This window comes from Megachile rotundata, chromosome 13 (genome assembly GCF_050947335.1).
Source record: "Megachile rotundata isolate GNS110a chromosome 13, iyMegRotu1, whole genome shotgun sequence".
Taxonomy (NCBI): domain Eukaryota; kingdom Metazoa; phylum Arthropoda; class Insecta; order Hymenoptera; family Megachilidae; genus Megachile; species Megachile rotundata.
In genome coordinates, this window is record NC_134995.1 from 3,933,329 (window position 1) to 4,914,820 (window position 981,492).

The 981,492-nt window shown below is 30.5% G+C and overlaps 22 protein-coding genes and 7 long non-coding RNA genes across 73 annotated transcripts; 14 read left to right on the plus strand and 15 right to left on the minus strand.

The window, feature by feature from the left end:
* Positions 1-24,733: 24,733 nt before the first annotated feature.
* On the minus strand, positions 24,734-29,973 carry LOC143265692 (uncharacterized). The gene is made up of 3 exons (XM_076539249.1): positions 28,602-29,973; positions 24,867-27,866; positions 24,734-24,813 (listed from the first exon to the last, which is right to left on the minus strand). Exons 1-3 carry the CDS (start codon positions 29,971-29,973, stop codon positions 24,734-24,736), a joined length of 4,452 nt encoding a protein of 1,483 aa, XP_076395364.1.
* Positions 29,974-85,162: 55,189 nt separating this feature from the next.
* On the plus strand, positions 85,163-787,872 carry LOC100881893 (nephrin). 2 transcript variants are annotated; one of them, XM_076538666.1, is made up of 16 exons: positions 85,163-85,364; positions 107,419-107,888; positions 352,308-352,346; positions 741,407-741,536; positions 745,799-746,007; positions 749,305-749,415; positions 758,358-758,564; positions 768,590-768,744; positions 770,165-770,309; positions 770,823-770,953; positions 775,962-776,121; positions 780,184-780,483; positions 781,984-782,283; positions 784,614-784,856; positions 785,628-785,788; positions 786,130-787,872. In XM_076538666.1, the coding sequence occupies exons 2-16, from the start codon at positions 107,831-107,833 to the stop codon at positions 786,499-786,501; spliced, it is 2,721 nt and encodes a 906-aa protein (XP_076394781.1). In that variant the 5' UTR covers positions 85,163-85,364; positions 107,419-107,830; the 3' UTR covers positions 786,502-787,872. The 2 variants fall into 2 exon arrangements, with proteins under 2 accessions (XP_076394781.1, XP_076394782.1); XM_076538667.1 differs by having other exon boundaries at positions 784,632-784,856.
* Positions 256,809-258,066, minus strand: LOC143265669 (uncharacterized). The gene is made up of 3 exons (XR_013040355.1): positions 257,893-258,066; positions 257,589-257,825; positions 256,809-257,301 (listed from the first exon to the last, which is right to left on the minus strand). It is a non-coding gene; the product is annotated as an uncharacterized LOC143265669 (long non-coding RNA).
* LOC143265668 (uncharacterized) lies at positions 258,068-260,475 on the plus strand. The gene is made up of 3 exons (XR_013040354.1): positions 258,068-258,479; positions 258,551-258,721; positions 259,414-260,475. It is a non-coding gene; the product is annotated as an uncharacterized LOC143265668 (long non-coding RNA).
* Positions 414,022-424,408, minus strand: LOC143265614 (uncharacterized). 2 transcript variants are annotated; one of them, XR_013040266.1, is made up of 5 exons: positions 423,539-424,408; positions 416,625-419,047; positions 415,909-416,283; positions 415,642-415,709; positions 414,022-415,544 (listed from the first exon to the last, which is right to left on the minus strand). It is a non-coding gene; the product is annotated as an uncharacterized LOC143265614 (long non-coding RNA). The 2 variants fall into 2 exon arrangements; XR_013040265.1 differs by having other exon boundaries at positions 415,642-415,810.
* LOC143265660 (uncharacterized) lies at positions 721,580-728,880 on the minus strand. Its single transcript, XR_013040330.1, has 3 exons — positions 728,683-728,880; positions 728,298-728,408; positions 721,580-722,435 (listed from the first exon to the last, which is right to left on the minus strand). It is a non-coding gene; the product is annotated as an uncharacterized LOC143265660 (long non-coding RNA).
* LOC105661935 (uncharacterized) lies at positions 771,832-781,940 on the minus strand. Of its 4 annotated transcripts, none has more exons than XR_013040217.1 (4): positions 781,925-781,940; positions 773,064-773,362; positions 772,440-772,742; positions 771,832-772,095 (listed from the first exon to the last, which is right to left on the minus strand). XR_013040217.1 is itself a non-coding variant. In XM_012280765.2 (4 exons), the coding sequence occupies exons 1-3, from the start codon at positions 773,893-773,895 to the stop codon at positions 772,672-772,674; spliced, it is 543 nt and encodes a 180-aa protein (XP_012136155.2). In that variant the 5' UTR covers positions 773,896-774,170; the 3' UTR covers positions 771,832-772,095; positions 772,440-772,671. The 4 variants fall into 4 exon arrangements, 1 of the variants encoding a protein (XP_012136155.2); XR_013040218.1 differs by lacking the exon at positions 781,925-781,940 and adding an exon at positions 777,252-777,267; XR_013040219.1 differs by lacking the exon at positions 781,925-781,940 and adding an exon at positions 777,154-777,168.
* A 292-nt stretch (positions 787,873-788,164) lies between the features above and the next one.
* On the plus strand, positions 788,165-800,473 carry LOC100880339 (trans-1,2-dihydrobenzene-1,2-diol dehydrogenase). 5 transcript variants are annotated; one of them, XM_012280762.2, is made up of 5 exons: positions 788,165-788,313; positions 798,723-798,924; positions 799,181-799,472; positions 799,608-800,005; positions 800,241-800,473. In XM_012280762.2, exons 2-5 carry the CDS (start codon positions 798,723-798,725, stop codon positions 800,342-800,344), a joined length of 996 nt encoding a protein of 331 aa, XP_012136152.1. In that variant the 5' UTR covers positions 788,165-788,313; the 3' UTR covers positions 800,345-800,473. The 5 variants fall into 5 exon arrangements, with proteins under 5 accessions (XP_012136152.1, XP_076394792.1, XP_003701373.1 ...); XM_076538677.1 differs by having other exon boundaries at positions 788,305-788,331; XM_003701325.3 differs by lacking the exon at positions 788,165-788,313 and adding an exon at positions 792,525-792,769.
* Positions 800,474-805,381: 4,908 nt separating this feature from the next.
* Positions 805,382-838,345, minus strand: ZnT63C (solute carrier family 30 member 1). Of its 3 annotated transcripts, XM_076538676.1 has the most exons (9): positions 837,594-838,345; positions 822,711-822,901; positions 819,313-819,535; positions 814,828-815,089; positions 809,903-810,020; positions 808,615-808,830; positions 807,985-808,095; positions 807,817-807,919; positions 806,564-806,640 (listed from the first exon to the last, which is right to left on the minus strand). In XM_076538676.1, exons 2-9 carry the CDS (start codon positions 822,885-822,887, stop codon positions 806,579-806,581), a joined length of 1,272 nt encoding a protein of 423 aa, XP_076394791.1. In that variant the 5' UTR covers positions 822,888-822,901; positions 837,594-838,345; the 3' UTR covers positions 806,564-806,578. The 3 variants fall into 3 exon arrangements, with proteins under 3 accessions (XP_012136156.1, XP_076394790.1, XP_076394791.1); XM_012280766.2 differs by lacking the exons at positions 806,564-806,640; positions 807,817-807,919 and adding an exon at positions 805,382-805,670 and having other exon boundaries at positions 837,594-838,321; XM_076538675.1 differs by lacking the exons at positions 806,564-806,640; positions 807,817-807,919; positions 837,594-838,345 and adding exons at positions 805,382-805,670; positions 825,476-825,667.
* Positions 806,968-808,649, plus strand: LOC143265595 (uncharacterized). The gene is made up of 2 exons (XR_013040224.1): positions 806,968-807,459; positions 807,562-808,649. It is a non-coding gene; the product is annotated as an uncharacterized LOC143265595 (long non-coding RNA).
* Positions 838,346-840,439: 2,094 nt separating the features above from the next.
* Vps45 (vacuolar protein sorting 45) lies at positions 840,440-845,783 on the plus strand. The gene is made up of 8 exons (XM_003701334.3): positions 840,440-840,728; positions 841,983-842,181; positions 843,568-843,717; positions 844,024-844,403; positions 844,474-844,746; positions 844,817-844,981; positions 845,060-845,289; positions 845,410-845,783. Exons 1-8 carry the CDS (start codon positions 840,636-840,638, stop codon positions 845,606-845,608), a joined length of 1,689 nt encoding a protein of 562 aa, XP_003701382.1. The 5' UTR covers positions 840,440-840,635; the 3' UTR covers positions 845,609-845,783.
* LOC100881783 (metaxin-1) lies at positions 845,620-852,496 on the minus strand. Of its 3 annotated transcripts, XR_001095245.2 has the most exons (6): positions 852,155-852,496; positions 850,857-851,107; positions 850,616-850,781; positions 849,981-850,358; positions 846,095-846,196; positions 845,620-845,888 (listed from the first exon to the last, which is right to left on the minus strand). XR_001095245.2 is itself a non-coding variant. In XM_003701337.3 (5 exons), the coding sequence occupies exons 1-5, from the start codon at positions 852,230-852,232 to the stop codon at positions 845,826-845,828; spliced, it is 936 nt and encodes a 311-aa protein (XP_003701385.1). In that variant the 5' UTR covers positions 852,233-852,491; the 3' UTR covers positions 845,620-845,825. The 3 variants fall into 3 exon arrangements, 2 of the variants coding, with proteins under 2 accessions (XP_003701385.1, XP_076394794.1); XM_003701337.3 differs by lacking the exon at positions 846,095-846,196 and having other exon boundaries at positions 852,155-852,491; XM_076538679.1 differs by lacking the exons at positions 845,620-845,888; positions 846,095-846,196 and adding an exon at positions 846,729-846,992 and having other exon boundaries at positions 852,155-852,495.
* Positions 852,497-853,130: 634 nt separating this feature from the next.
* On the minus strand, positions 853,131-862,197 carry Hacd2 (3-hydroxyacyl-CoA dehydratase 2). 2 transcript variants are annotated; one of them, XM_003701300.3, is made up of 5 exons: positions 862,058-862,197; positions 861,871-861,987; positions 854,575-854,809; positions 854,388-854,492; positions 853,131-854,279 (listed from the first exon to the last, which is right to left on the minus strand). In XM_003701300.3, exons 1-5 carry the CDS (start codon positions 862,139-862,141, stop codon positions 853,714-853,716), a joined length of 1,107 nt encoding a protein of 368 aa, XP_003701348.1. In that variant the 5' UTR covers positions 862,142-862,197; the 3' UTR covers positions 853,131-853,713. The 2 variants fall into 2 exon arrangements, with proteins under 2 accessions (XP_003701348.1, XP_012136157.1); XM_012280767.2 differs by lacking the exons at positions 861,871-861,987; positions 862,058-862,197 and adding an exon at positions 856,294-856,463.
* Positions 856,683-875,107, plus strand: LOC100878661 (vacuole membrane protein 1). Of its 10 annotated transcripts, XR_001095246.2 has the most exons (7): positions 865,383-865,741; positions 866,879-867,152; positions 868,352-868,696; positions 869,419-869,928; positions 870,032-870,301; positions 870,383-870,605; positions 870,719-875,107. XR_001095246.2 is itself a non-coding variant. In XM_012280773.2 (6 exons), the coding sequence occupies exons 2-6, from the start codon at positions 866,931-866,933 to the stop codon at positions 870,509-870,511; spliced, it is 1,467 nt and encodes a 488-aa protein (XP_012136163.1). In that variant the 5' UTR covers positions 865,383-865,741; positions 866,879-866,930; the 3' UTR covers positions 870,512-870,578. The 10 variants fall into 10 exon arrangements, 9 of the variants coding, with proteins under 9 accessions (XP_076394785.1, XP_076394788.1, XP_076394786.1 ...); XM_012280773.2 differs by lacking the exon at positions 870,719-875,107 and having other exon boundaries at positions 866,879-867,143; positions 870,383-870,578; XM_012280770.2 differs by lacking the exon at positions 870,719-875,107 and having other exon boundaries at positions 866,898-867,152; positions 870,383-870,578.
* Positions 862,862-863,912, plus strand: LOC143265596 (uncharacterized). Its single transcript, XR_013040225.1, has 2 exons — positions 862,862-863,224; positions 863,755-863,912. It is a non-coding gene; the product is annotated as an uncharacterized LOC143265596 (long non-coding RNA).
* ND-23 (NADH dehydrogenase (ubiquinone) 23 kDa subunit) lies at positions 873,814-876,315 on the minus strand. Of its 2 annotated transcripts, XM_012280775.2 has the most exons (5): positions 876,178-876,315; positions 876,024-876,114; positions 874,799-875,060; positions 874,304-874,496; positions 873,814-874,010 (listed from the first exon to the last, which is right to left on the minus strand). In XM_012280775.2, the coding sequence occupies exons 2-5, from the start codon at positions 876,049-876,051 to the stop codon at positions 873,879-873,881; spliced, it is 615 nt and encodes a 204-aa protein (XP_012136165.1). In that variant the 5' UTR covers positions 876,052-876,114; positions 876,178-876,315; the 3' UTR covers positions 873,814-873,878. The 2 variants fall into 2 exon arrangements, with proteins under 2 accessions (XP_012136165.1, XP_003701368.1); XM_003701320.3 differs by having other exon boundaries at positions 876,024-876,198.
* Positions 876,316-876,367: 52 nt separating this feature from the next.
* On the plus strand, positions 876,368-880,112 carry LOC100880109 (pyridoxal phosphate homeostasis protein). 5 transcript variants are annotated; one of them, XR_013040214.1, is made up of 5 exons: positions 876,368-876,675; positions 876,802-877,162; positions 877,254-877,495; positions 877,577-878,092; positions 878,188-880,112. XR_013040214.1 is itself a non-coding variant. In XM_003701323.3 (4 exons), exons 1-4 carry the CDS (start codon positions 876,604-876,606, stop codon positions 877,646-877,648), a joined length of 747 nt encoding a protein of 248 aa, XP_003701371.2. In that variant the 5' UTR covers positions 876,368-876,603; the 3' UTR covers positions 877,649-880,112. The 5 variants fall into 5 exon arrangements, 1 of the variants encoding a protein (XP_003701371.2); XR_013040215.1 differs by having other exon boundaries at positions 877,577-877,722; positions 877,791-880,112; XR_013040213.1 differs by having other exon boundaries at positions 877,577-877,722; positions 877,803-880,112.
* Positions 880,113-880,440: 328 nt separating this feature from the next.
* On the minus strand, positions 880,441-884,314 carry Mlc2 (myosin regulatory light chain 2). Of its 2 annotated transcripts, none has more exons than XM_012280777.2 (5): positions 884,157-884,314; positions 881,896-882,129; positions 881,556-881,739; positions 881,314-881,386; positions 880,441-880,908 (listed from the first exon to the last, which is right to left on the minus strand). In XM_012280777.2, exons 1-5 carry the CDS (start codon positions 884,157-884,159, stop codon positions 880,755-880,757), a joined length of 648 nt encoding a protein of 215 aa, XP_012136167.1. In that variant the 5' UTR covers positions 884,160-884,314; the 3' UTR covers positions 880,441-880,754. The 2 variants fall into 2 exon arrangements, with proteins under 2 accessions (XP_012136167.1, XP_076394795.1); XM_076538680.1 differs by lacking the exon at positions 884,157-884,314 and adding an exon at positions 883,187-883,204.
* Positions 884,315-891,928: 7,614 nt separating this feature from the next.
* Rsod (Related to Sod) lies at positions 891,929-900,896 on the plus strand. 2 transcript variants are annotated; one of them, XM_012280778.2, is made up of 19 exons: positions 891,929-895,042; positions 895,656-895,878; positions 895,947-896,112; positions 896,189-896,411; positions 896,490-896,769; positions 897,152-897,414; positions 897,490-897,673; positions 897,768-898,007; positions 898,089-898,179; positions 898,290-898,540; positions 898,682-898,856; positions 898,921-899,192; positions 899,276-899,387; positions 899,448-899,534; positions 899,611-899,745; positions 899,825-900,099; positions 900,200-900,324; positions 900,390-900,545; positions 900,619-900,896. In XM_012280778.2, the coding sequence occupies exons 1-19, from the start codon at positions 895,015-895,017 to the stop codon at positions 900,708-900,710; spliced, it is 3,378 nt and encodes a 1,125-aa protein (XP_012136168.1). In that variant the 5' UTR covers positions 891,929-895,014; the 3' UTR covers positions 900,711-900,896. The 2 variants fall into 2 exon arrangements, with proteins under 2 accessions (XP_012136168.1, XP_076394778.1); XM_076538663.1 differs by having other exon boundaries at positions 891,929-894,938.
* Positions 900,897-901,245: 349 nt separating this feature from the next.
* On the plus strand, positions 901,246-906,452 carry RpII140 (RNA polymerase II subunit RpII140). 2 transcript variants are annotated; one of them, XR_001095248.2, is made up of 6 exons: positions 901,246-901,550; positions 901,767-904,387; positions 904,478-904,820; positions 904,891-905,149; positions 905,232-905,577; positions 906,293-906,452. XR_001095248.2 is itself a non-coding variant. In XM_003701324.3 (5 exons), the coding sequence occupies exons 1-5, from the start codon at positions 901,532-901,534 to the stop codon at positions 905,515-905,517; spliced, it is 3,528 nt and encodes a 1,175-aa protein (XP_003701372.1). In that variant the 5' UTR covers positions 901,246-901,531; the 3' UTR covers positions 905,518-906,452. The 2 variants fall into 2 exon arrangements, 1 of the variants encoding a protein (XP_003701372.1); XM_003701324.3 differs by having other exon boundaries at positions 905,232-906,452.
* On the minus strand, positions 906,185-907,931 carry LOC100877761 (E3 ubiquitin-protein ligase TM129). 2 transcript variants are annotated; one of them, XM_012280779.2, is made up of 6 exons: positions 907,570-907,931; positions 907,248-907,494; positions 906,981-907,170; positions 906,698-906,892; positions 906,493-906,628; positions 906,185-906,402 (listed from the first exon to the last, which is right to left on the minus strand). In XM_012280779.2, the coding sequence occupies exons 1-6, from the start codon at positions 907,769-907,771 to the stop codon at positions 906,359-906,361; spliced, it is 1,014 nt and encodes a 337-aa protein (XP_012136169.1). In that variant the 5' UTR covers positions 907,772-907,931; the 3' UTR covers positions 906,185-906,358. The 2 variants fall into 2 exon arrangements, with proteins under 2 accessions (XP_012136169.1, XP_003701351.1); XM_003701303.3 differs by having other exon boundaries at positions 906,480-906,628; positions 907,570-907,927.
* Positions 907,932-908,267: 336 nt separating this feature from the next.
* On the plus strand, positions 908,268-915,058 carry Remo (Remoulade). Of its 5 annotated transcripts, none has more exons than XM_076538661.1 (14): positions 908,307-908,491; positions 908,749-908,857; positions 909,001-909,208; positions 909,289-909,432; positions 909,510-909,581; positions 909,696-909,767; positions 909,894-909,965; positions 910,049-910,132; positions 910,214-910,543; positions 910,772-910,908; positions 910,975-911,808; positions 911,887-912,133; positions 912,199-912,492; positions 912,573-915,058. In XM_076538661.1, exons 3-14 carry the CDS (start codon positions 909,024-909,026, stop codon positions 914,809-914,811), a joined length of 4,710 nt encoding a protein of 1,569 aa, XP_076394776.1. In that variant the 5' UTR covers positions 908,307-908,491; positions 908,749-908,857; positions 909,001-909,023; the 3' UTR covers positions 914,812-915,058. The 5 variants fall into 5 exon arrangements, with proteins under 5 accessions (XP_076394777.1, XP_076394776.1, XP_012136172.2 ...); XM_012280782.2 differs by lacking the exon at positions 908,307-908,491 and having other exon boundaries at positions 908,578-908,857; positions 912,573-913,953; positions 914,036-914,173; XM_012280781.2 differs by lacking the exon at positions 908,307-908,491 and having other exon boundaries at positions 908,580-908,857; positions 912,573-914,296; positions 914,420-915,058.
* Positions 915,059-916,681: 1,623 nt separating this feature from the next.
* On the minus strand, positions 916,682-922,144 carry LOC143265693 (uncharacterized). The gene is made up of 2 exons (XM_076539250.1): positions 920,773-922,144; positions 916,682-920,556 (listed from the first exon to the last, which is right to left on the minus strand). The coding sequence occupies exons 1-2, from the start codon at positions 922,142-922,144 to the stop codon at positions 916,682-916,684; spliced, it is 5,247 nt and encodes a 1,748-aa protein (XP_076395365.1).
* A 1,585-nt stretch (positions 922,145-923,729) lies between these two features.
* Positions 923,730-926,321, minus strand: Coprox (oxygen-dependent coproporphyrinogen-III oxidase). Its single transcript, XM_003701305.3, has 2 exons — positions 926,094-926,321; positions 923,730-924,978 (listed from the first exon to the last, which is right to left on the minus strand). The coding sequence occupies exon 2, from the start codon at positions 924,970-924,972 to the stop codon at positions 923,815-923,817; it is 1,158 nt and encodes a 385-aa protein (XP_003701353.1). The 5' UTR covers positions 924,973-924,978; positions 926,094-926,321; the 3' UTR covers positions 923,730-923,814.
* A 129-nt stretch (positions 926,322-926,450) lies between these two features.
* Positions 926,451-928,232, plus strand: SerRS-m (Seryl-tRNA synthetase, mitochondrial). Its single transcript, XM_012280783.2, has 4 exons — positions 926,451-926,682; positions 926,761-927,488; positions 927,600-927,767; positions 927,842-928,232. The coding sequence occupies exons 1-4, from the start codon at positions 926,620-926,622 to the stop codon at positions 928,164-928,166; spliced, it is 1,284 nt and encodes a 427-aa protein (XP_012136173.1). The 5' UTR covers positions 926,451-926,619; the 3' UTR covers positions 928,167-928,232.
* Positions 928,233-928,862: 630 nt separating this feature from the next.
* On the minus strand, positions 928,863-931,787 carry kra (basic leucine zipper and W2 domain-containing protein kra). Its single transcript, XM_003701326.3, has 8 exons — positions 931,646-931,787; positions 931,031-931,102; positions 930,680-930,960; positions 930,287-930,591; positions 929,952-930,195; positions 929,614-929,833; positions 929,368-929,529; positions 928,863-929,304 (listed from the first exon to the last, which is right to left on the minus strand). The coding sequence occupies exons 2-7, from the start codon at positions 931,089-931,091 to the stop codon at positions 929,378-929,380; spliced, it is 1,263 nt and encodes a 420-aa protein (XP_003701374.1). The 5' UTR covers positions 931,092-931,102; positions 931,646-931,787; the 3' UTR covers positions 928,863-929,304; positions 929,368-929,377.
* LOC105661937 (uncharacterized) lies at positions 931,099-932,835 on the plus strand. Of its 5 annotated transcripts, none has more exons than XR_013040223.1 (3): positions 931,124-931,458; positions 931,517-932,436; positions 932,500-932,835. It is a non-coding gene; the product is annotated as an uncharacterized LOC105661937 (long non-coding RNA). The 5 variants fall into 5 exon arrangements; XR_001095249.2 differs by having other exon boundaries at positions 931,125-931,458; positions 931,517-932,413; XR_013040222.1 differs by having other exon boundaries at positions 931,130-931,458; positions 931,517-932,219; positions 932,314-932,835.
* Positions 932,836-933,667: 832 nt separating this feature from the next.
* Positions 933,668-942,171, minus strand: Ide (Insulin degrading metalloproteinase). 3 transcript variants are annotated; one of them, XM_003701307.3, is made up of 15 exons: positions 941,876-942,016; positions 941,424-941,627; positions 941,078-941,277; positions 940,476-940,976; positions 940,041-940,243; positions 939,707-939,955; positions 939,218-939,610; positions 937,998-938,107; positions 937,353-937,497; positions 937,167-937,277; positions 936,969-937,089; positions 936,309-936,515; positions 935,822-936,114; positions 935,541-935,750; positions 933,668-935,467 (listed from the first exon to the last, which is right to left on the minus strand). In XM_003701307.3, the coding sequence occupies exons 2-15, from the start codon at positions 941,477-941,479 to the stop codon at positions 935,219-935,221; spliced, it is 3,048 nt and encodes a 1,015-aa protein (XP_003701355.1). In that variant the 5' UTR covers positions 941,480-941,627; positions 941,876-942,016; the 3' UTR covers positions 933,668-935,218. The 3 variants fall into 3 exon arrangements, with proteins under 3 accessions (XP_003701355.1, XP_076394779.1, XP_076394780.1); XM_076538664.1 differs by lacking the exons at positions 941,424-941,627; positions 941,876-942,016 and adding an exon at positions 942,036-942,171; XM_076538665.1 differs by lacking the exon at positions 941,424-941,627 and having other exon boundaries at positions 941,876-941,998.
* A 1,447-nt stretch (positions 942,172-943,618) lies between these two features.
* On the plus strand, positions 943,619-945,942 carry Smu1 (Smu1 spliceosomal factor). 3 transcript variants are annotated; one of them, XM_003701327.3, is made up of 8 exons: positions 943,619-943,776; positions 943,850-943,916; positions 944,007-944,150; positions 944,215-944,329; positions 944,422-945,064; positions 945,143-945,244; positions 945,323-945,659; positions 945,724-945,942. In XM_003701327.3, the coding sequence occupies exons 1-8, from the start codon at positions 943,751-943,753 to the stop codon at positions 945,820-945,822; spliced, it is 1,533 nt and encodes a 510-aa protein (XP_003701375.1). In that variant the 5' UTR covers positions 943,619-943,750; the 3' UTR covers positions 945,823-945,942. The 3 variants fall into 3 exon arrangements, with proteins under 3 accessions (XP_003701375.1, XP_076394783.1, XP_076394784.1); XM_076538669.1 differs by having other exon boundaries at positions 943,649-943,776; positions 943,998-944,150; XM_076538668.1 differs by lacking the exon at positions 944,007-944,150.
* Positions 945,943-981,492: the final 35,550 nt, after the last annotated feature.

Consider the following 981,492-nt stretch of genomic DNA (forward strand, 5'->3'; position numbering starts at 1 on the left):
TATTCAAAATTAATATAAGTTTTTTTTAATTATCGTTACATATTTGCACGAATATAAACAAAATATATTTATTTCCTATCATTTAGAACTCAACTCATTAAAATAAATTTTCGTAATTATTATTGCATGTATAGAATTAAAATCTGTAAGATATCTGTAAATTAATTATTACCTTATTAGAGATAATTAAATTATTTGATCTTCACTAAATATTAAATATTAAACATTTAATTAATTATTATCAAATTATTTGATCTTCACTAATTATTTTTTACATAAAAAATAATGTATATAATTTTAAATCTAATCTAGAATATCTACAAATAAAATATTGCTCATTGCAATAACAAATAATGGGAAATTTGTATTTCGAGTCATCAAAGCTCCAAATTCTACTGACTGCAAGAAATATTAACTTTAAGTACATCTAAATGATTCACTTTGTTTAAGTTTCACTCTAACACTTACTTAGATAATTTTATATACTTTGTTCATATACAAAAAGGCAGTAGATATCAAAGCAGATTGCATGTCATTAAAGCAAATGCATGTTAATGAAAAATTAGCGGTCTTTCTATTTGTTGATCTAATTTAACATAAATGTATTCTATTCTATTGACCCTATTAATTGTCAATTAATGAATGAATGTTCAATATTATTTGTCTTTATCATAAAATTGCATTTATGTTCTCATAAATGTTTTCTATAAGTCCCTGTTTTTTACACGCAGCTAATTAAGCATATTTAAAAATTCCTCTTTTACGTTATTTAACTCAAAGCGTGTCTACGGAAATAATATTTAATTATGGAACATGTACTGTTCAAAGTTCAAGTATCGTACCGTAAATCTGTAATAAAAAGATTTCGGAGAGGAAGTTTATCAGTAGGGGGATATAATTATCTACAAAAGGAATGTAAAGTGAGGGAGGAAGGAAAGCAACAACAGTGGATAAAGGCAATCACCTGTGCTGAATTCACGTACTGGGAGGAGAGGAAGAGCTTTTTAGAGCGGAGTGTTCTGAACGTAGAGCTTATATACGAAATCTTGAACACTTGCCTCGATATTATTCGGATAGCATGGTATTGTTTTCACTTCAGCGATCACGGTATGCTAACAATTTCACGCTACGGCCTCACCTATTTCTTTTTTTGTAATGATCCGAATTTATTTGTTGTTTACTTTTGCAAATAACACGAATTAATTTTATATTCTAAAAATACTGAAACATTCGCGTCTTAACCAGTTTAACTAATCGAAGGATTTAATATGATGTTATCTTATATTATGTTATTACATTCTATTATACAGAGTGTTCCATTGAAATTGGCAGTATAAAAAATCTTGAAGACATGTGGTTTAAGAAAAACATACAGAGTCAAATAGCATCTTGTCTTTTTTTATCATGAACCCATATGTTTTATTCTGGAATCATTTCTACGTGGGAAAATGCATGATTTTTTGTTTGATACATTTTGTTGTAAGTTCAATATTATATTTGGTAGGCTTACATCTTCAAGCATTATTAGTACTTTAAGGATTATTGAGGCAATATATGCATATACTCCGTGCGTCGAATACTGCCACCAGTACGCGCCTATCATGCGGAACAAATAGGATGTCTGACTCGGGCCCCATATTTTTATAGATGTACCTATGGACCCGTAAGTTCTTTTTTTAAATAAATTAGTATAAAAAATGTAATATAATACAATTGCCAGAATACTATGTATAGAAATTAGTCGTGAACTGAACGGAATATTTTTTAAACAAATAAATTTTTCAAAAATCCACTTACTCCATATTATTGGCCTTTTAAAACAGAAAAATTTGCACTTTGAATTTTTTGTCTAGGCCTAATAGTTCACGAAATATTTGCAAAAATAGTTTATTCAACCCCAACTTTAAGGGTTATTTTTACCACTTCAGAGTGGATGTTTGCCGATAAAAAAAAAATACGTGTCAAATATTTTTTCGAGCTCTATAACATAAAAATTTCATCAAAATCGGCGTGTATCAATTGGGTGATGTCCCTTGTGAATAATTTTTTCTAGTAACTTAATCATCGCACATTGCTTATTAAATAGTTATTAGCAGAAAAATCACAAGTAAAGTACAAATAAAATTTGAAATAAGTCGGAACGGGGATGGTTAGTTGGGAATAGTTACTTTAGGAACAGTTAGTTTGCATTATATGTAGAATGGAGCCTCTCTGAAGGGAGCGTATATTGAAGAACTTGCACAGAAAATCATAAAAAGACAGAACTCCTTATTTGCTCTTGTTGATTTATGAATAAAATCTATGTCACAACTTTTTGTTTATATTTTTTTAATCAATAACAAGCGATGGTTAAAACTGTTCGTCAGGGTTATCTTCTTAACAACATATGTCAAGGTCAAGATAATTAGAGCGAAACCCTTATTTGATATTTTTACCATCATTTCGTATTATACTATAAAATATTTTTGCTATTCTTAAGAATGAAATGTTATCTATTCGATAACAGTAATTTTTCTCCAAACAAATTAGGAAAACTCAATTTAAAGATAAAAAGAAAGAAATTTTATATGACGTTTTCAATGAATTCCTTACAGATCATAAGTAAATGTTATATGACTAAAATAAGAAACAATGTATTTACCATTAGCATATATAGAATGTATACTCAACTGTGTTGATTTACTTTGCGCGGGCACGTGTTCTTTATCATTTATTGACAGTACTGAAATATTTTCGATAACAATATGTTCAGAAGAGTGAAATATTGACAGTATGTAGGAGCTCAATACTTTCTGTTGTTTCTATAAAACAATTCGTCAAACTCAAATGTACGATACGTATCATCACCTTATATAATTTAATGAATAAAGCATATCTGCATAGGCGCACGAATAGAATTAAATTCTTTAGTTAAAATAATGTTAGTTAAAAGGGAAAAATATTTTAAGAAATACGACTTGAGGAAAGTAGAACTTTATTTGAATAATACCTTTTTTCTCTAGCTATGTAGAATAAGCTTCCTTAATTTGTACGTGCGCTTAAATCTTGTCCCAACTATTTCTTTTGCGCCAACCCAGCCACAACCGCTATTAGATGTAGGAAATGTTAACAACAGCCACAAGACGAGTCACTGTATGATTAATCCATGAAAAAATACAAAAATGGCAAGTTTCTGGTGCCCTTTTTGTTATGATCCTTAAGGATTTTGTAAAATGAGTATTTATGAGAATCTGTGAAATAAAGAATCTTAAGACAAATCTTATGGAAATGAGATTTCTGTGGAATCATCTGAAACTTTGCTAATTTTTAAATTAAGCTATGCTGATTAAAAGTGTACTGGAAATTATGCTGAACTAAAACTACGAGTAGCATTTATTTTGGAAATGCACGTATTGCAGGAAATGATGAAGATTTGGATGAAATCCCTAAGGTATATAATCAATTCACGGATGATGTTAACATAACACTCTTCCTTCGCAAGTCTACAAAGGTTTTTCTTTTTCATGCCGCTTGTTCAAAAGCATCCAGATAATTTCATTAAACTGCTTTTCAGATACAAATACGGTCAGAATTTTACTTTTTTTATATCTGAATTCAGTCTGGTATAGAATGATCACTCCACACAATGGCTATTTTAACATCTTCTATGAATTGATTATATACTTTAGGGGTTTGATCAAATCCCTATTATTATCATCGCCTTGCGACATAAGAATGTTCTAACGTCAAAATTGTATATAGAGAGAATTTTCCGATTAGTAGAGAGGGAGGTAGTCATTATTTTCTAGTTGTTTAATATCCAGATAGAGAAGTTCAGGGTGGACAGTTCAAATTTGTCGCCTTAAATATGTTTTGCATTGGTGTGATACCATTCTAAAAGTCCTCGATATGATTACAAACGTATACCGATTGTATATCAAAATGTATATAAAAAAATCTACTAATTTGTACTTTTGCCAGACATGATAAATGTAATTAAAATTGTTAGAAGTTGAAATATGAGTAAGCAATTAATTATATACATTTTCATAACTTACATTTTGAAAATATAATCAAAAACAAATAAGAAATACGTATTTGTTCCTTTTGACCCATTTTCAAATTTAAAGTGTGAAATAACAAAAATCTTTGAGGTGAAGGGTGAATGAATCGTAGTCCGATTAACAATAACGAGAACTTTATTGATCGAAATGCGCGTGGTGTTCGATGATCGAAAAGTGACCGTTCGAGTCGAAGTCGGTAATTCGAATGACCTTTTTCGTTGCCTCTTGAGCCTATCCTCGCAAGCACGGGGAAAAACTCAAGAGGAGAAATCCCGTAAACACACGACAACGGAACATCATCTGGTCGGCGAAAGTTTTATTGTCTCCGGTACCTGGACATTTCCCAGGCCCCGAAACATCGACTTTGTAGCGGCGAAAAAATCAACGCTGCACGCTACATCTTCATATTCTACATAATAACGTAATCTTTTACAACAAAAATAGTCAAAAAATTGTACCATACAGAAAAATGAGAAATACAGTTCTTCCAACTCGATAGAGCTCTTTTATAGAGATAAATCATATATTAAAGCAAAATTCATGCCAAGAAATGTGAAAGCAGATAAAGAGAAGAAATAGAAAATTAGATTAGTCAAATGAAAATAAAAAGAATAGGTTAGAAAGTACGGTATAGTGCTCTCATGCAAAATTTGAATGTTATCTATGTGAAAATAATTAATTATACTTTAGGATATTAATATAATGAATTACACTTTAATGTGCGAATTAGAATATACAATTTTAAATCAGTGATTTTAAAGTGTAAATAAAAGTGTTAAAAATATATTACCAGTAGAAGTTCACTATTTATTGATCTTTTAATTTATTAACTTAAAATTAATAACCACTGATTGTGTCTCATTGTTATGTTTTGTTGTTATATTTTATGTAGTAAGTATCTGTTTTTATTGGGTACAATTTGGGGAAGCTTACTCGATATTCGTGAATCATGAGTCAAATATTTGACTAATTAACACCGTTACACGTATGCGTTCAATAAAAAGTCAATATAACTTTTAAATACGTAATTAGCCTGTTTGACAATATTTCACGAAGTGCGAGAGCTTCGTTAAAAATTTACTATTTAATTATGCACGCAATTCGAGATATTATGCATAGTAGGAAAAACAGTTGAGAACCCGATGAAATGTTTGATTATTTACTCGGATTACGTGTATATTGCTAGTTGCATGCCTCTGTTTATTGTGGAATTGGATATTCGATGGTAGGGGCTCTCCAATACCTCCATTAAAACGGAATCGACATACGACTCTTAATGCATTTCTGAATGGTTTAACAACACCTTTGATATTTACACTACATTATATACATGGGACTTATTAATCACAAACGAAACAATATACCATGAAACATACTACAGTTTCAAAATACAGTAAATAATTAGTCGTAATAACCCTTATGCGACTTATCGCATAATAGATGTATTATTGTAGCTTCGAACAGAATAATAAGGCACTTTACATATTTTGAAATTATTCATATTTAAATATAGGGAATATTTTATTCACTATATGAATCACATATCATTTCTATAGCAAGTATGTAAAATGTTAGGTTTTCTGATAAGCATTTCTTATTACTAAAGTAGAGTAGCTCTGTTCTTTTACAAAATTTGGCTTCATATTGTTTTGTGTTTTATTGAATAAGAAATTACGACCAGGTATAAAACTATATTAGAATATTATCTGACAAAGGCACAGGACTATATAAAACTATAAAAAGATAGAGATACTCTAATACTGCCTTGATAAAGGTATAGAACTATCGGTGTATGCAAACTTATTTCTAAACTGAAAATAAAGAAGTGCGAAGTAAATATATACATATTGATATTCAACTAATACAGTAATGAAGGTTTGTAATATAAAATCTGAAACCTGATACCAGTTATTTTTACTGATTGATAGTTCTAGTGTTAATTATTTTGGAGAAACGTAATATAAAAATATTACGAAGTATCGCACTTCTCTGAAATCGCGCTGGATTTATTTGGTTATATCATGTTGTACTTACTTGCATCGCGCTTAGCAATTATTTCCATACCGTTTTGTATAATTTTTATATTGACTTTTGGTTTAAACTGATGCAATTTTGATTTCCACCTTTTTTAATAAAAAATTCTTTCATTTACCTGTCTCGACAAATATTTTTATATCTACACAGTTTTGATAATATTTATATCGGGAGAACGAACTTTGATATTTTCTGAAAAGGAAATTGGGCAGTAACTCCATTCTTTAGAGAAACTGCATGTTGTTTAATTAATTCCCAATTATTTCAATATATGTACTATTTCTGTAAGCTAATAAAAAATTTATTTTCGTTTATTCGTGATGGCGACTTTCGGCACATATAATAATACTGCTGTAATTTATTTAGCAACTTAAACACAGCTTTTTTTTCCCTCAAATTACGGATTTTGGTTCGGTTGTATTTATTGCTATAGTTATACTATTTATAGAGATTGTCAAAGTGAATATTTTCGTTAACGAAAATGTCCCGTTTCTATATTTTCATGCAATGGTCGTGTTCAGAAGCAAACTTTATTCGCGCTGTTTTTTAGTTCTCGATTAAGGGAGACATACTTTAACTTTTTATGTTTAATATGTTTACCTTTCTGAATAATACAACGTACATTTCCCAAATGTGTTTACTCTTGCTTCCTCAGCGATTTGCTGTGTTATATCATTGAAATTTGACGTAACAAGGAGAATTACATATATGTCGCTTCCAGATATAACATTAGATCTTCCATTTCTTTTGGCTCTTTCATAAATATTTCAATTTAACACATTATATACTCTGTTCACTTTAATATTTAATAATAGCGATTTCCATTTGACAATTTCGAGATTTTAGTAATGTTAGACTTTTCTCGGTAGATCAAAACCATTAGGTGGTCTTCATATTGGGTGGTCAAGTGTATTAATCCTTTACACTCGACAGATAACTCTTAAGCTGAGATTTAATCAAATGTACAGTGTTGTGCATGTGATCTGTAAATACAGAGGCAATAGTAGATTAATAATAGAAGAATAAAAACTTCAAAAGAATTCATCAAATTTGTGAATTAAAATGATTTTGAGTTGCTATCTGCCAATAACAAATGATGTGTTAAGATTTTAAAGTCGTTCCAAACAATTAAACGTGACTGAAACTGTCGAAAATGATACCAAACACGATTATTCCCGATTTCATATCAAGTGACGTTACTGATAATCAAGTATTGTCATAAACAATAAGTTATATAGCTTTTAACGTGACCAGTCAATTTCACATGTTAAAAATAATTAAACTATATAAAAACACGGTTTTTTAGCGACTAAATAATGACCGACGCCGATGATGACAGGTTTCTGTTATCAAATTAACCCCAAAATATATACATCAAATTTAGGGTGCGTTATGAGTCCATTTTCAGAATTTTAAGTCAGAAGACCCAAAATTGCGACCTGCAGCTTGGTATACGTAAACAAACAAACAAATGTAGATAGAATCATGCCAAAAGTTTCACTATGATGAACATATTTATTGCTTTTTAAAATCCTGTAAACTGTCGAATAGGAAACATTACGCACCAATTAAATGTATCGTGTACTACTATTAGGATATGTAACCGCTAATGCTGATACTGTAATACTTTGTAAATTTGATGACGGGTGATTAACATTTCTGGTTAAGAATCTCTGTCATGTGTGTTCCACACAACGAGAAATTATTGTATGATTGCGATGCCGTCAATCTGGATATTTCTCACGATATCGCCGTTCCGCTGATCTGTGACACTCTCCCGTATCAAAATCATGTCCATAATTTCGCATGTCGTGTAATCTGCCATTTTAATAACTTTGGAAGCTAATTTATGAATAGTCACGATCGTACTGAATCATCGGATAGGTAACATTGAACGATTAATCATTTACCAATATGTTACGCACTATCATTTATTTACAAGCATCCAAACATGAGGTAATTAGATGCGAGGTATATTAGCTGCATTGAAATGGTATTTCATAATACTGAAATGAAAATAGCACTTTTTGTCATGAGTAACCTTAAACATTTTATGCTCTATGCATGTTGCAATGTTCACATTTATTTTGTTTTAAATGTAAACACAAACAAAATTCGTTTATATACTACAGTGTACATGTCAGCGCACTTATTGAATCACGAATTGACACTAATGTACTACAATGATTTCTTCAATCCAAAATTTGGTATTATTAATTTTCTAGTTCTGTGAACAGTTATGTTTCCTTATTTCGAGTAAAAATTGGGCTTGAAAGAGTTAATATATAATAAATCGGCATAAAGATTAACACATATACAGGGCGGCTCACCATATTTTGCCATCTAGATTTGCGTCATTATTATTACTCATAGCTAACAATGTTTCAGATGAAGTTGAATGGTTTTGAGGGGGGTATATGCTGGTGGTATATTTGTTTTGTAGGTGGACGTGTAAAGGACATATGAAGGTCATAAATGTTTTTCTAAATGGAATCATATATTTTTTATTGCACCAGCTGATACTCCTTCATATTCTTTACAAACAAGTATTAATCTATTTATGTGAAAAAATCATTAGTTTGGGAGATATTTTAATTCTAACTTGTTAGGAAATCGTGACTTTCTGGTTAATATTATGAATTGCCCTAACTGAACAGCAAATGTTTTTCTACATGCTTTGAGAGGTCACGTGTCACCAAACGAATTGTGAGTTTTTGTTCTTTTTTTGTTACGCAGTAACAGTGAAATTTTGTCCCTGTTACGTCTCTAATACGACGAATACGACGATACGGTGAATTATCACTTTATAATGAAGTATTCTAAAGAAGAAGAGATAGACATGTTATCAGCTTATTTTGAAGCTGGGGAAAGTGCTACACATGCAGAAAGATTATACATTACGGAATGTTAGTAAGCCATTAATTTCTCGATTCAGAAAGTGCTCTGATGCAAATGGTCGCCACATTGAACCTTTTCCATAAATAGACATTAGAATTAAAATATCTCTTAAACTAATGATTTTTTCGCATAAATAGAGTAATACTTTTTTTTAAAGAATATGAAGGAGTATCAGCTGATGCAATAAAAAATATATGATTTCATTTAAAAAAACATTAATGACCTTCATATGTCATTTAAACGTCCACTTACAACAAAAATATACCACCAGCTTATGCCCCTCTCAAAACCATTCAACTTCATCTGAAATGCTGTTTACTATGAGTAATAATAATGACGCAAATCTAGATGGCAAAATGTGGTAAGCCACCCTGTATATATGAAATATGGGTCATTTTCATATCTCTCATATTCATCTATGTAGAAGATAAGTATTATTGCCGTATAATTTGCCTAGTTAAACTAAGTAATTTTGGTATAAAACATTGTATCATCATTTCAGAAATACTCGAGTTTGTTAATTCAAATTAAATGCCCCATAGTACTAGAAATTGTAATATGAATACACGTTTCCTTTACAATTAACATATAACATTAAATCGTACAATTAAATCGCGTGGTAATTACAACAGCAAGAATCTGCACGTTTGGCAATCAGTAAATGATATTAAATTGTACAATGATATCACGTAGTTATTGTAATAGAAATTTTCACTTAGTTGACACACATAAAATACTACAGTAACCAATATATAATTGGCAAACTAATTACCTTGGAACGGTAAACTATTAATTAGTTACTACGACATGTCGTTAAATCATTATTCTTCATCATTGCATACGTCACACGAAGAAACGAGCTTCAGCAATCAAACCGCTCCATAAAAAGCTCCGCCCTCGCTAGCTCATTAAACTTTTAGAGCGTACCTTGAGAAGCTATCTGTCGAAATAGTAACGCGATGGAATTTGAATTAAAACAAACTGAGCTGAAGAACACGGTTTAGTCTCTCAAACTTAGTTGCTGTAATAAGAACTTTGATAGAGCAAGATTAGAGCAAGTTCTGAATGTTTGGACATAGACGCAGCGCTCTGAACGAGTCGAAGCTTGAGAATCCTGCAGGCTGTTTTTAAAGACCGTGACTGTTCGCACTTTAGCTCGCACGGTTTTATTTTCGATTTATTGTTCAAATTATATTGGTATTTGGCAAAATACCAGAGACTTCGAAGGTTAGCCTGCAGAGAGTTATGCTTTCTTCAAATGTCTTGACGTGACTTTATCGCATTTCTTGCATTTTGACGGGAAAATTAGCGTACCATAAACTGTGGAATGTTCAGAGCGAACATTTTCAAGGTTTCCGGAAACATTTGGGTTTTATTCCCGAATCTTAAGATATCCATGTTAACGTGCAATTAGAAATAGTCAAGTTTACGTAGGAAAGAAAATTGGGAAGACGCACCTGATTCCTTAATATTATTGAAGTGGTGTGAGTTTTAGATCTTCGGAAGAATACGAGCTTCATAGTCTGCACTTTTCAGCAGCGTATGTCACTTAAAATTTTTTTGTTTGGAAGCACATGTTGCTTCACGAGATATTATAAACATATCAGCTCATTAGTTTCAACAATTGTAATTGTTAAGATAACTAGGATGCAACTTTATGATACGATGAAATATTCTTAGACTTATTGATAAACTTGATTGTTAGTTTAGCAGGCCGGTTTGTAGCCTATATACGATTCGTAAGAGTTCATTTTAGAAATCAGCTAATATCCACATTTTTCGAATAAGTGTTTGCAAAAAACTTAACTTGACAGAATTTATACGATATAACCAATCACATGTATTTTCACCATAGCGACAAACTTTGTCACAAGAGATATACTGCGCTATGGGCGCATTGGAAGGGGATGATACGGAATTGATCATCATAGATATAAGAAAATTAGAAAACTACGTTTAAGACCTCACCATCTTCGTACATCAAGAAGGAGGAGTGAGTCTAGGGATCAGCTACTAAGAACTGTGGTGAACAGCGTCAGAATAAGAAAAATCATTCTCAGAAAACCAGCTTAGAATCAGTAAAGTTCAAATTAACAGTGTGTATCGTCGAAATCTGTCCAACATGGAGAAATTTCGTGTTTCAAGGAATATATGAATTCGATTGAGGAAGAGGGTAAATAAAAATTGTTTAGACACAATTGAGCCTGACAAATCGTGATCGTTTATTGGCTCTAGCGATTCGAATTAGGGGAAAAAGCCTTGCGGCATAAAAAACCCCTTACAAAAAATATGTGTTCGTTAATGATTCTACAGTGAAAATGTGTACGAGTATGTGTACGTTGTGTTGATTGCGTATTGAATGAGGAGAACAAGGTCTCACTCAATGTTGTTCGATTGGAGGAGAACAGGGTCTCGCTCAATGTGGTTCGATTTGAGGAGAACAGAGTCTCGCTCAGCGTTGTTCGATTCGCGTGATAATTCACGTTGCGTGAGATTATTCACGATGATCGATTCGAGGAGTGTAGGACTCACTCGAATCATGTATGATTTAACCACCCTACCGTGGCCTGTTCGAGGAGTGTAGGACTCACCCGAACAGTGTGTAATGTACGATTTAACCACCCTACCGTGGCCCATTCGAGGAGTGTAGGACTCCCCGAACAGTGTGCGATGTATGATTTAACCACCCTACCGTGGCCCATTCGAGGAGTGTAGGACTCCCCGAACAGTGTGCGATGTATGATTTAACCACCCTACCGTGGCCCATTCGAGGAGTGCAGGGTCTCGCTCGAATGGTGTTGTGAATGATTTCCGAACCACCCTGCATTGGTTATGCTACGTTGCGTTATGCGGAACTTTCGAACTCACGATTGACTTTTTCGACTCTCGATCCGAACCGTGCAAGCTTCAACGTTCGACTGTGTTTTTGTTGTACGAAGAATCGCCTAAATACCCTCGTGTTTCCGAAGGTAACGGTTAGGAAAAATTCTATGCTTTCGTTCGTTAAAATTGTTTAAAGAGAGAGGTACAGCTGTTAGCTGATTTATGACACGCACGTGTTTACAGTAAGACTAGTTCGGCTAGGATTTGAGAGACAAAAGGGTCCTCGATGACCCGTATTTCGAGGTATGAACGGTTCACGGCGGTCCGCGCGCCGAACCACTTGAACCCTGTTGTAAATTCTTTAATCGCGACAAAATCTTCGGTTCGCGGCCGAACACAGTGACTTTTTTATTTCCAAATTATTGGCTAGTCTTTCGGCTTAGACAGTTCGAAGTTGCAATATTTCAAAGGCTTCGAATATTCGAAGCTCGAGTTCTAAACAGTAATAAATAAATTCAACTATTGACTAAACCGGTATTTCATGGATCCAATCCTATTATTTTCTTGAGTGGTCCTTTCAGTCATATTTTGACTCCATTTTTATTTAATGGGGATTAAATTAATATATTATATTCTTTGTACATGATATATTTCATTGAACGAAAGTTTACATATTTATTTCAATAAATTATTTATTCAATATTTATTAAATATTTGCTCTTTTAAGGAGAAGCAACAATTCTCTTGCGTTATTTGAGCAAATGTAATTCGTTCCTTTATTATTTTTGTACTGTTTTACGATCTCCTGTGTCTTCATTTGTTTACTTAGTAATTTAAATATCAAATACGAAATTATATTCTAAAAACAACTCAAAGATTTGTAATGAAACGCAAGAATGAGTCGTGCAAAACGATTGAACTATACAGGATTGAAATTGAAAAACTTTACGTGTTAAAAGAAGAAGAGCGTTCCAACAGGGAGATTTCAAGGAGATCAAATAGAACTTTTTGTACGGTCATGCTTAAAATATAGTGCAAATTACGAAAAATTGTGTAAAGATAAAACCTTTACATTTTATCACCAAAGGTTACAGCAAATTGTTGGCAAAGTTAATTTTTCAGGTAGTACATAAACTATAGAGAGATTATTTTAAAAATTATTTACAATCCAATATAAATGTTTAATGAAAAAGGTATATTCGAAAATAAGGCCATAGTGAATAGTTCGGAATTTGGCAGGAATCATGTATTGCGTGACATAATGTCTTGTAACGAAAAAAAGTTTCAATTAGATGATCCAGATAGATACTCCTAATATTATTACAAATTAGTAAAGGAAGAATATTTCTTTATTAAAAATTTATTAAGAATTTCAAGAGTTTATATGGATAAAAAATGCAATTCTATTTTAAAAAACGAACACATTTTTTTAGTGAATTAAGGTTATGACGAAAATGAAGTCGTAGAAAAATAGACACTATGTATACCATTCAACAATTTTTCCTACTTCTTATAAAATTCGAGATATAAATTGTCTCAATTGCGTGACATACGTTACATATAAATAATAGGCAATTTTCTTTACAAACGCTGCTGAAAAAGAATAGCATGCCACTTAACAACTATGTAGAAACTACAAATAAATCATTAGCTATTCTTTGTTCACCGTAAAAGTAACCTAGTTTCACACAACGGGTGAACATAACGAGAGTTAGCGATCTCTCACTCAATCGTGTACGTCTCTCTCTGTCTTACTAATTGCTACATTCTCTGTCGCTGTTCCGTGACGCCTTTACGTTACATAGGTGACACTATGACTTTGGGCCATCTCATTAATTCTTCGGAGTCCCATATGGAAAGTCTCACGAATAATCGTGTGTGTCTATTCGGTAGGAGTTGTGTAGTGCTATGCAGATCTATCGAAAATTGGTTCATGTGCGAGGTTACTGAACAGTAACTCAATAATAACATTATTAAAATATTGATAAAGTATAATTCCTGCGATAGCACTGTATATTTGAGTTTTAAATATAGTGTGTTTATTCAAATGCCACAAGAGTATTTTTATTTTTTCTTATAAAGGCAACTATGTTTATAATAAATGACTTGTCAAACTGGATATATAAACTTTCATTATATAAGACCTACTATGTTGAAAAAACAAAATGTGAGTTTAAATTTTATCAAAATGCAGCGAAAATATCACTATATATAAAGTATTGCAAAGTGTACCTGATCTACTATAAGTTTCTACTTATGTCTAATATAATATTTGAGGGTTTAGAGTCAGGCAACGTTAACGCCAAATCATAATTTTAGAAGAGACAAAAAAGTCTTCATTCTGAATTTTTTTCAATAATTTTCGTTCTTTAATATAACGTTGTTTTTAAGAATTTTTAAACTATTCATTTTTTCATAATAACACTTATGCAATTGAAACGTACGACTTTTGTGATCGTAAATCTGACATTAACAGACACAATTAAGTTTTTGGGTCAACGTTGTTTGACCCTACACCCTCGTGTTAACTCTGCAACTTCGTTGGGTAGCGTACGGTTTTTATATCAGTAGAACACCGGATAATCGCTACTGCGCATGCGCACACTGCCACAGGCGACACGTAGTATGTTCCCCATTCTTCGAGACCGCGTAAATAACGATATTATCCTTACGCTCATCAAGTTTAACACGTTAAGCGCGAAGCCTGTTTCCTTGTTTACAAAAGAAATTACAACATTCTGTGAAACTTATACAGAACTACTATTTTTATGCATACCGCATTTTAATGACATTTAATAAAAATCTTTTTTTGTCCAATAAATATGTAACAATTAAAATTTGGGATATTGTTTTATGTTTTCTAAGTTATTTGAAATTTATTAATAGAAGAATATGATTTTTTAAAATATATATTCTCAGTTAACAGTAAAGTGGCCAACACGAAAGTATCAGTCAGCAGTGACTAATAACGGTTAACAACGCTTAACTCCCAGTTAGCTACTAAAAAGCTTATTGCTAATACAACTTTGCAATAATTAATTTTATGTTTATCATTAACTTATTACAAGAATTATAGGTTAACAGCTTAACAAGTCTATTATTCTGGTTAATATTGTTTAACAAACTCTACAGAATAAAACAAAATTAATTAATTTCTGTACGAAAACTCAAAATTTATCGTGTACTATATAACAATTTCGTAATTGGTTTGTATAATAAATAATTGTGTAAAAAATATTCTTGTCTTAGCAATTATAAACTGTATGAGCGTAAGCGTATTAACAATATTTGCGTGGTCTCGAAAAGTAAAAGATTCGCGATAGTGATGTGCGCATGTGCGTTAGCAATTCTTGGGCGCCAAATGGGTATAAATACACGTGCGTTAGCCATCGGAGCAGCAGATTCAATTTAATACGTTCAAGATACACCGTAATTGACCAAACGCCTGTTATTGCCTGTATGTGTTGTAATAAATTTGTGCTCGATTTTACCAAAGCTTTATTAATATTGTGATTTTCAGTTTTTAATCTCTTTTTCTGTTAAATATACTGTTAGCAATTCGAGAATTTGTTAGCGGAGATTTCAAAGGTAAGGAGATCTACTCGATGGTTCCACCTACGTAATAAGAGTAAGTATCAGTATAAGAAGAATTTTATGCAATGTTTTTATTACAGTGACATAATTTGAAATATTGAGCAGAGCTTTTCATCTTAATTTTACTCTAATTCTAATATAATTAAGTAACTGTTACGACTGTCAGATTTACTGGATCGCGTTAACAATAAGATTAATGAGTTAGCAAGAGGCAGACATCATTATGTAGCGGTCTGGTCTCTGAAACTCGTTGCTTCAAATGGCGAATTCAGTTATTCCGAGTAGTAGATAATTACTAAAACTATGTCGCAATAATTAATTATAAAAATCCGTTCCATATTAATTAGTAAGCTAATTATTGATTTATCATTGTGTTACTTTCTACAGGATGTTCCAGGTTTGAACAACCAAACATTGTCGATCCTACAAGTTGAAATAAGAAAGAAATTTTTTAATTTTTAATCTTTATCCCCTTCTATAAGAATATACAATATTTGTAGACATGGAATATATCGGGAGTCAAGATCATGATATTTCTTGTATTGTTCTCTAGTTTGCGAACAGAACGTTTAATTTCCGCGAATTTGTGGCAATATATAGCAATCGAGAGTATTAATATGATATGATCCTCAAATGTTCCATTTCATATTCGAAGCAATTTGGTTCTTCAACAAGAGGGATTATCACCACACTACAGTCACGAGGTAAAGTAGTTTTTAAATGAAAATTATCGATGCTGAGTCGACTGCAATGACAGAATTTTTCGGCCGCCACTATCTCCTAATTTTTCAGGACTCTATTTTTATTTATGGAGTCATATTAAGTCTATTGTGTATAGTGATGACGTAACAAGTCTCGAACAATTGCGACAAAAAATTATGTGGGACGAAAGTTGGTCGAAATGAAAATGTCTATATATGCGTTTCACACAAATTTATTATAAGTGCACGGGTACGATAAGCGATGTTAACTATCCAGACGACTCAGACTGACTGCCTTAGCGCTGGTTAAAACCTCTCCTCGAAAACTCGACAGGAAAAGAAGAAAGAAACATAGTTAGAGAGAGAAAATCAAGAAAGTGGGAAAATCCAGAAAAACTATTGAGAAGTTCGGAAAAGGAGAGTCACAGTGGAAGAGAATCATAAAAAAGAAAGTGAAGAGATTCGCAAGGTCCTAAGAGTTGACACCGATTACGTCCCGGCGAGGCCCTGTAGAAAGCGCGAAAAATTAGAGGACGTACAGCTAAAGAAGATAGAAAACAGAAAAAAGAATACAGAAAATAGATATAGAAAACAAAAAAGGTGACAATGTATGTGGTGTCAAGGGCGCCACAGTTATTATGACGTTTGAACAGTAATAGTTGCGTAATGGAATGTTAGAACAAGTGTGTAGGAATTTGTTAAGAAGAGCACAATTATGTATGCAGCAACATGGAAATCACTACTAGCAATTTATGAACTGAGTGAAATTACTCCTGAATATTATAACTTTGACTCTCGATGTACTCCACGTATACAAACATTGTGCATAGAAGGGAATAAAGATACAGCGACGTTTACAGCGAAGTCCGTCAAGCCAAATGTAGACCAAGCACGCTTACTCGATAAATTTTCAAACCTATTTTTCTCAAAAACAAAGCCTCATATGAAAAATTTTATTCTACATTTCCCACTTATCTTTTTATGTAAAATCACCCCCTGTCCAGTCGTACTACCAGTTACGCGAATCTATATTTGTATTTTAAGTTTAGCAGTACAAAGCGTTTGCTAATACAATTAATATCGTTAGTGAGTTCCAAACTATTTTTTAAATTTTAAGTTGAAAGAGTTAACCTGTGAATTGAAATTCTCAACATCGTGTTAGATGGAGTCTTATGACACTATCTAAAATACGAGTCTTTTTCAGTAGAAAAGAAACCGCTCCTCCTCTACACGAGCGTAATAGACGCTATCCTCAAACATAGTTTTAGGTATGTTGCAGTTGAAGGTGCATTTAGGCCTGGACTGTTACAAAGTGTAATGTTTATTGTCGCTTACACTGCCAACTCACATTATGCTTTTTCTTTCGTTCAACCTGGATGAACTCAACTCGGCATTTTTTTTGCTTAAACCTCAGATCTCAATGTATTTTTTAACAAACCAATTCTTTTAATAGTTTATTAAATAACGTCATATAGTTAACTGATTCTTAGCGCAGAAGTTATTTCCAATGCAGACATTGAATAGCACGAAAATCCATTGTTTGAACAAATTTTGGGAAAGATGTAGGCGTTTTTGAATGATAAAGTAACTGCTGAAAGAGCTTTAATAAATAATGGCTGGGATTCATTTCATATAGTATATTGTTTTAATTAGGAAATTTTTTACTAGATCAAAAGAAAGTTTTAATGGACGTTTGTGTTTTTTTTAAAAGTCAATAATTATAAACATTTTTTAATGTAATTATTCATACAAATATAATAATACTGTAATTAGTGTTAAGATGAAGTGGGGTAAGTGCAGACTGGTTTTTGTAAAGTTGGTATTTAAACGTAAGTATTTTCAGTCTGCTATGTAAATACTTAACGCTGTCGATATCGAACGCTTTGCACAATTACTACTATTTAATTAATATTAACTAGGACCTTAATTTTCCTTGTACATTTTGATTTTGATAGGAAATTGTTTAAAATGTCAACTACTCTGCATTTTCCCCGAAAATGGGGTAAGAACGTAACTTGAAATTAAATACTTCAAAATTTTATTTCATGTGCAATGGGGCAAGAGCAGAATTATTAACAAATCTGCTATAAAATGCTTTTTACTGCATTATGCAAGTACTTTATACTGCAAACAAGTAGTCTTAGCTGAAATATAAGAGAGGATATAGTGAAACAAGGAAACAAACATAGTAAATAGAGAAATTTCACTCATATTGTAACAAAAATAGCCTGTATACGCACTTACCCCGTTTATGAACTTACCCCACTTTACCTTATTTATGATGTTCAAAAGTGACGGTGAAGTGACAGTAAAAGTCAAGTATGAAAAATGAATTATTAGTTTACGATGGTTACATCGATCGGGTTACTTTAACACAGACATCAAATTCATTAGACTTGGCTTTGGTTCCAGAATCTGATGATCAAGATTCGAAAAAATGCCATTAATGTAATTATTTGAATTTTGTATTTTAAAACGTATGTCCTCCGATATGTCTACAACATTTTTGACATTTTGTTAAGATTGTATCGCTTCACTTCAAAAGTGTCTGCGGACCTTGACACTCATCCAAGAAATATACATAGATATCACTTTCAGAATCACTTGTCATATGACAGATATAATTTGGCTCGAGAAACTGATGTTTCATTGTGAAGATCAAAAAAAGTAATCGAGAAAGAAGTATTGAAATATTAATTAAGGAAAAACGATTGTTACGATAAATATTAACTAGAGAAGTGTATAGAGGATTTTATTTCTCCTTTTCTTCGAAAGCCAAAAAATTTGGAGTTAAACTTCACTATAGAAAGGAATACATTCTAAATATATTATACAAATTTCTAGTCAACTCGTACTTCAGAATTTTCGCAATCAATACAAAATGTTATAAGAAGAAAGTAGAATAGACTTACTAAGAAAAATGCGTCTAAAGTTTTCAAGCATTCTGAAGTAGAGTTCCTAATACATTCTACAACGAAGGCTGGTTAAGCACTTGGATTTTAGTCTAGTTAAGCGACTAGCGCTATTCCCTACAACTACCAGAAACTGGATTTACAAAATGAGCTCTGAAGTTCCGACACTCAATATGTCTGTTTCCATAAGCTGCCGACTTGACACCACGTTTTCAAGCTTGGTACTGGTATTTCACTCACACTCGATATACCTTCGTTGATTCAAATTCTCAGATTCTTATCTTGATAAGCATCTAGATAAGATTCAAGAGTTTCGTTTGATTTTACTATTTAATTCACTTGACAACTCCTAAGGGTGTCATTATGCGTTCTAGAGTTTATTAACATGTACTTGTTTTTGTTCCAAAATTTTTTTTGTAACTCAATTCTCCTTTAATTCATTTTCGAGGTCGTAATTTGCTTCTGACGCTTGCCATCTGTTTTTTACACGGCTTTAATACAATTTTAAAACTTCGTTCCAATTTCAATATTTAATTTTTCTAAAAATGACACCATTTTGTGGAAATTGCTGAACATACAGTTCTGTACATACGTTACTAACAACTGCTACATATGTTATACGTTTTAGTAGCTACTACTCTGACGAAGGTTGCTGTTTATTATTTATAAGCCATATTATCCAGATTCTCGTTTACATGTGGTATGAATTCATCAAAGTATTATGTTTGTAATTTGATTTATTATATGCAGCCAACGCAACGGTTGATCGTCAAAAAGTGGTAAAACTCGCAGGTCAGATCGAGGATGGTCGGATCGAGGGAAACAAATTCGAAACGAAATGGCACACCTCAATGATGTAAACAGAACAACCGAAAACAAAAGATGGGGCGTTACTGTAAGCAAAGAGACAAGAACGCGTGCAGCAGATGTTAGTTTGGTGAGACATGCAAATTCTCAAAGGTATCTAGCGTTAAATTCGAAATGTCGAACATGTGGAACCGCAGGCCACTGGGACCGCGTATGTAGAGTAAAGACGTGAGGGATGAACAGGGTCGAAATAGAAGGCGAAAAGGAAAAAAACTGCAAAAACGTGATATTTACGGTGTATAACCAAATTGTTGTACTCAAGAGATTTACAAATATGCGACAAACACGCTTTTAATTAATTTAACAATGATATTGATACTTTATACATTTATAAGTTACCTACGAGTAATGTGATAACATACAAATCTCATTTTTGAAATAAAAGGCGTGTTAGTTTATATTAAGTTATCGATATCCGTTAATGGTTGGATACAAATCCTGACTTCAGTTTAAGCAACATTGTATTCAATAGGTTTTTATGTGTTTAAGATTCTAAACAAAAAGAGGTGGAGTAACGTAATATTATTAAATATAATTGCACATTCTCGTTAAAGGACTACACAACTTTTAGGTGCACGTATTATTGTTAAAAAGTAATACTGTAATATTGAAATAAAAATACCTGCCCTAACTTATCGATTAATGTTACAAAATATCGCATATTTTATTTGAATATAATGATTTGGCCACCGTCTTCAACAGCAGCATACCAAGATAATCATAATTTCCTGTAAGTGAAATAAATGAAATGGGCAACAGTTAATACTAGTACGGTACGAATGAGAAAAATGTAGAATATGTTCATCGTAACGACGTCACATCAACTAAGATCGCAGAAAGCGATCGACTGATAAATATGGAAGTAGCTTAAAATTGCAATGCGAAAGTGAAAGCTATTTATTCAGCATTTAAGAGCTGAAGTTTCATCAATGAAGGCCCTGAAAATACTGTACACCGCCGTCATTTGACCGTTATGTAACGTATTGACATGTTGAATGCTGAGGTGTTCACCAGTTTCAGTATAAATTTTAGTATATATTCAAAGAAATGTATTTGAGCACCGCAGGAACCACTAACGGATCCCCAGTAAGATAAATACATGATTACATACTTCAACTTGTCCGTAAATAATATTTCACTACAATACGTATCACGTAATAATAAATTCATGTTGGGCAGATGGGTCATATAAAATTAGCATGATATTCAATAAGAAAACATTGTTTTGTATACCTTGACATCATCTGGGTGTCCTAGTAGAGACCACAAGGACATGAGAAAAGATGTCTTAATAAGCTATTTTCAATTCTTACCTTTTCCAGACCGTACAAGTATTATCTAATTATAAAATAAGTTTTTTTAAAAGGAAAGTAAAAAGTCGAATCACCTACTACATTGGACCACTACGTATTGGATTTTTAGGTAGATTTGTTTGGTATCTGGTCCTTTGCTAAATTGAATCTGGACAGAACATGTGACGGTAAGTATATTTACGTATGCAACAGTCCGGCCGCGGTTGCTACCTTTTAGAAGGTGGAAAAAGGAACCAAGTCGGTAAGAGACCTCTCCGTCAAAGTGTTGGAATAGTCATCCTATAATAATCGAGTTGAAATATTTTGGGACTTCGGACGTATCCACAGCAACGAAGGACCGAACTTACAGGTTTGGTCGACGGTATCAAGCACTCAGCCAAGCTCTCTTTACCCTTTAGGTGCCTCTGCTTGTGTAGTAAAAGACCTAACGAAAAGATGTGTGAAGAAGCAATTCGCTGGATTTTAGATCAGCACACATTGCATAAGGCATTTGAGGTCCCTTCTAGAGGGATCGTCGCAAATGTTAAGTGACACTACTCACAATTTGAATCCTACACTTGATCCAAAAGGACATAATGTAATCTAAATAAAAAAAATGGTCGCAAGTGTTAATGTCCTTCTATGAAATTACAAGACTACTTTCACGAAAAACAATGAAGATTTAATCTGATATTCTGCATAAAATCGCGATTTAAACCAAATCACTGCTGTTTTTACACTTCTTGAAAAATCAGAATCAATGAACAGTTTGTCATACAAGTGGTATTAATGGTAGTGGTATTATTTTGCCATGATGACAATTGGTTTTGCGGATGGGTACCAGAAGCATCCTTATACTCATAAAATCTTACTATTGCCTACCAATGAACGCTTAAACCATGCAAATGCAGAAATTCGTTAAAACAATCGAGTTTGTTAAAACATGTCTTCCAGCACCATTTTTTTATAAGTATCTTTTATATGAAACATCATTTTTGGAATTGTCATAATATTGACAACTCTGAATATAATTTATTTGTACACATAGAGACTTTATAACACAGAGACAATATCCGGAATAGACATTATTGGTTCCACAGATGGTAACATATACTCAGTTATTTCTTCCTGAAACAATATACACTTAATCTTCATTGCTCAATACGACGTTTCACAGAGCTCCAGTCGCTGTTCAATACGGATTTGCCTGCAAACAAATAAGCAGTTACGAATTCAAATCACAGAGAATTTTCCGCACAATGTGGAATTATTACAAAGTAAGACTTGAACGAATTTGGGATTATTTTACAGGTCATGAGTATTCGCTCGCTGTAGTGTTCCAATTGTGACAACATCGATACGTCTACTTAGCCGACATCACCAAGTTGTATCGACAGATTTTAGTCGACCTCCGCGACGTCGATTGCCAGCGAATGCTGTGACGGGTAGGCCCTACAGTATCTCCTCAGGTCTATATGTTATTGCCGATAGTATACAGTATGATTAGTAATAGTAGTTTTCCAATTTCTTGTAGAAGTCAAAGTCATGGGTTTTCGTTGGAGTTTCTTATGCACGTCCTATGAAATTGTATTTACATTGACTATACGCTTTTCGGTGGAGATGATATGACGTCCTTATGACAGATTCGCGACCACTAAATTGGGCTTGTCCGTTACAGCAAGTTTGAACTTCAAAAGTAGGCCAGTAATTCGATTGTGCTGCTCGACGACATCAACCCGGCGAATCATGGTTTAATTTGCCTGAAATCGCTTGCTGCAGACGAGAATATTGTTTGTCTGACTATCCTTCGGGAAAATTCTTTTTATAACAGAAACTATCGAAGACACAAGCGAAAAATTAAAATTATGCTTTGTGCAAGAAAGGAAATGCGGATTTTAGGAAATTTTGGAAATGTGTTTCTTCAAAAATAGTTATTTGTTCTGGACTTACCATAAGCTACTTATGAAGTTCCTGCATATCGCGTTCCATTGAACGGTCAGAATATACTTCTGATCATAAATTCGGACGGATCATAAATTTATAATTTGAAGCATTTACAAAGATAAAATAGCACATCTAAAATTCGCAAATTCAAAAAATTATAATATTATAACATAACTAACGAATGGGTATATAATTATAAGTAGTTTTGTGCACATAAGCATATGCTGAAATTAGGTTTAGCATATTGTATCAGAACAACTCAATTTTTCGACGGTGAATACGCACAGTTTATTTCAATTATTATATAACACACGTATTATAATTTAGTCTGCGAGTGACATCAATATTACAATCAAAGCCGAAATACTTGACCCCGCAACGAAAGTCTTTGCAAAATATAAAGTAAAGTCCGTAATGACAACAAGTATGTCCCGTAGTGACAAGTTATAAGTGAAGCCTCGTAACAACAAATATAAAGAAAGAAGCGCGTAGCAACAAATATAAGAGAATGAATCGAAGTGAGGTGCGGGTCCGGTGCCCTCGCTTATTTTATACGTTTCACTCCCCTACGACGTCTCCTAGCAACCACCCGATTTCTTCGAAATCTGCCACGTGCCCTCCGTCGACCTTGGCTTCGCGGTCATCCCTCTACGACCGATCCTCGCGATGCCGCCCGCCCTTTGCGGCCGAGCCGCCGCGCCGCCACGCCGCGCGCCGATACCGATGTCGCGCCGGCACTTGCCGGTACCCGCCGTCAAACGGAGCGGTCCGCGCCTTTGTACTCGTTTCTCGAAAATTACGCATCAGGAGACGTCGCCGAGGAGTGTCTTTCTTTTCTGCCGAAGTACGCACCTGGGTTCGCCGGCATTTCGCGGTGGATCAAATACTTTTAATTGGCATTTTTCTCGGAATTTCAGAGCATGTGCCACGTGCCACTTTTGCCACATGCCATTGCCACGTGCACCACGCACGTGTACATTTCTTAGAAAAATTAATTATCTATCGTCTTCGAGTGCGACCGATCCCGCAGACAGCTAGCCGGAGCGCAGGGCAAGCAAGCTCGCCCTCGCCCGGGTTCTCACCTCTCCCGAGCGGAGTGGCCCTCGGTGTTTTGGTGAGCACCACCACTCCCGGGCGGATTGGTTACCCCCGGTGCTACGATGGTGTTTTTCATGCCGAGACACTCATGGTGTTCGACGAATACGGCCACAGGTTTCCCCGTGCACGTAGGGCTTCGAGGCATGGAAACTCGCCATGCCTGCTGCTTTTGACCAGTCGTCCCCGAAAACCCCGCTAAATTCATTAAATCTTATGTTTATTTTTAAATTTTCATTCCATGCTCTGAAATGCCTCAATTGGCCAGTTCTATCCGTAACAATCCTCCCCCTCGTACAAAATTCATTTAATTTTGTACCTCATTTATTCCTAGTAGTTTTATTAGTTTTCGTGCCGGACACATAAAGTCACCCGTTCGTGTGCGCACCTCGGCCACTCTGACTTCTTTATCTACACCGGGAAATACTCGTGTAACGGTCCCTTTTCGCCAACTATTTCGCGGTGCTTGTAAATCTACGATCAACACTATATCGCCTACTTCTAAGGGATTTTCCTTTTCGGTCCATTTCTTACGTGGTACGAGCGTAGGTAAATATTCGCGCAACCATCGTTTCCAAAACGCCTCCGCGAAACTCTGCGCTGTTCGCCACTGTTTTCGCAAACATACATTTTGAAGATCGTATCTACCTAGCTGAATCTCACCCGAGGACGATCCTATCAGGAAATGATTTGGCGTCAGTGCCTCTTTATCGCGAGGGTCTAACGACACGTGCGTGAGCGGCCGCGAGTTTACCGAATGTTCGGCTTCGGCAAAGAGCGTAGAAAGAACTTCTTCGGAGGGTGCTTGTTCCCTTAAAATCACGTTTAACGCGGTTTTTACAGACCTAATCAATCGTTCCCACGCCCCACCCATATGCGGTGCGTCAGGGGGGTTGAAAACCCATTTCACGCGTTTCGACAATGCGTATTCCTCGATCTTAGCTCGGTCCATACTCGCGGTCGCGTCTTTCAGCTCCTTATCCGCGCCCCGAAAGTTCGTCCCATTGTCGCTGTAGACCACCTGCGGTGTGCCTCTTCGCGCCGCGAGTCTTTGTAATGCCATTATGGCCGAACTAGCACTTAGCGAATGCGCGATCTCTAAGTGGATGGCCCTTGTCGTGAGACACGTAAACAACACTCCCCAACGTTTCTCTCTTCGCCGCCCGATCTTTACCATCAATGGTCCGAAATAGTCGACCCCACAGTGTGTAAAGGGTCTCTGTCGAAAAGCTACACGCCCGACCGGTAGCGCGGACATCAGCGGGTTCTGTGGCCTGCCTCGCCGTATACGACATACAATACACCTACTTATGAGCGAACGTAAAACGCGTCGAAGACCGATTATATGGTATTTTTGCCTTAATTCGTTGACTACCGCGTCGCTACTCGCGTGATAGAACTTCCGATGATATTCTGCAATTAGTAATTTTGTCGCGGGGTGTCGACCCTCAAGTATGATTGGTCGGTTGTCAAAGCCCTCAAGTCCCGTTGCCGTTACGCGCCCGTTTGCCCTCAAAATTCCCTGTTCGTCTACGTATGGATTTAAACCGGCGATTTTACTTCCCTTGTTGATATTACGGCCGTCTCTCAACGCAACTATCTCAGCTCCGAAATATTCCTCCTGGATAACGCGGTACCAATATTGTTCCCCTATCTGAACTATTTCCAACGGTTCTTTCACGGTGTTCTTCCCCTTCCAACGACCGACGATCGCGTGTACTCGTCGCGCGATGACGAGAAGACCGCGCCAACCCATCAATCTTATCGGTAGCGAAAATTCTGCTTTTACCGTCGCCGCCACGTAGACGCACGCTTTCCGCTGCTCCAATCCGTCGATTGTCGCCTTCTCTTTCGCGGTCAACGTTTTTTCTATCGGCCATTCGGATTCCGGACGTCGCAAAAATTCCGGGCCTTCAAACCATCGCGGGCTTATAAATTCGGAGCTATTTTCGAAGCGCGTCGCGTCGTCCGCGGGATTCTGACCGGTCGGAACCCATCGCCACTCCGTCGTCCGCGTGTTTTCCCCGATCTCTCCTAAACGGTTCGCTACGAATACTTGACGCGTCCGCGGCTCCGATCTGATCCACGAAATCACGGTAGTCGAATCTGACCAAAAAACTCGTCTACTAATTTTAATGTCTAGCTCCTTTTCTACGAACGTCGCGAGTCTTGTCCCCATCAGGGCCGCCTGTAACTCTAATCGCGGTATTGTCAACGGTTTTAACGGCGCGACTCTACTTTTGGCCATGATCAAGGAAACGTGCGCGGATTCAGACTCATTTTCGTTTTCGAACCGCAGATAGGCTACCGCCGCGTAAGCCGTTAAGCTCGCGTCGCAAAACACGTGGAGTTGCGCTTCTGACTCCCGCGATTCCGTTACCCCGTAACACCTCGGCATCCGGCATTCTTTTACCCTGTCTATCATGGACACCCACTTGCGCCAACGGACAAAATCTTCCTCCCGTAGTGGGTCATCCCAATTTATACCGCTTCGCCATATTTCCTGCATGATGATTTTTGACTTTAACGTGAACGGCGCGAGGATACCGAGCGGATCGAAAACCGACATGATAACGCGTAAGAACTCTCGTTTGGTGGGCTTCTTTTCGCCTAGCAGGATTTCTTTCGGTATATTCTTTAACTCGACATTGAATTTGAGTTCATCATTCTGTGTGTCCCAAAAAAGACCGAGGACCCTCTCTCCCCCTCGGTCGCCTAACCGCGTGTCGCCCTGCTCTAACCGTTGCCCGTGATCGACGGAATTTCGCAAGGCCTCCGCCTTGTTGCTCGCCCAACCATGCATGGCGAAATTCGCTCGCGCGTTTATCGCGATTACATCCCGAACGAGCTCTGCCGCTTCGCGCACGGTTCTTCGACTCGATAAGAAATCGTCCATATAGCTATCATTAATAATACTTCTAACTGCCTCCGGGTGAGCTTCATTACAGTCTTTCGCATTCTTATCTTTGACGTAGATCGCGCTACACGGGGATGATTTGGCGCCGAAGATTAACGTCGACATCTCGTAAATGTCCGGTTCTCTATTCCTGTCTTTTCCTCGCCATAGGAATCTTTGCGCACCACGATCGCTTTCCCGAATTTGCACGCGTAGGAACATATCTGAAATGTCCGCCTTCACCGCGACCGCGTATTGTCTAAACCGAATTAATATTCCCGGCAATGATTTTAATAGGTCCGGACCTGACATCAGTTGGTCGTTTAAACTTATTCCTCCGGTTTTTGCCGCGGCATCGAAAACTAGTCGAACTTTATTTGGCTTGTTTACGTTTCGCACTCCGAAGTGCGGTAGATACCACGTCCTAGCCCTCTCTAACGTGTTCTCAACCCTTTGAGCGTAACCCTGATCCAGAAAGCGCTGCATTTCCTGGTAATATAAACGTGCATATTCGGGATCGCGATCTAACCTTCGTTCTAATAATTCTAACCTTTTCCGCGCAGTAGACAAACCGTTCGTGCTCGGCGCGTGATCGTCCTTCCATAAGAGGCCCGTTTCCCAGATTTTTCCCTTGCGCGAACTAGTTTCCTCTAGTATCCGCAACGCGCGATCCTGCTCGCCTTTACACGCGACGCTATCCTTTATTCCGGTATATTCTAGCGCGAAATAACCCTTTACTAAGTCGTCTAAAGAAGTCAGAGCCTCCCCTGTACATTGGTGTTCGGTTATATCTATTTTGTATACCGCGCGTGAGGAGCATTTTGCGGACCCATGCACGGTCCAGCCAAGACGGGAGCGCAAAACCGCCAAATCTGTACCTATTATCTCGCGCGGCTCCCGTGTTACGATTAGGTCCCAATTGTCCTGACCGATTAATAATTCTACGCGTGCTCCGTGGTACGGTCGGATCTCCACGTCTTTGGCGGCATCGTGTACCCGCGCAATAATGTCCCGGCTGATCGACTGTGTGGGAAACTTCAGATTTTTGACGGTTATCGCTCCGCGGATCTGGTGCGTGCCGAAGATCCCTTCCACGTCAAAATCTACTTTTTTGCTATTCTCTAATCGAATTTCTCCTTCGCCTATTCCTTTTATAGACACGTCTATTCGCGAACCCTTTACCCCTAGGTCTCGCGCCAACCTATCGTCTATCAGGGTGACCGTGGAACCCTCGTCTAGTAACGCGAATGTATCTATTGTTCGCTTCGGCCCACCCGCGCGTACCGCTATAATTTTCAGCAATACGCTTTGCCCGTCTAGTCAACTATCTATGGAACCGCGATTTTCCCCCGACCTGTTGTCGCTCGCGACGTATGCCCTGCTCGGCGCACTCTCTCCCCCGGATATCGCCCCGCGCTGAGCCTCATTTTCCGCACTATTTGCGTCGACATATTTATGCAACAGGATGTGATGCTGCCTCTTGCAGACCTTACACATCTCACTTTTGCAATCGTTTCTTGAATGACCGGGCCTCAAACACCCGAAGCATAGGTTGTACTTTTTCACGAGATCCCAGCGCTTACTCACGGGCTCACGGGCAAAGAAGAGGCATTTCGGCGACGGGTGATTATCCTTTTTGCAAAACGCGCATTTACGAGTTTCCGTCGCGTTTGTTTCTACGCGCCTATCTCGCCGTTCTGCTACGCATACCACAGCCGTTTTCGCCGACGGCCGCCGCGATCCACCGAACGCGCCGCGATCTACCCTTTGTGTCGGTCGTTCCGTCGTGAAATCGATATCAAAAATCCCAGCTTCCGTAGCTAATTCGGCTTCCGCGTATATGAAATCCGCGAGTTTCTCGAGTTCCGATTTCTCTTCTCTAACGCTTACGGCGTACCGGTTATATGCATATCGCAATGCTATCGGTATCTTATGTCCCACGGATTTTACTAGTTCGGGGCTGTGCAGGTACCCTAATAACCTAAACGTTTTAAACGCTACCACTGCACTGCGTAACTTCGTCGCGAATTGTACGAGAGAAATTCTCCCCGAATCTATCTCCGGCAACGTTTTTAATTCCGCGACGATTTTCTCGGCAGCGGCCCGTTTATTTCCGAAATGTAACTCTAACGTCTTTATTATTGTGTCCGCGTCGCGGCTACTCGCGAGCAAAGTTTTAACCACGTCGCGTGCCTCGCCCTTTAGGGCATCGAACAATCGTGCAATGTTTTCGCGGTCCGAGTATCCGCCCGATTCGGATGACGATATATATGCCTCCTTAAAGTGTAGCCACTCTAAGGGATCACCGGAGAAGCTAGGTAACGCTTTCGCGGTTGTGAGACGATTTACTAATCGCGAACTTCCTTCCCCTGCGAGCGACGCTTCACGTACCGCCGCTAACGTACGTTCGATAGCCGCGGATAGTCGATCAGCCGGGTCAATAAGGGATTGCTCACTCACGTCTCGCTGACGCCTTACTGGTAACGCGGTGCTGTTGCTCCATGGCTGATGCGTTGCCCTGTCGTCCTCGCTGCCCTGGATTTCCTCCGCCTCGTCGGAGAAGTCCGTGTCCTCGTCGGCTGCGGATGGGATGCTCGCCTCCGTGGGTCGCTGCTGCCATCCTGCTCCGTGACCGCTGCCTCCTGGCAGCTCCTGCTGCCGCTGGTTCCCAGTGGTCCTTGTTGCCCGACGCCCCTGTCGGATGACAGGTAGGATGGGAGACGGTGCCCTGGAAGGCCCCGCAGAGTCGTTGTCCTCCATGGTTGCCGGTCCTGGTCCTGGATCTGCCAATGCTCTCGCCTTTGCTGGTCTGCCCCGCTTGGCCGCTGGCTGCTTCCCTGACTGCTGGGCTGCTGCTCGTTTTCCTCGTACCATTGTCTCGAGTAAAGTCCACTTTGTGTGTCACTCGCACTTCCACACAAGTCACGATATCGCGTCAAACACCGTCTGTCCGGTCAAAGTGTCCCGGGTTTCGGCACCAAAAATTGTATCAGAACAACTCAATTTTTCGACGGTGAATACGCACAGTTTATTTCAATTATTATATAACACACGTATTATAATTTAGTCTGCGAGTGACATCAATATTACAATCAAAGCCGAAATACTTGACCCCGCAACGAAAGTCTTTGCAAAATATAAAGTAAAGTCCGTAATGACAACAAGTATGTCCCGTAGTGACAAGTTATAAGTGAAGCCTCGTAACAACAAATATAAAGAAAGAAGCGCGTAGCAACAAATATAAGAGAATGAATCGAAGTGAGGTGCGGGTCCGGTGCCCTCGCTTATTTTATACGTTTCACTCCCCTACGACGTCTCCTAGCAACCACCCGATTTCTTCGAAATCTGCCACGTGCCCTCCGTCGACCTTGGCTTCGCGGTCATCCCTCTACGACCGATCCTCGCGATGCCGCCCGCCCTTTGCGGCCGAGCCGCCGCGCCGCCACGCCGCGCGCCGATACCGATGTCGCGCCGGCACTTGCCGGTACCCGCCGTCAAACGGAGCGGTCCGCGCCTTTGTACTCGTTTCTCGAAAATTACGCATCAGGAGACGTCGCCGAGGAGTGTCTTTCTTTTCTGCCGAAGTACGCACCTGGGTTCGCCGGCATTTCGCGGTGGATCAAATACTTTTAATTGGCATTTTTCTCGGAATTTCAGAGCATGTGCCACGTGCCACTTTTGCCACATGCCATTGCCACGTGCACCACGCACGTGTACATTTCTTAGAAAAATTAATTATCTATCGTCTTCGAGTGCGACCGATCCCGCAGACAGCTAGCCGGAGCGCAGGGCAAGCAAGCTCGCCCTCGCCCGGGTTCTCACCTCTCCCGAGCGGAGTGGCCCTCGGTGTTTTGGTGAGCACCACCACTCCCGGGCGGATTGGTTACCCCCGGTGCTACGATGGTGTTTTTCATGCCGAGACACTCATGGTGTTCGACGAATACGGCCACAGGTTTCCCCGTGCACGTAGGGCTTCGAGGCATGGAAACTCGCCATGCCTGCTGCTTTTGACCAGTCGTCCCCGAAAACCCCGCTAAATTCATTAAATCTTATGTTTATTTTTAAATTTTCATTCCATGCTCTGAAATGCCTCAATTGGCCAGTTCTATCCGTAACACATATTTTAGATAGTTTATAAGTGAATAGTGGATCAAAATAAAAGTGTATAATAAATTAACAATGATCTCATCTTTAAATATTCTTCAGGTTTAATTAACAGTTCATTCAGGTAAACTAATAATTTAATACTCCACTTTGAGAAAGTACAATTTCTGGTTGTACAATATATCATTTTAACCTAGTCTGATGATTTCTAGAATGAAAGTTGAAGTAAAATAAATTATGATTTCACTTCTGCAGCACTGATCGGCGTGCACTCGTCATCTGATCAAAATTCAGTATTTTTCGAAAGCTAACTAAATGTCTCAGACATTCAATGGCAGTTTCCGTCTTCTGGATCAGATGCAAGCATACAAGTAAGCTTGGGAGACAGATAGTGAAGTGTGCGATTGAGAGATGCAGATGCTGTGACCGAAGCGGCCATTACGTTAATAGCGAGATGGCACAAATAGATTCTTCCATCACTCATCTCAGGGTAGTTTGTTCAGAGTTAGACTGTGGACTGGGGGTTGTATGTATATATATGTGTTCACATGGTTGTAGAGGCATAATCGCGATCTACCAAAAGGACGGTTTATGCCAAATTTGCATAACTGCCTAAATCTTTTATCTTCATTTTCCCTCGCCTGACTGTTGCATTTTACATGTTTTGCACAAAAAAATTTGCATTTTTTTGAATGAAATTGCATGCTATTATTTTTTATACAGATTGATTTTTTAGAATATATTGGGTAAAAAGGTACCGTGAAAACGAAAATGGTAAAGTCGAATGGAGGACCTGCTCCTAAAGCCAAATAAAATTCGTAGAATTAATATTAAAACATTCTATTGGGATGCTGTTGTGATTAGTGTGGCAGACAAAACTAGCCGATAATTCCTTTAACAATAGGCAGTACATATCTCAGCAAAGATCCTTCAAGATTCCATGCATGTCTCTTGTATTCAATATTAATATATTCAATCAATACTGAAGAAAGACCATTTTTAGTCATAATCTTCAAGATGGAACATACCTTTTCTTTCAATTTTTATTCTGTTAAATATGGTAATGTTACTATAATTAAAATTTTGCTGTAACTCTGTAAAGTACTCTACATGTCATTTTGAAGAAGTTTAAAAAGCTATCTGTTTAAGATTATTTATCAATTCAAGATCTACACATTCAAACCAATCCATTCGACAGAAACTGTTTCAGAAAATGAAAAGCGGTGATTAAAATTTTTATTTGCTCTTCTTTCACAATTTCTCGATATACAATTCATTCTATATCCGGATTTAGAAATTCCAACCGTCACATAAATTAACAGTATATTATAAAATCAAATATGAATAGGTAGAAATAGTAGCAAAGCCGAATATAACCGGCGAATATGGACAAATATGCAGGAAAATGATGCATTTTTAAGTTCCGGACGTCTAGACAATTGATGTCAGGTCCTAATGTATGATTTTTTCTAGCTACCCTACTTAATTTCAAACATTTATAGAACTGTTGACGATATCTAAGAATATATTACTTTAAATTTAATAGTTTCAAGGGGCACATAATTTTATGTCAGAACTTTTTGGTAAGTAGACATGTAAAATTTATATGAAGGTCATTAACACCAGAACTACCAACCAGTCAAAATGACTGGTTTTAGATTTCTCATTTTATATTACAAAATTTTACTGTCATGATTTTATGGAAATTTCTGACATATTTTGTTGAGGTAAAAACGAGTTGTAAATGTTACTTGATGCTTTAGTATTTATTCATTTCCCTTTTCATTCTATTTTTCATTCTTCGATAAACGAGCATTTAATGTCGGTAGTTCTAGTGTTAATGTTTTTGAAGTGATCCTGTGGCTATAATGCGGTGAGAAAGCGTTATGGCCGATCATGACATTACGAAAAATGATTTATTTCGAGAACTAATATGTATTTAAACACAATTTAAAAAATTTGTATAAACATATACCTTAGTTGTCTTCGTTTATGATATATTCTGTTTTGATTTTGTCTTATTTAATTTTCCCTCCTGAAAGGGACTCAAAATGACCATCTCGCGTTACTCAGCGAATAGACACCTTATTATCTGTCCAATTACGCTCTGAATAGATTACAGTGTTTATGAAATGCGTTGAAAAGCTTGTTTTATTTAAACATTGATATTTCAATATTTTGAAATATGTATATAGATTTTGCGCTTTTTTTTAATTTTAAGATTTTTTAAATTTATATTGAATTAATATGGAATTTATTTATTTGAAAAGCGTTAATTTGAAGAGTACTTTGTTATTTGGTTATAATACAACAGAACACCGTCATGCGTACACTATTGTATACGAAGTTTAATATTGCCTGAAACTTCCTTCAATACTTCGTGTAAATTTATATTCAAGAAGTTAGCACACTTTGTGCTTGTTAGTTTACTACTGTAAGTTTTTACTAATTAATGCCATAGAAATGGTTACTTCTACATTACTATTTGTAAATTATTATTTGTAAAGCGTGCGATTTCTGCCTATAGACAGTTTGCCCTTGGAAGAAAGTTTGCTCTATTCACAACATTTGTTACATCTAATAAATGAAAATAGACGAAGTATATATTTATCTATACTAATTCTTTTTCATTGTTTCTGGGTATAACATACAATTAGCATTCGTAGTATTGTGGCAGCGTCTTCCCAATTTATCTTTTTCTATAAACATTTCTAACTTCCTTTTTCTTCTAAGTATTTCTAAGCATTTCGTGGTTGATCTACAATCTTCAGTTTTCGCAGGGTGTCATAAAAATCTAGTCAATGTCAGATTGCACGTTTGGCAGCCAGACGAGTATGAGCCTGCGTTTCCCGTTCATTTTCACTTTCTTCGACTTTCTATTCTATATTTCTCCTTTTCTTTTTCTCTTTTTATCCCTTTTTGAAAATGAGATTTTGACCTAAAGGAGTCTTTTAACACCTTTTCGTTTGAATGCAAATAATTGCCAAAACCGTTGGAATTTCAAATTATCAGTTAAATGTAGATAATTTGAGGAATATATTTAATAATACATTGATGTGTTTTTATTAGAGATTATTTATTCAGGTTGCAAATTCTACCTTAATTCATCAATCTACGAAATATAAATATAGCGAAGTACACTAAAATGCAAGATGGCGGGAAATAAGTGAATATCAAAATTATGCCGCTACTCCCGTATTTCACATTACAACTGAAATCGTTATTCTGTAATCTGATTGCAATTGATATAATGCTGCAAAATAATGTTGATATTTATATGTAAATTGGTTTGAAATTATGCACTGTCATCACATTCTTAAGGTATCAAAAGACACCTCATGGTAGAAATTAGAATACGTATATTTTTAGATCTAGGATAAGCTGGAAGAAAATAATATCGCCGAATTAACAACTATTGTCTAGACCTACTATTAAGTTTCCGAATATAGTCTCATAGCGAGGAGTCAGACCTTCGGTTAGTTTCTTTACCTGTAGCAGAAATAACACTCAAGGAGTCGTTGCATTCTATTGAATATTTTAGTTTATTGCTTTACATCTGGTTGCCAGAAACCTTAATTTTAGTAATAGAGTCCGTTATTTCCAGTTTCTATTCATGTCGAGGTACTGCTTGGTTTTATTACTTGCTATGGTCACTTTTTGAGGAAAATCCATACATCATACGTCTTCAAGCTTCCATTTCCATTCCATTTCGCATTGCCAATAGAAATTAACAATTGTTTCCTTCACCCTTATTCTGTAAAAACTGTATGCGTATACCGCACTTTCATGTTCGTAAGAAATATACATTCGACTTTTAACATTAGCAACAGCAACAACTCGTATTTGTTTTGTATAGTTTCCATAGTCTTTGGAGTGGTTCTTCGAGTAAGGAAATAGTCATAGATAATATAATAAGAACAAAAGTCGGCACACCACGTGCAATATGTAACAAGGCTCGAACGAATTTATTTTCGACCACGAGCGTTAACAACTATTATATGAAAAGTGAAAAAATTAATTGTGGTGAAATATAATAATTCGACTTAGAGAATAATTGTAAGTTAAAATTTGAAAGGTGTCTTTTGATACTTCTTGGTAGAAATAGTGTTAATATCATCCAATAGTGAACGAAAGTTCATAAGCGAAAAAACCCTAATACCATCCTTCGATACGCGGCATAGTTTTATCGCATTTAGCGATTGAAAATTAATGTAATTATCCAATCAGTATGAAACTATAGCGAAACCATTGCAGCAGTCACCACTTCAGGTGTTTCAATCAATTTTCAATAATCTGCATTAATGTTCAATAATTAATTGGAGTGAAACTATCCATCGTTTCGAAGAATAGTATTGGGTAATTTTCTGCTGCAATTTCATTTTCCACTGAATAACGCAAAAGAATAAATTACAAATAAATTACATGAAATTTCATTAACATCATTTGACTTAATTATTGTTTATAATTATTGTTTATTAATTGTTATTAAATTCAGATATGTACTTTTGTATTTATTATGTGTTGAATACACATTTGTATAAATTTGAAAATTTATTTATTATAGTACTCTGTAATCTTATAAAAGTGCAAAACGAAAAGAATGATAAAAATAGAGAAATTGTTTCGAATCAAGCACTATTTAAATACGACAAAACGCAGCACCTCCTTTAGGCGTGAACCTAATAATTTAAAGAAAAAATTGGTAATCTCTAAATTACTAAATATTCAGGTTTTTAATTCCTTAAATTCTTAAGTGTTGAACTCTCAACGTTCCCAATCGTTTTTTAAATTCTCTATATTTACATATTTCTAGGTGATTAAACTTTCATATTCCCAATTTTCTAATTCTAAATTTCGAAATCTCCAAATTTCTACATTTAAAAATTTTCAAGTCTCTACGTTTTTAAATATCTAAATTTCAAAATTTACACATTACCGAAGTTCTAAATTCTTATATGTTTACAATTTTATATTACTGTATCCCCGAATGTCTTTAAATTTCTGTATTCTTACATTTCCATGCCCGCATATTTCTAGATATTTATGGCCCAAATACTTATTTCCTTAAATTTTTATATTTCCTAATTCCTGTGCTCTCAAATTCTCAACTTCTAAATTCTTATGCCCCCAAATCCCTAACTCCTCAAATTCCTGTCTCTCTAAATTTTTAGACCACAAAATTCCTAGATTTACATATTTTTATATACCCAGATCCCAAAGTCCCGAAATCTTCAAATTGCTGTATCGTCAAATTGCCAAAATCCTTGTGTCTCCATTCGAATATCAGCAAAATCTTACCTCATCTCTGAAGTTCCAAATTCTCAAAAATTCCTAAAAGTCATCAAAAGGGAGCCGTTCGATATATTTGTGAAAAAATCAAATATATCCTTGAGTATACTTCGTTCTTTGAAATATTAAAACATTCTTCATATCTTTCAGATCACAGAAAGCCGATGGTGAAAGCTGGATCAAAATGGATCCTACATCGGCCGATAGTTAAAACTGCATTTTTATGAATGCTTTTCCTTGTTCCTTTGTACTTCAACACAGTGAGTTGAAAAAATCGACTGATGGTAATGTTTCTTTTTTTCCCTCCTTCCCATGGTTTTGCGATATTGCAATTCAATTTAATTCTTGTTTAAGTATTAATATGAATTATGTAGAGTTAAATTTTGAAGTTCAGAAGAATCTATTATCGCTCCTCCACATTCTAACTAGCAGTTGTATTACATCTTTAATAAATGTCTGACTTTCTTAGTAAAACGTGGCGGTGCCAGATGGTGCTGAAAAATTTAATTTTGGCTAATAGGAGATGGTACGTTTCTTATTATCCGGAATATGAAATTTCTATTACATTATTTGACAAAATTATCTATACTGATGCATTAGTATTCAAATCGAATGCACTTCATGATAGGCAAAAATTACCATTTGTATAGACAGTTATTATTCTATATTCATTACTTGCTTTTGTATGAGAAATCATCTTATTAATTTTGATACTTCCAAGCACAATAATTGAAAATATTTTAGAATTTCTTTCTAACATTTTATATAAAATGATTCGAAGAATCATGTGTAAAAACAAGTCTATAGTTTCACAAAGAAAGAAGCGCAGATACACTTGCTTCCACATAAATTGACTTAAAATCATATGACTTTTATAGAAGATGCAACTTTTATATTATTACTATTTTCGTAGATAATTAAGTCGATTTAAAAGGGACCCCCGAAAAAAGTGAAAATTTTACACGCTTCTATCGTTCAATGAATATACCGTTTTTAACTAGTATCCTCCATTTTGTCTGTACGCGTATAAATTTAACTTATAGGATGCAACCACCCAGCCAAAATACACAGCGCATAACTTCAGCTAATTTCACTGCGACTGAAGATGTTATCCTTCGTCAAAATTGACGCGTCGTCTGCAACGTCGGCACGTTAATTACAAGTTCCATCGAAAATAACGTCACGGTACGATAACGCGAGAACATGGACGGAAGATTGTTCAGCTTCACGTGTACTTAAGGAGCATACATTTACCGTTGAGAAACCCAAACCCATGGCCTAATTGATCTCTGATATTTTTGCGAGATTCAGGATCATTAAGCTGTCGAAGAAAATTTTCACTTGGCACTTCTTGATTGTTAGCGGATGTAACGAGAAGCGATCGCTCGGGTCACAGAGGTAATTCATCCGGATAGGAATGCTGTCAGCATGATTGTCATCGAGAATCCAATCAAGTAGGCGAACATAGTGCGCTTCGATGATCCCAATAATAACCGACCGTTTAATTTCAATCGATGATAGATTGTTCGAATCACTGATCTTGAATCGCTTGCTTCTACGAGATTCAATTTTGCATCAGTTATCACGCTCTGTTGCCCCCTGCTCAAACACTTAGAAACGGATTAGCTTTGCGCTCCGTGGATATTTAGCTTCTACTTGCCAATTTAATTAGGACTAACTAATTAATACTGCCTTAAAATTAATAGGGTACGGAGAACAGTTGGTTCTAGGTTCACGTTTGGTAAAAGCAGGTAATTACTATACAACTGTATTTTAGACGTGTTCGAATATCGATGTAAGACTTTATTGAATATTGATTTCAGATACTTTGGTATTTGTGTCTGGTTACATCGAATTTTCACGCGGGATGTAACTGTAACATTCATTTTATCAAAGATCAAAATTTGCTTTATGTCAAACCGTTGGACATGCTCCCATATTCCAAAAGTTTGAACTCACAATAAATTATATCGCATATGACTGAATATCTTGATGGACTTTTCATACAAATATGCTACTTTGTTCTTTATAAGGAATAATAAAACTTTTTCTTTCTTCTATTTCTTCGATATTTCTATATACTTGTTATACATAAGAAAAATATTGACTAATAGTAGTCTAAAAAGCTTATTTTAATTCCATTCATATATGCATAATTCATTAAAAAATAAATATGTACAGAAATTATTTAAAAGGATTTTATATACTTGGTTATAATTCTTCCATTCATTTAATACCAAATTATTTGTTACTCGAAAAAATGTTTCGAATAAAACTTGCACTATACAAGCAATTAATTATTCTTATTTTCTAGGTTACTTTCTAGGTTTTTTAAATATTTATAAGAAATAAAATAATTATAGATTTTTTAAACAAAAATGTACATATTTTGTAAAGAATTCAGTCGACGTAAAAAATATAAAACTTCACAAAGATTGATATCTGAAATTTTCCGTCAAGAAATTACAAAACAGTTTGTGAAAACATTTCCAATGATTTCTTAAATGAGCAATCAATCTTTGCTTTTAATTATTTTACTTTTTCAGTTCGTTTAGTATTTGGAATATACCATTAATTGTAACGTTGGCTTAAAAATGAGAATGAGAAATGAGAACAAATAATGAGAATGAATACGATTGGTTACAAGATTAAAGCATGTACATATGTATACGTAAAGCATATTAATTTCTGAATAGTCGTCGATGTCAGATTGTATTGACAAGCAAAAATAAAAACAATGGATATTTCATATGATGCCTATTTTGTGCTCACGTACACAAAATTTAACACAATCATCAATCAGTTTGTGCCAATGATCATAGCAGTCGAGGCCCATATAAAATCAATCAATCAATCAATCAGTTGCAAAAATAATAATAGAAATAAAAAGAAAAAAATACAGAATAAGAATGAAAAGATAAGAAATTATGTTAAATGTAAAAAGTAAAAATGAACATTACTTTACATGATAATCATAGTGATAAAAATGCATTCGATAATTAGCAAATAACACTGAATTTCATCAAGACTCGCAGTGCTAAGATAGATAATAAAGTCCTTTATTGGACTGTAAATTATTAATTTAATTATGAGGACCAATTCATTAATCATCAATTGGCCGGAATCATTCGCGATTCAATACTACAAACTTCAAAGATCAAGTCGTTCAATAAGTTATACAGTTTATGGCGCACCTCAAATGCCTGAAGATTAGTTACGCAATGCGCTGAGTGAACAAAGCTTTAAAGTACTTTAAGCTGTTTCTAGAAAACCGTTCTGAATGCTTGGAATTCAATCCAAGCTGATTGTGCCGGAGGGTGTCCTATTGGAGCTTACCGAAAGTCGAATCTACCGTTCTGATCACCAAAGCGCACCTATACGCAGCCGAATCCTGATCTTCATTGTCGCGCAGACGTACACTACTGAACTGCTATTGCATTTCACTTTTTGCAAATCCATTTCAAAACTAGATGATTATTAAATGAAGAGTACTAATCTCATTTTAAAACTAGGTGATTATAAAACGTAGTCGTCACCACTATATTTCGGCATTACTGATATTTTTTCGTTGATCATTAATTAATAGAAATAGTGTATGAATATGAGCTCTAATTACATATTTTGGTTTCGACTGCTTTGGCCTATTAGCTTATTAACTTTGACTATATTAATTATATTATATTTAGTTTTTATTCCGTCGAACTCTTCTTGCTTTTCTCGAAAACAACATGGCGGTTTCGTTCCAATGTTCGAGGGTGTGATTGGTTCTAAGTTGATAGATTGATAGATATGTTACAAGAGTTAAATTCATTGTTAATTTAATTTGTTGATCGTTAGGTTGTATTTGATTGGAATGTTATTTGTTACTCTGATGAAGCATTTATAGTTTTTTTTATATTTTCATACAGTATATAGTGTAAACTACCCAGGAATTGGTGCGTAGGAGGTCGATGCAGAGTAAAAGAAGCCATTCGCTCCGCCTATCTGCACTATGAGCACTTTCAGAGTGACATATCGGCAAATAAGAATAATAATTATTGTATCATGCTTTTCGCAATATTGTTTGAAGGTGGCACGATAGTTAATCCGAATGTGCCGGGTGAACTCGATTGTGTATAAGTTAGGTTAAAGAAAATTAACAATATAAGTAGAGTGCTGAATGAGTTTATTTAGCAATAGGTTTTTAGTAGGTTTAAAGTTAATTTGTCGAATGTTGGACTGAATTTGATATTTTTACATTTTGGTATGTGTGAAGTAAACAATGTTTCGGTGATGCAGTGCTGGTTGTACCAATCGCAATGTAAATAGTAGAGGGAGGAAATAGAAGATAGAGGGTGGAAGGCTGGACTAACGGTTTGGTTGGTCAGGTAATTTGAAAAAAAATTCTAATTTTTAGGGACAAATTTGCAGCATGACGGTTAAGTACGGTTAATATGGTTTGAAAAATATGGTGCCTCAAAACAGCTTGAGTTTTTCCCCGACGTCATGTATACCATAAACGGTTTAGGTTCTACCTGCACAAAACTACGACGCTACAATAATGACAATAACAATTGCATCACGTAATTCGCACTATCTTACTCACTCTAATTAGTGTGCATGACCGTTCGAGTCTATAGTTCCTACTACCGAAAATACGAGCCAGTCTAGGCGCCCATTTTTGTATTCTGACCAATTGGAACTGTAGCTGTTCCAAACACCTGGGTTAGCCTTCTATGCGCCGATTCCTGGGTCGTCTACAGTATGTAATTTTAAGCTACGGAGTGAGAGTTACAGCCAATCTGTAGTTAACTTTCGAATTAAAGGAAGAGAGGCTAGGCTAACGTCTCCTGTTGTAAGTCCGAGGATTTTGTTTCAAGGGATAAGTTTATAATACAATACTGTAATAAACATTAATCATGTCTAGATCATAAACGTAGTGCATTAAACCGATTTTTTCCGTCATAACACGCTACAGATACCTTATAATTATCTTAAATAATAATTTGTAATTTCATTCTTTTCCGTAACTGATTTTCTTGAAAATGTTTTCGTTATAAAGTGTTTCTTGAAAATACTTTCATCTAGTGTTACCGAACTAAACCCCCATAGCACATAGTGTAAAATTTTCTCATTTGATATTTTAACGCGTATTCTATGATTCAGTACCGTGATTTAATCTTACGAAACATTATCCTATGAATAATTATAATGAAATTTTCATTTCATTTATTGACACTGACCTTCAAATAAATTATTAATTTTATTAATTAATTATTAGGGCCACATTTCATTAATCGTCCACTACCCGGAATGACTAAATTCACTACTCACAACAAGGAACTTTGGAGACCAGGCCGCTATAATGAGTTTCGTCCCTCGCTATCTCATTAAACTAAATTAAGGGTGAGGCGGGCAGGGGCGAAAAACTGACGGCCGAAATAGTAATCTGATGGAATTAGAACTAGGATATGAAGCTAAGCTGAAGAGTACTGCTCGACGTTTCGAATTAAGCCGCTGCAGAAAGAACCTTGCGTACATCTCTCTTCGAAACAACGATTTTCAAAGGACAACCTGTTATACGACCTAACAACTTTCTTATTACATTATGAATATATTTGAAATATTATTTCAAATAATTTGATAACAAATGTGCCATTTGTATCTTAACAATATTCTTTGAGTAGAAAAATGTTCAATTATGAGTAATAGGTACAAGCATTCTTCTTATAAAATCAATGTAATTTTTTTGTTACATGCATCGACGAGGTACCAGATAAAAAAAAATAATAATGATGAATATGTTTTAAATTAAGTACTTTTGTAATTTTCTTAGAAGGGCAATAGAGTTCAAGTAAAAAGAACGATATTTACTTAGGACCCAGCGCAGTATATAATATCTGGTTATTAACTCCTTAACCTATAATTTTTTGTATACTTGCGTCATTCACAGCTAGTTAATTATTCCTGCAACGTGAAGACAACTAAAGAAAGTTAAAATGTTAGATACATTATATACTCATTGTCAGTGATTCTTGATTACGTAGATCAAAATCAAAATTGCACCAAAAATTCAATTGCAGTGAAAATATGAATCTAGTTTATTACATTTGAATTGCAGTGTGCGATACGTTATTGTAAGACAAGGGCTCTAATTAATCCGTGTCTTTTCTTAATAATTCAAAAACGAAGCTTCAAACCCCATTTTTGCAAAAGGAAATCTTATTCAGAATCACGTCAGCCCCCCCCCCATTTCAGGGACCTACACTAATTGTGAGACACCCTGTATAACGCCTAGAATTAGCAATATAAAGCTATCAAAACTCATATCCGATCAATGTTTTAAATTGGTATCTGAATATTTGAGATTTAATGTAACGTTTTGGTAGAGTGGAAATGCAGAAATCTTTTTGGTTAACGTTAAGCTAGTCCATTAATACCTACTACTCAAGCTCAATATAAGTTCTGCAGTTTCACTGAGCAACGCGGGCGTATTTATACCCTTCCAGTAGAGGGCCGCTACTACGCATGTAAATTATCAGTTACATGTAAAAAATTTGAGGAATATATTTATTCATATATTAATGTGTTTCTATTATAAATTATTTAATCACGTTGTAAATTCTAGATTAATTCATGAATCTACAAAATATAAATATGTATAACGATGCACACTAAAATGCAACATGGTGGAAAATACGCGAATATGAATGTTATGCCGCAACTCCTGTATTTTACGTTACAACTGAAATCGGGATTCTCTAATCTGATTGTAATTGATATGATGCTGCAAAATAGTGCTGATATTTATACGTAAAATGGTTTAAAATTATGCACTGTTATGAAATCCTTAAGGTGTCAAAAGACAGCTTATAGTAGAAATAAGTATACTATATGCGTATTTTTAGATCTAGGATGAACTGGAAGAAAATGATATCGCAGAATTAGTTTAGCAACTATTGTATGAAAAGTCAAAGAATTAATTGTGAAGAAATAATTCAACTTACAGAATAATTTTAAGTTAAAATTTGACGAGTGTCTTTTGAAACCTCTTGGTACAAATAGTACTAAAATGTATTTAAAGATAATAACATCATTGACACGTTAAAAGCAAACACTATTTTGATATTTAAATCTTTAACAAATGATGATAACTTATTGCAAGGAATGAATATTAATGTAGTTCAAATAACAGATGTTGTATTCAGCAATACGATCAATATTTCGGACATTTGTTATACCAATAAAGTGATTCTTAAAAAGTACTAATCTTATCCGTATTTATGAAACCATTCAAATAGTCAAGTCGACCACGCGGAAATGAGATAACAGTAACAACAGGAAACAAATCGTGACTTCATTTGTGTTTAATAATACAAACGCAAGCAGAGATAAAAATTTCATACCTCGAAATTTGCAGTTGATACGCCGGTAGGTGATAGATTTTCATATTCATTCCAAGAAAGAAGTCATACTACTTTTTATTTATATTTTACATGTAAAGTCACCGTATGACAGATTATTGTTGCATTTTGATAGCACAAAAAGAAATTGTGGCTAATATACATGTTTCTTTCAGAACCCACGTTTCCATATATCGATTGAAAAACTGTTTGTCGCTGCTAGGCGTTGCTATTGTCCCTAGATGAATGATCACTCTTACCAATATTTATAACACGACTTTCACACCACGATTTATATGTGTTTGTCTTTCAAAGTGATCTACGATTATTTCTTCTACCGCACATCTATTAAGTGGTATCTATTTTCGATATTTGAACTAATGACTGAAATAAGAAATCAACATTCTGGAAAGTAAACACGAGTCTAGAAAGTAAGATGTATGCAGAAACGAGTAATCGGAATTTTCATATTAACTGTTACCGATTAATTTTGTACTTGACAAAATTTCGTTAAAAAATTTTGAATCCATTTTCAGCAGAAATTGGTATTTTATTTTAGTTAAAGCTTCATGCACTCAAATTTCAGAATCTCGGATCTCGGGAGAAGAGCTAAAATATTGGAATTGCAGTGGCTTTGACTTATCGAGAATTTTCAATTAAACAATTTAAATTTATAAACGTTTCAACGCAAAGTATGAATAGTTAAATTTGTAAACAAAATTCTTACAACGAAGCGAAGAAAACTATTTTGTTGGATGACCTATCTTAAGCAAATAATAAGTCATAGCCAAAGACCATGACTCTCTCGATGCACAACAACAAAAACAGCGTACATCCACTATTAGTCAAAAGGGCTAAGGTCGTCCTCCCCCACTAGAGAGAGGATATATATATATATATTGTCACTGACCACGGGCAGTTTAGAAAGAGTTTAGAAAGAGAATCAGTTTTGCTACAAGTTAGCAAGGAGGTCGTTGTTTCTATTCTTCACACAATTTTCTGTTAAAGTTGAGTTCGGCGTAATCATAGAGGTTTTAAATCCAATAAACTTTTAGTATAGTAAAGTGGTTTTATTCCTCAACCCGGATTCCAACAATTTCATAAACAATGATATAGTCTCCGTATTAATTTACAACTAATCAAATGAACTATATTTATTTATAGTATATACATTAGAACCTCCAAATGGGAACATCTAAATATCTCCATTAGTATAATACGTTTATCGGTTGATTAGATTCTTATATGTATATCCAATAATGAGTTTATTTACTTCACAAAGAACAAACTTGATCGGAGGGACGCTTGATTGAGTTATCTTTGTTGAACAGAAATGGTTGATGCGACGTGAAAATATGGTAAGCTATTCGACAAGGTGGATAACTGTTTGCGAAAAATAACAGTTAAAAAAATGTCGTCGAATGTATAACGACCGAGTGAACGTGTACACCAAGTAAGCGGCCATAATTCAATGGCCAAGCCAAGATGAATGACTTGAAATAATACGATAGCGCGTTCATATTTTTTAATAAATACCTACACGTGTTTTCTTTACACGGCAAATGCAGGTAATTTTTCATAATTAATAAGTAACGCTGGTTAGCTTTCAACCACCTTCGTAGCTAATGACAAGTACTGGCTTCTAAGTTTTCTTGCTGACAGCACGTTGAAAATTCCTAAGTAGTGAACAGTTACAAATAAATATAAACTACATTCCATTCTTAAATACTTCTGGTTTACTTAACAAAATTTTATATTTTTAACTTTGTACTTTTTACTAAGCACTATTTTTCACTTTGTGTTTCTTAACTGCGTATTTTCTTTTTCTGTTAATAAAAATTTCATAAAATAAGAGAATGAAATTTATTACTTTAAAATCTACTATAGTTTTTTCCTCATAAATAGTGATTTTTGAGTTTTTAATTAATTTTTAAATTACCGTTATATTAATTACAATATTCGCGTATACAGGGTGTCTCACAATTAGTGTAGGTTCCTAAAATGGGGGGTAGTTGAAGTAATTCTGAATAAGATTTCATTTTGCAGAAATGGGGTTCAAAGCTTCGTTTTTGAATTATTAAGGAAAAACACGAACCAATCAGAGCGCGAGGATTACGCGCGCTCAGCCACTAAGCTCGAAGCTGTCGGTCTCGCGTATGCGCATGCGTAATCCTCGTGCTCTGATTGGTCCGTGTTTTTCCTTAATAATTCAAAAACGAAGCTTCAAACTCCATTTTTGCAAAGGGAAATCTTATTCAGAATCACATCAGCTATCTCTTACTTCAGGGACCTACACTAATTGTGAGACACCCTGTATAATCACTTATACATCAAGAAAGAAGAAATAGTTTTTGCTGAAATATAATATGAATTTCAATCATGATTTATTAATTCCCATCTTATGGAAAGAAGGTTTATATTTATGTTGCCCTCTCCATACGCCTGGAGGCACTATATACGAGGTGTGACACAAAAGTAACGAGACTAGGTCTGTAACTTGAAAAAACAATGGAATTAGCAGCAATTGTTTTTGTGGCATCATCCCACATACCTCCTCTATCCATGTTGCCAATTTCGATTGAATCGGTCATACCATTTGGAAATATTGCGTTATTTAGTGAACACGTGCAACTGCATTCTGCCGGAAAAATGTCTAACGTAAAAACCGAACAGCGAATAAACATCAAGTTTCTTGTAAAATTTGTTGAAATCTATTGTAACATGTGATGAGACATGTATTTTTACCTATGACTCACAAAGTAAGCGCCAGTCGATGCAATGGAAGTCTTCAGGATCCCCAAAATCCAAAAAAGAACGCATGTCAAAATCAAAATTCGACATTAATGGAATTGTAATGATTGAGTGGTTTCCCAGTGGTCAGACTGTTAACTAACACTATTACATTGAAATACTAAAAAGACTTCGTGAAAAAATTAGGAAAAAAAGGCCACAGTTGTGAAGCGATGGATGGCTGTTGCTCCGGGACAAAGCACCCGCTCACACGGCACTCTCTGTCAAGCAGTTTCTGACCAGCAAAATTATTATTGTGATAGGAAATCCTCCTTATTCGCCTGATTTTGCTTCATGCGACTTTTTTTTATTTCCTAAAGTTAAATTTTGCTTAAAGGGAATCCATTTCACCTCAGTTGAAGAGGTTCAGTCAAAAACGGAGAATCGTCCGAAAGGACTTCCAAAAACCTCGTTCCAGAATTGTTACCAGCAATAGCAGCGCCGAATGCATAAGTGTGTGAATGCTGAGGGGGACTACTTTGAAGGTGATAATGTCACGGAGAACTGATTCTGCAGGTACAATGATTTAGTGGACTAGTCTCGTTACTTTTGTGTCACACCTCGTATATGTACATGTATGTATAAAACTTTATATCAGACTTTATTTAGAATTAATCTGACTTTTTATTAAGTTATTTGAAAATCAACTAATTACGTTTTATAAATTTGCTAATAATGTAAGAAACTTTTAGATATTAAAAGTGTGAATATGCAATAAATTTTATTAATAAAAAAAAAGTGGGGCTATTCTTAAACATCCCCCCCACGCCCGATCTTGATCAAACTTGACACATTAATCGGGGGATGGGTGTTGAATATGATGATGCAATACCAATCTGCGGAAACACCCCCTAGCGGAGATATGAAAAATCGAAAACTGCCATTGCCGGTCTCACGCAATGCCTATATAGTACTGTATCAATGCTGTCCCCATCACGATCGAATATTCCATACCTCGAGAATCTTCATCAGCCCTTAAATCTCTAACATCTAAGGGTGAATATCGGTTTCATGCTGTTCCTGGCTCGTAACGCCGTCACTTGCTTACACAATTGCTCCTCACTCGCTCACTCACTTTCTCATAGCCTCATCATTCACCTACTAGCATTCATTCTGTTCACTTCATCATACAATGGTTAGGTTAGGTTAGGTTAGGTTAAGTTCTTCAATGTTAAATGATTTCATCAGTCTCTTTTTGCGATTCCTGGAAGATCATCTCGCTGATCGAGCTGCAAGGCCATTCCGAGCAAAAGAAACTACTTTTCTTGAAAAATCCCCCTCAACTCGGGGCCCAATGTGCCCTTTCCCCATCAAAAGACTAGTCCAAAGCATAGAAATGGTTTCTTCAATATCTTCGCTCTAGTGCGTTTCCGCAGATTGGTATTGCATCATCATATCCAATACTCCCCCCACTACTGATCTGTGAAGTTTCATCAAGATCGGGCGTGGGGGGGATGTTTAAGTCTTACCAAAAGTGGGAATTTAGAAAAAAGAATATTCTCTTCAAAATATCGTCAAATTTTAAGTAATAATTTAGAGGATAAGTTGCAGAAGTACATTCTGCTTCCTTAAAAAATTTCTCATGACTTTACTTTCGGAAATACACACATAAGAATAATTATTAAAAGATACAGTAAGGTATTTTGCACGCGTATTAATGTGCCCAAGAAGAAATTTCAATTTGCCTTAGGCTGGGGTACATGTATTTTTTTCACATTTCAATTTACAATACACATAGAAGATGATTCAAAATATATTTCTGACTATTTCTTATTAAATGATTAACTGAAACTAAAATTGCAAAAATTGAAAACTATAAAATGTATAAACTTGCTTCGATCTTTCTTATTTCAAGTACCTAAATTACTACTTATTTATAATAATGTGTCCTAACAGAGTTATAGAAGGAAAGTTAAATACTCGTACTTTTTTCATACTTGTTACATCTCTGAATTTATATTTAAGAATCTTAAATAAAGATAATTTTCACATTTCTCGTATAAACAAACTAACACAATTATTTGCAAATTAAAATTTACAATAAACATAAAATATGTAAATTTCATATTCAAATTTAAAAATAAATAACCACTTGATGCCATGTCAAATCTGTAGGGCAAATATTCATACATTGTGAAGCTGGAATTATTACCGAACGGCAATTTTGACAATGGCCGCTGGTAAGTAGGAGGGTTCTCATACACCGGCAACTTCACTAGCAATTTCCTACGGCATTTTTCTTTAACGCAGTCCTTTAATTTGTGCAACACCAATGTATTATAAACCACGCTTAGAGTGCTATGTACAATGTTGTTATTTTATAAAACTATTTTCGGCCATGTCATTATCAAGCCGCCCATATATTTGCGTTTATTTAATCGGTAAACATTCGGAGTCAATTTTTCAGTGTGTTATTTTTTGTTCATGTTATCAACTAATTTAATACATTATCATATTACACTAACATACTTTATTTCATAAAGGATGTATCAAATCGATGTTTTTGGACGGCAGCTATTTCTTGTATTTCAATTTCAATTTGTTTGTCATGAAATAACGAAATATTTCATTACGAAATTTTTCTTTAAAAGAATAACGCAACCCTTGCAAAGGATGCAAATATCTCAATGGATTATTAAATTATAGTACTGTACATGCAGTGATAATGTTCTTACCCACTTAACAACAGAGTTAAATTTCTACTTATTTCACTTACATTTAATCTTCCTAATTGCCAATCTTTTCATGATTCAAATTTACAATTCCCAGAACATCTATCACACAACTTTGTAATATTCGCAGTCACATTTTGCGATTACTAACGATTGTACATGTAATTTCAGATACTGGGAACCCCTCATCTCACTTAAGAACCACGTCGGCCACTCAACTACTCCAGCGACTGTAATAGGCAATTAATTATTGACTATAACAATCAATAACAGTAAAGTCAAACTATGATTTTGCCATTAGTTCTGAATAACCTTGACAAATTCATGGGTTTATGATGTAGCGGTCATTATCGTGATTGACCCTGAATTATGCAGACTGTGCAGTTCAAGAAAATCTACAGTTTTTTTGACACTTTTAGAAATTGCACCAAAAATGATCAAATAAAAATTATTCGGTCTCTTTGTATCTACATACTGCAATAAAATTCAGAAGTATCATTTTTAAATAAGAAGGTTAAAGTCACATAGAGATGTTTTAATGATACGATACATTTGTATTTTTGGTTCAACCAGGTTATAGCTGACGTTAAGATGATTTCAATGACCTACATCATATTCTTCACTCACATCGACCTACATCATTCTGATATCATATGATATGTCTATTCTTAAGTCTAGACTGGACGGTTATAACACATCTAGGCTGCAAAATAAATAAAATCTTGTAATCTGCAGACTACATATATCATAGATTGCATGATTTATATATTCTTCGGAGACTTGAATATGTTATAAATGTAGAAACATTAATTTTAACTGATGTTTAATCAATTCAGAATGCTCAGTCTTCATGAAGACAAAAGAAATATACCGACAGGTCGAGTATAACCGCAGTATTCGTTATTACAGCGGAGTCTCGTTAATTGGAACGGAAGAAATTGTGGACAAGGCTATTTAAACTCCAACCCTTCCACTGCCAATGGAACTGGTTTCTCAAGCAGACACGACTCCGTGGATATCTCAGGGGACCTCCTGCGAAACGATAGTAGAGAAGTGTCACTAGGGAGTGCGAAAGTCCGTGTGAACCACAGACTTATATAGACATAATATAAAATACTACTTCGGAAATCCTTAAGATTAGAAGTGAAACTGTAGAAGTCTAGTATTGGTAAATCGGTTAGTTTTAGATATATACATTTGGTTCGTGTCAGTTAAAACTATTGTGTGGTTAGCGACAGAAGCGACAACGAGCATCATAGGCGTCTTGTTTTGTGTAAAATATATTAGAGGCTGTTAGTATTGGTATATATCTAGGCTACAGTTAAATAAGTTGGTAGCAATGTTAACATAGGCGGTCGTTTGTTTTTTTAGCCTTGCAGTTCGATTACCGGCAATGTACGTCGCAACGTGCACTTATGCGTCTTTCTATAAAATATATTTCTTATAATAACATCCTTTCGTTAAATAAGCTATGTTACGATGAAAGACCGAAATTGGAGAATGTCAACATTCACCGGTGAATGTCGACATATACCAAATACGTCGGTGAAAGACCAAATATTTTATTTAACCGACTTCGAAAAAGGAGGAGGTTACTCAATTCGAACAGTATATATTTTTTTTTTTCTATGTATGTTCGCCGATTACGCCTAGCTGGATGGACCGATCGGAATGAAACCTTTTGCATCTGGTAGATTCTGACTCCCCATTGGTACCATTATCAAAAAATTTTTCATTTTTTAATTGCAAAGTATTGTTATTGCAAAAAAACCGGCAACTTTTGAAATAAACTTTTCTCGATTTTAGTGCGCTTTTAATATCATATCACGAACATGATTCTGAACAATTTTGTTCATATACAAATTTCGCGGAAAGCTTTAGTTTTCGAAATATTAGCAAAAAATTGTTATTAACTTTTGAAATCAACTTCGAACGATTTTAATGTCCTTTTAATATGTTGTTAGGAGCGTGGTTCTGGACAACTTTTTCCTTTTGCATAATTGACGGAAAGCTTTTGTTTTCGAGATATTAGCGAAAAACTATTGTTATTAATATTAGTGGAACGCCCCGTGCTATGCGCGGGAAAGACAAGAAACGGCAATTACAATGCACTGTACCAAAATACTAACTAAGCTTTACCGCTCTGACACGCGACTTATACAGCAAGATAAATTCACGTTGACGTTGGTGTATTATTCCCATTGCTTGGTACAGCCTCCGTATCGTTCTAAAAATGCATCAATTTGATTTGTTAGAAAATTTGTTGCGTAGGATCTGCTATTATTTTACGGATACTTTGACCCTTGCGCAGTTCTAAACCGCAAGAGATACACATGCCCAGTAAATTTTTGCTAAGAAAGTTAACAAAGAACAAATGGATGAAGCACCCTCAATCATGATGTAATTAGTTTGTACTTGTCCCTGAAAGAGTGTCCCTTATTTTTTTTTCTATGCATGTTCGCCGGTTTTTCCCTAGGTGGGTGGTCCGATCGGAACAAAGCCTTTCGCATCTTGTAGAGTCTGACTCCCCACTGGTACCATTACCAAAAATTTTTTCATTTTTTAGTTGCAAAGAATTATTGTTGCAAACAAAATTGAAAAACGAATATCCATGTTGTCTTTTACTTAATTATGCTCATGGCATTTACGCAGACCAAAAAAAAGCCCGGAAGAACTGTCTCAAAGTATCCTACACAATTCTCCCCATTCCACTAAAAAGCGTGAAATAAAATAATTTTAAGAAAAAAAATACACCGACTTCGAAATGCACTAAAAAGTATAAAATAATTTCTATTTCCTAATGAAGTAATTTCTATTTCTTTGAATCATACAATTACGTCACAGATATGAATGAAACCTATTTACTCGTTAGGTAGTATATTAAATACATTTCAACCTTTTCGAAGGCGGCGCAAAAGTAAAAATACCTCAGTAAACGTTGCTGCCAATAACCAGTTGATTATGGTATGGCGTATTGGAAATTAATAAATCCTGAGAAAGAATACAAACCATTATAGATATATCTGGTAATATACGTAAATGTAACGACTGCATCTTCATTTCGCAAAGTTTCTGATATAAATGAAATTGAATGGACTTCGTTCGCATGTGGAAGCCATGGATCTAAGAACCTATAAACGGAGCCCACGACGCGGGAATTACCAAATTTGCGGCAGATGGGCTCTATCTTTATAGCATATGCGGCGATCGAGTCTTTTCATCGCATACTCTATGAATCTATCCCTTTCGGACTACCGCCGCATATACGTTCTGCGTAAATCATCAAATTGGCCGAAGAACTCATATATGCGTTTGGCGAAAACAATTGATTGAACCGAGAAATGCATATATGTGTCCCACGTAAATGCGTGGCTATGGCCGAGAAACTTAACTATGCGTTCCGCGAAAACAACTGATAGAGCCGAGAAACGCGTACATGTGTGCATGCACGTAAATCTGTGCATGTACACACAATATGTCCAGAATTTGACTAGGAATGCTATGAACGAAAACCGCGATTAAGCAGAAATATGCGCTGCAAATTTTTAATGACCATCACGGCAGGAGTTCGGCCCCACGGTACGGTTCACTTCGAACCGTCCCGTCCGCAAAGGGCTAGATAGACCATAGTTACATTCTATACGCATTAACACCTACTTCGCGGCATGCTGTCGAGTTATATGTATAGAAAAAGAAATAGCTATACAAGCATTGCCTATGTTCGGCTGTCCAAACGTTGACATGTTCAAGAAAATCTTTTATTTTTGCACCGCCTCCGAAAAGGTTGAAATGTATTTAATATACTACCTAACGAGTAAATAGGTTTCATTCGTATCTGTGACGTAATTGTATGATTCAAAGAAATAGAAATTACTTCATTAGAAAATAGAAATTATTTTATACTTTTTAGTGCATTTCGAAGTCGGTGTATTTTTTTTCTGAAAATTATTTTTGTTTAAATTTTTGCACTAAATATTGATCTATTTTTTTGCAACTTCGTGTACGTAAACTACAGACAAAAATAGAGGATACGTGTTTTTGGAATTTGTTGTTTGTTGCAATGTTTATTAGATATATAATTTAACATCACCTCCTGTGAAGAGGGGCAATCAGCATTTTTATTAAAAATATCATTATTTTTACAATCTTTTACATTATTTTAGCGATTTTATACCTCTTCATATGCAAAATCAGGTGTTGACGCTGCCCCAGCCCCCCTATAGTCCTGACCTGGCATCGGTAGACTTTTTTTTGTTCTCTCGGATCAAGACACCCCTGAAATGAACTCGTTTTTCGTCGATACAAGATATCCAAGCGGCCGTGACCGACCCCCTAAAAGAGGTTCCGGAAAACGCATTTCAGGATGCGCATCGTTCATGACAGGGTCGCTGGCAAAAATGTGTAGAAGCCCAAGGGCAGTATTTTGAAGAATTTTAAGTATTTGTAAGAATTGGTACAATAAATTCCTTTAAAAAAAATACTTCGCATTACTTATGGAACACACCATGTATATTATATAAACTATGTGATGTACGAAATTTTCAACGAATATTCATTTATTAAAATATATAAATATAACATTTTTTTTTATCCAATGATTTATCCATTTTTTATCCATTTACATACATACGTCCTTATCATAATAACCTTAGTCACCTTTCCCGATCACATTTTGAATATTTAGTTTAATTCTTTTTTGACATAATTAGTGTTTCGAAATTTCCTGCCCAAATAATACCATGAGTTTTCAATCGAGGGTAATTCTGGTGGTAGATTTAAAAAACGGGGACAATTATATAACAGATATTTTTGATTTATCCTGGTTATACGTTTTGGGTCATTACCTTGATAAAACTTAAATGTGTTTCCAATATTCATTGCAGTTATAATTTTTTTATATATGGCTTTAAAATATCTGAACAGTTCTTTTTATCCATAATTTCATTTACAAAAACCAATTCTAAAGACATCATTCTATACAGGAGATCGTATACAGGGTGTCCCATTGAATTTGATATTGTAAAAAATCTCAAAGACATGTGATTTATGAAAAACAAAGTATATTAAAGAAAAGTCGTGCATTTTTTCGCGTAATATTATATGTGAAGACACCTTCACATTAAAAAATCAGTAATGCCATTTGACTCCCCACTCGAAATACTAAAGAACACTTGTCAGTTGGTTTTTTTTAAATCACACGTCTTCGAGATTTTTTACAATGTAAATTTAAATGGGACATCCTGTTCATGTATAATCGAGGTAAATCGTAAGAAGAAGTTAGCATTTGCTAAACATTTTATTACATAGTGGAATGATTTTTTTTCTATAAATGTCCATCTTTATAAACATCCATCTACTCTTTAAAATGTTGTTATATACATATAGGTATAAATGTTGATATATGTATATACATATAATACACTTACGAAGTACTGATATTACCATTTTCTACAAGACAACCCAAAATTTGTTTTTCACAATTAACTATTGTTTTTAACAATATCCGATGCTAAGTGGTTTCACGAAATAGACGTTTGTTCAAAAAAAGTAGTAGATAATACACTACTTAACATAGAAATTGTTAATCTTGACAAATAAATTTTGAACTACGTTGCAGGAAACGGTGGAATCAATACTCGAAGAATGTCAGCAATAGTGAATACTGGACATACGACAATGCGGGGAGTTTTATGAGGATCTAAAGCTTTATCCGTAAACAATGATCAGCATGCACAAGCATTGAAGGAAGATGATTTTCTTCCGAGAAATCTCTACTGTATACGTTTGCTACAGATATCTGTTGCAGACCCACATTTCCCATCCGTTATTTTATTTACTGACGTAGATGCATTCACTTGAGAACAGGTAATGAATTTCCACGATATTCTGTTGAAGAAACCGCACATGTTTATTCAAGACACTAACAATAAATTAGTGCAATTGTATAAGTAGAAATCATAAATTACCAAATCTCATGTAAATTTTTTAGAAAATCATTGGTTGAAAGCACTGGGAGAAGATTCACTTAATATTATGAATTGAATTGTTTATGCATGACAGTGTACAAGTTTATTTTAGACAGTTTATTTAGCCACGTAGATCGATCGCACAGATAAATGATTTCCTCAAAAATAGATAAATTGTACAAGACCTGTTACTCATTTTATTCGTTTGCTGGATTTAAAGCAGTTAGATTTTTAATTTTAAGGTCTTTTGTAAGTGCATTCAATATTCGTTAAAGTTTGCACAATTCCGAATACATGTAGCTTTCCCAGAGAAAATACAGTAAACATGGAAGAAGAAAATAGCTTTCCCTTGATTTTTAGGAATTTATGTATTTCAATATGTATGCTCGGATTGAGAATTTGGAGCATAAGCATTTTGGGGCTTTAGGACTTCGGAATTTAAAGATTTGTTAGTTAAGGAATTTGGGAGCTTAAAAATTTAGGGATTTAGAGATTTGTGGGTTTAGGAATTTAAGGATTTAGGAATCTGTGGATTTAGGATTTTGGGAGTGCAACAATTTGAAAACATAGGAATTTGGAAGTATAAGTATTTGGGGATTTAGGGATATAAAAATATATGGATTTGACGTTCCAGATATTTGAGGATACAGGGACTTGAGGATTAAAAATATAACACAAAATGTGAATGTATCAATCAGAAATATCGACTAGTAATAATGAAACGAAATATTCGAAATATTTCTTCTGTTTTTAACCTTAGGTTGGCCTGAAAGCTGTCATATGGTACAAGTTAAACTTGTTCTGATACACGGCTGTATATGATATAAAAAAATACATAGTATTCTATTCTAAAAGCTCATCACTTTTATTTCTCAGACAATAATGCATGTACAAAAAACTAGTATATATGTTCTCGTGTTTAGGTCCACTACTAAGTTTTAGAATATGTACATGTATAGTCCCATAGCGGGGGATCAGACCTTCGGTTAGTTTCTTTGCCTGTAGCAGCAGTAACACCCAAAGAGTCGTTGCATTCTATCGAGTATTTTAGATTATTGATTTACATTTGATTGCCAGAAACCTTAATTTTAGTAATAGAGTCCGTTATTTCCAGTTTCTATTCATTTCGAGGTACACCTTGGTTTTATTACTTGCTATGGTCATTTCTTGCGAAAAACCAAAGCTCATCATACGTCACTTAAGCTTCCATTTCCATTCTATTTTGCATTGCCAATAAAAATTAAGAATTGTTTCCCTCACCCTTATTCTGTAAAAACTGTACGCGTATACCGCGCTTTTATGTTCGTAAGAAATATACATTCGACTTTTAGCATTAGCAACAGCAACAACTCGTATTAGTTTTGTATAGTCTTCAAGTTTGGAGTGGTCCTTCGAGTAAAGAAATAGTCATAGATAATATAATAAAAAAAATTTAATCGGCACACCACGTGCAATATACAACAAGGCTTGAATGAATTTATTTTCAACCACGATCGTTAACACCTCGTGATGCCAGTAATGTGTATAAAAATTTCTTACCGTTGCGTTGAATAGTAAATCTTTGAACAACCTGTACATCACGTTGCGTCGGTTGCATATACGATTAAAAGTTGTATACACAAATACGGTCATAAAGTTTCATAAATAATTTGTGTATCCATAAAAATTACAATTATTTAAATACTCACGAGATCTGCAATCAGATTTTCGTTCTATTACTGTACAAAAGTTAAATATTATAATCGTTTTATTCATCATGTAAATTGGTTCGCATAAAGAAATGTTTAAATTGCGTGTTACCTGAAGGAGAGAACGTTAATCAAAGCAAAGACTCATTATAAAATTTTTTATTACAAGTAATGAATCGTCAGCGCAAAATAAAAAACTGGGGTTCATGGAAATTTATGAAAAACCAGGTTTCGTGGAAATATCGCGTCAAAAACGTATATTTTTGATCGAGCAAGAGTTTCGCAAAGGACGTAAATAAATCCTTCAATATTTTTTACTTTCAATTAATCAGAAATTCGAAACAGTCCTAAAACACTTCCGGTGTTCACTTAACCAGTTAATTTCGGCGAGTATACACGTAAATTCGGAACTTTATTTCAATGCGGTTGACATGTATACTAGTTGTGCAAGATTAAAAAATTACCATTTGTTATAAAATCTAGAAACTTCAATGAAAAGTAATAAAAGTATCATTTGGCAATATTTTCCCTTTAGGTTACCAATAAAACTGCAATGTATTTTACATGTATAAAATAGAGGTTTAGTTATTTTTCATTGTTACGTTGGATATTTTCGGTACAACATATTACTTTTTGTAAACTGAGTTGATTATTGGGTATTCCCCAAATTGTTCTGCATACTTTACTGTGTATACATATCGAACATTCTCCGATAACGTAATTGGAACTCGCTTCCTCTCGCTGGGGGGCTCTCCCCAACCCTCTTCCATTAGCCATTTTTCAGCACGTTTAACCATTTTTCTGGGGCTGTTGGTCCATTTTAAGAAAGTTTGATTTTATGACACAAAAGTTGTATCTAGCACGGTTTGGTCTATAAATTTGTATACGAGTAGTCGGGATAAAATTTTACAGTTTTTTGATCTATTAACTATGAGGACCCTTAGAAATGTTGCATAATTTGTCCAATTTGTCAATTTCATTACAATATTTATGTTTTAACAATTTTATAAACTTACGTCATCGCAATTAAAGATTTTAATGACAGTAATCTTTTCATCAACAAATTCTTCTCTTTTTATCGAGTAAAAGTGTACTCGTCATTGCTTGGTTTTAATAATCCATCCCGAGAGGAATGTTCAAAATTAAATTTCGCAGTTAATTGGTTAATTTGTCTCCTTGTGAGTTTTTTATTTTTCTTGAATAAAAGAAGTAACGAAAGGAAAGAACTGTACTTTAAAGGTGACGGTTTTAAATTTTAATCCTTCTAATAAAATTTAAGTGGTATATTCTCGATACTTTATTTTTATACTCTGTACAATCACTGGTGCTCTGTTTCAGTACAAGGCATTACGCGTGTTCAGCCACTAGGCTCAAAGCTGTCGCTCTCGCGTCTGCGCATGTGTAATTCTTGAACTCTGATTGGTCCGTGTTTTTCCTTAATAATTCAAAAACGAAGCTTCAAAGCCCATTTTTGCAAAGGGAAATCTTATTCAGAATCACTTCAGTTACGCCCCGTTTCAGGGACCTGCACTAGTTGTGAGACAACCTGTATGAATAGAATCTTTTATAATTACAACAAAATGTTCATGAAATGCCATAGAAGTTGAAGTTGCTAATAGAATTATAATTATTATAATATAATACTAATTATAATAATATAATTACATATTACTAAATATTAAATTTAATAGTATAATTATAAAACAATAATTGTTACATAATTTGTATATAATTACAAACAAATGAATGCATACTTATACGAAGTTCTGTCTGTTCTACTAATTACTGTTCATTTTGTTATAATATTAACATATTGTAATTTAAAATAATTACGTAAAACGTCGTAGAAGCTTACAAACACTAAATGCAAATACATTTCTTTTATAACAGTGCTCATTAACTGTTTACGCATATGATGTATTCTTGTATATGGCACCAGTTCATCATACAATATAATGGCGATCAATCAAAGCGGATAAACATTGATTAATTACAGGTATAATACAATTTGTATATTGAAGGCAGCCTATATTGACCCAATGCAGCGTTTTTATAATTATTCGCAGTTTTCATTTTCGGTTATACTCGTGGCTTCTAGGAAAGAGTTTTCGAAGTTTTTAAAATGGCGGCTCAGATGTTCTCGACTGTCTTGATTTCCCTAATTCGTAAGATGCCCGTTCAGAGGGCACTCGATTTGTAACGCGACAGGTATCAGCCCAGTTAACAGGACAAGCAGTTAACAGAACAATTATATTTATGAACTTGTAAAATATATTCATCTTTTACTTTTCTCTTCGACTTTATTCCTTCATGAATTTTATGTGTCTCCCTTCGAACAATATTACAGTTATAAAGTAAAACTTGAAACTTCATTTCATTATATTCTTCATTCTCATCTATAGATTACATCATAAATTTTCATGAAGATGAATTAACAGTTCACGAGAACAGTTATTTATAATAATTTTGCAAATATTACTTAAATTGGTAAAAATGCAGAACAGTAAACTCCATCCTAATTATTTTGGCCTTGACGTATGTTGTCAGGGACTTGAGTAACATATCCAAACTTTTCACTGTCTGGCGTTATTCTTTAAAATATTATAAACTAAAAGTTATAGATTTTATTCAAAATTCTGTAAGATTAGATAAAGAGTTCCAGCCCTTTGTACGTTTCTGTACCTCGCTTAAATTCTTCGTTTATCTGGTCTTAAATTTTTCTGTATTTTACTTACACTGTTTTGTTAATAATTTTTAACAAGCAATGAGCGACGATTAAATAATTTAAAAAAAATACTCATGAACTTAGCAACATATGTCAAGGTCAAGGTCGTTGTAGCAGGGTCCTTTATTTAACATTATCCTTAAATTAATTCATTCTTATAGAAACTACTTACATGTACAGACAAATTCAACATTTAAAATTTACAAAATTAAAGTTCTATTTTGCAACGAATATTTTTCGATGTACATATTTCACTTCGTTAATACGAGCATTCACTTTTTGATAATAAAAACAGCATGTATCGAATACCTTCAAGTGCGATATGTCATATTAAAGTGACATCAAAATGGTGGATTACTTGGTTGGCATTCTTAAGCTGTTGGACGAAGAAAAAGTGCTTACAGAACTGATTAAATCCCAACGATGCGGTATGAATGTCAAGTGAACATTCAATTTAATCTCTAGTATAGCAGAATACATTATTTTGTGCATGTTTCTACTGCCACGCGATTCGCTTATTAGCCGTCAAAAGATTAGAAGTCGGACAGTTTCAATTACTTATGTTTTGAATACAAAGCTTTATCCTATAAAGTGTTAAGGTGAGTTTTGCTCATTTTGTCAGTGAGAATTTATCATTTTCACAGTACATATTATTTATGCGCACTTCATACTATACGGGTGAACAAAATTGTGAGGTACCTTACAAATTGCTAATTTAAGAAATTAATATTGCATTTGTTTTAAAAATATAAATTTTTCGTGCTTTATTAATATTATAAATGAAGAATCACAAGTTTTAATATGAACAAAAATAGTATAATTTCTCTTGAACTTACAATTAGTTAGAAAGTATTTAAAATAGAGAAATTGGTATAATTAAACAAAATGAAGAAATCTATTTTAATGTTAATAATAGATCAATTCTCCTTTACTTTGAAGCAGACAGTTTCCTTTTGGTAAAGATTTTGATAGTATTTCTTGATCCAAATCTATTCGTGCATTCTTTGATGTAGGTTCTCTTCATATATGTATTTCAAATTTATACACGCAATCGTTGCTTTTAATCGTAAAATATTATTATACACGTGGCAAAAAATACAATATTAAACATATAAAAAATTATATAAGAATCTACCAAATTACATAATTAAAATAGTTCGAGACACAGAAAGAATGACCCATTACTGATACAAAAAAAGATTTAATAATTTCAAATGATGGTATAAATCGTTTTGGATTTTATTTTGGTTTGCTTCTTTATTGCCATATAATTTAGTTGAAGTGAAAGTGTATTACTTTCACGTTGTTAAAATATTACTGTAGTTTATGAAGATGATAGTTAAAAATGTGTATGGTTCTACATGATAAGTGTAATATTAAATACTTACTTTAATCATTTTCAGGGTGTAACTTTGTCTCAGTTTAATAAACATCCACGAAAATATCTTGATTTAAGATGGTTTAGATTAGTAATGAGCAGATTTCGTGACTACTAAAAAAATCAAGGATATCACAATGTATTGTACAGTGTATTATAAATGTACAAGGACATTTACAGTGATGAAATATCGAAGATTTCAAGTTTTTTATTTTCAAATTTAAAAGTTGGAAAATATGAACTGGTTCACGTATCTTTTTCCAGCAATACCAAATATTTATGTAACTATAGTGCATAAAATTCATTAGTAATAGCCTGATAACTCTTCAGTATAATGGTATTTCGAACTAAAAGTATACGTTATTACAATACCACATAAAAATTATACGAAGAAAACATATGGAAAAAACATATGTTCGTTTGGCTAGTCATATTGTTGATTTTCGTCAATTTCACAAAGCATTTTTGGCCTGTACACTAGGGTGGCCCTTAGCTATAGAGCTCGATTTTTTTTTTCGAATTTTTCATTGTCTCACCTCCCAAAATTTTGACACTTGATGAAAAAATGATAATGTCAAAGTTTCAGCATGATTGGATAACAGGAACCCGTGCCGCAATCGAGTTGAAGTTTTGAATCTTGTACAATTTCAGGTTATCGTCGAATATGTTAGTGACCTTTTATTGTAAAAGTATCAGTGAATATTTTATAATGAAATTATAATTTTTTACACGTGTAATATTAGCATTTACATACAATTACAACACATACATATTTACATATTTACATACAATACATTTACATACAAATGTAACGTATCTTTTAAGTTACCAGAGAATGTGACGGTTGGGCAACTGGAAGCTATATATAATTTGTACAAAAATTGATGAATTTTCCAGTAATCTCGATTGTATTAGCACTTATAAACGAATTTTTTTTAAATACTTATAAGCAAAATATTCTTTAATGGAATTTCAGTTATGTCTTATAAATTAGTCCATTATTAAATTGTACGTAGCCTTTAATATATATTCTGTGTTAATATAGATTTGCTTACGTTAGGATAAAAGTTTTTCTAATTTTCAATTACTTGTAAAATGTATTGTTTTTCTTCTTCATTTTTGGCCAACAAATTATTATATTCAGATATAAGTTGAACACCACGTACAGCGGTATCGTTTACCACTTTTAAATGTCTTGCAATTTTCAAACCTTTTTGATATGAAATATCAGTTTTCTATAAAGAAGAACCTTTTTCTAAGAAATCTGTAGGTATATTGTACCTGTTCAGCCATTTTTTGGGTTCAGTAGAAATGAAGCTATCAATATTCATATTTACATAAGTTTGTACGTTTTCCAGAAGTATTACAAGTTTCTTTACTGAATGTTCCGTATTATCATTTTTTACAGTCTTAGTCATTTTTCTTTTTGTGTTCAATGGTATTATTTCATCGAAAAAGAATAATGCCACGTTCTCAGATACAAGATACCATAAATGGTTAGAAAATTTGCGTATTCCTATTCTAGTAATATTATTATCAATTGTAGAATACAAGTATAGATTTTGTAGGAATTTTAGATCTTGTAATGGCGCTCTTACGGGAATTAGTGTATTAATCCAGGCTTGAATGTATAAATTAGCGAAAAGAATACATATATCACTTATCCCTATGATTTCGTTACTATCCAATAAAAATTCTTGTCGGAATAAATAAATTTTTAGTACGTAAATTGCTTTAGCCATCCGCCTAGCATTATGAAACGCTCCAAGAACATGAAAAGTATTTCCTCGTGGAAGAGATCCACTAAGAAAAATTATCATCAACTCCAAAAGTTCTTTGTAATTATCTCTCGGCTGATTTTGTCGTAAATGGTACAAGCAAAAATTTATTTTTTCTTCTACTTCCTGGAGCTTTCCATAAACATAAGAATCTTGTATACCTGCTTTAAAATTTGATAAATTAATCTTAGGCCAAGCTTTTTGAAATTTTTTAAAAAGCGGTACTTCTTACCTGATCAAGGGATCAGGTAAAACTCGGTAATATTCACCACTGTCGGGAATCTTTTTGTATATCTATCATGCAGAACACCTACTATACATTTTTTTAATACCGAAATATTTGTTTCATTTTACATAACATCTGTAATTGCTGACTGAATAGGAGATTAGTCCTCGTATTCGAGATGACCGCTTCAGCAACTACAGAATGAGATTCATACTAACATTTGCGGTAACATTCAGTAATTTTTAGTATATTTTTGAAAATCATACACCAACACTAAAATTATATGTATAAAAAATTATATTTTCATTATAAAATATTCACTGATACTTTTAAAATAAAAGGTCACTAACATATTCGACGCTAACCTGAAATCGTGCAAATTTTCAAAACTTCAACTCGATTGCGGCACGGGTTCCTGTTACCTAATCATGCTGAAACTTTGACATTATCATTTTTTCATCAAGTGTCAAAATTTTATGGGGTGAGACCAAAAAAAATCGGAAGTCGAATAATAAGGGCCACCCTAGTACACACGTCACAAAATTTATGAACGGGTCACGAAAAAACTTTAACCTAGAAAATATGGTGATTCTTTGAATAATATCGAGACTACAAGTATGTTCTAATTAACAAGGTACTTTTAACTGAAATCCTATGAGTCTTACATAATCTAAAACTGCTTTCGATGTTTACGTTTTAATTGAAACTTACAAACAAGAAGAATGCCTTTTTTGCATTTTACATACTAGGACATCGTATTTCTTATGTGATCTGCGGTGAGGTTGAAATAATATAAATTGTCCACTGTGAGTTCAAAAAAAATTGTGAATCAGTTTTAAAAATCGGTATAAATTGTTTTAAAATAAAGTTTTAAAATTCAGTTTTAAAAATTAATTTTACAATTGTTTACGTTATAAACATTAGACCAATGTCTTATGAAAATAGTAACATCTTTTTAGATTCAGATTGTTCCATTAAATCTCCAATTTTGCATTTTGAAAAACTAGAGTTAAGTTTATTTTTAACAATCCATAATATGTCTGACTGCGCTATTTAAAATTATGACAATTATGAACGTTCGTATATTAAAGCATAAATGGTGACACATTAATGAATTCTGATCTTATGCTACAAATTATTCATCTCAAAAATGACCTGTCACTACAATTGAATATTGTTTCTGTCGGCCATATTTCTGAATTTAGTAATTTAAATATTTGGAAGTTAGTAATTTAAATGTTTTGCGTTGAGAAGTTAACTATCTGCTCCAGACTGTTTTGCTCATCGAAGCAGCAATGATAGAAATAGTAGCGTAACTGAAGAAAATCGCTCGCCTGAATCTCATTCTTCCTCTTTACCTTTTACTTACTTTGTTAAATGGATTGCTTTTTCGTTTAAATTAGTGGCGATATAAGATTGTCGTTTTATACAGCCACGAATGAAATCGCTGCTACAAAAAGTAAATTGTAAAATATATCTAAGGAAACACAGCACATAGCAAAATTGCTCCTTCATGCATTCACCCTCCGTGAAAAAAAACGATAAATCTTCTTTTGATATATGTAGATACTCATAAACAAGGTACACCAGAAAATATTTTAAATTATGACATTTTTTAAATTTTCGTTTTGTGAATGAGATATAAATTTTGTTGTAAAACAATATATTTGTCTCGATGTGTACCACGCACAATCGACATTAAAGCAAATCTTGAATAATGCTGAAATAGATTACTATAGCAACTTTTTAAAATTTCATGAATCATTCGTCGTTTTGATATGAAGTTGCTATAGTAACCCATTTTATTAATAAAGTTCATATTGTACAATTTTAAAGTTAGATTAGAAGTTTACAGAATTTAGAAAGTTGACAGAACTTTAAAGAAAATAGAAGTTTAAGTAGATTTTTAAAATATTCTACAAAAATATTCTTAGAAATATTTATAAAACAGTATTCAAATACAAACGTTAAAAATACTTAACAACCAGTGAAACATTGAAAATTGTTTTTGGTAAAATATCTCAATATTGAATTTAAAAATCTTACACTGATATTTTAATATTATTCTTTGTAATATATTTTTTGAGGAATCTATGTCCACAAATTTATGGAATTCCACTGAAAAAGAAACATGAATTCTTATATCCTTGACACGTCTATTTACAATATTTACAAAATTATTATTTACGTCATACGAGAAATTGTACAGGACAGCTCAGAGTAAAAGTATTACATTTACACACATCGACTCCTAGTTTTATAAAAGTTTAATTACTATAAGAAATGTGACCGTATAATAATATACTTCAATCAGAAAATATGTGACAATCGGGACTTACATCGACCAGTCAGACTAGCAGTACTTCCTTCAATCTTCTTTTGTGATGTTGAGAATCATAAAACTACTTCGCTCCCAGTACAGAACAATATCTCTTTATATCTCTTGAGCAAACAATAATTTGGAGAGATAACTGCAATTTAAAGACCAAAGTATAGAAAGAGTTCATGAGGCATTTCCCAGACAAGAATACCAATTCCTGCGACATCAAATATTCTTCTTGCGCTGATTCCAGGATTTTCTTCTTCAATCCCTAAATTACGATTTTTCGTATTGGGCGTTGATACAGATCTGGGTCTGTCAGAATTTCGATGGCAAGTTTAAATGAACTCGATTCACAAAGTCCTTGGTGAAATTTTTGAAACAGCGTGTGAGAGGAACTCTTCGATCAGGAAACTTTTGCATGTAAAGACGCGGCGCAGTTGAAGCACTTCCATTAGCACGACCATACATAAAATGCATATCTGTTATTTCTTTTTTAGAGTGATATGCTGATGATTTCAGTATACCTTGCAGCTGTGTCATACTAACAATCGCCAATACACAATTGACGGATTCTTGATAAAAATCTACTATCGGTATTTGAATGGAGATATTTAGAACGTGGTTTATTGACACTGAAGTAAATGTATACGATGGAAGTACGTCAGTTATGATGCTAGCAAACAAAAGTGTTTATATGACAGAATCGATTGACTTTTCGACCTATATTTATGAAGGTTTTCTTACTTAGTGTGTTCTGTGTATCATATAAATGTTGATAATAGTACTACTCAAAGAAATAATAGCACTACAAAAGTAGTACTACTCACAACATAGGAAATTCGTTATTTTGTAATCGACATGTTTCCGACATCCAAGCAATTGAAAATTGGAAAATCGATATCCGGTGTGCTCATTTCGAGTAGTTAGTATTCGAGCAAGTAGTCAATACCATGTTGTCCTGGATCGGTATTTAAATAGAGAGGCGCGTGAAAAAAACGAGGGTGCACGCATACTTGCAATTAGTTCTTTCATGCTACAGAGCGATCACTGACTTCAATCCTTTTTTCGAACTCTGAAAATAGAAACGTCCTCATCTTTTCACGCGGCTCTTTATCTAAATGCTGATCTAGGACAGCATGATATTGGCTACCTGCTCGGCCATCAGCTGTTTGAAATGCTCCCGTCAAAGGTTGATTTTCTAGTTTTCAATTTCTTATATTTCGAAAATGGAGGTCGTAAAATTGTAAAGAAACTTCTTATTCGTTTTCGTGTGGCATGTCTACAGTTATTCGGTAGCTACGCTATTTTTATGATATATTATACAAAATATTTTACAATTAGTGCTGTTTGATGAAACGATGAAACAAGAAATGACAAAATTGTCAAAAATCTTTTATCGCGTTTTATTATGCAAAAAGTCATTGTGAAAATATCTATACAGCTATACATATTTTTGTTTTGATACAAATAAAAATAAGTACAGCATACATTTCTACAAGGTCACAAGGACAGTATTTTTTTGTATAATTAATAACTTTCCAGTATTTCTGCAAAGTATTTTTGTAATATAATTTTTCCTTCGATATACAGGGTGAATCACGAATCGTGACCAATGGAAACTACTTTGTTATTAGCAGTCCGATCGATGAAACAATACTATGTCCCGACATTCACCGAATTCCTCTTGAAATCCTCTAACTGATAATCATACAAAAATTATATGTTTATTTGTAATAAATTCAAAATGACTTTGAAAAAACATGAAAAAAAGGAGTTAAAAAATAATTTTTCACAGTCACGTTAAAGCTCTCTTAAAACCATGTAAAAGCTGATAAAAACATTTTCGATCGGACTGTCAATAACAAAGTAATTTCCACTGATCATAATTCGTGATTCATCCTATATATCGTATATAAATAAATATCTTCCATATTAATAAAAGGACGGATACGTTTAACATTTTGACTGTCACGTCACCTACGTATGGATAACACTTAATCTTCCATACGAATGTATCATCTATATTATAAGAATTTGTCCACTAACCTAATTGGAAATTTTTGTATTAATTAGTTGAAACTATGGACGATAAATGTAATTAAATAATGTGGGAATAGTTGGTAAGATTTGTTAGAAACAAAAATACTATCTAATATAATTTTCGACTGCTTCTGTGTGTCAGGCAACGTGTTAATACGATTAAGAGGTTGGTGACTCACTCCATGATAGCCATATTGAATAACTAAGTAGTTAAATTATAAATAAGGGTGTACGTATAATTAACTGTTTGATGAATAGTCTTTCAAAAACTTGTCTGTGTATTCTTAATTTCAGCTACTCATGGAATAGCTACGATAAGTTGCATAGAGCTTCAAAGAGCACACATGGATTTGTTGTAGTCCATACAGCAGCTTCACAGGCACACAAACATCTAGCCGAATTATTGACTAAAGCAGTCATAACTACTAATTGGGTCATGTCATATAAGAGAAAAGAAGGTGGAAATAACAGGAATTACATGTAATCTTTGCACCTGTGTATAATACGCATGTTCATACGGTACAACAGTTCATACTGCTGTGGGTAGTAAAGGACTTAACAAAAGTTCGTATAACTCATTCATTATTTTCTCGTTATTTTTTAATACTAGATGCAACAAATATACTTATGAAATAATTGTGCAGTTCTCTAGATTGAGTGCATGTAGAAAGCACATGTGCTTCGATTGCATCTTAATTTTCAAAAAGATATTTCCGTTACCCTATTTTCTTAATAATTTGAAAGGAAAATATATAATTTTAGTATTTAAACAAATGTCACTTTTCAATTGTGTTACGTTCCGAACAGGAATCTTTTTCAAAATTTCCTTTGTAGTTTTGACCGACCGGATGTGTATCGATAATGCGTATTGCATTCTGGGAATACCCTGATCGAACGCAGTAACGGTCTTTCAATGTTTATTAGATAGACTATCTTTTGGCGACTAAACTAAGATTGTTAATATAACACATTCCTTCCTTGAAATCAACGTGGTCCCACGGCCAAAATCTTAGATCATTTCATTTCTCCGAACCGCCGAATATAAACGGAAGTCACACTCGTGTGGTCCGATAACGCCAAGCGTTCTAGAATATTCCTCAAGGGCCCACGACGCAATATAAAATTGTAATAGAAATTGTCTTTGCAACACTACAAAATTATATAAATTACTCATAGTATTTCTTTATACCGTTATTATGAATACGCACACGTCAATCAGTTCCACAATAGTTACAGTACCGAGCGCGATTTAACTTTAATAATTGTAAAACGAAATAGATAATGTTTTATTCTAAATCTTTATAATGTATACAGATTAACATTTTATATTGTATTGGTTATGCATGTAAAATTATTCAATAGCTAATTGACAATCCATAGCTCAAGAGTAAAGGAAAGAACTATATAGAAAGAGAGAAAGATAAGAGCTGGACAAGGGAGGAATTCATGCACCCACCATCACCACCTAATTAACGAATCACGGTTTCTTACCCATTGGCCTCGCAGCCTAATTCCTTAGGCGCATATCAATGCAACATAAATAATTTCGGACTAGGCCCACTCTGGTCTTCTCCGAGAGGTGCAAGTTGCGACACTCTTCGGTGTATAATCGCGAGGTGCGTGTCGAGGGTCCGTGAAGTGGTTTAGAGACGAGTTTGTTCTTGAATTTGTTAAAGTGCAAAATTCAGACAAAGACTCTATCTTCACGTAAAGCTTTCGCGTTAAATAATCACGTTAATTATCACATTAAATTTTCAATTCAATTAATTATTCTATTTTTCTATTTAATTATATTCAATTCTATTCTTTTAATTTTTAAAGTATAATTTTATTTTATAGTTTAATTGAATTTCACAATTGGCCAGTTCAAAATTCTCATTGGTGGAGCGCTTTCATGTGTGTGTGTTCTTCCCAGGAACCAGGCGCAGCCGTTATTTCACATTTTGCAAGAGGTTGATTAATTCTAAATTCATACAAGTACAGACATTTTGGTGAGTTGTTTCCTTTATTCTTCCAGCTATTTTATGAATTTTTCGGCAAGTAAATCAGTAGTTAATTATTTAACTTTGGGCTTTCCCTCACTGAATTATAATTTTATTTTGTATTTGAGTAATTGTTTCTCCTTCAAATCTTCGAATTGCGCGTCTCGGATATTTACAATATTTCTATTCAGTTCATTGTGATTCACATTATATTACATACGCTACCATTCTAACTATTCCATGTTTTATTATACAAAATATAATCTTTGAATATTTTAATTAGTTTGAATTACATTTCTTTAATTGCCTCCGTCATATCCTATAATCATTGCGATCTTGTGAAAGGGCCCGTATGGGACTAGCGTATCTCCGGATCCACAAAACATTAAGTCCCGTTAACAATTAATATTGTTGGGGCAAACAAATCTTCGAGGCTTTATACGCGCGCTTCCCGCACGTAACAATTGCAATAATAATGAATTTGAAACATTTGATCAAATATCAGTCCTTATTACATTACAAATATTTGAATATGTTCAAACACTTATCGAAGTTGCAGATACACTAACATGTTTAAAAATATCTTCTGAACGTTTTCAAAAATTATATTCGGAACTACAAATACATTAGGAATCGTTTTATATAAGAATTTATTTGTTTATTCTTGCGTAGTAGAGTGTACTTTATTGACGATGAAAACAAATTGCAGATCGTCATTTCGTGATAAATCCATGAAAGTAGGCCATTTGTACAAGTTACATATCTCACGAAAAATTTGGATGTAACATTTGTTATTATTAAGCAGCTCTCTGTAATTCATTGAAAGTATGGGTCACTGATTACTACGGATTTCTATTTCGTTGCCAGGGTTAACCGGATTTTCAACCAGGTTAAGAACCAGTTAGAATCTTTACTCGAAGCGTACACTCAAGCGTTCAGCAAGCGGATGACAAGCAAACGTTCCGTACAGCGAACGAATTCACAGCGAACCACAAAGTAAAAATGTGTCAAAGCTTATAAGTTTTCCTCAGGTTTTTTCAAGTTTATGTTTCAAGTATTCCAGCATTTAAATGAAAAAACTTCTGAGTGCTAAAGTAAGTAGTATCAATTCGGGCAAGCACAGAGGAATCTCGATTATCTGAAATAAAGTGGATCAAGCCTACTTCGGATAATTAAGAACTCGGATAATACGGAAAAACTTTACACCAGATTGTGAAGTGGTTTATTTTGAAAATAAAAAGTCGGACACATTTAATAACAGAAAACTTTCATTAATATTCTTGATGTAAAATGATTGATTATTAATTGTAGACAACAATAATGGATTTTGAAACATGAAATTTTGAAAGTGGTTCAAGTCTATTCTTGGTAAGAAAAACATATTATTCATTTAATGATTGCTGTTATTTTAATAAGAATTCTAAATTTAACTCTCCTAAATAGACTTCTGGAGTGCGATCTATTCTATTTTTAATTACCAGTCCATTTTTAATTTCACAGAAACGCCAGATCTTAAATGTCTCAATTTCAGCATAAATAGATTCAGACTACTTTCAAAATAAACGGTTGACATGTACCTTTTGTCAATGTTCGTAATATAAAATTATCAATCATTAGATAACCCTCTTACTGCGCATTGTGCAGCGTAATCGATAAAACAATTTTCTGATAACCCGCCAGTTCGTATTAAGGACATTTATGAAAAGTTTATGTAATTATTCTCAGCACACTCTAAGCTTCAAATCGATATATCATAAGTGCTGTTTTGTAGTACTTTCATATCAATGAACTGCATCAGACTGTTAATGCTTCGAAATCATTTCATGTGCAATAATCTAACAACTTCTCATTTCGCATCTAGTATTATTTTCTAAATAATTCACAGTTTCTTTCGCAGTTAATTGTGAAACCGAAATAGTGTTATTTCCATTGATTAGTCACAATCACAGCCGTAAACTTATACAATTACGGAAACTTCAGGAATGAGGTTGTCATTTTACTGAAAAGAGATACGAGGTGTGACACAAAAGTAACGAGACTAGTCCACTAAATCATTGTACCTGCAGAATCAGTTCTCCGTGACATTATCACCTTCAAAGTAGTCCCCTTCAGCATTCACACACTTATGCATTCGGCGCTGCTATTGCTGGTAACAATTCTGGAACGAGGTTTTTGGAAGTCCTTTCGGACGATTCTCCGTTTTTGCCTGAACCTCTTCAACTGAGGTGAAATGGATTCCCTTTAAGCAAAATTTAACTTTAGGAAATAAAAAAAAGTCGCATGAAGCCAAATCAGGCGAATAAGGAGGATTCCCTATCACAATAATAATTTTGCTGGTCAGAAACTGCTTGACAGAGAGTGCCGTGTGAGCGGGTGCTTTGTCCCGGAGCAACAGCCATCCATCGCTTCACAACTGTGGCCTTTTTTTCCTAATTTTTTCACGAAGTCTTTTTAGTATTTCAATGTAATAGTGTTAGTTAACAGTTTGACCACTGGGAAACCACTCAATCATTACAATTCCATTAATGTCGAATTTTGATTTTGACATGCGTTCTTTTTTGGATTTTGGGGATCCTGAAGACTTCCATTGCATCGACTGGCGCTTACTTTGTGAGTCATAGGTAAAAATACATGTCTCATCACATGTTACAATAGATTTCAACAAATTTTACAAGAAACTTGATGTTTATTCGCTGTTCGGTTTTTACGTTAGTCATTTTTCCGGCAGAATGCAGTTGCACGTGTTCACTAAATAACGCAATATTTCCAAATGGTATGACCGATTCAATCGAAATTGGCAACATGGATAGAGGAGGTATGTGGGATGATGCCACAAAAACAATTGCTGCTAATTCCATTGTTTTTTCAAGTTACAGACCTAGTCTCGTTACTTTTGTGTCACACCTCGTATGTTTCATGAAGTGATCAGCAACAGTGTGTTATAATAATGGTTAAATAACTTGAAACGTCGGCGTTGCTAAAAAAAATGGTTGAGACAAAAGTTGTAGGAAATTTCCCTGGCTATCCAACCGCGATCTCGTCCGTGACCTTGACCTTGACCTTCAAGATCATTTCGAGGTAAAGTCCATTTTTTTAAATGGCAAGCCCCAATTTTGACACCAGAAATGAAAAGGACGGACAATTTTACGTCTAGATACGATCCTGACCATTCAAAAAATTTGACCTTCATTAGCTATATATCACACCACCTTGCCTTAGTTGACTAGGATGAACGCAAATCTCAGTTTCTTTACATTACCTTACCTTAACTGGCTGGTATGAATGCAAGTTTTATTTTATCGAATTCTTTAAAAAAATTAGTTCTTAATATGATCTTACAGATCAAGATATTACCATGAGACAGCCAGGGCAATTTCCTACAACGTTTTGCTGAAACATTTTTCTTTGAGCGACGCGACGTCTACTTTTCAAGATCTCCAGCCGGTTACAGTTCGACCTTTACTTCATCTTCCGAGGTGAAATTTTTAGAATGGTTAAGATCGTATCTAGACGTAAAATTGTCCGCCCTTTTCATTTCCGGTGTCAAAATTGGAGGTTGCCATTTAAAAAAATGGAATATACCTTGAAATGATCTTGAAGGTCGTGGTCGAGGTCACGGACGAGCTCGCGGTTGAATAGCCAGGGAAATTTCCTACAACTTTTGACACAACCATTCTTTTGAGCAATGCCTACGTTTCAAGTTATTTAACCGGTCCAGGACTTTCTCAAGACCCTGTATGTATACGTTTATGTCAACAATAAATATACAAAGTAAAATTCCGACTATTCTTAAATTTTGTCATAATACCAACGTGACCTAAAATTTTACAATATACTTTTAATCATCTTTCTTATATTATAAGGTCATATGAGTTCTTCAGAATGCTGAAAAAAAAAGAAGAAGGAAAAAATTGAATATAAAAGGATGTTTGTGCAGTAAAAATTCTTTAAAACATGCACTTAGTTATTATGTTGCCAGTAAAAAGTTTCATGTGGTATAATTAATTCAGGTCAAAAAAGTTAATTATTATTGTTCAAACGAATTATTATAAGTAAAATAAGATCATTCCACAAAATATTACGATCTTGCGTTCTATACTAAATGACGAAAGTAAATAAATTAATATATATTTAATATTTGGGACAGTAATAATTAATAATTGCTTTCAAGACATGTCATGAATATTGTTCAATTACTGGACCATATGAACATTTTCAAATTTTAATTAATTTAAAACTTCTTCGTTCATAAATGAGGATTTTTAATATTTTATCTGAAAATAGACATTTTATACATTTAGTAAAACGTATTTAGTTATAATTTTACATTACCTAAATATAACAGAAATTGCTATTATCTTAACTGTTTCCTTAGTCGTTTCACCACTATGACATTTCGCTTAGCGATCCTCAAGGGAGTGATAGTAAAATGTTCCTCAGTACTGATCTAAACTGAATGTGATTTCAGGAGACAGTAAAATTCATATTTATATGTTTAAAGACATATTTTTACTACGATAATAAGACAAATATATTTATAGATTTAATTTGAACCACTAAAGTTTCTTTTGTGACGGAATCAATTTATTTATTACAAGGACCGAAAAGTATTCAAAATTTCTTCGATGACTTCAAAGTTTTTCTATAAAAAATCGAAGGACTTTTTTAAAAAGGGAATCGAACAGTTACGCTGGCAAAAAGCGTTAGAAAATGATGGATATTATTTTGTTGATTAGAATTTAAAATTTCTTTAATAAATAAATGTTTTTCAAAAGCAAATAAAATTTCGATTACTTTTCGGTACCCCTAATAGATTACTGTTAATTCAACTTTTATAATCTTAATTCTAATATTTGTATGAGGACGAATTTTCATTATAAAGTAACCGAATAAATATTCTTATTGTTATAACATGAAATAATAAAATTTGTTCCGTTATAGAACCTATTAGTACTGTTGGAAATCGGTCAATGACGGCGAATATACAATTTAAATAGAGCGCCAGGTTCTTTTGTTTTTCTAGATTACTAGCTTTCTTTTACCGTGTTTATGTTACCTATTGTGTTCACCTGCGGTCTATATGAAGAGTGTTATGAAGTAAAGAGCATGTGTTTTCTTTCTTATTATATAATTTTTATTTCCATATTATTATTTTTCAATTATTCAATAAAGTGAGTGTTGGCCAACCATATTACACATGTTTTATTTAGTGTGTCCATAAATAAAATCACAACAAGTACTATTTTTTGACGAAACTACGATTTTCTGTTATTTAACACTATTCCTACCGACACTTCACGTATACCTATTCCTACCGCGACCGGTCAAATGACCGGTCTTTAGCACAACTTATATTTTTTAAACATACACTTCTATGTCGTATTTCCAACGTTATGTATTTCTCATGTGCTATATTCAATTAATGATAATTCGAGTGCAAAACGCGGTTAAATTTAAATCCAGTTTTTCAGAAAAATATTGTTTTTTTTTATATGAAAGTAACTTTATTGTGGCTACATACCATAGCATATAGCACTAGAGTGTCTATCTTGTTAAAAACGAGTTTATTCTTTGCGCAGTCTGTATACGTACCTACTACACATTTTGTAATAAGAAATAAATTTTTCTTTCCAATATTTATTTCAATCTTTTTCTCTAACCAAGGTTTAATCTTTACCTTTACTAAACATAAATTAAAACAGCAATAATTTTTCTATATGTTAGAATAAATTAAAAGAATTGATACTATAACCGAATAAGTTTCAATATTTTGCATTAAATCGATAGAAATATTTGTTTTGTTATTTTGTTATGCAAATTTTGCATACAAACAGATTTCATTTTACCACCGCCTGAGGTGATCTTTTTTCTTCTAAACGGGTGATCTCTCTTCATTTTTCGTCCCATTCCGAAGTGTATAGCAACAACCTATCAGAAACGCACACATGGTTTCCTATCACTCCCTGGAGGATCAATAAAAGTCAATAGTGATCCCCTAATCAGAGTCAAATAAATAGTCCTCAAAGTTAGGTCGATGTGGCTATTTTTCAGCACAATCCACATCAAGGTGTTTTATTTGATACGAACATTACATGTTAACTAAAAGATACAAATACCAAAAAACTTTTAGCTAAAATTAGCTTTAGATTAGTTAAAATTAGATTAGCTTTTAGCTTCAAATAATGAAGATTGTTTTAATTTTTATATATTATACATTGTTGTTTTATCACGAAAAAACATTACTTAATCTTCATCTGTTTTTACAAATTTTTTATTATAAATTAGAACAAATAGGTATACAATTTCATTTTATAAAAACAGTAAAAGATTTTTCTAAATATGTTCTGTGAGTGATATTTATTGTTCCACTTATGTATGTGTATGTGTTCGGTATGTGATTCAATTGTAACAATACATTAAATGTTACGTTATTATCATAAAATAATGTATTATCACTAAAACTTATTATTCGTATAACTTATATGCTTCAATTCCAAATATTTCATGCTTTATTTTCTGTTGCGTTAGAAATTAATTCATACATTTATTTCGTTTTTTTTTTTATAAATTAATTTCTGTTTACTAGAAACTGGTAGTAGTAATTAAAGTATATACTGTCATTTCATGGATCTGATCAAAATGCCGAGAAGTTAAAAAATCGTTAGTGACCCATTAAGGATCGCGTTCATAACCGGAAACTGTTTTCATCTGACTTTTAAAACATTCGTTACAAAAATTTTTAATTGCATAAATATGGTATTCAAAGAGATCAAAATGTAACTTTTATATCGCAGCACTGCAATCGTGATGGTTAAATGGAGAAACTTTTGCGTTACGGTAAGATTACTACTCCCACCACGAGAATTTTCAAACCAGTGCGTACAGTCAAGAGCAAATCAGGTTTCTCTGAGGAAAATGTGCTAACCAAATATAAAGAGAACTTTCACTTGTTCATTTCTAGGAACTTTTGAGGACTTCAAAGTTATTGATACGATTAATTTTAATAATATCAACAAAAATTTTAATAATGTCAAATATTTGACATTAAGTGGCAGAAAAAGTAGTGAACTTAATCAGAAGTGACTTTGGCAACCTTATGGTGGTTGTTTCGCATTTGTTTCTTTGCAACAATTGTGTGCGTTTACATTAGCATTTGTTTCATACTTGTACCTTCCAAAATTTGATTTTATTAAACATACGTTATTTATTGTTGTCCAAAAGTAGCTGACTACCCTGCGGGGAAGTCTACTGATGAGTACTGTACTCGTAAAATCTTCATTTTTGCAATCATCGAGGTGCATAGTCGAATTTATGAAATCGACTCGTCGAACGTCGAACCATGCATGTATATGCGATGTACGAGAGAGACGAGCCGATTTCGTAAATTAGACTATGAGGCCCGATGATGGCAAAAATAAAGTTTTTACGAGTACAGCACTCATTTACAGTTTCGATTTAAACGGTTATTTGAGGAACCTATCATTAATATAAATTAGGTGTTAGGTGTATTTAAAGAAAGAGAATATAGGAAATTATTGCTTCTTCATGTCAAATTCTTGCTACAATTGAGACCCCGAAAGTCATTTTGAACTTGACTCATCACATTAGACCTTACAACTTTAACTGCCACTTCACCTACATATGAGTGACACCGAAACATTCGAATAAATTTGTCACTTATATTATGAACCTTTTTAGTAACAACATTTGCGAAATACAATTGTCATTCACTTATTTTTCTTTTATTTTGTAATATGTTTCCTCTTGAATTTTCGAAATATCATTTTTACTATTCTTTTATAATTACAAATATGCTTATTTATGAACTATCGAATTTTACATACATATGCTCTTCATCAATTTAAGTATTTCACAAATCTCTGATTATATTTGAAAATGATTTTTATTAGTACCAATTTACTATATTTAATTGGTCTCAAATTAGAAATTAATTCCTTGATAATATATATTTATGCCACCAATTAAGAAGAACCTAATTGTTTTGTTTGTATACGCTGTGCTCAAAATCGAAAAAAGAACAGATACACTTACGAATACAAAAACGTCTTATAGCATAACATAATTTCGACTGTTGGAATGTTACGTACTTATTTTCTATTACAACAGCAACTGAATGGATACTTTTACTATACATATAACTCTCTTTTAATATTAAAATAAATACATCCACATCATAATTTAACTTCTTTATTTTATGTTTTTTAAAACTTTGACTGCCATTGCAGCCATACATGGACGATATCTAAATTGTTATATAAATCTGACATCTATATTATTAAAAATTTATTCACTTATCTAATTGAAAATACCCGAATTAACTACTTTAACACCGAACCTACTGGCATATAATGTGTACTTAATTTGAAATTAAAAATGAAGTTAAAAAATAAATAAACAAACAACGAAACATAAATTAGTACACATCTTGATGAAAATCAATGCTGATTTCAAGGAATGTACTTTAACAAAATGTGTATCTTATAAAAAAAAACTTGTGGAGCGGTCATTTAGCCGGTTTGGTAGTTTTAGTGTTAAACTAGGAAAATTAAAAATAATAAGATAATTTTAAATATTCGGTAAGATTTGTTAAAAATAAAAATGTTACTTAATGAAAAGAATGCGTGATTGTGAGTCGTAATTTCCGCGTTGGGGAAATGAGTTTAGAGGGCGACAAGATTTCCGCTCGTTTTTTGTATATCCCTCGTGACGTTAGAAATGCACAAGCCTCGTGTCAGCAAACAGAATCAAAGTGTATTCTGGATTTATTTTTGCTTCACTTAATAAAAGTATGTTTTTATTTTTCAAATATTAAACAGTTAAATATTTGTTTTGTTTTTTTTTGTATATTAGGAAACCCTAACCAAATGATGCAACACTTAATACAATTTTCGATGGAATATAGGAGGTTATTATATTTAAAATAACATAAAAACACAATAACTTTTAAACGACTAAATGAATTTATTGTTCAAGAAAAACGATTTGGAAGGACCTCTTTAAAATTTGTTAATAATACTTGATTTATGAATATTAAAAATGCAATTCTAAATAACCCATTATATTTTATACGTGTGAAAAATTATAATATCAGAGAAACAATAGTGAAGAAATATGTAGATTTGACTAAAATGCGAAGATCCGATCAAAATCGAGCGGTATCTTACAAGTAATCGATAAATGCACGAACTTGATTACCGACTTCTCAATACATTTATTTTTGCTAATTTCATTGAAATGAAAATTCAACAATTTTAATTCCTTCATTATGGTAGTCAACAGGTTATTGACATTTTCGCTATAAGTACAAAAAGAACAAACATCTAATTTTATTATTTTATTAAAAATTAACTTAAGATTTACAAAATAATTTATTCCCTATGAAATCAAGCTAATCAGCTTGAGTCAACCAATTGGATAAATGAGTAGTAGTTTAACCCTTCACCCTATGATTTTCTCGGCAATTGTTGCAGTTATAGCTAACTAATTACCACTGCAATGTTAAGATAAATGAAAGAAGTTGAAATGTCAACTACATTTCGCGTTTTGCAACCTTTCGCTTAGAGTGTAATCGGTTTTCAATTCTTGTGCAAATACGATTGAGGTTTGTCACATTTGCACTGTAATATGCATCACGAGTCTGACTCGATGTTATAAGTTAATGGGTTAATTCAAAAATATATACTAGATATCGTATGTACGTTGCAGAATTAAATAATCATAACATCATTACGATATACTATATTTATTTCTATAACGTTTGCACATTCTATATTTAATAAAACAGAAATACTGTCTAATTAAACTTGTACTGTTTTAGTGTGACAATCAGTGAACTATTGGAATCAACGCTTCACATAAAGAAGTTAATTTCTGGAAGACTGAGTTTGCTTCGCATATTTATTTAATAATTCAATTATACATCAATTTTAATAATTTTGTAAAAGTTATTGTATCGCGAACAGAACACTTGACTATGCAAATCAAACACATATATTTATGTGTATCTTTTTGTGAGTAAATTCCTTTAAAAGGATGACGCGGGCGACATCTGTTTGTGACGCGTACATACATTGACACGTTATATATTTTGAAGCACATTCTTCTCTCAAAATGCTTTTAATTCTGTAGATTTTCAAAATTATTTTTCATATGAAATATTATACACAAAAATTCTGCTCTATATTTTCGACTTATTTTTTACTAGGGATCATACCCTATTTCATTTTACCATTGTATCTGAAACACACTTGTTATACTTGGACCATAAGCGTGAATTTTAATTTATTTGAATTTAAATTTATACTGTAAATTCTACGGAATTCTTAATAATGCTGGTTAAAAAGAATTAATAATCGATAATCAGAATTACATTTTTAGACTAATTTATGATTTTTTAATAAGCCTCTTTGGGACTCGGGAGATAGTCCAGGCTCTCGCAGGGTTACAGGACATTTTTACAATTTGGTACACTCTGACACGGTCATGAACTCTTACGTTGACTGCCACACTAAAACAATTTTCAATTACATCCAGTAGTGTTTTAATTTTTAATTAATTTTTCCAAATATTTTCACAATATCTTGTTACATTTATTTTCCCTAGATTCATGTAATTAATGCGAGAATTTTCGATTAGGAAAGTGAATAAATTTTTAACAATATACATGTTAAATCAGTATAGATACTTAAGTGTCACTCATATATGGGTGATGTGGCAGTCAACGTGTTATGAGGGTCCTGACTTTTCATCGCTTGAAAACAGGAGTCACTATCCAAGCTTCTTACAATTAGTTAACACTACATGTAATAAAGTACAGAGCACTAACACTCAGTCTTCATTTTCAGACTATCCTACACATTAAATACATTTGTTGGTGCGTTCAAACTGGGAAATAGATATTAAATTCATTAAAACAATTGTGGAACCCCATTAACTATTATTACTTTTCGCTACTTTAAAAATTCCGAACGAAAAGTCATAATTTTCATCCAAAGTTAAATACAAATCTTCCTTTTTGCGTATATTAAATCTTTTGCTACTTTTCCTGAGAGAATACTGGAGTACGATGTTAACCAATACTTTGTAACATATTTTAAATTCAAAAGCAAAAGTTTGTTTGTGTAGAAAAATTTCGTGTAAAAGTTGAAATATATGACAAGTTATTGATTTTTTCGACGATGTATCTCTCGATACCTTTTTATTCAAAATGTTCCGAAGAATAGATCTGTGTAAAAACAAATATCTATGTAGTTTCATTTTCGATGTATATACATATATCTCATACTTTTATAGGAAATATTTTACTTTAGAATTTAAAATATTTCACGAACTGTTGATTTTTTTTACAATGTATCCTGACTTTTTTTGGATTCGATGTATGACAAAACTCATCGGTTTCCATTAAAAAAAAAGTACATACACCATTGCGCTCGCAAAATATGCAATCGTTGATCTATCGTTCACTTTGAAGCATTTCTCTTTTTCCTCAGATATTTTTTTCGAACTTTGATGATAAAATAAATGTTATTACAGCTGCGTGAATTACTTTGTATATATTTGATTAAATATGCGAGACTCTTATAAAAAATTCGAAAAATAATTTAATTTTTTATCTATTTTGTTGACTGAGAATAATACAAGTCGAAATAATGAAACAATTTGCAAATACACAAATGAACAGCAAGAGTAAAATGTAAAGCAGCAATTATGTACGTTAACAGAATTCAGGCGTTTATTTGGAAAGCGAGGCATAATCTATTTTTTATTATTGCAAGATATTTAAGGATCTGCATTTCAGTAAATTGAAACGCATTGGTAAGCACTAATAGACAAATTTAATGTATTTTTTGCTATTAAATAATGTATGTTTATTATCCAAAAATATGTGAAGTCCTGGTAATAAAAAATAAAGGTTTTAAAATAAAAATATTAAAATATTATTTTAAATATTTAAATATTACTAAAATATTATTTTAAAATATAAATATAATTAAAATAAAAATATAAATTAAAATATTATTTTAAATATTTAAATATTACAGTTGAAAGTATAACGTCACAGAAAATAATTCATTTTTAATAATAATTTCAATGAAATCATACGTTTCGGTTAACAATTTTCAATACTTTATATGTATATTTCGAATTTCATTCATTTAATATTTTAAAATATTTATGATGAACGGAAGGTACACATGACAAACAAATTTATCATGTTGTATTTGATCTTGTTTTCTCATATGATGAAGGTAATTTTATATTTCCGCAATTACTTGGTCTTCCTTGTTGCGGTAATAAATCGAGAATTTTAAATTCAGCATGGCGTTCTATCGAAGCTATGTATAACGGATAATAAAAATAAAATTCCTTGGAAAGAAGAATTTTATTAGAGTGACATTATTATCTAGAAAAGTATTAATTATGTTATTATTATCTACCACCTTCTCTTTCAGATGTATCCTAGTTATAATTTTCATTGAAATCATTCCGAGACATATTTTTTTATATGTGATATAACACAATTCGTAATTAATTTTCAAATAACAATGAAATTGTTAAGGGATTTTGTGCACCGATATAGAACCGTGTCGATTCTGTTCAGTATTCATTTGAGGGTTCAGAGTTAGAAAACGTTAACTCCAAAAACAATACGTTGGAGTCAGAGAATACTATATTTAACGTTTTTTGACCCTCAATAAATTTCATAAAATCAATAAATATCACAAGTTTGCTAAAATGTGTAATACAGATTTCCAAGATACAGTTAATCGTTATTACATATAAAAAGAAATTATTTTTTCATTTGAATTAAGCAAAAATAAGAAGATATTTATAATAATGACGTAATATAACAGTGTAACTGAGAAAAGCAACTTATAGAACTCTGAACGTATTGATAATTTCTTTATCATTTTTCAAATCATGCATTGAAACGACTAATTAATAGTTTAAATATGTTCCATCATGAAATATTCATACAGTAGATACTCAGCTATTGCCTTTTTAATTACACTGCGTTTCAACCAATCACAATTCAGTAAAAAAGAATTAACCCTTAACGATCACACTATATTTCATTTTAGACAAATTCTTTAATGTCCTAGTTGAAAAATGATTAATTAAATATGGACTGAACTTGTGTTTTCCACATATGTATTTAACTAATTGTTCGTTCACTTGGTATATAAACTAAATAAAAATATTAATATAAGATATTTTGCATATTTCAATTTATTACATTATAAATTGAACACTGTTTTGATTAAAAAATATTACCAAAATAATTAACACCAAAAACTGCTATCTTTGCATTTTCCAATTTAGAAATTAAAGTATTGTTATTATCGTGCTTTGTTAAATATCAAATGAAAGATGAGTTATGTTTTTCAGGTTTAGCTGCTTTTCAATTATGAATTAGTAACATTACGACAGTTCTTCTTCAGTAGTCCAGTATTATGTTTTTAAACTAATAATAAGAATGTATTTCTAAAAAATCGTGTACATCAAAATCATCATTAATAAAATTGTGTCTAAATTAAATTGTCTTCAGCTTCACTTTAATTAGAAAAATATACAAACTTTACTAGTACAAGTTTCATAACTAAAAGAATAAAAAATATAAATGTTCAATCCTTGCATTGATATCATCCGAATAATTATTTTTACCAATTTTATTTTATTATAACAACCATCACTTTAAAGTCCGTGCAAAAATGAAATCGTGAAAAGAACCGTGTAAATCGGAAAATAGGTTGTATCGCAAAATATACATACTTGACACAGTGATTATCATTTCAAATAATCCAACGACGAAAGAAAGACATATAATTCAAGTTTAGGCCAAGACTGCAATCACACTTGTTACATAGAACCAAGTGGTTAATTAAAGGTATGTGTTTCTGACAAACGTCATGACTAATTGCAGTTGACGTGACACAGAACGTTGATAATATTATTACCAACAAATCTATAACATGCACGTGTGCTCATTATTTTTTAATCTCTTCAGATGTCTTGTACAGTATACGCACATGTTAATTTTACTTCCACCATCACATACTTTGATCTTTTTACCCAATACATTCATAGTATAAAGGATTATCAAAAGAACAAAAAACTTAATGTTCATTCGACGGTTCATATAGATAAAGAAACATACATTGTTCCTGATGAAAGCATTATTCCAAAATTCGGTTACCCTCCCTTTCTCTGTACGGCAATTTTGGATAGCACACGAAATGCGACCAATTTCTCCGTTTCAGCAACGCGACGCGAATATCGACAGACGTATACGAAGTTAAGTATTTAAAACATTTATCTGGTGGTAGATGGGCTGTCACTTAGGAATTCCGTGACCTGGGAATTTCAGGACATGAAAATTTAGGGATATGGTTATTTGGGGATCTTGGAATTTGAGAAGCTATAGATGTGACAATTTAGAAACTTGGTGATTTAGAGGTTTGAAAATCTTGGAATTTGATAATCTAAGAATTTGGAAATATAGGGATTTGGAAAAGTAGGGATTTAGGAATATATGGATTTCGAAATGAAGATATTTGACAGTTCAGGAATATAAAGAACTTGAAATTTTAAATTTAGACTCGTGGAGCATGGGAATTTAGGAATGTGGAAACTTGGAGATGTAAAGACTTGGACATCAACAAACTTATCGACGTAAGGACTTGAAAATCTAGAAATATGGAAATATGAAGATTTGGAAATGTAAACAATCTAAGAATCTAAGAAATTAAGAATCCAGGCATTTCGGAATCAACAAATTTGGTAATCCGGGGATTTCGGAATATATGGATTTAAGTATACAAAAGTTTGTAAGTGCAAGGATTTCAAAATCTATATAGAATGTTAAAGACTTAGAAATCTAGGAACTAGGAGATATAATGACATGGGAATTTAACTACATGGAGATTTATAAGGTATTTGAAAATCTAAGGAATTTAGGGACATAGGGATAAAAATCTAAAAATTTAAAAATGTAAGGGTTTGAAAATGTAAATACACAGAAAATTAGGGATTTGGCAATCACAGATCTTCATGATACAACGAATTGGGCATATAACCATCTAGATAATAGAGAATGCAGAAATGAACCCAAGGAATGTGAACTCTTAGAAATTTAAAAATTATTGAAATTAAATTTTCAGTATTCAGAAATCTAAGTATTTAGGATTCTAGGGATTTAAGAAAGTAGCTATACAGATTTATGAATTTAGCTGCGGAAAGATTTGGAAATTCGGTTACAGATCAATTTCAGTGAATTTCTCCGCTGGAACAACGCTACGTTATACGAAGTTAAGTATCCAAAACGTTTATCTGGTGGTAGATGGGTTGTCAGCAGGTAGCAACGCATCGAAAGACTATACATACATACAGGTGATGATACGAGACGTCACGGGGCGATCGAGAATGGAAATACAAGATCCATCGAGTCGTGTCGAGTCGAAAGGGGGTTGAGACGACGCGGTGCATCGCGACGCGGCGCGTCGCGGCGCGGCGAGGCGTGGCGAGGAAGGGCGAGGGACATCGTGAAACGTGCCGGACGATTTGAGAGGGCCGGCCGGCTGACGCCGCGTCGACCAAGGGCTGAAATAGGGAGTGGGGCGCGAGAAGCGTCGCGACGCTTCTCGGTAGCGCCACGAACTAAAAGTCCGGGCGGTACGACGCGCCAGTATTCAGCCCGCGACCGTCGCGAGCGTACGTGTACTTTCGTTCGGCTTAGTTTCTACAGTGCGCTCCGTTTGCGCAGCTATTGCGCACGCACACACACGCACGCGGCACATCCGAGTTCGAATAAATAGTCTTGTCGAATCGTTCCGACGTCCGTCACGGGATTTTTCTTTTCGAGACACCGTTTAGCAACGCTGGAACGACGAACTTTTCAAAGGTTATTATTTGTGATGAAACGGATTTACATCTGACGTACCAAGTGTTGCGCTCCGATTTTAAACTAGTGTCAAATATTTTTCTTTTTCATCGTGCATCTATGTGATCTTTTCACGGAATAATACCAGAGTGAATTTTTTTATTTCAATTTTTATATTCAACACGCGGAGGAAATCTATCTGAAATCTTTTAACAATTTCTATAGTTTTCTGGATACATCGTTACAAGACGAAGGAACGATGATAAAATCAATTGATTCGTCTGTAGTAAATTTTTTATAAATTGTTGTTTGTAACCAGTAATCGGAATGAAGTTTATTAATATCTTTACTAAATCGCAGACGGGCGTCTCTTGTTTTCAATTTGGACTGTAGTCGAAGAATTCCCGCAATTTTTGATTCTGACATTTTTAGGCTTTACATATTTAGTATTTCTCGCTGCTCCGTTTCAAGAGTTCGAAACGCGTGTGGTATTTAATAAAATCTAACATTCTTTGGTCTTCGCTTCGGGGATGCGAGAGGATCACGGTGGTCAGTCTTGAATCCTCCGTTCGCAAAAATGTGCTCCGTGCTTGAAATATGGCCATAGTGATAGGTCGTCGTCTAACTGTATTTCACTGTGCAAACGTTCTCGGTTATACTCGCTGCTCATCTCTTCGACGATATAATCAATTTCCACCCTTACGTGTTGCTTTAACCAACCGCACCGTGAAACAATCGCGAACGCTGCAAATGCTTCCCCGCACACTTGTGAATTTTCATTTTCGTTTCTTTTATCGAAATCGAAGAGTATGGTACGTGACTTCGGGTTCGTTGCAGATACGCCCGTGCCGTGATCTCATCCTGGCAACGAATCTTATTCGACGTTGAACCGTCGCGTTGGGATTGGTAACAGGGTCGCCGCTGTGGCTTAACGAGTTCAACGAGTTTTTCTCGGTCGACCGTTCGGTAATTGGGGATCCAGTGGCACACAGAATTTCCACCGATACGATACCTTTATCGACGAATTAATCCGTATTGATTTGCCGCGGAAAAACGAAGAAAAAAGTTTGTTTTTTCGCCGTGCCAACCGATGACATAGACTGGCGCGTCCAAACACATCGAGAACTGATGGATTTCAATGAACCAAGAACGCTTTCGATTTTCATCGTCATACTAAACTCTTTGACGAGTGAAGTGATGCCCGACTTCGTTTTAACAGCATTTCTGATTCGAGTGAACCAAACGAGCACAAAGTGACAAGTTTCAAACATTTCGATGGTAGATTGAAATTTCTGCAGACTAGTGGATAAATAGCGTGATAAATAGCGCTCGTGTCTTAATTCATTATTTCTCGAACGGTGGTTCTGACGCTCCGAAGAGGATTATCGATACCTTGGGCGTGTTGGAATAGTGTTTCGCAGTTTAACTTCAGTTCTGGAGTACGTCTGTATTCATTGTCGAAGAAATACCGATTAAGTGTAGCAAGTTCAAGCGGTAGTGCTGTTTATTTAAAATATTTTCTTGAAAATATTATTCCCGCACGCTTACGACTTTATGCCGCGTGTTGAAATGCTTACGATAAAAGTGTTTACCGTATCCATGTATGACGAGTTGTTACACTTCTAAGGCAGATACTGTTTGCCAAATAGTCCTAATGGCATTCCTATTACTCGTCCGATCGATTACTCGTTTCGTCGAGAGAACATGTTACTGTGGACATTAATTCACTTATAGCGTTTGGTAGTGGTTGCGATTCCTAATTTTTGGTAACCTTGGGAATATAAAAATTCCTCTAATTTGTTCAGCAATCAGCTTATGACACTTAAAGAAATCAGTAGTTTTTATCTGTGATTCTTACAGGAGTACAGTGATAGGTTTAATAGTCCAATAATAGTGCAATGTTCAATTTTATATTTTTAACATGTTATGTCAACATGTAAATACATGCTATGCCCTAAAAACAAATTTTTGTATTAGTCAGACTAACTTGTAATTTAAACCAGCTGTCATGTGAAGTTTTTAAAATTCTTTTCGTAATATTTCTCATTCTTTGCCTTGTAACAAATTGCAAGGACACGAGTATAGCTCTGCTTTTCCAGCAACAATAGTTGCAATTTCAAACAATTTTTCTTCCTAGACAACTGCAATGTGAAAACATTTAATATTTCTAGCATGAAAACTGCGAAAAATGCGAATAATGATTCACGAATTTACCAAGCACGATTCTCGAGCGTATTCTGGATTTTATGATGTCCAAATTACATTAATTGGAATGCGTACTTTTTGTCAGATTCGCTTTAATGAAACGTGTACTTGGTTCACAAACTGAGAAAATACTGAAATTTTCATCATTGTTCGAACGTTGTTGAGTTTTTACATAGTCAACAATTAGGCTGACAGGAAAATGGGTGACTGAAATTGTGGTAGCGTGTTCTATTCTTTTCAAGAATGGAAAAAGGTCGTGGTCCGGAAATTAGATGTAATCATTTTTTATTTATATCGAGATACTGTAGAAATACTTTAGAATTATTTAATGACATTGTTGACAGTAATTTAGCGCTGCAATTACTTGTGCTATCTTTGAATGGTATATAATTTTGATGCAAATCTCTTGTAATTCTGATTTGTATCAGAATAATTTATCCCACTATATTATTAACTTTTAATAGAATGAAAATTATCAGCAGTATTTGTAATTTTACGCCTTTGTAATTCTACTTATTGTTAAATCTAATACATGTAATATTTTTACTGCATATTACTATGAATTATGTCGAATTCGATCCATTTTTTAAATCTTAAAAGAATTATGTTTCATGTTAAGTTAAACCTATTTTGTTCATTTCTTTCTATGCAAGAGATGTTATTTTTGAGAAATATTTCAATGTTCCTTGACCTAAACTTTTTTGGTCACTATTTTCTTATCTGCATACAAACAACATATCATTAAAATCACTGATTACTATTCAGTACATTCTGAGCTATTGCGAATAAATATATTAGAAATTAAACTTTAAATAATTGTCCAGTGTAAATCCTGAATCGACCATTTTTCAATGCTTATGTGGTGTAATATCAAACTAATTACCTGTAACGATGATTCTATTTTGAATTTGTAATTCACGAGTTTCCTTCACTTTGGTTTCATAATGGTTTTTTATGGTCTTTAATTGATTGTCAACAGTTTAGGGCGGAGGTAATTCAGTACTTGTTGTTTACAAGCATAATTAAGCTTCCTTTGAACGTATAACATACAAAGTTTTTAAAAACCTTGTTACTTTTTTCGAAACATGCTGGGCTGTACAACATTTAAGGGTGGTTTATGATGCGATATAGCTCGATATTTTCAACGTGAACATTTTGTAACTTTCCACATTTTATAAGTATTACTTTTACAGTTAAATTTTTAAAAAATTAACTGTTTATCGCTTAATTATTAGTATGCGCTTATGCACATCTACATATGCGCCGTTTAATGCAACAGTAGTGACATTCAAATAAGTTGGTCATCACATATGTGATATCGAAGAATTTTAGGTCGAAAAACGTGTAGTTGAAGTTCTTTAAAGTAAAATGATGTTATATCTCCTTTATATAAGTCACTATAACGTAAAGCTATTGTGCCTTAAAATAATAAAGCTGTCGTCCTGCAAAGATCGTGATATACTTTATTCACTACTATTTCATTTTACACAACTTTTGCATCTAACATTTCTGTTGCAACTTAGATAATGTTCTATCTAGTAAACCTTGATTTATATTACTCTTGTACAAGGTAGAATTAAAGCTAAATTTTCTAACCGCGTTAAAGCAATCACTTCTACATTAAATCCAATAAAACTTATTATCAAATGTAATACCAATAGGATTATGACACAGTCCCAAATCAAATTTGGTCACTAATAACCTAAGAAGGTGCATGTGATCTTAAGCATTCAATTCAATATAATTCCAATAAAACTTTCACGAAACAAATTAGAATTTTTATTTGAAAATAAACAAGTGACTATATCCTGCATAATCCGAATTTATATTTACAAAAACGAATGATATTCGCGAAATTACTTGTTTCGAATCGCAACGTGTGATTAGGATGCAGTATTCATTCCATTATTTGTTAGAATACGGTACACAGTGGTGCACAGTGAAAAATGTGAAGTAAAAAGTTTTCAGTTTACGAGAGAAATCTGGAAGTTATACGAGTGCATAAAGGATTAAGCGATATCGATTCGACGAAAGAAAGTCAACGTGTCAAAATATCAACGGGATAATCACGTCCGATCATAAATTTTTCTCCAGGCTGTTTATAAACGTTCTGGAATAATAAGTTGTTAGAAACGGCGTTTCTCTCTACGTTAAATAACCTAGGTGAACGTTTCCTGCCACGCGACGAGTAAAGTCCCTCTGGGCTGCTAGCGTATTAGCAAATTCGATTCAGTGCGGTAACTTCCACCGGTGAAACACGGATTGGAGGGATAATGCGAACGACGGTGACGTCGACGTTTAATAAAGTTTTTCACACGCGGTAAAGTGGACCTGCGGCTGTGAGCTCCGGTGGATGACATTTTCTGGATCGACGACGGTGAAAATAAATAGTGTTTCCGTTTTGTGTTTCCACTTGACACTTCTATTTATCGTTTCCGAATGCTTGAGATGATTTGACTGCTGCAAAGCGTGTAACCTGCATCCAGTGACATTTTGCTGACCGGATACAAACGGATATGCGATCGTCGAAGATATAAATTACCATTTCCAGGGATGAGTTTTACGTATTGCTTCGTTTTTAAACGTCCCGTCACGAACGACATTGCACACATAATTCGGTCAGTGATTTCAGTGATGTGCGATACTTGGTAATTGGTTAAAATTGTATTCGTAGTACGTGAAAAAGTCGTGATTTCTGTCGAATGCCCGTTGCATGTACGGAGTCATATCTTGGTGACAATTTTCGCGGAGGACGGGTGGATATGAAAGTTCTGTTTCTTTTGCGAGCGAAACAAGTTGCTTTTTCGTCTCAAAGGTGTGGAAGTTTTCTTGAAAACCGGTAAATTCATTCATTTCTCTTTCGCAGCGAATCGAAACCCCTTCTATTCTCGTGCCAAGTTTTAAACTAGCAAAACTCAACTGGGTCTAAACGTGAGCAGGCGTACAAGTAAATTCGATTTAATAGCCTAACTTGAATCGTAGATCATGAATAAAGTGAAGTTTTTTCGATAAAAATGTTTTGAAGAGAAAAATCATTTTCGAGCGAGTGTGACTTCGCGCGGAGGAAAAAGTTCACATCTAACTTTGCGTATGTACCAAAACCGTTTAAATAATTTGTGAAATAGACCATATAATGATGTGTACAATTTTCGTGCAAGGATTTTAAAGTGCCGTGTTATTCAGTGGAACAAGTCATTCGAAAGGCAGCCACTAGTGATCTATATATACATGTGTGTACACACTTTCAAATCACTATTTACCTCCTTTTAGAATACGGATTATTTGTTCAATTAGGAACGATGAAAAATAAATAGCTCCGCTTTCTAATACATACGAACATGTAAATGTTGATACTGTTTTAGTAATGTCGATAACCATAACTGGAATAAGTGAGCTTAAGGGGATCTGTTGCCGCGAAGGGAAAAAGCTAACCATCCATAGAATGTTTTATCTTTCAAATCTTCACAGAATTTTATATGTATATAAACTCAATAAATTAAATAAATTTTTATAAATAGATTATTTTCGCTTGCATAACTTTTGTATTCGTATTGCACTTTTTATTAAAAAATTATTATAAAAAGAATGTTCAGAACTTTTTATTTCAACCTTTAGAAAAATATTATAGGCGGAAAGATAGTTTGCTGCAAAAGTAGACTTATGTATTACACACAAAATTGTTGTCATTATAATTCAAAATATATTGGTCAACTTTAGAAAATTTGTTTAATTCCAAGATTGCGTAACTGCTTCCTAAAATTTGGAGTTAGTTATTTCTTATTCCTGATAATTATAAAAAATGAAATTCTACACTCAGAGAAGATCCAGAAATGGATTTTGCATAGGAGTTTAATTTTAAAAGTATTTATTTAACAAATTCTATCTTGATTCCTTCAAATACTTATGAAAGAGTTATTTAAAATACATTCAACGTCCTATACAGATTGTTTGTCATTTCTGAATAAGTCTTAAAAATTGCAATATTAGGAAATCGTAATCTCATTTTTCCACCGGATTTCAATAAATATTTAAAATTTAAATTACACTGTTATCATAAACGATGAATTATTTTTATATTACTGTCATTTCGTAAAACTCAAACGAATATTGATTGGATTTATTTGATGTGAAGTTCGTTCCAGATACTTTCCTATACATAAATTTTAAATACGTAATCATGTTTACGATGTCTCAAAGCTTCGATTACTCGGCACGACAGGAAAATTATTATTAATAACTTTTCCTCCTTTCAACTTCTGTCAAAGTTTGCAGTTGCTGGAGAAAATTAGAGGACCAAAATACAATCTGCCCTACATTAGCAATTGTATTAAATAGTTAAAAAGAACGCATTGTCTGTGACACTGTTATTGACTTTCATAAACATTGCATTAAATATGTCTTCTTCTAATTACGTGTATGTGAACAATTTAATAAACGAATTTCATTACAACTTTATTATATTAATGTAAATTAAGTATTATTCGTATATGAAGTTAAATTGGTTATTAGTCGTATATGGAGTTAAATTAATTATTATTCGTATATAGATTATTATTTATATTCTTACCGGTGAAATGACATAAACAAGATAACTCACGACACAGTGCGACACAGATTATTGATTATTCTGCGGACAGATCATTCGGAGCCAGATACCGTGATTCATTCATTCGAGATCGTTCGACTAACATTTTTGTAATAATAACCAATAATATTGTAATAGTGCGGGCTAAGGAATAAAGTTTTTTTTTTAAACCTAAACTGAGCGATTTCGTGTGTGACAATATTAATCATTTATATTATTATTATATTATTTATATTATTATTTATATATACAGGGTGGCTAACCACTTTTTGCCATGTAGATTTGCGTCATTATTATTACTCATAGCAAACAATGCTGCAGATGAAGTTGAATGGTTTTAAGAGGAGCATATGCTGGTGGTTATTTTTTTGTAGGTAGACGTGTAAAGTACATTAGAAGGTTATTAATGATTTTTTAAATGGAATCATATATTTTTCACTGCATCAACTGACACTCCTTCATATTCTTTAAAAAAAAGTATTAATCTATTTATGTGAAAAAATCATTAGTTTAGGAAATATTTTAATTCAAACTTGTTTTTTTTTTTTGTTACGCAGTAACAATGAAATTTAGACTTTGTTACGTATCTAATACGGTGAATACGGCGATGTGGTGAATTATCACTTCATAATTAAGTATTCTAAAGAAGATAAGATAGATATGTTATCAGTTTATTTTGAAGCTGGGAAAAGTGTTACACACGCAGAAAGATTATACACTACGGATTGTTAGTAAGTCATTAATTACTCGATTCAGAAAGTGTTCTAATGTAAATAGTCGCCAGATTGAACCTTTTCTGTAAGTAGACATTAAAATTAAAATATCTCCTAAACTAATGATTTTTTCATATAAATAAATTAATACTTTTTTTGTAAAGAATATGAAGTATCAGCTGATGCAATAAAAAATATATGATTCCATTTAAAAAAACATTAACGACTTTCATATGTCCTTTACGCGTCCATCTACAAAAAAAATATACCACCAGCATATGCCCTTCTCAAAACAATAATAACTCAAATCTAGATGGCAAAATGTGGTGAGCCACCCTGTATACGTAATATACACATCTGCTTAGTATAGTTTTTAAATTACGATCTTTGCAAAAAACTATTGTATAAAAGAAATGCACAGTTTCACGGGAGACATACGGTTAACTTTCCAGCTGAAATCGTTTCGAAGATTTAAACGAAAACTTTAATTCTGTAAGTGGCACGCCAATTTTTTATGTCAAAACTTGAGAGAATAGGAAATTTTCAATACAACATTCATTGACCGTCGCCCAACATTTAACGGTATATCTTTCGCATTCAAATTTTGTATTGTTTAACATAGCCTGAAATGTATTATCACCGTATGACATTTTCACGAATGGATTGCTGCGTTTGTAAAATACAAATGCACGGTTTTATTGTGAAATTTCGTGTTTATTTTTTCTCTCTTCTTTTATATAGATCAATTCCTCGAAATATTGTAAAATAATGTTATGACAACTTTGCTCTGTGTAAATGTACGACAAATTATTGAAGTTTTTGAAATTGCTTTTTAATAGGTTTTTAATACTGAATATTCCAAAGAATCAATTTGTGTCAAAATATGTAAAGATTCGTTAAAAAATGAACATTTGTATTTTTCTAGAGATTTTCCAAGTGTTAGAATGGAGCTATAGTGTAACAGTATAATTATTAGGATCACTTCGTATTATTAAATAAACAATGCATAAATAACGGCTAAAATTATGTATAGGTTTTCATTTATATGAAGCAACAGAAAAAGAAATTATTAACCGAAATTTATCAATGATAAAGTAATTATGGAGTGACCCATCATTAATGATACAATCAAGAAGGTAACCAGTCCATATAAAAAAATAAACAAAAAATGTGTAATAAGATTTTGCTCTACACGATTTTTTTTCTCGATAAAATTGAATTTCAAGATTTTTTAAAGTATTCTGTCAAAAATATTATTCATGGTACAAAGCAACACTTCCTAATTGTTTAATAATTATTTAATAATTACTTTAATAATAAATTGTTTAATAATTAGTTGTAAATTAATAAACGTATTGTAATTATTGATGTTAATAGACTGTTATTCATCATTACTCTTCATTATATATTAATATATACTATGATGAATTTATACAATTGACAAATATACAAAGAGGAAACAACATTATAAATACAATGTATCTACGATATTTATGTCGTATATTTATAATTGCATTTATTCATTTATAACATTTATTAACTGTTTTCTTCTTATAAACAATTCTTCAAATTCAAAAATTCAAATTCATTCAAATTCATTCAAATTCATTCAAATTCAAACTCAGAAATGTTTATTTTCAATTTTCTCAAAAATGGAGTTAGACATGAACAAAATTTTATTACAAATATTTTTACTAACTTTTGCATATAAAATCATTCATTTGTTTGTTGTGGGGATATTCTGTGTGAACCATATTGAATATTGCTAAAGTATTTGTACTTTCTAATAACTAAGGTTACCCTGAAATTTTTTAGTGAGATTAAATAACTTGTTTTTCATCAATTCCTGTTGAATATTAAAACAGACTCCACATATACTGTTTATTTTACCGTAGTTTATAATTAGGTATAAGTACTTATTTAACACTATTCCTACCGCGACCGGTCAAATGACCGTTTTCAAAATTTCAATTAGAATTTCCTGTATTGAACGTAATTGAAACGCCTTTAAACTTTATGACTTTTCCTGAAACATGCATATAATACTTTTTTCAATATTTATTTCGTTTTTTATTGTTTATTTTTTGAGAAAAATTAGTAGTCTGTCTTACCTACCGCGACCGGTCAAATGACCGTTTTCAAAATTTCAATTAGAATTTCCTGTATTGAACGTAATTGAAACGCCTTTAAACTTTATGACTTTTCCTGAAACATGCATATAATACTTTTTTCAATATTTATTTCGTTTTTTATTGTTTATTTTTTGAGAAAAATTAGTAGTCTGTCTTACCTACCACGACCGGTCATTTGACCGGTAGAACGATTTATACCTTTTTGTAACAGTATTTTCGTTACAAACGAAAGGTAATGCAGTTTTAGCATGATATAATCCAAAAAGTGCCTTCCAGGAACTGCTTTACGGCCCTTCCAAATGTATATAGTTTTTGCTCGGCTATCGGTCTCGCGGTATTTATTTGCCTGATTGGTATTCGACGCAGTCAAGAACTTAAAATTTTCTAACACTGTCTCATTTACTATGATTATAAAATAAATAAAATTTTAGCCGAAGGGGACGGCCAAACGTTTTTTGATGAATTGAAATCAATAAACTCTTGCGACGCGAACATAGAACATCAGTACGTCAAAGTCACAAGAAGTATATTCAGCAGTTTTTTATTATTTTGTATTTCTATTCTATTATTATTCTACCTGTATTTTATGTTGTTATAAGTGTTGTTTTATGTGTTATAAGTGTCATTTCCAAAAAACTAGACAAAATCATCAGTACTTCGCCGTAAGTTTCACATTTTATCTTTTATTCGTTTGTTTATGTATTTGGATTTACATTTATACATTTTAGTTTTTATTTTGAATAAAATTTATTTTCAGTTGAATATTCATTTGCCAAATGTCAAGTTTGAAGAGTGTAAATTCATTATTAGAAAAAATAAATGATATTGATGAAGAATGTACCGAAAATAATCAGGAAATTTTTGATATTGAAAATGACAGTGCAGAAAAACGTAAAACATGTCAAATTAGATATTGCAAAGATAATAAAACCAATAAAATTGGTCTGCAATGTAAAAAGTATGTATGTGGAAAATTGTACAATCGAGAGGCCTATTTGTAAAAAATGTGGTGAAAACGAATAAAGTACATAGTATATACTTCTAAATAAAAGAAACTATATTTTTATATTATTAAATTGGCTATTATTTTCATCCTATATTAAAAAATATAAGTTGTGCTAAAGACCGGTCATTTGACCGGTCGCGGTAGGAATGGGTATACGTGAAGTGTCGGTAGGAATAGTGTTAATCAAAATTATCTTTCACTTGTGAGTCTGATACGAATTTTTTTATGACATTAACGTCGTGTTTATTGAATAATTACTGCAATTTTTTGAATATTTATTTTCACATGACAGTATTTATTAATTTATCGATGAATGGTGTAAAATTTATGCGAGTAAATGACGGTCACATTACTGTATGTTCAGGTTTAATATCAATGGAATAAAAAGAGTACATAACCATATTTAAACTTTATAATATAAGAAGATAATAAAAAATATAATTAACACGGACTAATATAATAATATGAAAGAAAAACTATTTAAGCTACTAACGCACATCTTCGCTCTCTAACGGTCGCAACGGAAGTGGAAGGAACGATAGAAAAGTACAACCAAAAATCGGCACGAGTCGAACTTATGAAAGTAAAAATCCCTATATTCGTTCTGTTGCCAATCTAACGTCTAAATGGGGCGAACAACTCTCTTTACCGTATAATTAATATAAACATAAATTGCATAAAAAAATTGCATAAATATAAACAATAGATCGCGCATAGTAACAAATGATTCATCTTCTATTTAATGTTTCGGCTTTATTTTTGGCCCCTTTTAAAAATTAACGAGATTTACATCTTACAAATAATCGTAATTCTTTAAATGTTTTCAAAATAGAATCAACTCGTTACATAACAAATGTATCGTCTGTTTTTTTTTTTGTGCGAAAATCGCCACCCATATTCATATTAATTAACATTATCGAGCAATTGTTTGTTAAATTTCAACATTGGTTTGTTTCAAATAACATCTATAATATTTACTTATATAATGAGAGCAATTAATATTGTGTTTCATGCATATTTATTATACGCATAAATTATTCTGTAAATTTCCTTTTCAATAACTGGCTCTTCATTGCGGTATACAATTAATAAGAATTTATGTACTATACTTTCTCTATTTTATGAATGAATAAATCATGATAATCAATCTTGAGAAAGATACGAAATGGATGTTTGTGATATATTAATTCATTAGCAAAGTATGCAACAAAATGTCATTCAAATATAATATTAAAATATTTTTTATATTGAAAATCATATTGGATTTTTTTACAATATAGAACGTTTTATCTTAAAAATACAAAGTTTACATCGAACATTTTAATACTAATACCATAAATGCATAAAAGAAGTAAAGAAACATTTCTCAAAATAATTTTGCTTACGACATTGAAGGAAGGATTTATTAAAAAAGAATTTATTTTTCGACGACACAAAGATACATATCTTTTAACCAGTTAACTGTGGCGATCTTTTTGCAAATCGCGCACGAGTGTGTGTCGCGATAATCAAGCGATGACGAATTAGCTCTTAAGAATTCATGAATCTATCTCAAATCATTTACACTTTTTATTTGTTTATTTTATTTCGTGTTGACTTCTAAACATTTTAGACATATTATAATTTACGAATATATTTTTTTCGCCAAAATTACAATTTAAATATCAAAATTGTAACATAATTTTACGCATGACGGATGTAGTCGTCATGACACAAAATTCTGCCACATCTCTATGACGGATATAGTCGTTGAACAACCTTAACTGGTTAATTATCTACTAGTTTACAAAATAGCTACTTTGAAATCATTCCAAAGAATTAGAATTTCACACTAAGCTTTTTTCATCAATTTTTTTATTAATATATTAAACTTCATTGATATTGCTCATTGATGTCAAACTGTAGATAAATATAGTTGTTTTTACAACTATGCCCTAGATTTGTGCTCTGCATATCACTCACTACTCTTCTGAAATTTTCCTGCAATTGTTTTATCTTATATAACTAAAAATTCTTATCTCTTTTATAATCAATAATTTTGCAAAAACTTATCTTTTTACAATTTTAAAAAAATATAACACATTTCTATGTGGATTGAAATAAATAATAATAAGAGTTAATAAATTATATTAAACTATGGTCGTTGAAGAACACAGTATTATGTTCATATATTTCGTTACTCTGAAAAACATTTGTACGTTCCTTGACGGATGAACTTCATTGTTTTCTTCATTATTCTGAGCAATTGGATTTTTTTCAAAACGACGAAAACACGTTATTTAATAAACTAATTCCACTAGTTGTGAAAAACAACTTACAAGTAAACCTACCCAAGTGTCACTCTCCGATTTTCATGAAATTTGGATATGTTATAGTACATGGAAAATTAGGGGACACGTATTTTTTTTTAGCTGCGGTAAAACATATTTAGGGTATGAAACAACCCTCCAAAGTGTGAGGGTAAAATGGAAAAATTGGGATATTTTCGAGATCAGTGAAGCAATTTTGATGATTTTTGGTATGAAAGTATCTTTCGATAGAAGACAAAAATTGGCCTAGGTATGTTGAAAGGGGAGTGAAAATTAGGGGGTGAAATACCCTAAAGCGACCAATTTCTTGCTGTAAAAAAATCGGTTTTGATCTGATCGAAATAAAATCTATTAAAACTTCAAGAGGAAAGTTAATTAGGGAACACGTATTTTTTTTTTTTTGTTACATAAATATTTGGGACGTAAATAACTCCTAAATTACCGCGCTCGTTTGGCACTACGCATGAAACACCTTGCAAAACTGTATCTCTTAACTGTTCGATCTTTTTAATATATCGGTTTTTTACGTTACTGAATGGAAATCTGAAATCAAAATTCAATATAACGGATCCATTATGGCGGACGAAAACTTGAAAACCTACTTAAATAGACTGTATCTGTAACATGCGATTTTCAAAATATAATACAATTTCTGACATTCATTGTTAGGTGTGTAAGGCGAATCAAGCGTGTTAAGAACATATTGTATATTGTTTATAACAAAATTGTTTGAACAATATAGCTTAAAAATGAAATTTTTTAAAATCTGATGACAGCATTCATTGTATGCAAAAAATGTCTATGGAAACATCGATCACATATTTTATTAATTCCTTTGTTCAAACAATTTTGTTATAAACAATATACAATATGTTCTTAACACGCTTGATTCGCCTTACACACCTAACAATGAATGTCAGAAATTGTATTATATTTTGAAAATCGCATGTTACAGATACAGTCTATTTAAGTAGGTTTTCGAGTTTTCGTCCGCCATAATGGATCCGTTATAATGAATTTTGATTTCAGATTTCCATTCAGTAACGTAAAAAACCGATATATTAAAAAGATCGAACAGTTAAGAGATACAGTTTTGCAAGGTGTTTCATGCGTAGTGCCAAACGAGCGCGGTAATTTAGGAGTTATTTACGTCCCAAATATTTATGTAACAAAAAAAAAAAAAAATACGTGTTCCCTAATTAACTTTCCTCTTGAAGTTTTAATAGATTTTATTTCGATCAGATCAAAACCGATTTTTTTACAGCAAGAAATTGGTCGCTTTAGGGTATTTCACCCCCTAATTTTCACTCCCCTTTCAACATACCTAGGCCAATTTTTGTCTTCTATCGAAAGATACTTTCATACCAAAAATCATCAAAATTGCTTCACTGATCTCGAAAATATCCCAATTTTTCCATTTTACCCTCACACTTTGGGGGGTTGTTTCATACCCTAAATATGTTTTACCGCAGCTAAAAAAAAATACGTGTCCCCTAATTTTCCATGTACTATAACATATCCAAATTTCATGAAAATCGGAGAGTGACACTTGGGTAGGTTTACTTGTTAGATCTTTTCGTCCAATTTTAGAAACCTATTATATACTAAACAGCACAAAAATACCTTTTATACTGACTGATTTTCGTTCGTTCCTTGTTGGGTAATAGTAGAGTACCTTCTCGTGATAAATTAATAGGTGTAAATCCAATGCTCATTTATCGAGCGTGTAATTAAGGAATGGTTACTGTAGGACGTACTTCTGAACTAACCAAAATTGACCACTTTTAATCTACCTTTAAAATATAAAATATATTTCAGAATATACTTTTAAAACGTCTACAAAAGATTGAATTAGCGTCTTATTTTTCTTTCGAACGTTTCTCGATACACTAATAAGTGTATCGCTGATATTCATTTTACAAGACGTGATTTTTAATTAGTTTTCTGTATAAAAAATAATAAATTTCAATCCAATAATAATAATTCCTCATAGCAGTCAAAAAGTGTATTAAAAAGCAAAAAATTAAAATGTAATTGAAATATTTTCAAAGTGAAATGCATTTTGTTTATATATTAGATTAATCTATCGTCAATCTATTAGCATATTAATTGAGTTAATTATTCAGCGTAATTTAATGGAACTGACTATTTTATTATAAAAAAGAGTTTATATTCATAAAGTAAATCCTTTTCAAATATTCTATTGTATACAGTACAAGCTGTTTATGGTACACTTTCCGTTTATTGGATTAAAATCTTATAAAGTGCTCTTACAAAATTTCTGGATAATATCAGAGGAATTAAAATGATCTTTATAATGGATTGAAATACGTAGAACATTATGCATTTATTTGCAGCAGATTGTTAATTTATTGAAATAAAAAAAAATATGTGGAGTACTTATAGTATTTACATCTAATTAATTGCAAAATTCTACTTTTTATATTTTTATACAATGAAAAAATACAGATAAATTATTAATTATGATTAATTAGATAGTTATTTGTATTTTCTGATTCCATTTAATAATTTATAAAATTGAGATACGAGTGCAAAATGTGTTCTTCTATAATTACAAACTACTTTTAAAATCTCTTCAAAAATTTTTTAATTTAATATGAATAAAAATGTTTCATAAGTTCATGTTTTATTTTTGTATAAAAATAATTTAATATAGTTTCATCATATAATAGCATGTTTCAAATGCGTCACCCATGTAAATATGATTTTCAATATTATCAGTAAATTGTTCTACATAACATAATTATTTGTTTGTAAAAATATGATTTCGAGTGTTAGTTTAAAAAATATTTACAACACTCATAATCACATTATAAAAACAATCAAATCTCTAAACAGGTATTTCTTTTGTTATTAAAATACAATTATAAATTTGATAGTTTTTATAAATAACTTTATTAGTGTTTATAATATGTACAGCAATTTTTTTATTAAATTTGATGCAACTGTTTCGAAAAAAAAACAGTGTTTTTATTTTATTTTCCCTCTCTATAACTCCTACAAGAATGCGATTTCATTATCAATATTTAGTACTAATATTTAGAACTTCGATATTCAATTAATAACAAATAAACAGAAAATAAAACTACTTTTCCTATTCAAAGGAATTGCTTGTCATTTCAAGCTTATACATTTTAAATTGTTATTTAATATTTTGAGTGTTTTTCTAAAATAATGGAAAGCCTTTTCAATCAGTAATTTTATTTTCGACAAACCTAGTTAAGAATTAAACACTTTTTAAAAATTGCTTATAATCTATAAGGTAAAATAGTTTCGAATAAAATAAACGACAGATCTACTTAAATGGTCGAAAGGATCTTCTTCAGAAATTAGATCATGATCAGTTTCATAAAAATGACAAATATACTTTCTATTCTGAGAAACTCCTTTATTGCGAAGAAGAAATTAGCGAAATAATTACAACGTAGAAAAAATAATTATTTCTTCAGATTATCATTCAAACATTTTTGAAAAGAAAGAAGATTAGAACAGATTTATTTGGTTCGATCATATTGGAACATTGTTAATATCAGAAAGCAGTGTAATATTTAAATTACCTAAGCAAGTGATTATACGTTAACAAATTTTTTGAATTACTATTTAAACATCCTCTTTACGCTTACTAAATTTTATGAAATTACATTGAAGATTATTAAGTTACTTTCTGAAAATGATCTATCCCATAGAAAGGTTAAAACGCCGTTAAAATTATACTTTGTTCCGAAATTGCCAACTTCACTCTCATACCTAGCTAATAGCACTTTAAACTATAGAAATAAGTACGTATATTTCAATGAAATTGAGTATTTCGATCGTTTATGTAAGATATTCACAAATAAATGCAAACTTGTGCAAGGCCGCCGGCGATGCCGTTGAAGTCTCACAAAAAACGAAACGATGCAGTAAATGTCCTTTAAAGTCGAGTACGAAGTTAGTTGGCAAGGAAGAGCACTGCGAAGGTTCATGCAATTAATCACTTAGCGGTTTTATTCAATTATGGCTTGCTGTAGCCCAGAGTGCCAGTGGAACGCGAATAGTAGGAGGATTTAGGGTGGCTGGCGACAATGGCGTAGGTCGAAAGGAAAGTTGGAGGCGAAGGAGAAAGCAATGAAAACCCTGCTAGAGTGGTATTTGATTTGTAAGTGACGGCTAAACGCAACGCTGGAGTTACTCTGCAAGGTTGCTTAAAAGAGATACGTGGTCCACGTTCATTAATCATCGACGATAAAGTCCGTTAAAAGGTCGGTCCACCTTTTCGATATACTGCTAACGTATTCGCAAAACATACGCGATATCGAGAAAAAAGGTCGCAAGAAAGCGAAGGGAAGTATAAAATGTGGAAGGCGCAAAAAATGGAAGGTATTTATCCAAGCTTGCTCGAATGATTTCAAGTTTGCTCATAATATTAGATAAACTGCGTCTTGTTGGCTCGTGCTTAGCACGCATCATGTGCCAAGAAAATTTCTGTTTCTATAGATCGTGCTTTTCAACTCGTTGTTCTTTCGATGCTTAGGGAACTTTTCAAGCCAGAGTTTTGGCAAGTTCGTAGGAACGGAAAGATCGCAGCCAGAGATCTCGGTACCGCGATGTGTCCAAGTTTTCTAACTCTATTGAGTTTGCTTACCTGGCTAACTTTTCTTCACGATCGTTCCTTCCTCCCCGTTCTTGTTTTCTATCTTTCATCGATACTTCTTTTCCTACGATTCGAAGAATCTCTGCCAACGGACCGCAGGTGACAGCTATTGAGGTTCCATTCTCTCGAGACTTAGAACAACTTTTGAAATCGACACGATTCTTCTTAGCCACGAAAGTAAAGGAATAATGTGGAAACATGTCTTTTAGATTACTGAATTTTCAGCAGAATCGTATTAATATATTAACATATATCACTATTCGTTTTTTTAAGTATGCAAACTGTTCGACGCTTTTCTCCTTTAGACTCTTACTCATTAGGTTTAACGTCGGCAATTACCTGACGCTTATTATTAAATCGGTAAACTAGTTGTTTATTTCTATAATATGCAGACTGGTGGTTGACCGTAATGACAGTAGAGGCGGATTCGGATAGAGACGTAAATATAAATATTTTACAGGGAAATGATGAAATTAGGGATTTGATCAAATGCTTAAAGTATATGATTAACTCATGGAAGATGTTAAAATAACTCTCCTATTCTTTCACTTTCAGATGTATATCACCCCACACAGTTGTTATTTTAACATCTTCCATAAATTGATCATATACCTTAGGGATTTGATTAAATCCCTATTTTAATCAGCTTCCTCCAACACACACAACATTCAGAAATTTCTTAATTATAATTGATCATTCTTGTATTTTTTACCTTGTTTAATGTTCCGTAAGGCGATTAACTTCTTCACTAGCAAAATTATAGCTCTACATATGTACATATGATTGCCAAAAAATTTTCTGAAGCCTAGTAATAGATTCCTTTTAATAATATACGAATTTGTTAATTTTTGAAGAGGATTTAAAACAAAATCAGAACATTAAGAGATATTTTGTTTCTTACGATTTCCAAAAGCCTGGTATTTATATTTGTGTTACATGTAAGTTCATATTGAGCTAACGTCCGTTATATCCACGCACGCAGGTAATATGTATTATCGCTAAATTATTAAATACTAAATGAAAACAACAAATACATATTTTATATGGTGATTCAATAAATACTTGTTACGTATTCATATGATATTAAGGGAAAGTCGGTAACGTTAGATGAATATTCCGCGAATTTGCAGTAATAAAACAGAAGAGTACACTTTAAATTTGAACAAATATAGTTAGAAAGATCTGATAGTCAATATTATGTCATAACTTAAATTTACAAGGAACTGTTAGAAATATGAAAATTTTGAAGCTTTATTTATGATATGTAAATAGATTTTGTTAGGTATTGAAAATAAGTGCATCGTTTAATTTCTGTATTTCTATTTTAAGTAAAGAAAATTTTATATTGCTTTCAGAGTTGTAGTACAATATAAAAATTTTACTGAAATAACATAAAGTAAGAACTGATAAAATAGATTCATAAACGTTGAACATAGTTAATTAAATTTTGACAGTAAATTTTCAAAATGGTTGAAGTCAATTTCAAATTTAATAACATCCTATGTCCTTGCACTGGTTACATTGTTCTAAGTGTAATGTGAAAGTAAATTGCAAAGTCAAATTTGTTTTTCCACGCGTGACAAAAACATTTTATTAAATAAAAAATGAAATATTGGGTTCCTATTAAATCTCCTATACAATACATCTACTGTTATTAAAGTAATATATTTTAGCTTAGAATTTATAATCTATAATGTTAGATATGATGCGTTAAAAATTGTACATTATAGTGAGATTGTATTAAACTTACCATGAAAATAAACATATGCTTGCACAAGACTACATTTGTATTTTAACACATTTCTCGTTCGTATTACGAACATTCGTGTTGCTGTAACAATACATACGCGACTAAGGTACGCGTAATAAAGCTCAAAATATATTAACTGACGCAAAACTCCCAACTTTCTTCTATACCAAAACCGTATACGTCATTGCCACATGAGTTACAAGCAAAACATTTGTATTCATTATCCATAGAAATTTGCTGACTTTGAATTTCAGTGTTTTGAAAATTTAGAGATCCGAGAATTTAAAACTTGGGAAATCTGAGGATTCGGATGTTTAGGCATTTAAGGATTTAAAAATTATAAAATTCTAGAAATTTAAAGAAAAGGTTAGAGGATTATAAAGTCAGAAATTTAACAATCTTGGAAATTTTTTAAGTTGAGACTTTAAAATTGAAGAATTCGGAAATATGGGAATTTGACAATTTATGGGTTTGGATACACAAGGATTTATAGATTTTTTTTTTTAAATAGTGGTTTATAGTCGCATCAACTACCCAGATTATTAGCGAATGTTGACCAGTTTACGGAGATAAGGTTATGGTCGGAAGTGGATGGTTTGACATAACATTTTCATAGTTGGGTGAGGATTCCTATAGTTTTACAAAATTTTAGTAATGTGTTCTGATACGCTGTTGATGTGGTTGCTTCAGTGAGGTTGTTCTCGATGTTTAATCTTCTTCTGGCGTGGATATATTTTCTGCATTTCAATATTATGTGCCTGATGGTTATGGTTGTATTGCATATATCGCACCTTCTGGGGGAACCGTTTTCGAGTATGTATGAGTGAGTCAATTTGGTGTGTTCGGTCCTAATTCGGGTTACTGTTACTTGATTTCTTCTATTGTGTTTAGTTTTTAAATCGTAGAATTTGTCGAGTTGTTGATAGGCTGAGCTGGCTTTGTATTTTCTCCATGTAGAGTCTCATGACTGTTTTAGTAGTGTGATTTATAGATTTTTTTTTTTTTTTTATGTAGTGGTTTAAAGTCGCATCAACTGCCAAGGTTATTAGCGACTGTTGACCAGTTTAAGAGGATAGGGTTATGATCGGAAGTGGATGATCTGACATCACTTTTTTACAGTTGGCTGAGGATTCCTATAGTTTTGCAGAATTTTAATAATGAATCTTGGTATGATGTTGATGTGGCTACTTCAGTGAGGTTGGTCGTGATGTTCAGTCTTCTTCTGGCGTCGTTATATTTCTTGCATTCCAAGATTATGTGTCTGATCGTTATATTTGTATCGCATGTATCGCACTTTCTGGGGGGAACGTTTTCTAGTATATACGAATGGGTTAATTTGGTATGTTCGGTCCTAATTCGAGTTATTGCCACTTGGTATCTTCTGTTGTGTCTAGGGTTAGTTTTTAGGTCATAGAATTTGTTGAGCTGTTGATGGACTGCGCTGGCTTTATATTTTTTCCATGTAGAGTTCCATAATTGTTCCAGTAGTGTCGCGACATGCCTGTTGATATCCGCAGAGGTGTTTAATGTCGGTTGGTTTTCAGTGATTGTAGTCGTTGCGATTTTTGCCTGAAGGTCTGCCATAGTGTTTCCATAGATATCCATGTGGGAAAGAACCCATGCTATGATTATAGTTTTGTTGTCTTTGATTAGTTTATTGTATTTTTCTTGAATTTCCAAATGCATTTCAGTGGCGTATCTTAAGTCTTGGGTTTTCCGGATGGTGGAGAGGGAGTCAGAAAAGATAATGAATTTGGACCAGGAAGATCTGTTGATAAGGTTGAGTGCTGATAGGATGGCGTATGTTTCGGCTGTATAGATACTATTGTAGGGTTGTAGACCATAACTGCATGTTTCCTCCTGGGTGAAAACGGCGGCTCCGGTTCCGTGATTTATAGATTTGGAACCTTGTGAATTTTGAAATTTCGACTTTTAAAGATTTGGAAATTTACAGATTTGAAGGTCAAGAAATTTTTTTAATTTAGAATTTGTAAATCTGGGAATTTAAGGAATTGACAATTTAGGAATTATGGGAATTTGAGAATTTGACGATTAAGGACGATTTGGAAATCACGAATTGAAGACTAGGAAATTTAAGGATTTGTTTTTCGAATATTTAGGAATTTAACAACTTAAAAATTTAGAAGTTGAAGAATTTGGACATGTGAACATTTATATACTGAGGAATCCGAATAAGTAAAAGTTTAAAAATTGAAGAATTTACATTAGCGAAAGTTTGAAAATAAAAGAGATTGAATAAGTGAAGATTTAAAAATAAAAGGGATTGAATAAGTAAAAATTTGAAAATGGAAGAATTTGAATAAGTAAAAGTTTGAAAACGTAAGAATTTGAATACGTAAATGTTTGAAAACGGAAGAATTTGAATAAGTAAAAGTCTGAAAATGGAAAAATTTGAATAAGTAAAAATGTGAAAATATAAGCATCTGAATGTGTGAAAATTTGGCAATTAAAGAATTTGACTATGTGAAAATTTAAAAGATTCAGCATTGGCACTTTCGAATTATATTGTTATTCATTTTCAAGTTAAATTTAACATTTAATAATCGAAACAGAGACGTGCTGATCGAAATGATATTACGAATTCCATATTATGGCGAAATTGTATCAATTCTTAAAAATTTCATAAAAATTTAGTTTTAAGTATTTTTTAATATGATATACCTGTAAGTAAAAATGTATGCAATATTATTTTTGTTACAGGATGCTGAAGAAATTCCAGGGTCAATGTTTACATCAAGGATCGTTCAGTGAGAATAATCGAGACACGTGACTATTAAAAAGTGGTGTTCCCGTGAAAAATCACAGTGAGGAACACAGAAAATTGGCAGGTAGTGACGTGGTTATCATGCAAAAAGTGTACGACGGCTGATATGAACGAATACAGTATCTTTCGTGACGTTAAACGATCGAGTTACGGCCTGGTCGAAACAAATCCCGTCGATTAACCGGCACGCGATTCGCCGGAAACGCGATTAAAACACAGTGCTTCTTTTTTTTTCGTGGTATACAGAAAACCGACAGGTTCGTGCGATCGCGTGAAAAGTGAAACGAAGCTGGATACGGAAAAAGGAGGAAACGAACCGGCAAGTAGCAAGGAAAGTGGGAAGGAAAAATGTGGTGTCACGTCCTCACCGTCATCGTCGCTTTGTTCACTGTCGTCTGCGCTCAAGGTTAGTTTCATCTTTGTTGGTACATCCTGAATTTTTACCTTTCTACTTTCAACTCGTAAATCACATGTTAATTTGCGTGTGTTCCCGCTCTGAACCCATACACCTTTTACCCAGATCCGTATTCGGCGTGAACGGTTCACGCAAGCAGCTCGTCTTCCTCGTTTTTATCGAATTTCCCGTTACCGGGAAGCGTCGAGCAGAATTTCGAAGCTACTTCGCCCCCGCTTTCGTATGCACGTATTTCGCGTGCACGAGAAGACTGCGTTTCACACATTTCATGCCCGGGACGAAAAGTTAAAAGCAGTGTCTCGAAGCGATGGAATTCGAAGCCGCGTATCGACGCTCGCGCTGGAAGCTCATCGATGAAGAATTTGCGAACTTCGATCGACGCGTTTCGATATACCCTTTGAGAAAGTTATCGTCGAAGCTTCGTTTGCGCGATCGGCTGAACAAGTTCCAGGGAATTTCGATGTTCGTGACGGGTTATTATGCCGCAATGAATAGAATGATTTCCGGTACGGGGCTCGTTGCGCGATAAAACACCCTTGCCAATGTAAGATGATAAACGGGAAAATAAACTATGCCGCTTTTCGAATTTTCCTCTTTAATTGAATTCGAGAGATTCCATCCGGCGAAAATGCAAATTACCTACTGTATTTCCCGAGAAGATTCTATTACCCGTGCACTTGTTTCCCTTGATCTATGTTTGCTTTAACGAAAAGTTATGTCGGCAACGCGATTACGCCACCACCGCTATATTTTATGTTTCTGATCCACGGGTTCATATTGAATTTTACACCGATGCATACTTTTGCCACCAAATAAATGACTCATACATTTAATTATTGCTTTTCGTTCATAACCGATACGGGGGAAATATTTTCAACTCTTCGTTACTGGATTTTTTCGATTTTATAGATTAATACATTGTTGAACTCTCAAGTATAATATTAATGAGAAAATTGTACATAGATAAATATTTTGTATTTAAAACAATTGTTTTATTTATATTTTGTTATTTAGAAAGATATATTTTGCATTTGTAGTATTTTGAGAAGAAAAAAGTTGTAATTATTAGAAGTGAGAATTTCAATAGCTTTGTTAAGTGTGGACATTGCCGTTCATTTATATTTCACAAATACGATAATTTTGTAAAAATTTTTGTTGTATATTTACATCGCTTTGTAACGAAGGGTTAATGTAACAAAAATAAATATTTATTTACATTAAAAATATTTATGATACTATTAATTACATTACTGCCATTATATTATTTTACTACTTTTTTTACATTCGACCCTTACCGTATAATGTGTTATAAGTGTCACAAACCAAATTTTCTAAGTATTCATTTCTAAGTATTTATTTAATAACTATATTAATAAAAATAAATTTGCAAACTATAATAATGTATATGAGTTAAAAAATGCTATTGTCATTAAATAAAATAAACGATTTCTTGATGAATAAACTATAATTTTTATTTAGAAATAATTCTTTTAACACTAGGTTTACAGGTAAAAATTACGCATATTTTTCTTATTTTAAATTATAGAAATTATTAAGACGCTTTTATACAAATATTTGTTAACTGTTCTCGAGATAAAGAATAAACGTATAAATTAATTTATATTACATCATTTATTCATTGCTGTATTTTATTTATAATTTAAAAGTAACTGTTCCAACGTTGTAATTCATAAATCTAGTGTTAGAGGTATAATTCATTCTATAAGTCTATTCATCAAAGTGATATATTATATTGTTTATATTGGAAATTGAACGAACAGTCAATTGTAATAATTTCATCAAATATACTATAAAATGTATTTATTTACGAAAAAAATATAACGATATTACTTTCGTACTTCGTGTGGTACGATAAGGTTTCGCTTAAAATCATCACTAAATCTAGTTAGAGTAAAACTGTTACAATTTCTTGCGCCGGGTATATTTTGTCAGAAGTCAAAAATGATTCGATAGTGCGATATATTCTCTTAACAATAGTTCGCTTGTGCATAGGGATTTAGAGGAGTTCAGTGGTTTCGCTGGTATCAGGTGACACACATCTATTGTTGCATGGCGATCATTTATCATGTTCCGACGATGCACTTCCTAAAAGCAACAGCAATATTATTTTCCCGAAGTCACGTTCTCTTGTACTCTTTTTTTCCGCCCGACAAAAAGAAACTAACGAAGTTTTTGTACCACTTAACGTGACGAGCAATATTGCGAGAAATTCCCTTCGGTCTTTTTCTCATTCCTTTTCCGTTCCACGGACGAGAATTTAGTGCTCTAGTTAAAGTGAAGAGACAGAAATAATTAACGATACGAATATTCCTTCAATGATAGTGGCTCTCCTTCAAATACGTGTGCCAGTTTTCCTTCGCTTCTTTTTTCTTACATTTCTTCCGCCAAATGAGAATGGTTTCCGACATCTGTGCGGAAGTAATGAAAGGTTTCTTGGCTTTTTGTAAACTACTAGTCCGTTTATACCGAATGCACCTGCACTAGTTCGTAGCTAGCTAATATTTATATTTTTCAACGTCTCACTTTTCTCAGGTGCACAATTTAGAGATGTCTTCGTGCTTTCAAAGATGCTTTTAAATCTCACCTGATGCATTAAAAGACGATGGATATGTTATGTTTGAGAAACTTTTATTTTTGTATTTCTATGTATGTATCATCTTTGGTTAAGGAAAAGATTTTGATTCGCTTTGATTTCGGGTTTCGAGTGAAAGAAAATTTCATCAATTTTCATCTGGATAATTGGCAATACGTTGCAAAAGTAACGTTCGAAATAGTTATGTTGCGAGTTGGTAGTTATTCCTGCGCGAATCCGTAGAGGTATTGATATATTTCCACCTGATAACTGTAATTTCTCAGATTTGCGGTACGTAGCTTAAGATTTGATTATCCCAAAATCAGTGGTACTCGAGTAAACTCCCAAGTGGCAAGAAACTTCCGGAATTTCGCTCGACTTGCCGAGGACACGATTCGAATATATGAAATTTTCGCCGCTGATTAGTATATTAATGGCTTAAACTTTGATTTCTGAAGTTGATGAAGCATTCATTCATATGTAACCGCAAAAATGTTTAATGATTTACCGATAATTAATGTTTAATCATCTGCAAGGAAACTGTAATTTTATTTTATTAATAAGATGCACCTTTACCGAGTTTTCCGCCATTTCGTTTTGTTTAACGTTTCCTAAAATCGTGGTTTTAATAAATAATGAACCACGCAGGATTGTATTACTGCATATTTTATTATATAATTACATGAAAATGAAATAACGATACAGTAAAAAGAAATGAATATTAAATTCCCTTTATAATAATAAAGAGATATGAACTCGACATAACGAAACAGCGAAAAGAAATAAAATCATATTTTATTCAATTATTCATAAATATTGAGTATACTTTATTGGCGTGAATCGATTCCGTTCACATTTTCGTTTAATTCTAGAATATGTTTTTGTTCGTTATATTTTAAATATCAGAATAACTTTTCTCCAATATTTTTTGAGAATTTAGTATATCTATAATTCTGAAATATGTTTTTTCTCGTTTTATTTTAAATATCAGAATAACTTTTTTCTAATATTTTTGGAAAATTTAGCATAATATCTATAATTCTGAAACATGTTTTTTCTCGTTATATTTTAAATATTAGAACCATTTTGTACAATATTTTTAAACAATTTTGTATGACATTTATTGTATAATACGATACCTTTTTGAGAGTCACAGGTGCTTATATTTTAGTACATTTTATGAAACTGAGAAGTGTATGTTTACGATCTATTCTATAATTTTGTGCACACATTTCCGCAGTGAAGGAGGTGATCCAAATAGTTTCTGAATATTGAGCACCTAGAGGTAGTTTCCTGTCTAAAAGCATGTTTAAAGTAGGACGTTTAACTCTATATCCAAAAACATTTTCCGCGTTATCTCGCGTGGTAAAATATTCAAACAAATTATTTACGACATACGAATTATTGTAAGTCTTGTAATAAAATATGTATTTGGATATACACACCTTCATTTTATCAACTGCATCTAGCAGAAATGAATATTTATTGAAATTGGAGATTTGTAGATATGTTAGTCTTGGAATTACAATAATCTGCAAAATTTAGTTGAATTTTTTAGTTTGAAAATGTGAAATTTGAGAATTAAAGAATTCGGACATTTAGGAATTTGAAAATTAAAAAATTTAAACATTTGAAAATATGAAAATTTGATTATTTGAAAGTTTTTAAGTTTAAGAATTGGACAGTTTGAGAATGTTATACAAGATTTGAAGTTTGTGAATTTTAGAATGTGAAAATTAGAGCATTTGAGAATTTAAGAACGTATAAGATTTTCAGTTTGAGAATTTAAAACTTTGGGAATTTGAGAATTTAAGAATTTAAAAATTTGGGAATTTGAGAATTTGAGAATTTAAGAATTTAAAAATTTTGGAATTTGGAAATTTAAAAAAAATGAAAATTTAGATATGAAGTTTCAGACTTTCAAATGTTATGTTGCAAAAATTGATTATATATGAGTGCCTTCGTCACTCTCATATGTAAGCAAAAAATATACATATTTATATAATGAAAATCACCGAAAAGCGGGATTGTTTAAAATGTTTAAAATAATTTCAATAAAAATGACAAATTTCAAATATAAACTTTAAATTTCTAAGATAAATACTTAATCGTATAGTTAAATCTACATTTTTGTTAAGTATTTCGTGCACTAGTATATCTTAAATTAAGGAAACATTATAATTTGATGAGCACAGTACTGTGGATTCAAAAAAGTAAACAAAATTACTTTGTATATACTCCACGTTTAAGTTTGTATCTTGACTTAACACAATTTGTGTAAAGTAATATCATCAAATTTTTTCGGTTAAATTAAAGGACTTTACTCTAAAACAAATTAACTGTTCGATGTAATTAATATAATTGATAAAACGAACATTCAAGAACATTCATACAAATTAAATGTATGAACATAGAAGCTCAGTTGTAAAGAGATAAAATCTGAAAATAGTGTATAATGTAACATCGCGTGACGATAATTCATTGAATGACAATATTCGATGAGACAGAAGTAATTAATTAAATGTAGTCCATAAATAACTGAAAGAAAAGTGATCTGTCACGTTTAGTATTTAGAGGTATCAAATTATGTATCATTCGATACTGTTCGTGTCGACTGTACTATTTAATTCATTTATACACCGATTGGCTTGCACAATCTATAGAGTAATTGATATTTCTTTTTATTTGTGTATAGTTTTTTAACATCAGAAAATAAAAATATTATTGAATAACAGTTTTCTTGTAGTAATTTAATTTTCAGCAGCCAAACAAGCGATAAAAACTCATGAAAGATTTAACTGCAACAAGAAACGATTATTGCTTAGCTCTTTCAGTTTTCGTTTTTCAGCATGACCGCATCTAAGGTTTTCCAAGCCCCGAGCACATAATTGAAAATCATAGTAGTTTTTATGTAAATAAAAACAAGGGTAGTATTTACTTAAAGAATTTCTTATGTTACCATACTTACATATTATTTTTGTTCAAAATTTAATGTGCTATAAAAAAATTAGTAGATATCTTATTTTAAGAACAAAAAAATTGGTTTCTAATCTCGGACTATAAACTCAGTGATAATATCATTGACGTACAAATAATTCTTAACATCTTATTTATGTGATAAACAAAATAATTTAAGTAACGTGAAGTGAAGTAAGTTCGTAAACGGGGCAAGTGCGTATACAGGCTATTTTTATTATAATATGAGCGAAATTTCTCCATTTAGCATGTTTGTTTCCTTGTTTTGTTTCACTATATCCCCTTTTATATTTCAGCTAAGACTACTTGTTTGCAGTATAGAGTACTTGCATAATACAGTAAAAAGCATTCTATAGCAGATTTGTTAATAATTCTGCTCTTGCCCCATTGCACATGAAATAAAGTTTCAAAGTATTTAATTTCAAATTACGCTCTTACCCCATTTTCAGGGAAGGTGTAGAGTACTTGACATTTTAAACAATTTCCTATCAAAATCAAAATGCACAAGGAAAATTAAGGTCCTAGTTAATATTAATTAAATAGTAGTAATTGTGCAAAGCGTTCGATATCGACAGCGTTAAATATTTACATAGCAGGCTGAAAATACTTATGTTTAAATATCAACTTTACAAAAGCCAGTCTGTACTTATCCCACTTCACCTTAAATAAAATTTGCTTTCTCATACTGAAAAGACAGTATAGCTTACCATAACAAGAAACAACAAATTTATTGATTTAATTCTGGTTAAATGTAGCGAGTAGTAATGGATAGAACCCTGTGGTATCTGAATATTAATAAGCGCTACTGTACCTGTTTTGACTAGTTGCAAACACGACTCTGTTTATCAGCTTTTTCAGAGTATTACAATATCATGTAAGTAGCTTGTCAAATTGTGCACTCCCTAGGAACGGAAGTAATCGGATGTACTTATATACGAACGTGAATTCCCCTTCAATTCGCGTTTCTATGCAAAATTTCTCGTGTTACCTTAGCAAACAACGATCCAAAGTTTTTATAAAGTAAAAGAGAGCTTTTATGCAAACGCGTGTTCGATCCGTATTCAAAATACACCTGCCTTGGTTAAACTCACTATTTCTGTTCTCTATAACAAAGACGTATTTGAATGTTCATAGAAACTGCTTTATTACTTCGATTAATACTCAAAGTTCGAAACGAGTTAGTAGAAGTGAATCGTTCTTTTTAGTTTCATATTACTGTTCATTAACTCATTAATGTTTATATTCGTGTTTGCTAATTCATCAATCTGCATATTGATATTTATTTGCATATTGCATATTTATATTTGTACTAATTTTTCTTTTATCAATTGTTTATTTATATTACTACTTTATTTTTAATTTTATATGAAGTGTATATTATTTACCTGTACTTGCTAAGAAAATGTAAGGAAAAGGAAAGTTTAATAAGAGGTGGTAATTCGTTTTAATTGAAAATTAGTATACTTTGTGTTTATAAAATAATTTTAAGAAAAAAAATACGCCGACTTCGAAATGCACTAAAAAGTATAAAATAATTTCTATTTCCTACTATACTGATCGAATTGAGTAACCTCCTCCTTTTTCGAAGTCGGTTAAAAAGTGATACTTCGATTCATGAAATGTTGCTTCGGATTACTTCTTAAAATATTCCCCAGCTTGCGGTTCACAATAACACATTGCACTTCGTTTCGTTGTTTTACAATTTACTTTCATTCGCGTGCTTATGCAGCAGCAAACTGTTGCATATAATAAAGGAGGTGCGTAATTCAGTAAAATTTGTGGAAAGCAAAACAATGCTTTACTCGGTACGTACTTCTCGTGTTTTTCCTGTGTTGTAGTGTTCCTGTTGTATCCGGGAAGCTAAATAGACTGAATTTCCATCAGCGCAGATGAATATTAACGATGTTTATTCTCAAAAAGTGTGTTCTGTTGTTACGGCAAACTTAGAAAGTAATAAGTATTTGGATTAACTCCTTCGTGAATAACAAATGTGCCCCATTTTTTTATCTCCAAACTTTATTAACATACTTCACTTGTAAAAGTAAAGAATGAATTCTATTACGACATTGTTTTTGAACGCTATTAAATAGTTTAAAAAAGTACGAACTGATGGTCTGTTTTGTTGTTGGCACGTACTGAGTGTTTCTGTTTTGTACGTATAATTTAACTAGCACATTATAACAAAATTAAGAAAAAATGTTTATATTACTGTTTATATGAATATAAGTTCTTGAATGTACTAAAAAAAGTTATTGCGCTATTACATATATTAGTGAAAGTTTTAAATTCGAAATATTAAATTCCCGAAATCTACAATTTCTAAGTCCCTTAATTCAAAAATTTTCGAACCGCCAAATTCGAAACTCCCAATCTGAAATCCCCTTCTACAATTAACATAAATCAGCAATACATATTTAGAACTTTCAACTATTGACAATATATCGATTTTCTGAGATTCTGTTATAATATGTAGTTTTAAAATGTAAAAATTTAACTAGTTACATTCTGATGCATGATTTTACAATGGAAGGGACAAATTACTTTGTTGTTGCTTATGTACCTTTTTTAACGATTTGTTGCATTCGCATTTCCAGTGATTCGCACCACTTCTGTCACTTACAAAAGCATGTCACTTACAAATGAGTGCATTTCTCCACCAGCGAGTGCATACGACAGTTTATTTATTTTAAGAAAGCTTGTAATATTATTTGTAGCACTTTACATGTCTTAAATTTCTCCGTAATATGTAAAGTTGATAAATGAAATAAAAACAAAATTTAGCAGTCGTTAAAACTAAAATTGTACACAGTCTTTGAATGTTTCTAAATCTCATTTTGGCAACAGTGTTTTTCAGTAAAACGAAAACTTGATGCATACAGCTCACGTTATGAAACGATAGTTACTATATAACATCTCATCCTTATTAGTAACACCTTCGTTGAATCCTAACGTCAACCCCATTGAATATGTATGGGCAAAAACGGAAAAGGGAATTAAGAAGGTATGAAATTTCAAAGGAAGAGAGAAACCTTAAAATAGGAGCTCTGATACCTTGAAGCAATATACACACAAAATATTCCTGCACTCAGATTACTTATGATATATATCGATTAATAAATATTGTCACAGATAAATGGGAGCCTATAAAACATTATTTAGATTAATTAATTATAACGATTATTTCTGCAATGTTATATTGTAAAAATTATCTTAAACGTGATAGGATGTTATACACTCTAATGTAATTAAATCGATTTAATTATGTATGACTAATTGACTTTGAAAGAAAAAGATCGTGATAATTATGCAGAATAAATGATTCACCTCCCACTTCGATGACCTTGAAATATATTGTCAAAGTCATAATTCTCAACAACTTTTTCCCATACGTGTAGATATTCAAAAAAACATGTAACCATAGGTTTATATAATTTTGTAAGTATAAAAAACTGAGAAAGTTAGATTATATAAGAATATGATAATATTCTGTAGTAGTAATATGAGAAAATTGTCAAGAAATATGTTTTAAACAAAATATTTCAATGCCATCGAAATCGGAGATAGCTCTTTTATAACACTTTGTCCAAAATTTCCATCCAAGATTCATTATTGATCGAAAGATTCGTTCCGAATGGAAGTTGACCGTTTCATGAAAGAATGAATTTTACAGTCGTTTCGTTAGTCAGTGTTTGTGCGATTCTAGGTCGACTTGTCTGCTCTCGTGCAAATCGTTTCTATATTTTGTGTACATTTCCATGTTTCACGCTGTTCGCATTTATACGTTGTTCTCGAGTCAAGGACTTTGTCACGCCTATTCTTCGATTTGTTTTTACTCCAGCGGAGATACGACCCCAGGTTGTTGCGCGTCGCGAGACCCTTAGTGCAATCGAATTGAGGTCGCACGCGTGCACGCGTGCACGAGTACGTACGACACACGGTTGCACATGGATTTACATGCACGCACACTGTGGTCACAAGGATCAAGGCGTGGCCGACGAATTACGTGTCCGTGGCTTCTGGCGTTACAAACCTTTTGCTTTTTTTGCGTGCACCCCCTCATTTCTTTCGTGCATGCACCCCAACGGATCGTACGGTTTACAGTTCCCATACGGCCATAGATGGCGCTCAGGTTTGTGTATGTAGAGCCTGGTTTTATACGAGTTGACGAGTGCTTTCCAACGCTTCCTCATCCCGACGACAAAACTTTGAACAATGCTAGAATATATGGGATTGGATTCTGTTTCGTCGAGAATATTCAATTTCAGCCACGTTCGGCACGATGGAATAGAAGAATATTGATTTAAAGTACACCGCAATAAGTTGTTTTATTAAATTCTTAATTTATGATTGTCTACGGAACCGTGTCAATCTAACAAAATATTGCGGTAACGTGAAGATAATTGAGGAACAAATCCATATTTTGTTATGGCGAGATGTTTAAGAGTTTAAACTTCCATCAATTAAGAAATATTGGATTAATGGAAAAATGTTTTGTATTCTGTCATGTATTTGTATTTTGTGATGCTAGTATTTTGGTGGTTGATAACGTTTATTATCAATAGTGTTGAAAGTCTTGGTTAAAAAAAATAAAGCTTTTATTATACCTAAAGGAAGTTGCTTCACTTTCAAGCTTTAATTATTGTAATCATTAAACAAATGAATAATATTTCAATTACTCAGTTGTCTTTCTTCTAAATTTTTGTAATAATTTTGGTTCCATAATTAATAATATTGTCTTCATATTCAGATTCTGACTTCAATATTTGTTTTTGATTTTCAATTCTAATGGGTCTTATTTCTATAAACTTTGTAGTAATAATAAAATTTCTTGGAAATGAGAATCATTCCAGCGTTATTACTCAGAAAAGTATGTTTATTTGGCTATTATTACCTACCAGCTTCACTTTCAGATGCATCACAGTTATAATTTTCGTTGAAATCATTTTGAGCCACATTATTTTTAATGAAATAAACCGCAATTCATAATTAATTTTAAATAACAATGAAATTGTTAAGGAGCTTTGTGCATTGGTACTGAAACAAGAACCGTGTTGACTTTGCTATGTCTTATTAAAAACTGAAGTAGAAATTATTAATAATAAAAATTAGCAATGATACTGAGGTTTCTATACCACCACTACTATAAAGTTTGTCAATTTTCACGTTATTGTCAATATTACTCAAATTTACAGAAGTTTAATTGTTCTGAAATATATTCAGTTAAAAATAATTTCAATTAAGGTGGACTTGCACCACTTTCAAAAATTCATCGCCTAAATGTTAGGAAATTTGAATTATTTTTACTATAGATTGCTTGTAGATGTAAATGTCATATTACATTTTATCTATTCCTATCATTATCCTTAGAAAATGGAAACTTTTTCCACTTTTAACAAAAATGGATTAATTGAAGGTTGAAATTTTAGGTATATATTGGATTTGGCGGTCATGAATTGTACAAATTTATTATATTATATTTGTTCATACACTTAAAATTCACTTGAGGTGCAAATATGATGTGGATTTGTCATATTTGAACTGTAACATGCATCACGAATATTTACTCGATGCAATGAACTAAGAAGTGAAATATTACACAAGATTCTTATCATCCATATAGGGTTGTCGATTCGGTGTTACAATCAAGAAAGGGGTAAATCTATTTGCATAAATGAGCTCAAAATGTGGAATAACATTTTCTTACATGCAGCTTCATTTTCGAGAAAATTAAATTTGAAAATTTGCAATCATTTAATGATTATAAATGTATCAACTTTTTCATTAATTTGATAATTAATGGCAACCATTTAGAACATTATTGATGTACTACTGTTTAACGTAGATAATTTAGTCGACGATGAGAAAATATGTAAACAACAATACATGGTATAAATTGTAAACATAAACACATGTAAATGATATTAATAATTACATTTACTAATTGTTTACTAACTCATTCAATAATAATAATTACATTTATTGATTGTAAAGCTAACAAATAATTTGTTGAAATTGCTATTTCTACGTTATGAAATCTTTTATTAAACTTCACAAAAATGTTCTTTACAATTACATTATTTTAAATTTGCAAGAGAACTATATGACTTTCTGAAAGCATGTATGTTATTAGTAAAACTCGAGGAGGAATAATAAAAATTTTGAAAAACGTACATTTTGTAGCAGTATTTACAATCAATTCTATTTCGAAGATTGAAAAAATAATTTGTATCTAACGAATCAAGATAGAATATGAAACTTGGTGGTATCGAAATAAAATTGCTGGAATACAGTTTGTGATTTACATAGAAAATTTTATAGCCACAATTTGCAATTGGAGTCCATTATTTTGTTCATGCAAATTATAGAAAGCGGTATCCACGTAAGTAATTGAATCCCAAAATTTGTTTAAATCTGAAATGTGTGTTCTTCTCAAAATTGAGTTTCTCAAAAACTGTAGGTACAAGACAAAGATTTTTTGAGATTCGTTATTGGTGCTTAAACCCCAAATAAGAGAAACACATAATGCTGATAGGAACATCAATCACTGGTTATATTCTGTAATTAAAAAAATGGGTAGTTATAGATACATTTGTAATATTGGAATAAATTTTGTTTTCATCCGTAGTACCACCATAATTTAGTTATTTAACTAAAATTTTTCTACATGTACAATTCAAGTGCAGTCAACAATAAATTAATTAAAGCGAGGTCGTCGTAATAAATTGTTTTCATATGTAAAGTTGTGCAATTTTGTATTTTAGGAGTCTGTATTAGATAATTTGGGTATTTCGAAACTTAGGAAGTCAGAATTAAAATATTTTAGAGCTTCGGAATTTCGCAATTTAATAATTTTGGAATTATGGAAATTTAATGATTCGATAATTTAAAAATTTTGAATTGGGAATATTTTGGAGATTTAGAAATTCATAATGTAGTCACTTATTTCGAAATTCCCTAACTTGAAATTTGGAAATTTGAAAATATGGGAGAAATTGAAAGTATAAGAATTTGCGAATGGACATTCAAGTTTTAGAATTTTGAAACTTGAGAATTTTATAACGAAAAAATGGTGAAATTTTGAAATTTTCAGATTCGAGCTGAGAATCGTTGAATAAAAGCTGCTAAAATGCTTTCGAAATTCCCAAATGGGGAATTCCGCACGGAGTAAAATCTCAGTTGTGAAATTCTCCGCACAGTTTGCGTCGGTTCTGAACCATAGCACTCTGCGAATTAAATACAAATGAATTCGGATTTGCAATATCACGTCAGAATTTGCATGTACATATTTTTACCAGACTATGTATCAATACTAGAATGACCAGACCAGTTAAATGACCGATTCATAAGTTTCATATTTTAAAAGAATCTTCTATTTTCAGTCTATTACTTTCGTTAAGGATGTTTTATATTAAAAACAAACTAATTTATGGAAATCGAGCATAAAAAATTAGGTACCCCATTAAAAAAAACAAAAGTAAATATCTTCTCTACTCCGCCAAATATAAGAACATCGTTTATATTGCATTATACAGTTTCTTAAGTCCTCTAACTTTTATGCGTAATATTTTTTCGTATTGTTTGAAATAACCAAAATATGTAAGTAGAGAGTTTGTGAGACACACTACATACATACTGGAAATACTGTATTTTGGATCAATTTGAATTATATATAATTTTTAAGCAAATCATCCTTCCCGATCTCAGATCTTTAAACGTGATAAATATGAACGAAAATATAACTGGATTCGGTTATATGAATTTGATTTTATTATATGTTTTCTGTTGATTATACCCGCCGACACATTGCATATTACATGATATGTATAGTCGCATGCAACGTAGGTTTTCATCAGTTAGGGGACAGAATCTCACTTGCTTTCGGTCTCAGGAGAAAGCTACCCTCTTGTCTTTGTACTTACAACCCCCGAATGGCGGAGTCGGGTCAATTGTGACTCAGCCCTACAAAATGTATACAACAATGCGTTAGCTTTAAGGTTAGGCACTCAAATTTGCAAATGAAACGTGTTTCATATAGCAGAATTGTACATAATTAAATTATATAAATTAAATGTATTAATTTACTTGTTATGTCAATTTTTGATGTAACATGTTCTCATCTGTTATAATCAACTACTAACACAGTTAATATTATTTGATTACTAGCAATTTATTTACGATGTAAGCAATTAGTATATTACAGTCTTTGCATTCCTCTTGCGGCTTTATCCAGCCTTCTAGCAAATGTGCATGACTCTTCTTCGTTACTAACAATTACGATTTACGTATGTGTGTGATGGTACATAATAAATGATGCGCAAAAATATGAAACACAGTTATGTGCTAAAAGCAATTATTTTGAAGCACTTGTTTTCCTGTCTGGTCACAATAAATGATCATTTGTTAAACAATGGTCGAAAGGTTTTTTATTAACATTTTGATATTCCAAGAAACTACTATATTTTTATGATTTTCATATAATAGATAGCAAAATTTCTTAGTTGTTTCAAAACCAGTGAAATACGAGTTAATGGTATTTTGAAGATTAAGGTCTTTTTAAAAATCTTAGGTACTCTTTCACAAAATTTTAATAAAAGTTATAAATATTGAAACGGATCATATAACAGTCATATTAATTGTAAATTATAATTATAATATATTTCAAGTGGTATTTGCTACCAGATACCGGCGTATTACTCCGTCTTTTGTACACTTCGCTCCTAACGTTAGAAACAGTCGACAGTGCTCGTATTTTTGAAAATGAACGGCACATTCACTAGTCGAAGTGCCCCTGTCAATGTCTAGTACGAGATTGTGAGCAGAAACTGATATTTTTGTTTCGATGCTTTTAACGTTTGTGCCATTTTATTTTGCAAACAAGTTGTGCGTATCGCGTTCAGGTCCGAACTGAAATGCAACGCAGTCAGTGTATACCGGCAGTGTTTACTGAGACTGGTATATATCGTTATATCATATTTTTTGTTTGATTTTTTAGAATACACATACCAATATACATTAGTGGTATTGTTATATCTTTTTGTGTTTTAATTAGAATAAGTGTGTCTAACATGGAATGAAACCTAATACCACTCTGTAATATTTCAAATAAGTAGCAAAATCTGTCAGTGACAGCGTAGAATATTTTGTTACAAACGAAATTTAATCATATTTGCGCTTTAGTTGAATTATTGTTGAACGCTAAGTATTGTTGTATATCATAAAACTTGAAAGATTCTAAATGACAAGTTAAATGATTGAATTTTTGGGGTAGATAAGATATAGAATATTGCTTTTGCATGAGTGTGTCACCGAATGTAAAATATTGTTAGGTTTCGTGTCGTTTAAAAATTTTTTAAAGGCTGGATAAATAACGAAATTTTTTGGAGAAAGTAAATTATAAAATACTACCCTTGCATGATTTACCATTAAACGTTTTTGTCTTTGAGTGTTCACAAGCTATGTACTATTTTTATTTTCTTCTTAGTGTAATATTATATATATATTATATATATATCAATCATCTGTCATAATATATATATGATATATATATAATATATATATAATATTACACTAAGAAACATGTTCCAAGAATTAACAAGAAACATGTTCCATATTTCGTATGCATATTTCGATAAATATTATATATATATATACGAAATATGGAACATGTTTCTTGTTAATACTTTCTTTTATTATACGTTGTATTATTCTTCCTGTAGTATATTATAATGATAATAATTGAAAAGGCCCGAACAATACATGTGAACAATGTACTCAACATATGAAAACTAAACAAAATAGTATTCTATAAAATAAATTTAAAAATATTGAGACATTTATTTTTTAATATTTTACATTTAAATAAATATTCCTTCCCTATAACAAAACTGAAGTTTTACAGCTTTTTTCACAATTTTCCTATTCCGCTTTTTACTGGTTTATATTTCTCACCATAATTCCAGAATACTTGAATTTATATTTAATCATTAATATAGAAATCTCCATTAATTTATGTTTTAATGTCAGTTGAAGGGAAAATATGTTTCCATTTCTTAGAAGTTGTGAAAATTACGTGTTTCATATTAGATGCATTTCGTTTGTGCAAGCACGAGGCTAGATACGTTTATTTGTAATTATCCAATGATTGTGAGCTCGTAGAGAAATTATTTTCCGTATCAGTTAATCAATTTCCAGAGGCAACACGCCGTAAACCAACAGACTGTTTGATGATTTCATTGCTAGGGAAGTGTCTGCTGATCGATAAAACGCATTTAATTATTTTGAATGACGTGTGGCGATCTGCATCGATTGCTGTATGTCCTTATAGTCAGCTGGCATTGAGCTGGTGTGTTTCCGCAGTTAGATAATATCACCCCTCTGAATGTAGTAATAAATGGGGCGTCAATAAACCTTTGGGTCGCGTGTCCCTCCTGCTCCAGTAATATACGCTTGTTACTCAGAGGATACCGCAAGCCAAATATGTTTCAAAATAATCAAATTTTAGCTTCGGTTTTTCTTTAACCCCTTCCCGTGCTTTGACGAGTCTCACTCGTGACGCACTCACAACTCAAATGTGATAAACCTTACTCAAATTTTGAATACTCTTCAACTTGAAGTTTAGATCCAACTATAATTTGCGTTGCCAAGGATCCCTAAATATAAAATACTTAGAACATTTTAATTTTCTTTGTCCGTTTTAATGTTATAGTCCTGAATGGTTAATCTTGACTGACGCATCTCATAAATAAATGGCACGGGAAGGGATTAATAATATTTGTACCAAGAGGTGTCAAGAAACACCTTTCAAATTTTAACTCAAAATTATTCTCTAACAATAAGTTGCATCATTTCTCAACAATTAGTTTTGTCACTTTTCATATAATATTTGTTATTTTCTTCCAGGTCATCGTAGATCTAAAAATGTGTATATGATATATCTATTTCTACCACGAGGTGTCGTTTGACACCTGACGGATTTCATGCCAGTGTCTAATTTTAAACCATGTAAACACATTAAATTTCTTCTGGAACTTAAAAAACAATTAAAATAATTAATTATTATTTTTATACACTAATTGACACAGCCACCTACTATATAAATCCATAAATTATTCCTATACATAAGTTATTTAATATAAACGACGCCGGTAATAATTATTGATAATCTGAAAATTCATTTTTTATCACTTCATAGATTAACTATTTTTATTCGGTTATCCTGTAAAATTATATCTAAACGTTCTAGCTTATTTATAATGTGAGCGTTTGAAATATCTTCTCTGTTTGATCGAGGACGCAATATGTTTTACAGTGATAGCATACAATTTGTATGCTATCAGTGGATGTTATTTAGTTAATACCTGACACTTTAGAAGCACTAGAGTTTAAATTTCATGCTAAGAGGAGATTTGTAAACTTAAATGCGACTATTGCATTTCGCGAATCTTAACGCGGTTTATATTACCCATATAGCATTGCATGACACATGACACGTTTCGTATTACACACAAAGAATGTTAACTAATCGGCCCTACCCCACTGATTTTGATGAAACTGAAATATGATGCAGTACTTGAAAAAAAAATGTTCCATACATATCCTTTTTAGCGACAAAGATTTATATCCGTACCTATATGTAGTTGGGACGAAGTTCGGGGCGAAAAGCGTATCTGATGATATATCTCTAAAACTATTCGTGATAGAGGAACATTGTAAACTGACAAATTGTGTGCTCTTAAATTATGAATTGATTTACGTTATTTGTTTTCCGAAAAGTTAATTTGTGTGAAGAATCCGTGACAAATTACCATGCTATAAATTTCTCTTGGTAAATGGTAATCGTTTTTCATGGAAATATACGTACTTAATTGTAGGTTAGGATAAAAAATAAAATTTACAATTGTTTCTATGCTATAAAGTTTATTATCTTCCAAAATATACTTGTCTTTCGTACTTTAGACTGCAATAAAAGGACTACAAATTTTTACATTCTAAATAATTACATTATGCATTGTACTACATGTACTATTGTACTGTACCTACTGTAAACTAACTGTAATGTACTTTATGACTGCTGGCTAAATCTTATATGATTTAAGGCAATAATAAATAAACAAACATAATTACATTATACTAATATGATGAAATTAAGAAAGAAACAATACACGTATCGCAATTTTATTAAAATATTAATTATGCTGATTTAACAATACAAATGTGAACGTTGACAATGTTCTTATGCAATAATATTTTACACTGAATACGTAAAAAGAACAAATATTAGACAGAAGTTATACTTGTTCATAACAATAACAATTTTTTTATAATATAATTGTGATGCTAATAATTCTATAATATAATAATAATGATAATAATTGTACAGGATTACAATTAAATGAATTAAAGGATTACAATATAATAGTATAATTGTACAGGATTTTGTGGGCGTAAATAATTTTAATACAAAATTGCAAAAATATAACCAATTGTATTTTGCAGAAGTATAAGAAACGCAAGCGTCTTATGTTTTTGCTCGGTCGTTGGGGAGAGAATGAATACCTGTTCCGCGCTCGCGGATCCGACGGAGCGGTAACGCAATACCGATTGTTGACGAACGCTACCGATAACGTCCGAAAATGCTTCGCCCTTCATAGACGCGGAATCTCGCTACTTACGAGTATTTCTATCGAATTTTCTTATAAATTCGAATAATCACTCATTAAAAAGTCAACTCTGCCGGTTTCGCCGGTAGCTTAGCGGCCCCGGGTCGACTTCGTCTTCCCGTGCACGCGTGGACCTTCATAGCGGTAGATGCCTACCCAATTGAGGTCTATAGCGGCCGAAAGATTTTCATCTTTCCGAGCACGCGGGGAGCTTGACGGCCACAGAAAACCCTTTAGTTTTCCACGCACGCTGGGCTACACCGTTGAGAGTTGACACAATTAGACTTTTCCGATTTTAATGACAACATATGCCCTTTATAGCTAATATTTCCGCGTCTATGATTACAATGTTGCGAATCGGTGCATCAATCGCTTATAAAATAAATATATAAGAACTGAAATGAATACGCTTCTTCGCTTAGCGTTAAAGAAACTTAACATTAACAAACATTGGATATTAAACATCATAAATAAATTTTCCATTACAATACAGTAAATAAACTTAAACTAAATCTATACTAAACAATAATATAACAATAATAATGCTACCAATAATAACAGTAAGTTCATAACGATAATTTGTACGTTCATCTGTTAATTTACGTATACGTTTTAATTACGTAAATGTATATTACTTTCCATGAAAGGAATCTGATATTTCAGGATCTTCATTCTATCAAATAGTTATTAATATTAAATCAAAACTGTCATGATGTGTTGAATTAGTTTTGATTGCTCTATCATATTATGTTCAGGTGAATGTTATGAAACTACTGCAATAAGTTGCAGTTATACGACGTTACAACGTTCATTACATTATCATTAACTTTTGACAGAGTTTGGTGTGCAGCGGAATAAAATAATCACACGTTTTGAACACAATTAATTAAATATATTGAAAATGTAATTATACAGAGTGAAATTCACGAGCGCGTCTACGCTCAACAAGGACATTTTGCGAACTGCGAAAAACGTACAAAATGCAAAAGAAAAGAAACAACACAAAAATGCGCACTCTTTCCACAGATTGGAGAACACATATAGATCTCATTCTAACAACTTTATTAAACAAACCTTTCAAAAATTACTTCATTAACATTCATCTGAACGAAGTTATTATGTAACTTTATTCGTACATTTAAAAGTAGGACAAATTGAACCCTTATTGTACTGTACGAAGGTGAAACGATCAATGTTCTCCACCAAGCGCGGCCTCTGAAGGACCTCATAGTTTTTTATTGTTAATTTAATTTGTTTTTCCTTTTTATTGTTTTCTGCAATAACCATATTTTTATTCGAGTTGATGCAAGTAGTATAAAAAGTTAACAGTTTTATTTATTTAAAGAATGTTTTATTACGTGTAATACTTTGGACAATAAGCTGCAATAATTAACAGAGCGTATACCAATTCAAAACTATGTTATATCGTAAGAAATAAAAGTGTTATATCTGTGAAATTGTAGAAATTTTAAAAATGAAGATAAACTATATATTACTGTGGTGCCGAATTATCTGAACACTCAGTGTGCAGCGTTACCGATGTACGTTCGACTGCGCGCGATCTGCGTGCACGCATGTTACCATGAGAACCGCGATCGGCATTTGTTTGCTTCTTCGCGGCAAAAAGCGTAGATTGCGTACCACGACGGCGTCATAAAAAGATCGCGTAGCATCGGCTCTCGTTCGGTAATCCCGCGGATACTCCTTATTACGTTATATACTATATTCTTTTATTAAATCTTTTCCTTTTTAACACAATCCATCTAATTTCATTTTTATCCTACATTACTTGTTTTAGTATAATCAAAATTTATTTAATGAGTATAGCACATATTTAAGTAGAGGTTTTAGAATTAAAGAAAAAGGAAAATTTTCTGAATCTTAGTTTCATTGTCAGTTTCTAAATTTGCAAAAATTTGAACTCCTAAACTTTTATATTATCAAATATTAAAATTTCAGCATTCTAAAACTTTAAAATTCCCAAGTTCTCATATTTTTAAATTTCTAAAAATCTGAACTTTCGAATATTTGAATTTCCAAATTTCTATTTTCTCTAATTTCCAAATTTCTAAATTTATATATTTTCGAATTCTTAAATTTAAGAGTTCCCAGATTCTCGACATTCACAAATCTCTTTTTCAAAATCTCAAGCTTTAATTTCTGAATTCTTGATTTTTCAAATTTGTAAATTTCTAAATTTCCAAACTTAAAAATGTCTAAATCACAAAATTTAAAAAATTCCATATTTTCAATATACAATTTTCTGCATTGCTACATTGATTCTACATTTTTAAATTCCAAATTCCTACATTTTTGTACCCATTTTTAAATCCATTTTCATTTATCGAAGTTAATGTAACTATACACACAAAAATCCCTGGAAATATATTTTTCGTTGTTCTCAAACAATGTAAACAAAATATACACCGTGATTTCATAGTAATTTTAGTTTGCTAACATGTAATAGCCACTTTCAATAATTTAAATGTTTTTTATTTTCCAGCTTTCTTTTATATTTTCCTAACCGTAAAATTAGGGTAAAAATTATTTCCAACAGTATTACTACCATAAAATTTCTTTCCAGAACATGTAACGTTTTCTTAAAATTTCCTACAATATGTTACTCAATAATAAAAATGTGCAGTTTTAAACTTTTTTGAATTTTATAAAAAATAAAAATACTTTAATACTAAAGTTACAAGCGCTCACATTTTTATAATTGATTACAACCTATATTAAGAATAATAATGATAATAATCCTAATAATGATATAATAGTAACAAATAATATTTCAATAATTAATTTGAACTACATTCTTTACATGCCAGTTATTGATACAAGTGCACAATTAAAATAGCTGGAATATTATTTGCATAACAGAGTGATTTTCTAAATCAATAATTGTAACAGTGTATCGAAGAAGTTGGAAATAAAACACTAATTAAATGTTTAACGTATAACCATGACTGCTTTACGATCTGTGAAAAGGTGCAACATGCTCTTACGTAATGCGGCCTGGAAGTGATAGTAGGATTTGAAGATTTATAAAAGAGTTTACCTAATTTATTGCGCCATGCATTGATATCGTCCAATCCTGGCTTACTTTCGTCTCCAGTTACAGTAACATTTAATCCCCGTTGCTCATTAGATTCGCGTTATCGAATCGCTCGGTAGCGTGCAACGTTTATTTGCAGGAAGATATTAGCACGAGATTATCACTTGAAATTATAACTACGCTTCGGCTCGTTTTTTTACCTTCACGATATTTTTCTTCTGCTTCAACGATCGGATCTAACAAATCCCTTCAGTTTAAAAGCTTCCCCATAATATATGGGAAAAACTTTTTAGTCATACCGTCGCGTAATTTAACAAGCAAACAATAAATATAGAAAAAGCTCATCGTGATTTATTTCTAAAGGAATTTATTGTGGAAACAAACCATCAATTCATAGTTCTTGCTGCCAATCAAACGTCATTATTTTCCAGTTGCATGAAAAAGATATTAATAAAGTTCCGATAAATGCTCAGATAGCTTTAATGATTTTAATAAATTCAGCAAGTTATCACGATTTATCGTGATAGACAATTTTATAAAAATATCAGCATGTTGATAAAATATTTTTGTTAATTTCCTGTTTTTATGAATCAAAAGTATATTTAAATCGTACGTTTATTAAGAAGTTTATTGCGAAATTTTTTTACATTATAAAGTAATCTTTAAACATGTTAATAATTAAAGGTTATTTGCAGAATTTGTTAACTACTACAGATGTTATTTTAACGAGAGTTGTATCATACCGAAAAATTTAATAGTATGATTTCAACAAAATTATAATATCATGATATTCATCGAGATAAAGAACTGTGCACTAATTGCATTCTAATTTAAGTTTCACCATTTGCTTATTAATTTCGAATTTCAAAATAAGCCTGCGTTATTCGCTTGTAGGTTTAACGTAAAACAATTGAATCGCGAATTTATCGCAAAACATAAAGTTGTAAGAGATAATGAAAATGGTATATTCGGATTTCATTTTTAATAAACACGTTGCGATGATGAATCATTTCATTGCGTGCGCTCTCTCGAGGAAAACGTGTACAATAAATATTTTTTTCGACCGACCCGAATTAAAGTACATTCCCTCCGCTCGCAGTTAGAGCAGACCACTAGCCGAAACACGCACGCGACCCCGTTGTGGTTACTAAGGTTAATTGTGTCGATTCGATATACGTAGCTTCGATGTGCCATGAATTTCAACTGCCATATGTTACTTGTGTTATCGCGATTACCAGGATAATCTTCGAATCGATTTCTAACAATTTGTAACCACCGATAAATATCATATTTATCCACTTAATAAGTAATCGGATTCGGTGTCGTAAACCTAGTACTGGTATATATCACCTTTTCGTTATCGCAAAGTTAATTCGCAGTTAATTAAGCATCGATTCGAAACTGTGGTTTGACATTGTCTTCAACTTCTTTACATAACCTTATAGTATTCAACAAATGTAGAATGTTATTGGTTTCTGAGTTGAAGTTAGGTAATTTTGGAGTACATAGCTTACTTCCATTTGGTGATTAAGTGAATTTTATTATTACGTACATGTGTTCTTTCCGAATCGCGTCCATTAAAAAAGCTATTATTTTGACAAATTATCAAACATAAATATTCACAATTGAAGTGCAAATTCAATGTCATTCAACCGTCCTTTCATACAGTCTTTTATAGGACGGTATCCATTTTTTGAGTATGTGTACTCTTGCTAGATAACATTTGTCATATTTCATTTATTTAAAGTATAATCAAAATGTAATTCAAATTCAAAATAAATTATATGCACTTACCTGTGAATTCTTTGTTGTGACTACTCTTAAGTAATCTTCTGCACTGTGTACTGTGTAACTTTTAAAACAGTGTAAATTTCACCAGTAATATTAACATGTGCCTTTCTAACTGATAGTTATAGTGAACGTCTTCACGATTGCCATTATAAGTCGTTTCTGTTATTGTCGACGATCAAACTTTATGACTGTTTATTTTTTTGACAATATTGCATTCTCTTTTACCAAATTTCGAATTGTAGATCTTTAAAATTATGTCAAAATATGAATTGATTTGTAGCTTGATGTGTAGCTTAACTAGTACTATTCATATTTCATGTGCTTAAATAAATGTACCTGAACAATAATTAGAGAACGAGATTTTGTGACTCTAAACAAGTATTTAGACATATTAAAGCAAAATTTATTAAAAAGTGCAACGAATATGGATATACGTAATAGCTTTAAGTTCTACCAGGATAACGATCTGAAACACAAATCGAGAATAGTTCAGGAATATTTATTATATACTTGTCCGAAAGTGCTCCATCCTCCACCACAATCACCGGATGTAAGTCCAATTGAAAATCTATAGGACTTATTGGGTTGTAATGTTAAGACCACCCCTATAAAAACAAAAGACGAATTAAAAATACGACTGACGGAAGAGTGGAAACGCATTACTCAAAATTATTTAAATAAAATAATTTCAAACATGCCAACACGTCTGCAACACGTCATTAAACAAAAGGGATATCCCACAAAATATTAAATTAATATTAAAATTATAATTTCGTTGTTACATACACTCTAAATAAGAAAAAACTTTATGTAATATTAAGTGTTCGAATATTTTTTCGACACCAATATTGGGTCTAATTTCGTTTATGATTTATTATATCGAAAACAATAAAAAATAAAGTATTTAATTTTACATATTTGTAAACTAGAATATGCGCTTTAAGTCGTTACAGACCAGAAAAAATCGATAATCACATTTAAGTACAGGAAGCTTTAATTTCCCAAATACCATAGTGTCCGAATATAAAATCGAGTAACTGTATTTTGTCTATATTCCTTGATTACTATCTGATTCGAATAGAAGCTAAAAATATATGGTACGTCTGAATTCCGTTCGACTGCACAAGTTTTCTGTTTCTTATATCTAAACGAGCTTGTGAAGTTTAAAAAAGTTAGTAAGTTACTTTGTTTGAAGATATATACGTACTTTTATACTTTCTTCTTTTGTTATACTCATATTTGTTAATATTCAGGATTATTGTATTATATATTACAACTACATATAACTTGTAAACATTTAATATTGGTGATAGTTAAATGTCAATGTTAAATGCCAATGTTAAATATCAATGTTAAATGCTAATGTTAAATGTCCATATTAAATGTCAATGTGAAATGTCCATGTGGAATGTCAACGTGAATGTTAATTTTAAATGTCAATGTTAAATGTCAATGTTACATGTCAATGTCAATGTCAATGTTAAATGTTAATGTGAAATGTCAATGTGAAATGTCAATGTGAAATGTCAATGTGAAATGTCAATGTGAAATGTCAATGTGAAATGTCAATGTGAAATGTCAATGTGAAATGTCAATGTGAAATGTCAATGTGAAATGTCAATGTGAAATGTCAATGTGAAATGTCAATGTGAACTATTAATGTTAAATGACAATGTGAAATGTCAACGTGAATGTTAATATTAAATGTTCATTGATCCCTCAATTGGTAATATTATCCATACTAAGCTATCAAGGCACGTTTGAAATAAAGTATCAAATTATTATTTAAAATAATCAATTATTTAAAAATATTTTAATATTTTTATTTTATTTATTTCAAATAACACACTCAAATGAATTTTATTTAATTTTTCATAAAAATTGTTATTTATTTCAGCCACTCAAATAAATTACCAATTAATTTGATATAGGCAATTACTGAACTATATCCATTACAAAATAATACATGGGAATTTTATGAACCGCGTTTATAAATATAGGAATTTATTTAACTGCATTTGCTTTCAAATTATCCTCGTTTCAACCATATCGCCAGAAGGGTATTCATATTGTGATAAATCTATCGTCGTAGTAAGTGAAAACATTCAATCTACAGAAGCAACTTTGATACGTTTACTATTCAATAATATGAGTCTCAAACTTGTATGAGAAAACAGTATGGAAATTTGTATTTTTGATATAGTCGATGATGTTAACATTTCCATTAATGTGATATAATCGCAAAATATATCACCAGAGTGATCATCATATGTCATTAGAATAATTTGAATAAATATTGATCGAATTAAAAAGAAACAGAATGTTATTTCCAACGAAATCCAAATATTACAAGATTTTAAGATATTGTTCTTAAAAGAACAATTGTCTCATTTGTCTCTTAAGATAAATTAAAACACAATTATTTAAAGTCATGCATACCCTAATAAAATAATATGCTACCTTATACATAAAGGTAGTATGTTAAATTATTTTTTAAAAAGTTTATTTCGATAATGTTTAAGGTTGGTACTATTCTGTTTTATCTAAATATTTTCAAATCATAATAAATAATTAACTTGTTTAATGACGAGATGACTACGGTATCAACGGAAAAAGATACCCGAAAAAGTTGCCAGAGAATCAAATAACATGAAGTGTAAAAATGGGTGAGATGAAAATTGCTTAGCTCGAATATCGCAAGGAGTATAAATATAGGAAAAGTCAGGCGGTACGTAGAACCTATTGGGGCGCAGAGGGCATCCATTACATGGACAAAGAACAATGGGCTAGATTAAAGTGTGATAATGCGGAATAGATTGGAAAAAAGGGTTGAAAGATGCAAAATGTAAATCACGCGGGGAAGAGAATGAATTCATATATGATAATTCTGGAAAATGAAGAAAGGAAATGAAAGCTTAAGCGAAATGAGTGAAGAATATCTGGAGTCTGTTTAACAATGAAAGTAGCAAAACCTGCAATAGCTTATTAATAAAAAAAGATTACAAAATCTTTTGTTTCGCAAAGGAAGATAATGGCAAGCAGTATTACATATGTTAGGTCTGTAATAACTACTTATCTTTTACAGTTGTACTGCTCACTTTAATACTTATTTTTATTCGTATCCGCTGGGAAATCAGCTTACCATTGCAGCAGAAGTTTTTATGTTTCAAAATAAAAATACACTTATGTGAGACCTTATTGCACCATTTATTTATAAATCTTATTGAAGGAAACGTTTCATTTATTGTAAGTTTAATTAATAATACCATACACGAAAAATAATATCAAATACTGATATTTTATTAATTTCCGATCGCTGTGTGTTAAGGTATGAAGCAACAAAACGATTAAATGTCCTAAGTTCATAATACGAATGCAGTTATTTGCTCGTTTGCTTTATTGAATTCCGCAATTAAGATATAAGACTTTAATTGCTTCAATTCAATAACAGCGAACATATAATCTCGTAAACGCGACCAAAGACACCATCCTTTGACCAGCGATGTACACTCCCGCTCAAAAGTCAGGAAGGACTTAATCGTTTAATTGTATAATACGAAATATTTAAATTACATTGTTTTATTGTAATTTATACATTATACATTATACATTATACATTGTACATTGTACATTGTACATTGTACGTTGTACATTATACATTAAATATTATACATTATACATTACATATATACGGATATATTCACACATGTATTTAAAAAGTGATATAATTCAAAAAAGCATATTTTCTGGGAGAAGAGAAAAACTTTCTTTCTACACAATTTGAAAAAAAAAAACTATTAAGCTAATATCAAATAAATAAACCTAACAATATATTCATAATAATGTGATAATTTTTTGAATCACAGATTTGATTAAAAAATACATATTTCAAACTATACCAAATCAATGAGTGTAAACTCATCATTAAAGCAACAAACCATAAGTTTCATAAGTTTCTTATTTCAAGTTACAAAGTTTGCTCAGGGTACTCTTGAAATCTGTGTTCATTCCTATCGAGATAAAAAATGTATATGTCAATTGATATTTTATCGTTCGGTAAATTTATTGTTCATTTAACGTGCGACGTTACTGCAGATTGTATTCTTTCAACAAGAATTAAAAAACTTAAAAATTGTAATAAACTTTATTTGTTTAATTAATGCTTTAAAAATTTATAGTTTTTATTGAAATTTTTTTCAATAGTTCTTTTTTCAATAGTAATATCAACTAAATGTTGATCGATTTTTTTACAACTTTGTGTATGTAAACTATGGACTAAAATAGAGGATACGTGTTTTTGGAATTTGTTGTTTGTAGCAATGTTTATTAGATATACAATTTGAAATCACCTCCTGTAAAGAGGAGCAATCAATATTTTTATTAAAAATATCATAATTTCAGCAATCTTTTACAGTATTCTGCACATTATATACCTCTTCATGTGCCGTTAATTGACTTCTCAATAATTATTGTAAGCATCGCAGGTATGGGCGTGACACGGTTCTAATCACCGCCGCAAGGAATATATGCCTTTATGACCAAATCTTTCTTAATTGCTAGCTAAAATTGACTATTGCAAGAGTATAATAATAACATTGTACTGTTTCGTTCTATTAGTGCGATGGATGAAAGAAGCTGAGAAACTTTGACATGAGTTGAAGAACCTAAGGAAAGAATTAAAAGACTCAAAGGCTAAAGGATTCGCTGGCGTCTAAACACTTGTATATGAGTGCAAGCTGCATACGAATACAAGTGTGCTAGTGACGGGTCAACAATGTGTTAAAATGCTGGTCTTTGTATTCTCTTTTATGTTAAGGTCAAAAGTGATTTGTTGCATAACAAAGAGCGGGTGATAACACAGTGAAAAGATGGAAGCACGAAGTTGCGATAGGTACCAAAGGGACTAAGGACCCAGGAAAATACCCGAAGTGCGCCTGTTCTCGTAAATAGGTAGGGTGCGCGATTCCCTATTGTGCACTCGGGTCAAGTTGATGAATATTGCAGGAATTTAGTTGGCAGCCGAGCTAACGGAACTCGTAATTGAGTTTGACCGTCAATACAGCATGGATCACTCGCTTCGCTATTACAGTATTGATATGAAATTTGAAGGAATTGGATCGAAGAGAAACGCTGAACAATTAACAGCTCTGAGAAGAAATTTTGAAAGAAATGAAATTGATATTTCGTTTGACGGACAGGACACGACTCTATCTATGCAGTTATAGATTTGTCGATGTTCAATGTTAACGTCAAAACATTTGTCTATTATAAGAAATATTTATTACTTTAGTTACTTGTTATTTGTACGAAACTTTGTTATTTATCCGAGATTCGTTATTTTTTATTTGAACTTTTCTTTAGGTAAACAAATATTATTCGTGTTACACAACTGTGGTTTATTCTTGCGTAGTGTAAATAGTGACTATCGATCATATAACTTGTTTTTGAAATATATATTTTTTACGTAGCTTTTTAATATGTCTGTGTATTTAGGTATAATATAATATAATAATTATTGTACCGATGAAACAATGTTTGTTCACTATGAATTATTAATAACTAAAATTATTTATTTTCAACAAAATTTCCACATTACAAGTCTACGTAAGTGTTTTTTCTTCGACTGTACCAAAGAACTTCACATGAGTATTGATTAAAAGTTTTCTATAATTAATCTTTATTTCTGCATTGAGTAGATAAAAATAAATGGTCACTTTAATCTAGCTACGTGATAAAATAAATTATTGAAACGATTAAAAATTAATTTTTTAACACAATGTTTCGATTTGTTATTGGAAATTGTACGTAGTTTTAATTAGCGGTATTCAAGATTATTCCACAGCTTCCGTTTTTTAATTATCCACCTGAATTAAATCCTTATTACCGATTCGTGTAACAGCGAACGTGTTAATAACTGTAGACTGTTCTACAATTACATCTGAAAATTCCACAATTAGTTCTGTAAATTTGAATTCCATGGAATAACCACCCATTGTACATTTACACTTAAGCTGATTATTATAAACAGCGAAAATGTTGCAAAGCTAATCTTACAGTAATTAACTTGTGCATCTTTTAATATATTTCTGCATGACACGGCAGCCTACAACGCAATTATACAACGTTCACAATAGTCTAGCGTTACATGCTCAGATTTCATATTAACAGGACACTCAATGGAAAAAAATTATCCTAAGTGCACGTTTCTTAATTGCTTTGGATAATCGAAATGCTACCGCAATAGTACTCGAAAATTAAACGTTTAATTAAAGCTAGCTGTTTCGTTTAAAGGTTACGCGACGGTAATTAGGGTGCTTAATTTCAAGTCTGTTTAATGTTATTTATGTCCCTTACAATTTTTCTTATTTCCTTTTTTTCTTTTTATCATGTACCTAATTTTTTCTGTGTTTGTGAAAACAAATCATAAAATACCTCCAGAGGTATTGCTATTTCTCTTGGTATCGAATGGTATTTTATTAATATTGATGGGCATGTGTTATATCATACCGTACCCATTGCAAAAATAAAAAGGCTCAAATAAACCATTGCGTTTTAATTTAAAAAAAAAACTAAAAAATTTGTATTGACACATACGTCGATTGTATCTACAAACAGTTTATATTTCAAAGACAGGAGCGTGCAAAATAAATATAGCCAATCTTATTATTTGGTTACCGACGCACATTGGTTGTGCAATTGTGATCAATCAGTCTGTCACTCGACGAAATTGTTACCGCGGGATGTCGAATGAATTACAACGCAACCCATGCTTTCTAGTACAACCCGATGTTTTCAGCCGAAACAATCTTTCGGGTAATAACATTTTCAATACATGTCTCATATAAGTCACAATTCATTGGAAAACTGTGCGGAATAATATTTTGAATTTATGAGACTTTGATATTTTATATAATGTTACATAAGTCAAAGCTTTAGACTCAGACAACATTAATTCCAAAAACATAATTTTACAGAGGCGAAAATGCTATGTCTGGTTAGCGTTTTCTGACTTCCTATAAATTTCACAAAATTAATTATCTGTAAAAATTTTTAAACTGTTCATTTTTTTATAATAACATCTTTGTGGCCGAAAATGAATTTTTGTTAATGTTGTCTGACTCTTAACCGTCGAAATATACAGGGTGCTCCAGTAATATGTATACGTCTTCTTGTTTAATAATGAATTTAATCTGTACGATTTTTGATATTGCACTGAGTTTGTTGATATTGCACAACATTTGCTTTATCTTGTGAAATTACTTTTTTGAATTTCTTAAATTATTAAAAAATTTGCTATAAATAGCTCTTTCGTTACTCCATGTACATTTTCCACTCTATTGGTAAGTACATAGTGATTGAGATGGTCAATCTACTGCACGATGCCTTCTTTCGTTATTCAATTTGCGTACTCCCGCCTTCGCTGTTTTGAATTATTATCTTCTTGAGGCACCCATTTATCATGATCTCTTTTGCACCATTTATTATCACCTGCCAGGACATCCTCCTGACATAATTTCAGCATTCTCTGTACATTTAAATTTTCTGTAAATACGGTGCACCAAATCTACGTTAATTGAAGCAACCATAAACGTTTAACAATAGGTTGGACAAGTGGATTTCCACTCGTAGTCCAGACTTTTCGTGTAGGAAGCAATACTCGAAACGAGCACTCGTCACTAAAAACAACTTTGTTCCGATTGTGGTTAATATTTTCAGGGGTCCTCATAAAACAGTTTTCAGCATACTTTCGGGAACGTAAAGGATTTTATATAGTTTTCTCTTGCAAACAACGTGACGTTCTGTTGTTATACTAATGCTGACGATTCCTTTTTTTTTTAAACGAACTCTCTCTCGTCAAGATAAAGTAGGGTATTTCTTGTACAGCTGAATGGTCACTTTGTTTTCTTGATATAGTGCCCCTTTTTTAAGCCTCCATCAAGCAGACTACCAACAGTTTTTGTATCTCCAATCCTTTAATCCGTTGTTATATATACTGCTTTGACTTTTGCATATACAATCCTATTTGGTGGCCTGAAAAACATTTTAGATTCTGTTGAATTGTAGAATAAAAAATTTGTTTTTTATTGTTTTGCGTGTTAGGAATTAAGCGACTGTTATTTTAAAGGATTAAGATCAATTGGTTACAGGTTAAGGTACGTAGGTTAACAAAAATACTCATACTATTTTTCATGTTGTAAATATGCTTCTTCTTATTTTTAACAGTGGAAGAAGTAAAAATGTATTATACATTATTTTAACAGTTCTTTGTGATCTTTTTTAATAGATTTATGGTATTAGTTTCATGTTATAAGAAACCTCACATCCGCCATTATTGTTCTCTAGCGCCTTTAGTGCAAATTTTGCACAAACACGATATTGTGGACCTTTAAAAAAATCATTCTTTTATATTACAAAAACACTATGCCATAAATGTAAAATTCAAGACATCATTAGATTGTTCGATTACGAAGTAAATACATAAACAGTGATCAAGATTTTCACTTATTATTCAATACAAAACATGTAAATAGAAAGTAGATTAACAGCAATTGTAGAAAACAGTAATTAACACCAATTTTGCAAAAAAATAAGCTATAATGTATATATAACGTATACAAGATATATATATATATAACGTATAATAAATAAATTATAACGTATATATAATGTATAATAAATAAACTTTAACGCATGCATAATGTATAATAAATAATTTGTATTATACATCCCTATTGCTTAATATTTTATAGCATTTCCATTTCAATAACACTGATTTCACGAAAATCTCGTACTGTATTGATTTCTTTTCCGGATAATTTAGTAGCTTTGCGGCACTCATTTTTATCTTCTGGCTTCTTCTGTGTGCATTTGTGTCATACTGCTCATAAATTTTCTGTGGTACTTAAACCTGAACTGTTGGACATTTTATTATTTTAATCCGATTACTTTAGAAGTCATGCATTCTGCAAGTTGCGTTGTCATATTGAAACTGAAAGTCATCTGAATACAAACAATTTTGTACTTTCGGTGTTATGAACTTGTTCTAAGATATAAATATATAATTTGATAGCGACATTTCTCTATAATTTGCATAACTTTCTATCATAATTTCCTGTCAGCTGTTGTTGAATATGAATGTTCAAATCCTCTACGATTCGCTACACTTTCTGTTTAATTAAATCTCTTGCTTTTGTGATTAATCGAATAATTATCATAACTCAAAATGTTTGTAACTATTTTTTGAGTATTTTCTTTTTTCAGAAGTTTAATTATCTTTTCAAACTATTAGAAAAGTGTTGACGTGGTAGCATGTTATATAACTTCAAATCTGCTTGATTGCTTGCTAAAACTGATTTTGGAAGAGTTCGTTGATTTATTTCTTTATTACTATTTGTTTCGCTTATATGATAAATGAGAGAGACTTGAGAAAGTGGGAAGGTAATTAACGGCGACAAAGTATGTTTGATTATTCAATCTTTCACTTACTGAATAGTGGAAAAATTCAATAATACAATTCTGGATCATTTGTAAAGTAATTCAGTCGAAGACATAAAATGGAAAGCTAACAGGTTGCCCTTGTTCTATAGATAATTTATGAGTAATATGAAAAGAGAAATAAGAAATTGAAGGAAAAGTTTAATTCTGGGAATCAATTAGCATTATGGAAAGAAATTTTATTAAAAATATGAGAAAAATTCGTAAAAATAATAACAAAAAAATATTAGATAATATCAGCTATTTAAGTAATATATTTGGAAATTTATAATGCCAAGTAGCTTTTCCCACAGTTTCGCGTGAAAAAATAGATTTTCACAATGACATTTTTCATTTGTTTATTTACAGTTTACAGCACGTACTTTTACAATTAATTCTGTACAGTAATTAATTTTGTGCATTTTTACTTCTTTAACTTTTGGACTCTAATAATTTCAAAACGAGGTAAATGACATTTTATCATTGCTACGAGAGTGGTTAATGAAATTATTGAATTTATTAAATATTATGAAGCTCCATTTTGAAATTTATAAAATTAAAAAAGTTAAATATCAATAATTTGAATAAATTGCTAAATTAAAAAATAGAATCAAAAAATTTTATCGATGGGACAATTTTATTTAATTTTTATTTGAATTTTCAGAAATTGGGGCATTTAAAAATTTACATAAAATTTTACGAAAATTATGTAAAATTTTTAAAGTTGAAATAACTTATGACCCAATAAATACACGATTAATTTAATTTCAATTAGCCATTTTTTCTTTTCATATATTAGGAATTTCCTCAGTTATAGGTTTATTAAATTTTATTGTAACAATTTTGCTTATAAAACATTGTTCCATTTAACTATTTACAAACGCCTCGTTTTGTAAATTTATGTATAATTTGTTTTTTAAAAAAATATTTTTAAATAATTTAATAATTTGTTTTATTAAAAATTTCTTTCTCTAATAATCTTTTAATTAAAATCCTAAAATTAATTTTGAAATTCCCAAACTTTCAAATTGTCAAATTAACAAATATCCAAATCAGGAAATGTTCCAAATTCATAAATACTCATATTTTCAAATTTACTAATTCTCAAATTCTGAAGTTTCAAATTTCAAGATTATTAAATTACTAAATTACAAATTTCAATGTTTCCAAATTTCGACATTTCAACGTATGAAAATTTCCAATTTTCTTAATTTCAATTTTCCGAATCTTGAAATTCTCAAATTTTCCAATTTCCTAGTTCTAAAATTAATAATTATTATAGTATTGTGTGTGCGTTGTGAATATTCCACCGACCGGTAAACAAAAGAATTTCGGAAAACGACGTCACCGAACGTCGAATGGTCGAAGAGGAGAGTCGTTGTTCGCCCTGAGTGTCGTACGATCGGCAGAACACTTAGGTATTACGGAATAAAGTATCCTTATGTTAAGCAAATTACTGATCTTATTTATGCTCGAACCTGACCTGATCTACTACACTATCGAATTTTCAAAATCCGGAATTCCCAAACTTTTGGATTTTCAGATACTCGAATCTGTAAGGTCATATTTAAAAAAATATAAAATATCTAACTTTGAAAGGCTGTAAATTCTTAAATTAATGAATAAACCCCATAACTCATTCATCGTTGCCACAAATTTTATAATGCTTTATTTCTCGTATTAAAAAGGAATTTTATTTTCAACGTGTTTTATAAAATTGCATTTGGTCAAGAACTACTCCTTCATAAGATTGTCGTGTTATCTATGTATGTGTTTTACAAAACAGTAGAGGTGCCTCGTCTACACCGTTCTGTCACAGACTGTAAAATTCGTCGGGCATTTTCGGGATCCAGACACATTGTCGCAATAATCTTGCGTGGCAAATTCCGCAGTGCAGAATGTTAACCAACGAGCTTCCGCTTCGTCGGCACTCATTGCGCTCGGAAAAATTACACGAGTAAGTGGCAACCGTTTTATTACACGAGCGCGGCAATTCTGGCTGCTAAACTATTTTTCCACGCAACTGCATCACTGTGTCCTTCACGCTTTACGAGCGACTCCGACGTTATAGATCGCTTGGACATATTTCTGCTTCATGAAGAAATGTGCAGGTAGCGAAGAGACGTGCTCAACATAAGAGCAGCAACGGTTGTGTAATTGGTCTTGCATAGAACGATGTCGAGGTGGTAGTTTTACGTGTGCGTTGCTGTATTGCTTTTTGTATGTCGCACAGTATCGCGTAGATTGCTTCGAAACGGTTGCTTGTTTTATACAAACGTTATCGCGACATGTTAAGTCGCGTCTTCTGTATTGTAAGACGATGGTGAATACCCTGCGTATCAAACTAACTAATGAGATTTTTACATACGTTTTAGTTATATGAGATTTACATCTAAATCTAAATTACATTAAGCAATTAAGGGTTAATAGATTTGGTACAGATGCAAAGAGTAGGGAATTGTAATTAAATTAGATTTGTGTGCCAAAGTTTGTGAGAGAATTTTTATATGCAAATTTTATTTGAACGAGATTTTTGTAAGTAATTTGTAAGTAATTCAGGAGCTTCTGTTAGAACAATAACCTAAGAAGGTGCATGTGACCTTAAGCATTCAATTAAAAAAAAATTTTTAAAACAAAACTTTAATTTAATAAACTTTTATTTCTGAGTGTACATTAATTAGTTCTTTATATTAAAATTATATTGAATAATTCTATATAATTATTTAAATAATAAAAATATATTTATATTTAATAATCAATACTGTTTAAAACAGTAATTGAAATAATTAAAGTTTAATTTAGTATCAACAAAAACGGCTATACTGTGCTTAAAAAAAACTCATAATTTTTAAATTATTGTATGATGTTTAAATAAATAAACTTTTAGGCTTTTAAATAAATTAAATAATAATTAGCGAAATATGAAGATATTTTATCATAAAATTTCAGCAATAAACAAAATGCGAGAGTTTGACTTAAGTAATTAAGTTTTAAACTATTTTTTAAATTTCCAATATGTGCATCCATTTTTCCGATACATGAAAGTGCTTCGTTTAAAAATTTAAACGGTTAATTAAAGGCGATGCATCGTCTACATTTCATAAAATTACGTAATGGTTGGCCCGATATGCCGTTTCGATATTTTCTAACAGTTTATATAATCAGTATTAATTACGGTGCCGCATTTATAGAGCGTCTGAAATACTCTCAAATGAGTGTTCAAACCGTAGCATTGATATTGAATATTTTGCGTAATAAATAATTGAAAATTTTGCAATTACAAAAAGCTTTTATGCCCTGTAGATTCTTATTTTAAGAAATAAACTTCTAATATAAGGTAACTTCTAAAAGAAGTGCAGTGTTTTGAAAGCTTTAGACAGAACGAGTGATAATAAACATATGGGTAGGATAAATTAATTGAGGCACTTGAGGTAATGATTAGGGCGTCACCGAGTAACGTGTGGAACAAATGTGTGAGCTGATGACCGAGGGTAGTGGAGTTTCATAAAAACAGTTGTATCCAAAATAACTCTTTCCGGTGAAGCTGCATGTTAACGCCGTGGATAGCGGTAATATTCGTCTGTCATGGTACGTACACGTTTGGCCCTTGGTCTCCAACCTCATTAGAGATAAATAGGCCAATGATGAAACTACCCACGAAGTTACATCAAACCGTGACACGTTCCCTATACGGAGTAAGTTCGTGGACATCATTTACAGGTGCATATTAAATTTGGCAAATGTATCGACTGTGCTAATAAGAGAAAAATGTGCTTTATTAATTCATGGAATAATTCAACGTTAGAAGTCATTAGTTTCTGATTCCCGCTGTGTTGAAAACTATGATGATAAATTAGGATTATTAGGGTGGAATGGTAAAGCTTAATTTTTGTATGATGAAAGAAATTTTGAAATTACTGGGAAACTATTCATTATTAAAGATTTTTATTCCGACAATTATTTCCTTATGATTGTAGAGTAATGCCAAAATTTTAAACAATATTTTCTCTAATAATGGATTGGAACGTACGGTTTTGTAAGAAAGCTAGTGAGGGCTTTAGATTTATCTCTCTTAAATTCCTTTTATAGAGCTCTCTCGAAAATATCGTTTGCAATACATCGCTCGTCAATGTAAATGATTTAAAATAAAAAAAAATATATCTGCACATCCTTGTCTCAAATAATAATAACAAACGCCACCAGAAGCATATTGCACACAGCAGAAAAGTGTATTCTAATTAATGGAAGTCACATTAAACAAGAAATGTAAACATATTAATATGGAATATCAATAAGGAATAGTATTCTCTTGTTTTTGATCTTAGCTCGACCTGAGGACTATCGTATGATACATCGTGAAACTAGTTTAAATACACGCTTTCTTATGGTGTAAATAAATATATCGTGTTCCATTTAAGAAGCTGAAGATTACATTCATTTCTTGAGTCGTACTGCAAGTGTAAAAAATTGATGTATGTCGTCGTGTTGGTAGCAAAGTATATCAAAATTTTGTTCTTTTCCATTTTTTGAATACCTTACTACTTACACAAAAAGTACTGGATAGTAGATGTATAAACATCTCGTATGTATGTCCATAATCGATAGTACTTAAAATTCCGATAGCTAAAATCCCGATAGTTAAAATCGGGATCCCCATAGCTAAAATCTCGATAGGTAAAATCCCGATAGCTATAATTCCGAGTATATTAGTCGAACGAATTACAGGCGTTTTCAATGACGTGTATATTCGTCAAACGCAGTCAACAGGTTAGGTTAGATTACGTTAGTCGAGATTTTGGCTGCCGGGATTGTGGCTGTCGAGATAGTGACTGTCAGGATTTTGTAGTGAACCCGTCCATAATACACCGGTCGGCAAAATTGTTCAAAGTAAGAAATCAATAAAGCGAGTTTCAGTATGGACAAAGTAACACAGATATAATATTTTTTCCGTGATTAGTAAATGAACTGTTTAAGCGCTTCAATTAGGACAGATGTATATTATAAAATGCGGTACAAGAGGGTACAATTTAAGCGCTTCAATTAGGACAGATGTATATTATAAAATGCGGTACAAGAGGGTACAATTTAACTGCTTAAGAGATGTGTTATAAGGTTTATAGATTATTATTCAAATTATTAATGTAATTTATTTCTAAATGACTAACTTATAAGTTAATATTAAAAGTAAGTGCAGTAAATAACTAAATGATTGACAGATATTTTACAATAAACGGAGCAGATTAAATCCGTGGACAGTAATTTTTTGTACAAATTTTGATAATTATGGGAAAACAAATTATTGAACACATTAAAGTTAAAAAAAGAATGTTTTACAAAGGTATAAACAATTGAAAATAGAGAAATTGTAGAAATACTGTGGTTATCAAAACGATTCACCACAAAATAGTCAATTTGAAAACAAACGTCGAAAAGTAATGTTTGTAAACAAATAAGAATTTAATTTGAAATCAAAGGGTTCTGAAAGTTGTAATTTTTATTTTCACGATCTCAAACAAGAAGTTTATGAAACATGGATTGTCTTTAACATAATTTTTATTGTTTGATGATTTGGACAGTTGTTGATTATTATGATCAATATAAAATTCCAAAACTTTCTTAATTAATAATCATAAATATGTAGAACTCATTGCATGAAAAAATAAATGTGTCATAAAAGATATTGGAAATAATTTTATAAAAGTACTATTGAAAACTGAATTTTATTGAAAATTGTTGGGGAGATTTCGTTAGGACACAAAAATGGTCGTCGATTTTACATTGTGATTGAATTAAAACAAAAGCTTTCGCACGAATGGAAACTACCAAATAAAGAGAATATTTTAAAATTGTATAAATCTTTGCCAAAACGAATTATGGACATGACACAAAGTGGAAGAAATATAATAAAATATTAGATATTCAACATAACTAGTAAGTTTATGTGCATTTAATGTTTTTTTATACTTTGCTGTTACTCTGCTCTGTTATCTTTTTTCGATATTTACATTTTTTTAAGAATAATGAAGTTTGATATAAATATTTAATCCCAGCCTATACAAATTTATTAACTTTTCATTATATAATAATGCACTAATTATTAATTTAAAGAAGGATGTTTTTAGTTCCGAAAAGTAATGTTAACAGAGAAATAACAATAAACAAATATATTGTACTAAAAAAGTTTATTTAAAGATGATATAATTTTACATAAATTTGCTCAAAATGCCCAAGGAAGAGAAGAAGCAAGAAAATTACAGACAAAAATAGGTTTGTGCAACAGGAGAAGGGTATAAAACTTAATTAATTTATAACAAAAATTAATTTATGAAAAGAACCATTTGATTAAATGAATTACGCTCTCATTTCAGTAAAATAAAATGCTTCCATTGCAGAAAATTTTACCTTTTTAATTTTTGTCATTGAACGATGGAATTAATTAAGTTAATACATATTTAATATTTGATACTGGATTATGTGAATGTTTTCACATTTTAATTGCTTTAAAATTTTTTTAAATTTATTCGCAAATGGAATCTTACAATTAGTATTTTATCCGAAGTTAAAAATTTTACTCTTCTAGTGTAACTTCGTTATATTTTTGTAAGACAAATATCTTATCTGTGTGAAAATTTAGGTACCTTATTTCTAACAGAAATGTTTGCTTCTACTGTATACTAAAAATTGTTATAACCACATTTTAAAAGATAAGTGTCATTTTACTTTTGCATTTTATTGCACTTGCCACCAGTTTTTATATGAAAGGAACTTTCACTGAGATAATAGCCCCAGGTCTCAAAAAATTTTATCCGACCATGAGACCACCGTCAGAAATCTAACACAATCTTCTGATTGTGAGTGGCAGCTGGCTACTTTATTGGCTTCGCTAAGATTGATCGCCCGTGTTCATATCTTCCACTATTTCACTCATAGGATTTGAATGTCCTGATCTCGTTTGCACGGGTATCATTGTTTTATAATTTCTTGCACATTTTTGCCCGAAATGTTTCTTATATTAACAAATAATAAATAGTTTCCTGAGTAATATGTATGTATAGGATGAAGCAGTGTGTGCTGACGGCTTATGATAAGTAAATATGGATTCATTAGTGAACATAATTGCATCAAACAAAAGCAAATACGTTGCACTGCAAGTACTATTTTATGTTTAAGTAAGTGTTTATTTATAAGCAAGTAATTATTTTATATATAAGTAATTACTCATTTCTTCCAATGTAAATGCTAAACGATTACACTGATTGTAAGGTGATTAATTCAAGTGTTAAGAGTTGACTGTGGTGACCGAATACTTCAAGTATGATTTTTAGAACCTCTGGCGCAAAATTAATACTTGCCGGCAGTCCTTATTTTATGGTATGTTGATCAGGAGAGTTAAGGGTAGTTGATATTCAATTTAAAAAATGTGCAACTTCAGATTTCACTATGCAAGGATCCTGAATGTCAATAATATGTCATCATGATTTTTTTCACAAAATATTCTTTGTACACCAATCTACGATAGTACACTGCCCGATTTTGGAAAAATGGGCATTGCACGTTTCTACATATGGAAACTTGCATGTCTCCTTCCCGAGAAAACTCTCAAAAATCATATTCAAGGAATTCGGTCAGCACACTGGATCCTTAACACTAAAACTACCAAACCAGTCAAATGACGCTCCACAAGTTTCTTATTATAAGGCACACATTTTGTTAAAGTAAATTGTTAATGAAGTTCCAAGTGAAGTATCTATACCCAGTGTAGTATATGTTCCTCCGCACAGAAAACAAAATGGTGGACACTATACGACGAATCAAAATGTCGCTTTGCAAACGTTTATAATCTATCGCTGTGACTTTCTTTGTTATGTCGCCCTGTTCATTATCAAGTGTGCATAGTTTGATGACATAAACCCGTAACAGATTAATTCATTCAAACACATTAATACGTAGTTCATTGTAATACATGAATACTGTAAGAAAATGAATTGGAAGAGAATGAGTTGTTTGACACCATTTCTTCCAAGAAGTGTTAAAAGACACCTTTGAAATTTTAACTTAAAACTATTATCTAAGTTGAATCACACAATTAATTCTTGGACTATGCATACAATAGTTGTTAAATTAATTCAGCGATGTCATTTTTCCTCAGCTCAAAAATGTGCATATTACCTTAAGGATTTAATGGCACTGCCTAATTTTAATCCGTTTTACATATAAATATCAACACCATTTTGCAGCATCATATCAATTATAATCAGATTTGTTGAATAACTACTACAGGGTTGGCTTTCAAATATTTATTTAACAAAGAAAATGTTTAAAACTGTATTAATGGCTGCCGAACCTTTCTGGAAAAAAGACGCGACGCAGACTGAAAACCGCTCGAAGAGACGATACGACGATCGCTATTGTTCATTTGTTTGAAGACGGCAACTGTGCCGCATTTCACTTCTCTTTCGAGCGCGTAATACAAACAGATAAATATGATTTCAAAATACTGTTGATCATACAAAATCTAACAAGCTTAGAGATTGCTGAATGAAGCTAGAATTTACAACCCGATTAAATAATCTCTAATAAAAACACATCAATATTTCAATTAATATATTCCTCAAATTATCTACATTTAATTGATAATTTGAAATCTCAAATTTTTTACAATTATTTGCATTCAAACTAAAAGTTGTCAGAAGACACCATTTGGCCGAAATACATAGGTATACACAAAATTGTAGTAGAAATAATATTAATGGCGCTTGGTTACGCAAAAACGCGAAATTAAAGAATCGACAGTCGGTCGAAACACGTCGAGATTTGTACATCGTCGGTTAAATTTATTTTGCTTTAAATATATCTAAATAGTAATTTCACATTAAATACGAGCTTATAATTTATTTCTCATGAAATGAAAGAACTGTATAAGTCTAGCGTCGTAAAATTTCACAAGTAATTTATGTTTTCGTGAGAATTTAGACGCCTAGGAAATAAGTTTTGCGAAAAATCATGGATATTCTTACTGAGATATCGAACCAAAATTAATACAAAATTTAAACGGCAGTATAGATTGCATTATATGTAACCAAATTCACTTCACTAATAATTCAGATGGATTTTTCTGAAATAGAAATAGTCAACCTGTACCGAATGTATTTATAGATTTGAGAGTTCAATTTAGTTACAAACTGGAAATGTCAAATTTTGCGTTATGCAGTTTAGATTAAATTGTATTAAATATCTTAAATAATAGTAATACAGAAATTTCAAATTTCAACAAATTTCATCATGTCAAATTCTTTTTATTTCAATAATTTCTCTTAGATTTTCTCAATATGAAATATTTATATACAGAAATCTAGAAAGTGAAGAAACTCATTCGTTGAAAAGTATACGTGTCTCATAATAAAAAACAAGAAATATGTTACTTTAATTATACATACATGTAGAGAGTAATAATTAATAGAATACTATGGTGTCAGAATATTAGTAGGAATCCCCGTATGTAACTATCATATGCGTTTATTTTCAACCTTACGTTAGCATCCAGACCGTAATTATAACAATAACTTCTTGAAGAATGACCTCAAATTCAATTCAGCTACCAGGTTATGCTCTTCCAGGCGCAGTACTTAAATCGCCGGTCTCTTCCAACTTCTTGTTATGTTCTTGAAAGTTCGTAAATAAAACCTCTTCATAGTCCCTTCGTGTGGTTCCTGTAGAACCGTGTTTACTATGGTAATTAATGTTAATCGTTTGTACGTATAGTCACTACTCCCTTAGCGGTCACAGGCACATTCATTTTGTAGCGTGTATAGCCAGGACATTTCATGTTTATATTCTTACGTTCGACAGCTTTTTATCCAGAGAGTTAGTTTAATTATAACCACTCGGTATATTTAAATTCGAATATAGCATCCGTTATTGAAATTTGCGAGAAAGATTTGCAATTTGAAGTGGTTTAACCCCTTCGCTGCTGCATAATATTACTTCGGAGGTACCCGTCAGGCTGGAAGTAAATTAAAAAGAAATGCAATTATTCCTTCTAAAAAGATAGAGAAAAACATTCCAAAAGGGAAAACATGCACTCTTTGTGCATATATGAGTCTTGTGTTTTCAAGATTTCTTTAATATACAACTGCGATTAGATGATTACACTAATTAATTAAAATTTGAAATAAATCATGAATACGCGCACCCTTTGTATAGATACCATCACAGAAAGGAAAAAAAGGAAAATACAATATGAACGAAACAAAATGCAATAATAGCTGAACATAATTAATTTAACTAATTAATATCTCTTTTGACTAATTTTCTAATTCTCTGCAAGAATTAGAATTTTTATTTTCTGCAAGTTCTAATTTTCTGCAAATTTTTGTATTTCATTTTAAATAGTTTTTTATATACATATCATAGTAAAAATCGCAATTCAACATTTTGATATGAAACATAATCTTTTTCGCAAGTGTCGACGGTGGTATTTAATATAATTGATTGATTTTGTTTCAAAATGTCTATTGACTTTTGAAACGTTTGCTATCAGTTTTCATACATTTGAAAGTTGAAACCAGCTTCTCCTTCGTTTATATATTGTAAATTGATTTTCATTTAATTTTGCTTCAATAATTGTATTCGTTAAAATTTTAAAAAGTAATCTCGCAAATACATGAGACTTTGTAAACGAATTTCGATTTAAATTTTTCGTTGCTTAATTGTAAAACATTTCCAGTCTTGTTACTATTTCGCAATTAAAAATCAGAGAATGGATCTTTGATATTTTATGTGAGAATTAATAAATATTTATTGAAACGGAAGCAACGGGACTCAGAAAGAAATCAGTGAGAAAAAGAGGTGGAAAATGTTATTCAGGCACTGTCGATTGTATGTAAAGCACAGTTCAATTATTCGATGGTCCTTCGTTTCGTTAATCTTTTCCTTCTTGCATTCCCTCAGTTTCCACTTGGTTCATCTACTTGATGACAGTTCTCTTTCGTCTTTCTCGGTGCGGCAAAGATAAACCCAGTTCTATTCGTTGCCCTCGTGAGAAACTCTCCTTGCACTAAAGCTTCGACAACTTTTCGTTTCAGCATTGCAAATTGTTTGGTACGAATTCTGTTGGAGGCTACTTATGGAGTTCTACCCTTACCCCATCCTACACGCGGTTACTTCAACATCGGACTATCGTGTTTCAATTTATTCCTTTCTTCCTGACACAATCGTACCCGCTTTCACCACCCAAAGTTTCACTCCTTCGTTTTTCCACGTTGTCACGGTAACTCTCTTTGTGGCCGTGTGCTAAATGAAGAAATTACATGCTTCTGTCAACGATATCAGTGACAATTGAATACTGCGCTCAGATACAGAAACTACGAACGTGAGATAATGTAAGTATGAGATATCAAGGGTTTGATTTACACAGTACGTTGCATAAATACATTCCTTTTGTTTTTATTCTTTAATTACAAATTACTGCGTTTATAAAAAATGAATTTGGCGTATGTAACTGGTTTGCGTAAAAATTTCGGTCGTTTCATAAATATATGTTTAAGGAAACTTGTTTTATTATGTCTTATATAAAAGTACGAAACTTAATTGTTCTTAACTTGTCGTGTTCTTTTCGCCATTGATTATATGGAAAATTTGATTTGTCATACTATCAATCATATTTTGTTCAATTTTTTTCCCGCACATCATGTCAGTTATTGTAAGTTTGAATTTATATTTAAATTTGTACGACTATTTGAAGAAGTCCATACCAATATTTTCGCATTTTCTATGAGTTAACGTCGGGGTAAGCCAATTTAATAACGAAATGTTATTTTAGGCAAGCCAACTTAATGTACGTGCAGATGTATAAACCGGTGCATTATCCTGCATGCAAATTAAATTTTTGATGTGATATTCCATCGAATATGACTTTAAATAACATTATATGACATAACAATAATACCACAAGTATCTACTGTTCTCTGTAAATTCAGTTTGCTAAAACTTTGTCACAAATAAACATAGATACATTTACCAAAACATAGACTTTACCAAAGCACAGATACATGTACTTTGATTTATCATAGTTCAAAGTAAAATCCGTTTAATTATCTCCATAAACTTGAAAGATTGTAGCTAACATTTCTTTGGTTAAAATAAATCGATATATCTGTAACAAAAATTTGTTCAGTAATATAGTATATGCAAACAGTAAAGTTTTTCTTTGAAAATAGCTAGCAAAGTGACCATCCAGGTTTTATGGTTCTAGCGTTCGTTGCAGAGCTCAGGAGCTTGATTCCACTTTAAAATATCTTCCTTCGAGGGTGTAACAGTAACCGGTCAACGTCCTTTAGAAAGGTAACGCAAGGAGTTCCAAATAAAAACAAAGTGAAAAATCAGAACAACATTGCTCTATCTTCGTTGAATCTGGGCCAAAGTGAAATAGAACAATGTCAATAAATAATGTTTTTGCAAACAGCTCCTTTGAATACTTTTATAATTAAAGAGTACGATGCGACTTCTAACTTTTGACTTTAAATGAACTTCTTTGCTTCGTTTAAGTCAACTTTCTCACTAAATCAAGTTCATGCTATAGTGTGCGGTTGACGTTTCTTATTCAGAATAAACGTTTTATTGATCCGTGCAATAAAAACCATCTGATTTAAGATTTTCTGTGTCTAGTAATTATTCGCTTGAAATAACCTATTGAACAGTTATTCTATATTTTTTCTATATCTATTAATTAACCATTATTTGATGGATCACTTCATCCTTGACCGACTCTTAAGTTTTGCTACAATGTATTCTTTTAACCTACTTTTTGCAATGACGTGTAATCAATACCATTTTTTGCTACCTCATACGGGCGCTTAATCCGTATATTTCTTTTTTATTCAAAATGAGATTAAGGAGTGAAGCTTCCACTTTGTTGAGCTAAAAGCGGTAATTAATTTGTGAAGTTATTGTGCAGAAATTGTTGAAGAGATTAATTTAAAATTTGGTAGATTAGTTTATATTTTATTTAGTTATTGTTCCTACATTTTTTTATTACAGAAATGATAGTGTTGATAGTGCTGATTAGAGTAATTATATTAAGTATTCTATTTACTCAAAAGTATTTAAATTTACGTTCGAAGTATATAATATGTTTTGAAGTATTTTAATTTGTTGTAAAAGTAAATAATATATTATAAAGGCATCGGCAACGTTTTTTGGCTGAGGGTCACAATCAACCAAGAGTCAGAGATATTTTTATATTAAAACGGTTTCTCTGCGAATGATTAGATAAGTTTTATTGAGAATATAATTACAATATACTTTTAAACTTCAAACATAAACATTCAAAATTATAATTTTAATTGTTATAAAAGCAAATATATTGAGTTTGTTTATGTATTCTCAATGTGTCTCATGTGTATGTCTTGTAATTTATTTTGATATATTTAATACTTAATTTGAGGAACTCAAGTAAGACACTTGAAATTATTAAATGGGTCACCCGGTAACTACTGGGTCACAGGTTGCCGACGCCTGCTTTAAAATATTTAAATTCACTGCAAGAGCAAATAATATTATTTAAAGTACTTAAGTATGCTCTAACAGCAAATAAATTTCGTATTTAAATTTGCTGTAATTGCAAATAATGTACTCTAAAGTATTTAAATTTTCTGTAAAAGCAAATTATATTCAAATATACTCTAAGAACTGTATCAAACATTGAAGTTTTTAATTAAAATATTTCACGACTAAAAAACAAGTTTATCCTGTGAATAAAGTTAAAAAACAAAATGCAATAATTCATGATATCTTTTTTTTGAGTAGTTAACTTTAATATTCAACGTAGCATAATATGTACTAAGATACTAAAAGCTTTTACATCAATTTCTTGTTGAAACCGTTTAATGTGATATTTTTAATTCCTGCACTGAACTCAGGTGATCTATGCATTGATTGGCACTTTAAATTAGAATTCTACGTGAAAGGGAGATTTATCCAACGAGTTTGTATTTTACATGAAAAAAATATTTTGTAAAAGTAACAAGAAATGGTAGCATAGTAGAATTTATTTATTTATTTATTTTCACATTTGATATAGTGATTGAAACCGTGTATATTAATCATATTGTGTTAATTTAGTCAAGTAAAAACATAATAATCTTATATTAATTTAGCAGAGTAAAGTCTTAATAAATGCTAAAAACACAATTATTTTTATCAGTTTTAGAAATTGAAAAAAAAAATTAAACGTGTTTAAAAAAAAAAATAAAATCTGTAGCTTTTTAAATCTTTACTATAATCAGATGTGCGAATGATTAATATAGTGCCGGAATTAATACTATACACGTATAATAAGTTGACAAGCGAACTAATAAAAAGCGCATTGCTACCTATTACTAATTTACAAAATACGTATAGTATAACTTAGCTCATATGCTTTATTTAAATCGTTTATATTACAGGAATGACAATCATAACTACTGCGTCTGTAACTATACTCTTTAGTTAAAGTTAAGAAATATGATGTTAAATTATTTCATTTTATTGAGATTTTCGGTTGCCTTTAATACCAGAAGTATCTGAATGATCAGTGTCCCCTTCAGAAAGTACCATTTATTATAATACTATAATTACTGAACTGGCTGATCGCATGACAGCCGCACAATGGCTGAAATAATGCTACGGGCGGTTAGAAGTACTATGGCGAATAAGTATGATCCGTATTACTGTTCTGTGATACGAAACCATCCTGTCAAATTGACGAGGTATGCCTTTGGATCCTTGGTTACCTGCACTGAAACCTTTGAGTTTATACTTGCGGTCACTGTGGTGTACCTCTATTAGAATAGGAAGTTCCATTCCTGACATGTATCGTCATAAGTTGTGGTTGATCAATTCACGTACCAGTTTTTGCAGTTACATATGATATCAAAGCTCGTATTCTTAATGGGTTCGCCTTGTGCTGGACTCTTAAGATAGCTCTGAATTAAATAAAAGTAATATTTTGGTCTCGGTATACTGTTCCATTTATGAGTTAACAATATCAAAAATCTAAGCGAAGGAATAACCAACGTTATCAGAATAGTTAACTTAAATCTTGGTACACGATTTTGACAGGTTGAGTGGTACCCTGTAGCAAACACAGTAAAACTTATTGCCTTAACTCGATACGATTTCAGTATAATTTGCAGTAATTACAAATATAATGAACGTTCGGAAATGGCGGTACAAGCCTCATGTGCTCAATTTTGGCAGATTGAACACCGAATCTAGTCCTTGTTATTTTCCAAACAAATTCTTGAAGATTTCTGGTTTATCTCTCATGGTTTCAGTGTACTTACTATTCTTAACTTTTAATTCTAACTGTTCTTACTGTTTATATTACTTAGGTTCATCATTAAACCATTGAAAGCAGAATGATAAACAGTAATACAAGTTGCAACATACATATGTCACGGGACATGATGAAAATAGGGATGTGATCAATCCTTAAGATATATGATCATTTCACGGAAAATGTTAAAACAACAACTATGTGGCACGATTTCTCTGAAGAAAGTGATTTCATCAAATTCGGTCAGAGTTTGATTTTCAAGTACCTATCGTAGGCAAATGAGTTCAAAAAAATCGAATCAGGAAAGTGGTAGATATAGCTAATGTCTAGTATCAGGTACTGTCAACAATAGATCTTCCTTACCAAAATTAAAAAGAAGCATTTTGCAAGAAACCGAATACGTGTCAAACTTTAGAAAGCATTGTTACAAGTTATCCGTAATACCACTCGCAAGCGGTGGTTTTTCTGAAGAGCGATGTCGATCCACATTCTAGTCGAAGAAATGGAGCGCATTGAGATTGCTCGTTATTTGCGGAAATCCACGAAAAATAGAGACAACCGGTACTGAAAATAGGACCCAGAAACTTCACGTTCGTTACGTTATCCATTCCAGGTTATCGTAGGTCCGCTGACATCGTAACTTTTACGATTCCTCTTATTATTGGATCTGGAGGCACGGTTCTTACGAGTATAACGATTTTTATTTAAAAAGACAGTTAATCCAGGTCGGTTAGTAGTGGAAGGGGAAGCTATTTTCATTCTACTTTTGGGAAACTGGGAAAACTTAGGAATCGGAAAACTTTCGACGCTGGAAGGGAAATTATGTTCGAGCGTTAGTGGGGATGGATTTCAGGAAGCGAAAGAGAAAGAGGCACTGAACAACTATGCTATTTTATGTATAGCCGATTGTAATAGTAGAAAATGATGTTGATAATAGTATGATAAATAAAGTCGATTATAATAACAGGAAAGATGATATTTATAATAATATTCTAGTAATAAGCAATAAGCAGTAGTGGCTCATATCTAAAATTAATGAGGGCGCTGATCCAGAAAATATGCTTGCCTTTATTATAAATTGTGTAAAAGGAAACAAACATGCATCTGAAGGAAATTCATTCAAAAACTTGCTAAAATTTTAGAATTTTAAAGGAACAAAATTAAACATTTTCTACTTAATATGATGTCAAGCGTAATTTGATGTCAATCATGTCAAGTGAAAATAGAAGGAGCCGCAGTTCCACTGGTAGTAGTAATAATTACACACACCTAATGATGCTAACCGAATAAAATAAGTTACTATGTGTAATTAACCCATTTTAAACTCACTTTTTACAATTTATTTTGAATAATACATCTAATGAAGAACCTTATGTTACACTTATTACTTTATCATGATTACTATGGGCTCTAATTCTGACGTTGAATGTGCTTTATAATTACATGAAATGTAATCAGCTTTATGGAGTAAATTTTTTAATAAACTGCTTCTGAATAAAATATACGAGACCATAAACATTCGATTTATCATGCAAGGTATTCACTTTTGAAAGCATTTCATGCAGAAGGGAATTGTATCGTTCCATTAAAGCAAATATGCAATTGCACTTTGTGGGTGCGTTATTGCGCTTTCAGAAAAAGTACGATCATAGCAAGTTATACCTCGTTAAGCCATTCACCTTTTTTTTCAGTAGTGTTCCTTTTTATGGACGCAAAAAAGGTACGATCCGTTTCAATTGTGTAGCTTTGCCTCGGATATTTGCGCCGTAAAAATTTTGTACTTTGTTGGAGTCAAAATTCATATTTTCATTCTGTTCGTTTTAATGACGTGACTTTATAAATTTGAAGTCTGTATTAGCTTTGGCAAACAATTAAAATTTATATTCGTTTAAGTAGAAAGCTAGAATTTTAAATAATTTAAGAAACGATTTTATGAGAGCAGTTAAATTCTTTTGCAAATGATATTAATGTATTCGGAATACTTACCGTTTTGAAATTTTAAGGATATATTGTGGTACCAGTTACGTGAAAATGACGATTGTGTGTATTAAACGTAATACAATAAATTTATATTTTAACGATGTTCAAGTATGTCATCTTTTTGTTATACTTGATTTTAGCCTAGAGATTCTCTAAAGTTAGGATAACTTTGATCCAGTTAGCGTAACTTTGTCCCAATTCAGAAATTGGCCATTTTCGATTTTTTTTCTCTACAAATTAAATTAACTGATCAGCAAATTAAATTGACAAATATTACCTACCTTTTCAATTCCTAACAATTTCTTTAACAGCAAAGTTAAAAATAATCATTTTCTTCTGAAAATGACAATTAAAAATAAATATTGCCTTAACATTTGGCTAACTAGGTAAAAATTATCTGAACACATGGTATGTAATGTACAAGTATGTACTATTAGATATAAAAAAATATGATGCAAATTTTTAATCTTACAGCATTTTCCTCTAAATAAATTTTCCTAATAAAATATTTGTTAATCACTATTATTGATCAGTATTTGTAAAAAATAAAATGTGTGTTATTAAAGTGAATATAATTTCAATTTCCAAATTGAAATAATCTTGGGTCGAGTTATTAAATAGACCCTATTACTTCTAACCAAATTATTTATTTTTCAATTATGACTCGTTGCTGCAACCCCAACGTATTTATTAAAAACGTAATATTTTTGTGGTCATATCGCTGCATGTTGAAATGGATTATTGAGCAAAGACTTGCTAGAAAGTTTCTGCAAATGTTGCTCTGGTGGCGAGTGTGGGAAGTGCCATCATAAGTCTGCATAAGCGGATATGTCACTTGCGACTCCCTGCAATAACTGAAAAAAGGAGATTGCGACAGATGACTGAATTAGCAAACTGTGGTGTATCTTGATGTTCATAACTGTTCAATTATAGCTGGTATAATTTTTATTAATCACTTCCTTGTTAAAATCATATAACAACATTGTCTCTATTGTATTCGAGTTTTTAGAGTGGACGTGATGGATGTACGCATATGTCAAAAGAAAACGCGAATATGCATGAAACCACGGAGCGGTTTATTAGGTAACTTTTAATTAAGGGCATCCAATAGTTGCGGAAGCTTGTGGAAAGGGGAGCGATGGACGCACGAGCAAAAACATAGTATCGGATCTTGAAGCACGCTTGGAGAGTTTCACGATTAATCAGCCATTTCTCTAACAACTTTTTGACGACAACCACATGGTTTTTCAAAGTGGAAACAATTTTAATTTACTAACTTCGATTTAACATTTGATTCAATTAATTTGCACATACCTAGCAAGTTTGAGTAGTAAAAAATCGAGATAAATCGCGTTAAAGTTAAATGGATCACGATTCCTGGTAAAATGACTATCCTGATTGTTTCATAACGTTGCTGTATTTGCTGTTACTGTGTTATACTGTTTAATAACACGTATTTTGTAAATATCTCTTTATGAAATTTTATTAGAAGGATAATAATTTTTTAACAGAAGTATAATTGTGAGAAATATAATCACTTGATTTAAATGTCAATGAAAAATTATTACGACCGGTTCTTGAAAATGATCAAAACATAACATGACCATAGACTTCAAAAGTACTACATAGAATATTAAATAGCTATGTATATATCAAAAGATATAATAGTAATTCTATTATCATCGAAAAGAATGATTACAGCAATTAAATAGAATATAAATTTATCAAACATTAAACGTTCGATTTTCTGTTTGAATATATTCTCACATCTTTTAACAGCATATCTGCGGTTATAAAATTTTTATATCCGCATATTTGCAAGAAAAAACAAATAAATTTAAATATTTCAAAACTAATTAAATTTAATTTAAAAACATATTTATAAACACATGTACACATTATTTCCTATATTTTTGTATTTCATTCAGAATTTTCAGCTTTACTACTTTTCTGTCTCAGGATTTCATAATTCATAAAAAAGTAATTTCGTTGATCATTTTTAGATAGAATTAATTTCGAGGTCAACGCATAAAAACAACCTGTGTCCTCTTTAAAAATTCATAAAGTCGTAAAAAAATAATCTGAATAACATGAGCGAAGTTAGAAAATTGCTTACGTGGATATGAATCGCTTTTGCTGTTGACGTTTATAAACAAACTTTAATTTCTATTTTATAGAACACGAAGAAAAACTTTATTAATTCATTCGTGTCATTCTATTACACCAGTCTTTTTGCGGACTTTAGCAAGTAATTGACGATTTTGAGAAATTTTTTTTATAGAAAGAAATAGATAAGTCACTTGAAAATTATGATTATTTGTGTACAAGAGTACTGAAGATTATTTTTTTACTGGTCCATCATTTTTTCAATTACAGTATGGATTTTTGTTAGCATAGGTGATTTTATCAAGATTGTTCGTCAGAAACACAAAAATCAAGATTATTGATTATTATGATTATCGCTATTCTTTTTAGTTAAAAACATAATACAAAAACACTTATAAAATCTGTAAAGTTGATTAGGAACAACATCATTGCGTCTATATATCATAACAATAATAAATACAAATTTATTAGTATTCATTTGTTTTTCGTTATTGACTATTTGTTTTTCACAATTCTTCTTTTTGAGTCGCAATTTTATTGTATTTCCACTGCAGTGAAATCCCTCACACGTCTCTATATTTCAACTAGCTTTCATTTAAACTCTACCCTGCATTTGAACCACTTCCTTTGAAACAAGATATAAAATAAAACGGAAGAAATTTTGATTCTAAAATATTAAAAGGAAGGAATTAAAATGTTAAAAACTAAAAATTCGTAATCTGAGAACACAATATAAAATAACAATTGTCATAAAATATTTGTAAATTTTTTGCCACGTTCAATATGTTAAAAATGCTATGTATTTAAAACAAAAAATATATGGAATAAAGAACAAGATTTACGTGAATCTGAAAATGGAGTTGTTACTTTAAAACAGAATTGTAAAGAGTTTGACGGATTTAAAAATTAGGGTAAAGCAACGGAGTCACAGAACATTTAAAAACTGTATATAAAAAAAGAATTTAAAAAAGTTTGTGCAAAATACTACATAATATAAATTAAACAGAGATTGGAAGCGAAAATACATGCAACACCGACATAATTTAACGTGTTGGTCAAATTACGGTCTAAATGCGACAAATATGAATTGCACTTGTTGCACTGTACATAATAATCTCTGCCGTTACGCACGAACTCAACTTTATGTCAGTGGTTAAGAACAGTGACGGAATCATAAATTTTATCTGATTGAAATTCTTAAGTAGTTTAATTAGTTCGCTTTTTTCCTGTATTTGATTATAAAAATGTTGCTATATTTTGAAGAACAGAGAATTTAAAAGAGCTGAAAATTTCATAATGTGTGTTGATTAATCGAACAACGCGTTTGCGGTTTAATCACTTTTTTATTTTCAGTTACTTGTTCGGATAATAGGTCAAGTGTTACCATTTTAATTCCGCAAATAAACTTTTATATTTAGAATTACTTTTTACCTTAGAATAAGAATAATTTGAATTTCAGTGCGGCATTAGTAAAATTTTTCTTTAGGTAGATATAAAATTATCTTTAAAAGTTCTAACGTAGTCTCCGATATCCTTTATCGATGTCAGAAGCAAAACTAAAAGGTATTAAAATAAATGTTCTGAAGCTTTAAAAAAAATAGATGTAGTAAATTTTATTAATATATTTAATGAAAGACGGAATACATAATTGATAATCGTTAAGAACGAATAAATATGAGTAGTAGTAACCAAGACAAGCAATATGGCGTCCATTGTGGTTCATGCGCGGGAGATTTGAAACGAGTGGTATGTCATTTACATACTTACGTCAAACAATACAGCAATAACCGCGATATTATGTTACGGAACATTATTCCTTATACTGAGATGTTCTGAAAGTATAATCTAGTCTCTTTAACACTAAAACTGTCAGATAAGTTAAATAATCCTTTTACAGTTTCCTTATTTCAAGATGCAAAATTTGTTAAAGTGGTTTTTTGAAATTCCTATTGATTTACAACAAGATCAGGAATTAATATAAATGTTAAATTATTTATTTATGCATATCAAATACTGATTTGTATATAAATTTGCACTTTATCATTTGTTTATTTATTTTTCAGCTTCATTTTTAATTTCAAATTGTGCATTATACACCAGCAAGTGTCAATTGAAACAAGATTCAAATATTTGTCAAAATGAGTGCTATCCATTGCAATAGTTTATACTGCAAACTATATATTTTTAATAGCATTTGTAACTAAAAAGTTTTCAGTGATTTATACCTGCGTAACTATTACAATAAGAATTAAATATCAAAATTATTTTAAATTGCTGTGTGATATTCAACTTTATACTGTGTCAAGATTTATATCTCATGTAATACTTACCTTGTTGAAATTTCTATTCTATTCACTAATATATGATGTGAGAGTATTACAAACTGCACTTGTGAAGTCTTGGTTCCATTTTAACTTCGTGCCAGTTTCGTTAACGTGTATTTTACTATGCTGAACTTTCGTCTTGATATACAGGAACAACGAAACAATATAGCCTAAAAATAACACTCGCTATCTTGTCAAATCTGCCATCTTTCTTTCATATCCCTATTTAGTTCTCTCATAACCTCGGCTTTCATTTTCGTGGAAGAAACGATCAATAATTGAATAATTGATTGGTGCATTTGGTTCATACAATTTTGGATAACTAGCTGAATAGCCCATCATGTAACTATGGAATCTACAATACGGATGCTTGCATTCCCATATCATATAACATGAAATTATTTGAGGTAAATACCCAAGTGAACAAACAATTATGTAAGCAGTTCAGGTAACTACAATTTACATTATATTTAGATAATGCAAAATTATAATCAGGTACATTTATCCGCAAGGATAAAATTTCCATTTTCAGTTAAAATAATAAAAACATTTATGATAGAAAAAGTTTTAAATTAATTAAAATCTGAAAATCTTCATAGGAGTCAGTAATCATACCAAATATTGAATATGTGTTCATGTAATTATATTTATCACTTAATAACGGTAATTTTTATTTTGTGAATTAATTTTGATTTGATTTTGAGTGAATTCCTGAATTAATTTTGACATATAGAACTTTTCACTGATAACTTGTAACGAAGTTTTTATTTTACCAACTTGTATTGTTTCACAAATATCTTCATGTAAGTAATCGTTTTCTTTTTCTTTTCCTTCAAAATTCAGAAGGATTTATATGATTTTAAAATTTGAAAAAAATGATTAACAATAAGTTGAATAAAAATGAAATTAAAGTAAAATGAAATTAAAGTTTTAGGTTATGTTGATACTGTGATAAGTTCATGAATAATCAATATTATATTTTTGTATAGTTATTAGCATAAATGTATACAGCAGAATGTAGAATGCAGAACACACTGATTTTAATAGGATAAATATCAATAATGTAATAAATTCATGAAGTTCATTTGTTTAATTCCTCTCACGTGAAATCACGTCCGCGTCGATTTTTTAATGGCTGGCCAATGTCATGTCACGTAGCACTGAAAAAAATACTTAATTTCAATATTTAAACAAAATTAATAAAGAACAAGATTAATTTGAATTCTCCATTATTTTATAAAACTAAAACATATTCACTGTTTACAAAATGATATAACATTAATTAATTGGAACTTTAAGAAAAGTTTGTTTGCGTTTGCTTAAGTCATTACGAAACGAGTTTATGGACATTGAATTTTGAAATATTTTGCAATAATATTTTTGCGTATATACGTTTTGAATTATAGAAACATATAATTATGTATAAAACCAACACACTTTTCTATTAGATTCTGATTAGTTTAAACGTTCAAAAGAAACAGAAATTAGTAACAAAATTCAGCTATCGATTACCGGAATTCGTTTGAGCAATTATCCACTGTCCTATACAAAGTAGATACTAAGTAAGAACGATCTGATACTGTTAGCAGCATTTCTAGTGTGTGCATGTTTACGTTTGTAGTCTTCCTCTTGTGGGATTACTTTGTGACCATACGTCAGCTGATCACTGACAAGTCAATTGTCAGTTGCCTAAAGCTGCGTACACACCGAACGAGGGAGCAAGTGCAAATATGCAATCTTTGTGCATGATTGCTTGTTGTGTACGTAAAAGTGAACGAGTAAGTGTTTGCTCACGCGCTTTGCAGTCTGGTGATAGAACGGGACATCAAGGAACGAACATGTTCTTGCTCGTTTAATGCGAATGTGAAGAAGCGTGTACCACTTTGATGTATGTGCGGCTTAATCAAAACATCTCAAACAACGGACATGTAAATCTTTATTGCCCATGCCGTGAAATAAAGTACATTAGAGATAAAGTACATATCAGGAAATAAAGTTTTTTTTATTTATAAAGTTCTTTTTATGACATATCGTTTTTAGATCGCCCTATATTCTGTGTTTCTTGGAAAAAAATTATTTTTATATGTAATGATTTTATATGTAACAGCTTCAATTACACGATGTTTAATTGTAAACAGTGAAAACGAGAGTTCTACTTTTAATTTTGGTAGAATATTGCAGAACTTCCTTTCTTGAAGAAAAGATAATCAGATTTTAAAACAAAGTTTTGCCATTTTCACTTGTTTCAAAAAGACTGTATTTTAACTTTGTAATTATGTTACTTTTTGTATGGTAAATCTTTTGTGTTCAATAGGAAATTAGATTTTATAATGTTTTCAATAAATAATTGATACATCATCGGTTGGCGGTCAGTTTGTAACGCACAATTTAAACTAAATTAAAATATTCATACGAAACTATAATTAATTTATTTCATTATATACAGATGCCATGTATCGTATATTCTTTTCTACTTTTATGTATGTACAGTCACACTATAACATTCTATCACGTTCTTTTCCCTCATTTTTTATTTCGACGTTACAAACTAAATACTGTATTTTATTAACGATAATTACAAAATAAATATATGTACATATTGTAATCAATATATAATGAATTATTCAAGGAATATGTATAAAAACAACTTGATTTCACTACTGTATTTATATACAGTATCGACAAGTCTTACGATACCTTTCCCCGATAAGACTTATATCCACCCACATAATTTTATGAAAAGAACAATCGACCAGCGATTGGATCAGACCACCGAGGAAGTATCTATAAAGTTTTTTACGATTAATTCTACCGTGGCATCCGCTTCCCACTCATGTACATAAATGTTTCGATACAGGTGTACCCTCTTGAAATTCGACGAAGAGCACCTTCATACAGTAAACACAAGGCCGTATATAATGATGCATGTTCCTGGTAAATAAGGCACTTCAAAGAATAAAATAGCAATATTGTTCAATATTCTTACATTGCAAATAAATAATACTGTGTTATGCAAAGTTTTTACTTAGAAACAAATCAGTTTTAATTTATATGTAGTTAGTTTCAATTCAGATTCGTTTCCTAATAGCCTTTTCTCATGGATTATCAATAGAAACATATCAAAAGGCTGCTATAAGTTAGAATATATGTCAGTAATGCGTAGTTGAATTTTTAAATTAAACTAACAGATTTTCGAATCAAGCCTTCAAATTTTAAAATTTCCAAGTTTTTAAAACGCCAGGTTTAAATATTCCTAAAATTTTTAATGAATGAAAATCAATATTTTGGGATCTTAAATTAGCAAATATTTAAGTTTACAAATTTTTAAATCTTAAAATTCCAAATTCTTAAATTTTTTAATTTTTATATTTGTAAACTTTCAAATTTCAAAGTTGGCAAGACTAAAAGTTGGGGAATATATGAATTTGGGGATATAGGAATTGGGGAATTTAGGAATTTGAGTATGTAGGAATTTGGCAATGTGAGAATTTGAGGATATAGGAATTTGAGAATTTAGGATTTTAGGTATCTAGGAATTTGAGATGTGAGAATTTGAGGATATAGGAATTTGGGAATTTACGAATTTACGAATTTTCAAACTTCGGTGTTTCAAATTTACCAAACAGTGATTGCCATGTGTTCAAAGTTATGAATTTACTCGCGTTCCAGATTGATAGAGGTGGCCAAATATCTGTAACACATAGGCGATTAATAGCGCAGTTTCAGGCCTGCGTAAATCTTTACGTTCTCTCTATTAGTGCGTAATAATACGCATATAATCCTCGCGTTTAACGATATGAATACCATTTAGGTTAAGTTCACATATTTGGATTCATCATTATTCATGTCAATTCTTACAAGGAAAAAAAGGTTAAAGTAATTTCAAGTAATAATATAACAAAATAATAATCAATAACTGAAAATTGAAATACGATGCATTTATGTAATATTAATTTATGTAATTGTTAATTTATTAAAATTAAAGAAAAATGTGGTTAACATAATTTTAATATAAAATATAAATCTGTACATAAATCCTGTTCGTTGTACTATTATGTACAAGTTTCCGAAAAAATGATATACGTACCATCTCTAACGTGATAATTACAAAAATTATGAAGTTTGAGAATGAGGAGACGTTTCTTTTGAAAGTGGCCTAAGTCTATTGTTCAAATTGAGATATATAAGAATTTGCGTTTCAATGAAATTAGAAATATACGTACAGGATATAAATGTACCACACTTGTAAAGTATGTATAACAAGGGATATTACCCAATCGACACACGTATAAATCAGTATTAGCCATAAAAAAACGCTGATTGCCCCTTTTCGCAGGAGGTGATTTCAAATTATATACATATCTAATAAACATTGCTACAAACAATAAATTCCAAAAACACGTTTAAACAAATAAAGTTTTTGGCGGTTCAGGTAGCTATGTAGGGAGCTAGGAAAAGTAAAGGAGAGGGAGAACGTTTCGTCTGGGACCTGCTAGTGGACTCATCAGTAAGGCGTTCTAGCAGGCCCTTGCCTTCGACGCGGGGATGTAAGGAAGGGATGGACGGGAACTATATTGTATATGCGAATAGCAAGGCTCTTTGGGTACTAGCGAGAGAGTCTAGGTCTCGATTCTATGCGCCGTCTAGTGGCGATGAGCGTGGAAGTGAAACCGCCAAAAGTTTATTAAAATTTTTTTACGCACAAAAATTTCCTGTTTAAAGGCCAACAATTTAAACAAGAGCTTGCAATTATCTCCTTCAATTCCGGAGATATTCCCAAAAGTATGATTTCAGCCCTTAACTTTGAAAGCTATTTTCACCCCTTCAATGTGAACGATGACCAATAAAAAAAAATACGTGTCAAATATTTTTTTGCGTTCTATATCATATTCAAAGCCTATAAAAATCGGCGTGTCGATTGGGTAATGTCCCTTGTAAGAGAATTAAATTTATAATTCCTTTCAAATGATAGCAATTTTTAAGTGAATAATATGTGTCTTCTTACCAAGAATAGACTTGAGCCACTTTCAAAATTAACAGCTAGATTTGTCATAAAATTTGAAACAGCCTAAGTCCATTAAATATAATATAAAATTCGTTAAATCGAAAAAAAAAAAACGATTATCAATTTGTTTTATATTTAGTTGCAACACCTGAAAAACACCATTTATGCAATTCAGGATATCTAACTATATAAATTATATTTACATTTTCATTTACATTTTGAGTATGCGGGAAGGATTTGAAGAAGCCATGATTCTTTGGAGGTGTACATCGTATTAATACTAATTAATTATTATATTATATTAACTAATTAATAATTTATCGTAGTTACCATCGTCACTGCCTTCAGACATTTTAAAATTCGCCGTTTCTGACATTATCAATAATAGGTTGGACTTCACTGATTTTCAAAGTCTGTTTTTCTACTATCAAAAAACTGCCAAAATTTATATGTCCAACACTCTCATACATGTACATTTTGAACATATGTAAATGTAAAATGTTTTTTATAACAGTTAACAGCGAGTGTTACTACAATTATCAGTAAAAAATTGACAATTAGGCTACTTACAAAATAAATGGCTCATATATTGGGTACCACGCAATTTCTGTTTATTGTCCAAATTCATTCCAAATGATTAAAATGAATCGTTAAAGACTCAGCTACTTTTCGATTTTATTTTGTAAATTGCGATCTGTAGGAGACTGGAAAAAAGTTATCAGACAAAAGTTACTTCCCATAATTAGATATATCAAAAGATAAAAAGAATATACATATGTAAGAATATTAATAATTCTTGTTTAATTTGTTCCCTCACGTGAATTAATTAGGTAAATAATTATGAAATCACATGTTAATAAAGCATTCATCGAAATTGAACGATTTCTATACCTTATTATCACGTGTGTAATCCGTATGACGAGTAATGTTCTTCTACATTTATTAGGAAATAACATGTGCACAATTATGGGAATATTTCATTGTTATGTTTGACAGAAATCTGGTGCATCGTATAAATTACAGATGATTATATCTACCAATTTTCGTGGTCAAATGCGTGTAAGTTACATTAATATATCCTTTGTTTAATTACTAATTAATTTCTGTTATATTTTGTGTATATAATGTATTGGCTTTTATAAAGAAAAATAACTTCATCGCTACATGCGAAAGTACGCATTTAGTTTAAAGGACGCGGATTATCGGTGGTACATAGGGCCGTTAAAAAGATCTGAGTTTTTTCGGGTAATTTTATGTTAGGGATTTCAATTTTTCTCGGAATTCCCACTTTCTTTCAAGGTTTTGGCGCGCTTTTAGGTGTGCTAGTGTCATGCCCTGATAAGAGATTCGTCACCGCCAGCTTACTTTTAGTCACCGCTGAGTCTTAAGAAATCGTGGAGTCTTCTCCTTCCGTTGACTCATCACCAACCCTGGGGCCCGATTAGGCCCCTCCACCTGAAAACTAGATGTATATAAGACCCCGTTCATTCTATTTGTAATTACTGTAAATTACACTTAAATTGTATCGAGTTAAGGTAATAAGTTTCACTGTGTCTGGCACCACTCAATCACCTCTCAAAATCACATGCCAAAGTTTAACGTTTAAGTTAATTATTCTGATAATGTTAATTTGCTTATTAGCTAACTTATAAATAAAGTAGAGAAAAAACAGTAAAATAATTATCCTTTTCTCTTTATATAAGAAAAAGACGTCGCACACTAGGGGAGCTCCCCCTATCGTTTGAATAGCGACAACGTATGTGGGTATATTGAGCGGTCGAATAATTATAGCCAAGAAATTTCTTTCAAAAAAATATTAAAAATGTAGAAAATATAAAAAAAGTATGGAAATATAAAAAGACACAACTTTAATTAGTATAAGAGTTTGTTCATACGTGATGTATTGGTAAGTTAAAATATATGACAAATCTTTGAGTAATATGTTAACACATTAGTCTCATTTCTAAAAGACAGTGAATATAAGTTTATGTTAAATATTTTGTTCTGCATCTTAGTGGACGGAAACCTTAATTTGATTTAAACGACGTTATTCTCGGTAGATGTTGGATTTTTATGTATTTAAATAAATACATTATTAAATAAAAAAGACGGAGTGGTGAAATATTAAATGATTGTATTTTCTTGTGTAATATTTTATTCGACTTGTGCTTAAATGTTTGATACTTACTCTTAATTGCATGTATTATTGTTAAAAAATAATACATTGTAACAAAATTACAACATATTATAATATAGAATAAGTTATAATATTATTATGCAATAAATATATGTGTTCCTTTCATAGATTAAAGTTACAAAATATTAAATTTTTTGTTCGAGTATAACAATTTAGACATCCTCCGTATATTTCGCACATGATGCATGTAGCCTTTTATACTTGAAAAATTATTTATGATTAGAACACACAGAACATGTATGTATAGAAAGCGTATGAATATTTGATGATTGCAAGCAATATAAAAAACTTAATAACGTGAATTGATTAACTATAAAATTAATCGACAAATTATGCACTTATCACAGATCAGCTATTCACAGATCAGTAAGAAGTATATATTTTTATAAAATCATAACAAAAAAAAAACTGTAACACAAAATATCAAGCAAACGAAATATATAAGTATACAGGGTGTTCAGCGATTTACTAGCCAGCGTTTTTCTCGTAAACGACTGGTACTAGAAAAAAATGAAAGAGGAAAAAGTGATAGTGTTTTTTATAATCAACATAATGGAGTATGTATTTTTTTTTGTGTTTGTACTATTTTTTAAGATATGAAGGTAACCTTCAGTTTTTTTAATGGAATGGTATATATTTTTTTATATCATATGAAAGAGCGTATCGAAACGAATTCAACGATGTATCATATCATGACCTTGAAACCCATTCAGAGTCAAGAACAAACGAAATATTTCAAATATTTCGTATTACTGTACTTACCGGTATTTCTTAGTGATATGTTTACATTTCGTGTTCAATGTGGTTCCATTATCATAACACCATTATCATGACCTAATCATAACATAAAACCACCAAAAGTGCTTTTTAGATAATGGCAACCACATTGAACACGAAATGTAAACATATCAGTAAGAAATACCGGTAAGTATAGTAATACGAAATATTTGAAATATTTCGTTTGCTTTTGACTCAGAATGGATTTCAAGGTCATGATATAATACATCGTTGAATTCGTTTCGATACGCTCTTTCATATGATATAAAAAAATATATACCATTCCATTAAAAAAACTGAAGGTTACCTTCATATCTTAAAAAATAGTATAAACACACAAAAAAATACATACTCCATTATGTTGATTATAAAAAACACTATCACTTTTTCCTCTTTCATTTTTTTCTAGTACCAGTCGTTTACGAGAAAAACGCTGGCTAGTAAATCGCTGAACACCCTGTATATGAAAAGTATATCGTTATTTGTAATTTAATCTCATTTAATTCATGCAAATGGAATATTAAATTAATGATATTATTGCTGCTGCAAAAGAAGATGAGGTATATACTTAATAATTAACGTATTTCATCTTAATTTTAATTTATAGATTTATCGTTCAAAATTAATTTCATAAATGAACCACCCGGAAAACGGAAAGTGATTCTTCTAATAAATTTATGATAGTGCGTAAAATAAGGGATCGTTGTCGTGAAAATAGCGATTAGCAGTAAAACAAGGTGTAATAAGAAAGCAACGTTTCGTGAATCAATACTGTTCCCTTTTCATTTAGAATTCTAAATTAACCTGATTGATATATATAACTTCGGAATTTAACTGTCTAATCGATGAACACTAATGATGAAGGAATTAACCAGTTAAGAGCGTTTGACGACTATATCCGTCATGGAGATGTGGCAGAATTTTGTGTCATGACGACTATATCCGTCATGCGAAAAAATTTTGTTACAAGTTCATATTTAAATTGTAATTTTGGCGAAAACTAAATTATATTCGTAAATTGTAATATGTTTAAAATGTTTAGAGGTCAACACGAAATGAAATAAACAAATAAAAAGTGTAAATGATTTCAGATGGATTCATAAATTCTTGAGAGCTAACTCGTCATCGCTTGATTATCGCGACACACACTGGTGCGCGCTTTGGAAAAAGATCGCCACCGTTAACTGGTTAAAATAGCAAGCTGTCTTTTTCAATTCTGAAACATACAATTTTTGTCTAATCCAGAGACGACTAGCAAGGAAGTCTTTCCGTATACTGTGATATACTGTAACCCAAATAAATCAGGATAGCCGCTGCCACACGATATGCTGCTTTAAAGCCGATTCGAACATGACCGTACGGTATCCGCAACGTAACCGTTCTGCGCACAGAACACACATTCTGCTTATTAGTTTACTGTTTTAGAAATGACTGAAAATTATTTTACAGACGAAGGAAACGAATTCAGAATATTGTTGGCAGTTTAAGATACCGTAGTATTCAAAAACCTATTTAATGTTATCTAATTTGTAACATTACACATAATAAGAAATCATAAGAAATCACAAATAATCTGTTAATCAATGACACTAATAAGTTTTAAGCATTTTTAATTAAGTCACTAAGTACTTTTGACATTAAATAATTTTGAGATTTTCGAATCTGTAGAGGAGTAACGTAGTAGCTTGTTAAAATTTATCAATCTGAATCATTTCAATTATAGTTAAAATATATGAAAACTTTTAGAGTGAATCACTTAATTATTTGTATATTAATTCTATAGTTTAGTGTCGACTTTACGAAAATTTCGAAAATACAAAATGTGATATTCATTTTTAGTTTCAACGCCATTTTACTCAATCATAATTCTGGAGACTAATATAATCTGGAATATTAAAAAAATACTAATGCTCTTATTTGATAACAACTGACGTCAGAAAAAGAGAAAAGTACATGCAATATTTCTTATGTGATACGTGGATACACCACGAATATGAGTTTCTTCCTGTTAAAAATAATCATCACGCGGCTCACGGGTTTTGAAAAGAGCGCGCAGGAGCGTGAGAGGTCGTCGCGAACATAGGCCGTGAAGTGGGCACACGTTGTCCGTGGCTCGCTCTCTTGTTTTGGCAGCTAGGTAAGCGTGCGGACGTCTTTATGATTAAATATAAAATAAAAATATATTTTGAGTTTAGTTGCGATTACCGATTAAAGTTATTGAATATTTTGTTATAGTTAAAGACCTTATTTTTATGTTTCAATAAAGTATTCTTTGAATTAAACTAGAATAAAAGCACATATCAATTCTTTCTGCGTACCCTCACGTAACCATAACCTCCGTACAAGATTTTAACACTTCCTTGGAGGAATCGCGATGATGAATGACAATTATTTATAACAAAAGTTTCTGTTATTCATTTGGTTGTTAAATGGGCGTTCGTTAAAACAAAAATATTGGCCTAATCGATATACAATAATCATGTTCACACTGTGTCCAACATAAAATGCTTACAAGTGATTGTTCCTATTATACGATTACTGTGTCTGCTCACGAGAGAGAATAATTTTGTATGTATTTGTGTTTTCAATTTTGTAAAGCGAAAATAATTTAAAATTCCAAACTGTCCATATCGTAACAAAATTCCTAGTTACGATATTTCAGTTAAATCTTAATTTTATATAGTTTTTGTTCGTCAATTTTATTGAGAATTTAAAATGTGAGTATTTACATTTGAAATAATAATATTTATAAGTGTCTACATTTTAAATAAACATTTATAATAATTATTAAAAGTGTTCTTCGAAACATTTGATATTACAGTTTTATTTATTCCCATTCTTTATCATAATTTTCCTTTCGTCTACATTAAACTAGTTCTACAAATACGCTATTGTCTGTATACTTCTTCCACTATCTAGTTGTGTTTTTATGATTGTGATTTTGTAATGGTAACAATGCCGATTCTTCCGAATTCATGCCAGCACTCTTGTTATGACCGATGACAATATGTATTTTCACGGACACCGGTAACAATGAACAATGACTCGCTGTTTGTTTGACACATTTTCATGGTATGTATAACGCTGAATACTACACGAATGGAAAAATATACTAGCGGGTCTGCAGATCAGATGTTTTACGCGGATTCGAATGTGTATTTAAAACTTAAAGTGACTACTATAAACATGTAGGTAAGACAAGAAACGGATGCAGATATTGTAATTTAAACGATAAAGTGTGTCTGAAACTATCAAAAGCGATATCAAACACGAATATTTTATTTTTTATGTGGGGGTTTTACGTCGCATCAATGTCCAGTTCATTAGCAACGGCTTCTGTGTTGATTTTATATCTTTTGGAATAAATTGGTTTGTTTGAGAAAATCTATGGTGTTTCTTATGTATTTTTCTGACGTAAGGACGATATTTGGGTTAATTTCGAATTTCAATCGTTGGGTGCAATAATTTTGGCAAGAGTAGAGAAAGTGGTCTACTGTGAGCAGATCACAATACATGAGTGGGTCTATCTTTTTTATAAGAAACTCGTGCGTCATTCTGCAGTGGCCAGTTTTTAGGCGGGCAAGGACTACTATTTCCTTCCTGTTCATGTGATTTCGTGGGGTGTCGTGGAAAAAATTTGAAATATCTGTGAATTTTGGTTGGTTTGGAGTTCCATATGCTGTTCCATTCTTCCTGGATTTTCACTTTTTGATGGTGAATGATTTCCTGATGTGGGATAGGTGTTGACTGGTATTTAGTTTGCATAGTGGCTACTTCTTTGGCCCTGAAGTCTGCTTGTGAAACACGAATATTATTGATTTCACGAAAACCAATGTCAATGACAATCTAATATTGTCGTCAACGATGAATTATGCTTCTAATGTATTTCTGATCGATTCTATATGTCAAAAATGAGCAAAAACAATAGCAAAAAACGGTTTTTTATCGATTTGATCGACGTTGATGACGACAGGTTCCTCTTGCCACCAAAATACTTCACTTGAAGTTTCTTATTATTTCTTGCTATTATTTCATCTAAATGTAGAAATCTCACCCTTTTGAATAAACGTGTTTATTTATAATTTTTGTGTTATCTAAATGTAAAAGAAATTGCAATTATCTTAACAACTTTCTTAATCGTTTGAACAGTGGGACATTTATTTTACCATTGCTGTAAAATCTTTCATTCTTAAACATAATTACTGAATAATATAGGGATGAAATTATGAAGAAAAGATTCGAACGACTTCTTCAGTAATTTGATTTGAAATAAAAAAATAATTTTCATACAATATAAAAATGTAATATATTGATACCAATATTATTAATAATACATAATTTATTTGTTATACTAATGTCACAAATGAATTTAGAATAATAATTTTATAAATTAGAAAATAAAAAAGTGTATGTATATATATGTTACATGAAAATAGTGCATGTATGTATAAGTAAAGTTGTGCACATATGTATGTACAATTATAAATACATTATTCAATCTGCTACATTCACCTTGATTTTTTCTACCAGTTTGGTAAAATCTTATACGTTTCAGTTTTTTAGTAATTTGGAATGCCATCAATCATCGGTACAATTTAAGATATCATCAACTAATTACAGCATGAATTCCTAATGCTCACGTCGAATGTAAATTCATATTTCCGTGATTAGATGGCAAAGCTTGATATGTTTTAAGTGAGACATGCCACACTTTTCCATCTGATTGATCTTCCATTCCATGAAAAATGGTTTAGGATTTGTAATTTAATGTCTCGAACAATATGTTCGCCTAATTTGAATATTTCTGATTTAATTACAGAGCTCTATACAATATAGATCGTATTCACAATCTAAACAGTAGATGATTTCGGAAAAAAAATTAAAAGTAACTGTGTAAATATCGATATTGAATACTCAATGTAGTGGAAAATGTAAAGAAAGGTACAGAAACATATGTTGAATACAACAATAAAATGTTCTAACCGTAGGATCTTACCTTATGGCGTTTGTACGTTAATGACACAAGAAATCAATTTATACGAAAGAAATTTTATACAGTCAGATTATAACATTTTTTAGGTTGCTACTTTCAACTTAATTGTAAATGTAAACTGTTTTCGGCTTAATTCGAAATAAAATTGTGAGTATGTACAGGGCTATGTTTATGAGGGGTTGAAACCCTCATTCTGAAACCCTGAATTCAGATTATTTTAAATGTGGATATTCACGAATAAATACAGTTAACTAATAGTTAATAATTATAGTTAATTTATTTCTCAATGGAAAAAGTGTATAAGTTCTAAAACGTAACTCGTTTTCTCTCGCTGGGAGACTCCGCCCCTGAAACTTCTCTTAGGCGCCTTTCAGTACTTTTGATAATTATTCTAAGAATTTTTATCCATTTTAAGAAAATTTAATTCTCTGACAAAAGATTGTACTGACGCGGTTTGGCTTGTACTTATATTCCCAAATCTCTGCATCCCCAAATCCATACATTTTCAAATCATTTCATTTCCAAAACCCTATATTTCCAAATCCCTACATTCCCAAAACTGTACACCCCAAATGCCAAGATTCGTTGAATTACCAAGTTCCTAAATCGTTGAATTACCAAGTTCCTAAGTTATCAAATCGCCAAATCCCTACGTCATCAAATACACTTCCCTACCTCCAAATTCGGAAATTCTCAAAAGTCCCCAAAACAAAATGATTTCTGACCTTTCTACCTTTCTTTTTCCAATGAGAGACCTGGTACAGGCAAAGTAAGAAACGCAAAAATTACCTACTGGCAAGGCTATTGGCATATTGTATTGCCCTCTCACACGACAATCCGTGTTAATGAATGAGCGAATTAAATTTTAAAATATGTTGAAGTGTTTTAATGATTAGTCCCAAATGGGTACGGAAACTAATTGGAACACATTAACGGAAGAGATATGTATCAGCAACTCTGATACAAATTAGATTTATATTATTGCAATTACATATTATTCTAAATCGACGTCTATTTCGTATTTGCAGTATTTTTGTGTATTTTTACTCACGACGGTACAAAGAATGAATACGCGATAAAAGGTTGTTTGTGTGTGCATTTGACTGTTACTATTTTTTTGTGAAACGGTTGAATCCATTTTAAAACGGGGTTTTACTATCGTTCTATGGCACTTCAAAGCAAGTTCATTCAGTCAGTTCAGTTCATTCAGGTTCAGATTTTAAACTTTCCCGCCGGCGATTTGTCGAAACTTTTAATTTCATGTTATAGTGTACTGCATTTACGGATATTTAAGCATAAAATAAGACCAATTCGAGTATACTTAAAAGTGAAAAGACTCGTTACACTCAGTTAATCATTTTTTGAAAAAAAGAGATTAATTGCATAACCTGTTATATATTTTTACTGACTTTCTGATTTGACTTCTGACTTACTGACTTTTTTACTGATTATATTGTCTATATTTTATTTCACTGACTAAAAATTCTCCTTATCGAACTATGTAGTGATGCAGGTTATATTTATTGAAAAACGTTTTTCTTTTAATTACAGCTACTGCAGTTATAACAAGACTTAGTTACGTTGATTATATTTAAAAATAAAATAAACTAAATATCATAATAGAATTCAATTTATTGCACATATAGTTGCAACCATATTTTGTGAATTCCTGCTCTTCCTCCTTTATAATTTTCAAACGATAAACATGCAAGTCCCAGCGGCGTATTGTTTTCGTTCTCGGTTTACGGATGCTGTAACAGCAAGCAGTATTAGTCGAGTTCAGATTAGTGTTCAGTTAGTTTTGGACAAAATTTGGTTAATCTAATGCAGTGCCCTACAGCATGGAAAATTTGTTGTTTAAGAGGATCTATGCAGAGTTAATAACAAACATATTTGGGCATATAGAGGGTGTCCCAGTTTTTTCCAGCCAAACTTTGCCAGCGTGTTCTGCATGCAAAAGTAAGAAAAAATGTTATATGAACATTTGTAATGTCTCTGGAATGTAAGTTCAGATAGTTACAAGCGCTAGGAAGGTAAAGAGCGGCTTTTACCCACTGAACGACTCGGTTTCGCAAATAGAGATGGTGGGATTCGTGTAGTGTGCGGTTAAGGAGTGAGATCCACAGGTCAATATCTTTCAACAATTAGATTTATTCAATAAACGATAAGAAATGAAACTAACAAACAACAATAACAACAAAATAAAGAAATATATATAGATTATAAATGATTAATCAGAATAAAGAATTAAATAGCTTTTGAAATAATGATAACAATAGAAATAATAGAATTTGACAAATTAAACAAAATGTAATAGATAATCGTGAATTTAACGAAATGAAACTCGCTGGTTAATACTTTATATTGCATCGTATCTAAATCTGATCTCTGATAAAGCTAACTTTGCTTTTATAAAGGTAACTAAATTTGATATTCTTTATATGTTCGATTCTCGTGTTCGAAACTATCGCAATGACAAGATTTATCTTGATTTGCACGGTTGTGATTTATATAAATGCTCTTTGACGAAATTAATTAATATTAGCGCTTTGTAGACTACCGCTGCGAGGAATCCGACCTAAGTGTGATTCTCTAAGTGTACCTAAATACGCTTTCGCAAAATTAGACAGATTTTATCTATTATCTAACGCGGTGTAGTCGACTACGGAAATTACGCTAGAGTGAGAACAGCATTCTTTTATTAACTCAAATTACCAAAATTTATTTGTATCTAATGAATTATTTCTTCGGAACAGTTACTCTTTTTATTATCTGACTCGACAACTAATGGTTCATGACCCTTTTAGCCAAAACGAACACTGACAGCCGAAACCAGATCGCTTAATTGGGGAGCCTGCATTAGCTAGCTATTAGAACGACCCAACGATACCGGAATCAGGTGAACAGTATAAGTCTGACAGGGTAGCAAATCAATTGATTCTAACATAAAGCCGTGATTGCTGAACTGTCACCCAAAAAATACGGGCTTCAGAGACCAAGCCGCTCAAATGGGGAGCCTGCGTTAGCTAGCTACGAAACGACCCAGAGCGAGCTCCGAGAATCTGAAGGCGTGTTAGCAATCCGACGAAAAATCAAATTTGAGTAGCTGAGAGCTATCGTTTCGATATCTTAGCCTTTCTTGGCGCTAAGTATAGCTCTCTCCTAAAAGAGTTTCAGATACGAGATCGTTTGAATGGGGAGCCTGCGTTAGCTAGCTACTAGAACGACCCACGACCAAGTATCTAAATGGCGTATACCCGCTTGACCAATCAAGTATCAAGATTCGTTTCGGCTCTTGACAGCGAAAACTGTTCCGTTTATACTTACCAATGAGACTTGTGAATAGCTTGACTGCGAAAACTGTTCTGCTCGTAGACGGGTTTCGCTCGCCCTTTTATACTCGCAGGTTCGCCGAATTCCTGGAATTTCTGTGGCGTCAGAATATCTAAATTTTCATATAAATTCGTTATTATACATTAGTTATAAAATTGGATGATTTAATTATGTTTTAAATGTCGCTCTTTAATTTTTGGCTAACATTTCGACACTAAAATAATAGTATAATGGTATTTTTGCGAAAAATAGATTTTCTGTCCTTTTCTAATAAACTGCGTACAAGTTCTACGTGAGATGAATCTATTCCGATTTACAGCGTTTTAGTTGAAAGAAATAATTTTGGTTCCGGCCATGAATAGTTTAGTACTGGTTGATTTTACGTATATAAATTGATTTAGTTAATTAATTAATTTAATGTCTGATAATGCCGTAAATAGAAATAGTATCTCTATCCTTTTCTAGGATTAACGCTGATCTCAAGGATTTCGGGGCGAGCATCTCGGCACGTAGGCACATATCGTAACGGAAATTTCTCATACGAACTATTTATTAGAATAAAATAATACATAATCTTGTTTTAATCATTCCAACTTAATATTCAACTATTGGTATGAAAAATATTACCTACTCCAAATCTAAATCATGAGATAATTGTTATAAATGAATATATATATGTATATGTACAGTCTGTAATATAAGAGCGTGGACGCAATATCTTCGAATGTTTATACAAAACAAAATGACGACCGTTATAATGTGAACATTCATTGTCTTCCCTAATACGCAATTGTCACAAATCTTTTAGTTTCGTTCATATCGCTGAGAAATAGAGACGTTTGTAATATGAGTGCAGCGTATGCAAACGGTTTGAAGCGGTCTTTCTCTGTTCGCATCCGAAAGGACCAAAAATGAGCGTTCGAAGTGCAGCTAAATATCTGCATAAATCGCATAAATGTTCCTTTTGGGCTTGGTCTCCTATCAAGCATGCCTGGTCAGTTCGTGGTAATCCCGTAATCCAAAGAACTGTAAAACACCCATTAAAGGTGCATGTGTGGGGATGTTTCAATGCACGTGGTTTCGGGACATTGTGTGTTTTCACAGGCAATTTAAACGCACAAAGAATGACAAAATTATACCAGAGAGGACTATTGCCATCAACAAAACGGTGGTTTAATCAATCTGGTGATGGATGGCTTCTGCAAGAAGACAACGATCCAAAACATCGGAGCCGGGTGTGTACCGAATGAAAGGCGAAAAACAACATCACGGTGCTGCCTTGGCCTTCTCAGTCCCCTGATGCAAACCCAATCGAAAATGTTTGGGCTATTATGAAGCAGAAGCTTCAAGATAGCCGCAGTGTAACTTTGAAAGCATTAGTGGACCGAATTAGAAAAATATGGAGGTCGCTGCCTGTTTCGTATGCAGAAAAATTAGTCGAAAGCATGCCGAGACGTTGCGAAGCTATAATCGCAAATGGGGGAGACTGGACCCACTACTAAGTAAGAGCGTATTAATTTCTTACATATACTTTTGGTTTACATACAGTTTTTCGTAAAAAAAGGTTTTTTTTCCAGAAATATTGCGTCCACGCTTTTATGTTACAGACTGTATATACTGATTACTGACGGTCGAATCTAATAGAATCGTTAATAGATACCTAATGTACTGTCGATAATTGTCAGATACTGTCGATAAATGAATTATTCCAGTTGGTGAGTAATGTACAAAAAAAAAGGTTCCGTGGGACGTTACACATTTGCTTTTAAATGTATTATTAAGGAGTTATAACTAATAATACAAAATTATAATGAATTGGCATTTCGTCGACACAGTGTATAAACGTATTATGAATATCTCTATTTTTGTTAGTTGATATCCACATTTTTTATTAACGTTTTATTAACGAGTTAACATTTCAAAATGACGTCCTTTATTACGAATACGTGCGCTGTGTCGATGAAATGCTAGTTCATTATAATTTTGTATTATTCATTATAACTCCTTCATAAAACATTGAAAAGTATATGTTCATATAACATTTTTTTCTTACTTTTGCGCATAGAACACGTTGGCAAAGTTTGACTGCAAAAAACTGGGACACTCTGTATATTTAATCCATTAACATCCAAATATAGGAATTTTCAAAGATTTTTTCGCTCAAAGCATTCGAGATGTTTCCAAACAAAATGTTTCTTCTGTAAAATTTTGTGTTCGTTTAGAATTAGAGTTTTTTTTTTTCGAAAAACCATTTCCAAGATTGTTATGAACAATCTTAGGAAAAAAAAAGTTTTGTATGTATTGACAGATATCTTTTCAATCAACTATATCACATTAAAACTGTTTCAGCTCAATTTTTTGCGTTCATGGACACTGAACTTCAAAATGTACATGTACATTTTTCGAAATTCCAAATGGCTGCTCGAAGCTAATAATTTTATGCTATTTCTGATCATTTTAATTGAAACAGTGTTTCCGCAGAAGTTTGTACATAGGGGATTCTTGGGTCGTTAATAATTTAATTTTACAAATTCAAGTTGGCGAATCCAATATGTCTAATCATATTTCAGAAAATGACCATAAAATCAACTTGAAATACTTACAATGATTTGTCGGATCTCGAAATACAAGCCCAATGATATGACTTTTATTGCAATAAACTTTGCTACGTACATCATGAATCGGAAACTTTTCTTGTCGAATAAAAAAGTTTTGAAAAGCGATTTTCAGTTTTTCCGCACTACTCCATTTTTTCAAAATATGTAATAAACTGATCTCTCTAGCTTACTGAAAAATCAGAGTAAACTTCTTTTCCTTACATAAAATTTACTTTTGTAACAGAAATAGATGATTGACAGTCTATCAAACACGGTTCCCCAATTTTTTGTTATTGACAAAATATATCTGTTATGCTAAATATGTATTGACAAAAAGCAACTCAGCCCCAACGACTTTGACTTTGACAACAGGACATGTTCCTGAATAATTTTTCTCAATAATTTAATTCACTTAAGTCACTTAAGTGAAGAAACTTAAGTCACTTATTAGCTATTATAAGTTATTACTCATAAAAGATTTTCACATAATCAGACAACGAAAAATTTGGCAATTTTGACAGCGTGTGTATTTAGTATATTATAGAATTAGTTACAGGTATTAGTATATTGTACGTTTTACAATTGAGTATATTATACAATTTTTATAAATAGACATTTTGCAAAAAATTTTGCGCAGTCGAATTTTTTGCTGAAAAAATAGCAAACTTTTGTATTCGACATTTTTTCATATTACAAAAAGTTTTCAAGATATTCAGTAAAATATGTTCTCCATTCCCAACTTCGAGGATTGTTTTTATTCCCTGAATATGGACGATTGCCGATAGAAAAAATATGGCTCAAATATTCCTTTAAAAACTACGTGCTGTGTACGTTTCATCAAAATCGGTTATTAACGGTTGGGAAAACTCTCTCATCAGTAAAAAAATACAGCTTAATGATTATCGAAATCTTTATATTTACACTGAATCATTAATTCTTCATTGTTACTGGCGTCTGAAAAGGTTTTTATAATTTATTTCATAATTTTATTGTAACAGATTTCCGCGAATATTGAATTTATATAACGCATGAAGTAGAAAAGTTAGGTTATTAGTTTCCGATTAGATATTTTCAATAATATCGATTTTTGCTCATCTCTCGAGCTTTAGTGTTCGCTTTCCTCATACCAATATTTAATGTTTTACGATGACTAGCATATGACTACGGAATTCACTGCAATAAATTACAGCGTTAAGTAAAAATGATTTAAGGTAACCAGTTATAAGATAAAACTATAGAATAAAGTTTTTTTACGATCAGTTATAAGTTAAAATTTTAAATATTAATGTAATATAAGTAATAAATGTTTAAGTATTCTGATATTCGAACATTCGAATATTTAATTTTTTAACGCTTCAGTTCTAGTATTTAATTTACTAGTGTTTCAATTTTCAAATATGTCTGAATTCGAATTTGGGAATATTTCAATTTTTAGATAATTCAGTATTCGAATTTCAAGTCTTCAAATACTCAGATGTAAGAATTTCCATTTGACACTTACTTATATTTCCAAGTTTAAAATCACTTAACACTGCAAATATTCATATTCATATACATTAGTCTTCTAATGTAGAAATATGTTAATATTAACAGTACATATAATTCAAATTTCGCGCTTTTGAATGCTCAAATATTCGAATCTTACATCCTTAAATACACATATATTCGAATACCAAATAGTAGCCTATACAGATACTCAATTATTTCAATGTCGAATCTTGAAATATTTAAATCTGCGAATGTCAAATCTTTGAGTTGACTTGAATAAAAAATTCAACAAATTCAAAAGTCGAATTACAAACCAGATTGAAAATAACAGTGGCATTCTGTTTCTCCGAAATATTAAGAAAAAAATACTTTTTACATGTACAAATGGTTACATGAGTTTATTAAATAAAAAAAGCTTGCAACACGGTAATCAAATTATAACGTTTCCTACATTTTATATACAAATTTTTTAATTTTTATAAAATGTCCTTACATTAATGTGAGATGAAAGTGTGATAGCTTGTTGTTTATGTTATACATATTATCGAAGTGTTATAGTTAAAAAGAAATTGTTTATATATTTTCAACCTACAATAAATCATTCATGTTTCACTAAAATAAGCAGTATGATATATGAATTATTTTCCCCTGTATGCAATAAGGAGTGCAAAAGTACTGTATCCGAATGTTGAAATAATAAGTAGTTCATGTAACAATCACTCAATATATTTTTAACACTGTAACACGAAAGCTAATTAACAAAACAGTATAAAATGGTTCAGCGATTCCGCGAGTGTGTAATGACCGTACAAATCCACGACTATCTCGAGCGGCGCAAAGTCCAGAGTTTTTATTCTTTTGAAAAAGATAGAAGTAGGAAAGAAAAGAAGAGATTGTAACCTCGAAGGGATGGAATAGAAAGTCAACGGAAAGCGTAGGCTCGACAAGTCTGGCTATGCTGTCTAACATTGACTAGACTTGTATGAGACTCTGGGAAAACTGAAGATTGTAGAACATCCATGAAATGCTTATAAATATTTAGAAGTAAGAGAAAATTAGACAAGATTAGGAAAAGATAAACAGGTAGAAATGTCATGGCAGACACTACCACATACATAGGTAAGGACATGTCTTAATTACATTAGTGATTGGTACTAATAGTCATGTTGAATTTTTATGTTTTTTGCTTTACTTGTACTTATGTAATGAAGGTATGTAAAGATAAACCATTTTTTTCCAAAATCTCCAAATTCTTATATCTTCAAATCTCCAAATTCCAAATCATTATATTTTCAAATTTCCAGATTCTCAAATTTCTAAGTCCTGAAATTTCTATATTCCCAAATCGGTACATTTTCAAATCTTTATATTCCTAAACTCCTATATCCCCAAAACCCTACGTCCCCAGATTTCTACATTCCTAAACCTCAGCATCTCCAAATCCATATATTCCTGAATCAAAATCCCTAGAATCCTAAATTCCTGTATCCCTAATACATTTCATCCCCAAATTCCTACATTCCCAAAACTGTATACCCCAAATGCCAAGATTTTCAAATTTTCCGAAATCATCAAATTCTTAAACACACATATTGCTAAATTCCCAAATCGCTGGATTGCTAAGTCATCAAATCTCTAAACCGCCAAATCCCTACATCACCAAATACCTACACTTCCTCACCTCCAAATTCTGAAATTCTCAAAAGTCCCCAAAACAAAATTATTTCTGTCCTTTCTACCCTTCTTTTTCCAACAACAGACCTGGTACAGGCAAAGTAAGAAACGCAAAAATCCACTGGTAAGGCTACTAGCATATTGTGTTGTCCTCTCACGCGACAATTCGTGTCCAATAGAATTCGCGACAATCCGTGTCCTCTTTCGATAAATTTCTTTCGCATGATTACAATAAACTGATCAGACGCAGAGATAATCACCCTGTATTCAGAGAACATTTCTTCGCAAATGGAAGACCAAGGAGCATCTTTAGTTCGTTTCCTCTGTCCCGCACAGTTTTTAGCTCCACCCTCTTATTTTCTGTCCCCTATTTTTCTCGCTTGACAGCGTTCGCCAATGCACAGAGAAAAGTTAGGCAAAAATCGAAGGCTTTCGCGGGTAATTAAAGAACGGTGTAAGCAGTTGAGTGGCCTTTGTGGAAGGAAAACGAGAACGACGGAGGGCTGAACTTTCGCGGCAGTTCGCGTCGAGCAGAATCTATCATGTGCAGGGTACAGCGGCCTCAAGTATGCAACTAATTAAATTCCATGTGTATGTATGCCGTGTGTCGTACTTAGGTAAAACGTGTACCTGCGCGGTAGCTGCATGTACACTCTGCGAGAACTTGTTCGGAACAAGCGCCGCGAGTCATTCGTTTGCTCGACGACTAGCTTCGTCGTATTTCTCATACCTGTGAATCGTCTTGTCTCACCCTGTCTCGTCTTGTCTCTCCTTTTTCTTATATCGTCGCCGCTGACACAATTCGCCCTGCGCACCCAGGGCAACCAAGGACGTGTCGGAGGCGAAATACAAAGGAAACCTACTGTTGGCGCGAACGCGTCTATACAGTTTGAATCCTCAAGAGGAAAACTGCTTCTTGTTCTTTGCGATTCAACGTTCGTTCCAGATCCGCTCGAATTTCAAGTACTTGTACGTGCGGTGGTTACGTTGTTCTCGAGGTCTCCGCAATGAAACTTATCTAATAAAGTCGCCTCTATAGTTTAACGACCAAACTTTTCTGTCGATTTAACTTATTTATAGTCTGATTACATCGACATCGTTTGTAGATTAGTATTGTGCCGGCTGCACTTTAAATGACAGATATTCAAATAATCGAATGTACAGAGCGTGCGGGGTGTTATGGACCAGTACTTTTCTCATATATGGTAAAAATTTCAATGAAATGGAACAGGAAAATGTACTATACCATGCAACCTGTGTCAGCTTGTTGTGTTTATGCTCTCTTTTGAGAAAAGAAGATGATCTTCAGATTACGAAGTAGAATGTTATATGAAAACTAAAAACACTAGTTCATATAATTAGTATATAGTCTCGATGCAGTCTCGATACTTGAATTAGGAATCCCAAGATCTCGATCAAGAATTGATACAGTAAGCCTTATGATTTTAAATATTATAATTTAAAAATATTATTGTATTATAAATAAATGTCAAAAACGCAATATCAGAATCTAAAAGTACCGAATATAGCGATGTTTTAAAGTAACGTGCTAATAGCTTGGTTGAGCAACATAATGCATTCAAATTATAGTGTAACGTTTCGGCCTGTTCACGGTCCTTTTAATTATATGATCTTATGTGTAGAACGAACGAACAAGTAATTGTTTGAAAAAGAACATGAACAAGTGTTACCTTACCACTACCCGTAGTAATTAACCCTTTGACTTATAATACCGTATCACACTCGTGCTGCGCATTACACTTCAGATATAACAAATTACACTTTAGATACAACAAATCAAAATTATATTCGCAACAAGGAGTTTGGAGTTTAATATCAATTATAATTTACATAATCAAAAATCTATAAATTCAACATATAGGGTGGCTTACCACATTTTGCCATCTAGATTTGCGTCATTATTATTACTTATAGCAAACAATGTTTCAGATGAAGTTGAATGATTTTTAGAGGGGCATATGCTGGTGGTATATTTTCTCTGTAGGTGGATTTTTTCTCTTAAACTAATGATTTTTTCACATAAATAGATTAATACTTTTTTGTAAAGAATATGAAGGAGTATCAGCTGATGCAATAAAAAATATATGATTCCATTCAAAAAAACATTAATGACCTTCATATGTCCTTTACACGTCATCATCTGAAAAATTGTTTAGTATGAGTAATAATAATGACGCAAATCCAGATGGCAAAATGTGCTGAGCCACCCTGTATATCTATCAGTTCTATTTTCCTTATTTGTTTTAATATGACAGCAATAATTAGTTAGCTCTGATTTACACAACTGACAAAGAAATTACAGATTAAAGGGTTAATGACTGACTTAAGTTTTGACAGTGCCGATCATCGATTTACAATATATTTTTTTAAGGAATAGCTGAACTATTTTTTCGTTTTAATACAATTTTGTCACGATATAGAATTCGGAGAAATATTGAACACGATCGATACGAATTTCCTTTTTTATCGTTTACGAATCACATTGGACGAATACAAATATCCTTTGAAACGAAGCAAAAAATGTATTTGATTTTAAACATCAATAACTTGTGTAATCAGTTTTCCAAATAACTCGTTTAAAAAACATGTTATAAGTCAACATATCTTTCTCAAACTGTTTTGATAATGTGTTACTTCACTTTTGGGAATTTTTGTTTATTTCAATTTTGACTTTTACTAATAATTTGATTAAATGTATTATGAATCAGTATATTTTTTTAAATTTTGTTGTTAAGGTGTTAGTCAATTTTCATGAACTCTTGTATGTTCAAGCTATGTTTCTCTGTTATAAGTGCAAGTAACTCAGAATTTTTAATTTCACTCTTAAATTATAAAATTGAAATAAATTAAGTTATGGAGATTTATCATAAATTATGAAAAAAGTATGAAGACTCTTCTTGATATGACATTAATGAAACATAAAAGAAGAATTTCACTCGACGTAGGATACTCATAAATTAAAAAAAGTACCAACATGCAATAATTTGTAAGTAAAATATTCTACATTCGAAGTAGTACATTTATTTATATCTCACATGCAGTACAATAAGAGGACTGAAAATAAAAGGAAATGTAAGTTGTCACTGAAGAGTATATTTGTTTCTTCATTAGGTATTTAAGTAGACTACTTTAACTATATTGTATTCTTGAGCTTTCTATTTTCACTTTCACATATTATAACGAAGTTAGTAAAATATTCTAAACACTGATTTTATGGTACAGTATATTAAAACACTTGTAGTATCTAGTTTTACCTCACATCAAACATTAACAACGGATAGTAACTTTAATATTATTTACTTTGAAACATATTAATTATAAGTCCACTTTGTTGTCATAAAGTAGGTTTCAAAATACACAGTTTAGTTTTTATGCTTAACTATTATCAATACGAATACTATTTCATTTATACTAATTTAATGTTATTTTGCAGTTTCAATAAAAAATGTTTGAAAGTGCGAGATACTTAAAATTAAGACACAATAGTAGTAGTCATCTTTTTATAATAACGTTTTAACATTTATGTATTATATCCTAATTTAAATGTAAATAGTTATATTATGAACATGAGTTACATTATATTAGGTAGGCATCTCAATAAATTAGGTTAAGTAGGTACGTTATTTACTATTTAATTGATTAACCGTCTCATAGAAAGAGCTTTCAGCCACAAAAGTTTTTAACCTTCTATTCTTATTTTGGTGCTTCATTATGGTCAGATTATTATAATGTTTAGTAGTACCCGAATGTAACGCTGAGTAAATTAAGCTCTGAAAATATGTTTGTTTAATGCAGTGGTATATCGGGTAAAATACTCCTTGAAATGTTTATTTGATGTTACAATTAGTGCGGTAATTATGTTTAGTTATCATGCACTTGAAATGGTTAATATTCCTGTCATGATTCTAGTAATAAAATATTTTCGCATTACTTCGAAGAAATTGTGCCTTATCAAGAAGACAGTACTAGAAATAACTAATACAAGTTTGGGAATATAAAATATTCTTCATGACTATTTCCAGTGTTTTAGTAATTATTATTTTGAATAACAGCTACACCTATTATGTTCCAAATGTTTTCAGTAAATCTATTATTGAACATCTAATATTATATATTATTGTACAGTATGGCATTAAATGCATAAAAATTACAGTATAACATTAAGTAAACTCTATTTTACTTAAAAAAAAACAATATTTCAACTTCTAATTGCAACAATTTTTGCTTAGAGTATATTACTTATTGCCATTGTCTAGATGCATAGCTACAGCTTCATGTAGAGCATGCTATGCTCTTGGTTCAGCTTATTTGAAAAACTGCATGTATTCGTAATACGAACAAGATGTAACGTCACAAGATAATAATAATCTTTTGTGGGACGTGGAACGACATTTTTCGAAGTAATATACACATTCTTTATAGCTATAATATTATACAATATGAAATTATTAGACTTGGAATTTTTATAAGAATATACGTAAGTTTGAATGCATATTGAATTTATAGATCGACAATTTTTATTTAAAACGAAAATAAGACATAGATACTTGGAGTAATATTTTCACCCATTACGATATCGTTGTTTAAAACTGTGCAAACTATTGATTTTTTAAAAATAATAACGATTTCAAGTATCCAACGATTTTATTACTTTTTCATTACTAGTTTTTCAATTCTTTTTATTACAATTTCATTAGTAATTATAAATTATAGTATCATAACTAATCATAAACATAATAACAAATAATCATAAATAGTAACTAATAATAAATAATAAAAACTAATCAGAAATAATAAAAAAATCATAAATATAAATACTGTTTATAGATAATAAATGCTTACTACGACTTGCAACACTAATGTCAGTGTAGTTATTTTTGAGAGAGCTGTTTTCTATTCGTTTTAGCAACTAAACTTTTACTAATGCTATATATTATATTCCTTTTAATAAACAAAATTATAACGATTTCTATTATACAATAATGTAAAATAATATCAAATATAAAATTATCCGACTTCTAATCTTTTAGCAGTGACAAATGAGATTTTATCCACCCACTTGTATAATTTTCTGTTTTACACAATTTATCACCAGCATTAGTTAAAAAATTATAACTTTTTTACCAAAAAAGTTCACTGAGTTTATCTGGTAAAAGCCAGAGAATATTTTTACTACGGTATAGTTACGAATAAAAGTTTCCGTGCAGTACCGATTTTCATAGAGTTTGCACATAAACAAATTTTTTATGAAGATGTTATACTGCATATAGGTGAATTTTTACGTTAATGTTCTACGTCAGTGTACGTAGTGAGATTGTAACTCAAAACGAAAGACAAGAAATTATGCGAAATAAGGAATCAATATCATCACTCAGAAACTTTTATCTCTAACTGTAATTTAAGTGTGCAGAATACTATCAATTACAAAAAAAACTGACAAACTTTTGTAGGAAATATTGATTTTCCACTTTTTATTATGACTTGAAGGTACTTTTCACTATCTGAAAACCGAAATCGAAAGCCAAATCGAAAAGAAATTATACAACAACTTTCTTCTTGTCTGAAATGTCTAAAGGTCAACTTATATTAAAAATTTGAGCAAAAAATAATTTTGGAATAGATTCTTTGAAGCAAAGACAGTAGATACATATTTAAATCGCTAGTTTCTATTAGACTCAGACTTAATACTTCTTCGTCTCGATAATATTTTAACATTTATCTTTAAAATTAGGTAGATATTTAATTTAAATATCTACGATGTAGATATTTCATTTACACATCTGCGATATAGATATTTAATTTACATATCTACGATGTAGATATTGAATTTACATATTTATGATATAGATATTTAATCTAAACAGCATTATTATTAGATGGAGGCGACAGACAGGAAGATGTACTATTCACAATATGTAAAACGTAGAATATTTGACAAAGAGTATTGGACATCGAACTAATGGATGAAGAAAAAAGCTTTTACTGTTTTTATTATCGTTTACACTAGCCAGCTCAAAAATGGTAAATGATGTTTACCATTCGGTCATATTCGTTTAACACTTTCACTACCAAGTGTTGCACATGTGTCATCCTAATGGTTACCCAGGCGTCAGTGTTACACATTTGTAGCAGTGGATAGCATATCTTGGTAGTATATGTCTAAATACATATATGACATGTGTGATCTTTTTTTTTTAAATAGTGATTTATAGTCGCATCAACTGCCCAGGTTATTAGCAATTACGGAGATAAGGTTATGGTCGGAAGTGAATGGTTTGACATAACTTTTTCATAGTTGGGTGAGGATCCTTATAGTTTTACAAAATTTTAGTAATGTATCTTGATACGCTGTTGATGTAGTTGCTTAAGTGGGGTTGTTCTTGATGTTTAATCTTCTTCTGGCGTGATTATATTTTCTGTATTCCAATATTATGTGTCTGATGCTTATGGTTGTGTTGCATATATCGCGCCTTTTGGGGGAACCGTTTTCGAGTATGTATGAGTGAGTCAATTTGGTGTGTTCGGTCCTAATTCGGGTTACTGCCACTTGATTTCTTCTATTGTGTCTAGGGTTAGTTTTTAAATCGTAGAATTCGTCGAGTTGTTGATGGGTTGAGCTGGCTTTGTATTTTCTCCATGTAGAGTCTCATGACTGTTTTAGTAGTGTCGCGATATGATTATTGATGTCCGCAAAGGTGTTTAATATCAGCTGGTTTTCTGTGACTGTAGTCGCTGCAATTTTTGCCTAAAGGTCGGCCATGGTGTTTCCGTAGATATCCATGCGGGAAGGAACCCACAATATGATTACAGTTTTGTTGTCTTTGATTAGTTTATCATATTTTTCCTGAATTTCTAAGTGGTGTGGATTTGATATATAAGTTGTGGAGAGCAATATTTTCCATAAATAACGTCAATGAACTTCTTTAACATGTTTCAACAGTTTCAAATATGTATCACATCAGAGAAAACATTCTATTGGATCATTATAAGACTTCACAGATAGGAAATGAAGTACATTATTTTTTTGATAAACAGGAATAATTTATTTTCGAAGTATAATTCCATATTATCACGCTGTTGCCATTTTGAAGGTAATTTGTCTACACCGCTCTTATAAAATTCTGGAGTACGGAAGTAAATGAAGTCTCAGAAGGAGTTTTCAACAGGCTGATGGGATATTAAATTTTTTCTCGTCAAAGAATTATCCAAATTTCGGAAGAAATAGCCAACGGTTACCAAATCCGGCAAATGTAGTGGATGACGAAGGGTTTCTAAATTCAACTCCTGTAGTTTTGCTACGGTGATTTGTGCGGTGTGCGGTCTCAACCAAAAACTAAACGTCCTAATATACCAAAGAATGTCGAACGGAATGTGTTTAACGTGTATCTCAATGAATTTGTTGCGCTATAAAGTAACAGATGTCTGATTGGTGAAACAAATTTATTTACAGATAAAGTAAATATTAATAGTAATAACACATATGAACATTAATAGTTATACACAGGTATAACTTATTATTTAACTAGTACTCAAATATTGTCTTTAACATTAATGCAAATCAATTTTAAATCATTGGGTTATTACCACACTGTGTCCTTGATTGTTACGATCGAAAGATTTAATACATTCAAATTCTATTACAACGGTATAAAATTACAGAAATTTATTTTTCCTTTTTATATTTATTTTCCGATTTTCGTGGTTTAATTCGCGAGGATTAGTAACGAAAGCTAATTAAGGGATTGAACAAACGATTAACGAGTTATCCATTTTTAAATGTGAAATCTCGCGTACAAATGCTGAACGATTTGAAGTAATCGCGATTTATTTGGCTAAAGGAAAATAACCGTTTATCGAATGCCAACTACGCATATTTCACACGATATATAACAATATATTACCGCTTCATTAATTCTGCTGCTAATTAAACTTTCGTTTTTAGAATAATTGCGGCGTATTTGCAATAAATAGTTGGAATAGCAGTTTCGAAAAGGAAACATTATTACAACCTGTTTGGTGTATTTATTTGGTGTATAAATGGTTTATAAATTATTTTATGGATTAATCGGTTTCACAAGCTACGTTTAATGCAAAATTAATCCTATCGACATTACGATTTCTGAATTGATGGCACACCAGTATTTCCATGCCTGTCCATTTATTGTTCGTCGATAATCCGCACCGTAAAAAGAGGCAGAGGAAAATACGATTTAATCCGTATTTATGTACTTTGAAAAAATTCTAATGCCAAAACGTAAATGTTTTATTTAAGCAAATGTTAAACCAATCGATAATTCGTGTAATATTGCGTATAGAATAGGATTTCAAAGCGCGATAGCACGAAAATTTACACACTCAATCATATCATGCGGAGTTCAATATTAATTTATATTTGACAATCACATTTCTACTTATATTATATTTCACAATATTTTACTCATATTTATTGTACATAATTCTAAACTTAATTCTTTTTTTCTTTTCAAAAATAGATAATTATTATTTATGTCTCTTTTCTACTTCTTTTTTTTTTAGAGTGAACTATCAATCCAACTTCTGAATAAATTTGAATTATTTTTTCAAAATTGAATATTTAAGAATAAAATTTATTAAAAATGACTGGATAAACGTATCATTGATATTTTTAATATTCAGTAGGTGCATTTTTTTTTAAGTAAACAAACTATCACTTTACAGCCTAGATTATATCCCAAAATAGTATTAGGTTCTTCTATTTCGCGTAGCACATATAATTTGCAGTTTTGGTGTTATAATAATAGTGTTTCGGGGCAAACTGTAGGTAGGTATGTAAAGTAAAGTGTGAAATATATTTTTACTCTTATTATTGATTTTAAAATAGTAGATTATCTCATAAAATTTAAAATAAAATTTATAATGTAAAAAGGAATTTATTACTAATTCTTTACATCTTTCATTACTAATTTATTACTATACAATAATTTTATAATTGTAATTTCTCATTTTATGTAAAAATGTCTTCTTTCTACTCCAAAATGTTATCAATGTAAAACAGAAATTAATTTATTTACTACTAATTTCACGTATACACGTATAAATAAATTAATGAAATTGTTAGACTCATACTATAAATATAAAATAATATAATTTTATTCTTTTAGGTAAAATCTTCGAGTAGAAAAACGTTACGTGAAATACTGGAAACATTTAAAGAATGAGTACATTTCATACATTTAAAAATAGCAACTTCTTGATAGCAAAGGAAATCAGAAGTTTCTTTAGAATTTCAATATGTCAAAAATTATATTGTTGCGTCGAGGAGTTAAGTTCGGAGTCGCCATAAATTTATTTGTCAACTCTGAGTAATATTTAAGAACAATAGTTTAATAAACAAGACAATCAGTATTCTGTACACCTTAAATGCGTCTTTACTCTTCAAGCTCTCGCGTTATTTTGATTCAAACATCGCGGTTGCTCTCGACGACCGGAAGTCTGACCACTCGAACACGCTCAGACCGCTTGAAGGCTTCCGCGGACAGCTTCAAATCATGGTCGAAATCTGTTTTCATAGAGGTGTTATAATATAATTTGGAGATATTATAATATAATTATAATATAATATATAATATAATTATACTATAATATCTTTAATATTTTATTATGTTATATTATCTATAATATTTCTATGTCTGCTTCACGTTACACCATTGTGACTCCCACTTCACGCCGCAACAATATTAATGGACAATATTAATAATCACTGTTTAGGCCCACTATGAACTGTAGCAGCAATAACACCCAAGGAGTCGTTGCATTCTATCGCGTCTTTTAGTTTATTGCTTTACATCTGATTGCCAGAAACCTTAATTTTAGTAATAGAGTCCGTTATTTCCAGTTTCTATTCATGTCGAGGTACTGCTTAGTTTCATTACTTGCTATGGCCATTTTTTGGGAAGAACCCAGGCTCATCATACATCACTCAAGCTTCCATTTCCATTCCATTTTGTATAACCAATAGAAATTAAGAATTGTTTCCCTAATCCTTATTCTGTAAAAACTGTACGCGTATTCCGCGCTTTCATGTTTGTAAGAAATATACATTCGACCTCTGTTAGCAACTGCAACAACTCGTATTAGTTTTATATAGTCTCCAAATTTAAAGCGATTCTTCGAGTAAGGAAATAGTCATAAATAGTATAATAAGAACAAATTTAGTCGCCACATCGCATGCAATATACAACAAGGTCGAACGAATTTATTTTCAACCACGAGCGTTAACAATCAGTAAACAGTAAATTGTTCAGTTTGTTGTCTATTCTAACGGAGAATTTATCAATATACATTAAATCTGTTGATGAAACATTTATCTCGTTATTTATGACAAAGTTTATATCTATGTATTTCTATTTTATTTAATTCATATCTCATCAATCATATCAGAATTTCCATAATTGTAAGTCGATTATTTGATATATAAAAATGTAACACTTACGTATTATTTTGATTACATGGCAACATCTGAACGAACAGATAAGCGTTAATTTTTTTTAAACTTGTTTAATAATTATAATCATTATAATAAACATGATTAAAAATTGTGCATATAAGGAGATAATGTCGTTCCCGAAAACGAGTGCTTTATAAATCCGCTAAAAATGTTCGTCGTAAAAAATGCGTCTAACGTAAGAATCTAATCTACTCATAAATAACTGGATAAGACTACGTTAAGAGACGCAAGCCGAGAATATTTTTCGAGTTCTGGTAAAGGCGAAAAATCGATGGATCAGCTAGGTAAAGCCACGCAGTTTAAATATGGTTATTAAAATACTTCAAAAATTTGTGGTATTTTTCATGCATGATTAACTGCAACCTTCAGCATATTTGTAAATATAATGAAAAGTTATGTTATTCTCTTTTTACAAATTTTTTCTCATTTATTTACCAAATCCATAATTAAACGTTGGTTTTCCACAAAAATTTTCTTGATTGCTGATTCGTGATGCAACGATATTTAAAAAGTTTATCATGTAAAGATGGCAAGTGAAATAACTTCACAGATGATACTCCATCTTTCTTGCAAACTGCCATGTTTGTAATATTATCTGTTTGTTTTTTTTCCCAAATTCATGCAATATGCAGTAAATAACGTTGTCTGTATACGTTACTATAATTTATTTAAACAAGTATATCATGAATAACGTTTTTTGTCAACATAAACTTTTAGAAGGATTTACTATTTACCCATATTATGAAATAGAGTAACAAACTGTACATTCAATTAATAACGAAAAGTGATTTACCCTTATACTCACTCAACGTCAGTATCGTTGAAAATATAATATTTATGAATGTTTGAGACTATTTTCAGTATAAATACAGCGCACTATCATTAACTTCAATATTAGGCATTATTCAAGCTGAACTTTATTTGAATGAAAATAATGAGTAAACAATTGATTATTGATTGCTTCCTTAGTGTTCAAATTGTTTTTTTATTTTAGTTAACAGTGTCAATATTAGAATTCTGTAGGAATGAGTTAACCCTCTTCACATCTTTGGACATATACAGGATGTCTCACAATTAGAATAGTTTATCCATCGTTATTATATTAGAAAATTAGTGAAAAGTGGTAAAAAAATATTACAGTGAAAAGTGATAATAAAAAATGATAGTAAAGTGTAGACTATTCCGGGTTAAGAGGTGGGAAAAATAAATCAATGGCCGACCACAATTTAAAATAACATCACACGGAGGAGGTTTAATGTTTCCAATCACAATTCTCAATGAAGACTCTCTCGCATCCCCTTGTACACGGTGTTTTATCATTTCCTCAAGACTCCAAGAAGGGTGTAAACACGGGGTGGGGAAAGTGTGACGTTCTACGAAATTGGAAATTCCCACTTTCCCCTGCAGCGGTCATCCGGCCCAAAATCGTTGACCGGTGACCCATCCGTCCCTCGATTTACAAATTACCGTAGTAGTAATAAACCCAAAGATCGCCTCGACTTTTTAAATTACACGTACCGAAAAAAAGAAATATTACTACGCCAACCCTGGGCTCAATGTGCCTACCAAATGTTAAACCGGACAAGTAACGGTTCCTTGGACTTTATTACTGCTATGTCAAAGCTTCAATATTACAAAACATCCTAAAAATCTAACATTATGTCTACAAAAGTGAAGTTGCGTATTATTTTTATGAACAGTTACGATCGATAGGACGATCTAGTTACGATGATCCATTTTCAATCAAGCAGGATTATTTTTAAACAATTGGTAAATCTTATTTTAATGGTTTATAAGTTTAATGTAAATCTAGAGTTACAGAAATTTAATTTACTCGACTTCTAATTACTCATAACTAATTCTGTTCTTTACTCATGACAAACAAATAAGTGAACATTATTTGTAACTGTGCTGTTCATTATTTAACTGAGATTTGACGTAAGGGCTTCTTATTAAATGTTTACACTGTCCCGGCGCATAGGTACTTGATCATGATCGCTCTCAGCTGCTAGGCTCGAACCTTTTGCTCTCGCTTCTGGGCGCGCGTAATCGCGCTTTGATTGGTCCGTGTTTTTTGCTTAATAATTCAAAAACGAAGCTTTAAACCCTGTTTTTGCAAAGGGAAATCTTATTTGGAATCGCGTCAGCCCCCCCCCCCCCCCCCCCCCCCCCATTTCTAGGACCTACACTAATTGTGAGACACCCTGTGTATGGAGAGCTAGTTCACATTCTATATAAAGCTATATTGAAATTGTTACAAAAATAAATGTGCAATCATTCCGAAATTTGTTAACCAGAAAATAAGTCCCAACTGTCATAAAGGAAGTAGAAGGACATAAGAAAATTTCACTTTTATAGTTATAACATTATGTCATATACGGGAATTTATCTCAGGTCATGCAAATTATTACTAAATACGTCGATAACGATGTATACATAGCATAGTTTGTTGCTATCGTGATAATAAATTGTGAGGGTGATGAGCGATGAAGGGACATGCGAGCGATTAATTTAGGCTCGAGTATCGAAAGCGTGTGAGATTAAATTTGGTGAACGAGGCCTACTCAAAAGACTAGTTTACAACTCTCCAACCACATTATCTGAGTTGAAAAGAGTTGCAGATATTTGGGATATCGTATATCATTCTAATTTGAACTGGCCTTTTGATTTTATGGGAAACTTGAAAAATGCTGAAAAATTTATAGTGAATCCTAATTCGATGGCCAGGGACTGCAAGTCGTAATTTTTCGACTGCTGGTGGATAAAAATAATTGTTAGGTCTAAAAATATATTTATAACGCTAATTGTAGTAGTATTTAAACTTTAAATTGATGTATATACGTAAGTATTAATTTATGCTATTTATGAGTTATCCGAAGTCGAATTTTTCATACAGTCAAATATCAGACCTTCGATATTTCGAAATTCAACATTTCATATGCAAGAACTTAATAATTGTAGCGTGCCGAATGTGTCGCTACTACGTCACGATAAAAAATTTGGTTAAAAAATTACCGCAACGCGATTTGCTTCTAACAATTAATGTTACAAACAATGTTTCAAAGTTCCCGACTGTTGGAGGTTTGTAATGTTCGCAACGACTGCAAAGCGAATAGGTGAGATGTTTCTTTCAATAATGCGTGAGTGAATCTGACGACTCGCTGTCGTCTTGACTCCGACGTCGACGATAGAGTCAGAGGTCGTACGCTGATTGGCTTTTCGCCTTTTTTAAGAAATTCCAATCAGCGTGTCCTTTGGGATTGGGCCCACCCTTCATAGCTCCCTTAGAGCGTCTTCGTCTAGGAAGGGTGGGGAATCCGGTGAGTTGGCGGAAGGACCCCGAACGTCCGGCAATGCCGCGATTTTTTCTTCTAGGTACATTTGGCAACCATAAGTTTCCGTTAGGTCCGTGCGTGACCGTTTCTAAAGTACCCTTCGAAAAAAACCGTGTTTATGATCGGAAAGTGACCGTTGAGGATGAAGCGAAAATTAACTCTAAATTTATGGCAAGACATGTAGTAAAATTAACAACTAGAAAAAACCCGAAATATTCTAACTCAAAAACGGCTGCCTAACGGACCGATCATAAATAAACTTTCGAAATCCTCACCCAGATGTACCGTCGTACGGAACAATAATTCTGCGATGCTTTTTGTTGGTTATGGATGTTGCGATTATATAATAGCTTGTTAATAAATATACAATTATACATTAATTTTGCAAATAAATAGAATCATATATGTTTCCAATAGTATTAATTTCCGTGAGTGCATTCGTTGAAATGACTGTTAATTACAAAATGGAACACATTTGTATTCGCAACGCATTGCATATTTAAACCACTATTTCTTTAATAAAATCGCAGTTCCTGATGAATCTTCAATTGATCTTTCGTATTAACTAGTTAAAAAATGTCGAAAAATTTCAACTATCCTTGTCAAAATTTTGATTTTTATGGTAGATACGAAAACTAACCACTTATAGGTATTTAACAGATATTTTTTTATGTAACATAAAGAATAATTCATCAAAATAATGAATATTTCGTGTAAAATTGAAAGTTTTTGATATTTTATGCTGGAAGTAAGATTTTTAAAATTCCAGATTTAATTTTCGGAAACCAATTCATAAACGAACAGTTTTGAAAGTTTCGTGTTGAAAAGTACTAGAAGTCTTTTTCCTGTCTGATCAATATGAACGAGATCCATCTGGTTCATCCAAATTAAACTTTTTCCTATCACTCCAAATATCTTCAAAAACATAAAGCAGAGTAAAAATTTAATTTCTAGTATCAGGAATTGGATTTTTTTAATTACTTGAAGATCAAAATGTTACACGAAATATTAACACATTCGATATCCACGCTCAAAAATTTGTTTAATATGAATCACTTTCTTGTGTTATAAAGTAACACACGATGAATTGAAATAATTAATAAATAATTATTGAAATAAAATGGTATTATACCACTGTAAATTGGTTTATATTAAACTATTTTTAACATTATAGAACAGAGTCTGATTTTTTGTAATTAATCGTTATTTACCTTGTTTTTTTTCTAAATTTGAATATAATATTGTTCGAATCGTTACTTATGTTTCAGTTCATATGGACTGAAATATCAGAACATAACCTTCAAAATGAAATACCACATATTTACTCTAAAAACCTAATTTTACTTCATAAAATTTCTACAAGCTCTTTTATAGCTTTTACATGCAACAATAAATAATTAGATAACATATATATAATTTAAAAGATAATCACTTATGTAAATCCATATTAATAAACATCCATGTTAAAATTTCTTCCTATATTAATCCAATATAATTGCTTTATAAACGTCGTTTATTTCCACTGAATTAACTTGCAAGTATTAATTACCCAAAAAGATTATAAACCTTTATTAAATAATTAAAAATTTGTAAATATTAGTATCGTTTGAAATGGGCTGCAGACATTAATGAAAACGTAAACCTAACCTCACTGAAGCATTAACGAATACGTAATGTTTATATTTGTAACAATTAGAAAATGTATATGAAACAATCGTTATATGCATGAATGTATTTTACATAATTAAACTGAGGTGCAGATAGAAAGGAAAAAATAATGGTTGCTACATGCAGTAATTGCATCAAGTCACGATTGCCACATTAAACTTTTAGTTCAAATAATAGCAATTAACATTTCTAAATTAACTAGTGTACTTTATAGAGTATATTGCCGTATCAATTGGATGAAGTCCTATATGGTAATATTTGCAACAAAGCTTACATTGCTACGATAGGATCCTATTTATCTGACCCAGTATGAACAGGAAGAGGAGGAGGAAGAACGGGAACAAGATAGTTCGAATAACTGGATCATTTAGATAATAAGAGTCCACTAATTTTCCCCTCTATTACTGCTTTGTGATTCATATAAGAGCTAATATTTGGGTAAATTGAAGTTCAGCATACCAGTGTGTATGTTCCGTTACTATTCCCTTTTTAATACAATTTTTATTTGTCCGTAACAACTGTAATTATAAGAATTCTTGTCCATTTAATAGATGCTCAAGCATAATTTCATTAATTATGTAGCAGGGATACACGCAAATCTACCCTATTAAATATTAGGTATAATGTTGGTTCAGTTCTGTAAAATGCTCATTTTCCCATTTAGTGTGCTGCGGTTTTCGTCGTTTTATCTACTTCCATGATTGTAATAGCAAATGGTAGATTGAGTCAGTTTGTATGAAAGATTCACCTCACGAGCACGGAATTTTCTGTGTTCAAAGCCGCTTCAAAATGTTTGTGCTGAAAATCGTAATTCATGTTTACCCTTCGGGTTTCAGCTGGGTGAAGCTTTGTGAGGAACCGGGAAATTTTTATACCCTTCGCATGTAGTATTGCAAGCGAATGCTGTATAAATAATTTGGAAAAATTGAAATTTACAGTTAAAATTTTGAGGATGAACCGTAAGAAGCGACCAAGTTTCAGAGATAACGAATTAATGACACTTTTGAGAAATATTCAGTAATATTAGGGGAAAGCGGAGACAAAATGGCGTGATGAAAGTAACACGCTTTTTACGTCCTAAAGATGTATCGTTAAATTATAATAAAATAATAATAATTGTAATAGGTAAGTTATATAAATAAAAATCCATCGTGCTATTGTTTAATTTTTGAGAAACTAGTTTCATTGTTGGAACTGAATATTTATTGTGATAATTTTTAAGAACAAATTTTTATCTTTAAAAGAAAATTTGATACGAATTGATTATTTTAAGCTATTGAATATTGACTAGTTTTGCAAATGAATATTCAATTAAAAAATTGTACTTTTTCAAGATAATGTAGGGTCACGTATTGTAAAACAAATTGCAAATGTTACGAAAGTTATGTAACTCTAATTCAACCTCAACATTTCACAATTCAGTTAAAACTTTTGATTTTTAAAAAATTATGATAGAAGTAAAAGTTTTTAAAATAATGACGATGTAAAAATGGCTGTGACGTACTTTCTCGTTCGCATAGACGTGTAATTCCTGACAAGTTTGTGTTACAAGCTTGTCAGGAAATAATTATTGAAAGTCTGTATAGAAAGAAAACTAGATTTCTAATAACATTTCTTTTAATTTAACAATTGTTGGACGTTCGTAAAATTACTGCCTTAATAACACCCTATATACATTCCAGATATACATTAAAAGCAATACAAAAATTATGCAATCTATTTATCATCATTATAAAGTATTTTTTACGTAAGACTGATTCAATCAAATAATCAATTTTTCAAGCCTTTTAAAGAGTAATGAAATCAGCTTCTTACGAAACATTCATTATGAGACTTTTCTAATTATAAACGTTCAAATATAAAATGACTTTCTCCCTCATTTAGATCAATTGTAGAGATTAATTGAAGGTTGACCCTATCCACTCCTCCCTACTATACCAGGTCGAAGTGAATAAACTTAAGTACAGTCACGTATACAACGGTGAGCCATAAAATTATAATGAAGCTGAAAAGTTCCTATTAGCTACTGACTTTGTATTCAACGAAGTTGCAACAAGTGGTTTACGCAGGAAAACTTATGGAAAGAAAATATTTGAAAACTTTTATTATCAAAAAATTAAAAAAAATTTGAAATAAAAATGCCAAAGTATAGTTTTGAATTGGGGTATCTAGCAGATATATAGTACAAGTTTCGAGGTAAGTTATAATAAAAATAATAATACATAACAATAATAAAAAATGTACCAATTTTTACATAAATTTGTTACAAGTCACAATAATATGTAATATGTCACTATAAAAATTTAGTCACAGTTACCAAATGGCAGTAACTTTGTTAATTACTATCAAACTTTGCAGTAATAACAATGTAAGGGTTAGTTTATGGTACATGCTCAAAGAAAATTTTAGAGATAGTAGAGGAATGCAAACATCTTCGTCCATATGAACGTCATATAATATTTCATTCATTATTTAATTATAAGTTTCTTAACTACAGATTTTTAAGATATTTAATTATCTAATTACTAAGTATTTAGTTATTTAATCATATGTAAAGTGTTCTCTTCCTTATTTAATTATATTATTGCAATTACATAATTACATATTACTGAAACAATTTGACAAGTAAAATAATTCTTTCATTATTTAATTATCTTTCACCCCTAAAAATTCACATTTCTTCAATTGTGCCACAGCTGCAGTAAAACGGTGATACAGTCTACGTGTGTGGCAAGTTGCATTATCTAGATTTAGATAAGAATAATATATGAGATTAGCATAACGTTAAATTCCCTTAACGACACATTTCTTAGGACGTATCCGCGTGATCAAGCGGTGCATGATTCAAATTAATTGGTAAATTTGCAGCAAACTGAATGTTTCCAAAGCAAGTACACGAGATAAGATATATCAGTTGTGGACATCCGAGAAAATTTTTTACGTTTACAGATTGAAATACGTACCTCATAGAAATCTATTCGGAAAATAAAATGCACTGAGGAAATTGAACACGTAATACCCTTTTACAGCTTCCTATCACATCGTTCAGATCGCTTCCCCTAAATCCTACCATTTTTAATTTAAGATCAATGCTTACCATCGGAACTTGTACCAAATTGGATTTTCCACTCGGCTTTTATCCGACCGATCATATAATAAGCACCGCTAATAGATGCAATTTTGATTTTCAGACGCAAAAAGCATATTACGTCAATTATTATATACTACATTATGTTATTACATGTTATACGCTTTCTTATAAAAATTTTAGCTCGGAATTAACAATTAGTTATCGAATTTAATCTTATTTCATTTTAAAATTAATTATTAAAATACTATCATACAAACTTGTAATAAAATGAAGGAAATATAATACAGAAATGTTAATTAATATTATAAGCATTTATTTTATAAAAAAAATAAGAAATGAATATTATAGAATACGTAAGAAACCACCTTAGGAAAAATGTATACTTTATTGTATACATAAATAAATTCACCATTAATACAGTTCCTCAACACTGACTGCCATTCACATATAGCGTCACTTAAATTTTCATATGAATCGCATATATTATTAAGAATTCGTTCATCTAGCAAAGATTCTCGTATTGAATACTTGAAATTGTGGATAATAAATATAACGAAATATTTATTTTGTCAGAAACAAAATAACTATCTAATAAAATTTTGAGTAAATTAATGTGTTAAGAAAAGTATGAATTGAAGTCGACATGTCAACGGCCATTTTGTTACTGAAATATCGATCGCTTAATCTGAATACGTTAAATATTAAATCTTAAGAAAACATCTTAAAAATATAAGACAAATATATTAACAGCTATTATACCTATTACGCCCTTTTCACATTTGAATTCGTTGCACCATAAAAAAAGGGCAAAATGCGAATGACCTCTTACTGTCTAGTAACGTTTGCTACATATGTGTACGGGTATTTACATGTGTTCTTTTACGAGAGCGTAGGCATCTGTGACCACGCAATTAGCTGTTCGTTCTGTCGTCAAAGGTTTAAATGGGGTGCCCCGGAAGTCGCACACTCAATTTTTAAACGCCTATATACCTCGAAAATGAAGCTCCAAGCTGTAAAATTCTTTTGACATGCAGAATTTGCAGTTTTCACTGTGAACATAGAAGAGATAAGCAATTCCTGGAATATCTAAGTACTTGAATAGTAGTTGTAATTAGGTTCCAACTTTGCGACTGTTACCCGACTATTACTTTACTTGAGGTATTTCAATATGAACTGCTACCAGAAACGTCTTTTCGTTCATTGCCTTCGCCGAAACCGTCTCAGTTAAAACACATTGTATTTAAAGCAGCTTATTAAGTTAATATACTATTTCTGGATTCTTTTGTTCGAAATATTCAGAGTTTGGTACCTAACATCACTGTCTTAAAATTAGCAGTGACATAGTTAAAACTCTTTAGCATATAATGTGTAATGGCAATAATTTTTAATCTGAAAATAAGAATAAAATTGTCGGGAATGGCTTTATTATTTACTGATCTATGGTAACATTCTGTTTTGTTTTGCTACTATAGCGAAATTTATAAAATCTTCTACATTCATAATATAGTCTCTGTAAATGCTAACTTTGTATTTGATTTGTTTTCAAAAAAAAAATCATTGGAAATAAAAAGACAGATATCATATTTAATAATTACTTTAGGAAGTAATACAGAGCTTATAACGTAGTTATTATTAATTAACTTTACTCGTATTCTGAGGTTATACGTAGAAAAATATAATACCGTGTCAAAAATTTTAAATTGTTTTAATTTGTTTTACGTGTAATTTAATATTATTGGACGATATTACAGGAAAATGGAATTTAAATAATTTCAACTTAAATTTCGTAAAGTATAATGTGCAAAGTTATAGTTAGAAAATGCAAAATCTCAATTACTATCATTAAAAGAAAGTAAATTGTAGTCGATGAATACTTCCGTAATAATTATATACTACGTACTTTAGGTTAAAATTCGTGATATAATGTACGACAAATTTTATACATATAAACGCAAGTATATAATATACGACACATTTTATGTAAAGTTGGCAGATTAGAAATTATTTCACTCTGCATTCTTTAAAAACTCACCCTAATTCAAACATTTACCGCATACATGCTTCTGACAATTTCATTATTATATTAATTATTGAAAATTTAAATTAATTAGTTTAGTTCTGTGAGTTGTGCTTTAAATGTTAAAATATTCTCGTTACTTATGGCACATGCAAGTACAAACCTAATTTATTACAAAAAGCGTAGTGATTCAGAAATCTTAAATTTTTGAACACTCTCTGCAATTTATTTAAAAATATTTTTCTGAAAAAATCGTGATTATAAAGAATTGTATCGAATTTAAATATGTAGCTTGTAATGATATACTTTTATTTTTAAGCAAAATACAGTAATAGAGTGTTACATAGTTCTTTCGTTTATAAAATAATTATGCTTTAAAACTAATAAAACGGTTTCTAATCAGAGATTTCCTGTTAAATATTAAAATTCATATGAAAACAAAGTTTATTAACTGAATTCTCGGACTGCGTTTAAAATATGTATATAGTTTACTCCGACGTTAATTTCATTCAATTATATTATACCAAGAATTCTGTTTATATGGGAAAAAATTTCCTTGGAACTATGCTGTTCGAATTAATGTTCTATGTCATTGTATTATCTTATTTTAAGCATTCAATTTTAAATATTTGATTATTTCGCAAATAAATTAATAGCAGTCTCTAAAACAATCGGAACGCGAATAATACATTCTATATGTATACATTTGAATTGCATTGTAATAATTTTTACATGTATATTAAATTTATTTCTTCTCGTGATGATTAAAGAAGTATCGAAAAATTTTATTTCGATTTGTTATTTTTGTAATGTCGTTATCCTCAAACTATAAACATTCTGAAAAATGTTATATCTTAATGAGAAAGCTTTCACGACATATATTTCTTGATTTTTGTTACATAATCAAATTTTTAATTTTGACAATTAAATAAAAATTTCACAATATGTACTACTTATTTTCATATTTCAACACCTATCATATTACTTATTTTTTTCACGTCAATTTTATTCAGTAGCTCTGTCCAATAAATAATCGCTATGATTTGTTTCAATTCTTTCACTGTTACAATGCTTATGGTGCCACAAATGTAATATAAAATATGTGTACCGCGGTTATTACGAGCTATTAATCATAGTTAATTAATACTTTGATACCTTATGGTAGGTTCTAAATTAATAATAAAGTATGTGTTTTGTTTGTTGGCATTTGATAAAGTGTTTCCGTGATTATGCAAATTCTTTAAACAGATATAAAGATACGAGAGCATGTTAGAAACTCAGTCATGTTTTCATGTATTATACAACGACGGTTGGATAATATTTAAATGAAAAACAAATTGTTTTACGTACTTTATATAGAGTGTTCCTTAATTGACAGTATAAACTACAAGAGACTGATTGTACGTTTAAAAATAAGTAACAATCGTAGCATAAGATTTGTTCAAATGCATTTTCATTTTTCAAAAAATTGCATTTAAAACTACTCAAAGTGTTTAAAGTGAAATTTGTTCACTAAACGAAAAATTATATTTTCAATAAGTTGTACATTGATTTAATAATTAATAGATGTTCAAAATTAATAATGATAATTGTACCGTTAAAATATATTGTCAATCATGTTGTTGTTGATATACGAATGTGTACATAGCGTAATTGATTTCGTTAGAATTCTGAATAATTGTATATACAAGTAACAATATTATACAAAATATTGTTACGATTGTAATAAGAAAATTTTTACAATTACTTCACCGAAATTTCGAAATTAATTTACTCCAAAGCAAAGACATTAATAAATTTAATTCTATATTTTTAAAAATTCAATTTTATATTTTAAAACATTTAAATTTACATTTTCGATTCATTTTTATGCGAACAATCATTCTTTTTTGCTTGTACCACCAATTGTGATGTACGCTGTATAAAATATTTTGTATAATTGCTGACTATTTTTTTGACTCCAAAAATTTACTATTTGGGTGCAATATCATATATTTTTTTTACAAGGTTTATAATTTTAGAAATACATGATAAATAATTTATCTTGTAAAATTCCGTAATTATCCTATACCTTAAAGAAATCATTGAGACTCAAACAACTTTAGCATCAGTGTTTCAATATTTTAACCAGAGCTATAACCATTTCAACAACCCACTATTTTCAATAAAATGAAATGAACAATTAATTACTAACACCGTTGTGATTACTGATGGATACATAACCTCACTGACAAAATACAAAATTTTCAATTTGGAAAGGTTACAAATTTTATATAGGTTCTAATATATGTATAATAAACTATATAATAAAATTTTCAGTCTTGTCCATGATGTTGAAATTTAAATTATTCTTCAAAATTGCAGTGTTCTATCAAAATAAAAACTTAAAAGCACAGTTCCGTTTCTAAACTTCTCTGGGTTTCTTGAAAAGTTCGCGTTGGACGCTATACCGAAGCTCCTTGAAGCGTAGCTCGATATTTTTTGGGTGCCCTAAAAATCGATAGGTACTTCATCATCAGAATTGGTGCAAGAGCGCTTTTCATAAATATCGTTATTGGCGCGCAGTAATTCGAATGTCGTACGCAGGAGCCGTACGTTTCTTCTCTGTACAGTCATTTCCGTTGCAGCGCCAGCTTCTTCTTTTCCTCTTTTCTCTCTTATTCGCTCGTTTGCTTCAGCAATCTTACTCTCTTCTGTTCGCTCACCTTTAGCCATCTCTTTCCTCTTATTCCATATCCTCCGCCCTTTCGTGCTCTTTCCTCGAGTTTCCGCCCTTTTCATTTCTTGTACCTTTTTTTCTTCTCGTCTTTCACGCGCTTCGAAAATTGCTGGGTCTTTTCGACGTATGCGCCCCCATTTTTCGACGACGATCGAACGAAACAAGCTTCGAAATATTACTGCTTCTCTGCACAATTTTGCTCCAGCCGAGATAAAATGTAGATACCATTTCCGTCTTACGTATGTAACTTCGAAATATCTTACTTTGGGCATTGTACCGGGTTAAATCGATGTCCATTTCCGGGACAGGGAGAAATTCATCGAGCTGCCGGATGAACTCGGAATACCTACGCGAATGACGCTTGTAAAAGAATGAAATCGTCGGTAATTTCGTTTATTTACCAGTTACGCGTGCTGCAAGGATTGATGTCGTTAATTTGTTCATTTCAGCGTTAACCATTTCAGAGACTCGTACGTTTCGTGTTTTTAATGGGAGCAATGCGTGACAATGCTTAAAACGTACAAAATTAATAACGTATGCAGATGGTGTGTTGCGAAATTAGAGCAAGCTTTATCACCAAAACGGGTTCACGTACGCGGAAAAAAGTTTTACGATTAAATCAATGTCTTGTTGCATTGATAACAATGCAAGCGTTAAATAATGTTTGGTATTTGTTTCGGAAGGCAAACAAAATTCCAAATGGATGTGAAATTTTGTAAAAGTATACAATAAGCATCGATTTCACTGTATTATAATATTTTACAAAATTTCATTAAACTTTTCAGTTGGTATTCAAAAAGTGGAAAATGGACGATAAAGATATCATTTTTATACAATTTGATTAATACGATTATGCTACGAATTTTTCTGTGCGTCTTAATAACTTTGATATTTAAAATTTTGGTAAAAGTAGTCTTATAATTTGAAAAGTTGGGAGAATTCGTGGGTATAAGTCCTTGAAATTGAAAGAATTTTGGGGTTTGGAAATTTTATTTTGGAACTTAGCATATTTGCGTATTTACAAAATTTGAATGTTTAGGAATTAGGGAAGTTAGAAACTGAAGAATTTAGGAATTTAGGAATTTAGGAATTCAGGAATCCAGTAATTCAGGAATTCAGGAATCCAGAAATTCAGGAACTTAGGAATTTAGGAATTTAGGAATTCAGAAAGTCAGGTATTCAGGAATTCGGGAATTCAGAAATTTAAGAATTTAGGAATTTAAATATATTAGAATTTAGGGAATTTGAATTGAGCAATTTGAAAATTTAACAGTTTCGAAATTTTGAGAAGTTTGCGAGTTTGAGAATTTTTAAATTTCAATATTTGAAATTTAGAAACTTGAAAGTTCAAAAACTTGATAATTTAGGAATTTTGTAATTCAAGAATTTCAGAATTCAGGAATAAGAATATTTGAACAATTTTGTTACAGAAAAATCATAAAAATTATTTAAATAAATATAAAAAATGATGATAAAGATTACTGCCTGTTTATTTTTCTATTTGTCGAAGTAATGTGTTAGGAATAATTTTGTAAGAATAAAATCCTGATGAAGCTTTTGTAGAAGTATCTATGTACGACTTTTCGTATTAACAGCTTTATTTCATTTTAATCATGGAATAAATTGCGTACATGGCACTTAACTTTTATAGTGGTTTTTTTACTACAAATTCTGGTTAGACTTTGGAATGTCCTACGCAAAGTGTGCTAAAGCTGGTTAGAATCTGCTCAACAGTGATGTAGTACTTTTTCAAATACAAAGCGTCATTAATCAATTTGAGAGCACGAAACATTCCATTTAAAGCCAATTTGAATTTTTGAAAAAAGTTAAACCCAGGTCACTCTGCTATCTGTAACAGAATCTTTAACGGAGCAATTTCTTCATAATCAGAATAATCTTTTGTGGTTACATTTTTGTCCTCAAATAATCCATATTTACGCGACAAATTAGTAGTTCTTATTTATTTAATATTTGTTATTGTCGTCAAATTTTTCATTAAACTCAAATCATGATTTTACATTTGTTACAAATATTTATAATTCCAATCTATTAGTATCGTAATAGTTTATCATTTTTTTAATCATCTTCCTAAACATTTGGTAAAATTTTTCGTAGTTGGACAAAATCATTATGTATAAATATCTAAGTAGATGAATTATGTACTTATAACTTAAATCATATACTTATACATATAAGATATGAATCATACGACAATGAAATTGTTAATTTGCTGTTGAAAACGTAACTTATTATTCATCTTTTGTTGAGTCAGGATATACAGTGTCTTTTATGAATATTAAAACTCAAGAGTTTTCTGTCCATTATTACTCTCTATATTTAAGCAGAATTAAATTAACAGATTTTTTGATTTTTATTGTAATAGACTATACTTTTTTTCAATGAGGGTGCATACCTTATTTATTTAAATATATTTTGTTTAATGTATACCAAACAATATGTTGAGAAATGTTTTAGTTGTTCGTCGCAAAAATATTCGTTCAATATTATTCACATAATGTAATTCTTAAATACACATGAACCTAAAAAGAACCCACAGATGGATCGAAACATTGTATTAAATATTAAAATGTAATTTAATTTTCTATCTATTTCAATTCAGCTAAAACCTGTCGAATTTATATCAATAATCAGATGTCTATCATTTTTCACATTTTAGTCATTAACTTTTATATCTTAAAATTTTTTGATATAATGTTTGATAAATTAAAGAGGTTAAAGAAATCGTATCACACAATAGTAAAATAGAGAAGTCCATAGAAAAGTCATCATTGATAATTCTGCAGTGTTTATTTAAAGTTGCAGATCATAAATTATATTTGCTGTAATTATTCTAGGTAACAATAGTCATAAAATTAAGCTGGTCTAATTCTTAACCAATAAAATTATACATATTATATGAAATGTTCGAAAGAAACTATGTATTTTTGAAAATATACAACATAAATCTTTTCTGGAGAATAATGTAGCGAATTTAAACAAATTATTTTCTTTACAATTAGAGAATTGTACCTTAAACTTCATGTCTTCCTGTTTGCTCTTTTGTTTATAAATTCTTTTATACATTCCTGAAAAATAGTTAGAAATCTGTACTAATGGTTTCCTGTTGACCGAGATATGAAGGAAAATTAATACTACCATCAGGGGTCGACATCAATATTGACTGTAAATTCAATGAAAGGGGGAAGTTCTGTAATAACAGACGAATAATTTATCTGTATTGATTAGGTTATGCGTCCTAAAAACATATTCATGGCGCAATTAAATTAATTACTGCAATTAAATATCATCTTTTGTTCATCAAATTCTGTAAAAATACAAAAACTGATTTACCTCTAAATTAGATAACGATTATTTTTAATATAATTACCATAGTAATTTTCGGAATACAAACTTTTAAAAGCTTTTATCCCTTTTTACCGTTAAATGTTTAATTAAGAATATTTCATACACAAATTTTATGTTTAAAATTTTTTATTATTACAGGAATACAAAAATTAATTTTTTTCATGATCATCTGCAGCACTCTTTTGTTTTAATTATTCTTCATACGAATATAACAAATATTCTAATATTGTAAGCATTAAGAAAATAAAAATCAAGTTCAATAATTATTTATTCTTCAGTTTTTAATTGATTAACATAAATACTCAATAAATTATTAAACATTATTACTTTAATACCTTTACAAACTATTTTAATACATATTATTTTTAAATTTCCTTATTTTTAATTGATAGTGAATATTGTATTGTCAAAGGAGTATCAAATTTATCACTTGTAATAATAAATGAATAAATCAATTTCTTTACAATAATAAGTGCAGAAATAAATTTATTTTGAATAATAAATAATAATAAAAATGTAGCACTTATACAAAGTAAATTTATAAAATTGCATATTCTAACAAATAGTAGAATTATAAATAAATTGTTGACTTCTTTTTAAATAACGAATGTTTATTTTTTTTAGTATACGCTGTTTCTGGTTATATATATGAAAGAAACCCTTTTTAAGAGACATCTCGTGGTGGGATGAGAACACTACAAATTCAGACCCACTCGCACATTAGTGTTGTTTGACTGGCGCCAATATTCAAATTTAGATTGGTATATTCCAACAGTAAGAATTTGTATACGTCTTCATGGCATTTTATGTTACGTTTCAAATAAAAACGTACGCGGAACGAAGTAAATATACAATTTTGTAGGTATAAAAATCGATTCATTAATAAATATCCTCTCTATGTATCGTCATATGTTTAAGTTTTTCATCTTTGATGATTTCTAACGCTTCGAAAAATATAGAAATATTTTCAAAATTTACGAAAATTCAAGTGAAAGTGTTAAAAGCTCAAAATTCTCAGTAAACATACAATTCTGTGGAGCACCATATAGAGTTGTAAAATGTGCAGCAAATATTTATATTTCTCCATTTTTTGACTGAATATGTAGTAGGAGAGTGGGAACAAAAGTAACAGTTTCTACATTTAGCCTATTTAACAATTACCTTAAACAGTACAGAAATCAAAATTATACCACAAGAAAATATATTCATCAGTCTATCATTTGACACAAAATCTTCTTCGTAATAGATATTCAAAGATGTCATTCTTCTGCAGTTAATGTCATGTTACTTCCCTAACCTATCAGGACAAAAGTAGCATTAATCATTTTGCAAAGAATTACATAAAATTCCGTTTCCTAATACAGAATAGGATTTTTACTATAAGAAACAGTAAAAAGAAATACTTAAGTAAACGTATCATATTTTAAGTAACGAGAAAAGCAATTGTTGATGACAGGAACGTGAAATATTTCATTTTAGTTGATAATTATCGGCATTTTTTAGTTTGTCGCGATTTGGTTTTGTATATATGAATAATTTGAGTTTTGAGGATGTTTGTAAGAAACGCAAGGGGGTTACGAGTGGAAATGTGAGGCATCAGAATTGTTAATTATTAATTGTTTATAATTTATTGTTATGTTATGGACTGGTAGGCGATCTCTTTGCGGCGCGGGGGCGCTTTATGTGTCCCTGTGGTCGACAAGCCGTGGCTAGGGGGGGGGGGCGTTCTGCGTCCCTCTGAGGCCTCCATGAAGCCCCGTGAGGGATGATGCTTTGCATCTCCTGTTGTGAGGGTCGACGGAATTACTTCGATAATTTTCCGAGACGTACAGGCTAACCTAAGAGCAATGCCACCAGGATTTCGAATCGTTCTCGGATCGATATCGTCCGTAGTGGGGGTAGGACCACGTGACTCAGCGGGGTCCGTGCCGCTACGGAACGAGTCGCGCTTATCATTCATTCGCTGGATAAACGCCTCGCTATTCGATCGTACTTACGCCCTTGCCTCGCCTCATTGAAACTATCTTTAAAATCATTTTCCAAGATTGATTTCTTTGTTAATTAGTTTGTTGTGATTTCACGTTCCTTATTTTTGTCAATTATTATTCATTTTCCAAATTAATTCGTATTATTTAACATATATTATTCGAGGTTGTTTATTGGTGTTCGTGTATTGATATATTATTGTACATATTATTCCTGTTGTTATTCTGTTTTGAATTGTATATTTGTGTTTGTGAATAAATATATTTTATTAATCCCAATTCGATTTGTTTTTCTGTTATTTCCCTTACGTTCTCAACAGCAATACATTTGAGTAACGAAAAATAGAACGCATAACTAGCTTCGAGCATTTCCTTGGCATTGTATGTGTGATTTATTTATCGATTTCCAATTACAGTTATGACATGTATAATACATCATCCTTGGTATAGTTTGTATAGTTTTTTCGTCCGCACAGTAACATGTCACTTTTGTCCTCAACCGCGTTTTCAGAGTCAGAAGTCTTCTAATCTAAAATCTATACATGATTTACACAAATTAACTGTTGGAATTTAGAAAGATATACAGGGTGGCACACCACATTTTGCCATCTAGATTTGCGTCATTATTATTACTTATAGCAAACAATGTTTCAGATAAAGTTGAATGGTTTCGAGGGGGCATATGCTGGTGGTATATTTTTTTTGTAGGTGGACGTGTAAAGGACATATGAAGGTCATTAATGTTTTAAAAAATCATTAGTTAAGGAGATATTTTAATTTGAATGTCTACTTACAGAAAACGTTCAATGTGGCGACTATTTGCATCAGAACACTTTCTGAATCGAGAAATTAATGACTTACTAACATTCCGTAGTGTATAATCTTCCTGCATGTGTAGTACTTTTCTCAGCTTCAAAATAAACTAATAACATTATCTTTTCTTCTTTAGAATACTTCATTATGAAGTGATAATTCACCGCATCGTCGTATTCACCGTATTAGAGATGTAACAGAGACTAAATTTCACTGTTACTGTGAAACAAAAAACAAAAAACAAAAACTCACAATTTGTTTGGTGACACGTGCCCCCTCAAAGCATATAGAAAAACATTTGCTATTCAGTTAGAGCAATTCATAATATTGACCAGAAAGTCACAATTTCCTAACAAGTTAGAATTAAAATATCTCCTAAACTAATGATTTTTTTTACATAAATAGATTAATTATTTTTTGTAAAGAATATGAAGGAGCATCAGCTGATGCAATAAAAAATATATGATTTCATTTAAAAAAATATTAATGACCTTCATATGTCCTTTACATGTCTGCCTACAAAAAAATATACCACCAGCATATGCCCGTCTCAAATCCATTCAACTTCATCTAAAACATTGTTTGCTATGAGTAATAATAATGACGTAAATTTAGATGGCAAAATGTGGTGAGCCACCTTGTATAAGAATGGTCCAAGAAGTGATTGGTTTAATATGAATAATTTATATGAATATTAAGGAGAAAGTCAAAATAATAGTTTATTTAGAAGATCTGAATTACCAATTTAGTTCAATCACCACATTCATGTTATGGCTCACAGAAAAGATTACATACAACTATGAAAATAAATTGAAATGCCACTATGAAAAATAAATGGAAAATGTTTGTGGAAGTGGAAAACGTATTTCTTTCATGACACCGTTATTTTTGTTCCACACTTTTATTCAGAAAATCATTATCTTCTAATATCACAGTGAACTGTAACTACAGTAGTTTTCTCTCATTTTCAATTTAACAAATTTTGAAACTTTGTTTAGTGTACATGTATGAAACTAATATTTTGAACTTGGTTTATTCACATTTATACATTTTTGTGAAATGCCAGAAAGAAATGCTGAAGAAGATTCCTAGTTGCCGCTACGTTTAAGTTAAATCAAAACTGAAATGTGTAGCAGTGCTTCTTACCTTTTCTCAGCATTTGTAGGAGCAAACGTTGGTACGCTTACGCGTTTGTAATTTAGTAAGACTGTTTGTATACAGCAAAGAACACGGAAATTTCAACAATCTCCTAAATCTTAAGAAAACGTACATAAACTGTGTGGAAATATAATTGTTAATTAAGCATATGTGTAAAAAATATGCAAAAAGTTACTTGGTGGGGCAATAGAATATAATTTTTTATTAGTTTCGTAGAAGCTGTTATAAATGAGTATAATCATACATACAGTCATAAGTTTGAATTTAGATAATACAAACATTCATCATAACTGTACGTATTTTTGTTTTCAAATATTTCTATACAACAGTCACAACTTTCGCATTTCACCGTTGCGTAAAAGCATAATCCTGTTTCCCAGAATCATTTGAATTCTTCACAGGTAAGGGTAAATGTACCCATTAACGACTACTTCTCCATTTGTCACTAACCGTTTCTTTCGTTTTACTAAAACTGACAAATAAAGCAGTTTGTTACCCAAGACTTTTAAACGTTTTAATTAAAAGTGTTTCATTCACTGTTCCAGAGATTGTTCACTTATGAACTTGTTAAATCCTGTGATAACCTCAGGAGCAATTGGAAAAAACTACCTACAGAAAATTACTGGAAAACAAATTATCAAAATAAATTGTTCATGAACAATTTTTTTGAACAATTTCTTCATATAATTGATTTTTAGTACAAACAGATATGCCATGGGTTTTTATAGAAAATTATGAAAAATACTTGACACGTGTCAAAATAATTTTTCTCTTTTAAATACGGTTTTACTCGAAAAAACACTATACTTTGTGTGACGTAAATCAACAACAAACGCGTAATAAATTAAAAATAATTGAATTTAAAGTGAATCATCAATTTCCGCTTATACTATTATGAAGTCATAACTATAATATTTATACAATTACAATTGTGATCAATAAAGAGAACATAACACCGAATGCAATTTTCGTTAATAATACTTTTAAAAAATATTAATAATTTTTTTTTTCATATTAATAATATTTTTAAAAAATATTATTAATATGAAATATTATTATTTTAAATATTATTTTTAAAAAATATTATTAACAATTTTTTCTAACATTTCATGATCAATACCTTCCGTAAAAATCTTTGTGTATCAGCAAATATATTTTTATATTGTTAGTTCTTAAGTTACATTCTTATATGCCTTAAAATTCCTAGTTAGATCATTCAGAAAAATTCAGCAATATTCATTTGATATTCATGTTTGATAAATAGCGTCGCAAGTAGAAGGAAATGCATGCGTTAAAATTAGATATCTTGTCCCATAAGCGTTGTCAACGATACCGTTTCCCCTTTTCACGGTGATACACTATTTCCCAGATGTTGGTGTATTTTTCTTTTATCAAGATAGTTCGACCCCTCGGTTGCCGGCGGCTTACCGATTTTCCGTTTGCTTCCTGCATCGAGGATAAGTTCCTGCTTGTATATGATCTCCCTTCGATAGATGGGACGGTGGAACCGTGATACAAAAAGGAGGGTGCATGCATACCAAGAATGCAGCTGGGATGTATACAGATTCGTGCGGAAAGCCGCGAGAACGGGTGAAAGCTTTCGGAGTGGGACGCGATGTTTGTCGTCAAAGACGAAATCTTCTCTTTCTCGAGCATTTTTCCTCTTCTTTCCTGATGTACGAGACGATTTATAAAGATACGGAGCGCAACAAAAGCATCGAGATTCTTCAGCTTTCGGAAAGGCAGAAAAATTTCACCGCGGAACATCGCGAACGTCGCGAATCGTTGCCCGACAATCTATCTGCTTCGAGTCATAGCTAAGCTTGCTTTTTCCTTCGCTGTTACCTCGGAATATCACACGACAGATGTGACAACGAGAACTTTACAACTGGCCGACTTCGATTTTAATGAGCTTTTACGCTTACAATGGACCATGCTGTTGAAACGTAGCTGTAGAATGTAATTAGAAAGAATATAGCCGAATGGGATGGTCAAATGTACTCTTAATCCAAAGGAAGCTTATACTACGTTCAAAGCGTCGAAAAGAAACATCTCACTCCATGTTTCAACCCTCTATCAACCGGTGGTGTAATAATAAGAAGAAATAAAAATTCCAATTTTGTTCTATGTTTTCTATTTAATTGCGCTTTTGTCAAAACCGTGAATTTTAAACACAAAATACACAAAATATCCAAAAATCTTTCCATCTCTAGTACCCTGCATAATTTCAACAATTTTTAATTTTATTGCGATATGTCGCACACGTGTGACGTGCAACACGTCGTAAGGAACGATCTATTTTCATATATGTGACGTGTCATAAAAGTCACTTTGATTATTTATTTAGACTATATGGTACTGTATATGTATAAACTTATATTACATTATAGAAAATTGAAAAAGTTGTGCATGTATATAGCCTGGGTAGTAGAACAATAAGTTCTAGCTACAATTTTGAAGATGTATGGTTTTCAAGATTTAGGTACTGTTATGATTTTATCATTTGTGAGTTAGTGTCCTATTATATCTATGTGACACATATACAATATGTGACAGATTGAATATGTCATTTTGATTTATCGCTAGAAAAAATATTTGACATATATTTCTTTTTATCGACGATCATCCAGCCTGTAGGGGAAAACACAGACCTCGAAATTGGGGTAGCAAACCATATTTTATCGAATCTTTCAGAAACTGTTTGTTGTAGAGTATAAGTTTATATAGACGATTTGTGTAATCTGAAATGATTAACTTGCTAACGTTACATAATTTACAAACAAATTTACTCAATCAGTAATATTTTACAAGTAACGTATTTATATACAAAATGTACCACATTATTTATCTTTTGGAATATTTCTATTATAAATAAAATTATTAGGGCTGAGTTCAGATTGCATAGGGCCTGGAAGTACACTGAAGAGGAAGCCCCCAGAACAATTTGTCAGTGGGGACTTGATTCTGTAATCGGGGTACTCCTAAAGCATGAGATCAATTTGACTATTGAGGCTGCAGACAATTTAGCTCTGAAAGTTCCCTAAAAATGTTTAGTATAAAAGTTACATAAAAAATGTTTCGTAAAAAAATTAAGGAAAATATTTAGTACAAAGATTGCGGAAAAATATTTCGGATAAGAATTGCGCAAAAATATTTCGTACAAAAATACCATATTTTTACGAGCAGTCAAAAAATAGTAAAAATAGGTTCATGTTCTTACAAAGTGATAAAATGACATACGAATATCAGCTTTGCTTTTATATGAAACTTCACATTTTTACGTCATTCGATTCTTTGAAACATTTTACATGAAAATGTACTAAAATATACATTGAAAAAAAAAATAGTTCGTCAAATATTTAAAATTTATAGGCAAAATGCTATTTGATATTGTATTTTTTTTATACAAATACTCTGAAGAATTGATTTGTATAAAAGTAATTGGGAAAACGATTTAAGGCATCGACTTGTGTTATATCATTGTACTGGAATACAGTTATTAACATGATATAGTGATCGCCATAAAAGTATGCAACTTTCATAGAAAATAATTGTACAAAATTTTGTTTCTACTTTAAGTAGAAACATCTTAGATAATAACAGTGGGCGGTACACTCTTTATAAATTACATATAGGCTGCGATAACCTGTATGACGTACATGTAAATAAGCTCTGGGTATCAAACCAGATGTGGGTAGATAATTAATCATGAGTTCGTACTGATACGTTCTGAAAAACTTTGTATTTTGGATACCCAATTCTATTTACAATTATCTATTTTTATTTAATAGATAAGTACAGTATGCATAAATAATTATAGCAAATTTAGTAACAATTTTAGTTTTAAAAAATGGATAGCTACAGAATAGAATTCGTTAAGAACTTGTTAAGATCTTGTCACAAATTTTATCAAGTTCTAATATTTATAATTGTATAATTATAAAAAATATGAAATATAATTTATAGTTATAAAATAGGACATAAGTTCAAAAGTTTTTATTTATTTCCTTAGAAAAATGCATATTTTAGAACAAAGTATCACCGTACATATATTGATGATAAGAAATGACTAAGGAATGATTAAAGGGGTTAGTAGAGAAAAACGCTCCCTACATAGATAACATCGTAATATAATGATCGATCAATATGCAAAAACTCATTAAAGCCTGAGCCAGTCAGTTGTGAAGTTCTCCTTACGAGTTAGCCATTACTAATCTATTACGTGCAAATTTATCTTTCCGCCGTCTCAAACGCTCTTCGTTCAACAATTACTTCGTATTATCGCCGGGATTTAACGGCACAGAATTTTTTTTATCGATTCTCGCGTTCCCGTTTGACAAGCAACGTGACTTGCTTTGTGATTAATCGATTGCCCCTTATGATTAATCGATTGTCCAGAGGACCATGTTGAACGGGCTAGATCAAAATTAAGGCGAAATTTAATTTAATTGCATTGATATAAATTACATCGTCAATATGCCAGTTACCTGTCCCAGTTGGTTTTATTAAATCAATAGTATTTAAACTTGCAATCTGACGTTGAATATTTCATGATTGATGCATGTAAATGCAACATAATTGCAAACTACTTTTTGCCATCATGTTACGTTGTATGCATTCTAATATCACTAACATACTTTGAAATTAAAAAGATGAAGAGTAAATAGAGATGGAACATAAATTAATACGTTAATTTTTCACATTGATAAAAATGAAGGCAGATTTCAAGAGCACGTTTATTCATTTTATGACTTCAAATTATAAACTTATAAATGTGTCTATATTTAGTGGTTTCAGTGTTAAATAATTATTTTGAAGCAATTACAAAATGTAGGTAACTATTTTTTTGCATTTTGTACATTAACATCAAGACACCTTTTTTGCATATTTACTTAACATGTCACGTCTTTCGTTAAAGAAATAGCACGCCTTTAATATCGAGTGTTTATTAGGCGCAGTTACCATAATACAAAACGAATGGCAAATCAATGTTTTCCAGAAAAGTTCGCGAGGATTAATAAAAATTTGAAATCCGCTGAATCGTGCAAAGCGTCTGAGATGTCAAAGTGGATCCTTGATTATGCCTAATTGACGGCGACGTCGGCTTTTGCTTAGGGAAGAAATGAAACATTTCTTATTCATTCAGGAAGTTTGGATGCTTCGTCCAAAGTGAGCCAGGGAGTAGGAAACTCGGTGTGTCAATAGGCACGTGCATTATTCACATAGTGAAATGAGAGTGCTTCGCCCTGGGAAAGCGAGTTCGATGCTTAGCATCGCTTACTTATAGCAAGATCGTTGCCACCACGTTTCCGAATACTCGAGACATCGTTTGAAGTTTCGCCCCACTCTGTGGTCACTGTTTAACGACTACGAAAACTGTCACAAATATTTAATAAGTACTGCTGCTGTTTGTTTGCGACTACCACATGTAGGAACGTTAATGATCAATTTACAAGTTGCCTTTAATTACTGTATACTTTGCCGTTGCAGTGTAAATATTGGACTCAATTACAGCAGTAACGTGAGTTTAAACTCTATGCACGACATATTTGCTTGAAATACTCTTTAATATCTTCCCTACTTTCGTATTACTTCGCGTCTCTGTTAATAGGTACATTGTTTGTTCATAAATATTATCTTTTACGCTAACTGTGCTAATTGTTTCATGCGGTATGGATACATCTGTATTGTTTGCTAAAATATTTTCGTTTTCTGCGTTTATTATGTAAGTTCTTTTGGGTAATGTCTACTATTATTCGGTATCAGGAATAGAGAAACTATGCTTATGAAGCGATTTAGTTGCTTGTAACACTGTGAAAAGTAAGCAGTAACTTTCGATCTCCAGAACGTTTTATTTGTGAAACAAATATACGTGCCATATGTAATTTGTCAGTATTTTTATAGTATATATTCATAATTTCATAACATATATTTTTAACGAAAACTCGAAAAAAGATATTGTAATAAAGTATACTTCAGTGTTTTTCGAAGACAACTATACATGATAACTATAAATATGTATATGACTTTCTTTGACTAACAATAGGAATAAGTATTACAAGAATTTGAAGGATCACGTATTTAAATTTCAAAGTTTCTAGACATAAAAACTTGAAAATTAATAAATTTCAAAATTCAAAAATTTCTAGATTTGACATTTTTGAATACAGTCTTAATTCTACAAACTTGAAATATTTTGAATAAAACATTTTAAATTATATTATTTTAAATTCCAATTTATAACATTTTAAACTTTAAATTTTAGACTTCAAACAATATTGTTTTAAATATTATATTATGATATCTTAAATCTACAATTTTAAATTTATTTAAAAATCAATAATTTTAATTTTAGATTTCAATTTATAATATTTAAAATTTTTATAGCTATAATATTTCAATTTAAAAATATTTAATTCCAAGTCATAACATTTTAAATTTCAAATATTTTAAATTTGTGGAATTTGAAATTGTTACATCTTTGAATCTTTGAAAAAATGTCGCACCTAGAAATTTAAATATTTTAAAATCTGCAAACTTTCAAGTTTTTAATTTCTGGAACTTTCAAATTTAAATGCTTATGATTTTTCACATTCTCATATTTGTCCTAGTTCTTAGTCAAAGAAAGTTTACCATGCACAAGAGTATGCATATTTTGAATTTAAAATACTTTAATTAAAAATTTTTAATTTTATGAACTCTAAAAACTTGCAAACTACAAATGTAAAAATTCCTAAATTTCTAATTCAATATCACTAATTTAAAATGTCTAATCTCAAATCTTGTGAAATTTTTCATATGACTAAAACTTAAAATTAATTTAATAATAAGTTAAAAATATTATATCACACATTTATACAGGGGTCTCACAATTAGTATAGGTCCCTGAAATGGGGGGTAGCTGACGTGATTCTGAATAAGATTTTCCTTTGCAAAAATAGGGTTTAAAGCTTCGTTTTTGAATTATTACGGAAAAACAGACCAATCAGAGCGCGAAAAGACAGCTTCGAGCCTATCAGCTGAGCGCGCGTAACCCTTGCTCTCTGATTGGTCTGTGTTTTTCCTTAATAATTCAAAAACAAAGCTTCAAACTCTATTTTTGCAAAGGGAAATCTTATTCAGAATCATATCAGCTACCCCTCATTTCAGGGACCTACACTAATTGTGAGGCACCCTGTATAATTATATTTATTTCCGTCCAACGTATTAGAATTCTATCTTCGGCAAAGCAGATGCTGTTTAAAAGCTATTTATCTAAAAATGATTAACGTCATTATATTATACTGTCTGTACCATGTAGAGAATATGCACAATTCTGTTTACAATCTGCCGATTATAATAGCTTAATCTGCTAAAATACGATCAACCAGCTGAAACATATTTTCAAAATTCGTATCATTGATTTCAAACTGAGATAATTAAATGAAAATGCTAATCCAGATTCAAATGCAATGTTCTGAAATGATTTTATTGTCTTGTATTATATTTATTTATATTTATTACTTTTAACATTTTATATACGATTCTACGTTTGTTTTATGTTTAAATTTTCATTTGTCTCTTTAGTTAATTCATGTTCTGATAAATACGTTACTTGCTGCACAGGTGTTCATAAATTAGTCAACAAAATGTTGCTGCCGAGTTGAACTATTATTTTCAAACTTCGCATATATATAATTTTTTTTTGTACATTAAGTCAGTTTCTTGTGAAAACTAATGGCAACATTATTTCTGAAACTCGTATACTTAGTTTATTTTATACATTACAATAATTTCGATCGCTCAGTTTTAGAAGTATTTAAAATATATAATTCTTAATTTTTTACTTCGAATGAAATATCAAATTTTGAAATTTTCTGAATTACATTGTATAAAGAGATATTACTTGGAAATGCAGATACGAAGTGATTATTTTATTTCTCTTTGCTACTATTCGTAACGATTATTAGTTAATCAGTTATCCTTTTTAGTCAAAGAAATTTCTACCAATTTTATTTAGTGTTTCAGTAAATACAACAATATTAATGAAATTCATAATTCATTTATTTATAATGAACATGATAATTTTTGTACAAAATTTTTAATATAAAGTATTATTAAATTATTGTTTATTAATTAATAAAAAATATTTTGTTATCTTTATCTTTCATATAGATTTGTTTTATTTAGATCAAGTAATATTTACTAAATAAACTTTTAATATATTCTCTAATGTATATTTAATGAGTCCTCTTAAACCGTAGCTAACAAAATTTATTTACGTCAAAGGAATATTATTAGTTAGAAATGGGGTGAAGTATTCGTTTTCAGTGGTTGTTAATTAACCAGACGTAATGTCAGTTGCAGTTTGATGCAAGTACCACTTTGGTTTTGTTTTAATTCCAATTTTGGTTACTTTCCGACTCTGCAGCTGGCGAAAACGAATAAAACGCCAGTACTTTTTTACGGGTCATTGCATCTTCTCAAAGCTTTATTGGTATCAGCGAAATTATTGAACAGTAACGATACGGTACAAAAAGAAGTTCTCAATATCGAATTAAGTAAAAAATTCACCGTTCGTTAAAATGTCTAGCCATTTCAAGCTACGAGTAAGGTAAATGGTTATTTAAAAAATTGCTATCTACTTTTTCAAGATCCACTGTTTCGAGGTGGTATCGAAATGGGAAACGAGTATTTGAAAAGTTAATATTGAATCGTCCTCTTACGTAATTTTATTCAATTAGTTTATAGTATCATTTAAATGATTAACAAGACAGTAAACATAATTCAATTCCTTTTTTACTCAGATAATTGAAAATTATGATATGTTTACTCGAAAGGGTAAAGTTTTTACTTTTAAATGAAATTTTAATAAAAAATAATAAAAATCTTAAAATAAAATAATGAGAAGTAATAATCTTCAGAGGAAATAATGAAGATTTATGAAAGTAAAAATGTTAAATTAATTAAAATCTGAAAATATTCATATTAACTAATAATTAAACTTATGGTATGTTCAAACCTTCGTTATTATTGTTTCAAATATGAAATAGTTTGTCTGACTTTGTCTTTGTGAAATCGAATTTGTATCCATAACGTTTATTGACTGGTCAATGCCATGCTGTCACATGCTAGGAAAAAAATACAATACTTAATTTAAATATTCAAACAAAATTAATAGCAAGTAAGATTAATTTGTATTCTCCTTTATTTAATAAACCAAACGAAACTTTAATATTAAAAAATTGCATAGAATTAATTAATTGGAATTATGTAAAAGGCTTGTTTGAGTCAACATCAAGTATAAGAACATTCAATTTTGAAATATTGTACAATAATATTTTTGCGCGATACAAGTATTGAATTATAGAAGTCTTAAAAATATATCTATGGAACGCTAATACATTCTGATTAATTTATATTTTGATTCATTTATACTATTATACAATATAGCTATTATATTTTGATTAATTTACACGTTCAAAATGAACAAAAACGTTATTATTAACAAAACCACCCAACTGTTAACTATCAGCATTTGTTTCAACGCTAGGCTAATTTACTTTAGATAAATTCCTGTTATTGTGTAGTGCTACTGTCATAACAAATAAAATTTCAAATTTATTGTTTGCGACATTTCGTAACTAGTAAAACAGAAGAAACTCACGTAAGCCAAGGATCTTTCTTGGAAATAGTTTCCTTCAGCTCAGATATTCAGGTTATTCGACAATATCCTGCAAACTCTGTTGAAATTTCGAGGTATCGACGATCGTTACTTCGACTTAACTAGCGCAAGTTTCGTTTCAACGTGGCAATGGTACTATAGAAAACTGTTGTAAGCTCCTAATAACAAGAAATAAGTGGTTGAACGCGCAGCGTAAAGAAATCTTCTATTAAACGAACTTTTTAAGAAAAATCAAAATGTGTTTTAGCTGCAATCTTAACCAATTCCATTTGTAATTTAAAAGGACATACGGTTTAAAAGCTGTGCTCATTGAAAGTTCTTACAACTTTTATGATCGTGTCCGTACTATCAATGTACAAAGTATTTATACATTTTCTAAAACCGAACAACCTTTTCCAAATTGCTCAAAGCGATTTCAGTATATTTCTGCAACCCTCGATTTTAACTATTCAAAATTCACATCTCCGTTAATTTATTTCAGTAAATTTTTTAACGTATGCAGTAGCGCAAAAACCATAATAATTTACGGTCTACGTTCAGAACATTTAACACGACTTGATATCATGTCAAAATGTGAAAACAACTTTTTTTATAGTAAGGTGAAGTGGGGTAAGTTCGTAAACGGAGCAAGTGCGTATAAAGGCTATTTTTATTACAATATGAGCGAAATTTCTCCATTTAGTATATTTGTTTCCTTCTTTTCTTCACTATATCCCTTTTTATATTTCAGCTAAGAGTATTTGTTTGCAGTATAGAGTACTTGCATAATACAGTAAAAAGTATTTTATAGCAGATTTCTTAATAATTCTGCTATTGCCCCATTGCATATGAAATAAAGTTTCAAAGTATTTAATTTCAAATTACGCTCTTACCCCATTTTCAGGGAAGGTGTAGAGTACTTGACATTTTAAACAATTTCCTATCAAAATCAAAATGTACAAGGAAAATTAAGGTCCTAGTTAATATTAATTAAATAGTAGTAATTGTGGAAAGCGTTCGATATCGACAACGTTAAATATTTACATAACAGACTGAAAGTACTTACGTTTAAATACTAACTTTACAAAAACCAGTCTGCACTTACCACACTTCACCTTAAGAATGTAGTAATAAATATAGTATGGCCATACGAGTCTTTTTGTCCTTAAACGTATACAACATGACTGAGAGGTGTTCAAAATAATATACTTTATTAATCGAAAAATATTTTATTTCATCAGAGTACTTGAATATTCTGTCATCCCCGAATAAATCACAGTTAAGTGTAAAAAGTATATTTTATTAATATATTATTCAACTTTGAAAATTCATTAACATATTTTTAGCTTCTGATAATAATACCCAGTAAATTTGCAAATATTTATCTTACAAAATGTTTATCTGAAATTTGAAATATACGAAATTGTACATATGGTATTCTGTGAACTATTCTATCTGTCAATATTTCATCTTTCATATTCCCTGATTGAAATATTACGTAATTATTTAAAACAGTTTTGAATTGAACATTTTTTAGCAAGGAGATCAAAAAATCTTTGAATTAGCTTCACGTTTCGTCCATGCCTTTTGCTGTCTTTCAAACGAATTTATTGAAACATATATCTAACCCAAGTCAGATATTTACATATTTAACCATTATTTATAACCTATAATTCAAAGTAAATGTTTAAATAAAGTCATTTTTAAGAAGAATCGAAAACATGACCAAAATATAAACTTAATTCAATGATTTATGCTGCGTTTGTTTAAAAACTGATCAGTCAACAGTTTCGTAACAAATTGATTAATGCAGTGAAAATTTACGTATATAGTTAGACACACATAGTATGCTGATTGTATATACGTAATCAAGCAAACATGAATATTAAGAATACAGATAACAATTTATACAGTCTTATCTGTTACTTTATTAATGTATCATTAATTCAACGTCACAAGCTTTTAACAGTTTTTTCCTTTTCTTCTTTCTTTAGATAATTTACGTACACACCGTAAATTAAATATAATTTCAAAGTATATTCACTGTTAGACGAAATGACATACTACTTTATTTTTTAAACATAACCAGAATGAAATTGTATATTTAAACATTTTTTCATATACTATACATTTTGCTATTGCTCCTCAGTTTAAATCTTTATATACAGGGTGTCCAAGTTAAGTTGACATTGTAAAAAATCTCAAAGACGTGTGATTTAAGAAAAATAGACATGTGACCTTTAATATTTTGAGTGGGGAGTCAAATGACATTACTCATTTTTTGATAGATGGGCGTCTTCAAGGTTATTTTAAGGTCATCTTGTTTCTTTTATTATAAACCCATATTTTTTATTTCGGAATATTCTATATGAAAAAATGCATAATTTTTGTTTGATAAGTTTGTTTGTAAGTTCAATATTAGATTTAGTACGCTACAATCTTCAAGTATCATTAGTATCTTAAGAATAATTGATGCGACGTTAGATGGAAACAAATATCAAGAGTCGGATCGCGAATTACCTGTATTACTCGAAGATCTAACCCTAGGAGGCAGGCAAAACATGTGGTTTCAACGCGATGGTTGTCCAGCTCATTATTCACGTCTTGCACAGCAAATACTATATCGGAATTTTACTGATCATTGGATAGGTCAGGGTGGTTAAGTTTTCTGGCCAGCGAAATCTCCTGATATAGCACCCGATCACTTCCTATGGGGTTATCTTAAGGAAAAGGTATACTTCGATTCATGTACCACACCAGAAAACATGAAAGACTGAAATATAACTACGTATCGTAGCATCACGGGAAGAACTTTATTATCTATTCATGAGTTTTTCACTAAATGAATTAATGTGTCTCAAGGGTGAGGGTAAAAATTTCGAAGATTTATTGTAATACTCTTACATGAAATAAAAAGCTTCCAAAAGAAAGTAACGTTGTCATTTTATTAGAAAAAATATTTTTGATATAAACATGAAAAATCAATTAGATATATTAAGAAATTTTGTTGCAAGTTCAATATTGAACAAAATGTATCAGACAAAAGTTATGCATTTTTTCAAAATGTATTAGACAAACGTCATGCAAAGTGTATCAGACAAAAGTCATGCATAAATATGGGTTCATGATAAAAAAAGACAAGATGACCTTGAAATATTTTCGAACACGCGTATACATTAAAAAATTAGTCATGCTATTTGACTCCTCTTTCGAAATTCTAAAAGATACATGTCAATTTAGTCTTCTTAAATCCCTTGTATAATAAAAAAATAATTTCTATAGAAGAGAAGTTTAAGGTAACAGACACGTTCCCGGTATGCGTAGAGATAAACTTGTAACACATTAGTTGTAATAAAAAGAAGGAACATAACAAGCTGTTGAAAAATTACTGCAAAATAAGATTTCATACGTTCGTTCTCCAGCGTTTCTTTTTGCTTTAACAGCAGCGCAAGTAACCGAGCAATTTAGCCAGGTATTCGAAGGGTTAAGAGGACTTAAAGAAGCAAAAACGAAAGAGCGCCGGAAGAAACGACAGAAAATGAAAAAATACCTTTCATTTATTCGGAAGACAAATGTAATTACGAGAGAAGAATTAATCATGATGAGAAAAAGGTGCAACGCTAAGTTCCATTGTTTTCTAGCGACGATCTTACTTAACTGTAATTTTTCTTTTATTAATGATGAAAAACGTTACGGTTCACGTGCCTTTGACAATTAAGTTAAAAGATGAATGTAGCTCGAAAATGTAGTTAGCTCAAAATAGTATATCTTTGTATCGTTTCCGTTCCACGAAGATTTACAAAAACCATTTACTTTGTACGAGCATTGAGGCAAGTCATTGCATTTAATATTCGAATCAAAGGGAAGCATAAAAGTAGTTGAAAGGTAAAGACAGAGATTGTTTTTCATTTCTAGTTTCTTTTCATCTTATTTATGAATCTTACAATTTATATTATGGCAGTGATGCGGTTCCGCGAAAATAGCGATTATTTGTACATTTATTTTGTATGCTTGCAAATTTTATAGTAACAAAAAGAAATTCAAATTCTAAATTTTTTATTTCAGACTGTTGTTCGGCTTCTAAGTCTACATATTAAATATCGTTGCAATATTTGCTTTTGACACTGAGAGCAACTGCAAATATAAATTAAAAATGCAGAAAATTGAAAAGCAACACAGATTAAAATATTATTGTGAAATATACCTTGTTAAAATTTAATAAGCAGCGCAATATATTGTAATGTGCAATGTGTACAGGGTATCTCACAATTAGTGTAGATCCCTGAAATGGGGAGTAATTGACGTGATTCTGAATAAGATTTCCCTTTGCAAAAATAGAGTTTGAAGCTTCGTTTTTGAACGAAAACCACAGACCAATCAGAGAGCAAGTATTACGCGCGCTCAGCTGATAGGCTGGAAGCTGTCGCTCTCGCGTCTACGCATGCGTAGTCTTCGTGATCTGATTGGTCCGTGTTTTTCCTTAATAATTCAGAAACGAAGCTTCTAACCCCATTTTTGCAAAAGGAAATCTTATTCAGAATCGCGTCAGGTACCCTCCATTTCCAGGACCCACACTAATTGTGGGACACCCTGTATAATGCGATATGATATATGCTTTTTTATACGCACTAATTGTAAGAGTATACAGTATGTCGATATTTTATTCATGCACTCTCTTGTTTTATGATAGCAATACATTTCTTGTTATTTAAAAATTAGCATACATATTACTGTTATGTAATTTCTTTCAATTAATTTCATTAGAAAATACTTATTGCTTATACGTTCCCCAAATTTTTTTTTATTTAAAAGAAGTCTTTACAGAATATTAAAACAAATTTACAAATACAAATTTACAAATATTAGAATTGCAGTTTCTTATTTTCTAATACTCTTGAAGTATGAATATTAGTTACAAGTCAATACTGTACTTGAAAATTCACATCCTATTTTTTATCATTTCTTATATGTGATTTACAACAATTATATACGTATATATAATACATGTATGTAATAGGTGGTGAATTTTTGAATGAATTAATACTATATTTTACTTTTTAATCTTATTTTAAGAAACATAGGTTATCCGCTCTTAAAATATTAAAGTTATATAGTATAATACAAATATTTTTCAGCATGCAGAAAAATCATTACAAATATATCATAGTACAGAGATTAGGTGCATACAAAGTGAAACAGAGCGTGGTTACAACAAATAACCTTGTAATTCTATCAGCAACCATGTAAATTATTTCCCTACAGACAAAACACCATCTTCATTAATTTGGAGCTTAAATTCAAACTCCGGTGTGGAAGGAAACATTGTCGACTTCGAAGATGCATACAATCTTCGAAGAACAGTACATCATGTTATTAAACTTTCTACAAGAAATTTTACTTTTACGGCAAATTTTGTATCAAAAATTTTGTTCACAATCTTTATATAGAAAAATAATATTTAATACTTAAAAAATTGATATTAAAAAATATTCTTATAAAAGTAATTTTATATATTTAAGAAGAATGTCATTACACAAATACTATTCAATATTTAAGAGAAATAGTATTCAAACGAAATGTTATTATAAAATGTTTTATACTTTTATTATCTAAAAAAATAATAATTTTGTATAGTTCTATAATAAAACACTTTGTTTTTAATTGCTCAAAATTAATTTAGCCGTAAATTTATTTTCTTCTTATCAATATAATTACTTTTTCACGTAATTATATACATGAACTAATATTGCAACATTAAACATTTTTCGTACTGAACACATATTGAAATATCTTCATAGTTAAAAATATTGAAACCAAAGTATTTAATATAAGTTTAATATGAGTAGAAGAATGATAAAACCTCTGCTATATTCGCTGTAAATGTTGTTCTGATTCATAACATAGGTACTTGAGCCTTGAATTAATAGCAAAGAGAAGTTGGAGAGAAACTTGAAAAGTAACGGACGTTTCTTTTTTTTGATCTGCTCTATCTCATTGTGCATTGGAGCCACAGGTGTTACACGCAACGTACATATTCTACTCATATTTAAATGAAATTATTCCAATGAAATATTTTCACGAAGGCAAACGTATCAGACAGGAAAATATAAAATTTTGTCTGTTTTTGATGTTTTTATAGAGGCATTAAATTTCTCTATACATTTTAATAGCCGTTATTTACATTGCATTGAACAAAATAGATGGATGCTGCATAGCATAGAGAATATGCAACGATTTATTTATCATACATGTATCGCGATTTTGAATGGATTACAATCGATATGAGAATACATTTGAATAGAACTTCTCCGTTCATGTCGATGTTTTAGAAAATATGTAATAAATGATAAAGTGGTAATTTTGATTGTAATTATGATAAGAGATAATCGCAAAGATTAATATTAACGATTTATAAAATATTGATACAAAATAGGGACAGATTATTATCTGTTACTCCAATTCGAATATAACAAAATAAAATCTGTAGCTGGTTGGTGAAAAGTTCTGTCAATCAAATAAGAAGAATACAAAAAGAATTTACTTGAAATTATAAAAGAATATTAAAACAAATTTACAAATATTAGAATTGCAGTTTTTCATTTTCTAAAAGAAAAAAGAATTTACTTGAAATTGTAGTCATTAAATTTTGAAAACATTTTGTTGTATGTCAGTATAATTGACATTCCTAAGCGTATTCATAAACTATGGAGGCTTGAACATGCGCAGAAATATAAAATAAACGTTATATTTTGTTTAAGACAGTAGGGATAAAGCATATAAAACAAAACTATAACGACAATGATACTAAGTATAATTAACAGTAATTGTAATGATATAAAGTATAACTCACTATAACTGTAATGAAGTATCAGAGAAAAATACTTTACTCTAACAATAAGTATAATGATATAATTAAAAACAAGAAAGCAGTCCACAAACTTATATGGTAACATTTTCCTCGAATTCTATAGTTTTCGGGAATTTTTTATACGAGAAAGCAATGCAGTTCATCAAATTTTAACTTAGGGAATAATTTTAGGTTAAATCATTTTTCCACAATTAATTTCTTGACTTTTCATACAGCAGTTATTAAATTAAATCAACAATATCATATTCTTATTTCTACAATGAGGTGTCTTTTGACAGCTCAAGGATTTCAGGACAATGCCTAATTTTAAACCATTTTGCAAATAAATATCAACATCATTTTGCAACATTATATCAATTATAATCAAATCTGTTGCATAACTACCACAGGGTTGGTTTTCGAATATTTGTTTAACAAAGAAAACGTTTAGAACTGTACTAATGGTTACCGAACCTTTCTGAAAAAAAGACGCGACGCAGACTGAAAACCCGTTCGAAGAGACGATACGACGATCGCTATTATCCATTTGTTTAAAGATGGCAACTATGCCGCATTTTACTCCTCTATCGAGCGCGTAATACAAACAAATAAATATGATTTCAAAATACTGTTGATCCTACCAAATCTAACAAGACTAGAGAATTGGTTGTAATAAAAATGTCGAGTTGTGGTATAGCTTTGATATTAGCTTAATTCCGCCCAGGTTGCATTTTAGTGTACACTGAGATATTTTGTAGAATGCTAAATTAAGCTAGAATTTATAACCTAATTAAATAATCTCTAATAAAAACACATCGATGCATCACTAAATATATTCCCTAAATTATCTACACTTAACTGATAATTTGAGATCTTAACAGTTTCGGCAATTATTTGCATTGAAACGAAAAGGTGTCAAAAGAGTTTTTGGTTGAAATTGGTAGAAATTGTAGTAGAAATAGTCTTAAAATAAGTAGACAGTAGTGAAAACAGCGTCTAAAGAATTTTAGAACCATCCCCACAAGACTCGTCATGATTAATGTAATTGAAAGTTCAGTTTGGTATGCTATTAATAAAATCCTGGAGCGTCCTAGAATCAACGATCACTATGCCTGCACTATTGATGATCTGACTTCATGTGGTGTTTGATATTGGCGCTGATTCACATAGATATCACCGCACAAGAATATCCCAGAAATTTTCCATCTGGTTGAAGTCCAATGAACGAGCCGGTCATTCCATCACCGTGACCTTATTGCGTTTGAACCATGCAAAAGTGCTCGTACTTTTACAGATATTTACGTCATTCCGTTGAAATGCAAAATATAAATGTCGAAATTTATGAAGATCAGGTATTAGATAGTTTGAGTGGTGTAGTGCTACCGCCTCTAAAATTCCGCTTAGGGAAGCAATTCTGAACCTTTTCGCAAATGCAAATCGCTAAAACCAAAATTCAGGAACTCCAATACCAGCAAGAAATATATGTCTGGTACGTAAAAATACGGGGTGGCTCACCACATTTTGCCATCTAGATTTACGTCATCGTTATTACTCATAGCAAACAATGTTTCAGATAAAGTTGAATGGTTTTGAGAGGGGCATATGCTGGTGGTATATTTTGTTTGTAGGTGGACATGTAAAGGACGTATGAGAGTCATTAATGTTTTTTTAAATGGAATTATATATTTTTTATTGCACAAGCTGATACTCCTTCATATTCTCTACAAAAAAGCATGAATCTATTTATGTGAAAAAATCAATGGTTTAAGAGATATTTTAGTTTTAATATCTACTTCCAGAAAAGGTTCAATGTGGCGACCATTTGCATCAAAACACTTTCTGAATCGAGAAATTAATGACTTAATAACATTCCATAGTGTATAACCTTTCTTCATGTGTAGCACTTTTCCCAGCCCCAAAATAAACTGATAACATGTCTATCTTTTCTTCTTTAGAATACTTCATTATGAAATGATAATTCACCCTATCGTCGTATTCGCCGTTTTAGAGACGTAACAGAGACTAAATTTCACTGTTACTGCGTAACAAAAAAAAGAACAAAAACTCACCAATTCATTTGGTGACACGTGACCTCTCAAAGCATGTAGAAGAATATTTGCTGTTCAGTTAGGGCAATTCATAATATTGATCAGAAAATCTCGATTTCGTAACAAGTTAGAATTAAAATATCTCCTAAACTAATGATTTTTTCACATAGATTGATTAATACTTTTTTGTAAAGAATATAAAGGTGATGCAATAAAAAATATATGATTCCATTTAAAAAAACATTAATGGCCTTCATATGTCCTTTACACGTCTACCTACAAAAAATATACCACCAGCATATGCCGCTCTCAAATCCATTCAACTTATGTCTGAAACATTGTTTGCTATTAGTAATAATAATGACGCAAATCTAGATGGCAAAATGTGGTATGCCACCCTGTATATCTGATATGTAAAAATATAAGATTATACTTAAGTGTATGTACTATTATCACATATCTTTGTTTTATTTCTAACAGATTTATTTAATTGGATAAAAAGAAATAAATTAGCAAATAAGACGGTTTTTGAAAACCCAGAAAGTTTTCAAAGTAATAAGAATATCGTCTTCGTTGTATTTAATTCGACACTCAGTTACAACAAAATTCCATTTATCTTGTTACAAATGTCTTAAAACATTAATCACATGATCAAGATGGGATTTTCAACGAATGTCATCGATGATTTACTTATCGAAGTCATGTAATATTCAAAGAATTTAAAATTGCAAGGAAAATTTATTTTTGTCAAAGTAAAGCTTACTAAAGTATTTTACTGCAACAGAGCTGATTTAAAGTATATTTCTTGTAAGATGGGTGATTTATTTCAGAACATTGCAGTGATCAAGTTTCCTCTTCAGCAACTTATTATGAATGAATATTGAATAGAGGCGAATTAATTTATAATTATCAAATTCAAATTTATTGACAATGCTGTAAGAATTATTGTATATAAAGTAAGAAAACGGTATTGTAACTTTAATGAGCGAACAACACTTTTATCTAACTTTCTGCTAAAGACGAGAAAAGTACAGAAGTTGTATTAGTAAATGGCTCACGAATTGAACGATGTTCGAAAGTTTCAGGCGGATGGAAATAGCCATTTTAGTACTCCAAAGAAATAAAATCCGCTTTTGAAACGCATTGTCACTTGCGATGAAAAATGGATTTTATACAACCAGAAACGATAAAGGCTTGGCACAGATAAACCAGCACAACATATCCTGCAACCACCGCATCACGTGAAAAAAATATTGGTGACAGTTTGATGGTCACCGGATTCATCCAGTATAGTTTCTTACAACCTCTAACAATGATAACAGTAGAAATTTATTGTAAAAGTATAGAAGAGATGCAGTTGAAGTGAATGGTAAATAATCTGCATTTCTAAATAAATGCTAATGAATCTCGCAGTAAAACTCAAGATCTCAAGTGTGGACAAATGATAATATATTTACAATTATTGAATTAGAATTTTTAATATTTCAAAGTTTATTGAATTAGAATATAAAATACTGTCATATCTCTGTATCAATCTAAGTAATTCTTATTTTAGGGATTAACAGCTTCCAGAAGATGAAAAACATTTAAAAAATTTTTGATAGAAAAAATAGATACCACGAAACGAAATATTTGTAATTTATTACAAAATATTAATAAATGAAAAAATTATCAACAACCTCAAGGTAGTATATTTTTTATAGACTTTATCTTTGACCTGTTTTATTTAAAATTGTACATTTACTTATATTTACTCGTATGTGAAATTAGAAAATTATCTGAAATTACGAAGTTACTAATATTTAGTTACATATAAAATTATAAATTTATTTAAAATTACAAATTTACTTACATACAATAAAATTAAACTGACTGGTATATAAAAAGTTATTTGATATTAAAATGACAGCTATTCGCATTTCCAGTATTAATTTGAACGTTACGAAAAAATATATGAGACGTCCCAAAATAAGGGTTGTTTAATGTAACTACTGAACAATAGCTAATAGCATTAAAATATTAAAAGACTTGGAAATTTTAATGATGTACAGCGATAATTTTATGAAAAGGATTATTATAAAAGATTAAAAATTTAATTACCCGAGTTTGGTAGAATTTTATTTAAATAAAAGGTAAAAAATATTTAAATTCTTTGTTATGTAGATATTAATCTCACGTCTGCATAAAAGCTTGTACTTCGAAATGAGAAACATAATTTCGTTTTTAATGCACTGTTAATGACTCTTATTGTTAGTGCATTTAATTAACTTCACATGTAATTAATTACATTCATTCATAACTTATTTAAGTACATCTGTAACTTTCTAGCAAAATGTTTGTAACTAACATTTATATAATAACATTAAATGATGGAAGTAAATTAATATATATTTAATATTTAGGGCAGGAATATATTCAAATTTTAATTGTGTAAAACCTTTTGTTTCTACAATCGTAAATTTTTATTATTTTATTTTAACGTAAAAAGTTGAACCATTTAGATAAACAAATTTAATTATTATTATATAGTGGTAGGAATATAAAAATATATTTATCTTAATACTGTTACTAGAAAACACTGATCAGCCAACACCATACATTGTATAAATGTAATAATAACAACAACAAAATGCTATAATTTTATTAATATTTCCTTTTCAACTTTTCAATTACACGTTGTCTGAATAACGTCATCATGTAATGAACTGAACGAAGATGATACGATTTATTGCACAAAATAAAAATAATTAAATAAATAATTCTTACAAAAACGAAATAATTACACTATGAATTGTTCTAAACTCATTGGATGATTTCAATTATTTTACGTTGTCTAAATAATAAAAAATTATAATAAAATTATCTGAAAAATTTCCTGAATCATTTGGTCACTGAGACATTTATCGTACTCTCTCTAAAGGTGAAGAAACATAATAGAACAAAAGACGTTATTCATAATCAGTATAGTTAGACAAACTTCAATGAACCGATTAAACAATCTAAATTTTGCGAGAAATTAGCAAGTTTAGCAATCCAGGTGAGTTTATACAGGTATGCAACGTTAGACACGCGTTAGCGCATAACGGATATTATACATCATATTTTTCGGAGGCGTTGACTAATTACCTCCCTGGGTAAAAGATATAATCAACCAGCTTCCGAGGTGGGCTGCGATCTTCAGGATTATATAACTTAGACGGTCACTTTGTTCCTTACTTGCAAGGGGAAGTATGAAGCTACGTCTACATTATATAGCAAAGTTATAAAAATCTAGCAGAAAAACAGAAAGAAAAACATTATATGATAGTATATTACCTAACATTTTTCGTACTATGTAGCAAGTTCGTGCTATCCGTCAAGTGTTGGTAAAGGTCAAAGAAATTAGGGTAATATTTATCAACCATCATATCTGAACTTTATTATTATTCGTACGGCGAATATATGGTCATTATGACCCAGATTTATACATAAAATGTAGATGAGTTATTCATAAAACTCATGCAAAATGTGAAATTATTGTAATAATATTCGGATGTATTATACGGTCAAGGACAAGTCCGGACTCCTTAAATACCTCCTAACTATTAATTTTTAAGCATTTGAAAATTTCAGGATGGGTTAGCGATTTGAGGATCTTGAAAATTCCAGACGAATTTGGAAGCTTTGGAATTTGGTCATTTGAAGATAGGGGAATTTAAGTATTCAATCGTCTAATGATTTGGGATTGTATTAGGTTATATGTATAGAGATATGAGAATTTAAGTACTCAATGCTATAGTGATTTTGGGAACATAGGAATTTGAGAACTTTATGATGTGTGCATCTGGAGATATAGGAATTAAAGTATTTGGTGGTATAGTGATTTTGGGAACATAGGAATTTGAGAACTTTGTGATGTGGGCATCTGGAGATATAGGAATTCAAGTATTTGGGTTTATTGACTTGGAGATTTATAGAGCTTGAGGACTGTAAAATTTGCGTATCTAGAGGTATGAAATCTAAGTATCTGGTGGTTTAGTAATTTGAGGACCTATGGAACTTGGGGTCTTTGAAGTTTAAACATCTAGAAATATTGGAATCCAAGTATTTGGTAGATTAATGATTTCTGGGCCCAGCAATTTGGAAACCCAGTAACCTGGGAACCCAGGAATTCGGGCTCCCTGTATGTATCAGAACAACTCAATTTTTCGACGGTGAATACGCACAGTTTATTTCAATTATTATATAACACACGTATTATAATTTAGTCTGCGAGTGACATCAATATTACAATCAAAGCCGAAATACTTGATCCCGCAACGAAAGTCTTTGCAAAATATAAAGTAAAGTCCGTAATGACAACAAGTATGTCCCGTAGTGACAAGTTATAAGTGAAGCCTCGTAACAACAAATATAAAGAATGAAACGCGTAGCAACAAATATAAGAGAATGAATCGAAGTGAAGTGCGGGCCCGGTGCCCTCGCCTATTTTATACGTTTCGCTCCCCTACGACGTCTCCTAGCAACCACCCGATTTCTTCGAAATCTGCCACGTGCCCTCCGTCGACCTTGGCTTCGCGGTCATCCCTCTACGACCGATCCTTGCGATGCCGCCCGCCCTTTGCGGCCGAGCCGCCGCGCCGCCACGCCGCGCGCCGATACCGATGTCGCGCCGGCACTTGCCGGTACCCGCCGTCAAACGGAGCGGTCCGCGCCTTTGTACTCGTTTCTCGAAAATTACGCATCAGGAGACGTCGCCGAGGAGTGCCTTTCTTTTCTGCCGAAGTGCGCACCTGGGTTCGCCGGCATTTCGCGGTGGATCAAATACTTATTAATTGGCATTTTTCTTGGAACTTCAGAGCATGTGCCACGTGCCACTTTTGCCACGTGCCATTGCCACGTGCACCACGCACGTGTACATTTCTTAGAAAAATTAATTATCTATCGTCTTCGACTGCGACCGATCCCGCAGACAGCTAGCCGGAGCGCAGGGCAAGCAAGCTCGCCCCCGCCCGGGTTCTCACCTCTCCCGAGCGGAGTGGCCCTCGGTGTTTTGGTGAGCACCACCACTCCCGGGCGGATTGGTTACCCCCGGTGCTACGATGGTGTTTTTCATGCCGAGACACTCATGGTGTTCGACGAATACGGCCACAGGTTTCCCCGTGCACGTAGGGCTTCGAGGCATGGAAACTCGCCATGCCTGCTGCTTTTGACCAGTCGTCCCCGAAAACCCCGCTAAATTCATTAAATCTTATGTTTATCTTTAAATTCTCATCCCATGCTCTGAAATGCCTCAATTGGCCAGTTCTATCCGTAACACTGTATTTGGAAACGTAGCAAATTGAGAACTTTCAAATTCGATAATGTACGGATATAACGGTCCATGTATTTGTAAACCTGGTAAGGATTTTTAAATTTGTGAGTATTGAGAATTCAATTGACAAAATTGAGAATTGAGAATTTTCAAATTTGAAGATTTGGAAATTTGTCAAATGTATTACATTTATTCAAGGGAAATCTATGATGCATCCAAGTGTATATTTACATGTATACATACATGTTTTCATTTCTTTTTTCGTGTTTTAATTTAAATGTTCATTCGAAGTATATAAATCTGTCTTTAAATTCCATGTAGGTAAGAATATTGCTGCTTCTTATTTTCTCTTTGTTATAATATGGTGTCAATCCCTAAACATCCAACGTTGGAGGACTAATATAAAAATGTGAAATATTTAAATGTTTCAATTGATGTGAAATTTATTACGAAATTTTGTGTGAATTCTTGTCATATTTTTTTTCATTACTGGCAAATGAACGATTTCGATAAAATGTCGGAACATTTTTTTCCAATCTATTGTATCTAACATATGATACTCGGCTATTGCCATATACGTATATGTATACATATAAAGCTTTTACTGTACTTTATAATAATGAAATAGTAGCTTTGCTTGTTAGCAAAGCTTATATATTTGTGTATTATGGAACAATTGCTTGGGAAGATATTCATCTGTTTTCATCTGAAGTCGGCACATCGATGATACGAATCAGCAATCAACTCTTGGATTGCATATTATGAGACACGGTAGCCTTTCCTAAGAGAAAGTGCGATGTGATAGTCGAAATGTCTCATCGTTCGCCTCAATATTCAAGAATTAGTCTATACATTGTATCAAGTTTACAGGAAACCATTATCCGACTTAGCTTTCATGTCAAAACAGATTGACCCATTTATAACGTTAATTAGTAAAATAGGTGGTACGCTTGATTGAACTCTTATGCACTATTTAGTTGCTACGTATTATGCTTAAACGACTTAAGTATAATGTGTGGTAATACCTTATACCTTAGTATAATGCGCAATAATTAGTAATGCGTACTTAAATATAGTATGCAACGACTTCAAAAGGGTATATTTTCTTTTCAGAGTGTTCAATGCTATTTAAAAAAGCAGTAACGCTAAAAAAAAAGTACAATCTTTAAAAAGTCAATAATTTGTGAATTGTTATATTAAAATTTTTGGTAATAAATATGTCGCCACTTAGTGTTCAACGTATTTTTAAATTCCATAAAATTATCAAATTATAAGTAATTGTTCATATTCAATTGTTGATACTGTATTAAATATTAATTATTACGTTTTTCAGTTTCAGCAGTGAGACTACATACAAAACACATTTTATGAAAAATAATTTTTAAAAATTTAAAAAAAAAACATTTTATGAAAAATAATTTTTAAAAATTTAAAAAAAAAAACACATTTTATGAAAAATAATTTTAAAAAATTCCTTTTGTAGCAATAAATTCGATATTTAATACTAACGAACCTTTATTTCGATCACGTTTCTATTAAGCTATCAAAGCTATTAACAGAAAGGTGTTGAAAACGGATTCGGATCACGTCTGTGTATGCATTTAAAAATTCAAATAAAGCAATCTATACATTCAGATAAATGAGAAAGATAAATAGAATGAACCTTTTAACGTTTACTGTTCTAATATTGTTTTTCGCTATAACATTTGTAACTAAGATACGCCAACACACGTATAAACGCTACAAACTGTATTCTTTTGACAATAGAAGACACCGTGTGCCACGGTAAGTCACATTCAAGCGTGTCGTTGAAGCCGTTAACATTCCATTAACTTGACCTTTCAACTCAATTGAATACAGAATGCAATTTCAACAGGTTCCGGATAAGTGCTGCAGATTAACACTACGTAGTTAAAGTCGTATTTAAGATGCAATTGGCGTTGAAACTTCAAATTAAAAAATCATTTGCATCTATACGGCACTTTAGATCGAGCTTTACCGTTTCCTCTGCCAGCGGTAGCGTGAAATGCATAAATGTAAATTAAAGTCTTCTCAGCTTCCTATTATAAAGGAGGACGGAGTAGGATGAACACTCTAAGCGAAAATAAGTACAACTTTTATATTCCTTCGCAAAAAATCACAGTTGCACGTTGCACGTTCTTAAAATTGAACAAATTTATAATATTACATCGGTCTTTTTTTAATAAATCTTTTTAACTAAGAACAAATTTTAAAAAATTAAATTACATTAAATTAAAAAAAAATTATAAAAAAATAATTTAAAAAATTAAGAAGATCTAATTCTTTTGCTTTGATACTTTTTAATGAGTTAGAAAATATTATTAAAATCTTTTACAGATTTCGGAAATATTTTGAACAATTTTCTTTTAATTCGAAAACATTTCTATTATTTTTTAATAATTAAGAAATTTAATATCTTTAATGATTAATACCTTAGAGTATTACATATCTGCAATACTTTCCGATAACGAAGAAAATTTTTTTAATAACGTTAAAATCTTTTAATAATTAAAATATGTGTTTATTGTTATTTTCCTATTTGAATTGCATAAATATGTCTTCTTTTGAAACTAAAAAATCATGAAACGAATAGATTTCAATTATAAGAACTAATGGCGAATTTAATATAATGAAATTTAATTTTTAAATTTATACGAATTTTTATACTGAAAATTGTGATAAAATTGTACTATTATTGACTCTCCTAGCAGAACAAAAAATATATTTTCTAACGTATTTTCTTATTTGTATTTTTTATACCAGCATCAAGTATCAAGTATCAGGTATCAGGTATCAGGTATCATGTATTAAGTATCAGGTATCAGGTATCAAGTATTAAGTATCAAGTTTCAAGTATCAAGTGTCACGTATCAAATGTCAAATTATTATATATGATAATATCAAATTGTAATATCAAAAAGATAACATTTCGACCTGGCTCTAGTTATAGTTATGTAGGTATAGTGCAACAATTTGGCGGTAAAATAATACTGTTCATATGAACAATTTACATGTTAAATGAATAATGAGAGGATGACTGAATTTCTGGATGAGTTCAATAAAAATGAAATGAGAAACTATTGAACAACAAAACTTCATCCTTCAAAAGATGTCACATCCTTTCAAATATTATATGATTTCACGTCTGAATTTAGTTCTTGAAATATTAGACGAGTTTTAATTTAAAATCGTCTGAAAGTATTGGATGATACGTCTGGAATCAACTCTTAAAATATTAAGTGATTTTTTTTTAATTGCATCTAGGTCTTTAAATATTAGACGATATTACGTCAAGGATCTCTTACTAGAATCGATACGTTGAAATGTGTTTCTTTTATAATTAAGATGGTCAATTATTTATTCAAACATAGCTGATATAATGATAAATGATTTATAGCTTCTAAAAGATAAAATAACAAAATGTAATATTTTTTCTGTTAAAAGTAACCTACAAATTAGTATACATACTTACGTCGTTAAATTTATTGCTTCTGTAATAAAATACAAAAAGTGTGTAACATACTTTAAAGAAATGTCGATGACTTTAATTTCTCTAAAAAATGATGACAAAAAAAGACAATTTCTCTATCAAGTTGTTTCGTTCTATCAAACTGTGCAACTTTTTAATTGAAACATATTAACATAATTTCATATTTGGGAATAAGTTAATGCAATAGATAATATTATTGTATTAATTTATTATATTTGTATACAAAAATTATTCGGTTTATAGTATTAATATATTGTTACTTTAACAATAATATATTATATTATTATAATACCATAACATCATTATTATATTACAGTGACTATATCATTGTATCAACGAATAATTATATCAACTTCTAAAATATTATTATGTTATAATAATACCGTAAACCAAACAATACATTAAGGTAATAATATATGGCAATTATCAGTATCGTATATGAATTGAAATGTATCATATACGTGTTCAAATTATTGATCACCCAGTGTATGTGTTGTTAAAAATTCACTACTGATTTATTATTTGTTCGCTCTCATTTATTCTTTTCCCAACATTCTTTGTTTCTCCAACCATTAGAATGGTGGAACGGTATATCTGAAGCTACATCAAGTACAACCAGCACAGTTAGATTTGTACGGGCTAATTGGATTGTGGGTCCACTTCAAAAATCCAACAGACAATCTAAACAAACCGAGCTATGCGATTCGAATTGGACGCGTGTATGAGAAAGCTGTGCAGTTGTTTGAGACTGCAGAACTAACCAGAGCGTGTGGAGGCATAACACTAATTCAGGAGTAGAGCAGTGTAAATCGGATTATGCTGTTCCATTACCTCCCTCTAGATACCTCGAGAGGGTACAAACTGAAATTGTAAATAATTAACGAATTTGGACTAGTTAAAGAACTGTTTATCCTCGGGAAAATTCTAAAGTTCAGCAAATGGAAATAGCGCTCTGCATATATTTTTTGTGAACTATACCGTGTAATCGATACTATTTTCAATAGTGTTAACAGTTGAATAATTAAAAGCAAATCTGGCCTATAGATGTATGGGTATGGAAATCTAGAGATGTGGCCATTCAGGTACTTTGTGATCCACATATATGGGAATATAAGTATATGACGATTTAGACATTTATGGACATAGAAATTTCTCGGTGAAGATATTTGGGGCGAAGGAATTTATACACAGGAATTTGGGGATCTCAAGATTTGTTCTAGGTATTTGGGGATTATAAAATTTGGAGATTTAGGGATTTGTAGATCCTAAGATTTGGAGATGTTAGGATTTGGGGACCGTGGATTATGGAAAAGTTGACTTTGGGGATCATTGGGACCTGAGATCGTTGAGATTTGGAGACATTGGGATTTGGTGTTGCTAAGATTTGACGACATTGGGATTTAGGAACGTTAGAGTATGGAGACATTGGGATTTTGGATCATTGGGATTCAGAGACGTTGGGATTTAGGAACGCTAGAATATGGGGATATTGGGATTTTGGATCGTTGGAATACGGAGACATTGAGACTTGGGAACGTTAGGATTTGGGGATATTGGGATTTGAAGTTGTTGAGATTGGAGATCGTTGGGATTTGTGGCCCGTGGGATTTGAAGACCTAGATATTTGAGACACAGAAATTTGGGAAATCTGAGACTTGCGAATTTTAAAACTAGGAGTCATTGGAATTTGTGGATCTAGGAATTAAAAGACTTTGGAATTTGGGGATCTAGAAATTTTAGGGATCGCTTTTGGGGATCTACGAATTTTGAGACTGTGGGATTTAGGGCTCTTGGGTTTGGGGACCGTGGAATTTGAGTCTTTAGAGATGTAGGACTTTTAATATTTCAGGATTTATGGAATTTGTAAATTTGTATACTTAGAAATTTGCAAAATTTGTATATTTAGGAGTCTGAGAATTTTTGGACCTGAGGATTTGAAAATTTGGAAATTTGCGAACTTAAAACTTTGGGACCTATAAACTTTAGTAGCTGTTAATTTGATGTACTCAAATGAATCCTACGTTGCACCCAAGTGTACATTTGAGTGCTTCAAAGTAGTGCAACTGTTAACGAAGAAATCAATGTGTGATAAGTAACAGCCTGCTAATTGTAAACAGTAAGTTCTAGTATTATGTATCTAATTTCTGAATCCAGGTGAAATGTGAATAGTAGTTAATGATTCGTATTCTAATGATGAATTCAAATGTATTCACGCGAGACACGCGCCACAAAATATTGTCCATAACCGAGAAGAATGCACATGGGTGTGATTGGCCGCTACAATGATTATAACAGCAGATGGACTTTCGGCCAAATTGTATTATTGGTTGAAGCGGTCACAACTACTAATTGAATCACATGGCAGGAGAGCATTAAAGGTGGGAATTGGAGGAGCCGCATGCATTATTTCCAGCTCTGAATAGAACACCTATATATGGGAAATAATAGAATTAACGTAATTGTATAGGGGCCAGGTGAATCTGACATACCCTAAAGTAAGAATTCCACATGCAAAAGGTCTAGTTATACCAATATGTATATAAAATTTAGAGAATCATTATTAGAATATACAAATGTTGCCCAATTTATGATGTAGACACAGTGCTATAATACAGTTTCTTTTAACCCCATACATTACAATATCGTGTCACACTCGTAATACATAATTCACATGTGACGAGCTAAACTCATATTCTTCTTGTAAGTGAATTTTGGGTTCAATTCTATTTGCAGTCTTCAGAATCAAGAATCGTTGAATACAAAACCTAGCTTTTGAATTTTCCTTATTTGTTTTCGCATTGTAGCAATAATTACTGAATTGTAAATGACGCAACTTCTTAGAAAACTGTAGGTTAAGGCGTTAAGTAAACATAAACAAGTATACTGGTATGGTATGGGGCTGCATTTCTACTGCTGGAGTAGGAGAGCTGGTTTTTATTGAAGGTATTATGGACAAGAACAAATATTTAGACATATTAAAGCAAAATTTATTAAAAAGTGCAACGAATGTGGGTATATGCGACAGTTTTAAGTTCTACCAGGATAACGATCCGAAACACAAATCGAGAATAGTTCAGCAATATTTATTATATGCTTGTCCGAAAGTGCTCCATCCTCCACCACAATCACCGGATTTAAGTCCAATTGAAAATCTATGGGACTTATTGGATTGTAATGTTAAGACCACCACTGTAAACACAAAAGACGAATTAAAAATACGAGTGACGGAAGAGTGGAAACGCATTACTCAAAATTATTTAATTAAAATAATTTCAAGCATGCCAGCACTTCTGCAACATGTCATCAGACAAAAGGGATATCCCACAAAATATTAAATTAATATTAAAATTATAATTTTGTTGTTACATACACTCTAAGTAAGAAAAAACTTTATGTAATATTAAGTGTCCGAATATTTTTTCGACACCAACATCGGGTTTAATTTCGTTTATAATTTATTATGTGGAAAACAATCAAAAATAAATTATTTAATTTTACATATTTGTAAACTAGAATATGCGCTTTAACTCATTACGGACCAGAAAATTCGATAATCACATTGCAAGTAAGTACAGGAAGCTTTAATTTCGCAAATACCATAGTGTCCGAATATTAAATCGAGTAACTGTATTCGGTTTTTGCTTGACTTACAAGTCTTAACATTATTCAACCATATGATGTTAAATGCGCAAAATTTATGCTTAAATTATAAAAGATATAACGTTACATGTTTTTCAGAAACATTTAAGCAAAGGCTGTAGTTAAGTATAAAATAAATAATTATAATGCCTGTTACAGCGGTCCGTCATATTCTTCGTATTTTGATGTTCAGATTTTTGACATTGGAAATGCCTTTAGCCATTCAAAAAGATTACGAACTCACCCATAACAAGAATCAGTTCATGAAGCTACTAAATACTTGTCTTTTACGATCGTTCTAGCAACGATTGCCTCTAGAATTAGTGTTTCTTGATTCTTCAATTTCAGCATGGTTTGGTAGATTCAAAGGGCTTCGTAAAGCTATTACCTGTCACAGTCGATGCGTTGGAAATTTCCCGTACACTGCTCTTGTGGGTACTTACATTACCTAAGGGTGACCATTAATTTGTAAAAGGTTGCTTTGCTAATACGTCGGTTTACGATTTCAATCAATTAGAATTTTTTCAATCCTGTCAGTCCATTTTCACTGTGGTGATTTAAGAAAAATATGTTGCCCTAGCAGTAGATTTTCACATGCCTTCTTCAATAGTATTCAGTCTTCAATGACTAACTTTGTAATTAACTCATTGTTTTAATTATTAATAAAGTCATAACTTGTTTGTTGTGTAACTCATGCCAACCTTAATTAACACCTTCCGTCAGAATACTAATGATTCGTTCGTCATCATTGTTGACGTGCAAAGTAGGCAAACTCAAAAGATTTGCTTTCAAAATTCGCTATCTAATTTACTCACGGCTCAACAATGCCCTCGTTGCTGTATTATTTATTAACTGATTAAATAACGAAATGTTACTTTAGAAATCACAATATTTTAAGTTTACTCGAAATCTTGCTTTTTTAAAGAACGAGATTTTATGGCCCAAGGCATAAAACAAGGTTTTATAACCTTTTATTATTATTCATCGGATATTTATATAGTGACATGTATTTTTATATTGTATCTTTATATAATATTATGCATTTCTTCTATTAAAATATTGGTAAATATTCAGTTTCTAAATTAAATAAAAAAGTGACTGAAGAGAGACAAAAGCAGTATGTGCTTGACATACATTGCTTGTAAAATTAGTGTTAATGGTATTAATAATTTTACAACATTCTATTGTATTCTGTAATGTGGTAAACTAACACATTGTTTGTAAAACTGGTATTAACGGTATTAATCATTTTACAGCATTCTGATACATTCTGTAATGCGGTAAACTAATATTTACAAAAACGTGACGTTTTCGTAAACATGTAAATATTGCACAATTTTACTTTCTGATTCGAATAAAAATAAGGTAGATGCACCATTTGTAGCTATTAAGTATTTAATTTTGATAAATATTTAGAGTAAGCAAACCACTTTCGATTTCGATGATCTTAAAATATGTTGTCGAGGTGTGTTTTTCAAAATAATGGCAACTATGTATCCCTTGAATGAAAGTCTAAATGAATAATGACTAATATGTGCTTCATTTGACTGTTCTAAGTTCATAACTACATATACTATTCCTTCATTAATCCCCATATGTGTTTTTGAAAAAACTAAAAAAGTCCGTCCCAAAAGGGCTTATTAAGGTTATTGTCGTCGTGGGGCCAGGGGGTTTTGACAAAATATTTTAAGATGATCGAAAATCAGAGGTGACTCTCTTATTTTAAATATTTACCTTACTTTTTATATATTAAGTACTCTTAAATCAGTTGTTACATTCGTTCTTAAGTCATCGTTTACGAATAAAGCTACCTAAATATGAATTTGCAGGCTATATTATCCATTGATATTTATTTTCCCACTATTTTATAAAATAATCGTACATAAATGTACGAATCTTTCATTTAATTATACCTTTAATTACAATGTTTAACATATCACGTAAATAAATATTTATTATATTTATCAAGAACATGGGCGACATTTAATATATGATAATCTAATGTAACAAATATTTTTTATATTTACCTAAGCACTTCAATGATATAATCTAAAATAAATTTAATAATTAATTGTACCATCATTGACCACGTGACAACCACAAATAGCACATGATGTAACCAAATGTGGTCAGCTAGTATTTTGATTGATATTACATTGTATCATTATTAATAAAATTATTACACTGTATTTCCGAGTTTCCAAATTTCCAAAGTTCCAAATTTCCAAATTCTTAAATTTCATAATTTCCAATATTTAAAATGTCCAAATTTCACAATTCTAAAATTCCCATATTTTCAAACCCTTAAATTGCGTAATCCCAAAATTCTCAAATCCCCGACTTCCTTCATTTCTAAAAATACAAACTATTCAATTTCTAAGTTTTTCAATTTTTATATCCCTAAATTCGTGTAGTTTCAACCGCAAATATCCGAAGGTTTTAAAATAACCATATCCATAAATTGTTAAATAACATCATAACATCGCAATAAAAATAGATTATCGATTAATATTCTGAAATATGAAGTTTTTTGTTTCGGTATAATTTACTACACACTGTGGATAAAAGAATAAAAATATTGAACATGAAATATTAGAGTAGTTACGGTGGGAATACAGAGTGAATAATAAAAGCACCAAAATGTGTTCCTACTTTAGCAACCTTTAATTTTCCAGCTGATACTATACCCTAGCAGGATGTAGATGCTTATAATATCGATCGCATAGTTTCAAGGGGTTCGCATGTCACGTCCAGGTAAGTTGGCAATCTGCTTCAGAAAGACGAAGGAATAGTAGCTGGTCCCGGTTCTCGTACATCTCACTTGTAACGCTTTTCACCTCTCCCATTTCACCCCCTTTTCATCTGCTGCGAGAGTTTACGTACAAATACCGAGTCAACGATCGATTCAACGACACCGAGACTCATTCGTTTGCAGTTTCTGTCATTTCGAACGAGCCGGAGTTCGCACAAGATTTATAGGGTTGATTTTTACGCAAAATGAAACGGAAATCGATTCTCGTGTTTGCACTCTAACAAATCGATTCCCAAACTGCGATTCATTTTCCTCTGATCGAATTCCTGGATCTTACCCGAATAGACGGGGTAAAATTGAAGTGCTCTAGCTACTGTTATTTGTTATACGTAAATTGAACGATCCAAAATAATTCTTAGAAATGTAACTGCACCTGAACTTGGTGTACTTAAAAAAGAATTCTAGTGATGTTCTCACGTCATACTATGAAAAAAGAGCAGTAGCATTATCAGTTTCATTAAATTATCAATAAATTCCTTAAATTAAGATGTAATTCATGATACAATTTATGGTACAATTTATGAGATGATATAGTAAATAAATTAAATTATGAAATAAAAGTAAAATCGCCAAATTATGAAGTCGAGGTAACATCAAAATAAACCTAGAAAAATATGAAACGATTCAAAAACTGCAATGCAGTATTGGAATTTATATTTTATTCTAAACTTCTATCAATAACTTGAAGTTTCGCAGATTAATGTATGCATTGATAATGAGAATAAAATACAATATAAAAAGCTTGTAAAATAGTAATTTCATCACTTTAGTAATTTTAGCGTTGAACAGTTTCATTTTAAGGTATAAAAATTGTTAAGGTGATTTTCTTGAAATCTACATTAACTTCATTAAAATAAATAATTAGCCTAACAACTGATTTATATTTTATTTCTCAATTTCAAAGTAAGTGTATATTATGCACCAATCAATATAATGTTAACTATTTTTATGATCATCTTACGACAAAAATAAAAGCTTCAAAGCTGTTACGCATAAGTATAAAATTAAAATAAAAATTTTAAATATAAAATTAAATATTAAAATTAAAATTTTAAACATAAAATTAAAATTGTGAGCTTATGTGGAACAGTCGATTTGTTCCTCGTAAACCGTAGTTGGACAAAGTTTTATGAAAAATTCTAAAGGGCCCTAGAAAGATGTAATACTTGCAGAACATAGAATTCGTAATAGAGAACTGCACGTCGTTGCACGATATAAAAATGGGTGACCAGAAATCCTTTAAATCTGTGGTTTGGCACGAATTCAAGTTGCAGTTTAACTAATACATTCAAGAGAAAAATAGCAAATGGTGCAGTAAAAGTAATAAAATGCTGAATGCGAAATGTGCAAAAGATTTTAAATTTCAAACTGAATAGTTTACCGAAAACATGTTCAGAATTCGAAACTAACAATTCTGGCATAGTATTTACGTTCATCAGTGTGTAACACATTGGCAAAACAATTATTGCTATTATGTAACTGTAATTAATTACATACATATACAATATAACATGGTTCAATGAATTCTGTCTTCTCATTGTTTTAATACTTAACACGATTTTTATAGCATATAAAAATTTTATATTTTAACATATTTTATATTTTTTTAGTAAACTGTAAAAGTAATGAAAGAAAATTTCTTGTTTATTATAGAATGTTTTTGAATATTATCAATTTTTAATACATTTCGAATGTTTCAATTTATTAAAATATTTAATTAACAGTTTAATGTTGAGTAGTAAAAAAAAATTAACAGTTTACCAAATATACAATTATAATGTAACAGTGTCATAATGGAATAAAATATTTTGTTGAGAAAACGTTACTGAAAATGGGTTATCAATAAATATTTATACAAAACAATGTAAAAAGCAGAGAGCAAATTCCCATTTCAACTTTACTTTCTCAATTAATTTGCTTTGTTTACTTTCATTGTATAAAATCCATTAGTTTTAACCCACACTGTTCATACGAATTTAAAAAATATATTTTTGTTCTTACAATAAGCAGAATTTGACTTTTTAAGCCTCTAGATGATCTTTAAGTTTATCTCTTCAAATGCATCACAACAATATAGGTTGATCTCTAATATAATTAAATGCAAAATATATAAATTTGTGCATTAAGTAAACTGTTCATATATTTCAGTTTAAGACTACAATATGAGACTATTTAAAAAAAGAATAATACATAATTTTTAAAAAATGAGAACTAATTATTGTAAGCTAAACAAAATTTTAAACAAAAATTTTTGTCGGAGCAATTACTAACTATGTGTACACATTTATTATTATACTTACTTGATTTTTTATAAATAGAATTTTGCCAGAAACTACATGAAAGCATGAAACAACGAGTCTGTATGTGAACATTGGTGGTTAGTTAAAGAGTAAGTTAAACTGCATCACGTTCAACGAACTCATTTACAATTTAAATTTGAATTTTTGCCACTGTACGACCCTTAATGAGATGCTGGTGAAAGTTGGTGGCTAATTGGTTGGCTTATATTTTTGTAAGTGTGCTTAACTAAGTAAAAAAGCGATAGGAAAATTTTATAAGTTTAAAAGTTGAATACTTGACCTGAAACGATCAGATTTGATACGTTAAATTATAGTAACAAATCAATTATATACACTCACAAAATTCGAGAGGTTACATTAATTTGACGTTTATTAATCTGTCTGAAAAATTGAAGTCTGTGGCAATAAATCAATTTCTGAAGTCATTGATTAACACTAAATGACATCCCACGTTTTTGCAACAAAATATTTATCGGTTGAGTAAAAATGATTGACTGATATATAAATGTTATTCGGTTTTCAATAATGTTCTTTTCGTAAAAATTCAACCGTTGTTTCGAAGAATTCATAATATTGCTAATTTATATTCACAGCTCATAATTTATATGATGCTTGTTAAAGTTCTGAATCTGTATTTATAATTATGTATTCGCTGGAAATTTTCTGCTAATGTCTTTTAATTTATGCTCCGATTTAATTTAACGCACCATTTTCAGCACATTAGCATTTCCGAAATTGGGATACTATAATTCATGAAGTATTTAAATTGTTATTAATAAAACTTTTGTTGTTATTATTGACTAAAAGTTAAAATTATACGTAATTATACAGGGTGGCTCACCACAATTTGCCATCTAGATTTGCGACATTATTATTACTCATAGCAAACAATGTTTTAGATGAAGTTGAATGGTTTTGAGAAGGACATATGCTGGTGGTGTATTTTTTTTGTAGGTGAATGTGTAAAGGACATATGAAGGTCATTAATGCTTTTTTAAATGGAATCATATATTTTTTATTGCATCAGCTGATACTCTTTCATATTCTTTACAAAAAAAGTATTAATCTATTTATGTGAAAAAATCATTAGTTTAGGAGATATTTTAATTCAAACTCGTTAAGAAATCGTGACTTTCTGGTCAATGTTACGAATTGCCCTAACTGAACAGCAAATGTTCTACATGCTTTGAGAGGTCACGTGTCACCAAATGAATTGTGAGTTTTTGTTCTTTTTTTTTGTTACGCAGTAACAGTGAAATTTAGTCTCTGTTACGTCTCTAATACGGCGAATACGACGATAAGGTGAATTATCATTTCATAATGAAGTATTCTAAAGAAGAAAAGATAGACATGTTATCAATTTATTTTGAGGCTGGGAAAAGTGCTACACATGAAGAATAGTTATACACTATGGAATGTTATTAAGTCATTAATTTCTCGATTCAGAAAGTGTTTTGATGCAAATGATCGCCACATTGAACCTTTTCTGTAAACAGACATTAAAACTAAAATATCTCCTAAACTAATGATTTTTTCACATAAATAGATTAATACCTTTTTGTAAAGAATATGAAGGAATATCAGCTGATGCAATAAAAAAGATATAATTCCATTTAAAAAAACATTAATGACCTTCATATGTCCTTTACACGTCCACTTACAAAAAAATATACCACCAGTATATACCCCTCTCAAAACCATTCAACTTCATCTAAAACATTGTTTGCTATGAGTAATAATAATGACGCAAATCTAGATGGCAAAATGTGGTGAGCCACCCTGTATAATAAAGTTTGATACATGATTTGCACAAAAGCAATTACCTATTCAAAGAATATAGTGATTCTGCTTTAGCGATTACGTAAAATAATTTTTGTTCTTAAATATGGAAATATAAATTCTTGTCATAATTTATTATCATTTATTTACCTTTTCAAATTCACTAACTTTTGTTGAAATAATACGATACCCATAACGTGTTTGCTTAGATATTACTGGTTTTTCTGCTACTGTTATTACCGGTGTTTTAAAAAAATTCTGTTCTGATATTACTCATAACACCAGTGAGAAAAAGTCTTTTGAAAAATATAAAGCAGTTTATATTCTCATATTGAGGAAGGTTTATTCTACCATTTTCTTATAAAAATTGTTCACACCAATAAATATAAATTTTACTACCACTTTCTTGAGAATCACTATTTATCCTTAGCTATTATCACATATCATTGTTATAAAGCTATACAATTTAAAAGATTTGTTTTACGCTCGTATAAACATTGGATCCATGCTAATAGCTTAATTTTGTTCGTTTTATTTTCGAGTCTAACCATCTTTCGAACGCGTATATTTCATATTTAACAGTAATTTATGGGAAAATGAAGTAGCTGAGAATTACACGGAAATACACTTCGTGCAAATCTGCAAGAGGCTGAAAATCGTCGTTCATCGTTTAAACTGGTAGACAGAACTCTCCCTGTATCGCAGTTTTATACATGTGGTGAAACTTTGAAGTAACGGCATATTACATGAATATTTCATCCAAACGATCGAATCGATACAAAAATATAGTTACGTAAACGAGAATTTGAATGCTTGTTTCATATTTATAAAACCGAGTCTTTGTAGGTGAGAATAAAAATTAATATCGTAGCTGTACCTAGAATACACAGAGATTGTAATATAAAAAGTGACGTTGTGGCGACCGTTTACAGAATTTCTGAGCCGCAGATAAAGTCACAATTGCAACAGAAACCTTTTAGCAACAGCGAAAGTATGCATCATAAATATACAATGTGAATAAGATAGCACTATATCGTTAATGAAGTTTTCTGGAATTTCAAAGTTTAACGGAATAGCTCTGGTAGAATAGAGAATAATTACGTTCTGACTTTCCCTCGAATAAAACTTTAATATACCACAGGTTAACGCTGTACAACTTCACCTCACGAATTAAGCACTTTCGAAACTTCCTGGTGTAACAAAATAATTCATGCAAATATAGTAATGTATAATAATACCAGGTCGAAGCTACGATAAATATACTATATTCTCTCAAGGTATATGCAAAAATGAAACCTTGTTCACAAACGATTAGTTTTGAAATTTGAAAAAAAAATTTCTTTTTATTGTTAATTGAAAAACAAGATTTCCGAAGAGAGAGATTTAAAACAAATCAAAATTTTTCGTTCAAATATATATTTGAGAGATTACAAAATTTATAAATTCGAGGAAGATGAATGTGAACGACAGTATTTAAACTAACGGAAAATCAATTATTGTAACTTTATTCCGACAAATTTATAAATACACACGTTAGCTGTCACAGTAGTAATTAACGTATGCGGTCAGACACGTCATAGTACATGTTGTCAAGAACACACAATTTTATTTTTTAATTTGTTGCATATAACTGGTTCAACATTCAAAGCGAATGTAGGAGTTTAATTCCTGGAATTTATAAAATAAAACATTAAATTATTATTTGACATATACACTGTTGTAAATAAATTAATATTAATTATTTATTAATGAGATTCTTGCATTTTTGTGTTTGATACGAAAAGTTGTATAACAGTTCCATTTTTTGTTACTTTTAATACACATGCCTAATAAAAAAAATATTTATCGGAGATATTTTTGTATGTTAATCAACGTAACATTAAATGCATTCGTTTGTTTGAAATTAAATTTTGTACCAGATATTGTAATGATTCGATACAATATTTTATTTCTGCGTATTGTAATGAGAAATCAATTTTATAAATACAATACTTCATTTCTATGTATTATAATAATTAAATACCATTTTCAACTAGAATATGTTATTCTTATATACGGTAACAATTAATACTCAAATAATTTATAAAATTCCAACCTTTTGTTTGTAAAATTTCTGTATGAATATATAACGCTAAAAAAGAAACTACAAAATTAATCAGAAAATCTCATTACATTAAAACCTCTTTATCCACATGAAAGATGTTATAAAATACCCCGTAAACGTAACGAGTGAAACATTTTCCCTTTTGTGACATTCATTCAAAGTTTTAAAAAATAATACCTCGACTTTGTCTATTTTTTCATTATATTGGATCAAAAATATGGCATTTCATTTAAACTTTCATCGCTTTACAGGATAAATATGACGTTCCATTGAAGAAATACAAACATTCAAATTCCTTTGAAAAATTTAAACGAAAAAGTTTTGCCTCACATAGCCATATTCTACAAACAAAAGTTAAACGAACTTTTATGTACTTCGTATGAGTGTGTATGTCCGCTACCCGTTAGCGGTTATTTGAAACCACAGAAATACCCTGTATTTCGATTAATCGTTCAGTTATTAGTTTCTCTGTATTATACGAATCGAACAAGAGATTGATGAAGAACAACAGAATCGAGCGATACACAAGTAAATACAGTAACTACGATTTCTCACGTATTCATTCGTATAAATTCGTTGCCTCCGGCTCGATTGCTTCGCATAATGTTGAGTTATAAACTCGTTCTCTACGAGCGGCGAGAAATTATAACTGTTTCGATACGGCTCGCGGTCGTTTGTATCATCGTATAATTAAGCTATTTCTATATAATATGAGGATGAAGAGATCGTTTTCAGTTCCCTCTTTATACCTGTTCCTCGTTATTTCGCACGGAATATATAGGGTGGCCAATGAACTGGTTAACGTATGGAGGATAAAGCAGTTTATCATGGATCACGCTAAAATACAATCAACCTTTTTATACGCATCCTTTAAACATTTTTAACACCTTTATGCGTAATTAGATTTTCATGAAAGTGTGATGCTATAATTCCCAACAAAAGTGCAAATCATTTGATACTAATTATAAAAGTTAGTAATTTTATGAGCGTTTATTTTTTTATATTTTAAATTTAATTTAACCCTGAGAGACGACTCAGCCGTCATGAATTTAATACAATAATTTGAAATAACCATTTTTTAACTAATTCTGTAATGTTACACATGTGGTGTATAAACACAGTGAAATAGACAATAGTGAAAGTTATTAGTGGAGAAATAATAATCTGAAAAGATGTCATTTAACTTTTTAAGTAGTAGGTTTTAAAGTTGCTGTTTGCAAACGGAAAAAATACCTTCGAGTGCAAAGGGTTAAAACGTGGCAGAAGACATTTTATCATCGGTGCGAGAGTGACTTAAATATATAAATATGTATAATTTTACCAGTGTTGTAGAGCGTTGGTTTAATTGCATGTGATTGGGTACTAAAATACAACACGAAATTAATATTGAATTTGGGTGAAAATGTGTTAAAAATTTGGCTGGAGAAGCGTGTCGTTAACTGTCAAAAATTAGTATCAAGACGAAACGGTATATTATAGACGAAATTGTTTAAATAAATTTCAATTATTCATTAATTTGTATCAAAAATTTATATGCACGAAATTGAAAAGGTATTCAGAAGATTTAGATCACTGTGATGTTATTTTAATACATTTTGTGTACACGACGAAACTGAGTGTAAGTATTTAATCTTCGATTCATTATTGATTTTCTTTAAAGTAAGTTTATGATGACGACATGCCATTGCATAGTGATTTATCTCGGTAATCACAAAATTACGTGCATGATCACTTCAACTATGATTGTTAGTGTCCCACCAACTCCCTTTTAAAATTCGAGAATGTCAATTTGATTTTTACCATTATTCACATTAAATTTTTATACATTTATTTGACATTCTGTATATATTATTACTTTAACGTATAATAAGAAATAAGTTATAATTTAAAAATAGAAGCATTTCTTCAGTATTAGTCACAAGATAGGTTTGGTATATTACATACAGGGCATCCAAAAAGGTTAGGATCAAACTTACTATGGTCAAATATATAAAACAATTCAAATAAACCGATGTTCAGGAACGTTATATCGAAAAGGTAAAATGCGCTTTTCAAGGTATTTATGATTTACCATGACAATTATAAAAAAATGTTCGAAAATTCCTTTGTCTGCAAAAATGCGGCTTTTATTCGTCAAATCAGTGATTGTCAAACTCTCAAAAATTCTAACTGTATTGAAAATAATATTAAACATATTTTGTACACATTCCGAAAGTTATTATCCGTGTTAATAATGGCTGTCATTCAGAATTATAATACATGTACGATTCTATACAACGAATTGCAGCGCGAATTTTGTCCATAAATCTGTGAATGCTTACATTCTTCCATTAAATCATGTTCTGGCATAAATCTATCTGGTCTTTTTCTGGACCTCAGTAATATATGTATAGTGTGAGTTCGTCTTAATCTTTTTGAAGCTGTACATAACCTGAAACTTATAAGCTTAGTTTAAACCCTAACATAATATTAAACTTAGAAAAGATTAAAGTTCAAGCACAATTTAAATAAAATTAAAAATATGAATTTCTTCCACTCATGAGTAATATTTGTTTCTTGATCAGTTATTATATAATTAATATCGTCTCTTCCGCGATGTCACAAAATACATAACTTAGAACAACAAATACTGTCCACTCATTTACAGTCCATTCATTTTTCTTAAAGTAACCTCTGTAATCGTTGTCTTTGTTCATTATATATAGAAATCCGACTTACGTCTAATTTATTTTCATAATTCTGAACTGGCTTGCAACGTCTGTGAATCTCTGTCCCGTGTCTTCAACGAACCTCTTGTGGTACTTTCCGCGAAGTCAGAGACGAGACCTATCAAGGGATCCTCTCGTTACGCATATTTCAAGGACATGGCTTCCCAACGTATCGGGCTTGAACCATATACCAGTTACCACGTGCACCACAGCAGCAGGATTTATGGCGGGCATACAAGGGAAGTGTCTACAGTCGTTTAGAATTAGCCTATCACATTTTTTTCGAAGGTCAAACAACGACATTGATTGGTTACCTTTGATGACATTCATGCTAAACCAACTCCTGGAAGCTCATTCGCTAATTAGATTGAACAGGCCAGAGAGGTGAATAGGTTTACAAGAAACCGAAAAGAGAACAAGTTCAGTTCAATCATAAAGATTACTTCAGTCTATAACGAACAAGCACATTCAGAGTTAAAAACTGTCAAGTTGACTATCGTATATGACTCGTATGTTCATTTAGCGTTTACATAACGGAGCAATATTCAACTAGAATCTCGTTTATAATATTTCTCTTCAATCAATCATATTTAATTCAAAAGGGCATTTATGACTTATATTTAACTATCCTTATTGCTGTAAAAGTAATAAGGAAGCGCGGTAGTGAAGGCGTTAATCAAAAGGGTTAACATCCCAAATTCGCGTTAAAAACATCATCCGTGTAACAGGGTGTTTTATTCTATTAAATCTCTTGAAAAGTACAACAGTTACAGTTAAAATCTTTTTCTAAAACGAACATATAATACGGTTCGACGTTCGACGTAATAAAGTGTTAAAAAGCGAGGGCCGCAAGTTCCTATTTCTGTTGAATTACTCTTATACTGAACTTGTGGAATGTAAGGTGAAGTAAGGTAAATAGGTTATAGTTTACGAACAGTCTAACTTCAACTCTCTGTTTATTTTTATAAATAGGTACAGAGATTTGAAAACATCACAACGTACGTAATATCCTTTGCAAATGTACTTATGCAGACAAAACACATTTTTTACACTGTAAAATGGAGAAAATGTGACAGCGACTTAGTGTTTACCTTAGATAGCGATAAACACGGCGCTGTGTAGTTGGACGCTTGCGTGTTAAAGGTATTTGCTAACCTCTGTGCAATGAATTTGGAGATTTAGAAATTTGTAAATTTTGGATTTTGAATATATTTAAATTTAATTTAAGTGGAATAATGAATCCATGACCGTAGTTAAACATTATAAAGTAAGGAGATTATACATACATAGATTATATTTCATTTTTTGTTTCCTTTATCCTATTGTCCACTGGCTCGAACTTTCACGTTTGTTTAATATCACATAAACTCTTTTAGAATTTCCAATGGAAATTAGAAATTTCTAACGGAAAACTAATGGAAATTAGTCTCAGGATATTTCAAGGACCCAATAAATCACTTCCCTCTACATCCTTATTTTCCACTCCTTTTTTAACCACCTCTGTTTTTACAAAATTAGCTAATGACCTTTGTAACTCCCAGACCCTTATCTTAGAGATCAACCAATAGTTTCTTTCCCGTAGTTTACGTTTTTCTGTCGATGCCGTTTTCCAACAGATTTTATTCCGAACTCACCGACCTAACACGTATACTTACAAGTAAAGAGCTAGATTAAGGATTAACTTTGTATTTATTACGTAATAAACGTTTTAGCACTACTCTAGTTAGCACTACTAACTCGAGTTAGTCTTGATTCGGGTGTCCGACAACAAACTAACATAACAATACAAAAAGAAATAGTCGCTTACTTATAAAAACGCATTTTTACTTTCGAAGCGTCACAATGGAAGAAGAATGAAGAACACGTGAAGACAATAAAAAAATTCCACTGATGCAAAATTTAACAAAACTAAGAACTTTATTCGTCATCGCAACGCTGCTAATCCAACATCTAAAATGGGCCGAATAACTCTTTAAAATCTTGCAAAGTTGAGAATTTAATACTTGAAAGCTAAAGAATTTAATTTGGGGATTTGAGAATTTGGAAATTTGGAAATTTGGAAATTTGGAAATTTAGAAATTTAGAAATCACGAAATTCGGAAAGCGAAAAACCTATAGTAGGAATATAGAAATTTAGAAACGTACAAATCTAGAAATCTACATACCTGAAAATCTAGAAGTCTAGAAACCTAGATATCTAGAAATCTGGAAATCTACAAACTTGGAAATGTAGAAATCTAGAAATCTAGAAATCTAGAAATGTAGAAATCTAGAAATCTAGAAATCTAGAAATCTGGAAATCTAGAAATTTGGAAATTTTTAGAAATTTAGACACCGGAAAATGTAGAAATTTAAGTTCCAAATTTTGAAATTAACAAATTTAGAAAATTTAGACAAATGAATAAACGCAGATCGAGTCGTCCCAGGAGCCTCATTACGTTTGACAACACAATATTTATGCACACTTTCATTATCCGATACGAAGTAACGAAGACGCGAGAAAACCTGAATGCGTAGTGATATTACGTTGTTGAATAAAAATTGTATCATCATCACTATTATCATCACTCCTCATCTCATCTCATTATGTATACGTACGTAAAGATGTTAAGATTTGCTTTTGTCTGCAATCTGTATATCGTGATCATTCCGAAAATGGACTGTATAATTTTTATGCTGTTTTCTTCTATGTTTAAAGCAACTCTTTGGAAAGCTTTTAACGTGTACGAGAGGGAAACAGTTGCATGCCAGTCGAGCGAACGAGTTTTATATACGTTCCTTAGATTTTTTAGCGATTATATATTTCACTGATCATATTGTCTTAAATGTTCTGTTCAGAACGAATCTTTTGTATGAAATTTATATTATTTCGATATGGAATACAGTGTTCCTAAATATTTCTCTTGCATTTCGTTTTATTTATTTGAATTGCTTCATTACATTTCACTGTTGATTTTTAAAATACTTTACAGATATTTATATACATATTTTCCAGTATAACATTTCGATTTAAATATAGACATAATATTTATATATAAATACAGATAAGTATGGATATTGTTATTTGTAGATATTTCCATTCAAATATTTTCAGTTTCTCCTGTTTTGGAATAAATTTAAAATAAAAGAGCTTGAATCGTATTAAGAAATATAATTTTAATTAACAATAATAAATTACAATGACTAATTTAGAATTCGTTGGTGTAAAAAGTATTATACATTCGAAAATGTATTTCTAAATATGAAAAATTTTTTTCGTAATCAAAGTTTGTTAATGGAAATGAGCATGTCTACAAAGCGTCTCATTAAGACGAATATTTAAATTATTTGTATTGCTATTAAAAGTAGAAGAAAACATGTGGTGGGAGGTTACATGGTTTCGAAGTGTACATTTATCTTCGATAAAAAATTCTGCAACTGTACAAATCGTCGTTGTTTATTTTTTCCTATTTTAATATTAAGGGAAATAATGTAGAACAAATTTCTCACGTCTCTATCTCACAATCTCTCACGAAGCAATGCCGTCTTTGCTTTGCTCCCAAAACATTCGATCACACCAAAAAGGCAATCTTACAATTTTCTAGCAACCTTCATTACATGCAAACTTCAATCATACCATACGCAAGCTTCATTCATATTATGAACCCATGTCGATCATACAATTACACAGTACATACACACACACATACCATACAATTACATTGCACACGCACACACACATACCACACACCACAATAATTTGCATGTTCAGATTAAAATTAAATTAATCAAAATTTGATATACGAATAGCGTATAATAATATAATCTCTTAAATTATTTTTAAGGGATAAATCTGATGTTTGATAGAACGATGATGTGTACAAATGAATGATTTCTAATTAATAGATCGAAACAACTTTTAATAAAAAAATAATAAGTGATACAATATTGAAACAATAAAATATTAAATATTAAATTTCACTCATATTTAAATTTCAATTATTTATCATTTGATACAGATTTTACTGATATAGATTTTGTTTCTAAACAGTGACAGACGAATATATTTTCTAATAAGTTAAAAACGAATAGCTTTCTTGAAGAATATTTAAATTGTACTTTATACAATTTAAGTGTTTTTATCGTCAAAAGTTTTGATCATCTTTCTAATACATATTATTATGTTTGTACAAAAAAAAAAAACGTTTAATCTTGAATTTTTGCGATATTTTCAATTATGAAGTAAAAACGAGTTATAAAGTAAAAATGAAATCCTTAATTTGTTTGTTTTCCAATATCTTTCTTTATTAACTTCCGTTTTTCGTTGAAAAAGATATTTTTTATTCGTTCGCAAAGTTTTAGCTATGTATTTTAGAAATGGTTCTGAGTAAGGGACTTAATAACCGTACCTGCCAAAATGTATCGCTTTCGGATTATAGTTATTTCGAAAATTGTTTCAGAGTTGCTGGTTAGTATTGAATACACGGTGCATAACACGAAATTGGCAAACATGTAATTTTCACGACTAGATGTATTAGAAGGAATTTTCTAAATGTTCTGAAAACATTCTTAAAAACAACTTTTATATAATTTTGTTCTGTTTATCGATATGCCGTTATAAATGTATTCATTATCACCTATAACACGACATCAAATTTAAAAATGTAGAAATTTCTCAATAAGGGAATTCAAAAATTTTTTAATACTCAAATAATTACAATTATATTTATAATTGAATTATATTTTTGAAATTATGAAATTATCAAAGTTTGAAAATACAGAAATTTGCAAAAGTTTCCATATGAATCTTCGATGATTGATAAATCTTTGATGTATATTTGGTTCTTTGGAAATTTGAAATATGGGACATTTTGAAACATGGAAACTTGAAACTTTAGAAATCTCAAAATTTGAAAATCTAGAAATATCGAAATCTAAAAATCTATTAAATTAGGAATTCAGAAATTCAGAAATTCAGAAATTCAGAAATTCAGAAATTCAGAAATTCAGAAATTCAGAAATTCAGAAATTCAGAAATTCAGAAATTCAGAAATTCAGAAATTCAGAAATTCAGAAATTCAGAAATTCAGAAATTCAGAAATTCAGAAATTCAGAAATTCAGGAAATCAGAAATTAAGAAATTTAAATTTTTGGAAATTTATAAATTTATTTGATTTGCAAAGTCAAGGGTAATTTGTGAAAAATTTCTTCTGCACTAATTCGTACATATCAACTCTATATTTTAACATTCCCTGAGTATTTTTTAAGAAATTTGCATTATTTCGTAATATGAAGCAATTTTATATCAGAACTGCATTTGTTAGAATAAACAAGAGAACATTAGAAATTTGTTACAAAACTGTCTTTCCATCTTCAGTGGTTGTTCCAGTAAATTGAATCATTTATAATACACTCTGATTATTTAACTGCTAAAAATGTGAAATTATCAACAAATAACGTAAGTCTAACTGATTTATGCATTTATGTCTACATTTATTGGTTTATGTATATTTCTATATTTTAATAAAACTAATTTTTAGCTGAGGCATTCATTAAAATTTTTGTATTGGAAATAATCTACAGAATACTAGATTAAGCTGGTGAAATTTCATAACAAGACACTTTGTACAATATTGAATGCAATGATTCGATAGAATAATGGATAATTTTGAAGCTGTTCTTTCAAGCGTTTCCGTCTATTTTTACTAGCATCAAGTCCTCCTCCTTCTTTGCTACCCTTTTCTTTCCCCCTTTCTTCTTGCCATCATTTCGTTCGTTGAACTGAAGATAATACCTTCGATAATTCCCGTTTGTTGCAGCCAGAATAACGTCTACAGGAGATTGATTCACTTTGATCAATAACTTTTGCTCGGCATATTAATCACCGCGTGAAATTTCGGTAGAACGCTTGAAGTTGAGATTTCGTGAAATTGAAGAGGCATAGAGAGAAGGAATGAATTGTTACAAAGCAGCCAGTCAGAACGACCTTAATGTGTTTTTAAGCACATCTGTAACACTTACCGACTGTTCATTTATCATCGCCGCTAGTCTTCAAGCTTGTATATGCTTAACATGTTATCAGGTTACGGTGTCAAAATAAGGAAAAATGTGCGACGTCGAGTTTACTCTAATGTAAGACCATGAAATTGAACAAGGTGTTTGAGATATTAATCGTGTAACGAAATATTCGACCAATGAAAGAGTAGCTAAAATGATAGAAAATGTTGAAGTACTTCTATTTTGACATAATTGCAAAATCCAGTTAAAAAAATAATCTACACTAATTTTTTTTTGGCGGAGAAATTTCATATACAGGGTGGCTCACCACATTTTGCCATCTAAATTTGCGTCATTATTATTACTCATAGCAAACAATGTTTTAGATGAAGTTGAATAGTTTTGAGGGGGACATATGTTGGTGGTATATTTTTTTTGTAGGTGGACGTGTAAAGGACATATGAAGGTCATTAATGTTTTTTTAAATGGAATCATATATTTTTTATTGCACCAGCTGATACTCTTTCATATTCGTTACAAAAAAGTATTAATCTATTTATGTGAAAAAATCATTAGTTTAGGAGATATTTTAATTTTAATGTTATATTTACGGAAAAGGTTCAATATGGCGACCATTTGCAACAGAACACTTTCTGAATCGAGGAATTAATGACTTACTAACATTCCGTAAGAGAACATGACATATTGACACTATTTTACCAAGAGGTCTCAAAAGACAGCTTTCAAATTTTAATTTAAAATTATTCTCTAAGTAGAATCATTTCTCCACAATTGATTTTTAGACTTTTCATATAATAATTGTCACATTAATTCAAGGACGATTTTCTACTTCAGTAATACGAATAATTGTCTGCTTTTGTATATTTTTAACCATTTTTCACAATGCAAGAGCCTTTCACAATGCAAGGTTTAAGAGCCTATGTTCATATGAATATTTTTTGTTATTTTTATTTATAGAATATACTGACCTCAATAAAACTGAAACATCCTGTATTTATTATTGAATAACAAAGCAGTTGTCATTTTATATTTTTGTTATAATTTTTTAACGAAGTATTTAAATATGTTAAAATTTGCCGGCAAAACAGGAACGTTTTGTACATAATTTTTTAATTCTGTAAATTGATCGCTTTCCAATTATGAGTTTAGTTATTAAACCCTGTATATGGTCGTAGAAAATAAGCAAGAGGGTAACATGCATTGGAATAAAATTCCGAATTTATATGGCGCTGGGGACATACATATGTGTATTTGTTGTAATGGAAAATAGGTGGAAAATTTGGTAGCAAAATATTTGCCACTTCTATGAAAGGAAAGCTATAGATGAAAAACGTACACTTGGGTGCAATGTAAGCTCTTTTGGATAAAGGCAAATGTGGAAGGAAAAATGTTCGACTACGTGCTATACATTTTGAGATATCAAGTATACAAATATTTCTAAATTTCTAGATTTGAACATTTAAGTTTATGAGTTACAAAGTGTTTCACATGTGACAGATTATTAATTTCGGAATTTGGGATCTTATAAATTTTAAAATCTGATAACGTTCAAACTTCCAATTTTCAGAATTATTAATTTTTAAATTTCATAGCTACTAATGTTAAAAATCTGAACATTTCCGAGCTTCTAAATTTGAGAACTTGTTAATCTCTAAATTTGAGAACTTATTATTTTCGAAATTCGAAAAATTCAAAATGTAGAACTCTAGAAAACCAAATTTCTTTTTAGCACTTACTGTTAGTAATTTCTAAATTTTCAAACTTCTGCCTTTGAAAATTCGAAAAATTTTAAGCTTCTGAATTTAAGTATGTAAAAATTCCTGAATTGAATAACTTGTGTTTTCAAATTTTTGAAATTTTGCAAAAGTTTTGAAATTTTTAAATTCCTTTTAAAAGTTTCTAAATTAAGAAGTAGTATTATTTGACATTTTTATACATAGAAAACTTTTTAATTTCTGAATTTCTGAACTTTAATATTTGAGATTTTCTATATCTTAAAATGTATAGATTTCTTTATTTCTTAACTTGTAAGTGTAAGTCAAAAATTCGTAAATTTGTAAACTTAAGAATATATTCTCCCTTTTTACAAATGCTGACAAAAATGTTCAAAATCATTTTCCTTAAAAATGAAGCCATGTAGGACAAAATATTGTTTTTTATTTTTGACTTATTTTTTCATATAGTTTCGCCACCATTTTGGAGACATTAGGATAAGATGTCAGAATTTTAACTGTTTATCACGATAGGACGTGCACCTACACTGTTACGGATAGAACTAGTCGAACGAGGAATTTCAGAGCATAGAATGAGAATTTAAAAGTATACAGAAGATTTAACGGATTTAGCGGGGTTTTCGGGGGCGACTGGTCAAAAGCAGCAGGCATGGCGAGTTTCCATGCCTCGAAGCCCTACGTGCACCGGAAAACCTATGGCCGTATTCGTTGAACATCATGAGTGTTTCGGCATGAAAAACACCATCGTAGCACCGGGGGTAACCAATCCGCCCGGGAGTGGTGGTGCTCACCAAAACGCCGAGGGCCACTCCGCTCGGGAGAGGTGAGAACCCGGGCGGAGGCGAGCTTGCTTGCCCCGCGCTCCGGCTAGCTGTCTGCGAGATCGGTCGCACTCGAAGACAATAAATAATTAATTTTTCTAAGAAATGTACACGTGCGTGGTGCACGTGACAAATGGCACGTGGCAAAAGTGAGGTCTGAAATTCCAAGTAAAACGCCAATTACAGTGGATATTCTATATAAGCAAATCTTTCGGGACTGAGGTTTTGCGTATATCGTACAGGTCCTACATTGATTGATGTCTTACCGAACGTAGAAAAGGACAGAAGAGAAAAATATCACGGTCGCCGTTTGCGTATATCGTAAAGGTGCTACATTTCGAGCGAAGGAGACCGAACATAAACAAACAGTGACCTACTAGAAGGACACTCCTAATGCAAAAATAAAACTTTTTTATTTTTGATTTTTTTTTTTGAAATTTTTTCCATCATATTTGTAACATTTTTCTCATTAAAATGAGACCAAAGACGACATACTTCGGGACATATTTACTTGTAATTTCAAGTGTTACGCGTACATCGATGATTTTACTCTAATAAGATATTGCAAGTAAATATAACTCAAATTACGTCGTGTTTGGTCTCATTTTAATCAGAAAAATGTCAAGAATTAATTGGTAAAAGTTTGGTAACGAAAAAGTCAAAAATAAAAAAGTTTTATATTTGCATTGGTATTGTCTCACGGATACACAAATACCCGGGTCACGTTACATTTCCCGGCGAGCGAACCTCGGGCGTCTCGAGGGGTCTTCCCCCCAGTAGTGGGGATAACATTTTTGCTTATATCGGAAAGAACATTTTTGCTTATATAGAATGAACACTGTATGTAATAAGTATTTGATCCATCGCGAAATGCTGGCGAACCCTGGTGCGCACTTCGGCAGAAAAGAAAGACACTCTTCGGCGACGTCTCCTGATGCGTAATTTTCCAGAAACGCGTACAAAGGTGCGGACCGCTCCGTTTGATGGCGGGTACCGGCAAGTGCCGGCGCGACATCGGTATCGGCGCGCGGCGCGACGGCGCGGCGGTTGGGCCGCAAAGGGCGGATGGTATCGCGAGGTTCGGCGGTTCGGTCGTAGAGGGATGACCGCGAAGCCAAGGTTGACGGAGGGCACGTGGCAGATTTCGAAGAAATCGGGTGGTTGCTAGGAGACGTCGTACGCCAGTGAAACATATAAAATAAGCTAGGGCTCCGGGGCCCTTATATCTTGTCACTACGGGATTTACTTCGTATTTGTCATTACGGACTGTACTTTATATTTTGCCATTGCGCGTTTACTTCGTGTTTGTCGTTGCGGACTTCATATTTTGACATTGTGCAAAGACTTTCGTTGCTTGATCAAATATTTCGTTACTTGATTATAATACTGATACTTGATTTGATATCGTAAATCATCAAATTACTTTGTTTATCACTCGCTACAGGACTTAATTATAATACGTTTGTTATACGATAATCGAAATAAATTTGCGCGTTTTCACCGTCATAAAAATTGAATTGTTCTGATACATATACTGTTGTTAACAGTTATGATTCAAACATTTTTCTGTTTACATAACAGAAAGTAAATATTTATGTTAACCTCTTAATCTCTTTGCAGACATTATATAATGATTCCACGCCAAATCGATCATCTGTTGATGTCGATATCAGGGATTTTGTTCCAACTGAAAAATATAGCGTGTGCAGAAAGGTTGAGACCAAGCTTATACTGCTTCTGTTCAAACAGATGAAAAATGTTCATATAAAATTATGTCTGAAAATGCTTTATTGAAAAGATATATGCTTTCAAAGATACTTATGATTCACTGTGGCGTTTAAACAAAATTGTTCGAAAATTTTTCCCTCCCCAGGAATGCAAATTTTCTTCATCAAATTATTTTTAAACTATTTTAAATATTCCAACAATATAGGCAATAATAATCAATGCATTTTTAACACTTTTTTAAAATTCGTGCTCACGTACGCAATAATTGTCATTGAGGTTATAATAAGGTGAAATGGGGTAAGTGCAGACTGTTTTTTAACCGACTTCGAAAAAGGAGGAGGTTACTCAATTCGATCAGTATATATTTTTTTTCTCTCTCTCTATGTTTGCCCGCCGATTACGCCTAGCTGGATGGACCGATCGGAACGAAACCCTTTGCATCTGGTAGGTTCTGACTCCCCATTGGTACCATTATCAAAAAATTTTTCATTTTTTAATTGCAAAGTATTGTTATTGCAAAAAAACCGGCAACTTTTGAAATAAACTTTTCTCGATTTTAGTGCACTTTTAATATCTTATCACGGATATGATTCTGAACAATTTTGTTCATATACAAATTTCGCGGAAATCTTTAGTTTTCGAGATATTAGCGAAAAATTGTCGAAAATTTTTGAAATCAACTTTGGACGATTTTAATGTCCTTTTAATATGTTATCAGGGGCACGATTCTGAACAACTTTTTCCTTATCCGCAATTAAGGGGAAGCTTTAGTTTTCGAGTTATTAGCGAAAAACTATTGTTACTAATGTATTGAGTTCTACCTATGCCTCCATGTATCTGGTGGTGTATGAGTCAACATGCAGTCGCCGATTTTCTACTGTTTCTACAAACACGTCTTGTCGGCCGAAAATCAGTATACATGTATAATTATTGTTATTGCAAAATCCTATTCTTTGGTATTTAATATACTACCTAACGAGTAAATAGGTTTCATTCATATCTGTTACGTAATTGTATGATTGGATGAAATAGAAATTACTTCATTAGCAAATAGAAATTATTTTATACTTTCTAGTGCATTTCGAAGTCGGCGTATTTTTTTTCTTAAAATTATTTTATTGTAAAATTGGTATTTAAACGTAAGTGTTTTCAGTCTGCTATGTAAATACTTAACGCTATCGATATCGAACGCTTTCACAATTACTACAATTTAATTAATATTAACTAGGACCTTAATTTTCCTTGTACATTTTTATTTTGATAGGAAATTGTTTAAAATGTCAACTACTCTGCATTTTCCCCGAAAATGGAATAAGAACGTAACTTGAAGTTAAATACTTTGAAACTTTATTTCATGTGCAATGGGGCAAGAACAGAATTATTAACAAATCTGCTATAAAATGCTTTTTACTGCGTTATACAAGTACTCTATACTGCAAACAAGTACTCTTAGCTGAAATATAAAAGGGGATATAGTGAAACAAAACAAGGAAAAAACATACTAAATGGAGAAATTTCGCTCGTATTATAATAAAAATAGCCTGTATACGCACTTGCCTCGTTTACGAACTTACCCCACTTCACCTTACGAATTCAATTTTGTATAACACATTGTCACACGAATCTTGTCCATTAATCTGTGAATCCCCTTATGTTTCCAATAAAAAATTCATATCTTTTTAGTAAAACATTTTCACATATAAATTTAAATTTAAATTTAGAAGCATTTAAATTTAAATTTAAATTTAGGAGCTTTATATGTTTATTTAAAAAATACCAGCATCTGAAATATACAATTTTTGTCTATTTTCGGGAAAATTCACTGTCCTTATGAATTTTTATTTCGGAATTTTTCGGAATTTTTATTTGTCTATTTGAACTGTATTTTCTCTTGAAAAGCTATATTATTTGTTTGACTTTAATTACTTCTAACTAGAGAAAAATTATAAATAATCTTTGAAAATTAATTTAACATATTTCACAACTCATTTCACAAAATTTAAAGGCTGCATTTCAAAGAAAATTCAGAAACGTAAAAAAAGTGGAAAAATGACGGTTTCCACAAAAAAATCAGAACTTTTTGATTTTAATAGAAACAGCAAAAATTTTCACTGAACACTCTTGAAATATGACAGTCGGAGAAAAAATACCGGTGTTTCAAAAAAAGGTATTAATTCAGATTATCGGGATATAAAATGGATAAAATTGTAGCAAAATTAACAAATTAAAAAATTGAAGTTAAAGCAAAATTAAAAAATTAATTGGGTTTCTGCACACCCCAGTGTGACCATTAGGGTGCGCTAGAGTTTTTCAAATTAAAATAAAAAAAGAAAAATTGTAAAAAGTATAAAATGGAAAGTGTATCAACTTGCTTCTGTTTCTATTCACTTACAGCAGATTTTAGCGCCACAAGTTGAACTGTCGATACCGAAAATCAGTATCGCGATACAGTGTCCCATGAGAATCGGCATATGAATGCTCCTATAGGTAATACATATACCATCGATATCAATCGTATATGTATCGCGATATGTGCATCCTCGTGTGAAATCGCTCTTGCAGTTCGCTTTCAGTCTGCTTGCTTTCAGTCGCTTTTCTTCGACAGTCCGCTTTCAGCACGCTCGATAGTTCGTTTTCTGTCCGCACAGACCACTTAACCTGTGTACGATGCTAACGTAACACAATTGAGCAAAAAAATCGAGCATTCAATTCTCATTCGGATAACGAATGTATGGGGTGTTTAAAAAATTGTAGTGCGAAAGGTTGGGCAGTGATTGTACGTTGAAACCTGAAATTTTTCAAAAATTTGACGTAGAGTTTCAAAAAGGAGGAATATTACAAATTTGGAGATTTCTATTTTTTGGAATTTGGTAATTGAGTTTACAATTTGCATGTTTAGGAGCTGTAGAGTTTGGAAATTTATAAATTTTGAAAATTAAAAATTTGGAAATGTAAGTTAGAAATTTAAAAATTCATAAAATTAAGAACTTGGTGTTATGCAAATTTGAATAGTGTGAAGATTGGCAATTTGAGAATTAGGGAAATTTAGAATTCTGGAAGTTTTGAGATTTGAGAATTTAGAGATCTGCAAATTTGGAAATTCTTAAATTTGTAAATATGAAAATATGGAAATATGAAAATTCGTTACACAAGAGATTTAATAATTTAAACACGCAAAAATATAGGTTTGTTAAAAAATTGATAATTTAATAGATTTGATAGTTTCAGTATTTTTGATAGTTGTTTTCCGTCCGTACAGTCGACTTCACCTGTATACGGTGCTAACGTAATGCAATTGAGAAGAAAAATGGAGCATTCAATTCTCAGTTAGATAACAAATGTACAGGGTGCTCAAAAAATAGCCGATTTGGACAACGCGTAGTGACTGCACATTGAAATATAATATTCTTAAGTCATAATAACTTAAAAGCATACAAATTTGAAAATATTTGGATTTACATATTGGGAAACTTAGATTTTAGAAAATTTGGAAACTTAGCAGCCTTACAACTTAGAAATTTAATAATTCTAGAGTTTACTAATATATGAATTTGGAATAATGGAAATTTAGTTATGTAAATGTTTGGAAATTTGATAATTTATGAGTGCAGAAGTTTTGAAATTTTAAGCTTGAGAAAACTGTTAATTTAGAAAATTATAAATTTAAGAACTCGGCGTCATTCAAGTTTGTTTAATATAAATTTTTAATTTCAAAGTATGCAAATTTAGTATTTCGGAGGTCTTGAAATTTAGAAGCTACGAAATTTAGGAATTTGAAGATTCAAAGATTTGGAGATTTGGAAATTTAGAGATTTCGAGATTTAGGAATTTGGAGAATTGGAGGTTCGGAGAATTGGAGGTTCGGAGAATTGGAGGTTCGGAGAATTGGAGGTTCGGAGAATTGGAGGTTCGGAGAATTGGGGAATTGGAGAATTGAAGATTTGGAGATTTGGAGAATTGGAGATTTGGAGATTTGGAGATTTGGAGATTTGGAGATTTGGAGATTTGGAGATTTGGAGATTTGGAGATTTGGAGATTTGGAGATTTGGAGATTTGGAGATTTGGAGATTTGGAGATTTGGAGATTTGGAGATTTGGAGATTTGGTAATTTTAAGATTTTGAATTGTTTTTAAAATTCAGAAATTCAACGTTCGTTATTTAAATGATATAACAATTAAAGATTTGATAATATAAAAATGTAAATTTCTGGAAAACTCGCAATTTGGTAAGTTTGCCCCCTTAAATACTCCCAGTAGTTGGCTTTTCATCTGTACGAACCACTTAACCTAAAATAATGCAATTAAGAAAAGAAGCTATATAATCCTTCCTCCTTTGTAAAATTTATAATAGGGGTATTTGCCCTGTGTTCGACGTGTACACTCGTTATTGCCTCATTTTAATTACACATCGGGTGAAGAATTTCCACAACTAAATTTTGTAGTTAATTAACAATCCCAGTCAATTAATTTTACCTCTATCTGAGTATACACTACTCGATATACACGGCCATCTTACAGGTCGCAATCGACTCAAAATGACTTCTAAAGCATTATTCCGGAAGCTATAGTTATATGTATAGTACTCTGTTCAAGATGTTCTCGAAGTGCTGTATTGCACTGATTGTTTGCATCAGTGTCAACGAACATCGTTGGATTACTGTTGTTCATCGTCTAAGATTGTGCCGAGAGATGGCGAGTGGAAATAGATGCTCTTTTGTTCCCAACTACGCGATGTCGACTCTCTGATTTCATCGATTAGTTCGGAATCATTTATGCACTGGTGTATACCGACTCGTCTGTCTTCTGGTGGGAACAGAATTGACCCAGGTCCACTAACGGACAGTTGATGCAACTGCAAAGTGATCAATAAATTCTGATAGGCAGAATTAGAGATGAGCGAAATGTATGTACATTTCAAGTATGTAAACGGGGAAACACATGAATGACGATATACGCCAATTTTCATTTACATAGTTGTCTTCCTATATTTTTAAAAACGAACTGACTTTTTCAGAACTTTTTTGGCTGGTTTGTTTTATGATATAACAGAGATATTTGTATATGTGAGTTATTTATTTTTAAACTGTCCTAAGTTCATTTATGCTTGAATTGAGATATTTAACCCCTTGTCATACAATTCATTTGTTAGATGCGTCAGTCAAAACTAACTATTCATAAGTATAATATTTAAATAAACAATAAAAATTAAAATGTTGTGAATATTTTATATTCAGCGATTCTTGATAAAGAAATTATAGTTGAACCTAGATTTTAAGTTGAAGAGTATTAAAAACTTGAGTAAGATTTGTTATGTTGGAGCTGTGAGTGCGTCACGAGTGAGACTCACCAAAGTATGACAATGAGTTGAGTTTGCGTTTCAATGAAATTGAAGGATACCAAGCTATCACACTCCTGAAGTGTATCTAAGAGAGTTAAATTAACAATTTCTATTAAAATAATAGACATTATCAAATGAGTAATATGTGTCTACTTACAACGAATGAACTTAAGCCATTTTCAAAATTAAAAACTACATTTGTCATGAAATTTGAAACAGTTCAAGTTCATTCGATATAATTTTGAATACTTCAAATTGGAAAAACAATATTCAATTTATTTTATATTTCATTACAACGCTTAAAATACGTCATTTATGCAATTCAGGAAATTATATAAATTACATAACCATTTACGGTTCACCACTGCCTTCGCATATTTCAAAATACATAGTTTCTGACATTATCAAAAAGTGGAATGGCTATTTTCAAAACGTACATTTTTATGTGGTCTCTACTTGTTAACTTTTTATATTTTGATGAAAGCTGTATAATGGATAAGAAGTTATGGATTAGCTAAAATTATTAGCACACACAAATTAACAGAAATGAAATAAATACATAAATAAATAAAGACAACAGTAAAACTGTTTGCACGAACGTGCAGTTTATTTCCGCGAATAAAATTATTAAATAAAAAGAATTTGTTTAAAAATCGATATACGATACAATATAAGAGTTCTTTGTCCGGTTTGATGTTACAGAGTAAATAGCATATTTCATTGAACTAAACATTATATTATGTACGATGTATTCTATTATTTTGCTGAAATAATAGTTTTATTACTTCCTCTCGTTGGTTAGGGATTGATTGCATTGTCTTTTACAAATTTTAATATATCCTATTCATAAAAATAAAAAAGAATGTTATACTAACATTCTTACAGCCGTTTTATGCATACATTTCTTAAGAAGTTATTAAATCTTAACACTTTAACGACCGCTCACACAACATATGTGTGATAGCCGGAACAATCGTTAACGACCGCTCACATAACATGTCTGTGATGCTACTGCCAAAGATTGTTGGCCAGTACCACACTCTCCGTGTGATAATTTATGGATGTAAACAAGTGTGAATATTGCTATTGGCTTCGTATTTCATCGCCACGTCTTTGATTTTAGATAATTATTGCCTATTTTTAATTTTAGATTTTACACTACAGTGGTGTACCATGTAAATTATGGAGCAAATGTTGGCGCTCTACGTTGGTGTAGTACGCTAAGCTATCGTACAAGTTGTTTTTTGTTCATATTAACTTTTTCGTGAATTTAATAAAGTTCTTTTAAATTAATTCTTCAAAAATACTGCCTGGCGACGTTTGACTGGGTAGACGTGCGGTCATTAAAGTGTTAATACCCAACTGTTAATTAAGACAAAATTTGATAACTACGATGAATGAAATAAAATTTTATGTCAAAACACATACAGTTTTTTCTGGCGATAACATTTGTATGTCGTACATCACATCCCTCTTAATTTCTCTTCCATTGTTTGCAATTCGACACAATATTTTTCAGCTACTTTTTAAAAGCTGTAATAAATCATTCCTTTTTGTACCTGCCGCTCAATGAGTATAAGTTTCTTCGGACGAAGGAAAAGTTTCACCTGCATGCAACCATGTCGAAGTTCTTCGTCTGTCATCTTTCATCACGAGTTATCAGTTGGTTCAGAAAAGATGCAATTTATTACCAATAATGAAGTGAAACCGAAGTCTATAGAAAACATATTCTGTTTATTTCCCTCCAGTACTTCGTACGACACATTTGCCAAGTTTTTTAACTTTACTGATCTCCTCTGGCTCCAGCGTTCTAAGGAAGTTCTTGTGCCATGTATTAGAGCGATTGCCGCAAAATTTCAATATCTCATAAATAACAGGGTTGTTTATTAACCCCGTTGTTTTTGGCCATTTTGTACAATATAAAATAATCAAATACATGGGAACTCTTCTTCCTGCGCAGAGTCAACTAAAAGTTTAGCATATTTAAATCAACGTTTGGTTTGAGGACTAAAGGTTGTTTGCTTTCTAATATACAAGGTATCTCACAATTAGTGTAGGTCCCTGAAATGGGAGGTAGCTGATGTGATTCTGAATAAAATTTTCCTTTGCAAAAATGGGGTTTGAAGCTCCGGTTTTGAATTATTGAGGAAAAATACGGACCAATCAGAGCGCGAGGATTAAGTGCGTTCAACCACTAGGCTCAAAGCTGTCGCTCTTGCGTCTGCGCATGCGTAATCCTCGCGCTCTGATTGGTCCGTGTTTTTCCTCAATAATTCAAAAACAGAGCTGCAAACCCCATTTTTGCAAAGGGAAATCTTATTCAGAATCATATCAGGTACCTCCCATTTCAGGGACCTACTCTAATTGTGAGGCACCCTTTATGGAAATTTAAATAATTGATAATTCGTATATAGGGTGGTGCGTTCAAGAAACATATCGTACGCAATTTGAATGGTATACGCGTCATTTTATTAAAGTCTCTGAACTTTAAAGGTTACGAATGTCTTCTTTATTCATTAGTATACATTGTTCACTCCACGTACTGTAGCATGTTAAAAAACATTCAGAAACTTGTAGTATAGAATTTTTTAAAGTCACCTTCGAATGAGTCACCTTGAAGTCACTTAATTTTCACTATTATAATTTTGAAGTGATCTCTGATGATCAAAGATAAAATCAAATATGCACTTTACTTCTTATTAAAGAAAACTTACATTCAAAAATATATATTAGCGATTTTAATAAATGTAAAAAAATGATCGTGATGCAAAAATATTTATACAGTATTATAGCTCTTTATTACTATTCAAATTACATAAAAAATATATTCTGAATCGCCATTAAGCAATTATTCATCCTGTATAATGAAGGAAATACTGCGTTACTTGTTACCAGCAATTTGCATCAATCTGATACATTGCACATCACGTTTTCTAAATCATGCATGAACATTAAAAGCCTAAAGCAATTATACTATCAACAGCGAGTACATGGAACAAATATATGAAAATATAACCAATAACCTATTAGTAGATATCAGCGACGTGTTAGTTGTACAAATTGAGAATGAACTTGTACATTTGACGTTCTAAATTGTGTTTATTATAAAACTCATCTCACCCACGTTCTTTTATGGTACTTTTCAAGTTGTTTCCTTTTTAATGCTGTACCACGAAAGTTTTGTTGAAAAGGGAAACTTCATTGAAGGACCTTTTCAACTAACTACCTGAAGTAGTTCTTGGTGCGAGTCAATTAGGTAGTCTTTTACACTATCCGTACACAAATTACGTAGCTCATTCTTAGCATTGGTTCACTTTTCCTAGAGCAAAGAGTGACGGTAAGTATTTCTAAGATAGCGAACACATTATGACAGTAATTAACGTTAGTAGTCTTTCCAGTAGGCAATCGAATTTTTGCGTTCCTTGTTTTGTCTGTGTCAGGTATATCGTTGGTAAAAAAGATAAGAAAGGAAAGAAATCATTTTCTTTTAGTGATTTTTGAGAATTTCAGAATTTGAAGATGTGGGATTTGGGGATGTAGGGATTCTGAAGGTTGCCAGTCCAACTATTTAGGGAATTAGCAATTTGGGGGTCTAGGGATGTGTGCATTTCAGGACTTAGGATTTTGGGAATTTAGGCATTTGGGTATATTAGGAAGTGGAAATGTAGCTATTTCAGGATTTAGAAATTTGGGAATTGAGGTATTTGGAGATTTAAATATTTAGGAATATAGGGACTTGGGGATATAGGGAAGTGGAGATGTAGCGATTTTAGGATTTAGAAATTTGGGAATTTAAGTATTTGGAGGTCTATATGTTTGGAGACATAGGGATTTGGGGATATAGGGAGGTGGGCCTGTAACAATCTCAGAATTTAGGAATTTGGGAATTGAGGTACTTGGAGGTTTAAAAGTTTGGAGATATATATGGATTTGGGGATGTAGAGGTATGGAGATGTACGAATTTGGAGATGTAGAGATTTGGGACTGTAGAAAAGAAAATTACTTCTTTTCATTCTTAACTTCTTTTTCAACGATAGACTTAATACACGTAAAACTGTTAAAATATAGTAAACTTAAGGTGACATTCTAATATAACGCAAGTATCCAATGCGCTAATAGGGCTAGCGATGGCGCCGCTTGCATTGTTTTGGTTGCTGTTCTTGTGCGACGCATTTCACGGGAAGGGGGAATCCCTTGCAAATCACAGTTTATTTTGTGCCTTTTTGCAATTAATGATGTATAGTTTTCAGTTATTTTCTCCGTAATTATAATTAAATATGTCTCTTCGTACTCTTCTGAATAAATAAGTATTATTCCAAGAAAAATAAGAAACGGAAATATTCAGATACCTACATGCAAGGCTACTAACACCAGTGGCTGTACCTCCGAATGATCCCCATCGAATTGAGTGCTAAGATTTTGTTCGCATACACAACTTTCCATAAACATTCCATATACGTTGTCAAAATCAACGAATCTTTTATGCTTCACAAAATATTTCCATTTTAAGTATATTCCAATATGCGTTGAGCGCTTTTTTTGTGGTTTTCCATCTTTCTTTTTGTTAAAGTTAAAGCATTGACCATGCTTATACCGTCTTTTGAAAAACTTCACATCCTTTGCAGTTATTGTTTAATTAGGGCCTGGAGCCTGCGAATGCTCCAGGTATAGATGCATGTACTGTCGTAGCAGTTCTTTCTTAGTTAGTTCTAACTGTGCGCCCGTCTTGTAAGCACCAAATTCTTCAATAATTCCTCCACCGTTAAATTTTTCTTTATAAATATAATTACAACTCTGATATACTCTACGCGTGTATTTTATTTTACATAATCCCTTAACGCTTTTGAAGTCTGTAAACCGTTCTACTTGTAGCAGCATCATTATCCCAGTTCGAAAGAAACATAATAAGGCAAAACAAAGTAAACCTCTGTTTATTCTCTCCGAACCAACTATCGCGCTCACCGTCAAGTATTCGCTCGCTGCCGGCCAAGCAGAAAGCATAGCAAAATTGGCGTCGCGCTTAGCGTGTTAATGGTTTTAGGTTAAGTTAGGTCAGGTTCTGATATGCGTATTTCACTTTTGCATTAGTACTTGAACAACCATATCAGCAATTCAAGCATTAAAATAGGAATATCGCGAACCATAAGAGACCCGTTGTTTTTAACAACGGATATGGAATGCCCATGAAAAGTTGTATATGCAAAAAAATTTCAGCACTGAATTCCATGGAGGTCATTCGGAAGTATATTCGCACCAGTTACTGGCATAATGCAGACGCGCTGTAAGGAAATTTGCAATGCAGCAGGATTTTCACAAGACCCAACACGTGTGTCATGATCGGTTGCAGGCCTCCGGCGCTCATATCATGGGGACCTTTGAAAATACAAGATTTACGACGCTCGCAAATTCTATCTGGGCTGTCGATGAAATCCTCCAAGGACAATTGTGGTGTTCGATCCTAAATTACTAAAACGGACGGAAAACAGCTATCTCAAAAATAGCTTCACTGCCGTGTGTGTCATAAATCTCGCTGGCCGTTTGTATACCGAATACTTTTCTTCGTGCATGTAGTTTGCCGGTACACACATTAAAAAGAAATTTAACGCTGCGTGAATAGAAAAGAATGCGAGCAGACTCCTTACCCCTTTTAACCCTACAACTTCCGAGCCTCGAGCCGTCACGCGACAGAGCAACTTCAACGGATCCATACTTCTTTTTACACTTTTGACCTGAAAATGATTTTCTTAAACAAAAATTTGATAATGTAGGATTTTATGCTGAATAAAATAGATAGCAGATATGGTGCGTTGCTTAAGTATACCATCCTTTTACATTTTTAATGAACTCTTGATAGAAAATTGTCAATATTCGTTAAATACTAATTCTTTGTGAAAAGCATTTTAAAATTGAATAATTGTATTTTTTTTAACATAATATGCGACATACGTACAAATGTTGAAGTTTTCTAAATATCAACGTTAAAAATGTATATAATAATTAAAATTAATAATTTATTAAACTAACATTTACAAGTAAACACATGTATCTCAAAAGACAAGTGCACAATAGGGTGGCCGTTATTTTTCGACTTCCGATTCTTTTTGGTCTCACCCCCTAAAATTTTTACACTTGATGAAAGAATGATAATGTCAAAGTTTCAGCATGATTGGATAACAGGAACCCGTGCCGCAATCGAGTTGAAGTTTTGAAACTTGTACGATTTCAGGTTATCGTCGAATATGTTAGTGATCTTTTATTTTAAAAGTTTCAGTGAATATTTTATAATGAAAATATAATTTTTTATATATATAATTTTAGTGTTGGTGTATGATTTTCAAAAATATACTAAAAATTACTGAATGTTACCGCTAATGTTAGTATGAATCTCATTTTGTAGTTGCTGAAGCGGTCATTTCGAATACGAAAACTAATCTCCTATTCAGTTAACCATTAGAGATTTTATGTAAAATGAAACAAATATTTCGGTATTGAAAAAATGTATAGTAGGTGCTCTGCATGGTAGATATACAAAAAGATTCCCGACAGTGGTGAATATTACCGAGTTTTACCTGATCCCTTGATCAGGTAAGAAGTACCGCTTTTTCAAAAATTTCAAAAAGCTTGGCCTAAGATTAATTTATCAAATTTTAAAACAGGTATACAAGATTCCTATGTTTATGGAAAGCTCCAGAAGAAAAAATAAATTTTTGCTTATACCATTTACGGCAAAAGCAGCCGAGAGATGATTACAAGGAACTTTTGGAGTTGATGATAATTTTTCTTCCACGAGTAAATACTTTTCATGTTCCTGGAGCGTTTCATAATGCTAGGTGGATGGCTAAAGCAATTTACGTGCAAAAAATTTATTTAATCCGGCAAGAATTTTTATTGGATAGTAACGAAATCATAGGGATAAGTGATATATGTATTCTTTTAGCTAATTTATACATTTATGCCTGGATTAATGCATCAATTCCCGTAAAAGCGCCATTACAAGATCTAAAATTTCTACAAAATCTATACTTGTATTCTACAAATGATAATAATATTGCTAGAATAGGAATACGCAAATTTTCTAACCATTTATGGTACCTTGCATCTGAGAACGTGGCATTATCCTTTTTCGTAGAAATAATACCATTGAACACAAAAAGGAAAATGATTAAGGCTCTAAAAAATGATAATACGGAACATTCAGTAAAGAAACTTGTAATACTTCCAGAAAACGTACAAAATTATGTAAATATGCATATTGATAGCTTCATTTCTACTGAATCCAGAAAATGGCTTAACAGGTACAATATACCTACAGATTTTTTAGAAAAAGACCCTTCCTTGTGGAAAAATGATATTTCAGATTAAAAAGGTTTGGAAATTGCAAGAAATTTAAAAGTGGTAAACGATACCGCTGAACTTGGTGTTAAACTTATATCTGAATATAATAATCTGCTGACCAAAAATGAAGAAAAAAAACAATACATTTTACAAGTAATTGAGAATTAGGAAAGCCTTTATCCTAATGTAAGCAAATCTACATTAACACAGAATATATATTAAACGCTACGTACAATTTAATAATAGGCTAATTTATAAGACATAACTGAAATTCCATTAAAGAATATTTTGCTTATAAGTATTTAAAAAAAATTCGTTTATAAGTGCTAATACAATCGAGATTATTGGAAAATTTATCAACGTTTATACAAATTATGTACAGCTCCCAATTGCCCAACCGTCACATTCTCCGGTAACTTAAAAGCTACGTTACTGTTGCATCGCCTTAGAGTGCGATGCAGCTATCTTTTATATTTTTACAAGGCAATAGACCGAGGATCTCGAACTGACCGTACAGGCAATAAGTTTATGAAGCCATTGACCATTTTTCGTTAGCAAAAAATACCTTCGCGTCGGTACCCAAGTTTACTGCTTGGGACCAGCATGTTTAATTTCCTATTCCGTTATTTTCAATCATCGTCGTCAGGGTCAGAGTGCTTTTTCACCTTATTACCTGCTACGGGTTTTTCCCAAATCGCGGAATCCCTCGTGCGTCACCCCTTGGTCGCGGCTACTTCCAGGGGTGACCATTTCTTGTACGAGGGAGGTGACCATTTCTTACGAGGGCGGTCACCTCTCAAAAATCAACGACTAATAAGAAAACACACCCCTTCCAAATTACCGATTCCGAGGTAATATCGACAGCTACTTTGGCGAAAGACGACAGAACACGAATATATCTTCTACAACACGTATCTAAAACACGAACAGAACACGATAATATCTCAAACATCACATATCGAAATCACGAAAAGAACTCAGTAATACAACGAATAACACGTAGCTAAAACACGAAAAGGATCACGAATTATCACTTAAAACCAGGCCCAGAGCTCGTTAAATCGTGACTGGGTCAGAACAGTGTCGGGTGCCCGAATCCGCGCTGTTTACGCAACAGTTACATTTGTGTGTAAATGTATTGTATGTAAATATGTAAATATGTATGTGTTGTAATTGTATGTAAATGCTAGTATTATACGTGTAAAAAATTATATATTCATTATAAAATATTCACTGAAGCTTTTAAAATAAAAGGTCACTAACATATTCGACGATAACCTGAAATTGTGTAAGTTTCAAAACTTCAACTCGATTGTGGCACGGGTTCCTATTATCCAATCATGTTGAAACTTTGACATTACCATTTTTTCATCAAGCGTCAAAATTTTAGGGGGTGAGACAATGAAAAAATCGGAAAAAAATCGAGCTCTATAGCTAAGGGCCACCCTAGTGTACAAGGGTAAAAGTAATATTGTACCTATGTAACCCTGCAACTCCTCAAGTTGCACAGTAATTTTTATGAAGTGTAATCATGTAAAAATTCTGAAGATTTCCTTAATCGTGTTATAACTTAGTAAGCATCAGATTTTGAGTTTCGTGTTACGGGTCGATTTTTCTCCGGGACGGAATTTCCTGCATTCACCAACAAGGAGATATCCGCAACAACTTTCTCGTAAATTCTTGCTCTACGATTCATTTCTATGTATGCGATCTTTAACTTCACCGTATCTATCCTGCGTGTAAAGCCGGATTTACATTGGTAAATTAAACTGGTTAGTTATTTGAACCGCTAACTTCCAAGATAGCTACTAATCCAAAGTAAACCGAATAAGGAAGTACTTGTACAGGTACCGAATAATACGGAATCTAGCACGTTCCAAAGCAAACATTCTCTCTCTTCAACACTTCTTTTCCGCTATTCCGTGTTAGCTGCATATTAATATATTCACCCAGTGGTGACACGTAACAGCAATCTGTTAACTCACCGTACAGGGTTAATAGTTCTGTATCCAAAAGTCGATTTTGAAATTAAAGATATATGTATAATATGTAATGACAACTTCAATGTAAATTAGATGATTGATGTATTTCTGTTTAAGTAAGAATGGCGTAATCGAAATATTTCAATATCTCCTTTGTAAATAACACTGTTATTAACTTATTTGTATATCGATAACAGACATAAAAGATTCCATTATTCTCGTTCATTTTTTATATGTACTTTGTAGAAAAAGGGAAAATGAAAATTCGATAAGTAATAAATTATTGTAACAAACTATTTCGTTTATTTGTGTATCAGTCACAAAGGTAAAAGAATTCTTTCGTTCATTTTTTATATGTAGTTTATATTAAGAAGATGAATGTAAAAGAGAAATTCAAAATTAATAGATAATAAATTATTTTAGAAAGCTATTTCATTTATTTATGTATCTGTCGCAGAGATAAAAGAATTTCCTTGTTCTCGTCCATCTTTTATATTTAAATTATTTATACAAAAGAATAATATAAAAATAAAAGCTCAATAGATAATAAATTACTTTAAGAAATGAGAAATGTTTGTTTTCTAATTTTGATGATAATGAACGTATTAATAATATCTTTGTAATAAAGAGCTTTCAAAATTGCTCTTTACGATCTTGTCTGTTTAGTTGGCCCTAGACATAATAAATGATTAAAAATTCAGAATTTTATTTCGTAAATAAGTTTCTTGGTCTTGTATTTATCAGATTCCTATTCTTTAATTATAAAGTTTGAATTTCTTCTATCAGATCCGTCATCAGTGTTCTTGAGGAGCCATATGATGCGACGGAGTTTCATACAAATCCAACTAAAACTAATAGAAATTGTTTATCATACTGGATTCGTCATTTGGAACTTTAAGTTCATCATGTTAGATCTTAGAATATCATAGTCCAGAAATATCATATCCAGAAATATGATAGATCTTCGTTTTTTACTACTTTCTCAACCTTTCTGATCCATTGTGCAACATAAGTATCATAGCCTATCTATTCATGACAGATTCGCTAGAACAGAATTTGTAACCGTTCTCTTACGATGACATAACGTGTATGAACCTCAGAAATAGTCAGAGTACAAAAATAGTTAGAATAGTAAGAAATAGTCAAATAACCTATATGTTTCTTACCTTGGTAGTTCTGTTATTATCTTAGTCGTGCGGTAGATCTGACACGAACGCATAAAAAATGATAAAAATGTTAACAAAAGTTCAAAGTTATTGCAAAGTAAACCTGTATTACTCAGCATATTTAATATGTAATAAGTAAGTAATAAACTCGAACAATTCCTACGGTGACACGTAAATATACTAACTCACCACACAGCATAATCATCAAGACGCCGGGGTGCACGGCAAGAACCTCTATGCCAATGCTATAGCAGAGAGAGTCTCGCTTCAATATGCAGCACAACAGTTGCAGCAAAACGCCTACAATGACGACCCACCACGAGAAAACGTTCAGACATCATATCAGAAACATTGCCTGCATTTGTCACTAGAAAGATGTCAGCAACAACTAGAATTAATAGAAATTTTTCGTAAAGCTGAACGAAGGAACAAACTATAAAGTACATCATCCATTTATCAGAACTCCAAAATAACACATAAATTTAATTTGTATCTTAAACATATTAATATTAAATTTTATTTAAAATTATTTACTAATATATAAGACATATGTTTGGTCTCCTCACCTAGTAATGTAGAAATACTGCCTCAGTTAATGTTAATTAGGTCTTAATATTAATGTACCACCATGGTGCACCATGTTTAAAAAATATTTTACAGTAAAATACAGCAGTTATTTGAAATCATATACGAATGAGAAAGAACAGATCGAATGCAAGTAGAACTGCAAGCAAAAGGTTATATGTGACTGCGAGTACCGAGTGAGGTGACATGTCAATGTAACCCATTAAGTCTGAAGTGTCGAAACCATTCCGTTCAGAAATTATGGTTTAGTTAGAATTGTACCTAGGAGCCTATCGAAGGTAGTTGGAAATCGCTTAAGCATAATCTACTAGGCCTTGATTGCAGGGGAAATGATCCAGCCACGCATATTCTGATCTAATACAAGCAGTTTCTTTGTTAAAAATGTGAGCGGTTCCTTAAATCGATGAGTTTCTCTAATACTAGCTTTTAACATTTAGCTTGTAACTTAGCTTTTCACATATTTCTGTGAGTGTTGTATAAATACTAAAGTTTCAAATTGTTTGTACTTGTTCGCAAATCTTTATTTGCCTAGAATTTTGTCCGTGCATTTCAGTGAAACTGTAATCGAAAGAGTATGTCATTAATTTCTCATTTCTCGGATAAAACGATTCGGAAGGGCATGACCTTCAATCTGTCTCGCCATCGAGAAGTCTAGGAAGCCATTTAGGACGAGATCATCCTTTTCAAAGTGAGATCACAGTTAAATAAACCACGATCCAACGGGCGCATAAATCTTTGAGTGGAGACACGGGAACGTGACTGGACTTGGTACCGATGAATTTTCAAGATTTATCGTTGTACTGCAAGTAACTGCTTAATCGAGTTAGTCAGAATACAGAGAACGAGATTTTCATCATGCCGCGAGCACGTTCGAATCAACCTTAATTACAATTCCTTCCGTTGCTATCTGCCGGTAAAGACGACCACCGCTTTTGGATTGGAATGTTAGATTAGGTGTTAGTTTCGTGCCGTGCTTAAGGTTTACTATGCTTCGCGTTTCCGTTTCTTGCCCCAAAGTGCTAAGCCGTTGATAGAAACGCGATCTCGCCTTTGCATCGGGATATTGTTTCATCGTAGAGATCTCGTATTCGCACTTGGCCAGTTGTCTGGGATTCTACGTCTCAAATCCCCCTTTGAGACCATGCGAAGAAACTTGGTAATGGTTAGCGAGTTCGTTGGAGAATCGGGAGCTTTTCAGGTACTGTACTCGGTTAGCTTGTACTCGAATACTACGTAATACGTTCAACTGTACCTTTCACAAATGCGGTGCTCTTTGTCTTGAAGTACATGGTTGCACGATATATTTTCAGACGAAAAGACAATTTAGAATCTGGTAAAGAATACAATTTAGAGTGATAGCTTTTAATTATCGTACATTTTCAAATGCTTTATCATTAATTTCATTGCTGAACGTAGTTATGAACATTGTTTATTCTGAATGTTCATTGCTGAACATAGTAGTGAACATTGCTTCTGGGACCACTCGGACTGCATTGTTTTGTTTGTCTATTTGTCTGAACCACATTACAGGTCGTAATTTTGGGTTTTTAGACTTAAAATATTGAGAGAATACTCATGAAACATTTTAAATATGCTGTGTAAATTTTGGCGCCAATCTGACGACAAGCACCTGTTGTCATCGATGTCGACCATTGCGAAATCGATAAAAAACCATGTTTTGATTGAAATAACTTTAAAATCTCTGCATCTCATTCTTGTTCTGTCTATATCATTACAGTATTCTAAATTTTAAATGTACGTTCGAATTCGCATTAGATACGTGGCCTGTAAGCTGCCGAATTATCATATGCATAACATTATTATACCTTGACAAAAATGTATATAACAAGACGAATTGTATATATTCATTCGTTATTGAACATTTTGTTGAAAACATCACAATAAATCGAACTTCTCGATATTTATTTTATTATACCAGTAGTGATTTATTTTTAATATTATTTAATGGTATGAGGCACCCCTGGAGGTTGTACGGCTCAGTGAAAAAACCAATATTATTCTGGACGGAACTAGACAGTACGTTAGTTCTGGTAATGGGTGCCGATCCGATCAGCTGCCTCTCGTTATGTTCCTACGGATGAGTTATTACAATGTGCAATATAGAATGAGGGTTTTTCATGCAGAATTTGAAAGTTTACGAATTTGTAAAATTTGTAAATATGTGAATTTGCGAATTTTCAATTTTTGAAATCTTTAAATTGAATTTTAGGTATTCATAAAATTTAATAAATTACATTTTTATGTTTTTAACGAATATGACAATTTGTAATTCTGAAAATATTATGGATAGTAAAATTATATATTTAACATTTTATAAACTTGTAAATGTGAGAATGTGAGAATATGCAAATGTGGTAATGTGAAAATATGAAAGTGTGAAAATTTGTAAATTTTAGAATTTCAAATTATTTAAATTCATGAACTAAAAATATGTAAATTTGAGAATTTATGATCTACTAAATTTCAAATTCCTAAAATTGTAGATGTCACAGTTTGTAAATATAAAATTGTGAAAATCTGAAACATTGAAATTCATGTATTTGTAAAACTGAGAATTTCTAAATATCATTTAAAACCTTGCAATTACTAATAATTATAAATTATAAATTTGTAAGCTGAAAATTTGTGATCACCTAAATTTTGGAGTTTGTAAAATTCCAAATTCCATAATTGGTGAATTTGATAATGTACATATGTGGGAATTTGAAAAGATGAATACTCGATAAATCGAAAAGTCAAAAAATCGGGAAATTGAAAGAATCGCAAAAAGTTGAGAATTTGAAAATTTGAAATGTAATAAATTTAATATAAAAAATTCATGCTATAGTAGAAAAATTATAGGTCACATTAACATTATAGAAATTTATTTCATTTTTTATATTCTGGTAACTCGAAATAACTTATAACATAAATTATACCTTTCATGCGCACGCTATAATATACCTTTTATTATTTCAATATTTGTATTTGTCGATTAACCCATATATTTACATATTGACTCTCATTGTCTTTTCGTCTGATACTTTATTTTGCATATTTTCCTCGCAAAAGATGAAATATGCTTCATATATGAATTCGAAACAACATCATCGAAACGAAAATAATTGCAACGTGACTGTCAATTTTTGTAAAGGGATGCAGTGGGTGAAAATAAACCATTTTTTGTTTATATATGTTAAGTTATTATGCACAGAATCTGGCAATAACAATGGACTGGCTTTTCGTATAAAATGAAATTGAAAACATGAAGTGAAATTCTTTTATGGAAGGCTTGGTTTTCAAAATATCTGCTCTGAATATTCATGCACAACGTGTGTGCAACGTGTTAGCTAAAAATCGATTTGGTATCCTTTTGTGGATTGGTATTCATATTCAACATTGGTTTCCAAACGTTGACAATATTAATCACATAAAATCATATGGCGTTAAAATGTAGTATGTGCTTAAATACTTAACTCATTTATTTGCAGGGAAGAGAAATGCTTAAAAATTCTCCTATCGAAACCATTAAATAAACCTTCATCTCCTTTTATTAATTTTTTCTGTTATTTGCAAATTGAAAATACACCATCGTTATAGATAAATATTAATTCATATGATTCCTACTTAAAAATGAAGTACAAACAGTAGTTTATAAGGTTATTAATTACATTTTTTTATTAAATACATATAAATTTTTGAAGATGTAGAAATTCGTTTGTTCGAAATTGAAACTTAAAAGTTTATGTGACTTTACAATATAGGGAAATGGTTACAAGTATATTGTAAGACTTTAGGTTATGTAGATACCATAACACGTTTAAGAATCATCAGTATATATTTTTATCTAATTATTGACAGATGTTTTTAAAGCCGTTATCCTGAGAGAAGAACATTTACCTTGCATTTCAAGAAGAATGAGATTGACATAAAGAGTTTATTGTAAATATCGCAATATAAATTAACTGAGCTGTATTAATAATCTAATGCGGCGTAGGAAAATTACCTATTTGTTGTTGTCAAATAGATAAACGATAAGTAAAATATAAGCGTTGTTTTAGCAGCCTCCTTTCTGTTTCCTTTCTTTGTCTCCAGGTTTGCGTACATATTAAAACTGCTGGCATGTTTCAGGCGGTTTCTTTCGCAGCATTGGTATACTCTTATTTCGCGCGCATACATACATATATCTCGGTTAGCCGGAGGGTGCTAAGATCTTCCTCGTTGTCCTCGACCTCGTTTTCCGGATGTCGTGAGTCTCGACGGAGTGCAACGTCGTCGACGTTGTCGGCCACAGTACCATCCCTTTTTGACAGTCCTTCTCTTTCGTCTGATGTTCATTTATCTTTTCTCCCTTACTCAGGAATTAGAAAAACGTCTCACGATACTTTTAAAGAATATTATGAGTAATTGCAGGATTTACACAAAAACCAATCATTACAACAAGAAGAGAAAAACGGAAGAAAGGATATTTAGATTTTTTGGTACTCAATTTTCATCTCCGAAATATCGGTTTTCGAATTTTTACGAACATAATACAACTGATAAAGGAAATGATATTTGCGATTATATACAATTTTTTTAAATAACTACGAATTTGAAAAATTAAACAATACAATAGTCTATGTAAATAAGATGAAATTAAAACAAATTTCTAAGATTTTTTGATGCAATACGAATTATAGAAGTCAGAAATAACTAAAATCGATAAGAAGTATAATTTATATATTTTTATATTGTTTAGTATTTTTTGGTAGTTACAGCTTTGTCACGTTGAAACAGAGGCATAGAGAAATGGATCATATGCGACCTGGTAGTGGTATTCCCAATTCAGAACGGACTGTTTTGCAGAGAATTTGCTAGCTTTTTCTTACACAAGTTATTTCATATTGTTTTTAAATAAAATTGTAAATGTTCAATTGAATTATTTATTTAATGTTTACGTGTTAATTATAGTATTCAAAACCATATGGTCTATTGAATTAAAAGCAACCCTCAAATTTTACAAACTTTTCGAGAAGACCGATATTTATGTTCACTTTTTAGAAATCAAAACCCTAGACGATTGTTAAGAAAATTAGACTTCGCAGCTTCAAAAATTGTTTTATGTAAATTGTCAGTTTAGTTGTCAGTAGATCTAGTTCAGTGGAACAGTAGTATTAAATAATAATATTATTATTAGTTTTAATTTCATATTATTAATATTATTAAAACTATCACACAGCTTATCACGATTACTATTTACTTTTCATTTGTAAATAAAAGTTATTTTATAATAAATATGCTAGTACAAATACTATGTAGTATAAAATATTACTATATAAACAATTCGGTACTGTATATGTTTACACGTTAAAGAATACCTGCACTGCGCGAGTTAAAGAAGCAGACTCAATCTACATTCTATCTATATTTTATGCATTTTGCTACGAAAGTAACAGATTTCAGTATAATTACTATTGGATTTCAATTACCGGTGACGCATAAAACCTCTTTTCATGCTGTTTTGCACTAGGTTCATTTTTAAAAACGCAGATTCCACTTTACAATTTTTGAACCATTTTTAATATATTGTGGATAATATACTTCAGTTTCCGCCATTTTCAGTACCTATATTATACGAGGTCTGTCCCAAAAGTATCCGACCTTCTTTAATTTCTTCGCGCCTGACAATTTTAGCGTCATTTGCCGGGTATGAATATTAACTGCAAAGCTTTACAAACTTCCACGATATCGCAGTTGTCGTCGGGACGTCTTAGTTCATGTGCAACGTGCATTTGTTTACGAAGCGTTTTTTACGTTTGTCGCATTCTGCTGTTGTGAAAAATGAGGGAAGGATCGGAGCAACGAATTTGCATCAAATTTTCCTTAAAACTCGAAAAGAGTTGTGCGGAAACCATCGATATGATGAAGAAGGCATTTGGGGATGAGTATATGAGCAACACACAAATCAAAGAGTGGTATAAGCGGTTCAAAGATGGCCGCACATCTGTTGATAGTAACCCACACTCTGGGCGGCCTTCCGCGACAACGAGACCTAATAATACCAAACGTGTGCGACTTGTGATCAACGAAAATCGTCGTTTGACTGTGCGAGAACTAGAATGTGATCTTGGAATACCGAAAACTAGTTATGGCCTCAGTTTTGGTCAAGCCGTGATTGGCTTCTTCATCACGATAACGCGCTAGCGCATGCATCAAATCTTGTGCAGCAGTATTTGATGAAGCACAAAGTAATACAGCTCCGTCAGCCTCCGTACAGTCCTGATGTAGCTTCCTGCGATTTTTGGTTGTTTCCAAGATTGAAAATGCCACTCAAAGGACACCGATTCGACGATAAAGGAACGGTCGAAACTAATACGACGAACACTCTAAAGACTATTTCGAAAAACGAGTTCCAGGACTGTTTCCATAAGTGAAAAGGTCGTTGGCAGAGTATTCTACAATCAAATGGGGACTACTTCGAAGGATGCCACCAGCCTGATGACGCAGGATAACACCAGCAAGGAAATATGAAGGAAGGTCGGATACTTTTGGGACAGACCTCGTATATACATATGGACCGTTTATTTTGGAAGTGATGTAAGTCCATTTGCATGAATATACATTGTTTTAGTTAAATCACCTAAAAGAAATTCGTATAATCAAATTATATATTGATCAATTAGTAAAAAATTGCTGAATTGACAGTCTTGATATAATTAACCTATATTTTTTCATTGACATACATGTTAACATTTAATTTTCTCAAAATAAACGAAAATGGACTTACACCACTTTCAAAATAAACGATCCATATATTAAAGTACAAAGAAAAGAATGTTATATGTATGTCTATACATATTCGCCTACAAATATTTACAATTATTTGCTTTAAAGTTAGAAGCAAATATTTTATTAATAAGAGTCGTACTTATCTTATGTGCGTAGTCATATAATGCTCATTATCGGTTAATGACTGAGGGTACTATGATATCATAAATAATCAGCAATGACTATTTCATCATTATGGCCCTCATCCAATCCTTAAAGCATCTAATTTAATTTTGAAAATAAGTAATTCAATATTTAATTATTTTTAACGATGACATATATTCAACAAAAGTAGAACAAGTTCAATTACTGTGAAGTTGAAGCAAATTTCTCAACATAATTGTAACTTAAAGTAACAAACGTATGAATCGATTGTTTGTTCGGTTTGATACGGTCAGTGTTAAGATATTTGCGAATATATGCAGAAATTAATTCATCTTAGAACCTGATAGTAGAAAAACTATAAATGTGATTAAAAGAAAAGTGTAACAATATCAAAAAACAATCAGAATTAATTGATAAATGTTTAATTTTGATATATGTCTCAATAAATTTTGTATTATTACCTCAATAAATTAACATACCGTATATAGTTTGAGATTTGTTAACGCATGTGTAACGACTCTGGAACCTAGATTCAGATAGTTACTAGCGCTAGTAAGGTAAAGAGCGGCTTTTACCAACTGAACGACTCGTTTTGGAAAATAACTAAATATAAAGATTGTGGGATTCGTGTGGTGTGCGGTTAAGGAGTGAAATCCACAGGTCAATATCTTTCAATAATAAGGTTTATTCAATAAAATAACGAAGATGATGAATTTAACAAACAACAAGTAACAAATAACAACAAAATATGAAAAGTATACTGGTTTGATCAAAAGAAACTAAATAGATTTTTATATAATATTAATAATAGAAATAATAGAACTTGGCAAATTAAACAATACGTAATAGGTAATTGTGATTCTAACAAAATGACTCTCGCTAGTTAATTCTTTATATTATATCGTACCTAAGTCTGATTTCGGATGAAGCTAACTTCGCTTTTATATAATTAATTGAATTCGGTTTTCTATAAGATTTGATTTTTGGTTTCGAACGCTATCGCAATTACAAAGTTTATCTTGATTGATACGTTTGTAGTTTATATAATGAGTATTCTTTTATGAAATTAATGATATTAGCGCGTTATAGTCTACCGCAGCGAGGAACACGACCTAAGTGTGATTCTCTAAGTGTACCTAAATACGCTTTCGCAAAGTTAGATAGATTAATGATTTTATCTGATATCTAACGCGGTGTAGTCGACTACTGAGATTACGCTAATGACAGAACAATATTGAATTATTTCCTCGGAACAGTTACTCTTTTAATCTGGCTTGACAACTAATTGTCCATGACCCTTTTTGTCAAAACGAACACTGACAGCCAAAACCAGATCGCTTAATTGGGGAGCCTGTTGTTCACTGGCTACTAGAACGACCCAACGATACAGGAAAAGGGTGAACAGTACAAGTTCAACAGGGTAGCAAATCAATTGATTCTAATATAAAATCGTAATTGCTGAACTGCCACCCAAAAAACACGGGCTTCAGAGACAATATTCTTCGCAATATCGCATTTTCTACCCGAAACACGTGTTTTTACAAAAGCTCGTGTTTTTCAAAAACTGAGGGTGATAGAGCAATTCGGTTTTCGGATTCTTGTTCAGGACGAGAAACTCTACAAGGACCACCCAATGGGTATTAGAAAACATAAAAAAAGTTTAAATTTGTTGGACAGTGAAATCAATGGAATTGGCAGCAATTGTTTTTGCAACATCATCCCACATACCTCCTCTATCCATATTGCCAATTTCGATTGAATCGGTCATACCATTTGGAAGCATTGCGTTATTTAGTGAACACGTGCAACTGCATTCTGCCGGAAAAATGTCTAACGTAAAAATCGAACAGCGAAAAAACATCAAGTTTCTTGTAAAATTTGTTGAACTCTTTTGTAATATGTGATGAGACATGGATTTTTTCCTATGACCCAGAAAGTAAGTGCCAGTCAATGGAGTGGAAGTCTCCAGGTTCCCCAAAACCCAAAAAAGCACGCATGTCAAAATCAAAATTCGACATTAATGGAATTGTAATGATTGAGTGGTTTCCCAATGGTCAGACTGTTAACTAACACTATTACATTGAACTACTAAAAAGACTTCGTGAAAAAATTAGGAAAAAAGGCCACAGTTGTGAAGCGATGGATGGCTGTTACACCGAGACAATACACCCGCTCATACGGCATTGTCTGCCAAGCAGTTTCTGACCAGTAAAAATATTACTGTGATGGGGCATCCACCTTATTTACCTGATTTGGCTCCATGCGACTTTTTTCTATTTCCTAAAATTAAATTTTGCTTAATGGGAACCCATTTCACCTCAATTAAAGAGGTTCAGGCAAAAACGGAGAATCTCCTGAAAGGACTTCCAAAAACCTCGTTCCAGAACTGTTACCAGCAATGGCAACACCGAATGCAAAAGTGTGTGAATGCTGAAGGGGACTACTTTGAAGGTGATAATGTCACGGAGAACTGATTCTGAAAATACAATGATTTATTGGACTAGTCTCGTTACTTTTGTGTCACACCTCGTATACCATGCACGATATGAATCAATTTAAATATTCAAATATTTCATTATCATTCAAATATTAAATGTGGTCACATTTAACATAATGCAGTGAATATATTGGAAACAGATCTACAAAGTTAAGAAGGAAGCATTCTAAATTCTAATATTTACATGTAACGACTGTATTTAGTTTCAGACAAACAACTGTTAACATCTAAAAATGGTTACTGCTATAACAGATGTATATCGACTAATTGACAATAATAGGAAAATGGTCCGCGACCTTTTGCCACTAGTGACGTCACTAGTATGTATTCTACCTGTCATGGGTGTTCTAAATACGAAAACGGCACACTATAAATAAGTACAATTTCTAATATTATATTATAACACTTTAGTTTTATACATATGTACATTTGTGATATCCTCTAAAGTGAGTTTCATACCATTTTCCCCATTTTTGCATAATTTTAGAATGATATAAAACTTGAGAAAGTACTTGACTCGTACTCTTCTTTTATCAATGTCTACTGTTGAACGTGGATTGAATATTTATAAACATCCATATTAAAGAGCGATTGTAAATGGTGTCCTTTCAAAGGCTAACTTGCATATTCTAATTAGGTATTTAAATAGTTTGTATGTCTCTGAAGAAACATATTATTAGTGTATTCATTTCATTAATTATTTAATAATATCACTGTGCAACAAATTTTGACTTTTTTTGGATTTCGTAACGGCTACTATGAAATTCTTATAGATTTTTGCGAGCTGAATACGAATCTGAAATCCGTTTTTCTCTAGGACGTACAGTTTTTGAGAAAATTAATTTAAAAAAAAATTGTAAATTTTCAACTTTGGAAACTTTTTGTGCTTTTACCGTAGCAGTTATTCAGTGGCTTTTTACACGAGAAGAATCTGTGAATTTTCCTGAATAAAATTATATAAATTGTTATTACATTGTAAATATTTAAATATGTTTAGATGATGATCAAAGTAAGAAAAACACCAAAAACGCACCAATTTTTTCTGATATTTTTCAATTTATTTAAAAAACTATGGGTCTGTGCGAAAGTCTAACCATCGCATATAACAGAATAGACATTTCTGCAGAAGAAAGCATCAAGCGAAGTTACAAAATCACCTTTGCTTTCTTTTTATAAAAAAAATAGTTCAGTAAAACACCCGCCGCTGTCAGTGGTACTCAATGTTGGCGCGGCGCGGCAGTCGCAAAATAATTATTTCGTTACTCCAAGACAATAGGCAGGGCGACTGCCGCGCCGCACTAGCATTGAGTACCACTGACAACGGCGGGTGTTTTGCTGAACTATTTTTTTTATAAAAAGAAAGCAAAGGTGATTTTGTAACTTCGCTTGATGCTTTCTTCTGCAGAAATGTCTACTCTGTTATGTGCGATGATTAGATTTTCGCCCAGACCCATTGTTTTTTAAATAAATTGAAAAATATCAGAAAAAATTGGTGTCTTTCTTACTTTGATCATCATCTAAACATATTTAAATATTTACAATGTAATAACAATTTATATAATTTTATTCAGGAAAATTCACAGATTCTTCTCGTGTAAAAAGCCACTGAATAACTGCTACGGTAAAAGCACAAAAAGTTTCCAAAGTTGAAAATTTACAATTTTTTTTTAAATTAATTTTCTCAACAACTGTACGTCCTAGAGAAAAACGGATTTCAGATTCGTATTCAGCTTTCAAAAATCTATAAGAATTTCATAGTAGCCGTTACGAAATCAGTTGGCTGTTGTACAGTGTATTTGATGTAAGAGTTATACTAGGATTTTCAATTTGTTTACATCTTGTGCTACGTACTTATACATTACATGCTTTCTTAATTTACATATAGAGAAATTAAAACGAAATGGTTTAACATTTTATGTAAAAACTCCGTGAAGATAAGTTATTATTTAAATTATCTTTTAAACATATGAATCTTTCAAAAATTTGTTGTCACAGTAAAATGTGTCATTGATGATTTATATTGAAACTTCTTGCTTACATGTAATATTCTCTTTTTAAATATTTGATAAAATAGTTTCTACAATTTTTGCTTTAGAAGTTGTTTAATCTCTTTAATATCGATATACACATACATATAACATACGTGGATGACAATGATGTATGTATCAAATATTTGTTCGAATTCAATATATCATAATTACATATCAATCAATGTGTATCAATTAAGTAACACTCCATACAAGCACAAATAAAATATAGATAACGATAAAAAATCTCTTTCGGTGTAAGTATAAAATTAATTTTACGTATATTTTATCTCAATAACTTCAGCCCGTCTTACATCATTTAGATTATCAATATTTTTACGATATTATCGATAATGGATGGCAGCATCTTTACCGCGGACTTCTCGGTTAAATTTATTGATTATTCGTTATTGATACTTCAGTAGCTTTTACAAGCAAAACTACTTTTTCCCTGAGTAGCGAATAAGTATTTTATTCATCCTCAAACGGCGTCTGTTACAGCTATAAATTCCAGTTAAAAATTTCCGTAACAAAAGGATTAATTTTACAAAACCTTTTATCATAAACATCTTTATTCGTCCATTTCTACAAAACAAATGTATTCTTTTACTTAAGGAACTTCACTAAAACTCGGAGGTAAGTTCGTTTTACGTGGATGCACATATTACTAATGAGATAGCGAAAGAAATTATAAAATATAACATACAAGCTGTCCAAAATATAATAACGTATAAATTGTACGAGATATAGCGTACAAATTGTGCAAAATATAATAGCGTAAAAATTACACAAGATAATAATGTATAAATTATGGAACGTATAATGACATACAAATTATACAGGATATAATAACGTACTAATTGTACAAGATATAATAACGTACTAATTATACAAGATATAATAACGTACTAATTATGCAAAGAATAATAACGCAGAAATTATACAAATTATAAAAACAAACCAATTATATAAAATATAACAGCGGAAAAATTATGCAAAGTATAATATGCAAAGAATATAATAAAACACAAAAGTAAAATATAGATTAGAAATAAGATAAATTAATATATCACAAAGATGAGGTTTGTGTAACTTTCATCAGGATCTAAAACAGATTGAACGCTTCTATCCAAATTCTCTCTACCTCACAATTTCTTTCCTTTCTAGATCTTATGTAACTATCGCTGTCAAACATTTCTTGAGAAATTTCTTCCACGGTAAATGTTATCCTAAGGTTTTATTTGAAAAAAACGTTTCTCTTACTTTTGCAATCGACATTACCAGATTATCTCAGCGATCCTTTTCGGCCCTTCAGTTATTCACATTTTCCGTTATGCCTTCATCTCTATTCCTACTTGGCCTATACATATTTTATTCCCGCTGGATTTCGCTTTCTCTCTTCTTTGACTTTATTCCTTCTATCTGTCTCCATAGAATAATTAAGGCCGTTGGCCGCGAGGTCGAGCAAACCGCTTCAACGTCACTGTTCCCCTTCTTCCCTGCCCCTTTCATTCTTCTCTTCCGCAGCTGGGGTGAGATTAATCTTAATTTTCGTCGAGCTATAATCTTTAATTAAATCGCCATTGATCCGTGGCTGGCAGACTCCACCAATCAGGTAGCCCTGCCCGAAATAGGTAAAAAAAATCAAGCGAACTGTAAAGAGGTGGAGAGAGATAAAAGTCGAAGATCCGCGTGTGCGCGCGGTCGAATACAAAGAGAAATCAATTCCGTGGCTAAAAGAACGGGGTCTAATTATCAATTTACGGATATAAATAACGAGCGGTGTTGAAAGGTACTTCGTAAAATCTTGATCCTTTGTAAAATCGGTGCCCCGAATACCTGCAAATCGTTTCGACCATAATCGTTTCGGATGAAGTCAAGCTATGAAGAAAGATGCTTCGCGTAAACACGAATCGCGCGAACCTTTCTAAATAGATCCCAATAACCGGTTCACCGATTCCAATAAGCATCCCGGAACACGATTTTTCTTTAACGGATAAAATATCAAAGATCTTTTCAAGATAAAATAGCCTGGTTGAGCTAACACGTAACCGGTCTCTGCAATCTTAGGGGTGTTAATCATTTATGAAGCAGGTTTAGTACATTTTATTTAAACAAGAGGAAGAATTTTTTGGGCTAATGATAGTTTTCCTTCGTTATTTTATTACTTTATTATCTTTACATGCATTGCTATTACAGTAATGATACTGTATTTTATTCATATGTTCATCATAAGAAAATTATTTTTATTTTGTACTTAATACAAATTGTGATTTTTATAGTTTCACCATATATGCTACTAAAACAATTTTTACTTTTCATTGTCAGTTTGACAAAAAGAAATTTGTATTGTGGTAAATTTACCATGTATAAGACACTATAAAAATTTTTATTTTTAATAAAGCTAACACTGAAACTACCAACTGGTTAAATATTAGTCACAAGTTTGTTATTTTAAATTAGAAAATTTGTTAAGATGATTTTCTTGAAAATCGAGATAAAGGTTTAATATTAATTTATGTTTCATCATTGGTTTACTTACTTTTCATTATAAATAGAAAGCTCAATATGTTTTAGTGTTATTTACATAATTTATGTAGTGTTTAGTAATACGTTGAAATTAGAATTATTTTAAAAGCTATTTCTATAAAAATTTCATCAAATGATAAGTAAAATAGAAAGTTATTTCGTTTGAAATCGAAATAACAAAATAATTGATAATAAAGCAATTTATGTCTTCACATAAATTAACGCATAATTATTTGAAATTAAATGTAACCACAGAAGATAATATATTATCTTAACGGCTATTTTCGCAAGTCTGCTACAAAGCATGTATCTTTGAATAATGTAACGTCGTAGAACAGTTTCATTAGCTACAGCTGCAGAAACGCAATTTATTCGCTATAAAGAGAGTAAATAGCACGTAGTGTAGAATTACAGCTGAATCTTTGCATGAATTACAATTATAAAGTAATTTAATGTGTCTGTATTGAGTTACATTGTAATTCGTAATTCAAATCTCTCATTCAATTAAACTACATTACAATTTGTAGCTGTACAATTACATAGTGCAATGTAATTGGATAAAAATTATGAACTAAGTGGTAACAAAACTGAAAAATAGTCGGTGGAAAAGAGTATAGAAAGATTTCATCAATTTATATCTTAATAAAAATAAATGTCATTTAATCATGCTTGTAATAATAACGACGCAAATCTAAATGGCAAAATGTGGTGAGCCACCCTGTATATTAAACATATTAAATTAACAGAAAGTAAATTTTGTGCTATTTAATAATGTAATTGTTATTTCAAAAGAACTTATTCTGACAAATATATTTTACAACAGAGAATATTTGTTATTTTATTATAACAACTAAAATCGTAATTAATGTAATATTACAGGTAAAATCATCAGTTTATTCAGTAAAATTATCTTACTAAACTTCAAACGTGTTATATGTAAAATTATTCAAATGTTCAATAATTATTGTTGAAAATTAATGCATCCATTCAAAGTATCCCGGTACAATTACCTCACAAATTTACGATATAAGAACGTGATCGATTTTTAATTAATCAGCAAATTAATATACACGGTCCCACGTAATTGATCAGCATTGTCCTGTAAATTGCTCGGTATTCTTTATCGATGCCATTCGATAATCAAACGAATAAATATTTTCTAACGATTGCTAACACGTTGTTCCCCTTGCTCGTATAGAATTGGTTAATACGAGGAAATTACTGCTCCACAGAAACACAGTCGTCCAGAAGTGCCACCGGCATATATCTTCATTTTAATTACTAGAGGTCGGATACAGTTATCCACGATTATACGGACCAAAAAGATGATCCCATTTCTTGCAGCAGTAGTATGATTTTATTCGCAACCGCATGGAAACGGATATAAATTAAAACATATCCGGAACAGGGAAAAGAAACAAGAAAAGTAGAGTAAAAAGCATGTTCTTAATGAGACTTTAATAAAGAGCTGACTGCTATCAAATTACAACTCTTTAAACATACATCTTCAATAACCTTCAATCTGAACCTTTATTTTTAAAGTATAAGGATTCACGTGAGGTACTACAGGATATATACGCCTTTTAGAGAATTACCGCAAATGACATTTGATTTTTGATTTTGATTTTTAATGACATCTTGTATGAACTTTTACTTAATATTATGAAATTAGTTAGTAACAGGAAATGTTTATCAACAATTTGTTATGTTCTAAAAATTTGATAAGTTACATCAAAGAATAATAAAATTATGAAACTAGTATTTCAGCAATTAATAGTCCTTAAAGAAGATGTCATATCTTATTCTTTTGATTCAAAGTAAAAGTAGATGTCCCAGTCAAAAGTGCACTTACTTCGATATTAACCAAGCATCTTGTACGTTAAATCACTTAACACCATATTCTTTGATGTAGTAAATTACTTAAAAAGAACAAAATAAAAGAGTTCATCTTAAATACCGTACGAACCGAATTTAACGGAGAAGCAAAGTGTTGGAAGGAATTTATTACGTTAGGAAAAACTTATTATTGTAGGAAAAACTTATTACGAGCGGCTTAACAGCATCTCAGATATTTGTTTCGTGATAAGTGGGTAGAAGCAAAATGGACAATAATGGAAAGAAGAAAACAGGAAGAAAACTCGATATATGAAGGGTTCTGAAGAATATAGGACAAAAAGCGGCACCTCGTGAGAAACTAGAAGAGAATAAAAAACGAAATGTCGTCTTTCGATCAATTATGAAGTACTCTCTGAAAAGAAGAGGATTCGCTCCCTCAAGAAACGAGCGGCTCTTTACTATATTCTCCGACACGAGCATTCTTATTTTCTTTGTGGAAACTTGTCGCGATCAGTTCGATGCGACTTCGCAAATGTAATATAAATGTTCTAGTGTTCAAACGAGCCGGTAATTAGCAGCTGAGTGAGAATTTTGTTAATTATAATGTGTTTATTCATTCTGAACATTTGAACAAATCACAATTTAATAGCAAAATATATTAATGTTACATAGGTATGTTTAGAAGTTTCTATAATTCAATATTTGTGCCACTCAAAAATATTATTGTACAATATTACAGAGTTCAACGTTTTTATACTCAGTTTATGTCTCAATCAAGCAAGATATTACTTTTTATAAAATTTTAATTAATGATTGCTATACAATTTTGTGAATAGTAACGCTGTTTCAGATTTATTAAATAGTAGAGAATTCAAATTAATTTTACTTCTTAATAATTTTGTTGAAATATTGGAATTGAGTATTGTGTTTTTTCACTAGTATTTGATAATGTCACTGATCAGTCATTAAATATCATCTGCACACATGCGATTTCACTTTAAGTAGAATTATTAAACTAATCAGCCTTAGTGAATTTATCACATTATTAATATTTATTGTATTAAGCTAAATACCTATTATTGTATTCTATATATTTGTGTTAATAATAACTACGTAAAAATACGTAATTATTTAGAATAATGGACTACCTCGCATATTAATGACCTTGACGTTTATGCTTAAGGTCATCGTTCTGACTAATGTTATAAAGGTTATATTCGACAATCACAATTTGTTAAAAAGTTATAAACAAAAAATGTTTACTAAATTTCTTGGCTTTATTTCTCAAAAGCATATAATCCCCAATTTCTTTCTTATCGTGTCTACATACATGATTTGATACTTCTATATTGTTGATATTTGCTAACTTGATATTCAAATGGTTGTTATGATGAATCAGAACAGAAGAATTTGTTGCTTTGTTAACATGGAAGTATTACAAAATGAAATTTTATGTTTTGTTCGCATTAAACATGTGTAAGAGCGAGCAGGCAATGGCCAGAATTGGTTTGCGGTCACCATAAATTAAGGAGTTCCTCAATGTTTTTTGAGACTAGGTTTCAAGGGCAACTTGATGTTTTTCAAGCCCATAGTAGCGGCAAGTTTGTGTTTTTTCTAAAGGTGCAAAGTGGGGATGCGTTGCCAATAAAACCTTCGGGAAAACCTTAGAACAGGGCGTTATGTTAGAGATCTGTTTGAGAGAACACGAAGGGAGAAATCCGACGATTATATTATGATTAGTAAAACTAGTTTCTGTGTGTATTATTTAGCCATCCTTACACATGGAAAATCGTTAAGATATTTGTGCGCGAATAATATTATTCGCAAAAAAATAAGGTGTTCATCTTGCAAAAATATTCTGCAGTTAAACTATAATTAAAACCTTTATAACTTTACTTAGGATAATGACCTCGATCTGTGAATAATTACATAAAAATATATACTGATGATTCCTAAACACATCATGATATCAACATAATCTAAAATTGTATAATATATTTTTATTAATTTTTCTTATATTACAAAGTCACATAAATTCTTCAGAATGCTGAAAGACACGGAAAAGGGAAAAGATTATACATAAGAAGATGCTCGTGCAGCAAAAAGGGTCTTTAAAAGCACTTCGCTTCAAGTTGCCAATAAAAAGTTACATATGGAAAAATTAATTCAAGCGAAGCAGCTCATTGCAATTGATTGAATGAATTTATTACAAATAAAGTATTTTATTTCCACAGAGTATTACCATTTTGATTTTCTTAATTAAATGAAGATAATTAAATCAAAACATTTTTAATATTTGGAGTATCGATAATTAATGAGCAACACGTAACATCAATATAGACGATATGAACATTATCAGATATTAATTAATTTAACACTTTCTGTTTCCCAATTGTAGATTCTTATTATTTGATCTGAAAACAGAAACTTTATCCTATCCAATAAAAATATATAATTTTATATTGGTTAATTATAAGAGAAATTACAGTCATACTAATTGCTTTTTTAATCACCACAGGCACATTTATATTGCAGTATTCGTTTTTGACTTTGTATGAACGTGTACTGTCAATACCAAAAACTAAAGTGTTATGTATCACCAAATAAAGTATATCTTGTACATAAAAATTTAAGAGAAGTTTTACTTCATTACATTACTGTTATATTTTTTTTGTAATAAAATAATTATATTTGTGGTGTATATACTATGTAATTGTATGAGTGGCATGGGTGCATGATATAAATGAAGCTTGCGCGTGGTATGAATGAAGTTTGCATGTAATGAAGATTGGTAAAAGTCTTTTTGTGTGATCGAATGTTTTCGGAACGAAGCGAAGTACTCATTGCTTTGTGAGAAATTGAGGGAGCAAGACGGTGAGATTTGTAATGCGTAATATTGAGATTCTATTTGTGTTGCATTGAGTTAATTTCATTTAATCATATTTTGTTAAATAAATTATAATAATCTATTCACCTATTAAAATTATTCTGCATATTATGATATAACAAATTTTTAATAGCAAAAATGATTCAGTTAAATGTAATATTTGCACTAATTTAGAGCAAAACAAGTTTAGTACATTTTGTTGCATCTTATTCAGTTTTAATCATAAATTCGCGTTCGCCCGATGGAGGGCTCTCTACCCCCTAGGCCGCTTGTTGCTCTCTTTGTGGCATTTTTAACAACTTTTCTGGAGCTTTAGACCCGTTTTAAAAAAGTTTGATTTACTAACAAAAAGTCGCATCTGGCACGGTTCGGTCTGTACATTTGTATACATGAGTGAGTGGCCCAGAATGAAGTTTTGTAGTATTTTGATTTGGTTAGAATTTGAGACTTGTTCTATAAGATGTTTCTAAACATCCAATACAAAATTTTGACAGACAATCGCACAAATTATGCATGCTACATCCACCTACTTTTTATGTACCACTTGTTGAAAATCTCTGTTTTAGCGATTTAAAACAATGTCCTATATAAATATTATACAAAACTATTCGAATAAAAAAAGAGTGCACTATATCAATTAGAAAATTCGTATCAAATAGCACACTAAATGGTCAACCGCTCCATCCATTTCAACTGAAAATGGAAAAATGAAATCGATATTTGCTTTCGGAGAAAACAGCCTCTAGCACTTTATTTCCCCATCTCGTAGAAGTTTTGTTGGCTGGTTATCAATTTCCGCATTAATTCGTCCCATCACTCTCAGTTTAAGATATTTCAGTTTTTAAGAATGTTTCGTATATAACGAAATTAAAAAAATTTGTTTATGCTACAACTCTTATTAATTTTTTTTGAGTAAATTAGTTTAGGAAAATTAACGATGAAATGTTACAGTCATCTACCTTGTAGTAATTAAAATGAAAATCAGATAAGCAATGTATAACACGTTCTTTTTTTCATTCAATTATTTTATTTATATGTATTTGAAAATCAAATAGTTATAGAAATCTGAAATTGTAGAACAAATGTTTAATGTATATCAGGAAACAAAATGGTTGATGCTGTAAAATTAATATTAGGAATATAATACGAGTAAAATTAATTCGAACGAGATTTTTCTGAATTTATTTTATTGGAACAACTTTTTTTTATCTGTTTTTCGTATTTCAAAAATATGGGTAATACAGAAAAGACTAAAATACGTATCAAATTAAAGAGGTGCTGGTTTTCCTGCTACATCGTTAAAAAATGGGTAAAAAGAAAAATATATTACCCTGGAATAAAATAGGATTTCAATTTAAGGTTATGTCTGAATTCGTGTGATCTTCGTACATAAAATACAAAATATGCGAAAGTAAAGATATCGGACGCTGTAAAAAATGACGTAAAGAAAAATCGATAATATTGTAAGAAATACTCTTGTTAACATTATGCAAGTTATGGAAAATAAATCAATTTCTTGTCTGAAAAGATTAGCGTAGTTTATAATATATCAAATTTCAAATGACAATAAATATATGAATGTACAGAACAAAAAACATGAAAATATAGAGTCATACCTAAAGAATAAAGAGGCAAATAAATAATACATAATCATTTTTAAATGTGAGTGCTAAAATGTCATTAATTTAATAGTTATTCAGATAAGATGTCGCTTCGAATGTCCATGTAATTTTGCTTTCTGAACTCTTAAAAGCGTATAAATTACCAAACGACACGTAATCCATTCGATTTCATCTTTTTCACCTAATCTGTCTTCATGCCTTCCAATTGGGTGTAATCTATCTTCATTTCTTTTGCTACTTACATGAAAAAGAAGTCTACATAATATTTGATTAAATTTGTTTTGGTACACCATTTCGTGTTGCATGATCAAATAGTATTTAATAAATAATAAACACAAGGATTTAGAGTGTCAATATCAAAGAAGTTAAAAGAAGTCTTTAAAAATTTATTGAGAATCTAGGAATCTATGAAGGGTTTGATCATCCAAGCGTTATCAAGTACATAATTTATTTGGAAAATATTTAAAATAAGGGAGCCGATTTCGACTACCTTGGAGTAATAATGACCTAATGGCATTTTTAATGCACGCGATTCCAACATAATGTGTTTTACTAAATAATAATGTTTATCCACTCACCGCATTAAAGTAAGCTATACAGTACTCCAAAACTGCCAAACTTTAACAATATATAACTTCTGAACCAATAAACTACAATACTAGAGATCATTATATTTCATCTACAATTATTGCAAAAAAATCACATTATGTAAAGAAAAAGGTGCGCCAGGATAAAAACCCAATATTTTAATTCAAACTTCCAAGTTTGAATGAATTATTCTAATTCCATATTTTGTTTCGATTGATTGTTAAACAGTTTAACAAAACTTATTTATAGTACTATATGTCGTAAAAATTCCAGAAAAAGATTAATACAACAATTGATGTTATAAATATTTGTGAGGTTTTTTGAAGAAAATATCCGCCAAGGGCTATTCCATGAATATTTATACGTAAAAAATTAACTTTATTTCCATTTATTTTGACTATTCTGAATTCATTAAATTTACATTCTGAAAGTAAACAAAAGGTAGGCAGTGCTCAGAACGGTCAAAATAAACGGGAATAAAGTGAATTATTTACGTATGAATATTCATGCATAGTCTATAATGGGTTAACTGGCAGAATACGTCAAATTTGCTTCTTGGAGTTTAAGTAAATATTTGGAATGGAGAAATCAATAAGACGATATACAGTTACAAAGAATGAAGAAAAAATGAATTATTACAATGTGACAATTTTGTTGAACATACTATAGTTATGTGTAAAAATATTATCATGTATAAAGTAATTTCATATTTTTAATAAATGCGTAAATTGTCTCGAATGATTTATGATAACGTTAAAGCTGTTAATACATTATACTTTTCTCACATTTTGCGGTGAGATCCATTTATCACATTTCACGTATTTGCTACTTCTTTCAATAAATTATTAATTAAAGGTAAAATAAATTACAACCTTTTCTTAAAATGTTTCTATCTGATCTTGTAATAAATTCTGTTTGAACTTTTAATCAAATCTAAAAAGTTTTTATAGATTTAAATATATTACATAAATTAAATTTTTAATTGATTGCAGTCATCAATAAATTAGATTTTTACAATTTTGTATAACTTACTTAAATGGAAGATATTTTTTTAATTTTCATTGTGGACTCATTATCAGATGAAAGAGTTATAAGAAAGGACATTTACTATATTCTTCGTAATTTCCATCAGTTGCAAATGTTTTCAACATTTGCTATTCCGTTTTAAAGGATATACGAATACTTTCTGTGCTAACTGTACGTGCATTATGATTTGTCTAAACATTTTTCTCACAGTATTAGAGTTGTCAAATGTGTTCTTCTTTGCATGCTGTAGCAGAGCAACGTCAACGTAGAAAATATTTCTCTTGTCGTCGAGATAAATAAGGAGGATATGTACAGACTCATATATTCCATTCTTTGGAACTTTAAACGCAACAGGGGCTATACAAAAGTTGGATGAAATTTCGTATTTTTCTAATTTTGAACGCAGTGATGAAATGAGCATTAAATCATTGTACAGACGTCAAAGAAATAAAGAAGTAACACATTATTTCTAGTAATTGTAAATATTTTATTACTGTCATTACTCGTAGTCTAACTTTCTAATATATTTTAGGTTAAATTTGTGAACAATGCAAAATTTAAAAAATGTAAAGTATATATCTTCTATGATATATATTTTATGAGACTTATCGTATTATGACATTTAATATATTATACAGGGTGTTCGGCTACTGGTGGGCATAATTTTAGGGGGTGGTAGCTGGAGTGATTCTGAACAACTTTTTCCTTTACCAAAATGCTGGTTAAAGCTTAGTTTTTAAATTATTAATGAAAAACACTGACCAATGAGAGCGCGTATAGACCGGTCGCGCGACAGCGAGAGCGACAGCTTCGAATATGACGGCTGATCGTCGTCGTGAACAAATGTATCGATACTGTCGGTATAACGTCGATATAACGTCGGTATAAAGTCGGTATAATAGAAAGCTGTTAGATGAAAGTTACATTGAATAATGAATAAAAAAATCTGGATTATTGTTGAATTGTCATTCATTCATGAATAAGAAATAACAAAATTAGTCTCTACTCACGTAATCAAAATAAATCGAATTTATTCAATACGTTTATTCGTTATTCCAAAGAAATAATAGATAAAATATGGAGAATTATTTTCGTTAGATATTGTAATGATGAAAAAGAACAAATTCTCTTTTTTAAAAAATTGAATAACTTTTCTATTCAACAAATAAAAATGTGAATTGAATAATTAACAAATTTAAATGTAGCTCACCCATTAAACCGCAAATAATCACAATAAAAATGCGTCTCTGTCACCAGTACGATCCACCGGTCCTTACTGTTAGTATAAATCAATCACCATGCAGAAACTCTCAAAAAACTCTCAAGAAACTTCATTGTCACCTATCACTTTCATCTTTCATTATTAGTTCGCATTATCACTTTTCTCTCTCATTTTTCACTAATTTGCACTAATTTTCACTGTGAGTCCGATACGTAAATAGGACGAATGAAAACACGTGAACGAATATTCATAAATAATTTAAACTATACTATCTTGAAAGCAAGAAAATGGAATTTTCTATTAAAAACAACGATACATTTTATTTCGACACGTTTCTTTCGACAATAAACGATGACTGTCGATCGACGCCGGAGTCGTTCAACAGATCATCGTTGCATGGCAACCGTTCGCGACGTATGCCTCGCGATCGAGAACAAAATCGCGTTCCGTAGCCAGTCTAACAATGTCTTCTAATAAAATATAATATAATTTCGATTCCTCAATTCGGATATCTTATAGTGAGAATAGTGTATCGTTAAACATACATATCTATGAATAATCGTTCACGCGTTTTCATTCGGTCCGTTTACCGGTCGTGCTTATGTTGTGCAATTGTTAGAAAAAGACAGTGAAATAAATTGAGAGTTCATTGACCCTGCCAGGACATCAGCTGTTGATGCTCTGATCGGTTGGTTCTACCCGGTGACACAAATATTTTTTATCGAAGTTAGTTTTTCCATGAATCAATGAGTAAGTGTTATTTAAGTTACTTCTGTATTTTTAAAATTAAACGTACGCAGCAATAGATTTATTTCACTTCAATGAGGTACTGCATTAGATATTCTATTCCAGTTCGATCTCATTTCATAGACACGGTACTTATTCGTTTGCTTCATTAGAATAGATGACAAAATTAATTTTCGTGAATTTATTCTTTTTCTTTTTTGAAGGCATAAAATAAATACAATATACTTCGTCTGGTTGTTGTAAACAACAACTAATTGATTTATTTCTTATTCACGAATTACGAAGAATTTAATATTATTCTTAACTTATTAATTCATTACTCGATTTAACTTTTACCCAATAGCTTCCTGTTATACCGACGTTATACCGACAGTATCGATACATTTGTTCACGACGACGATCAGCCATCATATTCGAAGCTGTCGCTCACGCTGTCGCGCGACCGGTCTATACGCGCTGTCATTGGTCAGTGTTTTTCATTAATAATTCAAAAACTAAGCTTTAACCAGCATTTTGGTAAAGGAAAAAGTTGTTCAGAATCACTCCAGCTACCACCCCCTAAAATTATGCCCACCAGTAGCCGAACACCCTGTATATTTAAAATTTCGTTTGCAATTAGCATATTATGAAATGTGTTTTAAGTAATATTTATTTAAATCATATTTATATAACGTCATACTTTCTAATTATTAACCTAAGTATTAACCTAACCCAACCTAACTTCATACTTAGAAAGTATGATAGAAAGTATATTAACTTTCATACTAACATACTTTCTAAGTATAAAGTTAGGTTAGGTTAGGTTAATACTTAAGTTAATATACTTTCTATCATATTTTCTAAGTGTGAAGTTAGGTGAGGTTAGGCTAATACTTTTCAAGTATGAAGTTAGGATCTTTTTACTAATTCACAATTATTGTATATGGACAAAACATTAAATATGAAGGAAAATAATAGTTTCAAATAAGAAAAATTTTCGAAATATAAAAAGAATATTTATTATGTAGAAAATATATTGCTTGATTTGTATGATCAGTGTGATCATGACATTGTCATGTCCATCTAATGAAACGAAATTATTAAAAAAAAAAATGAAAACATACAGGATATATTCATAATACGAATGTCTGCACTGATAACACAGTAACATAATAATATAAGCATGTACGGTTCTGAATACCTTCTAAAATTTTCAAATGTTTACAAAAGTGTAACGTCCCTGATACTAGAACCTGGTATTTTACAGCATTTATGAAGCAAAGAGCGACTTTTGCCTATTAAGCGACTCGTTTTTACTATAATTAATTCTAAAAGAATGTGGGATCGTGATGGCGTGTGGTTAAAGAGTGAAATCTACAGGTTAATACCTTTCATTAATTAGGTTTATTTAAGTAATGATAAGAAAAAGAGTTATAAGTAACAATTTTCTTTAGTAAATATTAAAATGTATGTATGACTGAATTCTATAAGCAAATTGGAGTATAATAGACTTGTTGTTGACGCAAATCGCAGAACGGTAGCTAATTACTTCAATTACGTGGTTTTATAATGATATACGCAACGCAAGAAAATAATGCAATTTAATAATGGATCTAGATCCTAACAAAACTGACAGAACAATATTTGGTTAATTACAAAAACTCTAAAATTTGTATTAGACGTGGAACAGTTACTCCTTGTTTGACTCTAAACTAATTAGTTCATGGCTCTTTTTGTCAGAGCACAAATCGACACCCAAAACCTGATCGCTTAATTGGGGAGCCTGCGTTAGCTGGCTACTAGAACTACCCAATGATGCAAGAATCAAGTGATCGACGTGTGAGCAACAGGGTTGCAAATAAAAATGACTCAACTTTAATTATTTATTGAAATTACCGAAACGCCACCCAAAAGACACGGGCTTCAGAGACCAAGCCGCTCAATGATGGGGAGCCTGCGTTAGCTGGCTACTAAACTACCCAGAGCGAACTCCGAGAATCCGACGGCGAGTTAATAACTTACAAAAATAAGAAATATATATATGAGTGACTGGAGAGCTCTTGTTTGATGTCTTAGTCCTTTCTAGGACTGAGCATAGCACTCTCCTTACGGAGTTTCAGATACAAGACCGTTTGAACGGGGAGCCTGCGTTAGCTGGCTACTAGAACTATCCAACGATCGAGTATCCAAATGGCTGATACCCGCTGTCCAGTCAAAACTAAGAATCTTGTAGGCTCTTACCAGTTAAAACTGCTCCAGTTCGTCGCTTCCTAAGAGGTCCGGCACGTAGTACTTCAAAGATTGTTCTGCGTTCGCAGCCACTGCTACACGCCCTTTTATACCCAGAGAATCATGGGTTTTTCCCGCTCAAAAAGTATTATTATTTTATTACGCTTTATTTAGTGACAAATATATATTAGTTTGATTAATAAAAATACGCTTTGATTTATTATTAATTAGTTTTTCACAAGTTTTCCCGTTAAATCGTATTTTTAATAATTTTTAGATACGCAAATTATAAGTGTTTTAATAGAAGAAATAATTAATCGTAAACAATACATAAAATAATAGTTAAAAATATAACGCAATTTATAATGAGTGAATAATTAATAATATATATAATATAAACATTTAAATAATAATTTATAATAACTTTGTTTCGAAGTATATCTTCTGTCTCTTTCTAACTAACGCGCGCGCCATCGATCGGTGATCTACACTAAACAATGTTGCACGCGTGAGCTACCCCATCCCACTACCACGCGAATTTTTATGGTGCAGTCGGTAATTTGCGGTCGGTAATAGAATAGAAAAAGATATACACATTAGCATGTTTCTTTACTTATCGCCTAGATTTAATGTGATGTTCCCGGGGACGTTACAAAAGGGTTTAGAAGACGCGGGGAGTGCTTGCGCGGCATATCGTGTTGCAGTGTAGCTTTGTTTGGGTCATAAATATTACTTTGGTATTATATTACTTCAAGAGATTGCCTTAATTCCGTCCCATGTTTTAATAAAACAAACAACATTGCTTTTTGCTGCAGTGATAGATATATATGTTAACACAATTCTTTGTAAATAGGTAAATATGAGTTTCAAAGAAAGAAATAACTTATTCTACGTATTTTAACTCTCGATAATTTCATACAAAATTAATTTGGTGTAATATAATTGTATTGCTGTATATAATAAATAAAATGCAGTTCGCGACAAAAAGATAGGTTTGCGCATTTTTATATAACATTTAATATTTATCTGTGATTCATAGGATTTATTAGTAATAGCATGATAACTGTTCACCAATAGAGTCTTTCAGAGGACATGCAATATTACGATAATAGCATATAAAAATTATACGAATTATGCGTGCGACAAAATTATAAGCTCGTTTCCTTTATTTACTGCTTCATCATCGGTTCTCGTTATTTTTATAAAACATATTCATACGTAACAAATTTGTATTAAAATACTTGTATCGTCGAAATCTTTCCAACATGGAGAAATTTCGTGTTTCAGAGGAATGTATGAATTTGATTGAGGAGGAGGGTAAATAAAAATTATTTAGAATTGAGCCTGAAAAATCATGATAATTTATTGGCTCGAATGATTCGATTTAGGGGAAAAAGCCTTGCGGCATAAAAAAACCCTTGCAAAATATGTATTTGTTAATGATTGAACGGTGAAAGTGTGAATGAATATGTATATATGTTGTGTATGTTGTTGAGTATGAGTGTTGACTGATTTGAGGAGCACATAGTCTCGCTCAATGTTGTTGTGAATTGATTTGAGGAGCATAGTGTCTCACTTAATGTTGTTGTTAATTGATTTGAGGAGCACAGGTTCTCGCTCTATTCGAGGAGTACAGGGTCCCACTCGAATAGTGTTATGATTAATCTCAAGAACAATAAACTGCAATAAATCCCTTAGTCGCGGTAAAGGTCTCGGTTCGCGGCCGAACAATACTCATTTAAACTAGAATGTGAAATGGTGTTTTTAAACAATAAAGTGAATGCTGTAACGTAAAAAATATACTTGATAATGCAAAGTGACAGTTTCCTTAATTGTCTGAATTTGAGAATTTTGTATCAACGTACCTATTCATATTGTTCCCAAAATTGCAGAATGATTCGAATAACATCGACTAAATAAATTGGAGCGATGAAGTTGTTCACCTGACAAGAACGTAATAAAAAATATGTGGAATTTATTTGCAAGATGTGTTTACAGAAGTTACAGAATTATATGACATTTTTGTAAACTTCGAATTTATTAGACAACGTGCTAGATATACAGAATGTTAAAATAAACAATATTAAACATTAATATTAATATATTTTTAATTATTTTACATGAATCTATCTTTTTGTCGCATTCATTACTGACATCGACGTAATGTATTTATTAGATCATAAAATCTAAAAATAAAAAATTTTTATTAAACAATATTACGATTGTGGTCATAAATAATAAATGTAAAAAATAAAATTGAAAAACACTATAACAATTAAATGTATGGGATAACTAAAAAAAAGTGAACCAATTGTTTTGACGCAGATTGTAGATCACAAATTGGTTACAGTTTATTTTCACATCATAGTTTCATAGTTTTATTGAAGCATACAATATTGACCATCAAATTAATACATATAATTGATCAAAGCATTCGACTGTCAAATGAAAAATATTTCGGCTACAAATCTAATATCGTAATTTAATTTCTACCTTTTTGTTCGTGTGATTTGTTAGCGATACTGTAAACGGAATTATATTTTGTTTTGATGAAACGATTCGTCTGTATGCAGTTAAAATTTTTCAGACTATTATTTAATTAATATCTCTGCAACTATTTCATTGAACGTGTAATCCATTTGAATAATTTTAATAATTTTAATAATTTTAATTTAATCCATCCACTGTAATAAACAAACAAAACTTAGATTAATAAATTTCCAAACAGTGATGAATTTGAAAAATGTAGCCTCCAACATAGTACAGACAAACAAACAAACGAACAAACGCATGTAAAGTTTCTCTACGTTCGATAATAATGTATTACAAAAATATAAATCTTGATTTATAAGAAGTAACAATGGTGACACATTTAATTACGTATACGAAACAAAAATTTACAATAAATGTTTATCAAATTGGTAACGTATGAAGTAGTCTTTAAAAAAATAGAAGATAAAATATTAATATTGTAGGCATTTATTGGTTCTATATTATTTGTATGTCCCATTAATGTTTATAATTATCCCTTCAAGTGTGAATGGAGTGAATAAGGGTTGCAAGTGGTGACGTGTGCTCGTTAAAAAACGCATCAATGCCGTGAATGTTCATTTAGTTTATAATCAGTCTTATGTTATCCTCGAACTGTTAAAGACGTGCATGTAATTTCTTTGAAAAATTAATTAAATGTTTGAACATTGTTTCGTTACTAAATGTTTTAATTATTTAAAAGTACTACAATATCAATAGTATGATATTAATATTTAACTATTGTCTTATAAATGTTAATTTTTGTCTTCTACCGAATATTTATAGGTTACTTAGACACTAATTTAAAATACTATTACATTTTCTGGCGAAACGAAGTTTATATTATTTGGAAGTGATGATGAAATGGGTGTACGTCAACTACGAGGTATTAAAAATGATATTATACACCATATATCATCAGCCACGTACATATATTGGTGGTAATGCAATGGTACGAGACACATGTTCTGCTTGTAGCGCTAGCCAATTGATAGAGATCGATAATGGAATGGACGAAATGCAATACAGGGTTTAAAAAATACTATGCTACAATATGTTGAAAGGAACATGCCTACAAATTGGATATTTCAATTTGACAACGATGCAAAACATTCATCGGATCTTGTTCAAAATTAATTGACCACAAATAAAACCTGCGTTTTACAATGGTTGTTACGGCGTAACAAATAACATATAAATCATACAATATAAAATTTTTGAGAACAGGTTTAGGACGTGGCGAAAAAAAATAACCGTTTTTGAAGACCTTCAATTTAGTAACCGTACCATCTGTGTACCAGCACTAGGATGGTACGTGACAATTTAGTTTTTAATAAATTCATTTATTGATACATCATTAGTCGAGTCTTTGGCTTCAGCGGTACAGGCCATGTCATAAACTTGAGTAACGGTTTCAGGTCCCTCAGGAAGACGTCACAGATTTTGGGAAAAACTCATTTCTGTGACGCTGTCCTCCCCCATGCAGACAACCCTGTTTCCCTTCCAAAAATGTACCACGCCAAGGGCGCAAAGGAAGGGAGAACAGAGGTTTTAAATACAGCAACATATGCGGAAAAACATCAGAAAAACAAAATCAATCAGAAAGAAAAAGTCAAACATTAGAACAACTCAAAACACATTAAACACTCAAGTATTTGTTAAAGTTCTCTGTCATTGTTAAATAATAAATAAGTGTTATTAGTTAGTAAAATCAGCGTCCATTTTTTAAACTACAATATTCACTCGCCGTTAAGTCAACGTGTGAAGTGGAGCATCTCGGAAAGTTTCTCTCAAAAATAAAATTTTTTAATCTTTGCTCTGCCAAAATAATGGTCATCGAAATCAAACAGGATTTTGTGTTGTAGTCAACTTTAAGACTAATTTAACAGCATCTACACTATCTGGGGATGATATTGAATTTAACAAGTCTTAACAGGTCAATAGTACAGAAAATTACTTTATTTTAATTAAATTATGCATTTGAAATATGGCTTAAAATTTTGAATTAATGTTTATTAAACGAATAGTGTTGTTTTGCACTGTATGCCACAAGCATTGTTTATATGTTGATTATTCTATTTAATATTATCAATGTCAACTAGTAATGCAAGTTTCATTATTTACTTATTTATTTCTCTATTTTATTTTCAATCGTAATACTATTTCTACCACGAGGAGGCTTTTCATATCTTAAGTATTTCATGATGGATTTCATACTATTTTAAATATAAATATCACCACCATTGGATTTCATTTATAACGGAAAATATGGGAGATGTGGTATAACTTTGATATTCGCTTATTTACTGCCATGTTACATTTCAGTGTACAGCGCCATATTTATATTTTGTAGATTGATGAATTAAACTAGAATTTACAACTTGATAATCTCTAATAAAAACACATCAATGTATCAATAAATATATTCCTCAAATTATCTACGTTTAACTGATAATTTGAAATCCCAACAATTTTGGCAATTATTTGCATTCAAACGAAAAGGTGTCAAAAGACAACTTTCGGTTGAAATAGATGTACATAAAATCGTGGTAGAAATAGTGTTAATGTAAACGCGTGCTTAGTTAGCGAATCCTAAACAGTGCAGAAATTAATCTGTTTTTCCTTAATTATTCAAAACAGTTGTTTACTTATAAAATTCCATTCAAAGACGTCCCAGCGAAGGAGATTTCCACATAACGGAAAGCTCTATTTACCTTCTGAATAGTAACTGACTGATATAATTCTAAGAACATTATATAATATTTCTGGAAATGACGTTGTAAAGCTGGTATTAACTGTACTTAATTATTTTTAAATACTCCAAAAGTGGTTTTCTCGAAATTCTATATTCCCTTTGTCTTATTACAATTAAGAAAATACCAAGTTACGGTGCGGTTTGAAATTTATACAGTATATTTTAGCATGTTATTACAGCATACCAAAATTCACGAGTTGAATCTTCACAAAAGGTTGTAAAAACTTTATCTTTCATGAAATAAGAAAATAAAACAGTTGCTGTTCTTGTATGAAAATCAGCGTTTTTCGAAAAATCTCACCTCATCCGCCATGTTGTTCCAATTGTTTTCTATCAGGTTCGTTTTACTATCGTCTTTATTCCTCGCTTTCGTATCGATATTTTACATTTAATAATTATTGCTAAAACAGAAAATTTAAAAATCAATGCTTTATGATATATTTTTATATATTTCACACAATATAGTAATATTATGTGAATGAGATCTAAGCTCAATATTTTGTTTCCCAAGCATTGTTTTCCAAAATGTATATTTTCGAGTAATTTAACTGTTTAATCTTTTTTGTTAACGACCATTTCAACTTTCTACATGAAAATGTAACGTTCTTTTGTAAGTAATAATATTTATTACACTTTCCACTAGGGAATTAAGATAACCGCCACTTAATGAAAAACATAATATCAGTTACATACTACTTAATATACAGGGTGGCTCACCACATTTTGCCATTTACATTTGCGTCATTATTATTACTCATAGCAAACAATGTTTTAGATGAAGTTAAATGGTTTTAAGAGATGCATATGCTGGTGAAATATTTTTTTTTGTAGGTAGACGTGTAAAGGACATATGAAAGTCATTAATGTTTTTTTTAAATAGAATTATATATTTTTTATTGCATCAGCTGATACTCCTTCATATTCTTTGCAAAAAAGTATTAATCTATTTATGTGAAAAATCATTAGTTTAGGAGATATTTTAATTCTAACTTGTTAGGAAATCGTGACTTTCTGATGAATATTATGAATTGCCCTAACTGAACAGCAAATGTTTTTTTACATGCTTTGAGAGGTCACGTGTTACCAAACGAATTGTGAATTTTTATTTTTTTTGTTAAGCAGTAACAGTGAAATTTAGTTTCTGTTACGTTTCTAATACGGTGAATACGACGGTACGGTGAATTATCACTTCATAATGAAGTATTCTAAAGAAGAAAAGATAGACATTTTATCAGTTTATTTTGAAGCTGGGAAAAGTACTGTACATGCAGAAAGATTATACACTACGGAATGTTAGTAAGCCATTAATTTCTCGATTCAGAAAGTGTTCTGATGCAAATTGTCGCCACATTGAACCTTTTCAGTAAATAGACATTAAAGTTAAAATATCTCCTAAACTACTGATTTTTTCACATAAATTGATTAATACCTTTTTGTAAAGAACATGAAGGAGTATCAGCTGATGCAATAAAAAATATATGATTTCATTTAAGAAAACATTAATGACCTTCATATGTCCTTTACACGTCCACCTACAAAAAAGCTATACGACTAGCATATGCCCCTCTCAAAATCATTCAACTTCATTTGAAACATTATTTGCTATGAGTAATAATAATGACGCAAATCTAGATGGCAAAATGTGGTGAGCCACCCAGTATAAATGTCTATGACACCTTGATTAGTAATAAATAAAGTTATCAATTTGAAATTTTTGTTAATTTATTTTATTAATTTCATTATCGTAATTGTGAATAAGGTGATTTATATAAATAATGTTAAAAGATATTTCATATGCCAAAATATATACATGTGTGTCCATTTAAGCTTTAATTAATGATACGCTTCAGGTAACATTTATGAAGTGTGAAACGTAAATACATTGCACACATATTAATATTTGTTATGAATATTAACTGAAACATTTTGCTGCATTTATAATTCATATTACTAGTATTTACACTACAGTATAATTATGGTATACTCGAGATTTTAATGAAAATTAATGGACATTTTACCAGAAACGTTTATATAGGTGAGTTGTGGTGATAACATTACTCTCTGACACGTTTTGTCAATGAGTAACTTTATTTCGTTCAATACATATAGTTAAATTTGCAGTTAATAACGGTAAAATTCGATTTTGTAAACACTTTCTGTGCAATGAACACGTTCATTAAGCGTATTTTGCATTTGAGCTTTTTGGACATTTTTACCCATTCAATACGGATGATAGCATATTAAAAATATTAATCAAATATTTTTCACGATATAAAATATTTCATAAAAATCGGCTCGTGTTGCTCAGGCTAATTTTGCTCCTCAGAAATGCGCAATACATTTTGATTAATATGTAAAAGGACGCACTTTTTATTTGGAAATATCCAATACAGTTCTACACTGCTGGCCAAAATTAACGCACCACTTTCTTTAGCCGTTTCTTTCTTTACGTTCTGTTGGAGGTAGGACTTTGAAATTTTGAGGATAGTTGGGCCCAAGAGTGCCATTGTTACCCGCCACCCCCTTGCGGTATCGGCGACTGCTTGAATGCTAGGGGGTCGAAAAACCGAAAAATAAGGCTCTAAATTCAATAGAAAAAAAAAAAAAATCCGAAATTTTTTTACAGAATGAGGTTCTTTAGGTTGCGGCCTTTCCGAAAATGCCCGGCTCAACCGCCTGCGACACCCCCAACCCCCTCCCTAATTTTCCGCCCCTCCCAAAGGGCCGATTTTTTCGATTTTGCTCAAACTTTTATCGAAGTTTCCTCTCGACCCCAGTTATACCTGGTAAAAGTTTGGTCGCGTTTACACCAACCTCTTGGTCGCTACACGCTGTCAAAAAACCACCCCTTGCTGTTTTTTTCATTTTTTTCATAGTTAAAAGTCAATTTTGGACCTGCAGTTCACGGAAAAACTTGTTTCCGTGCCAATGGTATCGTTCCTGTTGATGGTTTGGGCCTGGTGTGAAACCAACGCCCGCTGAGGGGGTTCCTACTTCCAACCCTCTCAATCCACCCCCGGGGGTGGGCGGGTAGATTGAGTGCATGCGATCGATTGAGGGATCATTGGAGCATTTTTGTACAAATTTTCAAGTCGGTTACTCGAACCGTTCTCGCGCGATATGCAAAAAGTGGAAATTTTGAGATTTTCAACCCCAAGTTCACCTAGCAGCCACGATTTATTGGAGGCAGTTGGTATTCCGCGGATTGGCCTCTCACAAAGTTTGAACCCTCCTCTCTTCGATCTCAGAAGGTGCAATCGCTCATATGATCCACACAGCCTCCAGCGACGCCGCGAAGAACGTAAAGAAAGAAACGGCTAAAGAAAGTGGTGCGTTAATTTTGGCCAGCATAAATTATAAATAAATAATTTAAATTTGTGATAAATTTTACATCTATCACAAATTTAAAGGCTTTAATATTTCCCGATAGACTTGTGAGCCGAATATTTCCATGTTTTCTCGAATGTACAAAAATGTGAAATTGAACAAAATGAAAATGCTGACTTTATCTGCAATGTAGATAGACATATTTACATATATACTTACTACCTTTTACGTTCTACTACAGACATTGTCTGTAACAAGATTCGAAGTTCCGCACAAAAATAACATTTTCGTAAGTTTCCAAATCTCACCAACTCCGCAGGTCCTTCTACTGAAAATATATTTTACAGGGAGAAAGTTAAATCCAATCGAAACTTTAATATTAAATATTTTTAAATTGATTGCCTGTGTTAGTGACAAGGTATTTTCAAAATCGTGGTGCAACCGAAAGGAGGGTTTACATGAAAAAAATAAGGAAAAATTTATTTTCGAAAAAAAATGAGTTTGAATGAAATTATAAGTGCAACTTATAATTTTCATTACTTTAAGAATTAATGAATTTTGTTAAACAAATAAATCTGAACATTCATACTACTAATGTTCGTTATCAGACATTCTTCGTAACATTATCGATGTATATACTAATGTTTCATGCGATAAATTTAATCGATAATAAGAGCACGTAAATAACAAACCTAATAAAGTAATATAAAGTAATAAATCTGTTTTAGCCATATTATATCTGTGGATAGTTAGCTTAATGGCTAAATAAATCGCTTAAATACCTGGATAATTCCATAGATTTTTTATCTAATTAGTTTTTTTCTAATTGAAGCAGTAATTAAACTCACTCGAACATAGTTTGATTTGATTGAAATAGAATTTCAATTAATTTTAAGCTTTAGTATTTGCTGTTGTTGTGGAATTCGCTATCAATGTGGAATGTACAAAAATTATAAGAGTAGTATTTCTAGCTTTAAATGCTAAATTTCTGATTAATCGATTCAAATGCTTTAATGGTATTATTGAATTTTCTTCTGATGATTAGTTTTTAAAATAAGTTATCACATGCACACAAAATTTGTATCGTTTCACGTTTTTTGTTTGCCTTGATCATTGTTTCGACATGTTTACACGTTTCTAATCCATCAATAACTAACATGAGTTTATTTTACGGATTTCTTAAAACTTTTTAACGTAACATAAAACCAATAACTATTTTTGTTTTTAACATAAAATATCTCGATAGTTAGAAAAAATTAGAAAAAGAAGAAATAGAAAATTTGCATTGTTCGTCTAAATAAAATTTCTCAAAAACTGAAGTTGGCAAAAAATGATTTTTAAATTTGTATTCATCACGTAGAAATTTATAAAGTAATTGTTAAATGTTACAAAATCCAAAAAAAAAGAAGTAAACATTTGTTTAGCACAGTAATAAATCAATTAAACAAAAGGCAATGAAATATACAACATATTTAAAAAATTCTAATAAATTTTCAAGACTTATTATCGTTATAATTTCCCAAATTTATTGAAATGTAATTTCACTGAATAACTAGTTTACGTCACGGTTATCAATATCATTTTGTATACGCTCCTATATGTATACATTAAAACATGTGCACGTATGTAGTAGTGCATATATATTGAATAATAATATTATTATAGAATTTTGTTATTACAATGTATCATTCGCCAAAATTACTGGTATATTAATTGCATTATTAGAAATTTGGACGATCGCGTCGATAGTTCGGAAGTTTAACCGGCACGAATAATCGCACTAACTTGATTGTTTGTTTCATAGGACATGAAATTCAGAGCGATGGACGTAATATCAATATAATTAAACGGATAAACTGATCAATTTTATTTGATATTACAAGCCTTAGAAGCAAATTATGAACTGCTTTACTTTGCTTACACTCAATTTTTATAATATGTTAAATAAGTGAACATATAAAAATATTACTGTTGAGTGTAGAAATGCAAAAACCATAAATTTAGTTTAATCGTTGGCATTATTTTCATGGTTTATGTTGTTTCAATTATTTGTTATAAGAAGAAAAGCCATTTCAGTTTATTATGCATTTATGCACATTTTTGCATATTGTTAAGTTCAAAAGACATGTAAAGGAGCAAATGAAAAACCTGAGAGAAAGGTAGAATATTGGTAAATTCGCGTTTAATTGGCAACCTGGACGGTGATCTCTTTGCATGCACAGGGACGCTTTTGCGAATCTGGGGCCGTTCAGGTCGCGGCAAGGGGGGACGTTTCACGACGGACCCCTGAGGCCTCCATCGACCTCGATTTGGACGATGCTTTGCATCTGGCGAGGGTCCGCGGACGGTCCGAGACGTTCAGGCTGGTCCTAAAAGCAAAGCCGCCAGGTATTCGCAATTGTATAGACCGGAGTGGGGGAAGGGCTATGTGATAGCGCGGGGCTCGGGCCGCTACGGCTTATCAATTGCGAGCATTCTTTCAATGACAGTCCTTTCGCTCGGTTCGTTCGTTCGCTCCTCGATACAAATCGTTACTTTGCTATAAATTATTACAATAAATAAAGTTACGCTATTTGAGTTGCCTTAAATATTATATTCAAAACTGATTTGCAATTTCGTTTATGTATGTTGTAAATAATTCAATTTTGTTTTTTCCAATAAATATTAATTAATTAATTCCTTGCCTTCGTTATTTGTTTTTGTTGTTTATATCCTTAACAATTACAATTAATATTTAAGAAAATATACATAGAATTAATTGTTACAAAGAGTACATGTGTGAAATTTCTTGTGTTTCGACCCTCCGTACCCGTTCCCCCCTTGTCGAAACATCTAACAATATAAATACGGCTCAGCCGACCGTGTCGTATTAACCGTATTACCAGTATCACCTTTCGCTATCGACAGACCGAAACCGCTAATATTACCTAAACGTTTCTTTTAATAATCTGCGTCCAATTTATTGTATTGCCAAAATCATTGTCCGAAGTTATCGTCAGTTTTTATTCTGTCTTTTGTGGTGTATAATAAATTTTAGTTTTTGTGAACGTTCAAATCGTGTTTCATCATTTGCGTCCAATTGCAACAAGTCCAGTTCCAATTAAACCAGCGTCCGAAACACAGTAAAAAGCATTTTATAGCAGATTTATTAATAATTCTGCTCTTGCCCCATTGCACATGAAATAAAGTTTCAAAGTATTTAATTTCAAGTTACGCTCTTACCCCATTTTCGGGGAAAATGCAGAGTAGATGACATTTTAAACAATTTCCTATCAAAATCAAAATTTACAAGGAAAATTAAGGTCCTAATTAATATTAATTAAATAGTAGTAATTATGCAAATCGTTCTATATCGACAGCATTAAGTATTTACATAGCAGACTGAAAATACTTACGTTTAAATACCAACTTTGCAAAAACCAGTTTGCACTTATCTCACTTCACCTTATGTCAATATAGAAGGTCCTCAAAAAGTCCCGGACCGATTAAATAACTTGAAACATAGGCGTTGCTCAAAAAAATGATTGAGCTAAAAGTTGTAGGAAATTTCCCTGGCTATCGAAATGCGACCTCGTCCGTGAACTTGACATTGACGTTCAAGATCATATCAAAGTGAAGTCTACTTTTTTAAATGGCAATTTCCTACAACGTTTTGCTGAAACATTTTTTTTGAGCGACGCCTACTTTTCAAATTGTCCGCCCTTTTCATTTCCGGTGTCAAAATTGGAGGTTGCCATTTAAAAAAATGGACTTCACCTTGAAATGATCTTGAAGGTCAACGTCAAGGTCACGGACGAGGTCACGGTTGAATAGCCAGAGATACTTCCTATAACTTTTGTCTCAACCATTTTTTTTAGCAACGCCTACGTTTCAAGTAATTTAACCGGTCCTTTTTGAAGACCCTGTATAATATTTCAAAGAATACATATGTCATTAAAGTAAGATTACTGATATTATTAAATATTACCAATTATGCATCTGTAATTGAATATTACAAAGAATATATATTTTTTATATGGTATAGTAATAAAATTGTTATAAAATTAATACTAACGTTGAAATGCAATACACCCGCGCACAATTTGTTTAGAAAACTGTTTACCTCTATAAATTATTCTTCTGACTTATTCACATTTCTAAATTTTTATTTAGGTTAAAAACGCTGTCACTCATATTAATAGAAAACGAATTAGTGTGCCTAAATTCCAATGTGATTAGTAATAAACAGTAAATAAGAGGATTGTAGCTTTTAGCAGCTAACATTTAGTTCCTGTTAATTTAGAAGTTTTTGTTTCATACTACATTATCAAGATATGTAACGTTTATTGATTCGATAGAAATATATTCAAGTTTTTACAAGTTGAGCTTCAGGTCTTTCCTTTTATTGCGATACAATTATTTTACTTTAACAAAATAGAATATTTTTTTCAATTGAATATATTGAATTTTAATTCTGCCTTTTTATTCTTTCCAATTCTTAAAACTATAATTAATAAGCTTTAATTAGAAAAATAAGTTCATATTTATTCAACAAATATTAGCATACAGAATAAGCTCGCAATTGGAGCGAATTATATTTCGAATTTGGCTAGAGATAAAAAAATGTTGAGTGGTTTAAAAAAATTGCATTTCGTTTTTTACGGAACTGCGAATTTAGCCAACACAGTAATATTTAAGATTAGTATTTAAACAAAATAGAGAGAGAAAGGACGATGAATGCATAGTTAACGATTTGATGGCTCAAAACGGTCGTTGATTTCATTTCCAAATCCTGGAAAAAAGTACTCGTCTTTTCTTTATTTAAATACAAACCTAGAACATCATGATATTAACTACTTTTTCGGTCACCGGTTCTTAAAAACGAACAAACCACGAGTCACTGTTCCATTCTGCATTTCATATCTGAAAACGAAGCCACAGATTATGCTCGAAAAATTGTTAAGGAATTTTCGACTTGTTTTCGCATAAAAAATCTGTTGTCTTCGAATTGTACACTACTTTTGAAATATCTTATATGTTATCACTTTGGAGTTTCTACTTCGATAACATTTCTGTGGAGTTACCAGTTTCGGGATTATGTGCAGTTTATTTTGAAGCTGGAAAAATTGCTACACATGCAGAAAAATTATACACTACGGAATGTCAGTAAGCCATTAATTTCTTGATTCAGAAAATGTTTTGATGCAAATGGTCGCCACATTGAACCTTTTCTGTAAATAGACATTAAAATTAAAATATCCCCTAAACTAATGATTTTTTCACATAAATAGCTTAATACTTCTTTGTAAAGAATATGATGGAGTATCAGTTGATGCAATAAAAAAATATATGATTCCATTTAAAAAGACATTAATGACCTTCATATGTCTTTTACTCGTCCACCTACAAAAAGAATATACCACCAGCATATGCCCCCCTCAAAACCATTCAAGTTCATCTAAAACATTGTTTGCTGTGAGTAATAATAATGACACAAATTTAGATGGTAAAATGTGGCGAGCCACCCTGTATAGGGTCTCTTTAAAGTCCAACCCCACCCTTATATTTCATAAACGGCTGTAAATATGCAAAAATGTTTCAAACAGAAGTTGTAAGATATCAAAGAAAATATAAGATGATGGTAACAATTTGATTTTGTATGGTCGTTTTAAGTTCATGTGAATATCATTTTCAGTTTTTTAAATGAAACCTCGTCGAGACATTTTCAAAACACCACCTATGTTTGTTTTTTGTGCAAGTAATTCGCCAGACATGAAGCTTCAAAGTTTACAGATATGTGGTGTAAATCTGATAATGCAACCTTCGCGCTGTACATACATATTCGGTAATGTGAATGCCGACGATATGTTTATTAAATGAATATATCACCGAAATCTAATGATAGCAATATGCTATGTCGTTTTGCATTGTATACTGCAACTATTATTTATATGTCGATTTTTATATTTAACGCAATGTAAGTTTCACTGTTTCATTATTTACCTACTTATTTCCCGACTTTATTTTCAGTCTTAAACGTTAAATATTAAATGCTTAAGAATCCTAGGAAGTCAAAAAATTAATCACTTTTTCCTTAATTATTTGAAACAATTATTGTTTACCCATAAAATTCCGTTCAAAGATGTATTTTCAACGAAGGAGAATTCCACATAATGAAAATCTCTACCTTCCATTATGGAATAGCAACGGGCTGATATAATTTTAAAACCATTTTATTATGCTTTTGGAAATAATTGTATGAAGCTGGTATTAATTACCTTCTGTAATTTTTAAATGCTTCGGAGCTGCTTTTTTATGTTCTCGTTGTTTTACTACGATTACGAAAATACTGAATTATGGTGCAGTTTGAAATTTATACAGCATATTACAACATGTTATTACAGCATACCAAAATTCACGAATTGAATCTCCATAACAGATTGTAAAAACTCTCACGAAATAGAACAGGTGCTTTCTTGTATGGTAATCAGCGTTTTCGAAACGGTGTTTTGGAACCATTAGATTTATATATTCTGAAAAAACATTTAGATCATTTTTTAATGTTATTGCAAAGCAAAAAACATATTCTTTACCTACATAATTAGTTCTTTATGATTTATTTTTATTTTATTTGATAATGGAAATTGTGTAAAATAAATTTCAGCTCAATGATTTACTTTCTGGACATTTGTTTCCAAAATGTACACCTTTGAGTAATTTACCTATTTAATTTCTTTAGTCATGAAGAAGATTTAATCTCATTTTTATTAAATAATGATCACCTCAATTTACTTCTTCTTCTTTTTCTTCATACATGTTTTATGTCGCGTCGACTACGTAACTTTCTATATGAAAATTTAATAAATATAGCTCTTTATTTATATGTAGTAATATTTATTATGCTTTTCTTTACAATATTAACTTAGTCGATACTTAACAAAGAATGTAATACTTATTACATAATATTTAAACTCATTTTAAAAGTCACCTAAAGAAATAAAGCTAGGTATTATAATATTTGCGTTTCTAAAAAAAGATGTTTCATGCTACACAAATTTTTATCTCTAACTAGCTTCGTTATGTACAATGCATTTCAATTTCATGCCTCATTTTTCATATTAAATTCTGAATTGTTAAACGTTCATAAAGAAACTGCACACTCGAACAACTGCTATTATATGTTTCATTTCATCCTTAACAATAAACAGCAAATAGTAAACATTAATTCCTAAATAATTGTGATAAAGGAATCGACCGTAATTCATATTTTATTGGAAAAATGTTTCAAGTGATTGTACCATTTCTCGTTTTTTAAATGTATTATCTAGACACCTATTAACTCTAACCAGCCGCAATCGATAAAAGACCAATTATATTGGTTGTTGGAATAAATTCATATTTGATATTGTTTTTGAAGACAAATATGTGTAGCTTATCTTCTATTTCGTTGCATTAATAAAACAAATTGACAAATTCAGAAATTGACATTATATTTTATATTTTATATTTTATATTTTATATTTTATATTTTTTATACTAAATATTTTTTTTTAAATATATATTCTACAATTATAACTCAGAAGCACATTTACAAGGTGTTTCATAACTTGCCTAATCGAACAGAGGGTAGTACTACAAAAACAAACAAGACAAAAATATTAATTATTATTTTTGTATGTATGACTTCACTTTCGAGAAAAATGAATTTGAAAATTTTTCGAGTTTTTGTAAAAAGTTTTATGTTTAAAATAAATATTAATTATGTACGTTATCATTAAGTAAATTAATTATTTTATATATTAATATCGTGCACGTCTACTAACTTGGCATGTGAATAGAATTTGCATTCCTTCTGGTTTGCAATTAGTTCTACACATTTGGTTGCTGCATTAACAATGTTTTGAACAATAATAAAGCTCACCAATTTAATTATAGATTATATTAGTTTTACTCTTTTGCGCTCCTTAATTTACAAAATAGACCAAGAGATGGGTTCTCAGTAAAATATACTGCTACACTCTAGAGAATGTGACAAGTACATTTTTCATTTATTATAACTAGTAAATAAATGGAAATATGTATATTCAACTAATCTATTTATCTGAATTATTTATAACAGCCAAAAGAAATGTAATGTCGTACCACACTCGACATAGGAGTGCAAAGGGTAAATCTATTAACATTTATTAATGCTTGAATTAATGACAAACTTATTACATTAATCATCCTCAAAAATTATAACAATTACTCGAAAAATTAAAATTCATTTTTCTCTAAAACGTAGCCTCTTATAAACAAATTTTGCAAAAAATTTTACATTTTCAACTCATCTACTCGTAACTGACCCCCTCTTCGATTGCATCACAAATCCGTTTCATACGTTATAAACTTACAGCTACATTGCGGTAAATTAATTGAAGATTAAAAGAAGTTATCCGTGCCCCTTTTGACACAGTCAGAAATATGGGAAGTATCACAATTAAGTCTAACTTCTCTAGCAGTCTGTAAGCTGAGCATTTGAATTGCAGTTGTTCGCTTCACAAAACTCTGAAACTCTGGCCACTTAAGCGTCTCGTGTCTCTCAGAACACGTCTAAAATCTGCAGTATGTTCGTGCTACTTTTACTTATATCTCTTTGGCTCTGTATCTCAAGCCTCGCGTGTATATGGAGCAACCTCTACGTTTCTGTGGGGTTGCTAAATCGAAAAACTTTGCTACTCGACGCTCAAGTCAAGAGTAGAACGAATCGAAATAAAATGATAGCTGGTGGTACGGGCTCGGGTTAGGGCCAGCTAGTTGCGGTGCTTCACAATGATAACGGTCGAGGGCGCCTGCACGAAAAAGGAAGAGGGAAAGAGAAAGAGAAACACGGTGGGACGAGCTCTTCGTACACGGTTGAATGAAATGTAACAGTGTGTACAGCGACGAGCAAAAGTATTGGCGCAAACCACATTTTTTGCAAATTTTTGCAAATTTTTTGCGATTTTTTGTGCACTCTCGGGTATTAAACTTTACGTTTCTATGTTTACTATATTTTATATAGAGGGCTGACGGAAAGTTGATATTACGTGATTTCTTGGGGAGTTTTTATTATGCAAGTAACTGGTCCAAATAGCCTTGCCAGTAAGTAGTCGAATTTTTTGCGTTTTTTGGTTTGCATGTACCGGGACATCGTTACAAAAAGAAGGAAAGATGAGAAAGAGACCACTCTTTTTTAAGGATTTTGATAATCCCAAAATTTGGTGGTGTGGGGTTTGGAGATGTAGGGATTTGGGGGTCTACAGATTTTGAGATTTAGGAATTTGACAAGCCAGCGATTTGGGAGTTAAGGGGTTTGAGCATTTGGAGATTTGGAAATCTCAGGATTTCGGGATTTAGCAATATGGGAACCTGGGGATTTCGGTATATAGAGATTTAAGGTTGTCGAAATTTGAGAATATAGGGATTTGGAGGTCTAGAAATTTGGGAATTTAGGAATTTAGCAAGCCAGTGATTTGGGGGTTTAAGGAGTTGAGGATTTGGAGATTTGAAAGTTTCGAAATTTCAGAATTTAGGAATTTAGGAAACCTGGAGATTTGGGTATACACTTATGTTAGGATATCGAAATTTGGGGATATAGAGATTTAGAAATGCAAAGATTCAGAGATATAGAGATTTTTAAATGTTTACGATATTTAAAGAACAACGTATCACGACTTTTGAGACTGCAAGATTTTTGTATACAACTATAATTTCGTAAAAAATATCCGTTTCGTACAAAAGTACTTGTTCTTTTCAGAAAAGTACCATACTCCCTAATATTGAACGCCAAAACTTTAAACGTGACTTCTCCAAAATACATTCTCAAAAAAATGTACAAATTTGTACAACTTGATGACAGTCACAAAGGATTTTACCCCTTGGGTAGAAACTTAAATGAAATCGAACTAAAGGAGTTAAAGTAAATGAAAAGTACAAGATTCAGAATGTAATTTGCTACCAATTTAAACAGTTTTGACAGTACTAAAACAGAGGAAAAAAGTTAAAATGTTACGTCTATTTTGTATTCAAGCGTATAGCAGTCCTTGCCTATGTAACTTATAATTGGACTTAAAATTAAAGCTTATTCAAAATTTGAGTAAAATTTGTCAAATTTTAAGCATGATGGTGTCATGAGTGCGTCATCTGTAAGTCTGTTATGTGTGCTACATATTATAAGGCAAGGGATTAATAGAGGCGCTTGACATTGAATTTTTCATCCATAAAGTTTTCATTGATACGTAAGTGGCATTATCTTTCCTAGTACTACATCTGAGTAAATAAATAAAGAAAAATAATGCGTTGAAGAAAAAGATTGAATTGTATAAATAGCAGCAGCTACACGAAAATTTGTCTTCTGAACTTTAAGGGCAGCACTCTAAATCCTGCGGTACACCGATAAATTTGATTCCTGAGAGCAAGTGGAGATAGTACTTTAAAGTATAAATGCTTTAGAGTACTATACAGCTCTTAGTGTATTGTAAGTACTCCTAAAAATCCATTAAAATGTATGTCTAGATGAAAGTAAAACTTGAAATGTATAGAAATAATTATTGCTGCGGCGTAACATAATTATTTTCAAGATTTATAATCATAAAGCCATCATTACTTTTATTGTTTAAAATATTCTTCAACAAACAATCGTTGTTTTTTGCAGCTGTTTATTACAATTTGTATTTCCAAATTTTTCTATTTAACATATTTTGTCAAGACTCAGCAAACTTATGGTTTTATTATTCTCAAACCGTTAGGTGATGAGCGATGACGTATGTTTTATTTCAGGTCAAACTTAACCTCAGTACGAATATTTTGTAAGGGCGGTTACTGTCCCCTTTTCTTAACATTTTTTTAACCAATCCAATAGTTCATTTTAATCAAGTCGCTTGTCCACCCCTAACAGCATGTCAACTCCACATTTCAATTTTTTCCCCCTATAAATCAATTGAACATATTTATCCTGAAATAGTTAATTCATTTTGTGTCTGAGTGGCGTCACTGATCCATTAAACTAGCTCGCTTCATTAAGTTGATCCGCTAACACACAGCAGTTATAATTACATAATGTCAACGATTATAAGCTGTGGTATATTCACGTATGCATTAAACATCTTATACAGGGTGTTCCAGTTTCTTCCGGCCAAACTTTACGAGCGTGTTCTGCACGCAAAAGTAAGAAAAAAATGTTATATGAACGTTCGCTCTTAAATGTTTTATTAAACAATTATAACTAATAATACAAAATTATAATGAACTGGTATTTTGTCGACACAGTGTACAAACGTATTATGAATATCTCTATTTCTGTTTACATAAACTCTTATGTCTACTTGCTCTGGTAGTTGATATCCACATTTTTTATTAACGATTTATTAACGAGTTAACATTTCAAAATGACGTCCGTTATTACGAATACGTACGCTGTGTCGACGAAATGCAAGTTCATTCTAATTTTGTATTATTAATTGCAACTTCTTAATAAGAAAAACATAACATTTTTTTCTTACTTTTGCGTATAGAACACGCTGGCAAAGTTTGACCGGAAAAACTGGGACATCCTGTATATCACTCCTGTGACTTTATATCATTTCATCTTCTTTTGTTAGTAGATAAACTTTATGTCTTCAGTAGATAAACCTTATCTTCTCTAAAGACAAATTAAAATAAATATCATATTGATTCATAAATTTTGTTAGTTGAAAAATTTCTTAAATTTTCGATTTGTTATTTAGTTAGTTTTATTATTATATGGAGAGTAAGACGAAAACATTTTCATATCACATAGAAGAGAGCTCAAACGTAAAAACATGTTCTTACTAAAGAAAATGGCTTAAAGTAATGCAAAAAGAAGAAGAAAAACGTATTCTTTGTCAGAAAGGGACGGATTCTTTCGTGAGGACGACTGTGACAACACTGAATGTGTTTTCCGTGGTCATTTCTTCTGTGAATTCGCAGAAAGGTGGGTTAGGTATTTGAAATGTCAAGATTATATGTATGAGATGGGGATAAAAATATTGATTATGTGTGTAACATGCGTAAACATTAGTTATCCAGTATCTTACTCCATGAGTGGAAAAAGAGGGAATCTCATCTTTGTTTGCAAAACTATTTTTTTATTTTTTTAACTAAACTCAGGAAATTTATTTCAGCATGTCCTGATTATTAGCAGATGGCTCCTACTATTACTATTATTTATTTATAATATATAATATTATGAATTTGTGCAATGTTTTTGTTAGTATCTCTATTTTGCTTCGAATGTCTCGACCTTGAACAAAATTTCAGGAGAAGAGGAGAAACATAAAATATGGGAAACAGAATTGAATTAATTAAATTGAATTAAAATATGAACAGAAAAGGCATTGTGTGGATATAAGAAAAATTATAAACAAAACTACATTCTTCAATAACTCAAAAAATTCTATAAAATATTGGATAAATCAAGAATTTAAAGATAACAGTCATATACAAAATTAATTAAAAAAGATGATTAGATTGTGTAACTAATTACGTATATTGCAATACTGTCTACTATAAAAAAAATAAAGCATTTTTTTAATGAAAGCATTTTAACATTTTTTAATGCTCAGAGCAAATTTCAGTTTGACGAGGTTCTAATACTGAGTTATACGAGAAAATTGTTCAAACATTTAAATACGGGCCTGGTAATGCTTTGATGCATGAACTCCTTTAGTGCAGAAGAGTTTGTTTTCATCGAAAATACTCTGACAGCATACAAATATTTAAATAACCAAAATTAAAAGGGTATAGCTAGTTTAAGCAAAAAAATATTGAAGAGTACAAAAAAATTTGTTGCTGAAACGTCGCCACCCGTTTTGAAATCTTTTTCGAACTAATTATTATAATTACATAATTTCAAGTTATATTAATTATTATAATTACATAAATACATTAAATATTGTAATTATTACAATTATATGAAGTTAATATAAAAAATAGACACATTAATATTATAAGTTTTTGGAGCTTTTTTTTTAAATTTTGATGTTGTTCTTTTTAACTTATTGTATTTATTCCAGTGTCGCATAGAAAGGAGAGTAGTCATTCTTTTATAGTTTACTGTCTCAAAGCAAAGTTTTAAAATGTTGCAGTGAAATTAAATTTTAATAGATTATGATTTTTAACGGAATAACTTCTATTTCATCGTTTAAAATAATAAAGAGTCTTTATTAGTATGGTCCCTGCTATAACTTGTACAGTGTTCCAGACTTCGAAAATTGTGATTATTCGTAAATATCTTGTTATTTGTCAGTTCTAGGGTAAAATTAATTAGAACAAATAGCTTCAAAAATTCTCTGCAGAAGAGATTGTATGAGTTCTTTTATAGGAATGACAATTTTCATATGTGATGGCTTATAAACTTCGAATGTTACATTTCTAATAAACAATGCAACCCTTTGCACATCATATGCAATTAACCTAATTCATAATGTCGTTTCCTTAGAAAGTTATATATTTTCCAATTTTTCCATTCCTCGGTTCATATCTAGGAAAGTAAAATTTGAATTTTTATCGCCCATTTTATATTCTTCAGGGTTAACCTCATAACGATGCGAAACATTATGACTACACGCTGCTGAAGTTAATTTTCCTACGATCCTTGAACCAATTACAGAAAATTACATTCAGCAAAGTGTCTTGAACATGTGACAGCAGAAACGTCACAGAAATGGTAATAGAAATGTCTAAAATGTCGTTCCTCATTATCCACAACCAGTATCCGGGATTAAGTGCATAATTACATCAGTTACAAGTTCGTATGGTATTATCTAAAAAACTGCTTCTCTTATGGAAAAAACTTGTAGAACCATTTTTATAGAGAATTTCCAGAGCTATTAATTTTATTATGACTCTTTTTGCTGTAGACCTTATAAATAACGAGATATTTGCGAATAAGTGATTTCTGCTTGCCTTTGATCAGTAAAGTGTTTGGTAGCTTATCGATACAAACTTTTGCTGTTTTTAATCTGTGAAAATTTAGCTTGTTATGAATTATTTCTCTGATTGGAAAATATTTTATAAAATTCCTCTAATATTAAATTATTTAGTCGCGCGTCTGCGAAATACGGTGTTGACTTTTTGAAAAATAATTACAAATTTAATAATTTTAAAATTACTTCCTAAAAGAAATTATTTTAGGTTGACATGCAAAGTGTTGACATATAAAGTACATATAATTATCGTGAAAATAATAAATATTCAATTTTTACTAGGTTCAATATGACATTTAACGTTTATTTTTTTATATAAATTGATTCTTCAAAATATTCTCCAGGAACACGAAATTGTAAAATTAAAAACTCAACGATTTACAAGATATAAACTTAAAACAAATTTTATACAAAGCTTTCAAACATATTCGAATTAGTTTTTTTTCGTATAATCCCTACCATCATGCTTCCATATAGTCTAGGCTTATTGAACATTCCAGAAGCGTGTAGTATCGAGAAATTTCTTCACAGATAACATACAGGCCGTGCCATGTTCTGAAGCATTGAAACGACAAAAAGAATGAAAACGCGAGCGTTTACGCGACACGACGCCCGATTGCATCGAAAAAACAAGTAGTCTTCGAGTAGTCATCGTTCATGTGACGTGTAACGTATTTTTGCATTGCATTCTTCGTAGTGGAATGCTCCATGGAACTGATTTATGGGATAACAAGTGCAGCTCCATCAAAGAGAAAATGCAAATGCATATTTCTTTAATACTGAACTGAATGGGGTAAATGTCCCTGCGCTTAAATGAGTCAACATAATTAAACATTGATCACAAATTTTGTTAACAAGGACATTCATTTTTCTAACATCAAAAATAATTTTTCTTTTGTACAAAATGAACTATCAAAATGATTTTACCTAAACTTAAGTCTCACCTTCAATCCTAACTTAACCCAAACTAATATAATCTAAACTAAAAGTCCAAAAAGAGTCTATCTTACATGCAATTCACAAATTACAAATAAAAGTTTGTGTCGTACATTTGTGTCGTACCTTCTATAGTTATTCAAATACATCCAATCTCATTTAACGTACGTTTCTATGCCAAGTAAAAGCTATTCTCACGTACACATAGTCAAGTCATCCTGTTCGTAGAAACGATCAATCAGTTGATGCTTTAGGTGTTCCGAAGTGCCGTCTATAAGGCCCATAAACTATATAGTCATGCTGCCACTATTTGATAATGTTCGTTACGTAAACGAGGCTCTTTGGAAGTCGAATTCCCAATTTCCGATCGCTATATCTTGAATATGAAGCTTTAAGTAGCGCATTTTCACCCTTTTACCAGCAAGTAGTTTTATAAACAAATGTGTGTAAAAGGAAGGAATTTACAATATTATACTATTAGTGTGAAATGACTTTTAATATAAAAATAAAGAAAATAAGTATTTTTACTACTTTGTAGTAAAGGTACTTTGCTTTAAATAGAACACCCTGTAATAATCATTTTTTTATTTCGATAAAAATTAATATGTACAAGAGAAAATATTTAAGTCGTTATGTAATTCCGTATAAAGAATTTAAAATCCATCATTATAATGTTAATATAAGCACTTTTAACAACAGTGATTAGCTCTCATAAAATCTAACAAAAGTACACGTTGTAGTAATAACATTTCACCTTAAATTTTGCCGTAATTTGTAATAATATGAAAAAGTGTTATATATAAAACTTGCACGGTATGAAGAGCCCCATGTAGTGATACAAACATTTTCTACGTACGTGGAGGCATAGAGGAGATTTCAAGGTCACCTCTGCTTTTTAAATAAAATACTGTCTTTTTTTATCGCAATATAATAAATGGTGCTCAGATACCTTCAACAAGATCATTGCAATCTCCTCCATGCTTTCATCTACGCAAATGTCAATGTCAAGGGAGGATAAGATGGTGGCAACAGTTTGACTTTGGATGATTATTTGAACATCACGGAAATGTTACCTTCTTGAAGAGAATCAATTTCTTAAGTAGAATCGGTCATTGTTTATTGCATATTCCTGTAGCCTCCGTCGAGACATTTTCAAAACACTACTATGTTTGCTTTTTGCGCAAGTCATTCCCCAGGTATGAAGCTCCCAAGTTGACATATCGTCGGCATTTATATTACTCAAGGTGCACCGTGCGAAGGTACGATCAGATTTATGTCACTTGTGTCAACTCGGAAGCTTCAAATCCAGGAAATGACTTGTACAAAAAACAAACATAGAAGTGTTTTGAAAATGTCACGACGAGGGCCACAAGAATATGCAATAAAAATGAGGGAATCTATTTAAAAAACTGAAGATGACTTTCAAGTAACCTTCAAAGGACAATTCAAGGTCAAATTGTTACCACTACCTTATGTCTTTGATATCCTGCAACTTTTATCTGAAATATTTTTCCAGATTTAAAGTCATTTCTGCAAGATGTGAGTAGGGTAGAAATTTTAAGTCACCTTGTATACCGAAGTCAAACTAATTGTCGGACAAAAAACTAACACTATGTTATAGGACTAAGCGATAGTTATTATATAGTTAGTTATTACTTTTCATAAATATTTACTAACAATAAGAATCGAAACTTTACCCAAATTCGAATTTCTACATAGAATTTTTACATAACATTAGTATTATTAAATAGTGGTTTATAGTCGCATCAACTACCCAGGTCATTAACGACTGTTGACCAGTTTACGGAGATAAGGTTATAGTCGGAAGTGGTTGGTTTGACATAACTTTTTCATAGTTAGGTGAGGATTCCTATAGTTTTACAAAATTTAGGTGTCTAAATACGTGTCGAATATTTTTTCGAGAACTACATTATATCCAAGTTTCATCAAAATCGGAAATCATCACTTCGGGATGGGTCCTTGTAAGTGCATTCCAGTGGTGTATTTTATGTTTTGAGTTTTCCGGATGGTGGAGAGGAAATCAGAGAAGAAAATACATAATATTAATTTATACGATTATAAAGAGAAGCTGCAAAATGCTAAGTAGCAATATTTGTTTATTTGAAAGAAAATTGTACTTTCGACACAATACTTGGTATATAGTCAACACGGTTGTTTATTCAACAAATGAATATTGGACGTTGTCATTATTATGTACGCGATACGAACATTATTTTCTGCTTTCATTGCATACGAGTCACGTTATGTCTACTCTCGTTGCTTTCATACAATGCGTTACTAATTACCTTCGTAACTTAACAATTGTAATGTTTCCGCATCATGTATCTGCAGTACACATTCTTCGCAATCCTTTGTAAAATTGAATGCAAATGAAATGCGGTACACAAATAATCCTTGAAAATTTTCGCAACCTCTCACATTGAAATACCTGCTACAATGTTGTTAACAGTATTATTACAGTATGTGGTAATGGGATGTTGTTGTGTTACACACATATATTGCGAATAAGAAGAAGAACTCCGTTATTGTATGCTTTTGAACAAAAGTCTGTAGCTTAGTGGAAAATTGAATTAAAAGTGTATTTAATATACGGAGGCATTTCATATATTTATATAACGGAATGATATTTTATATATGTTGTATACATATGTAGAAAAATTATATATGTGAATATACCATGTAAGTACATATTTACAGATTAATAAACTATAATTAATATGTATTTATTATACAAATATTGTATATATGTTATACATTATTTTGTTATTTTTAAATTAGCTTTGTATAGAAACTATAGATGTATCTATACACCAAAGTATAAATAAATTTTGAACGTAATAAAAGATTTGTAATGTGCTTCAAAATTCTTTTAAACAGCTTCCAAATTTTAGAATTGTCCTACACACTTTTCTTGTACGTAAAATAAAAAAAAAATCTCCTAATGTATAAACAATTTATGAAACATCCTTCAAAAGGAGTTTAAATCTTGTTTGGTTCCCTTTCCGTTCTTGTGATATGCGACGTCTATCGTATATGACAATATGCATAAAAAATTCACTGAACACCAATTAGCTTGGACTTACAATATACGAGATAGGTGTAACATACGAACAAAGTGACGTGCTCGTCGACGTATCATTAATCAAAGCTGAAAGCAGGTATATAGATACCTGCCGGTAAAGGGTTTAAATTATCGAACTTTCTAGGAAAGCGGAATACACTGCCATGGTATCGACATATTGATCGATCACGGAACTCCCCAAGAAATAAATACCTTAAATGAAGTCACGAGATTATAAAACAAGCTTCCGTTTAACCTTTGATCGCGTTTGACGGCGATCGTTGCAACGCATAAACTACGTTATTTTGTTTAAAGGGAAACTTTGTTAAGGTACGGGACGTAAAAGAAGCAAAACTTGGTAATTCAAAAACTGACTGAAATAAATAATGTTCTCTTTTCTTTGTGAGAATACACGCTGTCTCTATCCTTGCTAATTACACCTATCGATCTTGAATGGAGAGTGTGATAAATAATTTAGTGTTACATGCACTATAGTCTGTGAAGCTATCTGACAAGTTCATACGTTGTCACATATTAATAACAAACATTAATCTATAGACACCATATTTCAATAATTATTGTGTGATTTATTTATTTATAATTGCGTTGCAAAAACAGTTGTAATAATGTTAATTATTAGTATATGGAATTTGAACTTCATTAATAAAATGCATAATTTTTTTTGAAAATTATAACATGGTATATATTCATTCCTAAATTCCAAAGTCTCCTTATACTGGTAATTTAATATCTTTTCATAATTTTAATTTTATAGTAACCTAAATATGAATTATTTTACTTTATATATATATTAATTACTATTATTTTAAACAAATATGAAAATATCAAACTTTATATTCAATTTAAGAATTATGAAATCCAATCTATTTTATTAAAATCTGTTTGTAAAATCTGCTGTATTAAAATCTGTCAATAATATTGAAGATATGAATAGCCAGAATTTAACAATATTGAATTCGATTCGTATGTAATTAAACATCTGAATCTACATCCCTCCATTATTAGAAGTAGATAATCAAATAATTACTCCACTTATTGCTGATCGATTTCTAATAACTTCGAGAGACATAATTTATTCTTAAACAATTCCATCAATAGGAATTAAAATAGATGCAACTTGCGGACGAAGTAATCAAGGAAATCTTTATGCTTTTCAATCTACAATTTATTGCAATCAATGTTCTGAAATTTAATTATAGACCTATTTAATTTGTGGAAAAATTGGAAAGTTGAGAGATTTAAATTTTCGGACGAGGAATTTTTAGATTTGGTAATTTGGGGATTTGGAAATTTGGGAGTTTGAAATTTAGAGGTTTAGGAATTTCTAGAAATTAAAGATTTGAGAATTTGGTGAATTAGGGATTTAGGAATTTGACAATTCAGAAACTTGAAAATTTTAATATTTACGAATTCCAAAATTCGGAAATTTTGAAGCTTTGAAATTTAAATACTTGTAAATTTATTTGAAGATCTGGAAATTCGATTGTTTGAGGAATTTGGTAATCTGAGAATTTAGAAAATTAGAAAATTTTTAAATTTGTTGAACTAAGAGTTAAAAAGTTGAGAATTTTTTAATTTATTGGGTTAGGAGTTTAAAAATTGGAAATTTTTTAATTTGTAGATTTTCAGATCTGGAAATTTGGAAAATTTTATGATTTGGAAATTTAAACAACTGAAAGGAAGTTTAAGAATTTCGAAACTCATTTTTTGAGGAGCTTAAGGATTTGGAGATAAACATAGACTTCCACACAAAACCATCCGCTATTTCTAATTTACAATTTAATTTGAAAGATTTTAATTAGAAATTAGAAATTAATTTTCAGTCACATCATTCTATTAACAGAAATGAGAACTAACAATCAATAAGATTATCAGTAATTGTAATTTAATCGTTACTTAAGTTTAATTATATAATAATAACTCTTTCCTTTGGACCTCATTACTTAATACTCAAATTAAAGTCTTAACCCCTTGCACTGCAATACCGTGTCATACTCGTGACGTGCCTTACAGTTCATATGTGATGAACCAGATTCGTATTATCATTGCAAATAAATTTTGCGTTCAACTATAAGTCTTCAAAATTAAGGATCATTGAATACAAAACGTGCCTAACTTATCAATTTTTTTTATTTGCCTTTATGTTGTAGTAATAATTGATGAGCTGCAATTGACGCAACTGTTTAAAAAATTGTAGGTTAAGGGGTTAATTATTACACACCTGACCGTTCATCCATAGTCTTCTGATGGGACACAAACATTACAAGCGAAAGTAGCGATAGATGAAAAAAGGTGCTATAAAAAATACAAACTAACCGTTTAAGGGAAAGTTTCGATAGTATAAAGGTTTATCGTTCGTGACGTTTCGCCGTGTAAAGCATTCTGTCGCCTCACCACCTTGGTTCCCTTCTCTTCGTACGTGGCAATCGACTCTTGCCTGAACTAGTCGAGGCAATAAGACCAGAGAACACCACCTGTTTCCAAGTGTTATGAAACCTCCGGCCAGTAGCACCGCCTTTCACAACGACAACTTGCCACATAGATACACACTGCATCCAACTCACATGTTCAGCTCTTGCTACAACCCTCGCTCCAAGTCCGTTAACACCAACTTCTACCCATCAAGACCATTACTACTAAGGTTACTCTTTACGAGTCCACGGGATTTTGTCGCCAAATATTGCAGATGACGCTTAATCAGATACCCCTTTTGTTCGCCATTTTCCCGAGGGGTTTTCGTCGAATGGTCCTCCATCGGTCCGTTTTTGTATTAATAACATCGTTCACACTGTATGGTCTGGCAGCACCGTTTCGTCTAATCGGTAATGAAGGTTTTGTTTTACGTGAAATGTTATGCCTCTGATGGTAATAAGTTATGATTATTAAAGTTATACATTACGACTGTGTTATTGCGAAATAAAATGTGAGCCGTTGGATGCGATATCCGCTCACTCTACCGATCGTTTTTCCTACATAAATTATTCAACCTTTTTGGATATACATAATGCATCGAAACACGGTAATGGCGAATAATTTTACTTTTTCCGCTGGTTTTAATGCACATGTTCCTGAATACAGGCTGTTTCAATCGGTTATATTTTGCGAAGTAGCTGTTTAACCTCTTCCCGTGTCCGAGTCTCACTCGTGACGCACTTACAGCTCAAATATGACAAACCTTACTCAAATTTTGAATGTTCAACTTTGAAATTTAAGTCCAACTATAAGTTGCATTATCAAGGATCCCTAAATATAAAATACTCAGAACATTTTAATTTCCATTGTTCGTTTTAATGTTACAGCCCTGAATACTGAGTCTTGACTGACGCATCTGATAAATAAATGGCACGGGAAGAGGTTAAAATTGACCTTAAAGTGATTATGGAATTAGAGGTTGCGAGAACTTTTGCTCACCCTGTACAACAGCGGTGAGAGTCGTTCGAATTATTGTGTAATACGTTGTAACTCTGCCGTGAACAACCGAACAATCTCTCGGAACGACGTGATACGTTGTAATCCAACAAATCACGGTAACGCGACATGTCGCTTTAAGCCGTCGCTGCCATCTCGATACGTCTACAGACATTTAATTCAGACGTTAGTTAACATGCAAGATGTGACTATGTACTTATAGGACAGGGTTAATTAAAAATTAAATTTTTAAGAGAACATTTTTATGTTCTACTCTTCCACAAAACTTTAACAACAATTAGAGAGAAAGATGTTTTATTAAATTAGGATTTTAAACACTTTACTAAGTTTTAAGAAAACCACAAAATAATTTCGGATTATTGATACCAAATACATTATGTTTCACTTTTGTACGTGGAAGTTTACTTTGTTCTACAAATAAAAATTACGAAAAAATATTACATGATAATGCGTGATCATATAAACATTTTTTTTTATAGAACCTGCTAGAAAAGTTATATGGCGAAAATTGGAACAGCTTGTATGAGACAAAGTTGTTATTTCATATTTTTGATATATCTTTCTAATAAAATATTTAACAACCTATGTTCAAATCATATTTTTATTAATTTTGCTCATACAATATATAGATAAAGTTTTGCAAAATAATTGAGACACTCTGTATAATATACTCATGTATAAAAATCGTTACCACGTTTATTAAGTTGACTGCAAATTGAAAGGTTCAAGCCTGTAATAACCTATTTTTTTTGTCCTTTCTTAAAAATATTTAATTATATTGAATAATTATGTTAGAATTATTGCTATTGCTAGTAATTTGTCTTAGTTATGTTGCACTCAATACTTGAATGGTTTTATAATATGTAAAATATTTGAATTGTTTTTATTATGCATTGTACATTAACATTCTACGTTGGGGCTTTGAAAAATTACACGTACTTGTACATTTGACTATGTACTTATGTTATGTGAACAGAATATGATAAGAAAGTGCGGCGATAAAAGCTGGTACACCCTGTATCTACTTTGATCCTAAATTTATGTATTGAATAGTACAGTCATAAAGTTTCTAAATTCTGTAGAGATCAATTATTATCAGAATACTAATTAGCTCAGGAGTTAAATTTCTGTGAATGGCTTCGATGGCGTAAAAATGAGACACTTTTGGGTAAAAGTGTGTGCTCTATTTACAACAAATTTATTAAGGATATTTGTTTCGAAATGAGACCTTACCTTGCGATAAAAAAATTTCAAAGCTAATTCGCTGAGATCTTTTAAGAAATTATTCCACAATATTTAGAGCTAACTGCTTCTAGTACCAATTTTCGATATTATATATCATGTTATATGTATATGATATATCATGTCATATTGTTACAGTATCTCAATTGTATTACATATCATATCATCTCAATATCTCAATATTGTATATCATGTCATATAATCTCAACATCCCTGTCATATTATCTCAACATCTCAATATTACAATAAAATACCAAAGGGTCAACACACTGTGCTGCTATTCCTTAAAAGCTGACGAATATTAAATTTTCGAAGTATATATGCAGCTTTCTGCTGTTAATACATATTCATTACACATGTATTATATTAACGAATAAACGTCACTTGGATTTCGTAGATATATTGATTAGTTAATAAATTAATGAAACCATCAATGTTAACAAAACTTCACATTTCTTAATGTCCTGAACATGGGTATAAATTTAATATACCAAGGAAAAATTATTAAAAAAGTCATATGATTCATAAATTCATGTTATGATTAACCCTTCGTCTTATAACAATGTATCATACTGGTAATACACATTACAGTTCAGAGACAACAACTCAAAATTGCCAGGTGTACCTGTTACTAATTTTTAATTTTTTTTTTCAAGAAAGTACTTTAATTTTGGGAAAAAGTACTTTATTCAAAGAATGCACCCTGCTATACATTCTTCCTATCTGCCCTTCAAATTGTGGCCTCTACAGAAAACTGTTCGTATTTTGAAAGAAACCAGTCACAGAGCCGTTTCTCGACATCTTCGTAACTGTTGAAGTGTTTCTAGAAAAGTACGTGAGCCATTGATGAAAACAAGTGGTAGTCTGAAAAGGCAAAGTCTAATGAGTATGGCGGGTGGGCTAAGAGTTCCCAACCAACTGCAGAAATTGTGCCTTTAACCGTTTTCATTGTGTGATGCGACGTTATGTTGCAAAATCACTTTTCCGCGTCTTCTAGTATAATTTGGACGCTTTTCGATCAATACATAATTCAAACTGATTATTTATTAACGGTAGCAATCGGTATTCACTGTTTTCACGTGGTTTTAGCTCATGGTACGCGACACTGATCCCACAAAATGCATAGCATTGTCTTTCTTCCGAAGTGATGCTTGCCGCTGATATTGATGATTGTGTCAATCAATGACGTTTTGCGTTTTGAGTTTCTAAAGTAGAACCAACATATGCATATTGCGTTAGAAATACGAAAATAACGCGTCGCAACTGCTATTTAGTTTGAAACTAGACATTACCACAAAAATAAAATATGCTAACTCGAAATCGTCTGAACATCGACGTCGTATTGAAAGGTATCATTGCAACAAAGTAACTTAAGAATTTAAACTATAAATACGCCTTTACGCCTAATGCAGTTCAGCTCAGAAATTAAGAATTATTAACCGGTACACCTGGTATATATTTCATGGAAGTTTGTATATTAAACAAAATTATAATAAATTTAAGTAAACAAAAATTATTGTAATAGATGGACTTTGTAAGTAAATATTTTCAGTTACAAAACCTTTGTCTCTATTGAAGATTAGAGTATTCTAATTCTTTTAATTGAAAGCGAAAGGAAAATGCCGCAACTGCTGTTTGGTTCGAAATTAGACAATGGTACAAAAATAAAATGTGTCAACTCGAAATCATCTGAACATTGGTGTTTTGAAAGATATTGTCATAACATTACAATTACATAAGAATTTAGACTGTGAATACGCTAAGCGTCTAGTGTAACCCAGAGCAGATATAATAATTATTAACCGGTACACCTGATATATTTGCAGCTCGATTGAGTTTGGAGTTTAATAGCAATTATAATTTGGATAATTAAGGATCGTTGTAATCTAAACTATATCTTAGTATCTAAACTAGAAATAATGCTTAGCATCTTCTTGATTTGTTTTAACGTTGTAGCAATAATTAGATAGCTCAGAATGAGAAAGAAATATAACTGTCGAAAGAATCATAAGTTAAGGAATAAATATATGTTACGAATATAAAAACTGCAAAAGAATAAAGTAAAATATCGTGGAATTTAAGCTTGCAATCCCCATCTCAATATATCATCAAATTTTAATAAAATGTAAGGAAACTAAAGATTTCATTCTTTGGTATTCATGTTATTTCAAATTTTTTGATGAAGATTTGTCAAGTGTAATATCAAATCGAAAAAATTTGGGAAAATTTTCAGGATTTTAATATTTTGAAATAAGTCGAAGTATCTACAGGGTGACTCACCACATTTTGCCATCTATGTAGATTTGCGTCATTATAAAATCAATTGAACTTTATCTAAAACATTGTTTGCTATAAGTAATAATAATGACGCAAATCTAGATGGCAAAATGTGTTGAGCCACCCTGTATTTAAATTTAAAATGTCCACTTTAGAACTGTTAAATTAGTAAGTATTGGTGCGATATCTCTACGCAAGTTGATGTACTTGTATGAAATTTTATCTGAAACAGAAATTTATCTGACTAACGCAACTTCCGTTCAAAAGTGTCCCAATAATTGTGCGATATACACAGACAGTTGTACATGCTAGGAATCATACAAATTATAAAAGAAGTTATTGCTGAATAATGTCCAGGAAAAAAGTTAATCAAGATATGCTTTAAAGACTAAATTCATTTTAGTTCAGACAATAGTTTTTCAGAAGTAATTGTGAAAAAGTGGAGAGATATTCCTTCAAAAGTATTTCAAGTTATTTTGGAGACTGAGATATACTTTATTTAAATTCCACAAATACAAATACGACTCGGATTGCAAATATAAATAAAAACAATAATTAGTACTTGAATAAAACAGTACTCTTTATTTTACAGAACATTTATAATACTACAATTTAATACAATTAAACCACGTGAGCTATAAATATTGAAGTATTTCGGTAAAATTGTAAAAAGTGAAAAAATAATCTGTTTCCAAACGTTTTGTGGTTAACGTTATATCTAATTTCACAATTTTATTTTATAATTGTCAAGAAAAACTAGAAAAATAATAAATTTTCACGAAAATTAACTTAAAAACATTATTCATATTAATGGCCTTAAATTCTCCATTTTAGATTTTAGAAAATTATGCATTTAGGCAGCTTTTTCAGAAACGGCCGCTGTGCAACGTTTTATTAAACTTTTTTCCTCCTTTATGAAACTGTCCACATCAATAAAGAATATTAGGACAGGTTCATTCTACATTTCTATATAAATATTGCGCTCAATATTTCACATTTTTATTCTATTATTCCCACTTTAAAGCAAAATTTAATCGCCACTGGTTCGGGGCTTTATCTACGACAGGACAGTATTACAGCGTTGTGTTTAACGAGGAGTTACTTCCAACGGCACATGAATACGCAAATGGAACTGTACATAAATCAAGTTCAGGCATGTTACTACGTTGGCCAATTGATAGCTCAAATAGTGGTCTCATAAGGAAACCATTTCATGTGTCCCTTTCATATTTTAATGAGCTACCGTGAGGTGATAGATCTTGTTGTTATCAATCTCCCTTCTATACAGGGTATTCGTGGCATTATGGATCATTGTTTATGCGTGTACAATGAGAACGTTTAAAAAATGAAAAAGAATTTTCTATAAAAAATAAAAGTGCCGAATATAGTTGTACTTTGTATTAGCACCGGAACTTTAACTTTTTGTTATTACATTGTGTTTCAAGAAGTGGAGATTTTTCGAGTAGAATTAATTTTGCGCCGCCTCCGAAAAGGTTGAAATATATTTAATATACTACCTAACGAGTAAATAGGTTTAATTCATATCTGTGACGTAATTGTATGATTCAAAGAAATAGAAATTACTTCATTAGGAAATAGAAATTATTTTATACTTTTTAGTGCATTTCGAAGTCGGTGTATTTTTTTTCTGAAAATTATTTTATGATAATTATGTCCCATGCCGGTACGTTAATTTGTAAATCTAACGTAGGCAAAAGATTTAATGCGCGAAATTTTTCCATGTTCTATAACCACATACATCAGAAGATTGTATTAATCCAGTAGCGATTTTTTAATACTTAAAACTGTCAAAGTTTTATTTGGCGATATGATATTTCTTGTCAAAATTTAAAAAAATTAAAAAATTATTAAAAAAGTGATATTTTCAAAATTACCCAACCTAATAATATATATTTTACAATCGTGAAGCAATTCTGAATCAACAGATGTAATTCCTTTAATTGCACGTATTCTACATCATTATGAAGATATTACACTTCGCACAAGTACAATTTATGCGTTAAGATCTTCCGTGCGTCGAATACTACCACCAGTACGCGTCCATAACGCGGATCAAATGCGATATCTAACTCGAACGACATATTTTTATAGAGGCACCTTTGGACCTTTAAATTCTTTTTTCAAATAAGTTAGTGTACAAAATGTAACATAATACAATTTCCAGAATATTACGTATAGAAATTAGTTGTGCACCGAACGGAAGGTATAAAATGTACGTATAACTTCAACGATAATATTTTTTCCACAAGCGAAATTAAAAATTCCAATTTATCCGTATTTTGTCTTTTGACCTATAGTTTACATATGTGAAATTTGATCAAAATAGTGCAAAGTTTTATTAAAAAAATTTGCAAAATAATGTTAATTTTTAACATATTTTTTAAACAAATAAATTTTTCAAAAATTCACTTAGGCCATATTATTGGCCTTCTAAAACAGAAAAATTTGCACTTTTAATTTTTTGTCTAGGCCTAATAGTTCCTGAGATATTCGAGAAAATATGTTTTGCAACCCCAACTTTGGGGGCCATTTTCACCCTTTCAGCATGGACGATGGCCGATAAAAAAAAATACGTGTCAAATATTTTTTTGCGTTCTATATCATACTCAAAGCGCATCAAAATCGGCGATTGGCGATTGGGTAATGTCCCTTGTAAGAATTGTGGTAGTAGGGATACATGAATATGGTCCTTAACGTACTCTTATACTCTTTTCATATATTTTTCATGTGTATACATACGTGTAATACTTTTGAAAATATAGCCTTTTAAAAACGAAGAAATCATTTATGCTAACCCTGTATATTTTTTAACGTCAAATGAAAGCGTATGTCAAAACAGTTTTATTTAAGCTTATGGCAATGCCCTTCAAGTCCATGCAAAAACAGACAGTAAGAAATTGAATATTTCGTAATATTATATTTATTAATCATGTAACTAAAAACTGGTAGAATTGTGCACTATTCTTGCAAATTTGTCACATCATATGTTTAACCCCTTGCCTTACAACATTTTCATCACGATTCAATTTGTCGTTTAATTTTAATTCCTATCCCTCCACTCATGATCGCCACATAGAAAATGTCCCTAACATTTGAACATTCTTTGACGTCTTAATGTTACAACAATAATTAACCAATTAACTTAGGCGATCTTTTTGCAAAGTGCGCACCAGTGTGTGTCGCGATAATCAAGCGATGACGAGTTATTTGTTTATATCATTTCGTGTTGAACTCAAAACATTTTAAACATATTACAATTTACGAATATAATTTAGTTTTCGCCAAAATTATAATTTAAATGTCAAATTGTAACAAAATTTGACGCATGAGAGATATAGTCGTCATGACACAAAATTCTGCCACATCTCCATGACGGATATAGTCGTCGAACACGCTTAACTGATTAAGCCGCCATGTCTGACGTATTCGCTGAGAAAATCATAAGTTAAGGAGTTAAAAAACATACAAAAATGTACATATCACGTATAGTGCCGGAACATTTGTACATTTAGTTCATATTTTCAATTTCGTGGTGGAAATAATTTGCAATATCACAAACAACATATCAGCGTTATTTATTTGGATTACATATTACATTATTTCCAGGTTGTTCTGTTCCGATTAAAAGCTTGATGTTTGAAATTGGATTTCATTTTTAACATCCAGCAAAAAAGTACCGTATCCATTTTGCTGCAACAGTATTTGTAACGGAAAATACAAATAAATTCATACTTCATTGGTAAAACATTGTGTAAAACGTGTTTAAACTTTATACTTAAAATAATTAATTTTATAAATGTCTTCTTTATAAAAATACCCGTATTTGCGCTTGAAATTGCGTTTTTAAAAATTGGATACTAGCGGTTGAGAAATTACAAACGAAAAAAGCTGCGATTGAATAAAAAGTAGTTAACAGTGAAATTAAAATCATTTATCAAATGTACCTCTTAAAAATATATTAAACATTAAGATGGATGTTTCGCGTTTCTTCGCATGAATTAATTGGCTTAAATCAAAGTTATTTTGATGAATAAATGACTAAGTATAAATTGTATCAAAGATAAGTCGATATTTTATCAAATTTAACGCACAAAATTATAGTTTTAATCTCCTCATATTTATATACAAATAGACTTAAAGCTTGTACTGCATTTTCTTTTAATCGACAATCAATCAACATCGATTAGTTATTAAGATCATTAATTAATTATTACCGCCAACTAATTACTACGACCAATAATTGCAGCCATAATTACTACAACAATTAATAATATGATCCCTCAGATAATTCTTCACAGCATCACAATCATTATTCGCGTTATTACATTGGTTTGAGTTCTGATTAAAAACTTGAAGTCCGAAATTGGATTTCATTTTAAATACAAGGTCCATCAAAAAAAAAAGTAACGTATCAATTTTGTTGCAGTAGTGTTCGTAACGGAAAATATGAATAAATTCATGCTTCGTTGGCGAAACGAACATTGTGTACAGACGTGAAAAATTCAACGGTAGAAGATTTTCAAAGATAACAGCAGAGTATTCTTGTATACACTCGCGCGTTCATGAATATTAACGAGCGTGCCTTCTTTAGTTACCATTACACGGCACGGCGGAGCAATGAAGTGGTGGCAAACAATAAGGCGAGTAGAAAATCGAATAACTCAAAGTAGAATCGCTGGACGAAAGGGCGTATCCGATTCCCCTTCTCGTTATGTTTTCGCGTACGTATTCGCTATAGCAGGGAATTATCTGTCGATTCTAACCGTGTAAGTTACCGCAGTGCCGATGCGGTTATGGCGGTAATATTCTGCCCGTATGAGCTAGCGTAATGCCTAGTCGAACAAAGCGACTCCACTCAGTGGATGGAGAAACTTAATCTTCCATGTACGCGGCGTACAATGTAATGAATGCGAGTAATACAGAAACGGTAAAAGGTACCATTCGATGCCCTCTTATCATGGACGTTTATCGTACTTACCTGTAAATGGCCACTGTATTGTACAAACCATTACCATATTTTTCAACTTAATGCGCCTACTCGGATTATTTCTACTTCAGATCTAGCTTAGTGATTTGAGAAATTTCATCTTTAACGTTACATATTTATAAAGGTTTCTGCCTGGTAATATTTCTGAAAGTTTATGCATGTTTTAGGGTATTAGGACAGCAGTTTGTTTTCATCATTTTTAAATAAATATACGGAACATTGTCTGAAAGGAGATTTACACAAGTATGGGAGTGAGAATTGTATCGTACTTTGTATGTACGTATTTAGAGTGAAACATGTGAACCGTATCATTTGAATAACTTATTTCTCTTATAATAGATAAATTCACAAAAAGGGAATTTAACAATTTTTATGATATCATTTTCCGAATTTGCAAATTAAAAAATATATGGATTCCCAGATGTTGGAATTCTCAGATTACAAATTTTTGGAGCTACCAATATTTCCGTTTCAAAAGTAAAAAATTTTCAGATTCATTTCAAATTCTAGTGCAAAATGAAATTATTAACCTGAAAAATGTTGTAATTTATACATTTATAAATTTGCAAAATTTGTAAATTTAGATATTTAAAAATTTACGACTTCGTGAATTTGGAAATTTGGAAATTTAAACACTAGAAAATTTTTTAATTTAGGATCTTGAAAATTGGAAATCCCTTAATTTAAAAGTCTAAAAATGAAAAAGTTTTCAAAAATAAAGTTTCAAATTTTATAATATAAATTTAATTTTTGAGATTTAAAAATTTACTTTACAAAGCTTTAAGGTTCTAAATTTTTAATTTTCAAAATTTAAAAGTCAAATTTCGCAGATACTTAAATTCACAAATTACAAAATTTGGATATTTTTAAAATTCCAAATTTTCATGTACTCAAATTTTTAAATTGCAACTTTTAAAAATTCACAGATTTATACACTGGCGATCTCTTAAATTTCCTGATCACTAAATATCTAAATTTGCAAATTATTATGTTTACGTATTCAAAAATTTCTATATCCTTTAATTCTCAAATTCCAAAACTTCCTAGGGCTTACATTCTCAAATTCTTAAGGTCTGAAATTCCAAAATTCCAAAATTCCAAAATTCCAAAATTCCAAAATTCCAAAATTCCAAAATTCCAAAATTCCTAAGTTCCTAAATTCCTAAATTCCTAAATTCCTAAATTCCTAAATTCCTAAATTCCTAAATTCCTAAATTCCTAAATTCCTAAATTTTTGAATATAGTGATTTGAAAATTCGTTAATGTTATATTTCGAAATTTCTAACCTTTCAACTTTCCCTATTTGTAGATTTGAAAGTTTGGTACGGTATTTTTCTCTCTATTTCACATCTGTACGCTGCACATACTGTGCCCGCCAGTGTTTATAATCCCTCTGACGGGCACTTAATCTGCCTATGACTGCAGTCCGTATATGATCCTCTTGATAACAAAAAATATTTACTCCTTTTATTATTAAAAGTAAATACGTTATTTAAGTGACTTCTTTAATATCTTGTTCCATACATTTACCAACATAAAATAAAATACAAACAAATGAACGTAACAAAGATGAAATCACGATGAAATTAATCAATAGATGTAGTAGGAAGCATACTTTAATAATCATACTTTAATAAAAATATGTAATATTTATACCAGTTAATATTTATACTTGTAATATTTTCACAAATTTCCACATTTCAAAATTCGTTTTATTTTACAAAAATATTATTATTTTTTCATACAAAACTTTAATTGTACTATTGTTTAATTCAAAGTTGCCTATTAGTATCAAAAAATTTCTTTTTATTAACATAATTTATTCGACAATATTATTATACGTTACCATTGTAATTTTAATTTTAAATTTGTAATTTTAAATCATTAATTATTTAGTTAATAAATTGTTATTTTATTTGATTTCATTATAATATAAGAATAAATGTAGGCAATAATAGAAAGAACTAATATGCGAGAACAATTTTTTCCTTTCCGCTGATGAAATCGTAAAATCTGTTCGATAGTTGAACGTTCATTTCTGGCCAATCGAACGGTTTAAAACTTTCGTAACTTTTCGGTCGGTCTAATCGAAAAAGGAGGAAGAGAACGAAAGAAAACGAGTAACCAACTTTCATTGCAATTTCCGTGCTCACAAAAGCACAAGTACGGAATTGTAAGTCATTTGAATTTTCCATCGTTCTGAAAGCGAATCGGAATTTCTTTTCAATTTCAAACATTTTGATTCGATGAATATTAATTTTCGGATTTTATGCTGGAAATATCGATAACGGTACATCGTTTTCTACCAGGCTTCGCATCCATTCCGTCCCAATTTCACTTTCACGAGAACTGAGCGGTTGCGATTTTTAAATTCACCCGTTTTGCGTTTCCGGTGTCGGTTAATCGCGGTGAACGCCGAGTTTGCGGTGCAAACTTTATTTCACGCCCAGCAACCATTACTGCCCCCTCGTCCCATCCCATCCTTCCTTCCGTTATACCTCTTTCCGACCGTGTTCACTGAAAAATTGTACCTAGTAGATTACTCCTGTTGGGGTGTCAAACGACGACGCGACGAGTTTTCAATTTCTATCGATTTTCATTTTACGTTTTTTCAACTGTTATAAAGTATAAACGCTGAAATTCGATCGCTCGTTTTCTATTTACTACTTAAATAGTGCTTTTAATTCTTTTTTATACTTTTTAACCCTTTGCACTCGGAAGTACTTTTAACTTCGAAACTTTCCAATTAAAAAATTTAATGAATTTTTTTACGTTGTTATTATTATCTGTTTTGCTATATTTATGAGAATACTATTAAATAACATTTCAAATGGAATATCTTTAATAGGTGTACTTTTTATTTAACTTTCAATATTTTGTGTCATTTACATATGAGTGAATGCATGCATGACTCTAAAATTTTCGTATGAGTCTATCACTTATGTTATCAAATGTTTGTTGAAAATATGTCAATTGAATATTGTCAATGAAAATATTCATGTAAACAATTTGAAACTGTGTAACTGTATAAAAGTATTCAATAAAATTTGTAATTTCAGTGACAACATATTAAATCTGTATGGTCACCTTTCGAGTGCAAAGTCAACGCATGGATTTAAACTGTATCGCGTTATGTCCGCGTATTTTCGTGTTACATATTTAATATAATTACTATTATTATTATATTAAATTGCCATACGTATCAAAAAAATAAAGCCTAACATCTTGACACCCTAATTCAAACTCCAACAGTTTGACACCCTAAACATGTCCACATTCCAATGAACATTTTAGATAATATAATACATATGAGTAACAAATGAAGTCATATAGCTATTTATTTTCGTTCTTCTATGATTTCTTATGATTTATATACATTTTTGTTACAGGGGGCCCGCGGACATTTTCTGCTAGGCCTTACCGAGGAGGTTGGTTCGTTTGTTTGGTTTGCAATTAGGATTAGTCAGTAGACTTTTTTCTCTGAAAACGCCTAAATCCTCTTTCATCATCTATCGTGTTCTCACCTATGTTATTTCGCTTTCACGTTCATTTTTGTATATCTACATCTCTGTGTATATCTACAAATCTATGTTCATATATATGTGTATGTTTGTACGTGTACACGAACTTTCCCTATATTTTCATCTTTCTGTGTCTACGTTTCATTTCTCCTATCTCTTTCCTATTTTTTCTTGTTTCTCTGATCGTCGCTCGATCATGCTAACTACAAACATAACTCATCTGTTATCGTTACCTCGCGTATATACGTTTATACGCTTTTTGTTTGTATCTGTGTAATTAGTCTAATATGTATCGACATGTGCACACTAATGTAGAAAATGTTTTCACGAAATATAGCGTTCGTGATAAGGGACGAAAAAAAGAATCCACTGTCAGAGATTTATTTGCAATATATCAAATATAGAGTACGTGCATAATACGCATGGTGTTTCGCGGGGATGTAATTTAGAAAAGAAAATAAATTGAAAATATGCGACAAAATTGTTTCTTAAATAATTTTGTTATCAAGACAAAATTTAAAAGTTTACAGAAGTATTTATAAAATAATTTGTGACAAGGCAGATAGTTCTAATTTTATGAAACTTGATTAAACTTAATGTGTAAGTTCCGTTAAGCACTGTTCCACTTGATTAAACATGGTTATATATTTTTCATATAGTTATATTATTCTCGTCTCAAGATAATAAATAAATTTTTCTAATATAGCATATATTTTAAAGATGTATATATTTCTTTTGATCAGTCATATATGTAGTTTTAAAATATGTTTTATGAAAAAGATGAGGTATTGTACATGCGTCATCACATACGTGTGGCACTTGAATAAACGTATTGCATATAAAAAGCGAAATGTGAAGATATATTAATACGTGTACTGTTCATTTTTGTACACCATCATTTTTGTTTGATATAATTTTCAAATGTCTTATATACAATACCCGTCATTTTTAGTTAAATTGCCAATACATAATAATGTAATATTATTTTCCATCCAACTTTAACAACGTTTACAAAATTTCCTTGCCTAGAAAATTGTCAGTTAATAAACTCATTTGAATAATTACCTGCAAACACTTTTAATGATGTGCAAATCGACCAATTTAAATAAATTATTTCCTACTCCTTATGCGGGTCTTTAATTAACTAGACGTATCGAGTCGATTATTGCGTTCACGATAATTCACAATAATTAATTGCGTTCACATATTCATAATATTGCATTGTGTTAAAAAGCCAGTTTTTACCATTTCAATTTATAGTCCTTTTCATGATTTCTAAATAAACTGTGCCATTGAAATTGTCACAATCATTACCAATTATCTTCCGTGTTTAAATCTTTTCTTTTTTCTTTTTTTCATTTATTTATTTATCTTTTTGCGAATTATCGCAGTAAAATTAGTAGCCATTAGAACAATCCAAATTAAATTTTTTTTTCATCATAGAAAACTTTTTTCAACTCATATCTTTTGGCGGAAACAAGCCTGGCATTTTTGTGGCAGTTTTTAAAACATGGTATTCAAGAATTTCTTTAGTAGGTGGTTTTTAAAGAATAGCTGCGCAATTTTTACACGAACTGAAATATTAGATTGTTCCGCAATTTGCTTTGCAAATTTTTAGTAAAAATAAGTTTTGGTGAAATATTGGCTTGTTCCGCAATTTGCTTTTCAGTACTGTTTCTTGTCGGACTTGTAAAGGGAACTGATGTCTTATTTCTGGAATATAAAGGCACTTTAGTACTCTCTCCATACAGTTTCTGATAACTTTTCGTATTGTTTAAATGTGAATGAATATTAAACTCACTTGCGTTTATTTTTCTCGTCGTCTTTCTATATGAGTAATCCTATTTCATACTGAGTGTTCTCTATCTCTTTACAGTTAAACTACACTAATTAAACCATTTTCCAGTTGTATAGACAATGAATAAATATGCTACTCCATTTTATGTCTGCTATTAAGCAAAGTGCAAGATTAAAAATTATTTAATAGACGATTAAAAACAAATGGCACCGTTAAGTCAAAACCGTAAAGAAGACGATTATTCAAGTGGCGCAAAGGTATTCGTATCATCTTTCATAAAATATAAATATTTATACACCGAATAAGTAATTGCACAAAATATAAATATTTACACACTCTATAAGTAATAGAACAAAACAAATTAGAGTATAATTTATAATTTGATATAACATGTATAATTGCATACGTATTGTGTAATTTATTAATTTGAGATTGATGAAAGAATAATAGAAAGAAAAATCTATTGCCTTTAATGAAGTGTCGATACTAATATATTAATAAACGCAATTATTGAATCAGTAAAATATTGCATATCTTTCATAGCCGAAGTATTGTACAATAGAGTGATCAATGAGAGAATGATAAATACATGAGAAATTTTTTAATTCATTTTTCTTAAAGCGAGAAGTCGCATTTAAAGAAGTTATTGTGCATATTTTCAACTTATTTTCTTATAGAGGTTTACTATGTTTGCATTGAATGTTGCGATGATAAAATAATATGCAGGTCCAAGAAGTTTGGTCAGCTTAGGCTACGTCACTTACACCCTTGGACAAAAAGATAGCACACATGTCCAAGGGTGTATATGAAAAATACTGAATATCAAATGTTGACAGATTTGGTACAATCGCGTTAAAGCTATTCTTGAACTATGTTATATAGGGTGTCTCAAATTAGTGTAGGTCCCTGAAATGGGGGTAGCCGACATGATTCTGAACAAAACTTCTCTTTGCAAAAATGGGGTTTGGAGCTTCGTTTTTGAATTATTAAGAAAAAACACGGACCAATCAGAGTACGAGGATTACGTACGCTCAGCCACTAGGCTCGAAGCTCCGCTCTCGCATTTGCGCATGCGTAGTCCTCGCGCTCTGATTGGTCCGTGTTTTTCCTTAATAATTCAAAAATGAAGCTTCAAACCTCATTTCTGCAAAGGGAAATTTTATTCAGAATCACGTCAGCTACCTCTCATTTCGGGGACTTGCACTAATTGTGAGACACCCTATATTAGCTGGAAATATCCTAATGGAATAGCTGGCAGTAAAATAGTCCAAATTAATTAGTGCACAAAATGTGGATATATTAAATTGCACGTATTAACATTAACACGATGACTGCCATAAAAGTAATAGACGACTGCTCAAATTTAATAAAATAAACTAATGAATATGAGTTAACAGAAATAGAAAATATAATAGTTTTGTATTTCTAACATAAGGTAACTTGAAATAGCATTTGAAACGTAGTCGCGTTCTTAACATATTCTATGTCAAGTTTGCAATAAAGTTTTGAATGTAGAATTTTACACTACTTTAATACAATATTTTATTACAGTATTTTCTTACAATACTTTATTATTTTACAATATATCATTATAAAAAAGTTATAATTACACTAAATTTAAAATTAAATGTAAAATTAAAAGCTATAATTTTTTATTTAATTCAAATTTTGAATATATGTTATAAACATTTCAATATACACGCATGTGTCAGTTGCTCTTATGGTAGTCGATCATATTAATGTTTGACCAAATCCTAGAATAAAATATGAAATAAAAATTCGAAATGTTGCTACAAGATACGTTTCAATATTGTCTCATGGGAACATTGATAATTATTGTACTTCCAGCAATAGGAGTTTCTCTTCAGCCGTGCACGATATGCTTCGTGAAAATGTTTGCACGGATGTATGTACATTCATTCGCATTGATGAATGATCTTTACATCGTACAATGTGTAACACATCATGCCCTCGCTACATTAACGCCATACTGTTTCCTCGTATCGACGACTCGCGCTATTAGCATTAGTTGATTAATGTTTAGATGTGTGATCGTTACGTGTAACTTTTATTTTCAACACATGTGATCTGAATGCACAACGCAAGAAATCCTACTCTGTGTATGTTTGTGTTTTGTGCTATGACGTAGGGAATAGAGTCCTTTTTTCAGCAGTATTCTACAGTGTCGGTTATCCTCGGTTGGTGAGTATAAGCATCGAATTAATGTTTAAACGAACGTTATCGACTCGTCCAATTTATAGGCACTCAAAAACCTAGTATGAAGCGTTTCCTTTACGCGAAAAACGCGAAGTTCAATTTTTACACGCAACTTTATCGTTACTGTTCTTGTTCGATGCTGTTTTTTTTTCACTTCTTCTATTCACGTTTTCCATTATTTTGAAAATCGATATCGTGTACTGCAATTTTCTTTGGAGTAATTTGTTCGAATTGCGATTTTATTCGAAATAATTAGTTTGAATTGCAATTTTCTTCGAAATAATTTGTTCAAATTGTAATTTTATTCAAAGTAATTTGTTCGAATTGCAATTTTATGCGAAGTAATATATTTGAATTGCAATTTCATTCAAAGTAGTATACTTAAATTGCAATTTTATTCAAAGTTACATGTTCGAATTGCAACTTATTCAACAAACTTTAAAACGCGTACTACATGTGTAATGTACATATGCGTTAATTGTCTGCTTTTGCAATTAGTAAGTAATTTTTATCACCTTTGCTTATTCTATTATGTATTTTGTATTCGTAAAAAATAAAGATTATATCGATTACCTTTTTACTTACGAAAAAGAAATTTTACACAGTCTTGTATCATGTATGCAATTTTATCGCCAGATATTATAAACATGTTCATATATTTATTGACACTCTATTCCTCTTTTGCGCGACTATCTTAAAAACTTTCAAATATTCATGTGTATGAACTAAATATTTTAAAAACCCAGGTGAAGTTATAAATATAGCAGACCGTGCAATGATTGACACCTTAATCTAAAACTCTATTTCAAAGTGTCAGATTTGCTTTATGAGTTTATATTTTATACTAAAAGAGCGTGAAAGCTGATTTATAGAGATCGTAGAATAAGATATAGCAGTTGCTTTAATTAAAAATCTTACAGACCCTTTTAAAGCAAAAGTATTAACAAAATTCGATAAGAAATGAATAATCACTTAATATAATAATTGAAAACGTGTATACCAATAACTGATGTAGTAATTTTGTATTAAATTTACAACGAAGCATTAAAATTTTTTCAAATGTAAAAAAATGCAACACATTGCAGTTTTATGTATACCTAAAAATGGCTCAACAAAAAATTTCATTTCGTTTTCACCCTCTAAAGAGTTAGTGTATGACATAACAAAAATTTTCTGAAAGTTTGAGTTCAAGAATTTTTTAGGAGGTCGCTTAAAGCAACTTCAAAGTTCACAAAATTAAATGAAATAAAATTTGTCAACCATTTTTTATTTAATAAAAACTATTTATGAATAGTTATTCATTATATTAACCAATTATAGGTATTTTGTTGAATTTATAATTTAAATATACTTTTACGTATTTACGTGTCTTTACGTGTCTTTTTTGTGTAAAATAATCATTTTTGTTACATAATAGATATTCTTTTCGGCGTTATACTACTTGTAATAAATATTGTTGTACTAATAACTAATTGTTTAATTTTAACTAATAACTATTGTTAAAATAATAACTAATTCTTGTTATTATTTAAATATTTATTAAATTCTTCCATAAATTCTACCTCAGTCTGTCGTACCATTAACAACTTACAAACTTTGAAATATTTCTTGACAATTTTTGTAACATTCATTTAAAATCCATAAATCAGAATATATATTGTGGAAATCATGTGGTAATTTCAGCTGCTCAAATAAAATAAATTAATTCATATTTTTTAAATAGTTTCTAGTCTATGACGTCTGTTCAGACTATGGCGCCATTGCTTACCATTTCAATCTAATCGCTTAAAGTTACGACTAATTTCCATATTTAGTAGCGCAATTGTTATGAAGTATTAATTACTAAATGCCGCGAATGGTTCAGTCGCTGAATTCCAATTCAAGCAATATTGCGTAATATACAACACTGTCACTTGTATAACTGCAGAAGTAATACTGACCGAAGTCATATTTAGCAAACACTAAACTAACAGGGAAACCACCCTAAGTGTCACCCTCAGATTTTAATGCGCTTTCGCAAGTTCATAAATCATGTCGTTACGAATATCCCTATACATGAAATTGGTTGTAGATGGTCAATATTTTACTGTATGTATAATGTTAAAAATTGAGTAGTATTAATTTCACATACAAACATCCCAATATGTGGTGTTAGTTATAGTTGGTCAATGTTTTACTAGATGTATAATGTTAAGGTTCAATAGGATTAATATTACCTATTATTTTGTATTTATATAACGAACGTACATATATATAATATTAAAAGAGAAATATATTAGTTTTAGCGTTTATATGTATAATAGTTACTTTTGTATGTGAGTTTGAATCTTCGATATTGAATCTTAAATTCAGTTTGAATCTTGATCAATTTTTGATCCTTTTTCTTTAAAAATATTTATGAGTCTATGATGCATTGTAGCATATTCACAATTGACATTTTCTTGTAATATTTCACAATTGACTAAATCCTATCTTGTAATATTTTTCTTGTACTTCTCAGTAAAATATTGTTTTCTACCATTTCTTTTTAGAAGAATTTGCAATAAATTTTGTGCATACGTTTTGTGACACCTACTAGTTGCAAGGACATACAAAAATCAGTCTTCAGTACAAAAAGGGTGACTACAATTAATTCTTCTTTACATTTGAAAAATATCAACTACAGACTTATCAGAAGGCATCATATACAAATTATAAACATAATAAAAAAATTACACATACTTTTTTAAGTACATTCCTAAAAAAAAGAAATAAAATTACACAATTAAAAGACAATTTAAGTTGATCGACAGAGCTTTCAACTCACGCAAAAGATTGTTTAAGCGAAATACCATTTTAATTTAAAAAACATAAATCCTCTACTTTGAATATTCAATATAATGTCGACTGTTGACCTATACCTAAATGATTCATATATAAAGATATTCGTGGCAATATGATTAACTTGCAAAGGTATATTAAAATACAATAGGGGTACTTGGGGTGGCTTCCTGGTAAGAATCAGGTAAACCCCGACAACTAAAGTCGAACACTGTTTACTTATGGACGACAGTGAAATGCAGGTATACAAGGTGATAAAAAAGACTATTTAATATTTATATGGCACATAGAACACAATGTGCTGTGTAAAAAAGGTTTAGGTCGAAAGGTCAACCTCTCCTGAAATACTTTTGTTAGCATCGTAATTGACTCATTGTCAGTGAGTCAACTTCCATCACCGCATATTTACCTCAATATTTGTAAATAATTCCTTTTTAAACGACATGTTTTTGACAGAAAAATTATTTGATGCATGATGAAGTCTCGTCTCATTTCATGCGGAATGTGAGAGAAACACAGCTTTCGGTCAAAGGTAGATATTTGAAAAGCAAAGAGTTATTCTACAGCAATAAATGACATAGAAGAATTACGTGACTAAATCCACCGTGTTTGTCGAATAATTTAAAAGAGATGTTTTCGCGGGAATTCGAGCGTTTGTGAATGGAAATAAAACGCTTTCTGTAAAAGACCAGTGATCAGTCAATCACGATGCTGACGGATAGAAACGCCTGTATTTCGAAAACGAGTAACCTTCCGACCTATGTTTACCAACACTTTTTTTACTCAATACATTGCGTATCATACAAATATTGTATGGTTTTTTATCACTGTAAGTACCAGAAGTATCATTTCTTTGTTAAGAGATAAAATAAAAAATAATGTAGAACGAGGGCTTCTTACATTAACAAATAATGGGGACTTTTGTTTTGAGGTTAGTTTTAGTGTTATTCCAAGAAACCATTTTAGAAGTCATTTCAGAATTATACCCATCTCGTTACATTTTTGTTACATCTAATATTCTGGCACTTTTAAGCAATTGCATTTTACAAAACCGCAAACATCGTTGCAAGAGAGATTCATTCTCTTTTCACAACACGACTGATACTCACAAGCAGAGGATCACTTTGACGTGTAAGTACCCACTTGTTTCAAACCTACTAATTAACCAGTAACTACTGCAAGTAACTATACCAGGCTTAGGCAGTAGATCGCTCAAAGGACAGCTCTTTTGTCTGACTTGTTTGGGAATTCGAATCAATTCTGTTGATCAGCTCTTGGTAGGTGATGGGAGTGCCATTCTGTACGTACAATCGTGTGAACGAAATACTGAACATACTACTACTATGAACAAAGGACAGATTGCGACAAACAAAAGTGGATAGACAGAAGCTTAATGACAAAAATGTATTTGTACCGCATTGCAGTCCGTAAGGACATTTTCCTCTGTGGTGGTGCTAAAAAATAATCCTCTGAAACTATTTTTTGTTTCAAAAGAATGATGCTAAATTGACGTTTCTTCTATTTATTAATACATGAAAAGTATGAATATACTTTGAAAAGTATAAACAAATTATTTTCAATTCATCTTGAAACAGTTATGAAACAAACTTCGAAATTACCTCAAGAAAATTTTTGAAGCCACTGAATACGGATATGTGATTAGAACTGTAAGATTCAATATCGCTGATTCAACACCTGCTCCGAACCCAGATTAAAATGATGAAATTGAAGTTTTTTGGGACACTGATAATGAATTTTGATCTAAATGTAGAAAATTGCAGGTCACTGCTGACAAAATGACCTACATAAATTGATAATGTAATGTTTTGCAAGAATATGTCATATTAAACCTTTATTTAATGGAACTATTAAATAAATTTTCAAGTTAGTTTTCTAGCTTTGCATTAATGATGAAAGAATATATAATTGCATTTAAGAAGCAAAATTTAAGTTTTGAATCTCTTTTGAATGTAGACCTACACAAAAAGTATTTATAGCGTCATATATTTCTTTTTATATGATATAAATTTTATAGACAACATTTATCCATATTATCATGGACAACGGAATATGACAGTTGGTTAAATTTATTTCTCACTATATATCGAAGTATACGAATACTTGTAACAATGTTGTGACGGATGTTATGATGAGTAAAAAAGTATCTATAATAGTAATATTGATAATATGGTAATAATAATGATCTTTCCTACCATTATCTCATTTGTAGTTCATAACTTTCACTCAAATTTTCATAATCATCGAATTTAAAATTAAAATGTAGAAAAGTTAGAAATAAGTATATTTTATCCATAATCTGACAGATAATAACCACTTAAAATACATAGAAATTTTCGTGAAATACATAAAAATGATACATTTCGAAATAACATTCAAGTAACAAAATGGTATTCCATATTTAGCCGCTTTTCTCTTTAACTGTACGTACTATTTGTAGAACCTGGGATTTCATAATTAGCTGCAAATATATTTAGGCATATTTTTGAAACAACCGGAGAAAAATTGCTGCACGAAGCGGTTCTCAAGAAGAACGACAGCAACGATGACGACGACAAGATTGTCGCTCGACTGACGCCTTGAGTACCGAGTCTCGGTGCCTGAGGCGGCAAACATTCGCGACATTCTCGACATCCATTGTCGGTACCGCCGACGACGACGTCCGACGATGTGCACTCGACGACGCTGCTCACGTTCCTGATCGTCGTTCTTCCAGGACAACCGCTCGGGCGTAAAATTTCTGCGCGAGTGGAAAGCAAACGAGATATCCTTCCAAGAAGAAATTCAGATAGTAAGCCTCGAAAGAAAAGCACCAATGTGAATGCTTTAGATTTTGTTACCTTAACTCCTCGCCCTATAATATCGTGTCACACTCGTAACACACGCTTACAGTTCAAACGTGATAAACCTGACTCGCCTGTTCATCGCAATGGAATTTTGAGCTCAATCCTGTAATTGTCGAGTGGGACTCTTGGGACGATATGCATTTGTTCCTTTGTTTGTTTATCTGTACGCTGCAGACTGTAACTTCAGAACTTTTGACTTGAAATTTTGAGGATAATGGACATCGATCGTTGTCAGTTTTGGTATCGTCTTTGATCATGTTTAACACATAGAATCGACTAGAACCACGTCCAAATATCTGTACCTCATTGTTGACGACAATACAAGGGATATCACCAAGGTGTTACACGCGGATTTGAATGAAACTTACATATGTGGTAGCTTTTCAAAAATCATTTGACACGAATTTTTTTATATCTGCGGACATGCATGTTGAGGGGGTGAAAATAGCCCACAAAGTTCGGGGTTGAAAACACATTTTCTTTAATATCTCGGTAACTAGAGGGTGTAGGAAGGTGAATTTTCTTTTAAATAGTGTAGCTTTTAGTCAAGAATTTAGTTAGTGACAAAAATTTTGGGAAAAATTATTTATTTAAATAATATATTAAAAAATTGGATTTTTTTTCAATTTTTCACCCTAAATGCAGTTCGATTTTTTTGCAGCTTTGTATACTAAAAACATGCATCAAAATAGGGGACACGTATTTTTGGAATTTTTTGTTTTTGCAATTTAGTAATAATTATTACATATACGATTTTCTCCTACTTTTTGCGGAGAAATGAGTTGAGATTTATTTTCGAAGAGGACGAACCTTTTTTATACGATAATTTGTCATGTTTTTAACAATTGGACAATATCAGATGTTTATTGTTCCATCGGTAGCTCGGGAAGGTCCAACGGGCAGGTATAAATCCGCTACGGTACCAGTCGTCGCTATACGGAACATAGATTTCTATGGCCAATGAAACTTTCAGCCGAAGGTATAAGTTTATTTATTTGACATTTAATAATGAATTTCTTAAATTCATTATTACCCCATACGCTCTTACCCCATTTTCGGGGAAAGTGCACAGTAGTTGACATTTTAAACAATTTCCTATCAAAATCAAAATGCACAAGGCAAATCAAGGTCCTAGTTAATATTAATTAAATAGTAGTAATTGTGCAAATTGTTCGATATCGACAGCGTTAAGTATTTACATAGCAGACTGAAAATACTTACGTTTAAATACCAACTTTACAAAAACCAGTCTGCACTTATCTCACTTCACCTTATAAGTTTTATTCTAAATTTTTGGCTTATCTTTTAAAGACACATATTTTCGTCTGTACCAACAAATTTGAAACACCTTACCGCCATGACATTACCGGGTTAAGTGATCTAATAAATTTAATAAAAGAAGTTACAAACGTGATCTCAATTCCGAATTTTGTAATCCTTGTTTCTCACGGATTTCTACAATTGTATAGTCTTTTATAGGAAAAACACCTCTTGATAGCCAATTGAAAGTAATGAATGTTCTCGAAGGAACGTTCGAGAAAAGCCCCTACGTTATCGGTTAAGTACGACTTCCATTATCGTTAACCAATAGCTCAGACTTAAATGTTGTACTGTAGCAAGATTACGATATATTAAGTAAAAAGTAAATATTGGAAACATTGTTTGGAGATTAATTATTTCTATGCAGTAAAGATGCAATTAAATATATTAATATTGTTAAGCAGGATTATATGAATTTGTGATCTCCAATCATTTTCTTGATTTAATGTTTTCATTTAATGTTGGACTTAAGAAGCTTGTAAAAATTACAAACTTTAGATTCTTTATATTAAATTACAGAAATTATTAATGTTCAATCGTTGACGGAACCCTTAATTAAGAATAAAAATTAATTTTATTTCTGTCGTGTCTAATTAAAGTTTAAAAGTTAATTTTTAATTGAATTTCATACAAGCAACGATTAATTTTAATCTCTTCAAAATTTTAATTTTAAACTTCTATTTAACCACTGCATTAGTAATCTAACAATTTAATTAGTAATAACATTTAATTGTAATTGGAGTATTATTTGGAGTGATTAAAGAACATCATACTAATTAATTATGTCTATATCTGATAAACTGACGATTATTGGTCATTTGTTATTATTGATATCTGGTTATTTATCGCTGTTGCTAATAATAGAGGGGGATTAATAATAAGATCATGTTATTATAAAAAAAATAATAGACTTAAAAATAGGCAGGTGAAACACAGTGACATAAATAAAAATGGGAATGTTCATATTCTATAAAAATTTCAACTTAATTCATAACAAAAATTCAGTGCACAGTTAAGAAACTAAATTTTAGTTTTCAAACGTAAATATAATAATTTATATAAATTTTAAGCAGAAATTAAATTCTAATTCTCAATGTAGATACATTACAATTAAGTCTCAATTATAATATTATATCAATGTTATGTTAACTTTATAACATTACATTATAGTAATATTATATTGTAAGTAAATTACAATTAAATTATAATTAATCTTACTAATCGAAGTTAATTTGTTGATTTGTAAAATCAACTATTAGTTTTTAACTTGATAAGTAAAAGTCAGAACCTTCCAATTAAATTTTTCAATTCTAATTGAATTTTCAATTAGAAAATCGATGAATTACTATGCAGTCCTTAATTGTAGTCAGTTCTTGATAAATACTATTCTGATTGTAGAAGCATTTAATTATCAATTACAATATAATTAAGTAGTGGAATAATTACAAATATCAGAACCCTGGTTAATTAAACTAAAAAATACTTGCTTGTACCACATGACACCAAAAATACTTCGAACTTTTTCTAAAAGAAATAAATCACATTTTTATAGCAATAATTTAACTTTACATCTCCTTCTGCGATAGAAATTGCACCTTCCTATTATGGAAAAAGGAAAATGACTTCATGTCATTACACGCTGAACTAATGAGACTATATCATAAATGAGTCAGAAGTATAAGGGGGACTGTCTCTCTCAATAGTCCCTCTTTTCAAGAAATGGTACTATTGTACAATGACATACGGTCATTTTTAATGAAAACTCTACAAAGTAGAGAAGGTTTTACTGAATTGTGAACTCCCTTTAATTTGTTAAGTGCTATGTTTTTTACCAAAACCACACCTATTTTCATGCCATTATTACAGAAACGAATTAATACTATTTCTATCCAGTCATGTCAAAAGACACTTTTCAAAATTTAACTTAAAATTATTCTCTAAGTTGAATTATTTCTACACAATTAATTTCTTGACTTTTTGTACAATAGCTGCTAAATTAATTCAGCGATATCATTTTCTTCAAGCTCATCCTAGATCTAAAAATGTGGTATACTTATGGTATACTTATTTCTACCACGAAGTCTTTTGACAACTTAAGGATTTTATGACAATGTCTAATTTCAAACCATTTTACACATAAATATCAATACCATTTTGCAACATCATATCAATTATAATTAAATTTGTTGAATAATTACCACAGGGTTGGCTTTCGAATATTTATTTAACAAAGAAAATGCTTAAAACTGTATTAATGGCTACCGAACCTTTCTGAAAAAAGGACGCGACACAGATTGAAAACCCGCTTGAAGAAACGATACGACAATCGCTATTGTTCATTTGTTTAAAGATGGCAACTTTGCCGCATTTTACTCCTCTTTCCAGCGCGTAATACAAACAAATAAATATGATTCCAAAATACTGTTGATCATACCAAATCTAGCAAAATTAGAGAATCGGTTATAACGAAAAATGCCGAGCTGGGGCATAGCTTCGACATTAGATTATTTCCTTCCATGTTGCATTTTAGTGTACACCGTTATATTTTGTAGATTGCTGGATTAAGCTAGAATTTACAACCTAATTAAATAATCGCTAATAAAAACACATCAATGCATCAATAAATATATTCCTCAAATTATCTACATTTAACTGATAATTTGAAATCCTAATAGTTTCGGCCATTTTTTGCATTCAAATGAAACGATGTGAAAAGACAACCCTTACTCAAGTTTGATATATACAAAGTCGTGGTAGAATTGGCATTAAATAATTGACTCTAGCAGTACACTGAATATTATTACTACTGATTAAAAATTAATATTTCAGAGAAAAATGTAATTAATTTTGTTGCAAATAGGTTTTATCACTCGTTGATTTTTGGTTGGAAAATTTTCAAATTTAAAGTTTTAGGACCTTGTAAGTTTCAAGTTTTACGGATAGTCAAATTTACAAATTCTGAAAGAGGATTTCAATATTCAGGAATTTGAGAAACAGAAAATTTTGCTTGTTAGAAATTTGTAAATATGAAGACATGTAATTTGAAAATTTATAAATTCAGTAGTTTGAAAATTTGAAATTTAAAAATTGAAGAACTTAGGAATTTGAAAATTTAAAGATTTAAAAACTAGAAGAACTTAGGACTTTGAGTTGTTGGAAATATTAAAGTTCATCAATTTGAATATTTATAAATTTAAAAATCAAAAGATTTATTAATTTTAAAATCTCAGCAAAATACACCTTGCTATTCTACCAGTAGAAACGAATATTATAATGTTTTCCCAATATTTCTTCGCATATTTTACGCTATCAAGTTACGTTACGTTTATTAGTCATTAAAAGAACGGAATGTTTCTCTTTGAAGAGATAACGCGTAAAGAGGCTGACAAATGGCAGAAGGTAAAAATGCGCAGGAAAAAGAAATTAAGGAAGCGACATATGTGCTAAAGACTTAGATGTAAGAAAAGTAGAAGAAAGGAATACGTAAGAAAAGAAACCGTCAGAAGTTCAACGCCCTTGCGTCTGTGTACTTGTCTGTAAACAGACGCACTGAGACGTTGGATAAAGGTGTGTGTGTACAAAGAAATACAGAAGACAGACGACAATAGAGAAAAATAGTGTCGACTGATAACAAAAAGAATGCTGTGTAGTGTTGTCTAAAACTCATGTCTTTGAAGCTTTATAGCTCAATCTTAAAGACACAGCTTTTCAGATTAATTTCATACGAAACTTATCCTTTCAACACGTCAACGATCGAAACTGTGTTAAAATACAAAATTTGGTTCTGTAATTAATTCTTTAAATAATTTATTTTATTTAGATTTAAAACTCTTAAATAGACTTTAAATAAATTTTAGCTTATTTAATAGTTAAATTTTTCGAAAGAGATTATTTATTATTACATTTATATTAAAAATAAATCGTTTTCTTGATTCATCATTAGTAAGCATTAATTTAAGAACTAATTCTCATTGTTAAATTTTATTAACATTATAGGAGATTACAAGTAATAATGATTAATGGAAATAAATTAATTTTTTTAATTTCATAAGTTTTTCTACTTTCAACCTAACCTTAATTTCTGAATTTTAATTCTACAAGTTTTGAAATTGCCAAAGTTTCTAGTTTCTAAATTTTCAAATCCCAAATTTTCAGAATCCTTAATTTCTTAATTTTCAGATATCAAGTTTCAAAATTTCTGAATTGATAAATTCTCAATTTTTAGCAATCCAAGTTTCTCAATTTACAAGTTTTCAAATTAGCAAATTTTCATATTCTCAAATTTGCAGCAATATTAATTCTCAAATTTTTACATCCTAAACTTGAGGATTTAAAAATTTGAGAATGTGTAAACTTGAATATTTATAATTTCCAAATTTTTACGCCCTAAATTTCAGAATTTGAAATCTTGAAGTTTACAAGTTTCCAAATTTTTAAATCTGAATAACCAAACAAAAAATCAACAAGTGTGACCTCTATTATTCATCTGCGTGTCTAGAGAAACACAAGAATTAAAACTAGCACAAAAAGGTAGTATCAGTAAGAAAGTTGATGCGAATAATACAACTATTAATCAAGCACATTTCAATTTACATATCATCATAACTTCTGCTAATCCGAACAATTATTGTTTCGCGTAATTCGCAGAATAATTAAACATTATAGGAAATGCAGGAAGACATAAATGCACATGTCACTATGCTACGACTGATTGTGAGATGCAAGGAAACGTAGAAGTGAAAGAGACGAAGTGGAAGTGACTTACTTACAGTCAGACATCACGTGTCTGACGTAGAAAGGTATCACGTAGTTGTAGTACACGTAAATTTTCTCTGTATGCATTACTCGGAAGTTGTTTTGAGTTAGTTCAATCGAGGACGCATGAATATTAATATCAAGTACTGTTTAATATTAAAATGGACGGAAATATTAATCCTGAATTTTATGCGAAATTACGAAAACTGCGTTCCTGTTTATTGTTGCTATGCAGAGTGTCATGTGTATAGTTGGTTCAAGCGGAAAAATTAAAAATTCCACATGGAAATGTACAATGAAAGTATCTCGCGCGTGGTTTCGTTTTCGAGAAAATCGATTTTCAATATTTTGCAGTTATAACGCATCGTATTATTGCAATCATTAAATTTTTTGAAATTTGTTAAATTATAAATTTTCGGTGAAGTGCTATATTTTGATTTTAAAGCAAGACATTGTTTAAATCTAAAGTATCGATAATTATGAATGATGAATAATTTAGTCACTTTGATTTCCAAATTAGTTATCGGTCAAAAATTATGTTGCATTTGTTATACGATGGCGATAAACGTTGAAGAGTTAAAAGAACAAGATGGCAGGATTTTAATAACAAGAATAATAAGAATGCGAATATGAAAAATCTTGTTTCCAGCGAAAAATGTATTATACTATATCATCCTCCATACTTGATTTTGAGGAGAAGATAGAAATATAATACATTGCTTTAATTTACCGAAAGGGAATAACATTTTCCTTTCTGTATAGCATTCTGCAATACATTCTTATGTACATTATAAAGCTTCTTCATTATAAAAGTCGATTCAATTTTTATATTTGTAAAGTAAATTAAATATTTTTATTGTTAAAATTTATTAAATATAAAGTACAATGTTACAATGTGAATAATTTGAAGATATATTAAATTTAAAAATCAGATGTTTCATAAAAATATTTCAAATATTTATAATAAAAAAACTATCGATAATCCGATATTACATTCTAACACATACATACTAACAACAATTCAATCGGCATGTCACCCATTCGCCATAATACAATCAAATTTAACTTTACTTTGAATCGAAAGTTTATTAACTCTTAAAAACAATATGGCGATAATATAAGTAAAAGCTTACTGCGCATGCGTGAGTCATGTTCTACATTATATCACAAATACAAAAACGCTTAAAATATTTATAGACTAGCGTTACAGGAAGAAATAATTCAAATTTACTTTGTGATGCAAAATTAAATGTAAAATGTAAAAGAAACCTCATTCACTGCAGCTTCCTTTTTTTTAAATAATCAATTCTTCGTAAACTTGCTCATTCAGTAAATGCCCATTCAGAAACAGTGAATGAAATGCTTGATATTCTCAGATTTACATTTCCTTGCATGCAGCATGCAATTCTTACTTGTCCGATTAAATACTATTTGACAATGAGAGTATATCAGTTGAGTACAATTACTGAAAATCACAGTTCTTGTAAAAAATTGATTTATATTCAGTGAAACTACTAAGTTTTTGTTACAAAAAGTATTACAATCTTTGTTATATATTAATTAATATTTTAAGGACATATATTTATCTTACTTCTCAAATATTTTTGAGACTACTTCAAATATTAGTGAATTTGAATTATCTTTATTATAGATTGATCACATATAAAATTATTTAAAAGTATGTATATTTACTTACATTTTGATAAAGTATTTTAATCTTTTAGGAAGATCATTCATGTTCTGGGTTAAGCGAATTGTGTTGGAAAATAATTTACTTTCATATTATCTCTGATATTATTTTGATATTATCTCTGTTTCGTAATCTCTACTAATGACTTGTTGAATAGAAATAAACAATGCATCAGGCTGTACAGTTAATCTGTACACACTATGAATAGTCGTTTATGAGAATCTCTGCCGAGCTATGTAAATCTCAAGCTTCTGAAATGCGTTACTCAATAACAAAAAAATTAGATATGGTTTTTGTTTATCGGAAATGTAGTCAAATTGTAAAAGATGGAGTCCGTTCGTATGCTGAAGATATGTAGCTGTGTATTACTGTTAGATAAGTAAATCAACGGTGCTTGACCACTTCCCAAAAGTAAATTATTATTTCATCACAATTGGCTTAATCTAGACCATGAACGACTTACCCAACAGATCATTGTATTCGCTTTGAAATACTTTATCAGAATGTAAGTAAAAAAGCATAAGGTGAAGTGGGGTGAGTTCGTAAACGGGACAAGTGTGTATAGAGACTATTTTTATTACCATATGAGCGACATTTCTCTATTTAATATGTATGTTTCCTTGTCTGGTTTCACTATATCCCCTTTTATATTTCAGCTAAGAATACTTGTTTGCAGTATAGAGTACTTGCATAATACAGTAAAAAGCATTTTATAGTAGATTTGTTAATAATTCTGCTCTTGCCCCATTGCACATGAAATAAAGGTTCAAAATATTTAACTTCAAGTTACGCTCTTACCCCATTTTCGGAGAAAGTGCTGAGTAGTTGACATTTTAAACAATTTCCTATCAAAATCAAAATATACAAGGAAAATTAAAGTCCTAGTTAATATTAATTAAATAGTAGTAATTTTGCAAAGCGTTCGATATCGACAGCGTTAAGTTTTTACATAGCAGACTGAAAATACTTACGTTTAAATACCAACTTTATAAAAATCAATCTGCACTTACCCCACTTCACCTTATCGTTCCATTTAAAAAGCGGTGATGACCTTCATATCTCCGAAGTGCCTCCACTTGGGCAAAAATTATTATTGCTATATAATAGACCCTTTCCTACCGTACAGTTTTGGTTACACTAATTTTTCTCTGGACCTTATAGATTCGAAAATATTTAAAAACGCTAATAGTTATAGCCCCATTCTGTATAAAGAATAATATTCTGTATACTGTAACTAATAAGGTAAATAATTAACAAAGATTTGTAACTCATGGTGGCAATGTTCTTGACCACATTAACGGAACAATTTAGCTGATAGAGAGAACATCAAAATGGATCCATCAATCCATCCGTTACATTGTAGTTAAGTAGCTTATCAGAATCATATAGTGGTATAGTAATAGCAGTTAAAGCAGGTACTATTGAACATATCGCACTGCTGATATTAAAAGAAAAATTCTTTGATGAGTTCGGTAGAACTGAAAATGGGCTAATTAGTAATTATAAGAAGAAAGATGCATTAGAAGTTGTTAATAAAAAGAAATAATTTGTTTGCACTTGTAAAGGACAAGGACATATCTCGGAAATATGTCAGTTGAATAAAAACTAAGGTGAAAAATGAAAATACACAAAATGCATTCACAGAATGTAGGTGCTTCAGTTACTCCAACGTAGAAATAAAATCAGAAAGGTTCCTAGAACATGTGTAGTAGAAGAAAATATTTCATGAGAAAAATTCTTTGATCATCGTATATTTACACAACGGTTTCAAGAAGTTAAAATAAGAGATACTGGAACTTTGAAAATATCTGATAATATGCATTGAAAATTTGAATATAAGGTGTATTATTTATAACTGAGCTGAAATTAAACCTATTGTAAGCTACTGAACCGTCGAGAAAAAGATTTTTATATCATCCTATAACTAAAATCTTACTTTATTCTATTTTATTTAGAAAGGTGTACGAAGTAAAAAAATGAAAAAATGTCAATTTAACTAAATTCAGAAGTGACTCATTTCTAATTTACGTTTTTAAAAACACATGCCAAAATGCTTTAAGGAGAACTGTAAATTTAGTTCTCATAACAAATATGGTTACAAGAATTTTGAAGAAGTTACGAGAATTATAGATAAAAATTTGATTTTAAGCTGAAAGAAGTTTTTGCATCGAACTTTCGATTCCAGAAATCCTACATAATTTCTTCTTAAATTCCAACGTAATTTCTTGAATCTAGGTTTAATTTGAACCTTAACAAAATGACGTCCTTTAAAAAAATTGTTGATCAAAACTATCGTTGCATACCTTGACAATTTTATATACTGTAGTATTTAAAACGTTCCACTAGTGTAATATTTGATTATTTTCAAATTATATTTACAAACCAGAAATTATAACAATAAAGGATAATAATGAATAAATGTATTTTATTCTTGTATATTAATAATAAATATCTAACATCCATCACAAAGTTTAATATATTAATTGGATATTATCGTTATGCCAGACTAACTACTAGTTATAATTATTTAAAACGAACTTCCATTACTTTTAAGTGAAACATAACTAACGTCGTTTACAATTTACCATTATTACTGTTTAATTTCATTTTAGAATATTGAAATTTCACTTCTGTCGGCCTCAATAACGCGAGACGTGTCATAAAGTTAGGAATTTCCGAAGGGTAACAGAAACTAATTACAACGACGTTGAGAAACTAGCATTTCAAGCTGAAGAATCATAACTTGGAAATTCTGAGCTACTAAATTTCTCTCTGCCGTACACGGCCGAAGTATTGCCAATAAATGTTTAGCTCAAACACATTGAACCCTTACAAGTTCTAAAATACTTTCGTTGTTATGAATTATATAAAGAACTTAGAATATTTAGGACTGGTGCTGAAAGATGAGGGTTCGAATTAGATAAAGTTGGAGTTTAATTAGATTATATAATTAATTACTTGCGAAATTCGGTTACAAGTTAGGTAATTGCAAGGAATCGAGTTACCAAGTCGAGCAATCAATTTCCATACAGTTAAAACTTAATACATATTTAAACTAACGGAACTGATGCATAATGATCAACTGAAACTGATAATTGGGTGTCAAGTTAATTTAGATCACGTTTCTTTGGAAACGTGGATAGAATTAAATTACGTTGAAGAGTGTCGATTTAAAGCTAAATATTTTACATTACCGTAACTGAAAATCGACTAATATGTTAGTAAAAATATCATATAATTTTCCAAGTTTCTCTCGATGTTCAGTATGATTAAAAAAAAATTGTATTCGTGTACATAAAATCCAAAATTTCAACAAATAATAAACTTACTTTCAATAAAGTGTTGAAAACATAGTGTTGAAAGTAAAGCCATGTATGAAACAATATTATTTCATATTTTTACTCGTATTTCGATTAAACTACCATTTTGAAAATACACTGTATAATATAAAAAATTAATTCATGAACTTTTTCATCGTTTTACTGATTGAGTAAGATGGTGGTCTTTCTGGGATATGTTTATTATATTAATTTAATGCAAGCTTGATATTTGAATAACGCAGCTCGCGGATTATGGATGTATTTATACCGCCATTTTGGAATTTAGACCATTGTATCCAGTTCTCTAAAGGAAAATTCGTACGTAATTAATACATATTGGGACCAGACTCATCTGTTTGATATTTTAATATAATTCTGTGGCGTTTGAATAATAGTAGTAACTTCGCAATTCATTAATTATGAAGCAAGTGAATTACTGCCGAAATATGACAAGTACACCATTTTATGCCGTGTAGGTTAAGTAATATATATCAGAATAGTAATTAAGCATCAAAATCATTCTAGATGGATGTAATATTCATGACAAACGACAGAATTTATTTATCATATTACACTCACCATTTTATTAAAGTTTCTATTGACTAATATAGGTGAAAATGTAATAAGGTACACATGTGAAACCTTCATTTCATTTTGACTTGCTTCTGCTACTTGATTTATTCTTAGTGTTATTTAACTATTCTGAACTTTAATAGCAACGGATATGTAAATATAATATAAGGAAAATCATCATGTGTTAGTAAAATTATGAACTTGTATATATCTGAAGTAAACCTACCTTTGAGCTAATTTTAAGAAATTTGAGGAGTCGTTTAAATGCATTACGTTTATATAAAATTCTGTTCAGTTAAAAATTTTGCACGTAAATTAAAATATTTAATTGTTTTTAACATTTTTAATTGTGTTGAACAATATAATATTTATATACAAAATTTTTAGATATACATATAATTATTTAAATGATAAAAGTATATTTATAATTAACATTTAATTCTTAATATTTAGAATTTAATATTTAATATTTAATATTTAATATTTAATGCTTAATATTTAATATTTAATTTACTATTTAATAAAATATTTAAAGCGACAAATAAACTAATTAATATTTAAAAATTCTATTTAAAAATTTTCACAACAATTTTTTAAATAATTGTAAATATGAAATTTTTTAATAAATTAAGCGATAATAGCTACGTTTATATAAGATTTTCAAATAGTTTATATATTGCTTATAGACACATTTGCATAGAATTTTCAAGTAATTCAGTTGTAATTTTCGCTTCATATACCGAATGAACCGTATTGAACAGTATTAATAAATTACATATTCAATATCGAATGTGATGCATTGATTCGAAAGGTATACTATACACAGCTCTTACTGATTAATACCAATGCTGTAGAACCCTATTAATACTATTACAAAGCCAAATTAAATACATATTTTATATGCTCCGCAAACATTGTAAATTTCATATTATATATTATCTACATATTGACAATTAATTTGGCAAATATTTGTATCTGCAAATATTATTAACAATTTAATACTATTAGGAAAGGGATAAGGTATGAATTTAAAAACATCGTCAGTAAAATATTAAAAAACAATATACAGGGTGTTCGGCTACTGGTGGGCATAATTTCAGGGGGTAGTAGCTGGGGTGATTCTGAACAACTTTTTCCTTTACCAAAATGCTGGTTAAAGCTTAGTTTTTGAATTATTAATGAAAAACACTGACCAATCAGAGCGCGAGAATAGCGCGCGCTCAGATGCGAGAGCGACGGATGCAAGCGTGACGGTTGACCCTGGTCGTGAACAAACAAATCGCGCGATATCGGTAACATAGTTACCATCATCGGTAATATGTCAGCCGGTAAGTAGTTATAAAATTCACAACTGTTAATAAGTATAAATTTATTAACGAAACTAATTGTATGGATTAAGCGAAAATAAAGGTAAAGATAAAGCGCAGTTTTTTTAGATAATTAAAAAAAATGACTATTTGTTTAACGACATAAAATTAAAGAATACTTGGACGCTTACCTCATGAGTGAATTTACGATGCGAAAATTCTTCATTAATTTTGAAGTATATCGTCGTATGACAAGAAACCTATTTACTCGCTAAAATCCACAAGAGCATATCAATACCCGCTCTATGGGATTGTCAAGTAAAAAGGGTGACTGTCATATTTGATGTCTTCCGTATAATAATAGTACAATTTCCGAAATCCACACTAAACAAACACACAATCACATAAGCACCACGATTGTCCAGTCCTTAGTATCGAACCGTTAAAAATATCCACCTTTTTTACACATCAATTCGTTTACGAAAGTTCCTCGCCATGTACACATTACACATTATGCGCGATGAGTAAAGAATCAGTTATTGCAAGATGTATTATTGCGATCGCACAACACATATTACCGATAATATTTAATTTACTTTAATGTTTGAAATGTGCACCATTCTCTTCTAAGCACTCTCGTTCGATTATCGACATCCAACTGACGTTTTGTACAGAATTTTAGAAACAAAAAACTGGCATTGGTATTGTCTTCCCACTATACCCCTCCTCAGGCTGATCAGGTTACATTTCTCGACGAGCGAGCTTCTTAGGTTATTGTGGAATCTTTTTCCCGTTGAGAGAGAGAGTCACTGTTTCGCTCTTCTTTTGTGATGTTTGTTTATTTTGAAACTTTATAGTAAAACGTTCCGTGCAAATACGCATCTGTGCATATTCGTTAAAAGTAATTCGTGTCATAAAAATAAAATTTTCGACTCATCAAAACAAATAAATAAATAAATTTAATATTGTCGGTAATACGAGTTGTACAATCGCAATAATACATCTTGCAATAACTGATTCTTTACTCATCGCGCATAATGTGTAATGTGTATATGGCGAGGAACTTTCGTAAACGAATTGATGTGTAAAAAAGATGGATATTTTTAACGTTTCGATACTAAGGACTGGACAATCGTGGTGCTTATGTGATTGTGTGTTTGTTTAGTGTGGATTTCGGAAATTGTACTATTATTATACGGAAGACATCAAATATGACAGTCACCCTTTTTACTTGACAATCCCATTGTCATACGACGTTATACTTCAAAATTAATGAAGAATTTTCGCATCGTAAATTCACTCATGAGGTAAGCGTCCGAGTATTCTTTAATTTTATGTCGTTAAACAAAATCATTTTTTTTAATTACCTAAAGAAACTGCGCTTGATCTTTACCTTTATTTTTGCTTAATCCATACAATTAGTTTCGTTAATAAATTTATACTTATTAATAGTTGTGAATTTTATAATTACTTTAACTATGTTACCGATATCGCGCGATTTGTTTGTTCACGACCAGGGTCAACCGTCACGCTTGCATCCGTCGCTCTCGCATCTGAGCGCGCGCTATTCTCGCGCTCTGATTGGTCAGTGTTTTTCATTAATAATTCAAAAACTAAGCTTTAACCAGCATTTTGGTAAAGGAAAAAGTTGTTCAGAATCACCCCAGCTACCACCCCCTGAAATTATGCCCACCAGTAGCCGAACACCCTGTATAAGAATATATAAAATATAATATATGTTAGATAATTATTATAAGTGGTATTTTATATCACTGTTATATGATTAAGTATATTTTCGATGTATACAATCGTATGTAATTTTACATATATCATTTCAACGTAAATATTATAAATATATAGTCAGCATGATAATATATTAATATATGTAATGTATAGTAATATTTTGATATAGTATTATACAGGGTGTCCTAGATTTTTTCCGGCCAAACTTCGCAAGCGTGTTCTGCACACAAAAGTAAGAAAAAAATGTTATATGAACAATTGCTCTTAAATGTTTTATTAAGGAGTTATAACTAATAATACAAAATTATAATGAACTGGTATTTCGTCGACACAGTGTACAAAAATATTATGAATATCTCTATTTCTATTTACGTAAACTCTTATCTCTACTTGTTCTGTTACTTGATATCCACATTTTTTATTAACGATTTATTAACGAATTAACATTTCAAAATGACGTCCGTTATTACGAATACGAACGCTGTGTCGACGAACTGCAAGTTCATTATAATTTTGTATTATTAATAATAACTCCTTAATAAAACATTGAAGAGCATATGTTCATATAACATTTTTGCTTACTTTTGCGTATAGAACACGCTGGCAAAGTTTGGATGGAAAAACTGGGACACTCTGTATAATATTAACTGTTACAGAGTTATAAGAACTGCTTGTATAGATCAGATAAAGGTCAAACTGACACCTGTACCTGGCGCGAATTAAACGCCATTAAATCACTACACGCAGATTGGATTATTACGGCTTACGCTTATAAGCTCGGTTTTATGAGTTAAGATGCACAAGCGTCGCAAATACAGAACAAGTGATACAAACAGTAGAAAAGTGACATTTACTGCTGTATTTTATTCAGTTACCCTGCCACTTGTGTTATATTCCATTACAGTTTAGTAGAAGTTTGATATTTATTCGTTTACTTTATTGAAAACGATCATCTTGAATTTTTGAATTTTATTAGAGCTATAATATTTTCTAATCAGGACTTGTATATTTCAAATACTGTTATGATTTCAGTATATTATTTCATTACTACCTTTATATATTTTCGTTGAACAGTATTGCAACATGTATCGTATTTATTTGAATAATTAAAAGAGGTAATAACTAGTAAATAACAGTCACTGTTTTACTTGATTTATATTATTAATTTGTGACTTATATAATAGTGATCGGAAATTGAATATTTGTTGCAAATGTTAGTTTTTATGCACTGTTTTGAACTATTTCTACAAATTTACATTGCAGCATCACATAACAGTATAAATAAAAAACTGTTCATCTTGTCGTCGCATATTTCCTTTTCATCATTAAATGAAGTGAAAAATAAAGTTAATAAAGCGTAATATTTATTAACTAACTCACTATTTATTTTTAGTAACTAATTCATTAATCACCTCAATAAAAAGTAGGATAAAGCATGAAATTATAAAAAATTAAAACTTTTAACATAATATGCTGAACAAATTTATTTTTTACTTAAATATTAAATAAAAGTGACCAAATATACTGGAAGAAAAGACAGAAACAGACATCGGAAATTTAAGCATCCAAAAAAGAAAATAAATAAAATTAATAAATTGCATAAAAATTTAAACAAAACTAGAACTCGAGTAAAAAATACAAGACTAGTGTTACGTGCGGGAAGCGCGCGTATAAAGCCTCGAAGATTTGTTTGCCCAAACAATATTAATTGTTAACGGGACTTAATGTTTGTGGATCCGGAGATACGCTAGTCCCATACGGGCCCTTTCACAAGATCGCAATGATTATAGGATATGACGGAGGCAATAAAAGAAATGTAATTCAAAATAATTAAAAGATACAAAAGATTATATTTTATAAAATATGAAGAGATTAGAATGGTAGCGTATATAATATAATGTGAATCACAATGAACTGAACAAAAATATTGTAGATATCCGAGACGCGCAATTCGTAGATTCGAAGGAGAAACAATTACTCAAATACAAAATAATTTTATAATCCAGTGAGGGAAATCCCAAAGTTAAATAATTAACTACTGGATCTACTTGCCGAAAAATTCATAAATAGCTGGAAGAATAAAGGAAACAACTCACCGAAATATGTGTACTTGAATGAATTTAGAATTAACAACCTCTTGCAAAATGTGTAATGCCAATTACGCCTGGTTCCTGGGAAGAACACACACACATGAAAGCGCTCCACCAATGATAATTTTGAACTAACCAATTGTGAAATTCAATTAAACTATAAAATAAAATTATACTTTAAAAATTGAAAAGAATAAAATTGAATGTGATTAAATGGAAAAATAGAATAATTAATTGAATTGAAAATTTAATGTGATTATATAACGCGAAAGTTTTACGTGAAGATAGAGTCTTTGTCTGAATTTTGCACTTTAACAAATTCTAGAACAAACTCGTCTCTAAGCCACTTCACGGACCCTCGACACGCACCTCGCGATTATACACCGAAGAGTGTCGCAACTTGCACCTCTCGGAGAAGACCAGAGTGGGCCTAGTCCGAAATTGTTTATGTTGCATTGATATGCGCCCAACGAATTAGGCTGCGAGGCTAATGCGTAAGAGACCGTGATTCGCTAATTAGGCGGTGATGGTGGGTGCATGTGTTCCTCCCTTGTCCAGCTCTTATCTTCCTCTCTTTCTATATAGTTCCTTCCTTTACTCTTGAGCTATGGATTGTTAATTAGCTATTGAATAATTTTACATGCATAACCAATACAATGTAAAATGTTAATCTGTATACATTATAGAAATTTAGAATGAACATTATCTATTTCGTTTTACAATTATTAAAGTTAAATCGCGCTCGGTACTGTAACTATTGTGGAACTGATTGACGTGTGCGTATTCATAACAACGGTATAAAGAAATACTATGGGCAATTTATATAATTTTGTAGTGTTGCAAAGACTATTTCTATTACAATTTTATATTGCGTCGTGGGCCCTTGAGGAACATTCCAGAACGCTTGGCGCTATCGTACCACACGAGCGTGACCTCCGTTTATATTCGGCGGTTCGGAGAATGAAATGATCTAAGATTTTAGCCGTGGGACCACGCCGATTTCAAGGAAGGAATGTGCTATATCAACAATCACAGCTTAGTCGCCAAAAGATAATCTATCTAATAAACATTGAAAGACCGTTACTGCGTTCGATCAGGGTGTTCCCAGAATGCAATACGCATTATCGATACACATCCGGTCGGTCAAAACTACAAAGGAAATTTTGAAAAAGATTCCTGTTCGGAACGTAACAGTCCTCCCTCCTTAGAATCATCGTCGTCCCCGACGATATGTATCTGTGGTAACTATGATAATTGTGGTAAAGTATTCGAAAATTGTCCTGCGTCCAAAGCGTGTTCTGCATCTTCCTTGGTATGAAATGTGACAAAACCTGGTTGCCTGTTGGTTTCCGGAATATTACAACGTGTTCTGCTCCATATGGGGTAAATACGGCCATGAGTTTGTTTTTCCTTGTGTGTGGTGCCAGTCGACTAACAAAGAGGCGATGACCTTCGTTATCAATTTTGTTAATACTGTATGTAGCCATGATTAGCCTATAACTTAAGCAATTAAGTAAGTAAAACAAAATAAATATATCGATCAGTCAAAAGAGAACTGCAATAATGGAAATGACAATCTATCAAACAAATATTTGTGATTAATTTTGAACCAATAAGTCTAAATATTGTGTGTATATATAGGTATATAGTGTATATCTGTTGTTAGTTTATAATAATTCGTGGTGTATGTGACATCGGTTGTGCGGAAACAGTGGAGAGTTCCTCAAGTGGGATTGTAGTTTCTTCTTTAGATTTAGATGATGATTGTTTCTTCTTCCTGCATAATTGTAGTATGTAAGATAATGGTTTGGTTGGACTCCAGAAATAAGCGATCATCAACCCCAGAACTACTAGTGCCTGAGTTACTAGAGTTCCATAAGTCAATCCAAAATGATATCTTCGATCGCGATGATGCGTCTCCAAATTTTCCAGTTTTGTCTCTATTTCGTATAAGGATTCCATTGTGTTTCCGATGGCTGGTTTTGTAAAACTTGGTTCAAATTCGCCAATAGATTTGATTAGATGATACTGTTCTAAATTAGGTGAAATCTCACTAATGTTTAAAAGCAAATTTGGGTTGTAGTAAAATTGCTCTGCACTATTGAAAGTTTGAATTCCAATCAAAGTAGTAGACCTAGTTTTAGCTATACAGTCTGGGTCTATTTCCACTATTCCTGTTCCTTGGATGGTGATTAATATGTTCTTATGATGTTCACACAAAAATTGTAAAGATTCTGGTTCTGTAATTGAATATAACCATCCTCCTGTGTGTTTTAGTCGGAGCCAATAGGGGTCATGCGACAGTGCTATTTTTATATCGCAAGTCCGTAAGCTTTCCTTATGTGGTCGTAATAATAAGGATATTTCACATGATTCTGATACTGAGGTTTCATACAGAGGTACTTCTAATTTGCATAAGTATGTGTACCAGGTTTCTTTGCAAGAATTTAGAAAAGATTCGGTTGCGCCAAAATATGTACTGTGGTCGTTGCTTAGACCTATATATGGATGTCGAGGCGATACGGTAGCCCAAATGTTTGAACCGTCGCTTAAATTTTGTAATATCGGTAAGCTGTGTAGTTGATATAAGTGGTATTCCATACGGTTGACTAACGGTATGCGTATAACTACAACTATTTTATCAGATCGGTTTCCAAAGACACTTGGCTTATTTTAGCAATTTCTTCGATTCTTTCGTAATTTCGAGGTACAGGTAGTTCGTATTGAGTGATAGAATGATGAATTTCGCTTATAATAGCTCTTAGTTTATATCTGTCCAACAGAGATGGATGTAATTTTCCTTCTTGTGCCGAAAGTATGATGGTTACAAGAGTTTGCGCCGAGGTGATATAATGGTTCAACGAATGTTCAATAGAACTTGCGTATTGACTCAGTGCAATTGTGTAGTTTAATAATTTTTCCTCGTCTAAAATTTCTACCAGCTCATTAATTTTTGCTCTATTATCTTTCATTTTGGTTGTAAGATTCTCTATCAGTTTATGTATGTTATGTACTTCACTTATGACTACATGTGTTTGATTTTTCACAAGTTGCATTATTTCCTTCTGATCAGTATACAATTTGTCTATCTGTGAATCATAGTACTCTGCGTCGTCCGTATTTAATGTGCCAAACAGTGTGCGACTGACTGATCCAACAAATTCGAAAGGAGCATTACGACGAGTTAGGGTTTTCGGTGGATCATCTTTCTCCGTTCCTCCTATATTAGATTCCAAAGCTAATTCCTTAATTTCTGCATGTATCTTCAGTGCTTCTTCGATTTTCGTATTGAGGTAATGTATACGCAAAACGGAACTACATTTTAATTTAATCGGGAACTTTAAACATCGCTTGTAAATGAGATTTAGGTTTGTGTATTCCTCCGGAAATTCATGTTCTAGTCTATTTATGTCTATCGCTACTATTACACGCCAATCAGCCCTTTGAAAACGTATATTATGGAGCCTTTCGTAGTATAATCCAGGATTAGCGTCGATGCGTGTCAATCGGTATGGTTCTTGAGCTCGGGTGATTAATATAAAGAATACCAATGCCAACCATGTGTATGCCATTCTTCCCTCCTAATTTAGAGTAATTTTAGTTTATCAATGTGTTTCGTGACTTGCTTTCCATTAACTTCCAGGATAACATTATTCTTTTCTAAAATTCCAACTATTTTATATGGTCCATGATAACGCCTACTGAATTTACTTTTTCGTGCTTCGTTAATGACGTATGCCATGTCCCCTATCTCACCATTAAATGGTCGCGATTTTGAATCATAATAAGTTTTAGATCTTTGCTTTGCTTCGATTAAATTTTTCCCTGCTATTGTTTGCATTTCTGAAAGACGAGTTATTAGATCATGTAAATACGAATTATACGTGGGTAGTTTATCGTCTATTGTAAATGAAGTCGGACACCGTGCAACTTTTCCAAATACCAACTCAAATGGTGTAAAATTTGTAGCTTCATGTACTGAGGTGTTGTAGGAAAACATCGCAAAAGGAACTAATCGATCCCAATCGTCAAAATTATTTATGTAATGACTAATGTATTCCGTTAAAACAATGTGACTTCTTTCTAACGCGCCATTCGTTTGTGGTCGGTATCCAGATGTAGTTACATGTTGAATTTTAAAAGTTTTAGTTAAGTAATAAATGATTTTATTGAGAAAACTCGTTCCTCTATCGGTCAAAATTGCTTTGGGTGTACCATAGTGTAATATTAGATTTGTTACTAAAGCATGAGCTATTGTTTCAGCTTTTATGTCAGGTATGGGAACTGCTATGCAATATTTTGTTAAATTATCCTGTATTGTCAGAATGTGTCTATTTCCATTAGGAGTGACAGGTAAGGGTCCTACTGTGTCTAGTGATACTTTTTCGAATGATTCCAGAGGTGTGTCAGTTATTATCATTGGTTCTCGAGTTTTTGCTCGGACTAATTTTTGATTTTGACAACTATTACAAGTGCGAATAAAATTTTGAACATCATTACGTAAATTGGGCCAATAAAATCTTTCACGAATTCTACGATATGTTTTAGTAACTCCCTTGTGTCCACCAATTAAACTTCCATGCAATTCTGAAATTATTTTCAGACGAAGTTCTTCGGGTGGTACTTGAACGTTACCATAACAAAGTGTTATTTTTATATTACTATCCTCAAAAGTATTCACTAACATATCCGCTAGTGTACTCTGACGTAATGTATCAGTAAAATCGCCAATTTGTGATATTCTAAAAGTATTGATATTTAAACTTAAAAGAATTTGTTTCAAATTTTGTAAGCCAATGTTTAAAATTTCTGTAGATAATTCATCAAAACAGTTCTTTTTAATAACTACACTGAAAACTTTATATTTTCCGCGTTTCGTGATTAATACTTGTCCTAATTTCGGTTTAGAATTCTGAAAATTTTCTGTATTTATGATACCTAAATCAGAGAGTAATTTACTTATAGGAGTAATTAATCGACAATCTGAAGAGATAAAATGAACATAATGTGAATGTCTGTATGTTAAATTTTCTCGAGAATAAGTTACTATCTTTTGAGTTTCGGAAGGTGAATCTAACGGTAAATTTTCGGTAATTTGAATTCCTGAAAAATCTGGATTATGTATAAAATTAGATTTCGATTTTGACACAGTAGCATTCTTTCCTCCCTCCTTAGATTTCAATTTGGCTTTTGTTTTGGAAATGGGTGTGGATAATGCTAAAGGATCTGATGTAGGAAACTGTATCTGTTCTAAATGTTCTTGTAAATCTTCATCACTTAAGTCTGAGTCAGAGTCTACGTCTGCTAGAATTTGTGTCTGTTGTAATGTAGTGTCTTCGTCAGATGTAATGTCAGAAAATTCTTGATTGCTTTGATTCAAATTTCGTAAAGTCTCGTCATCGCTGTCACTACTATAAGCTTCTGGTAATTCAATCATTGCACTCTCACCTGATTGAACTATCTCTGAACCCTGCTCGATTTCGTCCAACACAGGAGACGCAGTTTCCTTCTCTGGAACTGTAGGAATACCCAGCATTCGTGGTTCTGAATGAAATTCCAAATCAGGTAACACACTCCTGCGACGACAAAATTTTGGAGCATCCGATAATTCATCATCTGAACTATCGTCGGAAGATTCAGAAATGCGCTCAGGCTGGAGCACTGCAGGTTTAGATTTTGATCTAGTCCTAGTAGCTATTGCTTCTGTATCAAGAGTCGTCTGAATTTTATTTCGCTTGCTTTTCGAACCTAATGGTCTACCTCTTTTCCGTTTTTCAGTCGTATCAGTCTGTATTGCAGGTTGTAATGGAGTTTTAGAAGATTCGGGACCAGAAATTGGAAGTAAATTTCGTATTTTAGTATTCAATTTTGGGTTGTCCTGTTCGTCAGATGAAGATAAGGAAAATTCATCGGAAGATATTATTTCGTGTGCGATAACCGGGTTACGCGATAGAGCATCTGCATTAGTGTTTAATTTACCGGATTTGTGAACAAAATCGTAATCGTAATCTCGTAATTTTAATCTCCAACGAATCAATCTCTGTCCTGGATCTTTTATTGAATTTATCCAACGTAACGGTTCATGATCGCTAACTAATGTAAATTTTCGTCCGTACAAGTATGGTCGAAAGTGCAAAATCGCATATAAAACTGCTAAACATTCTTTTTCGGTAGTAAAATAATTTTGTTCTGGTTTTGTTAAAGTTCTGGATAAATATGCTATTGGTAAATCATGACCATTAAATTCTTGGCTTAATATTGCACCTATTGCATAATCTGATGCGTCTGTTGTTAATGTAAAAGGTTTATCAAAATTTGGATACTGTAAAATAGGACTTCTGCATAATGCTTTATGTAATTCCAAAAACTCTGTCTTTGCTTTGTACCCCAAACGAATTTTGCGTTTTTCTTTAATAATTCTGTCAGTGGTTTGGCCTTTTCTGCGAAATTTTTAATAAAACGTCTATAATATCCTGCTAAGCCTAAAAATTGTCTAACATTTTTCGGATTCTTTGGTCGAGGAAAATTTTTCACTGCTATTATTTTCTTTGGATCGGGTTTCACCCCGTTTTTACTAACTACATGTCCTAAATATGCTACTTCTGTTTTTAGAAATTCACATTTATCCGGTTGCAAAGTTAATCCTGCGTCAGCTAACCTCATAAATAATCTATGAATTTTCTTTTTATGTTCTTCTAAATTTTTGGCATATACTATTATGTCGTCAAGGTATACGAAAACTTCGACACCCTGTAAGCCACGTAACACTAAATTCATTAGTCTTTGGAAAGTTGCTGGTGCATTTTTGAGACCTTCAGGCATTCGAACGTATTCGTAACGACCTGTGGGTGTGGTAAAAGCTGTTTTATGGGCATCTTTTGGAGCCATTTCTACTTGTTGAAAACCACTAGTTAAATCAAAGGTTGAAAAATACTGAGCTTCACCAATATGATCCAATATTTCAGCAATATTTGGTAACGGATATGCATCGCCAATTGTTTTCTCATTTAATTTTCGAAAATCTATTACCATTCGCCACCTTGGATTTCCTTTAGAATCAGGCTTCTTCGGAACAATCCAAAGCGGTGAATTATATGGTGAATTTGATGGTTTAATAATCCCGTCAGATAATTTATTTAAAATCTGTCTTTCTATTTCCTGTCTATGAATCGGTGGAAATCTGTATTGTCGCGTATTTATTGGAATATCGTCTACAGTCGGTATATGGTGCTTAATAAACGATGTTGCTTGCAATTTATCGCCAGGTAAATGAAATCTTTCAGGGAATTCTTCAATAAGACTTATTACGTGTTCTCGTTCTTCCGTATTTAAATGATCCAATCGTAGTCGTTTAACAATTTCTGAAACTCTATCTGAAGTATTTTCTAAATTTTTGTCTTCTGAGTCGGAATCAAAATATTCTTCTTCTGGAAAATTATGATATTCAAACGGAACTAACTCTTGGGCAGGTATTTCTACCTCTACATCTTTATCTAATGTATTGATAGCCAAGACATGACACACGCCACCGTCGTTCACAGAGACTGCAGCTTCGCCAATGTACAAGCCATCAATGTTTTCTATGAGTGGTAAATAACCTTCTTTTAGATTAGCGTTTATCACATCTATTGCTATAGGTTGTCGCGTTCTTGCTTTAATCAAAAGTACTCGCGGTTTTAAATTTCGACGTTCCACGTATTGTTGCACTGAATTTTCGTCTATGAATCTAATAGGTCTGATCGGATCACTTTGAGTAACTAATGTGTTATGCGCAAAAGAAATTTCAGCCTGTTCTTGTCTAAGATAGTCCTGTCCTAACAATCCATCATGTTTCAAAGGAAAAGTTGATTTTACGACATGAAATCTAACCGGTCTATTTTGCAAAGTCACGATTGTGCTACCTATTGTTTTTATTTTTTCCGTTGTTATACCACTAAGTATAGCCGAATCATCTATTGAAACTGTCGTGTCTTCGTGTAGTGAATTTAATTTTATTATGTTTATTTCCGCGCCTGTATCTACGAGAAAATTAGCTGAACCCGTCCGTAGCTCTTTCGCATGCATTTTTACTATTGGTGATTCGCGTTTCATCTCTACGGTAAAAGATGTTCGTTCTGTTCCAAAAATTTTACTGTCGGTTGACGCTGATTTTTCCCGAAGCTCGCCGTCGCGTCCACTCGACGAGCGTTTTGAGAGTTTAAAGAATCTGATCTATCTTGATTATTTTTGACTGGATGAGGAGAAGGTGATCGAGATTTTGGAGTAGATGGAGAATTTTGAGGCGGTATTTTGGTTGTAGAAGGCGAATGAGATCTAAATCTGGATTCTTGATGGTTATTGTGATCATGATAACGAGTTGAACAACAGGAAGAAACATTACAATGACAATGATGTTGTACTGGTTGAAAATTTTGAGAACAACAAAAATGATAATGTTGCATATGTCTGGGTGTACGATATGGACTTGGTGTTCTAGATCGATTTTCATCTTGTATCGGATAATTTGGAAATTCTCGGTGTTGATAAGATGAATATGGATTATGAGAATATTCGCGATAATTATTAGATCTGTAATTTTCACGTGGATGGTAGTCATATCGATATTCTGGATTAATAGAAGGCTTATTCTGTTCGTAAGATGGTACAATTCCAGATTTCATTCTAGTTTCGACTTTAATTGCGACTTCTAATGCTTTTTCTAATGTGTTTGGATCTCGTGCGTCTACTGCTCTAGCTAATTCGTCTGGTAAACCTCTAATGAATGCATTAATAGCTGTTGCTTTTACAGGCTTTAAAATGCTGTCCACGTCGTCAGCGTAATTGTCTTTCAATAAATTTTGAAACCCACTAATTAAAATTCTCAAACGATCGTAAAAAGCGTAAACAGATTCGTTTCTTTTCATCCGAATATTTGAAATCTCTTGCTGATAATGTTCGTAAGTTTTTCCCGGAGCAAACCGACGTTTTAAATGTTTAATTAATTCATTAATTGAGTCAAAGTGTAAATCGCAAATGCTATCTCTTGCTTCTCCGCGTAATTTTGTTAAGACTGCACGTATAAAAGATCGTTCTGATTCTGGTGGAAGACAATATGCACTGTTTTGTATATCTATAAGAAAGTCTTTGAGCGGTATATTATTTCCGTCGAAATATGGTATACTAGCGATGGCTTGTTGTATTGCAAAACTTTCAGCAAAAGTTGCAGTCATTTGTTCGGTACGAGAATGAGACTCTGCGCTCGAACCAGCGCTATGCAATGGTTGCGACATTTTGTGTTATATGTTAATAATTTTGAATATACACACAATAAAAGATATAAGTAAAATCGTAAGAATATAAGTGATAATGGCAATAAAATCCAATAGCAAGCGTTATCAAGGGAACCAAATTGTTTTTCCCTCCAATCTGTGTATTAACAAATTGCAAAATTGCGTTTCTCAAAATAACTTCAAAAATTTAATTTCTGGATTGCGATCCTATGAATACGAGTATCTCTAAACCTTTTGAAATTCCAATTGTAAGATTTTTAAATTTTAATTTTGAATAAAAGAGAGTAGAAATTTTGAAAAAGAGATCACACCGTGCTTTTAAAATATCCCACCGAATTTAAGGTATCCCACCGAATTTAAGGAATCCCACCGTGATTTTGAGGGATCCCACCGCTGCCACCAATTTTCTTCTAGCTGTTACGTGCGGGAAGCGCGCGTATAAAGCCTCGAAGATTTGTTTGCCCAAACAATATTAATTGTTAACGGGACTTAATGTTTGTGGATCCGGAGATACGCTAGTCCCATACGGGCCCTTTCACAAGATCGCAATGATTATAGGATATGACGGAGGCAATAAAAGAAATGTAATTCAAAATAATTAAAAGATACAAAAGATTATATTTTATAAAATATGAAGAGATTAGAATGGTAGCGTATATAATATAATGTGAATCACAATGAACTGAACAAAAATATTGTAGATATCCGAGACGCGCAATTCGTAGATTCGAAGGAGAAACAATTACTCAAATACAAAATAATTTTATAATCCAGTGAGGGAAATCCCAAAGTTAAATAATTAACTACTGGATCTACTTGCCGAAAAATTCATAAATAGCTGGAAGAATAAAGGAAACAACTCACCGAAATATGTGTACTTGAATGAATTTAGAATTAACAACCTCTTGCAAAATGTGTAATGCCAATTACGCCTGGTTCCTGGGAAGAACACACACACATGAAAGCGCTCCACCAATGATAATTTTGAACTAACCAATTGTGAAATTCAATTAAACTATAAAATAAAATTATACTTTAAAAATTGAAAAGAATAAAATTGAATGTGATTAAATGGAAAAATAGAATAATTAATTGAATTGAAAATTTAATGTGATTATATAACGCGAAAGTTTTACGTGAAGATAGAGTCTTTGTCTGAATTTTGCACTTTAACAAATTCTAGAACAAACTCGTCTCTAAGCCACTTCACGGACCCTCGACACGCACCTCGCGATTATACACCGAAGAGTGTCGCAACTTGCACCTCTCGGAGAAGACCAGAGTGGGCCTAGTCCGAAATTGTTTATGTTGCATTGATATGCGCCCAACGAATTAGGCTGCGAGGCTAATGCGTAAGAGACCGTGATTCGCTAATTAGGCGGTGATGGTGGGTGCATGTGTTCCTCCCTTGTCCAGCTCTTATCTTCCTCTCTTTCTATATAGTTCCTTCCTTTACTCTTGAGCTATGGATTGTTAATTAGCTATTGAATAATTTTACATGCATAACCAATACAATGTAAAATGTTAATCTGTATACATTATAGAAATTTAGAATGAACATTATCTATTTCGTTTTACAATTATTAAAGTTAAATCGCGCTCGGTACTGTAACTATTGTGGAACTGATTGACGTGTGCGTATTCATAACAACGGTATAAAGAAATACTATGGGCAATTTATATAATTTTGTAGTGTTGCAAAGACTATTTCTATTACAATTTTATATTGCGTCGTGGGCCCTTGAGGAACATTCCAGAACGCTTGGCGCTATCGTACCACACGAGCGTGACCTCCGTTTATATTCGGCGGTTCGGAGAATGAAATGATCTAAGATTTTAGCCGTGGGACCACGCCGATTTCAAGGAAGGAATGTGCTATATCAACAATCACAGCTTAGTCGCCAAAAGATAATCTATCTAATAAACATTGAAAGACCGTTACTGCGTTCGATCAGGGTGTTCCCAGAATGCAATACGCATTATCGATACACATCCGGTCGGTCAAAACTACAAAGGAAATTTTGAAAAAGATTCCTGTTCGGAACGTAACACTAGACAAATTTCATTTCATTTAATTACTTTTATTTACTATAAGGTTTCTTCTATATTTATTAAGTGCTAACTTTTTTTATATTTATTATTAATAATTGTCTCGTTCGAAATTTTAAATAATAAAAGTTTACATTTGTAAAAGAAGAGATTCGATATCAATGAATGTCTCAAAATATTTATATGACCCAATAATTAAATGATGTTCATGTCCTAAGTATTAATTATTATTGTGTCAAGTATTAATTATGCATTAATTCAATTACTTTCATCTTCTAATAGAAAATATCAATGTGATAATATTTTGTGAAATGAGATTATTTTATTTATAATAAATTCAGTTACAATGGGATTTTCTCCTGAATTAATTTTGACATTTTTAATTCAATCTTCCTTCTTTTTTTTTCTTTTCCTTCGATATTCAAAAGAATATGTATAACTTTAAAATACACTTATTTTAATACAATAAGCATTAACATTGTAATAACTTCGGCTGATTTGTTTAATAATTAAGTTTTACTTGAATTAATGATTGGTAAGTGTCTTGCTTTCACGTACCAGTAAAAAAGTATAATACTTTATTTCGATATTTGACCCAAATTAATAAGAATTATTATAATTTAAATTCTCTGTTATTTAATAAAATGTTGTTATTCAATGAATTACATGACATCAATTAAGTACAACTTCAACAAAAGTCTCTTATTTGTTCAAATTATTGTAGAACAATTTTAAAAACGTCGAATCTTAGACTATTATAGAGTAATATTTCCGTATGATATATTAAATTATACACTGAAACTTATAAATATATCTATTTAAATCTAATATTATACATTCTACTATTACAACTTCATTAAATTAATCGTTAAAAATAAGCAGAAATATTATTAACAATATTCTCACTCTGTTAATTGCCAAGACTCTGAGTACTCGTAAGTTTACCATATCGTTGGCATGAAATAAAAATATCCTAAAAGCCCGCCATTGGAATGCAGAAAGAGGGTCTCGGTAAATCCGTGGTTAAAGTAATTTTTACAATTTATCGAAGTAAGGAGGTATTTCTACGCGAACATGAGGGTGCTTGAATAAGGATAGCGAGGGAAACATAGGCCGGGTCTGGGTTAGGTTTATTCATCCGTAAGAGAAATGAAATTTCAAAGAGGCAACACCTGTGTCTCGAGTTTAGGTTCGCTCGAAACAGTGGCACACCCTTTCCAGCGTCAGTCTGATATACGAACCTAACGAAATTCCTTTCCGTTCTATCTTATCGTTCTAACTTTTTCGATGGAAACTGCATCACCGAGTTTCGAAAACGTACCTTACCTAGGCTTTACTACGATCTATACATACAAAGGCTTCGAAACTGCGAAACTGCGAGCTGCGGACAAATTGCTTCACGAACAGATGTTTATTTTTGGGACTAGCTCCGATGCTATTCGTGTAATGTTTGTAGTTGCTTGAAACTTCTAATATTTAACATGTGTGTCGGATTGAATAGTATTTTAGAACATTTTCTAACATTTTGCTAAATTCTCTCATATTTATTGAATTGTTAAATATGTAAATACGTGTTAAATATGTATTGAACTGTTTCCTTTGTTTCTTTTACAAATAGTGGGATAAAAACGAGTGCATCCCAAGATAGTCTTTTTTAAAGAAAAAATTGCTTCGAAAATAATATCATAATCTTACAAGACAAAGATAAGAAAATAGGTGAAAAATGTATATTTTACAAAAATATGTAATTAACAGTTTAATAAAAACAAAATATTTATCTTGATTCATATAATTATTAGACATCGTTATGATCAATAAAAAAATATCAGACCAAATAATTTTGTTAATAATTATTTTATAAACATACAGTATTGCATTTTAAAACTGATTTACTTTAGAGACCAACAGCTAATCGATATAGTACAAAAATCTTTAAGTATTAATAAAATCGATTATGGTTAAACGGTTTAGGGTGATTTACCTTAAGTACTAACCTTAAACATTAACGATAGGATCGTTTATCCGAAGTAATGATCGTAAGCAGTAACGGTAAGATCATTTATCCGAAGTAATGATATGACGCATCAGAAAATCAAGCAAAATAACTCATTCATATCTCGTTAGTAGGGCAGACTTACCAAATTATGAGACATGTAACACTGCATCGGTGATGGGCATCGGGCCAATCTCTCGGTTTAACATGATAGGTATGTTGTAACCCAAATAATGAGGACAGCAATGCGACTATAAACTGCCGTCACATCGTTAAATCTCCACAAATGTTCAACTTATTAATCGATATATTACTGTCTCTTTCATAATAATTAAATAAAGCGAAAGGAATGAACTATGTATGTCTAATTGGTAGATAACAAATTGTGGATTGACCTAATTTGTAGAGTGACAAATTAAAAATTCTTCACTATGTGCATACATAATTTAATTTAACCCCTTGTCTGATTTACTCGTCAGGTGCGTTATAGCCATTCATAGCTTCAATATTAAAACGAATAGAGGAATTTGTAGTACCATATCTATTTTATATTTATGGATCCTTGACTATGCAAATTATTCTATTTGAACTTCAAATTGAAGCTTCCAAAATTTCCAATAAAATCTATCATATTACCGTCACAAATTAAGTATGTCAAAAGGTTAATACCCTCTAGGATCAGCACGTAATACAATTTAAAACTGAGAGCGCCAAGAAATGAGAACCATGTAAAGTTCCTATTTCTGTACAATCCACACACAACCTAAATTATTACTGTATCAACGAAGGAGCAAAACTGTGATCAACCGTACCGCTTTTCCTGTATATGAAAACACGTGCAATTTCCCTTAAATCGTTTAGAGTAATGGAAATAAAATCCAAGAATAACGATTGACAGGTGCCATAAAGAGGTAAGTTTCTCGATGCTTTCAAGCGGTAGCAACCAATATCCGTCGTAGCGGTGTCGTTTCGTATCACGGTGCACGTACGCAATGGATATTGTTTCCTCGTGGTCGAAAGTTGAAAAGATACGAGAGAAGTTTTCCTCGACTCGTATCTAGACGACAGACTCCCCTTCGGTTCTCACGAGGTAATGGGCTCTGGAGCGTAGTGACAGTTACGAAAGGAGGTGGGGCACAAAAGCGAGGAAGACACGATGCCGAGGTTCCTAAAGCGTGCCGGTAACAAATCATTCAGGAGGAAGCGACCTGCTATACAGTTCCTGCTTTCCACCCCTTCGCGAACGATTTGATTTATATGTCGGTCTTGATTACAATTGATTTTAGTCTGACGGTATCTGGCCGCGTACGTTGCATCGTTCTCGATCGTATTTACAATTGTATCTGCCGTGTAAATCACCGGCAAGAAACAGCGACGTTTCAAAACGCTACGCTGATGACTTCGTGAAGCGATCAGACATTGTTTTTATTGTTCTTCGACGACGTAAGATTTTAGACGAGAAATTTCAATGTTTCTTCCCTTATTTTTATCGAGTAACACTGCTGGTGGATAAATATGATGGTGATTTTGAAATTGAGATTTTTTTAAAATTCAGCATTTCGCTTGTTTTTTATTGTACCGATTAATTTTACTGTGCATTGCTTGATTTATGTGGTACTTTATTTACACGATTTTGCTTTCTAGTGATTTTTAAAATAACGGGTTTGAAAACTGGTGAAAGTGAACATTGACAATATTAAATAAGGGTGAGTTTTTTAAATTTTTATTTTTTCGTTATGAAACTTTTATCGATAGATCATTAATATTTTTCGGATTAGAATGCCACAGCACAATATTATTTCAGCTATATTTACTGGTTTAAGTCATAATAATTCCGATTTACATGGTTTTTGGAGGAATCTTCTGTGTAAATCAGAGGATAGGTGTGTCATTAAGGAATATTTAATAAGTATTCATAAATTGGTTTCATAATAAAATTGGTTACTGTATATTTCAGGTCAGATTTATTTTAACAATAGTGTAGGTCGGTTTTTCCTGGTAAATATTCCTGGTAAATTTCCTGGTATATTTTACATTTTATTTGGCCTTGCGATTTTATATCTTGTTTTTACATTTCGTCTTATAATTTTATATTTTACTCTTTCTTTTCCCCTTGTGACTTTAAATTTTGTTTCTTCATTTTGTTCTATAATTTCACATTTTTGTTTTACATTTTGTTTTCTTGTTTTGTTCTATAATTTTACAGTTTTCTTTTATATTTTGTTTCTTCATTTTGTTCTATAATTTTACATTTTTGTTTTACATTTCGTTTTTTTATTTTGTTCTGTAATTCTGCATTTTGTGTTTTCAGTGTGTTTTATAATTTTACAGTTTTCTTATATATTTTGTTTTTTTTTCATTTTGTTCTATAACTTTACGTTTCTTTTACATTTTGTTTTTTCATTTTGTCTCGTGATTTTACATTTTATTTTTACACTTTGTCGTTCATCTTCTTTTTTCGATAAAATTTAGTTTCGACATGCGCTTCTCACTAAAAGTTTCTATCGGTGTCTGTGTTTCACCAGAAAAGTAATTTTTCGACGGTGTACGTTTCCTAAATGTTTGATAAATGAGTTTTCCTAATGTCAGGGTCCAGCTTTCTCTCACCAGGAAGGGTCGTCACCACATTTCCTCAGACTTGTTTCAAGATAAAATTGATAGAAATGCAAATATGTAAGAAATGCTCGTTTAATAGTATTTCATTAATCGAATTTTATTGATTCATTAATAAATTTTCACAAAGGAGTTATTAATATAATATCCTGTCCTTATAATATAAATATAATGTTATAGTAAAATGTAAATATTGCTTGCTACACTTGTTATTACATTTCGAATAGTAAATATATTTACGATATAAACAATGTCATCTTATCCTTTATAAATACTGTAATTCTGTGTCGTAATAATTGACAGATTTTAACAGTAATTTTAATTTATTTTAAATGTTTAACATAGTAACAATGACTTAAATAAAATCGTTTCCATTGATGAAAATTTAAATATTACATATTCAAATTAAATATTTAAATATTGAATATTATATTAAATTATAAGTATTTAAATATTCAATTTTAAATATTAAAATATTATATTTAAATTTAAATAAGTAACAGGGCGCTCGATATTAAGAAAAATGTATATTTAAATAATTGTGGGGCTGTACTTCATATTTGAATAAAAGTAATGAAATTTAATGTAAATATTCTGCAGTTTGCTCTCGAGACTTCAGATTTCATTGCTAAGCATACTACGAATATAAATAAACTCATTTCTCCTCATGAATTCAGAACCAAAATAGACTTTTGATTACATATTTTATGTAATATCAGATTGTTTGAGAAATATAATCATACTAAAAATATATTACTGATTATATTGTCGATGACAAGTGAGTAAAAAGAAATTTTGTTCTAGACTTTGGGGTTCAATGTCATAAAACAAATTCTGAATTTTTCCAAATAAAACTTACTAATGCTTATTTCATATTTCTAACAATGTACTCTTTATATTCATAAGCTAACAGAATTATAATGAATACACTGTTAGAACGCGTATAATAGCTGTTACGTTTGGACACCGTTTGTTTAAAATAATAATAAGTCAAAAGTAATAATTATAATTCTACATATTGCATATAATTATATAAATCAGAATAAGTTTACCTGGAATAAATACATAATGAATAAATGAGCTCGAAAGATATTAAAATAAAGTACATCTATTATTCAGTGTTTTAATTTACGAAAACTGTACCTCTTCATTCCGTATAAAAGCATTTTTTTTAAAGCACACGTAGTTATTTCGGTAAAGGGCAAACAATGTAATGTTCAATTATTCAGTTGTGAAAATATGACATGACGTTATATTCTCAGAGGACCCATACCGCAGTTTTCACTGGAGCCTTAACTTTCAGAAGTATGCAAAGTCTAATACCGCGGTAAAAATTGCTCCACAATTTGGGGAACGCGTAAATTAACTTGTTTGATTAAAATGTTGTTTCCACTCGAAAAAATGTTCTCATTTCTCGTATTTAAAAGTGAATACGAATACTAGATAAGTGAAAATGTATTCAATTTATTTTACGTTTTCTAAGCAGCACTAAATCTATAATAAAAAATTAGCAGCAATGTTAGCAAAATAAATGTTTTTTTGAATGTTAAATATTGCTTATAGAAATTTGCATACGTGAACTACAATTTAATACAAAATGAAACGTTTACATTTTTGAATTATTACTGTTCAATGAAAAGAATTTTACTGAAAAGAATTTTTGCTGACAGAAAATAACAGCAATAACAGTACAGAAACATGATAATTGTTTAAACTTGATTTTCTCGAAAGCTAAGCCAAAATTCAAGAAATTCTATAAAACATTTCTTATTATTTTTCTGTAAGAAATTACATTATGTCTTCTTTAATGTTATTTGATTTTTGCATTTGCAGTATCGTAGAAAGTGAATCATTCAAGGCCACACTCACCCCGTTTAGGGGTGCGTCAATGCGTAAGTACGCGAGAACAAATTTGTGATCACAGTTCCGTACAAGTTGGTACGCGTTCGTGCACATTTATTGAATTCGCATACATACGTTCATAGAAATACTTCCCGATGGAAGTAGGGGGGGTTGCACGTATCTAACCGTGTACTTGCAGGCAGACGGAATCGTTTACGTAGAATACGTTTCCGTGTTAAACGGCCAGAGTACGTGATTTCATTTACGATACGAATTCACGATCATTCTACATCCGTTGGAAATATGGTGCCTCACGTACGTCGCTTCGTCCGGTACTGCACGGTCCTGCACTCCATAAAGCACGCAAAACCGGATCAACTAGGCATTTAGCACGGAGGAACCGACATGAAGCCCACTTCCGGGATTTACGTGCCACCTCGAGATTCATGTTTCATTGCGAAGGGAGGTCTTTCGACCTACTGATCTTATGGGCTGATATCGTTTTCACAGAGAATAGCTTTTAAAGATGCTTGTCATGATGGCAGGACCGTGACTGTATAATGACTTGCAAAAACTTGACGAAAAACTTTTACTTTGACGGGCAAAAATTTCAGGCCATCGTCTTTTAACAGGCTTGATTGGTTGATTAACTTCTGGATAATCGGGCTGAATCTTTGCTCATCCAACGTGTAATTAGCAGTTTAAACTTGATTTTTAACTCGTGTTCGTTTTCGTTCATTAACAGTAGAGTTAAAGAATTCGATAGTAAAAACGATTTCTATCAAAATAAGTAAAAATTGGTCTTTCAGAAATACTACTAGTTTTTTGTATTTATTCATATAGTATTTTCTTGCAGATTTTAACATTAATGAAATAATTATATTTCGCACCTTTCATTCGATTTTCTTGAAATATTAAAAATTCGCAATATTATGTCATTTTTCTTTAAATAAATTTTTGAAGCAAAAAGCTTTATCGTTAACTTATAATTGATGCAATAATTTTAGTCGATACTTATGTCGAAAATTTAGCAATCGCTATTTAAGATTTTTCTTGAAACGTAACTTACAAAAAGAACCTCTCAAGTGTTACGTTAATTTATTAATGAAACTGCCACTTTATACTTATTGGTCGTCTAGACAAACGCTGTTCTATCCCACTTTAAAAGCAGACTGTTAATTATTTACGAGATATTAATAATTAGATAACTTCCAAATTAGAGACCTTCGAATTTGCGCTCAAATTAACCGCGAAATTATTTATGCATGTAAGTGAATCGTATTTTAAATTGTAAAATGCAACTTCAACTGATAATATCTTCTAAACAATTAATCTACTTCAAAATGTTATACGCTTGCTCTACAGAATGCACTCTACAAGGTGTTATAGTTTCATTAATGATTGAACATACTACTTGAAAAGTTTCGCTCATCAGTGTGATACGGCCGAAAATTCTTTTGAAGAAGTTTGACGTATCATAGATACATGCACCAACACATTAAAATGTCAGAAAGCAAGTGGTTTACATTACAAAATATTTCTCACAGATAACTACAGGAATACCGCGGTGGAATATGCAAGTTCCATTGAATATCAGTGTACATAAGCAGCTTCCTTTACAGGAGGTAGTCCATTGTCAAAGGCAAAAAGGAAGAAGCTGCTCGAGAACGTGTTCTGTAGCTCAAACTTTTTGGATCAAGATACATCGCCCGCTTTTGCATGCATCATGCATCTTACACACCTGACCCCACCCCCGATCGCGGTAGTTTTTCGGGGAGAGACTCGAGTAGCGAAACAAGCCGCAGCTCGGTAAGTGTTTTCTTTGAGGCGAATGATTGGCGTGTGAATACCGCAGAGAGTATTTCCATCACAATGCTTGGCAAGATACACAAACCCGTAGAGCGGACAAAATAAGGGGGTTGATCGCGGCCCGGGAAGCAAAAGTATACAGTCTGTTTTATCGAGGAAGGAACAGGTACGGCAACGTGTCGGTGGTTGCACCCTGTACCTTGAAGTCTTGAGTGTAAACGTGCTTTCTACCCCTTCCACTTAACCAAGTTCTTCGTAACGTTGGCCAGAAGGGTGAGTTGGCGGGTGTGGAGAGGTCAGAGAGAGGTTAAACCGTGTGGGTGGTGGTGGCACGGTCCAAGAATCCCCAAATGGCCGGTCATTGTGCTTTGCTAAAGGTAAAAGAGACCGACCGACAGACCGACCGACCGCTTCAGTTCTCCTTCACCCTCGTTCCTCTTCCTCTCTTCAAGCTCTGTATCCGTTGTACGGCACTTTGTGGTCAACCTTGGATTTTCGAGCGACCAAATTCCTTCGCATACCATGCTGTACCAACCTAGCTGCTTTTTTCGTATCCTTTTTTCACTCGATCCTTGCGCTCTTTCTTCGCTCTTTGTCTACGTCTTTTACCCCCTTCTACTTCTGTTTATTCCGTCGCTACGTTTTTCTATTTCTAGCGTTTCGTTCTGTTTTCTTGTCTCCCTGTTCCAGCTCTTTGCCGCTACACTCCCACACGAATTGCTAACCCGGTCTTTTGTCCTGGCCACCAAGCAGTTTCGCCAGAGTTTTATGGCTGATCGTACAACGACCATTGAACGCTTTCTTCTCGAGAATTGATTTCTGTGATTTACTACCTGTCTATCGTGTTTCTTCCTTTGATTACTTCGTGAACTTAGTCGATGTCGTTAAGTATCTGATCACTTTCGGCACGCTCTGAGACATCGTTCTTCAAATTGAAATATCACAGCTCTTTTACAATAATAATAAAATGTATCACCGTTGCATCGCTCCAAGCTTTTAGCACTTGAGGTACGGCATTTTACGCGCCCTGACATGTTGCATTTATTATCCGCTTTCAGCGGAAGTTACATACTCATGAAAATGTTGATAATCATATGTTCGTAACTACATGTTGACACGCGTTGCTTACATTGTGCGGTACAAAATTCTACTCAAACCTACCCTTATTTCTTGTAAATATTCAAAACGAACGGACTAGTGATCCTTATACCGATATACCCTTTGTTGTATTTTATACATGTTCCTAACATAACATTCATTTCGAATGTAGGACGACATAATTAACATACAAGAAAACTTTTCACAATAAACATGGGGTGTTTAGTTTTCTTCTTGATGAGTTTTTTTAACGTTCTCACATGTTCCATATTTAATACCACTGTTCCACTTGTAGTCTCATTTTTTACCATAATTTTGAGACACTTGAGTTTTTGTACAATTTATAATCAATATGCTAGTATGTATTAATTTTGTCATGTGGTAATGTTAATTTTGTGGATGAGAAAATATGTCTTTATTTTTAATAAACTTTTCACAGTTAGTTTACTTATTTTAGCTGTTTTGGATATTTTAACTACTTTCGCTATTTTTGGTATTTTAATTGTTTTATTTGTTTTAGCTATATTAGCTATTCTAACTATTTTAGCTATTTTAGCTATTTTAATTATTTTAGCTATTTTAGCTATTTCAGTTATTTCAGCTATTTCAGCTATTTCAGCTATTTTAGCTATTTTAGCTATATAAACTGCTTTTACTATTTTACCTGCTGATCTATTTCATCTATTTAAGCTATTTTAGCTGCTGTACCTGTTTTCCCTATGTTAGTTACTTTAATTATTTTAATTATTTTAAGCATTACTTCAGCGTGTCACCATATGTACCTTTTTGCAGCTCTTGGATCAGTACATTCAATGACCTGTTCAAAAAGAGGTTAACTGTACAATGTACTACGTGGGTTGTAGCCGTTAGTTTGCTAGATTATACGGTTATGAATGTATGTATCTTAGGAGGAAGTTGGGTTTAGGTTTCAGATTTAGTTAACAACGGTGTAGACTTACTCAGAGAGGAGTATCTTACTCTTTGTAGCGTCAAAGACGAGCAAAGTAACCAAGATATATGGGTATTAAGGCGAAACCTCGGTACGAATGTCCGGTAAGGGTGGCGATCCTTGTTGTAAATCGCCACTAGTCTGCGACAGTATTCGCGGTCGCGTTAACCAGAACTAATGTGTTGGTCGACGACAATTCTTAGTCGTTTACTTGCCAAGCGGAATCCTGCGAGAAATTCTCTATGTTATATTACGTTTACACATCGGTTTAGCAACAGGATTCGTAAATCACCGGATAACGTAATCCTTCATAAATAAAAATACTATTATCAAGCGTTAAGACAGCACGAAGAAATCTTTCAAACGTTTTTTTTTGATAGTAGCTGGCCACATTATTATACTCTAGAGAATTCTTTTAAGAAATATGTGACATATGGCTATATTTAATTTAACAATGATATATTATTGGTAAACTTCAATATATGACAAATCTGTAATGTGTTAACCCATTGATTTGATGCATAAATGACGTATGCGGATATCAGGTTATGTTCTCTATGTTTTGAGCCTATGTTAATCGTTTGACGAAAATCTTGATTTCAAATGAAACAACGTTTTTGTATTTGGTAGGTGCTGAATTTTTATATATTTAGAACTGCAAATAAGAAAGGTGGTGTAACAAAATATTAAATATTTGTTTACTTTCGTGTACCTATATTATTATTACAAAATAATGAATTGCAGCGAAATATACCATGTATTATATTATAAAAATAATGTCATATATATAATAACATACAGTAATAAAAATAAAAATACAGTGTAAAATAGTATATCATGTATTATATTATAAAAATCATATATTGTAACATAACAATAAAAATATCTGTTTTATTCGAGTGGTTAAACTTATAAAATATGAAAGTTTCATTAAAATAATTAAAAATAACTGAAGAATTGAATAACTGAAATATTATCCGTTTAATTAACGATTACAATACTTCATTAATTCTGAAAGGCAAATCCATTTCCGTATAGCAAAACCTCTATTTTCTTCAGCCAGAATTTTAACCCATTGACTGCCAGCTACGAGATATCTCGTAGTGCGTGGCAATAGTGCGTGGCTCGTAAGTGGCAACCAGCACAGGAATTTTATTCAGTGACGCCAGCTACGAGTTATCTCGTAGTGTTTTTTTTTTCAATAAAAATTACTGTAAATGCTATTACAATATTATATCAGTAACTTAATATAATTATATTTTGTAAAATTTCATGTATTCTTCAAAATAAAACCTTAGCACCCAGGGCAAGACGCTCTAAATATGTCTGGCAGTCAATGGGTTAAACACTGTCCGATAATAAACATACATTATTTAGTACCGCAAAGTACAAAAAATTTATCTCTGCTTATCCATATTTTTAAATTAACTAAACTGCAAAATCTTAAATACGCCTGTAATAAAAATGGACTTGCCCTATTTTCAAAATAAGTATTTAACTTGAATACGATACATCCAATATTTATACCGCTGGCTATACGTTTCACGTAACACGTTGAAACATTTTGAAATAAATGTGTGAATTAATTTTTCATATTGGTATTAAAATATTATCGCATGTATCTATTCGTGTGTCGTGTCACTGATCGATAGCATGCACTTGACGCGAAAAGGCGGTTTGGCCACGACTCTGATGCTACTTGACAGAGTTTGACCACACAAAGCAGTCACAAGAAGACCCTTCAGTCCTCGAATTTCCAAAAATTTTGATACTTGCTATGTAAAGCTTGTCACTTAAATATAAGATCACACTGCTCACAGAAAATCGAGAAAATTGATTCTGGAGAACTCCGTGTATTGCATATATTTCACAGAAATGTGTTTGCGAAAACTTTTATGGCTAACTTGCGATCGGAGGATTGATAGATTCTTGGTTCTCATACCTTATTCCTTTTTTTATTTCAAATTTTCATTCATTAGATCAAACTCTGATGAAATCCATGCTAATCAACAATTATAATAAATTATAAAGCATATCGTCCATTACGTTTTTTCAAAAACGATCATATCTTGTTCATCAAAAAATTATAAAGAACTTTGCTTTCTGACAGTCATTCTCTGTTTGTATCTCATAAATTTTATTTAACATAAATATTTCTGTGCGAAGATTACTATCTGTAATAAAATGGACGATTTTTTGAGCAAAATATTGATTTTGAATTAACATCACAAGATGCGTTTTTATACAGTTTCAAATCTTCCAGTTTGAAACTTAAGTATTTGGGGATTTGAAAATTTTTGAGAATTTGGAACCTTAAAAATTTGCGAATTTAAAAGGTTTGAAATTTGAGAACGTCTGAAATTTGAAAATTCAGACATTCGAATATCTGAATATTTGTAAAGTGTGGAATTTAAACATTTGATGATTTAATACTGTAAAACTTAGAAATTTGAGAATTATAGAAAAAAGTTGAATTTAAATTCTAGAAATTGAAATATTGGTGACTTTAATTTTGATTTTAATTACTTTATTTATTATTATTATTTTATAATAATTACTATATTATATACAGTTATAATTACTTTAAGACTCAGGAATATTTTGCAACAGTAATTGATGTACATATTATTTACACAATTTATATTTACCAAAAACCGTGCATTTAATGCAACAGTACATACTTATATGTATATTGTAACCGTTCGTACGAGGTTACTTGCGTCGCGAACTAATCGCACGGATTTTTATTTCCGTGCCACGAGGTTGTAAGTCTCCTGACTCGTTCGATTACGATTTTCCGCGACGCGCTGCTCTGCGGAATTAACTTTCGAGCAGTGATTCAAAGTGAGTCCGAATGATTGACTCCGGAAAATGGTTAAGTTCGTAACGTTGACTTATTGAAAGTTATGTTCTCTTCGAATGTGCGAGATGTTCTGTACGAATGTTAGATATGTTCGGTTCGAATGATAGATAGGTTCTGTCGTACGATGCGTTCTGTTCTTAGCTCTCGATCGTGCGAACTAAGGAGCCCTGGCGAAAGTTTTGGAAACACGCTGATTGGTCATCATTCGATTTTTGATTTTCCAATCAACGTGTCCCTTGACTTTCTCCCACCCTTCCGTTATGCCCTTAGCGTGTTTCTTTAGGAGGGTGGGACGGTACCAGAGCGTACGTGAGAAATCTGCAAGTCCGGCAACGCCGTAAAGTACCGTGACGAATGTACCGTCGAAATGACCCTTCAGAATTACCGGATTTATGACAGGAATTGGCTATCGAGGACGAAACGAAACTAAAAATTTAACGCTATTGTACGAAAAAAGGTAAATGAGTATTGCAGGAAGTAAGGAAAAAGTCTTTCTCAAAAATAGCCTTTGTCGCGGACCTATCATAAACTCTCAGAATCCTCACGTACCGTGTTCCAACGGGTGGAACATATATGATACGTTTTTTATAAACAAGTAATCTTGAAAACTGTTAGTAGGAACAACGCACTCTTTATCTTCTTAATAATATTTTATTACAAATGTCTTAAAGAATTAATTATATACGTAAAATAAAACTGAGTGCATGTGATATGTTTCTTTCCGATCACATTATGGAAGTGAAATTCTTTATTTTTTTTTTTCGTTTTAATTGTCCTTTAATGACATTGGTGTCTTTTGTGATCTATGATCGATAAAAATAATCATATCTTTTTGATCAGTTCTTCAAAAACAACATAAAATTTTCGTCCGTACGCTTCTGCTAAAATTAAGCTTCGAAAATTCCTTTACCATAAATTTTTGTAGAATTCTTATGCTTTCCACTATTATCACAATTGATAACAATAACCGAAGCATGATTATAACACAGGCGGATTATTTTTAATCAATTTTATACAGATTATTCTGAAACCGCCTGATTATGATTAAAATAACTGGCTGATAACATTAGCCGTAATTATAATAACCGGATTGCATTGTAATTTAATATTAATTTGATTCCCATTAGCTTGTAATTTAACGCAATTAATTTCTTCAGTTCACGAGAACTATTAAATATTCCTAACGTCTTTACTGTAATGTGTCCGACTTAATAACGCATAGGTTGTTTCAGAATGTTTCATATTCAGCGCTATTTTGAGAAAATTGAAATTGAAAATTTTGTTAAATCTTCGTAAGAAAACTGATAATAGCAATTGTTGAACTCTGGAACACTTGAATATTTAATTTAGTTATAATTACTGATGTTTAAATTTGTTGCGATTTGGTGGAATTTCAATTTCATGGTTTCTTTGGATAATTCAATATATAATAAATATTACCAATATTATACATTCAATAAATGTAATTAATAGTTTGACAAAAATTATTATTATTATTAATTAATAACGTTTATGATATTGAACCAATGATGTTTGTATTATGTGTATATGTCACGATTATATCAACGTTAAATAACTAACTAATAATGTATTTTTTATCTGTACAATGTTTACATTTATTAGTATATATCACTCTTTATTAAATTAATGTATATGTAGGATTATTTCCAAGTGCTGTCATGGTTTTTTCCATAGAATGACCGTTAACATGGGTTTTTTCCATCAGCGATCGTCTTTTGTTTTAACGGCGTTGGCGCGTGCGAAAGACTTGCGGGTCAATCGTGATTTTACTCTCTTGCGTGTAGCTTCGACGGAAAGCAGTGCCGTCCGAAGTGTTGTGTGTCTTTCTTTGTGTGCATTCTTAAATATATATATTGTTAATATCTTTTTCTTGTTAAAACGTACTCGAGTGTTATTTCTCCTTACCCTCCTATCCTACATATATATATCAATTACTGTATATTTTATTGTAAACAAATTGATCAATATCATATTTGGAACGCACTATAATGTATAATTTTTCAATCAAAATTTTTACAAACTTTATTGAAAATATTTTTAATTATCTGAACTTGTATATTATTAGAAAAATGTATATTATTAGTATATTATTAGAATGCCTGAATTTTCAAATTTAAGACATTCTCAAATTTTATATTTTACAAACTGGAAAATTTGAAGGTGTTATGTACTTAAAAAGTTCGGTCAACAATGATATATTTTTTACTAAAAAAGCACTAAAAAAAATCAAAGCAGATCAATCTGGTGAAATTTACTTCTTAAACGTTAAATGTTTTTATCGTTTCATTCTTCTATTTTATCGCACTAAATGCAACCATTTTTCGGTCCAGTTAATTAAAATAACACGATCCATTGACTCAATTCACAGACAGGTACCGCGAATGGATGCAGCATAATTGTCGAATCATCGGATCTATAAAAGTTTATAATATTGAAAAATCGGACGTGTCCGTTATTCTTTAATATCTATCGAGCGTTTAAAATATTAACGTTCATATGAGCAGCTTATTTTGAAAGTCGAACAAGTTATTTTTTCATTGCGAAATATTCAAGAATTCGTATTTCAATAAATTAAAAAATACTCGGTAGTAGACAATTCTGTACTTTCCAGTGCTAAAGTATGTATATTTATTATGCAAGAGTAACTTTATCTATTATTATCGTTATCTTCACTTTTTTCAAGAAATACTTTCTCACTTTCAAGATAAACGGCTCATATTTTAGATCGTAAGAATTCCAACGTTTCTTGTACAGAAATATAAATGATTGACTTGCATTTAATCTTCTTAAAATAATCTTCTTAAAAGATAAGTAGGAGTAGATCATAAGACCGCATCATAAATCTAGTACAAATTCAAATTTTTCCATTCTTCATTCTCATTCAACTTAACCTAAACAATGATAAAGTGAAGTGGGGTAAGTGCAGATTGGTTTTTGTAAAGTTGGTATTTAAACGTAAGTATTTTTAGTCTGCTATGTAAATACTTAACACTGTCGATATCGAACGCTTTGCAAAATTACTACTATTTAATTAATATTAACTAGGACCTTAATTTTCCTTGTACATTTTGATTTTGATAAGAAATTGTTTAAAATGTCAACTACTCTGCATTTTCCCCGAAAATGGGGTAAGAACGTAACTTGAAGTTAAATACTTTGAAACTTTATTTCATGTGCAATGGGTCAGGAACAGAATTATTAACAAATCTGTTATAAAATGCTTTTTACTGCATTATGCAAGTACTCTACACTGCAAACAAATATTCTTAGCTGAAATATAAAAGGGGATATAGTGAAACAAAACAAGGAAACAAACATACTAAATGGAGAAATTTCGCTCATATTGTAATAAAAATGGCCTGTATACGTACTTGCCCCGTTCACGAACTTACCCCACTTTACCTTAAATTCATAGACACAACCTATAAATTATTGGTAACAAACGTATATGTTACGTGCTTATGTAATGCGCTATAAAGTCATTGCTATAATTCTAACATATCAAAAGCTTGTAATTAATAAAGTTAGTTTGGAAGTAATTAATTTAGAAATTTCAAAAATGCAGTATTAGTAAGAATGTTAAACTCACTGTACCTGAGAAATAAAAGGCAAGATAATTCCTTACAAATACGATCCTTCTCTACTATTTGTTGTTCACTGTTATTCATAAAAACATTGTTCCCATAAAGATGCATTCGATATTTTTTGTGATATAACAATATAAAATACTTTTGCGTTTTGTGATTAAAGTGCTGAAATAGGTAGCCTTTACTTAGCAAACGTAGACATAAATACAATTAAGAAAACGACTCTTTTATCGCAATTGCACTTTTATATTCTTTACTTCGTCAATTACAAGCCATATAGATTGTACTTGAAATTGTAGAACGTAATTTAAACTCGTGAACAGTTCAAAGGCGCAAAAAGGCTGCCAATTTAAAGCGAAGTGAAATAACGGCTGTAAACAGTACAGGATTCATTACATTTCAATTTATACAAAATATACGTTAACAGTTTTACATAGTTATATATATTTACCGGCATACAAAAAGTACCGCTTTAATTGCCAGCGACTCTCATTTTGTATAAATGTTCGTTGTTTTTTACTTTAGATAGCAAAGTTTATGATTTATGATTCACTAACGATGCGCCAACATTGAAACTGCTCGAAAGCTTGCTTCTACGTATACATATTCAATTGCCTTAAAATTAATTAAAATAATAATATAATTTTAAAGCACAATTATACACATTTATTCCTATTTAATATTAATATCTTACTTTAACAAAAATACATTTTCATCAACAAATCAAAGTAAATTGACAAGATATTTTAATGATCTGTTAGAATATTATTATTAGGTAAATATCGTTAGAACTTTATTATTAAGCGAAAGTTAACTACAGTAAACAATTTCTGAAATTGAGAATTTTATTATATTATATTAATTTGTGAAATGCCAAATGCTTCGTCTATCTAAAATTAGAAGTTTCAAACATAAAATTTTCGAATATGTTCCATTCAAACAACACGTTTGATAAATTGACAAATGAACAATTTCAGCAGCCTTGTGCTCACAACAGCTTTTTGCATAATGTGTTTCACAGCGCTACTATGTCAAGATCTGGAAAAATTCCAAATACTGTATTTGATGTGCTTATCAGTCTACACGCAACGTTCGTACACGTAACGTTCTGATACGATACAGTTTATGCACATACTATGATTTTGTCGCGTTTATGCATTTTACAAAATAGTATGTTACTAATTATAAAAGAGAAAAAATAAGAGACGTGATTACATTGATCCTATGACCGAGTTACCAAGGCCATTGTTAAAGTAAAACCTTATTTTAGAAAGTAGTACAAAGCTATTAAGAAACAGCTGCAAACTGTCTTTCATTTTCTTTTTCTGCATTTCATTTTTAGCTCATTGTTAAGTCCCTAATGGGTTAAGCTTCTTTTCTGTTATATCATTCGCAATGTTTGTTGTGTTAATGGATGAGTTTGCAAAAATATCTCAGTATTGCAGTAGCCATTTAATGAACAGCGCATTACTGTCTTTCAGTAAGGAAACGGCTATTTATTGAGCGGTCACCGACATGCGTGTTCTTCGCTCAGCTTATCCGTTCATTTATTCAACGAGACATAGGGCAGACTCGTCGCAGCCACTCTTTGATCACTTTAATCATCCCGGTTATGTTTAGAGGTATCAAAAAGGGGTATTCACAAAAGTTATTTGGTATAAGAGGAACCGGTACTTAGCAGGGATAATTCTTTCAGGTCGAGAATTTTGGTTAATTTGACGTTAATTTTTTTGTTTTTTTTTTTAATAGTGGTTTATATTCACATCAACTACCCAGGTTATTAGCGACTGTTGACCAGTTTACGGGAATAAGGTTATGGTTGGTAGTCGATGGTTTGACATAACTTTTTCATAGTTGGGTGAGGATTTCTATAGTTTTACAAAATTTTAGTAATGTGTCTTAATACGTTGTTGATGTGGTTGCTTCAGTGAAGTTGTTCTTGATGTTTAATCTTCTTTTGGCGTGGTTATATTTTCTACATTCCAATATTATGTGTCTGATGGTTATGGTTGTGTTGCATATATCGCACCTTCTGGGGGAACCGTTTTCGAGTATGTATGAATGAATCAATTTGGTATGTTCGGTCCTAATTCGGGTCACTGCCACTTGATTTTTCCTATTGTATTTAAGGTTAGTTTTTAAATCGTAAAATTTGTCGAGTTGTTGATGGGTTGAGCTGGCTTTGTATTTTCTCCATGCAGAGTCCCATGACTGTTTTAGTAGTGTCGCGATATGATTATTGATGTCCGCAGAGGTGTTTAATATCGGCTTATTTTCTGTGACTGTAGTCGCTGCAATTTTTGCCTGAAGGTCGGCCACGGTGTTTCCGTAGATGTCCATGAACCCACGCTATGATTACAGTTTTGTTGTCTTTGGTTAGTTTATCATATTTTTCCTGAATTTCTAAGTGCATTTCAGTGGTGTATTTTATGACGTTAATTGTGAGGGTGTAATTTTATAAATTTATTTAAATTGATTTATCGAAACATTCTTGAATTCTAAAATTCTGAAATTCTGAAATTCTGAAATTCTGAAATTCTGAAATTCTGAAATTCTGAAATTCTGAAATTCTGAAATTCTGAAATTCCGAAATTCTGAAATTCTGAAATTCCGAAATTCCGAAATTCTGAAATTCCGAAATTCTGAAATTCTGAAATTCTGAAATTCCGAAATTCCGAAATTTCAAAATTCTCACACTTTCAAATTACAAAATCCATAAAATTTGAAATTTTTAAATCTCTAAATCCTTAATTTCCAAAATTTTCTACTTCTTTTATAAATACATTCACGAATATAATAAAATGTTTCTATACATAATAATGTATCTAATTATTATCCTCATTTTTGTTATAAAGAATTTATTTTGAAATTTGCTCTTTTTACGTATTTTTAAAATTGTGCGATTCACATGTAAGTTTTGGTTGTAACACCATTCGGGCAATTTTGTCATTCATCCTATGATGCGTCATAAATTTCATACAATTACATTAAAAAAGAAAGAACCGGAAACTCTTATCCACACCCAGTATCATACAGGGACATTGCGACTGATTTCTCTTTTTATAATTTTGCGTGTCCTCGATAAAAGCGGCTTTTACAGCCTCGAACGATGATCAACACGCGAACCGGAAGCACGAGCATACACGCGTATCACTTTTATGATTTTACACGAAGTTCCTAGCAGGGGGATTGCGAAAAAGGGGTGACTATAAAGGCTGAAAAAGAGAAGCTTACAGAAAAGGTGGAAACAACGTGAAAATATAAAAAAAAAATCAATGCCTTTCAGATCTACGTTTATTTAACGACATATCTACGTTTATTCAATACATATCCGATAATCCAATAAAAAGTAAAAACTGATAATCCAGCAAGGAGTACCGATGAGAAGGATACAAATAAATACCAGTTTTTGTGCAAGTGGTTATAAAACTTTTCAAATAAATACTTAACAAGTATTAACTAAAATGCATTATATAAGAACAAAACTTGTTTCATTCATATTTGTTTTTCGATGAAGTAAATAGTATTAACAATAAAGTTAGTTAACAATAAAATTGTTAATTTCAGCAATATTATTTTAACAATAAAAGTAGTTAATTTACGATGAAGTTAAGTTAATGGTTAATGCGAATAATCAAATTTTATTTGTTGAGTTAACATTATTTCTATCAGGAGATATCAAAAGATATTTTCCAAATTTTAACTTAAAATTATTCTCTAAATCGAATCATTTTTACAGAATTAATTTTTTGACTTTTCGTACAATAGTTGCTAAATTAATTCGGCTATGTCATTTTCTTCCAGCTCATCCCAGGTCTAAAAATGTGCATATGGCATACTTACACTATTTTGCAGCATCGCATCAATTATAATCAGATTAGAGAATTCTGATTTCATTTATAACGCAAAATACAGGAGTTGCAGCAAAACTTTGATATTCGCTTATTTCCCGCCATATTGCATGTTCGTATACCCCGCAATATTTATATTTTGTAGATTGATGAATTAAGCTAGAATTAGTAACCTGACTAAATGATCTTTAATAATAATACATCAATGTATCAATATTTTCCTCAAATTATTTTCATTTAACTGATAATTTAAAATCCCAACAGTTTCGGTAATTATTTGCATTCGAACGAAAAGGTGTGAAGTAACCACTTTTGTATTGAAATAGATATACATAAAATCGTGGTAAAAATAGTCTTAATTAGACATGAACATTATAGGCATTTATCAAATTAGTACTAACATTCTACAGATGAAATTAAAATTAACTCTATAAAAAAATGATTATTGGATTTACGGATGTTCCACCACCAGTTGCTGTTAAATTGAAAGTGAAGTAGCACGATAAGGGACAAAGTGTCAGGTAGCTAATACAATTATCCTTTCGACAAATGTAAATAGTAAATATACATCTTCATAAAAGCTTCTTATTAATTTTTGTAATTTATGACCTGTCATACTGACGAGATTCATAAACCAAGAATTAACAAAAGTGTTGACAGCTGTAGTGACAGCTACCTTAAATTTGTACGTATTTTTAAATTCGTAAAGAACAGCAATGTGCAGCATGTAATCTTTATTTATTCATTAAGAGGAAGGCTGCAACATCCGCTAGGAAATTTTAGAGGTTCCTGTCCCCTTTTAATAATTCACATACGTGCTGGTTATATTATGATAGTGGAATAAGTTATATATTCTTTGTGTTGAAATGTTTAACCCTTTGCGTTAGGTTAGGCGTACAAATATTTTGTAGTTACATATTTTTCATGAAATATTAACCAAAGAATTATTTGTTAAAATTATTAATGAAAATATTAATAAAAGTCAGTGTTCATATTTCAACGAGAATATTAATGAAAATTGTTAATGACAAAATTTGAACGAGAAAGTTATTAATGAAGAAATTAATGAAAATCTGTAAACACAGAATTTTACTCAAAAGATTATATATGAAAATTATTAATGAGCGCTTAATAATTGCAATATAAGTTGCAATATTGAATGAAAATATTATTTATCACATCATTGTACAAAGTATTACGGTATTACAGTAAGTAGAGTACTATAAAATTGAAGGAACAAACAAACAATATATAAATGTAGTATTTTTTTAGCAGTAGTCAAAAAATAGCAAATAGAGTTTGCACTCTTTCTTGCCGCATTATTTCAATTTTATATTAAACATGATATATCGTTAAATATATTATTAAATTTAGCTAAATTGATTAAATTATATATCGACCTTATCTTGCAAAAGTTCCTCTTTTGCTAAACCGAATTTATGAGCGAAATATTCAACAAATTCGTTTTCCCTGGCACGTATTTTTCAGACTATTTTCGAAAATCGCTTCACGATCTCATTCTAAACTTAGAAACTCAGAAAGCTCGAAATTATTCGGGAAATTGTTCAATAGTGAGCTATGTTATTAGCATGGGTTTAAACGTATGTGCCATATAACGTGCAAGAGCTGCAGAATTTCAAAACGCAATCATTCGAGAAATTCGTATAATATACCTCGAAAATCTGACAATATTCGGAGTGGAACCGTGAATACGATAACTTCCTCCCGAAAATTGCCTCGAATTTTTGTAAATCATTCCATTTCGAATCGTTCTTCCAAATGACACGAAAAACATCGAGCGGTGCGGGTTGCACGCTGTCAGCGAGTGTTCAAATCGTTATGAAACCGTCATGACGGAATTGACGTTAATTTATGTGAATTCGATGTTGCAAAAATATGGTGTTGCGTTATGTCAAGGTTTTCCGTATCGATTATCAAAACAGATGAAAAAAAAGGAGGAAACGATGGATGGAGTTAAAGAAAGGGTGAGAGGAGGAGGGGAATGGGTAGGCAGGTCGCGGCTGTGAAACGCCATTGGCTGCGTGGTCCTCGCCGCGATTGTAAATCAATTAGGTCGCATTGTAAATAAATCACCGTTTTACAACTCTGCCATGCCGCACCATGCGACATTCGTATGAAATTTATCGTCCATTTTCGTTCGAGTCACTTCGATTTTGGCGCTTGGTGCGGCACCGCATTCATAGAAGCCCTGTAACATACTATTAAACCTTATATTTTTATGCAAAATACTATGTTTCTTCCGTTTGTCTATGCTTTTCTTTTATGAAGTGGACAAAGACGAATACTTCCCTTCTGCGAAGTCTCCTCTCTTGTATTTTGTTAATTATACGATTTACGATTAAGATTAGGGTACCAGGAGTTTCACTGTCATGCTTGGAGACATTTTTTATACCTTGAAGGTTCTGTGACCACCCTCTAATAAAAGATAACTTATACAAATTTGCAAAGTATACACAAAAATTCCGTAAATGCTTCAGAACTTTGTCACTATTAAAAAGTGAAGAAATAGTAACTGATCCTATGTTCATTAGTAGCTGACCACTTATGCTAGAAGAAATATACAGGGTGGCTCACCACATTTTGCCATCTAGATTTGCGTCATTATTATTACTCATAGCAAACAATATTTCAAATGAAGTTAAATTGGTCTGAGAAGGGCATATGCTAGTGGTATATTTTTTTGTAGGTGGACGTGTAAAGGACATATGAAGGTCATTAATGTTTTTTTTAAATGGAATCATATATTTTTTATTGAATCAGCTCATACTCCTTCATATTCTTCACAAAAAATTATTAATCTATTTATGTAAAAAAATCATTAGTTTAGGAGATATTTTATATCAGTAATATATCAGTAAATGTCATCAATGTATTTATCAATGAATTGTATAAAAATTTAAGCGTAACCCACACATAATAAAATTTCATTGTACATTTAAGATCAAATTTTATTTATTTGTCTGAATATCATATATTACTATCCTGTTGTCAAACATGTAGTTTCAATAAAATATGAAAAATAGTATATTCATATACATCGATAAAATACAAACAAGTGATAAATATGTAAATAAAATGATAGAAATGATTGCTAAAAAATGTATATAAGCTATAAGTATATTGATAGAATAAAAGAAAAATATTTTTTACCATTTCTACTACAAGAACACGCAGCTGTAATTGAATTTATACCAAGGAGTTGTATGCTGAATTTAACAGCACTTTTTAAGCTGCTGTTGCGTATAATGGATTTTAAGAGAAAACGCAGTGTAGCGTAATAATTTCGGTACTGAAAAATGCACACTTCAAAATCTGTTCCTACCCAACATGTTGCGCATTTGCACAAATGCATACATGTGCAAAATGCGATTTCGTAATTTTAGTAGTTTGCAGCCAAAAAGCAATATTTTATCGTACTTTTTTCACAGATATTCTCGAAACTATACTTCAGAGTCTTGTACAGCCGGATTTTACATTTTCATTTTAAAAACTTTTTAAAACTTCACAATGCGAAAACATATAGAAACATTTTTTGTATGTTCGTAAGAGTATTAATGTGAGTGTAATTAATATTAGTGTAAACTGTAAAGAAAAGACTTTGGTTGCACAAGTATTTGTAAACCGTTTTTCATTTTTTTTTTTTTTTTTTTTTTTTTTAAGAAAATAGCTATGAAAAAATTTCTTAAATTCAATTTGAAATATTAATTTAGGGTTTGTTTACAACGCTATCGTTGGCTAAAATGTTAACACATTGTGTTCGAAGGTATTTTTGCTGTTGTCTGATATCAATCTCAAAAGTTTTTTGTTAAAATTACTTCTTTAGTTAAAAAATTTGTCTAAGGAGGGACCATCCCACAGTGATAATTTCCGATTTTAATGATATGCATGTAATATAATTCTCAAAAAATATTCGACACGTTTCTGTTTTTAGCTGCTAACATTCATGTTATAGGCCTCCAAAATGCAAGGGTGTGGATCATATTTTGCTAAATATCTTGAAAACCTGGCAGAGCTAGAATGATGGTTTAAAATGCAAGATGATATGTTCTTTTATGAGGAATTCAAACATGAAAATAGTTTTTAAAAATTCTCATTTGTTCATATTAAAAAATTACACTTTTTTGTTAATCTTTTTATTCACAAGTTGTTGTATCTTACTGTAAATTTCGACCTGAGAAGTATATTCGTAAAAAATGCAAATGGAATTATTACACTGTAATTATAGTTAAGGTTGAAGTTTTATTATATTTTGGCAATATGCAGTCCTTAAATATACATAAGGTGAAATGGGGTAGGTGTAGACTGATTTTTGTAAAGTTGGTATTTAAACGTAAGTATTTTCAGTCTGATATAAATACTTAACGCTGTCGATACCGAACGCTTTGCACAATTACTACTATTTAATTAATATTAACTAAGACCTTAATTTTCCTTGTACATTTTGATTTTGATAGGAAATTGTTTAAAATGTCAACTACTCTGCATTTTCCCCGAAAATGGGATAAGAACGTAACTTGAAGTTAAATACTTTGAAACTTTATTTCATGCGCAATGGGGCAGGAACAGAATTATTAACAAATCTGCTATAAAATGCTTTTTACTGCATTATGCAAGTACTCTGTACCGCAAACAAGTACTCTTAGCTGAAATATAAAAGGCGATATAGTGAAACAAAACAAGGAAACAAACATACTAAATGGAGAAATTTCGCTCATATTGTAATAAAAATAGTCTACATACGCAGTTGCCCCGTTTACGAACTTACTCCACTTCACCTTAGCTCAATGGATAAATAACTTGTATGTCTTCTGTAAGGAAGAGTATTATCAGTGGCGCTAATGAGACACTTTTTATACATTTGCCATAACTCAATCTTTATCCTAAGAGCTTTAACCAATTAGCTCCTTACCTGCAGTAAAATAAAATATAATATTAACAAATTGTGTAATTTATAATAACAAACTTGTGAATCAGTCATTTGACCGTTTCTGTAGTTTTCGTCCTAACCTGTAATATTTTGTATCATATCCTTCGAAATTAATTAGCTCTTGGAATTTTCGCGGCATTGATTTAACAATTGACTTCGTAGATTAATTGTTTCAAATTTGCTGTACGGTATCAAACAATTCGTCAGCATTACGATATTGTTCGCCACGCAATCGTTGTTTGACTTTACCCTATTGGTGAATAGATTACGATCAGACGACTGCGATGACTGAACCAGAATATTGATATTAGTATTTGTTAGCTAATCTTTGGTGTCCCTTGCGGTATTCGACGGATCATTATCGTGTTGAAACAACCAAACAGTTTGATAGTGTTTCTGTGCACGTGGCAATATAGCAGTCCCTCAATTTGCACGGTACTTCATTAACACGATTTCTAAAATAATTTCAGAAGTAACTCGATAAACGTGAATATTTTGAAAATGAGAAGGAGAGCATAATATTTTTATATTTTTTATTTTTTGTCATCAATAGATTTTTGACACTTCTCTGATTAAAATGAAATCAAACACAATTTAATATGGATTGTATTTAGTAATTTAATTTATGCTAATTTCGATTTACACGTTCTACAAAATAAATATATAGTCATAAAAATATATAAGAAGGTACTAGTAGAAGTGAATATTTTGAAAATACGAATACACAGGAATTTTATATTTTAACTTTTTTTTTTAAATAAGACCGAATGTTTAATTGACCACAATTTTTATTTACCCAGGTTTTTGCAGAACCTATCTTCGTATATCAGTATAAATTGAATTTACTTTCATTGCTTCACAAAATGGCTTTCCAGTTGCTTACAGTAAATTCCAGTGACAATAGACAAATTCTTATTTAATCGTGACCTAAATAATTTTGTTAGAAAAACAAGTTTCATTTTCCGGTTCCGCAAAATTCAGTTGAAATTTTCAGCTGCACACAAATGTTTTTACGATCTGACTTTTTACTGGTACAGAAAATATATTAAGTCATGCAATTTTGCACCATAATTCTCTGCCTAGTTCTTTCACATTTCTTTATAAACCAGCATTAAGTTTAAAATAACTACCTTATTTCTACAAAATAAAATAGAAACACTGAAATCTATTATTTGGACAAGTTTAACTGTTTTAGTATTTATAAGAGAAAAGGACAAGCATGCAAATTGATTTTTGAATGTTGATACATTGAAACTTTTTTTTTATTCTTATTGTCTGGATTTATATTTTAGAAAGTTTGTAAATTGTGAACATTGTAAATTCAGGACGAGGACTTATTGTTTAGCTAGGAATAATTTATTGGTTTAGGAAAAACATCGTTTCAGAAACTAAATGGTTTTAGTGGGCCATAAATTTTGTCATCTGCACTCAATCCGGATGGGTCAGAGGTGCTCGACTTCAGGGTTAAGTGTTTGGGACTTTCCAGCCACGTCACTTATGCTGTATCTGAGGGACCAGAGGCGTGGATTTTCTAAATTCTAACGAATCGCGGAAAAGATGACCGCCCTTTTGCTAACCAGGAACCCAATCAGAGAAGTCACCCCCATCGACAATCCTCCACCACGTTAATAAAGGGACTGTTTTTCGGAAGATAGGACAGAATATTCCAGAATCGTGCAGAATATTTCAGAACTTTTTGAGAACTTTGTTAATCATGTCGTGCGGACTCGCGACCCAATACTGTACAACAGGCGTACTCCTGACCTTAAAATTTTTTACGAGCGAACTCTCGAACAATTCATATTTACTAATTCATTGAAACTTAGTTGTAATTTTTACAAGTTTTTAATTTAAATTAAAGTACTTCTACACAGTGTATCTTGGTATTTGTTTAAAATTTCCTGGTGCATAAACACTTATCCATCAATTCTTAATAGATTTTTATTTAAAAAATTGATTTTATTAATTATTCTTAACTACTATTTATAATTATGGTTATAAATTTAATTATATAATAATTATAAATTTAATAATAAATTACAATTTTGAATAATAATTAGAATTCTATTAAGAATTGATAGACTCAATTCTCAGCCCTGGGAGAAATATAGCATTTACAGCACCTAGATTCAAAATAATTTGAAGTAAAATTTTTCTTACACCAAGCAAATCCCTTTTAGAATTCAAATAAAAATTATCATCTGAAATATTTATGAAAATTAAGTCATATAACATTTGTACTGCGAATTAATTATTTTGTAAATCACATCACCATTTTGCACTCGAAATTAATTTTTGTCATCCCTTTTTATTAGCCTCTTTGCAAATCAAATTTAACGTCTGACAAATCACATTCACTCTTCCACCAAATTCACCTCTGTGTATATCAAAGTTTTCTATAAACTATACTAAAATTTTCTATAAACCTAACAAATGTATTTACAATGTATTCAAAAGTTTCAATTGTATTTATACCATATTGTTCCAATTCTCTCTTCAAGGAGTGTTACAGAAATATTTTACTAAACTTTTTGAGAGGGCTGATACAACAAGCAGTATACATTTGAAACTGGTATACAAATTACAATTTCTTATTTTAACTATTTATTTTAGGTTGCTTGATAACCTGGTATCAAACTTATTACTATAAAGAATATAGACAATAACTTCTAAACTAATATTAGTATAAAAATAGACAACTTGCGAATCATAAAATTGATCAAAGAGAATATTATAATAAAATGTTATGAATGCGTTTTGAACTTTGGAATGTAGAATAGTATGTAATATAAATGTGTGATAATTTCCTCGGTAAAATTTGGTAGAAAAAAATTAAGAGGGAAAGGAATTTGTATATTGTCCGATCTGATCTCGGCATCGTCAAATTTGCCAAGGCAATGTACCGCCATAGTTACTACACATTCATAGTGATATCAGCTACATGATGGAATGACTAGGTCCGTATAAAGTTTAAAATGAAAATACCTCAAAAATGAAAGCCCATTCTGAAGAAACTTATGGGGGTTTGTAATACCTCATGCGTACCACAACTTCAATATACCGTCGTTACAAAAGCGATTTCCGCACCCGTTCCTTCTCTTTGTAAGGTTACACACGTGCATATAAAGTTAGGTTGTTCGTCCATGTTGCGTCATAGACACGTCATCTGAACCAATAGACCTTCGTTCATGGAGTCACAAAGAAAAACAACCGCATAACCTAAAAAGGAAACAAAATACGCTATGCGGGAATGTACGTATCCATGACATGGCGTTCTGTAAACGAACGACTTCAATTCCGTCTCAATCTCTTTTCTAAATAATAAGAGAATCATCATTTAGGAACCTATTGTTAAAACGAACATCACTTGGACTATTTCTTATAAAGAAAGAATCAATACTTTTCCAATTTCTGCGACAATATCGGAAACGTGGAGAGGTATAGCACGTCATTTGGAGAAATAAATGTGAACGTATTTTCAGGCTGTCGCTCACAAAAAAAGTATTACTATATTAAGACATGCTTACCGTCATGTGATATTTGTAACTAATTGTTCGTATATTATTAAAAATAATAAAGGAATACGAAGCATGCGAAACTTATCTTTTATATGGGATCTTTAATGATGGGCAATTTCGGTAATTTGACAATATTATTATTATGTTATTATATTGACAATATTATTAATATTATTATTACATTATTATATTGACAATGTTATTATTATATTGTTATATTACTGGAAATATGTAAATAATCATGATAACCGTTATGCTGAACATTCTTTATAAAAAAGGATTAGAACATCAAAAACTTCATGTTTTAATCTGTGTTCATATATTTTTCATTTCAGGAAACATGCGACGCATAAGTTCTGCATTGGTGATCGTTTAAACCGCGTGCATCGCCACGAATCGATTATTTAATTGTCGTTATACATATAGATACCGCCAATGTGTTCGTCGATTTATTTAATTCAGATTTCCAATCGTTTTAATTATTCATGGGACTCCCGATAAAATATTTACCCGAATCTGCGGTAGTCATCATTTTTTCATTCATAAGTGCTCTTGCAAAACCATGAAATATAACTCTTGGTACATTTCACAGATTAATGTGTTAATAACAGAACGTATTACTTCTCCGTGTAATTTCATTATATCTCTATTATATTCTATTTATATCTATTACATATCTCACGTGGAGGAAATTAATTTACATAAAGCTGTAATTTCAGGAAACAGCTACTTTCAAGCCAATTAGTGTATGAAACGTCACACAACGATATTTCAGTGTGGTAGTTTGCACGATATTTATACTGTCGCGACGGTGCTGCGTGAAGCTGCACTCTGCAGCGATATGAAGCTGCTCTCGAGATTGAACAGAAGCGAGGGGTCGATTGGTAGCTCGTTCTTTGACGACTGCGAATAGTTTGAAGAGGAAGATATCGCGAGACTTCGACGACTTGTACCTCTGTTATGAACAAATTAAATACGTAGAATCTTATGCAGTTATGATTAATTAACTCTTTGGGTCTGGATGTCAGAACTTTAATCCTAAATATTACGATCGTTTAATAAACTTAAACATAAACGTTTAATAAACTTAAGTGTTATTTTTTTATAACTTTTACTCTTTTAAATTATTTGACAATCATACAGTAAAAACAGCAAAACATTTATGTATAAAAACAGAAGCAACAGCTGAGAAAATCGGTTTTAGAAGGATAGTATGTTGAAATTGTACACATGTTGCATTATAAATCCTTCATAGTTTTCTTCACTTCCTTGGTTACTTTTTTACTAGATATTTACAATTCCTTTTAGATATTTTTATTTTAAACAATATGTGATCACATAGTTACATAGTCACTTTCGCCAAGAAGTTGCAATGTTAAAATATTTACCTCCAAATCTTGCAAGTTCGAGTCAAAAATACTCTGTTTTATTCCTTCGATCAATTTTACCCGTGGAAATACGCTTTATATTATCCTATGAAAGAGTTGAAGCTAAAAGTGAGTTCATTGTTTATTCATTAACACCAGTGGAACGACCGTGCTGAAACATCTCGGCAAATAATTAATTGAAATTAAAAATTTGTTCTCGAATTTGCGCGTCGACTAAATGAAACTCTATATCGTATCAATACATATTATAATAAAATATAATAAGCTTATTGTGCATAATTATCGCGTACAGTTAACGATTATGCAGATGTTTTATATTTATAATCGTGTAAAAGGTATTTTTTACTTTGAAACTAAATTAATGCACTTCAGTTGCATTTTAGAAAAGTTGAAAACATGAACATCCATATGCTTCTTGTATAAAATACGCAATACAAAATTATATTTTATTTTATATTTTTTTATATTTAATTCTATTTTCTATTCAAAAAATGGACTTGATTAATCTGACTTACAGTTATATCATTGCAATTTAAAATAAATTTGATGTTTCTGATGAAATTAAAATTAATGTATTGCACCTGTGTACACTGTTATCATAGTAACAATTGTTTATCAAAATACAGGAACAAACAATTTTTCATTAATTGATGTAAAAAATAAATACAAAAATATAATTAAATACTGTATTTAATTGCAAATATAGTTACTACTTGATATTGCTGAAATGTATTATCAGTTATTATGTATGACGCATTTGATACCTTCATTAATATAACACATAGCTACTATTATTATTAGCCCATTGGCTTATGGCATTGAATCAGATTCGTGACGCATTACAGTTCACATGTGACAAACCTAAATCGTATTTGCATACAGATTTAGTTTTGAGTTCGATACCCATTGTAATTGAATAGAATTGTATTATTGAAGATTGCTAAGTTCAAAATATACCTAAAATTCCAATGTTCTTTATTTATCTTGACACTGTACTAATAATGAAGCACTGACTCTCGTAACTGCCGCAGAATTTTTAGGTTAAGATGTTAAATGACATTACTATAAAAAAACTCTGTTATAATACATTTTTAACAAAAACATTGTTAAAATTGCCATTCCTTTTATTTTTCTGACAAATTTTATAGTAAACGTGTAAACTAATTTTCAAATTGAATTTTTTAATTAAAAAAATGTTGTTTTATATATTTGACTTATTCTTTCGATTAGAATCCTTTTTGGTTATACCACTAAATCAGAAAAAACCTATATATGTTTATTTGTTTGAAATACAGTTATATTTAATTATTATTGAAAGTGCATTAACATAATTTCATCAGATTATGAAAATATAGTTAAATTTACAATTCTTATTTTATAATTGCTTTCATTTTATAAAATCTCTAAAATCTGATTATTGTGCAAAAAGAAATTACGATTTGATTATGTGTCTATTGTTTTCTATTTTTTCACAAATTTTTCACAATTTAAAGCCTCGTTTTGAATGGAAGAAAAACATCGGTAGATATAACAATGCGACTAATTCGAAAACGATGCCCATGACGTGATAAAGAAAAAGTGAAAATTAACGAGGTACCAGTGAAAAACGTGAAAAAAATTACGTTGATATGGCGAAATCAAAAAGTATTATGGTACGAAATGAAAAATAGAATGTATTTTGAAATGAAAGCATACCAGAAAGAATATCAATATATGAAAAACAAACACTGACGAATGTTTGAGGATTAATATTGCAGCATAATAATAAAAAATTATAACAATATTTACTATTATGTACTGGGACAATTTGCGTAAATTAGGGACAGAGGTCAAGTGCTCATTAAAGAGTTCATAGACAAATTTAAAAATTTTTCAATTTTGATACATGAAAATTTGGACTTCTGAAAATTGGTTATTTAGAAAGTTTAAAATTTGACAAACTTAAGAATTTGGAAACTTGAAAATTTGAAACTGTGCTAATTTAGAAACTTGAAGCTTTGGGACTTTGAATATACGTAGCATTAAAAATTGGAGAAATTAAGAATTTGAGAATTTCAATATTTATAAGTTGGAAAAATTAAAAAGGGCCAAAATTTGACCCTTTCACAACATGCGCTTCCAAAAACTGGAAAAATTAAAAATTCGAAAACACAAACATTTCAAAATTTTAAAAATATAAAAATTTATAAATTTGTAAAACTGGTGTCACTTAATATAAAAATTAAAATAAAACTAAATATGCAAGAAAGGATAACAAATTTATGAATTATTTAATTTTTACAACTGGAATAAATCAACATATGATACTTTGATTCTAAAAATTAAAGTAAACGGACAGTATATCATATTTCAATCCTAATAATCAATTTAAACCAATATATGATATTTATATTCTAAAAATCAAAATAAACTAATACATCATATTAAATTTCTGAAAATTAAAATAAACCAATATATCATATTCGGTTCCCGAAAATTAAAATAAACCAATATGTGATATTCTATTTTCGAAAATTAAATTACCAATATATCATATTCCATTTTTGAAAATTAAAATAAATCAATACATCATATTTAGGTACCAAAAATTAAAATAAACCAATGTATCATATTTGGATTCTGAAAATTAAAATAAACCAACATATCATATATGGATTCTAAAAAAAAATAAATCAATTTGTTTTAAAACTATTACAAAATACCGTTTTTAAATACCATTACAAAAGAAAAGAAAAAGAAAGATGTGACAAAATGGTTAACAGATTCCCACTTTTCACGAACTTCTTCGTACGCATATTTCTTACCTTAATAAGCTGAACGATGTTTAACATCTGAAAATTTAAGACAGTCCTGTTCTCGACATGCCTTGATAGTTCAGTGAGCGACATTTGCTACAGACTGCCTGGGGCTAGTGGATTTCAGAAATGGTAATGTAAGTAAAAGAAGATATCTAGCCTATCCATTTCACATTTTCCTTCTCCCTCTTTCAACATTCTTTTGTACAACATTACCACGAGCGATAAAATCAATACCACTAGGGCAAACTTTCGAGCAGCATTTGTATGAGATAGCAATGGTATTAGGCTAATCTTTAAGACTAAAACGCCACTCACAATACAAGCCACAGTGACGATCAACATGTTACTTTAAAGTTTAAACCACGATCGCAGTATCTTGTTAGAATTGTAACGTGTTTGTTTTGGTAGAGCAAAGGTTGAAATTTTATATTGAAAGAAACTTTCTGTTATGCTCCGCTTCACTCGCTAAATTAACGACGGGTGAATATTGTACGTAAAAAAAAAAATGGACACTGATTTTGATGAACAACTAATAACACTTATTTATTAAATAACAGTGACGATGAACTTTAAGTTTTGTATGACTATATTGACACTGAATGTTCAATTTGACTGGTGATTTAATGTGTTTGATTTCTGAGTTAGTTCTGATTTTGTTCTGCTGTTCTTCAGCATATTTTGTCGTATTTAAAACCTCTGTTCTCCCCTCCTTTGCGCCCTTGGCGTGGTACATTTTTGGAAATGGAACAGGGTTTTTCCCAAAATCCGTGACGTGTTCCTGAGGGACCTGGAACCGTTATTCTCCAGGCCCAAGTTACCCTTCGACCTTTGGGTTCGCAAGGATTATGGCATGGCCTGTGCCGCTGAAGTCAAAGACTCGACTAATGAATACATCAATAAATGAATTTACTAAAAACTAAATTGAAAGTCTTCACAAAAGGTTACTTTCTTTCGCCACGTCGTAAACCTTTTTTCACTATCTCTATGATTTGTATAATTTATGTTTGTTACGTAGTAACAGTGTTCATTGTAATATACATATATAAAAGCACAGATAGTGTAGTTATTACGTACATGTCGCGACAGTTCGCTTGGGAGACGTTCATGCAATACTCCCTAAACATCGTCCCTATTAATAAAAACATAAGAACGCAGGACGCTCGATCCCTATATACCGCGCGATTTATGAATGTGGGGAGGCAAACTTTCATCATATCTCATTCTGGATTTTAATACGTACACTAATAATCAGTCCGTCACATCTATAATATTATTAGTGATTTGTATTATTTTTAAATGGTGGTAAGGAAAAGCGGGAACAAATGTAATATTTTTCCAAAACATAGTGACGATTCTGGAAGAACTCGACCTGCATTTGTTGATTTATTTATTTATCTTTATCACTATTATTATTTTTAAGCTGCGCAATCTGTTGGATTCATACCACGGCTCTCTCTAAAGTATTGACGAATCTATCTATATGTACATATATGTATATCTAATCTATCTATTGCGGGATTCTTAACTAAATAGAATAATGTGAACCAAAGATCAAAATTCCTTACGCAGCAATGAAGTCTAGCGAGAGGTCTCTTCTCCTCGCTGATTGACCATGTCTTGTCTCGTAATATTTTGAACACGTGCCGGTATGAGCTTTGCAGTTCAAGTACGGCGGAGTGGCCCGTGGCCTAAGATACTCAAATTGACAATAACATTGTAAACATATTTTTATATTAACTTGATTGTGCATCTTTTGTTTTAAACATCGTATAATGAATGTAATGTGTGAGCATGATTGTATATCGATTTTGTACATCGATTGAACATCGATGCGTTTGATTTTGGAGCGAGCGAGAATAGAGTAATCGTTTGAGTTGATTGCGAGGATTGTTGTTATAAATAATTATTCATTCGTTATTGTGATTTCGTCAATTACTGATGTATTTTGAAAATTATTAAATCCTGGCATTATTTAATAATTCTATCCTTTTATTTTTCGTTTTACCTCTTACAATATCACTATTATTATAAAACTCCTTTCCCACTGACTGACTGATTGATCGATATACAAATTCACAGGCCAAACGGTGTGAGATACATTTTTCCATAGAATCGACCCTCTTAAAATTACTCCAAATGCTATAAATTCACATTTTAAAAATAACAATTAACGATATAAATGTGGGATCGGTTTGTTCGGGGTTCATCGAGTACGATCGGGCGCGATCGGGTGAGCGGGCGACCTGGATAATTGGCGCCAAGAGAATTTGGTAGTATGTACCATGATTTGGCGCCGAAAATTAGCGGGAGAATGAAGGATCGTAAGGCAATTGTTTCGTTTTATGCGGGAATCGGTAGAGAACGAGAAAAACGGCGTGGCATGGCGTCACGAAGCAGTCTCGTCGTAACCGTTGAAGAAGTAGCAAGTTGTCCGAAAGTTGTCGGTAATTGTTTATACTTGATGTTTATATTTTTGTTGATTCTTGTACTTTTGTTAAGTTATTAAAATTATTCTGTTATTGTTATTCCCAAAAAGCTATTAATCCGTCATCTTCGATAATTTCGACCCTACATAAACATTATAAAGATTAAATTACATGTATACAATATTTTTACAACTATCATAATGTTTGCACAGTGACGCAAGTTTCAATTTAAATTTTATTTTATAAATTTAAACATTGCAATTTTTATATACAATTCTATTGAAAATTCCTGGGTACAGTACTATTAATATCAAAGTACTTTACTGTGTATTTTATACTTGATTAAATAAGTTCTTATATTTTATTTCTGTAGACGGTACATGAAATGATATTTCCACGATAAAAATGTGAACTTTTTGTCAACAGATTCACTTTTTACACTACTTTTTACATATTCGCATTAATTAAAACTGTTCCATGTTATGTTCTAAGTAAATATTAATAAAGGTCCGTCATATATTCTGCATTCAAGTAATTTATTAGGTTGTCATTTATTTTCGAGCAGTTTTAATAATTCTGATGTCTGTCCTCATTTCTCATTACAAATATGGAGGAAGGAAAGTAAATACCTAAAAAATTATATGTAACGGGAAAATTCTCAGTTAATCAAGCATTATTACACACCAAATTTTTAACAACGGAAAACACATAATCAAATTTTATTAATAAATGAATAAAAATAACGAACAAAACGTTAAGTTATACTGTACTATAACAAATTTTGGATCTAGCAAAATTTTATATCATATTCCTATAACTTCGTCATGAAAATTTAATTTACGGTTATTTTATAATCTTAATATTTACGTAAATTTTTATTAAATATGTATATCATTTTACTGTTATCACTATATTACAATAATTCTTCTTACTGAAAAAAATATCGAATTTAAGTTTAACAGCTCACTCTTCGCGTTAAACGTTTTACAACCGAGATAATTTTAGATAATTAATTGAATATTGTATTATATCATTGACGTCTGTTAAAAGCAAGCAGGGATCAGATGCAAGTGGAAAGCTGTGAAACAAAGAGCTGGTTTGGGAATCGTTAATTAATATTGCTCTAGTTATCTTTTCCAATGGCACAGAACAGCAAGTCTTCTGTATAGTTGTTGACAATAGTGTAAAAAAACCACTTTACTGTGTAGTAAACTCGAGTAATATTACCAGTATTTGAGAAAAGCATATAGGTCGATGCTGATCTCCTTCTTGAGTATCGTTCTACAGTTCTTATCAATTAGAACTGTATCATAATTCAATTACCTAACCAAACTCCTGACAGTGAAGTGCAGTTAGTTAATCTAAAATAAATTATTGGTTTTTCGATGGATACATAAATGGTATTGAGACGTTGACACTCTGTGCAATCTATTAATTTAACTTCAAACTCCATTTCCAGAAATTTGAAATCAAATCCTTCAACTAATCAAACTAATCAAATTCAATTAATAAACGTATCGTTATTAAGTTTTTCACTGGATAATTCAATGATCACGTTTGAAAATTCCATGTTGCAATGGATTCAAATTTTAAAACGTAATTACGTACATTATAGCAAATACACATTTTTGACAGCGATACATTTGTTATAATTTCTAAATACAGGGTCAATTTATTATAAGTCCATTTAATTGTATAACGTGATATAATGTTATTTAAATGTTGGTTCCCAGTAATCGACAGAATATTACTTTAAGTAACAATTATGAGCATTCAAATGCAATAACGTTGAATACATCACTTATACTTAAAATTGAAACACGTTTTAATTCAAATTCGGATTGTCGCACAATTCTAGTTTTTATCATTTATTTATTTTGTTTTAGAGATGCAGGATAATACATATTACTGTAACATTGAAAATAACATGAAGAATTATTTAAGGTGAAGTGAGGTAAGTTCGTAAACGGAGCTAGTCCGTACACAGGCTATTTTTATTACAATATGAGCGAAATTTCTCCATTTAGTATGTTTGTTAACCAATTTCGAAAAAGGAGGAGGTTACTCAATTCGATCAGTGCATATTTTTTTTTCTTTTTTTTTCTTTTTCTATGTATGTTCGCCGATTACGCCTAGCTGGATGGACCGATCGGAACGAAACCTTTTGCATCTGGTAGGTTCTGATTCCCCATTGGAACCATTATCAAAAAATTTTTCATTTTCTAATTGCAAAGTGTTGTTATTGCAAAAAAACCGGCAACTTTTGAAATAAACTTTTTTCGATTTTAGTGCGCTTTTAATATCTTATCACGGACATGATTCTGAACAATTTTGTTCATATACAAATTTCGCGGAAAGCTTTAATTTTCGAGATATTAGCGAAAAATTGTTATTAACTTTTGAAATGAACTTCGAACGATTTTAATGTCCTTTTAATATGTTGTCAGGGGCATGGGTTTGGACAACCTTTTCCTTATGCATAATTGACGGAAAGCTTTAGTTTTCGAGATATTAGCGAAAAAGGAAATTGAAAAACGAATATCCATGTTGTCTTTTATTTAATTATGTTCATGGCATTTACGCAGACAAAAAAAAAAGCCCGGAAGAACTGTCTCACAGTACCCTATACAATTCTCCTCATTCCACTAAAAAGCGTGAAATAAAATAATTTTAAGAAAAAAAATACGCCGACTTTGAAATGCACTAAAAAGTACAAAATAATTTCTATTTCCTAATGAAGTAATTTCTATTTCATTCAATCATACAATTACGTAACAGATATGAATGAAACCTATTTACTCGTTAGGTAGTATATTAAATACATTTCAACCTTCGGACGCGGCGCAAAATTAAAAGATTTTCTTGGATATGTCAACCTTTGGACAGCCGAATATAGGCAAAGCTTGTATAGCTATTTTTTTTCTATACATATAACTCGACAGCACGCCACGAAGTATTTTATTTCCTTGTTTTGTTTCACTATATCCTCTTCTATATTTCAGTTAAAAGTACTTGTTTTGCAGTATAGAATACTTGCATAATGCAGTAAAAAGCATTTTATAGCAGATTTGTTAATAATTCTGCTCTTGCCCCATTGCACATGAAATAAAGTTTCAAAGTATTTAATTTGAAGTTACGCTCTTACCCCATTTTAGGGGAAAGTGCAGAGTAGTTGACATTTTGAACAATTTCTTATCAAAATTAAAATATACAAGGAAAATTAAGGTCCTAGTTAATATTAATTAAATACTAGTAATTGCGCAAAGCGTTCGATATCGACAGCATTAAGTATTTACATAGAAGACTGAAAATATTAGGTTGTCGAGAAAGTTCTTTTCGTTTTTTTAATAGGTGTTAAGTTTGAAATATTTTGCGTTCAGTGTATTATTCTTAAGTAATATATAATCCGTTCTGTTCTACCACCCTTCTGTCATCTTTCTGGAAGCCTCATAATGCCACTTTTCCAAAATTCTCTTGGTTTACTGTTAAAATATTCTTCAAGACCGATTTTTATTTCATTAATTGATGTGAATTTTTTATTGCGAAGAAAATTTTTTAGGGAAAGCAACAAATAATAATCCGATTACGCAATGTCTGGAGAGTATGGGGGATGTGGTAGAACATCCCAATCGAAGTCTAAAAGTTTCTTTCGCACAGGTAGAGAAATGTGTGACCTTGCGTTGTCATGGTGGAACGCGACACCACCTCTATTCACCAATTCTGGACGTTTTGTGAATATAGCTTCCCTAAGTTTTTCGAGTTGCATGCAATATTTCTCGTTGTTAATTGTTTCCCTTGGTTTTTCATCGAGGTAGGTCTTGATAAGATCGGTATCAATGGTGGATGGACGCCCGCTGCGAACTTCATCTTTAAGATTGAAATTTCCGACTTTAAACCTCCTAAACCAATTACGGACATTTTGAACAGTTATAGAATGATCCCCATAAACATCACAAATCTCCTTTGCGGTATTTCCAGGCGTAGTGTCTCTTTTAAAACAGTAAAACATGACATGACGCAAATGCATCTTTTGATCTTCCGTCTTTCACAACGCGAAAAATACGAGATTCAATTTCTACTGATGCTGAAAACAGTCTTCTTGTAGTGCTAGAGAATGACACTGGACCAAACAATTGATTTTGGAGTGATCTGGATGTTTGTTTACTTAAGCGCAGCAATGTAAAGCCTCGAGCGACAAACGCGAAAAGAACTTTCCGGACAACCTAATACTTACGTTTAAATACCAACTTTACAAAAACCAGTCTGCACTTACTCCACTTCACCTTAACTACTTTTTAAACTACTAACTACTAACTTTATTTTTCTATTGCAGCTTACTAAGGCAGCTCTATATTTATGGAACTGTAAATATTAATTATTTTAGCTGTAATTAAATATTTGTATATAGTGAATTATGGAGTCAGCTGTCGCACGCTCCATATTAAGGGTGTCCCATTTAAATTGACATTGTAAAAAATCTTGAAATGAAATAATCTGCCTATTTACATAGTGATCGAAGATGAAACATAAATCAAATTGACGTCCAGTATTTTTGAAAATACTGTAACCGTAATTTAACTTGAATTCGTAACATTCATCTTCCATTGAGCCGTTTATTTTGAAGACGAGTCAAATCCATTTTAGAAAAGAGTGACAAAAATTATAACAGCAGATAAAACTTAATAATGACTTAATAATAACTCAATAATCGGAAGATTGGTAAAACTTACCAATTCCTAGTTCTAATTCGATGATCAGCGGCTGTAATACGTATTAAGTACTGTTATAGTATTATAGTGCATTAAATAACTACTTACTCTATTAAGTTTTCTTTTTTAGTTGAGAGAAAGTGATGATCTCGCAAGGAGTCGTCGAAGTCTACAAAAAATGCGATCACGTCACATGTGCGCAAGGATCCCGTTTGTTTCCTGGCAGCCAATGTTTTCAGACCCAGTCAGTCACTGCTAACATGTTTTCACGGGACAGTAAATCGCGACTTTTACTGTCATGCCACGAAATACAGTGACTTTTCTCGTTGTGAAAAGCAGTAATCGCGTTGTTATGACATTGGATTTCACGTTGCAAGTTTAATAGGGACAGTAAATTGTGATTTTGACTCATACACAGACTATTATCACTGTGGTCGGCATAGAAACTAGAGGCCAACAGTAAATATCCGATCACACTTGTCCGGTCATTTGAGAGACCGTAGTTAATAAAAAATGTGCACTTTCCTTTTTTATTTTAATAACTACATTTCAGAATTTCATATCATTATTCCCGCAGGCTTTTTTTACTAACGAAACTTGCAGAAAAAAAAAATTAAAGAATTAAAGCACTTCGTGCAAAATTATTATAGGTTCGCTTTTTAGTGTTCGGTAAAAATTTGACTATTTCTTTTTATAAAAAATACTAGATATTTGTAGGCTAAAAGACTTAAATTAGCTTATAAGCATCAACTTATTTATTAATTAATTACAACAACATTGTTTTCAATAATCAATTACTGCTGTGTCAGGATTAGTTAAATGGAAAATTCAGGTTTTCATGCTCTTAATGTTCCCAATTAAATTTTAATTAGTTTCTTCCTACGCTCCAACAATGACGACTTTAAATTCCTGATTCATCGAATATTCTTTGTTCTCTCCATAAATTCGATCGACAAATACCGTACATTTTCAATAATATTCATATCTGAAGAAACTGTCGGCCATTTTAAAGTTTGAATATTGTACTTAAAGCACATTTGTGTGCTTGCGATGAATAGACTGTTCTGCTGTGAATATTTCATCATGTTTTTGAGGGTAACAGAAAACGTGACTCAAAAAACCATTTCCTAAATGGAAGAAAACCATTTTCTTTTGAAGCGACCATTTTTACATTACCATTTTTATTTTACTTTTCTCAACGAGGAAAAGGCACGAGTCGAATCGAACAAGAATAATAAATTCTTTAGACCCAAAAAACCGTTAATTATCTTCTTTATTTGAAAATCGGAAGCTTAAATAATAAATTGAAATTTGCTTTGTGTATACGAACCTTACTGCAATCAGCAACGCAATAAAATTATATATACATGACAGGCTATTTGTGTTTTATTACGCTTTGTTTTTAACTTTTTGGTAAACAGCCAACTTGGAAATTAACGCAATACCGTTATCGTTAAAAATCGAGAAAATCGATACGGTATTTCATTTGTAGTTTCATTAATCGGAAACGATTAAAACGATATTAACAGCTAAATGCGAGATGATATTTATGCAGAGCATGATATAAATTAAACTGAAAGAAAATGAGAAAATAAATGGGCGATATTTGTTTTTGACAATATATACGTCAAAATAAATTATTCATTAACACTGGCAGCAAACAACGAATTGGATTCGATCCAGACACCTCGCGTGACACGCCATGTTGTACGTCACGAGTGCAGAAAAATTATCTTCCTCTTCGTTTTTTTCGTTCATATAAAATGAATACCCTCATCACGTGTAGAACTTTCCAGTTTAGATTGATCTCACCCTACAACATTCAAGCAAATTTAAAGCAAAATTTAAATACACTTTTCTGCCACCTAAATAATTCATTATTTAATCAGCAGTGGTTCATGAATTAGTTTCAAGTTTAGAAGGGAGAAGCTGTGCGAGGAATTTTCAACTTTTTTGTATTGATTTTAGAAGCCGAATATTTTTAGAAATTCCTAAGGGTAACGTTAATTTAATTTTTCTACTACTTTCAATTTTATTAATTATGAATTATAAATTATTATACAGTTGGAAGATATTGATACAATTATAAATTATGGAATATTATAAAATTATAAATCATTAAATATTATTCAATAATAAATTATATAATATTATGTAATAATAAATTATAAAATATTATATGGTCGTCAGTTATGAAATAATATAAAATTTTTAATTTGTATGAAATAGTACAAGTTGTTCATTATTGGTTTCTACAAAAATATCTCTTCATTCAGATTTGAAGTACTGATATATAATGGCGACTATTTGAATACATAGGGCTACAGATGCTGTTATAAAATAATTTACACACTTTTTAATTTTTAGACATATGATATATTTATTATTACTACATATGTTATCTATGTATATTTATTGTATATTTACACATATTATATATTATTATATATTTATTAAAATTCCTCAACTTCATATCTTTATTAAACATGTTATGTACATGCAATAATTGCATTCATTTACATATGTATTAATTTAATATTAATTAATGTTATTAATTCATAACATTATACTATTATTATTATTATTATGTTCTAATAATATTAACCAATATTAACGATATTAATATTATAATATAACACTAATATTAATATTAATTAATTAGTATGAACTAATATTCATATCTTGAACTAAGATTCATATTTACTGAAAATCGAGAAATGTTATTAAATTAATTGAAATCAAAAATGAATAAAAAATATGAACTATATAAAATTGTTTAGAACTTACATGTGTGAGAATTAACTATGAGTTTTCGTAGCATTATTTCTGTCATCCAATTATTTTCTTAACTTTATTAATATTAAACATTATCATATCCAACTGCAGTATAATAAATATATATCATACTATATATTAAACTACGTAAACAATTTATTTAGTTATTATATAGTTAATAGTATATATAATAGTACATATAATATATAATAGTGTAATATGGCCCAAACATAATACACAAATTAACCCTTTACAAAGAATTTATACAAATTTCTATAATTTAGAACGATTAAGAAGATAACCTAACAGAGGAGCTGTCAAGATAATATTTTAACACAATCAAGAGTACCATTTTACTTAAACGAATAGTTTGCAAAGTAAATCATCTTTACTTCTGTAAACAACTTCCCAAAATGTATATACGGTTTCCTTTCCCGATATACGCCGTGTTTTAATTTTCTCTATCCCTTTGAAATACGTATCCGTTCAAAGGAGCTTTGAGCTGGAAAACAAACAAAAATCATAGGCTGCTGAATCCGTTAAGTATGTTGGACGAGGGACTACAGTGATGGAGTTCTTTATAGGAAATTTTTGAATAGAAAACATGAACGGTGTTGCAAACACCAATTCACTAAAGGTCATGTTTTTTCTCTCTTTGGATGCATTTTATTCGTTCTCTACTTCTAAATATTTGTATTTAACCACTTGGCTATTAACAGATTTTTTTATTCGATTTTATTTACTGTTTAATGTCTAACATCGGTTTGATAATATTTTTATTTAACAATTTAGGTATTGTTTGCTATACAAATTATTAATGGAACATGAAGACTCACCCTTCTTGTTTACGAATATTATATGCTGATTGAAATAACTGGACAAATATTGAAAACACGAATTGCATATTTTAAGATGAAAATTAAATTTCACTATAATAGTAAATATACATTTTCAATCATGAAACTTTAAATTAAAAATTATATTTTGCAGTATAATATTTAATAGTCAAAATTTAGAATTCGAAATTTAAGATTGAAATATTTGAATAGACGTTGAAAATATAAATTCTGTGTGTCAGAATTAAAATTTAACCCCATTCAAAACTTTGAATGTGCACTGCTAGAAATTTTGAATTAAAAAATTAGATTCTATGGGAAGATATTTCATAACAAAAATTTGTGATTTGAAAATTTAGAAATAGATAACCAATAGTACATCAAACATTCAATGAAAATTTTTCATTTAAGTAACTGTAATTACATCACACATAATATCAAGTTTTGAATTAATGATTAGGGTTGCTAAATAATCAAGCAATTAAGATTAATTAATAACTAGAATGATAAATGCAGATGTAGTCAGCAGATATGATTAATTCAGTAACCTCGAATCATGGAATGATTAAGTACGTTAATAACTATGATTGACTTAGAAATTTGGTGTTATGGCAGATATAATGATGCTGAATAGTTTTTGTAACATCTGGATTTATTTAATAATTCAGTTATGAGGTGATAATAAAAATAGTGTAATGTTACGTGTATCTACATATAACCTTAATTCTAATACAGTAATTATTCTATATGTATATGCAAAAATGTACGATATAAGCAAAAATGTTATCCCCACCACTGGGGGATGACCCCTTGAGACGTCCGAAGTTCGCTCGCCGAGAAATATAACGTGATCCGGGTCTAATTTATCTGTAAGATTACACCAACGCAAATAAAAAAACTTTTTATTTTTTATTTTTTCGTTATCGAACTTTTACCAATAGATTTTTTGTATTTTTTCCATCATATTTGTAATATTTTTCTCATTAAAATGGGACCAAACACGACGTACTTCGGGACATACTTACTTGTAACAACTTACTTCTTCGCTTGCTATCCTCCTTTGCGTTAGAAACTTTTATCGTCAATTAAAACAGTAAATATAATCCAAATTATATCGTGTTTGGTCTCATTTTAATCAGAAAAATACAAAAAATCTATTGGTAAAAGTTCGATAACGAAAAAATAAAAAAGTTTTGTATTTGCATTGGTGTAGTCTCACGGATAAATTAGGCCCGGATCACGTTACATTTCTCGGCGAGCGAACTTCTGGCGTCTCGAGGGGTCTTCTCCTCAGTGATGGGTATAACATTTTTGCTCATATCGTAAAGGACATTTTTGCGTATATAGAATGATTACTGTAGAAGGTAAATTAATCACTCATTTAGCAATTACAAATTACAGATGCATGATTGTAGATTATCAAAGCGATGATTACGGATTTATTTTACAAGCAATTAATTAATAATTATGGTTATCATCATTACTTATAATAATCGACTATAAAAGTAATTACAAAATAATTCATAACTACTAAACTTTGTATAAAGGTAATTTTGAATCATTTTAATTTTTTACTTTAAAAAAATTGAGAAAGGAAACATTCTAATCGAATTCGATTTTGCCATATTGCTCATACTCCACATGCGTGTGTAGACTAATATTGTCGCATTTATGAACGCTTTTACAAGATTTATATGTTCATTTTGAACACATAATTTGAGAATAGTATTTTCCATTGGAAATTGTGTATATTATTGCATGTAATAATTATAATGTTTGTGTACAATAATTGTGTATATTTATTATTATTGTTACTTTTCTTATTTACACAATTAGCATTAAAAATATTCATAAAAAGTATATCAACTAAATCAACATTATTTGTAGCGTTCATAAAATTATAAGCAAAACCTACAATTATCACTCGCATAGTTATTTCAATAACATTTAATGTAGCACATTGCATGTAATAAACACATTACGTGAATGCGAATATATACAACGCGTAACTTATTAACACTAAACCTACCACCGTATAATGCACACGTAATTTGCAATTAAAAATAAAGCGTCAGATAAGAGAAGATGAATATACACATTAATTTCGTATTTTAATGAAAATCAACACAAATTTGAAGAACGTCTTTTAACAAATTTTGTAATTTAAAAAAGAAACCTTATGAATGTGCCAAATCTTGTGCAGTTTTAGTTTTAACTGCCTTGTATGCGATTATTCTTTATCACATTCTTATTATTGTACATCACATTAAATTTTGATTAATCTTAATACCAAAATAACGAAGATGCAACTGGAATTAATTTTATTGAATTTTCAACACAAAATCAGCTCACATTACGAAAAATAAGATTTTTTATTGTAACAATTATATACAGGGTTAATCCTTAATATTAAGAGCACATAGTTTATTTTTATAACTTAGACGGGTCCTCTAGTCTATTTAGAATTTTAATTTTATTGCAACAGCATGTTAAGATTTTATTCTGAGGAAAAAACTAAATGACTGTTTGAGATTCAGCCCCTTTCATAGTTGTCGGCTGTAGGCACGTAATAAAACATTTCCCCAGCTTGCCTTCACCGTCAAACACATTCCCACAACCGAAATATAAAAACGTAAAACGATAGTTTCAGACAGAATTCTGGTAACACGAAACTAAAAACAGTATAAATAAATTATTGAAAAGTAAAAAGACTGTCAGCATTTGCTCTATACTTCAAAAATTTAATGCATCGATACACATGAATTTAACACAATATAACTACAGACTAAATACTATTAAAAACTTCAACACCTGTGTAAAATGAGTATCATAAAACATAGCTGTATTTATGTAATATCTGAAAATCCGGTTTCATTTAACCCGGATTTATATTTACGTTACATCAATTTTCGTTCAGATAATTTGTTGACACATTACAAATTAATATTTAAAGAATGCCATTCATAATTTCCTATCGAAAGCTCAAATTATTAAAAATGCAAGTTTATTATGTTTACGTAGTACACTGTACAGAAAAATTATTTACCGTGTATGTTTGAGTTGCCCTGGGCATAAAATAAATCTGAGGAAAAGTAAAAGAGAAGAAAGTTCAAAGCAGTACAATAAGTTTGATAATGAAGGAACGTAATAATAAAAAAATTCAATGTAGAAGTCCTTGGCGTGTCCAACAAAGCACTATATATTTCTTAGACCGAACAAACTTCATGAAGAGATTTGTACGCAATTAACTTATCTTCGTCAGCATTCGTATCAAGAGCATAAAATCGTTCAGTTTAAAAGACGTGAAAATTCCATAAACCGTAGAACATGTAATGAGTTAATTGCTTCGAAGCTGCGAGTTCAAACATGACTTCAGACGTGTTCGGTATAAATCACGCAAGGTCCGTCTAAACGAGCAACGAACGGTTTTGCGTGGATGCACATAGGCGCCAACAGGCGAACAGAGGGGACGAGTCGAGGATGACGTTGCTGCCGGTGTCGGCGTTAATGCTAATGCTAATGCTAATGTCGATGCTAATGGCGTTGACATCGTCCTCTGCCGATCAGTACTCGCGAATTGACCCACCAACAGACACGTACCACCTCAAGCTACCAAATTGATTATCACCGATTTATACGATCCTGATAAGCAGATCGATGGACTCTGAATGTACGGACGTTTCCATTGACAACTCTTGACTTAGAATGAATTGATGTATCTTCATTTATGTCACTATCTAATCTTCAATTATGTCAATTCAATTATGTCACTCTTATTGACGAATGAACATCGGTGTTGAGGGCATATTTCCATCCGGTAGAGTTGAAAATCGATTGCTTTTCCATGATTTTTCAAAATGCTAAAACCTCATCTCGATTGCTCACTCGTGTGTATAAATGTATAGAACAACCAGATACAATTTTTTATGAGGGTAACAAACTTTCTTAAAATGAGCCCAAACCCATAGAAAAATTATCCAAAAGACCAAAAGGTGACTAACGAGAATTCTGGGAGTCGAACCCCCAACTAGCAGAAAATATTATTTGAAGGAGTAAAACTTGAAACTGAAAATTTTAAAGGGTACATTGCATAATTTTTACAGTTTTATAAAATATCGAACTCTAATAATTAATCGGAGCGTATTTCTCAGAAGAATATTAACAATAATACACAAATGTATGCTACGAATTATATATATACGCATACATATAAACTTCAACAAAGTTTATAAGTTTTAATAAATATTTAATGGATGATACATTTTTCAATATTTTGCACGTATCTTGCAGAAGTTCAACAGTGATACAATATAAATAGTAATTAGCACTGAAAAATAACACAGAACAATTTCGATTTGAAATATGTATGAATAATTAACTCTTTTATGGAATCAGATAAAAATGCATACAGCTGAAGTACGTTGCCCGTGCCACTTTCAGATCAAAAGCATAAGCTATTTCAAGCTAAAATTCATCTGTCGAAGAATTGACATTGCAACCACAGATACGCTGTGACCATCGAAAAATCGACAGCTTGTCATCTCTATGGCTAAACACAGAATTCGCGGAACTGTCTTGGGTATTCACTGAAACAGTTTTCCGTTATGCTCTAATCCTATCGCATCCGCGTATTTCAAATGATAAAAAATTTTGATCAAAATATTATTTAACTAATAAAATAGATATTCTATAATATTTAACGAATATATTAATAGATAAGTATCGAGATACTTATTACAGAAGAGTTTCTGAACAAACAAAGAGATTCAGAAAAAAAACAATAAAAATTGATGTTTTAAACTATTTAAACGTTTCATATTAATTCTGTTTACTTGAGACCCGTTGGCAATTAAGGAACGTTAACGCGTATCTTGGCATCATTTAAGATAAATGCTTTCCACAGCTCATATATCTTTTCATAATTTAACTAACGCAAATTTATTTACACATACTACTGAAATATACTACATTAAGTGCTAAAATAAGGTGAAGTGGGGTAAGTGCAGACTGGTTTTTGTAAAATAGGTATTTAAACGTAAGTATTTTTAGTCTGCTATGTAAATACTTAACACTATCGATATCAAACGCTTTGCACAATGACTACTATTTAATTAATATTAACTAAGACCTTAATTTTCCTTGTACATTTTGATTTTGATAGGAAATTGTTTAAAATGTCAACTACTCTGCACTTTCCCCGAAAATGGGGTAAGAGCGTAACTTGAAGTTAAATACTTTGAAACTTTATTTCATGTGCAATGGGACAAGAGCAGAATTAATAACAAATCTAAGCAGAATTATTAACAAACATACTAAATGGAGAAATTTCGCTCATATTGTAATAAAAATAGCCTGTATACTTGCCCTGTTTACAAACTTACTCCACTTCACCTTATAGGTTTTCAACTCTTCACGCTCGTCATTTCTAAATTCTCACATTTGGAATTCCCTATATTCCCAAATTTCTAGATACCATAACCTCAAAATCTCCAAATTCCTGAAATGAAATTCCTGAAGTTTGCTTTGAGAAAACCAGATTTTCTCCCGAGTGCAAAGATGTCAATGCCAATGTCTGTTTTAGAAACACATTTGAGTTAGCCCTTAAATTTACTATTAAAGTTACAAACTACTAACTTCTTTTACCCTACATTGACATAATTTCAGAACTAATTCTCAGTTATCTCATTATGCCCCTAATGCAGCGAAGGAAAATCGATTTCTATTTACAAATTCGTGGCCATAGAGGCCCAACTAGTTAAACTAAAATTGAAAGTCCACTTAAGGGTTAATGTTGTTTAGCAGAATTCTGGGCTTCCCTTATCCTGTGACCTTCTCCTCAAATTGGTGGTGACGGAAGAGGTTAGGTTCTATACTCTACCTCGTCTGTCGGACCTATCCTCTTTTATCATAGTCCATTTGATGGAAAGGAATACAAAATGACGGAGCTCCATTAGGCATCGCTGACCGAGAGGTTCAAAACTGATGTGTTTAGTCTGCGACATACAGAATGTTACAGAGCAAATTGATGAAACCCATCACTTACTATTAAGTACGTGTATTTAGTGAAAATACGTAGTTAGCTTTCAATAAATATTAAATGATAGTTTATTGGGTTGATGAAACAGTTCCGTCGTTTTTTTAAAGAAAGATGCACTTATAAATACTATAATATGTAACGAAAAACTTATTACAGAACATATCTGCACGAACAAGAGCATAAATCCTATTATATAATTAATTGTGTTTATATTTAGTGGATAAATCGTATACATTAATTTCATTCATATTAAATTTAAGAATAGTTTCATTTATTTATTCTGAATTATTACTTATTCTCTTTTTCCTTTTTTGGATATTTTTGAACAAATAAGCCTTATTATATAATTCTTTTTATAATTAATATATAAAGAAAGTTATTTTCCATCAAGATTTTCGTATTACCATTACTAACAAACTGTACTTGTTCATCTGCAACATGGATCATTATTTAATCGATTATTATAAGAAAATGTTCAATACAAATATTGATAAATTAAAACCGACACTTGTAATCTTTTATTATAATCTCATTTTGTTATTTACTATGCATGTCTTTTTGGAGTTTAAATCACGTTCATTCCTTATAAAAATCATCACCAAAATCAATCTTCAAAACTTCCATTTTTATCTAACCATTTTTTATAACCATACAACCAGCCATTTTGGTTTTAAAGTATTTATGAAACATACATGCACTCATTTTTATTGAAGTTTAAATTGGTATAATATTTAGTATACCACTGAATAATGCTATACCACTAAATTAATTCAATAATTTAAATTAGCTAATTTTAAGAATTATTTAATGTACTAACGAGCGGACCTTTGTCTTCATTTCTCTTCAAATTGACATAGCATGTATTTTTAGGTATCTATGTCATCAATTTATCGACTCAGTGTTTCGAATTTCGTTATTGTTCTCCGTAATTGGCAACCAGCTATTTTACATGGAGAATATTCACGAAGGATTCATTTATTACACTTTAACCTTCAAACTGACATGACGTCAATGCTATAATGTGGTTCCTTTGTGTTATCAAATTTACCTTACTTTTTACGTAACAATTTAAAGAGAATTTCGCTGAAATTGTGTCAATCTCGCAAACATCTTCTAAACTTAGCTAACATTACTACAGTAAATGATAGAGTATAGTGTTAAGAGGAAAATCCATTAGCAGTATTATAGTATTTAGGACAACAGCCTGAGGTGTATGGTGCTTTCGAGTAGATGATCTCAATGAGGGCGCGTTTATATTATGCCAGTAACTGCTGCTAGTAGCCTTACCAATAATCGAAGTTTTATGTTTCTTGTTTCGTCAGTATTAAGTCTATCGTTGGAAAAAGAAGGCAAGAAAGAAAATAAAATTTTCTTTCAAAAATTCTCAAATTCCTACATTCCCAAATCTCTAACAAAAGCTAGTCACCAAATAGCTAACTTCCCAAATTCCTATGTTCTCAATTTCCTAACTCCTGAAATCCTTACATCTTCAAATACTTACATTCCTAAATCTTTAGACCACTAAATAGTTAACTTTCTAAATTTCCAGGTTATGAATTACATAAATCCTGAATAGCTACATCCTTAAATCTGCAAACACCCAAATAGACATATTCCAAAATTCACAAACTCTCAAATTCTTAAGCTCTGAAATCTTTACATTCCCAAATTTCTAGGAATCCAAATAGTCATATTCCCAAATTCCTAAATCCTGAAATCTTTACATTTCCAAACAGTATATAACACGTCACTCAATAAGTCCCCGGTCTGACACATATATGGCGACACTGGTGACAGACCCACGTTATTTTCGAATAATACTAACCTTCAAACAGTACGTGTCAAAATTTCAGGGTATTCTGACCAATAGTTTAGAAGTTACAGTCATTTTAGTACCCCCAGTTTCATAATTTTGAAGACAATGGATAGAAAGGGATTTCGTGTGTTGATTAAACACTGTTTTTTAATCGGAAAAAATACTGTTGAAGCCAAAAAGTGACTTCATAAGTATTATAGGGACTCTGCGCCAGGGAAATCAACTATCATTGACTGGTATGTTTAAACGCGGTCATACAAGCGCCGATGATGCTGAACGCGCTGATTGCCCAAAATCAACAGTCGTTCCGGAAAACATAAAAAATGTCCACAAAATAGTTTAAGAAGGGCTGTAAACTTAAGTTGTGTGAGATAGCTGATGCCTTGAAGATATCAGAAAGTAGTGTCTTCACAATTTTGCACGAAAATTTGGGCATGTGTAAATTGCTTTCAAAGTGGGTGCCGCGTTTGCTGTTTCACGAAGGCAATGCGCCGTGTCACAAGTCGATGAACATGATGGTTCAATTGAATGAATTACGTTTTGAATTGTTTCCCCACACACCGTACTCCCCAGTTTTGGACCCAGCGACTACTGGCTCTTTGCAAATATGAAAAAAATGCTCCAGGGAAAGAAATTTGGCTCAAATGAAGAAGTGATTGCGGAAACTGAAGCTTATTTTGGGGGCAAAGACAAATCGTTTAATATAAAGGGAATTGAAAAGTTAGAGGAGCGTTGGAATCAATGTATCACACTGGAAGGAATGTATATTGATGATTAAAGTGGAATTTCTAAAAAAAAATTTGTTTTTCTTAGTTAGACCGGAGACTTGAGTGATGTGTTGTATCCCCAAATTTCTAGACCATCGAATAGCTAACTTCCTATATTCCTAAATCTTGAAATCCTTACATTATCAAATCCCTACATCGCTAAATTTCCAGGGCATCGAATAGCTAACTTCCCAAATTCTCAAGCTTCCAAATTTCTAAATCCTGAAATGCTTACATCCCTAAATCTCTAGGCCACCGACTAGCTAACTTCCCAAATTCCCAAGCTCCCAAATTCGTAATTCTTGAAATCCTTACATTCCTGAATCCTCACATCCCTAAATCTCTAGGCCATCGAAAAGCTAACTTCCCAAATTCCTAAATTCTGAAATCCTCACATCCCCAAATACCTACATCTCCAAATCCCTATACTCCCAAATAGAATCCTCAGATTTCGACACGTCCAAATTCTAAAATTCTCCAAAATTCGTGAAAGGTACTAATTTCTTTCCTTTTTTTCCTTCTTTATCCAACGACACACTCGGTACAGGCAAAGGAAACGTAAAAATCTTGCTAGGTAGCAAGGCTACTAGCGTCAGCTATACTATGAACGCCCTCTTGGGAAGCCATCAGTTATTTCTAACCTTCCACTTAGGAAGTACATTAAAACATATAGAGATCAGGGTAGTTTTAGGTTAGTTATTGATATTGAAAAGTGTAAGTACGCCCTATTTACATTTAGATGTGTATTTACGAAACAACTCGGTATAAGAGTGTGCTCTCTCATGTTAAGAGTTACACAAAATCATTTTCTTCTATCGCGGTCGAAGTGCTCATACGGTGAAATAAAATGATAGTGCAGGTCAACTCCTACTTCTGATTTGAAAAAATGATCACTTACACGTTCAGAAAGACGTGCAACTTTATGAGAAGGGAAGAAAAGAAGTTGTGAATGACGACGTGAGCGAAGAGAGCTAAGAATATTATAATCGATAGTACCCAACGTATTTTAGCCTACATTTTCTTAATAAAAAGTTCGAGGTTTCTCAATCTTTTCTCGTTGAGTTCCTGATGTTTGATTAAACGCGGTAGTATTTCTCTTTAATTATTCGATACCCAATAAATTATATTACTCTGAAACAATTAACCTATTTTAATGAAAACACATATTTGTTTTGCGCTATTATGCAGAGTGTTAAGTAGGTCGATAGAGTTTGCAGGGGATGAGACAAGAGGTCATTTGGAACATATTTAGCTATACAGGGTGTCTCACAATTAGTGTAGGTCCCGGAAAGGTAGCTGGCGTGATTCTGAACCAACGTGTGGTAATCGAATGCGTAGTACTCCAACGTATAGTAATCCAGCGCGTGGATATCCAACGCGTAGTAATCCAACGCGTGGATATTCGACATGTAGTAATGCAACGCGCCGTAATTCTACGCGTAAGAATTTAACGCGTGGTAATTTAACGCGTAGCAAAACCAACGCGTAGTAATCCAACGCGTAATAATCTAGCGCGTGGTAATTCTACGCGTAGTAACCCATCGTGTGGATATCCAACGCGTAATTATCCATCGCATGGATATTCAACGTGTAGTAATCCAACGTGTAGTAATCCAGCGTGTAGTAATCCAGCGCGTGGATATTCTACGCGTAGGAATCTAACGCGTGGTAATTTAATAAATGGAGTTTGAAGCTTCTGTTAGAATGCGGTAATTTATGGCGGGACTAAGGGTTTCCATGACGAAAAGCAGTTTCTGTTGGGACCCTTAGTTTCGCCTTGGGTCCTACTTTTACCCACCCTGGCTTTCGTCTTCCCCTTCCACAGGGAAGCGCGCTAAGGGTGCACTGAACGAGAAGGTCAGAAGGAAAAGAATATTTTCCAGTTCAACAGTTCAGCAAAAATAGTCAACCAGATTAGTCAGTTCAAATTAGTTAGTTCAGACAACGCAGACAGATTGTAGTAAAAACTCCACGCACACACAACTACACATCCATACATGACACCACACACTAACAATAAGACAAATAAATAGTTTTCCAAGAATCAGCTTGGATTTCATTTTTTCCCAATTCAGTTATTGGGTAGTCCTTGGGGCATTAAACGGCACTACTGTTAAGAGCACAGTTATTTTATAACCAGGAAGGGTCTTTTTCCGGATCCCAATTACTAATTTTTATATCCACGTTTATGCTCAAGGAAAAAACCTAAATTAAAGTCCGATTTAAAACCTAATTCACTTCCCTCTCATAGTCGTCGGCAATAAAACACATAAACCATAGGCAAAATATTCACACTACCTGCACGCCAACTTGGGTTTTTCCGAAACACGTACTCTGAGGAAAAAGCAGAACACCCCTCGACATTACCCAAAAATAATGATTGGACAATGACTTTTCCCTACCTTAGTTTTAGTTCTCATCTCCAAATATACGCCCACATCCGAAAATTGATAAAAACCACAACTCGATAATTTTTAAGCAGAATTCTTGTAACAACAGACAGTAACACATTAAATAAATAAATCATAGTAGTAAGGCAAAGCAAGCATTTGCTACATCATCTTAAAATTCAGTACGCCAGTACAAACGAATTTAACAACTACTGTGCAATACCTTAGGAATATTAGAGCTTCCTTACAGCTTTGTTTTTGAATTATTAAGGAAAAATACGAACCTTGATTTATCAAGGCAATTCAATTTCGAGGGAATGAATAACGTATATGAATTAGGAGAATAGAGTGATTTGAACTAGGAAAAATGAACAGAAGCGAATTTGTTGTTCGTTTATGCTCACAAAATAAATAAAGTTAAGGAAAATTGAATAGAGGCAGCGCTGAAGGGGTTCTATCGCCCGGAGATAAAACATCAGTTGTCCGTATAGCTTTGAATTGAAATTGTAGCGCAAAGCAATTGCAGAACAAGCTTGTATCTCAACTTTTGTATAATTTGATTCGCTATTTTTAATGAAATATAACTATTATTCAAAGAAAATTTCTGAATAAAAAAATTGAAAAGATCGCTACAAAAATGTTGAGCTAAAGCTAAAAATAATATTAGAAATGAACTAAATGAATTTGACAACTGAGTAGTAAAATGTAATTTTTATTAGTAAAACGAAATTTAATATCGATAGTTCTGATTTTATTATCATACCCTACGAAAAAAGAAATAATTTTGTCCAGGAAAAAATGAAAAATCGATAACTTAGGGAGCCATCAGTTACGAAGATATTGATTAAAAATTAAAGCTGGACGAATAAAATAATTCGATATATTAGAATCAACGGAAATTAACATTTTAATCATCGTCAGTGAATATTATCTTAATAAGACTGTACGTAACATCAAATTAATTAAGGAGAAACATATGAAATAAGAAAACTCGTTTCATAAATAATTTGTTTAAATTTTTCATCACTAAATTCTTTGTTTCGCGATTTTGTAAAATAAAGAATCCGATTTCATGAGTAAATTTACAATATTGCACATTTGCAACACTGGAAGGTACAATCAAAGTATAACAATCATAGAAGACAAGAAATACATACTTTTAGAAATATCTTCAATTATAAAATTTATAATTCATTTATGTTTAATGTTATATAGTACCTTGATAACATATTATGTTATGTAAAATATCTGCAACCGAACATAATCGTGGGTTAATAATTTTCCGTGGAGAAAGATCGTATAAATGTTGCTGCAATTAAATAAAAAGCGACACATCATCCTTACACCGTGTATAAATCATTTTTAAGCTATGAATAAAAATGGTGAACATACAAAATTCACTGTCGCATACACACTTAATTTGGAATTCAAATTGAAGCTGAAAAATAAAGAAAAAATAGAACGTAAATTTATATACAGATTTTTATATTTTGACGAAAATGAACGCAGATTTCAAGAAAAGCACCTTAACAAATTGTGCGACTTATAAGAAAGTTGTAAACCGATTATTCGACCGCTTTAGTAGTTTCTACGTTAATAATGCATCTTCGTTGCTAAAATATTTTTTGTTTCATTTAGAATGCGGTTATTCAAGTCACGATATTTGCATCTTTTTCATAAAACATGAATATTTCTGAACTAAATAAGTGACCGCTGAAAACAATAACATCTTCATTAAAGAGAATGAGTTATTTTAGGAAAATACAAACTATTAATTGCGAATTGAATTCAGAATAATATACAATAATTTTCGTGTGAGCAATTCAGTTTATGTTAATAAAGTTTTAACCAGTTAACCGTGGCAATCTTTTTGTAAAGTGCGCACCAGTGTGTGTCGCGATAATCAAGCGATGATGAGTTAGCTCTCTGGAATTTATGAATCCATCACAAATCATTTGTACTTTTTATTTGTTTATTTCATTTCGCGTTAACCTCTAAACATTTTAAACATATTACAATTTACGAATATAATTTGGTTTATTTTTAAGTCAATACTGCTTTTATACTTTTGCAGGCGTAAGGACTTCATTCTAAATAAAATGTTTAGAACTTTTGGAAACATTGGGATTTTTTAAGAATGTAAGAAAATAAAAATAAATTAAATTATTTTTTAACAATATTGGCCATAAAAGTCTATGTTCCTTACGGCGGTGTTTATAACCGCGTCACGCTCATACCTGCGAGGCTTACAATAGTTATTCAGAAATCAATTAACGGCATATGAAGAGGTATAAAATCGCTAAAATAATGTAAAAGATTGTAAAAATAATGATATTTTTAACAAAAATACTGATTGCCCCTCTTCACAGGAGGCGATTTTAAATTATATATCTAATAAACATTGCAACAAACCAAAAATTCCAAAAACACGTATCCCCTATTTTTGTCTATAGTTTACGTACACGGAGTTGCAAAAAAATAAATCAACATTTAGTGCAAAAATTTAAACAAAAATGATAAATTTTTTAAATATTATTTAAACAAATAAAGTTTCTTGAAATTTTTTTCGCACAAAAATTTCCCATCTAAAGACGAACAATTTACAAAAAAAAGAATTCAATTATCTTCTTTAGTTCCGGAGATATTACCAAAAATATGGTTTCAACCCCCAACTTCGAGGGCTATTTTCACCCCTTCAATATGCACGATTGCCGATAAAAAAAAAATACGTGTCAAATATTTTTTTGAGAACTATATCTCACGTAAGTTTCATCAAAATCGGCGTGTGTGGGTTGGATATGTTCCCTTGTTAATTGGTTAATGTAGTTTGCGCCCTTATATAAGAATGGTAAGAGAAATAATTGCAGATTTTACTTTATAATGAAATCTTACTGTATTCTACGAACAACTGTTCTTTGAAAACAATTCTTTTACCAATTATTTATAATTGGTACTAAATTATGAGTAAGAAGCAATATGAATATTACAGTCAGCGAAATTTTCATAATTGCACGCTGCATTTATTTAGAACAGTTAATTTGTAAAGATTAAACAAATTGTATTTATTTTCATGAAATTAAGTATTTTACAAAAACATTTAACTAGCTTTAAAATAAGGTATGTATTTGTTTCAAAAATTATTTTCAACAATATGTAATTCAATTTAATTTAATTTAATGTATTCTATTTCATTTTCTTTATTCCATTTTATTATATTTTATTTTAGTTGAATTTACTTTAGTTCAATTCAATTTACTTTACTTTAATTCTTTTTTCATTATGAAAGTGGTATGCGAAATTTCTACAATTGCATTTAATACAACACCTTATTTAAAATATTCAGCTAAAACCATTTACCTCATCTTTAGACACTTATATCACACATTTCCCGCATTCGAATTATATCAAAAACTCTATTGTTCACACTTTTAGTCAGAACTTGTACGTTGATATCTACACTAACGCAAGCTTACATTATGCTGTTTTAAGCTGCGAAATTATACCATACTGCTTTGCATTCACACCTCACAACCTAGAATTCCCCAAGGCTTTACAAGTTTAGGTCAGAATGTTGAACAAGCCACAGCATTAACTAGATATTTTCAGTTTAGAACTATTCTTAAATTGTTAATTACTACCTTATCTTATTTCCATATTAATACTTCCCAAATTTCCACCCTTAGAATCTGATCGTTCTATAAATGCAATTAAAACATTTTTCAATGTTTCTACCTCCTTTGCAGAATTAATTTTTTACTGGAACCCAGAATATCGGTATCTTCCCATGTAGCTAAATGTAGATGAAATCATTACGCTTCTACCGCTAAAATTTCGACCCGTTCCGACATCTCGATTTTAGCCCAAATTGCACCGGTAGAACCAGAAGCCATCTGGTCTGTCTAAATTAAACTTTTTTGTCTGTTAAAATTACTCGTTTCCATTCTCTACTACAAGTCACGTGACTCTGTGAACATGACTCTTGCTTCTTTACGATGAAGCGTCAAATGTGGTTTCTAGATGTACACCATCACATAACACGTTTTTCTTCCACGCTGAAAGCGTCTACTACTTGTAAAATTTTTTGCGCGCGTTTTTTCGGGGCAGAGTTATTCAAATCTACTTAATTTGTTTGTTGCGGTTTAAAAAATATACGATATATCTCCACCTCAATTTATTTCCATCTTTGAGATAATTCTCTCAATATGAATTATCGAATTAAGTTATTAAGTTGCCCTGCAATATCGTGACACACTCATGACGCACTCCACGGTTAAAGAATAAGAAATTTATTTCCATCTGTGAGACAATTCTGTCAATGTGAATTATCGAATGAAGTTATTAAGTTACCCTGCAATGTCGTGACACAAGCATGACGCACTCCACGGTTAAAGTATAATAAACTAGATTCGTATTTTTTATTCTCGTAACACAGTACTCATTTTATAAAGCAAAAATGTTCTTTACGATATAAGCAAAAATTTTATCCCCACTAGGAGGAAGATCCCTCGAGACCGCCGAAACTCGCCCGCCGAGAAATATCACGTGATCGAGATTCGGATATATCCGTGAAACAATATCAATACAATTTTAAAACTTTTTTATTTTTTGTCTTTTCGTTATCAAACTTTTACCGATAGATCTTTCACATTTTTGTAATTAAAATGAGGCCAAACATGATATAATTTGAATCATATATACTGATTAAATTGACGATAAAAGTTTCTAATGCAGAGGAGTACATCGAGTGAAAAAGAAACACTGCGATCGTTACAGTCAGTAAAGATCAAAAGTCTGTTCAGTTTGCAATGCTAATGCGTTGTTAACTTTTTTATTTTTGATCTATTCTTTATACAACTTCCTTCTTCATACTCGTGACATTTTCCTGATTAAAATGAGACCAAACACATCGTGTTTCGAATTATATTTACTTGCAATATCTTATTGGAGTAAAGTCATCAATGTATGCGTAACATTTGAAATTACAAATTATAAATATGTTCCGAATTGCGTCTCATTTTAATCAGGAAAATGTCACGAATGTGGTAGAGAAGGTTTCATGAAAAAAAAAAATCAACAGTAGAAATGTTTTATTCTTGCATTAGATTGTCCCAGCAATGTGTTACTATTTACGTTCGGTCTCATTTATGATGTACATAAACGGTGACCATGTTACTTTTCTTTTCTTTTTCTACGTTTGGCAAAACATCAATTATTAGAGGACCTGTACGGTATACGCAAAACTGCAGACCCGGAAGATTTGCTTATAAGGTGAAGTGGGGTAAGTGCAGACTGGTTTTTGTAAAGTTGGTGTTTAAACGTAAGTATTTTCAGTCTGCTATGTTAATACTTAACGCTGTCGACATCGAACGCTTTGCACAATTACTACTATTTAATTAATATTAACAAGGAGTTTAATTTTCCTTGTACATTTTGATTTTGATAGGAAATTGTTTAAAATGTCAACTACTCTGCACTTTCCCCGAAAATAGGGTAACAGCGTAACTTGAAGTTAAATACTTTGAAACTTTATTTGCTATAAAATGCTTTCTACTGCATTATGCAAATACTCTTAGCTGAAATATAAAAGGGGATATAGCGAAACAAAACAAGGAAACAAACATATTAAATGGAGAAATTTCGCTCATATTGTAATGAAAATAGCCTGTATACGCACTTGCCTCGTTTACGAACTTACTCCACTTCACCTTATGTTTAGAATATTGTGTACAATGATTTCTCACGTAGAATATGTATAGAATGATTACTGTATATGTATAGAATGATTAACGAAGGAGAATAAAAATTCCGACTTTTTCTACTAGGTCTATTCCAACACTTATTCTGCCGACGTAAACTGCATCTGAAGGTAGTCACTGGTGCTGTAAAGTGGAATACATAAAGTTAGTCGCTGGTAGAGTAGAGTGGGATATCATTGTAATAAAGTAACTCTACCACTAGTCTTCTCTCACCACTTCAATTTACTAGCGATAGTATACTCTAGTATTTACTTTACCAATGTACTATAAACTCGACAAGACATGACGTTACTGCAAGAAATTATACTGATGCTGATCTACATTCACTAGATTCCTTCTGTTCAACTTTATGTGCGTGCAAGCAGAAACTTACGTTACTTTTTTAATTTAATTACTCCACTAATTATTAATTTTTTACGGTTGAATAAAGTTACGAATAAAATAAATTGCATGTCCAAAATGTATATATTTTGTGTAAATATTAGGCAAAGCATAAAAAACTAATCGCTGGAAACTGCAAATTGTGACATGCAACAAAAGACGTGTGATGGATTAACTCTGTGATATTAACGTGTTTCCTGTTGGCTCGTTTATCAGTTATTTATGATCGTGTAGTTCTTATCGACTGTGTTCGTTTAGTTTAATATTTAATGGGAGAAACCATATTTTTTAATGAATTTTGTAACGCAGGAAAATGTTAGTTGTAATTTTTACGTTATTTTACAAATTTTTATTTTTTGTAATTTAGAATTGTAATTTATGATTCACAATCTTCTGAAATTTACAATTATAATTCGTAATCTACAATTTTCATAATATACAATTGGAATTTATAGTCTACAAATTTTTGTAACTAAGAAATATAATTTAGAGTCTACAAATTTTGTAATTTATTATTGTAATTTACAATTTACAAATAACATTGCTGAAAATACATAAATAATGTTTTCAGCAAAATTGTATCACTTATTCGCAAAATTCTTATTGGATATATAAAATGATTCCTGGTTACAAACAAAAAATTATTAAAAGCATCTATTCCTCGTCGATTAAACATTCTTTTGATTAAACGATATTCGCATCCTTATAATGAGAAACGAATGTAATAAAAGCGTGCGTAATATCAAAATGCAAAATTGTATTACTATCAACGAATAAAATCTGATACAATTAAGGTTTAATCTCCGCAACATTCGGTAGAACAAAATTATCGGTGTTTACAAATCTACAAATTTCGAACATTTTCCAAAGAACTCGTGTCTGCTGTCAGAGAAATGCGAGAATTAATATTTAAACGACAAATCGTTTCTCAGAAGATATTTAAATATTGATTTAGATGCTTGATTTGAAACACGCAAATGATTCTGGTGGGATTAAAAGTGTTCGTGTATCGCCGACCGTGTTTCAAGGTATTCATTCAAAGTGAAATAAAATTATAAATGAACATTTCGACGTTCTTTCGCACATATAGAACGCATATATCATACACAACATTAACGAGCAATTACATGTCGGTTTCAGAATTTTGTAACTATTTAAAATTAAATTCTTTCTTATTTTTGCTTGTCGTTATTCAAAACTAAATTGTGTAACAAGCCTATATCTGGTAAATGTAAATGCTGTGTTTGTATTTTGACAAAGTTACGCGTATTAATAGTTAATTAAAGTATAGTTTAATAAAAAAGGAAAGATGTTATTTGATAATGTACATAACGGTAATATAAATGAAACGCATAGATGCAGGTGCGGATTAATATTGCAATATGGCTACCAATTTATTTCTAGCCTAGACAGATTCCCATACCAATATATTTAAAACAATACAATATTTATATTTAATACTATGTTCTACGTAAACAATTAAAATTTTAGCTGGAATTTTTTTCGAACATAACTTCTATTAAATTAATACTAGTTCATAATACTAGTACTAATTTATATTATAGAAAAATGTATAACTGGTGTAATGTACACCAGCCTATAATGAACACATATTTTGAATTTAAAAACAAGGAAATAAATAAGCGATCAAACATAATTGTTTGCACACATTGTAGATCAGTTATTTAACTGATTTGCTATTTTTAATTTCAAAATATATTAAAATAAAGTTATATCAATTATAAAATCTATATCCTATTAACTCATAACAAAAATTAATATTTATTCCATATTCAAGTAATTAAAACAAAAGATAAAATAATAATCGAAAAGTTGTAAGAAATGATGAAACTGTGTGATTTGATATTTGCTGCATGTTAAGAACATTAATTATACAAAATTCAAACATATTAATATTCTAATTTTTAATAAATAAATATTATAATATTAGTTTAATATTAGGTTCTTATTAGTTATTGACTGAACTTTAAAATAAGGGTGGTATGTCGGTTAAGTATAATTTTTATAAATTGTGAATTTATAAATTTTCACCTTTCTAGAAATTCTGTATATTATTATACACAAATTTCAAATATTTATTAGTATATTAAATCATATATCAAATGTTTACAATTAGTATAGCGAATAGTATATAAAATATATAAAACTAATATATAAAATAGTATGCTACATGTTTACAATCAATATATTAAATAGTGTCTCAAATGTTTACAAAGAAATTTTATTGCTGACAGTTTTCCAGATGTCCTTGGTACTAACTTCTAAAAGATTACATCATCCCTTAATCTAACCTGCATAAGACTAAGTGCCTTAATAACTAAATATGCTTTAAAAAATAGCACATTGCATGCCATGACTGTTATGTTACCACTTTTGACCGAATATGCATTAGCTGATAAAATTAAATGTCAAATATTTTAACAATTGAGGTCAAATTTATAACGATCTTTTTCCTTCATAATTTAAGGGCGTATTACCATTTGGAAAGGACAAGCTATTGATTTTTTAAGTACTTTCTTACAATGTAGCGTCTAGGAAATGTCATTCTAAAATTGTATACTCTAGTTCATAAAAATAATAAAATTATAATAATTTTAAAAGCATGGTAAAATCATGCAATGCCGTACTTTGAACGCGTTTCTTGCATGATCTTCAAATTAGCGGATATCTCAATAATGAATTAATCAATTTTCATAATTAACCATATACTTACAGGGTGACTCATCAAATTTTGTCATCTAGATTTGCGTCATTATTATTACCCATAGCAAACAATGTTTCAGATGAAGTTGAATGGTGTTGAGAGGGACATATGCTGGTGGTATACTTTTTTTTGTAGGTGGACGTGTAAAGGACATAGGAAGGTCATTAATGTTTTTTTAAATGGAATCATATATTTTTTATTGTATCAGGTGATACTCCTTCATATTCTTCACAAGAAAGTATTAATCTATTTATGTGAAAAAATCATTAGTTTAGGAGATATTTTAATTCTAATTAGTTAGGAAATCGTGACTTTCTGGTCAATATTATGAATTGTCCTAACTGAACAGCAAATGCTTTTCGACATGCTTTGAGAGGTCACGTATCACTAAACCAATTTTGAGTTTTTGTTTTTTTTTTATTACGCAGTAACAGTGAAATTTAGTCTCTGTTACGCCTCTAATACGGTGAATACGACGATACGGTGAATTATCGCTTCATAATGAAGTATTTTAAAAAAAGAAAAGAGAGACATGTTATCAGTTTATTTTGAAACTGGGAAAAATGCTACACATGCAGAAAGATTATACACTACGGAATGTTAGTACGTCATTAATTTCTCGATTCAGAAAGTATTCTGATGCAAATGGTCGACACATTGAATCTTTTCTGTAAGTAGACGTTAAAATTAAAATATCTCCGAAACTAATGATTTTTTCACATAAATAGATTAATACTTCTTTGCAAAGAATATGAAGGAGTATCAGTTGATGCAATAAAAAGTATATGATTTCATTTAAAAAAACATTATCATATGTCCTTTACACGTCCACCTACAAAAAAAATATACTACTAGCATATGCCCCTCTCAAAACAACTTCATCTAAAACATTGTTTGCTATGAGTAATAATAATGACGCGAATCTAGATGGCAAAATGTGGTGAGCCACCCTGTATTATAGACCTTTATTTTGTAAACTAGTATTATGCAACTGTTTTTATTTTATCATTTGAACTAGTTACAAATAATATAAACTTCGACTTAGTGTTCGTATCTTTCGTTGCAAACACAAATTGAGTGTAACATCGATGATATGGAGAACAAGAAATAATTGTTATTTTGGTGTGTGCAATAGATAATAACTTAATTAAACCAGTTCCGAGATGCAATAAAGTGTTACGAGACATATACATAGTAATAACAATTAGACGACTTTAACGTTTCACTTTTTAGCAAAAATAGTGACCGCTATTATTTACAAATCGCTATTCCAGGCATCGTAACATGACTTTTAACTACAGATACTTCGAATTTAAATTAACTGCGGGCACACACTGCCTGTCAAGCTATACTATTTTTAATTTCTCTAAGAGTATGAATTTCCACAATTGTAAAAATGATTCATGGTTCCAGAATGCATTATTGAAAATTATTAAAAAATATATGAAATTCGATAATTATTCGTATGTAGTGTGATGGAGAAAATCGTCCTTTGTTATTTCGTATATTCCAATTTTTCGATAAAGCATTTAAGAGCCAATGTTTATATCACATTTTTTAATCACTTTTATTTATAGAACACGCAGGTAAAGTTTTACGAACAAAACTGGGACACATTGAATGTCGAAAAACAAAGTAGAAAAACAAAAGGATATTAATAATATCCCCGTGACAGAATGTTTTCAAAACAATATAATGACGAACTATGCGGGTTTCCTTTTCAGTGACCCCTATGCACCTAAATGAAGTTAGCCGGAAGAAATAATAAAATATGATTATTTTTAATTTTTCTTAGTCTATTTCCTTTGTAAATTTATGATTGATTGTGAATCTCTTTCTATCGTTTACGACAAATTCTTTGTAATTAACAATTTTATTTCAGTCATGATGTCTGCCGGAACATTTTAGTAACTTTTTATAGTAATTAGACTTTATGATAATTGATAACTTTAATTGATTGAAAATCGTTTCTGATTTACAAATATATCACTTTCATTGTTTGTAAGTGAATAGTTTCTTAATTATTCACAAGCTTGTTTTATAATAGTACGCATGCGCAAAATGTACTCAGGACTCCCACCATCAGAGAGCGCATCGGCACGTTACGCATAGCGAAAATCGCTTTTTTTGTACGTTTCATATTCTATGAGAAAAAGTTCATTTACTATCGTTTAATAAATAAATGCTTATCTAATACTTATCTTGTATTACTTTCGTTATTATATAATTTTTTCAAACACTTTTCGTTCAGTCATCTACTTTATTATAAAAGACCTTTCACACAGACAGTTATTCCAAAAAATTAAAATTTGCTATATAAAATAATCATATTTCAATATTTCTTCCTGCTAACTTTACGTAGGTTTCCTATATAAAAACCTATTTTACCTAGTGATAAATTTTGAGGGCAAATTCGTGAAATACACTAAATTCGGACGGGTTCCTGTCGTCTATCGTCGTTAAATCGATAAAAAACCGTATTTTCGTGTCGTTTTCGTTAATTTTTGACACAGAATCGACTGGAACCACGCCCAAAGCTCTATAACTCGTTGTTGACAATAATACTTGATCGTTATTGACATTAGTCGTCGTGAAATCAACAATAATCGTGCTTGATACCGTTTTTGATAGTTTCAGACAGGTTTAATCGTTCGAAACGACTTTAAAATCTTTACATCTCATTTTTTTTCTACCTATACGTTCACAGTAGGTACTCTAAATTTTGAATACAAATTTGAAGTTGCGTGGGACATCTGGTTCGTAAAGCCACTAGTAATTTAACCTGAAATGTATCGTGTAATGCAATCCCAATCGGTCGTTGGAAGATATATCAAGCGTTACATGAAATGCTTACTGAATAATTTGGATTGATGGTGTCTTTCGCAAATAGAAAGGCACTGGTTGTTAGTTTGTAGTTTACGTCTGCACGAGTTTGAATATACATCTATTATAAATGAAGTGCATACGTCCATGAATAAAAGCATTATTCGCAATTACGAATAATATAATTAATACATAGTTACGAATAATGCAAACCTAATTTGTCGGGCATTATAAACAATGACTTGAATCGGATCGACCATTATAAATAATAATGAAATAGGTATCAATGAGTTTTAATAGGTAGTCAATTATTTGGTTTAAAAATTAAAAAATTTGTTAATTTGTTTATTTGAAAACTTAGAATGGACATATTTCTAAATTTCCAAATTTTCAAATTTCCAAATTCCTAACTTCACAAATTTCTTAGTTTTCGAATTCCCAAATTTTTAAATTCTAAAGTTTTCAATAAGTTTTTAAAATCCTAAGTTTTGTAGCTTCAAACTTTTTTATCTATAAGTTTCCAAACTTTCATACTCTCAAATTTCCAATTTATTATGAATGAAGTGCATATGTCCATGAATGTATTATTCATAATTACGATTAATATAATTAATACATAGTCTTGTTCTACCTATAGAGAAATAGTATACCTATAAATTTAAGGTTCCCCTAAATTTTAAATACATGCTCGAATTCGTGTGAGCACATCATTTGTAGACTCACCAGTTAAGTTCTTCATATTATAGTTTTATGTCTATGTTTATGTAGTGAAATAAAGGATACATGTTTCTTATGTTCTAGTTCTACATATTTAACATCGTATAGGAAGATAAAAAATATTTAAGTATTTTATGTTAACATTAAACCTATCGAAATGTAATGTGCACTTAATTTTAAATTAAAAATAAAACTAACAAATAGATAAAGAAACAATACAAAATACTAAATTAGTACACACATTAATTCTTGACGAAAGTCAATGCAGATTTCAAAAAAAGCGTTTTAACAAATTCTATAACTATGTTCGGTGGTTTTATTATTAAAGTTCTATATTATCATGTTCAAGTTCATACAGGGAAATGCACATGAAGGACCTGTAGACACAGTTTATTTAGACTTAATATTTCTATATTCTAGAATTGGAAACTTGCTTAGAAATTTCTAAAAATAATGAATTTCATATATGAAGAGAAAGAAATGATGAACGAAAACGATTTACAAACGCAAATTAGTGTTCAACGAAGAGAAGAGGAGGTTCCGCAATACATGTAATGTTTCTTCAATAATATTTTAGAGAGATACGTATTTGGAGGTCTCGTGTTTTGTTCGCGTGCAGGGATCCAGCTGACGTTTTAATACGGCTCCATGGCAGTACGTTTACTACACAATTACTTCTCGATAGTGGGATAATCATTCTTCTGTATCTGAAAAGGACATTGAGCCGGCCTCTCGGCAAAAACAATGTAATGAGTATCAAAAGATAATTGCATCCATTCAGTCGAGAAAAACCGTTCTGTGGGAGGGAAACCATTGCTTGTACTCTTTTCTTTGCAATCCCTTTCTTGTTTCCGTTGTTTCATTCATCCATGATGCGCATACACTCATGAACTGCTATTCAGTAGGACAAACAATTAACGATGCACCGATTCGACTGCCTGTGATTACTGCTTGCGATATTATTACGGGTTTTATGAGTTTGTCTACAGGATTATGAAAATATACTTTTCAATAACCAATGTTTTAATCACCGGCCAGAACAGTTACTTCGTATCAAGCTTTTTCCTGCATGGAGACTTTCCAGACAGCTAAATCTTCACAATACGAATCTTTACAAAACAATGTTGTAGTATTCTTTTAACCAGAATATGCCGTTTTAGTCCTCGGATATGCTGGTTTAATTGCGACCCGAGCAAATGATGTACTAATTGAAATGTAACAATATAATGTAACACGTCGGACGATATAATGGTAAATGCAGTACATTGAAAAAACGTGTGAATTGTATATGATTCATACGGCGGTACTAAGAAATTTTTACAAGTGGACGTAACAAAGTGATCTTAAACAAAGACTGAAAATGAGGTGTTAATCGTTTATATTTATCGTTGATTTTAAGCCATCCAAATATAAAATTGGTGAAATCAAAACATTATGAAGTTGTTTCAAAAAAACATACAACAAAACATACAACGTACAATTTCATTTTTAAATCATCGATGACCTAATAAAATCTATAACAAAAACAACAAATAATGGAACGACACATTTTCTCCTTACGTCTAAAAGTTTTAGGGATCGGATTTTAATAGTTCAAACTTTGTTTAAAGTTAATTTTAATCGGTCTTATTAAACTCTGCTCGCTGTTTGTTTTATTATTTTTCAATTCAAGATAATTTAAATTCAGGATAATTTAAACAGTAAGATGGTCTAATAATCGTTTAATAATTCCACACAAGTCGTTACAATAACTTATACATTGTTTTTAATAATTTTAATTCATTAATTAAAAATAGTTGGAATTTGATAATTAGTTTTTTAAAAATGAATAAATATAGCATACATTTAATTTGATTAAAAGGTTACGTCGATGTTCTGTTCGAATTGTGTTTGTAGTAACAGTAAACTATTTCAATTTAAAATTTAAATTCTTGTTTAAATCATGATTGAAAAATCGGTACTATTTAATTACAAATTTATACCTTTGATTTCCTGTCCTTTAAAGTTTAAAAGTCTGATTTAATGTATTTTGACTCTACAGGCCAGATATACAATATGCAGCAAAGAGAGCGGAGTTTAAAAGTTTACTCATCGTTATTTGTTATTGATTCGCACAATTTTTAAAATGCATATGTTGTTTAAAGTTGTAGATTACTGCTGACTGTCAGATCAGTGTCGTGAAAACAGAACCGAGAATTTCAGTGTAATAGGTTATAAAATTATTCTCATAGGTATTTGATATTTTAGTGTCCATATATGCGTGTTATCATCAAAGTGTAAATTACGACACTGTATATGTTTCCTAAATTAGTTTGGCAATGTGTCAAATAAAGTATCTATGTAATGTGTACTTTACTGATTTACGACTGAATGAACGTATCAACACGTTTACTATTAATTAAATTTTCATTACGTATGTTGTAAGCTTACGGATAATATAGGAATGCAGCAAAATATAGAATACCAGATTGTTTTTCGAATCAATTGCAACAATTAAAATATTTTGGTACTCTTAATTACTTCTATTTAAGTTTGTTTTTTGTACTCTTAATTTAAGAGTTGTTTTGTATTATTAATATAAGAATAGATATTTAATATTAAATTAGTATTAAACGAGCATAAAATGTATTTATTATGGAAGAGATACTTAAATATGGAATGCTAACATTAGGAACAACATTTGTATAAAAAAACTAGCGAATAATAACTACTTCCTTCTTATTAATTAGCACAATATTTTTAGTCTTCTTGTAAAGTATATCTGGTTGTATAATCTTTATATACACTGTACCTAATAAGTGTATAATCATCACATATATTAATTAATTTTTAAAATAGCAAATAAAAGATTTTTGCATCAAAATATTTGTTATATGTCAGCCATTCAAATTAAGCACCTGATCCGTATTTTTCGATCGCGAAAAAAGAAAATAACGTCGAAAAGTTTAAATAATATTGAAATATGAGGTATTCCATAATTGGGCTACAGCTAAATGTCCATATTTAAAATTTCACGAAGTGGGAAACACAGTATTTAGTTCACAAATCCGTATGAATATTACAAATGCGTATATAAATAATAAAAATAAGCATTGTAAAATAATGCAAAACATGAATAATACATGAAGAGTTTTCGAATAACGGTAAAACAAAATGTCTCGGCTAAATCATTAACATTTGCTCGACTGTCAAATAAATGTCGATAAACTTATATAGTAACAAAAAGAGTTCATAAAATTATTTGCAGTCATTTGTAAATTTTTAGAGAATGCACTATGTTACTATATTAGATGCTATATTAATTCTTTGCACTCCAATGGCGACTCTCAGTCATCATTCGATTTAACTAACTTCAAACTTTTGCTAACTTGAAAGCATTTCTTAATTAATTTTATAATATTATGCCTGTGATATACAAAAATAGTGAAAAAGACAATAGTGGGAATTATTAGTAGAGAAATAATAACTCCAAAAATATTCATGTAACTTTTTACCTAGAAAGTTTTGAAGTTGCTGTTTGCAAATAATAAAAATACCTTCGGGTGCAAAAGGTTAAAATTCGTATTTCACATTTAATCATTTTTCTATAAGGTTTCGAGGACTATTACATTCGCGGTGTATTATATGTGACCATTGCTACACCAGTGTGTTGAAAACGTAATAGAAAATAAAGCTAATATATTCCTTGCAGTTTTAAAATAAACTAAATTCTTGTACATAGTTAGGTTATATTGTTTAGATTTTTGTTAAGTTTTTGTTTTGTTAAATTGTCATATTATTAGGTTATTTGTTTAGGTTATTATTTAGATTTTTGTTTTGTTACATTGTTATACTGTTTAGGTTATTGTTTATGTTTTTGTTTTGTTATATTGCTGTATTAATTAGATTATATTATTATATTATATTATATTATATGTTAGGTTAGTTAGGTTAATTTAGGTTATTATTTAGGTTTTTCCTTTTTTATATTGTCATATTAGTTAGGATATATTGTTGTATTATTTGTTTATTGGTTAGGTTAGGTTAGTCGAACAAACTATTCTAATTTGTATCCATGTCAAAATCGCTTTTGTTACTTTTTTTAATTGAGATGCCTACTCACTTGAAATTGTAAAATGGCAGAATAATTAAATACATTAATAAGTATAGTAAGTCAGGGTCACTCCATAAAAAATAGAAATAAAAATGATAAGCTATAAGAAAAATAAAAATAAAAATAAGTTTCATAAAATATAAAAATAATAGTGATAAGTTTTTTGCTCTCATTACAATTTTTATACGATCGCAGAGATTCATTCATTGATTCTCATTTAATCGAATTTCTATATAAAACAATGTCTATTTTCAGTTTTATTTCTGAATTTTACATTATCGATCAGTACCCTGTATTCTATAACGATGAATTAAAATCCAAGTTATCCCATATTCCTAATCCACATCGCTGTATATGTATACATAAGCATAAATCTGCAAAAGGAGTTGAATCCCATAATACCACTGAAATAATGCAAAAACTGATACACAGACGGGGAAAAAAGAAGAGGAAGGCCCATGAAGATGAAAACTTCTGTAAAATGCATAAAGAGAATAGATCGATAAAATATAGTATATTGCAAAATGTACAATGATGGTGTTAGGATACAATTAGAAGCATAATATGATTTGAAAATATTAATTTCAAATGATATTTCTTTCACATTACAAGCATAGCGTAGTTATGTAATGTGCCGTTATACAAATTTCTAAATTTCCAAATTTTCAAACTTCTAAATTTCCAAATTTCTACATTTCCAAATTTCCAAATTTTCAAATTTCCAAATTTCCAAATTCTCAAATTCTCAAATTTTCAAATTTCTAAATTTTCAAATTTCCAAATTTCCAAATTTCTAAATTTACAATTTTTTAAGTTTAGAAATTACCAAACTTTCAATTTTTTAATTTTCTAAATTTCCAACATTTAATTTCCAAAGCCGCAAGTTACCAAGTTTTAAAATTTCTAAATGCCCAATGCATTTGCTAGAATTCCAAATATTTATTTCCACGTCCAAAAATTTTCATATTCCCTAGTCACTATATTTCAGTATTCATAGATTTATAAATCCCAGAATGTCTACATACAAATCTTCTTCAATTCCAAATTTCATGAACTGCTATATCCCTCAATTGTTAACTCATCCCAAATTTTCAAATCCTGAAAAATCCCAAATAAAATCAATGAAGGAATGCCTTTCTAGTTGCCATATTTGCCGTAAGAAAAATCTACGATTACCTTGTAATTCGAGCATTTATTAAAATCAATGGTTCATACGATAATATACTATAATTCTATAAAAATATTATAGAACGTTAATTATTATTTTAATCATTCTAAATAACAATTCTAAGATGTGTCATGATTAGAACATTAATTATTGCACTTTCTTATGTTTGTTATTATTGTTTTTCTTATCATTCCTATTATTGTTCTTCTTATAGTTTAATAGTTATTGAAAAAATGTAACTATTAAAAGAAATAATATATCATCACATTTATGTAATCGCAAAATATTCTTCTGAATTCTGAAAACTCAATATGATTATCTAACAATGATTCATTTAATATCAACTACTTTAACTTGTCGCGTTTTTAAGTTATTTTGATTATCAGACACTCTCTATCGTTCCTTAGAATGAAAACAACTCTTATATTTCCGTTGTTTAAGTCCGTGTTATGAAACGTCCGTCAGCAGTATTTCTACCCTATATACTCTATTAACATTACGAGTGGTTTTACTCTGTGGGGCAATCTAATTCAAACCCGTAGGGTGAAATTCCATGAAAATGTCATACACCCCGAAACTACGAAACGTATACTCAGCTCATACTTTTACACTGAAATTTTTAATTAAATACATTATCACGTATATTTTGTTCCGTGTTGTTTTTGTATTAAATTCGCTAAACAAATTCTACTGTACGGTTAATGAAATTGAATTAAAATTTAAATATTGTAGCGTTGGTCAAATAAATGGGTATATTATGCAGCTTTAATGGAAATGTTTCACGCCAATTTATTAAATACGAAACAGTTTATTAAATACTAAAAATATGGTATTTAGTAATGGTTTGAAAAATTAATTTTTTATACGGTTTCTTATAAATCCAAAAAAACCTTTATGTTTTATTCCAAACTTTATAGACTTTAGTGAACAAGTAATTTAAAGTTTAAAAGATTTATATAATAATTTCAAAATAATAAGAGAACAAAGTAAAGAATTTTTTATTTCACTCTTGCATCATATTTTTATACTAAAGGATCAAAATAATCGCAGAACTAAAACTAAATAAACATATTACACAGACTAGAGCTTTATCGTGATTATTTTGATTCTGACATTAAAAAGATGATCCCGCGTTTACAATTAATCTCTTTATAAACTAATGAACAGTTAAATAATTAAACGAACGAGACATTCGTTAATAAAAATGTTTGGAGTAACAAAACATTAATTCTTTCAGCGTGTACCTTTGATTATTCCAGCTCGAAGTATCGTGCGATTATCTTGCCAGATGACAGAAGCAAAACCAACCCAAGGAAAAAGCATGGAAAAAGAAGGGAAATGGAAAGAACGGGAGTGAAAGCCTGGAAACTGGGATCAGGTTTATTCAGTAGAAAGGCGAGGAGAAGTTGGAGTTTGGGATAATACTATCTGAAAAATAATTGGCCGTACCCCAACGAATCACCAATGAGAGTTCTAGCAATTTGAATATATTCTAATGAAACGATTTCCGTCTACCATTTTCGTTATTTGAAAAAGAAATCGATAAAGAAATCGGTTTACTTCGTTTCAGTACGAACGTGTTCATAGATTTTTTATCTTTGCTGGAACTGTAATAATTTATTGAATAATGATAATTTTAAGGTTTGTTGTTTATACCACGGGTACCAATTTAAGCGTTAATTAAAATGTCTCTTTTATGCTGTAATTTTTGATACACTAGATTTTATTAACTAATGTTTCCTAATATTTCTTAAAAATCTCCAAAAATAATTAATGTTCTGCTTTTAAACAGAACAAGTTTATTCCTATTACACATCAAATGTATATCTCAGTTCAATTTTATGTATGTTCCGTTATTATGCAAAAACTGCTGAATATTTTTTCATTAAATTTTGCGCAAAGGTAGTACAAAGTCACCTTTACCACAATTTCTCATGCATTTTGGTGGCCAAAGCGGGACGTCACGTTACTATGACGTTATACGGGTTGTACATTCTTTGTTATGACAACACACAAAGAATATTGTTTATCAAACAACTCAGCGATAGTTACAAGTGATTCACCCAGTCACACTTTAAGAATTAATTGACAGTGAAATTTAATCATTTCTAATATTCTAATTTAGGCAAAAATTCTTTTAAGGTTCCAATCATCTCAAGAAATAGATCTGATCATTGATATTATCTCTTCTTCAAAAGTAAACCTTGCGAATTTTATGAATATTTTTTCTTTTATTCAATCCTGCAACCCTTAGTTATTTTTAACCTTGCAAAACAGGTAGATCGGCTAATGTATAATATACATATAATATGTGTATACGTGCATGTATGTGCATATGTACGTGCATATGCATATGTGCATACGTGTATGTATGTATATATGTATGTACATATGTATACAGTGTATATGTGTATGTACATATATATGTGCACATACATACATGTATATTATAATAGTATATACTACTCTAATCATAATACAGTTATCTAACTGTATATACAACTTTAATAACTATAAACATCAATTTTCATGCAAGTCACAAAAATTATTTTTAATTCAAGTCGCAAAAATCAGTTTCAATCCAAATCACGAAAATCAGTTTTAATCGCCTTAATATGCTTTGTTCTGCCACCTTTTAACATTGCTACATTTTTGTTGCGGTGTTAACTTTTTGACTTGGATCCCACTATCGGCTAGTCAAGATACTGTCATATAACAGTTATGGTCCTGCAACACGTGCAATACGATCTTTCAGACCACCTTTCTTTTTACACTCTGATAAGTAAGGTTGATACCGATAAATGTGAAGTGCGTGCATGCACGAAACTGGCCAAATCCCTACGGCGACCGATAATGCACTCATAACAACGAAATTAAAGTATAGCTTAATATTATGGCGTTTTTGATACATAATATTGTACTGTTCAATATTTTTATGCAATGAAAAGGAAGAAAACAGCTATTGTTTGAAACTATTTCTCGTTTAGTTCTTTTTTTAATAGTTCATTATTAATAACATTTCATGAAAATACTTTAAGAAGTTCTTTATGCTTAGTTTAAATGAGTTGCATGGATAAGAATTCCCAAATTTTTTAATTCTCAAATTCTTAATTTCACAAATTTTTCGCGAACTTTGTTTTATAAAAACTTGCATGTTTCTGGCAAAACGTATTCGCCTTTTTGCACATTTTGCAAAACATACTATCCTTATCTCTGCTGACCAAAACAAAGTAAGATAAGCAAAGATTGCTGAAGTTTAATTTTCTGCCAGTCGTTCAAAATCAAGCTGAGAGTATTTAGTACCAGACTGGACCTTTAATGACTTACATGTGGTCAAACTTTATTAAGTAACCTTCTTGAAAACATTTTCTCGACAGTATTTATCGAAGTTGTAACCGAGTTGTAACTGAAGTTGTTAACTTTCTATCAGGTTTTAAGAACGTGTACAGCTGGAATGCCACCTGATTCCTCTTAAATTTTTATACACTTAAAGAAATCAAATACCTACTATCCTTGTCTCTTCTGACTGAAATAACATAAAATAATCAAAAATCGCCGGAGCTTAATTTTCTGTTAGAATCGCTAAAAATCATACGCAGAATATTCGGTGACTAGACTGAACACTTAAGTGTCTGTCAACAACTATATCTAATAAAAATTACTCTAGGATTTCACCGAATCCTAAAAAATAATAAAATGCCAAAATATACTAATGAAAGGTGCAAATAAACGAGGAATAACTCTCTTAAAATATAGATCTTTTTGCCGTGTTCTTTTCGTCAGCAATAAATAAAGTGACAAGTATAAACACAGGTATATCGTGTTACTAAAGTCTGCAATTTAGTAACAACATAAAATACAAATTAACAGTCCAGCAATTAGTTAAAATAGCAAAGCTCGCATTTCAAATGCTTAATTACGTCAACGCTATTCAACTCAGAACCCCTGAAATTTCAGTTGCGATGCAATGATAGCGATGATTATGTTTCTACCGTAAAAATGAATTTTTGCCTTCATTACGAAGACCATTTTCAACACTGCGCACACATGCATGACAATTCAGCATGCGAACGGTATTAAAAAATTTCATTTCAAAGATTACTGTTGCAAAGGTTTAATTTAATTTCTGTAAATCGGATTTTTCACTGCAGAAATGAGTTTACTCGCTTGCCCGCTGACCAATTTAGGAAGAGAAAAATACTAAACAGCATTTACTCTTTCGTATATTACCTGGAAGCTTTGCTTCCACGTCTACCCTGAAATTGTCATAATATATCCTTGTTTTATTTACAACTCAACACATGAAGCAGGAACAAGCGTCCGTAGCGTTAATTACAAACTTTCCATAAATAATTTCCGCGATAAAATTATTATTAATGATCGTTGCTTCATAACAAGTAATTAAAGATAATACTGAAAAATGCAGAGATGGAATCACTGAGTAAAGTACGTGTTAAAACGTTTCATTTATTACAGTACGCTGAATTAATATTGCAATAAATGTGGTTAATATTTTTCATACAGGGTCATTCCAAATCGATCATTCTTCGACCTTACCATCTGCACTTTTATTTTAATTAAAATATGTTGTAATCCATGTGAAATTCAAGGGAGTTTAAGTCATCATTTTGGCTTCGGATTTTGTCAGAAATAACAAGCCTAAAAATTTTGCAATTTTCGCCCATTTTAGCGAAACTAATCTTCACTTACGAATTTTTTCTCAGAAACTAGTTACTCGATTTAACTACATTTCTTGTTATTTTATTCGTAAAGTATTGGGCTATTATCAAAAATTTTTGTTGACTTCATCGATATGTTTTATATCAAAAAATTTTTTAAAATTCTTGTTTTACGATTTTTAAATGAGGGTCGTACAGAACTTAAACTTAACCTCTTAGGATGAACTTTACGCGGCGCTGCTTCTCTGTACAGCAGAGTTTAATGCGAATTTTGAGTAAACAGCACTACAATGTATGACAGTGTATTCTCTACATACATTGTAATGAAGTTTTGAATAATTAAATTACAATTTTTTCCAAAGATATGATACACATACTTTAACTTCGCGTGTTCCCAATCAATCGTGAAAAGTGCAATTACAGTGCCGCTCACGGCAAAGTTATAAGTGTTGTGTCTCATTTATGTGTGACTACCACTCACTGATCATGGAAACACCTAAAAACCATCAAGGAAATGGAGCTGCTGAGAACACAGGTTTCTCCACCATCAAATCCACCGACAAAAACCAGGCCAGTACAAGCAAATCAACAAACTCATATGCTAACGCCATCAAGTCAGAATCTTTCCCTACAAAAGACCAAGCAATAATCCAAAAAACAGAAATCGAGAATGGTGTGCCACAGGGCTCAGTGTTAAGTGTAACACTTTTCTTACTAGCCATCAACGATGTAGGCAAAATCACCAGAATGCCCGTTATAACAAGAATATTCGCCGACGACATTACCATTTTATGCAAAGGGAGTGTATTGATACCAGCCAATATTTTATCCAAATGGCCCTCGACGAACTCTATGAATGGTCGAATAAAAATGGTTTCAAATTCTCATCCAACAAAACCGAATGTATATTGTTTTCTAAGCACCACGAATCCCGAACACCGATACTAAAACTGGGTACAAATATACTGAGATTTGTCACATGCACCAAAATACTCGGTGTACTTTTTGACTCCAAACTCACATGGAAGAACCATATAGAACACCTTATAAACATCTGCAAGCAAAGATTAAAACCAATTAAAGCAATTTCAAACAAAAACTGGAGTGCCGACAAAGCTGTCCTTCTACAAACCTACCAAGCAACTATTCGATCCAAAATAGATTACGCATCGGTAATATACAACTCAGCAAAGACAAACATTATAAAAAAAACTCGATACAATTCATAACGCAGGACTGAGGATAGTGACAGGAGCTTTCCATACAACTCCCATAGGAAGCTTACTAATTGAAGCTGGAGAAACATCTCTTGATCATAGAAGAAAACTTTTAAGTTTAAAATACGCTGTAAGGGCATTAACATCCACAAATCCAATTATCCATTCAGACATTTTTTCGAAGGTCACACACCAGTCACATTATCAAACTGGAAATTTCCCGCTCCACCAGAGAGTTAAAAACTACCTGAAAGAACTCCAATTTAAGCTCCCGAATATGGAAAAAACCAGACTGCACAAGATACCCCCATGGACATTACAGACACCTGAAATTGATACAACACTGGAAATCTACAGAAAAGAAAACCTATCTAAGGAGAGATTCAAACAAATATTCAATGCCCTCTGCAGTAATTACCCTGATTTTACCCACATCTACACTGACGGATCAAAAAACAACTACGGAACCGGAGCCGCCGTTTTCACCTAGGAAGAAACATCCAGTTATAGTCTACATCCCTACGATAGTATCCATACAGCCGAAACATACGCTATCCTATCAGCACTCAACCTTATCAACAGATCTCCCCAGTCCAAATTCATTATCTTCTCTGATTCCCTCTCCACCATCCGGAAAACTCAAGACATAAAATACACCACTGAAATGTATTTAGAAATTCAAGAAAAATATAATAAACTAATCGAAGACAACAAAACTATAATCATAGCATGGGTTCCCTCCCACATGGATATCTATGGAAACACCATGGCAGACCTTCAAGCAAAAATCGCAACGACTACAATCACCGAAAACCAGCCAATATTAAACACCTCTGCGGACATCAACAGACATGTTGCGACACTACTGGAACAGTCATGGAACTTTACATGGAAAAAATACAAAGCCAGCACAGTCCATCAACAGCTCAACAAATTTTACGACCTAAAAACGAACCCCGGACACAACAGAAGATACCAAGTGGCAATAACCCGAATTAGGACCGAACACATCAAATTAACTCATTCTTACATACTAGAAAACGTTTCCCCCAGTAAATGCGATACATGTGACACAACTCTAACCATCAGACACATAATCTTGGAATGTAGAAAATATAACGACGCCAGAAGAAGACTAAACATTACGACCAACCTCACTGAAGCAGCCACATCAACAGCATATCAAGATACATTACTAAAATTCTGTAAAACTATAGGAATCCTCAGCCAACTGTAAAAAAGAGATGTCAGATCATCCACTTCCTACCATAACCCTATCCCTCTAAACTGGTCAACAGTCGCTAATAACCTGGGTAGTTGATGCGACTTTAAACCACTATTTAAAAAAAAAAAGAGAAAATACTTTGAAACTCCTAAATTCTCAAATTCCCAGGTCCTCGAATCTATAGATTACCAAATACTACATTTCCAAATTTCTAGATTCTCAAGTTCTAGATCCCTGTATCCCTAAATTCCTAAAAATCCTTGGATCCTTGACCCTCTAGATGAGAATCATTATATTCCCTAAAATCACTAAATCTCCAAATCTCTCTATTTCCAAATTCTTAGAACTCCCAAACTCTGAAACCCTCAAGTTTCTGAATCCCCACATCCCTAAATTACTAAACCTCAAATTTTCCAAAGTTCTAAAATCCTTAAATCCAAAAATCCCTAAATTCAAAACTTCAAAATCTTCAAATGTTTGATTGCACAAAAATTTCAAAATGAATGAATTAAGAACATTTTCGAAATATCACATTTTGCCTACGAAAATTAATCTTGTTCTTGAGTGTACATATGTACATACACACATAGTACTCATATATTTTATACGTATTCATGTTGTACATACAGCATTTATGATGTTTCATTTATTACATGGAATTGTACACAAGGGTGCAGTGTAGACTTCATTTGCGTAACAACTACCTGAGAACAAGCAGCATTCTACAACTTACATTTACGTCAACACAATATGTGTATTTCAGATCGCATGTTATTTGTAAATATGTAAATTTTCAAGTTTTAAAACTTAATTCCTACTATTTTACAAATTTTCATAATTTTTAATTTTGTAATGACTAAACGTTTCAATTTACATATTCCCAAAGCGACAAACATCTACAGTTTATTAAATTATCTACATTCCATACTTCCGAATTTGCGAATTATTAAAGTAAATTTTCCAATATTCAAATCATAAAATTTCTTAACGGCCAAATTTTCATATTTCAAAAATTTATGAAATAAATAATTTTCAGAAATTTCTAAGTTTCTACATTTCCATACCTTAAAAATTCTAATATTTCTAAAGCTCATAAATCTTAAATTATTAAATATAGAGATCAATAGCTTCCTCCATTTATAAATCTTTCAATTCCTAAATATTAGAATTCTTAAAAAACATTAATTCGCAAAAAGAATCGTAAACTTAAAAAATCATTTATTTAAAAAATACCAAACTTACAAAATTCTACATTTTTATATTGTAAATTCTACAATTTTCAGGTCCCATCTCTCCAAATTTTTAAATTACTAAATACTTAATTTAACTTAATTTTCTACATTTCTATATTATCATCTCAAAAGCAGTATCTAAATTTCTAAATCTTCAGATCTTCAATATTCCTAAAACCTAAATTCTCGAACGCTCAAAGTTTAAAATGTTTAAATTTCAAAGGGTCTAGCCGAATAAGGTAGTGAAATGTATCCTTGAACTAAATGAAACACCCAATATGTCAGTCGATAACATACCCAAGAAAATCACCTCGCACCAAGTTTCAATCCCTTATCTCATCCGTGAGGGTAGTAAAAGGGAAAACTCGTAATTCCGGTTTTGGCCTATTTTTCTTATCATTTATCACATATCTAAATCTTCAAATTTCTTGATTTTCAAATCTATAAATTACCAAATATTAAAGTCTTCAAGAGTGTCTATTTTATCATTTCAAAAATATCAAATTTGAACATTTCCAATTTGTTACACTTGCATATTGCTCAATGTTCGAGTTCCCAAATTCCAAAATTTCCAAATTGTTACGTCACTATATTTTAATCACGAGCTTAAAAATATCTGAATGTGTAAATTTTTGAAATTCTAAATCTTCATACCCTTACATTTTTAAGCATTTTCAAATCCTAAATTTAAATTAGCTTGAATACAAAATTTTTATGTTTCTCTAGTTCTGAATTTGGGATCTTAAAAGTTTATGGAGTTGAGGATTTATAATTTAGGAAAATTTCTAAATTTGATTATTTGTTAATTTAAAAACAAATGCAAATCAAGTCGTCCCAGGAATCTTACAATTATAACCGTGGTTCGAATTATTACATGTATCAATTAATTCTTCAAAATTCATTGACTTACCACAAAAATTCAGAGAAATACGAAAAAGTGTAACAAGAATATTTAAGAGGAAAAATCTTCTGATTGACACGACCGCGTTGCAGATGAAAGCATCAAGGAAATCTCAAAGGTAATTCGATTTCTTTTAATGGAACATCTTCTCCCTACAGCCTATTAAAACTCGTTAAGACGAGTTCAACGACTTATAACACAAGGTCATATAAGGTCTCGCAAGATCACGCTGAGCCAAAAGCTTAAAGTACCATGATTCAGAAAATTAGCGGCCTTATTAATGCTGTATTGCAATAAGTGTTAAAAGTTTTGACCCTCCACTTATGTACGTGGACTAATTTTAGCCATCGCATTGTTCGTAGCTTTCTTAATTATTTCCATCGAGATGGTAATTATTAGGATAATTTATGGTGTCATTTTATTCCGGGTTGCTGACATTTGCTAATGAACTACTGTTTTTAATGCACCTTCAAAATAACCGAACATAGGAGGATCAAATGGTTGAACTGATGTAACAAGCTTATGGTAATATGATATTTATTTAATTATTCGATACATCGACTTGAATATTTTTGATTCTAGTTGCTTTTCGAAAGAATCATCTCTAATGAAAAAGTGTAACCATGCAATATTCATGTAAAATTACATTTCATCGCCGGAATGTAACATCATATTATGGAAAGATTATGTAAAAAATTATAAATGGAAAAAACGAATTTATATTATTTTAATGTCAGATTAGTCCGACGTCATGATTTTTATAGATGGGAAAAGCAAAATGTAATATATTCTTTTTAAAAAGAAAACATTAGATAAACTATACAGGTACATGTGTAAGAACTATACACTTTCAACTATTTGACTAACAACAAAGTAGGTAAACCTTCTCTCTAAAATATGATCTTTATATTTTGATAAAATTAGTAAAATATGTATTAGGTAGACAAGTTTAATTCACTTTATTTTTGTTATGTTCACAAATGTTAATCTGCATACGACTCGAGGAAGAATAAATAATAATGCAATATGGAGTATATGTATATGAATGTTACATTAATCAAGATAAATTAAATATTTTCGAGTTTGAAATATAGAAGACTCAAGTATAATTAAAAACTTGATATTATTATTAAGTATAATTAAAACCATGACATTATTGTTAAGTATAATAAAAACCTTGACATTAATCTTAAGTATAATTATAACCTTGATATTGTTATTAAGTATAATTAAAATCTTGACACAAACCGAAGTAACCGTGAAATAAGTGATAGAAATCTTCTTTTTTTTATTTTTCGAAATCTACAGAAATGGACATAGTATGATGATTTAGGTAACGATTCGTTTGCGATAATGTTACCTAATACACATATCTTCCAAAAGAATTGGATCTTGAATCATCTTGAATGACCTTATGTCACAGGTTATTAAACTTGTCTTAAGGAGCTCTATTAGATTATGTTACAGCAGTTTATTAATAGATATGATCATTCCGACAAAGACGAAAATGCATGAGTCATATCTTCACAGCTGCATTAACTCCTACCATATGAAGGTAAAGCAGTTAACATTTTTCTATGTGACTTTTTTGTTATATATGTACTATGTTTCACATATTACGACATTTTAAGACATAAATTTTTAGTTTCCTAAATTTTTATATTTTTGACTTTCTAAATTTTTAAATTTCCATATTTCCAAATCCTCAAATTTCAGCACTTAAAACTTTCAAAATTTTATAATTTCTTTGCTTTCTAATCAATAAATTTGTATATTTGAACATTTGAATTATCTGTATAATTAAAAATTTCTGAATTTAGATATGTGAAAATATGAATTATCTAAATTTTAACAATAGTTTTAATTCCTAAATCTAGATGTGCAAAAATTTAAATTTCATACAATTTAAAATTTTTTAATTTTCAAATTTTCAAATTCCCATATACCAGAATTTACAACTTTCTTAATTACATATACTTAAAAATCGAAATTCAGAATTTTAGAACGTTTATAGGTTTAGAAAATTCAAATTCAATAACATTAACATTCAGAAATTTGTAAAGTTACGGAATTTCTGAAATTTGGTGATCAAGAATTAAAGTTTAAAAATGTAGAAATTGAAACGTTTTAGGATTTGGCAATTGGAATATTTAGAAATTAGGAAATTGAGAAATTTAAATATTTAGAAAGTCGGCAATTTGCAAATTTAAAAATTTGATAACGTAAAACTTCGAAGTACATAGAATTTTGGAATTTCGAAATTTAAGAAAGTCTAATACTCAATTGTAGAATTTCAATAACTAAAAATGATATAATTTCCAAATGTTTAAGTTTACAAATTTTCAAATTTCCATACATCCAATCGATCACATGACAATTCTATAGTAAGTAATATTTCAGCTGTTACTGTTTGCATAACATGAATATCAATATTGGCTAGATGATACGAATCTCCAGAATGACGGTAATATGGATATTCTCCCGCGATACAAGCAGTATTGACATCCAGAGACGCAGCCATTGTTCGAGAATTCAGATATTGGAGTTTTATCCCGCACATATACGAACACCTCTCAGCAAAAATAATCATCATATGAATATCTTAAGATACCTACTTGAAACGATGCCAGGTAACGTTCAACGTATCGTTTTCAACATTCCAATTCGCGAGTTTAATTTGATGCCTGTTCAGGGGATTGGTATTGATTGTAATACTATTTTATAATGATACCACTCGCGGAAATTTGATATGGGATTCAGGAATTCGTGGATTTGCAGAAATTTGAGAATTAGACATTTAGATATTTCATTTGCGGGTTTGAAGATTCGGAAAGGAAATTTAAAAATTTGAGGTTATGTAAACTTAGATATTTGGAAATTGGGAAATAAATTTAGAAATTTACAGAAAAATTTACAGAAAAAATCATTAACAATTTAAATATTTGTCAGTTTCAAATTTGAGGATTTGAAAATTTAGATATTTGAGAGCTGGAAATTTAGAAATTTGCTGCTTTTAAGATTTGGAAATTTAAAAGTTTCAGGATATAAACTTAGAAATTTGATAAATGGACATTTAGATATTTGACAATTTGCTTATTTGAAAATTTGAAAATTTACAAATTTGAGGTTATGTACAGGTCAAAATTCGCAAATAGAGAATCTAGAAATTTACAGAAGAAATCATTAGAAGTTTGTACATTTTGAAATTTCAAATTTGAAAACCTGAAAATTTAAATATTTGTAAAATGAAAATATAGAAATTTGGTGCTTTTGAGATTTTGAAATACAAAAACTTGGACATTTAAAGTTTTATGATAAACTCAGAAATTTAAAAATTAGAAATCTAGAAATTTAGAAATTTTCTTAATTTTGTCGTATTTTGTAAATTTAATGTTAACGATTACAGTCAAAAAACACCAATTTTCACGAATATTTTATTAGTTATTTTAGAAACTAAAGTTCTGGGAAAGGATGAATTCGTGACACAGAATACAGCAGACATTTTTCCGCGAAAAGCATTAGAAAAAACGGTTGGTCCGTTTTTGTTTTCAATTTTAAAATACCTAGATAGATGAAACGAGCCGTATCGACAGCGGTACTCATCATCTACAACTACTTCTACATCTCTATTATGGTCTATTACGCTGAATGTTGTTGAGTACCACCGCCGTACGTTTCATCAAACATTTCTGAATTCAATCAAATCGTTTTTTGAACTGAAAACAAAACCTAACCTACAATTTTCCCTAATGCTTTCCGCAGAACAAATGGGTCTTTTACCGTGAGATGCAATCAAAATAAACTGAAAAATATTTGTGAAGCCTGGTGGATATTTACTGTCATTTGCAGTTTGATTAAACATATACGGTATTTTTGCAATAAGTGCAGTTAGGTGCAGCGTAAAATTTTTTTTGAAAAAGATAAATGTAGATAAATGTCCATTAACTTTTTCTAGTTTGGGAGAAAAATTGAAACTTAGATCTTATGAATATTAAATTTTTAATTTATCAAAGCTTTTAAATTTCAACAATTTTTAAATCAACTTTTTAATAGCTGAATTTCCAAATTTCTCGATTATTAACTTTCTAGACTTTTGAATTTCTAAATTTCTAGATCTCTAGATTTCTAGATTTCTAGATTTCTAAATCTCTAGATTTCTAAATTTCTAAATTTCTAAATTTCTAAACTTCTAAACTTCTAAACTTCTAAACTTCTAAACTTCTAAACTTCTAAACTTCTAAACTTCTAAACTTCTAAACTTCTAAACTTCTAAACTTCTAAACTTCTAAACTTCTAAACTTCTAAACTTCTAAACTTCTAAACTTCTAAACTTCTAAACTTCTAAACTTCTAAACTTCTAAACTTCTAAACTTCTAAACTTCTAAACTTCTAAACTTCTAAACTTCTAAACTTCTAAACTTCTAAACTTCTAAACTTCTAAACTTCTAAACTTCTAAACTTCTAAACTTCTAAACTTCTAAACTTCTAAACTTCTAAACTTCTAAACTTCTAAACTTCTAAACTTCTAAACTTCTAAACTTCTAAACTTCTAAACTTCTAAACTTCTAAACTTCTAAACTTCTAAACTTCTAAACTTCTAAACTTCTAAACTTCTAAACTTCTAAACTTCTAAACTTCTAAACTTCTAAACTTCTAAACTTCTAAACTTCTAAACTTCTAAACTTCTAAACTTCTAAACTTCTAAACTTCTAAACTTCTAAACTTCTAAACTTCTAAACTTCTAAACTTCTAAACTTCTAAACTTCTAAACTTCTAAACTTCTAAACTTCTCAACTTCTCAACTTCTCAACTTCTCAACTTCTAAATTTCTAAACTTCTAAATCTCTACATTCCTAAGTTTTCTGTTCTTCAAATTTTTATTTCTTAATGTGTCCAAATTTTCCCATCTTCAATCTCCCAAATTTTGAATTTCACAAATTTTGAATTTCACAAATTTTCAATTTCTCAAATTTTCTAATTATCCTTTTTTAAAACTTCTATGTACAAAAATTTCCAAATCTCCAAATTTCTAACGTTATAAGTTTGCAATATTACAAACTTCCAAGTTCCTAAACACTCTAAACCATTCTAAATATTTAATTTTCACAATACTTGTACTTCCAAGTTTTTAAATTTCAAAGTATTTAATTTTTACATCTCCACATCTGAATATTTCCAAATTTGTACATGTCCAAATCTTAACATTCTCAAACTTTAGTATACCAAAATTTCCAAATCCTAATATTCTGTTCATTCATCTATAAAAAGAAAAATATTCATGTCCCAATTATCTGGTGACTAATTATTCAGCGCGTCAATGAGTGTTTTCATTTCACTCAGATTAAATAAAATAGTCGTCAGTACTGTTGTCGAGATTAAACATTCATTACTAACGTCATAAAACACTCATTATTAAGAAAGGTAAACAACTACAGATGTAAACATTTCAAGAACATCAAGTTGATCGCAGATTGCGTTCTGTTGGCTGCTTTAAAGCAGCATGTTGGGTTGCTACCTTGCGTTGTTTGGCGTGCAATGTATTACATTACTCTAAGAAATTGCCTTAATGCGGCTCTGTTTCTGAGAAACAAGCATCGGTAACAAAAAATATATTGCCCCATATTTGTTTCGTGTGCACATACATCAAAGAAACATTTCATATTAATTACGTAGTTAATTCTTTTCGTGTTTTCGTTGAACGTTTAAAAGTGAAACAGATGTTCGTTCATTAAAAACTTCGTTAACACTGAAATTACCAGATCGATCAAATAACATGTTCACAGGTTGTAAATGTAAATTTAATTAAAAATTACAGAAATTTGCTTACGTGCTTTTCTTGAAATCTATGTTAACTTTTGTCGAAAGAGAATTAAGATAAAGGTACCAGTAGTTGACACTTTAATAAATTTTTTGTCTATTTGTTCACATAGCTCAGGCTAAATTCACTTTATGGAAAATTTATGATTAGCAGTCGCTGCACAAACTATTCTTCTATTATATTATAACAAGTATTCATTTCTGATAGTGGTTGTAAATTTTTTTCTTTTTTTCTTCTAACCATAAAATTTGATTCAATAGTTGACACTCAGTGACAACAGAAAATTTAGTAGTTGACATCCATTTGTTTCAATAGTTGATATAGAGAGAAAATCCAATTAATGAACTAGTCTTGATAATGTGCAAATACAGAATTTTTTTGAACATTTAAAAAAGATTATTCTGGAATAAGTTTACAAAAAAATATTTAATAATTAAGGATTAATATGAAGAGTTAATAATAAATATTTAATATGAAGTGTTCAAACACTCCTCATATCGGAGGTATCCTCGCATCAGTTTTTTATTGCATTTGCTTCTGCATCAGGCAATACCCTGGCTGGGCCCACTTTTCTTTTAATTAGATGTTTGCCTTCAACCTTGTATTGTAAAGTTACCCTTGGAACACTTTTCCTAGCTGCCGTTTTATACGGAGTTTTATGGCGCCGGACATTTTCCACAGCCGCTTGCATAGTCTCTTCTGTATAATTTCTGAAGTTACCCTTCGTAGGAGGCTTCTCAAAATTGACAGAGGAACAAAGTCAGTAGTTGACACGTAGTAATTTAATAGTTGACACCTCATGTCAATTACTGAATAATAGACCATTACAAGTTTCATTTAGACAATTTAGCATTGTTTGTCGTCAATTTTAATAAATAAACCTCTTTTTAAGTTTCAAACAACATAAACAAGTGCCTTTTTTACTCGCAATGATTAAATAATACCAACTTGCAATATCATTTTAACCAAATCCTTAGCGATTTATATAAGAAAACACCGAAAAATCGTAAGAGCCGTGGGCAAGTTTGAATAATCAGCTGCTATTACATTTTGGAATGGCGAATATGCACAATAGTTCACAATTAAGTCACTGAAGCGTGAAAATATACAGATTAATAAGGTTTGATGTATTCCAAGTTGTGGTTTCTTTATTTATTTATTTTTTTTTAAAAAGCGTCAAGTACTGGTACAGTGTCAACTACTGGTGCTCTTATTTTATTGTGTAATTTTACAATAAGTTAAAATTTCATATATTATATACAAATATTTGTATTCCTTCGAAGTTATTATAAATACGAATTAAACATTCATGCACGCTTGTCTACTTTATCCAAAACAACGAATAATAAAAAATACAGAGAATATAACGTAAATAATACGAACACGTTAAAAAGATAACACTGGTCTGTTAAATTAAGGTAGAATTTCTAAATTGCTGGGTGTGCTGTTTGAATCTAGTTCTAATTATGAAATCATGAACTCGTTAAGGTACCACAAAGAGTCATGTTTTCATAGCAGAAACAAATCCTCCGTTTGCTTATTGTGTGCAATACTCATTGCCAGCGTCAAAAGTAGTGCTGTACGAGTATACGTGTATATTCCATTTCATAGTTCTCTGGTTGAACTTTTTTTCGTTTTCAGTGAAATCGTGCATATTCACCTTCGCTGTGGTGCAGCAAGTAAACTCCTATAACGAATAAATATGGTCGTGAACGAAGACAGATAGAAAATACAAAGAAAAAGAGAGAACAAAGGGTTTGATTGAAAAAGAAGAGAATGGCGACCACTGACGCGAAAATATACGGGAGCTTCTAGTTTCATAAATAGGAAAATAAAGCGCATTAAAGTTCTATATGTCTACATTCGTATAGGAAAACAATGCATATTTAAATTCTTTATTTTATAATTCAGTATGTTTAGGTTCATACATATAGGGAAATAAAGCATATTTAAGTTTTCCGTGTTAATTCAAGATGGTGATCCAATATGGCGGCTCAAAGATGAAAATTTTGACACACAATGGAAGAAAAATAATTTTACACACTTTAAATACTATAAAATTTTCTATAATTTGTTAATTTATTATTTAGTGATACATTTAGATAGACTTATAATAATAATAATAATAATAATAATAATAATAATAATAATAATAATAATAATATACTTAACAATAGTTCACCGTGCTCTCGATGTATGTATGACGCTTTTACAATGAAGACAGTAACACGTTTTCCGGAAGTTGACTTTTTACCATCGCGCGGTAAAGACAGTACTGCCCTCACAGACCTCACACCTTCGCCAGTTGGCGCCAATATTTAAATTTAAATTGCTATATTCTAACAAATGAATTTTCATACAAGTTTGTACTTAAAGGTTCTTTATGTCACTGATTACGAATCTGTAATCGAATTTTTCGAATTTAAGACGGCGGGCCAATATGGCTAATCATATTTTAAGAAATGAGGATAAAAGAAGCACGAAATATTTGTGCAAGGATTTTTTGAATCCCTAAATACAAATCCAATGACAGATTCGTAATCAGCGGTTCGAAAAACTTGTATAAAAATTTATTCGAAAGTGATTTTACTAAAAATTATCAGAAACAGCATAAAACTTTCAGCTTTCAGCCGCCATATTAGATGTCACGATCTTGAATTTCGAAACATTTACATATACACTTTAAAGTTTAGTATCCACGGACGCAGAAAATTTATTTTTATTTACATATCATATTTTAAAAATTTAGCAGGGTAAAGTTTTACCACTGTCTCCAATTTTTTAAAACATTGTATATTTTATTTTTAAGATATTTTATGAAAACTTATGCATTTACGATATAAATTGTCAGAACGATGACAAATCTTTAGCTATTTCCAAAGATATACTTATAAATCATAAAAACAATTGTAGTTCATTTAAGTTTTGATATGTGGTATGTCCTTGCCTGATTTTTTCTTAATATTATTTCTCTTTTCTGTACATTTAAATTTCTTAATTTTCAATTTTTAGATAGTTATTTATTAACATAGGAATCGTTACAAATTGATTATCCTGTAATTCTTAAGTTATTAGCAGATTTGGTACATTGTACCACATAATGCAAATTATATTTGAAGCATTCTTTGAGAAAAATAATAGTTTTTACAATTTCTTTTATGGTATGAAACATCTATGGCTAACACTATACTTGGTAATAGCATCTTACAATATGTAATAGATCTAAAAATAATATGACGCCTTCCTCGTATAAATTTGAGATTTCGTAAAAGTATCGACTATTTCGTAGACCTGCAATAAATCGAGACCTTTAGGACATCTGCACCGATATCGAAGATAAACACGTGCTTCGGTATATTACCTACCTTCACCAGTATCCAATTTCAAACTGAAAAATCCACCTTGCAAAATTATATCTCTGGTCAAGCTTAACAAAATAGTGACAATTAACTAAACTTGCCCATTAAACTTATTTTTAAACAATACTAACTATTTGAGACTTAGTACTTTTTTCGTAATATTTTGTAAAATATTTTATAAAACATCAGTCTATTTTAATAATGTATTTCTTTATAATATTAGACACCTATATCACCTAATAAATAAATAGAACAGAGTAACTAAAACATTCTACATATGTCTAATAATATTGTCTATAATAGACTAATCTGTTATAACATTTCTAAACGTTTCAAAATTTGATTATAAAATATATTAATATCTGAAATCAACAGAATATACATTTTCAATTATATATTTCATAGATAAAAGTTACAGAATTTTTACATAAATAGGTGTTATCTTATTAATGATGGCGTATATTAATTTTATAACTGTATAGTAATAAACATTAATTTTATTAACAGTCACCTAAATGTTAGTTTTATTAATACTTATCTAAACATCAATTTTATTAATAATTGAACTTTACAAAGGCATCTCATCGACTTCTCTGTTAATAATCAAAAAGTAAAAGATACAATATAATATAAACAATTTAATAACTTTTCATCGGAAACTTTTGTCGTGTTTATTGACATCTGAAATTAATAAATATATTCTTGAATGACATGTAAATTTTTGAAACTTGTAAATCTTAACAAGTTAATGGCTGCTCAATAGAAGCTCACGACTTTCGAAATACTGATTTCACTTAAATTTTGCACAATTGCGAACACCGCAAGCAATAATTTTGTACAACTATGTCATGTAACTTTCCAAAATAAAAAAGAAATTTACGTTTGGAGCTCTTGCACGTTATATTTCACTCCGGTTGAGAACACTATGGATTGTAGTGTGCATTGTAGTTCGATTCAAAAGCACTAGGCTTATTAAACCGAGTATCGAGAGTTCGAGACTCGCAGAGGTTTTATAAATCTTTTTCTATTTTTTCGTCTGTTTCAATCTTTTTTACTAAAACTATGTTAAAAGTGGGTATTTTTACACTATGATAAAAGAATACGTTTATTGTAAACTTACTTTTTAATATAATATTATGTAGCAATTTTAAAAATAAAATAGCAACCAATTTAACCCTACATTTATAATTAACGCTAACCTAACATACCCAACCTTAATTTAGCTTATTTCTGAATATAATTTATGTAGTAATTTTAAAAATAAAATAACAACCAATTTAATCCTAAATTTATAATTAACACTAACCTAACATAACCTAACTTAACTTAGCCTATTTTTTAATATAATAATTTGTAGTAGGTTTAAAAATAAAATATCAACGTATTTAAACCCAAAATGCGTGTTTAGTGACCACTTATATTTAAATTAGAACTAAATTATAAAAATAAATAAATAATTGATAATACACAAATTAATTTATATAATACTTTATATTCATGAATATTTTATTTTCACAAAAGCTGCTTAATAATAAATCTCAAAATAAATCATTATAAATAAGTAATTATTATATTAAAATATGAAATACAATATAAAATATGCTTCGAACTTAATACATTCATATTAACAATAATTACACAAAAATATAATACTGCTTCCTCTTAAACTCGTCACAATATCAACATAACCTAAAATTTTGTAATGTACCCTTAATCATTTTTCTTACTTTATAAAGTCACATAAATTCTTCAGAATACCGAAGGAAAAGAAAAAGGGAGAAGATTGCACGCAAGATGTTTGTGTAGCAGTAAAAGCTTTTAAACCAGATATTTCGTTACAAGTTGCTGGCGAAAAGTTTCATCTACCAAAATTAATTCAGAAGAAAAAACCCATTGTATTAAACGAATTTATTGCAAACAAAATATTTTCATTCCATATGACACCATCTTTTTTTTTTATAATGCAATGAAAATTGTTAAATTCCTACATATTTACGCATTAAGAATTCATAAACAAATTTTGTCCTATTTTATTTCAAAAAACTTTTATTTTAAGAAACGAACGTATGTTACACATGCATGTAGAATGTTTGTGCAATCGGAACGCATTGCGAAACAGAATTGGGAAAAGAATATAACAACTTACGTGTATGCATATGCATGTACGAATTCAGATACATGTACCTAACGCAGGTACTTTTCGGACTCGAACAAGTCGATTAGCATAGAGATTGAGTCGTGGCTGTTTATGCAAATGTAGTACGGTAGTAAAGGTAGTAGCAGTAATTGACGTCGACGTCGTCAACGACGATGACGTTATTCCGACTTAAGAATCGAGTCAATCTTAAAAACGGGTTCTTCCCTTTCCAAAAAGAACCAAAATTAAATTTTCAAGAGAAGCAAATGTATCGATATTCATGAGAAACGTTCTTCCTAGTTGAATTTGATGTTGTTAATAAAAATCAGGTGGTGTTTCAATAATTTATTTGATAAAATTCCATTAATTTTGAAGGCGAACCAATGTTATGCATCGATGCGTATGATCAAATATTTGGAAATTATTATTATTACAGATTTCTGCGTTTTAATACTTTTGATACAAGAGATATACGTGAGATATTTTAAATTTAAAAACAATATGTTATATTATAGATATGTACTATGTGTGTTCATGGATTTACTATTCAGCGCTTTTTACATAAACAACAAATTCCCACATTACTAAATTTTCAAACTTAAAAATCACATTTTTAAAGATTTAATTTCTAATTTTTCAAATCTTCAATTTCCTAAATGCCCAAATTCCCAAGGTCGCAATTTCCAATTTCTAAATATACTAACTCTCAAATTTCCAGCTTCATAAATGCCCTTAAAAAATTCTCCACATTTACAAACTCCGAATTTCCTCGAATCTCCAATCAACAAAAATTTGCTCCTACATATTCGATACTTGTTACCACAATTAAAAGTATACAAATTGAATTGTATACCTATACATTTCAGTCTTTAAAACAAGACCATCGAAGCAGGAAATGCGCATGTGTGAGATACGTGCGAGTAAAGGGCGTTCCTATTGTTTACTTATATGGCGCTCACTTATCGAACGCTGTACCGTATATCGGTTTCTGTTCCCTTTTCGCTCGTTTCTCACACGCTTCACTGTTCGTCTCTCGTCCTATTTTCACTCACCGTTATTTTCGTCAATATACCTTCGATTTAAACAAGCGAGTTTAATTTATTCAAGGAAAGGGCAGCAGGTCTTGAAGGGTGAATTACTACTTTAGTCAGCGTCTCGTCACGTTCGACCGGCTCGGCGTGTTATTTACCTGCGTCTGTGCGCTTGCAATCAGTGACCGTAGAAAATCTTGGGTTTAAGCCATCCCCAACAATGCCTGAAGACTTGGTTGAGATTTAGGAAGTCTAATTGTAAGTTCCAGCTCACTTCTCGTTCTACGGCAAGGCTGCACATCAAGTGGCAAGGCAGCTTCACCGTTGCCAGCGGGCAAAGTGCCGGGCAACAGCATAGAGTGCTCTTGTAGAATACACTCTTCACTTTCTGTTCAACTCATCGTTAAAGATGACTGGTTTGAAGCTTCGCACAGGATGGGTGGCTCATGTGATTGTTAAGTGTAAAATGAAACTCTATTTTTTGAATCTCAATGTTTATAAGTTGGTTATAAAATAAATGAGATCATTGATTCTGTTGAACATTAGTCACTATTTAATAGTACGTTACGTACAGAATAGTGCAAAAATTTAATAATATGCTTTGTACAGGATGTTCCAAAAGTTGTGATACACAATTTAATACTGTGTTGTATACTATTATTCATATTATTATTAAATGTAGAATGAGATTGTACTAGTATTTTGTTAAACTCAATATTTACTCTTTTTTTCACAAAATAAATGTGATGATTGATTATACTGAAAATCAGTCACAATTTAACATATAAAAATCGCAATACGTAATATAATAGTATGTAAGTAGTGCACAGAATATTCCAAAAGTCATGATCCGTAATTTAATATTGTGCTATATATAATTCTCATGATTGTTAATTATATGATTGTTCACATAATTATTAATGCAAAATGAAATTATACTAATATTTTCTAAATTTCAATCTTCACATATTTATTACGAAATAAACATTTTTTGAAAACTAATGATTTTTGATTATCACTAAAACAGTCTCTATAAAGAGATTTTTGCTACATGTCTTCAAAAACTTATACGCTACATCTACTTTCCAACATTGGAAATAATGCATGTAGCGTCTGCTATTCTCACTTTTAATAGTTTTTTATATGTGGTCCTATTCAAAGTCACAGCTACAACCAATCAGATCTACGTGCACTGTTCCCAGCTCCGAACGGTACGGTATCAGAATGCAGTAGGCAAAGAAGTGCTCCTGCAACAAGAATGAAACTGAATTTTCCATGTTCAGAATGTAGGAAGCACTTTATGTTTTTAAGAATTATCTTTACAGTTTTTGGAATGAAGCCAACAGTGTACAATTATCGCAGAATGAAGTATAATATAATTTGTTTAAGAATTATAATTATAGGTTATACAGGGTGTCTCAGGTTTCAGGGTATCTCAAGAGCCAAACGTTGTCTTATTCTGTGGATGCAAATAAGAAATATTATATAAACATACACCTACTGATGTTAAACGACGGGTTAGTATATGAAGAGGTTGGCCTAGGTGTTTAGAAGAGTTATGGTTCTAATTGGTCACGATAGGAAAATGGACGGAAGAAAATGGTAGGAACAATTGTATCCAGCGGTCATGCACATCGATTAGGTTAAAAACAGTGACAGTTGTCATTATTATTCTTATTTACTGAAATGTGACGCTGAAAGAGTTTATAATGATGTAGCATTTTTTACTTTGGGTCCATGCGCCAACTCATGGGTTGTCATCTGTAAGAATCCTAATAATTATGGACGGGAGTGTAGATTTTACAGTTTTATTAAAAAGTTATGGCAATAATGAGAGTAGTAAGAAAGTCGCGGTTAATTCGATGCGATACAAAAGCAAATCAGCAATATTTAAGTTTACTTTGTTGAGTCATTAATATTTGAGGTTAACATGTATCAGTTCCATTACGAAATTCATGCACTACATATCGAAATGCCGTAATTTTTTACGAATTCGAAAACTAGTTAATTTCATTTTCTATCGATGTCTTGTATTTCCAAGTATGGTAGATGTTACGCTCATCGATTTGGAAATTCAATAAAGGAGGATTGACGATATTCAGTATGAGTGGACTGTATCGCAATTTATTTGATGCGTGACCATCATGGCACAGCCCCTTCTGAGTGCAAAAAACTGTGCGTCCGACGGTCGGCCACTTAGCAATGCCTCTGTGCTTCTCAAGAATCTACCCCGTCAAACCAAGTCAGAAAAAAGCTAATTTCTGTAGACTCCCCTTCCAGACTTTTCAATAGTTAACTTGAACTGAACTGAGTAAACGTAATTACTGTTGATCTGTCTTTGTATAATTCCGTAGTAACTGTGAGTTTGCTATTAATCCATCTATTACATATCTATAAAATTAATGTTTGTATAAAATTTGATATTTATTTTGTAAATCAGAATGTACTAATAAGATTTGGCCGTTAACCCTTTGCACTACTATGTCAAGTGTGCCTCTACTCTTGGATCTTATAAATAATTCCAAATAAACAGATAGGTTGAATATTATACGTATATCTTCATTTATTTACTTCTTATAATAAATGAAAAATATGTTTGTCATATACTTAGCACTGCTGCAATACATTTCATTGAGAATTTCCAGTCTTCATTTATTTTGTAAATTAAGAAGTTTGAAAGAAATTAAGTGCAAAGGGTTAAATTCTGGGACATACTGTACTCCTTACAAGAACAATTTTTTAAAACTGATATTCTTTCAATAAAAATATTTTCTTTATCACAATTATGTACTCTTCTTTGACACATTTTTTGTATGTCGTAATATTTACGCTATAATTATAGGAAGAATAATTGTGGATTAAATCATTCAAAGCTTCTGTATAAGATTTTAGTGTAAGCAATATGTAGTAACAGTATATTCATTGTCTCAAATATTTATTCTCTTCGGATCAAGTGAAAATATTATGAGTTAATTACTCGCAAATTTGTACATCGTATTGCGGTGTGTACAGTGACCCGTATAATGCAACATGCATTTTGTTGAACATTGCCCGAGCACTGGCGATTATCTCAATTATCTCTCAGTGAAGATTACCGCAAATGCTGCATCCCCTCACAAGTTGTCAACAAGGATGAACATGATGAAACAGCTGAAATGTACTGATTGCTGAATGTCCGTTCATGTACATAAAAGAACATGTTCTGAGCAATGCAATCAGTAATAAATTATTTATATATTAATTAGTAATTAATTATTTGTAATATCTGATTTAATTTAGATCGGTGATAAACATGTCGCGAACGTCGGTAAAGATGAGGTGTAAGAAATATCAAATATCTAAATATAGAAATTTACAAAATTAAAAATAAAGAAATCGAACAAATTGAAACTTTAAATTCAGGAATACAAAAGCATAATATTTAGAAATTTGCAAACTTGTTGTGAATAATATTGCTAATTTATTAATTTAGATTGTTAAATGTTCAGGAATTTGAAAATTTGGAAGAATGAAAGTTTGGGAATTCATAAAAGTTTTGAAGTTAGGAAACTTAGGATTTTAAAAACTTATTGAAAACTTTAGAAAGTAAAGAATTTAAAAATTTGGGTATTCGGGGATCTGGAGATTCGAAAATTTTGGAATTCGGGAATTTGGGGATTCAAAAATCTTGGAATTCGGGGATCTGAGAATTTGAAAATTTGGGAACTCGGGGATCTGGGAATTTGGAAATTTGGGAATTCAGAAACTAAGAAATTTGAAAAGTTAAGAATTTGGAAATTTAAAAATATGTCCATTCTAAGTTTTCAAATAAACAAATTAACAAATTTTGAAGTTTTTGAACTAAAAAATTGACTATCTATTAAAATTCATTGATACCTATTTCATTACTATTTACTATTTCATTACTATTTATAATGGTCGATTCGATTCAAGTCATTGTCTATAATGCCCGACCAAATTAGATTTGCATTATTCGTGACTATGTATTAATTATATTATTCGTAATTGTGAATAATGCTTGTATTCATGGACGTATGCACTTCATTCATAATAGATGTATATTCAAACTCGTGCAGACGTAAACTACAAACTAACAACCAGTGCCTTTCTATTTGCGAAAGACACCATCAATCCGAATTATTCAGTAAGCATTTCATGTAACGCTTGATATATCTTCCAACGACCGATTGGGGTTGCATTACACGATACATTTCAGGTTAAATGACTAGTGGGTTTACGAACCTGATGTCTCACGCAACTTCGAATTTGTATTCAAAATTTAGAGTACCTACTGTGAACGTATAGGTAGAACAAAAATGAGATGTAGAGATTTTAAAGTCGTTTCAAATGGTTAAACGTGTCTGAAATTATCAAAAACGGTACCGAGCACGATTATTGTTCATTTCTCGACAACTAATGTCAATAACGATCAAGTATTATCGTCAACAACGAGTTATAGAGCTTTAGGCATGGTTCCATTCGATTCTGTGTCAGAAATTATCGAAAACTGAGTACTTGAAAATTTGATGGCTTGCAAATTCGTGAATGTGACATTTCAACATTTTAGAAATTTGGGTACTTCAAGGAATAAAAATTTGAAAATAGAAGATTAAATAAAACACCGTATGTATCAAATATTCAATCGTAATTGTATTTCGAAAACAAAATTATAAATTGTAAAATACAAAAAGAATTTCAAATTTTAAATTCAACTAAATGAAGAACTTTTGATTCCATGTGTTATGTAGAGAATCTGAACATTAATTATCATACTTCTCTGCGTAACTTTTGTTTAAAAAAAGTATCTCTTATTACTCTAATTTCCGCAGTAATTATAAAATATTAACAATTAGTAACTTGCTCCATGTATTTAATAAAATTTCAGCTCATAACATTAACCACCGTAAGAGTATTTAAATAAAAAGAAATTAATTATGATACATTATAATAGCCTGTGCTCGACAGATACAAATTTTTAAATTACATAAAAACTCGCTGGAAAAATAAAATATTCACTAATAAATTTTATGGCCGCGAAAGCAAATGTAAATCTGCATCATTTTTTGCCCAATAAATTTATATTTTTTCATCGCACAAATTTGCACGAAATTTCATTCGCCAGTCACGTGTGATAAATGGTGAGAAAACGCGATTTTTATTCAAGATTCTCATTGTACAGTATTTATTTATCTACCTTGAACAATTCAGTTTTATATCTCTGATTTACTGTAATATTTATGATTCAAAGCTTGTGGCGGATGAACATTTTTTAAATATCCAATTTATTTGAATGGCATAGAAATCTGTAATTATATCCTTTGAAATGAAAGTCTTTGAATTTATTATTAATTTCGTTGTTTAATTTATTATTTTTATTTCACTTTAATCGGGCTTTTCAAATAACACTGGAGATTGGGTGAAACTTTCGCAGTAAACTGTGGAGTTGAGTAGTCAATAATTAATGAGAAATAATTAATATATGTATATAAAATACATTTTATATGTATACATTGTATAGATTTGTAAATATATATTGTATATATATTTGTATGTATTTTAATGTAAATACATTTTATATGTGTTATACACGCATTTGCAATCAACATGATACATTTTATGATAATTTATTTCGTAATTTTTCATGATTGGGTTAGGTTATTTAGCCTCAATTTATTCTTAAATTTGACCTATTTTTGTTCGACTTTATTACGATAGAAAACAAACAAGTGAAATGATTTTCTATCCAAACATTAGTTCTAATTTTTGTCACTTTAAACAAAAAACATTTTTTTCCTTATATCAAGTGATCATGTAAATATTTAACATAATTTTCAGTTAACTGCGAATAATAATTTTTGAAACAAATGGAATTATTTCAAGCTGCAAACGACTGAATACGATATAATGGATTTAATAAATTCATCTAATTTTCAGCGAAATCATGCCGTAATGAAATACTAATATTAATTTAAATGTAAAATGGAAATGGATGAAATATCATCCATGAGGATCTTTTATGTACTTATTTCCGTGGATACGTGCTGTACGGCACGTGTGAGGATTAAATTACTATCCTAGCAGAATGGCAGCCCCATAAAATGAAAGATATTCCTGTTACCTTTCATTTTGAAGAATGATTCTGCATCAATTTTTAGGATGGAATATTTCGTGGCTCGTTAAAAATAGCACAAATAAGACAGCCATCGTATCTTCAGGGTTCGACAAAGGAAAATTTCTCCTTTCTCGGTCGGTCCCTGCTGAAATATGTATGTATCGCATTGCGGATTCGAAGGTTTCTCGATCTATCGCGACGTATACGCAGACTGTAAACTAGGATTGACTTCGATATCGAAAAATGGGACGACCGCTAAGCTTGGATTCGCGATTTATATTTGATCGAACTCGATGCCAGATCCCAACGCGGTCAATCCTTGCGAGAGCACCTCTACGAAGCCAGGTCTCTGGCAATAATTCGAGAAAGATCTTCCTGACGACGTTGACGGCTCCTTCGGGAATAGATCTCCGGGATAAATGGAAACCCAGAGCATTGGGACCATTTTCCTTTCCCCTCCATGATTCGATGAAACGTCACATTGCTGTACTTCTGTACGTTCGTTTCATCATATTCATAAAGAGCTTCTGAGAACCAGCTGTAAAATTGCTTCGTTAGAAAGTAAGATGAATGGAAAAATTGTGAAGCGAGTGTTGAAAAGATGTACGAATGAAAATATTGTACTGCCGAAAATTTTATTAAAATATTTTTATTTGGGTTGGAACCATGTTCATTTAGTAGAAATCTCAATGTTACTTGTCGAGTATACTTAACACTATTTCTGCCACGATTTTGTGTAGACTTGTTTCGACCGAAAGGTTGACAGCTTTTCGTTTGAATGCAAATAATTGCCAAAACTGTTGGGATTTCAAATTATCAGTTAAATGTAGATAATTTGAGGAATATATTTATTGATACGCTGATGTGTTTTAATAATTTGTTTTCATGTCCATAATACCATACATAGATACTCCATTTTTATGCTTTCCAATTTTAAATTTAAATTTGTGAATTTCTATTTTTAAAAGAAACTATTTAGAACAATTTCCAATTTCAGAAGGAACTATTTAAACTTCCTATTTTTAGAAGAAAGTATTTAGTAAAATTTATACGAAATTTCATTATGCACCTTACTTTTTTTATATCATTTTTTAATACAATGAAATATACCTTGAATTTTATATTGATCGAAAGAAATGAAAATTTGATAGAATTATAGCAGGAAAGTCGGGTCAGATGAAAGATTGTACCCATCTTCAATATCGTGTCCCATCGACAGTCGATGGGGCAACATGAAACCTAATCTTATCGCGGAGCAATTTAACTAAGCCCAATACATTCATGTGAAATATCTTTGCTTTTACCAATATTTACATATATTATATGACATGATCGTAACAAGCAAAATTTCATTTTTTGACTCTTGCAGGCCACTAATAAAAAATGTTTTCAAGAAAAACCGACATAATATTACAACATTGCAAACTTTCAAGGAAGTACAATATAAAATTATAATTGCAAGACATAAGAAAAAAAATTGCAGTTACGAAATTTATTTATTAATGTATGAAAAAATACAAGAATTTTATAGTGTATCATATTACATGAAGTGTTATAGAATATTTTTGAGAACAATGTGTTCGTTAATAATTAGGCTAACTTTAATTGTTAATATTAAGCTAACATTGTCGATATCTTCAGAAATAAATTAATACAATATTGAATGTAAAATTTAAAATCGAACATGCATATTCTGTTGCTAGATTAATGCAAGAATTAATGCATATTTTGTGAAAAGAAATTAATCTAAGATACGACCAACGCCGATACATAAAATGGATTCATAAAAGGAAATACTGAAATGAAACGTAGAAAAGTATGAATAAGAATATTGCACGAGATATCATAAAGTTGTTGCAAGAAACATTTGTTTTATGGTATATTGTGCTGTGGTCATAGGACATAAATTTCAAAAACGATAAACGAAACGAAATATTAATACATTTGTATACAGTTAGATAAAACATATATAAATGTATACATATCAATAAAATTGTTGTAGACGCATATACATAGATATTCAAAAGTATAGAAATTTGGAAAAATACGTTTTTAAGATATACAAATTTCTAAATATATTAATTTGGAAATAGCTGTTTATTCTGGTAGATGAAAATAATATGAAAATATTATATAATAGTAATGAATGATAATATCATATATGATATCACACAAGTATATGATATGATATATCATATGACTTATGGACGATGACATAAATTTCACCTATTATCTTATTATTTGATCTGTACATCTATACCTAAGAATTACAGAGTTATATTTTCCCAAAACAATCTTCCAACATTTGTTCTTTCATTCGTGCTTCTTCAGACATTATACATTATTCACAAATATTATTTTCATGATATACCACGAATATTTAGCAACGAATCCGTGTAATGATTAACTAGTACAAATGCAATACTTCTGTAACATAGTAACGTTCATTACGCATTGAACAGTATACCGCACGGTGTAACAAAATTAGTTGTCTTAATTAGAACTCAGAAATAGTACTATGCCAGAATCTAATTTGAACGTGCAACGGGCACAAACTGCTTTATAACTCGAAGACACCGGATGCGATGGATGTCACCAGTCTTCGTTCAATTGCCCCAAAGGTACTTTAAGTTTTCTAGTAATTATGATAAATCTCGGGAGCAATTCTCTGCAGTAGTTCAAAAAATTTTATTTTTACTGATATTATATCTAATTGCATTTCTGGAAACTTTTATATTGATACTATCAATTATTACGAGGAAAAATTGCAGAATTTTTAGAAAATGACATTATACGAATCATGAGACAAACATTTTAAAAGCAGAAAAATAAGAAAGTGTATTTCTCTGTTATTTCACTTAAGTTCAGCTTTTCGATGATAAATAATCAATGAGTTATCACATGTTTCTACAGTTGCTTTCCTGACCCATCAGGTGGAAAGTAATATTGATTATTTTACAGAGAATTAGGTAAAAATACTTTTTATATCGTAGAATAAGATTTTTTATAACAAACGATAAAAAAGTCACTTAAATAAACATGTTATGTTTTAAGTAATAACGCAAACAGTACCCGTAGATTTAAATTACGGAAAATAGGAGGTATAAGCTTCGAAAATTTCGTTGATATTGTGTACATGGTTTATTTATCGATTTCCAATTATAGTTATGACATGTTGTATAATACATCACCCTTGGTACAGTTTTCACAGTTTCCTTCATAGCTACATGATACCTTCGGCTCCAATCGCGTTTTCTAACACAGAACATAACCTCAAAACTATAGATGATTTACTCACATTAGGAGCTTATAAAGATATAAATTAACATTAGGAATTTGTAAAGATATTATCCAAGAACAGTCGAATAAGTAATTATTTTAGTACGGAGAGTTTAACTGAATATTGACAAGGAAGTTGAAATAGAAATTTATAATACTTGAATGATGATTATCAATGGAATTTAAGAGAATGTAATGGCTCAGTGACAATCAACAGAATAAAACAGATGCTATGCACATGCAACCGTGAAAAATAAATTGTTTAAAAACATTTATGCAAGTGAAAAAAAGGTGTGTTAGTTTCATCACATCATTACTTTTGTTTCCACTCTCCCCTACATTAGAACACGTACATTAACCAGTTAAGTGTATTTGACGACTATATCCGTTATGGAGATGTGGCAGAATTTTGTGTCATGACGATTATATCCGTCATGTTGTAAAATTTTGTTACAATTTGATATTTAAATCGTAATTTTAAAACTAAATTATATTCGTAAATTGTAATGTGTTTAAAATATTGAGAGATCAACACAAAATGAAATAAACAAATAAAAAGTGTAAATGATTTGAGATGGATTCATAAATTCTTGAGAGCTAACTTGTTATCGCTTGATCATCGCGACACGCACTCGTGCGCGCTTTGCAAAAAGATCGCCACAGTTAACTGGATAGATAACAAATTGTATTATGTCGCAAATACGTTATGCGCGTACAACATACATATATGTATAATATAGTTTAAATTATGCAGTGTACATATGATGTAGTTTACATTATACAGTATATGTGAAATTTACATTATAGAGTATACATATCATAAAATTTACAATATCATACCTTGACAAGATGACAGCCAGATAGTGGTATTTTTGTTAAAAATTTATTTTTCTGTACCGAAATGTCATTACTAAGGGTTTAATATTTGTATAAGCTATAAAATTCTTGCTTTAAACAACTTCCACAAAAGCGATTTTCAAGAATTTCGAATTTCGAGCAAAATAAATGGATTATACCAGAAACCATTTTTATCTTTTGACTTGGCTCAACGGGAAATATTTTACTGTTATAAATGGGAGATTGCGAGTTCAAATCTTACTGTAATTGATGTTTTCAGAATTCCTTTTTAACATTTTTTTTTATATTTTAGTATTTTTCAGATTTTATGTCGCAATTTATTTAAACAGTATCTTGCAAAGCATTTTTAAAAACATTTCCGTGATTAATGACCAGTACCACTGTATTATATTAAAATCTACTTCATACTATCACTGTACGATATCTTATTTTCATTACAAACAAATTTCGACTAAATAAGATTTCTTAAGGATAAAAAATTTAAATTATTCTTAAAAATTGCATATTTTTGTTAATAATATGATATCAAAAATAGATTATAATTAAATGAAATTGTGATTTGATTTTAAAAGAAATTTTATTATTAATAAATTGTCTCGTAAAGAAGACTATTACTATGCGAGGCACACAGGAAAAGTTGCGATCAAACGCTCGTAAAAGAATCCGGCGTTCAATGCACAATCTAAGTACCTGTTGTTTTACTACTAATCTATTTGAAATAAATACTGATTTATCGACATAATTTATTTCTGCATCAAGATTGAATGTATTAATTTCAAATAAACCAACATATGATGTTTCTGTTTTTACTTAAAAATACCAAATAATAACGTAAAATAAATAACTTTATTAAAAATATAAACAAAATTTCACATTGTAAATAATTATTAAATATTTATATACATTGATATAATTATAATAAACTGCACATAACCTTACACGCATATACACTTCCCTGCAAGTAGTATTAAATAACATTTTCTATTAAAATGCTAAATTCATAGCATGTATAACAGACATTGTATTATAAGTTAAAGATGACCTGATATTGTCTGCCGCGTCATCGTTTTCAGATGGAACTTTAAAATAGCCTAGTTCAGACGTACATACTGCTGACCTACAACACTGAAACAATTGCTTAAAAACGGTACAAAAACTGTCTACAAATATTTGTTTACAAACATTTATTTGGACGTATAGAACTATATACTACAAACAGTTTTTTGACATTTGTTTTTATGTTTGCCAAAGGTATGTAAATTTTAACTATGCTCAAGAGTTACTATTTCTGATATGAACTAATCTATTCCCTACATCCATGTCCATAACTTTTATTGTAATTAAATTGTCTTATGAAAGTATTACTATAATTTTTTAATATCGCGATAAAATTATTTCTCACAATACGATATTTGACGAGCATGTTTCTTAATAAAATACAAGCATAGATAAATACCTGTATCGTCAAATGTATACGTTACGTTTGGAACACGGAATTAAAAACACATTTTTTATTTTTATTGCAATCGATATATCAATATGTTGTGTGATATATTACATATAAGTAATAACATTTACATTTATAGGCAAAAGATATGTAAATTTGAATTATGCTCAATAGTTATTGATTTTAATAGATATTGAACTATTCCGTACATCCATGTTCATAATCTTTACTGTAAATAAACTGTTACTAGGTGTTAACTCGTGAGCAAAATAGTAAATTTTTTATATTGAAAGATACTTTCGAGAATGCTCACTTTACACGCAGACTTCACGGCGAATGAATATTTTAAAATATTGGATAGTGAATAATATGTTAAAGTTCAATGTAACACTTATTATCTTACTCTATTCTTACTCTATAGTATAAAATCATAAGGTAACAGTATCACACATAACGCTGTAAGTACGCGGATCGCTACCCCCTCTACTCCACAGTCCAAGGTCCACTCACCATGTCATTTTAGAAGCGTATTCACACGAAATAGGCGCGAAGCGCCTCTGGGGGTTGGGCCGCGAAGCGGCCAGGGGGCACCGCCCCCTAGTATTTAATAATACAACTACAAAAAATTGTAAAGTACAAGTTTATGAATTCTGTCGGACGGCACGTAGAGTATGATTTTAATGTTGTTCGTATGCTAGTATGTTTTTATCTGCTCTTTCTCGCAAAATTTTCTATCGACGTTAACTTTTTCTTATAGTGGGGGCTTCTTCTAACAACGTTTCTGATTGGGCATTTGAAATTTTCTCTATTTTTTGGAAGTGGCATACACTTGGTGGGGACTACCGTTAGACTCGGGTAGGTTCTCTGGAGCTTTGATGTTTAGGGCGGTTAAGATTGTAAATTTTTTAAACTTTCCCAAGTGTGTAAAACCGGTGACCTTTTTATGGCATCTATAAGGGTAATTATGTATATTACTGAACTTTTTGGCTTTATGATCTTAGGAGGTTTTCTCGAAATATGTTTTTCAAATTGCCCTACCTGGATAGTTAATTTTTGTTGCCTTGGGAGGTCACGGATCACCTAGATGAATTATAAATTTGTACAATATTTGTTACGCAGTAACACTAGGGTTATTCATAGAAACTTCGTAAAACCGGATGTCATTTATTATTAACCGAAATATCGTTAATTTCTTCAGTTATCATGAAATAAAATTTATTTAAAAAACTGTTTCACACCACTGTATAGCTTCAAGAATTTAGGGCTGCAATAAAAATAGTCCCGTTATTCTCGAGGTATACTATATGGAAACACCGTTTTAAAATTCTGGACAATTGCGCTTTATTCTTGTCCGTTTATCCAAGACTATGCATAATAGGTTACAACAACCGAATCCCAACGAAGTGGACGATTCTTATCATAACACCGTCTCAGAGGATGAGCTCTGGATAAACGATGAGTTACGGTACCAGCGAGAACAGAACCGTTTCCGTCGTCAGGGGTTGGTTAATCCGGTTAATCCAGAAGTTACTGGTCGAATCAGCGGAAGAGAGGGGCATGGACAGTTAAGGTAAATCGGTGGTAGAAGCGGGACAGTCCACCTTCTTGTTCTATTATTGGAATGAAACTTCTGCCTCCACGAGTTGAAATCCAATCGATTCTTATTTATCGCTTTTCATCGTGACCACTTGGTTGTAGACGACAAACTCACCCTGGGGAAATGTCTCTAGACCTGTTTCGAACTTGTTATCCGAGAAATTTGAACACTGCAACACGTTTCTCTACTAAGCGTTCCAGTTCGTCGTTGTTCCTTTCCCGAACAATGGTAATGACACCAATTTCGGTCATACATCAAAATTATACTCTTGTAAGTGATCAGAGTCGCATTAAACACCTCAGAATTTGTTCATTTTCACGTCTGGATTATTACAGTCATATTAGGTGTCTAAAAACAGCTCTACTTTGGTATTTACTTTTGTTTTCATACATTGTTATCTTCAGATTCAGCAGTCCTTCCATGAGTCAAACTTATAAGATGTTTTCATTTTCATTAATGTTGTTCATGTTTTTTTACTGAGAATGTATTTTAGATTTTTCGTTATCTGTTTCAGATACAGTGCTGTGTTCATAAATGATATTAATAATAAATAATGATATAAGATCAAGTAACTGAAGAAGTACAAAAATACTTCTTTCACAACATTTAAAAAATATTGCTTTCTATAAAATGTTCTTTGTAGCTTAATCTAGCCACCCTAAAGAAAAAAAATTAAATTTTCGTGAAATAAATTAGTATTGATAATGAATTTTATTGACGTATTACAAATACAACTTGCTTCGCAGTTGTTATTATGTCATTATTATAATTACTAGATTTTTATATTAAGTAGTTGTTATACTGTGCTAATTATAACTTTGTTGGCTACTTTTTTTCTTAGCAAAATATTTGTTTTAATTTCTAACAAAATTATCGTTCGGCCGCGAACCGAAACCTTTGACGCGATTAAACGATTTCCGCATGAATCCATTAAAATTCCGTCAAATTTGCGTCTCGCCGACCCCGAATTTCATATACCGCGACCTGTCGATCTTTTAATCGGCTCCGGAGCAACTTTATCGTTAATCTCGATAGGTCAAATTAATTTATCTCGCGACAGTTGTGATCTTATTTTACAAAAAATCCAGCTCGGATGGGTAATTGTAGGCGGCACGGTAGATAGCGCGGAGAATCAAAAAATCATTTGTAATCTTACAGAATTAAAGGATCAGATAGTTGAAGTCTGGCTAATAGAAAACGTGGTTGCGGAAACATTAAATTTCTCGGAAGAATCCTTATGTGAGTCACATTGCGCACAGAACACGACGCGTAATGAAACATGGCGATACTTAGTTAGTGCGATTACCATTCCGATCCGGTGATAAGGATTTCGGCGACTCTCGACGACTTGCTTTGCGATGTTTTCATGCTCTTCAGAGGAAATTAAAGTCAGTTTCAGTACTAAAAACAGAATACGCGAAAATATTGCAAGAGTATATTAATCTCGGACACATGTCACCGGTAGATGACGAATCCGCGAACGGTTACTATATGCCTCATCACGCCGTGTTAAAGGCTCCGAGCGCGACTACTAAGGTCCGCGTCGTCTTCGACGCATCGGCCAAAACAGACAAAAACATTTCGTTAAATGATGGACTCATGATCCCACAGTACAAGATAAACTTTTCGAGCATTTACTCCGGTTCCGCACGCATACCTACGTCGTCACTGCCGACATCGAAAAGATGTACCGACAAATTTTGATTCATCCAGAAGATCGTAAATACCAACGCCTTATTTTGGTATGATCATAATCGCGTTCGAACATTTCAACTTAATACCGTCACTTTCGGCGTATCTTCCGCACCGTTTCTCGCAATCCGTACAATACAGCAACTCGCAGACGATGAGAGCGCGGATTTTCCATATGTCTCCAAAATTCTAAAACGCGATTTATACGTCGACCTCTTAACAGGGGCAAATACTTTAGACGAGATTTTTAGAATACGTGACGAAATAATAGACCCTTTGAAACGCGGCAAAGGTCTCGATTCGCGGCCGAACAATTATCAATTAATATTATCTTATGATAAGATGTGATGTTTCACCAATCCACTCGTTGCTCTCGATTTATTTAAGGCTTTTTGTTTTCAGCATCATAATACGATTATGTTATAAACAGCTCGTCATGTAATATCAGGTATTACTGTGCCATGATCACCGTTCACGCACAATTACTAGATTTAAACTAAATAGAACCACCATAGCATTAGTTATGAAACATATTTATTTATTTGCATGAATCACGTGCAACGAGAACAATATGTATTAGCACGTATATTCACAGACTATTCACAATTATAATAGTAAACAGATTAATATAATCATGTAATTTGAGGCACTCTACGTCGTCGATATTAGTGAAAGCCGACATTAATGCATGATCGGTATGCTATTGCTATATCGTGCACCTATATAATTAGACTTGACTCTGACTGGATAATTTCGAAAGGTGCGTGAGAACAGGCTAGAATACAGTTATAGATTAGTACACGCATTACAGTTAGTACATGCTATAAATGCACTAGAATACGTTAGAAGTACGCTAAAATTTTAGTACGCTAGAATCTGGACAAAATTAAATCAAAAACATGGCAATCAAAAATTTTGAATCATAAACAATCGTGTGATTTGTTTTTGATAAAAATTATATACAGAGTATCTCATAAAACTTGATCATCTTGCTTTTTTTTTATAATAGAAGAAAATTTCAGAGAAAAACATTATTTTATTCAAACGAGCAAATATTATAGTGATTAAGAAATTTTTCTGAAAGTCATGTTTTCTGCATTTCCACTCATTAAAGTTTTTTAAATGAGACTATTGTGACGGCTTCACTCCCACGCTTATCGCCACTAGACGGCGCATAGAATCGAGACCTAAACTTTCTCGCTAGCACTCAAAGAGCCTTCCTATTCATATACATATATAGTTCCTGTTCATCCCTTCCTTACATCTCCGCGTCTAAGGCAAGGGCTAGAACGCCTGACTGACGAGTCCACTAGCAGGTCCCGGACGAAATGTTCTCCCTCTCCTTTATTTTCTCTAGTCCTTCTACTATAGCTAGCCGAACCGCCAAACTATTTTCTTGACTGACTGAAAATCAAATCATACATTACTAGTGGTGCGTTTTTTTTTCATTGAAATACGATGTTGCTTACACCACTGACAACACGGTCCATGTACGATGTAGGCAATGTTAACAACCTCTAACGGATCATTCAAAGTAATCTGATGAATTAATGCCTTCATCTTCTATTGTAAAAAATACGCATGATTTTCAAGATGGTGAAGTTAGGAACACCCTATATAAGTAGAATATTGCACATGTTTAACTGTGAAATCTATCCGCAAACTGTACAATCACTTGACGTACAGAAGAACAAAATGTGTTATCTTTCTACTTAATTGATTTACAATATCAAATATTTCAAATTAAATGATTAAGAGTATCTACAATTTGAAGTAAGGTGAAGTGGGATAAGTACAGACTAGTTTTTGTAAAGTTGGTATTTAAACGTAAGTATTTTCAGCCTGTTATGTAAATACTTAATGCTGCCGATATCGAACGCTTTGCACAATTACTACTGTTTAATTAATATTAACAAGGACCTTCATTTTCCTTGTACATTTTGATTTTGATAGGAAATTGTTTAAAATGTCAACTACTCTGCACTTTCCCCGAAAAAAGGGTAAGAGCGTAACTTGAAGTTAAATACTTTGAAACTTTATTTCATGAGCATTGGGGCAAGAGCAGAATTATTAACAAATCTGCTATAAAATGTTTTTTACCGCATTATGCAAGTACTCTATACTGCAAACAAATACTCTTAGCTGAAATATCAAAGGGGATATAGTGAAACAAAACAAGGAAACAAACATACTAAATGGAGAAATTTCGCTTATATTGTAATAAAAATAGCCTGTATACGCAGTTGTCCCGTTTACGAACTTACCCCACTTCACCTTATCAACGATTTAACACGTTGACTGCCACGCGTGTTTACAACAAAATCCCCGTCAGGCCACCCGTGCCACTGTAAGATACGTGCTCTGCTACCGCATGTCTGTTTACATTTCTTTCGGTACTCTCACCCCGATATCTACTACTATTAAAAAAGTTCAACAGTATTATTATCTTCTGTCATATATTTATCTAAATATGTTCGGAAATCCTTTGGAAGAAGTCACCCGAATACGGGTGACGTGGCCCGATGAGAACTCTTGCTGTCACCCGAATATGGGTGACGTGGCCCGATCAGAACTTTTGCTGACACTCGAATACGGGTGACACGGCAGTCAACGTGTTAAAATGTCTACGATTTGGAATATCTACGACTTGAAGTATCCTCTGTATTAAAATATTACTCCTACAATTAAAAATATGAAAGCTTTGAAATACGACCTTAGCTTTGGAAAAGTTAGAAATCACAGAAAGCTAAATTCGGATTGTAGAAGAGTGGACAGGCTTGAATGATACAATGTTTAACTAAAAAACGGCACATGAAGAATGGACAGATTGGGATGATGAAGGTGCTAGTCACCACTTGCTCACAGCTGTGGCCCCTTTTATGCATCCCTCAGTCACACTATAGTTGCGCATGTACTATCACAGTTAACAAAGAATTCTGATATACTTTATAGCCCGTATATCTTTATAGTCTGACCTAAAACCTAAGCCAGTCTGACCTGCAATTGATATATTAATTTTACTTTATTAAGCTGCATTTCTATCTTTAGCTACCAATATTAATTTTACTTATTGAATTCGACGGCCTTCTTAATTATTCAAATCGTTACCACGAAATGATCGGTTTGCATCAAAACTTGATGCAGATTCATCGATCTACTTTAATCATATTCATTAATCTGATTGAGACGAGTTGTGCCGTTCCACAAGTCAAATTCCTAGAGCATCGATATATGAATTAAAGATCGTCTTAGTTCAAAGAAAAATACAGTGAAAATTGACAGGTTCGCATTGTCAGTTAGTATTTGCTCTTTGCAATGCTAATAGAAATGGCATTGAAGAATTGGAAAAGTGGACTTCTTTCTTCTCATTTATATTATCTTGTCGTGCCTTCTTATTTGTAGTATCTTGATATTATCGATAAAACTTATTATAGATCGTAATGTATTTATGAAATCTGCCGTTGGCTAGAACTGCAATCATCGGAAAAGTTTGAAAAGTGTACTTAAGATTGCGCTTGAAAGTATCGAACATGATAAGTTAAGACTGGAGATGGTCAATTGTGTTAATACCGTACATTTCTCAATATTAGAATTTGAAAACTTGTAAACTTGAACTGTCTGAATTAACAAATTACTAAATCTACTCAGTTCCAAATTCCTTCATTTTTTAATTTTAGCAATAAATGTTTAAATTTGAAAATATATTCATTTCTCAATTTCTAAGTTAGTAATTCTTTAAACTCCAAACTTCGAAATTCACAAATTCGTTGACAAATTTCGAAATTGCTTGTGCATAAATTCTTAAAGTTTCCATTTGTTGGAATTTCTGAATTTCTGAATTTCTGAATTTCTGAATTTCTGAATTTCTGAATTTCTGAATTTCTGAATTTCTGAATTTCTGAATTTCCGAATTTCCGACTTTCCGAATTTCCGAATTTCTGAAATTTTTGTGTTATTAAATTTTTGAACTATCGAATTAAACATTTGAGTTTAATTATTAGATAATATTTCATTAAATTAATTTCACCCCGAAAATGCTGTAATAATTAATTACCTTCATCTCCATAACTTCTACAAAATCTATATGTTCATTATAAATATCAACAAATATATTTACTTGCAAGCACTGAAAATTTAAAAACACTTACACCATCTTAAACAAGCAGCCATTTGTAATTACAGCTAGTTAACTACATGTCATTGCAGCAAAATTACCATTCACAAAAAAGGTTAAAATTTTCAATAAATTAATATGTAATACACTAGTCAAAAGAATTAAGGGAACAGAAAAATTCCTTAAATTTTTAGGTCATATTCAAATTCCTCTGCCTCCGTTGAAATTCATCACAGAAAACCTCCATTATAGTCATTTTAAAGCTTCAGGTCTCTAGTTTTCGATCCTTTATCTCAAAATTTTGTTGGGCCTTTTATCACTAATGAAACATGCAAAAAATCGCTATGGAAAAATTTTAGAATTTTTTTTCTTTCTTTTAAGTTTTGTATAGACATAGGAAAATTTTTTTGATTAATGCCACTTCTAGACTGCTCTTCCCTATTCCTTCTCCTGTAATTTGCACGTCCATGAAGCTCGTTTCGATGATCAGTTGCAAAGTTATGAACTACCAAAGCCGAAATGACGCTTTTTCCTGTGATAGTCATTATCTCATGAACGCACCATCGAACAAAAATTGCAAGGACGCTTCCAGAAAGGGAAGAATGTACCCTTTAGGATGGGTATATCAGTTTTTGATTAAATGTTTTTTTTTTTTTTTTTGATGCGTAATATTGATGTAAAGAAACGTCAAAAAACGGTGTTTTTTCCTCAAATTACAAAAGTTACGGTATCTTTGTAGATAGGTATCGCAATGATTATGCCTAGGTTTTTTTTAAGCTCATACTGTTGCGTGAACAGCGCGGATTCGGGCACCCGACACTATTCTGACCCAGTCACAATTTAATGAGCTCTGAGCCTGGTTTTAAGTGATAATTGTGATGTGACGATTCGATTGAAGGTTCGTTGTTCGAGATATTAGTCGATTCGTTCGTGGTTTCGGTCTTTATTACTCGAGATATAAATGAGTTCGTTCGTGATTTAGATGTGATATTTGAGACGTTCACTGATTACTGTTCGCGACTTAGACGCGTGTTGACTCTGATAGTATCGTGTTCCTTTTCGTGTTTTAGCTACGTGTTGTTCGTTGTATTACTGAGTTCTTTTCGTGATTTCGATATGTAATGTTTGAGATATTATCGTGTTCTGTCGTCTCTCGCCAAAGTGGCTGTCGATGTTACCTCGGAATCGGTAATTAGGAAGGGGATGTGTACGTTCATTGGTAGCTGATTTTTGAGAGGTGACCGCCCTCGTAAGAAATGGTCACCTCCCTCGCACAAGAAATGGTCACCCCTGGAAGTAGCCGCGACCAAGGGGTGACGCACGAGGAATACCGCGATTTGGGAAAAACCCGTAGCAGGTAATAAGGTGAAAAAGCATCTGACCCTGACAACGATGATTGAAAATAACGGAATAGGAAATTAAACATGCTGGTCCCAAGCAGTAAACTTGGGTACCGACGCGAAGGTATTTTTTGCTAACGAAAAACGGTCAATGGCTTCATAAACTTATTGCCTGTACGGTCAGTCCGGGATCCTCGGTCTATTGCCTTGTAAATATATGAAAAGATAGCTGCATCGCACTCTAAGGCGATGCAACACATACTGTCCACAAAAAGTATGCGAAGTTTTAAATGGCTCCGATTCTTTGTTCCCTATGGCCCGATGGTTCAAACTGAAATTTGTACGAAAAGAGTTAAGAAAACGTCATTACTGTTCCGATCCGCGACTAATCCGTTTGTTGGGTAAAAAAGTTTGTGTCTCTACATTTCGTTAACTTTGGTGATTTTTTATTTTACAATAAACACATTTCTATTCTGAATACATCGTGATCTTTTTGACAATTTTCATTTGCTACACAATTTCTTAACAAATAAATAAAAAACAGATGCAATGAATAAAAGATACAGAAAATAAGTAATAAACGGATAAGTGTAAACAAGGTGAATATACGAGATAAATGAAAATTTCCCCACAAAGTTCAGTAATTTTTTGTGTAGTCCGTTTTACAGCATACTGCATTGCCTCGAAGAAACAAAACTCCCTTAGGATTTATCAATCTTAGTTGTTTTGTTAAAACTTTTTCGTTTACTCGTTCCAGTTGTGGTGAATACATATCCGTAATAGTAGTTTGGTCTCTTGGTGACAATTCAAAATGAACAATTCTTGCTCTTGTCCTTCATACATAGCAAGTAGCTTGTTCGCCCTCCGCGTGCATTCTCTTCAACAACTTCATCTTCCTTTCTCAATTTTTTAAAAAGATTTTGCTCTCGTTTATTTTCGCACTTGAAAATTGTATAAATTTGTATAACATCCGTCGAAGTTTTAAAACCAAATTTATATTTGCACGTTGAACACGAATTATGATTTCTAAACATTCCAAAATGAATGTATTAACATTAAAAAATCAAATGAGAGTATTTTCAAAGAATATATTCTTTTTCGTTAAAAGAATAAGTAGATGACTTATGAAGAAGAAGAAGAATAGTAGACGTAATGATAGTAAGTATAATAATTAGTTAAGCGAAGAAACCATTTTTTGTTTTATGAAAACAAATGTATACAATTTTTGGTGCTTTATTATTATGAAACGTGATATGATCTGCTGATGTAATTATCTGAGAAATAATTATATCTACTGATGTTATTTGAGAAACAATTAAATTTCTCATGTAATTATTTTTCGAAATAATGAATTGTTCAAAACAAAGTTGCTGGTAATAAAAAATTTACTTGCTTTGAAGAAATTTAGTGGAATTCAAGTGTTGCGATTATTTACAGTGAATATATTTTAATTTGTCATAAGTGACTACTTTTATAGAATATAAATTCACTATATACACCAGATAATATTAGATTTATCATTTACGAGTCAGTGCATTTTTGAAAATGTAAATTTTACAGTCACGATTAAATAATTATTGGCATAATTTTGTGAATATGTCAAAGAGTAGCAAGTTAAAATATCTACGCAATTCATATAATTATAATTAATAAGGTTTGATTGTCAATGTTCTAGATTATTTTTATTTTAACCAGTTAACTGTGGCGATCTTTTACAAAATCATTTCAAATCATTTACACATTTTATTTATTTATTTCATTTCGTGTTGACCTCTTAACATTTTAAACATATTACAATTTACGAATATAATTTAGTTTCCGCCAAAATTACAATTTAAATATTAAATTGTAACAAAATTTTTGCGCATGATGAATATAGTCGTCATGACACAAAATTCTGCCACATCTCCATGACGGATATAGTCGTCAAACACACTTAACTGGTTAAGCTATCTTTAAAAATATAGAAACTCTAATTAATTGCTTGATCTAAATTTAAGGAGGTTTGACTGAAGCAATGAAAATAAATGAGATATCTTATTGTTACACTACTTTATATATGTATATATGTATACATTTGCAAAGTAAAAGAAAAGGATACAAAGAATAACACAATAAATGTAAGAACTGTGGCCAATGTAATATACGAAGTATATGAAATTATATTTTGTTCAATAAAAAACATACGAAATTAAGAATTAATTCGTAAATATGGATGCTGATATTCCATAGTACGACATTCTGTTCACTCTCTACCGAATAAAAAATTTATATATGTTACTTTATTGCATAGATGAAATTTGTATAAAACGTAAATTTAAATTCTATAAATAAAACTTGTATAAATTTATATAAATTTTGAACATTAAAGTAAAAATCGAATACTTCTTGCAAATTACCACCTACAAATGTAAACTATTAAATAATAACTTTTGAAAATCTGAAAATATTATGTTTTGATTGAAATATCCAAAATGTGATAATTATCGTCAGAAATTATTTTCAGCCATTTCCATTGTAATTATTACCAATTAAAAAATGTGGTAACGTTTATTATTCGCTTCGCTAGATAATCGCGGTTATATGTAGAACCTCAGGCAACTTTTACATGTAAAACCATCTACTAAATTTTGTCCACTATATTCTGATGAATATGCTGTATTCTATGAGCTCATAGACCATAATGACGTGCATCTGTACCATATTTCATAATTTTGGTCAAATTTATCAAAGATAAAGCACGTGTTCCCGGCATCGTCCATATTGCAATCTTCATGGTACAAAATTATACATAAACTTCGTATAGAATTAATTACTTCTGCACATCGATATTTAGTAACAAAATGTATTTCATAAAAGCCACTTTACGAATAATAGTCTGATAGGTAACCAACATTTATGAAAGATACGTTATTTGGCAAAATATTGTATATGTGAATGAATATAACATTAAAATAGAAATATTGTGTATTTAATGTTAAAATATAACTATTACTTTTAATATCGCTATAAAATTACTTCTTCACGTAAAATAGTCGGTTTATCATTTTTTTAACCGTAACGCATTTTACTAAAAAAATCTAAAAAATAACAGAATAATATTTATACCAATATATTATTACCACAATCATATAAAAATATTGCTTCTACATTTTCAATGAAAAATTTAATTTTTCTCTACTTTTTACTGATTGTCATTTTCTACTAGAGTTCACAGTAAAAAAATTTGAAGAAATTTTGTAATATTCTTCAAAATGTTTTAGAATACTTTTAGAATTTTTTTTCAACATTAAATACGCAAAATAGAATTTCGATTTCTCCTTATTACTACCCCCAGTTAAAATAAGGGTCGGAACCTGGTGTAATTTTTTAGATATTTTGCAGACCTATGATGAATTTCAAAATTCTATCTCTTTTAAGTAAAACGTAAACTGAATTTACAGACCAGAGAATTTAATATTAATAGACAGAGAGTAATATTAATGCAGTAGGTGATAGTTTTGTTATAATTATAGCAACTAAATTAAACCACCGCTTTAGTTGTCCGAAATCTGCTTTTCTTCATTTTGCACAATTTCGTTACTTTGTTTCTCCAGTTTAATCTTCCGTCACATTTTCACGCTCGTGTGTACTCTTGTTTCTACGTATTCGTTTTCTATAATGAACTACCAACATTCAGAAATTTGTTTGTTACAATTAATTTTAATTAATGTTAATTCATTTTAATTAAAATGTCTATTATATTACATATCTAAAATATTAAAATATCTATTAATTGTTGTGGTAATATTATTCCGATTTAACATCTGTAGTTCAATTTAATTTATGAGTTAATTCATCTTTATTAATTAAAGATATTAATTATTTTTTATTAAAATTTATTAATTCAAGTGATTTGCAGTTTATGCCACTATATTTTCCGTATTAAAAAAATTTAAATTCCTTGTGATTTATATTAATTGCACTAAATAAAAGTATTTATATTTTAATTAATTATAAACGTGAATGTTGCTTTCTTTGAAAAATGAATGATTTTAATAAAAACACGCATACAAAATTCTTGAATTAAATAACTATTAAGTATTTATTAATTCGTATAATTTAAATAAACTGTGAGTAAGAACTTAACAACTTATCCATACAAAAACAGAATTTAAAAAGAATTGAAAAAAAAGTGATTTGAATTTGGAACCATCTGTTCACGAAAACAGTATTTCTCGTGGTGCCATCTCAACGTGAAAATTATTTTAGTCCAATTCGTTTACCGCGTTGGAAATTTTCGCAGTTCTTTTCGTGAAAATTAAAAAGCTCATTTTAATGCATGGACGAATAAATCTAGTTTCCATTAGAAAAAGAAACAAAAATATCACTGTCGACCGTTGTTTCATAATAACAGTTTTGTTATCGCACTAATTTATCTAATTTAAAAACACTTCTCACGTCGACTCGCTACAATTTGAGTTATTAAAAATTAGCAGAATCTGAAACCATTAAAAATAACGTGGTATTTAACACTTGCAGAACAGAAAGAAAGTTTGGCGTATTCATTTGAAATACACCGGCAAGAGCAAGAACAGAAGGTAAAAAAAACAATACCACTGTTACCGCATGGTTGGCAGAGGGTTGCTGCGAAGAATACCCATTTTTAATGTGGTAGCTTTCATCTAACAATAACTGGAATTTAAGGGGGCTGGAGCAAAAGATTGCGGTTCAAGAATAAAACGAAAAAAGAACGACACGGATAAAATGGAATCACTGAAAAGGGAAAAGACGCATGAATGATCTTACGCGGTAGAAACGGGTCACTTTTTCATTGCTTAAAGTTCTATGGATAATGCCGTGTTTTCATACGCCTCTTCAGTGCTCTTTTTCACATGCACTACCTTAAAAAGCTATCACAGCATCCGCTACAAAATTGATTTGATTTCACTTGATTAATGCTGAGTAATAATTCATAGTGACATCGCAGATTTAATGCCGCACTTTCAGCCGTTCTATTCACAAATGCTTATTTTATTGACAGTTATAAATCGTCTTAGATATCTTTATGGTTCAAATTACCGGTGAATCGGAAAGGCTGTAAACATTTATTTTTTGCATTACTCACAAATTGTTACGTATGGTTATGATTAATAATAGATAATAAGTGTCAGTTCCTTTTTACTTTATTTTACCTTTACGTAAAATATTTTAAATATCAGTCTTTTATTATACATTTTATATATTTTATTATACATTTTGTTATACACCGAAATTAAAGTAGACAAGCATTAAATTTAATCGCTTTTATTTAATATTTGCGTTTAAACTAAATTCTGACGACTTCGTCACTATTAATTGCATGCTATAATTATGAAACAAATAAAAGCGGGACATAATACTTATAACGATTTAACTAAACAATATTACTGCATCATAATACCGTATTATATGTTTATCGTATCATTTAAAGTATTTGTAGCACATCATATGGAAATGCGATTAAATCAGCACATATAACGGCACAACTTGTATTTATGTGATTTTTCATATCTTCCGCAGAATATATGAATCTATAAAATTATGTGTATCAATATATTACAGATGTATTTATTCCGTGTCTTATTAGAAAGACAGCAGTATTCCATGTTGGCGTACTCTAGACAAAAGCAAATTGATATGTTTCTCTCCGGTGTACAGTTTGGTTCAAAAACAGTGTAAAATCTGAAAGTTGCAACTTTCCATGACGGAAAAAATTGAAAATTTTTACGACTTCAGTTAACAAAATATAAACAATTTAATATTAGAAGAATAATTTGTGATACCTGCGTTTGGAACAGTTAACATGAGAAAACAATACATGCATATGAAGAAATTAGTTGAGCACGTAAATAACATTAACCTCGTTTTTGTTCAAATTCTGGAAATACTTCCTTGGTTTCTCACATATGTTTTGTCTTAACTCTAAAACTCCTACGTGGCCCTACTACTTATATCAACCCATCAGATAAAATCCTCAAATGAAACTCCTTGCATTTCTGTTTGCACCTAAAATTTAGTGTTGCTTTGAAGCCTTGGTTACATAAATAGATTTGATTGCTGTATTTTACAAAATAGTTTTTGTTTTGAATAAATTCTTTGAATATGAGTTAATATTATCTTAATTTTTTCAAAAATAAAATTGCCTCAGTTTGAAAATAATTTACTTGTAACAATATCATTTTAATTTTAGACCATTCCGAAGTAACTGGCAAATAAAAATCGGTGCATTCATGTTATGCTTGTCTAACATTGTAATTATACTTTTAAATACAAAGTAGTTGCAATTCGCGTCGATTCAATGCCTTACAGAGTAATGCAGTTAACCTAACTTTTGCGTTCAGTTTAATTCTACACTTTTCGTTAGTCAGAGAGAAATGATTGATATTAAACTTCTAGAAAAATGGTTCAAGTACAAAAGCGATATTGCAAGTGGTTAAAATTCCACTTTGAACTGTGTATAACGTAATAAAACGCCACATAGAAATTGGCAGCAACGAGAGCAGTTCTGAACGAGGGCGTGAACGAAAGGCAATCACGTAAAGTAACGTTCAGAAGATAAGATACTGAATTTATCGAAATTCTGTTCAATCAATGGAGAAGCTCGTCGTAGATTTCAGTATCAGCTACCAATCGTGGGAATCATTAAAAATAACTTAAGAATTAGTTGCTACAAATTGCGACGTGATCATTGCAATCACAAAAGAAATGGCTAATGGTTGATTCTGAAGTACATTTTCTACTTCGGAAACACTATAATACAGCAGCTTAAAAAGGTTTTAAAACGCGTAATATTATTATATTTTTATGAATGAATGTCGAACATTGAAAAATATTAAAAAGTGCTTTAACACTTTGTATGTGTATGCATAATTTAAAATTAAATATAAATAAGTACACGATGAAACATAAATTATTGTACACGTTATCTCTCTGTGTTGAGAAAAATGAGTAGATTTCACGAAAAACATCTTAATAAATTTTGTAATTTGAAAAAGAAATCTTGATTGTTTTGACAGTTTTAATGGTAACAAGTTCATCATCAATCATCTTAAACAAGTTCATCTTTTATAAACAAATTAATTATTCATTCATGAAAGAAATAGTTTAAAATTCTTTGGTAATTCAGGAAAATAAAGTTCCTGATGCTATGACCAGTTGTTTTAGATCACCCCATATACAAGTTATACAATTTTATTCTATCATTTTTAATTTCTGTTATATATGTACCGTTTTTTTTTTTTTGAAGTAACTAGGTTTATTTTAAAATCGAGACATTTAAAGGTCTATGTTTTATTAAATTTGAAAATATTATGAACTGATATTAGGGTAGTATGATATTTTTATGCTTCTAAACGTGTATAACTAACCTAAATAGCATCGTCAACAAAATAACACGTTTTGACAGTTATAAATAGACATAAGCCGCTTTCAGAATAAAAATTTTGATTATTCTATTAACTAATTTTCTTTTCGCAAAATCGTAGTGATTCTAAATATATTAATTACAATTTGCTTCAAAATAAAAAGATACCGTAGGAATATAAATATTATAATAGCTAGCTTGTTTCTTTCGGAAAATGTTCGACTGCTTTTAAAATAAATATCCTTTTCTTATTTCAAACTTCTTTGTTTGATGCTACCTCCACTAAGCCATGATACATTCCAAATTTTTGTTAATATACAGTGATTGAATATAATGCAGAAACATGACACCTGAAGCATAGCTGAAATGGAATATCAATTTCTCTTTGTTTCGTTCCGCTACTGTTAACATTGTATTAAATTTTATTCCGCGATATCTTTCTGTGAATTTAATTAACGGCAAATGGTTAACACGATCCAATTCAATTATTACCGGGTACGATCTATCAAACTTTAAAGTTTCGATATATTTCACATTGGAATCGAGGAGAGATGAAAAAACGATTATTCACTTTTTAATAGATAACGTCTCGAACCTGGTACATTTCGTTTGCTGCACGATTGCTTTAATTAATTAAATCTTTTGAATCGTCAACGAGTTATCTTTTCGTACAAATGCCGCTTTGATTGTCTGGCGTTTTCAGAGCAATTTTATATACTGTATTCACAGTAAAGTTCCCATGAAAATTGTATGGTACAAATGTATTGATAAAAACAAATATTTTTATGCTATTATTTCAAGGAACAAATATTAAGAACCTACATCAGAAATTATATATCCAAGAATTGATCACCATCAGTATTTATTAATAGTATTTTAAAAATTTTTATCAAAATATTTCAAATTGCACTATTTCTAAGAAACATAAATTTAAATTTTACTTTCTTTATCAGAGTGGACATTTTTTCATATACAAGATTGATTAAATTGTCTCTAAAAGAGCTAGTACACAGTAACTCTACATATACACAGTTGCTATACACAATAACTATACATACAACTGCACACATAATTAATACAATAACTACACATGCAATTAGTGCACACAACTGTACACACAATTAATACACACAACAACAGCATATATAATTAATACACACAACCGTATACACAATTTCTACATATACATAACAGTACACAAATTAATACGCATAACGGTACACATAATTGCTACACATGATTTATGCACACAACTGCTTTCATAGTTATATCACGCTTTTTGAAAACACGCATTAACCTAATTAGAATAACTTGAACATGTACACATTTATCGATGGTTTTCCATATTAGATTATGCGTGCATTATACACTGGCAAGTTCGACATAAAAAAACTGTACCTTTGTATTTTGCAAAACGTGTTTGTCGCTAAGGCACGATTTCATATGTTCTTGCTAGAGAAATAACGAAGCAGAATCGCCCTGTGTATCGAACGCTCGACAAGAAAAGTGTTGGAAGAAAGGACGGAACAAAACGAGGTAAAAAGATGATACAAGGTAAGATTAAACAAGAACAGGTCCAAGTCAGATGGCACCTGAACCGTAGGTGGACCTGTTACATGTCTCGCGGTACATGACAGCCACCAACTGGGGAAATCCCAAGTGTAAATGTTCTACGAACGCTTTGCTACACGGACAGTTACCTTGAAACTTTCTAGCTTTTTGCCGTTTCATCTTAAAGATACGTGTGAATCGATTCAACCTCGGGGACATCCTATCGAGGATACTTTGAATTTCTGACAGCCCTGTTTCACGATATCACTTTGAAGCACTGTTTCATTCTGGGATATGAAAGAGAAGGGTAACATAGATATCGTGGCATTGTCAAGCTCCAGACTTTAATCTTGATATACTTGTGGAATTCTGTATTTAGGTTAACTTACAAAAGCTATTGGTAAAAGCTATGTATGCAGGAATAAGGTACATTATTTTCAGTATGACTAATTTTCAGTCGTGTTTAAATATAAAATACAGTCCCATGTTTTATGGAGTGACTGTTTTTTATTCACGTTTATTTTGTCTGTTTACATTTAGGAGGAAATGTTAACTTTGAAGATAAAATAAAATTATTTTAATGAAATATATGAAGGGTGTTCTAGTACTGATGAAATAACCTAGAAGATGATAAATTTATAATTAAAAGTAGGCTGCAAATATGTAATCAAACATTTTTATATACAATAACTTCACCTTTGAGAAAATGAATTCTGGAAACTTAGGTATTTATAGAAAAATTCATGTATTTCAAGAAAAATGGAAAATGCAGTAGTAAATATGATTATTAATGTCACTTGATTATGTTTAAAATAACATTAAGATTGTTATTAATAATTATTAACTATTATATTAATTATTAATGTTATTATTAAAATAACAATAAAATTGCTATTTTAATCATTTAAATATTTGATGTTCAAATTTATATTAAATTTAATAGTGACGTTCTTTGTTATTAATAATACTTGAAAATTTTTACTTTTAAATTTAATTTCCCATGTAAATAAAGTATATCAAAATATTGGTATTGTTGATTAACAATACATTTATTTCATCATCAAGTACCCCATTTATAGCTTTTTCTTTCATATACATTTTTTCAAACAATAGTCAATTAAACAATTGACTTTGACTGTGCGATTTTACATGAATAAACAGAACGTAATTGTGATCTTCACTGAGCATACAGAATTTTATTTGTCCAAGCTCAATATCAAAAGGTGGTTGGTTCCTCTTATCTAAATTTGACAAAAACATATTATTATATTAATAAATGTATCCTATCGTAACAGACAGCATATATTCAGTTTCTCAAAGTAAATTGTGAAGTCCACCTACATTAATAATTTTTTCCATAAAAAAATACCTTAATAACTTTCACTTAATAATAACAAATATAATATTTTTACACGTTAAGAATTTTTGAACTGTCACAGTTACGTAGGACAGTGTATTACTTGATTTTTTTTCATTTACTTGCATAGTTTAAAGTAAAGCTACATATGTACGACAAAATATTACTGTCTAATTTTTTATTATTTTTCCACATATTTTTCGTTGCGCCAATACATTGAAAACACTCTGTATGTATATTCATGAGCTATCAGTAGCAGATACTTCTTTTAACAAGATAAATACAATATTTTCCGGTACACGTTAAGAAATTCTAAACTGTCACAATTACGGGGATAGTGGATCAGTCGGTTTTTCCATTTACTCGCTGTTATTGAAAAGCGTTAGCAGAATAATAACAGGTGCAGCGTGCACTAAGCCGAACAGGATTTAAGCAGAGAAGTTGGTTACGAAGCGAAGTCTGTCGGAAGACATCGTTAGAATCCAGAATGGAACAGAGTTCTTCTCGGTTTTCTCTGGCCGAAATTCGTTCTCCCTTTATCTCTTTTATTATTTCTCACGCTATTCTGAGGTATTAATCCGCGTAGAGAGAGCAAGAGAGATCCAAGAACAAGGAACGGTTGGATACGTCGCTTATTACACCGCTAAAACTTTTCTCATTTCGATTCGCTTCGCTCGAGAATACGAAATGTATTGCTCAACGTATGCTCGAACGAATTAATCGAGATAAGGCCACGAGACGTCGCGAAAGGACAGACGGGCCTCTAATTATGCGTCTCGGAACACCGCGGATCGTAACATAACCGGCTCGCCATTTGCAGTTTTGATTGCTTCGAAACTCGTAATTTCCAATTTCGCGAATTTCGTGTCTTCGTGTTTCATTGTCGTTGCCTCATTGACCTCTCTGTTTTCGACGGTCAATAAATTAATAATTTAAAGGTTTAAGTACCAATGACCGTTTCTCTCACGGATAATAGCACTGTTTCTAATGGATCGTTGCATTGTTCAAATACGAGGGGCGGCAACTGAAATTGATGGAATTGATTAATACGGAACAACGCCGATACGATTGCAATTTACAGTGGTTAGTAACAATTCATTGAGGACCCGGTGAAAACAGTCCTTCGTTATTACAAAGTGCTTTTCAATGTTGCAAGGGAAACACTGACTTTGTAAGGAAATATTTAACAATCTTTAAGTGAAGTATAAAATACGTTTGTTGGATATTGCAAAGAAATAATGGAATAAACCACTATATGAGTAATAATAATTATGTAAACAAACTAACAAAAAGAAATGATTCTCCTTGCAATTACTATAAGTTTATAACTATAATTTTATAATCAAAATATATTTTACTGACGAACATATGCAGCGTATTCGCGCCAAGCACAACTATTATCATTTTTGGCGCGAAATTTTAAATTATTCTTTTGTATATTGAAACGTTAATGTATTCATCTCAACATATAAATTCTGCTATACGTTCATTAAAATGAAAGTATTTTAAACTATTATTTACCGTCTCTTAAGACAGAATTTTTTGGATAGTGTGAATAATATCTTTTATTAATTATTAATAATAGTTAATAAATATTTTACTGTTATTGCTATTTAATAACTATTACATAAAATTTATTTAAAATTTATATATTTTATATAAGATACTAATATAAGATATATAAATTCTAAATAAATTTAAATTTTATCTTATACAATATACTCGTTATTGAAAAATGTATTTATTGTTTAATTTTTGTAAATTAAAATATATGTCATAGTGGGTATTTGCAATCTTTTAATTCTGAAAAAGTTAACAAAAGAAGTATAAATATTTCAATGTATTAAAGGAAAAGTGTGAATATTAATTAAATATACTGTAATATAATTTTTATGTACATTATATGAACATATTATTACATTCAAGATATTTTTGTTTAAAAGTAAGTGATAAACTCGATTTTAATTGCTTTAACAACGTTATTGACACAATATATTATAATACATTATTTTTACAATATAACTTATTGTATATTTTGTTAGAATATAATATATTGTATATTTTGTTACAATATAACATACAGTGTATTTTGTTATCATCAACAAATTTGCATTATATTACATCACTTAATTATTATAGAATATGAAATTAACAAATTTCAAAAATATCTGTACATGTTCCTAAAATATTTACGGAAAGAACATAAAACAAAGGAGAAATATACAATAATGATTTCAAGATTTAATGACTCACTGCTGGAAATGAAAAAGTACAAAAGATGTAATTTTCTAGCAATCTATTTTCAACCTTGCAGTATTTGACTTGCTCGGTATATAGAAACCAGCAGTAAAATTAGGGTTATTGAACTATGTGCACTATAGGTTTATAATACGTCGATTGCTAGTGAAGCATTAGGAGCACGTATACAGTAGAAACGTTGAAATTATGATGAACGGGCAATTCTAGGCTCTGGCTGCTTGCCAAGTCACTAATTTGCAAAACGATTTCTTCGGAATGTTTTCCAAAAAATAATGTTACAAATGAGAAACAAAATGTTCGCAAATAATTGTATAATTCTATGTATGTTATCATGTATGGTAGTAAAATATAGTAACTTATTCTGCAAAGAATGCATTTGATTTCTTAATAAAAATAGCAGAAACTTGCTTTTTAGTTAGCAATAATATTTTTCTTTCTTGATTTCAGGTGAGTTCGTCAGTCTTACGAGTGATCTAACGGCTGTGGTCTACATCTCGTTAAACTAAGTATTAATTTTTTAAGAATATATTTTCCTTTCACTTGACTCTTTGTTGCACTCGGTTACCAATATACTATGAAATTCTTGTAATTTTGTTGTAGTCACAAATGTGTTCAAAAGCACATTTTATGAATAATTAATTTATTGAAAACATTTCTTATTTTTCGTTGTTGCATTTTTTATATATTCTTAAAATATTACAAATTTGAAATTTTAAACGTATTAAGTACTTTTAAGTATTAAGTACATTTAAGTACATTTTTTATAGAAAATATTTGTTACTATTACTTCTCATTTAAAAATACATTATTTTTATAAATCTACAGAAGCGCAATGAAGAATTAAAGTAAAGTAACTTAAAAAAACAGTAAGTACGCTAAATGATAAGAATCCAACTATTCTTTTAATTAGAAGTGAAATTAAATAATTAAAGAACAGAAATAAATAAACTGTAAGTATTAAAGCTACGAAGTTCTTGTATTTTTGGAATATTATTGAATTGCACACTTCATAAACGACAAAATTATTAAAAACATTTTTTAGTTCTTGCAATTATTATTTTTTTGTGCACTCTTAAAATATTGCAAATTTACAGTATTATATAATATCCTTTAATGCAACTTTGAAAAGATAATAAAGAATATATGAAATGATAATGAACGAATACCACATTCGAATAATTGTCGACTTTCATAACTCGTTAAATAACTTTCAATAACACTCAAAAGCTTATCATATAACATTTTTTCTTATCATTTACAAAATATGCTAGTAAAATTATATGAACAAAATAGGTACATCTTATATGTGATATAAACAACAAATGAGTCCGTCATCATTTTGTTACAACTTTTTAATAAAGCGTTTGATGTCCTTATGTTGATGTAACGTTCTTTATTTTTACGAGCAGACTATGTTAATAAAGTTTGGCGGTAAGAAACTAGGACACCCTGTATATAAAACTCATAAAAATCCGCGTCCCATATTTCGTGGCCTCCCTTTGTTAGCTTAGGGTAATTTACGGTATGATCCACTCAAAACACACTGTCTTGTTACAGTTGTTCTACTAAAGCAATTTTTTAAATATTCTTAAGATGGATTTAGTTGTTCATATAAATATTGAGACAAATTTATGGTAACCAACGGGAGCGCAAAGATCGAAATGCAAATACAAATTTTTCAAAGATTCACTGAATCTTTCATACTGTCTTGATAGAACGAATTAAGTATAATTTTGATTATAATCATAATCATTATTTTCAGTACAATTGTCATTCGTATATTCAGTCCACTATATTAAGGATAAAAAATCATAAGCATAAAAAATCTAGTAATTTTTGAAAAACTTTTGTATTTTAATATTTTTTAACGTTTGTCCTTTAATTGTCATACACTTTAATATTTACGTGACTGAAAAATTAAATCTAATATAATTATGATTACACTCGATATTTTTAATAATTCCAAATTATCATTCTTACAATGATTTGAACTTTTTGGATTATATTTGAATTGAAAGTAAAATTAAAAATGGGAAATTGTAAATGTGTAAAATAATAGCAATCTTCTGTACAATACAGAATACTTGATACATGAATATTCTTTAACAATTAAATTAATTTGAGTCTCACTATCCTGTTTACTCATCAACAAGAAAATTAAATACAAACTAGTAAATCTACTTCTACAAATTAGCATTCGTCAGTTTTATTTCAAAATATCCTTGCGTATGAGTCAAGTTCTTGAACAAAGATCGTCTTAACGAAAAAAAGTGTTCCCCAAATTTCAAAATTGTAAAAATTGAATAACTTGCTTACGGAAGGCGCAAACGAACGTCGACAGTTACCTTCTCCTCTCTTTCATTCTCGTTCCGAAGCGCCTTGCGAAATAGGAGTTTCCTACGAATGTGGATAAAGTGCAGCGAATATGGTGGAAGGCACCGTGGTGGAAGTTGATGAAGGAATGGTCCCAGGAGAAAATATAGCAGGATTTCGCGCGGAATGAACTCCGAATTATGCGTCAGACAAATGGTCGACCGTGAAAACTAAAGTTTAAGCTTCGAGATGGCGTAACACTTTTCACCACTTACCGCTCGAGCTAATAATTTAGACTGCTGGTTCCGTCATTCGTTGCACTCGTGCTGATGCACCTGCGAGCTAACTGTAGTTTCACATAGAAAGTCATATTCTTGCTGCAACATAGTCGGAGTAAGTTGATGCAGCTCCTTTATCCGCCTAAGTCACGCGACGCTAGAATTTCTCCAAAGCGTTTCCTTCTTCGTTGCAAAGCAAATTAAGGTCCCTATTAACATTGATTTTTCATAAAAGCGATCCTAGTTCGTTGTCTTCAGAGACTGCACACTTACATTCTTTTTAAGCGATGAAAATATTTCTCTCATTACATACTGCGACAAAACATGAAAATCAGGAAAACCTTCATTGCAAATATTTTATGGTATAAATATTAATATTCGTTTGAAACAATTTTTTCCATGAGGAGCTTTAGCATACTGACACTTGTAGAAATTATTTGTAAGAAAGTTAACTCTGTAATATTTAAAAAATATCTGTAGAAGAGCAAATATACAATACATATACTTTTTATATATTATAATCTTCTATACGTATTATATTGAATACCTATCGACAGTAACTATTATATATGTATAGAATACTTTTGGTATATTGAAAGTAATGAAGTTAGCATCTTTTTATAAAATTAATCGCTTTAATTAAATCACGCCTCATACGCTTAACAAGGTTTTAATCATAAGTCGTGTGTATATTCGAGAAAATAGAAAATTCCTTAGCATATATTCATGATTATGAAATTGTCGCTTAATTCTCATAATTGGCGCAATTTTTGCAATTTTAAGTCGTCAATAAGGCTATAACTTTTTACTTTCATATAATTATTCCTTTCGCTATGAAGGACGACTATAATTATCCACCATTAAGTGGTGACTATATTAAGAGTGATTATAGTAACCTACTATCGATCGCCTGTTACATATGAAAAAATAATAAATAAAGAAGAAAAATTCCTTTAAAAAAAAATTATATGCAGTAAAGAAAACACGAAATATGATTTAGAGTCACGGTTTAATTACCTAACTTCAATTTGCTGGAACTTCTTTGAAATGAAATGAATAGGGTTGTCAGGAGAAAATATCTGCCATTCAAATGATACCTATTCTAAATATTATTGCAAGAAACATACAAAAATATAAACACAAGTTAGTATTAACTTACATTGTATAAATAAACAAAATATAAATTAAAAAAATTACTGTGTCCTTATATTAAAAATCTGTAAATTAGATATGAGGAAAATAGGTAGTTTCTTAAAAAGAAATTATGATAATATTATATGATGTGTATTCTAATCGAAATAGAAGTGTATTTAGGCGAATTTTCTTTAATCAGAAATAGGTATTTATTACACTAGATTTATAACAAAACTATTTTTATCGGCAACATATCTCTTCTTTTTAAATGGCGGGCTTGTAAGAGTCATTTCTTACAAATAATGCATGAATCATTTATTGCGAAGAACAAAGAAGAAAGCTTTAGTTACGGTAACTGATGAGTACTGGTAATTGCCCCCAATATATTTTAACCCTTCCATTACAACGGACTTAGCCGAAAAACACTATCGCTTTACGGAAGGCTAGGGATTAGGTTTATTCGCACCTATTTGTCACCTTACATAGGTATCGTCTTTGTAGAAATTATTCAAATAATTGTTTAAATAAAGAAAGAAATCGATAGTATCGAAAATTTATTTATTCGATTAAATGTTTCCAAAAAAAAAATCTGATTTTTTCGATATCATGTTTATGTTAAATCTTGGAATGGAGATCTGTACGAGAACATGAATATTTCTGAAATAAAAAGATACCTTTTTTTCGATAGCATCAAATTGATATTAAATCTTGTTCGAGATCGTGAAAATAGAAAATAATTCTTTTGAAATATGGTTGAATTTTTCTTTAACATACGATTTACATTATTTCAAATTTATTCTAAAAAGGAAAAGGCTATTTAGCTACTTGTGTTACAAATAAATAATATGCTATTCCGTTATTTATGTTAAAAAGAAATAATATGGCATTTAGCCATTTATGTTGAAAAGTATTCATATTGTTTTTGACGCAGAAAAATTTTATGAAGGAATTTTAAAATGAAAAAAATTTTTTCTCGAATATCTTGAGGATAAACTCGTCATATTTTTACAAAAACACAGCTAATATATTTACTCTAACATATGTATGTATTATACCAAAATATATTATATTAATTTAACTAGTTGAATTTATGTAATGCAGTACAAATTATAATGGCCATATATAAAATTTATAAAATATAAGTAAATCTATATATACAATACAAAATAAATCTTAAAAGTAAAAGAAATAGTAACAACAAGAAAACAAAAATATTAGAAACATGTAGTGATAACTTACGAGCGTTATTACACTAAAAAATCGATACTTGAAAAATTGTGGCCTGACACCTTCATCCACTCGTGCCATAAATTGTTTTCATCTTTCACATCAGATATCGGTTGATTTTTCCTTTCTTTCCGTCTGCAGACGCGGTGTCGCAAAAATCGGCACTTTTTGAATATAGATACTTATTGGGTATTTTGTGAAAAATCACAATTAACGAAACTAATACATATCAACTTGTGCAACAATCTATATATTGTATAAGAATATAGAATATACAGTGTATGTATAGATTACAATACACTAATTAATTTTATATAATTTTATAATATATGCATTGTTAATATAATAATATATGTGTACATATATGTATAGCATAATTGCTACATTGTATACTATATTATGTTACACTTTGTACGATATTACATATATACAGGGTGTCCCAGTTTCTTCCGGCCAAACTTTGCCACTGTGTTCTATTCGCAAAAGTAAGATAAAAATGTTATATGAACATATGCTCTTCAATGTTTTATTAAGGAGTTATAATTAATAATACAAAATTATATTGAACTATCATTTCGTAATAACGGACTATCATTTATTATTGAACTATCATTTATTCGTAATAACGAACGCCATTTTGAAATGTTAACTCGTTAATAAATCGTTAATAAAAAATGTGGATATCAACTACCAGAGCAAGTAGGCATAAAAGTTTATGTAAACAGAAATAGAAATATTCATAATACCTTTGTATACTGTGTCGACGAAATGCCAGTTCATTATAATTTAGTATTATTAGTTATAACTTCCTAATAAAACATTTAAAAGCAAATGTTCATATAAGATTTTTTTTCTTACTTTTGCGTGCAGAACACGCTGGCAAAGTTTGGTCGGAAAAAATTGGGACACTCTGTATGTATAATTATACAATTACAGTGTTATTATATTACAATGTTATAGTATAATTCTGTAATGTATAGAATAAATCTTTACAATGTAACTTATATGTCATAAGTCCACTTTCAATAAGAACTCAACAACTCCTGTCACAATGATTTATACGTGCAGCTTTATATGTACTACTTTTAGTACATATAATTAATTAAGTATATTAGTACTTACTTTTCGTCGTTGTCACATTAAAACTAACATTAATTTCGAAGTGTTAGTATATTAATTATTTCACTTCAAACTAAAATAATATTTCAAAAGTATGAAGGTATAATACCAAGTTTAACAAGAAATTTTAACCCTGCGATTACTCACGACACCCTTTAATATTTAACTGATATATATTTAATACAACTGATAAAATTGATATTATAATTTAAATTAAGAGTCTAAATTAACATTCTAAATTAATATTATAAATTAGTGTTCTAAATTAACTTTCTAAATTAATTTTCTAATTTAAATTTAAATTAATATTGCAAATTAATATTCTAATTTTAACATTTATAAATTGCAAGAATATTTACTTCAATAGTAGAGATCCTTTTTTTGTTCAGTTTTACAAGTGTTATCAAAAGTTTGTAGAGGACTCGCTGTTTTATACTCGACTTTCTTTTCAAAAAAATTAAATTTGAATATTGTTCAAAAAATTTCCAAAGAAATTTGTTTACGGCAACGAAAATGACAATCACAACAATTATTTGGATAACTCTACAAGTAATGCACAGTATAAATTAATAAATGCAGTAATTAATATCGTTCCAATTATATTATTAATCAGTGTTCTTCGTAATATCATCACTTACGCGTGCATTTATCATATTTCCAATTAGGTCCATCGCGTTATACATTATCGTATCAGTAATATGGCAACAAATAATTACTGATAATTTTGACGGTGTTAATAATTATATTTATCGATTAACAGCAGGTATCCATCTCTTATTATTGAAAATGTTGTCGAAACTTCCATTTTTCGTGCTACTAACATTTTGAAGAATGTTTAAATTAATTTTCCTCAGAAACGAAGATGAATATTCAAAAATCTTATTCTTACTTTTTCTTATTCTTAAATTTTTTTTCCTATCGGTTTTTGTACGACCAAAAATTCGTTCGCACCTCAATTTTTGTAACACCATGTACAAACAGTATAGTAATATAAATCTTTTATTTACCCGCGAAATTGAAAATATATTAATACGCACAATTACATATTTTTCTCCCACTTTATATTCTACGCTGTGCTAAACTTAACACTGAAATTACCAAATCAGTCATAAGACCGTTTTTTAAGTCCTTTACATTAATGTACAAAATTTCTTAATGTGGATTTCGTTGATTTTGATCAAAAGGAAAAATCTTTGATAATGACTCATGACGCACACAATGCGTTATATGATAATTTTTGTTCAAATTTTCCAAACGCTTTAATTTACAGATCGAGCACACTTTTAAATTGAAGAGTCAAAGATAGAATATTAAATTGATATAATATCTTTCTTTAAGTGTTTTAACATTGAAGCACTAGATAAAGTGACTCGTGATTCACTCACGTTTCAAATATGACAAACCTTATTCACTTTTTTAATTCACTTCAATTTAAAGTTTACTATAAAACTAAATAATTAATTAATAAATAAAAAAAAGGCATAACATTGTATTAACTTTTATGATTAATCTAAAGATTTCAGCAATGGACAATTAGTTTTAATTGACCTAATAAATAACCCCTTGCTGTACGGTTTATTCAACGTCATTTCGTGGATTTATTTAATTTCAGTTTCGTAGTAAGTGTACATTACTGGTTTAATGATAAAAAATGATTGGTTACGAAGGAAGAAGTTGAAGATTCATGATACCTACATTGATAAAGGTGTAAATAGAAGCTCTTCGTAGTGTGAAGAGGCTTTGAAGAAGACGCATTGAGTGTACAGAAACGAAAACACTCTGAGTGTGGAAAAGGTGGAAGACGTAGTAATTATCAGTTATGAAAAGACGAAAGACGAAGCACACAACAGACATTCGAGAGCAAATAGGTGAGCACGTATCAAAGGGACTACGAACCCAAGGAAATTCCTAAAGTATGGCTGCCATCGCAATGGCAGGTACGTGATGCCCTATTTTGAATTCGGGTTACTAATTAATATTTCCGGTAAATTAACGAGCAAGCTAACGAAATTCCTAATGAGTTTTGATCGTTAATGAATCACGTACGAGTAACTCTGATACAGTTTAGATATTAATATGGAATTTTGAAAAGTAGGTTAAGGAAGTCTTAGACAGTAAAGAATGATAACGAACTGTTAATAGAATTATGCCAGTACTATTACTTCAAATTTTAATTGGACACATTTAATTGTCTAGTTAAATTAAAGACTTCATACATGTCAGACTGACTACGTCTAACGGAATTTTATGGTTTTAAATATATCATAAGAATAATTTTGGAAAGGAGATGTCTGAATATGTAATTGCACAGGATGGAGAAATATGTGTGCATCGAAATATGTAGAATGGAGATGTCTGCAGCGAATATATAGAATGCATAGTATACAGGGTGGCTCACCACATTTTGCCATCTAGATTTGCGTTATTATTATTACACATAGCAAACAATGTTTGAGATGAAATTACATAAATTTGAGGGGGGCTTATGCTGGTGGTATATTCTTTTTTCTAGGTCCCAGTTCTTTACACCAAATTTTATTAACATATTCTGTTCGTTAAAACAGAATGAGAACCAACATAGTGCGCCAAACACTTTGATAATAAGTTATAAAAATAGTAGATGACAACAGACCATTTTATTGTTCAGTACCACATACAGGTAGTTCTAATTGTGTCCATGCAACTGTACTTATACTACAAGTAAAAGAAAGAAGATTATATGAACATAGGTACTTGAATAAATTATTAAAAGTTATTAAAAAATGATATAAAAGTCGACAATTATTCGTATGGAGTATTACCCCCTTTATTTAATATAATTATTATTATATAAAGGGGTTAATACTCCAACATGCAGTAGTCCAGCGCGTGGATACTCAGCGCATAATAAGCCAACGCGTAGTAATCCAGCGTGTGGATATTCAACGCGTAACAACCCAGCGCGTGAATATTCAACGCATAGTAACCCAGCGCGTGAATATTCAACGCATAGTAATCCAGCACGTGGATATTCAACGCATAGTAATCCAGCACGTGGATATTCAACGCGTAGTAATCCACCGCGTGGATATTCAGCGCGTAATAATCCAACGCGTAGTAATCCAGCGCGTGAATATTCAACGCATAGTAATCCAGCACGTGGATATTCAACGCGTAGTAATCCAGCGCGTAGATATTCAACGCGTAGTAATCCACCGCGTGGATATTCAGCGCGTAATAATCCAACGCGTAGTAATCCAGCGCGTGGATATTCAACGCATAGTAACCTAGCGCGTGGATATTCAACGCGTAGTAATCCAGCGCGTAGATATCAAACGCGTAGTAATTCTACTGTATTAGGGATATTTTAGATATGGTGATCATTAAACGGGTTGGAATTAAAACTAACCTAGAAATATCAATCATTGTGAAAATTTAAAAATTTGTCATGTTTCAAGGTTATATATTATATTCTCCGCAATTTTTCTATAAAACTCTTTTATCATTTTTATTTATAGAAGTTTTCCGTACAAAACTGAATTTCCGTACAATACTGTATATGGTATCGAAATCAATCGAGTCGTTTCGTACTTTTATTATAACGTTTTATTAAAATGTTTAAAACTCTATGTTAACATAACATTTTTTTCTTATTTTTGCGTATCGAATATGTTGGACGTTCGACGTTAGAAAACTGGGACACCCTGTAGATAATCCTAAAAATAGTATAGCACCCGAAAGCTGCGAACTTTCCACGCTAGAAAAAGTCGATAATTTATAACTCTTGAATCTACGACTTTATTTTAGAGATAAAAATAATTGGAAATTGGAACATGATTTCTGCTATGTTAGTTTGAAATAGCTGACTACAGCTATTATATTAGATTTAGCTAATTTTAGATATCCAATTAATTTTCCCATATTATAGTACTCTAAATCAGTTTTTAGATACACAGATACGTAAAAGACGCTGATTTACTCTAAATTTTGCGCAACTCTGATGACCCTAAAATTACTAGATCTTTTCTTTGAGGTAAGCGAAATTTCCACTGGATATTCTTTAATGGTCATGATTACCTTTGAATATCTGTAAATTGTATACTTCAAATAAACAAAAAATAAACTCGATTTGGCGGTTATAATATTTTTTAGTTTGTCCATACGTAAACGGGTTAATGTTTTTGCTTACCCGTAGTTTTTGTGTATCAGAGGGAAGACCATATTTTCTCTGGGCGCATATATGGGTTAATTGTACCCAAGGGGTTAATTTTGTATAACTGATGAAAAAGAGGTTGCTAAACGTAATTGCGTACGAGGTGACCTAGTTGTGTTACATTTTTTGACAAGCTCAAGAGATTTCTTGAAATTATCAGTTGCTTTTTTCGTAAATATGAAAATAGAAAATCGATGTATATATAACTAATTACAGTATTCAACGAGAAAAATAATCATTCCTTTTTTCAAAATTTTATAACCATTTATTGTATGATTTTATCTATAAACCTATACATTGGAAAGAATAGAAAATTGTCAAGCACAGTAAATTCATAAGAAAGCAATTAAAGAGAGAAACTTTATTGTCTATATTTATACATGTATACATTTAGTAAATATAATAATAATATGGTAATACATGGAAAAAGGATCAACAGAACCTGTTAATAATAATTTTCTTTTCTTTCTGTACTTCTAACGCAATATCTAAATGTCACAAACGAGCGCATAATTTTTTTACCTGAAACACCTATGTTTCTATTTTGACAATTTTTCAATGCTATTTTCTATAAATTGACAAATTTATAGTTAAATAATGTTAATCCTAACATCAAATATGAAACCGGTGTTTAACAAAATTCTACGCGTGATATTTCAAAATGGGAACTATTTAAAGCCTAAAAGCAGACTTTCCGTTCTCCAGAGATTAATTGCCAAAATTCGTTGAGTTCGAAAGCATTCACTGCATGATTATTACGAATAAACATTGGAATATCATTACAACATTTTTCTATACATCTGCAATTATCCAGGATTATCCCTCTGATCTTAAATTTATAATAGATTGTGAAAATCGAGGCAACGAATTAATGCGTTCATATGCTTCGCTCTGAGTGTGCCCTTAGATTTTAATGAGTATTTATTTGCAAGTTGATAAGTCACGTTGTTACGAACACATATTTTATACAGTATGAAAGATAAATCATGTCGAAAGTTTTACATTAAATACCATGTTCTATTGATTATCTAACAGGAGGACTCGTAACATAATCTACCAACTCGAGTGTTCTCAAATACTGGCCATCGAATTAGGACAACGTGCGAAAATTTCACTTTTATGGCTATAATGGAAAATTTTTTATGGAAAATTTTTAGGTCATGCAAAATTATTACTGAGTACGTTCATAACGATATATACATAGCAATTTTTTACTACCGTGATAATAAATTGTGTGGGTGATACTCGAGTATCAATAGCGCTTCAGATGAAATTTGAATGCCATAGACAATGTGTGCCTAGTCAAAAGAGTAATTTACAACTCATTTGGATATTCAACGCGTAGTAATCCAACACGTAGTAATCCAGCGCATGGATATTCAACGCGTAATAATCCAACGCGTAGTAATCCAGCTCGTGGATATCCAACGCGTAGTAACTCAACGCGTGGATATCCAACGCGTAATAATCTAGTTCGTGGATATCCAACGCGTAGTAATTCAGCGCGTGGATATGCAACGCGTAGTAATCCAGCGCGTGAATATCCAACGCGTAGTAATTCAGCGCGTGGATATGCAACGCGTAGTAATCCAGCGCGTGGGTATTCAACGCGTAGTAATCCACCGCATGGATATTCAGCGCGTAATAATCCAACGCGTAGTAATACAACACGTAATAATCCAACGCGTGGTAATCTAACGCGTACCAATCAGAGCGCGAGGGTTACGCATGCACAGACGCGAGAGCGACTGCTTCGAGCCTAGTGGCGAAGCGCGCGTAATTCCCATGCTCTGATTGGTCTGTGTTTTTCCTTAATAATTCAAAATCGAAGCTTCAAACCCTATTTTTACAAAGAGAAACCTTATTTAGAATCACTCCAGCTACCCCCCATTTTAGAGACCTACACTAATTATGAGACACCCTGTATAAAGCATGTGATCAATGTAATACGGAGCTTGTCAGATATAAGCGTCACCAAAGCAAAGAGTGGAAATACAAGATATTAACGTGTGTTAATAATGTTACGTGCAGTAATAGTATATCACGGTAGCTTATAAATTGTATCATTACAATTTGAACAGGTCTCCTACGTTTATGGAAAACGTATAAAACGCTGAAAATTTGTAGTGGTAATTCGATGGCCAGGGGATGTAGAAATTAATTGGTAAAATCTCGAATTGTAGGATTTATCACATTGTACAAGTAGATTTATGCACATAGTTAATTTCAATCATGATAATGGTATGACTCGATAATTATAATATACAAATAACATTTATTCTGATTTTGTACTCTGAACCTACACTATGTTTACTCGGTTTAACTTCTCCGCATTCTGTTTACTCGCTTTAACTTCTCTGCACTCTAATTAACTGCTAACTGTTACTCTAACTCTGAACTTTGTCCACTTTATACTCTGATTCTGAACTAACTCTCATTCGATTCGTCCTCACATTATACCGTGGCAGCTGAAATCAGTGCTTCTTCAAACCTAAATTTTGTTTGCTCCTAAAAATGATTTGCGTTTAAGATGCTTGTAGTCTGTAACGGAAGATATTTGCGAAAACTGCTAAGTAACACGATTTGAAGTAAAATAATTGAATAATTATAGAAATAGTTAGTCAAGCTAATCCATAGTTGGAAAGTCGTCTTCCAGGAAGAAAATTAAAATTTGATAAAAGTCATGATACATTTATAGAGTTATAATAATTAACAGTATATTAAAATAATAAGTGAATAAATTATTATTTTAACTTTTAATTGTTGCTATTTTAATTATTAATTGCTATTATTTTAATTAATATTATAGTTACTCAATTATGATTTTAACTTCGTAAATCTACGTATCGTTTCTTATTTTCCATTTGAACTCCCACTATTCAATTTTTTCTGTTTCATAATTTTTTCAAAATGTCTTCACACTTAATTGTCCAAAAATAACCTAGGATTGCCTAGAAATGGTAATAAACTTATTAACTAAGAATGCTAATTCAGATCTTCTAATTTATTATCGGAAGATCATGTTGTTTCCGCGTACGTACATCAATCGTTATTCAGCAACTCCAATCATCTGATAGCATGTGTTTGCCGACACTGCTGAAAATGGATTCAGTGATCGATATTCGTGAAAGTATTACGAGATGCTTTGTCATTCAAACGTAAAAAGTCGTTTTTCACTTGACACGTTGAATTCGAAATCTCTGTGCTTCAAGCAATAACGAGTCAGAGGAAATAGGACTTTCAGATGTTGCAACATCAAATCTTTGATCTCACGCAGCTTCGAAAGCAAGCTATGAAATGCACTAATTCGTTGACGTTACCAATGTGTCTTGTCTAATTGAGATTCTCATTATACATCAAATTCTTTAAGAAGAATTCGCTGAACGTGATCTGATTTTATATCAATGGCCTAGTTAAAATGAAGAATATGCAATCGTCGCAACGTCCATCGTAAAAAGTTATAATGGAAATCGTTTCATGTTTCTATGACTTTAACGAGTATTTAACGAACACTACAGTTGGTTGTTGATTCTAAAATTATTATAAGTATCATATGGTTAAAAATAAACAAACCGAATCTAATGCAAATCTGAATGATTTGGAAAAACCTGAACAATTTCTTAATGTTTGCATCAAAAGCAAAATACAAATGGTACATTGTTGCAAATCTTTTTTAAACTGTCGAAATAACATTTACAAATCGTAGAGCAGTATATTAAAAAAATATGTACTAATGAAGTACACTGAATCTACATTAGCTTCATGAAATCGACCATTAACTGGAATGCCAATGTTTGGTGCGGCATAATTGATCATCAGATCATTGGACCGCGTTTCATTGAAAGATCATTATGCGAGTCAATCATATTCCAATTTTCTGACTGAAATATTGCCAGTTCTATTACAATATGTACCGTCTCTAATACGTTTAAGATGTGACGTCCACGTCAACTTCCCTACAATACTCAACAAACACAACGGGTATTAGAATATTTTTCAATAGTTAAATCGGTCGTGGCAGTGTTATTTGGCTAACTCTATTACGTGGAATTAGCCATCTGGTTAGTCTGCCAGATTTGACATCGCTCGATTATTTTCTTTTGGGAGCACTAAAAATGAAGTTTATCGCGAGCCACCGACCATACTCGAAAATATACGGGAACGAATTATTCCTGCACGTGGCACAATAACTACAAAAATGCTTTGAAGAGTTCATCGTTCACTTGTAGCCAGATTAAACTCTTGTCACACGATTTATTTGTCAGATGCATCAGTCACTAACTAACCACTGCTACAACATTAAAGCAAATGAAGGAAGTTAAATGTTATGTCAATTTCGCACTGAATGATGCTTGTTGTGGAAATCATAATTGGACATAAACTTTAAATTGACGTGCATTCAAAAATTAAGATTTGTCATGTTTGAACCTTAAGTACGCCACATTTCAGACTTTATCCACTGCTTCACTGTTAAAACAAATAAAGAAGATTAAGGTATTATATTAATTTCACATTCAGTCATTCTTATAATGTATATTATAACTGAACTTAAACTTCAAATCGAAACATATTAAAAATTTGAGCAAGATTTCATTTCAAATTTAAGTGCGTCATGAGTTGTACTCTTCTGAATTTATCCGTGTTTAATGGACAAATATGCAAAATTTTTATTAATTATTTCGCTTTGGACATATAAATCAAAATGTCATGAAAATCGTGTATCGCATAAATTGTCGTAGGACAATTATTATACCGTTACAAGTAATATTTATAATTCACCAATCAAGTTAAACATTACACTTCATTGTCTACAAAATAAATCAAAAGAAACTACAAAATAGTAGAAGAAATGAAAGCATAATTTTTTTAACTGGATCAATATCGCGCAATTTAATATATCCGGGGACAAAATTTTGTCATGTGAATCGATGTATATGTTACAGAGAACTGTCCATCATGCGTTATGAACTCATGTATGAACTAAAAGACACCTTTTCGTTACGGACGTTAAGCTCATCTGTATGCATGATCTGTTATTACCTACATGTAATATATCACATAACATATTGATATATCGATTGCAATAAAAATAAAAAATGTGTTTTTAATTCCGTGTTCCAAACGTAACGTATACATTTGACGATACAGGTATTTATTTATGCTTGTATTTTATTAAGAAACATGCTCGTTAAATATCGTATTGCGGGAAATAATTTTATCGCGATATTAAACAATTATAGTAATACTTTCATAAGACAATTTAATTACAGTAAAAATTATGAACATGGATATAGAGAATAGATTAATTCGTATCAAAAATAGTAACTCTTGAACATAGTTCAAATTTACATACCTTTGGCAAACGTAAAAACAAATGTTAAAAAACTGTTTGTAGTATATAGTTCTATACATTCAAATAAATGTTTTTAAACAAATATTTGTAGACAGTTTTTGTACTGTTTTTAAGCAATTGTTTCAGTGTTGTAGGTCAGCAATACGTACGTCCGAACTAGGCTATTTTAAAGTTCCATCTGAAAACGATGACGTGGCAGACAGTATCAGGTCATCTTTAACTTATAATACAATGTCTGTTATACATGCTATGAATTTAGCATTTTAATAGAAAATGTTATTTAATACTACTTGCAGGGAAGTGTATATGCGTATAGGGTTATGTACAGTTTATTATAATTATACCAATGTACATAAATATTTAATAATTATTTATAATTAGAAATTTTGTTTATATTTTTAATATATAAATAAGTTATTTATTTTACGTTATTATTTGGTATTTTTAAGTAAACACAGAAACATCATATGTTGGTTTATTTGAAATTAATACATTAAATCTTGATACAGAAATGAATTGTGTCGATAAATCAGTATTTATTTCAAATAGAGTAGTAGTAAAACAACAGGTCTGTACACTCAACGCCCGATTCTCTTACGAGCGAATTTCTTTAATGATACAAAATGTTATTTAATGCTATTTATGGAGGTGTGCAAAATTTCTGTAATATTTTTATAATAAACTAAGAAATAAACGATATTTTCATTTATAATGAGTTTGTTTATGAATAATTCTATTAACTGCCAAGTATTATACGTATCTTATTATGAGGATTAAATTTTTTTGCAAAACGTATGAATATAATATTACCTAAATCAAAACTGTTTCTTCGGATTATGTGAAAATTGTAGTTTGTTTTCAACAAACTCATTTTTCAAATCTTCTACATACATCGTGAAAAGTAGATATCTAATGCTAATATATTTGCAATATAACGTTTGTTTTACGATTGAAAAATCACCAATGATCAAATATTAATATCTACATTCCTTCTTTTAGCTATTGTACTTTGTTTATATTGCGATTGCAAACATTTTAAACATTACTTTCACACTATTTCACACTGATATGATGTAGAATGTTAGCAAGACTACTATTATAATAGAATTGAGTTACTTAACAAAATAGCGCCCTTTGAATGACGGCGGGAAACCATTTTTGAGTACTTTTTAACGTTTCGTTTTAATCATAACATAGGAATGCTGTTTTTAATTTTCTTAAATAAAAGATATTGACGGGATGTAATATGAGTTACTTCAAATAATTTGTCGTTCAATTTCTGAAATAAAACTTTATGAAAGAAGAGATCTACTTCTTTTCAGTAGCTTCTATCAAATAATCGACAAGAACGATATTTACCTCTTTGTTCTTTATATATTTTAAGAGTGTTTTATTTACTTTGCACCGATATTATTAAGAATTCTATGCAACCAAAATTTGTGACTAATACTTCATTTGTCACACCTATCGATATCCTAATATTTGAACTTGGCTATCGCACCAATGTACTGCCCATATTTCTATGCTCCCAATGGGGAAGCTGATGCAAAGCTCAGCCCAGAGGGCACTAATAAAGCAAATACCACACTGAAATATCGTTATAATATTAGAAGTTGTATTTATTTACATTTTGTTCGACTGATATTCGATTGTTTAATTAAACTGACAACAAAAGATGAAAATTGTGGTCACATAACTGTTATGTGATTTAATTATTTATTAACGGAAACGGCATATTTCATCTGAAAGCAAAAGCGATCTCTCAAGTGAAGAATTTTTTATTTAATATTAGTAAATAATGAATAAGCCACATAACTATAGCAATCATAAGTATAATACTGAACCTTAATGATTGTTTTACAATCAATAAAATTAAACACAGTGGACATGCTAATCATCGAACATTGGTGATATATGACATGTTGTTCATGACCGTTTTTATTTAAATAAAAGTGACAATTTTAAAAATTACATTTACTACTACAAATTATAGTATAAATTTATTATACACGTTGGAAAAAACTGGCACTGAAAATTTTTAGGTATTATTTTATATACTAATTTTTATATTATTATTGTATGTTAAAAATATTAAACTTCAATATATCTATTATCCAATGCATTACGCGTTTGCAGTAATTTTTTAATAAAATTACACACTTTAATTTTACGTGATATTATTTTAATGTTAGCAATAATAAAGATATGAATAATATTACTAATATTAGAAAGAAATATAAAATTTATTGAATTTAAAAATAATATTAGTTTAAATCGTTGCGCATGAATTATTATAAATTACGTATCATTCATTTTATATTTCGATGTACAGTAAGCATGAGAAATAATAGAAAATTTTCCTTGCTAAAAATTTGTTATTCAAGCGCTCATCTTCACTAAATCGATGTCTCCATTTTCTGAGTCAAGTAGGCAAATTACTCAGAATTCTTCTGGCTTCTTAGAATGATTGCATGCCGAAAATGTTCATATCTGTTAACTGCATAAGTGTGTTCAGTGTGACCTAAATATGCAAAAATCACGGTGACCTACTTAGCTGTTATATTCTAGTTTGAAAAAGAAGAAGATGCGAGTGATTAAACACGATGAGCGTGAAAGTTCGTTTTAATTGCGGCATCATTCCAGCTGGAAAATTGATAATTTTATAATTTAATTTATAATTACTGCACATTGTCGAAAATGTATTTTTGATTGAATAAGTGTTATCCTTTTATTTCTTTTTTAATCGTAAAGAGCACCAAACGGACGTTAGTCGATTTAGCAATTTTATTCATAAACAACAAAACCAACTTTTAATATTGCGTCAAGAGAATTGCGACATGCTTTCTCAATAAAAACTTAGTATTCATAATGAAACTTTAATTTTAAAACGTTCGCATTTATTTAGAACACTTAGTTAAAATTAGATATTTTCTTCTTTAATTAATTTTAAACATTATTCAACGAATAAGTTGCAAACTACACTCGGACGTTTTCATTTTATTTAATGTTCTTCCAATTAAATTCACCATCATAATAATAGACTCATAAAGTTGTGCAAATTCTAACAGCTAACTTTACTTATGTTTTGCTTTATTCATTAACATAACATCAATAATAGAAATTCATTTCAGCAATTAACTTTTTAATTAAAAATACAGGAAATTTGCTGAATATTTAAATAACTGTAATTACACATAATCGAAATTTTGTTCAGACTCAATTACTTTTTGTTTAAAATAATGGACTAAATAATTTTGTGTTTAAAAAGATTATTCGAGATAAAATCTTCGTGTAAATTTTGTAAATTTAAATCCATGGTCAAAAATTGTTCTATATAAATCAGTTTATAGTAAAAGTCTTGTATTCATTAAATAATATTTCAATTTCTATACGTATGTCTACATATTATTAGAATTAGTTGCACACAAAGTAATAACTTAAATCTGTTTAAGTTGTAAAGATCAAGAATTAGAAGGTAAAAAATTGAAATTAAAATTTCAATCATGTATTTATTACAATAGAATTTGTAACATATTACAAAATGTGAAAAATATATATTTTGTAATATATTACAGAATATATACAAGTTTTATAAGTAGACTTATTTTGTTTAAAAAAAACAAACAAACTAATGAAACAAGAAAAAAATATTTTGAAATATCTGTTTTTCTTTATAACTAATTTCCTTCTAACTGTAAAAATTATCGCAGAAGTATAGTTATAACTTTACTTTTAATAATACTGTATTCTTTTTTTGTATAAATAAATTCGTCGTATCATATCGCAAATAAAAATTAATAGTTATATATACCAAATGATGGAAAACTCCACATTTGAGAGAGTTAAAATTAATTGTTTAATAGTAACAATTAACGAAGTCAACAGTGTAATAAAAAAATTGTTCAAAATACAATAACACTTAACCTCAATTTTCCGAAATCGAATATACGATATCTTGCAATATTGAATTTCCAATAACCTCAATCTCTGCAATTGAAAAATTTTTGAAAATTAATTTGGCTATTAAAAAAATATTACACGATTCCATTAAAAAAAAATACTATAATGGCACTTTTCCAGTGTATCGTTGCACATGTGAGAGAAAAGGGTGTTTGAAAAAGTAGAGCTTGTTGTACCATTGAGTTTTTTTTACCATATTGTCCAATCTTCAACGAAACAGGAGTTATAACTCGCTGCATGTGAGTGTTTATCCTTGAACAATAAAACAGCAGTTTTTACTCGTTAAAACTTTTATTGCAGCGATTGTGAGCTAATATTTAATTTAATTACGCATGAAATATTATTCTTATTATTACATTTTCTCCAAATCATTGAATTTACAAAATATTTCATTTTTAATAATCCTGTAAATTAGTGTAAACAATTTCGACAAAACAATTATTAATGTTTCACATTGGTAATGACAAATTAACAAAAGATTATTAAGTCATTATAATTTATGATATTGAATAAATTGATGACTTCAATTTTAGTGTTTTTTGATAAGTTCATAATCTATGTCGAAAATAACAAGTTCAACTTTAACAATTTATTAAAATATGTAATTTACATGTTAACTATAGCAAAGGTCATCGATAACCGATTCTAATGTTATTAAATATTTAATAAAAAAATAAGGAAGGCTGTTTTTACATAACATCATTATTAAATAAATAGTAGTAGATAGTATACTGAAAAACCTTGAATTCGAATCCATTACGGTCTAAGTTTTCCGCATCGAGGATGATGGACAATTCTCTCCACGTTTCGTACTCTTCGGACTTACCGTTAGGACCGTAGACCCTCAGCTATCGGTTTCGACAGACATGCGGCATTTACCGCAATAATAAGACCGTTTTTATGACTTACTACTCAAATCGTGACGTTTCTGCTGAAAATCAGTAAACTTCTAAGCGTTATACCTCGATAAATAATAAAAATCGGGTAAATATATTAAAATATAATGAATTCGTCTTGAAAAGCACTATTGCCTGATCGAAAAAAAAATGTATAGTTCAATTTCAAGAACGAAACTTCACCATCATATCTTTTAATTTAATAACATTAAACAAATTTTGTTTACGCCAAAACATAGAGTCCCTTTTACCCTGCAATTTCCGTATAAACACTTTTTCGTGACATCCATAGTTCATGAAATATTGCGCTATCACACTTAGGCATGGACGCTCTGTACTGTATGTTATATTCGAATTGAGCGCTCAAGAGGGGTCACGTGATGTGCAGCGGCCATCTTGCATTCATACCGGGCCTTTTTTACCTTGATCACCCAGTATTTACTGTTCAATTTTATCATTTCTTTTTTCTTTTCACTTTTGCATATTATTGAATATTTATAAAAAATCATATTAAAGAAAAATCTGTTTCTTTTTTTTATTCTTCTGTTATATACTAAGCTATTTGATGTACTTAATCCTTAATTGAAATTGGATATCTATCAAAAAGAACATTTAAAACATAATGTCGCTTAACACAAAACATTAAACATAAGAATATTTTATTAATTATACTGGATTCACAAAAGAAATGAAACAATGAACGAACTTTCTACTAAATTTATTGGTAGTAAAAGATATCCTTTAATAACGTAATAAAAGAGAAATTGGTTCAATTTTACAAAAAGCATATTTTAAAATAAATTTAATAACGAATCGTTTTTTTAACGAAGACCGATTCTTTCATTAAGCTAAAGCGGTATAATATTTCATCATGTAAGCATTTAAATTAAAAGGCAAAGTTATGTGAAAAATATAACACTCGTGAAATACACGTTTACGCAATAATTTTGTAATAATGTTTAAGTATTACACATTAGTGTCAATCGTTATTTATACATTATAACTGTTAAGGTTTGTTACACATTAAGCAGTTGTAATCAAATAAAAAACTTGTGAAAAATAGACATATTTTTTGTTCAGTTAAACTTAACAAGCTCTAAAACATGATAAAGTTAACAAATATTCACATACAAGGGGTACACTAAAAGAAACCGAACTTTTTTTAAAGTTTATATATTCAAATTTTAGGCACAAACCTTCAATTCCCTTCAAAGTACTCTCCACTTGTATAATTCCATTTCATATTGTTTAAATTCATTTTTTGTAATGCTTGACAGCACCTCCGTCATTTTTTCTTCGTCTCAGCAACATCAGCAAAACGCCTTCGTTTCATACTTCTTTTCGATGAAACAAAAAAAGTCGCATAGGGCAAGGTCGGGTAAGTATGAGGATGAGGAACAGGGGTCATATCATTTTTGGTCAAGAATTGTCAGAGACATGAAAAGAAACCGTTTTGCTGATGTTGCTTAGGTGAAGGAAAAACGACGAATGCTCTGTCAAGCATCATAAAAGATGAATGTAAACAATGTGTTGAAAAATGGAATAGAAAATTAGACAAGTGTATTAATGGAAGTAGAATGTACTTTGAAGAGGATTGAAGATTCGTGTTTATTTACTACTTATGCTACTTATTTCCTATTCTGATTCTGCTTGTTTATTTAGGAATAACTGCATTGTTTCGTATTAGGTGAAGTTATGCTATATTACTGCACTTTATCACAACTTATTAACCTGATAAAATTATAAAGTAAAAGCAATATTATATAAATATTGTGTTGTTTCATATAACTAGTAAAAATACAAATAACTTGCAAAAATGAAATCATTTATGTTATTCATTGATTTTTATAAGAACTCTTATTACGCACGTGTTAGTACTATTCGACTTTATTTCAAGGACTGAACATGTAAATTACATGTAAATTATAGGTGTCGCTTAAACAAAAATAAGGTAGATCCCTTCTAAACGCAAAGATAATAATTACATTTATCCTTTTAACAACTTACTCAATCATATGTTTGTTGCATTAATGGAATGCAGTGCACACTTAACGATGTTCATAAAATTCATAATAACACAGTTCTATATGGCAGAATCAAAAGTACCCATGTGTACTATTTTAGTTTAAAAATAGGAAGCAGCGATGGTGATCAATCAATAGACCTGTTGCAATGCACCATTCCAAATGCAAATCCTATTTCTCTGAAGACATATTGTCTAGCATATAACACCACACAGTGAACAACACCACTGGGACAATTCAGGACACTTGATTAAACACAGCAGTATTTTTCTTATACTATTCTGCATTCAACCACAAATTAATAAGTTATGTTATTTTTAAACAATTAATTCTATTTAACGATAATATACTCATTTATGTAATAATAATAACAGTAAAGTTATATTAGTGACAGTAACATTAAAGGTCAATTTATTTGCAATAGTAACGATACAGCTATAACTTATTTAGCAATAGTAATAATAAATATATTTGTGTTTTATGAAGAAAGATATAAATACTGTTATTACGAACTTTAATAATCTCTTTTTATTTCTTCAATGTTTTCATGTAACTTACTTTCTTTGTTTGTTAGTTATTAATAGATGTAACACGAGGAAGTTTACATGGTAAAAAGTTGTGCCAAGAATAATCTATAAAAATGTAAAACAGATTTTACGTTTGCGATTGATTTTAATCTGGTAAAAGAAAATTAAAATTATATTCAAAATGTTATAATTCAATGCTATACTTAAATGTTATACTTCATTATTATAATTAAATCTTGTACTTAAATATTATAATTTAATTTCAAAGTAGCAATAACTATAGAATATAAGAAAAATTAAAGAATAATATAGAAAATAGAGTTATCCAAATTCTATTTCAGAATAAACAATGTTTATTAATCTTTCTTCTACTGAAAAGAAGAAGAATAAAGAGATTATTTAACTTCTTATTTAACCAGTTAAGTGTGTTTGACGACTATATCCGTTATGGAGATGTGGCAGAATTTTGTGTCATGACGACTATATCCGTCATGTTGTAAAATTTTGTTACAATTTGATATTTAAATCGTAATTTTAAAACTAAATTATATTCGTAAATTGTAATGTGTTTAAAATATTTAGAGGTCAACTCAAAATGAAATAAACAAATAAAAAGTGTAAATGATTTGAGATGGATTCATAAATTCTTGAGAGATAACTATTCATCGCTTGATTATCGCGACTGGTGCGCGCTTTGCAAAAAGATCGCCACAGTTAACTGGTTAAAACATAAGAAAAGTTATTAGAAGAATATACCAATAATTTCATATAAAAGAACAAATTTAATTTTCATATTTCATAACATGATAGCCCACAAAAAAATTAGTTTATGCAGTTGTATTCGCTATACAGTTCTGTACTAGGCAAAATAATCGGACTATCATAAATTTTCGGAAACACTTCGGATAAGAATAGATAGTAGAGTAAGGACTTGCAAGAAAATTGTTGCGCACTCCAGTGGCGGGTGCAGGGATATCCCAGATGCTTCCCAATTTTCACCAACCGAATATTGGATTGAATATCTGTGTATTTTGCAGATACGTATTTCAGGCTAAAATTTTCGATTCGAATTTCGTTTATTTCGTTTCGTGAGCTACCTACACCACATTGGTATAAAGAAGTAGCAAGCTATTCGAGGAGGATATAATATATTATGATATTATCATTTTGATTTGCGTTCGTACCTGTATCTGATAGTATAAGTGAATTAAAGCAATGTTGCATGATTTTAAAAAGTAGATAAATGGTAAACGAAGTATTTTTAACAATAAATAGAAGGTAATTTTTGTTTCTTAAATTGATATGTATATTTTCTTGTAATCGAAATTATGGAATATCTTGTTTAGACCTGAAGTTCAAGTTTTTGATTATGATTAAGTTTTTTAAATTCTCTGTATTAATAATTATATATTAACAATAATAATCATTATATATGTAATTGTGGTTTCGAATGATGAGTAATTTAAGATTCAGTACATGTATGTATATTGTCGATATTTCAGTACTGTTAATTTTCCAAATTTCTAAATTTCCAAATTCCCAATTTCCCAATCATTCAAATTCTCAAAGTCTCAAATCCCCAAATCCCCAAATTCTCTAATTCCTAAATTCCCAAATTCCCAAATTCCCAAATTTCCCAATTTCCCAATTACTCAAATTCCCAAAGTCCCAAATCCCCAAATTCTCTAATTCCTAAATTCCCAAGTTTTCCAATTTCCCAATTTCCAAATTCTCAAATTCCCAATTTCCCAATTTCCAAATTTCCCAGTCACCCAATTACTCAAATTCCCGAAGTCCCAAATCCCCAAATCCCCAAATCCCCAAATTCTCAAATTCCTAAATTCCCAAGTTTCCCAATTTCCCAATTTCCCAATTTCCCAATTTCCCAAATTCCCAAATTCCCAAATTCCCAAATGCTCTAATTCCTAAATTCCCAAATTCCCAAATTCCCAATTTCTCAAAATCCTGAATTTCTAAGTTCCCAAATTCTCAAATTTTCAAATTCCAAAATTCCCAGTTTACCACTACTGTTATTTTGATCTGACTTCCCAGATAAATGACAAAAATGTGAATTACCATTTTGCATTTACACCTATACTTTGCAAAAAGAAATAATTCTTCAACACAAAACTAAAGAAAACCTATTTAAAAAATATTATTAAATAATTTCTAGACAAATTCGACAAAAACATGAAGTATCTGAAGAACTTCATTCCACGATTTTACCGATAGATATACTCATGCTTTCAGAGCCAGTATACGTCTGAACATGGTAATATTCCGCACATTTTGCATAAAGTATAGGGACTCGATAAAAAACCACTCTAAAATTCCACCGTTGTGTAAAGCACCTCATGCTACACATGCAGTAATGCAGGTTTACGAATAGATCAATCACTATATGAAAGTTTGTAGAGAGCCTTAAACTTCCATCTCCCAGTAACAATATGGAAGTTGCTCGTTAGTAAATGAATAAACTGTAACAATACAATGTTATAACAAGAAATACATTTCGTGTGAAAAGTAACAAAAAGTCACGTACGTATCATAAACCCAACTTACGTTAGAATTTTCAGCTTGAACGGCTTCCCAACACTATTCTGTGATCCTTTGGGAGGAATCAGATGGCATTGCAACTGTACACGTTCTTAGAACGTGATAGAAAGTTAGCACCTCGTTACAACTTTAGTAAATACTGTCGAGAAAATGTTTTTAAGAAGGTTACTTAATAATGTTTGACCACATGTAAGTCATTAAGGGCCCACTGTAGTGACCAAATACTCTAAGTGTGATTTTGAGTGGCTTGGAAAATTAACTTCAAGCAATCTTTGTTTATCTTACGTTGTTTTGGACAGGAGAGATACATAGTAGACATTTGGTTTCAAAAAATGTGTAAAAGTGCGATTTCCTTTTGCCAGGGTTTTGAAGCCAAGAAGTAATATTTCGTCATGATTTCTTTCCCAAAATATTTCTTGTATAATTCTGCAGTGCCGTAAAGAGAGTTTGCAATTTTACCATCAAAATTCACGAGAAGGAAACATGCTTTTATAGAAGAAATTTGTTCATGTCCCATTTTTCCAAAAAGAGCTCTTTACTGCACTGAAGAATTATACAAAGAATATTTTGGAAAAGAAATTATTACAAAATATTGCTTCCTGACTTCAAACTCTTGGCAAAACGACGTTGCGTTTTGACCCATTTCTAAAAACCAAATATCTATTGTCCTTATCTCTCCATTCCAGACCAATACACTATAAAGTAAACAACGATCGCAGATTATTAATTTTTTGTCAGTCTTCAAAAATTACCAAAAGTAATGTTTTTAACATGAAATTTGGGATGTTAACCCTTTTGATTAACGCCCGCACTACCGCCCTTCTTTATCCCTTTTACAGCAATAAGGATAATTAAACATAAGCCACAAGTACCCCTTTGAATTAAATATGATTGATGATAAGAAATATTATGAATGAGATTCCAGTTGAATGTTGCTCCGTTATGTCAACGCTAATTGAACATACGAGTGATAGTCAACTTGACGGTTTTTAACTCTGAATATGTCTGTTCGTTATAGACTGAAGTAATCTTATGATTGTCTGAACTTGTTCTCTTTTCGGTTTCTTGTAAACCTATTCACCTCTCTGCTCTGTCCAATCTAATTAACGAACGAGCTTCCGGGAGGTGGTCTAGCATGAATGTCATCAAAAAATGTAATAGGCTAATTCTAAACGGCTGTAGACACTTCCCTTGTATGCCCGCCATAAATCCTGCTGCTGTGGTGCACGTGGTAACTGGTATATGGTTCAAGTCCAATACGTTGGGAACCCATGTCCTTGAAGTATGCTTACCGAGAGGACCCCTTGATAGGTCTCATCTCTGACTTCGTGGAAAGCACCACAGGAGGTTCGTTGAAGACGCGAGACAGAGATTCAGAGACGGTGCAAGCCAGTTCAGAATTGTGAAAATAAATTAGACGTAAGTCGGATTTCTATATATAATGAACAAAGACAACGATTACAGAGGTTACTTTGAGAAAAATAAATGGACTGTAAATGAGTGAACATTATTTGTTGTTCTAACTTATATATTTTGTGACATCGCGGAACAAGTAATACTCGGAGTATTTGGTCATCAGAGTTAACTTAAGGCGTACAGAAACAGGTTGAATACTGACGTTGGTAGTGCCCTACTTTATTCATAGCATAAAATCAGTCGCATTGCTTGAAAACATTGTAAAAGCGTGTAAAAAGCGATTAAGATGTTAGAGTAACTAAGTTTTTATGCGAACCATTTCCATGAATGGCGATTGCCGAATGACACGCGAAAAAGGAGTTCGTAAAGTTCGTATCATAAAGCGATCCTCCATTTTATAAAGAAACTCGAGTTACGCGCGCGATTTTGAATAAGGCATATACCGAGTTCTCTCTTTGACTTTCATTCGCTGCTTGTTAGAGGCAGAAATTTACATTCCTTACCGCTAAAATAATTAGAGGATGTTCATAGAAATATTAATCTTCTTTTACTGTTCTTTAAAAGTTTTTGCTCCATTTCCATATAGTATGAAATACAAAATTCAATGGCCTAAGTATTTGCTCTTATTTTCTATGTCCCTCTTTTACCTTTTATCTAACTTCGTGAACGTATCGTTAGTTTAAAAAGAATTTTGTCACTCTCTGTCTTAGTGACATTTCGGTCATTGTTGTGGTCCTCTTCGCATTATTCAATTTTATTACTGAATATATTTTATTATCTAAATATTATGTTGTGAAATTATCGCTTACTTGTAATAATACTTACATTATAAATTTATTTCTAAATTTAAGACATTGTTTTTATGAAAGGAAGAGTTAAATATTATACAAATTGTGTAATATTTAATTATAATTTAAAATATAATTTTAGATTATAATTTAATTCAGTAATGTAATTTAGATATTGGACACTCTTTTTCAAATTTTTCTTTCTGCAGCATTCAATAATCCCTTTCTATAAATTTTTACATGCTGAATGCGAATCTAGGAACTGTTCGTTTATTTTAATTTTGTTAAATAACTTTTATAGATTTATTATACCAATTCATTAATTTTATTAATTTTATCGTTGATAATCAGTTTTTTATAATATTCACTTCTTTTAGGATCGTTTCGTTTGAATTAGGTCAAAATAATAAAAAAGCACCGGAACAAGTAAAAACTGGGACCAAGATAAAAGTTTTGTTCAACATTAAAGAGCTGTAAAAATGTATTTTCCATTCTGCATATTTTATACACTTAATGCATATCTTGTACATATTGCATGCTTCGAACATATTTCATATTGTATATCTGGCTTATTAATCTAATATGCAAGTTCTATTATGTGCCGTTTTTAGTTTACACGCTACATAACACCAAAATATGAGCAAGAAAGAACTATTAATTAGTGAAAAAAAGGTATGATTCCTTTCTTTATTATGAAAGGAAAGTGTGATTCCTTTCTTTATTATGTACAATTTCTTTTTACTGTCCCGTCTGTAATATTGAAATGTTTCTTGAATTAATCAACAGCAAAATTATTAAACCAATCAAATGATCGATTGTGATTTCTTATTTTAAATTACAGAATTTTATTGAATTTATGTTACGGAATTTATTAAACTTAGATAAGTGTACTGATTTTGTTGAGCGACATATTGGCGACATGGGTAAAGTTTGGAAAGATTATTAAAAAGGGAACAGTAATTAAATAATTTTTCGTGAAAATGCTCTGGTGACAGCATTATTTCTAGCTGTACCAGGCAAACAGTTGTGTGTTTAGATAATATGTTTTAAAACTACTTTTATCAAAAAGTATTAAGTTGATTCCTCAATTCCAGATTTCATTTAATGCTGAACAATTTTTAAATAACAGCTATGGATTACGCGTCATTCGAATTTTAATATAAAGATTTTTATGAAAGCATTATGAAGTGCCTAGGTAACAGAAGTGAGCGTTTCCGATATATGTTACTTTATGAATTTAATCGCGGTTTTAAAGCCGCTGAGGCTGCCCGCAACACGTGTGCCGTTTACGGAAGAGGTGTGTTGCCGACAGAGCAGCATAAAAATGGTTTTCACAATTCTAAGAGAACAAGTTTGCCATAAATTACATTCTAGTGAGTTACATTCTACTGTGCTATGTAAATTCAATGAGCACGGTTTGGAAACTCTTATTTCATCGATGATACCAATTCGTGAGTTAAATAAAAAATACGTTAAATTTTGTTTCACGAAAATATGAAATTGCTAAAATAGCTCGAAAATTTATTTGTAAGGAATAACCGGTAATTATATAGATTTTTAAAATAAAGTTTAGAAAATAATTCGTGAATATGAATAAATCTTTTTTTATGACTTTTTAACTATGTAATAAATGAACATTATTAACGAAAATTTCTAGTGAGTGAACAATATGTCGGATGATTATGGAAGTAGTATAAGTCAAAATTTTCAACAATTTAATTAAATAAACATTATTAACCAAAATTTCTGTTGAGTGCACAATATGTTGGATGATCGTGGAAGTAAATGGAAGAATATATAAGTCCAAATTAAATTATGCTATAGATTGTTCGAGCGCGATCTAATTTTTGACGGGGACTAAGGGTTCCCGTGACGAAAAGCAGCTTCTGTTGGGACTCTTAGTTTCGCCTTGGGTCCAACTTTCACCCACCCTGGCTTCCCCTTCCACAGGGAAGCGCACTAAGAGCGCACTGGAAGGGAAGGTCGAAAAGAAAAGAATATTTTTCAGTTCGTCAGTTCAGCAAAAATAGTCAACCAGATTAGTTGGTTCAAATTAGTTACTTCAAACAACACAGAGAGATTATAATAAAAACTCCACGCACACACAACTACATCATCTATACACAACACCACATACTAAGGCAAATAAATAATTTTCCAAGAATCAGCTTGGATTTCAGTTTTTCCCAATTCATCTATTGGGTGGTCCTTCAAGCATTAGATGGCACTACTGTACAATACTTTAGGAGCATCAAAATTCCCTGCCAATAGACTTTGGTAGCAATTTGACGACAAGAAGTTGTCATCAACGTCGATCATTGAATCGATAAAAAACAGTATATTGGTATAGTTTTTGATAATTTATACACGTAGAATCACGTTAAGAGCACCATAACTCATCGTTAACCACAATACTTGTCACTGACGTCAGTCACCCTGAAATAAAAAATAATCGTGTTTGGTATCGTTTCCGATAGTTTCAATCGTTTGAAATAACTTTAAAATATCTACATTTTATTTTTGTTCCACCTATACACAGTAGACACTTTAAATTTGAAATGTACATTCGAATTTGTGTGAGGCACCTGGGGCGTAGACTCACTAATGTCAAGCTGTGTTAAACAGTTATAAGAACTCTTGAGGTTTTCATATTCTGAAGAACGGCACGTTAGCAGGTTCTGTATGCAACGATCGACGAGAAAATATTCTTAACGTTTCGCCAGCATTGCAACTAGCTTCATCAAGGGTCTGAGAACGTACTGACTCTTAATGAGTTTGCTTTTGCATTGCAGTATGACCCACGTCCTTTGTTTAGTGAGTTCAGGTTACACTTAGCTGGTTTTATTGTTCATACATAATAACAATTAAGAGTGCGAGTGAAAAAGTTAGCTTTTTTAAGATTTATATTGCCACTTTGAAAACGTAAATATTTAATGTACAGTTTTTGCGATAATATGGATGAGTGTTTTCACCGCTCAGTAAAAATTTAAAAAAAATAGAGGATCAAAAAGTTGTACTATATTTTACTAGCACTACGTATTGAAATTCACTGTATGCGACATAATTTGTTACATAGTAGATATAATTTACAAATCATGAATAACTATTTTCAGATAACTTCTTTTTACAACTATCAATTTGATATTAATTCAATCAAAATTATACCAAGAATTGTAATAACGGAACCAATTTTTACTTTTCTTAAGAGGCAAGTATAAAGGTGAATATTAATATTACTTTCATTAAGATTCTCAAAGTAATACCATTTGTTCTTTAAGATTTGTATTGTAAACTGATATTGCACTCTTCATACCTGTTACTTATAGTTTTATTTATGTATCAAACTATTTAAGTGTGGAGAATATTGGTAAAGTACAATAGAGAATTTAATTAATTAAAGTACTTAATATTTAAAAAATAATTTAATAAAAGAGTAATGTACATACGCGTGTTTTCCATGATCAAAAATATGCGAATTTTTCTTTACTGTATATATACAGGATACATACAAATGTGTTAATAATCTGTACGAGAAAAGAGCATAGCTAACGGTCATTTATCCAGCAGATATTTATCCAGCGGTAAATTCTATCTGTCTTCTATATCATTTAACCATTCGGTTAACCATAAATGGTTGTCATGCTTATAAATATGTTAAGACTCAAATATTAAACTTCGAATATCTTATCAAATAGACTATATTAATATTAACTGCATTACATTCTTCTGATAATAAATTTTAAGAGGATAAAATAGTAATAAATCAAAAAGATCCAAAAGACAAAAACTGTAAACAAAAGCAATATTATAACAAGGAAACATAAAATATCTTGTCTGCTGGTTGTTTTTAATTATTACAGAAAATATTTCAAAGAAGACATGAATAAAATATATGTATATATTGAAACTATAATCAGATGCAGATTAAAATATTAATACAAATTCTTTAAAATTGTTTAAAAAATCAAAATCGATAACTGTTTGGAATTCCTGATTCTATCCTAATTTTTGGGCAAATACTTCAATATAATTTTTATACCGAGCGCCTCTTGATAAAAGACCAAACATTGGAACTGTGGTTTATGCAGGGTGGCGCTTCAGCTCATTTTGCACTCAGCACTCGACAACATTTAAATAGGATCTTCGGTGAAAGATGGATTGGACGGAGTGAACCAGTCTGATGGCCCCTTCGATCTCCTGATTTAAATCTCTCGGGTTCCTTTTTTATAGGAACTCCTTAAAGAGCATGGTACACCTCTTCAACGAAAAATGACATAGAAGAATTATATCAATGAACTCCGAATGGACGTTAAATAACGAGCATAATGGCGGATATTTTTATTGAAATGTTATGATATAATATGCTTTATACGCTGCATATTACTTTTTAATAATAATACATAATTAATTAATAATAATAATAGTAATATTGCAAAATTTATTTACAATTAGTATCTCAAATTTCGTTTAAAATTAAAAAATTGAATTTTAATTTTGAATTGAATACTACTATAATATACTGTAAATTATAAACAGATTTTCTGTTTTATCTTTAACAGATAAATTCTAATTATCTGTTTGAAGGTTTTACAATAAAGGATTGCAGTTAATTTTTAATTGCACGAGATTCCACTGAAAATAAATTTCAGTCTTTAATTAAATGAGAATGGATTAAAAATTACTATTCTTAGCTGGAACAGTTTCAATGAACGATTGAAAGTGGATCGTTGATCGAAAAAAATTCACAATTGAAATTAACTTTTAATTCTTGATTTGAAAAGTTTGAGCTAGAAAATAAACTTTAAATTTTAATTCGAACATCATTTATTCAGCAATGAACAATTTAATTCTAAGTTAACAGATTACTCACAAGTGAAGCTTGTTTATCGATAAAATAAACTAATGAAAGTCCTTATATTTTTATAAAGAAATCTTTTGAGAATAATTTGACCATACTGTAAGCCTAACTTTTTCATCGATTTCGATCTCATGTAAACTCTTTCATCTATCTCTCTCCTGCTTTCCAGATCTATCGTACTATCACCTTTCTTTCGTTCCCTCGATTCCTTTTCCCTTCATAGCCTCTAGGATTTCTTTCATCGAAGATTAAAGATTCCTGACCCGAATCCCACGGCAAAGGATTATACGAAAGATATTACCGTCATCGTCCATTTTTTTCTTTTCTTGTCACCTTCTTTTTTCTACATCCACTCTTTCCCCTCCATTTTCCTTCCATCGATGACTTTGATGCTTTAGCCTTTAGTTCCTGTGTGGATTCTTTACCGGATTTCACGCATAAATACACGACTAAATGATGTAAAATTGCGTTTTCGTGCATGAACCATTTCTGATTTGCTCTTAAACGTTCAATATATTTAATATTATAGAAATAGCGTTAGTACAGTGGATAACAAATGTAAGGAAATAGAGTTTGCAATAAACGTTTATTCGAAGCAAATATTTGACTTTAAAATAAATTACATATTAAAATTACAAATTACAAATTACATATTAAATTACAAATTGCATATTAAATTACATATTGAAATTACAAATTTTGATAAAAGACGATGAGAAAATCTTTTAATTAGTAATCTACTTGTCAGAAAAATAAGAATTCGTAACGCACAATAAATGCTCCAAAAATAAGTAAACAGATCTACATGTTACGAAATTAAATAAACATAACATGTTCCACAAATAGGTAAACATAATATTATATTACTCGACAACTTTTGACCTCTTGGAATCTTTAATAAACGACTCTCAGTTCTTTTGATGCTGAATATAAATTCATAAATCGATTTTTAATGGGTATAAAGAAAATCAAATTTGTAGAGAAATTGTAAATTGATAATTTTTCAAATTCATGAATTAATGATTGTATATATTAAAATCACTTAAGTACTAAGAATTATTTTAACATTGTAATCATTTTAATATGTTTAAATAACTGATGTAAAAATTGATGTTTGCTAATATTTTTCAATTTCGAAAATTAAGAGTCTAAGAATTTACCATACAAAATCCAAATAAATTGAAAGAAAAGAGAAAATGTATTTATGTACTTTCTTTTGAAACATGTATTTGACAATTATCATATGTTTTTACTTTCTCTACAAATTATTACTTAATAACAATTCTATTAGCATAGGTATGTAGCTTTTTAATATAATTAAATATTAAATATTAAAATTATTATATTATTATATAAAATATTCAGTATTTAATGAATGATATAAGCTTCAGGTGTTTACATATTTTTAATAGAGACTGTGGAAGTTAGAAATAAATTTAAAAAAATAAAAGAAGATAGATAAATCAGTGAGTATAATCCTTCTCTTCCTTGGCAAAGATGAACATGCAAAGTACCTTAGTTAATTCTGCAATTTGAAGTAAGAAGTCTGAAATCCGTCATTTTTACGAGTTTACTTGCTGTAGTATTAAACAAAGTACTTTTTTTATTAAGTATTAACGCGTTCTCGGTTACACATTTCGTACAGACATTTACACCAGCGGTTTTAGGGTAACGAGTTTCATCATACTTTACAAACTTCTTTCGTTTCTTCATGAGAACGTTATTTTTTACTATAATAGATTATACGAGGAAATATAAAAAAATAAGTACAGTACAACCATAAAAACAACGTTATTTTATTTTATGAACTAAACGTCTCTTACTAATCATCGTTCATGATATTCTGACGATACAACACGAAAGAAATTCCTCTAAATGAAACAAAAATAACAAATTCTTTTTTTCAACTTCTTTTTTTTTTATGTTCACTTCTTTGTGTGATTTCTGAGCTTTATAGAACTTTTAAATATTTTTTAAGATGACGCTATCTACTTGCTAGTAGCATGTATCATACATCACATTTACATGCATCACATTTCTTCTTTCAGTTGTTGTAACATACAATTGTTGAGCAAACGGAGTAATCGTGTGTGAGCTAATTACTGTATTTTAAGCGTAATTGAACATTGTTAATTAACAAATACTTTGCAGTTTATTCATTGATCCATAGTTCTATCTTATACAAATTACATACATCAGCAAACCTTGATTATCGAACGGTATAAACTTAATTACAGTCGGTTAAAAGGACTTCTTATTTAAATAATTCATTTATTTGTATACTTATTTCTATCACGACTTGTAACTAACTTGTAAAAATCAGTTACTAAGATAATTTATTTAAATAATATTTTTAATCGTTGTATATGTGAATGTAAACGTGAATTTAAACGTAACATAAACCGATAAATAAAAATTTACAAAATAAGAACAGCCTGTATTTTCAATAATCTTTTAATGTGATATCAAGTACATTGTTCTGAGTATTATAAAAATTATTTTATGAAAGTATTATGAAAGCATGGAGATTGTGATAGATTAGGTTTGAATTAGATCCATAAATTTTTATTATATCAATGTAAATTACAGTGTTACTTACATATTTATATAAATAATAAAATATATTTAATGTGTTATTAAAATGGTGTTATGAAGATTTTATTGCAAACTTAACATGTCTTCTATTTTCGAAAGACGTTTACATTTTTATATTTATTTATCACTTATTTTATTGAACACAATTTTATAATACAATTACAATTACAAACACAATTTACAATTTTAACATTTTATAAATTACAAACAAGTGTCTTATATATATGAAAGTTTATTCATTAAAAAGTAGTTACATTATTACAATTACAAACACAATTTATAATTTTATCATTTTATAAATGACAAACAAGTGTCTTATATATATGAAAGTTTATTAATTAAAAAGTTGTTACACATAAAAATTGTTTATTATGTTTACTGAAAATAAAATTACTGACTGAAAGAATTTTAGGGTGCCACTCTAATATTGTCAAAGTCAGCACTCTAAAAAGCGCTGAGTAATGCGTCTCACACTATACCCTTGTCTCGAAAAAAATCGAATGTAACCCAAACACATTCCTGACTAAATTAAAATTAAATTTCGATTAAGTACACTTAATTAAATGAAAATGGTGGTAGGAAAATTATGCAAAGTTTTTTTAATAACTAAAATCACAAAATTGTTTAGGGTGACGTAAAATATTAAAAGGAGTGATTCCCTTGTTATAAATATTTGTTCATATTTTCAAACACTTAGGAAAATGCATTTTTTAGGAACATTTCCTCAGTTAATATAATTTTAAAATAGCCTATCTATAGGCTCCGTTATTTATGCAAATATCTGACTTTATGGGAGATGTATTAATCAGTGTTCATGAAAATAATATGAAACAACGTGCTAAAATTCGTTTTATTATAGTATTTTATTTAATTTATGTATTTACAGGGTAAGCCTCTGTACACACAAAAATATATTATAAGACAACAAGATTTAATATATTTTCCAGTCTTACAATCATTTAGAACAAATAAAACAAAAATAAAAATTTAAAAAAGAGAAATGATGGAGCGAAGAAAGACAAAATAACAAAACTGTATAAAACATACATTTGCATCAAACATAAAAACAGTATCGATTTTCCTTATTCATTTTAACACATTATCATTATTTCAGTTTATATTTATGTTTGATATATTAATTTACAATTCCATTTTGTTTAATTTGTATTTTGTAAAGGTGGATATATAACGTTGATTTAAAAAAAAAAGATCTGAACGCATATTTGAAAATTATTTATTTTTTATCACAAAATTATTACGCTACAATAAATTTTATATTACATAAAAATTAATTCATATTTTTGTATTTATATTATTTCGTATTATATTTATTTTGTTATTTTATTATAAAAATACTGCTATCGAAATTCAGGACAATTATATTGAAATTCAAATTAATTCTGTAGCAAATGAAATTTTAGTATTTTACATTAATTCGTTAAAAACAGTTGGTTTGTTATTCCATTCTGAAGATTAATATTCACACAAAAAGAATTTTAGCGCCATCTGAGGTCATATCTGGCTTGTTAGATCGGAATGACAGACATTTTTCTATCACTCCCTTGAGAGTGACTAACGAATACTTCCGACATTATAAACTACACAGTAATGGTTTCACTGCTTTTTTTCTTATAACGATTTTGTACAAAGTAAATTATCCGTATTTGTACAATGATGCAAGTTACTGTAAATTGATACAATAATTAATTCTGGGACTATTTAAATTATGATAACACGACTAATTATGACTATTTAATTATGATACGAGATCAATATACAATGTAATAAACTACAATTACAATATAAGAATACTTTTAATAAGGACATTTTCCTTCCTTGTTAAGTTTCGGTTCCTTATTAATAATTTCTTACCAAAAGAATTAATTTCTTCAAGAAAGAATAAATTTATTAAAAAAAAATAAACATATTTTAACAAAAGTAAGCCTCTCCTTTTTACATATAACATTTTAACATTCTAAGAACGAATCCAGCAGCAGAATTTGTATACCGCATTACATTTCTCAGGAGACTTAACCTCAACGTACAAAAAATGGTCACACTCCAGATTACATTAATTTAAACAGTACTAAAAAATTTCTTTGCCTATTTCTATTCACAACGTTGATTAGTATTATCACTTCTTTTTAAAATTCATTTTTTATTCGTTCCAATCCAAACATTTTTCTGAGAAATGTGGTATTTTAATCGTATGTAAATTGAAATGCTTATGCAGTTTTAAAATAAGTATTCTGACAGAAAAAGGTAAAATTAGAATTATTTTCACGAAAATTTATGTATGAAAATTCTTTGACTGGCAAATTTTTTGAAATTCAAATGACGATAGAATTGAAAAAAATAACTTTCAAGAAAATTTAAGCGTCATTTTCGTGAAAATAACTGAATCAACGAATTCACTAAAATTCGAAATAGTTGTCCCAAATTTGTAAAGTTTTATATTTTCATAAAAATAAATAAGGTGAAGTGGGATAAGTGCAGACTGGTTTTTGTAAAGTTTATATTTAAACGTAAGTATTTTCAGTCTGATATGTAAATACTTAACGCTGTCGATATCGATTGCTTTGCACAATTACTACTATTTAATTAATATTAACTAGGACCTTAATTTTCCTTGTACATTTTGATTTTGATAGGAAATTTTTTAAAATGTCAACTACTCTGCACTTTCCCTGAAAGTGGGGTAAGAGCGTAACTTGAAGTTAAATACTTTGAAACTTTATTTCATGTGCAATGGGACAAGAGCAGAATTATTAACAAATCTGCTGTAAAATGCTTTTTATTGCATTATGCAACTACTCTATACTGCAAACAAGTACTCTTAGCTGAAATATCAAAGGGGATATAGTGAAACAAAACAAGGAAACAAACATACTAAATGGAGAAATTTTGTTTATATTGTAATAAAAATAGCCTGTATGCACACTTGCCCCGTTTATGAACTTACCCAACTTCACCTTGTATAGATTGTTCGAGATAGTTCATAAACCGTTCTGTATTTGCATTCACCGTAATAAACTAACCATTTTGAATTTTAAAGATTTCACAATTTCTAACTTTGACAGTGTTTAAAGTAATGCAACTTAACATATGGTGCAAAATAATTTTTAACGCGCTTCAAATTAGAATATCTGGGAAACTTTAGGTTCTACAGAAATTCTACTTTTGAATTTATTTTTCAAAAAAATATTTGATCACCTACTATTAAAACTGTCCGGGTTTTACAATTTCTTAAAAATTTGCACTAAAAACCGTCCGCCATTTTGAATGTCAGTAAACTATTAGCGAATTCTTATTTACTTCAGAAACACAGATTTTCTTAAAAAAGATTCTAATTTCGTACCTTTATGTTAGAACATTTCAAAATCGCGGAAGCATTCAAATTCACATACGCTTAAGGTGCCATATCCTTGAGAGAAAAAATTCACAGTGAAGTAATAAAAAAAGAATTTTGAACAGGAGTAGTAGTACTAAACGATGCCATGAATAGAAATGAGCGAAGAAATTTTCTTTATCACTGAGGTAATATAACCTGCGATGAGACCAAAAACAGTTTTTCTTGCACTTTCAGGTTAGGATACCTTGGAAATCTTAGGTAACACAGAAATTCCACTGTCGAATTCGTTCTCATGGTAAAATACATAAAAGTATTAATCTGACCTCTGGTAAAATACGTTTATTTTGTTTGTGATTTTGTTACCAAGTAACTTCTTTTTGTAACTACCACAATCATGTTTAATATTTTTAAAACTCCAGAGACGGAAATAGCATATTATGGAGTAAAATTAAATAATGTTAGATGCATATTTTTACAGAAAGAAATATAATTCATTATAACATAGAAATTATATAGAAATTATATAGAAAGATTATATAGAAATATAATCCATTAGAATATAATGGAGGGTGATTTGAATATTTGTTCTATAGCAAGTAATCTGATACACTGAAATAGCTCATTTCAAACTGGAGTACTTGAACTTACAGTCTTAAAGAACCAATATATTAAAAATTTTATAGAGAATAAGTAGTTGCATCGTGCAGAGTTCTGTCATAAAAGAACCATTAATTTGATGCACTGATAAAAAATGCTCGAATCTAATTTTAGAATATTTTCTACCTGACATTTCATTTCATCTCGTGACATGTTGTTTTTACCTTTGACCCCTTAAAACATATTCAAGACAAATTTCAGTTACATGGAACAACTTATATAACAATTATTTACAGTGTACGTTTGCTTAATGCAATCTTGTTTCATGCACGGTAACAATGACCCTGGCTCACACATCGGATATCTTATTTTGTCAACTAGCAGTCGCACGATTTATGAAAAGAGCGAGCATGTGATTGGCCTTGGTTTATTGTTGTGTATTATTATTTATTATTCCTGGAAATTTAGGCGATTAAAATTCTGTATCGTGTATTAAGCAAGCGTTCATTGTATTTATCGTTGGATTCAGTTGTTAGATGATATCAATGTAATATTAGACCTAAAATCAATCTAATCTTTGCCTTAAAATCAATCTAATATTAGGCCTAAAATCAATCTAATATTAAGCCTAAGATCAGTTTAATATTAGACCTAGGATCAACCTAATATTAGGCCTAAGATCAACCTGATATTAGACTTAAGATCAATTTGATATTGTTAGTAAAATAATCGATCACCTATGTCGACTCATACATTTAAACAAAATCAATATTAATTTACTTTGCTAATTAGATGTTCTTCTTCTCATTATTATGAACAATTCTAATGTAATTTCTCGTAAACGCAGCTTCATCAGCAAATGCATGTAAACTGTGGATTTAGTGCATGCTTTGTGATGATCTATCGTGAAAACTTCGGTCTGTCTGGATAGTCTTATGGAAAGAGGGTTTTCATTCATTGAATGTGGTGCGGATCTAACAACTGTTCATGAAGAACTCTCCAGATCCTTAGCGTTATAGAACATCGACTATCGGATTAGATGGGTTATCTGACGTTTCAAAGGACCGTTCAAGACAAGGTTACAATCGACGCTTTATGCATCGGATGACTGATTCTTCTAAAAATTGTTCACGTAGTTGAACAATGATAATTATTTCTAATTACATCTGATATAGATATCAAAGTATACTTAGGTTTCCTTTAAATCACACTATAATATTTCAAGTGTACTGATTTTTTAAAAACAGTAATCCTAGGTCTTTGAACAAAATTATGCAGGGAACTAGAGAACTTAGAGAATTTTTAAATGAATTTTGGAAAACTTCAATATATTAATAAATAAATAATAATAAATAAATAAATATGTCAATATATCAATATATTAATAATTAAAATCTATATTTTTAATTTTTATACTTTGTACATTTTTATGTGTAAAAATATACCTTTTCAATCTAGTACGATACCAATTTTTCTTTAATTAATTTAATATGTTTTCCTCGAATACGGTTAAAAATTTGAAAATTAATTCATCACAAAATGCACTGTAGATTTTTAATTTAAAATTGCATTTACTTCTGATTTTTATTATTGTCCAATTTTTAAGCGAAATTTTCATTACGTAAATTTCAATGAAATTGAATTCAGCACAAAACATTCTCTTCTCTAGTAAAAGATATCGAGATATCTCACTGCAAAGTTCTCTTATTGCTTATAAAGCCATTGTGCGAGCAAGAAGGTCGTAGAATGGACACCTAAAGTGTAAAACTCCGTGTTCTTAGTCGGATATTTCTCCTTTTATGCGGTTATAGGGTTTCTTAATTACAGCAATATGACATTTGTCTAAGATGCATTGTCTAGCCAACAATTGTCTAAAGCACGGCGATGTTCCTTGTTATGAAGTGTGGAGTTAATTGAAAAAATAGATAATATGTCGTTTATTCATTTGAAAGCAATACACGCGAGATCACTTACATTAACGTTTTATTTTTCATATAAACCTTTAGTTATTTATTTTTCAAATTATTAAAATCTTTTCTCTTTTACCTTTCACGTGTTATGTTACTATCAAATACGCAGTTTTTGATCAGTTTGCATAAATACTTACCTATAGTGTAATAAATCTAAAAAGATAGAAATTTATTTAGGAGTATTATGATATATAGTGCTATTCTGCAATTTCTACATAAAATTTGATAGATTGTATTTGATTATATTCTAATACGGAGTATAGAAGTAAGGCTCTTTACTACGTCTATATTTCCGCCATTTTGTTTTTGTTGGATATACGTAGCAAGTATAAGTGAATTTTCAAGCGTTTCAAAACAGTAGCATACTTACAGGAAGTAAAACTGTAGTGTAACGTATATAATAAATATCAGTAGTAATTACAATATTAATTTTCCAATACAAATTCAACTTTATCCTATGAACTCTCACTACAATCTGTTTACCTGTTCATTTATTTAATTTGTCCCCTGCGAATTATTTCTCAAAATCACTATACTTACGCATTTACCTTTGACACATTCATTCTTCCAATCAGTTTCTTATATTTACTCTTACATTTCTCCCATTTATGGTTAAAAAGAACCACGACAATTTTAAGTGATCCAAAACTTGCTTCTACGATCACTCCTATTAGCGTGATGTATTTCTACAAAAATCTATCATGCATTTTATGTAAAATTATTTTACTTACATAATTATAAATAATTGCTATTTGGAGATGTGTTTGCAAAACGAAGACAAATAGCGTTAAAAATGCATACTTGTTGAGAATAGAAAGAGTAACTGAAAGGATATTTAACGAATTCAGCAAAGCACTCAAAGTGTTGAAATTCTAAATTCTTTTTTCCTAATAACCGTACATATTCGATATAGGTATTTCAGAAAAATCGATATTCAATATACGTACATATCTACATCTATTAAGATACGAGTACCTGTGGATTTGGGTCGTATCCATGAAAGCTTCTGTACCCTGACGTGCAAAAGCTTCCGGCGGTCCTTCAAAAAAGAATAACATTTTTAAAACTGGACTAAGTGACATCAATCGTTTAGCAACCGAAAGAACTTCTGTAGATGATGTTTTTGTGCTTTTAGTGTTCTCTAAATATTGCAATTGATGGGAGTAGCTAAGAAAAAAGTCAAAGGCAATTTTCAATACTTTTTTATCATGTACAGAATATTTCATAGTAAGTTGCTTAAACTAATCGTCTCTCATTTTTAAATGCGTACATTTAATAAAATAATGCAATTTGTTTTTAACAAATATGAAATAACAGTTTTCAATGAATACATACACGTTGTAGTAAAATGATTTTGTGTACGTTTCTTTCGTAGATTTAATAAAATGAGGAATTGGCGATAAATGTTTTCAGGAAAATTCAATTCTTTATCGAAAACTATACGACATCTTTTTAAAATCATTTTTTATGATGCTTTCTGTTATATTTTTAATTACTCCAAATACGTCGATCACTATTTTGTGTGAAATGAATAATTGTGTAGTTCATATCTACACCTTTCAATACTCTTCAAATATTTATTGCATTCTAATAGTGTACAATAAACTTATCGATAATTCTGCTTAAATAATCGAGAAGATACGAATAATGTGAAAAGGGTTTAAAAACTTGATTGACATCGTAACGAACGTACATAAATTAGAAATTTTTGCGTTAAGGAGTATTTTCGTTTGCAGCTGTATGCGTCCCAAATTTGCTGAGCAATTCTCTATAAATATTGTTATAGACTTTTCGACTAAAAAAGAAACACTGAATAAGTTATACGTTTCCTTCCGTCGTGAGATCACTAATTTTGACGCGAATGATCATGTTACTGTTAAAGCTAGATAACTGAGGCTCCTTAAGTAAGGTGAATGTCCCACTGGTCGAAAGGTTAACAAGCAGTTAACATATTTGCAATTTCCTTTCTATTTAGGCAATATAAAATTATAACTACATAACTTTCGTGAAATTAAAATTTCTACATTCAGATGAAATAATAAGAACCTACATTTTTAATAATATAATTTTAAAAGAATTACGATTTGAAAATGTTCATATAGCTCAATAATTAAATAATATTCATGACACGTCGTAGTTATTAATTATTAAAACTTCAAATATTATTAATATGTACAAATGTAACTGTTAATTATGTCAATATGTACGTACAAATTAAACTATTAAATATGTAAACATGTATTAATTCAATTATGTTCATCGCTTAATAAAAAAAAATTAAGATGGTAATATTTTGTGGAATGAAAATATTTTGTTTGCAATAAATTCGTTTAATACAGTGAATTTTTTCTCCAGAATTAATTTTAGGGCATAAAACTTTTCACTGGTAACTTGTAACAAAATGCGTGGTTTAAAAGCTTTCACTGCTATACAAACATTTTCTTGTGTACAATCTTCTTCCTTCTTCTTTTCCTTCGGTATTTTGAAGAATTTATGTGACTTTATAATGTAAGCAAAATGATTAAAAGTAGATTACAAAATTTTAGGTTATGTTGATATTGTGACGAGTTTAAGAATAAATAGTATTATATTTTTGTGTAATTATTGTTAACATAAATATCTGGAATTCACAACATATTTTGTACTCTATTTCATATTTGAATACAATAAATAATAACAATGTAATGAATTCAATAAAGTTGATTTGTTTAATAATTCAGTTCCGCGTGAAATCACATATGTATATGCCAATGACGTTTAATTTTAAAACGTATGCCATAAAAATGATTTCTTATTTCTTATTTTAAGATTTCTTATTTTAAATTACGAATATCATGGAACAGGTTCTGTTCAAATATATTAACTTTCGTCGAGATGAAGATTAATCGTATAAGTTAGTTTAAAATATGTATATATTCTTAATTAAACTGTAAACCAAAGTGATCGTCATTTTTTTCGTATTGCGGTGCATGTGATAAAACAGTTCAGAGGTTTAATACTGCAAATGACTTTAACCATCCGAAAAGATTCTGACTCAACAGACAGTAAGGATAAGTTTATAAAGTCATTGAATATTGTTCGTCCTTTATGATCTTTCTAGCGACAATTGCCTCTTTTTTCTTGAATTAGTATTTCTAGCTTGTTTCCTTAATTTCAGCAAGTCTTAACAGATTCAAAGGGCTTCATTATGACCAGCCACAGTCAATGCGTTAGGAAATTCACATACACGTCACTCGTGGACACTTATATTAGCTAAGAGTAACTGTTAGTTTATTGGCGGTTAATTTGCTAAAACCTCACTTTACAATTTCAACCAAGTAGATTTTTTTTAGCCCCATCGGTCCATCATCACTGTGGTGATTTTAGAAAAGCGTGTTACTCGAAACAGCATATTCTCGCAACCCTTGGACCGATACAAAACTTCATCAATAGAATTCAGTTTTTAACCGACTTCGAAAAAGGAGGAGGTTACTCAATTCGATCAGTATATTTTTTTTTTTTTTTTTTTTTCTATGTATGTTCGCCGATTACGCCTAACTGGGTGGACCGATCGGAATGAAACCTTTTGCATATGGAAGGCGCTGACTCCCCATTGGTACCATTATCAAAAAATTTTTCATTTTTTAATTGCAAAGTGTTGTTATTGCAGAAAAACCGGCAACTTTTAAAATAAACTTTTCTCGATTTTAGTGCGCTTTCGTTATCTTATCGCGGACATGATTCTGTGCAATTTTATTCATATACAAATTTCGCGGAAATGTTTAGTTTTCGAGATATTAGCGAAAAAAATTGTTATTAACTTTTGAAATCAACTTCGAACGATTTTAATGTCCTTTGAATATGTTGTTAGGGGCGTGGTTCTGGACAACTTTTTCCTCTTGCGAAATTGACGGAAAGCTTTTGTTTTCGAGATATTACAGAAATTGTTGTTAACTTTTGAAGCCAACTTCGAACGATTTTTATGTCCTTCTAATACGTTATTAGTAGCATGATTCTAAACGAGTTTTTCCTTATGCATAATTGGCGGTAAGCTCTAGTTTTCGTGATATTAGCGAATAACTATTGTTATTATTATTAGTGGAACGCCCCGTGCTATGCACGGGAAAGACAAGAAAGGGCATGTATAGTACAGATTTACTTTAAGTTTATTCAATGTATTATAATGGAAAATTTATTTGTAATGTTTAATATCTAATGTATGTTAATGTTAAGTTTCTTTAACGTTAAGCAAAGAAGCGCATTTGTTTTAATTATTATATGTTTATTTTATAAGCGATTGATGCACCGATTCGCAATATTGTAATCATAGACGCGGGAATATTAGCTATAAAGGGCATATGTTATCATTAAAATCGGAAAAGTCTGATTGTGTCGACTCTCAACGGTGTAGCCCAGCGTGCGCGGAAAACTAAAGTGTTTTCTGTGGCCGTCAAGCTCCCCGCGTGCTCGGAAAGATGAAAATCTTTTCGAGGCCGCTATAGACCTCAATTGGGTAGACATCTACCGCTATGAAGGTCCACGCGTGCACGGGAAGACGAAGTCGACCCGGGGCCGCTAAGCTACCGGCGAAACCGGCAGAGTTGACTTTTTTAATGAGTGATTATTCGAATTTATAAGAAAATTCGATAGAAATGCTCGTAGGTAGCGAGGTTCCGCGTCTATGAAGGGCGAAGCATTTTCGGACGTTATCGGTAGCGTTCGTCAACAATCGGTATCGCGTTATCGCTCCGTCGAGTCCGTGAGCGCGGAGCAGGTATTCATTCTCTTCCCAACGACCGAGTAAATAGCATTAAGACGCTTGCGTTCCTCATTCAATACTTTCGTAAAATAAAATTGGTTAAATTCATTTAAATTTGCAATTAAATTATTTATGCCCACAAAATCCTGTACAGGGCAATTACAATGCACTGTACCAAAACACTAACTAAGCTTTGCCGCTTGGACACGCAACTTATGCAGCAAGATGAGTTCACGTTGACGTTGGTGTATTATTCCCATTGCTTGGTAAAGTCTCCCTACCGTTCTAACAAACATTTTTTTTATTTTTTAGTTGCAAAGGATTATTTTTTCTATGCATGTTCGGCGGTTTTTCCTAGGTGGGTGGTCCGATCGGAACAAAGCTTTTCGCATCTTGTGGAGTCTAACTCCCCATTGATACCATTATCAAAAATTTTTTCATTTTTTAGTTGCAAAGGATTATTGTTGCAAAAAAAGTTGAAAAACGAATATCCATGTTGTCTTTTACTTAATTATGCTCATGGCATTTACGCAGTCAAAAAAAGCCTGGAAAAACTGTCTCACAGTATCCTATACAATTCTCCCCATTCCACTAGAAAGCGTTAAATAAAATAATTTTCGGAAAAAAAATACACCGACTTCGAAATGCACTAAAAAGTATAAAATAATTTCTATTTCCTAATGAAGTAATTTCTATTTCTCTGAATCATACAATTACGTCACAGATATGAATTAAATCTATTTACTCGTTAGGTAGTATATTAAATACATTTCAACTTTTTCGGAGGCGGCGCAAAATTAAAAATACCGCAGTAAACGTTGCTGCCAATAACCAGTTGATTGTAGTATGGCGTATTGGAAATTAATAAATCCCGAGAAAGAATACGAACCATTATAGATATACCTGGTAATATACGTAAATGTAATGTCTGCATCTTCATTTGATCAACGTTTCTGATATAAATGAAATTGAATCGACTTCGTTCGCGTGTAGAAGCCATGGATCTAAGAACCTATAAACGGAGCCCACGACGCGGGAATTACCAAATTTGCGACAGATGGGCTCTAGCTTTATAGTATATGCGGCGGTCGAGTCTTTCCGTCGCATACTCTATGAATATAGCCCTTTGCGGACTACCGCCGCATATATGCGTTCTGCGTAAATCATCAAATTGGCCGAAGAACTCATACTTGCGTTTGGCGAAAACAGTTGATTGAGCCGAGAAACGCGTACATGTGTTCATGCACGTAAATCTGTGCATGTATATATAATATGTCCAGAATATGACTTGGAATGCTATGAACGAAAACCGCGTTTAGGCAGAAATATACGCCGGCAATTTTTAATGACTATCGCGGCAGGAGCTCGGCCCCACGGTTCACTTCGAACCGTCCCGTCCGCAAAGGGCTAGATAGACCATAGTTACATTCTATACGCACTAACACCTACTTCGCGGCGTGCTGTCGAATTATATGTATAGAAAAAAAAATAGCTATACAAGCTTTGCCTATGTTCGACTGTCCAAAGGTTGACATGTTCAAAAAAATCTTTTAATTTTGCGCCGCCCCCGAAAAGGTTGAAATGTATTTAATATACTACCTAACGAGTAAATAGGTTTAATTCATATCTGTGACGTAATTGTATGATTCAGAGAAATAGAAATTACTTCATTAGGAAATAGAAATTATTTTATACTTTTTAGTGCATTTCGAAGTCGGTGTATTTTTTTTCCGAAAATTATTTTATCAATAGTATAACTCTCTGATTAACCCATTGCTTTAGTCACCACTAAAGTTATAACTTGTTTGTTGTGTAACTCGTGCCAACCTTGATTAACACTTTCCGTCATCCGAATTCTGATGATTCGTTCGTCATTAACGTTGCAAAGAGGCCATACTCTCAAAATTCTCTATCGAATTTGTTTCCATTTTAATAATCTTCTACTCGTTCATCTTCGCCTCACATCATTTTATGTACATGTCTCTAGCAAAAGAAATAAGCTTGTGTTACTATCCAACAATTGAAAACTTTTGCAAAAATGAACTTCAGAGTTCGAATGAGTCTCAAAGCGTTTAACTTAATAGTACTGTAAGAAAACGTGGAACTCAAACTAATGTGATCTGCTGGAATGGCTATCTTTTGTTGCCGAACGATTCACGTATGAAGTGAAAAAGAAAGGTCTTGAAAATAACAGTTTCTCTGAAGACAACAAAAAAGCAGTTTCATTAATATATATAAAGTTTTCATAAATTAATACTTAAAAACCCTTGTTTAAGGCCGTGTTAAAAACTCTTGTTAAATGGTGTTAACAGTTCTTGTGCAAAGTTTTTCATTAAATACTTAGTTAGCTCTTAGAGTATCATGAGAAAACTGATATTATATGTCAATAAGTTAGTAAAGAATTAAATATGAAATAGTATATGAAAAACAATAAATAGTAACAGAAAAAATGATTAACAAGTAAAGTAGAAATCAGTATCGCAAAAGATTTCATTGTGCAGCAACAAAGTAACAATTATTACACACGAATATTTACAAAAAGTGGAACGAGAAACTGAAATCGTTCGACTTAACAGTAACAACCGTCCTAACATAAAAATCCGTTCGTGTAAGTAGAGAAATAAGCTTGGGGTTAAAAAGAATCATAACGTAATATGAATTTTTCCAAAAAATAGTAGTACATTGCAAAAAGTGCGGTAAAAGAAGAAAAGGAAACGAGATTGAAAGAAAGTGGTGAAATGAGACAGAAGAGTAGAGTAGAAAAAATTTCATTATGTCTTCGCACAGGAGTGAACCGCTGGAAGTAGAAATAAAAGAAAGGGATCGAAATAATAGAAAAGGAGGAAACCTTTTGCAGGGGAGAGATAAATAGGAAAGTGAAGAGAAGGAAATGGAAAAGAAACATATTATGGACATTTAGAATAGCGGATAATATTAATTACACTAATAGAACAGTTATTTCATTAATTCTAATATTATTTATATATAAACAATAAGCAGTTTATAGATTTATAATTTTTTTAGCACAACTACGTTTTTTCCTGAACAACGAAAAAATTTTTGTTGTTAACTAAATTTTTATGTGCATATAAACAATTTAAATTTTTAACGAAAGTTATCCATATCCAGATCCAAATCTCATTCTATAGTAGACATGCAGTTCTTTTTTAACTTACCAAATAAATTGAGATTATTTACGTTTGAAGGTATCAGAACTGAAAATGGTAGACTGAAGAATTATTTTAAAGAGCATCTCTAGTCTCGATTGTAAATAAAATTTGTCGAGGTTCAGTTGTATTTTCCATAATTTCAGCGACAAGCGTAGAAAAGAAAAGTACACAGAGCTGTAGGCAACACGTTAACACAAAAGGGTACAACTAGAATCCGAGTTAAGCTGACAGGAAATGTATTCGAGTATTTTGAACAGAGGGTAGAAGAACGGTCCTCCGTCACAATAAAATCGCCATTATTCACGGGTGACTTCCTAGGAAAGAACTGTACATAGAAATACAGCGAAGACAGCACAAGAACGTTCTCGGTAGACCGACGTACCGAAAGCATAACGATCTAAAGGAGACGATAAAGGAAAAGAAAAGAGACGGAAAGAAAAGAAAGAACACAGCAGCTCGATTTACATCGTTCACATTAATGCTGAATTGACTAAACGAGCTTCGAAGCAATGGCGTGCCAGCAATAAAGTCTCGCTATGTCGACACTTTTATTTGCCTACGCCATTGCACGATTCCTCGTTTCACACTCAGATGCATTTTAACTTTCAGTACTTCCGTGGATACTTCATTTGGTAAAACGCGAACGGTTCGACGATTGCGGTTGCTCTTCTAGAAAAATCCACGTTAGAGTTTAAAAGGTACACGAACTGCGGATAAAGGAGTTCCCCATGGAAAAAGAAACTCTCTGCTGGCTGCTACTCTTTAAATTTCTAACGGCCGACACAATTTCAAACTTTTTGTTCACGCAAACGTGAACACAGGAGAGATTTCGCCTACAAACGGAATGGGAAAATAAACGAACGGTATGTACTGTATTGTTCATCTCGGTTTTCGAATGAATTAATGGACAATCTTTTAGGTGCTTTGTGAGTGTCAGAATTGCGGGAGCAGATTTTTCTTAAGCGTGGAATTTAGAAAATTTAAAACTTTATTAGTTAGTATTTGCAAATTTAGGATTTGAAAAATTTTTAATTTTATTATTCAGTGTTTGCAAATTTAGAATTCAAAAAATTGAAAACTTTATTACTTAGTGTTATCAAATTTTATATGTGAAAAATTTAAAACTTTATCATTTAGTGATTTGATAATGCGAAGGCTAGGAAATTTGGAAATTTAAAAAGTTGAAAATATTATGATTTGAATATAATATATATTGTATATATTTTACAATTAATGTAGTGCTCAAAAATGCCACAGATATAGAAATAAAATTATTATAATGATGTTATCAATTTATTTAAATTGTGTAATTTAATCCACAATATAAACGAGTTCAATCCGACTTAAAGCTAAATGTGTTTCGTTCATATTCACGTATAAAATAAGCAAAATAATTTAGTTGAAACAAAAGTTATATAGCTAAGTTTACTACATGTACTTCGCACTCTCCGTTCACAGTCCATATTCACTCGGATGTTCTTACATTCATCGTTTCCGGTTTCTACATTGCTTATAGAACGCGACTCACAATCAGCTCAAATTCCAACAGAGTCAAATAATATCACCAGAATTACTATGCCACAGGAAGAGTAAGCTTGTATAATCTGTTATGTGTCAGAATTCATGATTAAATGCTTGACCAATCTTCACCATTTAATGTTGAGAGTAATGTACCGGATAATGAGGACGCTAGTGTAGATTGTGGTTAGGTCTTACTTCATATAATTTGTAACAAAATCTAAACTTCTACATAATGCTATCTGATTATCTGATATAACTTTGCTTTTACACTAATTAAGGGAAAATTTACTTATACAACGATAAAACGACAATGGTCTGTGTGGTCTGAAGATAAAAAGTTAGAAACTCAAAGGATAATTCACATATAGATCGCTGGTATTTTTTAACGAATTCAGTTATCGTTTAAAACAGTTACATTAAGATATATGATAAAATAATTAAGTTGTATAGCCTGCACGACTTTTCTACATTACATGACTGAAAAAATGGAAACAATACAAATGAGAACAATGCGAACGAGAAACAAACGAGAACAATGCGAATGGAAACCAGACGACGCAAGCGCCATTGAAAGCAACTTTGGAAGGCGGGAAAAGCAAACTTCTTTAAAAATAATTATTATCGATTACATTATACGCTAAAACAGCATATACCATTTTGTCATGTATTGTCATATATGTTCATGAGTCATATTAACACCCAATATGATGAACACTGTAATTAATTCATGCTTGATTTACAATTTTTCATCCTCCTTTTTGCATCTGTTACTGCATAGCTTGTTTTCTTATTATTTTTATATGCTATTCTTTGATTTTTGTGTACTATTTTTTTATTATAAAATAATTGAAAGTCAATTTTTATTTGAACCTACTCTAAATTTTTGAATGTATGAATTTATAAATTTTGTAATTTGATATTTCCGAAATTTGACATTTGAGTCATTTAAAAAATTAAAAATTTGGGAATTTAAAAATTGATATATTTAGAAATTTAGAAGCTGGAAATTTAAAAATTGTGTACTTTATAAATTTGATAATTTAAGATTAGAAAATTTCTGATTTCCAAATTTTGTCATTCAGAGTCCCCAGTTGAAACATTTTTAAGTTTGAAGGATTAAAAGCTAGATATTTTAGGAAGGAAAACAGTTTTTTCTACTAGGAAAATTTAGAAATCTCGGAAATCAGAAATTTCAAAATTTGGCAACCTCGACACTTTGAAATTTCAAAAGCTCTAATTTGAATTTCTAATGCTGAGAAATTGACCACCTGTGCTTGCATGTACACGCCACTTGCACAACCGTGCACACCCTCGCGGGCACAGTTGTCCATCTCTGATTTAACCAATTAAATATGTTTGACGACTATATCCGTCATGGAGATGTGGCAGAATTTTGTGTCATGACGACTATATTCGTCATGCTGTAAAATTTTGTTACAATTTGATATTTAAATTGTAATTTTGGCGAAAACTCAGCTATATTCGTAAATTGTAATATGTTTAAAATGTTTAGAGGTCAACACGAAATGAAATAAACAAATAAAAAGTGTAAATGATTTGAGATGGATTCATAAATTCTTGAGAGTTAACTCGTCATCGCTTGATTATCGTGACACACACTGGTGCGCGCTTTGCAAAAAGATAGCCACAGTTAACTGGTTAATTCACCGTCATCGTGCAGAAAGATAGAAATTACATCAATAATTAAATTAATTAATTTGCATACTTGATTTTATATAATGTCATGAAGTGCAGTGTATAAATTATATGCATACTCTAAAGTAGTTTGTTTCGCAGTCTACTGAAATAATGTAGATGTATGTTAAATTGTAATAGACACTTTTCCAATTTCAATGCTAATAGTAAATGTGTTAATGTGGAACGCCAGGTCGTAACTCGTGAGATGGAGTTTGGCGTCCTCAGGAAGTTTGTAATACATCAATCGCTATTGAGAATTGAGGAAACGATTTCCAAGTTCAGACGAAGATTACTTAACCTCTTAGACACGACACTATAGTGGCTTTCGCGGATACCATCATTCTATACGACGGTTCTCTATAGTGCCCTTCGCAAATGTCGTCGTAGACTACTTAGCGCCATAGTGGCTCACTCAACTGGCTAACCAGTTCACCGTTTAAATTCAATGATCGTTTTCGTATGTTTTGATTCGCACTTGTTTGCCTTCACCACGTTCTATCCATCAAGGAATCAAAGGAAATGAGTTAGCCAACAAAGCCACCAAAAATGCAACATCGTCCCTGCCAGATAACAGCCGCAGACAGATTCCATACCAATACCTGATTGTCGCAGTACGCCACACCGAACGACAAGTATGGAATAGAAAATGGAGTACTTCTAAAAAAATAAAACCACACAACGTAACTTAGGACTTCTATGAAACAATGCCTAGTAACAATATTAAGAGGAAGAACAGGACAACCTTGGCCGGTCATTATAAACTCACACATGAGTACCTCTTAAAAAAAGCAGGACCACCAATGTGCACGGTTTGCAGAAAGAACATCCCGGTTCCACCACCTACTATTCGAATGCAAGAAATATCACATCCAAAGACAAAAGTATAGAATAACACCGACCAAAGCCTTAACTTCGTAAAAGCACATAGAAAATACCCTAAAGTACCTGAAAGGCATTAATATGTACCATAGTATATAACCGAACAAAACGTAAGAAACAAGATGTAACCGTCGCTAATGACCTGAAGGTCGATGCGACGTAAAACATGAAAAGAAGAAAAAAAGAGCATTAACACAGCTTTACACAAAATTCGTGATAATATATATGATACTAGCCCGGCAATATTTATGAACCGAAAAGATCAAGTGGTACTAACTAGATTAAGAATTGGCCACACCAAATTAACTCATTCATTTCTGATTTCTAAATCAAACACAAAAATCTGTGAGGTGTGCAATGCACAAATTTCCATTGATCACATTCTAATTCAGTGCCCTAAATATCGCATTAAAAGGGAGCAGTATAACATCTCAAACATAGCAAGTATGCTACAAAATGTAAATTTGTGCAGGAAAATTCTTACCTTTTTGATAGATATCGGTCTTTATTATGAAATGTAATATTAATACGTTTATCACATAGTCCCAAATCAAATGTGGTCACTAATAACCTAAGAAGGTGTGACCTTAAACATTCAATTAAAAAAAAAAATCCCACAAAAATACATTATATGTATGTAAATAAAAGGTACCAAGTAGTTTAGGTACCACGGAAACACCTCTATGTACTAATACTCGATATTGGAAGCATTTAGAAATGACATATTTTGTGAATTTTCTAAAAGAGTAAATTATTAAAGTGTTTATTATTCGATGTATAAATGCGTTCGGTTCGTGATTTAAATGGTTACTGTTTGAGATATTATTGTGTTCTGACGTCTTCCGCAAAAAGTAGCTGTCGACGTTACTTCGTGATTGGTGATTTGGAAGGGGGTGACGCACGAGGGATTCCGCGATTTGGGAAAAACGCGTAGCAGGTAATAAAGTGAAAAAGCACTCTGACCCTGACCACTCCGTCTGATGTACTCCGTCAAATCCGATTAATATCACGAAATTAAATCATTTTGATTTATATGACATTGTAGATAGTGTCACATACCGCACGTGGAGAAATCTGCATTGTCGTATTATCGCGATTCGGTCATTCCACTCCAAATCGATCACTATTGTGCTCAATGCCTGGAATTTGGTTCAAATTGGAGTATTTGTAGTCCGTGTAGGAATATGGGATGTTCACGTCTTTATTTTGCCTATTGATATTAGAACTATCAAAAAAACACCTCCACCAATTTTTATGAAAAGCTATGTGATCGATACTCTTATTTATAAATGAAGCTTTAATTGAATTCTATAAAACTTGATTAGAATTTGTGATGGAAAAATTCGATTTTAATTAACGTCTAATCAGCAAACGGTCTGTTCCTTTGAAAAGAAGTTTCGTGTCAATGAAATCGATTTCAATTGGGGAGACGTGTGAAATTGAAAATAATTGAAAATCGATTGATTTTTTCAATCAAATTCTCTCGTTTTTGTTAGAAATCGCTTTGTAGTCGATTTTGTCGGCTTTCACCTGTTTTGGCAAACAATTAAACTTCCAGCTTTTAAATATCTTGTTTCTTCTTTTGGCAAAAATTGGCCAAATTTTACTGATGATAACACTGTGAAAAATCATTGCAAATTTATGCTCTCTTTTTTAAATTAAAGCTTGAGATCTCTATTTTAAGACCCTGCAGTTTGATTTTACATTTGATGCATCGCTACCACAATAACACCGTAAATGTGAGGTCATGTTTGCAATATTAAAAATTTTTTATGTGTATTTGCGTGTAAGTATCTGTGTGTGTGTATGAATTATCGTTGAGAAGCCTCGTTGGGAATTATTCTCGAATTTTCCAGTCCCAATTCAATTTGATTGCTTCCACATCCTGCAGTCAGTCCAGATTTGAATCCTATAGAAACTTAACAAGACAACCTGCCAATCTGCAAGACTTGTCGCAAGTCTTAACACGCAAAAAAAGACTCTTGTCAGAGCCATATGATGTGCAAAATCTGTCCAGCAACCTCTCGAGGTGCATATCGGGTAATGCTAATGTCGGCGGTATATGCCATAAATGCAAGGGTTTCTTTAAAGTTCTGTATCTTTGCGAAAAAAAAATCACTGGTAGTGATTTTTCACATACTGGAAATTAAAGATGAAGATTTGGACTTTATGCCGCTGTAAACAGTATCACCAAAAAAAAATGTGGCAAGTCCATGCATTTCGTCAAACTTTGTAATTTTTAATATTGCAAACATGACCTCACATTTACGGTGTTATTGTGGTAGCGATGCATCAAATCTAAAATCAAACTACGGGGTCTTAAAGTAGAGATCTCAAGCTTTAATTTAAAAAAGAGAGCATAAATTTGCAATGATTTTTCACAGTGTTATCATCAGTAAAATTTGACCAATTTTTGCCTAAAATGTTTCTATGCCACATTTCTTCTGAGCAGTGTATTAGTGTTTTATTCCGATTTAGTTATTATATATTTATTGGAAAAATTGTGTTATATAAATTTTTGTATCGCAGGATAAATATATCTCTATGCAAATAGACATAAACAGTGTAATAATACTTCTATGAACTGCACAGTATATTTGTTATGTAAAATGTAATTAAATATGAAACATTTGACAAATTCTTTAAATTAAATGTCGAAAATAATTAAGTTAATACATAGTTAAATATTAGGGGCAGTAATAATTAATAACTACGACGTGTCATGAATATTATTTAATTATTGAGCTATATGAACATTTTCAAATCGTAATTCTTTTAAAATTATATTATTAAAAATGTAGGTTCTTATTATTTCATCTGAATGTAGAAATTTTAATTTCACGAAAGTTATGTTGTTATAATTTTATATTGCCTAAATAGAAAGGAAATTGCAAATATGTTAACTGCTTGTTAACCTTTCGACCAGTGGGACATTCACCTTACTTAAGGAGCCTCAGTTATCTAGCTTTAACAGTAACATGATCATTCGCGTCAAAATTAGTGATCTCACGACGGAAGGAAACGTATAACTTATTCAGTGTTTCTTTTTCAGTCGAAAAAGCAATATTTATAGAGAATTTCTCAGCAAATTTGGGACGCAAACAGCTGCAAACGAAAATACTCCTAAACGCAAAAATTTCTAATTTATGTTCGTTCGTTACGATGTCAATCAGTTTTTAAACCCTTTTCACATTATTCGTAGCTTCTCAATTATTTAAGCAGAATTATCGATAAGTTTATTGTACACTATTAGAATGCAATAAATATTTTAAGAGTATTCAAAGGTGTAGATGTGAACTACACAATTATTCATTTCACACAAAATAGTGATCGACGTATTTGGAGTAATTAAAAATATAACAGGAAGCATCATAAAAAATGATTTTAAATAGATGTCGTATAGTTTTCGATAAAGAATTGAGTTTTCCTGAAAACATTTATCGTCAATTCCTCATTTTATTAAATCTACGAACGAAACGTACACAAAATCATTTTACTACCACGTGTATGTATTCATTGAAAACTGTTATCTCATATTTGTTGAAAACGAATTGCATTATTTTATTAAATGTACGCATTTAAAAATGAAAGACGATTAGTTTAAGCTACTTACTATGAAATATCCTGTACATGATAAAAAAGTATTGAAAAGTGCCTTTGACTTTTTTCTTCGCTACTCCCACCAATTGCAACATTTACAAAACAATAAAATTACTATAACATCATCTACAGAAGTTCCTTTGGTTGCTAAACGACTGATGTCGCTTAGTCCAGTTTTAAAAATGTTATTCTTTTATAAAGGACCGCCGCAAACTTTTGCATGCCAAGGTACAGAAGTTTTTATGGATACTACCTAAATCCTGTATAAATTGAATTACATGGTTTTATTAAATATACGTATTTGGAAATAGTAGTAAGCTGCCGGGACATTTATCGCAGTGAAGTAATAAAAGATGCATGCTATTTCTGTCGAACATTTACTGAAAAAATAATTGATCGTACAGTTAATCGTTTATAACAGATTAATAGGACCGTATCGGAATGCTTGTTTAAATTAAGGAAGAAGAGCAAGATGTTCGTATTAGTATCACCGATTCAAAACTGAATATTCTCTAATATCGCGCGACAATTTATGTCCGTGATAAGAGATCGTACAGGAGATTGCAGTATATGTCCAGCTGGGCTTATTACTTGCACCTGCACGCGCACGTGAAGGGCCATACATGCGGCTTCGCAACATGCTGCATGTGCTCGAAGGTACATGTAACACATTTACGCACTACCACGAGTGACAGTGTGCGGTTAGCTACATACGTCATGGTTATCGGAATGAGCCACCACGGAATAAAGCATTTCGGTTTTTAGGCATTGTTTCATACTATGAAACTCCGGGTCACCATCGGCCATCCGTTTTTCCTCGTTGTTGCAAAATTATCGCTAACTCGATACGTTTGAATTGATGTCTAAATCGATCATCACTCAATTAAAGTGTTTAGTGACAACACGTTTACTCCCTTTATTACACGGAATACACAGTGTTCCGATCTTGTGGTATGACATTGAAGAGGGTCTTGCTAAGTAAAAATAAAATATTTTCGTATGGGAAAATAAGATTTAGCTGTTTAACAGATAAAGAAAATTCATAATTTTTGTTAGCAACTTTTTTACAACAAAAACATTTTTAACAACCCTTTTTAATTTAATTTTTTTTTCATAAACACACTTAAATAATTTTCAAAGTCAATTTTCTAAAAAACAAAAGCAAATATAGAAAAAATTTATTCTTCTATTTTAGAAATAAAATCATCTTCTTATCGTAAATTTTGTATAACAAGTAAAATATTGAAATTAGTAAAACATTATTTTTTTCTGAACCTAATAATTCTCTCTTCTTATGCAAGTTCTGTGTTTCGGCCATAATTATTTCCAGGTACGAGCTTACATTGTATACATAAATATTTCGACTCATTGCAGCACTTGTAAAGTGTAAATCTTGCATTTTATAACCGATTATTATCTGGCCAAGTGATAAAATCAAACTGTACTCTTCTAAAGCAGAAATACATGCAAATACCTACTGAAACTTTTATCGCACAGAACGATTTAATTTATTTGCCAACTTCTCAAAGCTATATCGTGTAATGGCACTGGTGATTTCATATCTCCACCAACAAAATACACTATCTATCTGGCCATCTTTTATTTAGTGATCTACGTATGTGCTTTGTGTCTGGCAGTGTTTACAAATGATCGTTGAGAAACAAAATACGAAAAGAATAAACCCGAAAAATATACTATAAATATAAACACTGAGAGGAAAAACTTGAAACTTTATGTAGACAGTCGGGGTAAAAAAGTAATACAATTTGAAACAAAAATGTTACATCTGTATTGTTGGAAAAAACAAAAACGTACAGTGGCTCTTGAAAGTATTCAAACGTTTATATTTTAATTGTTTAGTGAGCAGAATACCAACATATCTATGTTAAATTAGGATATTTGAATTACTATTTATTTCTACGAAAGGAAATGTCAAGATCGTCTCAGTAAACGTGTAAAAAATATTTCGTGTATAGGGATATTTTGAAAGAAACATTGTGTTAGATGCACCTTTTTTGTCGATCACATCAAACGGTTGACAGAATTGATTTAGCTGTCGATAATGTCACTCTTGTCTGTAAATATCGTCTGTTTAAAAAAATATGTCGACTGTGTTTGCGTTCAATTAAAATGACAATTCTTTTGATAGTTTTTAATTGTGTACGAAATATTTGTATTAATAGTGGATAAATATGTCAGTATTTCGTTATTGTGTAGTTTTAATTATTATTGTTAGTTTAAATGATAGTAACAATTTCTTCTGACGGAAATATTTATGCAACAGTCAGAATGTTTTTATTAGTAAGTTGATAACATTTTCTGTTATAGTCAATAAAATATATTATGTTGGCAAGTTCAATATATTTTCGTTTTCGTTATGTTGGTATCATGAATGTCAATCTGTACACGACTTCAAGGGAAATAAATAAGCACTTGATTGTTAGTCATCAAAACAAAATCTAAATCGAATCTAAATCTTTTAAAGCAAATCTAAATAAAAAATGATACAAATTTTAATATTTTCAAGTCTGAAAATACTTGTACCTTTATTTCTTGATAAAAATAGAACGTTTGTTGAAGATGGCCTGAATTAAAAACCTAATGCATATTTATTATCTTAAAATTCTTAAATATAGTATAAAATTATCTAAGTGTCGTATAAGTAATATGTTGGATAAAATAAAAAATAAAATGCTGTCGAAAAATAGAATAATTACATTTTAAAAATAGAAAGGAAATATTAGAATCTAAAATAATTTCGACAAAAGAAAAAGCCGATAACAAAAAATTAAATCAGAGAAGTTAAGCAGTTCTCTTTTTTAAATTGGTCTTATTAATGTACGTTCTTTCTACGATTGTACCATGAGAATCATGTTATTGTAAGAGTATTTAACGGTAGAGTTCCGACGGGAAATCTTTTCCAAATGAATTTGCGACCATTTCCGCAAGTTTCAAAGCCGATATACCCAGGTTCTTTTTTATTGCAGGGTTAATAGTATTTTTTTCTCGACGAGTCAAGTTCCTCAGACGACTTTCACGAGCTTCATTTGCAACAGTCCAAGTAGTTTTTCTGCTTTTTATGGCATAGTGAATTGTAGATTTACTTTTACTAATGAGATTGGTTATCTTTTTGTACGAAGTTCTCTTTGTAAAGTTTTAATATTAATTTTCATTTTCATTCCTGTGATACTATTTTTTATAATTTACTGTTTCTACGTTTTTACAACTATATTCGTTTAGGTATATAATGCACATTATAGTATAAAACGTTACATAATTAAAAATTTAGGAACTTAATTTTGTGAAAAGAAATTACTATAAGATACTGCAAATTATTACTACAAATTGCTACTGTGAAAATAATCTTTTTTAAATTACAAAATTTATTAAGATACTTTTCTTGAAATCTGTGTTAGTTTTTATTGAGATAATGAATTAATATGTGTATTACTTAATGTTTTATCGTTTCTTTATTTTTGTGCATTAATAAGTGGGTTTAATATTAACATATCATATTTTCTTTAGATACATAAATATAATAGTTTCAATCAAAATATTTTCACACATTTTTGTAAAAGAATGGAAACTGCTATGAAATAATAATCTATGCTTGTGAATAAAGTCAATAAATTTTGTATAATAAATTATCAACATTGATAGTAAAGTTGACAATAAATTTATTGTAACTGTAATAGTAATAATTTTCTGTAAATTCAAATAAAATTTGATTTGAATACACGATGACGGACATTACAGTATTTTACAAATAATTTGTCAGGTTATGAGCACAGTACTAAAAACGGTATATTACAAGTTTCGACTACGTTGTCAGCACTGCTAGTAAATCCTCGCCAGAATCGTTGGAATAACACATAGGGGTCCAGCCGGGACGACAAAAATCAAAATGATCGAAGCGGGAAAGTTTGTCTGTCGCATAAAACACAATCTACCACACTCACGCACTTCCCTTCTTGAATCGAAGCTCTATCTAATATCAAGTTTTTCTTGAGGTCTTATTTGCCGAAGGCTCGGTGGAAACGACCAAAAGGACGATCGCGAAAACGACGAAAGAAGCATCGACGGGGCGCAATATCATTTTGTCTCCCTCCAATTCTGACTTGTATCACCTGGCGTCACCCTTTACGAACCTAACACTACTGGCGAGGATCTCCTCGATTTCGGTCAAGGCATCAAACAAGTCCCTAGAGGAGCAGCAAGTCTCGAACAAAGCACTATCCTTTCACCGTGAAATTTCCTTTATCCTCGTTCGTCGTATATCCTTCTTGCTCATCGAACACATTCCGTCTACGTGCCTTTTCGCTTCGAGCGATTCATTTTTGATCGGATCAGCTACAGTAGACGATTATTACACGCTCGCTACGAGATGATTTTGCACGCCGATAAAGGCACCGATAGTTTTTATCTTTCAACGACGCCAATAAGGGGCAGGGTGTGCGCTGTGTTTGTCATTGAAATTGAGTTATCGATAACAACAGCAACAGATAAGCGAGTGAATTTAACCCTTGCTTGCTACATTATCAGAACAGCGTTCTTATCTCACCGAGTATATTCACATAATTTTCGATTATTTACGGGAGCGAGTACATTGTTTTAGGTACGAAGTTTACGATAGGTTAACGAAGTGATTTTATTGACGGGATGCAGTAAAAAGAAATCTATATGACACATAAAACACAACAATGCTTTAGGGTAAATATTATAACTCACTTTCACATAATTTCATAAAAATTATTTGTTGAGTGACACTCGTGTTTCGTATCTCTTTACAATTATCAATTTTTTTCTTGTTAGAACTGTATACTAATTTTAATAATACGTTTTGCTAGCAGTTTTTGTTCATAAAAATTTCAGATTTATTGCTATAAAAATAAACATTATTTATTTGTAAAATTCGGATGAATTATCATAAAAGAACAAACCTTAAGAAAGCAAATTAGGAAATTTTCCTAAATTTTCAAGTTACCAAATCCGAAGTTTCTAAACTCTGAAATTCCCAAATTAATAAATTTATAAACATTTAAACCAAGTCTCGAAATTCTCAAATATTCAGGTGTCAAAATTGCTGCAAACCCAGGTTTTCAAATTCTGGTGTTTAAAAAAGTTTTTAAAACCCTATATTTCTGAATTTCAGAACTTCCAAATGCGAAAGTTTGTAATTCCAGAAATTTCTAAAGTTCTAAATGTGAAAGTTTGTAATTCTAGAAGTTCCGAAATTTACAAATTTGAAAATTTACCAACCGAAAATCAAGTGGTAGACTTCTCCCCCATCATCATTACCTCTAGTGAAGTTTACACAACTCGCCAGGGTACATTTGAGTTCATTTCAGTACTAGTTGTATTATTATACAATTTTGTTAACTTACCACACATTTTGTAAACACTATTATACTAGTTAATGTAAACACTATTTTACAAAAATATTAAACTATTCAATGTAGACTAAAAATATTGCTAATTTGCATTTATTATAATATTTAAAAAAAGTCATTTTGCACAAAAAGTTGATTTTTATGGTATTAATATTAGGACACATACTTTTCACAATCTAGCATACTTAGAAACCATTTGAACTGTTAAGTACACAAACGTTTGGGTAATTCTACTTCAACATAGGGTTGTATTTGGAATAGTAAACACTTAAGGTTCAATACATCACGAGAAGGGAAGAATATCAGTTTCGATGAACGTCAACTGGTGATTTATAGTAGAGAGAAGAGTAAATCTTATCGAGAAATTGCAGTTATTAGTAACGGAGAAGAGTACAGTTTCAGACATCATTAGAAGGTATAAGGAAAAAGTTCGAACTTAAGAAACAAAAAGGACAATCTCGAGTTTTGAATAAAAGTGAAGAAAGAAAATTAATACGGAGAGTTATAACATCAGCATTGTAGTACTTCACAATTAGCTTTACAGGTTTCTCATAAAAGTAGTAAGAAGATCACTGCTGAAACTCTGCTTAGGGTAATAAGAAATAATAGGTATAATGATTGAATAGCAAGAAAAAAATCGTATATCGAGGATACAAATCGGAAAACAGATTTCGCTAGGGAATTTGAGGAAAAATCTCAAGATGGATGTTATTGCTGATGAGAATAAATAATGTATTTTAGGTTCAGATAGGAAAAGTGTGATATTGAAGATTAAATGAAGTTTAACAAAAAATTTTTAAACTATTATAAAACTATAGTACTTTAACTATAATAACTATGATAACCTAACCTAACTACTTTGAAACTGACTTAAAAACTATAAATCATTATGAATCATTTTCCTGTAAACTACAACAAATATAGAAGTATTTGTGCCCGAGTATTAATGTAACCAGACATACATTTGATCTATAATTTTTAAGAAACGAAGTTACGTTTATTATTTTCCAAATTGGCATTTACGCGCGAATGTCTGAAGAGGCATACAATGTGCAGTATTAGCAATTTGCCTGTCGGTTTCCAAATTTCTGTATAAGAGAATACTAGAATCCTCATAGTTTCACGCATGACGTGTTTCTGAATCCTATACTTCGCAGATTCAATTACCTCAGCATTTAGTTAGCAGCAACTACAGGTAATTGTTTCTCAAACAAAGTTTAGTGAACAAAGTTTGGCAATTGAGTCTGATAAGCACCGTATAAAAGTATTGCTGTGAATGATCGTAACAAAGGAAACGAGAAACGTTCAAACAGTATGTGCTTAACATCGGAAAAAATATCGCTGGTACGCACTCTTTCTTTTCATTCATATTGCACATTGCACAAACTGGACGAAAACTCGTAGTGTAATATGAAATAATTCTCGACCACTAACTTTTTCACAAATACAGCAAAGACAACAACAAAGACAATAAATGTCAAATGTTTGTTAATGTTATGAAAATTAAATCTGTTTATACGTTTTAATAATACCTGCTGATTTAAAACTTAGTTTTAATTCCTATTTTTAAATTTTTACTAACAAATAAAGAATTTTATTTGTTTCAAAATATTTTAAGCTAACTGAAGTAACTTTTTATTCACACATTCTTTGTCATAAAATATTTGCAGTTATTGGAAATGGTAGTAGTGTATGTATAACACTTTTGGTTTCCTTCTACTCAGTTTTATTTCAAAATTTAACCTATTAATGTCATGTGTGGCTTTATTAAAAGACAAAATGTTCCTAACCTTTAATAAACGCCATAAATCACCGTTGACCCAGTACAGAATACGTCGAGAGAAATTACTAATGAACGTACTACACAATATCCCCATTTTTTGTTCCTCTTTCAATAATGCTGTAATGTATTGTTTTTAATAACGCACGTATTCACTTAAATCGTACTTTGCAAAAGTTTGCTTTAGACTGCTGAAATGATTTGCTTCGGGCATTTCAACAGTCAGTTCTTTTCATGGTATTTTGTTACACTCTAAAATTATCAGAGTAATTTTTAAAAGTACTGCATCGAAAATGAGCAGTGAGTGTCGTTAATTCCGTGCAGTTCGTCACATAAAGCTAAATTTACACGATTATGCTAATTGCACAAACTGAAACAATTGAATAGAAATTTACTCAAATAAATTGAATTGATAATCCTGTTTACATGCTCAGCTTAATTATTTAATTTGTGAGTTAATTCTGAGTAAATCAATAGTATCTATATTGTTTACTGTTCTACAAGTTACCGAAGAGAATTAACGCTTTGTTCTACAGTAATACACTTGTAATACACACTACAAATGTGATAAAGTGGACTCGTGTTTTCACTGCAATTGAATTTTGGGTCGATTGCCATGTAATCAAGGATCACTGAATGCATAATGTAACATTTTGACTTTCTTCAGTTGTTTTGGCATTGTAGGAATAAAGTAAAAGTACCAGTAGTTGACACTTTAAGGAATTTTTTGTCCGTTTGTTCACATAGCTCAAGCTAAGTTCACTTTATGGAAAATGTTTGATTAGCAGTCGCTGCACAAACTATTCTTCTATTATATTACAAGTATTCATTCCTGATAGTTGTAAATTTTTTTCTTTTTTTGTTTTAACTTAAAATTTGTTTCAATAGTTCACAGCCAGCGAAAACAAAAAACTTAGTAGTTGACATCCTTTTGTTTCAGTAGTTGACATAGAGAGAAAATCTAATTAATGATCAAGTCTTGATAATGAGTGAATACAGAATTTTTTTGAACATTTAAAAAAGATTATTCTTGAGTAAGTTTACAAAAAATATTTAATAATTAATGGTTAATATGAAGAGTTAATAATAAATATTTCATATGAATGGTTCGAACACTCCTCATACCGAAGGTATCCTCATACCAGTTTTTTATTGCAATTTTTTTTGCATCAGTCAATACTCTGACTGAGCTTATTTTTCTTTTAATTGATTATATGCCTTCAACCTTGTATTTTAAAGTTACCCTCGGAATACTAAATTTCCCAGCTGCCGTTTTATACGGAATTTTATGGAGCCGGACATTTTCCACAGCCGCTTGCATAGTCTCTTCTATACAATTTCTGAAGTTACCCTTCGTAGGAGGCGTCTCAAAATTGATAGAGGAACAAAATCAGTATTTCACACGTAGTAATTTAATAGTTAACACCCCATATCAACTACTGAATTATAGACCATTACAAGTTTCAGTAGTTGACACGGAGTGATTTAGATAATTTAGCATTGTTTGTTGCCAACTTTAATAAATAAACCTCTTTTTAAGTTTCAATCAACATAAACGAATGCCTTTTTTACTCACAATTATTAAATAATACAAACTTGCAATACTTACATTTTAACCAAATCCTTAGCGATTTATATAAGAAAACACTGAAAAATCGTAAGAGCCGTACGCAAGTTTGATTAATCAGTTGCTATTACATTTTTGAATGGTGGATATATACAATAGTTTGCAATTAAGCCACTGAAGCGTGACAGTATACAGATTAATAAGGTTTGATGCAGTCCAACTTGTGATTTGCTTACTTATTTACTTTTTTTGAAAAATTGGCAAATACTGGTACAGTGTCAATCACCAGTGCTCTTACCTTAATAGCTGTGAAGAACGCAACTGTCCAGAAAATTGGTTAAATTAAAAAGAAAAAGAAGAAGAATGTTTTCGAGATAAATCTATTTTCCCTTTTAATTTCTATCAATACGTGGTTTGCAATAAAGGGTTTCATTGTGCATTTTTTATTCAGTGCTTCATATTTTTCAATCAGAACCATATTCGTTTGCAGTTAAATTTTTAAATTTGTACAACTTACACAAAACTAAACACTTTGCACCAATTAAGATAATTGGGAGATCCAAATAAGTTGACAAAGTAATATTATAATTTCAAATTATAATTCCAAATTATAATTCCAAATTATAATTCCATATTATAATTCCAAATTATAATTCCAAATAAGTCCAAATTAATAATCCTATTATATTTAGTTTGTATTTCTTAATCTTCTGGCTGAGAATTAGGTTAAGTCTTCGATATCGATATTATTCATATTTTTTTTAATCAGTTTAACTAATTAAATTGTACAATATCGCATTATTGTCAGTTCGTCAACTTTCTATAAGAAAAAGTAGAAGAAATGAAAAAGCTACAAAACTCGCCACATATTCACCACGTAAAAATGTTTAAAGAATTTAATCAGTGAACTAAAATAAACAATTTAGTTTGCATACATTAGAAAGAATCCATGATTGTTCAAAGGGAAAAGGGCACATTTACGATCATTTTCGCTTTCACAATTCGATCTCCAATTTTCCGTTTCACAGCCACATCTTTTTTCTGATAGTTCCATCTTTCTTAAAAAATCGTTATAAAACCTAGTCTGTTTCACAGCGAATATTCCGCAAAACTTCAGCGTATTGCGATTATTTTTTTTATGCTGCACGTGTATTCTATTTTCTCGATCCTTTTGCTAACACACTTCTTTCCATTCTATACGCAACCCCGCTAGCGTTCCACATCCTCTCTTTAACGTTCACTCTGTGCACGTTCTGATTCACTCATGTGCTCCAGTGTTCGCCTTCTTATTTCACTGCTTCTGTAAATCGCTGTATTATTGCACAGCACATTTTGACGCATACTCTTGTTCATACTGATTTAATTGGCTATGACATTCAGTACGCATGAGCATCCTGGCTATCGAATTAAAACCACGTACGAAAATTTCACTTTTATGGCTACAATATGTCATATGGCAACATTATGTCATACATGGAAAATTGACTTAGGTCATGCAAATTAACTATATTAATTTAATGATACACTATTATTAATAAGTAATAGAGTATCATATTACTAGCTAATGAATTATATCATTACAATTTAAACAGGCCTTTTAATTTTACGGAAAACGTGAAAAATACTGAAAAATTTGATCCTAATTCAACGGCTAGGGTCTTGCAGTATTCTCTCTCCTTGCAGACTTCTTGCAGTATGACGTAAATGCAAGAAAAATAACATTATGAGAAAGGATTTCGCAATTTTCATGTGTAAAATGAATTGTTGCTTTTTGATGGAAAATGAAATTTTTAGATTGGATAGAAGTACGTTAGCTCGTAAAATTCATTTGTTAAGTACAGTAAAGATTGTTTTTTATAATTGATTGTTATTTCAGTACTTTTTTCAGAAACAAACTGTGTAAGATTTTCAGTACTTTTCCTGGAAAATTGAAATGGTTCTTTCTTTTATAATCGCTTTGCTAGTGTTTCATACATATATCCACTGATATTCATATCCGGAGAATGTGTTGAAATTTTGAAATTTGTATACTGTAATCCTTAAGCCATGTTTTGTGCTTGACTGCGATGAATAGGAGTATTATCCTGTTAAAAACGTGAGTAGTATTGTATCGTTTATTTGAAGATAAGGGTGCAAATGTGATAATAAAATTCATTGACGCCTTTTTGCTATTCATTGTTACAATTGGGAATTTATCATCTTATCGATTTATATGATATTTATTTATACATGAAACTAACAATTATTATAAAAATAGTTTAATACTATAACCCAGACATGGTGGATACAGGGTTATTTTAATCCAGCCTCAAAAATAAAATATTGATGATTTATTTGTATAGCTTATATAAAAATAAAACCGTTTCCGATATTGATTAGGTTATGATTATACATTTCACTATCGTAAAATAAAATAGTTTTACAATATTTCCTATAAAATTTAAAATAATCATATTATTACATAAAAGAATAAATTTCCTAAAATAAAATAAGTGTTTGTTTCATATTATAATAGTGAATATTCATGTCACAGATACATTTAATACAAACAGCATTCTTTCAATATTTCGCTGTTTGATGGAAGGATTTCACTGATCCATATATTTCTCATTTTTGAAAATACTAGGTCACTGATTTTTAAAACATTTTTAAAAGATACATTTATGAAATATTAAAAAATTGTACTGCATCTGATATAATAATAAACAAATAACAATTTGTTACGTATTTATTTACTATACTATATGTTCTATTTCATAAAATAAAAGATAAGAGATAATATCTGAAGTACTAACATTTTTGTGAATATCTTCCAAGTGATTTTAAAAGCTTTAACACGTTGACTGTCACACTAAAGCAATTTTCAACTGCATCCAGTAGTGTTTTAATTTTTAATCAATTTTTCCAAATATTTTCACAATATCTTGTTACATTTATTTTCCATAGATCCATAAATAATTAATGCGAGAATTTTCGTTTAGGAAAGTGAATAAATTTTTAACAATATACATGTTAATTCAATATAGATACTTAAGTGTCATCCATATATGGGTGACGTGGGAATTGACGTGTTAAGAAAGAATCAACTTATACTACGTGATAGTACAAACACTTTTCCTATGAAAAGCTCCAAAGCAAACTACTGGTCTACTGTACAAAATAACAAAATAATTTGGTGAAATGAACAGAATTTGTAGTGATATATTAAACTAAACTAAACGTAACATGATACTCTCTTTTGCGGCAATTCAGTAACCGGATATCTGTAGGTCAACAAGGAACAGCAGAAAACATGGCCGTTAACAATGGCGAACTTCGTGCATTTCATCAAATTGTTTCGTTTAATTATTGAAATCAACATCAAACTATCTTCTTTTATCCCTTCATGACGAAAAAGTTCACTTTATTGCGTGATTAAATTAGATTTTCTCCTAGAGCTTAGGTTTCTAAAATAAATAAAACTAGTGTGGGATCGGTTTATTCGGGGTTCATCGAATATGATCGGGCGTGATCGGGCGAGCGGGAAACGTGGACGATTGGCGCCAAGATAATTCGGCGGTATTACGATTTGGCGCGGAAAATTAGCGAGGGAACAAAGAATCGTATAGCATTTGTTTCCTTTTACGCGCGAACCAAGGGAGAATGAGGAAAACGGCGTGGCTTCGCGAGGCAGTCTTGTCGTAACGTTGGAAATAGCAAGTTGTCCGAAAAGTTGTCGTATCAGTGTCTGTACTTGGTTTTTATATTTTTGTTGATTCTTATACTTATGTTAAATTATTAAAATTATTCTGTTATTGTTATTCCCAAGAAAAACTTTTTAATCCGTCAACCTCTTTAATTTCTGATCCTACACTAGTAATAAAAGTTTAATCTGTCAAAATTAAATCAGGATAAAAACCTTTGGAATTTATAATAAATAAAATACTCCATAAAATATTGCTATCATGAGCTTTATGATTAAATGAAGAAAACAATTTGATTTTTTGAACAATAATAATTTAATAATTGAGTAGTATATTTGGGACAGTAATAATTAATGATTATGTCATGTCATGAATATTATTTAAGAAATGCGTTATATGAAGATTTTCAGACTTTAATTAAAAACTTTTTGTTGCACAAATTCTTATTATTTGATATGAACGAAATTTTGTCCTTCTGTATTTAGTTATAATTTTACGTTGTATAAATATAAAAGAAATTGGAATTATCTTAACTGCATCCTTAATCGCTGCAACATTTACCGTATCTTGATAGACTGTAATACAGTTTAATGAATTTATACTTTTTGGAAGTTCAAACGTTAAACTTTAGGATGAAAACGATCAAATAGATAATAAGGAGACGAGAGGTGAAGTGGAAAGAACGAAGAGGCGGTAAATAGGGATGGAGAAAGTTGCGAGGGGATGACAAGTAAGGGTGCCTGTCAACGCAGGAAAATATCTCAAGTGTGCCTGTTGCCATAAATGCAAATAGGGCGCTCGTTGTCCTCTTATCACTGGGATAGGAATTGGAATTTTTATGCAGAAGAAAATAACTTTGTATAGGTGAATAATTTAAATTCAACGAAAATTTAAATTGAACGAAAATTTAAATTGACCGCCAAGAAATTAACAAAATTGCTTCACTTAAACGGTAGGTATTTTCATATATACTAAGTGAATTTCTTTTTTCGAGATCTGAACCTCTACAAAAATTTAAACCCGATTTAAATCAGTATAAAGCAAGATCGTTTTTTAAAATGTCACGATTTTCATGTTAAAATGTACCAAATATAAATAGAGATCAAACAATCCATAATTTTATGATTTTGTTTTTATTAGAAAATGTTGAAGTTTAATAACAATTAAAGCGTAACCCGCTTATCGTTTACTCAAAATACAAGCTAAAGTATAAGAAATTTAATTAAGATCAGTGCTTCAAATACCTAAGGTAGATAATGCAAAACATGGAATTCTATTATGTAAACGAAATTGTAAACAAAATTTAAGATATTCGAAGTAGTAGAGAAATTCAGAAACAAAATTTTTTCTACTTTTTATTATTCTATAATTTTTAATACTTTTTGAATTTGGTTAAATTCGAATTTAACAAAGTGTCATTTGGTTTTCTTCAAATATTAATTAATATTAAATGAATAATAAAATATAATTAGAGTTAGTAAAATATCTGTTGTTAATAATGGAATTATGAAAGATATAAAATCAAATTTTTAAACATGATAGTTGTATTCTATCCTCACTTAATCTTATTAGCTTTAGATATACTTCTCTGACCTTTGATACTCAAACAATAAAATTGCGTTATAATTAAGCAATATGGTTTTGTCCATATTTTGTTCTAATTGAATCACGTTGTAATTTAATTATACGGAAATTCAATTTGATACTAATTCAATTGCGAGGTAATTCAAGCTTTTACATAATTCAAACTTTTCACCTGATTCGACTGTAAATTACTATAATCACGCGTGTAATTAAATTAAAGTGTAATTAAAGTACATAACAGTCGATTTCTATTCAAATATTATGAATTTATGATTAAATATTAATGTAGACTAATAATAATTTTTCTTCGTTACAAACTTTTACGCAATTTTTTTCATCTATTATTTTTTAATTTGTAATTCTGGTTTAATTTTACTTTGTAATTTTATTTCAGTTGCCTTGATAAATTATACCGTAATTTAATTGAACGACTGCTAATAATTGAATATAATATAGTCGAATTATTTTGTAATTATAATTTATTCAATTATTACCCTCAAAAATATTTTTTTATTCTTGAATTGATTTAACGCGTAACATCAAATTTCTATCTTAGGAATAAAATTTCGTCTATTATTTATATCCATAAATTTTGAAATTAAATATATCGTGAATTAATTTCTAGTTTGTTTATAAATCACTGTTACTTTACTTGAATTTTACAAATTTTATTATCGATATTTTATTTTATAAGAACAAATTATAAATAGCATAAATGTTTCAGAAATATTTTCCCATTAGTGCAGTACATTTTTGAAACCAGTTCCATATTTTAGTCTTTGACAAATGAACCTCGATAACGAATTACAAATACAATATGTGTCATCAAAATAATGAGTGAAATATTATATGAAATTGATTTGCAACATTTTTTATGTGATTTTGAGAAAAAGATACTTGCAGAATGGGGACAAAAATTTAATAGTATTGAATTTGCTGTAATTGTTCAATATATTTTAGCAGCTGTACAATAAAATTAACATTAAGGTTAATTACAAATATTGGAATCAACTATTTTAATATCATATTAAGAATGCCAAGCGATCTAAAGTTGTTTACATTATTTATATTAAGAATTATTTTAATATTGTATTTTATTATTAAATATTATCATGTAAAGAATAAATTATGTAAAAAAAATTTGACGTATTTACGTAATTATTCAACTCATTTACATAAAAGCTAATTTTCAGGCGTTTCATAAATATACCAACTGTTTAAGGAAAATTGTTTTAAAATTTAGTACAAAAATAAAAAATAATTTATTGTGTCCCCATCGTCACGAATCACATCTAAAATTCAATTTAGCATACTACCAATAAGATTTTTTATCACATTTTTTTTATATCGTTCCATATGACAGCTATTTCAAGTATATTCATCTACATTTGTACATGCACAATTATTTGAATAAATCATTCCTATCAATATTTCGCATAAATTTTCTATGTGATTAACGTCGAGCTAACGCATAGGGCAATCTAATAACCATTGCTATTTTCGGTAAACCATCTTAATGTATGCGCAGATTTATGAAGCGGTGCATCATCCTGCATGAACATTAAACTTCCGATGTGGTTTTCTGTTCGATAGAGCTTTAAATAATTTTCCAATATATCGGTATAACTATTACTGATCATTTTGTGAGACATAAATACTATGGAACTTTTTCAATGAACTGAGAAACACGCCCAAACCATAACCGATTCACCATCCAGGTTGTGTTCATCTCAAAAACATTTGGCCCATTTAGAATGAATTCTTTTCATTACTAAATATAACTGAGAAACAAATTATAACTACGAAACATTGATTTTTTCTAAAATAAATATTATTGCTAATGTTAAGGCGTGGACAAATTATTAAATTTTGGAAATAAATGTTTCTAGTATGTGCATTTTGCATAGAATTCGGATGATGCAAGGTGTTAATCAAGGTTGGCACGAGTTACACAACAAACAAGTTATAACTTTAGTAGTAACTAAAGCAATGAGTTAATCAGAGAGTTATACTATTGAAGACTGAATTCTATTAAAGAAGTTTTGTATCGGTCAAAGGGTTGCGAGAATCTGCTGTTTCGAGTAACACGCTTTTCCAAAATCACCTCGGTGATGACGGACTGATGGGGCTAAAAAAATTCTAATTGGTTGAAATTGTAGAGTGAGGTTTTAGCTAATTAACCGCCGACAAACTAACGGTTACTCTTAGCTAATATAAGTATCCACGAGTGACATGTACGTGAATTTCCTAACGCATTGACTGTGGCTGGTCATAATGAAGCCCTTTGAATCTATTGACTTGCTGAAATTAAGGAAACAAGCTAGAAATACTAATTCAAGAAAAAAGAGGCAATTGTCGCTAGAAAGATCATAAAGGACGAACAATATCCAATGACTTTATAAACTTATCCTTACTGTCTGTTGAGTCAGAATCTTTTCGGATGGTTAAAGCCATTTGCAGTATTAAACCTCTGAACTGTTTTATCACATGCACCGCAATACGAAAAAAATGACGATCACTTTGGTTTACAGCTTAATTAAGAATATATATTTTAAACTAACTTATACGATTAATCTTCATCTCGATGAAAGTTAATATATTTGAACAGAAGTTGTTTCATGATATTCGTAATTTAAAATAAGAAATCTACGATCCATCATTTTTATGGCTTACGTTTTAAAATTAAACGTCATTGGCATATATATATATATATATGTGATTTCACCTGGAACTAAATTATTAAACAAATCAACCTTAGTGAATTCATTACATTGTTATTATTTATTGTATTCAAATATGAAATAGAGTACAAAATATGTTTTGAACTCCAGACATTTATGTTAACAATAATTACACAAAAATATAATACTGTTTATTCTTAAACTCGTCACAATATCAACATAACCTAAAATTTTGTAATCTACTTTTAATCATTTTGCTTACATTATAAAGTCACATAAATTCTTCAAAATACCGAAGGAAAAGAAGAAGGAAGAAGATTGTACACAAGAAAATGTTTGTATAGCAGTGAAAGCTTTTAAACCACGCATTTTGTTACAAGTTACCAGTGAAAAGTTTTATGTGCTAAAATTAATTCTGGAGAAAAAATTCACTGTATTAAACGAATTTATTGCAAACAAAATATTTTCATTCCACAAAATATTACCACCTTAATTTTTTTATTCAGTGATGAAAATAATTGAATTAATACATATTTAAATATTTAATAGCTTAATTGGTACGTACATATTGATATAATTAAGGGTTAAATTTATACATATTAATAATATTTGAGGTTCTGATAACTAATGACTACGACGTGCCATGAATATTATTTAATTACTGAACTATATTAACATTTTCAGATCATAATTCTTTTAAAACTGTATAATTCGGAAATATAGGTTATTATTATTTCACCTGAACGTTGAAATTTTAAATTCTCGAAACGTATGTAGTTATAATTTCATATTGTCTGAATATAAAGGAAATTGCAAATGTGTTAATTGCTTGTTAACCTTTGACCAGTAAGACATTCATCTTATTTAAGGATCTCCAATTTTCACAATAAGACGCAAATGGCGACGCCCAATTTAGTTACAGTTTGACTAACTTCTAAAATTGAACAATTGAATGATTTATATTTTATGCCACAGCAAATAACATTTCACAATCTATGTATATTCATCTCTTTTTTGGCAAATTAAGATCTCGTTGATATATTTTCGTTTGTCGTACTGTCAATAGCATTTTCGTTCGGAGTATGCAAAAATACTATAGTGATTCTTCGGATAATACGTTTTGGAACATTTAATTTGCAATCATCTCGTAGTTGAATTACATTGTCGAGTTAGAAGCTAATCGTAGAATTTTACGTTCATTTCGAGGAGACACATTTTTGAAGACAACCTGAACGCTTCTTCTCATAATGATTATGTCTCTTACTAACATAACCGGCAATAGCACTTTTCAAACGAAATATCTGTTTCATAACATAACCGCAGCCTTTGCCTCCAATGCCAAAAGCATTGATCATAACTTTTTCTCTCTAAAAGTTCTTTTCTTTGTGGCACTTTAGTTTCTAACCTTCGTAACTAAATCCTCCAAATATAAAAGAAATTAAAGATAGCACAATAAATTTGTTTATTTGTGTAGGGTAGGGTTTTAGGAATGACGTCGCCGATACTAGCGACGTGAATGTGATAAGTGATACGGAAGTGAATCGATTGAATCATTCGATATCTTTTTCATTATTTGTTTTTTACGATTTGGTTACGAGGTAACGAAATATAACTTAAAAGTGCGGAGAGTCGATATTGAACTTTTGGATTGTGCACATCGTGGAATTTGTTAATTTGTTAAAACGTAGTTGATAATTATAAAGTTCATTATATTTCATATTTTTAAAGCGTAGAATTGTAGTTTTAATTATTTAAATCGTTCTTGTTAGTTTTATTAATAAAATTTCTATAATCATGAAGCTCGATTGACAACGTAAGGAGAATATACAAAGTTGGTATATTTATAAAACTTCTGAAAATCAAGTTTCACAATATTCAGCTTAATATTGAATATGGCAATCTTCTTTTATGTAATTTATTCTTTACTCAAAAATCCGTATTTAAAGAATACTGACCACAATTTTCTACGAGAAAAGATTATTGAAAATATCAGGAATTGGTATATTTATGCAGCACAGTATAATCGAAACAGCATCTAGTGTTGAAAGGTATGACGTAATTTATATAAATTATAGCAAATAACGTTATGTATTAATAACGTTAAAAATTTATCCCAAAATACTGTCACCATAAAAATGATATATCCACTAATTAATTAATTGCACAAGTTATATTTAATCTTAATTTAAATCTATACTATTCAGAAACAAATTCGTCATTATTTTATTTAATTTTTTTTATTAAAAATCGGCTATAAAATTCATAATACATGGTTCAGTAATTTCTAGTTTTTATGCTATCGTAAATATCAAATTTCTCATTACTGGCTGAATAATGAATATGGTTTAATTTTTTAGCATCAGAATTTTACAATTTATAATGTTTGCAAGGCAAACATGTGTAATTCTGCTGCTACAAACATTAGAATTTATTTTTACAGATTTTTAGTAATTTTAATACAAACATTATTGATTCTTTAATTCCTCACGATTATAATATTAAAAAGTAAAGTAGTTTCGATGGAAATACTTGAATTTTAAACTGTGATAATTCGCCATGGAATATCACCTTTAAAGTGTCGAAATATGTTTATATGAAGTTAGATCATTTTCTACATAAACAAGTAATATCTACTGTTTTTAACCAGTTAAGTGTGTTTGACGACTATATCCGTCATGGAGATGTGGCAGAATTTTGTGTCATGACGACTATATCTGTCATGCGTAAAATTTTGTTACAATTTGATATTTAAATTGTAATTTTGACGAAAACTAAATTATATTCGTAAATTGTAATATGTTTAAAATGTGTAGAGGTCAACACGAAATGAAATAAACAAATAAAAAGTGTAAATGATTTGAGATAAATTCATAAATTCTTGAGAGCTAACTCGTCATTGCTTGATTATCGCGACACACACTGGTGTGCGCTGTACAAAAAGATCGTCAATTATATGCACATATCTAAAGTTGTATTTCAGAATACATTTCAGTGAATATGTCAGCTGTTATTTGTAAACATTTACTTTTATGTACATGACAAATTTCTTTTCTTTTACTAAGCATTTGAAACCTCATATGAGATTTACCTCAAATATATTACCTTAAATATAAACAATGTAACAATATAAATTATACATAATATGAAATTTAAATTTAAATCTAAATTTTAATTGTTACTTTAAGTAAATATTCTTTGCATTATTACGATTGAAATTGATGAAAAGCATGAACATTCTGATGTAATCTTTTATTTCCTTATCTCTCAATTTTAATGTATAAATAAAACACCGTTCATCACATTTTTAATTGCTATATTGACTTCATAAGCAAACGATTTTTGTTGCTATCGCAAAAATCTTTTTATCTTAATAATTGGTAATTGTCATGTCAACAAAAATTATATATTCATATAAATTCTGTACTTGTTTCATTGGTTTATTAGCTATAAGTTTAGGTCATGCGTTATCGATTAAAATGAGTTATTACAAATGACAAACGCATGAAAAATAATTCTAAAGCTGAGGTTATGAATGAGTCAATAATTCAATACAGCTCGTATGTCATAGTTCAATTGAATTTCTTCGCTATATTTATTTATTAAACGCAGTTGTGAAACAATTACATCGTGATTTAACATTGTCCAATTTATGGAACAACAATAATGAAAATTAAATACATTTATAATATTATTTCAAATTAAATATTTAAATTTTAATTCAAATTTACTAAAATTTTAGTTTAGGTTTCTGTACTTGTAATATGTCAATAATATATGCAATATTAATATGTACACAGATTACATCAATAATAAACAGAATTTTTAATTAAATTAATTAAATTGGATTGAACATGTTCAGACTCCTAAATTTTACTAAAGACGTTTAGTAAATGTTTAAAAACATTTTATTTTCAATTTTATCAAAATTGAACATTTTATTAACAATTTTTGTTTTATTTTTCGATTTGATTTCTTTTCAAGAAATATTGAAAATGCTTTTCTTTAACGAATGTATATAATTCTGTACTTTTTATTTTTTTTAAATCTTTCGTCTCTTATAAATCATATACAGTACAAAATTTTAGTGTATTCTGTTGTGGAATCTTACCAAACTAAATTTTATAAGAATTCAATTGCATTTTATATTTTCGTTGACCCTATTTGGTTTACTATTTTTAATTTTAATTCTTGATATGGGATTTGGATGCAGTGAGTCGCGAAACCATTAAAATATCAATTTCACAAAATCTTTTACATTTCAGTCCGTCATATTGGAATCACCATTTGAGCGATCGTTGACGTTGACGATCACTGGAAATATTTCATATTTGGTGAAACTATTTTGTTTCTCAAAGCGAAATCTGCATGACCATTTCGCGTGGAAAAATCAGATTATTCTTATGAAAAATTATTCAAACACAACTAAATGTTTGTAATGTTATAGAAATATTTAGTTGAGTTTATATAATATTTTGCAAGAATATTTTATAATTTTTATAATTATCGTACAACACATTGTTGAACTTAAATATTTGAACTAAAAAGTTTAATTTCTTAAGATAGAATGTGCTTTTCTCAAGACAGAAAGTGTAACTTAAATATACTTTCTGTTTCTAACCCTTATTGGTCGTAAGTCACCTCTCACGTGACAACACTACTTTGGCGCTGCGGTCGTACGTCACGTGGGAGGTGACAATGATGGAACCTGTCGATGATGTGGAATGCCATTAACCCCTTTCAGCATGATTTTTTAGGAAGAGCTGAAAAAAATATATGTCGTTACTTTCAATGCTAGTAGTTAATAAAAGCTAGCAGTTTTGAAAAAAATCTTTTTATTATCCAAATTTTCATTAAAAATAGGTTTGGCCTATGTATGGCACATCATGCACTTTAGATATAAGAATACAGTTTAGTATTTTTCAACAGTCTGAGCACACTAGCATCATAGTTTCTAATTCAAGTGGTATGAAACAACAAGTTTGAACAAGTTTTTGTTCAAACACAATGGAATCTTACACTTAACATGCATGAAAATATTGTGAACTTTCAAACAAAGAAATAACGGCGGTTTTTCTGGCTTTGCTCATATATGAGCCATTATGCAGAAAGGCGTTAAGAACAGACTATGAGAATGGATTAGATGGAAAACTACATATCTTGCAATTTGATACTAAAGGAAAACATAACGATTGCTTAGTATGTTCTAATTGCTGTTTGGAGGAAGAAAAACAACACTATACTTCTCTGAAAAGCGCAAAAATCGCGTATAAAGAACTAGCGACCGATTAGGGCTAAAATTCCTATTGTCGTTTTTTCAATTATTCATCGGTGAGATGATCAGTTTTTAATTAATACAATAATTGACCTTCTATGGCTTGTTAGCACAATAATTACGTTTTTTGTTATTTTGAAGCTTTAATAATTTTATTTTAACGAACTTTCACTTGTTAATAGCTAATTATTATAAAAATATATATTTTTCCAATAATTTGTTAAATAATTATAGATACTTACTAAAACGGAAAACTTTTTACTTATTATACGTATTATCATCTGTCAGCACTTGCTATAAATATTTTACAATGAATCATACCTTTTTCTTGTATCTATTTTGATTTATTTCAATTTACTACAATTTTATTTCAAACTAGGATATTGTTCTTTAAACTTAATGAATAAAAATAACAATTACTTTCTCGCCAACTTAATACAATAAACTATAAATATTTGTAATTATACAGACAATTTATTTTCGAAACTTTCATTATCTTCATACAATAAATAAATATGCAGGGTACTACAATTAAAAATGAAATACAACAATTGTAATTAAAAGTGTTCATTTCACAATCGCATTTTCTAAGATATTTACGATTTCTTTCAAAACACTCTGTATAAATCAAGCAAAATATCAGACATAAAAATTATAATTGAAAAGTACATTAGGGGAAATAAAAAGAACAGTAAACATTTTCCAACTGTAACTTCGGAACGTACGTAATTGACATTATAACGAACAGTTTTCTTCAATCTATTCTTTTATCTCCAATACGCTTCGTACCAGATTGCAGTTTGGTTTTATTTTCCTCTCCTCCAGCGTTACATTTATCCTCTAATATATCTTTCAATTGTAAACAAAATAGTATAATATGGCAAATGAAAATTTAACAAAATGTGTATTTTATTTTTATTCTTTCCGTTAACATAGTGTAAGTTTTACAAATTGCAATTTTTTGATTGCAGGTATGTACATGCTACTTTTGACGTTCGTCTTCGTTGGTAAAGTAAGTAAAAAATAAATATAGTCTAAGTAAATATTTATTTTGTGCAGCTTCATTTCGTCAATATCTCACATATTTAAATTACGAAAAATTAAAAATAGTCAAATGTTATTTTTTCTAACATAAATTAGTTACTTCGAAAATGAAGTTTTATATTTCTGTTGAATTCATTTGTACTGGCATACTGGATTTTTTCTAATTATGGAGCGAATGCAAAATTAACCTTTCTACTATAAATATTTGTTTGTGTTCAGGTCTGATGTTACAAAAATTCAGTCTTAAGACTATCGTTCCGTGATTTTTATAAAATATTCGAGAGTGAGGGTGTGTTTGATGGTGATGACAAAGTTAAGGTGGGGAAATGTGGCTTCCAATCATAAGTTGTAGGTGATACCGGTTCAGTTTCTAATTCAGTTTCTAATAAATGCTTGACAAAGTTGACAAGGTTCTTGTTTTAGAATCGGTGTACAAAAAAATAAACATAGAAGAAAAACAATAAAAAATATAGCACGGAATGATTTCAACAGAAATTATAACTTTGACGCATTTGAAAGAAAAGCTGGTAGATAATAACGAAATAAACATACTTTTCTAGGTAATAACTTCATTCCAATAAAATCCTCATTTCCAAGAAATTTTTTTATTTTTATTGTGTTCATAAGACGTGTATAAATAAGACCCATGAGAATTCGATATAAAAACAGATTTTTTAAATCAAAATCTGAATATGAAGAGAATTCCGACTAAAATGATTAAAAGAAATTAAGAAGAAGAATGACTGAACAAATGAAATATTATATAAATATATTTAATAATTTTGAAAATGAGGCAAGTCAATTTGGTTACAATAAAACCTTTATTAATTTTAGTCAGTACTTTAATTACTAGTGCATAGTAAGCACACTAAAACCGCAGAATACGCAAATCTATCTACTAGTGCTTACAAATTTTTTAATGTATTGAAATGCAATAAAAACCTAAAGTGGAAATATAAAAGAACTACCATAATTATATATTGCACACCATTAAATTTGTAAAGAATACATGCTTTTACTCATAATACAAAACAAAGTTAAGATTTCCGAATTAATATACGGATGCAATTTTCTAAAAAATTATTTTTTCAGAAACCTTTTACACAGATTTGTAGGACTAAAGGAACAGTACAATTTTTGTTTGAAACATTTTTTAATATCTTCCGTCGTTTACAACTTATAAGCGGTCGTACAGTCTGAGATAAGAAGGATAATTTTTGCCTTAAAGTAAAAAATAGGCGCTCACAAATTACGATTATATTCTAAGATAAGTTTAATGAACAATTGTACAAAGTTTCACAAAAATCGACGTGTATCGCTAATGTTGTGAACTGATAGTTTATCGTATAATTACTTTCATAGCTAGTTTAAGTGATTTAAGTAAACGATTCTTCAGACCATATGTATCTCATGCTTTCAATCTACAAATAATGAGTTTTTTGTGAAATAAAATTGAGAATTCTTTTCAGTTTTACTTCAGTAATGTTTGATGAAATGGTAGAAGTTAAATCAACATCATACTTTTTTAAATAAAATAATAATTTTGTATTTCTTTAGGAAAACATCCTCATACACAAATTTGTTATACAACGTCACTTCATCGCTTTGATAGTTTTAGTGCTAATCGATTATAATTTGTCTAACTATTTTTCAAAGTAACTTTTTAAAAATGAGTTCAAAGTAAACCACAATTTTCACGTAACCCAAATAAGCAATTTTCACCTATTTTTAAAAAAATTACAACAAAATTGCAACCTTTGCAAAAAATATAATCTTGATAAGAGGATACAGTATTTATAAATAGAATTATTATTATTCACACTTATTACAAACCGAAATATCACTTATTTCTTTATTTACTGTAAAATTTTTTATTTTATTATTTCATTATTTTAAATGTTCCGAAAACTTCTTAACATTACTGTGTTACACGATTCAATACATGGCCAGTGTCAATAAAAATTTGAAAATTTAAGAAAAAATGTAAATCAAGTTAAAACTGTATTCCATAACAAGGAATACGCCACAGAAATATGCCATTATCATAAATTGTGTCTATTTATTGCTAACAGCCAAAAAATTAAAGTTTATTCAGATGCTTCAAATATCAAACAAAATTGACGGTTACACTTGTACTAAAGCATTATAGTTATTCGATAGCTTTTTCTAGTTTTATTGTTTGGAATTCTATAGCTACAATTTACATACAGCTTTGTGCGGTGTGTCATCAATCGATGTTGTCACTCTTTCAACGTCGAAAAACATGTATCGGTTTACCGATCGCCGACATTTACGACCATGTTATATTCTTGCGACTATTATGCTCATATTTAAAAGCAACAGAATAAACAGGAAGTCTACTACATTTTTTCGAACTAAATCTCCAGTACTGAATAATACTGTTTATTATTTATCAGTCATTTAACAACGAATGATTTGTAATGAAACTGAATGTAAAAGGTCACGAGGAAAATGCAAGTTAATAATTTTTATCCTCCACCCATTAAATTCCAAATTGTATGCATGAAAAGATAATTTTGTCACATGGATTGTAAATACGTCAAATATTTTTATAGACAACGTGAGTCTTGGTTTAACAAATTTAGTTTCGCTGTGTTAGGTTACAGTGCAATACTTATTCACCTCATAGTATCCCCAAACAGTAAAATAAAAATTACATGAACTTTAAAAGTAAATTTCTTCCTTATTTTTAAAAATTGTATACAAAATATTAGTTAAATTTTTTATTCTTATCGTGTCATGTTTTTATAGCTTTTCCTTGCTTGATATAAGTGCATACTAAATATTGTCTGCAAAATACGTTGCATCGAAGAACGTTGCTATTAGGAGACATGGACAGCAAGTAGTAAATTGAGCCAGAGCACCGGCGAACGCTCCAAAGCTCGGCAAAGAGCTTAAAGGCGAACGTCGACTGAGCTTGCACCCAAAGGTACGTTCCACTCTTCAGTTTCTCGAGGTCACGTAGCTGAACCACATTCGACTGGCCGGTCATAGTCCCCATGGCGATATAGCGAGCTCGTAAATTAAACACTTACCAGAGCACGGTGAGTGTTGGTAAGCGGACTTTTGGGAGCTTTCAGAACGAAAACCTGTCAATTCGCAGCACTTTTCGTCAGTTTTTAAAAAAGTTAACTACGAAAACTAAGTAAGTAATTAAGTAGGCTACTTAATTACTAAGTAGTTAACTATGAAAAGTAGTATAACCAGTTAACTAGTAAACAACTAGTTTTAACTTCACTATTCCACATATTACTAATGAAAACTAGTGTTACTTGTTGTGTAGTAGGCATTTACTGAAATTTAAGTAGTTTACTATGGAAATTAGCTTAACTAGTAGGCAACTACTTTTTATCCAATTGGAAACTATAGTAACTAATTAACCAGTATCCAACGAGTCGAATTTAACCAGATAACTATAGAAACTAGCTCAACTAATTAACTTTGCACTTTATGTTAAAAAATCTTCACTAAACACCAATTAACCCTTGTATGATTTATTTGTCAAGTCAAAACTGACATCCATAGCTCTAATATTAAGGTAACTAAAAAACGTCAAAATGTTATTACCGTATTGTATTCCGTGTTCTTTGACAATTAAAATTAAAATTGTATCTAAATTTCGAATTAAGGGGTATTTATTTAATAAAAATGACAACCCAACTGTCCATACGTCATGAAGTAGATCCGTCAAAATACAGCGGGATTAAATTCGGGCACTGACATGTCAAATATGATTTTAATTAGATCTCAAAATCACGTGTTACATGTTAGTACAATTATCCGTAACATGCAGTTGATTTTTATGCAGTGAAACCTTGCACCATGTCAGTCGCCACTTTTCCAATTTCGATTGTGTTTTTGGTATCAACGTTTTGTAAATATTGCGGTTCAGTTCTTCGAAGCTGGTGTGAAACTGATAGTTCCGGGCTTGGTTATCGTTTTATGTTTTCTGCGCCGAGATATGTGATTGGTCAATTGGTTTACCATTTTGATTTAACTTTTTAGTTGCAGCGCACTCTAACAAAAATACGGAAAAAGGTTTTTTAAATTGAAAGAAAAAGTTCGAATTATTGAAAACGTTCCAATTAACTGAATGTACACGCGTATGCGTTACTGGCTGTCAAAGGATTAAAAAAATCTGGATTATTGAATGTGAAACCAGATTGGTACCGCATCCGTTGTCTCTGTTGTGATCAGCGTGATTTATGATTTCCGTCGCTTTATCATTCATTTCTGCGAAATGTTCCAGTGTTTGGATGATGGTTTTTATGAAAAACATGTTATCTAAATTTGATATTTAAAGCCGATCGAGAGGAATGTTTTAATTTCCTATCATACCCTTTGAAGCGTCGAACGTTACATAAATACAAATATTTAAAAAATTTTAAGTATTTAACTTTGAAATATTAATACTTTATTACTTTTATTACTTTAATACTTTTAGATAAAATTTAAATAATTTATTCATCATAAATTATGGACTATTTATTAACAAACAATTTTTTAGAACATGTACTTGTCAAGTTCTAATGACAATTATATACAAAAATATTTATAAATGTGTATTAATAATTCAACAAAAAATTTATTCTGTAAAAATATGAGTAAAAAACATCATATAAACATTAAAAAATTACGGCCATATTCGTTCAAAAATCTACAAATAAATATTAAAGCGATATTTGTCCAAAAATCTTGCTAAAGAAATTTTACTAAATTGTCCTAAAGAATTTGGTTACTTTACTACTTTATTTTAAGAAATTTCCAAATTTTACCTTTTAATTGTATGTCTATTTTATTAGCACGTTACCATTCGAACAAATCAATAAATTAAAAATGTTACATCGATCCTGTGTTCAGCGATCCTTGATCGCAAATGAAGGACTCAAGCTTCAAACTGAAGCGTGCAAAAAATTCGAGGAAGATTCATCACATACGAGCCGTAAATTCATCAGATTCAAAGGGTTAACTGTCCCGACGAAATAAAGCAACGAGTCCGCCTTCTTTGAAGCAAATTATCAAATGAATAATTGATGTATTAAGCAGCTGACTAATTTAACGCAAGTGCTGTACCCACACTTCCTCACGAATTCACTCTCATGTTTTGCCAAACCACCTTTGACTTCTCACTTTCCTTAATACGCGGTAGAGATCAAAGTGGCCGAAGTCGTAGTGCCAAGAGAAGTGCCATTGACAGCCCATAAATATGTTATTTCCCTTGAGCCGGATCATTGCTTCTCTCTTCGTTCAAGAGCCTCTCTTGAGAACGGAATGGATTGCGAACTCATGATTCGTACCTTGTCTACCTTCTGCCGTTTTCCTTAAGGCACGCTCGTCCGCTTTTCGTGCAGCCACGCGTTCATGCAAGCGAGACACTTTATAGCAGCGATTGCGATCCTCTGCTCTACGGTGTACCGTTCAGAAAAGTAATCAGTCGGGACCGAAATTTACGGAAAAAGTGTTGTCTTCTCGTGGCACAGCATTCTTCTGGTGATATAAATAGTTCGATAGAAATTCTCTACCGGCGATATAATGTTTAAAATTATTATGTAGATTCTGGTCGAATAACGTGCCAACAGAGACTTACTGTGATTACATACGGGAAAATATGAGTCTATATTGTAAAATATTGGAAAGAAAAATGGAATTGACTGCTTAATGACTTGGTGGTTTAGAGATTTTTATTATAGGGATTTTGAAGAACTTGAAGTTTAGTGATACCAACGTTTGAAAATATTTGGTCATATTGGGATTTGAAGGTACAGAAATGAGTATATGTATAGAATTTTGGAGATACAGGGATTTGAAGAACCTTTGGAGATATAGGGATTTTGGGATGTAGAGATTTAGTCATGGAGGGATTTGGAAATATAGAGATTTGGGGATATAGGGATTTGGGGATATAAGGATTTGGGGATATAGGGATTTGGGGATATAGGGATTTGGGGATATAGGGATTTGGGGATATAGGGATTTGGGGATATAGGGATGTAGGGATATAGAGATTTGGTCATAAAGGGATTTGGGGATATAGGGATTTAGGGATATAGAGATTTGGTCATAAAGGGATTTGGGGATATAGGGATTTAGGGATATAGAGATTTGGTCATAAAGGGATTTGGGGATATAGGAATTTGGAAATATAGGAATTTGCTCATGTACGGATTTGAAGAACTATAAATTTGGGGATATAGGGATTTAGGGATATAGAGATTTGGTCATAAAGGGATTTGGGGAAATAGGAATTTGGAAATATAGAAATTTGCTCACATACCGATTTGGAAAACTACAAATTTGGGGATATAAGATTTGGTCATAAAGGGATTTGGAAATATAGGGATTTGAGGATATAAGAATTTGGGGATATTCGGGTTTGGAAGTATACAAATTCTGAGACACACAGGTTTTGAGATACAGGGATTTGGGAATACATGCACTTAACAGTATAGAAAGTTGGACATGTAGGAATTTAGGGAGATAAGAATTTGGGGATACAAGGACTTTGAAATATGAAGATTTCAGAATCTAGAAATTCGATGGTCATGAAATTTGAATAACTTGAATGATCATTTAAGTGAAATTGAATGACACTATTGAATGAAATATGAAATTTAGATTCGTAAGATCCAGTAATATACGAATATACGAATCTAGAGTAAAAAAATTCAAAATTTAAATATTTACAAATTTGGAAATAAAATTTAAGAACTCGGATATTCAGAAATGTAGGAACCAGCGAATTTCCTAATTTTAAAAAATTGAAAGAGAATATGAAAATTCCAAGACGTGACAATCTGAAAATCTGTTACACCTAATTCTTATTTGGAAATATTATTAAAATAATTATTAGTCTTATTACTTAAGTAATTATTACTTAAATATGTAATATTATTTAATATATAGCGCTGCTATTATTATAAATTGACATACATCATTAATTTGACATACAAAAATTGTGAATGTTCCTTTCACTGTGATACAAAGGTCATCCTCTTTGCAGTATTAAAAGTTTGTCTTCGTTTAAATATTCTTATTTCCTACATAATGGAGCGAAAGTAGTCTTCCTTTTGATCATTAAGCAGCTTGGACCATCTTTTCATAATAAAAATAATTGTACCGAAACAAAAACTAGCTATAGTCGACCTCATTTCTTTGGCAGAAACAAGAACCGAGATCACTTTTATAGAAATTTCATTCCTGGTCGTAGTTAATGTTGAAAGAAAAGATTCAGAATGTTTCATTTAGATCATTGCGATTTTATTTTAACAGACATGTTTGTTGTGCGTGCCAGAACGATATATTATGTTGTGTGCCTTTTTAATGATATATGTACATATTAGTGATCATATAATAAAAATATTATATATTAGACATATAATAAAATTAATACATATATTAGTTCGTATAATAAAAATAATATATGAGTTCATATAATTGGCAACAAATAACACTGTAGATGACATTAATATTAACACTATGGTACCGTTAACATATTAAGTATGTCATATGTTATCGATAATCAATATTATAAATTCCATTTAAATTAGTCGGTACGAAGGATGAAGTGAAAGTATTCAGAATATTAATTATGTAATATTAATAATGCGTAGTTTCAATGTGGGCACATTAAGTTAATAATTGACACGAAGAATTTAATCAAAATTTTGTCGACTTCGTCAACACTTTCACTGTTTCATTTAGACAATTCATTAAGCACCTATATACAGTTGGAGTTATTAATATCTGAAAATTAAGAATAAACTGTTCTGGCTCATTAAAACTAGTTAGAAGAATTTCTTCCAACACCACGTTAATTTTATAATCTGTAACTATAAGTTATATAATCTATAAGTTAGAGCAACAATCGTGAAGAGTATTTAACCAAATTCAAACTCAGCTACTCACCTTTGTGTCAAAGTAAATTTTGACGCTCTTCAAAAACAAAAATGTTCGAAAACCGAAGTGCGAAATTTGCATATAGATCTCTAAATCAGAGGAAGAATATAACCAGAGTTGCCAGGAATAACGTATACGTGGCATCACATCACGCAGAGCGTTATTAGACGGTCTATTTTGATTGCTGCTGGCCTGTCATCATACGTCGTCAATTTTGATTGGCAGAAGCTCTATATCTAACGACATTGTGTGTGATGTGATACCATCTGAACGGTATTCCTAGCAATCCGGAATATAATATTAATGGCAATCGTAAGAGTTTAACCTGTTCGAAATTGTTATACAATGATGATCCTATCGGATCCTAATCGGGATCTCAACGTAATGATCCCCAGCAGATTAACATAAGTACACGTATCGGTTCAGAACTATTACAAGTTTATTATGTAACCAGTTTAGTTTATTTACATATTTATCATGGAACCAGCTTAGTGTATTTACAAGTTTATTGTGCAACCAATATATTATATTCACAATAAGTTTATTATACAACTAGTTGAACCTGATGTTAAATATTATACTGCAACATGAAGTGCAATAATTGGATTTCAAATATTGCGTACTATTACAAATCATTAATTTTACTAATATGTTTATGAGCTGCATTTACTAGCCCTTTGTTCTAATTAATCTAAGTTTTCTGGTGAAAAATTTGAACGGCATTCTTTAACTGACCACAATTTTTTACCAAAAGATTATTAACCTCTCGGCTTATAACATCGAGTCAGACCGGTGGTACATAAAAAGTGTGACAAACCTAAATCGAGCACAAGTCTTAAGTTTTGAGTTCGATCCCTATTATAATCTGTAAAGATTGCTAACTGCAAAATTTACCTAACCTAACCCCCCGACTTATAACATCAAGTCAGACCGGTGACACGTAAATTCAAGTATGACAAACCTAAATCGAGCACAAGTCTTAAGTTTTGAGTTCAATCCCTATTACAATCTGTAAAGATTGCTAAATGCAAAATATAATTAACATTTCTACTTTTTTCATTTATCTTAACATTGCAATAATAGCTATGAAAATATGAAGGATTATATTTATGCAACATAACCTAATTTACTTTTTCTTTTATCTCTTTGTGCATTTCAGTATATTGTAAATATTTTTCGGTTGGGCACAACTAAAATTATTCATGAAGCATGGATTTTTTTTTGAAGCCATATGTCAAATATGGACGCCCGCATTTGTCCATCTACGAATATAGATATTTCTCTCTGTGCATGTATAGATATTTCTCTTCCAGTACCGACAATAATCGTTCCAATTGCTGACAATAAATCTCGGTAGTGATCCTTCGGTTAGGTACAGGAGTTCAAAATGAATTATTCCTTGAATATGCCAGCCAACACTAAGCAAGACTCTCAGTTGATACCGGATCGGTTTCGCTTGTGGCGTGGACGGTTGTCCAGACCTTAACCACTGTTTCCGACATTTGACATTACGGAAAAGAGCTCGTTTTTCATCCCCCATAAGCGGAAAATCACAATATGACAATCTTATTTCCTCTATTTATAATGTTTCTTGGACAATTTACATATTACGTATGTTCGCAATAGTTTTGCAATGTAGATGTGTGATTGAGTCGGTTTATTAATCTTAGGCTACTCCTTATTAATTAGAAGAAATTTGTTTTGCATAACTAAATACTATTAGTTCCAAACAACGAAGGCAAGTTTGAAGAAATAGGAAACTTTAATATATCATTCTTTATGCTCAAATAGAATCGGCGACATAAACTTTTCTCAGGTGTGAAGTCTACTTATTTAGAAATTTAGGGATTTTAATATTTTTAATAGTTTAAAACGATGGGGACATATAGTATAAATTTAGAGGTTTGAAAATTTGGAAATATGAGGATTTGTATATATAGGCTATTAAAAATTGAGAAATTTGATACTTAAAATTTTTGGAAATATAAAGTTGAAGAATTAGAAAGTTTTCAAGTTTATATGTGTGCAAGTACTTACCCAAAGAAAAGTAATGTCATACCTAGAAGTTATGTTATATGACATAGATGTTACAGGATATAGGGATTTAGGAGTCTAGAGACTTGGAAGTCAGGAAATTTGGGGGTTTAGAGCTTTGGTGGTCTGTGGATTTATATTTTAGGGACTTAAGGGTCCAGCAATTTGAGAACATGAAAATTGTGGTTCTGGAATTTAGGAACGTAGAGATTTGAAGAACTAGCAATTTGGGGATATAAGAATTTGGGAATTTCGGTATTTGAAGATTTGTGAATCTAGGAATTTTAGAACTTGGGAATTTCAGACTTTCAGACTTTCAGACTTTCAGACTTTCAGACTTTCAGACTTTCAGAATTTCAGAGTTTCAAAATTTTAGAATTTCAGAGTTTCAGAATTTCAGAGTTTCAGAATTTCAGAGTTTCAGAGTTTCAGAGTTTCAGAATTTCAGAATTTCAGAATTTCAGAATTTCAGAAATTGTAATATCGAGAAATTGAGAAATTGAAAATTTGAGAACTTGGAAATTTGGAGATGTGGGGAGAATCTATATTTTTCGGAATGTGGGGGTTTCAGAATTTTGGAACTAGTAAAAATAGAGATTTGAAAATATAGGCGTTTTAGAATGTAAAAATTTGGAGGTCATGGAACACTCTCTAACAATATAAATATTAGTAATTTTGGAATCTACAAATTTGAAGATCTAGATACATGTAAATCAAGGAATTTGATAGCTTAGAAGTTTGAGATATTAAAATTGAGATATTTGTCAATGAAGGAATTTTGATACTTAATATTCAGAAATTTAGGAATTTGCGAATTTCGCAATTTTGACAGTTAAAAATTTGGGAATGCAACAATTTATAGATGTGATAAATCTTAAAATCAAAATATTCAAGATTTAAGAATTTAAAAATATGAAAACTTGGAGCTTTAAAAGTTTTCAAATTTTCATGCGTCGCATCATACATTGCATACGTCATCATAAAAATACGAAGTCAGTATATCAAGAAAACTTTCCGTATTAGTCTGGTTAAACGTTTTCGGTTGCTCGGAAATCATAAATGTCTTATTTCTTTGCGCAAAGGAACGAGCATTATACGGTATAGGGTGTGTGGAGAACGTGCTTCTCTTTGAAAGGGAAACAAATATCTCATCGTATGTCGTGGACAAACGTCGAACGTGACTGGTCGGTCTAGAAAACTAGTTCCTTTCCCAGTCGTTGTTTATCTCTTATCTCTGAACTGTATTCCGGCTGGCACGTATGGTCAAATTCTCTTCTCATACCCTCCGCTCAGACTTTCCATCTGTCCTTAAATTTCCTCCGTCTTCAAAAGCAACCTCTAAAACCGGACAATTCGGTGCACGTCTCGGTGAAGGAAGCAAGCGAAGAAGGGAGGAAGGGTGAAACGAACAAGACCCATGCCAAGAGAGCGACACATCGTGAAAGAAGGATAGAATACTGGCGAGATTCCGAGGTAGCCGAAGAAGAAAGAAGACGGAGAGGCTAACACGAAGACAAATGATGATTACGACAAACATTTCGAGGCATAGCATCCAATCCCGACACGGTAGTCCTTGTCTTATGGTAAATGTTCAATTTCATTCTTAAGAACTCTGCCAGTGATGTTACTTAGGGGTCACGTCGCATGCCACGTAAAAAGCATAACTTGCTTTATTTTTCCCGTGGTGGAAATAAATTAACGTGCTCTGATTTAATCAGCCATATTCAAGTTTTTATGAACGGTTATTAAACTTTCTTTCGCGAAAAAAAACTTGGATCGCTGTTCGCTACCTTCTCGCCGTCTTTATGAATGTGCTGAAAGTTAGAAAGAAAATATGATTTATTGCTATTGTTTTACAAATGAAGAAATTATCATTTGCGTGAGAATGCGATTAGCCTTTTTAATTGGCGGTTTCCTTTCTTTTCGTTCTTTCTTATTTTGCTTCAAGTGTTATTTCAATTTTCGTTGTAATTGTTCCTTTGTGCTGTTTTCACGAATTTATGTTCATAAGTGTCGACTGTTGGAAAAAATTTCGAAGAGGGTTCTGAACTCTTACACTTCCTTATCTCTCCAAATTATTTATTTGGAGTATTATTAGGAATAATTATTTTTATCACTGGATCGAATTTTAAGTATTACAAAAGTCATTTCATCAATTTTAATTTTATTATTAAAAACGTATTATTTTTTATTAACATTTATTAAGCTAATTGTAAACTACCCTCAAAAGCTCAAAAACTACCATGTTATGTGTCAATATATAATTTATATTTTCTTTCAATATTTTTATATTTGGTAAAACAAATCTTTCTTTTTGAAGTAAATGCGCTTAGGCCATTTTTAAAATAGTCATTACTCAGATTTAAGAAAATTTGTGTCGTCTTTGAAAGTCTCTTTTATAGTTCGAAACCTCAAAATACTTTGGCATTATAACATTCTAAAATTATTTATTAAAATGTATACATTGACATATATATGTAATATATTAATAATATATAAATGAAATGGTTTTAGTAAATTTTTATTGATCCATGAGTGTTCTACTTTATCGCCCCACTTAATCATGAAACTGTCCGTCACATGCAATTACAAACTTGTACACGCAAACAATGCCAACGATACAGTTGCAGCCTTTCAAACTATGATAAGTGATATGTTCGTGCAGCTTATCGTATGCGTGACTTCAATTGCGATCATCCTAACACCTCCACACCATAAAACATAATTAAATGCAAATTCGGTAATAATTCCAGTATTAAAATATAAAACACGGTGGTTCGAAAATATGAATTAATTCCGTGGATTTTCTCTTCAGAGCTCATAATGGAAAATCTTTTTAACAAAGCGCAATATGTGGAATAATTATTACGTATCGTTAATGGTTACATTAAAGGTTGCATCTGATATCTCTTTGTAGATGGAGATTTTATTAAATTAATAAATTAGTTCTGCTTACATAACTACATTCGGAAATAATTTTCATACGTATAAAACGTATAAATAATGTAATTCAGTAATTCTGAAACACTGTTACACGTACACTGACGTTTGAATAATTTGTGTAATATAAAAAGAAAGTAATTAACTTCCGTAACGAATGAAAGTAATCTAATGAAGCTATTAATTTAATAGCGAATGAGAAGTAACTAAGTTTCGAAATGAGGTTAGTAGTGTACTTAACCTAAAACATCGAGGTAGATTGATTTCTCCTTTTTAATTAAATCCATGTTCTTGGAGGAAAATGTTTCATAGTTTTATAATACTACATTTTTTAATTATTTGATAATATATTATACTAATGCTAGTAATATATTAAATTATAGTATGGTTACTGACAATATCAGCTTTATATTTTAGTCTAAGCTGTTTAATTCCAGATTTTTATATCTTCTAAATATCCCAAAAGCTACTCCAAGAAAAATTGACTAAAAATACCAAAATTGATGACATAGACACGCTGTTAGCAACATTGCGAAGTAGTTGAAGATTAAGTTAGTATTTTTATTTTTAACAAATGATAAACATATGTGATAGATTCATATGGAAATTTAAGTGTTACCCATACGTGGCTGATCCAAACTTATTAATCATATAACAGTTAAATTATTAGTAATTATTAGTTTCCAAAAAGTCAGAAACAAATAATGATCTATTCTAAATGTGACAGTAAGAAAATAACATTAACGACATTAACATAACATATTATAACATAAAAATTAACACAAGTTTTAATTCGTCATTCCTTGTTTTGCACCTACGTTCTCTTCTTTCATTCATTTCCCTTTTATCGAAGATTTCCATTATGATATTGTTCTAGTAAACCAGGACTGGTAATTACATTATGCAAAGGTAGTGCAAAAGCTGTATAATCTTCCACAAACGAGAGAATATAACCGTGTTATGCTGTTCAGTTTATACAATGTTTTCTGCTTTTATTGAAACTAAACTGAAGAGTGAAGTTCATTCATCGCGTTATTTCGTGCACTCTGGAGAATACGTAACTGACAATTACATGTACTAGAAATAATGGGAATGTTGAATAAAACATGCATATACGCCAGGATATCGTCATCAACGTAACTCAGTTTCTCGATTTTACTGCTATTGTTAGGAATCTGAACAGAAAATACCTCAAACGTTATAATACAAGGTGTATTAACAAAATTCGTGAATTCCTGTTATAGAAGTAGAACATTTTGAACAGTTAAAGGAGGAAATATTTTGTTTCTTATTTATAGACCACACTTCATGAATACTTTACACCTGAAACAGGTTTTGCATCTTTTTCATTATGCGAAGTTTAATTAAACTTCGAGCTAGTTCTTCGTATAATTTTTCCTTTTTAATGTTTTATTGATTACTTTCATTTCGTACATTTGAAATAACGTGTAAAAAATTTCAGTAAAAATATTTCAGAAAGTAATATCACTGCATTGTGCTGTATATAATGAAGAAACGTAAAAGTTAATATACAAGGTGTTACCTGTAACGCTACTCACGATTTTTCTCCCACTTGCAGCCACCTTACGAAAAAAAGTTTAGAATAAAATTTGCAGGGTATGAAGTGCACAATAGATATTAGTAAAGCAAATTTTGAAAACAGTTTGTTCTCTTGGCAAAGTCAAGGTCACCTTGGATTTTTTAAATAGGAACATACAATTTTTTTTATTCATAGCTTTAGAGGACATCGAGACGAATTCAAAACATATATTACATTATATTTTTATTAACATATTACTCGATTTACAGAAATGGAAATGTGAAGTAAAAGACTGGAATATTATGTGATGGAAGGCGGCATATGTTACATTTTGAACATGTAATTAAATAAAGTGTATTTTTCTTATATTCTAGTCGCGTGTTTACATTCAGTGATCTCTTTGGAACCAAATAATGGTTACCCTACCAAAGTCAAAAGCTAAGTACTTTACATTTTTCCACTTCTGTAAATCGAGTAATATGTTAATAAAAATATAATGTAATATATGTTTCGAATTCGTCTCGATGTCCTTTAAAGCTATGAATAAAAAAAAAATATGTTCCTATTTAAGAAACCCAAGGTGACCTTGACTTTGCCAAGAGAACAAACTGTTTTCAAAATTTGCTTTACTAATATCTATTGTGCACTTCATACCCTGCAAATTTTATTCTAAACTTTTTTTCATAAGGTGGCTACAAGTGGGAGAAAAATCGTGAGTAGCATTACAGGTAACACCCTGTAGAAGATATCTAAAATATTTATATTAATGATGACGTAGTATGTGACAGACGTCGCTTCAATATTAACAGAAAAATTCACTGCAGTGACATTTAGCAGATCAAAGACCTAATTACATTTAGGAGGGTATTTGAATCCGTCTGACCTATAAACCACACGTACAAAAATAACTGAGCTTTTCTGATTCCACTTTATCGATTAAAGATTAACAAGTTTGAAATACCTCCATTCTTTATTGGAATTAAAAAAATTGACTGAAGATAAAATTGATACAAAGTCATTAGTACAAATTGTCTGAGGATAAACGTATAAGGAATTTTATGCATCAATTTTGTCTCAAGGTGTATCAACTATTGTAATTTGTATTGCAATTAAATAAAATGGCAGTACTTGTTGGTTATTCCGTGTTTGGTTACGTTCCTCAAAGATTGGTACACTGCATTTAGAACTTCCTCAATCTCAATGTCAATGGGAACGGTCTTTAATATATTGGCTTGGCACAATCAATACAGCTGAATGCGGTTATCGAGAAATAATGGCGTCAGAACAAAGCTTCTAAGGTGATTCCGATAGACCCATTCCCGTGAATCTATAGAGGACTAGGGATGCCATCTCGAGAAGCCACACTGTACGGTCACTGTATATTCACGTGTAGAAGGGCCAACATACAGGAGAGATTATGGCACTCTCGGGAGTCTAGTTAATACATCTTACGCGACGAGATGTTTACCTGTTTGTCATTGCCTCCTATATCTCCGTTTTCTCCCGTTATTTATTTGTCCCCGTATTTCCGCACAGTCGCATTACGAGCGTTTTAGTTCCACGGGCATCTCCGGAAATCCCACGCACGTACTGCTGATTTCATAATTTCGGCATCTTGCCAGGAATGAGCTACGTGACCGACTCGAGGAATGTGCTCAAGAAGTCGTAGATCGACCCAAATATCGTGACGAACGCCATATCGGCCAAATGGATTTCGGATGTAAATTGGAGTCAGAATGTATGGCCGTCGATGTTCACTCGAGCCGTGTGATAAATCGGCCTGAATGATTGCCTCTGCTATTGGACTACGTAGATCGTCATTTACACATCAGTAAAAACTCGTTAAATATTGAGTCAAAACACTAAGGTAGATGTCATAAACCATCAGACGAATCGCACCAAACAGTTGAGTGGGAATTTTGTTAATAATAGCATTTCCGTTTATTTTGAATGCTTAAACTAATTTAATAGCAAAATATATTAGCTGTTATTGGACTATAGATCGCCATTTACAGATTTGTAAAAACTCGTTAAATATTGAGTCAAAACATTAAGGTGAATGTCATAAGCCATCAGACGAATCGCACCAAACAATTGAGTGGGAATTTTGTTAATAATAACATTTCTGTTCATTTTGAATGCTTAAACTAATTTAATAGCAAACTGCATAAACCGCTACTGGATTACGTAGATGGTCATGTATAGATCAGTAAAAACTTGTTAAATATTGAGGTAAAATATTAAGGTATACGTTAGTCATCAATCGTACCAAATAGCAGTTCAGTAGGTATTTTATTAATATTAACATTTCTGTCTATTTTGAACACTAATACTAATTTAATAGCAAAATGTATTAGCTTTACATAGATATAATTATAAATTGCTACAATTCAATACATCATGCAGAATATTCAATATTTTTTCAATTTTCATATAACATTCAAAGATTCAACGTTTCTAAACTTGTTTTATAATCAATCAAGAAATTGAAGAACTTCTTTGATTAAAGTTGCCATTAATTAATTTTACATAATTTTTTTAATTGTACAATTGTTTTAGATTTATTAAATAATGAACAATACAAATTAATCTTATTTCTTATTTTGTTTAAATATTGAAATGAAGCATTGCGTTTCTTCATTAGTACGTGATATGACACCGACCTAATCGTAAGCTATCGTAATTCCTACTATGCCAAACAGAAGTACAAAATGGCCGTCATAAATCACGAATGTGAAGCTATGGCACACTAATGCTGCAATGATACCGGCATCATAGTCGAGAGACTGAATTAATGGAATCAGTGTGATGTATTACAATATGTAGACATTATAAAAATATAATTTCTTATATACATATATAGGAATGATCATGAAAGACAATTTCGTGTTTCATTAAAGTGCATACTAAGACTCTGAGGTAATATTTTGCAGAAGAAAATATTACTATTCTACCATAGCCATTGTGACCACCAGAGCTCATTGTAAATTCAATTGGGAACTTATGGAACGTTATGAAATGGAATGTACAGAAGTATAAATCAAAAGATTTGAATGAACTTTGACTGTAATCGAAACAGAGTGGAGCATTTCGGTAGAACAATATGTAAAATCGATTCAATTTCGTAGATTAACAATCACAGTTGTTAAGCGTAAATTATTTATTGTATTCCAAATTTCTTATTCATTTTATTGTCACCAAAACATAACCATAAACTGATATTCACAAATGCCGAATAAAAAATTTCATTTTTAAGTGATCGCATTTGAACAATTTTAACTAATTAAATAAAAATATATAAACTATACGATGAATTAGAGTGTTTTAATTATAATACATGGACAAATGGTATGTGTTATTTTTAATGAATTAATTTTTGAAGCAAAATTTGAACTATGGGATAGACAACTCTAGGTTTAATTACGTATAGTACAGTTTTAGAAAAACATGAACAAATTAGCTGTTAATTGGCTACAAGTTCTATGTATTAAACGCTCAATATATTATCTAACGATTATACATTTCAAATAATCTGAAGTATATTTATTATACATTTCAAGTAATCTGCAAATGTGTTCTGCATATGTTACCGTTACTTCTCTTGTAATTTACATTTAATATGATTTATTGTAACTGTACGCTGATTTTGAAGCATAAAACGAGTACTTATAGAGACCAAGAAAGCAAATTAATTTTTTTCTCCAAAATACTCGAATCTCATAAGAACGGTACAAAAAGCGACCAGCCAATTTAATTAAATCTACTACGTCGAAATTCGAGTAACATTAATATTTACCTAGAACTATTTCCCGAAATACTAGCACAATGTAGGAAGTTATTCAGACCTCCAAATAGATCATACATTCCATATCTGGAACGAGGTAAACAGGTTGATACGTCGTAAGTAATTATCGAAGAATAATTACTAGAAGAACAATAAAGCTGCAGGGTGGATCGAGGAACCTGGAGAATAGCTATATTGGAACAACACTCGTGCTCCGCCTACATTCGACTAATTCTCCGTAATGGCACTCAATACACAGGCATGATTAATGGCAGCAATATGCCTGTTTGCTGTTTCCGGCTAGTGTATGCACAGTGAGTTGTATCTAAAGACGCATGAAACCGGAAGCACGTGAAACTACGAAGCGGCTGGCAATCGGATGAGAAAGAAGGACCTACGCGTAACTCGATAACAGACAGAGAGAAAGATTCGGAATTAGAGTGGGAATGCAAATTAAGAGAACCGGGTTCCTTCGTTGAACGGGCACATTATTGCCGAAGCACCCTGTACACCGGGAACGGCGTATTGTAGGTGGAGTACTAGGCTGGGTATCTGAGAATTCTGGAAGCAGACGAGACAGCTTACAGAGAGGAACAAAGATGCCCGTAGAATTTTCGTCTGTGCAGGTACGTTCGACGTGAGAGACATCTTGAGTGTGTTAATGCCGTTCTACGTGTGTACGTTCACCGAGTTTACGTTTCTATATGTTTATACACGGAGATGGTTCGGATGCATTCCGCTAGCCGCCGTTGTCTCTCGAGAATGCCAAATGGAATCTGAATTCTGTCAGTTAGGCTCGAACCACGGGAAATACCGGTATCAATGCGAACTGCTGCTCGCTTCTACATCCGACCGGATGTGCTCACCTGTCACCATCGCTTAACGCGTCTATTGTATGATCCATAACGTCTCCTCGATCATTGTGCTACCCCTCCAATCCGCTTAATGCTTTTAATTGCGCTTCAATGGTCGCAACGGTCAATAAATTTCAAATCGCTGACATCGCCGTCGAGCTTTTCAATTTGTATAGAATTAATCAAACCGGCCTGATGTTTGACTACCCGCAACGAGCCTATTTCCCGAGAGATCGAATACTTGTCTCGGTTAGAAAAATGAGGGTCGATCGCCAGTGTTCTCAGAGTTCTTTATTTTAAAACGTTTTCTCGGACAGGTTAAGGCTGGAGGTCGTTTATACACTGCTCAAAAAAAATATGGCATAGAAAAATTTTAGGCAAAAATCGGCCAAATTTGACTGATGATAACTCCGTGAAAAATCATTGCAAATTTATGCTCTTTTTTTTTAAATTAAAGCTTGAGATCTCTACTTTAAGACCCTGCAGTTCGATTTTAGATTTGATGCATCTCTACCACAATAACACCGTAAATGTGAGGCCATGTTTGCAATATTGAAAATTACCAAGTTTGACAAAATGCATGGACTTGCCACATGTTTTTTGGTGATACTGTTTACAGCAGCATAAAGTACAAACCTTCATCTTTGATTTCCAGTATGTGAAAAACCGCTACCATTTTTTTTCGCAAAGATACAGAACTTTAAAGAAACCCTTGCATTTATGGCATATACCGCAGGCATTAGCATTACCCGATATGCACCTCGGAGAGGTTGCTGGACAGATTTTGTACATCATATGGCTCTGACAAGAGCTTTTTTTTGTGTGTATTTGTGTGTGAGTATCTATGTGTGTGTTTCTAAATTTTTCTATGCCATATTTCTTTTGAGCAGTGTATTTTGGATCACGAAAAATTTACTGAGGACGGATTTGAAATGTTGAAGAAGGAACTTTGGATCATAATGAAGTACGCTGTGAAGAAATGTGTGTTGCATAAGGATAAATGTTTATTATGCACTAATATACAAGAGTGTTTTAATACTACATCATCAACGTATCAGCAATGTATCATCATAGTGATACATCATCAACAACAGCGACAGTAATAACAACAGCAACACCAACAGCAGCAAACATAGCAATAATATTATAAGTAGGAATAGTAGTAATAACATCAATGACAATAAACAGTTAACGTTTAAACAGCTCAGTATTAACAAACTTGGCAAAATACCCTTTCTTCCAAATACCTTTATTAAATTCCACTAAAATACTACTCATAACACTATTGGTATTATTAAAAATAATAATTATGCTCTTAGACGAAGAGAGATAACGTAACACCCTGTAGACACGTAACTTCGAGATAATGTATCAAATTTTTGTCGTAAATTTAAAACTTCCTGACGTTTCTCAACGTACATCTTACTTACATGCATTATAACACGAAAATTACAGAATAGTAGAACGAGTACAACGTTTTAACCAGTCGTTATGATTTACAAGTGCAAGCGTCCCTAAAAGTGCTTCGTAATGTGTTTTCACAAAAATAGATGAAGTTACGTGCTGTCTTAAATCAAGTTGCGAACTTCTGAAGCAGATGAAGTTTGATACAGTACTCGAAAAAATATGCAATACGTATTGTTTTCAGCGACAAAGATCTATCTGGAACAATTCTTAACTGGCGTTTCGCGGAACATTAGTGTTCCACGAACTTGTTACAAACGTTCTGCGAAGTTGTAAATTCAATAATTATCAAAAGCTCGAGTGTTGTATTAAAATAGATTTGAAGTTCTATTTTGATGCTAATTATATTTTACCTGCATTTGTTGCAAACTTTTTCTTTTTAATTGATATCTTCTATTTTGTTGCCGTGAAATCTGTAATCCATGAGTTTTAATTGACATATGTGTGTATTTTCAATTTTATGGTACTGAAAATTTTGTCACTTTTAGTTAACATATCATGAGTTTTAATTAACATGTATTTTGTATAAAATATTAATCGATTTTCATGAAAATTTAGTATTTTTTATTTATTTAATAAATTAATTTTATTTATTTATTTTAATTTTAATTTATGTTGACGTAAAAAATGGAGAATACTGTGATGCGTTAAAATTATTCTGCTCTTCTGCTATGAAAATAAAATAAATTTTGTGACTGTCTTTTCTTCCTTCTGAAAATTTTGGTTTTTGTCAATTACACTTTCTGCGAGTACTTTTTGTATAATTTTCAGAATAATACCATTGCATTTAAATATACGGAGATCACAAAATGTTAACAATGCATTACGAAGTTTGAAAATGTTAAAAAAAGATATAATGTACCGTGCATACGTTAAAAGCAGCGTACATGCGTGATTGAACGCTTGTGCAACGTTATTCAACGATATTATTCAACCGTAAATTAACAACGCCGAAGGATATTTTACTTAGCGTGAAAATTGTACCGGTTGGCACTGATTTTTATTCTTTATAGAATAGTATTTCTGTCTATATAATCATGCAACACAGGAATTAAGCTGCAAGAGTTATTGAAACTGCAAAAATTCAAAAATATAAAAGATGTAGTTACAGTTCCAACCTGATAAGCTTCTAGAGATTTATCTAAAGCTTTGAACAAAGAGGACAATTTAAATATCTACATGTATATTTTTATCACATTCGTAATAAACCCGCATCATATCTGTTTTCTCTTGCTTCAAATAACGATACATCTCACTAAACGCTTTATGAAATAATACTGATATTCTGTACATTTCATAATAGAAACACTCTGACAGCAACGACGCAAGTTTAATCAGGTCACAAAATTACCAACAGTGTATACTAGCTAGTCACATTAAACACGAGAAGTAAACTTAACCGTAAGAAATGTGACGGCGATTATATTTGGCTGAATAAAAAGAGAAACTAAATAAAGAAATAAATATTCCAATATGTATCGCAGTTATAGATAAGGTTTAAATAGAAGGTGGTAAACTTTTAATTAGGTAGCAGAGATAAACTTTATTCAATATGAAGGCATTTAACGTTGGTCTTTCTTAGAGTGGAGTTCTAGGTTTGATTATAAACTGCAAACTATGCTGTTCTGGAATTGGACGAGGATCGTAGTTCGTGGTTAAAATAGGCGTTAGCAATCGTAACTAATTGTAAGTAATGTGAAATATTTAAAATATTTCTTTTGTTTTTGACCTGGGTTGACTGAAGACCATTGTATAGTACCTGGTTGAATTTGTTTTGATACATGCTTTCATATGGGGTTTACCCTAAAATCCCGATAGCTAAAATTCCGACAACCTAACCTAACTTTAATTGCGTTTGACAAATATACTCATCGTTAATTGCGTTTGACGAATATACTCGTCATTTAAAATCCTGCTTGTAATGCGTTTGACGGGTACAGTTATGACTATAACTGTCGTGATTTTAGCTTACCGGGGTTTTAGCTGTTGGGATTATGGGTGCTATGGTTTCATATATGTAATATGAAGAATTCCATTTAAGAAACTAAAGATCAGCTATATTTCTGGAAAATGCAAGTGTAAAAAATTGATGTATGCCCTCGAACATTAAAGTATATTAACACTGCTTCCTTCTCCATCTTTTCTTCCTTACCATTTACGCAAAAAATGTTGAATGGTAAATCTATGAACATCCTGTGCACATACAATAAGGTTGAATAAATTCAACGCCTACAATGAATTCGGCAAGTTATCATTTAACCTTCAGAACCAATTGAGATCAGTTCAAATTCACAAAAAATGTGTTATTCCAAATCAATATCATTGACATATGCAAAGTTACCTCTCATAATATATCAACTTACGAGCGATGATTAAATTTCTAAAAATCAGATACATAATATTTGGTTTAACCAAATATTATGGTTTACCTACTGAATTTCTTATAGGATCAAATGTTTCAATGTATATTGTGTTCATTGAAATTCAATCACAGGCAATTATTTCTGATAGGCTAAAGGTCGAAGGTTCTGCGAAGTGAGGTTGTCAGTTCACGGGGCAAGTTGTAAATCAAACAGCAGCTGACAAACTAATTGAGATGGAATGTTTCATTGAAGATTACGATTTATCATTTTAACATACGAAAAAACGAGGTTCGAAAGTTTAAAACGAATAGATTCACGGCGGAGGTAAAAGGCAAAGTTTTACCTTTAATTTGAAACGAAGTCCATGCTAATGAATCATGAAAAGCGAATCTTGAAAGGGTTTCAGGAAAAGCAAAACAGAAGTGTCAAGCTAACTTACTTGGTACTAAATTAAGTAACGTTCTCACAAAATGATTATTGAAGTATATTTCTAAATACGAAGAAGTAACATGAGCTGTAAAATTCTTTTGTGCGACTATTAGTTGAACAAAATTATTAATTCAAGATATTAATTATTAATATAAGAATAACATTTTTTGTAAAATATTAATAATGAAGTAAGTGACTGAAATATTGGGTTGTTCGGAAAGTCATTTCGTTTTTTTTTTTTTCGATAAAACGAAAGAAGATTTTTCTATAATGAATAAATATTTTATTCTATTACATATTGTCAATTCTGGTCCAATACATTTTACCATCTTTCTGACAGTAACATAATTCCACGTTCATAAAATTTTTGTTCCTTGCTGGCAAAAAATTGATGCAAGTGAATTTTCACCTCCTCGTTTGAAATGAATGTTTTACTATTTAAAAAATTCTGTAATGATCGGAATAAATAATCATAACCAGTTTTGACACTGTCGTTCTGTTAATACGTCTGCCCTTTACACATCTGACAATTTTTTTCTTGCTTGAACAGCATTTTTACCTTTACGATAGTAAAAAAGTAAAATATTCCGAAAATGCTGCTTTTCTCTTTCCATATTTGATGGGGCTCCAACCAAAAACTACTGCGTAAAATCAATGGAAATTTTTCATAAAAAAGCCTTGCTATATCAGTCGTTAAAATATATAATGATTTGCGGCTTAAATGTGAAGATAACTGTAAAAAAATACAATTATATCCCCTGTTGAGAAAAAACGAAATTACTTTCCGAACAACCTAATAGATAAAAATTAAGAAAGTATAATTTTCGTTTTTCTTGAAATGTATATGTCAAAATTATTAGCTCATACATGACAAACACTTTGACTTTGATGTCCCACTTGAATATTTTTTTTATATTTTATGACAAAAAAAAATATCAGAATACATTATTTTCTTCGGTAAATCTAGAGTCCTTTGTACCTTAAAGTCACGTGAAGATCTTATTGTTAGTATTACAGACTGTTAGTCATGATCTCAGTTTTCATGTTATAGCGTTGAAAATATATTGTCCCATTTATAAAACCTTAATGAATTTGAAATCTTGGAGATGACCTTGAGAAAAATTTCTTAACCCCCATAATATTTAGCCGTTTGAATAAAATAGTGTTCTTCCCCTACCACAAAAAATGTGGGATACCCTGTACGTTTCAGAAATGATTGGACGAAATCATATGAAAGATATCTAAGGAAATCTAGGCTTTTAACTAATCTAGGTCCTTAACTAAAAGTTAAGTAGGTAAAGAATACGGCGAGGGTTAATCGTTGCCTATTTCAAGAAAGATGGCAAAGCATTTCTTTTTTTATAGAACATAACCGTCTTGCAGAAGAAGGTTATTACCTTGCGATTCCTTCGGGACGAACTAAAAACTCCATTTCTTTATAAGAGCCCTCTTTGGAATGTATTCGCTCTCCTTTACTATCCTATCTGTTCCATTTCATGTTAGAAATACCTGTATACTATTTCACTTTCTCTCTAACCTTATTTTATTCTTCCGTTGACCCAACCCCCCTTTTCTCTCTCTCGCCCTTCGCTTATTTCATTGCTCCTTCTCACAACTAATATCTTCCTGCCACTTTTCCACGAATCCGTTGTATCCCTGTTTCGCGTCCTTCGTTTTATTTCCTTCGTTCCGATTATACTTGTCTTTTTTTCTATTTAACCCCCGTGAGATTCGTGTTACAGAATGGCTACGCTCTTAAGCTCTGAAACTGTCAGCAATCTAAAATAAAGATACAAAAGTCCGAGCAAGGTAAAAACAGAAGGACGCGCGATAAGAGCTCCTCCTACACCTTTCTCGTATCCTTCGTAACACCCGTTTACCGTTGCTCTTTTATTCGTCTGTCTTGGCGTGGAACGAGAGATGAAGAGAAATCCTGAAGTAATTCCTTTCAGGCATCCAACTCGTTAATTCCTCGACTTAGTCGCGCAAAGTTTGCGAATCACGTTCACGGCAATTCTAGTAAAAATGCTTTGGGGAATGAATAATTTTTCAAACCTTACATTACACTTTTACGCGCCATACGAACAAAAGAGGATTTCCGTAATATGATAGATGATTAAACTCCTGGTATATATTATATGTTAATTAGTTTGCGGATTAAAAAATTAGGTAGATGAGTTTCGAGAAGCGTTGCTTTGAACTGTGTGCTTGGTTAATGCATTTAATACTGTAATGCTGGAAAACTTTTTGATGATGTTCTTCAAATTGCGCAATGCTAATGAATCTGGGATAATTGAAATAATCAGATATAATGTGCTAAATGAGAGAGGTGATTTGTTAATAGACAGAGTACTTAGTTGATCTCTGTTGATGTGCGTGCGAATTATATGTAGTTGTAATTGGGGTTGGTAAAATTGGGATAACGTAGAATTATAACTTGTGATAATTTGTAATTGTTTTTAGGTATTTCATATATTTTACTCACATTTTACATATATTTTACATACATTCTGCGTACGTTAGTCATACATTCTGCGTATAATCTACGTGCATTCAACATGTAATCTACATACATTCAACATACAATCTACATACATTCTACATTTATTTGACATTCCACACACATTCATACAAATGCGATAAATTTTGTGTATATTGTACACACATTCTATGTTTATTCTACGAACATTCTGCATACATTTCATGTGTATTCCACAGTACTTTCTATGTATATTCTATATAGATTCTGCATACGTTTCACAAACATTGTACATAAATACTACATGCATTTCACATACATTCTACATGTATTTATACTTACGCATATGTATTTGAAAATTTAGCGATTTAGGGATTAACAAATTTAGAAACTCAAGGATTTGGAATCTTGGAAATTTAAGAATTTTTAGAGGTAGTAATTTAGAAGTTTAACAATTTTTTAATAGTTAGATTTGGAAAGTTGGCAATTTGGGAGTTGGGAAATTTGAGAGCTTGGGGATTGGAAAATTGAAAAAGGTGAGAACTTGTGAAATGTAGGAAATTAATAATTTGGGAATTTGTGAATTTGAGAATTTGAGAAAGTGAAGAATTAGGGAGTTAGAGATTTAGGAATTTAGAAATATGAGAATTTGGAGGTTCGGAAATTTCGGGATTTAGCAATTTAGGAATTGCAATAATTGTGATTACACAAATTTGGGGACATAGAAATTTCGGAATTAAAATATTCCGGGTCACGGAAAATTTGCGATTTACCTAAATATTTCAATATTTGGGGTTCTAAAAATTTGGAATTTAGAAATTTTCTAGATTAACTAATTTGAAAAATTGTAAAATTAGGAAATTGGGCAATTGAGAAATTGGGGAATTGGGAGATTGAACAATTGAGAATTTGGGAAATTGGGTTATTGGAAAATTGGGAAATTGAGGAATTGGGGAATTGGAAAATTGGGAAATCGAGAAATTGAGAAATTAGGGAATTGGGAAATTGAAGAATTGAGAAATTGGAATATTGGAATATTGGAAAATTGGGATATTGAGAAATTGGGAAATTGAGGAATTGGGGAATTGGGGAATTGGGAAATTGGGAAATTGGGAAATTGGGAAGTTGGGATATTGAGAAATTGGGAAATTGAGGAATTGGGGAATTGGGGAATTGGGGAATTGGGGAATTGGGAAACTGGGAAACTGGGAAATTGAAAAATTGAAACATTGAAAAATTGAAACATTGAAAAATTGAAAAATTGAAAAATTGAAACATTGAAAAATTGAAAAATTAAAAATTAAAAAATTGAAAAATTGAAAAATTGAAAAATTGAAAAATTGAAAAATTGAAAAATTGAAACATTGAAAAATTGAAAAATTGAAAAATTGAAAAATTGAAAAATTGAAAAATTGAAAAATTGAAAAATTGAAAAATTGAAAAATTGAAACATTGAAACATTGAAACATTGAAACATTGAAAAATTGGAAAATTGGAAAATTGGAATATTGAAAAATTGGAAAATTGGAAAATTGAAAAATTAAGATTTGTAATTTGCGGATTTGTATTCTTACGATTAGAAAGTTTCAAATTTCAAAATTCGACAATTTTAGGATTCTGAAATTTCCGAATTTAGAAATGTATTCCTGAATTGTCCAATAAGAACTATTAAAATGCTTCAAAAATTTCCAAATATAAATTTCCACATACAAGATAGGTGTCAAATATTTCGCATATACTATACAGTACGCAATGTGTATACATCTTGACTAGGTTCTACAAAAATTATATCTGTGTCGCAAAATTAATCGAACACAGAAAACGCGAGAGTGTCGAAAACGTAATAGACACGTGCGACTTTAACAAGAAAATCAATTAAAACGTGCTAACATTTTGGTGAAGCAATTTTATCGGACATCCCATTCACGTAGCCGTGTACCGTATTTTTTTTTCTTTGGTACCCCGTTGCTACAGCAATTTATCTTTCTTTCTGTTCCACGCGAGGTTACCCTCGATATCCAGACTTTAGGTTGCCAGGGCATGCACGCGAAAACACCATTACATCATAAAACGTGAGGTGATCCCTTTGAAATACATGATGCATATTGGCGATATTATATGTTCATCGACTTGATTCCGCAATTATGGGGCTACAATTGCTCGCGATTATATTACAAAATATTCGTAATAATTACTGGAACACAATGTGAATAAATTGTTGGGAACGAACACAGTTTGTAGATTACCTCAAATATACATATAGCTTCGAGAAAATTATCCTCTATACAATTAAATATGACTGGTATGTGTAAATTAAAATAAGGATTAAGTAGTTTTTGTAAAACTTTCGAATAACTTTCTAGTTTTTTTATACAATTATCATTTTTTTAAATTATGTAAATTACTATGTGATATATTAATTTTTAATAGGTAATATTGGCACTTTGAACAAATACGTAGCATCACCTGGAGATTGTTCTTCATAAAATTGATTTGTATAAAAATGTGCATATAAATTCACAGTTATTGATATTAAATACTAGTAATTGATATACTCGTCATTTCAGTTACGTTTTACGTTTTATATTGTATAATAATTTCATTAACATATTTGGAATACAGTGAAACAGTGAATTAAATTTTGTGTTGAATATTCTATCGATTTGTGAAGAGGACCAACTGTATCGAAAGGAATATTAAATAAATTTTTATACATTTATATTTAGAAGAGAAAGGTTAGATAAATATTTGTAATAATTAACAAATTTTGTTAACTATAGAAAAGGGAAATTTCATCATTATTAAGGATATATATAGATACTCAAGTGCTAAACGATCATTTAGTAATAAGGATGTGAAAAACAGAGTAAAATAATCGATTATATAAAGTAATAAAATTATATTGTAATTCATTAAACGAATTAATAAAATTCAAATGTACTTCTTGAAATATAGTAATAAAATTAAAGTATAATTCATTAAGTGAAATATTAAAGTTAAAGCTTAATTCTTTAAGTAAAATAGTAAAATGAAAATGTACTTCATTGAATTACATGGTAAAATCAAGACTCAGTTATCTTATTAGTATAAGGTGTAATAATAGGTATCAGTAAGATGTACTATTCTTGTTAATAATAATGAGATATCTATATTTTTGTATATGTATCTCATTTTAATAAAAATATAATTGAAAATTAGACTAGTTTACAAATATATTTATATGTATGATTATTAATACAATAATTATAAGTTTTTTATGTTGCAAAATAGAACTAAAGAAACAAATAAAAAGCAACAAAAAAGAAACAGAACGTCAGAGAAATAGTACTGAACATTGTCACATTGAGTAAAAATTATTAACTTTAATTTATAATACTCCTACAGCTACCAAATTATAATTTAAGCTTTTGTGTTGGTTTTATTTAAAAAATTACTTATCATTACTACTATTATCTTTTTTCATAAACTAGATCACGTTCCTCATCTGAAAATGTCACCTGAATACTATACTCATCAGCCTACAATGAACACATAATTTAAAAATAAGAATAAAACAGAAAAGTAAATAAACGATCAATAAAACACAAATGAACATACATTAATTCTATAATTACAGACAATTTTTAAATAAATCTACCAGTAGCTTCTTGGTTTGGTGAAGACCAACACAGATTTCAAGAGAAGCATCATTTTTGCAATTCAAAAAAGAAAACTCATGAATGAGTCAAATTTGTTTCTTAACTTTAGTATTAATATAACAACATGACCAAATGTATGTCATCTCTGGTTGGAATGGTTTAAACAACCGGTCTGTTTATCGTTCTTTACGTACAAAAGCGATGAGCGGAAAATGTCAAGCAAGACAGGCTCCAGGACTAACAATAAGACTAGAAACAAAGACTATGTGAAGCACAATGATTTCGAATGATACATGCACAGTCTCTTCAACTTCTGATGTCTTTTTAAAATATTCTGTGTGTGCGTCTGATGACAAGTACGATATTTACAAAGCTTGACAGAAAAAAGAATAGCTAAAGATACGTGTGCTGGTAAAGTCTGATAAAAATGTCATTTGCCTACATTGAATCTGTCAATAATTCTGTTTTGACGATGCATCAAAGAGTAGATCGTTTATGTCGGAGCGTGACATCTGAATTTAAACGCACATAAATGAGTTTATTTTGAAATTGGCCTAAGGCTACGTCAGTTATTTGTTAACCATATTAATATGCATGTTATGAACATATTTAGCTATATTTACTTTTATTCAATGTATTATGGTTTTTGAGATATTGGGCGCTTTGTTAATTTTATTTACTATCGAACATTTCCGATGTGGACGATTATAGAAAGTTTATTGTGATTATTATAAACTTCAAATTTGTATATTTTCTTTAGAACGTGTTTTATCTAAATCACAATAAAATTTTTCTGATTGTGATTCTAAATATTTTGTACGCGTATGTAGCTGCCTGTGTTCCTTAATTAAAGTAAACTTGTAATAATCATAATAAACTTCCTATGATGGTTTACTTCGGAAATGTCTGGTAATAAATAAAATGAACAAAATGGCCTATATCTCAAAAAGCACGATACTTTGCATAAAGGTATCTGTATAGCTAAATATGTTCTAAATGACCTCTTCTCTCATCCCTTGCAAACTTTGTATGGATCTACCTAACACCGTGTATATTACTTTATAATTTATTTGTCAAGTGTGTTGGAACTAACTCATCACAACTATAATATTAAAACGGAAAAAAAGTGGAAATATCTGAATTTTGTGTTCAGCAATACTTGACTATGCAAATTATAATTGGACTTAAATTCCATATGGAAGCGTATTCAAAATTTGAGTAAATGTCACAGCTGAAGCATCAGTGCGTCACGTGTTGGGGATGATACTGTAACGTAAGGGTTTAAATTAAGAGAAAATTAAAGATTTAACATTTTTAGAATTTGGAAATTGATGAATTATATTTTTGACAAAAACCAATCAACTAATCAATGTTTGATAAGAAAACAGTATAAATAGTTTGTATCTAAGCAAAGGGAGAGATTTTCAAAGTTTATACAATATTTTACTCACACTAAAAAATCAATAAAATCCGTATTTTATACAGCGTCAGGGTTTAAATCAATTGTTAAAAAAAAATTGTTAGAAAAAAAGCTACACATAAATGTTGGTCAATATTTATCACAGACAGTACTACTAATACATACAAAAAATAATTTCATAACTTTATAGTACCCGCGAAGTTTAAATTTCGCCTAATTTTTTTATTGTAGTAGTATCTATTTCGATCAGGAGGCGGCTTTTGGCAACTTTCAATGCAAATAATTCCATTTACGTACATGGAATTTAGATACATCAAGTATTTATTTAGTCCTTATAGGAGGACGCCATAAACGGTAAGGTTATTTTTCCAAATATGATTGTGCTAATAACTCTGTAGTAAACAACGACAATTATGTTATTAGGAAGAGTTCAAGATGACGACCGCGACAACATACAGGATGTTTCACAATTATTGTAGGTCCCTGAAATGGGAGCTAGCTGACGTGATTCTGAATGAGATTTCCCTTTGCAAAAATGGGGTTTGAAGCTTCGTTTTTGAATTATTAAGGAAAAACACGGGCCAATCAGAGCGCGAGGATTACGCGCGCTCAGGTTCGAAGCTGTCGCTCTCGCGTCTGCGCATGCGTTATCCTCGCGCTCTGATTGGTTCATATTTTTCCTTAATAATTCAAAAACGAAGCTTCAAATACCATTTTTGCAAATGGGAATCTTATTCAGAATTACGTCAGTTACTCCTCATTTCAGGGACCTACGTTGTGAGACACCCTGTATAGATTTTCCTTGAGCCAAGTTTTCTTTATTTAAATAACTTCAGTATTAATTTATTAATTCCGATCTTTCTCGCGCAGTGAGAATAATATAGAAACGTTTTTAAATAATTCAATTCACTGTGTAATAAATTATTTCTTAAACCCGTTTCCAACAGAAATCATTCAACTGAATTAGCTAACAAAAGTGAATACAAAGATAACATATTTTATTCCTTTAATAATTAATAACAGATATTCATATTTTTACATTGTCATAAAATAGTTAAAATTCTATACCGGTCATTGATTCAAATATTATTAAAAATCGATCTTACATCGCCATTGAATTAAAACAATGCAGTGCACATGAATGGAAACAGTTCAATAAAAAAGAAATCGCCAAAACGAATGACTAACGTCATGGAAAATAAATGTTTTACAAAATATCGAAAGATAAAAATAAAAAATGTAGAAAATTTGTTTACATTTTCGATATTTTTTTTAACTGTTCTGTCATCCTCAATATTCGCATTTTTTGAAGTACAATATGATCAGGTTTTAAATATCGAAGTTTAATCAATCGAATAATATTAAGGATATTATGAAAAACTATTCGAGCAAATTATTGGATTTTTATTCGCTAAAAGTAAAAATAATAATAGACGGTGCCATCTTATTGTCCCTGACTTTGCTCTTAAATTATTTCCTACCCTTATGCCATCTAAGAAATGAACAGTCTGTAATTTCGAAAAATTAAATGTCACGTCCTCCAACATATTATAAATGGGGTTGAGTTCCAGCTTCGAAAGTAGCACACGACTCATGAGTTTGCGAGTTTTACGTGTATCGTGGGCAGAATTTAAATTGAATATTATCAGTACATCGTTGTGACAAAGAATCCTTTTCATACTAAAATTAAGTATATCCTTCCCGTATTTGACGTTTAACAGAGAAATCGTTTATGAAATTTTTTCTTTGTTCGTTTATTGCTCTAGTATGAAATCGATGGAGCAATAAAAGCAGAAAATTAATTTATTTCTTTCACTGTTCAAATTCGGACGTTTTATCGATAAAATCGAGATACGACATTTTATTGTTTATTTAAACATTGACCATTATTGACGTTTGATAGTGTTGTTTATTCATTCAAAATGCAATTAGTAATTGTAGGTCGTGAAACGCAATGAAGAGTTAAAATTATCGAATTAATAAAAAGAATATAACAGATAATTTTTTAAATAATTACATAACGAATATAAATATTAATTATACAAAATTAAAAATTTATTGTATGAGTACTTATCCGATATATGTACTTATTATTTTTATTTTTATTTATATGAACTATTAATTTTTAATAAAATTAATCACTATTCGTTTTTCATAACACTACGTTTTGAAATACTCTCTCGAAATTATCCAAAATATTTCGTCACATTTTTTCATAACACAGTGCACTTGTAAAGTCAGTAAAAGTTATCTTTAAGCATCGATTATTATCTATAATAATAAAACAATACGCTAACAATTCTTACTTTGATACTTCAAATTAATTATTTTCTATTAATGTATTGTTTGCATATATTAGAGGTGACACTTTATATTTGTATATCTATCAATCAATAGATAATTCATTTATCAATTTGTATAGATAACGAATGAATTTTGATGTTATCCATTTGAATAAGAATAATGAGTTTTAAAGTTGGGTAAGGTTGGGTAAAGTTGGTAAGGTTAGGTTAGTTGGGTGCAGTTATCTGCAATGATACTTTCATCTAACCTAGAAAACATCAAATTTGAAAATATAATGAAATTAAAAAAGCTAAAAGATTTGATGCTACAGTAAATATTTGTATACCTGCAAACGTGATCTTTCTTTTAAATCAGAATAATAATTTCGCCAGCTATAATTAATATACATTTCAAGGTTAAAATTGAAGCTTCAAACATCATTTCTGTTTCATGTTATTTCCATGTAAATGTTAAACTTTCTTGCACGTTGTTATATCTCTGAAATATCACCTCACGGGTTTAAAATAGAACAGTGATTGCAGGGCTACCAAAAGTAACAATGTTGCAAAATCATAGCGTGCTCCCAGATAAGAGACAAATTTACATTTTATATCCGTGTAGTAATTATTTAGCTGTTTGATTACATGACGTCATTAGGGTATTTTAGCCTACTCTAAATTCGTGACATGCATGTTTGCTTCAAACTGTTTTCCCATTTCTCCATTTGATTTTTATCCTCTTTTTCTTGTTTCGTGTACATTTGTTCACACAAGTTAAAATGCTGAATTGCTATCATTCTGAGATAGTTAAATTGTCCTTACAAAAGTGGGAAATATACAATTTCACTTTATTTCCAAAAATAAAATTTTCTAAATTTTAGTTTTTTAAAACAATTATTTTTAGTACCGTTTACAATTCCACAAAAGCCTGAAAGAAATTATTTTTTCTAAAATCAAGTTCATCTTGTAAGACATGTAATAGTTCTAAATAATATATTTCCAGATAACATTTCTGAAAATAATTGTTATATTTTTAATATTTTTGAATGTTTAAAAATTCGTAAGTTTCAAGTTTCTTAAGTAATATTTGTAAGAGTGAAATGCCTGTGAAAGATTATACTTTTAGTTCAATGTAATGAATCCAAATAAATTATTTCTTATTTGGTTTTATTTTCGTATTATAAATTAAAGTTTACGAAATCGAACTGTGTTTAGCAAAATGGCGTCTTCATTTCAAGATTCGAAGTCTTTCTTTCAAATTTCAAACAAAAGACGTTTCATCGGTGGTAATCGATATTGGAATAGGTCAGCGGTGAATATGAATAGAAAATACACAGAGAAGTTGGAGAAATTCTGCAGAAAGTATGCTTGAAAGTCTCCTTATACTTCCGCTATAATATATATAACGTAGAAGATAGCATTCTAACCTCTTAATATTATAATACTATTCGCTGTCAAGTTAATTCATGACACATAAAACAGTAACAAAACGAATATAATATGTAGCTATAAAATATTATAAAATTTTATAATATAATTATGTAATATTTTTGTATATGTTATAATACTATAAAAAAATTTTTAACATAAAAGTTGCATTTATCAGCAAAATAGAATTATATTCACTAATTTTAAAAGCAATGAATAGTGTAGATTTTTCTCAAGTACAATTTTCATTTAAACAATAAATATATCATTAAAACCTTTCATGTAGTATGTCATAACTATAATCATTGTATTGGCTGACAGATTTTTTGCTTTTTTTTTTCAAAAAAATTCCACTTCATTCTTTATACCCTAAACATGCTATAAACTATGGAAATTGAATAAAAAATTGGCAAAAACTACTGTAAAAAAATACTGTTAACAACGTATTGCAATAACTCTAATTATGAAATTTGTTATTTGTTTAAAATTCTGGAACTTGTTTAATTTAGAAGATATTTAGAAGGGCAGTTTTTATTACTCACCCTGCATACAAACTTTTATTATACACTTATTAACCCTTTTTTTACTATGCAAAATGAATTATTAATAACATCATTCAATCATTGATTTTCGAAATTGCAATTAGTCTTTCTAAATGTAATTTTTGTGAAATTATTTTCAATATAAAATTTCACAAATTCAAGTTGATATTTACAATTGTTCATAATATATTTGTTTTACGTGTCTGAGTGTAATATCTCAATGAATTATTTTCAACACAAAATGTCAGAAATTGAAATTGAAATTTACAATTGTTTATAATATATTTGTTTTATATGTCTGAGTGAAGTTTCTCATTGAGTTATTTTTAACACAAAATTTCACAAATTAGAATTGACATTTACAATTGTTTAAAATATATTTGTTTTATTACGTATACCACGTAGTTCCCTTTTACTTCATTTACATCGCAGTAACTCTTAATACAAGGGGATTATAAAACGAAAATGTTTATACAAATTATACCAATACAAGCATGTAGATATGAATAATTCCAACTATTAGCAAAACTTGTATCGCGGAATATTACGTTCACGGTAGCTGAGTAATAACAACATTAGTTGTCCAACTCGTCGTCAGTGAAATGGTTCTCTGTATAGATAACTTGCGCAGTAAATTATTCTACAACAAAATGTACTTGTTCGAGTAGTAGACTAACGTCGCTGCAAACGAGTTCAATTTAGAAAGCATTCCTCCGTAAGCGTTCAGTTGCTGATTGCAACGTAAATACGTTTCGTACAAAAGTCGTACGCTTTGTCTGTAAATACACATGCAGCGAACATTTTCCTATCCGCATGATTTCAGTCCATATCCTGGAAATCAATTCCCATGCCCAGAAAATTGCTAATTAAACATCGCTTTAATCGTGATGCGTTTTAAAACGTATTTTTAATAAAAATATTTCTTCGTTACGTATCGGATTTGATTAACTATTGCCCGACAAAATTGATACATCAGTTTCCTTAAAATGTGATATTTAATTAAGTTATAATCAATACTTAATTAACTGCACTTCTTTGTAGAAACGTTTAAGGTTTGCTCATGCATGCTCCAGTTATTTTATCGTGTATCTACCGAAATACTTATAGACATGTATACCTAAAGCGGATAAAGGTCTCCTCGTTTCCCATTTTTTAATTAATCATTAATTTTATCTTGGTCATTTGTGAATTTAGCTTTTTATTTATAGAAACGTTTTATTATTTCACAAATATTTGGAAAAGGAATAAATTAATACTGAGTTTTTATTTAGGTTTGTGTCTATAAAATGTTATGTAGGCTTGCGTTTATAAAAGCCACCATTTTAAGTTTCCTAAACAAGTTTGACAATTATTATAGAAAAAATCTTTACAGATGCAATTTTGTGACAAATGCAATTTTTTTATATCAAACTTATAAAAATATTTATGTATCGCTTAATAAAACCAATTTGAATTAAACTTGCTTGTTTTTTCAAACGTTTAGAAGAATATTTATTTATAGTAAGAAAAAGAACAATTTTAACAATTCCAGTGATTCTAGTGATTTAGTGTTTTAGTGATTCTAATCATTAATCAATCTAATTACTACAATCACTAAAATTATGACTATTAGTCAGTATGTTTAACGATATTATTACATATGTGTACTTATTGTACTCTCAATTAAATTCCCTATGCTGTTCATTACTACATCAACAATATTATGAACAGTAATGAATCATAATACATTTTAATGGTATTAATAATTACATTTGTTACGTTCCGAACAGGAATATCTTTCAAAATTTCTTTTGTAGTTCTGACCGTCCGGATGTGTATCGATAATGCGTATTGCATTCTGGGAACACCCTGATCGAACGCAGTAACGGTCTTTTATGTTATTAGATAGACTACCTTTTGGCGTCTAAACTAAGATTGCTAATATCAGATATTCCTTCCTTGAAATCAACGTGGTCCCACGGCCAAAATCTTAGATCATTTTACTTCTCCGAACCGCCAAACATAAACGGAAGTCACACTCGTGTGGTCCGATAACGCTAAGCGTTCTGGAATGTTCCTCAAGGGCCCGCGACGCAATATAGAATTGTAATAGAAATTGTCTTTGTAACATTACAATATTATATAAATTGCCCATAGTATTTCATTATACCGTTATTATAAATACGTATACGTCAATCAGTCCTACAATAGTTACAGTACCGAGCGCAATTTGACTTTAATAATTGTAAAGCGAAATAGATAATGTTTCATTCTAAATTTTTATAATGTGTACAGATTAACATTTTATAGTGTATTGGTTATGTATGTAAAATTATTCAATAGCTAATTAACAACCCATAGCTCAAGGGTAAAGGAAAGAACTATATAGAAAGAGAGAAAGATAAGAGCTGGACAAGGGAGGAACACACATGCACCCACCATCACCATCTAATTAACGAATCACGGTCTCTTACGCATTGGCCTCGCAGCCTAATTCGTTAGGCGCATATCAATGCAACATAAACAATTTCGGACTAGGCCCACTCTGGTTTTCTCCGAGAGGTGCAAATTGCGACATTCTTCGGTGTATAATCGCGAGGTGCGTGTCGAGGGTCCGTGAAGTGATTTAGAGACGAGTTTGTTCTTGAATTTGTTAAAGTGCAAAATTCAGACAAAGACTCTATATTCAATTATATTCAAGTTTATTCTTTTAATTTTTAAAGTATAATTTTATTTTATAGTTTATTTGAATTCAGCAATTGGTCAGTTTCAAAATTCTCATCGATTGAGTCCTTACATGTGTGTGTGTTCTTCCCAGGAACCAGGCGCAACCGTCACTTCACATTTTGCAAAGGGAGTTGTTAATTTTAAATTCATTCAAGTACAGATATTTCGGTGAGTTGTTTCCTTTATTCTTCCAGCTATTTAATGAATTTTTCGGCAAGTAAAGCCAGTAGTTAATTATTTAACTTCGGGATTTCCCTCACTGGATTATAATTTTATTTTGTATTTGAGTAATTGTTTCTCCTTCAAACCTTTAAATTTCGCGTCTCGGATATTTACAATATTTCTGTTCAGTTCATTGTAATTCACATTATATTATATACCCTACCATTCTAACCATTTCATATTTTATAAAATATAATCTTTTGAATATTTTAACTAGTTTAAATTACATTTCTTTAATTGCCTCCGTCATTTCCTCTAAACATTGCGATCTTGTGAAAGGGCCCGTATGGGACTAGCGTATCTCCGGATCCACAAAACATTAAGTCCCGTTAACAATTAATATTGTTAGGGCAAACAAACCTTCGAGGCTTTATACGCGCGCTTCCCGCACGTAACACATTCATTAGTTCCTAATATCCCTTAATTATATTAACGAGTAACTCGTTCAGGTTGTCATTTCACGTGTGGTAAATGACTTTCCTTACACATATTTCGAAGAGCCTCAATTTTCCCGACAACGTAAATATAAAACGGAATATTGAATCAACACCTGAACATTTCCATTATTAATAATTATATGCAAGAATTGCAGAAGATAGAATTACTCTGTTTCAAAAAGTACGTACAATGATAGAAACAAGTTTCCATTTGTTTAAAAAAATTCAATTTTCAAAGAATATAAGCGATTTCAACTGGTCATTTCTTAGAGAGATACAAGAGGTTACCCAAAAGAAACCGAACTTAAATAAAAAAAAAAATAATATGTTCGGTTTCTTTCTTATTTTTAGTTTCTTAACTTATTTTTAAACTTATTTATTTTAAACTTATTTATAGTTTCTTAACTTATTTTTTTTTTTAATTTAAGTTCGGTTTCTTTTGGATACTCTCTCGTACATCTTTAATAATGATTATTTGAAGCATCAATATGGCATACAAACATAGTAGAGAATGTTACTAATTCGTCCGACATTTTAAATTAAAAAGTCCAAAGTATAAAAAAGATGTGAAATATCTAAAAAAATTCTTGAGTTTTTCAATATTATAAGTTTTAATGTAAATTTAATGTAAGTGTAGTACAAGTTTGATATGATATTCATACGTCTTTACGTCGCGGCGTCTAACAAAACTCTGTCTCGAGCCGCGTGCAGGTTTGCACACCTTGAAAAAACAAACGACGATCGCTTCGACGAAAAACTCCGCCGAATCTCGCAAAATACGTTACTCTACCTACAATACATTGTATGTTTCCTTACAAACTATGTCACACTGCCTACAATATTGTTGCACAATTTCACGAACTTTTTAATATTGCACCGCATTTCGCGTCGGAAATTGCAAAAACCCGTCTTTGCTGCAAGACAGATCACTTTATTAAAACGAAATTGAGAAGTAGGAAATAATTGGATTTGAAAATTCGTAGAAAAGAACCGGTGTACGTAATATCGACGTCTACAAAACAAACGAAACCATGTCCGCTGGTCACGCCAATCATAGGTCAATTACCGAACAATGGCATTAATCAATATTCACTTTACAGAAAACACAACAAATGAAGTTATGTTTTAAAAAAGAAGAATTTCCAATTCCGCGTTCGTATTGTATATTTCGCCATGCAGGGGGTACAACAAAGATATTTTTCCCCTGGGTAATTATTGATTTTAAACAATTTATGTTTATTTAAGGAAAATACGGAACTTTCTTTGACGACAAATTAATTAAGTTCACTTTAGTGTTGCTTCGGGATTTGGAATGTTAATTAGTCCTTCATTTAACATCTCTTTTGTTGAAATGTCACAACAGTTTAATAAAGTTTATCAAACGTTCTGTATAGCGTCTCAAACGTTTATAATTTTGACTTAAACGTTTATAATATTCACGCAAATGTTCTTTGTAATTTCTTTGAAAGGTAATTTCTAGTAAGAAATTGTTAGAACATAGAAATCAACGAACAGTCGAAAGACTATGTGCTTTTCGTCATTGCACTTTCCCTTCCTAAGGGAAGTTTCCCCGGGCGCAAATGCCTTAAACGTTCCTGCTAACGGGGGTGTCCTCAAGAAGAGAATGTGTTCTGTGATGTCGCAAAATATAAAATAACAAATAATGTCCACTCATTTACAGTCCATCCATTTTTATCAAAGTAACCTCTATAATCGCTGTCTTTGTTCATTATATATAGAAATCCGACTAATTTATTTTCACAATTCTGAACTGGCTTGCACCGTCTCTAAATCTCTGTCCCGTGTCTTCAACGAACTTCCTGTGGTGCTTTCCGCGAAGTCAGAGATGAGACCTATCAAGGGGTCCTCTCGGTAAGCATACTTCAAGAACGTGGGTTCCAACGTATCGGGCTTGAACCATATACCAGTTACCACATGCACCACGGCAGCAGAATTTATGGCGGGTATACAAGGGAAATGTCTACGGCCGTTTAGAATTAGCCTATCACATTTTTTCAAAGGTCAAATAACCACATTGATTGGTTACTTTTGATGACATTCATGCTAGACCAACTCCCGGAAGCTCATTCGCTAATTAGATTGGACAGAGCAGAAAGGTGAAGAGGTTTACAAGAAACCGAAAAGAGAACAAGTTCAGTTTAAACAATCATAAAGATTACTTCAGTCTGTAACGAATAGACATATTCAGAGTTAAAAACCGTCAAGTTGACTATCACTCATATGTTCAATTAGCGTTGACATAACGGAGCAACATTCAACTAGAATATCGTTCATAATATTTCTCATCATCAATCATATTTACTTCAACTGGGTACTTGTGGCTTATATTTAACTATCCTTATTGCTGTAAAAGGGATAAGGAAGCGCGGTAGTGCGGGCGTTAATCAAAAGGGTTAACATCCAAATTGGCGTTAAAAACAGAATGTGTCTACGAAAACACTCTTGTATTGGCATTTGTCAAGGAAAGACATCATTAGAAACCTTTGAATATTTTCTTAAAACGTGTCCAACAGTTTATTTGGTAAATCCTACCCTTTTGCCGAAATATTGCTGATAGGCTTACAAAATGTACACAGTAGGTAATTTTGCAAAATGTAAAAATTTATTGTATTGATAAATGTGTGATACTTTTGTGGATTATTATTCAGTGTTAATAACTGATCTTCAGTTACAACTTAGCAGCACTCAATGGTAAATGTTTGCAGAGAACATTTAAATATTGCCACTTGTGTATTATTCCACCTATAGAATAAACACTACGTCCCCAATTTTGTGTTACCCTGTTATTCTTCCTCCCTGTATCATCACGAAGAATCCCTGGAGGTTCGTGCTTGGTTTTAAAGTTTCCAAACAAAGCCGCCGCCTCTAATTATGTTTATATTGTTACAGGCGGACTTCGTTGTAATAGACCCAGAAATTAATGTAATAATATTCTCCGAAATTAATGTTTTTATTAACATTGAATTTTGTAAACTTCATTCGATATAATTTATGTTATGAATGATTTATTTGTCTTAGTAATTTGTACTATCCTTTCTTATACGCTCATGTGTTTTAACATGTGTTATTTTATTTATGTGAATTAATACGTGAGAGGTACCGAATTTGGATAATCTAAATATTTTTTTAATTTGTGACGGAAATCGAGTGTTTTAAAATATAGATAGCAGAGATATTTATATTTTCAAAACGATATACTTTATTTTTTCATAATTCTACATTAAAAAAGTAAAATAATAATAATAAGGTAAAAATTTAAAAAGTAAAATTGTAGGATCGAAATAATCGAGGTTGACGGATTAATGTTTTTTGGGAATAACGATAACAAAATAATTTTAATAATTCAACAATAGTACAAAATCAATTACAAACAATTATACGACAACTTTTCCGGACAACTTACTACTTCAACCGTTACGACAAGACTGACTCACGACGCCACGCTGTTTTCCTCATTCTCTCCCGATTCCCGCGTAAAAAGGAAACAAATGCCATCCGCGCCTTTGTCCTCCCGCTAATTTTTCGCGCCAAATCATAGTAACGCCAAATTCTCTTGGCGCCAGTTGTCCGAGTTGCCCGATCGCGCCCGATCGTACCCGACGATCCCGGAATATACCGATCCCTCAAAATACTTTATTAAAATTATATTATTAAGATACTGAACTGGCCTCCCAAAATGGTTGATTTAATTTATTAGACCTAACAGTTTTAGCGTTAAAATAACACTACACAGATATCAACATAATATACAAAATTTCATAATTTAATTCTATTTGCTAAAAGTTTGCCAAAACTTTTACAATTATAGTTGTAAACATTCAATACTGATCTGATAATGAAAAAATAACAAAACATAAATAATGTGAGAAAATGATCAGAGTTTAAACTATAAATAGCCTTAAAAACAAAATAATGTGATAAAATAAATAAAACCAAATTTTGTAAATAACTTTCAATTCTGTTTGAGTTACGTTTAATAAAGGATTAAAGCGATGTTAAAAGGAACTTTCTATTTCAGTTTCAATATTTTCTGCAATTGTCTCATTTCTGAAAACTCTGTTCCAAATTCAGTATCTCTACAAGATAAATAAAATATCCCATATTCTATGTTTAAACTAGGTATTTCAAGTTACTGCATTGAACTGCAGCCTAATTCATTTTCTGAACATAAAATGACAAACGGTGCTAGTTATTTTAGAATCTGTTGAAGAATTATTGATACTATGCTAAAATATTTAACCATTGAATGTTAAAGATAACCTACATCTATTGCTTTTTTCAATTTTAAATATATGAAACCTATTTTATTTATTCTAGAACTCAATTGTATACACATTAAATTACAATAGTTGTCTAATTTAGGTTATGTGACGATTTAATAAATAGAAAACTCAGCCTAGAGGGCACCACTGGTACATAACCAAACTAAAAACTAAGTTTATTTCCATATTTCTCGTTCTTTGCTAATTGATTACATAATCAAAATAACAAGGAGTGAAAATTGTTCACACGTTGTCGAAGATAATTTATTACTAAATGCTTCGATTACAACTACCAAAAAATCTGTAAAAAATCTCTGAAATATAGATAAGTTTCTTGATTATCACAAAATTGCAATATTGACCCATAACTCTTTTCCAGTAAATAAAACTGATAAATTTATGCATATTGTACAAATTCGCTGCAAATACATCTTTAAATATACACGTTTCGTTAAATTGTCATATCTTTCTTTTTAGTACAATTTCATAAGTAAATAAATACATATGAACGTGAATTTGTAACGAATAATTGCGTCGACTGTTCTCGTCAGTTTTGTTTAAGAGTTAATTAAATGACAAGTTAGATGTTCTTAAGAGTTTTACGGATTTGATGAACTCCTATAGAATTTTTAAGAGGTACTTGAGTTTTATTAACTGCTTGAATCTTTATCGATGATCTGAGGCTTTAGCGTTACACTTCAATCTTCCATCCACAAAAGCTAATAACGAATTTATGCTCCAATTAATACTACGGAATATCGATCAGCGCACTTTGCGATTGTACAATTGGAAACACATCAAACACGATAGTGAGGTCTTAATTACAATCTTACGAATACAAATCGAGTATTTCTGTTAACAACAAGAAGCACATTACGCCAGTTTATTTTTTAATTAACACGGATGAATTTCCATCATAATTGCAAATTAATTTCCTTTTTAATTTCACTATGGTTTAAAATGTTAATTATTATAGAAATTAATTTAGCTTTGATTGGAAACATTATTGTATGTATTTTTTAATTTATGATATTTCTTTTACGACGTGTACTTTTCGGGATGTTAATTCATTATATGTATTTTTTAATTTATTGTATTTTATTTATTGTATGCGTTTTTTAATTTATTGTATACCTTTTATTGTGGATATTTTTTAATTTATTATCTCTTTTATTATATGTATTTTGTAATTTATTATATGCATTTCTTAATTTACGTTATTTCTTTTATTGTATGTATTTTTTTAATTTATTGTATTTATTTTATTGTATGCATTTTTTAATTTATTGCATTTCTTTTATTCTATACATTTTTTAATTTATTGCATTTCTTTTATTCTATACACTTATTTAGTTTATCGTATTTCTTTTACTGTGGATACTTTTTAATTTATTGTCTCTTTTATTGTATTTATATTTTAATTTATTATATTTCTTTTATTCCATACACTTTTTAATTTATTGTATTCCTTTTATTGTGGATACTTTTTAATTTATTATCTCTTTTATTGTATGTATTTTTTAATTTACTGTATGCATTTTTTAATTTACGTTATTTCTTCTATTGCATGTATCTTTTAATTTATTATATTTTTTATTTTTTCATTGTAATTATTTTTTCTGTAACAAATAAGATTAGCAATTATTAGACTTAAATTTTACACTTTCACAATTCAAAGATTTATCTACCTTTTAATAATTGAAACGTGTTTATTTTTGTTTCAAGCTGCTTGCAACATAGTTTGAAAACAAATAATTCATATTTTACAAACTTCTTTTAAGCGAAAGCAAAGGCGAATCAATTACTCGACGTTAAAGCGCGAAATAATAAAGCTACTAAATTTAATGCCACAAACAGACGACAATTTAGGCGCACGTTGAGACGTAAATTATTATACAACCGCGTTATCGCGGTAATAGATATTATCAAGTGCTGAAAGCTAATGAGGCTAAGTGTATCTTGGGTAGACGTTATCAGTTTTGAATAATGCTCTTATCACATAACTAATATATTTGTGGTTTTGCAAAGATTAATTAACGTTGTTTTAGAAACTTACTATTATACAGTCCATGACTTTTCCTGCTGATATTGTTATCTTTACATGAAACTAAGGAAGAAAGTTATGTAAGTTGTGGCTGCTAAATGCCCAGCAGTGAACACAAATATAATACTGCAATTTCATAAATTTTTGTAGGTAATTATATTATTTAGATTCTTCGCATTTAAAATATTAAGTACTAATGTGTAGTTTATGAATTAGAATATCAAAATGTAAATATAAAGTTTTTTAAGGAAATTGAAAATGATTTCTAATAAATATAGCATAAATAGTGAAAGTAATTTCACACTTTATTTCTTGTTTCAGAATCATTTTTTGAAGTTTTAGGAATATTTTTATTACATATCAAATAAATATTGCATTAATTTATATTTTACTTATTGCTTCATATTTCATAGTCGTCAGCTGCTTTCAAAATCAATATAGTAATTTTAGGATGTCTTACGAGTCTACTCTCAAAATATGAAGTCAAAAGAAACAAAATTACAGTCTATAATGTAGTACAGACATTGTGTCTAAGAATTTACTAGCATGTTTTATAAATGTAAGTAACAAGAAAGGCTATATAAATATGGGTTTTTGAATATTTTATTGAAAGATTATTAGGTATGTACGAAATGCTGAATAATTTCACTAGACTAAATTTTGTAAGGATGCCTTAATCCAACTTTCGAGTCCGATTTCTCTCTTCGGTATTCTCCAAGATTGCCAACGTAATGACCCGCTCACGTGATTTCCTCAATGTTTTATGGGGAATGCATCCCCACTTTTTGAGAAGAACCAAACATCGCCCGGGTATGGTAAATATCAATTGGCGAGAGGGTGAGAGCGACCGGATCTTGCACTAACTTGGTCCTGAGACCACTAAGGGTCTCACAGAGTGGTTTCTTAACTTACGATGGCCCTAAATCGATTTTGGCCTTCATCACTCATCTATTATCCACTCTCTTACAATTCCTAAATTTTCAAGTTTTCAAGACTTTTAATGCTTCAATTTCCACATATTCAAATTCCAAAATTATCACATTTCAAAAATATCGAAATCCTTATATTTTTATACTTTATATACGCTTAAGTAGCGAGACTCGCAATTTTTACCAAGTTCAAAAATTAAGCAATTTTCAAATCTTTCAACTCTATTTCAAATTCCCAGTCTTCTAAATCTTCATGATTTTAAATTCCCACATTTCTGAAGGTTCACATTTCTAAACCTCCTCATTCCTAAATTTCCAAAACACGAGTATTTTAAATTATAAAATTTTTCACTTAAGAAGTTCAAAATTTCTTAAGAAACCAACTGAATTTACGTATCTCTGAATGAATCTATTGAATGCGAACTATCATTTCGAACAATAATATTTCAAATTAACAAAAACGACACTAAACTAAATAAAATATTTCATGATAAATTCTAAGTATAAAAATTCTTCAAAAAGAAAAAAATACTATTGTCAAACGCCGTCCAAAAAGATTGCTGTAGCAAAGGAAATATTTTATCCTTATAGTTATGCGCATAGTTTAAAATAAGTAGGCTTATTTAATATCTAATATTCTGTTTAATCAGATTTGAAACCTACTGCGCATCATTCCCCTAATCTCCCCTATTCATTCGACAACAAGTATTAATTTAACAACTTTCGTATCCCGAAGCCGTATAAGTATACAGATACCTAATCCTTTTCTGAATAGAATAATTTAATCAATGAAGGAAAGGATAGTAAAGATCTTAAAATTCAAATATTAAAAACAATAAGATAGTTTTAGTGTTCAAGTACTTACTATTATAATCCCTGGTCATCGAATTAGGACCACGTACAAAAATTTCATGTTTATGGCTATAACATTGTGTGATATATGGAAAATTGTCTTAGGTCATGCAAATTATTACTAAATACGTCGATAACGATATATACATAGCAATTTATTATTATCATGATAATAAGTTGTGTGAGTGATTAGCGATTAAGGGCTGTTCCGAGTCACTCGGAATATAATCAGCGTAATATTTATGGGTGTTTTGTCAAACCTTTACTCTTGCAATTTCAAACGGATCTTCAAGATCACATGGATGTCTCTACAGCTTGACATTCTTAACTATTGACAATAGCCTTTTAATAGGCCAGAAAAGCACATCTTTATAACGCCAATATATCTTTCCTTAAAGAAGTTTATGTCCATAGTCCTAAACTGTGCACTCTTGCTGTATGCAGTGTTTACGAAAATCCTTGCGTATTCGGCGGACCAGGCACCCTGACTCGGTCATTCAGCAGTCTCGCAATGTGTCCCATTATTTAGTTCTTTTGAAGGACCCAAATCACTTAACTGTTTGGGTCACCTTATTAACGAAACGTTATTTACAACCCTGGAGTGAAGGCTAAAATCTTACAATCTCATTCGTCGAACCATCTCACCAATCACTGTTTTTTACAAATAACAATCTGTCCTGATCTGGCCTTCACGTCCTGAACTTCTTCGTGTGCTTTCTTTTCTGGCTGTTTAGAGGCAACTAGTCAGTCTTAGATTAACTTTGTAACGATCAACTACAACAACACATAACAACCATTACAACTAGTGGGATGATGATCTACATCCTTCAATGACCTGGACACACCAGTGTGGAGTACTCTGAACCACTTTATAAACTCTACTTTACAATAAAAACTCTACTTTATAATACTATCTTTAGAAATATTCCACTACTGTAACAGGTACTGGAAACGCCATGGGTCAACGAAGATTTACAACCTTCGTAAATAACTGTAAACAGTTTATATTTTACCCATCGCGTGAACAAGGGCCGTGCGAGCGTTTGCGTCAGACACGAGTATTGAAAGCGCGTGAAGTGAAATTTGGTGAATAGAGCCTACTCAAAAGACTAGTCTACAACTTTCCAATCACATTATCTGTGCTGAAAAGAATTGTAAATATTTGTGAAAATAATGAAGATATAAGAAAGATATAAAAACAAAGGTAAAAGCAAAAGGGTAGATATACATGACATTAACATATGTTAATAACGTTATATACTGTAGTAGTGTATCATGTTAGTAGTTACTAAATTATATCATTACAGTTTGAACAGCCCTTTTAATTTTACAGAAAACATGTAAAATGCTGAAAATTTTTAGTGATCCTAATTCGATGACCAGGTACTGTACAGTTGCTCTTATTAATATTTAGACATCAGAGTCTTCTACCTACTATTATTCTCTGTATTTAACATGAATTAAACTAACCAATTTTTTATGAACTATACTCCCTTTTTAATAAGAACACAAATTTTATTTATTTAAATTAATTTGTCGTATACCTAATAATATGTTCAGGAATGCAACTGCCATTAAGCGACATTCATACGTTCTTTTGTTATCGATACCTCCTAAAATTGTATGCAAACACATGTCACTTGTGCAATGAGTTGCAAGAATATTTGCATTGATTTAAATAATAATTAAATTAATAAACACTTTAAATTAACGTCTAGTCATGTATAATATTGGAGACACAAGTATTTTATTGTTATTGAGTTGAAACGAAAATAATTTCGTTTTTCACGTGTATATTTTCCACTGCCACGTGCATACTTTTCCCTCGCCTTTTTACTTAGCAGGAGCAACAAACTGTATGGATTTTAAGTAATGCAGAGAATTATGTCATTGATTAAATAGCTGATGTGTAATTAGTATTGTTTCTCTTTTAATTTTATAAAATGGAGATGAAAAGTTTTTTAAGTGGTATTATAAAGAACTGTTTACTGAACTGCTGCAGGAAGGGGATCAGTGGTACAAATTTTTATTGTGTGTGGAATTGAGAAAAGTTTAGATATTTCTGTATTTGTGGATTTTGTAATTTGGTGATTTAGAAATTTGACAGTTTAGTAATTTAGGAATTTGATAGTGTAAGAATGCAGTAATTTGAGGATTTTATAATTTAGGGAGTTATCAATAACAGAATTTAATAATTTGAGGATTGATAACGTGACTATTTAGTAATTTAAAGATTTCATAATATGGTGATTTATCAGTTTGAGGCCCTGATAATGTAGAGATGTTACAATTGCAGTATTTGGAAATATGGTTATTTGGTAATTTGGGGATTTAGTAGGCATTAGTATGGATTTAATGGAGATTCAGTGACGATTTAATGTTGGGAATTGGTCATTTTGGGATTTGATATCTTAGAGACAAATAATTTAGAAATTTCCAATGTAAAAAATTCTGCAATTTGATAATTTGACAATGTACAAAAGAACCGTAACAATTTCGAAAATATAGGAAGTTTACAAATTAAGAGATTTGAAGATTTGGAAACATGAAGATTTACTGTTATTCGGAAATTTTCTCTAATTTTACCCAAGTAAAAAATATTGAGTATATTCACTAGTTTTACCTTGTGATGTCTAAATATAAAGTACTTCATTGTCGTTTATTATTTATGTTATAATATTTAATAACATTGCTTTTCTACTTTTACAGAATATGTTAATGAAGTTCCGCGGTAAAAAAACTAGAATACCCTGTACATAAAGATCGCTAGAGCGATGTAGTTTGAACATATTATTTTTCATCATGCGCATATTTAAATCTCGCCAAGAATCTCGAAAGTGCATTTTGTTAAAAAACATTGTCAATTTTTTTTACAAACAATTTTCTTTGTTTTAAAATTTTATTATGCTCTCTTCTTAGTGAGCTTCAGGTTTACTTAAATCTTTTTACAAATTTTGCAACTGAATAACTTCAATGAACTCAAACACTACGAAGGCAGCTGCTGCAGTGTAATCAGCTATGATCAGCTTTTTTATGGGTACATGTTACGCAGAATACCGAATACGTATTTTCCACTCTGAAAACCAACAATCTGCAGTAGTATCAGACTATATCGGTTTCAAACAAGAAGTTTACTTTACGTGTCACAAAATTTTATAAATTCTCGTGGTACAATAGACATCAGAATCTATTTTTCGATTGGTTATATAAAAAAAATTAATCGTACACGTTTTTTATTATCTTGTTTATTTTGTACGAATAATGTTAATATTTTTATAATAAGTTTTAAAAAAATGTCTGATAGAGGAATATTTTTCATAAATAATGTTTGTATAGTGAATAAATTTCGAAAGAATGTTTGATAAAGAAAGAACATATGATAATAACTTGTATGTCCATTTAATAAAAGATAGTACTAATTTCTTTATGGTTTGAAGAATATTCATAGTGACATACTTTTCGTATAAAAAAATGATGGACAATGTTTCTTGAAAAAGACATTTTTAAATCGAAAAGAAACTGGAAAAATAAATAACTGAAACATTAACAAAGTATACAACCATTTTTGAACTCAAAGAAATTGCCAAATTTTTCGACAAAATTGCGAGAATAAATTTTTTAATGTAATAAAATTTGAAATCAGCTATTTTGACCTAACGTTAGGAATTTGTATGCTTCACATTACGTAAAATTACCCTACCGATTGTATTAACAAAATAAAACATATTGTAAAGAAAAATATCTTGGAAGTTATCGCACAAAATCTAGTGGAAATGTCAAGACAGAATCAGTGAAAACACAAACATAGAATCGAACCATCCGGTTTCCTCTAGAATGTTATTGCTGACCTGATCGATTTCCCGGTTAACCAGACGAAGAGCGAACCGACTAGAGGGCTACAATGGATTCTCAATTGCCTGCATTTACTGATATCGGGAATTGAAATCGATTTACTATATGGTGTCTTTCCCGCTAATCATATTCCATTTGCAATTTTCTGGACGCGATACTGGAGCTGTGGCTGGGGAACACCCTCGCCAGCGAACAATAAATCGCATGACCACTTGGAACATTCTTCTCAGCGAAAGTACTGTGAATTATTAGTTAGCAGAAATATACAGGGTATCCCAAAAGTCTGGCGATAGACAAAATATTTCGAGAAGAATGAAATTTGGTGTAAGAGATTAAAACATTTGGATTACAATTTGTTTATAGTTTGTTTATAATTTGTTTATTGTTTATTAGCTGATTACAATTTGAATCTAATTGGCCAATCAGTCAGTACAAAATTTAATTTTAGTAGTTTCTACTTTAAGTTTTGAAAAGTACCATCTTCCCATTGCACTACAATTTTAATAAAAACGCATCCATTGATTAGAAAGTCCCTAGAATAATTTTGAGCGACAAAACATTGCCCCCAGTTCCTTTCAAAGACCACTTCTGACTGTTTTTATTAATCTCTGAAAATATTGATTTTGGACGAAAAAGTTTCAAACAGAAAATGAAAGTCTTAAAATGTTCTATATATTTTTTTATTGATAATAAAATAGTATGATGATGTGACTCCTATGTATTATTAAACGTGACACCCACTGAGTTATCATAGGTCATAATAGATATAAAAATAATAGATTTACGTCAATATAACCTTCTTTTTAAAGTCTTTTATGAGCTTTTTTGTTTGAAACTTTTTTCTCTAAAATCAACATTTTCTGGCATATATTAAAAAGAACTGTAAACTTTTTGAAGGGGCTGTGCAGCAAACGAGGCTTTGTCTAATCAAGGGTGAGCTTTGTTTATAATTTCAGCGCGAGGTTTGCGCTTTTCTGTACCTAATTTTTCTTGTTTAATTTTTAGTTTTCACTGTATATAAAACTTCCTGCTTCAAAATGTGGTGCATTTGATTATAAATAACTATCACGAGTCTAGTTAGATTCGTTCTGATAATTTTTACAATTCTAATACTCGTTTTTACTGGTTTAGAATAGAATGAAAAGTTCACAATTGTACCCGCTTCGTTGTAAATTGAATAACGTAACAAAATCATGAACCCTTTTCAATTCAAAACGCGAAACCAGAATGTGGAATAAGAGCAACGTACTATGATTAAATAATGTCGGTTGTGTCAAACCGGCAATAAAATTTAAACTGGGAGTGAAACTGATCGAATAATACCGCTGAAAAACTATTTGCAGATCGAAAAAGTGACTGTGACATAATAGAGTTTAAATTGTCTAAATTGAGTATATTTCACGTGGAAGCAAAAAGGTGGCCTGAACATGGCGTGTAGTGAAAAATAGAGGCTCACATTTAAAAAATTCGACTGAGATAGCTTAATTATTCATCTGGTAAGCGAAAGATTTGGATTCGAATTTCAACCCAGTAGCTCGAACGACGGAACATTTTTCTTAGATCGCATGACTATATTAACGTAATGGCTATCATTCGGGCCAGATATTTTAGCTTAGGATTATACTTCAATTTATTAATAAATCCTAAATTTTAAATTGAGTGAAAAATTTGAAAGTTTTAATGGGAAGTAAAATACTTTATCGATTGCAATATGTCGCTTTCGTATACGGTAACATTTCGTAGCTTGTGAAAACAAATTTTGCGAACTGGGGATATTAAATGTTGAATCATGTATAAATAACAAGAATTATATTTTGTTAAAGTCCATTTTATTTAGTAATGTGTAAACACTCTGAAAAATGTGTAAAAGATTGCTACGCGATATCAAGTAAGAAATATAACTATTCTAACTTCTAATAATCTTTAAGAATTCTGTAAACTACACGTTTACGTTCCCAAATAGAAAGTATTTTTTGTCAATTAATTCTTGCAGCTTGCGTCGACACATTTTCAACCCTAACTGAATGCTTTCCGCACAAACCACTACCGAGGATTAAAATGTTCAAAGTTGATATTGATATTGCAAGAGAAATAAATATAAACGTTATATTCCTTAGTATCGTACAGCATTTGTTTGAACAATTTTTTTATTTCATTTATAGTTTTCGATATATTTACACTCTGCACAGTGATTCTGTGCTGAGTTACCACTCCTTTTTAAGCAAAACAAGAACAATGGTAAAAAAATCTTTCGATATAGTACCTCTTAACTTCCTATGAAATTTTTTAAAGGAATACATCTGTCACATGCATTAAATAATGCATTCAAATGCGTGTACTGTGTTCTTTTCTCTAAAATTATGATTTATAATATTAAACGCAATATCTCTGTATATCTCAAACATACTCGTACACGTACAAACACACATTTTAAACGTTTGAATAGGCACGCTTTTTCACCGCACATACAAACGGTTATGTGGTTGAGATTTTCTGATGTGGAAAGCAGAAATAATCGGTGCAAAAATCTCTTTATATCAACGCCTGACTGTTTGCCGCAAAATAAATCAATTTTTCCCGTTCCTTTCTCTCTGTTCTCGTCTTTCTCTCACTGTTTTATTCGTCTTTGTTTCTTACGTTCAGTTGTTACTCTTCCATTTTCACTGAACCCTTCAACAAGATGACAAGCCTGCCGGAAAAAGGTGATGCCTTCTAAGTGGCAAGCGAGCATTTCTTTTTTACTCTCTTCTGGTGACGATATAGACAGAAATCCATCTACGAAGGTGTTTCCATCGAAAGACAATCTATCATGGCTTGAATTTTTATTTTACCCTATAAAGCTTTACACGTGGAAACATATCTGTTTACACATTCATGATTCAACCTATCTATATTTTTTCTCGGGTATAAAATAGTTTTTCGTGGCACAATTTCAAACGAAAGTGTAGGATTTTTTTTATTCTTCTTTCTATGTATCGTGTTACGATCACTTTTTATGTATTTTTTGAAAAATAACGTATGTACCACAAGTTAAGCTATTTTCTACTTAGAAATAAAATACTTTTATTACTAGGTTTTCCGGACATTTCATGGCCAGTTATTTTTAAATTTTAATGAACTAGTCAAATGACGGTTCTATAAGTTTCTTATTGTAAATTACAAAATTTGTTAAAATAATTTCCTTGAAAACTTAATTTTCATCAAGATAAAGAATTAACATGTGTACTAGCTTATGTTTTGTTGTTTGTTCAGCTACTTTTCAGCTTCATTTTTAATTCCAAATTAAATACACATACGTCGGTAGATCTAACTATTAATTTGTTTATTAAAGCTTACCAATATTTTTAAATTTACCAAAATGCAAATTTTCATATATAACTTAATATTTTTTGTTATTGCATTTACTTTTATTTAACTGTTATTTAATGATTAGTGAATGAATATTATTAAATATGAATATAGTATATGAATTTGTTAAAGAATAAATCCACCACATGAAGCTATTTTGTGAATAGTGCTGAGAAACGGTTATCTAAGTTTGTAAGTTAAATTAAATTTATTTCTAAGTTGCTCACAATATCAGAATGCTTATTCAGAATGCAATACTTATTCGAAAACGATTTACAGTATATAATTTGATGACACTGACTATGTACACGCAGGGCAGTACTATTCTGTTAACCCTCTGCATGCTAAACATATTCAGCCCCCCTAATCAATGTAGATCGTGAGTAGATTTAGAATCTATTACAATAGTTGGTATTTGGAAATTAGGGAATTTTGAAATTTGGAAGTTTGAATATTTCAAGATTTTGTGATTTGAAAATTTACTGACTTGAGGAATTAAAAATTTGGAAAATGAAAAGCTGTATATTTGGCAATTTATAAATTTCGTCATTTGGGATTTGAGAATTTAGAGTTAGGAATTTGAAAACTTGAAGATGTACAAATTTGGAAATCTGAAGACCTGAATATTTGATAATCTTGCAAATTTCGTTATTTAAGACTTGAGAATTTGGAGTTAAAAATTTGAAAATTTGAAGATGTACAAATTTGGAAAATTAGAATTTTGTGTGTTTGAACATTTGAGAAATAAAAGAATATGAGAATGTAAGAATATGAAAAGAATTTGAGACTTGAAGAAATTGGGAATATAAGAATATGAAAATTTAAGAATTTGGGAACACGAAAATACGAAAATTTGAGAAAACGAGAATATGAAAATTTGAAAATTTGAGAGTTTGAAGATATGAATGTTTAGAAACGCAACAGTTGGGAAATTTAAAAAATTGTGCCTTTAAAAATTTATAAATTTGAACATTTGAAAACTGAAAGATTTCATTATTTCAATATTTGAGAATTTATGAATTTAAACGTTTGAAAATTTAGGAATTAAGAAATTTGTAAAACTATTGATTTGAATACTTGAAAATTTTGGAAGCTATACAAAATTTTTAATTGATAAAATTTATTTTAGATTTTCTGGGCACAAGAAAAATTTACAAGATTTTATAAATTTAAAGTTTTGTAAATTGGAGACATAAAAACATAATAGTCTGAGGTTTTAAAATTTTAGTAATTTCAATCTACTAAAATCCAGAAATTTGAAAATTTACACATTTTCGAATTTTACACATTAACCATTTGCATGGTTGTTTGCAATTGATTTAATCCATTATTTAGCGCATTACTACCTACCAACGTGTTTTCGTTAAAGTTTTAAAAAACAGTTATTAAGCAAGAGAAGTCAAACTAAAAATATTCTTTTGAATGATTTAAAATTTTAGAAAATACGATATTATTTATTTATAATGGCATAATCTTATACTATATTGTAATTTTATTGTATAAAGTACACTATTAGCTTACAATTATCTACTATATCAGGCCCCAGAAATATTTACGATAAACGTTTCATCAATGTTCTTAATCGAAAATGGTTTATTCTCTATTGAAACAAACAATGGATTTATCAGTTTATACTTTCGTATTTTGCCATTAACGAATATCGGATTTTCAGCCACTGATATTCCAAAAAAGTAATAGGTTTTTTCCGATTTTTATATCGCAGAAAATCTGGAGTTGTCATTTTAACGATGTTAAAATTTTCAATAATACTTCAGCGTATTTGTTTCGCTTGTAAAGCTAAAAGTACGTACTGTAAATTTTTGAACAAATCGTTTTTGAAAAGTTTTGCATTATTTATTTACATTTGTTACATTATTAATTACATTCTTCTAGTTTTAGTTTTAAAGTAATTAACAATTACTGATAATTACAATTACAATTAACTGTGTAACTAATAATTATTTGTTAATTTGTATCCACACAATGGATACAAGTTCTTCATTTAGCAATTTAGTTACAGAATTAGTAACACTATCTAGTAGATTTAGATTTTGCGTACACATCTCTTATGTCACTTCGTGTATATTCCGAAAATCAAGAGAATTTTAATATAGTAAAATTTAAAAATGAATAGAAATAATAAAATAATGTGGTACAAGTTGATAAAGAAAGTAATAAACAAAATCGTAGCTTGATCGTTTTTTCATCGTCAAAAATAAACGTTCTAACTTCTCTCGCCAAAATCGTTAGACTTATTTCGAAGATAAAGATGGCGTATAGTCATGTAATAACTAAATTAAAGTTTGCAGCTTCTACTTCAAAGGTTTAATTTGTGAATTTAAGAAACAAAGTTCAACAGTCTTCAACGATGACAATTTTTGCTGCCAAAATGCACATGAAATTGTGGTTAAATACTTTTGTGGTACTTCTACAATTTTGATCACCACAAAACCTGTTCGAACACCATCTACATCATCGGACCTCTGTGCAAAATTTCACGAAAAAATATAGTAGTTTTTGCGTAATAACATACGCAAAATATACATAAAATTTAAGTCAGCTTAATATACATATCTAAAATAGAATAAGCATTGGGAATGTGTGTGAAATTGTATATAAAATCGCGCGCATAGCGGTGAATAAGACGAGAATTTTGTAAAGATGGTTCATTCAGTAAAATAAAACGAAATGAATCTCATCTGTAATTGAGGAGAATAACTAACATAATCTTCAGATAATACAGAAGCAAACATTGTTGGTTTCATAAAAATGGGATCAGTAGTTTTCAACATTAATCATCAAACTCTATTTATGTAGTAAGATGAAGTGGGGTAAGTACAGACTGGTTTTTCTAAAGCTGGTATTTAAACATAAGTACTTTCAGTCTGCTATGTAAAAACTTAACGCTGTCGATATCGAACGCTTTGCACAATTACTACTATTTAATTAATATTAACTAGAGCCTTAATTTTCCTTGTACGTTTTGATTTTGATAGGAAATTGTTTAAAATGTCAACTACTCTGCACTTTCCCCGAAAATGGGGTAAGAACGTAACTTAAAGTTAAATACTTTGAAACTTTATTTCATATGCAATGGGGCAAAAGCAGAATTATTAACAAATCTGTTATAAAATGCTTTTTACTACATTATGCGAGTACTGTACACTGCAAACAAGTAGTCTTAGCTGAAATATAAAAGGAGATATAGTGAAACAAAACAAGGAAACAAAAGTACTAAATGAAGAAATTTCGTTCATATTGTAATAAAAATAGCCTATATACGCACTTGCCCCGTTTACGAACTTACCCCACTTCACCTTATGTTTTTTAACTGACTAATATAGTAACTTCTAATTTCTTCAAAAGAAAAGAAAATGGACACCGTTTTCAAATTAAACGGTCCAAATATCGATTTTCGAAAAATCTTCTATTACTTCTCTATTAAACTATCTTCATCGTGTTATTATCATTTGTAGAATATTACAAGTTTAATCTGAAATTGTTCAGTAAAATTGTTCAGGGTATCAATGAAATAAATAATATAGTAAAACGTCAAATGGAGTGTTACCATTATGTATATAAATATTCACTAAAAAAACAAATACTTATATATTTACCCCACTTCACCTTAGTATGATAATATATGAATGTTCTAAAATGTTTGATACTATGAAACTCGTCTGAAAGACGGATCCGATAATTAGCGTAATTAATAAGAAGATCTATTCTAGCAGTGTCAAAGTTTAAATGTGGGAGGAGGCGGAATCAACATCAAAGCGAAGGAGTAGCAGAAAGAGGAAGTATAATAACCGGTCTTGAGCTAGTAGCTCGCAGTCACGATGCTTTATTCAATCTCACGCGGTACGGATAATCCCATCAACCGGTGTTTCCAGCTTAATAAACCTTCGTAACAGGATGCCCGGGAGCTCGCGGCCGATGATATCGCTACTGACGTCAACGGGAATATCCGTCATAATCGGTAAACACCCTCACAAATGTGTAAGCGATAAATTAGAACGAGTTTGATATATCCGAGGCGTCGTCAGATTGATTAGCGCTTCCACGGGCTTAGATGGCTGAACACTTTATTGTTTTATCTACACATGTTTATTTTTGTGGACGGGATTACAACATTGCAATAAATCATGGTCCGGAATTCGTGTGTGTGTATAAATACAACAATCCGGTAACAGATTTCCCAACAAAAATGCAATTACTATAAATCGTTACTGGAAACAGTAAATGACGTTTAAATGCGCGCGGAATAACATATTCACCTACTGTGTATTCTCTGAATCCAACTCTGTAATGTAACTACGAAATAATCGTAATTTAAGTATGGAATACTGTAAGTGTGAAATAATTGTAATTTACAAAGTCAGGGACTGTTACTACATCCTTATTCATAAAATTTGTATGTCTACACCTTCATATCTGTAAAGTAAGCAGCATCGCAATAACCTTAGAAACAAGTTATAGTTTACAGTCTCCAATTTGGGATAGTAATATTTAAATCATATAATCTGACCATATAACCTAACCACACCTAGCCATGTTACCTTAAACACATAACATAACCTAACATAACCATAAGAACATAAAATAATTACCTAATCACGTAACACTATAAGAACATAAACTAATTACTTAAACATATAATATTATAAGGTCATAAAATAATTGCTTAAACATAATACCATAATTTAAAAATAAACTCAGATATGTGAGTCCATTAGATTTACTTTACCCGGATAAGAGTAAAATTATTATTTTTCGATACATTCGATTCAGCAATAAATTCTCTATAATCGATCGATGTAAGGAAGATTGTATACGTGGTACGTTAGGAACATATTTAACGAAACTTTAACCATACAATATTGTTATCGGAGGAACAAAAGCTAAAAAGCTACTAATCAAAGGCAAGAAAAACGAAGCTTTTCATGGATAGACTTCTCTTTATGGGAAATGGATCTCGAGGAGGAACTGATAAATCTTCCTGTCGTTTTGAACGACGGCCGGATCGTTTATCTGGATTTAATCGTTCTGAACACCTGGCATGCATGGATCCATGCCGCTTTAATTTTACCCTCCCGTTTTTACTCTTTCCAATTCCTCCATGCCCTCGTTAATTTTGTCGAAATACTTTTTAAAGCAGTTTTTATACAATGTTTTCGACAAAATTGTCTAAATGTTTGCTTCTCCAAAAGTTATATTTGCCCTTTCGAGCATCAACAGTTATTGACTTGTTTATTCACATTTTCATGAAATAATTTTCTGACGCGATAATTAATTTCATCAATTTTATCGTAAAAACATATTTTGATTAAAAATTAATCGAGTCAAAATATTAAATACCCATTTATTTTAAATACCCGTCAGTTTATTTTGCCATACATAGTCTTGTAGGAAAGATTTATCCTAACACTTTTTGCAATAGTTTTAAAAATGTATAAATTTCCAAGAATAAATATTATTTTATAAGAATGAACGAATTTTTAAAATTCAGTTAAAAAGACTTTAAAAATGAGTTAAAATAACACATATAGTACATTTTCGTAGTAATTAAATTTTCGATTATAAATAAAATAACTGTGAGAACAATTGAGAATTAATTTTGAGCCTCCCTGTACAATTTTGTTCTTTTAATAGAATTTAAGATAACAAGAATTATAAAATCGTGAAATTGTCCACTTTAACCGTGACACAAAGAAAATGTTCTCACGTCAGAGCAATTATCACGTTTATCACTCTGAATAACAGAGGATGATTGATTTGATAGGAGAGCGTGGTGTTCCCATGTACAATGGTATCCGTGAATACAAATGTTTCTCCGCTCTTCTGAGGCGGTCTATGCTAATATATATGAATATGCATCGATGAACCGAGACCCACCGTGGTGAAAATAATTCTGCGAATTTATCGACTCGAAATCTCAGAGAAGCGAGGGCTGCAAGTGCACTGACATGTACCGTCACGGCATGTACATATGTACACTCGAGCGCAACGTAAGTTTCTTTTGGATAAAGGTACATATGTAAGTCAATTTTACGGCTGTCAAATTTTCATATTTCTACATTTCTAAACGTTCGTATCCAACAATTATAGAGTTTACAACTTGGCAAGTTTTAGAATTATAAATTCTTTAAATTTGTAAATCTGTAAATTCTATAATTTAACTCCTTAGTGAGAAATTTGTAAATTATGAAACTTTTTGTATAGGCTTTTAATATCAACTGCTGGGTTGTTAGCAAAGATTGATAGTTTTCTTATGTGTTCTGTTACAGTATTTAGTTGCATACTATCATTTTGTGTACTACCTTTTATTTTATTTATTAATTTTTTAGTTTGTTTATATTTTTCTTTGTTTATTTATATAATGATGCCGTTATGAGATAGTAACTAAAAATACAGTTTTAATTGAACAGAATTTTATACTACCATTTTACACTATTTTTAATTTCTTTACCAAATTAAAAAAGACCGTAACGAAATTCAAATATTGAAGTTTGTTTGATACTTCCTATCAAATTAACAAAGAGTATAACTATAGTAAAAATCCATTTAACCGTTTTTATTCATTTTTACAAAATTTGGTACGAGTCGATTACGGATAATACTTTATCAGATTTATTCGCAGAGTAGAATCCGAGGAAAAGCTGTGTGAAAGAGAAGATTAGGTTTTAATTTTTTATATTTTCATTTCTTCGTAACAGAGATGAATTTGTTATGAATTTTTGCTCAATGATATTTCACATATTTTCGAGCAAATTATGTGTATGAACGGAAAAAATATTGCACGTATAAAATCTTTATTTGCTAATTGCATGTATTTATTAATGTAATTAACTTTTGCATCAAATAAGAGAGAATATACATATTTTCCTATAAGAAAGTTATTTAAAAACTACTAATTAAATTATTTATGTATTAATAAATCTCAATATATAATTTGTAAAAATTGTTTTTGTATTTAATCCACATGTATACATACATAAAAAGTTGGAAATGTATTACTTTTAATAGGATATTTATGAATAACAAATATGCATTAAAATAATAAATGTGCTAATAATTATGGTTTCAACAAAATTTGCCAATATAATGCTTCATGGATAAAAAGTTGAGATGATATCGAGGAAAATTCAGGAATAACGGATACAATATCTTTTTAAATTTAATTTTAAAAATTGCACACTTTTTATTGTTCATTTTTATTGCACAGTTTACTCAATTACATGATTACGTAATAGGTCATCAAAATTGAATGAACATTCATTAAATGTTCAATAATATGTAATACGATTATGTATTACGAATAGGAGGGCCAATTTACAATTTCGTTAAATTTATTTACGTACTTTAATGAACCTAATATTTTAGTACAATTTTGTAATCAAATTATTCGAAAAATAATTTTATCTCATATTGTTGACTTTGTTTTTACGGCATCTCCAATACTCAAATAATGAAATATACAATTAGTGAAATGATTAGTGAAATGAAATATAGAATTAGTATTTAATAATAACACAAGCATAATGGGATGAATACGTATTATAAAATTAAAAAAAAAAATGAAAAACAATATAACCCTTAAATCAGCGAACAAGAGGAAACAAGTAAATACAGGATGAAATATAAATTCACAAATATTTCCATTTGAACTTTGTTTGCCCAGAGTTGAAAACAAAAGTGATCGCAATTTTTTGTCGAATATGTGCAATTTTTATACAGTTTTTAATATTGCAATTCGTTTCCCCATAAGTACACAGCAATTATTCGTAACATGTGACTTGGGTTATAAAAATATTTTTCAAAATTTTGACAAATGTTTACTGTTAATGTAAATATTTTATTTTTGAACAATAAATATTTTTTAATGGTTGCTGTGTTCAATTTGAAGAGTATATTAAGATAAAAGTTTGTAATAAATGTGGTAATTAAATTTTATAATTAAGATAATAGATAATACATAATAGATTATAGATAATAATAGTGAATAGAGTGCTATAACTAGGAATATTTTATCTAAAAGAAAACGTTCAATTATTAAACATGTTCCATTACTAATATTTCACTATAAAACACTATAAAGGCATTGTAATGTTACATTTTAACATACTAACAAGAGTTTCATTTTAGTTAAGCATTTTAGTGTCTCAGAGAAGAACAAATTATTGCCGTTTTATTATTAATAATTTCCCTGAAAACGCACTCAAGTGTTTATTTCAAAACGGTAAATAACATTTTTAACATTTGCAATGATACAATAAATCCTTGTGTGAACGTTGTTCGCAAGCCTAATTATTTTGAATAAAAACGCAAATTGTGCAAACATATAGGAGACCAGAATAATATATTTCAATCATGGTAAAATTAAATTTACGTTGACGGAAGCAAATGTGTTGTATGCAGTAGAATAGGAAAAGGCCTGTTCCGCCCGGAATTCAGTATAACCATTACCGGTTACCGTACTTGTTATTCATTGTAGAACGTACCTACTCTTCGAGAGAAATTGTAAGGGAAAATTGCTGGAATTAAAATGACTCTATCGTTATAAAACTTCAGCAATGCACTACGGAGAGTTATCAGAAGATTTATCAGAAGTAAGAAAGAAATTGTCAAATGTTATAGGTCGCAGTTTTTTACTATCTAACTTTACATATTCTGTGCACAGAAGTAAGATGTGTTAACGTTGGGTTTTAAATAATTTATTATAAAGTTATAGCTTAGGTTATTAATTTAAAATTTCCGAAGTGTTTTAAACTTTTTACATTTTCGTACATTTCGTAAATTTCATAAATTTTCCAAATTTCGTGAATATCGCGAATTTCATGAATTTCATAAATTTTCTAATTTTTCTAAATTTTCTACATTTTGTAATTTTTCCAAATTTTCTACATTTTCTCAATTTTCTAAATTTTCTAAATCTTCTACATTCTCTAAATTTTCCAAATTTTCAAACTTTCCAAATTACCAAAATTTCAAGTTCATAAATTTTCACAAATCCAAATTTCTAAATTTTCAGAAAGCGTAATTTGGACATTCCAAATTTTCTAAACGTCAAATATTCAAATTCCTAAATATAAAAAAAAATACAAAATTTAGATCCGTCATTTGAAAGTGAATTTGAAAAAGAAAGCTTTCGTACTTCGTTCTATATTTTGAATTTATTTCTACAGAAAATATCGTTTCCCATACGGTTATACCAAAACACATGTGACACATGTGACAACATATAGGTAGATAAAAAAATATAACATATTTAAGGACACTCAGACGCTACGAACGAATCTATAGGACTTTTAGCAAGGGGCTGAAGTTTTCTCATAGGTGTAGCTATGATGTCTGTGTCTCTTGTTACAGGAATAAATACTGATAACTCGGATCAGAGGCGCCTAGAGGATACGAGGAAATATGAACGGCGGTTCTACCTCGATATTACTTTTCCAGACTTTTCCGCTCGTATAATCCGCTAGAACTTTATGATTCGTTTCGTTGGCTATTGTGTTGCTGAAACTTTTCAATGAGGCATTTGTCGCGCCGTTGTATTTGTCATGGGCAGCTGTAAGCTGCTTAATAGTATTCACTTGCAATGGACGTGTCTCTTTCATTGCAATCGGATGTAAAAGAATCGCCTTCTCTTTCGGTTTATAAATTCGCTTACAAAACAAATATTTTCTTGAAACCTATTGCAATCTATTAATCATATTTATAAGTGAATTTTTGTTTAATGCTTGACGAACGACCCAGGGTATAAAACAACAATACAATTTCAGTTTCAGCCACTTCTCTGGAAATCTGAATAAATATTTTTTAAAATCTCGGAATTATTTTTTTTCAAATAATTACATCTCAAGAGTGGTCAGTGAACATTTTAGCTCTTAAGAGTGGTCAGTGAACATTTTAGCTCTTTGTATTAAACTTGAAAAAAGTATTGAACTTTTGTATGAAATCCATATTTTCAATTTTCTTACGTTTCTGAATCTTTTCATTCAACGTTTAAGTTTACTTAAATCAGTTTGGAAATTTGTAAAAACAATTTCCAAAAATTATGTCTAATTTTCTTTAAATTAATATAATGAGTAATTTCTTCAAAAGATACATTTTTAGTGGTTGGGGTCTTAAACGTCCCAGTGTGTCAAGTATGTTATTCTAATAAAGTGTCCCCATTACGATTGATATATGACAAAATCTACTCACTAAAATATTATTAATCACAGTAAATTTTTGTTTAATAAACTTGTAGTAAAATGAACTTTTACATTACTTCAGAATTTTGCTGAAAAATAAATAGGTTGTAGCGTACATTAATTTTGTTCTGACAGAACTCTTATAAATAGATTTTGAAGCATATAATTCCTATTTTTTTGCATACACATTTCTTTCTGTTATAAGACATTTCTTCATCTCACAGATTTAATTTCCGTATATGAAGTCACTTTCTTTACAGATTACATTTCTTTGTAGTAAAACGCATTTCGTCTTTTGATTGATTACATTTCTTCCTATCAAAAGGTACTTATTCTGATCGATTATATTTTTTTCTTCTTTTCATTCATTTTATTTCCTTATATTAAAAGACTTTTTTTAATCGATTAGATTTCTTTTTATTAAAAGACTTCTTTCCATTAATTTCATTTCTTTGTATTAAATGACTTATTTTATTGATTATATTTCTGGCTATTAAGAGGCTTTTCCTTTTGATTGATTATATTCTCTTCGATTAAAAGACTTTTGTTCTTTTCATTTATTTTATTTCTGTATATCAAAAGACATTTTTACAATAATTTTGTTTAGTTATTTCATAAAAAATTTTGGTGCAATGAAATATGTAGGTGTACAATATTAATATCAATATTATGTTATAATATAATCAATATTATGTATATAATATTGATATTATTTTCGTATTACTTCATTACTAGTGTACGAGAAATAAAGCATCGAAACGTTAAATGTTAGTGTAAATATAAGCGAATGGACAAGTTGAAAAACAGTAGAAGTCTAAAATTAACCATTTTCAAATAACTACAAAACGATGGGTAAAATACATACCCACGTAGAATTACACGTTGGGACCAAGAACAATGCAAAAAGAGTACCCATGTTTCAGGTAGTCCCTTCAGTTTAATGAGCGCAAAAACAGTGGGTATTTATCCGTGGATTTGTACAGTTCTTCCTCTCATTCGCCAGAAAAAGAAATACAAGATGTGACCGAATCAATAGAATACATCCCAGATGAAACATCACCATTTCATGAAAAAATTTGTTCGTTGAAAACTGCCACTAACGAACTGCGATATGAATAAACTTTTTAATATTGTGCTAAATTTGTATTCGTTAAACCATATAAGTGTATTAATTAGATAATTTTAAACATTTCAAGTGTATTTGAAAAATTGATGAAAAATGTTTTCTTAGTATTATGTTATTTTAAAATCGTTTTTACACAAAAATTACTAAAAAATTTTAATTAAGTTTAGTTTTAGGTAAAGGATAATTAAAAAGTTAAAAGTTTATGCCTTTTCTTCTACGGAAAACATGTAAAAGGCTGAAAATTTTTAGTGATCCTAATTCGATGACCAGGTACTGTACAGTTGCTCTTATTAATATTTAGACATCAGAGTCTTCTACCTACTATTATTCTCTGTATTTAACATGAATTAAACTAACCAATTTTTTATGAACTATACTCCCTTTTTAATAAGAACACAAATTTTATTTATTTAAATTAATTTGTCGTATACCTAATAATGTGTTCAGGAATGCAATTGCCATTAAGCGACATTCATACGTTCTTTTGTTATCGATACCTCCTAAAATTGTATGCAAACACATGTCACTTGTGCAATGAGTTGCAAGAATATTTGCATTGATTTAAATAATAATTAAATTAATAAACACTTTAAATTAACGTCTAGTCATGTATAATATTAGAGACACAAGTATTTTATTGTTATTGAGTTGAAACGAAAGTAATTTCGTTTTTCACGTGTATATTTTCCACTACCACGTGCATATTTTTGCCTCACCTCTTAACTTAACAAAAGCAACAAATTGTATGGATTTTAAATAATGAAGAAAATTATGTCATTGATTAATGTAATTATTATTGCTTTTCTTTCAATATTGTAAAATGGAGATAAAAAGTTTTTTAAATGATATTATAAAGAGCATTTAGCTGCAAATTTCAGAAGTATAATATTTTATTCCATTTTCTATAATAAAATAAACAAATCACCTTGGCGTTCGGCAATTAATTTAATATTTCCTCTAATGTCTTTTACATATGCTTTGCTTGAGCTGAATACGACCTGATGACCTTTGTTTACGATCTTAGCTACAGATTATAAATTAGTTCTAAGATCTGGAACGTGCAGTACATTTTCAAGTAGAATTCTTTTTGTTTTGTTATTGACGCTCATAAGAAGTTCTACGTTTCGTTTTGCGTTTACCTTACTAGTTTCATTGTTGGCTAACGTGATTTCACATTGAATAGGTTCTGAATTTGTCATCATTCGGCTATCATTACATAAGTGAGATGTGCATCCGCTATCTAGACACCATTGATTATTTCCCTTTACTATCCTAGGATGTTCGGGAGACGAATAATGAACTTCATCCGTAAAGAAATTTTCAATTTCTGTATTGTTTACTCTTTCTGCTTCTTGTGCTTTTCTTTTCCGACAATCCGCATATTTGTGACCTAAAATCTTGCAAAATAAACATTTGTATTTAGGACGATAAGAAGTTGTTTTCGTAAAGGATGATGTTTTTATATTTTTATCATAATATGATGTCGATGCGTTATTATTTCTATTATATTTCGAATTCTGATTCCGTCTGCCATGTACAAACATCGCGCCTGATTCGTTGACTGTTGTTTGATTTCGCGCTTCATACTCTTCAATAATTTTAATTTTTAATTGTTCTGCATTTGGCAGTGCGTCTCGAGATTCTATGGCACATCTAAAATTTTCAAAACTACTCGGTAAACTATAAAGTAACATGATTGAGAAAAGATCTCCATTGATTTGTACGTCCATAGATTCTAATTTATCTACTGTATCAAAAAATTGAGCGACGTGTGTTTTTATATCTACGCCATCCGACATCTTTGTTTGTATAAGACGTTTTAATAATGTCGCTTTACGCGCGGGGCCTTTCGAATCATAAATGGATTTTTATTTATCCCACACATCTTTAGAAGTTTTGCAACCACGTACCTGTTTTAATTCAGATGGGTTTATGGCTAAAATTAAATCTGATTTTGCCTTACGATCCTCTTTGATCCATGCTGCAATAGCTGCTCTGGTTGCTGCATCATCGGCATCGCTACGAGATCTTGGGCATGGTCTCTCACCACTAACATAACACCAGTTATCATTTTTAATCAACAAAGCTTGTATCGCCCAAGTATCATAATTGTCTTTGGTCAATGTTTCCAATCTTGTAGAATTAATTGTATTAATTTGTGCCATCTTCGATTTTCTTGCGAATTGTACTTTTTGTTATAATGGCTGTACGGTCGAAACTCCTCAACATGAAGAATTCCAATTTTATTCGATTAGTGAAGGAACCACTATATTATTAAATTTCAAAGGATTGGACGATAGAGCAAGGATGCGGTTGGTTAAATGAAAACTCTGGATTATGATGGGTTGAACTGGTTGTTTATTCAAGTTGTCGAGCAAGGGAAAAAGTCCAAAGGCATAAAAAACCCTTGAATTTGAGAATACATACTTGAAGTCGTATGATTGAGGCATGTGTGAGTGTGTCGCGTTTGATGACAATGTGTACACTAAGGTTGGGCGCCCGTCAGCGATCAGTTCATCGCGTGACACCGGGTTTTTTGGGAAACAGTTCCCTTTGACGATTTTGAATCGCGATCGTGCGGAAACCAGGTTCCGTTGGAGTCTCCAGCTCGGGGAGTTGTCCAGACGTCGTCGAAAACGATGTCTATTGTGTAATTGTTGCCGGCAGGGCCCCGAGAGTAGTAGTAACGCGAACCGCGGATTAACGTCGTCGCGAGAAAAAATAGACCGAATTTTATTACCCGGTACACGTCGAGATTGTTCGACCGATCGCGACCGAAGACCCGTAGCAACTATTTTTCCTATTATTGAGGCAAGGACATCGCGTCTCTTTCCTCCGAGCATTTCGATGTTGTTTTCTTTCTTAGACAAGTGCTTCGAGGTCTTTTTCGGACGGCTTCGATTTTAATCTCAGACAATGGCGTCGATTCCTTTAGAAATCGTCACGTACACGATGAACAAAAGAAAATCTTATGTTGTTTAATAAATTTTTAAATTAATGAATATTATTTTAATTTGTCGTTTCGTTATCTGGGCCCATAACCTATTAGAATTATGCAGTGATTGACGACGACAATTTTATTGGATGTTAATCCAAATATAATTGATTTATTAAAATAATATTACAACAAACTGTTAACGATTTAACGATGGCAATTATACGATAAGGAATGACATTTTATGACAGAGTTCACGCTTTATATAAATTAACTATGTAATAGTTTTTTGTTAATCGATTTATGAACGTGCGATAATTTGTTATATTCTCATGACATAATTTATTCTGATCTCTGCGGACCAATGCGAGTAAGTTCTATTGGAGGCGCAAGATATTTCATGAGGCTAATTGATGACTGTAGAAGATGGTGTCAAGTATATTTTCTGAAAAGTAAAGATGAAGCAACAAGTAAATTCATCGAATATAAGAATTTCGTCGAGAATCAAACAGGACTTACGGTGAAAGCTTTTCATTCATACAACGGAAAGGAGTTTTGCAATTCAGAAATGGATCAAATTTTGAAAAATTGCAGAATTCAAAGACGTTTAATCATTCCACATACTCCTGAACAGAACGGGATTGCAGAACGCAAGAGTAGAACGCTCATTGAAAGCGCTCGTTGCTTATTAGCACAATATGGACTTCCAACGTCATTTTAGGCAGAAGCTATTACACTTCGAATTATATAAGAAATCGTTGTATTACTAAGATTTTGAATGAACACAAACCTTATAAACTATGAAAAGGTACGAAACCTGATATAAATCATTTCAGATCGTTTGGATGCAAGGTACACGTTTTAAATAAGAATCCGAATAAGGGAAAGTTTGAACCCAGAACCATCGAAGGCATATTCGTCGGTTACGCAGATACTTCTAAGGGTTACCGTATTTGTATCCCGAAAGATAGAAAAGTTATCGTTGCAAGAGATGTAAAATTTCTGGAAGGATTCGATGTGAATAACACTTATGAAGATTTTGTAAGTAATGAAACCACAAACGGTCGAACAAAACTTATGGACAAAAATGACAATTCATCTCAAAACCGAGAAATAGAATTCATAATAAATAATAAAACGATAAATCATCGAACATCCGAAGATACGAGGGTCATTCAATAAGTAAAGAGACAAATTCTATAATTTTAAAACTATTCAATGAATGTGTACAATCTTTTCAGGAGTGTTAGTTGGCAACCTTGGGATATGCTCTGATCAGCTGTTTCATCATTTTATGTCAACATAACCTCAAAATTTTCAATTCACCATGGCAAGTCCACTAGAAGATTGCACCTTAGAAGAGCAGCGCTCAGTCATTAGATTTTTAGTCCAGCTGACCCGTGATAAGCTTCAAGAATTGGTTTGGGAGGTCTTACCTCATCCTGCCTACAGTCCCAACCTCGCCCCATCTGATTTTTACCTGTTTGAACCACTCAAAGACGCCCTACGTGAAAAAAGATTTGCTAACAATGAAGTTAAGGAAGCGGTGCAAAAGTGGCTTCGGGGTAAATCGAAAGAATTTTTCGCCAAGGGAATTGGGAAGCTGCAAGGAAGATGGGACAAGTGCATAACTGTGCGGGGAGATTATGTTGAAAAATAGCCTTAATTTTGAAAGATTGAAATAAACCGTTTTTGAGTTATAGCCATTTGTCTCTTTACTTATTGAATGACCCTCGTACAACAGACACTGATATTATAACTGAAAATGAGGATAAGAATGACGATAAAAATGATAATAATGATAATTCTTCCTACAAATGTAGAGGAGCATATTTTACCACCTGTGCATGAAGATGTCCACGAAGAACCGTCACTTACACGAGGTCCTGAACGTCTTCGAAAGATTCGTACAGGAAAACTTGGTCAACCAGCCAAGCAATATCATATGAAAGGACCAGTAGTACAACAAAATCAGCCTGTGGCTGTTAATCAAGAAGATAGAAATACGGTCGATGATCAAGAGTGGTTCGATGCTCAGTTAGCCTTCAACGCTTTTGAAATATCTCTTTCTCAAGCTGTTTCAGGTCCAGACGGTGATGAGTGGCGAAATGCAATTTATGCTGAGATCAAGTCTCTTGTAAGTAACGATACCTGGACACTCGTAGATAAACCGAAAAATGAATTGGTGATCGGATGTCGAACTATACTGAGGAACAAAGCAAACGGAGAGCTGGAACGAAGGAAGGCACGCATAGTTGCAAATGGATTCGCACAACGTCCTGGTGTTGATTTTCATGACACATTTGCTCCGGTTGCTAGACTCAGTTCCTTAAGGATGCTTATGGCAGTGTCAGTGGAACAAGGTATGAACATTTCACAAATTGATATTGTTACTGCGTACTTAAATGGAATAATGGACACACTTGTATACATGGAGATGCCAGAAATGTTACAGAAGATGCTTGAGAGAATTGTCGTAACCGAATCCGATGTTTTTCTGATAGAAAAGGCTAAAAAAATGCTACACGCACTCAAAGGAGGTAAAAAGGTATGTCAACTCAAGAAGGCAATTTATGGTCTTCGTCAGGCAGGTCGTTAATGGAATGAACGACTTGATAAAGTTCTTAAGAGACTTGGTTTAAATCCAACACATGCCGACCCGTGCGAATATTATGACAAAGAAAAACGAATGAAAATCATATTATTCAATTTAAAAAGGAATTAGCAAAAGTCTTCGAATTTAAAAATCTTGGATATCCCAAATATTATCTAGGAATCGAAATATCTCGAATCGGAAATGGAATACATTTATCTCAATCTGGATACATTCGTGATATTCTTAAAAAATTTAATATGACGGATTGTAAACCAGTAAAGACACCTCTTGATACTAATGTTAAACTGCATAATGCTGATGAAGACACAGAAAAAGAAGAAAATTAAAAACTACCCTATCGTGAACTCTTGGGTTCATTAATGTACCTGGCGCAAGGAACTCGTCCTGATATTGCTCACACAGTAAGTGCGCTAAGTCAGTGGTGTACAAAATTTAAACAAATTCACTAGTCATCTGCGAAGAGGGTACTTAGATATCTGAAAGGAACAATGATTCACGGATTAATTTATACAAAATGTGGAAAATCCCTTATCGGATATACAGATGTTGATTGGGGAAATTGCGGCCTAGATCGTAGATCTTATACAGAAATAGTTTTCTTATTAGCCAATGCAGCTATATCTTGGGAGTCACGAAAACAAAGAACTCTTGCATTATCGTCCACAGAAGCCGAATATATAGCTCTTAGCGATGCTGCAAAAGAAGCAATTTATTTATCAAAATTACTTTTAGATATAGATTTGCCATCACTGGGGAAGGTGATTCTTCATAATGACAATCAAGGTGCTGCAAAGCTGGCAGTCAATCCTGTTTTTCATTCTAGATCTAAACACATAGATATTAGATGTCATTTTATTAGACAAGCTTTGATGGACCATCAGATCAACCTTGTCTACACACCTACTGAAGAAATGATTGCTGATGTTCTTACCAAGGCCTTACCGAATAGTAAACATTCGTTCTGTGCCAATGGGTTTGGAATAAAGGACATTGCTTTATTACGTACTCCAATTTGAGGGACGGTGTTAAGAATATAACAAATTATCGCACATTCATAAATCGATTAACAAAAAACTATTACATTGTTAATTTACATAAAGTGTGAACGCTGTCATAAAATGTCATTCCTTATCGTATAATTGCCATCATTAAATCGTTAACAGTTTGTTGTAATATTATTTTAATAAATTAATTATATTTGGATTAACATCCAATAAAATTGTCGTCGTCAATCACTGCATAATTCTAACAAAAAGTATTTAGCAGCAAATTTCAGAAGTATAATATTTTATTCCATTTTCTATAATAAAATGTAGCTGATATTGCATTCACCCTTCTCTAATTAAAAAAAGTCACTAAAGTTCATCGGCTTGCGTTTTTCAAGGAAGAACATAAGATTACATGAACTATTTGATCTCGTTAAAAGTTACTATTTAAGAAGCTATTAGCTCTTTTCGAAAGATAGTAATTAGGACTCTAACAGAATAAGCGGTAAATTGTGTTGTAAAGGTTGTTAAGGATTTCCATCTCTTTTGAGTGAGATTATTGGATTCCACTTAATAACTTCTGTAAAATGTCTAGAGATACTAAGTTTATCTTATCTTCAAGATACAAGGAGCCTTTAGTTTCATGAAAATTGGCAGAAAACTTTTTATTTCGATATAAATCGTTGAGACTGTCTCAAATTTTTTGTTGATTTTCACATGAATTTTTTTTATTTTTCTAACAATTTCTGGTAAAATTTTGTTATGTACATTTTCAATAATTAGTTTTCATGTCACAGATTGATGGATTTTTAATAGTGAAGACAGTTATTTTATTAAAACACGCAAAATAAATTATTACAAGAAGACGCCGGGCATCGTAAAACGTGAAGTCACCAACGGTTCTCAAAACACAAAACGCTGCACGGCAACCAAAAACAGAAAACGAAGGACCGCGAATTTCTTCATTTAAGAGTTTTAAAAGCGCGTAAATTCAAAACTCCAACACAGATAAAATCAAACTTATTAAATTTGCACTTCAAAATTTATACAATTTATATAATAATAATATTTATTATTTTTTAATTCTTTAATTTCCAAACTCTTAAATTTTTTACTTCCCTAATTTGTAAATTCTTAATATAAAGTTAAAAGTTTTTGGATTTTTCTAAAAAATTTTTGAATTTTTGAATGGATGAATGCTAGAGCTTTGAAATTTGCAAAGTTTCAAGCATTGATGAAAGGACTTTTTCATTGCTGCAGCCCTGTTCGTAGCAATATAACGAGAGTCAATTGTACTCGATGTTCGGTCTCTGATCTAACGCAGCAAACCAATAGTGTCGAAAATATGCCGATTTTTGCTCCGGGCATCATAAACTCTAACGACGCGACGGCTCGGGTTTTATGCCTGTAGTGGATCGATAGAAACACAAGTTTAATCACAAAGAAATCTGAAGTACAATTAATAATACATACATAAATTATGTTCATATAATGCGAATAAGCTAAATATTTTAGTTTCAAAATTAAGGAAAGACAGAAATAGATCGATAAAAATATAAACAGTTTCACTAAATAAATGAAAATTAGTAGAAATTTAGAAAATTACATATTTTTAAATTTACAAATTTATGAACGTGCAAAGTTTATGAATATTAAATTGTTGTTTAACTGAAAATTAATAAAAATATGCTATATTAATCTAAAGCTTAAAGTTTGACGGTAATAACTGCATGAACATTTCATCAATATTTTTAATATGAAATGGTTGGCTCTTCGCTGGAATATGCAATAAATCAACCAATTTACAGCTTAATACATATTGGCCATTAACGAACATTTAATCTTCAATCGTTTATATCCCAAAATGGTAATGGACTTATCGATTTATTATGCTACGGAGAAATTGCAGTTTTCGGGTTATAGAAATGCTTTGAAATGTTTCATGCTAGAAAAATATGAAATAATTTTGACGTTTGCAAATATTAAAATTCGACAATTTGAGATTATTGTTTCTGAATTTGTATATTTTGCAAGTTAACAGATATTTATTTCTCTAAATTTCCGAATTTCTGAATTTTTCAATTTCTCAATTTTTCAATTCTTCAATTCTTCAATTTTTCAATTTCTAAATTTATTATTTTTAATTTTTAACTTTTCATTTGTATAATTTTCTAAGCCTCCAAACTCTAGAATTACCAAAAGATAAAACTTTTAATTTTCTGATATTCTCTGTCCAAAAACTCCAAAATTCACAAATCCTAAATTTTCAATTTACTAAATTGTGAAGTTTCTAAATTCCTAAATTACAAAATTAAAATATGTACATATATATGTAGTATAAAAGTAATAGAATTATTATATTTTAATAACTGCAAATTAGTACTTGCAGAACCCATCAAAATCTCAGATTTCTTATTTAAGATTCGAGAAATTATTAAGAAGCTTTAAATTATGAAATGAAATTACCAAGAATGTATGTTAACCTCATACAAGATAATATGCATATTATTCCTTATTTAACTATTTTTTAAATTCAGTTTCAATTTAAATATAATTCATTATTTAGTGATTTTTACAATTCAATTTCAATTTAAGTATAATCCATTATTTAGTAATTTTTACAATTGTATTTCAGTTTAAATATAATTCATTATTTATTTATTTTTACAGTTCAGTTTCAATTTAAACATAATCCATCATCTAGCCATTTTTACAGATCAGTTTCAGTCTAAATATAAGTAGTCAAACATCCATAAATCTAAAGTTAAAAGCGTAAAATTGTATATCTAATCGCCTCAGCTATAAACACCATTAATCACTCTCGAAACGCTAGTATCTCGGATAATTTGTCTACACGTATTTCTAATGCTCTGATCGAGTTGATAGTGCTTATTAAAACCGTTCAGCTCGTGGTCACAAAGAAAAATACAAGTGAGAAAGAAAGCTGGAACAAAGTATAACGATTTAACAAGCTAGGCTTGACGCACATCAGTTTCGTGCACGGAGAGAAGCTATATTGCATGCTACGGTCAGCTTTATAAAAGCTTGTTAACGCCAACGAGAGCTGTCCTTCCTGCCATGGGGGTTTTCATTTCACGTTGTTCAACGATGTACGCGGTAGATTGATTGACAGGACGCCATTGCCACTTTAAATCGATTCTTTAGAATAATATCACATGTTGACATTACAGTGGACTGTGTAGGTAGTTCGTTGACAATTCTAATGATTTCTAATGGAATTACAATTAAGATAACAATGGATGGTCGACAAATATGTTGGTACTGCAATTGACTATAGTTTCCGGAGTATGGAGTTTCTCCATTTTCTCGAACCTTATACGATTTTATAATTCTTTTATGATGTGACTTCATAAAGTAAGGAAAATGATTAAAAGAACTATGTATCAAAATGTTAGGTTATGTTGATATTATAACAAACTTAAAAATAAGCAAAATTATGTTCTTACATAATTTTTGTACAGAATACAAAACATATTTACTTTAATACTATAAATATAAATGTTAAGAGATTTATTTTGAAATTCAAATGAAGTTGAAAATATATAAAGCAATAAAATATACAATGAAATGAAAATCTTCGTGAAAATCAAACCACCTTCACAAATTTTGCGACACGAAATACGAATCTTGTAAAACGATCATTTAACCACTTTGGTAGTTTTAATAGTTAAAAATTAATAATAATGAATTTACTAGTTTTATTTAAAAATTAAAATTGTTAAAGATCAATTAAATTATTTTAACTGGTTAAATTTTTTTAAATAAAAATTTAGAATTCTTAAAAAATTAAGTGTTAAAAATTTAAAAAATAAAGATTTTTACAATTTATAATTTTTAATAAAATGATTTGCGTTGTAACAAATATTAAAGATATTACGCTAACACTGTATGCTCATATTTTCCTCTCTCAAATTATTAACCAACAGAGGTTTTTCATCGATATAAGCCAGCGAGTGGCAATTGGCCGCGTACAATGCAGTTGTTTCAATCGCAGACGAACGTTTCGTTTTTGTGAACTGAAGGACGCTTTTTGTAAAGATAAAAGTATAGGGTAGGACATCTCAATTCAACCTGCAATAACGCCGAATTAAGCTGTATTCTGCAGTTCTAATTGCTCTTGGAACATTCATCGTTATTCCTATTGTCACCATGCAATTTGGGTATTCGTAAACCGTAAAGAGAAAATTGATGGCCTCTCTGATGGCACTGTTCAACAACATTCTCTACTATTTCCACCAGACACAGCCCTCTTATCGATACCAAGAGTACCGATGCCAGGAATTGTTGACGACAACAATGCACAAAGAAGTATGTACTTCTTTTCATGCTGGACGAAAGTGCACCAGACAAATAATTGATGTTTATTCTATGAAAACAATGTTTATCGCTGGTTTTATATTTATGACTTTTAATTGTATTTTTAATAATTTTTAATACTGCCAATCGCGGTTTAACAATTTGAAATAAATATTTAACTAAAATTATATTATACATGTGACATATAAACACTGCAAAAGAGACAATAGTGAAATTACAACTTCAAAATATTTATTAAACTTTTAGTATGTAATTATTATCTGAAAATAGTAAAAATATCTTGGAGAGTTATAAGGTGAAAAAATTAAATTTAAATGCATTTTCTTCAGCACTAATAATTTTAGATGCTCATACAAAACTATTTTAGTACACCTTTCGCTCCATTCTCAAACGTATAATATATTCAACGACTAATATTTCATTAAAGGTCGTAAAATAATACGAACTCGTAAATACTAAATAATCTCATGAAACCTATGTCTTGCTACACATGAACTCTTCTTTAAACCTATGTCTTGCAACACATTTTCATTTGATAAACGTAAAATATAGCAGCGGCAACATGTTCCAAACGCTTTATCTGATGGAACGTTAATCTTGCACCCTTTTGTGATATCGGATGTTAAGGTGGATCGTATTAACAGCTCTGCAGTGGATGTTGTAATTCTCTAAGGGATAAACCTCTTGGTATAATTTCGATGGAGAACAGTTGGCCAACTGTCGATGTCTGGTTGATTAGTCGTCCCTGCAGGCCTGCGTACAATGGTGTGATCTTCATCGCCCCATTGGTTTCACCACCAGTCATCACGAGTCACCACTTAAACGAAACCCCTGCAGACTATCTGCACCTTCCACTGTATGACCATACTTTTACATCCCTTTTCTGTTGCTATTCTTTTCTCACCCTGATACTTCGGGGAGCAGTCTATATCTTTCGAGTTTTGCAATTTAATATCTTTTAATTTATTTCTTTCTTAACACTGATTACAATTTGATATTCTAATGTACTTCTTTTTTGTTACTTTGCAATTTAATATTTCTTTGATTGCAATGTCTTGTACTCTACTTCTTTTTTAACATTTTGGCTGCAATTTAGTATCCTATAATCATCTATAATATGGCACAGTGTTGGAAGGCAAAGTGCTAATATTAACACATAGAAATATGAACAAATATACTTCTGAGTGATATCATGTAAATTACAGTATTTTCATATATTTATCATAAATAAAAAAGTCGGCGTGAAAATATTAAATAATTGTATAGCATAGTGGTCGACTTATTCTATTTTTACTTTTAAATACACATATCGTTAGAAAATGTGTTAGAGTTACAAACTTTATTTTGTGATAATTAAAAGTAATGTAAAAGTATTCTTAAACCACGCCGCCACAGCAAAAACGCACGCGATGTAGCGTCATGACGCCAGGAAATAGTACGAGCCTAAGGAGCACATGTAGATGTCACTGTTTAAAGGCGCGAATTACAAATACACTTAATAAAATGAAACTGTAAAATTACAATAAAAATATCTGCTCTACTCGTTAAGACTATAAAGCTTATAAAGATATATTTTGTTTAACTACAATAATTTTCCCATTCGTTATCCACAATCAATAAGCAGATTTTCATATAAAAAGCTTTCCCATCTCATTTAATTCCTTTGTGTTTTGAATGAAAGTGGCAGATAATAGTCGACATTTAACACTCAATATATTATATAAAGTGCTAACAGCTGTTCGTAAAGTTGTTGAAAATTTAATACCGTTGATTTCGTTATTCTTTTACGGAGAGACGTCTTCACAATACGCCACGAGGAAACGCGCAACACTCAAACCCGCGGGGTACAACGAGAATTGCCGTTGTTTCGTCTTAAACAATAGGTGCCTGAAATTACAGCCACTTGCAACCATATAATCTTGGGTATAAATGCAATTAACTTACAGGAACTGGAGTCTTTGTCATTTGCGCGCAATTAGCGCCACGAAATTCGAGGTCCAGTAACGCCTGTTCTTTCCAGAGAGTGGTTCTAAAGTTTCGCTCCTTCCTCCCTTTTCACGAATCTATGTATTTTAAGATTATTACGACATTATCATTATAATATTTTCAATTTCCTATGTTAATTTATTCACTGCTGGAAAATTCTGCTCTATCTTCTGAAAGTTTCAAGCGGTTAGTAGGACTGCAAAGTAGATTATTTTAATATTTTACAATTTGTCTGTATTTAAGCACAAATGAATATCATTTCATCGATTTTTACTTTTTTTCATAAATAAACTCTACAACCTAATTTTATTTGAGGAACAATATGTTTGTCGGTTTTGATAAAGGACAGTGAATTTGCAGGGACGAGGAAAAGCTAGGTTATTTTATTAAATTTATTCTGATCGGGTTTTGCAGTTACTCTTAAGATTAGACGGTTTCAGTATAAACATGTTGCGAACATACGTTTCTAAAATCATTTTGTGTAAAACTAAAATGGTCAAACTGAAATTTGCTCAAAAATTCAAATAATATTTACAGTATTAATAAAATTATTTACTAAAAAATAAAATTGGGAGTACCCCCTTAGAAGTTGATTCCATATGAAAAGATAATTTGAAAGCGTAGAATAAAATTTGTTCAAAACTCGCTTTTGAGAAACTCGAATTCAAGAATTTGTTAACATATTGAATAAAATTTGTTTACAAGAAAAATATTACATCAAGCTTTTCGTTAATTTAAGAATTCATGAACGTTATATAAAAATACTGTTATTTTTGTAAGCAGTAATACATATTGCAAGGCTCATATAGCTAAAAATAAAATTGTTTGGAAATGACGTTACAATGTAACAGTAATGTAGATAAAAATGCAGAAAATGGCAATATAACGTATTGTAACAGATTAAGAGTAAAAAATGCTTCGATTATTACGTTTATAAACTCATCTTATCAATCGTTCAAGCAGAAATGTTTCCAATCTCGATCCACCTTCAGTTGAATCTTGAAAGTCGATTTCAGTTAAATACACTTCTCCCTGAGGTAATAAAATCAGCGATTATTTAAACATTCTGTAGCTAATAGTGTTATTTGCATCCTAATATCGAGTGGTCAACTATTCATTTCACGTATGGACGAGCTAACGCTAGGAAAACTCCATCTCCATCGGGAGACATTTCTTGAGGGACGATGTCCGGCTAAAAGTACATTTACTTCGGTGCATCGTCGGTTTGGAGAAACTGGATCTTTCGCACCTACTACGCCAATAACAGAGGACGAAACAGAAATGTTTAAATCCCCGAAGTCGAACAGACGTACACTCCCGTTCAAAATTCATAGAACATTGACTTTCATAAAGATTTAAAAAACAGCTGCTAAAATATTTAACAGATTATTTCGTGTTTTTTATGCAGTGGTAATAACGTAAATATTTTGATAATTATTATTAATTTATACGTAATAATACACAGTGCGAAATGTTGTAATAATTTATTTAAACATTCTGTGTAATAACTTATTCTAATATTATTTGTGCCATAATTTATTCGATAATTAGTTTTAATCAAAATTAATGATTACAACTTCCACATGTTTTCCAAATATCGTTGCTACAGGTTTTGATATCTTAATAATTATTTTTGTTATTATTTCTGTACTAATACACATTACATACTCTCAATAAATAAAGATAGAATAAATACATATATACCATGCTAAAAATGAAGTAGTTGCATATTATTATGTAAATTAACGTAATAAACTTATAATAATAAATTAACGTTAAACGAAATTGTTTAGCATATTAACACTTGTATTAACAACTGTGTTTCTAACAATTCAAATATTTTTTTTTGTTCAAGACACAATTGTTACTATATCTTGTATTTATATAATATTGCATATGTATCAATTAATATATGCAACAATATATGTTACAATATATGCTCCGCGATTTTTTAACAGTACTTCGACAAGTAACAGAAAATTCAGAATTCAATGCGAAACAGATTGCGTTAGAAATGCAAAATGTTTCTCACGAATCTAGACATGAAATTTTATGAGAAAATCTGTTATTCTCGTATCATACAGCAAGTACACGAATTTTTGTTAGTGCATTTTCAACCATGAACTGTGTTCTGTTCTCTGTTATTAGTATATCAGATTAAAAAATGTTTACGTATTAAACTTGAAATAAGACATCAAGTAAATTTAATCACATTTTCTATAGTTATTCATAAAAATTATAATTCAAAAACAGTCCATATAAAATATGTTTTCGTTATTTCAACAATTTACGTCAGGACAATAAATGTTAATTTTACTTTTAATTTTATGAAAATCTATCAGTTATTTCAACAATTTACATCAGGACAATAAATGTTAATTTTACTTTTGATTTTGTAAATGTCATTTTACGAAACGATTCGATTTATTCAATCTGTGTGTGCCTCTCTTAAATTATAACGTATCATCAGTTGTAAAATATTCAAAATTAAAGACAAATTTATGAGATTAATAAATATCTCGTTAACGGTGCGTATAATTTCGACAAAGGTTAGGGCTCATTTAAAACTGTCTTATTATACGATACCTATGAAGCGAAACTTTTGAAGGAGCTACCCTTCATCACGCCATAAGCATCATTCAGCTACACTTACCTATAACCCACCCTGCACCCAGAACAGATGACACAAAAGCATTTATTTTGAGTGGCTCTTCCGTTCGAACAATCACCTATTTATTATTGTGACCGTTTAGCGAGAATAAAAAATTAAAATGAGGGGAGGCAACGAACCCGTGAAATTAACGACACCGATGTTCGTTCGATCCAAGTGCCAAATGTTCGTACAATAAGAATAATAGAACGATAGGGTTTTCAAAGTTAAGCCCCTAACAGCAGGATCAATAGGGAACGTTAGAAGACTGCGTGAAAATATTGTAACAGAATGTTCTATAGGCGATGTAGAAAGAATGTGCTTCACGAAAGAACGGACACTTCAGGTACCGATGTCAAACCACGTTGGCGCGTGAAGATGCTGACCCAGGTGTTTAGAAGAGTATTGGTCAAAATTTTGTCAAAACTTTCAAATTTCTAATACATTTTTTATGTTCCTGAATATCTGAATTTTCCAATTTCCAAGAGCTGAATTTCCACATTTTTGAATATTTAAAGTCAATTTTCAGAAAACAAATTTTTATTCTTCTAAATACCCAAATTTTCATATTTCCATAAGCCGAGTTACTACGCAACGAATTACTACGCGTCAAGTTACTATGCGTTGAATTACTGAATTTTGAGTTACTACGCGTTGAAAGTTGGAACATGTCGAATTACTACGCGTTGAAATTGTAACATGTCGAATTAGTGAAGATCACGTGCCAACTCGTTGGTTTTACATTTCATTAACAAGTGCTAAATATTTTGACTAACCATAAATCTTGTAAACGATTTATTTTACAAATTTTTCGAATAAAAGATGCAACAAGGTGTATCAAATCGACAAAAGTTATGTGGAATGGAAGTAAAAAGATTATTCCAATATTGTAACGAACCACAGGATGTCAATAATTTCAGCTTAACATGCTGAATGGACAATATAAAGTGTTGAAAACAATTTTCTCTAAAACCACAACAGATATTGATTTAATCTCTTGTTTTTAATTAAACAGGGTACACGGACTGGCTATTTCATACAAATTGTTTCACTGATATGTGGCCAGAGTATCTTCCTGATTTTTTTCAAATAGAATGATTGCTTTTTAATTCTATCAAAATAAAACTAGCATATATAAATTTTGTCAATTTTAATTTTTTAAGTACTACTAAATTAAATAATACTTATTTCATGCAAGTAAAACGTATTTGAGAAAAAGTGGGTTCTTCAATATTATTTATATTATTGGATAAAAGATATGAAAATAAATGAAAGTAAAGAAATGTATTCTTCTTAGCTTATTCATAACAACCTTTGAAAATCTGCATGAATTTCTCGTAATGTTTATACAATCGAAAGACTTATAAAACTTTTTAATTCGTTTGTAACATTTCTTCCAATAACAGGTAGAAGTCTGAAGTATTCGGTCAATAAGTTCCAACTTCGAAAAGAGAACTTTATCAAAAGAAGTGAAGAAAGTGCAAAGGTAGCGATTATATGTCAAAGCATTTTTTTTTTACTTAATGGTCACGCTTCATGAAAATAACATACTTGACACTGTGATGTTTAACACCTCAGCCATTTTTCTTACAAAAAAGCTATTCATTATTTTAACTTGAAAAAAATTGTAATTAATCTTTGGAAGTTTGAACATATTTCAAACTTGATTTTAGTCAATTTTAAAGCTCAGTATGCAAAGAATTCAGAAACGTGAAGAAATTTAAAAAATGACGGTTTTCACAGGAAAATTCAAAACATTTCTCGATATTATATGAAGAGCTAAAATTTTAGCTTGAGGAAAAAATTGTAAAAATACCGGGCACTTATTCACATTTTCAGAATATAAAACGTTACTATACGTTGAATTACTGCATTTTGAGTTACTACGCGTTGGAAGTTGTAATGTGTCGAATTACTACGCGTTGGAAGTTGTAATGTATCGAATTACTACGCATTGAAATTGTAACGTGTCGAATTACTTACACGTTGAAATTCTCAACGCGTCGAATTACCACACGCTGAAATTCTCAACGCGTCGAGTTACTACGCATTGAATTACTACGCGTCAAGTTACTACGCGTTGAATTACTATAATATATGTTGAGTTACTACGCGTTGAAATTATAACGCATCGATGTTAAAAGACGACGAATTGCTACGCGTCGAATTACTACACGTTGAGTTACTATGCGTCAAACTACTATACGATGAATTACTAAGCATTGAAATTGTAACGTGTCGAATTACTACGCGTCGAAATTGAAACATGTCGAGTTATTATGCTAAAATTTTAGCTTGAGGAGAAAATTGTAAAAATACCGGGCACTTACTCAGATTTTCAGGATATAAAACGGCTAAAATTGGAGTTAATTTGGCTGGGGTCGTTTCATACCCCGGTATTAGGGGTTAAGAATATATAGGAACATGCAATATTGTTAGATATAAAAATTGACTCTCTTAATGATAAATCTTGAATGATTTATGTGTCTATAATTACACCTTAGAAGTTAAACACAGTGACTATCTTAATTATATTTAATAAAGTTAACATCTTTAATATTATATCTTACCTAAAATTCGTATAAACAATCTGAGTTTTACGCATCACTTGATACGTAAAATAAATTTTATACTGACAATATAATAAATTTTATACCAACAGTATAACAAAGACGCATTTTCTTCTAAAATACTGACAATACTGCTTTGAAAGTGGTTCTCATATGAAACAAAAAGCTCAAAGTGTCGCAATTAATTCTTTATACCTGTTAAATTCTTTAAAAATAATATTAAAATTCAACGTTTTATATAATTTTAAAGTAATACTCGTTCAGATATTTACTATACTCTTTGTGCCGTTTTTGGTTTCATAATTTCAATAGCTTTCCAAACGAAAATGGGTCGGGGCAAAAAATCATTTAACAATTTCAGAGAATATCGAAAACAATTTATCACATCAATGGATTCGTTGCGTTATTTGACGCGTAAATATAGTTTCGTACTGAGAAACGATCGGCTATAATACGCAGTAAAATTGCTTCAATGATCCCATACGGCCTCATTAACTGTTTGCAACGCTGATATATTGCCACAGATTTTTTCATTTAATGACAGATTAAATGCATTATTTTACTGATAATTGTATTTATAATCTGCTACAACCATATACAACAAACAAATATTCTCGGTTGATTAGATGGAACCATTTTATGATTATACATTAAAAGAAATATTTTTACGTTTATTAAATAATACTAAATTCTAGTCATTTTTACATATATTTAACTGTTGAACAAATTACAATATTTGCAGAAAATACAATTTGTTAACCCAATTGTATCTGAAGATGTTAATTGTCAATTGTGTTTGAAAATACAATTTGTTGTAATTACTTCATTTGCAAAATTTTCATGTTCATGTAATTTGTGCAAACTGAAACACTTAAACTCTACTTTGTCCAAATAGACATTAATTTACTAATTAATAAATATTAATTTACTCGCTAAATTGATATTGTATAACTTTATCTTTTAAAAATTTGAAGTTGGTAATCACAAGTTATAAAACGTATTCGCAGAATGAAAAGATTAATATTGTACTCAACAAAAGTTACTATTTAGTAACTCATTAAAGACATTATTTAATCATTATTAAATTCATTAAAATCATTATTTCATGATGATTTAATGATAAATATTTTCTAGTGCAATTCGTTTTAATTAATTTTTATGGTTTATGGAAAAAGACAAAATTATATTTTCTTATCTTTTATCATACATAATTTCAAATTATATAAATACATCTCAAGTTATTTTGTACTAAAAACGAGCTATGTTATTTTGCTATAAAAAGTTCTATCTTAGGAAGATAAAATGTCTTCTGTCACCAAAGATTGTTATCAGAACATTTCGAAAAATGTAATGGAGTACAATCGGCGATTACATCCTCGAGAAGAACAAAAGAAACTGAACAGAAAAACATAAAAATTGAGGGCACTGAAAAGACAAATCAACACAAAAGGTAAGCATCTCTCCTTTTTTTTCCTTTTCTGGTATCGTTGTCATCGTGGGTATATTGCGCACAAAAGCGTACTCCATTTTTCTTCCATTGCTCCCTTCGTCTTAGTTCGCGTTCTATGATGCGGAAAATTGTGGGGTCGCCGATAGTGTTTTACTTCTAGCTAACCTCGCCGAATGAAATTTTTGCAAAGATATATACTTGAGCGACTGACCTCTTTTATGGAGAAAAACCAGCGAACATCACGCGAAGTAAAAAAGCTAATCGACACGTATCCTTTGTAATGAACGATCATTTAATAAATTATGGACTTCGCCTAAATAATGTGCTGATTTCTAAGCCATGATTTGTGGAAGATAATTTTATCTTTTACCTAGTTAATAATCAAACAGGTCACTTAGTTTTATGAAATTTAATTTTAGTATAATCGAATTTAAATTTTAGAAGAAAAAAACACATGTTACATTTCCTTTTCTGTGACATAAAGTAAAAAATTATATCGCGCATTATTAATTACATCAGTACAATCAATTTCACGTCGGCATATTAGCAAATACAAGTGAAGTAATTTTAACAAAGAATGTTCATGGTAGAGTACATTTTGAATAGTTTGATACGAGAGAAACAAAACACTCGAAAAGTATAAAATAATAAATAAACATTTTTTTCTTTTAATTGTTGAATACGTGACATTAAGTAGAAGAACACTTATCATGTCAAATTACTGCGCGTTGAAATTGTAACGTGTCGAAGTACTACGCGTTGAAATTGTAACGTGTTGAATTACTACGCGTTAAAATTGTCAACGCGTCGAGTTAATACGCATCGAATTACTACGCATCAAGACACTATGTGTTGAATTACTGCATTTTGAGTTACTACGCGTTGAAATTGTAACCCGTGGAATTACTGCGCGTTAAAATTGTCAACGCGTCGAGTTACTACGCATCGAATTACTACGCATAAAGTTACTGTGCGTTGAGTTACTGCATTTCGAGTTACTACGCGTTGAAATTGTAAAGCGTCCAGGTTAAAATGCGACGAATTGCTATGCGTCGAATTACTACGTGTTGACTTATTACGCGTCGAACTACTATATGATGAATTACTAAGCACTGAAATTGCAACGCGTTGAGTTACTACGTGCGGAGGTTGAAACATATCGAATTATTATGCATCGAATTATTACGCGTAGAAATCGCAACGCGTTGAATTACTAAGCATTGATAATTACAACGCGTCGAGTTATTACGAGTGTAATTCAAAAATCCTTCTTTCAAGTTTCCAAGTTCCCTATTTTCCAATCTCCGAATCTTCAAATTTTCAACAACCTTAACATTCCCATAGCCAATGATCATAGCAGTCGAGAACCTTATGAAATCAATCAATCAATCAATATTCCCATCTCAAACACTAATATAGCGTGGTCGTAAAATATTCATTGATCTATCATTTTAATCAAACAAATTTTATTCATATTACATAAATTCGTTAGTTTCTGAAAGTTTTAAATATTCTTGCATTCTTTATTTAAAATGATATTCTTGTGTTATAATAAAAAATATATCTTAAGCAAATGCATTTCTCATATCATACATGTAAATATAATTTTATCCGTTTTGGTAAATTGTGGAAATATTATTATTTATAGTAATATGAAAATATTATTATTTAAATTGATTTAAATAGTAATATTTCAATATTATAGTCCAACCGAATTGAAAAGAAATTTCATAATAAAGCAAATTCGAGGTAATCTTAAATAAAATATCTTAATCTGTTTGTTCTTTATTTTAAAAAGCTCTATAAAAGTCTGATCTTCGTTGCAGCAAAAGAGTTTCCTTCTACTCGCTTATCTTTTTGGAGACGGAGATATAACCTTGACATTCTGGGATCACAACAAGGTTACGAGCATCAACGGTTATGAATTCCCGTAACCTCGAGATACAGAGCCATCTGAAAGGTGATTTACATCTCCCAGAAATTGCACCCATCTTGTACATAATATGGCCAGTACAGATTCGCTCAGAAATATCCGGGTAAATCGGCCCAATTCCCAACGGGACACAACTTGAGCTTCAAAACAAATCATTAAACATTTATCTGAAGCGAATTGTTACGATAAAAATGATACTAAACAGATTATATTCAAAAACAAAAATTTCCTTGTTAAGATTGTTAAACTCACGAAGTATATGTTATATACTAATATTTAATAAGTCTATTAGTATCTACTAGTGTTTAATATATATTAAAAATTAGTCGAAGTCATATACAAATATTTAATAAATATTAGTATATTTAATATATGAAATAATACAAGTATATGTATATTATTATGTCTGATAAATTGAAAGCTGGGAGCAATCTTATTGATTCACGTGACTACTTACCAGACATACACAGTGTAAAGCTCTTATCATTATTTTGCATTGTTACTTATGGTTTATGATTGCATAAATCCGATTTGACGAACAAAAATCTCGAATTTATTAATAAATGAAATCATTCATTAAATCTGAGTACGCTCTTTAATAATAATGTGATGACGAAATGTACTGGAGCCATTAAAATTATCAGAGGAAATAAATTGACTAAATTGATAATAACGATGTTAAAATATTTAATGCAAGTGAAGAAAGTATTTGTTGGATTAAAGTGAATTTTATTTTATAACAAAAGATTTATTTGTACTGAAACATGAAACATTTCGACTGCATTTTTATTTTTTTTTAAATTGTATGTCTTGTTAAAACAATGTCATGAATTTTTACTCAATTAGTTTTTTACTGCTGATTATTTTAATTATATTTGGTACGTTAAAATTTGTTGACTGAATTCATATGATAAATACTAATGCAGATGCAAATAACTATATTGCATGCATACAATACAATGCTTTTGATAATGATGGAGTCAATTTTACTAACATTACACTTCGGTGAATATTGAAAGTATCTTCAGATCGAATTTCACAAAATAAGCAACACTAGCATTTCAAAAATGTAATACTTCCAAATTAATTAAATTGATTTTACCTATATTTTTTTTGCTTCTACAACACAGTATTTTATACCGTCAAGTTTTCAACTGTTCAAAATTTCGCCCCAATTATCCTTCGCCTACAAGATCCGGAATAGCACGGAAACGTGGCAGTGTTTGTACGTAATACATTTTATTAGCATTTGCATACACGTATACTTACTCGGTCTCGTTTACATAAATGGCAATAATGCACCGGACAATGCGAATGTAAATATTCGAATAGATGAGATACACGTATGCAAGTACACACTTGCGTACATCTCTGGTGCATGCATCGGTATTTGTATATTTGCTGAACGAACAAGGCGGTCGACCATGAAATAAAGGAGTACCCTGTCTTCCATATGTAAACCCCGAAGAATAGCTTATTTTAAAGCGATCACGAAACGTTTTTCATGTCTAGTCGGATGATGGAATCGCGCTTTCATTCGGCCGTCTCGTTATGAAAAATGATCCATCGCCAGCAACCTTCTTCTTCTTCACAGTTTTTCTGTTTTTTCTTCCTCTTCTTGCGTTTTCTTTTTTCTCGCGCATATATACACGCTCAGATATATTCTCCATTTTCCATTCATATCTTCTTAAGCGTTGCTCCCTCTTGTTTTATTATTTCCAATAACAGTTTGAAACGTTTCATGCCAAATAAAAGCCGTGGTTCAGGAAAATAAAGCAGTTTCCTTACAAGCATTCGAACGGCACGTAGATAAAATGTAAGACATTTCGATTGGACAATCTGGGAGGTTTTCTGTTGGCTAACATAGTTTTACAGGTAATCGTGACGTGACAAATGTATTTTTTGAGAATTTATTTCAACTACTTGTTAGTCACATTTTGGCTAAATTTTGATATTTTTCATCGCATACATAATTTAAAAATTCCTATCGCAAAAATTCATACAGCTTCTAAATAGTAGTACATGTTACCTGTACATATTAATACAGGTTCTAATTATGAAGTCATAAATAAAAAATTATACGGAGGAAGTTCTTCAATTATAATACAATTGATTTGCACATGAACGAACACTTGAAACCTGAAAGAAAGTTCTATAAGTGAAAAAAGGTTTCTCACCATTTCCGTCGTTCACCTTTAGGGTAAAAAAAGTTAGCCTTCATTCAACGAGCACAAAATCAACAATTACATTTCTGCTAGCTCTATCTTCTGAATTAGTTATTCTTTCTCTTGGTTCGATACTTCTTTTAGAGTAGGCCGGGAATAATACCCAAAAGACTCATCCCCATTTCGCAAACTTCGTTTCCTCAGTGGATACGTTTATCCCTGCCTTTGCAGTGTTCGTCTGGCACACGGGTCCGTCTGTCGTGTTCACCACGTTCTCTTATACAAGTAGTCGACAATTATTAGCCATTGTCCCGCGAAAAGCCCCAGAGACTGAATTACGTTAGGATAGAATCGAGGTCCCTGATGTACCACTCTGTTCACAGCCGCCATCGAGCGACTGGTACACGTTTCGTAGGTGGGTAGATGAGAAAACGGACATGTACAAAAGAGAGGAGTGACAGCTTATCGAAGTCCTAACGAAAGGGAAGCCTGTGAAAAAGCGAAACGGTAAGACGGTGGTTGCGTAGAAAAGAACGAACGAGGTTGCGGTAAGGCGATCGAATCGTTGATGAAAGAACGCCAGAGTCTTATCCTTGCTCCTTCAAAAGGGAATTCATCAGTTTTAACAAAACATTTAACATATCTAATCAATTTCTTCATACGAATACTAGGTATCTAGTACGTAATATTAAATACTTAATCCCTTAACAAGTTTTTCTTATTATATTAGTGTGATCCAGAGCTACCTAATTATTACTGCAGTGTTAAGATAAATAAATACGTTGAAATATTAGGTAGATTTTGGATTTGGCTATCTTCGATTGTACAAGAACCAAAAACTCGATCTTTATGCAATACGATTTGGATTTGTTACATTTGAACTGTAACGTGCATATAACTTAATGTTATAAGCCAAGGAGTTATATTTCTCTAAAATAAATTTAAGAAATTTAAAAATGTTTTAAATTTATAATCTCATTATTGCAAATGTGTACAGTCAACGTAAAAATTAAGTTCCATTTGTTTGTTACTACATTATGTTTTTTAAATTACATTAATTTTTTTTTAATAATCTAACACTTTAAATTCAACTTTATTTTTCGGAAGATGAATTTAATTATTTTTTTTTTCTTTAATTATTTAATTTAATTTTTTATTGAAAAATTAAATATTTAAATAAAATGTTATATATCCAAGGTCATTCAATCAAATTTTAATTAATTTTAACGTTACTCTATCGGATTTTGAATTTTCTGAGATTTATGTATCCTTTGAGCCTGATTAGGTAATAAATCAAAGAAGAAGAACGCTGTGGCTTTTCTGCGAGAATCTTAGCAAAATCCAAACATCTGGCCAACGAGTTCCGCAAAGTCGGTACTACCCTTCTTGAAATTCCGCTAGAAAATCCATAGAGCCACATTCTAAAGGGAGATCCCACTTCTACCCTCGCTTTGGCACCCCATTTCTCCCTGGGGACAACCAAAAACTATATACAGCACATGCGAATACATGTTCTATCCTATTTTTATGACATGGACGTACGATGTTCAACAACGCTGAAAGTGAGTGGACGAATACGTTTATTACAGGATTTATTATATTTATTACGCTTTTCGTTTCAAGCTCGTAACACGTTTGTTAAAATCGTATTTAAATTATTTAATAAATTTTTAATTATAAATATATAAATAAATTATTTTAATTATTTAATAATAGCGAAATATATGAATGTTCAATATTTTTATTTAATCATTAAATATATAAATGTTATATATCCTTATTTAGTAGTAATTAATTATATAAATATTTAATGTCATTATTTAACAATTACTGAATGTATAAATATTTAATATTCTTATTTCACAATGATTGAATATATAAATGTTAAATATCCTTATTTAGGAATAATTAATTACATAAATATTTAATATCATTATTTAACAATGACTGAATATATAAATATTTAATATTCTTATTTAACAGCGATTGAATATGTAAATATTCAATATCATTATCTGATAATTAGCTATATAAATATTTAAAAATCTTATTTAATGATGATTAAATATAGAAATATTTTAAGAAGACTCGTTAATACTATACATTACATCTTTTTTAAATATCAAATTGCTACATGTGGAACATATCAGAAGTATGATTGTAATTATTGACATAAATTGTACATACGATACATCAATTTAAAGCTTCAATCTTGTCAAAAATAATTAAAAACTAATAATCTTTTTTAGCATGAATTGATTGGTTATCAAAAAATCGTCTCATCGATTACTCTATGCAGTGCACAAACATGATTGTTATTTAACACTTAACAATTTTGTATTACGAACATACAAAATTTGTATTTTAAATTCGTGTAATACAAGTGCCTGCTAAAGTCATCAAACTGTGTCAAATTTGAAATATTCTTAAATCGATTGTTCGCTATAACTAGCAGCCATTGATATGTGCGGGAAGCGCGCGTATAAAGCCTCGAAGGTTTGTTTGTGCCCTAACAAAATTAATTGTTAACGGGTCTTAATGTTTTTGTGGATCCGGAGACACGCTAGTCCCATACGGGCCCTTTCACAAGATCGCAATGTTTAGAGGAAATGACGGAGGTAATTAAAGAAATGTAATTCAAACTAATTAAAATATTCAAAAGATTATATTTTATAAAATATGAAACGATTAGAATGGTAGGGTATATAATATAATGTGAATTACAATGAACTGAACAGAAATATTGTAAATATCCGAGACGCGAAATTTAAAGGTTTGAAGGAGAAACAATTACTCAAATACAAAATAAAATTATAATCCAGTGAGGGAAATCCCAAAGTTAAATAATTAACTACTGAGTTTACTTGCCGAGAAATTCATAAAATAGCTGGAAGAATAAAGGAAACAACTCACCGAAATATCTGTACTTGAATGAATTTAAAATTAACAACTCCCTTTGCAAAATGTGAAGTGACGGCTGCGCCTGGTTCCTGGGAAGAACACACACACATGTAAGGACTCAACCGATGAAAATTTTGAAACTGACCAATTGCTGAATTCAAATAAACTATAAAATGAAATTATACTTTAAAAATTAAAAGAATAAAATTTAATATAATTGAATATAGAGTCTTTGTCTGAATTTTGCACTTTAACAAATTCAAGAACAAACTCGTCTCTAAATCACTTCACGGACCCTCGACACGCATCTCGCAATTATACACCGAAGAGTGTCGCAACTTGCACCTCTCGGAGAAAACCAGAGTGGGCCTAGTCCGAAATTGTTTATGTTGCATTGATATGCGCCTAACGAATTAGGCTGCGAGGCCAATGCGTAAGAGACCGTGATTCGTTAATTAGATGGTGATGGTGGGTGCATGTGTGTTCCTCCCTTGTCCAGCTCTTATCTTTCTCTCTTTCTATATAGTTCTTTCCTTTACCCTTGAGCAATGGATTGTTAATTAGCTATGGAATAATTTTACATACATAACCAATACAGTATAAAATGTTAATTTGTACACGTTATAAAAATTTAGAATGAAACATTATCTACTTCACTTTACAATTATTAAAGTCAAATTGCGCTCGGTACTGTAACTATTGTAGGACTGATTGACGTATGCGTATTTATAATAGCGGTATAATGAAATATTATGGGCAATTTATATAATATTGTAATGTTACAAAGACAATTTCTATTACAATTCTATATTGCGTCGCGGGCCCTTGAGGAACATTCCAAAACGCTTGGCGTTATCGGACCACACGAGTGTGACTTCCGTTTATATTTGGCGGTTCGGAGAAGTAGAATGATCTAAAATTTTGGCCGTGGGACCACGTTGATTTCAAGGAAGGAATGTGTTATATTAACAACCTTAGTTTAGTCGCCAAAAGATAGTCTATCTAATAACATAAAAGACCGTTACTGCGTTCGACCAGGGTGTTCCCAGAATGCAATACGCATTATCGATACACATCCGGTCGGTGAGAACTACAAAGGAAATTTTGAAAAATATTTCTGTTCGGAACGTAACACCATTTTGTTTGCAGAACCTTATTGGAACGTTCACGCAGTTATTTTCGATGTATTTTAAGCTTCAAATTGCAGAAATAATTTATTGCTTCTAATCGTTGCAATACATAGATTAAAATATTTTGAAATATTTGAAAGGAAGCAGTGGCACTAATTTTTTATGAAATAATAATAATGTATGCTTCTAAATCATTAGAATATATACAGCAGAAAGCATGCTGCTTAACTTTTTGTGAGATGATAATATTTTTTTTAATCGTTGGAATTCGTAAATCCAGGTGTTAATATACGTATAACAGAGAAAGTATTAAAAAAGATATTTCGTTATTAACTTTCTATGAAATAATAAGTAGTTAAATAATAGTTGGTTGCTTTCTAAAATCCTTAATGCGCATAAATTAAAATCTTTCATAATATTCGAACACATACTATTATTAATTTTTTATAAAATAATAATACTGTTGCCTTTTAAAACCATTACAGAACATAAATTAGTCTCTTATAATATTTGAAAACATCTTGGTATTAATTTTTTACGAAATAATAACGCTGTTGCTTTCTAAAATCGTTAAAGCATATAAATTAAAGTCTTTTATAGTACTCAAAGACATACTAGTATTCATTTTTTATGAAATAATAATACTGTTGCTTTTTAAAATCATTAGAGCACATAAATTAGTCTTCCATAATATTTGTAGACATCCTGGTATTAATTTTTTATGAAATGATAATCCAGTTGCTTTCTAAAATCGTTAAAGCACATAAATTAAAATCTTTCATAGTACTCAAAGACATACTGGTATTAATTTTTTATAAAATGGTAATACTGTTGCTTTTAATCATTAGAATACATAAATCAAGCTGTTAATATTCGAAAGAAAGAGGAAGTCTCGGAAGAGTCAAATAGACAGGAGAACGAGAATGCGAGCAAAAAGGAGGTAACGGTAAGACGAGATCTACGATGGAAACGTGATCAGAGTAAATCAAGATTTAACTGATGGAAGGAAAGGAGCAAGGAGGTTCATCTTGTCTCCTAAGTATTAACAACATAATCTTGTAGAAGTTTCTGCGCAGGATAAAATTCTATTTGCTGAAAATGTGAAAGCTACATTATAGTCATTGGTAATCGCACAAGTCATCTACTAAATCATCAGATACGGTGTTTTATCGAAAGATTTATCATCTATGAAAGAAGAGATAAAATAAAATGTTAGTTGAATGTCTCTTTCAGTTCTTTATACATAAATTGGTATCCGTACTAAATTGGAACAGCTGACAAACGAGAATCATCATTTATAACGTTTGATGATGCGAGAGTCAATTATAAAATCTCAATCAATCACTTAAATTTCAATTCCATGTGTTTTTCGATTTAATTTTTTATTGGAAAGCTGTAATTGATCATGCATAGGTTATTTTGTAATTACAAACACTTCATGATCGAATGATCCGTGTATGATTTATATATTAATATTATAATTCATGAACAAAAGATTTATAAATTTTAAACGAACATTTGTGGTAAAATTTGATATAAAAATAAACATTTACATGAACGTAACTTTGACGTAAAAATAATTTTCTATGAAATGTAAATTTAACATAAAAATAATTTTTTATTAAATGTAAATTTGACATAAAATTAAACTTTTGCATATTAGTACATTTTACGTAAAAGTACAGTTTACATAAGAGCATATTTTACATGAACATTTGATAACAAAGTAAATGTTTACATAAAAGTAAATAATTTCACAACAATAATACATGAAAGTACATTTGTATGCAAATAAATTTCACACAGAAATAAATATTTGTGTAAAAGTAAATTTTACATAAGAGTAAACTTTGCAAAAAAAAAATAAATATTTTCAGAAGATTAACCATACAAATGCAAATTGTACATAGAAGTAAATTTTATATAAAAGTAAATATGAAAGATAAAAGTGCATTATCAATATCCTAATGTAGCATCTATGTACATCCACGTTCTCTTAAAAAATAGATATACATTGTATGTTTCTATACATTTGTTCGGTAATGTGAAAGATGTTTAAGTGGAATAGAGTATGGTTAAGTACATAGGGAAAGACGTATGGATCCCTTCTAGCCGTACTAGAACTCTCGAGGGACTAGTACGTTTCCCTACATTCATGCTCTCGTTTTTCTTTATTCGGTCTTTTTTTCGTTTAACCAGATCCCAAGTGAAATACCACCGACGTATGCCAGGATTTTCACGATTCGAAAGGTCCTTCTTTCCTACCTCGAAGCAGTCCTATTCAGCATAAAATCTTCACTCTTTTCGGCTTAACCTACTACTTTACTTATTCATTTATAATGCTACGTGAAACCGATTTTACGACGATTGGTAGACTCGCTTTAATTACAATCTTAAATTTCACGAATGTTTGATTTATTTAGCGGAAAAAAGTTTACCATGTTCTATTATAGCATAAATGAGATCGTAGATGTTGTAGGATATTAATACATAAGGGTGGGTGAGATTTGGATTAATTATACATTTAGGTGCAACTTTGACTAAAGATATATACGTTTGATAATTTGTCAATTATCAAATTTTCAAACTTCCAACATTTTTAGTGCTCGAGGTTTTGAAATCTCAGATTTGTTAACTCTCATATTTTTAAATTTGCAATTTCTCAAATTCTTGTATTTACAAATTTAGAAATTCCAAATCCTCGAATTATCAGAATTTCAAATTCTTGAATTTCTAAATTGACAAATTTACATGCGATCAAAATTTTCAAATTTCTAAATTTTTCAATATTCACAAATTTTCAACTACGTAAGTTCCTAAATTTCCCAAGTTTCCAAACCTCTAATTATCCATAATCACCAAATTCCCAGATTTATAAATTTGAGAGCTTGAAGATTTGAAATGCAAAGAATCAAGAATTTGAAAATTTGAAATAAAAAAAATTCGGAAACCTGAATATTTATAAATGTGACACTATAAAAGAATTTAAAAATTGTTTAATTTCCACATGTGTCATCCAAAAGAAGCCTACTGCATCCAACCGTACAATCTTAACAAAAACTATTATCCTAAATAACTTTATAGTTCTTCAAAATTAGATTCAATTACAATTTCCTGAAGACTAAAAAAACCTTTCCGAATATAGCACCTTTTCTCATTATAATTTTATTATCATATAACTCTTAAGTTGACATACATCGACATCGCGTATTAGTACAAATATAGAAGTTCGAAGATAGCAGTGCGCACGCGTACTCTCGATCCCGCCACACCCTATAGATATTCGTAAAAAATAAATGCTATGGTAAACTCCTAACCATATGATCTATGGTTCATTTAAATTACGCTGTAACAAAGGAAAAGGCTTTTTTCGAATACATTGATCGAGCAAAAAGTAGAACAATAATTCAAAAGAAGCAATTTCTGCTGTTAAACGCGAGCATGATTGTTTGACATGCAATCTGGACGTCGGTGAGAGACTATAGCTTTTGTCGCGTATCTCTCTTTCTGTACCTTTCATGTCCCGTTAACAATCGAACGGACTGTGCGGTAGCATCTGCGATCAATGGTAAACGTTGCATTACACGCAAATTCTTTTGATTCGCTTTGTATTTCATTCTTTTCCGTTAACCTTTCAATTCGTTATTACGTTCTTTTTATATATGTATCAAATATGAGTTCGTCGTTCGTTCGTGTGGTATTTTAAAAATTAACTGCAATAGGGTTAGAAACATTTTTGTAATACAAAGAAACGAAAACTTTTGTTCTTTGTTACGTTTGTTTTATTCGTGTACTTTTATTTAGGTCTTCGAATAATACAATTCGCCATCTAAGTCTCGATATTTGTTTCCATTTAACGTGCCATCAATAATTTTTAAGGTACTGATACTTGAAGATGTACCAGATGTAATATTAAACTTACAACAAAAATCATGCATTTTTTCAATTTACAAAAATTAGTAACAATATTTAACTCCACACTCGAAATACCAGTGAACACATCCAGTTTGTTTTTCTTAAATCACACGTCATTGAGATGTTTTACATTGTCAACTGAAATGGGCCCTGTATATTATAAACTGAAGACTTTAGATAAACCCAAAATGAAAATTCAATTTATCTAGGTCCGTTAATTAAGTTGACCAGTTGATTGGTCTTTTCGACTGATCCATTTAGTTGAAAATCGCTCATTTTACCACTATTTCGCTAATCTACTTGGAATGAGGCGAAGCTCCACCATGCATAAACCAAATACGGTGCATGATTCTGAATAGAACGGTTTCCAATAATCCATTTAAGTTTTTTCTTTTGATATTGGTTAATTCCTCATTTGGAGATACGGTGTTTAGACAGTCAACTCAAACGTGAAATATCGTGCACTTTTTATACATAACCGAACGAAGAAATCAGTTTGTCGAAAGAATAACCGGAATACAGAAGTGGTTATAACTCGGTAGCAAGCTCGGATAGAACAAACGCTTATAAAAACTTTCTTTGTTACAGAGTCTTGATTATACGAGTCTCGTTTAATCGGAGATCTGTACAATCCGTGTTGCTTTGAACTTTTTATCGAATAGTGGCTGTTTTTCAGCTTAAAAATGAAATATCGACATACCACCTAACTATGTTTCTATCAATAGCAGCAAATTATCGGTTCTTTAAGGTGAAATAAGTCATTATTTCCATTTTAAAAGTACCTTTCATCCGCCATATTTATTTTGCGCCACCATAGAATTCAGTGATAACTTTTATAATATAAAATAAGAATGTCAACATACTTTGAAAGATATATTGAAATAATCTATATTTATATGTAGATGGATATGCATATGTGATTACATGTAATTAATACACTTATTAGCTAATATACTTACAATAATTTACTGATTGCAAAAGAGTAGAAAGCAAAGTTATCTAATTTTTATCTAAGAAATTACAGTTTTATTAAAAGTACCACGTTTGACAAAGCGTTATATTACTGTTTTGGTCCCCGTAGAATACAAAGAAATAAATAACAGTAATAAAATTGCTGTTCCGTACATGCCTTAAAATTATTTAGTAGGTTTCCTTTTTTCAAGTTAATAATTTTATGTCATATAATATGTCGTTTTCGTGCTGTCAACGGTTTGGAGAGGTGCTGCTACTATCGTACGCAGATTAATAATGTACAGTGTGATACTATCTATATGATGCACATATGTTACGTACGGGTACATACACATATTGCGACTTGAAATTATTACCCTGTTTATGTAGTTCGTGTTCAGTGCGTCTAAAATACATAGCAACGTCAATAAATGGAATTAGAACTGCAAGTAAATGCGATCATCCGATGCGACTCCATCAAAATGGGGACGAGTTCTTTTTATCTTATTTCTTGGCGTAAAAAAATAATTTCAGTTGCACTAAAAGTTCGGAATGGTAGATGTTGACTTAATTTTATAATTTGATGTGAACATCGTTTCGATGAATTTTGTGTTAATTATTTTTTATTAATTTCTTATCAAATTGAAGATATTTTTTACTGTTTACATGTTTTACATTAAATACAATAATTAAGTAGGGTTAAAAATTGCGTTACATTGGAAAAGTTATAACATATAATTACATTTATTGTCACGATCGATGTGCATTGATTTATATAATCCTTGTCAACGTTATCGTGAGTCGACGTGAAGGTGAACAATATTTCACGCGTTAAACTAGGTTTTGAAGAAATTTTAAATATCCTGCAGCTTCCATGTAATTGATTGTTTCTTTTATGGCACACTGGTTTAACGTTTAATAAATCCGTGGCAACTAAATACCCCCGGGAAATTAAATACTCGAATTCTTATTTCGGTGTGCTATTACCTTGAAGATAGAAAAAGAACTACAGTCTTGTTATAGTCTGCAGAAAATTAAAAGAAAAGAGAGCGAACTTGCTATCTTCTATAGCGTAAAATGTTGTCCGAAGATTAATAGTACTGTCAAAGTTATGTAAACATTAATTTATAGACCTTCAAATTTTTTTATGGAAATTTACAAAAATTTATTTATTATTTTCTACTTTTTTCACTTTTTTATTATTGTTTATCATTTTCTACACTTTTTAATTATTTTATTATTGTTTCCTATTTTCTACCTTTCGTAACTTTTTTGTTACTATTCACTATTTTTACTCTTTCACACTTTTCATCAAAGTATTTCTTCAAAAACCAATATTCATGATTGAAATTTTCACTTAAAAATATTGCAACTGCGTATACGTTTCTATTTTTTTCTCTACATCGAACACTTCCAAAGATATTTATCTACTTATTTTACAAATTTGAATCTTTGGTCTTGCTTTTTCCTATAAAAAACAATTTGTACAAAATACATGTGTCCAAATTTTACTTTTCGTCTAAATTATATAAAAATTGAAGGATAGAGGATTTGTATAACATTCCGTCACCATAGTGTCTATTACACGATTTACTAAAGATACGATAGTCACATCTCCTATATTTTTAGCGAAGTTAGTAGCCGTTGCATGATTTCCTCCCATGAATTACACGAATAAAACCCTAAGGGTCAAGGCTTAAGGAATAGTATCGTGTCTCGTGATCACTTTCCTTTAGACGTGTGTCGCTGATTACGTTTTAGTACTTTATTCAATTATGAAACATCACGTGCTTTCACATACACGGAAAATAAACAAAAACATCGGGTACTTTACGACGTTGAAAATTTATAAATATTCAGATTTTATTTACAGATGTCAACCCACGAGTTGGCGCGTGGTTGACCAAATGTAAGAGAAACTGTATTCCCAATTCATTCCAACTTTACATTTCGGCAAATAAGAATAAAAATGACAAGTGCTAAACGCAATTCGCACTATCTCACTGACTCTTGAGATGTTTGCCGACTGTTATTGTTTTTGTCCTAATTGGTGCGATTGCTTAAAGTTAATTATACTATCGCCGAAAACAAGAGTTACTCTAGGCGATCATTTTTCTACTCTGACCAATAGTAGCTCTTCTAAACACTTGGATCAGTTTCTTCGCGCGCCATTTCGTGGGTGGACTTCAGTATGTGGGAATATTGAATCTGGTGTTTCACAATTTAGGGATTTAACAATATCGAAGTTGGAGATTGGATGTTGGCGTATTCAGAAATGTAGGAAAAGGTTATGAAAATTTCAGAAATTGGATATTTAGAAAAATAGAAAGTTGAGCTTATGCAAAATTTGAAAATTTGGATATTTAGAAAAGTAGGAATTCGGGCTTATGGAAATTCGAAAATTTGGATATTCAAAAGCGTAGAAATTTGCTTTCCTGAAATTCATATATTTAGATAATTCAGAAGTGTAGAAATTTGATTTGTGGAAATTGAAAAACTTAGATATTCAGAAACGTAGAAAATTTATTAGAAATTTGAAAATTTCGACAGAATTCTGACCAATTACAGTAACTCTTTTAAACACATAGGTCAGCTTCTTCGCGCACCATCTCGTGGATTGACTAGCAACGTACGTATACATTTCGAACAATTTATATCAAGTAACTATTTACCGTAAAATTTGTCTACATGATGCACAAAAGAATACATAAATAAAATATTTTTGCACTAGTTAAAGTTTTTACTTCTTTCATTTATTAGCTGTTACTGCAAAAATGATAAATGAAGTATTAATTTATTTCTTGTTCGCTCAGAAAAAAAAAGTTATTTTAACAAAATAAAATATATTTTAATATATTTTAATATGTATTTTCTTGCCAATGTAAATAAAATGGTTAATTTGTTTGAAACCGTAGTCTCATTATGATTCCTAAACTTAAACCATGCTTTCCTATTATTACAACACTGCACTAATTTTTATAACATAACCTTTAAACAGTATCAACTTTCTATTTTCTATCATTAGGCTTTTATATAATCTTATTTTCTCAATCTTGAATTGAAGGATTCTTAATCCTATATTGAAAGATAAACCTTCAAATTTTTTTATAAATTGCATTTAAGCAGTTAAACAAACTTTCAATAGATAGTTTCATATTCGGCATCATTTATTAACTAAAAAAAATCACAATAATTATTTAGAAATAGACTCTCTACGTATAGTTTATCTTTGACCTTTTCACGTATATTAATTTTATCTTCCTTTCTCCTTATCTTTAACCCCCCGTTAGTCACGCGTGTATCTACATGATGCATAGCTGATTATCTGCAAAATAATTACAGGTATAATAATTGTAGAAAATGGAGATTTATAGTAGTACTCGGCAGATGTTTTCCGAAGCTATTCCCAGAAATGCAATCAAAACATGTTCCGACTACTGCGTTCGTACTTCGCTCTATGTTTAAAATTACCAACAAATACGATTTGTAATCAATGTTTTAACATGTAAATCAAAGCCACTAATTTCTTCGATTAATGTCATATAAAGTATTTTGAACAAATAATGTAACTTTTAGTTTTAATTTTGTCGTTAAACGTATGAAAATTTAGAACATAAAAAACACATCCAAAAATTAGAAACTTTTGTTGAAAATATTTTTTTGAACTTCATAAAGTTGCTAAATTAAAAACTCAGAAAATAAGCATAAGTACTTTTATGTATTAAAATAATGAAAATAATAAAATAATTATAATACAATTCGCATTATTGTAAATTATAAACCATAAAATTTCAGGAAGAATTCAACTTTAAACAAAGTAAACTTCATTTTATTTTGTTTATTTAGTTTATTTTCTAATTTATCTCAAATTAATACCTCTTTTTTCAATAACACTTTTTTTTTATAATATCACTATTTTTTATAATATTTTACTGGATAAGACAGAAATAAGTCTTAATTTAAAAAGTAAAGAAGCACGAAAAGTATCTTTGTAAATAAATATCATTCTCTTTTAGATCATTTCAGATGCCATTTTACATTCTTCCACTCTAAAGTACAGGTCTGAAAATGTTAAGAATTAACCAGTAAAACACCTGTAGTTTGTAGTCAATGAATATTTCATGTACACAACTAAAATAAAATTAACCGTTCTAATGGATTCGCAAAAGTATGCTTTGAACTTTGAAAGCTCTTATAGAATTGTAAAGGAAAATGGAGAAATGTAGATGCAAAGGAGGAATGCCAGAAAAAGAACAAAACGAAGAGTCGAAGAGAATACGACCAGATAAAATGAAGAAGACGGTGCTTGTGGAACTTTGGAATTCAGGCAGAGCTGCTCCGTTTATGAAATATTCGATATACTCTGCGGCTCCTTGCACGAATGAAATTTCAACCAGGTCGAAGTGTTTCCTAAGAACCTTCCGGAACATTACTAATTCGATGGTTTCGTGTACGCGTTCAACTTCGAAAAGAGTGTTTCAGTTGCATTGATTTAGATACACTCAGATGCAACTTTAGGCTACCTTTGGTTAATGACAAATACGTAAACTTGGTCTTTCTTTAAATTACACCTTTTTAAGTTCTCAGAATTAAACATTTTTAGATTTCCGAATTGATGAATTGCCAAATTAGCATATTAGTATATTAGCAAATTGTCGAATTATCGAATTGTCGAATTATTGAATTATCGAGTTATTGAATTACGGAGTTATCGAATTATCGAGTTGTAAAGTTATCGAATTATTGGGTTATCGAGTTATCGAATTGTGAAGTTATAGAATCATTGGGTTATCGAGTTATCGGCAATCAAATTATCAATTTATTAAACATCAAATTATCGAATTATTGATTTATTGAATTATCGAATTACCGAATTACCGAATTACCGAATTATCGTATTATCGAATTATCGAAGTATGGAATTATCAAATTATTCAATTACCGAATTATCGAATTATTGAATTATCAAATTATCAAATTATCGAATGATCGAATCATCGAATCATCGAATTACCGAATCACCGAATTGTCGAATTATCGAATTATCGAATTATCGAATTATCGAATTATCAAATTATTGAATTATCGAATTACCAAATTATTGAGTTGTCAAATTATTGAATTATCGAGTTTATTGATATAGGGAGTTCAAGAATATACAGATTTGAGATTATAGGAATTTGGGGATATAGAGATTTGGGGATTTGAGGATATAAGGATTTGGGGATATTGGGGATATTGGAGATTTGGAGATTTGGAGATTTGGGGATTTGGGGATTTGGGAATTTGGGGATTTGGGGATTTGAGAATTTGAGAATTTGAGGATTTGGGGATTTGAGGATTTGGGGATATAGGGATTTGGAAATATTGGTATTTGGAAATATAGGTATTTGAGAGTATATGGATTTGGAGATATTGGCATTTGGAAATATAGGTGTTTGAAAATATTGGCATTTGGAAATATAGGAATTTGGGAATATTGGCATTTGAAAATATAGGGATTTGAGAATATTGAGATTTGGAAATATAGAGATTTGTTAATATGGAGAAATGGAAATATAAAAATTTGGAAATATAGAGAGTTAGATGCATAGGGATTTGGGTGCATAAGGATTTCGGGATTAAAAAATTTGAGAGTACAGAAATTTGCAAATGTAGGGATTCAGGGATGTAGTTATTTATTACAATGGAGATTTGGAAATATAGCAACTTGACGATGTAAGGATTTAAAGATGTAGAAATTTGAGAATGCAAAAGCTTGCGGAACTATTTAGAATATAATATTTTAGGAATTTAAAGATTAGGAAATCCAAAAATTTCAGGATCTAACAATTTGGAGATCTACGCTTTTGTAAAAAATAGAAAGGAAACTTATTTACATTTGTTCAAATTTCCAAATTTCAATTGAGTTGTCAAATTATTGAATTATCAAGTTATCGAATAATTGGGTTATCGAGTTACCAAATAATTGGGTCATCGAGTTACTAAATTATCAAATTATTAAATATCAAGTTATCGAATTATTGAATTATTGAATTACTGAATTACCGAATTATCGAATTATGAAGTATGAAATTATCCAATTATTGTATAATTGAATTATCGAGTTTTCAAATTTACCGAACAATTCAATTATTGAATAAAACAATTACTTTTCAAGATCTACCAAGTTTTCAAATCTTCAATTGAGTTGTCTGACTCCCAGATTAAAGACGGCATGTAAAATCTCAACAGTGGTTCATGTAGAATTTTTATTAGGAAATGTTTATTAAGAATTCAATTTTTACCATTATTTATATTAGATTTTTATACATTCATATAACATTCTCTATATATTTATATTATTTTAAAAAATAATAAGAAATAAGTTGCAATTGAAAACTACTAGCAGGTTAGTATTTTGCATACGTTACTTTACTCAAGAATTGTATAAACATTCCTGAAACGAAGTTTGAAGAAATTAAAAATTAAACTTAAACTTACAATTTCTTTATTTTTGGTTTTTTCTTTCCTCTCTTGTAATACGAAAATTATATTAACGTTAAAATTATAATAAAAGTAAAATTATATTAATTGCGCTCATCGCTACTAGATGGCGCATGACGTCGAAATCTTTCTCGCTAGTACTCAATGAGTCCCACGTCTAAGAAACCGTTTATGCTATTCCAGTATACCGTGTTACTAGCACAGATCAGTAAGTAGTCGAACTTTTGCATTTCTTACTTTGCCTGATAATTATTAAAGTTTCTTTTTATAAAACACTCGGTTCATTTTATTTCCTATAATGTTTTTTTTAGTTGAACGCTTTAGATCACATACACCATCTTAGGTTATTAGTGACCACATTTGAATTGGGATTTAAAAATGTACAGTGATTACAAAATTACAAAATTTCCTTCTCCGTTAACTTTTCTTTTCAAATAATAAATATTGCCCGCGCAACAGGGTGGTTAATTCCGTTAAATCTCCCAAAAAACCCAACGCTTTGGTCGAACTTTAAATGTGACAAATGCTCGCCTTTGAAACTAATAACTCAGCCTACACTCTTTTGCCTGCGCACCGAAGATATATGGCACGGACATTTGTTATTAATTACAGGTTTAAACATTTGCAGAAGTATCAAGGTGCGTGTTGTGTGGAGTGCTTAAAGCGCATGTCGTGTCGTCGCCCCGGTTTGTTTGGGTTACAATGTATCACTCTGAAAGATTGCCTTGGTACTCGTCCCTGTTCCAGCGCAACAAAAACTAGTGTAAATAATCTCTTACTGTTCGATAGTGCTTCCTACGCATGCGTTTATCTACGATAGTGTGAGCGCAGTTTTTGCGATCACCTTATCAGCTATTCGTTCAATTATTAGCGCCCCAGGTCGTCGAATACACTATTTTTAAAAAACGACGCAGAACTGAGATTAAGAAGAAATTAAAATTCAGTTTTCTTTTCAAAATAGTAAAAGAGCGATTCTAGAAAAAAAACTGATTTAATAACAGCATCCTACGTTTAAGGGAAAAAGTTTTAAAGTTTTAAGAAATAGCAAATTTGATTAAGGAATGATTTCAGTAATTCAGGGTAAAGAATCAAAAATTTTGACCTGGCACTAAATTCATAAGATTACGCGATTCGCGTGAGTGACATTTTAATGTTTTCGAAGAAAGCATTTGAACTAAAATATCAGAAGGCTGCAACTGATCACATTTGCGAAATGATGTCGGAATACTAAAGTTATGATAAACTGAAAGAAGGTAAAAGACATCGAAGTTGGAATCTCTATTTGTCTTTGGAGGTAGATTAGGTAGTCGCGAAAAGTTCCCGAGAAAATACGAGAACGGTAACGTCAAGGGTGGCCTCGCTAGCGTGATATGCACTGAAGTCGTAAATATTTATCAAGATTGGCCCCGAGGTAGTACGACATACTCCTCAGCGTATCCGCAACTCCGTAAGTCTGTTTTCTCAGCACGCCCGAAGGCCTGCACAGACATAAGCCACCCTTGTCTTGTCTCTTTGTCCATATTTTTTTTTTCTTGCACTCTGTCCCGTCCTTTTTTTTACAGATCCATCCAACCCGTTCCGTCTTACCCTTCTCTTATTATTTTTATACTTCTCCGTTACTCGTTGATTTTTCGCCCCCGAGTCTCATTTTTTCGTGCTGTAAGATACCAAGGTGCTACTGCATCTTCATAAAGTTCCAGCGAAAAGTGGGACTCCTGATTCCGGAGGGGTTAAAACCACCGCATTCCTTGTTTCTTACTATGGCGCAGACAGTATCGTGAACGCACAGTCAAAAGCATATCTGGCTTCCCTAGAGAGAATACAACGGAGGAGAAGAAGGACAACACTCGTTGATCTTTGGACATTTTCGGAAAATCCAAAATTTGGGTTGAGATATTTAGGACGCGGTATTTGACGAATTTTGGAATTTATGAATATAGTAGTTTATACATATAGGGAGTTCAGGGATATACAGATTTGAGATTATAGGAATTTGGGGATTTGAAGATTTGGGATTTGGGAGATTTGGGATTTAGGAGATTTGGGATTTGGGAGATTTGGGATTTGGGACATTTCGGATTTGGGAGATTTGCGATTTGGGAGATTTGGGACTTGAGAGATTTGGGATTTGGGAGATTTGGGATTTGGGAGATTTGGGAGATTTGGGATTTGGGAGATTTGGGATTTGGGAGATTTGGGATTTGGGAGATTTGGGATTTGGGAGATTTGGGATTTGGGAGATTTGGGATTTGGGAGATTTGGGATTTGGGAGATTTGGGATTTGGGAGATTTGGGATTTGGGAGATTTGGGATTTGGGAGATTTGGGATTTGGAAGATTTGGGAGATTGGGGATTTGGGCGATTTGAGATTTGAGCGATTTGGGATTTGGGGATTTGGAGATTTGGGGATTTTGGGATATAGGGATTTGGAAATATAGGGATTTGGGGACATAGAAATTTGGGGATATAGGGATTTGAGAATATTGGCGTTTACAAATATAGAGATTTGAGGGTATATGGATTTGGGGATATTGGCATTTGGAAATATATGGATTTGGGAGTATAGGGAAATGGAAATATATAGATTTCGGGATATAAATATTTGGAAATAGAGATTTGGATACATAGGGATTTGAATGCATAAAGATTTAAGGACATAAAGATTCGAGAGTACAGAAATTTGCAAATGTAGGGATTCAGGTACGTAGTTATTTGTTACTATGGAGATTTGGAGATATAAGAACTTGACGATGTAATGATTTGAAATTATAGGAATCTGAGAATGCAGAAACTTACGGAGCTATTTAGAATATAACATTTTAAAAATATAAAGATTAAGAAATCTAAAAATTTCAGGATCTAACAATTTGCAAATCTAACTTATCTACAATTGTTCAAATTTCCAAATTTCCAAATCTATCTAATTTTTATCAAATTTTCTAATGCAAAAATTCAAAAGTATATTTGATAATTGGGAACATCAAATTTTCCAATTTCTAAATCTTCACCTATAAAAATGCAGAAATCAATAACTTAGTAATTTCGTAATTTAATTTCAATAAACTTGTTAACCCTGCTGGTACTTTGCGTTTGAACTTGATACCACAATTGCTTTATAAGGATATATGCAATGTAAATAAATGCTTCCTATTAACCAGTTAAGTGTGTTTGACAACTCCGTCATGAAGATGTGGCAGAATTTTGTGTCATGACGACTATGTCTATCATGCGTACAATTTTGTTACAATTTTGATATTTAAATTGTAATTTTGACGAAAACTAAATTATATTCATAAATTGTAATATGTTTAAAATGTTTAGAGGTCAACACGAGATGAAGTAAACAAATAAAAAGTGTAAATGATTTGAGATGAATTCATAAATTCTTGAGAGCTAACTCGTCATCGCTTGATTATCGCGACACACACCGGTGCGCGCTTTACAAAAAGATCACCACAGTTAATTGGTTAATAAATATTTTTACGAGGCTTACAAATAATGGATTTGTTATTTGAATGTAATGGATAGGTCATTCGGCGGAGGTCCGATATCTCATCCATTTTAAGCAATCTCATTCCACTTCCGATTAGTACCTTGTATACAAGCGATCTCTCCTCTGGGTTCGTCTTCTTGCAGATAGGTATCTCTCAGCATAAATCCTACATTTCTCACGGGTCTTCTTCCTATCCACTCGTGTATCCATCTCCCAACGCTGATATCCGTTATGTCCCGGCAATCCTATAGGGTTCTGAACGATTTCGTGAACCGATCTTTGTCTTGCCTACGGCACAACTGGATTCGCTTTGGGTTAAATGAGTTGCTGAGGAAACGGAGAAAACCAGAAATCAATCCTGAAGGAATGAAATTAGCAACGGAGATAAGTACCGATGTCTAAAAGTAAAGTCCTTCTGCGATAACAACTAATGGGGTTCTTTGTGTTTGTTGTAGCGTAATGTGATCAATTGTAGAGTAAATTAATTTTAGAGATGACTAGTTAGATCGAATAAGAAAATATATATAGCGCGTTTTCGATGTGGGACAATTGGAAAAGATACGATTCGTGTATAGGCAGAAATAAGATAGAAATGTACGTAGAATAATATTCTTTTCTGTTATCAACGCAATGATTTGAGTTTCCAAATTATTTAGCATAAATATTCTAAAATTTCCAAATTAGTAGCCACATTCTTGAAGTTTGTAAATCATTTAATATCAGAATTTTCAGATTATCAAACCGCTAAATACTCAAATTAGGGAATTTCTGAAACACCAAATATTTAAATTTCTAATTCTTCAGCTGAAAATTTCTGAATTCTTCAATGTTACATTCTCAAGCTTACGAATTTCTAAACTTTTAAATTCTTGAAGTCTTAATTTCCTAGATTTTATAATATTCAAGTCTATAATTTCGCAATTTTCGAATACTCAATCCTCAAGTTTCTTAATTTCATAATTTTCAAATTTTCAAATTACCAAATTTCCTAGTTTCCTAGTTTCCTTGTTTCCTAGTTTCCAAATTCTGAAATTTCCAAATTTCTAGATATACAAATTTCCAAATTACCAAATTCCCTAATTCCTTAATTCCCTAATTTCCTAATTCCCTAATTCTCAAATTCCCAAATTCCCAAATTCCCAAATTCCCAAATTCCCAAAATCCCAAAATCCCTAATTCCCAAATTCCCATATTTCCAAATATCTGAACTTCTTAATTTCCAAATTTCTAACTTCTCGATTTTGGAATTACCAAATTCAGCAACTTTCCAAGTACAAAATTCTCACTTTTTAAAATCTCTGAGTCCCCATAATCTGAAATTTAAATTTCCCTAAGTTTCCAAAGTCTTTTGTTTCTGATTTACGTTCTTCTCTTCAGAACAATTCGTTCTGTATTAAAAGGGGTAATCTAAAATTATTAATTAAAAAAACTTGCAATTAAGAATCGACATGCACTATGTCATAGTTTAGAACAAAAGCAAGATCTCAATCGGTGAGCAATTAACCGAACAGAATAATTCATCCTGTTTTGTCAATCATAAATCGATTGACAAAAGACTACTATATCGTTAGTTTATATAAAACATGAACACCGCCTCGAATGCCATTCCTTGTCGTGTAATTGCCATCGTTCAGTTATCAACAGTTTATTATAAAATTATTTTAGATAAATTAATTATTATATTTGGTTTAACATCCATTTAATAATTCAAAGTTGTCGTCTTCAATCACTGCATAATTGTAACACATTTTAATTAAAGAATTCATCACAAAGGAACAACAAAGTTTAATGATCGAAATTGTAATTAAATAATTATGCACATCTATGTATTTACGTACATTATGCATTACATTTTCGTCTTGTATTATATACTCTTCCTTTTTAATTATTCTTTAACAAGGAAAGTTATTCACTTCTCCACAATAATTTAATAATTAATTCTCGTACGACAAATGTAGGAAACGATGTAACGTATAAAACATTCATTTAAAAGTTCATCAAAAATAGAACTGTTCTCTGTATCGATTGTATAATATTTAAATGCAATGTACAGAGTGAATTCAATAATGTGTTCCACGTCGTTATCCTCAAAATTACAAATGTCTTTGATTTTTCCTTTTTTAATCCATCGTTTGATTTGCAATCAATTTTTCAATAATAAAGGGTACCTTTTTCTTTTTGTTCAAGAGCGATGGCATATTAATTTTCGTGTTAATAACTCTTGCTAAAATGATTAATTAAAAATGATTAAATAATTGCAGAACTTGTTGAGTTATTATTTTCTATAAGAAATATTATTAATTATTATTAATTGTGTGTAATGTATTAATAATAAATATTATTATTTTATTATATTCAAGTTTAAAAATGTAAAAGTTTAAAATGTTACAGTTTCACTTAAACACGTACTTTCCCAGTAATTTCATTATTCAAATGTAGTGTCTACTAAAACAGTCATGGGACTCTATATGGAGAACATACAAAACGAGCTCAACCCATCAACAACTCGATAAATTTTACGATTCAAAAACTAACCCTAAACACAATAGAAGAAATCAAGTGGCAATAACCCGAATTAGGACCGAACACACCAAATTGACTCACTCATACATACTCGAAAACGGTTCCCCCAGAAGATGCGATATATGCAACACAACTATAACGATCAGACACATAATATTGGAATGCAGAAAATATAACTACGCCAGAAGAAGATTAAACATCAAGAACAACCTCACTGAAGCAACCACATTAACAGCGTATCAAGACATATTACTAAAATTTTGTAAAACTATAGGAATCCTCACCCAATTATGAAAAAGTTATGTCAAACCATCCACTTCCGACCATAACCTTATCTCCGTAAACTGATCAACAGTCGCTAATAACGTGGGTAGTTGCTGCGACTATAAACTACTATTTAACAAAAAAAATGTAATGTCAGGATTTAACCTCTGAAAGAACCACATCGACTATGCAAAAGTATTTTATTTAAAAAATAAAATCTAGTTTTTACAAAAGTGCTGAATTTTTTGCCACAAGAACATTAATTTTTATATACAACTTGCATACATACTTTCACATATCAAGTATGTTAGACAAAACAGAGCAAGTTATATTAGACATAAAAGATTTAATATTTTCAATTATCTAAGGCTTTTACAAGACATTTTAGTAATTTTTTGGAATATTTTATAAATGCCATTTTTATTAAAATTTATAAATCTATAGTAGATCTAAAAAAATGTATCTAATTGTAAAAAATGAATGTAAGTAATGTATAAAAAACCAACAATATCATTGTCAGTAATAATCTTCACTATAATAATTTTGCTGAGGTTTTTCTTTAAGAATATTTTCCGTGGCAAGTTTCTAACCAAATGTATACACGAATTAGCTTTCAAACTCCACATTTCGAGTATCTCAACAATAGTGTACAACTCGAAAACTACATTTTCTATGCGAAAATTGTTCAACTATATTGCAATTTATAACTTTGTTTTCGAGATAAAAGCAACTGGAAATTGAACAATCGTAGTATCGCAGTCCGTGTCGTTTGATTAAATGCAGTAATATTACATTTTTCCTACATTATTCTCAACTAAATCTCACATTAATGCATTGCTTTTTTTACAATAATATATATATTTATTAAAGATACGCATTTGTTTCGAGCAATAATTTATTTAGTTTCAAAGTATTCATGTTTCATGGAAAAATACAAATACACTTGCATCAGTCGAATGAATGTATTATAAAATTTTTTTTCGGGCTAGTGACCATAGCAGTCGATGCCCACATTAGTAAATAACAACAACAACAATTTTTTTACAACCAAGATGCGTTACTAATATTTGAAGTACAGTGCCTAGCCATCATATTAGGACCACTACAAATTGTCAGCATTTTTCATGTTTTCCGTAAAACTGAATTTTTAATTGAGTTCATATTTTCTCAATGAAGAGTTTAATGGTCTTTTATTTAATAAAGTAAGTTTATATACAATAAAACTATTTAAAAATTTCCCGTGAATAATAGACTTCCACAAAAAATTTGTACCGTAAAAATTGTAATTGCAAGTTTATTAGTTTGAGGTTACGTACAGAATTATATAAACGAAAAATACAATCGCTAATCAAGTGTCTACAGTTTGATAGCAGATTTCACGTTGTTCCAGCTTGGTATTTAGATTATTATCAATATTTCGATATTGACCAGCTATTTGAACGTCAGCTGCTGAAAACGAGCGTATCGGAAGTCCATTTTCTAGGATTCAATTGCTTATATCTGGTAAACGCAGCTGCAGATTGCAAAATAGAAAAAGAGTTTTCGAATTGTTTTCAACGCAACCTACAGTTTTCACAATTTTTTAAAACCCCTGTATATTTCCAGTATGGTTAAACATAATTCTGCATCTTTCTACCGTGTCAGTTATAAAGCATCCTTCTGAGGATTAATCAGTTCTGCTTGGAACTGACACGTTTAGATTTTTATCTGAATTCTTCACATACTATTACTTTCTACACTTCAATATACTCTTTATTGTTTTACTGTTCATAAATGAAATTGTTGGACGACAAATATTATCATTCAAAGGTATTTTATATAAAAACTAAGTCGAAGTTGGTACAATGCAATCTTGTGGGCACAAATATAATTGTGATAGATATTTCATTTATTATACAGGGTGGCTCACCACATTTTGCCATCTAGATTCGCGTCATTATTATTACTCATAGCAAACAATGTTTTAAATGAAGTTGAATGGTTTTGAGAGGGGCATATGCTAGTGGTATACTTTTTTTGTAGGTGGACGTGTAAAGGACATATGAAGGTCATTAATGTTTTTTTAAATAGAATCATATATTTTTTATTGCATCAACTGATACTCCTTCATATTCTTTACAAAAAAAGTATTAATCTATTTATGTGAAAAAATCATTACTTTAGGAGATATTTTAATTTTAATGTCTATTTACAAAAAAGGTTCAATGTGGCCACCATTTGCATCAGAACACTTTCTGAATCGAGAAATTAATGACTTACTAACATTCCGTATTGTATAATCTTTCTGCATGTATAGCACTTTCCCCAGCTTCAAAATAAGCTGATAACATGTCTATCTCTTCTTGTTTAGAATACTTCATTATAAAGTGATAATTCACCGTATCGTCGTATTCATCGTATTAGAGACGTAACAGGGACAAAATTTCACTGTTACTGCGTAACAAAAAAAGAACAAAAACTCACAATTCGTTTGGTGACACGTGACCTTTCAAAGCATGTAGAAAAACATTTGCTGTTCAGTTAGGACAATTCATAATATTGACCAGAAAGTCACGATGTCCTAACAATTTAGAATTAAAATATCTCCTAAACTAATGATTTTTTCACATAAATAGTAATAATAAATACTTCCATTTAAAAAAACATTAATGACCTTCATATGTCTCTTTTACGTTCATCTACAAAAAAATATACCACCAGCGTATGCCCCTCTCAAAACCATTCAACTTTATCTAAAACATTGTTTGCTATGAGTAATAATAATCACGCAAATCTAGATGGCAAAATGTGGTAAGCCACTCTGTATATAATATAATAAATCAATACAAGTTACTTTCAGTTTGACAACTTATCAGTTACAGGTTTATATCTGACACTTCCAAATTTAAGTTTACAATTTATTAGCTGTAAAAATACAGAAAATTGCAGATATTAATTTGCATTTGGTTTTAAGTATAAAAACGTTCCATTTCTTTTCAAAATTTTTATACTTGAAAAATATCTGAAATAAATTTTCTATTACTTTAGACATATTTAGTAATTGTTATCATTTCCGTAAGAATTATTATTATATTATGCCAAAAAAATGCTTTGAACAGATAATGATTATTTTAATTAATTTTGACCATCTCCCATTTTCTGCAATTTTCATCCGTTCAACGTCTAATTTATTTAATTACATTTAATGAAATATCCTTTCAATATAAAATCGATTAAACCGAAACAATATTAACATAAAATCTTCTACATAAATTCATAGTACAAACTAATATTACAAAAAGGAGCTAATATTTCCAGCTCTGTTTCTTAATCCTCGTTCAAGGATTCTAGATTTAATAACGTTAATCAACAAGAAAACTTGTCTATATGTAAATTGAATCCATTCTTGGGATTATGTTCGCTCTCGTCACGATAGATTTCACGCGAATTTCAAATTTTCCGTAATAATTCTTCCTTAGTTTCAGATAGCTCGTGATTTACGATGAGAAGGTGTTGTCAATTTAATTTGCACTGTAAAATTTATGGAAACTCGTATAACATCTGATAAAATCATCTTGTCATCCGGCTCGTTAATTAGAACATGGCTCATTATACTTCATATTTAAGTGGAGCATTGCGTCTTTTGTTACAAGAAAAAAAATTCTTGTACCTCTCGGATAACATGAACAATGTGGTGACATAAATTTCGAGACAGAGGGGCTGTTCCTTGTACATCCGATACTGAAAACATAATTCTGAATCACCGACAGTGTTCCGTCTTCTGCGTTCGTTTTCTATGCTTCCAAGGGATTTCGGTTATCTATTGTGAAATATTTTTGCCATTTTCCTGATCAAAATGAACGCAAAATATATACTTCGTTCTAATAATGACGTTGCAATGGTAGCAGATTTTATAGAAAATAAGGAAACAATTTCGGTTAAAAATTAAATATGTTCACATCAAACTGTAACATTTTTGTTATTTCTTTAAGTTCTAGCTGAAATATTTCAAATATTTCACAAATTGATTTTATGTAATATTATACCCTAATACATTTTTACAAATTAGAACACTCTTGTTATTCGCTTAAATACATACTAATTAAAACATTTAAAAGCAGCATTTCACATGTTTTACAAATTTTATGTAACCTTATGGTCCAATATTTTGTATAAAAAATATTTAAAAAAAAATGTAATTGCACTGACACATTAGAAAATTCTTCATGTACGAAAGAATTGTTACATTTGAGGTGATGTACGTGAAATGAATACAATCGTGTTTGTGGCGAAATACTTTATTATTGACAATAGCACGATGCGATAACTCTGATGGTCGAGACTCGAATGTCTCCCGAAAAACATTTTCCGACGAAGGAGAAAACTCTCTCCTTTTTAAGGAAGTCCCGAGTGGAAAGGGCCGAGGGCCTCTTAGACCCGCCGAGCCAGCGCAAAATTATTTACAACTTAATGACTCTATTGACTCGACGGGTCAAAAGGTTTCTGACAAAATCCAGACCTCGCTTTCCACTCGGAACTTTCCCTGTCACTACACATTATTACTTTCGACATGTAATTCGTGTGAATGCACTTTTATATCTAAAAAATAAAGGAGATAATTAAAAAAACAATAACTCAGATAACTCGTAATAAAGTTAGATGAGTCGTTTTATATGATTCAACTTAAAATGACAAACCTAGCTTCATATAATTTTTTGCTTCTTTAATAAATAAGAAATAATGAGATTTTCAGAAATTAACAGGAACACCCTGTACGTGGTACATGAGATTAATCCGCTTGAGAAGATTGTGCCAAGTAATATTTACACCCGTTGTATTGTCTGATTTTCTGGTCTCGGGACATCCGGTCGTGCTAAATTCTTAATTACTACGCAAATGAGTTTTGCATCCTTCATGAGACAGAATTTGTAATGAACAGGTCTCATACGCATTCCACATAGCAACGAGAAATCCTGACGATGAAATGTTCTTTCAGTTTATATTTCGTTGACGGTGATTATGATAATTATTTCGTACTGTGTATTATTTAAATGTTTACGTTATTTTATGCGAATGTACCGAAAATCGATATGGGAAGATACACATATTTTGTTAGTTGTTTTCTTCCTGACGAAACTGCGAATTCTATTTGATGCAAAACAAAATTATAGAGGTATAATTCGTTTTCTTTTTACATTATTACGAGTTCTGTGAAATGAATTTTAGATATTTAGATGAATAGAAGATGAAGATGTTTAAGCTGTAATAAGAGTTTGGAGTGTATGCATGTTATATGCATATGAACATAAGTGTATAAAATAATGAAAGGAATAATTAAGTACGATGAGTGAAAGTGCAGTAACTGTTTTATCTATTTTTGAAAGGATTTGTCGAATTAAACCAGTGGAAAACTGCGCCCATGGGAGCGAGACAGCATGGACGTGCAAATGGCGTCCACTCACGGGTACTGAACTGATCAATTTCTTTATTTGAAAATTTGTAATTGCTGTATTATCAAATACGTTAATTTTTAGATGTCTGGATTTATGTATTTCCAAATTTGTAGATGCACACTTTCTGTAATCTCTAAATTTCTAAATTATTAAATTTTAAAGTTGCTGAATTTTCAGATTTTTAGATTTCAAAATTCTTGTATTTTCAAATTTGTATACTTCCTAATTTCTAAATTTCTCAATTTCTCAATTTCTCAATTTCTCAATTTCTCAGTTTCTCAATTTCTCAATTTCTCAATTTCTCAATTTCTCAATTTCTAAATTTCTAAATTTCTAAATTTCTAAATTTCTAAATTTCTAAATTTCTAAATTACTAAATTTATCAATTTCTCAATTTCCAAATTTTTAACTTCTGAATTACTGTTGAAAACACAGGGAAATAACAGAAAAAACAAATAGAATTGGGATTAATTAAATTATTTATTCATTATATTTATATAATATATACAATAATATAATAAATGTACAATATATATAATAATGAAGAATACACGATATGTAATGAACACAATAAGTAACGATATATAATAAATAAACAATATATAATAAATATAGCGAACGCTAACAAAACGATTTTCAATAATATAAATATTAAATAATACGAAATAATCGAGAAATAATCAATAATCGGTAAAATGAGGAACACGATATTTCAATAAATAATAAATCGCGAATTAACAAAAGAAAATTAAATTCGGATTGATTTTTGTCAACAAATTCAACGAGACGCGTAAGGATCGACCGAATCGCGAGGCGGCTATCGAGCGAATGATAACGCGTATCGATGCGTAGCGGCACGGACCCCTCCGTGTCACGTGGTCCTACCCCCACTACGATATCGATCTGAAACGATTCGAAATCCTGGTGGCTTTGCTCTTGGGTTAGCCTGTACGTCTCGGAAAATTACCGAAGTAATTTCCGTCCATCGGCCCTCACAACAGGAGATGCAAGGCATCTCCCTCACGGGGCTTCATGGAGGCCTCAGAGGGACGTTATAACGCCCCCCCTAGCGACGGCTTGACGACCCCAGGGTCGCATAAAGCGCCCCCGTGCACGCAAAGAGATCGCCTAACAGTCCATAAATTAACAATAAATTATAAACAATTAACAATTAACAATTTTGATGCCTCACGTTTTTGATGCCTTCGCATCCTTTACAAGCGGCCTCATAGCCCAAATTATTATATATATAATATCAAAATCGCGACGAATTAATAAACACCGATAATTATAAACTAAAATGAAATATCTCGCGTTCCTGTAATCAACAATTACTAAATATCAAACTTTCTAAATTTCTTCATATTCAAGTTTCCACATTGCTTATTTCTCGAAATTTCTATATTTTTAAACTTCCACAAAAATATAATCATAGTTTTACTTTACTTTTTTTACCAAATTTTTTCCTGCGTTCGGAGTGTATAGTCGTCAATGCTTGATATTAATTTCGCATCCCACTATCTTGCAATTAACTAAACTAAAGTTGCAGTTAATAAACTAAATTGCAGTTAGCCGATTAAGAAAGTATAATATTCCATAAAGCAGGAAACTAAAGGAAATACTGTAGTGCCGGAAGATAAATATGTATTCCCGTAAAGGGTTCGATATACGCTCTCGTTTCATCATACTGACGCGGCGCCGTAAGAAAATTTAAATAGGGTGTGCTTTGTGATTACCTTCGTCACGCCTCTTCGCCGCCGTTCACTTCGATTAATCAGCCTTAAGCTGAACCTTGATTGCTGGTTTGAAGCTTCGCACATACACAAGCGCATCCATATGCTCACTCTTACAGCTGTAGGGCGTATAAGCTTGTAAGTCGTTTGCAAACCGACAAACGAACACGCAAACGTAATATAAGTCAAAAAATCTCCATTTAGTTGGAAAAATGAATTGTACGCAATCTTTTACAGTCAAGAACTTTGTAGTCGTATGGTTGTACGTGTGTGATTTAATTTAACAAAAATTTGGAGAAATCTTGAGTCAATTTTGTTATTGAAAATATATAAGTTTTTATTCTTTTAGTAAATATTTGTATACATCATGTAATGGTAACATTGCATTTGTCGTTTTAATATTTTACTTATTTCACTAGTAGCCTGAACATTTTTATTGTTCTTTAATTTCAGGTTAAACTTGTAATATTCTATAAGTAATAATGACATGACGAAGATAGTTTAATAAAGAAGTAATAATGGAGTTTACGAAAATCAATACTTGGACCGTGTTTTTTGAAAGTGGTATCCATTTTCTTTTCTTTCGAAAAAATTAAAGGTTACTATATTAGTCAATTCAAAAATATAGTTTAATTATGTCAAGTTTGGCAATGTATCTAATTTATCAATATGTAATTTAATTATATAAATTTCTTTTAGGCTTTTAATTAATATAATATATATTTATGGACTATAAATGGACTTACGTACTTTCGCAATTTCTTTTATTGTCCAATTTTAAATTGTGCAAAACATTGGCACTTTTTACGATATTCCATAGTCACTACTTATAAATAAAAAGTTTACACTACATTAAACACAAATTACGTGATATCTCATTCTTCCTAAAAAAATGAACTTACAGCACTTTCAAAATAAACGGTCATTTATTATGTAAAATGGAGAAATAAATTGTGAAAGATTACAGTTGGAGAATGATGGTAGTTCAGCAAATTGCCAATAGAGTGCAATAGTACACAGATGCTTTACAGATTCCGCCGTAAGCTATCATTCCAAATAGAGAAGTAAAACTAAATTAGAAATGATTATATCTGGATAGCGATTATTCTACAAATAAATATATAGAATTTTTAACTAAATGTATGTGTACTTTATTATAACATAATTTAATAAGTAAAATAGATGCTCAGTTAATATTTTGAAGAAGTGTTAAAAGCAATCAATCATCAATTCTAATAGTCATCATCAAGTCTAATAGTTTTAATATTGTTTTTATGTTTAATATTAACATTTATGTGTATATATATTTTATTGAAACACTGTGTGTATGTGTAATTTTAATTTGTTTATATAGTTTGCTCCATTTGCGTACAAATTGTTTCATTTTATTTATATAAGAAACTGATAAGTATCATTTTACTTTAGACTTTATATAATTTGCAAATTTTAAACGTGTTAAAAACGTATTAAACGTATTGATTTCTTATATATAACACAGAACTTAGCTGTTTCATACATTTTCGTTTGACAATTACATATAAATGTTTACAATTCAATTGCATCAATTTTATTTAACAAATAATAAAAAAAAATTGTCAAGATGATTACAAACAACGTTATAAGTAGATAAAATGATCAATACCAAAAAAAAGCTTTTTAATCTATTTTCAGGGAAAGAAAAAACTTTGTAATTTACATGTGAACAAAAATTTTAATTTCTTATAAATTATATAATTGTATCATTACTATCGACGAAATTTCCATAGCTCCAGAATTTTACATATTCTTTATAAGTTATTAATAGTTGCTGACTGTAATAATGATATTGAATTCCTATTTCACTTGTTTTGGTTTATTTTTTCTAAATTTCGCATGTTATTTCTATTATTGTAATATTTGTATTGCAAATTCTAGGTCTATCACTTCTTTCTCTGATGAGAAATTAAATAAGAAGGAAGACTAAAAAGTTGCGCAAATTAAGCGTTATTAACATACAAATGAAATAAAAATCTTCAAATAGACATTGTAAATAAAACGTTACTTTAAGTGCTAATAAAACTTCGCACATCATTCTTTTCAAATTAATTTTTAACATAAATGTTTTGATACTAATCTAAATAAATTTAAAATATATTTGTTTACTTTTGCAATAAACTTGCTTTTACGTGGGTTTATCTGTGAAGCTTCACTGATTGCGTGTTTAACCGCGACAGTTTTACGTTTACCTCAATTGTACAAACGTTAATGCCTGATCTAATAAATTTGGATACATACTTCAGGTGGTTTTATCCTCGCAGAAAAAACGATGAAAGAATAATAGAGGATAATGTTTTCTCTTCCTTTTCACCTTATCGGTAATCAGCAATTGCGTCGAACACCTGCGCCGTTTCCATGAACGCTTACAATGGTCACTTCGTAGACCAACGAGCCCCGAACTAATCGTGTCTGTGTGAAACACCAGCCACGTACATATATACGTATCGGAGCATAAGTTTACAATGCGGATTCGGTCTAATGTGTGGTCATGTAAACGCACAGCGTAACGACGTCATGAACAACGCATCATGCAATAAATTTCCTCATGCCTATAATATTTATTACTATTATGCTTCATTCGACTTGATATTTCTGTTATTACTGCTTCATTGTTACCTGATATAACCTCCATTTTTTATACGTAAACTTATTTATATTAAACTTTGTTTATGACTAAATAAACCTACATTCTTATAAGAAGAATGAAAATTAAAAGATGGTATGAAAATATTACTTGTTTTGATATTTTGTTATACATAACTGCAATTAACTTAAATATTTAATTTTATTCGTTCAGTAGTTTTTCAGTTTCTAATAGGTGGATTTAAAATAATCATAGTGTGTGAACAGTAATTAATAATAATAAGTACGTGGAAATTATTTAACAACGATTTATTTTTTGGATCAATGCATTTGACAAGATTCAACGATTATTATTAAGTCATCTTCTCAAATTACTTATAACATGCTATATTTTTTATATAATTATATTAGTCTTCTGTTTCAAAGTATCTGGTATTTCTACCGGATTTTCTTTCCCCGTTGAGTGCACTGCCACGTGAAAATCTCAATATATACATATGTATTCCAGTTGATCTAGCGGTTTTATTGGAACACCTGCCTTCATACTGTAGCAAATTCCGCAAGCTTCAAAACTATTCTTTATTCAAACGTTGCAGCAGGATCGTCTGTTCTAAAATTATCGGCAGAAAACACAATTAAAAGTCCGCTTTGGCTAAAGTACTTTCTCGAAACCATTGCTGAGCAAATTCTCGACAACAGTCCAGATTTCCACTTTGTGCATAGCAGGGCACCATCGCACACTCCACTTACACATTTATGGCAGCAAGCACGCTCGGAATTTTCCCTTTACCGTTCAAGCATTACATTGTCAACGCGTATAAATTTACGCTATTCAAGTGTTCGCTTTTACCATGTTGAAATTAAAAAGTTCAAATAGCAGTATCAAATATGAGGCGTATGATTATTGTGATACCATTAGCGATACGTTCACGCGTTAATTCGAAAGCTTGCTTCGTTAGCCCTCTTCTTATCCAGCTTGCAATTTGATTATATAAAGTATACAAAATTATGTGGTGAAATTATATGATTGTATAATCAATATTATCTTTGCAACGTTTAAATTAATATATGATTTTAGATTTTATTAAGAAAACGATATACATTAGCAGAAAATATAATTGCAGATGGAAATTGCAAAAATTATTAAATGTGATAATTATGAAATATTACAAACAAGTTTCACTAAATAATGTTTTAGTTGTAACACCTACGATATTTATGCAGTTTCGATTTGTCCCATGCATTTCCAAATAATTACTTATTATAATGGCATTATATAACAATTTCTACAGTCGTGTCAAGTTTTACAGTCGTTTTTTATTTAATCTGGAAAATATACTTCGTGTAACGAAATGAGAACATTGTATTAAATATATCAATAATATGTTCATTACATCGATTGAGTTGCACATTTATTATAAGAGATATTTATTTATTAACTACTATATTTTATAGCTATACCTATATTTTCAAATTTGTAATGTTATTTCCTCAAGGTTGAACTAAAATATCTAGAATGGAGTAAATAAAAACGTTTAATAAAAATGGTGTAGGATGCCTCAAGGCAAACGCGAATAAGAGTTCGAAAAACCCGATATCTTGCCGAGGATGCTTATTTCAAGTTCCACCGTCCTTTTATCGGAAAAAAGAGAGATACTAGTAGTCAGTGACCAACCAGAATCAAGAAGTAACGTCCATTAGGGTAAACCGCCACGTTACCGACCACTGACTTCAAGTACCTATCTGACCAGCAACTTGGTCCTTAGGGACAGAGTACTGAGAATACGAGAGAACCTTACTATTGAGTCGAAAGTACAATGAATCACATAAATATTCTTAGTATCATACTATTTTGTATTTAATAATCAATTCTGATGTATCAAGAGTCTAGTAATTTAATGGGATTAAAATATCGCGAAAAACACTTATTGCATTTTGCTGCAAAAAATTCTTGTAGCAAAAAATCGCTATAGCTAGTAATTATAGCAATTACTGATTATTTGCTATAATTACTAGGTATAATAGCTCACTTATTGTAGGTAGTAATTTGAAATTTGAAACCCCAAATAAGTGGTTGAAACTAATGATATTTTTTTACAAATATTCTTAAGAGAAATTGATCGGTTGTCAGTCATCTTATCGATTATTAAATTACTTTATAGAAATATTTTTATAAACTTCCTTGTAAAAATAAAATGATTGTATAACAATTATTTTTATACTGAAAATATTAATGAAACGCGTGTTTTATTTTTTATCAAAGTAGAAGCTTCAAACTGATATAAAACTGGTATAATTATTTAATTATACTCTTATCTTGTTGCCAAAATATTTGAAATATTTTTTATTTAAAAATATTTCAAAATTGATATTTTTTAATATCTGCATTTTAATATTATTTTACGTAAAATAATAAAGTTTAACATGTTCAATATGCTTCCGTCCATAAAATCAATTTAACATTAAATTTTAATAGATAGAATAATAAATATTTCTATCTTTATTTGATAATATTTCTTTGGTAATTTTAAATTAAATTGTATATTCGTATATTCGTAGTTCGTTTTAAAATTATTAATATCCGTTCCGAAATTACATTATCATTGTTAATTAATTTCTGTTAATAGATATTGGATACAATGTCCTTTCTTGTAAATTAACATTTATTTACCAACTTTGTAATTGGTTTACATCTTGAATGCATTTTGCAATTATGATAATTAAATTGAATTGGAGCATAATATTCATTTATACTTGGTACAAAAACGTTTTAATTTGCATCGTAGTTTAGAGATTCTCTTTAATTGGAGAAGAATTATTAAATTACAATGTAGTCAAATTTAATAATTAAACGCTTATTTATACGATGTATAAATTAACGATAATGGAGCTATTAGTATTAGTGATTTTTGTTATGCGGATTAAGACAAATAGTTAGATGTACACTTGCAGAGTTACACTAATTTGTTAATACAAGTTATGGATTTACATTTATTCTTGTTTAACACTCTAATTATGTAATAACAAAAATGTACTGAATTACGTGATAGTTTAGTTAGTCAATTGTCAAAGAAATTAGTGTTATGTTTATTGTTATGCATATGATAACAAAATAATATAGAATCATATTAGATTAGTTCAGAACTGATATCGAATTTTGATTTGTCATTACCATATCATAAAAGAAGCGGTGCAAAACAATTAACGAGTGTAGTTAATAGTTTCAAATTAATTTACTAATTTAAATGCCGGAAGATAACAAATATACTCTAGTTTCATATACGATAGTGTAATAAAGTACTATAATACAGTGTAAAAGAAAAAATTAAATTCCATTAAACAACATAAGCTATATAGTTTAATAACCGTAACTATAAGTGTGATACATTACTTAACTATAAACGTAAATTTAATTAAGCTGAATGTCTAGTGTAAGTCTAGTAATGTGTCTTGAAAATATAAATATTTCTGATTAGTAAATACTAAATATTGCCTATCCCTGCAATAAAGGGAAAGACAGTAAAGGTCTTAAAATTACATTTGGAAATATTCAAAAACAATGAAACAGTTTTAGTGTTCAAGTACTATTACTATAGTCCCTGGTCATCCAATTAGGACCCACGTACAAAAATTTTACTTTTATGGCTATAACATGTCATATATGTAAAATTGTCTTAGGTCATGCAAATTATTACTAAATACGTTGATAACGATATATACATAGCATAGTTTGTTACTATCGTGATAATAAATTGCGTGAGTGATGAGCGATTAAGAGCCATGCTAGAGTTTACGTTAAGCTCGAGTATCGAAAGCGTGTGAGATCAAATTTAGTGAACGGAGCCTAATCAAAAGACTAGTTTACAACTCTCCAACCACATTATCTGAGTTGAAAAGAATTGCAAATATTTGTGAAAATAATGAAGATGGAAAAAAGATATAAAAATAAAGGTAAAAGCAAAGGGGTAGAAATACATGATATTAACATGTGTTAATAATTTTATGTATTGTAATAGTGTATCATGTTAGTAGTCAATAAATAATATCATTACAATTTGAACAAGCCTTTTAATTTTACGGAAAACGTGAAAAATGCTAAAAATTTTTAGTGATCCTAATTCGATGACCAGGGATTGTACAGTGGTTCTTATTAATATTCAGATACCAAAGTCTTCTACCTACTATTATTCCCTATATTTAACATAAATTAAATTAACAGACTTTTTGTATTATTTTATAAACTATACTCCCTTTACAATAAGAAGACAAATTTTATTTATTTAAATTAATTTATAGTATACTTAATAATATGTTGAGGAATGCTACAGCCATTAACCCCTTGGCTACTGTGGGCGCTTATAGGCGCTTAGAAATTTTGTGTTTGTATTACTGAGACCTATAGGCGCCCACTTTTATACCAACAGAGTTTTTTCCTAGCGATTAAAAAGTTTTTATAAAAAAGAGTTATGACGGCGTGTTATAACATTTGTCATTTGTATTATCCTTTGTACATAAAGGAAGGATAAAAAACTGTATAGAAAGGCTTTAGCTTTGCTTTTTATAAATAAGAATATTTGACTTTTTATTATAATAAATAAGACCATAATCACATTTCTCAGAAAAAATCACCGTAGCGAAAGGGTTAAGGAACATTCATACGTTCTTTTGTTACCGATACCTCGTAAAATTGTATGCAAACACAATTCATAGAATTAATATTACAATTTAATTATAAATAACCATTTTGTAAATGTCAATGCAATTTATCTATCTTACTTCTCAAGATTTTTAAAAATATTTGACTTCAATTTAATAGAAAATGGTTCTTGTGAATAACATGATGCAGTAGCTTTCAAATCCGGGGACATGTTCCATCTATTAACTAGAGCGGTAGATGTTCTTGAAATTGCTGGCTGTTATCTTTCCCGATTCGTTCGCTTCTTGAATCTATCGGAAATGAGAGTGAGAAACATAAAATGTGAGGGAAATAGAAAGATTTAACAGCTATTTAACAGTTATAGCAGCAGTCTTATACAGTTATAGTGTACAGTCAAGCGCAAATCTGACTTTCGTATAAAACTTCAGAAATTTGCAAATTTTTGAAAATTGCTGGAAATCGGAGTATTAAAAATTTTCACAGTTGAAAATTCACAGTTGAAAATTTTTAAATAAAAAATTTGATCATTTTGAAATACAAACATTTTACACTTTAGATGTTCTGTGGTTTGTAAATTTGTGAATACAGATATTCAAAGAATATAGAAATTCGCAAAACTTAGAAATCTGAGAATTTAGATATTTGAAAATTTAAGAAATTTAAGAATTTGAAAATTTGTAGAGTTGGACATTTGCAAATGTGGAGATTTTCGGAATTTGGGAATTTGAGAATTCGGAGGTTTGGAGATTTGGAGAATTGGAAAATTGGAAATTTGGAGATTTGGAGATTTGGAGATTTGGAGATTTGGAGATTTGGAGATTTGGAGATTTGGAGATATGGAGATATGGAGATTTGGAGATTTGGAGATTTGGAGATTTGGAGATTTGGAGATATGGAGACTTGGAGATTTGAATACTTGGAGATTTGGAGATTTGGAGATTTGGAGATTTGGAGATTTGGAGATTTGGAGATTTGGAGATTTGGAGATTTGGAGATTTGGAGATTTGGAGATTTGGAGATTTGGAGATTTGGAGATTTGGAGATATGGAGACTTGGAGATTTGAATACTTGGAGATTTGGAGATTTGGAGATTTGGAGATTTGGAGATTTGGAGATTTGGAGATATGGAGACTTGGAGATTTGAATACTTGGAGATTTGGAGATTTGGAGATTTGGAGATTTGGAGATTTGGAGACTTAAGTATTTGGAGATTTGGAGATTTGGAGATTTGGAGATTTGGAGATTTGGAGACTTAAGTATTTGGAGATTTGGAGATTTGGAGATTTGGAGATTTGGAGATTTGGAGATTTGGAGATTTGGAGATTTGGAGATTTGGAGATTTGGAGATTTGGAGATTTGGAGATTTGGAGATTTGGAGATATGGAGACTTGGAGATTTGAATACTTGGAGATTTGGAGATTTGGAGATTTGGAGATTTGGAGATTTGGAGATTTGGAGATTTGGAGATTTGGAGATATGGAGACTTGGAGATTTGAATACTTGGAGATTTGGAGATTTGGAGATTTGGAGATATGGAGACTTGGAGATTTGAATACTTGGAGATTTGGAGATTTGGAGATTTGGAGATTTGGAGATTTGGAGATTTGGAGATTTGGAGATTTGGAGATTTGGAGATTTGGAGACTTAAGTATTTGGAGATTTGGAGATTTGGAGATTTAAGGATTTTGGGATTTAGGGATTTAGGGATTTTGAAATTTTGAAATTTGGAGATTTAGAGATTTAGGGATTGGGAAATTTAGAGACTTGGAGATTTGGGGATTCTAAGATTTGGTCATTTGGACATTTGGAAGTTGAAAACTTTCAAAATTTGAACTTGAAAATTGAAAAATTTGAACATCTGAAAATTCAGTAATTTAGAATTATGAGTACCTGTAATTTGTTATATTTTCAAATGTGGATATTTACAAATGTAGAAGTCGAGCATTATAGGAATTTGAAAAATTCAGAAGCATATAAATCTAGAAATTTACGAATTTGAGAGAACTCTAAACTTGAAAACTTATGAATTTGTAATTTTTGGTGCTTGCAAATCTAAAAATTGAAAAACTGCAGTTAATTTCCATGCCCATGTTCGTAGATTACCCAATCTTGATCTACCCTCAACTGTCAAATCCCCCAAAATCCTTGAAAATAAAAGAGTTGCCATTTTCTAATAGGAGTTCAAATATATTTCATTAATAACGACGAAAATAAAAATTTGTACGTTTAACAAAATTATTTCATGGACTAAATATTTCCATTATTTCTTTAAATAAAACAATTACAAAGATTATATATTGTTTATAAAGTAAACATATATTGATTATAAAGTAAACAATATATAAACATTATTTTTCCAATTTTTAACCTGTACTAAATCGTATTGTTAATAACGAGTAAAAATGAAGAAACAATTCAATTACACTCGTTTCATGAAAAAGTTTCAAAAATTGACAAACTCTCCGCAGATTAAGCGACGAATATTCATTTCGACTGAAATACCAGAAAAATCTTCTACAAAATCTTCACAATAAACAAAGTACTTGAAGCAGCATTCCACTTCGGAGAAAAATCTTGTTAATTAAAGACAAAGGCATTCTGTATCCTAGCTCTTTGAATAAAGTTAATACATTTCCTTTTATCAGAAGTCCCGTATTTGCTGCGAACTTACGTAAAATTCTCTTACATTAAACTCAATGCTGTTTTAAATCCTTACGGGTCTGCTTTCAGCTTGTTTCCGTTGACGGTGATGCTCGTAATAGTGACACGGTCAAAAGCGGAAGAAAGAAAGTCATTTGAAAATAGAGTTTTCGTAGAGCATTTTCATAGAAATGAAAACAAAGTTGCCGTCCGCAACTTCCACTGTTTCAGAGCGCAATGTTACTTAAAGTTTTTCAAGTGGAGCCGGTTATTAAAATCCGCGTTATTCATCGAAAAATACGAAAGGTTCATCGAAGGTACAAACTTCTTGGCTTTTTCGCCATTTATGAAAATCGTTGGAGCGCGTTTAATATCGGAAATTAAACTCGCAAACTCTCGATAACGATTCGCTTTACTTGCCAACTGAGAGACCGATTTCCAATAAAATCTGTTCCGTAATCATTCTGTCTGTCGCGCTTCCCTTTCCTAACTTTGTTTTTGTTTCCTCAGCTTTATCACAAGGAGCTTGTTCGCTGTACTTACGCTCAGGATACTCCTGGAATATTGGAATTTTTCGAATAAAATTTCACTTAATCGTTAACGACGTTGCCGCTAATCGTTATTTGTATTTATTACGCGGTTATTATGAGTCGTCGAATTAATCTTGAATTATATTGAAATTTATATTCTGAGTTGAAACGATGAGTTGAAAATTAAAATTGAGTTGAACATTGAATCTGGGTTGAAACGATGGTAAACAAAATTATTGTACTCGAGGAATTTGTTTTTTAAGATGAAACTATGAAAACTAATTATAGTTTTTAGTGTTATGTACGATTTAAGATATTATTATTTTTATAAACTAAAACATTTTTGTGATGAGATCGAATTTTTTACTGTTCTGTATCATGCAAGTTTGGGATTTGAAAAATTTGGAGGTTAGAAAATTTAAAGATTTAGTAGTTTGTAAATTTGAGAATCTGAAAATTTATAAATGTAGACATGTAGAAGTATAGAAATTTGATGAATTGGTATTTAAAAATTGTAGATATTTGTATTTGTAAAGTTTAGTAGTCAAAATGTCCTCTTTGTATTTTGAAAATTTGAAAATTTGGAAATATCAAATTTGACAAACTAAACTTTTAATATTTAAAAATTCTAGATATTTGTATTTTTAAAGTTTGCTACTCAAAATGTCCTTAGAATTTTCGAAATTTGAAAATTTGTAAATATCAAATTTGACAAACTAAACTTTTATATTTAAAAGTTCTAGAATTTTGTACTTTTAAAGTCTAATAGTCAAAATGTCTGAACTTCTGAATGTGGTGGTGCACACACAGTCAAGTCCCAGGTGTGAAACAGTCAACACATTCCATACAATTCATGTCGACCCTCCATATAAGTTACAGTTTTCTACAATCCTTTATTTTATGAAACAATATTTTATTTCTTCGAAACACGATTTTGTTGTTTATATAACATATAGCAAAAACTCGTAATAATTCAATAATTTTTCAAATGAACCGAAAACGTCTTAATGAAGATTTTTGAGTAAGAATTTATACAGAAGATAATTATTTTAAGATTAATTTAATAATAATTTTAAGATTATCAATAATGTATCAATTACTATCTATATTAGTTATGTGGAAAGTAACGCTTCAGACGATTAAATTAAAACATAAAGCAGTCATATTTTTAAAAACTCTAATTGTGTTCTTTATTTTAAGAGTGACTTGAATCCATTTTTCAAAAAATTCAAGTTAACTGTTATAATACTCACAATTCTCTGTTATCTTTTAACAATCTGCAGCCAACTTATTCAAAATGACTAAGATCTTGTAAACAGAAAATTATCTGATTAATAGAGTGATAAGAATTATTTTAGAAGTAGCTTATGTCAACTTTTGAAACTTTCAAACTGATATGAAGTATACTATGCAGTAACATGTTTTTAGATAAGAGCTCTACTTTATTTCTTCGTTATTATTCAAATTATAGTGATCAATCAGCTCAGACTATTTTGTGAATAATAATTTCATTGAATATATCATTTTAGTTCATTAAGGTGAATAAACAATATAATACAAAATATTACTGATGTCTTTAGCAAATGATAATAGTAACAAGGTTTATTACACATAAATATTATTTGAAAAGTATTAAAGTTTTTTAAGAGACTTATCTCTGACATAAAAGACATTTCACTGTTCCAAAAGTGAGAAGCAATTTGATAAATTTTGAAAGTGGCGGAAAGTTACTAACGGACGCTGAAAACATATTATTTTTTTAAATAATTAAACTAATTTGTTAGAAAATTAACGTAATTTTATTATAGTGATTGATGGATAAATTAAACCCTTTTAAAAAGCGAACTTTCTAAAAAATTATCTAAAATTAACTAACAAGTACGACTTATTTTATTCTTTATTACTAGGAATATAAGCTAAATATTTTAATCTTAAAAAAAATGAAACTAAACAAATGGATAATGCTGTAAATCTTCTCCCTTTTTTATGCATAAAAATTGTTGAAGGTATTAATCACAATTATCTGCTAAAAATTAATAATACATTTTTAAAAATTTATGAAAAAATTTACCTTATAAAATCCAATTTATTTAAATAACAATTTATTTCGTAAACATTTCTTTCAAATTTAATTTATTCGTATAAAAATTTATTGTGAAAAATTTAATCTATTAAAGTAAAAATTGCTTTTATGCGCAGAAAATTATTTTTTAAGATCAAATTTATTAACTCCTTAATTTCAACAACAGTACAGTCATACTTCGAAAAGGGATAATCTTATTAGATCACACAATGCAATTTCTACAAAAATACTATTTCTTCCAAATAATAAAAATTTGATGATTTAAAAATGTTTCACACAATTCCAAACTACTGATTAAATGTGCTTTGATTTTTCATCTTAAAGGGGCATCTCCAATAAATGCGTTCTCGTTATACCATCGAAATCTTCGCGAGCCTTGTTAGAATCTTAATTAGGCGGAAAAGTTTTGTAACAACTTGCAATATTAAACTGTTTCAAAACTGTTTAGTAGGATGGCAAGCTGAACTTTACTTTCTGTAAATTATTCACTCCTTTGCGGATACAGAAGAAATGTTTAAAAAGTACATATTATTCTAAAGTCTAAGCTAGACATACAAGGTGTGATACAGCTTTGCTGAATGTATTCTTATCTCGATTAAGATAAATTTTGATTTCTCAAAAATTTAACGAAAAGTTAAAATACTCTAATCTTCATTAGAGACAAAAGTTTTGTAACTGAAAATATTTACTCACAAAGTCCATCCATTACAATAAGTTTTGTTTACTAAAATTTATTATAATTTTGTTTTGTTATTTGTAACGGCATTTCATATTATTTGTTTTACATATTAATAAACGTCAAATGGTGCAAAATTATATACATATTTATATACAATTTAAATAATATTATATAATATAAAATAAACATCACTTTTATTACATTATTGTTTCGTACGTACCTCCTATTTTTTCTTGTACAAAGTACCTTTTTGCTTATCAATATTTTTCCGTTTATAATCACAAACTAGTTATAAGCATCATAAGTTCAGCAAGTAAACTTCTACAGCTCACTAAAGTAAATTCAAAAATTTTGTGAAAAACACCTGATTTTATTTATTAAACATTTTTTTATAGTTACCCAATAATTTTTATCGAATTTGCATTAAAAATAAAAAAATGTATTCGTTCATCTTAAAAAATAAAATTTCCAACAAAATTAAACCTTAAGTCACTGTAGATCTACGAGAAGATTTAGACTGATGAAAAGAATACTTATTTTAAAAAGTGTAGGTACATCAAATACATTTTTTTCTAGATACATATCTAGTAGATTACTTTGCCTACATGGTTGTCGAGTACGGATTAACATCTGGGCATACATTGAACAAGCTTTTGACATAAATGACAGGAAGCGACCTCCATGTTTTCTGAAGTTATTAGGATAATCGCTTCGGTTGAATACACGCTTCCTTTAAGGCTTCCTCTTCATGACAGCATAAACATTCTCAGTCGGGTTGGCATCAGATTGTAAAAACCAATTTTATGATCTTTTCTAAAATTTCATGATAAAACTGTCTTTTTACTACAGAATTATATTTTATGGTGTGTTTTCTTTTTGTGGGGCAGAGTATATGTATCTGAATATTATTTTGAAAAGTATTCCAAATTTGTCATAACGTGATCATGAAACAGCACGGATAGACATTGTTTATTTAAAATGAAAATATCAGATGTTACTGTAAGTAATGTAATAAATAAATTTATTTAAAAATAACAATATGTACGTAAATTCGAAAATATTATTTAGGAAATTGATTTAAATTCTTCGTCATTGTATATTTTAAATAATAGATACTTTTCTTATAAAGAACCTCACATATATTTTTATAATAAATAATTTTTATATAACACCTTATTATATATTTCATATACTAAATAATTTTTATCTAAGAAACGTTATTATTCATTTCTTTTAAATATAACTGCTCCAAAAACTTAAAAGACGATTTCATTTTTCATTACTTCATCTTCTTATAATATTCGGCTTCATGTCTGCTTCCCCTTTTTCCAATACATTATAATTTAATTGCATAGTACAAAAATATAATAAAAAGAAATCAAGTAACCTTTGAGTTCTTTCAAAATTCCGCTCCCGAAATTTTGCATCTGCCCCAAGCATTTTAAACCTAACCGTGCTATCCAGGAAATTGACGAAATGCCAGCCAAATATATGAGTAGGCACGTAATGTACGACAAACTGCATGTCGAACTTCAAACGTGATTTTCCACAAACTACGTTCCTCAGGGCGATGTACATAAAATCTTGAAAACCACTCCGTCGATATGGATGAAAATTTGGAAATAGGTGTAGAGAACCTTTTCCTACGATTTATCGCGAGCGGATTTTCGAAGTAAATCTAAAAAACGGAAAGAAAAAAATGCTTCCTGTACAAAAACCGACGAAATCGTATTTTTTGGTAGAAAATCTGACTTTTACTTGAAATTCTTTACTTGAAAAATACCACGTCATAGAGATTACGTACAGGTTGTTAAAATTCTATTGCTAAATGTATAAATATCTAAATTCCTGCAATCCTACATTTCTAAACCTTTCATTTTGATATAAAGTTTTATTTTTACATTTCTAAACGTAAACCTTTGATTTCGATATAAATGTATTAGTAAAGTGTAGCAATAGAAAACTGGAACATAAAATAGTTAATACTCCATTCAATAACGAGCGTAGCATATTTCAGAAAATATATATAAATATAGTTACGCAGGCAATCTACCACTGAATGGAACATGCCAACAATCGTTATGTTCTTTTGCTGTCCGCAAAATCGGGCAAAATAGTCATGAAATTGGTGCAATACATCCTCTGCATAAATCCGGGAAAATTCTGCTCGTTAGAGAAAACTGTTGATCCGCTTTTGGTTTGAATACATGGATAAAATAGTTTGGCAAAGTACGCGGAACTGGCGGTGGTATTCATCACCAGTGGCCTCTTCTCTTGCTACTCAGCTTTGGAAACCGATAAACGCGCGCGATGAATATTACTACCGACTTCGCACGTTTCCAAACTATAGCAAAGTCCGGACGTGAGGCGCAAATTCTGCCTGCTTGTACTATAACGCGAAATCATCCCACCTACTTCCCGAGCACCGATTATTTCCAGCTCAGAACTTGCCGATGATCGCTGTTATCTACACCGATTATCGACGACGGCAAATAGCTGCTGCGTAATACGGAAAATCAAGGTTTTATATTTTTTATGTTTCAGATTTTATATTTTTCAGATTTTTCAGATTACTGATCTTCTATTCTCTACATTTTTAATTTCGTGTATTTCTAAATTTCCAAATTTCCAACTTTCCGAATTTCCAAATTTCCAAATTTCCAAATTTCCAACTTTCCAAATTTCCAAGTTTCAAAATTTCCAACTTTCCGAATTTCCAAATTTCCAAATTTTTAAATTTCCAACTTTCCAAATTTCCAAATTTCCAACTTCCCAAATTTTCAAATATCCAACTTTTCAAATTTCCAACATTCCAAATTCCCAAGTTCCCAAATTTCCTAGTTTGCAAATTTCCAAATTCCCAAATTTCTAAATCTCTAAATATCAAAATCGAATTGCTAAATCTCTCAATGTACATGCTTCTAAATTTAAAAATTTCTAAGTACACAAATTTCTAAACTTCCAAATTCATAAAAGCCAAAATATCCAAATTCCTAAATTCCTAAATAGTAAAATGTCTAAATTCGAAAGTCTCTAATTGCCAAAATTTTTGAATTCTCAAATCCTTAAATGTCGATATTTCTAAATTCCCAAATTTCTAAACACCTAAATCCCTAAACAACAAAATTTCTAATCTCCCAAATCCCTAAATAACAAGATTGCTAAATCCCCAAATCCCCAAACAACAAAATTTCGAATGCCCTAAATTCCTAAATAGCAAAATGTCTAAATTCCCAAATCCTTAATTGCAAAAAGTTCTAATTTCTTAAATTCCTAAATATCAGCTTTTATAAATTCTTAAATACCTAAATAGCAAAATTTCTAATGTCTTAAATACCTAAATAACAAAATTACTACTCAAAAATTACTCTCAAATCCCTAAATAGCAAAATTTTCAAATTTTCAAACCTACATAAAAAAATCTTTAAATTACCAAATTTCTGATTCCCAAGCTTCAAAATCATAAAATACCAATGTTTCTAATTTCCTAAAATCAAAACTTAGAAATGACCAAGGTAACCCGGCTTCCATCAATAACATTTATTCCTATTAACACTTCAGTCATGTAATTCGTATTCCTACCACTAATTATCACTTATTGTTAGATATTACAAAATTTGAAATATGTAATATTATTTATTTATTTTACCCTCCTATTTCCGAGAGATTAAAAAATTCTTAGCAACAATAATTATTTGTTAATTTTTCTAAAGAAGAATAAGTCACTGATGTTTTTTATGCGAGTAACATTATTAAAATAAAACGTTGACAATTGTCAAGTTCTCCATTTCATGTCGTCTAAAATATGAACTTGCATCAAAAATACATCGCAGTTTTCTGCGCAGTGTACTGTTTCTGAAATAAAGCTGTTAATATTACAGATTCAACAGTTTTCGTCAATAATAGTATGATTTACATAATGTTACTCGCTTTAACATTCAGACGGAGTACATTTGGCGGGAAAGTAAATTCACCAACTGCTCGAAAGGCAATTAAGGAAGTTGATTACAATGGTCGTATTCTTGGAAAGAAACCGTACGTGAATAGAAGAAAACGATAAAGTTTGTGGAAGAATATCTCTTAAAAGAAGAATGATGGGCGGATGAGGTCCTTACTGATGAGAACAAATACAATCTTTTTGGTTTGGATGAAAGGGGAGAATGTGGAGAAGAATCAATAAAAAATGATAATTACAAGATACGTCGCTAACTATAAAACACGATGAATATCGTGTTGCATATTTTCCGTTGGAAATGACAAATTAATGTTCAGCAAAAAAGGTTTCGTAAATAGGAGAAAAAATATTTAGTTTAAAAAATACTTTTATAAAAGATACATGAAAATTTATAAAATGAAAGAATTGTAGAAACCGCAGTAAAATAGTAGAATTTACTGTCGCACAATAATCGTAAATAAAGAAAAATATATTTATTTATTAGTGTCAATTAAAAATATTAAATATCGATACTGATTTGTATCTCTCACGAACATCACATGAATCGAAATGACAAATGATATCGTCCATAGCTTTCTAGATAATCAGAAAACAGTAGCGCAAATTAAGTCATTTGAATTGCGCGCGAAATTTAAAATGCATTAAGGTGCACAATTGCCCCACGCTGCTTTATGTTATGCTAAATTCTAGACTCACTTGCAGGTGTCTCTGAATTGCTGACAAACAGATAAATTTTGCTGTAATAGTATTCAAATACTTGAAATCCTCAGTCAACGAGGAGCTAAAAATCAACACAGCGTTTCATATAGCCTAAGGCATATCTTCACTTTGGTGATTTCATGCCTTGTGAACTCGCTTACGACACAGAAGGTGTCTATGCCTTGAATTGTCAATCAACATCCGCGAACTATATAGCAAATTGCTGTCCTGAGAGGCATAAGACGAGAACTGAATTAGGCGAGGGAATGGGTAACCTGTAACAAAGGGTCTTTACTGCTTGGGTTTAATAGTAATTACAGGAACAGGGTAATCACAAAAATTTTGATTATTATCGTCATTTGTTCTTTCAGTTTGATGTATTTTGTTATAGGAGATTTCAAAATTCAGAAATTTAGAAATTCAGAAATTCAGAAATTCAGAAATTCAGAAATTCAGAAATTCAGAAATTCAGAAATTCAGAAATTCAGAAATAAAAAAAAAAGTTACAAATTTAAATATTTGCTCATTTTAACATTTAAAAATGTGGGAAAGGAACTTGCTCATTTACAAATTTGAAAATATAGAAATAATTAAAGATTTAATCGTTTACAAATATAAACATTTGAAAATTTAGAATTTCACACCTACCCATATAATTTATGATACACTTTGAAAAATTTCTCTTAATATCACTTTTAACAATAATAACCAATAATAAACGTTGTTCATAATAAACTTCTATTCTATCGGTTCATATAGTATTAGATCTCTGACTCAATGAACGAATATTCAGCGAATTCTAATTTTTCCTATTTTTCTTTATTCATACGAGCACTCAATTACTGACGGAATAGAATAATACATACTTATAAAGGTGAAGCTTCGTTACATGAGGAGGTGAAGTTGCATGAGAAAGTAAACACGAAGGAAGTAAACATAGAGAACACGTTTACTTGATAGTAACTCTATTCACAGTCAGAATGCGTTGATGATAGTGTGGTAGCAAAGCCGCAACGCCTGTTTGTTTACAGGGCTCGTCGGCCTTGAACCATTACCATAAGATATTTTAGGGAAACGGCTAACCTTTTGCATAGAAACCACAGTTATTTTCTTAGATATGACAGTAATTACGATTTGGATTAAATCAACTGACCAAAGAAATACTTCCACATCTAATTTCTTTCAGAATTTTATGTGAAAATGTATCAATTTTAGAGATAATTTAGAAAGATTTAACTTTGATCTAATTTAACGAAGAATCTAATGTTGATAATCTCTGATATTTGCAGAGAAGTTTATACAGGGTGGCTCACCACATATTGCCATCTAGATTTGCGTCATTATTATTACTCATAGCAAACAATGTTTCAGATGAAGTTGAATGGTTTTGAGAGGGGCATATGTATACTGGTGATATATTTTTTTTTGTAGGTGGACGTGTAAAGGACATATATATTTCTTATTGCATCAGCTGATACTCCTTCATATTCTTTACAAAAAAGTATTGATCTCTTTACGTGAAAAAATCATTAGTTTAAGAGATATTTTAATTTTAATGTCTATTTACAAAAAAGGTGGCGACCATTTGCATCAGAACACTTTCTGAATCGAGAAATTAATGACTTACTAACATTCCGTAGTGTACAATCTTTCTGCATGTGTAGCACTTTTCCCAACTTCAAAATAAACCTATAACATATCTATGTTTTCTTCTTTAGAATACTATATTATGAAGTAATAATTCACCGTATCGTCGTATTCACCGTATTAGAAACGTAACAGAGACTACATTTCACTATTACTGCGTAACAAAAAAAAAACAAAAACTCACAATTCGTTCGGTGACACGTGATCTCTCAAAGCATGTAGAAAAACATTTGCTGTTAAGTTACGGCAATTCATAATATTGACCAGAAAGTCACGATTTCCTAACAAGTTAGAATTGAAATATCTCTTAAACTAATGATTTTTTCACATAAATAGATTAATACTTTTTTTGTAAAGAATATGAAGGAGTATCAATTGATGCAATAAAAAATATATGATTCCATTTAAAAAAACATTAATGACTCTCATATGTCCTTTACACGTCTACCTATAAAAAAAATGTACCACCAGCATATACCCCTCTCAAAACCATTCAACTTCATTTGAAACATTGTTTGCTATGAGTAATAATAATGACGCAAATCTAGATGGCAAAATGTGGTGAGCCACCCTGTATAAAGATTTAACGCAGTATAATCATTTTCTATCTTTCTATGCACATTGTTCAAAATATTTCAATGCATACGTGTACTCAGAATATTTTAGTTGCTGTGCTCTTCTTTTAGTACACTTTTTGTTAATGTTCATTTCAGTGCCACTGTCGTAATAGTTAGTTAGCATCGTAATTCTCAGTAAAACGTCAGCACTATTTACTCACGTTAGTATTATCGAAGGTAAAGGAGCCTCGGGTATTTTGTTTAGCTGGTCCCCGTTTGTTGTAGCACAAATTCATTAATTAACGCCCTGTCGTACACGAACTATACGTATTAAATATATTTTGCACAGAAGTATACAAATCATCCGCCTTTAGCAATGAAACATATAGGAAGACAAAGCAGTGCAGGGGGCTTTACCTGTGAGTAGCATTAGCTTACTAAATTACTACACCCTTGTCTTACTAGTTCCATTACGTGCAAATTTACGTTAACCAATCGAATCTCAATTCTCTTTGCTCAAGAACTTGCGGTATGAAAACATACGTTTGCTATGTCAGCGACTTATGAATACACGAATTTCATGTGAGAATGTAGACAGTACATTTTACAATCAATCAATCTTGTCTTAAAAATGATATAATAATTAGGTTCTTTAGTATTGAAAGTGAAGGCTTAATGTATAGTTATTTTTAGAAATAAATCATTTTTTGCCATATAACGTCATCAGGTAAACACATACTTAACAATACTTAAACACATACTTAACACATACTTAATTTTTTTATAATTTTATTAATCGTATAAAATTGTCAATATATTATACTACATGTAATGTAAGATAGATTATACCTCTAAGTAATTATTTTAAACAATATTTCAAGTTAACATAAATTTATAACTACTTAATGTTATTGAACAATTTAATGAAATTATTACCATTCAAAATTATTTAACAATTTAATGAAGTTACTACAAATTAAAATTGTTTAATAATTAATAGGATTATTATTTTAAAAATTATTTTTATAACATAACTCTAACACTTGTCAGAGGTTTATAAATACTTTCCACAACAAATGTTATAATTAACAAACTCAAGTAATGTAACACTGTTTAACAAGTTTCGAGCTATATCATAATTAGCAGAGTATAAGAACTAGCAATACGAAATCGTAATCACAAAAGTACGAACGGGAATTAATATTAAAAGTTCATAAAGGAAAAAAATCTTTATAGGAGATAGCCAGCCTCGTTAGTAAAAGTAAATCTACAATTCATCGTGTTATAAAAAAGTAGAAAAATATAAAGTCTCTTGTAAATGAAGTTGGTAGGGGCTGACTAAAGAACTTCACTCGTTGAGAAGAAAATACTGAAACTTGTGAAAATGGACGCAGATGCATTTGTAGATGTTCCCTGACAATTGTGTCAGACTTTTACAAAAAAGTAGCTTTTACGATAGAGTTGGAAGAAAGAAACCGTGCATCAATAATTTATTTTGTAGAATGGCATATTAATGGGGACACCTGAAATATAGTTACATTCTTCGAAGTTTATTTTTCACTCGAATGGACGTCATTATATATGAAAAAGATTCGATGGCACACTCAGAATTTTGCAAGGAACTGAAAAGATATTGAATGCAAATTTAAAAAAACTTATCAAATTACATAAATAGTATTCTGGTAATCAATAATAAAAATTAGTATTTGTCAAATCGAGTTTTCAATATTAAAAGTAAAAATTTGTACAAAGTTGCAAACATCAGAATTTAAACTTCCAAGAAGATAAACGCATAACGCTTAAAATGGAGAGACATAAATAATTATGAAATATATACATGAAACTTAAGTAAAATTTACACATATAATCTAGACCTCTTTATCCGCGGGCGATGTACCATCCTAGAAACTATTATAACAACACTATAAATGTGGAATTTATTTTCTTTAGTTAATCTTCGTATGTCGTTTAATCCACATAATTTTATGTAATAATAACGAAAGACTTTTTCTTGGTTAACGTGCTCAGCAAAAGTTAGTAAATGTGAGTTTAATTGTTGTTTACTCTGCACGATGTAAAATATGTTAGCGAAATTAAAACGTATGTATGCGTAACAACTTTAATACCGCTAATTGAAACGAAGTGCTTTTTTAATATATCTTGCATTAAGAAAACAGATCTGACTCACAAGATGGCGCTGAATTTATTCTATACTGCTTTCATATCCCAGAAGAATTTGTTCATCACGGAATGTCATGAAATATAGACGCAACATTTCCAAAATGTATTGTATATTTTTGAAATATTTCGTTGATGAGATACGGAAAAATGGTGGTCACTCCCATGGGAGTTGGAGCCAGGCTAAGCACAGTCATAAGGTTTCTCGACACTGTCTGACCCGCGGATTATCGACTTAGACTGTTACCTTACTTGGCTGAATTGTTTCTACGTGTCGAAAACGGTTGACCACAGAAACTACCAAGTATACTGTGATTTAGGATCTTATTGTTTTAACGCTGAACCTAAAGTGGCCAAAATCACCGCTTAACCTGATCTTTACGTTAAATTAAGTTAGGTTAGGTTGCAAAGTTTAAGGTGATTTTCTTGAAATCATTGTTGAATTTTATCGCAATTAAGAATTTACCCTTTGCAGTCGAAAGTATTTTTGCTGTTGGCAGATGGCAACTCTTTTTGTTGGCAACGAATTTTTTTGTTACTTAACGAATTCTTTTGGAGTTATTATTTCCCTGCTATTAGTTTTCACTAGTTTTTTCTGTGTTTATACATCACCTATAGGACTCTAGATTTCTTTAAAAAGTACCTATTTCATATTATTCAGTTAAACCAAATAGCGAGTGCCATTCAGTTTATTGTTTAAGGTATAAAAATTCTTCAGATCTTTTTTTAATTCATTTTCCTTTATCTGAAAATAAAGATCATTATTGACAAAATTATAATAAAGTTTCTATCAATATTATTTGTTTCATTTTATCTAACAATATACTCAAGCCTTAATGCTACTAATTTTAATATTAATTATGATTTTTGGAAAATCGTGAATGTACAGTTAAGAAACACATTATAACATATTTTAAATATTTCTTATTAAAACAAATCATGCGAGTGTGAAAAATACTTTAATCATTCTTTTTTAATTTTTTTTAAGTATGTTCAGTTCAAGTCTCCTTAGAAAGAAATTATTTATTAATAATATCAGTTAGAACTTAATAATTTCTTGTGCGAGAAAATTTTATTACATTAAGTAAGAGATATGATACTATAGACTAACTTTAACCCCGAATTTGGTTATCGCAATCCCTTCCTTTATTGCGGTTTTGAAAGTTGATACCGTGAAGCCTTGTTTGCGTTAGTTGAGCTATGAGGTTGCTCCGGAAGGCAAATTACTGGAAAATTTAGTGTGCTTCGAAAATGAATTATCCGTTAAATATGGATGAGAACTGGAATATTATATTTTTGTTTAAAATCGGAGGAAATCAACTTGATATTAGTTAATGTTAATAATTTCAATAATGAGAACATTTAATTTAATCGAAGATTACTTAATCAATTAGTTAAAAATTAGCAACAGTGTTTTAATTAATAAATAAATCGAAGACAAATGTATTTATACGCTATATAAAGTATAAATAACTTTTACTAAATATAATTCAAGTTAAATACAACTTTATTCATCCTGTGTTGTCTAATAAATTCTGCCTGAAGTGAAAACAAAATTATTAAGAAAAGATTATTTTTGCAAAATACATACCAAGGAATGAGAAATATTTTATGTAAAAATAAATTTATTTTAGTTTTAATAAATGTAGTTTTTAGTTTATGTAACGTTACAAAAATGATTTATCAAATTTTTATTTAGTACGACACCGCAGTTTGCAATAAATCTCGCAATATTTGTTCTTAAAAAATTTACAAAAAATTACATTGATTATAGCAATAACAAACAAAGAAAAGGTATTATCAAAGAATTTATTCGCTCAGAAGTGCAACATAAAATTCTACCTCAGAATTGGCAAACTTCACAAAATCTAATGGAGTGAAAACAAAAGGAAATCAATTTTAACGTGGTCTTACAGCTGGTACAGTTATATAAAAGGTATCCGGTTCCTGCAAGCCCGTCTCTCTCGCTTCTGTTCTTTCCATATTTCTTTGTTTCCTCCACAAATATTCCCTCTGATTCTCCTACATTTGACTCGGAGGTAGAGAGAGATGCAGTTCACTGGAAATAGTGGTTTCTAGAGTGTGAAATTGCAACGAACTCATGTATTAATACAGACGCCAATATCGTGGTCGAGCTTTTATCTCGACATTCATTACAGCGATAATCATACGCGTAATTCTCTGTTTCTCATACTTTTGAACCGATAACGGTACACAATTCATTTGCTTGCGATATTGTTTCGATTTGAATTTCAAAAAACACAAATTATTTACCTGTGATAACAGAATAAACACACGACTTAGTTACAAATGTTGTGCATACAAAATTATTCAAACATCTGCGAGATCTGCAAAACGTTAAATCTGTACACAAGAAGTGTGGAGATATTATGAAATAAATTGATATTATGTTACTGATATTATAATTAATAATTATAATTGCTAATATTATATAAAAATGTTATAAAATTATTAATATCATGTAAATTGACGGTATGACGTTATTAATAATAAAGGAACCGTATTTAACCCCTTAACCTACAACTTTTTAAGCAGTAGAGTCATTCACAGTTAGCTAATTGTTGCTACGGTATTAAGACAATTATAGAAAATTTTTAGGCACATCTTGCATTTACCGATTCTTGATTATGCAGGTTATAATTAGAATTGAGTGCAGTATTCAATTGCAGTGAAAATACGAGTCTATTTAGCACATTCGAAGTGTAGCGTACGTCACAAGTGCAACACGATATTGTAGTAATATTAACTCATATGTTACATAATGAACCACGCAAAAACAACAAAAGTCTCTAGATAGTAATCGAATCTTTTAATGACGTTACTTATATTCACAAAGAATTACATTTTCACCCTCAAAATGCTTGTGAATTTTAAAGGTCACTTTAGTATTCTTATTGCCGCCATTGCAGCACCGTGTATCTCCATTATCATTAAATATTCACGAAAATTCGTAGCAAAATATGTGAAAATTGTAAATAATAACTGCGCCAACAGTTAATTTATAGGATTTAGTTACACAAGATGCGGTAGCCACTCACTGTGACAGCAAACGAAACATTTTCAATTATTAATGTTAAATATAAAGATGTAAAATGGACATCGTTGCACCGTTCTCGAATTCTCTCTGGAAATTTAGTGGTACATGAATATACCGTCGCCAGATGCGACGCTGATACTAAGCTAACCATCTATGGTAATGCATAATTCACTTCCACACACCCTTTACGTACCCCTATTCGGGTAATACAATTGTCCAATGTTCATCAACATAGGGATTTGCTTAACTTGGTTACAGCAATAAACGTCGACGTGATCTTATGAATTTCTGATTTTTAGTTTAGGTTTCATTTTCTCTAACGAAGATTTTTTTGCGGTTTACGATAGTAATTTACCAGGAGTGTCAATTTTACAAACTTCGTTTTTCGACCGCTGTCGGCGTTTAATTATACATTTTCGGATGATTTTTAAATCAAATTGTAACTTCAGCTTAAAATTTATTTTTTATTTTAAAGGCAAGTTTATATAACTGTTCGTTTATCTTAAGGGTTTAACAATAATTCTAATGTAAATGTAAAGGGTGGTAATTTTAAAATAGTAAAATTTGAAGGTTTAGAAAGGGAACTGGACAATTAGAAAACTTGAACGTTTAGGAATTTTTGAAATTAGAGGTTTAAGAATTTGTATAAAAATGTCATATATTCAACTATGAAATTTTACAATAGAATTTGAGGATTTGAGAATTTAGCATTGAAAAAACTTATAAATTCAGGAATTTTGTAAAATTTAATCATTTAGAAGTTTAAAAATTTAGAACCTTACAAATTCTTAAATTTAAAAATTTGAAAAATTCAAAGTTTGAAAATTTGAAAATTTAGGGTTGGAAATCTCGTGAATTTAAAAAATTTGAAAAATTTGAAACTTTGGAAAATTCAAATATTTGGTGTTTGAAAATTATATAAATGTATTACTATTTCCAAATTTCCATTTTTTTTATTCCGTATATTTAAAATATCTGAGATTTTCAACAGCATACAGCATTCCTTAAAGAAGAATGAAAAAAAAACATTTCCTAAAAGTTTATATTAACATTTGAGTATAAACTTAATTAATATTCATTTGTATTATTACACTTTTATCGTCACACTTTATTATGTCTCATGTAACACTTAAAAAATCTTTGCTAACAACGATTTAATAATAATAAAATTCTTTTAATCCTTCTCTCACGGGACACACAGGTGACAACTATTTTATTAGTGTTTTATGTTGTAGGACCAACTCTGGCAGCGAGAGCAGTTCTTCAGGGTACAGCAGAATTACCGTGTGACATTCGACCTCCACGACAAAATGACTCTGCAATTTTGGTTGTTTGGTACAAAAGCGATATTACACCTATTTACAGGTGAGCAACTATTTGCTTTTAATAATAATATTATTTGTCATCGCTGATAACTGTATTCATATATGAAAATAATTGAAATATTAGTATTTTAAGTTGATTATCTAAATTATTTTCGCTGCTTGTACAAATGAAAACAAATAACTGAAGAAAGACTGTAGGGTTTTAAAATTCTTTTACCGTTAAACAAAATCTTTTATACAAATATAATTATAGAAACCGTATATAATTATCTATCTTTTACCTATAATTAATATAAATTTATAAAAGGTGCAATAATGAAACGTTGTAATAATTAACAATTTCGACGCGAAATCAGGAAATACAATATGGAGTTCGCTGAGATCAATACACGGGAGATTTAAGAAGAATTATGACACAGTTATTACAAAAACAATTATTTATTATAATTTACACACTTCCAATTATTATACTTTTTATTATTAAGTCCTTACTTAATTTATATTAAATTAATATTACATAAATAGTGTATTTGAATGTCTTATATTTTTCCTAAATTATACAAGGTGATTCAAGGATAACATGAAACCTGAAAACCCCAGATTTTTCCTGAGAAAAAAGTCAAATTTTTTTTCATTTTACAATCTACAGTTTCCATGATATGAGCAATTGAAAGTTGGAATATTAACTTCCGGCAGGCGCGTTTCCAACAACGGACAGCTTAACAGATAGTTCACGTCGCATTGTCCTAGATCAGTGTCCAGACAGAAGGTCGTATGAAAGAGTAAAAATGTACGCATACCTGGTCCTTTAAAAGCATAAAGCGGTTGTTGACCTCGGTCATTTTTCAAACTATGGAAAAATGCTTCTTTGTTTAAGTGCTGACATAGGACAATCTGCATGGGCGATCGTGTATTTACACAGTTCTGGAAAGGACTAAGATCAATAACTGCTTTCTGTCTTTAAAAGACGTTGTATGTATGCATCCTTATATTCTCTTGTATTTTCTTCTGTGAACATTATTAAATACAATAACTTATATGAGTCGTTGATTTTGGCCTAAGCCCATTCTTGGTAATAAGACAAATATTATTCACTTAATAATGACTATTATTTTAATAGGACTGTAAATTTAACTCTTTTAGACACACTTCAGGGATATGATATAATACATTAATATCCTGTATTTTTAAATAAACTTTTGAATATTTCAGTTTATACATGAATGAATTTAGGCCACTGTGGCAGTTTCACTCCTACGCTCATCGCCACTAGACGGCGCATAAGATCGAGACTTTCTCGCAAGTACTTAACGAGCCCCGCATCCAAAGCACGTGATTGCTAGAATGCTGTACTAACGAGTCCTCCACTGGCAGATCCTGAACAAAACTTCATATATAGATTAAGAGACTAAATAGTTAAAATTGATTCCTTTTTCTTGCAAATTGCATCTATTTTTTTTTCTTTTTGTTACTTATTGGAGGACGTCAACGTATAACACACGTACCGGTGAATAACATACTAATAGTTAAGGTAGTACATTTATCAATAACTGTTGTAACGGACTATTAGACGGCTAATTTAAACACTAAGAAAATAATAAACGGAACCTTACTCGGGAACGGTCGAACGACAAATACAAGACGAAAAACAGCTTAACGTTTGAAGAGCGTGAATACACTACATGTGCTCTGTTACACACACACACACAGACCATAATGTTTATGTACATACAGAGCTCGGTAACTTTGCTATACTCAACAATAACCATAACAGTATTTGGTGGTAGTTGTGGACTTATATGTTTATTTTTATATAAAATCTGTTTTATGAAAGGTGTAGCGTACATTAGTACTCGAGTATCACCATGAAATCAGATTTCATTTTGTCAAAATAAAATTTATAATTTCTTTCCTCGAAATTGTATCAGCTATATACATATAATACAACTGAAACTGTATAACGTACTTTCAAACTATATAACTATATAACGAAGTATGTTGTACAGAAAACTATTTATAATTTTATAAGATAAAGACAACCTTAACAAATATATGTAAATATGAATGATAAAATGATACTGCTTATACATTAAATACCAATTTAAAGTACATCATGTATATTAAATCTATGAAGCATCACAGTTAAGCGTTAAATGATATGCTGCTATATCAGCAGCATGCAATCTGGTTTTAGTAAAGTTATAACAAATTACGTTGCAAGTAAATTGGAAAACGAATTAACCGGCGGCGTCATGTGTCGTATATAATTAAAGTAAAATATTATTAAAATATTAATAATAATAAATATTATTATTGTAATATTATAATTAATTCTCTTATATTATGTTAAATAAAATGATTCTTATAATTGTATTATTATTTTTGAATTCATTATTAAAATTTAGAAGTGGGACATTTTTGTTATATTTCAATTGTTAATTAATAAAATAATAATTTGAATTGATACGATATCATACAATTAATTATACTATTATAATTATAATTATTCTATTATTTTTATTGCTTAACACTGGTTATCGCTGCTGAATTTATTTCCAGATCGACTATTTTTATTAGAATTATTGTCATTATAATTTTATAATATACATTATGCTTGTCAATGTTTATGTAACTTCTTATTATAATGCAAATATTAACTTTACTAAATGTAACAGTAAAACTGATTGATACATGTACATTTTTACTTTTAAACTTCCGAAATAAGTATATTTATGTTAAGAACAACAAATTGCTTGTATTTCAATTATTTAAGAAAACTTTGCAAAAACTTATTTTTCTCGAAAAATCAGCAATATCAGGTGCTATTATTATTGCACACTACCCATATTTAAAAAATAAACCATTAGTTCGCAAAATAATAGAAAAGAATGCAAAGAAGGATCTGTCTTTTAAATTTTGCACTATTTCTGTCATGCCAATATCATGAACTATTTTAGGAAAAATATATATAAAATTAATTATTTCATTTCTATTGCTTATTTTTTCTTGTGTAGTACAGAATGATAGCTGAGTCGAAATACAAATAAATAAATAATAAAGCTAATAGACACGATGGAACACGCTTATTATTTTCTTTCCTGTGTTAATCGATACTGACCTACTATGGTTATTAATTGTACGCGTAAACGCGAACAGTTTCCCGTTGAGCTTTTAATTATCGCCATCAACAGCACTTAAAATTCTCGGATAATAATACAATTAAACGCTAACCACATTAAATGCAACTTAAATTGAAAATTATGATGAAAAGTCCTTCACAAAAACTTCTCGTGTATAAAAATACATTAATACCCGTAAAACGGATAAAAAACAATTTGACGAAATTTATTTTATTTAAATTACTTTACAACTTTCATTTCCGTCTCTCGAATAACATGTTACAGAAATTCGTAAAAAATAAAAACTGTCGTTAACACCTGTAATGTAAGCCCAGTTTTTCACGTTGTTGCTCGTTCTGCAGACAGTGTTTCAAAAAAATTTACTTTGCTTGAAAAGTGACTTCTAGATATTGGACTTCGAAAATTCAGTGATTTTCATTTCCTTTTTTTTTAAATAACGCATATGGTTTTTGTAATTAGGACGATTCTTTCTAAAAAAGAAATATTTTTGTATAGTAATATAAGTTCAACAATTTTTAAAACAGCTTAAATTCAAAAGTAATGTGAACAAATTTATTATATAAAAGGAAGCAAACTACTTGTAATAAAAATTGAAACTTTCTTGTAAACAATTAATTTATTATTATTTCTGAATCTAAGTAAGAACGTTCCATGAATGAAGCAAGTATTATAACATTTCTGTTGTTTTTGAGTTCTATAAAAATATTCACGCGTGTAAAATTCCTTTCTCCGCACAAAATTTTAAGTGAAGCATCGATATACTTAAAATTTATAAATTAAAAATTAAAGTCATATTTTAATAAAATTTCTGTCATTTTGATTTTATCAAGGTTACACATATTATCCTATGTGCCATATGTTGTTTAAATTCTTTGTATAAAAATGTCATATGAAAACTGCAATTAAAATATTAAAATTGTAAGGTAATGCTACATCAATATATTTAACAACTCTAATGAATTATTGTACTTAGCTTAAATATTTGTAGAAAAATTAATAATTAATTAAATATATTACTTTTAATTGTAATTAATTTAAAACATTATTAATAGTAATTAATTTAAGACATTATTAATATTAATTAATTTCTGATATTATCGTAATTGTAATTAATTTAAAATGTTACATTCTGAAGAATTAAATCAATAATACCATGTTTCAGTTATGACATGAGAGGAAAACATTCTGAAAAGGCTTCTCACTGGAACGATAAAGATCATTTGAACGATCGAGCATTCTTCCGGACAGTTACTGAACCAGCAACATTAAATATCAATCATATCGAAGAAAAGGACGAGGGTGAATACAGATGTCGTGTAGATTTTGCTAAGAGCCCCACCAGGAACTCAAGAATTCACCTAACAGTAATAGGTTTGTATCACGCCTATTTTATATTTTATCAATGTGTGTAGAATAGTTTGCTATATTAATTAACATATATTATTTTAATCGCAATACTGACGATTAAATTATTGATTGTTTATTATTGTTAAATTATTGATTAAGTTTGATTAAGTTTGAGAAATAATTTACAATATTGGTTAGTATATATTATTTTAAAACTTTTATTTTTAAATTTTCACAAATAGCACCAGAAAAAAGTATTAATGAACTATTCGTTATTAAAAAAGTATATTTATAGAAAAATGAAAATATTTTCCAAATATAAGAAAATTTATATAAATTTACAATGTTTGAAGAAACACGGACAAAAATTCGAATTACAAGTAAAAAAATGTTTTGAATAATTTCGTTAATTATGAATTTTTTAAGGTCTTAATATATTATTTTATGTAGCATATCTGCTACAGAATACAATAGAAGCTTAATTTTACAATTTCGTCAATTAGTTATTTATTTTACACATCGGCTTCATTTAACCTTGTACAATGGAGGATACCAAAAATTGTAATTATATTATTAGCAAGATTATAGCGATCACCTTCTTAAAATAAAGAAAAACTTTTTACAATATGTATACTTAACTGTTTTTGTACAACTTCTGACTAAAACCTTGAATATCTTATTACAAAAAAAACACATATTTTGCAACATACAAAAATTGAAATAAAAATGCAATAAGCACGATAAACAGATCATTGTGCATTACAAAATTAATTTTGGAAGATTAAAATAAAATTGAAATAAAAATGCAATTAGCAAGATAAACAGATAATTGTACAATAAAAAATTAATTTTCGAAAATTAATTTTACATTAATATTTATTATCCTCTATAATTGTGCGAAGTGTAGAAGATGCATATCACTTTTCGATACGAAACAAGAGAAGCACAATCACACTGCGAAGTACTGTGTTAATGACATTAACTGATTACCAGCAAACAGTTTCAATATTAAATTACAGTGGATATTAATTACTTGACAACTAATATATACAAATGTTTGCGATATCATGGTTCACTGAATATTTCAGGCTCCGAAATTATTCGCTTATAAAACACAACTTGCGTTTCATATATCATGGTCTGCTAACTATAAATGTACAATAAAGTGAACGACATGTAATAATAACAACACGTAACATAATGTATGTTACAAATAGAACTAACAGTCAACAGAGGAATAATTGTATAGAAAACATAGTACAGATTTAGCAGAACTTCGACAACTTTTATAGCTAGCCATTCACATCTTTAATATTATACTTTTAACACCATGTCAGCCATATTTGTTTGACGTATGAACTTATATTTTTACCAGTCACCCATTTATACGAGGAACTTTAATCAATTATAACAAGTTTTATTAAATAATTTACAGAATATACAACAGAGCTAAATATGGTTAAAATTAGATTAGTTGGAAATAAAGTTAACCTGCGATTTTCTGACGAATTCAACATAGCGGACAAAATGTTAAATTATTCGATCACCTTTCGTTCAAAAATGATACTGTGTAAATACCATGAAAATAGAAGTTTCATAATTTAATAAATGATGAGCGAAAATTATAAGCAGATAATTGATAAAAAAGTTATAAGAAGCAATTTGCTTATAACAGAAAAATTGATTGTAATATTACTTTAAAAGTAAACACAATTATACGACGATAAGGAAACAAATTTTGTCTCGAATTCATTAGCATATATGTATAATACATTTGGTTCCTACAATTCGGTATGTTGTATCATGTTACCGGTAAAATGTAAAATACTGCAACATACATTGCTTAAAATAATCTGACAAAATATAGAAAGCGATACAGTTATATCACATAATTATACGTATCTATGTTATATTCAGTTTTCTACCAAAATTTTCAATGATACAACCTGAAAACGTATGTTCATATTGGATACACAATCCACCATTTTGATAATGATAAGTAGAGATGAAATAATAAACGATATTTGAATCTATGGACATCATTTGATATTCATCGGTGAAATTTATAATGAAGCCATTCTCAAATATGCTTGAAATTATTTTACGGGTTTCTCGCTTTGGCACAAGCTGGCGGCTATAAAAATTAAAAATTCAGCGTCCAATATTGAACCGCGATCTATTGACTGAAGAACTCTCGTAGTATAGCACATAGTATAGTATGTGTACAGTCGAGGTACGTGAAATAAATGTAAGAAGTGAGATTAAAATGTCTATTGTCGTTCATTTTAACTATCAGCAAGACTATTTAAAACTTAGAATGTAAATTACTTAAATAGTAATTAGTTTATTTATATGTATATTAAATGTATTATACAGGGTGTTACCTGTAACGCTACTCACGATTTTTCTCCCACTTGCAGCCACCTTACGAAAAAATGTTTAGAATAAAATTTGCAGGGTATGAAGTGCACAATAGATATTAGTAAAGCAAATTTTGAAAACAGTTTGTTCTCTTGGCAAAGTCAAGGTCACCTTGGGTTTCTTAAATAGGAACATACATTTTTTTTTATTCATAGCTTTATTCATAGCTTCTGTAAATCGAGTAATATGTTCATAAAAATATAATGTAATATATGTTTTGAATTCGTCTCGATGTCCTCTAAAGCTATGAATAAAAAAAAATGTATGTTCCTATTTAAGAAACCCAAGGTGACCTTGACTTTGCCAAGAGAACAAACTGTTTTCAAAATTTGCTTTACTAATATCTATTGTGCACTTCATACCCTGCAAATTTTATTCTAAACTTTTTTTCGTAAGTTGGCTGCAAGTGGGAGAAATATCGTGAGTAGCGTTACAGGTAACACCCTGTATATACTAATTATTATATCTATTGCAAGATATTTGATCTTGTAATAAACAAACTTACCGTATTATATTAAGATCGTGCAATGGACTTCAGAAAATAGTTACAATTTTATTTTATTTTTATTTTATTTCGTCGAATTTTCTAATATCTGAATTTTTGTTGAGTCGAGGGACTTTAACACTAAAATTACCAAACCGGTCAAATAACCGTTTCGCAAGTTTCTTTTTGTAAGGAAGACATTTTGTTAAAATACATTTCTTGAAATCAGAATTGATTTTCATGGCCATAAAAAATAAATGTGTGTACTAATTTATCTTTCGTCGTTTGTTTATCTATTTTTTAACTTCATTTTTAATTTTAAGTTCAGTACACATTATGTGCCGGTAGGTTTAGTGTTAACAATGAAAACGTAATTTTGATGAGACATTAATATTTTTTCTGTCTACATATTACAGTTCCGCCGCATAAACCAAACATCATCGATGCGTATGGTAAAACAGTATCGACCATAGCGGGTCCATACGAAGAAGGTGGTGACATGAAGCTGCAGTGCCTAGTTACGGGAGGTGAGTTTTATAGTTGTTTTACACTTTGGAAATATTTTTAAGAGTACTTCCCAAGAAGTTAAGACACTTTGTCCGGTACATTTTTTTATATGAAACGTTGAAACACACTTAGGCAATTTAAGGTACAAATCGTAAGATGGCATAAATTCAACTTCATTTTGTCAAGAGGTGAAAAAAATGATGGTAAACATTCAATTACCTTTATTAAATGATATAACAAATATAATAAGACCTCGATTTGAACTAATTCTACGAACAAACGTTAAATTTCGTTTCTTCGTATGTGCAGGGTGTTCATGAAATTACAATCTAGCGTTTTTTTTTTTAGCGTTTGAATTCCTATGCAAGCTAATTGCAAGACTTCTATTAAAGTAGACGAAACAGACTTAACTCCAAAAAGCAATGCAGCTTTTGCTGCTTAAAGCTTTGCAAGAGTAAAAAGAAACAAATAGGTAAAGATTATTTTCCTATAGTTTAATGAAAAAGTCGGAATCATAACACAATGTTTTCTAACCACCATTTTCCCACGCTTAACGTACGTGATTTCGTTTGTGAATTTTTCGACGCAATAAGCTCTGGGAAATGAGTGTCAACATTTGCGAAGATTTAATCACTGTCACGTTATTACACAGCCTGCTTTCGATTTTCGATAATTGCAGCTGTGCTTTAAAATCGCCTAACGAATTACCGTCTAAAGTGCTGCGTTTGAAGATCGGAAAGGAGAGCAACGCAAGAATGCTGTGCAGATAGCATTTTGTTGTCGATCAAAAGGATTTCGAAAAAAGAAAGATTTAAGAAGAATAAAAGGAGTTCAAAGACAGTTAACAATGGAAGAATAGAACACGAAACTATTGAAGTAAAAGCTTGAAGTTGAAACAAAAATGACTCATCTGGTGGCAAAATTGAGAACTATGAGTTATGTCCGACATGTGAACTTATAAATTGTGTAAATCTATGACAAGCTAAGCTTCAGTTACTTTACTTTTTTCTTTTTCTGTTTTGTTGATATAAATTAATGCAACTTAAGTGATCAATAAAATTCTTGATTTGTGTAACCATGTATAAATAATTATTAATTTTAAATATTATTTAGCTATTTAAGAATAATATACGCAATATATATTTGTATCAGTTATAATTGCCAGTTTGACAACAGCGATTAATTTTTTGTATACTCTTAAAACAAATTGTTATATTAATTTCACGAAAATAACTAATTAATGAAGACTCGAACAAAAAGCATACTTGTTTCCGATTCAAACGAGTTACAAGTGTCACAAGATTTCACAAGTTTCTTCTATAGTTTTCATTTTAATTAAAAGCAAATGTTGCACCATGTTAAAAAATAATCATTCACATTTGTATTTACCTACTTCCAACTTAAATTTATAATTATTACAATTTTATTTACATTTACAATTAGAACAATAATGTCTTGCAAAACTTTAACAAAATGATTGTAGGCAAGACAAAACCGAAAGATTATCGAGAAAAAATGTTCAAGGAAAATACCTCGAAGGTTTCATCAGTAAACGAACATTCTGCCGAGCTATACCAATGATATGCACACTTTCTTATCGGAAATCCCTATGAAACAAGCTCTATCTACACCGGATGCAAATTACTGGCACCATGCCATGGCTAAAGAAGTAAAAAATATTGTTTCCAATGGCACTTGGGAGTCGGTGAATCGCGCGTCTCTAAAAGTCGCAAAAAAGGAAATAGATAATCGAGAGACTCCACAAAAAGCGGGAGATTAGCTTGGTAGCATTAGAATTTGCGCAGGAGCTTATTTTAACGGAACTCACTATGCGACTAAATTTAATGCATCGTTTTATAGACTTAGCTATATATAATATGAAATGTCAGTTTGACAGTTAGACGTCACCACCGCGTATCTCGAGGGAAGTCTCGAACACGAAATATTTATAGAGCCAACGGAATTGGAGAGAGCTCATGAAGAAGTTATCTCTCGAAGAAGAGCGAAATGTGGAGAATGCAAGATAGTAAGTTTTGCCTTTTAGGCTGCTTAACATTGACATATACAATGAGTAGCGGTATTGATAAAATTAGAATCAAAAATGTGTAATACACAGTCACGTACCTACTTTATCAATTGCTTATAACCGTATGCAAAGATCGCATTTTAACCACTTAACCTACAATTTTCTAGACAGTTACATTATTTATGGCTAGCTAATTATTGGTACAACATAAATGCAATTAAAGAAAGGTTAAGCACATTTTACTTTCAGTGATCCTTGATTGAATTGAACCCAAAATTCAATTGCAGTGAAAACACAAGTCTGGTTGATCACATTGTAGTGTGCGTTACGATATTGCAGATTAAGGGATTAATAGTTACAAGCAAACTCCGTCAACAAGGTCAAAACATTACCATTTTTGACATTGAGGGTAATTTTACCTAAGAATAAATGTTACCTGAGAATTTTACCCTCAAGTGTTACGTAACCATACATCAGACTACATCAGTGACATTACTGATTCGAAATACGTGAGCAGAAGTCCACAGATCCAAAGTTGAAGAGAACCATCAACCACGGACCTCATTTTGAACCCGATCGAAACTTTCGAACAACGGTGACTCGTAAAGGAAAGGGTAAATCAAACTATCATATACCCTGTGATGGCGTACCATTTCGATGGCGTAACATTCCACGAAACGTTTCTTTATACGGTACTAGCTTGATATTCCTTATCTTCCATTTTGAGATCAGATTTCATGTCTTTTTACGCTTAAACAGTTTTACAACCTGTTTGAAGGTTGTCACCTCTCTGCTCTACTTAACTTGATGCTATATGTTAGTAGATACCAGTGACTGATATCGTAAATTCAGTTATACCTGGTGGCCAAAATTAACGCACCACTTTCTTTACACCGTCGTCATTTCCACTGTGTAGGAGGTAGGACTTTAAAATTTTGAGGATAGGTGGGCCCATGGGTTGTCTCAATACTCCACGAGTGCCATTGCTACCTGCCACCTCTTCCGGGATCGGCGACCCCTTGAATACTACAGGGTCAAGAAAGTGACAAAAAAGGTTCTAAATTCGACCGAAAAAAAGAAAAAATCCAAAATTTTTGTCAAGGATGAGGCTCTTTATGTTACGGCCTTTCCGAAAATGCCCAGCTCAACCCCCTCCAACACCCCCAACCCCCTCCATAATTTTCTACCCTTTCCAAAAGGGTGGTTATTTCGATTTCGCTGAAACTTTTGCCGGAGCTTCGTCTCGATCCCTGTTACACGTGGTAAAATTTTGGTCGCATTTGCACCAACCCCTTGGACGCTACGCGCTGTCAAAGAACAACCCCTTACTGTTTTTTCATCTTTTCCACAGTTAAAAACCAATTTTGGACCTGCAATTCACGGAAAAACTTGTTTTCGTCACGACAGTATCGTGTTTGTTGATGGTTGGGCCCTAGCGTGAAACCAACCCCCGTTGTGGAGGTTGGTACCCCCAACCCTTTCAATCCGGCCCCGGGGGTGGGTGCGTAAATTGAGTGCATGCTATCGATTGAGGGACCATTGAAGCATTTCTGTACAAATTTTCAAGTCGATTGCTTGAACCGTTTTCGCGGGATAAACAAAAAAGTGGAAATTTTGCGATTTACAACCCCCAAGTTCACCTCACAATCCCTACTGATTGGAGGGGGTTGGCGTGCCGCGGATCGGCTTCTCATGAAGCTTGAACCCTCCTTTTCTCGGTCCCAGAAGATGGAATTGCTCACACGACACGCACAGCCTCCAGCGATGCCGCCAAAATACCCTGTCATCGTCGTGTCGGCCAAAGCGAGCACCGCGGCCTCCAAGCGGCGAGTATGTGAACCAAAAGCGATCCGAACGATATGGACTTTCAGCCACCCAAAAAGACTCAACGAAAAATCACAGATTTCACACGCCAACAATTAACAGACAATTTTTTAAACTCGTTTCTTTCACATTTCCAGCAGTCTTACTGATTTCTTTTTCAAAGCGAAAGCCAAAAGCAAAATTGTAACAAAAAAATTGGCAATTCTCAACGCAGGAAAAAAATGAAATAAAAAATGGCGAGAAAAAATTAAATTTTAATAAAATAAAAACAATACAATGTATAAACAATAAAATTAATGATTAATAAAATTAATAAACGTTTGGCCCCAATGGGCCCTCTTAACGGCACGGCTGCGGGACGGTAGCTGGGCGGCATGTCAGGCCCCGGAATCTCGACAGCGGAATCCTCCACGACTTGTCTGTTAATTGTTGGCGTGTGAAATCTGTGATTTTTCGTTGAGTCTTTTTGGGTGGCTGAAAGTCCATATCGTTCGGATCGCTTTTGGTTCACATACTCGCCGCTTGGAGGCCGCGGTGCTCGCTTTGGCCGACACGACGATGACAGGGTATTTTGGCGGCATCGCTGGAGGCTGTGCGTGTCGTGTGAGCAATTCCATCTTCTGGGACCGAGAAAAGGAGGGTTCAAGCTTCATGAGAAGCCGATCCGCGGCACGCCAACCCCCTCCAATCAGTAGGGATTGTGAGGTGAACTTGGGGGTTGTAAATCGCAAAATTTCCACTTTTTTGTTTATCCCGCGAAAACGGTTCAAGCAATCGACTTGAAAATTTGTACAGAAATGCTTCAATGGTCCCTCAATCGATAGCATGCACTCAATTTACGCACCCACCCCCGGGGCCGGATTGAAAGGGTTGGGGGTACCAACCTCCACAACGGGGGTTGGTTTCACGCTAGGGCCCAACCATCAACAAACACGATACTGTCGTGACGAAAACAAGTTTTTCCGTGAATTGCAGGTCCAAAATTGGTTTTTAACTGTGGAAAAGATGAAAAAACAGTAAGGGGTTGTTCTTTGACAGCGCGTAGCGTCCAAGGGGTTGGTGCAAATGCGACCAAAATTTTACCACGTGTAACAGGGATCGAGACGAAGCTCCGGCAAAAGTTTCAGCGAAATCGAAATAACCACCCTTTTGGAAAGGGTAGAAAATTATGGAGGGGGTTGGGGGTGTTGGAGGGGGTTGAGCTGGGCATTTTCGGAAAGGCCGTAACATAAAGAGCCTCATCCTTGACAAAAATTTTGGATTTTTTCTTTTTTTCGGTCGAATTTAGAACCTTTTTTGTCACTTTCTTGACCCTGTTGTAGTATTCAAGGGGTCGCCGATCCCGGAGGTGGCAGGTAGCAATGGCACTCGTGGAGTATTGAGACAACCCATGGGCCCACCTATCCTCAAAATTTTAAAGTCCTACCTCCTACACAGTGGAAATGACGACGGTGTAAAGAAAGTGGTGCGTTAATTTTGGCCACCAGTGTATTACATAATTAAACAGAATATAGATATCAGATGGGAACACAAAGAGGAAGAAGTTTGAAATGTTCTTAATATTCAGTCAATTATAATAAATTAAGAGATGGAACTGAAATGTGTATTCTTAATAATGATGTATATTATAGTGTCTTAGACTACATGTGATTCGTTTAAAACTGATGATAGAAGAATGTGGCTCACCACATTTTGCCATCTAGATTTGTGTTATTATTATTACTCATAGCAAACAATGTTTCAAATGAAGTTGAATGGTTTTGAGAGGGGTATATGCTGGTGGTACATTTTTTTTATAGGTGGACGTGTAAAGGACATATGAGAGTCATTAATGTTTTTTTAAATGGAATCATATATTTTTTATTGCATCAATTGATACTCCTTCATATTCTTTACAAAAAAAGTATTAATCTATTTATGTGAAAAAATCATTAGTTTAAGAGATATTTCAATTCTAACTTGTTAGGAAATCGTGACTTTCTGGTCACTATTATGAATTGCCGTAACTTAACAGCAAATGTTTTTCTACATGCTTTGAGAGACCACGTGTCACCGAACGAATTGTGAGTTTTTGTTTTTTTTTTTGTTACGCAGTAATAGTGAAATGTAGTCTCTGTTACGTTTCTAATACGGTGCATACGACGATACGGTGAATTATCACTTCATAATATAGTATTCTAAAGAAGAAAAGATAGACATGTTATCAGTTTATTTTGAAGCTGGGAAAAAGTGCTACACATGCAGAAAGATTATACACTATGGAATGTTAGTAAGTCATTAATTTCTCGATTCAGAAAGTGTTCTGATGCAAATGGTCACCACATTGAACCTTTTCTGTAAATAGACATTAAAAAATAAAATATCTCTTAAACTAATGATTTTTTCACATAAATAGATTAATCCTTTTTTATAAAGAATATGAAGGAGTATCAGCTGATGCAATAAAGAATATATGATTCCATTTAAAAAAACGTTAATGACCTTCATGTGTCCTTTACACGTCTGCCTATAAAAAAAAATATACCACCAGCGTATGCCCCTCTCAAAACTGAATGGTTTTCTGAAGTTGAATGGTTTTCAACTTCATTTAAAACATTGTTTGCTACGAGTAATAATAATGACGCAAATCAAGATGGTAAAATGTGGTGAGCCACCTTGTATGCATACATATAAAACATAATGATTTTGATGGAACTTAAGATGTCCACAGACTTATGGATGAAGATGTATATCAATTTTCACTGCGACAGTAAATCTACCAGTAGTTTCATAATTGCAAATAATTTGAAATTGAAAATAAAATAAACACAAACGATGAAATATAAATTAATGTACACGTTAATTTTTAAATAATTATTTCAATAAAATCTTAGTAAATGTAATTTGGACCAAATGGTTTGGTGATTTTAGTATTAAGATCTAGCTAATGTTGTAAATGTTAAACAGGTACATTGATATAAATTCAAAAAATTGTAGGAATAAGCGAAGATTTCGCACTCCTCATTTTTAATTTGAATAAAGAGGCGACCTCTGGCAGCACTCTCATCAACAGACACTAAATACAAACATATGCTTATCTGCAAACACGAAGGAGGTCATCTACTGTCGTTTCCTGATGGGGATCATTTCAGAAACTGACCGAAATCGCTATCTTGAACGACATGAATAATGCACTTTTTTGCTCCTGATGAATATAACTTTGCTGTATATCGTGAGCTACTCCAATGACCCGTGCGACATTCGTGTTAATCTCTACTAGTGTTACTGATTAATGGGTTCCCTTGCTGCAAAATTTACATTCTTGTTATTTTAGGTTAACAATTTATATTATTGTTCTTTTAGAATAAGAATTAAAAATATTATTCTTACTTTGGAATAAGAATTTAAAATATCGTTATTTTAAAATTGAAATTTATAATATTGCTGTTATTTTAAGATAAAAATTTAGATTATTGTTATTTTAGAATAAGAATTAAAAACATTATACTTACTTTAAAATAAGAATTTAAAATATTATCGTTATTTTAAAATTGAAATTTATAATATTGCTGTTATTTTAGAATAAAAATTGATAATATTATTTTTATTTTATATAATTTATTGTACATCGTCGTACTATACAATTTCAAGAAAATGAAAGAATATCTCTGAAATATTTAGTTCAAGAAGCATTTGTATTTTTTGAGTCATTGCGCTTTTAAAAAAGATGCAGTGATAAAGAAGTAATCCTCTTATGCCATTCGACGTTTCCTTCTGCAGCAATGGTTCTCAATCTTTTCATAAATACGTACCGTCAAAACCAGAATTCAAGTACTCCCATAGCAACACAAAATATGGTTTACATCAAATTTTAAGAGAAACTCTACAATAAATTATGTACAATATCATATATTTTTACTTTATTTTTCATAAAATAATTGTATACAAAAGAATAATGATTTGTAAATTTATATTCATAAAGTTTCAATTTTTCAATCTATTGAATTCTTAAACTTTTCGCATTTCCAAACAACTAACTCCTGAAATCTCCAAATTTGAAGATTACTAATTGTGAGTTTCTAATTCTGCAAATTCAAAAACTGGCAGATTACCAAACTTCTAATTCTCCAAATTCTAAATTTTGTAAATCACTAAACTTTTATATTTACAAATTCTCACATTCCCAAATTTAAATTAAGTTAAATCTTGGAATTCGTAAATTTTCAAATGTCTATAACTTTGAATTCCGATAATCTTAATATCAGAATATTTAATATTTAATATTCCGATATCTGATATTTTTAGATATCTAAATTTCCAAATTCCGATTCTACGGTTTTCAAATATCTATATTTCTAAATTTCTCTATAAAACCTTAATTCTTTAATTACAAAAATTCTAAATTCCCAAACGCCTTGATTTTCAAAAATCTCCAGGGATTTTCGAATCCCTCGATCTTCAAATGTCTAAATCCCAAATTCCTAGATCCCTAGATCCCCAAATCTCTGAATCTCCATACCTCTAGATCCCCATATCCCTAGATCCCCAAATTTCTAAGTCCCCATATTCCTTGATCCTGAAATCCCTAGATACCCAAATCCCCAAATTCTCAAATCCCTAGATCCCCAGATCCCCAAATCCCTAAATCCCAAATCCCTACATCCCCAAATCTCTAAATCCCAAATTCCTATATCCCGAAATCTATAAATTCCCAAATTCCTAGATTCCGAATCCCTAGATCCCCAAATCACTAGATTGCCAAATTCTAAACATCCCAAATACACAAAGTTCCCAAATTCGAAAGTCTCCAAGTCTCAAAGTCCTTAAATCCCCAAACTCAAGGGACCTAAATACACAAAATCGCCAAATCTCCAAGATTACCAAATGCTTAACTAATATCCACATTTTAAGGATCCTTATTTTACCATATTTTCTCTAAGAAAGCCAGATTTTCTTTTAACCGTACCATCCAGCTTGTATCTCATATGCAATAAATAGTACATAATATTCACTGAGAACCACTGCGGTATCATTTTTAACCAAAAACAAGATTTGTCAGTTCGTATATTCAGACGAAATACTTCAATCTTTACAAGTCAATCAAACATTATACGTTGTATTTTATTTTTACAGGACGTCCCGAGCCAAAAGTGAGATGGTGGCGTGGAGAAATGCTCCTTGATTCCAAAGATGAACCTGGAGAATTTCCTTCTCTTCGTAGAAATACCTTAATAATTCGTGAACTCTCCAGAGCTGATCTTCATGCCGTATTTACCTGTCAAGCATCTAACAACAATATCAGCCAACCCGTCTCTGCCTCTGTCGCTATTGAAATGCATCGTAAGTTCATTCTCTTTTTATAATATGTCGTTTGAACAAACCAAATTAAGACGTATGTACATATTGAATATATTGTGTGTCTCACGATCTCTATCCACTTAACCAGTTAAGTGTGTTTGACTATATCCGTCATGGAGATGTGGCAGAATATTGTGTCATGACGATTATATCCGTCATGCGTAAAATTTTGTTACAATTTGATGTTTAAATTGTAATTTTGGCGAAAACTAAATTATATTCGTAAATTGTAATATATTTAAAATGTTTAGAGGTCAACACGAAATGAAATAAACAAATAAAAAGTGTAAATGATTTAAGATGAATTCATAAATTCCTGAGAGCTAACTCGTCATCGCTTGATTATCGCGACACACACTGGTGTGTGCTTTGCAAAAAGATCGCCACAGTTAATTGGTTAAATATCTTGAATATTTTAAACAATACGAGAAAATGTTACTAAGTTATATGGCTTAAGGAGCTGCATAATACGATATCAATAATATTCTTGTAAGTGGACAGATTTTGTGAGACACTTTATACTGAAACATTTAAATCTGCCCTTCACATTTTGTCAATGTACATAAAATATCCAAAAATTGGTATACAATTTGAAAATTGCAGATTGTCCAAACCAAAAAGAATTGAAAATTCTTCTAACACTTCTTACTTTTTGACTTGTCCCAGATTAACATTTGAACGTCAAACGAATTTTGCAAAGATAAAGAAGTGGTAAATGAATTTTCAATCTTTCGTATGTGGAATCCGCAGTTTTTAGATGGAACGCCTTTTTTGAAGCACTCTGTATATTCGATGTCTTTGAGTACAAGCCGGATCACCATGTCTACGAGAGTAAGTGGACTCCATTCACGCGATCTTCAGCCACGTAAAAAGAAACGACGCGAAACTTCATATAAACCGATGGATCAGTGTACCTAGCTTTTACCGGCATAGCACTTTGAGTGCTGTTACCTGATGTGTCAATCTTCATAAGAATCAATCATTTCTTTTAGTGGAAACGTTACTTAATCGATTTCAAATTCACTGTTAAATATTTCGAAGACTAGTAAGAAAAATAAATGTAATGATATATTACATTTATTGGAAGTTAGTTGCTAACTAAAAGCATCTTTCACGACTATAGTACAATATTTAAAGTATTAGATTACTAAAATAAGTTTGACTCTGATATAAATAAACGAGAATCATCGATTTTGGTAAAACTTTTTCTAATGAATCTGAAAATATTGCGATTTATGTTCAATCGTTTTTGTCAATATTCATCTTCGGTAAAAAGTATTTAGCATTTAATTTCTTGATTTTTAGAAATAATTATGTAGTTATGTAATCATATCGCAGTAATTGTGGCAGATCCTTGCATTACTCTGTCATGAGATCAAATCTGCCTTGAGAACAAATTTTAGTCCGCATTTATGTATATATTTTATTTATGTTTCATGGATATATTTGTGGGAGTCTAAATATTTTTACAATTTTTGATTAATATTCTTTATTACTGTTTTTTACAAATTGTGATTGTGTTATTTCTAAAGTATAGAGTAGATACAGAAAAATGAAAAACATGTTTTCAAAAAAATTAATATTTACTAAAAACTGATGCAATAAAACACCTTGTTATGCTTTTATTATTTAAGAATGATATTTATCTACACAAAGAAGATTAATATTAATATTAATTAATTATAATAATATTAATAGTAATATTAACAATATTAATTTATAATAAATAATAATTACTAATATTAATAATATTAATATTGATATTAATAATTAACCTTCTTCGTGTTAACAAATATTAATATTTTTATTTATCAAGAATATACAATCGTGTCTAAAGAAGTTGGTGCAGATAATATTACACAATTACAATAAATAAAAAGATATAAAAATTAAAAAAGCAGTACGACAAAGATATTAAAACATATAAAAGTATATAAATATGTTCATAAAACCAAATAAAAGATGAAAGCAGGTTTATTAATCATAATGGAAGTTTGAACTCATAATTCTTCGCCAGCATAGCTGACGCGATATGAATTAGTAATTCAATATTAATGGGAATGAAAAAATTAAATATTAAATGTCTCTTCAAATAATCAGTACTAACAAAACGAGTCGAATATATTAGAGTTATTTTTGTTTCAGATTCAGTAGAAAATGTTTTAACAAAACTTATAATGCAACGACTGCAATGTTCTCTTGTAAATGTAAAACTACTGAATGGTCGGTAGTAACAAGTAGGTTAACAATGGATCAAAAAATCAGAACTGTGTAAACTATACAGTGGCATTGTTTCTTAGCGATGAAGCATTTTGAATTATATTTGCAACTATTACTTTCTACAGATGTGCTATAACGTTCTTAAAATTTTTATAAGATAGATAAACATATTTTACGTATTTTATATGATTTTATGTAATTTATTTTCAAAACAAAATTTACGAAACGTAGGTAAAATTCATTGAGTACGGTAAATCACGAAATATTTATTTAAAGCACGGCATTTGTTGATAAAAAGATTATGTAAAATGTTTTTATTAATCTATTTTCAAATCCCATTTATCCAATATTATAATAATTAATATAATAATTAGTATAATTAATTAATCATGATAATTAAAACCACAGAGAACTTATGAAACTAATAAAAATAATTTTTGAGTGACACCTAACTTATAATAAAAACATTTACTTTGCTCCGTACATAGTACTTATTAATATGTGTGTACTAGTATCCGCAATACTCATACATTGTTAAAACTATACCTACACACACTTTAAAATTAAAAATGGAAAAAAATAAATAGTCAATCGATAGAACATACATAAATGTACATATTAATTCCTTATCTTGATCAGAGTCGACGAAGATTTCAAAAAGATCTTAACAAGCTTTTAACCTAAAATAAACCTAAAGTTTTGACCGCTTTGATTATTTTGGTACTGCATGTCCGCCATCTTCTTGAAACCTCAACATTTAACACCTAGTACCGAATTTCTTAATACAATCTAACGGAAATAGGGTATAGTTTTAATGAAATATGGGAGATTATTAATATATAAAATAACACAAATAAACACAATGACTTTTAACACACTAAATGAATTTATTATGTAAAGAAAAATAGACTAGGAAGGACCTCTTAATAACACACAATATTTTTATACGTTTGAGAAATATCGTAATCACAGAAAAACAATAAAGTAGAAGTATACAGATATTATTTTATTAACATGCGTGAATTTAATTAAAAACGAGCGGTATCATATAAATAATCGATAAATGAACATACTTAATTACCGACTTCCCGATGTATTTACTTTCGCCAATTCCATTTATGTGGAAATTCAACACGATCTTCTTAAATCTTAAATGTATGTTAAATATCCTCAATCTTGAAGCTTAGTTTCGAAAAATTGATTAAATTCTTAATAAAGGCGTTTCGTCCAAACCTTTCAATACCTGATCGAACAAAACCTTAGAATTACAATTATCTTACTCTATCAAAATCGGTCAGATCTTATAATTCGATCAATTAATTCAACTACTGGAGAACTTTCAATACACTTTTTTCTCATTTCTCATATGACTGACTCTCCTATTCTATGTATATGTTCTACAAGTCTTGTTTCGTTCCTCGTATGACCATACTACCTGTTCTATTTATCCTACCAACCTAACTATCCAGGCAATTATTCGTAGCACTTACTCGCTGACAGTAGTGTGGTCCGCATTGCGTAAGTTTTGGCAGAAATCATGACCGTTAAACTATTCATTTGCTCGTTTTGGTGTTTCAACTTTACTATGTCCATTCTGTTGTATCCTAACCCCATACTCTCACCCTAAGTGAGACCTGTATACTCCTTCCCAGTGCAGCATTCCGGAGATATCGGCTGCGTGCTGAAGATTCCCGTCAGACCACGTGCCCTTGGCACGTGTCCATTTATCGTCGTGACCATGGCGAAATGCTCGAAATATGTTCGAGGTGGCAACAGCTAATCCTTCTGTAGATTCTGGCAAGAAATAAGTCAAGACAGATTCTTTCGAAGCGAACATTTCAGGTCCCTCCGTTCTATCGTTCGCGTTAACACGATCCGACACTTATTCACCAGATTTGCTTCTTCAAATTTCGATTTTCTCACTCTTATGTTGCAAGATTCTATGTATGGCACCCAGATTCTCTTCATAAGTTTGAAAGTATAACATTATTTCATTTACACATAAATTAGAAGACAATTTTTGATAGAGTAAAATTTAATACGAATTTATAAATATTAAATGACCGGTTATTTCGAGATTGAAAGGAGAGTAGAGAAATAAATGGATAGAAGATAAAAAGGATGACTTTCTAAATTTCTCCATCTACAAATTTTACAATGTTGGGTTAAAGATTCAAACCTTTGGATCCCTAAATCTCTAAGTCCCCAAAATCTATAGATTTCCAAATTACTAGATATCAAAGTTGCTAGATCTCCACACTCCTAGATTGGCTTACTTTTAACTCATTGACTGCCAGACATATTTAGAGCGTCTTGCCCTGGGTGCCAAGGTTTTATTTTGAAGAATACATGAAATTTTACAAAATATAATTATATTAAGTTACTGATATAATATTGTAATAGCATTTACAGTAATTTTTATTGAAAATAAAAACACTACGAGATAACTCGTAGCTGGCGTCACTGAATAAAATTCCTGTGCTGGTTGCCACTTACGAGCCACGCACTATTGCCACGCACTACGAGATATCTCGTAGCTGGCAGTTTTGATGCACACGCTTTTACGAGATATCTCGTAGCTGGCAGTCAATGGGTTAAACTCCAAATCTGGGTTCCTCAATCTCAAAGTCTCCAAATCGGTTGATCTCAAAATCCTTATGTTCACATATCTGTAAATCTTAAATTCCTAGGTTTTCAGATAGAAACTTACAAAATCCCACGCTTTTTAAAAGCCCAAAGTTCCTAAGACCCTAAATTCCCAAATCTTTCAATCTCTGAATCTCCAAATTCAGAGATCTGTATGTTTGTAAATCCCAAATCGGTGGATCAATTCCCTAAATCTCAAGGTTTCCAAATTTAATGAGTTGTAAATCTGAAGGTCCTAAAATGCCACATCTTCAAATTCATAGATTCGCATATCTGTAAAATTAAAAAATTCCTGAATACAGTAATTCCCAAATCTCGACTTCCCTTATACCCCGCCGACGTACCTCCATATTGCTAAATTCTGAAACTCATAAATCTGCATATCTGTAGATCCCAAAGTCCCCAAGTCCTAAGTTCACCCTTCTCAAAATTAATTAATTATGTTTGTCTTCCTCTATCAAGAAAAGATGCAACAGCACTTCATCCAATATTTCAGCTGCCAATTTGAACACGAATCAGCGAAATGTATCAAATCCAATAAGTGTATTAAGTGTGGAGGAAGTTATCCAATCAATCTGTATACTAAGTTATCTGATGCACCCTCAAAGTGTGCCAATTGCAGGAACAAACTTGGACAACAATTGTGGCAAGGCTTCCGAGTTCGCTTCACTACATTACCAGTTCTCTCTTTCTCCATTAAGAAAGAGACTTGATGCCAATGGATTTATCTATAATTAATAATATAACTTATTATAACTGATTTATCTATAACTGATGAACTGCAACAGATTCGAGATAAAACCATTCTTTTTAGAAAAAGAAAGTAATAAGTCCTATTTAAAGTATTCTTCAGTTTCAAGATTAGTAACATAAATTTACATCACAATATCTTTCATAGCTAACGTTCTCCACAGATTAAACGATTTTAATATACTTACAAAGTCTTTCGTGAAAAGTGCTAAGAATATGAACATTCAGAAATAACTTGATAGTTTCACGTGAATCTCACCACTCCTGAAAATAATGTGCACAATTTAGATTCAGAAATTTTGAGCCTACATCTTACACTTGAGTACTCCAATTTCTGGAATGATGTTATTCAAACATAATTAGCTTTTCACTTTGTCTTCCCCCTGTTTAGATAGCAACCTAAACCTTGTAGCAACAAAGCGCCAGTAAATGCTGGATTAGAAAGGGAAAGCAGTAAACAAAGATAATCCCTTTGACAATGTACAGTTTAATTTAGTTGTGAACACGTTTATCGGTGAACCGTATACTAATTTAGCCTAACACACACAATTCTTAAGGCTACTATAAGTTAAACCCATATACATTTATTTCTCCTCCCTCATTTATTTCTCCCTCATACAATTTATTTCTCAAACGCGTCTATCAGCTTTAATTATCCACTACTATAATATTAAAACAAGTAAAGGAAGTTGAAATCAATTTTATATTCAGCGATTCATAGATTGGACTCAAACTTCAAGTTGAAACGTTTCAAAAATTCAAGCAAGATTTATCATATTTGAACTGTGAGTGCGTCACGAGTCAGGCTTGTCAAAGTATAGCAATGAAATTCCTTTCTACAGTGTTTTAAGAATGAGCGAAAACGAAGGCATTTTGCAAGAGAAGGCGATTGGCTATGTCACAAAGGTATACAATTATTTATATCACAAAGGCGAGTGATTATGTACGTGTGTTTGCTCACAGCTATCAGCGTGCGGCTTGCAATTGCCGTGAGAACGGCGGCTCGGCAACCGCTAATCCGCTTAGTGGTTAGGCACCGGTCAAAAAACTTAAACCTATTACTGTGCATTACTCCATTACTTGTACATTAACCCATTAGTACTATTATACAGGGTGTTTCTAAGATCATAGTCCAACCTGTAACTGAACAACGTTTCCGGGAAGAACGAGTTTGAAAATAAGAGTTCATATAATTTCCTCTGCGAGGGATACTGCTACTTGAGCTTCGTTATTTTCCGTACCCACATCAAACCAAATGATACCTGTCATCACAGAGTCAAAATCGAGCTTAATTAGCATAGCATTCCCAATCACGCTAAGTATTGGCAATATTCACAGCGTTAGCCTGCCTGCCAAAGTCCCCGACTTCTTAAACTCTCGATGATGGAACATTTTTGGCACCTCAGATGTCGGACATGAAGAATGATATCGATGAACTTTTGGTCATTCAATACATCCAATAGGTTGTGCAAAATTATTATCAAATTTGACATCTTTGCCTGTATTCTACCTCTAGTGACGAACGAGCATTGGCATCTAACGATACTATTTCTAAGTTCGCATTCCCCCTCGTGAGATGGTAAACCACCCCTAAAATGTTTAAGATACTCATCTGAGGTATCTGAATGGTTCAACGCCCCCTCTGAGGTATCTGAAATGTTTAAGATTCTTCCTATCTGTGATATCTGAAATGTTTAAACTCCTCATCTGTGATATCTGAAATGTTCAAACTCCTCATGTGAAATATCTAAAATGTTTAAGATACTCCTTAATCTCGCCATTAAGTAGTATAACGTCACGTAGAAGTTAAAACGGCGAGTAGGTCGTACTGCATAGCGTTACTTTGAATCAAAGAATCGTCGCCAAAAAGGATTACTTGCAAACGATTGCTGTCCTTAATCCAACTTTTCATACACAGAGAAACAGCTCGATCTTTAAGCAGAGCATCAAAGTGGTCACGAACTGACATGCCTTGCTTATTGCTACAGCTAAACGTTACATGTTTAAGGGTAGCACCCTAATTTTCATGATCGCGTACAGCCTCACAGACTCGGAAACTAACGCAGACAAACTAGTGAATATGGACGCTGGCCACAGAAGCTTCTATGCAGGCGGAACGGACGTGTGGAGCTCTGGTTATTGAATAGGGGGTATGAATGTGGGCTCAGTTGCCCGTGCAATGGATGCAGACGCGTAAATAATACGGATCTATTTGTGATACTAAAACCTACCTTTTCTACTCTAATGTTAACCGGTAGTTCAATCGGTATATCACTGTCAGCCTAAACATTTTAACGCAACTTTCGAATGTTACGAAGAACGTTCTCGCACAGTGAATAGTGCATGTTTCGACCAATTACAAGTGCCATGACATAAAGCTTCTGTACTCCAAACTATCAATACCCAAATTCTTTCAACGAAAAGATAATTACTACACGCAACAGTGTAATATGTACAATTGCAACATACATATTACAGCATGAATTGTCCTTTTTCTCCAATTGATCTAAAACAGCTGATCAATTCACGAAGAAAATAATTCGTACCGCTTCAATCGTTTGGCTGATTACCAAAATAATTCTGAAAAATACTTTGTGTTCACACCTTCTTGATTGCTCTTCCGCAGTGCTATCATCACCTGAAACGCTTGTTCCATCTCCCCTAAATTAACAGAGTTAGATCCACTCCCAAAACCCGATTACGCTCCCAACCAGGAGACGTGACTCTCGCCCAACTATAACGTGCTGAGGATTATGCAGTCATTCGTCGCGATCATCCCGGTATAGCTTGTTCATAGAAATCTTCATTCCCCTTACATACCTCGCCTGATATTGGTGAAACACCGCTACCATTAGAATTAGATCAACCTTATTTTCATCTGATCGTCCGCTCTCAGATCACCTAACAGTTGTTACAAATTACCTAACAACAAATTACCTAAGAGTTATGTTAGATGTTCTGGACACTTTTTAAACTTATTGGGAGCCGACTTCAACCCGAACCTCGGAATTTTAGTGACAGAAAAACTTGTCTTGTAATGTCGATAGTAATGTATTGAAAGTTCACTATAAAAATCTATCTGGTTTTCAACTATGTCACGAATTTCGTTGTTATATCAACAATTCTCATTTTATCATATGTATAATTAACTTCAGCAATATATGTTGCTTCAATAAGAATGTTGCTGCAATAATATGACGATGATCTCTATTTTTGATCTTAAGTTATCCTTCTCCAAATTTCAATATTCCGTCACCAACTTTTGCTTTAGTAGATGACCAATTGCAACTCATCAAACGTCTAAAGCTTTCGATAGTATATTGCACAGTCGCAAAGAGCGGCACTATAGAAGACAAGGTCCTCTTGAAGAGTCATCACGGGATGTACATCTCCTAAGGCTCCTTCTGATGCAGAGTTTCAAATACTGAAAGGACTTCGTAACTCGGCCAGGCACTCTTGATATCATACTGGCAAACATATCTTCGATCAATTTTATAAAGCACATACACAGTCAGGAGAAAAGATTACCGAAACAAATAAAACTTGTTCATAATCGGACATTCTGTGTTACCTCTTTACCTACAATCAGTGTTAAATGTACTCCAAACTCTTAAATTTTGCGGCCAAACATGTGTAATATCAACAACTTAATAATTCCAAATTATTTTAAAAAGTTTGAAACTATTTGACTGATTTCATGAGCGGAATCAGATTGTTAGATTAACTTTAAAGCGAATTTCATCATATTTGAACGGATTTTAAATTTATATTTACATGCGGGATATTAATTATTAATTATTAACAATTTTTTAAAGAGGATTGAAATCAACAGTTTTTCCTCTTGACCTGGGGCAACACCTGCTTTTTTTTGGGAGAAGGGATAAGTACCCTTATCTGAAATTATGAAGGATATAATATTGGTATTTCTACCTCGAATTCGTGCTTGCAAATTCGTAATGAGTTCTTAAGCGATAGAATATTGAAAATATTGATTAATTACAGCCTTGATTGAAGAGTTTTTACCATCTCATTTTTAGAAAAATCCAATTTTTATAAATGACTGTTCTATTTTTAGAAATGAATATTCTAATTTTTGGAAAATTTTCGAATGCTTTTCTTTCATTCTTTTTTAACTTGTTTCTTTATATTTTTATTTTTTGAATTTATATTTTCTTCTTAATATTGCCTTGATAGAGTTCATAAAAATTCTTTCTTTTAATATGAATAATAAATATCACATAAAAATGATTAATATAATGAAAGGAAATGTAAAATGAAAGAGTAGTGTATTAGAAATGTCGAGTAGTCATTATAGTTTAAGCAGAGTACACAATTATTGACTGATACCTAAAAGAAATATAAAACGCTTTCATACATTTTCTTTATTTCAGTGAAGCCACTGAGCGTGACGATATTAAGCAGTGAACATGCGCCTTTAAGTGCTGATCGGAAGTACGACATAAATTGCATGAGTGTTGGTTCCAGACCGCCAGCCAAATTATCGTGGTATATGGAAGGAAAAAAGTTGAACAACTACACAGAGAAGGTATCTATTTTTTTCAAATTCGTATTTCTAGTTAAAATTAAGTTTGACAAAACTCTAGAATGTCGTAAGCCATTTTTTAAAGTCAGTTTATAGAATAGTTTATAGAATAATAAACTGACTTTCGAAATCTTAGAACATGTTCATTAGCCAAATTTTGCAATCAGTGCATTAATATTAAACGTAATTAATAATTAAGTATAGTAATTTTTACGTGAGTTAAATAAATGATGCGATTAAAATACATAGTCAAGTGTGAGTACTAATAAATAACAACAAATGATATGTTTGATTGCATCATCAGTAAATATAATTTAAATATTTATTGACCCTTTATACTCAAAGGTACTTTTTATGTGATCTCAACTGTAAAACTTTCTGGTTAAAAAGTTTAAAATGTTCGAATTTATTATTTCTCTGTTATTAATTACTACTTACTATTTTCTGTTTTACTATGTGTATACGTTACATGTATTACACTATACAGGGTATTCGGCTACTGGTGGGTGTAATTTCAGTGGTTGGTAGCTGGGGTGATACTGAACAACTTTTTTCTTTAGCAAAATGTTTACTGAAGCTTAGTTTTTGAATTACTAACAAAAATTACTGACCAATCACGGTGAAAACATATTTGTTCACGATCACGCTCAGCTCGAAGCTTTCGCTCTCGCGCCTGGGCGCGCGCTATTTTCGTGCTCTGATTGGTCAGTGTTTTTCGTTAATAATTTAAAAATTAAGCTTCAGTCAACATTTTGGTAAAGGAAAAAGTTATTTAGTATCACCCCAGCTACCAACCCCTGAAATTATACCCACCGGTAGCCGAACACGTTGTAGGCCTAGGTACAAAGTACTGATTTCAAATTGTTATGTCGAATCGAATAGTAAGTGAGCTACCTTTCGAGTATAAAGGGTTAATTTTTTTAAACGAATAATGGATAAATAACATATTAAATAACATATTAAATAATATTGTACATCAATATATTGTGGTTACATAATGCGTTTGCGTCATTAAAACGAAAATTCGCTAATAAATATTAAGGAAATTTTAAATCGATTGAAATTAACGTTAATCCGACCCGATATTACGAAATTATTTAGCAGCGATTTTTATGGAATATAATTTCACGCGTAATAAATATTATAATTCCAAGTCTGATATTTCCAATTGAAATCAAATTAAATTATGAACTCTACTCATTAGGTGTAATGCAAAAACCGTGGATGTTGACAAATTTTTTTGAATAAATTAGCTTTTTTAATACATAATTCTTTTTAGACTATTTGGTATATAAATATTAAAAATGCTGTTTCATATAAAGTTTGTTAATGCAATATACGTAGTTGATATTTAATCAATAAAATTAGAGATATTACGATAAAAACTCTTCCTATAATTATAATTATTTTTTAATTTTAAAAGGTTTCTCAAGATGGTAATATGACTAGTTCTATATTAACGTTCAAACCAACTTTATTGGATCACGACAAAGTAATTACTTGCCGAGCTGAAAATCCTAACGTTCATCGTGGTACAATGGAGGATACATGGAAACTGAACGTTTTTTGTAAGTAAAGCATAAATATATTAGCGGAAGAATAACAAACCTGCAAATCCTAACAAACGATAAAAAACGAAATATTTGAATGTTATTGAATTTTTCATTTTTGTTTTTTTCTCTTAAATCTTTCTCTTAAAAAAAACTAAATATTTGACTTCCGTTCAATCTTTCATTTCTCTTAAATCTTCGAATTATTCCTTTTTAAGCCCCCGTTATAAAGCTAATGAAATATTTATTATAAATCTCCATTTATTATTATCAAATTAACAACTGAATTCGCAACATTTTATTCCTCAGATTTACTTATTAATATCCAATAAATAATTTGTAGAGTAAGTAGAATCCTAATTAAAACCATCCGCTATATTTTAGACAATTTTTCAATTTTTCTGTGACAAATCGGTGCGATTTTAAAATACCGGGAATTCGATGACATAATGTAAAAACGATTTAATGAAAAAATAATATGTATATTTTACTACATCGCATTTAATGTTTTATTCATCTTTTATCTTCTAGTTGCACCAATTTTACATCTGGATTTGGGATCAAATATGAATCCAGACGACATTGAAGAAGGTGACGATGTGTACTTTGAATGCAAGGTGCATGCTAACCCTGATGCTTATAAAGTAGTATGGAAACACAATGTAAGTTTCAATAGAAAGTCGCGATTTTATACTTCGTATTAAATAGAACATAGTATAAAGTATCCTGCCACTCCATTACGGATTTCGATTTTAAATTAGTACTCGTTTATAAACTAATTTAAATTAGTGAAACTTGCATAGTATATGTAGAATACATAAATCAATTGAAACAGCTTTTAATCGTGTATATCTTATATGTTTTATATTTCTAATTTTTGTTCTGAACATTGATAAAATATTTTTTATATATTATATATATTAATTATGAAGAAATAAATATAATATAGCATATTAAATGTTAGAAATATGTAAAGAAGAAATATGTCTAGAACCTAGATATTCATCCCCCTAAAATATTCTCGCGTTATTTGAATAAAATTGAAAAATAAAGATTTCGAATTAAAACTAAAACTCATATCGTTGTATTTTATAAAATTAAAAAATGTAAATGTAAAATTTATTTATAGTGGATTTGCAGGATACTATATTTATATTCGACAACAAAGCTATCGTAAGCAAAAGACTCATAGATTTAGTAAATTTAAGAAAAAAGACGACACTAAAATTTCAGATAGCTTTATTAGATCATTAGTTAATTCAAAGCTTAACTTCATACTGTAAATTTCCAAGTACTTTTTAAACATAGCTATAGAAAAAAAACTATCCAACATAGTCAATATTATCCTTTATGAAAACTAACGGTTTTGTTGCTACATTATTTTTTTTTATTAACAATATTTAATATCGCAACTATCGGTTATACTTTTTCTTACAAATTATAAATATTTGTTATATCGTTTCATTTCACAAACATTTGCTTTTTAATAACATTTTAAAACACGTATTTTATTTTTCAATAATAAGTGATTCTTACAAGATTTCATGATTTAGTATATCAGATATGTCCATAACATTTATTATTAATTTATATTTATGACACTACAAATTTATTATAAACATTTAAGTTTGAGTTGTAATACTATAAACATATTATGTTTATGTGTTCATAATAAGATATATTTAAATCTGTAACGATGTCGATCTCATCCTGCCGCGTTCCTAGGCAACTATAGCTATCCCTTATTACTTGTATCCGCCGGGGCCTCGGATGTCATGGCGGTCCCCTCCACGGTGGTGACTTTCTACAATAATACAATGTGATGGTACACGGTTAATACGGTGCCTTTCTACAAAACGGCGGCGGTGGCGGCGCGGTATAACATTTGGTCTTACATACTATTTTACATGTTAGCTTACACTCTATCTTATATCCTACGATCGGAGGAACGTCCGGCGCGGCGTTCGCGGTACGGTCGGAGACCATCTTCGCAACGTTCGCGGTACTTACAACTACGGTCGGATCTTAGGTCTACTCGCATATTCGTCACACCCCCCTCTTCCTGCGGGAAGACCAAGGTAGAAAACCTTGATCGGTGACACTCTTACAAACTGTGTTTACGCATTTTGACGGTTAGCGGATAACTACCTTGCCGGCGGACCGGAATTCGAGGACCTTGCCGGTGGCGGGGTCGGTGATGATAGTCCACCGGCGCCCCTGAGATATCTTTCGGTGCCGACGGAAGCCCACAGGTAATCGGTGGACGCTGCCGTCCGGAAGCTCAATGTTCACTGTTGGGCGTCTTCCGGGAACCTTCAGCGTCATGAGGCAGGTTGCTGGTGGAGCGGTTGGTTGTATGGCGGGCTACTTCGTGGTCGGCTCAGGTGATCTGTCCCTTGGCGTGACCGGGGCCTGGGATGTCGTGGTGGCCCCCTCCACGGTGGTGGCTTTCTACAATAATACAATGTGACGGTGCACGGTTAATACGGTGCCTTTCTACAAAACGGCGGCGGTGGCGACGCTGTATAACACTTAATCCTACACTCTATCTTATATCCTACGGTCGGAGGAACGTCCGGCGCAGCGTTCGCGGTACGGTCACGGGAACATCTTCGCAACGTTTTCGGTACTTACAACTACCGTCGGATCTTAGGTCTACTCGCGTATTCGTCACACCCCCCGCTTCCTTCGGAAAGACCAAAGTAGAAGACCTCGATCGGTGACGCTCGTACAAACTATGTTTACGCATTTTAACGGTTAGCGGATAATTACCTTGGCGGCGGACCGGAATTCGAGGACCTTGCCGGTGGCGGGGTCGGTGATGATAGTCCACCGGCGCCCCTGGGATATCTTTCGATGTCGACGGAAGCCCAGAGGCAGTGGGAAGATGCTGCCGTCCGGAAGCTCGATGTTCACTGTTGGGCGTCTTCCGGGAGTCTTCGGCGTCATGAGGCAGGTTGCTGGTGGAGCAGCTGGTTGTATGGCGGGCTGCATCGTGGTCGGCTGAGATGATCTGTCCCTTGACGTGACCAGGGCCTGGAATGTTGTAGCGGCTCCCTCCACGGTGATGGCTTTTTACAATAAAATGCAATGTGATGGTACGGTTAATACAGTGCCTTTCTATAAAACAGCGGCGGTGGCGGCGCGGTATAACATTTGAGCTTACATACTATCTTACATGCTAGCTTACATTCTATCTTATATCCTACGGTCGGAGGAACATCCGGCGCGGCGTTCGCGGTACGGTCAAGGGAACGTCCGACGCGGGGTACGCGGTACGGTTGGGGTCCGTCTTCGCAACGTTCGCGATACTTACACAACTACGGTGGGATCTTAGGTCTACTCGTGTCCGAGAGGAGGAGGAGGGTAGGAAAATAAATAACACCAGGTTAATGGCCACTTCTGACCTGCCTTTCTCTTATTAATATTACCGAGATTGTTCCTGGAGTTGACTTCCCGACGATCTGGCAGACCCCGCGACGAGGACTATCCGTCGACGCGGTGTCCAGCCACGGCTTACCTTCCCCGGGACTATCCACAGGGTAGAGAAGCCAGTTGACCGTTCGCTCGGTACCCTGCATACCGCGGAGCGAGGGCTAACCATCGTTCCACGGTCGATGTAGGGCCACCGAGGGTTGGCGCGGCCAGCCCCGGTGCGAGGTCTATCCGTCGCACCGATGCCGGCCTCCAGCTCGCCCAGCCCGGGGCTATCCGCAGACTGAGAAGCTTTAGTGCCTCGGAGAGAACCTCCGGAGAGGTCCTGTCGGGGCCGTAGCCCCGAGCCAACTCATCGATCCTTTGATCGATCGCTACCCAAGTAGTATCGGATTTCGGTGGGGGGTCCCCACCTCGCAATGCGCGGCTGACGGTGCGCGACTACGTGATGTATTCGTCACACAACATAATAAGAATGTTATAAATAAAATAATAGATAAACTATACATATCTGATATACTAAATCATGAACATATATTAGTATGAACATTTAAACACAATATTATTTACAATATAACTTAAACATAAATGTTTGTAACGTTATAAATGTAAATGTATATTATTTTATTATTAACTTGTTAACCGGGGAATTCCCTTTTTAACCCTTTTAGTACCGAGAGCCGATGTATCGGCTCGCGTTGCACTGGCGAGAAGTACCAGAGCCGATATATCAGCCCGCACCTCGTAGTGCTTTACTGTTCGCATTGCGGGAGAATTCTATCTCAAAATAATTTTATAATACGTTATAAATGGTCTAATTTCATTACGGGAGAATTGAAAATAATAATGAAGTATTATTCAAAATTATAGCACAAATATATTTTAAACATAATTTTGTCAATCATGTATCTTCGACTGAATTTTTGTTTTTATGTAATATTATTTATCTTGTCACAAAATATATTGGAAATGCAAAGTATATACTTTGTAATAAATGGCCAGATAAAATTATGATGAAAAGACGACTTTTTGTATGTGCAAATATGTTTCGTACGAGAGAACTCAACTTTTACTTTTTTTAGTAATTGTTTATTCCTTTGCCATTTATATAATTTTCAATGAATATAGAAAAAACTAGTGTCATTGTTTTGTTCGCTATTTTGTCATCCTACTGCTTTTTGAATCATGTAAATATTGTTATTGGTTTGGTTTTTATGAACATTTATTTTTTTTATTTGGAACATATCCACCACTCTCAATAGCGAAATGATACCGATTTTCTCCGTGTCTTAAATTCTTGTCGAAACATGTATCGATGACTAATACCTTTGTTATACGAAACTATACGTCCTACCCGTACATGCTATTGTTTACGTTTGACGTATTTATATGTCCCGCCCGGTTAACAGGTTAAACTCTACAAAATCTTTTCTGTTGAATAAAAACTGTATAATTCTAACAGTTGGAAGTTACTAATTTTTTAATTCGAAATTCTCCACTAAGTTTGTCCACAAATTTTGTGAAAAATTGAAGGTAATTACATATTTACAAGAATCACTTATTTACAAAAGTTAAAATTTGTTTTATGGTATAAGTGATCACCTCTCTGAAATATGAGCAAAATATGTGTACAAAAATAATTTATATATCATTTTATATACCACCGCTCATATATCGTTTTACCACCCAGTTTAAGCCTACAAAATTTCAATCCGTAAATAAAAATAGCAATACATCACAAAATTTAAACAATACACTGAACACGTTCGATTTTATCGTGAATTATACCTGAATGTTCTTTTATCTAGATTTAGCCTCATAAATTTGCGTTGAAATTTCGTTAGCTTATTAATTAATTCTTAGTTACGCTAATAAAATTAGTGAACCCACAAATCGCGCATTAATATAAATGCTTTCGAGTTATAACTGCCATTCTAGTTCGATTTATTCGAATTGTACTGCTATTGTTTATTCTTCCCTTCGTGTCATTAATTTCATTTAATTTTTTTCTTGTTAGGTAGACAAAAATTTACTTTTTTTTAATATTACTTGTTAATCCTTGAATTCTTGATAATTCTTGAATATCAACGAACTTGAATATCAACGTTCCTTTTTGCTTTCTTTTGATAAATATCTGTAAATTCTATTCTTGCCCCCAATTTCTAGGAAAAGTGTTAACGAAACAAGTACCTAACAATTTAGAAATCTAATCATCTGATATGCATATTGTTCCAGGGGAATGTAATTCAGAATAATGCTAAAAATGGCGTGATAGTACAGCAATATGGTTTGGCTTTGAGGGAGGTCAATCGCTCCCAAGCCGGAAATTATACTTGTATTGCAAGCAATGTCGAAGGGGATAGTTACAGTAACATCGTTGAACTTAAAATTATGTGTAAGTTCTTTATATACGTTTCTCTTGTACTCCTACGTATGCAGAAACTACGTCACTGTTATATTACCGAACGAAATTTTCATGCATGACGTTCTTTAACCAGTTAAGTGTGTTTGACTATATCCGTCATGGAGATATGGCAGAATATTGTGTCATGACGACTATATCCGTCATACGTAAAATTTTGTTACAATTTGATATTTAAATTGTAATTTTGGCGAAAACTAAATTATATTCGTAAATTGTAATATGTTTAAAATGTTTAGAGATCAACACGAAATGAAGTAAACAAATAAAGAGTACAAATGATTTGAGATGAATTCATAAATACTTGAGAGCTAACTCGTCATCGCTTGATTTTCGCGACACACACTGGTGCGCGCTTTGCAAAAAGATCGCCACAGTTAACTGGTTAAATGCACTTTAATCTGAATTTGTAGATTGTATGAATATTAGTTTATCACGAATCGATTAATTTCATAACAATTCCACTTAGCTCCTTCAATGAATCAAATTTGTTACTTAATATTAATAATTATCGAAGAATCAGTTTCATTCAAATTTTAAAGAGACAAAAGAATTTTCGATTTGATCAACTTTTAGGTTATACAATCTTAGTGTGCTATATCACAAAGACATACACTTTCCAAGGTATTTCAATTTCGATTTACACACTATGTAAAAGAAACTACAGATAATAACGTACTAAATTAAAAAATTGATTATCGTTTAAAATATAAGCGATTGAAAATTAAATTTCACTTATATTAAAAATATTTCTTATAATTTTATAATATATTTGTAATAAAATGCAATGAAGAGTTAATATATTCTTATGTGTGAATTTATTTTTCCATTAATTTTTGTTAGTAAGAGAATTAAATTATCAAAAATTGCAAATATTTATTAGAATGAGACATTTCTCTTGGAATTCGTTTTTGCAAATTAACTGATTTGTTCTTCAGACGTTCATTGTTAAAACAGAACAGGAAATATATCGTTAATTTATTGGATTATTTGAAGTGTACAAACTTTGCTATAATTATCCTATTTTGAAGTTGTATATATGTATACCGTGAAAGACCGAAATTAGAGAATGTCGACTTTCAACGGTTAATATCAACACATACCGAATACATCGGTGAAAGATTGACCCTCACCGGTGTATGTCAACAATCACAGTTAAATTAGATTAGGTGTATGTCTACATTTACCGGTATAAGTCAGAAATAAGGATATTTACCAAACATTTCGGACATACACCAAGCGACTATGTGAATGTTGACATTCACCAGTGACAGTCGACATTCTTCAAATTTCGGTGTTTCACTGTAACATACAGTCCTGGACAAAAAGATAGCACATGTGTGCTATCTTTAATTTCTTGAAAAATACTTAGAATTTTTTAATGTAATACATGTCATTCTAATTGTTACATACACTACCGCTCAAAAGTATGTGGACACTTTCAATTTTTTTAGATGCCCGAAAATATTGTGATATCTTTGAATTATTTCTTTATCGTGTATGTATTCCACTTCCTCCAGTGTTAGACGACATATTGTAATAATAATTTGTTAAATATTTTACCGATAGTGATGAAATATTTTTAAATTTTCCTTTCGTTAACATATCCACCGCGTGATGTAATTTTCGCATTTTCGTGTCGTGGCATCCTGGCTATATAATCATGTTTACAAATGTTTACGTTAGTCTTGAGAAGGCAACAGACCTCACTTAAGCGATGCAGTCATTGCAAACTGCCAGAGAAAAGACCCACAAACTCTACGCGCACAACGCAAAATAACAAATATATTTATTTCAGAAAGTTGTATAAATAAATTGATAATTTAGTAATATTATAATGCATTACATTCATACTAATACTAGAATTTATGAACGATTTTGGTTAACAATAAAAATATATAATATGTATCCAAAATTCAAGAAAATGTAAGTGTCCGCATACTTTTGAGCGGTAGTGTACATGGCAGAGAGAAGGAACTTCTTAGTAAATATGGTTAACCTTGCTAGGTTTCTGAGTAAGCAGAAGAAATATACAAATACTGGCGACCAAATGATAGCACATTGACAAAATTTATACATATATTTTCGCAAAAAAAGAAAGTTACATTGCAATTAATACAAAGTTAATAATGAGTATATCCGCCTTTATTTTGTATCACTTCGAGTACCCGCTTTAGTAAGGATTTGTATAACTTTTTAATTGTATTTTGTGGCAAATTATCCCAATCTATCTTAATAGCTTCTTTTAATTGTTTAATATTATCATACTGTTTTCCATTCTTATATACAGCACGTGCTAGTTCTCCCCAATAATTTTCAATAATATTCAGGTCTAGGGAGCGTGCGGGCAACGGTAAAACCGATACGTTTTCTCTTTGAAAAAATTGTTCTTCGACTTTAATTCGGAGAATTGCAGCATTACCATGTTAAAAAATAAATTTATCAGTGGTAATTCGTAGTGCGCGTTCATTACTTTGTTTTGAGAGTAAATTTATATATTTTTGAGAATTCATTTTTCCTTCAAGAAACTGTACATTTGTTTTGCCTTTGTATCCATTCCGTTTAAATTCCAGCCCAGATCATTACACCACCCCCACCCATTTGTCTTTATTTTTTTACTAATCTTTCTTTTTTTAAATCATGGTAGTAAAATGAAAACGTCAGTAAAAAAAAATTCGTTTCCATTTCTTCGAAGACAAATACAAAATACAATTAAAAAGTTATACAAATCCTTACCAAAGCGGGTACTCGAAGTAATAGAAAATAAAGGTGGATATATTCTTTATTAACTTTGTATTAATTGCAATGTAACTTTCTTTTTTTGCGAAAATATATGTATAAATTTTGTCAATGTACTATCACTTCGCCGCCAGTATTTGTATATTTCTTCTGCTTGCTCAGAAACCTAGCAAGGTCAACCATATTTACTAAGAAGTTCCTTCTCTCTGCCATGTAACAATTAGAATGGTATGTATTACATTAAAAAATTCTAAGTAGTTTTCAAGAAATTAAAGATAGCACACATGTGCTATCTTTTTGTCTAGGACAGTATATTCCCAATTTTTCTAACTTCCCAAACTTCTAATTTTCCAATTCACTAAATTTCTCAATTACTAAACTTCTTTATTTCCAAATTTCATAATTCCCAAATCTTGAAAGTCTTGGTTTCTCAAAGTTTCCGAATTTCGAAATTCTCAATTTTCCGAATTTTGAAATTTTTTAGTTCTTAGATTTGACAATATGCAAATCCCCAAATTTCCAGATTTCAGGTCCTAAAATTCACATTCATAAATCCTGCAATTCCAAAGTTCTAAATAACTATAAAACATCCATAAAAATGTCCTAAAATAATTCACCCCAAATTCCTACATTTCTAAATGAACAAGTCCCTAAATATCCAAACTTGAAGTTCCAAAATTCACATCCCTAATTCTTCAAATTCCAAAGTTCTAAATAACTACAAAATACTTGTAAAAATGTTCTAAAATAAATCACTTCAAATTCCTATAATTCCAAATATGCAAATCCCTAAGTAAGTACTCAGATTTGGACTTCCAAAATTCACATCCTTAAGTCTTCAAATTCCAAAGTTCTAAAAGCTACAAAATATTCTAAAATACGCAGTAACCTCATCCCTAGACCTTAAAGTTCCTAGATACCCATATCCATAAATATCCAATTTTCTGTACTTACAATGCTATATAACAAACTGTAAGCTGAGTCACTAAGTCGCTAATAACCCAAACAGTGGTTGATGCGACTATAAGCACTAACATAAAAAAAAAATGGTTAAATCTAAAATTCTCAAATCCTCAAAACCAACGAATGAAGAATTTCTCCCGTAGCATATTTTCCTTAGAAAAACCAGATTTGCTCTTCATTGTACAATTTCTTACATACGTTTAGTTATACCAAAAATATAACAAAGTTAATGATACAAGGACATAAAATCCACATAAAATAGTATAATAAATATGTGTATTAATTTATGTACAATTTATTCGAAGATTTTAATGAATACGTGCATTTTACCAGATAAACCTATTTGCGTACCGGATCAGAAGCGAATCTATGGCGTGGCACGTCACGAAGATGCACGAGTAATTTGCAGGGTCGAGGCATATCCACCACCAGACAGCTTCCGTTGGACTTTTAATAATACAGAGGAGATGGTAGACGTACCGCAGGCAAGATACAAAAACTCCACACGACACACTCAAAGCGTTCTCACGTATCGACCAGTCACAGAAATGGATTATGGCACAGTATTTTGCTGGGCAAGTAACACTGCTGGTCAGCAAAAGAATGCCTGCATTTTTCATATTATTCCGGCGGGTACGTATTCGTATCAAATCAAACGTTATTTCGGAATACGTGCTTGAAAGCATTTTTATTTTATAAATCTAGTATGCATTAATATTAGGTAATATTAGGATTAAGGTTTATAAATGGGGTATTCAAAAAGAGGCGCTTATTTAATGAACACAATATCGATGTAGTAATTATTTAACGAAAGATGTAGCACGAATTATTCATTTAATATAATTTCGATAATTAGTAACATTTCGTAAATATAATAATGATGTAGCACCAAGTATTAATAAATATAATTTATTACTTATACTTAATAAATATATTTCTTAAGTTTATAACTTAACTTATTTTAATAAATAGAATATACATAACACTAAACGCTTTATATTGTATTTACTAAATATAATAACGACATACCAACTACATTTATAAAAATAAACCATAGACTATATCAATTTTATGAACGAATTTGCTAATAGTATATCTTATATTTTTTTTAATTCTTGATTTCTAAGATTAACACAGTTATTAATAACTACTTTTTCTTAGTTTTTGACGATTTCAGGTTCAGAAGATGATATAAATTAAATGACAGTAATGATGTGATCGAATTTTATTTTATTACATTCCTATAATTTTAAAATAATCATTTTATACATCTACAACTGATTGTTTCTGTGTAGTAAAATATAAATTATATAAAACAATATGTTGTTATATAACTATACTAATTATAACTAATTGAATTATTTAAATTATTTAAATTATATTCAAATTTAATTATAAATTTTATTTAAAGCTTTATAAGTTAATTTATTTGTATATAGATATGCAGAGATATATCCAATCTCTCAATTTTAATATAAAAAATGATAAACTACGTATTATTACCTAAATAGATAAATTATTTAAAACATCCTGAATGAGAAAGTATTAAAAAGGTAATATAGAAAATGTAAACAATTTATAAGATATTGTAAATTCAAGAATAGGATATTTTATACAAAACCATTTCATGGACTATCGATTTTCTTCGCGTTACTTCAATCCAATATTTTTTCATGTTAAATGTTAACAGACATCGATTTTTATAACAAAAATATACAGTACCATATAAAAAGCGTATCGCATCCTTTTTCACAAAACTGCATATACATTTTGCATAAATCGATCTTTTACAACACTCTGCATGAAAAGTATTCGTGAAAAATGTCCAAAAATTCAATCGTATATAAAATAGCTTAAATTTTATAATGAAATATATGATATAAAAATATGGAAAAATGTGTATCTCAATTAAACGTACTGAATTACAAAAACTTATGATATATGTATGTGAAGCTACATTTTATTTAATTTAAATAAGCAGAGTTTAGTTTAAATAGTTCAAAATAAGCAGAAATGTTAATATCAGTAGAATTCTCACTCAATTGTTAATTACCTGAACAAACATTAGATTTACCTTAAATGCACGATGCCAGTTGCATGGAATTTTTAATTTCCGTAAATTACTGTTTGTAGGAAAGCCTGAATCTCCGTACAATTGCACCTTATCGAATCAAACAACGGAATCACTCTCCGTGGAATGCTCAGCCGGCTTTGATGGTGGTCAACCCCAACATTTCCTGTTGGAAGTTTTTGATCAGCATACAGGAATGCTGCAAGCAAACCTCACATCCAAAGAGAATGCAGTCTTCACTGTACAAGGTTTAGAATCCGGCAAAGTTCTTAAAATGATTCTGTATGCTGTAAACGCAAAGGGCAGAAGTGAACCGACGCTTTTGGAAGGATTCACCTTAAAAATTGCGGAAAAACAGACTGGTAAATGATATTTTGAGTCTTTTTATATTTTGCCTATTATTTCTTAAGCTCATTGGGAAGAATAAATATTACATCACGCGATATCGCGTGCTAGGTCGATTAAATCGCCGCCACTTCAAAAACCGCGATCTCTTAAAAATTCTATTAGTTTCATATTACAATAATTTACAAATTCTGTATTATCAGTTTTAGATTTTTTAAAGATCGTGTTAATATAACTAGACAAAAATTAAATTTTACTTCGTAAAAAAATCTGAATAATGTGTATATCTTTTTTGGACATTCAAACTGCCAACAGTGATAATAAATTTATCGAATAAATTTATAGCATGACTGATATTAATAATTAATTTACATAATTCCTGTCTAAAACATTCTTCATTAAAAAAACCATTGGTAAATTTGAAGCATCTATAAAATAATATATCATATTTGATAATAGTGCTTAACATCATGACATTTTAAAAGTAAAAAAGAAAATAAATGAGTAATGTTTTATTTCTAAATTTGCATATTTTGATTATAAAAACAAATATGTTTGTACATTAAAATTATAATTTATAACAAAATAATACATAATAGTATAATGAAACAGTTTAGAGAAAATAATTAAGTGCACTTGTAATAGTTCCATTTTTTACTTCAATTTTCTTAAAACTTCCTCATAAAAAAGTTTATTCTTCGTTTCCGATTTATTTTTACGTTGTAGAATGTCTCCGCTGGCTCATGTGTCCTACACTGCTACACCATGTATACGGAAACTGTAATCTTGGGCTTAAACATAGAGTCATGTATACATGGGTCTTTTGTGTCCTTTATAGATTTCGACAGCATGCTGTTCAGTAACTACTTAGCTGACACAGAAAATCGACATCGTATGGTTAGATTCCACTAGCCAACAACTTTTTTAGGAGGGTAAACCAAAGCCCGTTACTTATTAGTTTCCGAAAAATCAATACCTTTAGAACCAATCTAGACAAAATTGACTCGCGTTTACGGAGTGAAGTTTAAAAAGTAAAACTCTTAAGATAACGCGAAATAAAAACGCTTTAATTATTTAAATAAAACAAAATTAAAATGATTTTAATTTCATTTCGTATAAACCGTAGCACTTCATTTTCTTTCAGTAAACAGGTTGACTTTATTAACTTTAATGTAACATTAAAATTTGTTATTCATATTCAAAATATACAATAGTTTTGTTTCAGTAAATATTTTATATAAATATTTCATACAAAGTGTTGCTAAATCATGAATATTGTACTAGTTGTTAAAAAATCAACGTAAAGAACTTACTTCTAAGTATAACTGCTCAATAATTTCTGGCCATGTCTTATTAAGAAAGATTTACGTTTAGAGCCCCGAAAGTAGAGGATTATCGAGTGACTGCTATGAATACAATAAATAAATGCAAATGTTTTATAATGGTTCACTTTTTACCATATGAAAACATCAAAATTGATTTCTCATTTTAATTTACGAAAAATAGTAGAAAGCTTTTGTAAAAATGTAAATTAACCTACGATATAAAGAATATACTTACGATATAAAATTTTATGAGATAGTTTACGTATTTATTTTTGTAGTTTAATTTCAATTTAAATATGCGAAGTTTCACCGATATTTTTCAATTTACTTCCAAAACTATGGATTTAGAGGGGTTAACCACAGCACTGGGTAGAGCAGGCCATTTCTGTTAAGGATAGCACCAAGGAAACTGCGGAACCTCCGATAGAGTTTCCGAGGCCCAAGGCAAAAATCGATATTATTGAGATACAACTCCTCGTATATAACAGATTTTCAACGCTATCGGGCACAGCTTAGTTAGATTAACTAAGGCTTACTGAAATCTAATCCAAATCTAACTCGATACTAACTCAAATCTAACTGTTACCACCCATTCTTACAGTTCTCACGCGGACAATGGCGTGTTGTTTTTGTAAATCGAACACGAGAACGATACAAATTAATTTATTTAACTTTCAAAATGTGGAATTGAAAGAAAGGTGCAGTCGTAATTTGTTTTTCGTATAATACATAATTTTTGTCATAAATAAATGTTCGAACTTCTAAATTTAAAAGTTGACTACTTACCAGTAACTGAAGGTACACTATAATAAAAAATAAGAAAGTCTTGCACTAAATCTAAAAATGTGAACAAATGCAGACCAGCCAAGTAGTAACAGTTATAAAACTGGAAAAAGTATCGGTTTATTAATTTTATATTTTAGAATATTGCAAATGTGTCATACGATATACATGTATCGTATTATATTTTAATATGTATACGTTCATAATCGCAATATTATAACATAATTGTACAAAAGTAGTACGTGTTCTGTTCACAGGTACCCCGGTACCATTCGAGATCACCCCATTATTAGGGGGTTTGATCGGAGTGGTTACCGCATTACTTTTAGTTACTATCACTATTCTGGCTGCCATGAAACTCAGAAGCGAAAGAAGAACTCAGAGACCAAACGATTTACCATTAAAAAAAGGCACCGCACCCAGCTCCGAGGATCTTTACGACACCGATGATAGAAACCCAGACGTTGTACCAGTAAATAAAGGTATATATCACGATAATTACACAACTGCCATCAAATACTTCCTACGAAATCTTCGCGAACTCTTTTCTCCCTAACTTCTCTTTCCAAATGTTGTTCAGCCTACCTTTCGACTTCGTTCCCAAAGTTTCATCACGTCTAATTATCGTCGACATTGCACAACTGGCGATCAAATCCGAACAGGCCTCAGCGCTAACTTTCCCAAATTTCTTTTTCTTTTTCTCTATGTCTTCTCTGTCGTTTCCAATTTATCTTCTGTCGTTAGACTAAAATAAAAGACAAAAGACTTTCGGCTCGGACAAGTTACCTTGTCGTCACTCTACGAGTTTGCAATTTTCTTTTTGTATTCTGCTTTTATCAGAGTAATTCTCCTTCCATCCCCATTTAATTAATGTAAAAGTATTACTATTTTAATACAGTCATAAATATTTTTAAAGTAACGAGAATTAAAACTATAAGCACATTTAATTTTGTACATATGTTTATTCTTATAAGTTGTATGCATGACTTATAATTTTTTATTCGTGTGAGTGATTTACTTATATAAGATTTAATTTGCATTAAGAATTAAATTTCATTTAAGTTTTTTCGTAAATGAAAGGTTTTTTTGTTTAAGAAAAAAAGAAGACAAAAAAATATAAATTTAAAATTCATGCTATTTTTTCAGTAGTTTTATAATTCAATATAATGTTTCCAGACTCTGTTGCATACTCTAATTGATTTTAATACGGGACTTAATTACGATGTGTATTTAAACAAATTTTTAATTCGAAGGTTCAGATTACCAACTAACGGGATCAATGTCTGGTACACCTTTGGCTACACAAAACACACCAGATGGACTTGTTCCAACTTCACTTTCTATTCAGCAAGTGAATCATCTTCAAGGGCTGTCACCATATTCGCACGAATATAATAACTACCCAACTTTACCGGTAAGTAATACTAAATTCATACAATCCTGTAATTAATACATTTACATTGTTGATACTTTAATGGACAAGTTAGTAATAATATTAGTAATAAATGAAAAATAACTAAACGATTAAAAATGAACTTCCGAATAATTACCATGTAAATTAGTGATTAACTGTTTCTAATGTATACATATCGTGTGTCAATGTACATTATCAAGTATTTTCGATTATCAACCCAAAAATCTTTACATGTTTATAAAAAACAGCTGTTCCTAATCATATTTTATATATCAAATGAAATACAATGAATGTAGCCTTATTGGAATATTACAAATAATAGAATCTTTTATTTTTTTCAGCTATCGGGTGAAATAACGTACGCTGAACTGTGTCTCGCTCGACCAACGACCTTGTCAACATTAGCGAACGACACGAAATTGACAAGCATAAGTGGGATTGGTAGTTTAAGTACACTCCCGACTTATGGAAGCGGAGTAATCGTAGGTGGCAAACCGTACACAAAAGAAGCGACAATCTACGCTTGCATAGACCATAACGCAAGACCACTGAAGGTTGATGTCTCTAACGCATCGTCGTGTGCATTAACGCCTTTGTCAACAAAGAGCACATTTCAAGACCTAAATGGTGCGACAGCGAATAACAAAAATCCCACGAGAGAAGTTGTCACTGTTCGTACACCATTAATATCGACTCAAGAAAGTTGTGTATAGGGCTGCGACTTTGACGCGCTGAACGTCAACGAATATTATGTTTGATGTGGCGATGATTCGCGCGTCTAGTTACTAAACGAGGTTCATTAACCGTTTGTCCTACACAATAAGACATATATGATCTTTGGTATGCGATAAACGTGTAAGGTAGTAAAATGGAATTTAATGTCAGATGGACTGATCAATTTTAAATTATCGAGTATTCAATCGGTAGCGAAAGAACGCAACGGAACAATGACTTTTTTTTAACATATAATTATAAAGCGTGATAATTTGTTCAGTTTTTTGAAAGATATTGATTTAACTTAAATTTCGTCGATAAGACTGATTTAAGTATTTTGCAACTGTTCGTATATATGAAAGTTCATATTTTTTAGTTAACTACGTCAATAAATGTTATACTGCAAATACAATAAACTTTACGAGAATTTGCCAATGATTGATGTAGATGGCATCCACGTTATATTTTACTGAATTAAGGTACCACCATAACATAAGAACCTAGCAGGACAGCTAATTAAAACAAGAACGGTTCAATAATTTAACTTTAAGGTCTTTTATGTATAATACTGAATATATACACTACATGATATGATTGATAATAAGTTTTCATTTTAATCGATTTTTATTTGATATATATATTCGTACGTATCGAATATTATAACAAGATGTGTATACTGTACACAAAGAACATGATTAGAATATACAAAATATGTTTTCTAATTTTAGTTTTCTTTTACTTACCCACATTTCAAATTCATTTTTGTATATACAATTAATTTGTAAATATATCCAACATGTGTTTCAGACTTTTTTTATAAGTACATAGTGTGTCTAAAAGGTAATCATTTTGACAGCTTTATGACCATCTGAAGATACTTTATACTACTTAAAAACTAATATCTTTGGTATAAAATATTTTCTATAAATCCATTTTAACTTTTCGTAAGTTTCTGATACGTTCGACACAAAATTTAACCACATGACGTTCGAAACATCCTTTAACTAATTTTGTTACACATCACTGCTATGCTTAAGCAAATTATTATCGATTCAGATCTGTCAATATTATCAAGTTAAAAATTGCAATAAATATTTATATGCACACGCCTCAGCTAACATTAGCCTGCACTGCTACAATGTTATTAGTTTCGAATTATGCTTTTAATCCCACTACTTTTTAGACACACTTTGTATCCTTTTTTATCTTATATACACCTATGTATTCATTGCTTTCACGTTTTGTATCTTTATTAAAAAAATATTTTGAAAATTATTTAACCTATTCGCAACGATATCGAACTCACACACATAGGCCTAAATTGCAGACAGTGGAAAAACATTGCAATTACTCTGAGATTACAAGTTATATTTGTCCCAAAATGTAGTAACAATATTAATTTGAATACAAGGAATATGTTTTGATTAAATTAAGTAATTTTGTTTTTAATTTAGTTTTCTCTTGCCTTTTTATATTCATTAATATTTATTATATCTTTGATATACAATGTACTAATATATCGTCCGTTGTGAACGACCAGTACGTCTTTGATGTACCACTCCGTCATCCGTCGCGAATGGGTTAATCTGTATTACCTAGTTTTGTGTGTATATATATTAATTCGCTCTATATTTACACTAATTTTAAGAAACTATACGTATTGCGAACTATTAATAAACGCGTGATGTAAATATCGTTGAAGTATGAAAATGATCAAGAAAAATAAACACAATGTTTCATAGTCTTTTTTAAGGACGATATCCAGTTGGATTTTGATTGGAAGTTTATCAAAATAAATCAGGATTTAAGAAGTATGTATGTATAAATTCGTAAGTATAAACTAATTATGTAAAAAAATTCAATTTCAAATATCAAAAGTATCAAATTGTATTGTAAATGTGTCAAATTTTATTCAGAAAAGAATGTAATAAGGATATATAAAATACAGGGTGTTTTAAAAACTTAGTATACTACAAAAATTGCAAATTTTTTATACTAAAATAAATAAAAAAGTCCTTTACTAATTTGCAATTTTAGATATCACTCTAAAACAATTCATAATTAAAGAAAGCAAAAAGTGCTTTTAGAAAACACATCATTATGTTTAGAACCTTTGTTTACTCTGTTAAATAATTTCTTGCTTCGACATAAAAAGTATTACTATCAAATTACACTAACATTTGCTGCGCTACAAAACGAATAAAAAATGACCTGTTACTATTCGTAAGTAGAGTTTGTCAGTCTTTTAATTGTGCACTATCCTTTAGATTCAACCATAACACACCAGATTTAATTTTCCTTATATCCCAAAAATGAAATCACAATTATAAAGGACCTTTTGATTTATTTTGGCACAGAAAGTCTATAATTTTTGTAAGTACTACGATTTTGAATACCTTGTATAATATCTTGTATAAGTAAGATTCTTCAGAAAAAGGTATGTTTTATGATTATTTTTCTTTTAGCGTACTACATCGCACAAAATATATGTAAACATTATTAGTTAACAATATTTATAATCGTAACAAATACATGCTTCCACATTTATTTCAATCACTAATTGTATACGCAATTTTAAGTGTAAAGGATTTATATATGAGAAATTCGTATGTGATTTCTTACTGTCTATATAATTTTTGTATTAAGTATAATTGGCAACATCCATAAAGAAGAAACACATGTAAATACTGTAAATGCTCATATAATAGAAAAACGTGATGTAATCTATTACAACAGCGATTAATTATTTAAGCTATTAATACTTATTAACGATCTCTATTACTTATCTAAACAACTTATACATTTTATTTCTTCTTCACATTATTTGTCGCTAATTTTTAATAACATACACGCATTTACTTGTACGTTTTTACTGAAATTATTGATTTTTTATCTCATATTTAATTTTTTAGTTAACTTGATATATTTAATTCAGTATTACTTTAAGATTTTTTATTAGTTTTTCTACTTATACCAACACTCTTTATAATTGCTATAAAATAAAGTTGTAATAATAAATTTCATACTTTCATTTTATTCTTTCAGTTTCCCTTATGCATTTCTATCTCATAATGTTTTAAGATATTTCTATACCTATCCTCCATAAGTAAATCTAATGCTTCCATGAAAATTAAAAAAGAATTGATTTAAATAATCGTAAGAAAACAATTGAACTGTAAAATCCAATGATATTGATGAAATGAATATATTGATAATAAAAGATGAAAATGATTATATATGTATACAATGCAGGAATAGTTATTCGCACACAAAAGGCTAAGAAAGACCAAAGTACGAATGAAGCGGGCAAATAATGACATACATCCTCCCCTATTTTTTAACCACGAAAAATCATCCGCGCATATGACCTACGCACAGCAGCGACCAACAGTTTGAAAGCACTTACTGATTTCCATTAAAATCAAATTTTCTAACAAATTTTAGATCAACACCCGCTGATATAGCAAATACTAAGATGAATATATGATATTTTCACAGATTCTAGATCAATTACAATCCCAATTTAAATCAACATTTGATGCAAGTTTTTTTTATATTCTACAAACCAACCTGTTATCACATTGTATAAACATCTTTGAAAATTGTTGCAAGAAATGTAAAGTTATATAAATTTGAAAATAATTAAAAGAATTATTGGTATTGTATCTAGTGTGTATCACCAAAAGTATCAAATTATCATTAGAAGCTTATTTGACAAAAGTGAAATTTAAAAAAGAGTATCTTTTTGACAGAAACAATATAGAAAACTAAAATACTATTCATTATTTTTGCAATAAGTAATTTCCTTAATTACTTTAAGAACTTTTATTATTTTGTTTAAAATATTCTAATTCATCCAGTGATTATAAACTTTTGATCAATAATGTATTGCAAATATTCATAAAGTAAGATATGTGGTCTATTTCAAATTTCATATATGTCAAATGTATATTTTTATTTTTTACGATACAATTTTCATTTTTTAATTCATAAATTTAACACTTTTTGTATTTCATTTTCATTTCCAATAATTCTAGCATTATCAGATTTGTAAAATAAAGAAGCTGTGAAATGATCATTGATTTTTCTGTACTTAAAACCAAGTTATGAAAGTTTAATAAATTTTATGACCCTATTGTAAGTCATTTCTATTCATGTACTGCTTCATAAAGCAATCCTTCAAATAAATCCTTCATTACGAAGTTTATTCATATTTTTCATTATATTCAGCATAATACTTAGTAACATGAACAGAGAAAAGCAGATTAAAATTTATCACCCCATTTCTCCCTTTGTACACAATATTGCTTAGTGTACAATAGAATTTAATAGTTTTATCATGTATTATTATTCCATATATCATGAAAAGTTCATATAAAAATTAAATATACAATTTTGGTAAGTAGTTTTATATTACAAATTTATTTTTTATCTCTTGTTTTATTCAGTCATTTTTGTCTTTTATTACTAAATCGTACTTTTATATTATTTAATCTTATTCCATTTTCTGCTATGTATATTTTAATGTATCTACTTCAATTTGCTACTAATATCTTTTTTTGCTTTTTTAGATTTATTAAAAATTTATATTGTTGTTTTATTTACATACTTCTATGTATATTATTTCCTTTCTGTGTCTTCACTTTGCATTGTATGTTTTATGTACTCTATTTTCTTTGACTTTTCTACATATGTGCATGCAATAATAAAATATTTTCATAGAAAGCTTTCGTGCTATGTTTTGTCTATTATATTATTCTACATACCCTGATTTTTTGTAATCTTTTATTTTTATTCCCTTCTTGATTTTCCTTTTTACCTTATAGATATAATTCCGCCTTATACATAAAATTGATTATTCTGTATTAATGATTATTGCTTTGTTATATAGAGCTGTTTGATGTCAATAGCTTTTCATCATAATCATTGTTTAAACATATTTCTAATTTTTAGTTATCAATACAAAATAATATGCTGTTTAACTTCCTGAAGTCATATGCAAGAATGTTTTTCAAATATACTTAGAAATCAACAGTTATTATTTAATAATAATGAAGTTACAGTATTGTCAAATAATTTTCAATGATCTTTAATAGTTTTCTCTGAATTATATAATTTTTATTTCCTCTATTCAATGTCATTAATAATTTGATAAATATTTGCACAAATCGCTTAAAATTGAGTATCTTTATAGTATAAAGTTATTTTATTATAATTCTTTTCTAGATCAGAAATCATTCTGACTATGAGCCTTTATGTATATTGATACTGATTTAAAATTTCTTTATATTATTTTTTATCTTATTTCTATATCTTGTTTCTTTTCGAACATACATAACTTTTGTTCTTTTTTGGATGTCTTGTTTTATAATTTAAACTCAGTCTACATGTTTCTAGCTACATTTTAATAAGTGTCAAATTTTATTTGTTTTTTATATTTGTTTAATATCATTGAAGTCCCTTTTTTTATACAGTCCTCATTTTTCCGTTTTTTTTTTGTTTGTTTCATTATTATATTTTTTTTTAACCTAATTTTATCTCTGGACAATAATTTGTATCATTTTTACACAAATTCTATAATATTGCAATTTTTATTGATGCTAATTTATCTCTTCATTTCACCGTTACATTTCCTATTTGTATTCAACTTCTATTTAGAAAAGTTTATCGGTATTTCACATGTGTTTTATTAAGTCGGCAGAGGATAAAGTTGTCAAACGACCAGTTTTGGTTCATTCTACGCATGTTAGGTCTGATTGGTCGGAACGCATTTTGTAATCAGAAAAAAGACGCAAGCGCTGTTACAATTTCCTAACATGAAGCAAATCTATCCGGTGGTCTTTTATTTTGTACACTTTTTACTTCATTAATTCTTCTTATGATTCGTATGTTTTATTCACCCAGTACACTACTGATTAAGTGAAAAGCAAGCACTGTGAAAAAGCACAAATGATTCGTGAACTCAGTCAAGCTGCGCGAAACGACTCCATTCTCTCGTTGTAAATACCATACAGAAAGCATAAAATACATGTTTTCAATGATAGGAACTTTATTATACGCATTCATTGTATATGTATACGTTTCCATATCGTTTTGATCATTAAGATTGCAGTTCTTGCAATTCGCACTCTGTGACTGTATCATATAAAAAGGTTATTTGAAAGTCAGAGAGGTAGTTGTACTTGCGTGCTTTATAGTGTATTTAGTAGCTGTAGCTACTGTCGTTGCACGTAATTTATTCTGGACTAGACTCTTTTTTTATACATTGTAAGTTGGCATAATTTATTTTTATATACTAAAGGAATATCTGAATGTAATAATAAAACGTGTAACGTAACATATAATAATATTAACGTAATGGATATAATATAATACATAATAATACAACAATAATGTAATATAATAATACTGTTTAATTGTATTATATTTTGTTAAATTTTTGAATTATGTATATTATTTAATATTCTTAAAAAGAATTATAATACAAAAAAAGTTTGTATTTTTAATTTTTTCTTACAATTACATATTTTAACCATTCCTATGTATTAAACTTGCCAATTTATTAAATAATTTAAATAAAATTTACTATAGAGTGTAGAAGAATGAAAATTTTGCATTTTGCAATTTTTATTCTTGTTTCCAAGATGCATAAAATTTTTAATTTGTTTAAATTGGTGGCTAAGTGAAAATAATTGATGTATAGTTGCCAAGATTTACATTCATTCAAAGTTTAATTGAACCCTACTGTCAAACATATGCCCATTTTTTTTACAATATAAATGTTTCTTTGAATCAAATCTTTCACTTTTTCTGACAAATTATTTTGTTTTAAATTGCGTAAATTTTAATTGCACAAAAATAATACTAAATCGATGTTTTATTCAAAGATATTTGTGCCCTTGATTTACACCTCTCTAAATTTTTTAAAATGTGACCAGGAGCATAGTACAAGATTTTTGGAGAGTAGGATTATCAAAGCTTCAAGGGGCCCTTGTTTACCTTTGATTGAAAAAACGCTAGGGAGGGAAAGAATACAAAATATTTGTAATAACACATGTCTTTATAAACTAATAAATCTATAAATAATTTTCTCAACAGAAATGGACATGATTTCAGATAATGATCGAAATTTCTGTAAACATAAATATATGCATAAATAAATTATACATTATAATTTTAAAACGTATTGGAATTTTATAGAAAAATAACTTATGGTTAAAACAATAAGTAATTCAGAATGCGATTGATTTGATTATAGTTTGATTAAATTAATTATTCAAAAATAACTGCATACAAGTTTTATGTTAAATAAGATATTATTCTAAATAAAAATATGTTTGAATTCGTTGTTTTTAAAAATTTGGCTTTTACTTTATAACCTATAAATAACTATTCATTCGTAATAAAAATTGTTCTTGTTTTTCGAATACCTCTATTTTGTTTTAAATAATTTCCAACTGTATTTCTAAATAATTTTTATATAATTATTACTAATATTAATTAATTAAGTATTAAGTCAATTATTACTAATTTCTAGTAATTTTTTCCCAATTTTTAATTATTTCGGACGGAAAACTATGTACAAAGTTGAATTCAGTTATTTTGGTATAAATAGGAGGCTTAAAAGTGGATCTGACTGCAACTACTATATTAGACCCCCCTTGATTCCATCTTGAATGTAACTTTTTTCGTTCAGATTTTGAAATCCAGATAGATATTTATATACATATATAATACGTACGTAAATACACATTAACAGTAACAGGTCATATATTTTCCACTATTCTGAATAAAAACCAATGTAATTAATCTCTATTCATATCAATATTGACATATCCACGCAACAGTTGTTTGTTCAGTTGACTAAGGTTAAGACAGGGAATCCTAAATATCTAATTGATAATCATTCGCAGCTCAAATACGCAACTTTAGATTGCATAATGATATAGAACTTTTCCATTCTTTTTGAAATAAGAAAACCATAGGTTTCATAATGTGTATTGACTAATTTCATTATCTTACTTTATTAATTTTTATATTTTGTTTAATTTTTCTTTTCTCACAAATATTACAGAATATATTTACATGGAAGAATATACTAGAAAATTTTCTAATAATCTTTTCCCAATTTATTATCTTTTTTTATTGATATTACGTTTTACCTCTTATTTGTATATTACGTATGAGGTAATTCAAAAGTTTCGTACAAAATAAGAAAAATTAAATTTTGTTCTTTTAATCAATTTTTATACTTATCTAATGAATTGTATTAAGTACTAAAAATATTTTTATTCGTGTAATTCTGTTTCCTTCAAGATTCAATTGTAAATATGTTACAGATTTTTATAATTCAAGGATTTCTATTAAAGAATTTGAAATTTATAAAATTTGAAAATTAGGGAATTGAAAAATTACAAAATTACAGAATTACCAATTTGAAAATTAAACAATTAAAAAATTTGAAAATCACAGAATTAAAAAATTACAAAATTTAGAAATTAAACGAAAAATGACAAAATATACAGATTCCAAAATTCTAATATTTAGACGTCTGGAAATTTGAGTATTTAGAAATTTCGAAACTAATAAATTAGAGGATTTAAAAATTTTAGATTTGAAATTTTAAAATTCTGAGATTTTGGGAAATTTAAAACTTTTAAAAGTTTTGGGTTAGGGATTTTGAAATTTTTAGAAATATGGAACGTCGAGATATTAAAAAATGTAAGGATTTGGAAATTTTTAAATTAATAAATATTAATTTCTGCAGTTACTTTAAACATATTTAAATATATTTTTTATATTTTCCACAACTGTGTTTACGAAAATATTTACAAGAAACAGTTTTCAGAATTTATTGTTTAAACTTTTTTATTACTGTCTAGACAAATTCATCAATTTGTTCAGAATATACCTCATGATTTATCTTATCTAAAATGTCTATCTTATCAATAAGTTTTTTATACCTAGCTGTAGATAATAAAAGATGCAAGGCATTTCTTTATTGATAATCCATTGTTACGTCTAGTCTTTAATTCTTTAAAATTCTTGTCTTACGTAAATGACATATCACGTTTCAAAATTCTTAGATAATCCTCAAAGCTTCAATTTAATTTGACAATAAATATATTGTAGAGGATTTTATTACTTTTTTACACAAAAACGCAAACGAATTAAAATTATTATATTTTTATATTTATATTTCAAATTAATGGTCACAATAGTTCGCTACGTTGTGAACTCTGTAGTTTGTAAGCAAAGTTTATTGGCGAAACATCCGAAAATTTTAGGGCACAATTTGTTACGGGATAAACTTCAGAAAAGCGATGACAGTACGGATAATATAAGTAGAAATCATAGAATACTGAATATTTTCTTTCCTTTTTTAAAGAGTAGGTACAAAAGATGACACTGTGGACAGCTGACGTTCGACAAAGTAGGTTATGTAGACGAGCGGGAAATTCAAATCAAGTGAATCTAATTTTATGTCAACCTCTAATAATTAGAAAGACTTTTGTAGTATTTATATCAATTTTACAAATACAAATGCGTTATAGGAAAATGACAAAATATTTATTACAGATAAATTATTTAAATATTTAAAGTAAAAATATTTACTTGCATTTATTACAAATTATAAATAAATATTTATTATAAGTAAGTTACAAATAATTTACAGATTAATGTCATATGTAAATCATTAGATCACCTCGTTTCATTTTCAATTAACGAAATTTTATTATAATAACATTTTGATAAAAAATTGAAATATTCAAATAATATTTTAATAAAAATATTATTAAAAATAATTTATATTGTATTTAATAGTTTAATAAATGCTTTTTTAACTGAATCTGTTATCCATTTTACTTTTAAGAATGATAATCATTCATTTATAAATTTTTTCCTTTCTCTTATATACGATTTTACATCTGACAATAAATATTATAAACATTATTATTTTCAAATTATGACAAACAGGTACAAAATCGAATTTTCTATAAAGAATACCTAGTTTTTCTAATTTTATGTGTTAATATATAAATATATATTATTATTTACAAATAAATTTACTTTCCATGTTGTGAAAATACCTGTGTCTCACATTTATAAATATGCTTCGTTGACATAAAACAATATATTATTAGTAAAATTTATTATTTATATAACTTGTATCCTTTAATTGAAATATACTATTATTTGCAAATTAATCTATAATACGGATTTCGCTAAGAAATGGCGGCACATTTCGATACCATTATTTCGTGACTCTGATTAGAGGGTTTCTAATTAGTGCATATTAGCTCCAATCACCTTACCCGTATGTCTGACAGTTCTCATTTTAACAGAATAATGCTCTTATTTACCTCAGTGTAGGCACTCAGTATGACTTAGAGGTCGCAATATTCAAAATTCAAAATAGTTGATACCATTTTAAAATCGTCGATTATAAATATCATTGAATGTAAGGAGAATTATATCAAATCGAATAGTAATATTATAAATATGGAAAATACTATTAAATCTTTATGAGGACAAACCGTTTCAACAGAATAATGTTCTATTCACCGCAACATCGTCATACAAAATGGTTCCAGAATACCCAATTATAAAATGGTAGACATATTCTGCAAATATAAATATTAAAAGTACATGATATATGCGAACTAAATTTATAAGAGAAACAAAAATATATTTAACGTTTCGGAAATCAAAATCTGCCATTGTTAAAATTGTGAGAAGAAAATTTTATTAAAAATCTTGTTAAGGGTATGAAAATTAATTATTAAAGTGAATTCGTATTATAACAAATTTATAAGTAACTGGGCATTTTATAAATAAATTTATGCTTTATTCAACCTACGAATTTTTTGTAACAAAAGCAGAAATTTATTGTATGCAAAAATTGCAAAATTTCTTCTCATAATGTTTATTTTTTATGTTATATAATACGAAAGAAAAAACAGTAGAATTGTTCGTATCAGTAGGCTATGTAAAAATGAATTAATCTTTTAATTTTAAGCAACAGTGTAGCTTCGTCGGTAGCTTTAGGTCAATATCATATTCAGCAATATTATGTAAAATTTAATCGTTTGATAATTATGGCTCTTTCAGCGTACTGCGCTTTGAACACATTTCTTTTACCTCTAAATTCACCATCTACAACAATCCTATACGTATTCTTCATTTCAACTTTCAGATTTATTTTTTTTTAACGAAAGAAAACTTTTGGTTGTTTTTGTCTAGCAATAATACTCTTTTTATAAATATACACCAAGTATCTGTTAATCTGATTAGTATAAAAAATGCGTCATTGGATAAGGGTGGCAAATCAAATTATTAAGAACGGTCATGAGATATTGTTCTGAATGTATTGTTCTTAGTTCGCATTGAACGTAATGTCGAGAAGAAATGATATAAACAGCCGACCATAATGTCGCACGAGACTTACTTAAAACGGGGCACCTCAGTTCTTTAACAACTCATTGTCACGCTAATTTTAAAGACTCCACCCCAAAAGAGAGCTTACTTTGTAGGTAAGATTTGAAAGAACAGGTCAGAACTCATTTTGTAGGTAGAATTTCAAAGGGTATTTTATTGAAATTTAAAAACACCCAATTTTTGAAGAAAAATTTATGAAATAAGTTATTTATGACTTCTCATTTCACAAAAGATAATAATTTTTTAACACAAAAATATTTACAGAAATAGCCTTTTTAAATTAAAAAATAACTTCAAAATAAAACTTTCTGGATTAAAAATTAACTTCAGATAAAAACTTCTTAAATTAAAATAAAATAATAAGAATTAAAAAATGTATACATATGTTTAAGATATTCTCTATATTCATTTTTTTCTTTATTAAAATAATATAATGAATCTATTATTAATATAGTCGTTTCTGTAACTTCAGCATTATATTAAAGGTTTATTGTATAGGTTCGTATGGCACACCATCATGAATAGCTATTATAATTATTCGCAAAGTGTTTATACATATATCTACAAAAATGAAAACTGTAGGAAGTTTTTGAATATAAATTTATATTCAACCGTATCTTCAAATATAAAAGTTTTATAAGAAAATTAATGACTTTGATTATATAATCTAAGTTTCATTGATCTGAGTTTGATTAATAAATAATTTATAACATTATAATCTCACTAAATAACTACTTTATTTAAATATTATTTGTTTAACAATTAATTTGTCTTATTGCAGATGGCTCTTCGTTGGGGCATAGCAAGTGCAGGAAAAATATCTCATGATTTTGTCAATGCTGTGGGAATATTACCAGCATCCCAACATGTGGTTGTTGCAGTAGCAGCACGAGACCTATCAAGAGCGCAACAATTTGCCAGCTTACACAAAATTAAAAAAGCATATGATAGTTATGCAAAACTAGCAGAGGACAAAGATGTTGGTATGTGTTCAATTGTTTTCATAAAATTGCTTTTCTTTTTATGTGTTCGAAGGTAGGATTATTATGAAAATAAATAATAATTATGATTGCTATAAAATTCCTTTACTTCAACTCTTTACTTCTCAAATAAATTTTCAAAAATACTCCAAATTCTTGGAACTTATTTATTGTCAAAAATTGTTTCTCAAATGTATATGTAATAATTTACTTATTTTTGGTAATTATTTTATTATTTTGCATTCATTCATTTCAACAGATATTGTATACATTGGAGCATTGAATCCACAACATTTTGAAATTGCGCAATTAATGTTGAATCACGGAAAACATGTCTTGTGCGAAAAACCTTTGACTATGAATCTCAAACAAACAACTGAATTAGTCAATTTAGCCAAAAAGAAGAAATTATTCCTAATGGAAGCTATTTGGAGTCGATGCTTCCCTACATATGAAGCTATTAAAAAAGAGATTGATTCAGGAAGTATTGGAGATATTCATCAAGTTATTGTATCATTTGGATTTCAATTGGCAAATGTTGACAGGCTCAAGTAAGTGTACATTTCTGTTGCATTTATTTCATTTACATAATTTATCTGTATTATGTATTTTTTTTATTTTTTGTTAAAATGAAAGTGAAACTAAATGTATACATTACAAACTGTATTTATTTCCATTTTGTTTAGTCAGAAAAGTCTAGGAGGTGGTACCATATTAGATTTAGGTGTATATGGAATACAGTTTGCCTGTTTGGTATTTAATCATGATGTTCCTCATACTGTAAAAGCTGCTGGCATATTAAATAGTGACGGAGTTGACCAATCTGTATCTGCAACCCTACTTTATGATGGAAATCGTACTGCAACTATTGTTACTCATTCCCTGGTTAATCTACCTAATGAAGCTTATATTGTTGGTACAAAAGGAACAATAAAAGTACCACAATTTTGGTGCCCTCCAACTGTAGATCTACCAAGTGGCACTGTGAATGCACCACTTCCAGAGGCTAAACATAAATTTAATTTTATTAACAGTGCTGGATTGAGATTTGAAGCTGAAGAAGCACGTAACTGCATTTTAAAAGGTATTGTACTCTTTGTACAGATATTATAATGAGAAATCATATACCTTAAAAATGAATATATAATAATAGATTTCTGTATTAAATTGCAATTTCATATTAGTATCTTTACATTCTATTAAAAAGTATCCAATTTGGAACAAATAATTATGAACAATACTACTTTAATTATCTTACTTTAACATTACAGAAATATTTTAGAGTATTAATTATTATCTACTCATTTATTTAATTTTAGGTTTGATTGAAAGTCCCAAAGTATCGCATGATATGTCTTTACTGATTGCCCGATTGGAGGATGAAATTCGACGTGAAGTTGGCGTTGTATATCCTGAAGATTAAAGTACATATTACAGAAAAAACAATATTAGTAAAACTGAAATGTTATTAACATTCCAATAACGAATAAACAAACTTTTACATTGATACACTTTATAATGAAAATAAATAAAGGATGCATATGTTTCATTATGTATTTTGTTTAAACAGTACCATTTCCTAAATGTATTTACTTTACAAAAAATTTATAAGAAATATTATTAATAATATAACTCTACCCATTCTATTCTACTTTAGATTATATTAAAAAATACTGTATATAAAGATGCTTTTATGAGTCAGATAATTTGACACTGCATGCCAAATATGGTATTTACATGATAAACTGCATTATATGCACTACATTAAATTTTATTACATTGCACTATATTATTAATTAGCACCAAATTAGGATCAGTACCTGAGAGTACCAGCAAGTCGGCGCAAATTTAGCTTTTCGGAGTCATTGTTATAAATTTATTCGTATTTATTTATCATATATTTCTCGATGGTAAAATAACGCATGAGGCCGAAAATGGCTAACTTTCTGTTTTCTAGGAGGTGTGATCATGCCGCCACAGCAGCGACACAGACTTCTATGACATTTTCAATATGCCGCCACAGCGGCGACACCGACTTCTGCGACGATTTCAAAATGCCGCCACAGCGGCGACACCGACTTCTGCGACGATTTCAAAATGCCGCCACTGTGGCGGCACCGACCGCAAGGGGTTTATATGTAATAAATGCAATTTTAATGACGCGAAATTCGAATTCGTGATCAACTTGGCTTCGAAAAAGCTCATTTCAGCGGGATATCTGATGGCAACACTCCTCAGAAAGAAAAACGTAGTCATTTTCCAGCGAATAGGTATAAATCTATGTTTAGCCCAAATACGATATTGTTTTAACAAAATGCCGTTCATAAATAGTATATATAAGGAGACGATAAATCATGACGCAGCGGGAATTACAGATGGCGCTTTGGAATTGCAGGAGCGTAATGCCTCAAGACAAAGCGAGTGCCAAGCTAAAGCTAGCTTCCGTACGAAAACTAAGTTGGTCCTCCGACATAATAATTTTAACAGAAACCTGGTTGAAACCTGGCAGAGAATTCGAAATTGAAGGTTTCGAAATAATCAGAAAGGACCGCGAAAATAAGAGAGGCGGCGGCGTTGCAATTCTGATACGCCGCGGATTGCGGTATGAATGTATTTCAGAAATTCATTGCAGAGATCCTCATACGGAGTTTCTCGCAATAAAAGTGATCGGAGAAACGAATGATATTGTTATAGGTGGGTGTTATAGACCACCAGGTAAACCACTTCCTCTACAAGAATGGAAAGACTTCTTTAAACAAATTAAAGATTGCGGGAATTTTGTATTGGCGGGAGATTTTAATGCGCACCACCCAATGTGGAACTGTGAAAAAGTGAAACCAGACGGAAATAAGCTTCTGCAGGTTATTAGACGTTACAACTGCAAGGTGCATAATACAACGGACCGGTCGCACGTTGGAAATAAGACATGTCCAGCGAGCAATGTGGATCTGATTATTACAGACTCGAATATAGCTGATCGTGTAAAAACTCGTCAACTTGATGACAGAATGGGATCTGATCATTTTCCTATAAAATGTGTCATGGATTTCGCCTTTTGAGTGATTGGTTAAAGACAAGTGCTATCCACGTATGTTAGGTGTAAGATAGATTATACTAGATATTTATTTTTTTCTGTTAATTTTATAGAGTCGTATCATGTTATCTATAAGATTAACAGAGAAAAAAAAAATAACTAGTATATCTTATCAAGCACTTCTCGGATAGCACTTGTCATTTATCAAGTACTCGAAATCTATGACGCATTCTATAGGGAAGTGGTCAGATCCCATTGCATCATCTAATTGACGAGCTTTTACACAATCAGCTAGCTCCGAATCGGTAATGAACAGATCTATATTGCTATCTGGAGATCTCTTATTTCCAACGTGCGACCGGTCCGTTGTATTATGCACCTTGCAGTTGTAACGTCTAATAACCTTCAGAAGCTTATTTCCCTCCGAATTCACTTTTACACAGTTCCACATTGTGTGGTGTGCGTTAAAGTCTCCTGCCAATACAAAGCAACCATGATTTTCAAACTCTTTAAAGAAGTCGTTCCATTCTTGTGGAGTGAGGTCATTCCCCGGCGCTCTGTAACAGGCGACTATGACAATATCAATCGTTTTTCCAATCACTTTTATTGCAAGAAATTCCATAGGATGATCTACGCATGAAATACGTTTATATTGCAATCCGTTACGTATGACAATGGCAACTCCGCCACCTTGCTGTTCTCGATCCTTTCTGATTACACTAAAACCTTCAGCAACTTCGAATCCACGGTCAGGTTTCAGCCAAGTCTCTACTACAATGATTATGTCAAAGGCACGACTGAATCTTTGAAACGCAGCTAGTTTTGCTCCGGTTATTTTCCTCTCGGGGGCCATCAGGGATCTGCAGTTCCATTGGGCAACCCGTAACTGACTGCTGCTGCGTTTCATGATTTCAATCGTCCCTCTTATATAAACGGCATTAAAGTTAAAACGTTTTGTTAGTACTATATAAGATTGGAAATAAGAAAGTTGAGGCACAACACCGGAGGCGTTTTCTGCATTTTGTTTTTCCACGATCACGCGACCGGCCGCGGTTGAAACGAACCATGATCGCGCGCTCAAGACTCGCGAAACGCGGCATGTCCGAAGAACTGTTCAAAACATTTCTTGTCGCGTTGCGGTCCGTCCGTCTGGTGAACGGACGGACCGGACCGGGACCAGCGGCGTCGATCGGCAACTGCTATATTCTTATTTAACGCGTAATATAGTAGTATACGCTTCTTTCTCATATTTCACGCCACGGACCCCGAACATAAATTTTTCCCACAACTTGTATATATACTTACAAGTCATTATGTGATAACTTGCGAGAAAATGTGATAACTGCTTCATGTTGAAAGCCACCTTGCGGCGGAAACGAAAATTACCTTCTTATCAGCAGTGACTCTCAAACATTAATTACAGCTTTTGCCTTTATTGCCTTTCCTGACCAATTAAAATTCTTAATATATTTTAAAACTAAATTAATATTGCTTTTTGATAAAATTTTACGCATATTGGCGTCTATGAGCGTCATCGCGGTAATATAGGCGTGATTCGGAACGGCCGCTCTGACGCGGAGCACCACTGTCTTGGCTTCGTCTCACGCGTTGCTATTTTGCTTTCTGGCATCGTAAAAAAACGATGTTGCAACTTTCTATGAGTGCATTTTAAAGATGAAAATCTGCTCTATCGCGTGGTATAGTTCAATTTTTCATTAGACCCTCGCTTTTTAAGATAAATTGCAAAATGTACGTAAAAATTGGTACAAAATCCGTGTCTCTCGATGTAACCACTCGTACGAGGTTATTCGCGTCGCGAACTGATCGCACGGATTTTTTAACTCCGTGCCACGAGGTCGTAAATCTCGTGACTCGTTTGGCTACGATCCTTCGCGACGCGCTGCTCTGCGGAATTAACTTTCGAGCAGTGATTCAAAGTGAGTCCGAACGATTGACTCCGGAAAATGGCTAAGTCTGTAACGTTGACTTATTGAAAGTTATGTTCTCTTCGAATGTGCGAGATGTTCTGTACGAATGTTAGATATGTTCGGTTCGAATGATAAATAGGTTCTGTCGTACGATGCGTTCTGTCCTTAGCTCTCGATCGTGCGAGCTAAGGAGCCCTGGCGAAAGTCTTGGAAACACGCTGATTGGTCATCATTCGATTTTTGATTTTCCAATCAACGTGTCCCTTGACTTTCTCCCACCCTTCCGTTATGCCCTTAGCGCGTTTCTTTAGGAGGGTGGGACGGTACCAGAGCGTACGTGAGAAATCTGCAAGTCCGGCAACGCCGGGGTTTTTTCTCTGGGTCTCAGGCCCGATGGCCGTAAAGTACCGTAACGAATGTACCGTCTAAATGTCCCTTCAGAATTACCGGATTTATGACAGGAATTGGCTATCGAGGACGAAACGAAACTAAAAATTTAACGCTATTGTACGAAAAAAGGTAAATGAGTATTGCAGGAAGTAAGGAAAAAGTCTTTCTCAAAAATAGCCTTTGTCGCGGACCTATCATAAACTCTCCAAGCAGAATTCTCACGTCTCATCTATGTAGAAAAAAAAATTTTGTTTTTTTAAACAGAAAAATAGAATCAAGAGAGAGGACATTTTAGATTTATGTCCTTACAAATTTCAATGGAATTTTAGTTTATAATTTAATAAGTTGAAGATGATTTACATTTTCTTTAAAGATTCATTTTTCTTTTGTAGAATGGGGATATGTGATAGGTAAATATATAGAATATTTTGTTGGACAAATAAAAATGTTCAGATCAAGTCTTATGACCGAAAATATTTTTTTAACTTTTATTTCGAATAATTCAATTCAATAAATATATCCGTATGCAATTTTACAACTATAAATTTTTCAATAAGTATATACATATATAGCTTTACAACTATACATAGCATAATGTATGCATGGTAGGATGCAAGTTTCGCTATTTAATTCTGTACACCTTAGAAAATGTAGTAATTCTTATTTTACAGACTGAACTGTTCTTAAATACAATAAAAATCATCACTCTTATACATAGTAATTTTCTTATAATAACTAATATTAAAAATACAATTTCAATGGATTATTAAACTTTAATGCTAACATTTTCTTTCTTTCACGCGTTCCTTCCTATTTTCATAACTTATAAATATGTATACTTACCTGTTTACGTGAAAAATAATAAAAATTCTAAGCAAACAAATAGTTTGGTCATAGAATTTAAAGTAACATCAATACAAATACAAATGTCCCAGGTATAAAAATTTCGCAAAATTTTAATATTAGAGCGATGCATAAATAATTTCAGTTATGCTCAAAAGTATGTAGACTAAAAAAAGTAAAATTATTTATGCACTACCCTAATACAATTACAATCTGAGTAAAGCCAATAAAGACCTACTCGTGACTTCGGCAGCAACGAAGCACATGGTGTGTATATTAGTTTATTGAATTTTTGTAACATTGTAACGCGCCGCAGATTTTATTACAGAGGTAGGTATTGATAATATGACGATAACTTAGACAACTGGTGTATTAACATGAGAATGTGGAAGTTGGACGGAGTGATGCGAAGTGGGCAGTGACAATAAATGTCCGCGTTCCATTTCATTTACTTCTTGTTGTTCCGTTCCTCCTATTGAACCAGTTGACCGTGCAAGGCTATTGCGTTGTCTGCACATATATGGTGTTTCTCCTGGTGAAGGAGTTTCACGACCCTGTACAAAAATATATAAATTAAATGTATTATTACTAGTAAATATAAGTATAACAAAACCTAAGTTGAGAAAAAAGGTTCGATTAAAATATGTTATACAGGGTGGAACACATTTCAAGATTACTTTTATTTATGAATGGATGTGTAGAGGGTGTATGAAGGACAGGTACATATTAACCAATTCATACAAAAAATCATTAGTTGTAGAGATATTTTGATTTCAATTATTCGAGTTGGTGTAGTTGGAATAACTTTCATTTACGTCCTGGCATTAGATGGTTGGACAAAGCCTTAGGTAAAAACTGTGGGAACTAAAATCTGCATCAATCAAACGAGACTACACAATTATTCCTATCACTTGTAAGTCGATCAACAAGTTCATGCGATTTTATTTTGTATAAATGAAAAAATATTTGTTTATATTCAGTAATTTCATACACAGTACATTTAATACAATACAAAGGATTTGGAAAATGTCAATTATCACTACATTACAAATAGTGTCAAAACAGCATTAAATGTATTATTAGATAATATTAATATTCAAATGTTATTAACAATAGTATTATCATTATAATTTTATTATTTATTATTATTATGTATTAATATTTAATAGTATTATTTGAATATCTATTTCTATTCAAAGAAATAATAGAAAAATGATTTGTTACAATTATTTTTGGTTAATAAAAATATATGTTCATAAATCATAAATAACTAAGTTAAATCATAAATAAATAACTAAGTAATTATTTTGACTAGAACAGCAAAAATGTTTTTTAATTTCTTGATTTCACTTTTTCATTGTGGATGATAGCTGATCAAACAGAATATATGTCAAGTGTTTTTTCTACATTCCACCAATTTTGTTATTGTTCAAATCTATCCAGGGTCTAATTTATGCAGTAATTAATTAAAACTTTCAGGAATCACAACTTGGGAAAAGTTTGTTATGTATGAAAATATCCAAACTAGAAAAACAAAAAAATACTTGTGTTATTATAAATATGAAAATCAGAAAGAAAGGGAATAAAAAATGTATCAGTAAAAATTTCAAAAATACCCAAATACTTTAGAATTCTTTTAATAAATTATCAATTTATTCGTCAATACTCGATCATCTTTTATAAAACCATATTTACACACTCCAGAAATTTTTAAATTTATAATTTATAAATTATAGTTCATAATTAAGTACTGTCTGTCTTTGTTTAAATCTTTAACATTCTATACAAATATTTATATTAACATCAACATTAAAAAATTATAATTAGGAACCAATTGTATATATTTTCTTTTCTAAAAGATGGTTAAATTACAAGAAGTATAATACAAACAGTATCATTTAACATTTTTTGAGAGAACAATAAATTTTTGTAAAATGTACTTTTATATATACTTTCTGTTCTGAGATTGGTTTGGGTTAGATCAATTTCAAAATGGCGCCCCTTTAGAGAGAGCACCAACGCGTCATTGATTTACGGGTTGTTAAAGGAAAAATGACTTCACTGTTTTTAGCATATTTTGCAAATTAATATGTTACTTCTATCTACTTGAATACTCATCTGTGCGGACCAATCAGATGACGAACAGAAAACAATATGGCTCCATACTGACGTGATGGAACTGACGTTATATCAAACATACTTTTCTGTATAACTCGAAAACTAAAACAGAGCACCCATTAAATGTATAGGAAAAAATCGTTCAGAATAACCTTATGCAACTTATAATATTATTCAAAATGTGTTTAGGTGTACACCGAATCTACAATATTCCTAGCAAGGAGGGTAAAGACGATGAAGATGATTGATCATATATTCACATTATATAACCATATTACGACTAGTACTGTACTAGAAATGTTACGTATATGGATACTTATTTTTCAGATACACAACCGATGAAACTACTATAAATTCATGGCAGCTGTATCTTTTTATAAAAAATTATAATAATGTCAAATAAATAATTACAACATTACTGCTATTGCAAAGTGAAATTTCAACGAATTTCGCCATCTGAGGCATGTTTCATGAAAAAGCTCATTTATAATTTCGTGTAAATAATTATTGTTTAATTGTTTTGCGTAGTTTATATGATAATATTTGAAGAATAATGGATAAACGCCAATTAGTAAAAGTTACCTATAACTGTATTTGAATCTGATTTAATAGCTTCTAAGCATCGTCCAAGACATTTTGATTTAGAGCAGGAAGGACGGGAATTTGTATCTCTCTTCCAGTTAGACTAGAAGCGAAGGGGTAACATTTAAATCATAGGAACATATATTTATAAATACATGAAACGCATACCTGCTTGGAAGGACCGCAACACGTCGCGTGATTGCAAGGCTTATCAGTCTTCGGACAGTCTAATACACAATCTTCTGTTGGTGTTTCTTTAATTTCACTATTAGACTGGTACTAAATATCAACAACAAAATATAATTAGTAATTATTTTAATAGAATAAATGCCTTTTATCGTAATTTAATATCTTGACTCTACAACAGTCAATATTACATATGCATTATTATCTATTTTGAAGATTAACTTTTTATACCAGTATCTTACACATTATATTTATCATTTTATCATTTCTATCATATATATTCAAGTATAATTTATATTATCATAATTGTATCACATATTATTATAAATATAAATGTAATTATTATATTATAAATATAAACATAATTATTGAAATATGTACCAATTTCAATTATTACATGTGAACAGTGGTGATGACTTAATCGCCATTGCTTACAATGATTTTTTTATGAAATGTTCTCAAATAATAATACACGAACCGAAGTACTTTATTCTACACGACGAAAGTGGCAATATAATGTCAAAAACATATGTGTTAATATTGATTTTAATCACATCTAACTATTTATATGAAAATGTATCATAGAACATACTTGTAAAACAATATACTTACATCAATAAATTCTGGCTGTATTGTGGTAGAATGTATGCCCTCGTTGTGGAAAAATTCTTTAACTTGCTCTGCAATCTTCATATACTCCGACAAATTTCTACATCTTATATGTGCCGAAGCAATAATACGATCGCCAGCTAATTGCCATACGTGAAATTCGTGTACGGCCAATACACCGTCAACATTTTCTAGCAGTCTTTGTTGAATGGCATCGACCTGAAGGAAAGTAAATTGATTATTGTATTATTAAATTCAAACTGTTCATATTATAAATAAAACCAAAAATGGAAGTTTTATAATGAAGCATATAAAAGAAGCTGTTTCAGTTTCTTTTATGCTATTATACTTAATTCATACTTGGAAGTATATACCGTATGTACTAAAACATTAAATATCGTTAAAATAATCAATTCGGTTCAATAACAATAAAATTATTAGCTATTTTATTTATTTTTAATTTTTAATTTTAGTTATTTTATTGATTCCTTTGCTTCAACTTTCATAAGAATTTGATCAAATATTTGGAACTAAAATATTTGTGAATTTTTTGAATTAAAATAATATTTATGGGTCTTTTTCTGAAGTCATACTTGACGAGATGTATCACTTCAGCCTGGTGGAGGATTTTTCTCATTCATAAGTTTGAACCAATCTGTAAATACTAAACAGTTTTAGATTATGTAAGATATAGTATTATAGCTATAATCCTCTCCTACTCAAAGTATACACGAAATCCCAATATAACAATGTGATGACCTCATTTTCATACTTATAGGATAAAATCCAAACGAGAATTAATTACAAACTATTACTGCATATGCAAAACTAATACTTCTATTATTATTATTATCCGCATATTATGATAGCTGATTTTTTATACATTTAATTGGTTTTTCATGTATGTTCAATATAATGCAATACACCAAATCCTAATACATACTATGTGTTTATTATCATTTCCAAAAGTCAAAATTAAGAAAAAAAAAATTGATGGAATGAAATGTTCTCCACCATATTGGATTGACCACTGAGGACATCGAAAGACCTGACAGCAATTAAAAAACAATCTAAAAACAGTAGTTAAAGAAGTCATTCCACTACAGTCTTATAAAACTATTTTTGTCACAAAAGAATATTGTTATTAAATAAAGACTTTTTCTATTTATCAATATATTGAATATACAAATGTTGTCATGTTTTCTTAATTGTTCCTATCGTTAGGTAGATTAAAAAATGCCACGTTTAAGCAATTATTATTTATAAGATTATTGGAAATAAATAAAATTACCTGAATATGAGTTGGTACAGTTTGTAGTAATATCAATGCAGATTCTTGTAACAATGGCCACACTGATCGTAAAATAAGAATCACTAATAAGAGTGAAAGAGCTGGGTCGATGTAAAATCTGTAAAACAAATTATTGCTATGAATATTTTTAAAAGCTAATATTTTTAAAAGGTGCTTCCAAATGAATTTGTCTACATATGTAATATATTTAATTTTTTTACGCGAATTACAAAATATTTCGTCTTCCTACTTGACCGCAAACACGTGTTGAACATGGTGTTATATCTTAAATTCCTATGATATCATTAAGATGAATTCTGGTGATATGCGAGGAATCTCGATTACATGTAAATATACAAGATGTAGGTATATGTAAAATGTTCGAAAAACAATACACATATAACTACAGCAATACATGCAAGTCCTGGAAACAGTTTAGATAAACAAATACATAAAATCTGTTAATTTATATTGCTTTGTTCATGGGATATTCATAATGGTCTAAACCAGCAGTTCTCAGCTGGTGCGAAAAATAGGATGATTCAGGGTTAATTGCAGTATACAATGGAATAATAAAATATATTTTTTCTTCGGCAACTCAGTAGCTTACTGATCGTCGATCATCGATCGACATTTAATGAATTATAAACCACAACCACAATACCACAACGCATATTAGAAAACGCAAAAAAACATGTGTAGCAGAAATTTTGAGTGAAATCAGCACAGAATTTTCTCTTGTGTGCAATTTTGAGTAGAATAAGCTTAGATTTTTTTCTTATATGCACAATGAAAATTACTTTCTTCATTTTTAAAAATAAAAACTGTTAAGAATATAGTTCTGTAATAGAGTATAGTTTAGATACAATCTATAATTTTCAGTATCTATACATTATTATTATAATAATTTAAAGTTGCTGTTTCACATAAAATTTTCTCCTTTCCTCATCAAATTTTAATAGTACAGAATACAAATTTACTATTAATTTTATGTACGGTACAAGTGTTACCTGTAACTAATTCAATTTTCACCTGCAATATCCAAGTTCTTTTTAAATAAACAGTTATTGAGGCAAATTACACACCTAAAATTTCACTTACTTAAATTATGCCATCTAAATTTTATAAAGCTTCAAGAAAATCCAACCTTCCAACAAATAATTTAAATTGTTGCACTTTAAAACTTAAAAAATGTTCCTCAATTTTTATTCATTATTATCTTACATGTTAACAACAACATATAACATAATTAAAGTGTGTAAAATATTATAAATAATGCATTAAAAAAGAAACTGAAACTATAAATTATTTTCATTATCCAAAAATTGTTGAAGATCCTTTTTATTATCTGATAAAACATATTTAAAACATGAAATTATCAGACTGTGAATGCTATAATGTATATTATAATTACTATTAAACTTTCTACAGAAAACACATAAGGAAACAACTTTTTAAATCTAAAATTTCAAGTTTGAAAATGATGTAAATATAAAATGATTTATTCAGACTAATACAGATGAGTAAATTAATGTAAATAAGGAAATAAGGTTAAATCATTTGAAAAGCATCAAACATGATAATTAAAGATCTATTTAATTCTTTTATCATAATTCGTTGTTCACCATATCAAATCTACATACGGAAATTGCAGTAAAATGGTGAAGTTATTAAGCAAAACAGTAAAACACAAAACGCTCAAAAATGTTTCTCAACAACAGGTTCATAAATTTAAATCCGTGAAACGAACAACAAAAAGTACCAATCAGCTTTATTTATATTAAAGATAATCTAAAACTAGCATGTATATACTTATAAGATATAAATAAACATTTCACAAACCGTAATAAAAATGAATACACTTACTTTCTTATGTATGCTAATCGCATTCGGTTTTTCTCTTGTGACGGCTATTGACGAGCCTGTAAATAGGTTTGTGCATTTAGGCCTATTTTCATTCTCAAATGAATTTTTGTCAGTTTTTATACAAGAATGAAGTTTTATAACGTATCAAGGGAAATCAAAAACTTCTGGTCCAAAAATATTCTGCTGTCTCTTTTCTCAACCTTTTTTAGCCATATTTACTTAAAAATATGTAATTGTATAAAATAATTTTGCATGTCAAATCACGTGAGATATAAATACTTAAAATAAGCAAGTTTAAAATCTTCATACGCGCATATTTAAACAAATGGAAGAATAATTGAAGATGTAAATAAGCGATTCAGAAGTTGTGTACAATGATAAGGCTTGAATATGAAATGATTTTAAAGAATACAAAACATTATAGTATGTATTCACGTATAATTATAAAACATAGTATGTTCAATAAATCATTGGTGAGCTATCTTTTATAGATCTAATAGTATTGAAAATACCTTCAACGTCCAAGCTAAATGAAACACCATTTTATAAACAAAATAAATCTCATAATTCAAACATGGTATATAATGAACAACGTTCAGAAACATTGGTGATATGGTTTTTTGTATGTAATTATTATTTACATGCATGTATAAATATGTAGCAAATTTTAACAGTTTTTCACCTTGAAACTTTTAATAGTATAGTATATTTCTTTTAAAAAATATTAAACCAGTAAGTATCAATAGAAATAACGTCCCAAATCGTGAATTGATTTTGGGGAAACTCCTGCAGAGAAAGAATTGATGAGTCTTGTCTCTTGTACATTACTTTTTACAGAAGAGGTAAAAACAGCAGCCATATTGGTATACAAAAATGCAATTCCGTTGTTTAGAGATGATAGGAAGCAATATCTACTTTTTGTTTTTAAAAATATTCTTTGTATACTTCTACCTAATCTACAAGGTGCTATGAAGATCAATTTTGTAAGTTCACGTTTGAAGCTTTATGAAAAATACAGTTTTATGTACCCCCATTTTTTTTTAAAGTTCTAAAAATAAAATTGTGAAGTTAGGCCCTATAATTATACAAAGAATATTTTGAACAAAAAAGTATAACAAAACATTGCTTCTTTTCTTCATAATCTTGCAGTAGCACAATTACATTTTCAGGTAATATGGCAACTGTCCTCTGCCTATCTATAGAGTAATGCAGAAGAAATAAAAATTACCAATCTTTGTTCAGTATTTCTTAGTTTATCCCGGATGAATTCTATATGATCAAACTTGAACCGTCACTGCTGTAGACCCTTAAATTCAAAGTTTAACATAAAAAAATCTTTAAAATTTAAGTCTAATTTACCAGAATCACCATAATCTTATACAATTAGAAAAACCATTTGAGCCCTCAAAAATAGGCCGAAATGCATAAACTTTCTTTCTCTTACTTATGTTTGACAGAAGTTTTAATTCTCTAACTAACAGTTTACTGAAATTTAATCAACGTTTATTTGCCTGAATAACTTTTTACAATTTTGCAAATATTCAAATTAATAGTGAGTATTTCTAATAGAATAAAGTACCGTCGGCATAATCATCTCGATTACAATTTTAAAATATAGCTTCAATTGAATTAAAAGTAATTATTTTATGTATTATAATGAATTGTTCTTTGACTAATTGTTTGCTTATGAAAAGAACTTGTATGTCGTTCAGAAAGAATCATTCCTTGATCAAACTTTCAAAAAGTGTTAAACTCAAACGCTATAGTATGCATGTTAAATGTTATGCTGCAAATTTTAACAATTAGGAAGTTATGAAAAATTAAAGCTGAATTTTATGAATAGGATAACAATTGTTGAAATTAAAATAAGTTGAAAACCAAATTTTTCTTTGACGAACAATAACGATTAGTGAATGAATTGATTTAGTGAATAATTTTATAATTTATAACAGTAGTAGTAATGATATTAACTACTTTATTTACCCAGTTTCATATGTCTGTATTTTCTGCAGTCACTTTTCTCTCATCGTTTATATTTTTTTGAATATATCAACTATGTCTATGACATATTGTTTTTTCAAACAGCTTATCTTTAAATATAAGAACCCGTAGAATTATTTTATATAAAAAATATTTAAGCAATTGTTACTACTGAAGCACAAAATATCTTCAGATTAAAAAATGTAAAAAGAAAATGTTTGAAAATGGACAGTAATAAAGAAAGCAATATACAGATTTGTATTTCACGCGCAGAAATTTATAAGAAACATCTATTGCTAGGATGTTATAAAACATCCTAAATAATATTATAGAGCATGATAAAACAAAACATATTTTAGACAGTGTTAGTAATATTTGATGAATATGCAAGTGTAATTATACACTTTATACAATGGCAAAGTAGAATATCCATAAAAATCCTTAAAAGTAGAGAATAAATAATCTTTGTGTAATGCTTAAAGTATTACCAGTTTTAAATGATGCAACTGAAAGGGGAATTCTGTGACCATTTCATTTTCGAGAAAGTTGTATTTAAAAACTGTTCAATATATTTTTGAGGAAATATGTTTATAACATACAAACTGACAATTTCATCAATTTCGCTAATTAAGCATTTAATTAAGGTCATAAATCGGTAAATGTGATTATTAAGACTGCTAATATGTATTATGAATCGTTGTTTTTCATGATATATGAAAACAACTAGTGTATGTATAGTGCTAGTAACTCGTATAACAACGAGTAACAATATCATAAATAACATGGACTAATAACACACTTTAACAATATTAAAGTATTATATATTAAATAATAATTACATTTACAAATTTGTAACATTTATTAATTGTTTAATTACCCAATTGTTAAAATTATCATCTTTCCATTAACAAATTGTATTACAAAGTACTTTGAACCTTTTTCGGATTTAGTTTTTCCAACTTGTTTTTGTATATAGAATCATTCCCTGTACACTTATACCATCAATAGCGGGATATTTTGTATATCGAGTCAAATTTCTTATAAATATGTTATTTAATTCTACGTAGTAAATTAATTACCTGTATTCCCATTTCGTCAGCCAAACAATTAAAGCAGACACTATTACAATAACAGATCCTAGTGCATCCGAGAGTACATGAAGAAATACACCACGCATATTCATTTGACTTGCATCGTGTGAATGACCGTGTGTCCTCTTCACTTGAGGCGTTGATGGCCTATAAGCTTCATCATTTTCATTATCATCTGTCCCAACTAAGGTACTCAGACGATTATGACTTCGAGATATTCCATGCGAATGTGTATGGGAATTTCCATGTTCTGTAAGAAAAATGATATATTTTAGCGAAAAAGGAACGCATCCATTTTAAACATATTTTGTTTGGTTTATACATTTCAATACAAGAAGAAAAATATATTCAGAACTATATCTTTATTCAGATGCTGTACTCCATTACTTTCTCTAGTCTTTAAACAATTAATTAATAATTGATTTATAAATATGTATATTAAATAGCGCATAAAAATGTTGCGCTATATTTAGATGTATACACATGGGTCACATTGTTTTTTATACAATACTTAAAAAGACATTTCAATTTCACTGTGATCAGTTAGTAACATCCGAAGATTTAATAAAGTCCACAACTTTTGAAACTCTAGGAATTCTGTCTTTAACTTTGTAAGATCTTATAAGACATCGGTTGTGCAAGTAATGAATCTTTAATTCAACTGACATTTACTCTAAGGCTATGAAGTCTGTATTTAAATTTTTATTTTTATTTTTTGAACAAATCAATATTCACTGTATACATATTTTGTTTTTAAGAATATTTATATCTGGGGTATCATTTCATAATATTTTCAATGTAACAAATTAGCTGTGGTACTACAGCATTCTTTAATTTGTTCAACTCTTAACAATAATATCAAATAATCTTCTACATTATAAGCTTGAAACTTTAAAACAATACACAAAATCGCACCCTATAAAATAAATAAATTAATTAATTGTTCATGTGGCACAGATGTAACAGATATAGAGCAAAGTGCCACAAGTTTTATAGATATACTTAAGCCTCTAATCTCAGCTTATGGATTGCACAACATACATTTAACGCGGATAAAAGTGGCTTCAAAGTTGAATTGCATTTTAGATGTACATTAACTATAGCAGGTACAAAGGCAGAACAAACGTTGCTGCATCATCTAATGCGTATCATTCTGTCATTCATATTCGCTAGTGGAAGACTTTTATCTGCTTTACTTATAACACTGAAGGAATTTAATAGAAATTGCGGTCTAAAAGTTCTACAAACCCTATTTAGACCAAAAAATGTATACTAGCGTCATCGTCTGAAAAATTGACTACCCATATATTAAACGAATGATTTCTTAATGAGCATTTTCTAAATACTACAGCTTGAAATAATTTATTACTAGTTTCATGGATAAGTTGTTGTACTAGCATATTGCGGAGAAACATATCACCTAACAGATATACATATTCGCTATCCCTAAGAAGACGACAGGTATTAGTTCAACCACCTGACGTATACGGCTTTCGGACATGGAAACACTTCGTAAGAAGATTTTCTGGTCTTATCCATCTCTCAAATAATGACCTCAATTTACATTTGCTCAATAATATAATAAAACTGCAATCTTTAATTCATAATGAATTGTCTTTTCAAAAGTATATTAAGTTGTTTGCATAGGTATGGAATAAAAGTGGATATACAAAATAAGCCCAGGTTACTTTCAGAACCCAATAATTTTTGCTTTTGTAAACTGAAAGTTTGTGACGCTCTTACATTTATTCATTGTTCTTGATGTAAAAACTTCCCGTTTCTTAAATACCTTTTTGACCAGTTTCATTACCATGATTTGAGCTCGAAGATCTCTAGCGATAATTTATCTCCAGCAATAAATTAATAAACGTGTATAAATACACGTTATATGAGTATTTAATGTCGTAATATTCGACTTCTTGAAAATTGTTAAGAGTTAAATAAACCATAAAATGCCGCAATCTGTATTGAAATACCGTTTTATTATCCTGAACAGATTTTCCGTAACACTGAAAAACTTGAAAACGTATAATAGAAGAATATTACTCCAAATATAAATATTCTTAAAAAACAAAATATGCAGTGAATATAAATTAATTTGTATAACAAATATATGATACGAATACTGTAAAATATACATATACATAAACATGTATTTTATTACAGTACAGGATGAGTCACTTAAATCGACCGTCGAGATTATTTATTGTACGAATAAATGAAAAGAATAAATATTAAGTGAAAATTAAATATTTTTGTAGATGAAATAATTTGATAAATTATTAAATGAAATTGTACGCTTTTTTATACAATTTAAACAATTAACTACAGTTAACTTCAAATTATTAATTTGTAGCATCTATGTCTAACTGCGTCGTCTACGCAAATTTCTTCGGTTCAAACAGGTTTACCCTATGAGTTTGCTAAATTATTGCTGCAAAGTTTGGACCCAGACATTAACTCAAATTTGGACTATAAGTTTGAATTTCGGTGTTGCGAAAATCAGGTGCTTCTTTCGTAAAACACACGAACATCGAACGTTTTATCAATTGTCTTGTTTCAAGGTATTATAGAAAAGATTTCTGAGAAGCTGTTTTTCATAAATACTAACTCCGCGGCACCGCAATGTTGATACGAAGACTTTACGCGTGATCCATTTTGTTTCTATCAGCAATCAGAAGTAAAACGGTACGTAGCCTACCACAAATCGGTAGTAAAAATTCCAATAAATATTTAGAATAAGGGAGATACCTTGGATTTCGATTAGCTTGAAATATGATGTCAAGATGCGTTTTTGAAAATAATGGCTATTATGTATACCTTGAATGAAAATATAAACGAATGACTATGTGCTTCATTTAGCATTTGACTGTCTTAAGCTTATACCTACATATATTATCCGTTCATTAATACCCACATGTGTTTTCAAAGTACCCAAAAGGGGTTTGGAGTTATTATTGTGAGGGCGGAGAGGTTTAATGGGACGAAACCTCCCAAAGCAATACAGGAGATTCTAGTTGCAATTTATTCATTTTTAAAAATATTGGCAGTAAAGCGCGTTATTTTTTAACCGACTTCGAAAAAGGAGGAGGTTACTCAATTCGACCAGTACATATAAATTTTTTTTTTTATTTTTTTTTCTATGTATGCCCGCCGATTACGCCTAGCTGGATGGACCGATCGGAACGAAACCTTTTGCATCTGGTAGGTTCTGACTCCCCATTGGTACCATTATCAAAAAATTTTTCATTTTTTAATTGCAAAGTATTGTTATTGCAAAAAAACCGGCAACTTTTGAAATAAACTTTTCTCGATTTTAGTGTGCTTTTAATATCTTATCACGGACATGATTCTGAACAATTTTGTTCATATACAAATTTGGCGGAAAGCTTTAGTTTTCGAGATATTAGCGAAAAATTGTTGAAAATTGTTGAAATCAACTTTGGACGATTTTAATGTCCTTTTAATATGTTATCAGGGGCATGATTCTGAACAACTTTTTCCTTATCCGCAATTAAGGGGAAGCTTTAGTTTTCGAGTTATTAGCGAAAACCTATTGTTACTAATATATTGAATTCTGCGTATGCCTTCGTGTCTCTGGTGGTGTATGAGTCAACATGCAGTCGCCGATTTTCTACTGTTTCTACAAACACGTCTTGTCGGCCGAAAATCAGTATACATGTATAATAACTATTGTTATTGCAAAATCCTATTCTTGTATCCTATACAATTCTCCCCATTCCACTAAAAAGCGTGAAATAAAATAATTTTAAGAAAAAAAATACGCCGACTTCGAAATGCACTAAAAAGTATAAAATAATTTCTATTTCCTAATGAAGTAATTTCTATTTCATTCAATCATACAATTACGTAACAGATATGAATGAAACCTATTTACTCGTTAGGTAGCATATTAAATGCATTTCAACCTTTTCGGAGGCGGCGCAAAATTAAAAATACCTCAGTATTTTCGCCTCCGAAAAGGTTGAAATGCATTTAATATGCTACCTAACGAGTAAATAGGTTTCATTCATATCTGTTACGTAATTGTATGATTGAATGAAATAGAAATTACTTCATTAGGAAATAGAAATTATTTTATACTTTTTAATGCATTTCGAAGTCGGCGTATTTTTTTTCTTAAAATTATTTTATTCAAATATCTCAAAGACTAAAAGAATCAAATGTATAGAAACTGTATAGGAATATATAGAAACTGTATTTAAATGTATAGGAACAATTTGTTCAAAACGATGATCTTGATAATATTTACCAAAGTTCTATCAAAATCAAATAATGATCTTGAAATATTTACCAAAGTTCTATCAAAATCAAATGATGATCTTGAAATATTTACCAAAGTTCTATCAAAATCGACCCAATAATTTTTGTGATTATCAAATACACTCAAGCAACTTTTTCTTTTATAATAATGACTAGCTAAGTAGAGACTAGCAACTTTTGTATGCTTACCATGAAATAAACACAACCCAATTATATTTACTAATAAACCAAGTCCTCCAACTGCCACGAGCAATTTAGCTTCGTGTATTTCTTCTACTTCGATAAATCTTTTACATGCCTCCACGGTAATACTGAAACACAATGCGACTAAAAATACGGCATTTACCAATGCTCCTAAAACTTCAGCTCTGGCCCAACCAAACGTATTCTTAGACCATTTCTTTGGTGACATCTGCAAATTATAATAAAATTAATTGTAACAGCGATTAAAAAATACATCTTTTGAAAGGACATGTTTATAAAAAAAAAAATGATACAATGATATTAAAATAATTAAAAATATAATTTTATATTTTTTATTCACTACTAGAGAAGTATTATAAGATTTTAATGTTATATTGATCACACCGTAATTTGATGAATTTATTTCAAGTAAAAAATTATAACAAATAATGGGTTAGGTTGTTAGTAAAATTTGTCGTTAACTATAAGATATAAGTATAGTGATTTACAATTTTGTCAAATTGCAAATTGTACTTATTATAATTTGAAAAAGAAATTTGTTAAAAATTGTCACTAGGTATAAAATAAAAACGCAAAACCTAATAGTATAGCATAAATGAACTTGTAATGAAAAAATAATTATAAGCAACAGTTAATTATTCGGAACTGATACGGAATGCAAACGAAAAATTCTTTCAACAAAATTATTCTATAATGAATAAACATGTTAAAATTTTTCTTATTAAAACTAATAAGAATGTTTTTAAACACTTTACTCGTGTTATGATTGGCGTTTATGTAAATGTAAACGTCAGAATTCATTAGGAATTATGAGCATCGTTCCATTCGTTTTGAAAGTCTTTTCACCAAATCATTATGCATGTTTTAAAAAATCAGTGAAGTAAATTAAAATAAGTAAGTATAAACAAAAAAAATAACGTAGTTAATATATATATTTTAAAAATAATTCAAAAAATAATTTAGTACAGAAGTCCTTTATCTGCATTCATTATTTTAATAAAAAAAGATCAACAAAACTAATGATGAGTTATCATACATGATTTGCATACATGCATATGCAAAGTAGACCATATAAAAAATAGGGAAATACGAAACAGTCTTCCTTTCAGTTAATTGGCCTGAATATTTTTACATAAATTCTTTGCAAACTTCCATATAAAAAAAGATTACCAATTCATGAGTTATCTCAAAATTTTATGAGTAATAACTAATCTTTGAACTTACTATATCTCATGAACTATTAACTTTCTTAACATTTTACTTTAATACTTTTTTACGCAGAATGTTCTAAAGAGTCGATCTGTATAAAAAAAACTGCTCTTATGTATAAGATGTTACAATGAAAATATTAAATTTTATGTGTAAATTTTGGTAATAACTTTAGATAACACTCCGAACGTTAATATTCTTTTGACGTAAGCTCTGAGAAGTGGTAATTAGTAACTAGAAAAAAATGGGTGATTTCAAGTTGGCTGAGTTTGCAAGTGATATGATTTTTTTTGACATTTTAACTCGAACAGCAAGTCGATTTTCGCTGTTGTAAAAAACGCTGCAAATCATTTTACAATGAAAACATTTTTTTCGAGATTTTGATTTAACATAATTTTTCTACTACCGCATCATCGGCAAACTCTTCGAAAATTTGTTGCATTAAATAAATGTAAATTGAAATAAAATAATATTGATATTTTATTTTAATAAAAATGACATTCAATTTCTAGTAAAATAATATTTTATATTAATATTAAAATATTAATATTAATATTATTTAATTAGACATTTTATTAGAAATTGAATATTTAATATTAATATTATTTTATTAGAAATTTTATTAACAACTGAATGACATTTTTATTAATTTTCAAGGTTCAGTATATTCGTTGTAATACTATCCTTTTTAATATTAAATATTATTTTCTAAAATCAAGCGAAATATTCAGATAGATCGTAGAAAATTTGTTATGCAGTTAGCTCTAATAGCTTAATAAAAATATTTTAGATAATAATACATGAATTTTATTTAAAAATTAATGTGCTATTTCGACATAAAAAATTGAAATTAACCTCGTGTTTTTAAAGACTTGTTCATTGCTATTTTCATATTATTATCATTCACGAGAGATGAAATTCTTCGTGCTACAAAGGATTAAACGAAATTGACGCACTGCAAAAGACGCATTGTAAACGTCACGTTTTAAGGCTTTCCGATAAATAAAAAACAATGTCAGAAACAAACAAAAAAAGATACAAGAGCAGCCTTTTGATAAAATCGTCTTACCATGATTTATCGACCTGATAGTAAGTTAAGAGATAATTTTTTGAACAACGGAAAAGATCAAGTAATGATCGAGATCAAGTTCTTATATGTAGTCATATCAAGAAAAAGAAAAGATTAAAGTAAACCGAATTATTTAAATTGATAATAATAATATCATAAAACGTCAATCAATAACATTTAGAACACCCACCATATTAAAATATAATTACCAACGTTAGCTTATCTCATTTTTTAGATATCTTAAAATATACAGGATATTTCAAAAGAGCTGTTTTCAAGAAACATAACAAATTTTCCATAATTTACTATCAAGACAGTTTAAGAATGTAAAGTAGATTATTAGATGTAATTAGAATGTAATTGTATTAGAAAGCAATTAGAATGTAAAGTAGAATTACAATATTTAAAATATTGTATAAAAATATATAAAAGTATTGTATATTATATAAAATATATTTTCATCTGTTTTGTAAATAACATCATACAAGATTATACAATGTTTCAAGAAAAGTGTCTCTAATATTGAAATTAAATGCAACACTTTTCTTGTAATATGTTTATCCGATTTCAAATAAATAAAATTATAAATTTAACCTTGACTGGAGCAATCTACTCCTACTATAGTACCTAAGGGTTAATTTCTAAACCAAGTGATTTAGTCAAGAGAAAATCATTGTTCTTATAGTTGAAATAATAGTTGAAATAATAAATAATAAATAAATTTATACAAATAGATTCATCTTTGTCACAATAGATGCGATACATTTTCTTTTTATAGTATACCGATACATTTACAGGCAAAGATTTTTTAGCAGGTATATAATTACGTACTGAAAACTGATCATATGACGGGTTTACTTGTCACACCCGGTTAAGAGGTTATGGTATAACTTACTTTTGCAACACTTTGATACTGTCAGTAACAAAGGAAATATTTATGTAACAAGTATAACGTAAGAATATACACCTTCGTATTAATATTAAAATAAATGAAATTCATGATAAATATATACCTATGTAATCAATGAACTATATTTTAATAAATTTATGACGAATAGTGTATGAGAAAATACAAGAAAATTTGTGTAAATTAAAAAGTACTTACCTTTACAGAAAGAAATGCAACAACTAAAGCTGCTACATCAGATAACATATGAAAACTGTCAGCTATTAAAGCCATAGAGTTAGTCACATAGCCCACTACTATTTCCACCAAGAAAAATAGAGCAGTGAGCCATAACATCGTTAAAAGGCGACACTTTTTTCCTGTGTAACGACCCATAGTGTTTTTTGTACCTGAAAATAATTGTACAATAATATATTAGTATCACCAAAGATTATACTTTAATATATTTGATATAAGATTATAATTTAAATATACAATAATGCAGAGTGTGTCAATAAAATGTTTATGTAGATAAATATTAAACATGAAATTAATAGCAAATATATTAGATAAATTTGATGTTCACAATGATCACTCTAAACAGCTGTAATTTTAAAATAACTGTTTCAATATAATATCAACTGAACCTTCACAAAAATTATTGAATTATTGTAAAATAAATTAATTTTGTACAATAAATTTATTTATGTAATAATTTATACTATACAGTATTTGTATAATTGATATTGTATAATAATTTAAATGTGTATATGTTACGGTGAAAGACCGAAATCTGGTGAATGTCGACATTCACCGGTGAATGTCCGAAATATGTATGCCGAAATATGTATGCTAACTACTCTTATTTCGGACATTCACCGGTGAATGTCGACATTCACCAATTTCGGTCTTTCACCGTAACATATATATTTTATTGATACACCCTATATGCACAAATAAATTTATCGGGTTTTTCATTTTTAATTATTCGATACAATGAAAGATAGAAACTGGTCAACTTTGATAGTAAACACGAAACAAACTGTATGTTTTATAGAATCAGGAATAGATAATTATAGATCCTATTTAAATATTTTTGCGAATCTTGTTTGAAGTTTTGCCACTTTGTCAATGTTTATTTATTTAGAATTCATTAAGGTTTCAACCGCAGCAACATTCAAAATATTTCAAACGTGTTTTAGATTTTTTATTTCAAACTCAACCAAAAATGACACAATCTGTATAATTTTTAAAAAAAATCAGTTGCAAAATTATAAAAAAATTTTAAATTTGAATGACCAATTTTAGTAAATGTATTAGTAAATATTAAAAATATTAGTAAATATTCCATAAAATTATATTTAAAATTTTGGATAATTAATCAAAACACGATATTTGTAAATCTAATACTTTCTTTTGCAATGTACATATAGATAAAATCGGTTAGCAAGAACATACTCTTAATCTATAAGTATTTGTCTTCATTTAGTAATTAACTTTTAGCTAAATAATGTAGGTCAGAGGTAACAAACTGATTACCCCCGAGTCGCATATGATTCCTCACTTGCCTCGCAGAGCTATCGACCTCCTCTCTATACCTATTTGATACCTATATTTATTCTGTACATAATCATAGTACTATCAATTAAAACAAAAGATATATTCATGTAATGGTAATTAATCTACTGATAACAGAGAAATTAACTGACAAAGATGGTACTCATGCAACTCCCGAAGTGTGTCAGTTCTACCGAAGTGTGATGATTGATTTATGCCACACAAATTAATCTTTCGTTACATAATTTTGTAATTTTACAAAAGATACAGTAAAGATGCGGATCAGTAGTATCTCTGACCTTGATACATGCTGTCGAAGACAATTATTATAAATAATTTTTTCTACAGGTGTAACTAACATTTTCAAAAAAAGACGGCAAAATTCACAAAAATATTTTCAAGAGCACATTTTGCCCAACTCGATAACCTTCAAATATATTGCCAAAGTGACAAGTATTTTTATTTGAACTTTAGTTATTTCTATTTTTTTTTTTTAATTTAAAATTATTTCTTTCAACTGTATAAGTTGAAAGTTTATTACTGACTGTGTTATTATGTTTATTACTTAATAATTTGCGGACTTTCGAGATACAAATATCATGTATCAATATGGCATATTCTACTAATGTAAGTTCATTACATCGGCTATTTTTTAAGGAATAGTATTCCCAAGTATATTCTAATATATCGCCGTTATCATTTCTATGCCGTCACGTGAATTCAGCTAAATATAAATCCAAATGATGTCACTTATGGTAGTCGAATCTATCACTATGAAGTATAGTATGCTTAAGCGTGTTATACTAGAAATATTCCTAACAAAGGACAAACTGATGTCATACAGTAGAATATGTCATTCGTAATGTAGATTTAATCAAAGTATTTAACTAAATATATCTGAAACTAAGAACCGAAACCTATGAAAGTTATTAAAAATTTTATATGATATTTTAAGTTACTGAAAGTCTTGATGATGCATTTTAACGTCTTTAATATTTGGAAGGTAGTAGTAAATATTTACTTGAACTTCAAATATTTAAGAAACTACAAGAAACCGATTATGAACAAAAATGTCTCTTGATTATTAACAAAAATTATTAACAAAAATTTCTCAAAATCATGTCCTCGACATTTCAAGGGCAATAGGGAATGTAACTAATAAACCAGTACTAATAATATTTTTAATTAAAAATAAACAAGTAAAATTATTTAAAGAAAAATTGTGCGATCCACGGTTTCAAAATGAAACGAAAAGTTACGACAAATAAGTAATGTTCTAAAATACATAGTTGTGTGTGATAAGGAGAAGCCTGTTTGTAGTATACAACAAATCGCCTCACCTTCCTGACTTATAAAATTCTACAAACTGAAATTCGCTCAAAACTAATTCAAAGTAATATCTGTTAGTTAAAAGCGTTAGTACTCACAGAGAGGAGTAAAACATCGATCTTAAAATCAATCTTCCCTACGTGCAATCAACTTTCATTTTTCACTAGCGATATCGTAAGTTGATCTCTTTGTATCACATCAAACGTAAACACGGGAATTGGTTCAGAACTATATTAGCTCAAGGTTGTCAACACAAGATTATTACTAGTAACAACAGAGATAGACGCAAATGTAAAACCCATCTTAGTCGAAGCACGGTATGTTTCCTCCTATTCTAATGCTATTTACAAAATGGGGCGATGGGGATGTTTTTCTGCGTACAAATGGCAAGCTACAGGTGTGTTCCCATTGGCAAGGATATGAAATACATATTTTAGAATAATGTGGGATGTTAAAAAAGTTTAATGAGAACCTTAATGATGTTTAACCCCTTGCTTTATTTCTCAGGTAAGTCAGTCGGAATTAGTCACAAATATGATATTAAAACAGATAAAGGAAGTTGAAATGTGATGTCAATATTTACTTCAGCAATCCTTGATGATGGAAATTATAATTTGACTTGAACCTCTATAATTGGAGTTAACCCTTTTATATTATAAGGGAGAGTGAAATATACATCATCGTCAAATATATATTTTAAAATCGGACTAAAAATGTATAGTAAATTAATGATTAAATATTTTAACCCCTTCCCGTACTTTGACGAGTCTCACTCGTGACATACTTATAGCTCAAATGTGACAAACCATACTGAAATTTTGAACATTCTGCAACTTGAAATTTAGGTCCAACTATAAGTTGCATTATCAAGGATCTCTGAATATAAAATACTCACAACATTTTAATTTTCTTTGTTCGTTTTAATGTCATAGCCCTGAATAGTTAGTCTTGGCTGACGCATCTGTTAAATAAATGGCACAGGAAGGGGTTAAGTTTAAAACTTTAGAGTAATGAACGAAAATTGTTAATACATTTGTACTATAGCAAAGAGTGACCACCAAATATCATTAAAATGATGATTGTCAACAAATTTTAACTGCTTCGTCAAAAAAACTACTTCGTAATCAAAAAAATATAAATAAACGATTTACTTGACCAAAAATTTGGAGTATTTTTATATATTTTTTTTTATTATCCTCTTTCGTAATAACAAAATGATTATCGTGTACGTATGTCATGTCTTGATATTTCATATCAAGAGCTCTGTAATAAAAAGAACAAAAAAAACTGTGTCGGATGAGAAAGGTTTAATGAACGTATGTATATAATGATCAAGAAAATTGTGTGACTACATACGCTGATGCAAATGGGTTAAATACGTGAGAATAAGGTCTGCAGATTCATGTTACAGCTGCATCTAATAAAGTAATCTTTCTTGATAATAGTAATAATCCTCAGATTACAATTGTGAACTAAAACTGCCACAAGTTATTACTTATTTTACAATATGACCATTTACATTCACTGCGAAGCGAAGAGGTCATCGAACGATAATGAAAAGTGAAAATTAATTTAAAAATCAATTTTAGCACTTATCTTTAGACACTGTATTTAGCACTTATGATTAGACAGCCACAGTAAGTAATCTTTTTTAAGTTTACACTTTCTTACGATCACTCTATGTAAGTCTCGAATATCACTTAAATATTCAAATGCCCTAGTTACAAATACAATACTTCAATTAGGTTCATAGTCACACTTAAAATAGTTGAAATGGTAACTGTAAAGCTCATTGACTACAAATTTGTATTTTTAATAAGAGTATAAGTATCAAATGTACGTAATTTGCTTGGTCTGCCTAATTACGCTTAAGATATTTAAAAAATATAAGTTAAGTTAGGTAAAATTTAAAGTTCACTAAAAATAGAATAGATTTCGCAGTTTTGCATACACAATAAATTATTATGTTTTTCATAAAAAAATATTTACGGATATAACAAAAGTTCATTTATAAAAAAATTTATTTAGAAATTAATGCAATGGAAAATGATTTTAATAAAACTATACTTTATTGCGGTTGACTGAAAATTTTGGACTTTCACAACGAGGCTTTCAAATAACTTTTTATTAACTCTTTCCAATACTCTAATGATAATTTTCAATTCGTGAACTGTTCATATTTTTTATTCTCTAATGAATGTTCTTAGTATTCTCCATATATTTTCAATGACATTTATGTCCGGAGAACGTATCGAATTAAATTTAAATACTATGACCCTCGTTTGTGTGGTTGCGCTCTGGTGAATAGGAACATTGTCCTGTTAAAATGACAGTTGCTGGACGTGGGAACAAAATGACGTCACAGAAAGCTGAATGAACTAATTAAAAATCCTCTAATCAAAGTCACGACTTTACGGTATCGATTATGAAATGTACCATTTTTTTGCGAAATTCATACACGAAATTTACAAATATTGATTTAGATTGAAAAATACAAAGTAAAATAATAAATTTTACTAATAATACATTATGTCGATGAAATAACACTTATAAAAGCATATTTATAAATGTTGCACGCATTCTGACAACATGAAAAAAAACTATATCAATTACTAATATTCAAATTAAATAACCAAATTGATAATATATCTGTAAATATTAAAACATAATCGCATTTTTTATGCTACTTTTGTACTCTGTACGCAATTTCATAGTAAGAGGAACATAAAGAATAATCAAGTTTATTATTCAAGTAACCTGTTAGGTAAGTAACCTAGCTGACTATTTCGCGACTCTAATTAAAGGGTCTCTGACATTACCATGATTTATGTTCACATAAATGCGTGGTAAATTATGATACTAATCCACAATGACAACATATAAAATTAAATCACGTCTTAAAGATGTAAAAAGAACCTGTTGTTCTTGATCAGATGAATTTAGATTTATGTAGTATCGTAAAAGAAAACCAAATGATAGAAAAATTACGCTTTTAAAATGTTATTTAACACTTTGTTATCCATATGTGAATAACCTTTAAATTTGCATATGAATCACCTGTATTAAGAATTTATTCATTTATTTAATTGGAAATACTCGTATTGTCTACTTGGAACTATAATAAATATACATAATATATAAGAAATAAATATATTGGGTTGTTCGGAAAGTCATTTCGTTTTTTTTCCATGAAACGAAATACGATTTTCTTATAGTGAATAAATATTTTACTTTATTACATATTGTCAATTCTGGTCCAATACACTTTACCATCTTTCTGACAGTAAAATAATTTCATATTCATAAAATTTTTGTTCCTTACTGGCAACAAATTAATGTAAGTAAATTTTCACCTCCTCGTTTGAAGTGAAGGTTTTACCGTTTAAAAAATTCTGTAGTGATCGGAATAAATAATAATAACCAGTTTTGGCACTGTCGTTCTGTTAATACGTCTTCTCTGTACACATCTGACAATTTTTTTTTTGCTCAAACAGCATTTTTACCTTTACGATAGTAAAAAAGTAAAATATGCCGAAAATGCTGCTTTTCTCTTTCCATATTTAATGGGGTACCAACCAAAAACTACTGCGTAGAATCAATGGAAATTTTTCACAAAAAAGCCTTGCTATATCAATTATTAAAATGTATAATAATTAGCGGCTTGAATGTGAAGGTAGCTGTAAAAAAATACAATTAAATCCTCTGTCGAGAAAAAGGAAATTACTTTCCGAACAACCTAATAATACATATAATAAAATATATGTTTTGACGAAAATAAAAATTTTTGAATTTGCTTCAGTGTGGCAGTTAACATGTCAATAGTATGTCATCATAAATCACTACCACAATCCACATGGTATGCACAAAACATTACATAGTTTTGTATGACGTCACCCTGTCCCTACGTTTGGCAACTGCGGTTGAAGTATGAGCGATATTTCATTATTTTCTTGAAGATAAAGAAGTAAACGTAATTAAAGAATTCCTCGAAAGGTTTCATTATTCATCATTATAATTAGGAGTTTCCAAAATGCATTTGGGCTTTCCTGTTTCTTTGTCTGCGACAAATGACACGTCGAAATACATATTTTCTCTTTTTAAATATCGTGCAAAAAAAAATTGAAGCTGTCCATCTAAACTAAATTTCTTTTTGTGATGATCTATACTATACAATCGTTCAAATTGAGATTATGTTTTTTCGACGAATAATTTTGATGCAGATATTGTTAATGTGTAGAAACAACCGCAAGGATGAATAGAGAAAGACATCAAGGGATTTTATAATCATATTTGCTCTCTTATCTTGAAAAAATGAAATATCACATTTTAATAGGATAATACCCATATTCGTCACGGTACAAGCGACATAATTTAGACATCACAACATTTAAATTTTAAAATGGCACGTCCGTCGCATATAAATGTGACTCAACGTGTATGGGGAATGCTCGTAAATCGAATTAATAAAGAGAATATAAAGAGGACGCAAATGAAAAAAGGGAATACTAAAATATTTAAAGTTACTATAAGAATCTTGGAAGACCATTGATTATATAATAATTATATAATATATAATATATAATAATTATATAATATAATCTTGTTAAGAATACCTTTAGACAGATGAAAATAAGCTGATATTTAATAAGTGAATTTTTTTGTATAGGACACCTTTGTTTTGCATTTTCGAAATTTCAGGTATAATTTATTGTAACTATTGCCTATTACAGAATATTTTCTGTTTTGAAAAATATTTAAAAATGGCGGAATTAAGACAATCCTTCTTGGAAGTGTTTTGGCGCGTCTCGTGAATCGGCGTGGGTTCTAGCTTTAGATATACAGGGTTTGTCCAGTAAGTATCGGGATTGATGTCCTAAAATGAAATTCGTTGAAGATATATGTACATTGAGTTAATAATCTTCAAAGTATGCCCCTCCTGCATCAATACATCGTTGCCAGCGGGTTTTCCATTGTTCATACGCTCCCTGGAAATCGGCAAGCGTAAGACTCTTCAGGCACTCCGTCGAAGCCGCTTGAACCGCCTCAATCGTCCCGAAACGATGTCCTTTAAGGCTTCTTTTAATGTGAAAGAACAAAAAAAATCAGAGGGAGCCATATCTGGACTGTAGGGTGGTTTCAAAATTCAAAATTTCCCGCACTTTGTCGACATTCGTATCGGATCGGGACGACGTCGGTCGTCCAACGCGTTGCTCGTCTTCAACGTCTTCACGGCCATTTTTGAACTTTTTGTGCCACTCAAAAACACGCGTTCTGGACATGAAATCGTCCTTGTAAGCTTGACGAATCATATCAAATGTCTCCGTAGCAGATTTACTTAGCTTAACGCAAAATTTAATGGCACAACGCTGCTCGATGGTTCGTTGCATCTTGAATCTCGACGCGAACGTTAAATACGCTTCCACTTCAAGCACAATATAAACAAAACAAATGGTGGAATACAAATGAACCTAAATTTCTATTATACATAACAACCTCCCGCATCGATCTAGTCAATAGAGATTGCTTCCTGACCTTCCAAACTAGTAGAAAAAAATCAGTCCCGATACTTATTGGACAAACCCTGTACATATTGGTCTGAAGCAAGTTTGCAAACGATGTTTCGAAAACTAACATTCACAGTTAGTAGATGAACCTCAAAAATATGCAAAATATATAAAATTGAAGAAATGGCGCGCTTTTAAAGAAAAACTTTGAATTTTATTGAAAATTTTTGCAATGTTTTGCAATAAAAAGGACTTTAATGTTCAATTTATTTCATACATTTAGGTTCATATGTTAGATAGTACCTATTGTCATGAATATGTGCAAAAAATTTGAACGCGATTGATAAACTAGTTTCAGAGTTATTAGCCACGCCAATTTTAAGAATGTAGTTTTGAGAAAAACGCGTTTAAAATTTCAGTCCTCCGCACTGAACGCGTGAATACCTGCGGCGCTAATCGGCCATAACTTCAAAAGGGCTTCGTATTTCACTTAAAAATTTTGAGACAATTTTGTAAGATGTTACACTATTTTATAAAAAAAAAAATTTTGTAATTTTTTAAGGTTCTAAAGGTATTGCCCCCCTTAAGACCATTATAACTTGAATTGTCTGGTTCATTGGTAGTAATGATCAATTGGTTATTAAAATAATGTTAACTGTAATGGTTATTTAAATAACAAACCTTTTAATGAAAAAAGTTATTAGTAAAAATGGGTTATTGACAAACCCTATGTTTTATATGTCTGTCTAATCTACAAATAAAATTTTACTTTAAAAATTCACTGTATATGCAAAAACTACCAAATTTCATAGCATTCTACTCCTATGCGATATTGTGAAAAATAATATACATAACAATAACCTAGCTAAAAATGAAGTGAACTTATAATTCAGTAGTGTGAGACGTGTAATGATAGTTGAAATCTTTTGTTGTATGAAACAATGTTGTTAATACAAACTACATAGTTTCAAGGAGAAGATATAATACCGTAATCAATTTATTGTTATCTTGCTTTTTAATCGAGGTATGAAGGTCATCTTTTTTAAATGCGACTACAAATTTTTTAATCTTGCAAACATTTTATGGTAAAAACACAAACTCCTGCTATATCACATTTTCTTGATTCTTCGAAACACTTTATGTAAAAGAATATTACTCATTAACAGAACAATCAACAATTTGCAAATTTTTTTTTGTGAAATATCTAATATTTTAGTTTCAAATATTTCGTAAACTTCTACACTTTACATCTTATTGTTACTATACTTTGCATTGAATGTCCCTAAGAATTAACATTAATGAATTATGCAGTTCCATTTAAAAAGCCGAAAGTGACCTTCACATTTCGATAAAAAAGCAAGCAACAATCGATTGCAGTGGTATACGTATACGTTACGTGGAACATATGCGACTTTTGTTTGAAACTTTTATTTCAAATAATTCACAACTTATTTGAAGTCGTTATGTCACTATTACCCTGTATTTTTCGATTTATTTTTGTGGTTCTGTAATTTAGGTATGTTAAATTTATTCGTACTACAAGGTAAGGTCAATTGTCTATCTCCCACAAAACTCAGTTCATTTCCTTTTTCGACATTAATTTTGATCTTACTTTTTAAAAAACTTTTTCTTTGTAGATTTCTATTCGATTTATCACTATTTAATATAATACCCCCGTTTGAATAATCACTATTAACACAACTTTTGCTAATTTATTTAACGAGAAACTTTAATCTATAAACTTAACATATATGGCTCTGTACATTTTTATTCAGTATGATGAATTATTAGAATTTTTATAAATACCTCATTAAAATTTAACCAGTATGTATTTACCCTAACTTAAAACATCTTTATTTAATACTTTTCGATTAAAAAAGGAAAACTGCTTAAAATGGTTTCTACAAAATTATGGTTGGTTTAAAAATTATTTTGCTACCAAAAAATGAACGTATAGTTACCGTTAGTTTGTTATACTTCAGTCTTGTTTACTAATCTTCTTAAATATGAACTAACATTTCCCACTAAAAATTACTTTTCAACTGCTAATAAATCAACTAACATAAATTTCTAATATTATTTTACCGTTTAATTCATAAAAAACATATTTAAATTATTATTATATCATAGCTATTATTTATCATAATTCATTCATAAATAAAGTCACTTGAACAAAAGAATACGTGTTTCCTCTTCAAGTATTATTTTGAATCCACATTTTTACCGAGGAAAACGAAAACCGGAACTGACTGGAAAAACCGATGACATTACTGATGATCACAGAAATCGTTAAACAGTGAATCATGTCATTTACCGAGAAATAAGTACTATCCCTTTTAAAATCAATTCTGATTGGAAAAATTCTTACAATACTATTGGAAAAATAATTGTTCAATTTAAAAATTATTAATTCTAACTAAAAACAAACATATATTTGAAAATTTTCGAATAAGATCAATAATTTTTATGTGCTATCAAACATAACTGCATTTCTTTTGTAACGAAAGGAAAATATTATTAATACAATATTAAGCAATGAAACATTTGTATCTATAGGACAATATATTTACAAGACAACAAAGTATTGCTGAATACACTATCTTTTTTGTAGCCTTTACAAGAATGCATATTTTATACAGGTTGTCCCATAATTAGCGATACAACTAACAGGTTTATTCTACATAAAAAAGTAAGTCAAAAATATACAATAAAATTTGTTCATATACAACTTTTCGGGAAAATTGCATTCAAAAATTTTAAAAAATATTTGTAAGAAAATTTTATTACGACAAAATATTTTCAGCAAATTTTTCATCTGTTTAGTATTAATAGATGGTATAAATTAATAAATGTAACTATTAATATTCTCCACTTGTATTATCAGTCACTATTTTTCACAAAATTATTTATATAGTAACATCCGTATAGATTTACTTGAAATTATGTAAATGATAATGTGAAAAAATACTGACTAATAATATACTATAACAATTTTAATAATTACATTTATTCATTTATAACAATTCATGGCTGAATCACTGAATGAACTGAATTATCTTTCGTTCTATAAATAAATTTTCTAATAAATAGTTCAAGAAATTCTCAAATTTAGATTTCTCGGAAACAAATCTACATAGCAAAATTTTATTTTACATATTCGATCTATTTTTGGACGTAGTACTTCTCGGTTGTACTGCCAATTATGAGCTAACCAGTATATTATATACTGTTTATATTAAGTATATTACATATCCTTATGCTAGATTCATAAGTGTACAAGAAATTTGAAATATCACAACGATCACAGCGTTATTCTATATCTTTAGATCGGTGAAGATCTGTAAGGAAAAATTACAGTAAAATTGACCTTGGCTTCAAACTCCTAAGTCAAATCTTTTTATTGTCGTATCGTATAGTACTCGTTCAGAGATTAATATCAAAATAATGTTAAAGATAATACTGAGTAAGATAGCGATCGACATGCAAATAAAAGGAAAATGATCCTATATGAAGAAATTAGTGTGAAATATTTTCAGGCAAAACTTCGTGTTTGAGAAAATCGATGTTAAAGATTCGTCAGATATGACGCATACTACCAGCCATTTTACTTAATGTTTCTGTCACGACAGCCAATTTGTATTTAATCATGACGAATTTTGAAAATCAAATTTCAAATTTGAAAAGCGTTTAGTACACCCTAACTCAAAAGCTAAAATTTGCATATTTGTACTAAAATATTTTGTGTAAGCATTAGGTGTTAAAATTCCACAGTTCGTGAAATACTTCCGATTGAAAAATTTTTTAAAATAATTCGTTTATTTTTAACAGATAAGTAGGTTCCTCTTTAACCTTCATTTAATTAGCAAAAGAAATGAAATCGATAGTTAATGTAGTTTCGGATGTAACGGTTCGTAACACTTTATGTGCATCACCCTGTATAGAACATAAAGAATGAAAAATATTTTTAACTTTCGGACGGTGGAATACTGAAATTCCAATTTAAATTTAATTTTAGACTACATTCATTTTCATTTTTTAAGCTATTTCTTTAAATATTATTTTTCCAATTTATAAAATACGTTTATTACAAAATTTAACTGCACAACTTTATTCAACATTCCTGTGCATATTTTATATAATTAAAAAAATATAAAATGTTCATACAGTATGAAGATAAATTAATAAGAAAAATCTATAGTGGTATCATTCCTCAGGAAGTGGTATACTTATAACATGAGTGATAATAATAAAGTACATTATATCTATGATAACTCTATAACATTAATACAATTTGAAAAAAGATAGTAAATGTCACAAAATTAGATTAAAATATGATAAAAAGTAACATTGTAGATATCAATCACATTTCTGATATAGTGAATTTATTTTGACCTTTAGTCAAATGTATATTTTATACATTATATTAAATAAATCATATTTTATTCCCTAAATTCTATTAATTAAAAGTGCTTGTTTTTATGCAAAATAATAAAGATAATGAATTGTTATGCAACTTTCATTTGTTAGAAAACAAATTCTGAATATTAAATAAACTATTTAAATTCTCAATAACACTATGCATACATTGTTTACACTTTGTCAAAATCTTCTATACTCTGTATACTTTTTACTGCATGCTTTAATAAGAAGCAATGAAAGATATATGACAAACTTACTTATACGTCATAAATTATTTGAAAACATAAATATTCAAAATAACTAAAAATAAATTTTGCTAATGATACATTATCTCTTATGCTGTAAAATTACAGACTGTAAAATGAAAAAATGTATGCAATACATTAATGAATATAAAAAATTATAGAGTATCAGATTCGTTATGTAGAATAGTATTATGATAATCTAAAATTTTATAAATGTAATGTGAAAGAATTATAAAGTATTTAAATAAATTTTTACTGGACCACAAGAGCAATACAGTATGTTAATTGCTATAGGAATGTATATTAATAATATGATACATATATTATGTACATATCTTAATATGTTAAATTTCTACAATATTGTAGTTAATGTGAAAGTTTAAGTACAAAATTATATATGTCAAATAAAGTTTTAGTATGTAATATTACAAATGTGCGATTGATTTACCATTTTATATGATCAAAGTTACAAAAAACTTAATATTATTTGAAGCCTATTTCACTTTACGATATGACTTGCTACTCGTGAAATTATGTTTCTATGTATGTATATATGCAATGTATATATGTACAAAGCATTTATGATTATACATCATTATGGTATTGGTAAATATTTAATTTTTCAGCTAGTTAAAATTTTCAATAACTGCATTTTATTTATTAATAAAAACATATGCATCTTTCTATGAAAGCTTTTAAATTTACTATATCTGCTTTTAAATAATTAAAAGATCATGAGTAATATAGTCATTGTATATAAATTTCTTTTACAAATATTACATTAATGAATTATCTTTATCTCAATTCGTTGAATACAAGCAGCCTATTAATTTAATATTTTGACATATTATTCGAATATACATACTATCACCATTTCTTTACGGAGTTACATACAAAACAAATAAAAATACCAAAAAGATATTTATAATACATTAAAAAAATAATGTAAACTTTATTAATCATTAAATCTCTCATAACATGAATGAAGTTCATAACAAAAGAATAACCTTAACTTGGTAGACTTTAAACAAATTCTTTTTATATTATTATAACTATAATACAAATGCATATTTTAAGGCATGCAATACTTACAAACGTTATGTAAAATAAAAAATGGAAAAGAATTCAAAAATGTTATGGTTATAGTAATGATATTTGTAATCATAACTTATATTGTAACAAAGCAAAGAATTTTCTTTGTTCAAAAAAGCAAAATATTTTTCTCAATGATAACAAAACTGTAAAGAGTTTTTTCCTTACGTTAAAATACATTCAACAAAAGTTTATGACCTGCTATTGTAAATTTTTATATAACTTAAACAAAATATCAAATTTTCAGAACAATCATACTGATTGTGATTTGTATATTTAACAACATATAGTTGCAACCATTTTTAATCCATTTTTAATTATTAATCTACATAAATTAATAGATTTCTTTTTAAATTAAGAACTAATATGTATTTATACATAAATAATCTTTTTATATTTTTATATAAAATTGAAATACAGTGCAATTATTAACATAATAACAAAAAAATTATGCAGAAAACAATTTTTATGATCATTTATTTTTAATACTATTTTCAATAATCATATTTTCTAGCTAAAATTTCATAAATTTGACAAAGTATATACATATTTGTTTTTACTTTCATTATAACATTTAAAGCTGTATTTTATTCAAATTTACATTTATTAATTAAAAATGAATAGTCATTACATTATGTACCTTAACTCATTTAAAAACAATTTTGCGTAAAATATAAATACAAAAAATAAAATATGATTGAATTCCAAATATCAATTAATTGTTTGTGAATTTAATTATTAAATAATATTTTGCTGCTTTGGACAATAAAACTTAGAAACCATTATATTACTAATACCTTTTGTCCTCAATTCTATAATCACACATCAATTTAATCACAAAGAAAAATAAAATAACAGTTAAAAATATAAATACAACTTATGAATTGTATAAAGGTTATTTGCTTCGTGTTTATATAGTTTATTGAATTATTAAAAACTTAACAGTATATACTTACCTTTATAATAAAATATTAAAATTCTTGAAACAATGTATCAAAACTGCATCAAGTAACACCAATATAAACTATTTATGGACATGTTACACAGTATTGATGTGTATCCACAATTACAAAGCCATGTTGCACTAGTAACGTAGGAGATTAAATTCTTTCTGAATATTTCGAGACATATTCATTTTAATACATTTCTGACAAAACCACGTGGAAGAATAAAATACACTGGATCCTCGCACTTAATTCCACAGTTCGATAGAAATCTTACACAGCATTACGTTACAATTACCATTGATAAAGTAACGACAAAGATAGATGCTCAAACCCCATCATACTTTTTTAAAACTACCAACAGTTCCTCTAATGATATATGTATTGTTCTGAAGTTGACTATCAAAATGAACTTTTTTCTCTGATCTAACTTTATCGACTATATATAAAAAAATGTCTATTTTCCTTATTATAACTTTTACTTGCATATTTTATCATTTACAAAATTGTTTGTTTTGGTAGAACAGATTTTTCGTAAGAAATTATGAAATTTAAAATATAGTGTTCCTTTTTTTCTTAATTTACTAAAATAAATAAATATTTCTACACATTACATATCACTCTTTTCACTAATGTCTCAATGGTCTAAAGCTACTTAAAGTGTCAGTGTTTATTAACCTTTTAATAGTTGTCAGATTAATGTTAGCTATGTATAATAGGTAATCAACATTCAAAACAATAGGTTGTTCTATGATTCACCTACCCATGTTTATAGGGTGTTCTTAAATAATTCACCAACCGTTTTATATTTCTTTCTAAACCATATTTCATTTATTCAATAGTAAAATATTTATATTCTTTTTATATTTTAAGAAATATGTTATCTTTATACTTTCAATAATTTATAATTGTTATAACTATTAATTGATCATAATAAACGTGTTTGTTAATTAATGTATACATACAATAATTTGTTGTCAAAAAATATATTTTAAATTTATTTTAAAGATTAATAAGTTCAAATATCTATGTAATTCAAAAATAACATGAGCTTTTTATAGTCAATTTTGGTCTTACTCTTTTTCTTTCATTTATTTTCTGTCTCATTGATTTCTTTTTATAATGAATTTTGTTACCAAACGAAAATATTATCTACTTAAGAATAAACTAATAGGAGCTTTTTCCTATTAGTTTATTCTTTATATTTCAATTTATTTTTTTCCCTTATGACAAATTAATTTCTCGTATCATCTTTGGTCCCTTTCCAACTTCGGATATATTCGTGACCTATAGTTCTATTCTGTGTAGAATACTATGTTAGTCTTTTATCTATAGAAAATATTGGAACTCTCTATGTTTACAGTCAATTTAGCAAAGGATTGCAGGTAGAGGTGCATGAAAACACTGTTCATAGTTAAGTTAACTCAATGATTGCTGTGCAACTGATTTTTCTGAAAACATGAAAAGATACAATTTTCTCATTTAATACTGCATTACTGTCTTTACATTTGTCCTTAGCTACATATCTTAGATTAATTTTCTGGTGATTGTTTGGTTTAAAGCATAGGAAACTTAGCATAGTAAAGACTAGATTTTCTGTGGATCCTTAGAATTCTTTTATTAGCCCTGTAATCATTCCTGTTAGATTTATTTTTGGAATGTTCTATTACGTATTTTTTCTTACTATTTTATATTTTTCATTCACAAACTTATCCTTCAGAATCGCTTTTTTTTTAAATTCTTTTCTTTCAACTCATTATTTTCTTCTGATTATTTTTGTTTTTCTCCTCTCTACTCCTCTTACCTTTTATATTTCTCTTCTGTTTACATTAATTAATACCTTATTTGTTGTTTAGACGAGAACCTATTTTTTACCTTTTTGGAACTAATATTTCATTTCATCTTGTATTATATGGCATGTTACATGATCCTCTCCTTTAATGATTTATATTTGAAAATATCATGCACTAAATATTATAAAAAAAAGGAAAAAGTTATAAGTATCAATTAAGAAATCCTATATACTTAAATTAATAAATTACTTTTTTAAATTTATTCATTTATTTTAATCTTTTCTATGCTTACATACATTATTTTATTTTTATACGTATTATACATCTACAAATACTTTAATTTAATACATGATAGCATGTCATAAACAGTATATTTTAAAATTGTTTAATTTTTAATACATATCACGATAATATAATAATTACTATTCTTTATATAATTCTTATACACATCACTACAAAATTATTAAAAAATACAAAAATATTTACTTCATGTACTAAGATAATATATAAAAACAAAATACATAATATAAATATTAAAATAAATCTATGTTTACCTGTTCATTCAAATATGTATCATGAATCTTTATTGTTAGGTTATGTATTTTTACTTCCACATTATTGATTTAACAAATATATGCAAATTGTGTATCTTGTGAACATTGTAATGTATACATTTGATTAGTTAGAATTAAATCTTACAGACTTCACCAAACATCATAATTCATATCTATCATATACGTATTTATATTAGAAGAATAATAGAAGATGAAAATGGCCTTGGCACATCCTCCATATATTATGAAAAAAAGAACTAAAATTAAAAAGATTCCTAAATCCTGAAATATAATTGTTATATATATATAGATATATATATAGTAATGCTCTATTTTTAATTTACATAGTATTTATGTTTATAAATCTTTATTAACATTACATTATTAAATAGAAGTTTGATAAAATTGTAAAGTCGAAAAAAATGTACTCAACCAATCAATTCTCTTTATTTACTGTCTGAAGTTCTGTAGTTTCAATGTTACCATGCAAATTTCTAAAACTGTTGGTAATGGTGATGTAAAATGTCTGATAATATATAGTTCACTGACATCTTAAATTTAATGTTTACACTTGTTAATTGTGTTCATGTATTTACATGAATTGATTTTTGAATTTTATGAAGCTTTACTAGCTAAATGTATACACTGCATAGGATTTATAATATGTAATTAGTAATTATACTAAATTTGGAAAATTACACTCAAAAATGAATTTGACAGTTGCTTTGAAGTTTTACATTACACGAATGACAGAGGAAAGTGGACCTGGTATGAAAGTTCTTTTAATGGATAAACAAACGGTAAATAAAATTCTGTTTAAATAACATTTCCTATTTATTAATATCCAAAACAATTAAACTTAAGTGCTCATAATTACAAGGTTATAAGATATTCATCACATTTTGCACACAAACATTTACATATATATATTTTTTTAACATTAAATTCAGTAAGACACTGTTTAACACTATCTGATTTGATTAACATTGTTCTTTTTCAAATAAGATGTTTTGTATATATGTATATTATGTATATTTATAAGCTAATATAAAAATATCTAGAAACTAAAGTAAATCTTTCATATTCTTAATTGGATGTTTCCTTGTCCCTATTTATCTTGTGCTAAGATGACCTCATTTAATACTATTTTGTTTAATGCTTTATTTATTAAAAACAGATCTCGAGTATTAAGTATGATATCATTATATTAAAAAAATCAAATGAAACTTGTCTATAATAATGGTATTTGCTTTATTTAGTACATGGAAGTTTTATAACACTTTTGCTTTTGATTTCTTTTTGTAATTTCATACAAAAAAATATTTTATATTCACATGTTTACGAAAGTAAATGAAAACCATTATACATTCAAAGAACATGATAAAAATGTAACAGAATTTCTTAAAATATAAATACATGAAATATATTCCATTCTACTTCGATGAGAAAAATATATAATTATAATGAATATTTTTCTAATTCAGCAATGAAAAAGTATACAAGACTAATAAAAGACATTAAAGTTGTTAACATAATTTCCTCAAAAGTCAGGAAACGTTAAAAAGAGTTCTCATAATCTACATTCATGTATTGGCATAATTAATTATAAGTAACAGACAAGAGATAATAATAATAAATAACAACAAATATTAAAAAGATTGTAGTTATATAATGGTGTAAAAAGTCTACATTGTACAAATTAGGAAACTAAAATTTGTTTGTTATACTGATTACAAATGTAAAATTCCAACTGAAAATAATTGAACATATTATCATTAAATAGTTCATAATATTCTTTTTATCTTTCAAACACTTAAATATATATTTCATTGTTTATAGTACCTATTAAGTACTTATTTATAGTACTTACTAAGCTATGAATTTTTCACTATGTAGATTATTACTAAATAATTATAACAAATATTACATTAAATGAAGTGTTTAACAAAATTATTTTGCTTCAAGGAATTATCTAGATATAATGGTAAATCTATTCATTATGCACTTGTACAAATATATATAAAACAATTTTGTAAAAATTTGTGTAATTTCAGACAAGTATAGTAAGTTTATTGTACAGCCAATCAGAAATATTTATGAAGGAAGTTTATCTATTTGAAAGAATTGACACAAATACACGTAATGAAGGTTTAAAGCATTTAAAATGTATAGTTTTCATAAGGCCAACCAAAGAAAATATTGAGATCCTTTGTAATGAATTACGATGTCCTAAATATGGCACCTATTATATTTGTAAGTAATCTTAATGAATTTTTATTTTTATGTTCACTATTAAAATATTTTAAGATAAAATAGGGAATTTATTTATAATGAATATATAAGTTGCAATTTATATATATTTCTAAAATATTCCTATTGATAGCTGTAATAAAAGAATTAACACTTTACAGTTCATAAATTGTATACCATATAAAGCAATAATATACAATAATTATTTTCATTTTTTTTTTGATCATATTGAATATAATATATTGATCATATTTCTTTTATTGTATGTATTCAAGTAGTTAACACTTACATAAAAGGATAATGTTTCCAAAAATTATAAATGATAATTCATTCATTTGAATGTAAAAACAACATATGTAGTTAGTGTATATGCTATTCCCCTTTATTTGAATTTACTATTTATTTCACTCGTTTAAATATTGGATACTTACAGTTAAATAGGTATTGCAATGCAGTAATATTATGAATTTTCTTCCATATGAAGATGGAAACAGTTATAACTGATTTATGAATTTGGACAAATAATTTTCAGTAAGTAACCATCAAAAGTTCCAACTGACATTCAATTCCATTTTTGTTAATTCACAACATTAAAAACTGAAAAATAATATAATATTAATAATAGAAATGATATCTAATTTTGACTTTAATATTTAAAAATATTATACTTGTCCTTATCTCTACATAAAGCAAAATAACTCTTCTTAACAAAGAGGTGAATTTCAATGTTATATTGTAAATAACGATAAACAACTTACAAATAGTAGTTATTTAAAAAAATAATTTTTAACTTTTGTGACCACAATTTATCTGCTATGGCCTAAAGTATTTGCACAATTATTTTATAAACTGGTACTTGTTGAATTGAGTTTTTAAACTATTAATGCATAATGTTCCAAATTTGGATCAAATTACTAAAATACAGAGTTATGGAATTTATGACAAAGACTGACAATTTTTAACATGTTAATTTAATATAACATAGAAAATGCATAAGTGAAAAGGCTATAATAATGTAATATAAATATAGTGAAAATATAAAAGCTAGATCTGAGTCAAAGACTGAAATATAAAAGTTATTTGTTGAAAGCTATAATACCTGTAAGTATGATAATACATACATATTGATATATACATATAACACTAATAAATGTACTAATTTTATTTAATTATAAAGATACTGATTTTGTATGATGTTGTATTGTGTGTTCAATAAATTTATTTTGAATTATTTTCATATTTTTTATTTTCCTTGTTTTCTTTTAACTAGAATTAAATTTGATGCATTATCTTTATTAATATTTGCAGATAAATATCATAAAACTGTAAAGTGTTAATAATAACAAAGTGTTAATATGCCATTCAGCAAAATATAACATCACTTTTTAGATTTCAGTAATATTATCGCAAAAGCTGATGTTAAACTCTTGGCTGAAAGTGATGAACAAGAAGTCGTGAGAGAAGTCCATGAATATTATGCTGATTATTTAGCTATTAGTCCACATTTATTTTCACTTGGCATAAATGGATGTTCACAAGGTAATGCATTTTCTATGATAGGAAAATTTTCTAAAAAACTGAAAAATCAATCTTAAGTCTATACTAGTAAATTTTTAATAGAAATCTAAACGAAGTATCCTTGTTGTATTGAAATTGATTCTTTTAACAAGTTATTAAATAGAAATACTTTATTTGTATAATTCATTAAGATAACGTATTTCCACTTTAAATCATTTTTAACTTGATAATTTTATTGATATATATTATTATTATTACGTATTAAAAAATCGAAAATATTTAATAAATGTATTAGTACTTCTATTTTTTATTTTTTTTTTCATGAAGGTTTATTATGGAATCCAGTGCATTTGCACAGAACCGTTTTAGGCATAATTTCTGTTCTATTATCAATTAAAAGATGTCCCTACATACGATATCAATGCAGTTCTGAAATGGCAAAAAGATTAGCAGAAAAAATACGGGAAGTACTGAGTAAGGAATCAAGTTCATTTGAGTTTAGACAGGATTCGAGTCCGATTTTACTTATACTCGACAGAAGAGATGATCCTGTTACACCCTTATTGAATCAATGGACTTATCAAGCAATGGTGCATGAATTATTAACTATTAATAATAACCGTGTTAATTTGTCACATGTGAAAGGTATTTCAAAGGAACTGAAGGAAGTTGTTCTTAGCGCAGAACATGACGAATTTTATGCAAATGTAAGATTATACTGCATTTCACTAAATAATTGTATGTGCTTTTTTAAACTAAAGCAAGTGATTTTGATAGAATTTATATCTCAACTTTGGTGAAATTGGACAAACAATAAAAGAATTGATGGATGAATTTCAAAAGAAAGCTAAAAAACACCAAAAAGTCGAAAGTATAGCCGACATGAAAAATTTTGTTGAAACTTATCCATTGTTTAAGAAACTTTCCGGAACTGTATCAAAACATGTAACAGTAGTCGGAGAACTTTCTTCCCTTGTAGAAAAACATAATTTATTAAGAGTATCAGAATTGGAACAAGAGCTTAGTTGTCAGAATGATCATTCTCTGCAGGTATAATTTAACATATTCTGTTATTAGCTGCTTATAACATCTAACTACACTTTTATTATTCCTATCACAGCTGCAAAAGATAAAAGAACTTATTAATAGTCAACAAATACGTGAAATTGATAGCGTGAGATTGGTAATGCTTTACGCGCTTCACTATGAGAAATATGCAAATAATGATATTAACGGTTTATTGAATTTATTAAAAAACAAAGGAATTTCAGAGAAATATATCAAGGTACGTTAGAATTAATGCAATTGTAATTAAGGATTTAATAACATTTTCGAAATTAATAACTTCAACATATCATTTCAGCTCGTGTATAACATATTAGAATATAGTGGAATTAATGCAAGACAAAGTAATTTATTCGACCGTGAAGCAGTAGCTAAAATTACCAAAAAATTATTCAAAGGTTTAAATGGTGTAGATAATATATATACTCAACACACACCTTTATTAAATGAAACACTTGAAGATTTAATAAAAGGAAGATTAAGCTTACAGACGTTTCCGTATCTTGGAAATACAATGGTATCCAAAAGGTACATTTTATATTCTTAATAAATATCTGAAATAAAAATTTTTGTTCACGTAAACATATTTAGTAATAAATGTAACGTTTACATAATGATACATATTGATAATAATTATGTATATTTCAGGCCACAAGATATCATTGTTTTTATGATTGGAGGAACTACTTATGAAGAAAGTTTAACTGTTTATAATTTAAATAAACAAAATTCAGGGATAAAAATTATTTTAGGTGGTACTACTATTCACAATTCCACAAGTTTCCTAGAGGAAATTCAACAAGCTACAGCGGGTATACTGTCAAAATACAAAAATAATAACAAATAAAACGCTAAATGTACATATTTTTGGTTAACATATTTATTTATACAATTTTGTGATTATAATTAATCATTACATAATTATATTCTTTGATAATAATTACATTTTGCTGATAACAACTTGAAAGAAAGAACTGTAGTAATAAGAAAAAATAAAAATTATATCAATCTTATCTTTAAAACTAATCTTTTCAATGAACTGACTTTATGTTTCCCGAATTATGTTATTCATCGTCAATTATATCTTTTGTACGTAAATCCGTAATTTCATCCTCCTTTATTGATACCTTCAAATCATAAATGACATTTTTAATATTAATGCAAATATGTATTGTAAATATTAATATTATGTGATTATAACTAAAGCACTACATAAATATATACATTTACTTAAGAGAATATTTCTAGAATACATTATATTTTTGTTAATTTTTAATACATAATTAAGTTAAAAAAATTGCTGTTTATTAAAATGCTATTTTATTTTACGTACACACAATTTCTTCTTATTTTAAATAAAAGGCCATAAATACAGAGAAAACCCTGAATTCTAACTAATTATTTTTTTTAAACGAATTCCCGCCAGCTTCCATTTCTAAAAACATTTACATAACAAATGATATTATTATTTCTAATGTTTCCAATTTTCAGTATTTAAACATACTTCATATAAATTGCTTTTTAATTTTAAATATAAACTTGATTTCTTATCATTTAAAATAAAAAGTAAAATTCTGTACTAGATGTAACATTATTGCAAGATTGTATTATGTATATGCAACTTCTTGTAATATTAAAATCAATTTTTATCAATAGTATTTTATGTATTTATACAATTATATCTAATATATAAAAGATTAAAATCTTATTTATAAAATATAAAATATTGTATGATGTAATAAGAAAAAATTAAACCGAAAGCATAGTTTCTATAATAATATAAAACTTAGTATATCAATATAGTTTGCAAACCTTTTATAGTACTAATTCAATTTATTTGATAAAATTAACATTATGTAAATATAATATTCTCAAGTACTCGATCGGATTTGCGGTAAATTATCATCTGTTATTTACCAGCTAATAAAATTTCTAAAGTTGGAATATATGTAGTATATACAAGATGGTTCATTTGAATAAAGCCAAATATTTGCTTTATTTATTGTTTTAGGAAAAAATTCTGGACAAAATTACATTATTTCAATGGGTATATGTAACAATGAAAATAATTTTCTTATAATCATTCTTCTATTGATTTTCAAGGACATTGATAGGACAGCAACAAGGGCAACACCCTCAGAAGTAGAAATGGTAAGGGTTGTGGACGGTTCATTGAAGTGAAAATAGCGATAACAACCGACTTTGGCTCATGAATCACCAATTGGTCATGCCTGTTTTAAGATATTAAATTTGACTAACTAATTAATTGGGTAATGTTATAACACTTTCAACCCCATTTTCAATATTATTTTGTAATGACTGGAAGATAACTAAATATTAGAATTGTGTGTCTGAAATATAATGAAGTTAATCTCCTATTGTTGAAGACCAATCCCTGCATTCTGTTTATAAAATTTCATTTCGAAATCTTTTTTTATGAGGTTCTCATCAAAATATAATATGGTTGTAAATATAAATTCGTAGCATTTAAATTTATTCTTCTGCCTGAGTTCATCATTAATACTTCTCATGTTTTAAAAACAATTAAACTTTTAAATTGTCTTAGCAATTAGATTTGATAATGAACAGATGCTACTCTGCCTGTTAACCTATTTGCATTACTTACAGAATATTCTGTATATCATAGCATATTATGTATTTAGTAACGGTTCTTATAGGTTCAAACTTCAACTGTACATTATGTGTTACCGTGAAAGACTGAAATTGGAGAATGTCGACTTTCACCGGTGAATGTGAACACATACCAAATACGTCGGTGAAAGATCGAATATTTGATTACATTCTTGCACATACATTCGGACCCTCACTGGTGTATGTCGACTATCACATATATGCTCTGGTGAAGGTCCAAAAGAGAGGAGCCAACAAAGAGGCGACTGGCTCTCTCCCGCCAAATTCTGTATTCTGTTGGGAGTCAGTCAGCTTTGTCAGTTTTATGCAAGCTTTGATGATGCCAGCAACGTTTTCTTAATTTTATTTTCCGATACCGTAATTTATACTAAATGGATACTGCAGTAAATCGTGATCTTTTTCTTGAAAAGTTAAATGCATTAATTGCGGGTAAACGAGAAGACAATTGTTTTTATTTTTCTCAAGAAAAGTACTCTAAAATACTTTCTGAAGTGGTTTCTGCTAAAACTAAGTGCAACACACCTTTGGATTACAGACGATTAAAACGTTTTGACGTTTTAAAAATTAAGGATGAAGAGAAGTTAATTGTACCATTAAAACCAGGGGAAACGAATATACAGTATTATGTTACCAATGAAGAATTGTTCAGTATACTACATGAAACTCACACCAGAATAGGCCATGGAGGAAGAACACGTATGCTTAAAGAGTTGCAAGTTAAATACAAAAATATTACATATGAAGTTGTAATGTTGTATTTAAATTTATGCAAACAGTGTCAAATGAAACACAGTGCACCTAAGAAAGGTGTTGTGAAACCAATGGTCAGTTCTGAATTAAACTCAAGATGTCAAGTTGATCTGATAGATCTGCAGTCAAACAGAGATGGCGAATATAAGTTCATAATGGTGTATCAAGATCATTTAACTAAGTTTGTCCAGCTACGACCTTTGAAAACTAAAAGAGCTGAAGAAGTAGCACATCACGTTCTGTCAATATTTCTAACATTTGGTGCACCAGCAATATTGCAATCAAATAATGATAGAGAATTCAGTAATCAAGTCATATCCAAAATATGCGCTATGTGGAAAGATATTAAGATAATTAATGGAAAGCCTTGTTACAGTCAAACACAAGGCTCAATTGAAAGGGCCATTCAGGATATACAGAATATGCTAACTGCATGGATGAATGATAACAATTCAAATAAATGGTCAGATGGTTTACCCTTTGTTCAATTTGCCAAGAATACTACATACCACGAAGGAATACGCCAAAGTCCTTATGAAGCCATGTTTGGCGTTAAAGCAAAAAGAGGCATAGCATCATCTTTTTTGCCTAGCGAACAAATCACAAATATTGAAACCGAAGAACAACTTGAAGAAATTGCCAATACTTTTGAAACTGAAGAACATCTTGAAAATACTGTTAATACTTCTGAGAAAAATTTGAGCGGTGGTCATACTGAATACCATATTCCAGAGAAAAATATTGAAGAGGATCTGCAATCTACAATGTCTTCATATCAAGATCTGACTGAAAAACACGAGTTAATTTCTATAAAACGAGCGGCCGCAAAAGAAAATCTTCTACTGCAAGCAACAAAAATGTTACGAACCTCACAAAAATAATTTCCTCCTGCTCAAATTTGTGATGCTGCACGAATACAAGTCCCTGATGTCGACCATGGTCGTACAGATAGCCGAAATGTGTTAGCGGTTGTTGTTAGAATAGAAGACTCTGACTTTTATAAACTGGCAAATAAAAATGGTACCTTCAAACAGCTTTACACACGTAATCAGTTAGTAATTCGTAAAGAAAAGTTACTTTCCATAGATGAGAATTCGAGAAGCAGAGGGCAAGGCTATATATGCTGTTATTGCAAAAGGAAATGTTCCACAAATAAATGCAGTTTTGTAAAAACAAGGGACTCTTGTGCATTTTAAAGTGTCATAATAGTTTAAGTTGTTGCAATAAATAAGATTTGAATCACATAATTAAGTAATTTTTTTATTACTATTATTTTCTCATATAGAATGTACTGTGTGTTTGAAATTCTTGGTCACTCCTCTCAGAAAGAGAGGCGAAAAAGTTACGTCACCCTTGTAACGTTTTATAGCGACTAAATTACGGGGAAGAAATTATAAATCTCCGACATGTTCAACATTCACCATTAGTGTATGGTGAATGTCGACATTTACCGGTGTAAGTTAGAAATAAGGGTATTTAGCAAATATTTTAGACATACACCAAGTGATTATGCGAATGTTGACATTCACTAGTGAAAATCGACATTCTCCAGATTTCGGTGTTTCACTGTAACATATGTACATTATAGTAATACTATTTATACAGGATTGAAAGTGTTAAATATTTCAAAGAATATGCTACACTTATTGAGTAATAATGTAACATATTGCTTTACATAATTGTCCTGATACTTATCTTTGACTTTAATTTACTTATAATTTATAATAAATTGAAAATATAATTACAAATATATGTGCATGAAATTATTATGGATTACTATTATCTAAGTATTAACTGTTTTATATAAAAAAAATTACCTTTATTATTCCAGTTGAAAGTACATAAGATGTCATTGCCAAAACTGTAAAAAGTCCAGCAAGGATTTGATTTCTTCTTTTATGAGGGAATTCACCTTCTGAATAATTTCCCATACTTTCTGCTGTTTCTTTGGCTTTATATTCTTGACAGTCGTGGCTGAAACATCTTTCCGATATACGTGCTATGAAGCTTACTAAATTTTTGCAGTCCTTTAAATGATTTTGTAAAGCTGGATTAGGTAAAGGAACTTTAAGTAATGGTGCCAAGTAAGAATACACAATGGCATCTAGTTCAGTAGGTTCAGAACCAAAAAAATAGTTTGAATCTCCAAGACTTTCAGACAACATTGTTAAACATTTTCGTGCTTCAGAATATACCTGTTGTGTAGGTTTATAATTATTGAAGCTTCTTATATACCCAATATATTTTAATACTTGTATAATTATCAGATTCTTAATATAATATGCTATAATTAATTAAATGGTATACTGATATGAATTTACATATTTTACTGATTATTCGTAAATATCCATTTTCATTTTACAAAAGGTATACATATTATATTAGTTATTTAGATTATATAGATTACAACAATAATCCATATAATCATTATAACATTGTTGCATATCATTACCTTATATTCTATGGCAGCCATATCATCTTCTCTGGCATACAAAGCTTCAAACATTGAGCGAGCTTCTTGTTCAAATTTTGATGGGTAATAAAAATTGAATGGGAAAGGAATTGCTTTACAGTACCATGGCCTTATTAATTCATTTAGATTTCTTTGATCTACCCACCTAAAGATATTAATATTCCAAATATTTAAGATACATACAATAAATTCTGATATTATAATTGGGACCTGTACATACCAAATAAATTGTAATGCTGGAAATAATTTTTGTTTCAACATTACATCATAGGCTAGTATTTTTGCACATTCTTTTCGCTTTAATGTGTATTCTGTGTTATAATGGTTTTCTCTAAGATAGCCTATTATATCTTTAACTTTATCTAACGTAATGTTATTACTTTTTAATACAGGTAATCGGCCATTGGGTGTTTTGAATAAATTACTAGACTTATTTATTTTTAAAGCTATATTACTAAATTTAGCATAAACCTAAAGAAAAATTAATAAATATTATTTTCTATATTCAATATTTGCAAAGTATGTCTTAATATTATATCCTAAAAATGTATGTTTATGTTTTTTATTCCTTTCTTTTTAACTTATCTATTAGACAAATTATGATAGGAATGCAAAAGCAACAGATAAAAAATATGTAAATAAATAGTATATGGTGCATATATGTAAATAAAATAGATGGTACATTGTTTATAAATTAAACAAAGTTTTGTCTTTGCATAGATCAGTTGAAAAATTTTTTTATTGAATCTATTTATGATTTGCCATAGATCTTCTTGCTACAGCATGTAAAAACATATTATACTACACAATGCACTTAATTACCTTTCATTGTATAAGATAATATGAAGACAAACATACAAGTTTTACAAAGAAGACAAAAAATTATAGTTCTTCTATCAACATCTTTAAACTGTTAACTTGTTTAAGAATGGGTTAAACGTGACTTCAGATCAATCGATATATATTATTATTTTATTGAACAATATACTATACAATATATTACAACAATATTTTATATAAAATATTAAAATATATTGTACAATTCATCGCTACCTGAAATCTCAGGTAGGACCAAAAATGTTGATTAAACTAGGAATAAATTAGATCTGTTTTGACATTTTCGACAGACAAATAGCGCATGTATAACATTAAGTACATGTAAAAAAACTATTTTTATTATTTAGATGCTAAAAAACTATGTATCACTTTAACTATTTCACTTATCACTATATTCTTCACATAAAAAATGTAAAAAGATGTGATCAATAAAGTTATTTTAAAATTTAGGATACAAATATTTAAGTCATAATGTTAGTTTAACATTATACTTTTATTGCACACTTCAATTACACAAATTTTCTTAATTTAATGACCATATAGTTAAAGAAATGACAATTAACAGTTTACACATAATAAATATTCCATAAATCCAAATATTATTGCTTCTACAAAGTAGCATCGAACGACTATTCTACATTAAGCCTACTTCTACTCATAACCTGTATTCAAAGTACATACCAAAACTTGTAAACATTCTGGGTCTATTGATGGTAAACCCCAATCACCTTTCCATATACTTAATTCAAATTGCTCCATTTTATTACAAATTTAAACAAACGATCACTTATTTATTTTACAAGTTAAACATGAATTCCACGTGCTGCTTTTCACTGTATAGTAAACAAACAGATCCTTTTTACTGTTTCACCGGATATAAGACTTATATATACATCGATATTTCCAATATATATTGATGGAATTAAATAATATTTTTTATAAGCAAAGTTGACTATTATTGATTAATCAATTATTTAACTATCGATGAAAATAACAGTTTTATTCGCTTGTTTTAATACATATTGCCTCTTCAAATAATTTTATAGTGTATTTAAAATACAAATAATTTTCGATTATTTGAAGTCGATTTATTTTATATATCGATAATTTGTTACACGAAAATCAAATTATTATTTATTTCATTTAAATTTCAGGACTATTTATGAGTCTTAACGGCAAAGTTGCGAGCACGTTTATTTGAATGAATAAAGAATATGGGATTAAATAACTATTTTAAATAAAGTATTATTTTCTTTATTACATAATTGTATGCATTATATTGTTTCATTTAAGAAAATAAAACAATGCTTTATTTCAAAGAATTCGTTGTTTTTAAGATTAATAATTTTTTATTTAAAACAAGTGCTTCTTTAAATATTTCGATACAAATAACAAAATAAGATATTGTTCTTTTAATTGGACAAGAGATTAAAAATTTAATTTTTCGATAAAAAGTTTAGTTGGTCAAAGAATAATAACTAATTTTTAATTTTAATGTTAATTTTAATTTTAAATTTAGGAAAATATAACACTTTTTAAATAATACACAAAAGAAAAGAATTCTTAATAAATTATATTTAACAATTATGGGAAAATATTTAAAAATATTAGGTATGTATTGTTTCATTTTTTATTATAAGAACTTTATATTATCATATAATTTTTAAACATTTATTACATGACACTGAATGGCAAAAAGTATATAAAATAAATAATAAGTTAAATAAAAATTATAAAAATTGGAAGGCTGTATTTATATTCATAGTGTTTGTTCACATGCATTTTAAGATATTTGCTATACAAATTTTGGTTACATAAATATATTAATGATTATGTATATATTTTAAAAGTACATGAAAAAAGAAGACATTATACATTACACTTTTCACCGCATTGTGTCTATTGTATATACATATAAAATTATAAATTAATATAAATATACATTTAATATACTTGTACCAGTGTTATTTTTACATAAATAGTAGTAAATTCTCTAACATAATATATTCTTACAAATTTAAATCACATCTATAAGCGAATCTAAAGGTAATTCACTTCTAAAATTAAGATTAAGAAATTTGGTATATGTATCTTGAATTTTCTATGTGCTTCTCTTCCTAAATGTAAAATAGATGTATATACAATAGTAGATTATTATTATTTCCTAAATTTCATTATTAATTATGTAATGAATAAAATTTATTAATAATTTAAATCTTGACCCTACTTTATTTAAAAAATCATGCATATTTTTTTCTTAGTTTAGGTTTGCCTAGCTTTTTATAGCGAGCTTGATTCATACGAGACATTAACATATATATAAGAGGTAAACAGAATATTAATAAATATATTCTTAAAAACGATGGAAAATGAAATGCAAAGTTCCAAGAATTAGGTAAAGATATAGTAAATCTCTGCGTTTCTTCAAAATACGGAATATTCCTCAATATTATAATACCTTCACAAAGAAAACCTAATGGGTATAATGGCATCCATATTGTATATCTTAACCATGTTAAAAATGGAATTTCTATTTTTAATAATTGTGTAATGTAATATGGATATCTAAATATTTCCACCATACTCCAAACATGGAAAAGATAAAAGACAACAGGTTTTGTTTGCATTCGTGGTTCAGCTTCGATCATACAGAATAAAATAAATGCTCTCCCTCCCACTTGTATAAATGACATAAGTGTATTACTTTTAGTGTATCTAAATAATGAATGCAGAACTTCTAAAAATTGTAGAAGTTGTATAAATTTCATTGCATTACCAACAGCTGCATATGTTTCTTTCATAGATGCTAAAATAAAAGAAATTGACAATTAAAGTACAGACAATTAAAATACAGTTTTAGTGCAGTATTAATTATTATTATTAAAACTTTCCATGCATTGATATATTTACTAACCTGGTCCATCTCTTGAATACATTATTCCCATTACAGTGAGAATATAAATAAAACCAACAAATTGACAAAGATTGTAAATTATTAAATATACTTTCTTGAAATTTTCTACAAATTTAATAAAAACAAATTAATATTGCAACTTAACATAATTACAATATTGACAGTAATATTTAATAATATGATATACCTTTTCTATACCCAAATTCTTCTTTATGAAGTTTGTCATACATGCCAGGATAATCATTACATATATCTCGTTTTTCATCTTCATTATCTTCTAAATCTTCACTTGTCCATTTATCAAAATCAATTTTCAACCACGATGGCTTCTGTGGTTGACTGGTTAATCTGGGCCACCAAGCAGGACTTTTCTTCTTCAATGTAAAATCAATTTGTCGATTTATCACTTTATAATTACTTTCCTATAACAATAAAATTAAATTTTTATAGTTTATGTATATAGTAGTATACACATTTATGCATGTTGCAGTGTCCTATTGTTAATGATAAGTAAATATACTATTGAAGAATGATGCTATACATACTTAATAATGAGTTAATATAACACATGTTATATTAATCTGAAGCTTAAAATTTAATCGAAATAGCTGCATAAACATTTTATTAATATTTTGAACACAAAACGGTGGTTGCTATTTATAACTAATATTAATCGACTTCAGAACGTTTAACGCGTAAAAAAATTATTGTTATAAAATTATCAAAACAGTATTATCAAATTAAGGCTGATACAAAATTGTCAATCGTTAAATAATCATATTATTATTGTATAGAATAATGAAGCGATTTTTTTTAAATCAGCCAGGTCATATTAAAGACATTTTGAAAAATTTACTAATCATTTTCAGCAAACTTTAAACTTTAAATCGATGTATCATAAGTACTGTTTTGTAATGCATTTATATCAACAAATTGCTTCGGGCTTTCGATATTTCGAAATCGATCATTTCATATGCAACAATCAAACAGATAAGATTCGTAATAATTACAAGATATCCTTCTAAAAATAAAGGGAGATTTGCTTTAAACATTTCTTTCAATAAGAAATAGTTTAGTATACAATTATGTTTTCTTCGAATGGAACACATTCCAAGGAAAGTTTTATTTGTACATCCGTGATTATCGAAGAAACCAATTATCCGATTTCTATGCGATTTCTTTTTTGTTTAGAGAAATTTTTATTCTAGGAGCGATATGCGCTGTATGATTTAATCTCAAAGTCAGTCAGGCTTAAAAATACGCTAAATTTACTTAAAAACTCTAGGATCGCCCAACAAAATATCAAAACTGAATTATTATTTTTAAAATTAAAATTCAATTATTAACATACAGGGAAAAATTCGAAACATTCCATATATTTATAGATTCAATACTATTAATCGTCAGTAGTTGCTATCTTATTGAGCAAAACATACTTGATTCATTCAATCGCTAAATGTCTTGTACGTTTTTGTACTAACACCATTAAACAATGGCGTATAGAAATTACACATACATGTAATTTATTCGTATCATAATGGGGTGATTTCTTACTGTGTATAGTATGTTTTAGTTTTTTACAGTTAAAGACTTAGTTTTCTTATTTGAATATAGATCGATCTATTAGCAGACCAATCAGAAATCAATTTTGAACATAAATATCGTTTCCTACGCGCAATGCACATAACTTGAAATACGAAAAATCTAGCTCATATTTTACCAAAATTATTTCGAGATTAACTTTAATTAAATCCGATACAATAATGATTAAATTAACAATAATTAAATTGCTCTGTCTGACATAGTTGTTAATAAAGTCATGAGGGCATAAATAATCACAAGAAATGACAACATATTTCCCAAATGACCTAAAGACAATTATAGGTGAAATAAGTTTTATACGAACTTCTTCTTCGAAATATGAATTTTCCATGTACATAGTCGATGAAATAATTTTATAGTTGTCACTTGTAGTGTTGATCTTGAACTCAGTGACATTTAATAAGTGCTGATCCTTAATGTTTTATTTACTTCGCCATATCGGAGTAATGACTATACACAAAATACGTTGACTGCAAAGTCCGCTCATGCAAATTCTCGTAACTGAACCTTGTTCGTATTTTAGTCTGTTCAGTTATCTACAGTTATAGTAACTCTAAAACTTATCTGAAGTATTGTTTTAAATACAAAAAACATTTCATTAAAATTAAACAGACAGTTCTTGCAATATTCATAGCCGTACAAAAGACATTTTATATGAAGCGAACCGACAGTGACAGTGAAAGTGATATTGACAGTGACAAGAATGATTTAAAATTTACATCTATTATACACTGATATAAAACATAATTCTTATTATGTTATATTTACAGTGATGTTAATAGATCTAAATTTTATAAGTATTTTTATTTTTGAAATTGAGGGGCTCATTGGAAAACCATGCCACAATATAAAGTAAAAATTATAAAAGAAAACTAATTTTTTCTTTGAAATATTGGCGATATAGAGAATTAACAATTTATTATTAATTTAATTTTATTATTATTTCCTTCGAGCTCCTCAATCATTAATCAAATGATTTTAATTATACTTAGGTAAGTTGATCTTAAGTCATTTTTTATTTAGAAAAAGGTTATTTTTGCAAAACTATAGCTACTATTATACTTTTATCTTTCATCGCGTAAATCAACAATTTTTTTAAAAATATGAGACTTAATCGATTTGAAATTTTCATTTGGAATATATTGTTCATATGAAGATTATTTATAGTATGATAAATGAACGAAAAATATTTATTTTTATATTATATATATTATTAAATGTATTTTTCTGTTTATACAGTGTGTCTCATAACTAGTGTAAGTTCCGAAAATAGGTGCTGGAGACGTAATTCTGAACATTTTCCTTTGCAAACATATTTGAAGCTTCGTTTCAGTCCAGAATCACCTCAGCTATCCTTTTCCGGGAGTTACGCTAGTTGTAAGACATCTTGTATAAATAGAGAAATGGAATGAAATATTCAGAATAAGATACAAATATTTCTTTTCAGCGCATTTTAATACATACACTCACTAAATATCGTGTGTTTAATAGTTTAGTAATAAACCAATCCTTTTAACCAATAGATCGAAATATTTTTAAAAAAAAATAAAGATAATTGCTGTAAATAAATTTCATATTGACAGCAAGTACTAGTGGAATCCATTAATACGAAATAAAATTATTCGTGAAGCTAGTAAATTATTCTCAAGTTCTTAAAGTTTTAAGAATGGCAAATTATCTAAATTCGTACAGTACATTCAAAAGAATTGAATGTTTGATAATAATGTTTAAACAGCCTTGAAATTAAACAACGCTCAAGTCATCAATACAGTAGATTCTGAAGCTTCTGCTAAAGCAGTCAAACAGAATTCATCAATTAGTATAAATCTGTAAGGACGATTGTAAATCTAGGGTTTCCTGTCCGTAAGTTCTTTAACACCTTTACTTTTACAAGCTCGAAACAATTCCCTTACAAAATGCCTACAGTGGCAATAAAAGAAATTGAATTTTTAATTTTGATTTAATTTTAATCTTTAAAAAAATACACAAAAAATATTCGAAATTATAAATTATTCTTCTCACTTTTTTCGGGTTTCAATAACAGTTTAAATTTCGTCTAAATTTAATTTTTATAATTTGGACTAAAGTTTTTTAGGTGTTTAAACTGAAAATATGTAAACGATAAAAACGATGATTTAAGCGTTTAATAAATCTAAAAAGTTAAAATAGTTTGTTCATTGTCATTTTAATAATTAGGAATACATTTTATTTTTCAATTTTCTATTTCATTTTTAAAAAATAAAAACGTGATGCATGAATTTAATTTATTTATAAGTTTATTTTGTTTAAATCGATTTTTCTTACAATAATTAAGAAAATAGTTTTTAATTATAAAATCTTCTAAAAAGAATAATTCATGTTGTTTTCAAAAGAAAACCGAAATCATTTATGATAAACATTTATTCCATTTGTTATACTTGAAGCGTATCTTTAAACCTTACACTTGTATCGCTTTCACATGATTTCTGAAACTAAGCGAAAACTTTAATAAAGAGAAAGTAGAAATAAAGAACTAAATCAGTAAAGAATCTGCGGCACCTGTGTAGAATGAATGTATACATTGCCATATTTAAATAAAAAAAGTGCAGTTTGTCTATCCTATTGTATATTTCCACCTGTGTACGAAGTGCAGTGAGATATTTTAGGAATTCTAATTGTGCTAACCGAATTCTGATGACCTCGAACCTATTGGCCATTAAAATTTAGCTGACTGGGCGATAAAGATGAATTTCGTTTTTAACACACTAAAGCTTGTTGGTTAAAGTTTGTCACGCTTGGTTTACAAGAAATTGAAACGTCGCAGACAGTTTCTCGTTAAACATCCGCAAATTTCTCATCAACAAATAATTTCAGTATAGTATGTATAATTTTATTAAACAATTATACCTATTTGACAGTAATTGTATTATTGCATGTTTAACTTTGTATATTTTGATTTTTGCTGAAAACAAAACTTTGGATTTTCTAATATAGTGTTATTGAATAAGTGTGAGGTAGTGATATATCTATAGTATAGTAAATATATGATACGTGCACATTCATAAAATTTATTTTGAAAAAAATGAAAATTTTTATTGCATAAAACATTTATGTAGAAATAAATGGTGAATTTTTAAGTATAATAGATGTGAAAAAAATCTAAGTTTTTAATCTTACTTTCAATGGTAACAATATTGTACACTAATCACTACAGCTATTTTATTATTAGTGATTGCATTGTTCTTGATAAGTTAGAGTAGCATACAATTAAAATATTAAATACTTGATCACCTTTAATTATTTTATTTTATGTAAAGATATAAAAAAGTACCTGCAGTTATATGTTTCGAAATTTTATAGTGATATTTTGATATAGAATATATTTCGTAATTAATATTTTCTTATAGTAATAATTCTTTTAAAAACGATAAACAATTTTTATATTTAAACTTTACAAAAATGTATTCATTGATAATATTTATATTTAATTATAAATGTGTGTAACTTTCTTTTACCAAAATTGTTACATGTACATATATTTACATGTATTACATGTTTTCAAAATTATTATATCCACACTTGATGAATTATTAAAATGACATAAATTTAAAAATTCATGTATTTTTTATAGCTGTCTGTGACTTCAAAACAGTTGATGATATGGTAAAACTGTGTGGTATTTAAAAGAATAAAAAAGTAAAAATATTTTACTGTTTCGAATAACTAACATAAAATATACGAAATTTTTATGTTTTCTTATTAAATTTGTATCGAGAAACGAAAGTTTTCTGCTTTTCAAGCGAAATTGTATATGATCGAATTTTTTAAGAATTTTGCATATAAAAATATCGAAATATATTGTAAAACGTATGAATAAAATGTCTTTTGATTTTAAAATACCTGATATATTATTGATTTTTTTTAATACTACTTTCGTATTTTTTTACGCGGAATGTTCTAAAGAATTTATCATATAAAATAAAACGTACGGAGTTTCATTTATAGAATGAAAGATTACTTTCGTTTCTTGGCAAATATTGCAAACACGAAGAATTTACATATCGTATCGTGTTGACTATAAAATACCATATTTACGTTCCTTATTTATTACAAATACTGCTTTTGAAAAATTTACTGATCTATGATATCGGGTATATCTTGTATAAAATGTAGAAACAAACAGAGATTGCATATTTTTGATATGATCATTCACACAATTACTTTTTACGCTAATCGCGGAAGATGTGAAATAAATTTTAGTTAACGATCGGTAGTCTTTATTTACGATCTATATACATGATTTTTACTAATTTTCAAGATGTACTGATTACAAACTATATTAATATGTATATATTTCCGAATCAACCGTATTATGTAAATATTATACATTGAAAACTAGTTAAAATGAATTGTATACATGAAAAGCTAATAACTTCATTTTAAAAAGTGTTGTTAAATAATCTAAAAGTATGTAATTCTATTCAAAAGACGGAACATAACCTTCATGTTTTTTAACATAAATATATTTCATTACTACATTTCATATTATGAATGATTCTAAAATAATGGACAGTAGCATCATAATAAAACACTGTATACATAGGATGTTCTAAACTTAAACAAACTCTGAGCTTGCTCTATAGAGAAAAGAAAAGAAACAAATGTTATGTAAAGGTTATCAATAAATATTTTGTTACAAAATTATAAACAAGTATTGTATTCATGAAATTGGTAATGATATGTTTCCCATTGCCACACATAGAAAGGTAACTGTATTTATTTGACTAGCAAATATTTTTATTTCAATCATCCTCTAAATTCCTTGGTTATTCTAATACTCTTACTTGAAATTAGTTCTGATCTATCAAATAAAGTACCAATTTATATTAAAATGCTAAGAATATTTTCCAACAAAGAATATGATATTTTTTGTACACATTTTAAGTGATGGAAATAATCGACCTTATTATTAGATACTGTACTTATTAATAACACAGTATTGTTATCACATGATAAAGAATATGTGCCTATAGGCCAAATAAACTCAACTAATCTTTTCTATGTTATAATGGAAAATATACTTTTGCTCATTTATTTTATGCATATAATGCTTTACCAGTCTGTAATAAACTATTTGTTGATATTCATAACATTCTTTTATACTCATAATATTCTTTCTGTCTCCTTACCTGCAAATTAAGTCCTTACAGTTTGTTCATTTTAATTTAGAATACCTTCTACAATATTTATAATAATCTCTAATTTTGATCAATTATAAATGTAATAACTCAAGTTTACTTTACTGTTAGTTATAAAATACATGTTTCGAATCTTTAAAAATATAAAGAAAAGACTTGATTCTTTTGTTACAGTTACCCATATCAAAAACTATTTCTATATATTTATATATTCAATTATCTAATTTAATATTTAAGTATAAATAATTTTGTTCATAAAATTTTATTAGTAATAAGAAATGTTTTAACATACCTACTTTTGTTTTTAATTGTCATATGAAAATTTTGAGTATAATATATTTGACATATATTCTATTTGATATGTATATACTTTGTATTAGACAACTATAATTGTCCATGATACACAATGATTTTTTTGTAGTGATCTTCACCCGTAATAATGAAATGGTTAATCTTCAATGCAAAACAAATTAATGTTCCTTTTCAAAAGTTATTTACATTTACAATTTATTTGGTATTTATAATCAACTAATTTCTAAAAGCTTTAAAAGATGTATTAATTTATTCAATATGTACGTAAGTTTATACATAAAAATTACAGAAATAGTTTTATATAAAAAATTTATAATTTAATATAAATACTTAGTTAAACTTTAGCATAAATATCAAAACAAAAATATATGTAGTAATAAGAAGGATATTACCTCAGAGTCAATAGATGAATGTAAATCAAGATTAAATCCATAATTATTAAGTCCTCTAGCACCCTGTCCATATGCTGTAACTTGTAATCTTTTTTCTTCTATGTCAACATTAACATCCTACAAAATATAATTATTAGTAACATTAATTTGTAAATAAGAAAATGTACATGTATTACAAATTACGTACCTTGACATCAGTTAAATCTACTTTTAATGTTATTTGATTTTCTGTTTGAGCCCAATATACAAACGGAGTTAATAGATTTGCCATATTTTCATGTTGTTTTTAAAAATATTCACTTTGTTATGTTCCTTTTATAATGAGCTACAACTTCAGAAGTTTCGTTTTAACTAAAGCCAATACCAAGTTTGTAAATATCTTCTTTAATAATATACACTAATATCATAATTATTGATATTTTCAATATCAATTAATCAAAGTGTAATGCAAATAACTAATCTTTTACTGCATAACATGTTACTGTTAGTCAATTCGACTATACATATGAACAGCTATCAAGAATATAAAAAAGTATATATTCTCCTATCTGTGGCTACCTTCACATGATACACATATATAATTTATTTATACAGGAGGAATATTTACAGAACTTTATTGATATTTTTATATGAAATATTTATTATTTTCGAAAAATATAAAATGATACTATTGTTCTTATTCGTGAAACGTGGGAAAACAGGATATTTTATATTTCATTCCACATATTATCATACATCTTGGATAACAAATTTTCGTTTAACACATTTTGTAACCAATAGCAACGCATAAGTGTTTTTGTAACGATTATATTGTGAAGAACACATATTCAGTGATCTTTTATTTTAGTATACTATATCACATTATTGCTTTTCTTCCGCATACATATATTTTTATTCACTATGTATAAGGCCATGAAGCAAAAGACTGTAGATGGACATCCATCTAGTGATGAGAAGTTCTCTGAACAGTCACGATGCGCCAAAAACTATAGTTTCTGTAAATTGAAGTATCGACATTTTTTTAAATTACGTTTGAATAGAAACAATAAATTTACCTTTATAATTTATTTAATCGAAAATTATATGTTTTCGTACTATAATAACTGTTTAAGATCTTATAGTAGTATCTATTATCAGAAAAATAATTATAAATTATCATTTATCAGTATAATTTATCGTTTATCGTCTATCAGTATATTATCAAACCAAAGTTATGTTTTGGTGAATTAAAAGACATTATAGATCTCCTTGTCACTCACCTGATTAAACAGGAACAACAGCTTTTTGTTGTTACATACTGTTCTCCCAAGGTGAAATACGAGAGTTGTTATCCTATCGTGTCTGTTATTTGCGGGTAGATTAATGAACATAATATCATACATTTATTAATCTATTAATATTTTTGTCTTGTTTTTAAACTTTACCGTTTAATACATTCGACCTCAAGTGTGTTTTAAAACATTTGTGTTAGTGTTAGATATTCAGGACACTTGTACTAAGTTCTTTGTTTAAACATAAAAATATTTGAATTTAGACGAATAGTTCGAATTTTTTAATACATATTTATTTATGAATTTTTAAAATTGCAAAATTTACAAATTTTAAATTCTTAGTTTATCAGAAATAAACTCATTTTATGTTACTAATCATGTACTCATCGATATCTATTAACGACATAGCGTAAAATGCAGTATTGAATATATCGTGTTTTGACCCGGGTTCCATAAACTGTAACGGTAGCTTTAATGATTTTAAAAATCATAAAATCGTACAAAGATAAAAATACAGGATATTAGCAGACAAAGGCGCAATAAAGATTTAAAATGCTATGTTAAGGTTACATAAGAATGTATTTCGTACACATGAAAATGTATTTTGTTTTAGCTTTATCGCAATGAAACTACACCTGTTACTCTGGGACCGAGTGTGTTAAAACTGAAGGCCGTAGATATATACATACATCCTAATTTATCTCTTGACACGAATGTAGATTTTAAGAGTGTGTATCTATTTTCCGAAATTGATAAATTTTATTTGAAACATTTTTTCTATCAAATTATTAGGAAAGTCTAAAAAGATGTGGTGACGTGGTACACCCTGTATATAGGGTGTTCATATCAACACTAACTAGCGTTCTTTTCGCAAATCATAAAAATATGAAAAAAATTAAAGAAAAAAATTGTACTGGTTTTTACAGTTAATTGTATACTGAAAATTTTTAAATCTGCAACATTTCTCAAGGAACAGTGACTTTTTATTTTTTGAGGAAACAGCGAATTTCCTCGATATGGATCGATTTATTGCAGTTTGATTTGCAGAAATAATTCATGTATTATGAATTGATCCACGCACAGCCAATACTGGATTAACCAATAAGTAAAATGAACTATTGTTTAAGACATCAGGAAAAAAAGGAGCGTAAAAAAAATTTTCTTCTGTTCAAAACCTTCCAGAAGTTTTATTTTTTGTATAAAGGGGCCACAAAATATTTTAAATGCATGGGGCTCTAAAAGGTCTTAATCCAGCACTGATAATAGCAAATTAACGATTCTATTAAAAAAAGGATTATGAATGAATTCATTTTTATGTGGAATTGCATATATATTTTATTTTATCCAAGTAATACTTATGAACATAAAAAAATATCAGAATAACACGTAGAATTAATTGCAACTTTATGAGATATATTAAATTCTTGCGTAAAATACCTCCCAAATTATTGATTTTTTCGACATTGCACCATAATACTTCTTACGATAAAAGTTTCATAAAATCTGTATATAAAAAATATACAATCTTATTTAAACAATTGAAGGTCTGCTTTATTTTCTGAAAAGGATTATGGAAAAAAATTTACCCGCATTATTATATCTTTAATTATCCGTAATTTTTTCGATTTTTAATTTTTCATATATTTACCACTTACGGGAAAAACATTGAACAGCGTTGAAATGACCATTGCTACACATAAATCAAATTTATGTCCATAAATCAAATATAATTATCGTATAAAAATTAATAATATTAAATATTAAATATACTCTTATTTAACTTTATATTCGTGAATTATTTTTCACATACGGTTTTTTCATTTAAATACTTACTTCTAATTTTATTGTTGTTAAACTTTATTATGAGATGCAATGTTGTTTATATTAACTTATTGATACATAATTTAATACCATATTTTTAAATAGTTTGAACTATACATTTATTTATAACTATATCTTTAATTAATCTATTAGGTATAAACTTAGAATTAAATTAAAATTGATACAAACTTTACACGAATATAAACTCTAATACGCGTTAGAAGATGAAAATAATCTGGAGGAGAGAAAGAAAAATATGATTATTATTTAAAAATATTTAATATTTAAAATTTACGTGTAAAATGATTATTGCAAAACAACACTGAAAGCAGTTCAGTAGATGTAGGTAAGTAGGTATCACACAGTATATAACAATGAGGAACATCAAACATTCAATACGATAAGCTTACAGTAGTGAGTACATATATAGGGGAATTTATTCTAACTGATATTAAACTGAAGAAAGTGATCACTAAAGAGACTAATGATTAGGCATTTTTATACACGTAGACTTGCGCGTACTCATGCTCATATAGCATATATAGGAAGTGCTGTGGGTCAGACACATGAATGTAATACATGTGATACTGTCGAGTTGACAGTTTAATTAATTAAAAAAATAACGTTAACTTTCTTTAGTGCACATGCTAGCGATTGATAGTTTAAAACATTATAAAGTAATTTATTTTTCTTTCAAATCCTTGTTTTATAATGATTTGAAAACAACTAAATTTTTATTGATTCAACATTTAGTCACGTTCGTATTTTAAGGTTAAAAGGTAATTCAATTATATTTTATAATATCAAGTAGAGTCAATTGTGCCATACTTAATCTTCCATAACATACCTTTAATATTGTATGATGAAGATACATTCTATTCAATGTTTTTTATATATATTTCTTGTTTCAATAAACTAAATATAAAATATATTTTGTATATTTAAATACATTCGTATGACTTAGTTTCACGTGCAATTAGATGATAACATAAGGTTAAAAGGTAGTAATATATTTATGTATTGATATTATTCATATAAATTCATTAAATTTGCAATAAAGCAAAATTTAAACTATTAATATATAAACAGATTATATGAAACCTCTAATGATAATACATGTATATTATGAAAGCGTTATTGAAAATCCATTTCAATAATCTAAATTCAATATTAGAACATATAAAGTCATTTTTAATATTTCAGATAACTATTGGAATTAAAATTTGAACATAATTTATTATATATGCCTTTCTATAATTAATAGTTGACTATTTAGTGTCTTGCTGTAGATGTTCATTCTCCAATATGTTATTTAAAAATATGAAGTTCTTAAATAGTCAAGTCTTTCCTTTTACTTTTATATTATTACTTTTTAATTGTAATAAATTTAACGAATTTAAAGATACTTTGAGTTTAAAACAAAGAAAGTTTCAACTTCAGTAACATTGTTATCTTACAAGTAATGTGATATCTTACATATTGTTTTGCATATAACATTATTACAAGACTTAATGAAGTTAGAATAATATTCATAAAATTATGTAGAATTGTTACAAATTAATATTTTATCATCATTTGCAAGTAAAATGTTTTTATATCAAAAATAAATTCATGAACAAAATAATATTTAAAATAAAATGATAAAACAATCACACGTATTAAATATAAGTACATACACATATACATATATTAATAATGTCACATCAGTAGTAGTTTTTATATTCATTACTTTATTTACTTTCTTCTCAGTACAATATTGGTATGTTTTGTTTAAATATTAATAGGCAATATTTTTATAATTTAAGAAGAAAATGAAAGAAAGTGTTTTATTAGCATTAACATTAATAAATTTCCCATAACGAATACTTAAAATATGAAATTATTAGAATGTTTTCATCTTTTTGTATTCATAACAGTATTAGTAATAGTAACTAGTTGATGGTGCAGATTGGCTAATGCAGTTTGACAATGGTGCGAAGAAAAGTAGATCGAAAGAAAAGCACTGCTTCTAGTATGGGTATTTCCAATAATGTAAAGAATTTTGATGGCAGTTTTATTTACATGGATAGTAAAAATACAATGAATGCTACTACAGTGATACCAGTTTCACAACTTACACATAAACAATCTAAAGGCTTATTAAAAGAACATCTGCCCATTTCAGGAAAGAGGACAAACATGGTATATAATGTACCTATTTTGCCTATATTTTGTGCTATTTCTTTTTACATAAATTTAAATTATTTAATTGCATGTAATTATTGCTGCATAAATTTATTAATTTAATGTTAATAATATCAATTTTTTGTTAAAATAACAAAAGCATTATATAATAATTTTGTTTATTTCATTAATATACATACATCACAGACATAAAGCTAATAAACATTACTTTAAAAACATATTTCATAATGTAAATGGTAGTAACTGTAATACATGAATAACTTGCACTAATTTTTTTATAAACAAGGAATGGAAAGATAGCATGAAAATATTAAAATACATTTTTTGATATTATATAATATTACTACTAATAAATTAGACTCTTGAATATTATGAATACGAGTGATTAGCTTTTATTTTTGATCATATAGGAACATATATATACATTTTTATACTAGCAATTCATTTTTATTTTTGAGTACATTTTTTTATAGATTTTATATTGCACGTGGAACTTGTAGTCAACATCACATAAATGCTAAATGTTTATATTTATACATTATATTCTTAATAACATTGATTGTAATTTTATTTTATTTATATTCAGTTAATATTTTTCATTTATAACATTGCTTTGTTACTCTTTTTTTATTTCATTGATAAGAAATAATAGTTAAATTAACGTAGTGTAATATAATGTTTAATATCACCAGTTTTTTTTGTTGTGTAATTTATATTTGCTTTTATTTGTAAATTTTAGTGTGGAACGAGTTCTTATAATTCATTTAATACTATAAAATTTAATTTACAAATCTTATTTTTTATAGACTTACATTTATTAAGTATTATTATATTCTGTAGATTAATAGTAATATCTTGTGTCAGTTGGAAGAAAGTGACATATCATTTTGAATTTAAATAATTTAAAACGATTATTGGTAGAAATATGGAAACAATGAAAGTTTTACTTCATTAATATCTACTGTTAGCATTTTAAATTAGTTAAAATAAAATTGTACATATTGGAAATAGCATTATTTATTACTTTTTATTAGTAAGAAGTATATGTTTTTCAACAATTGATACAGATAATAAAAGTTAAAAAATTATGATTTATTAAAGCTATGCAATTATTATATTTGCAACTATTATGTTTTTTCATGTACTATATACTTTAGAAAATATTTTTAATTTGACATATAAAAATTATTTTAATTTATGTGCAGAATATTGAACTAGGAGGTATCATGTTGGAAAATACCACTGCCAAGCGACGTGTGAAGGTTTCAATTCCTGTTAATGGTGCACAACAAAATATTGAACAGAAAAAATCACCTGCACCATTTTCAGAAGATCGAAACAATTTAAATAATGAATTTTATATAGATACAGAATGTTTATCGTTATGGCAGCATCCAATTACTACATTAAATTACTTTTTCCGAGAACTTTTTAGTAACATATTCAGCTTAGGAAAAAAGGCATTACATCACAAAAAAATAGTATGGAGTATTGTATCAATAATTATATTGTTTCTGGTATTAAACAGAATTTCTGGTCCACATCAACAGGTATTTTTTCATATTAAATTAAATCATTATGAGTTAATATTGAGTTGTTTTGCGCAGTTTAGAATGCAAATATGTCAGTATTAATGCCCTTAGTTTTATATATTTTTAAAATAACAGTTTATACACAAAAAAGTACTGTAACTTTGTTATCTGAAATATTTTTACTACTTGTAATAATAAAGCACAAATATTATTTTTATAAGTATGGCATCAAAGAAGTAATAATATTGGAGGGATACTCCAGATTTCAATATCATCTTCATATTTTTATATAGCATTTAGTTACTAAAACAATTTTAACAGTATTATTTAATGATTATTTTAGCAGATTATTCAATGGCATAGGATATGTTAAAATAATAATGTTGATATTGAAATAAGTGATATTGATTTTAATCGATGTAGTATTATGATCATTAGTTTGCTAAATTATTTACATTTTTTATTTATTAATTTATTACTTTTTATGATACTGTAGGACCACCTATCATAACTTTTTGAAATCGTGTAAACAGTCAATATTACACTGACAAAAGAGTATAACATGTTATGTAAAATATAAAGATGATTCAGATGTTTAATATATTACTGCTGGCTTATTAAAATCTTCTACATTTAGATACACATTTAGATATACATTTTAAGAATAATGTTTTTCCTTAAGTTCTATAGCGTATAACATTTATAATTTTTTATATAAAATAATATTTTTATATTTTCAGATTTTGAGAGCATGGGAGACAAAAATTATTTGGTGGCTATATTGGATAGGTTTAGGTGTTCTTTCAAGTGTAGGTCTTGGTACAGGTTTACACACTTTTGTACTTTATCTAGGACCACATATAGCAGCTGTTACTATGGCTGCATATGAATGTGGTGCTCTTAATTTTCCTGAACCACCGTATCCTGATCAAATAATATGTCCAACAACAATCGATCCAATGTGGACTGCAGGAATATTAAATATTATGAGAAAAGTACGTATTGAAGCTATGCTTTGGGGTGCTGGTACTGCACTTGGTGAATTACCACCATATTTTATGGCCAGAGCTGCTCGAACTAGCAGACACGATGGTAAAGATGAAAAATTTGATCAAGAAGATTTGAAAGAATTAGAAGCCTTAGAAGCTTTAGAAAATGGTGAAAATGTATCATTACTAATACGTATAAAACTAACCATGAAACATTTTGTACAAAAAGCAGGTTTTTGGGGAATACTCGCCTGTGCATCAGTAAGTAAATTACTCTTTAGAATGCTAATATTATTTTTATAATTTTGAAAACTAATGTATTATTTAAAAGCTATACGTTTTTAATAAAAGACATTATTTGTAGATTCCTAACCCATTGTTTGATCTTGCTGGTTTAACATGTGGCCATTATTTAATTCCTTTTTGGACATTTTTTGGTGCTACACTCATAGGAAAGGCTATTATAAAAATGCACATTCAACAACTTGCAGTAATCATAGCTTTCAATGAAGAACTTCTAGATAAATTTATTAAATTATTAGCAATTGTACCATACGTTGGTTCAAAGTTTCAAGAACCATTGAAAAGATATCTTATTGAACAGAAAAAGAAGTTACATGATAAAACATCAATGGTATGTATGATTTTCTTAATTCAGATTTATTGTATTACATATAATATTATATATGCTTATTAATAGCTATTTCACTTTTAGGATGGAACAACAACAATTTCGTGGTTATTTGATAAATTTGTAATGTTGATGGTATGTTACTTTTTGGTAACAATTATTCATGCTTTAGCAAGAAATTATCATCGTAAACGAACTAAACGTACCGATTAAAGTTCAGTAAATACAGGATATGTAATGTAAATGTAAAATTCATTATTAAACAACGTACAGATGAAAATTACTACTACAGCGCAATATAATTAAGGTATCTTGAATAATACTAATATGGTCGATTTTTGAAGTGCATAATACTACTTTTGCAATATAAATAACGCAGTAAGAAAAATTTAATTTTTGTTTTAAATTCTAATTTTCTAGAATGCTTCAAAAACATTGGAATTATCTCCATATTTATAAATATGTATGTATATAAAAATGTACATACATATGCTAGGAGAGATTTACATGCATTGTGTAACATAATACGTGCATTTTACTTTTTCGTAATATTATTAAAAATATTGCAATTTATAACTTGAGAGTTGTTTGTAGAATTTATATTATTATTAGTATCAACAATTTTTCTCATAGTACGATTTAAAAGATATAAAGCTTTTTATAAAAACTCATGCGAATTCTTTTAGGTATCCATAATAGTTATTGAATACATACATTCTTGTCAGCACTTTGTGTCAATAAGATGAAAAAAGTTTCTATAACTTGGTATATACAAAATATATATTACTGTTAAGACTCGATTAAAGCTCATTGTCCTTTTTTCATGTTGTTTACTTTCTTTTTATATCCACAGATATAAAAAGATATAAAAAGTTGAATATTTTGTAATTAGATTCTTCAGTATGAAATCAGGAATGTACATAATCAATCATATGGTATTATTAACTTCGAGACTTATTTAGGGAGCAAAATTAAAATGTTCATTTACATGTATGGAAAAATATTATGTAACAACCAGAGGTGAATCCAGAAGCTGTGGCGAAATGTATAATTATTTATATATTATAATCAATGACTCAATTATAGTATGTGTGGTAAAATAATTTATTTTATTAAACATAAATCAAATATAAAAATATTAAAATCTAACGATATTAAGATACTGATGAAGACAATTCAAGTTTACAATATAAATGAAGTTCTTAAAGTTTTGTAATTTCTAGATTCACCTCTGCTAATATCTGAATCTATGATAAAGTTATTTTTCATGATTTCATATAAATTAATATGTTTTGTGATAAATACATAGTAATGTAATATAGATGCAATTGTCAGTTTTTCACTGTATATCTTTATTATTTGCAAACATTAAATATTGTTCATTACAAAGCATTTAATGAATGGACATATTGTTAGTTGTAATTCACAGATTTCTGGAAATAGAAAATTAAATATAAATTAAAAAAATCTTATATTCACATTTAAAACTTTGTATTACATTAATATTTAAAATTGATTTAAAGACATTCCCGATATTCACTATAATATTTGATTTATATGTATGTGTCATTTTCTTTTATTTGTAGCACACGAATCAGAATATTTTATTAATAATTTATTAGTTCCTAATATTGATTACAAAGATCGTGCTGCAAGATCTTCATGGAATGTAAAAATATAAATATCTTTTTAAAATAATTACATATTTCTCTTACATTAACATAATAAAAGAAAAGAAATTTAGAACTGTGTATAATTACAACTTTATACCTAATTTATAGGAAATCAATATAATTATTATTAAACATATTTTAACAACAATTTGAAATATTTATTATAAAATTCATGTTAAGTACTAATTATATGTTAAGAGAGATAGGCGTAATATTAAATTATTTTAGTTACAAAAGTGGTATTTCTGCAAATGATGAATGCTTACATGTTAAAAACAAATCATATAAAGATATATGATGTAGCTTTATTATTAATACAAAAATAAGAACTATATGAAAACATGAAAAACTACGATATTTTGTAATGTAATAAATATGAACTTTATAAACTTACTGATATTTAAATACTATTACATTATTAATAATTTATGTAAAATTTTTTCTTCTGGATTCGAAGAAGGTAGTGATGAATAATAAAAATTTTATTCGAATTGAAAAAAGTAATGTAAATTTTATTATATTTTGAAAAGAATTTTACTGCTTTAACAGTTAATATTGTCGATATATAAAGGTAAGGATATTTTGTACGTTATGTAACAATTTTGTGATAAATAGAATTACGAAAAACATTATAAATACCATTCAGAAATATTTATAAAAGGTAACAGTAACTAAATCTAAAACAAATTATAAACTAATATATTAAAATATGTTACATTCCACAGATAATTATATTATTAAATGTAAACTTATACTATATAAAAATATATTTATATATGTATGATAGGAAGTGTACGTATAATTGAAACATTTGATACAATTTATAAGAAATATTTAAATATATTTTTCACCAAGTTATTGAAAGTAATAGTACATTTAGAGGTAAATCTTTTCTTTTTAATAACAATAATATCATTTAATTTTATAAGATTATAATGTATTGAGAACACATTGATTTATATTAACATTGAATGCTTTTTAAAATATTGAACCTTATAATACTGATACAGAAGGCTAACATTTTCTGTTAGGACCATACAATAATATAAATAAAATAACAAATTTATATCAGAAAGAATAATTTTTGTAATCAATAGTCAAAAAGAAATTGCAAACTTTAATCTGTAGCTATAATTTAATATTTTATTGTAAATATATTGTAAATATTACAGATTAAATATCATAATGAAGTGTTGTCTTATATAGAAAAATAAAAAAGTTCCATTTCAATAAGAGTTATTTTGATTTTAAATGATTTTCATACTTATAATTAGTATAGCGGTATTGTAATTTAATATATACACCACTAAAATGTGAATTTTAAATTGTCTTATATGGGGTAAAATACCTAAAATGAAAATTTTGAATTTCTTGTAAAATTCACTGTATGAAACAATATTTGGTGGAAAAATTACATGTATGATATCAAAGAGATAGAACATTACAGTAAAAATTATTTTGTAAATGTACTGACTTTAAAGATTTTAAAAACAGCAAAGGAAAGCCAATTTTTAATTTCAAAAACAAATTTAATTCAATAAATAATAGACATTTTAAAAATTCCAAAATTTTACATTTATAATAAACGTACAAGTACAAACAAAATTTTAAAGAAAAAGGAAGTGTAAGTTGATATAACTTTTGAAAATATGAATATGCAGTATAAATTATAGGTTTTATAAGTATTAAGTTATAATTAATAAATGACAAGAAGTTTTGGTTACTATTACACCATCATTTTTTAAACTGCTAAAATATTTTATCGAGATTAAAATCCATTTGTAGTTAAGATAATAATAAAAGGAGATATTAAAGTGTAATTAATATTATTTATTCACGGAATAAATTTTATATCATTTTAATTATTTATTACTATATATAATTTATAACTACATTTTGTAATTTATTTATCGATACAAGTGATCAGCATGAATATTACTAGCAATTTCTGATTCCCATTTGTCTCCATTGTTCAAAAGTTTCTCTTTGTTATATAACATTTCTTCGTGTGTTTCTGTCGAAAACTCAAAATTTGGACCCTAAAATGTTATATATTATTAATTATTACTACATCAATTTCTTATCTATATTTATTAATAAAGAAGAAAATCATTATTGCAATATCGTTTTATAATATTTTAACATTTCATAGTATTTGATCTAGAAAATGTTCATACATATATAAAAACTTTTTGATTTTATTTTCATTTTAGTATCAATATTTTGGTATGTACATAAAATATTATTAGAAATTATTAAAGAATGAATATAGCAATAAAGCTAATAAAAGTGATCTGTATGTATAGGCAATTATTAGCATATCATTTATTACCTCCACGATTGCATCCACTGGGCAAGCTTCCTGACAGAAACCACAGTATATACATTTTGACATATCTATATCATATCTTGTTGTACGACGAGATCCATCAGCTCTTTCTTCTGCTTCAATAGTGATTGCTTGAGCTGGACAAATTGCTTCGCATAATTTGCATGCAATACACCTTTCTTCTCCTGAGGGATATCTGTCATAAATTAAATCAATGCACAGTTATTTTATTCGGATTATATAGAACATAATAGTTTCACATTTTTATTCAATCAGTAAGCTATATGTCATAAATAATATATATAATATATATAAACATTTTAATGTATATGAAATATTTATGTATACATTTTACAATGTTATAATTCAAAGAGTACATTCTTTAGATCATATATTATAAAAATCTTCTATTTTAAATACTGGCATAATTTCAATTGAGAAAGTAACATTAAAATATTAAAATTGAATAATGTTAAATACACATTTTTATACTGATACCTTCTTAATGCATGTTCTCCTCTAAATCGTGGGCTTAAAGGACCTTTTTCAAAAGGGTAATTTATTGTTACAGGTTCTCTAAAAAAGTAGGATAGGGCAATTCCTAAACCACGAATAATTTCTAAGAGGAATGCTTTCTGAACAGCATTATCGCCAATATCTTTCCATGTTTTTAATTCATCAAGTCCTTGAACAACATAATATTTGTTTCGAGCTGACGGTACACTTAAAATCTTTGGAGCGTGTCGAAATAATTTGAGACCTGTAAAAATTACATTACAAATCAATAAACTGAAATAATGCATTATATATTTGCATTCCTTTATATTATTATGTCACATAGTATTTGTTTAGTTTAGAATTACTAGACTGCAAATATATGTATATGTAAAGATATAAGTTATATGTCTTATATACTTTTCTTTTGATTTTAGTTTTACCTGCAATAATTTATTAATCATTTATGATATTTTCATGTAATTACTGTTACATGATCAAATTACCTAAGGAAACTGAGCATAAAGTAACACAAGATGTTAGTTTAATTTTATCATTTTCAATTCATAACAGTTTATTACTTATAATATGATGTCTAAAACAAGGAGTTCTAAATAAGTCATGATAAATAAGTGAATTGCTAAAATATTAAACATAAATTTTATTATTAATAGAAATATCATATAAGAAAGCATGTAACAACCAGATTTGCTATGAACAGAGAAAGAAAAAACATTTATGCTATACTATTAGTAGCACTTCCTTTGAGTTTTTCGATAAAAGAATTATACTTAGAAAAAATTTGGAATAGTTTATTAATAGAAATACTAAAAAATATATTGATATGATATTGGAGTAAATTAAAAAATGTTCTGGTTGTTTCTACGATGTATAAGGATCATTTCTTTGTTGTAAATGTATTATGTTTGATAAACAATTATTTTCAACTATACTGCAGAATATCTCAAAAAAGTGACTGTTATGTATTGTAATACATACTTCGAGAAATGAAAGTTCATAATAAAATTATTGATATATGCATACATTCCATATAGTGTTTGTATATTTGCAATCTAATCACTGCTAAATAATATTTATAAAGTAATTTTGTAGGTTAGGTTATGTTCTTTTATAATGTAATAAGAATTGTGTATAAAACGTAAAAGTATCTAAATTAATAATTCAATAAAACTTTGTATTAAAATGAAAATATTATTATTAGATTTACCTGGCTGTATAATTCTGAGAGATGTCATGTTGCAATGTTAAGAATCAATCCGCCTGGTGTAATCAGTTTCTTCAACGCATATGTCTTATTGCTACAATCACATGCAAATTAATAATAACTTTCTTAGTACTATACAAATTATTCTAATTTCTACCTTATATCAATATAAAGTTCATATATAAATCTTATGTAAGCAGAATCACTACTGAATTGAAAGTGTCACTACACTAGTGACATCTATCATAATTTTAAAGCAAATATGTATTTGAAAGATACAGTCAGTTTCTCCATATCTATAGCACAGTATACTGCGTCTATAGTATAAATCATATGTGTATACAGAAGTGATTGAGTACTTTTTACATACTTAAAATGTATAATTAAATGTTTGGCTAATTAGAACTATAAAATATAATTGTATAATTTTGTATCTACTTGATACATTATTTTTATATAATTTTTATTAATGTCACCAGTTACTACAGATTATATTTGTAGATAATGTTACTATCAAGAAGTAAAGAAAGATTAATTAATATGACGTATAATTGATAAGTATATTGTTGATTTACATGCAAAGATGGGTGAAATTGCAGCCAATTTGAAAGTAGTTCGTGATAAAATACTTGCTGCTTCTGCTAAAAGACCTTCAGTATGTTATAATCATTTTTTATCAAGTATTTTATAGTCAAATAGGTTTATTATTTACATTATATACATCATAAGCATAATAATGTTGTGTATACTTAAGCATAAAATCATAACATTTTTTTTGTAGGAGTACAAGTATTTTGAGCCATGTTTAGTAGCTGTAAGTAAATTAAAACCACCTGAATTAATCATAGAAGCTTATGAGGCTGGTCAAAGACATTTTGGAGAAAACTATGTAAATGAATTAGTAGAAAAAGGAAATCATCCAAACATTTTAGAAAAATGTGCACAGATACGTTGGCATTTTATTGGCCATTTGCAACGTAATAAAGTAAATAAAGTTTTAAGCATTCCAAATTTACATATTATAGAAACAGTAGATAATGAAAAACTTGCATCTGCATTACATAATTCGTGGCCTAAATTTAGAAAACATGATGATTCAAAATTGAAAGTGATGGTACAGGTTAATACCAGCAAAGAAGAAGGTATTAGATATTAATTTAATATAATATTAACTGACTTTTCCTAATAATTAAACACAATAAGTTCTTTTCTTAATAGACATTACTCTTTCAGAAAAAAATGGCTGTGATGTTGCAAATGTTTGTTCTTTTGTAAAGTATGTTATTGATAATTGTCAGAATTTAGAATTCGTAGGGCTAATGACAATAGGCATGTTTGGATATGACCTTACAAAGGGTCCAAATCCTGACTTTTTATGTTTGAAAGAATGCAGAGATAAAATATCTAGGGAATTGAATATTGATGTAACAAAAATAGAATTATCAATGGGAATGTCAAATGATTTTGAGCATGCGGTAATTTTAAAAAAGATTATTTTTAAATTTTTTGTAAATATATTGAATGTAACAGTAAAACACAAAATTAATTTTATACAGATTGAACAAGGAAGTACCAGTGTTAGAGTAGGTACTGCTATTTTTGGAGAAAGACCAAAAAAGGATACCTAGAAACAATACATGTATATATTATTTCTTGTATTATATTGTAATAAATATATCTTATATTTATAATAACATAAGAGGTAAGTTAATTAATAACTAAAATAAAATAAAATGAAAAATTAAAATATTGATATTTACAACTATGTAGTTATTGTTACAGTTGTAAAATTGTGATTATAAAAATAATAAGCACAAGTTACTGAAACCATTAAAAATTATCATTTTTTAAATTACTAAAAGAACGTCAAATTTAATAATATAAATGATTATATGATGATAATTAATTCAACACTTAAAAATAATGAAAAAATTTGTACCTGGCAATAGGAAAATAGGTAGTTAAACCTTCTAACATATTGTACTTCTATGCATGGGTAAAGGACAGAGACTTAGTGAGACTTTTCCCAGAAAATTATCGACGTGATCGACTCTTTTTATGGAAAAAGTCTGGTATGTACGTTTTTTTATGATGTACAATAAATAGAAAGAATTTACGATTATAATTTTATCGGCATTAATTTTCATACAATAATTAAATTCTCCAGATAAAAAAAATTAAATTCATGTTGGTAATTTTTCCAAATACTGAATGGCTGATTTACTTCTGAAAGAAACGAAATTCTAATCATTTTATCTACACTGCTCAAAAGAAATATGGCATAGAAAAAATTTAGGCAAAAATTGGCCAAATTTGACTGATGATAACTCCGTGAAAAATCATCGCAAAGTTATGCTCTTTTTTTTAAATTAAAGCTTGAGATCTCTACTTTAAGACCCTGTAGTTTGATTTTAGATTTGATGCATCCCTACCACAATAACACCGTAAATGTGAGGTCATGTTTGCAATATTGAAAATTACAAAGTTTGACGAAATGCATGGACTTGCCACATTTTTTTGGGGCGATACTGTTTACAGCAGCATAAATTACAAACCTTTATCTTTAATTTCCAGTATGTGAAAAACCGCTACCATTTTTTTCTGCAAAGATACAGAACTTTAAAGAAACCCTTGCATTTATGGCATATACCGCCGCCATTAGCATTACCCGATGTGCAGGTCGGAGAGGTTGCTGGACAGATTTTGCACATTATATGGCTCTGACAGGAGCCTTTTCTGTGTGTATTTGTGTGTGAGAATCTGTGTGTGTGTATGAATTATCGTCGAGAAGCCTCGTTGAGAATCATTCTCGAATTTTTCAGTCCCAATTCAATTTGATTGCTTCCATATTCTGCAGTAAGTCCAAATTTGAACCCTATAGAAATTTAACAAGACAACCTACCAATCTGTAAGATCTATCGCAAGTCTTAACTGAAATTTGGAATGACATTCCACAGGAAGAAATTAGGGCTTGCATTAACATGAGTAATCGACTGCAAGGGATAATTCAACAACGCGGTGGAAACACGCGTTATTAGAATTCAAACATACAGACACACAGATACTCACACACAAATACACACAAAGAAAGGCTCTTGTCAGAGCCATATGATGTGTAAAATCTGTCCAGCAACCTCTCCGAGGTGCATATCGGGTAATGCTAATGCCGGCGGTATATGCCATAAATGCAAGGGTTTCTTTAAAGTTCTGTATCTTTGCAGAAAAAAATGGTAGCGGTTTTTCACATACTGGAAATTAAAGATAAAGGTTTGTCCTTTATGCTGCTGTAAACAGTATCGCCCCAAAAAAATGTGGCAAGTCCATGCATTTCGTCAAACTTTGTAATTTTCAATATTGCAAACATGACCTCACATTTACGGTGTTATTGTGGTAGGGATGCATCAAATCTAAAATCAAACTACAGGGTCTTAAAGTAGAGATCTCAAGCTTTAATTTAAAAAAAAGAGCATAACTTTGCGATGATTTTTCACGGAGTTATCATCAGTCAAATTTGGCCAATTTTTGCCTAAATTTTTTCTATGCCATATTTCTTTTGAGCAGTGTATTACTTATTAACTAAAATTTGGTAATTGAACAACAAATTTCGATCAATATCAATTTACTTAACAAATCATGGGTAAAGGATTATAAAGCGAATGTAAATCAAATTACGAAGATATATCGAAAAACCTGATAATCATTTTCATCACCTTTTTCGACTTGTTGAGGCTTAAGTAAAAAGTGACTTAAAAAAAATATTACAAATGATTTCATAATATGCTACATTAATTTATTATTGCCTAATGAATTTTGGTTATGCCTAAATTTACAACTAAATAGTTTAATAAATGATCAAAAACATGTACCATTGTTTACGTCTAAGCTATAACGTATATATATATACATATGTAGTTAAATTTAGTCACCTATCATCAGTATACATTTTGACGAAGTGCCAACTTTAAAACAGGCAGGCGGTCTGAAATGCCATACGAGCTAGTCAATTAAATACTAATCTAAAATTATGCGTTCCCTTTTTAAATGGTAATAAAATTCTTGAAAATTGCACAATAAACAGTAACTAAAAATTTATGTACGTTTACTTGTTTCTGAAAAATTCTCTACATATAACAAGTAATCATTAGTTATATTCATTTACAGCATAATGAATATAGTATATTTTCAACATACATTTTATAGATAGAAGCTTTTCAATTTTTCTAGTTTTACTAACAAATCAAATATGATCTTTATAATCTACTGAAATAAATACACTCTTTTATTTTAAATATGTATATCAAATAATATGAAAAAATAATTAAATTTATGCTTTTTTTTGTTAATAATTATTCGTAAACAAGATATTAATAAAATGTGTTTTATATTATGGATGTATATAGTGGATAAAAAGTTAGAGGCATTATTATAAAGTTTAAAGTATTTTTATTATATGAACAATAATATGGAGATTCGAAGTCTTGCTTTTCGACAGATTCCCTGTTTCTACTTCCAAGAAAATATTCTATAACCGTTCGTTATTTAATTGATGTTAATATTGAATATTTGTCTGAAGTGAAACTTTCTGCTTGGAGAACAATATAAAAGGAATAATTACGTCTCCTCTTTCATACGTTGTTTTTTAGAAGCAGATCAAGCGATTCTGACGCTAACACGAGACTTCGTATTTAATGAACAGAGATTTAACAGTATTTTTACGCTGAAAATCACTTAAAATTATTCTTCATCTTCATCACCCGTACCAGTCAACATTGCGATAAGGCTTTGCGTGTCAATAAATCCTTTGTCGTCAATATACATATTATCATATGCATCATCGACTTCTTTCGCAGTAAATTTGTCACCATATGTCATCAACGCGTGCCTCAATCTATAGCAAAAACAGAATAATTTTCATTTTATCTAAAATTCTTGACAGAGGTTTTTCAATTAGAAAAAAAACACGGTGTCTCAGGTATAAACTTGACAGCAGGGAATGCATCAGTCTTAGATCGTACATAGGAATCATCATAGACACACGAAATACATAAAAAGTCTTACCAGATTTTCCAAAATCTTTTATAAAATGCTTTTCTCATATTTCGCGGGTTAATAAGAAGTATGGACCGGAACGGATGAAACAGGAACAAAGTTAAATGCAGGAGCGGTAAGAGAAATCTTACCGGGCGTATATGAAGGAATATGTCTTTAAGTGAGGACTTGCGAGAATTGGAACTTCGGATGATCCCTCTGGTGGCGAATACGGAAAGTTCATGTTTCCAATACTATTACTCACCTTTCACCATCAATTTTACCATTCACATCAAAGGTACTAAAGGCAGCAATTACAGTTTCGTCGTCATCCGTACCTAAAATGAAAACAAGTGAATTAATGAGTGTAATACATTACACTAATTAAAATTAAAGCAATTGTTTGAACTTGTATTTATATTAACGTTTGCAACCTTAGATTTATATTGTACAAATAAGATTAAAATTTTTAAAAGCTTTGCTAATATAGCTTTTGTAATAACGTACCCGATCCCGACATACGAGTTGCAAACAGATTCAGCAACTGAGTAAAGTTGATGGGCGCAGGTGCTTCGTTCAACATATCGTCGAGTTCTTTATCAGTAACGAGACGACCTACATTATCGAATGTCGCACGGAGGTCGTTCTTTCCAATTATACCGTCTTTGTCTGCATCCATAAGTTGGAATGCCTACAAAAATGATTACAAAATATATTTGTTTGAATATATATCAACAATAATACAACACTTTTTTACAATATAATACTTTTTGTTCAGTTAGAATATATTATTTAATGTCGTTTGAAAAATTGTTAAATAATTGAAAAACTATTTTAATATACATACCTCCTTGAATTCGGCAACTTGTTTCTGCGTGAACATAGAAAACACGCTGGAGCCACTGCGTTTTGCTTTGCGGCTGCCGCGGCTACTTGCTCTAGTTGAACCAGATTCTTTAGGTGTACCAGTAGGAGTTGGTGGTTTCTCTTCTGCTGGAGGTGGTGCTGGTTCAGGTTCAGGAGCAGGAGCCGCTGCGGGCTCCTCCTTCTTTTTGGTCTTCTTCTTCTTCTCTTTATCCGCCTAAAAATGAATTTTAATAAATTAAATAAAAATAGTAGCAATGATGCGCACGAAGTCACTTGACACGAACAAATTTGCAACGGTGATAATAATAGATGTGACATTTTCAATAGATGGTAAAAATGTATGAAGCTATTTCTACAATTTGGGTTTTTTCAGTAATAGGGTCTGCGTTCTTTGCAGCTTTTGCACTACTGCAGGCTTACATTTGTTCTGATAACTTCTAATTTATTGTAAATTATATGAATAGTATCTTATTTGATTGTTAATAAAGTATCATCTTATTCGATTGGGAATGGTGCTGTATATAGACCTGCTTTGAAATTCAAAATAAAAAAACAAATACAATGGTAAAAATAAATGTCCTAACTTAGTAACCAACCCAAATTCCTAGACCTAGAAACATCAGATTCTGAGAATTTTTTTTCCATTGCATACACCGACTAAAAAGAGACTTACGAAATTCGACTTCTAAGAAGATGAAAAGCTGTATATTATTTATACATCTTTACGAGAATGTAGAAATGAAGTTAACATTAAATAAAAATTTAAAAAGAAATAAATAGATCCGACTTCAAAAAAAGTAAATTGTAAAACGAATTTAAAAATGAAAAATAATAATTTCGGATACTATGCTATTATAAAACAAACTCAGGGTACAAGAATGATTTGTAAAATAATTTATCTAGGCAACGTTATGAAAAATTTATGTAGTTAGAAGTAATTGTTTTTAAATAACAAACGTTTATAAATTTCGAACTCTATGAATCACGAACAAAGCCATGAGAATGCTAGCTACCATTTTTAGTCTTTCCTTATCTCATCAGAAATTAGTGTAATTGCAAAAAAGAGCACCTTTATAATTTAAAATAACCTAGATCCTTAATTACGATGAGTTTAGTGATCTTAATGTTAACCCTTTTAAATAATTGATCATCTTTTATAATATTCATAAAAGTTTTAACTTCTTTAATTAAATTCCAAAGGTTCAATATAAATTGTTTAAAAAAATTGTTTAACATGTATGGTCATAGAAACTATAATAGGAACAAATTACCATCTTCTTCCGATCAAATTCTAATTCGGTATGTAGGAAATTATAACTGGGGTAGTCAAACAATAAAAGCCTGACATGCCAGTTATTATCTAATGTTTAGCTGGCAGTGGGTGAGTTTAAATAACATCGAAGAGAAATTCGGAAGGCGTTGCTCATAGAAACTAAAAATAGGATCATTCTATCATCCATGGTATGGCTGAAAAGAAGCCAAGACATATATAGATCGTTTATTTCGTACGGCCTCTCGAGTTACTATAGTTACGTAATTCTCTTATTTTTATAATACATGTAACGGACATACGGAAGTTAGAAGAACGGAAGTACCGAAGATCGTTTATGTTCACTCCATGAGAACTTGCAAATATACCGATCAGATGATGTCCGTCAAAAGATAAAATATATAATTGGTTTGGAAGATTTCTATATCATAAATGTTTCTTTATTTTATCAAATTGCAATTTTTACAAGATAAATATATATGTTCTGCAAAGAGAAACCGTAAGAATTACGTTAAAAGAAAAATTCGTTAACTTAGAATTAAATTGCAATTTTGCTTAATCAGGGGCTGAACGGGATAACATAGAAAATCGAAAAGAAGATCTATAAGAACCTGTAGATACAGTTAAGATGCACAGTTCGAAACAAAGCAAATAATAACATCCAACTACGGAATGGCGAACCGCCAAAAATCTAAGGAAGATCACTGTTTACACTTCATTAGCACAATCTGCGATGTCTTTGGTGCAAGTTTGCGCTCTGATGAATTCATCACTTGGCATACGATTCCAACACAGTTTATATAAGTCATCGACTTTCCTGAAAGTTTAACCCCCTACGACTGATCCACCACTATTCACATATCCGATACATAACATTCCAATTTTTTTTCCCTCGTAACGTTTCACTTCTAGAGGGAACTTAACGAAGAAAATGTTTCGCGTACTTCCTGGTGTACTCGGCACTTACTTACCATGTCTACAGTTGGTTTGTAAGAGGATGGTGCGAGATGGTCACAACGAACCAACTGTCGGAATCATAGAGGTGAACTTGGCTAAGTAACTTTGGTGGATCTCCCCCACTACATTGCTGGTGCTTGAGCAGGGGTGCCTTGCCCGGGTATAACGCCAACGCCTATCTGACCATATTTAGTGCGAGCCATCTCAAAATAGCAACCCTTTCGATGTTTCGACTAAAACAGTTTGCTGAGGATTGTGCGAACGACGAGAACCTCTTACAGCCCCTTTTTGTAGCTGAAATTTGCTTTACAGAATGAAAATATGAGTCAAGGATACCTCGGAAGGAGGAAGATGATTACAGCGATCTTGGTCTCGGCGCTTTCTGTTGTGTCACACGCGCGCCGCCAAACAAGGAAGTAACTTTCTTCGTCGTCTTCTTCTATTACCGCGTGTATAATCATTAGTACAAATAAATCGTTCTACGTCTTTGAAAGTTTGGTTACAGTGCGAACTGAACGAAGAGTCCGATTATGTCATTGTACGCCTAGTTAATTATGTGGAGCAGCTTCTTCGTTTTACACTTGGAAAATTCATAAAATGTATTTTGGATGTAAGAAGCTGAGAAACACATAATTTTTGTATGAATTTTGAATATGTTTAATAAATATTAACTTGAACAAAATGTTATGTAATTTAGCAAATATTTACGTAATATAATAAATATAATGAAAAAAGTAGTGTAACAATATAATATACCGTTTTAATACTGATTATTGTATTTGGAAAGAATTTTCAGTTTGTGCACCAATGCCCAAAGCACGTGGCTACTACAAATAACTATCCAATGTTTGAGAGCAGAAAACATCGGTCTATTTTGTGTACATCACCAAGTTTTCAGCACATTTTATCACCAGTTTTCTTATTACATTTATTTTAATGTCGTTTTGATGATTGAATTATATTATGGTAATTATAACACAGAAAATATATTAAAATTATTCATAATATTTATAATTGCATAACACATTCTTTTCAAAATATGACTATTGGTTATATGTATACATCAATGTACTTTTCAAAATACATGCAATCTCAAAATTAGACAGAAGAGACAAATGATATAAAAATAACATAGGAACTAAAATTTTGTGAATTAAATTAAGCCTTGTATATAATTTGATTATTTAAATAATACTTAAGTGAAGAATATTTTCAGTTTAAAATTAAACTTGTTTAAGATATTAAATCTTTTTCTATATTACTATCTTTAAATTCTGTATATCATTATTGTTATTATTATCTATCATAATTCCTATATTTAAAAGTAATTATATTATTTTTAATAAAGCAAACAATAAAAAATGAAATTGATACCGAACAAAAACCAATCATTATTTTTGGCTGATCCAAGAGGATAGTAGGTCGCTTGCGAAGAAGATAGTATCTACCTGCTATTCAGGAACATATTCTTAACATATATTGATATTATTTTTAAAAGCAGAGCCTTATATTGTTAAAATTATAATCAATTGTTTTTTATTATTGTTCTTTTACTTTTTAACACTTCTCAAAATTGTTCGTTGTTCAACTTTTTTTATTTTCGAATTATATTATTTATCATTCAAAAAGCGATAAAATAATAATGAAAAATTTTTAATGAAGTTAAATTTATTTTAAAAAATAAAGAAGGGAGTTCGATTTAAGCCGACGTAATTGACGAAACTCAACAACGTTCGAACTTTTATTTTTAACTCCATTTAATAACAATTGGAAAACGGTCGAAAAATAGACAAATTTGTTATGAGAGTTTAAAATATGTTTCTTAGATAAATTTTTTTCAGTAATTTGTTAAAGATGAATTCTAAAACTTATATTTTAGAATTATTTGCATCTTATATTTTTGGTATAGACTGAGGGATACAAAAATTATAATTAAAAATATTGTACGCGTAACATATGTGTAGGTATTTAATTAAATAAAATAATTGATTGAACCTACAGTGCTTAGAGAAATATATTTTTCTGATATATTAAATATGGGAGAGGTTACAAAGATATCAAGTTTTCTTCTTAATAAAATCGCATAAATATATTTGTTTATTTAGATTTTTAACATAATTAAAGAATTCAACAGTTATAATTATATTTCAGGTTATCTTAATTTAAGGAACAGGATGGAAAAAAAAGGGAAAAAAGATAAAAACGCTATACAGTTTTTTTATTTATTCTTTGCACCCTCAAAAATTACTATATGTTATATTTAGAATGCCATGTATATTATAGTTATAATATACCATATAATTGTAGTTGCTGCTCACTGATCTCAACAAGAAAAGCTTGAAATTATTATAATTGTTGAATGTATATCTAATTGCAGTAAAAAGTTAAAAAAGTAATATAATTTTATGAAAAGAAACAGTTTAATGATTTTGAAATGTTCATGTAAATAATTATGAAACTTTTACTAAATAATTAGTTATTCGAAACATTTAAATACTAGGAAATTAACCTTTTTATATTGTAAATACTTTTTAAAAATATTCATACATTTCATTTTACGCTTATCATTTTTATATGATTCTACAAAATAGTTTAATTCATTTCGCAAAAGTCTATCATTAATTAAATACAGTACGCAAGCATAATTTCAAAACTAATAGTAGCACGTATATTTATATTTGCTAATAAATGTATACGAGTTATCGCAAACAAATTTCAATCAATATTTAGAATAAATATTTACAATACAATTTAATGGGAATTGCACTAAAATTGCAGTGCTTCATATTACTTTGAATAAAATTTGATTATGTATTTTCTATATATGTACATTTCAGCTAAATTATAAATTATAATACATGAGAGTTTTTAATTAATATTATTTTTGCTATTTGTATATCTCCAAAAATGTTCTTTTATCAGTTTTAAAAATATATGACTATTTTTATCAATTCAGATGATTACATAAACTAACGAAAATTTCCTCTTTTTTTATATAGAAATAAATAATGTATGTTTACACGTATTGCTGTCTATGAATGAGTGCATCTGCAGTCAGGTCAGCTGATCCATTGAATGTATTCAGACACTTAAAGTTTAAATAGCATGCTCCGGAAGTTGATTAGCTTATTCTTCTAGAACAGAGGCAAATTACATAATAGTGTCATCTTTTTTTGATACAAGATATAAGCTTTTTCAATCTTCTCCAATTTTGTTGTAAGGCGAAGTGGAGTAAGTGCAGACTGGTTTTTGTAAAATTGGTATTTAAACGTAAGTATTTTCAGTCTGCCATGTAAATACTTAACGCTGAGATATCGAACGCTTTACACAATTACTACTATTTAATTAATATTAACTAGGACCTTAATTTTCCTTGTACATTTTGATTTTGATAGGAAATTGTTTAAAATGTCAACTACTCTGCACTTTCCCCGAAAATGGGGTAAGAGCGTAACTTGAAGTTAAATACTTTGAAACTTTATTTCATGTGCAATGGGGCAAGAGCAGAATTATTAACAAATCTGCTATAAAATGCTTTTTTACTGCATTATGCAAGTACTCTATACTGCAAACAAGTACTCTTAGCTGAAATATAAAACGGAATATAGTGAAACAAAACAAGGAAACAAACATACTAAATGGAGAAATTTGGCTCATATTGTAATAAAAATAGCCTGTATACTCACTTGCCCGTTTACGCACTTTGCCCAACTTCACCTTATCTTATTATTTGCTGGCTTTTAAGTGCTTCTCAAATTTTCATGATACCTTTTCTCGTAAATGTTCTTTTGTGCGAAAAAAATATTTATCCAGTATTTTTTATATGTGGTTTTGTGAAATTTTATTTTACACGAGTAAATAATCAATAATTCATATAATAATGTAAATAATCCTCCATGTAATAATATAAATAATCAAGATTAACATTTGTTTAAATATTATTACATCATGGACCTTCATATTTAATATGTGTGCATATATGAACACAGGTTTGCTAGTGTTTGCTAAAGAAACACTGTGGTAATACAATGAGAAATTAATCTTATAACGTTAATTACTGGTATAAATATCCTAAAATGTTCAAACGCAAATGTTTTATAACAGCCTTAATACATACGTATTTTTGTGCAGCAGTGTAAGTTGGGTCATCATTCTATAGGCGCATACTAATTTCATTTAGTTGATTTTAAATAAAAAGAGCAGCGGGAAATAATAGATACTTTATCTAAAGCAATGTATTTTCTTTCATTCTGTCTGTTCCGAGTTGCTCGGAATATAATTAAGGTAATATTTATGGGTATTTTGTCAAACCCAAAAACGTTTCACCTTTGGAATTTTAAACTGATATTTAAGACCATATGAACGTCTCCACAACTTGACGTTCTTAACAATTGACAATAACCTTCTAATAGGCCAGAAAAGCACGCTTTCTTAACACCAATATACCTTTTCTTAAAGAAGTTTATTCCATGGTCCTAAACTGTGCACCCCAATAAAGTGGGCCTACGCGCTCGAACTCCGATGATAAACACATGGTGCCCATTTATTACTTCCTTTGAAGGACCCAAATCACTCAATTGCTTTGGGTTACTTTGTTAACAAAATGTAATTCACAACCCTGGAATAAAGGCTAAAAATCTTACAATCCCATTCGCTAAACCATCTCACCAATCAGTATTTTTCACAAATAACAATCTGTCCTGATTGGCCTTTTTTGGTAACGCCTTCACGTCCTGAACTTCCGGCATTGCTTTCTTTTCTGGCTGTTTAGAAGCGACGAGTCAGTCTTAAATCAGCTTCCTTAGAACTTACTTACTTCGGTCAGTCTTACATTAACTTTGTTACTATCAACGACTTCAACATACAACAATCGTTACTACCAGTGGGATGATGAACTACATCCTTCATTGACCTGGGCACACCAGTGTGGAGGACTCTGAGCCACTCTATCAATTCTACTCTATAATACTAACTCTACATATAATTCCACTACCGTAACAAGTTGTGGAAACGCCATGGGTCGACGAAGATTTACAACCTTCGAAATTAACTATAAATGATTAATATTTTGCCCATCGCGTGAACATTTTTGGTCCTTCGAGCCGGATTCTACGAACTTGCTTAGTGCATAAACTCAGTTTACAGTGCAATAATCAGGATTAAGTGTTACAATGTGTATGACAAGTGTTTTGAAAAGTCATAGTGAATGACCACACTGGTGTGTTCCCATGCGCGTCAAACGGACTATTAAGTGAAATCAATTCGAAAACATATCAAACAACGGACAATCTGAGGATTTTCCAAAGGCTTCAACAAGATAAGTCAACAATCAGTATATAATTTCGCTTCTCTAAAGTAGGCTCGTTTAATCGTTTCGCCAATTTCTTTGATATTCTTGTTACACGATTTTATGACGTCAAACAGTCATGTCAAATCCGTAAAGCTCAAACATAACAATTCTTAGTACAACAATTTAACATTGCTAGCTTGCGACACTAATGAAATAATAACATCAGGCAGATTTCTTTACACATGATCAGTTCACGATTATAAAAATTCACATCATTACGATGTATCATGTATTTTATGCAAATTCAACTGACTGATTTAAATATTCAATCCTTTTCAACAAAAGTCGATTTTAATTGTTCCATGGATCTAAACAAACACGTAGTTTCGGAATTCAAGATAATTATTATACTATCGTAGCCTAGGTTGCATTATTCTTCTAAGATAGTGTCCAACGGGTCCTTCGACCCACTGTTTTAACACACTACCTGACTCGCGCATACCTACCCTGATGGTCGTAAACCATTTCAAATGCGTTTGCACGTATTCTTTAGTAAAACAGGCTTATTATCCATTCATCTTCTTACATTTATTCAAAATCGTACAAATTGCATATAATAAAAATCTTCGAAAACATTTCTTACATTTGGTCGAACAAACAGATGATCATCAATTAATCTGCGGATTTTAATATCCTTGGTCAAAATTACGGGTTTCTGTCACAAAATAAGACCTCCCATCAATTTCATCAGAATGTTAAAACGAAAAACTTCATATCAAAATATATCTCATTGATATTATTTTATTCCTAACAAGAGGTTGCCGTATTTGCAATTGAAAGGATTCATCTCAGGTCGCTTCTTTAATAAACAATGACCATTGTAAGATACTCCCCATATCCAGATTGTTTGAATTTATATTCTAATATTTAATATAATTGAAATTCTGTCTTCTCGACTATCAATGACATCATAATTACTATTCTGTCAAGAATCACATTTGAAGTCATGTAAGATTTAACTTTATTGGTAGCTTTTCTATTTCATTACAAATACGTGTTAACAGATACATTCCTATCAATTGTCACATGATTAGAATATATTGTTATTTCAAGAGAATATAAAATTGATTCAAAATTAATTACTCTTCATTCATGTAATAACAGATTAACCTGTTATGCTTGTTCAAAAATACGCTTTTAGTAAAATCAACAATTCTTTTATTGTTAGATGTTAACTGATAACTGTACTTCGATAGATATTCCATTAAAAGTCTCATATCAAAAGATCTCAGCATCTTGCCAAACAGGTGTTTTATTTCAATTGCACTTCATAGAATTTCGGGCTAACAATATCTCAATTTTATTAGAATCTTCAAATTCAATGGACATGACGTAAACATATTTAATTATTATGTATCATCAAGTAAGCTTTAGTGAGCATTAGCAAACATCAAACTCCATGACCATTCCAAGCGTCACGTACTTATTAAAATCATCTTATAAGCATTCAATTTTTGTTATTTTTTAATAACTAAGGTTAGCAAAATCTAAAATTTCATAGTACATACTTTCAAACATTTAACCTGGATTGGTTCATCGGGGGGAGCTAAATAATTCCCCCAATTTAGGCAAAATATGTCGTATCACGTATAATTCAATCTACTTTATTCTGTAATGTATTCACACTTCACTTTGAAAAGCAAAAGATGAACTACAAGTTCAGCATTTGCAAAAATGCTAATGTCTTTCTCTTACGTTTCACGCTCCATGAACTCTTCGTTTAGATCATAATCTAAAGTTAATAATTCGATTCAAAATGAAACTTATTCGTTAGATTGTTTCTCAAACTATTAGGGATTCTCAATAATACGAGATCGATTGAAGAACTCATTTACGGTTTCCTTTTAAGAAAATTCAATAACCTTTTTCACAACACGTGGAACAACCGTCAATGTTTGTAAAAAAGACGTATGCAGGTATGCATACATACGATAATAAACAAACCTTACTCAATAAAAACTCAACGCTGACCTTTAGTCAGCTGAATTCAAGTGCAAAGGACGGTCGTCAATTGCACCTTATTGTCATCAGGTTTCTACTCTCGTTTAGTATACTACCTGATGAGACCCTGGCAATCTTCATGGTCACGGAGTCCTATTTTTCATCTATATTACATTCCTTTGTCAAGAAAGTAACTTTCGTTTAGTTTCATGGAACAAAACATTAGAACCACAATTAAAATATTATTATTGGAATCTATATTACAGATTAACTTTAGATCATTATTTATGTTCAAAGCGTCATAGAATATTTCAGTTCTGAAGATTTACGACCTTCTTGAGCTGGAAATTCTATGTAACGCGAAAACAATGTACAAATACATGATACTCAATTCAAAAATATCAAAACATCACATAATTCGTATTAGTTAAACATTTCAAATATGAGGCTCATTCTTTCTCTGTTTCTTTATGGCAGTTTTGAGGCAACTCGTACAGTCTTGGTTTACTATGGCAATCAGACTTGTTCATTTGGAACCCATTGTGCACACGAACTGCTCACAGTTTTTTTTTACCAAATCCTTGCTTTTCCTTTTGGGCCAATGCATTCAAACTTATCAACATATATCAGCCGCGCAGTGTCCGATCCTCACAAGGATACGCATGACACTCGGGCACAATCAAACATTATGCTTTATCAGCCGCGCAGTGTCCGATCCTCACAAGGATACGCATGACACTCGGGCACAAACAAACATAATGCTTTATCAGCCGCGCAGTGTCCGATCCTCACAAGGATACGCATGACACTCGGGCACAAACAAACATTATGCTTTATCAGCCGCGCAGTGTCCGATCCTCACAAGGATACGCATGACACTCGGGCACAAACAAACATTATGCTTTATCAGCCGCGCAGTGTCCGATCCTCACAAGGATACGCATGACACTCGGGCACAAACAAACATAATGCTTTATCAGCCGCGCAGTGTCCGATCCTCACAAGGATACGCATGACACTCGGGCACAATCAAACATAATGCTTTATCAGTCGCGCAGTGTCCGATCCTCACAAGGATACGCATGACACTCGGACACAATCAAATCACAACCATTCTTGCCAGTCTCACTGCAGACTTGATCAATGCGCCCCAATCAAACGAGTCTACACATTCAAATACAATCTATTGGTGCGCCCCACACAAGTGGGTCTACGCACTCAGACTTAGACGACAAACAGGCACGCTTAGCACCCATTCCTTATTTCCTTTTAAAGACCCAAATCATCTAATTATTTGAGTCACCTTTGCGAATCATCACAACAAAACATACGCAACCAAGACACGGGGATGCACGAGAATGTTAAGTGAAATGGAAAACCAACTTCCGTAAAATTAATCAACCTCAAAACAATGTATAAATCATACAGACTGCAACATAACAGTATTTCAAACTGCTTTTCACATAAATTTACAATCTTAATATTCTTTGAGGTTCTATGAGCCACATCGAATGCAGGTAATTGATTCGATCTTCAATTCTTCATCAAACTGCTTTCATCACGAATACACAACTAACTGACAAACACAATCAGAATTCAGCCTCAAATGTGTCGCAAGAACTAAATTATTTACTTTACAAATGACAACACTTTAATTATTCAAACAAAATCATTGTGAAATCACGTTTATTCATGTTGTCACATCAGACGCAATAGTTTACTATTCTGCATTCCGAACAATTTGTTATTGGCGATTCGTTAACGAGTTCTACGCAAGCGAAAATCAAATCATCAAACAAATCATCGAGATTCAGTGTTCATTTGAATGAAAACATTAATCAGAAAATAATGCGCCATCACTGCAATGGCTTCTTGGTTCAATTATGCATCCAGAATCAGACAACTCCATCCAGGTGATCAACATTCGAAGTGTCACAATAATTCTTATCAAGAAATCAAACGAGTACTACTTTACCCAATCAAGCAAAACAGGTACACCCAAAGACATCAAGGTAATCGTAAGTGATACCACGTGACAGTCAACAGCTCAAAGATAAGTACCCAGACTTTATATTATTGATCGGTACCCTCTCAACGGGGGGAGTATGTTCCGAGTTGCTCGGAATATAATTAAGGTAATATTTATGGGTATTTTGTCAAACCCAAAAACGTTTCACCTTTGGAATTTTAAACTGATATTTAAGACCATATGAACGTCTCCACAACTTGACGTTCTTAACAATTGACAATAACCTTCTAATAGGCCAGAAAAGCACGCTTTCTTAACACCAATATACCTTTTCTTAAAGAAGTTTATTCCATGGTCCTAAACTGTGCACCCCAATAAAGTGGGCCTACGCGCTCGAACTCCGATGATAAACACATGGTGCCCATTTATTACTTCCTTTGAAGGACCCAAATCACTCAATTGCTTTGGGTTACTTTGTTAACAAAATGTAATTCACAACCCTGGAATAAAGGCTAAAAATCTTACAATCCCATTCGCTAAACCATCTCACCAATCAGTATTTTTCACAAATAACAATCTGTCCTGATTGGCCTTTTTTGGTAACGCCTTCACGTCCTGAACTTCCGGCATTGCTTTCTTTTCTGGCTGTTTAGAAGCGACGAGTCAGTCTTAAATCAGCTTCCTTAGAACTTACTTACTTCGGTCAGTCTTACATTAACTTTGTTACTATCAACGACTTCAACATACAACAATCGTTACTACCAGTGGGATGATGAACTACATCCTTCATTGACCTGGGCACACCAGTGTGGAGGACTCTGAGCCACTCTATCAATTCTACTCTATAATACTAACTCTACATATAATTCCACTACCGTAACAAGTTGTGGAAACGCCATGGGTCGACGAAGATTTACAACCTTCGAAATTAACTATAAATGATTAATATTTTGCCCATCGCGTGAACACTGTCTTTCAGCAAGCAAAATATGAATATAAAAAGACTAAAAATAATTTTCCTTGATCGTGAAACATAAATATTAGATGAATATAAAAATAATTACGATTTTTATACCTCAACTTTCAGACAGTACTAGAATAAAATTAAAAGAAACAAGAGTTACTAAAATCTATTTTACTAAATCGAACGTAACAATAATATAGAACTCACGTTTAAAAAGGCTGAATAATTATAAATAATAATCTGCAAGTTTTAATAAATAATTAAATCAATTAACATCTAATCACTTAGTATATTATGAAATAAAATAATACTATTCACACACGAATAAACACTTAACATACATATATTTTGCAATTTCCTCTTAATTAATTAATTTCTTTTTTTCTTTTCGAATATTCTAAAATAGTATTATAGACATGAATCAACTATAAATAGTGTACATTGTACACGGTGGATAAAAGAGAAATGCTTACAAGAGAACCGTCGTTTTTCGTCCTTAGAAACTCCCACCACACCGTTCAGAGAAATAAGAAAGTACAAGCAGTGTTGCCTTAACTGGTTTTCACTGTAAGGTAACAACTTGACGTAGTATGGGTTAAGCTATAAGTTAGTTAAAAAATGGTTTAAATATTATTTTAAAACAAAAAGATGTGGTGGATACTTTTGTTAAGCTATAGTAAGTCAAATTTCTAATAACACATTAACATATAGATAAGAAAACATTTAACAATAGAAGAAAGTTGAGTATTCAAAGGAATTTTCATAAATTTTCCTGAGAAAAATATAACATTTCAGCATTGTTCCATTTATCAGACGCACAGATGTGTAATTCGGTCAGTCTGAAAAATTTGTAATTTTAACATGTTTTTAGAGATATATTCGTAAAACATGATTGGAGCACCGTTGCTATGCAACGTATATGTTTATCAGTTTAACATAACGTTAGAAACAAAAGAACATTTGATATGTTTCTGAACTCTGACATAAGAGGATATGATTCATATGAATGTGGCTGTACAATATGTAATTTAATATATTAAAATGATACATATGGAAAATTAAAATCAACTATAATGTTTTTTCCATTTGTTGAAAATGTAAAATTAAATTACATTTATCATTCTCGTGAAAAAAACGTTTTTATAAATTCATATTTTATTTACGTACGGAAATGTTGCTATATTAATTCTAATATTATATAATTTTATTTCAAATTAACTTAAAATACAATTTGTTCAGATCAATACGATTTGTTTAATGTTAAATTAAATTTTTACTTGTTTTGTTAGTTACTGTTGGATATTCATTACGACTCACGGCGTACATTTCATCTGGCGGGCTTCATGGAGAAATTCGATTTGAAAAGGCTACGGAAACGTCCGTGAGAATCCGATTTTCGCTTCAAGCAACTCTTCAATATCCTGACCAACAATGGTTTTGGTCAGTTACTCAATTTCCTGTCGATTATACGCTTATAAATGACAGATGCGACAGGCAACATCTCGGAGAGAGGTACTTTTAATTTTATCAATAACAAATATTGATATCGTTCATATTATTAAAAACGGACAAAATTTTAGTATTATTGATTTGACGGATCTTGTTGGACCACTCGATATGCCTGGAAATGAAACAGGATCGGTAGAAGTTTCAAACATAAGTTTAACTGGAGAAATGGGCTTGTGGGGCAAAGGTCTACTACTTAAGGATACATATTCAGATAGGACTATTTGTGCCTCGATTACGGTAAAATTTAAAATGAGGAACCGTAAAATTATAGTTTTAACAATATATAATTGCAAATATTTTTATAATTCTTCAGGTACTCGAGAAAAATGTTGAAAAGTTTGCGAAAGCGCATTTTTATGGAAATATAGGAGGAACCATTTGGTTCCGATGGTTGGGCGGTCATGCAGGTGATAATACTAGCGATACAATTATTTATGCAGATTTATATCACGTAAATAATAAAAAATTACAAGATGTTGATTATACAGAGCATAACTGGAAAATTTATGTAACCGATATTTTTGATATTAGCAAAGGTACAATTTGTTGTGAGATATATATGATTTATAGCCGTTGATTTATTTTCATTCAATTTTCATTTATCTATGATTCAGATAAATCCAGTTGCAATATTTTGCAAACTGTGTTTGATCCTGATAATGCAGGAAATGGAGAAGGTATTGGCGACATCGATGTACGCTTAGGTAAAATAAAAGTGGCTACAAATCATCATAAAAGATATAAAACTCTGTACAGAGATTCAAATCTATCGCTGCTTCCTGCTGATTTGCTTGGCCCTCATCGCCTATTATATTTGGTAATTTTTCACCCAACACACGATGATTCGTTTTTGGTTTGTGCGAAGATTAATCACCGAAAAGCTATTCTCGCCAAGTAAGAGTTTATACGTTGCCATTTTTTCATAAACAAAAATACGTTACAAATGATTTAAAATAACTGTATTTCAAAATTTTAAATGCATTTAAAATTACTTGTAAAAATTGAATTGTAAAAATTTTTAATTTGATCATAATATTGTTTATATATACATATGTATATATGCATTATACCCACACAAACAATATTTATGTATAATTATTTATATGTAAATTTATACATATATTTATCTTTTTACATTATTACTAACATTGTTTTACTAAATAATTACTTAATTACTACTTTACATCATTTTAGTAAATAATTTAATGTAAACATTTTTTGTAATATATAACTTATCTATTTTTAATTTAATTTTGTTTCATTTGCTAATCTTTAGGACTATGGTTAACACTAATGGTATTAAAGGAGAAGTATCGCTAACTCAAATAACTCCATTCGATCCAACATGGGTTAATATATCCTTAACGCCAATTAATGATTTGGAAACAAGACTACGTTATGCTACTAAAATAAAGTCATATAGGATTCATGAATTACCTCCAGAACCAAATGCTTTAGGTAAAACTACTGAAATGTGTGAAACAACTAAAAAAATGTATAATCCAAGTAATATTGATGAAACAACTGCACCACCAGCAGGTAAAATAATTAAATATATTCCTTTTTTTCATTTATTTATTTAATGTGGAATATTTAAATAGTGATGTGAATTAGGACTTGGAACGCAGGACCAATATGCCATTGGTGATCTTTCTGGGAAACTTCAAGGTCGTAAAGAAGGATCGTATCATTATGATATTTTAGCAGGAAGTGCTAAACTCAATGGAATCTATTGGGATACATATCTTCCACTTTCAGGAGTATATAGTGTAATTCATCGTGGTCTTGTACTTCACAAGTAATATCTTGCATATAGTTTTTATATTTTATATTCTTTATTTTTTATTTATATGATTGAATACGTACATAATAATACATATTTATTTCATTAGATATAATGAAACTGATAATAAGGGTATTATACCATGGATTTGTGGAACTTTGAGTCTATATTTACCAGATAATACTGGACAAATGCCAATATTAACTGCACAAGTAGTGTACAGATACCCTATTGTTGGTAGAATCATTTTTCGCCAACCAAAGAATGATCCTCAAATGGATACTACTATTATGATTGAAAACTTAGTACATGCAGATGGTAATGCTTTAAACAATTCTGCGGACCACAGGTATAATGTTTAACAGTATCTACTGAAAGTAATACTACCGAAATTGAATATCAAAATTTTAACTTGATTGTAAACATTTAGATGGATGATCCATGACAATCCACCAGGAAAAGATTATTATAATTGGACCGGGAGATGTTTGAGTACTGGAGAACCTTACAATCCTTATAAAGTATAATAACTAATGACATAATACGTATTAGATGTATTATTATGATGCTAAAAAATATGTAAAACATGTGCAAATGTTTCATTCTAATACTGTATACTTAAATTTATTAGGTAGAATGGGATGCAAAACAGTCTGAATATTGTTCATTATTAAAAATAACATCATGCCGTGTAGGTGATTTAACAAGACATGGTACAATTGACATTGCTGGTAGAAAACAATATGGAGCTTTGCTAACACGTAAACTTTTTACTGATACAATGATATCTTTATCGGGACCTAATAATATATTAGGAAAAAGTTTAGTAATATATGATGATCATGGACCACTTGCTCGAGGAGAAAGATTAGCATGCTCAATGTAAATTTAATAGATTAAACAAACTTTAAAAATTTAGAAGAAACTTAAAATATGATAACATTTTACATTTATAAAAATTATAACATTGAGTTAACACTATTTTTTTACATCAATAAATTAAACATAAATATTTTTATACAGAATTAGTGAAACCTATCGTCGCAAAGCTGTGGCAAAAGATTGGTTTGGAAATGGGGAAAATATCTTATTAAGGGGAAAATTAGAATTCATACAACAAACTGAATATGATATCACAAATGTTGAAGTAAATCTTGATGGTCTTGATGGCAAAATGCAGGGATATCACATACATATGGTATTGTAAATGTAACTAAAATCACTTCCTTATTAATTACTATAATAATAGTTAATACTTTTAGACTCCAATAGAACAAGACTTAGAATTTCCATGTGAGGGTACATCTTTATATGAAACTTGGAATCCATTAAATGTTAGTACAAGTAATATATTACATCCTACTGAAGGAACAACTGATCAATATAAAATGGGTGACCTTAGTGGAAAATTTGGAACTTTAGAAAACAGGAAAAGGTATATGTCAGCTTTCAATGATACAATGCTTCCTTTGTTTGGACCAAAAAGTATATTGGGTCGAAGCATTGTAATTCACAAAAAAGAGAAAAATTTAAGGTAATTATTACAAATTCTCTAATTTTGCAATATTTATGAAAGAATTTATTTATTAAATATTTATAATAATTCTTTCCTTCAAGATGGGCTTGTACAAGTATAGAAAGAGGATATTCACCATCTGAAGCAAGTGAACTTAGAGCAATCGCTTCTTTCCATCATCCACAAGGATTTGCATATGGTTACATACGAATGGTATTATATATTTAATAAATAATAAAATATATGAGTATGCTTTAACATTAATAATTACAGACACAACTTGTACATCGAGATGGTGGCCAAAGTGAAACAATAATTGAAGTAAAATTACGACATCCTGGTAAACATGATCGCAACATTGTATGAATATGAAATATTTAATGATAAGTATTTACATATTAATAAATTTTGAAATACATTTAATGTTTAATTATAGACAAGAAACCACAATTGGGCAATATATGTAAACCCTGTTGGTGTAGATGCAGCTGTTAAAGTAAAAGACACTAGATGCGTGGCAGGTGGATATATGTGGAATCCCTACTTTACCCAGTTAGCTGACCCACTAAATGTAATACTAATTAAAATTATATTTAATATTGTTTTCATAATATAAAGTATTTTGGTAACAAACTGATTTTATTTTGCAGGATGATTTATATAAACAAGAATGTGGACCTGATTTACCATTAAGATGTTATGTGGGTGATATATCAGGTCGACTAGGTCCTATTAATATAGGACTGAAAAGACAAGTTTTTACAGATTCCAACTTTCCTTTAGCAGGACCTGTATCTGCAATGGGAAGATCCATTGTTATTTTTGACCAAAATTTTGGAAGTAACAGATTTGCTTGTGCTAATATTGAACCAGATAATGATATTGTAAAGTACACAAATATAAGAAAACCACCTCGCTTTGTAGTGTAAGTACATATTAATATCATATTTATTGTATCTTTTAATAGCAATTATTATTTAATGAAAGTATTCTGAGATTAAATGTGCACTCATTTTTTATTATAGAGCACAATTTTTAGAAGATGTAAGAAAAGTTATGGGTATTCCTGAATGGATGTTATCAATAGATACTAGAAAAACTAAAATTTTACACAATGGAGCATGTATACAATTCTTACTACATTTTAAAGGTAGATAAAAATATTTATAATCTGTTATAGAATATTTATATTAATTTGTAATTTCATGTTTTTAGGCCCAATTGCTAATAAATTAGAATTGGATTTTAATAAACTTATATCTACTGGAAAATTAGATGCACCTAGTTTATATATTCATGGATATGTTCCCACAAAACGGAAAACAACTTCAGGTTATCGTCAATGTGGAAGTCGAGACCCAAATGATAAAAGTAACAACTTATATCGTTTAAAACATTAGTCTCATTTGATTTTTAAAATAACAAGTACGTTTCATTTTTTCAGACTTTAATCTATTGCTTCAAAATGTATCTTCATTACTGTTACCAGAATTTATTATAATTGTTGTAACATTTACCATTATCAACATTATTTAACAAATATGAAATTTGAAATTCATATAAATATATAAAATACAAAATGTATATGTACATATATGTAATATATTTATACACAAATTTTATAAAACAATATTGTGCCTATAATTTTCACGAATGTGAAATCGATATATTTTAAATTGTTATGTACTATTTTATTTAATAAAAATCTGATTATACATATAACTTTAAGCAGCAACAACATAAAATAGAATGAAATGTTTTAAATCAGTGTGTCGAAAGATTTGAATTAACATATATTCATTTACACTTTAATACATATTCCCTGTATTGAACTAAATATTACCTGTATTGTATAATACTCTGAATGCCAAATTCAGTGGTAGAAAACATGCTGCATTAAATCCTAAAATAAGTCATTAATTTTTTGCTCTATTCAATAAAAACACATAATTATACAACGAATTTTCAATCATTCTGCGCATAACATCGCAGTTAGTTCGAGCACAGTTTATAATCGAAAACAACGCGCATGCTCTGTAACAACACTTCTTATATTAAATGTATATACTTAGTGAGTAAGAATTTTGTATGCTTATATTATCACCTTTTTCTTCTCTATTCACATATTTTTGTCGACCAAGTATATACTTAACGAAATGGAGAACATATGAGTAGGGAGAGAAAACTAAGTAGTGGGAAGTTTATTGAAGTTAGTTGAGATGCGCAAATTGAATACGATCTGTTGAATAAATAACATAGGAGTTTCATATTCCTGTTTGTGTTACGTAGTTTTTGACGGTGGAAGTTACAATCAGAAAACGTTATAAGAACGCGTATAAAATTTATAGAAAGCAATAATGTATGCTCTAGAAGATGGTAAGAATTTTATTACATATATTTTTGTGCATAACACTTCTATGACAGTAGAAAGAAGTTAAATGATATTATTATAACCTAAATAGAGCTTGTTTTATAGGTTATAGTTTGTATTATATTTATTATCCAATTGAATATATTTTTATCTACCCAATTTAAAATAATTAATTTTAATAATTGGCAAGAATAATGATTAAATTTATTGTTTTCATTTAGATCAATATGACGATGAAGATGCAGAAGAGATTTCGTCAAAACTTTGGCAAGAAGCATGTTGGATCGTTATTAATGCTTATTTTGATGAGAAAGGTCTTGTACGTCAACAACTTGACAGTTTTGATGAATTTATTGAAATGTCTGTTCAAAGAATCGTTGAAGATTCACCACAAATTGATTTACAAGCAGAGGCACAACATACTTCTGGTGAAATAGAAAATCCAGTTAGACATTTGTTGAAGTTTGAACAAATTTACTTATCTAAGCCTACACATTGGGAGAAAGATGGAGCCCCATCTCCTATGATGCCTAACGAAGCAAGACTTAGAAATTTAACATATTCAGCACCATTATATGTAGATATTACTAAAACGATTGTAAAAGATGGAGAAGATCCTATCGAAACACAACATCAAAAAACATTTATAGGAAAAATTCCAATTATGTTGAGATCAAAATATTGTTTACTAGCTGGTTTATCTGATCGTGATTTGACAGAATTAAATGAGTGTCCATTAGATCCTGGAGGTTATTTTATTATTAATGGATCAGAAAAAGTGCTAATTGCGCAAGAAAAAATGGCAACTAATACTGTTTATGTATTTAGTATGAAAGATGGCAAATATGCATATAAATCAGAAATTCGATCTTGTTTAGAACATAGTTCACGTCCAACATCTACATTATGGATTAATATGATGGCAAAAAGTGGAGCTAGTATTAAAAAATCTGCTATAGGACAACGTATTATTGCAATTATACCATACATTAAACAAGAAATTCCTATTATGATTGTTTTTCGAGCACTTGGATTTGTAGCTGATCGTGATATTTTAGAACATATTATATATGATTTTGATGACCCTGAAATGATGGAAATGGTGAAACCTTCACTAGATGAAGCTTTTGTAATACAAGAGCAAAATGTAGCTTTAAATTTTATTGGTACAAGAGGTGCAAGACCTGGAGTAACGAAAGAAAAACGTATTAAATATGCTAGAGAAATTTTACAGAAAGAAATGCTTCCACATGTAGGCATAAGTGATTTTTGTGAAACTAAAAAAGCTTATTTCCTTGGTTATATGGTACATCGATTACTTTCAGCATCTCTTGGCAGGAGAGAGTTAGACGACAGAGATCATTATGGAAATAAAAGATTAGATTTAGCTGGCCCATTATTGGCATTTTTATTTAGAGGTTTATTTAAAAACTTAATGAAAGAGGTGCGGTTGTATGCACAGAAGTTTATAGACAGAGGAAAGGATTTTAACCTTGAACTTGCTATAAAAACTAAAATTATTACCGACGGTTTAAGATATTCACTTGCAACAGGTAATTGGGGTGATCAAAAGAAAGCTCATCAAGCTAGAGCTGGTGTGTCACAAGTATTAAATAGATTAACATTTGCATCAACACTGTCTCATTTACGAAGAGTAAATTCTCCAATTGGAAGAGATGGAAAACTAGCTAAACCTCGTCAGTTACATAATACTCTATGGGGTATGTTGTGTCCAGCAGAAACCCCTGAAGGTGCGGCTGTAGGTTTAGTAAAAAATCTGGCATTAATGGCTTATATTAGCGTTGGATCTCAGCCTTCTCCAATTCTTGAATTCTTGGAGGAGTGGTCTATGGAAAATTTAGAAGAAATTGCACCAAGTGCAATAGCAGATGCAACAAAAATATTTGTAAATGGTTGTTGGGTTGGTATTCATAGAGACCCAGATCAATTAATGGCTACTTTACGTAAATTAAGACGACAGATGGACATCATTGTATCAGAAGTATCTATGATAAGAGATATTAGAGATCGTGAAATCAGAATATATACAGATGCTGGAAGAATTAGTAGGCCTTTATTAATCGTAGAAGGACAAAATCTTTTATTAAAGAAAAGACATATTGACATGCTGAAGGAAAGAGATTATAATAATGACGGTTGGCAGGAACTAGTTGGCAGTGGAGTTGTTGAATATATTGATACTTTAGAAGAAGAAACTGTCATGATTGCAATGTCACCTGAAGATCTAAGACAGGAAAAGGAGTATGCTTATTGTACAACATATACACATTGTGAAATTCACCCAGCAATGATTTTAGGAGTATGTGCATCAATCATTCCATTTCCTGATCATAATCAGAGTCCAAGAAACACTTATCAAAGTGCTATGGGTAAACAAGCTATGGGAGTATACATTACAAATTTTCATGTTCGAATGGATACTTTGGCACATGTACTATATTATCCTCATAAACCTTTAGTTACTACAAGATCTATGGAATATCTTAGATTTCGTGAATTGCCAGCTGGAATTAATAGTATAGTTGCTATATTGTGTTACACGGGTTATAATCAAGAAGACAGTGTTATTTTAAATGCTAGTGCTGTTGAAAGAGGATTCTTTCGATCTGTATTTTATAGATCTTATAAAGATTCAGAGTCTAAACGAATTGGTGATCAAGAAGAACAATTTGAAAAACCTACACGACAAACTTGTCAAGGAATGCGTAATGCTATTTATGATAAATTGGATGATGATGGAATTATTGCTCCAGGTATTCGAGTATCTGGAGATGACGTAGTTATAGGTAAAACTATTACTTTACCAGAAGCAGATGATGAGGTATGTAATATCATATTAATGTAGTTTAATATTATCATATTAAATATCGTTCGTTTATTACTAATATTACTATTTTACATATATTTACAGTTGGATAGTACAACAAAACGTTTTACAAAACGAGATGCATCAACTTTCTTACGTAATAGTGAAACTGGTATAGTAGATCAAGTAATGTTAACATTAAATAGTGAAGGATATAAATTTTGTAAAATACGAGTACGTAGTGTTCGTATACCACAAATCGGTGATAAATTTGCTTCACGTCATGGACAAAAAGGCACGTGTGGAATTCAATATAGACAGGAAGATATGCCATTTTCATGTGAAGGACTTACACCAGATATAATAATTAATCCTCACGCTATTCCATCGCGTATGACAATTGGTCACTTGATTGAATGTATACAAGGAAAAGTGTCAGCTAATAAAGGTATTTAAAATCATTTCTTAAAAAATAGATAGGAAATATAATAATACAATTGTGATGTATTATTTAATAGGTGAAATTGGTGATGCCACTCCGTTTAATGATGCTGTAAATGTACAGAAAATTTCCACACTTTTACAAGAATATGGATATCAACTAAGAGGAAATGAAGTTATGTATAATGGCCATACAGGCCGCAAGATAAACGCACAAGTGTTTTTAGGTCCAACTTATTATCAGCGTTTGAAACATATGGTAGATGATAAAATTCATAGTAGAGCTCGAGGTCCTGTGCAGATTTTGGTTAGACAACCAATGGAAGGTAGAGCAAGGTAAACGAAACTATATACTATAAGTATTTGTTTTATTTACTACTATAAGTTACATATTTTTATATCAATATGTAATTTGCAGAGATGGTGGTTTACGATTCGGTGAAATGGAACGTGATTGTCAGATTTCCCATGGAGCTGCACAATTTTTAAGAGAACGTTTATTTGAAGTCTCAGATCCATATCGAATACACATATGTAATTTTTGTGGTTTAATTGCAATAGCAAATTTAAGGAATAATACATTCGAATGTAAGGGATGTAAAAACAAAACACAGATCTCTCAAGTTAGATTACCATATGCAGCAAAGTTACTTTTCCAAGAACTTATGGCAATGAATATTGCACCTCGATTAATGGTAGCATAAACATCGATATATTTATTTCCATAGTATTATGAATTTTACATTTGAGCATCCTAATTATATGTAAGTTATTGTAATTATATAAGTTAAACAGCTTTTAATAAACATTAAAAGTTTCATAGTGACATTAGTTTGTATATCTTTTGTATTTTATAATATATTCTATTTAAACTTGTAAAAAAATAAATTTTTTAAATAAAATTATAATTCTGTTGTTGTATTGAATGTACGAACATTCAAACCAAGATAGCTAAATTCTTAAATGATTATATATCAGAAAACACATGAATTACGAGATTAAATATAAAACTTATACATACATATGACCTTTTAAGCTGATAATTTATAAACATATGATGATGTATACTGTAAATCTTAAAAATGTTGATCAAAGAATCTTTGGAACTATTTACTATACTTTAATTTCTACCAAAATATCATTAAAAATGCAAAGGTTGAATATTTGGGATAAAAAATTCATTAGGCAATATTTAAATATATTAATTAATATCACATTGATTAAAAGAAATATGTATTGGTAAATATAATGTGTAGAACAATATAATGACTTTTTTTATCTAGTGACAAATGAAAAAATATAGGTAGAATTATGTATACCAGAACTAAATTTAAATCAAAGTCAGAAGTTTGCAATAAATTAGTTAAAATATTCAGCAAATATAATAAAATATTTAATAAATGACATACAGAAAGTACTTCGTTAAGTTTGATAATTATATATTATTTTTTATATTTAATTTTTGTTATATTTAAATAGATTGTACGAGACATACGTCTAAAATACAAAATTTTGCCCTACATACTGGGCATGTACATTTGGATGTCAACCACGTTTCAGGTGCATTTTCATCCTGTCTTGATGCAAACCTGTAATAATAGTTTTATGCTTAAAATATAATAAACTGTTACATATATAATTTTATGTATATTCGTTAAATATTAACCATTTGGCCATACAATCTATGCACCACATTGGACGGCAGTAACACATCATACAGTCTTCTGAATTTCCACTTCCTATACCACTACTACATTGTTTACGTAGTTTTACATTTGACATAACTTGCATGCATCCTATACATTGACCTAATTCCTTTAAATATTTTATTTGTAATTACTTAATAAATACTATAAAGTATTAAATATATAAAAAAATTAATACCTCAGCACATTCATAAAGTGGATTTTCTTGCACTTGTTCTTTAAAACTATCAATAAACTTATCAAGTAAAGTTTTATGAAATGTAATATTTTGTAATATTGTAATAGGACGTGAAACTTTGTCTTGCAAATTTTTAAAATCCAATGCATTCAATCTTATATCAAAAGATTGTGCTCCTGTTCTTGTAGACTTGACCTGTTCAAAATTTGTTAATTAATATAGAGAACAGTTTTAAAATAATATAAATTAAATTAACTATGTTTAATTTAAATATAAAATATACTTCAATATTGATAAATTGAACTTCTCCTCTTGTCGCAAGTGACATGTCATGAGTATCACTCTTGTTAACTATCAAAACTGCATCACTTTGGTGAGCAACCAATATTTTATATGGCATAACTTTAATTATCCAGTTATCCGTTGCTATTATACATATTATACTATTTGTGGTAATTATCATTTTATCTATTCTAAAACAAAATTACAACTTTATAGATTCTCTTCTAATATAAAGTGCATAAATAAAGTTTTAAATTTAATATATAACCTTCGATATTCTACATTAATATCAGAAGCTACTGTAGTCCATGCTACATTGTTATTGTTATTGTTACTGTTAGAATAAATTGCAAGATTTTGTGCTATAGGATGTTTGCTCCAGTTATTCATTGACCAGATTAAAATTTTGTACAAAGTACACAGAGGCATAATCGCAGTGCAAATAACAAACAACAACCACATATTTTCATGTCCAATATCTACATGTCCAAATACAATTAATCCAAAAGCATAACCTAAATAAAAGAGGATTCATTTTAGTTTTATACATGGAATAATATATAAATAATAAAAAATATGAATATATTTACCGAAGGGAAGTATAGAGTGTACAAATACCGTAACTACACTTCTTTTTATATGATATTGTATAAAAAATTCATTTTCGCTACCTAACCAAGATGAAAATATATCTTTTATGGTTAGTCCAGCTGAAATAAATTCTGTAGGTGGATATATAATGCATCCTGAGATTAAAATATAAAACAAAGTGTAAAAGAAAAACGCAGACATGTTTTAAAAAGATACAGTTTCAATTCTGTATGTTCACTTTTTTTCACCCGACCATCTGAAAAACTTTTCCATGAGCATTTGACATCTTGTGTTCAGTTGTGTTTAATAATCAAACACTATACATATACATGTGTATATACACTATGTAGGTATTTAAATACACACACACACACACACACACACACATATATATATATATATATATATATATATAAACAGAAATAAGATCTGTGCCGGAAATTTGTTCGTTATACTTTTATTCTTAATGAATAATTGAAACGAAAAAATGTACAATTGTAAGAAAGGGAAACTAACAGTAATTTGTATACAAACAATTATTAAAATTAATAAACCTATTGTGGATGTAATATTTTTGTAAATATATGAATATATTTACATAAAATAAAACTTATAATACTTTAGTAAAAATATATTACATCAATTTTTTACATTACAGGTTATTTTACAATGTAATTAAAAATTAAAGGTATATAATCACCGAATTAAATAACAAGTAAGAAAAGAGGTTATAAAAGTAAATATAAAATGCTCTTTCATCAATAACGATACAGTGTTTATCACAATTTTCATATAGAATAGTTTGGGTCAAAGACCCGACTTTGTTGTGGAATGGTTAAGTTCTTTGTTTGATTAACGCCGTTTAACTGAAATAATAGGTGATATATATAGATATAATATTTATGATGCATCCTTATGAAAGTAATTATCCTTTTTTAACCTTAACAACATTACTTTTGTATATAAAAACTAGTAAATGAACATACAGTTCCGTAATTTCATCTTCGCTTTAGAAATAATCTTTTACAAAATACCTGTATGTACTGTGACTATTTACAATATTAATGAAAATCAGCCCATAATTAATTCTATATTTTGGATACAAATATATATGTATAGTTAATAGTTTATGACAGTCCACAGAATCTGCAGTATTTGATCTTTTAATATTGTTATAGACGTGTACTTATTTATAATGATACTAACAGTTATTAAATAGAAATGATTTATGTGGTTGTATATTGAAACAGCATGATCAATACAATTATTTTCATGGCCTTAAATGTTGTAAGTATTTTTTAATTTATAATTCCATCATTGAGAACATTTGATTTTTTAATACTTAGTTTATTTATATAATGTAATCCATTTATACTTTCTATTAATTAGTTTAATATATATGATGATTTTTATAAATTTATATTTCTTAGGTAACTACCTGTAATTTTTAATCATGAGAGCTGTTCTATTATTTTTAATTTTAATTCAAACAAGAGGAAAAACAATTCAAACATGTCCAAAGTTTTGTACATGTAAAGTTGGTGCGCAAGCAGAATGGTTACGTGTTAAATGCGGAAATGAGTTGCAAAGTATTAAAGATATTAATATTGATAGTGTCAGTGTGGAATTAGTGCAATTGTAAGATTGTTTGTTTCATAATGAAGTAATATATATTTGTACTGCCAAACGTTTTTATTATTTTTAATGATATGTTATAGGGATTTGAGCAAAAACAACATTTATGTCATTGAAGTTAATATATTTAAGAATTTGACAAATCTCAGGCGCTTGAATTTATCACAAAATGGTATAACATCTATTAATGAAGGCTGTTTTAATGGTCTTGGAAATTTAGAGAGACTGTAAGAATATTAATAAAATTGAATTGTATATTATTTATTGTTAAATTTATTAATTTTCTACATATACTTAATTGTAGGGATTTAAGTAAAAATCAGATCTCAACAATAGATACTTATACATTTAGAAAATTGCCAAATTTGAAAAGACTGTAAGTTTACAAATTATATAAGATGCATTTATATAAATTCTTATATGCTTGATTTTACTTTATATGTTATGTTTGAACAAAAAAAAATCTATGTGTTATTTGTTTGATTATTAGTGATTTATCAGGCAACAACATAAGTGCAGTGAAACCATCATTATTTCATGATTTGCTGACTTTAGAGCGCTTGTAAGTGAGTTTCTGTTTTCAATTTTCAATTTATTACTTTTGCATTATTTTTGCTAATTACAGATATTTCAAGTAACTAAAATTATAGATATTAAAGAAACCATTAATTTTTAAAAAACATTATAGGAAATTAAATGAGAATAAGTTAACAACCTTAAAGGAAGGTACTTTTTATAGCCTCAAGTCTTTAAAACAATTGTGAGTAAAATATATATTATACAATGTGAGTACCTAGAAAACATGATCACCTTGTTTTACCAAAATTTTAATGTATGTTTTAGAGATTTATCCAATAATCCATGGAGATGTGATTGTGAATTATATTGGTTTAGTAATTGGATATATAATAGCTCCATAAAATTAAAGTAATATATATTAAGTATATTAAGTAATAGAAAATCTGAATTTTTTCTCATTATTTATAGAATATTTTTTCAATGTTTCAGTCCCGCTCCTAAATGTGTGTCACCTATAAATGTTAAAGGACAATTTATTAAAAAATTAAGATATTCAGAAAATTTGCAGTGCCAATCATCGTTTCCTTCAATTGAACTTCGACCAGTTCACAATCAAGTAGTATTTGTTGGAGATTCTATAACTTTAAAATGTGGAGCACCTGGTATTACAGAAGATAAAAGTGCAAAATTGAGCTGGTTATGGTATCCTAATACTACTACAGAAATTGTGGATTTAAACGAATTTATGGATCCACAAAAAAGTTTATCCAACATTAGAATCGATAATAGATACCTTAAAGATAATGGTATTGTGGACAGGTACTTTAATGTTTAATTTAAATTAAAATTTTTATATATTTATAGACAAGATGTATCATCTAAACTTCGCTACCTAAATATCTTCTTTAATTAGAGTAAACATATTTCTGCTTTGATGCCATACAAATTTTATCTAAAATATTGTTTATATCATCACTGAAGAAGATGTTTGAATAACTGTATTTAAATGGGATATCTAATATAGCTGCATTATATTTTTGTTGATAGTACACTCAGTATCATCCCAGTCAAAGAAGAACATAATGGACAGTGGAATTGTTTATTAGTTTCTGTAAATGGTAATAGATCGCAAGCAATCAGTATAATTGTTATTTCTGATAAAACCCGTTATTGTCCTTTAGCAGGTAAGTTACATTATACATCTAATATTACAATATTATTATCTAATAAACTAAATAATTATTTTGCAGTGACTAAAAATAATAAAGGTATTTATACTTGGCCAAGAACTGTAATAGGATGGAAAGCAGAATTACCGTGCGAGGGTAACCATATAAGTATAATGCAAATGCCTTTAAAAGCTTCTTACCAATGTAATATCACAGGATATTGGGAAGATTTAAATACAGATTTATGTCCTTATGTATCACATACAACAAAAAGCTTAGAACAGTTCTCTAAAGTTAATCTTTCACTTACAAAGATTAGTTTAATAGAAACTGCAAAGAAATTCAAAAATTACACAGGAAATGCTATACAAATAACTGATCCTGTTGAAATAAATTTTATAACACAAACTATAGAAAATTATTTAAGTTTTCTAACTGAAGAAAAAGAACTTGGTGCCATATTAATTGACGTTATTGATACAGTAATTAATGTACCAAAAAATATCTTGAACAAAGCTGAAATCCTTTTTAAATCTTGTACAAGATTAATTAAAAATGTAGAAAAAATCGTAGAACTTAGTCCATCTATACAATCTTATAAAAAAAACATAGCTCTAGAAGAATTCAGAGTAAAGCGAAGTAGTTTTACAGGACTATTATGTACGTGGTATTCCAATAATGATCCAGAAATAAAATTTTTGCAATGTACCACAAACAATAGAACATCTCCAATTGATATAAAAGATAGGACAATTGAAGCTTCGATACACTTGCCAGCGTCCTTATTACAGCATTCACCAGAAATTGTTAATTATCAATTAATGATATCTACGTATAGTAATAACAGATTATTTCCTACATTGAATAATAATAATAACATGGATATTACATCATGTATTATTGGAAGTAAATTATGTATGTAAAGATAAATAATATAAGAAATACATATTAAGAATGGAAGGAAACAATATACGATTTAAAATTTACTTTCAGTTGGAATATCAGTACAAAATTTAACTGAACCAGTATATATCATGTTAAGAGTTCCTTTATATTATTATACTGGAAAAAAACCATTGCCAGTAGTTTGGGATGAAACATTAAATAAATCTGGTGGTTGGACAAATGATGGGTGTCATTTAAGAAGTATATTAAATAATTTAATAATATTTCATTGTAATAGATTGGGATATTATGGACTTTTACAAGATACTTCTTTGCTCAATCAAAATGGTAACAGGTATGTATTTAATAAATTTCATATACATAAATTTTCATTTTTAATATTTGTTTTTTTATTTTTAGCATGACTGGAGCACAGTTTAAGTATTCAAATCCTGCAATATATATTGGAAGTATTGCAGCAATAACGTGCTTAATTATTATTTCTGTTACATATATCATTTGTTACACATCAATCAATATGCCTAAGAAAGCAAAACATTGTGTCATTAATACATGGTTTGCCATGGCCTTATTATCATTTTTTTATAGTATTGGTATCTATCAAACTGAAAATATACAAATTTGTCAAGGTGTTGGTCTTACTCTTCATTATTTGTCTTTGTGTTCTTTACTCTGGATGGCAGTATTCGCAAGGTAATAATTTTATATTTTATAAGTAAAGTCTTAAATAAATGATGTAATACAATAATATTAAAAATTTGTTTTGTTTACAGCAATATGTATAAAAAGTTTTCTAAATCAAATCTTGAAGATATGCCAGACAATGAACTTCAAGATCAACCAATACCCAAACCAATATTAGGACTTTATTTAGTTGGTTGGGGTATAGCTATGATCATTTGTGGTATATCTGGTGCAATAAATTTACAAGAATATGCTGGATATTCATATTGCTTTCTCACGTCTGGTCCTGCTCTGGTTGCTCTTTTTGTTCCAGCTGGAATTCTAATTGTATATTTAATTGTTTTTCATTTACTTATTAAATGTGCAATTCGAAGTGTCGATACAAATGCTCAATTGTCAGAGGGCACGCAAGCAACAGAAAATATGGATTTAGAATTATTGGAGTCAAACACAAATCCATCTACAGATAAAAATAGTGTTCACAGTACACAGACAGTTCTGACTGATGTTGAAGATTCAGAACATTCTCAACTAACGCAATTAAAAGGCCAAATAATTATGTTAATTCTTTATTTGATGTCATGGATTACTGCAGCAGCTGCTATTACGAAACCGTTAAATGCATACGTTCCATTTGATGAAACCGTATTTGCTACCTTATATTCACTTTTTTCAAGTTCACTTGGTATTTTTGTATTTATCTTTTATGGAATAGGACGAAATGATGTTAGATCACAATGGTTAAAAATGCGTTGTTGGCTTCAAAAACGGAAAAACCGATGTTGCAGAACAAGAAGCATTTCTGATGCAAATCCTGTAATTCCAACACATTCTTTAGTACAAAATTTTGTACCGCCATTATCCAATTCTCAAGCTACTCAAGTTACATCTGATTCAAATTCTATTGGTTCATCACGATATACAAACAGGTCACAAACTTGTAATGCTTTTAAATTTGCAGATATTCAAGAAGGTGTGCCTGTTGATAGAAAAATGACAAATATGAATTTAGTTGTATTACATCGGCAACAGTATAGATCTGATAATTCTGTCACAACATATATTGAACCAACTTGTGTTGAAATGTTTTACAATCCTCATCAAAGCGGAGTTGCTAGAAAATTTTTTAAAAAACAACGTCGTCATACAAAAAATAATAATCTTGGTACTAGAAAACAAGGTGATGGTGGTGCTGTGAGCGATACTCATAGTTGCATCGCTTTACCACAAACTATTACAAAATTAGAAAGTAATATAAATCAAACGCTTTTAAGCAGTAGTGCAAAAGTTAACAATACAAATATTCACGTTGAACTGAATCCAATAAATGATGTGAAAAATGTTAACATTCTCTCAGATAGTGGTGGAAGTATGTCCGACGAGAAAAGTGTTACATTGAGATTTGTTATTGGTCAAGAAGGTCTTCTACAAAACGTAAGGAAGTATAATAATTGCAGATTTCATGATCCTGTAAGTGTTAATACAACATCAAACTCTCCAAGGAATAATTGCAAAAAGGTAGAAATAGTAAATACAGCTTTACATGATTCAGATATAGATGTTAAAACTGATGAAGAAAAGCACTTACAAAGTGTTTCACAACAATGCAGTTTAGAATACAGTTCTGAAATAGAATCTATTACCCAGATGGCTAGTGAAAAAAGTGATCACAATTTGCCAGAAATTTATGAAATTGTAGAAGCAGTTGAAGAAGAAAAAATTATGAAAAAAGATAGCCAAAGTATAAACGAATTTCATAAAATTGAAGAACTACATTCTAATGCAAAATTAAGGTGGTTGACTCATTCAAATAGTATGTATTGCCTTCCAGTAAATTCTGCGAAACGACTGAGAAATAATTACTGTAATTCAATGAATGATATTACATCTTTTACTAGTTCGAAGAATTGTGACTACTTGAAATTATCATTTACAGACTTGCAAAGTATTAAAAGCTTAAATTTGTACGATAGAAGTAGTCTATCTCAAAGATCACTTAATAAATCTGATATATCATTTTCTAAAATAAGCAGCAGAACTAATGATAATACAAATAATTTAATACAAACAAAAACATATATTAGCTCTTCAATGAATATTGACTGTGCCTCTTCTAATATGTGCAGTAAACAAAAGACTGTTAATTCTCTGACTGACATTACATTACTTATGCCTCAATCTTACAGTATTGTAAAAAGTTTTGATTCTAACAATGATAATGTAAACAAAAATACAAATTTAGACAACGTAGAACATGAAGTCAGTAAAATGTATTTAAGTAATACAAATACTTATCCGCAAGTAGTGAAAAAAGAAACAAGCGTTTAATCCGATTTTACTTGCATGCAACACGTAACGTATTTATATTAATAAAGATTTCATTCGAAATGCGCGTAGAAATAATTTCTAATATTTACATTTTTATTATGGCTAGAAAACTAGTTCTTATTCTGCTTTATTATTATTTCTATAAAAAATAGTTCCTATAAATAACAAAAAATATTCATTTTATAAAAGTATTATGTGCTAATCTTTTTACTGTTTGATGAGTATCAAATATTTCCAATGCATTTTTATTTGTACAAACGTGTAAAATGTTAATTAAACTATTTACAAAATATGTATTTATTCAAAAAAAAAAATGTACATAATTAATACAAAATAATTCTATATTTTTACAGATTTTATATAACATTGATTTTTTGTATTAATTACGTACATTCTTCCTACATAGAAACGATGTTCAAATTTTATGTAACTACAATTTAAACAATCATATTCATTAATAACTGTTTTATTTATCATTTTTCATTATTTTTATCAATCTTTTGTATAATAAATCTATTGTTATAATCATTGTCTATATAAATGTACAAAAAATATGTATTCTTTTTAAATATTTTTTAACATACATTAGCATTATTTTTTTTTGAATCTATAAAGTATAATTTTACTATATTTTTAGTTTATTATTAAATAAACTAAAATTGTATTCAATTTATCATATAATTAACAGTGTTATATACATTTGAAATACATCTGTATCAGAACAACTCAATTTTTCGACGGTGAATACGCACAGTTTATTTCAATTATTATATAACACACGTATTATAATTTAGTCTGCGAGTGACATCAATATTACAATCAAAGCCGAAATACTTGATCCCGCAACGAAAGTCTTTGCAAAATATAAAGTAAAGTCCGTAATGACAACAAGTATGTCCCGTAGTGACAAGTTATAAGTGAAGCCTCGTAACAACAAATATAAAGAATGAAACGCGTAGCAACAAATATAAGAGAATGAATCGAAGTGAAGTGCGGGCCCGGTGCCCTCGCCTATTTTATACGTTTCACTCCCCTACGACGTCTCCTAGCAACCACCCGATTTCTTCGAAATCTGCCACGTGCCCTCCGTCGACCTTGGCTTCGCGGTTATCCCTCTACGACCGATCCTTGCGATGCCGCCCGCCCTTTGCGGCCGAGCCGCCGCGCCGCCACGCCGCGCGCCGATACCGATGTCGCGCCGGCACTTGCCGGTACCCGCCGTCAAACGGAGCGGTCCGCGCCTTTGTACTCGTTTCTCGAAAATTACGCATCAGGAGACGTCGCCGAGGAGTGCCTTTCTTTTCTGCCGAAGTGCGCACCTGGGTTCGCCGGCATTTCGCGGTGGATCAAATACTTATTAATTGGCATTTTTCTCGGAATTTCAGAGCATGTGCCACGTGCCACTTTTGCCACGTGCCATTGCCACGTGCACCACGCACGTGTACATTTCTTAGAAAAATTAATTATCTATCGTCTTCGAGTGCGACCGACCCCGCAGACAGCTAGCCGGAGCGCAGGGCAAGCAAGCTCGCCCCCGCCCGGGTTCTCACCTCTCCCGAGCGGAGTGGCCCTCGGTGTTTTGGTGAGCACCACCACTCCCGGGCGGATTGGTTACCCCCGGTGCTACGATGGTGTTTTTCATGCCGAGACACTCATGGTGTTCGACGAATACGGCCACAGGTTTCCCCGTGCACGTAGGGCTTCGAGGCATGGAAACTCGCCATGCCTGCTGCTTTTGACCAGTCGTCCCCGAAAACCCCGCTAAATTCATTAAATCTTATGTTTATCTTTAAATTTTCATTCCATGCTCTGAAATGCCTCAATTGGCCAGTTCTATCCGTAACAATCCTCCCCCTCGTACAAAATTCATTTAATTTTGTACCTCATTTATTCCTAGTGGTTTTATTAGTTTTCGTGTCGGACGTATAAAATCACCCGTTCGTGTGCGCACCTCGGCCACTCTGACTTCTTTATCTACACCGGGAAATACTCGTGTAACGGTCCCTTTTCGCCAACTATTTCGCGGTGCTTGTAAATCTACGATCAACACTATATCGCCTACTTCTAAGGGATTTTCCTTTTCGGTCCATTTCTTACGTGGTACGAGCGTAGGTAAATATTCGCGCAACCATCGTTTCCAAAACGCCTCCGCGAAACTCTGCGCTGTTCGCCACTGTTTTCGCAAACATACATTTTGAAGATCGTATCTACCTAGCTGAATCTCACCCGAGGACGATCCTATCAGGAAATGATTTGGCGTCAGTGCCTCTTTATCGCGAGGGTCTAACGACACGTGCGTGAGCGGCCGCGAGTTTACCGAATGTTCGGCTTCGGCAAAGAGCGTAGAAAGAACTTCTTCGGAGGGTGCTTGTTCCCTTAAAATCACGTTTAACGCGGTTTTTACAGTCCTAATCAATCGTTCCCACGCCCCACCCATATGCGGTGCGTCAGGGGGGTTGAAAACCCATTTCACGCGTTTCGACAATGCGTATTCCTCGATCTTAGCTCGGTCCATACTCGCGGTCGCGTCTTTCAGCTCCTTATCCGCGCCCCGAAAGTTCGTCCCATTGTCGCTGTAGACCACCTGCGGTGTGCCTCTTCGCGCCGCGAGTCTTTGTAATGCCGTTATGGCCGAACTAGCACTTAGCGAATGCGCGATCTCTAAGTGGATGGCCCTTGTCGTGAGACACGTAAACAACACTCCCCAACGTTTCTCTCTTCGCCGCCCGATCTTTACCATCAATGGTCCGAAATAGTCGACCCCACAGTGTGTAAAGGGTCTTTGCCGAAAAGCTACACGCCCGACCGGTAGCGCGGACATCAGCGGGTTCTGTGGCCTGCCTCGCCGTATACGACATACGATACACCTACTTATGAGCGAACGTAAAACGCGTCGAAGACCGATTATATGGTATTTTTGCCTTAATTCGTTGACTACCGCGTCGCTACTCGCGTGATAGAACTTCCGATGATATTCTGCAATTAGTAATTTTGTCGCGGGGTGTCGACCCTCAAGTATGATTGGTCGGTTGTCAAAGCCCTCAAGTCCCGTTGCCGTTACGCGCCCGTTTGCCCTCAAAATTCCCTGTTCGTCTACGTATGGACTTAAACCGGCGATTTTACTTCCCTTGTTGATATTACGGCCGTTTCTCAACGCAACTATCTCAGCTCCGAAATATTCTTCCTGGATAACGCGGTACCAATATTGTTCCCCTATCTGAACTATTTCCAACGGTTCTTTCACGGTGTTCTTCCCCTTCCAACGACCGACGATCGCGTGTACTCGTCGCGCGATGACGAGAAGACCGCGCCAACCCATCAATCTTATCGGTAGCGAAAATTCTGCTTTTACCGTCGCCGCCACGTAGACGCACGCTTTCCGCTGCTCCAATCCGTCGATTGTCGCCTTCTCTTTCGCGGTCAACGTTTTTTCTATCGGCCATTCGGATTCCGGACGTCGCAAAAATTCCGGGCCTTCAAACCATCGCGGGCTTATAAATTCGGAGCTATTTTCGAAGCGCGTTGCGTCGTCCGCGGGGTTCTGACCGGTCGGAACCCATCGCCACTCCGTTGTCCGCGTGTTTTCCCCGATCTCTCCTAAACGGTTCGCTACGAATACTTGACGCGTCCGCGGCTCCGATTTGATCCACGAAATCACGGTAGTCGAATCTGACCAAAAAACTCGTCTACTAATTTTAATGTCTAGCTCCTTTTCTACGAACGTCGCGAGTCTTGTCCCCATCAGGGCCGCCTGTAACTCTAATCGCGGTATTGTCAACGGTTTTAACGGCGCGACTCTACTTTTGGCCATGATCAAGGAAACGTGCGCGGATTCAGACTCATTTTCGTTTTCGAACCGTAGATAGGCTACCGCCGCGTAAGCCGTTAAGCTCGCGTCGCAAAACACGTGGAGTTGCGCTTCTGACTCCCGCGATTCCGTTACCCCGTAACACCTCGGCATCCGGCATTCTTTTACCCTGTCTATCATGGACACCCACTTGCGCCAACGGACAAAATCTTCTTCCCGTAGTTGGTCGTCCCAATTTATACCGCTTCGCCATATTTCCTGCATGATGATTTTTGACTTTAACGTGAACGGCGCGAGGATACCGAGCGGGTCGAAAACCGACATGATAACGCGTAAGAACTCTCGTTTGGTGGGCTTCTTTTCGCCTAGCAGGATTTCTTTCGGTATATTCTTTAACTCGACATTGAATTTGAGTTCGTCAGACTGTGTGTCCCAGAAAAGACCGAGGACCCTCTCTCCCCCTCGGTCGCCTAACCGCATGTCGCCCTGCTCTAACCGTTGCCCGTGATCGACGGAATTTTGCAAAACCTCTGCCTTGTTGCTCGCCCAACCATGCATGGCGAAATTCGCTCGCGCGTTTATCGCGATTACATCCCGAACGAGCTCTGCCGCTTCGCGCACGGTTCTTCGACTCGATAAGAAATCGTCCATATAGCTATCATTAATAATACTTCTAACTGCCTCCGGGTGAGCTTCATTACAGTCTTTCGCATTCTTGTCTTTGACGTAGATCGCGCTACACGGGGATGATTTGGCGCCAAAGATTAACGTCGACATCTCGTAAATGTCCGGTTCTCTATTCCTATCTTTCCCTCGCCATAGGAATCTTTGCGCACCACGATCGCTTTCCCGAATTTGCACGCGTAGGAACATATCTGAAATGTCCGCCTTCACCGCGACCGCGTATTGTCTAAACCGAATTAATATTCCCGGCAATGATTTTAATAGGTCCGGACCTGACATCAGCTGGTCGTTCAAACTTATTCCTCCGGTTTTTGCCGCGGCATCGAAAACTAATCGAACTTTATTTGGCTTGTTTACGTTTCGCACTCCGAAGTGCGGTAGATACCACGTCCTAGCCCGCTCCAACGTGTTCTCAACCCTTTGAGCATAACCCTGGTCTAGAAAGCGCTGCATTTCCTGGTAATATAAACGTGCATATTCGGGATCGCGATCTAACCTTCGTTCTAATAATTCTAACCTTTTCCGCGCAGTAGACAAACCGTTCGTGCTCGGCGCGTGATCGTCCTTCCATAAGAGGCCCGTTTCCCAGATTTTTCCCTTACGCGAACTAGTTTCCCCTAGTATCCGCAACGCGCGATCCTGCTCGCCTTTACACGCGACGCTATCCTTTATTCCGGTATATTCTAACGCGAAATAACCCTTTACTAAGTCGTCTAAAGAAGTCAGAGCCTCCCCTGTACATTGGTATTCGCTTACATCTATTTTGTATACCGCGCGTGAGGAGCATTTTGCGGACCCATGCACGGTCCAGCCAAGACGGGAGCGCGAAACCGCCAAATCTGTACCTATTATCTCGCGCAGTTCCCGTGTTACGATTAGGTCCCAATTGTCTTGACCGATTAATAATTCTACGCGTGCTCCGTGATACGGTCGGATCTCCACGTCTTTGGCGGCATCGTGTACCCGCGCAATAATGTCCCGGCTGATCGACTGTGTGGGAAACTTCAGATTTTTGACGGTTATCGCTCCGCGGATCTGGTGCGTGCCGAAGATCCCTTCCACGTCAAAATCTACTTTTTTGCTATTCTCTAATCGAATTTCTCCTTCGCCTATTCCTTTTATAGACACGTCTATTCGCGAACCCTTTACCCCTAGGTCTCGCGCCAACCTATCGTCTATCAGGGTGACCGTGGAACCCTCGTCTAGTAACGCGAATGTATCTATTGTTCGCTTCGGCCCACCCGCGCGTACCGCTATAATTTTCAGCAATACGCTTTGCCCGTCTAGTCAACTATCTATGGAACCGCGATTTTCCCCCGACCTGTTGTCGCTCGCGACGTATGCCCTGCCCGACGCACTCTCTCCCCCGGATATCGCCCCGCGCTGAGATTCATTTTCCGCACTATTTGCGTCGACATATTTATGCAACAGGATGTGATGCTGCCTCTTGCAGACCTTACACATCTCACTCTTGCAATCGTTTCTTGAATGACCGGGCCTCAAACACCCGAAGCATAGGTTGTACTTTTTCACGAGATCCCAGCGCTTACTCACGGGCTCACGGGTGAAGAAGAGGCATTTCGGCGACGGATGATTATCCTTTTTGCAAAACGCGCATTTACGAGTTTCAGTCGCGTTTGCTTCTACGCGCCTATCTCGCCGTTCTGCTACGCATACCACAGCCGTTTTCGCCGACGGCCGCCGCGATCCACCGAACGCGCCGCGATCTACCCTTTGTGTCGGTCGTTCCGTCGTGAAGTCGATATCAAAAATCCCGGCTTCCGTAGCTAATTCGGCTTCCGCGTATATGAAATCCGCGAGTTTCTCGAGTTCCGATTTCTCTTCTCTAACGCTTACGGCGTACCGGTTATATGCATATCGCAATGCTATCGGTATCTTATGTCCCACGGATTTTACTAGTTCGGGGCTGTGCAGGTACCCTAATAACCTAAACGTTTTAAACGCTACCACTGCACTGCGTAACTTCGTCGCGAATTGTACGAGCGAAATTCTCCCCGCATCTATCTCCGGTAATGTCTTTAACTCCGCGACGATCTTCTCGGCAGCGGCCCGTTTATTCCCGAAATGTAATTCTAAGGTCTTTATTATTGTGTCCGCGTCGCGGCCACTCGCGAGCAAAGTTTTAACCACGTCGCGTGCCTCGCCCTTTAGGGCATCGAACAATCGTGCAATGTTTTCGCGGTCCGAGTATCCGCCCGATTCGGATGACGATATATATGCCTCCTTAAAGTGTAGCCACTCTAAAGGATCACCGGAGAAGCTAGGTAATGCTTTCGCGGTTGTGAGACGATTTACTAATCGCGAACTTCCTTCCCCTGCGAGCGACGCTTCACGTACCGCCGCTAACGTACGTTCGATAGCCGCGGATAGTCGATCAGCCGGGTCAATAAAGGATTGCTCACTCACGTTTCGCTGACGCCTTACTGGTAACGCGGTGCTGTTGCTCCATGGCTGATGCGTTGCCCTGTCGTCCTCGCTGCCCTGGATTTCCTCCGCCTCGTCGGAGAAGTCCGTGTCCTCGTCGGCTGCGGGTGGGATGCTCGCCTCCGTGGGTTGCCGCTGCCATCCTGCTCCGTGACCGCTGCCTCCTGGCAGCTCCTGCTGCCGCTGGTTCCCAGTGATCCTTGTTGCCCGACGCCCCTGTCGGATGACAGGTAGGATGGGAGACGGTGCCCTGGAAGGCCCCGCAGAATCGTTGTCCTCCATGGTTGCTGGTCCTGGTCCTGGATCTGCCAATGCTCTCGCCTTTGCTGGTCTGCCCCGCTTGGCCGCTGGCTGCTTCCCTGACTGCTGGGCTGCTGCTCGTTTTCCTCGTACCATTGTCTCGAGTAAAGTCCACTTTGTGTGTCACTCGCACTTCCACACAAGTCACGATATCGCGTCAAACACCGTCTGTCCGGTCAAAGTGTCCCGGGTTTCGGCACCAAAAATTGTATCAGAACAACTCAATTTTTCGACGGTGAATACGCACAGTTTATTTCAATTATTATATAACACACGTATTATAATTTAGTCTGCGAGTGACATCAATATTACAATCAAAGCCGAAATACTTGATCCCGCAACGAAAGTCTTTGCAAAATATAAAGTAAAGTCCGTAATGACAACAAGTATGTCCCGTAGTGACAAGTTATAAGTGAAGCCTCGTAACAACAAATATAAAGAATGAAACGCGTAGCAACAAATATAAGAGAATGAATCGAAGTGAAGTGCGGGCCCGGTGCCCTCGCCTATTTTATACGTTTCACTCCCCTACGACGTCTCCTAGCAACCACCCGATTTCTTCGAAATCTGCCACGTGCCCTCCGTCGACCTTGGCTTCGCGGTTATCCCTCTACGACCGATCCTTGCGATGCCGCCCGCCCTTTGCGGCCGAGCCGCCGCGCCGCCACGCCGCGCGCCGATACCGATGTCGCGCCGGCACTTGCCGGTACCCGCCGTCAAACGGAGCGGTCCGCGCCTTTGTACTCGTTTCTCGAAAATTACGCATCAGGAGACGTCGCCGAGGAGTGCCTTTCTTTTCTGCCGAAGTGCGCACCTGGGTTCGCCGGCATTTCGCGGTGGATCAAATACTTATTAATTGGCATTTTTCTCGGAATTTCAGAGCATGTGCCACGTGCCACTTTTGCCACGTGCCATTGCCACGTGCACCACGCACGTGTACATTTCTTAGAAAAATTAATTATCTATCGTCTTCGAGTGCGACCGACCCCGCAGACAGCTAGCCGGAGCGCAGGGCAAGCAAGCTCGCCCCCGCCCGGGTTCTCACCTCTCCCGAGCGGAGTGGCCCTCGGTGTTTTGGTGAGCACCACCACTCCCGGGCGGATTGGTTACCCCCGGTGCTACGATGGTGTTTTTCATGCCGAGACACTCATGGTGTTCGACGAATACGGCCACAGGTTTCCCCGTGCACGTAGGGCTTCGAGGCATGGAAACTCGCCATGCCTGCTGCTTTTGACCAGTCGTCCCCGAAAACCCCGCTAAATTCATTAAATCTTATGTTTATCTTTAAATTTTCATTCCATGCTCTGAAATGCCTCAATTGGCCAGTTCTATCCGTAACAACATCTGTCAAATATTTACCAAGATTAACTATTAAATTAGGTTGTATTTAAAATATTAGTCAAAGATCATATATCTATGAGCACCTGCATCACATACAGTTGTATTATACAAGGACATTACTTTTTTATACAATGTTTTCTTATGTTTATAGTGTTTATAAAAAATGTTTTATAAAATGTATGTATTTTGTAAAATGTGAAATCAATATTAGATGAAGTTTTTACATACATAAAGATATGTAGTTTATACATTTCATTCCTTAAATACGATTGTATCCTGTACCTAATTTACTTCCCCTTTATGTAAATGGAAAAGGGAAAAGATGAAAAAAGCAAATAAATTCATTAATTCAATAAATTATAATCATTGTAATTCATAAATTTTATATAATGGTAATTTTAATAACTAATGAAATGTTATTTCTATTAGTGTAACCAATCTTTAGGATTCTTCAATATATCAAGAAGTTTTGCTTCCTTTGAACCCTGTTTTGGTTCATGCATGTATTGCCACTTTGCAGATAAAGGTAAAGACATTAATATACTTTCATATCGTGCACCCGGAGTATATAAACCAAATTTGGTACCACGATCATATATTAAATTAAATTCAACATATCTTCCTCTACGCAATAATTGCCATTGTCTTTCATGATAGCCATATGGATCATCTTTATGCATTTCAACTAAAGGAATATAAGATGGAATAACAGCTTCTGCACATGATTTTACAAACTGAAATGCTTCATCTTGACTTGGTGTATCAACATCATCAAAAAAGATACCACCTACTCCTCTACATTCTCCTCTGTGTGTAATAAAGAAGTATTCATCACACCATTTTTTATATTTTGGATAATAAGATGGATCATGTTTATCACATGCAGTTTTTAAAGTACTGTGAAAATGTTTTACATCATCTTCATTTAAATAATAAGGTGTAAGATCAGTACCCCCTCCAAACCACCATTGAGTTGAACCGTCTTCATTTTCTACTTCAAAGTAGCGATAATTGAAATGTATTGTTGGAACCATCGGATTACGTGGGTGAATTACAGCACTTACACCAGCTGCAAAAAATGGGACAGACTCTTGTTGCATCTTTTTCCCACGTGCTCTCATTTGCTGTACTGCAGCTGGTGACAATGAACCAGTTACAACAGATACATTTACACCAGCTTTTTCAAAAACAACACCATCCTCTAAGACACAACTAATTCCCCCGCCACCTTCTTTTCTAGTCCACCTATCAACTCTAAAACGGTGATCTGAATCTTCTAAGGATTCTAAAGCTTTACAAAAATCTGCCTGAGTTTTCATCACTAATAATTCCATCTTTTTTCTCATATTATTTTTCTTTCTCAGTTCTTTTATGTCAGTAATCGGTTCTGCCATGAATTGTTTAATATTTAATTCATTTTGAGCTGCAAAAACTGTAATATTTGAAATACTATATACTATGATACTAGTAAAGATACCAGCACCAATATTCCGTAAGCTTTTAATTCTATTTTGTACTATGTATTGTTTATGAAAAAAATAACACACTGATGGCCAACGTTTTAGGAATATTCGGGCAACCATGATTACCTGCAATTAACAGTTTCATTTACATCTGTATTGTATATTTTACTGTAATCATTCTGTATAGCAGATAAATAAATACATAAATATATAGAGGATAGTTTATGCAATTGTTTTGAGTTATAACTTAATAACAATATACCTACAGAAATATATCAGAGAAGAAAGATGAATGTTTCAAGGAATACTACAAACCTAAATTTGTTGGAAAAACCTATATTTTTTTAAGCAGCAATAATGCATAAATAATTAACAGTTTTATTATATTTAAAATGAAAACACATCATTTTCTTTACATAAATACATTCCTCTAGTTCTTTGAAAATGAAAAGTAGCAGCATCCACTGGTAAAACGTTTATTAGCTATAAAGGTATTTTCAGAAAATGTGATTATTGAACAAAATGCTCAAATGATTCTTCATTATACTGTACATATTTTAGATAATACTTTTAAATCTTTGCAAATATGTAAATATCTATTTCTGTTATAACAAAAGACATCAATGTTCACAATTATAAAACTATTTAAGCGTCTTTTATGATAATGGTATTTCTCACAAATATTTTTAAAATAATTTTTTTAGTATTGTACCACAATATCTTTTTAAACATTTCTAAGGAAAAAAAGGACATGATCCTATAAATATAATACTAATTGAACTATCTTTCTTCTTTGACATTTTTCTGTAACTGCACTAAAAATAATATTATAATCTGAAACAATTGCATGAATCACCTTGTATATAATGACAAAAAATTGATATTGAAATATACTAACATATCAAGTTTACAAAAATAAATATCATGAATAAATTAATTATAAAAATATGTGTCGCCTTTAAAAAGTTTTTCACAAGTAACATTGATTCTCACTTTTAATCAAAAATACAATTTTAAAAAATCATAGAGGTAATTATTACAGATTTTGCAAATTAATTACAATGTTTACTTTTTTATTTTAAATAGGTTAAAAGGTATAAAATATCAATTTTTCAAGTATTCAAATAAATAAAAGTTATAATTAAAATACAAAATATAGCAATTTTGTATTCCAATTATTAATTATTAACTAATGATATAATAATGAAAAATATGATAAGTTACAATATTTAATAAATTACCAATGAAACACGTCTATAACCAAATTATCAAGATGAGTGTGTAAATATTTACAAATACGTAAAATAGAATAATAGTATTAACAAATATGAAGTTTAAATTTCTGCACGATGAAAATTATTCTTCTGTTGTATTTCAAATGAAAATAAAAATTTTTAAATAATTTGTATTTAATATATACACAAAAAAGTAGACTAATTTCGCGTAGTTTAAAGAGGTTACAAAATTCTTTCACTATTTGTACCACCTCCAGTATACTGGCGATTCCTTTAAGGCTTAAGGATATTGTACGAACGCATGCGCGTTACTGTTCATTATATTATATTTAGCCAATCAGAGTTTATATTAGCAGAATAAACGAAAACTCGTTCAACGACCTTATCCTCTCGTCGAATTGACTAGGCATATTTATTCAATAAAATGCAGATAAAACTTGATAGGTTAATTAACACTGTATATATTACACAATAACATAAAGAATATTTTATATATGCACACATTCAATTTAATTTTTTAATATTTATAAAAATGTGGGTTACTAAGAATTGTAGGCGCTTTCTTAAACACAAACAATTTTGTATACAAATATTGGTATGTTATCAGTTTATATAATTTATATATACACGTTAAAATATTCTATTGATTGAATGTAAATTATTTTTATTATAGACTGAAAAAAGATTGCGATATACCACAAATCCAAACCAAGAGCTTCCAACACCAGAATACGACATAGATTATTTATGTAATCCAGCAAACCGAGATATAATTGCTGCAAATATAGAAGCAAGGAAGGGTATTGGAAATATTGACAAAGTTCTTGAACTTTCACGGAAACCAGAATTCAAAGAAGCATTTTTAAATGAATTAAGTAAAATACCAAACCAAACAGATCCATTAGTATTATCTTATGATAAGGAACCACAATTTTTGAGAGAATATGGATGTAAACGAACATTTTATTTCGAACCACAAGAATTTTCAGTTTTAGCTAAAAATTTAAAGATAGTTAAAAGTGAATCCATGGGTCCTGTAATAGGACAACGAGGTTATATATTTTTAGGAGATTTAGCAGATTTAGAAAAAGCGCTGGTTCATTATACTGTACAATATTTAATGAAGCAAGGTTTTCAACTAATATCAGTACCTGATATTATTCCTACTGAAGTTATACAAAGATGTGGATTAATAATGGAGAAAGGAAGAGCTCTTACATACAATCTACTTACACCTTTCAAACATCAGTATAGTTTGTCTGGAACAGCAGAAATGGCATTAGCTTACAAACTAATGAATACTACATTAAATTCTCATGATCTACCATTAAGGATGGCTGCTGTAAGTAGATGTTTTAGAGCAGAAGTGTCTCACATGGTAGATGAAAGAGGATTATACAGGTAATGTATTATTTTATTTGTTTTTGTTTTGCATATACTTTAATTTAATATTTAAAATTTAAGAATGATTTAAATTGTATGTTATATTCAGTTCTGTTTGTATTTGTTAAGGGTGCATCAGTTTACAAAGGTTGAAATGTTTGTATGTTCTGAACCTGACAAATCTGAAAAAGAATTTCAAAATCTTCAAGAAATTCAAGAAAATTTGTTTTCTAGCTTAAATTTACATTTTCAAGTAATTGATATGCCACCCCATGATTTGGGAGCACCAGCCTACAGGTTTGTGGTATAATATACATATTTAATTAAATTTCAATGTTATTAAAATTATATTACAAGTTTTACATTTTTAGAAAAGTTGATATAGAAGGTTGGATGCCTGGGAGAAAAATATATGGAGAATTATCTAGTTGCAGTAATTGTACAGATTACCAATCACGTCGTCTTAATATAAAATATAGGACGAGAGAAGGAGAATTGGTACATGTTCATACTTTAAATGCGACTGCTTGTGCAATACCTCGTATGATAATTGCACTGTGTGAAACATATCAAACACAGCACCATCGCATTGAAATTCCTGAAGTTTTGAAACCATATATGAAGGAAAAATTACTTATCAAAAAGCAGCCAGTCGCAAATATGAGAACTTATAAGTACACACCAGGCATACAATAAAATATTTTGTAATATATATAATTTAAAACGTAAATACAATAATAATTTGATTTAGAAATAAAATAACTGTTGTTTTTCAATTTATTTTTAAAAATATGGTTTGAACAGCTATCAAAATTATGATATAAATTATTTAAGTACATTAGTATTGAGACATTGTGAAAAATTAACAGATATTTTAAATTAACTAATAAATGTTAGTTACATATTTTATTTTCTCGCTATATAAATATATATAAATAATATTAAAATTATTCTTCGTTATGTCTTGCAAGTAGCATATAAATTTATGTTAAATTGTGTTCAAAATAAAGTAATTATAATTGAATCTATAATTTGAGTCCCAAAATAAATTTATACTTCATGAAGGGATGTTCAAAAGCATGTTAAATGTTTATTATTGTAATTAGATGTTAGAAGTATAGTGGCAATTAAACCAATAATAATTGTTGTTCTTTTAATATTGAGGTATAAAATTTTTGTATAATAACATCAATAAATAAAAAGTATTAGGAAGATGTATGTATAATTAGTTGAATTATTATTCATCTAAAATAGATCTATGAATTGATTTAGTTAAATAAAATTTTTTCATTTGATTACTATTTATTTCAAAATTTAATTTCTATAATTCAAAATTATATTGTACATAGTTAATATATTATAGGAAATTAGGATTTATAAAAACTTCAAATATTAAACACCACCTGACAATATATTTTCTAAAAACTAATACAATATTATCATACAAAGAATAGGGGTCTGAAAATTATACGTACACAGAGATAAAGATCTTTTCTTCAATAACTTGTTATTCTGTATATATTTTGTAGCGGTGTTATAAAAATGTAACACAAAATATTTCTTCTTAAAGTAATACAATTTAAAGACACTGCAAATTTACAATTTATCTCCCACGCTAATCAGATGTTAATGTAATGTTGTCTCTTGTTTATTAACAATTAAAAAATTTTATATACTTGTCCTGACATTGTTTCTTATAATGATATAAACTTTGTATTTTTTTTAATTTCTATTTATCAGTACAATCCAATTTCAGTTCATATTTTGATCCATTTTAAAAATGTTGGATAGAATCCAAACGTATTAATTTCATGATAATGAGGCTTATGTTATTCTGAAAAAGTAAAAAAAAAATATAAAATTAAAAACAAAGTAATAAAAAATTAAACAAACATACTTTTATGCTTTTAATCTTCGTCTTCTCCCGATTCAGATTCTTCTTCTGCATTCTGCAACCATTCAATGAATTTTTTCATTTGATCCAAAAACAGCATTTTTCCTTTGACAGAATGTCCTTCTTTATACCATTTTAAAATTACTTCTTCCGATATTACATCAGCTAAAAGAAAACATATTAAGAATAAGAGAACAAAACCTTATTATACTAGAAAATACATGTATACTGTACAATATGATAACATACTTTTATAAAATAATAGAACAATTTTTTGGAAGACTTTCATGAAATTCATATTTTCGTAACAAAATTCCTGGACCTTGAGAATAAGCGCGAGTTCAGATCTGGCAGTGGTTGTAAAAGCATCGAACAATGGAGTATATACTTTTAAGTGTTTCAGTGCTTGATCAGCTACAAGTTCTTCTTTCTTATTCCATTCAGCTTGACCCATTACAACAGCCCAAATCTATAAATAAATTTTAATGATTATTTTTTGGTTAATTCCAGGATTACAAACATTATAAACAATGCTATAAATAAAAATATAATAATAAACGAAATAATAATTTCAAAAATAAAATTACCAAACCAATAACTTCATGTTCAGGGATATTACTCCTCTGTGCCATTTCTTTGAGATCTAATATAATATCTTTCATAGGACGACCATCGACCAAATCATCCAATAATAACTGTTGCAAATCTCGTTTTGCTTCTTGACTTGCTTGAGCTTTATGTAACTTCACAATGTCTGCAAGACCAACAGCTTCAAACACAGATCGAAAATATTCTTCTGTTCGTTTATTAGGTGGTACAAACTCCATTAACCTGGTTATTAATATTAAAAAAAAATAAAAATCATAAAAAATTCTATATTAATATAATAATGGATTTTGTAAAAAATAGAATGTTATCACACCTTCCTTCAATATTGCCTTTTTTTAAAGCAGTCATTAAACTAGATAAACCTTTCTCTTGTCTCCAAGTAACAAAGACTTCTAATAAAAAGTCTAATGCTAAGTTATCTTTGACAAGATGTTCATTGATTAAGACTGAAAGAACTGTAGGTGGAACAGAACCATTGGAAATCCATAAAGCTGTCATTCTAGCTAATTTTATTCTTTCTTTGGGAGAAAATCCCTTCATAAAAACCAATACTTTTTTCATTTCTTCTTCAAACATTTTTTCCAAATATTTGTAGCGTCTCATAAGTTTGATAAAAACCTGTAAATAAAAATAAAATTGTTTCAAAAACATGAAAGAATACAATGTAATATTTTTAAATATATAAATATAAAACAAGATATATTACTTGTTCAAAATTTCGCATAGATTCCATATCTTCTGGTTGTTCAAAAACGCAAGCAGTAGTTCTAACTGGTTTATCACCATCTTGAGCAATAGAACCGCCTGGAACCAAAAGCCCACCGGCTATTAGGATGTCAAATAGGTCCTCCCCATATCGGCGGTAATCTAATTTAGAGCCAGCTGCATCCAAGTACTTTGAAATTGCATCTAGGTCGTTACCAGCCTTTTCCAAACCAAGTAAAATGGCATCTCGAAATCCCATTGGGTCATACTTTTCTTTTTCATCTGAAGAAAGTTATTTAATGAATATTTATGAAATGTTGCATATGAAATTTGTGTATTTTTTTAAACATACCTCTCTTTCTGGTCTTTATACGTTGACCTGATAATATTGGTTTTTCTATTTTTTGACTCATACAATACCCTTCTGAAATTAAGAAAATTAAGAGAAATGTTATTTTTAAATTGCACTACTGATTTTTAACATGAAAAAGAGATTAATCTGTAATAAGTACTCTTACAGTTTAAGCAACATTTCTTTTATACATGTAAATATTTGTTTTATATTTTAATTAAATTAGTTCTTAATCAGTGTAACTGTTTCTAAATTGAAATATAAATTAAAAAAAGTAAAAACTGAAAAATCAAACAAAACTGCAACGCGACCATAATGTGCTGGCATTTGACTTCAAATCTGTTGGCACTTCTTTGACAAATGGCGACTTTCGTTAGATATAATGTGCTACACCAAAATTTATGATTGCGGATTACAAAGCAGTGAAGGTTATTATTTTAAATTTATATAAAAGACGTATATTTTATGTAGTATATTATTTCTAAGGTTAAGGTCAGGCAATGAGACCACGATGGCTGAAATCTATAAAAAAGTTGAATTGCTTGCAACGATCAGGTTATCCCAGAAGTGAAGAAGAATTAACCAAAAGATGGTAATTTTTATTTATTAACTTACTTAAATGCACGTACAACTGTAGAACTACCCCTTTTCAGGCGTATAAGGGCAATACGAAATATCTCAAAGAGGATTTTGAGTACTTGAGGTCAGCGAATCTGAAGAGAATCAACCTGAGGAGAAGCCACAATTGACAGGGAATAGATAGGATACTCGAATTTGCATTTCGTAACGCGTTTTTAACGCCATCTAAATAGCACAAACTAAAAAGAAACAGAGTGTAAATAAAATACATAGCGACATCTACGAAGAAGAATAATATTTATCTGTCAAGAAACAACGATGTTTATTTATAAAAACTTAAACTTATGGGCTCAGATATATTATAGAATTTATAATGACATGATAGGATATGTACATATAACAATAAAATAAAGTTACATATATTCTATAAATTTATAATGATAAATTTAATGTCATTTTATGTTATATGTATCTTTAAAGTCATTATTTCGAGAGAGTTATAGCTAAAATTAAAAGTAGTTACCCAAAGAATAAAGATTTGTTATGAAATGTTGTGAATAGGTATTCTTATAATATAACATTATAATTACATATATACAGGCTAATTTTGGTAATTAAATAAGACTAATTCTCTTTCACATAAAGTTAGGAAAATTATAAATGGAAGAAAATTTGCCATTGTTTAATTGGTTTATGGTCCATAGACTTATACCGACAGATTGTGCACTTCAGAAAAGAAATTGAAGTTGGGATAAGAAGAAAAGGACAACAGTCATGGTCATAGTCTCTTTTTCTAACATATAAGTTAATAGAGACATTTCATATATGTACGAAATTCCTTTTCATCATCGCTTTTTGTATATATAGTTTCGTGCATTTGTTATTTCTAGCTCTTTTCCTTCGTGAAAGCTGAGCGAAAGAGCATCACCAAAGGATTATCTGCACTTTCCAATGTCGGTTTCAGCTCTTCTGAATATGCAATTTGCAAATATATTTTATACAAGAAAGATCATATCATGGACCTATACGTACACAGTATAGAATTAAAATATGAATTATATCTGAGATCTAAAAATTAAAAGGACAGAACATAAAGCTTCATTATTGACGAGGGGACCAAGGTAATCAATCGAAAGAGGAATCGTGGTGGACGATTTGTGATTAATGGAGTAGTACGCATGCCCTACACTTTATTTTAAATAGATGCAGAATTACGATTTTTTTTATTTTTGTATTTTTACTATACTTACTTTGAATCCTTAGAATATTTCATAAATAAAGAATGTTAAGAAATCGATAATTATTAATAATAGAAACATCTATGTTAGAGAAATGTCAGTGAACTCTCAATGAAGAATGTTGGAAATTTTTAATGTATATTAAAATGTATATTCAAATTTTTAATGCATATTAAAAATTTCCAAAGGAATTTTTTTATTAGTGTAGACAAATATTTTAATATGTAATGCTTAATACTATTCACATTAAAGCTAAAATGAAATAAACTTTTTTAAATTATTAGTGCTTTTGTTTATAATACAATTACTTCAATTACATATGTGCATTAAGATTTATTAATAAAATTCTGACTAATATATCATATAATACAACTAAAATATTCTATAACATGTTTTAAAATATATATCAATCAATAAAAAATATGTAAACATATATATAAGAATCAATATATTATTTTTAGTTTTATATTTTAAAATTGTTGAGCCTTTAATATATTAAAACTTATATATTTAACAATTTCATGATAATGTAGATTTAAATTTAAATTTTTTCTTATTAGCAGTCACAAAAATTATTAAATAAAAGATAAATTTTTGTTAACGATTCAATAAAACTATTTGTTTAAATACCAAATAGTGGAAAACAGTTATTTATTGCATAAAAATCATAAGTTAATGCTCTATTATTTTTTTAAATATGTTTTATTTTAAAGTAATTGCACTTGTTTATACTATTTACTACAGTGCTACTTAATAACATTGTTAAAGAACTAATTTTGCTAGTGTTAAAACAACTTTGGATAATCATAAATACTTTAAATAATGATTGAAAATAAATATATATAAGAATTTATACAATTTTAAATAACAGGAAAATTTTTAAATACATCATTTGAATGTTGTGCTACTCATTAAGAATACATATACAGACACTGCTCGATAAACAGCTGAATGTGGGGCTTTAAAGTTAGCTACTTATCCAACAGTTAATGATACACGTGTTCTGATTTGCAATTAAACTATTATTAAATGTTGTTCTCCATGCTATATTAATGTCGGTCAGAGTTGATGAATGTGCATTTTTTTTTGAAACTCAGAATCAGCATAGTTACAACGTTCTTAATTTTAAATAGGAGTCTTAAAATTTATGTTTATGATATATACCATATATAAGTAAAAAAGTTACTTATTACATGTACATATTATTGTTTATATAATAGTTACACATATTATTTTATACTTTTTTACTTATATATATTATATAAAAATAGGAAACTATATTACAATATAGCTTTTTTAAATATTAACTTACAAATTTTCTTGTTGAATTTTTGATCAGTATTGACATTAATGTCAGAACTTTTTTTTCTAAAATAAATATATGAATTTCACATGTGTTACATATAATACATGTAAAATTATAGCGAATTCGAGTCATCATTTTGCTCCTTTTAAATTTATTTAAAACATACAGATTTCAGAATATGCAATTTTTTAAAATTTCTATAACAATAGTCTGTACTTATAAATTTGCTTGGTTTTTTAGTTAGTATTTTATTTTAAGCTAAACAAGACATGCTAGTGCTATTTTCATTTTAATTTCAAATAAAGTCGTATTTTGTGCTAATCTATGTTATTGATTTAATCTTAATCATAATTTTAATTATAATATTTCTAATATAAAACTATTTTAATACATTTAGTTATATGTTAAGTACAGCATTTAAACATTTTACGAGTAATATTCACGTTTTTTGTATATCACATAATTAAAACTGTAAAATGTATAAATCCAATTGAGATTTTATCACTGGAATGAGTTTGTAGTACAAGAATTTCTTCCAGAAACAAAGAGTGGAAAAATTCCAGTTACGCAGCCCTTGAATTTGAAAAGACATTACACTTAACAAGAACTTTTTGAATACTGACTTAAGACAACATGCGTGTTGGAAATTAATTTCCCAATTTTTAATTGCTTATGTCACAAAAACGAAATGGAAAATTGCGAAATAATACAGGAATGTTAGATTTAATTGATGTAGAGTATCTGCAGTTTTTGAGTTGTATAATATTTTCGAACATCTTGTATAAGTACTTACATACTTTTGAAAAAATATATTCACCGTTTCAATTTAAAAATTTCGTAAACGAAATACATTTCCAGCAAAAAAATCTTAGTTTGTTATGTATTATATTTTAATATCATCTAATATCGTGATGTTTTTTGCAATTATTATGCTCGTGTATCTGCTATCATTTATAAAAGAAAGCAGATTTAACATAACACGGTACTACTATTTATTTGCTTCATATTTACTATAATTTATAGGTGCATTATAAAACAATGTATTCACAGTTATTATTAGGCACTTTATAATTTTGATGAATGGGCCCCTTTTCTTGGAATATCACTGAATGGTTTCAGTAACGGATATAGAGACTGACTAATTTTGAACGATATAATATCATCAATCTTTTTATACTCAGTAGCATTTTCTGCATCTGAAGGTGAAGTATCTTCATTAGATTCCATTATGTCATTTTCTACTGATTCCGAGACCTTTACTGTAGAAATTACATGTACTGATAATTTATGTTGAATATCGCTTTGTAACATTTCCTATAAACAATAAATTTAATAATATAATGAATGTTTACTGTTTACTTAAATAATAGAATTATTATGTACGAACTTCATAAAACTTTAGTATTTGCTCTCTTGTAATAGTTCTTAAATATGCAACTTCTATATTTGCTCGATCAAAATTATATTGCTGTATTGAAATTTCATTCCAAAAAATTGCAGATAAAGTAGTAATCTTTTTAGGTTTTTCCAGACGCCGTACTGCCAATGATTCTTTATGTCTTTCGAATTCTTCATCTGACATTGATGATATGTGTTGCTAAAAAAAAATTAATTTTATGTAAAAATTACGAAAATATTTTTAGCAATATTTGCAATTATATTACTAACCAACATAGAATTCAAAAATGAATTAATTTTCTGTTCAACATATTTAGGATCTCTATCACTTTGAACTATAATTCTTAAACCTTGTGCACCATTTGTTCTTCGAACTCCACTATATACAATATATCCTAATTGTTCTTTAGTTCTCAATATGGTAAAACACGGTTCTGATATAAGTTGTGCTAAAAGTTCTAGTAACATATTTGACTCTGTTGACTGTAAGCCAGTTTGAAAATAAACTTGCGTACATGAACTTGAATGAAATTTATTTTGTACTTCGAACAAGAAGTGATGACCTAAAAAATATATTGGACATATTAATTCGGTATTAAGTATAGTGGATATATTAATCTATCCGAAATACAAATAATATATACAAAGCTATATTATAATTATTATTGTTTTGCTATACAAAACTTGTCAACTTGCAATATTTTTAAAATAAAAAAATTTTTCAAAATGATTTAAATCAAAAGCTATGCAAACTTACCATCTTCTAATTTGATTTCACGATATAAAATCAACTGCCTTGGTAAAAGAGGTGTTACATGAGGAAATGTGGTTGTTAATTTTGATTCTATTTTTCTGACTGTATCAATAGCTTCCGACATTGTCATATTACCATGTATTAAACATTCTATATGAATTTGGCTTAAAAATTGTGGGATAAATTGTTGAAGTCTCTCAGCCGTTAATTCTAAACAAAAGTGTTGCAATGAAAGAAAATTATAGCAATAGTATGTAATCTAAGCTAAATTGAAAAAATGTATTAATAATTAATTAACATTTAGTATATATTTATAATATAAAATAATTAATATTGCTAGGTAAAATGATATTTTTATAAAGTTGGAAATAGAAAAAAAAAAGTTAAAAAAGATATTAACTTTTTAAATACTTTAAATTTCTATTATGTGTTTTTATTCTGTGTTTTGCTTCATTTAATATATAGAAATATAGATTTACCTTATATGTCATAATACTTTTAATAAAAATAAATGAAATTTTAATTTCAATTAATGTAAACTATTTTTTGTTATTCCTTCTTTCTATAATATAAAATTTATCAAAACAGGAAAAATGAATATAGTACTTAATAGTTAAATATAATTTAAACTATAAACATGTATAATTTAAATTATAAACTTACGCGAAGTTGCTTGTAGTAATTCATCCTTCATCCAAACTTGTTCAGATAATAAAACGGCTAGATAATAAACAGCATGTTGATATGGCTGTTCAGTTTCAAAATTTTTAAGACTTCTAATATGCTGAAATTTGTAAGAATTAATGAGAAATTCGGTCATCAATTAAGCAGATTTATCTAAATAAGTTAAATAATTCATACATTTTCTTTCCAAATTTCAAACCGTTTCGGATCAACTTTAAAATTAACCATTTTATCTATAATTTTTTCTAGTAATATATGCTGCTTATCATTATAACCACCAATACCTAACTGGAAAATATAAAGTAAATTTATTATATATTATATATGTAATATAACAATGATTTTGTCAAGTTTTGTACTTACTGTAATTCCGTATTTGCTATTGATAAGTTCCCATTTCAAGCCAGCTATATTAGCAGCATACGAATATTCATTTAAAGCGTCTCGAAACAGTAGTACAAACATACAAGATAAATTATAGTTAAGAGGATCCATGTATACCAGCGGGCTATAAAATATAATAAACATATAGAAATCATATACATATATATAAAAAAGATATAGTATGCAGTGATTACTATCATATAATGGAAAGTTAATATTGTCAAAGTTATAAGCAATTCTCTATTGATCAAAACAAATAATAATCTTTTTGCGTGCTCTTTTTAAGTATGAAAATTACAGATTATTTTATCATTTATAAAGAACTCTATACTTATACAATATTCGCTTTAAAGTGTAAATACTTCGGGTCTGTAGTTTTATAGAAGAGGTACTACATTCTTTGTAATGTGCCGAACGTAGAAAAGGAGGTTTGTCAAACTTTTACCGTCGCATTGGCCTCATTTTTTAAAGCACCAGAAACTAACGAATCAATTGCTTTCAGCAAAAAGAGAACTGTTTATAACTTCGACAACATTAATTTTCTGATTTATGTACAAAAATTATTTGTTCCTTTTTGTGAATACTATTAAATTTTATAGAATTAAATTTTTAAAAATATTTTACCAAGTAAAATCCATAGATAAATTAGCTTTAGGTAACAAAAATTCATCATCTTGTTTAAACCATAATCTTATTAACGGAGTATCTTCTATGATTACTGGAAACTTGGTTACCTGTACAACATAAAAGTATTTATTTTTATTAACCGACTTCGAAAAAGGAGGAGGTTACTCAATTCGATCAGTATATATATATATATTTTTTTATTATTATTATTATTATTATTATTTTCTATGTGTGCCCGCCGATTACGCCTAGCTGGATACACCGATCGGAACGAAACCTTTTGCATCTGGTAGGTTCTGACTCCCCATTGGTACCATTATCAAACAATTTTTCATTTTTTAATTGCAAAGTGTTGTTATTGCAAAAAAACCGGCAACTTTTGAAATACACTTTTCTCGATTTTAGTGCGCTTTTATTATTTTATCACGGACATGATTCTGAACAATTTTGTTCATATACAAATTTCGCGGAAAGCTTTAGTTTTCGAGATATTAGCGAAAAATTGTTGAAAAGTTTTGAAATCAACTTTGAACGATTTTAATGTCCTTTTAATATGTTATCAGGGACACGATTCTGAACAACTTTTTCCTTATCCCCAATTAAGGGGAAGCTTTAGTTTTCGAGTTATTAGCGGAAAACTATTGTTACTAATATATTGAATTCTACGTATGCCTCCGTGTCTCTGGTGGTGTATGAGTCAACATGCAGTCGCCGATTTTCTACTGTTTCTACAAACACGTCTTGCCGGCCGATAAAAAGCGTGAAATAAAATAATTTTTAGAAAAAAAATACGCCGATTTCGAAATGCACTAAAAAGTATAAAATAATTTCTATTTCCTAATGAAGTAATTTCTATTTCATTCAATCATACAATTACGTAACAGATATGAATGAAACCTATTTACTCGTTAGGTATTATATTAAATACATTTCAACCTTTTCGGAGGCGGCGCGAAATTAAATAACATATTCAAAATAATCTTTTAATTTTGCGCCGCCTCCGAAAAGGTTGAAATGTATTTAATACACTACCTAACGAGTAAATAGGTTTCAATCATATCTGTGACGTAATTGTATGATTGAATGAAATAGAAATTACTTCATTAGGAAATAGAAATTATTTTATACTTTTTAGTGCATTTCGAAATCGGCGTATTTTTTTTCTAAAAATTATTTTATACTTATATAGGAATGTAAAATATACGAGTCTTACTCACATTATCTTCTGCTGGCTTTATGTCAACATTTTCTGCTATAAACTCATTTTTCGGCGGTAGTTGTAAGTCGGAATTTAAACCAGCATTAATCCATGTATCGATTATATATTGCGGTATTTTTTCTTTTTTAAATTTGGTACCATACCATTTTTCAGTTTCATCTGCGATACTTTCATATAATTTTCCAATTACATGAATTCTTACATTTTCTGGCTTTAAATATTCTGTCACCCATTCAATTAATTCCGGTTTCCATAATGGAAAAAGATTGTTAACTATTAAAACATCTTCCATTGGATAATCTTTCAATATATGTACTACGTTAGTAACATAATCTGAAGGGGACGATTTCTCTTTGAATCTAAAGTTCATCTTTGCAATGTCTCTATATTCCTTTAATAAAATATAAAGTAAGTATATAAAATTAGCAATTTTAGTTTTTACCAGCTGTAATTTTAATAATAAGTTCACTAGCAAATGTGCAATTACATTGTAAATCCATTCAATTGGTCCATGTTTTTTTAGCATGTTAATATATTGGAAAGTTAACAGAACAATATCATCAACATGTTGAATACCTTCTTCTGTTAATTCGATATAAACAACAAAAAACTGAAAACCTCTAGCATTTAATCGGTTTCCTGATCCTAGTGTATTACACCACCCTCTTTCTTTCAAAGCAGACAACAGTGACCCTTCTCCTTCATGTCCTAATAAATGTGAAATGTAATATGTAGGCTAGAAAAGAACAAAGAATACATATATATTTTTACTACAAACTAAAATATAATACAATATCACATAAAAGAATAGAAGTTATTACCGATGCTTTGTAATGTTCTTGTAAGTCAGGTAGAGGAAATATAATACACAAATTTCTCATGTCTCTTATAGGTACAATATACCACTTGGTTTTAAAGTGCTCTTCGCTAAAAGGATGTTCTGGCCATACAAGCAATTCAGCTTCCTTGTTCTCTACTTGAGAAAATAACTCCACTACCATTTGTTCAAGTTCATCTAAACTCTCTATATAAACAATACATTTTATACATAGTTTAAAAAATAATTATTTTTATACATGCACATGCATTGATGTACAAAATTTGTCATATAAATCTAATAAAAAGTTTAAAAAACAAGAACTCTTTTTTCCTTTTACACAATAACCAATAATTATATCAATAAAGAACAGTATTTAATTAATCGAGTTAAACTTTTTGCCTAAATATAATTATATGTAATAAAATATTTTAATTACCTTTGCCAAGTACACATAAAGCCATAAGATTGGCAGAATAATGCTTGTTGTAAAATTCTAATAGACTTTCTCTAAGATTTATTCCTTTTTGTTTTGGGATTATGTCTAATGTTTCTTTATTGCCACTACCAAACTTTGAAAAAGGGTGATTGGGATTAGCAGACGATTTTTCTAATTGATCAATACGCCATGTATCATTCGCTAAATTCTTTTCATGTTCTGAATTAATAGCATTTAATTCTAATTCAGTTAAAGTTTCTGTGAAAATAGGTGCAATAAAAAATTGTGCAAAACGATCTAATGCACCCTCCAACTTTTCTGAATGTACATCAAAATAATAATTGGTATGATCCATATTGGTTGATGCATTGTATGAACCACCATTCTGTGTTAAATATTTAGTATAATCATTTTCTTCTGGATATTTTTCTGTCCCTAAGAATAACATATGTTCACAGAAATGTGCTAAGCCTGGTAAATCATCTGGATCACTTGCATAACCTGTAAATATAAGTAATGCCAAAGTATTTTAATATAATAAAATAACTTTTTTTATCATACATTAACATTTCAAATTTTATTTTGTAAATATGTAACTTTACCAGTATTCACACTCAAAGACGCAGCACTTTTATCAGTTGTTGGATCGCTAATTAATAAAACTTTCATTTTATTTGTAAGTACTAAACCTCTATATTCTCTTTTATCATTTGCAGATTTAGTTATATCGCTATATTTCTTTTCCACATAATTATTTAGAGACATTTTAGTTTTTGATACTTTCACATCGGATGATTTATATCTAAAAAATAAATATATTAATGACAGTAATTGAATCTAATTAAACAGATACATATCATTATTCAAATTAATTCTTACAAATAAATATATATTCTTGTTTTATATAAATTACTTATAAAATATATTATTACATAAACAAATTCTTACTTGGTAGCAGTAATATCTGTGCATAAAATTTTATCAGTTTCTAGTAATGAAGCCATTATAAATTTTAATATGACACTATACACCAAAACTTTATCATATAAGATGACACACTGATGTAATTAGATAAAAATTAATGAGCCTATGACTAAATATGAATCATTTTTTTATATTCTGTCAAGTATGATGTTTTACAGGCTTGTTTATCTAAATTTATAAAAAAATATTTTTTAATTATGAAGTTACTGAATATGTTTTCAATTACATATATACTGGTTTTTGTTGATTAATGTAACTATTAATTTTTATATAAATATGAAGTATTTAATACCAGAAAAAATATCAAATGAAAATAATCAAAGGTTATAATTTGCATAAAGCAAAATGAAGTAACTATTTGATACAATTATTTTGTATCAAATTATAACATCAATATTTTAAGATACGATACATACTAATAATCAAAGCAATTGTGAAAATACATGTAAACTGTAAATTTAATATGAATTAAAATTGTCACTTCGACTGTTTCACAACATGCTTTCGTTCATATCGATCATGCCTGGTCATGCTCAAATTATACCACGTAATGTTTCATCGAGAACGTATGCATACCTGTAGATAACGAAAGATTGAATAGACATAGAAGAAATTCGAGACGTGAAAATACGTGTTAAAAACATTCTTATTAAATATCTTTATAAATACAAAAGTCAAAATTTATTTAATTCTATTATCATGTTTGCTGTACGTTTTGAAGTAAGTTACAACAATATTTGCAGTTAACATTTAGCGATAAAATGAAAATTATAATTATTTGGATTTATAAACAAAAAATTATATATAATATCTAAAATAAATAATTACAATTTATTTAACTGAAAAAATATATTTATACATTTACTATGTAAGTAAATATGTTTCATATTAAAAAGTTTACAGTAAAATTAATAACAAATATTTATATACATATCATTTACAATATTTGTATATTATATTTTCTGAGGGAACAGAGTACTTCTACTTAATTTCGAATTGTAGTGATAGAAAATTATATCCACATTTTTCATTGGTCATCACTACATTGATCTAAACCGGAAGAAAATAGATAGACATTATTTGACTAGAAAAAGAAGACACTACATAATATGTACTCTCAAGTGCTCAAGTAAAATTCAAATTTATTTGTATAAAAACGAACTGTCATAATAAAATAACAAAATAAATATTTTTATTTAGAACTTATTTTAATATACTGTTAATTTTCTTAATTTGCTCTAACATATAAAAGGAATTGTTATTGTTTTAATTTGTATTTGATAAAAATAGAAGTAAAACGCTGATTTAAAGGGATTTAAACCAATGTTTGGAAAAAAATTTATTTTTTATCATAAAATTAGTATTATATCAAATTCAATTTTACTATTTCATATTAAATCAATAACGAAACTTGTTTTATTTTGTTGTAACATTTCATCTTTACTGAAGTAGATTTGAATTTTACCGCCATTTGAAGCCATTTTAGCAGTTTATAGTAGGAGATAGCAGGGATACTCCGTAGACGGAACCAAAGAGTAGGGATAGAACAAGAGACAGGATGGAACACTAGACAAGAATACCTACCTCCTAGAGAGAGACAGAGAACACAATCAATTTAAATGCCAAACCAAATGAATTGTGGATAGGGGGACGATTTCAATAAAGTATTTTGAAATGCGCATGCCTGCATGTACTTACAAGTATAGCGGTTGAAAAAGAAAAGTTTAAACCTACACATTAACTAGTACTCAATATTTTGTTATATCTCTGTAATAATACATTTGTCTGTATTTTCTTGTGATATGTAATTTTCCATTTTAAGTTATTCATTATAAGTCATTTGTAATAATCATTTCTGTAATACTTATTCTTCAAATATATTTTGTAGAGTAATCATTTTCGTACATTCTTTTCTTTTTCAACTTTTTAAAGTTGTAAAATTGATGTAAATATTTCGAAAGTTAATATTGGTAATATAGAGAAAATTTACTACAATTTATAGTACAAACACATCCTAGATTGTGAATTTAGATTCACTGATTTAAATTTCCCGCTCGTTTGCTCAACCAATTTAAAGGGTCAGCATTTTCAAGAGATCAAAGGTGCCGACAGAGAGGTCGCCTCTGGCTTACTCTGTGATATAGATATAGGCATGGTTGCATCTTTTCGCATTCGACGTTTAGTCTATTTGTTTACATTTGCCTACGGTTATACTAACATAACATAACCTGACATCGCAATTGTATTTAGTATAAATATTTATTTTATTCGATTTTGTAATATTGTAGAAAATGTCAATTGAAATTGAATCTGCAGAGTAATTATTTTACTTCTTATAAAAAAGTTTTTTACATTTATTCTGAATTCATATATCTTTTATTTGTTTTTAGTGTGATTCGTTTGATACAGCAATATCTCAAAGAATCGAACCTTGTCAAAACGTTGCAAACATTACAGGTACTAGTTTACAATCTTAACTTAAAGACATTGTATAAGAGTAAATGCTTTTAGTATATAGTAAAAATGATTTTATATGAGTATTTGTAGGAAGAGACTGGCGTGTCATTGAATACAGTAGATAGTGTAGATGGTTTTGTAGCAGATATAAATAATGGACATTGGGATACAGTGTTGAAAGCTATACAATCGTTAAAATTACCCGATAAGAAGCTTATTGATTTATATGAGCAGGTGTGTTTTACTTTAAAATGTTAAAAAGTATGTAAATTATAAGTATTTTATGTGTTTATTATAGGTCGTTTTGGAATTAATTGAATTACGAGAATTAGGAGCAGCTCGATCATTATTAAGGCAAACAGATCCTATGATTATGATGAAACAACAGGAACCTGAAAGATATATTCATTTAGGTGTAGTAATTTAAGATAATAACTATTTGTGTTCTATTCTGTAAAATAATTTTGTATTACTTAAGTTGTTCTTAACATAATTATGTTTATAGAAAATTTACTTGCTCGTTCATATTTTGATCCACGTGAAGCATATCCTGATGGAAGTACAAAAGAGAAACGAAGAGCTTATATAGCTACTGCTCTTGCTGGCGAAGTGTCAGTAGTACCATCTAGTAGATTACTTGCATTATTAGGACAGGCATTAAAATGGCAACAACATCAGGGTTTACTTCCACCTGGTACTACAATAGATTTATTCAGAGGAAAAGCAGCAGTACGAGATCAAGAAGACGAGAAGTATCCAACACAGCTTTCAAAACAAATTAAATTTGGTCAGAAGTCTCACGTGGAATGTGCACGCTTCTCACCTGATGGTCAATATTTAGTTACTGGTTCTGTTGATGGGTTTATTGAAGTATGGAATTTTACAACTGGTAAAATTAGAAAGGATTTAAAGTATCAAGCTCAAGATAACTTTATGATGATGGAACAAGCAGTATTGTCAATGTCATTTAGTCGTGACAGTGAAATGTTAGCTGGTGGTGGACAAGATGGAAAAATAAAAGTATGGAGAGTTCAAAGTGGACAGTGCTTAAGGAGGTTTGAGAAAGCACATTCTAAAGGTGTTACATGTCTTCAGTTCAGTAGAGATAATAGCCAAATTTTATCTGCATCGTTTGATACTACTATAAGGTTATTACAAAATTATTAGAAGAAAAGCAGTAGTCAAGGTTTACTTTTAACTTCATTGTGTACCTTTTTTCTACATAGGATACATGGTCTCAAATCTGGGAAAACTTTGAAAGAATTTCGGGGACATGCTTCTTTTGTAAACGAAGTAGTTTTTTCTCCAGATGGACATAATATAATAAGGTATAATTTTTGTTTAATTAATTATTGAATGAGCTTATTCTAGAAACATACACTTAATTATTCTGTATATTTATTTAGTGCATCATCAGATGGAACAGTAAAAGTTTGGAGTTTGAAAACAACAGAGTGTATAGGTACATACAAATCTTTAGGGGCTGCAGATTTAACTGTAAATAGCATACATCTTCTTCCTCGAAATCCAGAACATTTTGTTGTGTGCAACCGTTCGAATACAGTAGTTATTATGAATATGCAAGGACAAATAGTAAGATCGTTTTCCAGTGGTAAACGAGAAGGGGGTGATTTTGTGTGTACAGTTGTAAGTCCACGTGGTGAATTTATTTATTGTGTTGGTGAAGATCTTGTACTTTATTGCTTCTCTACTTCATCAGGAAAACTTGAAAGAACTCTGAACGTAAGTGCTCTCATTTTTTGTATCTTATATGTACTATATTGAAGTTATTATTTTTGGGTTTCAGATACATGAAAAAGATGTTATTGGTTTGACACATCATCCTCACCAAAATCTTTTGTGTTCTTATAGCGAAGATGGGCTTTTAAAATTGTGGAAGCCATAATGTAATTACAAAATATGTATATATTAAAATTTTTTTTATAATTGTAATATTTTATTTCATGATATAATTATGCATTTTCACTTACCATTTTTTGAAATAAAAAATGTTAAAATATAAGAATTCTGTTTTATTAAATCTACACAGTACAGTGAAAGTATATTATATAAGGTAGACCAGTAACAAATTTTCATCTAATAATAAAATAGGCTATACCACTGTATGGAAAAGTTACATGCTATGCTTTAACAATTTTTTTTTCATTTATTTACATGTAAAATTGTTAACCAATATCAATTTTAAAAAATATTAGCAATAGTAAATAATTTGGAATATATGAATTGTGTACATAAATTCCTACATGTAATATATTGCTCATTTGCTGTAATAATCACTTAATAAAAAAATCGCGGTTTTAGTGAAAGGAAGCTTGAATGTTGTGAAGTGTCATGATTGTGAGGTATCATATAAAATTTTGTTAAGGTATTATAAAAATTCATTTAGGATTCTGTGATAAGAGGTATAAGCAAAAATCGTTTGGCTTTTTTGCAAAAATTTGTTCTATATTAATAATTTGTCAAATGCAAATTGTGAATTATGTATTGTAGCAAATTAATAATTAAGAAATAATGGAATACATAATGTTAAGCAAATACTTAAGATGTTTCTGAAATATGGGTAAAGCCAGTAAGAATTTGGTTTCTTTCGTAAAAATAAATTCAAAGTGTAGAATAATTTCGTTTATACATGACTTTTTTTGAGGAAATCAGTATATAAATATTTTAGACACATGTTGTAAAAAAGTAGCATTATATTAATAATTAATAATTATTAGCGATTATTATTAATGTTTATAAATACATAGAACATACAATTTTGATATTTATGTAGTAAAGATAAGGATAGAGGTGTGGTGGTTGAATTTTATAAAACGGCAAGAGTCCCGCAGATATTTTGTTCGTAGTACGAAGAACTCATGGGTGTATGTGGATGTTGTGGTAATTGGGCCCGAGCAAATAAGCAATTACTATATTTTGGCTTGGCAAATATTATAATAATGGGCTAGAAGGGTTAACCGGGTTATCTGGAATGTGATCATCGGCTCAGGCGTTTTAGAGAGCGCCAAAACCAGCACCAGGCTGCTGCTTGTTTTTTACTTGTTTTTCAGTGTAGCTGTTTATTCAGACAAGCGTCGTTAATATCTCTATGAAACTATATGAAACTATGACTGATTAATTTATTGTATAGTTCATATTTCAACATAAATAATTTTCTTTATGGAAATTTAAAATACGTGTGTACTTTTGTAAAACTAATATATTAGTAAAGTACATTTAAATTGATCTTGTAATTAATAATTTGGTGACTTAAATTTTTTAGAATTGTTTGAAAATTGATGTTCTAAATAGCTACTTCAAATTACTGCTGTATTCTTACTGTATCGGCCTTTTATTTTGTACGGTTATAAACCTGATTGCACTTTTATTTTGTCTTTTGTCAATTTTATAATTGCACAAATTAAATATTTTATACTGAATAAATTGTAGATTATAAAGTCAATCAACATGGTAACAGATTATTCAATAGTTTCATAATTATCATGTATAATTTATACTCTTTTCTTCCATAAAATACTGCCGTGTGAAAAGTTATTGATACGAATTACGTTTATTACAAATATATACGCGCATATAATAGGCGTGTATTTTCAAATGGACCGGAAACTGTGGTTGAAGTAGCTAATGCGATTTTAATGTTATTCTCGGTTTTCCGCTTCTTTCCAACTTCCTGTCGGCATTTCGTTTATTTATCTTACCTAGACATTTAATTAGCGGCTTTTGCCGAATCTTTTTCTTTGTAATTGCGTTATGCATGATTGTATGTTTTCGGATCTTTTATTGTTAGTGACAGCATCTTGGATCTTCGCGCTTTCGTGGAGAAGCTTCGAAATGCATAAATAATTATTAGTAAATATTAAATAGTTTGTTATAATTTGTTTATGATTAAATTTTAAATGATTATATTGAAACATACGTGCATATAAACAGACGTGTACGTATATATTTGTATAAATTCTTAATTATAATGCAAACAAACTTATACAAAGATTGCATACTTCAACTTACTATTATTTCTTATATATATTAATAAATATTTTTTATTATGAATATATAGTTTCAAATAGAATATTTTTTATAACAGTATATGCTTATTTTTACACATTTGTAGCCTTCATGAAAATTCATGATTTTTTGTACTATTTTGCTTTTCTATTTTCTACTTCTTTACCTTCCTTTAAAATACCTTTTTACAATAACGGTCAACGTATATTGGATGATCAAAAATTTGTCAACCGTTGACAATCAATTTGATTTCTACATTTTAATTATAATAATTTTTTATCAACTCGATTTGGGTCTGTGTTTATTATAATTGTAATTAAAAGTAGGTATCATATCTTATTAACATATAAGAGAGTAATTTCATAGTATCAGAAAAGGGATAATTATCTAAGTTGTTAAGTTAACAAAATTATTGATTAGATTTTCAAAATGAGTATTTTGAATTCAACAAATTTTCTTTGCAGAAAATATCACATTTAATTGATCTTTTGTTTTTTTAGAATCAATGTTTCTAAATACAGAAGATATGAATCTCTTTCGTTTTATAAATGAGAGATCTCGAAAAGCCTTAAAACTTATTACGAGGAAGGAACTTCGAACGGTTGCTTTTTCCTTGAAGCTGTAGGGACATGCACCCGAATAAATTTCACTTCCTTCCCGTGATATCGTAAGAGTTCATTAAAGCCTTACCTATTACGTACAAAAGTAGAAAAATAAAATGCGCGTGCTAATGATCTACAAATAGGGAATAATTGACAGTTCTATATTTATCAAAGTAATATTTAAATATCCAGGTATTAAATATTTATGTTATTAACCGTAGATTTACAAACATTTTTAATTTCGAATTACACATTATAGACCGGTAGGTTTAGTATTAACCAATAAGCAAAATAAGAATTTAAGATACCAGAAATGTGGAGACTATAGAAATTTCTTGAATTTAAATATTTGATAGGGATAATATTAATAAATGTTTGCTAATTATTTCAGTCTTGATTATGTCAAAATTATGTGCAATTTATATGTGGTAATTTTACAACAATAGAGTGCATACAGAAGTAAAAATTCTAGATAAAAATTTTTAAATCTATGTCTTAAATAATTAATATTTAACATGACATTTTTAACGACTTTTGAATTTTTTATCATTCTTTTTACATGTACAGGTGTGTAGATATATATTTTCTGTCACTAAAAGCATAATTTTGCAAAATATAAGCCGACTCAGATACCTCTATCAATAACAACAAGTTTCTGCTGTAATGGCCATTTCGTTTCTATATTTCCGGAAGATTTCTAATTTCGCAATCATAATTTGTTAATAATTGGACATTGTTTGTGCCTAGGGTGGAAGAGATTCTTCTCGCTAACCAACTGGTCCCAGGTGTATACACGGGGAGCGTGGCAGACGCGTGCTGCTCCCCTCTTTAACCTCTGCTTACAGTCGGACGCAGTTGGTCTTACTTGCTCCTTGGTTCTTTCTATACCTTATATATGAACCGTTTTTTAAACTAATATAAGTCTGATTTTGGAAAAAAAATGAGTTAATAATGATTTTAATTTCACATACATGAGGTGAAGTGGGGTAAGTTCGTAAACGGGGCAAGTGCGTGTACAGGCTATTTTTATTACAATATGAGCGAAATTTTCCCAGTTAGTGTGTTTGTTTCCTTGTTTTGTTTCACTATATCCCTTTTTATATTTCAGCTAAGAGTACTTGTTTGCAGTATAGAGTACTTGCATAATGCAGTAAAAAAGCATTTTATAGCAGATTTGTTAATAATTCTGCTCTTGCCCCATTGCACATGAGATAAAGTTTCAAAGTATTTAACTTCAAGTTACGCTCTTACCCCATTTTCGGGGAAAGTGCAGAGTAGTTGACATTTTAAACAATTTCCTATCAAAATCAAAATATACAAGGAAAATTAAGGTCCTAGTTAATATTAATTAAATAGTAGTAATTGTGCAAAGCGTTCGATATCGACAGCGTTAAGTATTTACATAGCAGACTGAAAATACTTACGTCTAAATACCAACTTTACAAAAACCAGTCTGCACTTACCTCACTTCACCTTATCTTCTTTTCATATTTGTAATAACTCAATCAGTATAATATTCCCATATTAGTAAAAAGAAGTTTAATTATAAAATGTTATTGCAAGAATTTTTGTTTCAAATATGAGCCTAATTTTTGTGAAAAATAAGTTGATGACAATTGTAGTTAGATATACATCTAATTTCATATTTATAATAACCTAATCAATGTAATATGTTCATGAATGTGTTTAAAGAAGTTTAACTGTAAAATATTATAGCAAGAATATTTTTTAAAAGTGCTATAATTGCAACTCGGAAGAAAGCGTATACTTAACATTCTTATTAATTTTTATTGGAAAGTAAAATACATATGTTGATATTCTAAACACATCATCCGTATCCATTTATACTTACCAATATTTTAAAATCAATTCAACTATCCTTAAAGATCTTGAAATGAAAATAGTATTGTACACTTTTAATATATTTTATTAAAAACAGGCGCATGTAATGAATAAATTCATGTAAAATTACCACATATAAATTACATATAATTTTGACATAATCAAGTCTGAAATAATTAGCAAACATTTGTTAATATTATCGCTAACAAATGTTTAAATTCAAGAAATTTCTATAGTGTCCACTTAAAAATAAAGCTGAAAAATAAATAAATAAACGGTGGAACATAAATTAATTTTAATAAATTAATTTTTTATTTTGATGAACATTAATGCGGATATCAAAAGAAGCACTTCAATAAATGGTGTAATTTATAATAAGAAACTTGTGGAACAGCTTGGTAGTTTCAGTACTAATCTAGTTGACAATAAAGTTCTTGTAGATAATGTATACCTAATAAAATGAATAAGTCCATAATTAAGTAAACAATAATTTTTTCTACAATTCTGTTCTGAATTTTACTTAAAAAAAATTACAGGGTAATAGATTGGTATGTGTAAATCTAATATTGAAATCGAAATTAGAAATTGATATTTCAATTTGTTAAGTTAACATTACTAATCCGTAAAGTCAGCGGAGAAAGTAAGAAGAGCACGTAAAGCAATTAAAGGTAGAAAAATGTAGGAACTGTTCTTCGAAGATTTGCATTCAGGAAAGGTGGTAATTATTTGTAACGGAATAATGCAATTATCAAATTGACCCTCGCACCCTCGCATAATTACTTGCGACTTCAGAATTTAAGTGGATAATCATTGGGAATTGGTGAACTCTTCGCTGAACGCTGAAATTTGGCAAGCGTCAGAATGTGGGGCGCCAGGTCGCCAATGCGTACCGTGTAATTTGTGTTGTATGCGTGTATGCAACACATGTATTAGCTGCAGATCTTAACCGTTCGATTTCGGATTACTGTACGAATGTTTTGTGATAAAAACATTTTAAATAAACATTTGTGATCATCTTCTTTTAAACAGGTTACTGCGATCGATGTGCATATGTACAATATGTGAATTCAACACTTTCGACGATAAAATTGTACTGTATGTTACTTAAAGTATTCATGTATCAGTTGCCTCTTGTTTATTAATAGTGATAGTTGAATTTTATGAATTTTTAAATTTCTACATTTTCAAATTTCTGATTTCCCATATTAAAAAATTTTGGAATTCGAGAATTTTTAAATGGGTAATTTCGAGATTTTCAAGTAGTCAAATTTACAGGTCCACGAAATTTCCGAACCTCTGAATATCTGAATTTCTGAATTTCCAAGTTCCCAAGTTTCCAAATTTCCAAATTTCCAAATTTCCAAATTCTCGAATTTCCAAATTCTCAAATTCCCAAATTCCCAAATTCCCAAATTCCCAAATTCCCAAATTCCCAAATTCCCAAATTCCCAAATTCCCAAATTCCCAAATTCCCAAATTCTCAGATTCCCAAATTCCCAAATTCCCAAATTCCCAAATTCCCAAACTCTCAAATTTCCAAATTCCCAAATTTCCAAACTCGAAAAAAATGACTGAGGGGTTGTTATTTTTATTTACGTACAATCATATCAATTCTAAAATATAATTTGAGAAAATTTGATAATTGAGACAATTAATTAAAATCTTCTTCAATTCTTTCACTTTATTTGTTTCTATCGATACTTATTTTATGATACAATGTTTTATGTATTTATTATACAAATTAGTTTAAGTTCCTATAATCGATGCGAATATTATAATAAATTATTACTTCGAATCTGTATTTTATACTTGAATTTTATTTTACAATTATAAAAGTAATTTGTAAAGTTTGCTTTCGTTCCTTCTTGACACTTATTAATTAAGAATATTCTTATGAATAGTACGATTTTAACGGTGCATTAAAACTAAGAACATACTAGTGTTCGCATAACAGCAGAAGCATAACAGTAGGAAGAAAATGAAATTTTACTCCCGATCGGAGAGCCACTCTATCACACAGGAGGGTGCCACATTGTTACGTTATAACTACTCTCTTCTTTTTACTTCTTTCTTCTTCAACAGTCTTTTTCTCTAGTTCCGATGAACTGTTGTTTTACGAGGACTCTTTAGTCGAGCGGAAGGTCCATTGTATCGTTGTTTTCAATACACGGATTGTTTTCAAAAAGAGACCACGATTGTTTCACTTTTCTTTAGCTTCATTCGCTTTGATGTCTCGTAATTTACCGACGATCATCTATTGATTCTATAGATATTAAGAATGTATACAGTCATTAACAAAAGAATTGAGAAATTTAAGAATTACACTTTTTGCTCGAAATTCGATGGAATTTATTGGGTTGTTTGGAAAGTCATTTCGTTTTTTTTTTGATGAAACGAAATACGATTTTTTTATAGTGAATAAATATTTTATTCTATTACATATTGTCAATTTTGGTTCAATACACTTTACCATCTTTCTGACGGTAACATAATTCCACGTTTATCAAATTTTTGTTCCTTTCTGGCAAAAAAATTGATGCAAGTGAATTTTCACTTCCTCGTTTGAAGTGGAGGTTTCACCGTTTAAAAAGTTCTGTAGTGATCGGAATAAATAATAATAAGCAGTTTTGGCACTGTCGTTCTGTTAATACGTCTTCTCTATACACATCTGACAATTTTTTTCTTGCTTGAACAGTATCTTTACCTTTACGATAGTAAAAAAGTAAAATATGCCGCAAATGCTGCTTTTCTCTTTCCATATTTGATGGGGCACCAACCAAAAATTACTGCGTAGAATCAATGGAAATTTTTCATAAAAAAGCCTTGCTATATCAATTGTTAAAATGTATTATGATTTGCGGCTAAAATGTGAAGGTAGCTGTAAAAAAATACAATTAAGTCCTCTGTTGAGAAAAAACGAAATTACTCTCCGAACAACCTAATACTTACTTTTCTAAATTCAATTTAATATTTGCTACGAAAACATTACTGTATCAGTGTTATCATTATTTTGTATTATCAGCGATTTAAAAAATTTAAAGCACGAGTCTAAAATTTATATTGTTATTTTTTGCACTAATTGAAAATAGCTTTGCAAATTTAAAGAATGGATAAATATGGTCAGTGTGTAAAATTTGCTGACGCTTCTTTTGGCGGAAGCATCTTTACCTGTCTCGACTTTGACTGAAATCTTTGTTCTTCACATCGGCGCCACCTTATTTTAAAGTGTTTCGTTAGTCCTAATCACTAATTGCAAGCTAATGCTTTGCCATTCAAGACTAATTTTCGGCAAAGGTACCGATTCAAGAAAGCCGACGATCTTTCTGAAACATTCTTCTCGAATATTTTTTCTACTATTTTAGTAAAAACATTTTTGAAGGAAATACAATTATTTCGAGAAAATTAGTTGAACGAAAAAATAATAAAACCCACTGAATTTTAAAGTGACTTTAAATTGAATTCCTAAGCTAAAAGCATTTATATTAATTATCTAACAGTAAATGTATTCATGTTTCTTCTATTATTAGCTTAACATTTTAATGAATTTGCTTAGTATGTTTTATACATTTACAAATTCAAAGAAAAGTTAATAAAAAGTAAAATATACAGAAGCTATAAAAATGTTACCTTTTTTATTTATTAACATCGTGCAAAAATTGTTGAGTTAATTTTTTAAATTTTCTGAATGTTTATTTAATAACAATTTAATATAATAATTTACGAAATTAAGTGAAATAATATTCTGTTTTTACTTCCTAAATTGTTTTCAGTTATTAATTTGTAAAAAAGTTACACTGAATCCTCCTTGAATTTTATTGTAACTTTTTGTAAATTAATATAAAATAGCTTAAAATATTTTATATTAAATAACGAACACATAAAAAGAATTCATCATACTATATTTACTAAAAATTCTTTTTAATGTTATTTTTCTTCCTATTAAATTGAATAACATTTCGACCACTAAGTTCACTAAACGGAAGCTCATTTTTCTGTTTACATTTGGAAGATTCTTGAGTGCAACGATTATGAATTGTTCTGTCGAATACAAATTGCTTGAGAGGTTTAGGCCACCATGATTTTGGAGAGTTATTTCCAACGTCGGTCATTTAAGACTTCTGGAAATCAATTTTTTCCTTCTGGCATCAATTAACGGGCTTTTCTCAACTTCGACGTAGGTCTGGCACTGTATAGTGGTTTCAAACTTTGGGAAAGTTAATCGCTTCTTCCTTCCTTCTTTTTTTCCTTACATTTTTCATACTCTTTACGCCCAATATTTTAACACTAGTGTCGATCAAAAATCAAAATATTTTAATATTAAACCTGCCAAAGTCGATTAAAAATCGTCTAATTTTTTTTTATGTTATAAAATTTGCTAAGACGGTTTCCTCGAAGTCTGTATTATCGTATATATTATTTCACCGTACATGTATTCATTTAACTTTATTCTTAATATCAAACTGCAATGCATATAAACGTAGGTTTAATGTGAAGAACATTTCTCATATACAATTTCTCCTTTTTCCATTCACATATTTTTTAATAATAGGTGTGTCATTATTAAAAGTATATCGTAATTGTTTATCATTATGGTATAAAATTATATCATTATTATATAAAAGTTTACCATTATTGCATAAAAGCTTTATCTAATCATATTAATAATAATAATAATACAATTTATCGTTTGGTTAAGTCAAATTATTTTACGAAACAAAATATCTATAATCGAAGTATTTTACCATAATTTTATAACAACACTGAAAATATTTAATATCTTTTCAATTTACTGAACTTAAAAATACAAACCGTTTATTATAACCTACTTGATTGGAACAGACATTGCTAATATGTCTATCGATAGGTAATTTAATGGAATAATAAATTTTGAAGAATTAAAGTTATTGATGAACGGTATTTCACTGAGGTGATGAACGATAATCGTACAATGCAACGGTAGTTCTATGGAGGAGTCTGCAATTTCTAGTTTGGTCTTCCATTCAATACGACGAGAACATAATCCGCTTATCTCTGTTTAGTTACCTCAATCGAAAAAAGTGATGGCTGGCTTTGTTGTTGACTCCTCTTTTCATTTCTTTCCCTTTTTTTTCTTGCAACGAATTGATGCACGGTCGCGACGAAACGAACGACTCACAAAGCTTGAATCACGGTTTACCGTGGATACCGACCACTTAGGAGAGTTTTGATGAATCCTAATCTTGTAAAATATATGCGCGAATAACGAGCCAAGACGACAGACGATGCGTCGAATTAAAACATAATAAACGCGTCGGACTATAAACTAATACCTAGTAAATAATGCTAATACTAATCCCTTTCGTTTAGAGTACGGTACCCTAATGTGACGCTCGATTTTAAATACATCATAATTTCAGAGTCCTTTATTATATGTAATTAGCACAAAAGAGACTGGGAACTTATAGTATTTGTACCTTTTCGTCCGACGTGTATTCTTAATATTTTCTGGTATAAGATTTGTAATCAATGCTGATAATGTTTTCACGAATCGCTGGTTAAATAAAGTTAAAAGATATCGTTATTATGATTTTTTAATACAATGTTTTATTTACAGTTTGTTTCAGAAATGATTAATTAGAATTCTCTATGTATAAAAAGAGAACTTTTAATGTATAAAAGTATTCATTAAACAATAAAAAAAACTTGCAATAAATCTTCTTGCAAGTTTCTACTTTAAATGTTACCTAAGTTAAATATAACAATATTTAAATAAAGCCAAATACAATAATTAATATATTTAAATATAGCCAAATATAACAACTTATTATTTATTTATTTAAATAATATATTTATTTGTTTATTTAAATATTTAATTATTTATTATTCATTTACTTGTTACTTATTATTTATTTATTTACACTAATATTAAAAGTAATGTTTCTTCGTTCAACTATCAGAATTATCTATAAAAATTTAGTAACTATTTCTGATCTCAATATTAGAAACAAAATAATAGAATATTAGAAGCAAAATAATTGTTAAAAATTTGGTAATGTTCATTGAAAGCAGGTAATACGGTGTAAAGGTTCGAGCCGAAAGTCGTGGGAACCGTTTTGTTAGAATAGAATGGATGTAGGAAGACAGAGAAAGAAACGAAGAATCTTGGTGGATGGCAAAGAAGAGGAAAGAAAAGAACAAGATGGAGGTAAAGGTGAGCAGAGTTCGAACGATGGGATGAGATCTTTGGTTCGTGATTCGATGCGAGTAGCAGAAATTGGAGACGCAATACGAGCTTTTAAACTTGAAACTTTAACTAATGGCTATCATATTTGACTATCAGGATCAATTAGCAATTTTTTTATGCTTCATGGCCTCGGACAATTGCTGTCAGCACGTTATAAATAACTTGAAAAATACTTTAACCATAGATTTAATTAAATTCAAATATTTTTATTATTTTTAAATTAACGAGTTAATTCAATTATTTTATAAAAGTAGAGATAGTTTTCGTATTAATCAAATGAACTGATTACTAAATAATTTATTATGATTAATGTTTAATAATTGATATCTATACAATAGGTGGATTTATTGTAGCTTTGTTAAAATATACACGTTGAACACACTTTTATAACAAAAGTTAAGCAAAATGTGAAAAGAAGAAAAGAAAAATTTATAAATAAGTTTAGAAATAAAGAAGGAAGTAAAGTTCTAGATTGATATGTAAATAAATGAACACAAATATTAGTGTCTCAATCCTGAATTTCATTGATATTCGAATATTTAAATTTGATTTATAGTCTTAGTATACATTAGACTTAGTTACATATAGCAAACACAATTAACTGCTGAACAGAAACATTATTAAAATACAACAATTTTAACGCAAGAACACATGTAAATATAAGTTCATAGATACAGTGTATCTATTTACTTTTCAAAAATCCTATTATAAATTCTAAGGGAGAAATTAAAGCAAAATGCGAAAGAAGGAAAAATTAAAACAAATGAGAACATTTTCCCCTGGTAAGAAATTAATAATTCTTTAACGTGACTCCGGAATAAAGTTTTGGATTTACGTATGTATCCAAACATTCGAATCTCAAATCTGAATTTTATTAATATCCGAATACATAAATTTGGTTTATAGCCCTAGCACACACGTCAAACGCAGTTGAGTGACTAATAGAGATTATTGAAAATGATTGATCACAAGGAATTAAAATAAAACGCAAGAAGGAAAAATTAAAACAAAACACAAAAAGATATTTATACGATAAAAAGCTAACAATTCGTATCGATGTTAACGTTTGGATTATCGCATGATATGTACTCAAACATCGGAATTTTATTGATATTTGAATATACAGTCGTAGCATCTACGTCGAACGTAGTTAACAGGATTATTGAAAAGTTTGTACGCAAAAACGCGTGTCGTGCAAGTTTTTTGGTGCATCGTATTTTCATCGTCATTGGCCAAGGGCTTCGATGCGCGATAATTGGAGCCCGAAGAGAAAAGTATTCTTTCTCGTTCCTTGTCGGCTGTAGTTGTTCGTAGTAATTTAGCAGGTAGCGAGACCGCACGTTTCCACGTAGCTGTGCTCACCCTCTGTCCTCGGTTCTCTTCTGGCCGCCCTCCAACACCCTTTCGGTCCGTTCCGCGTGTGTTTAAAAGCGTTTAAGGGTGCCCTCCAATCTCAAGTGCTCTTCGCCGGATACACAATGGTTCTTGCGTATTATTTGTTGGTGAAATAACATGCTGTCAGTTATGGAGGATATGCTAAATATATAGGGTACGGCTAGAAATTCGAAAGAGAATCGATCGAACTCGTCCCGGCACTCGAGTGTTGTGCTTCGAGTCACGTTGAACCGGCACGTTCACGTTCCAGAACGAGATTTTTATACAGAACCTTCTTTGACAAGACAATTCGCATCACCATCCTACGAATGCATTTGGAACACGATCATCGATCGCGGATTCTTTTCCTTTTCGCTTCAATCCTGAGTCTTCGATTTTTGATCGTTATGAACACGATGAAAGGTTTATTTATTCTTTCTTTATCCTTCCTGTCGGTATCATGTTTAACACAGTTACGTAAGGCACGTTGAAAGGCTCAGAGGTATTTGTTCCTCTATCTACCTGGCTTTCTCAATTTATTCCATATTTTTGGTGTGCGGTTCATGAAAATAGCCGATATTTTTATGGTAAAAGTGTACAATTTGCTTTGAGGCTGTAGTAAATAATATTGTTTACATTGCATTGTATGGCAGTGTTACTTATGTTTGGGAATTTTTTATGGAAAAATTTGATAACGCTATAAGAGTAATAGTTAATATTAATTTGATTATGTAGAATAATATTTAATAATTAGAAAGATTAATGAAATTTATTAACAAAGTATGACCGGTTATAATTAATTAAATGCAACACAAATGGAACTTCACGAATTAACAAATTTCTCACGTCTCTTTGCTTTGCTCCCAAAACATTCGATCACACCAAAAAGACAATCTTACAATCTTCTAGCAACCTTCATTACATGCAAACTTCAATCATACTATACGCAAGCTTCATTCATATTATGCATCCATGTCAATAATACAATTACATAGTATATACACACACACATACCACAATTATAAAAGCGGTAATTAATTTAAAAACGCAATTTAAACGCAATTAATTCAATGTTAAATACATTATTAACGGAACAAGAGAAAATTGTATTAATGTATTAAGTGCATAATGCAAAGCTAATTTAATATTAATAGTAAACACATTGTTAACTGAATATTACAAAATTAATTTAATATTATTAATTTAGAAATAATTAATTACAGTATAGCAATAAGTTACAGCAACAACAGTTTTTAAATATTTACAGAATTTTGTAATTATATATAAAGTTTAAATAAGATAGATAATATTTTGTGCTCTAAAACGTCTAAGTTAATTAAATTAATTCCTATTCTAAAGACATATATTTCCTATATAAAATCAAATATTAGAAATATTAATGTTTGTTAATTCTTACGTCAAGATTTAAACAAATGTTTCAATTATTACGTTAGGATTTAAATAAATATTAAAAATTGAATATAATATAATTTTACATAAACTGATTGAGTGACCAACAGGTAAAAATATTAAACCATTAATTTAATGCGTCTTTAATAAAAATTGTTTTGCTTTGATGAAACAGCACAAAATTATACTAACGCGTGCACGTTTGTCCACGTGTTTGATTTCAGTATAAAGAAGAACACGCACGAGTCATAATATGAGATAATTATAGTCGTGTGCCTTATAATAACACAGTTGCGAAAATAATTACATGAATCACTGATGCGAATTGTTGACCCCTTAATCAAACAAATTCATTTAAAATTATCGAATATAATTAGGAGGGAATTAATTACGTATCATTATCAACGGCTCAATGTATTTTTATAAAATTTAAAGAAGTAATAAAAATTAAACGGCATGATTTTATAAATAAATAAAAATAAATAAATAATGATAACGAACATTACTATTTTATTTTGATGCTTGTTTAAATAAAGTTAGGTTATCTTTTGAACCTTATACTACATCTATCACTTTATTAAATTTTATACTATAATATGTATAAAGTTAGCTATATGGATCACCAAACGTGCGATTAAGTGTCGATCAAGATTTCCTGCTATAAATTTCGCTTCTCCGGATCATCAGTGTCCCAAAAACAAACAGTTCCGCCTCTTCGTTAACTTGTGTATGTTCTTCAGACGATAATCAAATAACGCCGATTCGATCGAACACATGATAGACGTAATTAAAGAGTATGTAATTATAGTCTTCTTTCGAGATGAAGCGTATTAAGTTATTATCAGTTATTAATTGCTTTATTAGATTAGGCGAATGATGTGTCGAATGGCGGAGGATTAGTGGTATAAGTTTATCGTAATTTTTTTCAACCTTCGACTTCAAATCGATTAATCGCATCTATAATAACAAATCATAATATAATTCTTATTTTATTAATTTCTTCTAAAACATTTTGTTAATAATTTTCTTTTCATAAATTTATATAAAACATTTTATTTTATTAATTTTGTACCTATTTCACAAGTGATGAATGCTTATAAATAAAAAATTATTCTAAATAATTTAAAAATAATTCTAAAATAATTCCAAAATCATTCTAAAATATTTCTAAAATATTTCTAAAATAATTCTAAAATAATTCTAAAATAATTCTAAAATATTTCTAAAATATTTCTAAAATATTTCTAAAATAATTCTAAAATAATTCTAAAATAATTCTAAAACAATTCTAAAACAATTCTAAAATAATTCTAAAATAATTCACATAATGTTCACACAAGAATTTTATATTACTTAAAACTATCACTGTATTATTTAACGAATAATTATTGCATCTCCATGCCACTCTTGACAGCAAAAATATGTGGTCAACGTAATTACTATAATCAAAAATTATTTTCTCATTTTTCACAATTTGCCCGCGCGACGCGAAGAACCTTGTCTTGTTAAAATCCAATCCAGTTAACGTTATGGCTCCAGTCCGCTATTATCAGATTACAATGTAAAGATACTAAAGGTGGTAAAACGCTGACAGGGTCACGAAACGCGTATTGTGAATATCTTTAGAGTCATAACGAGTTGCGGGCGTGGGCGGACGTAAGTGCGAGACGCGTTTCACCTTCTACCCTGACGGGATAATTTTCTCTTCTGGCTTATCCCTTCCTGGGCACCCATATTATTTGTACACTCTATCACACGCGCCATATAAAACCAGGTAGTCCAATGGCCTAACAACCTAACACACTGTATGTATTACTTTTATTTTTGTAATTTTAGGTAATTTCTTATAATAGTTGCAATAAATATATGTGTATGGAGCATTTGTTTATTTATTATAAAATTGAATAGTACTGCATGATTGGTTTTTTTATTACAATTAGCATAATAAAATTCACTTCGTTATAGGATTTAAACATATAATGAAATGTTTACTATTTTTATGTATTTTTATGTGTTATTATGTTTATGGATTTTAATGTTTCATTTATGTTTTGGATATTTAAGAAATTAGAAATTCAGGTTTTTTAGGATTTGGAAAATTTTTTAGAGCTATTGAATTTAGAAATTTTCAAATCTTAGAATTTTAGAACTTAGAAACTTTCGAACTTTAGAATTTTGAAAGTTTGAAATTTGAGAACTTGGGAATTGAAAAATATGAATATTTGAGAATCTGAAAATTTGAAAAATATGAAATTTGAGGATTCGAATACTTTGGAATTTGGGAATTTGAGAACTTGAGAATGTTTCAATCCCCTGCCTTAATCGGAGGGAGGTCCAGCTTATGTTATACTTTTCCTATTGTTATTAAGAAAATCTAAAAAAAGTTTTGTAATATATGCAATTGGATTTCCAATGTTTCAGAATTTTTTCAGACTTTTTGAATGTCATTAAATAGGAAAAATACAGTAGAAACTAAAATTTCGATTTTTTCCTGTTGCTACCCTTTAAAATAGAGGGTTGAAACTTGGAGTGAAATGTACTTTTAGATATGTTAGTCCTTTTGTATTAACCTTAAGAATATAGAAATTTCATCGGAAAACTTTGTTGTCTAATTAATAAAAACAGTAAAATTTTAAGCCAAAGTGTTAAGAATTGCTTAGGTTAAATTAAGAGAATTTGCTTTTCTTTCTTGATTAGAGAATGAAAATTTCTAGATTAAAAAATTCCAAATTTTCAAGTTTCTAAATTTTTAACTTATACATCTCCAAAATTTTTAAATCTCCACATGTTCAAATTTTTAAATTCCCAAAATCCAAAAGTTTCAAATTGCTTCTCCATTATACCAAATTGAAAACACCCTAAGTAATTTTTTCTTATCATAAAAGCTACAGAAACAAAAATGAAAAGAAGCGAATAGGGTTTGCTGCTATCCGCAGAAGACTTGGAACTATTCCTCTGCAAATACGTTCCGCTCAATACTCAATAATTTCACTGTCCATACTCAATAATATAATGTATGTCCAGTCTTATTATAACAAATTTTAAACCTTATTATAACGAATGTTCCACCTTATTCTAACAAATATTTAACTTTATTATAATGAACGTTCAACCCCTAGTTCTATCTTATTTCCTAAATTATCGATGAAACCGACGATGTTTAGTCATATCACTAGCTATAAAAACAAATCGTGTCTCCATTCTTGCCGACGTAACCTGGCTATCAACCGAAGTAAAATGTTATTTGATTTGTGGCCGAGAAAGAGTCGTCTGTAATAAGCGTACCGCCTCTTCCTCAATATATCTGACTTGATGGCTCAATGCGCACGTGACCGCACGAGAGCGGCATGACTTTACAATACGACCCTCAAAATGGTTATAGCTGCACCAGCGATGAGAACGTGCAGGCTGTAAAAACACTCTGGTAAGCGGTAGAATAATTCGGAAACAAGAAAGACCGGTGATCGTATGAAATTAAACATACCGTTTTATTTTATGATACGGAGTCTACTTTTTTCAACCCTTCTGCCAGCAACGTGGAAGCCCCGTTTGGTTTACGGCGTGTCATTTGTTTTGTGCTATTTTGGAATTTTTTAAAATTTGAGAATTTTGGAATTTAAGGATTTGTTTAAGAATTTGGGAATTTGGAAATTTGGAAATTTGAGAGTTTGGGATTTTGGGAATTTGGAAATTTGGAAATTTGGAAATTTGGTCATTTGGGAATTTGGGAATTTGCGAATTTGGGCATTTGGGAATTTGGGAATTTGCGAATTTGGGCATTTGGGAATTTGGGAATTTCGGAATTTGGGAATGTGAGAATTGGGGAATTTGGAAATTTGGAAATTTGAGAGTTTGGGATTTTGGAAATTTGGGAATTTGGAAAATTGGAAATTTGAGAGTTTGGGAATTTGAAAATTTGAACATTCGGAAGTTTCATAACTTTACAAATTAATACAAATATTTTTCTACCTGTGGAAATAATAAAACAATTACACTCCTTTAGAAGAATATACTGATATTTATAGATTCATTAAAAGTTTCGATTAACAGCAAAACTCTCATAGCACTAAAAGTACAATTTTTTTTTTAATAAAAATTTATAATTATAAATTTTCTTCCTTAAGCCATTCATCCATTTTCATCTACTTTCCACAATTTCTACAATTCTTTTGCTCAAATCAAATTATCTGTTCAACAATACATCAAATTATTCTCACCAGTTCTTTTCTCATTTTGACTTTCTTTCAACAGGTACGCATACTTTGCATAACTGATCCGTAACACGTGTTTTACTTTTTGATCCACCGTCGTCAGGTACCTTACAAGACTCTCACGGGACTCTCACGAGACGTGTAATTCTTTTATGTTACACGCAGACGATTTCATCTCAGGCATCTGCTTCTCATCTATGTACCGCCTTAGTAAGTAGCAGTAAGCTCGTCGCTGAAGCTGATCCGAGATCGTCCAAAGATAGGATCAAAAGAGGTGAGAGGACCACCCGGGCTACTTAGAACAAGAGGAACCGTGACATCGGTGTCCGATGTCTCATCGAAAACGTTGACACCTGTAAGCGTTATTGTTACATTAGGATCGATGGTATTTTTCTTGCCGATCTTATATAATAACTAACTCATTTATATAAGGTGAAGTGGGGCAAAGTGCGTAAACGGACAAGTGCGTATACAGGCTATTTTTATTACAATATGAGCGAAATTTCTCCATTTAGTATGTTTGTTTCCTTGTTTTGTTTCACTATATTCCGTTTTATATTTCAGCTAAAAGTACTTGTTTGCAGTATAGAGTACTTGTATAATGCAGTAAAAAAGCATTTTATAGCAGATTTGTTAATAATTCTGCTCTTGCCCCATTGCACATGAAATAAAGTTTCAAAGTATTTAACTTCAAGTTACGCTCTTACCCCATTTTCGGGGAAAGTGCAGAGTAGTTGACATTTTAAACAATTTCCTATCAAAATCAAAATGTACAAGGAAAATTAAAGTCCTAGTTAATATTAATTAAATAGTAGTAATTGTGTAAAGCGTTCGATATCGATAGCGTTAAGTATTTATATAACAGACTGAAAATACTTACGTTTAAATACCAACTTTACAAAAACCAATCTGCACTTACCCCACTTCACCTTATAGTAGTTATAATTACTATAATTACTATAATAATTTGGAAATTTCAGAATTTGAGGATTGTATTAGGAAATTAAGAATTTTTGAATTTGGAAATTTTAATATATGGGACTTTAAGAATGTGGGAATTTGGAAAATTAGAAATTTAGAAATTTAGAAATTCGAGAACTTGGAAATTTGGGAATTTTGGAATTTGGAAATTTAAAAGTTTGAAAATTTAGGATTTTGGGAAATTGAGATTTTGGGCAAATGGGATTTTGGGAATTTGAGGATTTAGGAATTGAGGAGTTTGGGAATTTGAGAATTTGAGAATTTGGAAATTTGGAAATTTGGAATTTTTGAAATTTAAGAATTTGAAAATTTGAAAATTTAGGAATTTGGGAATTTGGGAATTTATAAAATTGAAAATTTGAGAGTTTGGGAATTTGGAAAGTTGAAAATTTGGACATTTTCAAATTTTGGAAACAACTCTTCAAATTCCACACAAAATTTTTAATAAATAAAATATTGTCACTAGTAACTCTAGTTATTAAACATTAAATGAATGCCACTAATAATCGTAATTATTAATAAACTATTAACAACAAATAAACTATTGTACTGTTATAAGTACTTCAAATGCAAAGTACTTCAAGTTAGTGCAAGAAATAGTTTCAAAGCATCAGAATTTGTCGAAAGCTCCAGAAACCGTTTAGTATACCGATAAAGATCGGCAAAATTCAAATGTTTAAGGGTAAAGCAAAAATGTACTAATGACGAACAAACAAAAGTACAACCAAAGCGAAATTTCCTGAATCTTATCGTGAACCTAATCCTCTCATTGACTATGCATTCCCAAGAAAGGTTGTGTTTTTTGATGCGACATGTTTTAGCTAACTGGGATATCTCACTAGAGGAATTGATACCTGTAAATTTCCTTAAGCTTCCCTTTCTTTTTCTGGTGAGTCGAATGTGGCACTGCTGACAATCTGATCGGGCCTATTCCCATGAGAAAAAAGGGATAAAAGGTAGAAAAACAAGTGGTGCTAGTGCAACAGAAAGAAACGGAAAGATAGAATTCTATAATCGTTTGCCGATCTTCGCAGTGTTGTCTTAAAAACGGTCTTCGCACCTATTTTAACGCGTATGTTTTATCGGAGGATCGGATCGGCTAATATTTATCTCTAAAAAACCTACAATGACAGTTCACAAGTTATACTATGCTTCCTCTACCGATGCACATCTTAGGACATTTGTTGGGGGAAAGAAAAACAAAACGACACGCATTACAAACAAAATACGACAGGTTTCAATCGGAAATTGTGATACTTGGACGACGTTTTGACAGTCAGGTAATATACATATACAATTAAATGTACAACTAAAATGTAAAATTAAAACGTGTAACTACAATGCAAAATTAAAATGTACAACTAAAACGTAAAATTGAAATGTAAAATTGAAATGTAAAATTAAAATGTTAAACTAAAACGTAAAATTGAAATGTAAGATTAAAATGTAAAACTAAAATGTAAAACTAAAATGTAAAATTAAAATGTAAAACTAAAATGTAAAATTAAAATGTAAAACTAAAATGTAAAACTAAAATGTAAAATTGAAATGTATCACTAATACGTAAAATTAAAATATAAAATTCAAATCCAAAAATTAAAATGCAAAATTAAATAATTTTTTTAAATACTTTAAGTGTAACAAGTTTTTTTAGGACGTTTGAAATAATAAAACGTTTATTTTGTTTAAATAATAATAACAATTATATGAATTAATTTTTGTAGTTATTACTTTCACTGATCATCAATGTAAAAGGACTATATTCATAAATGTTTTATTATAACAATTGAAATAAAATGCATTAGATATATATTTTATAATCTAAAATGTATTATATTATAATTGTTATCTAACAATCCAATTGATTATAATTAATTATATAATAATTATGATTGTTATCTAACAATTATAATAGAGTTTATTTCCGACTAACGGATAAAAGGGATAAAACATTTTGTTTTTTCAAAAAGGGTTCTTTAACCTAACCTAACACAATCATTCTCAGGGGATAATCATTAACCTTAAGAAATAAAGTGTCTTATTTGAAAGCATTAACTAAAATACTCATTAAATTAATTAAATTCAACTTAAAATTAAATTTTCAAGTATACCATAGTATACTTCACGTTCTTCTCGATTTAAGCCTTTTTCGATTTACGTCAGGTAATCTTGAAGCAATTAGGACGTAAATACGGGGCACGACTGTATTTAGGATGCTACCTTTAGAAGGACCACCCTGCATATAATCTCTAAAACTTTCTACAGCGTGTAAAGCAAGATTTCGTACAATTGTAGGAAATATTTTGTATATTTCCACAAGCTTCAGATAATTTTAAATGAAGGTTTCTTCCGGTGAAATCCGTTATCGAATCGAAGTTATGGCCGAAATTTGGTACTCGTTTTCAGCGTAAAAATTGTAATATAAACCGGTTTAAGACAACAAAGGGAATTTAAGCAGTTCTCACGAACTAACGAGTAATTCACGATAACGTCTGACGAGACTATCGAAGAACAGCGCCGCCCACATCCGGAGGAGGTGCTGCTAGTGATGGCGGTGCGATCACCTTGATCGGTGATCGGTATAACGCGTTTATTGGTTTTACTTATATACTTAACTCGCATTTATCCAGAGTGATCTGAAACTCTGTCGTAAATTGGGCCGCTCTTATGAATCTCACGATCCTATTCGACTAATTTCAGATAAAATTGACGGTCATGTAGCGTGTGAAGAAGTAAAGGTGTAATTTAAATTGTCGGTTTTCACCAGGGACGGTTCCTCGAGACAAGAAAGTTTCGAGAATTCGAAACTTTGCACTTTTTTCGTGATTCAAAACTATTTGAAATAAGATAAGGAAACCAATGAATAAAAAATCGATCGGAGTGTGCCTTGAGAATATTTGTTTCGTGCATTGTATTCTCAAATTGGTGCGTAATGCTTTGTTAGTATTCGACGGTTAGTTTTTGTTTTTGAGAATTAAACAGATTACTCGATTGTGATCATAGAACTGCAGCGCGATTATGAACTTGAAAAGTCTTGTTGGCATCGGTTCATAAAATAAGATATTCCCTTGTGAAACAAAATGATCACTTCAAGATTCGACAATTTCGATTTTCGAGAGTTTTGAAATATTACAGAGCTCCATATTCCAGTTTTGAGAACTTAGTTCGAATAAAATTGTTCGAAGAAAATTTAGTTCGAACCCATTCCTAGTTTCCACTTTTTCACACGTTGATTTGGTGCATATGAAACTACATTTCGCAATTATTCATTCATTTTCAATCTTTTTGATTTGTAAAAGTAATAATAACATGAAAGTAAATGTCGTATACATTGCATATTGTATTTTAGTTATTTCACGTTTTCATCCTTTTATCTACTTACAAAGTTTCCTTGTTCTTTGAATTAGAGTCACTGAAACAGATTACAATGAATTTAGAATTCAAAATTTATATCTCAATGAATTTATTGATTTATTCATGATTTTTAATCTGCCTAAGGTTCTATAAAATTCAGTAAATGAATTCATTTATAATTAAATTTCATTTTAATTAAGGTATATACATATAGTTTCATTTATAAAAGTATAATTTATAAAATTACATTAAGTTTCATTTAAAATTAAATTCATATTAATTAAGGTTTAAATGGTACTCTTCAACTGACTGGTTTTATAACTCGAAATTACAGTTTAATTTTTAATTCGACCTTGATAGATTACAGATTAAAAAGAGATGAAAATTAATTTCAATTCGTTTTTTATTAACGCGAACATTTTTGTTAAACTTGCATCTTTCTTGTGATATGTTTACAAACATAAAAATGAATTTTGTAAGTAAAGTAACAAATATTCTATATAATGTAAGACATTATGTTTGAAACATTTCATGAAAAATTTTAAATAACTGTTAAACTAAAGAATTGTTTATTTCTTAAATAACTTTGCACACACACGCTTTAATAAGTCACTAAATCAATTGAGATATTTGTATTTTGTAGTTGCACAAGTTGATCTCAGACTGTCAAATAATTAAATAAATTCTTAACTTAATTAACACCTAATTAATAATTGAATTGTAATTTTATATTGAATGATTTTTTAATTGAAAATTGAAGTGTAATTTTTAATTCAAACTTGTTAACGATGAATTTCAAAAAGGAGCTTTTCTATTAACGATAATTACTTAATCATTCATTGAAACTTCTTCTAATAACAAAAATTTAATTTTTAATTCAGTCGACTAATTATAGCGTTTAACTTAAGGTTAACATTTATTTTTCAATATAACTATGTACAACTAAAAATTAATTTTAATATTCAATTATAACTTGTCAAAATTGTCAGAATCCGACTTTTAATTAAATGTCAAGTTACATTATTTTTTAATTAAATATCATTTATGATTTCCACTGACGATAATATCTATTTTTAATCGTATGTATAATGTATTAATTTAACTATGTCTTAATTTGATAAATAAAATGATTAATATGCATAATGTTAGTTTATTATCATTTAAGTTTGTGATTTATGGTTGTTAATAATAAAAATAATTAAATAACAGGAATGTCTTAATATTAAAATCATAATAGAGTTAAGGATAGATCAGTGAGTCATGACGATAGAAAAACAATAGGAATGATGCTATTGAATATAAAAATGTCACTTTAGTTCGTAATTGAAATTTAATTTATACGACGGAGTTCTCTCAATCGTTGATTTTTAAATTAAGATTAAGGATTCGAAGGTGAAGATATTTGAGTAATTTGGATATTTAGAAAATTACAAACTAGGAATTTCAATTTTGGAAATTTGCAAATTTGCAAATTTAAATCTTTAGAAATTTGAAGAATAGAGAATTTGGAAATATAGTAGAGGTTTGAAGAATTAATAATTTGTAAGTTTGGGATGATGGAAATTTGAAATTTTTCACAGTCGGTAATATAGAAAATCGAGAAATTTAGAAACTGAATTCATAAATTTCTAAAATTTGAAGTTTATGAATTTGTAAACTAAAAATTTTCAAATTTACTAAACTCGAAAATGCTAACACTAAAAAGTTTTAAAACGTAAAATTTCGAAACAAATATGAAAATTCATAGAATTACATTATTTAATAATTTATTTCGAAACTATTCAGGTTTAATATGAGTGAAATAATGAATACATAACTGTAATTAAACATAATAAAATAAGAAGATACATTGTAAATACAAACCAACTTAACGATATAAAAAGAAATAGTCTCTTAGTTACAAACACGCATCTTTACTCTCGAATCGTCGCAACGGAAGAACGAACATTCGAAGACAAACAAACGCGACTCGCGAAAACTCGACAAAATTAAAAACTCTATGCTCTTCGCCAATTCAACTACTCTTCAAAAACCTTAGACAAATTTACTTTCGTTCGTCTACGAAATCACCTTCCGCCACTGTGCAATTAAAACATTGACTACGCGATCGCTTGATATCCATCCGATTCGAAGCTCGCAGTTTAAAGCTCCAAATTGGATCTTTAATCCTATAATTCTTATGATCAGCGAATGTCAGCGTGATTTGGCATAATCTCATCTGTTAGTTGAAAGTATGGTTACACCTACTAGGAGGATTCGTAGGTAAAGGGTAGTGAGAAGGTAAGCTAATAGGGGAGGGTGAATGAGGCGCGCGAGCCTACACGGGTCGCTTTTTCGAGGGAGGACGAGCCATATGGGAAGCATACGGTAAGCAGGCTGCACCCGCTGCCTCGAGGGTTTAATCTACCTACCGTCCGCCAAACTACCATCTGAGGAAATCATGTATCCTCGAAAGATCGTTGTGACTACGTTTCCGCTATTAATGTCCCGATGTCCTCGCTGCATAACAACTCCGAGCCGTCAATTTGACCGACGTTTTATATTCACCGATCAACTTTTACAGATTTCGGCTAAGTCCAACTAATTTAAAACGTTCATTGTTGCAAAACGCAACGAAGGATGGGAAAGTTATATATTTGGCGTTTAATTTTCTCTTCTTCGATTCGATTCGATTCCTTGCAGTTTTCGCCGAAGAAAAGAAGACACTGCCTAGTAGACATTGCCAGGTTTTGTCTCTCGCTTGCCAACTGTCCCAGGTGTACGTGTCTGAGGATGAAGGCAAAAGGCCCAAGAAGACTCGAGGCGTGTGGCTGGCGCGTGCTGCTAGTCCTCGATTCCGTTTCCCCGCCCTTAAGTTGCTTCCGATCGTTGTCTGCCATAATCAGCATCACCACTGCCGCCGCCACCTCAACAGCCATGGTCACGCTTTTTAAACACGCGAACTGAGCTTTCATGCCTTTATGCCTACCAAAATTTCATCGTACCCACTTCCTTTTTTCGACTCTTATTCTTCTTACAGCTTTTGCCTACACGTTAATAATTTTTGTTTGTAACGTTTAACGCGTTCACTGACTTGACACTTTTGTTTTTGACAAGCATTCTAAATATTTTAAGATACTTTGTTATGTTTATTGTGTATAGTAGGTAACTATTGATGTGCATATCAAAATGAGGGTGAAAATAAAGGAATAAACAAATATATCTTGGTGAAAATGTATATGAATTTTAACAAAATTTTAACATATAACTTAAAATAAGGAACTTGTTAAACGATCATTTTGGCTCCTTTGGTAGGTTTAGTGTTAATAACAGATTTTCAAGATAGAGTGAACTATTTAAATGTTATTTACGTATGAGTAATATGGTAGTCAAAGTTAATTGAATTATGTTTTTAAATATTTATACGTGATACTGTGGTTAAAAATTTTTAACTCAAAAGCATCAAATTTATAAATTATATATTGGTCACTTTTCAATCTTACAATGTTATAATGTTTGTAATAATATTTTAACAAAAAATTTTTAATATAAATATGTTATGATCACACTTCTTAAATATGTCAGCTGAATTCTTATACTTGCAAGAATTTCATTGTACATTCTTTTGTTTCTTGTTAAAATATTGTTTACTTATGCGTCGTTTGTAATTATAGCTTTATATCATTGTTTTTTTTATATAATATTTAATGAAACGATGTTTAGTATAAAGTTAAAATTTGTTTTATTATAACGATGTTTAAATAAAAATTATTTATTTAAAATGAACATTTTAATAGAATTTTATAAGTTGCAATAATTGTGGCATAATTAAAATAATTGGTCATATTAATGAAATATTCGTGGACGAAGTTCGAGCTACTTGTTTTCGAATTATGGAAATTTCAGCATTAAACTGATTGCTCCTTTCGGCAATAATTTGCGTAAACGCGGCGATTTTCGAACCAGTCAAAGAATGATACACCAGCAATTTACAACTTTTAACTTAATTCCACTTTCCACTGTCACGAATATTTTGGTATTCTAGTTATTACATTTTAAGTACTGTATTTGTGAAGGTAACATCAACAAGAGTAACTAATAATAAAGTTATGATACATCAATCGTAATCTTCGAATATGATCGACTTATTTAACGTCCATTAATTTTTTACAAGTAGCACGAAATACGAGAAAATGAGGTAAAATATTTTACATAACAGGTTTCTCCTGTTACCTATATTTTATGGTCCGTAATTTCCATATAGACGTCCGATTAGCTTACCGGATTATCAAATTACCAACTAACGATTTTCATAGAGGTAGCACTGTAGGCGACAATTAATCTATGAATGGATAATAATCTTATAAATTGATTTTATTTTAATTCAATTTGCTACCGAGCATTATAATTTGACATGACATATAGATTATCAGTAATTATCTATAATTTATTAATAACATCTATAATTTATGTAATTTATTGAGATTTAAACTTGAATAATTTTTTATGTAGTTAATAATAGATGAATAAACCTGAATTACTGTAACCAGTTAGGCATGATGTTTATAATAAAAACAGTTTAAAACTGAAATTTAAAATATTTGTTATGTAAAATGTAGCTGCTCAAACAGTACGAAAATGGAACCAATAAATTATAACTTTTAATCATTATAATTTTATGTCTTTAATTTGAAATACTTAGGTCGGAGTATAGATGTTGATTCTGACGAGTTACTTTTAATTTTAAAAAGCAGAGAAGAACAGATAAGTATGGTATAAAAGTTGACATGTACAGGAATTGAAATTTTTTACTCAGAAATTTGAAGACATTTTATTTGTCGTTATTTTAAAAATTTAAAAATTTTTAATTTTAGAATTTCTAAATTTCTAATTAAAAAATTTCTAAGCTACCAAATCTTCAAATTTCTAAATTTCTAAAACTCCGTATCTCCAAGTTTGTAAATCTTCAAATTTTCAAATTTACATATTTCGAAACGTCAAATTAAAAAAATTAAAAAACTTTTAAATTCAAATCCAAGTTCCCAAATTTCCAAATTATGAAACCCTTAAATGTTCTGATTTAGAAATTTTCAAATATCCAAATTTACTAATTTTCAAACATCGAAATTTACAAATTTTCAAATCCTTAAGTTATTAAATCTTATATAATCTTTAAATCTCCAAATATTCAAGTCATTAACTTTCCAAATGACCAAATCATTAAATACATAATTTCCCAAAATAAATCCTGAAACCTCCAAATTCCCAAATTTCTCACCAAAAAAATGAACTCCATTGTTCCTAAAATACATTTCCTAAATAATCGAGTAAAAGAAAGAAGTACCAAGGAATGTGAAAAAAGAAAAACGACAATTGTATTTATAAGATACTGCTACAAATTCTCTGTACTAATTTATTACATTCTGAAAGTTTGCAAGGATGAATCCTGTGGCACGCGAGGTTATACGCCAACGTTTGTTCCATTTGACACGGTAGATTATTGGCAAAAGCGGCTCCTTTGATAATTCTAAGGCGCGTTAGCATTTCTATGGCGTTGAATTGCCTCGGTTCGTTTTACTGAAGCGCCAAAAATCGTTGGTATCGCGTCACCATTGTATAACGTCTGTTGGACAGGTTAGGACGTTTAACCATTTATCTCGTCATTGACGTTAATCAGAGTGGTTTTGGTCGTGGCCAACATCTTTTGCTTGGATCTATATAATTTCGTTTGTCACGCGTTCAACGTCTTTGATACATATGCACATTTAACATGCACATCACGTACCACTTTTAAATTATGGTTTTACCAGAAATTGCATGATTTCGAGACATTTTATAGTGTATAAACATTGTAAGGTAAATGTAGTCAGACGATTAAGGCAGCAGTTATAATTGCAATTTCTTTTATATTTGGACAATGGAAAATTGTAACTAAAATGTATGAATAATGTACTAATGAAATTATAAATAAATACGTTTATCCAAGGTTAGTTTTTGGAAGAGGTTTCATCGAGATTTTTTTTCGAATGGTCCAAATAATTATATAAATTCTTTTATAACGTTAAAATCAGACTTCATTATATTTAAACGGAAAATCAAAACTCCGTTGAAAAACTATAATAACTAAATATAACACCGAAATCATAAATAAATTCGAATGGTGCAAATAATTATTTAAATTCTTTTATAAAATTAAAATCAAACTTCATTGTATTTAAACAGAAAATTAAAACTCCGTCAAAAAATGAATGTCAATATTAACATATCATTTAATAACTTTTTATATAATTAATTCGAATCATTTTCGGCTAGCGATTGTTTTCTGCTTCTGTGTCTAATATAATTTTAATTCCTTTACCGTGCCGACTTTCTTCCTTAATCTTCGGAAATAAGAACCGTGACCACGTTCCAGTTTAATTATCTGAAGGCCCGAAAACGAAATCAGCCGATGTAACGATTTTGATCTAAAAATGGGAATTTTTATGGGTTTCGGTAAAGCACAGATATATGCTACAGCGATAGATATTATGAGATCTCACAGGCCCCGATCCCTTTGCGTTTACCTTCAGGGTGAAAAACCCTTCCCACACAAGAGAACTCGGAAAGGGGCGGTGAAATGGAAACATATTTTTTCTCCCTGAATTCATAAAAAATATTCACCGAAAGTGTATCAATCCACGAATTTTTATATTCTTAAAAATTGAAAGTTAACTTTAAAGTTATTAGAAAGTCATTATAAAGTTATTATAATGCAGATATCTTTTCTTAAATCATTCATATTAATTCTAAATCCTTCTCCTAAAATTTGAATTTTATATTAATAAATATCTCTCTAATAACGCCTAAAAAAAATTAATATAGGACAACTGAATATTTGATACGTTAAACAACCGATTAGTGAGCAGACACCTCGAGGGCACTTTTCAAATATAAACGAGCCGACATGTTGGTTAGTGTAGCAAACACTGCACAGTGCATAACCTCTGAAAACTGCAGCATAGTAGCGTTTTTATATTCAGGACCACACAGGTAGGTCGCAAGCATTAAGTTTTGCATACAGATACCGTCAATAATCAAGGGTAACACTATATTCAATTTTTATATTGAATATTAAGCGGCTCCGCATCTTATTACCGGCAATAACCTCGGTGCGCGTTCGAATCTTATGTTCCAACTGGTACTACTAAATAATCATAACTAAACATTAGCAGGACATTTACCGAGATGACTTTATAATATCGTGTGTACTTTCGAGAACTCCGAGTTTTTGAATGTGTACTTCCGTAAAACACAAAACGTAAATGTGTCGCAATTTGGTTGAATTAACAACATAACTATGGTTTTTATTTTGAAGCTTCATTCGATTAGGACGGTTTTTCCTTTGAAAGATCCGTAGTCAGGTATACGTAGAAAAATTTTAACGCGTTTACGACGGACCGTCACGCCGGAAAATCTTCATTTGTGAAGTATGATAAACTGCTCCTCATCTACCGTCCGGAGATTTGCCTCCATGATTTATGCTAATACAATGGACCTACCTCAAAGTATCCTCTACTAAACGCTCTATTAGGCTTAAGTTAATTACGAGACTACCTTCCTGTGGGCTGGTTCAAAGATTGTTACCATATTACAATACATATATTACGTCCGTAACGATGCGGAGGTCTTTGAATTAAGTCTGACCGATCGATGATTGTTACTGACTTTACAAACATTTTCGTGTGAGTTTATTTCAATATTTTGTGACATGATAATTATTCAGAAGCATAAGTAATAGCTATTGCATGTATACGATAATATATTTAACAGCAATAGTTATAGTAATTAATTACAGTGTACAAGTGATAAATTTGTACTAACATCAACTCAACAAAAACAATCCTTACTGAAATTATCGGAGTATACCAAATATAATTATTTCAGAGTATCCTATCTGAGTCCAATCATAATTTTTCAGTAGAAATTTGTAAATAAGAAGGTTGCGTTATTTTTTGCCACAACCTCGTAGGAAGTTCTTAATAATTGATTATCCTGATTGTGACAGCCGTGACTCTGACACCTGTGTTTCTAAACAGAAATCACGTGCTATCAAAAACATACATTAAAAAGTTGTATACCACAACGAGCTGACCATTCATCTATGCTTTTCAGCTTGCCGTGTCTAGAACCAGACAGGAGAGACTCATCGAAGCTTGTTAAGGAGTGCGTGCCGAACTGATTCCCAGAATACAATTACCACATTATCCGGTTCCGCTTTCAAATTCCTTATTTTGTCCTTTCAGGCTGCGCCGACGTCGTTTCGTTGCTATTCATGTTTAAACACCATGGATTATTATAAACTATCGTGCAATGCACGCGTTCTTGCAAGCAGACGAAGAAACAAGAATTGCAACAGAAAATGTGCATTTTAACGTTTTACTTTGAAGTTTAAGAATTTACAAATTTGTACAGATTTGCAAAATTACAGATTTACAAATTTTTACAGATTTGCAAAATTACAGATTTACAAATTTTTGCAGATTTGCAAAATTACAGATTTACAAACTTTTACATTTTGCAAATTACAAAGCTACCAATAATAATACCAAAACGACAATAATAATAGTTGTTTTGGTTAAAATGACGAAAAGCTAAAATTTTCTGTCTTCCAAGTTTCAGAACCATCATATTGCCAAATCATGAAGTTATATATCAAATTTTCAAATTATCCAAGTTTCAAACTTTCAAATTCTCAAATTTCCAAATTTTTTAATTCAAAGATTTCCAATTATCAAATTTCTCAATTTATAAAATTGCTAAATGTTTAAATTTCTAAATTTATAACATTTTAACAAGAGCTTTTTACATTACGTTAAATTAATATTTATATTTATTGAAGTTGTTCTAAGGTATGAAGATTTTAATCAGATACTGGGTTAAAGTTTTAGGTTAAATTGGAGCGAAGTTAGGTTAATTTACGGTTAAGTTATGGTTAAGTTAGGTTAATGTATCTACATAATATATCTATACATTTATTAAAGTTATTCTAAGTAACGAGGTATGAAGATTTTAATCAGATACTGGGTTAGAGTTTTAGGTTAAATTAGGGTGAAGTTAGGTTCATTTATGCTAAGTTATGGCTAGGTTAGATAAAAGTTAAAACAATTAAAAAATTACAAAGAAAACTTCACTTATATACAATGCTAAATTTTAATGAACTAAATAATTTCATCAAAAAGTCCTATGAAAATATTAGAATATTGAAAGACAAAAGATCTACGAAAGAGAGCGTAGTTTCGTAGAAACCGTAAAATCAGCCAACAAGCATAGCAGTGGTCGAAGCGGCAGCCTAAAACCGAAGTAACTTCCAAACTAGTCCTTATTTGTGACTTGTCCCTTTCTTTGAAATTTGACGAGTGATTAGCGATTACGTCTCCGAAATGGTATATCGGAGCGTGCACAAATAACTAGGCGGCGTGTCGGTACGTTCAAACGCGCCTACAAGTAACAGAAAGTGGTTTCAGGGTAAAATAAAGTTATTGTCGATAATCGTTTTTGTATCCGGAAGATGCGTTGGTGGTCGTTATTCTATATATAAAGTAGTTTACATTAATATTCGTATATTGTAACGCTGCCATTTCGTGCAACCATGGTTAGTCCTCTACGCGTGCATCGAGGTGATTGACTTTTTGCAAAATAATTACAAAAATAATTATAGAAAATGGAGATTTATTCTCAGCACAGATTTCTCGAAGCCATTCCTAGAAGCACAATTGGCAGAAAATTTGTGAATTTGCAAACTTCAAAGTTTTAATACTCAAATATTTAGAAAGTTACTGGTATTTAGAAATGAAAAGATTTGAAAATTTTGCAAGTAATAATAAATCAATATGTGAGTACAATTTATCATCAAGATGAATAAAGAATAGATCTAATTTCTAAAAATTTCCCTATAAAATTTAAGCCATTTTTACAATGTATTATATCATAACAACATCTGTATTCTATCTGTATTAAAATCTGTATTCCATCGGTCAAAATTATAAAATATGGAATTTTTGTTTAAATACAATAATTTGGCCACCCACTACAGATCTCCTTCGTCTAATGAATTATTAATGAGTCGAAAAATCCTCGGAAAAAGAAGAGAAAATGGGAGGAGAAGAGGCAGATAAGGTGAAATAAATGGTAATATTTCGATTTCTCGACCTACATTTGTCTGCAAAAGCTTACATCTCTATTCGTCAATGCATATTCATTGAGTAGGACTGGCCATGTATCTGTATATCCCTACGAGTTAACTTCGTGGAGGGTCAGACAGATAGCGTCATAGGGTGCTCTCATAAATTATCGCTAGTTGTCGGATAACATGTTATTTGCCACTGAGCTCACAAATGAGTACATTTTGTATTTAATTACTCGACTCACGCCCAGGGCGCATCCTCACGACTGACCTACCTCGGCCATTTTGGCTGCGGGTCTTCTGTTGCTTCAGTTTTTGTCTCCCTCACTTTCCCTTTTCTTTTTAATCTTCGTTACTAGCTACCTTATCAAACTTCTGTCTTGTTCTCCTCCCCTCGTCTTCTATTTTTTATAATTAGACGGAAGAAATTAATTAATAATTACAACTTACTACTTGTTTTGCTACCATTATACTTTTGGCGAAAATTAATTTGTTTCTTTTAGTTGTGTTTGAACAAAAAAATATAAATGTGATTATTTTTAAATGGTAGCATTCTTATGTGTAAAATAACGAGATATGTTTTCTTAAAATTTTTCAAATTTGTAACATTATATTATTCTTCTTTAAAGTATTATTTGATACAATAATAATTGTAAAATTTGATATTAATTATTATTTGATACAAGATGTATGTTTATTGTAATTTTTTATTAGTATTACTTGAAAGTATCACGTGAAAATTCAATATTGTATTATTTTTAAAGTTGAAAAATTATGTATCAAAAGATTTGATACATTCTTACGCATTTGCATATGGCTTTACATAGTTTTACACACTTCCATACATTTTTATATATTTTTATACACTTTTTTACATTTCTATACATTTTTATACATTTTTATTCATTTTTAAACACTTTTATACATTCAATAAATTTTATGCATTTGAATAGAAAATTTATATACTACATTTTTAATATTTTAAGTTTTTAATACAAAATGTAAAAAATCCAATTAAATTAAACATGCTCAAAATTTAAATTATACTAAAGAAAATATCAAGGGAAAAAATAAATGCAAACAATAACTGCTTTTGATTCAATTTCTTTTAAAAAATGTATTTTTACATTTTATTGATACCCATGAACAGATTTCACATTTGTTCGATGTTTACTTATTATCTATTTAGTTCAGAGCAATTAACACACACGATTGAGAATTTTTTGGCATGGATCTGACGAGCAAAGACAGGATGAGTGGGTTGAACTGCTACACCACCAGGGTAAGCAGGTAAGCAAAAAGATGAAAACAGAAGGTCGAAAGCGAGATAATGTTGTAGGTGAATAGAGCAAGGATAGACACAGACAAGCGTACATTTCGTAGGCCTAATTATTGGTTCCGACCCAGTTCCGTTCTGAAACAAGAACATAATAGATGGAAGCAATCAATTTTTAAATTGCACCCTAATTCAACGGAAGAATATTCTCGCGTGAAAATCGTACAACTATTTAGATCCGATAAAAAAACTTCTTAGAGAAATGGGTATCTATTAATATTCAACTTCAAGCTTTTGTATTAAGATCAGCGAATTATTTGAAGAATAGGAAAAAATATTTGTTTTATTATTTTATTGTCTTTCGACACCTTTTCGTTTGAATACAAATAATTGCCAACACTAGTGGAATTTTAAATTATCAGTTAAATGTAGATAAATTGAGAAATATATTTATTGATACATTAATGTGTTTTTATTAGAGATTATTTAATCAGGTTGTAAATTCTAGTTTAATTCATTAATCTGCAAAACATAAATACAGCGGTGTACATCAAAATCCAATATGGCGGGAAATAAGTGAATATCAAAGTCATGTCGCTACTCCTATATTTTCCTATGCTAAAAATAAGTATATCATATGCACATTTTTAGATCTAGATGAGCTGCAAGAAGTATCGCTGAATTAATTTAACAACTATTGTATGAAAAGTCAAAAAATTGATTCTGGAGAAATGACTCAACTTACAGAATAATTTTAAGTTAAAATTTGAAAGGTACCTTTTGACACTTTACTGAAATAATGTTAAATATATGTTCGAAAACGTTCTCAATTCAGGATGTATGTAGAATGCTAAATCTACAGTAAAGGTACCAAAGATCGTATCTGCTGTTAATGCGACGATTTCCATTACAAAAAATGAACTTACCGATCGCAGGATTGTTCTCGTTAAAGGTATGAAAAGTACTAAAGGTTTTTAAGCAGGGGATTATCGTGTCGCTACTTAGGAAGAATTTTAGGACGACGACGGGGCGATCCCGAAATCCAAGACGACTGCGTCCGAAGGGAATGACAGAGATCGGGTTGCTTCGGACCACCGTCGTGCTCGCCGCAAACTTTATCCTACCTGTTTTCGCTAATTGAGCGAGTAAAAATGTAACTGGACCTTACGCCCCTGAGGTATTTGCACCCTTTTCAAGATACGATCCGTTCTTTTCCCAAGGTAAATTTGCGCTGGACCGCGTTCCTCTTTGCAGCCGGTTCCCCCGATCGCCCGATCATCCCCTCAACACGGCTTAATGGCGTCCAAATCGTTATTATTTATTCACTTTTCATGAAGCAATTTCACTTTACATGCAATTTCAATTTTTTTGATGATTTTTAGCTGATTATCAGTGAGTAATCAATGTTGCACGGAGGGTTGAGAAAGTGAATTACGTAGCGAAAATTGAATGAAGTTTGTAGTTTCGAAGTTTGTAGTTACTATATTAAACTTTTAATTCTTTTACAAATTTTCAAATTTATAAACTTTTAGATTCATAAATATATTTGCAAAACCCTAAATTTATAGATTTATAAATTTGTATGAATTGGTACAAATATTTTAAATTTAATATTTGCAAGTCTTTTGACTTTGCAAATTTTAAAATCCCTTTTTATGGTACTGATTTTTTAAATCTATGAATTGTTAGATTATTAGACTACTGGTTTTATAAATTTACAAATTACTGAATTTTTGAATTTTTAATTTCTCAGTTTTTGAATTTTTGAATTTCTCAATTTCTCAAGTATTCAATTTCTCAATTTCTCAATTTCCCAGTTTTTCAATTATTCAATTTTTCAATGTCTCAATTTTCCAATTTTTCAATTATTCAATTTCTCAATTCTTGAATTGCTCAATTTCACTATTCCTCAATATTACATATTTCCAAATTTGCAAAATTTTGAATTCCCAACCCTCCACATTTCTAATTCTTCAAATCTCTAAATTACTCAACTAATATGTTTCCAAATCTTCTAGTTTCCAAATTTTCAAATTGAAATACCTGTGAATTTCTAAAATTTGAAACTCAAATATCCAAATTTTTAAATTCCCAAATTCCTAGATTTTTAAACATCAAAATTCCCGAATATCTCTA

Coding starts and splice junctions, on each gene's coding strand:
- LOC100880109 (XM_003701323.3), top strand. CDS start 876,604: ATGGGTGAAATTGCAGCCAATTTGAAAGTAGTTCGTGATAAAATACTT. Junction 876,676..876,801: donor CTTCTGCTAAAAGACCTTCA/GTATGTTATAAT, acceptor TTTTTTTTGTAG/GAGTACAAGTATTTTGAGCC. Junction 877,163..877,253: donor TAATACCAGCAAAGAAGAAG/GTATTAGATATT, acceptor TTACTCTTTCAG/AAAAAAATGGCTGTGATGTT.
- kra (XM_003701326.3), bottom strand. CDS start 931,091: ATGAGTCAAAAAATAGAAAAACCAATATTATCAGGTCAACGTATAAAG. Junction 930,961..931,030: donor TATAAAGACCAGAAAGAGAG/GTATGTTTAAAA, acceptor AACTTTCTTCAG/ATGAAAAAGAAAAGTATGAC. Junction 930,592..930,679: donor CTATGCGAAATTTTGAACAA/GTAATATATCTT, acceptor TTTTATTTACAG/GTTTTTATCAAACTTATGAG.
- RpII140 (XM_003701324.3), top strand. Junction 904,388..904,477: donor TACCAGAAGCAGATGATGAG/GTATGTAATATC, acceptor ATATATTTACAG/TTGGATAGTACAACAAAACG. Junction 904,821..904,890: donor AAAAGTGTCAGCTAATAAAG/GTATTTAAAATC, acceptor ATTATTTAATAG/GTGAAATTGGTGATGCCACT.
- ZnT63C (XM_012280766.2), bottom strand. CDS start 822,887: ATGGGTCGTTACACAGGAAAAAAGTGTCGCCTTTTAACGATGTTATGG. Junction 808,831..809,902: donor CTGTACCAACTCATATTCAG/GTAATTTTATTT, acceptor ACTTTCCTTCAG/GTCGATGCCATTCAACAAAG. Junction 808,096..808,614: donor TACAGCCAGAATTTATTGAT/GTAAGTATATTG, acceptor GTTGATATTTAG/TACCAGTCTAATAGTGAAAT.
- LOC100881893 (XM_076538666.1), top strand. CDS start 107,831: ATGTGGTGTCACGTCCTCACCGTCATCGTCGCTTTGTTCACTGTCGTC. Junction 749,416..758,357: donor GCAGTGCCTAGTTACGGGAG/GTGAGTTTTATA, acceptor TTATTTTTACAG/GACGTCCCGAGCCAAAAGTG. Junction 784,857..785,627: donor CGTTGTACCAGTAAATAAAG/GTATATATCACG, acceptor TTTAATTCGAAG/GTTCAGATTACCAACTAACG.
- Smu1 (XM_003701327.3), top strand. CDS start 943,751: ATGTCAATTGAAATTGAATCTGCAGA. Junction 945,245..945,322: donor GATGGACATAATATAATAAG/GTATAATTTTTG, acceptor ATATTTATTTAG/TGCATCATCAGATGGAACAG. Junction 945,660..945,723: donor AACTTGAAAGAACTCTGAAC/GTAAGTGCTCTC, acceptor TTTGGGTTTCAG/ATACATGAAAAAGATGTTAT.
- LOC100880339 (XM_076538677.1), top strand. Junction 798,925..799,180: donor AGCAGAGGACAAAGATGTTG/GTATGTGTTCAA, acceptor TCATTTCAACAG/ATATTGTATACATTGGAGCA. Junction 799,473..799,607: donor GCAAATGTTGACAGGCTCAA/GTAAGTGTACAT, acceptor CATTTTGTTTAG/TCAGAAAAGTCTAGGAGGTG.
- LOC105661935 (XM_012280765.2), bottom strand. CDS start 773,895: ATGGTTAGCCCTCGCTCCGCGGTATGCAGGGTACCGAGCGAACGGTCA. Junction 773,363..773,722: donor CAACTCCAGGAACAATCTCG/GTAATATTAATA, acceptor TATTGTAAAAAG/CCATCACCGTGGAGGGAGCC. Junction 772,743..773,063: donor AATTCCGGTCCGCCGCCAAG/GTAATTATCCGC, acceptor GTATTATTGTAG/AAAGCCACCACCGTGGAGGG.
- Rsod (XM_012280778.2), top strand. CDS start 895,015: ATGTGGTGGATACTTTTGTTAAGCTATA. Junction 898,008..898,088: donor AACAATTCTGCGGACCACAG/GTATAATGTTTA, acceptor GTAAACATTTAG/ATGGATGATCCATGACAATC. Junction 900,100..900,199: donor AAACCACCTCGCTTTGTAGT/GTAAGTACATAT, acceptor TTTTTATTATAG/AGCACAATTTTTAGAAGATG.
- Hacd2 (XM_003701300.3), bottom strand. CDS start 862,141: ATGGCAAATCTATTAACTCCGTTTGTATATTGGGCTCAAACAGAAAAT. Junction 861,988..862,057: donor TAGATTTAACTGATGTCAAG/GTACGTAATTTG, acceptor TATATTTTGTAG/GATGTTAATGTTGACATAGA. Junction 854,280..854,387: donor GTATTCAAGAGATGGACCAG/GTTAGTAAATAT, acceptor CTTTTATTTTAG/CATCTATGAAAGAAACATAT.
- Mlc2 (XM_012280777.2), bottom strand. Junction 881,387..881,555: donor AACTCGTATGTCGGGATCGG/GTACGTTATTAC, acceptor TTTTCATTTTAG/GTACGGATGACGACGAAACT. Junction 880,909..881,313: donor GGTAAAATTGATGGTGAAAG/GTGAGTAATAGT, acceptor TTTTTGCTATAG/ATTGAGGCACGCGTTGATGA.
- Coprox (XM_003701305.3), bottom strand. CDS start 924,972: ATGGTTGCCCGAATATTCCTAAAACGTTGGCCATCAGTGTGTTATTTT.
- Ide (XM_076538664.1), bottom strand. CDS start 942,103: ATGTTTTTAACACGTATTTTCACGTCTCGAATTTCTTCTATGTCTATT. Junction 940,244..940,475: donor TTTATGTGTACTTGGCAAAG/GTAATTAAAATA, acceptor TTGTTTATATAG/AGAGTTTAGATGAACTTGAA. Junction 935,751..935,821: donor CATTTTTGAATTCTATGTTG/GTTAGTAATATA, acceptor ATTTTTTTTTAG/CAACACATATCATCAATGTC.
- Vps45 (XM_003701334.3), top strand. CDS start 840,636: ATGAATTTGACAGTTGCTTTGAAGTTTTACATTACACGAATGACAGAG. Junction 844,747..844,816: donor AGAATGATCATTCTCTGCAG/GTATAATTTAAC, acceptor TTCCTATCACAG/CTGCAAAAGATAAAAGAACT. Junction 844,982..845,059: donor TTTCAGAGAAATATATCAAG/GTACGTTAGAAT, acceptor ATATCATTTCAG/CTCGTGTATAACATATTAGA.
- LOC100877761 (XM_003701303.3), bottom strand. CDS start 907,771: ATGTCTGCGTTTTTCTTTTACACTTTGTTTTATATTTTAATCTCAGGA. Junction 907,495..907,569: donor ACACTCTATACTTCCCTTCG/GTAAATATATTC, acceptor TCTTTTATTTAG/GTTATGCTTTTGGATTAATT. Junction 906,403..906,479: donor ATAGATTGTATGGCCAAATG/GTTAATATTTAA, acceptor CTATTATTACAG/GTTTGCATCAAGACAGGATG.
- LOC100881783 (XM_003701337.3), bottom strand. CDS start 852,232: ATGGAGCAATTTGAATTAAGTATATGGAAAGGTGATTGGGGTTTACCA. Junction 850,782..850,856: donor CCAGCATTACAATTTATTTG/GTATGTACAGGT, acceptor TAATATCTTTAG/GTGGGTAGATCAAAGAAATC. Junction 850,359..850,615: donor TGGCTGCCATAGAATATAAG/GTAATGATATGC, acceptor CCTACACAACAG/GTATATTCTGAAGCACGAAA.
- ND-23 (XM_012280775.2), bottom strand. CDS start 876,051: ATGACATCTCTCAGAATTATACAGCCAG. Junction 875,061..876,023: donor TCTCAGAATTATACAGCCAG/GTAAATCTAATA, acceptor TAATTTTTACAG/GTCTCAAATTATTTCGACAC. Junction 874,011..874,303: donor CAGTGGATGCAATCGTGGAG/GTAATAAATGAT, acceptor ATAACATTTTAG/GGTCCAAATTTTGAGTTTTC.
- Remo (XM_076538662.1), top strand. CDS start 909,024: ATGAGAGCTGTTCTATTATTTTTAATTTTAATTCAAACAAGAGGAAAA. Junction 909,966..910,048: donor CTCAAGTCTTTAAAACAATT/GTGAGTAAAATA, acceptor TGTATGTTTTAG/AGATTTATCCAATAATCCAT. Junction 912,134..912,198: donor CTCAATCAAAATGGTAACAG/GTATGTATTTAA, acceptor TTTTATTTTTAG/CATGACTGGAGCACAGTTTA.
- LOC100878661 (XM_012280770.2), top strand. CDS start 866,931: ATGGTGCGAAGAAAAGTAGATCGAAAGAAAAGCACTGCTTCTAGTATG. Junction 867,153..868,351: donor GGACAAACATGGTATATAAT/GTACCTATTTTG, acceptor ATTTATGTGCAG/AATATTGAACTAGGAGGTAT. Junction 870,302..870,382: donor TACATGATAAAACATCAATG/GTATGTATGATT, acceptor TTTCACTTTTAG/GATGGAACAACAACAATTTC.
- LOC143265692 (XM_076539249.1), bottom strand. CDS start 29,973: ATGGTACGAGGAAAACGAGCAGCAGCCCAGCAGTCAGGGAAGCAGCCA. Junction 27,867..28,601: donor TTCAAGAAACGATTGCAAAA/GTGAGATGTGTA, acceptor ACCAATGTACAG/GGGAGGCTCTGACTTCTTTA. Junction 24,814..24,866: donor CCTGATAGGATCGTCCTCGG/GTGAGATTCAGC, acceptor TTGCGAAAACAG/TGGCGAACAGCGCAGAGTTT.
- SerRS-m (XM_012280783.2), top strand. CDS start 926,620: ATGTGGGTTACTAAGAATTGTAGGCGCTTTCTTAAACACAAACAATTT. Junction 926,683..926,760: donor AATTTTGTATACAAATATTG/GTATGTTATCAG, acceptor TTTTTATTATAG/ACTGAAAAAAGATTGCGATA. Junction 927,768..927,841: donor TTGGGAGCACCAGCCTACAG/GTTTGTGGTATA, acceptor TTACATTTTTAG/AAAAGTTGATATAGAAGGTT.
- LOC143265693 (XM_076539250.1), bottom strand. CDS start 922,144: ATGGTACGAGGAAAACGAGCAGCAGCCCAGCAGTCAGGGAAGCAGCCA. Junction 920,557..920,772: donor TTCAAGAAACGATTGCAAGA/GTGAGATGTGTA, acceptor TGAAAATTATAG/CGGTACGCGCGGGTGGGCCG.